The 957,238-nt window shown below is 40.9% G+C and overlaps 10 protein-coding genes, 6 long non-coding RNA genes and 2 other non-coding genes across 71 annotated transcripts; 9 read left to right on the forward strand and 9 right to left on the reverse strand.

Moving 5' to 3' along the window:
- Positions 1-1,343: 1,343 nt before the first annotated feature.
- On the forward strand, positions 1,344-27,032 carry PLA2G12B (phospholipase A2 group XIIB). 2 transcript variants are annotated; one of them, XM_081566552.1, is made up of 4 exons: positions 1,344-1,757; positions 11,582-11,670; positions 21,613-21,778; positions 26,629-27,032. In XM_081566552.1, exons 1-4 carry the CDS (start codon positions 1,547-1,549, stop codon positions 26,748-26,750), a joined length of 588 nt encoding a protein of 195 aa, XP_081422678.1. In that variant the 5' UTR covers positions 1,344-1,546; the 3' UTR covers positions 26,751-27,032. The 2 variants fall into 2 exon arrangements, with proteins under 2 accessions (XP_081422678.1, XP_081422686.1); XM_081566560.1 differs by having other exon boundaries at positions 1,547-1,757; positions 26,632-26,750.
- Positions 27,033-28,235: 1,203 nt separating this feature from the next.
- OIT3 (oncoprotein induced transcript 3) lies at positions 28,236-54,387 on the reverse strand. The gene is made up of 9 exons (XM_081566438.1): positions 54,233-54,387; positions 49,793-50,167; positions 48,909-49,016; positions 44,364-44,486; positions 40,578-40,700; positions 38,873-39,033; positions 36,838-37,253; positions 30,472-30,571; positions 28,236-29,033 (listed from the first exon to the last, which is right to left on the reverse strand). The coding sequence occupies exons 1-9, from the start codon at positions 54,291-54,293 to the stop codon at positions 28,863-28,865; spliced, it is 1,638 nt and encodes a 545-aa protein (XP_081422564.1). The 5' UTR covers positions 54,294-54,387; the 3' UTR covers positions 28,236-28,862.
- An 11,484-nt stretch (positions 54,388-65,871) lies between these two features.
- MCU (mitochondrial calcium uniporter) lies at positions 65,872-347,685 on the reverse strand. 5 transcript variants are annotated; one of them, XM_081566521.1, is made up of 10 exons: positions 256,437-256,595; positions 240,536-240,647; positions 239,839-239,887; positions 111,747-111,816; positions 91,631-91,801; positions 90,140-90,244; positions 80,946-81,106; positions 79,098-79,301; positions 69,238-69,354; positions 65,872-67,859 (listed from the first exon to the last, which is right to left on the reverse strand). In XM_081566521.1, exons 8-10 carry the CDS (start codon positions 79,230-79,232, stop codon positions 67,782-67,784), a joined length of 330 nt encoding a protein of 109 aa, XP_081422647.1. In that variant the 5' UTR covers positions 79,233-79,301; positions 80,946-81,106; positions 90,140-90,244; positions 91,631-91,801; positions 111,747-111,816; positions 239,839-239,887; positions 240,536-240,647; positions 256,437-256,595; the 3' UTR covers positions 65,872-67,781. The 5 variants fall into 5 exon arrangements, with proteins under 5 accessions (XP_081422647.1, XP_081422656.1, XP_081422665.1 ...); XM_081566530.1 differs by lacking the exons at positions 239,839-239,887; positions 240,536-240,647; positions 256,437-256,595 and adding exons at positions 188,557-188,646; positions 342,018-342,064; XM_081566539.1 differs by lacking the exons at positions 239,839-239,887; positions 240,536-240,647; positions 256,437-256,595 and adding an exon at positions 347,172-347,685.
- On the forward strand, positions 87,130-87,233 carry LOC145539974 (U6 spliceosomal RNA). Its single transcript, XR_014078111.1, has one exon. It is a non-coding gene; the product is annotated as a U6 spliceosomal RNA (small nuclear RNA).
- Positions 203,765-212,111, reverse strand: LOC145536773 (uncharacterized). Its single transcript, XR_014076010.1, has 2 exons — positions 210,151-212,111; positions 203,765-204,994 (listed from the first exon to the last, which is right to left on the reverse strand). It is a non-coding gene; the product is annotated as an uncharacterized LOC145536773 (long non-coding RNA).
- On the reverse strand, positions 213,293-215,921 carry LOC145536769 (uncharacterized). The gene is made up of 2 exons (XR_014076009.1): positions 215,822-215,921; positions 213,293-213,443 (listed from the first exon to the last, which is right to left on the reverse strand). It is a non-coding gene; the product is annotated as an uncharacterized LOC145536769 (long non-coding RNA).
- On the forward strand, positions 347,336-572,752 carry MICU1 (mitochondrial calcium uptake 1). Of its 6 annotated transcripts, XM_081566466.1 has the most exons (14): positions 347,336-347,453; positions 382,353-382,514; positions 382,955-383,129; positions 393,074-393,236; positions 409,859-409,902; positions 419,105-419,116; positions 435,125-435,130; positions 436,296-436,410; positions 479,451-479,533; positions 486,423-486,620; positions 527,815-527,952; positions 544,522-544,630; positions 570,725-570,814; positions 571,766-572,752. In XM_081566466.1, exons 2-14 carry the CDS (start codon positions 382,354-382,356, stop codon positions 571,924-571,926), a joined length of 1,455 nt encoding a protein of 484 aa, XP_081422592.1. In that variant the 5' UTR covers positions 347,336-347,453; position 382,353; the 3' UTR covers positions 571,927-572,752. The 6 variants fall into 6 exon arrangements, with proteins under 6 accessions (XP_081422592.1, XP_081422574.1, XP_081422577.1 ...); XM_081566448.1 differs by lacking the exons at positions 419,105-419,116; positions 435,125-435,130 and adding an exon at positions 410,491-410,664; XM_081566451.1 differs by lacking the exons at positions 419,105-419,116; positions 435,125-435,130 and having other exon boundaries at positions 409,859-409,911.
- On the forward strand, positions 553,991-558,677 carry LOC145536766 (uncharacterized). The gene is made up of 2 exons (XR_014076008.1): positions 553,991-557,559; positions 558,104-558,677. It is a non-coding gene; the product is annotated as an uncharacterized LOC145536766 (long non-coding RNA).
- Positions 558,540-558,612, forward strand: TRNAG-CCC (transfer RNA glycine (anticodon CCC)). The gene has a single exon. It is a non-coding gene; the product is annotated as a tRNA-Gly (tRNA).
- Positions 572,753-587,539: 14,787 nt separating the features above from the next.
- On the forward strand, positions 587,540-606,425 carry DNAJB12 (DnaJ heat shock protein family (Hsp40) member B12). Of its 8 annotated transcripts, XR_014076013.1 has the most exons (11): positions 587,540-587,746; positions 595,056-595,236; positions 596,583-596,728; positions 599,162-599,347; positions 599,469-599,548; positions 600,882-600,991; positions 602,681-602,853; positions 603,388-603,485; positions 604,932-605,017; positions 605,667-605,846; positions 606,172-606,425. XR_014076013.1 is itself a non-coding variant. In XM_081566604.1 (10 exons), exons 1-9 carry the CDS (start codon positions 587,614-587,616, stop codon positions 604,983-604,985), a joined length of 1,161 nt encoding a protein of 386 aa, XP_081422730.1. In that variant the 5' UTR covers positions 587,540-587,613; the 3' UTR covers positions 604,986-605,017; positions 605,622-606,425. The 8 variants fall into 8 exon arrangements, 6 of the variants coding, with proteins under 6 accessions (XP_081422730.1, XP_081422720.1, XP_081422769.1 ...); XR_014076014.1 differs by having other exon boundaries at positions 604,577-605,017; positions 605,667-606,425; XM_081566604.1 differs by having other exon boundaries at positions 605,622-606,425.
- Positions 606,426-644,475: 38,050 nt separating this feature from the next.
- DDIT4 (DNA damage inducible transcript 4) lies at positions 644,476-646,555 on the reverse strand. Its single transcript, XM_081566670.1, has 3 exons — positions 646,414-646,555; positions 646,036-646,291; positions 644,476-645,762 (listed from the first exon to the last, which is right to left on the reverse strand). The coding sequence occupies exons 2-3, from the start codon at positions 646,229-646,231 to the stop codon at positions 645,269-645,271; spliced, it is 690 nt and encodes a 229-aa protein (XP_081422796.1). The 5' UTR covers positions 646,232-646,291; positions 646,414-646,555; the 3' UTR covers positions 644,476-645,268.
- A 257-nt stretch (positions 646,556-646,812) lies between these two features.
- Positions 646,813-650,066, forward strand: LOC145536795 (uncharacterized). The gene is made up of 2 exons (XR_014076015.1): positions 646,813-648,521; positions 649,490-650,066. It is a non-coding gene; the product is annotated as an uncharacterized LOC145536795 (long non-coding RNA).
- Positions 650,067-654,210: 4,144 nt separating this feature from the next.
- ASCC1 (activating signal cointegrator 1 complex subunit 1) lies at positions 654,211-786,483 on the forward strand. Of its 30 annotated transcripts, none has more exons than XR_014076056.1 (16): positions 654,211-654,277; positions 655,361-655,441; positions 665,662-665,739; positions 667,617-667,703; positions 672,895-673,053; positions 681,780-681,848; positions 685,926-686,061; positions 686,995-687,094; positions 691,228-691,325; positions 696,176-696,354; positions 724,691-724,827; positions 735,140-735,259; positions 753,540-753,664; positions 758,303-758,388; positions 784,496-784,802; positions 785,716-786,483. XR_014076056.1 is itself a non-coding variant. In XM_081566910.1 (16 exons), the coding sequence occupies exons 7-15, from the start codon at positions 685,950-685,952 to the stop codon at positions 784,610-784,612; spliced, it is 1,074 nt and encodes a 357-aa protein (XP_081423036.1). In that variant the 5' UTR covers positions 654,211-654,277; positions 655,361-655,441; positions 665,662-665,739; positions 667,617-667,703; positions 672,895-673,053; positions 681,780-681,848; positions 685,926-685,949; the 3' UTR covers positions 784,613-784,654; positions 785,716-786,483. The 30 variants fall into 30 exon arrangements, 22 of the variants coding, with proteins under 22 accessions (XP_081423036.1, XP_081422972.1, XP_081423017.1 ...); XM_081566910.1 differs by having other exon boundaries at positions 784,496-784,654; XM_081566869.1 differs by lacking the exon at positions 654,211-654,277 and adding an exon at positions 654,429-654,527 and having other exon boundaries at positions 784,496-784,654.
- Positions 674,745-685,023, reverse strand: ANAPC16 (anaphase promoting complex subunit 16). The gene is made up of 4 exons (XM_081567036.1): positions 684,915-685,023; positions 681,821-681,989; positions 676,492-676,566; positions 674,745-675,573 (listed from the first exon to the last, which is right to left on the reverse strand). The coding sequence occupies exons 2-4, from the start codon at positions 681,960-681,962 to the stop codon at positions 675,458-675,460; spliced, it is 333 nt and encodes a 110-aa protein (XP_081423162.1). The 5' UTR covers positions 681,963-681,989; positions 684,915-685,023; the 3' UTR covers positions 674,745-675,457.
- LOC145536869 (uncharacterized) lies at positions 774,489-793,995 on the reverse strand. Its single transcript, XR_014076066.1, has 3 exons — positions 793,793-793,995; positions 791,885-791,942; positions 774,489-774,921 (listed from the first exon to the last, which is right to left on the reverse strand). It is a non-coding gene; the product is annotated as an uncharacterized LOC145536869 (long non-coding RNA).
- Positions 793,254-818,492, forward strand: SPOCK2 (SPARC (osteonectin), cwcv and kazal like domains proteoglycan 2). Of its 3 annotated transcripts, XM_081566779.1 has the most exons (11): positions 793,254-793,568; positions 806,505-806,513; positions 806,876-806,921; positions 807,181-807,295; positions 808,376-808,490; positions 810,112-810,226; positions 810,652-810,771; positions 811,277-811,495; positions 812,917-812,979; positions 814,472-814,609; positions 814,707-818,492. In XM_081566779.1, exons 1-11 carry the CDS (start codon positions 793,380-793,382, stop codon positions 814,850-814,852), a joined length of 1,275 nt encoding a protein of 424 aa, XP_081422905.1. In that variant the 5' UTR covers positions 793,254-793,379; the 3' UTR covers positions 814,853-818,492. The 3 variants fall into 3 exon arrangements, with proteins under 3 accessions (XP_081422905.1, XP_081422888.1, XP_081422894.1); XM_081566762.1 differs by lacking the exon at positions 806,505-806,513; XM_081566768.1 differs by lacking the exon at positions 806,505-806,513 and having other exon boundaries at positions 810,652-810,768.
- On the reverse strand, positions 794,972-801,390 carry LOC145536875 (uncharacterized). Its single transcript, XR_014076068.1, has 2 exons — positions 801,336-801,390; positions 794,972-795,325 (listed from the first exon to the last, which is right to left on the reverse strand). It is a non-coding gene; the product is annotated as an uncharacterized LOC145536875 (long non-coding RNA).
- A 39,632-nt stretch (positions 818,493-858,124) lies between the features above and the next one.
- On the reverse strand, positions 858,125-896,928 carry CHST3 (carbohydrate sulfotransferase 3). 6 transcript variants are annotated; one of them, XM_081566705.1, is made up of 6 exons: positions 896,365-896,753; positions 895,844-895,980; positions 877,906-878,059; positions 876,441-876,512; positions 865,864-866,085; positions 858,125-864,359 (listed from the first exon to the last, which is right to left on the reverse strand). In XM_081566705.1, the coding sequence occupies exons 5-6, from the start codon at positions 866,001-866,003 to the stop codon at positions 863,060-863,062; spliced, it is 1,440 nt and encodes a 479-aa protein (XP_081422831.1). In that variant the 5' UTR covers positions 866,004-866,085; positions 876,441-876,512; positions 877,906-878,059; positions 895,844-895,980; positions 896,365-896,753; the 3' UTR covers positions 858,125-863,059. The 6 variants fall into 6 exon arrangements, with proteins under 6 accessions (XP_081422831.1, XP_081422820.1, XP_081422862.1 ...); XM_081566694.1 differs by lacking the exon at positions 895,844-895,980 and having other exon boundaries at positions 896,365-896,859; XM_081566736.1 differs by lacking the exons at positions 876,441-876,512; positions 877,906-878,059 and having other exon boundaries at positions 896,365-896,841.
- Positions 896,929-957,238: the final 60,310 nt, after the last annotated feature.

Here is a 957,238-nt window from a genome sequence, read left to right on the forward strand (position 1 = left end):
TATAATATATATATATAATATTACATGTTACATATTATATAAAACTACAACACCAAAAATATTTTTGCACTTTATAAGTTTATATTGTTACTCAGTTATCACTATTACCCAATATTTATAACACAATAAAACATTTTTTTTAAAGGAAAAAAGCTTTCTATTTTAGGTCCTTTAATGGCAATTTCCCCCTGCTTTTTGAAAAGGAACTCCACTTTTCATTTTAACTGGTTATGTAGCTGGTTCTGTCTCTCAGCTTTTAGCCTGGATAGCCTGCTTATCTTTGACTGAGTCATTTGTATCTCAGTTTTCTCACCTCTCAAATGGGTATGGTATTTACTTTCCTTTGTAGAACTGATGTGAAATTAAAATACACACACATACACACAACGGTTTGAAAAATTATAGGTACTTTAAAATATTGGTGACATTGTTGCTGATCATATGAAATATTTTATAATGAGCACCATTACTGGAGTCTTTAGACAAATACATTTCTTATCTAAAATGAAGAAATTTAATTCACTGTTTTCTGTGAAGATTTCCAGACTTTTGACAGAGAAGCAAAATGACTCATTTGATCCATAGTTATTATTTTTTAGCCTAGTGATTTCATGGATAAAATTTATTTCTCCACATGACTAAAAGCAAAGTATAAACTGAAGAAGACACCAAAACACTAGACTTCAGTCAACATTTTTAAAGCCTAAAATTTCAAATAGTGTTTCTGATAAACTCTCTTTGAAGCAACTCAACGGAAGAATAACACTAAGAGTGCTGAGTTCCCCAAGTTCTGTCTCAGTCTGTATACACCAGATGTAGCTGAGTGTAAATAAAAATACTGCTGTAAATACAGAGGCAAAAATGCCCCAGCAGTAGGTTGGCTTTGATGAGGAGCTCTGTCAGATTAGAGGACAGAGTCTGAGAGCAAAGCAGGCAGTGACACAGAAGGTGGGGTGCTAAATCTGAATGCCCCATTCACAGACCCTTAGAGCAAACTCTGACAATACCCAGACCACTGGTACAGGTGACACCGTTTACTCACCATCATTGGGGGTTTCCTGAGTCTTTTATACATCTTGCTGTATCTCGCTAAACACCATTTGTAGGTGACTGGCTTAGGGGTGTGGCCAGGTCCTTTGTGTCAAGAGGCTGGTCCTGGGGGACCAAACTTGCAGCTGATCTGTAGGTTAACAAGCTTGTTTAGGGTAGAATTCCAATTGCTCCACAACTTATATCTCCAGAAGCTGGCTAACTTCCCTGCTCCAGGGCTGGGGAATCCACTGTGAAGTGTTCGCTCTCTCACTAGCCGTCCCCCAGATAGGCCCTCCTACTGTCTAACCTTTGCCCTTTCTAATTGCCCTGATCTCATCCTAACCTCCATAGCTGTGTTTAAAGTCCACCTCTGGGGAACACACAGATTGAGTGTTCCAGGTAATCCCTTTTCCAGTCCTGCCTGGCATCTGGCCGGTGGGCTGAGTACCTGGACTTCCTGGGACACTGGCTGGGGGAGTTTGAGGAGGAACCTCGGCACCCACCTGGCTACAGGATGAGGCGGGCCATCAGCTTCTTGATTTTGTGGCTCAGCCTGGCTGGTGGCCTGGCTCAGAGTGACACCAGCCCTGACGCAGAGGAGTCCTATTCAGACTGGGGCCTTCGGCACATCCGGGGGAGCTTTGAATCTGTCAACAGCTACTTCGATTCCTTTCTGGAACTGCTGGGAGGGAAAAATGGAGTCTGTCAGTACAGGTGCCGATACGGTGAGTGCACGGTTTCTCTTCCTGTGAAACTATCACTGGTGGACCTGTGAACAGCCTGCGCAGGCCGCAATCTGTCACTTTTTCCCTGTTATCCACTTCTTAGAGGGTAGTTGCCAGATTCAGAAAATTAAAATGTAGAATGCCCAGTGAACTCTGAATTTCAAATAACCAATATTTGTTAAAATATTTGAGATATTTGGAATATGCTTATAATGACAAATTACTGATTGTTTCTTTGAAATATATATTTCACCGCACTTCCTGTGTTTTATTTGGCAAACTTACTCCAAGAAGTTTTGCAATACTTGTTCCCTGGAGCCATTTTAATGGGTTTGTTTTGAGGCAGATAGATACTTAGGAAAAGGTGGCAAGGGCAAGGAGGGAAACAAATCGGGTATGTCTTTGTGACGTGTTCCTAGGGCTGGAAACTGAAGCTGATCATTCAGGGAAAGTTCTGCCAGAAAATTCTGAGCTTCCTCAGTCACTCTGTGCCTAGCTTGGAAATGGGTTCTCCTCTCCCCCTAACACAGTTCACACCTTCCTCCCAACTGTGTCAGTCTCTGATCACTTTGCCTAACCCATCCCGCCTCCCCGCCCCCCTCCCCCCCATCCCGGCACCGAGAGAGTGTCCCTGCCTCAGTCAGCAATGGCAGGCCTCCCGTGAGTAGGATGGGCATTTGCCAGCCGCTCTGCCCACCAGGATCAGGCCCTGAGTGACCACACTGTCCCTCAGGCCTGGTCTTGGATGTGGAACTGAATGTAGGAGCACTACCTTACCTGAGTTGTAAAGAGGGTACATGGGAAGCTGGGTGCAGGCCTAGCTGCAAAACAGCAGACCCTGAGGCCCGTTCTTGCTTTCCCCTACACTGGAATTCAGTGTAATGGGAGCAGAAAGCGTGGCCCTGGACCTTACAGCTGGGAGGCAAGGGGTAACTTCCAAAGAAAATGTTTTTGAAAGCATACACAGTCTCCTAACAGCATCTGTTTCATTGTTTAGTTTATCAAATGTTTCATCATGGGATTAAGAGATGAAAATGGTGATTGAGCCTAGCAGGAAAACACTTGAGAAATATTCTCTCCAGACACAACAGATAAAACTCAGCTTGGAGAGAGACTAAAAAAAGCCACACACTTGCTGGGCTCAGCCAATGTCTTGCACTCCTTTCTTACCCCTGAGCGGGGGAATCTCTTCTTACAAACTGAAAGTGACTAAGAGACTGTGGTTAACACTCCAGAACCAAAATTTTTACAGAATAGAAGCTTTAACCTCAGAGGGAGATAGTGAAAAAAGGAAGCTGCTGCATCTCTGTGAAGATTCCATAGAGCAAACCTATGCTAGGGCCCACCTGGACTGCTAGCCATGTCTTTATCCAAGGTGTGTTGGGCAAATGCAGAGATGCCTTGTCACAGGGACCATGCTCACTGAGTTTGCATGGATGGAGCAGGAAAGGGTTAACTCCAGGTATTTGATAAACACAGGTGCTCCTTTCCTTCCTAGAGGGAACACAAGACTTATTAGGTCTGTGGTTTAGCAAATAGATAACAGCAGGATTTTTTTTTTCTTCTTTTCTCTTTCTTTAGGGAAACAAGACCCAAACCCTCTTCTCTAGTAAAACGGCATTAAAAGATTTCAGCAAAGTTTGGTTGCAAGTCTCCACCTGGGTCAGTCGATGCAGCAATCACTGGTAGGGGAAGGGAATAGTCAACAGAGAGATTACAGGGTCGCAAGTAACTCCAGTCACTCTGCAAAATGGAACCTGTCCAAAGAGGGACCTGAAAACCATATAGGAAAGAGGGGGTTAAGCTTTGTTACCTTGGAATGCAGAGAGCCAAGAACCTGAAGGCTGCACCCAAACAGTACAGACTATCTTCTCAAGTTGATTGAGAATCAAGCAGGCTTTTGAGCAGATAACACCTAGTAACTAACTGTTCTTTTATAGTTTTCTTTGTGACACATTTCTTGTGCAAAACACTTTCTTCAAAGCACTGGCTCCCTAACTTGTCTGTGCTGCAAATCCCTTTTAGGGCTTGTTTAAAAAGACTGCTTCACCCCCACCCCTCGTATACTGATTGGGTAGGTCTGGGGCGGGGCCAGAAAATCTGCATTTCTAAGAATTCCCAGGTGATCCTGCTGCTGCTAGGGTCCTGGGATCACACTTCGAGGGGGAAAAAAAACTGCTTTAAAAACTGCATTTTTTTCTTTTTTTCTAGAAGGAGAATTTAGCAACAGTTAGTCTACAGGAAAAATTGCTGTTTGGTAGGTGCTTATCACTACTTAAAACAGTGGTTCCTACCTCACTCAGCACTTAGAATCACCTGGGCAGCTTTAAAAAACACTTGCTGCCCAAATCAATTAAAAGGGAATCTCCTTAGGTTGGACCCAGACATCATTATTTTTAATGTTTCCCAGGTGATTGCAAAGTGCAGCTAAAGTAAACAACACTATTTAAGGGATCATTCTGGAAGAACTTCAGCCTATAGTTGTTCAGACAGGCAAATTTGTGCTTGTATCCTGCTAGCCTGTCAACACTATTTGCCACACTTCTTCTACCTACAGTTTGTTTTCATGTTAACACACAAACTCTGAATTTACCAAAGAATTGGGTTATAAATTTCGAGATTCAACACGAATCAAGAGTACACACGGTACATACACTTGGTTTAAGGAGTCTGCACTAATGTGAACATGATTCCCTCTCCCACCTCAGGGATTCTGATTCAACAGGGCTGTGCTAGGGACAGCACAAATGGTCCTTGAACCAGACTTTGATGGAAAAATCAAGGGTTTGATCTGGGGGTGGGGGGTGCAGGACATCTCATTGCTAGTGACCTTGGACAAGTTACCTAACTTTCTCAACCTTTGTTTCTTCGTGTTTGTATCTAACGTTAATAATATCTATCTTGCAAGGTTGTTATAAGAATTAAAAACACTATATATAAAGAATTAGTGCTGTTAGAAAGTGAAAGTCACTCAATCGCGTTGAACTCTTTGTGACCCCATGGACTGTAACAGCCCACCAGGCTCCTCTGTCCATGGGATTCTCCAGGCCAGAATACTGGAGTGGGTAGCCATTCCTTTCACCAGGGGATCTTCCCGACTCAGGGACTGTACCCCTTTCTCCTGCATTGCAGGCAGATTCTTTACATCTGAACCAAGCTACCAAATGCAGCATGGCAGGCACCAAACAAATTTTATATACGTTTGAGAAAGATAGTCCGGAGAACAAGTTAACTATGCAATCAGATTCTTTGGATTCTTTTTCAATTAAATTAATTAATTAATTATTAATAATTTTAATTAATTATTAATTAAAAATTAATAAATAAAATTAAAAAGCACAGAAATCCCAGTGGCTGGAAAACACCCTCTCAGCTTCTGGAAGAAATCATCAAATGATGGTTTAGATGTTCTGTGCCTTTATGAAGGTCTCTGGGGCAGAGTTTCTGTGTCTTGTATATCATGATTTAAGATATCATGCACACTGTCACACTTTGATAAAAGGATAATTTTCTTCTTGCGTTAAGTTCTAGGAAAGCAAGGTCCTTAAACATCAGTGTTCTTATTTTCTAGAGAACTTTTTACCTGTTTGAAATTTTAGAGCAGAATTTTATGAACCTGTGAGTTTGTATATTTTTCCAGGCAAAGAATTCACAGCCTTCATCAGATTCTTAGAGGATATATAGACCGAAAAAAAGGAAAGAGCTACTGACTTAGAGGGCACAGGTTGTTCTCAGGAAAGGTGATGAACTGTCGAGGTTTGCCAGGATGGGGGGCGGTGGTTCCTGGGCTGAAGGACTTTAAATAGTGAAACAGGGATTGTCCCAGACAAATCTCTGGGACAAGTCGCTCACTTGACCTCATACAGTAACTGAATCTGTTTTAGTGACAGGAATAGAGTTTACTGCTTCAGTTAAATTGTCACAGTTCTGTTTTGCCCGTTTGGTGTGTTCCTCATGCTGTGTTTGAGGGTTTCTGGCAGGAAGCAAAATGTGCACTTCAAATTCGGCATTCTGACCACTAGGTTGACCCCTAGTGGAGCACAGAGCTGCCTCTGCCTGAACCAGCTGGTTGGGGAGAAAGTACACACCCTCCCAGGTGGCTTAACCCTTGACCTGGGTGATAAACTCCAGACATTTTTACTGTGACAGAGAGAAAAACCAGTTGGGCCCAGAAGGTAGTGGACCTGTCTGCTGGTAGAACTCTCATTTCATGCCTAACTCCCTTATTTGTCTTTTAAGTGTTTTGTGGTGTTTCACTTTAGTCAGATGTTTTAAATTTCCACAAGAGCAAGTCTATCAGTACTTCCTTTATATCTTTTGCATTTTTTGTCTTGCTTAAAAGACCATCCTCACATCAAGATCAAAACAGTTTTTGGCTCGTTTTTCTGGGAAAGTATCTGTGGCTAATATACATAATGAATGAGTGATGCTGTGTTCCGAAAAGGATTTTTATGAGCATTAAAATTTTAATTTCAAGTTTCATATGGCACAAAATATTATCCTTGTTTTGACTTTTCCCCCAACCATTTAAAAATATAAAAATTATTTTTATCTGGCAGGTTATACAAGAACAGGCAATGGGCTGGACTTGGACCAGTGTTTGCCAAGCTGATCCAGAAGATCAGGTGGTCAGCCTCCCACTCCTATAGGTAGCCAAAACCCCAAAATAAAACTAGTTTGGGACATTGTGCATAACTGATGTCTAGACTCAAAACATCAAACTGAAAAGACTCAACACAACTCAAATCTGCTCCAACTGTAACGTGAGGATCTGGTACATAATTTCTGTCTGGACTCAAACCATCACCTTTTTTCTTAGAATTTTTATTTCAAGCTTCATTCCTCAACAGACTTTCTGCAACTATCGTGAAACATTAAATACAATAAAAGTAACTGTCATCAATAGCAGGCCAGGTAGGACATGTCTATAATTGGTGACCCATTATCTTTCAAACTGAGAGTTTTATCTTCTGTGAGTTATTAAGTCCAAAAAAGGCAGAGGGTAACTCAGGAAACTGGACTGAGTCTGCTGCAAAAACCCTTGATCAGAAAAAGAGAGTTAAATTTCACCATCAAATTTAGACATTTGTTTGTTTACTGAAATTTCCCCCCTGATTTCTATAAACCTAGTATAAGTAGAACATTCGTAAAATAACAACCCAAAGAAGAAATAAAATCACCATAGTCTCACTTCCAAGAGACAATACACATTTAATTGTGTGATTATTTCCATATGGATAATTTGATCATTAGTATTATTTAATACATTTTACCCATTCTCCTACTCCAAGTGCAACACACACACATAACAAGTTAGTAGAGTATCAATACTAACTTATATTTCTCAAGGTCTTTGAAAAGTAATGGAGGAATCACTTGTGGGCTGGCAGACTCCGTCAACGAGTACAGGAAACTTCCATTACAAATAATAAGAAAGGCTGAGTGGAAATTAAATATTAAAACAAATACATATACACTCAAGCTAGAATGAAATAAAGGGAGACCTTCAAGTTCACGAAATGAAGAGGAAACACAAAACCAAAGTGGTAGCAGGAGCTTATGCTGCTGTGGTCCTTGGAGGTGTCAGTCTGGAACATAATATATAGACTCCATGGGCTGAGGAATGTGCTTTAATGCTCATAGAGAGAGAGAAGAAGAATTCTAAGATTTGGGAAGTTGGAATTGAACAGTCTGCAGAAAGTTTAGAGCCTGGGAAACTGTCTAGTCTGTTTAAAAGGGATTAGAAGTAGCAAGGATGCTTTCTATCCACCTGGGGGTGGGGCTTGGAGGAGGAATAAATACCCACTAAAAAATCACTACCTGAAGCATATTCTATGTACAGATGAGGAATCTGAATCTCTTCAGTTGGCCTGGTGTGAGTATCCCAAGCTGAGAAATTAACAAATACCTGTGTGTCTCAATTATCCTCAATCTCCTAGAGCCACAGCAAAAGCAACTAGGGACTACTCTGCAGTATGTGACTCAGGGCACAGGAATTCTTTTAGAAAAACAAGCCCTTCTGAAAACAACTACATACCATTTGAAAAGATAATCCACCATGAGGGAGAGTCAGTGGACATTAAAAAATGAAAGGGCATCCCAAGGATTGGAGATAAAAAATCGTAACATTTGAAATTACTAAAGACATAAAAGAAAGGATAGAAGACGTAATTAAAAAATTAGACAATGAAAATGAATACATAGATTTGAAAGATTTAAATAGAACTCACAGAAATAAAAATTATAGTCATCAGAAGAAAACAATTCAGTGGATGGGTTACATATCGGATAATCTAGCAACTAGTCAACCTAGAGATAATTAATAAAGTAGAAAATAAATTTGATGAAGCTAATAAAAATTCAGTACAGAGAGAAAAATAGGGAAAATATAAAAGAGAGCTTCAGACACCAGAAGGACAGGATCAAAAAGATTCACCATTCAGTAGAAAGAGGCCCAGAAGGAGAAATTATAGAGAATGAAGAAACTTAAAAAATTCAGACAAGGGCTGTGAATTCTCCAGAGGTGAAAGACCCCAAGCCTTCAGACTGTTCCAGATTTATAGACCACTTACAGATACACTGTAGTGAAATTGTGAGGATTGAAGAAATTGGAACTTTTGTATATTTCTGATGGAAATTCAAAATAGTACAGCTGCTGAAAAAAGCAGGCTGATAGTTCCTCAAAAAGTTAAACAAATTACTATATGACCCAGAAATTTCACTCCTTTGGTATGTATACGCGAAAGAACTGAAAACAGATATTCAAACCAACACTTGTAGACAGCTGATCATAGCAGCACTACTCACAAACAGCCGAAAATCAGAAACAAATACCATGTCTATTGATGGTGGATGAATAAACAAACTGTAGTAGATCCTGAGAATGGAATATTATTCATACATAAAAAGGAATAAGTACTGGTACATGCTACAATGTGGATGAACATGAAAGATGGAGATTTTTCTAAAAATAGGTGTTGGGTTTCTTTCCGGGATAATAAAAATGTTCTAAAATTAGATTATGGTGATGGTCTCACAGCTAAAACCCACTGAATTACATTAAATGAGTGAATGTATAATATGTGAATTTTATCTCAATAAAGCTGTTGTAGAAAAAGATGTAATGAAAAAAGATTCAAATCATAATGGCAACTGCAATAGTTAAGTATTGCTGAGAAACAAGTGACCCCCAGACTTAGCAGCTAAAAATAACAAACATTTATTGTATCCCACAGGGTGAGGGATCTAGACGCCCTTCTGGGCGGTTCTGGCTCTGAGTTTCTAACAAGGGTTCTAGTCACACTGCCTGTTGATACTACAGTCTCTGAAGATATGACTGAAGCTGGAGATCTCCTTCCAAACTCATGTGGCTGTTAGCAGTAGGCTTTAGTTCTTTGCCACACAGACCTTTCCATGACAGAAGTTGTAGTCTTTTATAATGTAATTTTGGAAGCAACATACCTCCACTTCTGCCATATTCTGTTGGTCACACAGACCAACCATAGGGCAGTACACACGGGTATAAATACACCAGGACAGGGATCACTGAGGGCTATCTTGAACCACTGTCTTATAAACATGTTGTACCACAGCAACAAATACCCAAACAGACTATGGCAGAGACTGCTTATTGTCCCCGTTTTTTCTACATTCATAAGCCCGCCTTCCAACTTCAAGCTGGGCTCATGGCTGCCTACACTGGAAAAAAACATCATTTCCTAGCCCACTTTTGCAAGTAGGTGTTGCCATATGATTAAAGTCTGGCCAAAGGGAAGTAAGAGGAAGTGATGTGTGTAACATTCTGGAATGGGTTTGTTAAAGAGAGGGGCTCTGACCTTTTTACCTCCTTCTTCCATTCTGCTATTTGTAATATGGATGTGTTGGCTGAAGCACCATCTTGGATCATGAGACCCAGGGCTACATTCCAGGGCTGGTAGAGCAGAAGATTAGAAGTAGCCTCGGTTCCAGAAAAGGGCAGACATCATTCCAGCCCTCTGAGCCTTAATTTTAGATCCTGATATTCTTAAGATATTCTATCTTGTTTAAGCATCTGAATAATATAGTTTGTAGGAGATATAATAAACATATGGAGTAAATTATAACACTCTTGAAAGACATAAAGAAAGATCTAAGTAAATGGAAAGCTCTATTAGGCTTATGTCTGGAAATTTAGAATTATTCTAAGAATTCAGTTGTCTCCAAATTAATCTGTAAATTCAATGTGTTTTCAATAAAAATCCTGATGATGTTTCTTATAGAATGTAATTAAGTGGACTCTCAAATTCATATGCAAGAGTAAAAGTCCAAGAGTAATCAAGACAATTTTTAAGAATAAAAGGAAGGAGAACTTTAAAGCATAGATTTAGCATCTAAAACTTAAAACAGAAAGATGGAGTGTAAAGAGACTTCAACTATACTTATAACATTAAGCATAAAAAGTATTTATAGCAAGTTTGGCAACAGTGACATTCATTGTCTCTGTGTAGTGGGTACATAGGTATTTGTTTCTCTGACTTTAGCTTTGAAATAGTTCATAATACAAAATAATCAAGAATAAAATACCTGATAGGAGAAAATTACAGAAGAGAAAGAAGAAATGCCATGTGTCTCACTTGGAGGATTAATTCTTGGCTTATTTACTCAGTCTTTTGCTATGTCTTGCATCTCCTATACGGAGAAGGCAATAGCACCCCACCCCAGTACTCTTGCCTGGGAAACCCCATGGACGGAGGAGCCTGGTAAGCTGCAGCCCATGGGGTCGCGAAGAGTCGGACACGACTGAGCGACTTCACTTTCACTTTTTACTTTCATGCACTGGAGGAGGAAATGGCAACCCACTCCAGTATTCTTGCCTGGAGAATCCCAGGGACGGAGGAGCCTGGTGGGCTGCCGTCTATGGGGTCGCACAGAGTCGGACACAACTGACGCGACTTAGCAGCAGCAGTAGCAGCATCTCCTGTAAGAGGCAGAGGAATGAGGGGAAAGAGCATGGGTTTTGGAGACAAACAGGAAAGCTGGATTTATATCCCAATTTCTCTCACTTTCTATATGATTCAGGCAAGTCACTAAAGCTCTTAGTTCCATATTTCTTATCTGCATAATGGCATAAAAATACTCACTGCAGATGATGGTTCTGAGGTCATCTAAGGTCAAGGTTATCTTTAGCCATATTGACTACCCTTGATACACTGACAAGGCTTCTCTGTATGTATTTGCAAGACTATAAAATAACCCAAAAGCCATGGAGGAGAAACCAAGAAATCCAAAGCTTTTCAGATAGTTTCGCCTTAGTTCTATGACACAAACAACTACAATATTGTATGGGCATGTCTTCTTTGTATTTTGGTAAATAATGCTTTGCCTACATTTATGGAATCTTGCAAAATTTCCTTCAAGTTATTTTAAAAATGTTTGTGGTACTATTTTAATTCTGATCCCTTAAGTGTATGATTGGGTGGTGGTCTTTGTGTATAGTATGTGGTCTTACAGTGGACAGAGGAATGAAAGACCTTAAGTTTTAGTTTGGTATTGCCATGGACCTTATCTTCAAGGTCATCCATGTAAGAAACGTTAGAATTGTTAGTAAATAAATGCTCATAAAACTCTTCAAGATAGGGGAAAAAATGCCAGTCTGGTCTGGAGATTATTACTTTTTTATGATATCATCACTGTCATCATCACTACCTAATTTAAGTCGGTGATGAGCAGTGACTTTTAAAGGAAAAGTTGAATATACTTTTAGACAATTTTTATTTGATGAATGTTTCCAAATGCTTTATTTCTAAACACTTCTTCCTGCTTCTTTCCTCTCTTTCCCCTGCTAGGAAAGGCACCAATGCCCAGACCTGGCTACAAGCCTCAGGAGCCCAATGGCTGCAGCTCCTATTTCCTGGGTCTCAAGGTACCAGAAAGAGTATGTACACCACCATTGTTTTCTTAGTTGACTGGTTTTAACTAAGACTAATCCTAGAGGTCCCTCTGATGTAACTCATCACTTATGGAATATGGTTGAGCAATATAATTAGTATTTTAAGATGGATACAGAGAAAAGGAGATAATTTTCAAAGAAAGCATATGATTTCCTTTTCTCAGATGCAGCTGTCCCTCAGATTAGCCATTGGGTAATGAACTTTGAAGTCACCAGTGCAAACATCAGCTGAGCCTTAGCAAACCAAGCATAACTTAATTTGAAATAGATCGGGCAAGTGTGACTGCTTCAAATTGGTGAGACTTTCTAGAGATATGCTGGAGCAAGCTGGTACTGACAAGTGAGGGATGATTTCTGTATCCTCAGTACTTTTGCAAGTGGCCGACTTCATGTCTGAACTGTTAAATCAATTATGTTTGGAGTATTAGCATCATAGAAATCTGCAAACACACACCACACACACACACACACACACACACATACATATCGTCCCCTGCCAACCAGCTGCCGGCTAAAACATTTTTCATTTTGCCATTGACTATTTCTCAAACTATCAGTTTCCTCTAAAAACAAGTAATAATTAATTTTTTAAAGACCTCTCAGAAACCCTTTTACCTTTTTCACTTTAGAAAAGAAGCTTCATGTAAAAATTGGTAGAAGGATTTCATATCCTGTTTTGTTTAGCTATGTCTTTAGTTTGAATCCTAATTGGGTAAACTTCACTTCTCTGATGGTTCAAAAGATTTTTGTGATAATCTTCTAGGCAGCATAATGTTTACCCTCCTAACTAAATGCTGCTCATCCATGTGGTATTTTTGTGCAAATTACTAAAAAAATCCCCTTTCTTCAAGACAGTTTCCTTCCATCTGTCAGAACTAAGCTTAATACACTGATTTTGTGAGAAAAGGAAACTTGACTGCTTCTGGCTAGATGTTTCTCTTACTAAATATATAAATCTATGATGTCTTATGAGAGGGTCCCCCCCTTAGATATGATACTTTTGTTCACCGCACAATCTGCACTGCTGTATGCTTAGCCTGGTCCACAATCATCAACACAAGCATGGGCACAGAAGAATAATAATCCTTTTAAATATATATTATATAAATTATTATTACATTTGAAACTACATATTTTTGGCTAATATCTTTTACTTGATATCAATTTAAATAGTAGCTGTGGAAGTGGTAGGCACTGTATTTGAGGAGTAATGTCATTTTGCTTACTGGTACAAATATACTTTCGAACTAGTCCAAGAGTTTCCAACTGAGTTGAATTTAATGATAGCTGCTATACTCATTTAATTCTTTTATCTCTGTTGTGACATATTTTTAGGTTTAGGGATAACATACAAGCAAAGTAGTTTCCTTCAGGTATCAGATTATGGGGATTTACCCAGAATTGCTGAATTCAGGCTTTTGCCTAGTCTAATGGATGTGAGAGTTGGACGGTGAAGAAAGCTGAGCGCCGAAGAATTGATGCTTTTGAACTGTGGTGTTGGAGAAGACTCTTGAGAGTCCCTTGGACTGCAAGGAGATCCAATCAATCCATCCTAAAAGAGATCAATCCTGGGTGTTCATTGGAAGGTCTGATGTTGAAGCTGAAACTCCAAAACTTTGGCCACCTCATGCGAAGGGTTGACTCATTGGAAAAGACCCTAATGCTGGGTAGGATTGGAGGCGGGAGGAGAAGGGGCCGACGGAGGATGAGATGGTTGAATGGCATCACTGACTCGATGGACATGGGTTTGGGTAGACTCCGGGAGTTGGTGATGGACAGAGAGGCCTGGCATGCTGCAATTCATGGGGTCGCAAAGAGTCGGACACGACTGAGCGACTGAACTGAACTGAATGAGTTATAGTATCTCTTAATGTAAAATGCTTTGTTTGGGTTTTTGCTTGAAAGGGCATTTTTAAACTACTAACATCCATATTCTGCTTTAGGAGGCCTTGGAGTAAAAGTTCAAACAAGAGAACACTTAAGGAGACCCAAGAGGAAAGGATCTAGGATAGCTGGTTAATCAATGATCACTCGAACTCTGAAGCCAGATTTTCAGTTTCCATCCAACTCTATACTATGAGAACTACAGAAGATCCATGTCTAAACTCAGCCTATTCCCATTTTATAAACCATACAACAATGATTTCTTTTTTTAATTTTTTTTATTGAAGGATAATTGCTTTATGATATTTTGCTGTTTTCTGTCAAACCTCAACATGAATCAGCCATAGGTATACATATATCCCCTCCCTTTTGAACCTCCCACCTTTCTCCCTCCCCATCTAAACCCTTTAGGTTGACACAGAGCCCCTGTTTGAGTTTCCTGAGGCATACAGCAAATCCCCATTGGCTATCTATTTTACATATGGTAATGTAAGTTTCCATGTTACTCTTTCCATACAACTCACCCTCTCCTCCCCTCTCCCCATGTCCGTAAGTCTATTCTCTATGTCTGTTTCTCCATTGGTACCCTGTAAATAAGTTCTTCAGTACCATTCTTCTAGATTCCATATACGTGTGTTAGAATACAATATTTATCTTTCTCTTACTCACTCACTTCACTCTGTATAATAGGTTCTAGGTTCATCCACCTCATCAGAACTACTCAAATGCATTCCTTTTTATGGCCGAGTAATATTCCATTGTGTATATGTAGCACAACTTCTTTATCCATTCATCTGTCGATGGACATCTAGGTTGCTTCCCTGTTCTAGCTGTTGTAAATAGTGTTGCAATGAACGATGGGATACATGTGTCTTTTTCAATTTTGGTTTCCTCAGGGTAAAATTTGCTAAGACTTTGTTGAGGAATTTTGCATCTATGTTCATCAGTGATATTGGCCTGTAGTTTTCTTTTTTTGTGTTGTCTTTGCCCGGTTTTGGTACCATGGTGATGGTGGCCTCCTGGAATGAGTTTGGAAGTGTTCCTTCCTCTGCAATTTTTTGGAAGAGTTTTAGAAGGATAGGCATTAGCTCTTCTTTAAATGTTTGCTAGAATTCTCCTGTGAAGCCATCTGGTCCTGGGCTTTTGTTTTTTGGGAGAGTCTTGATCACAGCTTCAGTTTCAGTGCTTGTAATTGAGTTGTTCATAATTTCTATTTCTTCTTGGTTCAGTTTTGGAAGATTGAACTCTTCTAAGAATCCATCCATTTCTTCCAGGTTATCCATCTTATTGTCATGTAGTTGTTCATAATAGTCTCTTATAATCCTTTGTATTTCTGCATTGTCTGTTGTAACCTCTCCTTTTTCGTTTCTAATTTTGTTGATTTGATTCTTCTCTCTTTTTTTCTTGATGAGTCTGGCTAAAGTTTTGTCAATTTTGTTTATCTTCTCAAAGAACCAGCTTTTAGTTTTATTAATCTTTACTATTGTTTCTTTAATTTCTTTCTCATGTATTTCTGCTGAGATCTTTATGATTTCTTTCCTTCTACTAATTTTGGTGTGTTTTTTTTGTTGTTCTTTTTCCAGCTGTTTTAGGTGTAAAGTTAGGTTGTCTATTTGATGTTTTTCTTGTTTCTTGAGGTAGGATTGTATTGCTATAAACTTTCCTCTTAGAATGGCTTTTGCTGCATCCTATAGGTTTTGAGTTGTCAAGTTTTCATTGTCATTTGTTGCTAGAAATTTTTTTATTTCCCTCTAGATGTCTTCAGTAACCTATTGGTTATTTAGAAACGTGTTGTTTAATCTCCATGTGTTTGTGTTTGTGTTTCTTACAGGTTTTTTTCTTGAAACTGATACCTAGTCTCATTGTAGTTGTAGTCAGAGAAGATTCTTGATACGATTTCAATTTTCTTACATTTACTGAGGTTTGATTTTTGACTCAAGATGTGGTCTATCCTGGAGAATGTTCAATGGGTACTTGAGAAGAAGGTGTGTTCTTCTGCATTTGGATGGAATGTCCTGAAGATATCAATGAGATCCATTTCATCTAATGTATCATTTAAGACTTGTCTTTCCTTATTAATTTTCTGTTTAGATGATCTGTCCATTGGGTGAGTGGTGTGTTAAAGTCTCCTACTATTATTGTGTTACTGTCGATTTCTCCTTTTGTGTCTGTTAGTGTTTGTCTTATGTATTCCAGTCCTCCTATGTTGGGTGCAAAGATATTTACAATTGTTATGTTTTCCTTTTGGATTGATCCCTTGATCATTATGTAGTGTCCTTCCTTATCTCTTGTAATATTCTTTATTTTAAGGTCTATTTTGTCTGATATGAGGATTGCTACTCCAGCTTTCTTTTGCTTCCCTTTTGCATGGAATATATTTTTTTATCCTCTCACTTTCAGTCTATATGTGTCTTGAAGCTGAAGTGGGTTTCTTATAGACAGCATGTATATGGGTCTTGCTTTTGTATCCATTCAGCCAGTCTGTGTCTTTTGGTTGGAACATTTCATCCATTTATATTTAAAGTAATTATTGATATATATGTTCCTATTGCCATTTTGTTAATTGTTTGGGGTTGATTTTGTAGATCTTTTTTCTTCTCTTGTATTTCTTGACTGTATAAGTCCCTTTAACATTTGTCATAAAGCTGGTTTGGTGGTACTGAATTCTCTTAACTTGCTTTTCTGAAAAGCTTTTTATTTCTCCATCAATTTTGAGTGAGATCCTTGCCGGGTACAGTAATCTTGGCTGTAGATTTTTCCCTTTCAGTACTTAAAATATATCCTGCCATTCCCTTCTGGCCTGCAGAATTTCTGCTGAAAGATCAGTTGTTAAGCATATGGGGTTTCCCTTGTATGTTACTTGTTGCTTTTCCCTTGGTGCTTTTAATATTCTTTCTTTGTGTTTAGTCTTTGTTAGTTTGATTAGTATGTGTCTTGGCATGTTTCTCCTTGGATTTATCCTGTATGGGACTCTTTGTGCCTCCTGGACTTGACTGACTCTTTCCTTTTCCATGTTGGGGAAATTTTCCACTATAATCTCTTCAAAAATTTTCTCGTACCCTTTCTTTTTCTCTTCTTCTGGGACTCCTATAATTCGAATGTTAGTGCATTTGATATTGTCCCAGAGTCTCTGAGACTATCCTCAGTTCTTTTCATTCCTTTTACTTTATTCTGCTCTTCAGAAGTTATTTCCACCATTTTATCTTTCAGCTCACTGATTCGTTTTTCTGCTTCAGATATTCTGTTATTGATTCTTTCTAGAGTATTTATAATTTCAGTAATTGTGTTGTTTGTCTCTGTATGTTTACTCTTTAATTTTTCTAGGTCTTTGTTAATTGATTGCTGCATTTTCTCCATTTTGTTTGCAAGGTTTTTGATCATCTTTACTATCATTGTTCTGAATTCTTTTTCAGGTAGTTTGCCTATTTCCTCTTTGTTTATTTGGACTTCTGTGTTTCTAGTTTGTTCCTTCATTTGTGTAGTATTTCTTTGCCTTTTCATTATTTTTTTTTTAACTTACTGTGTTTGAGGTTTCCTTTTCCCTGGCTTCAAGGTTGAATTCTTTCTTCCTTTTGGTTTCTGCCCTCCTATGGTTGGTCCAGTGGTTTGTGTAAGCTTCGTATAGGGTGAGATTTGTGCTGAGTTTTTGTTTGTTTGTTTTTCCTGTGATGCACAAGGCTGAATGAGGTGGTAATCCTGTCTGCTGATGATTGGGTTTGTATTTTTGTTTTGTTTGTTGTTTAGATGAGGTGTCCTGCACAGGGTGCTACTGGTGGTTGGGTGATGCTGGGTCATGTATTCAAATGGTTTCCTTTGGTGAGTTCTCATTATTTGATATTCCCTACGGTTAGTTTTCTGGTAGTCTAGGATCTTGGAGTCAGTGCTCATACTCCAAAGGCTCAGGGCTTGATCTCTGGCCAGGAATGAATATTCCACAAGTGGTTTGTTATGGCATTAAGTGAGATTAAAACAAATATCCAAAAACGAGAAACCAAAGATGACCCCAGACAAATGGCAGTTACAAAATCAGGCAAATAATAATTAAAATAATGGAATATACACATATACTATGCATCCATGAGCAAAGTCAAAGCAGTACAACAAAAGTAAAGTACAGTAGATTGACCTGATGAACAAAGGAAGTCAAAAATTATATTTACCAGTTAAGAACAAAACTAACTAAAGCACAAACTGGAAAACAAAACTAAAGCAAGGTGCCAAGTGGGTATACAGCAATGAAAACAAAACTAACAAATGTGTTGAAAGGAAAGGAAAGAAAGAATAGATATGCAAAGTTAAAAAGAGGTAGATGAAGAAGATTTATATACATAAGAGATTAACTGAAAGGGGAAAAGAACAATAGAAAAGGCAAACAAAGGAATAAATGTAGAAAAAATGTAATAGGTTTAAAAAAATTAAATTTATTAAAAAGAGAAAAGAAGAAAAAAAAAGGAAAACTCTACTGAACTGCAAAAGCCCAACATAGAGGCAGAGGTTTATAACAACAATAAAAAGTGTGACTGAATATACACATATACATATATACCCATAAGCAAAATCAAAACAATGCAACAAAAATAAAATACAATAGATTGACCCAGGGAACAAAGGAAACCAAAAATTGTATCTACCAGAACAAAACTAACTAAAGCACAAACTGGAAAACAAAACTAAAGCAAGGTACCATGTGGGGAATAAAGCAATGAAAATAAAACTAACAAATACGTTAAGAGGAAAGGAAAGAGAGAAAAGAAAGAAAGAATAAATATGCAAAGTTAAATAGAGATAAAGACGATTTATATACATTAAAGATTAACTGCAAGGGTAAAAGAACAGTAGGAAAAGCAAACAAAGAAATAAATGTAAAAAATAATAATAGGTTTAAAAAAATTAAAAATTAAAATTAAAAAAAGAGAAAAGAAAAAAAAAAGAAAACTCCACTGAACTGCAAAAGCCCAATGTAGAGGCAGAGGTTTATAACAACTATAAAAAATGTGACTGAGAAAAAAAAATGCTCAAAAGCTTAATTAGATTTCATAGTGCCAATAAAATCGGCAACTACAACCGGGAGGGGGGGGTAGGAAAAAAAGAAAAAAAAATCAAAAAGAATCTACAGAACAAGTCAAAACATAAGAATAATAAATGTTTTTCTTGAGTCACTGCTGTCAGAGTCCTTTCCCTTGCTGGGAGTCACAGTTCACCTCACCTCCCTAGGATGCCTTCCAACACTGTGTTGATCTCTGCACCTGCTGTGGGGGCAGCTCAGATTCTAAGCTGGTCCTACTCTTGTGTGTTCTTGCCTCCAGTGTTCACAGTTATCAGAACTAGTGCGTTTTCTTTTGTGGAAGCTCTCAATGACTTCTTATATATTCCATAGACAGAGTCTGCCTGGTTGATCTTGTGGATTTAATCTGCAGCTTGTACAGCTGTTGGGAAGGTTTTGGGTCTTCTTCCTTAGACACACTGTCCCTGGATTTCATTTGTGGTTTTATTTCCACCTTGGGATATGGGTTATCCACTGGGGTTTGCTCCTGAGGCTGCCTTGGAGGACTTGGGTTTGCCCCAGTGAGGGCCAGGGGTGGAGGTGGTGCAGCTGCTTGGGTCGCAGGGGTTCTGGCAGCTCCAGGTACTCAGGGGAGTTGGTGGCTAAGGGCAGCAGGAAATACAGTGCTCTAGAAGGGTATGGCAACCAGTACTGGCGCATATGCACCAGTATTCTTGCCTGGAGAAGCCCCCTCCCTGACAGAGAAGCCTGGCAGGCCATAGTCTGCAGAGTTGCAAAGAGTCAGACACTATCAAAGTGACCCTGTGCGCATAGACGCAAGACTCTTTTTGCCTGTGGCAGTTCTGCCCCACTGAGAGTTGAGCGTGAAGGTGGCACAACTGCTTGGCTTGCGGGGACCCTGGCGGTGCCAAGTGTGTAGGGACACGGACTGCCTCCGCTGCAGGAGTTATGGCCCTATCAGAGTCTTTTTTCAAGCCTCTTGTTGCTGGCGATCAGAAGGCCTCTTTGGCCAATCTTTCTCCATAGCTCTGCCTGTTCAGGGAATTAGACGGCTCCCTTGCCTGGGGTCTTTCTCTGTTGTTTGGTGCATCAGGCACATAGAGGGGCCCCCCTGGCTGGGGTCCTACTCTGTAGTTCTGCTCATCAGTCACTTAAAGGAGCACCCTGGGTGGAGTGCTACTCTGTCATTCAGTGCATCAGGTGTTTGATGGGCAGGCCTCTTTATTGTTCAGCTACCAATGCTGGTGTGTGGGGAGAGAGAGGCTATGGTGATGGCTCCACCCCCTCCACGTGACTCAGCAGTATCGCCTTGCTTCCATGGCTGCCCAGCTTTCCTCCACAGGCATTTCCCACCACAGTCTCCTTCCTCACATCCGCCGCCCCACCCCGTTCCCATCTGTCTCTCCGCAGCCCACAGTAGCCTTCGCCCTGGGATTGCTCCACAATCCCTAAACTCCAGCTCCCAGCTGCAGCACCTTCCAGGGGACCAGCGTCCCTGTCCGTGCTATGTATGGCTGCAGCAAGGACTGTCTGATTCTCGTTCCCTTTAGGCTGCCACAGATCAGCTATTTCACTCTCAGCCTTAAATGTTTCTCCTATGACTCAGACAATTGCTCTGATGTGGGGATCGGATCCCTGCTTCAGTTCCCCCATTGGCCGAGGGCAGGTCCAGTCCTACTAACACTCCTGTTTCTTCTCCTATTTCCTTCCTCCTACGGAGTTTTGTGTGGCTCTATATATTCTTTTCCACTGGTCAGGTACTCCTGTCCGCTCTCAGCTGGTGTTCTGCATGCATCTCTGTGTCTGAAGGTGTATTTCTGATGTAATCATAGAGAGAGATGTACTCCACGTCCACCTTCTCCTTCGCCATCTTGTTCTCCTCTGATTACTTCTCTTTAATCACTTATTGTACCATGTCCCTTCCCTCTTCAAGTGTATGCAAGCTAAGTTGCTTCAGTCATGTCTGATTCTTTGTGACACTATGGACTATAGCCCACCAGTCTTCTCTGTTCATGGGATTCTCCAGGAAAGAATACACAAATGGGTTGCCATGACCTCTTCCAGGGGATCTTCCCAACCCAGGGATGGAACCTACATCTCTTATGTCTCTGGCATTGGCAGGCAGATTCTTTACTATTATGCCACCTGGGAAGCCCAATCAAACCTAACTTGTTACTTTGTAAGTCAAGGCCATCTATCAACTTGTCTTTCTCCCTAATTAAAAACTATATATAATAAAAAAATATATCGCACTGATAAGACCCTTGAATGACTAAACAAACTGGTTGACTTGCTTATATATGATTTGCTTAATACTTCCTTTCTTTACTTGTTATATCTTAAGTATACCATCATCTAATAATCCTCTACAAAAATTCCCATTTGATATCTCTGTGTGTGGAAGTCTATGAACTTAGTTTATGACAGATTTATGATTCTTTATAGGACACTTTATAAATGTGTATGTGTATATATATGTTAGATGTTTGATCGTAGTCCCCTTGTGGTCAGGAATTATGTGATATACCCTACTCTGTTCCTCAACACATTACAAACAGACACACACACTTAAAACAGTGATGCATGGAATGGGTCTCTGCAAAATCCTGGTGACCTCTTTGTGAACTAAGGCTTAATTTTTCATACTTCTGAGCCTTGGAATCTTTGGTTAAAAAAAAAATCTCACAAAGTAAAGGTTTTAGTTGAATTTGAAAGTATTGAAGCTCTGTCCTCTTGCCTAACTTTCTGATTTTCTATTTTTAGCTCCATAGTGGCCTGTGAATTTGAAAACTACTAAAATCTAAAAGAAAAAGTAGAAAAGGGGGCCATTCAAATTATTAAACTAATGGCTAGATCATGATCAAAACTTAGCATCCTGTGACTGTCAACTTGATGTATTCTTTCCAGCCATCTGGTGCTTCTGAACTGATCAGAATCTGCAACAGGAATTTGAGAACAAGGTAGACAAGGTTGCCTAAGGTCCTTGGTCTAAACGTGGCATTTTCTTCCTTCTCTTTTCTTCCTTCACTTTTCTCCAGATGGACTTGGGCATTCCAGCAATGACCAAGTGCTGCAACCAGCTGGACGTCTGTTACGACACTTGTGGTGCCAACAAGTATCGCTGTGATGCAAAATTCCGATGGTGTCTCCACTCTATCTGCTCTGACCTTAAACGGAGTTTGGGCTTTGTCTCCAATGTGGAAGGTGGGTATCTTAAGTGCATCGACCTGTGAGCAGAGAGTTTGGTACCTGTTTTCACACAGAAATGCAACCAGAGCCCCTTTACTCAAAGAGACCATCAGAGTTCACTGATCTTTCTGTATAGAACTCTGTGACCAGTGAAGCAAGGGGGAAGGGAGACTCTGGGCAATCCTTCACTAAAGTTCTTGCTGTCCTGCCCAGGAGCTGCTGGCACCACTCCTGATGGACAGGGCCACACCAAAGCCTTCCCAGAGGATAAAAATCTATCCTCTAAGACCAGAGCAAGAGTTGCCCAACTGGCTCTCATTATCCATTCCACTGTTAAATAATTTTCCACATCAGAAATTATTTTGTATAGGTCTATGGGATTGGGTTGAAGCTTTTTTTTTTTTTTCTTATTTTGTTCTCAGTGAGAGAAAGAATTTTTGAAAACCTATCTTCTTTTTGTGTAAAATTCCCTATATCCTTGAGGATAATTACTTTAAAATGACAGCTTAGCTGCCTAACTTCTAGCAGTGATTCTATCATTTCTTTTTCCTAATTTATCTTAGGAAAATTATAATTCTTTAGTTTTTGAAGCCCAAACAATATATCCAAGTATTAGTGTTACATACTTTTAGATGGTAAAGTTTGAAATTCAGGCTTATGAAGAGCTGGCTTTATGCTACTGGGAAAGTCAGCCACAGGCAGAATCTTGGATCCTGTTGTAGATCAATGTCTAGAGTGTTGTTCTAAAGTGAACTGGCATAGGTTTGAAAATATGAATAATTAATGAGGCTCTGTAAATGGGAGTATCATTCTATCTGTACCTATAAAAGGTGAAAAATGCCTGCTGCTAATCTAGGGTCAGGTCAAGTTATTCCCCACAATAAATTTTAGAACAATTTCATCACTCCACAAAGAAATCCCAGAGCCATTAGCAATCTCACCACTATGTTCTCCTGTCTAGTTCTAGGCAACCCTTAGTCTTCTGTCTCTATACATTTGCTATTCTGGACAATTCATATAAATGGAATTACAAATATGTGGTCTTCTGTGACTGGATTCTTTCATTTGGTAAAGTTTATCCATATTGTAGTGTGCATCAGTATTTAATTCCTTTTTAATTGCTGAATAATATTCCGTTATATGGATAAAACAAGTTTTCTTTCATCAATTGATGGACATTTGGGTTGTCTCCACTTTGGACTATTATAAATAATTCTGGTATGAACATTTATTTACAAGTATTTGTCGTGACATGTTTTCATTTGTCTGGGATATATATCCAGGAGGGGAATTTCTAGGTTATTTGGTAAGTTTGTGACAAATTGATTTCCAATATAGCTACCCCATTTCACATTCCCACCAGCAATGTATTAAGGCTCCAATTTCTCCACATCCTTGCCAACACTTGTTATTATCTATCTATTTTATTATAGACCCTATTGGGTGTGAAGTTATATCTCATTGTGGTTTTGATTTACATTTCCCTGTGGGCTAATGATGTTGAGCATCTTTTCATGTGCTTATTAGCCATTAAATAATTGCTTTGGAGAAATGTCTATTCATTTGCCCCCCTTAAAATTCTCTTTTTATTATTGAGTGATAAGACTTTTTTATATATTCTGGATGTAAATCCTTTAACAGATGTATGATTTGCAAATGCTTTCTCTCATTCTATGGGTTGATTTTTCACTTTCTTGATGATATAATTTGTAGTCCAGAAGTTTTACTTTTTGCTTAAGTCCATTTTTATCTTTTGGATTTCTTGTACTTTTGATGTCATATGTAAAAGGGCTTTGCCAAACTCAAAGTCACTATGTTTTCTTCTAAAAGTTTTGTTTTAGCTCATATATTTAGATCTGTGATCCATTTTAGTTAATTTTTCTGAATGGTGTAAGAAAGAGATTCAGCCTCATTCTTTTGTATATGGATATACACCATTTGTTAAATAAAAGACTATTCTTTCCCACCACTTGTTCCTGCACCATTTGTTGGAAGAGACTATTCTTTCCCACATTAAATTGTTTTTGCACCCTTGTAAAAAAAATCAATTTGTCATAATTGCAGTGTTTATTTCGAGACTTTCAGTTCCATTCTATTGTATTGATCTATGCCAGTACCACACTGTTTTTATTACTGTAATTTTGTAGTAAAATCTGAAATCAAGAAGTATCCTTCAACTTTGTTCTTTTTCAAGATTTTTTCAGATATTCTGTATCTCTTTCATTTCCACATGAATTTTAGGTTCAATTTGTCAATTTCTTCAAGAAACGGCAGGTGAAATTTTGATAAGATTTTGTTGACTCTGTAGATCTATTTGAGGAATATTACCATCTTAAAATTATGTTTTCTGACCACTGAACATGGATGTATTTCCATTTATTTGGGTCTATTTTAATTTTTTTAAAACTTTTTATTTTATATTGGAGTATTGTTGATTAACAATATTGTGCTAGTTTCAAGTGTACAACAAAGTGATCCAGTTATACATATACATTTATCTTTCTTTTCAAATTATTTTCCCCATCAGGTTGTTACAAAATATTGAGCAGAGTTCCCTGTTGGTACCTGAGTTACAGTAGGTCCTCGTTGGTTATCCATTTTAAATACGGCAGTGTGCACATGTCAATCCAAACTCCCTAACTATCCCTCCCAGCAGTTCTATTAATATGAGGAAAGTTCATAGCAATAAACATCAACATCAAGAAATAAGAAAGATCTCACATCAATAACCTAACTTTACACCCCAAAGAACTAGTGAAAGAAAAGCAAATGAAGTCCAAAGATTGTAGAAGGAAGGAAGGAAGATCAGAGTGGAAATAAATGAAATGAAGATTAAAAGGACAATAGAAAAGATCAATTAAATTAGGAGATTTTTTTTAAAAAGACAAACAAAATAGACAAAACTTTAGCTACATTTGCCAAGAAAAAAAAAAAAGAGGATGAAAGTAAAATCAGAAATAAAAGAGAAAACATTAAAACTAATATCACAGAAATATAAAGGACCATAAGAGTCTACTATGAAAAATTATACATCAACAAGTTAGACAACCTAGAAGAAACAGATGAATTCCTCAAAACAAATAACCTATCAAGAATGAATCATGAGGAAATAGAAAAATTTGAACAGAACCGTTACTAGTAAGGAGAATGAATCAGTAATCAAAAATCTTCCAACAAACAAAAAATTTAGGATCAGATGGTTTCACTTTTTTTTTAAAGGTGGAAAATTTCTATATATCTTAATTTAATTAGAGATAAATTTTACATGAAGTTAACAAAAAAATCAAATTTCAAAAAAAATTATTAATAAGCATTATTTCTTAAGAGAAGTCATTGAAATTTACAAAAAATATTAAAAGACGTGAAAAAACTTGCATCATTATTTTGAAATTGATGCTTCAAGTTTAGCCAAGAACATATTCTCTACCATTTCCTCTCTCATCTCTGATTTCTGTTGTTATATCTGTTCCATGTCATATAGAAAATGTCTAACCCAAAAGATCTGGGTTATTAAAACTCTGCACATTCCCAAAAATGGCTATTTTCTAGCCATTCTAGCTAATGACTAGCCCTTCATCAGCTCTGGGGAAGTGAACTCTTGGAAAACTCTGACTGATGAGGTGTTTTGGATGCCTAAGATCTTGAGCCACACTATACTAGTTGGTCTAGATGGCTTATACAATCAGTGTATTTTATGGTGAATACCTGCTTTCCTTTTGGGGGTCTGGGAGTACCAGTGACAAATCAGTCACATAAGCACCATATGCCTATGTAACTGACACCCAATAAAATCCCTGGACTCTAGATTCAGGTGAGGTTCCTGTTTGGTAACCAGATAGCTTCACTTTTAAAGTGGCTTCAACATTCAAAGAAAAATTAATCAGCTATTTAAGTGGCTTCAACATTTAAAGAAGAATTAATACCAATCCTTCTCTCCTTTGTTTATGGGATACTCCAGGCAAGAATACTAGAGTGGGTAGCCATTCCCTTTTCCAGGGGATCTTTTCAACCTCAGGATTGAACCTGGGTCTCTCTCATTGCAGGCAGATTCTTTACCATCTGAGCCACCAGGGAAGCCCCTCTCAGTCTTCAACTTTTTGAAAGACTGAGAGGGGCTTCCCTGGTGGTTCAGTGGTTAAGACTCTGTGCTCCCAATGCAGGGAGCCCGGGTTTGATCCTTGGTCAGGGAACTAGATTCCACATGCTCCAACTAAGAGCCCATAATCTGCAACTAAAGATCCTGCATGTGGCAGTGAAGACTCTGCAAGCTACAACTAAGACTGGGCACAGTCAAACTGAAAAAAAAAAAAAAGATTGAAGAGGAGGGAAAACTTCCAAACAAGTCTCGTGAGGCCAGCCTTACCTATACCAAAACCAGGTAAGAACACCACACACACACACACACACAAAATACAGGCCAATAATCCTGATGAATACAGATGCACAAATCTTTCACAAAATATTAGTAACCTAGTTATTTATCCCACACTTGAATAGGGAAAGCTATAGGAAACATAGCAATGTTATTTGAGTCTTCTGGAAAAAAATGAAATTTTCCACGGAGTGAGCATAGTGATGTAGGAGATTCTGATTGCTAGTCATGGTTTTGACCTGGAGGCCCCATAAAAGGAGGGCATCTCAAAGTGTGTTCTGCTTTATTAGACTGGCTAGAAGCTTCTCTGAAAAGCTTCTCGTAAATCTTTTTTTTTTTTTTCCTTTTAATTCTGTATTTGGGTCACTGCTTCTAACTTTCCTCTGGGTATCATGTTATCCGTGGAAATACACTGCCTCTTCAAAATTACTCAAACTACTACTTGGGGTAGTCTTGTATATTAACCCTTATATTTCTCTTAATCTTTTTCAAGTAGCCTGTGATTCTCTGGCTGATACTGTGTTCAACACTGTATGGACTTTGGGGTGCCGGCCCTTTATGAACAGTCAGCGGGCAGCTTGCATCTGTGCAGAAGAGGAGAAAGAAGAGTTGTGAGGAAGAGGTGATTCCTTCACCATTTTGAGTGACACCACAGTTGTCAGTCTGGGAGATGGTAGTATGGCGGATGTATCTCATCCTTTTCCCCAAAAGTTTGGGTACCACAAAGCAGCAGAAAGGAACACTATTTTACAGCTGAAAGTGAGTCTTGACCTTTGAAAAGGAAGACTGGAAAAAAGACACAGAGTGATTTGAAAACTACTCTTCACTTTAACACCAATCTCCCCAACCAAGGCATATTTGCCTGGAAATTCAGTGCTTACTTTGAAGACTAAAATACTGGAATTCTTGGAATTGATAATTATGTTAATAAGTGAAATTTTGGAGAGTCCAACCATTCGAGAGGCAATGACTTTCCTCTGGTCCATGTTTCAGTTGCTAATAAGCATCTCACATATAGTTTTTAGAAAATTTGAAAAGAGATGAATGAATTCCACTATCACCAATGTGCTTCCATTTCACTTAGAAGAGAACAGAACCCAACCTGGTAAGTTCCTCCAACGACAACAGTTATAACCACTGGTGCTGAAGAGTTAAGTACAAGACAAGGTCAGAGACTTACTTGATTAAAGCCTGTGGAGGTGGAGGTGAGACAGTGTGAGGTCTCTGGGATTCCAGTTTTCCTTCATTGAACTAGTCCTGTTGAAACTCCCAATTACTAAGCAGTGTTAGTGTCATGTTAAGATCTGAGAAGCATTTGGTAAAAACTGCTATTGAAGAGAGCTAGGAAAAGTCAGTGGAAGCTGAAGGGAGTGAGAGGCTGAGTCCTGATTGCAGATAAGAATCACCTGATGAGTATTAAAAACACTGGTTCTCAGCAGGGATTGTAGATTAGAATCACCTGAGGAGTATTAAAACCCTAAAGAACCTCTAGGGGCTGGTGCCTACATATTGGTATTTTAGAAACACTCCCCAATGATTCTGATGCACTGTGAGGCCTGAGGACCACTGAAATCAGGGACTGACAAAGGCCTGGGCATATCAGGCTTAGCGTCTATTTGGGTAAAGTTAGTTACAGCTGTTCCTGTGCTAGGACAGCCGAGCTCAGTAGTTGTGACAGGGCCTGTGTGACCCAGGAAGCCTAAACTAGTTACCCTTCAGCCCTTTATAGAAAAAGTTTGCCAACCCCTGAGGTAGATTGTTTTCTCCTCTTTCTTCCTTTTGTTAATGTTACTGGTTCCAATACAAATTGTTGGTTGCAGCCTTTTCTAAAAAGAAAAGTAGAAAAACAGTTTTCTGATCTTCTGTAAAGCCATAAAACGAATTGGCATATTTAGCAAGTGGATTTAACTGTGGATAACATTTATCTCTGTGGTTTAGGATATTTACTTCAATAAAATTTATTAAGCATCTACAAAATAGAGTATGGTGTAGCTTTATAGCTTTTTCTATTGTCAGTCTGAGGGCACAGAATGCCAAATAACAGGGCATATGTTACCATATTTTAGTTTTGTCTACTCTTCAGTCACTGAACCACTTAAATGCATGTTCACGAATTTATTAACATTTATTAATTGAAGATAGTTTACTTAAGACAACATAAAAACCCCAGAGGAAAATATTATGCAGGAGAAAATCCAAATAGTTTATTTTTAGTACATACTTACAGTGATAAACTTCCAAATCCCCTATAACTATTCTGTATTTGAATGGAAATTTTAGGGTATAATTATTGTTTACATATTTAAGGAGTCAGTGGATATTTAAGTCATAATTTCAAGCCACTATTTCATTTTTTAAATTCCTTGTTTGAAATAACATACCCAACTTCTGATTTTAGTGGTGGTGGTACTGCATCCTACACTAGGTGTTTTATTGCAGGAAAGAGATGGGGAGCATGGGGGTGAGCTATTTTTGGGGTGCATGGCACAGCTTTCCACATTAGGAGGATGAAGCTCCATCTGGAACAGGCTGGTCAGCAGCGAGGTGACCTTTCCTGACCCAGTGGGCTGGAGTCAGAGTGAGTCAGTTCTGGCAGTTTATCTAAACCCAAAGCGTAAGGTTTAAAGCAGCATGGTGTTCTAGGGTGTCAACTGATGTTCTCAGAGGACGAGGGGAGAATTCCAGAGAGACAGGCAGCCTGCAGGAGGACTTGGGTGGTGGGTTGTCCTAGTCCTCCCAGTCGATGCTGATTGGACCACCTGTCAGCATCTGGCTCCGTGGACCACTGGCATCCTCTCCTACTGCCTCACGACGCACTCGCCGGTGGCAGCCCTGGGCACAGCGAGAACGCTCATCTAGCATCCCACAGACCAGGACCCTGCAGTGCAGGAACACTTCCTGGAAAGATTACAATGATAATGAACAAAAACAGTGAAGACAGCTGCCAGTTGGGGGGTGCCTACTAGAAGCCAGACACTACCAAACCTTTCATATGTTTTATCTCATTTCATCTAAACAACTGCCCTTTGAGACAGATGTCATCCCCATTTTACAGATAAGGAAACTAAGAAGGTTAAGGAACTTGTCCAGATTCACACATTTAGTAATGTGGCAAACACACTCAGTCACATGGGTGATTTAAAACCTGACATCCACAACTTCTGCCTCCGTGCCTGGACACAAGAGAACTTTGTGAGGACAACATCTAATAACATTAACATCTTGATTTGTCACATCAAGGTCTGGGCATAACATGGGGTCCCACCCACTTCTGTGTAAAATAACAAGTTCTTTCTCCAAGCTTCTTCCTATAAGTAACTTCCCAATGCATGCTGCCGAGTTGAAGAGGAAGATCAGGGTTAGCCATCATGGTTAGCAGTTATTTTGGAACAGTGATGAAGCTGGACAGCACATGAATACACTTAGATACAGTATGAAAGAACTGTTGGCCTCAAACTTTCTTTTGTTTAAGTGTTTCAACAATTCCACTAAAATAAAAAACCTTCCACCTTAATACAGTATATCAATATATGGCCTCTTATAACCTCTATTTACTTATATACATTAAAAAACTGTTTCATATTCAATTTGCATTAAAATTTTTTATGACAAGAGTTTTTTCATATCTTTTTCTATATTTCATTCTACATTAACTGCTTAATATTGCATTAATTGATGCACTGGTTTAAATGCCTCTCTCATAACAGTACTCTATAAACACATTCAACAAACTATGTTTTTATTTTTGTTTCCGAGAAGCTGTCAGAATTGAAATTTTTAGACTGATAATTTTATGGTTATTACACATTATCAGATTATTAACTAATTGCCAGGTTATTACACAACTTTTCAGAAAGTATATCAACTTATACTGCTACTATATACATCTCCCTATAGCCTTGAAAGTTGGGATTTATAATTTTTATAAATTTAACATGTATAAAATAGTCTTATAATTATTTGAATTGGCATGTGAAACATTGTTTTCGCTGGACATTTCACTGTTTGTCTTTTTTGCAAATATTCTCTCCATATACTTTGCCACATGACCACTACACAGGCTTTTTCAATCACACCGGCTCACAAGGATATTGTATTATAATCACATCATATTTTCTTTGAACAAGCCCAGTTATTTTATTGGGAGGGGGCAGATGATTCTGACATTCACGGAGGTGTTAAGACTCTAGATGGCCAGTTTTATAGTATTTTTCATAAAGGTCATGCAGATCCCAATGGTAGGCTTTAGAATGTGAACAATTTGGGACATTAAGAAGGCTCAGGTTCATGGGGGGAGTGGGCAGGCAGCTTTATAAGGTAAAGTTGTTCAGCTCACCTTGTGGTCTTTGCCCACAAACTTGAAGACGGGGACCTGAAAGTGCTTTGCGAGGTGATCCCGGGATGTGTACTGCTTCACTGAGTCATCTGAAACACAGCTGCAAGTAGGGCAGGATAGCACGTAAGACTTGATTTCTTAAACAGAGGTGGAAAAACTATCCAGTCCAACGTGTTTGGTCCAAGGAGAGGCAAACGGGGTGGAGGAGGTTGGGCTGCACTCAAGATGTTTGAGAATTAAGGAAAAATGAAATCCCTTCCCTGTGAAGGCATCTCAGACACAGCTCTGCGCATTAACGCTCTCTGTCCCACCTCTCATTCACTGTACCCACAAACTTTGCACCAGGGCCTCCTGTTAAGTCAATATATTGAAGTATTAGTAACAGCAACAACATTTATTATAAAGATGTCTTTTGATATCAGGGTATCTTTTTACAGCTGTATTTTCATTTTTAATATATTGTAGGAATTCTGCATTCATGTACTTCATTACTGATTTGAGAAAGCTTTTCTTTAATGAGATTTCACTATATTTATCAGACACCTAACAGATACTCACCCCTGAAGGGGATCCAAACGTGAGCAAACCCCAATTTATACAACAAGGAGCTGCATAAAGATGTCAGTTTCTTTGATAATAACTAGATCTATCGGGGGAAAATCATTTACTTCCAAAATGTTTTAACACCTCTTTTCACAGATTTAATGCCAAATTTTAATTTGATAGGCTTTGAGATTTTAATCTCAGGTCTACCACTTGAAGTGAAACTCCTAGGCTCACCTCAGGGTTAGCTGGGGGAAAATGATGGGTTATTGATTCTCCACTTTGAGCCCAAGGATTAGAATAGATGAACCATTTTTCCTAAAGGCCAGGGCTCATACATATATTGTCTTTTCCATTTTGAATTCAAAAGGAACTTTTACCTATTTTCCTTTTCGTGGATGCTTCATAGTTTCTGTCTACCAGGCCAGTAAAAAAGTGGGATCAGATATAAACACCTATAAAACTGGATACTTACTCCATATACTTACAGAACACTTTCTAGTTCATTGCTAATCGCTGTTTCAGGGCAGTCAAAAAATCCAATAAAATTATTTAAAAATATGACACCTTGACTTGTATTACCACTGGTACCTTATTCCTCTAAACTGAAGAGGATCTAGACATATAATGTGGTTTCTGTTATTTATTATATTTATGTACACATTGTCATTTTCCTGAGGTTAAGTGAATCTATGCCATTTCTGATTATGTTCTCAAATACCTATTTCATATCTAATCTGTGTGACCTGGGTGCTGCAGAGGAGTTAGAGATGAATAATATGGTCTGTGATGTCAGGGAACTTAAAAGTCCAGTAACTATGAGAACAGTAGTAAAGTGACATTAAGATGGCACTTTTCATCCGAGTGCCTCAGCATTTTCAATTTATCTTTACCTAAAATAGTATTTTTAAAAAATTGAAGTATAGGTGATTTACAATGTTAATTTCTGATGTACAGCAAAGTGATTTAGGTATACACATATATGTTCTTTTTCATATTCTTTTCCATTATAGGTTATTACAAGATATTGACTATAATTCCCTAGGCTATAGTGTGTGTGTATGCTTAGTTGTGTCTGACTCTTTGCAGCCCACCATGGACTGTAGCCCACCAGCCTCCTCTGTCCATGGAATTTTCCAGGCAAGAATACTAGAGTGGGTTGCCATCTTCTCCTCCAAGGTATCTTCCCAACCCAGGGATCAAACCTGCGTGTCCTGAGTCTGCTGCATTGGCAGGTGGATTCTTTATCACAAGTGCCACCTGGGAAGCCCTATGCTATACAGTAGGACCTTGTTTATCTGTTTTATATATAGTAGTGTGTATCTGTTAATCCAAAACTCCTGCTTTATCCCTTCCCCAAATCCAAACTTACCCTTTGGTAACCATTAGTTTGTTTTCTATGTGAGTCTGTTTCTGTTTTGTAAATAAGTTCATTTGTATCATATTTTAGATTCTACATATAAGTGATATCATATGGTATTTGTTTTTCTCTGCCTGACTTACTTCACTTAGTGTGATAATCTTTAGGTCCATCCATGTTGCTGCAAATGGAATTATTTCATTCTTTTCTGTGGCTGAATAGTAAAAAAAAATACTATTTTTTTAAAGAGAGAATGTGACAGAAAGAGTTGTTGTAGGGTAACACATCACAGAATAGAACCCAAGACAAATTCTGGCTCTTGATTCTGTGTTTACTGTGATTAGACAATTCTAGTTCATCAACTCCAAGTTCACGTGCTAAAAGAAAACAACAACAAACAGTATAGGATAAGTCAAAATAACTGATTATCCAAAAGTAATTTTGGATTTTGGAATTCAATGTTTCTTTTTCTGGAGATAAACTTTCGAATTCTACTTTGCTTAGGCTTGCATTAAATTTTTTTGCATTTTCAGAGCATATGCCAAGTAAAACTGCTGCTGCTGCTGCTGCTAAGTTGCTTCAGTCGTGTCCGACTCTGTGCGACCCTATAGACGGCAGCCCACCAGGCTCTGCCGTCCCTGGGATTCTCCAGGCAAGAATACTGGAGTGGGTTGCCATTTCCTTCTCCAGTGCATGAAAGGGAAAAGTGAAAGTGAAGTCGCTCAGTCGTCCGACTCTTAGCGACCCCATGGACTGTAGCCTACCAGGCTCCTCCGTCCATGGGATTTTCCAGGCAAGAGTACTGGAGTGGGGTACCATCGCCTTCTCCGCAAGTAAAACTAGAGGGAAGCAAGTCAGATGTGTTAAATATCAGGGGAAATCAGCCTGATTTAAATTTAAGCCGAGGACAATGAATAATCAACCAATTTACAAATATAAGTAAACAGCATTATGTTTATTTTAGGACTTTGAGCTAGCCCCAAATTAGTATTATGAAAACACTCATGCAATAATTCATTAGACAAATAGTTAATGACCTATTTACTGGTATGTAGGCAAGGCATTGAGGAAGACGAAAGGAAGATTTCTAGCTCTGGTTAGAACAATCAGGGAAGGCTTCATGGAGGGGAAAAAAAAAATCCCAATGTGTCTCAAAGGACCAGTAAGAATCAGACAGAAAGAAAAAGGAAAGAAGATTTCAGGCAGTGGAAATGGCAGCTGCAGAATCAGGAGAGTGTAAGGAACAACAGAAACTGTGAATTGTCCATAGTTCTCTTTCGCAGGAGCAGAAACCAGAGAAGGTAGAGGTCAGAGCGTGAGGCACAGTGAGCCAAACTGAGAGCTGGATTTTATCTTGAGGGAATATGTCAAATGCACCATTTCTGTTCTTAGCTAATACTGTACTATCCAGTATTGCACTAGAGATGAAACTATTTGCCTATGTATAGTGGAAACAGGTCCATATAGCTGTGTTTTTGAATTCTGCTTATGCTTTTGAACAATTTTAATATCTTCCCTTGCATTGTTTTTGTGTGTGCTAAAGGCTGGAAAATTAAATAGCACATATTCTTAGAACTGTCTAAAATATAAGCATATAGTCCTAACTGAGGGTCTGAATAAAGCTTATAAATAAAGTTCACAAGCTTTATTGAGACTGTAGTTACATGTTTTCCCAGTAAGTGAGTTAAGACTATATGTTTATGTTTGCAAAAGTAAATGCAAGGGGCAGGAGAAAACTTGCGGTAAGAGAAATATTTACTGCCTTGATTGTAGTGATAGCTTCACCAGTGTGTAGACATCAGAACTTACCAAGTTGTACACTTAATCTTTTGGCCACACTGGGCAGCTTAGTTACCTGGCCAGGGATCGAACCCAGCCCCCTGAAGTGGAAGCGTAGCATCCTAACTACTGGACCGCAAGAGAATCCCCTAAGCTGTATACTTTGAATAGCATATTCATAGTATACAAACAGCACTGCAATAAACCTGTAAAAAATTTAAGAGTAACCAGAACCCACCCCCTACAAAGTAAATCCATCCCCAAATCTACTTAGCACTAATTATGTGACTGAAAAAAAAAAGAAGTAAAAATAAATGCTTCTATGTTTCATTTTAAAACTTTGTGGAGATCACTTTAAGACGGCAAGAAACCCAAAGGCCTGCCATCTCCTATGAGACCTACCTCTAGCCATCCAAAGCAGCTCAGATGCCTTTTCCAGATTCTGAAAACAAGCTAAGGAGGCTACAGGATTCTGAAACTAGAGGTACTCCTGCTAGTAAATAGCTAAATTTACCAACCAAAGGAAGTCAAGAGCCATCAGTATGTTTTCAACAGGAATATGACTATATATATATATATAGTTAGATATATATATCTTTTGACTGGATACCCAGGGCTCTGTGGAGATGAGACTTGAGAGCTGGAATGTAGGAGGCTGTGTTTGGAAGCTTTCATCTGTCCAGGTGAAAGATAATGAGGGCTGGAAATAAGGCAGTAAGAGTGGAGAACGGGGTTGGGATATTGCTACTTTTAGAAAGGCTTCTCAGTTGATCCTAATGTGTATCAAAAGTTTAAAATCACTGTGCAGGAAATCGATAGCAGTAGGTAAAGGTCGCCTGTGGTGAGAGATCCAGGGGGTTAAAAGCAAAGGAGAAATTTCACAGTCTATCAGGGTAATTAGCAAAGGGCATGAACCAGGGCACATCTGTGGTGCTCTTCACTAGGCCATTTGCCTTTTCTTAAGTGGCAGGTCCTGACCTGCTAGTGATATGTCCCATCTGATATTGAGGATGAGGAAGGAACTGATGAGATACAGCTGTGAGTTTGGGATGTGAGTAATTTTCCTGGGAATGTAAGCAGTAGATGTTGTAACTTTTAGGCTTTCAATGATACACGGACATATGCAAAGTTCTCAACCCAACAATCTCAACAAAGATGGAACTCTCCTTTGTATAAAACAAGCAAACAGAAACAAAGTTCACTTGATCTCTTCTCTCCTAAAACCATCCAATTATTTCATCTCTCTCCTTCACGACCAAACTTCTTAAAAGAGGGTTCTGCATTTGCTGTTTCCACTTCCTTATCCTCTTGCATTTCTCATTCCCCATCTGCCACCCTTATGCAAAGAGCCTACTCATTGGAAAAGACCCTGATGCTGGGAAAGATTGAGGGCAAGAGAAGGGGGCAACAGAGGATGAGATGGTTGGATGGCATCACTGACTCAATGGACATGAGTTTGAGCAAACAAGGAAGCCTGGAGTGCTGCAGTTCATGGGGTCACAAAGAATCAGACACAACTTAGAGACTGAACAACAACAACCATGCCACCCATGCTCTACAATCTCTCTGACCAGGTTAATCAGTCCTCTGTGTGCATATTAAGTTGCTTCAGTCGTGTCCAACTGTGTGACCCAATGGACTGTAGCCCGCCAGGTTCCATGGGATTCTCCAGGCAGGAATACTGGAGTGGGTTGCCATGCCCTTCTCCAGGGGATCTTCCTTACCCAGGGATCGAACCCTTCTCTTATGCTTCCTGCATTGGCAAGGTGGGTTCTTTACCACTAGTGGCACCTGGGAAGCCCCAATCAATCCTCTAGTTTCAACTATAAACAGGGGTAATCCTCTGTTATTTGTCTCTACTTTGTTTCTGGGTCTAACTGACATGCATTTCCAACTGCCACTGAAATTCTCTTAAGTATCCTGTGGGTATTTACAATTTGTTTTTGTTTGTTGTTCAGTTGCTAAGTCATATCTGACTCTTTGCGACCCCATGGACTGTAGCCTGCCAGGCTCCTCTGTCCATGGGATTTCCCAGGCAAGAATACTGGAGTGGGTTGCCATTTCCTTCTCCAGGGCATCTTCCCAGATCAGGGATCCAATCCATGTTCCCTGCATTGGCAGGCAGATTCTTTACCATTGAGCCACCAAGGAAGCCCAGGCATTTACATTATAATATTATTATTTGGAATTATCATATTCAGTATTTTTACAGCAAATCTGCTTTTCAACCTATGTCCTTTCATCTTGGTTAAGGACATCTGGTCAGTCATACAAGTTAGACCACTTGGAGTCATTTTGGACTCTGCTCTTCCTCACCAGTTTTTACCACCAAAATGTGCACAAGTGGTTTCTGAACTAATTAAGAGCAGGCAAGAGTGCTGCTTGGTTTTATGCAATGATTGAAGTTGCTATTGTGTCCAGAGATCAGATGTGAAAGTGTTAGTCCCTCAGTCTGTCCAACTCTTTTCGATCCCATGGACTGTAGGTACCAGACTCCTCTCTCCATGGAATTCTCCAGGCAAGAACACTGGAGTGGGTTGCCATTTCCTTCTCCAGGGGATCTCCCTGACCCAGGAATTGAACCCGAGCCTCCTACACTACAGGCAGATTCTTTACCATCTGAGCCACCAGGGAAGACCCGGATGAGACCTAAGGCTAATCCATCATTCAAGAAGCCTACTTACCCATCCTGGATGAGGTAGTACTTCATGATCTCATCGATCTTGGATGTGGGGGTGGCAAAGCAGCTCTCCACCAGGCTTTCTAAGCCATTCACGTGCACCAGGGGCTCAATACCAAAGTAGAGGGAATCTCGCAGCTTGAGAGTAGGCAGAGCTTCCCGGTAAGGCTCTTCGAACTCATGGTCCTTGAAGATCTCCAGGGTGAATGGGAAGATTCCATGACTGCGGCTCATGATTTCCAGTGGGGTGTTGCGAAGGTTGGGAACGTAGCCTTCAGAAATGGTGTACAGGCGTGGAAACTCACAAGTCACAGGAATCAGCAGTTTGCTGGTTCGAATGATGATGTCACCGCTGCTCCCTGGGGTCTGCTTGGGTAGACCTGTCACAAGGTTGCTAGCCACGATCTTGTCGTTCACCACCTGAGCCAGGCCAGAGCCAGGAGAGGAAAGAGTCTCTGTTTATTTCTACAGAGCACCCTACCTGCTGCCCACCATAACATTCTCCAAATTTCTCTTTACGTCAAATCACATGAGAGATTCAGTTGCTAAAACCTGAAACTTAAAAAAAAAGAAAAAAAAAAATCGCTTCTCTTTTTACTAACATATTTTGATTGTTAAGAGTTTTGTATACCACTTCATGGTCAACCCACACATTCCTTTGGAGTATTAGTCATAAAAACCTGAGCTGTGCAGAATCAGCAAACTCAAAGCTCTGATAGTTTAGAAAAGAACAGCCTCTGTATATTATATTTTTCTGGAATCCTAGACCTGGTGATTGTGCAGCAGCATGACCTTGGGCTGAGCTCATCTGCGCGTGGGCTTCAGCTGTCACATTTACTCAGATGATTTTCAGTTCTTCATCTCTAGCCTTGTCTGCTCTCCTGTGTACCAAGAACCCCTGGCTCACTGCAGGGCATTTCTATTTGATTACCCACAGATATGACAAAACACAATTTGCCTAAAGTGGGTCCTTCTCAAATATCTCCCCAATATCTCACCCCAAGTCTAATTAGCTCTCTGCTTTTTCTCTGTTTCCATAAATAAATACTTGTTTATTTGATTGCAAGGGCCACTACACCAATCTCCTGGGTCCAGGTCCTCTTTTTTCTATTCATCTTGTCCACTTCTGATTTCATCATGACAGTGCCTGCTTCATCCCATGCCTATGGGAAAAAGCCAAACGGCTCACCCCAGCACACAAAGCAGATCTTTGAAAGCACAGTCTCCCTCCACCCACTTTTCCAGTTTCCTTTCCATTATTCATTCCTTGCCAGTCAGGTTGTGTTGCCCATTCACTCAGCATAAGCCTCAAGAATTCCCATCTCTGAGACTTGATCACTTGTTTCTCATCTGAAATGCCCTTTCTCCACCTCTCTGCCTGTATAAACCACGCATATGCTTCCACCCCAATTCAAGTCTTACTTGTCTTGACTACTCCAGGGTTTGTCCCTTTCTGGCCTCCTATACCACCCGTCAACTGTATCACTGACTCATATTTTATGTGTGTTGTCTTTCAGGAACCATGTATGTTCCTAAAAGTCAGAAATCTTATTTTGCATATATTTCACATATCCCTCAGCCTCCCCAGCACAGGGCTGTGCACAGATTCTTGGAAGGAAGAACAAATCTTTTACCTCTACCTGGTTCAATCCTTGGATTCATTTGTTATCTCATGGATTAATCATTGTTTTCTTCAAGTAAAATAATTGGTCAGAAGAGACACAGTAGGCCTCCTGGTACTGGTGCTGATGCACTCAGGTAAATGTCTGTGCATATCGGAGAGATGGTATTCAATACTATTTGAGAACTGAAAAAGCAGAATTCTTTTTAACTTGCTGTCTTCCCAGTGTCAGGACCACAGCATAGCACAGATGCTCAATAACACATTTGTTAAATGAACAGCATATGAATTTTTGAGCGCCATTCTTTTATGAGGAAATATATCATCTATGACACAAGCCACAATGCACACCTTCATCAACAAATTCCCAAATAACTAGATTTGGTCATTCCCCAAGAGTCCTCCAGGAAGAACCTACATCAACCACTGTGCCACATGTCTTGAGGGAGAAGAGGATGTTGACATGGGTGCCATTGGACACGCCTCGGCAGGAGGTGTTGGTCAGGAAGAGCTCCAGACCGCCAACCAGGTCCCTGGGGATGCTCACTTCGATGGTATTCGACTTGCAGAATACAGGAACTGTGGGGACGGAGGATGCTGTTAGAACCAGGAAAGTGGAACTGGGAGAAGGGGAAGGAGACTACTAAGAGAAACAACTTCTTCCTCTTGCACTTTGGGCTTTTTGTTTTATCCGGAAGAAAAATCTGTGAGACTCAAAACAAATCGGTGAATAAAAGCTGGACTCCTAACTCCCAAGGTTGTGGTCAAATAACGCTCGTCAAATACTGTATTATTTCCCAAATGAAGAAATATTGTTCTGAAGTTTCATTTTAACAAACATTTCACAGCGTGTCTAGCATAACTCCATGTATCAAAACACCTAAAGGATGAGCTTTTAGTGGAAATACAATTTATCGGCAATACAGGAAAAGTACTGCTTTGATATGGGCTTAAATTACATAATGTTACTGCTTTGACTTCAACATTAATTATTGCCCCATAAAACAGTGGTAATAAAAACAGCATTAGTGCACTTGGGGAAGAGTTCCAAATCATCCTTGCATGGCTCAGTAAACCATAAACTGTGACTATAAATCCAACTTTAATTTAATATAAAAAGATTGCTTTTCTTAAGCATTCTCGTCTCGAGACTTTGTACAAATATCCTAAAATGAGTACTTCTGAGTACTGTCAGACAAAACTTGAGGGCAATATCAGCGTATGAGGGCACATAATAGCAATGACTTAGTACAAAGAAATCACAGATAGGTGCTTATCAAATATCTGCTGGATGAATAAATTAATATTCTGGACATAAATAACTAGATTTCCAGAAAAACAATGATCTGTTAGAAAAGGGAGGAACTCCATCTAAATTAAGTATTGAATATTAGTTATACAATAGAAATCAGGGTAAATAAAATCAAAAGTAAAAAGCAAAGGAAACCATATGTTCCAGCAATCCATTTCTGAGTATAGATCCCAAAGAACTGAAAACAAGATCTCAAAGAGATATTTGCATACACATATTCATAGCAGCATTATTGACAATAGCCAGGAGGAGGAAGCATCCAAATGTCCATCAATGGATGAATGGATAAATAAAATGTGGTGTACACATGCAGTGGAATAGCTTTATAAAGGGAAGAAATCCTGTCATACGCTACATGCATGAAACTTGCGGACAATTTACGAAGTGAAATTAAGTCAATCACAAAAGGACAAATTGTAGGCATTCACTTATATGACGTACCTAAAATAGTTGGCTTAGTGGAAATTGAAAGTAGGATGGTGGCTGCCAGGGGCTGCAGGGAGGAAGGAATGGCGGGGTAGCTGTTTTTAACGGGTACAGAGTTTTAGATGTGCAAGATGAAAAAGTTCTGAAGATTTGTTGCACAAAAATGTGAATATACTTAACATTACTGAACTATACACTTAACACTGGTTTAGGTGGTAAATTTTATGTTACATTTTTTAACTGCAATTTTTGAATGATTCCAGAGTGAACACACACTGCTGAAAGAGCTGGTATTCTAAAAGATGAGAATCTTGACACACTTGGGTGAGGAAGACAGGGAGATTTGGGGAGGAAGAAGTCAGAGCAGAGGCTGAGCATGTACTACCTTGGCAAGTGTGGTTATTCTCAGACAGCACCAAGCCCCGGGGACATTCACACTGATAGCCTCTCTCAGATGTAAGGCAAGAATGGCTGCAGCCACCATTGTTATTGTGGCATCCTTCAATGTCTGCAATAAAAACCAAAAGAAAAAGGAAGGATCTTGTAGCCGTCTTCCTCAAGAATTCTGGTTCTTGGACTCGTGGTTTGGATCAGGCATTATACTTGACTTACCATAGTATCACTGGGGCCCAGCTCAGTCACTGAGACATGCAGGAATGTCCACAAAGAAGTTTTGATTAAATGTTAGAGCTACAAAGAGCCATCTTATAACACAAACACAGCTCTCACCATTTAAGCTGTAAAATGCCCTTCAACCCGGGTTTGTCTGTTTTTCTCATGATTAAAGTATAATTTGGGGAGGAACACCGGAAAGTCATTTCTTAATTGCTGTAACATTTAGTCCACCCAATTTTGAAATGTTTATTACTGATGTAAAAGGAACTGACAGAATATAAATTCAAGCACAGCAGCTAAGTGGATCAGAGTTACCCAGAGTTATTGCCAATGGTTGGGTCACCAGCCCCTCTCCTCGAATCTCTAGGAATAATAGCACTGGAGTTATTTTTCTTGGGTTGACAGCACATTATAAGAATGAGACCTGGACAGCGCACTGAGAGATTCCACTCTACCGAGCTCTTTCATTCTTCTGAGGTCGCTTTTTCAAGTTTTCTTTTTAAAAGTTTTGCATTTTCAAAAAGCATACTCAATCAAATAGGCAAAAAAGGAAAAATATTCAGTTGAAAAATGAAGAAACTACCATATAATGTCATAGTTAGCAGAGGAAAAATAATGATCTTTGTGGGTTCTGGATGCTATCTTCTAGATCATAGATCATCAAACTCTGGCCTGCTATATGCTGTTGTATATAAAGTTTTATTAGCACACTCAGTCATGCTCATTTATTTCCCTCTTATCTATGGGTGCCTTCTCACTATGAGGGCGGAGTTGAGTAGTTTCAACAAATTCCATATTAAATATCCACTGTTTGATCTATGCAGAAAAAGTCTGCTGCTCCCTGTTTTAGGGGTAAGGTAATATTCAAAGGGGAATGCCTTCAGGAATTCTCTGGTGGTCTAGTGGTTAGGATTCTGAGCTCTCAGTCCCAACAGTCCAGGTTTGATCCTGGTCAGAACTAAGATCCTTCATGGCATGGTCAAAAAAAAAAAGTGAGGGAGAATGCTTTCAATTCATTTAAGATGTTCAAGGAAAAATATTAGCCAATTTCCAGTTACAGCTATAAGTCTCAGTTTAATAATGATAAAAATATTAGTTCTTTGGAACATCAGTTAATTAACTTGGAATGAATCAATTTTTGTGAAATAGGGAGAGAGAATAAATTTGCAATGAATTAATCTTCACAAAATTTAAGAGAAATTAGGTTATGACCTGTTCATAAATCTATAGTTAAAAAAGATAAAAGTATTCTTAAAGATTTTTTTAAATAGCTGAAAATGATATATAATGATATAGAAGAAAGCATAAAATATGCTATAAAATGTTAAAATCAACATTAATAGGAAATATTTTTCTTAAAAGTGATGTTCCTTAAGTCATTTAATTTTCCTGGGTGTCAGTTTCAATAAATGTAAAATGAAAGTGTCGGATTAAATGTTCATTAAGAATATTTCCAGATCTAAGACTGCAACGCACAAAATAAGCTGAAATTCTTACTTGGATTGAAGAATTTTAAGTCTCTTATAAGGACATACCAAAATGTTTAGAATGGATATATCTAGCAAATGGGATTCTGGGTCCATATCTTTCTTTTACTTCTCTGTATTTTCTTCTATGAACATAACTGTTTCAAAATAAAACAAACAATAAAAATTACTTAAAAATTAAAAAGAGCTTTTTATTTTAAAAAAGAAAATATGCTAATCTAACAGGCTAGCTAAAGAAACAAATATGTTTGGACTATCAATAAAATGTAAGGGTTTCCATAAGACAAAAAACCCAAAAAGCTCTCCAAAAAGTAAGGGCTTCAAATAAGAATCTTAATCCTAAAGTGTAATTCATATTCAAGCTTTATCTTCTGCTAAAATACTTTTCAGTTATGATTATTAGGTTTTAAAATTATATGAGGATTAACTGTAATATTTCCAATAAAATACTCATACATAATTACAAATGTTCCTCATGGAACATTTCATTAATATACAAATATGCAAAGATGGTTGTATAAAATAAGATTTAAGGAGGATTCAGGATATTACCCTTATCCAATAAAACTTAAAGTTCATTTAGTCTTTTTATAAGAGACAGCAGTTTGATATCCTGGTTAATGGACCCTGAGTTAATAACACAAACTTTGTGGCATGAAATAAATTGTGAGCACTGGCCATAATTTTTCCTTTTAGGGTAGCAGTTTATTATTTTGAATATAGCTAGAATAAAGTCAACTCACAAGCAGTGTTATAATGTATTTTGCCACACATTCAGTTACCCTCTGGGACATATCATATGTCCCCTGTAAATAATGATAAGCCATTTATCTCTTCATATAATCTGCAGAGTTTTTTTTCACTTTTTGATCTCTCAACTCTCAATGTCATGAGATTCAGATTTATTAAAGTAGAAATTATGAAATTTCAGCCCAGATAATTTGCAAGGGCAAATGTGCCTTAGAGAAGGGATATTATCAAAGCTTCATGTCATAGTAGTAGACAATTTCCATTTCAGTTATTCAACACACTTTCAAATTATTTTTTATTACTTAATTATACAAAATGCATACAGAATTTCTGGACTTCCCTGGTGACTCTGTTGGTAAAGAATCTGCCTGATGCAGGAAACCACTGCAATGCAGGAGACCCAGGTTCCATCCCTGGGTTGGGAAAATCTCCTGGAGAAGGAAATGGCAACCCGCTCCAGTAGTCCTGCCTGGGAAATCCCATGGACAGAGGAACCTGGCGGGCTACAGTCCATGTCCAACTCTATAGTCCAAGAGTTGTACGTGACTTAGTGACTAAAACTGCCACCATACAGCATTTCCACTATCAAAACAGGTAAGTTTACTTATTTCAAACATGTGTTAATCTCTAATAAATGCAAAGCATATGACTAAAATAAATGACTTCGTAAAAACCAGTTTCCCAAACTTTCAGGATGGTAAGACTCACGTAGGAAACTTGGTAAAAACACAAACTGTAAGGCCCCTCCCACCTCACTGAACCAGATTTCTCCAGGAGAGAGACCTGGGAAGGGCCAGCTTTAAAAGCATGCAGGTGATTCTCAGCAAGGAAGTCTGAGAAACTGCTATAAACTATTTTTTCTGCCACCTGCCTCCATTATCTTGCTACTTCAAATGTGCTCCCTGGGTCTGCAGCATAGCTAGCACCTAAAAGTTATTTAAAAATGCAGGATCTTCACCTGACCCCAGACCTACTGAATCAGAACCTACATTTTAACAAGATGCCAGGTGATTCGTGGGTGTATTAAAGTTTGAGAAACATGAAATACCCAATTTTTACATCCCAAACTAAAAACGCAGCTCTCTGCCTCTTGCAAAATGCAACAGCTCCCTTTTGCCAAAGCTTGGAGATAAAATCAACACAGCATTCTGTCTGCAACACAAGCATTCTGCAGTGATGCTCAGTGATGATGGTTTATGGTTTCTTTACACAGCCAAATTGTTACTCTTTTCTAACCCTGGACAGTTTCACAAATGTCAAAAAATAAGCCAGTGGCTTAGTGGGGGCTCTTGATGTGAATCCCTTCTTGCCCATCTCACCTTCACATGTCTTGCCATCACTTCTTAGCACACGGCCAACCCCACACTCACAGCGATAGGAATTTTTGAGGTTTACACATATTTCGCTGCAGCCACCATTGTTTTGCTCACATTCATTTTCATCTGTAGAAGAGAAACCACACCATTTACACAGTGCTGAGCCATGCAGTCTTTCCCCAAGCCCTTTAGCAGAATCGCTACATCTTTTCAGACCCTGTTCATAGACTTTCCACAAACCATCTCCAATATAATCACTTCTATAATATTAACCTGGTCTCCTCAATCAAGTTATTTGTCCCTCTGCCCTCTGCTGGAGCAGAAGGCAGCTGGTTGCTTGCCAGTTCCCTCCTCACGGCAAAACTGTTGGGGAAATGAAATTCGCTTTGTTATCTGGTTTCACTTATTTGCTTGTATTGGCGAGTCTCATTTTCTCCAATTACTGAAACTTATAAATCAAACTGTGTTTTAAATGCATTAAATAAATTTACATTGCAAAAGGATAGGTCTGATGAAATTTTTTGTGAAGCAGTCTTCCTTAAGATATATATATATTTTATTCAAGTATAGTTGACGTACAATGTTTCAGGTGCACAACAAGGTGATTTGGTCATACATATACACATATATTAGTTTTGAGATTATTTTCCATTAGAGGTTATTACAAGATATAGACTATGGTTCCCTGTGCTACACAGTAAAACTTCGTTGATTGTTGCATATCTATTTTAAAAAAAAATAAAAATATAGCATTCCATTCATACTAAGTCAAACAAATGGAATCAAAATGTTATGAACCATTTCGCTATGCAAAATTCATGTTTTCTAAAATATATGTATTACGCATACTACTAGTGAGGCAGTCTTCTATTGGGTTGGCCAAAAATTTTGTTCAGTTTTAAGTAAAAAAAGACACATTTTTCATTTTCATGAAGAACTCAATTGACTCCATTTACTAACTGAACTCTATTTACTAACCGAACTAACTTTTTGACCAACTCAATATTATAAACAACTGCCTTTAAAATCTGTTTTAACTATTGGAAGGGCCTTCCCTAGTGGCCCAGTGGTTAAGACTTTGCAAGCAGTGAGGGTTCAATCTCTGGTTGGGGAACTAAGATCTCACATACCTCGTGGCCATAAAAACAAAATATAAAACAGAAACAATGTTGTAACAGGGCTTCCCTGGTGACTTAGATGGTAAAGAATCTGCCTGCAATGCAGGAAACCTGGGCTCAATCCCTGGGTTGGGAAGAGCCCCTGGAGAAGGGAATGGCAACCCACTCTAGTATTCTTCCCTGGAGAATTCCATGGACGGAGGAGCCTGGCAAGCTACAGTTCACGGGGTTGCAAAGAGTCAGACACGACTGGGCAACTAACAAATGTTGTAACAAATTCAGTAAAGACTTCAAAATACTAAAAAACCACCTTTAAAAAAATAAACATTGGAATATTCCCATCCTGTACTTAAGTAATGATTGTTATCCTTTTTAAGAATCTGATAAAGGATAATGATTCTTGTTACAAAAAATGCACAGTTGGCAACAAATGTCAATCCACTTCCTTCTACAAACAAAAAATGGGGAGCTTGAAGAGCTAAATTTGTCATGGCTCTAATATAAGATATAAACTAGGGACTGGGGTTTAAATACCCACTAGATGACAGAAGGCATGGCCGTGGGTCCCTGAGAGAAGATGGGCTGGAACTGAAACCCGGCTCAAGGCCAAGACCTTGGAAAAGGCATCCCCGTAGTGAAAGGGGGAGAAGAAGGGCTCTGCTCTGAGGCCCAGGTAAGCAGTAAGGAGCTCTCTGCCTGAGGTTCTGAGAGAGAAAAAAGCCTTCATAAAAGCCAAGTCTGGCTCTGCCATGGTTGAAGTATGAAGTCACAATTCTCACATCCCATGGGGATCTTGAAACTGAGAAACTGATGTAAACTTTGACCTGGATTGGTGAAACTTCTGTGACAAAAGCGTCTGAAACACTGCTGTGTAGTGAAAGAAACAAAAACAAAACAAAAACCAGCTCCTTCAAACCAGGTGATAAGAGTGGAGTCCACAGAAAAACAGTTACAGTAGAAGATGGTTTACCACAAAACACTGCACAGGCGGGGATGATGGGCTATGAGAACGCTGATAAGGCAACAACTGGTAATCTCTGAACTATAGAGAACAGAATAACCCAAGAAAATACACAATACAAGGATTTAAAAAATTACTAAACAGATACAAGGCCAGTGACCAAATAAAAGAATGTGCAGAAAGACAAAGCAGAATTGAAACCAAACACACAGAACCTGTAGAAATGAAAAATACAGTTGATAAGATTAGGCCCTGCTGCCTAGACAGCGGATGGATAGGGCTGCTGGCAGCCTTCTCAATGCCCCAGCAATTCCACTTTTACAGGTATAAAATGAAAAGAGTGTGAAGAAAATCTCACAGAAGAGTTAAGGTTCTTAAAACTATGTTAATTTTAAGAACACACAAAACAGTGCTATATAGTTAGTTATATATGTTATATTGTTATTGTTATTTATTACATAAATAATAAAAACATAAAAACAGGAACCAGAAGGACATACACTAACTTCAAAATGCTAATTCCCCTGGAGGGTGAGTGAAGTAAAATAGATGGTGTGAGATGGCTTTATCTGTGTCTGTAAAATTTTATTTAAAAAAAAAGAAGAAAAATTTAGCTATAAATCTGGGTACATGAGAGTCTGTTATATTATTTTTCTTTACTCTTCTCTCTGCCTCCTCAAAATACACAATTTATAATAAATAATTAAAATTGTTATATATTTAAAAAAACTAAAGTAACACTGACATATACACATAAATACAAAGCTTTGCCTCTAATTTCAGGGAATTCATGATCTCCCTAAAACCAGCAGACAGACCCCAGGTAGAAACTGAAAGCTTTTCCCTGTGTCCTGATAGGCAGAAACATCTAAGATAAGTTGCTAAGCAAGAGATATGTATGGCGTGTATAACAGGTGACCTTTGATTTAAACAACAGCAATAATTAAATGTGTATATTTTTATTTTTATATCTGCCTGAAGAAATCCTGGAAGCATACATAAGTAAATAATGTAGGAGTTTACTTGGGGTGGAGTTGGAGGAGGGGGCTATGGAACAAATGGGGGACAGAGAGCTAGAGGTTTCACTGTATACCTGTCATGCTGTTTAATTTGGGAGCTATTTAAATACATTACCTATTCAAAATTTATATTAAAATAAAGGCAGAGAAATGAATGAAAAACCCCTGCCTTAAAAGGAAGCCAAATATTTTCCAACAGATACGTGTGTGTATGTGTGTGTGCGTGTGTGCGTGTGCCTGTGCCGTGTGAGAGGTTGGGGGGATTGTAGGAACCATCATCTCCCACACCCCAAATCTGTTTGCAATAAATCACTTAGTCAAAATCGACAATGCAAGAGCCTTAACAACTGTTATGGGAGGGCCTAACCATGCCCCATAGAACAGTCAGGGGCGGGGACAGGGGGCGGGAGGTTGTTAAAGAGACTGAGAAACAAAAGCTTTTCTAAAATAAGAACCCTCTGATAGCCCTTTCATCCTGATCCCTATCCCCCTGATCTTGTTACTGCTCTTCTGGAGGAGGCAGGCATGGGGCAGTGCTTCCCTTTCTCTCTAGATTTGTTTTAAATCTCTTTGAGTCTGAATACAAAAAGCTTCATAACATTAAATAGAAAAGAGATGAGCTTCAGTCCTGGGTTTTTCAACTCTATTTTCTCCCAGTTGTGGACAACAAAACATATATATAATTAGACAACTCTATTTCCAACGAATAACCTGACTCCCCTTTCTTGCTACTCAGACAAACCAAAATTATATCACTGAAGCTATAGGAGTATACCTGTAGATAATTCTAGACCAAAGCCATCCAGTAGAAATACAAAGCAAGCCACACATATAAAATTTCCTATTAGTCACATTAAAAATTTTGTTAAATGGCATTGGTAAAATTAATTTTAATAATATATTTCATTTAATCTAATATTTCCAAAATGTTTCATTTTAATATATAATCAGTATTAAAATCATTGAGATATGTTCTTTTAACTGGTCTTCAAAATCCAGTGTGTATTTTACACTTATAGCATGTCTCAATTTGGATGATAAATTTTCATCAGAAATACATGATTTGTACTTCAGAGTCATGAAATTTACAGTTCACTCAAGTTGTTCCACATATTTTTAGTTTTCCAATGACAATCAAGTATTAGCTTTTAAATTAAAATTATGTAAAATTACAGTTCAGTTTTCCAGTCACAGAAGCCACATTTCAAGAGCTTTATAGTCACATATGGCTAGTGGCTACTATATTGGACAGCATAATCTTAGACTGTCCCAGCACATGATATAGATTTGACTTGAGGCTTTACTTATGAACTAAAAAGGCAAACCCCATTCCGAGTGTTCAGAGACACAAAGTGGAAAAATGGTGGTGCTATGAGTCAAGAAGAGTTTTTGATTTGATTCGTCCTTTTGCTCCTAATAGCCTGTTTCTACTGTAAGATGAGTTTCTTACCAAAGCATGTCTGTCTGTCGGGGCCTAGCACGGTTCCTGGAGCACATGTGCACTCACCGGTACCCAGGCAGCTGCCGTGGCAGTCCTCGTCACAGATGTCATAAAAATCTATGGAAGGATAAAGATGACCTTTCATGAGGGGCGAGGGTCAGAGGACACTCTCATCCATGAGAAAGCCTCATGGGTTCAATCATGGGGTACGAATTCCTAGTCAACATCAAGAGAATTCTCACTGTTCTGGGTTTATATAACCCACTGGCAAGAGGCACTGTCCAGGGGCATGGGCGTGTTCTGTCATTGAGATCCATGAGTCCTAACTTCAGATCCACAGACCCCGGGTGATCCTGGTGTTTTCTGCAAAAGCTCACCAAACATGAGCTGTAGATTAAAAAGCATTATGTTCTACTCTTCCATGCAGTCTATTTTGAAAACGTATACAGATTTTGATGAGATTAATAACAAGAAAATTCATTTGAAAGCATTACTGATCTCAAGTAGCTTCTTCCCATTATACATCATTTCTAAAAAAATATCATATGGATGTCTGAAATATATCTAAAGAAGGGGCCCTCCATGCTCAGAAAGTTTGGAAATCCACACTAAATTACATAAATCAACATTTCACTTTCTAATGTTTCGTTTGAATGGAATGGAAGACAAAATTATCAAAGTCATATTTTCCTTCCCTTTCTATTCTTAGGAATTTTTCAGAAATCTTAAGAGTAGACCCCAGAAATCATGAGCTAGAGATATCTGTGCTCCTAAATCAATGTTCTTCAGGTGCTGAGATACTACCATAACAGAATTTCCTATGGCACTTTTCTCTTTGATGCCATTTCTGTGGCCTTTGAGGGGAGGGAAAAGAGTCCAGGGAAGGTACTCACGACCACAGTAGACATGAAAGCAGACGCTGGGCTTGGTCAGACGATACACATAGTAGCCTCCGGGGCAAGACTTGACCTCCACAGTGGTGTTCCATAGGCAGCAGTTGCCGTTGAAGCTCGCACAGGCCTGGCGTTGCACAATGCCATCACCTTCCAGAGGGTGGCTGCCATTGAGCCAGACAGGTGCATGGGTTCCGCAGTGGTTTTCTGGTATGCAGAAGGTGGGCATAGCATCCCCTGCCATGCCTGTGAAGCGGTACCACTCCCCGTCCACATTGTTGTCACATAGAGGGGAACCTCGAGACTCATCGAATTGGTGGTCAGTGTTCCTCCATGGCTCATTCAGACTGATGTAAGCAGAACAAGGATCTAGGGCTGGGAATGAAAAGGACACCTCAGAGGCACCTTGATGATTTGGATCACAGTGGCAATAGCCTGAGTTTACCTTCTTGATCTTAGATTTCAAGAAAGAAATAATCTAAAGACCCTAAAAGCAGTTGTTTAAGATTCCTCAAGTTGATGTAAACATATTTCATAAATGCCTTTTACATTTGAAAAATTATTTCAAATCTACTTAAGGCTCTGTGTTTGCATTGGACTAAACCTTTTATCCACAGTATTCCTCTGATAGGATAGTTGTTCAGACCAAAGGAAGTTATAATCTTACTGAACACTGCACTGGTTAGACTGGATTTTGAGTACTGTGTTCATACCTGGAGGCTATACTTTATGAAAGTAATGGACAAATCTGATGTCCAGAGGATGGTGACCAGATTTAGAAGGGAGCCTAACAATTATTTACTGGGGAAGAAGCTGAGAAATATCATTTGGAGAAAAACAAAACAAAACCCTGCATATTATGTATTACTTTTCAAAAAATCTGGAAAAGGCTTGTGGAAGAGGATTTAGGTATTCTGTTAGAATGACAAAACAAATTGTCATGGGGAAGTGCATTTCAGTTCAGCTATCCAGTAATGGTGGTTTAATCGCTAAGTCATGTCCAACTCTTGTGATCCCATGGACTGTAGCCTTCAAGGCTCCTTTGTCCATGGGATTCTCCAGGCAAGAATACTGGAGTAGATTTCCATACCCTTCTCCAGGGGATCTTCTCAACCCAGGGATTGAACAGGCGTTTCTTATTATGTTTTCTGTATTGGCAGGCAGGTTCTTTACCACGAGTGCCACCTGGGAAGCCCAGTAATGGAGAAGCTGTATCACAATGTGGTAAGCTCTTCATCTTTGGAAATTTTGAAAAAGACTGGATGGTCCAACTAGATGGTCATTTATAAGCAAGATTATGGATGGAATTTTGTACTAGTAAGCAGTTTGGTTTGATAATAATTATGTAAACTTATTCTGCTGTGAAGTAAAAGGCCTCTGGCACAGGCTTTGAAATATACAGTATAGTGGCAAGTAATCACCAAGGGTAGTCTCCATGTGAATGCTGGTACGTGTTCCATCAGTTTATTGAAAATATCATGAACTTTTTGTCTTCACAATTACCCATGGCATCACTGTCTAGAATACAGCAACATTTCAAGCATGCATTTTTAAGGCATAAATAACATAGACAAGTGTCTCATCAAAACCATTTTAATGACTGGAGACACTAATAGCTCCACTATTCTCACTGCTTCTCTCAATTTCAGGAAAACGCTGAATTAACATAGGCAAATTTTGTTTATAAAGAATCTTACAATAAAATCAAGAAATTCTAGAAAGGAGACCTAGCCAGAGGATACTATCCTTCTTAATGCATGTGAGGTTGACTTAATTGACATTGTAGGCAGGGAATTCATATTAAGGCTGGTAAATTTTGTGGACAGGAAATTCAGCTTTAGTAAACACTGCACAATAATTAAATGTGGATGGGCCTTGTTGATAAAATCTAAGTTGTCAAGAAAATATTTTGAATTTTCCCAGTCTACATTTCCAATTCAAGTTTACTCTCAAAACTTCAGTCACATGTGGAGGAGGGCATAGCCTAGTGCCCCACTGAGAATATAACAGGGACAAGAAATAAGTAGAACATTGCACATTCTGAAAAAAAACTTCTGCAGAGTTACACGCGGAAGGCACAACACTCTTCCTTAAAATGTTCCTGAGGTACCCCAAAAATGTCCTAGATCATGGTTTGATGTCCCTCGAGGGGAAGAAATGTCCACATATGGACTCTCTACCCTCTAAAAAGGGAAACATTCCCTCATCTGCTCTCCCAGCTGTGGTTCTCTTATGAAGAAAGGTTTCCAGGGCAATTTCACAGGTGATTATATATTCATAGAAATATTTGGTTCATCTCCTTGGCTCTAATTTTACAAGAAATGGTTAGGCACTCAACTTGTAATAGCTTTTACAGAAACTCCTAAACCTCCCTCAATAACTATTTCATGATTTATGAAGTTTTTCCTTAAATATAACTATCATTTCTTGGGCTATTTGTTAAAAGTTTATTTCTTCTCTTTAGGGATATATGGCACAAATAGAAATTTACTATCTTCTGTAAAATAAACATATATTAAAAGTTACTCATGCAATATTTTCTAACATTAAATAAACCCATTCCACTTACCCCCTTTTAAGGGAGTAATTCAATCCTTTAATAATCTGGCCGCTGGTGTTAATTCCTGTTTTCAGACTCTCAGTGTGGAGGCCAGAATTCGGTATCATACATGCTGCCTCCTGAATTGCTGATATATGTACACACACCCATATATACACTCCTTAATTGAGAACAGCCAGGTGGAGTCAAGTCAGGGGGCCTGGTTGGCAGAGGGCCGGTCAGCCTTTGCCAGGATTCTCGCCCATCAGCCCCCTGGCCAGCTGCCCCTCCCGTATCCCTCGAGCCGGGAAGCGGCGCGGATGTCCGTGCGACCCGGGGCCAGCACCTCTCAGCGGCCGAGAGCAGACAGCAAATGTCAGCATCGTCGCCTTTTCATCCCCGGGGACCAGGAGTCCTTGACGGTCCTGGCCCGCACCCCTGGCCCCGCCCCTCGGGTGGTCGCAGTCGCCCGATTCTGCGCCCTCTCTCAGGCCGAAACCCGTCCTCTCCTTCTTTCCCTTTCCCCCTTGACTTCCTTCCCTCCCACCTCCCCTCTTCTCTGGCCCTGCTCTTCCTTTTTCCTCGCTTCCCTTCTCCTCCCAGGCAACCTAACCCCCACCTCAATCCCCAGCCCCTAAAGTTTTCCCTTTTTATGGCTTGGAGTCAAACGTCCTAGAAGTGCTGGAGGAAAAAAAATTAATAAAATAAAAAAGATCGAAGAAGGGAGAACGCGGCTGATGGGAGGGTACAGGAGGTAATGGACAGTTAAGCCGGGGAAGAGAGTGGGGAGAAAGCTGAGAGGAAGTTGAGGGAAGGACGACTTTGGCTCAAGTGACTCTTGATTACTTACTGGCAGCAGATACAGGGTGATTAAACTTGTCTCGAACCTATCTTTAGGACGATTTTTTAGATCAGTTTTAGATGTAGAGAATAGTTGAGAAGACTGTATAAAGAGTTCACACCTTCTGGCACCCAGTTTCCCCTCATGAAATAATCATACACTAGTATGGTTATACTTGCCACAATTAATGAACCACTGTTGATACCTTAACCCAAGTCCACAATTTAGATTTCTTTAGTTTGCCTGTATCTTTCTCTGTCCCAGGATCCCATCCTGGATACCACATGACATTTAATTTTCCACGTCTCCTTACTGTCTCAAGCCTAGTTTTAATGTTTATTCTTAAAGGTACTAGAGCAAGGCCTTAGTTACTCCAAAGAAATAGGGGCAGTTAAACACTGAGCTTCCCCAAAATGCCAAGAAGTATGGTTCTCTTCATCTCAGCCTCCTCTCACTCTGTCTTCTAGTTAGAACTTAAATTCTAATGGGAAAAGGAGAGAGAAAATTGTTACTAACTGGAATGAAAACTTTGCTTTGTTGGCCTGTTTTGTACCAAAGCTGAGGGGGGAGAGAGTTTAAGATTCACTCAGTCAGTGCAAAAGTCATATTTTAAGATGTCAAACCTAAGAAGTCTGATTTATCCAGATCTGTGCCTTTATGGGCACAGTCAGTCCCTTGTATTTGTTAAAGGAAAAACTCTATCCTCCACTCTGAAAAATCTTTTTTTTTTTTTTGCTCTTAAAGTTAGGACTATAAAAGTGCTTAGAAAATAAAGTGGTTAGAATTCCTTTTACACATACTCCAAGAAATATTTAGCTCGTGGAAAGTTGTTTGGATTTGGCAGATCCATGGAAATTTTGGATGCCCAGGTGAGAGGCTAAATGGAACATGAAATGAAATTCTCTGAAAACATATCTCCATAGGTTACCAATGACTTTTCTTATACTATTCTATAACCAGTATTTAAGATACTGGAATCTTGCTCTTAATAACCTGTACATAACAGCAAATTCCTCCAACAAAAAAAAATATTGTGCCAAGTACTTGACACAAGACTTACCCCTTGGTGACACAAGTGTTACTAAGATGAAGAGGCAGGCGAAAAGCAGGAACTGAGGCATCCTTCTGGACCAGCCACCAGAGACAGACTGGAAAATCCTCTTGATTTCAGTTTTCCTTTGTCTACTTCTTTTTCAAGCACTTTTAAAAAAGGCCTTTAGGCTCTTATGAAAAAGACTTTTTAGTACTGGTTGGGGCTTTATCAGAGGAAGAGGATGAGTGGGATAAGGTATCCATTGCTCTGGCCTTGACCCCAGATAGAGGCACTGTTTTACATTGTCAAGAGTTATTTTATTGATATGTTTCTTTAGAAAAAAGAAAAAAAAACCCTCACAATCCCTCATCCTCCTATTGTTTTTTTCTCGACTTCCCTGCAATGAGGCCTCCAGTATCTTATCCAGAAGGGAACTCTAAAAGAGGGACATTCCCTCACGTCAAAATCTTGTTTTGTGACTTTAAGAAATTGATTTCATGATATTGAAGCCGTAGCATAGCATACTAAATGAGAATGTGATAAAGTCTAATTCCGGAAAATGATCTTTAGAAAATCTCTTTGTCAGGTGGTCAAGGAGTTTATAATAGCACACAAAAAAGCAGTAGGGATCAGTATGGAATGAGGACAATATTTTCTTGAAGCAAGCTTCCAACTCTGGTTTATTATGGTCTTTGGTATCAAAACTTACCAAAGAAACAAAGTTTAAGCTGTGTTTGAGAGGCAGTATCTCATGTTTTCACAGAGCCTTTCCTCTCTGAATTTCAAATGGCTTAACGTTGTTTATTTTACTAATTCTCTCTAAGATAGTGGTTGTTGTTGTTCAGTCGCTCAGTCCTGTCTGACTCTCTGTGACCCCATGGACTGCAGCACGCCAGGCTTCCTGTCCTTCACTAACTCCCGGAGCTTGTTGAAACTCATGTCCATTGAGTTGATGATGCCATCCAACCATCTCATCCTCTGTCACCTCCTTCTCCTCCTACCCTCAGTCTTTCCCAGCATCGGGATCTTTTCCAATGAGTCAGCTCTTCACATCAGATTGCCAAAGTGTTGGAGCTTCAGCTTCAACGTCAATCCTTCCAATCAATATTCAGAGTTGTTTTCCTTTAAGATTTCTCGGTTTGATCTCTTTGCTATTCAAGGGGCTCTCAAGAGTCTTCTCCAGCACCACAGTTTGAAAGCATCATTTCTTTGGTGCTCAGCCTTCTTTATGATCCAACTCTCATATCTAATCATGACTACTGGAAAAACTATTGCTTTGATATATGGACCTTTATTGGCAAAGTGATATCTCTGCTTTCTATTACGCTGTCTAGGTTTGTCATAGCTTTTCTTCCAAGGAGCAAGCGTCTTTTAATTTCATGGTTGTAGTCACCGTCTGCAGTGATTTTGGAGCCCCCCAAAATAAAGTCTGTCACTGCTTCCATCTTTTTCCCTATTTGCCATCAAATAGAGAAAATGATTATAGTTTTCTGAATGTTGAATTTTAAGCCAACTTTTTCACTCTCTTCTTTCACTTTCATCAAGAGGCTCTTTAGTTCTTCTTTGCTTTCTGCCATTAGGATGTTGTCATCTGCATACCTGAAGTTATTGATATTTTCTCCCAGCAATCTTGATTTCAGATTGTGCTTCATCCAGCCTGGCATTTCACATGATATACTCTGCATGTAAGTTAAATAAGCAGGTTGACAAATACAGCCTTGACGTACTCCTTTCCCAATTTGGAACCAGTCTGTTTTTCCATGTCTGATTCTAACTGTGGCTTCTTGATCTGCACACAGGTTTCTCAGGAGGCAGGCAAGGTGGTCTGGTATTCCCAACTCCTTAAGAATTTTCCAGTTTGTTGTGATCCACACAGTCAAAGGCTTTAGTGTAGTAAATGAAGCAGAAGTTTTTCTGGAATTCCCTTGCTTTTTCTATGATCCAGCAGAGGTTGGCAGCTTAATCTCTGATTCTTCTCCCTTTTCTAAATCCAGCTTGTACATGTGGAAGTTCTCGGTTCACATACTGTTGAAGCCTAGCTTGAAGGATTTTGAGCATAAGCATGCTAGCATATAAAATTAGCGTAACTGTGCAGTAGTTTGAACATTCTTTGGCATTTCCCTTCTTGGGATTGGAATGAAAACTGACCTTTTACAGTCCTGTGGCCACTGCTGAATTTTCCAACTTTCTGGCATATTGAGTGTAGCACTTTAACAGCATTATCTTTTACGATTTGAAATAGCTCAGTTGGAAAATCCATCACCTCCACTAGCTTTGTTTGTAGTAATGCTTCCTAAGGCCCACTTCACTTCATACTCTAGGATGTCTGGCCTAGGTGAGTGACCACATCATCGTGGTTACCCAGGTCATTAAGACCTTTTTTGTATAGTTCTTCTATGTATTCTTGTCACCTCTTCTTAATATCTTCTGCTTTTCTTAGGTCCTTGTTGTTTCTGTCTTTTATTTTGCATCTTTGCATGAAATGTTCCCTTGGTATCTCTAATTTTCTTGAAGAGATCTTGTCTTTCCCGTTCTATTGTTTTCCTCTATTTCTTTGTATGGATCACTGAGGAAGACTTTCTTACCTCTCCTTGCTAGTCTTTGAACCCTGCATTCAGATGGGTATGTCTTTCCTTTTCTCCTTTGCCTTTCACTTTGCTTCTTTTCTCAGCTATCTGAAAGGACTCCTCAGACAACCATTTTACCTTTTTGCCTTTCTTTTTCTTGGGGATGGTTTTGGTCAGTGCCTCCTGTATGTTACGAACCTCCATCCATAGTTATTCAGACACTCTGTCTACCAGATCTAATCCATTGAATCTATTTTTCATTTCCATTGTATAATCATAAGGGATTTGATTTAGGTCATACCTGAATGGCCTAGTGGTTTTCCCTACTTCCTTCCATTTAAGTCTGAATTTGGCAATACGGAGCTCATAATTTGAGCCACAGTCAGCTCCCGGTCTTGTTTTTGCTGACTGTATAGAGCTTCTCCATCTATGGCTGCAAAGAATATAATCAGTCTGCTTTTGGTATTGACCATCTGGTCATGTCCATGTGTAGAGTTGTTTTTTGTGTTGTTGGCAAAGGGTGTTTGCTATAACCAGTGCATTCTCTTGGCAAAACTGTTAACCTTTGACCTGCTTCATTTTGTACTCCAAGGCCAAACTTGCCTGTTACTCCAAGTATCTCTTGACTTCCTACTTTTACATTCCAGTCCCCTATGATGAAAAGGACATTTTTTTTTTTTTTTTGGTTTTAGTTCTACAAGATCTTGTAGGTCTTCACAGAACCATTGAACTTCATCTTCTTCGGCATTAGTGCTTGGGGCATAGACTTGAATTACTGTGATGTTGAATGGTGCCTTGGAAACAGAGATCATCCTGTCATTTTTGAGACTGCATCAAATTACTGCATTTTGGACTCTGTTGACAGTGAAGACTACTCCATCTCTTCCAAGGGATTCTTATCCGCAGTAGTAGATATAATGGTCATCTGAATAATTTTGCCCATTCCCATCCATTTTAGTTCACTAGGAGTTTCAAATTAGGAACTACTCATCTAATTGCTGACACTTAAAAGTAAGTGACAAAGTTTACTAGAATTTCATTTTTAGACAAAAGAGGGAAAATGTAGGGTCCTGTATATTACATGTCACTAGATATAACCTTAGTAATTACAGGTTTGGAGTTTGCCAGCCCCCTGACATCCTACAGTGTGTAGAATGAGAACTTCTAATCACTGTTACTGAAGATAATGTGAAGGGGAAGGATACAAAGAAGCATAGAGAAAAGGGTTTTGTTTGTTGTTTGTTTTTTAAATACTACATTAAACAAGGAGCCAAGTGAAACCAAATTTTCACTCTCCTAATCTTACCTTGACCTGATGCTTTGGGCTTCTATTATTTCTTATTTTTCTTCATCAATGCTCCTTTTCTAATACCTGAATTTTTAATGCTTGGCAAAGGAATATTATTATCTTTAGGTAGTAGTCCCTAAACTTATCTACATAATCTTTCAGCACATTTTCTTACTAAGTAGCATTCAAATTACTGTGGTCTCTTTCCTCTGGGGTTTCAGTTCAATTAAACATTAGTGCTTAATAGGGGTCAGCTAACATGCTGGTCACAGGTATTTCACAGTGATTAAGGTAAAAGTGGTCCCCACAAGCAGAGTTTACAGTCTGGCAAGGGGTTTCTATTGATTTGACTTATAGTTAGCTACTTCATCCCTACCTAATGCTAGCAGGACACAGGCAATGTGACCGTTAGCTTATTAACTTGCAATCTCATGGCAGCAATGGATGACTCTGAGACTGAGAAATTGTTTTATTGCAGGGTAGTGCTGCTAAGTGGCAACAGTCTTAACAGAAAAAACAAAACTCTGCAATTTCCTGCCTCTGAGAACCCATCTGATAGCTTCATATGTGTTGCACAGAAACAGAGGATGTGTGCATGAGATAAGCTCAGATTTGCTGTCAGGATTGATTGCCATAGTCAAGGACTTTTACCAGATATCCCTTTGGTTCTGTAAACAAGCCTTCCCTGCATGGTAGGATTTTTTTTTTTTCTTATTCCTATTTTTTCCTTTTTAGTTGACTTGCCCTATCAGTTTAATTTTTTATGATGAAAAATTTCAAATATATACAAAGTAGAAAAAAACAATGACTGCCCTGCTACAATAATAGTTAACATTTCATCAGTCTTATTGCACTTATACAGCAATATGCATTTCTAACAAATGGTCTTTCTCTTTTACATAACCATATTGTTATTATTACAACCATAGGAACTAGCAGTAATTCCTTAATATCATCTAATACTCATTCCATAGTTAAATTTCACAAGTTGTTTCAAAAATTTCTTTGTATTACTGATTTGAGTCAGGATTCAAACAAGAGCCATACATTGCTTGTGGTTCAGTTCAGTTCAGTTGATCAGTTGTGTCCGACTCTTTGTGACTCCATGGACTGTAGCACGCCAGGCCTCCCTGTCCATCACCAACTCCTGGAGTTTACTCAAACTCATGTCCATCGAGTCAGTGATGCCATCCAACTATCTTATCCTATGTCGTCCCCTGCTCCTCCCGCCTTTAATCTTTCCCAACATCAGGGTCTTTTCCAATGAGTCAGTTCTTCGCATTAGGTGGCCAAAGTATTGGGTTTCAGCTTCAACATCAGTCCATCCAATGAATATTCAAGACCGATTTCCTTTAGGATGGACTAGTTGGATCTCCTGGCAGTCCAAAGGACTCTCAAGAGTCTTCTCCAACACCACATTTCAAAAGCATCAATTCTTCGGTGCTCAGCTTTCTTTATAGTCCAACTCTCACATCCATACGTGACTACTGGAAAAACCATAGCCTTGACTAGACGGACCTTTGTTGGCAGAGTAATATCTCTGCTTTTTAATATGCTGTCTAGGTTGGTCATAGCTTTTATTCCAAGGAGTAAGCGTTTTTTAATTTCATGGCTGCAATCACCATCAGCAGTGATTTTGAAGCCCGCAAAAATAAAGTCGCCACCATTTCCACTGTTTCCCCATCTATTTGCCATGAAGTGATGGGATAGATGCCATGATCTTAGTTTTCCAAATGTTGAGCTTTAAGCCAACTCTTTCACTCTCCTCTTTCACTTTTCATCAAGAGGCTCTTTAGTTCTTCTTCACTTTCTGCCATAAGGGTGGTGTCATCTGTATATCTGAGGTTATTGATATTTCTCCCAGCAATCTTGATTCCAGCTTGTGTTTCTTTCAGCCCAGCATTTCTCATGAGGTACTCTGCATATAAGTTAAATAAGCAGGGTGACAATACACAGCCTTGACATACTCCTTTTCCTATTTGGAACCAGTCTGTTGTTCCATGTCCAGTTCTAACTGTTGCTTCCTGACCTGCATACAGGTTTCTCAAGAGGCAAGCCAGGTGGTCTGGTATTCCCATCTCTTTCAGAATTTTCCACGGTTTATTGTGATCCACACAGTGAAAGGCTTTGGCATAGTCAATAAAACAGAAATAGATGTTTTTCTGGAACTCTCTTGCTTTTATGATGATCCAGCACATGTTGGCAATTTGATCTCTGGTTCCCCTGCCTTTTCTAAAACCAGCTTGAACACCTGGAAGTTCATGGTTCACGTATTGCTGAAGCCTGGCTTGGAGAATTTTGAGCATTACTCTACTAGCGTGTGAGATGAGTGCCATTGTGCGGTAGTTTGAGCATTCTTTGGCATTGCCTTTCTTTGGGATTGGAATGAAAACTGACCTTTTCCAGTCCTGTGGCCACTGCTGAGTTTTCCAGATTTGCTGGCATATTGAGTGCAGCACTTTCACAGCATCATCTTTCAGGATTTGAAATAGCTCAATTGGAGCTGCATCACCTCCACTAGCTTTGTTCGTAGTGATGCTGCCTAAGGACCACTTGACTTCACGTTCCAGGATATCTGGCTCTAGTTGAGTGGTCACACCATCGTGATTAGCCGGATTGTGAAGATTTTTTTTGTATAGTTCTTCTGTGTATTCTTGCCACCTCTTCTTAATATCTTCTGCTTTTGTTAGGTCCATACCATTTCTGTCCTTTATTGAGCCCACCTTTGCATGAAATGTTTCCTTAGTATCTCTAATTTTCTTGAAGAGATCTCTAGTCTTTCCCATTCTATTGTTTTCCTCTATTTCTTTGCACTGATCACCAAAATAGGCTTTCTTATCTCTCCTTGCTATTCTTTGGAACTCTGTATTCAAATGGGTATATCTTTCCTTTTCTCCTTTGCTTTTCACTTCTCTTCTTTTCACAGATATTTGTAAGGCCTCCTCATACAGCCATTTTGCTTTTTTGCATTTCTTTTTCTTGGGGATGGTCTTGATTCCTGTCTCCTGTACAATGTTACGAACCTCTGTCCACAATTCATTAGGCACTCTATCAGATCTAGCCCCTTAAATCTATTTCTCACTTCCACTGTATAATCGTAAGGGATCTGATTTAGGTCATACCTGAATGGTCTAGTGGTTTTCCCTACTTTCTTCAATTTAAGTCTGAATTTGGCAATAAGGAGTTCATGATTTGAGACACAGTCCGCTTCTGGTCTTGTTTTTGCTGACTGTATAGAGCTTCTCCATCTTTGGCTGCAAAGAATATAATCAATCTGATTTTGGTGTTGATCATCTGGTGATGTCCATGTGTAGAGTCTTCTCTTGTGTTGCTTGTGGTTGGGTCTCTTAAATTCTTTTGATTCATAAGAGTCTGTCCAACCCTCCATGTTATTTGTTGAAGAAACCCAGTCCTTTGTCCTATAGAATGTCTCACATCTTGGGTTTAGCTGACCATTTCGTGTGGTGTGTTTTAGCCTCCCTTCTCCCATATTTAATGTTGTCTTTGTACTTTCTTATTTTCCTAACAACGTATGTGCTATTAGAAATTAAAACAAAAATACTCTGGTGACACTGAACCAATTTAATGCTCAGGAAGGAGTGCTGAAAATAGGTCAGTCAGGAGGTGGATTAACCCATCTGCTCTTCAGGAGAAATCTGAACTAGAATAACAATTTGAGAGCTACCAGCTTATAAAAGGTAACTGAAACTGGGATTGGGGATAATGGATGAGACCATCCATGGAAAATGGGGTCCAACATGGGACCTTGGAGAAACCTAATATAAAAATGTGGGCAGAGAATGTTGCAAAATAGACTGAAAAGCAGTCAAGAGATGCAGGTTATAGTCCATGGGGTTGCAAAGAATCAGCCATGACTGAGTGACTGCGCATATAGTCTCTGCAGCAGCTGAGGACGGCTTCAAGGTGGGTGGATTGTTCAGTGGATGATGCATTTATAAAACGTACATAAATGAAAATTTTAAAGTGGGTCATTTTATATTCAGTAGCACATGTTAAAGTTAACCTATGTATTTATCCTAAGGAAATAACCACATAGTGCATTTTGGAAAATAAAGAGTTTGGACTTATTTGGGAAAGCAATGAATTAAAGGTTATTGTTAGTGATAAAAATGAATTACAATCCTTAATAATTTTGGTGAACTTGATTTCTGAAATCAAAGAAGTTTCACTTTTCTGTGAAATCCAGATAGATTTTAAAAATTCAACTAATTTGTTTTTTTATGTGCTTACCACTACACCTTCCTAAGCAAGATACAATAGTATGTACACGTGACACGATCGCTGCCCTTTCCATTTACCATTGTCACCGTACTCACCAATTCTCACTTGTTCTGGTTGTCTGATCACAGGATTCACTGATGAGTTGTGACACAGTTGCCCTCTTTATGTCTCAGTCTCCTTCCCTTTAGAGTAATGGTTTGATGAGGTCAACGGTTTGCATCAGAGTCACCATGAGCACTTTTTAAACACCGACTGCTGGTCTAACTCCTTGTTTGATTCAGTAGGAAGCAGAGAACTTGCATTTCTGGAGATAAAAGTTGCTGTTCCAGGTACCATATTCTGAGAATCATTAATACTTTTTTCAGCTCTAAGTTTATGATCCCTTAGCAAAACTGCATTACCTACACTCACGAATGGATTTAATACTCTCCATTATTCTACAAAGTGTAACAGGATATTGTGGAATATGTAGTTATTATTTGTCTTTTAAAAATTTATTTTTATTGGAGTATAGTTGACTTACAATGGTGCTAGTTTCAGGTGTACAGCAAAGTGAATCAGTCACACACATATATATATTCTTTTCCAGATTCTTTTCTCATGTAAGTTATTACAGAATATTGTTCTATACAGTTCAGTTCAGTTAAGTCGCTCAGTCGTGTCCGACTCTTTGCGACCCCATGAATTGCAGCACACCAGGCCTCTCTGTCCATCACCAACTCCTGGAGTCTACCCAAACCCATGTCCATCGAGTCGGTGATGCCATCCAACCATCTCATCCTCCGTCGGCCCCTTCTCCTCCTGCCCCCAATCCTACCCAGCATTAGGGTCTTTTCCAATGAGTCAACCCTTTGCATGAGGTGGCCAAAGTATTGGAGTTTCAGCTTCAACATCAGACCTTCCAATGAACACCCAGGATTGATCTCTTTTAGGATGGATTGATTGGATCTCCTTGCAGTCCAAGGGACTCTCAAGAGTCTTCTCCAACACCACAGTTCAAAAGCATCAATTCTGCAGCACTCAGCTTTCTTCACCGTCCAACTCTCACATCCATACATGACCACTGGAAAAACCATAGCCTTGACTAGACGGACTTTTGCTGGCAAAGTAATGTCTCTGCTTTTAAATATGCTATCTAGGTTGGCCATAACCTTCCTTCCAAGGAGTAAGCGTCTTTTAATTTCATGGCTGCAATCACCATCAGCAGTGATTTTGGAGCCCCCCAAAATAAAGTCTGACACTGTTTCCACGGTTTCCCCATCTATTTCCTATGAAGTGATGGGACCAGATGCCATGATCTTAGTTTTCTGAATGTTGAGCTTTAAGCCAACTTTTTCACTCTCCTCTTTCACCTTCATCAAGAGGCTCTTTAGTTCTTCACTTTCTGCCATAAGGGTGGTGTCATCCACGTATCTGAGGTTATTGATGTTTCTCCTGGCAATCTTGATTCCACCTTGTGTTTCTTCCAGCCCAGCGTTTCTCATGATGTACTCTGCATATAAGTTAAATAAGCAGGGTGACAATATACAGCCTTAACGGACTCCTTTTCCTATTTGGAACCAGTCTGTTGTTCCATGTCCAGTTCTAACTGTTGCTTCCTGACCTGCATACAGGTTTCTCAAGAGACAGGTCAGGTGGTCTGGTATTCCCATCTCTTTCAGAATTTTCCACAGTTTATTGTGGGTCCTTACTATTAATAGTTACCTGTTTTATATATTATAGTGTATATATGTTAATCCTAAATTCCTACTTTATCACCCCCCTTAACATATCCCCTTTGGCAACCATAAGTTTGATTTCAAGATCTGTGAGTCTATTTCTGTTTTGTAAATAAGTTCATTTTTATCACTTTTTAAAAATCAGACTTGACATATAAGTAGTATCATGATATTTTTCTCTTACTTCATTTAATATGATAATCTCTAGGTCTATCCATATTGCTGCAAATAGCATTATTTCATTCTTTTTATGGCTGAGAAATATTCCACTGTATATACGAACCATCATCTTCTTTATCTATTCCTCTATTGATGGATGTTTACGTTGCTTCCATGTCTTGGCTATTTTAAGCAGTGCTGCAATGAACATTGGGGTGCATGTATCTTTTCAAATTAACAGTTTTCTCCAGATAAACACCCAAGAGTAGGATTGCTTGATCATATGGTAGTTCATATTTAGTTTTTAAAGGAACCTCCACGCTGTTCTCCATAACGGCTGTATCAATTTACATTTCCATCAACAGTGTAGGAGGATTTCCTTTTCTCCACACCCTCTCCAACACTTATTGTTTATAGGTTTTTTGATGATGGCCATTCTGACTGGTGGAAGGTGATTTCTTATTGTAGTTTTGATTTGCATTTCTCTAATAATTAGTGGTGTTGAGCATCTTTTAATCTTTTTGGCCATTGCCTATCTTTTTTGGAGAATGTTTATTTACATCTTTTGCCTATTTTTTTGATACAGTTGTTTGTTTTTTCGATATTGAGCTGCATGATCCATTTATATATTTTGGAGATTAATCCCTTGTCAGTTGCTTAGTTTGTAAATATTTTCTCCCATTCTGTGGGCTTTTTGTTTTGTTAATGGTTTCCTTTGCTGTGCAAAAGTTAAGTTTAGTGAGATCCCATTTGTTTTTATTACTCTAGGAGGTGGATCAAAAGATACGTTGCTTCAATTTATGTCAGAGAGTAGTCTATAACTCTAAGAGTTTTACACTAGCTGTCCTTACATTTAGGTCTGTGATCCATTTCAAGTTTATTTTTGTGTGTGGTGTTAGTGAGTGTTCTAATTTCATTCTTTTACATGTAGCTGTCCAGTTTTTCCAGCACCACTTACTGAAGAGACTCTATTTTCTCCATTGTATATTCTTGCCTACTTTGTCTTAGATTAGTTGACCATAGGGGCATGAGTGTAGTTGTTATTTGTTGAATACAAACAACAGCTTAACATTTTCAATCTTATCTTCTTAAGCCTTATGTGTCTTAGGAATGTCTGTGTTGGTGGCTGTGAGCTGACTGGAGGCAGGACCCTGGCTGTGGAGGCTCTTAGTATATCTCACACTGCACTTAATGCAGAGATTTAACACATGCTTTTCGATAGGCCTTCAATGGACTAGGCAGCATGTGGTATCTTCCCATTTGGTAAACATAAATGTGATACAAACTCTTAAAATAATGAGAATTTGATCTTAGTTCATTCTTGAACAAGTTTCTGGAGTCCAGGAGACCACACTGGGTAATCTGGTGTTCTGATGCAATGGAGATAGTTCCTGTTAATCAGGAGATAAGGATATTAGTCTCAGTGCCTTCTGCTGGTGCTATCTGGGTTGTTGATAACTGAAATTCTGGTGGCTCTGAAAAACTAGGAAAATATCAACCATCTTAAGTTTAGGAAGACTTCGTGAAATGCCTTTTAAAAATACAGGCTCTGGGTACAAAAAAATTTCCAAATTGTATTTTTATAAAGATTAATTTTAGAGGTAAAAACCTTCCCACTTTGAATCAGAAGAAAACAAGCTTGTTTTTATTTCTGATTTTGGTTGCTTTGCTTTAAAGAATGAGATGCTATAGTTCAAAAATTGAATAAGTATTTATTGTTCCAGAAGGTACATTGCTTTTTATACATATTTCATAAATGATACAGGATTTTACACATGTTCAATATTTTGCTATTTGTTTAAAGAACTTTTCTTCACGTTCTCCCCTCCCGAGCCTCCCACACAACCTGAAAGGATTTGCTCATTGCACTGTGCTGTTTCTTCTTAAAAACCCTGCGTACAAACAGGATAAATGGTTTAAAAATAATTCACAGAGCTTAACAGAAATAAATGAGGGAAGGGGGTTGAACAACTTGGGGGCGGATGAGGAAGGAAGTGGGAGGAGGGATGGGAAGTGGAGACATGCATCCTTTCATTCCGTCATGCCAGTGGAAGGGAGGGGTGGTGGCAGGAGCAGCAGCAATCCTGGCTGGCCTTCAACCTCTGCAAGGCACCTGGAGTCTGGGTTTGTCACTTAAAGTGTTTCTCTTCATACACAATGATCCCAAAGAAGGAAGAAAAAGAGAAAGAAAACCCTTGCCACAAAGAGGAGGGATGGATCATGTGAAAGAACAAAGTGAATCAACTAGCTGTGTGGCAAGCCCCGTCATCCTTTCATCCTGCCCCTACAAGTCGTTATTAATAAAAACAGGATATTAGACACGGATTCCTTTGACTCTCCAAGTGCAGATGTCATCTGGAAATAGGATAGAAAATATTTTGATCGAGTATAAGATTATTTCCTCTTTCTCTCAATTTAAGGTAAGAAAAAATAGGGTGAAGAGGGTAGGTTGAAAGAAACCATAGAAATGTATTCCTATATAAAGATAAATTGCACCCTTTGAGATCCACTCACTTGATTTACAACTACTTAAGTGGTGGAGGTGGGAGGGTTCACAAACAGCATGGAAGTGGGTATCCTTCAAGATTAACAAAGCCTCCAGACAAGGCAAGGCCATCTGGGTGGCCTGGAATGCTGTCACATGAGCAGATTAACAGCAATGAAACTATTCGGGTTCTGAAATTACTACAGAGCCATGATTTTTAGCCAATTTGTAAACCTTACATCTTCCTGATTCAGTAATATAGCTAAACACTAACCCCCTGGCTTGAGCTGTGGAGGGAGAGAGGAATCAATGGGATAGTTAAATAAAGGAGGGCAATTTGTCTTCCTCTTAAAGATTAGTTAGTAAAAAACAAAACAAAACAAAAGAAACCTCATGCAGTGTTGCCAGTGATTTCTAGATAGTGATTCAGAGCACTGAAATATATAGACATTTAAGAAGGTATGAAGGGATAATCCAAAGTGTCAATTATTAAACAGTCATAAGTTGGTTCCAATTATCATATGGATAAAATTAGTGTACCAACAGGTGTGGGTGGTCAGAAATGTGCACAAATGGGAGAGATTCCTGGTAACTTTGCAGAGACTGGGTCCAGTCTAAAATAAAAGCTAATCACATGGGCGCAGACTCTGTTTGCCAACCACATATCTTGAGGTTTTGCTTTTCTGGTGGATTTATTTAATACTATGTCAAAATTAAGAAAAGTTAAATTAAAAAAAGAAAATTAGAGCTGAGTGGGGTGCTGGTGTGTTACTGTTTTGCTGACCCTGCAAAGAAGATGCAAGAGACAAACACCCCCAGCATCAATTTTTCTTTGTGAATCTCTCAACTATATAGTGCATCATTTTCATCCAGAAACTGAGATGCTTGATTAAGACAATATTTCACTAAGCCCTTTGAGCTTATATTAAACAAAGCATGATCCTCAGATTTTAACACTCCTTTCTTCCCTAAGATCTTTTTGTTTTTGTTTTTTAATTAAAGGTAAAAACCCTCTACCCCAACATGGCTCCCAGCTTCCACCTGCAATGCTTTAATTAAAAAGGCCATAGGTATAAACAGGTGTTCTTTCTGCCGGGACTCAGAGGCTCTTTGCAGATCAATCTTTTTCACCAATTTGTCGGAGGGGCAGATGTACTTGTAATGGGTCTCTCAGTCTCTTAAGATCCATTTCTGCCTAAAATAGAAACAAAAGGTGAGAAAAACTGACTAGTCAAGCTTTCAACGATATTACTGTCTCCTGAGAAAAGGAAATTGTCTTTCCTCCATCATTATGAGTCCAAGAGAAATCATCTGAATCACTCTGAAAGTAGGAGTGCCTCAGTGGTGAAGGGTGTTAAAGGCACAGGACAGTAAAGGAGTATGGAAACAGAAGCGGGTCCTGGTAGTTTCAGCTGTCAACAGAGCCTCCAGGAAAGGCTGTGCAATCAACAGGGCAGGATTTGGGGCTCAAGAATGCGACAGCATCGGATGTACCTTGATGGCATTTCTTCAGCGAAGCCCTTGCACAAACTTTTGTATGGAGCCAGTATTTATTTATTTTTGGAGTCAGAATTTAAATTATGCTGCTCAAGACTTTAGTTATTTGTCTAGCTTTTCATTTATCAGTAATTTTAAAAACAGGGATGTGAAGTCAACTGCAGCACTTTCAAAACTCACACATGCTTGGGCCTCACCCCCAGTGTGGGGATGGGGCTGAAGCACCTATTTTTTTAATAGCTCCAGAGACCACTCTGCTACATTTCCTCCAGTTGACAACTACCACACACAGCAACAGAAGATAAGAATTCACTTAGGCCGAGGCAGGAAGACAAATTAAACCTATTCAAAGCACAACCCCATCACCACAAAGGGACAGAGAAGGTGGAGAAGGTCCAGAGAAGATAATTAAACTTTGAAGAGAAGGGAAGGGTTTCTTGAGGTTTTAAAAAACCTCTAAAGTCATGAAAGACTGCAAAGAAAAGGAATGAGTATTTCTTAACCAAAATCAAAGATATAGAGTGAGGGGGAGGCATAATCAGAAATGTGAAAGAGGTAACTGTTATGAGAAATAAAATATCAATCTTTTAAAAAAGCATCTAGTAGCTCAATAACCTCTGACTTGCACCTGGCAAAGATTTCTAGTCATCTCTCTTTTACCTAGATTTTATTTTTGCCCCATTGCTACCACACATTTTAGGTGAGAGATCTTGGGGGTCAGTTGTAGAAAGATTAAAAAAAGAGAGATAGGTAAAAACAGACAGAAAGGTAAAGATACAAAAACTAAAAAACCAAAAATAGGTCTAAAAATTTCAATATGTTAGTGTTAACAGGATAGATGGGACACATTATCTTTCCTTGTGTTATATAACACCTGCTTGTGTTATATAAAACTTCCTGGAGAGGTGTACACATTAAAACAGTCATTTGTACTGGTTGAGGAATAATTTGCATAGGAAGAAGAGGACTGAATCATTCTTTCAGAGTTTACCCATTTAAGTAGTGTGATTATAGATGATGATGCCGCCACTGTACAAGATGGGGCTGGGGTTTATTTTCATTTTTGGAAAACTTACCTGAGCAATTGCGTCCTTGAGTTGATTGTATTTCTCTAGGTCAAAACGTGACTTTTTGGCTCCTTTATGGAAAAATAATAAGTATTGTCTGTCTCTGGCTTCTGGATAAACATATTCCTACAAAAATAAAAGAAAAATTAAATTATTAGTCCTTAGCACACTATCGTCACAAAATAAGCACTTACTATTGATTAGATTCAGTACACATGATTGCATATAAAGATATACTGCTGACATGTGCTGTGTTAAATATTTATTTCTTAAAATTTTTTTATTGTGAAAACACAGAAGAGTACACAAAGCAAAAATGTAGTACTTCCTAAAGAATCATCATCACATAATAAATGTTAATCGTCACTAGGTAAAGAAAATAGAATACTGCCAATAACTCAGAAGGCTCCTTCCTGCCCCGTCCAATTACTCACCCTTTCTTCCCCTGCAAAATAATCACTATCATGACTTTTATGGTATCTGTTTTCTTGCTCTCTTTATAGCTTTCTTACTTAAGATGCATCTTCCTGAGGTCTACAGATCAGTTTCACCTGGTTTTTAAAATTTTATATTAATAAAAATGAAGTCAGATAGTATGCAATGTGTATGGCTACTTTCACTCACTACTTTCACTCGTTTGTGATATTCATCTTTTGTGTGTACCAGTTTCAGGTGTATTGCACAGTGATTCAGATATAGGTTACTACAAAATACTGAGTATCATTCCATGTGCTATATAGTAGGTCCCTGTTGCTTATCTGTTTTATGTATAGTAGTGTGTGTATGTTAATCCCAAACTCCTAAATTATATTATTTACACGACTACCTCATATTTTATTTTATAGAATTTTATTTATCTATTTATTTTTGGCTGTGCTGGGTCTTTGTTGCTGCATAGGCTTTTTTTCTAATTGCAGAGAGCAGGGGCTGCTCTCCAGTTGCAGTGTGCAGACTTCTCACTGCGTAGGCTTCTCCTGCTGTGAATTACAGACTCTAGGGCCTTGGGGGCTCAGTAGTTGTGGCTCAGGGGCTCTAGAGCACGGGCTCAATAGTTGTGGTGCACAGGCTTACTTGCTTCACAGCATGTGGGATCTTCCCGGACCAGAGATTGAACTTGTGTCTCCTGTACTGGCAGGCAGATTCATAAGTCACAAGGGAAGCCCTACCTTACATTTTAATAACAACTTTACTGGAGATACCATACAATTTACCTATTTAAGGTATAATAGTGCTTTTTAGCACAGTCACAGAACTGTACAATCATTACTACAGTAAATTTTAGAATATTTTCCCCCAAAGAAACCCCATACCCTTTAATATCACTTCTGATCTCCCTCCATACTTCCAGTTCTAGGTTAACTACTTGTTTACTTTCTGTCTCTGTAGATTTGCCTATTCTGGATATTTCATAAGTGGAATCATACAACATATAGCCTTTTGTGTCTGGCTTCTTTCAAGGCTCATCTATTTGTTTCATGTATCAGTACATTATTTCTTTTTATTGCCAAATAAGACTCCACTGAATGCATATGCTACATTTTATTTACCTACTTGTCAACTGATAGACATTCAGGTTATCCTGCTTTTTGGCTATTATGAATAATCTTGCTATGAACATTTGTGTACAAATTTTTACATGTTTTTACTTCTCTTGATGATATACAGCATTTCCATGATCACTCATGAGGCTGAGGTTTTTTCATATCCTCTTTTATATTACTGGCCATTTGCATATCCTCTTTTAGAAGTGTCTCTGCACATCTGGATTGTCTGTCTTTTTCTTATTGTCTTGTAGGATTTGTTAATATATATGGATCCTTTGTTGGATATACATACTGCAAACATCACCTCCCAGCTCATTCTCCCTCCTAATGGTGCTCTTCAGTAAAAAGATGTTCTTAACGTTAATACAACCTAATTTATTATTCCTATTTTTTATGGTACTTCTTATTTTGTGTAAAAAGTTGTTTTCTATTCCACAGTAATTAAGATATTCTTCTATATTATTATTTTCCAGGAGCTTCATCATGTTACCTTTCACAATCCATCTGGAATTAATTTTTGTTTATAGTATAAGGATGGGATCATTTCTTTTTTTTATATGGACAATCAATTTTCCTAGCACCATTTACCAAAAGACTTTTTCTCTGCAGTGCCATTTTTTAAAATCAAAAGTTCATTTATACTAGGACTGTTTCTACTTTTCTCTTCTATTCCATTGGACTATTTGTCCAACCCTGTGTCACTATCTTAATCACTGTAGTACTGTAGTGTCCTCTGTACTGTAGTATTGTAGACTACTAAAGGTGTAGTCTTCATATCTGATACAGTAAACCCTTTTATGTAGTTTTTCTTCAAGAGTTTATTGACTTTTCTTGGTCTTTTTGTTTCCATATAAAGTTTAGAAGTAGCTTAATCAAATCTCTTCCCCCAATCCCAAATTTATTGGGATTCTAACTGGGGTTGCACTGAATCTAACAGATCAATGTGGATAGAACCAACATTTTTACAGTATCTACTTTTCTGGTCCATGAACATGGGGTATCATTACATTTATTAAATCTCCTTTAATTTTATGCTTTTCTACATAGACATCTTGTACATCTTTTGCATGACTTATTTTTAAAAGTCATTTTAAGTTGCACCTTTTAAAAAGTTTCATTTTCTAACCATTTGTGGTTGGCATATAGATATGTAACTCATTTATGTGCACTGACCTTGTATCCAGTAACTTTAATGAAACTCATTTATGAATTCTAACCAATTATCTATATATGTTTTAAAATTTTTTCTATGTGCAAAATCTATGAATCATGCCAGTTGTTTTTCTTTCCAATATTTTCATCCACTGTAGCTTTTTCTTGCCTTCTGCACTGGCTAGGACCAAAAATAAAAGTGGACTGGAAGTGATACTTTTACCCTTTTTCTAGGCAACAAAGGGACATTAGAACACTTCAAGTTCACTTATCCCCTCCAGATACATATGCTATTTTTCTATGTTTTAGTTTTTTCTGTATTTTAAATTCCATAAGAGTTTATTAGATTGTTTTACACATTTAATATTCATTTATTATTATTTTTTGGCTGTGCTGTGTCTTTGTCGCAGTACGCAGGCTTTCTCTAGTTGTGGTGCACGGACTTCTCATTGTGGTGGCTTCTCTTGCAGCATAGGCTCTGGGGTGTGCGGGCTTAGTAGTTGTGGCACGGGCTCAGTAGTTGTGGTGCATGGGCTTGGTTGCCTTGTGGCATGTGGAATCTTCCTGGACCAGAGATCAAACCTGTGTTCTCTGCATTGGCAGGTGGATTCTTAACCACTGGACCACCAGGGAAGTCCATTTAATATTCATTTAGATTCACTCACAGATTTACCATTTTCATTACTCTTCATTCCTTCCTGCTTTTTTTGACTTTCCATCTGTGATAACCTTCCTCTGCCCAAAGAACAACAACCTCTAGTATTTCCTTTGTACAGATCTACAGGTGACAAGTTCTCTATTCCTTTGTCTGGAAACATCTTTATTTAACCTTTATTTTGGAAGGATATTTTTGCTGAATATAGAATCCTAAGTTGACAGTTATTCTCTTTCAACACATAGTAGATACCATTCTATTACCTTCTGGTGGTTGAGATTACCTTCATTTCTGTGGTTGACATGCTATCTAACAGTGACTCCTCTGAAGGCAATCCTTTCTTTTTCTCCTTTTGCTTCTCTTAAGATTTCTTCTTTGTCTTTGTCTTTTGCAATTTTACTTCTGATGTGTCTAGATGTGGGCTTCTCTTCCTTTATACTGGTTAGTATTTGACAGAATTTTTAAATCTATAAATTAATGTCTTTCATTATTTTAGAAAACTCTCATTCACCAGCTCTTTAAATATTGTCTGTTCCCATTCTTTTTCTCCTCTCCTTCTGAGACACTAAGAAAATTAAAATGTATTAGGCCTTTTCACTTTATCCTCTATACCTCTTACCTTCTCCTGTATTTTACTTCTTTATGTCTTTCCATATTTATTTCTTCTGATTTATTTCCAGGTCACTATATCCCACTTATGTCTACTCTGCAGTTAAATCAATCCATTAAATTTGTTCTCTAGAATGTTCATTGGTTTTTTTAAAAAAATCAAGTTATCTGTTAATATTCTCAACCTTACCTTTTATCTCCCCAAATATAGTAAGTATAATCATTTTAAAGGCTTTGTCTGATAAATCCAGTTACTAGATCTCCTATCTGTATTTCAAATATCTATTGTTTTTGTAGGTATTTTCTTGTGTATCTGTTTATTTTTTATTGTATGTTTAACTCTGTATTTAGGCTTAGGATAATGTTATCTCCTTCCAGGGAGATTAATATTTTCTTCTGCCTGGAACCTGTGAGATTAGCACTATGGGATTTCCAGTATTCCAAGACTACTTCAATCCAATTTACAACACTGGGATGATTGAAAGAACAGGTTCTTCTATTCTAAAACAGTGGCCTTTAAAATTCCAAACCAAAGCAAACATGTTTCAACCTATTTTAGCAATCCCTGGACATGAATGTTTATGGCTTTGGTCCTTCTAGGTTATCAAGTATGGCTCAGCTTCTTGGCCTCTCGGCCTTTAATCAGTATAAATCCCCAGAGGAAAAAGGACACCTAAACACCAGATGCACCTTACTGAGACTTCTCTTCTTCTGGTCCTTGCCTGGTAATTTTTGTTATCCTGTGTGTTCTCTAGAATCTACAGGCAGATGTGTTCTATGTTTTGTTTAACTATTTTAACATTTCCTAATGAGAGCATTGTTCTGATTACCTAGTATGCCACAACTGGAAACAGAAGTAAATATTTAATTACTGAGAATGACAGAAAATGAATGAACAGTAGTTGAGGGGTTTGTGGAAGCTTTTTAAAAAGACAGAATCATGACCTGGATCAAATAATATTGACCTAAGGGACAAATGCTGGATTAAAAATTTGAGAGAAAGCCCTCTACTTTCATCTAAGTTGCTGTGACTAGGCTACTTACTTATCTTTGGTAAGAATATATAAAATAAAATAAAATAAAATAAAAAATAAATAAATAAATAAATAAATAAATAATTGTATGCTAAAAAAAAAAGAATATAAATGTATATACTAATTCAATTTATTCAGATCTAGTCTATGTATCCTTTCTTGGGCAACAAGCATTTACGAAGCAACTACATGCTAGACTCTATTCTATAAACTTGGCGATTTGATAATAACTGAGGAGAACGACATGGAGAGCTTGATTATAAAGGTAAGAGAGTCAGAGAGGGGTAGTTTGGTAACATAGAGAACACATAAAAAATATGTACTGGGGTAAGATTCTGGAAGGAGGTAATAAGATGAAGAAGAGGTAGAAGAGCTAGCCCTGATCAGGAAAATGCCACCTCTTATTTGAATTTAAGGAAACAGTATGAAAGCCAGTAAGGATACTATTAAACTCACAGAGTTTAGGAATTAGAAAGCTTCTATCTCTTAAGCTCAATTTTCTAGGAGAAGTAGAAGGCAAAGTTAAAGGTGGGATGAGGAGCTTGATGTGAAGTCTTGAAGTAACTAGTAATTTTTTATGGGGGAAGAAAATCTAATTAGTAACACAAGCAGTTGCCCATTCCATACTATTACATGATTTTTCTCTAGCAATGTTCAGCAGCCTGGATATAGGGTAAGTGGCTAGAATTATCCAAGATTATGAGTTTACAGAGTACATATAATGGAAAAACAATGGAGGAGTGATTGAACAGAATGACAATATGGTCTAATTGGGACAGAAAAGGAAGCAACACATGAGGAAGGTGACAGAAACAAGAGAGATGTGAGGAGCCTAAAGGTTTAGGTATACTAATTTTTATTATAAGTAGGTCCTGAATGTTCACTGAAGTAGTTTGTTGGAGTATAACAGAACATAAAGCATGAATGTTGGAAATGAGATGACAAAGGGTATTAAAAGCTAGGTCAGTGTTTCTTAATCTTTTTTCATCCTTACCTTAAGTTGCCTTTTTAGATATTTTCCCCTTAGCTGCCTCTTCTCCCCAGAGAGGTTTTAATACCACAGGTATACTGTGTATCTATTTATCTGTTGTAATTTCCAAGCTGTTTTACTCCTCAAGAACCAATTTTTGCCTCCTTGAGGGTGACATCCCCTTTGTTGAAAATACTTGGGCTAGGGTATTGAATAGTGGTTCACATGCCTGCTGAAGTAACTTTTTCAAATGGCAATTTATTATTGTCAGGCTTTTTCATATGATAGAAAGTGGTACTTAGGTCTCACTGAACTAGTAGTAAAATTCAATACTCTATTTGATTTTATGATCTCAAGGAACTTGTCATCTTATAAAAATTCTTTGGAACTTAATACACTTTGGAATCTATTTAGGTGCTAATAAATGCTTATTCAACAGTTTAAATGCTATTGAATAGGCTTTTGCTTCATGGGTGTTAATTATGGATATTGATATGGGGAAGAATATTTTACATTCAATTTGGTCAATGTTTTCCTATTCACAAGACTAAATTGTTTACTACTGCTATTTTGCAACCAGTCACTTGGGGGCAGCAAAAATGTTGAGGAATCACAGCAGTTCAGCATTTAAACAGTAGGACAGATAGGCACTGTATTAGGCATGGTATGGAAATAAAAATTGAACACCTTGCCTCGAAAACTATCACAGTCTAGTAGGGGGGACAAGACACTGAACAGGAATAACTATAATACAAGATGGCATAGGATGAATGAAATGAGAGGCACAATGTGCCAAACGAATTCAGAAGAGGGAGAAAGCAAAATGGGCTGCAGGGAAGTAGTCAAAGATTAATGAAAGATAAGCATTTAAGTAAACCTCAGATGGTAAAAGAATTTGCCTGCAACGCGTGAGACCCATGTTTGATCCATGGGTCAGGAAAATCCCTTGGAGAAGGGCATGGCAACCCACTTCAGTGTTCTTGTCTGGAGAATCCCCTGGACAGAGAAGCCTGGAGGACTACAGTCCACAGGGTAACAAAGAGACAGACACAACTGAACAACTAACACTTGCACAGTTTCACAAGTAAATCTTGATGTATGACAGGTAGAGATCAACAAAGAAAACCTTTCCAGTTAATAGAATGATGTGAAGGAAGTCAGTGGAGGAAAACTCAGGGCATTTCGGGGAAACAAAGACCATACGGTAGGATAGTCTCAGTTCAGTTCAATTCAGTTGCTCAGCTGTGTCCAACTTTTTGCGACCCCATGGACCGCAGGATGCCAGGCCTCCCAGTCCATCACCAACTCCCGGAGTTTACCCAAACTCGTGTCCATTGAGTCGGCGATGCCATCCAACTGTCTCATCCTCTGTCGTCCCCTTCTCCTCCTGCCTTCAATCTTTCCCAGCATCAGAGTCTTTTCAAATGAGTCAGCTCTTCGCATCAGGTGGCCCAAGTATTGGAGTTTCAGCTTCAGCATTAGTCCTTCCAATGAACACCCAGGACTGACCTCCTTTAGGATGGACTGGTTGGATCTCCTTGCAGTCCAAGGGACTCTCAAGAGTCTTCTCCAACACCACAGTTCAAAAGCATCAATTCTTCAGTTCTCAGCTTTCTTTATAGTCCAACTCTCACAACCATACATGACTACTGGAAAAACCACAGCCTTAACTAGATGAACCCTTGTTGGCAAAGTAATGTCTCTGCTTTTTAATATGCTGTCTAGTTTGGTCATAACTTTCCTTCCAAGGAGTAAGCGTCTTTTAATTTCATGGCTGCAGTCACCTTCTGCAGTGATTTTGGAGCCCCCAAAAATAAAGTCAGCCACTGTTTCCACTGTTTCCCCATCTATTTGCCATGAAGTGATGGAACCGGATGCCATGATCTTAGTTTTCTGAATGTTGAGCTTTAAGCCAACTCTTTCACTCTTCTCTTTCACTTTCATCAAGAGGCTCTTTAGTTCTTCTTTGCTTTCTGCCATAAGGGTGGTGTCATCTGCACATCTGAAGTTATTGATATTTCTCCCGGCAATCTCGATAGTCTAGATAGGATAGTCTAGAGGGCCACAGTCCTTGGAGTGTCGCAAAGAGTCCAACACGACTGAGCGACTAACACATTCAAAGGCTATACAGTTGACCCTTGAACAACATGGGTTTGAACTGAACAGGTCCACTTATATGTGGATTTTTTCAATGGTAAATACTATAGCACTACACGATCCACAGTCAGGTGAATCCCCAGATGTGGAACCATGGATATGGAGAAACTATGGATACAGAGGAACCATGGATTTGGAGGGACAACTGTAAGTTATATGTGATTTTTTTTTTTTTTTACTTCATAGAGCGTTGATGCCCCTAGACCCTGATGTTCAAGGGACAACTGTAATTTAATGTGTTTAAAATACCTAGTACATACACAGATGAGTTGAGAGACATTTGGAAAGGACAGCAACCAGTCATGATCGGCTATGGAGTCTAGATTTCAAATGATAAAAAGAACCCATTAAAGAGGTGTCTCAGTGGTAAAAAATCCACCTGCCAATGCAGGAGATATAGGTTCAATCCCTGGGTTGGGAAGATCCTCTGGAGAAGGAAATGGCAACCCACTCCAGTTTTCTTGCCTGGGAAATCCCATGGACAGAGGAGCCTGGCAGGCTACGGTTCAGGGGGTCACCAACAGTCAGACACGATTTGGAAACTAAACAACAACAAAGAGATATATGAGGGAGAAGGACAGTGCAGAGAAAGAGGGAAAGACATGCAGACAGACATATAGACATACACAAGCCATGCCCAGAGGTGTGATTAGATACGACTGATCTGGTTGCCAGCTCTGTTCATACAGAGTGACAAATATGAGCTAGACATGGGATTAAGTGCTAGAGACGCTGGGCAAATAATAGCAGGACAAGAGCAATGTACTTTCTCTCTCCTGCCCACTAGACAAATTTGGGAGGCCCAGAAAGGTTAAATAACACCCTTGAGCTTTCATTTTCCCTCACAAAAATAGGCCTATAACCATTGGTCTAATGACAACAGAAACAAAATATCTATGTTCATTTAACAGAGGCCATGTAAAAACATAAGAAGCAACTCTCAGAATTCTTTTGACACTTCAGAAAATAGAAAAAGTTTCTCATCTGTCTCAACTATTTCAAATGATTTTTATTCAAGGGAGCCTGGATCTGTGATTGTATCACATAAGGCAATAATAAATCCCTCATACTTTCTATGGATTTCCAAGCTACTAAAAAAATAGCACTAACAATAACTATTAGTTCTAGATACTGATATTTAATACATGAGCCTTGGTTGTTAAAGAACAGAATAGTGATTAGATATCTGATTTTCATTTCTCTTCCTTGACATTAAAATAACAATAACAAATACCCATACTACTGATATATTTAGAAGTAAACCAGAGTTTTGTTTATTTGATTAGTTTTCACCAATTCTCCATTCCAAATATTTGATAAAAACAAAAAACTACCCCATCTGACTGCTACATTAATTACACAGTATTTAAAAAGCCAAGCCAACTGAGCTGAACAAGTTATCCTACAGCTGACCTCTCTTCTCCTGTGCCTTCTTATTCTCTATCTTACCATAATATTGTTATAAATTTAGCAGTTTACATGGTTCTCTTAATAATCTGTTTGCTCCATGGGGGCCAAAGCCATGTCTTATATATCTCTTATCTCTAGCACCTAGACTAGTGCCTGATACATAACTGGCATGCATGAGCATGTGCACGTATGTGTGTATATGTAAGTAACTGTGTATAAAGGATAAGTGATTTACTTAAAGGGAACTGTCCTTATAAAGAATATGAAAGAAAAGAGAACTACTGTAACAACAAAAATTTCACTATGTCACGAAAAGTTACTTGAAGAGGAATTCTTACCTGGCGTGTCATTACAAAATATGCATACATTGCCATGGCACTTCCATAAGTGATGAAGTAGGTGACTGGCTCCATGATGTCCCAAGAATATTCCCACCAGGTAAGCCGGGCCAAAATGCCAAACTGTGTGGCCATGTAGGCAAGTCCACCCCATAGCACCAAAGTGGTCCTCTTCTCAGCTTTTCTGCTGATTTCAATTCGTACCTATAAGTCACACATAATCGGTCAACTCTAAAGCATTTTGACATTGAATCAATTTTAAACTCTTATTTAAACTGTTCTATGTTCACTTAAGAACAGGGCTTGCAATCAAGATACAAGTTAGTCTCAATTCTAGAAAATATAGTTTGTCTTCCTAAATAGTATCTGCAGTTTTTACTGAATAATATTTTATAGGAATAACATTTTTAGTATACTAGTAGCTGAAAATATGGTGAAATAAGTTAGTTTCAATAGGTCTTTATCCAACCACAAGATTATTTTCTTTGAAAGAGGGAAACAAAAATAGGCTACTGTTCTCTCACTGTAGCATACAAGATTTAATCTATCATTAATTTTTTACTCAAGAGGTCTACTGGGGCAAAACCGCACAGTGAGTCAGAGCATGGACTCTGGATTCAGAACAGCTGAGTTCAGGCCCTGATCTGAGAATTACTATAACTTCATTAATGAGTTGTTCTGTTAAATAAGAGAATACAGGCAAAATACATATGACAATTCCTAGCACAAAGTAAATATTCAGTAAAGGATGATAATTATTTTGTTATAGCTGGTACATTAAAAAATGCTTTACATTTTGAAAATACAAAGTTTAAATTTCATCTCCCTTTACAATAGTTCCTCAAACATTTCTAAAGGTCTTAAATTTAATGAGAACAACTTTGAGATATATGTTCATTACTTTTAAGGAAATAAGAAAAAAGCACAATATTAAGAGTATTTATTCTCCTCCTTAATCTCTAATATAGTCTAGTTTCTTAACATGGAAATACTTGCATCATTATTAAAAAATAAGGATGACACATCTTCAGTGTAAAACATTCAGCAAAGTATAAAGAAGAAAAATTATTCATAATTCTATTATTCTATTAGCATTTGGGAATATGTTCCTTCTATTTTCTTCTTTGTGTATGTGTATGGCTATATGTATAACATATATTTCAATTAAAAATGGAATCATAGTATGCACTACCCTGGGCTTCCATAGTGGCTCAGTGGTAAAGAATCTGTCTGCCAATACAGGAGATGCAGGGTCGATCCCTGGGTTGGGAATATTCCCTGGAGAAGGAAATGGCAACCCACTCCAGCATTCTTGCCTGAGAAATCCCATGGACAGAGAGCCTGGTAGGCTATAGTCCTTGGGATCATGAAAGAGTTGGACGACTTACTGACTAAACAATAACAAAATGCACTAATGTGTACATTATCTTATAATTTACTTTGCATAAAACATGAGTTTTCTATAGCATATTAGATCTACAGAATTGTTTTTTAACAGTTGCATGATATTCCATATAATATTAATTCTTAAGTTGGCTAAAATGATTATCCACCTCACTTAGAACCCTTCTTGATCAGCAATTATTCCAATCTTTGTCATAAAGGTAGTATGTATGGTTAATGAGAATATATTCAGGCCTCAAAGCTCTAGGTCCATTATCAAGGCCCAAACTATTCCTTTTAAAGTTCTTTCTTAGCTTTAATTGGAAGATTTTTATGATTCAGTTCCCCAAACTCGTCAGATTAACATAATTCAATCACATACAACTTGGAGGGGGAAAAAAAGCAAACATATATGCTCTGGAAAAAATACTAGTGAAGAGAAAAGTGTGAAATTTGAATTTGCACCTTTTCCAGGGGCGCCAGCTGTTCTTTGAGATCTTCTAATCTTTCGATAAGCTCCCTTTCCTTGTTTAACTGGTGCTGCTCGATGCACAGCGTAGTGTATAGCTGCTGGACCAGTGTCTTTACATCATTCAGTGTTGCTGCATTTTCATGGCTTAAGAGGTCTGAAAGAAAAAGATTATGTTTTTTAAAAATTTAAGCCTTAATTCAAGGGTCCCCAATCTCTGGGGCCGCAGACCAGTACCTCCTGTCAGATCAGTGGCAACATTAGATTAGAAATAAAGTGCACAATAAATTAAACAGGCTTGAATCATCTTGAACTGTCCCCCACAACCTCCCACTGCCCTGGTTGTGGAAAAAATGTCTTCCACGAAATTGGTCCCTGGTTCCAAAAAGGTTGGGGACTGCTGCCTTAAATAAAGAGTTGCTATTCCTAGGGCTATTAGTGATAAGAACAAGGCAGATTCATCCACTATAGGGAATCTACCTGCAGTGCTAAACTGAAGGAAAGGGATAGTCCCTCTTTAAAAAGGAAGAGTCTATAAATCCTAGAAAGTAAGTTCCAAATTTGGGCAACTTGAAAATTTTGAAGCCAACATCTACCATTATACTGTTGGAAGTGCTTATGCTACAAGTAATAATAATCTTCATTAGATAAAGACAAAAAATTTGAAATAATATGTTAAAAACTAGTAGAGAAGTTTAGAATTAATCTGATTATTATCATGCTTATTAAAATTTTGATCTATAATTTATCTGTGGTCTTGACATTTTAATTGGTCATTTTTTCCCTTTGGTAACTAATACTTGAGGGAAAAATATACAGTATTTCAAATTTGCAAATACAAAGGTATAAATAAAAATATCATCATCCTAATAATCTTAGCCTCTACATATCTTCCCCCTAACATATCAATTTTTATTTATTCCTGTTGGGCAAAGACATGGAATAGCTGTATGGGTCTCAATATCAAGCTTGAAAGACCATGAAGTCATAAGAATGACTGAAAAGGTAAATGATTAAATAATTCTTTGATTCAAGATCCTCTTCTGTGAGTAGCATGTGTTTCCAGAACTCTAAAAATCATGTTTTGAAAATTTAATAAAAATCCAGCTAATCTTAGCTGTCAAAGAATTTTTTAAAAAGCACCCAAGTAAAGCTTTTGTTTTAGAATCTTATTAGCCTTAAATGTGACGTTCTGTTAACTAGAGCAGAAGGTCAGCCTTCTTCTAAATCAAAATAAGTCACAGTCAGAATTAGTCATGCATGTATTTCAAATATTCTTCAAGGTTGTCCTTCACTACAGTTATCACAGAAATTAAATCAATAAAAAATTCAAATAAGAGTAGCAAATTGTATTAAAGAAGAGCTGATACAGTAATATGGGCTATAGCACCTAGCACAGTATCTTGCATACTTCAGTGAATGTGTGCTGCATTAATGGGAGAAGATTAAAGCAAGAACACCTTGAGATGACAAGAAGTCATCTGTGTCAACAGGGTCTGTTTTGCACTAAAGTTGCAGCTCACATTCACAAATGATTCTACACTTTCCAAAGTTCCAAAAAGAGAAAACTGCACTTTGGAATGTCACAGTAAAGTGGTAAAGTCCACGCCTCCTGATCCCCAGGCCTGGAACTGAGTTATAAGGCTTTTACTATGTCAATATTAATATTTTTCCTGCAAGCTCAGTCCTCTTTCAAAAAGATAATTGTTTAGGCAGGTATAAATTATCTATGGTTAACAAAATCCTCTCACACATATTACTCTATATCTATTCTCATAAATATAATCCATAATTTACAAGTGAGGAATTTGAGTTCTTCAATGGGCTTCCCTGGTGATCAGTGGTAAAGAACCCGTCTGCCAATGCAGGAGATGTGGGTTCAATCCCTGGTTCAGGAAGATCCCTGGAAAAGGAAATGGCAACCCATTTCAGTATTTCTGCCTGGGAAATCCCATGGAGAGAGGAACCTGGTGGGCTACAGTCTACGGGGTTGCAAAAAGTTGGACACAACTTAGAGACTAAACAACAACAGCAGCAGCAGCAATTTGAGTTCTAGAGAGATAAGATTAACAAATATTTTGTATTAGGTACTGAGCTATTCAAAAATTCAATATTAGGTACTGAGCTATTCAAAATCACCGCAGATGGTGACTGCAGCCATGAAATTAAACAAAGCTTGCTCCTTGGAAGAAAAGCTATGACCAACCTAGACAGCATATTAAAAAGCAGAGACATTATTTTGCCAACAAAGGTCCATCTAGTCAAGGCTATGGTTTTTCCAGTAGTTATGCATGGATGTGAGAGTTGGAGTATAAAGAAAGCTGAGCGCCAAAGAATTGATGCGTTTGAACTGTGGTGTTGGAGAAGACTCTTGAGAGTCTCTTGGACTGCAAGGAGATCCAACCAGTCCATCCTAAAGGAGGTCAGTCCTGGGTGTTCATTGGAAGGACTGATGCTGAAGCTGAAACTCCCAATACTTTGGCCACCTGATGCAAAGAACTGACTCTTTGGAAAAGATCCTGATGCTGGGAAAGATTGAAGGCAGGAGGAGAAAGGGATGACAGAGGATGAGATGGTTGGCAGCATCACCGACTCAATGGACATGAGTTTGAGCAAGCTTCAGGAGTTGGTAATGGACAGGGAAGCCTGGTGTGCTGCAGTCCATGGGGTCACAGAGAGTCGGACACAACTGAACGACTGAACCGAACTCAACTGAACTGAGCTATTCACTACAGAGGTACATGCTCAATCGCTTCAGTCATGTCCAACTCTTTGCAATCCCATGGACTGTAGATGGGCAGGCTCCTCTGTTCATGGGATTTCCCAGGCAAGAATACTGAAGTGGGTTGCCATTTCCTTCTCCAGGGAATCTTCCCAAACCAGGGATCGAACCCACATCTTCTGAAGCTCCTTCATTGGCAGGCGGATTCTTTACCACTGAGCCACCTAGGAAGCCTCACTACGGTGGGGAAAAATCAAATATAAGCTAGTACCTTTCCTTAATGAAACCTAATAATGATATTCACAAAATTGCAGAGCTAGCAGGGAGTGGTAAAAGATCTGACTGGCTATCCAATGACTTTTCTTTCATGCTCTTTTTCTATTTCCACTTTCAAATCATAATTACACTTAAAATTGCTTAGCAATCCAGGGAGGGAGGAAGGGAGGAAAGAAGAAAGGGAGCAAACATGCAAACTAAATAGACCCTCTCATCTTCCTTTTCCTAATGAAGCATAGACGTTAATGATCAAATATGTGTGGTTAATCATAACCTGAAAATCTATAAAATCTGAAATCAGACTTAGTATTTGTTTTACAAAAAAGTCAGTTTCTATCAAAATATCATTCACTGAAGACATTATTTTAAAACTAATATTCATATTATGAGTTCTACTGTGTAGAAAATTTATTTTTTATTTCAATCTTTTCTTTCGTGGCTTCTTCTGTATTTTATGGTATAGTCAGGAACATTTCTCAACCCAAGTTTGTTTCTCCATTGATTTTTTTTTTGTTACAATAAATTATAAAATAAGTAGTTAAGTGAATGGGTACATACATTTATACATTCATACAGTAGACAGCAACTACGAAAAAGAATAAGGAATTCTTTATGCTCTGGTATTTTAAGATTTTCAGAATACACTGTTAGGTAAGAAAAGCAGTCTGATGGTTTAATACCCTGACATTTAGTTTCACTGGAATGATGTTTCCCTAAATACCCCCAATTCCCCAAAATTCCCTGTATGGTTCTGAGTTAGAGTTAGCCACAAGAGAGACTTAAGTGAGATTCTGGAAAGTAGAAGAGAAGCAGAAGCCATTATGCTCTGAAGGCGGTAAGACAGATGCAGAGGTGCCTGGAGATGCCAGCGTGTGCCTGCTCTCCCTGGCTCTGCATCCAGCTCTTTATCCTCAACTGCCACTTCTGATGATTAACAGCAAAGTCACACCTATAGCCAGGTGCACCTTCTAGAGCTGTGCTGTCCAAAACAGTAACTGCTTGCCATGTGTGGCTATTTAAATTAATTAAAGTGAAATAAAATGTAAAATTCAGTTTCTTGGTCATACTAACCACATTTCAAGTGCTCAACAGGCACACAGGACTGATGGCTACCATACTGAATAGTGCAGAAATGGAACATTTTCATCATCACAGAAGTTCTATTTGATAATACTGTCTCAGGGATTTCTCCACCAGCCTTTCTTTGCTAATTAAGAGTTAAGGAGAATTTCCAGGTTCCCTGGCAAGCTTTCATTTGTCCACATTTGCCACCACTTCAAAATTAGTACCTTTTCTCTAATCTTCCAAGCTCCCCTTTACAGACTCTTACTTCTTTACTTTCATCTACAACTGTACAAAGTCTCATGCCTATAATAAATCTTTTATTCCACATTATTCAGAGCTCTGCTTCCCCAAATGAATCCTGACTGACATATGCAGTATGTATGATATGCTATTATTTGCATAAAAAGGGGAAAAGATTATGCATTCACACTTGCTTATGAATGAACTGACTATCTTTGACAGGAAACATAAAAAACTAAGAACAATGCTTGCTGGTAAGAGGAGAAAAGGGTGGCTGCTGAAATAGGAATGAGAAATTTTTTCCTATATATTCTTAGACTTTGGGATTTGCACATTGTGAATGTATTATCTATTCAAAACAAATAAGATTTTATGTGCTCCAACATACCTTCAAACGGCGATGAAAAGATTATAAAATGGTAATTCGTAGGAGATCAATTTTACAGATTTCCAGTTCTAGACCTGGCCAAACAAAGAGCTGTTATCTTTCTGACCAGGTATCAGTAAAGCCCTGGCAAACTCAGGGGACTTAGCTGTATTTTGTTAAGATTTTCCTGACAGGGAGAATATGCTTCCATGGTATTGTCATGGTAGAGGAATACAACAACCTCAAACCACTCAACCCTGAAAAATCTGCCCACATATTTGGAGACGAAATTATAGGAAGAGAGAAGATAAATCTGCTAATGGCTTAACAGAAACACTTCTGGATGATTTGAGTATGCTTCACTAAAAATGTAATTAAGATGTTTATTAATGTTTCTGCACATGCTATCAATGCCAAGTACACAAAGGTGTGTAAAAATAATAGGGGTTAAACAGTCTTTTCAGCTAGTATAATGGTTTGGAAAAGACTCTGGCTATTTGACGGAGAAGGCAATGGCACCCCACTCCAGTACTCTTGCCTGGAAAATCCCATGGACGGAGGAGCCTGGTGGGCTGCAGTCCATGGGGTCGCTAAGATTCAGACACGACTGAGCGACTTCACTTTCACTTTTCACTTTCATGCATTGGAGAAGGAAATGGCATCCCACTCCAGTATTCTTGCCTGGAGAATCCCAGGGACAGGGGAGGCTGGTGGGCTGCCGTCTATGGGGTCGCACAGAGTCGGACACAACTGAAGCGACTTAGCAGCAGCAGCAGCTGGCTATTTGAGTCACTGGTATTTGGTTTGCCTGTTCAACTGTTTCTCTCAATTATTCACATTATTAGGACAGAAGCAAGGTCTCCAGTATCCTCTGGATGGATAAATGGGACAAAGGGCTCAGTGGTGCCAATCAGAATGATTCTTCTTAATACAAAAACTTTCAGACTCTTTGCAACCCCCATGGGTTGTAGCCCACCAGGTTCCTAACTCCATGGAATTCTCCAGGCAAGAATACTAGAGTGGGTTGCCATTTCCTTTTCCAGGGGATCTTCTCAACTCAGGGATTGAACCCAGGTCTCCTGCATTGTAGGCAGATGCTTTACTGTCGAGCTACTAGGGAAGCCCCAAGATCAAGTTTAAAACCATCTAGTTGCTAAAATAGCTACTTCTCTCATCCTGCAGAGGTCAGAGGGGAATCCAGCCATATATAGCTATGGTAACCAAGAGAATGCAATGGAACTTGCAACTAGCCTTGCTACCATGAATCGCCCCTTTGTTCCATTTCAGCTTTTTCCTGTCTCTTCCCTCCAATTTTGGTGTTAGGTACAGGAGCGCCTGGTGAAGTGTGTGAAGTTCAAGTTTACTGGTGTACAACGTTCATAGAGCATTTTTAGTTCTAAAGTGCTACCCAAACACAGGGAAAAGAAAAACAGGAGAGAAAGGTGAAAATTAAAGGGGGGTAAGGAATGAGTAGAAAAAATTGTGTGTCAAGACTTTAAAAACTATTCTGGTGCTCACTTTGGCAGCACATATAGTAAAACTGGAACGATACAGAGATTAGCATGGCCCCTGTGCAAGGATGGCAAACAAATTCATGAAGCGTTTCATATTTTTCTGTATCAACCTAGAGGGGTGGGATGGGGAGGGAGATGGGAGGGAGGTTCAAGAGGGAGGGGACATATGTACACCTGTGGCTGATTCATGTTGATGTCTGACAGAAAACAACAAAATTCTGTAAAGCAATTATCCTTCAATTAAAAAAATTAATTAATTAAAAAAAGAAATCTGAAAAAAAAACTATTCTGGGAAAGTTTTCCTTCATTAACTATTTTAACTTTTATTAGATAAATTGTATTTGTTTCATCTGCTTGATGTATATACAAAATCCTAGTGTTCTCATTATCTAACACTCCAAACCTAGTGCTTTCAATTTGTTTTCTCCATTTGTGAGTGAAAGTTGCTCAGTTGTGTCCGACTCTTTGCGACCCCACGGACTATACAGTCCATGGAATTCTCCAGGCCAGAATACTGGAGTGGGTAGCCTTTCCCTTCTCTAGGGGATCTTCCCAACCTCGGGATCAAACCCATGTCTCCCACATTGCAGGTGGATTCTTTACCAGCTGAGCCACAAGGGAAGCCCAAAAATACCGGAGCGGGCAGCCTATCCCTTCTCCAGCAGATCTTCCCGACCTAGGAATCGAACTGGGGTCTCCTGCATTGCAGGCGGATTCTTTACCAACTGCACTTTCACTAAAAACAGGTACAATGTTGAGACCAATAGGCTTACTCTTCTGGATGAGCACCCTCCCTCTCAAATACAGAAATTCAACTGTTTTCTTACTGAATGCAACTGGAAAAGAATGGTAACATGGATGCCCACATTATTTTCCTCAGACAGGGAGAGGAAGATAATACAATGGAAACACTACCTTGTATGTGTGTGCTGAGTCACTGAGTTGTGTCTGACTCTTCGTGACCCTAAGGACTGTAACACACCAGGTTCCTCTGTCCATGGGATTCTCCAGGCACAAATACTGGAGTGGGTTGCCATGCCCTCCTCCAGGGTATCTTTCTGACCCAGGGATCAAACCTGTGTCTCCTGCATTGGCAGGCAGATTCTTTACCACTGAGGCACATGGGAAGCCCTAATACTTACATTTTTTCAAAAGAAAAAAACACTTAGTTTTACTATGTTTTAAAAGTTAAGGGGAAAAGTTTTTATAAACTTAAAGGAGTATTATTTAAGCTTCTGTGAAAAACGGTATATAATGACCGAATCTCTCATTGGCTAATAAAGCAGAGCTGAGAGAGCTTTGATGTCTAGATTTAAACCTTAAAATTATCTTTTTAAGTTCTATAATAATGCTGCTAATGAGCTTACCAAATTTCACATTTCAATTTACAATTATCCCATGAATTAGAGACTTCTGACCCTTGCAAACTTCACTTCTGTCTTCTAGCGAAGGTGGACAGATATTTCACAGTTCTGAGGTATAAATAAGTCAAAGAGTTATATGTGGCTACCAAGTTGATTACCAAAGAATCAAATATAATTTCTCCCCTTTTCAGTTTCTACCTTTATTTTCCTTATTCAACTTGAGAACAGTCTTATTAAAAAAACTAAAACATATTCATTTCTATGTTAAAAACACAGTCTTAGACAAGATGGTTGGAAATATTCATTGATTAAAATACCTCTAGTTTTTGAAAACATAATAGATGGAAGCTTGTATCATTACTTTCCTGATTGTTATACCTTTCATAAGACTGCATTAGTCAACTTCTAATATTTTAGCGAGATTCTATTTCCTTTGGATATTTACCCTCAAAGTGGGATTGCTGAATCGTGTGGTAGTTCCATGTTGGTAAAAGGATATTAATTTTATAATTTTAAGATGAATAAGTTCCAGGGACCTAATGTACAGCATGATGACTCTAGTTAAAACTGTAATGTATACTTGAAAGTGGCTAAGAAAGTAGACCTCAAGTATTCTCATCAAAAAGAAATGGTAACTGTGTGAAATGATGGAGGTATTAACTAATCTTACTGTGATAATCATTTCTCAATACCTAAGTGTATCAAATTATCACACTGCATATCTTAAATGTATATAATATTATATGTCAATTATATATCAATAAACCTGGGGAAAAAATAAAAAGTAAATTTAAAAAACAAAAACAACAAAAAAAACTAAGTAAAATAAGGCCTGTACTTCTGCTATTTTAGAGAACTTTTCTAGTTCAAGAATCAGAGAATAAAGAAGAAAAACATATTAGCATAGCTAATATATATAGCTAATAATTCTTGGTTTACATGTTTAGTTATTCCAACTTAATAAAATCTGACTTAGTAATGTCTTACTATTTAAAGGATACTTTAACTCACTTAATTCACTCAATATAGAATGATTAGCTCAGTCAACAGGTACATAAAAATCACAGGACCTTCCCTCTGAGCACTTGAAAAGAAAAAGGAATAAGAAGGATTCAGAGAAGACAGCGATCACTTCTGGTTGGCTGGGAGTCAGAGAAAGAATAGGATCATGAAAGGCTTCATGGAAGAGCTGGCATTGATGATTTTGACATGAGGAAATGGGAAAAAAGGAAAAAGGCATCTCAGAGGAAAGGTGAACAAACACTAACATGGCAAAGAATGAGGACATAGTTCAGGAAAGAAGAAAGGAACACACAGTGGAGGAAAAGTAGCATAATTCAAAAGGAAAAGAGAAACAATTTAAAGGTAGAGGCAGACCAGATTTTGAGGAAGGCATTCAATACTTAGGCTTTTACTTTTTCTACATTCGGGACAATTCACAAAAGAAGAATGGAGGGGACTTCCCTAGCGGACCAGTAGTTAGGAATCTGTGATTCCACTGTAGGGGGCACAGGTTTGATTCCTCGTCAGGGAACTTTGAGTATTCTTTGAATACTGTTTCTCAAGTTTATCCAGGGAAAAACAAAGTCCTTTCCAAAAGCCCTTCTCATGTTTCTCTGACCTTATCAAGGTTACTTTTTACCTCTCTTTGGTGGTCGTACATGATACGTTAAGTCATTAATGACCAGCTTAAAGTCGTCAAGGAGGAGGAGGTCTATTCCTGTTGAGGCAGCAACTCGAACGCCATCTGTGAAAAATGTAAATGTGAAAATTTTAATTTGTCATATGTCCATAATTATTCAAGAGTGGTCAGGAAAGAAAACAATCCTCAAAATAGATTTTAAAATTATGTCTTTTAAATTTCAGTTAGCTTTTTGTCTTATCCCCAAAGTCTATGTGAAATAAAGCTTATATTATCTGAGGCTTTTTGTTTTCATGGCCTCAAGTCTGTGAAGATTTAACAACATACTTTTCTGGCAGAACTTCATGAACAAATGAAATAATTACATAGATGCATAGGTGTCATCTGGAAACCTATGGTCACTGGGAGAGCTGCATGGATGTCTATTTGTCTATCATGGAAATTGGTTGTTAAAAAACTAACATATTCTAGTGTATGGAACTTTGCAGTAGTTACTGATTGCTGCTGCTTCTGCTAAGTCGCTTCAGTCATGTCCGACTCTGTGCGACCACATAGACGGCAGCCCACCAGGCTCTGCCGTCCCTGGGATTCTCCAGGCAAGAATACTGGAGTGGGTTGCCATTTCCTTCTCCAGTGCATGAAAGGGAAAAGTGAAAGTGAAGTCGCTCAGTCGTGTCCGACTCTTAGCGACCCCATGGACTGCAGCCTACCAGGCTCCTCCATCCATGGGATTTTCCAGGCAAGAGTACTGGAGTGGGGTGCCATTGCCTTCTCTGTAGTTACTGATTAGTTGCCAATAATTCAGTAGGGGTAGATGCTAGGGTGAGCAAAGTACACCAAGTTCATCTATTAATTATGGATTGAGAATTAAGCAAATTTAAAATATTTAAACTACAGGGACTTACTGTACCAGGCTTTTATGTTTTCTGTACATTTAAAATTTTCCAAAGTGAAAGTGGTAAAAATGTAAGGCACTTAAAAAATAAATAAATGAAATGGATGTCATGTCAAGTGGGAATTTTAGTGCCTTATTTTCTATTACTTTCAAATCACATGTCTTTATTTTATAAACGTTTATGTGAAAGACATAAGAAGATCTAAAAAGAAGTCCTAATATTTCATATCTTCAGAGATGATGGCTCAACTACTGGATAAGTTTATTCTATGCTAAAGGTAATGACAAAAGGTCTCAAAAGTATAAAATGTGATTGATGGCTCATCTTTGCCCATGGCATTATATGTGAGGTGCTTTTGAATGAGATCCCTGTGTATTAATATATACCCTTGCTAAAACTGAACAATCATATTCTAAAAACTGGGAGAGAAATCACTGTCTCTCCTGACATTTGCTGAGCAAAAAATTATGTCCCAAAAGTTAAAAGCATGGGATTTGTGTGTGTGTGTGTGTGTGTGTGTGTGTGTGTGTGTGTGTAGAAGCAGTTTAGGGGGGGATAAGGGGTGGGTAGAAATGGATAATGAAGGTGACTATACCTGGTGAATAGATCGCAACTCTGTCAATTCCCCGATCCTCTTCTTGTAGTTGTCGTAAAAACACACCAACAGAGTCTGAGATAGGTTTGAGTGTAAACTGACAGCGTTCACGCCGAGAAGGTAGCCTCACAGATATCACAGGTAACCCATTTTGATACACCACTGTCACATCTGAACAAAAAAGACCCATAATCATATGATAATCAGATTTCATTATAAGTTAAAGTGATATTATTAATCTTCTTAAATGGGTGTTTATTATTATTAGTGTGGTTTAAAATGTTTCCAAAGGTTCAAGAATATGCCCTTTAGCTTTAATTGAAGATTATTCCGGGAATTGGCTTATGGAAGATTATATCTATCACACAAATCACTTTTCAGAAAAAATAAAATATGCAGAGGATTATCTTTTAAGTGGGTCAAGGAGAGGCTTTCCCAGAAATTTGAGGTAAAGTTCTTGGTATTGGTGAAACAAACCCTGATTCCATTTACTAAAATTCTATTAAGTAGCCAGAGATTGCTGGGCCAAATTCTATATCCTGTAGGAGATGGCTCTTGGGAGCCAGAGCTCTCAAGGATTCGTGGGGAATAACATGTAAGAGTATACTAATAAGTAAGACTTACTCAAGGACAGCAACTCATATTTATAGTACATATACTATTATATCCAAGGTGCTTGATAAAAGTAAGCATTCTCTTATACAGTGTGGACATACTATGATACAATAAAAAACAATTTCTTTTAAGTTCTCTTGAACATTTTCCTGAGGTTAGCAAGAAGTCAGAGCTCAACCTTTTGGGACTTACTAAAAAAAAAAGTTATCAAGGGAAACATTATCACAAGCTACACAACTGACAGGATTTTCTACAACAGTCTGGCACAGAATTCCTTATTTTCTTATCTTATTCCTTAATTCTTAATTTATAGACCCTTAGTCTCTAAAACAAGTGTCAGAATAACTCTTTCAAATCATTTTCAAATGAATTTTTAAATAAATTTTGAACAAGAATTTTTTACACAAGCAACCAAGCATTTAAAGATGGTAATTTAGCATTAGCCTGTAAAAGGAAAACAGAGTATGGAGTCAAACCTGGCATGGAATCCTGACTTTAACTTTGGACATATCATATAACTTCTGTGAGCCTCACTTTTTCATATATCAAATGGATTTAATCCCTAACTGATACAGTTGTTGTGAGGAATAAATAAACCATTTATAATAGCATACTGCTTTAAGATGAGTGATGTTTATTTATTAGCTTTTTTTAAAAAAAGAATTAAAAGATATATTCTATAAAGTTTGTAAGGATTCATACTCCTTAAAACTGAAGAGCTGAGAAGAAATATACATAGAACAATGTTCTGGAGATTCTAAATGCATTAAACTTTCATAATTGTAGTCATTTACATCTTTTTTCCTCACCTGGTCTAGTAAATGATAACGCCTATAATGAATACCAGAAGCCTCACACTACCCTGTTCATGACTTAAATAACGCTTATTGAAACACAGTTTATCAATAACAAAATACATTCTTATTTGAAATGAATATTTGATGAATTCTGATGTAATAAGATAAAGAACATTTCCATTAGCCCCTCAAATTCTCTTGATCCTCATTCCAGTTAACCCCTGGGCAACTACTAACTGGATTTTTGTCACCATAGATTATGTTTAGTTTTTTTACACTTTTATACTGCTGGAATAATATAGCATGTACTCTTTTGTACCTGGATGATTTTGAGATTCATCCATGTTGTTGCATGCATTAGTAGTTGATTTGTTTTTATTGCTGAGTAGCATTTAACTATACATGAATACACTATAATTTTGTTCATCCATTTACCATGACTGACATGTGGATTGTTTCCAGGTTTTGACTACTATGAATAAGCTTTTTATGATTATTTACAAGTCTCTGTGTGGACATATGTTTTTGTGGTATACCTTTTCTCATCCTTTTACTTTTAACCTACCCATGTCTTTATATTTTAAGTGGGTTTCCTGCAGACAACATTTGGTTGAGTCTTGCTATTTTATCCAATCTGACAATCTCTGTCTTTCAAAGTATGTATATCATTTGCATTTAATAAATTATAAATATGGTTATGTATAAGTCTGCCATCTTGCTACTTTTCTTGACTCAATTCTTTCTTACACTTTCCTTCTATTCTTGCACTCTTTTAGATTAACTGAGTATTCTTATAATTACATTTAATCTCTACTATGGGCTTCCCTGGTGTCTCAGTGGTAAATAATCTCCCTGCCAATGCAGGAGACGCAGGTTAGATTCCTGGGTCGGGAAGATACCTTGGAAAAGGAAGTGGCAACCTACTCCAGTATTCTTGCTTGGGAAATCCCTTGGACAGAGGAGCCTGTTGGGTTACAGTCCATGGGATTACAAGAGTTGGACATAACTTAGCAACTAAACAACACCACCACCAACAAACTGGCTTATTAACTGTACCTCTTCATGGTTTTGGGTTACTCTACAGCAAGTAATGGCAATGTTTTTCTATAAAGGGTAGATATTAAACACTTTAGGTTTTTGGCAGTCATAAAATCTCTGTTGCAACTTAAGCCTCTACATTGTGGTACAGAAGCAGCCCTAGGCACTATGTAAACAAATATGCATGGCTGTGTTTCAACAAAATTATTTACAAAATTAAGGAGTGCACTGGACTTGGCCTATTGGGTTTGCAGAACCCACCTCAAGGGTTTGCAATATACATCTTTAATTATCACATTTAACCTTCAAGTAGTATTATACCACTTTAGATATACTGTAAGAACCTTACAACAATATGCTTCCATTTCCCCTGTATTGTGCTACTGTTCTACATTTTATTCTATATGTTATAAACCACACACTATTTTCACTTTGACAACCGATTGTATTTTAAAAATTTCAAAATGAGAAAAATGTCTTTTATATTTATGTACATATTTACCCTCTGGTGTTCTTCTTCTTTTTTTTTTTTTTGGTATAATCCACATTTCCATTTGGTATCATTTTCCTTTTGTCTCATGAGATTCCTTAAACATTTCTTGCTGGGCAGATATGTTGGCAATAAATTCTCTCAGTTTTGGTTAAGTCTGAAAAAGTCTATTTCATCTTCATTTTTGAAAGACAATTTTGCTGTTTAAAAATCTAGTTTTTTTTTCCTTCTAGTACTCTAAAGAACTTCTGGTTTGTATAGTATGTTATAAATTTGTGTACATTCTTATCTTTGTTCCTTTGTATGTAGTATGTCTTTTTCCCTCTGGCTGCTTTCAATATTTTCTCTTTATTTTTGGTTTTCAGTAATCTGATTATAATGTTCTTTTCTATGGTTTTCTTTATGATTGTGCTGTTTGGGAATTGTTAAATTTCTTAGGTCTGTGGGCTCATCATTTTCATCAAACTTATAAAAACTTTGGCCATTATTCAAATATTTTTCATGTCTCCCACACCTCTCCTTCTGGATTCCAATTACACTCATATTATACCATGTGGTACTGTCACACAGGGCACTGAAGCTCTTTTCATATATCTCAGTTTTCTCAGATTCATTCTGGATAGCTTTAATTGCTATGTACTTCAATGTCATTGATCTTTTCCTCTGTAGTATTTAATCTGTTATTAATTCCATCCATACTGGGTTTCACTTCATACATATTTTCATCTCTAGAAGTTCCATTTGTTTATTGTTCTATCTTCTATTTTTCTTTATATTATGCTTACGTTTTTTCTTTTCAGGCTTCCCTGGTGGCTCAGACAGTAAAGCGTCTGCCTACAATGCAGGAGACCCAGGTTCGATCCCTGGGTTGGGAAGATCCTTCGGAGAAGGAAATGGCAACCCACTCCAGTATTCTTGCCTGGAAAATCCCACGGATGGAGGAGCGTGGTAGGCTACAGTCCATGGGGTCGCAGAGAGTCAGACATGACTAAGCGACTTCACTTTTTTCTTTTCTTTCCATGAATATAAGAATCATATTTATAATAACTATTTTAAAATCTTTGTTAATTCCATCATTCCTAGGTCTGGTTCTATTGACTAATTCCTGCCCCCACCCACAACCCTGCAGCTTCTTCATATGCCTAGTAATTTTTGACTGGAAATTAGACATTGTGACTTTTACATTGCTGAATGCTAGATTTTGTTGTATAGTTACTGCATATTAGCTTGATCCTCTAGAGTCTTTTAAGACAAATCTAGAGAATCCTTTATTCTAGAGCAAATTTGGCCCCCCTTCCAAGATATGCTTCTTCTGGGAGTCTCTACTGAATGTTCACGTAGTCAGTGATGCCTTTCCTCTCTAGCTGGAGAGAAGTCAAATGATTTCTGGCCACGAGTGAGCACTAAGAGTTATTCATTTTACAGCTTCTGCTGCTGCTGCTGCTAAGTCGCTTCAGTCGTGTCCGACTCTGTGTGACCCCATAGACGGCAGCCCACCAGGCTCCTCAATCCCTGGGATTCTCCAGGCAAGAATACTGGAGTGGGTTGCCATTTCCTTCTCCAATGCATGCATGCGTGGTAAGCCACTTCAGTCGTGTCCAACTCTGTGCGACCCCACAGACAGCAGTCCACCAGGCTCCTCTGTCCACAGGATTCTCTAACCAAGAATACTGGAGTGGATTGCCATTTCCTTCTCCTTTAGAGCTTCTGGTAATTACTATCTCCTGGGAAGTTGCTATACATGACTTTGTGGCTTAGAATTTAACCAAAGCCTCAGGCTGTGAACTGAAGCAACGTAAGGTTAATTTCATTTGCTTCTCTTTCCTCAGATCAAAGTCCTGTCTTGCCTATTGTCCAGTGTTAAAAACAGTATTTTCATGTGTTTTTATCTGGTGTTCTAGCTGTTGACAGCAGGATAGCAATTCCCACAGCAGTTAATGCTTTGTGGATATATGATTTGAATTTTTACATAAAAACTAAAAAGGAGAGTCATAAATCTCCATTTATTCTTTCCAAAAGGACAGTCTGAGTTTTCTAAGGAAAATGAGGCCAAAATAGTAATATAAAGTTAATACATAGTATGTACCATCTAAAGTTTTCAATATCTAAAATAACTTGAAATTTTTGTCATTTTCGTTCTCGTTTTTAAAAGAATCCTTAGCTATCCATTGCTTCCTTAAAGTCAGAGCCAGTAACATAAATATCCTTATTAGTTCTACAAGCAGTAATGATGATGGGGGTCATAAAATTAGATGATTAACTTGTTTACCTGGTGTTCTCCCTTACCACCATCCAGTCTTCTTTCTACATGTGAAAATATTCAACCACAGATTTCAAGAAGTAGTCAGAGTTGAATTAAAATAAAAGATAGGAATCTGTGAATCTTAAACACATAAACTATGGAAGATTTCACTAAATATATCAGTTTCATGGGTAAGTGCTTAGGGATTACTGTTTCAAAATAACTGAGACAAAGTAAACAGACAAAATTAAGGTTTTTATCACTCAGTTTAACTTTTTTCTTTAAGATTATGAAGTTGTTAAAAGGAGTTAAATATGAAAGCTGTGAAAAACTTGGCATAGATAGAACATTTCAGAACTAACAAATCTTTAATATAATACCGCTCTTGAAATAAATCCCCACGTCTCCTTCTTTCCCACATACTCGATTGGAATGCAAATATTAGATTTCTTGTTTTGCAACCAAAGAATAACAATTACCAAAGTTCCTCAAGTTTAATAATATACAAAATGGCTGTTGGTTGTAGTGAAGTCACAATGGGAATTTACAAGCTAATGACAGCTGTCAGCTACTATTCTCTAGAGTTAAATATTCTTTTCAAATGCAAATTGAATCAAGTAGCTTTTTGGTTGGTTAAAAAAATCTTTTGCTCTGATTTCCATTTCAATAAATAAGAAATAATCTAAAGTATGTTCTGGAGCAGTGTACTTCAAAGAAACCTAGAAATTATGGGGCATCCAATATAAATACTGAGAGACAGAATATGACAACTGAAGTAGGAATAAATATTAAAAGGCAAGGAATTTTCCAGAGTAAAAAGAGAACTGCGAGAACAATAGACATCGGGTTAAAGAAGTAATATACTAAATAAATTTTTAAAAAATGCTTGGGAGAATTATAGAAAAAGTCCTATAGTAAAAATGCTTGTTATTTAACCAATTGTTAAAATTCATAGGAGGAAAATTTATCAGTGTTAAAAATAATTAGCAAAATCTCCTCTAAAATATATAATTTTATGAACACTGTGACTGAACACAAATTTGTGTGCCTGATGCACAGTGAGGTCAAACAAACTGAAATGTCAAAGTCTGGTACAGAGAAAGGTTTATTGCAGGGCCAATCAATGAAAATAGGTGGCTCAAAAATCCCAAACTCCCCAATGGTTTAGGGGGAGAAGTTTTTTTTTTTTAATACTATTAATTAATTTATTTTTTACTTGAAGGATAATTGCTTTACAGAATTTTGTTGTTTTCTGTCAAACTTCAACATGAATCAGCCATAGGTGTACATATGTCCCCTCCCTCTTGAATCCTCCTCCCATCTCCCTCCCCATCCTACCCCTCTAGGTTGATACAGAGCCCGTGTTTGAGTCCCCTGAGACACACAGCAAATTCTCATTGGCTATCTATTTTACATATGGTAATATAAGTTTCCATGTTACTCTCTCCATACATCTCACCCTCTCCCCCCCTCTCCCCATGTCCATAAATCTGTTCTCTATGTCTGTTTCTCCACTGCTGCCCTGCAATTAAATTCTTTGGCACCATCTTTCTAGATTCCATATATATGTGCTAGTATATCTTTCTCTTTCTGACTTACTTCACTTTGTATAATAGGCTCTAGGTTCATCCACCTCATTAGAATTGACTCAAATGCATTCCTTTTTATGGCTGAGTAATATTCCAACTTCTTTATCCATTCATCTGTCGATGGACAGCTAGGTTGCTTCCATGTTGTAGCTATTGTAAACAGTGCTGCAATGAACATTGGGGTACATGTGTCTTCAATTTGATTTACTCAGGGTATATGCCTGGAGAAGGCAATGGCAACCCACTCCAGTACTCTTGCCTGGAAAATCCCATGGACGGAGGAGCCTGGTAGGCTGCAGTCCATGGGGTCACAACGAGTCGGACACAACTGAGCGACTTCACTTTCACTTTTCTCTTTCATGCACTGGAGAAGGAAATGGCAACCCACTCCAGTGTTCTTGCCTGGAGAATCCCAGGGACGGGGGAACCTGGTGGGCTGCTGTCTCTGGGGTCGCACAGAGTCGGACACGACTGAAGTGACAGCAGCAGCAGCAGCAGGGTATATGCCTAGGAGCGGGATTACTGGGTCATATGGTGGTTTTATTCCTAGTTTTTTTAAGGAATCTGGGGGAGAAGTTTTTATAGGCAAAGTCTGGGGTGAGGGCTGCAGGGTTTGTGACTTTCTTCTGATTGGTTGGTGGTAAGGTAACTGGGTGGTGCCCCAGGAATCATGTGCTCAGTCTGAAGTTACCATTTTTCACGTGGGTCGGGGGCCTCAGTTCCTGCAGAAGAGCTCAAAAATATTATATGGATATACATTTAATTCATATTATATGTATATACTGCCCCAAGGCTCCGCTATTGTTTCTGGATTGCTCCTCCCTTGTTTCTGCATTCTCTCTGCTCTCTGATTAGCAACTGTTTGAATTAGCCCTTTGGAACATAGAAGGCTGAATGAAGCCTATTTTCTATAAACAAGAAATTGGGACCCAGAAAGGATTTGTACACAGGAGACCCACAGGGTCTTGCTTGGTTTCAACAAAACTGTATACCTCTAAAAGATTTATTATGAAAAAGGAAAAGGTATAATAAGGAAGCACATTTAGGGTGTTCTCTGCAGAGATACTTAGAACTGAACTTTATATGATAGATGATTCCAGTAGCTTATGACCTTGCCATCATCTGTTTCTTTTCTTTCTCTTTTTCTCTACTATTCTGCATTAGCAATATGAAATACAATAATAGAATTTTAGTGTTGGAAGGGTTAAAGAAATTATACAGACTATAAGGGCTGTTCTATGCTGCTGTTGCTTAGTCATGAAGTCGTGTCCAACTTTTTTGCAACCCCATTTCCTTTACCATGGGAAATGGTGCCATTTCCTTCACCAGGGGATCTTCCTGACCCAGGGTTCAAACTCGTGTCTCCTGCCTTGGTAGGTGGATTCTTTACCACTGAGCTAGCTGGAAAGCCTGCCCTTCTTCTATAGCTAAGAACAATAAAGTACAGCAAGGTTAGATGATATTCCTAAGGTCCATCCATGTTGTCCCAAACGGCAAGATGTCATTCTTTCTTATGGAATATGCTATTGTACATATATACCATCTCTTTATCCATTCATCTATCTGTGGACACGTAGGTTACTCTGATATCTTGGCTACTGTAAATAATGCTACAATTAACATAAGGATACATGTATCTTCTCAAATTAGTGTTTTTATTTTCTTCAAAAAAAAAAAGTCTGGAAGTAGGATTGCTTAATCATATTATAGTAGTTCTATTTTTAATTTTTTTGAGGAACCTCCATAATGGTTTCCATAGTTGCTATACCAATTTACATTCCAATCTTTTCTTCACATTCTCAACACTGTTATTTCCTGTCTTTTTGGTAATAGCCATTCTGACAGGTGTAAGTGATATCTCACTGTAGTGTGATTTGCATTTTCCTGATGATCAGTGATATTGAGTATCTTTTCATGTGTCCGTTGGCTATCTGTATGTCTTCTTTGGGGAAACATTTATTTAGGCCTTTTGCCCAATTTTTAATCAGGTTGTTTGTTTCTTTGATGTTGAGTTGTATGAGTTCTTTATATAATTTGGATATTAACTTCTTATCTTCCAAATATCTTCTCCTACTCAATAGGGTGCCTTTTCATTTTGTTGATAGTTTCCTTTGTTGTACAAAAGCTTTTTACTTTGAAGTGGTCCCATTGTTTATTTTGCTTTTGTTTACCTTCTCTGAGGATACATACCAAAAAATATTGGTAAGACCTATGTCAAAAGTGTACTGCCAATGTTTTCTTTTGGTTATTTGGGGTCTTTTATGTTTCCATATGAAGTTTAGAATTATTTGTTCTAGTTCTGTAAAAAAAACCAACAACTGCCACTGGTATTTTGATAGGGATTGCACTGAATTTGTAGATTACCTTGGGGAGTATGATCACTTTAACAAGATTAATTCTTCCAACCCATGAGCATGGTATATCTTTCCATCTGTTCATATCATCTTGAATTTATCAAAGTCTTATAGTTTTCTAAGTATTTACCTCCTTGGTTAGATTTATTTTTAGGTACTTTATTATTTTTGATGAAATTATAAATGAGATTATTTTCTTAATTTCCCTTCTTGATAGTTCATTGTTAGTTTATAGAAACACAATAGTGTCTGCTTTTTTTTTTTTTTGGCTGCACCATGTGATTTCTGGAATCTTAGTTCCCCACCAGGAATCAAACCCACCCCACCCCCCTCAACCCCCCCACTGCAGTGGAAGTGCAGGGTCCTGACCATTGGACTGCTAGGGAATTCCTGCAACAGATTTCTAGATATTAATTTTATACCCTGAAACTTTACTGAATTCATTTATTAGTTCTTTTTTAAAAATTATTTATTTTTGGCTGTGCTGTACGCAGGTTTTCTCTAGTTGTGTCCAGTGAGGGCTACTCCTCTTGTGGTGCACGGGCTTCTCATTGTGGTGGCTTCTCTTGCTGTGGGGCACAGGCTCTAGACTGTGAGGGCTTCAGAAGTTGCACTTCCTGAGCTCTAGAGAGCTGGCAGCACAGGGGTTGCAGCACAGGGGTTTAGTTGCCCCGTGGCATGTAGAATCTTCCCAGACCAGGGATCAAAGCTGTGTCCCCTGCACTGGCAGGTGGACTCTCAACCACTGGAACACCTGGGAAGTCTAGAATTATAAATTTAGTAGTTTGATATATCCAGCTGTTGGGTCTTTCCAAGTGGCAATATAAATTAACTCAGTGAAATCAACTATATATTTCACTGTGAACCTAAGGTGAATTAGTGTTTGTACAACTGAACCCCTCTCTGTAGAACTATGTAAAAAACAGTTATGTGAAGTTACTCAGTTCAGTTCAGTTCAGTCGCTCAGTTGTGTCTGACTCTTTGCGACCCCATGAATCGCAGCACGCCAGGCCTCCCTGTCCATCACCAACTCCCGGAGTCTACCCAAACCCATGTCCATCGAGTCGGTGATGCCATCCAGCCATCTCATCCTCTGTCATCCCCTTTTCCTCCTGCCCCAACCCTACCCAGCATTAGGGTCTTTTCCAGTGAGTCAACTCTTCACATGAGGTGGCCAAAGTATTGGAGTTTCAGCTTCAACATCAGTCCTTCCAATGAATACCCAGGATTGATCTCCTTTAGGATGGATTGATTGTATCTCCTTGCAGTCCAAGGGACTCTCAAGAGTCTTCTCCAACACCACAGTTTAAAAGCATCAATTCTGCAGTGCTCAGCTTTCTTCACCGTCCAACTCTCACATCCATACATGACCACTGGAAAAACCATAGCCTTGACTAGACAGACTTTTGTTGGCAAATTAATGTCTCTGCTTTTAAATATGCTATCTAGGTTGGTCATAACCTTCCTTCCAAGGAGTAAGCGCCTTTTAATTTCATGGCTGCAATCACCATCAGCAGTGATTCTGGAGCCCAGAAAAATAAAGTCTGACACTGTTTCCACTGTTTCCCCATCTATTTCCCAAGAAGTAACAGGACCAGATGCCATGATCTTAGTTTTCTGAATGTTGAGCTTTAAGCCAACTTTTTCACTCTCCTCTTTCACTTTCATCAAGAGGCTCTTTAGTTCTTCTTCACTTTCTGCCATAAGGGTGGTGTCATCTGCATATCTGAGGTTATTGATATTTCTCCTGGCAATCTTGATTCCAGCTTGTGCTTCTTCCAGCCCAGCATTTCTCATGATGTACTCTGCATATAAGTTAAATAAGCAGGGTGACAATATATAGCCTTGACGTACTCCGTTTCCTATTTGGAACCAGTCTGTTGTTCCACGTCCAGTTCGAACTGTTGCTTCCTGACCTGCATACAGGTTTCTCAAGAGACAGGTCAGATGGTCTGGTATTCCCATCTCTTTCAGAATTTTCCACAGTTTATTGTGATCCACACAGTCAAAGGCTTTGGCATAGTCAATAAAGCAGAAATAGATGTTTTTCTGGAACTCTCTTGCTTTTTCGATGATCCATCGGATGTTGGCAATTTGATCTCTGGTTCCTCTGCCTTTTCTTAAACCAGCTTGAACAGCTGTAAGTTCACAGTTCACGTTTTGCTGAAGCCTGGCTTGGAGAATTTTGAGCATTACTTTACTAGCTTTAAATGTGAAGTTACTACTAGGCTTAAATGATAAAATTTGTGAAAACAGAATTATAAACCTTTTTTTAAATATATGGTATTATTGGTTTGGGGCTTCCCTAGTGGCTCACAAGGTAAAGAATCTGCCTGCAATGTGGGATACCCACATTTGAACCCTGGATCAGGAAAATCCCCTGGAGAAGGAAATGGCAACCCTCTCCAGTATTCTTGCCTGGAAAATCCCATGGAGAGAGAAGCCTGATGGGCTACAGTCCATGGGGTCACCAAGAGTCAGACATGGCTGAGCACCTGATACACATTATTGGTCTTATGTTAAATATGTCAACTACAAATTGGCATTTGCCAAGAGGCCTGGCATGCTGCAGTCCATGGGGATGCAAAAGAGTCAGACATGACTTAGCAATGATTGAAGAACAATAACAATGACAACAAAGGGCGTGATAGTGGTGAACAACAACAAGGGCTTTTGCCATCTGTCTCTGCTGAGATTGAAGCCTATGAGGCTGCAGCTGTTGACCTTCAACACCCACTGAGGGAGTTCAGGGTGGAGCGAGGCTCTCTGTGCGCCATAGAATCTGGTGGAACAGGGCTTTAGACAGTTAGATATTTTCAGGAACTGATTTCATCATCCTAATCCTTGCATCTCTTCGTATCTAGAAAAGCATTATATCATTAAATGACGATATCTGCTCCTCATGACTAGTAGAAATCTTTCGTAAAGTAAGCGCTGATTGCAATTAACTCCCTCTTCACCAGAATCTTATATATTGACCTTTCCCCACTACCTCTTTGGAACAGTTTCTCAGAGCTATCTGAGGTGCTGTCTCCCAGGCTGCAGTCCTCATTTTGATTAATTTGCAACTCTCAAGTTGTGCATCTTTTTTTATCTACAAATAGTAGAACAACCTATATAACTTTTGTTGAATCTGGTTCTTTTAAAATCTGTTTATGAAGATAATTAATCTCTCATAAATGTCAAAAGCATTTGGGCTAAATAAAAGGTCAACCACATCCTTCATCTATTCATTCTGAGAATTAAATATTTTATATTGTTTTGTAAAAATAAAATCCTGTCCTAATGTAGTACCCTAACATTTTTTTCTTTTTTAAGAATAATTCTTTTCATGGTGCTGCTTTGAAAGTAACTTCATTAATCCTTGACTTTTGGCCCACTTTAATTTCTAGATGGTGTAAAGTGGAATACAATCCTAACATACAGAGAGTAAAGTGCAGTAGAAGAATGGTAGATGTTGGAATCTCAGATTTGAAAACAGTTCCTGAAAATATCAAATTCTACCACAGGAGACACCTTCAATGTATGGGCACATTACTGAATATACCCTTAGCTCATTCACCTTACCTTTAATACAGAGATTCTAATAACTCACAAGGAGGCTGACAAGATTCAATGAGGATATAGAAAAATGCTTTCTTTGGTAGTTTTTCTTGCTTTTTCTAAAATCTACAGTCTTAAAAGCTAAAGTCTAAAGTCATACAAATTTCCATGAGAAAATTTCCAGTCAAGCCTTTAAACCCCAAGAGAACAAAAATGACTTGTTCCACCGAGGGCAACAAGGAGAAAAAGAGCATAAATTAAATAAACCAATTCCTGTTCCTAGGTATTTCTGGATAACAGACCTCCTTGACAACCTGAAGAAGGTATGGATTCCCCCCTTAGAGCTATTTCCTAAAAAAATTCAAACAATGTATACATAAAAATTTTAGATACAACACATTTGTTGCATTGAAAAATTATTTCCTTCATATTAACTGTTATGGACTGAATTGTGATCTCCCAAAATTTGTATTTTTGAAACTCGAATTCCCCATGGGCCTATCTGGAGATAGGGTCATTCAGAGGTAATTAAGGTTAAAGGAAAAGATAAAGGTAATCTGATAATCTGTTGTGCTAATCTGATAGCACAACAGCTATAGGTGAAGAGTAAGAGCTTTCCCCACACCTTCACCAGGTGGAAACACAGTGAGAAGGTAGCCATCTGCCAGCTAGGAACAGAGTTCTGATCAGAACTTACCCATGCTGACACCCTGATTGGGGAATTCTAGCCTCCAAAACTATGAGAAAATAAATTTTTGTTGTTTAAGTTACTCAGTCTATAGTATTTTGTTATGACACACTACTAGTGAGCGGACTAGTACACTGCCATATTTTTAAAATAAATGTTAACAAAAATTGAAGCATTTTTCCTCATTTTAAACAAGTAACAGTCATTTTCTGTTTTTTTTTTAGAAATAAAAATTTACAAGTTAAAACAGAAAATAAACTTTAATTCTATTTAAAAGGACATTTCAATTATAAGACTGGTATTGTCTGGCTTGAATAAAAAGTCAATAATGGCATGGTTTTGGAACATGCTAACTTGAATATCTAAAAAGGTTGTGCCTTTCTGTTTTGATGAAAAGAAGCTGTAAAAACTCAAGAGACTCTGGGAAAGGTATGTGGTAACACAGCTCTCATGGTTCACTTCATCAGATGATGCTTGGCTAAGCATGTGTAAGGAACCTAAGATTTCTTCTAAGACTCTTAGAATTGAATTTATATCACTCTCTGTTTTGATGCAGTATCAACAGTGAAACGACTGGAAATCCAAGTTCCGATTTTAAGGTTCCTGAGTGGAGGTAATCTTCAAGGGCTGTAAGTTTTTTCTAATTCTCACAGAGAAACTGACAAACCTTTCCGTTAATGACTAGCCTAGAGAGAAACTTTCTCCAGCAGCTGAAAAATTCACAAGGTTGTCTACTTCTATCTATTTCAGAGCTACAGCTTGGTTAAAAGGGTTCATGAATTTTCTACCAAGTACAAAATAATGACTGTAAGGTCTTGAACTGGAAGATTATGCTCATTCATAAAGGCCCAAGTATCCCCCAAGTTAATCAAGACACAACTAAAAACACTCCCTTGTAATAAACTTTCTCTTCTCTTAAAAAGCAAAACTCCTGTCTGAAGTTTAATCTAGCAAAGGAGAATTTATATTCTTATTCTTTTTCTCACAAAATCTTGTTCTCATAATACTGACTAATTCTGTGGTAGCAGGCAAGGCCTCTTTTAGGATAGTGGCAGTCTTCAATGCCAATGAAAAAACCCAATGCATTATTGCAACAGATAGAGCTCCTTTCTTCTCTGAGGTCACAAAAGCATGCATGTTGCTAAGTTTGGAAGATGGGCCATCTGTTCACAGAGTACCAATATCTTTCTTAGAGGAAAAAAAAAAAAAATCCTGGTAGTTATTTTGGAAAAGAAATTTAACACTATTTCAAAGATGGTGATAGCCATTAACATTAACCGCTTTTCTAATTTCCATAAGAGATCACGTATAAGGGATTTTTCTTTGTATCAACATGTATATTAACAGACAAAAATTAGAAACTAACTCCTTAAAACAATATCAGTAGTTTCACCAAGTCACACTCTGGAAGGAAATGGCATAGTCTCTGATTTCCTCAAAACTTACTTCAAAATATTGAAATAAAAGATAGCAATCCCAGAATGGATGACATCACCTGAAATGTGATATAAATTTACTTCCACTCCACACTAACCCAGTTTAAATACTGTCAGCACAGAAAGTTTAAACATCTTTCCAAGTTCACATGGTTGTTTTTCTTAGCAATGTGAAAGTCAATTTTATAAAAGCCTTCAAAAAGACTTTTGTGATGCAACAAGTTCAACCATATTTGGTACTTCAAACTGAAATTCCTACTTACCAAAAAAAAGTTCAAACTGTAGGGTATATTTTTAAAATGGCAAAATAAGGTGTTTCAGCTTTCCCAACCTCACATCTAGGTTGGTGAGAAATGTGCCCACATTAAAACATTGAAGTTTTCTGTTTCTACCATTTTTTGTGATTTTATTACTTGTGTTTCCTTTTTGTTGTTAGGTTTTTAAAAGCTAGAAGGAAAGACAGTGGTGGGGAATGTTCATGAACAGATGGCTGGGTAAAGGAGATGTGGTGTATACACACACACATAAATAATGGAATATTACTCAGCCATCAAGTTTAAACAATGACATTTGTAGTAACATGGATGGAGCTAGAGATTACAGTACTACATGAAGTAAGTCAGACAAAGACAAATATTGTATGATATTATTTATATGTGGAGTCTAAGAAATGCAAATGAACTTATTTACACCATAGAAATGAACTCACAGACACAGAAAACATACTTTCACCCAAGGGGAAAGAGGGGGAAGGATAAATTGGGAATTTGCAAGTAAGAGATACAAACCACCATATATAAAATACATAAGAAACCAAGGACCTATTGAATAGCACAGGGAATTATATTCAATATCTATAATAACATACAAAAGGAAAAATCTGAAAATAATATATATATATATGTATGTATAACTGAATCACTTTGCTGTACACATAGAACAGTGTAAATCAACTATACTTCAATAAAGAAATTACTCATACACTTACCATATGACCCAGACATCCCACTCCTAATATCTGCTCAAGACATATAAAAACATATATCCATACGAAGACTTATAAGCAAATGTTGATAGCAGTATTACTTTTAATACTCCAAAATGGAAAACAATCTAAATGTTTTTCATTTGGTGAATGAAAAAACAAAATGTGTATTTTGTTTATTTCCACGTATTAGAATTCTACTCAGCAATAAAAACAAAGAACTTCAAACCATGCTACAATATGGATAAACCTCAAAAGCACTAGGATATGGAAAAGAGGCTAGATGCAAAAGACTACATATTGAATGAGTCCATTTATATCACATTTAAAAAAAAGGTTTAACTACAGAGAGACAAAGCAGATTAGTGTTTGCCTAAGGCTTAGGGTAGGAGCAGGGACTGGCTGCAAAACAGGAACAAGAGAACTTCTAGGGGTAAGGAAATAGTCTAAAGCTGGATTGTTATTATCTTTGCATGATGATAGAAGTGAATTTTATGGTACATAAAATACACATAAATAAAGCTTTTTAAGAAGTAACGACAAAAAACAAAAAAAATGGGGCATATTATCTAGTTACTTAGGTTAAGAACTACATATATTATCTATATTTGGGTTAAACAGATGATTGTTTATTATTAAACAGGAATTTTGATAACTGTTCATGACTAAAATTAATTGTCCTCAAACAATTTTTGTAAGGAAATTTTACATTTTTTGTTAACTACAAAACAACATTTCTTTCTATCACAGCTCTCAATACAAGGCTAATTAAGTAGCATTACATTTCTGGATAGAGAAATGAAGGCAGCTAGGGAGATTATTTTTCTTGCTCTTACTCTAACTTACCTACAGTGAAGACATGTCCCGGCTTACTGCATTTAAAATTGTCAGGACAACTCTGGTTGTCCTCCATGTGTTCTCAAAAGTGTCCTGGGTTGGGTGATAAATTATATAGTCAACCTGTCTATAGCAGAATTGTTCCTATCCTTAATCTTTAATTTTCATTACTATGAAGGGTAATCCCTGAAAGTTTTGAAAGCCTTTAAATAGGCTATATATCAGCAGTGGCCACAGGACTGGAAATGGTCAGTTTTCATTCCAATCCCAAAGAAAGGCAATGCCAAAGAATGCTCAAACTACCACACACTTGCACTCATGTCACATGCTAGTAAAGTAATGCTCAAAATTCTCCAAGCCAGGCTTCAGCAATACATGAACCGTGAACTTCCAGATGTTCAAGCTGGATTTAGAAAGAGCAGAGGAACCAGAGATCAAATTGCCAATATCCGCTGGATCATCGAAAAAGCAAGAGAGTTCCAAAAGAACATCTATTTCTGCTTTATTGACTATGCCAAAGCTTTTGACTGTGTGGATCACAATAAACTGTGGAAAATTCTGAAAGAGATGGGAATACCAGACCACCTGACCTGTCTCTTGAGAAACCTGTATGCAGGTCTGGAAGCAACAGTTAGAACTGGACATGGAACAACAGACTGGTTCCAAGTAGGAAAAGGAGTATGTCAAGGCTGTATATTGTCACCCTGCTTATTTAACTTATATGCAGAGTACATCATGAGAAACGCTGGGCTGGAAGAAGCACAAGCTGGAATCAAGATTGCTGGGAGAAATATCAATAACCTCAGATATGCAGATGACACCACCCTTATGGCAGAAAGTGAAGAGGAACTAAAAAGCCTCTTGATGAAAGTGAAAGAGGAGAGTGAAAAAGTTGGCTTAAAGCTCAACATTCAGAAAACTAAGATCATGGCATCTGGTCCCATCACTTCATGACAAATAGATGGGGAAACAGTGAAACAGTGACAGACTTTTTTTGGGGCTCCAAAATCACTGCTGATGGTGATTGCAGCCATGAAATTAAAAGACGCTTACTCCTTGGAAGGGAAGTTATGACCAACCTAGATAGCATATTAAAAAGCAGAGACATTACTTTGCCAACAAAAGTCCGTCTAGTCAAGGCTATGGTTTTTTCCAGTAGTCATGTATGGATGTGAGAGTTGGACTATAAAGAAAGCTGAGCACCGAAGAATTGATGCTTTTGAACTGTGGTGTTGGAGAAGACTCTTGAGAGTCCCTTGGACTGAAAGGAGATCCAACCAGTCCATCCGAAAGGAGATCAGTCCTGGGTGTTCATTGGAAGGACTGATGTTGAAGCTGAAACTCCAATACTTTGGCTACCTCATGCGAAGAGTTGACTCATTGGAAAAGATCCTGATGCTGGGAAGGATTGGGGGCAGGAGGAGAAGGGGACAACGGAGGATGAGATGGCTGGATGGTATCACCGACTCGATGGACATGAGTTTGGGTAAACTCCAGGAGTTGGTGATGGACAGGGAGGCCTGGTGTGCTGCGATTCATGGGGTCGCAAAGAGTCAGACACGACTGAGCGACTGGACTGAACTGAACTGAAATGGGCTATGAACCATATAATCACAAAAATTTCAGATAGTCATTTTACAAAGGAGGATCTGGGGCATAGAAAAATTAAAATGAGAAGCCCTAAATCACATTGTTTTGATTAAGGTTTTTAACACTACCAGACACACCATTCTTTATACAATAAGAGTTTTTGTTGGATAATACATTTTTCTCCTGGAGGTAGTCATTATTTCTATCTCCATTTCACATATAAGGCAGGAGGTTTTAAGAAGGTAATTACTTTGTATAAGATTAAACCATGGCTTAAAAGTGAAAATTGGGATGCAAATCTTGATTACAAAGCTAAATACAACCTCTAAGCATAATTCCTCTCATGAAAGGGACCATGGGCATGGGCACAGGGATGTGCATGTGTGCACAATGTGGCCAAAGCAGTTCTTGAGTTGAGGTTCATGAGACCAGGGATTCCGTGAGTTGGGTTGAGAGAGCCTGTATTGCTAAGAAATTATATGTAACATTTCCTATGTGTATATAAAATTTTCTTCTAGAGAGAGAATGTAGAGCTTTTACCAGATCCTCAAAAGTATTTATGACACAAGGAAAATTGAGAACCTTTTAGATTGGGAGGTTAAACATTTAAGATACTCTATATTTTACAACAGTTATCATAGTCATAACTAGAACATTTTGTCAAACAACAAAATTAATAAGTAATTACTGAGAGGCAGTATATATTTTATATATATATATACACATATATATTATACTGTTTGTGTGTGTGTGCTCAGTCTTGTCTGACTCTGCGACCCCCTGGACTATAGTCCACCAGGTATATAATATAGTATTTTGGATTTTGCACTTTCTTAAAAAAAAGAGGATCAAGCCCTCATTTGATATATTAATAGAACATGACCCAGTAGCCATGACAGTAGTGAAGAATGAATGATGGGAGAGATGTTTACTATTGGTGGCTAAATTCTGCTGAAGTAGCTGTGTGTTAAGCAGAGTTTTCTTATATGCTATACCAGCTTCAGGTAAGATTAATTCAGAAGTACTGAATAAGAAAGGTACATAAATTGAGAGTAGAAAGGACATCAAATTGCATTAAGTCAAATAATTTTCCGCTTCTGTTTCTTGATAAGTAATACAAGTTGATTTTCTTAAGAAGGACAATAGTATTCATAGGAATTTTGGGAGCAACTCTTTTTTTCAAAAGTATGTATCATTTTACCTTTGTAAAAATGTTGCCTTCAACCCCTCATACAACATAGAGTCAACATACTAGCATTTATGTCCTGGGATAACATTCAGCCAGAGATACCAATACAACTTTATTATTGTTAAATTATTGAAAGACATGGAAACTGACCCCACTATTCTTGCCTGGAGAATCTCCATGGATAGAGCAGCCTGGTGGGCTACAGTCCGGGGATTGCAAAGAGTCGGACACGACTGAGCGACCAAGCACAGCACATAGCACATACAGATTGGTACAGAGGATAATAGTAACTGTATTACATGATAGAATTAATAATAAAAATTTCAATATAAAATCATTAGTTCAAATTATTTGCCACTGAATATCATAATAAAACTGGTACAAGAGTCCTGTTGGAATGTGACTTAGTTGCCACTGAATATGTATAACTTAATGAATATATATTTATTGATACTGACACCAAATATTCAACAATTTTAGACAATATTATAAAAACAAGAAGTTTTTAAGTGAAATGGTTCAGCAAAAGCTGACAGGATTCATCACTATGAACAATATGTTTATACTGGAGAAATTCTCTTTATTGAAACTCTCCAATTGTTTTGATTCTGGCCTATTTTTTCTTCAAGAAAAATAAATTTGTATGTCAACCTGAGAATGGGAAACAGTGAGAAAGAAAAAAAAAGCACCGGACATTAAAAACATGGATTTGCCATAACTCACCATCAGAGGGCACAACAGTACTGCAATAAACAACTCCCAAATTAGGCCAAGAAGAGAGCCTCTGGTGTACCTAGAAAATACAAAAAGACACATCCATTGTCAGGGCACATAACAAATGTTACATGCATATGTGTATGAATATAACAAATAACAGCTTTTAAATCATTTAAATAATATGTATTCTTTAGTGGAAAAGTTTAAAAATCCAGATAAAGGAAAAGTCTCTCAAACTCTTTTCATCCTAAGATGTTAGTGATGCACATTTTGGTTTATTTCAAGACTTCATACAAACACATTTACACACACGCACCCCATACAAACTTTTTTCATCTAGTTTTTAAACACTTAATACTAGTTTCAAGCGCTTTCAAGTCTAAACAAAACTTTGTTTCTTGTTCCTCTTACTAGTTTTTAGACCTGCGTTTCCTTTATGTCTTTTACTAGGTATAAGACAGTTATTAAATAGTTATATCACTACTCTACTGTTACTGGGTAGACATCTAGTCTTTCTGTTTACTCTCCTTTTTTCGTTTTAATTTGGTCAGGCAACTTCACTCCTGGAGTCTTTAATCGTTATCATCTTCTGAATATTAGAAGGAACTCACACTAATATCCACCTTTACTACTTCCTCAAAGAGTAGTGTCATTGTGGATTTAGGTTTAGAATTTAGGCGCTCACAATTAAACTAAGTTTCAGAAACATTATTGAATAAGTTTTCAACTTGCTAAATACTTAATTTATTCTCTTGTACCTTTTAATTTCCTAGCCTCAAAAAGTATTAAAGGAGGAAGAAAAGAACACATTAACAGACTAAAAACCAACATATTAGCCTCAGAGCCAGATATTATATTCCACTCCAAGAATCCAAACAAAAATCATTTAGGACTCTAAGACAATGCATACCTAACAAGACTATGATGTATAACAGATATCTTTCAAGTTAGTAGCATAAATTCCTACCTCTTACCAGCTTAAAAAAGCATGCAGAATGCAAGACTGTTTTCTAAAAATGAAAAAAATCACTTAAGTCACTTGAGATTTCACAGATGATCATTACACATTAATGTTTTGATGCTGTCATTGAGAATCTTTAAGTTAATATACATAACTTTGGTGTAAACTGCCATTTTCAAATTTTTTTTTGTTTCAAAATATTTAGTTAAACTCAATTTTACTCAGAGATCCAAGAAGGCTCTGGTTAAATACAGGTGTGCTGGGAAATCCTACAATCCTAATCCTTTGGTTCAACACTTTTAATGGGGACCAAAGAATCCTTAGTTCCATAAAAATGTTTTGAAAAGAAAGATGAGTCCAAACTCTTATTCTACAAATGAGAAAACTGAGACTCTGAGAGGGTAAGTGACATACAAAGAGCCACATATCAGAATCAGGATTAGAATCCAGACCTCAATACTGATAACCATCTTCTATACAAAATACACAGGGCCTGGATCTCGTCCTCTATAGGTCTCAATTGGCTCACAACTGTAATTTGCATTTTTTTGTATTGAGTGATAATTTATACATATTTTAATCTAAGAGTTAGTTGTATTTGTTTTCCTGTGCACAAAGTATTTACATCTTTTGCCATTTTTTGAATCTCGATCTTGGTCTCTGAATATTATTTTGTAGAAAGTCTTTAAATATTAAGAAAATTACCCCTTGGTCAACCAAAAACCCCTTGGTTATAAAAATTTCCTTGTTTTTATTTTCACTTTGTTAATGGCGTTTTTGTAAGAATCCAATTTTCATGTTTTAAGAGTCAAACTTTTCAACCTTTTCTGTGTGGTTTAAGGGGCCTGTGTCATGTATCTTAGCAGGTTTCCCTACTCTGAGAACACTATAAAATTCTTCCATGGCCTCTAGTTTATTTTCTCAGGTTTAAATCTTTGATTCATTAGGAATTACTTTTAGTCAGTTAAGAAGGAGCAATCCAACTTACCTCTAATGATAACATAGCTATCCCTTATATTTAATAATTCATTTTCCCTCTTATTTTAAATGCTACCTTTATAATTTCCCAAATACCTACATGAATTTGGATCTTTTTCTGTCCAATGATCTGTACGTTCATGCTCTAGTGGTGGTTTAGTCACTAAGTCACGCCCGACTTCTGCAACCCCGTGGACTACAGGCTCCTCTGTCCATACAATTTTCCAGGCGAGAATACTGGAGTGGATGGCCATTTCCTTCTCCAGGGGATCTGTCTGACCCAGGCAGATTCTTTACCGAGTGAGCTACCGTTTTAACATTCTAGCTTTATATTTTTACATCTAGCAGGGTTGGGTATTTTCCCTTATTACTTTTCTTTAAGAATTTTCCTTGCTATTTTTGCTTATTTGTATCTCCATATGTACTTCAGAGTCAGTATTTTTAGTTACACATATATGCACAAAGACATACACACACTCATGACACCAATCAGCTTCAAAAGTAACACTGCATTGGGATTAAGAGTATAGAATTTATAATTAGCCCTGAGTTAAGATTCTGTAACGTACTCTAACTGCAGCCTTTGCAAGTTCATTAGCCTCTTTTTGTGCCTCAGTTCTTCACTGAAAAATGGACAAAGTGTAACACTAGTAGTTACCACATAGAGTTGCCATGAAGACAAAATGATAAATACACATAAAGCATTTAGAAAGAGCCTGGCATAGAGTAAGAGCTCAATAAAATGTTAGGGATTTTTGTTTGTTTGTTAGTTTTAAAGTTGAGATCTTATTAACTCCATGGATTAACAAAAGGAAACTGACATCGATGTGATTTTGAGTCTTTTCACTCAAGAAACTTGTCTTTCTATTTTAGTCTGTTTTTCTCAGAATATCTTAAGGTTTTCTTCATTCAGATTTTTCCTGAGTTTCTTTGTTTTAGGAATGACTCTAGTTTTCTTTGTGATCTAATCTGGCATTTTTTTAAACAAGAAAAGTTTAGCCTATTTATATTTATTAATATAACATATATTTAATCTTTCAGTCATCAAATTTTATGTCATAAAATTTTTGTTTCTTGTCTTTATTGTTGGTCTTTCTTCTTAAAAAGTTTACTAAAAAATTTGTGTTTGCTTTGTTTTAGTTACATGTGTACTTCTATTAATAATATTAATATGGGAAGTTTTTTTGTATTAGTAGTTATTTTAGAGTAAGATCTACCTTTAAGACCCAATATTATCTGATACTTTGTTATCTCTCTGGGCTTCCCTGGTGGTTCAGTGGTAAAGAATCCACCTGCAGAGCAGGAGACTGCCTGCAATGTAGGAGACATGGATTCTATCTCTGGGTTGGGAAGACCCATGGAGAAGGAAATGGCAAACTAAGCGAGTATTCTTGCCTAGGAAATCTCATGGACAAAGGAGCCTGGTGGGTTACAGCCTTGGGTGTCACAAGAGCTACACACAACTTAGTGACTAAACCACCACCATTATCTCTCTGACTTCACTTCCTACCACTCTGCCTCTCAATCATTCTGCGTTAGCCCTTAGGCTCTTTTCTATGCACAATACTTTAACTATACCAATACTTTATACCTATATACTCTATACCAATACTTTAACTGTCATTTTCCCTTTCATTTCTTGATTGGCTGAACTTCATCTTATAGAGGTAGGACTCATGAGAGCTAAAGTCCTTAAATGTTGGCATGTTAAAAAATGTTTGTCTCTGCCTTTATACTGAATGACTATTGTACCAGCTATACTTTGTATGTACCAGCTATACTTTTGTTCTAGGACCTTTGTAATAGCTATTCCTCTACTTAGAATACTGTTTCTCCAGATAACTCCCCCCTCCACATTTTTCTTTTACTGAATTTATTGATTTTTTTTATTGGAGTGTAACTGCTTTACAATGTTGTGTTAGTTTCTGTTGTACAATGAAGTGAATCAGCTATATGTATACATATATCCCCTCTGTCTTGAACCTCCCTCCCACCCCACTATTTCACACCTCCAGGACATCACAAAGTACCAAGCTGAGTTCCCTGTGCTATACAGCAGGTTCCCACTAGCTATCTATTTTACACACGGTAGCGTATATATGTCAATCTTACTCTCTCAATTCATCTTGAATTTGTTGATTTTAAATGACATATTTTGACAGCTTGTTAAAAAACTGGAGTTTCACTACTTTACATCACTTCTGTCCTGCACCCTTCTAGCTTTTGTTAGTTATATCATTACTACATTGTCAAAGTTTTAAATATTCATACTCTGCTCTGCAAAATCTAATCTTCACATTTGTTTTAGTCTTAATTTTATAGATCAGTGGACTCTATGTATACTACCAATACTTTAAATGTTATTTTCCCTTTCATTTCTTGGTTGGCTGAACTTCATCTTATAAAAGCAGGACTCATGAGAGCTAAACTCTCCAAATGTTGGCATGTTAAAAAATGTTTGTCTTTGCCTTTATACTGAATGATTATTTGGACTGGCACAAGATTCCTAAATTAATCCTTCTTTGAGGACTTCATTGGTAAAGTGTGAGTGCTCACTGCTACTTTGGAGAAGTCTGAGGGCAGCCATTATTTTGGAGAATCAAGCTCTTTCAGCTTTGTTGGAGATCTGCAACCATCCCACGGGCATCCTCTCTTGAAGTCTTCTCACACATTCATTTGACCTTCACTAGATTTGCAGTCGTTCTTCATATATTGTGCTTTGGGATTGCAGAGATCTCTCTTGTTGTACTGAAGATGGACGTTATATTTCTGTTTCTTATTCTCCTTCCCCCAAGAGAGGGAGAAACTGCTGCCCTTTATTGGGCCATCATTTATTTAAGTGGTAACTTTTTAATATGAATTTTCAAAATTACACAGAAGTAGAAAACATAGTATGGTGAATTTCTTCCATTCACCCATCACCTGCTTCTGTATTGACCAAAATTTTGTCAAATCTGGTTCATCTATATCCACCCAGTTTTTTCCATAGAGTATCTTAAAGGAAATTCTAAACATCATACTGCTTTACCTGAAAATATTTCAGTATACATCTTCTAGGCCATTTTAAAACAGGAAGGCCTCTATTTTAAAGATTATCAACAATAATAAATGATGTTTTGTGAGGCAGAGAATTAAATAAAAACATGGCTGCTTATCCACCTGCTTTTGTAAATGAAGTTTTACCAGAACACAACCAAACTCACTTATTTACTTACTATCTAGAGCTTATTCACCCACTTTGACAATACAACAGAAGAACTGAGTAGCTGTGCAGTTGCAGGAGAGTTGGGTAGTTGCAACAGAGACCACATGGCCCACAAAGTCCAAAATATTTATCATATGGCCCTTTAAGAAAATGTTTGCTGACCTTTGCTGTAGAAGCCTACCTCCACTGTTTTGAGATAGTTCACTTTCCCAAAGTCCTTCCCAGTCACTTCTATAATGACATTGACAATCACACAATATTACTTCTTGAGTGTTCACACACACACACAGGTCCTTTTGCTTCTTTAAATCTTTTGACAGCCTATGGTCTAATAAGGACACTGGGAACAAAACAGATTTTGTTCTTTGAAATATGGCAACAATAACAACAACAAACAGAAGCAAAACAAAAACAAAAACTAAATAAATAAGAGGAATGTAAGTATTCAAGACCAAAGAGGCATTGGTATTCTAAACTGTATTCCATGACTCTCCTAGATTGAATAGATGTTGCTGTTTAAACTGTATATTCTTAATAAATCACAAGAAAATAGGAAGAGTTTAATAAATACTTGATTTGTGCTGAATGTTTTAAAAATATGTCAAAAAGTTAAAAAAAGAAAAACATTCAGGTAAATGACATATATTATTCACATATTTAAAGTTCATAGGCAGAGAACAAGATTAAGGTTAAGAAAGTAAATATTCAGCATGAGCAGAAATCATCAGAGAAAAAGTAAACCTCTAGGCAATCAATGCCAAATAAACACGGTGATGTGGTGCCAACACGGTCCCTTGAAAAGAAAACACAAGTTTATATCTTTGGTATGAAATAGTCTGTACCTTTGATAAGTATTTTGAGAACCTTTAGGAAAAACAGGGGCTTCTAGTGAAACTAAAGGAAGGTGTAACATCTGCCCTGGTATTATAACCATCACCCTTAAATCCTCACCCCAGGAAAAGAAAAATGCTAGCATTATTAAGTTAGAGTCTGACTACAAAATACTATAACTTTATTTTCCCAAGTCATAAGATTTAAGATAATTTTAAAAATCAAACTTTAGAATTATAAAAAGATATTCCATGACCCTAGAGTAAATTACTAAATTCAAGTCAAAACTAACTTTCAAATCCTTTAGTTCTATCATGAGTTATGCAATTCTCCAACATGTACCATTCATTGTTCAGAAGAGCAAACTCAGCAATATATTCCTGCCAGCCACTTGGGAAGACTGTCAAGTCTAAATATCCTGTCAATAACTGATAAATATTCAGTCAGTTGGACATTAAAGCAGAAGCTGGGAAACAGAAAAAATAAAGAGAGAAAGAGAGAAAAAAAGAAAGAGGAAAAAGGTGCTTCTGTATTAACCCAGTTCCCTTTATTAACAAAAATCTTGGGACCTAATTTTATTAGGAAGCAAATATTTGTTACCTGTGTCAAACTATATAAAAAATACTATATTAGTTATGTCAAAAAGCTTAAGATGGAATAACTATATATACACACTTATCCATGGCTAAAACCAAGTTATAAATAATATGATAATAGTGATATTATCATGAGTTTAGATATGTCAAATGATATTCCCCTTTTACATTTCCCCTGGTAACAGGGACGCTTATGAGAATGGACCCTTTCAATACATACTTCAAAAGTCTCTCTTCTTAAAAAAAAAAAGTCTCTTTTCTTTAAGACCAGAGTACCCAGGTTTCAACAACTTTTCAATACCTCTAAAATCCAGTGCTTACAAGTATAGTAGGATTAACAGTGTAAAAGTATTTCAGTTGTTCTAAAGCAAGACACCCCTCGGTTGGGATGATCCCTTGGAGAAGGAAATGGCAACCCACCCCAGTATTCTTGCCTGGGAAATCCCATGGACAGAGGAGCCTGGTGGGCCATAGTCCATGGGGTCACAAAAAAGTCCGACATGACTTAGTGACTAAACAACAACAACAAAGCAAGGCACACCTATAACAGTGTCTACGATTTGGCATCAGTTTTTATCCATATCCTTGATATAATAAAACCGTTGAAGCATTGCATCACCAATAATTTCTCACTACTTCAGTTCTACCAATATACTAATATAAGACTTCAAATCCTCAAGATCTGATATAGGAGGAAATGCTGCAGTTAAAAGAGTTGGGGCCAGCTGAAATCTTGATTTGACCCCAAAGTCTCAGTCTTCCCAGTTGTTAAATAAAAACAGCAATAACAACAAAACTATTTCACAAGGCTGATTTCACTTAAGGATAAAGTAAAAGTATAAATATGACAATGTTTGAATGACTAACATTCTACGAAAATTTAAGACATTCAGAAATATAAATTCTGAACAGGGACCTCCGTGGAGGTCCAACAGTTAAGACTGTGCTCCTAGTGCGGGGGACTGGGTTCGATCCCTTATCTGGGAACTAAGATTCCACATGCCATGTGGTGTGGCCAAAAGAAACTCCTCAACCCCCTCCCACCCACCAAAACAAAAAAACAAACCTCAAAACAAATCAATCTCTTTAAGCACATCTTATTTACAAGAATTTAATAAATTTAACACATTTCAAAAGTCACAACTATCTCTAAACAAAGAGATTGTCGTTGTTCAACCGCTAAGTCATGTCTGACTCTTCTGCAACCCCACGGACTGTAGCCTGCCAGGCTCCTCTGTCCATGGGATTTCTGAGGCAACAATACTGGAGTGGGTTGCCATTTCCTTTTCCAGGAGATCATACCATACAATATAACACCTTGTGATGTTAAAGCTAGAAATCTGAAGGTTTAAAGAGAACCTCTTCAGAAAGCACTATTAAAAACATTTAAAGGGTTACAGGGCATATTTTATTCTTCTCTCAGTAACTCACCAAGGAAACAAAGTTTCTGATACAGTTTAAGTGAAAGTGGTAATTATATTCTGTAAGCTAAATTAAATAATACAGTTTAATATTAGAAAATTATTTTGTCCTTGAATATGTTATTTTAATGGTCCCTACATTTTATTATAATGTTGACAACATTTATCCATTAGAATATATTGTTCTTCATATTGAAAGTCATGATTCAATTTATATACCTTTGACCTTCAAGAGAATTTCACATCTATAAAACAAGGCAATATAAAAGGCTTTCGTTGTATCTTTCAACATCAGTTTTCTAATTAGGAAATCAAATCTAGCTTCCAAATTATCAATAAGGTATTTAAAAAGTAATACTTGGTTAACAACCCACAGTGCTTTGAGGATCGAATGTATATAAAGATATATGTATAGAATAGCATGCGTGCATGTGAGCTAAGTTGCCTCAGTTGTGTCCAACTCTTTGCGATCCTATGGACTGTAGCCTGCCGGGGTCCTCAGTCCATGGGATTTTCCAGGCAAGAATACTGAAGTAGGTTGCCATGCCCTTCTGCCAGGAGATCTTTCTGACCCAGGGATCGAACCTGTATCTCTTACGTCTCCTGCACTGCAGGCAGGTTCTTTACACTAGTGCCACCTTAGAAGCCCATATACTAGCATACACGTATGTAAAGGCACTTAGTCAAAAAATCTTCATCGCTGATCTAACAACAGACTAAAATAATCAGAGCATTCAAACCTTAAACATAACTAGTTGTATATCATATCATTCAACATAATATGAATTGACATAAAGGTCATTTTTAAATCCAAGTAAATACAAGTATCAACCCACTCCAGTATTCTTGCCTGGAGAACTCCATGGACAGAGGAGCTGGGCAAGCTACAGTCCGTGTGGTCACAAAGAGTTGGACATGACTGAGTGACTAACACACACACACATTTTTTAATGGTATCAAGAAATGCTCAGTCTTCCCTGGTAGTCCAGTGGTTAAGACTCCACATTTCCAATGCAGGGGGTGTGGGATTGATTCCTGGTTGGGGAACTAATATCCCACATGCTACACAGCGCAAGCAAAAAAAAAAAAAAAAAAAAACAGTTTTAAAGAAATTCAATTAAAAAATGCTCATTAAATTATCTTAAATTAGCTTTTGAAATTATATCTAGGTTCTAAACTTGAAAATATTACCAGAATTTTTAGTATATCACTACTTATTACGTTAATTTAGTATGAGTTAAATTAATTGATAAACAACGTTTCTATTTAAGGTTCTGGTATCACCCCAAAATTATAACCTATAGTTTATACTGGGTAAGAACTGGATGGAGTTTAATATCTGCTAAAATTTCACTGTGTAGTCGAAATCCCTAGTATCTGAGGCAATTCTACACCTACACTCAGAATGTGCTTACACCCTGATGGTTGCTACATTTTCCTTAATGGATGCAGTTTTACTCTTTTGGATCTCAAGACAGACACGTTAATGATACAAAGGCATTTCTGCTTTTCTTAAGTGACAATCTTCCTTTCCCATAGAGAACTGGGAAGTTCTTTTCTATTTTGTTCCTTTCCTTCTATTTATTAAGAACCTACACTCATAAGAAAAGTAAAAATCGTGGCTCCACTATATCATACTGTTTTTACAATTATTATTTTATCTAACATTTTATTATGAATCTTCAAAGAACAAAGTTGAATTTTATAGTGAACACTCTTTTATACCTTTCACCTGGATTCTATATTATCATGTTATCTATCTAGTCTTTTCACAGAAATTCTGAATTCTTGTTTCTTTAATCATTTAAAAAATATATTACATTCTCTAATTCCATTTCCTCTACAGCTTTCCTGCACTACTCCTAGATTTTGTCCATACCTGTTTTCATTTGTCACACTGTATTCTAATTATCTGTTTAGATGCCTGCCTCCCTTTCAGAGTAACGATCACCCTGAAGACTGCCTTCCTTTCTTTATATGTTGGTACTCTACCCTTCTACATGAGGAGAAAGCAAAAGCTTAATAAATACTTATCTAATTGAGCTGTCTTCTTCCTTATATTTCAGTTTCCTTAACATTTTTTTATGACTTTGTCTTGTTATATTACTGCTAAACTAATCCAAGTAATAAGTGATTATTATTTCTATAAGAATTTTGGGAGATACTACGAGTGCGAGTTTCTTCATATATATGAAATGTCTATTTTATTTTTAGCTGCTGTAAGTACAAATGTATTCCATATTGTATTGAGATGGCCACTAAGTATTTCTTAAACAACAAAAAATCCAAATGCAAAACCCTTAAAGAACTCACTGTCCCATAAAATTTAGCATTTGTACTTCTTGATAATCATTTAGATAGTTCAAAGCAGCATACAGACTCAGATATAAAGGAATGAAATCAGCATGTAAACTACATGGGAGTATGAACTCTCAATAAGTATTTGTTAAATGAATAAACATAGATGGTTTAAAAGATCTTTGTATTGAGAGTAAAAATAGAACTTCACTGGTTGTGTTTTTGATTCACAGTTCAATTTGGCTATGGTTCTTTTTATCACCTGAATTAATATTTCCTTCCAAAATACCATTAAAGTCTGGAGAGTCTCAGTATAAACCAATGTTAGGGAAATAGGTAGATGCATCTACAAATTAATGTATTGGGATAAAACTCTCTTCTCTAATGTGGCATAAAAGTTAGGAAAACAAGAACTTTTTTTAATAAGTATTTTATTTTGGCTTGATGATAAGGAAAAAGGTGTTAGTTATATTATTCTTTATGCTTTATATAACAGAAGTATTTTTTAGTTTTTTGTACTTCGCTGGTGCCCAGGGGCTATGAGATTTCTGAGCTGGTTCTAGACAACTGCTACTCAACATGTAGTTCATGCATCTGCAGCATCAGCATCAGAGGAATATGTTAGAAATGTACATTCTCAAGCCCCATCTCAGACTTACTGAATCATAATTTGCATTATAACAACATGACAAGAGAAGCACTGCTGCAATTCATTCAGACAAGATTCAAGGGACACATTAGTTAGGACACGTTACCTTTCTTATTTATCAAGACCCCAGCATAAGCATCAAGGGGGCAACATGACATAAAATAAAGAACATTGCATTAAGAGTTTGAAAAGTCAGATTCTAATCTCAGTATGTGACCTTAAACTTTAGCTCTTCTTATCTGTAAAATTTGATCTCTGGATCAAATTGCCAATATCCGCTGGATCATCGACAAAGCAAGAGAGTTCCAGAAAAACATCTATTTCTGCTTTATTGACTATGCCAAAGCCTTTGACTGTGTGGATCACAATAACCTGTGGAAAATTCTGAAAGAGATGGGAATACCAGACCATCTGACCTGTCTCTTGAGAAACCTGTATGCAGGTCAGGAAGCAACAGTTAGAACTGGACATGGAACAACAGACTGGCTCCAAACAGGAAAAGGAGTCCGTCAAGGCTGTATATTGTCACCCTGTTTATTTAACTTATATGCAGAGTACATCATGAGAAACGCTGGGCTGGAAGAAACACAAGCTGGAATCAAGATTGCCGGGAGAAATATCAATAACCTCAGATATGAGGATGACACCACCCTTATGGCAGAAAGTGAAGAAGAACTGAAGAGCCTCTTGATGAAGGTGAAAGAGGAGAGTGAAAAAGTTGGCTAAAAGCTCAACGTTCGGAAAACTAAGATCATGGCATCTGGTCCCATCACTTCATGGGAAATAGATGGGGAAACAGTGGAAACACCGTCAGACTTTATTTTTTTGGGCTCCAAAATCACTGCTGATGGTGATTGCAGCCATGAAATTAAAAGATGCGTACTCCTTGGAAGGAAGGTTATGGCCAACCTAGATAGCATATTTAAAAGCAGAGACATTACTTTGCCAACAAAAGTCTGTCTAGTCAAGGCTATGGTTTTTCCAGTGGTCATGTATGGATGTGAGAGTTGGACGGTGAAGAAAGCTGAGCACCGAAGAATTGATGCTTTTGAACTGTGGTGTTGGAGAAGACTCTTGAGAGTCCCTTGGACTGCAAGGAGATCCAATCAATCCATCCTAAAAGAGATCAATCCTGGGTGTTCATTGGAATGTCTGATGTTGAAGCTGAAACCCCAATACTTTGGGCACCTCATGCGAAGGGTTGACTCATTGGAAAAGACCCTAATGTTGGGTAGGATTGGGGGTGGGAGGAGAAGGGGACAACAGAGGATGAGATGGTTGGATGGCATCACCGACTCGATGGACATGGGTTTGGGTAGACTCCGGGAGTTGGTGATGGACAGAGAGGCCTGGCGTGCTGCAATTCACGGGGTCGCAAAGAGTAGGACACGACTGAGCGACTGAACTGAACTGATCTGTAAAATGAATGAGTTATACAACATATACTGCAGGGCTCTTTCAACTCCAAAAGTCTATGAATATATGAAAATAAATACTAATAGGTATTTGGGGAAATGACTCAACTGTATGTACTATCTTAAGAAATCTGGCTTACTTTCAATGCTACAGGAGTCTTGTCCATCAATTACTTTGTTTAGGTTTGAAAATCAATCTCTATTTTTCATTTTCACACTTGGTTTCTGAAAGATGCACAGTGGTGAATAACTTGGGAAGTGGGTGGCTACTATTAATAATTCCCCTCACTGCTTCCTTTGCTCTTAAATGCTGGTAAAACACAGGTAATGGACAGGATTCATTAAAAAGTAAAATCAGATTCTGAATTCTGAACCAGAGTAGGAGAATAATATCATTCTTAGGAAAGACATGGCTGAAACATTTAGAGGTGAAGGATTATGATGCCTGACTCTGTCAAATAAATCAGAATATAATAAATAATAGTGAATGTGTGTACATATATCCACATGTGTGCGTAAACAGAGAGAGATCAAGCAAATGTGGCAAAATAATGATTGATGAATCTAGGTAAAGGGTGTAAGATTGAATATTGTAATCTCTACAAGTTTTCTGTAGGTTTTAAATTTTTCCAAATAAAAGTAGAGAAAGAAAAATAATTAACATAAATGTAATATGTACTGGCCCCCAAATATCTTGTTGTATTCTCCTCTCTTTTTTAAAGTATAGCAGATATATTTTTCTGAAACCTTTAAAATGCAAGAGAAAAGCTAGGATAGAAAGGGGAGAAATCATTATACACAAAATTGCAGTAACTTATACTGATTCTATACTTTGCCTTTTAGTTAACAGACTTGCTTTATTCTTTTCTTAGCTTAGGATAAAACAAATGGGGGAAAAGAAGTAGTAATGAGAAGTTGTATCATGTCTTTCTTATATTAATGAAGTAAATTATTTCAAACCAAAAGTAAGCCTTCTGTGATTTTCATTTTCATTCTAGTTTCAGCTAATAATGAAAAAGAATGTAGCTACCACTCACAAATATAAATAACTACAGACCCTTTTTATTCCTCTGCAATGAGAGGGACATAACAGCTGAGAGGGACATAACAGCTGCTATAAAAATCACTCTCTACCCTCCCATGTGTTATGTAAGTAAAATACACTTATACCATGAGAAGACCAAAACATAAAATGAAAAAGTAAGAGGAAAACAGCTATTTTGTTTAAGAATTCCTTTTTCATTTATAATAAGTTATTGTACCAAATTAAAAACAAAATAAACATGCTGCCTGCATTTCCAATGTAGCTGTCCTGCATAACAGTCAATCTCAATCTGGAATATGAGCAGAAGAATCATGTACTAGCTGACTAGTATTTTCCCTTCATTCCTTCCAGACTTTATCCAACAAGAGTATTACAAGAACAACAAATTCAGCTTCAACTAATTGGAAATTTTAAAACACTCATAAGTCTTATTTGTTCTTAGCACTCTGGCCTCATATAGATGCACAGATTTGGATAAAGTTTCCTCCTTTTATTATCTTTAGTGAAGGAGATTTATTTTAATTTTCTTGATTTTTAAAAATATTCTTACGAAGATGTTCTAGAGTGTAGTTTCAAATAATAGATACATTTCTTAAAATTAATACAAAAGAATAGTAGTCATTAAAGATATTCAGGCAGTACAAAGGGTAATAAGACCTAATATGAAAGTTAAGATGATTTTCATATATAATTCAAAGCTGAAAACATTCAACCCAGAATAGTCCTCAGCCCACTCTGACTCCAGCTGATCTCTCCATCTGTTTAGGGATCACATGGGGGCCAATCTCTTAGCTAACAATACTTAAAAACATTTTTTTTTATTGAAGTATAGTTGATTTACAATGTTCTGTTTAATTTCTGCTGTACAGCAAAGTGACTCAGTCATATATATATATATATAATTTTTTTTTCATATTCTTTTCCCATTATGGTTTATTACAGGATATTGAATACAGTTGCCTCTGCTATACAGTAGGACTTTGTTATTTACCCATCCTACGTATAATAGTTTGCATCTCCTAATCTCAAACTCCCCATCTTTCCCTCTCCCAAACCCCTCCCCCTTGCAACCACAAGTCTGTTCTCTATGTCAGTGAATCTGTTTTGTTTCTCAGATATACTCCTATATGTCATATTTTAGATTCCATATATAAGTGATATCATCTGGTATTTGTCTTTCTCTTTCTCACTTATTTTGCTTAGTATGATAATCTCTAGGTCTATCCATTTTGCTGCAAATGGCATTATTTCATTCCTTTTAATGCCTGAGTAATATTCCATTGTGTGTGTGTGTGTGTGTGTGTGTACACATCTTCTTTATCCATTCATCTGTTGATGGACATTTAAGTTGTTTCCATGTCTTGGCTATTGTAAACAGTGCTATCTTAATTAACAGTTCTGACCACAACTTTACACAGTTAAGACTGAGACTGAGAGAATGGCAGATCCTTATCTATATACAAGATAGGCCCTTACCACTGTCCACTAGCATCCTCTCCATCTTCTAGGCATGCACAAGGTCTAAGTTTTCAAAATACTTTATTTATTCTTCATCTGTTCTACAAAGAATTTGAGGCAACAACAACACAAACACCCCATAAAATGGTGGCAATTTTTTTTTTTAAATCTGAAGTTGAAATTAAAAAACCAAGACCAAGAAAAATAAAAATATTAGAAAACAAAAATTGAGATTAAAAGAAGTTTTGATGTGGCTCATCAAACAGATGCTAAATTAAGTTCCATATTTAGCTTTAAGTCTCTGTGGTAACCAGAATAACATCCTCATGCACAACGTCTATGTCCCAATTTCTGGATTTTGTGGGCATATTACTGGCAAAGGGAAATTAAGGTTCCCGATGGGATTTAGGTTGCCAATAAACTGAGTTTAGCATAGGAGATTATCCTGGAGAGGACTAATGGTATCAAAGGGACCTTCAAACAGTTAGAAGAAGATGTGGCTATACAGAACCAGAGAGATGCCAGTTTGACAACGACCAAGAAGTACTCTTCCCAATGTCACTAGAGAAAGAGGGTCATGGCAAGTGGGTAGCTTCCGAAGCTGGAAAAGGCAAGGAAACAGGTTCTCCCTTGGAGCCTCCATAAAGAAATGCAGACTTGCGGAGGCCTTGGTTTTAGCCCATTGAGACTTATACTGGACTTCTAACCTACTTAACTATATAAGATAATAAATTTATGTTGTTTTAAGCCACGAAGTTTGTTGTGATTTCTTAGGGCAACAATAAAAAACTATTATGGCTTCTTAGCCCCCAAGACAAAAAGACAGCACAATCAGTGACAATTCTCAATATAGTAGAGAGAAATTATAACAACTTGTCAGTAAAGGCGAAATATTTTCTAGCACAAAGCTCTAAAAGAAATTTCTGATGCAGCAATTTATGTAGCAGGCTCTGAGTAATAACAGTGGATACAGGGATCCCCCCAAATTCTGGATATTAGATTAAATAAAACATTTCACAAGATTGTTTCTTATATTACTCTTTGATAAGAGATGAGACTCTTCATCATCTTAAAATATAACTGAGTAGAGTCAATCTGTGAGAGGGTAAAATAATACAAATCAAATTTGTTTTGCTTTTTTTTTTGGCAGAGTCAGCTTGATTTTAAAAGATTATAACTTAGAACAGCATGCATATTAAGGATAATTAAGTACAATAATTCATATAATAAAGTTTATTTAGAATTCCCTGGTGGCAGAGACAGTAAAGAATACGCCTGCAAAGCAGGAGACCCAAGTTTGATCCCTAGGTCAGGAAGATCCCTTGGAGAAGGGAATGGCTACTCACTCCAGTATTCTTGCCTGGAGAATTCCTTGGACAGAGGAGTCTGGTGGGCTGCAGTCCATGGGGTCTCAGAGTCAGACAGGACTGAGCAACTAACACTTTAATAATAGATCTATAAATTGGTAAATCTCAAGATTTAAAAATTACAGAAGGATAAGCAAATTACAGTACTCTACATGTGAGTTTAAAAGAAACAAATATATACATACCAGAAAAGGCTTGGACTTTATATTATTAATGGAACCACACAGAATGTATTAATTGAATTTGGCTTTTGTTGCTCAACATTATACATATTAGATTTATCCATGTTGTTGAGTATAGCAGTAGTTAGTTCTTTTTCATCGCTGTGTATCTATGTATCCCTTATATGAATCCATTGTATGAATATTCCAAAAGGGACATTTGGGCTATTTTTAGACTTGGGTAATTATGCTGTGATGAAAGTTCCTTATGTCTTTTGGTACACTTATGTATGCACATCCTCTGCCTGGGTATATAGCTAGGAGTAGAATTGCTCAGTCTCAGGGCATGTGTATGTTCAGTTTTAACAGACATATCCAGTTTTGCAAAGTAGTAGGTAACAACTTATATACCAACTAGTGTTTAAGAGTTCCAGACGCTCCGCATTCTTGTGAATACCTGTCAGTTTTGTTAAATTATGACCATTTTGGTAGATGTGTATGTTATCTCTTAATAGTTTTATTCCTTGATGATTAATGAGGTAGAGATCCTTTCCCTATGTTTAGTGAACATTTTGATAGCCTCTTATGAGTATCCATTCAAAGTTTATCCTTTAGTTTTCTCGTCAGATAGCTTTTTTTTAAATTGATTATTAAATTTCTTAATATAGTTGGGGTGTGAACCCTTTGCCAGATACATGTATTGTTAAATCTTTTCTCACTCTGTAGCTTGCTGCTTTTCTCTTAATGGTATATTGATGAACAAAAAATTTTAATGTTAATCCAATTAGTGATCGTTTCCTTTATAATTAGTACTTTCTGTATCCTATACAGGAATTTTTTCCTATTCCAAGATCATAAAGACATTCTATGTGTTCTTTAGTAAGCTTTATTATTTTATTTTATATTTACATCTATATTTTAAGTAGAAGCCATCTATATTTTAAGTAGAAGCTTTTTATATCTGCTGTGAGGTGAAGCCAAGATTAAACTTATTTTTTATATATGGCATCAAATTGACCAGCACGTATTGAAAACACCATCCTCTCTCAACTGAATTGAGGGAAGATTTGTCATAAATCAGGTGTGTGGCTGTATCTCTGTATTTTCCACTTTGTTCCATTTGTCTATTTATTTGTCCTTGTATCATTCTACACTATCTTAACTACTATAGCTTTATTAAGTCTTAACATCTGGTATTGTAAATCCTTCAGTTTTTTTCTTCATGGTCATCTTATTTTTAGCCCTTTGCATTTCCTTATACATTTAAAACTCAGTTTATTAATTCCCACACAGAATTTTTCTCAGGTTTATATTGGATATATAGATCAATTTAGGGAAAAGAGATAATTAAAAAATGTTGAATCTTCCAAAACTTGTTTTATGGTCTAGTTTACAGTCAATTTTGGAAACTGTTTAATGTGCATTTGAAAATGGCCAAGTATCTACAGTAGTTGGATATGGTGTTGCCAGAGGCTTTTAACATCTCTGAGTTAAAGCTGACAATTTTTGGTGACAATTAAAGGGCTTAACTTTGTTTCTTGTTTGACTGGAAAGAAGCAAAGAAAATGCTGCTACTCCTGCAAAGAAATATGCTGATTCAAGGAACTGTTCTGAGGAACTTTTCAAACAGAATAAACTGCTTCCATAAACACTGTGGAGTTAAAGTCAAGCAGAAAAGCATGCTTGTTTCCTTTTGATAAAAAGACAGATTTCATGTTCAGAACCCAGGCATGAAAGGAAACAAGGTGAAAAGACAACCCTCAGAATGGTAGAAAATAATAGCAAATAAAACAACCTACAAATGATTAATTTCCAAAATATACAAGCAGCTCATACAACTCAATATCAGAAAAACAAACAATCCAGTGAAAAGGTGAGCAAAAGACCTAAACAGACATTGCTCTAAAGAAGACATATAGATGGCTAATAAACACATGAAATGATACTCAACACTGTTCATTATCAGAGAAATACAAATCAAAACTACTGTGAGATATCACCTTACAACAGTCAGAATGGCCATCATTTAAAAAATCTACAAACAATAAATGCTAAAGAGGGTGTGGAGTAAACGGAACCCTCTTACACTGTTGGTAGAAATACAAATCGAGCCAAGCCTGGGGTGCTGCAGTCCATGGGATCACCAAGTCAGACACGACTGAAAACTGAACTGAACTGAATTGATAGCCACTTTGGAAGATAGTATGGAGATTCCTTAAAAAACTAGGAATAAAACTACCATATGACCCAGCAATCCCACTACTAGGCATACACCCTGAGGAAACTAAAATTGAAAAACACACATGTAGCCTAATGTTCTGGAGAAGGCAATGGCACCCCACTCCAGTGCTCTTGCCTGGAAAATCCCATGGACGGAGGAGCTTGGTGGGCTGCAGTCTGTGGGGTCGCTAAGAGTCGGACACAACTGAGTGACTTCACTTTCACTTTTCACTTTCATGCACTGGAGAAGGAAATGGCAACCCACTCCAGTGTTCTTGCTTGGAGAATCCCAGGGATGAGGGAGCCTGGTGGGCTGCCATCTATGTGGTCGCACAGAGTCGGACACGACTGAAGTGACTTAGCAGCAGCAGCACCCTAACGTTCACTGCAGCACTATTTACAATAGCTTGGACATGGAAGCAACCTAAATGACCATTGAGAAATGAATGGATAAAGAAGCTGTAATACATATATACAATGGAATATTGCTGCTGCTGCTGCTGCTAAGTCGCTTCAGTCGTGTCCGACTCTGTGCGACCCCATAGACGGCAGCCCACCAGGCTCCGCCGTCCCTGGGATTCTCCAGGCAAGAGTACTGGAGTGGGTTGCCATTTCCTTCTCCAGTGCATGAAAGGGAAAAGTGAAAGTGAAGTCGCTCAGTCGTGTCCGACTCTTAGCGACCCCATGGACTGTAGCCTACCAGGCTCCTCCGTCCGTGGGATTTTCCAGGCAAGAGTACTGGAGTGGGGTGCCATTGCCTTCTCCAATGGAATATTACTCAGCCATAAAAAGGAACGCATTTGAGTCAGTGCTAATGAGGTGGATTAACCTAGAGCCTATTATAGAGTGAAGCAAGTCAGAAAGACAAAAACAAATATCATACAGTAACACATACACATGGAGTCTAGAAAGATGGTACTGATGAACCTACTTACAGAATAGCAATGGAGACGCCGACATAGAGAACAGACTTATGGACATGGGGGTGGGGGAGGAAGGACAGGGTGAGATAAATGGAGAGAATAACATGGAAACATATATACTCCCATATGTAAAATAGACAGTCAATGGGAATTTGACACAGGACTCAGGGAACTCAAACCAGAGCTCTGTAACAACATAAAGGGGTGAAATGGGTGGGATATCGGAGGGAGGTTCAAGAGAGAGGGGACATATGTATACCTGTGGCTGATTCATGTTGATGTATGGCAGAAACCAACACAATATTGTAAAGCAATTATCCTTTAACTAAAAATAAATAAACTAAAAAAAAATTTTTTTAATTAGAAAAAAAAAAAGAACCCAGGCATGCATATTAATCTTATTAAGGCTGGACTCAAAGGCTAGACTGGGTTGTTTTACTCTCTGGAGCTACATGACTAATTGATAGTTAAACCAGTTTTCTAGAATGAATATACATTTTTCAAAAAGTTTATCACATACAACTGGTAACTCTTAGACATCAGATAAAGTTTAAAATTAGCTGATTACTTCGCTATATTTTACATGAAGTGAACATTTCATTAGGAAATATCTATCTTGTATTTCACTGCATTGAAGGCTTTGGGGACCAAATGTTTTGATTTAAAATATATTTTAAGCCCTTATAAACCTTCGTTCTTTGACTTGTATCACAGATCATTGTTCGCTTTCTAGTCTGTTTCTTGCAATATAGAAACCTATCGCTTCTCCTAAACAGAAGCAATGATCACAAGGAAGTTAGGAAGTTAAAAATGGGACAACACTTTAAAGATAAAGCAAAAATCAATTTCAGTTGGCAGAATGGGCACTGAATCAAGGAACAGAATTTGACATACAAAGTTGCAGTCTTGGTCTCAATACTGAGTTGAAACAGATGACTGTATGGAATCTAGCATCAATGTCACCATTTGGGGAAGAAAAAACAAAACAAAATAAAAAACAGAACACGAACAGGATGAGGTAGGGAATAACTATTGACTGAAACACTGTGAAACTTCATATTATTATCCCATTTAAAAACCCTAGCCAAATGGATGAATAAGAAGTCCAAAAAGAGGTATCTACTTGACCACTTGCCAGTGAAATATCAAATAATTCCTTGTTATGCCTATCAAAGCAAAGCATGGGTAATTGTGAAAACCACCTAAATGTTTGCCCTCCAGCTAATATAAACATGAAGTCAAAAGTAACACTAAAATACCAAAAATATTTATTTCCTTCCAACAAGGAAGCTGGGCAGTTTATGAGTATAGCTTGTCTCAGAGGAGGATGAGAAAAATTATTAAGAATCAAATTTAACAGTTCTTATGATACATGGCACACAACATCTTATTTCTTACTGATAAAATTCTCTACAAATGTTAGCAAGCATTAGAACAAAAGCATGAGGTATATAAATACATATTACACACGTGCACAGATGAAATATTCTTTGAAGCACAAATAAGGTAAATAGACCATGTCTTTCAACAGATTTTCATTGATAAAAGCTGCCCACCTCAAGCACATTATTACTTACTGCACTGTAACATATATACACCACTCAACTTCATAGAATAAATGGCACACACTTTCCCTTCAAACTTATCTTCAAGAGGTAAAAATGCATTTATCTTTGAAGTGGGTAGAAAAAAATTTTTTCTTGAGTCAACAATACCATCTAATTATGATATGTTTCAATGCACTGTGTATTAAGTTATTAGCACTGGGTCAGTGTTAAGTTTCTTGAGTAATAAATATATTATGGTTATATAGAAAAATGTTCTTATTCTTGGAAGACATATGCTGCACTTTTTATGGATAAAGTGTCAATGATATCTCAAAAGGTTCCGTGGGGGGAAAAAAGCATACTTTGGCAAAATGTTAATCATCAGTGAATCTATATAAAGGAAATTTGAATGTCCACTAGTACTATTCTTTCATCTTTTCTGAAGATTTGAAATTTTTCTACAAAAAAGGAAAGCATTTACTAAAAATCCAAAAGTGCTAAGGTTGATAGGCTACTACAGACTAGGGAACTGCAAGTACTAAATATAGTACTTAGAATACTCTAAGCTCCCTGAATGAAAAAGCTTTCCTTTCTGACTGCCTTTTATATTTCTCTTGCTATTTTACTTAATGTGCTGATATATAAACTTCCTGATGAGTATTTAGCATATTGGGGTGAAGCAAACAGTGGGAAACAGGAGTAGCAACAACTGATTAAAGGACTAACAACTTGTCTTAACATTGTGTTTGTGCACACATGTGTACATGTCTTAGTTTTTCCTTAAAATCCTTGCCTAAAAAAATATTATTAACTTTGGGACACACTAAGATCTTCAATATCCCAAACCCAATCTAAGCAGAAGAGAGGGAAGGTAATAAATTCCTTTACTACAAAATTCAAATAGGAGCTGCCACAGTCATGGTAGGCTCTTTTGTTAATCAAAAACACGTGGCAATATCTAAAGGCCTAATAGTGACAGACGGGCAGTGCTTCAGGTTTACTCCTGTCCCCACTACACTCCCATGGGCGGGTCTCACTAATATCTCCTTTAGCACTTCTATATGAAATGCAATGTCAATCCCCAAAGCCTATCTTTAGTTAAATAAATATGCAAACAGCTATCAGAGGTTTCAAATATATAGAGACAGAAGTGTTTGTATGCCTCAAAGAAAAGCTTTTCTCGCCTCCTTTTTTTCTCAATTACCATTCTCCCTTCTCACCAAAATGTCAGACTTACACTGAAAACTATTTCCTCAAAGCAGCTTTTCAGTTGAACTGCGCAAGTTACAAGGCCTATTGTGACTCACTCCAATTTGTCAAAATAATAAAAATTGACCTAAATCCCTCTCTGCTGTTGATTTTTAGAAACACCATTTAGGATCCAGAAACCAATCTCCATAAGGTCCCCCCACCAAATTTTCAAATATCATCCAAAGAAATACCCCAAATCTTTTCCTATCCTGCCCAGCAGAAAAGTATTTTAGAGAAATAACAGTCAAAACTGGCAGCTGTTTATATACTGAATTAATGTTCTTATAAAAAATGGAGAGAGCATTTAGAATTGAGTTACTTTTATTTCCAGTGTATAAGAACACTCAGTGCCAGTCAATATGTTTAATGTCATTGAACAGCATCATTAAAACACTGCTCTGAGTCAATGCTGTCTTTACATACTTGAACAACACAAGCTCTTTGAGAACGGCCACAATATTACATTCTTTCTCTTCTGATTCAACACTACTAAATAATTCAATAATTGGTCTTCAGTAACAATTCCAATAAATAGAAGCTAGTCTATTCTATAATTAGGATGTGTTAAAGGAGTTCAGCAGGACAAGAAGAAGCAACAGTTAGAACTAGACATGGAACAACAGCCTGGTTCAAAATTGCGAAAGGGGTACTTCAAAGCTGTATATTGTCACCCTGCTTATTTAACTTATATGCAGAGTACATCATGAGAAGTGCCGGGCTGGATGAAAACAGGCTGGAGTCAAGATTGCTGGGAGAAATATTAATAACCTCAGATATGCAGATGACACCACTCTAATGGCAGAAAGTGAAGAGGAACTAAGAGTCTCTTGATGAGTGTGAAAGAGGAGAAGGAAAAAGCTGGCTTAAAACTCAACATTCAAAACACTAAGATCATGGCATCCAGTCCCATCACTTCATGGTAAATAGATGGAGAAACAATGGAAACAGTGACAGACTTTATTTTCTTGGGCTCCAAAATCACTGCAGATGGTGACTGCAGCCATGAAATTAAAAGACACTTGCTTCTTGGAAGAAAAGCTGTGACCAACCTAGACAGCATATTAAAAAGCAGAGACATCACTCCGCTGGACAAAGGTCCGTCTAGTCAAAGTTATGGTTTTTCCAGTAGTCATGTATGGATGTGAGAGTTGGACCATAAAGAAGGCTGAGTGGCAAAGAACTGATGCTTTTGAACTGTGGTGTTGGAGAAGACTCTTGAGAGTCCCTTGGACAGCAAGGAGATCAAACCAGTCAACCCTGAATATTCACTGGAAGGACTGATGCTGAAGCTGAAGCTCCAATACTTTGACCACCTGATGCGAAGAGCTGACTCATTGTAAAAGACCCTGATGCTGGGAAAGACTGAGGGCAGGAGGAGAAGCGGGTGACAGAGGAGGAGATGGTTGGATGATTTCACTGACTCAATGGACGTGAGTTTGAGCAACTCCGGGAGATAATGAAGCACATGGGAGCCTAGTGTACTGCAGGCTCATGGGGTTGCAAAGAGTCAAACATGACTTAGCGACTGAACAATAAAAAGGAGTTTAAGGTGCTAAAAGTAGAAATTATCACAGAAGTCAAAAAGGCCAAAGGAAAACTTAAGTGGCTTCTCAGAACACTACATTCTGTTTTATTTTCACAGAGTAAGCAGCATGGAGTCACAAGGAGTCGGACACAATTGAGCGACTAACACTTTCAACTGTGAAAAGTTAGCAAAACACTGTATTATTATTATCACAATAAGACAATCATGGTCTACTTACACTTAGTCCACCTGTCCCATTAATCATTCTACATCTGAAAAAAAATCAAATTTTCAGATTTTCAGAAAATCTGAAAAGTCACGGAAGAGGACAATGACCTAGATTACTGAGTGGAACTTTATTTTCAAAATCACATTTTTCATTCTTGTAATATAGCCAGAACAGTTACTCAATTATAAGCTGTTCAAGTCTTTTACATTTTCTACTCTATTATTGTCCTATCATCTAATTCCTTTCCAAAAGGGAAGTTGAACACTCCTGATTTTGTCTGCTTTCACACAGCTATTTTCCATTTTACAAAATTCTAAAGGAGTAAGACAAGTCAAAATACTATCCACATTTTAGTGATTCGAGTTAGTACCTGATTGAATTTTTAAAGTACTTAGTACATGCAGGCACTCAAGAAATGTTCATTTCCTTTGGGATAAAATTTCAGACCTCTCTGGGTCACTCAAGTCCACTGAGGTCTCTACTACTCTCCCTCTATCACTTTACTAATACAAAGTAATATACTTACAGCTTTTACTGGCACTTATATTACTTTTCCCAAATAAACTGTAAGCCCTTTAAAAACAAAGTATCGTGTACTTCTCTTAATACTAATTTATAATAACCACTTAGTAACTTTTACGTTAAAGACAACAGTAATTCTAATACCGAGGCCAGTAGCCACTGCAAACAATACCTAAAGAACAGGTTCAAATGCTTATCCAAAATAATATTAGGTTTCCTTATAAAGTATTAGCAAGGCAGCGTATCTCAGGCTACTTTTAAGAAGGTGGTATAGTCAATAACCAAATAATACTGGCACTCCACAGAAAAAGGATATGTGATGAGACAGAACTAGCTAGGACAAAAGGGTTTTATTACTATATTATGCAAATAGTGCTAGGTAGAAGGGTAAGAAACAAACGTATCTAAGGAGAGTCTACCCTCCAAAATAAAAGCTTACTTACATAATTTCTTTATTTGAAATCTGTATATACAGGGCAACAGATTTAACAGAAGTTGTAAGGAGAGAACTATCCACAAACTATTTTCTGAATCCTTCTGAATTAAACTGATTTTAGAGTGTATGCCAGGGGAGCAGTATGATAAAAACCAACTCCAATAAGTAAATTATAAATTCACAGCAATGAAAAGAAGTAGGAAAAAAAGATTGGCAATAAGATTGCTGTATAACACTTTTGTTAATCAAATTACTAAATTCAACTATTTAAATTATGACATTATGCCACCACCTTCTCATGGATTTGCTTATTTGTCTGGTTTCTCAGAAGACATTTCATAATGAAGCTCAATAACCTCACCAGGTCATACCTTAGTTTAGGATAATTACAGCCTGTATTAGCTACTTGGAACCACATACCAACTGGAATACGTTTCAGTTACTAAAGTGACAGAAAATTTCCTTTTATTTCAATGACTATTAGAAACTATTATACAACCAAATAAATTTTTATTTTTTCCCCTTCCAACACATTCTTATATATTATTCTTAGAATACTTGAAAGTTTTCATTGAATTATCTGAAGAAAAAGGATCTCACGTAAAGCTGAAGAACTGCTAATCAGTGCTGCATCATATGACATTCCTAAAAGATCCCTCTAGAATTAACAAAAAAATTATAAAAAATATTAAGAGCCCAGAGCAATTTTTTAGCTATGTTCAACTTTAAGAAGTATTTATTGATTCCATGCTATGAAAATCAGTCCTGAATATTCATTAGAAGGACTGATGCTGAAGCTGAAACTCCAATACTTTGGCCACCTGATGTGAAGAGCTCATTCATCTGAAAAGACCCTGATGCTGGGAAAGATTGAAGGCAGGAGGAGAAGGGGACAACAGAGGATGAGACGGCTGGATGGCATCACCAACTCAATAGACATGAGTTTGAGTAAACTCCGGGAGTTGGTGATGGACAGGGAGGCCTGGTGTGCTGCAGTCCATGGGGTCACAAAGAGTCGGACACGATTGAGCGACTGAACTGAACTGATGCTATGAAAGATGAAGAAAGGAGCACATTTATCCTTCCTATCATGCCCCTTGCCCACCTCATTGTTATTTTTATAATATCAAATTTTATAAATTTATAATCTATTCTAAAAGTGTAATTTCTACTGAGGTATGTAAGTTCTGTAATGAAATTAATTTAACTTCTCATTATTACACTAATTTTTTCATGGTTTATTCCTGAATTCTTTACACTGATTCACCTTTTAATTCAGTATATTTTATTATGATATAATTTGATTTAAAAAGCTCTCATGGGTATATGTTTGTTGAGCTTTTCCATGCTCAAGTACATTTCTGTGTTGTACTCATGCTTAAAGTATTTGGCTGGTTAGAAAGTACGAGGTAAACCGCAGGACATGGTAGACATTCCCCTGTTGTTTTCTGACATTGTTTCTTATTGAGGAAAAAGCTAAAGCAAGTCCAAGTTCTGTCTCCTACCTCACTATCTAGATGTCTATAGAATTCTGTCTTTATTCTTCAAGTTCAATAATTTGACAAAGACATGCTTTGATATCAGTTCATCTATATTATTTATTTCCAGGCCAAACGGTAGTCATTTTCATTCAAGCTTTTAATTATTTCAGGAAGAATTTTTTTCTATTATACCTCTAAATATTTTTTCAGTCATTTGTTGTTTTTATTTAGAGGTTGACAAACAGAACAGGCAAGATACAGCCCATCACTTGTTTTTTAATATAACTTTTTACTGGAACAAAGCCATAGGCAGCATATTCTTTTGCACTGTAATACACAGGGCTGAATGGCTATAACAGAAACTGTACTGACCGACCACAAAGGACTAAAATATTTACTGTCTGTCCCTTTACAGAAAAAATGTGTTGATCCCATATAGATATTAGATCTCCTTTATTTTCTTGTATCATCTATAATTTTTATATATTTTCTTATTTAATGTTATTAAATTTCTTCAAGCCTTTCAGCCATGTCTTTGATTACATTTACTGTCTCTTAAAATTTCTAATATGATTTTTGTAATTCTAATGCTTTTCCTTTTCTCTTAGACTTCTTTCCCGAAGTTCACCCATGGATATTTCATCTCCTTTTATTGTCCTATTATCTCTTAACACTTGTGTTGGTGATGTTTTATAAAAATTGTTTCTATATTTTCCGTAACAAGTCACGTCAATAATTTCTTTGAGGCTATGAACAATGACATGTCATAACTCCAAAAAAGGGTCACTGGTTAGACCTTTAAAGTATTATAATGCTTACTTTTAGAGAAATCATATACTGGTTGGGATTCCCAGGAGGGGTTCAGCATCCTCCTGCATGTGGTCTAGATTTTACAGTATTTAGCAAATTGTTTCACTGTCTGTATTTTGGGGCTTAGCCTTATGCCTCATTTTCCTTCTTTTCTATTTTCCTGTCTTCTTGTTTTTGGTGAGTTTCAAAGGTGAAGGGAAGAGTAAAACTTTCTTCACTCTGCTACCTTTAACTGAAGTCTCTTCCTCACACATTATACTTTAAGATGAGCTAATCTTCTAAAGCAATAAATTACGGGCTTGATAGGTTTTAATGCATAGGGGAATGGAAAATAAAAATCCAACATCAGCAGTGTGAAAGAACTGCTTAGAAGAAGCCTGTGCCAAGAACAACATTTGTTTGGAGATCTGTTCAAGCAACTGTGCCAAATCAGTTGTATCATTTAGATTAAAAGTAGTTGCAGAATGCTGTCTATACTATAAAAGACTTCCATAGGATGCTTACAACTAGGTTTAGGATTAGTATCAGCAGTTTCACCTGACCATCATTGATGCCTTGTTGTATTCTTATTTGATTCAGCTCTCATTTGTTGACACATATGTATGCAAATGCTTTTACTTTTCAATCATCTGCCACTCTGGTTCAAATATCTCCTCCAATTTTAGGAGGTTAAAGCGATTTTTAATGCTTAAAATTCATCAGGACTAGGTATTAAAATATGCTGTTAGTTATAATACGCACTGCAGTATGAAACTGAGTTATGTTTTAAAAATATCTATGTATTGACTAGAAGGACATGTGCCAAATAGATGTTAGGTGATTATATCTGTATAGTTTCCAAATTATTTACAATAACCACATATTATTTTACAATCAGAAAAAAAAAATCACAGTAATATGCTATCCATAGTGCAGATATCAAAAGGTAATATATTTACATTAACAAAACCCTCTTATATTCTTTCCCAAATTTGCCTGATTTTTTACCACCTTCTATAATTAAAGGTTTTGGTTTCTGTAGTCTTCAGAGCAGTTTACAGCTCTGGGTCTTACAGCACATTGCTGGCTGATGCCATTGCTCATAAAAAGATCCTCTGTGTCTAAGTGTTAATTTCCAAATTGGCTGGTCAGTAGCTCTCACTAGAGGTCTATGGCTGGCTATATCATTTGAATTTGTGTTCCAATGGGTTCTATTCATCTTACTAAAAGCTTGTCTCATTTCGGTTTCCTTGTGGGAATCTGTTTGGATGACATGAGTCATCCTCAATATATGAAATTCCAGAACACTGGGCTGGGCTACTGGACTAACAACTAGGCTGTGTTCCAAGTGCTGGCAGCACTATTTAATGTTTAGTACAGCTTAGAAAGGACACTGATGAAAGTGATCCAGGAATAAGATGTGTTAAAACACATTTTCAATCTTCAAGCCACAGAGATGACTAAATTGTCAAGGTGTAGATCTTATGTTTATTCAAGGGCTGGATGTCCCGCTGCACCAGTCTCCGATAGGACACTAATAAACAGACAACATAAAACCTAAGTATTTGATAAAACATTACTTAAAGCAGTAATGGGAAGAGAGCTTACTTCCTCTTTATACTGCTTTGCAAAAATTTCCTTCATATTGCAACAATATGTTTATGTTAGGTATTGTCAGAAAACAGTCATTCACCTCAAAAGCTAGTTTAGAGCATATTCTCAATAATGAACGCTAAACATCAAACTGCCAACATCCACTGGATCACAGAAAAAGCAAGAGAATTCCAGAAAAACATCTACTTCTGCTTCATTGACTACACTAAAAGCCTTTGACGGTGTGGATCACAACAAACAGGAAAATTCTTAAAGAGATGGGAATACCAGACCACCTTACCTGCCTCCTGAGAAACCTGTATGCAGGTCAAGAAGCAACAATTAGAATCAGACATGAAATAACAGACTGGTTCAAAATTGGGACAGCAGTACATCAAGGGTGTATACTGTCATCCTGCTTATTTAACTTATATGCAGAATGTATCATGAGAAATGCCGGGCTGGATGAAAGACAAGCTGGAATCAAGAATGCTGGGAAAAATATCAATAACCTCAGATATGCAGATGACATCACCTTTATGGAAGAAAGCAAAGAGGAACTACAGGGCCTCTTGATGAAGGTGAAAGAGGAGAAGGAAAAAGCTGGCATAAAACTCAACAGTCAAAAAACAAAGATCATGGCATCTGGTCCCATCACTTCATGGCAAATACATGGGGAAACAATGGAAACAGTGACAGACTTTATTTTCTTGTGCTCCAAAATCACTGCAGATGGTGACTGTAGCCATGAAATTAAAAGACGCTTGCTCCTTGGAAGAAAAACTACAACAAACCTAGACAGTGTATTAAAAAGCAGAGACATTACTTTGCCAACAAAGGTCCGCATAGTCAAAGCTATGGTTTTTCCAGTAGTCAAGTATGGATGTGAGAGTTGAGCAATAAAGAAGGCTGAACACCGAAGAATTGATGCTTTTGAACTGTGATGTTGGAGAAGACTCTTGAGAGTCCCTTGGACTGCAAAGAGATCAAACCAGTCAATCCTAAAGGAGATCAATCCTGAATATTTCATTGGAAGGACTGATGCTGAAGCTCCTATACTTTGGCCACCTGATAAGAAGAGCCAACTCATTGGAAAAGGCCCTGGTGCTAGGAAAGATTGAAGGCAGGAGAAGGGGACAACAAAGAACGATATGGTCAGATGGCATCATCAACTCAATGGACATGAGTTTGAGCAAACTCTAGGAGATGGTGAAGGATGGGGAAGCCTGGCATGCTGCAGTGCACGAGGTTGCAAAGAGTTGGACACAACTGAGCAACTGACCAACAACAAAAAACTATTCATTAGAGTCTATCCCCAAAATTCCTTTCTCCCTTCACAACCTGTATTAACCTTTAAATCTCTCTATAGAATTCTGTTCTCTCTGGTCACTGGATCGGAGGTTCCTTTTCTTTATCTCTTGCTCTGTCCACTGTCCCCACCTCACATTGATAATGAAGTATAAGAAATTCTGAAATTACAAATTAAAAACATTATACTTTCCACGTTAAAAAAAACACTATACATATCTAAAATGAAGAGATAATATAATTTCCTTATATATATATATATGTATGTATACACACACACACATACACACACATACACACACATTTGCCTTCAAGTGTATCTAGAACATAAATGATAAGGAACACTGGCTTGGCTTGAGTGAAATTTGTTTTTCTCCTGAAATGTAGGAAGACACAGAAGAATGTTTCAGGTTATATCTGTAATAAAGGAAAAGACAACTTTTAGAATTCTATCTATAGGTACCAAAATGGAGAAGGCAATGGCACCCCACTCCAGTACTCTTGCTTGGAAAATCCCATGGACGGAGGAGCCTGGTAGGCTACAGTCCATGGGGTCGCTAAGAGTCGGACACGACTGAGCGACTTTACTTTCACTTTTCCCTTTCATGCACTGGAGAAGGAAATGGCAACCCACTCCAGTATTCTTGCCTGGAGAATCCCAGGGACAGCGGAGCCTGGTGGGCTGCCGTCTATGGGGTCGCAAAGAGTCGGACACGACTGAAGCGCCTTAGCAGCAGTAGCAGTAGCAGGTACCAAAATTAGACTGAAAAAGCAAGTAAGGTCTGTTGGTAACATTCTTTCCCTCCAAAAATCATGCTATCTTGAGAAATTATCATTTGTCTTCCAAGACAAGTTGGTTAACGTGAAATTTATTATTTTTCAAATATTTAAACAGTCTCATTACTCAGTCTCTGAATACAGATAAAAGGAAATCATTAAACGATAAGCTCAAAGACAACTTACGCATTTTTATTAACAGTATGCCTTTTCTATCAAACTAAACTGAATTTGAAAGATAACTTTCCTCCTGCTCTGAAATGCACTGGTTGAAAGAAAAGCAATCCAGAATTGGGTGGCTGTCTAGTCAGGGAAAGAAATTTCAATTGTCAAAATAATCTGAATAATTTCCACTGATCTTATGGTATAAATCTTATTTAATAGACTTACAGAAGATCAAATCTATTGGTTATTACCCAAAGGGTTAATACAGGTTGTGAAGGGGAAAAGGAACTTCGGGGATGGACTTTAGTGAATAGTTTTTTATTGTTGGTCAGTCGCTCAGTTGTGTCCAACTCTTTGCAACCCGATGGATTGCAGAACGCCAGGCTTTGCTGTCCTTCACCATCTCCTACATAACTACAAAGGCACAAGAAAATGCTATCTCATAACAATGCCAATTCAGTTCAACAAAAAACACATGAACATATCAACAAGATATTAACAAATGTTATTTTTGCTCATTGATGCTACAATGGGAGCTTCCTTTAACATCAATAATCTTTTTCTAGAAAACACCACCACCACCACCACAAAACTGAAAGGCAGCATTACACATTTCATTTAAGTAAACTGGCAGTAAAAGATCTGAGTTTAAACTATCTTGGTTCATTCAAAGTGTGACTTCACAAAGGAGACCAATAGAGTGTACACTAAATCCGTTACTAAAAGCATGTGCTGAACAGCTTTAAGATCTCTTAATGAGTGAGTGTAACCAAAAGAAGTTACAGTCTTTTTCAATATTCTCCCTTGGCATATTCAGGCCTATCCTCCTTGCTTTTTTCCCTTCTTAGGATAAGCCTTGTTTTAATTATGTTCTCTAGTGTCTCAGGTTCCTTGACCTCCTAGATCCACTTTGTCAACCCCTGCTTCTGATAAATCCACTTCATCAACTCCTATCATAGGAGGAGGCAAGGACTATTTAAAAAGGTAATACAACTGTCTTAACTGACATTGATACAAATTCACATTATCCAACTTCAGAGGGATGAAGATGTTTGCTCAGTAAATAAATATTTTCACATATTTCTAGTAGATACTCTGACTTTTTCCCTACAGAGCTTTTCAGGGTTGCTTCCTATACCTCTCAGTGACTTTACCAAGGTCAAGATCTTATGAAATTCATTTCCAAGATTTCTCTTGTTACCACAGAAAAGCTTCTCAATTTATTTTTTCTTCCTTCCTTCCTCTCTCTCACTATCTCCTTCCCACCCCTCTTTCCTTCCCCCATCTATCTATTGTATAGTTGAATTACAATGTTGTGTTAGTTTTCTTTTATTCTACATCCAGAGAAGAAGCATCTGTATTCCTTTTCGAGGTTAATCTCTTTACTGCTTCAGTTTTGGCTCTTTCCCCAAAACTAAAACTTGTCTTCTTCTGAACTACATCCATTCACCCACCCCACAAACTCTTACCTTCACTGATTCTATTAATACTTTCTACCCAAACTAGTTTTTTCACTGTCAAATTTTCTACTGCCTTTTTCTCAGTTCTCATATATTAACACCTTTTGGGAACATTTGACACTGCTGACTACCTTGTCCCTCTTGAAATTATTTTCTTTGAATTTTAAGAATTCCTGAATTTACTTCTTGCCCTACTGTGCCTTCAATTATTTCTATCTCCTTCACTGACTATTGCTCTTTCAGCTGTCCCCCAAATATTCATTAAGGCCTGTTCTTTGCCTTTGTCTTGTCACACTTCATTATGCATGAGGAGCTCAAACTTTGTTTTTAGAACTTCCAAGTTATTATCACAGTGAAAATAATAATTCGAGTCCTTTCTGTATTGGTTTTCAGAACCAAATTTCCAACTGCTAGATATCTCTGTCAAATATACCTACAGTTTCTTAAACTATATGTTCCCAAACTTCTTCCACTCCAGTGTTTCCTATTTTGATTAATTAACTCCAATCTTATGGTTATTCTCTCAGGCTTAAAACCTCACAGTCATCTTAGAATCTGCACTTACTACTCCCAGTCAATTCCATATATCATCAAGTCCACCACCACCCTTTACACTCCTTTTTATTTTTTTTTTTTACCAATATTGCTATATAATTCAGAGGTTAAGTACACAGGCTCTGAAGTCAGAAATGAATCTGAATCTCAGCTCCCCAATTTACTAGCTTTGTGATTTTGAATAAGTGTTGTTTCTGTTTTTAACTACCTAAAATCTTAGTTTCTGCATCTATAAATCCAGATGTAAGTAGCAAAGGTCTAATGTATACAAGCACTGACACTCAAAAACACTAAGATTATTTTTTGCTATTGTTAACTACTCCTGCAATAGAACCTATCCTTCTAATATACTCATCAGAGTGTACTAGTCACTCCCTGCTAAATAATGATTGGATGATATTAGTATCATCACTTCTTCAACACACTTTCATTGACTTCTCTTTGCTCAAAGGATAAAGTCAAAACTTGCTATAATTTTCAATGTTTTCCACAAAACAAATGAATCCCAACTCTTCCTCAAAGTACTAGAAGGATACTTCCTTCTAAAAAATTACCTTAAAAATGTTATTAGATTCTTATTATTTCCTTTATCTAACAGTTGTCTATCCCATGAACATGAAGAATATACCTGAGAATTTAACAAATTTTGGGGGAAACTTTCTTCTTGTGTCAAACTGTAAAATATTTTCTTGATATTCTATAAGCCTTTTGAAGTTATTATTTCAGATGTCCATGACTGTTCCTATCTCACAAAAAATTTCTACAGTAGACTTATCTAATTTCAGGGCAAACAATTACTTAACTCCTTTCTTACTTGGCTGGTAATGAGCTCTGCATAGGAGTCAAAGAACAGAATCTGGCTGAGTTTCAGAGATAACAGGTGGAAGAAAAGGTTGGCCAACTGCTAAATATAATGACAAAAGAAACCTAATATCCATTAATGATAATAATATGTTGTTGTAAAACATATCTATTCTTTAAAGGTTATTCTCTTCCTAAGCATTTCTTACAGAAATCATTTATCACTAAGTAAAATAAAATAAGTGTCTAAAAAGTATTATAAAATTTTCTATTTCATGTTGCTCGACTAGTCACTTAGATAAGTGACTGTTTCTATTTGGAAAAGTAATTAGATGTTTAAATAAGTAAACATAATCTGGACAGAAATCAATGATTGATTGCTTTTTAAGTTTTCTTCTATTTCATTAGTTTATCTTACCAATAATGTATAAATACACATTAACAGAATAGTATTGATATGTTACTTCACGACTAATACATGTTCCTGGGTGAGAAAAGGGAGAAGACTCTCTGTATTCTACCTTCTGTTGGTCATCCCTTAGGACAGCCAGTCAATACTTACGTTAAAAATTCAGTATCAGATCAATTCTCTAAGGAAAGTTTATGTGTGGGGTGGGGATGGGTGGAAGGTAAAGATGGGGAGGAGAAAGAAAGTATAAATATGGAGAAGGAAAAGGAGGCAGAAAAATCAAAGCATTAGATTCACTGTTCCAATAAACAATTTAGAATTTAGTTAAAATTTGGGCTTTGACTGTTTCATGATGACTAGCCTCCCTTTCTAATAAAAAATGACCAAAAAAAGAACTCATTTAATTTGAGAAAATGTTATTAGTTTTCTTGACTTAGGCTACATTAACAGCTACTGGCTCCAAGGAGAAGCACCTTAAGAGTATATATAAAAAAATGTTTTTTCAGTAAAAGGACATTTGGCCTAATGAAAAGTTATTAACATATTAACATCAGGTAATTCCTTCCTCTGTGTGGATCACAATAAACTGTGGAAAATTTTGAAAGAGATGGGAATACCAGACCATCTGATCTGCCTCTTGAGAAACCTGTATGCAGGTCAGGAAGCAACAGTTAGAACTGGACATGGAACAACAGACTGGTTCCAAATAGGTAAAGGAGTACATCAAGGCTGTATATTGTCACCCTGCTTATTTAACTTATATGCAGAGTACATCATGAGAAACGCTGGGCTGGAGGAAGCACAAGCTGGAATCAAGATTGCTGGGAGAAATATCAATAACCTCAGATATGCAGATGATACCACCCTTATGGCAGAAAGTCAAGAAGAACTAAAGAGCCTCTTGATGAAAGTGAAAGAGGAGAGTGAAAAAGTTGGCTTAAAGCTCAACCTTCAGAAAACTAAGATCATGGCATCCGGTCCCATCACTTCATGGCAGATAGATGGGGAAACAGTGGAAACAGTGGCTGATTTTATTTTTCTGGGCTCCAAAATCACTGCTGATGGTGACTGCAGCCATGAAATTAAAAGACGCTTACTCCTTGGAAGGAAAGTTATGACCAACCTAGATAGCATATTAAAAAGCAGAGACATTACTTTGTCAACAAAGGTCCGTCTATAGTCGAGGCTATGGTTTTTCCAGTGGTCATGTATGGCTGTGAGAGTTTGAATATAAAGAAAGCTGAGCACAGAAGAATTGATGCTTTTGAACTGTGGTGTTGGAGAAGACTCTTGAGAGTCCCTTGGACTGCAAGGAGATCCAACCAGTCCATCCTAAAGGAGATCAATCCTGGGTGTTCATTGGAAGGACTGATATTGAAGCTGAAACTCCAATACTTTGGCCACCTCATGCGAAGAGTTGACTCATTGGAAAAGACCCTGGTGCTGGGAAGGATTGGGGGAAGGAGGAGAAGGGGATGACAGAGGACGAGATAGTTGGATGGCATCACCGACTCAATGGACATGAGTTTGGGTGGACTCCAGGAGTTGGTGATGGACAGGGGGGCTTGGTGTGCTGCAGTTCATGGGGTCGCAAAGAGTCAGACACGATGGAGCAACTGAACTGAATACCTTCCTCAAGATTCTCTTTTAGGTTTTACTTCAGCTGACTGTGTCGTGAATGAGGAATTATTAAATTCTATCAGAGTCTCCCCCCTACCCCACGCTGACCCCAAGATGAATCACCTTGTAATGATACTTATTTATGGCTAAAGTCAGGTTTTTAAACTTACCTAGGTATCCAAATAATGTATGAAGATGCTGAAAAAAAAAACAAAATGCTGCTCCTATGTGTGAAAAGCAGTACAGTAACTATTGTCTCTCAAGGACTTAAGAAACCACATGAATTACTAAAGAAATGTCACTCGCTAGAGCTGTGTTATACAGACTGGATAAACTAGAATGATGCTATGAAATTCACTTCCACATTTGTGTTTTACACTGTGTTAGTGAAATGTTTTATGCAGGTAAGTGAGATCATAACAGATTATACAAAGCTCCTGTATAATTTCAAATAGAAGGAAAAAATGGTAGGAGAATTGAGACATCACAGCACACACAGTAGTGTATATATGACAGACTCAAAAGAATCCAAGCAGTGAAAATGAGTACCATAATCATCTTTTATGTTGGTCATTTAATGTTTTTTAAACTTTTTATTTTGCATTGGGATATAGCCAATTAATAATGTTGTGATAGTTTCTGGTGAACAGCAAAGGGATTCAGTTCTACATATACAGATATCCATTCTCCCTGAAACTCCCCTCTTGCACAGGTTGTGTTGGCCATTTAATTTAATGTTAGCAAAACATTATCACATAAAATTAAGGCCACTTGAATTTTACTAGTTTGGTGATATGGTTTTACAGCTATATAGGGGCTATATGCCTCTTTGATCTTATTTTGTACCTCTGTCATCCTTATTCCATAGATCCCAGTCCAATGATTTCTTACAGTTCCCTGAACTCGCCAACCATGTTCTGCTCTTAAGGCCTTACACAATTTCTTTTCTCTGCCTAGAATGTTCCTTCCACAGATTTTCATGGATTGGTTCCTTTTTGTCATTCAGGTTTCATTAAAATCCCCTACTCAGATGGGTCCTTTCTTTCTATTCAGTTTAAAGTAGCTCAATAGTTACCATGAACACAAGAGTTGGCTTTATTTTATTCTTGGTGCTTCTCACTATATGATCTTATTGATTTGTTTTTGTCCCCTTCCCTTCTGCCTATACCACTACTGGAGCACAAGCTTCATGAATGGTTCAACTATATATTCCTGGCAATAAGAGAAGTGTACCTAATACATAATAGACATGCTCATTCAAATAATATCTGCAAATATGAATGAATGAAGGATTTCAAGACCTCCACATAGCTGTCTGCAAAGCCCTTCATGACGTATTGCCGACCTACATCTCTGGCTTGATTTCATACCAGACTTCTCACTTTATGTAAGTCAGTATATACTGCTTTTGCACTTACTTAAATTCTACATTCTTCTCTTTGGGCAAAGGGTCTTTCCTCATTCAGTCCATTTACAGAAAGACCCCAGCTTATTCTGTTTAAAAAAAGATCCCAATGTATTCCTTCAGCTGATCATTTCTGCAGATCTCCTTCAGTCACTACCTCCTTGAAAACCACACTAGATCAAATCCCCTTAATAAATTCTCTTAGAGTTCTTCCTATCTCTATTCTAAGCACTGAAAAATTATAATTTACATTTAATTGTGAGATTATTTGATTACTATCTGTTCCTTTATTAGTCTGTAAACTCCATGGAAGCAGGAACCATGTCACCTTTATAGCGCCTGGCACATTACAGAGTCTCAGTATTTATTATATATATAAATATACGTGGAATGAAGAAGTAAAACAAAACTTAAGATAATCTTCATTTAATTAAGTAGCTTTTTCACCCTATAGTTCTCATTTAAGGAAGTCTATTCTGGGAATTAGAATTGAGCAGAATCTTTTTTTTTAAGAAAACATTACATATCTAAAATTACAAAAGAAAAACAACTTGTTTAAAAGTTCCAAATTTATTTATTTAAAGCAAGGTTTCAACATCAAGCTTTTAGACTGCTTAAAAATATTGAACTGAAAACTGGGGGTTGTGGTACTATATCTTAACAAAAGGAAAGATAAATAAACATTGTACCCTCTGATGTAATGTAACAGGAAGTATACAGAATCACTTGTAATGTATTCTTGCCAAAAAAATTGAACTAGAATCTGCTTAAACCTCTACACTTAATTAACAATATGTAGGAGTACAGGAGAGAGGAAAATATGTTAAAAGATATTAAAAGAAGTCACAAGGATTAGCAAATTTTTAGCAAATTTTATAGGGAATTTCTATAGCACAAATGATCTGATTCATCTCAACAAATAATTGACAAGGGGAAAATTTTAAGTGAAAGATTCAGTTCTCATTCACACCTAGCCAAAATGAAACTCTCATTTGTCAGAAATATATCTGATAACACATGCATACAATTATAATGCACCACACCTTTTTATCATTTTTGTTGAAAACAGCACAAAATAGAATTAACTGTACTCTTATTTGTAGTAGTACTACCAACAACAGTGCATCTGTTTGTCAATTTGTTCTTTTTTGGCACCCAAACTTTCAACAATAAAAAACAAACTTTAATTAACCATACTAGAGAAAAGCCTGAACTAACTATTGCCTTCTACAGAAAATTACCTTAAAAAACTTTTATTATATGAAGAAGTGATCAAAGAGAATGAAGACAAAAAAATGTAAGAATAAAGTACCACACTGCCAAAAGTACCAAAGAAATGTTTCAGGTAGTTAATAAAAATTAATAAAAATTTTTGTTACTATCCTGCAATACTTATTTGTTGGCTTTTGAAACGTATAAGTAGTAAGAGCTTTTTTCACATTCTAAATAAATATTCATTTGCATTCCTTAAAAAATAAACATGAGAGAATAGGACCCTACAGATTAAAAGAGAATATAATGTATGGCCCTGGTTTGGATTCTGTTTCAAATGAACCAACTATAATAAAACATGTATGGGACAATTAGGAAAATTTGAATAATTACTAGTTACTTGATATTAAGGGGTTCCCTGGTGGCTCAGACAGTAAAGAATCTGCCTCCAGTGCAGGAGACCAGGGTTTGATCCCTGGGTTAGGAAGATCCCCTGGAAAAAGGAATGGCAACCCACTCCAGTATTCTTGCCTGGAAAATCCCATGGACAGAGGAGTCTGGCAGGCTACAGTCCATGGGATCACAGAGTCAGACACAATTGAGTGACTAACACTTCCACTTTCACGTTGATGGTATTAAGGAAATATGTTGATATTTTCAGATGTGATGATAGTATCATGGCTATAGTTACATCTCAGAGAACTATATTAAAGTATTTTTGAAAAAATGATATGATAGATGATTTGCATAAAACAATCCAATATTCGTGTGTGTGTGCAAGGGAACTAGTGACAGTAAAGATGAAATATTGGCCATATGGCTTATAACTGATGATGTTAGGTAATGTATACATGGGATTCATAAAGCTATTCTTCCAACTTTCGTAAAAGTTCAAAATTTTCATAATAAAATACTAAGTATACAAAATGGAAGTTTGAAGTTATTTATTTCAAAAATTTAGGAGGACAGGAATTGAATATATATTAAGATTCTCCAAAAAAAGGTCTTCAAACACAAGCCCCCTTTACAGTTTCCAGTAAGCACAGATAAATGAATAGTAGAGGATGCTACTCAGGAACAAATTGAACAATCCTGATTCGTGGGTTTGGATTTTTGTTTCTTGGTGGTAAGTATTTGCTCATATTTGCTCATTCTTTCCACTACTGCATTATTAAGTGAAAGCTCTGCAGTTTCCTTAGGCTCACTGAGTATTACAATAGGCAAGCAGAAGGGGAAAATGAGAGCCAAATGGATAAAAAAACACAGGAAAAATTAGAACTGCTGCTGATTCTGTGAAGAAATGGTTTCTAAAACAAACATACAAGAGGGGAAAAAAATAACAAACCATCTACTTTATGAGCTATAGTCTCCTCCACAATAACACAAAACAGTTTATCCAGATGGAAAAACCCACCTAATTTTGCTCCTGAAAACTATTCTATTTTGAGTCTATCTTCTCTGACAATAAAACTCACAAAGAAGAATGGGGGTAAGATATTATTATAAGAGAATGCAGAAACAATGAGTCATGAATAATACAAGTGAAATAAGACATAATTCTTTTGGTACATCAACTGAAGGATGTACAGGGATGAAACCATGTTGATTAAGCTGTACTGGAAAGCTACTCAATGCAATTACATGAGAGGTATAAATATTTCAAAGTAAGTCTGAGTGGTGATGTTTTTGTAAAGGATTGTACAGATTTACCAGCTCACTTTTAATAGGTATTTATAGAATTAAAAGAAACATATAAACAAATATTATTTTAATGTTCAAATAAAGGCATAAAACACAAAACAGAAAGTAAAGCTTTAAAGATTATGCAAAGAAATCAGAATTCTGTTTGCTTTTAAAAACAAAGGCTGAATATTTTGAAGATATATACAGACTGAATACAGTGGAGCAGGGCAGACTCTGAGAGCATTGACTATCCAACAGCATAGAGTAGTTATCAATAAGTATTTGCCTTTACCATAATTTTCCCTTTTCACTCAGTTTCTGATGAAACTACAAACCTGTAGGCCTCATTTACACATACCTGACAGTTTCACTCAAGGACTTTTAAGACATCATTCAGAAGCTCTGACCAGAGCTATTAGCTTTGAGTCACTCATAAACCTTTCTTTTTAAAGAAAACTCAAGCTTGATTTGTATTCCAATTAAACACAAAAATATTTTTAAATGGAAATGGGGTTAACAAAATGCCTTTGTCTTGTTTATCCTGTATGCCTGCTAGACTCACTGAAAATGCTGAAGTTACTGACGCAACGATAGATGGTTGTCTCAAAGGAGGCAAGGAAAATCTTCAGGATACACTAAGAGCCTGACTCTAGAACCATCTGTATAAGTAAATGCTTTATGGCCCTCAGGATAGAATGGGCTGACCTCTCAACTGTGGAAGTTTCCATTTTTCAGCTGAACATTTCCTCAAAGGCTCCACATGTATTCTTAAAGGAAACCTTGTATGAATGTGGAAAACATGCTTAATTAAGGTTTACCTTGAACTAACTACCTAGCGCGCTCACGAAACAAGGTATGTTTTCTATTTTCTTTTAGAGTAAAGTAGCCACTTTTAAGAAAACAAACTGGCAAAGAATTACTAAAGATAATCTTCTAAGAAATCTGTGTCAGAGTCAGTCCCAAGCCTCGCAAAAGGAAGTTGAGCCTGTGGGAAGAGCAAGTCAGAAGGCCAGAGTTCTAATGTTAGCTCCAGTGCTAAGATCATGACCTCTTTCAAGTCCCTCACCTCTCTCTGAACTTCAGTTTCTCCATCTGTGACATGAGGACTGGATGAGATGAGTGTTAAGGTCCTAACTATAAAATTCCATGGAATCGTTTTGATCCTACAGCTTCTATAACATAATCCTAGAAGATGAAAAATAAATTTACATTAAAATGTCATTGAAGTTATCTGGCATTAAATCATTCAAGAAGAGTCATCTTAACACATTATATACCTATAAAATCAACAACATAGATCTTTTGAAAATACTTTCAACAAAAACTAAAGTACTGAGTTAATACTAATTATCTAGAAAATTATTTAATTAATTTGAACTCCTCATCACCTATATTTTTAAAGCATTTTAAATTTCTATCACACATTAATAGTTATCTAGTTTAACAGATGATATTGTATTATAACACTAAAAGTACTATAAATTTTGTGAAGGATAGTTTTCAAAGTGAAAGTGAAAGGGTTAGTCACTCAGTTGTGTCCGACTCTTTGTGACCCCATGGACTGTAGCCCACCAGGCTCCTCTGTTCATGGAATTCTCCAGGCAAGAATACTGGGAGTGGGTAGCCATTCCTTTCTCCAGAGGATCTTCACAACTCAGGGATTAAACCTGGGTCTCCTGCACTGCAGGAAAATTTTTCACTGTCTGGCCACCAGGGAAGCCCTTATAGATATGGTCTCTATCTACTCCTACCTCCCAGGTTAAGGATAACATGCTAAACTTTGGTTTTTCCCTTTACTGAAACAGTTTCAAAAATAATCCAACACCTAAAATTTGTATACAAAGATATGAATGTTCTCTGGAGAATAGATTCATGAAGACTCCAAAGTTAGTTTTGTTTACCACAATGTTTTTAAAATCAGTCATCAGAATCTGTGATCAGACTGAGGGGTGAATAAGTAACAGTGTGCCCAGGTGCGACATAGTATTAGAGGAAAATTTGGCACAACTCCCTGGAGTTTATTTTTCTTGGAGTTATGATAGAAAACATTTTTATATTCCCCTACTTTTTGCAGGTTCACTTTACTCACTTTACTTTTATGAAAAACCTACATTAGTACCTGCTTTTACTAACTAAAAGAAACCTGAAGATGATTTTTCCTTTTTATGAGGCAAAAAATGAAAATAGTGTTCAGTGTTTGTTTCACAATGAGCCATGTTAGGGGCGGTGCAGAACCTGAGCAATGAAAGTAGTACCAGCAAAATCCTTCCTGGGAACCACACTCAGCATCTCAGCATCAAGCCACCAGAGCTTTGAACTGTGTCTGTGAGCATCTGCACTTTATCTCCATTTATTTCACGCATCCATTAGCATGAGCTGTCCTAAGGTAATGCTTCTTCGTTTTATGCCACTTCTGCTTACAAAGTTTCGTAGGCATGCTCTACTTTTGGATACCAAAGAAACCTTATATATAAAAAGACTTAGTAATAAGTGCTAAGGGTGCTAAGTCGCTTTAGTCGTGTCCAACTCTGTGTAACCCTATGGACTGCAGCCTGCTAGTCTCCTCTGTTTATGGGATTCTTCAGGCAAGAATACTGGAGCGGGTTGCCGTGCCCTCCTCCAGGGGATATTCCTGACCCAGGGATTGAACCCGTGTCTGTTACGCCTGCATTGGCAGGCGGATTCTTTACCACTAGGCGCAAATGGGAAGCCCTATTTAGTACACAATAGAATAAAAAAATGTATGTAAGCTTCAAATGGGAATTTGGAAATGGGATTTCAAAGAAACTTCGTATCTGCCAAAGATACCCCTAGGATCCTGAGGGGGTGTATTTCTCACTCTCTGTAGTGAGGGGTACTTTAGGAAAAAAGTTTGAACATCACCTAGCATAGTAATTTTTTTGGTTATAAAGCCAAGCAAGATCCAGTTAGTAGACCATGAGGTAGCTCTTGTGGATAAACAATGTAATCATAAAATTTTCAAAAAAGAAAATAATCGAGAACAAAAATTTCAGTGCACAATTGTAGGTGACCAAAAGTACCAGATAATAATGTCTCATTTGCTTGGCACTATCAGAAAACTGAGTATTTCATATAAGTGAGTTTTCCATGAAACTAAAACCTACCTTTTTAAGTATAAAATCTTCTGAAGTTTTAACTTACCTCTGAAGAACTCCCAAAATATTTTTACTTTAAGGTTTAATTATGGAAAATTTTAAATATATGCAACTATATTGTATAATGAATCCCCATGTATTCACTACCCAGATTCAACAATTGCCAACTTATGGTTGATTTTATGTCATCTGCCCCACACCTCAATTCCCCTACTTATCCTTTTCAATTTTTAAGCAGTTTTAGTGAAAATTTTTCCTAAATTTACTCATTTTACTCAGGGATTATGAAACAACTTCTATTTGACCATCTAAAGTCAATATTCCTGGAGGTGGGGTGCTATTACATCAAAAATCTAAAACATGTGGCACTAACTCTGAAACAGGGTGGCAGATTGGCTTCAAGGAGACTGCTGATGAAAGCCTAGAGGAAAATGAGGAAAATTTTATCAGAAGCTAGAGGAAATATATGTAGTGGTGGAAATTTTGACAGTATTGTCACCTGCAGTAATGTGGGAAAAAGGCAATACACCTAATGAACTCAATGTTCTAGCTATGGAGATTTTAGGCCAGAGTTCTAAAATGCTACCTACCTTCTTGCAGCTATCTATAGTAAAATACAAGTGGAAAAGAGAAGCTATTTTTTTAATTTATCTTTTTTCTCCCCCCAAAATTTAGCAGAAATACAAATAACCCAGGATTTGCTGGGTTTGAAAATAAAACTTCTTCTCATTTCAAAACTACAGAAGGTAAACTATTCTCAAATTAAAAAATAGATTCTAGTCAAACACAAAATTGAGCATCAACCTTTAAGATCCTTCATTAAGACACTGGCAAGACTCAAGGTGATGCTAAGGCAGGAGATAGATGGGCCCTAGGCTGAACGGTTTCTCCCCTGTGGACAGAAACTCTGTAATAGCAGTGTTGTGCTGTGCTTAGTCACTCAGTTGTGTCCGATTCTTTGCGACCCCCATGGGCTATAGCCCACCAGGTTCCTCTGTCCATGGAGATTCTCCAGGCAAGAATACTGGAGTGGGTTGCCATGCTCTCCTCCAGGGAATCTTCCCAACCCAGGGATTGAACTACAGGTCTCCCGTGGATGGTAATAGTAGAAACTCCATTAAAGCAGGATGATGGAGGAGGCTGGGCCCTGCTTAGCTAAGAGATAAAAGACCACATATTTCTCATTCTTGATGGCAAAAAGACATCCCCAACTACACATGCACAGAAAGGCTCCCTGGAATCAAAAAGGAAGGCACCACCTAATAATAAGTGGCATCAACTACCCGTAAGCCTCTTCATTAGAATCCATTTTGGCTAAGAGATGAGCACGCACACATGGGAGAATACTGAGGTATACCAAATAGGGACTCAGAACAAGGCAAATCAAAATGATTGGTCAATGGAAACCCAGAAGAAATGCCCCATAAAAGTGATCAAATCACCCTGAGGGTGCGACTCTCTCTCTGAGTCTGCCCATGTGTCTATCCACACGTACTGTACTCTTTCTTCTCCCAATAAACACTCTACTTGATTACTTTCTATCTTTGTGGGAATTCTTCTCTGCAGAGCTGAAGAGCCTGGGCCTTGTCACTGATCACTGGTGTAGTGGTTAGGATTTGGTATTCTCACCACTGCAACCTGACCTCAATCTCTGGTCGGGAACCAAAGTCCCACTTCAAGTTGCTGCAGGTGGAGGCCATCCGAGATCAGTGCCTTAGAGATCCTTTCAAACAGAAACAAAAAGGCTATCAATAAGGGCATACCTCTTGGATACTCTCCTTTAAACAACAGGGTTTCTAAGAATCTTAAGGGTCTTGTCTTACAGGGAGCTCAAGGTTGAAAAGGGTTTATCTTGAAGAAATTTTTGGTGAGAGTTTGACTAATGAACTGAATTTATAAATTGATTTAATGAGAAGCCCACAAATGTTGGCTTGGAGAAACTATCAACTTGGATAGAAAAGGTTACAAACAAAATGAAGGAAGACTTTGAACCTCCCAAACTTCTATAAGGCAACTCAACAGCAAACAAAAAAGAAAGAGACTAACTTTTATGCAAGAGCAAGGATGACTCAGCAGAATCAAGAGCCCAGAGGGCAGAGCCAAGAATTTTAGTGAACAATCCCACAGACAGAAAGATTGAGCCTAATCAAGGAATTGGCAATACTTGTTTGGCCAGACTCCAGAACTGCTACAAATAATCAGTAACTGCTATGTATGGCTTGTTTTTCCTTTTCCAATGAGAGGATCTATCATGGTTATCCTATACTTGTCCTGCCATTATATGTTGCAACGTATTGGCTGGGCCAAAAAGTTTGTTCAAGTTTTTCCATAAAATGCAAGGAAAAACCTGAATGAACTTTTTGGCCCACTCACTGTGGGGCAGACAACTTATCTCTTTAGTCACAGGTCTTCAAATCAAGAAGGAATGGTTCTCAAGGAGATGAATATAGGGAATTGTATCTGAGGCACCTCATTCACACCTGGACTTGATATAGATAAGATCCCAGACTTGGAAACGCTGCTATAATAGAATGTGAATTGAGGATCTTGGTAGAGGAGTTGAATGTATTTTGCATGTGGGATATGAATTCTTACAGACAGAGGGCAGACTGGCAAATTGTGTTTACTAAAGATGACCACCACAATATACCCTATCCTGCAGGTTTTTCTCACAAAATAATGAAGCCATCATTCTTTTCATCAAGAGGAGGGTCTATGATTCTTCTAATCTGGGTGGACCAGTGAGTATGGAAGAAGTAATGATATATGATTTCTGAAACTAAGTCATAAAAGGCAACAAAGCTTCCACCTGGCCCTTTGAGATATTCAGTCTCAGAAGCCAGCCACCATGTGCTGAGGAATTCTAGGTCATATAAAGAGAGAGGCCAGATGTAAATATTCCATATCACAGCCCCAGCTGAGGTACAAGCTAACAGCCAGCCTCAGCCAGACATGTGCGAAGAAGACCCCATCATCATTTGACTATAACCACATGAGACACCCCAAGCAAGTTATCATCTTGCTACACCCAATCAACTCACCAAACCATGAGCGATAAGAATACAATAACTGTTGTTGTCTTAGGTCACTAAATTTTAAGGTGATTTTTTACAAAGCAATAGATAACACAAAAACAGTATATCTCTCTCTTTGATAAATTAAGTCCTCATGGCCACAAAAGGATGTAGGACTGTTTACCTATATAACATGTGGCCCAAGACTACTGAGCTTCTATAAAAATTTTCTTACAGGTGTTCCTTTTGCTGGTTATTTGCTTTTTGAGTGGTTTCAAAATCCGTTGTTCCTAGCCATATAATTGCAGTAAGCCTTAAAAGCAGCAGAATCATCATTGCCACCAGCATCTGTTGGGCTCTAACCATGTTACACATTATATCTTACATGCACTGATGTAATTTAATCTTCAAAAGAAATTCCTTCGGTGGTACTATCATTATTCTCATATTTACATGGAAACACTGAATGGCTTTATCCAAGGTCACACAGCTAGGAAGTGGCAGAACCAGGATTCAAACTTGACTTCAAAGGCTTTATTCTTTATTACACAGTATGGTTTCTTTTGATAAAGGGAACTGAGGTAGCAATCTCTTCTGGATAAAGTCATTTAAAAATGATTGTCACTTTTCAGCATAGAAAAAATTTCCCACATAGAAGAGAACATGTTCAGAAGGGGAAAATTTTAAATAAATTAATATAATCTCGTATTCTTACATAAATGTACAGAGATCATCTGCACTCAAACAGTAATTATTCAGATTAGTCGTACTTGGTGATTCATGGCACTTCAGTAACTGCTGCTAAATCACTTGTGTTGTGTCCGACTCTGTGCGACCCCATAGATGGCAGCCCACCAGGCTCCCCCGTCCCTGGGATTCTCCAGGCAAGAACACTGGAGTGGGTTGCCATTTCCTTCTCCAATGTATAAAAGTGAAAAGGGAAAGTGAAGTCACTCGGTTGTTTCCAACTCTTAGTGACCCCATGGTCTGCAGCCTACCAGGCTCCTCCGTCCATGGGATTTTCCAGGCAAGAGTACTGGAGTGGGGTGCCATTGCCTTCTCCTTCAGTAACTTAGGAAAGCAAATTGGCTGAAAGGCTTCCTGATAAAAACAAAAGTAATTTCCCCCCTATCTTAATAGGCAATATAATTAGGCAGAAATTTCAAAGAGAGAGAGAGAAAGAAAAGTATAGTTTTTAGCATTGTTTTAAATAGAAAGACATCCTCTAAAGAGAATCCATCTAAGGATTAGCATAAAAAACTTTTGATACCATTTCTCCTAGACTAGGCATATAGATGATATGGTGAAGAGAATAATAAAACAAAAGGGAGTGAAAATAATAAATACCGATGATTACAGTTTGCAGTCCATATACGACATTAAAGGGAAATTCTCTTTTTGCAACACTTTCAGAAATAGCTGGCCAGCAGCTGAGCTTTACAGACTGAAATTTGACTTTAAAACATTACAGTCATTTAATAACATAAAGAAATTTAAGACATAAGACCCATCACTAATTTTAAATTGTGGGGAATAAGCAGGGCAACAAAGACAAAAAAGTGCCACCCCCGTCACTCCTTACCCCTTGACAACGAAAAAATTATTTCTCTTAAAATATTCTTTCAACTCCCTCCTCCCATCTACAAAGACTACCAGTAGTATAGCATATGAACTCAATTTCTTCTGGAGAGAATCAATCATTCTGAAGAACATCTACTAAGTACATACCAATCAGCAAGGCTCTCACGATTTTGAAGTGCTTCCAAAATATCCGATGTATCTTTGTCAAACTACAATATATTTCTCTGTTTCTTATTTCTCTATAATCAAAATTAAAGCACTATTATGATTTAAATTATATACTGGATATGAGATCCCAAGAGATTACACTTCAACTGAAGTACCATTATTCACAAAAGTACTTCTGCAATCAAAGCTTTCTGAGCACAGTAGCTTTTATTGTATAGAAACAGCCTTCCCTAGATACAAACTTATAAATAATAAGGACCAGGGAATCCCAGGAATAACCAGGGTTATTATTTTATTAAGCAAAAAGAGATTCAATTTTACAGGAGATATTTCAACTCCACACTTCATCTCCATTCACTTATAAAATAACAGGATTCAAAAATAAAACATATCAGAATTACCTTGCACAGCTTTCTTTTCAATATCACAATTTCTAAGAAGAGTACATACGATTCATCTCAGATCTCATTCAGTTAACAATCTTTATATGTTTGTTTTAGGCTGCTGGGAAGTATATAACACATACAACTTCCTGTATTTCTTACTCCCACTCTCACCTCACATGAGGGTGAAGAAGGTGGATAGAAAGTAATGAAAATAGGAAAGTCTAAAATTAGCCTAAAAATTATTGCCCTTCTCATTCTATTGATACAGATTCAGGGAATGTCTTTTCCTCTTTCTCCTTCGCTGAATTTTGCAACATGAAAGACATACACTAGAACCAGACCAAAATGCTGAACTGCAATGCTATAAAGGGTAAGAAAGATCTACAGAATTCAGAATTCTGACGTACATGTCTACAGTTTAAGTGGTCTATGACATGCATGGTACAGAACAGGTTCCTAAAAAGTCTCCTGAATGGTGCTACTGTTCAAACCAGAACCAAAGCCAGTAATTATATCAGAAGTGGCTGGTGGGTTATGTAGTGAGAAGAGGAACCAACACCCTTTTGAAGATCTCTGATCAGGGATGCTAGCTGGTCTTCAAATTTCTTTTCATATTTTATTGTGTGACTTAGGTGGCTTAATGAAGTCTGAAATGCTCTTAAAAGAGGGTGACTGCTTTAGTGCTATGATTTGAAATATGTACATAATTTCCAAAGCTCAGGAGGGTCATAAAGATTAATGTATTGATGGTCTATCTTTTTCTTAGACGCAAATTTGATGGAGAATTTTGAAAGAACAGGACTCAACAGGGGTTAATGGGAAGAGATAGGGAAAGCTGGAAGCCCTGGAGATGAACTTCACCAATCTTATATTTGAATGAAGGGTTGAGGGGAAGAGCTAATTGTGTGTGTCAAACATGCTTTAACCTTATTTTATCTGGATGTAGTATGGAAATGGAATTCCCCCATAAAACAAAATCAGAGAGAGGGTGCTCAAATAAGATGATTAGACTATAATATAAAACTAGCACTATAAATTCTTATAGCTCCAACACTTACTTGACATCAAGCTAAAATTAATGCAGTTCATACACCATAGAAGTTATAGACATTTGAGAAAGGTCACGTTATAACAAACTGTACCAGCAATCACTCAAATTCCAGCCATTTGACTTTGCTACACATTACCTGGTACTCATACTACCAACAACAGAATGTGAATTACATAGTATTACTTAAATCTAATAAGTAATCCTACTACATCTTACTACCTATTGTGCTAAGATTATACTCTCAAGTACCCTGTTCCCAAAATTTCCAGCCATTCAATCTCATTTTTGGAAATGGTCAAGTTACTGTGTGTGTCAATTCTGCTCACTTGATGGTGGTAGGTTTCAGTGTCCCTAAAGTGTATCTGACCGTTAGCGAACACAGAGATAATCAATGGGAGGACCCAAAGAAAGATGTGAGAAGTTACAAGCTTGACTTCTAATTTTTACTGATTTAATACCCCAAACTCATTCACTATATGCCTTAAGGAGTAGACACAGTAATTATTCTAGACAGGCCCAAATGAATCAGTTACAGCACTCAAGGACTCTAACCACAGTCTTATTTTTCCACTTAAGAAAAGAGGTAACAGGACAGAAAAGATTCAGGAAAACAGCAAAACTAGCTCCAAGACATCCACACCCCATTCTAGACTGTAGTCAGAGGAAGAAATTCAGACATACCCAATGCTTACTCTCGTGATTCATCCTTATTTAATAAATGTGAGGTTTATTCCAACAAAGCACCTGGTCCACTGTTGCAGCTTTTAAAACAGGATGTTATACACTAGCAGGCAAGCACTCTGTTGAGTCAATTACTCATGATGTACAACGAGGTGACAATGCAAAATTTAAAAAACGCACTTCTTTACCTATCCTTTAGCAGTATGGTACAGTGTAACATTTCTAAATAGATTGCACTAGATGAAATTTACTAATCAGTAGTTTGTATGTGCAACTATTTATACAGCTTACTACCTTTATGTTTTCACTATAATCCCATCGTTTTGATACTACATTATCACTGAGTTGTTTAACCAGCTGGAGTCATATACTCAAAGTCAACAACTACTTGTTTAGGTAATGGCTTTGATATCAACTAAATGAATAAGCCAGAATTCCTTCCACAGACTAGAATACAGAAGAGACTATGTCCTTGTTTCCTGACAACTGTTATCATTTTCCTTCAGTAAAAGGTATCAGTTCAGTACCTATTATGTACAGACAAACTGTGAAGAAAATAAACAATAAGAAAAGGTCTGTGATGGCTAAGAGGTAACAATCTAACTACCAAGGCTCGATACAATCATAAAACAGACTGGTTTATAACAATGCTTAGGTGCCAAATGAGAGGAAACTCAATGAAATTTAAATAACCAAGAGAAGCTGAATTTTCCGTGCATCAAGATTATTGTAGGCAGGAGTGACCAAAGAAGGGTTCTTGGAGGTGGGACTTCAGCTGGAGCCAGCAAGATATATTATTTCACAAGGTGCCAGGGGCAGCAGGTTTGTCTTTCAAATTATGCTTTGTTTGGCTTAATATTAAAATCATTTTATGTTACATTATTAAGCTGATGGAAAGATTATCCTTCTAAATTTGAGATTAAACTGTGGTCCTTGAAAAATCTTTCCCTCTCTCTTTATAAATTTCCTTAGTCATTTTGCTATTTGAAGTTCAGAATGTACAGATGTAGAGGGTAGGAGATCACTGATTCGATGGTTTGGACGGGGATAAGTGCCTAAAACTTCAAACTCACATTTTCTACCAATGCTAGCATGTTTCCAGGAGGACTGAATTTAGCGAGGAAACTGGAGAAACAATGTTTATGTATTTCAAAATAATTTAATCCCAACAAATCTGTGAATCAGTAACCATTATCCTAATTCTTCCAATGAGAAAACGGAGGTATAGGTAACTTATACAGCTAAGCAGCAGCACAGCTAGGATTTGAAATCAGGTGTATCTGATTCTAAAAACTCCTCTCTTTCTACTATATGTGACTTGTTTTAAGGTAGCAAAAAGAATGACTGCTCACTCAATGCTGGAGTGTTCAAATACAACATAAAATATGTATATATATATATATATATATACGTGTGTGTAAACCTAGCCAGAATTCCACCAACAGCTATCCTGAACTATATTAACTATTAACTATATTAACTATTTAGGCACATCTCTGAACACTAATCTCATGTCTAATGAAAATATTTCTATGGCCAATCAGTTCATTATGTACCATTCTGTTCTTGAACTTCTACTGCATAGCTTAATATCTTATTTAGAACAGTCTTGTTCACTTACTGTCCCATGGGCAACTTTCATTGCCTCAAGTTGGTAAGAAACATCTTGCAGCCAAGGACATATTATTCTTCCTTAGAATCTATAAAGTGCTCAATATGTTCCCATAGTATATATTCAATAAACATCTGTTAATTAAGAGTTGCTGAGCAACAATTCTTTCTGCTTTTTGTGTGATCAGACGCTCAGTCATGTCCGACTCTTTGCAACCCCATGGACTGTAGCCCACCAGGCTCTTCTATCCATGGGGATTCTCCAGGCAAGAATACTGGAGTGGGCTGCCATGCTCTCCTTCAGGGGATCTTCCCAACTCAGGGATTGAACCCAGGTCTCCCACATTTCAGGTGGATTCTTTACCATCTGAGTCACCAGGAAGTCCAACAATCCTTTAATTTCTATTTTAAAAAAACTCCTTTCCAAAAAGATTCCTTCAATCACTTCTACTATCAGACAATTAACACTAAAATTAAAATAAATGGCTATGCAAATAATGGTTTTTTTTAAACAAATTAAACTAAGGTAAAAATTGCTGCCCTTGTAGGATCTTACTTGTAATAAGACAAGGGTCAGAGATAAAATGAGAACTTATTTCCATGAAATGAGCCAACAGAATATCATATAAACATTAAAACAGGAAAATCATTGCAATTCTGGAATATATGCCAATACACAGAGGAAACTCATTTCAATTTGTCAGACAAATGCCTACTCAACAAGCATAACTTCTTAGAATATAATCTATTTTATATTGTTTCCTTAATCTTCCACTAATTGTGACAATCAGAGAATGCTTTTGGATACTGGGATATATTTCTGTAACACACTGTTTAAAAAACTCTAAAATGTATTTGTAAAGTACACATCTAGTCCTTGCAAACCATATGCAAGTTATGAACCTAAGTGGCAGGGGGTGGCAGGAGGTAGGGAGATGGGTGGAAGCAGAGAAAGAGAAAAAGAAGGCTGTAGATTCAGTAAATACACAGCCACTAACCTTGCTGCAGAGACACCAAGGTTATGGGAAACCTGCTGGCAGTAGCACTGCCAGGTTTGTGTGGAGCAGCCACTATTACCATTTGCTTCAATGACTGTGTGATACACATGGAAACTGGGGAGATTCTCCTGCTGGATCATGAAACTACATCTGCGTGCTAAATATCCACAGGCGGGAGGAGCCCAGGGGAAAGGAAAAGAAGGGCAATCCCTGAACTGTGTGGGATCCCAACTCCCTTGACAATAGCAAGACTGTCTGCTTGAAGAGCTTTCAAGCAAGTAAAAGACATACACCAGGAACTGGCTGATTCATGTTTTAAAATCATTCCCTACGTGCTTTTTGCTCCTCACTCCAACAAGGCCATTATCACTTTAGAGCTGAAAATATATCAGGGTTTAGGAATTTCCCCAAATCCGCTGCGTAGCACGAATTCCCCACACCAGTGCTTGGGAATGGCAAAGCCTCTCTGCAGTCTACTTCAGCCAGAGACAGACTGCCCAGCAGCCCTCTCATATACACCCACGCCTAATCAGACACAGGCTTTCCCCAGCACTGGCTCCCAGCACAGCGCCACATTAACATTTATGGGAGCTGTTGGGTGTGCAGAGGGCTTTTCCTGACTGACAAAGACATCCAGAGATCTAATCCCCTCGACAACTGCTTCGTAGGACTTTCTGCCCTTCTCAGACCTGCCAACAGGAAGCCAGCTTACTTAAATCTATTCTTTAACCTCTCCTAAAATTATGTAGCCAGTTAAAAAGTGCACTTACCTTCAATACATTGCTAAGGAAAATTATGCTACAAGACAGCCTGATTTTAAGTAAATAAATTACACATTAGCTTTTAAAAACCACAATCTACATAAGACACTTGCTTCTAAGAGCTCTATTAAGAAAGCAGAGCCACATTTTTTCAAATTTGACAGTATTAATTTGATAAGATCTGAAAAAACAAAAATGAACAAAAGCCCATGTACCTTCCTTTTAGTCATATTCAAAACAAGCAATCCCCTTTCCTCCCAACCCCCACCCCCACCCCACGCCTGAATTAGGCATGCTCTTTTCATTGGTTCTTAGAAAGAAAATACTTTACAAAATGCAAACCCCTTCCCAGATCCAAGTAAATGGGTTCTTGAGTCTTGTAGCACAGCATGAAGGGTTAAACAAGGAGCTAACATCATCCAACAGTGCCTGGTCTTCCCCTGCTCCCCTTAGATCAAGCAGCAGGGTTAATTATGTGGAACAACCAAAGATGTAGAGTAATTAGCTATTTACTCTTGGGGGCTGGTAAATTTCAACAATGCCTATGGTTCTAGACTTTATAATAAATTTCTATTTAACCTGCTTTTGAAACCAAAAAGTCAAAGTACTTTTTTTTTAAGAAAGAAAAGAAAGAAGCAATATTACTTAAAAAAAAAAAATTTGCAGTTCATCATGAAGAAGGTCCTTCCCATATGCATCTGATTTTAGGTACTTACATTTTGTTCTCCACCTCACTCCACTCGTGTTTTCTTGGTATGATCTCTGCTCTCTCCTTGACTTTGAGAAAGCAGAGTAACACTTTGGATACAACAGCTCCCCCCATGTCCCGCCCCTCAAAGCCTCTATTCATCCTGCAATGTTTAACTTGACATATTTTTCCCTCAGCAGAAAATAAGCTAGAAATCCTGACACTGTTCCAACTGACCAAACTCTCCTAGGAAAAGAGTGTTCACACAGTATGTGGAAAAGCCTCTCAGATGCCAAAGACCAATCCAAACAAGTGGCATGTGGCAATTTCATATCTGAGTCCAAAGCACACTTCTTCAAGGAGCCACTAGGTTTTGGTTTTTTTCATACCTTGTGTCTTAAATAATATTCTAAAATAAATAGCAAATCACACTTGTCCTGGACATGAGGGTAGGGGTGAAGGAAGGGGAGGGAATTAAAGACCATAACTTGATTCTTCAAAATATCTGGAAGTTCCACATAACATGCACCCAGATGGTATACCTCCGTCAGATAATAACATCCAACTTGAAAACAACCTACACATTGACATCCTCTAGCCAAGGTGGAATATGTGCAATGCACTGGTTTCATTTAAACTATTCAATGAAGTACTTAGGGTGGATATTGATTATGCTTAAAGTGCATTCAGCAAAAAAACCAAACCAACTGAATTACTGTTTCTTTTTTTTATGACTGGGAATTCCCTTCACACATTTCTGTAGAACTATAGGCTACAAACTACTCAGGTTTGCCTTAGTGGAAGGAAGGTCCATGAGAGACACCCCCAGTCACAAACATTTCTAAGTTCACTGGATTTTTGATTATCTTTTTCCCTTTAAAGTTCAAGGACTAGTCCCATATGTGCTACCAAAGGATGTTGGCTCATGGTTAGACAGCTACAATAGAATAATAATCTCTGGTGTTCCTGGTCTTGCTAACTCCCAGTCAAGATACAGATGAAGCATGAGTCCTACATATAAGGGGCTTAAAAACTAATAAAGGAAACTAGACACACATCCTTGCAAAGTTAAATAAGAAAACAAAAGTAAAACTGGGTTCCTCAGAAGAGGTAGAAATTCAGTTAAGACTTATAAAAATGGGTAGAAATTTTTTTTAAAAAAAGGAACATCTGGGAGTACATGAATAAAGGAAATAAATACGATATGACTACTACTACTAACAGAATGGCATTTATTTGGCTTCCCAGGGGGCTCAGTGATAAAGAATCTGCCTGCCAATGCAGGAGACACAAGATGGTGGGTTTGAACCCTGAGTGAGGAAGATCCCCTGAAGGAGGAAATGGCAATCCACTACAGTATTCCTGCCAGGATAACGCCATGGATAGAGGAGCCTGGTGGGCTACAGTCCATGGCATTGCTAAGAGTTGGACACAACTGAGCACTACTATTTTGTTATGGTATGAAGGTATGTACCAGCCACTCTACAAATGGAAACTATTTCAAGTACTGCTACACCTCTACAACCACTTCACAGTGGAATTTTTTGGGTGAACTGAGAAGGGATATGGCATTCTTTCATATTGCCAGTTTTTGAGTTTCTCCCAGTGAATGTGTGGTTAGGGTATATTCTGTGGTGAAGAAGGGTTCCAGGACACAGTATAGAGAATCATGATCCAAGGACTACAGAAAGGAGTCTGCCATCTTGGTAACATCCACCTGCTTCCCTTGTGGAAATGACTCCCAAAATCTGATGAGAGTTAAAAGGAGTTTTCCCTTTTTGTGGCCTATTTGCTATTCACTCACTAAGTCGAGTCCAACCCTTTGCAACCCCATGGACTATAGCATGCCAGGCTTCCCTATCCTTCACTATCTCCCAGAGTTTGCTCAAACTCATGTCCATTGAGTCGATGATGACATCCAACCATCTCATCCTCTGTCACCCTCTTTTCCTCCCACCCTCAATCTTTCCTAGTATCAGGGTCTTTTCTAATGAGTTAGCTCTTTCCATCAGGTGCCAAAGTATTGGAGCTTCAGCTTCAGCATCAGTCCCTTCAATGAATATTCAGGTTGATTTCCTTTAGAATTGACTGGTTTGATCTCCTTGCTGTCCCAGGGACTCTCAAGAGTCTTCTCCAACACTACAGTTCAAAAGCATCAATTCTTTGGCACTCAGCCTTCTTTATAGTCCAGCTCTCACATCTGGAAAAACCACAGCTTTGATTATATGGCCCTGTGTCGGCAAATGATGTCTCTGCTTTTTAACACGCTTGTCTAGGTTTTTCATAGCTTTTCTTCCAAGGAGCAAGCATCTTTTAATTTCATGGCTGCAGTCACCTTCTGCAGTGATTTTGGAGCCCCAAAAAATAAGTATACTTTCCAATAAGCAAACTGTCACTGTTTCCATTTCTTCCTCATCTATGATGGGTCTGCATGCCATGAACTTCATTTTTTGAATACTGAGTTTTAAGCCAGCTTTTTCACTCTCTTCTTTCTTCTTCACTTTCTGCCATAAGGGTGGCGTCATCTGCATATCTAAGGTAACTGATATTTTTCCTGGCAATCTTGGTTCCACCTTGTGCTTCACCAGTCTGGCATTTTGCATGATGTACTCTGCATATAAGTTAAATAAGCAGGGTGACAATATACAGCCTTGACGTACTCCTTTCCCTATTTGGAACCAGTCTGTTGTTCCATGTCCAGTTCTAACTGTTGCTTCCTGACCTGCATACAGATTTCTCAGAAGACAGGTAAGGTGGTCTGGTAGTCCCATCTCTTTAAGAACTTTCCACAGTTTATTGTGATCCACACAGTTAAAGGTTTTTCTGGAATTCTCTTGCTTTTTCGATGATCCAACAGATGTTGGCAATTTGATCTCTGGTTCCTCTGCCTTTTCTAAAACCAGCTTGAACATCTAAAAGTTCTCGGTTCACATACTGTTGAAGCCTAGCTTGGAGAATTTTGAGCATTAGCTTGCTAGCGTGTAAAATGACTGCAATTGTGCAGTAGTTTGGACATTCTTTGGCATTGCCTTTCTTTGGGATTGGAATGAAAACTGACCTTTTCCAGTCCTGTGACCACTGCAGAGTTTTCCAAATTTGATGGCATACTGAGTACAGCACTTTCACAGCATCATCTTTCAGGATTTGAAATAGCTCAGCTGGAATTCCATCACGTCCACTAGCTTTGTTCATAGTGATGCTTCCTAAGGCCGACTTGACTTCACACTCCAGGATGTCTGGCTGTAGGTGAGTGATCACACCATCGTGGTTATCTGGGTCATGAAGATCTTTTTTATATAGTTCTTCTGTGTATTCTTGCCACCTCTTCTTAATATATATAGTTCTTCTATGTAGTCTTGCCACCTCTTCTTAATATCTCCTGCTTCTGTTAGGTCCATACTGTTTCTGTCCTTTATTGTGCCCATCTTTGCCTGAAATGTTCCCTGGTATCTCTAATTTTCTTGAAGAGATTTCTAGTCTTTCCCATTCTACTGGTTTCCTCTATTTCTTTGTATTGATCACTTAGAAAGGCTATCTTTACACTGATCATTTAAGAAAATTCTACAGTGGAACAGTATTGTTTCTAAGAAAGTAAGCTTAGGGTTACATGGAACAAGGGTAATCTGTGGTCGCTTTTCCTCAGGACTTGGGCTCTATCAACAAATTAAATCAAACATCTAGTGGCCTCTAAGCTATAACAGACCACAGTAAAGGATGGGCTGGGGGTTGAAGGATTCCCTTATATCATGTGCACAACTTTGATTGTTATTTCTCCTGTCTACCACGTCCACTATGTGACTGACAGATAACAAATGCTGGTCTAGATAATGACTATACAAAACTTGCATATCATGAAGAAATGGGAGTACAAGCAGCCCAACGGATTTTCTTCTCATAAACTAGTTTAAAACTATGAATGAAATCACAGTACTGCTCAAGTCAAACATTTCTTGTTTCACTGGAACACCATACTGAGAGTCAGAGAAGATTCTTCCCCCGCCCCACTCACCAAATTAGGAAATCACATGGAAGAATATGTTCCCCCTGAATCCACTCTCTCCCTTGTGCTCCTCTCAGAAAATGGTACTATCGTTAGTTGTTGAAATTGAAAACTTGGCCATCATTTTTAACTCCTTCCTCCCACCTTCCTTCCTTCAGTCACCAAAGACTGTGGGTTCCAGCTCTTAAATAGCTGTTAAATCCATCTGTCTCTTTATTTCCAAGTATGAAATGCACCAATCGAGTTCTCCCTGCCTCCTATCTACCCTCCACAACATAACCAAAATTATCTTTCGAAAATGCTAATCTTTTCATGTTACTCTCTTGCTTAGAACACATTTCACTAGCTTTAAGAAATTTTAAAAGTCCAAATATTAAAGGGAGGAACAAAAGCAGTAACTGATTTCCAAGAGTTCAGTGTCATGAGTATATACTTAAGAAAGGGCTGAAAGAAAATTAAAAAGTGGCATAAAAACTATTTTAAAAGATGAGTAAATTGTCTTTGTGGCACATTAAAATTACAATATTACTTCATATAACAATAGACTTTTCAATTCAATAAATATTTAATAGAGCTTCTACTATCTAGAAGGCTTTGGATTATCCACTTATTTGTAATAAGCCTCCATTCCAAAGACTTGCTATAATTCCACATCCCCCATGGCCTACCCACAAGATAATACCTTCTCTGACTTCATTTAAAAACAGAACTAACAAACTATTTATAGGTGGAATAATATGATGCTTTTGATTTGATCTAAAATAATTCTGGGAAAGGAGCGAGTAGGGGAGGGAAAGATATAACAAGACTGGCAAGATGTTCATATGCTGAAGCTGAATAATGGGTACACTGAGGTTCATGGGTTAATTATATTGTTTTCCTCACCTTGTGTAGTTCTGTAATTTTTCTACGATAAGAAGCAAAACAAAACTCCACCAAAAAATTATAAGAAAGAGTGACCTTAGTGTTAAAATACAATGCTTTTTTCATTCAACAAGCTTTCCTACAGAATAGGTAGATAGATTTTCCTATTTCAGTCATCATGTTGATACGATTTTGAACCACAACTATAAAGGTTATTCTTTCAAATTCAATTATGTAACATAAAGATTGATACAAAAAGTTAAAGAGAAACAGTACGAGAAATCAAAGTTGATTTTCTTAGGTAATAGCTTCTGCAACTGAAATACAGAAACCACATTTGCTTTAAGAAAACCTGAGTAGAACCATATTTCCATTCTTTTGTTCCTAGACATATTATAGGAGAAAAGTATATCTTAAAGTTAGTATCTATTTCACCAATACTTGATTTTAAGTAGTCCTGGTTGATATAGGATAGGCTACAGGGCATTTTTTACTTCCAAAAATGAAGTTTTTATGAATATTATCATGTTGTTCTCTTTGGTGTTGGTTACAATGCCCTACAGGAGGATTTCTTAATTTCAGCATTACTGACATTTGGGCTAGATAATTCTTTGTTATAGGGGCTGTCCTGTGCATTATAGTATGTTTATTGATAGAAACATCTTTGGCCTCTACTCACTGATGCTAGTATCATTGTTGCCCTCCAACCAGTATTTTACAACTGAAAATGTCTCCAAACATTGCCAAATATCTCCTGGGGTGGAGGAAAGAAGGGACAAAAGTACCTCCTATTGAGAACCACTGCCCTATAGCAATTAGACAATATGATTTCTTTTAGTTGCTTATTTAAAAAATATACTCTTTTCTTCATAAATACATTTTCCTACTATGAGACACCCAGGAATGTATGTATATATTACTATCATTACTTACAGGAACAGCTTCCTAGTCACAAATCACAGAAGCATCTTAATGATCTAGTTTGATGTTCTCATATGGACCACAGCCCAGATCTGTGGCTGTATATTCAAGGATTCAGGAGTTACCTATAAAAGGTTTTAAATCTTCCACCTTTACTACTGATAATCTTTTTAAAAATATTTATTTGTTTGGCTGCACCAGGTCTTAGCTGCAGCACACAGGATCTTCATGGTGATGTGTAGGATCTTTAGTTACAGCGTGTGGGATCTAGTTCCCTCACCAGGGATTAAATCCTGACCCCTGTGTTGGGAACACAGAGTTTTTGCCACTGGACCATCAAGGAAGTCTCTGCCACTGATAATCTTGGAAAATTTGGTTCATCAGAATGAATACTTTATAATTAAGTGTTGCCAGGTATACAATGACAATTGGAGCGTGAGATGACCTATAATTACAATGCTCTCTTTGCCAGTGGTTAGGTGTGTGATTTTTGGACAAGTTACTAATATCATTGAACTAGTTTCTTCTGAGTAAAATGAAGGCATAGACTAGATCAGCAAATTTTCAAATTTGAGTTATGTACAAATTATGCTCCAAACAGCTTAAAAATAAAAAACTCTCCTTCCCCTGTTTCTTATATTAGGTAGTCTCAGTGAGGATTTACCTATAAATAAGAAAAAAGCACAAGTCTTTTCATAATTTTTTTCTCATATCAATGTTGAATATCTTTCATGTGATAATTATTTAATACATGGCAGTTATCATAAAATTTCTCAATGACATAATTTGAGAATTAAGCAGGAAATTTAAAAAAACTGCATTAAACATTAATCAGTTTCAAAAAATATTGTATTTGTGAAACTTACTAGCTAATCATTTAAAGGGAACATTCCTTTCATTGTGCTTTTAAAATCCATTTACTTCTGAAAGAAGCCTGTATTTGCTCAAAAACGGAACAGCCTTAGATAAGCCTATGATAGTAGAAATTATTAGCCTTTAACAGTTAATTTTAAGTCTTGTTTTTGAGGAGACAATGCAAGCAATCATATTAGTAACGCAGAATAAAAGGAAAGCACTGATGTGGTAATGTATAATAATAAGCTATAGGATTATTTGTATGAATTTAAACTTTTCTGCTCTGATCTACTTCGCATTTCCCTTTTAGAAAAGAAGAAAGGTGACATTAGATAATCTCAGTGCAGTCTAACTGCCAGGATATAGTTCTATGAAGATGCCTAAAACTTAAAAAGTCAGTCAACTTATTCCTGAAACAAAAACCAAAGTACTCAGGGAATACAAATATTTTCTTAGCATTAGACTACCTTCACCGCACAGTTATGGTAAGTTGCTTCTTCCTTGTTTTATTAGTTTCCTATTGTCTCTGTAATAAATTACCATAAAATTAGTATTTTGAAACAACACAGACTTATTCTCCTACAGTTCTGGAGGTCAGAAATTTAAAATGAGTCTCACTGGGCTAAATAAACTCAAGGTTTTGGTCTTCTAGAGGCTCTGAGACAAGAATCCTTCCATACGCTGTTCCACTTCTAGACCCCTCGTCCATTCCTTGGCTCATGACTTCTTTCTCACATCACATTTGCCACTAACGTTCATTTCCTGCTCCCTTATTATAAGGACCCTTGTGGTTATAACAAACCCATCTATATAATCCAAAATAATCTTCCCCCAAATTTAAGAGTAACAGGTTTAAGAGTAGCAAGGATTTGTGACTCAGCAGTGAGGTGTGCAACTATTATACACTGTAATCAAGTCTCTGGAAGTAATGAAACTACATGTTTCACCTTCTGCTAGTTCATGTAAAGGCTTTTTCTACTTGATAACACGTAACAGCAATAAAAGGCAACCTTCTGGTTTAATGCTATTATGAACTAATCACAAACACTGGATTCAAAAAATATTTCACTGCATTCCACATTCAATAAGGCCCAAGGACAAATGGTTACATATTTTCAGTATTTTCAGCTGTATAGGCATAATGAAAAACAATGAACAATATATCTGCTCAATATTTGCTGCATGTTCTATACTAGCCTGTAACATATATAACATATAAAAACCCTATTTAAAGAAAATTATTGCAACTCTTGCCATTTTACAATATCCTGATATTACTACAGTTTTGTATAAATATTAGATAAAGAAATTACTGGATTAACGTTATACAGATTACGAATAGGTATTGTTTTCTTAATTTGTAAATAAGTTGTAAGAAACTTTAGATACTATCAAGCCACAGTAGAAGTAGTGTTCAGCATGACAGAAAGTCTATTCCAGATGAGAGCAATCAAGAATGTAGGGCTTCCTCTATTCCCAAATCCCAACTGAGGATTATGCTATCTAATAGGTGGGGCAGTCCACCTGCATTTCGCCTACTTCCACTTCTATGATGCAGAAGCTCTGTAACAAGAAAGAGCAGCTGAGAGCTCTGGGCTTCACTTCTTCCAGACAGCCCCCACTCCCACTGATAGGATGGAAGTTCTACCACAGCAGGCAAGCCAAGAATGCTGGGGTCCCAACTACCCTTGCTCCAGCTGGGTCACAGATTTAAAGTTTCCACAACAGAAGAAGCCCAGAAGACTAAGTAATAGTATCATTCAAAGAAAAGGGACCACTATCTTCACTGTCTGCTCCAGGGCAGTGGCAGAGGTTTAGCCCGGAGTAAAGGCAGGACACAAGAAAACAGAAAGCTCCAAAGTGCTCCCCAAGGGAAATGATTTTATTTGGAACACAGTGTGGGAAAGTTAATAGTGAGGGCACTACAGAAGATAATAGAGATTTTGGTAGTAAGCAATTAAGGCACTGGTAAATCTCCACAGAACAGCTAGAATTTTACAAGGGAGAACCAGGGGGAAAAGCAGCTAAGAAGAGTCCTGGGTTCAGAAAGCAACCTCCAAGGCTGCTGCAAAATTACCCCTGCAGTGAGGCCCAAATTTAATCATATCAGCCTGTGGAAGAATTTATGCTAAGGCATTACTGATAACAACAGAGCAAATAGCAGAAGCTAACACATGATACCTATAGAGGGAGACAGCTTAAAAGAGAACAGAGAAAGAAAGAGCCAAAAAGAGCCTTGCTAAAACCACCATCATCCTAGGATGATTCTGTGCATGTCAAAGACTGACTTCTGAGGAACAATATCAGTAGCTATACACTACAGGGAAAATTGTTTTTGTTGTTGTTTAGTCTCCAAGTCATGTCCAACTCTTTTGTGACCCCATGGATTGTAGCCCACCAGGCTGCTCTTTCTGTCCATGGGATTTCCTAGACAAGAATACTGGAGTGGGTTGCCATTTCCTTCTCCAGGGAATTCTCCGACCCAGGGACTGAACCTGGATCTCCTGCACTGCAGAAGGATTCTTTACTGCTGAGCCACCACGGAAGCCCACATGGTCTAGTCAAGCCACTAAACAAATAAACAAGCAAATAACAACATACAATTCAGTGACTGTGTCAGAACTAGGGGTGGACTTATATCCTCAGTTGCTACAATATGTTATCTAAAATGTCCAATTTTTACTACATATAAAATAGATAACTGACAAGGACTTGAACACAGGGAACTCTACTCAGTACTCGGTAATGATCTATAAGGGAAAATCTAAAAAAGAGTGAATATATGTATATGTAAAACTGATTCACTTTGCTATTCAGCAGAAACACAACACTGTAAATCAACTATACTCCAAAAATATTAATTTCAAAAATGTCCAGTTTTTGGCAAAAAATTATAAGACATGCAAAGAAACAGAAAAGTATGCTCCCTACACAAGAAAAAATAGCAAGCAACAGAAACTGCCTTCGAAAGATGTTCAGATGTTGGACTTAACAGGTAAAGACTTTGAAACAACTATTACAAATATGTCTACAGAGTTAAAGGAAAAAATGCTTTAAAATGTAAAGGAAGCTGGGCTTCCCTGGTGGCTCAGTGGTAAAAATCCACCTGCCAGAACAGGAGACATGGGTTCAATTCCTGATCTGGAAAGATCCCACATGGCACGGAGGAGCAACTAAGCCCATGCACTGTAATGACTGAGCCTATGCTTGGGAGCCTGCGAGCCGTAACTACTGAGCCCAAGCACCCTAGAGCCTGTGCTCCAGAACAAAGCGAAGTGCACTGCAACAAAGAGTAGCTCCTGTGTGCCACAACTAGAGAAAAGCCCATGAAGCAATGAAGACCAGGCTCAGCCAAAAATAATCATTTTTTTTAAAGTAAAGGAAACAACAAGAATATCCTGTTAAATATACAATAAGATATAGAAATTATTTTAAATAGTGGAAATTTAGGAGTTGAGAAGTATAATAACCAAGAAGAAAAATTCATCCCAGGGACTCAACAGTAAATATAATATAAATTAGCAGAAATATCAGAAACTTGGATATAGATGGATAGAGACTGTACAATCCAAAGAACATAGAGAAAAAATAATGAATACATATCAACGGTCTCAGAGAAAATGGAAAACCACAAAACACAGCAACATGAGAAGAAAGAAGAAAACTTTTTTCACAGAAGTAGAGAAAGGAAGAGAAAAAATAATCAAAGAAATAATGGCTAAAAACTCCCCAAATTGGGCTAAAACAATCTACATTTTCAAGAAGCTCAACATATTCCATGCAGGAAAGCACTAAGAGATATCATACATGCTGCTACTGCTCCTAAGTCGTGTCAGTCGTGTCCGACTCTGTGCGACCCCATAGACGGCAGCCCACCAGGCTCCGCCGTCCCTGGGATTCTCCAGGCAAGAATACTGGAGTGGGTTGCCATTTCCTCCTCCAGTGCATGAAAGTGAAAAGTGAAAGTGAAGTCGCTCAGTCGTGTCCGACTCTTCGCGACCTCATGGGCTGCAGCCTACCAGGCTCCTCCGTCCATGAGGTTTCCCAGGCAAGAGTACTGGAGTGGGGTGCCATTGCCTTCTCCAGATATCATACATATAAAAGACATATCAACAGTAAATATCTTACATATACAAGACACATCAACAGTAAATATCTTGAAAGCAGCAAGAGAAAAACAACTTCTCACTCACAAGGAAATCCCAAAAAGGTTAACAGCAGATTTTTCATCAGAAATACTGAAGGCTAAAAGAAAGTGGAATGACATATTCAAAGTGCTGAAACCAAAAAAAATATGTCAACCAAGAATCTGACATTCAGAGGACTTCCCTGGTAGTTCAATGGTTGAGACATTGAGCTTTCACTCTGGGGGGGCACAGGTTAATTTCTTGGTCAGGGAACTAAGATCCCACATGCCATGCAGCACTGCCAAATAAAAAAGAATCTTATATTCAGTAAAATCATCTTTCAAAATGAAGACAGATAAATACATTCCCAGATAAACAAAAATTGAAAGAATTCACCGATGGCAGACCTGCCTTACAAGAAATAAAAAAGGAAACTATTCAGGTTGAAAGCATATGACCCCAAAAGTAATCCAAATGCACATTAAAAAATCAAAGAACTTCAGTAAAGGTTAATTATGTGACTATAAAATATAGTGTAAATGCATACTTCTTCACTTAACTATTTAAAAAGCAGTTATATAAAATAATATGTACATAGTCATATTATTGAGCCTTTAACATTTAGGAAAGTAATATATTCAACAATAACAGCATAAAATAAGTAAGCAGGAGCAAAGTTGCATTGGAGTAAGGAAATGATAACAAAAATTACTTGAATTTAAAAAAAGGAAGACAACAAGTGGTAAGTAAGAAGATTCAATATAAGAAACTCTATAAAAAATATACTTGCTTTCATTCTTCTCTCTGCATAAAATTACATAAAGTAATCATTACCATACTACTAGGTTTTTAACATATATAGCTATAATATAAATAACAATAGCACAGAAGGGGAGGAGGAAATATAGCTAAATTTGAGAATACTTTGATGTTTCACTGAAATCTAGTGTAAATCTTAACTACTTAACTACTTTCAGCAAGTTACCTATGGTAAGCCCTAGAGCACCCAGTAAGAAAATAATTCAAAAAAAAAATAGTGAAAATAATCATCAGAGGAATTGAAAGGTTACACTACAAAATATTCACATAATGCAAAAGAAAGCAGTAAAGAGTAAACAGAAGAAAAAGGAATATAAGACATCACAAACTAGGTAATAAAACTAGAATCAATAAATTTAGAAGGATTGAAACCACAGAAAATATATTCTCTGGACTTGTGGACACAGCAAGGGAAGGACAGGGTGAGGCAAATTGATAAAGTAGCATTGACATTATATACTATCATGTGTAAAACAGATAGCTAGTGGGAAGCTTCTATATAACACAGAGAGTTCAGCTTGGTGATGATCTTAAAGGGGTGAGATTGGGGTCGGGGTGGGGATATATGTACATTTATAGCTGATTCATGTTGTTGTACAGCAGAAACTAACTTAACATTGTAAAGCAATTATCCTTCAATTAAAAAAAAAAGTATGTTTTCTGACCATAAAAAATAAAATTTGGAATAAAAAACAGAAGGAAATTTGGGAATTCACAAAATTTATGGAAATTAAATAAACTTCTAAATAATCAATGGAACAAAGAAGAAATCACAAGGGAAATGAGAAGATACTTTGAGATGAATGAAAATGGAGATACAACATAACAAACTTATAGAATGTAGCTAAAGTGATGCTCTGATGGAAACTCTCAAATCAATAACCTAACCTTCCCCCTTAAGGTTATACAGTATATGATTCTATTAGAGAAATGTCCAGAGTAGGTAAATCCATTCAGGAAGTATACTATTGGTTACCTAGAACTGGGAGGATTGAGGGGGAAATGGGTATGGGATTTGATGATTGTGGTGATGGCTCTACAACTCCATGGGTATACTAAAAAATAATTACACGCTCTAAATGAGTGGACTGTATGTTTTTTAATTATAACCCAATAAGCTGTTAAAAACACTTAAATAAATAAATACAGATAGTACATTTCATCATTACTAAGACTTTTTTTCACATGCTAACATCTATGATATAAAAATGGACCTACCTTCAACGGAATTTCACACAGCAAAGCAATAATTGTGACCCAGTTGTCATTGCCTGTACAAGCAAGAACTTGACTTTCTCTTCATGGAGTATCTGTAACATCAACCTCTCTATTTCCTTAAACAAATCACCGAATGTTCATTTAAAGAAGAAATATGAGTACTTTTGTTGTATGGACATTCCACTGACACTAAACTCAAGAAAGCGCCAACCTAGAGATTATCATACTAAGTGAAGTAAGTCAGAGAAAGAAAATACTGTATGATATCATTTACATGTAGAATCTAAAAAACAGTACAAATTAAATTGTTTACAAAACAGAAAACAAACTTTAGCAAAGCAGAATGGGGGAGAGATAAATTAGGAGTATGAGATTAACAGATACACACTACCATACATTAAAAAGATAAACAACAAGGATTTACTCAATTGCAGTACAGAAGTTTATATTTGGTATCTTGTAATAACCTATAATAGAAAAGAATAAAAAAATACTACATGTATAGCTGAATCAATTTGCTGTACACTTGAAACTAATACAGTATTGTAAATCAACTATATTTCAATTAAAAAAAGAAAAGAAAGTGCCAGCATAAAAAGGTATAGAACATGTGTCAAGAACTTGAAAGAAAACTCCAGAGACAATAGCGGAAAATTTTCTAAAAACACAGGATGACACTGTATAGAAAAACATGGATTCCATAACTCTGGGTACAAAAATTGATTCACAGGAATTGGGCTCTGAATATTAAGAAGTTTAAGGTTACCTTAAACAATTCATTTAACTTATGTATTCCTCTTTATGTATGATATAATTTTTAAATATCTAAAGAAAATTTTCAGTGAGGATAAAATAAAACTTTGTTTGATAAAGCATTATATCATAGTTTAATCATTTTTTAAAATGCTATGTAAAATAATGGTGTATAACTAATGGCATCTTAGAGGTGATGAAATATGGCATATTTGTAACACCAATCAGTGTGAGTGGACTAAACTCATCACTTAAGAGGCTGAAATTATCATCATGATAACTTAGTTCCTATAATGCAGAGTTCAAGGTTGATTTGCCTAATTCTAAAATTAATATTAAATCCTAGATTTACTGAAAGGTGTTTAAATCAAGAAATGAATTACCAAAATCCTTAATAGGGAAATTCTTCAGAACCTATTATTACTGACAATAAACCAGATTTTTTAAGAGGACATGTCTATCCTGCAACCTGGACAAGAGGGGCAAATTTTTATAATACCAAAATGACTTCATTTAAAAGGATTCTAGGATTCAAGAGATTCTGTATGAAAGATTCTATTGTAATTTTATTTTGTGTAGAAATAAATGCAATTTTAAAAAACAAACTGTAAGTCATTTTTCTTCTTTGTTTTCTTCTCAGGATCAAAGATTGATTACTCTTTATTTCAATCTTCTTTTTCCCCTTTGAATATTTTCACCCTAATAGATAGTACATGTCATTTTAAGAGTCTTAGCATTTTCTGTGTTCCCTTAAGAGGTTTATTTACAAGTTGATCTGATCATCTAGCATACGCTTCAATTAAAAGTTAAGAACCTAGCGAGATAAGACAAAACAACCAGTGCAATCGCTCCCCAAATTAGACAGCTTTCTGTCCATTCATAAATTCTCTTAATTCCTACGACAACTCTCAATTTAAATTTTCATTTTTCAGATAAGAAAGCTGAACTTCGGAAACTTTGTGACTAAACTAGTCACTTAAAAAGTGTGTGTAAGGGGAGACTCAGCACTCAAACAAATCCTAAACCCTTATTTTCATTCTTCATAAATTCATCCCAACCTAATGTGCTAGAAAAGAACTGATTTGATACAAAAATGCACAGATACAGTCAAATCAAAATAGATATTTTCATTCCCTTCATAAAATTTTCAACTTAGCTCCTTTTTCAATAAGCAAGAATCCATACTGTCCTATACTATCTCTGGGTCTCTGTATCCGTGTCTCAGTTTTCTTATCTGTAAATTTCCTAGGAAACCTCAGAGCTGACAGGACAACTACACATAGCAGAAGGAAAACTATTTTAATTTGGAAACCCCTGAAATCCTAGACCAAAGTAATCCACTCAAATAGTTTTTAAAAACATAAAATACTCAGAATTTTTTTAAAAAAAAATACTTTTTAATACAGAATTTAAAACAAATCTGTAATGTCAGAAGCAGATTAATGACAGTCTGTGGCTAGAAGCAGAAAAGAGATTAACTGCAAAGAGGCACAAGGGAACTTTTGGAGCAATGAAAATATTCTATGTGATTGTGATGGTGATTACATAGATTTATATGCTTGTCAAAACTCAGTAATTGTACACTTAGGCTTAATTCATCACGTGGTAAATTTTATCTCAATAAAATTGATTTATAAAGGAATGGAGAAGCCAGAATCAAGGCCAGGTGCTTTAGAAGAGTTCCCCACAAAGGAACAATCTCTTGAGTACCACTCTAACATCTATTGGGTTTTGAAAAAGTGTTTTGACAAGCATTTTTAAATCATAAGAAATAAAGAATTGTTAATTCACAGAAGTTCATTTGAAGAATCACAGAATGTTAGACAACTCTGCTTCAATCATAATTGATTAATAAGTATCAGAAATATAGGATGAGAAGGCCATGAAGTAGTCTTACCAATTTTACAGAGAGAATTGGAAGTACTTGGAAATGGACTATAATCCTGAACATTCAGTTTTAATACCTTAGCTATAAGATTCTGCAATTTTCTAAAAGCACATTTGAAAAGAAAATTATTTTTAAAATTATTTAAGAGTAAGATTGAAAAGTACTCAAGGGTTTTAGGAGTCCAAGCAGCTCTAAGCTACAGACTGCTAGTTTATGACTTAAAACACCTAAACATAATGATTAATGCAGATCTTCTGCTTCTTGCATATTTTGGACCTAGCAATACAGCGAGGTCATCAAAAAAAAAAAAAAAAAAAGCTCATATTTCAACTTCAGAGACTGTGGCAAGCCTTGATTTTACCATAAATTAGTAATGTCCAAAATCACTGCAGATGGTGACCGCAGCCATGAATTAAAAGACATTTGATCCTTGGAAGAAAAGTTATGACCAACCTAGACAGCATATTAAAAAGCAGAGACGTTACTTTGCCAACAAAGGTCCGTCTAGTCAAAGCTATGGATTTCCAGTAGTCACTTATGGATGTGAGAATTGGACTGTAAAGAAAGCTGAGTGCCGAAGAACTGATGCTTCTGAACTGTGGTATTGGAAAAGACTCTTGAGAGTCCCTTGGACTGCAAGGAGATCCAACCAGTCTATCCTAAAGGAAATCAGTCCTGAATATTCGTTTTAAGGACTGATGCTGAAGCTGAAGCTCCAATACTTGGCCACCTAATGTGAAGAACTGCCTCATTTGAAAAGACCCTGACTGGAGGAATCAACCTGCCTGACTTCAGGCTCTACTACAAAGCCACAGTCATCAAGACAGTATGGTATTGGCACAAAGATAGAAATATAGATCAATGGAACAAAATAGAAAGCCCAGAGATAAACCCACGCACATATGGACACCTTATCTTCGACAAAGGAGGCAAGAATATACAATGGAGAAAAGACAATCTCTTTAACAAGTGGTGCTGGGAAAACTGGTCAACCACTTGTAAAAGAATGAAACTAGAACACTTCCTAACACCATACACAAAAATAAACTCAAAATGGATTAAAGATCTAAACGTAAGACCAGAAACAATAAAATTCCTAGAGGAAAACATAGGCAAAACACTCTCCGACATAAATCACAGCAGGATCCTCCATGACCCACCTCCCAGAATATTGGAAATAAAAGCAAAAATAAACAAATGGGACCTAATTAAAATTAAAAGCTTTTGCACAACAAAGGAAACTATAAACAAGGTGAAAAGACAGCCTTCAGAATGGGAGAAAATAATAGCAAATGAAGCAACAGACAAACAATTAATCTCAAAAATATACAAGCAACTTCTGCAGCTGAATTCCAGAAAAATAAACGACCCAATCAAAAAATGGGCCAAAGAACTAAACAGACATTTCTCCAAAGAAGACATACAGATGGCTAACAAACACATGAAAAGATGCTCAACATCACTCATTATTAGAGAAATGCAAATCAAAACCACAATGAGGTATCATTTCACACCAGTCAGAATGGCTGCTATCCAAAAGTCTACAAGCAATAAATGCTGGAGAGGGTGTGGAGAAAAGGGAACCCTCTTACACTGTTGGTGGGAATGCAAACTAGTACAGCCACTATGGAGAACAGTGTGGAGATTCCTTAAAAAACTGGGAATAGAACTGCCATATGACCCAGCAATCCCACTACTGGGCATATACACCGAGGAAACCAGAATTGAAAGAGACACGTGTACCCCAATGTTCATCGCAGCACTGTTTACAATAGCCAGGACATGGAAGCAACCTAGATGTCCATCAGCAGACGAATGGATAAGGAAGCTGTGGTACATATACACAATGGAATATTACTCAGCCGTTAAAAAAAATACATTTGAATCGGTTCTACTGAGATGGATGAAACTGGAGCCCATTATACGGAGTGAAGTAAGCCAGAAAGAAAAACAACAATACAGTATACTAATGCATATATATGGAATTTGAAAGATGGTAACGATAACCCTACATGCGAGACAGAATAAGAGACACAGATGCATGGAACAATTTTATGGACTCTGAGGGAGAAGGTGAGGGTGGGACGTTCTGGGAGAATGGCATTGAGACATGTGTATTGTCATATGTGAAACAGAGCACCATTCCATGTTCGATGCATGTGACAAGGGCTCAGGGCCGGGGCAATGGGATGATCCAGAAGGATGGGATGGGGAGGGAGGTGGGTGGGGGGTCCGGGAAGGGGAACACATGTAAACCCATGGCTGATTCATGTCAATGTATGGCAAAAACTATTACAATATTGTAAAGTAATTAGCCCCCAACTAAAATAAATAAATTTATTAAAAAAAAAAAAAAAAGAAAAGACCCTGATGGTGGGAAAGATTGAAGGCAGGAGGAGAAGGGGACAACAGAAGATGAGATGGTTGGATGGCATCACTGACTCAATGGACATGAGTGTGAGTAAACTCTGGGAGTTGGTGATGGACAGGGAGGCCTGGCGTGCTGCAGTCCATGGGGTTGCAAAGAGTTGGGTACAACTGAGTGACAGAACTGAATTAACAGCTGAGACTACGTTTAATCTGGATGAAGTGTAGAAAATCTAGTCTTGTTGGACTTTTCCTATTAAATACCAATGTTTTTTAAAGGAAAAAGAGCTACAAAAAAAAGTACTTTTAATTTCAAACCCTCTCCTCATCTTATTCCAGTTGAGATAAACTTTAAGAAATGAAAGACGTCAGTCTGGACTGTTTCTATGCTGGGAAGTTTTTAGAGCTTCTAGAACTCACTGGTGAGAAAAAAGACTACTTATTTTTGATGACGATATTTGCCTCTGATACCTGCAATAGGTTATTAAAATCATAATCTTGACACATAAGACGTGTTCCAGGAAATAACTTTCCAGAAGGAGCAGGCATAAAGCAGAACAAAAAGCTAATAAAGTTTTCCTTTCCCTTTCCTCTTACTCATTACACTGTCCCATTATCTCTCATCTTTTATAAGTAGCTCTAATGAAACCATTTCTAGATTTGGCAACATTTTACAGACAAAACTTTTAACTAACACCTTTCTAAACTATGAGACAATTTAACTCATTAACTATAGTATGCTATCAACAACAGAAATTTTTATTTGGGCAAAGAACAGTATTTTCATTAAGACCTTTGTTCTCTGTGCCCTAATATCTAATTGTTCCTAAAGACAAAAATCATATCAATATAACTCAATTTTTATCCCATCCTACAGCTTTGTGGTCATCAATGAATCTATAGTGTGACTACCAGTCAAAGTAAATATTTGCAATGAACTTGTGCTATACAGAAACTCAGACTACCCTGATAAACATCATTCTCTTCATGTAGCCAAATAGTAACATAAATCGACTTTGAACTTTATAGCAATAATGCTTCTTAGTTACTCTAGATAGACTGTGCCCCATTTTTTTCAATTAAAAATGTTAAAACTATAACCCAAAATCTATTTAAGGGAAGGCAAATTATTTAAATTAAAATTACAATTATTCCCCACTGCATACTTTCTTCATGAAAAGATATAGTTTATTGCTTAAACATTTTACAGTTTAAGCAGTTTATGTAGGAACTATTAGTCCAATTGGTGAACAGAAAATATTTGAACACATGTGCTATAGCATGTTATGCTACCTTTCAGCTACCACACCAAGCACAGACTCAGCTTCCAAAATAACTAGAATTCCTAGAGATGTAAAACATTAAGTTGCTGTATTATGGCAAAGAAAAAAAATACTACGTCTACATGTAATTCCACTCTTAATCAGCAACCATCTCCCTGTAGTTTTTTGATATCCTGAAGTAACCAGCTCCTTCCGTGGTCACGATTATATACTGTCCATTAAAGTGAATAATGGCCTACATGGCAAGCCAGAAACTGGCTCAATAACCACAACATAACAAAGAAAAGAGAAAGCAAACTGGAACTGATTTCTACAATGCCCTGACTCCTTAAATCATTCAGTAGAAGAGAAAGCCACAGGACAGAGAAAGGCAAAATATATGGAAAGTCAACATTATGTGTATGTGAGGTAGGTGCCAAGGGGAAACAAGATTGCTGTTAAGAACAGAAAAATCTAACAATTCAACCTCAACTATTTTGCTTACTTACTGATGGTAAATGGCTAATTTCATAGAAGGAAATTAAGAATTTAGGTTCTCTACAAGGTTTTTCTCTTACTTTGCATTTGTTTATGAGGGGGTGCTTGTGTGCTTAGTTGCTCAGTCGTGTCCGACTCTTTGCAACCCCATGGTCTGTAGCCCACCAGGCTCCTCTGTCCATGGGATTTTCCAGGCAAGAATACTGGAGTGGGTTGCCATTTCCTTCTCCAGGGGATCTTACCAACCCAGGATTGAACCTGGGTCTCCTGCAATTATTGTCTTAGATCTCTCAAGCCTTTCTTTCTGTTTTCTTCTATCTCAGATGGTATGACTCAGTCACATAAGCCAAAAACTTAATTGAACTATATATGAAGATACCTGAAATAAAGTAACAGCCTTTTCACTGTCTCTTTACCTCCAGTCTTATTCTCTCTCAAGACAGCTGAGAATGATCCATCTAAAGTTTAAATCTGGGTCATGCCACCCACCAGTTTCAGATCCTTCAATGTCATGCCACTGCTTGTAAAATAAACCTGAGCTCTGAAGCATAATATGCAAAGTCCCACTGTAATCAAATCTCTCTCCCCATTCCACCATCACATGCAACATCTTGAATGTGTGATTCCTTGAAAACAAATAAATAGGGCATGATCTTTCACATTTCCATATACTGTATACACATATATCCCTCTCCACCATTGAGACTGACCACGCAGCTACCTCTCTATATGCCTCCTTCGTTTCTTCATTCAAGACTCAGCTGATCTGCCCTGAAAGGCTTTCCTGGGTCCCTAAAATGGGTTAAGTGCCTAACTTATTCTTCCATAAACAGTTCCTTGGAGTGGCAGGCAAAATAATGCTCCTAAAATACGTCCACATTTTAATCCTGAAAAATCCATGAACGTAATGTTACTTTAAATGGTAAAAGGGACTGTATAAATGTGGCTAAGGACTTCTTAGACAAGGATTTAAAATAACCATCCAGAATTATTCAGGTGGGCCCAATCCAAACACATGAGTCCTTAAAATCAGAAAACTGTTCCCAGCTATGGAGCCCCAGGGACGTCGGTGTGAAAAGAACTGGACCCCCATTGCTGCTGAATTTGAAGATGGAGGAAAAGGATTATAAGCCAAGGAATGTGGATGGCTTGAAAGGAACACAGCATTATTGACACCTTGATTTTAACCCAGTGAGATCCATCAGATTTCTGACCTACAGAACTGAAGCTAATAAATTTATGCTCTTTTAAGCCACTGCTGCTGCTGCTGCTAAGTCGCTCCAGTCGTGTCCGACTCTGTGCGACCCCATAGACGGCAGCCCATCAGGCTCCGCCGTCCCCGGGATTCTCCAGGCAAGAATACAGGAGTGGGTTGCCATTTCCTTCTCCAGTGCATGAAAGGGAAAAGTGAAAGTGAAGTTGCTCAATCGTGTCCGACTCCTAGTGACCCCACGGACTGTAGCCTACCAGGCTCCTCCATCCATGGGATTTTCCAGCCAAAAGTACTGGAGTGGGGTGCCATTAAGCCACTAAGTTTATGTAAATTTGTTACTGCAGCAATAAAAAAAAATAACATACTTAGGGATTTTTTCTATTGTTGTCTGTGTCTGGTTGAGGGTAGGAACTTTATCTTACTTAAAATTGCATTCACAGTAACCTAGCACAATTCATGTCTATAGAGATGCTCAATAGTATTTTAGAACTGTACATGTTCCTTATTTAATTCCAAAAATTCTACTACTATAATTAAAACATTTTTTTTTCAATTTAGAATCTTAATTGGCAACATGAACTGCTTTCATTCCTCATTAGTCATTTCAGGCACAGAGATCTATTAATACTTGTTTATTTCTTCTGACTTGTCTCCTTTTATTAATAGGATAAGTACTCACTATGACACAGTCTTCTCACGGAACTTCATGCATGCAGCTTTTTAATCCACATTACTGTATCATGTCAGATACATCAATATTTTTAAAATCATATATATTGTCATTAGAAACATATTTTTAGTTCTATCAATCCCAATAACCATTAAGAACTACAACTAACGCTTAGTTTGAACAACGTGAGTTTGAATTGCACTTACACATGTTTTTAATAGTAAACACTACAGAACAACATTATCCAAGGGTTCAGAACTATAGATACAGAGGGACTACATACATGGAGGGCTGACTACTAGATTACAAGGGGATTTTTCACTGCATAGAGGATCAGTACCCCTAACCTCTGCTTATTCAAGGGTCAACTGTATTTTATTTATCCACAGGGTTTTAAATTTACGACTCCTGAGTTTATGAAAAAATAAATTTGTACTAGAAGCTCATTTCTTGAATCAAGGTTTTAGAAATATTCAGAAGGTAAAAGTACCATTTTATAATCCTCTAAAATTGATGTTATTTTCCCCATATCAGAGGCATGGTCAATACCATAGTTCACAATGATATCAGCTAACGTTTTTGAGGCCATTATATGTGCCTGTCTTTGTGATAATTAAGTGTTTCACAAGCATTCTTAATCTTTACAATGACTCTTTGAAGGTAATTCTATTACTCCCAATGGGATGGAGTGGGAGCTCAGAAGGATTAAGTACCTTGCCCAAGATTAGCTATACAGCTCAAAGGTAGAGGAGCTGGGAATTCAAATCCAAAGTCAATTAAAGAGAGACCAAAAAAAGCAAACTTTTAGATTAACACCTATATATATAAGCTTATTCTACTAATCAAAAATGAAATTTGGGAAAAGCCAACCTTCACACCTGACAAAGAGTTTTTGAAGTGACAGGTACCCACGAAGGTATGGCAGTGGCTATCATAAAATACCAAAAAGTACCATCATTTGAAAATGAGAAAAAGTATCTGGCCATAAGATAACTTCATTTTCTTTGTACCTTAGAATTTGTTTTCAGAATGTTTTCTGGATAGCTCAGTAAATCATATGTCAGTACTGTTCATCTTTCTTATCAGCTGTTACTTCCATTCTGTGAGAGACAAAAAGAGAGATTCTAAATATCAGGCTCATTTTGTGGCTTAAGATTGGTTCCATATGAGACTCATTTTGTTCAACATCTGATGTTTCTCATTACTAATGGTTAGCCTTTGAAAAGTGAAAGTCACTCAGTAGTGTCAGACTCTTTGTGACCCCATGGACTGTAGCCTGCCAGGCTCTTCTGTCCATGGAATTCTCCAGGCAAGAATACTGGAGTGGATTGCCATGCCCTTCTCCAGGGTATCTTCCCAACCCAGGGATCAACCCAAGTCTCCCACATTGCAGGAAGATTCTTTACTGTCTGAGCTACCAGCGAAGCCAGTGATTAGCATTTACACAGGATTAAAAATGGACTGCAAAATGTTAGTCTTCACTTCTCTATTCAATAGCTCTACAATCTTAAGTCACTTCACTAACTTTCTGGTCTTTGCACTCTGCCTGGCATTCTACTGAGCTCAGTACAGTAGTAGAAACAAAGAAGGAATTAGAGCATGATTTAAAAGCTTTAAAAGCTATGTTTGAATCTCATTCTCATCACTTAACTAATTATACAACCTTCGATAAGTCTTAGTTGCCTTATCTGTAAAATAAGGACAAAAATAACTACCACCTACAGTTCTTGGGTGGATAAAATTATTAAACACATTTTTCAAAATGCACCCAAAACAATGCCTGGTGCTAAGTACTCCTTTCTCTTCTTTAAAATATATTTTATTGAACTATAGTTGTACAATGTTGCATTAATACCCTTCCTTCATGTGTGACTCTTAAGTATTAAAACCAGGTTCTTTAGGGACTCATTTCTTGAATTAAGATTTAAAAGTTTTGTAGGATTTAAAGATATCACAGTGCCAGGGATATCTTAATCTATGTGGGCTGCTATAACAAAAATACCACAGACAGAGTAACTTAAACAAAAGACTTATTTTTCAACAGTTCCAGAGGCTAAACATCCCAGATAAAGGTCTGATGGGGTTGGTTTCGGGTGGGAATATTCTTTCTGTAGACAGCCATCCTCATGCTGTGCAGTGTTCTTCCCACTTCTTATATAAGTGTGCCAACTCTGTTGGATTGAGGCCTGACTCTTACGACTTCATCTTAATCACCTCCCCACAGACCCTGACTCCAAACACAGCCACCCTTAAGATTAGAGCTCAAACACACGAATTTTTGGAGGACACAAACATTCAGACCATAAAAAAGAGTATTACTGTATTTTGGGGCTGAGAGGCTTTTATGTTAAAGCAACTTTTATAGAACTCATTCAAACCTCATGCCAAGTTTCTTCAACAGATAGAAATACTACAATCCTACATGAAGACTGGAGGAACAGACATGGAAAGGTTAAGGAATATAACCTTAATGATACAAATGAATAGAAGCAGAATTACAAATAGAATTTTAGCCTTTTAAGTTTGAAGCTCATCCTATTAAATAATATTGCATTTTTCAAACTTCTATTTCTAAATGTTTTATCACTGTCCTCTTTGACATTACTTCTTAAATCTGCCTTTAAATACTTTCAACCAAAATTTTAAATGATATTAAAGAAAGGGAAGAGTTTTTAAAAATGACTGAAGTTCTCAAAGTCAAGGAAATAAACAGAGCCTTGAAAATCAGTTTAACCTTACGGTTTTGTGATTCTTCTTTTAGAAAAAGCCAAATACTGGTAAATTCAGCAAAGTCATTAGCTTGTTTCTTGATCAACACTCATCAATGAGGCTAACCCACCCACGGACAAGTTGGAGTTAGAAAATCATTTCCAGAAGCTGAAAGATGCCTATTCATGCTTGCAGAAAAGAGGAATATTGCTTTAATAACTATATTTCACTTTCTCTGGTGGTAGAGATTTTATACACCATCTCCTTGAGAATCAAATACTAGCCTATATCTTTGGGCATGATATAGCATTAAAAAAAAGTGAAAACTGCTCAGTCGTGTCTGACTCTTTGCAATCCCATGGACTGTAGCCTGCCAGGCTCCTCTTTGGGCATGATATAGCACAAAGGTTCCTTGCAAAGAACATTCTCGTGGAGTGGGAGGTCAGAATTCTTCAGTAGGGAAAAACACTGGCTTATATTTGATCAGTATTACTCCTTAGACCACTTTGGCTACACCTTAAGTTCTTCTCCTCTTTTTAGAGACTAAGAAAAATGTAAAACTAGGTGATGTTATTCCAATTTTTATGGCTTTTTAAAAATACTTTTATCCTTTAGCATTGACGTGCAGGCTGGCACCTTTGAGAAAAAGTGAGAAGCTTCGTTTCAAAAATAGCAATTTTTACGGGGCTTTCTGCTTTTAAGAGGTGGGGGAAGAAGAAACAGAACTGAATCACATTGTACTTGCTTTTACCTAAACAAATGAAACACTTCCCCCCTCCCCAAAAACAATGTTTGTAATTCTGTGCAATAATGTTGCACCTCACTGTGTTTCTTCAGCTGCAAGGAGTGGTAGTAGTGACTTCCTGTTGCTAATCTTTATATTATTTCACCATCTCTTATTTGGTTCTCTGCTCCTCCATTACCTGTGTTACAATTTTCCTGTATAAAATTCCTTCTGTTGTAAACACCTGAGAATATGTGAGATGGTTTCTGCTTCCTTGGGAGATTTTGACTGATAAAACCACTTACTGGCAATTTTTATCATTTATTGCTTTTTGAAATGCTCGTTAGCTTTTTCATATACTCTGCGCTTTAATATAGTTCAAGAACAAATCTTAAGCTTAAATTTATGGATTCTGAGATTAAAACTCTGATCAAAACTTCTCAGGACACATGCTGAAATAAGGTTGGAGAGTAGAGAGAGGAGAAAAGACAGACAGGGAAGGTCAGTGAACAAAATATATGGCAAAAGCTATGCAGGTAATATGCTAGATGTGCCAAAGTAATGTCAACAAGAGAGTCTCTATGATTGAGCTATTCTTTGAATACAGAAGAAGTTCCATTAAAAACAAGTTAAGTGTACTGACAATGAATACAACAGGCAATGATAATGAATGCTATTATAATCTCTAAGAACTTCCACTGAATTACAAAGTTTCTTCAGAGAGGTTCCCAAATTGGCTAATGACTCAAAAGAAATGTTTTATATATGACTAATTGTTGGTGGCTATAACCTAGAGCAATCTACTTAAAATATAATTCTTAAATGGTAACAATCCAAACAGATTTCTACCACAGCAGTACAGGCATCATTTTTTCAGAAAAACAATGAAGCATGCCGTATGGCTGTGCAAGCTTCTTTTAGGAATTGGGGTAGTAACCCTAAAGCAAGTCCTCTGACACAATCTTTGAACACTCCTGTCTGGCAGGAAAAAGTCCCAAGAGACCATATTTATTTGAGGCTATATATATATATTTTTTGGCTTCACTGCACAGCATGTGGGATCTTAGTTCCTTGACCAGAGATTGAACCTGGGATGGACTCAGTGGAAGCACAGAGTCCTAACCACTGGACTGCCAGGGAATTCTCCCAAGAGACCATATTTAGATGATCACTAATGTTTCAGCAAATCAAACTGCTTTGACTTACAGGCACAAACTCATAACGATGTAATACTAACAACAACAACACAATAAAAGCTAGCACTTAAATAGTACTTATATTTATGTGCGTGACACTGTTCTAAGCACAGTTCAGCTCAGTTCAGTTCACTCAGTCGTGTCCAACTCTTTGCAACCCCATGGACTGCAGCACGCCAGGCCTCCCTGTCCATCACCAACTCCCTGAGTTTACTCAAATTCATGTCCATTGAGTCGGTGATACCATCTAACCATCTCAGCCTCTGTCATCCTCTTCTCCTCCTGCCTTCAATCTTTCCCAGCATCAGGGTCTTTTCAAATAAGTCAGTTCTTTGCATCAGGTGGCCAAAGTATTGGAGTTTCAGCTTCAGCTTCAGCATCAGTCCTTCCAATGAACATTCAGGACTGATTTCCTTTAGGATGGACTGGTTGGATCTCCTTGCAGTCCAAGGGACTCTCAAGAGTCTTCTCCAACACCACAGTTCAAAAGCATCAATTTTCGGTGCTCATCTTTCTTTACAGTCCAACCATCACATCCATACATGACTACTGGAAAAACCACAGCTTTGACTAGACAGACCTTTGTTGGCAAAGTAATGTCTCTGCTTTTTAATATGCTGTCTAGGTTGCTGTCCAAGTACTTTATATATTTAACTCATATAGTAATTCTCACAACTCAATGGAATAGGAACTACTGTTTCCTACTCTATCTCTAAAATTACAGGCATGGCCTAAAGACATAAAACTAAATTTCCCAAGTTCACACAGTAAGTAACATCTAGAATCTGATCCCAGGGAGTCAGCCCAAAGTCTATGCTCTTAACCATTATACATTCTTTCCCTAACACGATCAAAGTCATACAGCTAACTAGGTGATGAAGTCAGGAATTTAACACAAGTCTTGAGCTACATTTAACCAAAAACAGTTATGAGACATGTGAGTTATAACTCTTTAGCTCTTCCCCACTAAACCCTCCCAAGTCTTTCCCATCACCAACAAACAATGCCAGTGAAACTAGGCAATGGGCATAGCATACTATGGAAACTCCAGTGTCATTTGTAAGTCAGCCAACCTGCATGGTACACAACAGAAAGAGTAAAGTGTTTGTGGTCAGAAAAAAAGTGAGTTGACGGTAACTTTGCAATTAATTGGCAGTGGGCTTCCCTGGAGGCTCCACCTGTGAGGTAGGAGACACCAAGTTTGATCCCTAGGTTGGGAAGATTCCCCTGGAGCAGGAAATGGCAACCCACTCCAGTATTCTTGCCTGGGGAATCCAATGGACAGAGAAGCCTGGTGGGCTACAGTCCAGGGGGTTACCGAGTCAGACATGAGTTAGCAACTAAAACAACAAAAAATGCTACTAGGTAGGCTACAGGCTCTGAAGTCAGACAGACATAGACTGAAATCCTGGCTTAGAGACTATTGTATAGGGTGATAAAGTTTATGCATAGAACGAAGGTACCTTTTTCTCTTTGTCAAAAAAGCAAAATGGGAGTGAACTTCTGCCCATGTTCAGCTCACCAAGCCATCCACCCAGGGGCTCCATTTTCTGTAAGAAGTGGCACCTAACCCAGCCCCAAGCTACTGATTAGAGTGATGTGGCAACCAGGAAGAAGTTTCAGTTGTCTAACTTTCACCACAAGGGGGTGCCTTTTTGTGTTTCAAAGGTGTCTATAAACCAGTGGCAACTTCCTACTCTAGTACTTACTACCACTAGTTATGTAATCTTGGAGAGGGAAATAGCAGCCCACTCCAGTGCTCTTGCCTGGAGAATCCCATGGACGGAGGAGCCTGGTAGGCTGCAGTCCATGGGGTCACGAAGAGTCAGTCATGACTGAGCGACTTCACCTTCACTTTTCACTTTCATGCATTGGAGAAGGAAATGGCAACCCACTTCAGTATCCTTGCCTGGAGAATCCCAGGGACAGAGGAGCCTGGGGGCTGCCGTCTATGGGGTCGCACAGAGTCGGATACGACTGAAGCAACTCAGTAGCAGCAGCAGTTATGTAAACTTAGGGCAAGTTACTTAAACACTCTAAACCTCAATTTCCTTGTACGGAAAAAGTGTTTGAAATAGTACTTCCCTCACAGTGTGGTTTTGAGGATTACACAAAATGATGCAAGTAAAGTGCTTAATACAGTGCCAGGCACTGAGTAAGTACTCAATAAATTGTAACCAATAAATAAAAACAACCATGTGCAATATCACATCTATCTGAGCCTCAGATTCTACATCTGTTAAAATGAATATCATATAGTTCATAAGCCATTTCCAAGAATGTTGAATTTTGACAATACGAAAGCATTTCCATATTCATATTTGAAATATGAAAAGCTATTTCATATTTATTTATAACTTTCATCTAAAGGATTAGGAAATACAAAAAGTTCTTGGTACTTAGCATTTAATAAATGTACAATGAACGTTAAACAGTATTGTTGCAAGAATTAACAATTTATTTAACATTTTTATACCAAACATTCATGTTCTGGGTATTGCTTATTTTATTTATTTTTAGAGATATTTAGAGAGAGAGATACTTATCTAATTAGAGATATCTCTCTCTAAATATCTCTAATTAGAGATATTTGTTATTGCTAAACAAAACAAATTTAAGGAGTCTAAGACTGAGGTATACAGTCTCAAAAAAAAAAAAATCTTACAATCCATCAGGTTTGAACTAACTTTAAAAAAAAAAGGAAAATTCATCTCAGAGAACACTAAACTTTCTTGCTTAAGATTTGTTGTTGCTATTTAGTCACTAACACTAAGTCATGTCCAACTCTTTTGCGAACCCATGGACTGTAGCCCACAACGTTTCTCTGTCCATAGAATTCTCCAGGCAGGAATACGGAAGTGAGTTGCCATTTCCTTCTCCAGGGGATCTTCCCAACACAGGGATCAAACCTGCATCTCCTACATTGGCAGGCAGATTTTTTACCACTGGGCCACTAGGGAAGCCCTGCTTAAAAGACTGTGTTTTATATCCATGTGACACACATAAATCACCAGATTTTCACATAGTGGCAAAGCTGCAGTTCTCAGAACTTGAAAACAGCTTTCCACAAAAACGGCCTGTTGATTCATTTCAACTTCAAAATAGATACTTGATCCTGCTCCCTTAAGAAAAGAGCTCCTTCCACCCATATTGCAATGTTTGGGATATTTAAAGCTTCACTTACCATAAATTCCAAGCTTATAGTCTCACAGCAGCCATAATTGAGCTACAAGGAAAATACACCAGAGGTCTACAGACTAGAGGATTTAACAGGACTTCAAATCTGCAATGAATGATGTTTACTGTGATCCATACAGTTAGAAAAAAACAAAACAAAACAAAGACCTAAGGCTGCCATCAGATCTTATCCTTCTTCCATGTCTCTCTATCTTCCAAATGTGCTTACAAGTTTTGAGGTCGTTTTGTTGCTATTCGAGGTTAATAATACCACCAGAATGCTAGCTACACATTTGCTGATACAGTATTAAAGGAAGAAAAGAATGTTTTCTCATCTTTATGCTTGTATCTTCTTGGCACTCTAACAAAAACACATCCAATATTTACTGTGGATTATTTTCTCCATCAAGACACATTTTGATAGGATAGGCACAAAAAGCTCTGTATTCAAATCTGAATCTGTCACTGAATAGTGTTATGTCCTCAGTTTATCATTTAACCTCTGTGAGTTTCCTCTAAGATAATCTATGGAAAAGATTTTTTCTATTATAAAGTGATATACATATGGAAATAATTATTTCGGCCACCACCATGTCATACAAGTAGATATAAAAATCCGTTTTAGTTATTTCGATGTACAATAAAGGAAAAGTTGTGAAAGTGCTTTTCAAGAATAGAAGCATTCTATAAATGAAAGCCTTATAAATTACATCATCTTTTAATTCTTCGGAATTTTATTGTAGTACTTGCTAAAGTACTACACACAAACAGCTCAATCAAAAGGTAATCATAATGGGAACTTCTGGAAGTGTAAGTTTTGACAGTTGGGACAATCGGTTTCATCAGCAATACAATCTGTTTGCCACTACTTGCTGTATTCTTTTGGCTTGTTTAGCAGCATTTCACATAGCCCATGCTATCCCACAAGGGCAGTAAAAGTAGAGCTTCAAGTCTGCCTATTCTCACATCTCTCAGGGTTACTCAGAGCATCCAATATTGCCTCTATTTTTAAAATGTCCCGTAAGACATTTCTGGGCAACCACCTAAACACATGAAATAAAAGAAAAAGCCAGAAGTGGAGCAATAAATAGGCTAGATTCACTGTTAGATTCACTGTTATTTTCCGTAGAATACACTGCCTTCCTTGGGGCATGACAAACCTCCACACTGAAAACAACAACAAAAAATCTCCCTGTTCTTTCTCCCAGGCTTCTTTACTAACTGAGAATTACAACAGAGCAGAAGAAGCAAAAAAGTTTGTTCCATAAGACATTTCAAGGAATTAACTTCATGAAATCTTTGGTTTCTACTTGGCAGCTCTACACACTATCAATATATATAAACTGATCTCCATTAAGATCAAGGCCAGACTCACGTGACTCAAGCTTCTCTATTTGGGAAGGAAACACTGGGCATCTGGCAAAATAATCTGTCAAAGGACAAGTCTCCCTGTATCATGAGCAGGCAGATGAACATGGCTATCAAACATCAAGCATAATACTAAACTGCTATTGCTAATGTACTTTACCACATTTAAAAAGGAATTATCTTTTTTATTTGATGTGCATTAATTATTATTAAAGCACAACATCCCTAACCTCAACATAAAACATGCCACTAAGAAATAAAACAGGGAGATGCAAGACGGAGGGGACATATGTACACCTCTGGTTAATTCATGTTGATGTATGACAGAAATCAAACCAATGTTGTACAGCAATCATCAAGCAATCAAAAATAAATATAATTTTTTTAAAAAAGAAAAGCAACGACTTCAAATGGCTTTAAAAGACAGCTTAGAAGCCAGACACATAATAGTTTGAAAATTATATTCCAAAATTAAATACTTGTGTGGTAAATAGTGTACAAACATGCTGTCAGTTCAGTTCAGTCGCTCAGTCATATCCAACTCTTTGCGACCCCATGGACTGCAGCACGCCAGGCTTCCCTGTCCATCACCAACTCCTGGAATTTACTCAAGCTCATGTCCATTGAGTTAGTGATGCCATCCAACCATCTCATCCTCTGTCATCCTCTCCTCCTCCCGCCTTCTATCTTTCCCAGCATCAGGGTCTTTTCAAATGAGTCAGTTCTTTGCATCAGGTGGCCAAAGTATTGGAGTTTCAGCTTCAGCATCAGTCCTTCCAATGAACATTCAGGACTGATTTCCTTTAGGATGGACTGGTTGGATCTCCTTGCAGTCCAAGGGACTCTCAAGAGTCTTCTCCAACACCACAGTTCAAAAGCATCAATTCTTCAGCGCTCAGCTTTCTTTATAGTCCAACTGTCACATTCATACATGACTATTGGAAAAACCATAGCCTTGACTAGATGGACCTCTGTTGGCAAAGTAATGCCTCTGCTTTTTAATACGCTGTCTAGATTGGTCATAACTTTTCTTCCAAGGATCAAATGTCTTTTAATTTCATGGCTGCAGTCACCATCTGCAGTGATTTTGGAGCCCTCAAAAATAAAGTCTGACACTGTTTCCACTGTTTCCCTATCTATTTGTCATGAAGTGATGGAACCGGATGCCATGATCTTAGTTTTCTGAATGTTGAGCTTTAAGCCAACTTTTTCACTCTCCTCTTTCACTTTTATCAAGAGGCTCTTAGTTCTTCTTTGCTTTCTGCCATAAGGGTGGTGTCATCTGCACATCTGAGGTTATTGGTATTTCTCCTGGCAATCTTGATCCCAGCTTGTGCTTCATCCAGCTCAGCGTTTCTCATGATGTACTCTGCATATAAGTTAAATAAGCAGGGTGACAATATACAGCCTTGACGTACTCCTTTTCCTATTTGGAACCAGTCTGTCACTGGTACAATATTTTGCTAACAATGTATGGCAATATTGATTAGGTATACCACAAGTTTAAAACAGCTGTTCATCTAGACTTGAGGTCTATAGATGAAGTTAATGCTGTTTTGGTTTTAACACACTAAATATGTTTCAGCTGCTGAAATATATTATCTGTTTGAATTTATACAGAGAACACAGTCCATAAAATATAACAAAGCAGTATGCAAATTTTCAGAAGGCAGAAAATGAGCAATATTTTTTTTTCTTTAGATGTGTTTCAAGTTGATATACAGTGGTTTATTTTTAATAATTTATTTTCATTATTTATTTTTGGTTGCAATGGGTTTTCATTGCTGAACATGGGTTTTCTCCAGCTGTGGCAAGGGGCTACTCTCTAGTTGCAGTGTGCGGGCTTCTCATTGTGATGGCTCCTCTTGTTGCGGAGCACAGGCTTCATACATATGGGCTTCAACAGCTGCAGCACACGGGCTTCAGTAGTTGTGGCTCATGGGCTCTAGAGTGCAGGCTCAGTAGTTGTGGTATACAGGTTTAGGTGTTCCTGAGCATGTGGAATCTTCCTGGACCAGGGATAGAATCCATGTCCCCTGCACTGAAAGGCAGATTCTTATCCACTGTATCACCAGGGAAGTCCAAGACACAGTGGTTTTGACAAAGAGGTTGTTAGTGAAGATCTGCATCTGACAGAAGATCTGTGCTTCTGTGGCCATTATTTATATGAAATGTATTTAAAAGCGATTTAAAGTCAAATTTAAATTTTTTTAATTTTTCAAGGTGCAGTCTATTCACTTTAATTTTTCTCTTTCATGAAAACTGTGTTTGGTTCGATGCATGATACAGGGTGCTAGGGGCTGGTGCACCGGGATGACCCAGAGGGATGCGATGGGGAGGGAGGTGGGAGAGGGGTTTTGGAGGGGAACACATGTACACCCATGGCGGATTCATGTCAATGTATGGCAAAACCAATACAATATTGTAAAGTAAAAAAATAGATAAATAAATAAAAATAATAATAATAAAAAAGAAAACTGTGTTTGGGTTTCTGAGGTGCTGGCTGGCTGATTCTGATGGTTCACAGATAATCACTGCTCCAAATCTTATCTGGGATTGTTCTCCTGTGCCATCTTCCCTTTCCTAACACATAACAATTTGGGTTCTTGTACTCAATTCGAACACTGAGAGTTTTCCAACACCATCAATAAGCAATTCTTGAACACCAGCAGGGTGTCCAAGAAGTCAACTAAATTCTGATCTGACACTATCCACCTGGAGAGAAAGTGAGAAGTTCAGGAACAATTAGGTGGAAGAGAAGTATAGGGCAAGGTGTATGAGAAGGAGGGCTTCTCCAGGTAGACCTTTCCCCTGCATCTCCACATGTTCACCAACCTGAAGCTTCAAGCAATGATTTCTGAAGCAGAAGATCTGAAAAGACCAACTAAGGACCACTGATTTCATATTGGAGGCCATTAAAAAGGGTTTTTCTGATGTTATGACATTTAAAACAGTGTAATTACATAGAAAACATTTAAAATTGATCCTGAGAGCTGGTTTTAAATAGAAAATAGATTATAGGTGTAAATGGGAAATTCACAGTAGGAGAACAGCTAACAAATACTTTAAAGTACTCAACTTCACTCATCATCAGCAAGATGATTTAAAAGACTTTAATATTCCATTTCATATCCATCGTATAGGTTAAAAATATAATAAAAAACCTGTCAACAACAAGTGTTGAAAAGGATATGAAACAATGTCAACTCTCATATACACTACTGGTGGAAAAATAAATTGGTGTGACCACTTTGGGGAGCATCTGTAAAGGAAAACATGTAAACCCTATATCCCAATAATCCTAATCATAGGCAAACCACAGAGAAAGCCTGGCACATGTACCCAAGGAGACCTGCACAACAATGTTCACAGCTATATTCTTATCAGAAAAAAAAATGGAATAGCTGCATGACTATCAACAGGAGAAGAGATAACAGTGTTCAAAAACTTCTCGCTGAATGAATGACACTGAGGGATGAATAACAATTTTCTCAAAGGAGGTCAGAGCCTCAGGAATACGTGGGACAATACCAAAAAGTATAAAGAAAAAAAGAGTACAGTACACAAAAATGGAAGACAAACTGTGGTGCGTTAATAATGGAATACTATTCAGAAGTTAAAAAAAAAAAAAAAAGGAACAAACCATTGGAACCACATGGAACATGTCATTGGAACCACTGGAACAATATGGATGAATCTCAAAGCCATTATGCTGAGTAAAAGAAGCCAATTTCCAAACATTACAAACTATTTGATTCCATTTATATGAAAATCTGCAAAAGGCAAAAGTATAGGAACAGAAAACAGATCAAAGGTTGCCAGGGGTTAGGGGTGAGAGGAGGGTTTGAGTACAACAGAAAGTACAAGAGAATTTTAGAGGTGATGAAACTGGTATTCTGATTACTGAAGTGGTTACATAGATCTACATATGTGTAAAATTCAAATAAATATACACTTCAAAAACCCAGTTTTATTATATATAATCTTTAAACTTCTGAAAAAAAAATCAAGATCTCCTCCAGAGAGATGTATATCTGAGATTTATGACATCATTTGTCATATATCTTTTATACATAAAAGGCCACCAGATCATGAAGTTAGATGGCCATCCACATAAAGACTATGACATCTTCCTCAAAAATGGTTAAAAAAAGCCTAAATAAGGGCACTGAAGAATAAAAATCAAATATATAATCAATGTCTTATAACAAAATTTGCTTAGGAAGTACCCATTTTTTGTACTTGCTTTATGAAATTAATTTATAGAATTTAAAGGCAATAACTTGCACAATTAAAAGAAATTGTTTCTGTCACAATGGTTTCATGCTTGCAAAATGTTCTTGCAGGGATAGGAGATATTGCCAGTCTATTAAATTCTTTATCTTTTCCTTCTCATTCATCTTCTCAATTCCAGTGTTCTCTGAATAAAAAATTATCTAAATCCTGGGATGGAGACTCAGGACGTTAATGGTGAAAACTTCCATGAATTCACTTTCCACAGCCTACTAGGGTTGCCTAAAGAGAAGGTAGCAAAGCTATAACACTGCCCTTTAACTCCGGTGACTATCTGTCCCAATCTGCCCGGGACAGCCCTGGTTTAACACCTGCTGTCCTGACTTAAGTATTAACAGCACCTACTTTCACATTAAAGGTGCTGAGTTTAGACAATGAATTATATGGCCATTCTACCCTTAACCCATTTTCCTTTAGGAATCTAATTTAAAATTCCTACCTATTACCAAGAAACAGAAAGAAGACCTACAAAGAGAAGCCCTTATACCAGGTTGGGTTCTTTTTTTTAAAGACAGGAAAAATGAATTTAATTAATCTAATGTGTTGCAGTTACTTATTTGGCCAATTATAGCTAATAAAATCCTCTTCTTAGGATTCTATAAATACTCTAAAACTCTAGTGAATCCATACCCTCAGATTTAATATCACAGGAAAAACTCTTAGTTAGGTTGAAAAAAAACAAATTACCTATTTAAAATCTCTACCCATGTCTCTATTCTCATTTTAAAGGTATTTAATAGTGTGGAGAGGCCAGTTGTTTTTTTAAAAAAATAAATTGAAGTATAGTTGACTCACACTTTTATGTTAGTTTCATGTGTTCAATATAGTAATTTGATATTTTTATAGATCATACTCCCCAAAGTTATTATAAAATATTGGCCATATTCCTTGTTCTGTACACTACATCCTTGTAATTTACTTATTTTATTCTTAGTAGTTTTCAACCTCTTATGTCCCTTCACCTAATTTGAAAGTGAAAGTCACTCAGTCATGTCCAACTCTTCGTGACCCCATGGACTATACAGTCCATGGTATTCTCCAGGCCAGAATACTGGAGTGGGTAGCCTATCCCTTCTCCAGTGGATCTTCCTGACCCAGGAATTGAACCAGGGTCTCCTGCATTGCTTCCTTGGTGGCTCAGACGATAAAGCGTCTGCCTGCAATGTGGGAGACCTAGGTTCAATCCCTGGGTTGGAAAGATCCCCTGGAGAAGGAAATGGCAACCCACTCCAGTACTCTTGCCTGGAAAATTCCATGGATGGAGGAGCCTGGTAGGCTACAGTCCATGTGGTCACAAAGAGTCAGACACAACTGAGCGACTTCACTTTCACTTTTCTCCTGCATTGCAGGCAGATTCTTTACCAACTGAGCTATGAGGGAAGCACCTATTTTACCCCTTCCCCATACCTCTTTCCTCTGGTAACCACTAGTTTGGTCTTTGTATCTATGAGTCTGTTTTTGTTTTGCTTAATTTTTAGATACCACATGTAAGTGAAAACATACAGTATTCGTTTTTCTCTTATTTTTCTAAGCATAATATCCCCCACGTCCATCCATGATGTTCCAAATGGCAAAATTTCATTCTTTTGTATGGATGAGTAACATTCCATTGCATACATACCTAGTATGCATACATACTACAAATTCTTTATCATAGGCCAGTGCTTTTTATTACCATTGAGGATACTATTTGCCAGATTCTAAGGCAGCTAAATAACTCCAATATGTTGTATCTCCAGATGGAAAGTTTACCTTTGTTTCTTTGATGTGATATTATTATCAAAGAAAAACCAAGTTTCAAATTACAGTTATTTCTTGAGACTATAACAAACATGGACTAGTAAGTATATCTTTCTTTTAAAATCTATCTAAAGCAATAAACCTACTTCCTCAGGGAATGAACTACCCATCTCCTTGTCATCCACCCTTTGGACAGTTCACTGGGTAGGAAAAGGTTAATATTTGCTATCATTCCTTGGTAACAAATCTGATGGGATAAGGAGAATAAGACAACAGACCTACACTGTGTTACAACTGCTATTAGTCACATGATTATTGAGCTGTGTGGTAAGATTTTGAGGACTGAGTATCCCCAATAACTCAATTTTTTTCACCTGCTTCTTTTTACCTTTTCTAATGTGGCTACTAAAAAGTTTTAAATTACATACACACTGCATCATATTTCTATTGAACAGACCTATAATAGACTGTTTTGATGTGTTTCCATAATAGTTTTCATAATAACAATAGCAGGTATATTACTGAGATAGTTATAAAGTCTTTGCAATGGCACAGAAAGTTCCTAAGCAACAAAATTACCTGTAACAACAGTCCTTGTTACTCTACAGTAGCAAGCAGTACACTCTCCATAAAAGATTTCTAAAAGAGAAGAAAATGAAAACCAAAGCAAAACTTGTAATATTTCTTAATGTAATACTCCTCACTTTTTTTTTTTTTTTTTGGTTTTTCTTTCCTTCTTTTTAAAAATTGCTGGTTCAAGGAATATTCTTAACTATTTGTCAAGGTACTGTGCAATCTCTGAAATATATCAAAGCAATCAACCATAGATTTAAGACCACAATAACAGCTTGGGAAATCTACCTCCATAGCAGAGTGCAACGCCAGATGAGGAAGCAAAACCTGGGCCATGTACATAGACTAAATACAGCATATAAGAGGCAACCTGAGTTCAAACAAAAATAAGCTCAAACTATTACCCCATAACACTTTGTCCTGTATCTGCTCCCAAACTTTTCTTTTTTTTTTTAGTTTATATTTTTACCTAATTTTGGTCACATCTTCAGATGTAGGCTGAAAAGGCCTAAATAATTTCATTGTTGGGTTCAGAATTCCCTTTATAGTTCCAAATTTCAAATAGAGTAATTTCATGCTTCATAATCTACCATGAGGTGTTTACCAAACTTCTAAATAAATGATAAAAAAAAATCAGGCCCCGCCCAATCCCCTATATACCGACAAGTCTTGATATCTCAGAGTTGGTATTAGAAGAACAAAATAAATTCTTTCTCCTGTATCCTGGCTTACCTTACATGGTAGCAATTATAACAAACTGGTAGTAATTTCAGATGGCTCCTGACATTACAGTTATAAATATAGCATAAAAATGTCCAAAGTTGCTAGTATAATGTCTGTTTGGAGGCAATTTCAGATATTTCAAACACTGAACCTTATTACATATCCTAGAATAAATAGGAGACCTAAAAATAATGGACTTTAAACTTACAGGACAGACAGAGCTTCAATAAATATAATTCAAAATGATACATCTCTCTAGAGAAAGATTTATCCAATTTAAAAGGGAAGTAATATTTATACAGAAAACAGGACATTTATGCCTCTTTGACACTTACATTTAACTAAAAAATCTACTGTACAGTTTTGTTTTTTTTTTAAACAACCACAAAAAATTGGATTCTCCAGATATGTGATGTAACTTGGAGCTTCTGCTCAAGTATTTTTTCCTTTAAAGTCTGGCCATATTCAAGCATTTTATGGAGGCTTCTTCTGATTTTTGAAAAACTATACCTATGCTAGTGTGTAGTTGGTATCAGTCCTATATTTGTCTATTATAGCCAACGGCTACACCACTAGGTTCCATGCCCTACTAGCACACAGAAGGTGCTTGGTAAATATTTGCTGAGAAAATAACTGAGAAGATGGAAATACAACTGCACACTAGTATCAGATGCAAAGAAAAACTGGATGCAAGGAAACAAAATACAGGTAGAACTAGGTGGGATACCCTTCCACTAAAAACATTAAAAATAGCTATCAGCATGGGATGATGAAAAAGTTTTGTAGCTAGATAATGGTGATGGTTCATGACAATGTCAATGTCACTGAATTTCACACTTAAATATTATTAAAATGGCAAATTTTATATGTATATTGTGCATGTGTGCATGCTCAGTCATGTTCAACTCTTTGCATCCCCCAAGGACTGCAGCCTGCCAGGCTCCTCTGTCCATGGAATTTTCCAGGCAAAAATACTAGAGAGGGTTGCCATTTCTTCCTCCAGGGGATCTTCTCTACAAAGAATGAGGGACAGTACCAGAGTCTCCTGCAGCTCCTGCACTGGAAGGCAGATTCTTTACCACTGAGTCACCTGGGAATTATGTACATTGTACCACAGCTTAAAAAAAAATTTAATAGCTACTCAGCCAAGTGTGACTTTCACAGTAAAATACTGAGACTATGGTGAGAAATTCTGGGCATGTAAAATATTATGGTATACGGTCCAGTTTAAAAAAAAAAAACAACCTTTAAAATAAGAAAAAAGGCTCTCACTGTGAGGATACTGTTTTACAAAATATCTGTGTTTGCTAAATTCTTGTGACAAAAAGTAACATACTATGGTAACTGTTTATGTATAAAATACTAAATAACATTTGTTCTATGGAAAGAAAAACTAAGTATACCTCTAGGTAAATGGAATTTGAGCCTTTAGATATAAACCTGTTTGCTTAAAAAACTGAATTAAACTGTTTTAAGTTGTCCATAAGCTCTTCAATTTTATATATTTTTTAACTCATGTAGACTAACCACATAAATGATTTTATAACATTAATATGAAATACTTATTTGCAGATCTTGTTGTTTAGTCGCTATGTGGTTTCCAACTCTTTTGTGACCCCATAGACTGCAGCCCACCAGGCTCCTCTGTCCATGGGATTACTCAGGCAAGAGTACTGGAGTGGGCTGCCATTTTCTTCTCCAGGGAAATATCTTCCCCATCCAGGAATCGAACCTGCATCTCCTGCTTGGCAGGTGGATTCTTTTCCGTTGAGCTACCAGGGAAGCCCACAGATCTTATTATGCAAATCTAAAAGGGGGACGAGTCACTTTAAGGAGAGAAAACTTATAAACCAAATGCCCAGTGGCTAAAAGATAATGTGAAATCTCAACTAGTGATCTGGGGACTATCTGTTGACCCAGAGATCAATCTGAACATTCTTCCAACACTCTCCAATAAAACTCAGGAACAGGCCTTGCAGAAAGAAATTTGCCCTGTAGCTCAAAGAAATCTGGTATGAACGAGATGTTTTTAAGAAAAAGAGAGGGCCTGTGATTTTTGAACAACCACCAGCCTTGCAATTTCATTTCACGTTCTGTCTCAAAGTTGTGACCAGTCAGCCAAAAATTCTAGTCTTTTCTCCTCCTCACCAAACCCTTCTGGATTTAGTGAAACTAGTTGGCAAAATGAAATCAGTCCACTGATCAAGTCTGCACTTGGTCTGTCACTAAGTAGAACATCATGTTGATGCTAACGTTAACCATACAAAAATAAAGACAACCAAAACAACAACAGCAAAAAAACGCTTCTTTAGATCTAGGATGGGAGGAATAAAGTCATAAGATAGTCATGACATAATACAGAGAAAAATTTATATAGAAATACTTTCTATATTAAGGGTGGGTTTATTAAGAAAAGAAATTGGGCTAAAACAAATTTTGAATGGGCTTCTCTGGTGGCTCAGTGGTAAAGAATCCTCCTGCCATTGTAGGAGATGCAGGTTCGATTCCTGGATCAGTAAGATCCCCTGGAAAAGGAAATGGAAACCCACTCCAGTTATTCTTGCCTGGAATATCCAATGGACAGAGGAGCCTTGGCTATAAACCATGGGGTCACAAAAAGTCAAACATGACTTGGTGGCTAAACAACAACAATTTTCAAATGACAAAACAACAAAAACAAACAAAAAATACATATATAAGACTGTCAAAGGAAAGATGAGAAAAAGGTGAGTTATAGCATTACCAGCAAAAAACAAATGTCTGGAAAGAGCCACAGAGTTTAATTATACTACAGAAGAGCATATTGACTTAGCTTCTAAGATTCAGCTTCCATCACACACCAAGAGAACTTCAAGCATAGGTAAAGCTACTATATAGAACAAGGGTTATTTTCAAGTATAATCAGTTGTCTCAAATTCTGTCCTGGATATTCCAAATCTTTCACGGTTTCTCACAGCTACTCTTCCAATAAGAGCATGCTCCTTTCTAGGTGATAATGAGAAATCAATCTTTTTTGTTAAAGTTTCTTTCATTTGCCTCTAAATTCATAAACCAATCTATCATATAACTTATACTGCAAGCTTCTAGAAGCAGAATTATGACTTATATAGCACCTTAAAGGAACCAGTAAACCAAGAACTTCCAGATGTTCAAGCTGAATTTAGAAAAGGCAGAGGAACCAGAGATCAAATTGCCAACATCCGTTGGATCATCAAAAAAGCAAAAAAATTCCAGAAAAACATCAACTTCTGCTTCACTGACTGTGTGAAAGCCTTTGACTGTGTGGATCACAACAAACTGTGGTAAATTCTTAAAGAGACTGGAATACCAGACCACCCTACCTGTCTCCTGAGATAACTGTATGCAGGTCAAAAAGCAACAGTTAGAACCAGATACGGAACAACAGACTGCTTCCAAATTGGGAAAGGAGTACATCAAGGCTATACATTGTCACCCTGCTTATTTAACTTACATGGGGAGTACATCATGCAAAATGCTGGAATGGATGAAGCACAAACTAGAATCAAGATTGCTGGAAGAAATACCAATAACCTCAGACATGCAGATGACACCATCCTTATGGAAGAAAGTGAAAAAGAACTAAAGAGCCTCTTGATGAAAGTGAAAGAGGAGAGTGAAAAAGTTGGCTTAAAGCTCAACATTCAGAAAACTAAGATCATTGCATCCGGTCCCATCACTTCATGGCAGATAGATGGGCGAACAGTGGAAACAGTGGCTGACTTTATTTTTCTGGGCTCCAAAATCACTGCAGATGGTGATTGCAGCCATGAAATTAAAAGAGGCTTACTCCTTGGAAGCAAAGTTATGACCAACCTAGATAGCATATTTAAAAGCAGAGACATTACTTTGCCAACAAAGGTCCATCTAGTCAAGGCTATGGTTTGTCCAGTGGTCATGTATGGATGTCAGAGTTGGACCATAAAGAAAGCTGAGCACCGAAGAATTGATGCTTTTGAACTGTGGTGTTGGAGAAGACTCTTGAGAGTCCCTTGGACTTCAAGGAGATCCAACCAGTCCATCCTAAAGGAGCTCAGTCCTGGGTGTTCACTGGAAGGACTGATGTTGAAGCTGAAACTCCAATACTTTGGCCACCTGATGCGAAAAGCTGACTTATTTGAAAAGACCCTGATGCTGGGAAAGATTGAAGGCAGGAGGAGAAGGGGATGATAGAGGATGAGATGGTTGGATGGCATCACCAACTCAATGGACATGAGTTTGAGCAAGTTCTGGAAGATGGTGAAGGACAGTGAAGCCTAGTATGCTGTAGTCCATGGGCTCACAGAGAGTTGGAAACAACTGAGCAACTGAACAACAGCATCAAAGGAACAAGTACAGAAAAAGAAAAGCTTCCAATGATGAAACAGTGCCTGATACACAGAAGGTACTAAGTATAAATATTTTTGAGTGAACAAAGGAATGAACTATAGCAAAGTTTACCATCTTCCCCTCATAAAGATGTTTCTATTAAAGGGGATTAAGAAGCGTTTCTCCAGACAGCTAATCTCCAGGCAAGACTGTGAAACATAATGTGGTGACCAAGTGGCTCATTTTCACACTCACCTTCTCTCCTACCACCCTGATTCCCCACCCTCAACACCCTCCAGCCACTCAAACACACTCATACCTACATATACATCTAACACCAAAGCCAAATATAAAGAATTTGTTTCTTCCCTTTCTCTGACTTCCTGCCTTGAATAAAATCACCAGTAATATTTACAGTTTTGTATCTCTTAAAAATCAGCTCAGGAATTGCCCAAAGAGCAAGCAGCCATTCTAACTCTGTCTTCAAGAGAACGGCCTTCCCTAACCCACGATCTCTGGTGCTTTCTATCTGCTCCAATAGGTAAAGTTACTCCCTAAAAATTATTCATAGTCCTGGCATGGCCAACAGATTCTTTATAATTAATGGCTCTTTGTTTTTAGGCATACCCATATATGTGCAAGTTGTTGGGCAAGACATTTGTGTGCCCTAATATGAACCCTGTGTCCATATGAACCACTGTGTCCTATATGAACCCTACTAGCTAGAGTTTTCACACAGTGACTTTAGTCAATGAATAGGCAAGCACTCAATGTACCCATGAAAATGATGGCTATTAATTTATAAATAAAACACTGACTAGTGGTGAGCAGTAGGTTGTGACTATAAGAGTTTCATTTCTTATAAAAGTGTTCATTTCTGAGCACTATTTACTTATTAAAAGGCCTAGAAGCCTAAAAGGTGGCTGAAATGTATAAAAACATGCTGAAAACCTCTAAGGAAAAATGGTAATGCAACAGAGTATAAATTAAACTGCAAGTCTGAAGAAACCCCTATGACAACAAAGATGGACAGAGTACACAGAAAAAAAACAGAAACAAATAGAAACAAGAAGATTAATCAAAGAGAAGTTTTAGATACAAATAATCTACAAACCACAGTCAACTTGGAAGCATGACACAGGAAATGTTAACAGTGGTCACCACTGACCACAGGGAACATGGACAATCTTCTCACAGTACAGATGCCTTTCATTCCATCTGGTACAAAAATACCTTCCACTTTCAAAAGACTGTTCCTAGATGTTTATCTTTTGCAGTGAATGGCTATAAATTACAGGGATATATTTTTTATGTAATTTGCATATGCCTATTGAAACCTATAGGGCTTCCCCAGTGGCTCAGCAGTAAATAATCTGCCCCGAATGCAGGAGACAGAGGTTCAATCCCTGGGTTGAGAAGATCCCCTAGAGGAGGAAATGGCAACCCACTCCAGTTTTCTTGCCTGGGAAATCCCATGGACAGAGGAGCCTGGGGTTGCAAAAGAGTCAGACACAACTTAGCAGTTAATCAACAACAAAACATTGAAACCTATATTTAGTTACGACCAGTTACATGCTTGATTATTAAACTCATTAACTGTTGTATTTGAGGTGGGGGGGAAGGTAGTTAATTGTGTATACAATTAAACATATGAATACATGCATTAATATTTTATTAACAACTACTGAAATATGCTGGAACAGTCCCATTATGCCAAACATAACCAGAAACTATTTTACACATCTACTAAGTCTTTGCCTATCTGATTTAAAAACTCCTCTCTCTCAGAACCATGCTCTCATCTCCCCACTGCCACAACCAGATTAAAGTATCTGTCCTGACAGATAGTGCATGAGAGAGATAACCTCACCTAAGAGCAACACACTGGCTGGCCAGGCAAAGGAGCAAATGACTCACAGGTCCTGCTGGTTTGGACTCACCCTTGTACTACATCAGCTTTTATGACCTCGCTGCAGTCAAAGTCAGAAATCAAGAAAACAAATAAAACATAAGATATGCATACAGAAAGGAGTCAGAGGTCAGAAAGAAATGCAGAACTAAAAAAATCCTAATTCTGAAGCTTGGTTGTTCCAGAAATTCTAAGACGACCAATGAATAAGAAGTTTTATTTGGGGAAAATCATTCCTAAAAGTTATTTCAATGCATTTCACTGTTATGATTAGCCATGAACTATGGAATTTGCTATTCTGAGGCAACAGAAGAAAAAGCTTCACATCAGAAGGGAAGAAATCATGAGAGAGAGCACACTTTTCCAGCTGGCTATAGAATAGTAAGCAAGAGAGCTATTATTAATTAAAATACAACAAGGAGAAAAAAATACTGACAGATTCAAAGCAAAATAACAATAAAAAAATTTTTTTCCACTGGTTAACTTCGTATATTAAGCCTAGCCTAGTAAGAAGAAAGAGGCTAAATAACCACATACTGCTGCCTCCCCCGCCCCACTCCCCACCAAGCTCTACATTGCAAAAAGTCAGACTACAGGAGCATAAGAAGTCACCTTTCTTTAAAATGGAAAATTTTCCTCTATTTCATAAACAGAGCAGCCTGAAGGAACTGCTGCAAGAAAGGCTATTAAGATGCTAAATTTGCCTATAACTGAAATTAACACTTTTTAGCTAGAATTCAAAGAAAACAGGCATATATATAGTCTGACTTTATCACCTTTCCAATTCCCAACACTACAGATTTTTAAAAACCCTACTTGACATAATATAATTTAACGAGATTCAAATTATGCTAAGCATAATTTCAAGTTTTATTTTTAAAGTATATAAAACTGAACAGTCTATCTCAAATCTGAGTATGGACTTCAATGTATACTTATTTCAGCCTTTTCTTTTACAGCAACAAGTCACTAGTAGTCAAAAAAATTTTAAGGAAAATTACTCCTAGACACTCCAATTTACAGTTCCAACTTTAGTAATTTAAAAAAATTTCCTGTGCCTCAACTATGAGCAGCATATCACTGTGGCACGACATTCATGCCTAAGTATTTATACTAAGAGCACATATTACCTGTCTTCCAATACATATCCAAAAATACTTTTGGCTCTAGCTGAACATAATAATGAGGGGATATTCTATCTAACAACAGTATAAATTACTGGGACCTTGAATAAAGAGCTGGAGCCTTGAAGAACGAACAACATTTTGATGGGTAGAAACATTCAGAAGGACAATCAACATAAAAAGAGGCCATGAACAAAGACAGAACCCCAAGGCATGTCTCAGGAATCTAGCACAGCAAAAGTCTAGGTTCCTAAAGGGAGAGAAGACAAAAGATGAACCTGGAAGATCAGACTTGGTTCAAACCATGAAAAGACTTTTAATACTAAAGTTCACAAATTTTAAGCTTTATTCTCCAGGCAACAGGCAAAAGTTTAAGCAGAAGGGTGACTATTAAAAACTGTGTACCAAATACAGAACTTACACAGATAAGAAATTACAAGTTCCATATAACATTTCCTCATGTTCTGTTATTTATAACCCTGAACTACTGAAATATGAAGCTAGGATGTCAACACTCTGGCTATCAGTACTCAACATTTCCTTTTTCAAGACAAATTAAATATCCACATTTCCTTGCTCAGGATAAACTTTCTAGAAAGGCTTTGTCTTTTTGTCCCATTTCACCTAAAACAAACAGCACAAACCAGAGGAAAAAGTAGAGACTTTTCTAAAGTCTGCTCAGTCTGAAAGCTAAATCTGGCACATAGGGTACACACTACTTTGTTACTATATATGACTGGTGCTATTCCCTACTCCATGAGGCTATTTTTGATTCGTTGTACATACAACTAAAGGAGGGATGAATGAGAAGAATTTGTCAGTGCCCCAGGGTAATTACTCATAAAACTTTACTCCTTTCCTCCCCTCTATCTTCCTCAGAAAAACTTTTTGATTACTGTAATTATAAGCTTTATTCCATTAACAGAGCCAGAAAGCTTCCCAGTGATTTTAACACTTTTAACATTCAGGTAAAAAGATAAGAACCAGAAAAGAGGAAAACACCAACAACTCTCCTCCATGGAATTCACAAAGGGTTGCTTCCCTTATCCTCTCAAGTTTTAAATTATAAAATCTTTTACAGTTAGATTATGTGCTATATGAGGTCTGGGGCCAAGGCTTAGCAATGTGGGTCTTTTACATGGAAGGTACAGAATAAGCTGGTTTTTTCTTAAGTAAGTATTTTTCTTGAATAAGTATTTCTTGCATTGAGGTTTCTACTCATCCGTTTTACCACTTTTGTTTCTATCCTGCTCTAACAGAAAGTTCCTACTGTTACATTAGTGATCAGCCTTCTTTGTTTTCTTACTTCTAAGACAGTTACTCTTTAACATCTCTGAGAATCAAATCATGACTGGAAAGTTGGACTTTTCACTACTGTGGGTAACAACGGAAGAATTCCTGAAGTTTGGAAAAAGCAAGTTATTTTCAAGAAAAATGTTTGTGGCCATTTAGAGTTTAAGCCACAAATCAAACATTCTGTATGCTTCAGTAACAACACTAAAAAGCTTTACATAACACCACAGTGAATTATTAGCAAGTTCTTATGGAAACTTTTCATAAACATTGAAAGCAACCAGTCTGTGAAAGCACTATGATCAAACGCTAACAGAACCATTTCTTCCTATACTATGGTTTCTAACACCAAACAACATGTTGACATCATTCAACAATGTCCAAGATAATCTATCACTTAATTGCTAAATTCTTGGCCTAAAAATCATCAAAAGGGTACTGTTAGGCTAAGGCAAAGGAAGTATGGAAAAAAATCTCTTTCCTGACAAATGTTACAGATTTTTTAAGTACTTGAGAGAACAGCAGCATTTAAAACATTAAAATCCAAAGCTAAAATTTATTAAAATAATAATGGGGAGGTGTAGCTCAGAGTTTTTGTTTACAACTTATTTATTAAGGCAGCTTAGCAACATTTCTCCCAAACATCTCCAGGAGGCAAATATTGGTCATAATCCTTCTCTCCCAACAAGCAAAAAGGGTCAAAGGGCCGGTTCTTGGTCTCCAGGGGATAAAACAGAACCATCTGAGGGAAAACAAAACACTGGATTAGAAGGAAATATTTTCCTAAGAGAATGCAACAATTTTTTCCCCTCGCACTTCCTTTTAGAACTAACATTCTCTAAAAGTACAGGGGTACTAGACAGCAGAGTCAATGGAGGAGAAAATGAATCACAGAAATTAGTCAGAATCTTATTATTTAGTTATCTAATAATCCAGACCTGAGGCTGGAGGTAAATCTGAGCATGCATAATGATCTGCCAAAGCCCAACCAACTTTCACCGTCACCATACAGAGAACCACTGAAAGGAACAAAGGCAAGCATTAAGCAAAGCACTCTCCCAAAGGCATAAAAAATCATGTACCTAATCTCCATGTGTACACACACCTCTCAATACAAGAAAAGAATTTTAAACACTAAAAATGCTTATATTAATTTACTATATTTTTTATTTCAAAAAATTAAAGTATTAAGTTGTGTTGATTTGCAAAACAAAAACATTTATGACTTTTCCTGCTTTTTAAAAAATGGAGTAATACATACTAATTGTAAAAACTAAAATTAAATACAGAAATACATAATGTGGAAAGTGACAATCCCCTGCAACTCATCCCCCAGAGACAACAATTATTAAACGTTTAAACTTCAGGATCTTACAGTGTTCTATAATTACAAAATCTCAAGGTTGAGGATCCACAAAGGTAGTATGTGTGATGGAGCACCTTCTTCACTCCCAATTAGAGATACTAAAATATTTTACAATGTCCCTGGCCAGTATTCAGTCAGCCTCTGCTTGAACAAATCTTTTGACAAGGACCTGACTACCTCCCAAAGCATTTCATACCAGCTTTTATTCTAATACTGAGTGACTACTACCTTTCTGTTAGATCATTCTGGATTCTCCCTTGAATACATCTCTGTTGTCAAAAGTGCATCCATAAAATAAGGTACCCAGAAATGAACACAATACTCTGGAACAATCATACTCCTTATTCTGAACTTTGCTTCTATTAACAGAGCTCAAATCACACTATGGACTCACACTGAACATTCTGTCAAATGAAACCAACTCGGGTATTTTTCATATTACCTGCTGTTAAACCACATCACATCTAGCTAAAATAACACTTATTTTTGGAATCATATGTGAATTTTACACTTACTGATGTTTAACGCATTTTGATCATTTAGTCTATCCTTTCAGTCTAATTATTTTCAATCTGTTTTGAAAAACAACACATTTTCTATACAACTTATTGCCAGCTATATGAATTTGCAAAGCAACTCATCAATAGTTCATCCATGTTATTAATAAAAATGCTGAAGACTAAAATACTATTCAGCTATAAAAAAGGACTAAAATCCTGATACATGCTACAACATGGATGGACCCTGAGAACATTATGCTTAATGAAATAAGCCAGACATAGAAAGAAAAACATTGTATGTTACACTTCTATGAGGTACCTAGAATGGGCAAATTCATATGGACAGAAAGAAAAGTAGAGATTACTAGGGGCCTAGGGGAAGGGAAAATTATCATTTAATTGGTAGAGTATTTGGAGGGATGATGAAAAAGTTTTAGGCATAGTGATAATGTATTTAATGTTTCTGAATTACACACTTAGTGATTAAAATAAATATTATATTACATATATTTTACCAGATAAAGAAAAAAAGGAATGAACTACTGATAAGCGCTGAGTGAAAAAAAAAAGCCCATTTCAAAAGGTTACATACTGCATGAGTCCACTTATATAACATTCCTGAAATGACTAATCTAGAGAAAAGGATTACAGAATAGTTGTTGCCAAGTGTTAGGGAATAGGGAGAGAAAGATGGGTAGGATTTTAAAAGGAGAGAAAGGATCCTTATGGTGATGGAATTGTTTTGTATCTTGACTGTTATGGTGGATACAGAAGCCTACACATGTAATAAAATTCCATAGAATTAATGCGCATGCACACACACGTAATAAAATTCCATAGAACTAATGCGCGCGCACACACACACACACAGAGATGAGTAAAACTAAAACAGAAAATCTAATAAAATCTTAGGACTGTACTAATGTTACCATCCTGGTTGGGACACAGTACTACAGTTTTTGCAAAATGTTATCATTGGGGGGAACTGGCTAAACAGCAAGCTGGCTCTCATTGCAATATTTCTTACAATTGCATGTGAACTACAATTACCTCAAAATTAAAATTTTAATTTGAAAAAATAAGTAAATTTTAAAATGCTGAACAGAAGATGACAAGGCACAGTGTCTGCCTCTGCAACCATGTTCCCGCTGTCTGCTGTTATCATGGTCAGTACAACCAGACCATCCCACCATTAGAGATAAGCATTTATAATTTTTAAAATTCATTTTTTAATCATCTATTCTAGAATCCCACCTGTGCCACTAATTTCTCTTTGGTCTGCAAATCTACTTTCTTCTCTTTTTCAGAAGACCCATCTTCAATTTTCCAGTATTTCTCTCATTTTGTAAGATTTCTGAAAGACCACAGATAATTTCATGTGTTAAGTTCTGACTACCATGTAGCTATTTTTTTTTCCCCTGGGATAACTCTATGCTCTCCTTATACAATCTTCACTATTCCCAGACTTGGACTCTCCTTTATTAGTGTCATTTTCATCCTTCAAGTCAAAAGAGGTTCTTCATCTGAAATGTAAATAAGAGATCAGAAACTGTACTTTCACTGTCATTTGTTTAACATTATTAAATATAAATAGCAATTCTATTCTTACTTTTTCCTATTATTCCACAGTTTAAAAAACGTTTTTGTTGTTTTCATTTCTTTAGAAGTATCATCTTATTTGAGCTCATTCTGTAATACTCTAAAGTCACTCTTGATTGTATATCCTCCCCACTGGTCTTTTGTAAAGGTCTGTTTTAATCCGAGTCAAGTAAGAAATTTTTCTCCTGTAGTATGCATGAATCTTTAAAGAATCCTCTTCTAGTTCTTCTCATAATTTCCAATTAGCATTGCTATTACTTACTTTTGAGAGATTTTTCATTCCTTCTACCATATTCCCATTTTTAAGCCTCTGTTCACAGATTCCTATTTTTGAGTTTTATAAGTGTAACTTTCAAAATAATTTTCCAAGTTTTCTTCAACAAGCATATTTTACCATTATATTAAAAAGTTAATTTTTTAATTAATTAATTAATTTTAATTGGAGGTTAATTACTTTACAATATTGTGGTCGTTTTTGCCATAAATGGACATGAATCAGCCACAGATGTACATGTGTTCCCCCATTCCGAACCCCCCCCACCTCCCTCCCCATCCCATCCTTCTGGATTGCCCCAGTGCACCAGCTTTGAGTGCCCTGTTTCATGCATCAAACTTGGACTGGTCATCTATTTCACATATGGTAATAATATACATGTTTCAATACTATTCTCTCAAATCCCACTCTCGCCTTCTCCCAGAGTCCAAAAGTCTGTTCTTTATATCTGTGTCTCTTTTGCTGTCTCGCATATAGGGTTGTCATTACCATCTTTCTAAATTCCATATATATGCGTTAATATACTGTATTGGTATTTTTCTTTCTGACTTACTTCACTCTGTATAATAGGCTCCAGTTTCATCCACCTCATTAGAACTGACTCAAATGCATTCTTTTTAATAGCTGAGTAATATTCCATTGTGTATATGTACCACACAGCTTCCTTATCCATTCGTCTGCTAATGGACATCCAGGTTGCTTCCATGTCCTAGCTATTGTAAACAGTGTTGTGATGAACATTGGGGTACACGTTTCTCTTTCAATTCTGGTTTCCTCGGTGTATATGCCCAGCAGTGGAATTGCTGGGTCATATGGCAGTTCTATTTCCAGTTTTTTAAGGAATCTCCACACTGTTCTCCATAGTGGCTGCACTAGTATGCATTCCCACCAACAGTGTGAGAGGGTTCCCTTTTCTCCACATTCTCTCCAGCATTTATTGTTTGTAGACTTTTTGATAGCAGCCATGCTGACCGGCATGAAACGGTACCTCATTGTGGTTTTGATTTGCATTTCTCTGATAATGAGTGATGGTGAGCATCTAAAAAGTTAATTTTTAAAAAGTAAAAGTACATCCAGATTTGCTTTGTCTACCTTCTGTGAAATTAAATATCAGAAAGTCTTGTCAAGATTGAGCTAAATAAGACTAAGTCTATCTAAATCGAAACATAAAATATAGCAGGTACCATGAATTGAGCACTAGCTTATACACTTGTACATTTGTTGCCTCACTTTATCTTACAACAATCTTACCAGGTAGACTTTATCCATCACATTTTAGAGATGAGAAGACCAGTATTTAGAGAGATTAATGTGGCTTGTCCAAAGTCAACCAAGGAGAAAATGGTAGATTTTTGAAACCTAGCCTGGCACCAAAGCCTGTGTGAGGTCTCTCCATCTTTCTCTCAGCAGTCCTTACAAATATTCTATTTGTTTATTTTTTCTCTTTTAATATTAATCAGGTGTAAGAGCTCTTACTGAAAGATTACACTCATTAAACCCACTAAATGCAGAGGAAAAAAAAATCAAAAGGGCCGTTTTGTTCACATGGATGCTCTCTCCTGTAATTTAATCAAGCTAAGAATATACTTAATAAGCCTCCACTTGCCACTACAAAAGATGACACATATGATAGCTATGTAAATCATTCTCATGGTTCAGTTAAACCAGTTATGAATTCTTTGAATACCCAAATTCCTTTTGGGGGAGAGTTAAAAAAAACTAAATATAAAATCTAAATGTTACATATAAAACCTTGCAATACCAGGTACAAGTGTTTCGTATATTCTTGGTGGTGAATGTACTGGAGGAGTATGCCAGACACCCAGCAGCGTTTGTCTGACACATGTAGCAGTCATGACTTCCTTGCTCAATGAGACTCCCAAAGGAATTAATTGGATTTAATTCAGTTCACCAGATCCTATCACATTTGATCAAAATTAATAGTGCTTTTATAAATTTTTCCATTCATCTATCTGTCCATCAACAATCTCCATTTCACTTTTTAAAAAACATGACTTACTCTCTTTATGACCAACACTTTAAAAAACTGAAAGACACTGAAAAAGACACATGACTGCCTTCTTTGAAAAAAGATTCTCTGAGTTATCAGTTTGAAAAATGAATGGATGATAGATTCATAATGAAGTAAAGTTTTAAAAATGCATCCCTACTCTTAAAACTCAACAAAAGACAAATAATCCAATGTAAAACTGTGCTAAGGACTGAATAGGCATTTCTCCAAAGAAGATATACAAATGGTTAAGCACATGAAAGTATATTCATCATTAGCTATTAGGGAAATGCAGATCCAAACCACCAAGAGATACCACTTCATACCCACTAGCACAGTTAAAATAAAAAAGAATGAGTGTTGGTAAAGATGCAGAGAAACTGGAGCATTCATAAACTGCTGATGGGATTGTATAATGGTGCAGCCTCTTTAGAAAAGAGTTTGGCAGTTCCTCAAAAAGTTAGACATAAAATTATCCTATGACCCTGCAATTTTACCACTAGATATATACTGAAGGGAAATGAAAACATACATCCACAAAAAACCTGTATGAGAATGGTCATAGCAGCATTAGTCATACTAGTAAAAAATGGAAACAACCCAAACATCATTCAGCTGATGAATGGGTAAATAAAATATGTATTTATATATAAATATACCCACAATGAAACATTATGAATTATAATGTGCAATAAAAAGTATTGAAGTATGATTTAACATGGATGAATTTTAAAAACATTGTACTGGGGCTCCCTTGGTAGTTCAGTGGTAAGGAATTCACCTGCCAACGCAGGAGACATGGGTTTGATCCCTAGCCTGGGAAGATCCCATATGCCCTGGAGCAAGCAAGCCCATGAGCCACAACTACTGAGCCTGTGCTCCAGAGCCCGGAGCTGCAACTACTGAGCCCACGTGCCACAACTACTGAAGCTGGAGTGCCCTAGAGCCCACGCCCAACAGAAGAAGCCACCGCAAATAGAAGCCCTCGAACTGCAACCAGAGTAGGCCCTGCTTGCTGTAACTAGAGAAAAGCCTGCACCTCAATGAAGATTCAGCATAGCCAACAATTAATTTAAAAAAAAAAAAAAGGTGTTAAGTGAAAGAAATCAGTTACAAAAGCCCATGCATTGCATGACTTCATTTAAGGGAAATGTTAAAATTAGGAAAATCCATAGAAATAAGAAAGTAAATTAGTGATTACCAGGGGATGGATATAGAAGGGAATGGTGACTGACTGCGAATAAGTACAGGATTTCTTTCTGTGGTGATGAACATGTTCTGGATTGGATAGGGCAGAACTCTGAATATGCTTAAAACCATGGAGCTGTATACTTTAAAAGGGTGAATGCTATGGTATGTAAATTATATCTCAATAAAGCTGTTTTTTTAAAAACAGAGAGATTCCTATCATTTGACACTGAAATTGAAGACAGCCATGGCCTTCCAACATCCATTCCATTGGTGCTTTGACAAGATTACCTAGAATAAAAGACTCTAAGTCTGAACAAGGTAGTAATTTTTATTTTCTCACAGGTTTGTTCTCTGCAAATCTTTAATTATTAACATTTTGGGCCATTTAAGAATGATTTTTTTCCCTTTGAAAAACTCTGAGGAAAAATAAGTATAACCAATTGCATGTGACAGTGCACCGTGGGCAATGATAACTGATGTAATGGCTGATGCCTCAACTGGGGGCTTCCTAGGTGGCTCACTGGTAAAGAATCCACCTGCCAATGCAGGAGACGTGGGTTCCATCCCTGGGTTGGGAAGATCCCCTGGAGAAGGAAATGGCAACCCACTGCAGTATTCTTGCCTGGGAAATCCCATGGACACAAGAGTCTGGCAGACTACAGTCCATGGAGTCACAAAGAGTCAAACACAACTGAGCTACTGAGCATGCACACACGCTAAATACTAAATATTTCACCTTTTCCCCATTGTGCAGTAGTAGAACAGTTTCTGAATTTGACCCTTGTCTCACTTGTGAGCTTTGATTAGCCTAAGCTAGTAGTTTCAAAACTTCCAGACATGACCTATCAAACTGTCATAAAGTCAGTTTAGTAGAGGGACAACAAACTTACACAAGTGTAATACAGAAAGAAACAGTGCATTGTGTGTGGTAAGGGTAAATATTATTTCACAGAATGATTGTTAACTTGTCTGGGTATATGTGCGTGTACTGAATCTTGATAGAAAATATATTTCTTATTGTGGCTTGTAGTTGATTTCTCTTTAAAAAAGAGTCTAAAGAGCAGTTTTCTCTCACTTCATTATATAATGCAATTCTTTTAACAGGAAAGATCTATCAGTGTTACCTGGGGTTGGGGACTTCTGCTATTCTGAAGCAGTTACTAGAGCTAGTGCATTATCAGCATAACTAACCACAAAGCACCATTCCCGTACATCAAGGTAAGAGGGATAAAGAAGCAATTTCTTTCAAGGCCCACTAGGTTGTGGCACTGGAGTGAAAACAGGTTTAATCCCAATACTCACTGGCACATAGTCTTTCTAGTATTTATCTTTGCTAGAAACATCATGCTGTTCGCCTCCTAAACAGTATATAAATAATTTTAGTCACTCTATGATATCCAACAGCTCATGGGGTTTAATAACACAGAAATATCTTTCTTTTCTCCACATCTATAATTACATCCCTACTCTCAACAGGACATCTCCGGGGAAGAAAAGGGAAGTAAGACGAGCATCTTCAAACTTCCATTAAAACAAAACCAAACAAGACCATCTTTTGTAATTTCACACTATACTCCCTCTCACTCAAACACACTCCAGCAATATCAGCCATCCTTGTTCCTCTAGTTGGCTAAGCTCATCCACCATCTTGTGACCCAACCCCTCATCTTGATCCCAAATCACTGCCTTTTCACTGTTTCCTCTACTGAAATATTCTTCTTCACCTTATCATTACATGGATTTCTTCTAGTCATTAGGTCTCAGCTTAAGTATCTTGACCCCAGAAAGGCCTTCACTTTCAAATCTAAATTAACCCTGCAACCACTCTCCACATGTCAGTCTCCATGGTTTTCAACTACCCAACACCTTTAAACAGCCTTCAGTGTTTAGAGAATTCCTCGTAAGTCCTGCCTATCCAAGTCAGAAGTCAGCAATTCACTTTCTCAGCCTTTCCTGCAAATATGAAGCAGGTTTGTGACCTATCTAGTATTTAAAATAGTGCTGCAGATACAAGAGGTATTCAATTAAAAAAAAAAAACTCTGCTGCTACATAAATGCATAGTACTTGGGAACCAGTTTGAAGAAATTCAAAGTATCAGTGCTATAGGAGTTAAGAGCTAAAAAGGATCAATCTGGTCAGTGCTATAGGAGTTAAGAGATAAAAAGGATCAATGTGGATTGGAGAGGTCAGAGGCTTCATAAAGGAGATGGCACTTGAGTACTGAAAAGACGGACTGTAATCCATCTATCTATAGGATCAGAAGGGGAGATATATGACTTCTAAAGGATGCAAACTAATGAATAGCACTAGGAATGTGTGGCAAACACAAAATACAGAATTAAGGAAACGTGTGTTGAGCTGGGTGGAAAATAACTTAGGTATGCAAGACATGCAATATTATGAATGGTTCTGAATGCCAGGCTTGGGGAATGGTGTATTTGATGTTTCAAGAACACTAATCCTCAATGAGCATTTTCATCTATTCTTTATTCTAGATGTTATCTGCTATGTAAACCTACAACAGCTACCCACACATTTTTTACAGCACTCCCTCTCTGAACACTGCTGCTCTATATTTATCTGTTCAAGCTGAGAGACTACCAGAGAAAGAGATTCTTTAATTAATCCTCCTGTTACCAAGCAAATACCCAATTTAAAGATAAAAAATCTATTACCAAAATGGCCTTTATTTCCCAACCTCATCCCCAAAGTCAGATTCTAAAATTTGTCACAATTCCCTTTATTCTCTGATGTATTAGATTATGTTGGTACTAGGTACATGAATTGAAGGTTTTTTTGGTTGCTGTTGGTTTGCACCATGTAGCATGTGAGATCTTCGCTCCTAGATCGGGATCAAACCTACACCCTATGTAATGGAAGCAGGGAGTCTTAACCACTGGACTGCCAGGGAAGTCCCTGAACTAGGGCTTAGAGGAGAGAATTTTGTTTTATTTTGTATGAAATTAACGCAGCCACCCCGGAGAAGGCAATGGCACCCCACTCCAGTACTCTTGCCTGGAAAATCCCATGGATGGAGGAGCCTGGTAGGCTACAGTCCATGGGGTCGCTAAGAGTCGGACACGACTGAGCGACTTCACTTTCACTTTTTCCTTTCATGCACTGGAGAAGGAAATGGCAACCCACTCCAGTATTCTTGCCTGGAGAATCCTACGGACAGCGGAGCCTGGTGAGCTGCCGCCCATGGGGTCGCACAGAGTCGGACACGACTGAAGCGACTTAGCAGCAGCAGCAGCAGCAACACAGCCACCCAGAACACAGAAAGAAAAGCAGTTTTATAAAGATAACTCTTCAAATAAAGTCTTATTAAGAATCCAGCAAATCCTGTAACTAACAACTATAAAAAAAGCTACATAATTATATTTTATGGTCTTCCATGAATCAGAGGGACCTAAGAAGACTCTCTTATGTTGTTGGTTTTGGAAAACAATCTGACAGCAATCATCAAATATTACTAAGTATAGGGCTTCCCTAGTGGTTCAGTGGTTAAGAATCTGCCTTGCAATGCAGGGGACACCAGTTTGATCCCTGGCCCAGGAAGATCCCACATGCCTCGAGGCAACTAAGTCCATGTGCTACAATGACCAAAGCCCACATGTGTCTACCCCCTATGCTCCACAACAAAAGAAGTCACTGCAACAAGAAGTCCACATGTTGCAACTAGAGTAGCCCCTGCTTGCCACAGCTAGACAAATGCCTACGCACAGCAATGAAGATCCAAAGCAGCCAAAAATAAAATAAATAAAAATTTTAAATTACTAAATATACATATATATGTATACATCATGTGAATCACTCCTGATTCTTTATCTCATAGAATAAATATGCTACAAAAGATGATTACTATCAATACAATGTTCACATCAACAAAAATGGGGATCAAAGTAAATGCTCGTCAACAAGGAATTAACTAAATAAACAATGGTACCAGCTGCACCAGGGAATAATCTCACATATAGTGCCATATTTTATATAACCATTAAATGAATGACCTAGAGCTATACTAGTTGACTTAATAGAAGTTTTATTAATTATTACTGAGTGAGAAAAACAAGATACAGAAGAGAAGGTATAATATGATCTAATTTTATAAAACAAAATAAAAAACACTGCATATATGCACATAGGAGTGTGGGTTATATTGATACCTAGGAAGACATGATGATGATTCAAGTATGGAGACAAATAAGGAAGGATAAATACTAAAGGTTACCTTGGAGCACAATGGGACAAAAGAAAGAAAAGAAATTAGGCAAGAAAGGAGGAAAGAAATAAACTCACAATTATATAAAAACACACACAGACAGTTGTTTAGTTGCTAAGTTGTGGTCTACTCTTTGTGACTCCACAGACCACAATACGCCAGACTTCCCTGACCTCACTGTCTCTCAGAATTTGCTCAAACTCATGTTCACTGAGTTGGTGATGCCCTCCAACTATCTCATCCTCTGTGCACCCTTCTTCTCCCACCCTCAATCTTTCCCAGCATCAGGGTCTTTTCCAATGAGTCAGGTCTTCGCATCAGGTGGCCAAAGTATTGGAGAGTTATCATCAGTCCTTCTAATGAATGTTCAGGGCTGATTTCCTTTAGGATTGACTGGTTTTATCTCCTTACAGTTCAGTGGGCTTTCAAGAGTCTTCTCCAGCACCACAATTCAAAAGCATCAAGTCTTTGGTGCTCAGCCATCTTTACGGTCCAACTCGCACACCTATATATGACTACTGGAAAAACCATAGCTTTGACTATAAGGACTTTGGTCCAAAAAGTGATGTCTCTGCTTTTTAAAATGCAATCTACGTTTGTCACAGCTTTCCTTCCAAGGAGCAAGTGTCTTTTAATTTCACGGCTGCAGTCACTGTCCACAGTGATTTTGGAGCCCATGAAAATAAACTCTATCACTCTTTCCATTTTTTCCCCATCTATTTGCCATGAAGTGATGGGACTGGATGCTATGATCTTAGTTTTTCGAATGCTGAGTATTAAGCCAGCTTTTTCACTTTCATCTTTCACCCTCATCAAGAGGCTCTTTAGTTTCTCTTCTCTTTCTGCCATTAGAGTGGTATCATCTGCATATCTGAGCTTATAATATTTCTCCCAGCAATCCTGATTCCAGCTTATGATTCATCCAGCCTGGCATTTCATATCATATACTCTGCATATAAGTTAAACAAGCAAGATGATACTATGCAGCCCTGATGTACTTCTTTTCCAATTTGGAACCAATCAGTTGTTCCATGTCCAGTTCTAACTGTTGCTTCTTGACCTGCATACACGTTTCTCACAAGACAGGTAAGGTGGTCTGGTATTCCCATCTCTTTAAGAATTTTACACAGTTTGTTGTGATGCTGCTGCTGCTGCTGCTGCTAAGTCGCTTCAGTCATGTCCGACTCTGTGCGACCCCATAGACGGCAGCCCACCAGGCTCCTCTGTCCCTGGGGTTCTCCAGGCAAGAATACTGGAGTGGGTTGACATTTCCTTCTCCAATGCATGAAAATGAAAAGTGAAAGTGAAGTCACTCAGTTGTGTCCAACTCTTAGCGACCCCATGGGCTGTAGCCTACCAGGCTCCTCCGTCCATGGGATTTTACAGGCAAGAGTACTGGAGTGGGGTGCCATTTGTTGTGATATGGAAATTTAAAAGAAGAGTTTTTAGAAACCAACTAATCTAACCTTCTTAATCATCCAAAGATTCATTTATTCAATACCAATTGCCTACTTTGTGCACTCAACAGTGACAAGGGTTGATGTCTTCTTTCTAATAATAGATCTAGTAACAAAGAATTCATCTAGTCCCAAAGATGCCCAGTGCATATTAAAGCTGATATCATCAAAGAAAATGTCTTCCATGTGTTTAGCTGAAATTTGCTTCTCCATAAGGAGAAGGAATTAATCTATTCTAACTTCCATGCACATAACTGTCTTCACATATTTTCAGGACTGATATTTTATCCACTCAGCAACTACAGATAGCTCTCTACCTTCATATATAATACAACCTTTAAAATTTGCCTTAAAGTTGAATGTATAGACTCAGACCTAAGGGATTTAAATGTTAACAAGAAAACAACAAACTGGGAGGAAAAAAAAAGTGCAATTTGGATTACAAAGAGTTAGGTTTCCTAATATATAAAAAGCTGCTATTAAATCACAAAGAAAAAGACCAATATCTTTATAAGAGTTAAGAAAAGGAGATCTGGTGCACAGAAAAAAAAAAGGATAAAAACAATCCTTTAAAAAGATGTTCAACTTTACTCACTTAATACAAATTAAATATGCATTGAGTATCATTTACTCACCACAATTTGGTGTTGCTATTGAAAGTTGGTAACACCTTCTGATGGCAAAGATGTAAGCAGACAGTAATCCTTGTACCTTCTGCTTTTAGGAACACATTTTACAAACTCATACAGGAGCAATGATGAATGCACAAAGTCATTTACTATAGCAATGCAATTATTTCAAATGTGGTACTGGAGAAGACTTTTGAGAGTCCCTTGGACATCAAGGAGATCAAACCAGTCAATCCTAAAGGAAATCAACCCTGAATATTCATTGGAAGAACTGATGCTGAAGCTCCAATGCTTTGGCCACCTGATTCAGAGAGCCGACTTATTGAAAATGACCCTGATGCTGGAAAAGACGGAGGACAGGAGAAGGGGGCGACAGAAGATGAGATGGCTGGATGGCATCACCAACTCAAAGGACGTGAGTTTGAGTCAACTCCAGGAGATAGTGAAGGACTGGGAAGCCTGGCATGCTCCTGTCCATGGGGTTACAAGGAGTCAGACACAACTTAGTGACTAAACAACAACAATGCAAATAATAGCAAAAAAAAAAAACCTGTAAACAAACATGTAACAGAGGGAATTAACATTTTTCAGTAAAAGTACACAACTATATGAAAGAGTTTCATGCTATAAATATATCAGATGGCAATTCTTTTTTATTTTTTTAAACTTTTTCTTTTGTATTGGGGTATAGCTGATTAATAATGTTGTGAAAGTTTCAGGTGAACAGTGAAGAGATTCAGCCACACATATACAAGTATCCATTCTCCCCCAAACTCCCCTCCTATACAGGCTGCCACATAACATTGAGCAGAGTTTCATGTGCTCCAGACAGCAATTCCAAAGAAGAGTTTACAGGACAATTGCCTCTTAATATTCTTTTTTAAAAAATATAGTTGATTTACAACATTGTGTCAGTTTCAAATGTACAGGAGAGTGACTTTTTGTGGATTTTATTCCATTATAGGTTATTACAAGATATTGAGTATAATTCCCTGTGCTATACAGTAAATCCTCACTGCTTATCTATTTTATGTATAGTAGTGAATATCTGTTAATCTCATACTCCTCACTTGCTCCTTCCTGCCCTTCTCATTTGGTAACCATAAATTTGTTTTCTGTCTGTGGGCCTATTTTTGTTTTGTAAATAAGTTCCTTTGTATCATATTTTTAGATTTCTCATCTAAATAGTATCATATATTTGTCTTTCTGTCTGACTTAATTCCTCAGTATGATAATCTCTAGGTGTATCTATGTTGCTGCATATGGCATTATTTCATTCTTTTTATGGGAGAGTAATATTCCATCCTGTGTGTGTGTGTCATATCTTAAACATTCAAGTGTCAATGGACACTTAGGTTGTTTCTGTGTCTTGGCTATTGTAACCAGTGCTGCTATGAACATTGGGATACATATACCTTTTCAAGAGTTTTCCTTTTTTCCAGATATATACCGAAAAGTGGAATTACTGGATCATATGGTAGTTCTAGTTTCAGTTTAAGGCGCCTCCCTACTGTTTTTCGTAGTGGCCACACCAGTTTACATTTCTACCAACAGTGTTAATGCTGCTAAGTCGCTTCAGGCGTGTCCGACTCTGTGTGACCCCAGAGACGGCAGCCCACCAGGCTCCACCGTCCCTGGGATTCTCCAGGCAAGAACACTGGAGTGGGTTGCCATTTCCTTCTCCAATGCATGAAAGGGAAAAGTGAAAGTGAAGTCGCTCAGTCGTGTCCGACTCTTAGTGACCCCATGGACGGCAGCCTGCCAGGCTCCTCCGTCCATGGGATTTTCCAGGCAAGAGTACTAGAGTGGGGTGCCATTGCCTTCTCCGAACAGTGTTATGAGGGTTCCCCTTTCTCCACATCTTCTCCAACATTTATTATCTGTAGCCTTTTTGATAATAGTCATCCTGACCAGTGTGAGGTGATACTTCATTGTAGTTTTGGTTAGCATTTTTCTAATGTTGCATTTCTCGAATTAGCACTGTTGAGTATCTTTTCATGTTGGCCATCTGTATGTCTTCTTCGGAAAATGTCTATTCTGGGCTTGTCTTTCCATTTGTCTCTTACTGTTGAGTTGTATGAGTTGTCTGTATATTTTGGATATTAATCTCTTGCTGGTTGCATCATTTGCAAACATTTTCTCCCATTCCATAGGTCGTCTTTCCCTGTTGTTAATGGTCTCCTTTGCTCTTTGCAAAAGCTTTTAATTAGGTTCCATTTGTTTATTTTTGCTTTTATTTCTTTCACCTTGGAGCCTGATCTAAGAAAATACTGCTACAATTTATGTTAAAGACTGTTTTGCCTAAGCTCTCTTCCAAGAGTTTTATGATGTCATGTCTTACATTTAGGTCTTTAAACGACTTTAAGCTTATTTTTATATATGGTGTGAGGGAATGTTATTACATTGTTTTACATGTAACTGTCCAGCTTTCCCAACATCACTGTTGAAGACACTGTCTTTTCTCCGTCACATACTCTTGCCTCCTTTGTGTCATGGATTAACTGACCATAGGTACGTGCGTTTATTTCTGGAATGTCTATTTTATTCCACTGATCAATATCCCTACCTTTGTGCCTGTTTTTTGCATCAATATCAATTCTTTTGATTATTGTAGCTTTGTAGTATAGTCTGAAGTCTGCAAGGGTATTTAGGTTCTTCAAGTTCGGCAATTCTGGGTCTTCTGTAGTTCCAGATAAATTTCAGGATTATTTGTTTTAGTTCTATGAAATATGTCATGGGAAATTTGATAGGGACTGCATTAAAACTGTAGATTGCTTTGGATAGTAAGGCTATTTTAACAGTATTAATTATTCTAATCCAAGAGTACATGATATCTTTCCGTTACTTTGAATCATCTTCAATTTCCTTTATCAGTGTTTTATAGTTTTCAGTATATAGGTCTTTCACCTTCTTGGTTAAGTTTATTCCTAAGTTTTTTATTTTGTTTTTTGGCTGTGCTGGGTCTTCATTGCTATGTGTGGGCTTTCTTTCTCTAGTTGTGAGTTGCATGTGGAATCTTCCTGGACCAGGGATTGAACCCATGTCCCGTACACTGGACCACCAGGGAAATCCCTAAGTATATATATATTTTTTGATGCAATTTTAAATGGGATTGCTTTTTCAGATTCTCTTTCTGATATTTCATTATTAGTATATAGAAATGCAGATGACTTCTTTATATTAATCTTGTATCCTGCTACCATGCTGAAATCATTTATTAATTCTAATAGTTTTTGTGAAGAGACTTTAGGGTTCTCTATATTGAGTGTCATGTCATTTGCAAATAGTGACAGCTTTACCTCTTCTCTCTCAATCTGTATACATTTTCTTTCTTCTTGTCTAACTATTGAGGCTAGGACTTCCAATACTATGTTAAATAGAAGCAGTGAGAGTGGGCATCCTTGTTTTCTTCTGAATTTAGTGGGAAGGCTTTCAGCTTTCTACCATTAAGCATGATAAATTGCTTGTGGGTTTTTCAAAATGGCCTTTATTATGTTGAGATATATTCTCTCTATACCCACTTTTGAGTTTACTTCTTAATATTCTTCATTACCAAATCTACAGACAGAAGAATGAGCTTTCCAATAGCCATAGAAAAACCTAACAGTCTTCACTAAAATAGTAAAAGGTTTTTAGAAGACAGCGTCTCAAACAGATGGACTTTTAAAGATGCTTTAAATAACTTTATTGTAATTTGTGCCTGTTACTTTTGAGTGTATAAGAATGTGATCAGGGCAGTAACCAATTCTGTTTACACAGTAACACACAACAGAAGGATCCTCTCAGGGGGTTTTTGTTGTTATTTTCAATTTTTCCTCAAAAGTTGTTTCAAGGGGAAAGAATGCTTACTCTTTAAAATTCTCAAATATGCCACCAACAAAATCTATTTTGAAAATCATATCATAAACACGAGCAATGATACGGCAACTCTTTGGAGTATTATGCTGTCATTAAACGTTCATCACACATTTGTTAAATATTTGGCAAAATGCCAAGCAAAAGAAGCAAAATATAGTTATATACTTTTATGCTGTATATAAAGATCAATGATTCTTGTATCAGAGGAAAGATGAACTCCATAAAAAATGACTGGAAGGGAACACATAAAAATGTTAACAGTGGTTGTCTGTCAGTAGTATTTTCTTCTTCCTTCCATTTTTCTGTGTATCTCAGTTTTTCTATGATAATATTTATTACCTTTATAATAGAAGCAAGCTTTTTAAAAGGATAATAATTCTGACTGTGTTAGAAAAAATAAGAATCACAGCATCAGACATGTGAACAGAAAAATAAGGTTATCTCTGTTCTCTGACACATTGAGTAATCATTAAAAATGTTGTTATAAAAAATCTGTACCTTCACTGCAATTTTGCTCTGAATCTTAAACTGCTCTAAAAAGTCTTAATAAAAAAAAAACAACTCCAGAGGATAAACATTTTCTGAAACCAAAAGTGACACAAGAAAGGAAGTTAAGCTTTTATAAAAGAAAAAAGGCTTTTCCTTCAATGTTCAAGTCTGTAGGAGAAAAATATTGTAAATTTTAGTGTCACTCAATAAAATAACATCTACACTCATAAAGAAAATCAGACTTTTTCTCCATTTCTTAATTGTCTGCCAAGAAGTGATAGCTTTCAGTTCAAATTATCCTTTTCTCTGACCTCTGTGACTCAAACCCCAAAATAAAAATGTGTTAATATGGTTATACCCGAAAGATTAATTTGAAAAAAGTAACTTTGGCTATCATGTTTACAATTCTTACTGTGCTATAATTTTACTTATAAAAATACTTAAGTGTAGAAGAAAGAAAACTCTGGTTAGTAAGTACAGCTCAATCTTGCCATCTCAGTGTAATGTTTGTCTATGCACTAACTTAACATTCAAGGAACAAAGATCATGGTGTCTGGTCCCATCACTCCATGACAAATAGATGGGGAAACAATGGAAACAGTGACAGACTTTATTTTCTTGGGCTCCAAAATCACTGAAGCCATGAAATTAAATTAAAAGACACTTGCTCCTTGCAAGAAAAGCTATGACAAACCTAGACAGCATATTAAAAAGCAGAGATGTTACTTTGCTGACAAAGGTCCATACAGTCAAAACTATGGTTTTTCCAGTTGTCAGTATGGATGTGAGAGCAGGAAAATACAAAAGTCTGAGTGCCAAAGAATTGATGTCTTCAAACTGTGGTGCTGGAGAAGACTCTTGAGAGTCCTTTGGATTGCAAGGAGATCAGTCAATCCGAAAAGAAATCAACCCTGAGTAATCATTGTAAAGACTGATGCTGAAGCTCCAATACTTTGACCACCTGATGTGAAGAGCCGACCTACTGGAAAAGACGCTGATGCTGGGAAAGATGGAAGGCAGGAGGAGAAGGGGACAATAAGAGTACGAGACGGCTGGATGGCATCACCAACTCAATGGGCCAGGGAAGCCTGGCATGCTGCAGTCCATGGGGTTCACAAAACGTCGGACACGACTGAACAATTGAAGAACAACAAGACTAAGTGAAGCAGAGGAGTGAATTCCACTTCAGGGGGGAAAAGGCAGCAACTGAGATCAAGAGGAAAAGGTAGCATCTAGTTCATATGAAGTCATACACCTTTTAAATTCTAATAAAGCAGTGTGCTAAACTCATCTATAAATTTTAATATTTATACATAAAAAATGTCCCTATAAACATATTTTAATCTTCAAATAAAGTATACAAATTACATGTTCTCATTAATTATCACAGATATTCAAACTCACAATGATGTTATTATGAGATTAACACACTACCAAACATACACTTTACCATAAATACTGTTGAATTTCTCATAAAGAACTGAAGTAAACAATAATATCAAGTTTCAAGTACCAGTGACAGGCCCAAACTGATTTGTTTATATGTATTTCAGATATTTTCCTTTCAACCAAAATGAAACGCTACTTTTTCAGTCTCAACAGCGAATATAACCATTATCCCCACCTACAGAAAACACTGCCTAGAAAGAGCAGTAATATATCACTACAGTTTGGCATCAGACAGGTGTAGAAACACTGCAGTGTATTTTGGAAATCATTTCAGGACAACCAACAAATAAAAATTAAAAATTCCTTTCATACAAAGTATGCTCCCAGATGGGAAATACACACATTCAATTTATATCTTTAGAAGAAGTACATATAAATTCACTCAACAACTTTTGAGTGCCTATGTGTTAGGCTTTGGGTGCTAAGGATTCTGTAGTGAAGAAAATGCTTCTGTTATAATTAAAGATATAGGAAGGGAAGGCAAGTAATATTGATACATAAACATATTATATGTTGGAAGTACTAGGAAAAAATAAAACAGAGTAATGAAGAAAGAGTGTGGTGAGAAAATGTAGGGGAAAGACTACAAATTTACATAGTGAAATCACAGAAGATACTTGAGCACTCTTGAGAGAGGTTAAGAAATAAGCAAACCTGCATGTATTCAGAAGAGCATTCTAACTATGCATTGCAAGCTCAGTCATGTCCAACTCTCTGTGATCCCAGTGATCAAACCCACGTCTCCTGTGTCTTCTGCATTGCAGGCAGATTCCTTACCTCTGAGCTACCAGAGAAGCCCAACTCTAACTATACAAAGCTATGAAGGCAAAGATCCTGTGAGGTGGGTGCATGTCACCCACCATGGAACAGCAAGGACAGTATCATAAGAATAGAGTGGGCAAGGGGAAAAGTAGCAATAATTAGGTGTGAGTCAGAGAGCTAAATGTTCAGCAGTGGTAAGACAGAACTGGCTGGAACCATGTAAAGAGCAGACTGTTATACTTTCTAGAACTTTGAATCCCACAGCAGGAATAATAATAATAGCACAAAAATAGGCGTATGCTATAAATCAGAAGATTTTCCTTTTCCAGAGATCCATTTTATCAGCACATTGCTGCTTGGAGGCCACTTAACATACTTTGTCTTTTACTCTAAGTGAGATCTGAAGCTGTTGGAATGGTTGTCTTCTTGCCTGACATCATCACTTCCATTGCCTGAGTTCTCACCATAAAAAAAAAATGCAAAAGCAGGAGGCTGCTTTGGAGGCTGTTGTTATATTCTAGGTGAGATACACTGGTGGTCTAAAACAAAGTGCCAGTGGTGAGACAATGAGAAAAAGTTAAGTGTCTATCAACAAATGAATGGATAAAGAAAATACGGCATATACATACAATGGAATATTGGTGGTGGTTAGGCACTAAGTCGTGTCCGACTCTTTTGTGACCCCATGAACTAGAGCCCACCAGGCCCCTCTGTCCATGCAATTTCCCAGGCAAGAATACTGCAGTGGGTTGCCATTTTCTTCTCCAAGAGATCTTCCCAACCCAGGAATCAAACCCACGTCTCCTGCATTACAGGCAGATTCTTTAAAGATGAGCCACCAGGGAAGGCCACAATGGAGTACTATTCAGTCACAAAAATTTTAACAAATCAAACGTTGCCATTTTTAACAACATGGATAGACCTAGAAGCTGTTATGCTTAGTGAAATGAGTCAGTTCAGTTCAGTCACTCAGTTGTGTCTGACTCTTTGCCACCCCATGGACTGCAGCACACCAGACTTCCTTGTTCATCACCAACTCCTGGAGCTTGCTCAAACTCATGTCCATCGAGTTGGTGATACCATCCAACTATCTCATCCTCCATTGTCCCCTTCTCCTCCTGCCTTCAATCTTTCCCAGCATCTGGGTCTTCTGAAATGAGTCAGTTCTTTGCATCAGGTGGCCAAAGTATTGGAGTTTCAGCGTCAGCATCAGTCCTTCCAATGAATATTCAGGACTGGTTTCCTGAAGGATTGACTGGTTTGATCTCCTTGTAGTCCAAGGGACTCTCAAGAGTCTTCCCCAACACCACAGTTCAAAAGCAGAAATGAGTCAGATAAAAAGAGTGAAATGAGTCAGATATAAACAAATACTGTCTGTTTTCACTTTTAAGTGGAATCCAAAAAATAAAACAAATGAACAATTATAGCAAAACAGAAATGAACTAAAAATACAGAGAACAAACTTGTGGTTACCCATGAAGAGTGCCTTGGGAGGAGGGGCAGAATAGGGGGAAGGGATTAAGATGTACAAATTACTAAGAATAAAATAAAATAAATAAGATGTATAAGGATGTATAATGTACAGGACAGGGAATATAGCCCATATTTTAAAATAACTTGAAATGGAGTTTAATATATAAAAATATTGAATCACTATGTTGTACACCTGAAACTAATATCATAAGTCAACCATACTTCAATCAAAAACAGAGAAGTCAAACTCTTGATATAAAGAGCTGTTCTGATGTGAATCAGTACATGGTAACGGTTATCAAGCTTCCTGCTTACAAATCAATGATATGTAGTTCTAAGCTAGATATATCATTCCTGGTTCTGAATTAAGAAACACAAAGAACTAAGAGTCTTATATGCATATTATATATCTTCAGCTATTAACAGTTCTATTATCATTTCAAATGATCAATATATACCCTTATTGTTATATACATATAAGGCACTACAGGGGATATAAAAAATCCTATAATCTAAGCCCTCAACCTCAAGGAGGTTAAAATTCTAAAGACTAAACTAAATCATCCATATATATTAAAAACTACAGACTCAAGGCAATAAAAGTATAAAATATACGGTCAGGCGACTAAGTATTCTCTAAACTGCCAGGAGGAAGGGAGAGGAAAAAAAATATATCACTGAACAGATGGAGCTTGAGATAGGTCTTAACAGATAAATACAAACAGACTGTGAGAGAGGGAAGAAAGGAAAAAAAAGGGCCTTCCAGGCTGTGGATGTGCAAAGTGAAAGAGCTGGGATAAAAGTGGGAGTGTACTTGGTGGTTAGGGATGGGTCCATTTAAGGCATGTAGGAGAAAGTTACAACTATAACTCGTACTAGCTTGGGCACATTATTTAGAACCCTGCAGCCTCTATTTCCTCAACAGTGGTAATAACAGTATGTACTTTACAGGAATAATTACATAAAACCATACATGTATGGTGCTTCACACAACCTGGAAGTTAATAAGCAATCAATCGCTATCAAAACAACATTATCATTAACAGTGGAAAGACAGACTGGAATTCAATTTTAGAAGGTCCTGAATATCAGACAATGGCCACAGGACTGGAAAGGTCAGTTTTCATTCCAATCCCAAAGAAAGGCAATGCCAAAGAATGCTCAAACTACCACACAATTGCACTCATCTCACACGCTAGTAAAGTATGCTCAAAATTCTCCCAAGCCAGGCTTCAATAGTACGTGAAACATGAACTTCCAGATGTCCAAGCTCGTTTTTGAAAAGACAGAGGAACCAGAGATCAAATTGCCAATGTAATTTGGATTATCAAAAAAGCAAGAGAGTTCCAGAAAAACATCTATTTCTGCTTTATTAACTATGCCAAAGCCTTTGACTGTGTGGATCACAATAAACTGTGGAAAATTCTTCAAGAGATGGGAATACCAGACCACCTGATCTGCCTCCTGAGAAATCTGTATGCAGGTCAGGAAGCAACAGTTAGAACTGGACATGGAACAACAGACTGGTTCCAAATAGGAAAAGGAGTACATCAAGGCTGTATATTGTCACCCTGCTTATTTAACTTATATGCAGAGTACATCATGAGAAATGCTGGGCTAGAAGAAGCACAAGCTGGAATCAAGATTGCTGGGAGAAACATCAATAACATCAGATATGCAGATGACACCACCCTTATGGCAGAAAGTGAAGAAGAACTAAAGAGCCTCTTGATGAAAGTGAAGAGTGAAAAAGTTGGCTTAAAGCTCAACATTCAGAAAACTAAGATCACGGCACCCAGTCCCATCACTTCATGGCAAATAGATGGGGAAACAGTGAAAACAGTGACAGACTTTATTTTGGGGGGCTCCAAAATCAATGCAGAAGGTGACTGCAGCCATGAAATTAAAAGATGCTCACTCCTTGGAAGAAAAGTTATGACCAACCTAGACAGCATATTAAAAAACAGAGACGTTACTTTACCAACAAAGGTCCGTCTAGTCAAAGCTATGGTTTTTCCAGTAGTTGTGTATGGATGTGAGAGTTGGACTATAAAGAAAGCTGGGTGCTGAAGAATTGATGGCTTTTGAACTGTGGTGTTGGAGAAGACTCTTGAGAGTCCCTTGGACCACAAGGAGATCCAACCAGTCCATCCTAAAGGAAATCAGTCCTGAGTATTCATTGGAAGGACTAATGCTGAAGCTAAAACTCCAATACTTCGGCCACCTGATGTGAAGAGCTGACTCATTAGAAAAGACCATGATGCTGGGAAAAATTGAAGGCAGGAGGAGAAGGGGATGACAGAGGATGAGATGGTTGGATGGCATCACCGACTCAATGGACATGAGTTTGAGCATGCTTGGTGATGGACAGGGAGGCAAGGCATGCTGCAGTCCATGGGGTCACAAAGAGTCGGACATTACTGAGCTGAACTGAACTGAATATCAGACTAAGGTAAAGGTATTAGTCATCTCATTCATCTCCAGACTAAGGTATTTTTTAATATAAAAAAATATTTTTATTTTTTTATATTAAATCCTAAAGGTGGTGGCATGTAAAAGTTTTTTGAGAGGACATGCTTTGGTGAGATTTTTAAAAGATAAATCTGGCAAGAAGATACAGAATGGACTGATTGCAGAGGAAACACTGAAAAGTTGAGATGCTATTTAGACAAATGTCCAGACACATGGTAAGAGTTCTAATATAAGTAAGGATGGTGATAAAGGGAACATAAAGTATAAGGTAAGTGAGATGAGAAAGATAGGCTCCAACTAGGATTTAGTTACTAGATAAAAGGATGGGATAGAGGTATACCTCATAGATTATTACAGGTTTGGTTCTAGACCACCACAATAAAGCAAATGTTGCAATAAAGTGAGTCATATGAATTTTCTGGTTCCCTAGTGCATCTGAAAGTTCTGTCTGTTTATTGTTAAGTGTGCAATAGCATTATGCCTGAAAAAAAAGTACACACCTGTGAAAATGCTTTATTGCTAAAAATGCTAACCATCTTCTTAGCCTTCAGCCAGTCATAGTAGTAACATCAAAGATCACTGATCGCACATCACCATAACAAATAATGAAAAAGTTTGAAATACTGCAAGAACTGCCAAAATGTGACACAGAGACATGAAGTGAGCAAATGCTATCAGAAAAAAACAGTGCTGATAGACTTGCTCAACACAGGGTTGCCACGAACCTTCAATTTGTAAAAAATGCAATACCTGTGAAACACAATAAAGAATCAAAGGTATCAATAAAAAAAAAGTGAAGTCACAAAAAGGGGTGCCACTGGGGAAAAAACTCTACATTCTGGTTACGTTTGAAAGCTCACTCACTGATTTAATGACATTCAGAGGGAAGGAGAAAATCCAGCATGTATAAATACAGCAGTATATCCAAGTGGCAACTACTTGGCTTGTAAGTCTTTTCCATAATAAAGAATGGATGAAGTATTTTCTGAGGCATTCCCCAAACCTGGTTACAATAAAGAGCAGTCATTAACACCTACTTTAGTCATCTCATTCAGCTCCAGTAACACAATGGCACTTTGATAATTCTACAATTCAGATATCATATATTTAAGATATGAGGTTAATTTGTTCAGTTTTTTTCTCCACATAACCTTCAAATGTTGACAATGAATTTTCTGTGTTTTTCAGAGCTGCTAATACTTTTGTATACTTTTTTCTTTGAAGAATAACATAAATACAGAGAAATATATAAGCTTGGTGAATTTTCACAAAGTGAACACATCCATGTAACCAGTAGTCAAAAGAAGAAACAGAACATTACTAGCACCTCAGGAAACTCCTTCATACCCCAATCCAAACACTTTCCCCATCCCCAACAAGGATAATCAATTTCCTGACACACAGATAGTTTTATCTGTTTTTGAGATATCTGTAAATGAATACTGTTTAGTGCCTGGCTTCTTTTGCCAGACACTATTATATTTGTGGAATTCACATATTATTATAAATAGCTATTCTCTGTTCACTGTGATCAATGTTTAACATTCACTGTGTGATCATGCCAGAAAACTAGCTACCCATTCTATTGTTGATAGGCATTAGGAAAATTCCAGTTTGAACTATTACAAGTAGTCCTGCTATGAACGTTTTTGTTCATGTCTTCTGGTGACTACAAGCACACAATTCTGTTGTATATAAATCTAGGAGTGGAACTGATGAGTCACAGAGCATGCATGTGTTTAACTTTAGAAAATAACATACACTTTTAAGGAAGAAATAGTTTAAGGTCTTTTTGAGGAAATTTGAATGATTAATGATTCATCAGAAGGTGCTGACTTCAAAAACTACTTTAGGAGGATAAACATATTGAAGTAGGATGGCTGATCTGCACTGCTTCCAAAGAAAGCAATTTATTTTAGAATATTTTCACCAGCAATTTTGCATATGACAATAACAGAAGTAACCAAGTCTGTCTTGCCCTTTCTGGAATTGATGATACTAAAAATTTAGGAACAAACTGAAGAGCTATTACTATTACAAGTAACTACTTTCTTGACAAGTTACAGAATATAAATATTACAAGTCAGAACTCTGCAGTAGTTAAGCCTGTACTCATTTAATCATACTCCTGGAAACTGAAAGACTTCAAAACTAGTTTAATATTCAGTGAACATGCTAGTAAAATTCATTTAATCCTAGAACAGGAAAAGAATATTATGCAAAGACCAAGGGACTCTGAATAAAGCATGGATTAGTTAATAACAATGTATCAATATTGGCTCATTACTATATATATATTCATTAATTATAACAAATGTACCATACTAATGTAAGATGTTAATAACAGGGAAAATAGGAAGGGGTAACTATGAGAATTCTATATACAATCTTAGTCATTTTCCTGTAAATCCAAAACTGTTTTAAAATAAAATTTATCTTTAAAACTCCATTTAAAACTCGTAACATAATCTGCAGATTGTAGTACACCTGGTAAACTCTTCTTAGGATACAATCCAAATGCACTTTGAGCTGTTAGACACTCATACGCACATACATACATATACAATCCTGCTATCTGTGAGCTTAGACACAGATACATGAAGGAAGCATTCTATCTGTGCCAGTTTTGGTTTTGCTCCTAGCTATAAAATTATTATCAAGGCTTAGACTTCTTTTCATTCCAACTAACCTAACCTTTTTTGAGTACACACTATAAGCACTTAGTGATTCATTAAGAAGCAATTCCCCAGTTACCTTCAAATGATAAAAGCATCCAAACTCCAAGTAAAGTCAATTCTCCAATAAATCATATCTTTGTGATTTAAATCATTGAGTTTTTGCTTTTATTTCACAGAAAATAAAGGAAAAAAGATTGTGCCTTACAGCTAATAGGGAAAACAAGTAGCTCTAATGTGGTATAAGCCCTAGTAGAAGGAACCCTGAGCAAGGAGGCAGGAGACCTAGCTTCCAGCTTCAATTTTATCACTTATCAGCTAACCTAATGAATTCAACTGTGGTTACACCATGTCTATCTCTAAGTACAACTTGAAGTGTGGTTCTTTTGTAGGAGAAATCAGCAAACTTTTTCTTAAAGAGCCAATTATTTTAGGCTTTGTGGGTCATGTGGGCTCTGTCACAACTCAACTCTGTTATTAATACAAAAGCAGTCATAGACATGTAAATAACAAATGTGCCTGTGTTCCAATAAAACTTTATTTGTAAAAAACAAGCAATGGTCTTGGCTATAGTTTGCCAGTTCCTATTCTATAATATCAGGGGCAAGAAAATCAACTGAAAAGTTCGATTTTATAAAACTACTCCACTGAAATAAACTGTGTTTTGTTTGCAGGGAGAAAATGCTTATGAATCAGGATCTTCACATACCTGAAAATGTTCAAGTTTCCCCTGCGTGAACAGGTCACATCACCAATACCTAAGACAGAGCAGGAAAACACTCTCCCTTACATGGTTGTTATGACATAACAGGGGGTGTGTTAATTTATATAGGCAAAATTTACAAGGTGACCTGCAAAAGTAAAATACCAAGTTTTAGCAACTTTAGCAATAAATACAGAAACCCAAATCTCATTAACACCAATAATCACTTCTTCCTTAAAGTAAGCTAAATTAATTCAGAAAACCGCCAAGGTCACTGGCTTTGCTGGGAGAGCTGTTCTGTTTCCACATAACTCAGCTGGTTTATAACAACAGACCCTTGGTCATCCATAACCTATTAAATTTCCAGAAGGCCAGAGTAACTAACTGTTTGAACTAATTTAGAAGTTTGATTCATTCTGGGATGGGACAGGGGTTGTTCATCAATATAAATGGTCTAATCAAGCCAAGATCAGATCTATCATCCTTACAGGGTCTATCCTAGTAAAAATGTTCCTTTCTGTATTAGTCACCTTGCTAAATTCAGCTTCATGTTAGCTACCAGATATTCAACAGCAGGCTGGAGCAAAGAGCCAGCCCACAAGGATCAAGCAAGTGCCTTTTTAAAAACTAATCTTAAGGAGTTCCTCTCCATGGCTTTGCAAAGTAAGCAAAAACCATGCCAAATAGTAAAAAAGGCACTTACTTGACTCCCACAGACCAGCTCCACACTCTAGCAGCTGTCACTGGCATGGTACATGGAGAGTGAGGTGGAAACGATTATCTTGCCAACCACTGTAGGAATGGTAGTGAAAGACCTAAAAGAATAGAAAAATGTAAAGTCAATGTCAAAGATAGAGGCCCTCCTGAGCCTGCTGACATGGGCACCTCAGCTTTTAATGCCGAAAAAGAAGAGGAAGTCTGAAAAGTTCAAGTCATTCTTAGCTGCTAGTTATTACAAGCAATCCTTTAGGACAAGAGAGCACTTTTAAAAGAAAATGAGTTATAACCTAGAATAAATCCAGACTGGTTATGAGAAACTCTGAAATACACTTTTTTTCCCCAGAGAAAGTATTGAATCATACAGAAATAAAGTTGAATCATAGAGAAATAATAAATAAAAACAGAATCATAAGAGAAATAAAAATAGTGAGAATCTGAAGCAACAACTCATAAATCAATACTTTTAGAAATAGTATTAAGGAGAAATTTTTTTTCACATACCTCTACCATTCCAGCATTTGAAAAACAGATAGAACCCTGATAAACTATACAGAGATAAGAAATATTTGTAAAAATTTAGGAGGTTCCCGGAAATAGAAGTGTGAGCCTATCAAAGTTCACTCAAGAACTTTTGACAGTTTCAGAAACAAGTTTACAAAACTTAAGAAATTTTGGCAGAGTTAAAAAAAAATAATTCATTTGCATACCCATAACAACTCTCTGGTTTAAAAAGCATGTTTTAAAATGCTTGACTCTTGGCCAATTAATCAGAGATCATCCAAAAACAAGAAGAGCAATTTTTATTTTTATTTATTTTAAATATAACCTTATCTTATTTTTTGGCCATGCTGGGTGGCATCCTAGTTCCCCAACCAGGGGTCGAACCCACGCCCCCTTGCAACGGAAATGCATAGTCTTAACCACTGGGCCACCAGGGAAGTTCCAAGCATAATTTTTAAAAGCCTGTTTACATACCTATCTCCTCTCTCCATCCTACACTATTTATGGGTAAAATAATTTGTAGGGAAAAAAACAGTGCAATGTGTAAGAAAAACAGCAACAGTGAAAAAACAATCATTCTTAATTTGCAATACCCTCTTCTCCCATCTAATCATTCCTACCAAAACAAAACTAGTGAAAAATAAAAAACCCTCTTTTACTTGCAGGTCCATTCAGCACGCTTTTCCTTACAACCACAATCCAAAATAACAGGCAGTTGAGTTTAATCATTCTTGAGGCATCGGAATCCATCCAATAGAAACAAGCAAATAATTTAAGCTTTCAATCTTATAAATTATAGCAAAAAGACTATTCTTGCACTAGCCTTTAATTCTAATATGTTTAAATTTGGGTCACTTTTTTAATGGACAGTCTGGTGATTCAAACTACCCAGGCCTCAATTAATTTAATTAGAATGGAATATTCACTGTTAATAGCAACTCTGGCCAGATTACATCTTGGGCGCTTAACTAATGTTTTCTTCTTAATTTTGGCTTGTGTTTGCTTTGCCTTAGCTACAGTCCCTGGAAAGCATCCCATTTATTAGTGTTTCCCTCGCTGCATCAGCATTTCTGGTTAATGCACTATAGCAAATCATTTGGAGGGACAACCTGAATGAAGTTCTGTACTGTGTATTCTGCAAAACTGTTCAACACACCATATCAAAGATATCGCAAATGAATGACAACATGAGACTGGGAATAAAAAATATTTCTCAGAGATTGGTTTTTTAAATTAATGACTACAAAGAAAGAATATACACTGACATACATACATAACACATATATATGTATATATATAATTTATTATTAATACAAATATTTATTTCACACCAACTAACCGCCTCAGAAAGAAGTACCTCCCCTCAGTCCCACACCTTGTTTTGCCTTTACTGCATCAAAACCATGACACAATCCAAGAACAGTTTTTTGGTTTATTATCACATAAGGCATATCTTTTTACAAAACAAAGCAGACAGCTTTAAAATACAAATTACTCCAAACACACAGAAAAGAAATAATGACTAAATACCAACCAGTTTCTATCCACAGCTTGCCTGCACTTGAAAAATCTGAGAATTTTAATAGAATTAACCAAGCTTTTGCTGCATCTCAGTCCCTTATGAGTTCACTGTAATACAGCAGATGCTGTTCTGCGTTTTGTGTAAGACATGTTCATCTGTGTAATGAAACATTACTCGTCTCTGCCTTCTCTCAGGAAGTATAAAGGGCTTTCCCAGAAAAATGATAAATGAGGACATTCCACACCAAAAAAGGAATTGGCCTTTTTGAAAGTCAAAACAACATTCCTAATCTAACTTTTTTTTTTTTAATAAATTTATTTATTTTAGTTGGGGGCTAATTACTTTACAATATTGTAATAGTTTTTGCCATACATTGACATGAATCAGCCATGGGTTTACATGTGTTCCCCTTCCTGGACCCCCCACCCACCTCCCTCCCCATCCCATCCCTCTGGGTCATCCCATTGCCCCGGCCCTGGGCCCTTGTCTCATGCATCGAACATGGAATGGTGTTCTGTTTCACATATGATAATATACATGTTTCAATGCTATTCTCCCAGAACGTCCCACCCTCCCCTTCTCCCTCAGAGTCCATAAAATTGTTCTATGCATCTGTGTCTCTTATTCTGTCTCGCATATAGGGTTATCGTTACCATCTTTCAAATTCCATATATATGCATTAGTATACTGTATTGTTTTTCTTTCTGGCTTACTTCACTCTGTATAATGGCTAACTTTTAAAATGACATATTTCTCTTTCCTATCCCCCTAAAATATTCAGCTAAAAAGGTTTTCAGTCAACAGGAAAATGCATAAATATGTGCAAAAGAGTATGAAACACCACCTTGCTAAAAATGAATGAGTCAGAACCACAGGTATCAACTACATAATTTAAGTATTAAGCAAAAAGAACAAATTACATAAGGATATATACAGTGTAATATCTTCTAAATAAGACTTAAAGCATGTTTACAATGCTGTATGAGATATATGGCATAAACATATACAACGGAAACATCAAATTGGAGTGTGTTTGGGAAAGAAGAGAGGAAATAGGACTGAGGAAGGAAACCTGGGGTAGCAATTATAATTGTATTATTTCTTAAGCTAAAAGAAACACATTATTCTACTTGTTTTTACAGACATTACATACTTCATAATTTAAAAAAAAGACTTTTCCCTTTGTATGTTTGACGAACAACAAAATTCCTTATGAAGGACATCCACCTCCCCACCCCCACCACCAAAAAGCAACCACCCTCGGGGTCGGTATGGCCTTTCCAAGTGCCTGATCTTCAGTAGTTATCTTTTTTCTTCTACCAGTGCTGCTACTTTCTGATGCTGGCTGTGATGTGACCTCCAGATCCATATCTCAGAGCCTCAGCCTGTCTCTACTTTTAATCTTACCAAGAGTATTCATTTTAGGCAAGAAATCTATTACACATAGTTCCCTTTCATTTCCCCCCTTTTACTGCTAAAAGCTCTAGTAATCATTAAAAAGAGAGCCATTATGTATCTAAAGCTCACTCAACTTTGCGGCAGTTGGCCAAGCTATGAACTCTATTTCATTCTGAATCAACTACTAAGACAGGATGAAATATTAAAATTAAAGAAAGTACTGACTGGAATTCAAGTCTCCATTTAATAAATGAACATTCCAAAATTTGTAACATGGTATATACTACAATTCTGTTCTACCACCTCAATTGTGCTTGGATAACATTTTGTTTTGATGCTTAAGTTAGAGCTAGAAATGGAAAAAATAAATTTCATATTTTGGGGGGTTAAAATGAGAACAAAATAAGAAAACAAAAGCCAATTACTAACATGTATATAGATGAGACATTCAGACAAAGTATACCCTTGGGATCCCCTCAAAAACAAAAACAACAACAACAAAATCACTACTACCTCTTTGTGATTAGAAAACTCGTTTTTCCTGTCTAGTCAGCAGCTTCTATCTGTGGCATTCAAAGATCAGGTAAAGAGAGGTAAGAAAGAGAAAGGGACAGAGACAGACATAAGCCGGTATTCTTCTGTTTACGAAAGAAATGTAATTCCATCAAAACCGAACCAAAAACTTTCCATTTTCTCACTTCCTTTTTACTACTTCTTCCACTTCATTCCATCTTTAAATACTTCTTTAAAGTATTCTGACAGCTATAATCTGTTTTAAAGTGAAAAATGGGTTTTTATCACACTTGGCCACTTGCCACAGCCCTGCTTCATGGCAGCTAGCAGAATTCTGGCAGTACAAGATACAGGATATAGTGGGGGTAGATGGAAATACAGAAGATTTGTTCCAAAATAAACACCTCCAAAAACCTGTCATCCTTGGAAATATGTATCTGTAGGGAATCTAGAGTTGGCAGCACCTCATTCAAATAGTTCCTTTCTCTCTTCAGCAGCACCCAGCCCTTCACTCTTCTCTATTCTCCCTCACTTGCTCCAAATACCTACCAGGTAGATGTCACTGTGTCAATTTCTTAAATTATCTATAGCATAACAACCCTACAATCTTTTTCCATTACTGTTTTTACTTAACATTGTACATAGCCATGCTCGTTTCAGCACAATCTGTGAAGTCTTTTTTAACATTATTAGCTGCTGTCTAAAGCAAAGTCATTCCTTCTTCATAGCTCTGTGATTTCCATCACTGTAGAATCAAGGCACAGAGAACAAGATGATATACCAGGTTGAAGGAGTTAGACAATGGTCCCTAAGACTTTTTAACTCACTGACTCATTTGTCCAACACTGACTGAATGTTCTACATTCATGACACTGTATTAAACTCAGTTCACAGGGTTTGGAAGACCAGACTGCTATGGACAACTAACCACTTGTTAAGATTTTTCACACTGGGGATTCCTGTAGTATAAAATCAAAGAAACATTTTCTGTTCCAGGCTGGCAGCTCACAACTCAGAATTAATGAATTATTAGCACAGTCCTGTCTCACAACACACCATCATTAACTGCTTTTTTCCTCCTCCCTTCTCTCCACCTCTGAATTTCCCACCACATCTTCACCTCTTTCCCAACTCCCTCAGCAGTTTGAATTGGAAAAAGAAGAAAAAAGAAAGATGGAAATAAAGGCTTAATGAATTAAGAGGAACACAGGGTAAATTGTTCATCAAGATGTCAGAAGTAATTACGCAAACTGTCCTGGAAAGGAGTTGGAAGGCTCTTTTTTGTCACTTCAAGCCCTTTGCCTTTGTGAGAATAAGTAAACATATAAAAGTCAGTTAATGCCTTTATACAAGCTACCCAATGAAATACCATAAAAATTATTTGTCGTGTTACATAAAAATGGTAAATTAGAATTAAAGAACTCCTTTAGGTTCACCTGACCAAGCATCCTTATTGAACTGACAAAAATGATAGGATCAAAGAGGTTTTGTCACTTACTCAAAGTCAAATAGCAAGTTAATGGAAGAGAAAGGAACAGAACCCAGACTCCTAACTCTATTACACCACACGGCACCTAACTCTCTTCAATTACTTACTTTTTATTTTGGTGACTGGGAAACACACACACACATAAACATACACACTCTTAGCACTTCCATCTTTTCATTTATTTAACTATCTCAGAGAACTATCAATAATAAAAAATTCTGTGATGGTACAACTATTCTTTGCTCCCATAAGATTTCAAAAGGTTCATCAACTACACTGCAAATACAATCTTTTCTGGTAGAGCAGATACACTAATGCCTCTAAAAAATTGTCATAATTGTAAAGTAAATACTTACCTTTGTATTATAATAAAATCTAGAAGACCAAAGCGGAGAAGGCAATGGCACCTCACTCCAGTACTGCTACTGCTGCTGCTGCTAAGTCGCTTCAGTCGTGTCTGACTCTGTGCGACCCCAGAGACGGCTGCCCACCAGGCTCCCCGGTCCCTGGGATTCTCCAGGCAAGAACACTGGAGTGGGTTGCCATTTCCTTCTCCAAGGCATGAAAGTTAAAAGTGAAAGTGAAGTCGCTCAGTCGTGTCCGACTCCTAGCGACCCCATGGACTACAGCCCGCCAGGCTCCTCCGTCCATGGGATTTTCCAGGCATGAGGACTGGAGTGGGTTGCCATTGCCTTCTCCGGTAAATAATGTGAAGACTGTAAAAAGAAATGTAGATGGACCTTGCCATCATTCTCCTTGAATGTTAGGAGCCAAACTCTCCGCGGATCTTGGGCCAAGCTTCCCAGTCCCGTCCGAGGGCCGCCAGCAGCCGCTATGGTCTCCTGACCTGCCCCAGCCTGGGTGGGTGGCATCCTCGGGGCTCCAGCTGCGCTGGTCCTCTGGCTTCATCCCGGCCGCACCTGCTCACGCCCGGCAGTCTGCCCACCCCACCGTGGAATGTGCTTCCTCCTGCCCCAACTCGCGGGCCCCCTCCATCCTGAGCAGAGAGGAGTGAGTGCTTGCTGAAAGGAGGATTACGGTCACTGCTCGAGGTGAGGGAAGCGCTAACTCCTGCAGTCAGGGGGCTGGGGGGGGCGGTGGTCAGGCCGCAGCCAGGCACGTCGGGCCCCTCATCTCTTACCTGGACTGCCCTGCACGGTCTCCCCACGCTCGCAGCTACGTTTGCCTCTGCAAACAGCTGAATTCGGACCCTTGGTCCCCCAGTTGCCCCCGCCCCTCTCTGAGTACTCTTGCCTGGAAAATCCCATGGATGGAGGAGCCTGGTAGGCTGCAGTCCATGGGGTCGCTAAGAGTCGGACATGACTGAGCGACTTCACTTTCACTTTTCACTTTCACGCATTGGAGAAGGAAATGGCAACCCACTCCAGTGTTCTTGCCTGGAGAATCCCAGGGACGGCGGAGCCTGGTGGGCTGCCGTCTATGGGGTCGCACAGAGTTGGACACGACTGAGGTGACTTAGCAGCAGTAGCAGCAGCAGAAGACCAAAGAATATTCACTCTCCGGTAAGATAAGCCAGTAAGGTCCTAGTCAATTAAAATGTTAGAGAATCATTTCAAATAACTTGTTCTCAACTCTATATAAAGGCTCAGCTTTCGAACTGTGGTGCTGGAGAAGAATCTTCAAAGTCCCTTGGACAGCAAGAAGATCAAACGAATCAATCCTAAAGGAAATCAACTCTGAGTATTCACTGGAAGGAGTGATGTTGAAGCTCCAATATTTTGGCCATCTAATGTGAAGAGCTGACTCATTTGAAAAGACCCTGATGCTGGGAAAGATAGAAGGCAGAAAGAGAAGGGACAACAGAGGATGAGATGGTTGGATGGCATCACTGACTCAATGGACATGGGTTTGAGCAAACTCCGGGAGATGGTGAAGGACAGGGAAGTCTGGCATGCTGCAGTTCATGGGGTCACAAAGAGTCAGACACAACTTAGCGACTGAACAACAACAACAACATATATGTGTGTATATATATCACTACACTTGCAACACTGAGGGATAATACATATATATTCCTACTGCTTCTGCCACTCCAATTTCTCTGAGAAACTACATTCATAATATGAGAAAGAAGACTGCTAAAATTTCACTAAGAAAAGATTTCATGCTTAGCATAGCTAGTTTTGTTTATTTGTTTTTTAAAAGATAAGATCATCACACTTAAAATTTGTACTTAATGCTTAATCATATTTAATGCTTAATATTTCCTAAAGGGAATCAAATATTACAAAAATGGAAAGTTAAAGGGAAAAAAACCCAGTAAAATTACTCAAAAGTATTCATCTAGTTAATGAGCATGTTAAGAGTTTCTGCTTTGGGAGAGTATAATACACAGAACACATTTTTTCAACAAAGATTTGCTGAATGCTTATCATGCTATGTGAACTTTTTCATATTGCTATGCAAATCTTCCAGATTCTGATATTATGCGGTACAGGTGGGGAGGCAGGAATAGGGATAACACGGATATCTGATTTTATATGTAAATTTTAAAATCATTTAAAAATAATTAAACTAGTTTTTTAAAATACAAAAGCAGAGGTGTAGAAAAGACAACAAAGAAGCATATTCAACATGACGATAAAAAGAAACTCACAGAAAAGGTCAAAAAATAAAATTTCTGTACCTGAGTAATACAGTCAGAAAAGCCTTGAATTGAACTGCCTTTCTACCTAGCACTTACTAGCTGAGTAACAGTCCATAGCCAATTGTCAAGTTCTATCAACTCTACTTCCTAAATCTCCCTTCTCTCTGTTCTCTTTTTCTCTATCCTCAATGCTACTGTCCTAGTTCAGACACCTTTTGCCTGGTCAATTAAGATGTTCTACTTAAGATGTTCTACTGGTGTCTGTCTTTCCAGTCCCAGCCTCTCCAATTAAGTCCTCACACTGCTGCCAGTGTGACCTACCTAAAAGCAGAACCTAACCATGATTCAACTTCTTGAAATTCTTCCCTTGCTCACCTATTCGACAAGTTGCATTTCTGCAAACTGTGGCTTAAACTTCAGAATCAGTTTAAATGGGCCCCAACCAGAATTTCCTTAAGAAAACAGAATAGAAACTGTACATGCCTCATACATAGTACAAATATTGTTGCATGAGACCTTTCCTAGTTTTATGCACACATGCATATACTCAATCAAAATATAAAAGGTATTTCTACTGCGGGTTGAGTTTTTAAAAAAAACGCTGACTTAACATAGTAAAATTTCAGCTCCTTCACAGGTTCTTTCACAATCTGATCCCTTATCATAGCCAGTGGTTAAGAGACAGGCTCTGGAGCCAGGCTACACGGGTTTACACACTAGGTATGCCACTCACTAGCTGTGTTATCCTGGGCAAGTCATTTACTAGCTGTGTGTCACTGACTGTGATTCTGGGCAAATCACTCAATCATCCTGATGCAACTCAGTTTCACTATCTGTAAAACAAGGATAATAACAGTACCTACTCATAGGGTATCACAAGAATTAAGTGAGACTATGTATAGTGCTTGGGACATGGTGCACTTGATAAATATTATTATTGGTATCACTACTACTGTCCAACCTAATCTCCAGCTATTCTTGCCCATACTCCAATTATAACAAATTACTGGCTGTTTCTCAAGTATATTGTACCCCCTCATACTGTCATGTTAGATACTATTCATATCCTTAAATATGAATCAACCTTTTCAGTCCCCCACACATTGTATTTCCTCATATTTCAGCTCAAGCAAGGTTTCCCCACTTAAAGCCTTTCCCAACATCTTTGGTAGTTCTCAGTGTTCCCACTGAGTCTCTACAGGGGAAAAAAGAAAGAGCACAGCCAGTTGCAGTCTTGTTTATGAATGTCTCCTGGCTAGGCTCTGAACCCTTGGAACCACAATAGAAACATGTCTCTTTACCAGCACAGTGTCTCACAGAGAATAGGAGTTCCACAGATATTCTCTGAATGACTCCAGGTTATTAACCTTTCTAGGTCTTTACTTTCTCATCTGTACAATGGGGACAGTGTTTTGCCTGAAGGGTTGTTATGGAGTACGCTACACAATGTTGTAAAAGTGTTTGATACAGAAGCAATGCTCAGTTATTACCAGGTTTACTGGGTGGGATTTTTTAGAATCTAAAACTAAATTTCAAAGATCTCGGGGGGCGGGGGTGAGGAGCAATATCTTAGACCCTTATCAGCTAACAGCTGGTGGGGAGAGTAAAAAAAAAGATTTAAGAAATGTAGCCAATGGGAGGGATGATGAGATCTCTTGGTAGAAACTGCAGTAGATGCTCGAGAAACAAACAAAACTGAAGGAGCAGACCCTGAAAAGGAAGGAAGACCCACATCGACAACCAGCATGCTACAGCTTTAATTCTAGCCAGACTCAGGCTTACATCTCAGCTCCAAAACATTTGTTCATCTTTGCATCCCTATCATTAAAAGTTTATGAAACGAAAGAAGAAATGAATCTATTTCATCCTCAATTTCCTTATCTATAAAACTAGCACAATAATACCTTTAATAATAGGGCTATGGTAAGAATTAAACATGGAAACACAACGCCTTTAATTCTGAAATGCTTTCTTCTATATATACCCCTCTATCTTTAGAGGCCAGGTAGTTCAGCTAACCTATTTGCTCTCCTGTTATTTTATAAACTATCAGTTGCATTAATACTCTAAAACATCCTGTAACATCATTTACTATAGGTAAGAAGTACAAAGTGGGCCAGTCTTAGAAGGCAAAAAAGAAATTTAAAAAATCTTGCAACCTGTAAGATAGTAAGCTCAGGACTGAACATTTGAGACTACCCTCTGAATAGCATCATATACCCAAAGGGCTCTGCTCAGCAGTTTTCCGGTGATTATTACAAGTGCTCTCCCTAAAATAAAGTGGACAATAATAAGAAAAAATATGGAAAAACTGAAAACTTTAGTAACAAAGCATAGAAGGTAAACATTTCAATCTTTTGAATTAATAAGTATTATTAATATCATTAAAGGACTTTTAGAAAGACTCTTATTTTTAATAGATGTCAAAATGCAATGTCATATTATCCAATTATTCCAGAACTGAATTAGAAAAAGTTCGGTTTTAGTATGCTAGTACAGCCAGTTGGTGATGTAATTTACCAAGTTATGCTTTTACCAATAAAAAAAATTCGAGCCCGTACATGGTTTATGGGTCAAGAATTCACTAAGCTTATTAAAATTACTTTGCTTGAAGTCAACTTTGATTTTTACACAGGCTGTCTCACTGCAAGCATTTAACAAAGTGCAGTAAAATAAATGGATTATTTCCCATTTGTGTTCAGCTGCAGAGGACAGGTTTTTTTAACCAGATGTCATCAAGTTTAATCTAAATCAGGGAGTAACCAAGATGCAGTTTGACTTTAGGGTCTTGCTGGAAGAATTTGACCCCAATTCACTTTTAAAAACCAGTCTCAGCTTAATCATCTTTAGAATGAAACACAGAATTATATAATTTCAAGGGGAAAAAACTGAATGGGAAAATCAGCAGATGTGTGAGCCATTATCAGCTCTATAGTAACTTGTTAGGCTACCAAGGAAATAAAAGTTCCTTTCCTTTACCTACAGTCTTGTAAAGCTCTAAATTCTAAGACTCTTTTAAGTACATGTCTTCCACAGTAACATCTTCCTGTAACATGTTGTACCTGTACTGTATCAATCAGTCAAATAAAGATTAGAGGATTCCTCTATACTGAGTGGTTATCTTGAGATCTTAAAAGGTAATCATCTTCTTAATTACAGGAAAACAAACAGTAATTTTTTAAGAAAACCCACAAAGCACAAAGCCAGAATATAAAAAGAAATAAAAAGCTACATCTCAGTAGTTACTGAGAAAATGGTATCAACGAAGTGCTACTATGGAAGACCATGACCACTCCTTGATTTCACTTTCAAACAGGAGGCAGCCCCAAAACCAAAATGGATTCACATTCAAGTTGTTGTCTTTGTCATACGCCTTTCTTGATGCTGCATTTCTATTTAGATTCCCTCTTGGAGCAGATTTCCATAAAGCATAAAATAGAACTCCTTGAGACGTAGAAAAGTTCAAATAATCAGAGTTTGTTGACTAAATCCAAATTTACTCATTCAACTATCTATGGGGCTCAAAATAAGCAAGATTTTAAAATCAAGTTTCCTTGATAAGTCTGCTCTATACATATTTATCCAGAACCCTCAAAATCTTAATATCTTAGTCGACTAAAACAACAATAAATCTAGACTCTGATTCAAACATATATTCCTAATAATCTGGGTATTTCTTTTACGTTGGATAGAAAGTTTGTACCCCCGTAGACCTAACAGTGTTACCAACTCTCCTTTACTAGTCCACCATAAACAAGTGTAACATACAACTGAAAGACAGCACTGGCAATAGCAAACTTCAAGCAATTACTCAAATTAACCAAGTATGGTTACCTAAGCAACAAGTCATTAAACAAGTCAATGTTGGGGGGGCGTGGCAGAACACACCTTTTCACTGGCAAGCAGACAAAAGGGTGTGTATTTAAGTAACACTTCTCTGAGTGTTATCTATGTATCTAGCACTGCTCTGGAGTCCATGGGGGACAAAAAGGTAACAAGATACACAATCTCTGCCCAGTAACATAAGACATCCACAAATGAAACATTTAGAGAACAAGCCAGCATCAATCTGTATCCTGAAAATAATAAATTCTATCAGCATTCAGAAAAGACAGAACAGAACAATGGGAAGGGGTTAAAAGCTAGGAAACACACAAGATTCAGACTAGGATTGCTCCTTGAATTCACTCTATTTAAAAGCATTTTTATCCTATGGACATGTATACACTCCTACCTTTAAAATAGATAACCAACAGGGACCTACTAGATAGCACATGGAACTCTGCTCAATGTTATGTGACAGGTTGGATGGGAGGGGAGTTAGGGGGAGAAGGGATGCATGTATATGTATGGCTGAGTCTCTTCATCGTTCACCTGAAACTATCACAACATTGTTTGTTAATCGACTATACCCCAATACAAAATAAAAACTTCAAAAAAAGTGTTTTTAAAGAATTTTTATGCCATATGTCATTAACCACAAATGGTACAAGTCACTTCCCTCGGTTCCCATTAGGTCTGTTTTCTCATCTGTAAAGTGAGGAAGTTAGGTTCAAAGAGGAGTCACAGGTCCCAGTCTCTCACCTAAAATGGACCTTAGAAGATAGAGGAGTGATTAAGACTAAAATTCTGCTACAAAAACTGCATAAACATTTAATATGGATATATGAGACATTGGTTTAAGTACAGTGGAGTATTTGTGCTGAGTGGATCTGGCAAGGTAAGATTCAGCCAGTTCATGAGGAACCCAATTAAAGAACTGGGACTTGCCTCTGTGTCAGGCAATGTAACCTCTCTTAAAACTTCTAGGTTAAAAGAAAACAAAATAAAAAGCTTTCTCAGGTTAAACTGAAATGATATCACTGCCAAAGAACTACAATGTGTAAAGTAGAAAGAGACAGCCATGATCCCTAACAGTATAATGACAGACTTAAGAGATTTAGTAATTCAGCATAGCCGTTGACCACTAGGAAATGCCAGCATTCAGGCTATCATAATCAGAGATGAGACAGATTGAGCAAAGAAATTACACAACTCACAGTGAAAGGCAGTTCCCTTCAAAGAATCATCCTTGAAAACAGCCACCTTCACTAACTGCACAGAAAAACATGCAACAAATATTTAACATCAGTCTTCCTTACAGCCACAGGCTGGAAAGCAATAACAGGCTTTTCACACAGGAAAGGAAAAAATTACACTAGATGGTGCTACAACTACTGAATAAGCCCCTGCAGCTTTTCTCCTATTTACTCAGTTGACAGTGTTTTTTAATGGGGAGGTTGCGGGGGGAGGAGGCTAAGTTCTGTTTCATAACTTCACAACCAGTTTCACCTATATTAGCTGAACTGTATTGCTCTGGGCTTGTTCTTCAAATCTGGAAAAGACAGATTCAAAAACATGCCTCTCAAGCAAAAAATTAACCAGTACTATAATTGCTTATTTATACTGGTTAATTAAATTGACTCTAACTTACCATACTTAATACAGCAGAACAAAAGTGGCACAAGCAGGACTTGTCATCTTGTCCAGTGCAGAGTGCCATCTGCTGCACACACACAGGATGTCACCTATACAAGATTCAACCTTAGTGTCTTCTCAGGGACCTTTAGAAGAGCAAGTTGTTTGTTCTATATTGCCTAATACATGTGCTTCAAACCAACAGAGAATTCTCATTCACAGGGTTTTGAAATACCAGTACTTTCATAACAAGCAATAGTAAGTTTTAAAAGGAAGGAGAAAGATGTGAAGGAGCAATTGCACTTTATATCAAAAGAATACAATAAGAGGGACAGAAAATCTGGAGTGGATCAGAGTCCTAAAACTGTTGTATATTCCCCGTATAATCTTGGCCAAGCTTCTCCCCTTTCTGGATCTCAATTTCGAGCATAAAATGTCAAGAATTAAATAGGTCTCTAAGAGATATCTTTCAAATTTTGAGCCTTGTGAGGAATCAAAAAATAACAGATGGAGACAGCGATAGCGATACACATGATAGCTTTGGAGCAATCCTAGAAAAAGAAAAAAAAACCTGTTTACATATTTTAAATAATCAGGCACAACTTTTTTCAAAATCTTACAATTCTAAGTTCATTTTCAAGTCACCATTCTTACACTTCTGCCCTTCAGAAATAACACTTCATTTAGTTGTGCTTTCAGCTCAAATTCGGCACATCACTTTTACCCACCCCAGAATAGCACAGAAAAACACTTTCATGAAGTACCTGCACAAGGAAGGCACTCACAGCCTGACAGACTCACACAGTGGAAAATACACAAGGCACAAATTTCAAAACGCTAAATGAACACCACACCCAAATAGTCTTAAAAACAACTGCAAAGTCGAGTATATTATCAAAATACAGAGATAAAGACAACTTGGGGAGTCTTTAAATAGTTTGAGGGGGAGGGGAATGCAATCAGATTTTTGGATGGCCTTATGTTTTTAAAAGAACAAAACATATAACTGGAGGCAAATCTAAATTGAACTGTGGAAAGCTCGGCTCTCACCCAAAAGCTTCAGCAAAGCAATATGTCAGTACGCCAAAATGAAGTACAATTTTCTCACAAGAAGGAGGAAAGGGTCCATATCTGTGACTAATAATAACAATACCATCTTGCATTTAAAGAGCATTAGTTCTTTTCACTGCTCTTTCAGACACCTAATTTTATGCTGTCAACAGCCTTAGGGTATCCTCTAGAAAGCGCCAATTCAGTTTCCTCTCAAGAGCCACGTGATCAGAACAAGACAGGTGGGTGTATTTGTTGAGGGCTGAAGGTACTACTTTCTGCTATCAGGCTGTCTGCAGTGATTCTTATTACCACACTATACAACTTAGCCCTAGGAAATAAAACCTACACTCTTTCTTTTGGAGTTGGCCAGAGATCAAATGGATCTAGAAAGTCCAAAGAAAGATATCCTGCTGACTTGTTAGGTCAAGAAGTCCAAGTCAACTTGATCTCCTGCAACTTAAAAAGAAATATACACACACCCTAAGGCTGTTCTAACAGAAACTCCCGTGCGTTGCCAGCCAATGAAAGCCAGCAATAACGGGTTAATACAACCACCAAAACCCTGCCGTTGGGAACAACTTGTCATATTCGCTTCCCCTCTGCCTGCTGCCCACCCTTCCTTCTTCAGGCACGCACAAGCCTATAAACCAGTTCTCCAAAAGGGCCCCCGAGGATCTTTAAGGACCTGAGAGGATGGAGCTTGCCTCATGAAGCAATGCAGCATGCATCGCAAGGATGCTGTGCCCCATGCCCACAAGCAGGAAGTCACAGAAAGGGATAAAGTTTGATTTTCCGCCTTGCCCGTTCACACAGGGCCGAGAAGAGAACGAGGGAGCAGCTCCGCTGGGGTTCAGGGTTGCCCTCCGGGGGACAGTTCCCAGCAGCATGGCACTGCCACTCCTGACACAGACACAAGGCAGCCGCGGCAACTCAGGACACCCCAACCCGCCCGAGGAGGAGGGAAAGGGGACAACTTGAACAGTGCTCAGTTAGGGAGCAAAGGAGCAGAGCTGTTAAGAAAAAAGGAGGGAGGGACCGAGATGCGGGCGGGCTGGGGAGAGGTTCAACTCCCTTCCCTTCCCCGCCCTGGTGTCCCCGGTCCTGCGGGAACATCCCGGCCGTCGCCCCTCCTCCTCCTCCTCCCGGCTTCCTCCGCCCTTCCTTTTTTCCTGGTTGCCGCCGCAGGCGCCTGAAGGGCACGGCGGCTCCTCGGTGCCCGGCAACCTCGGGAGCGGCCGCGAGTTGAGGTAACTCGCCCGCTGCCCCGGCGGCCTGCCTGCCGGCGGCTCCCACACGCCAGCGCCGCCCCGCCCTCCCCGAAGCCGCCAGGCGCGCTCGCTCACCGTCCGGTGGTGCTGCTGCTGCCGGTGGCGGCTGACGCCCAGAGCTGGGAAGCAGCCCGCAGTCAGCGCTCCGCAGCCGCCGGCGCCCCCGCCACCGCCGCCCCGGGAGGAGAAGAGCAGCAGGAGCGATCTACCTGCGGCGGCCGCCATCTCTCAACTGGAAACGGCGCCGACCCAGGCAGCGCAGCGGACGGCCGGGGCGGAGCTAAGGCCCGCCACTCACCTGCGCCGGCCCAACTGCCGCCCTGGACTGAGTTGATGAGGCGGGGCTTCGTGCAAGGTCCAATCGACAGGCGGGAGGACCACACTAGAGACTGCCTGTCACTTCCAGAGTTACCTATTGTGGGGCACAGTCAATTACGGGCAAATTCTAGGGAACCGGTAATTGGCACCCGAGCCCCTCAGAATAGCAGCAGTAGAGATAGCGTATTCGATTCGGCTAATCTTCATCAAGGATACAGCTATGATAAGTGTAACTGGGGAAATGGATATTTGTGCAAAGCTCTGTAGTTCGTGAGAGTTTTAAGTTGGCAAAATAGACTCCAAATTAGTAATCATTAGCTCGGTACGCTGGAACTCCCAACGACACGCCTAGAGTTATCATTCATAACTGATGCTATTTGGATATGCTGAAATTATCCCCACATCCTGAGGTTATCTAATGACTATAATATGCAACATAGTACAGGAGGGGTAGAATGGTTATGATACCAAAGTCCCAGAATGAGTACATGTTATCAGTGAATTAACAGAACTGTATACATTTCAAATACTCAGTTCACTTTTGCAGAACCTTTATACTGACATTCTTACACTCTCCATAAGCAACACTCTTATTTTCTTACCACTTTTGACCTTATGTGCGATTAAACTGTAGAAACAGAACATGCCCATAATGTAATAAAAAATCACTTGAAGGTTACCTTAATGAATTTTCATAATTTAGCTAAGTTAGCCACTAGAATACACTTTGGAATAACTCTTTCTCTTGAAAAATACTTCTTTCCACAGAAACAAGCTCATAATAATAGTTCATTTAAGACTATGAAAGAAAGATTTGAGGTTTCTTAATCTTCTCAGAAGACAATTTCCTTGCTGTTTATTATGAGCTAGTTAGTTCTAATTCCTTTTAAAATCTGGGGCAGGAAAACAATTTGGTAAGCAAATAAAAGTATTATCCTAAATTTTAGGGTGATAAAGTTAAAGCTAAACAACACAATACACACACATAATTTTATTCTATGTCTTATTCTAATAATATTTTTTAAAGCTTGACTGAAATGGTACTTTTTTGATCAAGAATAGCTAAATAATAAAGGGAGCTTTTGTTCTGTTTAATCCTTCCACCCCACCCCATGACTATAGGATGATTGGCTTTTCCAGGTGAGACACTCATACCACTCACCCAAAAGGCATTTGTTGCTCAACAGTGGAACATGAGAGCTCAGGAATGAGATAAGCCCCCCATTCAACAGCTGCAAACATTAATCCTCCTAGATGGAAATCTGTGACATTCCTGGGGCAACTTCACTTACAATCATTTTCCACTCATCTATATTTATTCCATCTGCACTTTATGTATTTACCCATGCTCTCTTTATGTATTTCCCCCTCTCTCTTGTCACTTCACAACTTACTAGGATTATCATGGATTTTAGTTTTGTTTTTACTTTCTGTGTATTTGCAAATCTGGCTACGAATCAGTATTATGCCTTCCACTCCATGTTAAACTTTGAAAAGTTCTACTGGAATTGCCTTTCCTCTGTTTCTCAAACTATGAAAATAAAACATGCATCCTGCATTACTGAGATTTAGTCCTGTGGATTTGCAAAAGAACCACAATAAATAGTTTTTCAACTGCATAAACCTGAAACTGAAGGGATTATCAAAAGCTTTCTCTTTATCTATTAATTTTTACCAAAATATGTCATCTTTCATCTACCAAGATGATGCCATTGATGAACTACATGTAGGTTGCATATTTGGAGGATCCACTGACTAAACTGAGTTTTAATAATCCTGGGATGGAAATTAACCTAAACAAATGTCAATTATCTCTTCACAGAGAAAACCTTTCCACAGCTGCAAAGGACATATCTCACACCAGCTGGTTGGCAAGGCCAAATAAGAAGAAAGTGTAGATAGCTCAATGGAAAGTCATTCTCTAAACAGATAGTAATTTCTGGAAGAATAAACAAAAATACATGTTACTTCTGGGAAATTTTAAGGGGTAGCTATCCATTTAAATGGTTTAACTTTTTCCCATCTGCATGTTATTTTTATAATTACAAAAATATGGTCACTGAAACCTACATGGCTGCAGAATTGTTTTCTGTGCCAACCCTTAAAACAGGTTGATCTTTTCTTTTAGCTAAAACTAATCAGAACAGATTTCCTGGAGCATGAAACCCTAACTAGGTTCTCTACTAACATGTACACTAAAGTCAGCTCCAAAGTATGACTCAACTCAGTGGAGTATTTGCCTAAGCATTCCAGAATAGCCAGGGTAGGTGATGCACACAGTTGGTTGACGTGAGCAAGGAAACATGAAAGGGATCTGCTTAGAGATCTGGGAACTATGTTTCATAGTTTGCTAATATGAATTATTATCAGCAATCAGCAATTCCTAAAGATCAGAAAATATATATATAAAGGAGAGAGAGAGGAAAGTGTGTTTAGCTTTTAAATGTGTATCATAAACCACAGCTTAGATCTGTTTTCTGGTGATTTGGCTCCATTATTTTTCCAGATGTCATTATTCCTATTTTTTAAAACTACCCATCTGCAGAAGGGCTCAAATATTCAAACCCCACCACATAGCTTTTCCTGTCTATATATCTGGTCTGACTTTGTCAAACACACATTTTTTTTCCTTCCTTTTGTTTTTCTCCTTTTCTTCCCCCTTACTTTAATGGAGACCACAATTTCATATTGGATCATTTACATGCTTTATATACATAATTTACATAAAAATAGTTACACATCTCCTCTTAAAATTGTTGTTTGACAAGAGTCTCATGCCCTGGCCTCCAAAGGATGACTGACTCCATATTCATTTTATAATTTAGTGACACTAATCGAACATTCTTTTAGGTCCGAAACATCCAGTTTGCAAGTTTGGGGGTTTTTTGTTGTTTTTTTGTTGTTGTTTTTCTGTCAAGTACACAACACCAGGGAAACACTGAGTTCAGAAGGGCAGGGCTTGTTCAACTAGGACTGTCTTTGTTCACGTTTCTCAGGATCTGCGAGGTTGGCAGCTAACTTGCACGCTGTCTTTATTGTATTGCATTGGCCTGTGGCCGCCTACAGCCTTTGCTCTTTAGTAGACCTTTGGAGTCAGGAAGTCTTTTGTCTTATCTGAAGTGATTCAAAGAGGCAAGACACTAATTCTGCACTCAAACCACATATTCCTTAGACAGTGCACAGGGATTCATCACACATTTTAGTGGGACCCAACACTATCCACTTCAAAGTATTCAAAAGTGCCCCCTCACCCAATCCTAAGAACATTTTCTGACAAGGCTGAATTGTAACAAAATTCCAATTCGATAAAGGGCTCTCCTCTCTCAGCATTCTCCAGGCATTTGCTACCCATACCCTGAACATGCCCTGATATTCCAACCTCCAACTCTTTGCTCCTACTGTACCTGTACGTCACCTGTTCTACTCTGTTGAAGACCAGCTTGGCTTCCTCTAGGAGGAAATGCCCAGGTAAAATTAAACGCTCAGATTTGTTGTTTGACTTTCTATCATAGTACTATGGTACTTGATATGAGCTGATCTCATATCAAGTATGACAGCGAGGTCTGCCACACCCTTGAGTATCTGACCTATTTGATTAGACTAATTTGCCTGGCTAGGCCACAGTACTCTTCTCCCCTCACTTTTGTATGTATTTTATATCAGAATGATTTATGTTACTATCTTTCTCCTACACAGCTCTTCCAGTTTAAAGTTGCCAGTCTGGTAAATTAATTTAAGCTGACTTTAGATGATAACAAGTTCTTCTTGGATTGCCTCTTTTGCACAACATTTACACTTAGAGGATTCAAATGCTAACAGGCAAAATAATTTCACAAAGTATAGCAGGCCTAAGAAATTTTTTTTCAGGTGATATAGTCCATTAATAGTCTTCAAATTTTCATCAAATACCTAGTCACTTCCCTCTGCCTATTTCAAGGTCAGATACATCTTTATGTTATGCTGCTGCTACTGCTAAGTCACTTCAGTCGTGTCCGACTCTGTGCGACCCCACAGACAGCAGCCCATCAGGCTCCGCCGTCCCTGGGATTCTCCAGGCAAGAATACTGGAGTGGGTTGCCATTTCCTTCTCCAATGCATGAAAGTGAGGTCGCTCAGTCGTGTCCGACTCTTAGCGACCCCATGGACTGCAGCCTACCAGGCTCCTCCGTCCATGGGATTTTCCAGGCAAGAGTACTGGAATGGGGTGCCATTGTTATGCTGGGTGTTGCCCAAATTTTAGCTCCTCTGACACTGAGCTAATTTAGTGTCAAATGCTGTATTCATTCCCCATTTCAATGTAATACATATAATCTTCACCAGTACTTTTAAACGTGAACACAAAGTGTGGACTGTGGGATGCACTTGGGAGGCAAAGGGTGGAGGAAACTGTGGGTATGAGACTGGTCACTGCCAGTTAACAACAGGTGCAAATACTGCTCTTTAAATTTAGCCACTGTACTTGGCATCTTGTCTCTCGGCCGTCACTTATAGCAACCACTGCTGATTTGGAAAGGATCAAGGAAATGATGACAGAAAGGGTCATGTTTATTAAAAGGCAGATAGAAACGGTTTTGTTCTCTTTTAATAAAAACTAGCCTAAGGAATACAGCATGAGACTTGCAAAGTGTAAAGACAGCTTAGAGTGAAAATGGAGAGATAATAATCATTAACAAACTGTTCTTAATTAGGCAATTTAAAAGTCATTGCAGCTCCAAAAACTTGGGAGACAAAGTATCTAAAATTTGGGTGGAGACTCACAAGATAGTTACTACTAATTGAGAGTAGGCCCTCACCAAACCCCCAGGGCCAGGGGCCAAACAAGGGGATCACTCTCAAACCTCTTCTTTCCCTTAATCCCAGTTCATCATTCACATATTTAATTTGTCTCTCTCTCCTTCTCCATCGTTGCTTCCTTGGTTGAGTTTTTTCTTCTTTTTCTTTTTTAATAGACTCTATTTTTTAGAGCAATTTTAGGTTCACAGCAAAACTGAAACACCCAGGCAGGAGTATCCAGCATGCATTTAAGTTTATAGTTCTGAATACAACAAGGTCCTACTGTATAGCAAAGAGAACTATATCCAGTATCCTATGATAAACCATAATGGAAAAGAATATTTTTTAGAAAAAAGGATGTGTGTGTGTGTGTGTGTGTGTGTGTATAACTGAATCACTTTGCTGTACAGCAGAAATTAACACAACATTGTAAATAAACCTTAATTTTAAAAAAAAATAAATTTATTTGTTTTAGTTGGAGGCTAATACTTTACAATATTGTAGTGGTTTTTGCCATACATTGACAGGAATCAGCCATGGGTTTACATGTGTTCCCCATCCTGAACCCCCCTCCCACCTCCCTCCCCATCCCATCCCTCTGGGTCATCCCATTGCCCCAGCCCTGAGCATTTGTCTCATGCATTGAACCTGGAATGGTGTTCTGTTTCACATATGATAATATACATGTTTCAATGCTATTCTCCCAGAATGTCCCACCCTCACCTTCTCCCTCAGAGTCCGTAAGACTGTTCTATGCATCTGTGTCTCTTATTCTGTCTCGCATATAGGGTTATTGTTACCATCTTTCAAATTCCATATATATGCATTAGTGTACTGTATTGGTGTTTTTCTTTCTGGCTTACTTCACTCTGTATAATGGGCTCCAGTTTCATCCATCTCAATAGAACTGATTCAAATGTATTCTTTTTAATGGCTGAGTAATATTCCATTGTGTATATGTACCACAGCTTCCTTATCCATTCGTCTGCTGATGGACATCTAGGTTGCTTCCATGTCCTGGCTATTGTAAACAGTGCTGCAATGAACATTGGGGTACACGTGTCTCTTTCAGTTCTGGTTTCCTCAGTGTGTATGCTCAGCAGTGGGATTGCTGGGTCATATGGCAGTTCTATTCCCAGTTTTTTAAGCAATCTCCACACTGTTCTCCATAGTGGCTGTACTAGTTTTCATTCCCACCAACAGTTCCCTTTTCTCCACACCCTCTCCAGCATTTATTGCTTGTAGACTTTTGGATAGCAGCCATTCTGACTGCTGTGAAATGGTACCTCATTGTGGTTTTGATTTGCATTTCTCTAATAATGAGTGATGTTGAGCATCTTTTCATGTGTTTGTTAGCCATCTGTATATCTTCTTTGGAGAAATGTCTGTTTAGTTCTTTGGCCCATTTTTTAATTGGGTCATTTATTTTTCTGGAATTCAGCTGCAGGAGTTGCTTGCATATTTTTGAGATTAATTGTTTGTCTGTTGCTTCGTTTGCTATTATTTTCTCCCATTCTGAAGGCTGTCTTTTCACCTTGCTTATAGTTTCCTTTGTTGTGCAAAAGCTTTTAATTTTAGTTAGGTCCCATTTGTTTATTTTTGCTTTTATGTCCAATATTCTGGGAGGTGGGTCATGGAGGATCCTGCTGTGATTTATGTTGGAGAGTGTCTTGCCTATGTTTTCCTCTAGGAGTTTTATAGTTTCTGGTCTTACGTTTAGATCTTTAATCCATTTTGAGTTTATTTTTGTGTATGGTGTTAGAAAGTGTTCTAATTTCATTCTTTTACAAGTGGTTGACCAGTTTTCCCAGCACCACTTGTTAAAGAGATTGTCTTTTCTCCATTGTATATTCTTGCCTCCTTTGTTGAAGATAAGGTGACCATAGGTGCATGGATTTATCTCTGGGCTTTCTATTTTGTTCCATTGATCTATATTTCTATCTTTGTGCCAGTACCATACTGTCTTGATGACTGTGGCTTTGTAGTAGAGCCTGAAGTCAGGCAGGTTGATTCCTCCAGTTCCATTCTTCTTTCTCAAGATTGCTTTGGCTATTCGAGGTTTCTTATATTTCCATACAAATTGTGAAATGATTTGTTCTAGTTCTGTGAAAAATACCGTTGATAGCTTGATAGGAATTGCATTGAATCTATAGATTGCTTTGGGTAGTATACTCATTTTCACTATATTAATTCTTCCAATCCATGAACACGGTATATTTCTCCATCTGTTTGTGTCCTCTTTGATTTCTTTCATCAGTGTTTTATAGTTTTCTATATATAAGTCTTTTGTTTCTTTAGGTAGATATATTCCTAAGTATTTTATTCTTTTTGTTGCAATGGTGAATGATATTGATTCCTTAATTTCTCTTTCTGTTTTCTCATTATTGGTGTATAGGAATGCAAGGGATTTCTGTGTGTTAATTTTATATCCTGCAACTTTACTATATTCATTGATTAGCTCTAGTAATTTTCTGGTAGAATCTTTAGGGTTTTCTATGTAGAGGATCATGTCATCTGCAAACAGTGAGAGTTTTACTTCTTCTTTTCCTATCTGTATTCCTTTTATTTCTTTTTCAGCTCTGATTGCTGTGGCCAAAACTTCCAAAACTATGTTGAATAGTAGTGGTGAGAGAGGGCACCCTTCCCTTGTTGCTGACTTTAGGGGAAATACTTTCAATTTTTCACCATTGAGGATAATGTTTGCTGTGGGTTTGTCATATATAGCTTTTATTATGTTGAGGTATGTTCCTTCTATTCCTGCTTTCTGGAGGGTTTTTATCATAAATGGATGTTGAATTTTGTCAAAGGCTTTTTCTGCATCTATTGAGATAATCATATGGTTTTTATCTTTCAATTTGTTAATGTGGTGTATTACATTGATTGATTTGCAGATGTTAAAGAAACCTTGCATTCCTGGGATAAAGCCCACTTGGTCATGATGTATGATCTTTTTAATATGATGTTGGATTCTGTTTGCTAGAATTTTATTAAGGATTTTTGCATCTATGTTCATCAGTGATATTGGCCTGTAGTTTTCTTTTTTTGTGGCATCTTTGTCTGGTTTTGGAATTAGGGTGATGGTGGCCTCATAGAATGAGTTTGGAAGTTTACCATCTTCTGCAATTTTCTGGAAGAGTTTGAATAGGATAGGTGTTAGCTCTTCTCTACATTTTTGGTAGAATTCAGCTGTGAAGCCGTCTGGTCCTGGGCTTTTGTTTGCTGGAAGATTTCTGATTACAGTTTCGATTTCCGTGCTTGTGATGGGTCTGTTACGATCTTCTATTTCTTCCTGGTTCAGTTTTGGAAAGTTATACTTTTCTAAGAATTTGTCCATTTCTTCCAAGTTGTCCATTTTATTGGCATATAGCTGTTGGTAGTAGTCTCTTATGATCCTTTGTATTTCTGTGGAGTCTGTTGTGATCTCTCCATTTTCATTTCTAATTTTGTTGATCTGATTCTTCTCCCTTTGTTTCTTGATGAGTCTGGCTAATGGTTTGTCAATTTTGTTTATCTTCTCGAAAAACCAGCTTTTAGTTTTGTTGATTTTTGCTATGGTCTCTTTTGTTTCTTTAGCATTTATTTCTGCCCTAATTTTTAAGATTTCTTTCCTTCTACTAGCCCTGGGGTTCTTCATTTCTTTCTTCTCTAGTTGCTTTAGGTGTAGAGGTAGGTTATTTATTTGATTTTTTTCTTGTTTCTTGAGATATGCCTGTATTGCTATGAACCTTCCCCTTAGCATTGCTTTTACAGTGTCCCATAGGTTTTGGGTTGTTGTGTTTTCATATTCATTCGTTTCTATGCATATTTTGATTTCTTTTTTTATTTCTTCTGTGATTTGTTGATTATTCAGAAGTGTGTTGTTTAGCCTCCATATGTTGGAATTTTTAGTAGTTTTTTTTCCTGTAATTGAGGTCTAATCTTACTGCATTGTGGTCAGAGAAGATGACTGGGATGATTTCAGTTTTTTTGAATTTACCAAGGCTAGATTTATGGCCCAGAATGTGATCTATCCCAGAGAAAGTTCTGTGAGCACTTGAGAAAAAGGTGAAATTGATTGTTTTGGGGTGGAAAGTCCTGTAAATATCAATTAAATCTACCTTGTCTATTGTATCATTTAAAGTTTGTGTTTCCTTGTTAATTTTCTGTTTAGTTGATCTATCCATATGTTTGAGTGGAGTATTAAAGTCTCCCACTATTATTGTGTTATTGTTAATTTCCCCTTTCATACTTGTTAGTATTTGCCTTATATATTGTGGTGCTCCTATGTTAGGTGCATATATATTTATAGCTGTTATATCTTCTTCTTGAAATAATCCTTTGATCAATACGTAGTGTCATTCTTTGTCTCTTTTCAAAGCCTTTATTTTAAAGTCTATTTTATCTGAAATGAGTATTGCGACTCCTGCTTTCTTTCGGTCTCCATTTGCATGAAATATGTTATTCCATCCCTTCACTTTCAGTCTGTTTGTGTCCCTAGTTTTGAGGTGGGTCTCTTGTAGACAGCATATATAGGGGTCTTGTTTTTGTATCCATTCAGCCAGCCTTTGTCTTTTGGTTGGGGCATTCAACCCATTTACATTTAAGGTAATTATTGATAAGTATGATCCCGTTGCCATTTACTTTGTTGTTTTGAGTTCGTGTTTAAACATCCTTTCTTTGTTTCCTGTTTAGAGAAGATCCTTTAGCATTTGTTGGAGAGCTGGTTTGGTGGTGCTGAATTCCCTCAGCTCTTGCTTGTCTGTAAAGCTTTTGAATTCTCCTTCATATCTGAATGAGATCCTTGCTGGGTACAGTAATCTGGGTTGTAGATTATTCTCTTTCATTACTTTAAGTATGTCCTGCCATTCCCTTCTAGCCTGAAGAGTTTCTATTGAAAGATCAGCTGTTATCCTTATGGGGATCCCCTTGTGTGTTATTTGTTGTTTTTCCCTTGCTGCTTTTAATATTTGTTCTTTGTGTTTGATCTTTGTTAATTTGATTAATATGTGTCTTGGGGTGTTTTGCCTTGGGTTTATCCTATTTGGGACTCTCTGGGTTTCTTGGACTTCTGTGACTATTTCCTTCCCCATTTTAGGGAAATTTTCAACTATTATCTCCTCGAGTATTTTTTCATGGCCTTTCCTTTTATCTTCTTCTTCTGGGACTCCCGTGATTAGAATGTTGGGGCATTTCATATTGTCCCAGAGGTCCCTGAGGTTTTCCTCATTTCTTTTGATTCTTTTTTCTTTTTTCCTCTCTGCTTCGTTTATTTCCACCATTCTATCTTCTACCTCACTTATCCCATCTTCTGCCTCCGTTATTCTACTGTTGGTCCCCTCCAGAGTGTCTTTTATCTCCTTTATTTCATTATTCATTATATATTGACTCCTTTTTATTTCTTCTAGGTCCTTGATAAACATTTCTTGCATCTTCTCAATCCTTGTCTCCAGGCTATTTATCTGTAACTCCATTTTGTTTTCAAGATTTTGGATCATTTTTATTATCATTATTCTAAATTCTTTTTCAGATAGATTCCCTATCTCCTCCTCTTTTGTTTGGTTTGGTGGGCATTTATCATTTTCCTTTACTTGCTGAGTATTTCTCTGCCTTTTCATCTTGTTTAGATTGCTGTGTTTGGCGTGGCCATTCTGTATTCTGGTAGATTGAAGTTCCTCTTTATAGTTCCTCTTTATTTACAACATTGTAAATAAACCTTAATTTTTAAAAACTTTTTTACAAAAGAAGACATTGCATTTCTATCTTCATGCCTTGCTTTGCTAATATGTATATATTAGGTTGAAATAGGGCCCTCTGGCTTATCCAGCATCAGAGAAAATAAGTCATTTAATAGACTTGTTAAGTTTTAAGAAAGGTTTATAGCATCTATAGATGCTACAACTTTAAAGCCCTGAAGCAAATGGACCTATTACCTATTCAGTCAAAATCATGATTATTATTAAGAAGAGAAAAATTTCACAGATACCACTAGATTATAAACCCAAGAGAACATGTGAAAGAATCCTAACTCAGAATCCCAAGTTAATTGGGAAATGCCATTTTTATTAATTCCCATGATGTAGAACTCACTTACGAGAATTTGAGAAAGACTGTAAGTATTTGATGATTCTTTTAAAATGAACATTGCTGCTTTCTTATCAATTTTGTATTTTGGAAAGTAAAAAAATACATAGACAATAACTTCCTGTTTACCAACATAGGTGCTTCTCCCAAAAATAATCCTGGGAAATGAATGGAGTTTATTGAATTAAATTTTACATATAGGACAGTTTTGAAAAGTACAACCCTAACTAGTCATTTCTGGAATGCATCTTTTAGGATGGTAATTCTCAATCTTTATTCCATCTTGGCAGATAAATTTTTCACACATTCTCATCACAAATAATAGCTCATTAAAAGCATCTAAACAAATAAAACAAACTTTGGCTTATGCAGATTCCAAGTATGTTAGTTGTAACTATACAGTGCCCAGATGTCTCCTTGTATTGAAGGATCTGAAATATTTCTTAAATATAATGAAGTGGGCAAACACTGGGTCAGCTGGGCCAGGAGTGATTCCACTCAGAGCCACCTTCAGGCCTGATGGTTCTAGGTCCTGGGAAGGAGGCCAGGCTCCCCTTACACCTCCAACCAAGAGGTGCCTCTCACTACCCAGCAGAAAGAAGAAAACCTCTCTGCACCAGGACAGCCCAGCTAGTGAGAAGCCTCCATATTTTGGATGTCCAGCTCCTCCAATGGACTCTTCAGTTATTATAGCCCCTCCAAACTACTCCTATTCCCTATAAAAGACGCAGTGGTCTTTAAGAATATGATGCGGACCTCATCCCAGCAGAGTGGGCTTTACTCAATCCTATTCAGAGGAACTTTACAGAGATACAATGCTTCTAACCTTTTGGAACTTGGCCCCAGCAGAAAACAGAATTTCATAGAATAAGATGGGTACAAAAATCTGGAGATGCTTTTGAGCACAAAGGAGGTGGGAGCAAAGCTGTCTATGGTCGAGGAAGGAAAACAACTAGAGATGGAGACACTCTGCTGGCGCCTGCCCTGACCTCCAGGACCAACTGGATGGAGTTGTGCTTGCAACTGACCTCAGGGAATGGGAATGGGAACCACGACAACACCACCTACAGTGCTAGAAGGAAATGCAACATGTAACCATACTGTATCCATATCAGCTGGAGCAACCAGCATCAGACAGGGGACAGGGCTTGACAGCAGGTCATCAGCCCATCTCCCCATGACAACCCTCTCTGCCAGTGCTGAAACCTGCTACCAATGATGGAGATGAACAACCAGCTGTCAAAACTTAGTCTCTCAGCTCATGACATGAAGGCTTCCATCCTGGATATTATAGAAATGATGGTGGTGATGGTGGTTTAGTCGCTAAGTCGTGTCCGAATCTTGCAACCCCATTGACTGTAGCCTGCCAGATTCCTCTGTCCATGGGATTCTCCAGGCAAGAATACTGGAGTGGGTTGCCATTTCCTTCTCCAGGGGATCTTCCTGATCCAGGAATCGAACCTGGATCTCCTGCATTGCAGGCAGATTCCTTACCAACTGAGCTACAAGGGAAGCCCCTAAAGGTGGATTCTTACCATCTGAGCCATAAGGGATGCTCAAGAATACTGGATTGGGTAGCATATCCCCTCTCTAGGGGATATGCTACCCAACCCAGGAATCAAACTGGGATCTCCTGCATTGCAGACAGATTCTTTACCAGCTGAGCTACCAGGGAAGCCCCATGATACTGACATCTAAAAGGCTCAAGGTCCCTACTTTGCTGTCCAACATCAGGCCAACATGTTTTACTTGATTCCAATAATTGAGGACTCACAACTTCAACTTGCTTCCACTTTTTTTTTAAATTAGTTTTGTTGAAGTGTGGTTGCTTTGCAATGTTTTGTTGGTTTCTGCTGTGCAACAAAGTGAATTGGTTATATATATACATATATCCACTCTTTTAGATTTCCTTCCCATTTAGGTCACCACAGAGCACTGAGTAGGGTTTCCTGTGCTGTGCAGCAGGTTCTCATTAGTTGTCTGTTTTGTACATGGTAGTGTGTGTATGTCAGCCTTCAGTCTTTCAGTTCATCCCACACACCCCTTCCCTGCTTGGTAACTGTAAATGATTCCGCTTTTGAGGGCACCTAGTATGGCTTTTTTGAGCATTACTTTACTAGCATGTGAGATGAGTGCAATTGTGCGGTAGTTTGAGCATTCTTTGGCATTGCCTTTCTTTGGGATTGGAATGAAAACTGACCTTTTCCAGTCCTGTGGCCACTGCTGAGTTTTCCAAATATGATGGCATATCGAGTGCAGCACTTTCACAGCATCATTTTTCAGGATTTGAAATAGCTCAACTGGAATTCCATCACCTCCACTAGCTTTGTTCGTAGTGATGCTTTCTAAGGCCCACTTGACTTCACATTCCAGAATGTCTGGCTCTAGGTGAGTGATCACACCATCGTGATTATCTGGGTCATGAAGATCTTTTCTGTACAGTTTTTCTATATATTCTTGCCATCTCTTCTTAATATCTTATGCTTCTGTTAGGTCCATACCATTTCTGTCCTTTATCGAGCCTATCTTTGCATGAAGTGTTCCTTTGGTATCTCTAATTTTCTTGAAGAGATCTCTAGTCTTTCTCAATCTGTTGTTTTCCTCTATTTCTTTGCATTGATTGCTGAGGAAGGCTTTCTTATCTCTCCTTGCTATTCTTTGGAACTCTGCATTCAGATGGGAATATCTTTCCTTTTCTCCTTTGCTTTTCGCTTCTCTTCTTTTCCCAGCTATCTGTAAGGCCTCCTCAGACAGCCATTTTGCTTTTTTGCATTTCTTTTCCATGGGGATGGTCTTGATCCCTGTCTTCTGTACAATGTCACGAACCTCTGTCCATAGTTCATCAGGCACTCTGTCTATCAGATGTAGTCCCTTAAATCTATTTGTCACATCTACTGTATACTCATAAGGGATTTGATTTAGGTCATACCTGAATGGTCTAGTGGTTTTCCCTACTTTCTTCAATTTAAGTCTGAATTTGGCAATAAGCAATTCATGATGTGAGCCACAGTCTGCTCCCGGTCTTGTTTTTGCTGACTGTATAGAGCTTCTCCATCTTTGGCTGCAAAGAATATAATCAATCTGATTTCGGTGTTGACCATCTGGTGATGTCCACATGTAGAGGCTTCTCTTGTGTTGTTGGAAGAGGGTGTTTGCTATGACCAGTGCGTTCTCTTGGCAAAACTCTATTAGCCTTTGCCCTGCTTCATTCTGTACTCCAAGGCCAAATTTGCCTGTTACACAAGGTGTTTCCTGACTTCCTACTTTTGCATTCCAGTCCCCTATAATGAAAAGGACATCTTTTTTGGGTGTTAGTTCTAGAAGATCTTGTAGGTCTTCATAGAACCATTCAACTTCAGCTTCTTCAGTGTTACTGTTCGGGGCATAGACTTGGATTACCGTGATATTGAATGGTTTGCCTTGGAAACGAACAAAGATCATTCTATCGTTTTTGAGATTGCATCCAAGTACTGCATTTCAGACTCTTTTGTTGACCATGATGGCTACTCCATTTCTTCTAAGGGATTCTTGCCCACAGTAGTAGATATAATGGTCATCTGAGTTAAATTCACCCATTCCAGCCCATCTTAGTTCGCTGATTCCTAGAATGTCGACGTTCACTCTTGCCATCTCCTGTTTGACCACTTCCAATTTGCCTTGATTCATGGACCTAACATTCCAGGTTCCTATGCAATATTGCTCTTTACAGCATCGGACTTTGCTTCTATCACCAGCCACATCCACAGCTGGGTATCGTTTTTGCTTTGGCTCCATCCAATCATTCTTTCGAAAAAGCAAGAGAGTTCCAGGAAAACATCTATTTCTGCTTTATTGACTATGCCAAAGCCTTTGACTGTGTGGATCACAATAAACTGTGGAAAATTCTGAAAGAGATGGGAATACCAGACCATCTGACCTGTCTCTTGAGAAACCTGTATGCAGGTCAGGAAGCAACAGTTAGAACTGGACATGGAACAACAGACTGGTTCCAAATAGGAAAAGGAGTACGTCAAGGCTGTATATTGTCACCCTGCTTATTTAATTTGTATGCAGAATACATCACGAGAAACGCTGGGCTGGAAGAAACACAAGCTGGAATCAAGATTGCCAGGAGAAATATCAATAACCTCAGATATGCTGATGACACCACCCTTATGGCAGAAAGTAAAGAAGAACTAAAGAGCCTCTTGATGAAAGTGAAAGAAGAGAGTGAAAAAGTTGGCTTAAAGCTCAATGTTCAGAAAACTAAGATCATGGCATCTGGTCCCATCACTCCATGGGAAATAGATGGGGAAACAGTGGAAACAGTGTCAGATTTTATTTTTTTGGGCTCCAAAATCACTGCTGATGGTGATTGCAGCCATGAAATTAAAAGACACTTACTCCTTGGAAGGAAGGTTATGACCAACCTAGATAGCATATTTAAAAGCAGAGACATTACTTTGCCAACAAAAGTCCGTCTAGTCAAGGCTATGGTTTTTCCGGTGGTCATGTATGGATGTGAGAGTTGGACTGTGAAGAAAGCTGAGCACCGCAGAATTGATGCTTTTGAACTGTGGTGTTGGAGAAGACTCTTGAGAGTCCCTTGTACTGCAAGAAGATCCAATCAATCCATCCTACTGCTACTGCTAAGTCGCTTCAGTCGTGTCCGACTCTGCGTGACCCCATAGACGGCAGCCCAACAGGCTCCCCCGTCCCTGGGATTCTCCAGGCAAGAACACTGGAGTGGGTTGCCATTTCCTTCTCCAATGCATGAAAGTGAAAAGTGAAAGTGAAGTCGCTCAGTCGTCTCCGACTCCTAGCGACCCCATGGACCACAGCCCACCAGGCTCCTCCATCCATTGGGTTTTCCAGGCATCCATCCTAAAGGAGATCAATCCTGGGTGTTCATTGGAAGGGCTGACATTGAAGCTGAAACTCCAATACTTTGGCCACCTGATGCGAAGAGTTGACTTGTTGGAAAAGACCCTAATGCTGGGTGGGACTGGGGGCAGGAGAAGAAGGGGACGACAGAGGATGAGATGGTTGGATGGCATCACTGACTCGATAGATATGGGTTTGGGTGAACTCTGGGAGTTGGTGATGGACATTGAGGCCTGGTGTGCTGCAATTCATGGGGTCGCAAAGAGTCGGACATGACTGAGAGACTGAACTGAACTGAGTATGGCTTTCCTCGGCTGCCCACAGTTGTCTAACAAGCCCGCCATTGCACGTAACCTACACTGACAAGACACAAATTCACTCACCTAGCCCACTGCTGCCTGTAGCATCATACAGATGACACACTGTTTATGGGGACCCTCTGAGAATGCCATTGGGAAGACACACATTGCCAGTATAGTCAGTGGGCCAGTACCCTGCGTGACATCCCAACTGGCCACTCCCACCAAGACTCTGGGCACAGCGTGGTCAGTTGAGGACTGTGAACTTCCTTTCACTGTGAACATCCACTCCACACAATCTGGCCTCCCCTCAGCTTCAACAGGCATGGCCTATATTAGGTCTCCTCATCTTTGGGAGAGAACACGTTCCACACATAGCTATCCTACTCAGGCCTCTTTATGCCATTACATGCAAGTAGGCTTCTTTCAGTGGAGAAGAACCTCCACAAAATGCCTTCAAACTCCTGGCTCAGCAAGCCACACAGTGACCTACCCTTCATCCCTCCAGACTCATACTTCTGAGATGACTGGCTGGTGATGCATGATGATGCCCCATGGAGTCTCTAGGCCAAGCGTGCTCTACCTGGCTACCCATGGAGTTCTGGACCAAATGTCTGCCCCAGCAGCAGCCTGACTGATCCATAGCAGTACAGTTCCAAATCTTGGTAGCCTACTGGCCCTTTCAGAGTCAAGGCATTAACAAGCTCAAAGCCAGTACTGCTTCACAAACAAGTCCCCATCTTGCCTTGGGTCATCAGGAATTCAAACCAGCAGAGGCTTGACATGGCCACTGAAGCCTGAAGAGGAAAATTGTAAATATTCTATGGCAGGACAATCGAACTAAGACAAAAAGAAAACAAATGGCATGCCCCCTTTGTGGCAAGCTTTTCCCAGTGTGCAGTGTGCATCTACATGATACATTAACCAGACCACCACAAAGCAGAAGGATGAAATCAACCTTTGAGAAAAAGTTGACCCTTTTTTTCCAACATAATCATTGTGTCATTATAATTCTATGATTAATACATTTCTAATTCTATGATTAATATATTTCTTTTTCATCTCATACAAGGGGTTGCATTGACCAAAGGCTTGTCTGTACATGCATAATTGAGAAAAAGAAACAGCTTTGTTGATTGAACTATGTACACAATGCTAACCCATCAATGATACGTAATTTCTTTGTCTCACAAACGTATAATACTGCATCGCAGACTCCTGATCAATGGAGCAGTTCTCAGAGCTTCTGAGAATCTGTTTCCCAGATTATAATCCTGTTTCACTAGAATAAAATTCTATTTTCTTTCTTCTTAAAAAAATACATATAATATAAGATATATGGGCTTTGCCAGTGGCTCAGCAGTAAAGAATCTGCCTGTGCTGAAGGAAATGTGGGTTTGATCCCTGGGTCGAGAAGATCCCCTGGAGAAGGGAATGGCAATCTACTCCAGTATTCCTGCCTGGAGAATCCCATGGTGGGCTACAGCCCATAGGGTCACAAAGAGTTGGACATGACTGAAGTGACTTAGCACACAGCACAGCACAGCACATAAGATAAATATAATAAAACAGTTTCTACTGTAATTTCAGTAGTGCCTTTCCTGAGTTTCAAGAAATTCATTCATTATTTTAAAAAGTATCTATTTATTTGGCTGCGCCGGATCTTATCTGTGGCTCTCAGGATCTTCAGTCTCCGTTGCAGCTCATGGGATCTTTAGTTGTGGCATGGGAACTCCTAGTTGTGGCATGTGGGATCTATTAATAGTTCCCTGACCAGGGATGGAACCTGGGCTCCTGGCATTGGGAGTTGGAGTTTTAACCACTGAACCACCAGGTAAGTCCCTCAAGAAATTTATTTCAATAAATAATATGATTTGTTGGTTGAGTTGCCACAGCTAACAAAATAAAGGCTCTGGTCTCACAGAACTTACTGTTTAATGATAAAAAATAAGAGAATCAGCAGAGTATTGTAGGAGGGAATTGAACCTATTTTTGATGATCTGGGAAGACATCTCAGGGGAAGTAACATTTGGTGAGACCTGAAAGATTAAGAGGAGTAAATGCCAGAGAGTTTTGAGCTGTGATACCAGAGAGAAAACAGGAGAGGTTACATAGGATTTTATAAACTCTATTAAGGAGTTTTGATTTTACCCAAAGAGCACAGAGAAGTCTTGAAGGATTATAGAAATAGGAGATATTAGAAAATAGACTGGAGACTAGAAAGACTAAAGGCAGGGAAAGAAATTAGGAGATCTAAGCAAGAAATGCCAGTAGCATGGTTTATAGTATTGGCCATAGAGGTAAAGAGATTTTGAGAGAGATTCTATATAAGAAGTTGAATCAAGAGGTATTGGTAATCAGTAGAATGTTAGTGGGTAGAAAGGAAGAGGAATCAGGTGTCAAGGGAGACTTCTAGATTTCTCACTTGGGCAACTGGGTAGATGCCGATGCCATACACTGAAAGAGGAAACACAGAAAGAAAAGATTTTTTGGTGGAAGATGATAAGTTCAGTTTTGAAAATGTTGTATGTCAGGTGCCTTGAGACATCCCAGAAATAATATTCATCAGAATTTCGTTTTTTGAGTCTAAGACTCATGAAGAACATCTATATGATAATAGATGTAGGGGTCTTTAGCATATAGATAGTTGGTAGGAGTGGATAACACTACTCAGGATAAGTATGCAGGAGAAAAGAAGATCTAAGAAATTAGTTTCAATGTAATATGTTTCCATGTGCCTAACAAGTACTTGATTTCAGTAAATGAATAAATGAGTAAAATCATGGATCTAGAAGGCATTTTTAATATTTGCACAGGAATTTTACAGGTAATTAACACTCACTGGCCTCAGTAGTTATGAGTTGTTTGGTTTCTAAAAATGTTCTGGGCCCCTGAAGAATTTTTAAAATCTAATGTAAGATTCTTATTTTATTACAATGACAATATATATAAAGTTCTCAAGTTGAATTCTAATAATTCAGAAAGGAGCAAATTTATATACTTGGCATAGTTCCTTGCACATAATTCATGATTAATAAACATATATTCAAAGAGATTTGTGGAATGAATGAATAAATGCATGAATAAAATACATATTCCTATATCTCATGATAGAGAAAGTTATAGTATTTCCACTATGCTGCTCTTATGTTTGTTGAGGTACTACAATAAGAACAATGTAGTAATTCAGGGCCCAGGGGCATTAAATCACCTAAGGGCATTTAATCAAAACAAGCACATCTGAACTAATAGGACTACTTGGACATATTGAGAGAGACCTGGGGTGATATATCCAACAAAGAACTCATGTGAAAAATATATAGAGTGTTCACAAATCAATAAGAAAAGGCAGCAACTCACCAAAAAAAATGGGCAAAAGATGTGAACAGATAATTCACAAAAGAGAAGATCAAAATAACCAGTAAACAAATGAAAATGTGCTTGACTTCAATCCCCATGAAGGAAATGCAAATTAAAAACCACAATGCAACCACCAATGTGGTAGTATTCAAGCTCACCAGAATAGTTAAAATGAAAAAGAGGGAAAATATCAAGTTCTGGTAAGACTATGGTGCAATCTCAACTTCCATATGTTGCTGCATAGAGTTGCAAATTAGTACAACCACTGTAGTAGTCATAGTGCAATATATAGCACATAAAATGCATTCAGGAGACAGAAACCACACTAATTACTTGAAAAGAGACAAATAATAGGAGCCTATTCTCTAAGTTTTAATAATTCTAACTATTTTCCTTTATGTTCTCAGCCCTAGGGATTGCAGCTACTCCTTGCAGTCGTTACCTAATGATTTATTCAAGTTTTCCTATTATCATTGTTAACATCTTTTCATCTGTTGTTTGTTGTTCAGTTGCTAAATTGTGTCTGACTATTTACAACCCCATGAACAGACAGCAGGCTCCTCTGACCTCCACTATTTCCTGAAGTTTGCTCAAATTCATGTCAGTGATGCTATCTATTTCATCCTCTGCTGCCCCCATTTCCTTTTGCCTTCAATCTTTCCCAGCATCAGGGTCTTTTCCAATGAGTCAGCTCTTCGCATTAGATGGCAAAAGTATTGGAGCGTCAGCTTCAACGTCAGTCCTTTCAATGAATATTCAGGATTGATTTCCTTTGGGATTGACTGGTTTGATCTCCTTGTAGTCCAAGGGCTTCTCAAGAGTCTTCTCCAGCACCGTAGTTCAAAAGTGTCAGTTCTTCAGCACTCAACCTTCCTTATGGTCCAACTTTCACATCCATTCATGACTACTGGAAAAACCATAGTTTTGACTATACAAACCTTTGTTGGCAAAGTGATGTCTCTGCTTTTTAATACGCTGTCTAGTTTTGTCATAGCTTCCCTTCCAAGGAGCAAGCGTCTTTTAATTTCATGGCTGCAGCCACCATCCACAGAGATTTTGGAGCCCAAGAAAATAAAATCCATCACTGATTCCAATTTTTACCCTTCATTTTGCCATGAAGTGATGGGACTGGATGCCATGATCTTAGCTTTTTGAATGTTGAGTTTTAAGCCAACTTTTTCACTCTTTTCTTTCACACTCATCAAGAGGCTCTTTAGTTTCTCTTCGCTTTCTGCCATTAGAGTGGTATCATCTGCATATCTGAGGTTGTTGTTATTTCTTCCAGCAATCTTGATTCCAGCTTGTGCTTCATTCAGCCCAGCATTTCACATGATGTACTCTGCATATAAGTTAAATAAGCAGGATGATAATACAGCTTTGTCATACTCCTTTCCCAATTTTGAAACAGTTCGTTGTTCCATGTAAGGTACTAACAGTTGTTTCTTGACCCACATACACATTTCTTGGAAGACAGCTAAGGTGGTCTGATATTCTTATCTCTTTAAGAATTTTCCAGTTTGTTGTGATCTACACAGTCAAAGGCTTTAGCATAGTAGATGAAGCAGAAGTACATGTTTTTCTGGAACTCCCTTGCTTTCCCATGATCCAACAAATGTTGGCAATTCGATCTCTGGTTCCTCTTGCCTTTTCTAAACCCAGCATGTACATCTGGAAGTTCTTGGTTCATCAAGCCTAGCTTGATGGAGTTTGAGCATAACCTTGCTAGCATGTGAAATAAGAGCAATAGCAATGTAGTTTGAACATTCTTTGGCATTGCCCTTCTTTGGGATTGAAATGAAAACTGACCTTTTCCAGTCCTGTGGCCACTGCTGAGTTTTCCAAGTTTGTTGACATTTTGAGTGCCGCACTTTAACAGCATCATCTTTTATGATTTAAAGTAGCTCAGCTGGAATTCCGTCATCTCTGCTAGCATAGTTCGTAGTAATGCTTCCTAAGGCCTACTTTACTTCATATTCCAGGATGTCTGGCTCTAGGTGAGTGACCACATCATCATGGTTATCTGCGTCATTAAGACTTTTTTGTATAGTTCTTCTGTGTATTCTTGCCACCTCTTCTTAATCTCTTCTGCTTCTGTTAAGTCCTTACCATTACTGTACTTTATTGTGCCCATCCTTGCACATCCTTGGAAGAAAAGCTATGACCAACCTAGACAGCATATTAAAAAGCAGAGACATTACTTTGCCAACAAAGGTCCATCTAGTCAAAGCTATGGTTTTTCCAGTAGTTGTGTATGGATGTGAGAGTTGGAATATAAAGAAAGCTGAGTGCCAAAGAATTGATGCTTTTGACCTATGGTGTTGGAGAAGACTCTTGAAGAATCCCTTGGAGTGCAAGGAGATCCACCCAGTCCATCCTAAAGGAAATCAGCCCTGAATATTTATTGGAAGGACTGATGCTGAAGCTGAAACTCCAATACTTTGGCCACCTGATGTGAAGAACTGCCTCATTTGAAAAGACCCTGATGCTGGGAAAGATTGAAGGTGGGAGGAGAATGGCACAACAGAGGATGAGATGGTTGGATGGCATCAAGGACTCAATGGACATGAATTTGAGTAAACTCCGGAGTTGGTGATGGACAGGGAGGCCTGGCATGCTGCAGTCCATGGGGTCACAAGGAGTCAGACATGACTGAGCGACTGAACTGAACTTGCATGAAATGTTCCTTTGATATCTCCAATTTTCTTGAAGAGATCGCTAGTCTTTCCAACTCTACTGTTTTCCTCTATTTCTATGCATTGTTCATTTAAGAAGTCTTTCTTATCTCTCCTTGCTCTTCTCTGGAACTCTGCATTTAGTTGGGTATATCTTTTCCTTGCTCCCTTGTCTTTCACTTCTCTTCTTTCCTCAGCTATTTGTAAAGTCTCCTCAGACAACCACTATGCCTACTTGCATTTCTTTTTCTTGGGGATGGTTTTGGTCACTGCCTCATGTACAATGTTATGAACTTCTGTCCATAGTTCTTCAGGCACTCTGTCTACCAGATAAATCCCTTGATTCTATTCATCATTTCCATTATATAATCATAAGGAATTTGATTTAGGTCATACCTGAATGGCCTAGTGGCTTTCCCCACTTTCTTCAATTTAAAGCTGAATTTTGTAATAAGGAGCTCATGATCTGAACCACAATCAGTTCCAGGTCTTGTTTTTGCTGACTGTATAGAGCTTCTCCATCTTCAGATGCAAAGAACATAATCAATCAAATCTTGATACTGACCACCTGGTGATGTCTAAGTGTAGAGTTGTCTCCTGGGTTGCTGGAAAGGATGTTTGCTATGACCAGTGCGGTCTCTTGACAAAACTCTGTTAGTCTTTGCCCTGCTTCATTTTGTACCCAAGGCCAAACTTGTCTGTTATTCCAGGTACATTTTGACTTCCTACTTTTGCACTCCAATCCCCTATAATGAAAAAGATATCTTTGTGTGTGTGTTAGCTAGAAGATGTTGTTGGTCTTCACAGAACCAGTCAACTTCAGCTTCTTCAGCAATAGTGGTTGGGGCATAGACTTGGATTACTGTGATGTTGAATGGTTTGCCTTGAAAATGAACTGAGATCATTCTGTTGTTTTTGAGATTGCACCCAAGTACTGCATTTTGGACTCTTCTGTTGACTGCAAGAGCTACTCCTTTTCTTCTAAGGGATTCTTGCCCCAGTAGTAGATATAACGGTTATCTGAATTAAATTTGCCCATTCCAATCCATTCTAGTTCACTGATTCCTAAGACGTCAATGTTTACTCTTGTCATCTCCTGTTTGAGCACTTCCAATTTACCTTGATCCATGGACCTAAAATTCCAGGTTCCTATGTAATCTTGTTTTTCACAGCATCAGACTTTACTTTCACCATCAGACACATCCACAACTGAGCATTGTTTCCACTTTGGCTTAGCCACTTCATTCCTTCTGGAACTATTAGTAATTGTCCTCCACTCTTTCCCAGTAGCATACTGGACACCTTCTGACCTGGGGAACTCATATTCTGGTGTCATATCTTTTTACTTTTTCATACTTTTCATGGGGTTCTCACAGCAAGAATACTGAAGTGAGTTGCCATTTCCTCCTCCAGTGGACTACAATTTGTCAGAACTCTTCACTATGACCTGTCTGTCTTGGGTGGCCCTGCATGGCATGGCTCACCACTTCATTGAGTTATGCATCTTTATATCTAGTTAGCAATTATTTATACTAAATTATTTCTGTTTATGTAACTGGTATTATTTTTTTCTCCTGACTTATGCAGAATTGGTACCAGGAGAAATCCAGGAAATAGACCCTTAAATATGGGATTTAAGGATTGTTGTGATCAAGTCATTGGGCTTGATTGCAATGCTGAGCTCCCTGCCAAAAAGAGGGAGCTTTTTATCATGTTAGTAATCAGTGGCATGGGTATATTCAGGCAATCAAATTATCACCTATGAGTGAAAATGATTATTTGCCTACTGAGACAAATGTCTTGGATGTTCCAAATGGCTGCTGCACTTTTGCAATATGGCAATAATGGTGATTCCTAGGACTGTCCTATGGCCTGTGACCCTGATATCTAAAGATGTAGGTTCTCATGTTACTGGGAGTGGAGATGCAGCAGCAATGGTTTTAGGATTAAAACTGCACAACTCATATCCTGGTAGCCAGCAGTGATCCACTTGCACACAATGGGAGTAGTTCAGACTCAGTGATTTTTCTGGGAAACTGTTCTGTGCACATGGGAGGGATAACTGAGCTACTAAATTCAAAACTTGTCAAATTTCTAAAACAAAATCTTCTATCACAGATATTAAAAAATAAAGTTTGAAAGATGGAAATAGAAAACATCTTAGAAATAATTTGCTCCTGTACTCTGATTGGACCAAAAAAAAAAAAAAAGTTTAAGGAGACTCAGAGAAGTGAATGACTTAGCCAATTAAGAATTAATTTAGGGACTTCCCTCATGGTCAAGAATCCGGCTGCTAATGCAGGGGACACGGGTTCAATCCCTGGTCCACATGCCACAAAGCAGCTAAGCCTGTGCACTGCAAATACTGAGCCTGCACTTTAGAGCCCACATACTGCAACTAATGAAGCCTATGCAATTAGAGCCCATGCTCTGCAGCAAGAGAAGCCACCGCAATGAGAAGCCTAAGCACTACAACAAAGAGTAGTCCCTGCTCACTGCAACTAGAGAAAGCCTGCAGAAAGCAACAAAGACCCAGTGCAGCCAAAAATAAAAAAATAAATAAGATGTTTTTAAAAAGAATTAATTTAGTAGCACAGTTAGGATGAAACATGCCATTGTGTACTGGGGATTTACAGATAGCAGGCACAGTGCTGAGTGCTTTTATATGCTTTAGCTTATTTAGTCTTCTCACTAACATTATGACATAGGTATTAGCATTCTTCTTTTAGAGATAAAGAAATTGAGATTAAATGATTTGTTCAAATTCAGTACCAAAACCCAGGAATGAAGGATTCCAGCACTACACTCTTTACCATTAATGTAATCTGCCTCTCCGGAATCCGGTACTCTTTATTTGAAGTTCAGTATAATATTCTTTGCATGCGTGCTGTCACTTTAGTTGTGTCTGACTCTTTGAGACCCTATGGACTGTAGCTCACCAGGCTCTGTCCATGGAATTTTCCAGGCAAGAATACTGGAGTGGGTTGCCATTCCCTTCTCCAGGGGATCTTCCCAACCCAGGGATTAAACCTGCCCCTCCTACCTCTCCTGCATTGACAGGCAGTTTCTTTACCACTCCCTGGTGGCTCAGATGGTACAGCATCTGCCCACAACGTGGAAGACTGGGTTCAGTTCCTGGGTTGGGAAGATCTCCTGGAGAAGGGAATAGCAACCCACTTCAGTATTCTTGCCTGGAGAATTCCATGGACAGAGAAGCCTAGCGAGCTACAGTCCATGGGGTCACAAAGGGTCAGACACGACTGATTAATACACACACACACACGTAATATTCTTTAAGCTACAATTCAGCATTGCTTCCCCAACTCATCCACCACCAGGCTAATCAGTTTGCTATGGGGAAAAAAGCAGCATAGAAGGTTAGGCCTGAAAAAGGGTTCTCTGATTCAGTCTGTTAGTCCACAGTGAAGTCATTAAAGTCTAAGGACAAAACTGACTTTCTCAAGGCCAAAAGCTGTTTAGTAGTGAAGGCAGAATTATGATCCAAGTTTCCTCACTCTCAAGGCAGTTCTCTTCCCCTCCCACATTCTCTTCTTTCAGAAGCTGGTATTAGTATAGGGTCCAAAGTTCTTGTTGACTTTTTAAATGGACTGGCTGATGTGGAACAGGCAAGGTTGTTCATTAAATACATACAGTTTCTACTTCCTGGGTCATATTCAATGCCTTCTCCAGATGGACAGCTACTATGTGCTGTGCTGAAAAGTCCCCTTCGTTTTCAAACTGCTTCTCTACGTTCACTTTACCTTGATATCTCAAACCCTCACATTGTTTGCTCCCTTGGTTTTAAACACTGGAAAAATACTTTATTAAAATATTATACCAATGGATAGTATAACTAAAGAAAGGCCTTTCTCAGCTGGAATTCATTTGTGCAATTAGTACTCCTCTCTTAGAAGAGTACTGGAGGAGTGAGACTCTGGAAGGATCAGAATTTTCATGGTAATTAATTAATTAATTAAGTTGCTTCAGTCGTGTCCGACTCTGTGCGACCCCATGGACGGCAGCCTACCAGGCTCCCCCGTCCCTGGGATTCTCCAGGCAAGAACACTGGAGTGGGTTGCCATTTCCTTCTCCATTTTCATGGTAGGACCCAATTATTTAGGACCTGAGAGGTGTGAGGCAGGTTATAATGGGAATGGCAGTGATAGGTCGTGGCCCTCTGAGGCCACTGAGCACCTGGGGAAGGTGGAAAGGAACTGAAAGTCAAGAAGTGGTTTAGAAAAGAGTTGGAGAACAGACATATTTGTACAAATATAAAAACAGGCCCATGGCACATCTTGGAGAATAGAGCCCAGACTAGATTTCTACCCAGACTGGCCTCATTGTACACTGACTGACCATTTATGACAGACTTGTATAAATCACATCCATCATATTGTTGCTGAGCAACTGCCCTGCCTGCCACCTCTGCTGTTGCTACTCTTCCCCCAAGATAGCTCCACAAAAAGAGAAGAGAATTAATGTTCACAGTGCTGGCCATAGCTCTGTCAATTTGCTGGGACTCTACTCTGTCACTGTCTGCACAAAAAGCTCAGTGATTTAAATATTACTTTCCCAACTTTAGAGATGAGAAAAATAATAGCCCAAAGAATTTAAGTAATTTCCCAAAGGCACAAAACTAAGAAACCATTCAAAGAAGCTAAGTACTGTGTACAGAGTTGAATTAAACTGAGGTCTGACTCATGCTGATCTTTGTCTCACTCTCACTATACCACACACCTACACAGAAAACTGCTTTCCTAGAGTTTGTGTAGTTTTACGTTTTCGTTTATGCTAACCCTATTCTTTACTACAAAGAACTAAGCTTTGATGGTCTAATTTACCACAGGTAAGCACATAGGCTTCTCATTTGTGAGTAGACCATTTGGCAGGAAGCATATAGAAGCAGACCTTTGGCAAGGTCATAAAAAGGTCAATAAAGTCTAGATTTTAAAGTATTTTTTAATCTGAAAGAAAGTAATATTGTTAAGTGATAATACTGAATACCAGCTATTAGCAAGGTATCGGGCTGTGTTCTACATAAATACTATATTATAACTTCTTGTTTTATCCTCACAATATCCCCATGAGAAAAATACTATACTAGCCCTTGTTTTTCAGATGAGAAAATTGTGACATTGAGGTAACTTGCTCAAGATTTCCTGGCTGGTAAGTAGTGGGGTCAAGATATGAATCTAGGATATCTGACACTAGAATCCACACACTTAACTTATTCCTCTGTACTACCTTTTCTGATATGGAATAGTTCAGGACATAGTCTCAGAGTAAATCCTATAGAAGCTTAGACAATTAGCTCAAAAGTAATCCCTGTGAGTCTACAAAGAGTAGCATCATGATAAAAATACAAATGAAATAGAAATTAGGTGTTTTTAAAATAACTTCTTTGCTATATTAATTTCTTTGATATATCAAAGAGATGGGAATACCACCTTACCTGGCTCCTGAGAAACTTGTATGCATGTCAAGAAGCAACAGTTAGAACCGGACATGGGACAATGGATTGGTTCCAAATTGGGAAAGGAGTATGTCAAGGCTGTATATTGTCACCCTGCTTATTTAACTCATATGCAGAGTACATCAAGTGAAATGCCAGGCTGGATGAAGCACAAGCTGGAATCAAGATTGCTTGGAGAAATATCAATAACCTCAGATTTGCAGATGATACCACCCTTATGGCAGAAAGTAAAGAGGAACTGAAGAACCTTTTGATGAAAGTGAAAGAGGAGAGTGAAAAAGTTGACTTAAAACTCAGAGTTCAAAAACTAAGATCATGGCATCCGGTCCCATCACTTTCATGGCATATTGATGGGGAAACAATGGAAACAGTGACAGATTTTATTTTGGGGGGCTCCAAAATCACTGCAGATGGTGACTGAAGCATGAAATTAAGACACTTGCTCCTTAGAAGAAAAGCTATGACAAACCTAGACAGCATATTAAAAATTAGAGACATTACTTTGTCAACAAAGGTCTGTCTAGTCAAAGCTATGGTTTTTCCAGTAATCATGTATAGATGTGAGAGTTGGACCATAAAGAAAGCTGAGTGCTGAAGAATTGATGTTTTTGAACTGTGGTGTTGGAGAAGACTCTTGAGAGTCCCTTGGACTGCAAGGAGATCAAACCAGTCAACCCTAAAGGAAATCAGTCCTGAATATTCATTGGAAGGACTGATGCTGAAGCTGAAGCTCCAATATTTTGGCCACCTGATGTGAAGAACTGACTCATTCGAAAAGACCCTGATTTGGGGAAAGATTGAAGGTGGGAGGAGAAGGGGATGACAGAGAATGAGATGGTTGGATGACATCACAGACTCGATGAACATGAGTTTGAGCAAGCTCAGGGAGTTGGTGATGGATAGGGAAGCCTGGCATGCTGCAGCCCATGGAGTTGAAAAGAGTTGGACACAACTGAGCAACTGAACTGATATTTCAGTCATATCAGCACCTTTGTAGCAAATGCCATGTCTTTGATTACTTCTGTTTCCTTCACTCACTTAATCATTACTGAAAGATATTGAGCTTTTATTATAGAGTAGGCACTACAATGCCTAACACTGAGCTTAGTGTGTAATGGAGAATATTCAAATATTTATTTGGTTTAATGATTGGTTAGAGAAGGCAGAGGTTTTAACCTCAAGTTTTCTAGATGCAGCCCCAAAGGAATTAATAATTAATGATTTTGTTAATTTTATCAACAAATCACTGAGACAATATTTCACTGGGTAGGTGTTAGAATCTATGATTAGTGAAACAACTTGTGTATTGATGGTAGTCAGCAAATGCTCAATAAAATTTATAACCTTTCTCGTGATAAGAAAGTTGAAAATAATACTTGCTTGTCTTTTCCTCTAAAATTTAAAGGCTCTCTAATGTCTCATGTTAGGCTGCAGTAGTATCAAATTTGTAGCTCAGTTTATCCACTAAGGTCCTCCAATTTGTTCTAGAAAGTATAGAAAATCCCTTATTTGTAGCAAATCAACTCATGGTTCTTAGTTCAGGACTCTGCCTGCAACCATCAAGTTTGATTTACAGTCCCCTTGGTGAACCCAAAACAAACAGGCATTCAGTGACCAGCACTTTTGAGGAAATGCATGTATACCTTATTGCAACAAAAAGACCCACAATCTGATATGTAATGTCTATACTTTGCTGAAGAAATTTACAACAAGAAAAATGGGGATGCAAAACAAATATTCCTGAATCTATTTCTCAAAAAGCTATTGAGTAGTCTAAAGTTTATCTAGAAATTGTTTTAAAGGTAAAAATTGAAGTATTGCCATAGACTTCTATGACATAGTAGAAAGGGTATTAGAAGTTATTTTGGAGACCTAGACTCTAAACACAGGTCTAACTACTAAGCAATCTGTGTGACCTTGGGCAAAATACTTAACATCTGCTTCCTCATCTGTAAAACAATATTCTCTTCTCAGGGCTGTAAAGGTTAAAAATACTAATAATGTACATAAAACTATGTGGCACCTTAAAAAAAGTCAATTTAATAAAAATCAGAAATATTATGTTAAAGATATTTCTTTTTGTTTTCTTTTTTTAACAATAGAAAAACCAATACAAGTTTAATAATATATACATACTGAGTATATGAGAGATATCCAGGACAATTATTAATAAGTAACCCCAAAGATGTTTCTTCATCTACCAATTTGTTGTAAAAACTAGGAACAGAATTGTGAAGATGATAAAATCTTTGTTCATTTGGCCACTACCTTTCAGGAGTTCTGATTTATATGAGGAGTTTCACCACTGAGGAAGCCTGTATGAGCTTTATATTTCTTCATGCAAGGCAAAATCCCCATGCCCTTGAAAATATATGAGAAGAGTACCACATATCAGCTTATATAATGAAACTCATCACACTACAGTGCATCTCTTAGAACCTTTTACACATGTTGAAGTGTTTTGTTTTTGTGTTGTAGTTGATTTACAATATTAGTTTCAAGTATGTAACATTCTACTTCATTAAAGTTATTATAAACTATTGGCTATATTCCCTGTTCTATACAATGTATTCTTGTAGCTTATTTATTTTATCCATAATAGTTTGTACATTATACCCCATCTAGCTCTTTCCCCTTCCCTCTCCCCACTGGCAACCACTAGTATGTTCTCTGTATCTGTGAGTCTGGTTCTCTTTTGTTATATTCATTTGTTTTCTTTTTTAGATTACACACATAAGTAATGACATACAATATTTATCTTTCTCTGACTTATTTCACTAAAAATAATACCCTCTAGGTCCATACACGCTGCTGTAAATGGCAAAATTTCATTGTTTTTCTGGCTGAGTAGTATTCCACTGTATGTATTGGATTGGCCAAAAAGTTCATTTGAGTTTCCATACAATATGTCAAACCTTCAATTCTTCTATTGATGGACACTTAGGTCACCACCACATCTTTTTAAAAATTTCCATTTGTTTATTTACTTTTGGCTGTGCTGGGTCTTTGTTGCTACACACGAGCTTTCTCTAGTTGCAGCGAGCGGGAGCTACTGTCCAGTTGCAGGGCCTGGGTTTCTCATTGAAGTGATTTCTCTTGTGGAGCATGGGTTCTAGAGCACATGGGCTTCGATAGTTGTGGCACTTGGGTTCAGGTGGCACACAGGCTTAGTTGCCCTGTAGCATATGGAATGTTCCAGGACCAGGAATCAAACCTGTGTTCCCTACACTGGCAGGCAGATTTCTAACCACTGGACCACCAGGAAGTCTGGCCATTTCTTGGCTATTGTTAATAATGTTGCCATGAACATTTGGGTCCATGTATCTTTTTGAATTAGTGTTTTTCTTTTCTTTGGATATATACCCAGGAGAGGAATTGCTGGATTACATCGTAGTTCTATTTCAGATTTTTGAGGAAACTCCATACTATTTTCTACCAATTTATATTCCCACCAACAGTATACAGGCATTCTCTTTTCTCTACATCCTCACATTTGTTACTCACAACATTTGTGGTCTTTTTGATAAGAGCCATTCTGACAGGTATGAGGTGATACCTCATTTTGTTTTAATTTGTATTTCTCTAATAATTAGCGACGTTGAGCATTTTTTCATGTGCCTGTTGGTCATCTGTATGTATTCTTTGAAAAAAATGTCTGTTTGGGACTTCTACCCATTTTTTAAATAGTTTTTTTTTTTTTTTTTAGAGAGAGAGAGTTATATAAGTTGTTTACATATTTTGGATATTAACCCCTTTTCAGTCATATCACTTGCAAATATGTTCACACATTCAGTAGGTTTTGTCAATGCTTTCCTTTGCTGTGCAAAAGCTTTTAAGTTTAATTAGGTCCCATTTATTTATTTTCGCCTCTGCCTTAGGAGACAGATCCAAAAAAAGTTGCTATGATTTATGTCAAAGAGTATTCTGCCTACGTTTTCTTGTAGGAGTTTTATGGTTTCCAGTTTTACATTTAGGTCTTTAATTAATTTTGAGTTTATTTTTACATATGGTATAAGAAAATATTATAAATTCATTCTTTCATGCAGCTGTTCAGCTTTCCCACCACCACTTATTGAAGAGCCTGTTTTTTCTCCATTGTATATTCTTGCCTTCTTTGTCACAGATGAGCTGACCTTAAGTGCCTGGGTTTATTTCTGGGCTGTCTATTCTGTTCCTTTCATTTATGTGTCTGTTTTTAAGCCGGTACCATACTGTTTTAATTACTGTAGCTTTGTAATATAGCCTGAAATCAGAGGATGTGATACCTCCAGCTCTGTACTTTCTCAAGATTTCTTTGGTTATTCAAAGTCTAGTGAAAATTTCTTGATTTCTGAATTATGACTTGTCTCATTCATCTGAATCTACCAAATTAAGCAATATATTTCTTAAATGTAGGACAAAAGATGCCCCCTCCCTCCTTTTCTTCTATATTTTCTTCTCCTTTGGCCTATTCTCAGAGGTTGGAGTGGACCACATTACCCCTCAGACTAACACAATTGACTAATAAACCCATTGAAAACCTGAATTCTCTAGCTTGCTGATTCACACCTTCTTTAAGCAAAGAGATAATTATTTTTAACTTTCAATGTCTTTTTTTTTTTATGGTTCCTTTATGAGCTTCATTCAACCAAGATCCTTTTCACATCACACAAGTAAAAACTTAAGTAATAGAATAAAAATGACATGTCCAAAAAGAATTTCAATTTGAGACTGTTTTCCTTTAGAAATTGTCAAAATAAAAATAATTATGTCCACTTTCAATGAAAAGTTAACTGAACTGACACTGGTTAATCTCTAATAGCATTAGGCTGTCTCTTTTTGATAAAGTCCAGTAATTAAGTCCTGCAGCTTAATGGCAGGATCAGTAGGCAGGAAGTTAGAAGACTTAGACTCTATTTTTATTTCTAGCTCTGGCTCATTACCATTACTTTGCCCTGACCATCTTCTGTTATTACTCAGAATCTCAATCATATTAGCAGTGCTGAGTGATCTGGAAAAACCACCCTGTAAACTGACAACTAAGAGGATGCAGCAGTCCTATTCCTACAACTGATGTACCATTGTGGTCTCAGGCAATAAACTGTCTAATTTGGTGCCTCAGCTTCATTATCTGTAAAAACATGATAAATTATTTGCTCTTCTTTTCCCCAAGATTCCTCACAGAAATACAGAAATGGTATCAATGCTGTAAAAGACTTTTGATCTCTCTGATCTGTTGCTACATAAAGAGAAATATCCTTTTTATTATTTCTACTGGTATTTTTAGGTTCTTAGTACTCCCTGAGTTAGAGTCATAATAATTCTACTTAGAAAAGATTACTATTTATACTGCCATTCTTTGCAGAATCTTTGCAGAAATAAAATACTCTATGGAGAATATACTTTAAGAAAACAAAATTATTCCAAAATATTTGTAATTGTTGGTAGTTAAAATTTCTGACTCACATTATCATCCCTAATCATCTAGACTTGAGGGAGACTGCTTATTAATTCAGAGCTGTCTATAGGCATGTTGTCTAGCTAACAAATAAGGATATTACTCAGTTGATCCTAGTTATTCCAGGATTTTTGTAAAGTGCCTGAAAAGAGTGTGGAGGTAGTGAGGGATCTTCAAATCTAACTATCATTGACAGCTTCTACTTGATTTAGTTCTGTGTGTGTCAAACCTAAGAAATTTATAGGGATATTCACCTATCTTCTGTAGTTAATAGGAGGGTTGATAGATAACAAGTAATATCTTACCTAATTGCTAAAAGAAGTATTATCCTTACAATGCTCATTTTAATTTTTAAAGATTGTGATGATCATGTACTTTGTTATACAATCTCTTTGTCACATTAGAGTACTATCAGATCTAAAACTCAGACAGTGAAGGAAAAAATTCTCAGACTGAGTCAGAAAATCATATTAATTCAAAGACAAGTCTGAAACTGAAAGATAAACATTTGGGTTAGAGGAACATAAGTACAAACAAACAAAAAAATCAGCCAAGGAAGAAACAAGACGTAGAGCTGGCCTAGTAACTGACAGAGATCCTTTCATGCAGGTCAGAACTGTAGATGCCTGGTAACAAGTCCTGAGGGTTAATCACTAGGAAACTGGAGTACATAGGCAGGAAATCTAGTTACTTTGGTTACAAAAAATACACATAGAAAACCTATAAACCTCCTTGAGGAAGATCTTCATTTAATAAACATATATTAAGTGCCAGTATATGCCAGACACTATTATAGACACTGAGGGATCAGCTGTGAACAGAACATAGTTCACTGAACTTGTGCAGCTTATATTTTAGTTAACTGGGGAGAACAGAAAATAAACAATTAAGTAAAATATATTGTATGTCAGTAGACATGAGTCTATGGAGAAAATTTAAGTGGTGAGTTCTGGAAGCAGGAAGTGGGGTTGCAGTTTTAAATAGGGTTGGTACAGAAGGTCTCACTTCGAAGATGGCGTATAAGCAAAGACTTGGATAAGACAGAAGGAGAGATTCATGCAGCCAAGAAAGAGTGTTCTAGGCAGAGAATACAGAAAATGCAAATACCTTGAGGTAGTATCCTGCCCAGCACATCTAAGGAAAAGTAAGAAGGCTGTCATAGTTGGGGAAGAGCAAGGAAGGGGGAAGAATAGGAAGTGATGTCAGAGAAGTAGAGACAGACAGACTGATTATATTGGGTCCTGAAGATCATTCTGAGGACTCTGGCTTTTACTTTGAGTGAGATGGATTACTGAGCAGAGGAAAGGCACAATATGACTGACCAGTTTAAAAGGATCAGGCTGGGGCTTCCCCGATGGTCCAGTGGCTAAGACTCTGCATTAGGGCCCAGGTTTGATTCCTGGTCAGAGAACTAGATCCCACATGCCACAACAAGGATCAAAGATTCTGCATGCCACAAGGAAGACCCGGCGCAGCCAAATGAACAAATAAATATTCAAAATAAATAAGAGGATGAGGCTGACCATTGTTTTGAGGCTAGATCACAAGGGAGCAAGATGGAAGCAAGACCATTTAGGATACTATTCCAATAATCCAGGTAAGAAAGAATGGTAGCTCAGAGAGCCTGGTGTGGTAGAGGGGTGAGAAGTGATTGGAAGGTCATTATAGTCTGAAAGTAAAGCCATTAGGATGTGCTAAGGGACTTGAAATAAGATGGAAGAGAAAGAAAGGAATCAAAGATGACACCAAGACTTTTAGTCTGAAAAACTTGAAAATGGAGGGCTGTCTATTGACGCAGGGAAGATTGTAGGAGGGGTCTTTTTCTAAAATTAATTTTTGTTGGTGTATAGTTGCTTTACAACGTTGTGCTAGTTTCTGCTTTACAGTAAAGTGAATCAGCCACACGTATATATATGTCCCCTCTTTTACAAATTTTCTTCCTATTTAGGTTACCACAGAGCTCTGAGTAGAGTTCCCTGTGCTATACACTAGGTTCTATTAGTTATCTATTTTACACAAAGTAATGTATATACGTCAGTGCCAACCTCCCATTTCACCCCACCCCCTTTTCTTCTTGGCATCCATACATTTATTCTCTACCTCTGTATCTCTGTTTCAGCTTTGCAAATAAGTTCATTTCTAGATTCCACATATAAGCAGTATTATACAATATTTGTTTTTCTCTTTCTGATTTACTTTACTCTGTATGACAGTCTCAAGGTCCATCCACATCTCTGCAAATGGCACAATTTTGTTCCTTATTATGGCTGAGTAATATTCCATTGTATATATGTATCACATCTTCTTTATTCATTCTTCTGTCAAAGGACATTTAGGTTGCTTCCATGTACTGGCTGTTGTAAATAGTGCTGCAATGAACACTGAGGTGCACGTATCTTTTGAAACTATGATTTTTCTCCAGGTATATGCCCAGGAGTGGGAGTGCTGGGTCATATGGAATTACAGTGTTTTAAGGAACCTCTATACTGTTCTTCACAGTGGCTGTATCAATTTACATTCCCACCAACAGTGTAAGAGTGTTCCCTTTTCTCCACACCCCCTGCAGCATTTATTGCTTGTGGATTTTTTGATGACAGTCATTCTGACCAGTGTGAGGTGATACCTCATTGTAGTTTTGACTTGCATTTCTCTAATAATTAGTGATATTGAGCATATTTTCATGTGCTTTTTGGCCATCAGTATGTCTTCTTTGAAGAAGAGTCTGTTTAGGTCTTTGGTCCATTTTTTTATTGGGTTGTCGTTTGTTTTTAATATTGAGCTACTTGAGCTGTTTGCATATTTTGGAGATCAATCCCTTGTCAGTTGCTTTATTTGCAAATATATTCTCCCATTCTGAGAGTTATCTTTTTGTCTTGTTTATGGTTTCCTTTGCTGTGCAAAAGCTTTTAAGTTTAATTATGTTCCATTTGTTTATTTTTGTTTTAATTTTCATTACTCTAGGAGGTGGGTCAAAAAAGATCCTGCTGGGATTTATGTCAAAGCATGTTCTGCCTATGGTTTCCTCTAGGAGTTTTATAGTGTCTGGTCTTACATTTAGGTTTTTAATACATTTTGAATTTATTGTTGTGCATGGTGTTAGAGAGTATTCTAATTTCATTCTTTTACATGCAGCTGTCCAGTTTTCCCAGCATGTTCAGTTCAGTTCAGTCACACAGTCGTGTCCGACTCTCTGCGACCCCATGAATTGCAGCACGCCAGGCCTCCCTGTCCATCACCAACTCCCGGAGTCTACCCAAACCCATGTTCATCGAGTCGGTGATGCCATCCAACCATCTCATCCTCTGTCGTCCCCTTCTCCTCCCGCCCCCAATCCTACCCAGCATTAGGGTCTTTTCCAATGACTCAACCCTTCGCACGAGGTGGCCAAAGTATTGGAGCTTCAGCTTCAACATCAGACCTTCCAATGAACACCCAGGATTGATCTCTTTTAGGATGGATTGATTGGATCTCCTTGCAGTCCAAGGGACTCTCTAGAGTCGTCTCCAACACCACAGTTCAAAAGCATCAATTCTGCAGCACTCAGCTTTCTTCACTGTCCAACTCTCACATCCATACATGACCACTGAAAAAACCATAGTCTTGCCTAGACGGACTTTTGTTGGCAAAGTAATGTCTCTGCTTTTAAACATGCTATCTAGGTTGGCCATAACCTTCCTTCCAAGGAGTAAGCGTCTTTTAATTTCATGACTGCAGTCACCATCAGCAGTGATTCTGGAGCCCAAAAAAGTAAAGTCTGACACTGTTTCCACTGTTTCCCCATCTATTTCCCATGGAGTGATGGGACCAGATGCCATGATCTTAGTTTTATGAACGTTGAGCTTTAAGCCAACTTTTTCACTCTCCTCCTTCACCTTCATCAAGAGGCTCTTTAGTTCTTCTTCACTTTCTGCCATAAGGGTGGTGTCATCCGCATATCTGAGGTTATTGATATTTCTCCCGGCAATCTTGATTCCAGCTTGTGTTTCTTCCAGCCCAGCGTTTCTCATGATGTACTCTGCATATAAGTTAAATAAGCAGGGTGACAATATACAGCCTTGACGTACTCCTTTTCCTATTTGGAACCAGTCTGTTGTTCCATGTCCAGTTCTAACTGTTGCTTCCTGAACTGCATACAGGTTTCTCAAGAGACAGGTCAGATGATCTGGTATTCCCATCTCTTTCAGAATTTTCCACAGTTTATTGTGATCCACACAGTCAAAGGCTTTGGCATAGTCAATAAAGCAGAAATAGATGTTTTTCTGGAACCCTCTTGCTTTTTCGATGATCCAGTGGATATTGGCAATTTGATCTCTGGTTCCTCTGCCTTTTCTAAAACCAGCTTGAACATCTGGAAGTTCACGGTTCATGTATTGCTGAAGCCTGGCTTGGAGAATTTTGAGCATTACTTTACTAGCATGTGAGATGAGTGCAATTGTGCGGTAGTTTGAGCATTCTTTGGCATTGCCTTTCTTTGGGATTGGAACGAAGACTGACCTCTTCCAGTCCTGTGGCCACTGCTGAATTTTCCAAATTTGCTGGCATATCGAGTGCAGCACTTTCACAGCATCACCTGAATGATGGGATGGAGCCAAAGCAAAAACAATACCCAATTGTGGATGTGACTGGTGATAGACGCAAAGTCCGATGCCGTAAAGAGCAATATTGCATAGGAACCTGGAATGTTAGGTCCATGAATCAAGGCAAATTGGAAGTGGTCAAACAGGAGATGGCAAGAGTGAACGTCGACATTCTAGGAATCAGCGAACTAAGATGGGCTGGAATGGGTGAATTTAACTCAGATGACCATTATATCTACTACTGTGGGCAAGAATCCCTTAGAAGAAATGGAGTAGCCATCATGGTCAACAAAAGAGTCCGAAATGCAGTACTTGGATGCAATCTCAAAAACGACAGAATGATCTCTGTTCGCTTCCAAGGCAAACCATTCAATATCACGGTAATCCAAGTCTATGCCCCGACCAGTAACGCCAAAGAAGCTGAAGTTGAACGGTTCTATGAAGACCTACTAGACCTTCTAGAACTAACACCCAAAAAAGATGTCCTTTTCATTATAGGGGACTGGAATGCAAAAGTAGGAAGTCAAGAAACACCTGGCGTAACAGGCAGGTTTGGCCTTGGAGTACAGAATGAAGCAGGGCAAAGGCTAATAGAGTTTTGCCATGAGAACGCACTGGTAATAGCAAACACCCTATTCCAACAACACAAGAGAAGACTCTACACGTGGACATCACCAGATGGTCAACACCGAAATCAGAGTGATTATATTCTTTGCAGCCAAAGATGGAGAAACTCTATACAGTCAGCAAAAACAAGACCGGGAGCAGACTGTGGCTCACATCATGAATTGCTTATTGCCAAATTCAGACTTAAATTGAAGAAAGTAGGGAAAACCACTAGACCATTCAGGTATGACCTAGATCAAATCCCTTATGAGTATACAGTGGAAGTGACAAATAGATTTAAGGGACTAGACCTGATAGACAGAGTGCCTGATGAACTATGGACAGAGGTTCGTGACATTGTACAGAAGACAGGGATCAAGACCATCCCCATGGAAAAGAAATGCAAAAAAGCAAAATGGCTGTCTGAGGAGGCCTTACAGATAGCTGGGAAGAGAAGAGAAGTGAAAAGCAAAGGAGAAAAGGAAAGATATTCCCCTTCTGAATGCAGAGTTCCAAAGAATAGCAAGGAGAGATAAGAAAGCCTTCCTCAGCGATCAGTGCAAACAAATAGAGGAAAACAACAGATTGGGAAAGACTAGAGACCTCTTCAGAGACCTCTTCAAGAAAATTAGAGATACCAAGGGAACATTTCACGCAAAGATGGGCTCGATAAAGACAGAAATGGTATGGACCTAACAGAAGCAGAAGATATTAAGAAAAGGTGGCAAGAATACACAGAAGAACTGTACAAAAAAGATCTTCACGACACAGATAATCACGATGGTGTGATCACTCACCTAGAGCCAGACATTCTGGAATGTGAAGTCAAGTGGGCCTTAGAAAGCATCACTACGAACAAAGCTAGTGGAGGTGATGGAATTCCAGTTGAGCTATTTCAAATCCCAGCATGTGGGAGGGGTCTTAACCTTCCTTGCATCCTCACGGTCTAGCATAATGGGAAACTCATGGGAATATTCGTCCTTTTGTTGTTGTTTAGTCACTTAGTTGTGTCTGACTCTTTTGAGACCCTATGGACTGTAGCTCACCAGGCTCCTCTGTCCATGGGATTTTCCAGGCAAGAATACTGGAGGGGGTTGCCATTTCCTTCTCCAGGGGATCTCCCCGGTCCAGGGATTGAACCCTTGTCTCCTGCATTGGCAGGCAGATTCTTTACCACTGAGCCACCAGGAAGCCCAGTACATACCAGCAATCTAATCTGAATCTAGTTTCTGTGTATTTAAGATGAGTTGTTCTAGATAGAAGACTGACTCATTTGAGTTGCTAAACTAGGTCTTGTTCTAGAAACTGGGGCAAGGTTAAAACCATTGCTATGTTAGAGCTAGCTAGCAAGAGCCAATATTTTCAGGATATTATTGCAAGCCAGGAGTTAAACACAGGAATATTTTAAACATAAGGTATTTACACTTACAGGTAGAAGGCTGTATTAAAAACAGAGGTAAAAATACTGAGACTCATTACTTCCTAATTATTTTACTACATTTTACTATTATCTAATCTCTTGAGGTTATGTATGTTTGTTGTGTCTGTATGATAGAAATACTGTATAATGGTGTGTTACTGTACATCAGTTCCCAGTTCTGTTTTCAGTGATATGTCAGTAGCTTCAAATAGTCCATTACATGAGTATTTACAATACAGAAATTGGCAAATGCTACAAATCAGGGATCCCTGCTTCCTCCCTGTCTCCAGAGCTGGTTAAATCTGAAAATGAGAATTTAGTGGTACCAGCTTTGAAGGCAATGATAGGGAATGAAAAAACTCATATATTTTGTAAATATACACATGTATAGGCTCTGAGCATGGAGTATTATGGTATGGTTTTACAGGTAGTCTTCCCTTTTGGGGTGAGGGATGGTTGAGGACTAAGGAAGTTGTGGTAGAAGACAAATACACAAATAATTCCACACGGTGAAAGAAAGGCCTTACCAACTAGGAGTTGCTAAAAGAGATTAGCTTCTATATTCAATCAGTGCTTTAATAGAATTAAACCTAGGTACAAATTACAAACTGTTAACAGGGGAGTTTAACAACTTTGGACTATTTATTTGTATGTCTGATATTGTAAGGAGAAAATGAGATGAGCCAATGCCATGTGTAGTGAGTACATATTAACGAGACTTTCCCATATCAAGAATCTTAAGTTGCTAGACCTTATAAAAAAGAAACATCAAGGACAGCAAAGACAGTATCTAATTACTCCTGTGAGACATGTAGAAAAACAATACAGTTTAGTTTTACTTTGTGTATGTATATATATGTATGTATATATGTGTATGTATATATACATACACACATACAAAGCAAGCCTGGAGTCCTAACCACTGGATCACCAGGAAATTCCCAAGTAAAGCCTTGATAATCTCAATAGCCATCAGAATGTTCCTATCTATTGACCCAGTAATTCCACATTCCCATATCCATAAAAATGTCTGGATGTTCAGACCAGGTGATTCTGCTAAATATGAAGTTTTGCCAAGCTATGGAAAACAATTTATAAAAACATTTCAAATAAAGAGAAAGATTTGAACCAAAAGCAAATAGGGGAGAATAGGAAATGGAAAATGAATATATTTAAGCAAAAAGAAAAAAATGACATTTGGAAACACTTAAAATCAGTGACGTGAAAAGATACAGGGAAACTGGGGATCAAAGATGTATTTTTTTCATAGTATCTTTTGTCATTTTAAAGTTTTTATTCTTATAATTTCTATATTTGTAATTAATATTGATATTTTTATTCCTGATTCTCTTGAAAAATGAATCACTTAAATGCTGTACTTTTTCATTATTGTCCATATATATTCTCAGACAATGTATGTATATATACAGGCAGATTCTTTACCACTGAGCTTAATATTTTATATATACTCTTTAATTCTTATGAAATTTATTTGAATGTATAGTATGAGAGGACAATCTAATTTTTTTTGTAAATTGATAACCATTCCAAAATGGTCCTTCCTTACTCTACTGATTTATGAAATCTCCTGTATCAAACAGTAAGTTCCTATATGTAATGGGACTGTTTCTGCACTAGGCTATTTTTATTTACTTGTACTTCCCTGTTTTAGTATAGTGAAAAAGTGAATGTGAAAGTGTTATTCTTTCAGTCATTTCTGACTCTTGGCAACCCCATGGACTGTAGCCTGCTAGGCTCCTCTGTCCATGGAATTCTCCAGGCAAGAATACTGGAGTGGGTTGCCATTTCCTTCTCTAGGAGATCTTCCCAACCCAGGGATCAAACCCAGGTCTCCTGCACTGGGGGCTTCTGAGCCACCAGGGAAGCCTGTTTTAGTATAGTAGTTTGGGTATATTATTATATTCGATTGGCTTAGTTCTTTTCATAGTTAAAATGTTCTTATCTTCCATTATTTGCATTCTTATCCTCCCATATAAAGTTTTAGAATCATTGTACCTATTACAAAGATTTTGATAGTTACAATAGTCTTTTTTCTTAATAGAGCAATGTTATTTCCTCAATATTACTAATTATACTAACAATGACTAATTAGGTTAACCACAAGGAAAGAAGGATGCAAAGTTAACTCAAGCTATTGAATTCTACAATATTGTCTGAAATACCTCTATGTCTCAGAAGTTTGCTGTAAAAAGATTTTTAGGACTCAAAAGTGACAAAAACATCTATGAAAATTTTTCCCTGGAAAGCTATTTTATGATTTGGAAGAAGTATTTCTCTTTGAAGCAAATAAATAAAGAAAATATGAAACTCAGTGATTGAAGTATATATTTACATGCCTTTGAGTATGTTATATATGTTTCAATAAACTTTTCAAATGCTCCTGAAACATAAGCCTAAGCATAGAGACCAAACTGAACAGTAGAGCTACTTGTACTAATTGTCCTAATTCAAGTTATTTTCCATGTATGTTAATTTGCCTAAGAATCACTTAGAGCCTTCTAGAAGTTAACAAAGGAAGGCTTTTCTTTCTCAATTTTATTTTCTTCAAAAATAATAAAATTATTAGATACCATATAGAAATTGAGAGATATTGAGAACCTCTAATTATGGCATATATTTCTTGGTACTTAAAATAAGGTGAAACTTGCACTCCCGTGTTCATTTCAGTATTATTCACAATAGCCAAAGAAACAACCTAAATATCCATTGATGATGAACGGATAATGAAAATGTGATGTATAAACATATATATACATATATATATACACATAACGAAATATTTTCAGCCTTTAAAAGAGGGAAATCTTGTCATTTATAACAATGAAGATGAACCTCAAGGGCATCATCCTCTGCGAAATAAGCAAGATGCAGAAAGACAAAAACTGCATGATCTCACTTTTATGTGAAATCTAAAATAGTCAAATTCAAAGAAATAGAAAGTAGAGCAGTGGTTGCTAGGGGTTGAGAGTAGCAGGAAGAAATAGGAAATGTTGGTCAAGGGATACAAAGTTCCAGTGATGCAAGATCTAATGCGTAATATAACTGTAATTAAAATACTAGGTTGTATATTTTAAATTTGCTGGGTGTAGGTCTTAAGTGTTGTCAACATATACACATTCAAAGTAATTAGGTAAGGTGATGGATATGTTAATTATAATTAGGATGATTATTTCACAATGTGTATGTATATCAAAACATGAAGCTGTAAATTTAAATATATGGAATTTTTAAACTGTCAATTATATGTCTGTAAAGCTGGGAGTTGGAAGCGAAAATTAAAATCCATGGTTCTAACATGAACTATTAATATTTACTAAGCTTTCATGATTTTAGATGGGTCTCTACAGAGCTCCACTATGTCATCTTTTCTTTAATATATCACTCAGGTGAAAGGTAATAGAAACAGTTTGAAGTGTTTTCCTGAGAGTTGATGGTAATGCTTTAGAGTCTTATCCAGTTGTTCCTAACAATGTCTAAGTTTCTTAATTATGTGACAAAGGCATCAGTTCTCCAAAAATAACCAGGAAAATGGACTTGCCCAATAGCAACAGAGCTCTTCTTTGTAAAAGGAAAGCATAAGGCATGAGTGGGCATTTACCTAAAGCAGCTTCATGCGCCCTGCATCACTTTTTCAAAATGATTCTGTCAAAGATATTTCACTATATTACTGGTTTCTGTTATAATTTGCTCCCCTTTCAAAAGAAGTTGGCCACACTGGAAAAGAGTGTCCAAGACTTATTAATTTATGTGATCCCTTTTGTCATGTTAAAAGTCTTTGAGATGTGATTTCCTTTTCTCATCTTGTTTTCATAAGCTCTTGCTTATGAAACATATATATTCTGCTTTTGATTTATCAAGTTTCTTTACAATGAATACTTAAACATTTTTCTCAGTTCAGTTCAGTTGCTCAGTGGTGTCCGATTATTTGTGACCCGATGGATTGCAGCATGCCAGGCTTCCCTGTCCATCACCAACTCCCTGAGCTTGCTCAAACTCATGTCCGTCGAATTGATAATGCCACCCAAACATCTCATACTCTGTTGTCCCCTTCTCCTCCCACCTTCAATCTTTCCCAAAATCAGGGTCTTTTCTAGTGAGTCAGTTCTTCACATCAGGTGGCCAAAGTATTGGAGTTTCAGCTTCAGCATCAGTTCTTCTAAAGAATATTCAGGACTGATTTCCTTTAGAGTAGACTGGTTGGATCTCCTTGCAGTCCAAGGGACTCTCAAGAGTCTTCTCCAACACAACAGTTCAAAAGCATCAAGTCTTCGGCGCTCAGCTTTCTTTATACTCCCACTCTCACATCCATACATGACTACTGGAAAAACCATAGTTTGACTAAGCGGAACTTTGCTGGCAAAGTAATGTCTCTGGTTTTTAATATGCTGTCTAGGTTGATCATAACTTTCCTTCCAAGGAGTAAGCATCTTTTAATTTCATGGCTGCAGTCACCATCTGCACTGATTTTGGAACCCCCCCAAATAAAGTCTTTCACTGTTTCCATTGTTTCCCCATCTATTTGCCATGAAAGTTATGGGACCAGATGCCATGATCTTAGTTTTCTGAATGTTGAGCTTTAAGCCAACTTTTTCAATCTCCTCTTTCACTTTCATCAAGAGGCTCTTTAGTTCCTCTTCACTTTCTGCCATAAGGGTGGTGTCATCAGCATATCTGAGGTTATTGATATTTCTCCCAGCAGTCTTGATTTCAGCTTGTGCTTCATCCAGCCCAGCATTTCACATGATATACTCTGCATGCAAGTTAAATAAGCAAGGTGACAATATACAGCCTTGACGTACTCCTTTCCCTATTTGGAACCAGTCTGTTGTTCCATGTACAGTTCTAACTGTTGCTTCTTGACTTTGCATACAGATTTCTCAGGAGGCAGTTAAGGTGGTCTGGTATTCCCATCTCAAAGAATTTTCCACCGTTCGTTGTGATCCACACAGTCAAAGACTTTGGCGTAGTCAATAAAGCAGAAGTAGATGTTTTGCTGGAACTCTTGCTTTTTTGATGATCCAACGGATGTTGGCAATTTGATCTCTGGTTCCTCTGCCTTTTCTAAACCCAGCTTGAACATCTGGAAGTTCACAGTTCACGTACTGTTGAAGCCTGGCTTGGAGAATTTTGAGCATTACTTTGCTAGTGTGTGAGATGAGTGCAATTATGAGATAGTTTGAACATTCTTTGGCATTGCCTTTCTTTGGGATTGGAATGAAAACTGACCTTTTCCAGTCCTGTGGCCATTGCTGAGTTTTCCAGATTTGCTGGCATATTGAGTGCAGCACTTTCACAGCATCATCTTTTAGGATTTGAAATAGCTCAACTGGAATTCCATCACCTCCACTAACTTTGTTCATCGTGATGTTTCTTAAGGACCACTTGACTTTGCATTCCAGGATGTCTGGCTCTAGGTGAGTGATCACACCATCGTGGTTATCTGGGTCATTAAGATCTTTTTTGTATAGTTTTTCTGTGTATTCTTGCCACCTCATCTTAATGGTTAGATGTATACCATTTCTGTCCTTTATCAAGCCCATCTTAGCATGAAATATTCCCTTGGTATCTCTAATTTTCTTGAAGAGATTGCTAGTCTTTCCCATTCTATAGTTTTCCTCTATTTCTTTGCACTGATCACTGAGGAAGGCTTTCTTATCTCTCCTTGCTATACTTTGGAACTCTGCCTGCAAATGGATATATCTTGCTTTTCTCCTTTGCCTTTAGCTTCTCTTCTTTTCTCAGCTATTTGTAAGGCCTCCTCAGACAACCATTTTGCCTTTTTGTGTTTCTTTTTCTTGGGGATGGTCTTGATCTCTGCCTTCCATACAATGTCACGAATCTCCGTCCATAGTTCTTCAGACACTCTATCAGATCTAATCCCTTGAATCTATTTGTCACTTCCACTGTACAATTGTAAGGGATTTGATTTAGGTCATACCTGAATGGTCTGGTGGTTTTCCCTACTTTCTTCTGAGTTTAAGTCTGAATTTGGCAATAAGTAGTTTATGATCTGAGCCACAGTCAGCTCCTATTCTTGTTTTTGCTGACAGTATAGAGTTTCTGCATCTTTGGCTGCAAAGAATATAATCAATCTGATATTGCTATTGACCATCTGGTAATGACCATGTGTAAAGTCCTCTCTTGTGTATTTGGAAGAGGGTGTTTGCTATGACCAGTGCATTCTCTTGGCAAAACTCTGTTAGCCTTTGCCCTGCTTTGTTTTACACTCCAAGGTGAAATTTGCCTGGAGTCCAGGTATCTCTTGACTTCCTACTTCTGCATTAAAGTCCCCTATAATGAAAATCTTCTTTGGGTGTTAGTTCTAGAAGGTCTTGTAGGTCTTCACAGAACTATTCAACTTCAGCTTCTTCAGCATTACTGGTCAAGGCATAGATTTGGATTACTGTGATATTGAATGGCTTGCCTTGGAAACAAAGAGAGAGCTTTCTGTTGTTTTTGAGATTGCATCCAAGTACTGCATTTTGTACTCTTTTGTTGACTTTGATGGCTACTCCATTTCGTCTAAGGGATTCTTGCCCACAGTAGCAGATATAATGGTCATCTGAGTTAAATTCACCCATTCCAGTCCATTTTTGTTCACTGATTCATAAAATATTGATGTTTACTCTTGCCATCCCCTGTTTGACCACTTCCAATTTACCTTGATTCATGGGCCTAACATTCCAGGCTCCTATGCAATATTGCTCTTTACAGCATCAGAATCTACTTCCGTCACCAGTCACATCCACAACTGGGTGTTGTTTTTGCTTTGGCTCCATCTCTTCATCCTTTCTGGAGTTACTTCTCCAATGATCTCTAGTAGCATATTGGGCACCTACCGATCTGGGGAGTTCATCTTTCAGTGTCCTATCTTTTTGCCTATTCATACTGTTCGTGTGGTTCTCAAGGCAAGAATACTGAAGTGGTTTGCCATGCCCTTCCCCGGTGCACCACTTTTTGTCAGAACTCTCCACCACGACCCATCTTTCTTTGGTGGCCCTACACAGCATGGCTCATGGTTTCATTGAGTTAGTCAAGGCTGTGGTCCATGTGATCAGTTTGGTTAGTTTTCTGTGATTGTGGTTTTCATTCTGTCTGCCCTCTGATGGATAAAGATAAAAGGCTTATGGAAACTTCCTAATGGGAGAGACTGACTAAGGGGGAAACTGGGTCTTGTTCTGATGGGCGGGGCCATGCTCAGTAAGTCTTTAATCCAGTTTTCTGTTAATGGGTGGGGCTGTGTTCCCTCTCTGTTGTTTGATCTGAGGCCAAACTATGGTGGAGGTAATGAAGATAATGGCGACCTCCTTCAAAAGGTTCCATGCATGCACTGCGGCACACAGTGCCTCCGACCCTGCAGTAGGCCACTGCCAACCCACGCCTCCACCGGAGACTCCTGGACAGTCATGGGCAAGACTGGGTCAGTCTCTTGTGGGGTCACTGCTCCTTTCTCCTGGGTCCTGGTGTGCCCAAGGTTTTGTTTGTGCCAAGAGTCTCCTTCCCCAGTCCTGTGTAAGTTCTGGCAGCTGTATGGTGGGATTAATGGTGACCTCTTCCAAGAGGGCTGATGCCATGCCCAGGTCTGCTGCACCCAGAGCCCCTGCCCCTGCGGCAGGCCACTGCTGACCCATACCTACGCAGGAGACACTCAAACACAGTTCTAGCTCAGGCTCTGCAGGGTGTCTGGGTCCTGATGTGCACAAGGTTTGTTTGAGCCCTCCAAGCGTCTCTGGCCCATATGGGGTTTGAGTCTAAATGTGATTTTGCCCCTCCTAACGTCTTGCTGGGGCTTCTCCTTTACCCTTGAACGTGGGATATCTTTTTTTGGTGGGATCCAACATTCTCCTGTTGATGGTTGTTCAGCAGTGAGCTGTAATTTTGGAGTTCTTGCAGGAGAAGATGAGTGCATGTTCTTCTACTCCGCCATCTTGAATTCCACTTGATTCTATTTTTAATGATTGCCCTAAGTGAAGTGAAGTGAAAGTTGCTCCATCGTGTCTGACTCTTTGCGACTCCATGGAATTCTTCAGGCCCGAATATGGGAGTGGGTAGCCTTTCCCTTCTCCAGGGGATCTTCCCAACCCAGGGTTGAACCCAGGTCTCGTACATTGCAGGCTGATTCTTTACCAGCTGAGCTACAAGGGAAGCCCAAACTTTTTTTCTAGATCTCTGTAATTACTTAATTTCTGATTGCTTAGCCTTGCTTTGTTATCTTAATAAAGCATAAATGGTATCTGCTGTGGAATTGGGTTTCTCATGCTATTAAATAACCACACCCCTATAATTAGAGATTTGGTAGTCATCAGAGTGGTACAGTCAGTACCAAAATACTACACAACAGGCATTATGTAAACTTTTTTGCATAAATCTGGAAACTAGCCAAGAGATGTACTAAACACTAGGGACATAATGGTTATGTTACCGAACCAAACTTGGGTCTTTTTGCTGGAATGCAGTAAAGCCAATCTACTGACACTGGGCTGTGGTAGAGGAAATTGCAATGTTTATCGTGGGGCACCAAGAAAGGAGACCAGGTCAGCTAAACTCAAAGCACCCCAACTCCCAGGTGGGTTTAAGGAAAGCTTTTTTAAAGGAAAGGTGAGGGAGTGGTGTCCTAGGGTATGTGATCAGCTTGTGCACAATTCTCTGATTGGTTGATGGTAAGGTAACACAGCGGTGTCACGGAGTTAATATTATCAGTCTCTAACATTATTCCTAACATTATCATCCCAGTGAGACAGACTGCTATGCACAGAGTAGATATCTGACAAATATTCTGTTGAATGAATAGGTATTGTAGTTTAGGTGCTGAATGGTGATTTCCAATTCCCAAACACTGAAAACTCTGGGAACTTGGGCTCATCAAGTAGTTGATTTCGTCCATTTAGAAAAAATGGGGGTTTAGCATCTGTAAAACCACTCAGGAAATGTGCATCAACTACTTCAGAGAGGAGCTAAAGCAGAGAGGAGCCACTTCATAGTGGTGCTAAAGCAGAGAAACTAAAGCTGAAGGTGTTCTTGGGGAGGGGGTGGTCCTGGGAAGACCCCACAGGGTTCTGCTCAGTTTAGCTCACTCTTCATTTTTAAGAAATTAGTAAGCTTAAAATTTGGTAAGAAAGATCTCATGCTTACAAAAGTACTACTTACTATGCTTTCTACAGCTCAAAAAATCTGTTTCCACCTCACCTACCCCAACCAATACCTTCAACTGTTCAAATTACGCTACAAAAATGTAGAATATGGGGCAAGTGATGAGGAATCAATCAATGTAGGATTTAGTGCTTTATCAGAAAATAACCAAAAGGTTTTTAAGAGTTATCTGCAACAACAGAGGTGGCTAAATAAATTATAATTCATTTACACAATGGAATATTATATAGTCTTTAAAAATAATGGTGTAAATATGTCTATTGACATGGAGAGATATTTATGCTACATAAATTGATGAAAGGGGCTTATAAAAAACAGGATCTCACTTTTGGTTAAAATAAGAAAAAATAATACTTGTATATATGCATGGAGAGAATATAAAAAAGATAGTTTGTGGATGTTGAACTCAATATAACTTTACTTTTGCTCACGTTTTCTGACTTTTTTGCAATAAGCATTTATTACTTTCAAGATCAGAAAAAACAAAGATATTTCTACTTAAAAATAGTATGTATGAGTTTTTGGTGATGAGAAAACAAGTTCTCTCACTCCACCTTTCAATTCTGCTTGCCTCTAATTGGCTTACTACTATACTCAGGTTTACTATTACATGCAGGTTCTAGTACCAAAGTGGGAAAAATGACTGTCTCTGGCTCCAGACTCAAAAACTGTAGCTACAATCAACTCCAGCAGACAGAAACAATTCATGATTAGTGCCAGCAGAAAGTCAGGGTAGGCTGAGTGTCTTGACTTGGATTAGGAACCAAAATGTGGAGGGAAGTGAGTGGAAATGAATAAGGGATGTAATCATTTTCGATGGGACAGGTCTTGGTCATAGTACACCCCCTATGCCCAGTGATGAGAAGGAGTCTACAATGTTTTGGTCCCCAAAAGGAAACAGGAGTTACACCATCTGAAGAAGGGAGGAGGAAGTGATGCTAAAAGGACTAAAATAACACAATACCCATTATAACATTCATTCTAGACTCTCATAATAATAGTGACAATAATGAAGTTCTTAAAGGAGTTCCCAGAGTTTTTCAGTGTTTGGGAATTGGAAATCATCATTCAATACCTAAACTACAATACTTATTCATTCAACAAAATATTCATCAAGTGTGTACTATATGCATAGTAATCTATCTCATTGGGATGAGCAGTAAACAAAAAGTAAAATATTCCTGTCCTCATGGATCTTATATTTTCAGACATAATTAACAACTCTAAAACATGAGTCTGAAATTGGCCTCTGGCTGGACATGTTATTGCAATAGTTGACATAAAAGAAAATGCAATTTGACTTTCTTATGATTATTTTCTTTTGCTTGTCTGTGAACACCATAGTAAGATCCTATTCTTAAAAGAAATCAAGTTGAGATGAGTCATGAGATGTATAAGCAAGTAAGAAGAGTACACAAGGGCTCTTGTGCCTTGGTGTTAATAGAATATTGCATTATCTAGACACACCCCAAGGTGTTCTATAGCACCCTTGAGCTTTAACTTTTATCTTACTTAACCTGCCCTTATAGTGACACTGAGCAAATCAATCTTGTGGTGCATATTTAATCTCAAGCAAAAAATCTTTACAGTTGACTACATTAGCAATAAACAAACTTCCCTTTGCAGGTCAATAGGTTAAGGTACACGGTCAGAACAAGAATATCTTGTTCTGTTTTGTGTCTTGTTAGTGTCTGTCTGCTATGGACTGAATGTTTCTGTCCCCCCACCCCCAACTCATATGTTGAACCCTAATTCCCAATATGATAGTAGTATTTCAAGGTGGGGCCTTTGGGAGGTGATTAGGTCATGAGGGTGGAACCCTCATGAATTGGATTAGTTTCTACATAAAAGAAGCCCCAGAGAGCTCCCTTGCCCCTTCTGCCATGTGAGGGCACAGCAAAAAGATAGTCATTGATGAACCAGGAAGTACCTCTTACCAGATACCTAATGTGCCTTGATCTTGGTCTCCAAAACTGTGAAAAATAAAGTTTTGATGTTTAAGCCACCCAGTCTGTGGTATTCTGTTACAGGAGACCAAACAGACTAAGACTTTATTTTTGGTAGCACAAACACACCTAACAGTGATTTTTAAAAGCTTTGGAAGGAAAACGAAAACAAGTTTTGGCAAATGTATCTTTTCACTTCTTTTTTTTAAAAGCTTGAGGAACATAACAATTATAGTTTCCTAACACAGTGATTCTCAGCTTTGACTACACATTAGACCTTTTAAAAATACTGCGATGGGGTGGAGGGTGGGGATTGGGTATTGATGTCTTTTAAAAAGATATAATGAGAGAGGGGAAGAAGGTGAATATTTTTAGTCTATAACTCTTGGGTATATTTATTTTATTGCCAATCTGACTTTCATCAGTGAATCACTTTAACTCATCATTTATCTATCTTCAAAAGAGGGATAAATGATCCTACATTCATTCATTCATCCATCTTCTTTTCTTTCTTCCTTTTTCTCCTTTTCAATTTCTCTTTCTCATTTACTCATTCACTCAACAATTCATCAAACCAGCATTAACAGTTTAAGTATGTGCTAGTTGCTAAGGATACAGAAATCAAATTCATACTTTCATTCGATTTGTACTTTCATTAATAAGGTTAATATAAATTAGTCATCCTGAGATTCTCAACTAAAGTTCAATTTTTAAAAAGTTGCAAAAAGTACATACTAATGTTGATTTACTTTGCAAAAGCTCATGTTGAAACTTGTTGTTGTATTAGACAAATGTAAACATTTCTGACCTATTATGCTTTCAGTGAGTCATAGAAAGCTCTCCATTTGTCACTGTAATTTTCAATCTTTCATACATTGAATGAAAGGATGTAAATGCCTATAATTCATTAGATTCTAAATAAGAAATGATTTATTTTATTTGGCTGTGCTCTGTAGATTGTGGGAATCTTAGTTCCCTGTTCAGGAACTGAACAGTGGTGCCTGCAGTGAAAGCGCAGAGACATAACCACTGGACAACCAGGGAATTCCCATAAGAAAAGATTTAGAGATACTATTAACTTTAACTAGGAATTATTCTAATTTAAGAGTCCACAGATGTTTTGGGCATATTTGGTGAAGCCCCGTTACTGCTGATATACCAAATCACACCTGAAATCCAGCCATATATCTTGATCTTCGGCTCCTAACCAATTCCAAAATCAGGCTACTTTGTAGATGAAGGTGGATCCCTGAATACTTAAAGGTAAGCAGGCACTTTTCTCTGGACTTTTCATGCTATTTCTTCCATTTTAAAGCTCCAAGTTGCAGCATATTAGCAGGTCAAAAACCCACTTCTGTGGTCCACTCTGAGACTAGAACTGCAGATCCCTCCTAAGAAATTGGATATTATCATAATATTGAAGTAGTTGCTGACACATATTTAAAACTAAGAACAAATGCAGACTCACCTCTCCAACAGAAGCACCACAACCATGTCTGCTGCAATAGTGCACCTACCCAACATCCAAAGATAAAAGATAAATATTTTTAATTAATTAACATCAGTAAGAAAACAGCACAGGGTGTAGAGAGAGAACACTCTTCGTGCCAAGAACAGATTCAAAGCCAATGGGTTCCAAGAGAGCAAGCCTTATTCATAGCATGAGTTTCCCTGTAACCTGATACTTGATTTAGGTAATACCATATAATATATAATTATATGACATTAGGACTTCCCTGGTGGCTCAGATGGTAAAGCATCTGCCTACAATGTGGGAGACCCGGGTTTCATCCCTGGGTCAGGAAGATCCTTTGGAGAAGGAAATGGCAACCCACTCCAGTACTCTTGCCTGGAAAATCCCATGGATGGAGGAGCCTGGTAGGCTACAGTCCATGGGGTGGCAAAGAGTCAGACACGACTGAGTGACTAAACTATATAATTATATAGCTATTATGAAGTTTGCTCACAAGAAGAAAAATACAATCAAAAGAGAAAAAGGGAAATCAACCTGAAGAGAATAAAGTAATTTTATATCTAGGGGAAGATGGATTTACATTTTTGAGGTGTATAACCATTTGCTACTCATCATGAATAAATAATTGTGGCCTAAGAAATAATAACAGTTACTAATAATAGTAACTGCTGTTTACTCGCTAAGTCGTGTCTGACTATTTTGTGACCCCCATGGACTGTAGCCTGCCAAACTCCTCTGTCTATGGGATTTCCCAGGCAAAAAATACTGGAGTGGTTTGCCATTTCCTCCTCCAAGGGATCTTCCCTACCCAGTGATCAAACATGCATCTCCTGCTTGGCAGGCGATTCTTTACCACTGAACTACCTGAGAGGCCAATAACAGTGATAACTAACAATTACTGAGCACTTATTTTATGCCAGGCACTGTTAGTGCTTGACATGCATTATCTTGTTTAATCCTCACAATACTATTATTCCTATTTTCCAGGTAAGAACAATGAAGCTCTGAGAATTTATGTAACTTGCTTAAGGTAACACAGCTTGTAAATATTCAAGCTTTGATTTGAAACCTAGACCTGTCTGACTCCAAAACCCATGCTCTTAACTATTATACAGCTCATTGTACTAATTTACAACTAGAGATTAGATAACTAAGCCACCTGGCTCAGAGGGATTTATAGGACTTTAAAGACTTCTGTACTTTTTGTAATGACTCCGGGCCTTTTGCAATGTATCTGTCATCAATAGTAGACAAATTTCTAATGGTGATACAGAACCTCAGCAGGTAGTTGCAAATAGAAGCAATTTGTAGCTGCTGAGTACACATTGCACAAAGTCAGGGGTTGCAACAAATTGGGTACAAATGTGAAGCAGAAAGCAAAACTCATCAATATATATTTTGGTAACTAATTACTAAAAGAAAATATTGCTAAGACTAATTGCTCCTCCTTAAAATAAAAAAGGAATGAAAGGTTATAGGTTTAAAAAAATATTTGCTCTCATTTTGTATTAAAATTGTCAATAGCAAATATAGCACACATACAATCTCCAGATTGTCTTGGACATTAACTTAATGGGGATAATAGGTATGTTGTGCTGAAGTAACAACTTCAGCCTCTATTGGGGGAAATTATACCAGCAATGTGATAAGGAAGTAATTAATTTTCAGGGAATTTTTTAAAAATGAAGATTCTTTGACAATGCCAACTCTATTATATTGCATAAAATGAAATGAACTGACTTCATTAGGAATTGATCATGAGTTGCTAAGGATAGGTTTTGGCCCACAATTTCCATTTCCATATGCTTGAACAGCCTACATACATACAATGTAGGTTTCTCTTCAACCTCTGAATTTTAAAGCTTTTCTTCTATTTTAAAATCCACCACCCATAACCTTCAGTTCAACATAATTCCATGATACTTAAGAATTTCCCTGGTGGCTCAGTGGTAAAGAATCCACCTGCTAATGTAGGAGACTCAGGTTCAATCCCTGGGTCAGGAAGATCCCCTGGGGATGGAAACGGCAACCCACTCCAGTATTCTTGCCTGAAAAGTCCCATGGACAGAGGAGCCTGGCAGGCAACAGTCCATGGGGTTGCAAAGAGTTAGACATGACTGAGCACGCACGCATGAAGATTAGTGCCGAAATAACAGCAACATGATGCTTAACTTCCATGTACATATTGGAAGGTTAAGAAAAATCACTGTATCAGGAAAGGAGGAAAAGAATTTCTGATAATAAGCTTCAGGAGACATAAACGTGTAACTTACTTTGGTAACCTCTTGAAGTATATACACATGAACATTTCCAGTAAATACAGTAAAAGTGAAAGTGAAAGTGAGGTCACTCAGTGGTGTCTGACTCTTTGTGACCCCATGGACTGTAGTCTACCAGGCTCCTCTGTCCATGAGATCTTCCAGCCAAGGGTACTGCAGTGGGTTTCTATTTCCTTCTCCAGGGGATCTTGCCAACCCAGGGATTGCACCCAGGCCTCTCACATTGTAGGCAGACGCTTTACCGTCTGAGCCACCAGGACACTTTTGACTAACAGTTATGAGCTGTATACCCTGTGTTGGCTGTGGTCAGAGAATCCAAAGTCATACCCTCAAAGTTTATATTGCTGCTGGGGACCCCAGTAGCGTAGTTGAATCTAAATATGGTGATACAGAGATACTACAGTTTAGGAGGAGCCTCTAGCAACTGTAAGAGACCTAACACAGTGCTTCTCCCACTTTATGGTGCATAAGAACAGCCTGGAAAACTTGTCAAAGCAAATTATTAGTCCTCACCTCAGAGATTCTGACTCAGGAGGTCTAGGGTGGCATGGAAAAATTTGCATTTCTGATGTGCATTTAGGTGAGAGGAGAGCTGCCTATCCAAGGACCATGCATTGAGTAGTACTGATATAAAGGAATCTGTGAATTTAAAAGTTCACAAATTCTTTACATTAATCACATTCCTGTCTGAGTGCAAATCTGATGACTGTAGAAGGTACACTCTAGAGAAAGGAGAAACTGGCAAAAGGTATGTATTTCTTAGATAGTTAGAACCAAGATTCTTAGAATAGTAAAAAACTATAAATATTCAATAGAGATCCTTCTTGAAACTTGAAACAATAAAGAAAAGGTCTTTTGCTATATGATGATATTGGGGTGATGTATAAAGAAATTAATGGGAGGGTTTAGCCACTTATTAGAGAAATAACTCAGCTTAAAGCAAATATCCTGATTCTAAGCCCTTCATAGTTGTACTTTGATGTTTCTGGACCTGTGTCTAGATCACCACTAGCAGCAGCATCACCTGGAAATTTGTTTGAATAGAAATCTTTGGGCCACACTCCAGATTTACTCAATTAGAAAGTCTGGAGGTAAGGCCCAGTAACTTGTGTTTTACAGTGCCAGACTAGTGGTTCTCAAATTTAGTGTGCATCACAATCAGATAGCCTGGAGTATTTATTTAAAATACAAATTCCTATTCTTCAATATGGGCCTAAAATTTTACAATTGGGAATTCCCATGTAGACAACACTTTGAGAAACAGTGCCCTAAACCAAAGGCTTTTAAACTTTTTTGACCAGGACCCACACACTACATTAGGACTCAGTAAACATGAAAGTTTTATAAGTAAAACAAGAGTTTCTCAAAATAGATTAGCACAACATTGTATATCAACTCTAGTTCAATAAGTTTTTTTTTTAAATTCGATAAATTTTTAAAAACTGAAAAAAAGTCACTCATAAATGCAATGCACTCTAACATTTTCTATTTCATTTAAAAAATTCTGGTGACAGAACCATTAAATTGATTTCTTGGCCTGCTAATGAGCTATAACTGTAGTTTGAAAAACATGTGCTTCAACTTCACAGTACATTTGAATCACCTAGAGATCTTGTTATAATGCAATTTCTAATTCAGTAAGACTGGGATGGAGCTTTAGAGTCTGCATTTCTAACAAGTTTCCAAGTGCTGCTAATGCTGCTGGTTCATGTATTACCTTTCATAGGGCAAGGCCTGGACTATAATGAGTACAAGAAGGTAACAGCAAACTTGATGCCTCTTGCTGTCACGAACCTATTTCTCTTTAAGATAGTGAGCTTTAGAAAAAAAATGTAATGAGACTAAGGGTATTACCACACACTCAGATGTAGTGGACAGTGAGATGTCCTTAATATCATTGCCAGTAGCAATGAGGTTCAAACTCTCAGCCTGTGTCGGTATATGTAGGCACTGATTCTCAAAAGATGTCAGATTAGTGCATTCCTGAGAACCTAACATCACCAGATGGTCAACATCAAAATCAGATTAATTATATTCTTTGCAGCCGAAGATGGAGAAGCTCTATACAGTCAGTAAAAACAAGACCGGGAGCTGACTGTGGATCAGATCATGGACTCCTTATTGCCAAATTCAGACTGAAATTGAAGAAAGTGGAGAAAACCACTAGACCATTCAGGTATGACCTAAATCAAATCCCTTATGACTATACAGTAGAAGTGAGAAATAGATTTAAAGGACTAGATCTGATAGACAGAATGCCTGATGAACTATGGATGAAGGTTTGTGACATTATACAGGAGACAGGAATCAAGACCATCCCCAAGAAAAAGAAATGCAAAAAAGCAAAATGGCTGTCTGAGGAGACCATACAAATAGCTGTGAAAAGACGGGAAGCAAAAAGCAAAGGCAAAAAGGAAAGATATACCCATTTGAATGCAGAGTTCCAAAGAATAGCAAGGAGAGATAAGAAAGCCTTCCTTAGCGATCATTGCAAAGAACTAGAGGAAAACAATAGAATGGGAAAGACTAGAGATCTTTTCAAGCAAATTAGAGATACCAAGGGAACATTTCATGCAAAAATGGGCTCGATAAAGGACAGAAATGGTAGGGACCTAACAGAAGCAGAAGATATTAAGAAGAGGTGGCAAGAATACACAGAAGAACTGTACAAAAAAGTTCTTCACGACCCAGACAATCATGATGGTGTGATCACTACCTAGAGCCAGACATCCTGGAATGTGAAGTCAAGTGGGCCTTAGGAAGCATCACTACGAACAAAGCTAGTGGAGGTGATGGAGTTCCAGTTGAGCTATTTCAAATCCTGAAAGATGACTCTGTGAAAGTGCTGCACTCAATATGCCAGCAAATATGGAAAACTCAGCAGTGGCCACAGGACTGGAAAAGGTCAGTTTTCATTCCAATCCCAAAGAAAGGCAATGCCAAAGAATGCTCGAACTACTGCACAACTGCACTCATCTCACACACTAGTAAACTAATGCTCAAAATTCTCCAAGCCAGGCTTCAGCAATACGTGAACTGTGAACTTCCAGATGTTCCAGCTGGTTTTAGAAAAGGCAGAGGAACCAGAGATCAAATTGCCAATATCTGCTGGATCATCGAAAAAGCAAGAGAGTATCAGAAATACATCTATTTCTGCTTCATTGACTATGCCAAAGTCTTTGACTGTGTGGATCACAACAAACTGTGGAAAATTCTGAAAGAGAGGTGAATACCAGACCACCTGACCTGCCTCTTGAAAACCCTCTATGCAGGTCAGGAAGCAACAGTTAGAACTGGACATGGAACAACAGACTGGTTCCAAATAGTGAAAGGAGTACATCAAGGCTGTATATTGTCACCCTGCTTGTTTAACTTATATGCAGAGTACATCATGAGAAACGCTGAGCTGGATGAAGCACAAGCTGGAATCAAGATTGCCGGGAGAAATATCAATAACCTCAGATGTGCAGATGACACCACCCTTATGGGAGAAAGTGAAGAAGAACTAAAGAGCCTCTTGATGAGAGTGAAAGAGGAGAGTAAAAAAGTTGGCTTAAAGCTCAACATTCAGAAAACTAAGATCATGGCATCTGGTCCCATCACTTCATGGCAGATAGATGGGGAAACAGTGGCTGACTTTATTTTTCTGGGCTCCAAAATCACTGCAGATGGAGACTGCAGCCATGAAATTAAAAAATGCTTTACTCCTTGGAAGGAAAGTTATGATCAATCTAGATAGCATATTAAAAAGCAGAGGCATTAATTTGCCAACAAAGGTCCATCTAGTCAAAGCTATGGTTTTTCCAGTAGTCATGTATGGATGTGAGACTTGGACTATAAAGAAAGCTGAGCACCGAAGAATTGATGCTTTTGAACTGTGGTGTTGGAGAAGACTCTTGAGAGTCCCCTGGACTGCAAGGAGATCCAACCAGTCCATCCTAAAGGAGATCAGTCCTGGGTGTTCATTGGAAGGATTGATGTTGAAGCTGAAACTCCAAAACTTTGGCCACCTCATGCGAAGAGCTGACTCATTGGAAAAGACCCTGATGTTGGGAAAGATTGAGGGCAGGAGGAGAAGGGGACGACAGAGGATGAGATGGCTGGATGGCATCATCAACTCGATGGACATGGGTTTAGGTGGACTTAGGGAGTTAGTGATGGAAAGACAGGCCTGGCGTGCTGCAGTTGATGGGGTCGCAAAGAGTCAGACACGACTGAGCAACTGAACTGAGAACCTAACAGGAGATTTTTGTCTTTCATCATCTATCTGGCTTAATACCAGAACTGGAAGAGTAGAAGATCATTAAGCTCTAGAACGATGCTATATGTGTCTTGTGTCACTGTATTAAATACCCTGTGTTACATAAGTGAGGATGTTCAAAGGAGATGGTTGTACATAGAGAAGTCAGGGTATTGCCCAAGCAAAGCTGGCCGACTGATCCCTGCAGGTGGGGACCACCTGAGTGAATTCACAGGCTAAGATACAGCCTTCATTTTTGAAGGCTCAGAAGCCTCCTATGTCAGCTACCAAAAGGTGTCAAGACGCTCAGAGGGCTCTCTGATATTAACCTAGTTCATTGAAAATAACATATAAAATAGAACATTGTATTATTTCACAATGAAAAATATAGTTGTCAAGAGTACTAACCCTTGTAATCCTGTCTCTTCCTTTAGAGAAGTTTATATGGGAAGGCAAATTATAATTACAAAGTTGCTGAGTGAGCATGGAATCAGAGAAAAAGAAGTTTGTTAAATGTTCCAGTATTTATACATCATCTCCAGCATACAACACTTGCTACAGGGTACTTTTTCGCTTGATCAGGCTTTAGACAGGCCATTGTCTGACTCTGTATTTTCAAGATTCCTGTGGCTGACTGATTCACATTTTAATTGAATCTTTCTTTAACTACATTAGTATATTTAGTCAGTATTTCAAGTGTTCTGTATCTTTTAGATATGTATCTATCTACAGTTTACTTCTGTAGTGTCTCAGAAGGCATTTTAATATCCATTTTTTTGAAGGACACCTCATCTGCTCCCTTTTATTAGCTACAATAGGTTTAATGATTAGGCTATTAGCATTAAGGAAATCTCACTCTCCTCCCATTTTAGTCTAAATTAAAATTTTTTTTATTTTTATCAAATTATTATAAAATGTAACATAGATTTAAAGGTCAGTAATGCTAGAATGATTATAGCAAAAAATGGTAGAGCACTGCCCTTCTCCCAACACTTTCCCTGTAACTAGCTACCCAGAGATAGCCATTTTCAACTTTTAAAAACTATTTCTACTGGCACTTACTTCCATCCATGTTTCTAAATAATATATTTTTGCTTATATTTCTTGAGTTTTCTAACTTAGACATTATTTACTAACCTCCTTCTATGGAAGATGAGGATTTGGCAATCTTATACCTACACTCATACATTTTCTTCTCCTCTTTCTAAACTCAGTTTAATTATGATGTTTCATGAAGTCAAAAATTAGTCTTTACTTTATTAGTATTATATAAATATCATCAATTGCTGAGCCATCAGATATACTATGAGAGCATTTCCTTATATAATTTCTTGGCTTTTCTGAATGTAACGATTGTCTCTCACTTCTCCAAATTAGCTCTTAAGAAAACAAACTTAGAACAATTATAGATCTACAGAAAAGTTCTAAAATTAGTACAAAGGGTCTCCTAAACTGTATCTAATTTCTCGTCTTAAAATCTTACTTTAGTATGATACACTATTATTACAATTGTTGTTATAATATATGAAGCAATATTGATGGGTTAACTAAAGTTAATAATTTATTCAGATTTCCCTAGTTTTTACCTACTCTCCTTTTTCTGTTCCAGGGTACCATTCTTCTTTGCAATTATGTTTCCTTAGGTTCCTCTTGGACCTATGTCTGACAGTTTTTCAGACTTCCCTGTTTTTGATGACGCTGACAGGTTTTTTGTTTTTTTTAAATTAATTAATTTTAATTGGAGGTTAACTACTTTAGAATATTGTAGTGGCTTTTGCCATACATTGACACGAATCAGTCATGGGTGTACATGTGTCCCCCATCCTGAACCCCTCTCCCACCTCCCTCCCCACCCCCTACCTCAGGGTTGTCTCAGAGCACCGGCTTTAAGCACCCTGTTTCATGCTGAGGAGTACTGCTCAAATTTTTTGTAGAATGTCTCTGAATTGGGATTTGCTTGATATTCTTCTCCTGGTTAGATCAGGGTGATATGTTTCTGGGAGAAAGACCAAAATGGTAAACTGACATTTTCATCTTTTGAATATGCTTGCTATATCTGCTTGTTGTTGTATTATTGTTTTCCCCTATTGGTACCCTAAGTAACACTAGTACTTACTGTGTACCAGGCACTGAGATACAACAGTAAACAAAATGATTAAAATTCCCATTTTCTGGAAAATACATTCTAACCAGTTTCAAAATGCCCTATAGTTAGGCCTACATAAGTTACAGCCTTGCCTGTCTGAAATTTATATGCTTACCTTGTCATTAGTCACAATTAAGGAAGTGTACACATGTGCCCGCGAGTATATTTTTGTGTTAACTCTTATAATTAGGATCTCGGGAAACCCTAAAGGTAGGAACTGTCAGACTTCTTCAGATCTCAAATGCATTGCCCTCATTTATTAAAAAAATTTTATTAAGAGCCCAAATGCTCAACACATGTAAATTGTCTGTTACTGTGTTCTAGGCATGCTCCAAGTTGATAAGTGGATGATGGGTAGGGAAAAGGAGGGAACAAAGGTAAGAAATAGGCTCATAAACAATCATTACACAATGTAAAAAGGCTATAATAGAGGTTTGTGAGAAGTGCTGTGAGAGTAAGAGGAGAGAATGACTTAATTCATTTGGGAAATTGGGCAAGTCTTTTTGGAGGTAATGTTTGATCTGAGCTTAGATGGATGGGTTAATACTCTGCCAGAAAGAGGAAAAGGGAAGAATGTATAGGAAGAGGACAGGAGTTGAAAGGTATTGAAAGTTTGTTAGAAAATGTGAAATAGTTTGCTTTGCAATGTAGACTACCACATTGGGGATGGTGGTGAGTAATGAGAATGGAAAAGGAAGGCAGGGTCCAGATTTTGAAGGAAAATTGCATATAAAGAATTTGGAATTTATTCTACTAAGTAATGGGAAACTCTTTTTAAAAAGGAGTAAATCAGATTTATATTTTAGAAAGAAATTTTGGGGAGTAGGGAATATGGAAAAAGATTAAAAACACATTAGACATAGATTTTTATTGCAACAATGTAACAGAGAAAAAGAGTCGGACACGACTGAATGATTGAACAACAATAACAAAGAGTAATAATGAAGGCCTAAACTAAAACCATGGCAATAGGAATGGAGCCATGAGGGGTAGTGAATTTCACTGATATTGAGAACATAGAATCAAAAAGTTCCAGTGTGAGAGAACAAGATGGCGGAGGAGTAGGCGGATGTGGAGCACATTTCTCTCCACGGATACATCAGGGACACACCTTCAGACACAAAAGTGCATGCAGAACACCAGCTGAGAGCAGACAGAAATACCTGACCAGAGGAAAAGAATATATACAACCACTCATCTGCAGCTTAACAGTAGAGAGGTTGGCCCATCAAACATCTGAGGCACTGAGCTACAGAGTAGGACCCCACCCAGGGTGCCTCTTTAAGTGCCTGATGCGCTGATCTATAGAGTAGGACCCCAGCCAGGGGGTCTCTCTATGTGTCTGACGTGCTTAACAACAGAGAAGGACCCCAGGCAAGGGAGCCCTCTCAGTGCCTGAACGGAACTTAGAGAAACTATAGAGAAAGACTGGCCAAAGAGGCCTTCTGATCGCCAGCAACAAGAGGCTCAAAAAAAGACTCTGATTGGGACATAACTCCTGCAGCGGGTCCATGTCCCTGCACACTTGGAGCCACCAAGGTCCCCACAAGCCAAGCAGCTGTGCCACCTTCATGCTCAACTCTCACTGGGGCAGAGCTGCCACAGGCAAAAAAAGTCTTGTATCTATGCACGCAGGGTCGCTTCAGTCAGGCCACCTCATGCGAAGAGTTAACTCATTGGAAAAGACCCGAATGCTGGGTAGGATTGGGGGCAGGAGGAGAAGGGGACGACAGAGGATGAGATGGTTGGATGGCATCACTGACTCGATGGACATGGGTTTGGGTGGACTCCGGGAGTTGTTGATGGACAGAGAGGCCTGGCGTGCTGCAATTCATGGGGTCGCAAAGAGTCGGACACGACTGAGCGACTGAACTGAACTGAGACTGTGGCCTGCCAGGCTTCTCTGTCAGGGAGGAGGTTTCTCCAGGCAAGAATACTGGAGCATATTGGCCAATACTGATGGCCATACCCTTCTATAGCGCTATATTTCCTGCTGCCCTAGATGCCAACCCCCCTGAGTACCTGATGCTGCCAGAACCCCTGAGACCCACGCAGCTGCACCACCTCCACATCTGGCCCTCACAGGAGCAAAGCCAAGTTCTCCAGGGCAGTCTCAGGAGCAAACCCCAGTGGACGACCCACATGTAGAGGTGAAAATAAAACCACAATTGAAACCCAGGGGCAGTGTGGCTAAGGAAGAAGACCCCACCAGCTGTATAAGCTGCAGATTAAATCCACACAATCAGCTAGGCAGACTCTGTGTCTATGGAACATATAAAAGGCCACTGAGAGCTCCCACAAAAGAAAACACACTAGTTCTGATAGCTGTGGACATTATAGGCAAGAACATAGAGGAAGAACATAGAGGAGTAGGGCCAGATTAGAATCTGAGCTGCCCCCACAGCAGGTCCAGAGATCAGGACAGTGTTGGAGGGTATCCTAGGGAAGTAAAGTAGACTGTAACTCCCAGTGAGGGAAAGGATTCTGACAGCAGCGACTCAAGAAAAACATTTAATATTCTTATTTTTTGACTTGTTCTGCATATTCTTTTGGATTTTTTCTTTTTCCCCCCTCTGTTGTAATTGTCAATTTTATTGGCACTAAGAAATCCAATTAAGCTTTTGACCTTTTTTTTTTTCTTCTCAGTCACATTTTTATTGTTGTTATAAACCTCTCCTCTACTTTGGACTTCTGCAGTTCTCTGGAATTTTCTTTTTTTTTCCTCTCTCTCTCTTTTTCATAATTTAATTTTTAATTTTAAACCTATTATATTTTTTCTAGATTTATTCCTTTGTTTGCCTTTCCTACCATTCTTTCTCCCTTGCAGTTAATCTTTAATGTATATAAATCTTTTTCATCTACCTCTATTTAACTTTGCATATCTAGTCTTTCTTTCTTTTCTTTCTTTCCTTTACTCTCAACATATTTGTTAGTTTTGTTTTCATTGCTTTATTCCCCACTTGGCACCTTGCTTTAGTTTTGTTTTGCAGTTTGTGCTTTAGTTAGTTTTGTTCTCAACTGATTTCCTTTGTTTGCTGGGTCAGTCTACTGTACTTTACATTTGTTGGACTTTTTTGACTTTCCTCATGGGTGTATATGTGTATGTTCCATTATTTTAGTTATTATTTGCCTGATTTTGTAACTGCCATTTGTCTGGGATTCATCTTTGGTTTCTTGATTTTGGATATTTGTTTTAATCTCACTTAATGCCATAACAAACCACTTGTGGAATCTTCGTTCCTGACCAGAGATCAAGCCCTGAGCCTTTGGAGTGGGAGCACTGACTACAAGACCCTAGCCTACCAGAGAACTAACCCTAGGGAGTATCAAATAGTGAGAACTCACACAAAAGAAACCACTTGAATAAAGACCTGGCATCACCCACCAGTAGCACCCTGTGCAGGACGCCTCACCTAAACAACAAACAAAACAAAAACACAAACCCAACCATCAGCAGACAGGATTACCACCTTACTAGCCTTGCCCATCACAGGAAAAACAAACAAAAGCTCAACATGAATCTCACCCTATACAAAGCTTACACAAACCACTGGACCAACATTAGGAGGGCAGAAACCAAAAGGAAGAAACAATTCAACCTTCTTCAAGGAAAGAATTCAACTCTCCTTGAAGACTGGGAAACGGAGACCTCAAACACAATAAGATAAAAAAAGAAAAGAAAGGAAAAGGCAATAGAAATACTACACAAATGAGAGAACAAACTAGAAACACAGAAGTCCAAATAAATGAAGAGGAAATAGGCAAACTAGAAAAAGAATTCAGAATAATGATAGTAAAGATGATCAAAAAGCTTGAAAACAAAATGGAGAAATGCAAGAGTCAATTAACAAAGGCCTAGAAGAATTAAAGAATAAACATACAGAGACAAACAACACAATTACTGAAATTAAAAATACTCTAGAAAGAATCAATAGCAGAATATCTGAAGCAGAAGAACGAATCAGTGAGCTGGAAGATAAAATGGTGGAAATAAATTCTCAAGAGCAGAATAAAGTAAAAAGAATGAAAAAAACTGAGGACCAGTCTCAGAGACCTCTGGTACAATGTCAAACGCACCAACATTCAAATTATAGGGGTCCCAGAAGAAGAAGAGAAAAATAAAGGGTATGAGAAAATTTTTGAAGAGATTACGGTTGAAAATTTCCCCAACATGGAAAAGGAAGTAGTCAATCAAGTCCAAGGGGCACAAAGAGTCCCATACAGGATAAACCCAAGGAGAAACATGCCAAGACACATTCTAATCAAACTAACAAAGACTAAACACAAAGAAAGAATATTAAAAGCAGCAAGGGAGAAGCAACAAGTAACATATGAGGGAAACCCCATATGCTTAACAGCTGATCTTTCAGCAGAAACTGCAGGCCAGAAGGGAATGGCGGGATATATTTAAAGTACTGAAAGGGAAAAATCTACAACCAAGATTACTGTACCCAGCAAGGATCTCACTCAAAATTGATGGCAAAATAAAAAGCTTTTCAGACAAGAAAAGTTAAGAGAATTCAATATCACCAAACCAGCTTTACAACAAATGTTAAAGGGTCTTATATAGTCAAGAAATACCAGAGAAGAAAAAAGATCTACAAAATCAACCCCAAACAATTAAGAAAATGGCTATATGAACATACATATCAGTAATTACTTTAAATGTAAATGGATTAAATGCTCCAACCAAAAGACACAGACTGGCTGAATGGACACAAAAATAAGACCCATATATATGCTGTCTACGAGAAACCCACTTCAGACCTAAAGACACATATAGACAGAAAGTGAGAGCTTGGAAAAATATATTCCATGCAATGGGGAGCCAAAGAAAGCTGGGGTAGCAATCCTCATATCAGATAAAATAGACCTTAAAATAAAGAATATTACAAGAGATAAGGAAGGACACTACATAATGATCAATGGATCAATCCAAGAGAAAGACATAACAAATGTAAATATCTTTGCACCCAACACAGGAGCACCTCAATACATAAGACCAACACTAACAGACAAAAGGAGAAATTGACAGTTACACAATAATAGTAGGAGATTTTAACAGCCCACTCACACCAACAGACAGGTCATCAAAACAGAAAATTAATAAGGAAACACAAGTCTTAAATGATACATTAGATGAAATGGATCTCATTGATATCTTCAGGACATTCCATCCAAATGCAGAAAAATACACCATTTTCTCAAGTGCGCATGGAACATTCTCCAGCATAGACCACATCTTGGGTCACAAATCAAACCTCAGTAAATTAAAAAAAATTGAAATTGTATCAAGCATCTTCTCTGACCACAACACTATGAGACTAGGTATCAATCACAAGAAAAAAACTGTAAGAAACACAAACACATGGAGATTAGACAACACATTTTTAAATAACCAGCAGGTTACTGAAGAAATCAAGAGGGAAATAAAAAAATCTCTAGAAACAAATGACAAGGAAAACATGACAACTCAAGACCTATGGGATGCAGCAAAAGTAGCTCTAAGAGGGAAGTTTATAGCAATAGAATCCTACCTCAAGAAACAAGAAAAACATTAAATAGGCAACCTAACTTTACACCTAAAACAACTGGAAAAAAGAAGAACAAAAATGCCCCAAAATTAATAGAAGGAAAGAAATCATACAGATGTGAGCAGAAATAAATGAAAAAGAAATGAAAGAAACAATAGTAAAGATTAATAAAACTAAGAACTGGTTCCTTGAGAAGATAAACAAAATTGACAAACATTTACCCAGACTCATCAAGAAAAAAAGAGAGAAGAATCAAATCGACAAAATTAGAAATGAAAAAAGAGAGGTTACAACAGACAATGCAGAAGTAAAAAGGATTATAATAGACCATTATGAACAACTATATGGCAATAAAATGGATAACCTGGAAGAAATGGACAGATTCTTAGAAAAGTTCAATCTTCCAAGGCTGAGCCAGGAAGAAATAGAAATTATCAATAACCCAATTATAAGCACTTAAATTGAAGCTGTGATCAAAAATCTTCCAAAAAACAAAAGCCCAGGATCAGATGGCTTCACAGAATTCTATCAAACATTTAAAGAAGAGCTAATGCCTATCCTTCTAAAGCTCTTTCAAAAAATTGCAGAGGAAAGAACACTTCCAAACTCATTCTATGAGGCCACCATCACCCTGATACCAAAAACAGACAAGGACAACACACAAAAAAGAAAACTACAGGCCAATATCACTGATGAACATAGATGCAAAAATCCTCAACAAAATTTTAGCAAACAGAATTCAGCAACACATCAAAAAGCTCATACACGATGATCAAGTTGGGCTTATTCCAGGAATGCAAAGATTCTTCAATATATGCAAACCAATCAATGTGATACACCATATTAACAAATTGGAAGACAAATCCATATGATAATCTCAATAGATACAGAAAAAGTCTTTGACAAAATTCAGCACCCATTTATGATTAACACTCTTCAAGAAATGGGCATAGAAGGAACCTACCTCAACATCAGTTCATTTCAGTCGCTCAGTCGTGTCTGACTCTTTGCGACCCCATGAATCACAGCACACCAGGCCTCTCTGTCCATCACCAACTCCCAGAGTCTACCCAAACCCATGTCCATCGAGTCAGTAATGCCATCCAACCATCTCACCCTCTGTCGTCCCCTTCTCCTCCTGCCCCCAATCCTACCCAGCATTGGGGTCTTTTCCAATGAGTCAACTCTTCGCATGAGGTGGCCAAAGTATTGGAGTTTCCCCTTCAACATCAGTCCTTCCAATGAACACACAGGATTGATCTCCTTTAGGATGGATTGATTGGATCTCCTTGCAGTCCAGAGGACTCTCAAGAGTCTTCTCCAACACCACAGTTCAAAAGCATCAATTCTGCGGCACTCAGCTTTCTTCACCGTCCAACTCTCACATCCATACATGACCACTGGAAAAACCATAGCCTTGACTAGATGGACTTTTATTGGCAAAGTAATGTCTCTGCTTTTAAATATGCTATCTAGGTTGGCCAAAACCTTCCTTCCAAGGAGTAAGCGTCTTTTAATTTCATGGCTGCAATCACCATCTGCAGTGATGTTGGAGCCCAAAAAAATAAAGTCTCTCACGGTTTCCACTGTTTCCCCATCTATTTGCCATGAAGTGATGGGACCAAATGCCATGATCTTAGTTTTCTGAACGTTGAGCTTTAAGCCAACTTTTTCACTCTCCTCTTTCACTTTCATCGAGAGGCTCTTTAGTTCTTCTTCACTTTCTGCCATAAGGGTGGTGTCATCTGCACATCTGAGGTTATTGATATTTCTCCCGGCAATCTTGATTCCAGCTTGTGTTTCTTCCAGCCCAGCGTTTCTCATGATGTACTCTGCATATAAGTTAAATAAGCAGGGTGACAACATACAGCCTTGACGTACTCCTTTTCTTATTTGGAACCAGTCTGTTGTTCCATGTCCAGTTCTAACTGTTGCTTCCTGACCTGTATACAGGTTTCTCAAGAGACAGGTCAAATGGTCTGGTATTCCCATCTCTTTCAGAATTTTCCACAGTTTGTTGTGATCCACACAGTCAAAGGCTTTGGCATAGTCAATAAAGCAGAAATAGACGTTTTTCTGGAACTCTCTTGCTTTTTCGATGATCCAGCGGATATTGGCAATTTGATCTCTGGTTCCTCTCCCTTTTCTAAAACCAGCTTGAACATCTGAAAGTTCATGGTTCACGTATTGCTGAAACCTGGCTTGGAGAATTTTGAGCATTACTTTACTAGCGTGTGAGATGAGTGCAATTGTGTGGTAGCTTGAGCATTCTTTGGCATTGCCTTTCTTTGGGATTGGAACGAAAACTGACCTTTTCCAGTCCTGCGGCCACTGCTGAGTTTTCCAAATTTGCTGGCAAATTGAGTGCAGTACTTTCACAGCATTATCTTTGAGGATTTGAAATAGCTCAACTGGAATTCCATCACCTCCACTAGCTTTGTTCGTAGTGATGCTTTCTAAGGCCCACTTGACTTCACATTCCAGGATGTCTGGCTGTAGGTGAGTGATCACACCATTGTGATTATCTGGGTCTTGAAGATCTTTTTTTGTACACCTCAACATGGTAAAGGCCATATATGATAAGCCTACAGCAAACATTGTTCTCAATGGTGAAAAACCGAAAGCATTCCCCCTACAATAAGGAACAAGACAAGGGTGTCCACTTTCACCACTATTATTCAACATAGTTCTGGAAGTCCTAGCTATAGCAATCAGAGAAGAAAAAGAAATAAAAAGAATCCAGATCAGAAAAGAAGAAGTAAAGTGCTCACTGTTTGCAAATGACATGACACTATACATAGAAAACCCTAAAGATAGTATCAGAAAATTACTAGAGCTAATCAGTGAATTTAGCAAAGTTGTAGGATCCAAAACCAACACACAGAAATCACTTGCATTTCTACATACTAACAATGAAAAATCAGAAAGAGAAATTAAGGAATCAATCCCATTCACCATTGCAAGAAAAAGAATCAAATATTTAGGAATAAAGTTACCTAAAGGAGACAAAAGAACTGTACATAGAAATCAAAGACAGCATAAACAAATGGAGAAATATTTCATATTCCTGGGTAGGAAGAAACAATATTGTGAAAATGACTATACTACCAAACACAATCTACAGATTCAATGCAATCCCTATCAAATTATCAATGGCATTTTTCATATAACTAGAACAAAAAATTTCACAGTTCATATGGAAACACAAAAGACCCCAAATAACCAAAGCAGTCCTGAGAAAGAAGAATGGAGCTGGAGGAATCAACCTTCCTGACTTCAGATTATACTACAAAGCTACAGTCATCTAGACAGTATGGTACTAGTACCAAAACAGAAATATAAACCAGTAGAACAGATAGAAAGCCCAGAATTAAACCGATGCACCTATGGGTACCTTATTTTTGACAAAGGAGGCAAGAATATACAATGGGGCAAAGGCAGCCTCTTCAGTAAAAGGTGCTGGGAAAACTGGAGAGTGACATGTGAAAGAATGAAATTAGAATACTTCCTAACACTATACACAAAGATAAACTCAAAATGGATTAAAGACCTAAATGTAAGACGAGAAACTATAAAACTCTTTGAGGAAAACATAGGCAAGACACTCGATGACATAAATCAAAGCAAGAGCCTCTATGACCCACTCCTAGAGGAATGGAAATAAAAACAAAAGTAAACAAGTGGGACCTGATTAAACTTAAAAGCTTTTGCATAGCAAAGGAAACTATAAGCAAGGTGAAAAGACAACCATCAGAATGGGAGAAAATAATAGCAAATGAAACAGCTGACAAAGGATTAATTTCCAAAATATACAAGCAACCCATACAACTCAATACCAGAAAAACAAAAAACCCAATCAAACAGTGGGGAAAAGACCTGAACAGGCATTTCTTCATAGAAGACTTACAGATGGCTAACAAACACATGAGAAGATGCTCAACACTGCTCATTATTAGAGAAATGCAAATCAAAACTACAATGAGATATCATCTTACACCGGTCAGAATAGCCACCATCAAAAGTCTACACACAATAAATGTTGGAGAGGATGTAGAGAAAAGGGAACGCTCTTGCACTGTTGGTGGGAATGTAAATTGATACAGCCACTATGGAAGAAAGACAGTATGGAGATTCCTTAAAAAACTAGGAATAAAACCACCGTATGACTCAGCAATCCCACTACTATGCATATACCCTGAGGAAACCAAAATTGAAAAAGACACGTGTATCCCATTATTCATTGCAGCACTATTTACAATTGCTAGAACATGGAAGCAACCTAGATGTCCATCAACAGATGAGTGGATAAAGAAGTTGTGGTACATATACACAACAGAATGTTACTCAGCCATAGAAAGGAACGCATCTGAGTCAGTTCTGATGAGATGGATGAACCTAGAACCTATTATACAGTATGAAGTGAGTCAGAAAGAGAAAGATAAATATCATATTCTAATGCATATATATGGAATCTAGAAAAATGGTACTGAAGAATTTATTTACAGGGCAGCAATGGAGAAACAGACAGAGGATAGACTTATGGACATGGGGAGAGGGCAGAGAGGGTGAGATATATGGAAAGAGTAACATGGAAACTTACATTACCATATGTAAAATAGATGGCCATGGGAATTTGCTATATGGCTCAGGAAACTCAAACAGGGTCTCTGAATCAAACTAGAAGGGTGGGATGGGGTGGGAGATGGGAGGGAGGTTCAAAAGGGAGGGGATATATGTATACCTATGGCTGATTCATGTCGAGGTTTGACAGAAAACAGCAAAATTCTGTAAAGCAATTATCCTTCAATAAAAAATAAATAAATTAAAAAAAAATTCCAATGTGGATGTGGATGAAGATGGAAATAGAGGAGTTCAAGATGATGCTACATAGATGGAAGACCAGACACTAATTTGGTAAAACAGAGAAAGAGAAATTGAAATCTATCTTGTGAAAAGAGAAGCCAACAAGAAGCACACTGAAAAAGTTTAGGGATTGGAGATATCAGGCATATCAGAAGCTGAGAGGTAAGCTGAAAACAGGTGAGTAGGTAGATAGTTCTAATGTATAACGAGTGTTAGACCCACAGATCCTCTTTGTCCTCCTGGGTTAGTCAACAAATATCCCTTCTCCACTCTAGCAATATTCTCTTGAACTGACCTAGAAAGACCATGAGGTCAGAGATAATGAAGTTAGGTAGAGGGCCTGGATGAGCCATAAAAAAGGATTAAGTGAGTCTCCCAAATCCTGAGACCACCCCTTCCCACTCAGCTCCTGGGATGTTGGTACCCAGTCAGAGTTCCCAAACAGAAGCCTCTGACCAACCTTTCCTGTTATGGGAATGCCCAGTGGGCAACAAGCCTCACTCATGCAAAGTAAACTTACAATCAGGTCTTTCAGTCCCTCTTTCTTAAATACGAATGGACACTCAAGAATCACCAGAAAAGTGAAGAACTCTGTTAACAAGAAAGCCAGAGGCAGATGCAGACAAAAGCATCTTGGAGTAAATAGAGAGAGTTTAGGGAACTGAAGAAAATATTTTAAAAAATTTGTTCCCTTGGATAAAAGAAGACATTTTATTCATGAAAACATTCAAAGAACAATAAATAACTCTGGTAAGTTTGATGTATGATATAATCAAAGATTTAAAGGAATTTCCTAAAAGGTAACACAAGAAGTCAGAGATGAAGAATAGGAGAGAAGAGAAACAGGCTCGCCAATGTGTGTCACCACCAACCTTTCTCTTCTATGGTCCCCAACTGGGCCCCCAGGGCAGACTTTCTTTGTCAGTTACAGTTCTTTTTCCTACCAGAGAGAGCCCTCCACTACTCTACACAGTACTCCAGGTAGTAATTACCAGGAAATTGTTATGACCTGGTATGGAACCTATTTGCTAAACTTTATGTGCTGTGTGTGTGCTCAGTCACTTCAGTTGTGTCTGACTCTTTGCAATCGTATAGAATGTAGCCTGCCAGGCTCCTCTGTCCATGGGATTTTCCAGGCAAGAATACTGGAGTGGGTTGCCATGCCCTCCTCCAGAGGATCTTTCCAACCCAGGGATCAAACCCACGTCTCCTGCATCTCCTGCATTGCAGGCAAATTCTTTACCACCGAGCTACCGGGTAAGACGTTTGCCAAACTAGCTCTGGTCAAATAGGGATACAAGTAGAGTTAGTAGATACTTTCTAGTTTAAAGAAGGTCTCTAACCGTCAGCTAGGGATACAGAAGTTGGGTCAGCTCCAGGGAGAAGGGATTGCCAAACACTAGACTAAGCAGATTTTTTTTCCTGAGCCCCAGACAGCTAGGCCAGGATTCAAGTTAGGATACTGATCCTAAGGGAGGAAATAATGCAAATCAGCAATCAAAATAAAAATTCTGCAGACTATCAAAACAATGAGAGTTGAGGAAAAGACATATAGTAGGTATATAGGGTATGTTTTCAAAGCAAGACTGGTTTCAGGCTCATCTGCTGGTAGAAATGGTATTTTCCATATACTGTTTAGGCATGATATGGATTGACTGAAATTTGGTGTGACTGAACTCAGAAAGTTAGAAGACCTTAAGTACCTACAGCTAAGTAGGGAAAGATAGGGAAAAGAATAACAAAGTGCTTTCTTTTTCTTCTCCCATCCTTTTAAAATATTTTTCTAAATTAAGCCAAAAGCTTTTGCCGTGAATAACTAAAACAAGTATGTCAGTTTATAAAACTACCATTTTACTATGTATCAACTACATTTTATGCTTTAGATAAGCTCTCATTAATCTGCATAACAACTCTGTAAGGTAGATATAAGTATACTTAATTTACAACGAGGAAATGGGAGTTTAGAGTAATAAAGTAAATAAATAACAGCTTTAGGAGTTTGATCCAAACTTACTTGGTTTTAAAACCTGTACTATTTTTGATGTTTCAGCTGCCTATGCTACCTTTTCAAGACTGTGATTTCAATCAATCTCAAGTCTTGGATTCCTCAAGGTCATCATAAATGGTGAGAACAAGTAAGCTTAATGTGATAAGGCCATAAGAGAATGGATATTAGTAGACTATCAAATAGTAGCATGGTTAAGAATAACCACAATATTTTATTTATCCTTAATATTTTTTGTGTCAGTCATTATACTCTCCATACTCAAAGTACTTTTTAAGAGTGAGAAATCATCTCACTATGGTTTCTGATGACAGAGCAGTCTGTACTTTGATATTTTTTTCTTCCATATTTTCCCTGGCCAGGTGTGTAGCCCAAGGATAAGCATATGTCCCAAAAGCTGCCAGGCCTCACACTAACCTGTGTCCTCCCACACAGGCTGGCATGAAAAACAAAAACAAAAACAAATTGAGTCAATTGCCTCAGATTTTTTCACTCAAATTTTGGAATTGGCAAGATTTAGAAATGCCAGAGATCAAATTGCCAATATCTGTTGAATCATAGAAAAATCAAGAGAATTCCAGAAAAACATCTACTTCTGCTTCACTGACTATGCTAAAGCCTTTTATTGTGTGGATCACAACAAACTGAGGAAAATTCTTCAAGAGATGGGAATATCAGACCACCTTACCTGCCTCCTGAGAAATCTGTATGCAGGTCAAGAAGCAACAGTTAGAACCGGACATGGAACAACGGACTGGTTCCAAATTGGGAAAGGAGTACATCAAGGCTGTACATTGTCACCCTGCTTATTTAACTTACATGCAGAGTACATCATGCAAAATGCCAGGCTGGATGAAGCGCAAGCTGGAATCAAGACTGCTGGCAGAAATATCAATAACCTCAGATATGCAGATAACAAAAGAGCCTCTTGATGAAAGTGAAAGAGGAGAGTGAAAAAGCTGGCTTACAACTCAACGTTCAAAAAACTAAGATCACGATATCTGGTCCCATCACTTCATGGCAAATAGATGGGTAAACAATCGAAACAGTGACAGACTTTATTTTCTGGGGCTGCAAAATCACTGCAGATGGTGACTGTAGCCATGAAATTAAAAGACACTTTCTCCCTGGGAGAAAAGCTGTGACAAATCTAGATAGCATATTAAAAAGCAGAGACATCACTTTGCCGACAAAGGTCCGTATAGTCAAAGCTATGGTTTTTCCAGTAGTCATGTATGGATGTGAGAGTTGGACCATAAAGGAAGCCGAGCACTGAAGAATTAATACTTTTGAACTCTGGTGTTGGAGAAGACTCTTGAGAGTCCCTTGGACTGCAAGGAGATCAAACTAGTCAATCCTAAAGGAAATCAGTCATGAATATTCATTGGAAGGACTGATGCTGAAGCTCCAATACTTTGGCCACCTGACGCGAAGAACTGACTCATTTGAAAAGACCCTGATGTTGGAAAAGATTGAAGCCTGGAGGAGAAGGGGATGACAGAGGATGAGATGGTTGGATGGTACCACTGACTTGATGGACATGAGTTTGAGCAAGCTCCGGGAGATGGTGATGGACAGGGAAGCTTGATGTGCTGCAGTCCAAGGGGTCACAAAGAGTCGGACATGACTGAGCGACTGAACTGAACTGATAGAGAATGTGGGCTTTCCAGGTGGCGCTAGTGGTAAAGAAGCTGCCTGCCAATGCAAGAGACAAAGGAGACATGGGTTTGATCCCTGGCTTTGGAAGATCCCCTGGAGTAGGAAATGGCAACCCACTCCAGTATTCCTGCCTGGAGAATCCCATGGACAGAGGAGTCTGGCGGGCTATAATCCATAGGGTTGCAGAGGCGGACACGACTGATACAACTTTGCACACAGAGAATGTCAAGTGATAGGTGGTTCAGATGGTAAAGAATCTGCTCACAATGCAGAAGACTCGAGTTCAGTCCTTGAGTAGGGAAAATCTTCTGGAGAAGGGAATTGTAACCCACTCCAATATTCTTGCCTGGAGAAATCCATGGGCAGAAGAGCCTGGTGAGCTAGTCCATGGAATCACAAAGAGTCAGACATGACTGAATGACTGAAAAAAAAATGAAAATGTCGGTAGAACTAGAGCCATGGTAGAACATGGTGAACTGAAGCAGAAGCTGTGAGATAAAAAAGAAAATAACAGAGAAACAAGTATGTAACTCAGGCTCCTAATAAAAAAAAAACAACAACAACAGATGACATGTGCGGATAAGGATAAGTTGAAGAGAGTTTATCTACAAAGGAACCAATGACAAATGTGTGGGCAGAGTGTAGGGAAGCCACAATGATAGCAGAGGAACCCAGTCTTAGTAGCAAGGGAGCTGTTACCACCCCTAGACCTGAAGGGGCAAAGGAAAGAAGCAGGTGGAAGGGGAGAGTTGTTGAGAATGAGTCATCTTGAGAGGAGCGGTGATCTGCAATTGAGAGATACAGTCTGCCTGAAGTGACCTTGCAGAGAGGGAGCCAGGAGAATAAATACACTGACCTCATTCTGTTGGCATAATCTGTACCGGCCAGGTTTACTGGAAAAGAGAGCACTGTGGAGAAAGTGAAGAGTGGATCTAAAGGAGGCAAACAGAAGATATTTTAGGTACAGAAGGATAAAAAGCGAATAAAGCAATGAGTAGAAGGAAGAAAAGAGAGTAGATATGTAGAGAGAAAAAAGTGCTATAAAAGAGAAAGAAGAAGAGAGAGAGAGCAGACTGCTCACAAGAAAGACTGAAAGGACATCTAATTCCTAGAGTTGCTTCACTTCCTGATGACTTTCCAGTTTTGAAATCCAGTTCCAATTTTAGTCTAGGTGTAGCTTTACAATAGCCTTTCTTTCTTTAAAATAGTCTATGAGTAATTCCCCATTTCTTGCAATTCCAAAATTTAATACTGGATACAAGGAGAAAAGTTTATTCACCTTAGAAATTCTACAAACAAAGATCTTGGAGACAGGTAGGCCACCTGCTAAGAAAGAATCCTAACCCTATACTTAGCTTTCTGTAAAGTGTCCATATTTTAAAATAAAGGTGTCAGTGTTATAAAAACCACTTAACAATCAAAACAGTCAAATTATTAAACCTACCTAATTAAGTGAACTCTCTTGAATTATGGAAAATATAGACTGCTCTTTGAAAGAATCGTGGATCATTCTACAGAAAGTTAAAACAATAAATTTTTCTTTAATAGCCTCCCCTATCTTTATTGATTTATTGATATATTAATACTAACTTGCTCATAGTTAAAGTGTACAGTTTGACCAGTTTTGATACAAGTATTCATCAGACATGTTAAAATAACATTTCCATCTACTCTCAGAATTTCTTTGTACCTCCTTGTAATCCTGCCCTCCCTCTACTCATATCCTGAAGCAACCACTAATCTACTTTCTGTTACTAGATTAGTTTGCATTTTCTACAATTAATACATAAATGGATCAAACCATATATATTCTTTTTTCCTGCTTTTTTTCACTCTGCATAATTATTCTGAGATTCAACACTGTTGTGCAAATCAATGGATTTTTCTTTTTCATTGCTAAACAGGTTTCCTTGTATGGCTATACATCAATTTGCCCATTCATATATTTTTTTTAATTGAGATATAATTGACATACAATATTATATTATTTCCAGGTGTACAACATAATGATTTGATATTTGTACATATTGTGAAATTGTTACCACAGTAAATTTAGTTAACATCCATTACCATACACAGTTACAGAATATCTTTCTTGTAATGAGGTCTTTAAGATTTACTCTGTTAGCAACTTTCTAGTATATAATATAGTATTATTAACTATAGTCACAGTGCTGTATATTACATCCCCATGACTTACTTTCTAACTGGAAATTTGTAACTTTTGACTCCTTTCACCCATTTCTTCCCCATACCCACTACCTCTGGCATCCTCCAATTATTCTCTGTATGGATGAAATTATATGCTATTTGTCTTTCTCTGTCTGACTTTCACTTCCCTCAAGGCCCAAGTTGTCTGACTTTCCCTCAAGGCCCATGTTGTTGAAAATGGCAAGATTTCACTTTTCTATGACTGAATAATATATATGCTGTATTTTCTTTACCCATCCATCGACTGATGAACATTTAGGTTGTTTCCATATCTTAGGTATTGTAAATAATGATACAATGAACATGGGGTTGCAAACATCTTTTCAAATTAATGCTTTGACTTTCTTAATGAATATACAGAACTGGAATTGCTGGACTGTATGATAGTTTTACTTTTAACTTTTTGGGGAGACTCTATATTGTTTTCCATAGTGGTTTCACCAATTCATATCACTATAAATGCACAAGTTTTCTTCTTTCTCCATATCCTGGCCAAGACTTGTTATTCTTTTTAATAGAGTCAGACACAACAGAAGCGACTTAGCAGCAGCAGCAGCAACAAGTATGAGATGATACTTCACTGTGGTTTTACTTCGAATTCTCATAATAATTAGTGATGGGCATCTTTTAATGTGTCTGTTGACCATTAAGTGTCTTTGGAAAAAAGTCTGTTCAGATCTTCTACCGTTTTTTAATTAGATTTCTTTTTTGACTACTGAGTTGTATGAGTTATTTATGTATTTTGGATATTAACCCCTTAGATGAATGATTTGCAAATATTTTCTCCCATTCAATAGATTGCCTTTGCATTTTGTTGATAGCTTCCTTTGCTGTGCAGAAGTTTTTTAGTCTGATGGAGTCAGCTTTTATTTTTACTTTTGTTACCTTTGCTTTTCATGTCAAATCTATAAAAACCATCATCTAGACTAATGTCAAGGGGATTATCTCCTGTTTTCTTCTAGTATTTTTATGGTTTCAGGTCTCTAATCCATTTTGAATAATTTTTTGTGGTATAAGCTAGTGGTCTAGTTTTATTCTTTGTGTGTGGCTGTCCAGTTTTCCCAGCACCATTTATTGAAGAGACAATCCTTTCCCTATTGTATATTCTTGGCTCCTCTGTCATAAATTAATTGATCATATACGTGCTTATTGCTGATTTTTGGGCTCTTTATTCTTTGTGTCTGTTTTAATGCTAATATCATACTGTTTTGATTACTACAGCTTTGTAATATAGTTCAAACCAGTCACTCTGGAAGGAACTCAACCCTGAGTATTCATTAAACGGACTGATGCTGAAGCTGAAGCTCCAATACTTTGGCCACCTGATGGGAAGAGCTGAATCACTGGAAATGAAAAGAGCATGTTAGACATGACTGAATGACTGTAGAACAACAACAACAAAATAGTTTGAAATCAGGAAGCATGATGCCTCCAGCTTTGATTTTCTTTCTCAAGATAGTTTTGGCTATTCAGGGTGTTTCATCCTTGTCCATTCATGCAGTGGTGAATAACTGACTTGTTTTCAGTTTTGACTATTACACAACTGTCAATTTTCAGGTAGGATTAGGAGTAATATTTTTCTGGAAGACCCAGGGATGAAGAAATTAGAAGAAAGAAGAAATTGCTTCAGTAAACAGAAATCCAAAGCACTGGACCTGAAGTCAGAAGATCTGGGACAGTTATTTACTGGGTGTGGGTCTTTAAACCAATAACTTTAAGCTTGTTGAGCATTGATTTCCTCGTTTGTAAAAGATTAGTAATATCTGCCTTGTAGTGTTTTGTGAGGATTAAATAAAATAATTCATATATTTAACCTTTCTTTAAAATATTAACTTTGGTCACTATGAAAGTAGAGGGAAGAACACTGAGAAGTTAGAGCACAACTTTCTTTACTTTTCTAGGACCCCTGTATTGAAGACCAAAAGACACTATCAAATATGACTGAGCAAAACAATAAAATATGTTAGCCAATGTCTCTTTCTCTTTGTCCTTCCCGTCTCCCTCCTTTTCCTCTTCCCTTCTTCCTCCTCTTAGCTGTTCGTTATTGTTGAAGGATGTCTCTTAATTTTTGAGGATAAGATTCATTTCTTTCCCTCTGCTTTCATATTACTTAATATGTTATTCTTATATTAGACTCTCCATGAATATCTATTGAGGTAATAATAAGTACTTACATAGTGTTTTATAGATGATAATGCATTTTCAGATACAGTACCTCATTCCAATCCTCAAAATTCCTCAGGGAAGTAGGATGGCAGATAATACTATATCCTCACTATCAGAGAGGTTAAAAGCTAACTGAAGTAAGAATCTAGCTCTACTTCAAATGCCAGTTCAGAGTGTCTTTCCCCATGGCACACTGCCGACCAACATTCTTGACAGAATTCAGGTGGATACTTTAGTCTCTAGTTAATACTAATATACAAAATCTTTGCAGGATAAAAGACAACTTTATTTTTAGAAAGCTAACAGTTGGTGGCATTTTGACTCTTGCACTGCATAATATGCTTTTACAGGATAACAAATGAGAACTGAAATTTTCAGGATATAGTATTAGGGCTGTAACTGTTTCCAGAATTCGAGATAGATATAACTATTATTCTCCTTCATCCTAACTACAATTCTGAGCAAAATAAGAATTTATACTATAAAGTACTCCATGACAGTTAAAAGTAATTTCTTTCTAGAGTATTGTTTCTGATTTAACCAGTATATAAACATTGCCAAGGATCACTTCCCACTTTTTCTTTTCTCTTTTTATCTAATCTTACTTGGAATAGTTTCTTTACTTTTTGCAAAGATATAATCATTGATAGCACATAGTACATCTATTTTGCATCTTTGTGTAGAAATTTCAGGGTTTTCATTTTCTTTGGGGCTAGTCTTCACCTTTCTCTCATCCCCTCTTTTTTTGTTTTCTGTAGATAAAAGAAGTGGTTGGGGAATCTTCTTAGATAACCACTTGTATTTCTGTTGCTTCATCTTAAATTAGATGCTATCTCATAGAGTCTAAATTGGTACTTTTTATGGTTATCACATGACAAAGAGCTTAGCAAACGCACCCTGATATGGGATAAACTGGATTGTGTACTATTCATAATTAAAGCTGTTGATGTTCTTATTTAAAATTTAATTAGAACTATTTATTTATTAAGAAGGACTTGTGTGTGTGTGCTTAGTTCCTCAGTCATGCCCGACTAGCTGAATTACAATAATTCTAACTCCTTGTCTAAGAAAAGTGAATTGTTGAGGAGATATAAAAATCATGATAAATTTTTAAAATTCATTTTCATATAAATAAGATTTCATATTTCATAAAGTCTGAGTTTATAACAGCGGCTGTAAAATATTGTTTTTTCAAAATATAGAAATTCTATAAACCTATTGTTTTCTTTCATTAGTTTGATTCTAAATGCTCCATTAGTTAAAGGATGCTGATAGTTTTCAACTCCATAGAATTATTGGCTACATTTTAAATGCACTAGATAAAGCATCTGTCTTGTTCTAGACATTGATAACAATCCCACAATACATTAGTCTGGTGAAATTAAAAAGTTTTCAAACTAAAATTGAGAGATTAAGACCTAATTTAGAGTTATGAAGCTAACCACTAGAAAAAAAAAAAGTAAAAAATAAGGAAAAATAAAGAAAAGTGAGAAGTAAAATAAAAATAAAGAAAAGTAAGAAGTAATTTAAGAGTGTTAAATTTTTTATTTTTCATAAATCAGCAATTAATATATACTGTTGAAAATTGATAAATCAAGAAATAGAAATACCTTTATTTTAAAACATTTTGTACCTTACAGTACTGTTTAAAAATTTTTAGTCATGTGCATACATCACTTTTATAATTAAAAAATTAAAACACACCAAAGTACTATTTTTTTAATGTGACTTAACTAGAGCAAGTATTTTGTGTTCCAATTTCCCAACCCTAAATTAATTCAGGAGACAGGAAGGCAGCTTCCTATGGGATGTAGCTGTATTTTAATTACTACTCAGAATAAAGCCTTATCTAGGCTATGGAGTTGTGTTCATTACTCCTCATTGAGAGACTAAATCAGACTCTACCCACCTAGGGCATAATGATGGTAAGCCAGAGGGGAAAAAGAGGTGACTTGCTAGACAACAGTCAAGAAGTAGTCCCTTGAAAGAGAAATAATTAATGTGCTTGTGGAGAAATAGGATAAGCAAGGGTTGGATTCACAATCTGTATATAGTTAGTGTTGCTAACTAAATGCTTTAGCTTAGAAAGTAAGTTTTGAAGATGCTGGAACAGTAGCAAATTAGTTTGTGCATAGTAAGCGTTAGTAATTTTCTACTAGATTGAGAGAGAAATGTATAATGAAATGTAATATACTAATACTGGGCTCATCCCCATGAATCCAAAGATTGAGATGCCAACCTGGGGGGAAAAAAAGCATTGGAAGAGAGCCATAGCATTTGTTGGATTGGGAGGAGAACCCTCTATTATGTAAGGTGTGCAGAGTTCTTAACGTGTGTTATTTCTCTTATTTTTATGAAATTCTCTTCTGATACGTTCTGACTGGTATCCTGACTGTCCAGTAAATAGATTTCCTGAGCATTTAGATGGAAGCTCAAGCCTAGTGAGGTATAATACACCCAGAAAATGTATCATAGTTCCATGACTACATGTGACCCATGAATCAGTACTGTAACATCTTGTTGGTGTATGTTATGACATGCATTTATACAAGGTGCATTCTTGAAAACATGTCATTAAAATTTCAGTACAATTAATTGCCAGTAAAGGAAGCTTATTATGCTGGAAAATAGGTTAGTTGAGTTCATCATTATTAAATAACTCTTTTTTTTTTTTTTTCCCTAAGTTACTTTTATTTATTTATTTTTAAGGAAACTTTATTTAGGTATTTGTTCTTGGCTGTGCTGGGTCTTTGTTGCTCTTCGCAGACTTTCTCTAGTTGTGGCGAGCAGTGGCTTCTCTTGTGGAGTGCAGGCTCCAGGATGCTCGGGCTTCAGTAGTTGCGGCTCACAGGCCCTTCCGTAGTTGCATTTCCCGGGCTCTAGGGTTCAGGCTCAGTAGTTGTGGCACACGGGCTTAGTTGCTCTGAGGCATGTGGAATCTTCCTGGACCAGGGATCGAACCTGTGTCCCCTGCATTGGCAGATGGATTCTTATCCACTGCGCCACCAGGGATGTCCTAAGATCCCTAATTTATATGTTTACATATAAATGTTATATTTATACAGTTCAAAATATTTAAATGTTTATATTCACAGGAATGTATTTAAACACGTATTATGTCTTTATATATAGAAAGGACCTCCTACAAATCGGTAAGAAAAATAGCCCAGGAGCTCCCTGGTGGCCTAGGGGTGAGGGGATCCTGGGCTTTCACTGCGATGGCCTGGGTTCAATCCATGGTTCAGGAACTGAAATCCTGCAAGCCATGTGGTGCTGCATGTTTGGTTAGCAGGAGACTTGACTGGCGATTAAAACAGAAAATAGTCATACTCTTGAATGCAGTGCTTCATCCTGTGAGTCTCCTTCACTCCTCAGGTTTAGCTCAGTTCTGACATTCTCTGTGCTCTGAACAGCGGCTGCAGGTCAAGACCTCCAATGACCCTTCCTCAGGTTTGATTATTTTGCTAGCATGGCTCTCAGGACTCAGGGAAACACTTATATTTACCAGTTCATTACAAGATACACTAAAGGATACAAAGAGGTACACAGGGCAAGGTCTGTGAGGGTCCTGAGCACAGGAGCTTCTGTCCCCAGGGAGCTGGGACTGTGTCACCCTCCCAGTGGGGATGTGTTTGCCAGCCTGGACGCTCCCTCAATCCCAGGATTAGTGTTGAGATTCTATGGCGGCTTCTCACATAGGCATGATCACTTATTAACTCCATTTCCAGCCCCTCTCCCCTCTAGAGGATCGGGGGTGGGGTGGGAAATTCCAAGCTTCTAATCCTGGCTTGGACTTTCCAATTACCAGCCCCCATCTAGGAGCCAACGAGGGTCACCTCTGTGGAACAGAAAAAGCCCTTGGTGATCTTATCACTTGGGCATTTACAGGGGTTTGGAGCGCTGTGTCAGAAACAGGGACAGAGACCAGTATATATTTTCTGTTAGCTCATAGAAGCCTTTTCAGACTGCCTTCTTTGGTTTCTCCATGTCTTTTTTTTTTTAATTCATTGGCTGCCTGGGGTCCTAGTTGTGGCATGCAGGTTCTTTTAGTTGAAGCATGCGGGATAATTAGTTCAGGATGCTGAAGCCTGGCTTGGAGAATTTTGAGCATTACTTTACTAGCATGTGAGATGAGTGCAATTGTGTGGTAGTCTGAGCATTCTTTGGCATTGCCTTTCTTTGGGATTGGAATGAAAACTGACCTCTTCCAGTCCTGTGGCCACTGCTGAGTTTTCCAGATTTGCTGGCATATTGAGTGCAGCACTTTCACAGCATCATCTTTCAGGATTTGAAATAGCTCAACTGGAATTCCATCACCTTTGCTAGCTTTGTTCATAGTGATGCTTTCTAAGGCCCACTTGACTTCACATTCCAGGATGTCTGGCTCTAGGTGAGTGATCACACTATTGTGATTATCTGGGTCATGAAGATCTTTTTTGTACAGTTCTCCTGTGTATTCTTGCCACCTCTTCTTAATATCTTCTGCTTCTGTTAGGTCCATACCATTTCTGTCCTTTATTGAGCCCATCTTTGCATGAAATGTTCCCTTGGTATCTCTAATTTTCTTGAAGAGAGCTCTAGTCTTTCCCATTCTGTTGTTTTCCTCTAATTCTTTGCATTGATCGCTGAGGAAGGCTTTCTTATCTCTCCTTGCTATTCTTTGGAACTCTGCATTCAGATGGGAACATCTTCCCTTTTCTCCTTCGCTTTTCGCTTCTCTTCTTTTCCCAGCTATTTGTAAGGCCTCCTCAAACAGCCATTTCGCTTTTTTGCATTTCTTTTCCATGGGGATGGTCTTGACCCCTGTCTCCTGTACAATGTCACGAACCTCTGTCCATAGTCCATCAGGCACTCTATCAGATCTAGTCCCTTAAATCTATTTGTCACTTCCACTGTATAATCATAAGGGATTGGTAGGGGAGTTCTTAACCAGGGAAGTTCCATCTAGTCTCTTTAGTCCCTTTTACTAAATAGTTCCTTGATATTTTTTTCTCAGAGGGGGTTCTTTCATGACAGTTATTTAAGAGAATGTTCTTTAATATGGGTTTGGTTGACATTTCCTCACAATTAGATTCAAGTGACATTATGTCCTTCTCAGAGTATCTCATCTGTAGGCATACGGTCACTGATTAAAGTGTTGCCTAGTTTTTCCACTGTATAGTTACTTTCCCCCTCTTCTGTTACCTAAACACAAGTCAATATGCCTGGTGCACAGTGAGGCCAAACAATACCAAAATGTTGGTGTTTGGAACATAGAAAGGTTTATTGAAGGCCATGCAAGGAGATGAGTGCCTCGTATCTTAAAAACCCCAAACTCCCCCAAAACTCTCAGTAAAGCCCTTTTCTAAGAAAGATGGGGAAGGGGCATGGTTAGTTGTTGCAAACTTCTTGGTGTCAGATCCCTTGTTCTTGGTGTCCAGTCATGGTCAGGTAGTGATGTTTCTGTAAACCTGCACCAAACAGTTGGTGCTAGTGGTAAAGAACCCGCCTGCCAAAGCAGGAGACATAAGAGATGCAGGTTTGATCCCTGGGTTGGGAAGATCCCCTGGAGTAAGGTGTAGGAACCCACTTCAGTATTCTTGCCTGGGAAAGCCTATGGAAAGAGGAGCCTGGAAGACTACAGTCCATGGGGTCACAAAGAGCTGGACACAACTGAAGCGACTTAGCATGCATCACCAAACAAATATTGTTCTCTGTTCTGACAAGAAAGGGCCAGATCCCAAGCCACAAACTGTCACCCTCTGAGGTCAGGTCCTGGCTAAGAAGGGGCAGCTCTCAGTTGGTGGCTGTTATCACTAGGGGAGCCAGGCATCTAGGACTCAGTTGGCCCTCAGCCTCCTCAGGCTGCCCACATAGCAGAGGCAGAACTCACAGACTACACCCCAGGCAGATAGACGATGCCATTACTTCACAGAGGCAGGACTGGGGAGAGGTTCACTGCTGCCTCAAGGCCTGTGCCCGGCCCATTGGGCAGCCTTGGCAAGGGCTGTGGAGCTCTGCAGGACACAGCCCCTAGCCTGTTCCCTGGGTCCTGCAGCTTACCCACTGGCCCAAGGCCAGGTGAGCCTGAGAGTCCCGTTAAGAAGGCCAGGATCCACTCTTACCTCATTCGTTGTCTGATGACCACCATTCCACTGACCATTAGCTGAATGGGCCACTAACCGTCACTCACTGACAGTTGGTCCTTGGAGGAGGGGCCCACTGTAGAGGCAACCAATGGCTGAGCAGGACTACTAACAGTTGCTCATTGACAGTGCTGCTTGGGGGAGTGGTCCCCTGTGGTGCCGACCAATGATTGAACAGGACCTGTAACTACCACTCTAACCATCTTGTGTCAGCGATTTTGGGGTAACCATTGCCTGGTAATGGGTCATGTGGTAATGGTGCCCAGCAACGGCCACATGCTAAGGGTTGGGCCTGCCCCACTCTATTATACTTCTAAAAAAATAGACAATCCATGAAGAGATACTTTGAAGATTTGAAAAAAATATTGCTTCTCATCAAAATTTCCCCCTAGATTTAGAATCCACTGATGATGTTTTCCAAACCAATCTTTTCTATGATAGTTGCAAAATGGTGATTTTCCAACTGCACCACTCTCTCTACATCTATCAGTGGGCAAGCTCTATAGAGAACAGCTTTTCCTTTTCCCCTATTTCTCTCTCTCACTCTAGTTAGAATACATGAATAAATTCTTATTTTATTCAATGGATCATAATTCATTAATGTTCTTATTTTGATACTCTAGTTATCCCACATTTGCCCAATGAGAGGCCCTTCAAGCAGGCTGCTATTTACATGTCCCCATTTTATTTTTTGAGCACTTATTTCTGACACAACAAGATGTTTCAGATCATCTTGTACCTTCCTGTGTAGCCCTGAAATTAGCCATTTGTACAAGAAGCTTTGATTCCTTTTCATGGGGGAAAATATTTAGAAGTCAAGATCTGTGCAGGGAGTCTTTAATTTTGAAGTTATTATCAATAACAAGATTAAGAGAAATATATAGATATATATCTACTTTTATTAATCATATTTACTGCTGATTTAGCTATTTCTTTTTTTCCCTCTTTGTGGTAAGAAAGAAGTAAATATTAAGCTTGTTTTTTAAATTTTGTCTTATTTACTCGAATATAATTATGGCTATAATATTGGCAAAGAACACCGCAACAAGAAACTATGGGTCATAAGACTCTCAATAGCTCCTCAAACATAACATATCCTCAAAAGAAAACTAAGAAGAAAAACTGTATACGTTTTGAAATACTATAAGCTAATCTGTGGAATCCTAAAGATAAGTGTAATGGAACATGGGGCATTTCATTGAATTCATTTTAAAGGAATTTAACCAAAGCTCTATAAAACAACACTTTGTCAATCAGATTCTTGTTGCAAAAGATGTTTTGCTTCTTACAGTGGTGTCATGTGATGCAAACTGCTGTGGTAACATCTCACATTATTATTTTTATGTGATAAAGGCAGATGAACTATACAATGTTTGAAATAAGTATCTCAATTTCTATTTTAACTGAGTGAAATTAAATATTTACTCTGTTTCTTGATAACAAGGTCTTCAAACAATAATGCACTTTTGAAATATTGAAAATGAAATAAAGAGATCATATTTTACGTGTCACACTACTAGCGACAGGCTTTCCAGGTGGCTCAGTGGTAAAGAATCCACCTGCTAAGGCAGGAGACATAAGAGACACAGGTTCCATCCTTGGATAGGGAAGATCCCCTGGAGGAGGGCCTGGCAACCCATTCCAGTATTCTTGCCCGGAAAATCCTGTGGACAGAGGAGCCTGGCAGGCTACAGTCTGCTGCTAAGTCGCTTCAGTCGTGTCCGACTCTGTGCGACCCCATAGACAGCAGCCCACCAGGCTCTGCCGTCCCTGGGATTCTCCAGGCAAGCATACTGGAGTGGGTTGCCATTTCCTCCTCCAGTGCATGAAAGTGAAAAGGGAAAGTGAAGTCGCTCAGTCGTGTCCGACTCTTTGCGACCCCATGGGCTTCAGCCTACCAGGCTCCTCCGTCCATGGGGTTTCCCAGGCAAGAGTACTGGAGTGGGGTGCCATTGCCTTCTCCGGCTACAGTCTAGAGGGTTGCAAAAGAGTCGAACATGACTGAGCACAAGACTAGGGACAAAGACCAAGTCCATTTTTTTTGCATATACTTGTATTCATTTCCAGACCCATTATTATATGGAAACACTTGGGTCACTTTTAAAAAATCCAAATTCTTGAGCACCATCCTGATTCAGTGGAGAAGGCAATGGCAACCCACTCTAGTACTCTTGCCTGGAAAATCCCATGGACGGAGGAGCCTGGTAGGCTGCAGTCCATGGGGTCGCAAAGAGTCCGACACGACTAAGCGACTTCACTTTCACTTTTCACTTTCATGCATTGGAGAAGGAAATGGCAACCTACTCCAGTGTTCTTGCCTGGAGAATCCCAGGGACTGCAGAGCCTGGTGGGCTGCCGTCTATGGGGTTGCACAGAGTCGGACACGACTCAAGCGACTTAGCAGCAGTAGCATCCTGATTCACTTTAACATCATATCTATTAAGCCAGGAATATGCATTTTTAAAATTTCCCCACATAATTCTGAGACAGTTGATCATCAAACTCATTTGGGAACCACTGAATGTGGCAAAAATACATTTATACCAGGGTGTAAGTCTTATTACATATACATAAGTTGCCCAAGGGCAGGAACTGTGCTTATAAAATTTTATAAGCCCAGCACTTATTATGAACCTTGCATGTTGTAGACATTCAGTATATGTTTACGAAAAGAATTTTAACTTCAAACTTTGAGTCTTAATATTAATTTGTGCAGGGAATATAAACCCACTTTAGTGGTATTATATATCATGTGACAGGAACCACCTTGGATAGCAGTCAGGTAGAAAGACAATATTGGATTGGTGTACCGGTTTCTAATGCAGAATACAATTGTGTTCAGTTATGACCCTGAATTTTGATAACTTAATCTATGCTCCTGAAAATGGAGAAAGAGTACTCACATTTACAAGGCTGGTCTAGTTTGTAAATTGTCTGTATTGTCCCTCTTTCCACTAAATATTCTGCTTGATGATAGTTTTTTGTTGTTTGTTTTTTAAAGTAGCTGACATTTGTATGGTTTAAAACAGACTTCTCAAAGTTCATGGGCTCCTGGGGGTTCCCTGAGTCCTTTCTGATGATCTGTAAGGGCAAGAGTTTTTTCCTAATAATAATAAGCTGTAATTTGCCTTTATCACTTTCATTCTCTGAGTGTACAGTGGAGCTTTCCAGTGGCTATTTGATGACTGATATGGAAACAGATTAGGCTTCACTGGTAGCTCATCTCGTAAAGAATCTGCCTGCAGTGCGGAAGACCCGGGTTCAATTCCTGGGTTGGGAAGATCCCCTGGAAGAGGGCATGGCAACCCACTCCAGTATTCTTGTCTGGAGAATCCCCATGGACAGAGGAGTCTGGCAGGCTACAGCCCATGGGGTTGCAAAGAGTCAGACACGACTGACTGAGTTTGCACAGACACACACGGAAACAGATTAAAGAAGAAAAGATATGAGAATCATCTTATTTCTACAAACCACACATTAAAAAATTAACAAAAATGTAAAACCATGATGCACTAGAAGTATATAGTTATTATTTTAAAATATCTATGTCAACATACAATACGCTCTTTTCAATGACTAAAAAATTAAAATTTTCAAGTTTTAATTTCTAAAACATGACAAGTATTGATAGTTATAACACATAAAAATTGTTGGAGTTCTCAATAATTTTTAAGAGTGTAAAGGGGTCCTGAAACTAAAAAGTTTAAGATCAGTGACTTATGTTTTTACATGACATTTTATAATTAGCTGAACAGGTCATTTAGTTTTATATAGACAAATTTAAACTTTTTTTTTCTGGCTGGGCCACATGGCACGTGGAATCCTAGTTCCCCCACTAGGAATCAACCCTCGCTCCTGCAGGAAGACTGGAAGCCAGGAGTCTTAACCACTGGACAGCCAAGGAAGTCCCTAGACAAATTTTGACTAAAACCAGGGTTGAATTTTACCAGTTCTAATAACTGATCTTTGTCCAATATTTATGTATTGATAACTTTCTTTTTCTTATTCTGAGAAACACTTGACCGAGCTACCAGTTAAGATTCCATGAGCCCCCAAAGTGTTTGATAGTAACCTATGACACAACTTGAAACACCCATCATCAGAGTGAATAGATGCTGCCTGAGAAGAATACCATGCTAAGTGCCTACTAGTAAACGGGGAAAGATGTCTTTATTAGATTTTTCATTTAACAGATAACAGGCTCTAAATAGAAAGAAATACAGAAAAGGCACATTTTGATAGCTAAGATGCAAATCAGCCAAGATTCCTAACTCCTGTGGCAAGCAGATCCAGAGGACAGCAGATTGAAGAAAACTGCTTCAGATGTCCTTGGTGATCTTTAGATTAGGTCTGTGCCTGCTCTAGCATCTGCTCATTACCTCGGGGTCTTAGCCTGCAATTGACTAAAAAGTTTTCATCAGCAGGATGGTTGTAAACAAACATTGGGTTGCCTGTAAAGTGCGAGCACAGTGCCGTGAACGCAATAATTTGTCGTTCTTAGGGTAGCGCGGAGGGGCAGTCCTCTGAGAAGAAATGCAGAAAATAGTTGTTCTACTTACTTCACCGAATCCAATGATATTAATAGTTCTATTTTTTGTAGCTTTTTCTACAGCTTTAAGGAAATTTTTTAAGAAACTTTTCTTTAAAACTTCTCTCACATCATAATCAAAATACTGTCATTCTGTTTCCACAGCAGAAGACGGTACCCCTCTCTATCCTCAGTTCTGATAGGAACATCAGAGAAAAACATGCTACTAGTAAGTAGTAGGTTAGTGACGAAACTCTTCAGTAACATTAGTTTGCAAAGAGAACACTTAAAAAAATCTAAGAGTAAAGGAAGCGGTGAGGAGGTTTCTTAAGTTGAAAAAAAACTTCAAAATCAGGAAATTTTGTCAGACGCCTAAATCTAAATGCAGCTCGAAAATAACAATTTCCAACTCACTGTGGTCCAATTCTCTTTTCACTGACTCCTTTTTGCTTAGCCAACACGAAAAAGGGTGCCAACGAGATGGCAACAGGCACAATAAATCTCTTTTTTAACAGATTCCTATACTCCTTGTGTGTCGGGGAGTGAGAGCGATAGAAGTAGAATGCGCAGAGAAAAAACGAGAGAGCGTCTCGGTGACAACCTACCTTCGCTCCTAAATACTGGGGGGGCGGAGCCGAGGCTAGGGCGGGGTCCGAGCCGGGGCGGGGTCCGGGAGGGGCGGGTTGCTTCCGGGCCTCTCCGCACCCTTTTCCTCCGTGCTCCTCCCACACGTATTTCACCACGATCCCGAAAGGCCCCGCGGCTAAGAGAGTCACGTGAGGGTGGGTGTTGGAAGTGGAGGCTTGTCTTGGCTGTTTCCTCGTCTCTATGGTTTTCAGAGGTGGGCGGCTTTGACAGAGAAGCAACTGCAGTTCAGGCGTGGACGGGTGAGTCCTGGGACTGTGAAGGTTTGAGGAGACAGCCTTTTAGGGAAGACGAAAGGAAGGGGGATGCGAAACAGCTTTAGAGACCAGACCTCTGGGGCCAGCCGTTTGTCTGCTCTGAGGTCAGGCGACTTCTCTGGTCGAGCGGGACAGCTGTCTCCCCCTGATGTGTCCAGACTGGGGCTTGAGACCAGTCCTTAGTCCTGCCTGCTTCGCTTCCTCAGCTTTCCTTCACGTCACCCAGTCCCTTCTGCGTGTCCCGGGAGAACTTCTACTTCCGAGTTCCCAGCGGCAGGGTTCGCTTGAGCGCCGACGTCCCTCTTCTCAGGCGACCAGGGACCATCCTTGGCATCTGGGGATGTGGTTGGAAGTGGGTGGGGAGTTTATAGTTAGGTCTCTGATGAGGGCAAGTTTTAATCACTGAAATGAAAAAAGTAGAAAAAGAAATGGGGGACCTGAAGGGACAAAACAAAGTCCAGGTTTCCTGGACCGTTCAGTTTTTATCTTTCCCAGCGTCTTACCCATTCTCTCTCAAGTTTCCTTCTCACTATCCTATTCTGGCCCACAATAACGATGTTTTGAGAATGAGCCGGGCTTTATTGACTCAGTGTAAAAATGTTGGAAGAAGAGTTTCAACCGAACTATTTCTTAAGTTCCTACCTGTGTAGTAGTATGGTTTCTTTATCTTTTCTTTCAGATAAAGTATTGTAGATATTTGCAAGTATATGTAGAATAACCATTTTATAGTTAGGACTAGAGTAAAATGCTTTATTCTTTTTGTGGTACTTGGAAAGACATACTTACTTTCTGTTTAATAAGTAGATGTGTCTGTGAATTTAGGGGCATTTTCTTGGGTATACCTTTGTTTATGGTAAAGTATTCCTTTGAGTCACAGGTGCAGGTGATCTGTCTACCAGGAGAAAGGAATGAAAAGTTTGGGGTTCATAGCTGTTGGAGAGTTTAGGTTTCATTAAACTATATGACAAATTAATAAAATGTCAGCATCTAGAGACTTAGGTGTTGGCCAGGTTGACCATCCCATTATTTTCTTGGTGTTGCCTAAGGTATTGAGCTTCTTAAATATTGTCTCACTCTAAAAACTTTTTAGAACCCACTCCCTTGTTTGTGAGAACTTGGCTCTGGCTTCCAGCTGCTCTCATTGTCCTTTTAGTAGCTCAGTTGTGTTGAGACCCCAGGGACTGTAGTTCACCAGGCTCTTATGTCCATAGGATTTTCCAGGCAAGAATACTGGAGGGAGTTGCCATTTCCTTCTCCAGGGGATCTTCCAGACCCAGGTATCTAACCTGTGTCTCCTGCATTGCTGGCTGATTCTTGACCACTGAACCACATAGGAAGCCCTCAGTGACCTTACTGAAGGTTGTAAGATACAAGTAATGCTAACAAAAAGTAAAGATTCAGGGGTTGGTTGTGTACCTGGGGAGAAAAGGAAAAGGACAGAAACTAATATGAGCAAGAGAACAAAAGAGTGTATTGCTATCTTAGTTTATAATCTAGAGAACACTTACTATGTTGCATAGACTTTGCATTCCCAAGAGGTGACTCTTGAGACTGACTTTCCTGTGTTTAACAATGGTATGTAATTTATCCTAATGCAGTATATGTAAAATAATAACTGAAAGACTTAATTGACCCTTCAGATTTTATATTATTCAGAAATCTAGGACTGGGTAATTGACAAAGTTATTACACCTAATTTGGCCACTTTTTCCCTCTTGATCAATTTTTACAATGACTGCAACACTTGCTAAATGTTTACCAATTTTTTTCCACATGGAGTAGAGTTTTTTGTTTGGCCACATCGTGCGGCACGTGGGATCTTAGGTCCCCCACCAGGGATGGAACCCACACCCCTTACATTGGAAGCATGGAGTCTTAACCACTGGACTGCAAGGGAAGTCCCTTGAGTATAATTTTTTAAAATATTTTCTTTAAAAGAGAACTAACTTTTTAAAAAATTTACTCACAACTTTTTTTTCCCCCACTAAAAAGGAAAATAGCTTGATTTTATGCAAGGGGAAATGGCACCCCACTCCAGTACTCTTGCCTGGAAAAGCCCACGGAAGGAGGAGCCTGGTAGGCTACAGTCCCTGGGGTCGCTAAGAGTCGACTGAGCGACTTCACTTTCACTTTTCCCTTTCATGCACTGGAGAGGGTAATGGCAACCCACTCCGGTATTCTTGCCTGGAGAATCCCAGGGACGGCGGAGCCTGGTGGGCTGCCGTCTATGGGGTCGCACAGAGTCGGACCCGACTGACGCGGCTTAGCAGCAGCAGCAGCATGCAAAGGGAAAAAGTTGATTCTTTTTAAGTAGATTTTTACTCACTTAAGTAAATTCTGAGAAGATTGCTAATGCTTTTTAAGACATTAAATATTACTATCTCAATAGTTGAGAAGAAAGTACAGGGGTAGTATTTTTAAATATTTTATATTTCCTATTATAAAAGTAATATGTGTTTATTTTTGAAAAATAAAAACATTGTAACAAATACAACACTGCAACTTGAAATCCTAATTTATCTTTTCCCAAGCCAAAAGGTAACCACTACTTCCTCTTGCTTTGGGTTGGGCATCAGTGTGGAAAAGTTGAGTTTGGGGTCAGACTCCCTGGGAAAGATGGCACTGATAGCACTGGGCTTACATCCTGCAAGCTCAGAAACTCCAGAAGAGAGAAAACTTCCCTTTTTCTGATTCTATTATAATAGAATTCTGTTACAATAGCAAACTACTCTGTGGCCTTACTTGGGTCATTGCCCATCCTAGAGACAATCTCTGTGACCAGACAGATGGAACGCCTTGGGTGGTCAGAATTGGATCTTATTCCCACTGGGAGTGGGATGGAGGGAGATACAGTTTAAAAGCACATGAATTAAGGGTAGGTGACATATAGTTCCCAAAGGAAAATTGAAGTGTCATTTCCTGCAGAAGGGAGAAAGATTGCTGGGCAGGTAGTAATAGCAAATGTTCACTAAAATAATTTTACATGTATTTAAAAAAAATTAACTGCTTTCCTTTCCCAATATAAATTATTTTTTATAGTTTGCATGTTGATTTTTCCTTTTTAAAATGCCTACTATTAATTTACAGAACTTGAAATTTGAACTCTTTGAGTGTACTTATTTGTATTGTTATTACATGTGTAAGTACCCATGCTCTGGAGTACTCATTTTCTAACTTTAAATATATTGTATATTTGGTCAATTTGTTAAAATTGATTATTGGTAAGTATTTTTTGTTGTGTGTGAACTTGATTATATAAACTGCAGTTTATAAATAGTAAATAAATGTTTTAATTATTTAAGTATATGTAGTAAATATGATTACATACTTGATTCTTTAATTACTTCATGTTCAAAAATCTGTGTAGAAACTACTTAATTTTGAACATTGTTTAAAAAATAAATAATAATTGTCACTAATTGCTGTTACTGAGTGTTAACTTTAAAACTATAGTTAACATTAGTGTCTTGTTTTGTATCTTTATGGATTATTCTGATGATTCATTATATTTTAAGAGAAACTATAATTGATACAACATAATGTTTACTGCATTTTCTTTTCATTTAGAAGATGTTAGTAGCTCAATTCGGTGGTCATTTGAACTTTAGTTGCTAACACTGGTGGCACAGGCTTTAGTTTAGGCAGGCAGGTCTCTATTCTAAAACTCAACTCCATCACTTCTTGATGTTGAGCAAGTTACTTAATCTCTCAGAATTTGAGTTTGTTTGCAAATGAAAATAGTAATATCTCATAGGGATTTTTTGAGGATTAATTAATACATGCCAAGTGCCTGGGATTTAGCAGGTTCTCATAAATGTGATTGTTGTGTTGTTTTTGAATTATTTATTTATTTGGCTGCACCAGGTCTCAGCTGTGGCACACGGGACCTTTTTTAGTTGTGGCACATGGAATTTAAGTTGCAGCCTGTGGGAACCAGTTCCCTGATTAGGGACCAAACCCAGGCCCCCTGCATCAGGATCACAGAGTCTAGGCCGCTGAACCACCAGGGAAGTCCTTAAATGTGATTGTTAACAGTGACAATAACAAAAAATAATGTCTAAAAAGAATTTATTTTCCCAACTTGAAAATGTTTAGCCCCAGAGAGTTTAAAATATATAGATGTTGGAGGAATTAATTAGATTGTTCTTTATTCAGTTTGTCTAGATTTTAGCGGGTTTTAAAATTCCATGTTGCATATATAGCAATAAGCTAGAAAACTTTGTTTAAGCTACACAATTATTAGCAGACTGCCCACGTTGTAAAGATTGCTTAGGCTCATACAGCTTAATATAAAAAAAACCCAAAAACAACCCAGTTGAAAAATGAACATACTTAAATAGACATTTCTCCGAAGACAATGCACAGATGGCCAACAGGCACATGAAAAAGTGCTCAATATCACTAAGTATTAGAGAAATGCAAATCAAAATTACAATGAGGTATCACCTCACACCAGTCAGAATGGCCATCATTAGAAAGTCTAGGTCATTCTCTGGTGGTCCAGTGATTAGGACTCGGCTCTTTCACTGTTATGGGCCCAAGTTCAATCCCTGGTCGGGGAACTAAGATCCTGCAAACTGTGCGGCATGGCCAAAAAATAAAAAATCTACAAATAATAAATGATGTAGAGGGTATGGAGAAAAGGGAACGCTCCTACATTATCATTGGGGATGTAAATTGATACAGCCACTGGAGAGAACAACATGGAGTTTCCTTAAATAACAAAGTAGAACTACCATATGATTCAGCAATCCCACTCCTGAACACACATCCGGAGAAAACTCTTAATTCAAAAAGATGCATGCACCCCAGTGTTCATAGCAGCATGGTTTATAATAGCCAAGACATGGAAGCAACCAAAATGTTCACTGATAGATGAATGAATAGGAAGATGTGGGATGTGTGTGTATTGTGGAATATTTCTCAGCCATAAAAAAGAATGAAATAATGCCATTTGCAGCAACATGGATGGGCCTAGAGTTTATTGTATTAAGTGAAGTAGGACAGGGAAAGACAAGTATCATATGATACCATTTGTATGTGGAATCTAAAAAAAATGATACAGATGAACTTATTTACAAAACAGAAATAGACTCACAGACTTAGATAACAAACTTATGGTTACCAAAGGGGATAGTGAGTGGTGGTGGGAGATAAATTAAGAGTTTGGTATTAACAGATACATACTAATATATCAAATAGGTAAATATCAAGGACCTATATTCAGTATCTTGTAGTGACCTATAGTGGGAAAGAATCTTAAAAAATATATGTATGTATAGCTGAATCACTTTGCTGTACACTTGAAACTAACCCAACATTGTAAATCAACTATACTTAAATAAAAAAACACATAAAAATAAAATAAAGATTGCTTAATTCAAGTGTAAGTGTCAGGATAAGGGAATGTATTGAGTAAGTTTTACACAAACTCTGAGCTCAGTAAAGGTCAGTAAGAGGAAGATAGCTTGTTTCTTCACTATAGAAGGGGAGCTAGGCATTAAGCACCTTGGAAGTTCCGAGCAGAATTATGGTTACTTTAAGTAATAGGTACAAATGATAAAAATGGATTTGTTTTTATTTTAAAGGATAAGTTCGGGATAATACTCCTGCAAAAAAGTAATACTTTGAGAACATGGTATACTGGACACCTGCAGGTAGAAGAGAGAGCAGTTTAGAATGTTACTTGAAAAACCGAAAGAGCCAACTGTGGAACTGAACAACTGTGAAAAGTGATTGACAGCAAATATCATTAATGATCTGGGATTATGAGTTTAAATACTGCTGCATTGGGTGGAAAGGTGTTGGCCCTATTAATGAGAAAATAATCAGCTAGAGCTGGATTAACTTTTTGCCCCCTAAACTAACAGGATAATCAATTTTGTTTTTTGCAAATTGTAAAGATTCCTCGCCAACAATAATGAATTTAACATAGGGTTACTGAGTATGAGAAAAAGGAAACTTCATGGTAATCTTTAAGAGATACATCCTTATCATTCATGTGATGCATACAAGTAAGGTTTGCATTTTCCTTCAAAATGATTTTAAGTTTTAAATTGGTCGTTTAAAACTTAAAATGCCTATCTTAATAATCTTTCTTGTTCAGAGTCAGACAGTTATTGCTGTCTATTTTTAAGCTCTACTTACACTTCAGATTTTTCTTTTTAAAGTTTGTTCATTGGGGTTATAACTTTATCTCTCTACTTTCTCTTCCCATTCCTTCTCCCATGTTCTAGTCATAGTGAATTACTTTTTGATCCTCATACGATCTGTGCCTTTTTGTGTCATTATGCCTTTGTTTGGCTGTTTGTTGTACTTAGAATACCTCTTCACCATCCTACCGTCTTCTAACTGGTGAATTATTATTCATCTTCAGATTAGATTAATGAGTTCTTCAATTTATGTATTTCCCTCCACTCTCAGGTGGTTATTTGCCTTGGTGGTTCCCATAATATTTATTTTTTTAAAATACTCTTCTTATTTTGTGGAACAGTTGTATGTATTTTCCTAGAGAATGAGTGATTCTTGATGCCATAAACAAGGCTTATTCACCATCATACCCTGAACACTCAACAGAATACCTGTCTTATATACAAGCTCAGAACATGTTTGGTGAATAAATGAGTAATTACGATATTTTATCTGCTTTAAAAATCAGAGTAGAAGTAGGATATAATTTAACAGATTAAGTCTGCACTCTGTAACCTTTATCAGACTGATGCATTTAGAGAATTTACTTGGACATTCCTAGAAAATTCTATCCACACATTCTGCCACACATCAATTATTTTCTCTCCCTAATATGTGCCTAAGCACTGAAAAGAGAGACATAAAACATAGTCCATTCATTAACGAGCTCACAGTCGAGTGGTGGAGACAAACAGATGACTTATAATTAAATTTTATGATAATAAAAATTAAAAATCAGTTTATTAATTTTACTAGAGACATTTCAGATGCTCAGTAGCCACAAATAACTAGTGGCTACTGTATTGAACAGTGCAGATATGAAACATTTCTTTCATCCTGACATATTCTATTTGACAGAACTGTTGTAAAATACTATTAATACACTTAAATCTACATTTTCTAGTTTCAGATGATAGTTCATTTTCATTTCAATCATGTTCTTTCCTTGTTCAAATAAAACTGCCTTTTAGAATTGAAAATTGTGTCTTTAAAAATGATCAAGTAGATTCTATTATAATGTGTTTCAAATAAAGCAGCATTACTAATTTTCTCGGCCTTTAATCTATGATAGCATTTGAATTAAGTAGTTTCATAATTTGATTTTCAACTTAAGGTTGGTATCATTTGACTTTCTATCCTAATAATTCCTGAAATGGTAAGGAAGCATAATGGTTAAGAGCAATGGCTTTGGGATCAGAGAAACCTCAGAGTTATTGAGGATCAAATAAGGCATTCAAAAGGATGATTCACATGGAGAGCTGGCAGGACAGTGGATGGGGCATGGAACACGACAGTGAGATTTTTAATCAGGCTACTCAGAAGAGCCCACAATTTAAAACTTTTGAATTGTTTATTTCTGGAATTTTGCATTTAATATTCTTGGATTAGTGTTGACCATGGGTAACTGAAACCACAAAGAGCCAAACTGCAAGTGAATGGGGACTTGTACTCAGAACAGTTTTGCCTCAGTAGTGAGGTAAATTAACTTTAAACTAAATACTGCTCTGCCTAGCCTAAAAAATTTAAAAGCAAGACTTGAAACAGTCAAACTCTTTCCAAGTAACTTATTCATGTCCCAGAACTAAGCTCAAGAATAGGTTCAGTAATACAAAAATATCCAGCACCCAAAAATGTAAAATTCACAGTGTCTGGCATCCAGTCAGAAATTACTAGGCATGCAAAGGAGCAGGAAAAGATGACTCAGAATGAAAAAGAAAAATAAAAACTGAAACAGCAGTGACATGGGTGATAGAATTAGTGGAGAGGGATGGCAAAACAGTTTTTTATAACTGTATTCCATATGCTTAAAAAACTAGAAAGATCAAATGTGTTAATTAGAAACATAGAAGATACAGATAACATCACCAACTTAATGGATATGAATTTGAGCAAACTCCAAGGAGGGTAGAGGAACCTGGCATGCTTCAGTCCATGGGGTCACAAAGAGTCGGACACGACTTAGCAACTGAACAACAACAGAAGCAAAGCTATAGGTGGAAACTACAATGGCTGAGATGAAAGACAGAGTTGATGTTATTAATGGCAGGTTAGACCTGGAAGAAGAAAACTCAAGCCAAGGCTCATGAAGTATACAAAATTATCTATGAAGAGTTCTTGCTAAAAGTCCTTAATTTTACTCTGATCAAACTTTTAGGTGTAACTTCTAGTTTACAGGAAATAAAAGGACTAGAGAAATATTTAAACTATGCTACAAGGCAGCCATTAGATAAATCCAGAGTTTGAGAAATACAATTCAGGTGTCCTATTCTGTTAGAAAATTAGGATTGTGCTGTGATTGCATAATGTGGTGAATATACTTAGTATAACCTTAAAATGGTAAATTTTACGTCTATTTTACCACTGTTTTTAAACATTTACCGTTTAAAAAAGACATTTAAAAGTATGCAATTGAGAGGCATAAGGTGTATCTGCACTGTAGTGCAATTAACACCACCATTCATTTCTGGAATTTTTTTCTTCTTCTCAAACAGAAAGCTTTTATACTCATTCAAAAGTAACTCTCTACTTCCTTCTCCCCACCCGTCTCTGGCCTCAGCATACTACTTTCTGTTTCTACTGTAGGTTCATCATGTATGTGGAATCATATAATATTTGCCTTTTTGTGATTGACGTGTTTCACTTAATGTAAGACTTAAAGGTTCATGCCTGTTGTAGGATGTATCAGAATTTTCTTTCTTTTTCCAATTTTTAGAATTGTGGTAGAATACACACACACAAAAATCATCATATTAACCAGTTTTAAGTGTACAGTTTGTGCTTCCCTTGTGGCTCAGCTGGTAAAAAATCCGCCTCAATGCAGGAGACCTGGGTTTGATCCCTGGGTTGGGAAAATCCCCTGGAGAAGAGAAAGGCTACCCACTCCAGTATTCTGGCCTGAAGAATTCCATGGACTGTATAGTCCATGGGGTCACAAAGAGTCAGACATGACTGAGCAACTTTCACTTTCACTTAGTGGTATTAAGTACATTCAGGTTATTGTGAAACCGTCATCCCTTTCAGGAACTATTTTCATCTTGCAAAAGTGAAATGCTGCATCCACTAAATAACAACTCCAATGCCTCATCCATCTAACTCCTGGCAACCACAATTCTACTTTCAGTCCGTGAGTTTGACTACTCTAGGTGCCTATGTGGCCTCCCAGGTATCTCACTGGTAAAGAATCCACTTGCCAATGCAGAAGAGGCAAGAGACACAAGTTTGATCCCTAGGTTGGGAAGATCCCCTGGAGTAGGAAATGGCAACCCACTTTTGTATTCTTGCCTGGAAAGTCCCATGGGCAGAGAAGCCTGGTGGCCTGTAGTCCATAGGGTCGCAAAGTTGGGCGTGACTGAGCAACGGAGCACACGCGGGCACACACACACACGACTCAGATATTTTTCTGACTGATTTATTTCAGTTAGCATAATGTCATCAAAATTCAAGCATGTTGTAGCAAGTTTCAGGATTTTGTTCCTTTTATGGCTGAGTAATATTCCATTGTACTTATACACCACATTTTGTTTACCTATTCATGTTCATGAACACTTGGGTTGCTTCTGCCTTTTGGCTGTTGTGAATAATGCTGCTGTGAGCATGGATGTACAAAGACCTATTCACGTCCCTGCTTTCAGTTATTTTGGGTATGTACACCAGAGTGGGATTGCTGAATCATATAGTAATTCTGTTTAATTTTTTGAAGAAATGCCGTGCTATTTTCTTGTGGTGGCTGCACCATCTTACATTCCCATTAGTAGTGCACAAGGATAATACATAAATGCCATTCTACTGGATGTGGATAAATTTTATGTTATGTATAGCTAATAAGATTAAGGTTGTGAGGCAAGAAAAAGGTTATGTGCGAAGAAACTATTTTAGATTAGAGAGACTTCAGTAAATCCCAAAGATACATCTTTTTTGTGTGGATCCTTGTTTGAAGAACCAGCTATATGTTTTATGGAAGTTTGAATATGTACTATTAATAGTATTGGAAGATATTAGGGAATTGCTATTAATTTGAGTAAGTATGAAAATGGTATTGTAGCTATATAGGAAAATATTATTGCAATATTTAGGGGTAAAGTTCTAATGTCTATAACTTTGAAGTGGTGGCTTTAAAAATTAACTTGATAGACATTGATAGAAGAAGAAAATAGATGAAATGTTAATTGTTCAGTTTAGGTATGATGCTCATAATAGTATTCTTTGTAATTTTCTGAGTGGAAGTTTTTAAATGAGCTGCAAAGGTTTGATGTTATATTTTTATTTTCTGGAAAAGAAGCCATTTTAAATTTGCTTTTACTTTTATAAGTACTTTAATCCTTAATACTTTTATTTTCTCTCTTCTTTTTTTAAAGTAGTTTCTCTTTATAATTGATTTTATGGGCTTTGTCTTCCAGATACTGCATTCTTATTTTGTTAGTTTCCTAAGTATGCAATTAGTTTGCATCTTAAGAAGTGATTTTTGTGTTCATCCTAACCAATGGAATATGCATTCTTCATGTACACCCCAGATTTTGAAGGAGCAATTCAACTGTTAAAGCTTTGTATGACTCCTATTACACATTTAACCCAGAGGTTTTAATTTCAAGCTTTATAGGAAAATGGCTCTTAATTCACTGATAATTTCTTTCCTAACTGCATATTTTCTTTAAGCTCAGATTAAAGTCTCTGTTCAGCTTCTAGGTTCTGTGTGTACTATATGTATTAGGATTCAGGAGGTGTAATTTTTTGGTTAAGAGGATAGAGGGCAGAATATTGTTATTGTGGGAAACCCAGGGTTCTACTGTAAGAAACATTCTAACCTGTGAGTCTGGGTGATGATTATTTAACTTGTTTACTAGTCAGTTTCCTGAATATGAAGCATTTCCAGCTTTATTTCTATAGTCTATGGTAGGAAGAGAATTAGACAAGGAGTTACAGGATCTGGTTTGTTTCCAACTTTGCTACTAAATATCTTTGTCATCTTGATGAAGTTGCTTGAAGTATCATCCTCTCTGGCCTGTTTCCTCTCATACTGAAAATTTGAAAATTTCTGAGGTCTCTTTTAGCTCTTAATATTCTGTTATATTGATCTTTTTTTCTTTCTTCATATTTTATCTCAGTGTTTGCAAGGGTATTGTGGCAGCCTGTGTACTGAATCTTTGTCAAAATATGTGAATTTCCTTTTCTTTTTAAATAACAACAAAAGCCTTTGTCTTTTTAACCCATCGATTGCCCTGCTTTTTATGGCAACAGGAACTTCTTATTTATACTGAAAAATACATTTATTTTAATTCTTCCTTTTGTATAGTAAAATAGACATGTGAAGTAAAGTAGTAGGTTATGTTTGTACAAGATAGTCTTTATTTGACCCCACTGTTACTTTACCCTTCTCCATCCTACTTTGTGCTCCAGGAAGCTGACCTTTGTGGACTACACACTATGCTCCGTTCACTCTGGTATCCAGTAGGGTTTGGCTAATGACAGAAGGTGGAGAGTGAGTCTGGATATATATGTTATTCGGTGCCCTCTTTGTAGGTTGGTAATGATTGGCCCCTGAACAATGTAAGGTTAGGGACACCAATATCCACCCAACCCTAAACAGTTGAAAATCCACATGTAACTATTGACTCCCTCAAAACTTAATTACTAGAAACCTACTGTTGACCCATGTTAGAAGGCAGAGATAGTGAATAACATCTTCTGGACTGAGAAGAAACTTTGAGACCAAAAAAACAAAGCAGGCAGCTCTATAAAGTGCATTGGTGAAGTTTATTTATAGCTGCATGACATGCTGCCATAATGGGTACAAGGGAATTCAAAGGACCCAAAGCTAAAAATAGAATCTGACTACTATGTTGTAATATGTATCAGAATTTCATTTCTGTTTAAGGCCAAATAATCCATTATATGTACACAACATACTTTGGTTTTCTGTTAATGGATATTTGGGCTCTTGCCACCTTTTGGCTATTGTGAATTATACTGCTATGTATTCTTTTAGATATAAGCTTGTGGGTGCAGCTGCTAGATCACATGATAATTCTACATTTGACTTTTCCATAGTGGCTGCACTATTTTACATTCTTACCAAATGTGTACAAGGGTCCAATTTCTTCATATTTTCTCCAACACTTGTCATTTTCTGCTTTTTGTTTGCTTTTGTTTTTTTGATAATACCCATTTCCCTAATGACTAATAATGTTGAGCATCTTTTCATGTGCTTGTTGACTATTTGTATATCTTCCTTGGAGACATAATCTGTTGAAATCCTTTGTCCATTTTTGAATTGAGTTGTTCATTTTTTTTTCTTGTTGTAATAGATAGTTTTGAGTCAAAATACAAGGTTTCTTAGAAATAGTGAAGTGATTCCATGGATTTGAAATGGTTTATAGACTAGAAAAAAACAAGTGTCCATTTCCTTGATTAGATAGCAAGTATAGATAATAGATAAAATTTATGATTAGAGTCTTACTTTGCATAAATGTTTGCATTAAAAGGAATATATTTAGGTGTTATGTGTTTATGTAACATTTTAGTGAAATTTATGTTGCAAAATATAGTTTTTATTTGAATTATCACTGTCAGCAGCATTCTTTTATGTTACCTTCCAGACAAACATTTTTTCATCATTTACTGCATGTTCGGTATTGTGCTCAGCATTTTATAAGCATTTTCTCATGTAATTCTCCTCACAGTTCTCAGCAGTGTTTCTATCCCTGTTTTATGGAAGCACAAAGTTGCCAAAGTCAGAAACAGAGGTCTTACTGACTTCAAAATTAATGGCCAGTAAGAGGTCGAGTTAGTAAGGTCTGGTATCTAAAATTAATTAATTAACTAGATAACCCTGAGTTAGATACAACTGTCTGGGCCTCAGTTTATTAAAACAAAGCAGAACAAAACAAAATATATAATACAGATTTATATACATGTTTAGTAGAACTTTGTGATGTTCTAATTTTGCTTTAATTAAATTCTTAAGTTTAAAACATTTTCAAGTAAATAAATGAAAGTCCAAAATCACTGCAGACAGTGACTGCAGCCAAGAAATTAAAAGATGCTTGCTCCTTGGAAAAAAAGCTATGACAAACCTAGACAGCATATTAAAAAGCAGGATCATCACTTTGCTGACAAAGGTATAGTCAAAGCTATGGTTTTTCCAGTAGTTATGTACAGATGTGAGAGTTGGACCACAAAGAAAGCTGAATGCCGTAGAATTGATGCTTTCGAACTGTAATGCTGGAGAGGACTCCTGAGAATCCCTTAAACAGCACGGAGATCAAACCAGTCAGTCCTAATGGTAATCAACCCTGAATTTTCATTGGAGGGACTGATGCTGAAGCTAAAGCTCCAATACTTTGGCCACCTAATTCAAACAGCCAACTCATTGGTTAAGTAAGACTCATCATGCTGGGAAAGATTGAGGACAGGAGGAGAAGAGGGTGAGAGAGGATGAGATGGTTGGATAGTATCACTGACTCAATGGACATGAGTTTGAGCAAACTCAAGGAGATAGTAAAGGACAGGGAAGCCTGGGGTGCTGCAGTCCATAGGGTCGCAAAGAGTGGGACCTGACTGAACAACAGCAATAGTTTTGTTTTAATTAAATCCCAAAATTTAAAACAACATCTTCAAGTAAATAAGTGAAAGTCTTAAAAAAAGTATACCTGGGTAAATAGAAAAAAGTATACCTGGGTAAATAGAAATTAGAGTAAAGGTAAAAAAAAAGAAAAGAAAGCAGCCTGTGAAATATCTAATATTACTGTCAGCCTAGCAGATTTGTTTCTAGAGAGAACATAAATATAGACAGATTGTTATAAAAGACTATCAATAAAGATGTCTGTTGCTGTGAATTCTAAAAAATTCTATTGAAATTGTTATTTATGTAGAAAGAGACTTCCTTTGGCAGAAATATATATCATTCTTATAAATTGGCCTGTACTGCTGATCAATCCTTTGCTATTGAGTGAGACTCTGAGAAACATGTCACGGACTCACAGTTGAGTTCTGACATGGAATTATTATTACATTTTAATCATGTACCCCATTTTCCATTTCTGGAAATTTAGTATAATGCAAATGAGAGAGTATTCATTGGAGCATTTTAAAATATAAAGTTCTCTGAAAATGCAAGGTGACATTCTTTTAAAATATTGATTCCTTCATTCTGTCTTCACATATCATTTCTATATCACAGTAGGATTTAGAGCTTTTAATTTAATAGTGGAAGTGAAAGTGTTAGTTGCTCAGCTCCATCCAACTCTATGCAACCCTGTGAACTGTAGCCCATCCAGACTCCTCTGTCCATGGAATTCTCCAGGCAAGAATACTTTAGTAGGTTTCCATTCCCTTCTCCAGAGGATATTCCCAACCCAGGGATGAAGCCTGGGTCTCCTGGATTGCAGACGGCCTCTTTACTGTTTGAGCCACTGGGAAGCCCATAAAATATTCTTTTTTCTATGGTATATATTGTTGTTGATCGAAAATTTATGTTTTCCTTATTTAAAAAAAATGTACTCTTTGTGTAATCAATCTCAGCTTTTTGTAAAGTTAGATTTAGTCATCTACTATTTTTGCTATACATTCCCATGTTACACTTTATGGGCAAAGCAAACAGACTTAACAATGAATGAATTCAATGATTAGCAAATTATGAATGAGGTTATGGTTGTAGGTTTATATAGGCCATTTAGGTTTGTTCTGTTGTATGAGTAGATTAACTCAATCTAATATTAGCTTTTGAATGGTTGAGTATCATTAAGAAAGAGTTTTATATTGTATATTTCACATATAGCTATGGCATATAGCATATATAAAGAAAAGTATATGAAACAGATATGTACACTTTAAATAATAATTTTAAAAAGTGAATCATGTAGGTAGCATCACTCAGGCCAAAAAGAACATTTCCATTACCCCAGAAGTCCCCGATATGCCCTTCCTTAATCACACAGCCTGTTGTATGTTGGCTTGTTATGATTTCATTTACTTGTTTATGGCTTAAGTGAAGTTGTTTTGATCTAAGGGTGAATTTGCTTACATTGGGGAGGCTGTGTCAAGATGATATCATCAAAATTTTTGTGCTGCTGAGTGCTTGTTGATGTGAACATATGGAGGAGTGACTATGTCGTAATGAACATTTAAACTTTAAATACCAAGAACTTGAGAGGACTTACTGAGAATATTCAATCTGGGCAAGGCTACTCTTTACTGATCTAAAATAGCTCTCCAAAGATGTGCTGTAGCAAGGCTACTCTTTGCCTGCAGTGATGAAAACTGTGCAGTCATCCTGTGAAGGAGATCATCTTGTCCGCCAATACTGGTGCCTTCCTTCCGCTAACATCCAGCTCTAGCAACAAGGGATTTCAGTTTGCACTGGCAGCTCTTGGTTGGCTAAGCTGACTCTTCTGAAAACCAACTCATAAAAAGGTTCACCTCGGCTAAATTGGGACTTTTATTTCTTTATCTCCTCTTTGTCTGGAAAAATAGTGTAATCATTTGAATCAACTATACAAAGCGGTCTACCATTGATTTGGAGTATGTTATTTCTTTATTTACTTATAAAGAGACATTATCCTGTATGCTGTTGGGTTTTGATTTGGAGTATGTTATTTCTTTATTTACTTATAAAGAGACATTATCCTGTATGCTGTTGGCTTGTGACATATTATCATATAATTCCTGCAGTGAATGTGGGTTAAATAAGTTATTGGCAAAGACAGTCTCAGTCTCTGAAAATAATTTGCTAAAACAGTTTATCTCTTCAGGAGATAAATTATCCTCCAGAATTTTGATGATAATCATGATTATGTGTATCCTTAAACACTTAGTTTTATCTCTTTTGAACTTTATATAGATGAAGTCTAACCATTTATATTCTTTTATAATATGCTTCTCCAATGAACATTATATTTACGAGGCTTTTCGTGTGTTACTTGTAAAGCATTTTGAGGGGGATGTAAAATTTCCAAAATTAATTTAGTAATTCCTTTTAAAAAATGTTTTATTTTGAAGTAAAAGTGTGTAAAAAATTAAGGTACACATAAATGACTATGACATGAATTCCTGTTGATTCATTTATCTGCATTAGGAATTAGGATATGTTTATCCCTTTAACTGTTGATCGACATTTGGGTTGTTACTAGCTTTGATTATCATAAACACCATTGCTGTGAACATTCCTGTTCATGTCTCAGAATATGTTTGAATTTTTCTACAGTGAAATTTCAGGGTTAGAAACTTCCCTGGTGGTCCAGTGATTAAGAATCTGCCTTCCAATGCAGGGGACATGGGTTCAAGTGCTGGTCAGGGAACTAAGAACTCACATGCCACAGGGCGACTAAGCCTGTGTGCGGCAACTAGAGAAGCTCAAAGTGCTACAACTAAAGAAAGCCCACAGACCGTAACAAAGCCTCAGCATAGCCAAAAAAAAAAACAAACATTGCAGCGTTAAAGGTGTTCATGTTTTCTATTTATCAAGATAATGTCAAAGTATTCTAAAGTGATTAAGCCAATGTACAGTTCCAACATCAAGTGTGAGAGTTCCTATTGCTCCACATCTTCCCAGGTGACGCTAATGGTAAAGAACCTGCCTGCCAATGCAGGAGATGGAGGAGATACAAGTTCAGACCCTGGGCCAGGAAGATCCCCTGGAGAAGGGCATGGCAACCCACTCCAGTATTCTTGCCTGGAGAATCCCATGGATAGAGGAACCTGGCAGGCTACAGTCCATGGGGTCGCACACAGCTAGACATGACTGAAGTGACTTTGTATGCAAAGCTTCATGTTGTTGGACTTATTTTATATCTCACCTCAGAGCATAGGTGGGAATCCATTAGGTCTAGAGGAGAGGAAAAGAAAAAATTCCTCAACCCCTGGGAGAGGGGCAGGAAACTGTCAGAAGCTGAGATCTTGAGAAGTCTATGTCTGAGGAAGAAGAGACAGGGTCTCTGAGAAAGCCCTATGCACAAGATCCAGTGGTACAAGGTAACTGCTGAAAATTGTAGTTATCCTGGGACAGTGGAAAACCCGTTGCTACCAGGCTAGTATGCACCAAGTAACAAGAACTCAGAGGGAAAATGACATATTACATACAAAGGAACAAAGGTAAAAGTTACAGCATACTTCTCAGAAACAATGAAAGACAATTTCTGTTGTTTTTCCTTCGCTCCTGAATTTTCAGGTTTCTCTCCAATATTATATATTTTTTCTATATAAAGAACTTGATGTAGTTTTTTAGAGCAGGTCTATTGGCAAAGAATTCTCCTCGAATATCATATTTTGACTCTATAGATCTGTTTAAATCCTGTAAAGAATGTTGGGTTTTTTCCTTTAGCGAACTGTGGCCTACTTAGGTTCAGCCTGCAAATTCCACCCCACATTTATAGGTTATAGTTACAATGTCAGATCAGTTTTCCTAGCCTTTGCGGTGCTATCCATATTTGTCCCTTGTGTGCCCCACACAGTGGCCAGTCTTGAACCTTGGTGTGATCTACCTCATATCTTAGTTCATAGATCCTTTGCTGTGCTGCTTAAGATAAAATCAACATGTGTACTTTGGAGGTGAGCTCAGGAGATCATACGGAACCTATGGTTTCACTTTATTGAGCTTCCCTTTTCTGTGATATCCCCAACACTTACTTGCTCGCAAGGACCCCTCTTCTTTTAATTCAAGCCTAGAATTTTCCTTTCCCTACTCTGTCACATAATTCAACTATATCAGCCTCCTGGGTTTAGTGACCAGAGGATAGAAAAACAGAAAAGATGCCCCAGAGCTCTTGGGGCACAGTTCCTTTGGTTAGAAAAATTTTTTCCTTTTTTCTGATTTTAGATGACTTACCAACTGCTGGTTCCTTGGCACTACTGTAGGAATGCTTTGTTGCTTGGATGGGAGAAAACAAACAAATAAAGGCATACACACACACACACACACACACACGCAAACCCAGGGAATTTCTCCCACTCTTTCTTACTCATAGAAGTTCCTTTTCCCACTCATCAAACCAGAAATAATGGCTCTTGGAGATCTTTCTGTCTGCATCCAGTGCACATGTTTGGTGTCAGGCTAAGTTGGAATTCTTGCATGGAGAGACCAGAGGAAAAAATTGGGAAACTCATTGCCATTTTCTGCACTACCTTGAGATCTATTTCCTTTTCCATTCTGCCTGCTAGCATTTACTTTTCAGAGTCCTCAGATAGATACTCCATCCAGGGCTTTTAGTTGTGTTCAGTTAGACAGACAGGAAGGAGTGAATGTGCCCACTTCATCTTAACTGGAGCAGAACCTCTATAATCAAGTTTTAGACACTTTTTGTTATGAAAATTTTGAAACCTATACAATATTATGAAAAATGTCTTAATATACAAAACCCCCATGCATCCATTACCCAGCTTCGTTTATCAACATTTGGTCAATCCCTCATCTGTAACTTTCCACTTCCACTGTCACTTGACTTTTAGATGTAAAACTCAGATGTCACTTCATGTGGTTAATTTCTATAATTTTTGTGTGTATTTGAAAAGAATGTGTAATATGCAACTTCAGTATTCTGTTATGTGTTCATTACATGAAGTTGTTGACTGTGTTGATAAAAATATTTCATATCCATACTGGTTTTTAAAATATTCCTTCTGATGTGTTTTTTCTTACCCTGCACAATCCTTTTTGTAAGGTAATAATGTGTAGTTGTGTTATTTGAGTCTAATATATTGTGTTGCAGGGCATTGAAAATAGCTTTTTATTTTCAGCTTTACATTTTTGGTTCAAAGTAATTATTTTAAGCTGTTTTGGAAATTAACAGAAGCGTTAGGACTATATATGATAAAGATATTATTCCTGTGATGTATTGTTATCATGCCAGTACATTGCATAGTTCAGTTCTAGCTTAACAATCTTAAAGGTTTGAGAAATACATTTTTAAATTTGACAATAGCCATCTTAATAGGTGTGAAATGGTATATCATTGTGGTGTTGATTTACATTTTCCTAATGACTAATGATGTTGAGCATCTTTTCATGTACTTATTGGCCATCTGTGTGTCTTTTTTGGAGAAATGTCTGTTCAAGTTCTTTGCCCGTTTTTGAGCTGGATTACTCTTTTTTTGTTGTTCAGATGTGGGAGTTCTTTATATATTCTGGATATTAATCCTTATTTGCAAATATTTTCTCCCTCTGTGTGGGTTGTGTTTTCATTCTCTTGGTATTCTAATTTCATGCACAAAAGTTTTTATTTTGATGAAATCAATGTATTTTTTCTTTTGTTACCTGTGCTCTTGATGTTCAATCCAAGAAGCCATTGTTAAACTCAATATTATAAAGATTTTTCCCTGTGTTTTCTTCTAAGAGTTTTACAGCTTTAGCTCTTATGCTTAGATCTATGGTGATTTTAAGTTAATTTCTGCATGTGATGTAAGTTAAGAATTCATCTTCATTCTTTGGCATGTGGACATGTAGTTTTTCCACACTATGTTGAAAAGAGGTCCTCTCTTTGTTGAATGGTCTTGGCACCCTTGCTGAAAATCAGTTGACCATATATGTGAAGGTTTGTTGTTGGACTATTTTATGCCATTGGAATATGTCTGTCTTTATGCCATATCATACTGTTTTGATAGCTATAATAGCTTTGTAGTAGGTTTTGAAATCAGGAAGTAAGGGTTCACCAACTTTGTTCATCTTGTTTTCCAAGATTGTTTAGGCTGTTTGGGTTCCCTTGAGATTCTACATGAATTTTTAAAAAAGAGTTTACTTTTTTTTTTTTTTAAAGAGCTCTTTTATGTTTAAAGCAAAATCCAGAAGAATGTACAGAGATTTCCCATATACCCTCTGCCCTATGCATGTTTTTCATGGTTCTCATGTGATTGTTTCCCCCTTCTTGTTGTTCTGCATTGCTCTTGGGGAAAATATTGGGAGATAGGAATGTAGGCATTCTCTAATGTCTTCAGCAACTCCTGTTTGTTGTCTTAAAATCATATATATATATATATATATATATATATAGTAGCAAACCTTAACCTAACTTTATACTTTGGTTTGTTGATAAAGATTACGTTTTATATTCTGAGAGTTGACAGAAAATTCCAAGTGAATAATCAAATATTGGTTAACAGCACATTATTGGATTATCCTATAATAAGCATTGTTTAAACAGAAGCACTTGAAGTGAAATTTTATGTTATATATGAGGATTTTGTGACTGCTGGTGTTGCCAAAAATATAGCTAGGTCACCATAAAATTTTTGAGGCTTAGGGCTTGAAATTGAAATGTATCTTAATTTTGGATAAACCAAAGATGTTTAGAGGAGGTGGAGAGTTAAAAATGGTTCTCCACAGTGCATCTTCTAGACTACTTCTCTTCCTCTTCACTTCTACACACCCTGGCCTTTGCTTGTACAAGTCAGTAATTTCTTGGCACTAATTTCTTTTAGAGCAGTGCTTAGCTTCCTTACTGATAAGTGATTTTTTTTTTTCATTTGATAGTTTTCTATAATGGTTCTTAAGTACATTAAAAATATTTGTTTACCATTATAACTCCATAGGTACCTAATTTCCAAGAGTTGAATCAAAAGTTGGAGACATTCTTTTATGGAAATTTTAAGTATTGGAAGAAGCTTACTCATCTCGATACATTAGCACATACTGGTGGTTTTAGAAAATGTATATTCATTATCATTATTTGTGTAGTTTCCTGGATGGTTTGTTATTTTTTGGTTTAAATAGACTTCCTTTGTTCTTTTGTGCAGTTGTTCAAGGAAGGGAAACTGTTACTCTTCAGTTCTTCTTCCCTCACCAGAAGTGAGTTTCAGGTTTTATAACTGCAGTAAAAAAAAAAAACCTGTATGTGTGTATGTGTGTGTGTGTGTGTGTAGTGCAGGTATGCGTGTGTTTTGAGAAAGTGAACTTTGGAGATTCTTAGTAGACTGAAGGAATGTTTCACAAAGTTTCAGAGAGTTGAATACTATGAGATGTTGACTTGCTTTTCTGTAACATCTTCATTTAGCAAGAATATGTACAAAAGTTCTGTGCAAAACCTAACATTTCTGTGACATGATTCTTGTGCATACAGTTTTGTTTTGTTTTTTTTTTACTATTAGTGACTTCTACGACTTAAATTAACTTTACATTCCCCACATCATTAAAATAGTTATTTCTCTGCTGTTGAAAAATACTCACTTCTCAGAACAGAATGAGCTAAAGTGTGAGGTTTCCTTATTTATACTGTCAGTAATGTCACTTTGAGGTATGAAAATGCATCTTTTCTAGACATGAATGTTAATCTCTATTGTGTTTTGGCAGTCATCCTGGTGTCTTCATTGCAGAACTTTCAATCTGATTCATTTCATCTAAAGGAAATATATGGAGATGTTTTAAAAAATTATTTGGCATAATTAAAATCTGACATATTACTGCATTTTAGAAGTGTCATCATTGTACAGCAAAGATTATACTTCTGGTAGCTTATCCCATTCCTCAGACAAAATGACAAAGGCTTCTAAGACAGTGATCTCAGCCAAGATCTTTTGTAAAGAATGCTAGCTTTTTGCCACTCTCAGTAAATCTTCCTTGAATTCTTTCTTGAGCCCTTTCCACTTTCCCACCTAATGTAATTTTTTCTTTCTTTGGATCTGTTACTGTGTTATAGTAACACCTTTTTCCCTGCTTTGCATTATGGTTATTTGAATAGTTGTTTTATGTTCACTACCAAATTATAAGTTGTTTGTGGGCACACTATGTCTTGCTCATCTTTGTGTCTCCTGCAGTGCCCTCATAGTACCTTTTTCAGTAAATAACTAAAGACTTAAATGAAATAATGGCAATTGGACATTTTAGATTATATGAAATTTTCTTAAGCCAATGAGGCTAATGTCGTTTGTTATGTCATTAATAGCCAATCAGGATGACTTTCTTCTTCTAAATAGTACAAAATACCTTTACATTTTGTTTTTCTGAAAGAACTCTTAAAGCCAGAAAGGGCTTAGAAATAACTACCTGTGCTGTGCATCTCTCTGCATAATTAGACAGGGTAAGTAAGGCTTTTTACTGGCCACATAGCAAGGTAGTAGTAGAGGTAGAAAGAGACCCTAAGTTTTCTGTGTGTACTCAAGTGTAATTGAACATTAACACTTGTTATTACTGTTGGTAATAACTTCAGAATCATTAGCTGGCACTTAGGATACTTAGAAGCTAAAATAGACTTCATATCTTTAGATTTGTAGTCTCTTTGGCAAGTTGGCAGGCATATATTAAAATGATTTAATAAGGTACTATAATTGTGGTACAAACTGTTAATTATATAGGAATTCAGAGGAAGAAATCAAGAGTAGTAATGATTATTTTACTCAACTTTTATAAGTTATGTAAATAAATCCCACTTGGATGAGGTGAGATTTCATTGGGGTCTAAAGAAATACTGGTCAGAGGAATACTACAGAAATAGTTTGTCATGTTAAGGCATTTAGAAACAATGATACAACCAAGCTAGAAACTTGATTCTTCTCACTTTAAGTCCCATAGCCTATTATATAGTCAGTATTTTTATAAGTATTTGGCATTATTCAAAATACTGTATTTCTATTTAAACCAACAAACATTTGAATGTGTCTAAGCCCAAAGTATTATATTAGACTTTGTATATTGTGTTAGTTGCACTCCTTATGTTTCTGCTTTCATGAAGACACATAAGCCCAGGTTAGTGAACTCTATGGGCATATAAACTATGGATATGAAATCAATTATGAAAATATTAATTACAATAATTCTTTAAGTTTGCCCAAGGAATATTTTCACCGGCAATCTGAAGCTACTAAAATTTGCTCTCAGAAGTCAATGAATCTTAAATATAGCAATAGCAATGCTCTTTTTTTCCCTATTGTTTATTCTCTTATGTGAATGGCAACTGTTGCCTTCATAGATTGCATGTACTTTGGGGATAACAGACACGTTTGGCAAAGAATAAGTGTTGCAAATATCAGTGAAATCAATATACTTGTTGATATTTGCACTGCTGTCTAGTGTGTATTTAATGAGTATTCTAGGTGTAGCTTTAGTAAAATAAATTTTAAAAATTGCATCCATCTGTGTTGTGAAACACTGAAGTAGCTCTATCCCTGTACTGCAGTTGAATTGAGTGCATTGTAATTTTTAGTATGTGTGAAGTGTAAATTTTAGCTAGTGTGAAGACGAAACACTTGAGGGGTATTTTTGAGAACTTCATTGCTGTTTAGATTAAATAGTCTTTTTTTTTCAGTAATGTGATGAATGACTAATCAATTCAAGTATTTTGAAAGTATAACCAGTCATTAGAAAGCATAACATTAGATAGAACAAATCTTCCTAGGCAACTCTGGTGGAGCTCAGTTGGACTGAATTAGAAAAGTATTGAAATGGTTCAGATTAAGGAAGTTATAACCTTTTGTTGTTGTTTAATAAAAATAACATTCTACTTAAAAATAACATTGAATGAAAGGATTAATATTATGTCTAACCTAAATATATTGTTTTATACCTAAAAAAAATCTAGATGAAACAAATGCCCATTTTTTGCAAATAAGGAAAGATGAAGCATGCACATTGGGAATATGGAACAAAAAGAAATAAATGCAGCTTAATATTCTAATGGTCCTCAAAAACCAACGATGAACTCTTGAAAAATAAACAAATACTGTCAAACTCATTAACTATAGGGTATTAGTTCAGTTCAGTCACTGGGTCGTGTCCGACTCTTTGTGACCCCATGGACTGCAGCATGCCTGGCCTCCCTGTCCATCACAAACTCCTGGAGATTACTCAGATTCATGTCCATCGAGTTGGTGATGCCATCCAGCCATCTCATCCTCTGTTGTCCCCTTCTCCTCCTGCCTTCAATCTTTCCCAGCATCAGGATCTTTTCCAATGAGTCAACTCTTCGCATGAGGTGGCCAAAGTATTGGAATTTCAGCTTCAACATCAGTCTTTCCAATGAACACCCAGGACTGATCTCCTTTAGGATGGACTGGCTGGAATCCTAGCAGTCCAAGGGACTCTCAAGAGTCTTCTCCAACACCACAGTTCAAAAGCATCAATTCTTCAGCGCTCCGCTTTCTTCACAGACCAACTCTCACATCCATACATGACCACTGGAAAAACCATAGCCTTGACTAAACGGACCTTTGTTGGCAAAGTAATGTCTCTGCTTTTTAATATGCTATCTAGGTTGGTCATAGCTTTCCTTCCAATGAGTAAGCGTCTTTAAATTTCATGGCTGTAGTTACCATCTGCAGTGATTTTGGAACCCCCAAAAAGAAAGTCTAACATTGTTCCCACTGTTTCCCCATCTATTTCCCATGAAGTGATGGGACCAGATGCCATGATGTTAGTTTTCTGAATGTTGAGCTTTCCAGAAAAACATCTATTTCTGCTCTATTGACTATGCCAAGCCTTCGACTGTGTGGATCACAATAAACTGTGGAAAATTCTGAAAGAGATCGGAATACCAGACCATCTGACCTGTCTCTTGAGAAACCTGTATGCAGATCAGGAAACAACAGTTAGAACTGGACATGGAACAACAGACTGCTTCCAAATAGGAAAAGGAGTACGTCAAGGCTGTATATTGTCATCCTGCTTATTTAACTTATATGCAGAGTACATCATGAGAAACACTGGGCTGGAAGAAACACTGGGCTGGAAGAAACACAAGCTGGAATCAAGATTGCTGGGAGAAATATCAATAACCTCAGATATGCAGATGACACCACCCTTATGGCAGAAAGTGAAGAAGAACTAAAGAGCCTCTTGATGAAAGTGAAAGAGGAGAGTGAAAAAGTTGGCTTAAAGCTCAACGTTCAAAAAACTAAGATCATGGCATCTGGTCCCATCACTTCATGGGAAATACATGGGGAAACAGTGGAAACAGTGTCAGACTTTATTTATTTGGGCTCCAAAATCACTGCTGATGGTGATTGCAGCCATGAAATTAAAAGACGCTTACTCCTTGGAAGGAAGGTTATGACCAACCTGAATAGCATATTTAAAAGCAGAGACATTACTTTGCCAACAAAGGTCCGTCTAGTCAAGAGTATGGTTTTTCCGGTGGTCATGTATGGATGTGAGAGTTGGACAGTGAAGAAAGCTGAGCACCGAAGAATTGATGCTTTTGAACTGTGGTGTTGGAGAAGACTTTTGAGAGTCCCTTGGACTGCAAGGAGATCCAACCAGTCCATCCGAAAGGAGATCAGTCCTGGGTGTTCATTGGAAGGACTGATGTTGAAGCTGAAACTCCAATACTTTGGCCACCTCATGTGAAGAGTTGACTCATTGGAAAAGATCTTAATGCTGGGGAGAAGAGGACAACAGAGGATGGGATGGTTGAATGGCGTCACCGACTCAATGGACATGGGTTTGGGTAAACTCCGGGAGTTGATGATGGACAGGGAGGCCTGGTGTGCTGCGTTTCATGGGGTTGCAAAGAGTCGGACACTACAGAGTGACTGAACTGAACTGAACTGAAGCCAACTTTTTCACTCTCCTCTCTCACTTTCAAGAGGCTTTTTAATTCCTCTTCACTTTCTGCCATAAGGATGGTGTTATCTGCATATCTGAGGTTATTGATATTTCTCCCGACAATTTTGATTCCAGTTGGGCTTCTTCCAGCCTAGCATTTCTCATGATGTACTCTGCATATAAGTTAAATAAACAGGGTGACAATATACAGCCTTGAAGTACTCCTTTTCCTATTTGGAAGCAGTCTGTTGTTCCATGTCCAGTTCTAACTGTTGCTTCCTGACCTGCATACAGGTTTCTCAAGAAGCAGGTCAGGTGGTCTGGTATTCCCATCTCTTTCAGAATTTTCCACAGTTTATTGTGATCCACACAGTCAAAGGCTTTGGCATAGTCAATAAAGCAGGAATAGATGTTTTTCTGAAACTCTTTTGCTTTTTCGATGATCCAGAGGATGTTGGCAATTTGATCTCTGGTTCCTCTGCCTTTTCTAAAACCAGCTTGAACATCTGGAAGTTCACGGTTCACGTATTGCTGAAGCCTGGCTTGGAGAATTTTGAGCATTGCTTTACTAGCGTGTGAGATGAGTGCAATTGTGCGGTAGTTTGTGCATTCTTTGGCATTGCTTTTCTTTGGGATTGGAATGAAAACTGACCTTTTCCAGTCCTGTGGCCACTGCTGAGTTTTCCAGATTTGCTGGCATATTGAGTGCAGCACTTTCACAGCATCATCTTTCAGGATTTGAAATAGCTCAACTGGAATTCCATCACTTCTGCTAGCTTTGTTCGTAGTGATGCTTTCTAAGGCCGACTTGACTTCACATTCCAGGATGTCTGGCTCTAGGTGAGTGATCACACCATCGTGATTATCTGGGTCGTGAAGATCTTTTTGTACAGTTCTTCTGTGTATTCTTGCCACCTCTTCTTAATATCTTCTGCTTCTGTTAGACCCCTACCATTTCTGTCCTTTATCGAGCCCATCTTTGCATGAAATGTTCCCTTGGTATCTAATTTTCTTGAAGAGATCTCTAGTCTTTTTCATTCTGTTGTTTTCCTCTATTTCTTTGCATTGATTGCTGAGGAAGGCTTTCTTATCTCTCCTTGCTATTCTTTGGAACTCTGCATTCAAATGGGAGTATCTTTCCTTTTCTCCTTTGCTTTTCGCTTCTCTTCTTTTCCCAGCTATTTGTAAGGCCTCCTCAGACAGCCATTTTGCTTTTTTGCATTTCTTTTCTATTTCTCATTCACTGTATAATCATAAGGGATTTGATTTAGGTCATACCTGAATGGTCTAGTGATTTTCCCTACTTTCTTCAATTTAAGTCTGAATTTGGCAGTAAGGAGTTCATGATCTGATCCACAGTCAGCTTCTGGTGTTGTTTTTGCTGCCTGTATAGAGCTTTTCCATCTTTGGCTGCAAAGAATATAATCAGTCTGATTATGGTGCTAACCATCTGGTGATGTCCATGTGTAGAGTCTTCCCTTGTGTTGTTGGAAGAGGGTGTTTGCTATGACTAGTGTGTTCTCTTGAGAGAACTCTATTAGCCTTTGCCGTGCTTCATTCTATACTCCAAAGCTAAATTTGTCTGTTACTCCAGATGTTTCTTGACTTCCTACTTTTGCATTCCAGTCCCCTATAATGAAAAGGACATCTTTTTTGGATGTTAGTTCTAGAAAGTCTTGTAGGTCTTCATAGAATCGTTCAACCTCACCTTCTTCAGCATTACCGGTCAGGGCATATACTTGGAATACCATGATTCCCACACGCTGGGGCATTCTTCTCTTTGCGTCTTTGCGTCGACATGCCCTCACACCTCGAGGATGGATTTTCCTGCTTTTATCTAAATAAAATAGAGCTGTAACACGGAGCTGTAACACTGATTTGTCTAAGAGCTGTAACACGGTCCGTTCGAGACCTGAGAGCTAGAACATGGTCTGTCCAAGACCCGAGAGCTGTGATGCCCCGAGAGCTTTAATGTCCATTGCTCCAAATCTTTGTTGTGACGAGACAGAGCCGACGAGCAATATCACTTTTATCAAGAGGTTCTTTAGTTCTTCTTCACTTTCTGCCATAAGGGTGGTGTCATCTGCATATCTGAGGTTATTGATATTTCTCCCAGCAATCTTGATTCCAGCTTGTGCTTCATCCAGTCTAGCATTTCTTATGATGTACTCTGCATATACGTTAAATAAGCAGGGTGACAATATACAGCCTTGAGTACTCCTTTCCCGGTTTGGAAGCAGTCTGTTGTTCCATGTCCAGTTCTAACTGTTGCTTCTTGACCTGCATACAGATTTCTCAGGAGGCAGGTCAGGTGGTCTGGTATTCCCACCTTTTGAAGAATTTTCCTCAGTTTGTTGTGATCCACGTAGTCAAAGGCTTTAGCATAGTCATGAAGCAGAAATAGATGTTTTTCTGGAACTCTGTTGCTTTTTCGATGATCCAGCGGATGTTGCCAATTCGATCTCTGGTTCCTCTGCCTTTTTTAAAACCAGCTTGAACATCTGGAAGTTCACAGTTCCCATACTGTTGAATCCTGGCTTGGAGAATTTTGAGCATTACTTTGCTAGCATGTGAGATGAGTGCAATTATGTGGTAGTTTGAGCATTCTTTGGCATTGCCTTTGTTTGGGATTGGAATGAAAACTGACCTTTTCCAGTCCTGTGGCCACTGCTGAGTTTTCCAAATTTGCTGGCATATTGAGTGCAGCACTTTCACAGCATTATCTTTTATGATTTGAAATAGCTCAACTGGAATTCCATCACCTCCACTAGCTTTGTTCGTAGTGATGCTTCCTAAGGCCCACTTGACTTCACATTCCAGGATGTCTGGCTCTAGGTGAGTGATCGCACCATCGTGATTATCTGGGTCATGAAGATCTTTTTTGTATAGTTCTTCTGTGTATTCTTGCCACCTCTTCTTATTATCTTCTGCTTCTGTTAGATCCCTACCATTTCTGTCCTTTATCGAGCCCATCTTAGCATGAAATATTCTCTTGGTATCTCAAATTTTCTTGAAGGGAGCTCTAGTCTTTTTCATTCTGTTGTTTTCCTCTATTTCTTTGCAATAGTCACTGAGGAAGGCTTTCTTATCTCTCCTTGCTATTCTTTGAAACTCTGCAGTCAAATGAGTATATCTTTCCTTTTCTCTGCCTTTCACTTCTCTTCTTTTCATAGCTATTTGTAAGATCTCTTCAGACAACCATTTTCCCTTTTTGCCTTTCTTTTTCTTGGATATGGTCTTGATCCCTGTCTCCTGTACAATGTCACGAACCTCCATCCATAGTTCTTCAAGCACTCCACCTATCAGATGTAATCCCTTGAATCTACTTGTCACTTCCACTGTATAAGTGTAAGGGATTTGATTTAGGTCATACCTGAATGGTCTAGTGGTTTTCCCTACTTTATTCAATTTAAGTGAGCCTAGAAATAGAGCAGGATAGGAAAGTTAAAGTGGATTAACTTTAGAAAGGAGAGTTAAGTATATTATTAAGATACTTAATGGTTGAGGCTGTGATGGCCTACAGAATCCAATTCTATGGTTAGTGTGCAGGTGCCATTCAGATGACTACAAAGTTGTGAGTACTCAAGATATTGATGATTTTACAATATAATTCTCAGAGAGCAGCTGTATTTCCAAGTTCATGGAGTTCGCTGGACCATCACCATGGCTATATACTAGCCATGACAGATACTGTATTAAAGTCTAGAAATACAGATATAAAGAACACTCAGTCCTTGTTTTCTCAGCATCTTAGTTCATGTAAACTAAACAGTTTGAAAGCTGAGGTTTCAGTTGAGGTCTGAGTTTTATTGATTGCCAAATATAGATCTTAGAAATTTATCTTGGCCTCAGTATTATCAGATATCGCTTTTAACAGTAGTGCTGAGTAACAAAACAGAAATAGTACAAAAGAGGTTTATGTAGGCCAGTGTCTGGAGTGCAAGAACCAAGCAGTTACTCTTTAAATGTGCAGTTGTCAGAGGTCATAAATACCAGGAGCATAACATATAGTGTAAGCAGATATTTTAAGTCAGGCTCAGGATAAATTCTGGAATCCTAATAGTTTGATAAGTTGAATCAGGATGTGCCAGTAATCCGAGTATTGGGATGTGAGTTTGATTTAAGTAAGTCTTATCTTACTAGGGAAATTTGCCGTAATATAGGGAGTCAATACTGGGAGTTAAAGCTTAGGGGGCCTTTAAGGTGGTCTGCCTGCAATGTGGGGGACTTGGGTGCAATCCCTACCTTGGGTTGGGAAGATCCCCTGGAGAAGGAAATGGCAACCCATTCCAGTATTCTTGCCTGAGAAATCCCATGACAGAGGAGTGTGGCAGGCTTAAGTCCATGGGGTCATGAAGAGTCGGACACGACTGAGCAGACCTCACTCACTAGGTTGTTTTCTGAGGCATTATTGCTCCTGAGCCCATTAATAGGGCTGGTAAATGACAAAACGTCAACCTGGGCCTGCCTTTATTTTTCTTTGAATGAGACAGTTTAAGTAAACTCTTTCCCCAGAGTAATCATTAAGTTTTATTTGCATCATCTAAATATTTTTTCTGAATTAAAAAGCTGCACATATATTTTACATTATTTAATTGGCATGCACATATTACCTCTATTCTGTCTTTAAACTTCAGTGAAGATGCTTGTTTGAAATACTCTTTGTCTAGATGAATACATAAGCAGAGTTTTAAAAATGAAATGCTATGTCAAAAATCTCCCTGTCTGATATCTTACCCATTTCCCAACCCTGACAGCACTATTGGTATTACTTACTTTTATTGGTATTGTGGTATAGGAAACACACTATTGGTGTGTCCATCCAGAGTTACTTAATAAGAATATACAAATACACGTTTTTATTTCCCCTCTTTTTACATGAAGGGTAGTATACTACATATGCTATCCCACACCTTGCTTTATTAAGATAACAGTATGTTTTGAAAATCTTTTCAAATCTATACATAGTTTTTTTGTTTTTCTTTTAATTGCTATGTATTATTACCTGGTGTATATTATCGTAGTTTAAGCAGTTCTCTCTTGATTCTCTTCGGGGTGGTTTTTAGTCTTTTGCTATTTGTTTCATGGGCTTCCCTTGTGGCTCAGATGGTAAAGAATCTGCCAGGTTTGATCCCTGGGTTGGGAAGATTCCCTGGAGAAGGAAGTGGTTCCCAACTCCAGTATTCTTGCCTGGGAAGTTCCATGGACAGAGGAGCCTGGCATGCTACAGTCCATGAGGTCGCAAAGAGGCGGGTTTGTTACAGTCATGATGCAATGAATAATTGTCTGTATGTGTAATTTCAGAGATGTGCAAGTGTATCAGTAGTGTATTAAGTCAGAAGTGAAATTGCTAAGTCAATGTATGCAACTTATTTGGGTGATTTTGATGGATATTACCAAATTGCCCTCCATAGATTGTACCAATTTACACATTCCTCAGCAGTGCCATTTCTGTAGCACTGCTAACAAGTATGTTTTCAAACTTCTGGATTTTGCCAGCTTAATGAGTGAATGTCAGTATAGGTTTTTTTTTAGGATTTATTTATTTAATTTTTGGCTGTGCTGGGTCATCGTTGCTGCATGCAGGCTTTCTCTAGTTGCAAATGAGGGTCACTCTTTGTTGTGATGCATGGGCTTCTTCTTGAGGTGGCTTCTCTTGTTGCAAAGCACGGGTTCTAGGCACCCGGCCTCCAATAGTTGCAGTGCATGGGCTCAGTTGTTGTGATGCACTGGCTTAATTGCCCCGTGGCATGTGGGATCTTCTGGACTAGGGATGGAACCCATGCCCCCTGCATTGGCAGATGAATTCTTAACCACTAGACCACCAGGGAAGCCCTCAATATATTTTTAATTTGCATTCTTTTATTATGCATGATATTAAGTATCTTTTCATAGCTCACAGAGCCATGTTTATTGCTTTTTCCAACTGTCTTTTTATATTTTTACACAGCTTTCTGTTGGCTTGTGAAATAATATTTAATACTTTCTAATGGTTATAATTTTAATATTTGTATTACACTGTAGTCTGTTATTACAAAATTGCTCATCTTTCTATGGTTGGACACTTGATCTCCTTTTGAAGTGTGGCTGTTAAATTTATTTTGCTGAGAACAGTAAATTAAAGTGATTTCCCTTCCTTGGGTTACTTATTTGGGAATCAAGAATTTTAGGATCTACTGTAGGTTTTTGTACTAATTAACTATGAGTAAACTGCACAACTTATCTGGATCTTTGTTCCTTCACCTGTAAAATAGGGATGTTTAATTAAGTAATTTTCTGGTTCTGTGTCCCTTTGAAATTTACCAAAAGCAATACCTTAAGCATAATAGTTTAAAAATAATAGATATGGAAACACAGTAATGTTATACTGTTACAGATTTTTGTTTGTTTGTTTGTTTTTAACTAACTTGTTCTGGTTCTTGTTGCATGGATAATGCTTTTCTTTCGTAACAGAATTATCTTTTACTTGCTTCCCCTGACATTTCTTGATTAGAAATACCTTTTCATCTGTTTTCAGTTCACATAAAAGCTATTTTTTAGAGGCATGCCTTTTTTTTGGAGAAGGATGGGGACTGTTAGGGAAGAGAAGAATGCACTGGTTTTGATTTAATTTAATCCGTGTCATAAATGTACATGTTAATCTTCATTACTACCTAACTGCTGCTGATTGGCCTATTCAATTTTCCAGACTCAGTCAGAAAGCAGATCTCCTTAAATCTGTTTAAATGGTCTCTCATCAAAAATGAACATATTCAACTAGTTACACCATTTCTTCAGTTCAAAGCTGGGAATTAAATTATAATAGTCTGTTCTCAGTGGGATAATTTTTTCCCTCAGTTTACTTGGCATCTTTGGAAATTGCACTAGAGAAGATGAATAGATAACATGTTTTGATGTGTACTTTGGGGAATGAGATTAAAACCAGTGGTGAAATGAGATGTAGACAGTAACATTTGAATTACAATGCCAGATGTAGGTGGAATGTTAGTATAACTCAGGACCTCCAAAGTTTAAAATCCTCTGAAGCCATAGCATACAGAAATAGATTCTCAAAGCTAGTAAGTTTTGAACCATGTATATACTGTTTTAGTCTCTCCCCCAACTGAAATAGATTAAATTTTGCCTTATCTTTTTTCACCAGAGGTATGAGAACATGACGGAGAAGGAAATGGCAACCCACTCCAGTACACTTGCCTGGAAAATCCTATGGACAGAGGAGCCTGGTAGGCTGCAGTCCATGGGTTCGCTAAGGGTCGGACATGACTGAGCGACTTCACTTTCACTTTTCATTTTTATGCATTGGAGAAGGAAATGGCAACCCACTCCAGTGTTCTTGCCTTTAGAACCCCAGGGACGGGGGAGCCTGGTGGGCTGCCGTCTGTGGGGTCGCACAGAGTCGGACACGACTGAAGTGACTTAGTAGCAGCAAAAGAACATGAAAGAGAGAGAACAAATGCTAAAACTCCTATAGGCAGTTCTCTCATCAGTAGGTAACCTCTTCTCTGGGGAGAAGAGATGAGCTTACTTTGTGCACAGCTGTTTAGTAGTAGAGTTGAGACTAGATCTTGAGTCATTGGATTCCTGTTCCATTTCACCTTCTATATTACTTAATGTTGTCATTATTATTTTAGTTTCTTTCCTGTTTGTCTTCCACATCTCCTATGCAGTTAGTTTTTTTTTTTTTGGCCATGCTACGCAGCTTTTGTGACCTTAGTTCCCCAATCAGAGATTGAACCCAGGCCTTCAGAAGTGAGAGCACAGAGTCTTAACCCCTGGACTGCCAGGGGAATCCCTGGTCCAGCTTTTGAATTGGTTGTTATTTATCTTTCACATTGAAAACTTTCAAGTGCCCTTTTCTTTCTGTTGTCAGTGACGAATAATGTTTTCACCAGATATGAGTATTTTAATTGTGCTGGTTTTTGTTATAGACAAAAGCAATGCTGTGTATGAATGCATTTGTGGGTTTGGAAAATGTTAACTTAAAAATGAATTGGAAATTGACTGACAGGAAGAAAACAAAAGGACAATCTCCTTGGTGCTGGAATTTGCTAGATTATGTGCAATAAAATGAGGTGACTTCTAGGATAGGAAGGGATGTTAAGAATTGTGTTGCTGAAGCTTAGGTTATATGACATAGAAAAAACTAATTATTTCCTACTTTATCTGTAAGGGCAAGATTTAGCTCCAACTTTGATGTTGGAGTTAGGTTGAATAAAGGAGGCTAGGAGAAAGACATACTTGAGATTATAGATATTGATGTCAGAGAAGTGTCAGTAACCAGCTCAGGGAGACAGCTAAATAGTCTAACTTGACTTGGACCCAAACAGCAAAAGACATAGTATATTGGGGCTGAGAAATATACTTAAATGTACAGAGCCAGTACCTGTGTAATTTGTAACTTGACATTTTTCATATTAAAGTAAAATAGTGAAATATTTTAAGCAGTTATAATGTAACAACCTCTGTGTTAGACTGTTTTCAGAAAGGAAAAGAATAATTTTGACCTTAAAGGAAGCTCAGAACCAAGTGTGTGTGTTGAAGGTGGGGCAAATGTATGTATGTTACAAATATGTGAATATGTGAGTATATGTACAAAGTACAATATAATTTAAATCAGGAAGAAGTAAACTATGCTTTGAGAAAATCAAGGAGGAGAAGCATGGTTACTTTTTGTGATTTGAATGAATTGCCACTACAAAAAGTCATGTAATCTAGAAGAAATGCCCGTTTCTCCTTCAGTCACCTGTGGATGGCTTTACAGTGAGTTCTTTTGGTATAGCACTTTAGCAAATTTCTCAGACATCTGTAGCTGCGTCCTCACCACAGTGTCTGATCTCAGTCCAGTTGGGAGTGGCCCCTTTACAGATTTATTCCTTTTTTGTTGCTCTGCAATAGCCCTGTAAGTAGTGACTGCTCCCTGTATCTGAAGTCTCTACCCCTTAGTACTTCTTTTCCTGTTGTAATTAATAACGCTTTATATTAAACTTTTCCTGTTTAAATTACCTTGTGGTTTCTTCTAATTGTACCTTGACTGATATATCAGGTTTATGAGTTGTAGTATTTGTCTCATTTGATTGTTCTGAGGATTTAATGGGATAATACATGGTATTGTCAAGTGTTTAGAATACTGTCTGCCATTAAATATCTAGTGTTTATTGGTGGTTTTAAAACTGTTATTATCATCATCATCACTGTCACTGCCATTTGCTAGGAATAATATTTCTACTTTTTGTCCATAGGATGTTTCGTCTTAACTCACTTTCTGCATTGGCAGAGCTGGCAGTGGGCTCTCGATGGTACCATGGAGGATCACAGCCCACCCAGATCAGGCGACGGCTAATGATGGTGGCTTTTCTTGGAGCATCTGCAGTAACTGCAAGTACTGGTCTGTTGTGGAAAAGGTGAGTGTTACCTGACCATCCTGTTCCTGCATGTACTTTTATTCTTCCAGTTGTCTCTTTTATGGAAAAGGGATTGATTTCTGGCTTAATATTATTCTATTATATGAGTATACCATATTTCTTTTATCCATTTTATCTATCAGTATATATTTGGGTTGTTTCCACATTTTAGCTATTATGAGTAATGCTGCTATTAACATGAGTGCAAAAATCTCCTCATGACCCTGCTTTCAGTTCTTTTGGATATATAACCATAAGTGGAATTGCTGGATTTTATGTTAGCTCTAATTTAATTTTTTGAGCAACCTTTTCTTGTAGAACTTTTAATGAATTTCACTGCTGTTACTCCTGCTAAGCTCTATCTGAGAATCTTTATTTGTTTAATATGATGGACCTTCTTGATTGACAGATTTTTTAATTTTTATTTTTTGCATATCCAGGGCCCTTGCAGAATCTGCACCATCTGCAGACAACCTCAAGAGTGAACTTGGTGATAAAGGGAAGAGTAAAGAGGAAGGGGAAGATTGCAATGCTGAAAAAAAGGCTGCGGGTGTTTGTCTTGAGCCTTATCCAGAAGAGAAAAAGAAGAAACGTTCTGGATTCAGAGATAGAAAAGTATGGAACATGATCTTATAAATTAATTAGAACTAAGTTAATTATATTTTAGAAGAATGCTGTTGAGTCTTTTATCAGATATTTCAAATGATTTATATTCTCTTTGAAGTGATTCACTTCTTTGCAATTTTCCATCATGTTCTAAGGCAAATGTATTCTTTGAATGTGAAGTTAACTGGGGTAGTGAGAAAAATATAGGATTTGTAATCAGGATTTATATATATTTTCTTTGTTCTTCAATTCCACTGTGTAAGGTGATCATTGCCTTTTGGATCTTTCTCATGCTGAATGTTCTCATATATATGAAGTTGAGTCTGTGATATACTGATCTATGATGCCAAATTATAAAGGCAGAAGAAGATCTCCTTGGAAGTCTACGAATCAGTTACTTTTTGAGGACAGCATAAACTTTACATAACTCCAGCATTTAAAATCTTTAACAAAATATGTTGTTGTATATAGCTTTACCTGTGAAAAGTTTTAGCTCCTCTCTAGTAATCCCTGTGATAGTGGGCGTTTGAATTCAGCAGACATGTGATGAAAAGTCAAAAGGCTGAATTTCTTATAGACATTTTGCATGTTAACATTGAAATTCAGAAAATTACCTTTACTTGCTAAAAAATATAACTAATCAATATAACAAGATCATTTGAGTTACTTTATGTGTGCTGGGGAGCATGTATAATTGCAAGCAAAAATAGTTCCTTTGAGAATTTGGATCTTCTGTTTACTTGGAGGAAGCTCTTAAATATGGCCTTCCCAAAACCCACTTCTGATTAAAGTGAATTTGAACAAAATTTATGTATTACAAGTTAATTATCCATCATGCTATTGTTTCCAAAATGGTACATCTATTTAATCTTTTGCCCTGAGTGAACTTAAGGAAAGTTCAAATTTACCTTGCCACCAGCAGTTTCATTTATAGTCAAATGTTACATTTGACAATGTAGGGCTAAAATGACCCAAATAAACATTTATTTTTTTATTTTTTTAAATTAGTTTATTTATCTATTTTTTAATTTTACAATATTGTATTTGTTTTGCCATACATTGACATGAATCCACCATGGGTGTACATGTTTTCCCCTTCCAGAACCCCCCTCCCACCTTCCTTCCCATCCCATCCCTCTGGGTCATCCCAGTGCACCAGCCCTGAGCACCCTGTATCATGCATCGAACCTGGGCTGGTGATTCATTTCACATATGATCATTTACATGCTTCAGTGCCATTCTCCCATATCATCCTGCCCTCGCCCTCTCCCATCGAGTCCATAATACTGTTCTATTTATCTGTGTCTCTTTTGATGTCTCGCATACAGGGTTATCTTTACCGATTGACTAAATACCATATATATGTATTAGTATACTGTATTGGTGTTTTTCTTTCTGGCTTACTTCACTCTGTATAATAGGCTCCAGTTTCATCCACCTCATTAGAACTGATTCGAATGTATTCTTTTTAATGGCTGAGTAATATTCCATTGTGTATATGTACCACAGCTTCCTTATCCATTCGTCTGCTGATGGGCATCTAGGCTGCTTCCGTGTCCTGACTATTATAAACAGTGCTGTGATGAACATTGGGGTACACGCGTCTCTTTCAAGTCTGGTTTCCTCAGTGTGTATGCCCAGCAGTGGGATTGCTCGGTCATATGGTAGTTCTATTTCCAGTGTTTTGAGGAATCTCTACACTGTTCTCCATAGTGGCTGTACTAGTTTGCATTCCCAACAACAGTGTAAGAAGGTTCCCTTTTCTCTACACTCTCTCCAGCATTTATTGCTTGTAGACTTTTAGATAGCAACCACTCTGACGGGCATGAAATGGTACCTCATTGTGGTTTTGATTTGCATTTCTCTGATAATGAGTGATGTTGAGCATCTTTTCATGTGTTTGTTAGCCATCTGTATGTCTTCTTTGGAGAAGTGTCTGTTTAGTTCTTTGGCCCACTTTTTGATTGGGTCGTTTATTTTTCTGGAATTGAGCTGTAGGAGTTGCTTGTATATTTTTGAGATTAATTGTTTGTCCGTTGCTTCTTTGCTATTATTTTCTCCCATTCTGAAGGCTGTCTTTTCACCTTGCTTATAGTTTCCTTTGTTGTGCAAAAGCTTTTAATTTTAATTAGGTCCCATTTGTTTATTTTTGCTTTTATTTCCAATATTCTGGGAGGTGGGTCATAGAGGATCTTGCTGTGGTTTATGTTGGAGAGTGTTTTGCCTATGTTTTCCTCTAGGAGTTTTATAGTTTCTGGTCTTATGTTTAGATTTTTAATCCATTTTGAGTTTATTTTTGTGTATAGTGTTAGAAAGTGTTCTAGTTTCATGCTTTTACAAGTGGTTGACCAGTTTTCCCAGCACCACTTGTTAAAGAGATTGTCGTTTCTCCATTGTATATTCTTGCCTCCTTTGTCAAAGATAAGATGTCCATAACATTTATTTTTGAATCTTCCATTTTCTGCTTCTACTTTCTACTTAGCAGTTGAGTTGACTATATCCTATACTTCACAGAAAAAATGAAAGTTATCAGTGTAGTTTACTTAATTGGTAACTCCCAAAGCTATAAACTCTTTTTAATCTAAATCTGAAATATAATCTTTCTTTCACTAAAGTCTCAGTAAATAAGCAATCATCCCATTTGTCATTTTGTCCCCCCAAACCTATTTAAACACTTATTCTTTCTCTATCCTTTTTTTTAGTTGCTCTTTGTTATTCATTCTTTTACATAGTCTATATATAGACATGTTAAAGATTCTTCTCTCATTAATTAAATTATAAGCTTCATTTTTAGCTGTAGTACATATATATACAATGGAATATTACTCAGCCATAAAAAGGACTGCATTTGAGTCAGTTCTTATAAGATGGATGAACCTAAAGCCTATTATACAGAATGAAGTAAGTCAGAGAGAAAAAAAACAGATATCATATATTAATGCATTTATTTGGAATCTAGAACAGTGGTACTGATGAACATATTTGCAGGACAGCAATGAAGACTTCTGTTGGTGGCTTCCCTGGTGGCTCAGATGGTAAAGAATCTGCCCACAATGTGGGAGACCTGGGTTCGATCCCTGGGTAGGGAAGATCCCCTGGAGAGGGGAATGGCAGCCCACTCCAGTATTCTCACCTGACAAATTCCATGGACAGAGGAGCCTGGAGGGCTACAGTCCATGGGTCACAAAGAATTGAACATGACTCAGTGATTAACACTTTCAGTTTCAATGGAAACACAGATTATAGAGAACAGACTTGTGGATACAGGGAGGGGGAAAGTTGAGAGTGGGACGAATGGAGAGAGTAGCATGGAAACATATACATTACCATATGTAAAATAGGTAGCCAGTGGGAATTTGCGTATAACTCAGGGAACTCAGACCAGGGCTCTGTGACAACCTTTCAGCAAGGTGGGATGGGGTGGGAAGTGGGATGGAGATTCGAGAGGGAGAGGACATAGGTATACCTATGGCTGGTTCATGTTGATATATGGCAGAAACCAACATAATATTGTAAAGCAATTAGCTTTCAATTAAAAAATAATAAGCTTCATTTTTGATCATGCACTTTTTTCTAGATACTATCCTATTCAGATTTTTACCCTGGAATACCAAACTGCTACCATCTTTACATGCTGCCTTTGATATCATCATGCCTGCATGCTCAGTAGCTCAGTCATGTCCGACTCTTTGTGACCCCGTGGCCTGTAGCCCACCAAGCTCCTCTGTCCATGGGATTTTCCAGGCAAGAATACTGGAGTGGGTTGCCATTTCCTCTTCCGGGGATCTTCCCACCTCTCGTGTCTCCTACGTTGCAGGCTGATTCTTTACCTCTGAGCCATCATTTTCATGTAAACTTTTTGCTTTTGTTCTTTTATGTTCTCTTGATTTTTCTGTAATATTTTAAATATACAGCTAGAAAAATAGAGACTACTGTAATAAATATACATGTACCCACACTCATTTTTATCAGATTTTAACATTTGGCTATATTTGCTTCAGTTTTCCGGAGAAGGCAATGGCAACCCACTCCAGTACTCTTGCCTGGAAACTCCCATGGACGGAGGAGCCTGGTAGACTGCAGTCCATGGGGTCGCTAAGGGTGGGACCCGACTGAGCAACTTCACTTTTCACTTTCATGCATTGGAGAAGGAAATGGCAACCCACTCCAGTGTTCTTGCCTGGAGAATCCCAGGACGGGGGAGCCTGGTGGGCTACTGTCTATGGGGTCACACAGAGTCGGACACGACTGAAGCGACTTAGCAGCAGCAGCAGCTTCAGTTTTCTGTGTTTTCCTTTTTTTGTAAGAAGAAACAGTGAATATAAAAAATACATTGTTGAGTACTCTCCTAACCTCATTTTTCTCTCTTCCTCTTCACATGTAGACAAGTGCCCTGAATTTGTTTTTATTCCTGTGCATGGCCTGGTTGTTTTGTGTGTTTTATTTTATTTTAATTTAAACAAATTCTCAAGTACAAAGATCTAGGACAATCATATCACTTAGTTCATGGCATACTATTGTTGTTAGTTTGTGCATGCTTCTCTCTTTTATTTTATTTAGCTTTGTTTTATTTTTTATTTTTTTATTTTTAATTTTACTGTCCCTTTTGAAACCTCAAGTTCTCAATTCTGAAAAATTCTTACACATTGCTTTGGTACTGATTCACTGTCATTTCTTTTCTTTTGGAATTCTTTTTAAATGTCCTTTCTTTTCTCTTGGATCCTTACAGTGTATCCTGTATATCTTTTAAATATTTTTCATATTTTTTTCTCATTAGTTCTTCCAATACTCCCCCAAGGTCTCTTTTCTTTTTCTTCCAATATTTTTTGTGGTAAACACATATACTGTAACATTTACCATCTTAACCAGTTTTGAGTGTACGGTTTAGTGGTAATAAAAACATTCATAATATTGTGCAACCGTCACCATCATCCATCTTCATAACTGTTTCATCTTATAACACTGAAAACCTATACCCATTAAACATAACTCCCTACTATCCCCTCTCCCCCATCCCCCTAGCAATACCATTCCACTTTCTATGATTTTGAATACCTAAGAAAAAAACCTCATGCAAGTGGATTCATACAGTATTTGTATTTTTGTAATTGGCTTATTGCACCTAGTTCTCAAGGCTTATCACAGTGCAGCATATGTCAGAATTTCTTAGGGCTGAGTAATATTCCACTATATGTATATACCACATTTTGCTTATCCATTCATCTGTCTATGGATATTTAGTTTGCTTCCACGTTTTAGCTATCATAAATAATGATGCTCTGAACATGGGTATACACATATCTCTTTGAGACCTTGCTTTTCATTCTTTGGGGTATATACCCAGAAGTGAAATTGCTTTATCATATGGTAATTCTATTTTCAGCTTTTTTTTTTTTAATGGAAGTGTTTGTTTTTATGGAAGCACTGGTTTGGCAGTGCTGCACCATTTGACATTCCCACCAGCAAGAGTTCTTTTTCCACATCTTTGCTAACACTTGTTATTTTTTTTGTTGCTTTTTTTTTTTTATATTAACCATCCTAATGAATGTGAGGTAGTATCTTGGTGTAGTTTTCATTTGCATTTCCATGATGATCAGTGATGTTAAACATTTTTTCAAGTGCTTTTTGGCCTTTTGTATATCTTCTTTGGAGAAATGTCTGTTCACATACTTTGCCCATTAAAAATTTTTTTTAAATGGAGTTTTAGTAGTATTCTATATGATCTGATTGCTAATTCCTGAGGATTACCGTTTTACTCTATTGATATTATTGTTTGATGTACAACAGGTTTTTTTAATTTATATATGGTATCTTTTTTTTTTTTGGCCACTTTATTTTTTAATTGAAGGATAATTGCTTTACAGAATTTTGTGGTTTTCTGTCATACATCAACAATAATCAGCCATAGGTACACCCATGAAGTCTTTCTATTTTTTCTATTGTTTCATATGCTTTTGGCATCACATCCAGGAAAGCACTGCTAAATCTAGTGTCTTGAAGCTTTTGTTCTACATTTTCTTCTCAGAGTTTTCTAGTTTTAGATCTTTCATTTTGGTCTTTGATTCACTCTGTGTTTATTTTTGAATATGGAGTTAGATAAGGGTGCAACTTCATCTTTTTTTAATGTTTTCTTGGTTTTTTCTTTTTTGGCTGCATCTCACAGCATACAGAACTTCCCTGACTAGGGATCAAACCCATGCCCACTGCAGTGGAATTGGAAGTCTTAACCATTGGACCACCAGGGAAGCCCCCAACTTCATTTTTTTGTATGTGGATATCCTGTTTTCCCAACACTATTTGTCAAAAAGACTGTCCTTTGTCCACTGAATGATTTTGGCACCCTTGTCAAAAATCATTTGATGATATATAGGAGGGTTTATTTCTGGGCTTTCTTTTCTGTTTGTTTGGTGTATATGCCTATCTTTATGCTAATGTCACATTCTTCTTATGACTGTAACAAGTTGTGAAATCAGAAAGTTAAGAGTCCTCCAACTTTGTTCTTATTTCAAAATTATGTTGGTTCTTTGGAGTCCCTTGAGATTTCATGATGAACACATAGGTTTTTTCTGTACCTTGGCTATTGTGAACAAAGCTGCACTGAACATGGAGTACAGATACCTCTTTGAGATGCTGATTTCATTTCTTTTGGCTATATACCCAAAAGCTGGTTTATTGGGTCATATGGTAGTTCTATTTTTAATTTCTTGAGGAACTTCTATACTGTTTTCCATAGTGACTGAATCAATTTAACATTTCTACCAGCAGTACAGAAGTGTCCGCTTTTCTCGATACCCTCACCAATACTTGTTATCTATCTTCTTAATAAAAAAAAAAAAAAACTTTTTATTTTACATGCGATTATAGTTGATTAGCACTATTATGTTAGTTTCAGGTGTACAGCACTGTGATTCAGTTGTACACATGCAAGTATCTATTTCAAATTCTTTTTCCATTTAGGTTATTATAGAATATTGAGCAGAATTCCCTGTGCTATACAGTATTCCTTGTTCATTATCTATTTTATTTTTTATTTATTTTTTTAATAAATTTATTTATTTTAGTTGGGGGCTAATTACTTTACAATATTGTAGTGGTTGATTCATGTCAATGTATGGCAAAAACCACTACAATATTGTAAAGTCATTATCTATTTTAAATATAGCTGTGTATACATGTCAGTCCCAGACTCTGAGTCTGTCCCTCCCCTCACGGTGAGTTTGTTCTCTTAAGTCTATGAGTCTATTCCTATTTTTCAAATAAGCTCATTTGTATCATTTACTTAGATTCATACATAAGCCAATATCATATGGTATATGTCTTTCTGACTTGCTTTACTTCATATGATAAACTCCAGGTCCATCTGTGTTGCTATAAATGGCATTATTTCATTCTTTTTAATGGCTGAGTAATATTCCCTTGAGTATATGTACCACATCTTCTTTATCCATTCATCTGTCAATAGGTATTTAGTTTGCTTCCATCTCTTGGCTGTTGTAAACAGTGCTGCATTGAACCCTGGGATGCATGGATTTTTTTCAAACAATGTTTTTCTCCAGATATATGCTCAGGAGCGGGATTGCTGTATCATGTGGTAGCTCTATTTTTAGTTTTTTAAGGGACTCCATGTTGTTCTCCATGGTAGCTGTATCAATTTACATTCCCATCAACAGAGTGGGAGGACTCCCGTTTCACCACACCCTCTCCAGTGTTTATTGTTTGTGGACTTTTTGATGATGACCATTCTGACTGGTGTAAGGCCCTCATTATAGTTTTAATTTGCATTTCTCTGATAATTCGTGGTGTTGAGCATCTTTTCACATGCCTTTCGGAGAAGAAACAATATTGTAACAAATTCAATAAAGACTTTAAAAAGAGCTAGAATGCTAAGTGAAAAAAAGCAAAAATATATTGTACAGTATATCTATATTAAACTCTAAAAATGCAGAAATGCAGAAAGTCTTACTTTACCTATTATTTCAAACTAAAACTGATTAATAATATTCAGCAGTGTATTTTTTGGGTAACAATGAAGGATCTGATTTTCAGTCTGTAAATCATTGACTTTTAAGTTGTTCTTTTTCTGCCTTTATCTTATATATGATTGACTTAACGTTTCAGTTGACAAAGCCATCTTTGGCAGTAGCTATAGCTTATACCCTAAATATTGCAAACTGATTATTTTTGTTCTGTAGCTGATATGACCCAGCCGATGTAGTAAAATATAAAATACCTTTGGTTTAAGACTTGTAGCTAAGTTTCAAGGCTGCTAACTGGTTGGGCTGGTAAGGGAATGCTTAGTGTGTCTGCCATGTGCCAAATGTATTGAAAAGTTTTCTGAAATCAGTCTTCAGACTTTAATGCAAATTAGCTTTAGAAAGATTCCTGTCACTTATAGTTACAAATTAGCATTCCTTTCTTGGTGACTGAAAGCACATTTGGTAATGGAATTGAGCCCACTGTTAACCAGCTGCTATCAGTGACCTCAAAGTGACCATCTAGCCAGAAATGACAGTTACAGTAATAGCTGTGTTAATAAAGCAAATTAAAGCATAAATTTTTAAAAAAATATAGACGTTTAATAATGTTTTTTATATACATTGAATTCACTGATAGATTTTTTAAATTTTTATTTGAAGGATAATTGCCTTACAATATGGATTTTTAGATCATATTGCCTTGACATATTTTCTAGCCAGTTATTTATAAGATACTATTTAGTATTGGTTGTCTCAACTTATAAAATTCAGGTATGAGAGAAATCTTTTCACCAAAGTACAGTGTAGGTTGTACAAGAATATTATGCAAAAGATAACAGTATTTTTGTATGTTTCATGTACAGATGGGGTCTTGGGTGCCAGATAAGGAAATGGACTTTTATATTAACATTATATTAACTTTTATATTAGCTTTTATGTTAACGTTATACTCTTTTAGTTAAATGTATGCCATATATAATTTTGTTCCTATTCAAATATTTGCTTGTGTTCTTCCCACATCTACTCTTTTCTAAATATGCTATATTTAAATGTTCTCTGGAAGTCTAATGTTTCAGTACAAAGTAAAAGTGTTTGCTTCAGATGTGTTGATAATTGAGTTTCCGTGATATGTAATTTTATTTTTTATGCTGTTGTTTAATGTACTTTGTATTTGAAAGAGTTGTTCAGATCTGTGAAAGTCTCATGTCTGTTTTATTTTAGAATTCAGGAAATTACATGAAAGTAAAATTGTAAAATCAATCCCTTCCAGAAAACTTCATATTTAAAAAATGATAGGCTCTCATGTGTATGGAGCCTTTGACTGAGACTTTTTGAATTCTTGTATGACATTTTTCTTTTGCTTGCTTTCAATGATTTAGGAAATTAGGAAACTATTCAAAAACTTCTGAGGCTTCCCTGGTGGCCCAGTGGTTAAGAATCCACCTTGGATTGCAGGGGACACCAGTCAATCCCTGGTGCAGGAATATTCCACATGCCTTAGGGCAACTAAGCCTGTAGGCTTACAACTACTGAGCCTGCATACCCTAGAGCTAGGAGTACCTTCACTGGCAGCAACTAGAGAAAGCTCTCATGCAGTAATGAAGACCCAGTACAGCCAAAATTTAAATAAAATAAAATTGTTTAAAAAGGGAGGGGATATACATACATATATATATGGAGAGAGAGAGAGTTATGACTGATTTGTGATGCTGTACAGCAGAAACCAACCAACATTGTAAAGCAGTTATCCTCCAACTAAAAAAAACACCTTAAAAAACATTCTAAACAAAACTTACACAATCATTGCTTCAACTGAAGTATGAGTAGTATATCACAGGTTTTTGAGACACAAGTAATTTTTAATATTAAAAAAAACAGTTATAGGAAGAATGATATAAAATTTCTCCCAAGTAAGAGAAAATACATGAAAATGAGAATTGCTTAATACAGTAACACTTTCTGAATTTCTAATTTTAGGTGATGGAATATGAGAATAGGATTCGTGCATATTCCACACCAGATAAAATCTTCCGCTATTTTGCCACCTTGAAAGTAATCAGTGAGCATGGTGAATCTGAAGTGTTTATGACACCACAAGATTTTGTGCGATCCATAACACCCAATGAAAAACAACCAGAACGTAAGTTGCTACAATGAAAAATAAGATTGTGGTATTTATTTCATTATATGCTACTTTATTTCTCTGTATCACCTTAACTCTGTAAGTCCATGCAATAATTATATTCATTGTGTAGTTGCTGGATGTTAGGCATTATGCTAGGCTTTAGGAATAGAAAAGAGGAGCCTGTAATCTAAAATGTTGAGGAGATTATACCCCTTTGGTTGAGATTCATTGCTTGTTATAAGACTGTTGCTGAAGGCAATGTATTACGGATATGACTGCTATCAAGTTGCTGTTTGGTGGGATAGACAGAGATAGTAACAGGTAATTTCAGGAATGTGATGATTTGTTAAAGAACAGGTGCCATGGCAGTGTAAGTAAGGGGCACTTAACTCAGTCTGGAAGTTTAGAGAATGGTTTCTAGAGAAAACTTCTAAGTTTGAATAAAAATTTTAAAGAACAGAGGAAAGGATGTCTCATCTAGATGAACCATCCTGAAGAAATGAGATGTGAGGAAAGAAAATAAAGGGCTTAATATTATAAGTTAAAGGTAATAATTTGCAAATGCTTTTGGGAGACATGGTGGGAAAAATGACTCTGTCATTTTCTTCAGTGAAAAAAATCACTTCTTTCACTGAAGCAAATCGTTATGCTGCCCAAAATGGACAGAATCAACTTTTTGAATCACTGAAATCTAATAAAAAAAAAAATTACAGCAACCAGGGTAATGTTTAATGAAGAAAGAAGCCAATAAATTTTCGAAAAAAAGTGTTGTGACCTTTTGCTTACCTGCCTACCATGTCCTATTTCCCAGCTTAGCAGCAGTCATGGGGATGGCAGCCTACATTCCTAGCGTGGCTTACTAGTTATGGGGAACTCAGTGAGGGGCAATGTATAGAGTTTTGTTTTTTAAAAAGTGGATGTGCCTGTTAACTCATCTGATAGTTTACTGAGCTACTAGCACAAAGATTTGCCTTTTGTTTCACCCACCTCAAGATGTAATCTATTTTAAAAATTTTAAGACATGTATACCACCTATAACCATCATGTCAAGAGACAGCCGATAGGACCAGTGGCAGAAAGACTAAAAAGCTTAGGAAGGAGGAGGATGAGAATAAAGACATTTCAGGGAATAAGAGCTTTGAAAGGCTACTGTCTAGGGAATCTGAAGTGATGCTCAGGGCCTGATGCATACTTGGAAAAGACTTGAGTGGCCTTGTATTTCTTGTTGATAACTGTGCTCCATGGAAGTAGAGGTAAGTTAAGACGGAGTTGTAGGAGAATCTAGCTAAACATCAAAAGAGCACTCTAGCTCAGAGCCAGTCTACAAACACTAAGATAGCTGGGTTGTGTTTTGTTGGTTTGTTTTTTTTTGCATCTAACATTTAAGGAAATTTCTGTGAGATCACTTGATGACTGCTTAAATAATAGAGCAGAAACTTCACTGATGACAAATGATGAAGAATACTGTCTTTGCAAGAATAGTTTGGAAAAGTCACTAACAAAGTGATGACTATAGTCCTCAGCAAGTTACAATGTCAAACCCTGGGAAAAAGAGAGAATCTGATTTCCAGAATTACCACATTGCAATATTAAAAATGTCTAATTTTCAGTTTGAAGAATTACATGGCTTATCAACAATTATCAGAATAGGAGGGGGAAAAAAAAGAAATAGAAACCATCCCCAAGGAAACCCAGGCATTGTGCTTACTAGACAGACTTTAAATCAGGTATCTTAAGTATGCTCAAAGAGCTAAAGGAAACCGTAGGCAAGGGGCTATAGAAAATAGGGAGTATTATGTATTAATAAATAGAGAATATTCATAAAGAATTAAAATTTTAAAAAGGAATTGAGTAGGAATTATTGAGCTGAGGGCTTCTCTGATGGTGAAGTGGTTAAGAATCCACCTGCCAAATCAGGGGACAAAAGTTAGGTTCCTTATCTGGGAAGATCCCACATACTATGGGGCAACTAAGCCTGTGTGTCACAACTACTGAGCCTGCACACCTACAGCCTGTGCTCCACAACAGGAGAAGCCACTGCAGTGGAGAGACCTGTGCACTGTACCTTAACTAAGAGTAGCCCTTGCTTGCTGCAACTAGAGAAAGCCTGTGCTCAGCAGCAAAGACCCAGTGCAGCCAAATATAAATACAAAATTTTAAAAATTATTGCACTGAAAAGTAGATAAAATGAAAAATTTACTGAAAGAGTTCAATATAGATTTGAGCAGCTAGATTAAAGAATCAGAATCTTGGCGATAGGTCAGTTGATGTCCAGTCTGAGGAGCAGAGCAAGAAGAATGAATACAAATGAATAGAGCCTAAGGTACTTGTAGGACAATATCAAGTATACCAACATATGCATAATAGGAGTCCCAGAAGGAGAAATTAAGACATTTCTAGATAGTAAAAGCAGAGGAAGTTTGTTGCTAGTAGACATTCACTACAAGAAACGCTGACTGGAATCCTTTAGGCTGAAATCAAAATACATTGAATAGTAACCAAAATCATACAAAGAAAATTTTTAAATGATAAAGACCTGTAAAGGTATATAGGAAAATAGAAAAGTCAGTATTGTTTTGGGGGTTTTAACTCCTGTTTTGTTTTCTATATGATTTAAAAGAAATTTATAAAACAACAATTACAGATATGTTAATGTTGATTCAAAGTAGATTATTAATTTAAGGTGTTAATTGTAATCCTCAGGTTAACCACTAAGAAGATCACTAAAAATTATACAGAAAAGGCAATGATGAGTGAATAGAAATAGTACACTAGAAAAAAAAATCAAACACAAAAGAAGGCAAGATCAGAGAAATGAAGGGATAAAAAAGACATGACGTATAGCAAACAAATAACAAGATGGAAGAAGTCCTTCCTTATTAATAATCAATTTAAATATAAAACAAATTCACCAGTTAAAAGACAGATTGACAGGAGATAAAAAATATGATCTACCTATATATTGTCCACAGGAAACTCACTTTAGAAGAATGTTGCATGCCTGCTCAGTCCGTTAGTCATGTCTGACTCTTCGCAACCCATGGACTGTAGCCCACCAGGCTCCTCTGTCCTTGGAATTTTCCAGGCAAGAATACTGGAGTGGGTTGCCATTTCATACTCCAGGGCAGCTTCCCAACCCAGGTATCAAACACGTGTCTCTTGTGTCTCCTGCATTGGCAGGCAGATTCTTTACCAAAGGACATTATATAAAAGAGCGTTTTTATATATAAAAGGGTTAGGTCATCAAGCAGGTATAACAGTGATAAATATATATGTATACACCCACCAAATAACAGACTCCAAAATATGTGAGAGAAAGATTGACAGAATTGAAGGGAGAAATCGTTGTACAATAATGGTTAGACACTTCATAACCCTGTTTCAGTGATGAAAAGAACATCTAGACAGAAGGTCATTAAAGAAATAGAGGACTTAACACTATGAACCAACTAAACCTAATAGACATACATAGAACACTTCACTCAAGAGTATCAGAATACATTTCTTCTCAAGCATACATCAAATATTCTCAAGAATAGACCAGATAGACCATATGTTAGGCTACAAAACAAATCTTAATAAATTTAAAAAAATAAAAATCATCAACAAACCAGACACAAAAGGCCACTTATCATATGATTGCTTTTTTTAATTTTTATTGTATATTGGCATATTATTTCATTTGTATAAAATGTCTAGGTAAATCTAGAGATAGAAAGCAGGTTGTCAATTGCCAGCAGCTGGGTTGGGGGAATGAGAAGTGACTGCTTAATGGGCACAAGGTGTTTTTTGTTTATTTTTCTTTTGGAGTGATGAAAATATTTGGAACTAGATAGAGGTGGTAGTTATATAACACTATGAGTGTACTAAATGCCACTAAACCAGACAGTTTCCATTGATTGCACTGACTTTTAGATTTTGAATCTTTTGAATTAGTTTTAACATCTTATTTTGTGACATGTGGAAGGAGAGATTAAAGATGACATGTGTAAAACAGAGAAAGGATTGTGAGATATATTCTTGGGTTTTATGATGGCAAAATATTTTGTACTGTCAAATTATTTCTAATACCCAGATAAAATCTAATATGTATCAGTAACTTTAAATAAAACTGTACTTTGCTTCCAGTGTGACTGTGAAAATGAAGCAACACTTTAGGTAGGTTACTAAAAATTATCTGGTCATTTAAGGAATTTCTCCCCCTTTGGAAATCATTATGTAGTCTAATTGCTTACATACATTTTCGCATTTAACTTTGTAATTTTGTTTTTTAATTATTGAAAGACCTGTTATATGGACAGAATGGTTACTAAATGTCTCTTCTGCCAAGCACATTTCTGATTTTGATAAAAAGTCAGAATAATGAATGATTGCTTTTCTTTTAAAATAATAATCATGAGGGAAAATTATATTAAAATGAGATTCAGGAGAAAATTTGGCTTCATTTTTGTTTGCTCATGAACACAAATTTCCACAAATGTTGATGTAGCAGAAGGAAAATATGTATTATTCCAATGTGGGTTGAAACAAAGAAAAGAATGAGGCTGTTTTTTTGTAGTTTGAATTTCTGTCATCAGATGGTTGGGCTTTAGCCAGTAGCTCATATTTCAACTTTGTTTTGTCATAGCTTTCACACATACTGTATCTCAGGATACCTAACAGATCTAAACTTGTAAGTTTTAGTTTTAGAATAGTTCAAACACAATCACAAAGCATACACAGCCCTAAAATTAAGCAGTTTTTAAATGAGTAGAGTGCTAATGAATTTCAGTAGGAAGCTGATTAAGAATATTTTTGTACTGAATACCAAGAAAGTTTAGAGTAGCCATAGGTAAGCAGGAAGGACATTAAAAGGACTAAAAATATGTAGTGTATGGCTTGAATATGTCTTATCTTCTTTCTGTGCAGCCTTAATATCATCAGTATCTCTGTGTACAATGGATAAGACAGTTGCTGGCTGCTTGTAGTAACCAATTTTGCATAGCTAGCCAATGACTTGGAGAAGCAGCAGCATGGATAGAGTTTTTAAAGTACTTTATAGAAAAACTTGAGCTATGATCAGAGCAAAGAGGATCTCTGTTTCCTTTCCACCGCGTCCCACTGGCTGATCTATTCATCTTGATCTGATTTTATCTACATGGAAGACAAAAGGGATGTGAAAAGAGAAAAAGAGATCATACTATGAATTACGTGTTCAGGAATCCATATTCTTTCTCCTTAGAATAAGAGTCATGCCCTTAGTGATCCTCTTACTAGAGCACTTTTTGATCTTACCTAGAGCACTTTTAGTCTGAGACACATAATTTTACCCTCGATTATATTCAGTGGTTTTGGGTCAAGTTGGTTATGTAGAAGGATCCTGAACTCACCTCCTCCCATGGACACTCCAAATCTACAACTGTATAAGGAAGAATAAGAAACTCCAAAACTAGATGAGCCACTCCTATACTCCTACACATCAGACAAATGAGAAAAAACCCACACCGAAATGGGTAGAAAAGGCTGAGACACAATCTCACCATAAACTCCACTCCTGGCACAGTAACCAGTTGTTGGGAGAGAACTCACAGATCTGAGCTTCTAACTGAGGAGTGGGAGGTTTAAATCTCACATCTGGCATCCCAGCTTTTGAGACCTACACCTGCGAGGTAAGCCCCAGAATATCCAGATTTAAAAGCCAAAGGGACTTCCATCTAAAAGACCCACAAGGCTATAGTGAACTAAAGAGCAGTTCTTAAAGTGCTCATGCCTGGCTACCCTGCAGAGTCCAGTGCAAAGGTAGTTGAGTGAAAAGTGCCCAGTCTTTCTGTGAAAGAGGCCTGTTTGCTTACCTTAAAGCACTGGCCTCAGGGGCAGACATCTAATTTAACACATATTTGGAGCCTGCTGAAATATTCTCCAAAGACAGAGGCTTGCACTCTCCCTTTGCCTGGTTCCAGGTCTTCAGTATCTCCTTGAGAGGAGCTTGTGCACATCTAGTGCCCTGTTCTTTGCAGCAGCTGCCCAAGGGACACCCCTTGATCACCTGCCTCTGGTGGGCAGCAGGGTTTATGTTCACAGGTTCCATAGGACTGTAACAAAACAGAGAAATCATTCTTAACTGGCTACCACCTTTAGAGCACAGCACGGATGTAGCAGACTGAAACACCGCCAGTATTTCTGTGAAAAGAGGTGCATTTGCTGATCTTGGAACTTTGGCTTGGGGAGAAGGCTTCTGGTTTAATACACATCTAGAGACCTGCTGAAATACTTTCTAAAGACTGAGGCCAATGGGAGCCATCTTTGCATACCTTTCTGCCTTGCTCTAGATCACTGGTATCTCCCAGAGGGGGATTTGTGTGCATGTCTAGCATCCTGATTTTGCAGCTGGCACCCAAGACACATCCTTTGATCACTTGCCTCTAGTGGCCACTGGGGCTTACTTTCTCAGGTCACATAGGACTGTCACAAATGGAGAAACAGTTCTTAACTGGTTAGCCCATTCCAGGACACAGCACAGTTAACCAGCATAAAATACATCCCAGTCTTTGTGTAAAGAGGCTTACTAACTTAACTTCATGGCTGTGGCCTGAGAGGAGGCTTCTAATTAAACACACATCTATGGTCTGACTATCCTCTCCAGAGACTGGGCAGGCCAGTGGGCATCATTTTTGTGCTCTCCCTGTACCCTGTCCCAGATTGCTGGTATCTCTGAACAGGGAGCTTGTGTATATGTCTGGCTTTCCAGCTTTTGTGACTGCCACCTGGAGGACACATCCTTAATAGCTTGACTCTGGTGACCAGTGGGGCTTGTGGTAGCAAACAAAGTAGCAATTCTTAATTGTCTAGCTGGTCAAGGCTTAGTGTCCCGTTGAGCGACTAAACAACAAACAAAAACATAACAAGCAGCACATATTTAAATGTTTGATGAAGTTTTGATATACTAATTGCACATATACACTGGTGAAACTATCAGCATAATCAATATAATGAATATATTCACCACCCCCTAGGATGTCTTTGTGCCCATTTGTAATCCTGCCTTCCCACTTTTTCCCTGGCAAGTCCCAGGCAACCACTGATCTTTCCATCTTCCATATCCTTACTGGTTATCTGTTCCTTTCTCTGTCAATTATTGAGAGAAGGGAGTTGATCTCTGACTTTATTTGTGAATTTGTCTGTTTGTATCTTTTCAGTTCTATCAGTTTTTGCTTCAGATGTTTTGAAACTGTCTTACTAGGTACATGCACGCTTAGGATTATTCTGTCTTCCTGGTGGATTGACCCTCTTTCATTATATAATTGACCCTCTTTATCCTTGCTAATATTTCTTTTACTCTGAAGTCCACATAGTCTGATATTTATGTAGCTACTTTGTCTTTATTTTGATTTGCTTTGCATGATACATCTTTTTCCATCATATTACTTTTAACCTACCTGTATGATTATATTTAAAATAGGTTTCTTATGGACCACATGTAGTTGGATCTTGTTTTTTATCCAATATGACAGTTTCTACCTTTTAATTAATGTATTTAGATGATTTATATTTAATGTAATTTTTGATATGTTTAGATTAAAGTCTACCATTTTATTATTTGTTTTCCCCTTTTATGGTACTCTTTTACCTCTTTGCTGCATTCTTTTCAGATTATTTGAAGATTTTTTAAAAAATTTTATTTACTCATTTATTTTTGGCTGTGTTGAGTCCTCCTTGCTGCACAGGCTTTTCTCTAGTTACAGCAAGCAGGGGCTGCTCTCTAGTTGAGGTGCATGGACTTCTTATTGCAGTGGCCTCCCCCACTGAGGAGCACAGGCTCTAGGGTGCACAGGCTTCAGTAATTGTGGCATGTGGGCTCCACAGTTGCAGTTCCCAGGCTCTAGAGCACAGGTAGTTGTGGCATGTGGGCTCAGCTGCTCCTCAGCATATGGGAGATCCTCCTGGACCACAAATCGAACCGGTGTCTCCTGCATTTAGGCAGATTCTTCATCACTGAGCCACCAGGGAAGCCCTGAAGATTTTTTCATATGTTGTTTTAATTGATTTTGGCAGAGGAATGTAAGTATATTTTGTTGTGTATCTTTAATGGTTGCTACTGGGATTATAATATATCAATACATAGTTAATTTTTCACAGTTTACTGAGAATTTATAGCTTACCGCTTCAAGTGGCGTATTCTCCCCAGTTTATGGTATAGTATCATATGTATTAGGCTTCCCTGGTAGCTCAGGTGGTAAAAGAATCTGCCTGCAATGCAGGAGACCCCAGTTCGATTCCTGGGTGGGAATCCCTTCCTGGAGAAGGGATAGGCTACCCACACCAGTATTCTTGGGCTTCCCTGCTGGCTCAGACAATAAAGAATCCGCCTATGATGTGTGAGACCTGGGTTCGATCCCTGGGTTGGGAAGATCCCCTGGAGGAGGGCATGGCAACCCACTCCAGTCTTCTTTCCCGGAGAATCCCCACGGACAGAGTAGCCTGGCAGGCTATAGCCCATGCAGGAGTTGGACACAACTGAGCAACTAAGCACACATCATATGTATTACATCTACGTAAATTGAAAACTCTGCCAGATGCTGTTTTAAGGTTTTATTTTGACTGCCAAAATAGTCTGTTATGTTTATCTATAATAGGTATTAGGTATTTCTGTTGTTCTTTATTTATTCCTTAAGTTCCGTATTTTTTTATGGTATCACTTTCTTCACACATGAAGGATAACATTTTTAAAGCAGTTCTGCTGGTGATGAATTCGCTTGGTTTTCCTTCATTTGAGAACATTTTTATTTTGTCTTTATTCTTTTTTTTTTAAGGTAGTTTTTTTTCAAATATTTATTTATTTATTTATGACTGTGCTGGGTCTTTGTTGCTGCCCACAGTCTTTCTTTAGTTGTGGGCAAGCAGGCTCAGGAATTGTTACCCATGGGCTGAGTTGCCCCTCGGCATGTAAGATCTTCCTGGACCAGGGATTGAACCTGTGTCCTTTGCATTATTGCAAGGCAGATTTTTAATCACTGGATCACCAGGGAAGCCCTGTCTTCATTCTTGAAAAATATTTTCACTAAATAAAGAAATCTGGGTTGAAACTCTTTTCTTTTAGCACTTTAAGCTGCCTGTTTTAAAGATTTTTTTTTCTTTGCCTTTGATTTTTAGCAGTTAGATTTTAAGCAAAAGTTTATTTCTTGTATCTGATGAACTTGAACTATACTTTGTTTTGTTGACTTACATAAGCTGAAAATACAATCATTTTAATAAAATTTTAGGATAATTTTCTGCATCCATTTTTTAAAATAAATTCTAGTATAAACTGAAAAATGAATCTCTAAATATTGAAGGATAGCTGGGACTTCTTAAGTAAAATTATATAGTTTCCATTTACTTAAGCTCTAATTTATAGATACCAAAATTATATATGTGATTCAGTTTCATTTATGTCTTTTGACAAAATGAGTAGCTATCACCTTTAAAACAAACCTGTTAAATGTTCACTCAGGAGCTTCAACTGAGACTATTCTTACATGCACATTTACATTATTTTTAGTGTGGATTCAAGATGGGCAACTGCCATAATTTAAAAAGATTATTAGACTTAAAATCAAAAACAATCATTTAATCTTTTTGAGGGTCATCTTCCTCATTAATGAAAAGGAGGAGATAGTGTTTAGGTTACTCTGTTAACATTAAATGACTGTGGGAGTTCTTTGAAGAGAAGTTTGAGATCCATAGAAAACACCCTAGGCACAGCAGCATAACATCCAGTGTTTCTAAGTTAAGACCCAAAGAATGAGGGTGGAGAAATGGAAGAGGAGTCATCTGATTACATTTTCAAATTACACATGCTGTGTTTCCGCCTTTCAGCATACTCTCCCTTCCCCACTGTAATTGAGCCTACTAGAATTTTGAGAGAAGTAGGGAGTAGGGACAGAAGGAAATAGTTCATCCTTCCACATTTCCCATACTTCACACCCCAACCATGTTAAGAACTGATCTAATCCAACCATCTGCTTCGTTTGACAGGTAAAGAAATCTAAATATAACAGGATGAACCAATCATGTATTTCAACTAAGTACTTTATGTCTGTATTTGCTTTTTTTTTTTTACTTTACAATATTGTAATAGTTTTTGCCATACATTGACATGAATCAGCCATGGGTTTATTTGCTTTTAAATGACAGGAATTCTCAGTACGTGCCAGGCTGTCCTTACATGCCCCCTCCTTTTTTTGGATAGATGCCCATGGTAAAATATGTTCCCAACTGTAGCAAAGAGCATTCAATGAAAAACATAAATCCATTCAAGTTAACTTTCGAATTCTTTTGGATATTATGGTAATAACTTGAAATGTAGCTAGTCTAAATTGAGATGTGCTATAATTGTAAAATACACACTAGATTTTAAAAACTCAGTATAAATGTAATGTAAAATACCTCAATAAGTTTTGTATTGATTATATGTTGAAATCATGCTATGTTAGATATATTCTGTTAAGTAAAATATACTCTTAAAATTAATTTTCAATTCAGTTCAGTCACTCAGTCGTGTCCGACTCTTTGCGACCCCATGAATCGCAGCATGCCAGGCCTCCCTGTCCATCACCAACTCCCGGAGTCTACCCAAACCCATGTCCATCGAGTCAGTGATGCCATCCAACCATCTCATCCTCTGTCGTCCCTTTCTCCTCCTGCCCCTAGTCCCACCCAGCATTAGGGTCTTTTCTAATGAGTCAACTCTTCACATGAGGTGGCCAAAGTATTGGAGTTTCCGCTTCAACATCAGTCCTTCCAATGAACACCCAGGACTGATCTCCTTTCGGATGGACTGGTTGGATCTCCTTGCAGTCCAAGGGACTCTCAAGAGTCTTCTCCAACACCACAGTTCAAAAGCATCAATTCTGCGGCGCTCAGCTTTCTTCACCGTCCAACTCTCACATCCATACATGACCACTGGAAAAACCATAGCCTTGACTAGACGGACCTTTGTTGGCAAAGTAATGTCTCTGCTTTTAAATATGCTATCTAGGTTGGTCATAACCTTCCTTCCAAGGAGTAAGCGTCTTTTAATTTCATGGCTGCAGTCACCATCAGCAGTGATTTTGGAGCCCCCAAAAATAAAGTCTGACACTGTTTCCACTGTTCCCCATCTATTTCCCATGGAGTGATGGGACCAGATGCCATGATCTTAGTTTTCTGAACATTGAGCTTTAAGCCAACTTTTTCACTCTCCTCCTTCACCTTCATCAAGAGGCTCTTTAGTTCTTCTTCACTTTCTGCCATAAGGGTGGTGTCATCCGCATATCTGAGGTTATTGATATTTCTCCCGGCAATCTTGATTCCAGCTTGTGTTTCTTCCAGCCCAGTGTTTCTCATGATGTACTCTGCATATAAGTTAAATAAGCAGGGTGACAATATACAGCCTTGACGTACTCCTTTTCCTATTTGGAACCAGTCTGTTGTTCCATGTCCAGTTCTAACTGTTGCTTCCTGACCTGCATACAGGTTTCTCAAGAGACAGGTCAGATGGTCTGGTATTCCCATCTCTTGAAGAATTTTCCACAGTTTATTGTGATCCACACAGTCAAAGGCTTTGGCGTAGTCAATAAAGCAGAAATAGATGTTTTTCTGGAACTCTCTTGCTTTTTCAATGATCCAGCAGATGTTGGCAATTTGATCTCTGGTTCCTCTGCCTTTTCTAAAACCAGCTTGAACATCTGGAAGTTCACGGTTCACGTATTGCTGAAGCCTGGCTTGGAGAATTTTGAGCATTACTTTTACCTGTTTCTATTTACTTTCTTAAAGGTGATTGTTAGGAAATATTATATTATATTATGCATGTGGCGCACATGTATTTGTGTTGAACAGTGATGCTCTAATTAGTAAGCATATGTTTCCCTTACTTATGAGATATCTGATCCTAGACTGATTGTCATTCCTTTATAAAGGACTAGGAAGGGCTTTCTTTTTCTGGGAACTCTGAGGATTTTCCTGTTCTTGGTATTCTGAGATTTCATAAGCATACACTGAATTACAAGTCAGTTTTGTTCATTTTACTTAAATGAGAAATTTTCTGCTAATGCTTTCTGAATTATTTCGTCCATATTTCTGAATTAGAAAAGATCTTGTATGACAGAAGACCTTGTATTGAGTCTCTGTTTTTCTATAATTCACTCTTCTATTTTCTCTTTTCCATTCTGTTGTCTTTTTGGCAGTGGTCCAGGGAGATAACTTTTCGTAATTTCTTGACAGTATATTAAGAAATACAAAGAAATAGGCAATCATAGTTTTGTTGTTGTTCAGTCACTAAGTTGTGTCAACTCTTGCAACCCCATAGATTGCAGCATGACAGTCTTCCCTATTCTTCACCATCACCCAGAGTTTGCTCATATTCATGTCCATTGAGCCAGTGCTGCCATCCAACCATATCATCCTCTGTATTCCCCTGTTCTCCTCCTGCCTTCAATCTTTTCCAATGAACCAGCTCTTTGGATCAGGTGGCCAAAGTATTGGAGCTTCAGCTTCAGTATTAATCATTCCAATGAATATTCAGGGCTTATTTGCTTTAGGATTGACTGACTTGATCTGTTTGCAGTCCAAGGGACTCTCAAGAGACTTCTCTAATAGACACCACAGTTCGAAAGCATCAGTTTGTTGGCACTCAGCCTTCTTTATGGTCCAACTCTCACATTCATACATGACTATTGGAAAAACGATAGTTTTGACTAGACAGACCTTTGACGGCAAAATAATGTCTCTTCTTTTTAATCCACTGTCTTAAGTTTGTCATAGCTTTTCTTCCAAGGAGCAAGCGTCTTTTAATTTCATGGCTGCAGTCACCATTCTCAGTGATTTTGGACCCCAAGAAAATGAAGTCTGTCACTGTTTCTGTTGTTTCCTCATCTATTTGCTGTGAAGTGATGGGACCAGATGCCATGATCTTCAATTTTTGAATGTTGAATTTTAAGCCAACTTTTTAACTTTCCTCTTTCACCTTCATCCAGAGGCTCTTTAGTTCCTCTTTGCTTTCTGCCATAAGAGTGGTATCATCTGCATATCTGAAGTTTTGATATTTCTCCGAGCAATCTTGATTCCACCTTGTGCTTCATCCACCCCACTGTTTTGCATGATGTTCTGTTCTCTGCGTATAAGTTAAATACTCAGGGTCACAATATATAGCCTGAGGTACTTCTTTCCCAGTTTTGAATCAGCCCGTGTTCCATGTCCCATTCTAACTGTTGCTTCTTGTTCTGCATACAGGTTTCTCAGGAGGCAGGTAAGGTGGTCTGGTATTCCCATTTCTTGAAGAATTTTCTTCGGGTTGTTGTGATCCACACAGTCAAAGGCTTTAGCATAGTTGGTGAAGCAGAAGTAGATGTTTTTCTGAATTCTCTTGCTTTTTCGATGATCCACTAGATGTTGGCAATTTGATCTCTGGTTCCTCTGCCTTTTCTAAATCCAGCCTTTTCTAAATCCAGCTTGTACATCTGGAAATCCTTGGTTCACATACTGTTGAAGCCTAGCTTGAAGGATTTTGAGCATGACCTTGCTAACATATGAAATGAGTGCAGTTGTGTGGCAGTTTGAATATATTCTTTGGCATTGTCTTTCTTTCGAATTGGAATGAAAACTGACCTTTTCCAGTGCTGTGGTCACTGCTGAGTGTTCCAAATTTGGTGGCATATTGAGTGCAGCCCTTGAACAGCATCATCTTTTAGGATTTGAAATAGTTCAGCTGGAATTCTGTTACCTCTGCTAGCTTTGTTCATACTGATGCTATTAAGGCCCACTTGACTTTGCACTCCAGGATGTCTGGTTCTAGGTGAGTGATCACACCATCATGGTTATCCGAGTCATTAAGATCTTTTTTGTATAGTTTTTCTGTGTGTTCTTGCCACCTCTTCTTAATTTTGTCAGCTTCTGTTAAGTTCATGCTGTTTTGTCCTTTATTCTGCCCATCTCTGCATGAAATGTTCCATTGGTATCTCTAGTTTTCTTGAAGAGATCTCTAGTCCTTCCCATTCTATTGTTTCTCTCTATTTCTTTGCACTGTTCACTTAGGAAGGCTTTCTTAACTCTCCTTGCTAGTTTTAATTGTCTACAACTCTTTCTTGTTCTCTATTCTTTTATCATAGAATCATGTTCTGCCTTTATAACTGATATCTTCTTGAGTACCTGTGAAGTTTCAAATTAGATTTGTTTTTAAATTTTCTTTTTTTCTGACTTATCTCCTTCTTTTGCAGTCAGTGGTTCATTTTATTCTGGATAGACTTCTAGAAGGTGAAGCACATTTTAGATGAGCATGTGTAACCAAATGTGTAGAACCAGAAATGCAAAAAGCTTCCTTTGGGAGCAGTGATAATCTGGTCATTGTATTACTGTAAGCATAATGAAATAAGGACCTGAACTGGCATGAAGAAAGTGAGAAGTGAAAGAAAACAACTGGGTAATTATGCAAGAAAAATAAGTATAATTGGGAACTGATTTCTCCACTCTAAAAATTCCCACAGCATTCTCTTACTGAACTCATTGTATCTTCACTTGCAATATTATTGCACAAAATTGTGACTTTTCAAGGCAAGGATTGTATCTTACTCATTCAGTTTTGTGGGGTTTTTTTTTTTTTTATAAATTTATTTATTTTAGTTGGGGGCTAATTACTTTACAATATTGTAATGGTTTTTGCCATACATTGACATGAATCAGCCATGGGTTTACATGTGTTCCCCTTCCTGGACCCCCCACCCACCTCCCTCCCCATCCCATCCCTCTGGGTCATCCCATTGCCCCGGCCCTGAGCCCTTGTCTCATGCATCGAACATGGAATGGTGTTCTGTTTCACATACGATAATATACATGTTTCAATGCTATTCTCCCAGAACGTCCCACCCTCACCTTCTCCCTCAGAGTCCATAAAATTGTTCTATGCATCTGTGTCTCTTATTCTGTCTCGCATATAGGGTTATCGTTACCATCTTTCAAATTCCATATATATGCATTAGTATACTGTATTGGTGTTTTTCTTTCTGGCTTACTTCACTCTGTATAATGGGCTCCAGTTTCATCCATCTCAGTAGAACCGATTCAAATGTATTTTTTTAATGGCTGAGTAATATTCCATTGTGTATATGTACCACAGCTTCCTTATCCATTCGTCTGCTGATGGACATCTAGGTTGCTTCCATGTCCTGGCTATTGTAAACAGTGCTGCGATGAACATTGGGGTACACGCGTCTCTTTCAATTCTGGTTTCCTCGGTGTATATGCCCAGCAGTGGGATTGCTGGGTCATATGGCAGTTCTATTCCCAGTCTTTTAAGGAATCTCCACACTGTTCTCCATAGTGGCTGTACTAGTTTGCATTCCCACCAACAGTGTAAGAGGGTTCCCTTTTCTCCACACCCTCTCCAGCATTTATTGCTTGTAGACTTTTGGATAGCAGCCATTCTGACTGCTGTGAAATGATACCTCATTGTGGTTTTGATTTGCATTTCTCTGATAATGAGTGATGTTGAGCATCTTTTCATGTGTTTGTTAGCCATCTGTATGTCTTCTTTGGAGAAATGTCTGTTTAGTTCTTTGGCCCATTTTTTGATTGGGTCGTTTATTTTTCTGGAATTCAGCTGCAGAAGTTGCTTGTATATTTTTGAGATTAATTGTTTGTCTGTTGCTTCATTTGCTATTATTTTCTCCCATTCTGAAGGCTGTCTTTTCACCTTGCTTATAGTTTCCTTTGTTGTGCAAAAGCTTTTAATTTTAATTAGATCCCATTTGTTTATTTTTGCTTTTATTTCCAATATTCTGGGAGGTGGGTCATGGAGGATCCTGCTGTGATTTATGTCGGAGAGTGTTTTGCCTATGTTTTCCTCTAGGAGTTTTATAGTTTCTGGTCTTACGTTTAGATCTTTAATCCATTTTGAGTTTATTTTTGTGTACGGTGTTAGGAAGTGTTCTAGTTTCATTCTTTTACAAGTGGTTGACCAGTTTTCTTGTGGGGTTTTTTTTTTTTTTTTTTAATGTATTTAGTGATCAAGCACTATTCCAAATACTGGGATAAAGCAATCATCAAAAACAGAAAATCCCACCCCTCAAGAACACTTAATGTATTTGCTTTTATCTTTCACAGTGCTTAGTATTTCACAATGCTAGGAATTCCCAAGGTTAAATTTATTATTTAGCCCACCTTTAAAAGGTCATATTAAGATGGCCAATTTGAATTTGTTTAGGTGTTTTGCAAAATGTCTCCTGGTATTAAACTCATCTCTCTTTAACTTTATACAAAAAATTATTGTGCTGTGAGATAAAACTAATATCCCCTCACCTTATTTAGAGGTAATATATCATTTTGATGTAATGAAAAAGCATCATCCTGGGAAGAGTCCAGGGTTCTAGTTTGGCTTTACTGTTGAATAGGTTTGCACATGAATAGGTCTGCACGTGGACCCTTTTTATCTTTAAGAGTTTCATATTCTCATATATAAAATAAAGGATTGGTATTTTTCAGTACCGACACTTTGAGTCTGAAAGTGGGACAGAATTTTCATTTCTGTTCAAATATTGTTGTGGCTAAACCATCTGAAGGGGATTGGAAACAAAACTGAGAGCTAGCATTTCATGTATTTCACCCAAGTTATAATCAGTGACTAAGCATTATTTCTTTCTGTTTTACAGACTTGGGTCTGGATCAGTATACAATAAAACGCTTTGATGGAAAGGTGAGTGAAGTACAACACAAGATATATATCCTGTTGTTTACTAAGAAGATTTTAAAGTTCCTCTAAAATTATTTGTGAGAAATTTCTGAATACCTGTTTATCTTATTGAAAAAGCTAGGTGCTTACATTGGGAGGCCTGTATGTGCCTTCAAATGGCTCTACAGAAAAAATCAAAGCAGAAGGTCCTTCTGTGTTTTTGCATATAAAGTAATACTGTTGAGTTGTCTGCTGTGTATAATGAGGGCTAATTGAGTGTGTTTTGACATTTGAATTTTAATTCAGAAGCCATTATAAAAGTTAACAACTCCCCAATATTATATTTGTATTTCTTATAAAAACAACTATCTGATTTGACTTTCCTTAGACTTTGATAGTATATAGTCATAACCGTAACAAAATTGCAGAAGTCTTTACTAGTAGTTTTAAAACAATTATGAAGAGCACCCCAATATGCATATAAATTTTGCATTATACTTACTTTCAATTTATTTTATGCCTGAATAAATTATATAATCATTAAGTATAGAAAATGAAACTTTCAATTTTATTATCTCGAAACAGTCAGTTAAACATATTTTTCCCTTTCAGGCTGAATTCTCCAAAGAGAAAAAGAAAATATTACACAGAGTCAGAAAGAAAAGTAAAAGTTCAGTTTTAAAGAGGAGGAAGAAAGCACAGCAGGAAGAAGATCGAGCCAGGGACGGCTTTACAAAGCTTAAAGAGAAGGAAGTCAGAAGGAAAATCATGAAGTGGCTGGAAAAGGCAGGATTACAAACTAGGTTCTAGATGGGTAGATGTCAGGATTAATAGAAGCTAATGTTGCAGGAATGTGTCAATCCTGCATCCTTATATAAAACTACATGTATTGGTAAGGTGAAGATATAAGTGCTCAGATTCTTGCACAAGTGGAAAGAATGAGTGGCTGCTTTAAAAGCTGAGAGACCTCAGCCAAGGCTCCCAGCCTAAAATTTACTTTTTCTATTCAGATGGCAAAATGCCTCCATCTGTGGATATCCTCTTTTTAAAGCCTCATGTTCTAAAAGAAAGAATGATCAAAAAGAAAGGGCATTTAGATGCTAGGAGACCCAGATTCAGAGTTCTAGCTTTGCTTTGGGACAACCCCATCTTCTCTCTGATGCTTGGTGTCTCTGCTATCCATATAAAGGATTACTGCAGACACTGGTGTCAGGATCTGATTTCAGAGTCTCTGGCAGGTTAGGCCCCTGTCTTATCTATCTTTATGTCACTCAGAGTCCAGAGTATGCTTGGCACATAGGAGGTAACCAATAAAACATTTGACTGACCTGGGAAAAAAATCAACTAGTCAATCCCATATTCCTTGGAGGTATGACTCATGATGTCACTAATATCTTACAACAAAAATCAGTTTTATAGATCACTTTTTTTTTGCTACTGAAGGAATCCAGAGTGACATGAGAATTCAGTCCTTTTCTGTAAACCTGAAAATATGTAAAGAGGTTGGATATATGTGCAAGTCGAACAGCAACTTTACATGTTAAAAGGGGAATTTCCATTCCTAGAGAACTCCCAAATATAGAAGCCCTAATAGTAACTCATGTTTTATACGTGCCCTTTACTTTTTCCTGTTTTGGCCAGTACTTGTCAACTTGATGCTAGAAATTTGCAACTTTTGGGTTGACTAATGAGCTCCACTTTTGTTTCAGTTGATTTAAATTTATGACTTCTACATTTCTTATCATTTGTGTTGTTTGCATTTTTTTTTTCAATTTCCACTCATCTTTATAAAATAGCAAGAGTAAAATGCAATAAAAATTTAAAGTATTTGAGTTTCCTGAGCCATACAACAGATTCATGCTGAGGTTTGACATAAAACAGCAGAATTCTGTAAAGCAATTATCCTTCAATAAAAAACAAATATATTAAAAAAAAATTTAAAGTATTTGTGTACTCCTCTTGCTATGGAGACAAAAATGGCAGTGCTTCTATGTTTGGAAGGCAGTCTTAACAGATTATAGTTGCAAATGTTTATGCACTGAAGCAGAAAATCTGAAATTAGAGTAGGAAGAGTGGCAAGATTTAAGGATATCAATGTTATAATGTTTGAAAGTATCATTTATATGAAAGTCAGGCATATAAAAGTTAACTTCATCCAGGGGAACAGATTCTGAAAGAGAATAAAGGAATGGGATGCTTACATAAGGAGATATAAAATTGAGCCAGTGACCCTGAGCCAGCTAGCCTGTTCCCCAGAAAAAGTGCACAAATTCTCCTTTCATCCGCATAATGATATGCATGTTTAATTCCTTTGCTAGTTTCTTCACTTAAATCCTATATTCTGTCAAATATATTATTAAGGTTTTATTTTAAGGAGTAAAGGTTATGCTTCCTAAATGGGATACTTAAACTTAGTTTACGTCTAGTTTATGTCTTTATGAATTGTCTTTGTTTCATAAGTCTAAGAAAGTATTTTCTATACTGTTTTTAAATCTTAAATAATGAAGAGTGCAAATTTCATTCAGTGCTTAATTAACTTAGTTTTTTCAGGGATTTTTGCAGTGTATGAAATTCTTCTCTCAATAATTATAAGAATCAATGCTTATTCAAGTGTTGATCTTAATTATTTTCCTTTGGATCTTCATGACTCTTGTTCTCCCATTCAGAAAATCTCAGTTGTTGAGTAGCAGTTTCCAGAGTACGTAACTCCTAAGATAATTTCCTGTTGAAAAAACAGATGTACGTGGTAATTATAGTAAATTTCATGCATGATGGTTAGAAACTTAGTAGAAATTACTACTAAGAAATTACTTGAGGAATTTCCTTTCAAACTTATTTTGATTTTTAAACAGATAATTTTATTTCTCCCTCTCTCCTTTTTTTAACTTGAAAGATGAAGTAATTATAAATTACTTAGAGAAATATTTGTTCTCATCCTCTTTATTTCTCCATTGTTTTAACATTCAGCACACCATTTAATTAAGTCTGTCATTTGACCACTAAGAAACTGTCTTATTTTATTGCCTTCTTGTTGAATTGTACTTTAGTGTTTTTGGTCATTAAGAGCAAGAAGAAATGTAGAAGTAGTATCATTTTCCTGAAGTGTTTTCTCATTTGTACTTGAATTTCATACAAACTCCAGCAAAGCAGAAAAGAATGGCCCAATGATATTGACAAATAATTGAAGTTATTCCTTGCTTCTCATCTTTTCTTCTTTTTGACTAGAAAATTTTCAAGAAGTAAATGAAACATTGCTGTTTCCACTGATAGTTAGTGAAATTGAATTTGATTAAGCAGCTTTTGAATTTGGGGGGGAAGATCTTTTTTCCAGAGCTCATCACTACCTTATGTTAATGTATGCTAAGGATGCTTAGCATACCCTTACTCAAAGGATGCTTAGCAATTTCCTTTGTAGAAAAGTCATGCAATACATTATTATTGGAACTTGCAGCATTTATGCATTTCAAAACTATCTACTAACACAGGCCTTGTATAAAGAAACTACAGTCAGTGGCCTTTTGTTTTAAGAATATATTTTGTAGGGACTTCCCTAGTGGTGCAGTGGATAAGACCCCACCTGCCAGTTCAGGGGACACAGGTTCGATCCCTGATCCAGGAGGACCCCATATGCCTTGGAGCACCTAGGCAGATGCTCCACAATAAGACAAGCAACCACAACAAGAGGCAGGCGCACCACAACTAGAGAGCAGCCCCTGCTCACTGCAACTAGAGAAAGCCTGCACAAAGCAACAAACACCCAGCACAGCCAAAAATTAAAGAAAAAGAATAAATAATTTTTTAAAAGAATATATTTTGTAGGTTAATGATATTTTTTAAAATATTCAGGCTAGTTTAAAAACTTCAGCACTTAAAGAGTTCAGATCTTCTATTTGAGGATATTTGAAAATCATTATAATTAGAGTGTTGGCACTAGTATACAGATAGTAACACAAAATATGGTCTGGCTTTTCTTTTAGTGTAATATATCACAGATTTTTTAAAAATGCACTCTTTCCCCACAGTGTCTATACATTCTGTTATGATTTGTTAATGCCATTATTTCATGAATTATTTCTTTAATGAAAGCTGTACTTTTTCTTGAGTTTAACTTTTTACCATCCAATAATTGGTCTATAAGAAAAAGCACCCTTCTAAATAGAGCCTTTATTTTACATAGTTGTCAAATATTTGTTCATGTAATTGCTGTCCTGAAACCCTTCATTTTCCTGTTTCTCCTACTTCTCCTTTTTTCCTTAGCATACCACAAGTTAGAAATTATGTTTTGTATTTTCTGTTCTTATTGTCTGTAATAGACAATTTTCTGTATCTCAAACCCTACCATGATTTTTTTTCAAGTTACAGTAGAAAACTGCATCATCTAGGTAAAATTGTTTCTTCATAGGATACCAGTATTCCAGAGCTTTGAAGTAGTCAAAGTTCATGCTGCCTTTGAAGTAGTTAACGCTTTTTTTTTAAGTAATGATGAATTGCCCATTGAAACTAGTCGTCCATTATTATCATTCCAAAATATATTTCTTTTTTAGAAAATAGATTTTTTACTCTATCCTTTCTATCAGTTCCCTTTTCTCCTAACCTCTCCCTGAACTTTTCAAAAATCATACCTCTGAAATGACTCTTTTCATTATTTGTAATTACAGTCCCCTTAGAATCTCTCCTAATTTGGAAGAAAGAATTAACATGTGTTTTATTTCCATCTCCTTTATGATGCTGACAAGAATATTTGTTTACATGAAAAAGGAAAACATTTTAAATCAAGTTAAAACATTGTCCACATTGAGGTGAAAGAGAGGAAAGTACAGCCAAAGTCTAGAAAAGAAAATACCGATTACAGTGTTTATAATAAAAAAAGATGATATGCAAGAAAAAAAAGATAGAATGTAGTTAAAAGTCAAAGTTTTAATATAACCAAATGTTTTTAATTACTTACTGAAGTAAAAGTTCTTTTTAAAAATCTTGGTAAAGTTTAAAATTCCATTCCTTTTAGGGAAAAGTCTTGTTTCCCCAAGTGGAGTATGGGCACATTTTATTCCTGTACTGTAATGGTCTGAATGCTTTGAGTTGTGATTATTCATATCACAGATAAAATATGAGTCTGCCAATAAGGTCAAGTATAGTATTACTCCTTGATGCATATAGTAAGTTATGTAAGAGATTTCCTGTCTTTTAAGAGTAAATTGTATTGCAGATCAAAGATGTTAGTTAGAAGGGGGACTGAAATTCTTATGGGATAGAATTTGGTGGTCCCCTGGAGAAGGAAATGGCAAACCACTTCAGTATTGTCTTGAGAACCCCATGAACAGTATGAAAAGGCAAAAAGATAGGACACTGAAAGATGAACTCCCCAGGTGGGTAGGTGCCCAATATGTTACTGAAGATCGCTGGAGAAATAACTCCAGAAAGAATGAAGAGATGGAGCCAAAGCAAAAACAACACCCAGTTGTGGATATGACTGGTTATGGAAATAAACTCCAGTGCTGTAAAGATAGGATGCATAGGAACCTGGAATGTTAGGTCCATGAATCAAGACAAACTGAAAGTGGTCAAACAGGAGATGGCAAGAGGAAACATCGATATTTTAGGAATTGGTGAAGTAAAATGGACTGGAATGGGTGAATTTAATTCAGATGACCATTATATCTACTAGTGTGGGCAAGAATCCCTTAGAAGAAATGGGGTAGCCATCATAGTCAATAAAAGAGTCTGAAATGCAGTTCTTGGATACAATCTCAAAAGCGACAGAATGATCTCTGTTTACTTCCAAGACAAACCATTCATTGTCACAGTAATCCAAGTCTGTGCCTCGACTAGTAATGCTGAAGAAGCTGAAGTTGAACGGTTCTATGAAGACCTACAAGACCTTCTAGAACTAACACCCAAAAAAGATGTCCTTTTCATTATACGGTACTGGCTTGCAAAAGGAGGAAGTTAAAAGATATCTGGAGTACCAGGCAAATTTGGCTTTGGAATACAAAATGAAGCAGGGCAAAGGATAACAGAGTTTTGCCAAGAGAATGCACTGGTCATAGCAAACGCCCTCTTCCAACAACACAAGGGAAGACTCTATACATGGACATCGGACTCTATACATGGACATCACCAGGTGGTCAATACCGAAATCAGATTGATTATATTCTTTGCAGCCAAAGATGGAGAAGCTCTCTAGAGTCAGCAAAAACAAGACTGGGAGCTGACTGTGGCTCAGATCACGAACTCCTTATTGCCAAATTCAGACGTTCTCCACAAATATTTCATAACTACATATTATTTTAGGGATGATAATTTAGCCGTTTTAAAAAAAACTCCATTAACACATTCATTCATTGGTTGTCAGTGGTTTGTTTTTCCACTTGAAAGTAAAATCTCTAAATGAAAAATGCTTAACTCTTGTCTCTTAAGGGAACTACTACTATCAGTACTGCTAATAATATGAAAAAGAACAATAGTTGGAAGTTTCTTAGTATTTATTATCTACCAAGCACTGTTCCAAGTGTTTATACATAATAATTCTAATGCACACAACCACTCTTTCAGATATGTTACTGTTTTCATCATTTTACAAATAAGATACTAAAATACATAAAAGTTAAGTAACTTAGCCTTTTTGTTTTTAACCTAAGATCATACAATTGGTAATTGGTGGAGCCAAGAGTCCAAATTGGAACTCTGGCTCCTGAGTTCACTCTCTTAAGCACTAGGCTGTTATCTATCTCATTTTATGTATCTAAGCTGTTTGTCTATATGATCTATTTGTAAATAGAAATTTCTCTTGTCAAATATTTCTTTTATTTTATTAACAATGTAATTTGTGCAAAAAAAGAACTTGGTGTTTCAGTTTGTTGAAGAGTGTTAATTCTTGGATTAAGTACAGCTAGAAACCTATGTTATCTTCCCTGGTGACTCAGATGGTAAAGCATCTGCCTACAATGCAGGAAACCCGGGTTCGATCCCTGAGTCGGGAAGATCTCCTGGAGAAGGAAATGGCAACCCACTCCAGTATTCTTGCCTGGAAAATCCCACGGACAGAGATGCCTGGTAGGCTACAGTCCATGGAGTCGCAAAGAGTCGGACACTACTGAGCGAAGAAACCTGTGTTAACTTGAAAAACCACAGTGTTTCATTTTAAAGAAAGAAAACAAGAGATAACGCAAATTTTAATACCTGAATTTAGAAGAATTTTAACTTCACTGTTATTTGCTCCATTGTTTTCTCAAATGCCGTGAATATCAATTGGCATTTTGAAATTTTTTCCTTTTTCTTTTTTAATCAAAACCATCACTGTTAAAGTAGAGACTGTTATCTATATTTTGAAAATTGGATCCTGTCTCATTAAAATGAAGATTACTTTCTATTGAGAAAATAATATTCCTGTTAGAAACTGAACTATTTAATCTTTCAAATATTGATTGGTTTTGTGTTAAATGTTGCATCATTTGATTGGACCTACTCTATAGCCTTCAGACAAGCAAAAGTTTACAATGTAGTTACATTACCAAAATGAAATCAAGTACTGGTTCAGCATTTCAGAAAATCCTTTGACACCTGTTGTACTTTTCTGTTTTATTCTTAGTCTCAGATTTTTTCATCTTCTTTCTTTCCCATCTGAAGTTCTTTAAATGATTTTAAAAACTATTTCTCACTTTTCTCTCTTCTTACAAATTAGCAATTTTAGTTCTTTGTACACACTACAGCCCTCAGAAAATCTGGTTTTGGTGTCTAAAATATTTTACAACGGATGTCCAATTTGAGCATCTCAGTGTTTGATAGCTACGTGTAAATAATTAGTAGATATTGTAGGTATGCTGAACTGAATTTGAAAAATACAAAATTATGGATTATTATATTTATTAGTGTGTAAAAGCACAGGATGAGATTAATGTGATTTTGGGTATAGACAATCCTGTATTCATATATGAATTCTGCCACATACAACTTTGGGCAAGAGACTACTTAACCTCTGAGTATCAATTATCTTCTGTAACTATAAATACAGGACCAAAGGCAAAGTATCTGGCTCTACAGATTTTAGCTATTTTGCATTATTGGAGCCCTTTACTCAGTTTACGAAAGGAGTTAGCTGCTATTGTGTATGTTATCTTCTTTCTTCATTTGTATGAAATGCTAGAGAAAAGCATACCCTCTTCATAATTGCTCTCCCCATTGTTCTTTTCTTCCCAGTTAAATCCTATAAAAATCTCCCTGTGCTATCTCTGTAATGAGCAGCTGTCAGCGATTAAATGGCTGGTCTATAAACTGCAGAGAGACCTCTGGTTTGATTTCTCATTATCTGGGCTGTCCTGTGGTCACAGTGACTCATCTCCCCCAGGACTGTCAAGGCCTTTGGGCCTCTGTCACATCAGTCTTAACCTTAGGCTTGTAAATTGCTGATAGCATATATTTTTTAGTCAGGAACTAAGCTTGGTTTGAGAAGTATAATAAGTTCAGGTCAACTTTTATTTAACAGCCAGTGAAGTTTATTTGTTTAAAAAAAAAGAATCTTTAAAGCCATTTGATAATTTGAAGATATTTTGGAGTGACACCCAGCTAACTTTAACTGCTTTCATCAATTCTGGCCTTCATTCCAGGACTTCATGATTAGCTTTTTCTTGCTAATGTGATTAGTACTTTATTTGGCAATATAGTTTGCAAGAGATTTGTTTCTAAGTAGTCATTCTGAACTCTTCCTTAGAGTAGTTACTAATCCTCTGAACTCATCTGAGTTGGTTGTCTATATGGTAAATATGGTTAGTAAAGCAACAAATTTGCCATAAAGTTAAAAAATAATATGAAATGATAATGAGATATCCTTAAAGGAAACCTTAATTAAAGAAATGGCTTGACTACCTATGAAAAAAAGTTAAATATTTGCTTTTCCCTTTTCTTTAATAAATTAAGTAATTATTCATGTATTCCCTTTTTATACTGTTGTGAAGTTTTTCTGAAATTGTATGGTTTTTAGGGAAAGGTTAGGAATTGAATTACTTGGGTTTTTGTTTTGTTTTGTCCTACTGTACCTACTAGATAATACATAAAATATTTCTATATATTTCTCATTTCCTGTTTACAGATTTTCAATCATTTTATTACAAATCTCATTTGGTCTTTTATATGTTATAATAGTTTGTGATGCATGTATATTTAATTTAGGAGTGTCTGTTCATATAATCAAACAATGTCAATTTTTTTCTTTTTCTCATCTTCTGATCAGGATTTCTGGCAGGTACCGACTCAGCAGCATGTGCTTTAAATTAATTAATGTTTCAAAACCCATAGTAATGCTGCAGGGATAAAGGTTCAGTGCATGCTTATGTCTTTTCCCTGCTCCCTTTAGAATGATTCAGTTCCTGTCACTTTAAATTAACGTACTTTATCTCTAATATGACAGGTCAAACACTTCACAAGTCCTTGAGAATATAGAACCTAGCATAATTTAAAAGGAAGTTTTAACATTATGTGCCACACAAAAGTTAAAGAAACTGTTTTAAACATTGTATAGTAGATACTCAGTTGGGTCATTTAAATTGTCTTAGTAGGGAAGCCATGTTCCTGGCTGAACTGTAACAGGTATGGTGAGACAACAGTAACTCCAAGTGAAAGATTAGTACTTTTTTTTTTCTTTTGAAATTTCTAAAGTAATAAATACAGATAAGCAGTTACTTAGTTGTACTTAACTCAGTAAAATGACTTAAGAGAAAACAGATAAAGCATTTAGAAACACTTCATTATTTTGCTTTTTTGAACTAATCAACAGCTTTAACTTGGAAAAGCAGCAAATACATGGAGAAAATTATGAAAAAGAATATATAGATTTGTAGGCTGACAAAGGAGAATTTCAAGGACACGCCTAAGAAGTACTTTTCAAATTGATCTTTGAAAGTTTGACTTCTTATAGTTTATAAACTATTAAAATGTATTCAAAAATATTCACTAAAAACATTACTCTTGTATTTCTTAATAAAAATATAAACTAAACTTAATTAGAACATCTTTTGGTTTAAAATAATTATTTAATTAGTGAAGATTACAGGGTGTTCTTTATTTTCATACAACATTTTCCCTGTGCTTCCTTTTTCTTAAAATGTTATGTATTTGTAGTAGTTTCCTTACCAAACCCCCAAACCAGTCATCCTGTTAGTGGTTCTGTAGATTATCTTAATTTTCCTTTAACTACATTCTGAAACAAATCAACAAATACTTAAGTTATTATATCAAAATAATTGATTGATAACCTCATTATCAATGTTCCTTAATCCAGAGATTTTGTTTAGAATAGCTATGGCTCAACCATCATGCAGAGTACTAAGGAGCGTAAATCAAATGAGATGGTAACACCTGTGATTGAGGAAAACCACTTCCAGTTCTCTTATTTATGGCAGGACGGTTTGTAGGAAGCAGCTAAAAATTCTTATTAATAAGCTTTTTGTATTAAAAATAATAAGCTCTTTTTCTTAGAATAGGTAGTGGGGGAATTGTTTACTTACGTTGGCTTCTATAACTATCACTCATTTTGGTGACACTAGTAAAATTATTTAAGCTTCCAAAGGTCAATGAGCAGTTACTTTATAGGAGAGGGCTTGCTTGCTTGCTTCCTTACAGGAATTTGTCCTTTGCATGCTAAGTTCCTGTTGCCTGTGGAAAGGCTGGAATCATTTTGTTGTTTTTTTTTCTGGTAGTACAGTATGAGAGTGCTGTTCTTCAGATGCAGCTAATGAATGGTAGGGAGTGACTGTAATGTCTCTTTCCAGTCCCTGAGTTCCACCACTGCTAAAGTCTGTTGATTTAACCCATGTCCTTGATTATTCATCTTGAACAAAGAAACAATAATATAATCATTAAGTGCTCCCAAGGAGGGTATAGTTTACATGGTTACCCCAAATATTAAGACTTCTACTAAGATATCTTTAAATACATTTTTATTTTAGATTCTGTTGTGTTTGAATTTGGGATCAACTGTGAACCCATTTGATTTATCAGTGTTGATTTGAAAGCGTACACGTGACTAACCATTACATTTCCAATGCCTTTTTGTTTAGCATTTCCATCATGAAACAAGATATGAAATTCCCTTCAATATGAAAGGACTTTATTCCAAACTAACTTAATTTTAAAAATAATTTTAGCACAAATACGCTAGCATGTTTGAAAGTTACACAAACAGATTTCTATGAAAGTCACTCAAAACATTTTATTTCTTGTAATGATGGCTAAAAATGATTTCTCAACTCATATGTATTGACTACCTTCGATTGCAGTGGATAGTTCTTGGTTTGCATATTTATCTTTGCCATGGTGCATTTTTTTTTCTAAATTCTAAACTTAAAAAATTTCTCCAATTATAAATCAACCTAACATCTGCTAGTTAAGAAAATTACAGAGAATCATTACATTCTTTTAGTGATACTCATTGTGCAAATTATTAAAATACGTGTTTGAACAAATCAAGGCATAAAAATATGATGTGCACCTACATCATTAACTAGATTTTCATCTTCAAGATAAATAAGCTAATACAAGCTAAACCTCAAGATTAGTATTTTACAATAAGGAACTGTTTTGTTCCAACAGTATTTGATCTGCATTATCAGTTTTAGAAATTGCAAATAGTTGGGCTTCCCTCATAGCTCAGTTGATAAAGAATCTGCTTGCAATGCAGGAGACCCGGGTTCAATCCCTGAGTCCGATAGATCCCCCTAGAGAAGGAAATGGCAACCCACTCCAGTATTCTTGCCTGGAGAATCCCATGGACAGAGGAGCCTAGCAGACTACAGTCCATGGGGTTGCAAGAGTCAGACACGACTTAACAACTAAACCACCATATAGACACCTGATATATTTTTGTGCGTTTGATACAACATACAGTGGTTCGTGCATGGGTTCTGGAGTCAGATCATGACCTGTCCTGCCACTTTATAGCATTGTCACCTTGGGTTTCTTACTTCTCTGACCCTCAGTTTTCTATCTGTTAAGTGCAGGTAATAGTATCACCTATCTCATAGAATTGTAGTGAGAACTTAAAAGAGATAATACAAGTGTTTAACACAATACTTAGCATAGAATGGACTTCCTCAATGGCTCAGAGGTTAAAGAATCTGCCTGCTATGCAGGAGACACAGATTTGATCCCTGTGTCAGGAAGATTCCCTGGAGAAGAGAATGGCAACCTACTCCATTATTGTTGTCTGCAGAATTCCATGGACAGAGGAGCCTGGTGGGCCACAGTCCATGGCATCGCAGAGTCAGATACGACTGAGTGACTAAGCATGCATGCATAGAACATGCAAACTATAATTCTTAATATCTTTAATCATTGGTAGTGTTCAAGGAATACCTAAAACTGTTTGACTTTGAAATGATTTAGAAGTTCTTCATCTAAAGGATTTCCTGGGAAATGGTAGTTTCTATAATAGTGTAAATCAAGGGTATGAACAGTGATCCTCAGAGTGAAGTTCTTTTCCTTTTTTCCTATGGTGTATTTTTTTTTTTGAAAGTGATTTTCCAAATAGGAGAAGGTGCAACACTATTGACTCATTTTTCAAAATTTGTATGTGAGGTTGTTTTCCCACAGAGTGATTGGGAAGCCTTTTCTAACCCATGTCACTGAAAAGTTCTTTTCAGCACTGATTGATTTGAGTGGACAACATTCAAAATTTAATTCTTAAATTTGGATAGCAGATAATCAGTAATGAAAAATATAGATACTCTCACCCAGAGCTGCCTTGAAGCAAGTTTGCAGGCATAATGTGGTAGAAACTAATACGGTTGATGATTTTCCACATCTAGGGTTTTGATAACATCTCATCAAATACTAAGAACTGAAATAGATCATTTCAATAAAGTTATATCATTTCTTTGAAATGAATTCTATCGCATTACACTTTTGAATTTGTATCATTGCTTTAATCAAATCTTCTGCCACTGTTTTTTTTTTTTTTAAGCATCCTCATTTATTATCCTTATTCTCTCTAGCCATCTAGTTAATGAAATAGGAAAGCATTTGTATCCAGGAGTTTGGAGTTGTTCTTAGAGCTAAAGTGGCTAGAATTGGGACTGAAAAGAGAACAGCTTTCTGCAGGAGTAAAGTTTCCAGGATCTTAAGCATTCACGTTCTGTAGTTTGTTGCACAGTAATTTGTGTTTGTTGCCTCAAATTCAATAATACCTTCAAAAAGTTTGGAAACTGAATTAGGAATAGAAGAAATCATGAACTATAAGTTAGAAACATCTCAATTTAATTTTCATCTAACATAGCCCCAAATGCATTCTTTCTGCAAGTTCAGGTATGGGATAAAAGAAGAATAACACGTATTTTAACTGTGCAACGTTTTCTGTTTGAGAATAGTGTGATTGTTTAAGATTGATATCTTACAAGGCTTTGGCACCTATCTATGCACCAACTAAACAATGAAGAGTGAGCATTAATTGCATGAGGAAATCGCTGAACTTTCTCTTTCTTTCTAACATCCTTCCTTCCTGGCCTTAACCCAGCCTTAGGTAGAAAAACTATTATCATTTGGAAATGATATGCAAAAATTGCATCTTTTGGAAGAAGCGTATTATTATCATTGTTTCTGAAATACAACCTCAAGTACTTCTTGAGGGATTTGGGCGGGCTTTGAAATGTATTTCAGCAATATAGAGAAATGTTAGTATTAAAACAATCCAATTATTTCCATCTCATAAAAGATGACATCTTAATTTAAATAGGAAAGCTGTGTTCTTTATCAGATTTTCTATATACCAGAGATGTTTTGAAGTTCTAGATGATGTGTTAGCATCTATTTTGCCGGCATAGTCCATCAACTTCTATTCAACAGAAAAAAGTTTACTTTAAACTATAGAACTTGAAAAGTAGATCTTAACTAGAATAAATAATTGAGGTTAAATTCCTAGATACGATTTTTTTTCTTTGGCTTTATCTAGTTGAGTCCTAGAAGGCAAAATTGTTGGCCTTATTTTGATCAAACCTATTATAATACTCACTGTGTTTGAGCACAGTGAGTATTAACAAGTTTGTTTGAATCATGTCTGGAAATCCCAGTCCCAGGTCTCCTGGTGGTTTCCTGCAATTTTAACCAGATATTTTATAAGTGTTTGTGATGGGTCAGAAACCAGAGTGTGAATCTTTCAGCATAAAGCCATCCTGGTGAAACAATTTGAGATTTTAAACTAACTAAGAAGTATATTACACATGTAATTGCTGATTTGTTCTAAGTTTACTCAAGTCTTTCAGCTTATCTAAAAAATTCAAAGACTTAGATATGGTGCAGTTGAGATCAATACCAGGACTCCTATGAAGTTATTAATTTCTTTGTGCTTGAGGCCAGTAATTTGAATGTTCTAGTGATATTGAATCTACTGCTATGTTTTAAATTTTAGAACATACAAGATCTAAGTTAACTAGGTCATGTAAATGAATAGTAAAACAGTTAAATTTCATTTTAAGTCAGTGAGCCCACTGCTTTGAAATATTTTGCATAGTTTTGTTCTCCAAAAGGGGAATAACATTTGTCAGTAACTTGAACAGAAGTTCTGTTGTGATCAGTTTACCTGCATTCTGCTTTCAGAGATTCAGGTGATTGGAATAGTGTTTGATATGCAGCTTCTAAGATGTATGAGGGCTTCCCTGGTGGCTCAGACAGTAAAGCATCTGCCTACAATGCAGGAGACCCGGGTTTGATCCTTGGCTTGGGAAGATCCCCTGGAGAAGGAAATGGCAACCCACTCCAGTACTCTTGCCTGGAAAATCCCAGGGACGGAGGAGCCTGGTAGGCTACAGTCCATAGAGTTGCAAAGAGTTGGACATGACCGAGCGACTTCACTTTCACTTTCTAAGATGCATGAAATAGTATAGTGCTCTGTAAGGTATCTGCAAGTACTGCTTCTTTTTAAAATACCCAGTTCTGTTTAATTGTCGGCATATACACTGAAGTAGTTGCTAGAATCTTAACCTCAGGAACTTTAATATGAAATCAGTTTCTATAAATTTTTCTACTGAATGATATGTTAATATGTTGCTTAATCTCATATTGTATGGTCTTACAATAGAATTGGAATATATTCTATTTCTTTTAACTTTTATACAGATTATCTTCCTTTTAGTTTGTCTTGTTATGTTCATTATGTATATTGAATTTATAACATATTGAATTAAGTATAAATCATTATGATAGGTTTTCCTAGTAAAAATGCATATTAATACTAAATGTTCATTAGTAACAAAGAATATAAATAACTATCTCTGAGACAGTGAGAGAAAATGAGCATTACCATCAGTCTGCTAAGGAAGACTATGTTTTACTTGCTCTGTGCCTCCTGAAGTGTATAAATGGTATTTGCTTAGAACAAAAGTGAGTTAAAATTTAGTCAAAGATAAAACTTTATCCAAAAGATTAAGTGAAGGAACAGTTTACTTGACATTCTCAATTTGGAAAATGAAACATTGAGAAGACTTTAGAAATAAGAAAAAATAACCAAAAACCTTCCTTCCACTGTCCTTTAAATCTTGATTTTCCATTTTCACTATACTTTGGTAAAGATTTATTCATTATTAAACTCAAATATATCTATTTTCACAGATTCTCCTCTGGCTTTGCTGTTTGACTTGAGGATATCATTTATGGTAGAATCGGGCATTTGATTTGAAAAGATCAGCTAAGAAACATTCATGCAACACAAAATAGCCTAAAAATTGGTTTTCTGGTAACTCCTACTTCTTTCCAAATCTTGACATATTTATTTGATTCTCCTCTTAACTAATTTGATGGATCAGTTATGATGGTGTTATGATAGTTTTGGTGTTTGTGATTAATATATGTTATGAATTTTGTAAGAATTGTCCGAGTTTTGGATATTTGAAAACCCACTTATAAGTTAAGAGTTAATATAGTTGTATAATCATAAATGTACCTGAACTACTCTTTAGTATGTGGATGCCTCAGAAAACATAATGTAACTTCTCTCCCTCTCTCCTTCTGCCCCCACCCCAACTCCAGAAGTATGGAAAAACAATGTAGACCTTTACTAAAGAGAGAGAAGACTGTTGCACAGGGCACATCACAAAGCATGACTAATTTAAAAGTCCTCTTTAAACATCCCTGTTTCTTGTTTTTAAAGAGCTACTGCAGAAATATGTATTCTCTGTCCTTTCTCAAACACACGTGTACCCATATGTGCTTACCTGCTTTCTTTTCTCTGTTTTCCCGACTTTGATACTTTCTATTCCTCTTGGTCACGTCTCCTTGTCCTTTTTGGCTCACCTTTCAAGAGTCCTTCTTCCTTTTATATTTCTTCTCCCAGATGTCTTCTTCAACTTTTTCTTATGTAGAGCAATTTGACCTTCTTTTGCCCTCTCCTGGTCCCTATAGCTGTACTCAACAGCAGAGGTCTTGTATATAGCCCTGCAAACAGAAGTATTTTCTCGTTTAGAGGACTTTTCTCTAGGAGAAAATCACACTAACTAAATTAGCATTGTCAAGTGTCAATGTAAAATAGCCCCTATGGAGATATGTTCTGATAGTAATTCTCAACCAGTATACAATTTAAGGTCTGTTCAGTGACATCTTTATTATCTCTGCAAATTTTATAATTTCCCTAATGGTGGAGGTGATTAGACCTAAACTATAACCTTAAATGCATCTCATGCAGAGTCTCTCAAGCTACATTATTTGTATTTTGGAAAACGATCATATACTTTGCTAGTAATCAAAAGACCTTCAAAAGAAAATAGGCTGCTCAAGTCAGAAGCTATTAAAGAAGAGTGGATGCACACTTATATGTAAATTGATTTTTAACAAAGGTAACAAAATAATTAAATGGAGAAAGGAAGGTATTTTCAGCAAATGGCTTAGAAACAACTGTATATCCTTATTTTAAAAAATAAACCTTACCACCTTACTTCACTATACACAAAGTTCTTTTGAAATGGATCATAGACCTAAGTATAAAATCTAAAACTATAAGCCTTCTAAAAGAAAATATAAGAGAATATTTTTATGGAATGGAGATAGGCAGAAATTTATTAGATAGCATACAGAAAGCAATAACCATAAGGGAAAAATTGAGAAGTTAGCATGAAGGTTAAAAACTTCTGATTATTGATATAAAATAGAAATTATAAGCCACAGACTGATAGAACACACTTTTAGTACATATTTGATTGTATTATCTGTTACCAGTAACAAATCCAAACCTAGTAGCTTACGACAATTATTATTTCTTGTCTCTCATGCTTTCTGTGAATAAGAAATTGGGGAGCAGTTTGCCTACATGATTTTGGCTCAGGCTTTTCCATTAAGTTGCAGTAGGGTGTTGGCTAGGACCTTAGTCATCTAGCTTGACCAAGGGTGTAAGATTCATTTCTAATGTAGCTCACTCAAATGGTTGATAAGATAGTACTGTTACTGAGAGGCCTCAGATCCTCTCTCTGTAGGCTCTCCATAAGCCTGCTTCTTGACTGTTCTGTTCTGATGACAGCTGGCTTCCCTCCAGGAGAGCAAGGTGCCTTTTATTTATGCATTAGCATCAGAAGTCATACATTATCACTTGAACTGTATTCTATTAGTTACACAGACCAGCCCTGATTCAGTGTGGGAAGAGACTAGATCTACATAAGGACATGGATACCAGAAGGCAATAAACATTGGGGTCATTTTGGAGACACTGAAAAGAGTCTCATATCCAGAACATACCATGATCAGTAATAAAAAGACAAACAACCCAATTAAAAATGGGCAGAAGACTTGAACAGATACTTCCTAAAGAAAGATATATTAATTGCCAATAAACTGAGTGCATAAAACATTAGTCATCAGAGAAATGCTCAATAAAACCATGATGAGAGAACCACTGAAATGGCTAAATTAAAGAAAATGGCAACATAAATGTTGACAAAGATGTGTTGCAACTAGAACTCATACTCAACTTTACTTGCAAGTAATATAGCAAGTAAAAAAGTTACAACTTGGAGGAAAGTCAAAATAGCCAAAATCTGAAACATGCCTAAGTGTTCAATCAATAAAGGAATGAATAAATTGTGATATTACTGTGTGCGTTAATATTAGATGCACAATATAATTAATCACAAAACAAATTGCATAAATTATTTATTTTTATTTTGTTGGTGAGTTATTATACTACTCTGCAATCAAAATTAATGCTGCTGCTAAGTCGCTTCAGTCATGTCCGACTCTGTGCAACCCCATAGACGGCAGCCCACCAGGCTCTGCTATCCCTGGGATTCTCCAGGCAAGATGACTGGAGTGGGTTGCCATTTCCTTCTCCAATGCATGAAAATTAATGAGTTACTGGTAATAGAGTGTGGGTGAATCTCCCCAGCATTATGCTGAGCCATAGAAGCTGCACACTGAAGCATATATATTGATGATACCATTTGTAGGCAGTTCTAGAAGAGGCAAAACTAATCTATGGTGCAAAAATATGGTGGGAATTAACTGTAGAGGGACATAAAGGAAACATCAGGGGTGGTGGAAATGTCCTACAACCCAAATAGAGTATGTACCTGGGTTAGTCAGATATGGATTTATAGAACTCATTGAATTGTATATTGGATTTGAACATTTCACCATAAGTGGATTTTACTTAAAATTGTAGCAAATATTGAACTCTACATTTGTTTTTGCAGAGATAATTAGCAACTGTGAAACTATCTTTCTTGTATTCTAAGCCTGAGCAAATGAGTAAATGTATTGCAGATAATGGGAATCAGTTTTCTCCCCATTGGAGAAGGGAGTAACATGTATAAAGGGCAAGACTAAATTGTACTCTGTGGTATTAGAATGAAATTAGAGATATCATTATGAATTCATAGTTTATAATAGACAAATATATATGATTATAATCATGAGGAAATACCAGCCTAATTCAAATTGAGGAGTATTTTACAATATAATTCACCTGTACTTTTCAAGTTGTTCAAGGTCAAAAACTAAAGAAACCAAATATAGTCTTGAATCTGGAAGGGCATGTACATGCTAGGGCTGAATGACTACTAAGAGGAAAACCTCAGCAGACCCTAAACTTTCATCTCTGGCTGATGTTTAGCTTTCATGAAAACAAGAAGTCAAAGGTAGAATGGTAAACAATGGCTAAGCATTGAAAGAATGCCCACCACAGAGCCAATCTGCAAGCATTTAGAGAGTATGTCTTTCCCACCCTTTGGATCCAGGAACTTAAGGAAATCTCTGTCAGATCATCAGCTGGTAATGAAACAGAGATTTGAATGACTATGCCTGACAAAGTGTTTTCAAAAGAATTTAGAAAAATTGTTAAAGAAGTGACTACAACCCATACAAGCACCAACAACAAACCCTGAGGAGGTGGGAGAACCCTATTTCCAGAATTACCACATTGTAATATACAAAATGTTCAATTTTCAGCAAGAAATTATGCTTGAAAAGAAACAAAATATGACTCAGGAAAAGAGTGCAATGGGATGACCCGGAGGGATGGGATGGGGAGGGAGGAGGGAGGGGGGTTCTGGAAGAGGAACACATACACACCCATGGCAGATTCATGTCAATGTATGGCAAAACCAATACAATATTTTAAATTTAAAAAATAGATAAACTAATTTAAAATAAAAAAAGAAAAAAAAGAACACTAGTAAAGATAACACAGGTAAATAAGCAATATTTTATTTGTAGTTTATAACTCCTGTTTATCCCTCTGTGATTTAAAAGACAAATGCATAAAACAGTAATTAAAAAATCTACGTTAACGGGCACACTGTATAAAAATGTAATTTGTGAAACTACTATAAAGGAAAATGGAACTCTACGAGAGCAGAATTTTTTTAAATACTGTTCAAGTTAAGTTGGTATTTATTCAAACTAGATTGCTGTAAATTTAAGATGTTAATTGTAATTCACAGAGTGGCCACTAAGAAAATAACTAGATATGGTTCCATTTACATGAAATATCCAGAAAAAATGAATCCATAAAGACAGAAATCACCTTAATGGTTTCCAGGGGCTAGAGGGAGGAGCAGTGGAATGTGACTAAATGGATAAGGGGTTTCCAAATGGGGTGGTGAGAACATTCTTGAACTAGGTAGTGGTAATGGTTATATAATGTTTTTATTGTACTTAATACCACCAAATTGTACACTTTAAAATGGTTAACATGGTAAATTTTATAATAAGTACATGTTACCACAGGTTTAAAAAATTATGAAAAAAAAAACAGCATGGTACTGGCATAAAAATAGACACATAGATCAGTGGAGTGAAATGGGGAGTCCAGAAATAAACTCACATATATATTGTCAATTTGTTTTCAACAAGAGTACCAGATGGTGAAAGAATAATCTGCAAAAAATTGAATTTGGTCCCTACCTCTCATTAATACAAAGTTAACTCAAAATAGGTCAGTGACCTAAATATAAAAGCTAAAAGTACAAAACTGTTAGAGAAATGGTAGATCTTCATGATCCTGGGTTTTGTGATGGAGTCTTAGATATGACATTAAAAGCACAAGCAATAAGAGAAAAAAATAGACAAGTTGAGCTTCATCAATATTTAAAATTTCTGTGCACCAAAGCACATAATCAGGAGAGTGAAAGGCAATGAACAGAATGAAAGAATTTATTTGCAAACCCTATATCCGTGTTTCGGAGAAGGAAATGGCAACCCACTCCAGTACTCTTGCCTGGAAACTCCCATGGACGGAGGAGCCTGATAGGCTGCAGTCCATTGGGTCGCTAAGGGTCAGACATGACTGAGCGACTTCACTTTCACTTTTCACTTTCATGCATTGGAGAAGGAAATGGCAACCCACTCCAGTGTTCTTGCCTGGAGAATCCCAGGGATGGGGGAGCCTGGTGAGCTGCCGTCTGTGGGGTCACATAGAGTGGGACACGACTGAAGCGATTTAGCAGCAGCAGCAGCATATCCGTGTTTAGTATATAGAATATATAGAGAACCTTACAACTGAACAACAGAAAACAAATAACCCAATTCAAAAAAATGGGCAAAGGATTTGAATAGATATTTCTCCAAAGAAGATAATACAAATGGCCAAGAGACACATGAAAAGATGCTCAACATCATTAGCCACTAGGGAAATGTAAATCAAACCACAATAAGATAGAAGTTTGCACTCACTAGGATGGATATAATTTAAAAAATAAAAAAACTCAGGATGTGGAGAAATTGGAACCATTTTACATTGCTGGTAGCAATGCAAAATGGTATAACTGCTGTGGAAAACAGTTTGGCCATTCCGCAAAAACGTAAACATAGATGTGTGATATGATTCAGCAGTTCCATTCCCAGATGGATTCAATTCTGAAAAGAATTGAAAGCAGATACTCAAACATGAATGTGCATAGTAGCACTATTCACAACAGCCAAAAGGTGGAAACAACCCAAATATCCTTTAATGGATGAATGGATAAACAATTCATGGTATATATACAATGGAATATTATTTGGCAATAAAAAGGAATGAAATACTGATTGCTGCTACAACACAGATGGACCAACAAAATACCATGATCTGTGAAAGAAACCAAATTCAAAAAGCCCACACATTGTATGGTTAAATGGTTAGAATGGTGAATTTTATGTCATGTGAATTTTACCACAATGGAAAATGATAATAAACCTCCAAAGGGAAAAATGAAAGATGGGCAAAGAAAGCTGTTTTGGATTAATGGAGATTAAAAAGACATGACAATTAAAGGCCATTTATGTTTGTGAACTACATCCTGGACTAGAGGGAAAGTTCAGTTCAGGCATGCCCAATTCTTTGCAACCCCATGGACTACAGCACGCCAGGCCTCCCTGTCCATCACCCACTCCCAGAGGTTACTAAAACATGTCCATCAAGTCGGTGATGTCATCCAACCACCTCATCCTCTGTCCTCCCCTTCTCCTCCCGCCTTCAATCTTTCCCAGCATCAGGGTCTTTTTAAATGAGTCTGTTCTTCGCATCAGGTGGCCAAAGTATTGTAGTTTCATCTTCAACACCCAGGACTGATTTCCTTTAGGATGGACTGGTTCAATCTCCTTGCAGTCCAAGGGACTCTTCAAGAGTCTTCTCCAACACCACAGTTCAAAAGCATCAATTCTTTGGCACTCAGCTTTCTTTACAGTCCAACTCTCACATCCATACATGACTACTAGAAAAACCGCAGCTTTGACTAGACAGACCTTTGTTGGCAAAGTAATGTCTCTGCTTTTTAACATACTGTCTAGGTTGGTCATAACTTTTCTTCCAAGGAGTAAGTATCTTTTAATTTCATGGCTGCAGCCACCATCTGCAGTGATTTTGGAGCCGAGAAAAATAAAGTCAGCCACTGTTTCCACTGTTTCCCCATCTATTTGCCATGAAGTTATGAGACCAGATGCCATGATCTTAGTTTTCTGAATGTTGAGCTTTAAGCCAACTTTTTCACTCTCCTCTTTCACTGGGTTCTTTAGCTCTTCTTCACTTTCTGCCATAAGAGTGTTATCATCTACATATCTGAGGTTATTGATATTTCTCCCAGCAATCTTGATTCCAGCTTGTGCTTCATCCAGCCCAGTGTTTCTCATGATGTACTCTGCATGTAAGTTAAATAAGCAGAGTGACAATATACAGCCTTGACGTACTCCTTTTCCTATTTGGAACCAGTCTGTTGTTCCATGTCCAGTTCTAACTGTTGCTTTCTGACCTGCATACAGATTTCTCAGAAAGCAGGGCAGGTGGTCTGGTATTCCCATCTCTTTCAGAATTTTCCACAGTTTGTGGTGATCCATGCAGTCAAAGGCTTTGGCATAGTCAATAAGGCAGAAATAGATGTTTTTCTGAAACTTTCTTGCTTTTTTGATGATCCACTGAATGTTGGCAATTTGATCTCTGGTTTCTCTGCCTTCTAAAACCAGCTTGAACATCTGGAAGTTCACGGTTCACGTATTGCTGAAGCCTGGCTTGGAGAATTTTGAGCGTTACTTTACTAGCGTGTGAGATGAGTGCAATTGTGCGGTAGTTTGAGCATTCTTTGACATTGCCTTTTTTGGGGATTGGAATGAGGACTGACCTTTTCCAGTCCTGTGGCCACTGCTGAGTTTTCCAAATTTGCTATCATATTGAGGGCAGCACTTTCACAGCATCATCTTTTAGGATTTGAAATAGCTCAATTGGAATTCCATCACCTCCACTAACTTTGTTCCTAGTGATGCTTCCTAAGGTCCACTTGACTTCACATTCCAGGATGTCTTGACTCTAGGTGAGTGATCACACCATTGTGATTATCTGGGTCGTGAAGATCTTTTTTGTATAGTTCTGTGTATTCTTGCCACCTCTTAATATCTTCTGCTTCTGTTAGGTCCATAGAGGGAAAATATTAATAGCTAAAAAGTAAATTACTGAGATAGTTTGCTAAATTTGGTAATAGACTGTGGATTACAAGTAATAGTATGTATCAGTGTTAAATATCCTGGTTTTATGAAATTTTTACTGTAGTTCAGTTCAGTCGCTCAGTCGTGTCCAACTCTTTGCGACCCCATGAATTGCAGCATGCCAGGCCTCCCTGTCCGTCACCTACTCCCGGAGTCCACCCAAACCCATGTCCATCGAGTCAGTGATGCCATCCAACCATCTCATCCTCTGTCGTCCCCTTCTCCTCCTGTTCCCAATCCTTCCCAGCATTAGGGTCTTTTTCAATGAGTCAACTCTTCGCATGAGGTGGCCAAAGTATTGGAGTTTCAGCTTCAACATCAGTCCTTCCAATGAACACCCAGGACTGATCTCCTTTCGGATGGACTGGTTGGATCTCCTTGCAGTCCAAGGGACTCTCAAGAGTCTTCTCCAACACCACAGTTCAAAAGCATCAATTCTTCAGCGCTCAGCTTTCTTCACCATCCAACTCTCACATCCATACATGACCAGTAGAAAAACCATAGCCTTGACTAGACGGACCTTTGTTGGCAAAGTAATGTCTCTGCTTTTAAATATGCTATCCAGGTTGGTCATAACCTTCCTTCCAAGGAGTAAGCATCTTTTAATTTCATGGCTGCAATCACCATCAGCAGTGATTTTGGAGCCCAAAAAAATAAAGTCTGACACTGTTTCCACTGTTTCCCATCTATTTCACATGAAGTGATGGGACCAGATGCCATGATCTTAGCACTTTTTCACTCTCCTCTTTCACTTTCATCAAGAGGCTGTTTAGTTCTTCTTCACTTTGTGATGGAATGTCTTTGTTCATAGGAAATATTTATTGAAGTATTGAAGTCTAAAGGGGCATTTCTCCAGGTTTTGATATAATGTAAAAGAAGAGATGTAAAATGATAAAGCAAATAAGGAGATATGTAAACTGTTGGTGAATCTGAGTAAAAAGCATATGGGAGTTCCTTATACAGTTCTTTCCACTTTTCTGAATTTGAAATTATATCAAAATTAAAAGTTACAAACTTAAGATTTGTCTTTTTATCTTCTGAGCAGCAGCATGGTCCAGATGATTCTTAGAGAAATAGTGTTGGATATGCTTTTTTGGCCTGGTTTCCTCCTTTCAGTTTGTCCTTAGGTTTTTGTCTGTTTCTCAACTTTTGGATCCCAATATACTATTTATTTTCTTTGATCATAGCAGTCTTTCTATAAGATTATTACATACTACGGGTACTCAGCTTCTATTCAAATTTATTCTAGCAAGTAAGATTGTATGCCTTTGACAACCTGTTCTCATTTTGTGTATTTTTTACTTGTTCACATGCTTTTCCTTTGCAGTATCTTGGATAATGTTCAAAAATGTACAATTTCCTTTTGAGAAATTAAAATATTAACTTCCCAGTGAACAACTTTGCTTCTCTTTTCATCCAGTAGCCTTTTTTTGGTCTAAATTTGTGTTTAATCTGTTGGCAGAAGATCAAGTGTGATATGAGGTCTAACCTTAAATGAACATATTGGACTGTGGGCTCATTTTTGGTTTTGGCTCAAGCAAGTAATCACTAAATGCTGTTAGGCCAGACCAGGCTTTCTGCCCATCACAAATGAGTCAGAGAAGCCCTTTCCTAAGTAGAAACTGCCATCAAAACCTCTTACTGCTTCGTTGGCATTCAAATGTGGATTTTTGCCTGTCCATTCTTGCTGTTTCATATTATAAGCAAATATCCAGTAGAGGCTATTTTGAGTGAGTTTACTAAGAATATCATGATGATTCATTTGATACTCATGTCTTCAATTGGTTAACCAGTTTTCTTTCCTTTGTGTGTATGATGGGATCTTCACTAGACAGAGGTAACTTATTGGATGGCTGTGTACCTGGATGATGGTGTGGTGGTGCTTGTTGGTTTAGTTTTCATGATACTCCTCCCAAGGTTGTGCTTGCAATGCTGCTTCTTATTTTGTGCTTGCATGATATTATTACTTTGACTGTGCTTGTTGGTTTGGGTCTTTAAAACCTCCTCTCTCTTTTTTTGATACCTAGAATAATTCCTAAAATTTATTTGGTTGGTCCAAAATGAGTCAAACTTGTAAAAGTGAGTTTCAAGTCTAACTCTTTCATGGATCCTTTTCAGTTTTTGAAAGTATCATCAATGTCACCTCTTAAGTTTCTGATCTGGTAGGGAATCAGAACAAAAAAAGGATAGGTTTCCCTTAAACACTCAGGAATAGACTGCTTCCCAGATAGACCATTTCTGAACCTGAGAATTAACTCTCTTTGTGAGCTTATAGATTAAAGAAAAGAAATACATACTTAGAATTAAAACTAAGTTATAGGAGAGTTTCTTCAAATAGCTAAAATTGAGGAGCCTCCACCAAAGTAACAGTAAATATAACTGAATTATATCATGCCTAAAGCTTGATGTATATGTCTGATTTGACATTATATTTCAGAGATGCTGTTTACTCTGTAAACTGTTCTACATTTCAAAGCCCAAGATTTTGGGGGTTCATAAGGTAAAAGTTAAAATTAATATTTCAGAAATTAATTTTCTGAGCATTTGGATGGGTATTGACAAGGTTGCTAACTTCTTCATTTCTGATGAAGTTCTAATCACTAGTTCTAATCACTAGTTGTTTTTCTTAGGTATTTAGAACTGATTTTTTTTCTCTCTACCTTATATACCTCTATAAAAAAAGGTGGATTGTTTTTCAAACTCAGAAACAAATTCAGACCTGAAGTGGGCCTGTTATATGTTAAATGGCAGGAGTTCATGAAACTGAAAACTTTTCATTGCTCACATTAAGCCAGTGTTGGAGCAAATAAACAAAATCATCTTTTGCTTTTAATCATCTTAAAAACTGTAAAGGATCCATTAATTTGGAATGGCTATCAGAGAAATGCTTATAATAAAAAGCATAAAACTGTCAGATAAATGGTCATTCATCTCTAACTATTTATATTCTCATTCTGTTATATCTTCTTTTTATCTTTTGGTGGGACCCATACATTCAATAGAAAATTGCCCAGGAACGAGAAAAATTTGCTGATGAAGGCAGTATATTTTACACCCTTGGAGAATGTGGACTCATATCCTTTTCAGACTACATTTTCCTTACGACTGTTCTTTCGAGTAAGTATGAACTTGTTATTCACTTACAGGTAGCATACAGGACTATAAAAAGAGTTAAGTTGATTGGAGGAGGAAACAAAACATATTTGCAAAGTTAATGAATGATAAGTTACATCAAATTTCATTTGTTTTGGATTCTCTATAACTTGTATATAGAACCACCTGAAAAAGAGGAAGGAAAATAAAGTATCCAGGTAAAGTTAGAAGAAAACAAAAAAGCAACTGCAAAGTTACATCTACTTTTAACTGTTTGAAGCTCAAGATAATTTATACATTGCCTGCTCCTTTAGCCCTCATTAATGTTTATACTTCCTCAGTAAAACACATATTAATCTAGTATTTCCTCTACTAAAGATGATTGGCTCAGTTGTTCTAATTGTGTTGAATATTCATTTTTGAACCTTGGAAGATTGCTTCTTAAGACACAAAACTCAGCTTTTACTCCTTTAGAGCACTGATGAATTTCTCATTATTCTAAGCTAAACAGTTTGTTGATTAGTATGCTACTTTGAGTGTTTTTAGCATTATTTTCCTTTAGTATGACTTTGTTTTAACCATTCAGAAAAAAAAGTGTATGTCTCTAGCTATCTGTGTGCATTCTATTGAAATCTACCTAACTTGATCCAAAGAGATCTGATACTTGAAAGAAGAGATTCTCAATTTTTTCCCCATGGGGGACAGAACCAAATAAAAACAAGCACCTCTTCCTACCCTTCTCCAGAGTAGGCATCTATAAAGATAAAACTGTAAACAGTTTTCCAAACTTATGGTTTCCAGAGGGGAAAGGGTGAGGAAGGATAATTGGGAGATTGAGATTGACATATATACTACTGTATATAAGTGTGCTAATCGCTCAAATGTCCCCAGAGAAGTAGGAATGGGGATGAATAATCCCTGGTTGAGAACCACTGATGTAGTTTTTAGCAGGGTTGTTTGGTTTTGGTTTTATTGTGTACCTCAATATAGTGTTCTTGTGTTTCTTGACTTGGGATTCTTTGAGTTTTGGGGTCTGTAGGTTTATAGTTTTCATCAAATTTGGAAAAGTTTCAACTCTTATTTCACCAAATACTTTTCTTTGAGGACTTCAATTGCACCTACATTTTCCTTATATCAACCCTGTAATGTTTGTAGTTTACTATCTTCATTTTACAGATGAGGAAATTGAGGCGTTCAAAACAATTAAAAACTTGCCTCAAGTCCCACAGTAAGTAGATTATTTAGGGCTTGAACCCAGGCCACGCCAGCACATGGGCCTCTGTCACTTGGCTTTACTGCTGTGGTCACATTTTCAGCAGTGATAAGCCATAGCTTACCATAGTGCCTCTTCTTTCTCTAAAACTGAGCTGTGGAAAGGCTGGTCATAAACTCTCCTGTAGATAATGGGCAGTTCAAGCATTCTTACAATCTGTATATTGTGCACTGCATTGTTTTGGAGGGAAATATACCACAGAAATGATGTTGAGATCATTTATTTCCCACATCCTAATTTCTGCTAGGACAACAAGTGAGGCATTCAGTGAATCGACCTTTTTGTGAATAACAAGGAATCATTACATCTAAATACACGAAATAATTCCCAGGTCGTCTGGTAAGAAGAAATGCAGTCCTTTAAACACCAAAAGCTTTGCTAGGGAGTGTCTTGGGCCTTGGAGAGTATATTAGCATATTTATTCATCTGTTACTCTGATGAACAACATGGACCATTCTTGAGATTTCTAATGGAAAACCAGCTAGCGCAATGTGAAGAGCATAACCCATATGATACAAGACTATCGTATTTCTAATTATCTGGGGTTTTTTATCCCAAAATTAATAGACTCAGTGGTGTTCAAGAATTTGCCATCAATTTTAGAAGTTTCATTTTTTTAGCTAAACAAGAATTTTTTTGACTCACACCCAGAATAACAATCAATTTGGCAGCAATATCTTGTGCTTATAATAAGCAGTGGCATAAATTTCTTGCTTTTCTCTGTATGTACTTTGGATAATGGGTGCCTTCTCTGGCCAGTCTAAAATTTTAAATACCCATTATCCTGTCATACACACACACTTACACATACACATCTCCTAAATCCCTCTTTTGCTATCTTTTTTCTCCTTGGTATTTGTCATGATTTCACATTCTATATCAGTCCAGTTCTGTTCAGTAACTCAGTCGTGTCCAACTATTTGTGACCCCATGGACTGCAGCACGCCAGGCTTCCCTGTCCATCACCAACTCCCCAAGCTTACTCAAACTCATGTCCATTGAGTCTGTGATGCCATCCAACCATCTCATCCTCTGTTGTCCTCTTCTCCTCCTGCCTTCAATCTTTCCCAGCATCAGGGTCTTTTCCAATGAGTCAGTTCTTCTCATCAGGTGCCAGAGTATTGGAGTTTCAGCTTCAGCATCAGTCCTTCCAGTGAATATTCAGGACTGATTTCCTTTGGGACTGACTGGTTGGATCTCCTTTCAGTCCAAGGGAGTCTCCTTGCAGTCCAAGACACTCTCAAAAGTCTTCTCCAACACCACAGTTCAAAAGCATCAGTACTTGGATGCTCAGCTTTCTTTGTAGTCCAACTCTCACATCCATACATGACTACTGGAAAAACCATAGCTTTGACTAGACGGACCTTTGTTGGCAAAGTAATGTCTCTGCTTTTTAATATGCTGTTTAGATTGGTCATAGCTTTTCTTCCAAGGAGCAAGTGTCTTTTAATTTCACATTCTATATAATTGATTTCTTTTCTTTCCTAAAAAATTATATGAGTTTCAGGTGTTCAACGTTATAATTCAACATCTTATATACACTACAAAGTGATCACTATTACAAGTCTAGTTACCATCCGTCATCATACATAATTAACCCCCTTTACCCATTTCACCTACCCTTCACCCCTTCCCCTCTGATAACATCTAGTGTGATCTCTCTGAGTTTGGTTTTGCTTTATGTTGTTTATTTGTTTTTTTTAGTTTCCACATGTGAATGAAATCATTTGGTATTTGTCTTTCTCCATCTGAATTACTTCACTTAGCATAATACCTTCAAGGTCCAAGGTTGTCACAAGTGGCAAGATTTTACCTTCCTTTATGACTGAGTTATGTTCCATTTTATATGTGTGTGTGTGTGTGTGTGTGTGTGTGCGTGCATGCATGTGTATATACCACATCTTCTTTATCCATTCATCCATCAGTGGACACTTAGGTTGTTTCCATTTGCAATGGCACGGCTGTTGTAAATAATGCTGCATTGAACATAGGATTGCCTTTATCTTTGAAAATTAGTATTTTTGTGTTCTTCAGATAAATACCCAGAAGTGGATAATTGATATATCCTCTTTATTGTCCATCTTCCTACCTAGAATGTAACTGCCTGACAGTAAGCATAAGTTTGTAATGATTATTTGTTACAGATTTGTAGTGATATTAATCACACACTTATCTACTATATATAAAGCATTGTGGCAAAGTAACAAAGCAACGATTGTTTTTTTCAGTTTTCTCTGAAATGAAGTTTATAAAACAGAAGACTTTGCTGTTTATATCCTGAGTTGAGAACAGTTCTTTTAGCTGTTGATGTCCTCAGTCCTCATCCAGTACCAGTGGAGTGAGAAAAATATGTTTTTAAGCTAACCTATTTCTAAATGAAGTAGGTTATGAGAAATACAAGGTTTCTTATAATTCAGAATTAACATATTTGTATCCCTCTCTTACCCTAATTCATAGATTTTATTGTTTCATACTTTATCTGTCTGATGAAGTTTGATGGATCAACTTGAACAATTGTCAAACATGAGCCATAGCATCTGTATTAAGTAGAATACTATGTATTTACTAAATAACTGCTCACTGATAAAATAAATTTAGATTCATTCCAGGCACGATAAAGACTGTTAATAATTATTATTATTAAACAATTTCCAAAGAGGCTTTGATCCTTAAACTAGGTTAATACAAATTGAATGAGAATGACAAAGCATGGTTTATTAATGGCTTAGTACTGTGGACTCACCAACTACAACATTAGCTGGTGGTCTTAAATCTTGTAATTGAAGTCAGAGACTTATAACTTGGTACAGAGAAAGGTCATCTAGATTTATCTAGAATGCTATGTATTATGTATTGATTTGGATCATTCATAGCTAATACTAAGATTCACTAGGTTATCATAACATAACTTAGAATCTGGATCTTGGCCATTGACAGGTTGAAATATTTATATATGTTCTTTGTCTTCATATATTTTCTAAATAAAGTTATTGACTCTGTGGGCTATCTAGACCCAAGTTTTAGATAGCTTGTGGAGGCAATAATAAAATGATGAAAAAGTGGATTATTTGTAAGCAGTCTTACTATGCACTATTAATCTTTGAAAAGCCACCAGAAAAATCGAAAGCAAGAACTGGTACAATGTGTTCAGTACCTAAGAAGAGACATAATGAAATTCGGGCATAAATCAGTATGTTCTGCTTTTGATTCCTTCTTTAGATTTGAAGGAACTAGTGGAGAAATTTAATAAAGTGGGTTTTCACTATAGGAGAATTTAACTTACTGACAGTTATCCTCATTGTGATGTATCTTTCTCACAAATATGCAAACCTTTTGGGAAATTACAGCATCATTCAAGTGAAAGCTTATAATATTTTATTTCTCTTGCCATATTGAAGTTAAGAACTGATCACAAAGTGTATGTGACTTGGAGGTAGTAGTATTGATCAGTGCCATTCTGGCTAATGAAAATGTTATAGAAGTTAGATCTCAAAATAAGTTTTTCAGGTTGAGTGATCTGTTGGAAAATACGGGCACAGCAACATATTGAAATCTATTAACAAATCTTTTTTATTGCATATCATAGTTGGGGAAGTTATAGAGAAAATTTGGTTTAATTCTTTTCTATGCTTCTCAATCAGCAAAAACAAGATTGGGAGCTGACTGTGGCTCCGATCATGAACTCCTTATTGCCAAATTCAGACGTAAATTGAAGAAGTAGGGAAAACCACCAGACCATTCAGGTATGACCTAAATCAAATCCCTTACGATTGATGATACAGTGGAGGGGACAAACAGATTCAAGGGATTAGATCTAAAAGACAGAGTACCTGAAGAACTATGGGCGGAGGTTCGTGACATGGTACAGGAGGCAGAGATCAAGGCCGTCCCCAAGAAAAAGAAATGCAAAAAGGCAAAATGGTTGTCTGAGGAGACCTTACAAATAGCTATGAAAAGAAGAGAAGCTAAAGGCAAAGGAGAAAAGGAAAGATATACTCAATTGAATGCAGAGTTCCAAAGAATAGCAAGGAGAGATAAAGAAAGCCTTCCTCAGTGATCAGTGCAAAGAAATAGAGGAAAATAATAGAATGGGAAAGACTGGCGATCTCTTCAAGAAAATTAGAGATACCAGGGAACATTTCATGCAAAGATGGGCACAATAAAGGACAGAAACGGTATGGGCCTAACAGAAGCTGAAGATATTCAGAAGAGGTGGCAAGAATACACAGAAGAACAATATAGAAAAGATCTTCATGACCCAGATAACCACGATGGTGTGATCACTCACCTAGAGCCAGACATCTTGGAATGTGAAGTCAAGTGGGCCTTAGGAAGCATCACTGCGAACAAAGTTAGTGGAGGTGATGGAATTGCATTTGAGCTATTTCAGATCCTAAAAGATGATGCTGTGAAAGTGCTGCCCTCAATATGCCAGCAAGTTTGGAAAACTCAGCAGTAGCCACAGGACTGGAAAAGGTCAGTTTTCATTCCAGTCCCAAAGAAGGGCAATGCCAGAGAACGTTCAGACTACTGCACGATTACACTTATCTCACATGCCAGCAAAGTAATGCTCAAAGTTCTCCAAGCCAGAATTCAACAGTATGTGAACCATGAACTTCCAGGTGTTCAACCTGGATTTAGAAAAGGCAGAGGAACCAGAGATCAAATTGCCAACATCTGTTGGATCATAGAAAAAGCAAGAGAGTGCCACAAAAATATCTACTTCTGCTTTATTGATTATGCCAAAGCCTATGTGTGGATCACAACAAACTGTGGAAAATTCTTCAAGAGATGGGAATACCAGACCACCTTACTTGCCTTCTGAGAAGTAACAGTTAGAACTGGACATGGAACAATGGACTGGTTCCACATTGGGAAAGGAGTACATCAAGGCTGTATATTGTCACCCTGCTTATTTTAACTTAATATGCAGAGTACATCATGCGAAATGCCGGGCTGGATGAAGCGCAAGCTGCAGTCAAGATTGCCGGGAGAAATATCAGTAACCTCAGATATGCAGATGACACCATCCTTATGGCAGAAAGTGAAAAGGAACTAAAGAGCCTCTTGATGAAAGTGAAAGAGGAAGAGTGAAAAAGTTGGCTTAAAACTCAGTGTTCAAAAAATTAAGTTCATGGCATCTGATTCATCACTTCATGGCAAATAGATGCTATAACAAATGGAAATAGTGACAGACTTTATTTTCTTGAGCTCCAAAATCACAGCAGATGGTGACTGTAGCCATGAAATTAAAAGACACATGCTCTTTGGAAGAAAAGCTATGAACAACCTAGACAGCATGTTACAAAGCAGAGACATTACTTTGCCACCAAAGGTCCGTCTAGGCAACGCTATGGTTTTTCCAGTAGTCATGTATGGATGTGAAAGTTGGACCATTAAGAAAGCCAAGTGCTGAAGAATTGATGTTTTTGAACTGTGGTGTTGGAGAAGACTATTGAGAGTCCCTTGGACTGCAAGGAGATCCACCCAGTCCGTCCTAAAGGAAATCAGTCCTGAATATTCATTAGAAGGACTGATGCTGACTGAAACTCCAATACTTTGGCCACCTGATGTGAAGAACTGACTCATTGGGAATGACCCTGATACTGGGAAAAATTGAAGGCAGGAGGAGAAGGGGACGACAGAGGATGAGATGGTTGGATGGCATCACTGACGTGATGGACATGAGTTTGAGCAAGCTCGGGGGGTTTGTGATGGACAGGGAAGCCTGGAGTGCTGTAGTCCACAGGGTCACAAAGAGTCACACACCACTGACAACTGAACTGAACTGACTGATGCTTCTCAGGTGGCTCAGTGGTAAAGAATCTGCCTGCCAGTGCAGGTGACACGGGTTCAATCCCTGGATCAGGAAGATTCCCCCTAGAGAAGGAAATGGTAACCCACTCCAGTATTCTTGTCTGGAAAATCTGATGTACCTGGTGAGAAAAAGAGTCAGACGTGACTTAGCAACTGAGCACCAGCACATGTAATTTTTATGCCTCAGGATTATCTGCTGTTGCCTAATTGTCCTTATGGAGGGTAAAACAAAGCAGAAAATGGTTGATCTTATTCAGTGTTGTTTTACCCTATAAAAAGTGCTTAGAACTTCAGAAATACTCATTAGCATGCTGTTAGGCCAAAAGTGTCTCACTGTGTTGTTTACCAGTAACTTCTTTCTCTAGCATAGCCTTATCATGGATAATTCATTCATTTTATAATAATACAGCTTCTGTCAAAACAATAAAATAATGCATGTAAGTATATCAAATATTTATGATGTTAAGTTCATTTTCAGCCAGATGTACTTGAAAATATTATGTCATTTCAGTAGACCTTGTTGTTACAGAAAGTTGAGGCATTTACATCTTTTTATCAACAACCACTGGGGAAGGCAATGGCACCCCACTCCAGTACTCTTGCCTGGAAAATCCCATGGACAGAGGAGCCTGGTAGGCTACAGTCCATGGGGTTGCTAAGAGTCGGACGACTGAGCGACTTCACTTTCACTTTTCCCTTTCATGCACTGGAGAAGGAAACGGCAACCCACTCCAGTATTCTTGCCTGGAGAATCCCAGGGACAGCAGAGCCTGGTGGGCTGCCGTCTATAGGGTCGCACAGAGTCGGACACAACTGAAGCGACTTAGCAGCAGCAGCAGCATCAACAACCACAAAACAATTTTAGTTCACATTAGCAAGAAATAAATGGTGTTCATATTTAGCTCTCTCAAGTCTCCTTGTGACTATACTAGAAGATTAAACTTTTTCATTTGCAAAAGGAAAGTTTATCTCTAGAGAACAATGCTTGAGATTTGTTCTGAGGGTTCATAAGGCCAAGGGGAGAACAGAGACTAAAGTAGCAAATTGTGACTTACAATAAGGATAAGATCTAAATATGTTTTGACTGTATCTTGAGAAAGGTTTTATAATTTTACACACATGAGGAAATCAGTTATTAGCTTTTTCATATTTGTGTTTTATTTATTTATTTATTTTTTTAATATAAATTTTTTTAATTGGAGGCTAATTACTTTACAATATTGTAGTGGTTTTGCCATACATTGACTTGAATCTGCCACAGGTGTACATGTGTTCCCCATCTGACCCCTGCTCCCACCTCCCTCCCCATCCCATCCCTCTGGGTCATCCCAGTGCACCAGCCCTGAGCACCCTCTCTCATGCATAGAACCTGGACTGGCGATTCATTTCACACATGATAATATACACGTTTCAATGCCATTCTCCCAAATCATCTCACCCTTGCCCTCTCCCACAGAGTCCAAAAGATTGTTCTATACATCTGTGTCTCTTTTGCTGTGTTGCATATAGGGTTATTCTTACCATCTTTCTAAATTCCATATATATGCGTTACTATGCTGTATTGGTGTTTTTCTTTCTGGCTTACTTCACTCTGTATAATAGGCTCCAGTTTCATCCACCTCATTAGAAATGATTCAAATGTATTCTTTTTAATGGCTGAGTGATATTCCATTGTGTATATGTACCACAGCTTTCTTATCCATTTGTCTGCCAATGGACATCTAGGTTGCTTCCATGTTCTGGCTATTATAAACAGTGCTGCAGTGAACATTGGGGTACACGTGTCTCTTTCATTTCTGGTTTCCTCGGTGTGTATGCCTAACAGTGGGATTGCTGGGTCATATGGTAGTTCTATTTCCAGTTTTTTAAGGAATCTCCACACTGTTCTCCATAGTGGCTGTACTAGTTTGCATTCCCACCAACAGTGTAAGAGGGTTCCCTTTTCTCCACACCCTCTCCAGCATTTATTGCTTGTAGGCTTTTGGATAGCCACCATTCTGACTGGCATGAAATGGTACCTCATTGTGGTTTTGATTTGCATTTCTCTAATAATGAGTGATGTTGAGCATCTTTTCATGTGTTTTCTGGCCATCTGTATGTCTTCCTTAGAGAAATGTCTGTTTAGTTCTTTCGCCCATTTTTAATTGGGTCATTTATTTTTTTGGAATTGAGCTGCAGGAGTTGCTTGCGTATTTTTGAGATTAATTGTTTGTCAGTTGCTTCGTTTGCTATTATTTTCTCCCATTCTGAAGGCTGTCTTTTCACCTTGCTTATAGTTTCCTTTGTTGTGCAAAAGCTTTTAAGTTTAATTAGGTCCCATTTGTTTATTTTTGCTTTTATTTCCAATACTCTGGGAGTTGGGTCATAGGGGATCTTGCTGTGATTTATGTCGGAGAGTGTCTTGCCTATGTTTTCCTCTAGGAGTTTTATAGTTTCTGGTCTTACATTTAGATCTTTAATCCATTTTGAGTTTATTTCTGTGTATGGTGTTAGAAAGTGTTCTAGTTTCATTCTTTTACAAGTGGTTGACCAGTTTTCCCAGCACCACTTGTTAAAGAGATTGTCTTTTCTCCATTGTATATTCTTGCCTCCTTTGTCGAAGATAAGGTGTCCATAGGTGCATGGATTTATCTCTGGGCTTTCTGTTTTGTTCCAATGATCTATATTTCTGTCTTTGTGCCAGTACCATACTGTCTTGATGACTGTAGCTTTTTAGTATAGCCTGAAGTCAGGCAGGTTGATTCCTCCAGTTCCATTCTTCTTTCTCAAGATTGCTTTGGCTATTCGAGGTTTTTTATATTTCCATACAAATTGTGAAACTATTTGTTCTAGTTCTCTGAAAAATACCGTTGGTATCTTAATAGGGATTGCGTTGAATCTATAGATTGCTTTGGGTAGTATATGCATTATCACTATATTGATTCTTCGAATCCATGATCATGGTATATTTCTCCATCCGTTTGTGTCCTCTTTGATTTCTTTCATCAGTGTTTTATAGTTTTCTATATATAGGTCTTTTGTTTCTTTAGGAATTTATTCCAAAGTCTTTTATTCTTTTCGTTGCAGTGGTGAATGGGCTTGTTTCCTTAATTTCTCTTTCTGTTTTCTCATTGTTAGTGTATAAAAATGCAAGGGATTTCTGTGTGTTAATTTTATATCCTGCAACTTTACTATATTCATTGATTAGCTCTAGTAATTTCTGGTGGAGTCTTTAAAGTTTTCTATGTAGAGGATCTTGTCATCTGCAAACAGTGAGACTTTTACTTCTTCTTTTCCAATTTGGATTCCTTTTATTTCTTTTTGTGCTCTGATTGCTGTGGCCAAAACTTCCAAAACTATGTTGAATAGTAGTGGTGAGAGTGGGCACCCTTGTCTTGTTCCTGACTTTAGGGAAATGCTTTCAATTTTTCACCATTTTGGATAATGTTTGCTGTGGGTTTGTCATATATGGCTTTTATTATGTTGAGGTATGTTCCTTTTATTCTTGCTTTCTGGAGGATTTTTATCATAAATGGATGTGATCTCTCCATTTTCATTTCTATGTTGATTTGATTCTTCTCCCTTTGTTTCTTGATGAGTCTGGCTAATGGTTTGTCAATTTTATTTATCTTCTCAAAGAACCAGATTTTGGCTTTGTTCATTTTTGCTATGGTCTCTTTTGTTTCTTTTGCATTTATTTCTGCCCTAATTTTTAAGATTTCTTTCCTTCTACTAACCCTGGGGTTCTTCATTTCTTCCTTTTCTGGTTGCTTTAGGTGTAGAGTTAGGTTATTTATTTTGACTTTTTTTTTTGTTTCTTGATGTAAGCCTGTATTGCTCTGAACCTTCCCCTTAGCATTGCTTTTACAGTGTCCCATAGGTTTTGGGTTGTGTTTTCATTTTCATTCATTTCTATACATATTTTGATTTCTTTTTTGATTTCCTCTGTGATTTGTTGGTTATTCAGCAGCATGTTGTTCAGCCTCCATATGTTGCAATTTTTAATAGTTTTTCTCCTATAATTGACATCTAATCTTACTGCATTGTGGTCTGAAAAGATGCTTGGAATGATTTCAATTTTTTTGAATTTACCAAGGCTAGATATATGGCCCAGGATGTGATCTATCCCGGAGAAGGTTCCATGTGCACTTGAGAAAAAGGTGAAATTCATTGTTTTGGGTTGGAATGTCCTGTAGATGTCAGTTAGGTCTCTCTGGTCTATTGTATCATTTAAAGTTTGTGTTCCCTTGTTAATTTTCTGTTTAGCTGATCTATCCATAGGTGTCAGTGGGGTATTAAAGTCTTCCACTATTATTGTGTTATTGTTAATTTCCCCTTTCATTCTTGTTAGCATTTGCCTTTCATATTGCGGTGCTCCTATGTTGGGTGCATATATATTTATAATTGTTTTATCTTCTCCTTGGATTGATCCTTTGATCATTATGTAGTGTCTTTCTTTGTCTCTTTTCACCACCTTTATTTTAAAGTCTATTTTATCTGATATGAATATTGCTACTTCTGCTTTCTTTTGGTCTCTATTTGCGTGGAATATCTTTTTCCAGCCCTTCACTTTCAGTCTGTATGTGTCCCTTGTTTTGAGGTAGGTCTCTTGTAGACAACATATGTAGGGGTCTTGTTCTTGTATCCATCCAGCCAGTCTTTGTCTTTTGGTTGCGGCATTCAACCGATTTACATTTAAGGTACTTATTGATAAGTATGATCCCTTTGCCATTTACTTTTTGTTTTGGATTTGAGTTTATACACCCTTTCTGTGTTTCCTGTCTAGAGAAGATCCTTGAACATTTGTTGGAGAGCTGGTTTGGTGGTGCTGAATTCTCTCAGCTTTTGCTTGTCTGTAAAGCTTTTGATTTCTCCTTCATATTTGAATGAGATCCTTGCTGAGTACAGTAATCTGGGCTATAGGTTTTTCTCTTTGATCACTTTAAGTATGTCCTGCCATTCCTTTCTGGCCTGAAGAGGGTTTCTATTGAAAGATCAGCTGTTATCCTTATGGGAATCCCCTTGTGTGTTATTTGTTGTTTTTCCTTTGCTGCTTTTAATATTTGTTCTTTGTGTTTGATCTTCGTTAATTTGATTAATATGTGTCTTGGGGTGTTTCGCCTTGGGTTTATCCTGTTTAGGACTTTCTGGGTTTCTTGGACTTGGGTGACTATTTCTTTCCCCATTTTAGGGAAGTTTTCAACTATTATCTCCTCGAGTATTTTCTCATGGTCTTTCTTTTTGTCTTCTTCTGGGACTCCTATGATTCGAATGTTGGGGTGTTTAACATTGTCCCAGAGGTCTCTGAGGTTGTCCTCATTTCTTTTAATTCTTTTTTCTTTTTTCCTCTATGCTTCATTTATTTCCACCATTATATCTTCTACCTCACTTATCCTATCTTCTGCCTCCGTTATTCTACTACTGTTGGTTCCCTCCAGAGTGTTTTTGATCTCATTTATTGCATTATTCATTATATATTGACTCTTTTTTATTTCTTCTTGGTCCTTGTTAAACATTTCTTGCATCTTCTCAATCCTTGTCTCCAGGCTATTTATCTGTAACTTCATTTTGTTTTCAAGATTTTGGATCATTTTCATTATCATTATTCTGAATTCTATGTCAGGTAGAGTCCCTATCTCTTCCTCTTTTGTTTGATTTGGTGGGCATTTGTCCTGTTCCTTTACCTGCTGAGTATTTCTCTGCTTTTTCATCTTGTTTATATTGCTGTGTTTGGGGTAGCCTTTCCATATTCTGGCAGTTTGTGATTCCTCTTTATTGTGGAGATTCCTCACTGTGGGTGGGGTTTGATGGGTGGCTTGTCAAGGTTTCCTGGTTAAGGAAGCCTGTGTCGTTGTTCTGGTGGGTGGAGCTGGATTTCTTCTCTCTGGTTAAATGAAATGTCCAGTAATGAGTTTTGAGATGTCAGTGGGTTTGGTGTGACTTTGGGCAGCCCGTATATTGAATCTCAGGGCTGTGTTCCTGTGTTGCTGGAGAATTTGTGTGGTATGTCGTGCTCTGGAATCTGTTGGCCCTTGAGTGCTTGGTTTCAGTGTAGGTATGGAGGCTTTTGATGAGCTTTTATCAATTAATGTTCCCTGGAGTCAGGAGTTCTCTGGTGTTCTCAGGTTTTGGACTTAAGCCTTCTGCCTCTGGTTTTTAGTCTGTTCTTACAGTAGCCTCAAGACTTCTCCATCTATACAGCACTGATGATAAAACATCTAGGTTAATGATGAAAAGTTCCTCCACAGTGAGGGACACCTGGAGAAGTACACAGAGTTACATGGAGAAGAGAAGAGGGAAGAGGGAGATAGAGGTGACCAGGAGGAGAAGAGGGGGAATCAAAAGGGGAGAGAGCAAGCTAGCCAGTAATCTCATTCCCAAGTAAAAATGGGTACTGAAGATTGGGTTCTTAAAAGTAAAAAATTGATAAAAAATACCAAGAAGCAAAGATTAAAAATCTAGAGCAGAGGTTAGATTCTCAAAAATACAATATTAAAAAAACAAAACAAAGTCACAAAAATTATAATATATATATATATATATATACACATATATACACAGAGAATAGAAGAGAGAGGAAGGAGACAGAGGTGGCCAGGAGGATAAAAGGAGGAATCAAAAGGAGAGAGACAGATCCAGCCAGTAATCAGTTCCCTAAGTGTTCTCCACAGCCCGAAACACACAAAGAGATTCACAGAGTTGGGTAGAGAAGAGAAGGGGGAGGGAGGAGATAGAGATGACCTGGTGGAGAAAATGGAGAGTCAAAAGGGGGAGAGAGCAATCAAGCCAGTAATCTCATTCCCAAGTAAAAATGGGTACTGAAGATTGGGTTCTTAAAAGTAAAAAATTGATAAAAAAACCAAAAAGCAAAGATTAAAAATCTAGAGTAGAGGTTAGATTCTCAAAAATACAATATTAAAAAAACAAAACAAAGTCACAAAAATTATAATATATATATATATATGAAGTTTGCTTTAAAAATAGGGTCTTTTTTTTTTTTTTACAAGGTAATAGTAGGTTATAAAAATGAAAATTAAAGGAGTAATAGAGGACTTAAAAATTTTTTTTAAATGATAATAGTAAAAATATATCTAGGACTTTCTCTGGAGCTGTTGCGGACAGTGTGGGGTCAGTTCATTTCAGATAGTTCCTTGATCTGGCTTATACTTCTCAAGATCTATAGGCCCTTTCCTTTGTAGTTGGTGCTAACTACAGGGTTTTAATCTGTTGCACCTGTCACTTCCAAAGCGGTTCCCTCTGTTTATTTTAGCTTCTTCTGATTGCTGGTCTCTTCAGTGTCTAATTTCTGCCCTGACAGAAGGGGGCAGTGGTGGTCACTTTTTTAGGCTCACTTGTTCAGTTGTGCTGTGGGGAGGGAGGAACACTGCAAACAAATATCACTGGCGTGTGTGGGGAGTGCTCACAGTATTTCAGCCGCACTGGGTTTGCCTCTGCTCACCAGGTGTGTGCTTTCATGGTCTACACTTCCCAGGCTCTAGGTTGCTGTGCCAGGAACTGTCTGGAGTGGGCCCTGGGTTGCGTGCATTTCCCAGGTCTAAGCTGCTCAGGTTCAGGTTCTCGGGTACTCCACAAAGGCGCAAACTCAGCTGGGCCTGTGTTTTGTGCCCTTCCCAGGTCTGAGCAACTCAAGTTGCTTGGCGAGCACAGTCACCTCCAGTTGGAGGGTGCGTCTTATCACCTCTCCCGTCCCAGCCACCCCGTTTTCTGGGTGTACAATGGGCACTCTTTCTCAGATGTGCCGTGTGTCTCTTCTGGGGAGCTGATCTCTGGCTGCGACCCTCCTGGTGGATGTCAACCGTCCAGAATCCCAAGAAGTCTTGGTTAGCAACGAAGCCTGCTTGCAGTTTGGTAGAGGATGCCTCTCTGGGGCTGCGATTGCCCCTATCCGGCTCTGGCTGCCCCTGCCTGCCTGTCTCTGGCGGGGGATGGGCCAGTCCGCAGCCAGCTAGCTCTGCTTAGTCTTTTGTTCTGTGAGTAGGCCTGGCAGTGTCTTAGGTTAGGGCTTTTCCCGAGATAGCTATCCCACAGTCTGGGTTGCTATCTCAAGCTAGTTCCCTCAGATTGCCCTCGGGGCATTCAGGCCCCGTCCTTACCCTAAGCAATGCATCCCGCGCCTCCCTGTCCAGTCCCCGCTTGCTAGTGGTGGATGTGAGCGTCTGGGCTGCTTCTCTGCTGGCAGTTGCTGTTAGGCACGTAATCTGTGGGTTTTAATTATTTATTTTTCCTCCCAGTTATGTTGCCCTCTGAGATAATAAGACTCGCCACAGACCTGCCAGTGAGAGTGCTTCCTGGTGTTTGGAAACTTCTCTCTTTTTCAAGACTCCCTTCCTGGGACGGATCTCCATCCCTACCTCTTTTGTCTCTCTTTTTATCTTTTATATTTTGTCCTACCTCCTTTTGAAGACAACGGGCTGCCTTTCTGGGTGCCTGATGTCCTCTGCCAACATTCAAAGTTTTGTGGAATTTGCTCCGCAGTCAAATGTTCTTTCGATGAATTTGTGGGAGAGAAAGTGGTCTCCCCGTCCTATTCCTCCACCATCTTAGGACCACCCCCTTGTATTTTATTTAAATTGATCCATTTTCATGTTTTGAAAATTCTATTTTAAAAATTCTAATAAAATTCTAATATTAACTTAAGATTTTATGGAAATCTGACTGAGATCACAGAATTCCTAGAGCTCTACCCTTTCAGTATAGATAGTCAAATGGACCTATTTTCTAAAAAGAATATTGAGTGAGGTAATCAGGAGTATTTTCTGTATGCTCTATGAGCTGATGCCGCCACTAAAATAATTATGTTTGCATATACTTTGTTCTCTCTTGAATGGCTTATGTTGGCCTGTAAAGCTTTCTGCCACTTTTCTGTGGAGCCACTTCTTATGATATATAAGATTCATATATAGGAGCTCTGAAAGAAAGAAGAGAAAGAGGTCTTCCCTTGTTTTTCCATCTCTGCTCCCTGGGGCCTTGGGAGTGAAGGCCTAAGAAGGGAAGTCTTCCTTCTGGTTTAGATCTCATTTATCAATGGGAGAAAATTACTGGAGCAAGAAAAGTAAAACTCCAATATAGCTAAATTCTCTGCCTTTTAGAAAGTACCCTAACCTGTCACATTATTTCTTCTTCTCCCTTCACTCTTCAAATCAGAACTTTCTCCTATATCTCAGCTAAGATTCTACTTGTTTTAAAAATCAGAATTAAAAAAATTTTTTACATTGAATTGTTAATGAATTATGATACCTTGTAACAGCTTCAGAGATATTTGTTAATTTGAAAGACTCTCTAATTAACGAAAGTTTAGACAGTGGTTATGGTATCACTAAATAATATCTTGAAATTATTAACTCTGCTATGTGGCTTTGTATCCCCAAAGTACCTAACACAGTATCCTACTAATAGTAGTCATTCCAAAAATATTTCAATGAAAGAATATTTGGGATGTGACTTCTCTGGGTCTCTTCTAGGTAGAAAGGAGACAAAACCACCTATCCATCTCTATACCTTTGATTACAGTGTCAAATAGACCTCAGTTTACCCTCCTGCCAGAGTCTTTCCTTCATTTCCCAAGAACAGATTATAGAAATTTCCCCTCTGTACCTCACCTACCTTCTGTCCTGTCTTCCTCCACCTCTGTTGTATCTTGTTTTTGTTCTGTTGATGATTGGGGTGGCTCTGTAGGAATTCAGCCCTCAGTAATTTATGTTGTGTAAAATCTTTACTGTGGCCAATGAGCCCCACTTTTTCATATTGTTTGCCTCTTAGAAGCTAGACTGGAATCAAATGTATCTGTCCTTTCTATATATCTGACTTTTCCCTAAAACCCACAACTTAATAGTGTTTGGTTATGCTTAGGCTTCATGATGTGTTGCTTACCTGTTCCTGGAACAGCTTTGGAAAATGCTCATTTGTTTTGCTGAAGAATTTGAGGGTGCAAAAATGAAATCAGGGCAAGAAATAGTGATTTTCATGGACTGTTTTGCCTAATCACTGTCCCTTCTGGAGAAGGTATCCAGCCCAGTATCTGGCTTGTAACAAGTACTCCATGTATATTTGTTGGCTAAGTATCTAAGAATTTTTCTGAATAGTTACTTTAGTATACATACTAAATTTTTATATTGCTCCAAGTACCCTTAGCCTCCTGCCTAGTATTTAAAACTGGTTTAAAATGATAGTTATTCTCTATATATACACAGTGAAAGCTAGAAAAGTGATTAGAATAGCAAATTTTTTTCTATTTGGACACTAAACTGAAAAAATAGCTTTTTATGTGACACCAAACTAAGTCACATGTAAAGAGGATCCTTCAGAATGAGCATAAATTAAGTATCAAATATCCAATCTCTTTATTAAAGCAGCTAATTATAAGCACATATGCATTAAGTTGTATCTTGGCATAAATTGTCACTTTGGCTATTGAGCACAAGGAACGGAATTGAAACCACATAGAATGAAATGAATGTCAAGCAGATGATTATATTTTTTAGATCTCAGAAGGTAGAGGTGGGGAATCTATCATGCAGGTGTATGTAATTTGCCCATAAAAATAGCAACATGCATTTGAAGAAAATATACTTCTGAAGAAGGTTGTGACCTTAATAAAAAGGTAAAGCCCTGGCATGCCTTTTAGAATCTACTTCCCAGAAACTCTTGGGGAATCAAAGATTTTTGACATCTCTGGCATTTAATACTCTTCCTGTAGCACAACTGTCAAATGACAGTGTTAAGGAAGATTTATTTAAATGCAAGACTGTTTCTGGCAGCCCTCTGAAGGTCATCTGGCAACTGAGGCAGAGATACAGTGTAAAAACAGGTTATATACCTTGAAGTAGGAACATTTGCTATTTCTTTTCTTCAGGTGTGAAATTTTATTTAGAGAGATAGATAGATAATCATATAAATTTTATATAGAGATATAAAATTTTAGAATCAGGGCTGAAATGTATTTTCTAGAAAAGATGTAAATGAAAGAAGAGCAATAGTTAGACGGAAGAAGTGTCTGCACAGCTAAAGCCTTGCTGAACAAATTCAGAAACATTTCACAGTCTTATGAAGCTTTTAATCTCAGGTTTTTGACAGATAGTGTTTCATATTATTTAGAAAACCTTGCCACTTGACATAAAATAAATCACACTGAGACACAATAAAGAATAAAGAACTCTCTGTGTAGCCATTGCAGAGTCTATGTGTAATGGTGGTAAGCTCATAGTAACATCTCTTGTAGTTTCTTTCATTATTTTAGGATTTTCACATAAAAGCAATATGAATTTTAAGTTTGTTCTAAGAATATACATTAAATTTCTAAGTGTTTTTTTCCCTTGTGGTCAGAATCTGTTAAAGTAGAAACCTGGGTCTTCCAACCAGATCCTTCCAATTAGTGCTGCTAAAAAGAGCGTTGTAATTCCCTTTCTCCTACGCCATGTTCTTGGGGTCCTGTGGCTGATTATAAACGTGTAAATCAATTGTCGAGGAGATATACAAACTGTAGGCATCAAAGCTGTACCTTGCATACTGGGCAGCTTTACCACCTGATCTACCCTACAGTTAAACTACCTTAGACTTGGGCTTAGTCCTCCAAACTACATGAGGTGAATGAAGTCTTTCCTAAACTAAGATCACTCTCAAGAGTCTAAAGAAATCCAAGAAACTGGGATAAAGGTTAATGTTGATTACTTCTTATGAAGGGGCAATTAGTTGTTCCTCCTCTCATTGCCTAACAAATCCATAGTGTACCCAAAGCTATTTGTACATCAGAGTTTACTATTGGAGTAACACTTAAATTTAATTGACTAGATAGTGTTAGTGAAAATATAAAATATTGTCATGCCTTTTTAGAATCTTGGCAGTGTTTCTCAGACATTTTCATAAGTGCTTACCCTCTGGCCCAGCAGTTACATTTCTGCAAGTTTCAGTTCAGGTCAGTTGCTCAGTCATGTCCGACTTTGTGATGCCATGAACCGCAGCACGCCAGGCCTCCCTGTCCATCAGCAAATCCCGGAGTCCACCCAGATCCATGTCCATTGAGTCGGTGATGCCATCTGCAAGTTTAGGTTAATAAAACAACACGTGTAATGATACTGATCGTCAGAAAATAAATTGGGAAGAATTCAAATATCAAACAGATGGCTGAACAAATTACAATAAATCTATGCAATAAAATTCAAAGCAGCACTTTGTATATGTAACGCAGAGATTTATTAGCATAGAAAACTATTCACAATATACTGATGAGTCAGAACATACATACTTCATGATTCCATTTTGGGAAAAGAAAGAGTGTTTGTGTTTTGAGTTTGTGTGTGTATTTTTAAAAATAGCCTGAATATTTGCATTTCTGATGTCAGCAAATCCTGTCATATCTACTTTGAAATAATCCAGAATCCCACCATAAAATCACATCATTCCTCTACTTTAAATTCCCCAGAGGCTTCCAGTCTCTCTCTCTCTCTCTCTCTCTCTCTCTCTCTCTCTCTCTCTCTCTCTCTCTCAGATTTTAATCTCAAAGTAAAAGCCAAAGTCTTTACAGTGACCTACAAGGTCCTATGTGCCCTCATCACCACCATCCCTTTCAAGGAAAACACAGATATTAGTGGGCACTAGAATTCTCTATACTTTTTTTCCTTTTTCTTGTTCTTTTAGCCTTTTTACTTTTTTCTTTTAGACTCTGTGGAAAAAAAGGATAGCTATTAGTACCGTTAGCGCCACCTGGGAAGCCCTGGAAAAAAGGATAGCTACTCTAATTATTACTAATAAATAACAATAATTAAGGATGTTTGGGATGATAGGCATAGTTTATTAATCTTCTCTAATGACTCAAATTTTTCCTTTTTTAAAACATCTCTTAAAATTAATTAAATTTTGTATTGAAAGCTTGTCTTTCACATATCTAGGTTGACTGGTACTATAGAACTCCAAAGTTTATTTTACTGGTACCTTAGTGTAAAGCAATAAAAGAAGAAAAGATGTAAGATTCCTTTAGTGAAAAAACATAGAGGCTTAGAGTACAGTTAAATGTGTTTATGTACCTGGAATTCCTCCATGGGTCAAATACGTTGGATATCTAATCTGTTATTTAGGACCAAATTAGATACATTAACTCCGTGAAGCTCCTAGACAGTTATATAATTAGCTACAGTCTTTCTGTGTCATTTGTCTGTCACAGAGTTGCTGGTAAGCTAAGGGAATATGAATCTTTAAGATAAAGAGGGTGTTAAATGCCTCATGTTAAGAAAAACAATGATGCAGAATCTTGCCATATAAAGCAGATAAGTTAAACCATAATTATTTTCTCCAGAGAAGGAGTCACTGTTAATATTTCCTTCGATAGTCTCTTTTCAAGTATAGTCTTAATGTAAAGTAATATATAACTGTTTGATGGTAATGAGAAGAAATTGTTTCATAGACTTTGAATAACAGAATAATAAATCATACGTTGCAACTTGTTGCAAAACAGTGTATAATTCAACTTGTTTCACCAACCAGAGGTGAAAATATTCAAAGCAGTTTTATCTTAACACCATTATTCTCACAGATGGAGTCACCTGTCTTCTTTTATTTTCTATTTAAAATATTTATTAAATTATTTACATTCAAACTACAATACAACTTGAAGAAAACAGAGTTTTGAATGTTTAATAAGCATTTTATAAATGACCCTTGATATGCAGTTAGTTCAGTTCAGTTCAGTCGTTCAGTTGTGTCCGACTCTTTGTAACCCTATGAACCACAGCACACCAGGCCTCCCTGTCCATCACCAACTCCCTGAGTCTACCCAAACCCATGTCCATCGAGTCAGTGATGCCATCCAGCCATCTCATCCTCTGTCGTCCCCTTCTCCTCCTGCCATCAATCTTTCCTAGCATCAGGGTCTTTTCCAATGAGTCAGCCCTTTGCATCAGGTGGCCAAAGTATTGGAGTTTCAGCTTCAACATCAGTCCTTCCAGTGAACACCCAGGACTGATCTCCTTTCGGATGGACTGGTTGGATCTCCTTGCAATCCAAGGGACTCTCAAGAGTCTTCTCCAACACCACAGTTCAAAAGCATCAATTCTTCGGCGCTCAGCTTTCTTCACCATCCAACTCTCACATCCATACATGACCACTGGAAAAACCATAGCCTTGACTAGACGGACCTTCGTTGGCAAAGTAATGTCTCTGCTTTTTAATATGCTGTCTAGGTTGGTCATAACTTTCCTCCCAAGGAGTAAGCGTCTTTTAATTTCATGGCTGCAATCACCATCTGCAGTGATTTTGGAGCCCAGAAAAATAAAGTCAGCCACTGTTGCCACTGTTTCCCCATCTATCTGATGTGAAGTGATGGGACCAGATGCCATGATCTTAGTTTTCTGAATGTTGAGCTTTAAGCCAACTTTTTCACTCTCCTCTTTCACTTTCATCAAGAGGCTCTTTAGTTCTTCTTCACTTTCTGCCATAAGGGTGGTGTCATCTGCATATCTGAGGTTATTGATATTTCTCCTGGCAATCTTGATTCCAGCTTGTGCTTCCTCCAACCCAGCGTTTCTCATGATGTACTCTGCATATAAGTTAAATAAGCAGGGTGCACTTTTTAATAGAATTTTTAAAAACTAACATCAGTGATAACTGCATATTGAACCTTTTGGCTAAAGTGTATTACTTTTTTTTTTGGCTATGCCATGCAGCTTGTAGGGTATTACTTTCCCAATCAAGGATAGAACCTAAATCCTTGGCAGTAGGAGCGCAAAGTCCTAATTAATCACTGGACTGCCGGGGAATTCCCTAAAGCCTAATTCTTTCTTAGAATAACTGTAGTGAGGTAGTTAGGGCCTTAATTATTATACTCATTGTGTTAGTTGGAGAACTGAAATTAGAGAAGTTGTCATGAGTTCAACATATGTACAAATACTGCTTGGGAAAATCCTCTACTCTGTTATGGAACTGAGAGCTCTTTTCACTAAGATAATAGTTTGTAAGTAAGGTTGCCAAATTTAGCAAGTAAATATACAGAACATAAATTGAATTTTAATTTCAGATAAGCAGCTGATAATTTTTAAGTTTAAATATATACTACACTCTACAAATTGCAGTCCACAAAACATTAGGAGGTCTGCAGAGTCCATTTATGGATTTCCTTGGTGAGAAAGAGGGAAGATATGCAAGGTTCAGGGTTTCCTCATCCCTTTCCCTATTCAATGAGAAAGGCTAAATGATTTTAAATAAGATTTTTTTTTTGATGAAAATTCTAAGTAAAAAAAAAGGAGTTGAATAAAAAATCCTAATGCTAGACTTCTTGACTTCACTGTGTGACAAGAAGTTTGATATGCAAAAATAAGAGTTTTAACAGAAGTGGATACATAAATTTGCTGAGAATCAAATGAAACCTATAATTAACAATTTTAAAGCAATTATCTCTGCTGGTTTGAAAAGAAAATGAGTTGTAAGAAGGTGTATCTTTTATAAGTTTATGTTTAATTGTAACCTGGAGAAACATATTTTATAAAGCAGCTATATTGGAATTGATCAGGAAATATGTATATATACAGATACACATATGTGATATTGTATGTCACATTCATCTTAGGGTATAAATCTATGGATATTTATATATATCCTTTGTGTGTATGATATAGGATGTACCTAAATGAGAATAAAAATTATGAGAAGATGTCATTCTCTGTATATAGAAGTATGGCTGTTTGACTAAAGGAAAAATGTTTTCCAAAATAGAAGGTTCTAACAGAACCTTCAAAATAAAACTTAAGTTCCCTACAATTTTAAAAAGAAATCTATTTGGGTTCACCTACTGCATATTAGCAGCATAAACCATATATTATCTTCTACTTATTCCTAAAACTTCAAGAAATTTATTTTTAATTCCTAGAAAAACAGCAGAAGTAGTAAAGATTTTTATCTGAAATCAGAGTAAATTATATCCTGGTAGTTTAGGCAGACTGTAAATAGTGCTTTCCTTTGGGCTCATCTGATTGGCCTATGCACCATCAGTAACGCTGTTTAAAAATGGATTCATTTCAGTATATGAAATAATGCAGTGATTCCTGTTTATATTACCAAAAGTGAAAGTGTTAGTTGTTCCGTCGTATCAGATTCTTTGCGACCCCATGAACTGTAGCCCTCCAGGCTCCTCTGTCCATGGAATTCTCCATGCAAGAATACTGGAGTGGGTACCCATTCCCTTCTCCAGGTTATCTTCCCAACCCAGGGATCAAACCTGGGTCTCCTGCATTGCAGGCAGATTCTTTACCTTCTGAGCCACCAGAAAAGCCCCTTTTATGTTATAATGACAGCACTAATCTATTCATTTTCATAAAACTATTTCATGTTGGATAGGAAGCAGAGATAAAAAGGCAACCATGAATGCAGGGGCAAAAAGGGAGTACTTTTACTCCAATACCATAGGTATTTATGAGGAGGAGAGATTCAAAGAGAAAGAGAGGGTCAGACAGGAGGCTCAGAATGGTACTGTATATCATAAAGAAGCGTCTGTCTCCAGATACAATGCAATATATGCAGTCTCTTTCCAGGACAGTTCCTGAGCAGCTGCATTCCTGAGGCTGAAAATCTAGGTCTCTTAAGTTCCCTTTCCAATTCTTGATCTCAAGAAAACAAGAGACTGAGAAAAAGAAAAAATGTAGAGAAAATTGCCACAGATCACAGTAATGACTCTCAGCTATTGAGCCCTTTGAGCTCACTGCCTCTGTAGGTGGTGGGTGAGGCCCTCTTGGATCCTGGCTCTGCAGTTCTGCTTTATGAGCATCCAGATTTTGCACATTTCTTTTTCTGAACTGGGTCTAGAAACCTGCCAGAGTTGGACTGAGTCTGATTTAAAAACTCCAGTTGGATCCAATGCCAAACTTACCTGTCTTAAAGTTTATGCTGAATTTATCAGGAAATCTTCCCTGGCCTTTTTATAGAACTAACCCAGCTCATCCTTCTGTTTTGTGCTTGGCTTCATGGCCTTACCAGCAGTGGAGCATTAGTTGGATACATAGGGCTTCTTTCTTCCCTGGGTTCTTTCCATAGATGGAAGCCCTTAGATCTGTACCAAGACAAATTGAGAGGAAAATATTGGTCTTTGGTGAAATGCCAAGGTAAAATGTATTTCTTTGTCCAAAACAATTACTTTTTCCCCTTTGTTGTGCAAACGGAACACTAACATACATATTGTTAGTACTGTGCAGCTAAACATAATCTAAGATAAGGTCTAGTGGGGAAACTCACAGGCAGAAAAGCAGCAAAATTACCCAGTCCCCATCCACATGCTGTTTAGCAAAACAGAGTTCTTAGTTGGATCAGACACAGCTGAAGTACGTCAGGGAGAGGGCTCTAAGGAAGGATGCTGGCTCCTTCCCCCTACCCCCCTGCCCCAACTCTGTCAGTAATAATTGGGATGAGAGGCAGCTAACATCCAGGAGCTGTGTGATAACAGGACCATCCTGGTTGACAAAGTGGTCTTGTTAGAAAGAGGTTCCATTCCACAGGTGGCATTAGCCTTTCTTTCATTGAGCTAATTCAGATCTATGAAGCCAGATTTTTGCTAAGCTACCAAAGGAATATCTGTCTCTTTTCACCCTTCCTTCAAAAAACAAAGTTTCCTTTCTCATAATACAACAAATTTAGGTCAAAAAAATTTGAATCCTCAGATTCAGTGAATTCACACTAATTATAAATGACCTATAAATTCCTATAATAGTTCTAGAAATATTTTCAAGAAGATGCTTACAAAACCATTATGTTCCCTAGATGGTGAAGTCCATGCAGTGGACATGGTGGTAGTAATAAAATCTTTGAAAATAGGTATATAACCTGGTGTGAAATCTCAGAAACTTCTTTAAAGATAAATGGAGACCCAGAAGTGAATTCACTGGAATGAGGGTCCCACTTGATGATGTCACAAAGATGATGGAAAAGGAGACCCCAGCCTCCATCCTTCCACAAAGATCAACAGTCAACTGTCTACCAACAAAAATAGAACTGAGAGAGCTCTGGAGTCAACTTAAGAAACTTCATGAAGACAATAAAACAAATAATTTGACAATATCCACGTAAAACTATCCCATGAAACTAAGCCAAGCCGTGTGGGACCACGCAAGACAGACAGGTCATGGTGGAGAGATCTGACAGAATGTGGTCCACTGGAGAAAGGAATGGCAAACCACTTCAGTATTCTTGCCTTGAGAACCCCATGAACAGTATGAAAAGGCAAAAGGTAGGACACTGAAAGATGAACTCCCCAGGTCAGTAGGTGCTCAATATGCTACTGGAGATCAGTGGAGAAATAACTACAGAAAGAATGAAGGGATGGAGCCAAAGCAAAAACAACACCCAGTTGTGAATGGGACTGGTGATAGAAGCAAGATTCGATGCTGTAAAGAGCAATATTGCATAGGAACCTGGGATGTTAGGTCCATGAATCAAGGCAAATTGGAAGTAGTCAAACAGGATATGACAAGAGTGAACATCAACATCTAAAAATCAGCGAACTAAGATGGACTGGAATGGGTGAATTTAACTCAGATGACCGTTGTATCTACTACTGTGGGCAGAAATCCCTTAGAAGAAATGGAATAGCCACCATAGTCAACAAGAGTCTGAAATGCAGTACTTGGATGCAATCTCAAAAATGACAGAATAATCTCTGTTCGTTTCCAAGGCAAACTATTCAATATCACGGTAATTCAAGTCTATGCCCCAACCAATAACACTGAAGAAGCTGAAGTTGAACAGTTCTATGAAGACCTACAAGACCTTGTAGAACTAACACCCAAAAGAGATGTCCTTTTCATTATAGGGGAGTGGAATGCAAAAGTAGGAAATCAAGAAACACCTGGAATAACAAGCAAATTTGGCCTTGGAGTACAGAATGAAGCAGGGCAAAGGCTAATAGAGTTCTGCCATGACAACTCACTGGTCATAGCAAACACTCTCTTCCAACAACACAAGAGAAGACTCTACACATGGACATCACCAGATGGTCAACACCGAAATCAGATTGATTATATTCTTGCAGCCAAAGATGGAGAAGCTCTATACAGTCAGCAAAAACAAGACCGGGAGCTGACTGTGGATCAGATCATGAACTCCTTATTGCCAAATTCAGACTGAAATTGAAGAAAGTGGAGAAAACCACTAGACCATTCAGGTATGACCTAAATCAAATCCCTTATGACTATACAGTAGAAGTGAGAAATAGATTTAAAGGACTAGATCTGATAGAATACCTGATGAACTATGGATGGAGGTTCTTGACGTTGTACAGGAGACAGGAATCAAGACCATCCCCAAGAAAAAGAAATGCAGAAAAGCAAAATGGCCATCTGAGGAGGCCTTACAAATAGCTGTGAAAAGACGGGAAGTGAAAAGCAAAGGAGAAAAGGAAAGATCTACCCATTTGAATGCAGAGTTCCAAAGAATAGCAAGGAGAGATAAGAAAGCATTCCTCAGTGATCAGTGCAAAGAACTAGAGGAAAACAATAGAATGGGAAAGACTAGAGATCTTTTCAAGCAAATTAGAGATACCAAGGCAACATTTCATGCAAAGATGGGCTCAATAAAGGACAGAAATAGTATGGACTTAACAGAAGCAGAAGATATTAAGAAGAGGTGGCAAGAATATACAGAAGAATTGTACAAAAAAGTTCTTCATGACCCAGACAATCACGATGGTGTGATCACTCACCTAGAGCCAGACATCCTGGAATGTGAAGTCAAGTGGGCCTTAGGAAGCATCACTACAAACAAAGCTAGTGGAGGTGATGGAATTTCAATTGAGCTATTTCAAATCCTGAAAGACGATGCTGTGAAAGTGCTGCACTCAATATGCCAGCAAATCTGGAAAAGTCAACAGTGGCCACAGGACTGGAAAAGGTCAGTTTTCATTCCAATCCCAAAGAAAGGCAATGCCAAAGAATGCTCAAAGTACCGCACAATGGCACTCATCTCACATGCTAGTAAAGTAATGCTCAAAATTCTCCAAGCCAGGCTTTAGCAATACATGAACTGTGAACTTCCAGATGTTCAAGCTGGTTTTACAAAAGGCAGAGGAACTGGAGATCAAATTGACAACATCTATTGGATCATTGAAAAAGCAAGAGAGTTCCAGAAAAACATCTATTTCTTCTTTATTGACTATGCCAAAGCCTTTGACTGTGTGGATCACAATAAACTGTGGAAAATTCTGAAAGAGATGGGAATACCAGACCTCCTGGCCTGCCTCTTGAGAAACCTGTATGAAGGTCAGGAAGCAACAGTTAGAGCTGGACATGGGACAACAGACTGGTTCCAAATAGGAAAAGGAGTACATCAAGGCTGTATATTGTCACCCTGCTTATTTAACTTATATGCAGAGTACATCATGAGAAACGCTGGGCTGGATGAAGCACAAGCTGGAATCAAGATTGCCGAGAGAAATATCAGTAACCTCAGATATGCAGATGACACCACCCTTATGGCAGAAAGTGAAGAAGAACTAAAGACCCTCTTGATGAAAGTGAAAGTGGGGAGTGGAAAAGTTGGCTTAAAGCTCAACATTCAGAAAACTAAGATCATGGCATCCAGTCGCATCACTTCATGGGAAATAGATGGGCAAACAGTGGCTGATTTTATTTTTCTGGTCTCCAAAATCACTGCAGATGGTGACTGCAGCCATGAAATTAAAAGACGCTTTCTCCTTGGAAGGAAAGTTATGACCAACCTAGACAGCATATTAAAAAGCAGAAGGGTCCGTCTAGTCAAGTCTATGATTTTTCCAGTGGTCATGTATGGATGTGACAGTTGGACTATAAAGAAAGCTGATCGCCGAAGAATTGATGCTTTTGAACCTTGGTGTTGAAGAAGACTCTTGAGAGTCCCTTGGACTGCAACGAGATCCAACCAGTCCATCCTAAATAAGATCATTCCTGGGTGTTCAGTTGAAGGACTGATGTTGAAGCTGAAATTCCAATATTTTGGCCACCTGATGCAAAGGGCTGACTCATTGGAAAAGAGCCTGATGCTGGGAAAGATTGAGGGCAGGAGGAGAAGGGGATGACAGAGGATCAGATGCCTGGATGGCATCACCGACTCAACGGACATGGGTTTGGGTGGACTCAGGGAGTTGGTGATGGACAGGGAGGCCTGGTGTGCTGCGATTCATGGGATCGCAAAGAGTCGGACACGACTGAGCAACTGAACTGAACTGAACTGACATAAAAAGGAAGGAAAATCAGCTCCACTTACTTGCATCTTCCCAGTCACACAAAGGACTTGCTTCAGTTTCATCCTTGCCAGAAACCAGCAAAACTGAAACATTGTCGAGATGGCTAGGAATAAGAAAGAATTGCAAGGATACTAATATAAGCCATGCAGTGGGAGTGACCAGCTTGCCAGACACATGCTATGTAGAAGACTCCAGCATGTTTCTCCGCTAATCAAACCAATGGCCAGCACAGCTGTCACAGACTTCTGCAGATTTCACAGGTTTTTGTCCCAAAAGTATTTGCGTATTTGCACTTACTGACATCAGCACCAAAGTATCTCCCCAGCGCCTTCTCCAGTGGAACCTGAGACCCACATCAGCAGCAAGTTCAGGCTTCTGAGGCTACACAAATGCAATTCTCCAGCCTAGGCCCTTGCAGCTGACCCCCACCACTGTGCACATGCTCAGGGATAATAGGTCTGTGCCCTTGTATGCCACCAGCTCGCATTGCTAGGTGTGCACCAATGCAAGATCCTGAAGCTGCTGGAGTGCATGCTGACTGCCAGAGAGAAAGGTGTAAAAAGCTTATTTAAAGAAATAATGACTGGGACCTTTTTGAACCTTGGGAGAAAGTAGGACATCCAAGTTCACGAAGCTAATTGGAGACCCCCAAATTTCAGTCCAAAATGATCTTCTCAAAGAGACATTTTAGTGAAACTGACCACAACCAAAGACAAAGACAGAATTTTTAAAGCAGCAGGAGAAAAAAGTCTCTCTTCCAAGTGAACCCCAATAAAGCTATCAGCTGAATTCTCAACAGAAACCTTGCAGGTCTGGAGAGAACAGAATGATATATTCAAAGTGCTGAAAGAGGAAATCTGCCAAGCAAGAATACTTTACCTAACAAATTTGTCCTTCAAAAACGAATGCAAGATAAATACTTTCCCAAATAAAAGCTGAAGCACTTCATTACCACTAGATCTGCCTTACAAGAAATGCTGAAGGGAGTTCATCAAGCTAAATTGCGCGCTTTCCCCTGGCAACAATGGTCTTAACGATAGAATTAAGTTCTACTCTAGTGTGGGATTGGAGAAGGCAATGGCACCCGACTACAGTACCCTTGCCTGGAAAAATCCCATGGATGGAGGAGCCTGGTAGGCTGCAGGGGGTCGCTAAGAGTCAGATACGACTGAGCGACTTCACTTTCACTTTTCACTTTTCACTTTCATGCGTTGGAGAAGGAAATGGCAACCCACTCCACTGTTCTTGCCTGGAGAATCCCAGGGACGGCGGAGCGTGATGGGCTGCCATCTATGAGGTTGCACAGAGTCGGACACGACTGAGGTGATTTAGCATTTAGTAACATAAAACATATGAAAATATACAAAACACCAGTAAAGTTACATAGATAATCAGATTCAGAATACTCTTAATATTCCAATTTGGTGACATGTTAACCACTTAACTCTAATATAGATGTTAAAGGACAAAGTGTTCAAATTAGCTATAGCTACAATAATTTGTTAATTCATATATTGTGAAATCAACAAAATGTTGAGAAAAGAGTAGAATTTTTGTATGCAATCAAAATTATTAGCTTAAAATAGACTTTTATAGCTATGAGATATTTTGAGTAAGCCTCATGGTAACTACCGGAGAAGACAATGGCAACCCATTCCAGTACTCTTGCCTGGAAAATCCTATGGACGGAGGAGCCTGGTAGGCTGCAGTCCATGGGGTCGTGAAGAGTCGGACACAACTGAGCGACTTCACTTTCACTTTTCACTCTCATGCATTGGAGAAGGAAGTAGCACCCCGCTCCAGTGTTCTTGCCTGGAGAATCCCAGGGATAGCAGAGCCTGGTGGGCTGCCGTCTATGGGGTCGCACAGAGTCAGACACGACTGAAGCAACTTAGCAGCAGCAGCAGCATGGTAACCACAAAATAAAAACCTCTAGTAGATACACACAAGATAAAAAGAAGGGAATCAAAGTATTTCACTACAGAAAGTCATAAATTCACAAAAGAATGTGAGAGGGAGAGAAAGAACAAAGGAACCAAAAAGAAAAAAAAATTAACAAGCTAGGAATACTAAATCCTTACCAATAAATGGGTTAAATTCTCTAATCAAGAGGTGCAGAGTTGCTGAATTGGTGAAAAAAAAACAAAACTCTAAGACCCAGTTCTATGCTTCCTACAAAATACTTCAGCTAAACGGAATACCTATGCTCAAAGTGTAGGGATGCAAAAAGATACTCAATGCAAATGAAAACCAAAAGAGAGCAGGAATAGCTATACTTGGACAAAATAGACTTTAAGTCAAAATCTGTAGTAAAAGATAACAAAGGTAACTCTATAATGATAAAAGGTTTAATACATTAAGAGAATATGACTATTTAAGTATGCAAGAGTACCTCAGTATACTAAGCAAATACAAACAGATCTGAAAGGAGTAATCAACAGAAGTACAATAATAGTAGAGAGCTTCAGTATCTAACGTTCAATAATGGATACATCATCCAGACAGAAAATCGATAGGGAAACATTGAACTGTTCTTGAAATCAAATGGGCCTAACAGACATTTACAAACATTCCATCCAAAAATACAATATGCATTCATCTCAAGTGCACATGGACATTCTCCAGAATAGATATGTTAGGTCACAAAACAAGTGTCAGCAAATTTTAAAAGATTGAAATCGTATCAAGTAATCTTTCTGGCCTCAACAGTAAGAAATCAGAAATCAATAACAAGAAGAAATTTGAGGAATTCACAAATATATGGAAATTAAATAGCACAATCCTGAACCAACCAATGAGTCCAAATGAAACCAAAACTTCAGTTCAGTCACTCAGTCATGTCCAACTCTTTGCGACCCGTGGACTGCAGCACTCCAGGCTTCCCTGTCCATCAACAACTCCCTGAGCTTGCTCAAACTCATATCCATCAAGTCAGTGATGACATCCAACCATCTCATCCTCTGTCGTCCCCTTCTCCTCCCGCCTTCAATCTTTCCCAGCATTAGGGTTGTTTCCAATGAGTCAGTTTTGTGCATCAGGTGGCCAAAGTATTGGAGCTTCAGTTTCAGCATCATTCCTTCCAATGAGTGTTCAGGACCGATTTCATTAGGATTGACTGGTTGGATCTCCTTGCACTCCAAGGGACTCTCAAGAGTCTTCTCCAACACCACAGTTCAAAAGCATGAATTCTTCAGCGCTCAGCTTTCTTAATGGTCCGACTTTCACATCCATACATGACTACTGGAAAAACCATAGTTTTGACTAGATGGACCTTTGTTGCCGAAGTGATGTCTCTGCTTTTTAATATGCTGTCTAGGTTGGTCATAGCTTTTCTTCCAAGGAGCAAGCATCTTTTAATTTCATGGCTGCAGTCACCATCTGCAGTGATTTTGGAGCCCCCAAAAATGAAGTCTGTCACTGTTTCTTTTCTTTCCCTCTCTATTTGCCATGAAGTGATGGGACCAGATGCCATGATCTTCGTTTTTTGAATGATGAGTTTTAAGCCAGCTTTTTCATTCACCTCTTTCACTTTCATCAAGAGGCTCTTTAGTTCCTCTTCACTTTCTGCTATAATGTGGTGTCATCTGCATATCTGAGGTTGTTGATATTTCTCCCGGCAGTCTTGATTCCACCTTGTGCTTCATCCAGCCCAGCATTTCGCATGATGTACTCTGCATATAAGTTAAATAAGCAGGGTGACAATATACAGCCTTGACGTACTCCTTGACGTACTCTCTCAAATTTGGAACCAGTCTGTTCCATGTCTGGTTCTACCTGTTTCTTCTTGACCTCCATATAGATTTCTCAGAAGGCGGGCAAGGTGGTCTGGTATTCCCATCTCTTGAAGAATTTTCCACAATTTGTTGCCATCCACACAGTCAAAAGGCTTTGGCAAAATCAATAAATCAGAAGTAGATGTTTTTCTGAATTGTCTTGTTTTTTTGAAGATTCACTGGATGTTGGCAATTTGATCTCTGGTTCCTCTGCCTTTTCTAAAACCAGCTTCAACATCTGGAAGTTCTTGGTTCAGGCACTGCTGAAGCCTGGCTTAGGGAATTTTGAGCATTATGTTGCTAGTGTGTGAGATGAGTGCAATTGTGCAGTAGTTTGGACATTCTTTGGCACTGCTACTCTTTGGGATTGGAATGAAAACTGACCTTTTCCAGTCCTGTGGCCACTGCTGAGTTTTCCAAATTTGCTGACATATTGAGTACAGCATTTTCACAGCATTATTTTTAGGATTTGAAATAGCTCAACTGGAATTCCATCACCTCTACTTGCTTTGTCTGTAGTGATGCTTCCTAAGGCCCACTTGACTTCACACTCCAGGTTGTCTGGTTCTATGTGAGCGATCACACGATCATGGTTATCTGGGTCATGAAGATCTTTTTTGTATAGTTCTTCTGTGTTTTCTTGCCACCTTTTCTTTTCAAATAATGGTAATTGTTTTTTTTTTTCTAGCATATGTGCTTTATTTCATTATATATTTGCTTTGGCTAGAACTTTCAAAATATTGTCAGTAATAATGAGCATCCCCACTTTATTATATTATATTAAAACAAATGTTTTTGGCATTTTTCAGTTAAGTATATTGTGAATCTTCCTGTCAGATAAACTTTACCATATTTAATAAGTTTCTCCTATCTCTATTTCTCAGGGGAAAAAAGTTTATTAGGAAAGCTTAAAATTTTGTCACGTGCTTTTTCAGCATCTTAGCCTGGTTGGTGATCAGTTGCTTTATTCCTATGACATAGTTTTATTGTATTATAGTTGTAAAAATTCTGCGTTTGCCATTTCTTATTTTACTTGTGTTTGTGTGTGTTGTGTGTGTATGTCTATTTGTATGTCAACTAATATCTAATGTCTTTCTAAATTTCCTTTGAAGATTTAAAAAATACATGCAGACTCTGTGCCCAGATGTTAAAGAATCCACCTGCAGTGCAGGAGACTCAGGTTTGATCCCTGGGTTGGCAGGATCTCCAGGAAAAGGAAATGGAAACCTACTCCAGTATTCTTGCCTAGAGAATTCCATGGACAGAGGAGCCTGATGGGCTACAGTCTATAGGGTTGCAAAGAGTTGGACATGACTGAGCGACTAACACACTAACATTGACAATATATATCTATCAAATTGAACTTGTGGTTTGTTTTATATGAAGTCTCCATTACTTCATTAAGTTTTCTGCAAAATATGCCAGAGATTCAGATATTACAGTAATTTTTGTAATTTTTCCTTTATATCTAATATTTTATTATATATTTTTATATGATTTTGTCCTATACATAAAGATATATAATAAATGTTCTTTATGGATGGTAGTTATGAGTAATATGGAAATGATGTTTGTTCTTAATCCTTCTTAGTCCTGCTCTTGGTTCATTTCTGTCTCATATTAATAATACCACCTCTGCTTTCTTTCTGTTTTGTTTTCCTTACTCTTTACTTTTTGTAATATTTTGTTTTCAGTGTATTTCTTATAAATAACAAATGCAGTCTGACATGCTCTATGTCTTCTAATAGAGCAATTTAGTTCATTTAACTTTGTTGTGACTTATTTGTTCTTCTGTCACCTTATATCTTGTTTTCTATGCTTTCTTCCATTTGTTTCTTTCAAGCTTTTGCTTTGTTCATTGAGTTTTTCTCCCAAATAATTTTAATACTCTCCTATTTGTGGTAACCTTTGAATTAATTTAAATGTGTATTTGTGTATGTATTTATGGGAGTTCGGAGAAGACATGGCTTTTTTATCTGGGCTTCCCTGGTGCCTCAGACATTAAAAAAATCTGCCTGCAGTGCAGCAGACCCAGGTTTGATCCCTGGATCAGGATGTGTGTATGTATCTGTGGGAGTTCAAGGATGACATGGCTTTTTTTTATCTAGGATAGAATCATCTATTTCTTTTGATGTCTTCTATTGGAAATCAAGAAATTTATCTTCCTTTCACTTTCTTCTCTACACTCTGTTTTTACAGTTTTAATCTGGTATTTTTTATTCCAAGTCATTTTTTAAAAATAATTTTATATTTATATATTTTATCTTTCAAGGACTATCTTATACTTTATTATTTTATAACCACTTTTGTCTAATGGCTAAGAGTGGTGTATACTCTAGTAGAATGTCTAGATTTGAATCTCGGCTCTTTGATTCTGGACACCCAATACCTTAGTTCCCTCTCTTTTAACAGGGGATGGGTATATTAGTACAGTGTCACAGAATGATTGGGAGGATTAAATAATTTATATAAAGTGCCTGATACATAATAAGCATTTAATAAATGCCACATGCCATGATTGTTTTGTTAATAACCATTATTTAAGCTTAACTCTTCTACTGATTTTATTGCTCACTTAACTTACTGCTCACTTCTTAATTGATCTCATCTTTACAGTCTTTATTTTGATTGATTTTTTTTGTCATTGTTGGCTGAAGAATTGCCTAAACCAGGGGTTGGCAAACTTTTTCTTAAAGGGCAAGATAAATATTTTAAACTTGCTGGCTGTAAGGTCTGTGTCACAGCTACTCAGTTGTAAGCAGCCATGAACAATACACAGACAAATAGCCAGCACATCATAGTTTACCAATCCCTGCTTATGAATTTTGTAACTGTTTTTTTGTGGAATTTTGTTAGGAAAGTTTTGTGGATTATACAGTTTCTAAGTCCTTGATGTCTGAGACTATCTTCTGTTGCTAATGTAGGTAAATGATGAGTTGACTTGTATGTAACCTTTAAAATTGCTTCCCCTCAAGATTCTGTAGAACTTGCTCTGCAGTATTCAGGTGTTGTGGAGAATTATGATACAATGCAATACTTTTTTCTTTATAACTTTTTTTCCTCCTGGATAATTGGGGCCTCTTTTTCTTTATCCTTGGCATTTGTCATTTCAATCGTGGCAGGTTCCCCCTCCACCATGTTAAAAGAGCAAACCTAAGAAGAACTAGATTGATATACTTACATACCATTAATTAATTAATTACATACTATTTCAGATCACCTTACTGTCTTTTTTTCCTCCACTAAGGAAATTTTCTGGATGTTGAATTCCAGAAGTTACCAATAAAAATGTCATACCATTTTGTCATTTCCAATTGCTCATCATGGGCGAAACTAGATATTTTAAGTGGTAAAATGTTCATTGTTTTATATTATATAGCTTGAGTCCCCTGTATTTCAACTTAATGGGAACATACAGCTGCACAACTACAGAAAACACATTCAGGAAACAGTCTAATTAACTTACCCTTGTTTGAGCATATTCAGTCACTAAATGGTTATTAACTAAAATTTGTTAGTATAGTCAAAAAGTTACTACAGTGTTTTAAATTGTAATTCTAATACAACCAACAGAGAAAATCTTGATTTTAACCTTAATTCACAGTATAGTGTCTTCTGTAACCAATTATAGTAGATGTGGATTTTTTTATTTGCCGTTTCCCATCTTGCATTTTAAGAATAATCATTTCTTGATTCCAGAGCAAAATATTATAATTATTTTCATCATCACCAGTGACTTCAGATGGCACAATAGTGGATATTTTGGTCAATAGATTATTCTACAAGACAAAGATGAGGGCCGGCCTGTCTATGCGACTTGTGAGTTGAAGCAGAAAGTGTGTAACTGTTAAGTTTTTGAGCCACTGATACTGTTCACGCTATGTCTTGCTTCCAAGGTAGAGCAGTGGTAAAGAATCCCCCTGCCAATGTAGGAGACACAAGAGACATGGGTTCCATCTCTGGGTTGAGAAAATACCCTGGAGCAGGAAATGGCAACCCACTCCAGTATTCTTGCCTGGAAAATTCCATGGACAGAGAAGCCTGGTGGGCTACAGTATGTAGGGTTGCAGAGTTGGACAGGACTGAGCACACCCACACACACATTCCTTGCTTCACATAAATATGGAGTGCTCAGTCTCTTAGTCATGTCTGATTCTCTGCAGAGTTTCTCTGTCCATGAAATTTTCAAGGCAAGAATACTGGAATGGGTTGCTATTTCCTTCTCCAGGGGATCTTCTCAACCCAGGGATTGAACCTGTGTCTCTTGTGTCTCCTGCATTGGCAGGTGGATTTTTTACTACTAGCACCACCTGGGAAGCCCCTCACATAAATATGCCTCTATACAAACTTAACTATATATAAAATCAAATATAAAATGTGTAGCTTTATAATAAATATTTCTTGACTTTGACTTTATCTATTATGATTCTGTAAGTCTTTTGTTTTTCAAATATTTGCAGTCCGTTTGCTAGCTATAGTGTTAGCCTGGCACTTAGCATGAAACCTAATATTAGAAAATGCTGAAAAGGCTAATAGATTATTAAAGAGTACCTGTAAAATAGTTACTAACAGAATCAGATCAGACTTAGAAAGCAAGTATGTCATTGAAAAGAAAATTTATCTGCTCTTGCTTAAGTATGTTTTTTAAAAATTTTTAGGATATTTTCACGTTATGTAGCGACCTTTGGAAGCTAAATTATCCCAGGGAAATACTATAATACAACTACAATGCTTCCACTCTGTGTAAAAAAAAAAAAAAAAAAAAAAAAAACTGGCAGAAAGATTCTTCCAGACTGCCCCTAGCCATCATACCTTGAAGAATTCAGGAGAATTGAGAGAGGGGAACTTTTTTGAAATCTAATCTTGCAGGTTTTTCTACTCCTTTTCTCTAGCCTAATGTGGAAAACCAAAACATTATGCCCTCCTATAAGAAAAATATTAATATATTAGTCTGCAGAGAAGTCCTACTGTCATTAGAAAGGATAAGTCATTCTAGAATTAACCATTTTAGAATATTGCATTTATGGGAGCCATTGGTCATCTAAAGTACCCCAGAGAAGGCTATTACAAAATAACCTTGACATTCTGGAAAGAGGTTCTGAGAAACCTTTAGTAGAGACATGAGACTATGCTCTTACATATTCACAGGGCCATCATAAAGGTGAGAAGCAGTTATATTTTGTATTTCTCTCAAAAATTAAATTAGGACATTTTGTAAGAGCTACAAAGAATTAGATTTGAGCTCTACATGAGAAAGTGGTGGTGGGTGTGTGCTCAGTCGCATCCACCTTAGCAACTCTATGGACAGTAGCCCGCATTGGATTCTCCGGCAAGAATACTGGAGTGGGTTGCCATTTCCTCTTCCAGGGGATCTTCTTGACCCAGGGATCAAACCCATATCTCCTGTGTTTCCTTGCATTGCAGGGGAATTCTTTATCACTGAACCACTTGGGAAGCCCATTTTACATGAGAAAAAAAGTTCCATCAATTAATATGGCCAGCAATGGTTAGACATTGCAAGTGGTGACCTCCCTCAGAAATAATCAGAGGCTATGTGATCATCCTTACAAATTCAATAGGTGGGTTCATCACTGAATGGAGGTTCATCATACTATATACAGTTTTTTCTCCTCACTCAGAGTTCTCTGATATTGCATATTAATTACCTCATTTGTTCTATGCATCATTTTACAACAGGAATAGTAAGGTAGGAATTTTGTGGTAGGAGAGCCAAACTAACAGAAAATAAGAAACTTGTTTAGAATCTAACCTATTCAGTTTTTTTTTGTTCATTCTGTCAGTACTACCAAAAAAGAATTTAAGGCATAATAACTCATTAGATTGGAAAAGTCAGAATTGGAACCCAAGTCTTTTGCATATTCTATTAAAAGAAAGTACATGAAACAGTCATGAAAATCTTGAGACAGCTAATGTTGTTGCTATCTGATTATTTGACGTACATACACAGAAAAACATGGTTTTTTACTTATTACTAAAACAGTGTAGAAAAATCTACTGTGTTTTGAACAAATCTAGAGTTATTGCTATTGTCATTGTTGATGATAAAATAACATAAAAATGTTTTATTCTACACTAGAACAAGATCTAATGTATCTCCATTTACTTGTAGCAAAAACTATCACAGAATTATAGGTAAAAGATGTAGAGTGATGAACTTTGTATAGAATCTCATTGTTTTAATCAGTCCCAACATATGATTTAGATATTGCTGTGCAGAAAATAGATTGAACTATTAACACAAGGACGGGTGGTGTGAAGCTTCACTGTTCACTGTACAAGTAGCCTGAAAGTCAAAAGAATTCCCCTCTCTCTACCTTTCTATGGCAATAGGTTGTGAATTAATGTAAACTCAAGATACTTTTAGCTTTCCAGAGCAGCTAGATTTAAAAATTACTCTGGCATGTAAATTATCATATGTGAAACGAATCACCAGTCCAGGTTCGATGCATGATACAGGGTGCTCGGGGCTGGTGCACCGGGATGACCCGGAGGGATGGGATGGGGAGGGAGGGGGGAGGGGGATCCTGGAAGGGGAACACATGTACACGCATGGTGGATTCATGTCAATGTATGGCAAAACAAATACAATATTGTAAAGTTAAAAAATAGATAAATAAACTAATTTAAAAACTTAAAAATTACTCTGAAGTCTACTTTCAAAGGGAGACAAGAGAGTACAAGAAAATTGCCTAGCAGCTTATTCCTGCGAGGCATGTTTCACTTAAGGCAGACTGGTTTTTTGCTTGTTTGTCTTGAGTGGTTTGATATGATCAGCAAATGAAGATTGAATAGGCTGAGAGAACTACTGGAAGGACCTTGCGTGATAGACTGCTAAGGCCTAAATGAGATCAGAACGTGCACGGCTGCTGTCCTGACATGCTGTATCAGTGACCAGGGCATAAGAGCTCAGCCTGAGAGTGTCAATGCATATTCTTGAATAAACACTCCTAAAGTCGTTCCATGTAAAGCAAACACTGTGTTTGAGAGTAAGCCAGGATAAAAAGATAAAGAAACCTCAAGCAGTACAAGATGTTCTTTGTTTGGTAAAGTGAATTTAACCTTAGTTGTAGGAGACCATATTAAGTATGAGTTGCCAGAATAACTCATTCAGTCATTTAAATGCTTGTGCGTATGCCATCACAGAACTCGTAAGACAGTAGCAATAGAAGATCATGATAAACCTAAAAATTTAAAAACTCGGTGTCGTCTCTGTAATCAGTGAAGATAGGAAATGAGAATGCTGCTGTAATTCATGAATAGCAACCCTTTGAGTGCCTCTGGCCAAATGTTCCCCTATTTCTATTCATTTTGAACCACATCTCTCTTGGTGGTGTGATACCACTTTGTCACTGCTTCCTCTCTTTTTACTTTCACCTTAAATATTAGCTTCCAACTACTTCCTATCCTTTCCGTACACTTCTCCTCAATCTTCAGTTCTCCTTGGACATCTTCATGTCAGGTCTTTGAAGCTAACCAGGCTCAGTGGTATAGAATCTGCCTTCAGTGCAGGAGGTGTGTGTTCGATCCTTGGATTGGGAAGATCCCCTGGAGGAGGGCATGGCAACCCACTCCAGTATTCTTGCCGGGATAATCCCATGGATGGAGGAGCCTGGTGGGCTACAGTCCATAGGATCACAAAGAGTCAGACATGACTGAGCATGCATATGTAGGTGTGTATCTGTTTATGCTAATGTGACTACTAGCTTTAAGCTCTCTCATCTAAGCTTTAGAGCCATATTTCCAGCTATCTCCTGAACATTTTCACAGAATATGCCGTGGACTCCTTGAATTCAGCAGATCTTGTCTGAAATCATTTTTTCCTCAAATCTTTTACATTGTCTTTTTCTCTTGATTAATGATATGTAAGCCACCTGGTAGCCTAAACCAGTCCTGCTGTCAGCCTTTTTTACTCAGTTCATCACAGCTAATTAATCATTAAGTTATATATTTTCTGCCTCCTTATTTCAAATTTGTTTTCTTCTCTCCATGACCACTGCCATCACCTCAATTCACATTTCCAAGTTTCAGGAGCTTTTATGATGTTCTCTGAGACTGAATTTTGTTTTCCAGTACATTCTTCATATTGTAGCCAGAGAAGTTCTTTATAAATGCCTGTGTGATTGTGGCACTCCCCTACTTAAAACTTTCTGTGGCCACACATTGTCTGCAGTTGTTAAAATTTCAAGTATCTACAAGGATTAGGTAAATAATGTATGTGAGTGAAGTGAGCTAAGTTTGTGAGACAATAAGGAAGAACAGAATTTATATTCAGAATTTTTAAAAATCATGACAAACCCATTACAGAATCTGATGTTGCCTATGCCTGTGATTGCAACTAAGCTTAAACTACTGAGCATTGCACATTCAATGTTTCTTTGATATCAGGAATGTCCTTTAGATGAAACTTGAAACTCTAAGCTATTTCAGAGACTGACATAACCAGTGAGTCATGTTTTGTTGTTTTGTTTCTAAGTTAGAGCATACCAGAATGAAGAGTATGTGTTTATTATTGTAAGAACCACAATTTTCATATTGGAGGCTGTGGAACATAATGAATAGTTTATGGGCTTTGAAGTCATTGTTGACCTCGATCACTTACCAGTTCTGTTTGTTACCTATTAGCTGTGTGATTTTGAGTGAGTCATTTAGTGGCTTGGAGCCCCAACATCCTACTCTGTTTAAAAAAAAAAATTAAGAAAGAAATAATTTCAGGATAGAGAGTACAAAATTAGAAAACAGCTTAAAATTATCCAGTTCAGTGCTTGGCGCATAGTAACTCTTCAGTAAAAGATAGCATCCAGACAAATGGGAATAATTTAAGAAGTGACAATAAATATACAAAAATCTGATCCCCTCTCCCCTCCTCCCTGCATCCTTCTCAGCAATCATACTGGTAGCCTAAGAAAAGCAAACCTGTTAGAAGCCATTATCAAGTGAAACAGGCAGCTGGAAACTGAGAAGCATATGATTCACCCAGGCAACTAAAAACCAGGAGCTTACCCACCTAGTAGGCTAACTAGCTGAAAATGGAATTTAAGCTTAGAAAGTGTTGACACTGACAAATTAATGAGCAAGATAAGAATATGAACTGTATACAGTAATGCATAATATACTAAGCCCTTGTTTACTTTTTTGTCTACATATTATCTTTAATTTTTTTAACTAAAAGTGATATTAACTGAAATTTTAATTCAGTAGTATTAGGATATATATAGGAAATTTTACTTTTATTTTCTATAGCTATATAAATTTGAAGCACCGAAGGAAGTAAGTGACTTAGTTTTCTTTTTTTTGGCCATGCCACACAGCTTGTGGGATCTTAGTTCCCCAACTGGGGATTGAGCCTGGGTGCCTGCAGTGACAGTGCCAAGTCCTAACCCCTGAACCACCAGGGAAGTCCCTAGTTTTCTTTACTAGAATATTTAGCATGGTAAGGAAGGAGAGGAGGGCTGTTGAATTTATATTTTATCCTAATGTACAAATATGATAATTGTATTTTGATTGATCTGGGGACGTTAAAGAAGTCTTGAAACACTTTCACCATTCACTTAAGGGAAAAAAATATACCGTCTTCTCAAGCTTTGCATTTTTCATTTTGATTTTTAAACATTTAAGTATATTTTACTCAGTAATTTATGTATCAGGCTGACACGATTAAAATGGGGGCTGGGGACTATGGAGAACAGTGTGGAGATTCCTTAAAAAACTGGAAATAGAACTTCCATACGACCCAGCAATCCCACTGCTGGGCATACACACTGAGGAAACCAGAATTGAAAGAGACACATGTACCCCAATGTTCATCGCAGCACTGTTTACAATAGCCAGGACATGGAAGCAACCTAGATGTCCATCAGCAGACGAATGGATAAGGAAGCTGTGGTACATATACACAATGGAATATTACTCAGCCATTAAAAAAATGCATTTGAATTGGTTCTATTGAGGTGGATGAAACTAGAGCCCATTATACAGAGTGAAGTAAGCCAGAAAGAAAAACACCAATACAGTATACTAATGCATATATATGGAATTTGAAAGATGGTAACGATAACCCTGTATGCGAGACAGAATAAGAGACACAGATGCCTAGAACAGTCTTATGGACTCTGAGGGAGAAGGTGAGGGTGGGACGTTCTGGGACAATAGCATTGAAACATGTATATTATCATATGTGAAACAGAACACCATTCCAGGTTCGATGCATGAGACAAATGCTCAGGGCTGGGGCAATGGGATGACCCAGAGGGATGGGATGGGGAGGGAGGTGGGTAGGGGGTCCAGGAAGGGGAACACATGTAAACCCATGGCTGATTCATGTCAATGTATGGCAAAAACTACTACAATATTGTAAAGTAATTAGCCCCCAACTAAAATAAAAAATAAAATAAAATAAAATGGGGGCTGGGTAGCTGACAGTGTGCTTTTCTGCCTTACCACAGAGCTATAGTGACATTGAGGAGAATGGTATTGATAAAGTGTCAATAATAACCTGTTGGCAGAGTGATATCCACTGAACTCCTGATTGTACTTAGAATGGAGCAACTAGAAAGAACAAAGTAGAAAGCTAGCTTGTTTTAAAAAGGCAAGACAAAGATAGTTTCAGCTTCTTACTTTGCAGCAGTATATCTCACCCCAAATAGACTTTCATGCCCAGATAAATAACACTGTGTTTTAGTAACAGAACAACATTAATGTTATTCAATCAAGAGAAGATGGTTTCTAATAAAGTATTTAAGAGAGTGTTGAAACACAAAGATAGATAAGTACTATCTTCACTGGCCATGGTAAAATTCTCTTGGTTTTAAGAACTGTTGCTAAAAGGTTAATCAAGATAAATGTGATGGCATTCTTGACTTGAAGTTACATTTTAATGTTTAACCATCCTTTTTTCTTAAAAAGCAATGATTTTTTATTTTTGGTCAATACTTCTAAATATTTTTCTCTTTCCTTCCTCCTTCCCTCCTGTCCTTCCTTCCTTCCTAACTTACAGCTCCTCAGAGAAATTTTGAAATTGCCTTCAAGATGTTTGACTTGAATGGAGATGGAGAAGTAGACATGGAAGAGTTTGAACAGGCAAGTTTTCCTGGAAATTTCCTTTAAATACATTAATGTTTAACACATTTTCATGTGCCTTGGAGTTACTTTGGTCTTGATAGTATATTCTGATGCTATCCAATTTTTGAAGTACCTAAAGTATCATTTTTAAGAATTATCTCCACTTGTAATAGGTGAGGGTTTTTTGTTTGTTTTTACTCTAAAAGTAAGGAATTATTTCAGCATATGATTCAGGTCAAGGTTGCTCTAATTCCCCAGCATGAATTAGACTCTAATGTTGAGAGGCTAAGTTATGCCTCTTCAATCATATATTCAGTCAGTATTTATTAAATAGCTTCTTTGTGCCAGGAAGTTCCAGAATACAAGGATGTATGACATATGTTCTGAAAGGATTTCTATGAGGGAAGGAAAAATTATGTCATACCTTTTACTGTAGCAGGTTCTAGCCATAAATGTATGTGCTGTGCTGTGCTTAGTCGCTGAGTTGTGTCCAATTCTTTGCAACACCATGGACTGTAGCCCACCAGGCTCTTCTTTTCATGGGATTCCCTAGGCAAGAATAATGGAGTGGGTAGCCATTCCCTTCTCCAGGCAATATCTTCCTGACCCAGGGATTGAACTTGGGTCTCCTGCATTACAGGCAGATTCTTTACCATCAGAGCCACCAGGAAAGGCCATAAATGTATATAGTTTCTTCTGAATTCTAGTAAGAGATTACATTACCATCAAACTTCTGTCCTTGGAGGGTCCTGGTACCTCTCCAGGTATAATTATTATGATTAATAGAAGCATTTTGAAAACAGGAAGAAACATATATGTGGAAGAAAATAGTTTTGGATTCAAAATGAGTAAAGGGGCAAAAAGGAAGTAGGAGAAAGTATCAGATATAATGTATCTTTAAGTAAGAAATACACAGAGACAAAATACCTGTAGATGTTTATTCAATTTGCAAGCTATGTCCATCTAATACCTTCAGTTTTCTATAATTCTGCACTTCACTGATATTACTGGGTGGCCTCAAATGATTGTTCATTTCAGTTCAGTTCAGTTGTTCAGTCGTGTCTGACTCTTTGGAACCCCATAAGCTGCAGCACGCCAGGCCTCCCTGTCCAACACCAACTCCCGGAGCCCACCAAAACTCATGTCCATTGAGTCGGTGATGCCATCCAACCATCTCATCCTCTGTTGTCCCCTTCTCCTCCTGCCCTCAGTCTTACCCAGAATCAGGGGCTTTTCAAATGAATCAGCTCTTCGCATCAGATGGCCAAAGTATTGGAGTTTCAGCTTCAACATCAGACCTTTCACTGAATATCCAGGACTGATTTCCTTTAGGATGGACTGGTTGGATCTCCTTGCAGACCAAGGGACTCTCAAGAATCTTCTCCAGCACCACAGTTCAAAAGCATCAATTCTTCAGCGCTCAGCTTTCTTTATAGTCCAAATCTCACATCCATACATGACTACTGGAAAAACCATAACCTTGACTAGACGGACCTTTGTTGGCAAAGTAATGTCTCTGCTTTTCAATATGCTGTCTAGGTTGATCCTAACTTTCCTTCCAAGGAGTAAGCGTCTTTTTATTTCATGGCTGCAATCACCATCTGCAGTGATTTTGGAGCCCAAAAAAATTAAGTCTGACACTGTTTCCACTGTTTCCTCATCTGTTTGGCATGAAGTGATGGGACCGGATGCCATGATCTTAGTTTTCTGAATGTTGAGCTTTAAGCCAACATTTTTACTCTCATCTTTCACTTTCATCAAGAGGCTCTTTCGTTCTTTGCTTTCTGCCATAAGGGTGGTGTCATCTGCATATCTGAGGTTATTGATATTTCTCCCAGCAATCTTGATTCCAGCTTGTGTTTGTTCCAGCCCAGCGTTTCTCATGATGTACTCTGCATATAAGTTAAATAAGCAGGGTGACAATATACAGCCTTGATGTACTCCTTTTCTATCTAGAACCATTCTATTGTTCCATGTCCAGTTCTAACTGTTCCTTCTTGACCTGCATACAGGTTTCTCAAGAGACAGGTCAGATGGTCTGGTATTCCCATCTCTTTCAGAATTTTCCACAGTTTATTGTGATCCACACAGTCAAAAGCTTTGGCATCGTCAATAATGCAGAAATAGATGTTTTTTTGGAACTCTCTTGCTTTTTCGATGATCCAGCGGATATTGGCAATTTGATCTCTGGTTCCTCTGCCTTTTCTAAAACCAGCTTCAACATCTGGAAGTTCACGGTTCATGTATTGCTGAAGCCTGGCTTGGAGAATTTTGAGCATTACTTTACTAGCGTGTGAGATGAGTGCAATTGTGAGGTAGTGTGAGCATTCTTTGGCATTGCCTTTCTTTGGGATTGGAATGAAAACTGACCTTTTCCAGTCCTGTGGCCACTGCTGAGTTTTCCAGATTTGCTGGCATATTGAGTGCAGCACTTTCACAGCATCATCTTTCAGGATTTGAAATAGCTCAACTGGAATTCCATCACCTCCACTAGCTTTGTTTGTAGTGATGCTTTCTAAGGCCCACTTGACTTTGCATTCCAGGATGTCTGGCTCTAGGTGACTGATCACACTATCGTGATTATCTGGGTCATGAAGATCTTTTTTGTACAGTTCTTCTGTGTATTCTTGCCATCTCTTCTTAATATCTTCTGCTTCTGTTAGGTCCATACCATTTCTGTCCTTTATCGAGCCCATCTTTGCATGAAATGTTCCCTTGGTATCTCTGATTTTTTTGAAGAGCTCTCTAGTCTTTCCCATTCTGTTGTTTTCCTCTATTGCTTTGCATTGATCACTGAGGAAGGCTTTCTTATCTCTCCTTGCTATTCTTTGGAACTCTGCATTCAGATGGGAATATCTTTCCTTTTCTCCTTTGCTTTTTGCTTCTCTTCTTTTCCCACCTATTTGTAAGGCCTCCTCAGACAGCCATTTTGCTTTTTTGCATTTCTTTTCCATGGGGATGGTCTTGATCCCTGTCTCCTGTACAATGTCACGAACCTCTGTCCATAGTTCATCAGGCACTCTGTCTATCAGATCTAGTCCCTTAAATCTGTTTCTCACTTCCACTGTATAATCATAAGGGATTTGATTTAGGTCATACCTGAATGGTCTAGTGGTTTTCCCTACTTTCTTCAATTTAAGTCTGAATTTGGCAATAAGGGGTTCATGATCTGAGCCACAGTCCACTCCTGGTCTTGTTTCTGCTGACTGTACAGAGCTTCTCCATCTTTGGCTGCAAAGAATATAATCAATCTGATTTTGGTGTTGACCATCTGGTGATGTCCATGTGTAGAGTCTTCTCTTGTGTTGTTGTAAGAGGGTGTTTGCTATGACCAGTGCATTCTCTTGGCAAAACTCTATTAGCCTTTGCCTTGCTTCATTCTGTACTCCAAGGCCAAATTTGCCTGTTATTCCAGGTGTTTCTTGACTTCCTACTTTTGCATTCCAGTCCCCTGTAATGAAAAGGACATCTTTTTTGGGTGTTAGTTCTAAAAGATGTTGTAGGTCTTCATAGAATCGTTTAAGTTCAGCTTCTTCAGCGTTACTGGTCGGGGCATAGACTTGGATTACCGTGATATTGAATGGTTTGCCTTGGAAACGAACAGAGATCATTCTGTCGTTTTTGAGATTGCATCCGAAGTACTGCATTTCAGACTCTTTTGTTGACTATGGTGGCTGCTCCATTTCTTCTAAGGGATTCCTGCCCACAGTAGCAGATATAATGGTCATCTGAGTTAAATTCACCCATTCCAGTCCATCTTAGTTCGCTGATTCCTAGAATGTCGACACTCACTCTTGCCATCTCCTGTTTGACCACTTCCAATTTGCTTTGATTCATGTACCTAACATTCCAGGTTCCTATGCAATATTGCTCTTTACAGCATCGGACTTTGCTTCTATCACCAGTCACATCCACAGCTTACGGGTATTGTTTTTGCTTTGGCTCCATCCCATCATTCTTTCTGGAGTTATTTCTCCACTGATCTCCAGTAGCATATTGGGCACCTGCCGACCTGGGGAGTTCATCTTTCAGTGTCCTGTCTTTTTGCCTTTTCATACTGTTCATGGGGTTCTCAAGGCAAGAATACTGAAGTGGTTTGCCATGCCCTTCTCCAGTGGACCACATTCTGTCAGACCTCTCCACCATGACCCATCTGTCTTGGGTAGCCCCACACGGCATGGCTTAGTTTCATTGAGATAGATAAGGCTGTGGTCTGTGTGATCAGATTGGCTAGTTTTCTGTGATTATAGTTTCAGTGTGTCTGCCCTCTGATGCCCTCTTGCAACACCTACCGTCTTACTTGGGTTTCTCTTACCTTGGACGTGGGGTATCTCTTCACGGCTGCTCCAGCAAAGTGCAGCTGCTGCTCCTTACCTTGGAAAGGGGTATCTACTCACGATATCCTCTCCTGACCTTGAATGTGGAGTAACTCCTCTCGGCCCTCCTGTGCCCACACAGGCGCCGCTCCTTGGACGTGGGGTAACTCCTCTTGGCGCCCCCCCCCCCGGCCTTGGGCGCGGGCTAGCTCCTCTTGGCCGCCGGCCGCGGCCTGGTCCGTGGGGTAGCTCCTCTCAGCCACACTTCTATGCGGTCCGTCGCAGCCAACGTGCTTCTAAAAACTCTTTAGAAAAAGAAAAATAATTATAAGGTGACTCAGGGATGAAGAGCTCGCATTAGAAGTTTCTCAGCTTCATCTTTCTGTGTTTTACATTTTTGGGCAATAGAATAATTCATTAAGTTGAAAGTGCACTAAGTTTTCAATCATTCAAACTTTGCTCTGATTTCTAGCTAAATAGGTATTTTCTTGACAATATGTTAATCAAGCTTATTTTAAAAAGTTAAACAGACCAATATGAAGACACACACATTTCATCATTATGTGTCTTCCAAGTGAAGGTGACATGAGGCAAACTAATACCTGATGTTACTCTTTCATTCATCGTTTTCAAAAATCACTTTCATCATGCGTAAACATAAATTACTAAAAAGCATTACTCAGACTTCCCTGGTGGTCCAGTGGTTAGAATTCTGCACTCCCACCACAGGAGGAATGGATTCAATCCCTGGTCCTAAGAGGTCAGAGAAGATCCCACATGCTGTGTGGTGCAGCCAAAATAAATAAATAATAAATAATAAAATAAAAAGCATTCCTCAACTGTAAATAAAGCATGAGCTTTCTCTGATCTTTCTTCCACATGGATCCTTTTCTTTAACCCATTTCACAGCAGATCATAAAATAGAACTAACTTAGCCAAAAGATATTTTTTTAAAAAACTCATAACTGTCAGGGCTACATTCACCCAGGCCATGACAGAAATTTTTTTAGTATTAAAGTATGAGAAATAATACCTGTCAGTTGTGAGACAGAGAAAGGGGATGAAATTTTCACACAGACTCTCAGCACCACACTTTTGAAGCTAACATACACAGTTTCCACCATAGGAAGTATATAAGCTATAATATTATAGCACAGGAAAAATTTAAATCATGACAGGTCCTGACAGTGGTACTCAATATTGATTCACTGCTACTAAAAAATTCTTCAGTTCTTACAGTTAGGCAGAGAAAATGAATTGTGTATTGCCTTCAAATATAAGCAACACTGCACTGATTATCCTATATTTCAGTTTGAAGTCTAAAAATCTTCAATGTAAATAATTTGAAAATCCATCTTTCACGTCTCCATGTGCATGAAAAACAAATGTCAAACAGTCTTATTCACTTGATAAAACATGAGCCCAGAAAAAAATCATAATCAGAAGCATTTATGATATTAACTTATAGTTATAAGGAAACTTAGAGACAGTGTTCTCTAACCATGAACTTATCCAGTGAGAAAACTAAGGCCCAAAGAAGTTAAATGACCTAAGTAAATTGTGCTTATACTGCAGAGCAACATAATTAGACCCCGTGTTTCCTGATTCCTCATCTCATGTCTTTCCATTATACTACTGTTACCTTTTAGAGCCAAGGACTATTCAGTTGTGTTAAGTAAGTCTTTTGTATGGTCATAGGTAATAAATAAAATAAATAAAAGACATTTAACTAAAGTAAATCCATTGTTACAAATCTGAAGTTTTTAAATATTATGCTTTTCTAATTTGGCAATTTAAAAATCGTTATTCACAAGAATATATATAGTATTTATTTATAATAATATAACTTTATCTGTCTTTACATATCACAATTTTATTCTGAATAGTGGTTTTTATTAGCTTGTAAAGAGGTAGAAAAGACTTCAGGAACCAGTGGAGGGGGAAAATGCTATAGCAGTCATAGACTTGCCTCAGAAAGCTCCTTTTGTATATCAATAGTTAGGCCATGGTTGCTAGCCCCCAAAATTATTCTTTCTCAAAATCTCACTTAAAATTTCTCAAAGATTAAACTAATTCCCCATCTTCTCTTGGAGAATTCCTCCGTACCAACTTTATATTTTGCATTATCATTCTAATTAATGTGTTACCTCTCTTAGATATCAAGTATTTGCCTATAGCTATACTGCCTCTCGTCACAACTGGAGAGTCAGTAGTAGAAATGTGAAATTTTTAAAAGTCTCCTGAGATATGGAAAGTATTACTGTGAGGTTGATGATTATTTTAGTGATGTGTGTGAGGTTTTGAGCCTAAAACAAATGCATACTTTTTTCTCAAGAGAGATTTTTAAGAGCATCCCAGTTATAAAGGTGTTGGGCATGTGTGTTACCGGTTCTATTACAGCATACCTCAAATTCCTCGTCTTAAAATGAGGATAATCATTGGACTTATCTCATAGGATTGTTGTGAGCATTAAAGGAGAGAATTGTAGCACAGTGTAGGCAGATAGTAACTAGTTGATTGTTATTACTCTTACTTTTCTACATTTTCTACCTTGTAATATTTTTCTGGACTGGGGTTTGCTTCTCCATTAGGTTCAGAGCATTATTCGCTCCCAAACCAGCATGGGCATGCGTCACAGAGATCGTTCTACAACTGGTAACACCCTCAAGTCTGGCTTGTGTTCAGCCCTCACAACCTACTTTTTTGGAGCTGATCTCAAGGGGAAGCTGACAATCAAAAACTTCCTTGAATTTCAGCGTAAACTTCAGCACGATGTTCTGAAGCTGGAGGTAGGTATTTCTTGGACTTCAGAACATCATGTACCCACGAAGAGCCGCTGGGTTGGTAGGGGCCTGCACTATAGGTATTCTTTTTATCTACCTCCAACCATGAGAACTGATTGGTTTGAACCTTATCAGTGATATGCAGCCTGACAGCAAGTAGGAAATAATATGATTCTAGGACTGAAAGCCAAAGAAGTCTAAATAGAAAATCTTAGTTGTCTCTGGATACTCAGCTTGAGGAAAAAGAAATTCAGGAGTCAGAGCAGTTCTCAACCTGAGCTGTATGCTTATTGTGTAAAAGGCACCAGGGGATGAAGGCGGGGAGGATAAGGAGCTCTTTCTATGAAAGTTTACAAAGGTAATAACAGCTGGAAACACAAAAGGTCAGAAATAAAGATATATGTACTCAGAGTTACAAAGGTGTCATACTGGGTTTGGGGATTTACTTTTCCACTTAAAGTTTAGACTGTCATGGTATTCAGCTCCTGGACACAACTCTGTAAGAGTATTATTACCTTTTTCTGTGCCTGTATTTGTTGAATTAAGTACTTGTCGAATTAGTTGGCTACTGAGTCTGTTTGGTTCAAAACATGCATTAAATGCCTCTTGTATGCATTTTTGTTTGAGGACAAAAAAATGAAGTCTCTGATATCCTCAGATTTTAAAAAATTCCCTTATGCTGCTGTTTCTCCACCCCCTTTTTTTGGTTAACATATGCCCTGCTTTTAATGTTATTTGAAATTTTAAAACATTAAATACTGTGACTAAAAACACATAAAAGTATTGGAGAAAAGTGCTGCTTTGTTTTTAAACTCTGAATATTACTTCTCCATCTACTCTCCCATCTTTCCCCCGAGATTCTAATATACTACTCCCACTTCTTCCACCCACTTACCTCAGTTGAGACAGTTTGAAAAACCCTAACTGAATTCCCATTATTGATCAGAACAGTGTTTAATATTCATTCTCTAGAAGAGAAGCAAAAGAATAGATCATACTAAAAATCAGATCTAACTTTAGAATGTGCTTTCCAACTGTTTTTTTTTGGAAATAGTATAATTAATATTTAAGGAATGTACCTTAAAATAACAAAGTAATGGTTCACCACAATTCAGCCTCCTTCAAGAGTCTCTTGTAGCCCCTATAATACTTGGTAAGTATTTATTTATTTTATATATAGTGCAAGGGACACAAAAATTTACCTCTATCCTCCTGGGGTCTCTACCTGGGCCCGAGTCTTAAATTAATGTAAGACAGATTAACAAGAGAAAAGTATACAGATTTTTACACATAACATGGGAATCCCCATAAAAAAATGAAGACCCAAAGAAGTGGCTCGGGTTAAGTGTTTATATACTAAGTTGAGCAAAGAGAAGCAACTTAGCTTTATGAAGTTCACATTCTTATTACCAGAAAAAGGGAGTCAAAGTCAAGAGTTATCTGTACAAACAGATTTTGTTAAAATAATTCTTATCTTCCTTTAGTCCCCCATATGTTTTAGTTACTTGTCCACAGTTGCCTTTCTTTGTTTCTTTCCTGCTGGTATAAGGAGGACGTCTCTCACATGGGAGTTTTACATCCTGCTTTCAGGAGTCCAACCATTTTTGTGTAGGAGTTCCTATGTACTAGGATTCTAGACATATGCCTTGTATGCATACGGCCCCTTGTATGCATACCTGGAGTGGTCTTCTTTGGAAACCTTATAACATAATTTGAGAATGTGAAATTATTTAACTTATTAATTATATAATTATAATTTAGAATGGAGTATGCATCCATAAAATGTAGTTAAAGGATAAAGCACAAGTCAGAATGGCAGTTTTAACAAACTTTAAACAACAGTACGGGGTCATCAGAATATGGAGCAGATGCCAGCTTTACCACAGTCTAGCCTGACATTCATTCTTGGACACATGACAGAGTCTCAAGAGACAAAGCATGGACCTTTGTCTTTTATCCTGAGAAGCCAGAGAGCTTAAAGCCAACTAACATACCATGTAGATTGCCAATGAAGTAGAATGTTATAAAGCAGATTAGGGATCAGGGATTTCATACATGTGTACCTGCACATAGGCTACACCCAAATGCTGAAGAAAAGATACCTAAAAGACAGTTATATCTAAGATATTTACTCTAGAAAGCTGTCTTCTATTTGACATTGACTTGAATTATCTGTAGTCTTTGAGCAAAGACATACCAAAACTGTTTCTGTTTGACAATCCACAATCCCTCATATAAGGGAACCAACAGACTTTTGTGAAACAACCCAGCCTACCACATAATAAAAATCCTATTTATTACATAAAAATGTTTACTAATCTTAAGCCCATTTTTTCCATTTAATGGCACAAGATCAGTGAATAAGTGCCTCCTTACGAATAACCCCCATATTTAAAATTTCATGGATCAGTATTGTGTCTTCCTAGCTAGATGTATAATTCTTTGAGGAGGTATGAATAGAAGAAAGAGCAAAAGCTCTGGTGTTCTCATAGTGAGACCTTGGTTAAAATTTTCCTTCTACCACTTACTGGCTGTCTGTGATGAGTTATTTATTCTCTCAAAGCCTAGATTCTCCTTTGTACAACATAGTGGTGGTTAAGTGAGATGGTGTTTCTTATCGGCTGAATTGTGTCCATCCCTCCCCACCCCTACACCAGAGTTTCTGTACTGAATCCCCAAACCCAATTTGGAGATAGCTATGATTAAGTTAAAATGAGGCTACTAAGGTAAGCCTTACTTCTGTCCTACTGGTAACCTTATAAGGAATGGAAATTTGGGAAGAGACACAGACACATCAGGGGTGCAGTTACACGGAGGGACAAATGTGTGAAGAGACAGCAAGAGGACAGTCAATGGAAACCAAGCAGAGAGGCTTCAGAGGAAAGCAGCTCGGCCTGTACCTTGATCTTGGACATCCAGCCTCCAGAACTGTGAAAAAACTAATTTCGGCTGTTTGTCACCCAGTTGGTAGTATTTTATTATGGCAGCCCCACTGAACTAACACAGTGATGTGTGCCTGAAACACTTGGCATGTACCATGCCTTTAATAGTTATCCTTCCACCTTCTTTTACATACCCTCTAACCTTCAGTATATCAATTGGCACATCAGTTCAGTTCAATCGCTCAGTCGTGTCCGACTCTTTGCGACCCCATGAGCTGCAGCACACCAGGCCTCCCTGTCCAACACCAACTCCCAGAGCCCACCCAAACTCATGTCCATTGAGTTGGTGATGCCATCCAGCCATCTCATCCTCTGTCGTCCCCTTCTCCTCCTGCCCTCAATCTTTCCCAGCATCAGGGTCTTTTCAAATGACTCAGCTCTTCACATCAGGTGGCCAAAGTATTAGAGTTTCAGCTTCAACATAAAACCCTCCACTGAACACCCAGGACTGATCTCCTTGAGGATGGACTGGTTGGATCTCCTTGCAGTCCAAGGGACTCTCAAGAGTCTTCTCCAACACCACAGTTCAAAAGCATCAATTCTTTGGCGCTCAGCTTTCTTTATAGTCCAACTCTCACATCCATACATGACCACTGGAAAAACCATAGCCTTGACTAGACGGACCTTTGTCGGCACATAGTAGACACAGCACACAGTAGATACGTAAACAGATCATCCCAGACGAATGACCAAAAAGCCTTACTTTCATTTTGAAATAGTTTTCTGATAAAACATCTGGAAAATGGAAGCAATTTTTGTTTTTATGAAGCACTTTTAATTTTACTTTTTGAAGTTTAGGTAATTCCTCCCCTCACTGAATATGAAATATAATATCATCACAGCCAAGAGGAGAATAGAAATGATTAACACTATCTTAACTTTCACATGGGTTTTATAAGTTCCATCGTTCTATTTATCTCTTACCAGTTTTATTTCATTGCTTACCAATCTACTTTAAAATTTTAGATCAAGGAGATTTATAGCTCCATTTAGTTATTTCTATCTTTTTCTTACCACAGTAGCTTTGAGAGTGAAGAGAATATGATTTATCTGTCAAATTTTAATTTCCACATGGGTCAGGGAAGGGAAAAAGTCCATGAACAAAATCTATCAAATGCCTACTATGAGCCAGACAATGTGTAGATATTACATGCCTTCTTTATTTTAATCATCACCAACCCTATTGGATTTGGTGGTATTATACCCGTGTTAAAGATATAGAAACTGAAACTCGAAAAAATAAAAGTTACAGAGGTAGTAAATGGTACAATCAAGATTCCAACTCAGCCTTTCAGACTAAGCTCTCTTCTGTTTATCATCTGATTGTTATTACTTTTAGTCTGAGATGAGGTTTCTGTACAGGACTTATTTGGAGCTCTAAAGAAAAAATGTTCAGAAATTTAGGAACAGAAAAAAAAATAAATTTTCTGAATATTTATAGTTTCCCTTTTTTGACACCATGTTTTTCCAGTTCCTTTGCCCCTCAAGTTGAATCTTATGACTGAGAAGAAATACACCATTCTTTGTGTTTATAAAATACTATGTGAACTACCTATTTAGTTTCTTTTCATAACAGTCATTGACTTGTTAGATTTTTTGTGTTTTAATGCTCTTAACTCTGGTCATATTTGTTTTTTTATACCTTTTGTCTTTATTTGGGAACTCAAAAAACATAGATTTAAAAGAATGATTTTAGAATGCCCAGTTTCATAAGAAAAGATGAGTTAGTAATGGTGAAATACCTTTGTGTTTAAGGCTATTGGGAAAAGGAGTTATAATGACTTGGAATAAAATTATGAACTATTTAATTAAATACTTAACTTTTCATATGCATATAAAAACCACATATACATGCATTTTAATAAATCATAGTGGCTTAATGTCAAAAATGCCCAGTTTTTTAAAATATCTCCTTTGAAGTTATTAAAAATTCCATCTAAGTCTACCAAGAACTATTGAGCTGAGTTCCTTGGAGACAGGTGCCAAGTCTAATTTCAGTTAATATATTCATTGATTTCTTAAGGACTGCAGCAAGTAGGATGTCAGTCAAAAATGAAAGGTAATAGAGAACTCTTTGAAAGATTATGATTAATTTTAATTTGGGGGGAGGAGAAAAAGGAGCTGTCATTATGTCAAAGAAAAGTAAAAACTAATTTATACAAGGAAGAAGACAACTTCAGAATACACAAGAGGCAAACTGAAAGAGTATTGTCTTAACAGAATTCCAATTTGTAACATCTTATTTTATAAGTTTTGGGGTTCACATGCTTATTGCATAACCAACCAGATTATCACATTTTAAAATGGAATGAGTATCAGTTATCTGAAGGCAAATTATGTATAATTCAGAGAGTAACAATGACTGTCTTATATTCCTAGTCTTCAAGAAAAAAAATATTGATGTTAACAATATTTGTTCAGTCAGAAATAAAGATAACAAGGCGACATAAAAATCTATGCTAATTATTCCCATCTGCCATTAAGAGTAGAGCAAAAAAAATGAGGGTTAATTTAATTTAAATTGTAAGGAACTTAATATTAAAGAATTCCAGAATCACCTACCCTTTACATCATCAAGCTGACATCCTTGTACTCATCTCTTTAAAGTACTAAAGTAGAATTAAATCTTTCTTGCCTCAGTGGAGGACCATATTAAAAGACAAACCTCAGCTCTTTTCTTGGCGAAAAGATTGTTGGAAAGGAGACCAGAAGGCAACCAAACACTTTCAGGAACTAGAACACTCTTGGCAAAGCAAATTTCTTTTTATCTTAATTGTCTGTTTTGGGCTTTTTTCCTCCTGGGAAACTGATTCTTATTATGTAAACTTAAAAATGAGAATTGACTTTGATTTAACTAAATCTAACAAACAAAATGAGGTATGTTTGTTGGGTTTTTTCTTCTTTTTTTTAGTTTTATTCTTCTATTTTTGCCTCTACAAAGCAGAATGTGGATAGTAATAAATCTACAGTTTCTTATTTCATCCTTAGATGTTTTCAACTTGAATTTTCCAAAAATCATTAAAAGAGTTATTAGAGAGTACTTGTTTCTTTTAGGGATTTATAACTTTAAGGAGTAAAGTATCTGTTTAAAGGCTTAAAAAATCAAAACAAATGAACAAAAAAACCCTTTAACCTTGTTATTAAGATAATAGTCCCCACTATAAAAAGTCTGGTTATATTTGGTTATGGTAGTAAAATATTTTACCAGTTTATCTTTTGTAAAAATTTTGAAGCACATAGCCAGCATGAACTGCTTTATGCTTATAAAACTCTGTTGAGAAAAGGCCTTTAGCAAGCATTATTTTCCCAAGTGTTTAAGAAAAAAAAGGAATCGATTCTTTCACCATATAAAATACTTTTATTCTTGCTTTTTTATTTCTTTTGATTGCTTTACTTTACTTATTTTTTATATCTAGATACCTACCAATCCTATAAGAATTAACAAATTGGGTAGGCAGCATGAAATAATCATTACTTTAAAAAATAGATCCAGGATAGATCACATCCTGGGCCGTAAATATAGCCTTGGTAAATTCAAAAAAATTGAAATCATCTCAAGCATCTTTTCTGATCACAATGCAGTAAGATTAGATGTCAACTACAGGGAAAAAACTATTAAAAATACAAACATATGGAGGCTAAACAACACACTTCTGAATATCCAACAAATCACAGAAGAAATCAAAAAATAAATAAAAATATGCATAGAAATGAATGAAAATGAAAACACAGCAACTCAAAGCCTGTGGGTTTCAGTAGAAGCAGTGCTAAGGGGAAGGTTCCTAGCAATACAAGCCTACCTCAAGAAACAGGAGAGAAATCAAATAAACAACCTAACTCTACACCTAAAGCAACTAGAAAAGAAAGAAATGAAGAACCTCAGGGTTAGTAGAAGGAAAGAAATCACAAAAATTAGGGCAGAAATAAATGCAAAAGAAACAAAAGAGATCATAGCAAAAACAGTGTCAGACTTTATTTTTTGGGGGTCCAAAATCACTGCAGATGGTGATTGCAGCCATGATATTAAAAAACGCTTACTCCTTGGGAGAAAAGTTTTAACCAAACTAGATAGCATATTAAAAAGCAGAGACATTACTTTGCCAACAAATGTCCGTCTAGTCAAGGCTATGGTTTTTCCAGTAGTCATGTATGGATGTGAGAGTTGGACTATGAAGAAGGCTGAGCGCCAAGAATTGATGCTTTTGAACTGTGATGTTGAAGAAGACTTGAGAGTCCCTTGGACTGCAAGGAGATCCAACCAGTCAATCTTCAAGGAAATCAGTCCTGGGTGTTCATTGGAAGGACTGATGTTGAAGCTGAAACTCCAATACTTTGGCCACCTAATGCAAAGAGTTGACTCATTGGAAAAGACCCTGATGCTGGGAACGATTGAGGGCAGGAGGAGAAGGGGACGACAGAGGATAAGATGGCTGGATGGCATCACCGACTCGATGGACATGAGTTGGGGTAAACTCCGGGAGTTGGTGATGGACAGGGAAGCCTGGCGTGCTGCAGTTCATGGGGTCGCAAAGAGTCGGACACGACTGAGCGACTGAACTGAACTGAAAAGCTGGTTCTTCGAGAAGATAAATAAAATATACAAACCATTAGCCAGACTCATCAGGAAACAAAGGGAGAAGAATCAAATCAACAAAATTAGAAATGAAAATGGAGAGATCACAACAGACAACACAGAAATACAAAGGATCATAAGAGACTACTATCAGCAACTATATGCCAATAAAATGGACAACTTGGAAGAAATGAACAAATTCTTAGAAAAGTGTAACTTTCCAAAACTGAGCCAGGAAGAAATAGAAAATCTTAACAGACCCATCACAAGCACAGAAATCGAAACCGTAATCAGAAGTCTTCCAACAAACAAAAGCCCAGGACCAGATGGCTTCACAGCTGAATTCTACCAAAAATGTAGAGAAGAGCTAACACCTATCCTACTCAAACTCTTCCAGAAAATTGCAGAGGAAGGTAAACTTCCAAACTCATTCTATGAGGCCGCCATCACCTTAATACCAAAATCAGACAAAGATGCCACAAAAAAAGAAAACTACAGGCCAATATCACTGATGAACATAGATGCAAAAATCCTTAATAAAATTCTAACAAACAGAATCTAACAACATCTTAAAAATATCACACATCATGACCAAGTGGACTTTATCCCAGGGATGCAAGGATTCTTCAATATTTGCAAATCAATCAGTGAGATACACCACATTAACAAATTAGAAGATAAAAACCATATAATTATCTCAATAGGTGCAGAGAAAGCCTTTGACAAAATTCAACATCCATTTATGATAAAAACCCTCCAGAAAGCAGAAATAAAAGGAACTTGCCTCAACATAATAAAAGCCATATATGATAAACCACAACAAACATTATCCTCAATGGTGAAAAATTTAAAGCATTTCCCCTAAAGTCAGGAACAAGACAAGGATGCCCACTCTCACCACTACTGTTCAACATAGTTTTGGAAGTTTTGGCCACAGCAATCAGAGCAGAAAAAGAAATAAAAGGAATCCAGATTGGAAAAGAAGAAGTAAAACTTCCACTGTTTGCAGATGACATGATCTTCTACATAGAAAACCCTAAAAACCCCACCAGAAAATTACTAGAGCTAATCAATGAATATAGTAAAGTTGCAGGATATAAAATCAACACACAGAAATCCCTTGCATTCCTATACACTATCAATGAGAAAACAGAGAAATTAAGGAAACAATTCCATTCACCATTGCAATAAAAGAATAAAATACTTAGGAATAAATCTACCTAAAGAAACAAAAGACCTATATATAGAAAACTATAAAACACTGGTGAAAGAAATCAGAGATGACACAAATAGATAGAGAAATATACCATGTTCATGGATTGGAAGAATCATTAAAGTGATAATGCATATACTACCCAAAACAATCTATAGATTCAATGCAATCCCTATCAAGCTACCAATGGTAGTTTTCAGAGAACTAGAACAAATAATTTCACAATTTGTATGGAAATACAAAAAACCTCGAATAGCCAAAGCAATCTTGAGAAAGAAGAATGGAACTGGAGGAATCAACCTGCCTGACTTCAGGCTCTACTACAAAGCAACAGTCATCAAGACAATATGGTACTGTCACTATGACAGAAATGTAGATCAGTGGAACAAAATAGAAAGCCCAGAGATAAATCCATGCACCCATGGACACCTTATCTTTGACAAAGGAGGCAAGAATATACAATGGAGAAAAGACAATCTCTTTAACAAGTGGTGCTGGGAAAACTGGTCAACCACTTGTAAAAGAATGAAACTAGAACACTTTCTAACACCATACACAAAAATAAACTCAAAATGGATTAAAGATCTAAATGTAAGACCAGAAACTATAAAACTCCTAGAGGAAAACATAGGCAAAACACTGTCTGACATAAATCACAGCAGGATTCTCTATGACCCACCTCCCAGAGTAATGGAAATAAAAGCACAAATAAACAAATGGGACCTAATTAAACTTAAAAGCTTTTGTACAACGAAGGAAACTATAAGCAAGGTGAAAAGACAGCCTTCAGAATGGGAGAAAAATAATAGCAAATGAAGCAACTGGCAAAGAATTAATCTCAAAAATATACAAGCAACTCCTGCAGCTCAATTCCAGAAAAATAAGCAACCCAATCAAAAAATGGACCAAAGAACTAAACAGACATTCTCCAGAGAAGACATACAAATGGTAACAAACACATGAAAAGATGCTCAACATCACTTATTATCAGAGAAATGCAAATCCAAACCACAATGAGGTACCATCTCACACAAAAAGTCTACAAACAATAAATGCTGGAGAAGGTGTGGAGAAAAAGGAACCCTCTTACACTGTTGGTGGGAATACAAACTAGTATGGCCACTATGGAAAACAGTGTGGAGATTCCTTAAAAAACTAGAAATAGAGCTGCCATATGACCCAGCAATCCCACTGCTGGGTATACACACCAAGGAAACCAGAATTGAAAAAGACACGTGTACCCCAAGATTCATCGCAACACTGTTTACAATAGCCAGGACATGGAAGCAACCCATATGTCCATCGGCAGGCGAATGGATAAGAAAGCTGTTGTACATATACATAATGGAATATTACTCAGCTATTAAAAAGAATGCATTTGAATCAGTTCTGATGAGGTGGATGAAACTGGAGCCTATTATACAGAGTGAAGTAAGCCAGAAAGAAAAACACCAATACAGTATATTAACGCATATATATGGAATTTAGAAAGATGGTAATGATGATCCTATATGTGAGACAGCAAAAGAGACACAGATGTAAAGAACAGACTGTTGGACTCTGTGGGAGAAGGCGAAGGGGGATGATTTGAGAGAATAGCATTGAAACATGTATATTATCATATGTGAAATAGATCACCAGTCCAGGTTCGATGCATGAGGCAGGGTGATCAGGGCTGGTGCACTGGGATGACCCTGAGGGATGGGATGGTGAGGGAGGTGGGAGGGAGGTTCAGGATGGGGAACACATGTACACCCATAACTGATTCATGTGCATGTATGGCAAAAATCACCAAAATATTGTAAAGTAATTAGCCTCTAATTAAAATAAAAAAATAGAAATATATAAAAATGATAGAATAAAATTTTAAGTCCCCACAATAATTCTTTATAAGTCAGTCACTCATGGCTTGATGTCAACACTTTTTAAAGCTAATTCTGTCTTCTCTCTGTACCATATTGTCAGGTAGGTCCAAAGTCTTGCCCTGATGAAACCAAGTTAACTCTCAGGGTAAGTTAGTTTAATAAGAAGGTACGTAAAACCTAAAGCCAAACTCTGATTTAGTTTCTTGCAATTCCCTTTACACCCTATAGCTCAAGTTTGCTGTCATTTGCTGCTTGTAGGTAGAATCAGACTGGAAAGTCTATCCATGGTAGAATGTCCATGGTGATACAAAGCTCCTTTGATGTAAATGTAACCTTAATCAATTATTCTATAAAAATTACATAAAACAGTGCTTATTGTTTCTTATCTTTTGGAGAATGAAAGGAAAGTTTTGAGTGATACTTTGGTGCTTAAACATATATGATCTAGGCATGATTTTTAAAAGATATTAATTAGTACTTCTGAATCTGACATTTTGGATTGATCATTAAAGTGCAGAAAACTTAGAGATTAATACTTTTTTTTGATTTGCAGATAGCATTGCAATTCCAAAGTCAATATGTTAGTGATACCTCTTATCATACTTGGCAATCACCAGGATTTTCTTGTCATCAAATATCTTTAATTTACATTCTAAGTTAACTTTATACTGGCCACAAGAAAAAAGGGGCTCATAAATAAATCACGAAAATTTGATTTTTCTCTGGTGGAAATTTTTCCTCAGTCTGATCATTCAAATAGTCTTATTAACCATTTTTTTTAGTAGAACACAGACACTTCTCAATTTATGAATGAGCTGTGTAACAGTGTGTTAAAAGTTCATAGGTCAACTCTTTGGAAATCAGAATGCAGTGATAATTTTTTTAGTTTTACACACAGCAGAATGCTTAATATACAATATAGTTGAATGTGATACAATAAAATGGAAAGTAATATAAAAGATGATTATAAATGTTTAATCAGTAGCTACTCTCCTAGCTACAACAGTCTGTTGTAGAAGTATCAAACGTTTTAACAAAAAATTGAGTACATATTACATAATAAAAATACTAGCCAACATATCTCTTGAGTTCACTGGAAGTCAAGCACTATTGTGGAGAAGGCAATGGCACCCCACTCCAGTACTCTTGCCTGGAAAATCCCATGGACGGAGGAGCCTGGTAGGCTGCAGTCCAGGGGGTTACTAAGAGTCAGACACCACTGAGCGACTTCACTTTCACTTTTCACTTTCATGCATTGGAGAAGGAAATGGCAACCCACTCCAGTGTTCTTGCTTGGAGAATCCCAGGGACGGGGGAGCCTGGTGGGCTGCCGTCTATGGGGTCGCACAGAGTCGGACACGACTGAAGCGACTTAGCAGCAGGAGCAAGCACTATTGTGGGTGCCTTATTACATTATTTTCATTTAATCTTCACAACACTGTTTGATTGGCATTATAACTATCCACATTTAACAAATGAGAAAACAAAGACCGAAAAAAGTTAAGTAATTTACACAAGTTCCCTAACATGATAAAGGAGGAGCTGATATTTGATTCTAGGCAGTCTACCTCTAGAGTCTGCTCTTTCTTTTAATTGAAGTATATTTTAATTTACAATGTTCTGTTAGTTTCAAGTGTACAGAAAAGTGATTGAGTTATACATACATACATATATATATTCTTTTTCAGATTTTCTATTATGTTATTGTAAGATACTGAGTATAGTTCCCAGTGTTGTACACTAGCTCTTGTTGTTTACCTTTTTTATATATAGTAGTGTATATATGTTAATCCCAAACTCCTAATTTATCTTCCCTCCTCTGCCTCTAACTATCCCCTTTGGTAACCATAAGTTTGTTTTCTATATACCTGTGAGTCTGTTTCTGTCTTAGAAATAAGCGCATTTGTATCATTTTCTTAGATTTACATATAAGTGATATCATATGTTACTTCTTTGTCTAACTGACTTACTTAATATAATAATCTCTAGGTACATCTAGGTTGCTGCAAATGTCTTTATTTTAGTCTTTTTATGGCTGAATAATATTACATTGTATATATGTACCACATCTTCTTTATCCGTTCTTCTTTCAGTGGATATTTAGGTTGCTCCATGTCCTGGCTTTTCTTCCAAGGAGCAAGCGTCTCCTAATTTCATGGCTGCAGTCACCATCTGCAGTGATTTTGGAGCCCCAAAAAATTAAGTCTCTCTCTGTTTCCATTGTTTCCCCATCTGTTTGCCATGAAGTGATGGGACCAGATGCCATGATCTTAGTTTTCTGAATGTTGAGTTTTAAGCCAACATTTTCACTCTCCTCTTTCACTTTCATCACGAGACTCTTTAGTCCTTTTTCACTTTCTGCCATAAGGGTGGTGTCATCTGCATATCTGAGGTTATTGATATTTCTCCCAGCAATCTTGATTCCAGCTTGTGCTTCTTCCAGCCCAGTGTTTCTCATGATGTACTCTGCATATAAGTTAAATCAGCAGGGTGACAGTATACAGCCTTGACGTACTCCTTTTCCTATTTGGACCCAGTCTGCTGTTCTATATCCAGTTCTAACTATTGCTTCCTGACCTGCATACAGGTTTTTCAAGAGGCAGGTCAGGTGGTCTGGTATTCACCTCTCTTTCAGAATTTTCCACAGTTTATTGTGATCCATGCAGTCAAAGGCTTTGGCATAGTCAATAAAGCAGAAATAGATCTTTTTTTGGAACTCTCTTGCTTTCTCGATGGTTCAGCAGATGGTGGCAATTTGATCTCTGGTTCCTCTGCCTTTTCTAAAACCATCTTGAACATCCGGAAGTTCATGGTTCACTTATTGCTGAAGCCTGGCTTGGAGAATTTTGAGCATTACTTTACTAGCGTGTGAGAGGAGTGCAATTGTGAGGTAGTTTGAACATTCTTTGACATTGCCTTTCTTTGGGATTGGAATGAAAACTGACCTTTTCCAGTCCTGTGGCCACTGCTGAGTTTTCCAGATTTGCTGGCATATTGAGTGTTCACTGGAAAGACTGATGTTGAAGCTGAAACTCCAATACTTTGGCCACCTCATGCGAAGAGTTGACTCATTGGAAAAGACCCTAATGCTGGGAAGGATTGGGGGCAGGAGGAGAAGGGGATGACAGAGGATGAGATGGTTGGACGGCATTACAGACTCAATGGACATGGGTTTGGGTAAACTCCAGGAGTTGGTGATGGACAGGGAGGCCTGGCGTGCTGGGATTCATGGGGTCGCAAAGAGTCGGACACAACTGAGCGACTGAACTGAACTGAGTGCAGCACTTTCACTGCATCATCTTTTAGGATTTGAAATAGCTCAACTGGTATTCCATCACCTCCACTAGCTTTGTTCGTAGTGATGCTTCCTAAGGCCCACTTGACTTCACATTCCCGGATGTCTGGCTCCAGTTGATTGAGCACAACATCATGATTATCTGGGTCGTGAAGATCTTTTTTATACAGTTCTTCAGTGTGTTGTTGCCACCTCTTCTTAATATCTTCTGCTTCTGTTAGGTCCATACTATTTCTGTCCTTTATTGAGTACATCTTTGCATGAAATGTTCCCTTGGTATCTCTAATTTTCTTGAAGAGATCTCTAGTTTTCCCATTCTGTTGTTTTCCTCTATTTCTTTGCATTGATCACTGAGGAAGACTTTCTTATCTCTCCTTGCTATTCTTTGGAACTCTGCATTCAGATGGGAATATCTTTCCTTTTCTCCTTTGCTTTTTGTTTCGCTTCTTTTCGCAGCCTTTTGTAAGGCCTCCTCAGACAGCCATTTTGCCTTTTTGCATTTCTTTTCCATGGGGATGGTCTTGCTCCCTGTCTCCTGTACAATGTCACGAACCTCCATCCATAGTTCATCAGACACTCTGTCTATCAAATCTAGTCCCTTAAATCTATTTCTCACTTCCACTGTATAATCACAAGGGATTTGATTTAGGTCATACCTGAATGGTCTAGTGGTTTTCCCCACTTTCTTCAGTTTAAGTCTGAATTTGGCAGTAAGGAGTTCATGATCTGAGCCACAGTCAGCTCCCGGTGTTGTTTTTGCTGACTGTATAGAGCTTCTCCATCTTTGGCTGCAAAGAATATAATCAATCTGATTTAAGTGTCAACCATCTGGTGATGTCCATGTGTAGAGTCTTCTCTTCTGTTGTTGGAAGAGGGTGTTTGCTATGACCACTGTGTTCTCTTGGCAAAACTATTAGCCTTTGCCCTGCTTCAGAGACTGTACCAATTTACATTCCCACCAACACTGTAGGAGGGTACCTTTTTCTCCCTATTCCCTCCAACATTCATTATTTGTAGACTTTTTAATGATGGCCATTTTGGCTGGTGTGAGGTGATACCTCATTGTGGTTCTGATTTGCATTTCTCTTAATAATTAGTGATATTAAGTGTCTTTTCATGTACCTGTTGACCATCTGTATGTCTTCTTTAGAAAAATGTCTCTTTAGGCCTTCTGCCCAATTTTAGAGTCTACACTTAACTACTGACTTACACTAGCTTTCCAGGAGTTGTGCTGAATGCTCAGGATTCAGGGATGAACAAAATACTGTCCCTACTCCCAAGAAACTTATAAAAGTGAGTAAACCAGAAATTCTTGCACAGTGTTGTAAGTACAATATTGGAGAGATTTATGTGGTACAATTAGAGTATAAAAGGGGACATGTAAATCAGTCTGTGAAGTAAAAGAGCAAGGGACCACTCAGGAAGTTTTCCCAGAGATGGCAATATTTGAGCCAGCTTTAACTCTGAAATTTATTATATCTGAAGAAAGAATTTTTGTCAGCTCATTGTTCTGGTTGTAGGATAGATGAGAAGAGGCAAGGAAGCGCTTAGTACACTGGGACTGGAGCCAAGAGAGGGGTGACAGAGAAAATAACCTTTTTTACCCAGTTTGCCCCAAACAAGATTTAATGTGTCTCTTAGGTGTTTTCAGGTTGGTAGAGTCTCTGTGCCTTCAAGTCTGGGTCTGCAGAGATTGTTGAGAAGCATATGAAAAGCAGGTGGCTGGATAAGAGAAGAGAAGCTTTCTCCAGGTTTCTGGAGCTAGCTGGACCAGTAGAAAGATCAAATTTGGCCTTGAAATCAGACCTTGAATGAAGAACTTGGAACTCAGTGTTGCCTAAGGGAACTGAGTAGGTCTTTTCATTTTTATCCCTCTTCTAGCCATCTTTCACCATATTTCAGAATTATGGTTCTCAGAATTTATGAACATTTTAAAAGGAAGAATTTGAGCTTTAAAGAATGATAACTGTACTAATGAGTGGAAAGAAGCTTTTTGTCCTTTAATTTTTTCCCCTTCTTCTAACTAGTTTGGCCTTAAATAACTCTTGTAAGTCTATTTTATTCTTTCTTAGAGGGAAAGGAGATTTTTTTAAAAATAGCTTTATCCTCTAGCCTGCCATATAACCTTAGAGCAGACTGAGAAGTCTAGACAATATCTTAGGAATCAGAGCCAGCTTTGCAGTAATTTGTGAATAAATAATGCATTGCAGCCTGTTGAATTCAGACTCTGAGCAAATGCCACTTTAGAGGATCATATAAATTACATCAGGTTATTACCCTCTGAATTCAGTTAACAGCACAAAAACAGCTTTTGTCAAGTCTCTTTCATTTCTTATTTTGATAGAATGTCTTTTCTCCCTCTCTGCCCACATTCTCCTTATTTATTTTGTATCAATCTACCACAATATTAGCATGAATGTTTTTTCATATTAAAGCTCCTTGGCCTAATGAAATATAAACTACTTCAATCATTTTTAACGTAAAAAGCCTCAGATAAAGTGTAAGTTGCTCAGGCGTGTCTGACTCTGCGATCACATGGACTATACAGTCCTTGGAATTCTGTAGGCCAGAATACTGGAATGGGTAGCCTTTCCCTTCTCCAGGGGATCTTCCCAACCCAGGGATCAAACCTAGGTCTCCCTTATTGTAGGTGGATTCTTTACCAGCTGAACTATCAGGAAAGCCTCAAATAAAGCAATGCCAAAAAAGGTTTTTGGGAGATGCCCCTTTTCTTTACCAGTCTTTCCTTGAGATGTGGTAGCACATCGACCTAGCGGAAGAAATAAAAACTAACAATGTAAAACTTAGTCATTAATAACAAATTAAAAACAATTAAATAATAACAAATTAAAATTATTTAGTGTTTAGGTATGTGCCAGGCATTGTGTTAGATACTGGATATATGAAACCAAGTAGACCCCGATTCCTAAATTTAAGGAACTACAATCAGTCTGGGAAATTAGTTATTACAGTACAGGAAGAAAAGTACAGTGATGGAGGTATGCACAGAAGAGGTGAACAATAAATATTTGTGAAAAGAATAATCAGTATACAGTTATGCCATTTTTATTTTTAGAAAGTTGATCTAAATGTAATTTTACCTCTATGGCCTTGGGAGCCTGTGTTTCATCATTTGTACAGTTAGGGTAATAGCCACCTCACAGACTTGTAAGGAAGACTGCCTGAGATAAGAAAGACCCCAGTGGCATGCCTGGCACCCACCAATCAGTCTAGGAAGATTTGTTCATTCATTCATCTGTTGCTGCCTGTGTGAAATTTTAGTGCCTAATGTTGAACAGCTCCACAGAACCCCTTCCCAGAAACTGCTGTTGTCTCTTGCACTTCTTGCTTTATCAGAAAAGGAAGTGAGGGAAGAGTCAGTAACGTCTTGACATCTCTGTCCAGTGGCCCATCTTGATATTCTTTGCAGTTTTGTCTCCTTTAATGTTTGAAAAGATTCCAGAAAATTTCCATTTTCACAGTCATTATGTTGATTTGATTTTTCATCCCAAATCAGTGATTTCCAGAATATCCAACTAGAAAAATAAGTGAGGTGTATTGAACTCATTGTGATGGAAGATATCACTCAGTGAGATGTTTGATAATATTTTTCAAATTTCCAGATGGATACATTATGGAGCATGATGCCAGAAATTAAGGAACTGAAGTAGTTTTTCCTTGAACATAGTATGAATTCACTTTTTCTTTGATGGACATCATATACAGTACCATTAATACAAAGTTATTGCTGTCACCATTGCTAAAGATATTAATATACTATTATTTGCCTTCCTATTTAGAAGTAGTTTCCATGAATTTTCTGTGCCATTAAGACTGGCAGAGTACAAACCCAGAAACTGTAGAAGCAACTCATTTGCTGTAGTAAAAGTACCTTTCCTATCTGATGGGTCATTTTTGTTGTGGTAGTAATTGTTTCTCTGTTTCTCTCTGACATATAGGATGAATTAATGTTAATAGGGTTGACTTCACAGTTGCTCTTGTTCAAGGTAATGTGTGTGATGTTGCAACTCCAGCTCTGATGTTGGTGTTACTACGACTGCTGGTATAGATTTCTGCTCAAGCTCCAGTGTTTCTTCAAAGTAAGAAGATGATTTCTAAAAATTGAAGTATTACAACTCTGCATTAGCTAGCTATTATTGCATAAGCAATTATCCCCAAACTTAGCCATTTAGAGAATTTATTACATCACACAGTTTCTAAGGGATAAGAATCCAGGAGCAGCTCAGATGGGTGGTTCTGGCTATCTGTCTTTTGGTGGTGGTCACAATGTCAGCCAGAACTGCAGTCTTCTAAAAGCCTGACTAGTCTGGTGGGTCCTATTTCAAGTTCACTCACATGGCCACAGGCAGGAGGCTTTCAGTTCCTCCTTCTCTGGACCTCTTCACAGGGCTCTCTTGACATGGTCCATTGTGGGAGGAGACTGCACGTGAGTGAATATTAGAAGATGGGGAACACTGGGGACCATTTCTATATAGGGTACCACCTGTGTACACTTACCACCTTCCCCCGGGTATAAGCCCGCCTTTGGCGGGCTGTGTCAAGAATAGTTCCAGTGACATGCCATCTCCAGTAGTACTGTCTCATGGCCCTACCACCATCTCTGCCTTTCCCATCAATTGACTCATTGTGGAGGCCATCCCACCAGTTTGTCTTTCTGCCCTGCCTTGATTTTTCGAAGATGCCTCATTGCCTTTCTGAACCACTGGCACTGCTCAGGGTCACCACAGTTCTCCCTCACATGTTTCGTTAGCTGTGAATCTAGTGAACAGAGGATTGCAGCCTTACGTTCTTCCTTCCCGGAACGCTTGCTTCCTTGTAGTCTTCAGGCACTCTACGTCCATGGTTTCTCTCTGCTTCACCAGACACCCAGCTGCATGTTCATGTAATCCAGACTCAGCAAATGCTTGCCGTATCCCTGTCCCAGTCCCTTCTGTTTCCAAAGAAATGTGTCCTGCTATGCAGCTTTTGAATTGACAAGGAAGGCTCCTCTCATCTCTAGGATTCAAGTTTTCCCCCCAGGGGATGAAGCTTAATCTCTGTTGTATTATGCATCATGGTATATTGCTCCCCTTAGTGGCAGAAGTATTGGACATTTTGAAGAAATAAATGTACAGCTAAAATGATGTGATATGTTTTAGTTTGCATGCTTGTAATTTAAGGAATATATCTGTTAAGATCTCTTTGAAATCACTATCTATAATGAAAATACTTCATAGATTTTTTTCTGAAATATTTTGTAATCAACTTGGAAAATTCCCACTGTAACACCAAAGGAGAGTGTGTTAAAAACTAACATTGCTTTTTTTACTCAGGATTTAAGGAATTTTGCTCTCATAATACACAGAAGATGGTATGTATTAAAACACATGGATAATACATCACTTAATGATAGCCTTCTGTATGTCTGAGAATGTTGATTTCTTTGGTCTAATGAACTTGGAACTTTTAGGCAGAAAGTAGCTACTGTTTGGTTATCCCTTTACACAATTTACAATTATTCACTTAGGTATAAGCTTATCTTATTCTGTAATATTAACTAAAGAAATGGGATAAACTATGCTTTCTGTCAGGAATTCTCCCTGTAGGCTCAGTTCAGTTCAGTTCAGTCGGTCAGTCGTGTCGGACTCTTTGCGACCCCATGAACTGCAGCATGCCAGGCCTCCCTGTCCATCACCAACCCCCAGAGTCTACCCAAACCCATGTCCATTGAGTCGGTGATGCCATCCAACCATCTCATCCTCTGTCATCCCCTTCTCCTCCTGCCCTCAATCTTTCCCAGCATCAGGGTCTTTTCAAATGAGTCAGCTCTTCGCATCAGGTGGCCGAAGTATTGGAGTTTCAGCTTCAACATCAGTCCTTCCAATGCTAAACTGAACTAAATTTTTAAGTAAATGAGTATCAGGTTAAATTTGGTTGAGACTAGTTTTTAAATTTGGATCTAAAGTAATGCTAGGATTTTTCTAATGCTTGGGAAATGGTGCTGGTTGGTTTATTGATTTGCTTATTTTGACTTTAAAAAGCCCATGAAGGCATTTTCTTTTTCTCCATCAGGAAAGGTTAATTAAAATTCTCTTAGTACAATATCTCCACAACTAGTCTTAAAGAATGTTGTAGTGTATTCATTTCCTAACTGTGGATTTGAAATAAGTTTTTTAGTTCACTGTATCTTTATGCTCTGACAGGGTTATGATAGCTAGGGGAACAATCTCTTTGATTTTCCTCACTTGTGAGTATGTATAACCTCAAATGTGATGTTAATGTGGCTTTGCATTCAATTTCTGTCAAGGAAAAATAATGAATTGTGGAGCTGGTTAATCCAGTGAGTCTAGTAAGAAGTCCATTTATTTGAACATGTAGTCATTAACTCACCAAAGCTAATCAGATTTTATACATACTCTGTCAACAGGAGCCTGCTCTGCCTAGTGAAACATAATTTATTTTAAACAGCATAATGGAGCATAACCTTAGATGCCCTTCTCAACTAGTTCTGCAGAGGTCATCCAAAAAGATTCACCTTCCCTCTACGACTTTTTAGTGATCATCATGTCCATGTGCCAGAGGGCTCCATGGGGCAAATTTTACTCTCAGAGCGGAGTAAAAGTTAACACAATTTTAGTAAATGAATACTGCTAACCTATAATTAGTATATCTCAAACCGTAGTTTCTAGGTAGCTTCAAACATTTGAAACACCTTCCTCTCTGCCAGTATGTGCTGGTAAATATATGACAGAAGAATGTGCAGTTTTCCTTATTATGTTACCATGGTGCTATAATTTTAGTGTATTTAATTGGTTGGTTCTGGTCTGAAATACTAATTAACTTCCTTTCTGCCTCTGTACTGAAAACGGTGCAATAATTTTGACCTCATGTTTATGTGGCAGTCTCTTCTGTATTAAAAAAGCTATGGACAGTTTGTTCCTCCCTAAATAATTTGAGACTTATTTTTGCCTCCCAGCTCCATGACAGCCGGAAGCGAAGAAGTGGGTATTTGAATTGTAGTAAAGGGATAGAACTGAGAATGACCAACCAATACTAATATCTTTGTCTTCAATGTTATGACTAGCTCTTAAGATCAAATACGTTTGAAGGTAGGAGATCTCTGCTACTTTGGAGAGTGACAACAGATGACAACAGCAGCTTCCTTTATGGTTGTCACTGCCCCTGTTACCTTGTATTGGCCATTCACATGAATGTATCAGATGTTGCAAGTCTTATAGGACCCTCAGAAGGGAACCTGTTAAAAGCACTTTAAAGATTTAAGGAAGTATAATTTCACACGTGGAAACATTCTGTTAGGACCAGCAAGGAAAGACCTGCCAGGCAGAAATGAGAATTTATCTGACTTTCTTTTAGTAAAGACTTCAAGTTAGTAGTGAGAAAGTCAAGCAACGATCGGCTTTTCAAGTAGCTAAAGTCACATTCAAAGAACTAGATATGAAGCAGAAAAGAATCTGTTAGGCATAGATGTTTTCATCACACTCATTCCCACAATCCCTGTTAGTAACATCATCTCATCTTACCACTTCTGTTCGTATCCAACACCATTCTAGTCTACACCAGAGGTTATCTTTTGGCTGAATTACTTTAGTTACTTCCCAACTAGTCTTACTATAGCTACTCTTTTTTGTTTCTTTCATCAGGTCTTACTTATTTCTCACGAGATCTTCATTGTATCGTTCAGGATCTTTTGTTGTGGCTCGTGGGCTCCAGAGCACTTGGGCTTCAGTAGTTCCAGCACATGGGCTCTATAGTTGGGGTACATGGGCTTAGTTGCTCTATGGCAAGTGGAATCTTGGTTCCCCAATCAGGGACCAAACGGGTGTCCCCTGCATTGCAAGGCCGATTCTTAACCACTGGACCATCAGTGAAGTCCCACTATAGCCACTCTTGCCTTCCTCATTCTTAGAATAAAGACTTAAACCCTTACCCCTGGACTCTGTATAATTTGACCTCTGTCGCCTCCTCTTCCAAGTTCATCTCGTACCAATCATTCTTCCACCTAAGGGCCTTTGCACTATTGTTGATTTGCCTGAAATACTCTCTTCCTCATTTCCCTTCCCCCAGTTACCTCCTTCTTATCTCTCACAGCCCAGTTAGACCTCATTTTGGGTTACATATTTCCAAAGCACTCTGTACTTTTTCAGGTGACTTGATTATATAGTCTCCTGATTATCTCTTTTTTTTTTTAATAAATTTATTTATTTTAGTTGGGGGCTAATTACTTTACAATATTGTAATAGTTTTTGCCATACATTGACATGAATCAGCCATGGGTTTACATGTGTTCCCCTTCCTGGAGCCCCTCCACCTCCCTCCCCATCCCATCCCTCTGGGTCATCCCATTGCCCCGGCCCTGAGCATTTGTCTCATGATTATCTCTTAAATACCTGTCTCCAAACACTCCTTGAGAACTTTTGATAGAGCTTTGGACTCATTATTACTTCCTTAGTGACTGGTACAGTATCTGACACAAATCAGATGCTCAGGAAATAGTCAAAAGCTTGATAAAGGCACACACACATGCACTCACCCTCTCAGTCTCTCTCAATGGCATCATTATGTGTTAATTAATTAGGCATCTTTTGGGATATCTACTCAACTTTCAACAATTCCCTTTTCTCCAAGATTTGTCCCATTCTACCTACCAAACACAGCTGTGGGCTCCTGGAAGCAGTATTTGTACCTTGCACCTCCCACTTCTTCCCCTCCCATCACCCTCCCCTTCCCCTATCTCAGCTAATTGGACTGGCAGTGGATGCCCAACCCAAGTCGGACCATTCAGTTTCTCCATAGGGAATTTGAAGTTGGAAGTGGGCATAGTTGGTGTTTTAACATACGAACTCCAGAACTCTAGGGTAACCATCTGCTTGCTGCCTACCGTGTAAACCCATGAAGTGCAGAGGAAGAAAGGATAACAGAAAATGAGTAATGAAGCAACTGCACAGACGAGAGACCTGCCAATATTATAATCCTAGCTTTCAGTCTTTTCTCTTCCATGAGCTTGCCCTTTTCTCTTGAGGCTCCTAAATTTCTTTTTTGCTGAACTTATCTTGAGTTCGTTTCTATTATGTGCAACCAAAAAGAAGCATTAATACAACTAGAAAAACTAAAAATAATGACCTTAAAACATGCCCAGAATAAGAATCAGTAGTCTCTTAACCTATAAGAAAATGAACAAACTTCAAATAATTTAGAGGTACCTTATAGGGTATGATAGTTTAGATAATTTTAACTAACTGCTGTCTTGAAGACTCACATGATTAAGTGTGAAAAATTCCTGATTAGTTCTTTTTAAAAACTGAAATGCTACCACATATTTGAAAAGTATCTTCTTTGTCTCTTAATTTGGTTTTTAAAAAAATGAAAAACTAACATTTAAGAAAAACCTTCTTAATTAGCTCGATGACTTAAAAAAAAAAAAACAACACAGAAATCTTTTAGTGCTGAGGGATTTAATACATAACCTCACTCAGTGGTTACTCTTTGGCCTCTAAAACACATAACTGACCAGCCAAGGGGAGCTAAACTTACTGTTAACCTAAAATACAATTCAAATAGAAAGCGAGTTCTCTTTCTGTTTTTACCATTGTCATCATAAAAGGATTTGATGACTTTCCTCCATTTTCCTAAATCAGGGAAAAACATATATTATCTTTTTTTCTTTTTTTTTAATGAAAGACAATGACTACCAAAGTGATCTTGCCCATTAGATACTTTGCCTTTCACCTGCCTGCATTTGGACTCATCATTTCTTCCCACTTTCTACATTAAAGCTTCAGTGAGCTGCATATTCTAAGCTTTAGTCTCTCAGTCTTTCTTACATTTGTCTTTATGCTTGTCAGTCAACCTGAATTCTAATTTCTGTATATTATTTCACTCTTTAGCTCTCCATTTTATGTTCTAAGAAAATTGGCAGTTTCCAGCATAATTTTTAGTTTATTAAAAATTAGTAACCAGTTCCATAGCACGTAATAGGCATGAGCTTATTGCCTATGCAGTGGCTTTCTGAATGGGCAGTTTTAAAATGGGTGATAAGATTAAGCCAATCAAAAAGGGATCATCATTTCAAGAAGGGAGATAAATTGAGATTTGAGCTCCAGAAACCACAGAATGGAATGTATTGCTAATTTTATAGATAGTGTCCTTAAACTATAGTTTTTTAGTATTTCCCAAGAAGGTAGAAATTTGAGAATATACAACTTAATACTCAACTTAGTTCATCATGTAAAAACAGATACAACCATAACTATTTCATTGTTTTAGTGTAATGAACCTGTTTCTTTCAGTTAAACTGTCTAGCTTTTGTGAAGCATAGAGAGAGTTGTCATGATGGATTCCTTGAATACAGCTCTTTTTCAAATTGAGCCACAACTGATTTTTTTCATACTTGTATCTGTGACATTGTTCCTATAGAAAACATCGAGTAATAACTGTTTTTAATGATACTGTCTCCTCCTGGGTATAAGCTAGTAGTTTAATTTATAATTGCCTAGCTAGGTTTTCTTTTCTTTTTTTTAATTTGTTAGGCAAATGTGTAATTACATGATCTTAAATCAGCCTCTAGGGATGGACTTTTTAAATCATTCACTCATAAAAAGTAGTTACGTAATTTTATCATGCCAGTAATACACATTCATTTTAAAACCCATTAAGCTATTGTCATTTTGGCTTTGTCCCATTTACTTTTCAGATCTCACGTTCCTCTTACGTAAATGGAGATGGTCAGTATTACACCTATTTCAAAGGTGATTATGAGACTCAAAAGAATAGGAAGCATTTTGTACATTATTATTCTCAGCCCACTTGTTTATTTGTGTCCCATAGGTAGTAACTGCGGGGCTTATAGTCTATTCTTATACCTCCTATTTCCAGAAATTTTTGCAGAAGTACAGTTTTTATAAGGAAAGACAGTTTAGAATTAAACTTTTTATGCCCTGAGCACAGTTCCACTCTTGCCCACATCTTTTCCTTTTCTTCTCATAAACAAGAAAAATGTTCATGTGAAGAGTAATAAGGAGAGAGTTAAGCGAATTACTTAGTTGTAGTTTTTCTCTCCTTTCTCAATTTTTTTTATGTATTATCTTTGTAGGGAAAGAAAATGTTTCTCTTTAAACAGAACTGAAGTTAACAGAAGCAAAATTGTTGTTATTGTTTGCAGCTGACGTAACACTTATTAATAGCAGCTAACATTTACTGAGCTCTTAATATGTGCTAGACAATGTACGACCATATTTCATTGAATCTAAAACACAAACATTGATGAGATGTACCATTATTTTATGTACCACTAAAAAAGAAAAAAATTGTCAAATAAATCACAACAAAAATGCTTTCCTTGCACTAAATATATTTAGTTAATGCCTATTGAAATACTCCTTTAGGCTTAGATTTTTATTATGTCATCCTTGTGTATTCATAAAAGGAATTATAAGATAAATTGGTATAAAATGTCCTCACGTTCAGGGCCCAATTCTTCTGAATTTCTCTTTTGACTCAGAATTATGAATATCTGTTATTCCACACCAAATTGTCCTTTGAGCCATCAAGAGCATTGGTAATGCAGCATTTCTTAAAGAAATACTCCACTGTTACCTAGGATTTTCTTCCAAGCCACTGACATTCATTTTGCAAGCTTTGACATCTTGTGTAGGCAGTGACAACAGTATTGCAACTGCTGCCTAGCCAACAGCAATTATAAGAAGCATATTGATTTCAGAGATATTAAAATATAAAAAAATAAGTAAATGCATTTTGTAAAATATTAAATGGGGTGATTGTTTCACATGTATTATCTAACTTAACCCTCAGAAAAATCTCACAAGGGAAGTACTGTTATTATACCCATTTTACAAATGAGGGAAACAAGGGTTAGAAAGGATAAATAGATTACTCAGGACTTTACAGTTGGTAAGAGACCAAAAAACAAAACCCAATAAAAAACAACAAACTCTAGTCACTCTGACTGCAAAACCTTTATCCTACCACTGTAATATATTGGATTCATTTACATACCCCAAATAATCAAGATCTCTGATATGGGCACAGGAAGCATATCCTAATTCTTTTTTTTGTTTGTTTGTTTGTTTTTTTAAATTAGTTTATTTTCTATTTTTAAACTTTACAATATTGTATTTGTTTTGCCAAACATTGACATGAACCCACCATGGGTGTACATGTTTCAAGAGAGCCAGAACAGAGACTATATAGAGCTGCATAAAGTATTTCCCAGAAGCTATCAAACTAGAATTTCAGTGAGTAAAGACTAAATGAGGGACTTCCCTGATGGTCCAGTGGCTAAGACTCTGCACTTCCTATTGTGGGGGCCAGATTCAGTCCCTGGTCAGGGAAGTAGATCCCACATGCTGCACCTAAGAGTTTGGATGCTGCAACTAAAGATCCCTGCATGTTACAACAAAGATCAAAGAACACACATATTGAAACTAAGACCTGGTGTGGCCAAATAAATAAACATATATTTTTTTTAAAGACTAAACGAAAAGACCCCTACACATGTCTTCAACTGCGTATAAATGTTGCAATTCAGACTTTTAATTTAGATGAGTGGGTCTCTGTGTTTTGATCAAAATATTCCCATTTTCCTAATGGACGACAGTGTGACTATAATGATTTTATGGCATCTACCCTGGCTTGAATTTTATGAAAATTGATGATATGGTGGTTTTCTAATACCAAGTGACAGAAGAAGGGAAACTTTACTGATGAGTTTTTGTGGTTTTCACTTGAATGAGTTAATGTACCTGCCATTCTCACCTAATTTATCATTCCAGTATAGTTTCAGACTCTTGAGTACAAATTATTTTGGCCTACAGAGTCTGACGTTGCCTATCCTGTCTGCATCCTCCTGTATGCTTATTGATTTACCTACCTATTTTTTTATTGTTTCTTTCCATTTTTTAAATGCAAACTGAATATTATTGAGAAATTTTATATATAACTGGACTTAGGTAAAACAGCAAAAGGAGCTTCATAGGGGGGCCCACAACTAATCATATTCTTGAAATTCTAGTGGCAGTGTTAGAATTTTCCACCCCCAGGAATAATTATCAATTCTAGTGAAGTGGCATAGTCTCACCTTCGGTATTCAAGAGTATAGGCTGAAAAGTGTGTCTTAGGCTCCTAGTAGATGATAAGTAAAGAATTGATAGGGGAGTCTTATATGAGGCAAAAATTTTATCAGTCAGCAAAAATTATTTATTGAGAACATGCTGTGTGGCCCAGCTCTGGGTATGACAGAGTAAAAAGTATAAGACATGGACTCTTCCTTCAAGAAGTACATAATGTTATAAGAGCAATATGTGCACTTTCAAAAAGAAAAGAAAATATAATGCAGAGCGTAATTTTCTATGATGCCTATACCTAACGTCTTTAAGATCTCAGAAAACTCAGAGAAATCAAATGTTTTGGAATAACCAGTAGGGCTATGAAGAAAGGTTAAGCTCAGGAAAGGACAGGGTTGTACAGATAGATAAAAAGCGGGGACAATATCCCAGAGAGGGAAAATAAAGAAAAATCCAAATGCTTAGCATAGAGCAATTTACTTTCCCTAGATCCATGAGGTGTTCCAAGTCCTTTCACAGCTGAAAAAAGTCTCCTTTAGAATACAGACTGTTTTTAACACTGCTATATTTAGACTGGATAATCAACAAGGACCTACTGTATAGCACATGGAATTCTGCTCAATGTTATGTGGTAGCCTGGATGGGAGGGGAATAAAAAAAAAATACAGAATGTCTAAAATTGATTGAATTATTCTTGCTGTAGAAAGGCTTTATGTTTAAATTTATTGTTATGAAAATATTAGGTACAAATCAGCACAGCTTGGGAGAGCTCATATTACATATTTTAGTGAATTGATGGCTAATTTACATCATGCTGGTGAAGTCACACAAGACTGGGACTTGTACCTGTAGGCCAGGAATTCAGCCCAACTAAAACTCAGATTGGGACCTGACCCCATTGTCTTTCAATTGAGATCACAGTCCTGGTCTCAAGACTTAATGAAACTCAGGTTCTTTATGTCTCATCACAAAAGAATTCAGTGAAAGACAAAGTGATAGGTAAGAAGTAGATTATTTAGAGAGATACTCATTTCATAGACAGAATGTTTTGTTTTTTTTTAGATATCACTCAGTCGTGTCCAACTCTTTGTGACCCCATGGACTGTGGCCCACCAGGCCCCTCTGTCCATGGAATTGTACAGGCAAGAATACTCAAGTGAGTTGCCATGCTTTCTTCCAAGGCATCTTCCTGACCCAGGGATTAAACCTGAGTCTCCCGCATTCCAGACAGATTCTTTACCATCTGAGCCAGTGTAGTCCATCTCAAAAAGCAAGAATGCATTCCATGGGAGAAACACATTCCATAGACAGAGTGTGGGCCATCTCAGAAGGCAAGAGACCCCAAATATGGGATGGTTAGTTTTTATGGGCTGGGTAATCTCATAGGCTAACAAGTGGGAGGATTATTCCAACTATTTGGGGAAAAGGACAGAGATTTCCAGGAATTGGACTACTACCCACTTTTTGGCCTATTATGGTCAGCCTCAAAACTGTCATGGCGCTGGTGACTGTGTCATTTAGCATGCTAACGTATTACAGCAAACATATATCGAGGCTTAAGGTCCATTGGAAGTCAAGTCTTCTGCCATCTTGGACCTAACTGATTCTAACCAGTCTTTGTCATATCCTTAACAGTATGTCATTCTTTTAAAGGTTTTACCCTGTCCCTTCCCTGCTTTTTCACTGGGGTCCACTAAAAATGTATATCCTTCTTGTCTCTACTAAGCAAATTTTGATATTTTCATCATTTGCCAGTAATTGCTGTCTACTGACTTGGAGAGTTTTCTCTTATAATGAAAGTAGGAGAAATTACCCATAGTCTCATATGAAAATGGTAACAAGAAGAAATGTCTGCCTCTCTCCCCATATTTTTTTTGATCATTTAGTTTTTGACCTTTATTCTCTTGATATGTCTTACCTTAACTGACTTTCAGTTGTTAAACTATCCTCTCATTTATGGGATATATCCCGTTTGGTTATGGTATTTAATCCCTTCTATATGTTGCTAGATTGGGTTTGCTAATTTGTTGAGGCTTTTATTTTTCTTTATTTAATAATTCACTGTGATAAGGAACTGATCAATTATGAATACACCAAGCCCAGAGTAAATTGTATGTCTTAATTTTCATCATTCCTTTTTAACAGTTTCTCACACTGGTTGCTGCCTTCCACAGTTTGCCTCACCTTTAGGTAAAATCAGCATATCAAGTCTTTTATAGTGACATTAGGTGTCAAGTAATGAACAAGCTAAATCTCCAATTCATAAAAGAGTGCTGACATGCTATCAGCAATGCTCGGACTAAAGCAGCATGGAAATATATGTTGTATTTTCACCTGGACAATAGATCTCAGAGAGCTATCTACAGAAATGAAGTCAGAGGAAAACAAACTGACACTCAGATGAGAAAAAGATAGCACTTTGCTTTCCTACCACGATTAGTCCTTAGTTCTTATCTCCTAAAATTGGAGCTTTTATGTTTTTTTCCAATATATGGACTTTCTGTTTCCAAAATTCTTGTGATCTCATGAAAAGAAGAATGTCCTTGAACTCTGAATAATGTTGTGCCTCAAATCTCAAAGCAATATATAGTGCCAAGACTAAGGTTTTTTTCATGTTGCTGTGATTTAGAATAAAATGGTGTTGAAAGCAGAAATTGGATATGGTAATATCTACTGCTTGCTGAAAGAGTTATCTTAGAGGAAAAAATAGCTTGAGACTAACATGATATAGTGATTCCATATGGAAACACTAACTTCATAAATTGATCAGAATATTAAATAGCTGTTAATTTTGCCAGAATTTGAGTCTTTTTCATATTGATCAAGGTCATATCTTAGGGAAAAAACAACCACATAGATTTTGTATAATTCAGAATGCTATGTGAATTAGTGAATGGAAAGCACTTAGAACAGGATCTGACACATAGTAAATGCTGTAACAGTAATATTTTCTATTATGAATGATAGAGGATGGATTATTCTTTAACAACCTGAGGAATTTTTCTAAGAAAGTAGAATAGTCCTTTTAGGCCTTCTTTTCTTTAGAACTGAACTTATTTTTTTTCCACGCTTTCTCCATCACTCCATGAAAGTGAAAGTGAGAGTCACTCAGTCATGTTCAACTCTTTGCAACCCCATGGACTATATATAGTCCATGGAATTCTCCAGGCCGGAATACTGGAGTGGGTTCTCTATCCATTCTCCAGCGGATCTTCCCAACCCAGGGATTGAACTGGGGTCTCTTGCATTGAAGGTGGATTCTTTACCAACTGAGCTATCATCACTCCATAGCTGATTATATTCCTTTAAACAAAAAGAGATAGTTAACTGGACTGGATTTCCTTGACTTTATTCCCTCAATTAAAGGGAACCTGGTTAAGTTAGGTTTAAATAACCCCATTTTAGTCTAAATTCCCAAACATTAAGACTAGTTAAAGGGACTTCCCTAACAGTCCAGTGGTTAGGACCCCACACTTCCAGAGGCATGGGTTCGATCCCTGATTGGGGAACTAAGATCCTGCATGCTCTGTGGCATGGCAAAAAAAAAAAAACTAGTTTAAAAAAAGTCAGCAAGTTGGAGAATTTTTTATTTTATTTTTGTTTTGTTTTTTAATATTCTCAGTTGATTTTATTTTGTTGAAATTAATTTTTATTGGAATATAGTTGTTGATTTACAATGTTGCCCTAGTTTCTGCTATACAGCAAAGTGACTCAGTTATACATAACATATATCCACTCTTTTTAAAATTCTTTTCCCATATAGATTATTACAGAATATTGAGTAGAGTACCCTGTGCTATACAGTAGGTTCTTATTAGTTATCTATCCCCAATGGCTCAGCAAGTAAAGAACCTGCTGGCAGTGCAAGAGACATGGGTTTTATTCCTGGGTTAGGCAGATCCCTTAAAGAAGGCCATGGCAACACACTCCAGTATTCTTGCCAGGAAAATCCCATGGACAGAGGAGCCTGGCAGGCTATGATCCATGGGGTTGCAAAGACTCAGACACGACTGAAGTGACTGAGCATGCACACACACACACACACACACATATTTTATAAATAGTAGTGTGTATATGGAGAAGGCAATGGCACCCCATTCCAGTACTCTTGCCTGGAAAATCCCATGGACGGAGGAGCCTGGTAGGCTACAGTCCGTGGGGTCACTGAGAGTCGGACGCGACTGAGCAACTTCACTTTCACTTTTCCCTTTCATGCACTGGAGAAGGAAATGGCAATCCAGTCCAGTATTCTTGCCTGGAGAATCCCAGGGACGGCGGAGCCTGGTGGGCTGCCGGCTATGGGGTCGCACAGAGTCGGACACGACTGAAGCGACTTAGCAGCAGCAGCAGCAGTAGCAGCAGTGTGTATATGTCAGTCCCAACCTCCCAATTTATCCGTCCCTCTTTTTCCCCACTTGGTAGCCATTAGTTTGTTTTCTTCATCTGTAACTCTATGTTTTATAAATAAGTTAATTTATACCTTTTCTTTAGATCCCACATGTAAGCAGTATCATATGATATTTGTCTTTCTCTGTCTGACTTACTTCACCCAGTATCTGGAGGACTTTTTAAAGCAAAACTTACCTTTGTTCTGAGGATTTAATCACTTTCATTGATTGACATTGAAGAATATGTTTTAATATTTTAGGTTATGTTTCCTTTTTTTTTAATCAAGAAATGATAAATCAGTACTTAATTAGCCTCTTATCTAACAAGAAAAGAGTTACTAGCTATAAGCTAGTGAAACAAGTTGCAAAGAGATCCATGTGTTTCACCACAATAAAGATTTAAAACAGACTTAAGCAAAATTGAAAGATGGGCAAACTGGGTAAAAAAAACCTATACTATATTAATACAGGGCAAATATTTTTTAATCTTATAAATTAATGAGACATATATCAGCACTTCTGTAAATAAATAGGCAAAGAAGGTAGAAAATTCAGAGGAAGAAATAGAAATGACCAGTACACATATTTGAAAAATGGTCAGCCTCACTAGTAATCAAAGAAATGCTAATTAAAATGGGTTACCATTTTTACTCTAGCAGAGATTTTTAAAAATTATACTTGATGTTGTCAAGGGTGTTCTCATATACTATTAGGATTGTAAAGCAATACATCTTTCTAGAAATTAAACAATATATATCAAAAGCATTAAATAATTTATACCTACTATTTTTACACACACTAGATTGGCAAAAAATAAAAAGTCTGATGATACCAAGTACTGGTGAAAGTATGAAACAAAGGGAGCTCTTATACATAGCTGATGAAGAGTATTGGTGTGATTCTTTTGGCAAGTAATTAGATATTATCTTGATAAGACAGAAGTTCCACTTCTACATACATGCCCTAGACTTGGAACTCTTGTTGCTGTTTCACCAGGACACTGGTACAAGAATATTCATAATAGCCTTATAAAAAGGCTGACAATAACTCAGATGTCCATTTATAGGAAAACTGATAGTGATATTTTCAAATAATAGAAATCTACAGTAGAATAAGAATGAAAGAAGCATGCTTAAATGTATCAACATGGATGAATTCTAGAAGTATACGGTTAATTGAAAAAAGCAAATCAAAAAAGAATACATCCACTATGATACCATTTTATAAAGTTCAGAAGAAAGAAGAAATAAGCAATATTGTTAACATGTTTTAAACTAAACAAAGATAGCAAGAAAGTGAAAAATGAAGTCCAGTGATGTTACCTCTTAGGGGAGGCAGAGAGATGAACTTCAACTGTTTGTGCTAATGCTTCCTCTCAGATTGGTGGTAGATTCATGGAACTTTTTTAATTATTATGCTTCATGACTTGTCTATCATAAGTATTATTTGTATATATCAAATATTTCATAGTCAAAAATTAAAAGAGCCTTTAGATTTTTATTTCATAATTCATTCCTAGAGATCAACCCAAAAATAATGATGAAAAATACAGAAAAACTTTATCCAAGTGGCAATATTTATTATAACAAAAAACTGAAACAACAAAGATGTCCAACACCACTTTTTTATACCCTGCTTTGTTCAAAAAAGTGTTTAGTAAAGCCCTAAAGAGTATATTCAGTGAGACAAAAATAAAATAAACTTGCTGAGAAATAAAAGTTAAAAAATGGAAGAAGGTTAAGAGAAAGCCATGAGTAAGATTATTATTGTAAGATTGCAGCCATGAAATTAAAAGACGCTTACTCCTTGGAAGGAAAGTTATGACAAACCTAGATAGCATATTAAAAAGCAGAGACATTACTTTGCCAACAAATGTCCATCTAGTCAAGGCTGTGATTTTTCCAGTAAACATGTATGGATGTGAGAATTGGACCATAAAAGGAAGCCGAGTGCCAATGAATTGATGCTTTTGAACTGTGGTGTTGGAGAAGACTCTTGAGAGTCCCTTGGACTGCAAGGAGATCCAACCAGTCCATCCTAAAGGAGATCAGTCCTGGGTGTTCATTGGAAGGACTGATGTTGAGGCTGAAACTCCAATACTTTGGCCACTTCATGTGAAGAGTTGACTCATTGGAAAAGACCTTGATGCTGGGAAGGATTGGGGGTAGGAGGAGAAGGGGACAACAGAGGATGAGATGGCTGGATGGCATCACCGACTCGATGGACATGAGTCTGGGTAAACTCCAGGAGTTGGTGATGGACAGGGAGGCCTGGTGTGCTGCGATTCATGGGGTCGCAAAGAGTCAAACACGACTGAGCGACTGAACTGAACTGAAGATTATTATGAAAAGTAAAAGTTGTAAACTCCTGTTCTTGTTAGAGGTAGGTCACAAATTTGACTAAGCTTTTCGTAACCAGGGTGAGAAAGGAGATATAATTGTTGATGCCTTTAAGATAAGAAAGCACATCAACTGTTTTGATTGAGCCAAGAGAGAAATTTCTCACCAGATTCGCTGTATGAGCAAGTTATTTAACTTCTCTCTGCTTGTGTGTCCATGTCTATAAAATAAAACAATAATAATTATAATAACTGATATATAATGTTGTGAGGATTACATAAGGTAAGTTCTTAGGACAGCACCTGGCACATTAGTAAGCACTCAAATATATCACTGACTAGTCGTATTTAATGACATTCTCAAGCATATTCTTATAGAAATCAATATTGTGGAAGTAGGTGTTAAGGATGGAAATGGAGAGGTAATCCTTGCCTCAGATAAGAAATATTCTCAACAGTAGGACACTGTGTTGTGAATTAATTTTCTAGTGTTCTACCTCTGTTCACCTACGACATATTTATTGTGCACCTCCTTTATGCAAGTTTTCTGTCTAGTAATATATGGCCAGGATACAGGCTTTATTAAGTTGTTCTGCTTCAGCCTCCTCTAGATAGTTTAATCTAGGAATTATTTTATTATGTTGTGTAACAAATGATATTTGTTGCATTCACTTTTTCTGCTCTTCAAATATGAAAGTAGTAGTCTGTAAACAGACTGGGCGAAAGCAGTTATGAAAAGAAAAGTGAGACCTAGTAAGCTGAACTTGGTTAACACTTATTAAGACGAGAATAATCAATTGAGGCACTTTTCCTGAGAAGTGATATGGTGATAAGAATATTAATTGCTACATTTATTGAAATTCAAACTATGCACCAAACTCTGTACTAATTTCTCTGCACACATTATCCCAATTAATCCTTATAACACTTTGAGGTTGTGAATATTATCTCCCTTTTTTTTGGTGAGAAGATGTTGAATTCTTAGAGAAAGTAAGTCACAGCAGCAAGTATAGGTTCAAGCTGAAATTCAGACCCAGGCAGCTGATTCTAAAACCTATATTCCTAGTCATTTAAATATATTACCTTGTATGGAATGAAACCAAAATTTATTAAACCTTGAATCCCTTTGTTCCAGATCTAAAATATTTTTCTCCAACACCTTTAGTCAAATACATCCTGATTTTTATTATCCTGTATTAAGTTCATGCATTAGTCTTGTTATTTTCCTAACTTGCCTGACTATTAGACTGTAAAGTTAATCTTTTTCTGATCTAACTGTGTGATTGGTACTCATGTCTTTTAGTCACTTGATTTGCTTACCAGCATGAATTTTCCTGAAAACCATTTTTAATAAATTTATTTATTTTAGTTGAGGGCTAATTACTTTACAATATTGTAGTGGTTTTTGCCATACATTGACATGAGTCAGCCATGGGTTTACATGTGTTCCCCATCCTGAACCCCACTCCTACCTCCCTCCCCATCCCATCCCTCTGGGTCATCCCATTGCCCCAGCCCTGAGCATTTGTCCATTTTTAAATGGAAAGAATCCTTGGATTTGAAGTAGAAGAGTCTAGCAAGTTAAAAATTTGGTAATCTATAATCTCATGGCCCTAGATGCCAGTGGATTGTTTTGGCCCTTGCTCAGGGCACTGAATCATGTTGCCTTCAATCCAAATTGTAGGCCTTCCTCCTTAGCCAAAAGACAGTCATATTAATTATTGGCAATGAAGATTCATCTTATATTTAAAGATTAAGAAAATTCATACCTTAAGATTAAGGTAATTTGACCTGGGGCTCTCTAATGTCCCTTACCAATTGTAGAAACATAGATTTCATATTTAAACTATGGAATGTACATGTCATGTTCACTGGGTGGTTTGCAGTAGAGAACTTGGCCTGTAATCATTTTTCCAAAACAGTTGTTCTGAGACTCCTAGTAGTAGCAGCAATGACATGATTCACATCTCAAAATCCAAATACTGTCAGATGGAAAAACACAGATGTATTCAGCTCAGTGGCTTGAGATTACTATGCATTACTTGAATTTTACAGTTCAGAAGCTAGGAAAAGCCTATGCTTGTAAAAGTGTAGGATTTACTCTGAAGGGTAGACAGAGTCTCCTGAAATGTAATTTTGTGATAGAGAAGAATTTTACATTTGTTGAAATATAACCTCAAAAGTCTTTAATAAACCAAGACCCATTTGCAGATACTTATTTCTTTTTTCTTTTACTATTTTCTAATCTTATTTTGGCCTTTGTTCATAGTACATGTTTTCTTCCTAGCTTCCCTTCTTCCTTAAATCATTTCATCTCTCTCTATGTATATGTGTGTGTGTGTGTGTGTGTCTGTATACACACACATACCATCTGTCCTTCCAAAGAACTGTTCTTTCTCTCAACAAGGGGCAAGGATGGGAGTGAGAGGCACAGTGTGGTCAGAAACCGAGGGAAAATCTTACAGACAGTTTTTTGGCTCCTTTTCTCTGTCCCCTGTTTCTCTGCCCTGCAGCCCCCTGGGGAACAACAGGAAGCCAACAGCTTGTATCCATTTGAGAAAGTGGCAGTGGCACAGAAGAGAAAATGCTAAGCTGTTCAGCTCTGTTCCTAGACTCAGAGAAGCCATGCAAATGGTGGGTAGTGTGCTTGAACGTACATGTTCTGTGCCACAGGATCCAACAGATTAGAATTTCTTTTTTTGCTTGTTTTATTAAAGTATAGTCAGTTTACAATATTGTGTTAATTTCAGGTGTACAGCATAGTGATTCAGTATTTTTGCAGATTATACTCCATTATAGATTACTACAATATAATGGACATAATTTCCTATGCTCTACAATATATCCTTATTGCTTACCATTTTGTATATAGTAGTTTGTATCTATTAGGCCCATACCCCTAATTTGTCTGTCTCTCCTTTCATCTCCCCTTTGTTAATCATAAGTTTATTTTCTGTATCTTTGAGTCTGTGTCTGTTTTATATATACATTCATTTGTACTATTTTTAGATTCCACATGTAAGGGATAATAGTATTTGTCTTTCTCTGACTTATTTCACTAAACATAATGTTCTCTAGATTCACCCATATTACTGTAAATGACTATTTCATTCTTTTTATGGCTGAGTAGTATTCCATTCGGAGAAGGCAATGGCACCCCACTCCAGTACTCTTGCCTGGAAAATCCCATGGATGGAGGAGCCTGGTAGGCTGCAGTCCATGGGGTCGCTAAGAGTCGGACACGACTGAGCGACTTCACTTTCACTTTTCCCATTCATGCACTGGAGAAGGAAATGGCAACCCACTCCAGTATTCTTGTCTGGAGAATCCCAGGGATGGCGGAGCCTGGTGGGCTGCCGTCTATGGGGTCGCACAGAGTCGGACACGACTGAAGTGACTTAGCAGCAGCAGCAGTATTCCATTTCATATATGTGTGTGTGTGTGTGTGTGTGTGTGTGTGTGTGTGTGTGTGTGTGTGTGTGTGTGTGTGTGTGTGTGTGTGTGTGTGTGTGTGTGTGTGTGTGTGTGTGTGTGTGTATTGCATCTTCTTAATTCAGTCATCTATTGATGGCACTTGAGTTCCTTCCGTGTCTTGGTTATTGTAAATAGTGCTGGTATGAACATTGGAGTGCATGTGTCTTTTGAATTAGTGTTTTCATTTTTTCCAGATAGATATACCTAGGAGTTGAATTGATGGGTCATATAGTGGTTCTATTTTTAGTTTTTTAATGAACTTCCATATTTTTTTTCTGTAGTGACCTGCACCAATTTACATTTGCACCAGCAGTATAGGAAGAGAGTTCCCTTTTCTCCATACCTTCTCCACCATTTATTTGTATACTTTTTGATGATAGACAGTCTGACAGGTGTGACATGATACCTCATTGTGGTTTTGATTTACACATTTCTTTAATAATTAATGATGTAGACCATCTTTTCATCTGCCTGTTAGCCATCTGTATTTCTTCTTTGGAAAAATGTCTATTCAGGTCTTCTGCCCATTTTCTGATTGGGTTTTTTTGATACTGACTTGTATAGGCTCTTTGTATATTTTGGATATTAACCACTTCTCACCATTTACAAATATTTTCTTCCATCCCATAGGTTGTCTTTTCGTTTTGTTGATTGTTCCTTTGCTGAGCAAAAACTTTTAAGTTTAATTAGGTCCCGTTTGTTTATTTTTTTTATATTATTTCTTTTTTATTTCATTGTTAATGTTATTTCTTTTTATGTTATTTCTTGTCTTAGAAGACTGATCCAAGAAAATACTGTGACAATTTATGTCAAACTGTTTTTTTCTGGGAGTTTTATGGTTTCAGGTTTTATGTTTAGATCTTTAAACCATCTTGAGTTAGTTCTTATATGTGGAATGTTTTATATATGATATGAGGGAATGTTCTAATCTCATTGTTCTCTATGTCTTTCCAGTTTTCCCAGCACCACTTATTGAAGGGATAGTCTTTTCTCCATTGTGTTTTCTTGTCCTCGTGTCATATTAGTTAACCCCAGGGTGTGTGGGTTTATTTCTGGGCTCTTTTGTTCCACTCATCTTTATGTCTGTTTTCATGCCAGTACCATGCTGTTTCTATTACTGTAGCTTTGTTAATACAGTCTGAAGGAGCAGTGAAAATTGTGGGTGGTACCCTGGAACACACGTATTCTGTCCCACAGGATCAAATAGAATGGAATTTCTTAATTGTCCTACTGAAGTGGAACTTAAGAGGATTTATCAATATCTGATAAATAAAATACAAGCCAATCATTTGAATTGCTTCCAGATGTATAATTAGAAGCTTTCTACACTATGATAATTTTGCAATAATCTATCTTTCCCCAAAGACCCTCTTAGGACCTTGGGGATTATGTTATGTGGTGCCACATGATGTCAAGCTATTGTCCTTGAAAATGTAGCCCTAATGCAGGTCCTTGAGAAACTACCCTTGAAGCTCCCTAGCCTAGTAGGTCTTCAGTGCTGCTCCAAATCTAATTATAGAGGAGGTAGTGAACTTTGAAGTGGGCTATACTGCTTGGAGCTGAGTTTTGTAGTTTTTAGGCTTCCCTGGTGGCTCAGACAGTACAGAATCTGCCCGCGATGTAGGACACCTGGGTTCGATCCCTGGGTTGGGAAGATCCACTGGAGAAGGGAACAGCTACCCACTCCAGTTTTCTGGCCTGTAGAATCCCATGGATAGAGGAGCCTGGCAGGCTACAGTCCATGGTGTTGCGAAGAGTCGGACACTCATTCCAACCATATCAAAATATTAACAATAATAACAATGATAGAAAAAGACAAGTCTGTGTTTTCAAAGAACATTAGTAAAAATGCTAATTTGAGCACTTGAATTGTTACTTAGGGATCTCCACTGGAAATTGTCTTTACTGCTTTGAGACGTGGCAGAGGTGAGGTTGATGCCCCTGTGGAGAGCAGATAAATGCAGGCTTTCATAAGCCTGAGCACACTGCTGCTGCTGCCAGCACTTTAAAAAGAGACATTGCAACCTTGAATCTATCTTGTGGGATAAAACTTAACTCATCTAATTCAAATTTATGGGATTTCTCTACAACTGTGAAATCTCCCAGATAAAGGTAAAATGAATGCCCTAAATAGTTGAAGCCTAGGAGAGCAGGGATAGCAGCTTTGTTTCACTTGCCTTGAAGAAGCCCAACTTTGGCCCGGGTATCACATGTCACTGAAAATCTGATTTAAACATTGCAGAAAGTATGTTCATTTGCAAAAAATTTTATCAGTCCTCCATTTTTGTTTCAGGGTGGTTAATTGAATCAAAAATCAAACTTAAATTAAATCCTGAAAACCTTTGGTATTGTCAAAAATTAATCAGCTGTGTAGAAGTGATGGTGTGACAAATATGAAATACTGAGTGGTTGAGTTAAAAACAAAGCTTTTGCATAGTATTGATGATGCTGATTTCTATGGAAAGAGTTTTGCTTCTCACTCAAATATGACTAAGCACCCTTGCTTTATAAGTTTATCCAAAACAACATATTGCTATCCTATAGGATGAATATGTACTAGTGTTTAGAAGGAGGAAATAGTATGTTTTTGAGATAACAGTCTTTGGATCCAGACAGAGCCACATATGACTCCCAGCTCTAACTTCACCTACCTCAGTTTTCTAAACTGTAAAATGGAACTGATAATGTCTACTCCATAGGATTGTCACAGCAATTAAATGAAAGATTGTATGAGTGAAGTACCTGGTTCATAGTACACTATCAGCAAATGATTGCTGTTGTTAAAATGTAATTTGTGTGTCTTGCTCACTGACATGGTCTGACCAATGAGAAGACAAAGTGTATATTGATTTACCAAACTAAGCAAGGAAATAAAAACTAAGAGAGACTTTCACCCTTAACTATATACTTCCTTATTTTATATCTTACATGTAAACCTTATCTTGTTACTAGATGGTAAAGTTCCTAAGGACAGAAACTGAATCTTCTTTCCTGTACCCTGCAGTGACTAACACTGCTGGATAACTGGTAGACATTCAGGAAATGTTTGTTGACTTGATCTTACTTAGCAATGTCTTATGTCTATATATAACCCTCTTAGGAGAATAAGATTTTGCCCTACCTTGTAGGAATCTGAAAGTTTCTTTGTAACTGTTATTTTCCAATAAAACCATGGGGAAATTTTACCATGTTGAAATCATTTTGCTTTCTAATTGGTTTCTAGGCCCATCTTTAGCCATTTTATTATTTAGACATTTATATATATCATTAACACTGCAGCTGGTATTGAGATAACTTCTCTCTGTTTTTGAATGACAATCTTAGTTTTCTGATATTACTTAGATTAGCTCAAAGTTTTTTCTGCTTAGCTTTTCCGTCTGTATATTTAAATATGCTTAATCATTTTTTGTAGCTTTGTGATAAATCTGCATGTCTAGTTGAGGCATCGTACACTCTATACATTTTTTTTCAAGCTCTGTTGATGTTCTCACATTTGATTACCATTTGGGGGGAAAACTGGAAAACACATTGCTCTTCTTTGAAATCTTTAGAGGTCTGTATAACAATATTAAGTACAGATCAAGGAACTGGTATGTACAATTGATCAAATTTATAATTAACTTTTAAGTTTTCTCTGAGTAACAGAGATGTGGATGATCCAGAGAGCACTTATTACTAATAATATTACTGATGAATTTGAATAGAGTTTTAGCATTGTTTTTATTCTCACAAGGAAGTTCCTGATCTAGAAGATACATACAGGAGACGTTATAGCAGCTGTTTTGTTGGTGAGAAAATTGACTCCTAGAGTAGTCGAGTAACTTAGTGGCAGATCTGGAATATAAACCCAAATATTCTGTTTCTAATTTTTTAAAATCTTGGTGAGAATTATAGTTCAAAATATGATCCCAGCCATCAGCCATTCTCAGAATCCAACAGTTGATCATTGCACATCCCATGTCAAAATACGTTCCACTTGACACCATGAACACTCTTTCTGTTCACTTTCCAGTTTGAACGCCATGACCCTGTGGATGGGAGAATCACTGAGAGGCAGTTTGGTGGCATGCTGCTGGCTTACAGTGGAGTGCAGTCCAAGAAGCTGACTGCCATGCAGAAGCAGCTCAAGAAGCACTTCAAAGAGGGAAAGGTAGGTATCTTTGCCTAGAGGAAACCATGAGAGCATATTGTTTCTGCAAAGGTACTAACATAATGAGAGTGAACTAGTGACTAATTATGACCAATTTATTTCTGGTACTTGAAAAAACAAAAATAAGCAGTTTGTGAAGAAGAATGGATAGCCTCGAAAGACCCTAGGTTTTTTTGTTCAGATCACAATGTGACCATGAACTGACATAGTGAATTGAGAGAGACTGGTTCACCAGGGGAGGTATATAGTTCACTTGTAGATATCTTTGAGTTTAACGTGCCTGTGGACTACCCAAGTAGAGATGGTTAGCCAGCAGTTGAATATTCAAATCTATTTTAGAGGACTGAGCTAGGTTTGGGAATCATCAACACACTATTAGAATTAAAATCATGAAGATTGATGAAGTTATCCAAGGAGAATATTATACAGAAAAGAACCGTGAGCCAAGGGCAAGATCAGTTCAGTTCAGTCGCTCAGTCGTGTCTGACTCTTTGCGACCCCATGAATCGCAGCACACCAGGCCTCCCTGTCCATCACCAACTCCCAGAGTTTACCCAAACTCATGTCCATCGAGTCGGTGATGCCATCCAGCCATCTCATCCTCTGTCGTCCCCTTCTCCTGCCCCAAATCCCTCCCAGCATCAGGGTCTTTTCCAGTGAGTCAACTCTTCGCATGAGGTGGCCAAAGTATTGGAGTTTTGGCTTCAACATCAGTCCTTCCAATGAACACCCAGGACTGATCTCCTTTAGGATGGACTGGTTGGATCTCCTTGCAGTCCAAGGGACTCTCAAGAGTCTTCTCCAACACCACAGTTCAAGTGGAACACTAACATTTAAGCAGTTCCAGAATGAAATCTTGAGGAAATGGTTAGAGGAGTACCTAGAGAAAGTATTGAAATCAAAGCCAGGGAAGAGGGTTCAAAAACTAAGGGATCTACAATGTCCCATGGGAAAGAGAGGGTCCAGTAAAATAAAATGATAAATACCCATTGGTTTTGGTGAAATGGTGACCTTTGGGAGAGTTGTTTTATTACAGTGGTCCAATTGGAAGGCATATTAAACAGAAAGTGAGGAAGCTGAAAAAAAGGAAGGAAGAAGGAAGAGGAAGGTTCTGGAAAGAAGGAAATAGCATATGTTTAAAACTCTGAGGCAGTAGTATATTAACTCTGCTTGGGCTCCTATAGCAAAATACTATAGACAGGGTGGCTTAAAAAATAGAAATTTGTTTTCTTACTGTTCTGGAGGTTAGAAGTCCATTATCAATGTGTCAGCAAATTGGGTTTCTAATGAAAGCTTTCTTCCTGTCCTGTAGACAGCCACCTTCTTGCTCTGTCTTCACATTACCTTTCCTTAGTGTTTATACAGAGAGAACATGCTCTCTACCATGTCTTCTTATAAGGACACTGCTGCTGCTGCTGCTGCTGCTAAGTTGCTTCAGTCGTGACTGAAGTCGTGACTTTAGTCTGACTCTGTGCGACCCCATAGACGGCAGCCCACCAGGCTCCCCCGTCCCTGGGATTCTCCAGGCAAGAACACTGGAGTGGGTTGCCATTTCCTTCTCCAGTGCATGAAAGTGAAAAGTGAAAGTGAAATCTCTCAGTCGTGTCCGACTCTTAGCGACCCCATGGACTGCAGCCTACCAGGCCTCTCTGTCCATGGGATTTTCCAGGCAAGAGTACTGGAGTGGGGTGCCGTTGCCTTCTCCAATAAGGACACTAATCCTATCCAATTGGGGCCCCAGCATAGTGACCTCATTTAACCTTAATTATTTTTTTAGAGGCTCCATCTAATACAGCCACAGTAGGGGTTAAGGCTTCAGTGTATTAAGTTTCAGGGGTGAGGGGACACAAACATTGAGTCCATAACAAGCAGGAAAGACGAATCTGGCATGTGTAAGGAGCTAAACGGGGATTATTGTGGTTGACGAATACTAACAAAGAGGAGAATGGCCTGAGATGAGGTCTGAGAGGAAGATGGGGGCAAGAACCTACAAGACCTCGTAGGCATGGAATGAGTTGGGATTTTATTCACAGTGCAATGAGAAGCTATTAAAGAGTTGTGAGCAGGGAAATAGCATGGTTGTGTGTATGTTTAAAAAGACAACTCTGGATGCTTTATGAAGAATAGTTTGGAAAGGAGCAAGCATAGAAGCAAAAGACTGAGACTAAGATTATTAGAGATTTCAGGAGGAGATGAATGGGTCTTTTTTGAGCAGCATTGAGATTGGAGACCATGGATTTGTGTTGACACTAGTCAACACTGCTCTGTGAGAGCCGTCAGAGCTGCACCTGGTACAGGAAGAAGGAGATGGTAGAACTGAGTCAGTGTCTGGGGTCTTCTAGGTGGTGGGATGAAGAAACTGAACCAAAAACTAGTAAAGAAGCCAGATCTCTTAAAGATCATGTACACGCACAGAGAGACACACATACACAAACACACACAACAATGCAAGGGCTAGACCCCAGATCTCATTCTCAGCCCAATACCCTTTCCACATGACAACAATTACCATTTAGCCATGCCTGAAAAATTGACCTAACATTAAACATGTTCCATGAGGGATTGCTAAGGTAGTGTGATACAGTAGAAGACTTGAGTTCAAGCCCTGCCTCAGAAGTTTCTGTGGATGTTGGATAGATCACTTAACTGGCCTCGTAAACTGAGACCCTTGTCCTCTATGCAGGCTCTAAACTTTAAAGACTCAGTAAGAAATAGAATTGCCTGGGCTTGTTTCCATTTTCTTAGTCTTTGTGCAGGAAATCTTGCTTGAATAGCATCACCCCCAAGTTGGTAGAAAGCAGTTCTTATCAGCTAGAGGTTTTCCTCCATACCTTGGGTGTTGAAAAGCTGAAAGGACCTCTGAACAGGCTGTGGACTGCAACTGAGAGCAGGCTGGATTCTGAGAGAAAGTGTCAGCTTCTCTGAGCAGTCCAGCCAGTCTGAAGGTGTGCTCTTGGCTATGAAGGAAGACTCCTTAACAAAAAGTGATAGAGGACAATGCTTCTCTCCTAAAGGGAACTCCTATATTACCTAGTACACAGCTCATATCTATTGGAAGTTGTAATTTCAGAAAGTTGATAACAAATATCTAGGTGAATTTTGTAGGGAACACACGTTTCTGTTGACCAGACCCTTTTTTAATGTTTTAGCTGCACCACACAGCATACAACCCCACCAGGGATCGAACCTGCAATGCCCCACCCCCATCCCTGCATTGGAAGCATGGAGTCCTAACCACTGAACCACCAGGGAGATCCCCTACCAAACTTATTTTTAAAGTTTTGGTCTTGGCATTGATTTGACCTTAAAATAATTTTCTATCACTCCCCAGGTGTCTCAGTGGTAAAGAATCGGCCTGCCAGTGCAAGAGACACAGGTTTTGTCCCTGGGTCAGAAAGATCTCCTGGAGAAGGAAATGGCAACCCACTCTAGTATTCTTGCCTGAAAAATCCCATGTACCAGAGGATCCTTGTCCATGGGGTTGCAAAAGAGTTGGACCCCATTTGGCAACTAAACAACATTATCAATCATGATAGGTTAATTCATTATTTGATACGAATTTATATTTAAAAGCAATAAATTGGGTATTGGAGACATATCCCTTGACGAAATAAAGTATTCCAGCTTTGGCAGGAGTTAATTTAGGACCTGAAGACCTTGCAAAAAAGCCATGAAGTTCCCCCGCCGTCCCCGCCGGCGGGCCGTCGCCCGCGTCCCCCGGGGCGCGGCGCGGCGCGCCCCGCCGCGCCTCGGGACCGGGGTCCGGTGCGGAGAGCCCTTCGTCCCGGGACACGGGGCGCGGCCGGAAAGGCGGCCGCCCCCTCGCCCGTCACGCACCGCACGTTCGTGGGGCACCTGGCGCTAAACCATTCGTAGACGACCTGCTTCTGGGTCGGGGTTTCCAACGTAGCAGAGCAGCTCCCTCGCTGCGATCTATTGAAAGTCAACCCTCGACACAAGGGTTTGTTATTTAAAAAAAAAAAAAAAAAAAAAAAAAGCCATGAAGTGAAAAGACAAATTTTGTCAGGTGATAAAAATCTGGGGTGCTAAATTATTTCTGGCCCAGAATTTCTAGCCTGCTTTAGCAAGGAGATGGAGATTGATTGTACTCTCATGTTGGTTAAATAATTTGTGAACATAGCAATTAACTAAAATGAGAGTTAATGAAGGGCCTTTCCTCCTAAGGTTACCAGTCCATCTCTCTGGGACCATTTCCTGTTATAGGGGAATGACTGTCTGCTTTCTAATTGCTTACTTTATTCCACTCTGGATTTGTTAACATGAAAAGGTAAGTTTTCATTTGGCACATGTTAATCACTTTCTGTGTGGGGTTCTGTACAAAATTTCAAACCAGAACTAAAAGATTGAAGGTCCTAGTGGTGGTATTAAATAAATATTTGCATATTAGTGACCATACAGTGCTTCACAGCCATTTTTCTTTTTTGTGTTTCTAACGGCTTTGCTAGATCTCATTTTGCGTTTGAGAATATAGAGACAGAGAAGAAGAGAAATTAATGATCTGCCCACAATCTGCACTAAAATCTAAGGCTTCCTATTATAGATCTTGTCCCTTCTCTTAACAAAATTCTGTTTTTCCTAACCATACTCTTCCTCTAACCTAGTCCTCTGGACCTGGTTTTCCAGTAGGTTCACTTGGGGAACTTTTCAGAAATGTGGTTGTTGAGACCCTCTTCATTATTATTATTTTTTTTTAATATAGTTGTTGAGACCCTCTTCAAATCAACTAAATCAGAAACTCAGTGGGTGGGTCCAGGCATCAGTAACGCTTAAAAGTCTCCCCAGGTGATTCTAATGTGCAATGAAGCTTGCCAGCCACTGGGCTGGAAAAGTCTGCTTCATCAGTGTCCCTAGTTCTGTCCCTGAGTAACAGCTGGACGAATTGGGGAACCTGCCATGCCTGGAAAAATGACTCTGTTCATGCTGTGAGTAACCACCATGTTTCTTATTTAACAAAGGCAGATTTTTCTTTTCTTTCTTTCTTTTTTTGTTTTATGGAAAACGTGTTTTGTTTTGGCTTTGTTTTTAAGATTAGTCCCTAACCTCTATCAGATTTTCCCCATTCCCCTCACTGTCTTTTTTTTCTGTGAATTTTTCTTCTAGGTCAAATGTAACTCGACTTAAAATTTTTTTAAACTTTCCATCCTTCAAATTATCTTCTTCTCCTCATTAAAGGAAAGAGTTTTCTGAGACTTCACAGGTATAATTCACAGTGTTAGTTCTCTATGGTTAAGAGTGCAGATGCCACAAGCTTTAATAATTTAGCAAATCCACTGAAGAATGAATTGAAAGTTACAGTTCAGTGGCAGACATTGCTATATTCAAAACCAGGTACTGTAGGATAAAAGATAAAGCCATCACCTATCCTCAAGAAATATGTAGTCTGTAATAGTCTAATAAAACATATATCTATGCAAAGACCTAATTTCATATCAATATTTATTGAGCACCCATGTGCCAGGCACTCTTCTAAATATTGGGAATACAAGAATGAGCAAAACCAGGTGTCTGTTCTCATAGTGGAGGAAGATATAGTAAATAATTATAATACAACTCATGTTAGGGTCCTTTAATGGACCGGGGTCTGGTGGTCCAGAGTCGATGATAAGAAAATGAAAGAGAGAAAGATAGATAGAAAAGGAAAGAGAGAAAAAAAGAAAGACACGGGGACCCAAGCCTGTGGTGGAGGAAGGGAAGGGTGCTTTAATGATCTTTCTATGAGTATATATATGCTGTGGTACAAGAAATTTCCTTTGACAATGATAAAAATCAGAAAAACAAACGTACGGCAACCGTTACCAAGGGAATAAGGGAGTAATAATAGTCACAAGGTCAGAAGACAATCCATGTCTCAAGAAAGAGGATCGAGACTAACCAGTTTTGTCATAAGGAGAATGTTTACTGAAGGAGACCCAAGCCTGTCTCATTCCATGACCTCTGTCCTGGGAGCAGCTTGCCGTTCCACTGATAAGGAACAAAGGTTTTATGAGAAACAGCATGTAGGAATCCTCCTGTTAAACATCCCCTGATAAATTCACTCAACTTTGAGCCTCTTAAAAGCACCGTCTTACTCATCTTTGCCATCCTCTGTATGATGTCTCACAGGCAATTGTTTATCAGATGCATTGATGGATGTATATTATGTATCCTAATAAAGATATAATAAAACTATTAGGTTATTTTCCTTGTTTTCTGTGGATAATATTCATGTGATCTCTTCTGTTCACATATTCTCATAGATACTTGAGAGTTGAACCCACATTGTGGTCTTCATAAGATATCAGATTCTAGAAACATTGATCACAGAACCTTTGAGAAACTCTAACTCCAATTATTGGGTGTCCACCAAACCACTATGTAGTATAGCACCCAAGATGTGGCCATTAAACTTAAAAGGTTAGAATTCTGCTTCACTGATTTGCTTTGTGTTACTGATTACCTTTGAAACCTGTACCTCCCTCAAAAGAGTACCAAGCTGTGAGTTACTATTCAGAGATTTAATTTTACTTTTCCCCCTACTTTATTTTCAGTTCTCCCCACCCCCAATACAATTAGTGTCATATACCTCAGCATTTTCCCTATTTCCTATCCCTCAAGGCCCTATACATACCAGAGAAGAGAATATATTTCAGAACATAACTGAGTAAATTCATTACTACTAGTTTTGTAGTAATGAGCCTGACAGCTTACTCGGAACTTTGACCTATCGTTTCAGTTAAGTTCAGTTTAGTAGCTCAGTCGTGTCCGACTCTTTGCGACCCCATGGACTGCAGCACACCAGGCCTCCTTGTCCATCACTAACTCCCAGAGTCTACCCAAACTGAAGTCCATTGAGTTGGTGATGCCGTCCAACCATCTCATTCTCTGTTGTCCCTTTCTCCTGCCCTCAATCTTTCCCAGCATCAGGGTCTTTTCAAATGACTCAACTCTTTGCATCAGGTGGCCAAAATACTGGAGTTTCAGCTTCAACATCAGTCCTTCTATGAACACTCAGGACTGATCTCCTTTAGGATGGACTGGTTGGATCTCCTTGTAGTCCAAGGGACTCTCAAGAGGCTCTCCAACACCACAGTTCAAAAGTAATTCTTCGGCGTTCAGCTTTCTTTATAGTCCAACTCTCACATCCATACATGACTACTGGAAAAACCATAGCCTTGACTAGACAGACCTTTGTTGGCAAAGTAATGTCTCTGCTTTTTAATATGCTGTCTAGGTTGGTCATAACTTTCCTTCCAATGAGTAAGCATCTTTTAATTTCATGGCTGCAATCACCATCTGCAGTGATTTTGGAGCCCCAAAAAATAAAGTCTGACACTGTTTCCACTGTTTCCCCATCTATTTCCCATGAAGTGATGGGACCAGATGCCATGATCTTAGTTTTCTGAATGTTGAGCTTTAAGCCAACTTTTTCACTCTCCTCTTTCACTTTCATCAAGAGGCTCTTTAGTTCTTCTTCACTTTCTGTCATAAGGGTGGTGTCATCTGCATATCTGAGGTTATTGATATTTCTCCTAGGAATCTTGATTACAGCTTGTGCTTCATCCAGCCCAGCATTTCTCATGAAGTACTGTGCATATAAGTTAAATAAGCAGGGTGACAATATGCAGCCTTGAGGTACTCCTTTTCCTATTTGGACCCAGTCTGTTGTTCCATGCCCATTTCTAACTGTTCCTTCCTGACCTGCATACAGATTTCTCAAGAGGCAGGTCAGGTGGTCTGGTATTCCCATCTCTTTCAGAATTTTCCACAGTTTATTGTGATCCACACAGTCAAAGGCTTTGGCATAGTCAATAAAGCAGAAATAGATGTTTTTCTGGAACTCTCTTGCTTTTTCGATGATCCAGTAGATGTTGGCAATTTGATCTCTGGTTCCTCTGCCTTTTCTAAAACCAGCTTCAACATCTGGAAGTTCACGGTTCACATATTGCTGAAGCCTGGCTTGGAGAATTTTGAGCATTACTTTACTAGCGTGTGAGATGAGTGCAATTGTGCAGTAGTTTGAGCATTCTTTGGCATTGCCTTTCTTTGGGATTGGAATGAAAACTGACCTTTTGTAGTCCTGTGGCCACTGCTGAGTTTTCCAAATTTGCTGGCATATAGAGTGCAGCACTGTCACAGCATCATCTTTTAGGATTTGAAATAGCTCAACTGGAATTCCATCACCTCCACTAGCTTTGTTCGTAGTGATGTTTCCTAAGGCCCACTTGACTTCACATTCCAGGATGTCTGGCTCTAGGTGAGTGATCATACCATCATGATTATCTGGGTTGTAAAGATCTTTTTTGTACAGTTCTTCTGTGTATTCTTGCCACCTCTTCATAATATCTTATGCTTCTGTTAGGTCCATACCATTTCTGTCCTTTATTGTGCCCATCTTTGCATGAAATGTTCCCTTGGTGTTTCTGATTTTCTTGAAGAAATCTCGTTTTCCCATTCTGTTATTTTCCTCTATTTCTTTGCACTGATCACTGAGGAAGGCTTTCTTGTCTCTCCTTGCTATTCTTTGGAACTCTGTATTCAAATGGGTATATCTTTGCTTTTCTCCTTTGCTTTTTGCTTCTCTTCTTTTCACAGCTATTTGTAAGGCCTCCTCAGACAGCCATTTTGCTTTTTTGCATTTCTTTTTCTTGGGGATGGTCTTGCTCCCTGTCTCCTGTACAATGTCATGAACCTCCGTCCATAGTTCATCAGGCACTCTATCAGATCTAGTCCCTTAAATCTATTTCTCACATTCACTGTTTAATCGTAAGGGATTTGATTTAGGTCATACCTGAATGGTCTAGTGGTTTACTGAGTACTTTTTATATACAAGACATTAATTTGTCTTCTCCCTAATTATCACATCTTGTTCAGTGGGTATGATCCCCATTTTTGAGATGAAAAATACTTTTTCTGAACCTTCGTTATTTGTCTAAGAACACACAGTGTCTTAAGAGGTAGCACTAGGATTTAAAACCAGGCTATCTCATTCCAGACTCCATTATCATCCTACTAATGAATCTGTTTATTGTCACTCTTTACTCTCTATGATTTGAATAAGCAGATGAGTTTGGAGTAAACAAGAAAAACAGTGTTACTAGACTGTAGCCTATCTCTTAGTGAGATAGCTAGAAAGGTAAATTATGGAACCAGATTGTAGAGGACCTTTGTATACTACACTAAGAAGTTTGGGGGCTTCCAGTTGACACTGGGTGTCACTGATATTTTGTCAACAGTAGGAATGAACATATAAAGAAAAGTGATGTTTCAGGACATTTAGATTCTTAAAGAAATATAACTAATAGAAATGGTGTAACTTCCCCCTACTGCCAGGAACCAACCAGTTGAAGAAACCTCTGGGCTTTGCAATGGGAAGATGCTTTGTTGGAGCAAGACAAGCATAGTAACACCTCTGAAAGGGTACCCACTTGTTGACAGTGACCACATGGAGGGTGGGAGACTACATGACAAGAGTAGAGGAAGAATTACTTTGTACTGTACAAAATATATTACCTAGTATAAAAATAATGTAAATGTTTTTTAAAGCTAAGCAGAAAAATTGAGCAGATAATAGATTGGTGAGAAGCATAGCATATAAGAAAGAAGGAAGGAGACTGTTCCTTTTTTTTAATGGGCCATAGAGGGAACTCAGGCAGTTGGGTTAATTCCGGGTAGATGGGTTTACTATGACCAGTTAAAAGACAACACAAGAGAATCATCATTACAGTGTGTCTATACCACCCATGGCCTCTCGATATGAGATACTGACTTTACAGCTGACTCCAGAGGAAGCCAAATTTTCCTTCCTTCTCTTCTCATTCTACTATAACTGCCTTTTATTTTTTAACAGTTTTATTGAGGTGTAATTTATATATCATAAAGTACATATAAATTAGTGTACAATTCACCCATGAATGATTTTTTGTAAAGTGACACCCATCATTGATTTTTAGCAAATTTAGTAAATTTGTAGTCATTACTGCAATATCTAGTTTTAGAAGATTTCTATCACCCCGAAAAAGAGCCCTCATGCTAGTTTATAGTCAATAGCCATTTCTGCCCTAGTCCCACACAACCATAAATCTTCCTTTTGTCTCTATAGACTTGCCTTTTCTGGAAATTTCATATAAATGCATTCATATAATCATTCTTCTGGCTTCTTTTACTTATAGTATTTTTAGGTTTATCCATGCATACAATAGAATACTATTTACTATCCATACAGTGGAATTGTTGTTGTTGTTCAGTCACTCAGTCATGTCCAACTCTTTGCGACCCTATGAGCTGCAGCATGCCAGGCTTCGCTGTCCTTCACCATCTCCCTGAGCCTGCTCAAACTCATCTCCATTGAGTTGGTGATGCCATCCAACTATCTCTTCCTCCGTCATCCCCTTCTCCTGCTTTCAATCTTTCCCAGCATCAGGGTCTTTTCCATTGAGTCAGCTCTTTGCATCAGGTGGCCAAAGTATTGGAGCTTCAGCTTCGGTATCAGTCCGTCCAGTAAATATTCAGGATTTAGGATTTACTGTTTTGAGATCCTTGAAATCCAAGGGACTCTCAAGAGTCTTCTCCAACACCATAGTTCAAAAGCATCAATTCTTTGGCACTCAGCCTTCTTTATGGTCCAACTCTCACATCTATACGTGACTACTGGAAACGCCACAGCTTTGACTAGACAGACCTTTGTTGGCAAAGTAATGTCTCTGCTTTACTATACAATGGAAGACTATTTACTATCCATACAATTGAATACTATTTACTATTCAGAAATACTGTTTACTATTCAGTATAAACTACATACTAATAGTTTATAACTTTTTATTACTGAATAGTAAATAATATTCCACTGTATAGATATTTATATCTTGTTTCTGCCATCACCAGTTGATGAACATTTGAATTGTTTCCAAATTGAGGCTGGTATAAACATTTACATACAAATCTTGATGTGCATCTATGTTTTTATGTCTCTTAAGGAGATTCCTAGGAGTGGATAGATGGGTCATATAGTAAAATTTTGTGAAACTTCCTTTTTAAGAAATTTGCCATACTGTTTTCCAAAGTGGCTGTACCATGTTACATTCCACAGCAATGCATGAATTCATTTTCTCCATATCCTCACTAAAAGTTATTATTATCTGTCTTTTTGATTAGTCATCCTAATAGGGATGTAGTGATATCTCATTGTGATTTTAGTTTGCATTTCTCTAATGAATGATGATCTGAAGCATTGTTTCATGTATTCTTTAGTCATTCATATATCTTATTTGGAAGATGTCTGTTCAAATCTTTTCTTTAATTGGGTTATTATTATCTCATTATTTAGTTGTAAGAATTCTTTATATAATTCTGGATATAAATTCTTTATCAGATATAAGATTTTTAAATATTTTCCCCCATCTGTGATTTGTCTGTTTTCTCAGTATTTTGAAGCACAGAATTTTTAACCTTGATAAAATCTAATATATCAATTTTTTTTCTGTTTATGGACTGTGTTTTTGGTGTCATATCTAAGAACTCTGCCTTACCCAAGGTCATCAAGATTTTCTGGGTTTTTTTTTCAAGTCACCCAACAAAAGATTGTGCTTAAGCTATAGCCTTCTAAGTCCGAGCAACTCAACTTTCAAAAAGCCTGTCTTTGCACTTTCTATCCACAAACTTCATGTTGCACTCTTATTCTAGCTTTATTCTAATAAACCTCTGGACTTTTTACTGAGGTAGTTACCAAGAAATAAAAATTTTGTGAATAGCATCATCTTTTCTTTAAGGAGGCCTATCAAAATTTTAAGCTCTATAAGACCAAGACCCATGTCCAAAGCAATTTTATTTTCCTCACTGTTTCTAGCAGAGTGCTAAGTGGTTAGTAAGTGCTCAATAAAAATTTTTATTATATTTATGTAGTAAAAGGCAAAATGTTGCATATTTTTATTTAATAATGGCTTAATATAATTTACATTCCACTGTTTTTCTGTCATCAAATGAATAATCACCCAATTTAGATTTTTCTGTTCTCTAATAATTCTCAGTGTAAGCACTGTCATCTTTAATGTTTCACAGTAAATCAACTAACACACATTAGAGGTTGCCCTTTCAGTTTTAGGAATTTATGTTAACCTTTTAGCCTTAAAAATCCTTTCATAAACTCAGACACCAATGCTCCCCTACCCTGTGGAAATCCATATCTAAAATTTAAAAAAGGAGAAAAGCTTTAGCATGTCTTTTGTTAAATTTACCATTAAAAATGTAGAACAAAATTTACCATTTTAACCATTTTTAAATGGTTTAATAGTACTAAGTACATTCAACTGCTGTGCAACCAAAACCATCATTCATCTCCAGAACTTTTTCATCTTCCCAAACTGAAACTCCATACCATTAAACAATAATTCCTCATTATCCCCCTCCCCACTCCTGGAAACCACCATTCTACTTCCTGTCTCTAGGAATTTAACTATTCTAGGTAATTCTATAAGTGGAATCATACAGTATTTGTCCTTTTGTAACTGTATTATTTCCCTTGACATAGTGTGTTCAGAGTTTGTCCTTGTAGCATGTATCAGAACTTCTTTGCTTTTAAAGGCTGAATACTCTTCCATTAATGTCTTTTGGTGGAAAGAGAAGATGGTATTAGTGTATCCATTCATAAGCAGATGATATAAAACCTGTGCTTCTGATCCAGTGGAATTCTCCTCATATTATGTTATAGCCTAGTGCTTACATTAGTCAGCATATTGTAGCATTTTTACAAGGAATGAACTCTACCTCTGGGTGCTCGTAAGTCAAGACCATGAGAATGACCTCAAGTTGAGGGGAAATTACTTAATATAGGCCTTCCAGTTCACCACCAAAAGTTATGGAACTTGGTACATACTAGGTGCTCCACAAATGTTTGAATGAATTCTTAAATATAGATGGACCACTGTTCATAATTTCCAAAAACTGGAAATAGCCCAAATAGAATAGTCACACAATGGAATACTTACAGCAATAGAAGTGAATGAACTACAGACATACACAAAAACATCAAAAAATCTTAAAGACAGAAGCCATAGACTTCCCTGGCAGTACATTGCTTGCCTCCGTGCTTCTAGTGCAGAGGATGCAGGTTCAATCCCTGCTCAGGGAACTAGGATCCTACATGCCATGTGGTGCGGCCAAGTGTATATATATATATATATATATATATATATATATTTTTTTTTTTTTTTAAGACAGAAACCACATAAGGTAGAATACATACTGCATGGTTCCATTTATAAAATTCAAAAGTAGATATACTTAAACTCCTTAAACATATGTTAAAGGATGCATAAATAGATAGAAAAGCTATTTTTTATGAAAAGCAAGGAAATGAATCTCCTAAAATTCAGAATGGTTTTTATCACAGAGAGGAGGCTCATGACTGTAAAGGGCCATTGTTGGGGAAGGGGAGGGAGGCTCCTGGGATGCTAACAGTAGTCTGCTTCTTGACCTGAATTGAGTTTTTATGGGTGTAAAACTTCATTTTACAGAGTTTGTTCATTTATACATTTATGTTTTACACACCTTTCTACTTGACCCTCATATTCCACAATTTTAAAATGTTTAAATTCTGTGGTTCTAAAGGGAAAAACCAAGGAAATATTTCTTGCAAAGATGGGCACAATAAAGGACAGAAACGGTATGGACCTAACAGAAGCTGAAGATATTAAGAAGAGGTGGCAAAAATACACAAAAGAACTATACAAAAAAGATCTTCATGACCCAGATAACCATGATGGTGTGATCACTCACATAGAACCAGACATCCTGGAGTGCAAAGTTAAGTGGGCCTTAGAAGCATCACTACGAACAAAGCTAGTGGAGGTGATGGAATTCCAGCTGAGTTATTTCAAATCCTAAAAGATGATACTTTTGAGTGCTGCACTCAAAATGCCAGCAAATTTGGAAAACGCAAAAGTGGCCACGGGACTGGAAAAGGTCAGTTTTCATTCCAGTCCCAAAGAAAGGCAGTGCCAAAGAATGTCCAAACTACCACACAATTGCCCTCATCTCACACTAGCAAAATAATGCTCAAAATTCTCCATGCTAGGCTTCAACAGTATATGAACCAAGAACTTAAGATGTTCAAGTTGGATTTAGAAAAGGCAGAGGAACCAGAGATCAAATTGCCAACATCTGTTGGAGCATAGAAAAAGCAAGAGAGTTCCAGAAAAACATTACTTCTGCTTCATTGACTATGCCAAAGCCTTTGACTCTGTGGATCACAACAAACTGGAAAATTCTTAAAGAAATAGAAGTACCAGACCACCTTACCTGCCTCCTGAGAAATCTGTATGCAGGTCAAGAAGCAACAGTTAGAACCAGATATGGAACAATGGATTGGTTCCATATTGGGAAAGGAGTACATCAAAGCTGTATATTGTCACCCTGTGGCATCATGCAAAATGCCAGGCTGGATGAAGCACAAACTGGAGTCAAGATTGCTGACAGAAATATCAATAACCTCAGATATGCAAATGACACCACTCTAATGGCAGAAAGCGAAAAGGAACTAAAGAGCCTCTTGATGAGAGTGAAAAAGGAGAGTGAAAAAACCGACTTAAACGTCAGCATTCAAAAAGCTAAAATCATGGCATCTGGTCCCATCACTTCATGGCAAATAGATGGGGAAGCAATGGAAACAGTGAGACTTTATTTTCTTGGGCCCCAAAAGAGGTGACTGCAGCCATGAAATTAAAAGGCTTGCTCCTTGGAAGAAAAGCTATAACTAACCTAGATAGCAGAGACATTACTTTGCCAACAAACATCCGTCTAGTCAAAGCTGTGGTTTTTCCAGTAGTCATGTATGAATGTGAGCGTTGGACCATAAAAGAAAGCCGAGTGCCAGTGAATTGATGCTTTTGAACTGTGGTGTTGGAGAAGACTCTTGAGAGTCCCTTGGACTGCAAGGAGATCCAACCAGTTGATCCTAAAGGAAATCAGTCCTAAATATTCATTGGAAGGACTGATGCTGAAGCTGAAGTCCAGTACTGTGGACACCTGATGTGAAAAACTGACTTCTTAGAAAAGACCCTGATGCTGGGGAATATTGAAGGCAGGAGGAGAAGGGGACGACAGATGATGAGATGGTTGGATGGCATCACCAACTCATTGGACTCGAGTTTGAGCAAGCTCTGGGAGTTGGTGATGGACAGGGAAGCCTGGCATGCTGCTGTCCATGTTGTCGCAAAGAGTCAGACACGACTGAGCAACTGAACTGAACTGAAGCAGAAAAACTAAAAAGATCATATGACATAATCATACAGTAGTTTAGCTCTTAGTTAGACTGATAAAATAAGGATATCATTGGCCAGTTTCCTGGTACTACAGTACCAGGAAAGTACTGTAGTCTATATTAAGGTTTCCTTTTTACTGAGTTACAGATATAAATTCCTAGGCTCTGTAGTTTGTGTGCAGCTTAGCCATGTCCGACTCTGTGCAACTCCATGGACTGTAGCCCCCCTGGCTCCTCTGCCCAAGGAATTTTCCAGGCAAGAATACTAGGGCGGGTTGCCTTTTCCTACTCCAGCAGATCTTCCCAACCCAGGGATAGAACCCATGTCTCCTACGTCTCCTAGCGAGTGGATTCTTTACCATTGTGCCACCTGGGAAGCCCAGGCTCTATAGTTTGGGGAAATGGAAATCGGAAGAGGAGCAGTACTGGGTAGAATCCTGTCAACATCTGCAGTCCATTAAGGACCTGATGCTTCATTAAAATGCATTAACCTCAGTGTCTTCCCAGTGTTACTCACTTCTCTGAAATTGTATTCATTTCCATCCCAGCATGATGTGTGAGAAATGGGAAGCAGGCAAATAGGACAGATCTTCCTCCCTCTAATCTCTCTTTACCCAACTACTCTCTTGAGCCATCATAAAAGGTAGAATTAAAGATCAGCAAATCTTTGACTAGCTTTTGAAAAGAATTTCCTCATTCACAGAAATTTCATCAAATTAAAATTACATGGCCAATTGCTTCGTTGCTTCTTTAGTAGCTTTTAAATTGGTATAATGAACAACTTTCCCAGTTGCTTGGGTTCTGCTAAATTCTGAAACTATTCCCATGTATATCACTGACTTTGGTGATTCTTTAATTAGCTTAAGCCTCAAAAAAGCTTGACTGGCCTATTGAGTAGATTATTAAAATGAAAGTCTTAATGGGTCTTACTTGTTAAGATGTATAACAAATCAAGTGGCTACAGCTCATTTAGGGAGTGTCACAACAGATACTGTGGCTAATTGGAGGATATAGTTAGAAATATTTTGATTAATGATATCCAGCCATCACTGTAAACAGCTTCATGTCACATTTTACATATGAGGGGAAAGCAATTAGCTAGCATGCCTTTCTAAGGGTAAAATTCCAAAGTTTTAAAATTCCAAAGTTTGTTTCCCTGTTGTTTGTAAATTTGACATTCCTTGCGTAATTTGTTGAGTCTCTGTTCCAGACATAGCATAAATTTCTGATTTATAGACATAGTAACTGCCTAGTCTTCTGCATTTTATGCTGCTTTTTGCACAGGTTCCTGCCTTACCTTACTGTTCTTCTTTCAGGGGCTGACATTTCAGGAAGTGGAGAACTTCTTTACTTTCCTAAAGAATATTAATGATGTAGACACTGCATTGAGCTTTTACCATATGGCTGGGGCATCTCTTGATAAAGGTAATGAAACCCAAAAGTGTTTTTTTGAAGCTATAAATAGTGAATCTGTAATCCATTAGGTGACTACCCTTCCTTAACAGAAATATGTAAATTTTTCTTGACATTGTTTTTGATTTGCTTTGTCTTGTTGACATTGCATGGGCCTTGCATTTCACCCTGAGAGGCCAAGTTCAGCAAATACATTTTCTTGAGCTAAACGCTATAGCCAAGGCAGATGCCCATCGTTAAATGATTAGTCTTAGAAACGCATCTAAGCTGAGGCACAATGCATGGAATTTGGAAGTTCTCTTATCAGAGCCAGAGTCGTGACATACATAATGTGAAGCTAAAGTTGCTGTTCATTTTAATTCATTCTTTGTTGGGAAGGAATAGTTTGGTTTCTTTTTCGTGTTAGTTTTTGTGTTTTTCTTTAAAGATAAAATCATGACTCTGAGAATAGCACCTCCATCGGGTTACTTCATACAAATTCAGCTCCAGTTTGTACAGGCAATGGGAGAGAGCAGAGCAATTGCAAGCAGTTTTTCCCAATATTATGAAAAATTTCAAACATACACAACAGTTTAATTATTCAGAGAATATCCATATATCCCGCTCATTTAACATTTTGCTATATTTCTCTGATATCTTTGCATGTATTCATCCTTCTGTTTATCAGTCCCTCATTTTCTTTGATGCATTCAAAGTACGTTTGAGACATAAGTGTCACTCCTAAGTACTTCAGCATGAATATTAACTGAAGTTCAGTAGTTGTTTACAGTTCCCTTGTGCCCTTGTGCAATTAATTTCTGCCCCTAGTTATCAAGAGGCAACCTTAATTCTGTATATTTTTCTACCATAGATTAATTTTGTTTGTTCTAGAACTTCATACAAATGGAATTATACCATGAACACTCAGTTTCTCTCAGCCTGTTTTTGAGATCCACCCATGTTGTTACCCATACAGTAGTTTGTTTTGTTCCTTTTTTATGAATAGTAATCTATTGTATGACTACTCCAAAATTTGTTTATCCTTTCTTCTGTTGGGCACCTTTTAGCTGTTACCAGTTATTGGCTATCTTGAATCAAGCCACTATGAACATTCTTGTGTTAGTCTTTTTGAGGATACGTATTTTCATTTTTCTTGAATAAATACCTAGGAGTATATTGCTGAGTCCAGAGAAAGGTGAGTATTTCTTTTATTAAAAAACAACTTTCACATGCTTTTTCACAATGTATCTTTTATTTTTGTGATTCTGGAATGTACATTAAAGTGTCTCATTGTGTTTTTAATTTGTACTTCCCTGATGACTTCTGCTATTGACCAGCTTTTTGTGTTCTCATCATTCAGATACCTTCTTTGGTGAAGTGTCTGTTCAGATCTTTTGCCCATTTTTATAAGGTTGCTTGTCTTATTGAATTGTGGAAGTTCTTGTTATGTTCTAATACAAATCCTATATCAGATGTATGTACTTTGTGAATAGTTTCCTAGTCTTGGCTTGCCTGTTCACTTTTTCATGAGGTCTTTTGAGTAGTGGAAATTCTTCTTTTTAATAAAGTTTAATTTATCACATTTTTTTGGTTATTACTTTCTCATTCTAATAAACTTTTGTGCTCAGTTGCTCATTTGTGTCCGACTCTTTGTGGCCCCATGGGCGGTAGCCCTCCAGACTCCTCTGCCCATGGAATTTTCCAGGCAAGAATACTGGAGCAGGGTGCCATTTCCTACTCCAGGGGATCTTCCCAACCCAGAGATCAGACCTGAGTCCCTTGTGTCTGCTGCATAGGCAGGCATTCTTTACCACTAGCGCCACCTGGGAAGCCCACCAAACTGTTAAGATATTCTCCTATATATTCTCCTAGAAGCTTTAGTGTTTTAACTCTTATATTTCATATGTAATCCATATTTATTCTAAATATGGTGTGAAATAAAAGTCAAGATTTCTTTTTTTTCCACATGGATATTCAGTTGTACCAGCACCATTTGTTGAAAAAACCCTCCATTAGTTTGTTTTGGCATCTTTATCAAAAATCAGATGACCTTTTAAGTGGAGATCTATACATCTATCTTTATACCCGTGGGCTTCCCTGATAACTCAGTTGGTAAAGAATCCACCTGCAGTGCAGAAGACCCTGGTTCGATTCCTGGGTTGGGAAGATCTGCTGGAGAAGGGATAGGCTACCCACTTCAGTATTCTTGAACTTCGCTTGTGGCTCAGCTGCTAAAGAATCCACCCGCAATGCAAGAGACCTGGGTTTGATCCCTGGGTTGGGAAGATAACCCTGGAGAAGGGAAAGGCTACTCACTCCAGTATTCTGGCCTGGAGAATTCCATGGACTGTGTAGAGAGCATGGGGTCACAAAGAGTCAGACATGACTAAGCAACTTTAACTTTCACTTTCTACCCATACCCACTGTCTTGATTACCTTATAGCAGCCTTATAGAAATTCTTGAAGTGTCATGTATTATAAATTCTCCCAACTGGATTCTTCTTTTTCCAAATTGCTTTAGCTGTTTTAGGTCCTTTTATTTCCATATAAATTTTAACATCAGTTTGTCACTTTCTCCATAAAAAAGAGGTAGGATTGTGACTACAATAACATTGAATATATACATTAATTTGGGGAGAATTGACATCCTAGTGAAATATGAGTCTTCTAGTTCATGAGCATGTTATCACTCTCCATCTTTATAGGTCTTATTTTATTTCTGTCATCAGTGGTTTGTAGTTTTAAATATACAGGTCTTACACATAATTTTTAAAGATTTATGCATATTTTATAGTCTTAATGCTATTAAAATTGAATTTATATTTCATTTCCAGTTATTTGCTATTATAAAATATAATTGATTTTTGTTTATTGATATTGTATTCTGTAGTCTTGCTAAATTTGCTCATTCTTCTAGGTAATCTGTGAATTCCTTAGGTTTTTCTGTGTAAGTAGTAATGTCATCTGCAAACAGAGATAGTTTCACTTCTTCTTTTTTTATATTTATTCCTTTATTTTCCTTGCCTTATTGCACTTGCTTTAACCACCAGTACAATGTTGAATGCAGATGATGACTGTGTGTGTATATCCTCGGCTTCTTCCTAATTTTAGTGGGGGAAAATTCAATATTTTACAATTAAGATGGCTGTTAGATTAGACTGTTCATAGGTGCCCATTACCGGATTAAGGAAATTCCTTTTTCTTCCTAATTTAAAAAAAAGATTTTGTCATCAATGACTGTTGAATTTTGTCAAAAACTTTTTCTGTATATAGAGAGAAGAATGATTATATGGCTTTTCTCCTTTGTTTTCTTAATATGGTAATTACATTGATTAGCCCTTATTGTCCTAAAATAAACCCAACTTGATGATTATGTATTAGGCTTTTTATATATTGCTAAGTTTACTTCTAACATTTTGTTAAATATTGAGGAATCAATATTCTTCAATAATTCCTCTGTAATTTTCTTTTCTGTAATATCTTTTCAAATTTTGTAATAGACTATACTGTCCTCATAAAATGAGTTGGGGAGTTTTTTCTTCTTTATTTTCAGTAAGAATTTGTAAATATATATATATACACGTATATACTGTTCTTTCATTTGAATTTTTTGATAAAATTCACCAACAAAACTATCTGGGCCTGAAGTTTTCTTTGTGGGGAAGTTTTGATAATTTTTTAAATAAATACATAGGCATTCAGAGTTTGTTTTATCTTTTGTGAATTTTAATAAGTTATGTTTTTTTTAGAAATTTACCCATTTTGTATGTTATTTAATTTATTTACCTAAATCTGTTCATAATATTCTATCATTATCCTTTTGATATCTATAAAATCTATAAAATCTGAAATCTAGCCTTTATTCCTAACATTGGTGAATTATATCTTCTCTTTCTCCTTTTTTTTTTTTTTCTTATTTAATCTGCCTAGAAGATTACCAGCAATTTTAAGTTTTCAAAGGATCAATTTTTTACTTTATTAATTTTCTGGTTTTTTCTTTTGCATTATTTCTTATCATATCTTTATTATTTCCTTCCTTCTACTTATTTTTCAGTATGCATACTCTGCTTTTCTTTTTTTAGCTTCTTAGCATGGAACTTTACCTATCTTTTCTAAGATAATCTTTGGAGGCTATAAATTTCATTCTAAACATTGCTTTATCTATATCCCACAAATTTTGATATGTTGTATTTTCATCATCATTTTGTTTGAAATATTTTATGATTTTCTGCATGATTTCTGTGGTGGATTACATATTATTTAAAGATAGGTTGTTTTTCATTTCCAAAAATTTTTCTAGATATATTCTTGTTTTTTATTTCTAATTTAATTATATTGTGGTCAGAATACACACTGTATAAAATTTCAGTTCATTAAAATGGACTGAGAACTTGTTTTATGACCCAGAATTTGGTCAGTTTTTTTTTTTTTTTTGATGAATGCTTCATATACATTGGAAAAGAATGTGCATTCTTTTGAATGTAACATTACAAAAATGTCAAGTCAAACTGGGTTGATAGTGTTCAGATCTTATATGTCCTAACTGATTTTTTTGTCTAGTTGCTCCTAGTTAGTGAGACTGAAATGTTAAAATCTCCACATATGATGTGTGAATTTGTCTGTTTTTCCCTTTAAATGGTGTCAGTCTTTACTTCATGAATTTTGAGCTCTAGTATTAAATACATGCATATTTAATGATTATGATTATTGTGTTTTCCTGATGAATTAGCCATTTTATCATTATGAAATATTCCCCCTTTATGTTTAGTAATACACCTTTTCTAGAAGTCTCGTTTGTCTGGTATTGATTTAATTACTCTAGCTCTTTGAGTTGGCTTCCCTGGTAGCTCAGCTGGTAAAGAATCTGCCTGCAATGCCGGAGACCCCAGTTCAATTTCTGGGTTGGGAAGATCCCCTGGAGAAGGGATAGGCTACCCACTGCAGTATTCTTGGGCTTCCCTGGTGGCTCAGACAACAAAGAATCTGCCTGCAATGCGGGAGACCTGGGGTCAATCCCTGGGTTGAGAAAATTTCCTGGAGGAGGGCATGGCAACCCTCTCTAGTATTCTTGCCTGGAGAATCCCCATGGACAGAGGAGCCTGACAGACTCCAGTCCATGGGGTCGCAAAGAGTCGGACCCAACTGAGCGACTAAGCATAGCACAGCACAGCACAGATCTTTGGGTAGTTATTTTTTGCATGGTTTGTCCTCCTCTAGTCTTTTTGTGTTAAACCTGTCTATGTATATAAGGTTCATCTCTTCTAGACACAGAGTTAGGTCTAGTGGCCTTTTAGCTCTACCTTTTTGCATTTTATATTTTAGTGATTTCTCTAGAAATTGTAATTTTTCATGGTTTACTTAAAGTTAACATTGTACCACTTCAGGTTAATTGTAAGAACCTTGCTTTCATATAGTTCCATTTACTGTCACCCCATCTTTTATGCTATAGTTGCCATATTATATTTCCTCCATATATGTTATAATCACTATCATATAGTGTTAGGATTTTTGTTTTCCATAATTATACTTTTAGTAAATTAACAAAAAATTTTTATACTTAGCCACATTTACTCATGCTTACCAGTTTGAATGTTTTTCATTTCTTCCTGAATATCTAAATTTTTATCTGATATCACTATCAGTTTGAAAAACTTCCTTTATCATTCTTTATGGTACATATCTGCTGGCAGTGATTCTCTTAGTTTTTGGTTTATCTGACAATGTTTTTATTTCACCATTGAGTACTGCAATTTGTGATTTTTAAATTTCTCCAAAGCATTGACTTGGGTTTTATAAACAGTCTTGCTTATTCAACACTTTTTGGTTTTTGGGTTTCTTAAGATTTTCTAATATAAGATCATGCAACCTGCAAATAGAAATCATTTTACTTCTTCCTTTACAACAAGGATGGCTTTTATTTCATTTTCTTGATCCACATAACTTTTTAAAAGAACATTCGTCTCCTTGCTTGTTTACTTATATAATTTTGTTTGTTTAAAATAATCCCTCCTCTGACCTTTGTGAAAACCTTTGGAAAAAATTAATGAAATCATGGAGGTTATGCATGTATTTGTATAATACCACAGGGTCATTTCTATAGAATAGCTTTGGTTATATTGCTTTGTTTCACAGAACAGATCTGACAGCATCTGGAAGTCCAACATAAAAGATTTGAAGTCATCACTTATTATTAAATGAAATAAATAAGCTTGTCTTTATATTTGCATACCTTTTTTTGAAAAGTCTAACTAAAGATCATAGATTTGCTCTCAGGAGTAATTACATAGGATGAATCACTATCTGTGTTAAAATTATAAGATGCACAAAATAGAATGAATCAGGGTAACAATAGCAAAGGAAAAGTGTAACCTAGTGGTTAAAGAAAAGGATAGTGTTTCTTTCAAATAACTTCAAACCATTTCCTGCGATGTTTAGTCTCTCTGTAGAGTTCATGCCTCATTATCCTTGCTAATAAAGGCAGCAGTACAAATTATATAGTCATATCTGATATCCAAAAATATGTTTGGCTTTGAGATAGATGATGTTTGGCATTTATTTTGACTTCTTAGTTTGTTTCGTCTGTATAACTTTGGATTCCGAGTGTAAAAGATAGATATCTAGGGGAAACTGGCCTAGATTCATGCTAAGTAAGAGGGAAAAGCCAAGAATATTCATTTCCTAGGGCTGCCATAACAAATTACCACAAACACGGTGACCTGAAACAACAGAAATTTATTTCACAGCTCTGAAGGCTACAAATTTAAAATGAAGGTGTTGGTAAGGCTATATTCCCTCTGAAGGCTCTAGGGAAAAGTCCTCCCTTGCCTCTTACAGCCTCTGGTGGCTTAGTCACTCCTTGGCTTGTGGCTCCATAACTCCAGTCATGCTTCTCTCTTCACATGGCCTCCCCGCCCCCTTCTCCCTGTGTGTCTGTCTTCTGTTTACCTCTTGTAAGAATACTTGTCATTGGACTTAGGGCCCACCTGGATCATCTCAGGATTCTTAATTACATCTGGAAAGACCCTTTTTCCAAACAAAGTCACATTCATAAGTTCCAGGGCCTAAGATGTAGACATATCTCTTGGACCAACATTCAACCCACTATAGCAACCAAGAACTAAATATCACTCATATGTAGTCCACAAAGTAAAGCAAAAGTAGAAACAAAAAATGAATTTAATTTACTGTGAGAATATTTGTATTGTCTATTTAAAACTGAATTTTTTTTTTTATTTATTTGGCTGTGCAGGGTCTTAGTTGGGCATGTAGGATCTAGTTCCCCGACCAGGGATCAAACCCAGGGTCTCAGCATTGATAGCTCAGAGTCTTAGCCACTGGACCACTAGGAGAGTCCCTAAAACTAAATTTTTTAAAGAAACCTAATTATGGTCTTTCTTTCCCTGGCTGACTTCTGTTTCTTCAAAGAGCCCTTCCCTGACTACTCAGTATAAATTATATAAAACTAACTACATTATCTATAGCTTTTGCAATTTTTAACCTAAAATCTTCTGACTTCACTCTTGTCGTCAATTCCTATCCATAAATTATAGACATGGGCTTGAATTTTCACAAATACGGGTAATCAGTAGAGTAGAGATCACTATCTGTGATGTTTTGTACATCGATAGTAGGCTTTCAATAAACACTTAACTGAAGTAAACAAACAAAAGTAAGCATTATCCTTGATTCCATACTCATGCATCTGCATATTTATTTTTTCAATGAATCTACGTCTCTACTTCCAGAAATCCCAAATCTGACTTTGTTTCTCCATCTAGCCCGCTCTACTTCTAGTCTCTCTACCTGGGCTTACAGGGCTCCATGTGGTATGGCTCTTATATACTCTTGAGTATAACAAATATCACTTTCTTACCAGTTCACTCCACTCTGCATTTCCTTCTTTTATTTTCTAGATATATGAAGTTCATTCCCACCCGAAAGCCCTTGTTCTGCTGTTCCTTCACCTCGAGTGCTCTTTCCCAGGACCTCAGTGTGTTTGGCTCCTTGTAACTGAGGTGTCGTAAATCACTTCCTAGGTAGCTCCATCAGCCTGTATCATAGCATTTATCACTACCTGATATTTTCTTGTATATTTATGTGTGTGTTTATTATCTGTCCCTATTTACTAGAATGCTTATCTGTCTTGTTCCTGGATATATTTCCTGTGTCTAGGACAATAGCTAAGATATAGTAGACATTCTGTAAATATTTGATCAATTAATAGGTGAATGAGTGACTATCTTGATAGATGTGAACAAGACATAGGATATCAAGCCAGTAACCCCTCACCCTTGACAGTAGACCCAGAGAACAAATTCATGTCATGAATTCACTGTCTTCTGTAAGCCCTATGTTTTAGACTTGACATACATTGCACGTGGAAAGACTAGCATGTGCTTGGCTACCATTCCAAGTTCCTTCCCTCTGCCTATCTTTTACAGGCTCTCCTTGCACTCTCCCCTTTTAAACCTTCCTTAGCCTGATAGTCAGACTGGTGATTTTTCCATGGATTTGAGTTCTATACCAATTCTGCTTCCACAGAATCATGAGATTTCACTGCTGAGATAAATCTTAGACGAAAGGAAGAAAAATACAATGGTTAACAACACAAGCCTGGATTTGAATCTTGGCTCTATTGTTTGTTTTTTTTTTTTTTGGCTCTATTGTTGACTAGTTTAGTGTATGTGTGTGTGCATGCTTAGTCACGTACAACTTTTTGTGATCCCATGGACTGTAGCCCACCAGGCTCCTCTGTCCATGGGATTTTCCAGGCAAGAATACTGGAGTGGGTTGCCATTTCCTCCTCCAGGGGATCTTCCCAACCAGGGATTGAACCCACATTTCCTGCATCTCCTGCATTGGCAGGTGGATTCTTTACCACTGAACCACTTGGGAAGCCTGACTAGCTGAGTAGCTTTGGGCAATTTCTGAATTTAGTTTCTGTTTTTAAAATCAAGATAACTATATCCACCTCACAGGATTGTTCTGAGGATAAATCTACATACAGCACTTAACCTTGTGCCTATCATGCAGTGAATGTTGAGTAAATGCCTGCTGCTTCCATTATGAGGTTGATGATATATCCAGATTTAGCATGGTTCATGCATTCATGCAGCTAGCAGCATAGGCACTGTGCTGGGCACAGGGTTCTGCTCTCAAGAAGCTCACAATCTATCAGGGGAGAAAGAAGAGGATACAAGTGTTCAAGTTGTGATAGGTGCTAATTAGAGCCTCTGACCTCTATGGGAGGTGGGGGAAGAGTACCTTTGGGTGGATATGTGAGTACCTTTGTCTGCCTGCTATTCTCAGTCTCAGCTGTCTTCATTTTTTCCTAAAAGGTTAGGACCTTCAGAAATTGACACCTTTTAGAGGCCCTGACACTGTCTCTTCCTTGTCTATTTTAGAGCTTGCAAACCTGTCTTTAGACATAATTTAGCACAGAATTTCCCAAACAGCATTGTGAAGAACCTTATATACTACAATATGTTAATGGTTCTGTGGGTTTAAAACAAAACCCCAAAAAACTGTTCCATGGTTCAAATAAGTTCGGAAAATGCCAAGTTATACAGAATTTCTTCCTGCGGCACTACTCCTGCCAACTTTTTAATATGCTAATGTGCATTATTAATCTCCAAGAGAGTGATAAAATTCCCAAACTTGACTTGCCCTAAAATGTCTTTTAACAACTTACAGAGCTAATGTTCCTCGAAACAGTTGGAGAACCTAGGCAGGTGGCAACTGCAAATTTACATTCCAATGTGATCTAATCCCTCCAGAGTAAAAATGGCAAATTTTGTTGAGGCTATTTCTTTAGTTCCGCATGGCCCATGTGAGAAAGACAACTGTCAGGCAAGAGTGAGATGTCTTTGGTGACTCTGACCATCTGGAGAAACAACCTTTCTGCATGAACTAATAGTATGTTTCTACTATGGGTCATCTCTTGTTTCACCCTTAAGAGGGTTTGGTTCTATTGCTTATTCATACACATATTGGGCATAAAATTAGATATATAACCTCTCAAGGGCTGCCTGAATGATTTACCTAGTCTGCTGAAGAAGGTAATGGAAAATTGAACATGACTTCTTCCCCATGGCATCCTATGATGGAAAAGTTAGAAATTATTTGAATTGGAGCTCTAGAATGAGCTATGGCCTGTATGACTTAGAGTGTTCTTATTTCTGCCAAGAGAATAAAAGGTTTCCAGGTGCTGAAAAGCCCCATTTTAAAACACCTTAGAATATTAGAGATTTGGGAAACTTGTAGGTCCAGTTGTGTCTCCTGTGTACTTTGAACTATAATACAGGAAACAATGGCACAAATATAGTCCATGACCTTTAGTAGTCATGCTCCAGCACAGGCCCACTTAAATTGAAAATCATAATTTATGAAATAGTTGCCCTCAATTCTGTATAGTCATTCTATATGTACACTTTACCTAATTACCTGACAAGTCAGGAAAATAAATAGTAAAACCTGTGGCATAACTCCTACAAGGTGCTCTCTGCAACCCCAAGTATTTTTACTGAAAGATAGTATTATCCCCTGTTTTATGGAAAAGGAAATATAAAATGAAGCACCTTACCCTTTGTTACCCAGCTAGTAAGTAGAGCCAGAATTCAAGCTCAGGGCTCTCTGATCCCAAAGCCTGTATTCTTTCCATACCATCATGTTGTCTCTCTATATATCCCAAAACGTTTCTGGGATTTGAAAATCTTTGCTGAAATGTAATCCAGGAGGAGACAACACAGGTTCACCATTTTGAACTCTGATTCTCAGTAGCTTAGGGAAGACAGGCACTAGGTTGTTTCCTCCCAGTTCCCTTTGGTTAAGAGTTGACCAGTCTTGGGTGGGAGTAAAGTCCTTTTGATAAACTCTGATGTTTTGGACTCAGTGCCCTTCTGTTAAATATGGAATAGGACATTTTTCCCCCTACAGTTGTCTCTTCTGTTCAGAACATGTTTTCCACCTCAGACCTACTCTAATATCTGTAGTGCATACTCTGCAGTGACACAGATTCTTGGAATTGTCTAATCTAGCTTCTTAGGCCCGCAAAGGGACATCTTAGCAGACACATCTATGTTCTTCACTTTTCTGACCATATTACTCTTCGGTGAAAAAACCAATACACGAAAGCCTGCAATTACTTAAATATGGTCATGTAGCAAGGAAATTTGGTACCCATTTGAAGGATCCCACAGAACAGAAAATACATATGTCTATACTAAGCTGTCGTTTCTGAACATCAAATTATAGAATATACAGATGTGGACTTCTCAACTTCTCATGATCCAGGTGTTCCTTATCACCTCTACCTGTGGGTGTGGCAATGTTTTACTATACTTTCAGAGACACTTCCAACATCTAGCATTTATTGAAAGTGAAATATATTCAAGAAGTTTGTAAGCATAAATTCTGGTTTTAAACTCAAACCTGATTTTGAGTCGCTGTAACTCACTAGCTTTGTGTCTTTGAACGAATCACTGAAGCTTTCAAAACCTCAGTTTCCTGATCTGTGATATAGACTCCTGCCTCAAGGCACTGAGAGAATCAAATGAGATAATCCTATATTGAAGAAAGTAGGGAAAACTACTAGACCATTCAGGTATGACCTAAATCAAATGCCTTACAATTATACAGTGGAAGTGAGAAATAGATTCAAGGGATTCAATCTGATAGACAGAGTGCCTGAAGAACTATGGAAGGAGGTTCGTGACATTGTACAGGAGGCAGTGAACAAGACCATCCCCAAGAAAAAGAAATGCAAAACGGGAAAATTGTTGTCTGAGGAGACCTTACAAATAGATGAGAAAAGAAGAGAAGCAAAAGGCAAAGGAGAAAAGGAAAGATAAACCATTTGAATGCAGAGTTCCAAAGAATAGCACGGAGAAATAAGAAAGCCTTCCTCAGTGATCAGTGCAAAGAAGTAGAGAAAAACAATAGAATGGGAAACACTGGAGATCTCTTCAAGAAAATTAGAGATACCAAGGGAACATTTCATGCAAAGATGAGCACAATAAAGGACAGAAACGGTATGGACCTAACAGAAGCTGAAGATATTAAGAAGAGGTGGCAAGAATACACAGAAGAACTGTACAAAAAAGATCTTCGTGACCCAGATAACCACAATGGTGTTATCACTCGCCTAGAGCCAGACATCTTGGAATACAAAGTCAAGTGCACCTTAGGAACCATCACTACGAACAAAGCTAGTGGAGGTGATGGAATTCCAGCTGAGCTATTTCAAATCCTAAAAGATGATGCTGTTAAAATGGTGCACTCAATATGCCAGCAAATTTGGAAAACTCAGCAGTGGCCTCAGGACTGGAAAAGATCAGTTTTCATTCCAATCCCAAAGAAAGGCAATGCCAGAGAATGTTCAAATTACCGCACAATTGCACTCATCTCACACACTGGCAAAGTAATGCTCAAAATTCTTCAAGGCAGGCTTCAACAGTACATGAACCATGAACTTCCACATGTTCAAACTGGATTTAGAAAAGGCACAGGAACCAAATATAAAATTGCCAACATCCATTAGATCATCGAAAAAGCAAGAGAGTTCCAGAAAAACATCTACTTCTGCTTTATTGACTACACCAAAGCCTTTGACTGTGTGGGTGACAACAGACTGTGGAGAATTCTTAAAGAGGTGGGAATACCAGACTACCTTACCTGCCTCCTGAGAAATTTGTATGCAGGTCAAGAAGCAACAGTTAGAAATGGACATGGCACAATAGACTGGTTCCAAATTGGGAAAGGCATATGTCAAGGCTGTATATTGTCACCCTGCTTATTTAACTTATATGCAGAGTACATCATGTGAAATGCTGGGCTAGATAAAGCACAAGCTGGAGTCAAGATTGCCGGGAGAAACATCAATAACCTCAGATACACAGATGACACCACCGTTATGGCAGAAAGTGAAGAACTAAAGAGCTTCTTGATGAAAGTGAAAGAGGAGAGTGAAAAAGCTGGCTTAAAACTCAGCCTTCAGAAAACTAAGATCATGACATCCAGTCCCATCACTTCATGACAAATAGATGGGGAAACAACGGAAACAGTGACAGACTTTATTACTTTGGGCTCCAAAATCACTGCAGATTGTGAATGCAGCCATGAAATTAAAAGACACTTGCTCCTTGGAAGAAAAGCTATGACCAACCTAGACAGCATTTTAAAAAGCAGAGACATTACTTTGCCAACAAAGGTCCATCTAGTCAAAGCTATGGTTTTTCCAGTAGTCATGTATGGATATGAGAGTTGGACTATAAAGAAAGCTGAGTGACAAAGAATTGATGCTTTTGAACTGTGGTGTTGGTGAAGACTCTTGAGAGTCTGTTGGACTGCAAGGAGGTCCAACCAGTCTATCCTAAAGGAAATCAGTCCTGAATATTCATTGGAAGGACTGATGCTGAAGCTGAAACTCCAATACTTTGGCCACCTGATGTGAAGAACTGACTCATTTATAAAGACCCTGATGCTGGGAAAGATTGAAGGCAGGAGGAGAAGGGGACAACAGACGATGAGATGGTTGGATAGTGTCACTGACTTGATGGACATGAGTTTGAGTAAGCTCCGGGGAGTTGGTGATGGACAGGGAAGCCTGGCCTGCTGCAGTCCATGGGGTCGCAAAGAGTTGGACACGACTGAGTGATTGAGCCTTTATTATTATACCAGATTGAAATTATGGCTATAGACAGCTGCCTGTTCTGTTTTCAACCTCAAAGTACTGACTTTCCTCTGTCTATTTATCTTCAGTTCAGTAAGGAGCTAATAGATTAGAAACATCCTCTCCGGATATGGCAACTTGGCAAAAAGTTATTTTTTAAAATATCACCCTAGAACCTGATATAGCTTACTGTTTGTTCTCTTAGAAAGTAGTATCTACTGCTTTTTTCAGCCACTTTTTGAGAATTGTATTAATTTAGAAGTTGTTGTGACTTCTCTGGTGGTCCAGTGGCTAAGACTCTGCACTCCCAATGCAGGGGCCCCAGGTTTGATCCCTGGTCAGTGAATTAGATTCTGCATACTGCAACTAAGACCCAGTGCAGCCAAATAAAAATAAGAAAAAAGGAAAAAAGAAGTTGTAAGTTGCTTTGTTTTTAATGAGAAAGATTGGAACTTTTAGTTTCTCCTAAAATTCATCATTCATCTAAAAATTCCTGGGATTATTGCTTCCAGAAGGCATTGTTTTTCATTGTTTATTCACTGTCATGTGCAACTCTGCAACCCCATTGACTTCAGCACGCCAGTTTTCCCTGTCCTTCACTATCTCCCAGAGTTTGCTCAAACTCATGTCCATTGAGTCAGCGGTGCCATCCAATCATCTCATCCTCTGTTGTCCCCTTCTTCTCCTGCCTTCAATCTTTCCCAGCATTGAAGTTTTTCCAGGCAGACAGCTCTTCCCATCAGGTGGCCAAAGTTTTGGAGCTTCAGCTTCAGCATTCAGGACTGATTTCCTTTGGGATTGACTGGTTTGATCTCTTTGCTGTCCAAGGGACTCTCAAGAGTCTTCTCCAGCAGCACAATTCGAAAGCATCAATTCTTCAGCACTCAGCCTTCTTTATGGTCCAGCTCTCACATCCACACATGACTACTGGAAAAATCATAGCTTTGACTATACACACGTTTGTCGGCAGAGTGATGTCTTTGCTTTTTAATCCAATGTCTAGGTTTGTCACAGCTTTTCTTCCAAGCAGCAAGTGTCTTTTAATTTCATGGCTGCGGTCACCATTCTCAGTAACTTTGGAGCCCAAGAAAATAAAATCTGTCATTGTTTTCACTTTTTCCCCATCTCTTTGCCATGAACTGATGGGATCGGATGCCATGATCTTAGCTTTTTCAATGTTGAATTTTAAGCTAGCTTTTTCACTCTTCTCTTTCACCCTCATCAAGAGGCTCTTTGTTCCTCTTTACTCTCTGCCATTAGAATAGTATCATCTGCCTATCTGAGATTGTTGATATTTCTCCTGGCAATCTTGATTCAAGCTTGTGATTCATCCAGCCTGGCATTTTGCATAATGTACTCTGCGAACTTAAATAATCAGGGTGAAGTATACAGCCTTGACATACTCCTTTCCCAATTTGGAACCAGTCTGCTGTTTCATGTCCTGTTCTACCTGTTGCTTCTTGACCTGCATACAGGTTTCTCAGGAGACAGGTAAGGTGGTCTAGTATTCCCATCTCTTTAAGAATTTTCCACAGTTTGTTGTAATCCATACAGTCAAAGGCTTTAACGTAGTCAATGAAACAGAAGTAGATGTTTTTCTGAAATTCCTTTGCTTTTTCTATGATTCAACAGATGTTGGCAATTTGATCTCTGGTTCCTCTGCCTTTTCTAAATCCAGCTTGTACATCTGGAAGTTCTTGGTTAAAGTACTGCTAAAACCTAACTTGTAGGATTTTGAACATTACCTTGCTAACATGTGAAATGAGCATAATTTTATGACAGTTTAAACATTCTTTGGCATTGCCTTTCTTTGGGACTGGATTGAAAACTGACATTTCCAGTCCTGGGTCCACTGCTGAATTTTGCAAATTTGCTGGCATATTGAGTACAGCACTTTAACAGCATCATCTTTTAGGATTTCAAATAGCTCAGCTAGAATTTTATCACCTCCATTAGGTTTGTTCATAGTAATGCTTCCCCAGGCCCACTTAACTTCACACTCCAGGATTTCTGTCTCTAGGTGAGTGACTATATCATGGTTATCTGGGTCATTCAGACCTTTTTTGTTTAGTCGAGAATACACAGAAGAATATACCTTTTGTATATTCTTGCCACCTCCTCTTAATCTCTTTTGCTTCTCTTAGGTCCTTGCTATTTCTGTCCTTTATTGTGCCCATCTTTGCATGAAATGTTCCCTTAGTATCTCCAATTTTCATTATTTAACTTCTCTATTCCTAGGACTGTGTGTGTGTGTGTGTGTGTGTGTGTGTGTGTGTGTGAGTCATTCAGTCATGTCTGACTCTTTGTGACCCCATGGACTGTAACCCACCAGGCTCCTCTGTCCATGGAATTCTCCAGGCAACAATACTAGAGTGGGTAGCCATTCCCTTCTCCAGGGGATCTTCCAGACCCAGGGATCAAACCCAGTCTCCTGCATTGCAGACAGATTCTTTACCATCTGAGCCACCAGGGAAGCCCTGTTCCTAGGACTATCTATGCCCTATTAATATTTCTAGTATCTGTAGCAATCAAAAGGTAATTGCCTACTAGACTGTAAATTTTTGAGGACAAGAACCATGTTTTCCACCTTTGTGTCCTGCTCTGAGCCAAGAGTAATTATTTATATACAGTAGATATTTAATTAATGTTGAATAAATGAGTGAATTAATTCTTAACCTGATCAGATCCTGAAAAGGATGGTGTAATTCTCTAATAAAAGCCTAGGGTGAGGGGGAGGAAAAGAGGAATATGACACCTTCCCTTGTCATTAATTTCTTTGACACATGGGCAAGTCACAATTTCTCTGACTTCAAGTTAGATGTTATATTAAATATCGCCAAGCATTCTTCCAGATTTGAAACTCTATAACTAAATCAGCTTTTTATTGAATGTAGTAATGTTTTAAGGGACATGTTGTAGCCTAAAGTTGTATCCAAATCTGTGAAAATGAACTGACTTATAATTATCAAATACATTTGAAATCAGAGCAAGGCTGTTGAATTCCCAAAAGAATCGTGGCAGTTTTAGTTTATTTTCTTGTTAAGAAATTTAAAACTTAATTAGATCTTGGCTAGTGCCTTGATAAGAGCTAATTTATGAAGCTTGGTATAGTAGTTGCAGAAAAGTGACAGTTCCATAAAATGGACCTAGAATGAGCATAGCTGTATATAAAGTATGATTTGAGGAATCTCTAAAGGACATTCCCAACCATAAATACCTTCCTTACTTTCTTGCTTACAACAAGTTACAAAAAATTTGCAGCTTAAAATACCACCTATTTATCATACTAGTTTTCATAAGTCAGAGAGTCCAGGCACAGTGTAACTGGGTTCTCTGCTCAAAGTCTTTAACAAGGCAGAAATCAAGGCATCAGTAGGACTGCTTTCTCATCTGGAGTTGACAGTCCTCTTCCAAGCTTATTTGGGTTTTTGGCAGAATTCAGCTCCTTTTGGTTGTAGGACTGAGGTTCCTTTCTCATACTGGCTATCACTCTCAGCAGGCCACTGCAGTTCCTTCCATGTGGCCCTCTTACAGTATGGCAGCTCATTTCTTCAAAGCCAGCAGGAGAATCTCTTTCCTCAGTGTGCAAGATGGATTCTTATATAATTGTAATCATGAGAATGACTATCCCATTACCTTGTCCATATAAAGTACCCTAATCACGAGAGTGGTATCACGTCCTATGCACAGGTCTTGCCCTCATTCAAGGAGAGGAGATTTTACAGGAAGATCTTGAGGACCATCTCAAAATTCTACCCACCATACCGGCTGTAATTCCAGAAATTACCAGTTAAATTCTTTGAGGACTTCTGAAGATATGCACATTTTAATTGATCTAAGCCATGTTCTCTAAAAGGATGTTAACATGTCAGTCATAAAATTTTAGGGCTAAAAGGGAGCTTAGAAATCATTTAACTTAAACCCTCACTTCCTTGTTTTTAACTTCTTCAATTACACTTGAAGGAAAATGGCTTGCTCAAATCACAGCTAGTGTGATACAAAACTGAGACCAGAGATTCCAGTTCATTCACTTCCATACCACTGTTCTGTTAAGTACACAGCACTCACTGCCACTAGAAGGATCTGGAGAATTCTATAGGTGACTCAGTTCTTTTATGAGAAGACAAAAATGGTGGAAAGTTTACAGCAAGAATGTACAGCAGAGCATCCCTAGACAGCCGTAGCATAAAGGCAGGAAATAGGAATAAAGATGTGTGGAGAAGAGGTTATGGGGAAAAAAGCTCCTATTTTGTAAATTCTTGTATTTTTATTTTTTATGTATTTATTGGCCATGCTGCCAAGCATGCAGGATCTTAGTTCCCTGATCAAGGATTGAACCTGTGCCCCCTGCAGTGGATGCACAGTCTTAACCACTGGACCTCTAAGAAAGTCCCTATAAATTCCTTTAAAGTTTGTGGGAGGCAGGCTCCTGTGATTCAGTTCATTATTTCATTTTGTAAGAACATTTATGTGTGAAGGGGAGTGCTTGCCAGGATTCTATTCATTTAAGACAAAGCCATCAATTTTTAAAACAAAAGTATTCATACTGTAGGCACAGAAGCTCAAATTCTGAAAGAAATGTTTGCTTTATGAGGCACTTTCTCTCTCTGCAGAGAACTAATTTATTTTCCCCCAAATTTAAAGTCACTTAGCAGTTCTAAAGATTGATTTTGGCTTAACTCTGTTGCTTTGAATACATTGTGATTTAGTGAAATTATTTATAAGTACCCCAAGGAGAAAGCTGCTTTAGGGACTCGTGATTACCATTGAAGGAGAGAGGAAAGAGGGTAAGATAAACCACCAAAACATCCACTTAAAGAGACAAGAACAACATCAGCCAACATTGTATCCTGCTATGAAAAGGATCAGAAAGAAATTATACCAACTGGGGATGTATAGAGGTTACTATTTAATGTGAGCGCTGCTTTGCAGGGGCTTCAGGGGCTACTGCCCTTAGACACCTCTGAAGTTTTGATAAGACACTTGTTAAGATGAAGAGTATTTAGCCTTTTGCATCATTTCAGCAAGCTGAACTTAAATATTTCAGTTGCTTTCAACTTTAGTTATCAGAGATTCAGACTCTCTTGAGGCCGACAACTATAGCCCACCAAGGAAGTAACTTTGCAAAGCAAGCATAAAAGACGCTTCCAAGATTGAGGTTAGAATAATATAAAGAAGTGGTTATCTAAATAATGACACATGCCCTTGGTGGAATGCTGTTCAGCTGTCAAAAAGGAATTATTTATGTATTGGAATGGAATTATTTATTAGATATGTTGTTAAATGAGTCAAGCAAAACCATATATTTAAATCATTTGTGGGAAGAAGTGAAGAATAAATATTTGATTTTATATCTATAAAATATTTCTAGGGAAACTGGAGATGTTCATTGCCTCTGGACAACATATGGAGGGGGATGGGACATAACTTTGAGAGAGAGACTTCAGCCCTTTTGTACTATTTGAATTTCAAACAGCTAAATGAATTATATAATAAAAAATAACTTTTTAAAATAAAAAATAATGAAAATTTAAAAGAGTCAAAGAGGGAAAAGCAAATATGGTAAATTTTGGTAAAATGGTAAATTGGTCTCGAGATAAGACCTCAGTTCAGTTCAGTTCAGTCGCTCAGTCGTGTCCGACTCTTTGCGATCCCATGAATCGCAGCACGCCAGGCCTCCCTATCCATCACCAACTCCCAGAGTCTACTCAAACCCACGTCCATCGAGTCGGTGCTGCCATCCAGCCATCTCATCCTCTGTCATCCCCTTCTCCTCCTGCCCCCAATCCTTCCCAGCATCAGGGTCTTTTCCAATGAGTCAACTCTTCGCATCAGGTGGCCAAAGTATTGGAGTTTCAGCTTCAACATCAGTCCTTCCAGTGAACACCCAGAACTGATCTCCTTCAGGATGGACTGGTTGGATCTCTTTGCAGTCCAAGGGACTCTCAAGAGTCTTCTCCAACACCACAGTTCAAAAGCATCAATTCTTTGGCGCTCAGCTTTCTTCACCGCCCAACTCTCACATCCATACATGACTACTGGAAAAACTATAGCCTTGACTAGATGGACCTTTGTTGACAAAGTAATGTCTCTGCTTTTTAATATGCTGTCTAGGTTGGGCTCCAAAATCACTGCTGATGGTGATTGCAGCCATGAAATTAAAAGACGATTACTCCTTGGAAGGAAGGTTATGGCCAACCTAGATAGCATATTTAAGAGCAGAGACATTACTTTGCCAACAAAAGTCCATCTAGTCAAGGCTATGGTTTTTCCAGTGGTCATGTATGGATGTGAGAGTTGGACGGTGAAGAAAGCTGAGCACCGCAGAATTGATGCTTTTGAACTGTGGTGTTGGAGAAGACTCTTGAGAGTCCCTTGGACTGCAAGGAGATCCAATCAATCCATCCTAAAGGAGATCAATCCTGGTTGTTCATTGGAAGGACTGATGTTGAAGCTGAAACTCCAATACTTTGGCCACCTCATGCGAAGAGTTGACTCAATGGAAAAGACCTTGATGCTGGGTAGGATTGGGGGCAGGTGGAGAAGGGGACGACAGAGGATGAGATGGTTGGATGGCATCACTGACTCGATGGACATGGGTTTGGGTAGACTCCTGGAGTCGGTGATGGACAGGGAGGCCTGGCGTGCTGCGATTCATGGGGTCACAAAGAGTCTGACACGACTGAGTGACTGAACTGAACTAGGTTGGTCATAACTTTCCTTCCAGTGAGTAAGCGTCTTTTAATTTCATGGCTGCAATCACCATCTGCAGTGATTTTGGAGCCCCAAAAAATAAAGTCTGACACTGTTTCCACTGTTTCCCCATCTATTTCCCCTGAAGTGATGGGAACAGATGCCATGATCTTAGTTTTCTGAATGTTGAGCTTTAAGCCAACTTTTTCACTCTCCTCTTTCACTTTCATCAAGAGGCTCTTTAGTTCTTCTTCACTTTCTGCCATAAGGGTGGTGTCATCTGCATATCTGAAGCTATTGATATTTCTCCTGGCAATCTTGATTCCACCTTGTGTTTGTTCCAGCCCAGCGTTTCTCATGATGTACTCTGCAGATAAGACCTGGCTGTGTTATAAAGGTTTCCCTGCAAGGAGACTTGACTGGCCCCTTGCCAGTCTGTCCTGATGGCAAATCTATCCTAATGCTCTCATCCCCACCTGCACCTCTGTTCAAGCTGTCTAGTCAGGCATTAGCCTCCTTTCCTGCTTCCAGTACTTACTCAAACTGATTCCTCCACCACCTACTACTTACTGCCTTACATGCCGTATCTGGAGTAATCTGTCTCTTTAATCCTTTAGAATGAGGATCCAAAATGTACCTCTAACCAAATACAAACTATTCCACTGTAACCCATGTGTGTCTGTTAATATGTCTGATAATTCTCCTGTATGTTTCACAATCTTAATGGTATGTACGGTTTCCCCCACTGAACTATGATTGCCTTCTGAATGTGGCACCTGAAATCACTGCCTAATGGTGCTGGTAGAAATGCTTGCCTTTTGTGGACAAATGTGATGAGCATTTTTAATGACGCCAGATACAATACTGGACAATGGCAATAAACCTTACTGTCAACCAGTTTTACCAGGTTAAACATGTAAGCCCATTGAAACCATCATCTGGAATGATGCTCTAAGGTTCAGAAAACCTGGCCACAGTTTGTTTTTTTTTTTTCTGGCATATACCAGTATTTAAGAGCCAGGATCACCAGCATCACCTCTGACAGGTGGATGGCCTGAGCACACAGAGGTGGTCAACCTGCCTGTGGCGCAGAAGCATAGTTTTCATTATTAGTATACTGCATTACTCTTGGCTCCTGAAATTGCTTGTTACCCTAAATGTCGTCCTTTCCTTCCCACCCCCACCCCCTTCAGTCAGGTTGAAATGTGTGTGTTGTATTAGCCAAAGTATCCTGGAAGAAGATGCAAAAGAAAGGACAAGTGCTTTTTAAAGGAAAATCCTTCCCCCTGTCCCCACCTTCCCCGAAGCCATCTAGGGATGGACTTAAACTAAGACCTCTACATCAGAAGCCTTTTCAGAGCTGAAGCAGAAATGTCTCCCTCACTTAACCTTGGCTGTCACAAGCCAGCTTTTGATTTCCTCCACTACAGTCCAGGAAGACAGGAATCATCACATGGCCACACAGCTAGAGACTGTCAACCCAACTTGGTGTATCACCTTTCCATACATCTTTGCATTAGGAAGAGACAGGCAGCTCCTAATTGGGTCACACTGTGCATAGCTCAATTTAAGCATCACAGGCAGAACTCCCAGGGCCACCTTTATTTCATATGCTTTTCATTGGGTTGCATTTTAGTAAACCTTTTAAGTTGTCCCTAAAATTGTACTGATGTCTTCCATCATACAGGACATCAGATCTGTGGTCAGACTACAGTGCTGGCTCCTCACAACCCCTAGTTATTATTCAGTTATTCATCCCTGCCCAGTAGCGAGGAGTAATTCATATTTTGGCTTTTCTTCTACCTGAGTTCTTTCTCTTACTTATAATGAGAGATTCCTGGGAATTTCCTGGTGGTCCCGTGGTGAAGACTCCATACTTTCACTGCCGAGGACAGATTCAGTTGCTAGTCAGGGAACTAACATCCCACAAGTCTCATGGCATGCCCTCCCCCCCCAAAAAAATAGAGTGACAGATTCATGGGGCGATCCACTGTCCATATAAGGGATGGAGTGAGCCCAGTGTGTATAGGAAAAAGAGCATGGGCTCAAAGTCAGGAGACCTAGATTCTAGACACAGCCCTGCTACCAACAAACTTTGTGGCCCTGAGCAAGTTATTCAAATTCTTTGCATTTTATCTTTCCTTTGAGGTCTCTTCCAGTTCTAAGATTCTCTGATTCCAAATGGATATTTGGGCTCTTATCCCTCCAGAACTCTCCTTTCCTCTGTTCAACTACTGTTGTGAATAGATAGTTTTATGTAATATATCTTCTGACATTATAATCACACAAACTGAGTATGTATTTCTTTGTGCTGCTGAATTGTCCAGTCATGGACTATGCCAGAGAGTAAACTGGGGACCTGGCACATCTCAGATTCTGCTTGGACTTTTCAATGAGCCAGATGGTTAACACATTTTTGAGTGCCAATGAGCCTGCTTCTGCAAATTCCTCCCCATCCCAATCTAGTAGAAATCACCCAGTCTCATGCCCATCTATTGTTCAGGCAGCTGGAGCAGATTTGTACCAAAGGAATAGATAGGCCTTGGAAATCTAGGCCTTCTCCAGGGGGATTTCATGCTCCATAGGGACATCTTTCAGATTAGAATCCCAACCATCCATCAGTTAACATCATTAAATAAGCGAGGCCCACATTCCAGTACAAACAACTGCATGGAGAAGCTGAGATCTGGGGCAGAAGTGATGGGGGATTGTTCTTGCTGTGATTTAATTATGACTTTGTGGTTCAGAGATGTGGAAGCAAATCTGAATAAGCCAGCTCTCAGGACCAGCTGTCAAGCACTTGGCTTGTAATCTGTCATCCTACTTGTCCCCAGTACTCGTGGCTGGAGCTCACCAGCTAGTGTAATGTTTGTTTCCTCCACTGCTCTGATTCACACCCTGGGGGCCTGTCTGAGGATCTCAGACTGTGAAAGGGCACCCCAGCCAGGCTCTTTGCTGTCTGGTAACATCCCAGTGGTTTGAATACTTCAGCAGCACTGGTTTTCCTCCTGTAGTACAGATGGCATCAGAGCCCTCTCCATGTGGGATGAAACATATTCTGTAACTGTTCTGTCAAGAGGTGGCCTTTGTAATGAGGCATTCTCACCAGTGGAATTTGACAAGTCCCTATTCTGCAACCACTTTAATGAGCTTTTCACCTGAAAAAGCCAAGAGCTCTCACTGACATTGAATATTATTTATTTAATGGTTTATTTAGAGGAGAAGGTCCATCTTCATAGGGAGTAGGATGGGCACTGGGAGCATCAAGAAGAATTGATGATGGGCACTCTGCCCTGAGAGAGTGGAACTGAGAGAAAAAGAGGTGTAGTTATCAGTTAAAACAGGTGTGGTATTGGTGTGAAAAGGGCATGGTTAACAAATATTGGCAGAGAAATACATGGTTAACATAAAGTGTCTGTATTTATCTAATATAGAACAGGTTTTGAACCACTTCTCAGGACACATTTCTGTGGCTGCATAGGGTAGTTTGGTAAATGACCACAATTTGAGAGCACCCAAGGTCTTCTGATCTTATTCTCTTTTCACTGAGCAATCTTCTGAGGTGAATTGAGTTTCCTTAGTCGATTTTCCTACTGAGAAGTATAATGACCAGCTGTTATCCCTTTAGTTCTCTTAACAGTTACTGTTTTCCTTGTAAATTGACCTTCTTGCTTTCTCTTCCTTCCCCAGGCCATTTAGTTAGCAGGAATTGGTTCTTCCTGAGCCAACTGAGAGAATGAAGTGTCTAGACCTACCAGAAGTTTCTAAACCCTAAAACTTCCACTGTCTGGTAGAGGCCCCATCTCCCCTGGCAGCACTTAACTGTATTTCATGAACATCCACACAGTAGATAGTCTGCTTAAGTCTTGTAGATCCAAGGGATGTTGATTCCTCTTTCATGCTAACTCATGTCCTGGGAGGAAGTGCAGTGTGAGCGATAACCTAAAGCCACAAGAGGAGGATTCTGGCTCTTCACCCGCTGTGAGCAGCCTAGTCCCCTCCAACCAGAGACTGTGGACACTGAAGCATGGCCCAGCTTGTGACCTTTATATCTTTCTTCTGTTCTTCACCACACAAGATCCTCAGCTATTTCTGTGTACCTCCACTCCTGTCTCTCACCCTCAGATTCTGGAAAACGCCAGTGAACCACTCTTTGCACTACTAAGCCACCTTAGCAGTTATCTTGTGGCATCTCCTCTTTTGGATATGAGAAATTGTATCCAAAGAGATCACATAACTCCATCAGGGTCACACCAGCAAGCTGGTGGAGCCAGGACTAGAGCTCAGGTCTTATGACTGCAAGCACAGTTTTCCTCCTGCGTCACCTTGCTCCTCTGCCTTGTTCTGGCATTTGTATCACCTGACCTTGAGAGCACTGTGGAGAATGTATAGAGGCCACAGAGGTGAAATGAGAGATCAAATGCAGGAAAAAAATGACAAGAAAGAACTGAAATTATAGGAATGAAATAAGCAGAGAAAACACACTGACTTGAAAAAGTTTACATTGCTTCTGGAAGCAGCAGTGGACAGAGGAGCCTGGCAGGCTACAATCCCTGGGGTCACAAAGAATCAGACACAACTTCGTGACTGAGCACACACAAATCTGAGGTTTATAGATACAGACACTTCATTGCTAGTTGATTTATGAATAGAAATTCATCTTTTTCTCTCCTCTGAGTTTTACCTCACTTAAGAGTGTGTCTATAAGCAATAACATAATTTCTAGTTGTAGCTGGATCAAGTTTGAGGATAAATGGCAGAGAAGGCAGGGGAAATTGCCTAATTTCCTTCCTTGCTTGTTTTTGGTGAGAACCCAATTTTCACATGATTGCCAGTGTTTAACAGTAAATGTCAGAGAAAGAGAAAATGGCAAGAGAGAGGAGATTTTCTGATGAAGTCTAGAAAAAGAAAAAAAAAAAAGGCTGTATTCTGATCTAGCAAGATGGGGGCCACTGCTTCTCTCAAGGGGCATAGTTGGAAAAAACAAAGTGGGTGATGGAAAACCTATCAGGAGAAGAGGCAGGAGCTCAGCTGTGCATTTCTGCTGTTCATCAGTAACTGGTGGTGAAGCCTCAGTGCAGTCAAACTAGCCTCCTTGTTTCTCACCTCCCCATCCTTTGGCTGCCTCATTATTTCCTTGACTTTTTGTTACTGTGTTCTTTCCAGTGGGAGGGAAATGCCAAGATGGAGACTATTGTAATATCAGATATTCTTTACTTTTTTGCAAGGCACTCTTCTAGTAATAATTTATTAGAAAAACCACCACTATATGCTTGAGACTTAGAAGTCCATCCTTAAATACTATGTGGATTTTAACTTCAAAAAATTTTATTATGGTAAAATATATATAACAAAAGTTGCCATTTAAGCCATTTTTTTTAAGTATGTCAGTGGCATTCATTACATTCACAATGTTTGTACATTGATGATTGTACAACCATCACTACTATTCCAAAAATTCTCCATCACCCCAAATGGGAAATCTATACCCATTAACCACTAACTCCCCAGCTGTTGGTAACCTCTCATCCTATGAATTAATATCAGGCATTCTTACTTAATTATATATACCACCTAAAGTGTGGCAGCAATAGAAAAAAATGGAACCTGAAGTGAAAAGGAAAGGTGGTTATGGATTAAAAACTGAATTACCACAAATACATCTGAAAATTTTTTACTCTGACAGAATATTTTTATCCTTCCTTTCAGAGAATGCAAAACAAAAGTCCCTCTGCTGGGCTAACTCAACATCTTTCTTCTTTCAGTGACCATGCAGCAGGTAGCCAGGACAGTGGCTAAAGTGGAACTCTCAGATCATGTGTGTGATGTGGTGTTTGCGCTCTTTGACTGTGATGGTAAGTGGGGCCCTCTAGAGTCCGGCAGGAAAACCGAACTTTACTGCCCTTGACGTAGACAGTTTCTGATGGAGCCTAGCAGATAGCTCCAGTGTACCAGCCTAGACTGTCACAGCAGCTTCCGAACTGGCTCCCATACTCCAGCTGTGCCACTCTCCAGGCCATCACTATCATCATCCAGCCGGAGAAATCCATCCAAAATGAAAATCTAACTGCATCTTCCTCCCTTCTTCCAGTCCTTTCCTGCCCTGAAGATAAAGTACAAACCCTTTAAGGAGAATACAGGCTCCTTAGGGACCTGTCTCCCTGCCTGCCTTGTTGGTTTCCTGGCCCTACCTCCACCTCTGTGTGTCCAGCAATACCTCACTCAGTGTGGTTCTCCAGCAGCCTGGCTGCTTCCTACTGGTGCCTTTGCTTTTGCTACAACCACCACTGAAATGCCTCCCCCATCTCACTCCCCTGTGTTAGGCCAATTCCTGCTCATCCTTTGGGAGTCAACTTAAGAGTCACCTCCAGGAAGTCTTTACTGATCTGCAGTTGTACCCTCCCCATCCTGAGTTAGACATTCTTCCTCTGTGCCCCATAGCATCCTCTGTTTACCCCATTATGGCATCTACCATAATACTTAAATAATGTACTTGTCTCTCCCACGGTCTGATGGTATTTCAAGGGACAAAGTTATTTTTATCTCTTTATTCTCAACACCTAGCATAGCACAGGACCTGACATACAATATAGTCTCATTCAACTTCTATCACACTGCACTGAATTGTCACTGAGTTGCAGTTGAAAACATCAAGGAAGGCACAAACCAGCTCACTTTTAGCCAAGAGAATTGAATTTGGCTGAGAGAGTGCCAGGCTTTGGAACCAACACGATGTGACAGTGGGATTTTCTCATCTTTGTTCCAAGGTCTTCACTTATCCTTGTTATGTTTGCCTCTTCTTCTAGGCAATGGAGAGCTGAGCAATAAGGAATTTGTTTCTATCATGAAGCAACGGCTGATGAGGGGCTTGGAGAAGCCCAAAGACATGGGCTTCACCCGCCTCATGCAGGCCATGTGGAAATGTGCACAGGAGACTGCCTGGGACTTCGCTTTGCCCAAACAGTAACCCACGACTGCACAAGGAGCCACCTCTCCACACCAGGCACCCTGGCTCCTTGAGCAGAGCCTTGGCACAGCCTCCCTGCTGCTACTTCTGGAAGTAGTGCTCCCTTCCTCCTGGGAATGATCTTAGGATTCAAGTCTCCCCTGTCCCCACGTTCTGCTAGGCTGATTCTGATCGAGTGATTCTCTCTAGAGGTTCACAAAAACATGAGCAAGTCCTAAAAGTGCAGACCCTTTGCATGTTCAACACTACTGTGCATTCAAGCACCTATGGATAAAGAATGCAGGCAACTCTCCACATACCTGCCAACCCTGGGAAACACCCAGTTCTCGAGCCATCTTGCTGTGGATTTAGAACATTCCTTGCTTCTCCTCCTGCTGGTGTTTTTAAGCTACAAATTTGGGAAACCTCTGACAGAAAAAGGAAATCAGTGATGAGTGATAACAAGGATGACCCTGACCCCCCGAGTTGGCAAGAAGCCTGGGCCTGAGGATGGATTTGTGTCAGTCCCCAGGGTGGCTCTGAGGCCTGCTCCAAAAGGCCATATGCACAGTGGGAATGGAGCAAGATTAGGAATTTAAAGCAGCTGCTTCATGGCTGTCCCCACTCACTTCTTTTCCTCTCAGGCTCCCTAGGAAGACTGCAGCACGACTGTGCTTCTGAAGTGAACAGCAGTTGAGCTCACGTTCCCTGCGAGTGCCATTTCCCCTCCAGGTGTGTGCCTCTGGAGCTGAGGCTGGGCTCAGAGCCTGTCTACCCTCTGTCTTCAACACTTGTAAAATACCACTTTAATTATAACAGTTTGCAATAAACAACCCCCACACACAAAGGCTCCTATGTCCTTTGTTTTAGGATCCTCCAGGGCCCTTTCCATTTCACTTTTCCACTGACTTTGAGATCCTGCTAGCAAGAGACCTATTTTCTTTCTACCAGAATCTGGTTCTTCCTGTTGAGAGGACACTTCAGACATAAACAAAAAGGGTATCTGGAGGTTAGTGATGGAATTTTTCAACATGGTTTGGATAGCATTTCATCCTGGACCACGTTAGGTGGTCCATAATCACTCATGCCCCACGATAAGGAACTAAGATAGGGGTGGTGGGGGTTGTGGTGGGGGATATGAGACATCATCTGGTACGGCAGATGTCAGTGTTAAGAACTATAGCAACTGGGAATTCCCTGGTGGTTCAGAGGTTAGGACTCCACATTCCCATGCTGAGGGCCCCAGTTCAATCTTCGGTCAGGGAACTATTAATAAAATCTCACAAGCCTTGCAGCATGGCCAAAAAGAAAAAATCCGTAGCAACCAGTGTTTTCTATGGATTTAGCTCCGCCACTAACTCAATGTGACCTTAAGCAAGCAAGCAATTTCCCATCTGTTTTCTCAACTATAAAATGACAGATAGGGTTGAGCTTAATGGGCTTAGAGGTTTCCTCCATGTCCTGAAACCTCTCCCTCAGCTCTTCTCCGGAGTACCTCCAACCTCCAGAACCTCCAGGTAATGCTCCCTGGCAGGATAGGGTCTTGCTGCCAATGTAATAGAACCACAGTACCAAAAGCCCAGTGCTTCCTTTGAATCCTAAAAGTTGGTAGGGAGTGTTTATCAGCAAGAGAAGAGCAGAGATGTGGGTCTGCACCTGTGGACAGTGCCAACCCCAGCATTTTCTCCAGAGTGGTTTAATAACTCTCGTCCTAAGATCTTTTCTGGGAGCATATTAGATTATCTCTCAAAGGAGTTTGTCAGTATCTTCCAGTCTGTACTTTCTTGGGGTACGTATTCTTGGTACCCAAGTGTAGCCTTTGTCTTGCTCATTGTCCCAGGGCTGAGGATCAGCAAAATGTGAGCTTTTTCTTAAATTTGTCCCATGGTCCCCAAATCACTCTCTTCCCCAGTCCTTGTCTCTCCAGCCTGAAAGAAAAGTCCCATTCACAGCCTTTGTGGGGCATTCATTCCCTCACAAGAAGAGACCTGCCAACTGGCCTGCATTCACCGAAGCTGAAAACCAGAGCACAGAAGGACAAGGTAAGGATCTCACCCACAACATCTTGAGACCCAGTGTCAAGAGCATAGGTACATGAAATTCCAGCTGAACTCCCATTAGCTCCTAGGAGAGCCTGAGGAAGCAGAAGTACAGGTGCTCAAGAAGACGGGATAGCCACACTTTGGCACAACAGGGCAAATGTGCAGGTGAGAGGTACAAGCTAAGACACCCAGAAGAGACCAGATAGCCCAAGGAAGGCTTTGACCAAAGACGCGTATGAGTAGACTGAGAGGATTTTAACAGGCAGAGTTTGGAAATACAGAAGGCTGATTTGTGGTTCTCCTTTTATTCCCATTGTTTTTCTACCTAGATAGGATAAACTTCCCCTCTGCCATCAAGAGTCACATCAAACTGTCCTTTTGTTGACCCTCTTCCAGACAAGATTAGTAGCCCCTCCATTACCTCCCAAGGATCACTTGCCCACCTATAAAAACACTGCTGTAATTTGATGTAATTTTTGTGAGATTGTCACCCACCAAGTTCAGACCCGAAGCACTGACGTGATCAAAGGAATGGTCCACCACCAAAAGCTAATTCTAAAATATTTCTCAGACAACCTAGAGGTGATGCTAGTAGTGCCTCAGTAAATTCCTCCTGAGATAGACTGGAATCTGGGACCCTTTCCCAGAGTGCTTGCACTTGTAGCTGGACAAACGTCTCCTTGAGCAACAAAATGCAAAGAAACTACAAGGAATTAAAAATAACGGCATGCCTGCCTCAATCAGTGCTGCTACTGCTGCTGCTAAGTCACTCAGTCGTGTCCAACTCCTAGCAACCCCATGGACTGCAGCCTACCAGCCTCTTCCATCCATGGGATTTTCCAGGCAAGAGTACTGGAGTGGGTTGCCATTGACTTCTCCTCAATCAGTGCAGTTATGAACAATAAGATAAAAAGCTACAGACCAACTGCCACTAAGGTGCCAGGAGAAAAAGCAGGGTACTGCACATGATCCCTGCACACAGTGCCTTCAAGGGAGTGGGCAGAACACCGAACCCACCCTCCAGCCCCAGCTATGAATCCGCTCCTATTCTCACCCCATTGAAGGAACCAGCCTGCCCTCCATGGGAGACCAAGCAAGGGCACCTGTTACTTGTTCTTGCCCTTTTGTGCTAGTGTAAGTCCCAATAAAGCCTCGCCCAAATTCCTTATCTGGCCTCTTATCAATTTCTGTTAAAGAATCTAGGGACCCAAGCCAGCTGCTGCCGCTGCCAGGTCGCTTCAGTCTTGTCTGACTCCATGCGACCTCATAGATGGCAGCCCACCAGACTCCTCTGTCCCTGGGGTTCTCCAGGCAAGAATACTGGAGTGGGTTGCCATTTCCTTCTCCAGTTCAGTGACACTCCTAAACACACATACACAGAAAAGTTGTCTACTTTTTGTTCTAGGCTACTTGAAAAAAAAAGAATAGGACTTCCCTGGTGGTATAGTGGATAAGAATCCACCTGCCAGTGTAGGAGACATGGGTTCGATCCCTGGTCCAGGAAGATTCCACATGCTGAAGAGCAGCTAAGCCTGAGCACCACAATTACTGAGCCAGTGCTCTAGGGCCCACGAGCCGTAACTATTGAGACTGTGAGCTTCAACTGCTGAAGCCCGTGCCCCTAGAGCCTGTGCTCTGCAACAAGAGAAGCCACCACAGTGAGAAGCCCTTACACCACAACGAAGAGTAGCCCCCACTTGCAGCTGGAGGTAATCCTTCACATAGCAACAAAGACCCACCACAGCCAAAAAAAAAAAATTGTTTTAATATTTAAAAGTAAAAAGAAAAAATAATAACTCTCTGGTTCTAGCCCTTAGGCTTTGGAGAGAAAAAGAAACTTAAGAGGAAAGCCAAGCTGCTGGGCTTCCTTGATGGGCTCAGATAGGTTTCCTAGATGATCTAAGAGGAATCAGGGAGAATGTGGAGAGAAGGTTAGTAAAGAAAGAGCAGAACATACAGGATATTCAGAAATCATCATTTTATTAGCATTTAGTGCCCTACCTAGTTTTAGGTCTGATTGGAATGTACACACTGAATCAGACTATGAGGCAAAGGGGAAGTTTAAGCCATGACTGCTACTAGATCAGGAGGAAAGGACAGCAGCATGGGAGCCGGGAGCCAGGTCCACAGGCCAGAGCATCCTCTTCAAGCCCAAGCACAGCCCAAGCCAGGTAATGGGTCCCAGTAAGCAGCTCAGAAAAACAACATGCAACAGAGTAGTTCAGCTTTCAGGCTTTGGGTGCCACCTGCTGGCAAGAAGGCGCAGCGCAAGGGAGTCACGGAGCTGGAGCAGGGTAGGGGAATCGGCTGGAGTCCAGCCTGGCCGCAGTCCTGCTCTGGAGAATAGGCCACCCAGGGACCTGGGCGGCGTGGGCTGGAGCTGGATGAACAGCCAGTGATGGACCATAACCATAAAAGAGATGTGGTGGATATGATGATACTCCTGAGGGGAGGGAAGCAGCCGTGTATGGTTCTCTGTGGCTCCAGAACGGGACTTTTTACCAGCAAGTGAGAGGTAAGAGTCATGTGGCCGGGCATTGAGCAAAGTCTTCAAAGAGTTTGCAGAAGGAAATTCAAAGTGAGAAGAAAAAAAACAAACAACAAGCAGTAAGGTTAAGTGTAAGCTGTGTGAGAGCACTTAGAAAAGCAGAAGGCTATCTAATCCAGATTGGAATTTCAAGACAGACTTGCAGAGAATTCTTTTTAATTAAAAAATATGAGACCTGATGGTTGAGTTGTTGTTGTTATTCAGTCGCTCAGTCATGTCTGACTCTTCAAACCGATGGACTACAGCACGGCAGGTTCTCTGTCCTTCTCCATCTCCCGGAGCTTGCTCAAATTCATGTCCATCAAGTCGGTGATGCTATCCAACCATCTTGTCCTCTGCTGTCCTTGTCTCCTCCTGCCTTCAATATTTTCTAGCATCAGGGTCTTTTCCAATGAATCAGCTCTTCACATCAGGTGGCCAGAGTATTGGAGCTTCAGCTTCAGGATCAGTCCTTCCAGTGAATACTCAGTGTTGATTTCCCTTAGGATTGACTGGTTTGATCTCCTTGCAGTCCAAGGGACTCTGAACAGTCTTCAACACCACAGTCCAAAAACATCAATTATTCGGCACTCAGCCTTCTTTACCATCTGACATTCACATCCATACATGACTACTGGAAAAACCATAGCTTTGACTATGCAGACCTTTGTCAGCAAAATGATGTCTCTCCTTTGTAATATGCCGTCTAGATTTGTCATAGCTTTTCTTCCAAGGAGCAAGCCTTTTAATTTCATGGCTGCAGTCACCAGCCACAGTGATTTTGGAGTCCAAGAAAATAAAGTTCATCACTGTTTCCATTGTTTCCCCATCTGTTTGCCATGAAGTGATGGGACCAGATGCCATGATCTTAGTTTTTTGCATGTTGAGTCTTAAGCCAGCTTTTTCACTCTCCTTTTTCACCTTCATCAAGAGGCTCTTTAGTTCCTCTTTGCTTTCTGCCATAAGGGTGGTGTCATCTGTATATCTGAGGTTATTGGTACTTCTCCAAGCAATCTTGATTCCAGCTTGTGCTTCATCTGGTCCAGCATTTCACATGTTGTATTGTGCATAGAAGTTAAATAAACAGGGTGATAATATACAGGCTAGACATACTCCTTTTGCAATTTTGAACCAGTCCGTTGTTCTGTGTCTGGTTCTAACTATTGCTTCATGACCTGCATACAGGTTTCTCAGGAGGCAGGTAATAGTCTGGTATTCCCATGTCTTTAAGAATTTTCCACAGTTTGTTGTGATCCACACAGTCAAAGGCTTTAGTAGTCAATGAAGCAGAAATAGATATTTTTCTGGAATTCTCTTGCATTTTATATGATCCAATGGATGTTGGCAATTTGATCTCTGGTTCCTCTGCCTTTCTAAATCCAGTTTGTCAATGAAGCAGAAATCCAGTAGTCAATGAAGCAGAAATAGATATTTTTCTGGAATTCTCTTGCATTTTATATGATCCAATGTATGTTGGCAATTTGATCTCTGGTTCCTCTGCCTTTCTAAATCCAGTTTGTCCATCTGGAAGTTCTTGGTTCACGTACTTTTGAAGCCTAGCTTGGAGGATTTTGAGCATGACCTTACCAGCATGTGAAATGAGTGAAATTGTGTGGTAATTTGAACATTCTTTGGCATTGCCCTTCTTTGGGACCATTGAGTAGGAGTTAATGAAGTGGGGAGGAAGAGTGTCTGGGCAGAGGGAACAAAGTATGCAAAAGTCCAAAGGCCAAAAAGCATGTCTCTGGGGTTGGAAGTTCTAGGATGTATCCAGGAAGTACAGACTGGGAGTGATTTTGTGACCAAGGATTAATTAAGATTGATGGTCATTCACAAAAAAAATAAGAAATACAGTTGGGCATTTTGAAACACACTTATAGACAACTGATAGGTTATAGAAAACATCATGATAGAAATTTTAAAATACTTAGAATTGAATATGATAATGAAAATACTAGATATGAAAACTTGTCAGACACAGTTAAAGGGAAAGTTAGAAACATCTTAACAACTTCCATACTTATTTACAGAAGATGAGCTGACAATTAATAAGCTAGGCATCTGCCTCAAAAAGTTGGGAGAAAAACAATAGATTAAAACCAGACAAAAAAAATAACAGGAAAAATAAATTTTAAGAATTTTCAAATGTATATAACTAGATACTATCACAGTTTAAAAAATAATACTATGGACAACTTATGCCAATAAATCTGAAATGAATAGTTGCCTAGGAAATATAACTTACTAGACACAATAAAAAAATAAAAATCTGAATAGACTACAAAAGTGAAAGTGTTAGTCACTCAGTCATGTCTGACTCTTTGTGACCCCCATGGACTATAGCTCTCCAGGCTCCTCTGTCCATGGAATTCTCCAGGCAAAAATACTGGAGTGGGTAGCCATTTCCTTCTCCAGGGGATCTTCCCAACCCAGGGATCAAACTTGGAATAGACGAAGCTATAGTAAATTGATAGCATCACCAGCTCACTCAATGGACATGAATTTGAGCAAACTCTGAGAGATAGTGAAGGACAAGGAAGCCTGGAGTGCTGCAGTCTGTGGGATCACAAAGAGTTGAACATGACTTAGTGACTGAACAACAATAGTAAATTGAATCAGTAGTTAAAAATCTTCTTACAACAAAAAATACCAAGCACAGATGGCTTTATATAAGGATAAAAAAAAAATAGAACCAAGTTCTATAGGACCCTGATAGGAGTTTGGACTTCTGTCTTAATGCCACTAGGAGCCACTGAAGGGTTTTAAGCAGGAAGATAACATAATGAGCTTTGCATTTTGGAATGATGACTTTTCCTACAAGGCTACAGATGGATTGGAGCAGGATCCAGGCTGGAGACTGCTATAATAATCCAGTTAACAGATGCTGGAAGCCTGGATTAGAGGAATGGCTGCAGAGTTGGAGAGTTGCTAACAGATTTGGAGATTTGAAAGATGTTTCAATCACGCCTGAGGTGAGGCATGAGGATGAGGTGTTCAAGTCAGAGGATGGTGAGGGAGAGGAAATAACTCAGCCTGAAACCCAGATTTGTTTGGGTAACTGCTATGTGATAGTGCTCTTCAGGAGAGTTGGGAGGCTGAGAGAACCAGGTTTGGGTGGAGAATGATGAGGCAATTTTTTGATATGATGAGATGCCTGAGAGAGATCCCAGTAGAAATATCTAGTAGGTAGATAGATATGTGTGGACCCAGGAAGGGGGTCTAGGGAATCTCCTAACCATCTGGGTTCTCCCAATTTCAAGACCAACTAACCACAAACACCGAAAGTCTGAATCAGTGTCTTAACCAGCTCCATCTCTTCTCCAATAGAAGCTGGGAATAGAGGCCATCAAAAGGAGTTTGAATCAAAAGAACCCATACTTGGTGGGATGTCCCTGAAGCAGACATGTCTGGTAAAAAGGGCTTCAAGGGCCCTTATCCTCCAGCCTCTGGCCGTCCATAGTTGTAAGGTCTCCTCCTTCTCTAGGGAGAAAGAGCAAATGACTGAAGTGGAGATCCAGAGATGCTATAGGGAAATCTTCTTGTGTTCACCCAACAAATAGTTTGTTAAAGCTCAGATTGAAAATGCATCAGTCATTCACACTCAGGTGAATTTTACATCATCTTCAATGCAAGGTTTAGGTTTCCCTCTCTATTTTTTTAATAGGTGAACATTCACACATTTCCAAAATCAAATTCATATTTTAAAAGCATATAAAAATAAATAAATAAATAAAAATAAAAGCATACATTGGAAAGCCTTATGCTCAACCATTCACACAACTGCATTTCATCGTTTATCAATAAAGGGTAGTTTCTTCAGAGACATTTTGGAGCCTCTCTGAAAGGGAGGCCTTGGTGGGTCACATTTGGAGGCAGCAGAGGACACTGGGGAGTCAGAGAGCAAAAGAGCAAAGGACAGGAAATAGGGGACATTCCACTGACTTGGCAATTCTTCCTGAAGCTTTAGGAAGGAATTTACCCCTGCTAGCTCAGGGGAACTCTGAATCAAGTGTTTGGGAACAGAAAAACCTGTCATTTATTCTATTCATTTAACAAATATGTATTGAGCCCCTATTCAGTATCAGGCTAGTGATCTGACCATGGAGAGTATGAGGGCAAGATCTCCATCCTGGTTTAGTATGAGACAGGATGTAATCAGACTCACAAGTGAAGAGCAACAACTGTGCAAGGCAGTCAAGCCGGGTTTCCACGCAGGGGCCAGGTTTAAGTGCTATGGGAATTCAAAGCAAGGAGAGCTCTTGGAGAGTCAGCCCTTTCTCAGCCTCGGCCTCCGATGTCATCTCCCCGAGGAAGGCTTTCCCCTTCTACACACACAAGTAACAACTCCCTCTTCTGAGCCTCTTCAAGTTTACACCCAACCCCACTGTTGTACTTACCACACTGTCCTCTAATTCTTTTAACACCTCCCTTGCATAGGTGCATGATCAGTCATTCAGCCATGTCTGACTCTTAGCAACTCCATGAACTATAGCCCTCCAGGCTTCTTTGTCCATGGAATTTTCCAGGCAAGAATACTGGAGTGGGTTGCCATTTCCTACTCCAGGGGATCTTTCCAATCCAGGATCAAACCCATGTCTCCTGCATTGGCAGGCAGATTCTTTACTACTGTGCCACCTGGGAAATCAATACCTCCCTTACTAGACTGCAGACTCCCTGATGCCGGATTCTGTCCTTTATTCACAGTGCATCTCTGAATCTCTGAAACTCTAGAGTGCCTAGCTTTCAGTATAAACATCTGACTTTCTGTTTGTTGATGTTGCTTTGGGAACTGCCTCGGGTCTTAGTTGCAGCATGTGAACTCTCAGTTGTGGCATGTGGGATCTAGTTCCCCAACCAGGGATCCAACCTGGGTCCCCTACACTGGGGGCTCGGAGTCTTAGACACTGGGCCACCAGGGAAGTCCCAAACATCTAACTTAAATTAATTCCATTTCTCCACAGAGGAGATAGAGTTTAAGCTTAGTCCTGAAGAACTAGTTAGATTGGATAGGTAGCGTTAGTTGTAAAGAACTCTCTTGACAATGTAGGAGACATAAGAGATGTGGGTTAGACCCCTGGGTCGGGAAGATCTACTGGAGAAGCAAATGGCAACCCACTCCAGTATTCATCCCTGGGAAATCCCATGGACAGAGGAGCCTGGCGGGCTACGTCCATGGAGTCACAAAGAGACAGGACTGAAGCAACTTAGCACGCACATGCAAGAGATATTTAAGGAGGACTGGCAGATGGATAGGGGTGGGGTGAAATGTATCTGAAGAGAGATGAGGAGGGAACCATGGGAGATCAAAGCATGTTAAGGTCAGACTGAATTCTTGGTATCCACTGAGAAATCTGGAGGCTGGTGGTCACCTAACACAAGGGCTGTTTCAGCTCTGGGAGTAAAATAAGAAGCTGAGATTCAATGGGAGATTCATTTCCCCAGTGACTTCACCTGGATATCTGTGGAGGCAATTAAGGATATTATGTCTCTTTTCAGACTCATCCTCCCATCCATACCATGATTCAGCTAATCACGATAAAATTTGTAATTTTTTCCTTAGATCAACATCATGACATCTTGATTTCAAGAACTATCAAGAAGAAACTAATTTCAAGTCACCCTGCATATCAGTTCCATTTTTAAACAACATCTATAGACCAAGGGCCATAATATTTAACATAAACTGAGCAAAAATGTGGCTTTCTTCCTGGCCTTTGAAGTGGGAAAGGACCATAGAAAGTCAAATTGCTTCTGCACAAAAAACATGACACCTGGTTTGGGATTTTTAGGAAACGGAGAGAGTGATTACATAGAGGTTGGGTAGACCAGCATTCAGGCTCAATTTATAATCCCTTCTGAAACAATACAGCCTTTCTGAATTGAAACAGTTCTGTGAGATAAGGCAGGAAAATGTCCTACCATCCACAGACTCCCACCCTGCCCACCTCTCCAGATCCATACTACTCCAGACCCTGCCAACGAAGCCAAATTATTGACTATGAACTCAAAATTGATTTGCCTTATGGGAAAGAAGAAGAGTCCTTACCAGCCAATAGCTGAGCAATCAAAGTCCAGTTTCTTAACACACCTTTTACAGACAAGCACCCTCTTCACAAAATGAAGTGCCTGTTATCAGCCCAAGGAGTGGGGACCTCATGACACTCAGGAGACGGAAGACATACTTAGCAGGAGAGGGGACTACCTAGCCGTCCTGGGTCAACAAACCTCAGAGACGCTATTCGATAGGTGTCCTAGAGTTTATCCTGTAACACATATGAAGGACCTAACAATTTGTGGAGACCTTCACTTTCTCTATGTGTGCATGTGTGCGTGCTAAGTCATTTAAGTTGTGTCTGACTCTTTTCAACCCTGTGAACTGTAGCCCGCCAGGCTCCTCTGTCCATGGGATTCTCCAGGCAGGAATACTGGTTGCCGTGCCCGCCTCCAGGGGACCTTCCTGACCCAGAGATCGAATCTGCTCTCTAAGTGTGTTGCTGTTGTTCAGTCGCTCAGTCGTGTTTGACTTTTTGTGACCCCATGAACTGCAGTACGCCAGGCTTCCCTGTCCTTCACGATCTCCCTGAGTTTGCTCAAACTCATGTCCATTGAATCTGTGATATCATCCAATCATCTCATCCTCTGTCATCTCCTTCTCCTCCCGCCCTCAATCTTTCCCAGCATCAGGGTCTTTTCCAATGAGTCAGCTCTTCGCATCAGGTGGCCAAAGTATTGGAGCTTAAGCTTCAGCATCAGTCCTTCCAATGAATATTCAGGGATGATTTCCCTTTGGATTGACTGGTTTGATCTCCCTGCTGTCCAAGGGACTCTAAGTGTAGGGCTGTCGTATTGAAACCCTTCACCTCAGACTGGGACTTGAACCCATATGCCAGGATTTGAACCTAGCCAAAACCCAGCTTGGGACTAACCCACGTGGCCGGGCCAAAACCCACGGTGTTGCAATTGAGATCAAACATGTGGTTTCTGGACCTAATGAAGCTCAGGTTCTCAATGTCTCATCACAGAAAGAATTCAGTGAGAGACAAAGTGATAGGTAATAAGTGGATTTACTTAGAGAGAAACACACTCTGTCTTTAGAGTGTGGGCCATCTCAGAAGGCAAGAGCGGCCTTCAAATGTGGTGTGGTTAGCTTTATGGGCTGGGTAATTTCATAGGCTAATAAGTGGGAGGATTATTCCAACTATTATGGGGAAGGGGTGGAGATTTCCAGGAATTGGGCCACCACCCCCTTTTTGGTCTTGGAACCATCATGGCACCTGTGGGTGTGTCATTTATCTTTGCTGGTGTGCTACAGTGAGCATATACTAAGGCTTAAGGTCTAATGGAAGTCCATTTGTCCATGATAGGCCTATTTGGTTCTAATAAATTTATGTCACATATTCAGACTATGTTATTCTTTTAAATTTTGTGCCCTGCCCCCTTCCCTCCTGTTTCATTATTAAGGAGAGGCTCATTTCTTCACCACCAGGATACTCCCTATTGGCCAGCTTAGAATCTTCATGGGGAAGTAAACAATTATAATGGAAAGGAAGGTTGGATGTGAAGAAATGTCCAAGGGTGAACATGTAGCCAAGGAGGCCACAACCTTGCTTCTTATTACATTGAGAAAATAAAAGCTATATGAAAAGAACTTCCTTGTGTTCCCACTTCCAAATCTGCCAGCTGGCCTGCAGTGTACCTAACCATACTGCCTCCCTTGTGAAAATCAATGTCATCCATGTCACTGTCTAAAGCCATGCAGTCACCATGCCCCATAGTCCACTGCCTCTGTCTATCCCTGTCGTCTCCTCTCTTTCCTTTTACCAAAATTTCTTGACAATTAAATAATTCCTATCACAAAATGCTATAATATATTCCATCTTAAAAACCAAAACCAGGATTTCCCTAGTGGTCCAATGGTTAAGACTGCCTGGGTTCAATCACTGGTCAGGGAACTGAGATCCTTCGTGCCAAAGGTATGGCCAAAACTTCTCCATATTCTTCCTCACATTCCCATTCTTCGTCCATTTCTTCCTCACTCTCACTCCCTTAATTCATTCCTGTCAAGCTTTTACCACTACCACCCACTGACAGCAAACTGGTCAAGGTCACCCTCTACCTCCGCCTTGTAAAACCCACTGGTCATTTCACAGTCCTCACAGTGCTTGGTCTCCTACATGGTTTGCTGAAATTTGGCCCCTCCCTCCCTCTTGAAACTTTTGCTAAATGAAAGTAATTTTATCTTATGAGTTACTTTTCTTCTCTTCCAAATGTCTAAATATGGGCATGGTAAAGGGCTCTACCCTACCTACAGTCACTTTCTAGGTGCATTTAGTTCCATGGCTTTAAATACTATTTATATGTCTTTGTCTACCTAGTCTTGAAACTTTAAATGTCATTTTGAAACCATTTACCTCAGACTGGGACTCGAACCCACATGACTGGGACTCAAACCCAGTCAAAACCCTGCTTGGGACTTGAACCCACGTGGCTGGGACCCAAACCCAGCCAAAACTAACAGTACCTGGTTTCAGGTCCTAATGAAGCTCAGGTTCTTCATATCTCATTGCAGAAAGAATTCAGTGAGAGACAAAGTGATAGGTAAGAAGTGGATTTATTCAGATACAGAGAGAAGCACACTCCACAGACAGAGTGTGGGCCATCACAGAGGGTGAATGCGGTGGCTGTGAAATGTGGCATAGTTAGTTCTTATAGGCTGGGTAATTTCATATGCTAATGAGTGGGAGGACTATTCCAACTCTTTTGGGGACAGGGCAGAGATTTCCTGGATTTTGGCCACCTCCCACTCCCTGGTCTTTTAACAGTGACTTGGAACTGTCATGGCACCTCTGGGTGTGTCATTTCACTTCTGATTCAGGATCAAGGTCGAGTCTTGTCTACCATCTTGGTCCCATTTGATTCTAATCAGTTTATGTTGTGTCCTTGGGCTATGTCATTCTTTCAAAAGTTGTGTCCTGCCGCTTTCTCCCATTACAATTTATGTATACTGATAATTTCCAAAATTATATTTCCAGCCCCATCTTCATCCCTAAACCCTACATATATACAAATTTCTACTCTACATCTCCACTTGACACCAAAAGACATCACAAACTTAAACCACCCTAAATCAGACATCTAATATCCTTCTACCAAACTGCTCCTCTCATGAACTTCTCCTAGTTTCAGTAAACAGAAACAAGTCTTCCATATACTCAGGGCAAAATCGTGGAATCATCCTTGACTTCTTTCTTTCTCTCACATTCCACATCCAGTCCATTAGAAAAATAATTCTGATTGCCTTCAAAATATATCCAGAATTTGACTACTTCTCACCACCTCCACCATCGCCTTTATCCCAAGTTACTATTAATTCTCACCTGGATTATAGTTCAGTTCAGTTCAGTCACTCAGTCATGTCTGACTCTTTGCCACCCCATGGACTGCAGCACGCCAGGCCTCCCTGTCCATCATCAACTCCCGGAGCTTACTCAAACTCATGTCCATCAAGTCAGTGATGACATCCAACCATCTCATCCGCTGTCATCCCCTTCTCCTTTCGCCTTCAATCTTTCCCAGAATCAGGGGCTTTTCCAGTGAGTCAGCTCTTCACATCAGGTGGCCAAAGTATTGGAGTTTCAGCTTCAACATCAGTCCTTCTAATGAACACTCAGGACTGATTTCCTTTAGGATGGACTGGTTGGATCTTCTTGCAGTCCAAAGGACTCTCAAGAGTCTTCTCCAACACTACAGTTCAAAAGCATCAATTCTTCGGGGCTCAGCTTTCTTTCTAGTCCAACTCTCATATCCATACATTATTGGAAAAACCATAGCCTTGACTAGACAGACCTTTGTTGGCAAAGTAATATCTCTGCTTTTTAACATGCTGTCTAGATTGGTCATAACTTTTCTTCCAAGGAGTGACCGTCTTTTTATTTCATGGCTGCAGTCACCATCTGCAGTGATTTTGGAGCCCCCAAAAATAAAGTCAGGTACTATTTCCACTGTTTCTCCATCTATTTGCCATGAAGTGATGGGACCGGATGCCATGATCTTTGTTTTCTGAATGTTGAGCTTTAAGCCAACTCTTTCACTCTCCTCTTTCACTTTCATCAAGAGGCTCTTTAGTTCTTCACTTTCTGCCATAAGGGTGGTGTCATCTGCATATCTGAGGTTATTGATATTTCTCCCAGCAATCTTGATTCCAGCTTGTGCTTCATCCAGCCAGCGTTTATGGATTATAGTAGCAGCCTCCTAACCCTTATCTGTGGTAAGACTCTTACCAAATCTCGCTGGGGAGGCCACGTAATATAAGGACTGAGAAATGACTGATGGATTTGCCAATACAGGTCATTAGTAACGTTAGTAAGACTGCTTTCACTGGAAATCAGTAATGTGAAAATCTGACAGAACTGGATTCCACAGTACAGTAGAATTCTATATGCTCCTTGTTGATCTGTAATAACTCATCAAGAAAATTCTCCTTTCAGAGTCTCTGTATTTGCTCTTCCTTCTGCCTGGACCACCTTTCTTACAGGTAGTCACATCTGGATTATCTGCTCTCTCTCCTGAATTCAGATTTCTATTAAAATGACAGCTTCTGAGAGATTTCTCCTATCAGGTTATTTAAAATAGCACCATCCACTCTCAATCCCTTTACTTCTTTTTTTCCTTCTTAGCATTTATCACTATTTGAATATATCTATTTATCCGATATCTCCCCAACTCCCACTACACACACTAGAATGTAAGCTCCATGAGGGCAGGGACTTTTGTTTTCTACTATATATCTACTGTATACCTAACCTCGCAAATAGCGGGTACCCAAATATCTGTCGAATGTAAGCAACCTTGGTCTCAAACGCAGAGAGTTACTACCAAGAACTTGCGAACATACAAAACTTTAAGACCTCCGAATATGCCCCCTTGGAATGTGTGCTTGCACCATTAAGGCCTCTCTTAGGCGTCCCCCTCTTAGAAGACATATGGTAGCGCTTCCGCCCTCGCTCAAACCTCAGGGAGGGAGGAGCGGAGGTTTTATGTCATCACCCTGCGACCGCCTGCCCCTAGACGCGCCGGCTGCTGGCGCAGCCCTTCGCTCGCCCGGCCTCCCCCTCCCTGGTTCCGCGCTCTGGTTCCGCCATGGAATCCAACAAGGATGAAGCCGAGCGCTGTATTAGCATCGCCCTTAAGGCCATCCAGAGCAACCAGCCGGACCGAGCGCTCCGCTTCCTGGAGAAGGCGCAGCGGCTGTACCCGACGCCGCGAGTTCGCGGTGAGTGTGAGATGCCGGAGACACTGAGGGGACATTAGAACTGATGGGGGGAATACGGGAACGGACCGACGGGAGCGGTTGGAGGAGGGGGAGGGGTGGCGAGGCGCGGCTACGCTTGCGCACTGAGACGCGCGGTGGCCTTCGGGAGGTGTAGTCTTTGGCTCCCACCCCTCTCCGGGATACTGGACACTTGGTGACAGGGGCAACAGTGACTTTAGCTTTCCAGGTGCTTGCGGAACCTTCCGAGATTTGGAGTTCCCAAGAATGAGAGGTTCTGACAGATGGGGAGAAAGGAACTTATATGGAAGCGAAATCGAACTACTTTTCCCAAGGGGCCATTCGGTGGCCCAGGGCCAGTTGCCGGCCTGGGAAATATTATAGTTTAGGAAAATAAACATAACTCCTCTGAAGGAAGAAATAAGTTCTAGAGAAAGAAAGAGGACTTCTGACGTTCGGACGGCCTGAAAAGTCATCTCTGTATGTTCACTCCCTGGCAGGTCTCCGGGCTAAGGACCACCCTCACCAAACTAGAGCCTGCCTTTTCCCATTCCACACATTCCGTCACTCCCTCTTGGAGCCTCTTCCCCCACTTGGGAGATTCAGAGCGATGGCGTTAACCACTCCCACCTACCCTCGCCCCCAAGAGTCCGTCAGTGGTCGGCCATATGAGTGGCTGGACAGCACCAGGCTGCTAAGCAGCCCTGGACTGTTTCCAAACCAGAGAGGGAACAGTGAGCTTGTCTGTACTACTCACTCTATCCAGGAAGCGTTTTTTTTCTTTAACCTAAGTGTTTGGAGTTTTTCTTCATACACGCTGGAGGAGAGAAAGACGTAGTTCATTAAAAATACAGAGTTTGTACCTGCAATTACCACTAAGTAAACTAGCCGATAGCAGGTACTCAGAAGACGGGAGTTTTCATCCTAACTGCTACCATGTGATCTTTCTGAGCTTGGGTTTCCTCACCTGGAAAATTGGAGGGCTGGCACAGATAATGTGACTAACAATTATACCCATAAGGGCTTTTCAGTTTAGACAGCTCTTTCAGTGCATTTTCTCTCTTGAGCCTGCCCTATCAGGGAGGCAGAGCAGATCATTATCTTTGTTCTGTAGATAAAGAAATACCTCAGAAGCTAGGGACTTGCCCAAGATTACACAGCTAGAAATTGGAAAGTTCTGTGACTCTTTACATGTTTGCTAAGGGAATAAAATGAAACTGAACAGCAGCAGTTAGCCTTCTAACCCTTTATGAAATTGAGAAAGGGGAATAGTGGTGGAAGAGGCAGTCTAGAATGCCTGAGCTTTTCTCCCTCCTGACTGCAGGTTTGGCCTGTTTGCTTTAGAGAGAGTTTCAGTCTCTATTTTCCACAGCTCCTGAGGTAACCTGCTCAAGGAACTTTTCTATGAAATCACACTCTGTAAGAGGGCCCTCTGTATAAGGGGGTGTGAGGGCAGCTCCCAGACTGACTCTGATACTTTTGGAGGTTCAGAAACAGGCAGCCAAGTATGGATGGTAACAGCATGGCCTGTGGAACTCTTCTGTTACCAGGCCCCCCTGGTACACTTCAAGTGCTTGGATGGGTGTCCTTCCTGGGGCACAAGTACTGAAATTTGCTCAGGCAGAGGAGTGACCTGCTGCTATTTGTCATATTCATATTATTCTGGAAAGTGTATATGCCTCTCAGCTCTCTATAGACTTTACCTTGTACCGTTTGCAGCCCTGCACTGAGCTGACAAGGATGTAGGGGTGATTTAGGCTTGAGATAGGGAAACCTTGGTTAAAAAATACTAGATAGCTGTCTACACTTGATGTTTAAAGTTTGAACTCATTCCACATACTCATTTAATGCAGACTTCTTTGTTTTTGTTTGCAAAGTCTCTGCTTGATGCTAAGTGGTTATAGAAGGATTGGTAAGATGTGATCATTCACCTTAAAGAGCTTACATCTAGTGAAGGAGACAGTTACAGAAAATATGATATTGCAAACTGTAAAACGAGAGCTGTGATTAAACAGAAATGAAGCCCAGTGTTAGATGCTGAGAACCTCTGGGTGGATGTGAAAATTTCAGTCCCTGCCCTTCACGAGGTGGAGGGGAGTCTTGGGGGTAGGAGGCATGGAGAGTAAATTATAACAGTCTCATGACAGGGATGTGAAAATAATAGTAGATCACAGTGAGGGAAGGCTTCAGGGAGTAGGATAAGAGGTCGTGTTTGAACTGCACTTCAGAGGAGAGTGGGGGGCTTGAGAAGGGCATGCGGGGGGAAAGATATGGAGGCTGGAAGTTGTAAGAGATGTGAGGGAGGAAACTGAGTGTAACAAGATGTGGAGGCCGTAGGGGTGGTAATTTGAGTATGGAGGGGACTATGGTTGAAAATAGGATGGGACCAGACTGGGGGAATCCTTTCCTGCCATACCGGGATATTTTCACTTTATTCTGTAGTTAGTGGAAAAATGACTGAAGTTTTTGATAGCAGGTGGAAGATAGGGTACTGATCTTAAAACAACATATAGGGTTATTGAGTGGGAAGAGAGACTCAAGGCAGAAACCAGTTGGGAGGCAATTGTGTGGAGTGGGTTAGGAGTTACGAGAGCCTAAGGTGAGGCAGCATGGATCAGAATAAATTCATTGGAGGAGAGGTGCTGAGGCTTCTGTAAGAAGGATGCTGAGGAGAAATGGGGACTCAGAATCCAACCCTATGTGATCAGGCTAAAGAATACGGGTGGGCAGAGATGGGCAGAGTGCAAGGTGCTGGTGGGATGTTCCAAATAAGCTGTCGGGTTGGAGCTCAGGAGAGAGCTCCCGGTTCCAGCTGAGAGTCTGCCGTCATCAGTTGGATGGAGCTCACTGGAGTCGTGCCTGGCTGAAGTCACTGTGGGAAGGTGTCAATGTGTAGCAGAGGTTACTGCAGGCACAGTCATTGCCACATCTGCCCTTAGCCAATGGGCAGAGACAGAGGAAGCAAGAGGTGAGATGGAGCAACAGCAGAGGAGGCAGTCCCAGGAGGGAGCAGCGGCCAGGTAGCCATGGAGCCCTGTGTCAAGGAGCTGGTGAACAGCACTGTCAGTTGCTGCAGAGGCCATGTGAGAAAAGGGCAAGTCAAGAAATGAAAGGAGGAGAATCAAGAGCGTTGGAGGAGGATTGGTCTTGGAGACGTGGAAGGACAGACAGGGAAAGGTTAGGAGTGAGAGGAGGCTCAGAGAAATCTTGAAGGGTCCAAGGACCTCACAGTGAAAGGATCCAAGAGGACTTGAAACTCTGCTGCAGGAGGTGGGATGGGGAGGCACCAGGGGCTGGACTGATGTACTCTGGAGCAGGGGTGGGGCCCTGAGGTGAGAACTCACAGGGCCGGGGGAATGGAGCCAGTCGGTCCCTTTCTGAGAGTTTCTACCCAGTGCCTGCAGCCTGGTAAGCAGTGGCTTTGCCTCAGGCTTAGCGACAGTGGTGGAAGGCACTGCGTTTTCCTGGGAGCTGTTAAGAACATCTACAGGCCTGTGTTTTTCCAGCATCCAGAGTGAAAGTTAGCCATGGAGGACAGCTCAGCTGCCTCAGGTTCTGTGAAGCACCTGGCACAGAGACTGACGAGGTTCAAAATGAATAGCTGGTAATGTCATGATCTGGGCTCATGAACTGGCTCGCCACGGGAACAGGCCAGCAAGGGAGGTGAGGGGACCCGAGGTGGGGGCTGGGAGGCTCCAGGGCTTCAGAAGGTAAAGTCTCAACACTCAGCAGGCTGTGGACTGAGTTGTAACCAAGAGATGTCAGGAAGTCCCAGACTCCGGGTCCATGCAGAGGCTGCCCAAGGTTCTGTGTGGTGCCGGCTCTGGGGTTCAGGCTCGGTCAGGGAGGCCAGCACACAGAAGAAGAGAGGACTGGCCACTGAGAGAGTTTAGCATTCAGGGTGTAGGAGTGAGGGATGTTTTAGGACTGGCAAGGTCCAGAGTGTGGAGCTGTCTGTTCAAGTTGGTCAGCCTCTATGTACCCCATTGTGCCCTCAGTCCTTCCATTTATCTTGTTGTATTGAATCTTCTTTACCCCCCTGAACAACGCTGTGAGGGCAGGGACTGTGTCTTCACTGAGGAATTAGGTAACTTGACAAGGCCACGTGGCTAATTAGCAAAGGATCCAGACTGTGCAACCCCAGGCTCTTCCTCTAATCTGGCCTCCGTCTGCTGACTACTTTGAGCACTGTAGGTACCTAGAGAGCCTGGAGAGGAAGTGTACCGGGTGACACAATGTTTGCTGGGGGTGGTGCTCAGTGCTTTGGAGGCTTTCACTCATGTACTGTTTCAGCTGTCTTGAGGGACATCCAGGTTTCCATGGAGAAGCTAAGTTGACTTGTCCAAGGAAACACCGCTGTCGAGTGGCAGGGCCAGGTTTGAAGCGGGCAGTCTGACTCTCCAGTCTGGGTTTGAGGAGGGGTCTCCTCTAGTAGCTTTGCCTGTACAGATGGCCTCACCTCCACCTCAGTGGCTCGCGCTCCCACCCCAGCTTTGGTCTCTTCCTCCAGTTTGTCTTCTTTCTAACTGTCTGCTAGCTGTTCTGAGAAGGGACAGAGTTGGGATTTTAACCCAACCCTGTCTATCTAACTCCATCGCCACATTAAGCTATTCTGTCGCCTACTCTTCTGTGACTTTGCCTCCCAGGCACTGTGCTGTGAGGGGTGTAACAGTGACACAGCATGGGGCAGTCATATGGGTGTCCCAGCCACAAGAGAATCTTAATTGTTAGCACCCGGAAATCTTGAATTGCCACCTCAAACAGCAATCTTCTATGTGACCCAGAGCACATTCATTCCCTTTGCGCTGTCTTTGTGCAGTGCAGGGAAATTAGAAGGGCTGATTCCACATAACTGCCTAAAAAATCTTTCAGAATCTTCCCTGAAAGGTACCAGAGAGAGTCCATCCCACTTCCTGGCTGATGCTCTTATGTATCTACAGTAACTGAATGGCCAGTCATATAGGGCATTAGCCTGGACCCCTGGGGCTTCCAGAGAAATCAAAATAAACAACCTCTTTAAAAGCCTTAGGAAACCAGCAGACCGGCTCCTCGCTCAGTTCTGTCTTGATCAGCATCACTTTATCTGTTGGTATCTACTTTTGCCGTTTCCTTGGTACTTGGCGTAAAACTAGAGCCTGGGATGGCTTGACATCTCATGGTTACAACTGAGTCCAAAGCCTACTGGGTGATGAGACTTTGTCTCCCCAAGACGTGGAGTGCCCTGCCCACCCCCTACCTTGGTCACCTCACCTCCCTGGCCAGCCGGCTCATCAGCCCAGGTCACAGTATTAGCAGCTCCTCATTTTGAACTTTTACTGTATGTCAGTGTCTGTGCCAGGTCATTACACATCTCATTGTATCCTCATCTACCGTGTGTGGAGATCCCCTGGAGGAGGACATGCGAACCCACTCCACTATTGTTGCCTGGAAAATTCCATGGGCAGAGGAGCCAGAGGAGCCTGGTGGTGGGGTCATGGGGTCAAAAGAGTCAGATGTGGCTGAGCGTGCACACACGCACACTGAGGAAACCGAGATTTAGAGAAATTCACCAATCCGCCAGGGGTCGGAGTGTTAGGCTGAGCGGAGATTTAAAGCCTGGATCTTTGGGAATGAACTTCTTTCTCAGAACAACATGGCTGGAAGGGGCTTCTCTTGCCAGGCTCACATGGTCTGGGATGGCAGCGTAGTCAAGAGCATGGTTTCCAGAGCTGGACATCCTAGAACTTGAGTGCTGCCACTCAGCTTGTGTAGACATGGGCAAGGTGATCACACGCAGCCCCTCCCTTATAACAGGGATGACAGTGATGAGACCCAGCTCTGAGGCCACTGTCAAGATTAAACGGGCAAGGACTTCCCTGGTGATGCAGTAGATAGGAATCTGCCTGCCAGTGCAGGGGACAGAGGTTCCGTCCCTGGTCAAGGAAGGTTCCACATGCTGCAGAGCAGCTAAGCCCATGCACCACAACTACTGAGCCCATGCTCTAGAGCCAGCATGCCACAACTAATGAGCCTCTGTGCTGCAACTACTGAAGCCTGTGTGTCTAGAGCCTGTGCTCGCAACAAGAGAAGCCACTACAGTGAGAAGCCCATGCACCAGAACTAGAGAGTAGCCCCCACTCTCGGCAACTGGAGAAAACCTGAGTGCAGCAACGAAGACCCAGCACAACCAAAAAATAAATAATTTTTTTAAAAAAGATTAAATGAGCAAATACATGCAGAGCACCGTGTTCCAGGCCTGCTGACTCACGATGAGCACTCACCACTGTGGTGAGCACCCTCTTGGGCTTTGCTGCAAGAGCCCCTCCACTCCCTCATGCAGGGCCAGCTCACCTGTCAGCCTCTGTGTTTGTATTTCCCAGCTGCTGACTCGGTGAGAACATGTGAGTTTTCTACAAGTAGCGCAGCAGTGGCTCAGGATACGGTGGTCCACTTGAGCCCCAGTGCTCTGCTCCCTGGAGCCCAGCTCCGGGCCTCCTCCAGGCTCACATGCATCATAGTGGCTGGAGCCCAGCAAGCACCTGACACATTTGAAGGAAGTTGGGGACCAGCCAGGCTGCACTGCTGCCCCTCCCCTGCACGGAGGTGTCCCGGGTCCCTGCAGTGGCCCAGATGCCTAGATTCCCAGGATGCTGTACCCCAGGCATGACTCAGGGGCTCAGAGCTGGCTTTGTGCCTGTGATGAGTGGGCACAGGGGACTCCTTCCAGAGATATGGGCCTTTCCTCATTGAATCAAAAGGCACCAAGGACTTGGGTTTGGATATCTGTGACCCTCTCTGAGCATGACTGCTAATGCCCTGTATAGACTGTGAACACTGAAGCAGGACATTGGACGTGGCCAGCCATTTGAAAAAGGTAAACAGTAGCAAGCCATGAGCACAGCAGATGTGTGTCCTGAGTCCCACACCACCCCTGCCCCCTGGGGCAGAATCACTGCTCCCTTTCCTCTGCACAGCTGAGCGGGAGGAGGCCTTCCTCCCAGTCCCTGCTGACTCTGATGGTGCTAAGTGGAGCCCCCTTACAGAGCACTTTGCCCATCTTGGCATTCAACAGAGGGTGGCTATTACACACATTACTTTGGAATTTCAAAAACCTAAAAAATTACTTGTTTTTGTGCTGAATTTACCCTCAGAACTGTGGCTCCTCAGAAAGCAAGTCATTATTCCCTTAGCCCCTCAGGCCCAGTCAGGAAAGGAGCAAGCTATGTTGGGAAAAAGAGTGGGTGGGATGCAGGGGTCCTGGGATCTCCCAGGGCCAGGCAGGCCCTCAGCCATTGGAGCAGGAGCCCTGAACAGTTGTCTTGCTTTTGCACAGCCCTGATCGAGTCCCTCAACCAGAAACCACAGCCTGCCGGTGACCAACCCCAACCCACAGAGGCAACTCACGCAACCCATAGGAAAGTAGCTGGGGCCAACGCCCCCTCGGCCAACGGTGAGGCGGGAGGAGGAGAGAGCACCAAAGGCTACACCGCAGAGCAAGTAGCAGCCGTGAAAAGGTAGAGGACTGGGCAGGCGGGAGGGGCCAGAGCCTGGGGGTTGGGACGTTTTCACATCTAGGGAAGGCTTCCTGCAGCCCGTTATCCACCTTGCCTGGGAGGACCTTGAGGCTGGAGCATGGTCAGAAGAGCTCACGAGGCCCTCCTATTTCCCATGAGGACCTGAAGTCTAGTGTGGGCCTTGGGGCCCTGCTGTCCCCTGCTGCCCCGGCAGCCCACGGCAAAGGCTGGAAACCGCTGATGCTGCCGGCCTCCTCTGCCACAGGCCAGCAGATCCTGGGCCTCTTTACACAGCCCCATTTGTCAGAGATGAGGCCTGGTCTCCCCTCCAGATACTCCCCCAACCCACACTCCTGCCCCCAACAAAGACCCTTTCACATCAGAGCCTGTGTGGGGTAGGGTGGAGACAGGAGGAGTTATCCATCCTAGGCTTGGGCAGGCCCAGCGCGGATCAGCTCACACCAGGCCTAGACAACCCCAGCCACGGCTGCTCAGGATTAGATACTCCCGCTCCCATTTCTCCGGAGGCCCCCCCACCAGCTAGCCTTGGGAGTCCCTCTGCAGTCACTCCCCCATGGTCCTGGCTGCTAGTGAAGATGTTGTCAAGCTTCAGGCCTATGTGTGACCCAGCGTGATGATAGTTTCCCATAAAAGTATTTGCTGAATTTACATCTTTCTGACCAGACAGGACTTTGACCAGATAAGCCCATGGGTTGTAGGCAATAGAAACTGGTGATGGGAATTTTCCTGGTGGTCCAGTGGCTAAGACTCCACGTTCCCAATACTGGGGCCCAGGTTCGACCCCTGATCAGAGAACTAGATCTGACATACCACAACTAAGAGTTCAAACACTGCAACTAAGAGCCAGCCGAATAAAAATAAGTATTAAAAAGAAAGAAAGAAACCAACTGTGGGCCAAGAGTCAGGAAGTCTCCAGGGACCCCAGGAGTAAAAATTAGTGGGAGAGAAACAGCGACTCTTCAAGGCCCTGTGATGGGTGAACAAACACTGCCAAAGTTAGGCTGTTTACCCCTCAGATCGCCAGGAGGGTAGAGCAGCTGAACCCAGGGCACAGCTGCCCTTGGGCAGAGGCCCCTGACCGACAGTCCTTCTGAGGTGCCTGCAGCGAGGGTGCTGTTGTTAGCTCAGGGAAATGATTCTTGGCCTGGCAGAAACAGCAGCTGCACCCTCTTAAATCCTAAATATATTCTGTCTCCGCCGGGCCTGTCCTGCTGGTCCCCCAGCTTGCTCAGAGCTGGGCGCCCACACTGCTCTTTCATCAGCCACCTCCCTTCCCAGCCTGGGCCCATGAGAGCTCCCTCACCAAGTTCTACTCCCTCCTCCAGGGTCAAGCAGTGTAAAGATTACTACGAGATCCTGGGGGTGAGCAGAGGGGCCTCAGATGAGGACCTGAAGAAGGCCTACCGCAAACTAGCCCTCAAATTCCACCCCGACAAGAACCATGCGCCTGGTGCCACTGAAGCTTTCAAAGGTAAGCTGGCCCAGGTTTCCTAGTGTTTGGGTGTTCTGATCTCCTATCCTTGGGAGGGAAGGAGGGGCTTTTCCTGGAAGCTGCCTTGGACCCAAGTCCTACCAGCTCAGGAGCTGCTTTTGGGAAGAAGGCCCTATAGTCGCCTCCACCCCGCAGTCTGTCAGAGTGCAGATGGCACCATTCCTCTCTCTCCTTCCCCCACCATCCCCGGAGTTACAGCGGGGGAGCTGTGAACCAGTGCCTTTGCCAAGGTCACATGCTGATTGAGAGGCTGAAGGAGGCCTCCTGACCTACCTGTGTCACTTCCACATCCTGGAATCTTGAAAATAGTTTCCCTGTTCTGAGAAGCTGGGTGGCCTGGATTAGAGCTTGGTGGCCTCCTCAGACCAGCAGCCGCAGCCAACCCACCCCAGTCTCTCTACACACACACACCTCCACACACACATACCACGCACAACCTCTCGCCTCCAGTGGGGGACATGGCAGTCTCTCTGGACTCAGGGCCTATTATTTCTGGGGTGGGGGCTTCAGTTGTGGCTGAAAACATAAGCTGCCCTTTAATCGTTTATATTTTCATTGAACACATCAGGCACACATGCCGGCTCTGTACCAGCGCTGAGTTGCTAGGCCTGCAGTTCCACAGACATCCCTTCTTTTCTCTCACACCTGCCTGTCCTCCATGAGACCTTCATGGTCTTCGGCTCACCTCCTAAGGGCTGTGGTGACTGGCCCCCTCCCCCGGCTCAGGCAGGGTGCTGTGCTGTACCAGGGCTATGACCATCGCCAGGTGGGTAGCCTGCTCAGAACAGACCCCCAAGATCCTGTGTGCCTCTCTCAGGGCCGCCTCAGGTGCTCCGTTCCAAGCTGCTCAGGGGTGGTCCCCAGTGGGGCAGTCTGCAGGCATCTTCCCCCGCTGCCTGTCCACCAACCCCAGGGGCAGAAGGAGAAAGGAATGAGGAGGCAAGGTTCGGTTCAGTTCAGTTCAGTCGCTCAGTCATGTCCGACTCCTTGTGACCTCATGATCCGCAGCACGCCAGGCCTCCCTGTCCATCACCAACTCCCTGAGTCCACCCAAACCCATGGCCATCAAGTCGGTGATGCCATCCAGCCATCTCCTTCTCTGTCATCCCCTTCTCCTCCTGCCCTCAATCTTTCCCAGAATCAGGGTGTTTTCAAATGAGTCAGTTCTTCACATCAGGTGGCCAAAGTATTGGAGTTTCAGCTTCAACATCAGTCCTTCCAATGAACACCCAGGACTGATCTCCTTTAGGATGGACTGGTTGGATCTCCTTGCAGTCCAAGGGACTCTCAAGAATCTTCTCCAACACCACAGTTCAAAAGCATCAATTCTTCAGTGCTCAACTTTCTTTATAGTCCAACTCCCACATCCATACATGACCACTGGAAAAACCATAGCCTTGACTAGACGGACCTTTGTTGGCAAAGTAATGTCTCTGCTTTTTAATATGCTGTCTAGGTTGGTCATAACTTTCCTTCCAAGGAGTAAGCATGTTTTAATTTCATCGCAGCTGGGGTTAACGTTTCTCCAGCCCTGGCCTCAGGGCCCTGTCACAGTGGAAGGAGGAGAGGCATTCTCATTCTCAAGGGGTTGCATGTTCTGAAGCAGATGCAGCTTTGACCTTCTGCCTTGAGGGTGTGGGCTGCTGGAGAAGGAGGAGAGACTAAGGAGGGCTCAGAGCTGGGGCCTTCCAGGCACAGGCTTCCCCACCCCTGGGAGCTCTAATGGGGGCCGGGACGAGGAACCGCAGCTGGGACCTGGAGCCCAGGGAAGAGAAGGCTTGCCCAGGCCACACCACCAGCAGTGGAGTCTCGACTAGAGCCTGGGGACCTGGCCCCTCCTGACAGTTCCTGCTGCTCTCCGGTTTACAATAGCGCGTCACATGTTTGTTCAGCCCTCGTGTTATGCTGTGACTTGAAGATTACACACCCTCCAGAAAGTGTGCTCTATCCCACCAGACACCCCAGGAGAAAGGAATGAGAAGGAAGTATTTTGGTGGTTTTCATAAAGTCAGAGAGCAGACCTGAAGCAAGACTCACCTGGGTTTGATTCCTGGCTCTGCAGCATCAGACCTATGTGAGCTTACACTTAACCTCGCTGGGCCTCAGTTTTCTCATTGGTAAAATGGAGATGAGCTCTTAGGAGTAAGTAAGGTAATGCCCATAAAGGACCTGATCGATAGAAAAAATTCAACCATCATCATGCGGTGGAGAGTGAGGACTGAGTGTTAATCCTCCACCCAGTCCAGGCTGTCCCAATTCATTCAGAGGTGTTCCAGCACCCATCCTCCCGCCCCACCCTCCACACCTCAGAGCACCACTGGAACACCTGAAGGAAGTGAGCACTTGGCCACCACGGGCCTACACCCCCAGCATCCTCGGACCTCACCTTTCTGCCTCCTCTCTTGCTTCTAGCCATCGGCACAGCATATGCGGTACTTAGCAACCCAGAGAAAAGGAAGCAGTATGACCAGTTCGGTGATGACAAGGGCCAGGCAGCCCGGCACGGCCATGGGCATGGGGACTTCCACCGCGGCTTTGAGGCCGACATCTCCCCTGAAGACCTCTTCAACATGTTTTTTGGCGGTGGCTTCCCATCTAGTAAGTTTCCCTGCTCTCCCCCACATCCAGGCCTCCCTGGTGGTGATGGTGGGAGATGGGATGCCAGCCTCTCTCCCCTTCCTAGTAGCCCCACTCCTGACTCAGTCCCTCTGACCCCCAGGTAACGTCCACGTCTACAGCAATGGCCGCATGCGCTACACGTACCATCAAAGGCAGGACCGTAGGGAGAACCAGGGTGATGTGAGTGATGAGGGGATGGGTACAGGGAGGGTGCCTAGTCCCACCCAAGGGGGTGAGGCCTGGAGTGGGGAGTACCTTGCTATCCTGCGACAGCTGCTGCTGAGTCACGTCAGTTGTGTCCGACTCTGTGCGACCTCATAGACGGCAGCCCACCAGGCTCCTCCGTCCCTGGGATTCTCCAGGCAAGAACACTGGAGTGGGTTGCCATTTCCTTCTCCAGTGCATGAAAGTGAAAAGTGAAAGTGAAGTTGCTCAGTCGTGTCCGACTCTTAGCGACCCCATGGACTGCAGCCTACCAGGCTCCTCTGTCCATGGGATTTTCCAGGCAAGAGTACTGGAGTGGGTCGCCAGTACCCTCACAACTCAGCCGGGAAGCTAACTCGGTCCCCCCGTTGCCATTCCACTAAAGGACACCAGAGGGAGCCACACTCCACAGCACCCACAGCAGGAGTTGGGTGTGATGGCCTCTGCTGGGAAATGGAATACAGAAACCTCCCTACTTCCAGGCAGGTTCCAGTGTTAATGGCCTTCATGAGGTCTATATGTTCCTAAGGTCAGAATGACATTTTCCAAGCAATGGAAGGTTAAACTTGACAAGAGAATTATAAAGGATGACAACATAGGGTTGGGTCTTCTTGCTTCTCTTCAGTATTCTTTAAAAATATATACAAGAGCTATAACAAGACAATGCATCAAACATCCTTTGAGTGCCACAGATTATAAGAACAGGTGGTTGACTGAAATTAAAGCAGTTAGCTAAGAGTAAAATACTGTGGACAGTTGCAGAATACTTAAAATTATACAGGCAGAGGGTTCTCTTTTGCTCTGATAATGTGGCCTTCTGTTTTTGTATATTCATTTTTTAAACTTTTATTTTGTGTGGTATTTAACATACAGAAGTTTTTTAAAATCACAAATTACCACACACTGAACAAATTTATTTTATAATTTCTCAACTGGCAATTTTTAAATTGGTAATACAGTCATAGGGTTCAGAATTCAGAAAGGTAGATATAGTGAAAGCTTCCTTCAAGCCCTGCCTCCCATTCTTCTGAAGGCAGACACTTTCGCTCATCTTTTTTTTTTTGTATTCTCTCACAAGTAAATACCTCCCACCCCAGTATTTAACCCCAGTTGCTGCTTTGTTTTTATCTGGGGAAACTGGCAGGTAGAGGAGTTTCTGTATTTGGGGGACCCATGGGAGGGAATGGGAGAGAGAGACATCGTGGCCTGTCTGCACAAGCTCCCATCACCTGGGCTCCATTGTGGTGTTTGCCGCCAGCATTTCCCCCCACCAGGTTCAGCCTGGGTGACCATTGGCTCTTCCCTCCAGGGTGGGCTGGGGGTGTTTGTCCAGCTGATGCCCATCCTCATCCTGATCCTCGTGTCAGCTCTCAGCCAGCTCATGGTGTCCAGTCCACCCTACAGTCTGAGCCTAAGACCGTGAGTACCTGCCGCTGGGGTGAGTCCAGGGTAGTGGGTACACGGCAGGGTGGGGCGGGAGCTTTGGAGTCTCAGCCCCCACCAGGGGCCTTCCTTCCCATCTTCTTCCAGCAGGTTCCTGATCAAATTGCAGAAGCTGCTTAGAATCAAGAAAATAGACCTTGTTAAGCTGAGGTTCTTGATCTTTTTTGGATCATAGTCCCCTAAGAAAACACAGTGAAACCTGCAGCTCTTTTCCCCAGAACACTGTGCATGCACACTGTTTTGCATATGGTTTCATGACACTCTCCCCATCTTATCTACTGGCCTTGAAATAGGAACCTCTGTTCTTCCATTCTGCTTGAGGGCCCTGAGACCATGAGAAGAACAGAGGCTCTAGAGTCAGAGCAAGGGGCGCTTTGAATCCCAGTTCCTCTACTAACTAAGCAGCTCTGTGACCCTGGACTAGTTATGTAACTTCTCTGAGCCTTTGTTTCCTCACCTACAAAATGGGAATACCTGCTTGTGATAATTAAATGAGTAATACACATAAAATGCTAGGCTCATTAGAAATGCTTGCTAACATTTGTCAAATGAATATATGGTCTCAACCACTGATAGTGAACTTGGGCAAGTTATTTGCCCTTTTAAGGCATCAGCTCCCCTCATTTATTTCCAACACCTGACCCAGTATCTGATACAGAGCAACTGCTTGGCTTCTATGGCTGGAAGCCCAGTGCTCCCACCTAGCGGCCAGGCTCAGCCTGGGAGCCTGGCAGGATCCCTCTGAGACAGCAGGGGGCAGAGTCAGTCCACTGGACCCACACCAGCCAGCACAGGCACTCTGTGGCCTGATGGCAGCCTTTTCTCTGTAACTAGAGAGCTGAGAGGCAGGAATGGGCAGACAGAAGCTGTCCTTACCTGAGCACTAACTTCTATCAGCATGTAGAGGGTCTTCTCTGAGCCTGCATGCATGTGTGCTAAGTCATTTCAGTCATGTCTAACTCTTTGCAACCCCATGGACTGTAGCCTGCCAGGCCCCTCTCTCCATGGGATTCTCCAGGCAAGAATACTGGAGTGGGTTGCCATTTCCTCCTCCAGGGGATCTTTCCGACCCAAGGATTGAACCTGCATCTCTTATGTCTCCTGCTTTGGCAGGCAGATTCTTTACCACTAGGCCCACCTGGGAAGCCCTGAGCCTGCAGAGCCTGCAGTTGGAGCTAGAAGATTCCAAGAGGTGGAAGGATACAGATCCTTAGAATCCTTCCTGTCATTTTGTTCCTAAGCCTCTTCACTCTGGACTGGGAGCCTCTGGATAGGAGGGCAGGCCTTCAGCAAGGATTGGCTTAGGGGATGAACATGGGAATGGAAGCACGGGGAGCTCAGGTCACACAACTCGTCACAGGTGGAACCTGCACTCACCCTGGGTTCCCTGCTTCCCTGACCAGGCCCTCCCAGAGAGGGGCTGCTCCCCAGAGGCCCCAGGCAGCAGTGTGGTAAGCAGAGAGCTGGAGGCACACCTTGCGGTGGTCTGGGCCACTCATACAGGAGGGAGCCTCTTTCTTTTCTCCAGAGCAGCATGGAGTTCCTGCTCTAGCCCCTACTCCTGTGGCCTGTGTGGCACCGTATGTTGGGGGCCCCAGTCATCCTTAGCACTACCTTGGGTCTGTGGACCCACGCCCACTTTGCACTTGGTCTGTTTCTGGCCAGGTCGGTGGGCCACGTCCACAAGCGAGTCACTGACCACCTGAACGTCGTCTACTATGTGGCAGATACGTTCTCTGAGGAGTACACAGGCTCCAGCCTCAAAATGGTTGAACGGAATGTGGAAGATGATTATATTGCCAATCTCCGAAACAACTGTTGGAAAGAGAAGCAGCAAAGTAAGTTTGTGTGTGTCTGTGGGGGGGGGGGGTGCACAAAGCTTGAGAGCTTGGAAGAAGAAGGCGCTGCTCCCCCAGTGATCTGTGGGCCCAGCATCTGGCACTGCCCTGCACCAGCCATGGCTCAGCCAAAAGCCAGCTACCACCCCTGTGCTTCCCTGGGGCTAGGAGCCAGGGGCCACCTGGAGATTTCTTGCAACTTCCTATAAATCACTGCAATCAGCCTGTTGTTTGGCTGCCATAGGTAACTATGTAGAAAGAAATTGGGGCAAATCTGGTCACTCGCTGATTGGACACCTGGATCTATCTGTGGGGCCCTGAGGCTGTCTGACCAGGATGACAGGTTCTCACTTTGGCTGGCCTCACCTGTGCTCTATCAAAAGAGGCCTCTATCCTGCTCCCCGGCAGGGGTCTACCCTAAAGGGATTCTGCCTCAGTCCCTGGGCCCGTAACTGCTCTTCCCCTCCTGCACAGACCACGCTGACATCGTAGCAGCCTTAGAAGCACGCCCTAACTTGCCCCATTGCTTTGCAGAGGAAGGCTTGCTGTACCGGGCCCGCTACTTTGGTGACACAGACATGTACAACAAAGCACAGAAGATGGGAACCCCAAGCTGTAACCGACTGTCAGAGGTGCAGGCCTCCCTGCATGGATAGTCCTGGGCCAGCCGTGCCACCAAGGTCCAAGTATGAGCCAGGGCCTCCTCTGCCTGGCAACTCCTGGCAGCTCTGGTCTTGGTCATGAGGCAGAGGAGGGTATGAGGAGGGAGGGAGGGAGCCCAGTGATTGCACTGCACAGTTTCCCTGTCCTCAGCCTGACCCCCAGCCTGCAGAGTTGGGAGTGCTCTGGAGTGAGTGGGGAACTGAAGTCTGCCTCAGTCTTCCAGGGTGCCTCCATGCCACCCTACCCTGCGCCCTGGCTCCAGAACTGAGGGGTGCCCAGGGCTGCTACTCATGCTCGCTTGGTCTACTCCAGCCATGTGATCCCCTATGGCCCTTTCCCAAGTGTTACAGACTGTTATCTGTGCCCTGGGATCTAGGCCGCCTGGCAGTCAGTAGCCCCCCCCCGCATTCCCCTGCAGACACCAGGATGAACCATGTGGGAATGGGTGAGCCGACAGCCCTTCCTCTTCCCCTGTCCTTCCAGGCAGGAAGAAATGTGGTGTGCAGGGGAGGGAGCCGACAGGCTGGGAGCAGGAGAGGCCCTGCCCCCAGACTGGTCCTAGTCTGGTTGGATCAGAAGCACTCTGAGCAGCTCTACACCTGGCAGCTGCAGGCATCTGACTGCCCATGCATCTCACCTGTGGTCTGAGGAAGGGAACAAAAGGTCACAAGTTCAGGGTCCAACAAACAGAGCCCTCAGCACAGAGGAGTGGGAGAAAAAATTAAAGGTGATGGTAGCAGGCTCCACCACCCCACTCTCCCACCTTTACCTCCCTTACAGCAGGCTCTGTTCCCAGCATTTGCCAGAGGGGACAGCTTGGACCAGGCCCAGAGGAGTGTGGGCAGAGTTGGTAAAGGTTCTTTTTTGTGTTGATGCTCTGCCCACCGCCTCTTCTGCCTGTGTCCCCTCAGATGCAGACTCTGCTCTGAGGCCATTTGCTGGTGCCTCTGGGAGAGAGGAACAGACTGCAGGGCCCAGGACTTGGCTTGTCAGTGGGGGCTAAGCTCCAGGCTCCGGGACACGTAACTGCCAGGCTAACTGTTACCACTCTCCTCCCCAGACTATGAAATCCCTGGAGAATTTTTGGTGACATGCACTGAGCCAAGATGACGGACTATACACTTAAGGAAAGACAAAAAAAGAAAAAAAAATTAAAATGGAATTGGAGGCTGAATGCTGCACAACTGCCCTCTCTCTCACCCAGTAAATGCAGAAAGCTCTTAGGACAGACAGGAAAACCTGCCACGGGGCTGCTTCCCTTCCTCCCAGGGCTGGCAAAGGCTCGGGCTCCACATCAGCTCTCTCCTAGGATACAGAAACCATGGCAACGAAAGTAGAATGTAAAACTTGCAGCAAATGTCTGTGGGAAGGGCTGGGGGAAGGGGGGCCCAACTGCCTTTCTTCCCCTCTCCCAGGAGCCACCACCAGTCACCTCAGTGGAAGCAATCAGAGGTGTTGGCCAAGGATAAAGAGGAAGAGGAAAGAGAACTCTCCAGAGAATGTAATTTATAGATGCGTGTATATGTATATATCTATTTATATGTAAATAGCACATATAAAGATATATATAGAGAGAGTCTACTTTTTGAAACTATGCAAGGATTTGGTTAGGTTGTTGAGTTGATTTCTTTCCTGATTTAGAAAACGAGGCCTGTTTGGGGAAGGGAGCCTGGTCCTTCAAAGGCTAGACGTTAGCTATAGCTGACAGCAGAAAGAAAGTTGGGTTACAGCTTCTAACGTTGCCCTCAAGCCCAGCCTGTTTTTGATGGCAGCAGTAATCATGATAGCATAAATCTGTAGAGAACTTGGAAGACTGCCAACTTCATGGTTAAACTGAAGGGGAGCAGGCCATGGGGAAAAGGAGGTGCCCCTAGGGCCAGGTGCTAGGTCAGTATTGTGTCATGGTAGAGGCCCCAGATGGCCTAGGGGGATGAGCCCACCCACCATAAGTTTGGTCAGCTCAGGTGGGCACTTTGTCCTGGCGTCCAGGAGCCCCCCGACCCCACCACCGAGAACAGCAGGATTGGAGAGGGGAATCAGGTTCTGCCTGACCACCTCCCCGCTTAGTCCCTACGCTTAGTCCCTCCGTGAGTTTTGCCTTATAGGTGGCCCCAGGCACAGCCCCATTGTTGCTACTGCTTTTTCCTAAGTCATGGACCAAGGACTCCAGAAGGCTTTCTTTCCAAGAGTCAACCAGGTGGCACCCAGGACCCTGGGGCAGCAGCCGAATCCTGAAGAAAGTCCATGACCATGGGCACCTCTGTCTACCCTCCAAGGACGTGACGCCACCCGGCCCTCTATTGCACATTGGACAAAGGATGAACCAGAAGGTTTTATTGTCACCTTCAAATGAGGATTTTTCTCAAAACAGCAGTTGCTGCCAGGGGAAGGGAGGGAGGTTTTATTTATTCCCACAGTTTATACTGGGCCTTTTGGAATTACCGTTTTCCCCAAATTTTCCTCTCGTGGTGGGTGTGTCATTGAGCCTGCCATCCTCCGAAGCCTTACTACCCCAAACCAAGCTGCCAGCCAGGAGGGGGTCACCACCCTCCCAGAGCTTCTCTTGGCTCTTTTTTTAAAAGTCTCCCAACAAGTAGGATTCTTGCCGGGAAAGGAAGCTTGGTTAAGAAATGTCAAATATGGTTTTTAAACAAGGTCCTGCCCTGTGATGAAGCGGCCGCCCCCGCCCAGAGAGATGCTCAGAACTAGATGCGGATGGGAGCACCCTGCCCGCAGTGGCCCCGGTGCTCTGCCCCCACCACCCTAACCCTCTGGTCTCGGTAGATGTCCCTAGATGGGCTGAGCCATGTGCAATAAGAACATAGATCCTGACGGATCCCCTGAGAAGCTGTATTTCTTGAATTAGAATTCTGAAATTGTATATCTATAAATATATGTTTATTATGTGATTGGTGAGTCTGTATTGAGCAAGGGGGCCAAGCTCGGGGGGCAGAGGTGGGTACAGGCACCTGCTGCTGCTGACACTGACCTGCCCAGACCACAAGGAGTTTGGTGGCTAGTCTGAGTGTCCCCTCGCCCCAGCTGACAGCCACTTCAGTCACAAGTGTTGTTCGAGGGCTGACTTCCATCGCGACAAAGGGTAAGCGGCTCAATTAGGCCAGGACCCAGGGGTCACTGGCACTAATCCAGGGTGGGCAACCTGGGCCACCCCTTGGTCCTACCCCGCCAATTCCATCAGGCCTGTGGTGAACGCAACAGATTCAGAACCTCCCTTCTCCCCAGCCTGGAGCTCCAGCCCACCCTGGATCCAGAACAAGGGAAAAGTTCTCAGAGTTTCTTTCCATCTCTGGTTGCACAGTCTTCCAGCCATCCCTGCCACACCACCCCCACAGCCCACCCTCCTCCCCCATGGAAAAGTTAAAAATGTGGCAGCCAGTGTAAGGCTCTCCGTGAATGGAGCGGCAGATCTGCCCGAGGCCTCCCAGAGACAGGGCCCGGCAGCCCTGACTGGTGGCCTGAGGCCCCTCCTGCCGCAGCTCCAGCCAAAGACAGGCAGGCTGCCCGGTGGTGCCACTGCAGCCTGGGAGCTCATTGGCTGCCCCCACCCGGGTCACTGCGGCCCGCCGCCCGGTCTGCGAGCCACCACTTGTTGGCTGCGGTTGGCAGGGGCGTTGCCAGCTGCCCCCATTCAACCCCCCCAAGTCCCCCTGCCCTCAGTGTGCAGTTCTGTGAGCCAAAAGGGGCGGGATAGACTCCGTCTGACTGTTTGCTACAAAAAAGAGCCTTTGACAAGTGTCCCCACCCACTGTCAGGTGGCACAACAAGCCCCTCGTCCATGCAAGCTCCCGGGATCAGCCAGCTTATCTCCCCGTTCTAGACTTGCCCCGAGGGGCAAGGAGCACACACCCCAGCCTGACTGTAGCCGCATCCCCACCCAGAGTCCCCGGGCAGAGTCACCTGGCTGTTGAGGAGAGGCGCAGACTTGGATGAATAGACTGTTGACACAATGTGGGCTCAGAATCCTTACCAAATGTCAGACCATGTGGTCTGAGCCAGTCAGCCCATTTCCCAGGGCAGGTAACGGAGACCCTGAGGCAGGGAAGTTCATGCCCCAAGAGTCTCCATGAAGCCGTGCATGTCTTTGGGGTTTATGTAGCAGAACAATCAGTCCTTGAAGGGTCAGACCCACTCACACCAAGTAGAGTGGCAGGAGCCCTGAGTTCAGAAGGGTGGGAACAGGAAGAGGCCACACTAAGGGAAATGAGACTTAATCTGAGGGGCTGGGGCTGGGGACACTTACTCTCTCCCGGCAATGACAAAGGTGTCCCCCTGCTGTGCGGGCAGCTTCCCTGAGCTGGCTGCACACTCCAGAGGCAGGACAGCGGATCCGTCAGGCAGTGTGGACCCCACAGCCCAGCTGCGTGGACTGATCCCTGTACTGGCTGGGTGGCCTTGGGCATGTCACTTAACCTCCCTCTGTCCTGGTGGCCTCATCTTCAAAATGCAGATAATAAACCACCTACCCCAGTGGGTTGCTGCGAGGAGTAAAAGTTATCCCATACATATTAAAAAAAAAAACAAACAGGTACACAGAAAGGTCTATGTGTTATCTGTCCTCAGTCGAGGAAGATTAACCAAGCATCAACTGGAGTCAAATCCCACTCCAGACACGAAACCACAAAGGCGACTAAGACTTGGGCTGCCCTGGAGGAACTTCCAGCCTGGTGGATGAGCCAGGCGTTCAGCAGACCCCAGTGAGCAGAGGACTGTGACAACAACAAACCTGAGAGTGTGGAGGTGTGAGCAGCTCCCGGTAAAGAAACTGGCATCTGTGAAGGAGGTGAGAGTGTGGGCAGGGCTTCGGGTGGGCAGGCACTCTGGCTAGAGGGGACAGTGTGGTCAGAGTCCTGGGAAAGTACAGGAGGGAACAATACATACACCAGGGCCCTGGTCTATAGTTGTCATCTCACCCAGTCACACCCAGGGGCCTTGGGCAGAGAGAGACCTTCACTGGGAATGAATGAACAAGAGACCCTGCACCTCCCGAATCCTGGCTGTCCCCTGTTCGCTCTGTTAGGGATTCACCAAGCGTGTCTGAGCCTTTCTTGGTGCTGGGCCCTGCCCTCAGGGAGGCAGCCTTGTGAGGCCAGTCGTACAGGACGGGGGACAGGGGAGTTGGGGAAGAGGTTGGCAAACGTGGAAGCCTATGCTGTGGCATTCACACCATTGCCCTGTCCCCGCCCCCTACCCCCCACCCCACCCCTGACCCTCATGGAGGGATGTTTCACCAGGCACAGAGCCCAGGCTTCCTGTTACTTCTAACAGCCCCACAGCTGTATGGGCAGGAAATAAAGTTCCAGGGCCCAGACAGGACCAAGGGTGTGACGGGCACCTTCAAGACCCCCACAGCCAGGTAGCCCTCCGAGAGTCCAGGGTCAGGACTTTGCTCTGGAGAAGAGTAGGCAGTCTGACCTTGTTTATTGTGTCCTCCCCTTCCCCTTCATTAATCTAAACAAAGTCCCAGGGGGAACCTGGCTGCCTTTCTTAGCTCGGACTTTGGTTGGGCTTTTCCTTGGGGATGACGGGGTACAGTTCCACAGTGGAGCTGGTACTGGTAAGGCCAAGAGGTCAGGCTTAGGGCATTCAGGATTCTGGTCAGCAGTCCCGCTACCTTAACTGGATAGATGGTTGCCATTTTTCTGATGGACACAGTGAAGGGGCCCAAGAGAGAGGCACCCAAACAGCACAGGAGGATGCTGATGGACTCGATACAGAGGAGGAAAGTAGAGGCTGGAAAAGTGGAGTGAGGTCCTCTTCCTGTCTCCAGGTGACCTCCACTCTGACCTTTCTGCCTGGTGCAGCCCCTTCAACCCACCCTTCCCTGACCTGCCACCCAGCTCCTTCTGCCCACAGCCTCCCTGAGCCTCTGCCTTCCTCCTCTCCCAGGAGGCCTGCCTGTGTTCCCACAGCCTGGGCCTGCCCTGCCCTCTCACCGGAGGAGCTCATGCAGTTCTTGGAAGAAGGTTTCACAGCCTGGAGAGGCACGGGCCTGTCTGGGGCCTGTCCACTTGTTCAGTGCTGCAGCCCCAGGGCCTGGACACAGCAGGGCATCTGTGAACACTGCTGAGACACAAAGGGGCACTCCCAACACCACAGCACCTCTCTGATGGCCACTCATAGCTGCTCCTCTGTAATTTTCCCCCCAGCCCTGCCCAGGGTCACCCTCCAGGTAGCTTTGCGGCCATAACCCCTCTTGCAGGACCAAGGACACTTTCGCCAGACCTGACAGGGCTCCAGGGAGGGCCAGCACCCAGCTGGACAGATAACACGTGTGAACCAGTCTGCTATGAGATAAGCACTGAGTGAGGCCTTTCCCCACCTCCTGCTCAAATGCCTACCATGTCTCCTCTCCCTGTGGGGGGATGGCTGGACCAGGGGCTAGAGTGAGAATCATAAGCAGTGCTCATGCTCAAGGGCACCTCTGACGGCTGTCCGAAGCGTTCCCCACCCCTAATGGGTGGAAGAGGATGTGTTCTCTGGCGCTCAGGCCTCTGCCAGGTGGCACTACCCACTCCTGGACTCAGTGCTGCCCTGGCCACTGGCCTCAGGGTCACCGCTGGCAGGATTTGCTACCTGCTGGCCACCAGTCCAGGGCCCTGGGTGCTGAGGATGGCACTCTGGACCCCGTGTGTCAGACCACCTCCCACGGTGCCACATGGGCAGCAACTGTTTCCATGATATTCTGGGGAAGGGGGCTTGGGGCCACTTCTCTTGGGACTGTGTGGGCGTCAGTCTCCCCTGGTCCTTCCTCAGCACTGAAACACTGGGCACAAAGTCCAGAGATCAGGTTTCATGCCTAGCTGTGAAGGACATTTGTATCATATATCATTTGTATCATTTAAAATTTTTTTGTTATCATTGTAAAATTATACATAAAGAGGTACTTTTCATTTGTATCATTTAAACATTTTGTGACAGTTATCATCATTCCATAGACCACACTGGCTAAGTCCTTGATGTCAGCTTCTGTCAACCATGGAGCCTACAGGCTGCTAGCCTGACCGGGGTGGGCTTGTACAGACAGGCCATCCCAGGGGTTCGGGTCCCTCCCAGACCCAGCCTCACCCCAGGACCTGAGCCTGGGGTTCACGCAGCGGGGCAGGATCCAGGCCACGGGATGGAGTTGTATGACCTACATGTGTTTGTGCTATTAGCTCCAGAGCTGGCAGGCGGAGGCAGTGACACAATTCGAGGAACTGTTGACTCTGTTCAGGGCCCTCCCCACGCCTGCTGCTGTGAGAGCCAGAGGAGAAGGCATGAGGACTGCACGTCCCCGCAGGGCACTGCTGATGTCAGTGCCGGCGGGGGCCTCCCATGGGCCCTTGGGTGACCCTGGGTCAGCTGCCTGGTCTCTGGCATCCTCCCGTACCCGCTTGTGCAGTCCCAGCTTCTGAGGTCCTGGCCTCCCCTCCTCTTCCCATCCCCGCTCCCCAACCCTCACTGACTACAGCGGGGAAGGTGATGGGGTGGGGTGGGAGTAACCCTACCTGTTCGGTAAGCTGGGAACAGTGACCCCCAAGATGAAGAAGAAAGTTTCCCCTCTTTCCAGCCTTCCTCATAGATTCCTACATCCTCTGTTGTTGGTGCCTGCAGGTGCCAGCATCCCGGGATAAGCTAGAGCTCGGGCTTTGGCCAGTGCCCCAGACTGCGGCTCCAGGAAAGGACCAGGGCTCCTGGCAAGGTGCCCAGCTCTGGCCCACAGGTGGGGGGATCTTGAAGCCAGATCCCTGTCACACGGGAATCTCAGGCCTGTCCTGCGGACTGGGCACATGAGATGAGGTACGTGGAAGTTCTTTACAAGCCTGGAAGTGCCCCACAAGGTTAGCTGTGGTGTTGGTTTTGGTCCTATAACTTTCCTGAGACAGGACAAGGGGCCTGTGGCCACACTGAACTCTGCAACAAGGGCTGAGACAGATATCAGTGTCAACAGGAACTGGGAGTTAGAGAATTTAGTAGAAGGCGCCAGGTGCTGGGCTTGGGATCTAACTCCTGGCTGCCTGGGGAGGGCAACAAGGACACCCTTGCCCTCAAGGCACAAATAATTGTGTTGGAGAGGGCAGGCACCTCAAAGAAGGGTCTCATAGTGAGTCTACCTGAGCCCTTCGGCCCCTGTGGGGGGAGGGGACAGGGTAGAGGGAGCCAATAGACATTTCAATTGCCCACTAAACAAAACAGTTCCCTTTTGTTTAGTGAGTGCAGTTGGAACTTTGACTGGAAAAGAGGTTCCACTACAAAAATGAATATTGAAAAACCAGAGACCTCATCTAACCCCACAGTTTCACCAGTGAGGAAACTGAGGCCCAGAAAAGAGAAATGGTTTGTCTAAGGCTGCCCAGCTCAGTTGTGTGAGAGCTGCTGCCTAGGCTACTCACCCTTGGTCTGCAAAAAAAGAGCCAACACCCTAAAGATGAGGAGGACAAAGGCAAAGCGGGGTGCTGCCATGAAGGTCTGGGCCTCGGCCACAGCAACTTTGACATGACCCCCAAGGTGAGGCCTCAGGGCCAGGAGCCTTGTTGAGCAGATGCTGATCTGGGATGGAGAGGAGGGCAAGGCCTCCTCTGCCCACTTCTCTGACCAGCTGAGAGCTCTGTGGGTGGTCAGCCCCCTGCAAGCCCTCTCCAACTAATCAATCACCCCACCCCCTGCTTTCCAGCCTGCCACCCGCTTCTCCAGGCATTGTCTCACAGTCCTCACTGCAAGCAATTGAGGCAGGCAGACAGGCGCCCCTCTGCCCATTTTACAGTTAAGTGCACTGAAGCACTGGCGGTAAGTGGGTCTGGAACTGAGCCTCCCTGATGTCAGAGCTGTCCTCTTGTCACTATTTCCAGCTCTTTTCAATGTCTTTCCTCAGCTCTTCCTCCTCCCCACAACATGGGCTCTGCTCTCCCTGCACCCAACTCTGTGCTGACTGGCCCAACCTTACCCTCACTGGCTTTAGCAAGGAGAGTTGCCCCAACCAGGGGCTTCCCAGGTCTCTCAGTCCACAGAGAGCTACCAGCCTTTTGCACAGCCTGGGCCCAGTCCCTCCCCTGGGAGGTGAACTTCTGTTTATGGTCTCCTGACTGCAGGGCAGGCTTGGGCCAAGAACTTGGTCCTTCAGCCATGACTGGGTGGGACTAGGCCAGGACATCCAAACAAGCTCCTGACACCTGCCCTTTCCCTAAGATACGGCCCACATTTCAGTGCCAGGGCAACCAACCATCTTGGCTTACCCAGAACTCTCCTTGTTGGCACTCAAAGTCCCAGGAAATTCCTCATACCTGGGCAAGGTGGGACAACTGGTCACCCTAGTCAGCACACACATACCCAGGGTCTTCATGCCTTCCCCTGCCTCCACTGAACAGGGTCTTTCTTCTTTCTATTCCCCTGGTCCCCACTGAGGCCAGTGAGTGGTCAGTCCACTCAATCTGTCTGGCCCCCTCAGATTCGGCTGGGGCCTAGCCCAGGCCCAGAGTAAAGGCCCAGAGTCTGCTAAGGTGAGCAGAGAGGGTCTACAACCTATTGGGGGCATCCCACCCTAGGCCCTGTGAGAGAAATAGCAGAGGGAGCCCACGAAAAGGCTAGTGGGATCCTGGGCCTTGATCTCAACCCAGCTTTATCTTCAGGCTGGGAGGGGAAAGGCGGTGACCCCAGGTGGGGGAGCCCTAGAGCTGGAGCCAGGCAGGGCTGCCTGGGGCTCTCTGAGACAGCTTCTACCTGTCTGGACTTGAGGTGAGTCATTTCCTCCCCCAGCTGGTATGAGGCTGGGAGGGGAAAGGAGGGGATAGTATCTAAAAATAGTAGGGCCCAGCCTTGGAGATACCCAAAGAGCTTCTCCTTGGGCAAGGGAGGAGCCAGCTTCTCACCAGAGCTGACACCAGCTGTGACCTCAGCCAGCTGCCTGCATCAGGCTGAGGAGAAAGGCGCCCCTCCACCCCTTCCCAGGCTCAGTGTAGGGTGCTGAGGTGTGGAGGAGGCATCTGGGAGGAGGGCCGAGGCACAAGTAGCATTGGGGTGGAGTGGGAGCTTGTACAGAGGCCTCAAGCAGACAGGGCCTGGAAAGAAGAGGGTGAGTCTGTGACTCGGAAGGCTCGGCCCTGGCAGGAACGGCAGGGACTGGATCACCAGCTTGGATTTCCCTCCACATCATCTCCACAGAACCCGGTTCACTCCCCACCCCTACCCACACACAGAGACACACACGCAGACACACAGACACAGCCTGCACACTCAGCTGGCCTGTGAGTCACTTCCCTCTAAGAGGACTCATCCCCCTGCTAAGTGGGACTCAATTTCCCTGGTCAGCAGCACAGACTGAGGACCCACTATGTGCTTGAGCCACACCCTGGGAAACAAGGAAGCAAACAGTAATCATGACTGTCCTTGGCCTTGGGGACACTTTAAGAGGCCCACTCAGGAAAGGGCAGCACAACACCCAGAGCAGAAACACAAGAGGCAGGGAGGGCCCTGAATGGTGGGACAATCTGGAGTCAGGGAGGCCTCGGCTTAAATCCTGGCCAGCCATTTTCTACCCACGTGACCTGAGACAAGTTACCTGACCTCTCCCTGTCTCAATTTTCTCATCTGTATAATATATGACATATAAGGTCTTCCTTGCATGCCAAATACAATATTGCCTATAAAGTCTCCAAGCAAACAGACCTCTTTCCATTAAAGCTCATGATGTGAGGCTATCAACTTAAAAAAACAAAAAGGTACTATAGGTTTCAGTACACATTTTTAACCCAAAGACCCAAGATGATAATATTCTGCCTGGCCCCACTCGTGACAGGTTAAGATGAGCAGTGGCGTAAAACTGCATCTTACAACAACAGCAATGGCCACTATTATGAACACTTCATAGTTACCTCATTTTCTTTAAAAAAAAAAAAAATTTATTTATTTGGCTGTGTCGAGTCTTAGTTGCAGTGTATGGGCTCTTCGTTGCAAGCGCTTGGGCTTCTGTGTCTCCAGGCCTCCAGAGCACGCAGGCACAGTGGTTGTAGACAGGGGGCTTAGTTGCCCTGCAGCATGTGGGATCTTAGTTCCCCAAACAGAGATGGAACCCACGTCCCCTGCATTGGAAGGCAGATTCTTAACCACAGGACCATGAGGGAAGTCCCCCTCATTTTCTCTTGTCCTCACAACAGCCTCATACAGCAGGCATTATTATCCCATGTTACGTGTGGAAAAATGGAGGCCCAAAGACAGTAAATAACTTGCCTCACATCATACAGGTAGTATGTGACAGAGACCATGTTTGGACCCACTCTTGAGTCCAAACTTCTTGTACTTCGTGGGGTGTAAGTGGAGGTCTGTTATGTCTGGAGTTGGGTCTGTGACTCGCTGACTTTTCGGGGAAGGGGCCCTTGGACACTAGCCTGGACTATGCCAAGCCTTTAGGGGTTGCCTTCTGTCTCAACCCCGTCACCCTGAGCCCCCACCTAGAAACACAGAATGTACTCTGCCCTCTCTAGGGGTTACCTCTTGTACTCCTCACAACAGCCCCATGAGGGAACTACCACAACTCCCACTTGACAGAAAAGGCAGACAGATCAAAGGGATCATGAGCCTTTGGTGGCCACAGACCTGGGGGAAACAGAGTCTGTGCCTAGTGTTGGCCCCTCAGACTCCTAGACTGAGGCTCTGTCCCCACACCCTGGCTGTCTGATTTTAAAGGGAAAGGAGCAGGAATGCCTCTGCTCTCTCAGGCTCTTCACACTTTCCCAGAACCATCCCTGTTCCCTCTTGCTGGATTGCACGTAAAGCCCAAAGCTTGCATCAGTCAGTGGGCCCCCGGCTCCAGTAACAGCCTCTTTTCTGTTTCTGTGGGCTTTCCCCACCGTTATCTGAGTCATCTTCTGCCGGTCCCAGGAGAAGGGAGAGAGGAGGCCTCTTATCCCTACAGTACAGATGGAGAGACTGAGGCAGGAAGTGACTTAACTCCAATGTGTCAGGGGCCAGAGCTGGCAGCAGTCCAGGCCAGGAGGCCACTGGTGGAGCTGGCAGCACCCAGGGTGCCACCCACTCAGTTTTTAATGCTGTAGAGTAGGCACAAATATCAAGAAATGTGTGTTATGTTGCAGGCCCTGGGTGAAGAGATGAGTGATACTGCAGAAAAGATGAATCTGATAAAGGAAATAAAACAGACAAAACCCAGACACCCAGTCTTGCTCCTGTTACAGACTCCCTGAGCCCAGCCAGGTAGGGCTTGTAGCTCAGTTTTCGCCTCTATAAAAATCATCAGGGTTATCCTTTATTGGGTGACTTCTAATGACCACTGGGGCTTAACACTTTATAGGCACTGTCTGATTTAATTCCTACTACAAGCCAGTGAGGTTGGTATGTATTAATACTATCATCATCTCCATTGGACAGATGGCTTACCTGAGGCTCAGAGAGGTTAAGCAACTTCCCCAAAGACACAGTGCTTGCTCCAGCAAGTACAGGACAACAAATCTAGGGGCTGACTTAGAACAGCTCTCCAAATACAGAGGCAGAGGGGCCTCCGCGCGTGTGACGCCCACGTGGAGCTGCCCAGGTGTGTCTTCGAGTTGGTAACAGGAACCCATGTGTCTGTCAGCGCAGTGCGGCGGGGTGGACGCCAACCGCCCGGGGCATAAAGAGCCAGGGCGCCCTGGAGGCAAGGGGGGATCCGGACAAGCCTGTCCGGGCGGTGCGCCTGCGCGCGCCCACCCGTGCTGGGCCGAGCCAGAAGCCATCGGCGCCCGCCCTGGAGAGCAGCACAGGTAGCTGGGAGAGCAGCGGCGCAGGGAGAGGGCTTAACTGCTGCGGGCGGATCTCGCCGGCACCCTCCCCTCCCCCATCCCAGCCGCAGCCCCTGACGGGCCCAGCCGCACGTTCCCCGCGATTGCCTCATCCGACCGCTGCGGCTCGCGCCCTCCCGCACGTGTAGCACACAGCGCACCCCTTGCACCGGGAGGGCGGGGCCGCCGGGGCTGCCCCCGGCCTTGTCCCTCCCCCTCCCCCGGCCCAGACCACGGCCAGACGGAGTCCCCAGCCGCCCATTCACCCGGCTGCCGGAGCCTCGACCCAGACACCTTTGATGGCTGCCCTTTGCTCCGTCTGGTCCGAGTGGACAAATGAGGGAAATTGAGTAACCTAGCTTACCAAAGCAGGAAACTCCTGGCCACTTTGTTACGCATGATTTTTCAGCAACTTTTCGGGGGAGGCGGGGCAGGGAGGATTTCTGGAGTGAAGATGACTGGGGACTCATGCTGTCCTCCGGGGCTGTACCTCCCAGGCCAGGCACAGTGCTTGACACTCGTGGGTGTTCCACAAATTCTGAAAATGCATTTCCTCACCCTCTTCCTGTTTTGAGTGCCAGAAAGAATGCCCGGGTGAAAGGGGGCGAGCTTTAGGGCAGGAGCTGAAAGCTGGCTGTTGGGGCTTTAGGTTTTGCCTTTGGCAGTGAATTTGCTGTTTCTCTTGGGCAAATCCCTTGATCTCTCTGGGCCACATTTCTGGGGAATTCAGTAATAAGGTAACGTGCCTGGCCCTAACGCTCAGGACAGACTTTGAACTTATAGCAGGAAAATGAACCTTCCATTTAAAGCAGAGATTTCCTCTCGAACATTAATATTCTCCTGGGTCTTTTAGGCATGAGCCCGCAGTATTCTGTCTAGACTCAGTGACATGTTGAGAGGCTCTATTGAGAGAATCAAGTCCAAATTCCTTGGCTTGGTATCAAGTCTTTCTCACGTGAGTTCCAGCCAGCCTATCTAGCCTCACCCCCAACTTCACCCCTACACTGTAGCCTTAGGGGGAATCTCAGACTTCCCCTAACATAACTACATACACAGTGTTCATACGATTCTGTCCTTGTTCATGCTGTTCCCTCTGCCCAGAATGCTCTTCCCTACACTCCTCAAATGATTGGCCTCTGGCATAGATCTCCACTGAAATGTCACCACCCCAGAGAGGTCTTTTCCCAGTGTCCAGGAAAGCAGGGGCTGTGGCTCTGATATTCCCTCTAGAGCTTCCTTCCCTCCTCGGCTCTTATTGCACCTTGGGATTAGAAGTTTGTCTCTCTACTGGACTGAAAGATCTATGATTGAGAGACCACGTACATTTTCTTCATCTCTATATATCTAGCACTTACCAAGATGCCTGGCGCATAGTAAGAGGTTAATAAATATTTGTGGGAAGGAAGAAAGGGTGGATGATTGATTAGCGAAAACATTGAGAACAACCTACATGTCCACCAGTAGGGGATTTCTGTTGTAAATGATGGCATGGTGGGATACTAGGCAGCCATTAGATGGATATAAACCCACATGGAAAAATGTTCCTGGTGCCTCGAGAAGTAAAGAAAGGAAGTTGGTTCCTTTCTAATTAAAAATGTCAGAGCATGACATTTTTTAAATGTCAGGAGGATGTATATAGATAAAGGCACAGATATGTCTGTAAACATAAGAAAAAGTCGATAGCATACATCAACCTAAATACCCCTGAGGAGCAGGATACAGACATTATCACAGTTTATTTTCTATCTAGTACCTTGCTTAGACATCATCTCTGAGAACCCTTCTGATGCTGCCTTTGTGTTGGAGGACCTGCCTCAGAGCATGCAGCCAGGTGCTCCAAAGCAAGGCCTTGGTGTTCCTTCCTCAGAGTCCATCCAGAGACCATTGAGTGCATGCAGGCAGCTGGGACAGGGGACAGCAGCTTCCCTGGATGCGTGAGTTTGTCTACATGCAGGTGAAAGGAGAGCTGCTGAGGACAAAGAGCAGGCTATCTCTACCTGCCAGATGACATTGCTGCAGGTGGCCTTGGGCTATCAGAAGAGTTCCAAAATGTGACAGGAAGCCTGGCCTCCGTGCAGGTCTGGACCCAGCCAGCTCAATTCCAGATTTGAGACAGTCAGCTTTGGCTGTGGGAGGTGCACAGGGCAGCTTCTCACTGTCCATGGGGTGCCTCAGAGTCGAGAAGGGGTAAGATGCCACTTGGTGAAAACAGAAGGCCTCCTGCAGCCTGCTCACTTGTCTCTGTCCCACAGTGTCTGTCCCATGAGGCCTGGACCACACAGTTCAGACCAACAGGGCCAGGGGAGAGGAAGGAAGAGTGGCCAAGGGCTCAGGGTCAGATGTCTGAGTTTCTATTCCCACGGGTGCCTCTCATTATGCTTGTCAGGAAACGGAAAAGAGCGCAGACCTTTGCCTTCACTTTGTTTCGGATCTCAACCCGGTCTCTCTTCCCCTTGCCTGTCTCAGAAAAGGTTTCCCATCTGGAAAATCACGGGGTGGTGCAGGCGTGGACCCTCCATCTGGAGTCACCTAGTTTCCAGTGGTTTCATGTTCACACCTACCATTCCCGTGACCCTGGACAAATGGCTTTGCCCCCTGTGCCTCAGTTTCCCTATTAAATTAGGTAACGCCTGAGAAGTGTTTACAAGTGGGTCTCATACCTGCAGGTGTATCTGTTACTATTTGTGTAAGCTGTCCTAGACAAAAACAAACTGTCTATCTGTCTGTCTGGGGTCATAACAATACCTATTTCACTGAGCTGTTGTGAGGATTAAGTTAGATAATGCGTGTCAGGTTCTTGGTGTGTTAAGCGTTTACTTGTTTTACTAAAGATAATAATATGGGAATACAGATCCCCGTCCCAGGGATGCCAGGAGTGGGGTGGGGGGATTAGCATGTTGGCTGCTAGTGACATCCCGGGAATGGCGTGCAGAGCCTCTGGTGGCCCAGGCAGTCATGTTGGATCAATGGTGTTGTTACTGTGCTGGGTGTTGCTGAGTTGTCTGGTTAGTCAACTGCCTGTTCCCTCAGACCCATTTAAACCAGCTCCATCTGGCCTAACTCTCCCAACACACCATCCTGGCAGCTGTCACAGGCCCAGAGCTCTGGGCAAAGTGTCAGGCCTGCTGCAAAATACGTTGGAACTTTATCTGACCCCTGGCTCCTGTCCCATCCAGAAATACATTGGCTGAAACTTGCAGCCAAGCTCAAACAAGCCTAGGGGTTGGAGGGGGAAGACAGTTCTGAATCACAAACCAGCCATTCCCCACACCCTCCATCTTTGTTGGCCCCCTTTTTATTTGTACGGTTCTACCGATTAATGCTGTTCCTAGTTATGAAACAGTTTTTAAAACCAAAGGTTTAATCCTGAGGCCTGGATTTGCAGATAAAGGGAAGAGGACTGTCCCCCCAAACTCAGGGAAGCTCATTGCAGAATTTTCCTCTTTTTCTTCTTTCACTGTTGATTTGTAGTCACCTTTCTGGAGGCCAGGATGATCCTCTAGGCCACTGTCTGGAAATCTCCAGAAAGAGGCTGTGACAATGGCAGTGCTGACAACCACGCTGGACCGGCACCTGGCCAGCTTTGGAGAGGGTGGTGCTAAGTCTGGGAGTCTCCACCCCAGTCAAGGTCAGGTAGAGCCTGCGTCCCTGCACCCCCACCTGGTCTTTGCGACTCCCCACAGGGGGGTCCCAGGCAAGTGTAGCAGGCCCCCAGGCCAGCAGGTCTTCCTTCAGGTACTCCTAAGGCTAAGAATAAGTATTAGAATTAGACTTAGTCTTAGAATTCTAAGTCTTAGAATAAAAGAAATTCCAGGAGCACCCCACCCCAAGCATGCATTTGGGCTTTCAGAGAGCTGGCTTACTAGAGAAAAGAAATGAGGAGAGGAAACATCAGTGTGATGTGGATCGAAGAGTTCTAGATGCTAGGTTAATTTTCAAGAGCTCCAAAATTTCGCATTACATGGGTCATACTGTCAGGTCCCTAAACTTCACAGATTTGAAATTCATCAGATTCAGAATTTTTGAAAAATCAGCCTTGTCAAATTTGAGTATGGACTGGATATGAGATGATATTATAGAACAATTGGTTTTCTCAATGTGCTTACATAGGAGAACAGCCTGTTCCTTGGAAAAGTGAAAATCTCTCAGTCATGTCCTTCTGTTTGTGACTCCATGGACTGTAGCCCTCCAGACTCCTCTGTCCATGGAATTCTCCAAACAAGAATACTGGAGTGGGTAGCCGTTCCCTTCTTCAGGGCATCTTCCCAACCCAGGGACCGAACCCAGGTCTACCCACATTGCAGGCAGATTCTTTACCCTCTGAGTCACCAGGGAAGCCCAGGAATGCTCAAGTGGGTAGCCTGTCCCTTCTCCCCCAGATCTTCTAGACCCAGGAATTAAACTGGCGTCTCTTGCATTGCAGGAGGATTCGTTACTAGCTGAGCTACTGGGGAAGCCCTCATTCCTAGGAAATTCATGCTTAAATATTTGGGGCTAAAATATGATGCCAGCAACTTCTTTTAAGTGGTTCACCAAAAAAACTTGCTACAGATAAAGCAAATGCACCAAAAGGTTAATAATCGTTGCATTAAGTGGAAGGTATGTAGGTGTTTATTGTGCCATTCTTGCAGGATTTCTATTTGTATGAAGACTTTCTCCCTAAAATCTTAAAGGGAAACAATTTAAATAAAATAAGCTATCCCTGTGCAAAACAAGACGATATGTAATTCAGCCTGCTCTAGCTGAATTTTACCTCTTCTCTAAGGACAGAAATAGTAGAAACAAGATGGCGTCCAGGATTGCAGAGTTGAGCCAACCAAAGAGAACCAATTATTTTTAAAGAGTTTATTAAGTACTCGTCTGGAAACAGTACTGGTCGTTAAAAATCCTTTTAGTTCATGGCCAGTGGAGGACTCATTTTGGAAAATGGGAGATTTCAGCCCTTTCAGCTTATTGGCACCAGATTTAACACAAATCAGGAAACACATTTTGAAGACTTGCTATGAGCATCGCCAACATCACCAGAGGTGTTTTTCCCCTGCCTACAGTCTGATACTGCGTGCAGGGTAGCCATAATTTTTCACTGTGGTTTTTATGGGCTGAACTGTGTCCCCCACAAAACTCCTATGTTGACGTCTTCATCCTCAGTACCTCAGAATGTGAACTTATTCAAGAATAGGATCATTGCAGATGTCTTTAGTTAAGATGAAGTCAACAGGGTGGACTCTATCCAATCTGACTGGTGTCCTTATAAAAAGGGGAAATTTGGGCACCCAGAGAGAGCCACATATACACAGAGAACAACATGTGAAGGTAAAGGCAGAGACTGGAGTGCTGCTTCTACAAGCCAAGGAATGCCAGAGCTTGCCAGCAAACCATCAGAAGCTAAGAGTGAAGCATGGAATAGATTCTTCTTCAGAGCCTTCAGGTGGCAGTGTTACTGAGACCTTTAAGATTTCTAGCCTCCAAAACTGTGAGACAGTACATCTCTGTTGTTTAGGCCGCCTAGTTTGAGATAATTTGTTATGGCAGCCCTAATCAACTAACACAATGGTAAAATGAACATACCATAAAATTTGCTATATTAACCATTTTTAAAGTATGCAGTTCAGTGAATTAAAGACATTCACATTATTGGGCCACCACTTTTTTACTTTTTGATTTTTAGCTAGGGAAAAACCCAAGACTGTGGGAAAGTTGGAAACCCTAGTTCCATATCTGCTTCTGCTTAGCTGAGTGACCTATTTCATCATGTGCACAATGAAGAGACAGGCGGATGACTTCCTGCTCTGATGCTATCATTGCCCATGTGTGGAGAAATTATAATAGCAATAATAGCTCACAGCTTAGTGAGCAATTATTATGTTCCAGGACCATGCTAAGGGCTTTACAAGGATTATCCCTTTTAGTAATTACAATAACTTTATCAGGGAGGTATCATTAGTCCCATTTTACAAATGGGGAAATTGAGCCTCAAAAAGATTAAAAAGATTAATTGAGCCTCGATTTTGGCAGCCCTGGGATTTGAATGAAGGTTATAACCACCACTGTGCTTACTGCCTTCTAGCTCTTTTGGCCACACTGGCCTGGGAGGAAATTAAAAACATAAGGTACTGATTGGATTGAAACATAGTTTATGTTTTTGCCAAATCAGCCAACTGCTCTAGAGCCCCGCTTGCACAGTGGTTACCCACCCACCCAGCTCTCTCACGTTCCTCCTTGTGTTCTGGAGGGACTCTGAAGAATCCAAGAATTCTAAATTCAAACTTGACTTTCCAGGTCATTTCTGAAGGTATAATATTTTGTTTGACAGCTTTGTAGCTTGACGTACACATTTTGGATATCAAGACATGTGGTATATGGGTTTCCATTTGTGTTCCTTCCGGTGCCTCAAACGACAGAGGCAGCCTGGTTACCATGGTTCCTCTGAGCCAGTGGATCTCCAGTGGCCTCCCAGTGGTGGCCAGAGCTTGAGAGTCTCTCACAGTCAAATGGAGAAGCCACAACCTTTGAGCAGGGACCAGGCCAGGATCTGCCCTCCAGCAAGTTCACCTGTTTGCATCAAGAGGCAGGAAGGTACATTGCTGCAGCGTGGGGAGAAGCCCAGCTCACCCACCTGGCCTGAATTGACGCCCCACCCACTGCAGAGCCTCCTTCTCCAAAACGCACACCCTCCTGCTCAGCCTAGATTTATCTCAGTTCTTAAATCACATTTGTTTTCTATCCCTCTGCATACACCTGTTCCCCAGAATAGAAAAATCTAGAGCAGGTTCTCTGGCCAAGGCGAAGGAAAGAGGGTCCTGGAGAAGATGACAGGGTGGAGGGAAACTTGGGGAGAGGGCCAGGGACCCTTGGCCTCAGGGCGAGCGAGAGAGCAGGAGAAGATGGGTAAGCTGGAGGGCTCAGCGCTGCAGAGTGATCCTGCTGGGAAGATCCGCTGTGCTTTATGGAAGGAGTGGGTGGGGAGGGGGGAAGGGGGGGAGGTTGGCGACTCAGCAAGACCCTGGGTGCTGCAGAGATGGGCCACTGTGGCCTCTTTAGGGGGACTGCAGCCCCACAGCAGAGCCAAAATAGAAACATTGCCTCAGCTTGAGGGTTGATGAGGAGATGAGGGGGAGATGGAAGGAGGCTGAAAATGCCCATGTGTGGCTGTTGCCATTCCAATCCCATTCTCCCACAACACCCTGCAGCTGTGGCCCGGACTGATGGGTTCTGAAGCACAACGGTGACCAGTTCCCTGTGCCCCTCACAGCACATCTCCGGGCCCAGCCAGGCAGTTGTTAAACCCATTTCACCAGCGAGGACATGAGAAGCGGACAGGTGATGTGCCTCACTGGAGGTCACACGGCCAGGAAGGTGTGACCATGAGGTGAGGCCAGCAGTCAGGCGTGGGAAAGGAAAACCAGTGGCCAGATTCCAAAGAGGACACACGACGCTCCTGCTGATCGAGCAGTTTCTGGATGCCCGCTCTCGCCCAGCCCCCCCTGAGCCTTGGGAAAAGACCTAGAAGGTAATTATTATCCCCATCCTACAGATGAGGCGTCTGATGCCCAGAGATGTTAAGTCCATTGCCCAAGGTCACACAGTTGCAAGTGATGAGACTGACACCCCAGGTCAGGGGGCAGAGTGTATGCTTGTTTACAAATGTGAGCCTCTGCCTTGAGTCCACTGGAGAAAAACCCTCAGCGAACGCGTGTGTGAAACAGAGGGCCCGATTCCAAGCAGCGGGGAACAGCTGTGTTGGCAGGAGGGGGTGAGAATGTGTGTGAGAGCGCAGCTTTCACAGTGGCCAACAGCGCGTGGGAGTGTGTTGACGGCAGGGTGTGGGATGGCAGTGCCATCGCCATGTGTGTTTCTGCTGGCAGAGGAATGTTCTGGTCTGTGTTGATAAACAACAGTTTGGGCAGGCGCAAGGCTGGAGCAGGACAGAGGAGAAGCACCAGGAGCGGGTGAAGGCAGGAGGCGGGGGTGTGTGCCCAGGGGTGACGGTGGCCCAAGCCTGCAGCTCCTAGAATGAGGGGCAGCAGGATGGCGACTCTTGTTTTCTCAGCTGACCTCACTGGGTGTGGATCCCTCTACAAACCACCTGATGCCCATAAACATGAAAAACAGGAGTGAGGAACACGCTGTGAGGAAGAGAGGGTTCTTCCTGGGTTGGTAGTTGCACGGGTGGAGGTTTAATCAACAGCTGAGGCCAGTGCAAACACGTCATGATTTCCATGGCCAAGCAGATTCTTCAAAAGTCAGCTTCTTGGAAAAGGGGTCACCCCTAAGACCATTCTGGGTTATGACTGTAATTGGAGCGCCTGAATCTCACCCTCACCTCCTGGCAGATGCAGGTGTAAGCCTGCCAGCATCATCCTGGGAGTCACCACATGCAAGACTTCCTGGGACTCAGCCCGCACCCCATCACTCCCTGGGCAGGTCCTCCCATCAGAATGCCCCATTCACCTGCTCCCTCTCCATTAGCTGAACTATATGCTATCTCCACAACCCTAGATATTCCTCACCTCCTCCTGGATGCCTTCCAAACTTCCTGGAGGGCCTTAGAACTGCCTCCTTCAGAACTCCAACTGCTCCTGTTGTCAGGGCCTCACACAAAGGCCTCACCACATGGACGTACCCTAACTATCTGCTCTGTGTGGGGCACTGAACTGGGCAAAACCCAGGGGCTATGAAGACCCCTGAAGCTCCAACAGCTGCCCTTAGGGATCTTATGGCTACAGTTGGGGTGCCTGCTGGTTCATAAAGGCATTGAAATACCCAACCGCAGGGCATGCAGTCTTGTCCAGGGCGTTCATGCCACAGCCTAGGTCCTACCGCAGTCTCTCTCCTGACTGGTAGTTTCCCTGATGTTCCAGGCTTGCCCAGACCTCTTGGTCTATACAGATCCTGTTCCCTCTGCCTGAGACTCTCTTCCCTTTCTCTTCTGCCTGGCAAAATCCACTGTTTTCTAGATGATAGAAATGTGGGTAATTTTACATTCATTTTTATACTTTTTTCAAATCACTGGGTATGTATTATTTGTCTAATTAGAAAGGAAGATAATACCCATTTTGTTTTGAGAAATAAATACTTCACTTAAAAAAAAATGACAATTCATTACTTGGAGAGGCAACACCTTAAGTCAGTATGTGTCTAAGTTTTCAGATCAGGGAGTTTTGAAAAGGATCCCCTGGAGAGGATGGAAGAAATGCAGGTTCCCTGGCTCAGGTGGCCCAAGGGTGGCCCAGCAGCCCCAGTGGTTCCGAGGGCAGCCAGGCCTTCGACTCCAGACCTCGGAGATGAGCTCCGGGAGCTGCCAGAGCAGTGGGAAGGGACGAGGGTGAGCTAATGCCTTGCCACCCTGGCCTGCTGTTACTGATACTCCCTCACGGGGCAGGCCCAAGATAAGATGTTCCCAGTTCCTTTAAGTGGGAGCCTCCACATGCCTTGCCTTGTCTAATAGACACTTTGGGGAAACGGCAAGGAAGGCTGCCTTGATGGCAGGGTGCAGCCAATCTTTGGGCCTGGATGAGGCTTGGAGAGGTCATTCAGTCCATTCTCCTGCCTCTAGGCAGCACTGGCATGATCCCAGCTGGGCTTTTATCTTGTTTTGTGGACTTGGGAAACTGGGCATTCCTCACCCTTCCTCAGCCAATCATTCTCGTGCCTAAACATTTCTAGCCAGGAAGTCCTTCGTCATGTCTAATCCAAACTCTCTACGCCATGAGATGCCATCCTGTGGCTCTTGTGAGTCTGGTTGGAGACAGGAAAATGCCTCTTGCTTCCCTGCCTTCTCCTAGGTCAGGAGCCCTAGAGCCTTGAATCAGGACCAAAGTCCAAAGCGAGTCACTACTACTCTTTGAGCTTTAGTTTCCTCACCTGTAAAATGGGGCCAATGACGTCCATAGTGTGGGAACCGAGAGGATTGAATGAGACTGAATGCAAATGTGTGGAAGAGCCATACAGCTTGCTGCTAGCATGAGGCTATAATTATTATTATTAATAATAATAACCACCATCCTGGCTGAACCATTGTACAAAATCATTTCCATTGTGAAGGTACACAGGGTAGTTTTAGGTGATACAAGAACAGGTATTTAAAATGAAAATTTAATGTGTTAGAAAAAAACCTGGCACATCAAATCCAGGATTTCACAAATATTTAACAAGGGCAAGTTAAGACAACAACAACTGAACATTGTTTTAAAGAAAACTATTAAGTAAACGGTGTTCTGGGTAGCACAGGGTTAGGGCAGAAATTGTAAAGGTGGTTTGGAAAATGCTGGCTGAGTGGAGACAGATTGGATGTGGGAGGGGGAGGTTGGTTCTTGAGAATGGGCAAGAGAGGCTGAGCTGGGGAGGGAAGTCCCCAGGGACGGGAGGAGACACCTGTTGAGCGGCTGTTGAGCATCCTGCCCACAGATACAGCCCTCTCTGGTTCTGGAACAGTTTGTCTTCCCCAGAGCTGGGTTGTTACCAATTCCAGCCAGGCTGGTGGGCAGGCAGGGTTGGGATTTCCTGCCCATAATCATGGTCCCCAAGAGCTCAGAGCCCTCTCTGCATGCAGCTCTCCCCTCTGGGGAGAATTGAACAATACCAACCCCACCCTGGATTCCTTGCTGCAGCATTGCCCACCCATGGTTGCGAGCCTGTGGTGTGGAACTCAGCCAGGGACTGGGAAACCACAGCTTCCCAAACAAATCCCCTCTTCCACTCTCAACGTGGGGCTGGCCAAAGAGGCCCTGGCAAAAAAGGTCCTCTGAGACCCACTGTGCGCCATGTCCCTCTCTGAGCACCAGGGACACAGAGTGAGCAAAAGAGGCCCCTGCCTTTCAGGAGCTCACAGCCAAGCCAGGGAGACCCACCTCTCCAGGTGTGATGGAGCCAGGTCTCAAACCCAGAGGTTTTAGAAGAAGCTCCAGGCCCCTCATTTATCTTCCATCCCCCAAACCTAGAACTGAGCATTGTTATGCTTCCTCTTGAGCTGGGGTTCCTCAGACCCTGGGATCTGTAGACAAGTTCTCTGGAGTTTGAGAGCTGTGAGACTATACAATGTTTGTGTTTTCATTAGGGAATAATATAAAAAATGAATATAAACATATTCTATATCATCTGGATGCCTGACTCACAGCCAATTATGGAATCACAAAGTTTTAATGTCTACATTTGCACTGATGTTTATGGAAAGCAGTTAACTTTTTTTTTAAGTGGAAGCTACATACAGAAGAATATACAAGGCTTAAGTATAGAGCTGGATGATTTTCACAAAGAACACATCGGTGAAATCAACACTCAGATCAAGAAACACAATATTATTACTGCCCTCTGGACACCCTCCTTAAAATCTTCCACATCCCCCCAGAGGTAACCACTATCCTGACTCCTCCGAACTTGATATAAGTGGGTCATATAGGATGACTCTTTCTTGACCCTGACCTCTTTCTCTGACCCTGTGAACTTCATCCATGTTGTTGGCCTGTAGCCATAGTTGACAGTGGTTTTAGCTTCTAATCCAACATTTCTCAAAGTGGGATTTTCAGAAGTGGTTCTAAGGGGTCTATGAATCTACCAATTGGAGCAAAGCAAATGTGGGTGCCTCCTGGCTCATAAAGAGATTGGAACACCCAACTGCAGGGCATATAGTCTTGTCCTGTGCGTTCACTCCACAGCCTAGGTCCTGCTGCAGTCTCCCTCTTGACTTGTAGTTTCCCTGATGTGCCAGGCTTGCCAGGCCTCTTGGTCTTTGCGGATGCTCTTCCCTCTGCCTGGCACTCCCTTCCTTTGCTCGTCTGCCTGGCAAAGGCCTACATACGTGTCTTGTGGCCTCTGGAAGGCTACTTCCTCTGGGAGGTCACCCCTGGCTTTGCTGGGCAGGTTCAGGCACCCCTTCTCTTGCGAGCCCTCTGTGTTCTGTCCATGTTCTCCCTGCAGCATTTATCACTGGGCGGACATTGCAGGTCTGTCTCCTTGTTAGGCTGTGGGATTCTTCTTTTTATTGAAGTATAATTGATTAACAACATTGTCTTAGTTTCTGATGTACAGCAAAGTGATTCAGTTATACATACATACATGTATACATACATATTCTTTTTCATTTTCTTTCCCATTGTGGTTTATTACAGGATTTTGAATACATTCCCTGTGCTATACAGTAGGACCCTGTTGTTTATGTATTTTAAATATAGTAGTTTTTATCTGCTAGTCCTGAATTCCTAATTTATCCCTCCCTACCCTTTCCCCTTTGGTAACCATAAATTTGTTTTCTATGTTTGTGCGTGCATGTTAAGTCACTTCAGTCGTGTCTGACTCTCTGTGACCCCATGGACTGTAGCCCACCAGGCTCCTCTGTCCATGGATTCTCTAGGCAAGAATATTGGAGTGGGTTACCATGCCCTCCTTTAGGGGATCTTTCCAACCCAGGGATTGAACCAGTGTCTCTTACATCTCCTGCATTGGCAGGTGGGTTCTGTACCACTAGCACCACCTGTGAGTCTATTTCTATTTTGTAAATAAGTTCATTTGTATCATTTTTTTAGATTCTGCCTGTAAACGATATCATATGGTATCTGTCTTTCTCCTTCTGATTTACTTCACTTAGTGTGATCAGCTCTAAGTCCATCTATGTTGCTGCAAGTGGCATTATTTCATTCTTTTTAATGGTTGAACAGTATTCCATTGTGTTTACCTAACATGTCTTCTTTAACCTTTCTTCTGTTGATGGACATTTAGTTGCTTCTTTGTCTTGGCTATTGTAAATAGTGCTGCTATGAGCACTGGGGTGCATGCATCTTTTCAAATTAGAGTTTCCTGCAGATATATACCCAGGAGCAGAACTGCTGGATCATATGGAACTCTATTTTTAGTTTTTTAAGGACTCTCCGTACTATTTTCCATAGCGGCTACACCAATTTACATTCTAAATTGTGGGCTTCTTGAGATGGGGAGTATGGAGTGATCTATTGGACTCACTCGTAGAAGGACCAACGAGGCTGTCTTGCTGCACCCCCACCCAGAGCCATCAGAGGCAGGGGCAGGGCTTTCTGTCCTGGTTCACCTGCCTCGTTAAATATGGGGTTCAGGTAGCCCCAGCATCCCTGTATCATCAGCAAGGGTGAACTGTGTCAACATTGCGGCATGGGGCTTCCTTAGACAAGCCACCACACCAGGGAATTAAAGGCCTAGAGAGCCCTGCTTGGGCCCAGTGCCAGGCCCCAGGGCCCAATAGTGAGATACTTTACCAGGCAGGCATCGGTTTTCTCATCTGTAAAATGGGGACAATGAACCTGGTCACCTTCCTCTTTCCTGGGAAGAGTTCAAGGTTAATGAATGTCCAAGACCGGACATGACTATACTGAAGATGGAGTACAAGCTGCCTGGAGGGAAGGGAATGGCCTTGGTGACCTTGGTTCTCTCTTCCTGCCTAGAACTGAAGGACTGTGAGACCCATAGTTCAGCTGTGGCTGCTCATTTTGGTCCCCCACCCTGCCCTGGGTGAGCCTTGGCTCAGAGGCCCTAACTGCTTGCTAGGCACCTACTACACTTATTTCTACCTAAACTGTCCAGCCTCATGCCCTGCCCCTCCAGTGCTATGGCCACTTCCAATACAGTAAATTGAATTTCCTTGTCCCTTCTAACAGAAGCCTACTCATAGTGTTCCGCTTCCAGGCAGCCTTCTTTTTCATCTACACTGGTAGCATTTAAGAAGGGCTTGGGCCCTAACTGCCCCTCAACTTTGACCCCACCGTTATTCTAAGGTAGAACTGGGGCCCCCCAGAGTGTGACCTGGCTGCTCCTTGGAAGAGCGGTCTCCACGGAATGGGGGTAGTAAGATGTAGCTCCCTGTTGCCGTGACAACTAGAAGCACTCCTGTGAGCCTCTTCATTGGCTACTGAGGTTGAGATCCCGCCTCTGCCATAAGAAAGCACCAACCAGAAGCAAGCAGAGTGAGTTGGGGGATTAGAACAGGTGAGCGTCTAGCTTCCTATCAGGCAGGGAGACCCAGGGACACACAATCGCACACATCTCCTGGCTACAGTGGAGGTGTGTCCAAGAGTCTGTCGTGGGTGAGGGTGGGGGTAGGGGAGCATCTCGCTGGACGTTTCTCAGGCCGAGCTGGGTGAATGGACGGGGAGGAAAGAGTTTTTCTTTTCAGCAGTTCAGGCCGGGGAGGTCTGGCTCCGTGAGGCTGAGGCTGGGAGGTCCCCGAGGGCTGCCAGGCGGAGGCGGGGCGGGGGAGGAGGCGGAGAAGGAAAAGTATTAGGGAAGAGGGTGGGGAGGATCTCACTAGCAAAAGAGGTATAAGTTCCTGGAGGTAAGGGTCTGGGCTTGGAATCACCAAAGAACCGCGTTTGAATCCTCTCTCTGTCCTTGCCAACACATAAGTGTGCCTTCCTCTCTTCGTTTGGGGGTTAGGATTCCAACACTCGTGACTTTGTGCAGATCCTTGTGCAGAACATCACAGGACTTTCCTTCCGTGATGCCCTCAAAACGACCCTGAAATAGGTGGGTTTCATTTTACAGGTGAGGAAACTGAGGCTCAAGGAGGCTACGTGGGAAAAGCCGAAGGTGAGCCCAGTCCCCAGACGTGAGAATGATCTGGCAGTTATCTGGAGGGAAGTGGGAGGTGCCGTTCCCACCCCCACCCCCAGGCATCCTGGCCTGTCCGGAAGGAAGGGTCGTGCCAAGGCTTGAGGCTTGCGTGGTTTCCTCTAGCAAAACTGCGTCAGGCTCTCTCTGGGGGGTAAACCGCCTCTGTCTGGTGACAGCTCTCTACTACTTAAGATCAGAAAGGGGAAACCAGTAGATCTCATTGAAGTTCCCTGTGCAGGAGACTTGGATTAAAGATAAAGCCGCCCTTGAGGAGAGAGGGAGAGAGTGCTTATAACTTTTTGCCCTTTTCAAAACCGCCTAGAATTACTAATGGAAGCCTTCATTTAACAATAACAGAGCCATTTATTAATTTAGCCTAGTTGGGATTGAGACTTGGCAAGAAGTGGCCCCACCATGGGACCACACTGATGTGCTCCAAGGGAGGGGCTGAGCCAGCAGAGTGGGTGGTGGAGTTCATCTTAGATTGGACCTAATCTCTGAGCCTCACGTTTTTCATCTGTAAAATGGGCTTCATTGTGAGAAGTAGGAAAAATAATCATGACACCCACTAGAGCTTTTCTTGGTGCCACCTGTAATCTGGATGGAAAAGCAGTCCTCCCTGAAGAGTGTCCTCCACCCCACCCCCACCCCCCAGAGTTTCCTGGGACCCCTCAGTTACAGGAAGAGGCTTTTTCCCAGGGCCAGATTTGTTAACACTTATGGGAGAAGGAAATGGCAACCCACTCCAGTGTTCTTGCCTGGAGAATCCCAGGGACGGGGGAGCCTGGTGGGCTGCCCTCTATGGGGTTGCACAGAGTCGGACATGACTGAAGTGACTTAGTAGCAGCATGGAACACCTAGTTCCCAGGTGGTGCTATTGGTAAAGAACCCCACTGCCAGTGCAGGAGATGTAAGAGACATGGGTTTGATCCCTTGGTTGGGAAGATCCCCTGGAGGCATGGCAACCCACTCCAGTATTCTTGCCTGAAGAATTTTATGGACAGAGAAGTCTGGCAGGCTATAGTCCATGGAGTAGCCAAGAGCTGGACACGACTAAAGTGACTTAGCCCAGCACACATGGAACACCAAAGAGTTGCTATTAGGTGGCTAACATATGTCACAGTCTGTGTTAAGTGTTGGACTCTGATCAACCCTTTGAATCATCCTAGAACAACCCTTCCTTTCTTCTGAAAAATGCTTTTATCATCATCCCCTTTTTGTAGATGAGGAAACTGAAATTTACAGAGAGGTTAAGAAAGTTCACCATGTAAATTTCAGACTCTTTCTGATGCAAGTGACAGAAAAACCTGACTCAAACTGGTTTATGCCAAGAAGAGAATTTACTGACTTGGGAAACAAAGTTGAGGTATGGTTTGATCTGGAAGCTCAAACACATCATAAAAGCTGAATCTTTCCACTCTGCCGTCAGTGGTCTCCTACAGCTCCAGGTTCATATCACCCCAAATTCTAGGTTGGTAGAAAAGGATCTCTTCTTAGTAATCGTGACACAGGTCCCAGGATTTACTTTAATTAGACAACTGGTGGTCACATGACCACACAAATAAAAACCCTGCCCAGGAAGGTTCAGTGCTGACTGATGGGTCTGGTCACAGGTCCCATGTGAGCAGCCTCACCTGTTCCAATGAGCTGAAAGGGAGGGAGGAAGAAGTGTGTCTCCAAAGAAGGACTGGAAGAGATGGGGGATGGATGTCCGCAGCTAACTCTACCTCTGTCCCCCACGCTGATGTCACAAGGTCACACAGTTGAAAAGAGGTAGAGCCAGGACTGAACCCTGGCAGTCTGGCTCCAGAAACTATGGCCCTTCTACTACAGGTGCTGGCCTGGTACTAAGGTTCTAGTAGAGAAGACTTAGATGTAGGAGATGAGGCCCCCCCACCCTGGGAGGGAGCCCACCACTTCCTCACTGGTCCCAAGTCAGTCCTCATCACATCTGGTGCACATCCCCACCTCCAGCCCTCACTGGTTCCGGAGCCTTTCTGATAGCTGGGCCTGGGCTGTTGCCAGCCATGCTGCCAGAGGCACTCCATGTATTGGAGTTATGCACTGTCCGGGGGGCAAGTTGCTTTCTGTTTCTACAAGCAGAGAGGAGGTTCCTCAGGGACTGAGACTGTTCTCCCTTGCCCCCTGTGTGGTCCTCCTCTGGGACCCGGCAGAATTTGTGCAACAGGCAGCAACTGTGATTTTGAGGGACCCTAGGAAGGTCCTTCTCTAACTCCTATATTCCTCCTTTACTTTTGAAAATTCCATTAAATAGGATTTCACTCCTTTAATTCCTGTTAAGATTCAAATTTCTCTGAGAGGGGGACATAGTAGGTCTTATTACTCATTCACACTTTAGTGAGAAGTAGTTCACAGAATCTTTCCCGAGAGCAGGTTTTGTTATCACGGCCACCATTTATTGAGTGCCTGCCATGCATTCTCCCCTGATTCAAGAGTTTCTCGTACATTATCTCATTTAAATCTCACAACTCTGTGACATGAGTGCTGAAATCTTCCTTGTTTTACAGCTAAGAAAACTGAGGCCCACAGAGGTTAAGGATCCTACCCAAGGTTTGCAAGCAGTAGAGCAAGAATTTGAGTGTAGGAAGTCTGGTTCCAGAGCCTACACTGCCTATCACTGCGCCAAGGCAGTCCCTAACACTCTTCAGTTTACAAATGGGTTCAGTGTATTCACAGACATCTTTTGGACCTCCCTACAATTCAATGAGTTAGTTGGTAGGATCATCTGCATTTGTCAGAGGAGAATGTTGAGGAGGCTAAGTTCAGTCAACTGGTGAGAGGCAGATGCAGAATTCAGACCCAGCACACTCCCATCTCTGCTCAGCTCTCCTCCCTGACCACATGTAGCAACACTCAATGAGAGGAGCTTTGAGGCAGCTCCCAGATGGGAGGAGGATGCAATGGACAGAAAGCTGCTCCTTCCTCTCTTCTCCCCCTCCTGCTTCCATCTCTTCCTTCTCTTCTTCCTTCCACTCATTCATTCATCCACCTGGGCACCAAGAATGGTCAAAACAAATGGCCCTCATGCCCTCATAGGACTGACAGTCAAACAAAAACACTTGCCATTTCTTAAGTGTTAAGGATGAGTTGGGCCCTATGCTGAGAATTGAACAGGCATCATGTTTCAGAGCCCTCTTTATCAGGTAGGAGACTGGGACTTAGGAAGGGCAAAGTGCATTATGTCACTCACATTTTAAGTCCATTCAGATTTCAGGGTTCCAGCATCTCACCATTGGGCTGAACTGCCTCCCTCTTGGGGTACAGTGAGGAGCCAGTGAATATTTTTGAAGAGATAGACACGCAAACATACACACACACAGAGCCCTGGCTCTGTGACCCTAACACCAGAGTCAGCCATCTCTGCTGTCTCCAGCACCCTCCCTACTACCAGAAGCCAGGCCCCACCCCATACAGAAAGGTGACGGGAGAGGCTGGTACATTTCAGAACGTGACGGGAGAGGCTGGTACATTTCAGAACCTCTGGGTTGAAACTCCCAGGGACACTGAATGAGAGTGATCTAACCAGAGGTCCTAGCAGGAGAAACCAGGGCCTGGGGGAGAGGGGCAGGGGAGGGCAGCTCCCTGGGCAGCCTTTCAGCACATCTTCCTTGTGCCTCAGTTCCCTCTCTGTAGGTTGCTCTGCTTACAGCTGTGTTTGAAGTATGAGCCATGAGACACTTCCTAGAGCTGGCAGGATGCTCCATCCTCCCCACTTTCTGACCTGGTTTTTCTAAGCTCTTCACAGGGATTCAGTTTCCTATTTGACAGATGAGGAAACAAGGCTCAGAAAGGCTGACCCATAGCCACATAACGAGTGTTAGAAATGTGATGAGAACCCACCAAGGTCTGAGTCTACTGTCCTGGCAAGTATCTATTGAGTACTCAGTGGGGCAGCAGAGTCTGAGCTGTGCCCAGGACACACAGCAGTGAGCAAGACGGACTTGTCCTACCTCCAGGAGCTCCGGTTCCAGTAGCGGGTGACAGACAAGGGAGGAAATGTTGAAAACGTTGACAGGACAAAGTGGCAAAAGCCAGGAGACCTTTGGCGGGCAGAGGTCAACTCAGGGTTGTCTCAGCTCCTGCACTTGGGAGGACCCAGGCAGAGCAAAGGTTTGGTGACTGGGGGGTTGAAGTAGGGAAAGCTGGGTCTGGGACCAATATTCCTGGCTCAAATGGGGTACTGACTGGCAGAGGGAGTTGGAGCTGCCCCACTCTCAAAAATACCCAACCAAGGCCACTTTCAGCCTCTGTCGGCTGCTTCTCAAGTGTGCTCTGCCTGCAGGGAGTTTCCACCATTGATTTCCTTGTCTTGGGTGATTTCCAGTCCCACCTGCTCTCCTGGAGCCCAGTCCACTCATCATTCTTGCCAGGCATATACCAGGGTCACTCTGAGTAACTCTAGGGACCCAGGGTGACCTTAACTGCTTCTGATTCAGTTTGACTCATCCTCCCCATTTCTGGAAAGTGGCTCTTGGCCATTCTTATGTCATGCTTGGGCACCCAGGGCCTGTGGGAGTGGCATATCTCCCTCCCCACTCTCGATGGGTTAGCCAGGTCTGTGTCACACAGGGGAAGTGCAGGAGCCCTGAGGAGGGAACCCTCATCTGTCCAGATTAACTCACTCCCTCTCCAGCTCACTTTGGACATCTCCTTTCCAGTGATCATGGACATTCTCCAGTCTACTTGCCTGTTTTTAACTGGAAAAGGACAATGTCTAGGAAGACTGTGGTTAATTGATCGCTTACCATGAGCTGGGCACTCTGTAGGCATCATTAAAGTCTCAAGCATTTCATTATTGGTCTTCATTTTCTAGATGTGGAAGGCAAAGTTCAGAGAGGGAACTTGACTTGTCTGAGGTCACACTGCATGGGATTGGCTGAGCTGGAATTGGAACCCAGGTATTCTTGACTCCAGAGTTGTTTAGCCAGGGCCCCTCACCTGACCAGAGGAGGAGGTCAGAGGGAGATCATCCAACCCCCAGCCTGAACTGGTGCAGATCCAGCCTCATATATCCTGAGGATTCCTTCATTGTGGTATTGGAGGGGATAGAAGTCCCAAGAAAAGCCACCATGTCCTTAATCCAGGGGTCTGAGGGCCATCACTGTCTTGGCGGGCAGAAGCCCAGACTACATAGCACCGATAGGAGGCGATCGCCTCGTGAGTGGGCCAGACCTATGCTCTTTGGTAGGAGTTGTGGCTGGTCAAACCACCTCATTTTTAGGTGTGCCCAGGCCTGCCACCTCAGCTCCTCTGCCCTTTTCTCTCCTATCTGCTCCGAATCCCTCGCCCAGGTCTGTCCTACCCAACCTGCCTTCCCATCAAATGAGGCTGCATACCCCACAGTGGATGCTAGTCACAGGTGGCTTTTGAGCACTTGAAATGAAATGTGACTAGTGCAGCCAAGGAACTGAGTTATCATGTTCTTTAATCAATTTACATGTAAGCTTAAAAACTGATACTCGATGCAGTGATTAGAAAACATTAAAGTATGTTTGAAACAACTTGAATATGTGGGTCTACTTTTTCAACTGCAAATTTTCTGAAATCTAAATACAGATAATTTTCTGACAAAAATGTGACAAGAGTTTTGTGTGTAAACGAGGTACCACATTTTGAAGACATAGTAAAAGAAAATGTACAAAGAACTCATTATTATTTTATGTTGATTACATTGAAATGATAGTATTTTTAATATATCAGATTACAATATTAAATATTATTGAACATTTAAATATTTAAACTATTATTAAGATTACTTTCACCTGATTCTATTTTTAATGCAGCTATTAGAAAAATTTTCAATTACTTATGTGGCTCATGTTATATTTCTATCAAACAGTGCTAATCTAGAGGATAAATGTGTGGGTTCAAATTCTGGTTCTGTGTGTCCTTTAGCAACTTACCCAACCTCTCTGGCCCTCAGTTTCCTCACCATTAAGATAAAGATAATAGTAGCGCCTCCCTCATAGAGTTGTTCAGAAGAGTAAGTGAGATAATGTTTGTAAAGCATTTAGCACAGTGCCTGGCATACAGTAGTCCTCAGGAAAAACAACAACAACATTATTATAGGCTTCCTTTTATCACCGCACCCAATTGCAGTTCAGTTAAACTCAACAATATATATGGAGGGCCAGCTGTGTGCCTGACTCTGAGGAGTCAGTGAGGAACAAGCTGGCCTCTGCTCTCATGCAACGCACATCCTCCAGGAGGGAGACGGCCACTGAAAGAAACAAATAAGTACAAGTAGTGATGAGTGCTGGGGAGAAAATGAAGCACGGAGATGTTGCTAGAGACTGCTGTAGCAGGAGTGGCCAGGGAAGGTTTCCCTGTTTAGCATGACCGACTTGGAACCAACTAGGTGATGCTGTGAGGGAAAGGTATTTCCAGCAGAGGGAACAGCCAGTGCAAAGGCCACAGCAAATCCCCTGTGATGGCTGTCTGTCTCCTGTATTGCACCATCTGCTTCATCAAACTTTCCACTTTCATCTACCTCTCTCCTGGCTACTGCCCAGCTCCTGTGTTCATGGCAACCTTTGTAAAGCTAGTCCACATTATTTCTCATCTGTTCTCCTGTCTCCTGTCTGCCCCGGAAAACATCCTCCCTCCTCTGGCCCTCCAGCTCAGGTCCCCTCTTGTAGGAAGTTTCCCCTGATGGTTCCTGTCCCTGCTGGTCTCTCTCTGGGATTCTTCTAGACCAAACACTTTGTTCTACACCATCCCCATTCCCATTCGGCCTATTCATCTTTCTGTGGCAGTCGTGCCCCTTTTCCCAGGGCAGGAACCAGAATCAGGTCTTCCATTCTTCCTAGCACTCAGCCGAGCCGTCCATTAACACCTATGGATTGCCAGATCCTGGAGAGGCATGTCTGCCCAGGCGGAGTGGAAAATTCCTGGCTGCGGGGAAGGGCCGTGGAAATTTCTTCTTAACATTCTCCTTACAGACTTGGACTTGTCCCAGAAAGCAGTGAAGCATTTGCCCAGTGACCTGCAAGGCGGCTCTGTTCTTCCTCCCGCCCCCACCCCACCCTAGGCTTGAACCCAGGGAGCAGGGATAGGGCGGGGCTCGGGAAAAGCAGCAGAGGCAGCAGCTGGCAGCTGAGCTCTGCCGCAAAGATCTCTTGGTGTCATCCAGTCCCTCAGTTCAAAGATAAAGAGACAAGGTCAGGGGCAAAAATCATGCTAGACTGGAGATTTCCTCTCTCCAGTTTAAGCTCCTTCCATTGGCCCACGTTTCTGGGTTTCCTCATCTGTAAAATGGGAATAATAATAACAGGACCTACTTCACAGGACTGGTGATAAGTTAAGTGAGCTAAAGATGTAAGGATAAATGTAACCCTAAGCCTGCCCTTCCTCTAACCCTGTGGTGGAGTGTGCAGTTCCCATTCTGCCAGCTGCTGGCTTCTGGAGGGGGGCGGTGGGGAGGGTGGGAGGGCCTTAAAACTGTTTGATGTTATCACCAGGGGCTGGCAGATTCCAGCAAGGTTTGCCCAGTGTTGTCTGTAGGTCTACAGCATGTCTGGCCCATATTCCTCCTGCTGCTTTTTTAAATGTCAGTAGATGCAAATTTGGTGAGTAAAGTACATATTCACTTAACATTGTTGCTGAAGTCACAGGCTTGTTATGTATTCACCCAATGAATGATAGTAAAAGTCAAAATTTTTGGAGACTGAGAATTGGTTGGGGGCAGGTTCTCCAACCCTCAACCCTTTCTTTCCTGGGGCCCAGGTCCCTCTCCTGTCCTCTGAGATGTGCCAACCCAAATCAACTCTATTACTCTGTCCCCAGGCCTCAGATTACCCCCCTCCCCTCTGAGGGAATGGGAATGTGGTGATAGGAGGCCCAAGAGAGAGAATGAGAAAAGCTGCCTTCACATCTTCAGGGCTGAACTCTCATCCTTCCTACTCTGGGACCCTGTTCTCACTCTGTCTCCAAATTCCTGCAGATTCATCACCCTCATTCAGCCCTTTATCACTTACCACGTATGGGCATGGGTGCCGTGGGCTTGACTGTGGGAACAGTTTGGACCTGAATGAAGATGTGGAGAGGCATAAAAGTGCTTGGAAGTGTCGTGCACTGTTGGTAGGAATTTAAAATGGGGGAAATGATATAGAAAACAGTATTGTGATTCCTCAAAAAATTAGAACTAGAATTATCATATGATCCAGCAGTTCCACTTCTGAGTATATATCCCCCCCAAAATAAAAGCAGAGTCTTAAAGAGATATTTGTACACCAATGCTTATAGCAGCATCATTCACAATAGCCAATGGAAGCAACACAAATGTCCTTTGACAGATGAAAGGATAAGAAAAATGTGGTATATCAATATAGTGCAATATTATTCAGCCTTAAAAAGGAAGGAAATTATGACATTTGCTATAATATAATTGAACCTTGTAGATCTTGTGCTGAGTGAAGCAAGCCAGGCAGACTAAGACAAATATTATATGATTCCACTTACGTGATGTATCTAGAAACATCAAATTCATAGAGACACAAAATAGAACAGGGTGGGAGATGGGGTATTGTTATTTAATGGGTGTAAAGTGTCTGTTTTGCAAGATGAAAAAGTTCTGGAGATGGGTTGCACAACAGTGTGAATGTATTGAACACTACTGAACTGTACACTTAAAAATGATTAACATGGTAAATGTTATGTGTATTTTACAGTAATAAAAAAGAAAGTATTTGAAAGTGGCTCCAATGGGCCTCTCCAGGAGTTGGTGAGTTTGAGATGTCATGGTCCTTTCCATTTGTCTTTTCTTCGACCTATATGCATTGAGCATTTTCTAGAAGCCAGGCACTTTTCTAGAGCTGACATTCTGTTGGCAGAGACAGACACTAAATAAAATTTGAGCCAAAATGCTCAAGGCTTTTCTTTGCCTTCCTTAGTGAAAAATTTACCACATTTACACTAAATGGAACCCTAATTATAGCACTATAATAATTTATGCTTTAAAACTTCTAGGGCTCATTTTATGTACTTTTTCATGTGTGTTAAAATCTTTTAATTGACGTATAATTTACATACAGAAAAATGCACCCTTTTATTAGGTGTTCAATTCTATGGATTTGAAAAATGTATACTTAAAAAAAGTTTTATTGATATAATTTACAAATGTGCTGCCGTCCATGGGGTCACAGAGTCAGACACAACTTAGCAACTGAACTGCAGATTTCCCCTGTTAAAAGTGTACAGTTAAATGGGTTTTAGTATATTCATAGAGTTGCAGAATTTAAAATGTTATCATCACCCCCAAAAGAAACTCTATATCTGCTAACATTCACTCCCATCTTCCCCTGTCCCCCAGGCCTAAGCAACTCATCTGCTTTCTATTTCTATGATTAGTTTTTTCTGGACATTTCATATAAATGCACTCATACAATATGTGGTCATGACTTGCTTCTTTCACTTAGCATAACATTTTTGAGAACTACCAAATATGGTAGCATGGATTAGTACTTCATTTTTTTTGATTGACAAATAATATTTCCACTGTATGGATATACCATGTTTTATTTATCCATTCATGTGGATGGACATTTGGTTTGTTTCTAGTTTGATATTATGAATTATGCTGCTATGAAGATTCATACATACGCTTTTGTGTGGACTTAGAAGTAGAATTGCTGTGTCATATGGTAACTATATGTTTAACATTATGAGGCACTACTAAACTCTTTTCCAAAATGACTGTACTATTTTACAAACCCTCCAGCAATGTATGAGAGTTCCCAGTTTTCCCACATCCTTGCCAATACTTGGTATTGCCTGCATCTTTGGTTATAGCCATTCTGTTGGTGTGAAACAGTATCCTATTGAAGAGCTAATTTACACTTCCCTAATGACCAATAATTAAAACAATCTTTTTTCATAAATACTTATAGGGCATTCATATATCTTCTTCAAAGAAAGGTCTATTCAGATCTTATGCTCATTTTTTAATTAGCTTTCATGAGTTCTTTATATATTCTAGATGAAAATTGCTTATCATGTATAGGATTTGCAAAATATTTTCTCCCAGTTTGTGGGTTGTCTATCTACTTTCTTGATTGTGTCCTTTGAAGCACAAATATTTAAAAATTTTATTAAGTCTAACTTGTTGATCTTTTCTTTTAAAACTTGTATTTTTGGTGTTATATCTAAGAAGTCATTGCCTAATCCAAGATCATGTAGATTTACTTCTATATTTTCTTCTAAGAATTTTATAGTTTAGTTCTTCTATTTAGGTCTGTGATCTACTTTGAGTTGATTTTTGTGTATACATAATTCTTTTAAAAAATTCAGGTATTATGGTATAATTTACATTCAATAAAATTCACCATTTTAAGCATACAGTTTAATTAGTTTTATCTTATATAGGTATACTTTTAATCCTTCTTGATTGTTAGATTTTTTTTCCTGGGAAGTTAGGGATAGGGTAAATTGAATATATACCCATTTTCTCTCTCTCATTTTTCTTTGCCTCACAGTTTTGCTTGTAAATGTATGTGTATGATTATGTGGGAGTCTGTGTGTGAGAGAGAGAGAATTTTGACTTTAACATCAGCTTTTTAAGGGTTCCCACTTACTTTGGCTTTGTCTTGCAGGTCCACGGCCCCATTTAATTATATGTAGGTTGAATAAATGAATGCAGTAATCAAGTGACCATCTATCTACCAGTGTCTGCCCTCTGGAGCCATCAGTACTGCTTGGCCACAGATATTTTCATGCAGCTGCCCATTGTTGGGACTGAGATGGAGACTCCCCAGCTGGGCCTCTGCATGGATGTGTCTGGGTTTAATGGGTTGTTTTCTAATTTGTGATTCCTTCATAAAGAGCCCCCCTTTCAGGATAATTGTAGAGTCCTGTAATAATCTATTAGTTGGGCCTGGTTTCTATGCCTCATGTTTCCTCAGCTTTCCGCTGGGCTGCCCCAGCTTTTCTGCTGGTCAGGATGAGGCTGACCAGAACACCTGAGAAGGGAAACAGGAGGGTTCAGTGAATTGAGCCAAAGGCTCACGAGCTAGGAGACACCTTTCCCGTCTTACCCCTGCTCAGTGAGCCATTCTGAGCCTCCGAATTTCCTTCTGAAACACGAGGCAGAATTAAAGGAACCTTATGTAGGGTGCTTAGAATGCACTGGGCTTAGAAAAAGACAGCTTAGAAGTGATGCTATCTGAGCACATTAGCCCAATAAGATGTTTTTTACAAGAACTTATTAAGGTTATATATTGACATGACTGCTGTTAAGATGATGATGTTTGAGCATTAGAGGAAAGTCAGATCAGAGGGGAAGGCAGTCAAAAGTGGTTTCTATCACAGGGTGTCTGCTCTGCCACAGCTCAGGCCCCCCATCTCTTGCCCAGCCACTGACTTCCTCTGCCAGTGGTGGACTCCAGTTATACCTTTTTCCGATGGAAACTGCAGTCTTTCATTAATTCAGAAAGGTCTGAGTGTCAGGCTAACTACTGAAAATTCATAAACCCTGAAAATTGAGGTCCAGAGGGAAGTGGGAAGTGACTTGCCCAGCATCTCAGCTCAGGGTTCCCATGCCTGGACTAGTACCTGCCCTTTCAGGCCACACTCATGGCCTTCCTGCCTTAAGATACATCAAGGAAATCAATACAAATTTTATAGTCCAAACAGAATGATTTCAGAAAGCATTTTTCAAAGTTGGATTTTATATAGAAGTCTCATGAGCTTTATTAGCTTTCAATCTTGGCAACAAAGAAACCTGCTTCATCTTCTCTTCAGCAGCCCAATACCCAGGACAAAGCTCCCTTAGGCCTCTTAGGAGATCTAAGAGCCCTAACCTGGGGGGTCTTTCTGTCCTATTTGGGGGGATTCAAGCACCATGAGGATGAGGAAAGGTAGTCTGGCCACAGTAAAGAGCATCTTAGCCAAGCCTTCTTGGGAACGCAAGCTTTCCTCTGGTCTTCCATCTAAGAGAAGGAATGAACTGAGGGTGCTTGCTGCTTTCTGGTCTAGGAGAGGGTTAATGCTTACCACTCTGTCCCTCTCTTGCCTCCAAATACCAGTAAGACTCTCGACATGATTGTTTTCCTCTTTGTGGGGCCAGGGAAGCATAGCCATGAGCATTGCCCCTGATCTCAGTTCCTGGGAGAGTGCCCCCTAACACCACCCAAGTGCTAAGCCTGCTTTACTTTCAGCTCCACCCTGAGGGGCTAAGAGTGGGCAAGGACAGCCAAGGTCAGAAGAAGATGGTCATTTAGGGGTTTGGCCTCTGTTAGTAAATGTTTCTGCTCCAGCCTGGACCTCCCCCCAGCTCCAGATGCACATATCCAATCACCTACTCCATTTGGATGTCAAATAGACATCTATAAAACTGTTTACTAATCTGTAAAACTTTACTAACCCTTACCCCACCCACCCCTCCCAGGGTGGCTATCAGGAAGATGTGCCAAGAAATAAGGGCTCTCTTAAAACTGCTCTGGGCACCTTCTTACTTTTTACCACCATTTTCAACCACCATTTTCAAATCTAGTTCTAACCACTTCATTCATCTTGGCGAAGAAATCATTTCATTCTACTAGAGACGTGAGTCTTCTAGACCATCCCCAAAGTTCAAGACCATGTCAGAATCCTGCATGGAAATGCAGATTCCTGAGGCCCTGCCCCAGACACATGCAATCGGAATCCCCACCAGGGCAGGGTGGTCTGTGTTTAACTCAGGCCTCAGCAGATTTGACTCTACAATCCAGTGGAAGAACTACTGTTTCACAGTTGGGCAAACAAGGCCCGTCTCAGACAAGGAAGAGAAACAAGGGAGATAACAACCCTCCAGAGGCTGGTGTGGGAGGGCTGGCCGAGTTGCTTGGAGGAGTGGGAAGGGCCCTGGCCTTCATCTGGCCCAACCCCAATTTCACTGATAAGGAAATTGGGGCCCAAAGAGTGTAATGAGTCCAGGTCACCAAGAACATTCATGAAATGTTCTGCAGTCCCCTGGCTCCTGAAGCCCTCACCACACCTCCTGCCTGTGTTGTTTGTTTTGTTCCTGCCTGGCAGGTCTTGCCCCTCTCTGAGCCCTAAGTTCCTTGTCTAGTCAGAGGCTTGAACAAAGTTAAGACTTTTTCAAACTCCATTTCTTAGTGTTCCTACTCCCTAGCCTTTTCTTGTCCAGAGATAACATGTGTAATGTTCATGACTGTAGAACAAATAGAACTGTGCCTTTCTTCACACACAGAAAATGTCTTTCGCAGTCCTTGAAGTGCCTGTAAGAACCTTGGGCTCAGTAGTCATTTGTACCAGGCCCTTCTAACCCAAGGCAGTCAGGTGAGCTCTTTCTACTGAGACTGACTCTGTGCGAGGTCTGACTCCCTCCTCAGCTTCCCGGGCTTTTCCTTGGTAGCTTCAACCAGCAGAGCAAAGAGAGCCAGGGTTCTTGACACAGAGGGCACTCAGCCTACATACCTCCATTACTATGCTGGCAGGGGGGTCTCAGAAAGGGACAGAGAAACACAGAGCTGCACCAGAGTCTGATGAAACCCACCTTCTACAGCACCCATCCCCCTCCCTTTTATTTCATGGCACTGATGAGAGACAACTGTTTTTTAACAAACTTTTTTTATTAGAAAAGTAAAAAACGTTGCATAGGTCTTAATACTTGAACATCAAGTGTATTCATGAACAGCGAGTATCTTCATGTAAACAGTTCTAGATGGAAGATCCAGATGGTACTCCTCTGGGGGAGGGGTTCCAGCCCCCACCCCAGTCAGCCCCATCCCCTCATAGCTCAACCCTTCAGTACACATCCAGGGATGGGCCACACACAGCTCCCAGGTGTATTTGTTCTTCAAGTGTCAAAGATCCCCAAGTGATCCTAACACCCACCCCTACTCTTACATTCATGCGTCTGTAAGATAGCTGCCTAGAACAAGTCAGTAGTGAAGCTATGATCAAAAAACAAAAACAAAGAACCAAACATTTGGGCCCTTCAGACCATGAGATACACAAATCACCTCGATGACCTCCCCCCTCCCACCAGGGCCAGCTATGGTGAAACACACATCCCTTGCAGAGGCCAGGGCAGCCCAGCTGCTCTCCTGGCTGTCACACCCCTGTTGTCTTAACTGTCAGTAACAATAAAAATAATTGGGTACATGCTACATACACATCCAGTCAGAAGCCTGGTTGGCCCCTAAGCCTTTGTTTCATGCTACAGTACTGAGGGGCAGCGTGTGCTTCCAACTGGGAGCCACCAGCTCACACCTCAGTGAGCTTCCTAGGGAAACACTGTGTTCTCCCCACCTTGACTTTCCTGCCCCTCAGGTGGCTGTTATCAGTTTTCTAAGGGCAGGCACCAGTCCCTCAGCCTCTGCCTGCCTCCCACCCCAAAAGTTCAAAACTGTCTCTGACATGGGGGCATTATTGTCCCCCTAGGCCCCAGTTCAACACTCCTCAATGAGAAGTTGCTCCGAGCTGTACAGTTTCTTCTTGATTACTCTGAAGCCAGTGCTCAGCGTCAGGGACTGGCTGAAGCCAGGGACGAAGGGAGAGTTGGCGGAGCTAAACAACCCCTGGATCTTGGGCCAGAGGCGTGAGTCCAGGCGCAGCACGAGGGTCAGCTGGAAGGTGGGCACCAGGCTGGGGTCGAGGGCCAGTTGCCCCACGCTGTGGCAGCTCTTGCCCTGCTCTACGCAGACGTCCAGCAGCGCCCCTCGCAGGCCGCACGGCTCGCTGTAGGCCAGGCGCAGTAGTTCTTTGCCCACCTGGCTCACCAGCTGACCCGGCATCAGCAGGCGCGCGGGGCGCCGCGAGCCCAGTCGGGCCTGGGCCAGGCTCTCCTGCAGCAGCTGCATCAGGCTGGCACACAGGTGCTCATCCTCGGGATCGCTGAGCAGCTCGAAGTCGGGCAGGGACACCCCATCCAGGTATGCAGAGTCTGCAAGGGAAAGTAATAGGGGAGGATTAGGTAAAAGAAGCTCCAAACGGGGGAAGTGCTGTTTCGCTAAGAAACCAGCACTTCTTCCCACTCCGTGCCTCAGTTTATGGCCCACGATAGTACCCTATACCTCAATTCCTCTCCTCTGCCTGCCCCTTCCGCAATCCGGGTTCTGACGGGTTAGGAAGTCTAGGTGGGCTTTTGACTCCTAGCGCAGTGTTTCCTCACCTCCCCAGCCCTTCTACTCACGTCCGGCTCCCGCCTACAGCTTACCTTCCTCCGGCCCAAAGCCACTGTTGCTGCTGTCCAGGGATTCGCAGTCCGAGCTCTCCAGGCTCGCGCAGCGGCCGAGTCCTTCTTCTCGGGCCGCCGACCCCCACGCTGAGCGCGGCGGCTGATTTGGGGTGGGAGTTCGGGACCAGGACGAGGACGAAGAGGACGACGAGAAACGATCCCAAAGGCTAGGCATGGTGAGGATGGACGCCAGGGCGTCTGCAGATGAGCTCACGGTGCTGGAGCTCAGAAGACGCTGTAAGAGAAAAGCGGTTAAGATTGGGCGTCAGTCTGGGGGCTGGACCAGACAGAGCGCTAAGACCCCCACGGCCGAGGCTTCTCGGCTCAGCGATCAGCATACACAGAAGGGACACTCACCAGTTACTGCGGTCAGCGAGAACTGCTAGGACAAGTGCGTACTGCCGCTTGAATGAGTGCGCGAACTGGTGCCAAGCTCCGAGCTCTGCCCAGACCTGTCCCTTCTCCCCACCCGCACCTCCCCCTAGGCCTGCCGCGGTCCCTAGCACCAGTGCCGAGAGACCTATAAGGACTAGTGCAGAGAGACCACACCCCTTCCGCGCGGCGGCCCAATCCAGACCCGGGAGTGTGGCCCACCTCGGCCAATGGGCTTCAGGCGCACGTTCGCAACGTTCTCTCCTGCCCAGTGACAGCCGCCTGGCCCCGCCCCCGTTGAGCCCCAGAACGCTCAGGGAAGAACCCCCGAGCCGCGGCCACGCCCCCTTTCTGGAAGGGATCTGTGGCGGCTGCAGCTGCCAAGGTCCCCGAGGGCGCTCGCGGCAGGGGAGGATCAAGGAACGACTTGTTTATTATACGGTCGTATTTCTGATGGAGGGGGTAGGCCGCAGCCGTGCGGGGGAAGAGGCAGGAGAACTTGAGGGGGCAGCAGGCGGGGAAAACGGTTGCACCCAGCGTCTGAGAGCCTGCGAGCTGTGGGCACAATTGGGTGCACGGCTGGATACTCGTGGGACGGCGGCGCGGGGAGCAGACGTTAATCCAGGTGGCTCTCACACACGTACCCCGCGCTAACCTTGCCTTACGAAAGGACTGGGGGTGGGGTGCAAAGACTGGGCTGCTCCGGGCACCGTTCTCCCTCTTCCCGGCCGCCCCACCTGCCCGCCCGCCTATTACTCTACAGCCTCAGGGGATGGATTAATGCTGGGGCCAGGGTCCGTGCCCGGAATGTGAGCCTGGTCCCCAAACAGTGTCCGCTCCCTCCAGCTGCCTACAAGAAGAGGACTTGGGAAATGTGGTTAGAGCAGTAGTGATGGGCCCGGGTTCCTAGCGCTTGGCTCTCGAGCTGGGAACTGACTCTCATATCATCGAGGCACACAGACCCACCCGCCTGCCCTATGGACCGACCGCGGTGCGGCTGTCTCTCCAGTCCGCTGCGGCGAGAGAACCCAAGGCGTCTGCTGGGTCCTAGCGCCCCTTTCTGCCGAAAGCTTTGTGTAAAAGACCGGGAGAGTTGCATCAGGACCGAGGACCTAAATTTCCAGAAAAGCCCCGGAGAGCAATCGCCATCCCCTGTTTCGTCATTCAGGCGGTGCCACAGAAAATGTGACCCGACGGCAGTAATATTGAAGACTAACAGAGATTGCTGACGGTGGGAAGAGGTTCGGACAGATTCGACCTTTATTTACTTAAGAGATTTATCAGTCTGGGACACAGAATCCTGATGGAAGAGAAAACCAAACTTACATCAGAGCTCCCGTGCAGGGGTGGGCCAGAGCCTAACCAGATCAGACTGGCGGGCCTCGCTTCCGGGCAGACTTGTGCGTGACCAAAGACACTTACCGCTGGAGGAGTCAGGCCGCTGCCATCCACACACCCCGCTCCCATTAAAAAAATTAAAAAAAAAAGACTGACCCGTGGGTCTTCCGGGCAAACCAAGACTTAAAACTGTAAACGATCAGAATTCAAACCCTTCACCCCATCCCCTTTCAGTAGATGAGAGAACCATCTCTGGAGACAAATTCATGGATAAAAAATAAATCAGATGACTCAGATTAGGAGATACCTTAAAGATTGCTGCAAAATAGAATAGTCTCTAGGCTGCCAGGGCTTTCGAGGCCTGAACACTGGCTCTTCCTATTCTCCAAGCTCCAGTAACTTGCTGGGAGCCTTAAAGACACTAGGTCGTGGCAGTTGGGTGAAGTGCTTGGGGGACTGAAGGTAGATGACATCCTCTTGAAATTACCCTTTACTGAAGTGAGAAGAAAAGAGCTGGGGTGACCTGTATGGGTGTGTCTTTCTGTCACTCAGAGTGAAGATCAGGGAATTAATCTATCAAGACCATTCTCGCCTCTCAGGCTGACTGGACTGGGGACATCTGAGACAATAAGAGACAGGATGGTTTGCTTCTCTCTCCATCCCCTGCATGAAAAAACATTCAGAAAAATGTGGAACACTAATCTACGAAAAGTAGAGGTTTTGTAAGCAAAAGAATCCAGAGTTATTTTGGAAAGGTCAGTTTACTAGGAATCATTCATTCATTCAATAAATAGCCATCACGAAGTAGTGTGCTGTGGAGCCATATACTGTGTGCCAAGCACCTTTTTTCATTCACTGTCTCATTCTGTCAGTAAAACAGCTTAAAAAAAACAAAACAGCTTTTTATAATTGGGAAGGGTATGTTAAATGAACACTGGATAATTTTGTTTCTTTTTAAAAAAATCCATTAATGTTGTCTCATTGTTTTCAAAAAGTGATGAAAAAAGGACAGGCAGTCTTAACCTTGAAGGTTTTTCCCATAGTAGGAGAGAGTAGGCTATAGGATAAAAGACTACCTGGTAGGAGGCCTAGCTGCAGGGGGATGAGGGTGGAGGGCTAAATGGCTTATCCACTGATATTCTTCACCCATACTGTTGTCTGTTAGGGGAACCTTTGGATCTAAAGGGGAGTTTCTTAACAACCCCTCCGAGGGGCCAGGTTGAAGGGTCTTGGTTCATCCTGTGAGGTGAAGGGCAGGATCCCTTCCCCATGGCAGTGGCTGGACAAACATTGTTACCATCTCACATACTGAAACAGATGGGATGAGGGGGGACCCCAAAAGGGGTACTTGCAGGAAGGAGACAGCTACATCTCCTAGCCTCTGAGCCAGGCATCTTCAGAGCCTTCAAAGATCCTATGAACCCTGCATTTGGTGTGCTTCTCTCCCTCTCAGGCCTAGGCTGATGCTGGTCAGGCTTGCCTAGACATGTTTCCACCAGCAGATTTTGAGACCAGCTCTGGCATCCTGTCCTCCAGGAAGACCTCCCCAGCTGGTGAATCCAATTCACCATCCCTTAGGTGCCCCTCCTCGGGTCATCCTTGCACCTCATGTACATCTCTGTTAATAACTGTTTCCACTTTAGTTTTCTCACTGGACTATGAGCTTCTTAAAGGTGGTGTTCTTCCTTTTCTCTCTCTTTTTTCATTTTTTTTGGCCACGCAGGATCTTAGTTTCCTGAACAAGGATCTAACCTGTACCCCCCTATGTGGGAGAGCAGAGCCTTAGCCACTTGGATCACCAGGGAAATCGCTGTTCTACTCTTCTTAACTTTCAACTTAAAGCACATAATAGAGACTCAGTGAATATTCCTTGGATGAATAAATGAATTAATGGATAAAGCAAGAAGGTGGATTTTCTGAGAACTGCAGGCCTACATCTGGATTCTCAGGATCTGGTGGACTTTGGGGCAGGTCTTCAGAAGAACTCCATGCTACCTTTCTATCCCATTTCTGACAAGTGCTGCCAAAAGTGTTGGATGCATCTGAATATTTCCCTTCTTCCTTCGCTCAGGTCTAGCAGTGGGGCTTCCAAGGTAACCTAATTCTTTCAGTTGGAGTATAGTCGGCAACCCCAGGAAGCTGGGGAGAGAGGTGCATTGCGGGAAATGCACACATTGAGAGCGCTGACTTGTGGGAAATCTTTTAAAGCAATTTGTACTTTCCTTTAGAGTGCCTTAAAAAGACAATTTTTTTTTAATTGAGATGAAATTCACATATAAAATGAAACTTTTTAAAGTGCACAAGTCACTGGCATTTAGTGTGTCCACAATGCTGTGCCCTCACCACCTCTGTCCATTATACAACATCTTGATCATCCCAAAGGAGACCCTGAGCTCACCAAGCAGTCACTCTCTTCAAAATACTTTTGAATTTTATATTCCTGTGTTGGGGGGAGTACGGATGTCCCTTTACACAACTCCAGAGGGCACTGTTAACCATTCAAGTCTGTGCATTTACATGTGTCTTCTGGGGAAAGCACTCCTAACACAGACACAGTGTGCAACATGGAATCTGTGCCAAGCGACCCTGAAAGGGAGATGGCTGAACTCCCAGCAGTAGTGGGCTAGTGTCACGTCCCCCGTGACTCAGGCCTCTGGAGTTGGTAACTAGGTCCCAAGTCCCAGTCTCTGTGGCCAAAGCCCTGCCCGTGCAGACACTCTGCTTCTTCCCAGGCTCTGCTGCCTTCCCATAGGACCCACAGCAGCCTGCAATTTAAAGTCAATGAGCACTCACTCCTTGGCCACCTGCCCCTCCCTGTTCTGGTGGTTTCTGTCCTGCGCACAGGTTCCCAGGACCTAAGTCTGGCAAGTTGCTCCAGTCGGGTTTGGGGAGTTTAACCAGATCTTGGGGTGGGAGTGTGGTTCTGGGAACCCCAGAATTCAGGATGGGAACCCCTGAAGGCCAGACAGCATGCCTATGTGGCTCTGCTTGGGGCGCCTCCAGAGCCCTTTGGAAACATGTCATTGAGGGGAGTGGAGGCGGCTGGAGGAGCGTGGGTGGTAGGGAGAGGGTGGAGCAGTGGTGGGAGGTGGGGACAATGAAGCCAGCAGAAGTGTTCCCAGGACTTCTGTGGCTTTTTACTTGAAAAACAAACAACTTGGTCAAAATAGCAAGATTATAAGTGCACCTGGTTTACTAGGAGGGCTGTGAAAAGCTGTTGACAGCTGAAGACTACAGTAGGATTTTAACTGTGCTATTGGAGGGATAATTAAAAATTCAGTGAGGAATGTTTTTGCAAATGAAGCTACTTTTTGAAATGGAAATACTGACAATACATTGTATTATGTACCCTTTCAAAGAAGCTTTTGAATTGTATTATCTGCTTACACCCAGAGGAATGAAGATAATGCCATTCTACAGAGGAGCAAATTGAGGCCCAGAGTGAGTGTCCTGTAATCTTTCCATCAACTAGTGGCTTTCAAGCCTGATTGATAATTAGAATCTTCTGTGGAGCTTGTAAATCATAGATTCCCACCTCCCCAACCCCCATTCTGATTTGGTAGGTCTGAATGGGACCCTTTTGTACAAAAGCTCCTCGGGTGGTCCTGATGCTCATCTTTAGTTGGGATGTCTACGAACTGAGGACTGACCTCTCAGGAAGAAAAGTAGGCCCTGGAAGGAACACTGGGTTGGCTCCCCAGCCTCTCTGTGGGTTGGGGGTGGGTTCAAGGTTGGTGAAATGGCAGACAGCTGTGGAGAGTAGGCCTACTTGTGGCAATGGTGAGCTCACAGCCAGCCAGTTCTGCTGGGCTCCCAGGTTTCACAAGAAGCCATTTCCTCTGGGGACAGGACAAAGGGCAGAGGGAACCCCACGAAAGGCTGGCTTGTTAAACCATCACGACAAAGGGGGAGCTAGGAGGATAGCCTGAGGCTCCTGCCAGAATTCAGGTTACCCCTTGCACTGATGAAAGTCATGACGGCCTACCAGACCTCACTGCTCCCCCTCCTCATCTCCCACGCAGCCAGAGTTGCCCATGGGACCCAGACTCCAGCACTGACACTGCACAGCCTCTCAGGAAGGAATCCCATCTGCGGGGTCAGCGTTTGGCCAGCTTCCCAGAATCCCTCTCCCATCCTAGCATCTGAACTCTTATGAGGAAACAGTGAAGTGGGGGGAGGATGCGGCAACACCCCTCTCCAGTTAGTACCCAAAACAGCTTTCTGAGTCAAGCCCAGGTCCTATGAGGGGACAGGAGTCAGCTGACCTGAGTTCAGGCCATTTGGCTGCTAAGGATGAATAGGGTACTAGGCTGTGGCCTGAAGCAGCCCCTAGGAAGCATAATGTCTTTGAAATTCAGTATTTTCATTACAAAGTATCATTTTATTTTATTACTTTTATTACAAATAATATAATCTTGCATTCTATTTTATATTTTATCTGTGTATGGGAATTTGTGTTAATTTTAGTTGCAAACTTTAAAATGACTTAATAGTTAAATTACTTAATCTTCCCTGCCCCCACAAAAACCCTTTTTAACAAAAAGATTCACTGCATTTATCCTGGGGCTTCATATACTGCTGGGGATTTTCATACCCCAGTTTTGAAAACCCAGAACTAGAGAATCTCAAAGGCCTATTCAAGCGCCACAAAGATCATAACAAAGAAAAAAAAAAAAACATTTAAATTCTATGGAGTTCCTTTTCTAAAACTCCCAGGCCTGACCTGTAGGGTGGTGGACCATCTGGAGGAGGCCTGCCAGAGAAGGTAGAAACAGACGACCCAGTTCAGCCCTTTCAGTGTGCTTGCTTTTTGAGGGTTTCCAATTGCCATATATCAAAGGGGGGAGGCGGGGTCAGGTTGGGCTTTGTTCCTTCAAGCTGGGGGGTGGAGTGGGGGTGGGGGATGACAAGGGTGATCAGAAGCTGCTACACAGGGGACAGCCTGAATCCAGGCTTGCTGCCTGCCTGGGAAGTAAAATGAGCTCAGCCCCCCTCCCCCCACTGCTGCACACACAGAGAAGAGAGACCAGGAGGGCTGGTCACCCTCTGGGTACCCTAAGGGGCTGAGGTGAGGTGAGCACGGCTGGATTAATACTCAGTAGAGAGAGAAGTCAGTCCTCTCACTGTCAGGATTCTTCTGTCAGTGGAGTGAACATTAAAATCTTTGAATGTTGGGGCCTACAGCCCCTGGGAAAGTGCCTCTTTTAGAAACCCCCTCCCACATTATGGATAAGGAACCAAGCTGGAGAGCAGGGAGCCTTTTGAGTTCTCCTAGCAATTAGGCCTTATTCAATCTTCAGAAACTTTGTTTTCCCAGGCTTGTAACCCCTTCCTTGCTCCTCTGCCAAGTTTCTTAACTTCACTCAGAATTGCAGTTTTTCTCTCTAGTGGCCTTAGTAGCCAAAGGCTTGAAAAACTCAGGTCTGTGCAAAAAGGCAACCACCCAGGGTCTGCATCCTGGGCCTTTGTCTGGAACTCCTTGGCTTGCTGGTGATGACAGCTGCCAGTTCCACCTGGCAACACTGCCGCCTCCTCACAAAGATCTCTGACCTTTCTGGAACTCCTTATGGTTTTAAAAACACTCATATCTTTAGCATTTTCATAACTCTGTCAATAAAAACAACTTTTATTTGTGTAGTGTAGATAGGACAGGCCTCATTTTACAGGTAAGAAAACAGGTTTGGATAGATACAGGGACTTGCCTAAGGTCACATAGCCAGGCTGGAGCCATGACTCTAGATCTAGGCTCATTTCCTTGATTCCAAGCCCCTGACACTTTTAGTTGTGAGCCAAAGGAGACTGTATCACTGGGAAAGGGGGCAGTACACGCTGGGGACACATGGTGTAGAACAGCTGGAGTGAACACCTGAACTCGACATGGTGTTGTCGACAAAAAACTTTCTCTGCTGGTTTGGCTCTTATTTTATCTGATGAGGCTCTTCCTCCCCCTGCAGAATCCAGCAGGGCCCAGCAGTGCTCACTCAATGGCAAAACAGTGTCGCCCAAGGGATCACCTTCAGCTAAACAACCTCAAGCCCAGAAGTGACAGCGATTCTGTCACGTTCCCCCATCCCAGCATCCTCCCTGAGAACTCTGGTCTCCTCTAGGAAGGTCCATCTGGGAAGTGGTGCGCCAAGAGGGGTCTCTCCCTGCCCCATCTGTTCCTCTTGTAACCCACAAAGGATAGACTTTGACAGAGGAAGCCAGAAGCCATGGCTCAATCTTTTTGTACTTAAAAATCAGAGGCAGAGAAACACACACAAAAAAATCTAGACCTCTAGATTCTGCTCTGGGAAGAGGTGAACATTAAGAGCTGAACTGACTTCCCTGCTGTGATTGGTCTGCAGTGGGGGCCAGCGGGATGGGGGAAGGGACGACCCTTCCTCCCTCTCCTTTCCCCTCCCACCCCCTACCCTCGACTGAGGTGCGCCCTCAGGGGAGCCCGGCAGTGGAGGTGACAGATGCTGAGCAGCTGACTGGCGAGGGGGTGTCCCTCTCCACGGACCCCCTGGTGTGTGCTGGGGGGGAACGGGGACGTGACTTGGAGAACGTGTGTGAGGGGGGAACGAGGGGAGGGGAGGAGGGAAAGTGAGACAGGGGAGGAGGGCGGGGCCAGTGCTAGCTCCGCCCACTGGGGGGGAAGGAAGGGGGCTCCTCCTACCGTCTAACAGGAAGGCGGCCGGGCTGCGGAGATGCTGAGCTCAGCTCTACGGCCTTTGGGCTGCTGGGTGGGGGCAGGGCGAAGGGCCGGCGCCTCTCTGGTGAGGGCAGAAGAGCTGGGAGGAGCGGGGAGGAGCGGGGAGGAGCGGGGAGGAGCGGGGAGAGGGGGAGGCGGGGAGGCGGGGAGGAGAGGTTGAGGAGGCCCTCACAACCCTGAGGCTGTAACTCTCCTCCGACCGGGTCCGCTAACAAAGCGGTCTCTGTTGGGGTAGGGGAGGCCTCCTGGCGGCGCACAGAACCCTTATGAGCGTGGGCGGGGGAGTGTTTGTGAGTTACCACCTTACACCCCGACTTAGGTGCAAGAATTCATGGCAGAGGCCAAGCGCTTGTGCCCTCTGACCGCAGGGTTTGGTGGAAGGAGTGCACGGAGAAGTGCCTCTCCTGTAGGGCTGCAGGTCAGAACTGCCCGGGCCAACTCCAGCCCGTGCAGGAAGGGACTTTTATTTAAGGCAACCTTATAAAAAAGCAGGGAAGGTCAGCTTGGGAGGGGACCGAAGAAAACTCTTCGGACCCACTTGGCACAGATGGTTACCCAGGTCAAATGGGTGGTGGCTGTTTTTGAGCTGACCTACATACCTATTTGCCTCTTTATCTTTTTATTATCACACGTGGTTATTATGGGAGCTTTTCTTTAGCACTCACTGCTGCATTTACTGAGGGCTGCACAATGAGGCTTGTTTCGTCAATTTCCCAGAAAGTTTTAAGAGTCTCTGGCCCAGGAAAGGACATCCATCAGTAGGCCAGCAGAAGCTTCACTAAGTTCCTTGCCGAAGGAGCAGGATCTGAACCCAGATGCACCAGTCCAGAGATGATTAGCCTTAGAGGCCAGGAATGACATTCAGATTTGACAGCAGTGTCCCTGTGTTTTTCCCAGGCTGGTTTAAAAGCCCCCTTGGCCTGGGCTGCATTGCTTGCCAAAGTTGACCTGTGGTGCTCCAGTCCCACACTATGGCAGGTAAGGCTTTTTCCCTTTACAGGTGGAGAAAATGAGGCAGAGACGAGTTGTGGACAGAATTCCCTGCTTTGGTTGTGGAGGTAACTTTGTTATCTTAAGGAGAAACAAGGAGAGCCTAGAAGTGTCTATTTTACTGTTGCTCTGCTTCCCACTACCTTTAGAGCAAGTCTGGCTGCTTACCTCAGCCTCACAAACCTCCAGCTTGACTATCTCTAGCTGCATCTCCTTCCTGAAGCCAGGAGGGGAAACACAGATGGTTCTAATTACCTCTGAAATGCTCTTAAATTTTCCATAAAATACAGTATGCCTGGCTTTGTGTATACAACTTTGCACAGTAATACATATGTAGATGTGCAAAATATATACAGCCACATACAGTGGATCCCAAAGAGAACATCAGCAAAGTATAAGCATATAATTTACAATATTTTTAATCACGCTAAAGAGAAACACACGTAGACCTGAAGTGAGACTGGCAGAGGTAACAGATTTCTGTCTTCTCCCATCTGGTGCCCTCTCTGGGGCATGAAATCTTTGGCTCCCAGGAGGAGAATGGGGGATGCTTGCACTCCTTAAACTGCTCTTTTGTGATTGGATTTTCTTTCAAGGCTAGTATAGTTGACTTTGCTCAGGTGCCCTGTGGGATGCTTTTCCTCTGTGAAGTCAAGTATCTTCCCTTCAGCTTGTTCCCATCTTCACACAGATTACCCTTCCCAGATGCCCTTCTAGCTCTTCTGACTCATACTACAAGCTTGTCTCAGCCCTGGGCCCTCCAGGAGCCCTTTTTGATCCCACTTGGAAAGTTCCCTGGCTGGGGAGTGCAGGACAGAGAGTCCAGCCCAGAGCTGCTTGCCTGTGAAGCTAGTGCTCAGTTCTCAAGAGCTGTGGATGAGCTGTGCTCTCTTCTCACCTGATGTATATTGAAATGATCCTGTCCTGGGTGTGATGCTCCATCAAGTTGTAAACTCCTTCAGAGGTTACCTATTTTAAATCTTTAAACACCTATCACCATAACTCCCCCCAACACATACACACACACACACATGCCCTTACACCTCTGTATGTTATCTACATATGGTATATGCTCAATAAGTATTTGGCCTGGGGAACTCTGCTACCACTGAGCTCTGATAGTGTGTCTTATTGTCACAGAAAGTTAAAACCGAAAGGGGGATTTCCCTTCTCATCAGCTGAGAAGAGTAAAGGGGAAGTGGCCTAGAATGGGAACCAGATCCCACGGTCTGCTTGCTTCACTGGCCCTCGCTCCTGGTGGCCCCATCCTATCTCCTTGGTTGTTTCCTTTCAAAGCCCTCATCCCATATGTAATTATCCATGTATTTATCTGTGTGGATGCACAGTGCCTGTCTTTCCCACTGAACTGCAAGCTCTGAGAGGCCGGGGTCTGTATCTGTTTCATCTCAGAGCTCCAGTGCCCCGCACAAGCCAGGCCCCCAGAGTTCTTAGCATACAAATATGAAAAAGAAAATGGCCTGAGAACCTCCTTCCACTTTCCCAGGGCAGCACTGAGACTGGCTCAAAAACTGCACAGTCGATAGGCTGTCCTTGTCAGGACCTCTAAGGCTAACACCCTGTCCTGAGCTTAAGACCTAGGAGGAAAGATAAGACACCTTGTGTATAACGCTAATGCAAGGAAGACAGCTGATTGAGGAATGATAGACTGGGTGTTGCAATCCAGCAGCATTGTGGAAGGCAGATTGGAGGTTTGAGACCAGAGGCTGAGAGCAAGTTATATAGTGACAGAAAAAACTGAAAACCACCTTGAGTGTCTGTGGCAAACAGTTAAATAAGCTCCAAATCATGGAGCATTATGTGGATGTTAAAAAGAGTGAGGTCAGTTTTGGAAAAATGCCCAAGATATGTTGTTAGGTAAAAAGGACAAGTTGCAGAACAATTTGTATCCTCTAATCTCATTCTGAAAGAAAAACAGGACACTCCCCAGCAGACACACACTTACATGTGCAGAGAAAACATCTAGAAGGATACTGTCCACAGAGGTTATCTCTGAGGGATGGAGGGGAGGGAGAGGCTTTTACTTTTTCACTTCATATCTTTTTTTGTTTGTTTTTCAGGTTAAAAACTAAGGTTACCTTTATTTTGCTTTGTAGAGACACTGGAAATTGGATTTTTATCATGAGCTTGTATTACTCTCACAAGAGATTTTTGGGTTTTTTTGCTGTTGCAGGACTGCTGATGGGGTTTTGGGTTAGACAGAGGTGGGGTAGGGCTGAGGCAGTGGAGACCCAGTGAGAAGGGGGCGATGACAAGATCTGGACAGAGGAAGGCAGGGAGGGAGGGTCTGGGACAGCTCTGTGGTTCCAGATCGGGAGAAGTGAGGATGGCTGTGGAGACGATTGTGGAAGCATGGGGCAGCGTAGGAGAGTCACTTTCAAGGTGACTGACCTCCACAGTGCCTGTGACCCTGGGTAGGGGACAAGGAGCCCAAGGCCAGGAAACTTAACTTTTGGCAACAAGGGCAAGGAAAGGAAGAAGGTCGACCTTTAGGACCCTACGGATTCCTTGGCTGTTTCACTATCCTTTGAGTACAGACAGTTCTTGCTGCAGCTTGGAAACAAACGGAGCGAGGAGGGGCCAAAACGAAAGGCAGCTGGAGGAGTCGGCCGGCCTTCCCCAGGCTGGTTGCTGGTGTGGCCTGGGTCTCCGCCCTCCCCCTGCCTGCTCTTGTGGGCACACGTCCAGGCTCTGGTGAAAGGTCAGGGCTTCTGGCCCCTTTTGGAGGCAAAGCATCCGACTTGAATCAGGAGCAAAGGAAACCAGAGCACTGCTGTTCATGGAGAGATTGGGAAAGAGGGAGCTGAGTTGGGGCAGGAGAAGTTTCTTGGCTCAGATAAGCCCATCAAAGCCTGGAGAAGGTCAAAGATGAGGAATGTTCTGCGATTTCTAAGACAGCAGCTCATTTATCCCGTGAACACTTGCTCTGAGCCTGAGTCCAGCGCTAGGGCTGCCACCGTGCACGCTGGGTACACCCTCCTCAGAGGGACTGTGTTTGGAGTCCTATCTCCATGTCTCCCTACAAAAGTGCCTATGAAAGGAAAGGGGGAGACGTCTGCCACGGGGCACTTTCACAGGGGCCTATTCAGTCAGCACTGCAGCCTCCTAAAGGAGGTGTTATTTTACAAATCAAGAAACTGAGGCTGGGGAAGATAGTACCTTGCCCCTGACCGCATGGTTAGGACGTGTTAAAACTGGGATTCGAACCTGGGTGTGCCTGTGTCCCACTTATAATTTGGTTGCTTGGAGCTCAGAACACCTTTTCCCATCAAAATAATGCTATAAGTGGTGGTTTGGTTGCCATAATGGCCTAGCTCACCCAGGGTATAGCTGGAATTAATTCTATGTTTCAGTGCGGTTGTGGATGAATCAGGCTTCTGTGGGCTAGCCTGGAAACCCACAGGAGAGGGAAAATGCATTTCAGGGTGTGCCCAGCTGGGAACTCTTGCCCTTACCATAGCGCCTGATTCAGGGCAGTCAGGGGATTGGTGGCTTAGGGAGCACTTGTTCATTTCCAGAGCTCTTCCAAGCCAGCCCTGGTTAGTTCTAGCTGTTCACTGGAGGGGGCAGAGCACTGGGCAGATTTGAGGTTTCTAAGACAGGGAGTGTTACGTGAGAATGTGCACTGATTTTCAGACTCTGACCATCTTGGTCCTCTCTCTTCTTTCCTTACACTGCCTCTCAGCTTCCTGCAGTCATCTTTTATCTTCTTCCTCTAGGATGGATCCTAAAGACAAGATCTAGGATTTATTTTCACCACTAAATCTGATGTCTGCCTGTGAAGTATGTGGGTAATAATGACTGCACAGGGTTTGGAGTGATAGAGATCAGAGCAGCTGCTAAGGGAAGCAAGGATCCATCGAAGCTTTTAGAGTGACTTCAGGGAGAGCAATCACACATTCAACAAACATTGGCTGTGTGCTGGTCAGTGTACTCACTCCTTTCTTGGCACTTCTGTTGCCAAAAGAATCCTGGGAAGGACTGAATGTGGGTCTCAAACCCAGAATCAGCATTGGAAGAAATCTTTTTCCAGATGGAAACTGCAGTCATTCATTAATTCAGGAAGGTCTGAGTGTCAGGCTAACTACTAAGAATACATAAATCCTGAAAATTGGGAAGTGACTTGCCCAGCATCTCAGCTCAGGGTCCCCATGCCTGGACTAGTACCTGCCCTTTCAGGCCACACTCATGGCCTTTCTGCCTCAAGATATATCCCAGTCAGCTTTTAGGATTCCTCTGATTTGGAGCCTAGAGCCTAGGGGAAGGCCACAGGGAAGTAGCAGGATTCCTTTCTCATGGACAGTAACAATGGCTGGACTCTACCCTGAAGTGAGAACTAGATTTCCCACTGGTGGGGTTCTGAAGACACAGAAGACATTTCTCAGTTATTTCAATGAGCCACCTGCTCTCTAAATTCAGGTCTTCACAAATACTGTTACCTCTGCTTGAAGCTCCCTTTCCCATTCTCCTTCCTCTGGCTAATTCCTAACTCCCCTTTGGGTCTCAGTTTGAAGAGCTCTTCCTCAAGGACTTTCCTGGGCCCTCAGCGTCGTTAGGTCTCCCTGCTCTGCATGCAGTCACAGCACTCTGGACTTGCTCTAAGATAACCCTGGACCCTTGGAATTGTTCTTGCTTATTGAATGCCTTTCTATCCAGAAGACTCTGATCTCTAGGAGGGGCCAACACCATGGCTGCCTTTCCTTTGTTTGTATGTTTGTTTTTAGCAGTTGTGTGCCCTTTATCAATCAGTGCTTACTTAGTACACAGCAGGTGCTCAATGTGCAGTTGGGAATGACTGTGCTCTATAGCTACGGGCACGGCCTTCCTTCTGGTGAGAGATTTCCATTCAGGTCGTTCAGCAGCTGTTTACCAAGGACCAGCATACCCACAGGATACAAGGATGATTTGGAAAAAGAGGCTCACCATGTAGTAGAGGAATTGACAATCCAGAACGCATTTTGAAAATTGTAAAAATCTCTTCTAGCCAGAGTGCTTCCACCCCCTCCTAAGGCCCCTTTCCTGCTCTACTGGCCCATTGATTCTTGGCTCCTTGGGCTGGGGCCCAGCATGCTCCTCTTGAGTTTCAAGACCTACCAAGGCCCAGAACAAGCCAGGCCTGCTGTGGGGCTTCACACAGGCTCCTGGTGGCAGGTCCAGGGAACTGAGGCACAGGACAGACAGCACTGGGCTCTCCAAGCTCCTCTGGACAGTTCTACACCACATGCCTGACCTTTTAGTTGTTTTGGAGAATTTGTTAGGAAATCACCTTTTCCTCAAATTCATCTGGAGAGAAACTTTGAGGGTAAAGGCTTACATTCATTTTAAGGATTTGAAGTGCTGGTCTTAAAATAGTTATCCCTAAAGTGTCAGATTTGCACAGCAAGTAAAAGACATTACTCTGCCAACAAAATCCATATAGTCAAGGCTAAACCAAATCCCTTATGATTATACAGTGGAAGTGAGAAATAGATTTAAGGGACTAGATGTGATAGAGTGCCTGATGAACTATGGATGGAGGTTCGTGACATTGTACAGGAGACAGGGATCAAGACCATCCTCAGGGAAAAGAAATGCAAAAAAGCAAAATGTCTGTCTGAGGACGCCTTACAAATAGCTGTGAAAAAAAGAGAAGCGAAAAGCAAAGGAGAAAAGGAAAGATATACCCATTTGAATGCAGAGTTCCAAAGAATAGCAAGGAGAGATAAGAAAGCCTTCCTCAGCGATCAATGCAAAGAAATAGAGGAAAACAACAGAATGGGAAAGACTAGAGATCTCTTCAAGAAAATTAGAGATACCAAGGGAACATTTCATGCAAAGGTGGGCTCGATAAAGGACAGAAATGGTATGGACCTAACAGAAGCAGAAGATACTAAAAAGAGGTGGCAAGAATACACAGAAGAACTGTACAAAAAAGATCTTCACGACCCAGATAATCACGATGGTGTGATCACTCACCTAGAGCCAGACATCCTGGAATGTGAAGTTAAGTGGGCCTTAGAAAGCATCACTATGAACAAAGCTAGTGGAGGTGATGGAATTCCAGTTGAGCTATTTCAAATCCTGAAAGATGATGCTGTGAAAGTGCTGCACTCAATATGCCAGCAAATCTGGAAAACTCAGCAGTGGCCACAGGACTGGAAAAGGTCAGTTTTCGTTCCAATCCCAAAGAAAGGCAATGCCAAAGAATGCTCAAACTACCGCACAATTGCACTCATCTCACATGCTAGTAAAGTAATGCTCAAAATTCTCCAAGCCAGGCTTAAGCAATACGTGAACCGTGAACTTCCAGGTGTTCAAGCTGGTTTTAGAAAAGGCAGAGGAACCAGAGATCAAATTGCCAACATCTGCTGGCTCATCGAAAAAGCAAGAGAGTACCAGAAAAACATCTATTTCTGCTTTATTGACTATGCCAAAGCCTTTGACTGTGTGGATCACAATAAACTGTGGAAAATTCTGAAAGAGATGGGAATACCAGACCACCTGACCTGCCTCTTGAGAAACCTGTATGCAGGTCAGGAAGCAACAGTTAGAACTGGACATGGAACAACAGACTGGTTCCAAATAGGGAAAGGAGTACATCAAGGCTGAATATTGTCACCCTGCTTATTTAACTTATATGCAGAGTACATCATGAGAAACGCTGGGCTGGAGGAAGCACAAGCTGGAATCAAGATTGCCAGGAGAAATATCAATAACCTCAGATATGCAGATGACACCACCCTTATGGCAGAAAGTGAAGAGGAACTAAAGAGCCTCTTGATGAAAGTGAAAGAGGCCAGTGAAAAAGTTGGCCTAAAGCTCAACGTTCAGAAAACTAAGATCATGGCATCTGGTCCCATCACTTCATGGGAAATAGATGGGGAAACAGTGGAAAGAGTGTCAGACTTTATTTTTTTTGGCTCCAAAATCACTGCAGATGGCGATTGCAGCCATGAAATTAAAAGATGCTTACTCCTTGGAAGGAAGCTTATGACCAACCTAGATAGCATATTAAAAAACAGAGACATTACTTTGCCAACAAAGGTCTGTTTAGTCAAGGCTATGGTTTTTCCAGTAGTCATGTATGGATGTGAGAGTTGGAGTGTGAAGAAAGCTGAGCACCAAAGAATTGATGCCTTTCAACTGAGGAGCTGGAGAAGACTCTTGAGAGTCCCTTGGACTGCAAGGAGATCCGACCAGTCCATCCTAAAGGAGATCAGCGCTGGGTGTTCATTGGAAGGACTGATATTGAAGCTGAAACTCCAATACTTTGGCCATCTGATGCGAAGAGTTGACACATTGGAAAAGACCCTGATGCTGGGAAGGATTGGGGGCCAGAGGAGAAGGGGACGACAGAGAATGAGATGGCTGGATGGCATCACCGACTCGATGGACATGAGTTTGGGTAAACTCCAGGTGTTGGTGATGGACAGGGAGACCTGACGTGCTGCGGTTCATGGGGTTGCAGAGAGTCGGACACAACTGAGCGACTGAACTGAACTGACTGAACTGATGGTCTTCCCAGTGGTCACATGTTTGTGCGAGCTGGACAGTAAAGAAGGCAGAGTGTCAAAGAATTGATGCCTTTGAACCGTGGTGCTGGAGGAGACTCCTGAGAATCCCTTGGACAGCAAGGGGATCACACCTGTCAATCTTAAAGGAACTCAACCCTGCATACTCATTGGAAGGACTGATGCTGAAGCTGAAGCTCCAGTATTTTGGTCATCTGATGTGAACAGCCAACTCATTGGAAAAGTCCCTGATGCTGGAAAAGACTGAGGGCAGGAGAAAAGGGTGTCAGAGGATAAGATAGCTGGATGGCATCACTAATGCAATGGACATGAACTTGGGCAAACTTTGGGAGATGGCGAAGAACAGGGAGGCCTGGCATGCTGCAGTCCATGTAGTCACAAACAGACTGACCCGACTGGGCAACTGAACAACAAAGTGTCAGGAGATCTGGGTCCAAAAACCTTGAATTTCTGATTTTGGTTGTTCCTCCCAGTTTCCCAGAGCCTCAGTTTTGTCATCTGAAGGATGTTTTGTCATGAGGAACATGAGATGTTATTACGTGACAGTGCCAAGCAAGTTGAGGACGCTTAATGATGGTTGGGAACATCAGTGCCCACAGTCTGGTCGTGAGGCATCACACAGTAGGGAGGGCACAATGCAAGTGGCCTCCTGGGGTCCCACAGTGGGCTTCGTGTGTGCGGGTGAGGAAGGCTGAGGCTGGTGAGGGGCAGCACTAGGACCCAGGGGCTAAATCTGGAGCCGGCTCAGCTGGGTAAGTTCACAGCCAGAACATAATGTTCTCAGTGTACCCACAGGAAACCCTGAAGAGGAGAACTGCACATGGCCTTCTGCTGGGTGTGTTCTGGTCCTAGCCTTTTATTCTTTTTCCTAACCTCAGTCCCCACTTTCACATCCTGTAACCTGCAGAGCTGCAGGGCCCCACCCTGCTGGGCTGGTCCCAGGCCCCCGGAGAGCAATCAATGCAGGAAGCCCAAAACCTGGCTGGCCTTCACCATTTTCAAATAAGACCGTTTGCTTCTAACCTTGGTTTCCTGAATCAGCCCTTTGTGATGGAAACTTTTACGCAGTGCGGAAGGCAGACACAGGGGACAAAGTTGGGTTTCTAGCTGAGGCGAGGGTCTTGGCTCAGAAGCAAGGAAACAGCTGATACCTCTGAACCACCTCCTCCCTTCCTCCCTGAAGGCCAGACTCCACCTGGGATGGGGCGAGGGCCTCCACGGCTGCTGCATAAATCAGAAGGAACTGGGAGCTGCCTGGGAAACCAGGGCCAGGTTTGGAGCAGAACATTGTATGATGTGGTTCCTAGTTTTTATTTCCACGAATGCTATAATATGTTGTCCTACTGAGCTAGTTTATTGAATGAAAAGATTTTAAAAAAGCAAACCTCTGCAAAACCAACAGCCCTCTCTTACAGGGAAGGACAAGGTGAACTTTTCACTTCCTTCCCCACAGCTATCAACTCATCTGCGGTTTGGTGTCACCCACACTTCCGTACTGTATTCAATCTCAATTTTTGCCTCCTTGTTTTTGAAACTGCAAGAGCAAGGCTTTTAAACTCATGTTGCTCCGACATGTTGCATGAGACTTGCAAAAGAGTCTTTTTAGTGAGTTGTCACAACTGATTGCAGAAAGGCCAGATGCCAGCCTGGAGGCAGAGGTAAGCCCAGAGAGTAAACAGTGGGGGAGTCTATGAGCAGCCAGCACCACCCAGCTGTACTTAGCAACCTGAGCTGTTGGGGGCAGCAGATAAGCAGCAAAGCTCTTCCTTTATGACACCCACATGTCTGCCTCCTTAATGAGGAGCCTGGTCATTGAAAATAAACCCTGGTGCTTATATTATGCTCCATTAATAGGGCTTTTTCCACTCTGGCATTTCAGAGTCTTTTCCCAAATCTTGATTTGTAAGAGAGTTTTAGTGTGTCCTCACCACAGGCTGATAAAGAGATTCGACTGGGTGCTTCCCAGACTTGTCCAAGCTCAGGGATTCCCTTCTTAGAGAAGGAACTTTCCAAAGCCAGCACTACTGCTGGCACAAAGCTTGCAGCTCCCAAAGACCTGGAGTCTAGTCTTAATTTTGCCAATTTGCTGTGCAACACTATGCAAGTCACTCTCTCACTTGAGACTTCAATATCCTCATTTATAAAAGGAGAGGGTTTGGTTAGACATTGTTGCTCTTACAGGTGTAATTGTGTCCCTCCTCAAAATTTATATATTGAAGTCCTAACCCCAGTAACTTAGCGTGTGACCTTATTTGGAGATGTTGTTGTTTAGTCACTAAGTCATGTCCGACTCTTCGCATGCCCATGGACTGTAGCCTATCGGGCTCCTCTGTCCATGGGAATCTTCTGGCAAGAATACTGGAGTGGGTTGCCATTTCCTTCTCCAGAGGATCTTCCCGACCCAAGGATCGAACCCACCTCTCCTGCCTTGGCAGAAGGGTTCTTTATCACTGAGCCACTAGGGACATGATCTTATTTGGAGAAAGAACCTGATAAAGGTAATCAAGTTAAAATGAGGTCAGTAGGGTGAGCCTTAATCTAAGATGATGACTGGCATCCTTAAGGGAGATTTGGACACAGAGACGTGCATACAGCGATGATGATGTAAAGAGATACTGAGAGGAGGTGATCATGTATAAGCCAAGGAGAGAGGCCTAAAATAGATCCTTTCCCTCATAGCCTCCAGCAGGAACCAACCATGGTGAACCAACCACGGTGGCATCTTGATCTTGGGCTTCCAGACTTCAAAACTATGAGGTAATTAAGTTTATATGTTTAAGCCACTCAGTCTTTGTACTTTGTTATGGCAGCCCTAGCCCAAAGGAATACAGTTGCCAAGGCCTTTCAGCTCTTAGACTATGGGATTCTTTCCTGCCATCCCTTGGTGGCTTCCTCTGCCCCACATAGCCTTTCTGCTACTCTCTCCCAGTAAGTAAATGGCATTATGTGTCTAAAGTGCTTAGCACAGTGCCCCACATATAGTAATTCCTCACTACATATTAACCATGATGAACATTCTTCGAGTCTCCAGTGCCTGGATATGACCTGTACCTACCCCGAGAGCCTATGTGCCAAATGAGAGGTGTGCATGCTGAGCCTAGGCCCTCATGGTCACTCATGCCTCCATTCCTGAAGCCTTTCCTATCCCCCTTGGCAGCTTTTCTTTTTTTCTTTTTGAAAACATTAATTTATTTATTTGGCTGCATTGGGTCTTAGTTTGTGACATGCAGGATCTTTTCAGTTACAGCATGTGGGATCTTGTTCTCTGACCAGAGATTGAACCAGGGCCCCTGCATTGGGAGCGCAGAGTCTTAGCCACTGGACCACCAGGGGAGTCCACCTCCCCTCAGCAGCTTTTCAATTGAAGAGTATTAGATGGACACCTTCTAGGAGCCGAACTCTTTTTTCATGGAAAGTTCATTTTGGCCACAGAGCCAGCAGGACTCAAAAGAGACTGCAGAAGCTCAGGACAGATGATGGTTTCTCTGTTCTTAGATTCAGTGATTCCCCAGGTTCATGAAGAGGTGTAGAACTCTGAGATTGAGCCTCTGCTTTCATATTTGCCCAATGAGGATGCCCGCTGGTTGGCAGCAGAGTGAGTAAGGCTTAACTACGGGTGCAGCCAGGGCTTGCGCTCCCAGACAGCGCAGCGCTGCCTTCCTCCTTGGGCATCCCTCCCCGCTTCTGCTGCTTCTCTAGCTCTGCTCTCAGAATGAATTCTCCTCTGTACTGAGAGATGGCATGGGGATGATGTCTTGCTTTCTTCCTGGCTCCTGAGTCCATAGGTCTCCGGAGGCAACAGCACCTGGGTTCTCCAGCTGCTATCTCGGGCAGGCTGGGAGACTGTGATTTTCCTTTTCATGATCAGGAGTGCTTTCAAAAAGCACTCTGCTGCTGCTAAGTCGCTTCAGTCATCTCCGACTCTGCGCAACCCCGTAGACGGCAGCCCACCAGGCTCCCCCGTCCCTGGGATTCTCCAGGCAAGAACACTGGAGTGGGTTGCCATTTCCTTCTCCAATGCATGAAAGTGAAAAGTGAAAGTGAAGTCGCTCAGTCGTGTCCGACTGTTAGCGACCCCATAGACTGCAGCCCACCAGGCTCCGCCGTCCATGGGATTTTCCAGGCAAGAGTACTGGAGTGGGGTGCCGTTGCCTTCTCCGCAAAAAGCGCTCTAGCCTTGAGCACTGAAGCAGTATCACAGAGTGAGCCTTGCATCTTCTCTGGGCAACAACACTGGTCCAGCGTAGAAAGTCCTAGGCTGTCCTCTAGGCGGTATGTTGGAGAGCTAAGCTGCCCTGACTTCATAGAATATTCCAGATGTACTGTATTTTGGAGACTCTGCAGAAAGTTAAGTGGGTAGAATCTGCCTTCAACAACCCCCAAGCATGAACTTTAGGTTTGCTAAACAGATGAAATGCCCATGCTTGTGTGGTTTACATGCCTGGAGATTTCTGAGAATAAGGAGAGGGAGAGAGGATGTGGGAGTGTACTTCAGGCCTTCAGGGCCAGGCAAGGAAGGAGGAGAAACCAGTCGGGGGCGGCGGGAGGGGGGGGCGCGGCGGGGAGGCGGGGGGTGCCGGACTGGAACAACATCTCTCCACGATGTCCATATACTTTAAATTTGATCCCTTCAGACTGCCTCTTATCCTGGTTTGGCTCAGAGCCCAGAAGGGAGGTTCCTTCAATAATTCTGAGCTTGGAACATCTGCCTTCCCCTAACAGTAAGTAAATAAGTACAAATCTGTAAATGCTTAGTTTCTCACCCAGAGCAACAGTACTGTGAACAGTACTGCCTAGTGGCTGGTAAAGATCACTTCGATGCCTTATACGAGCCTAAGGGGCTTACCCTTCCGGGCCCTGAGGAGCCTGCTTCCCGAGTAATTTATTGTGAAGGGCAGGATTCTTGGCCTCTTTCTCAGTTGTACCCTGAGCCCTGTCAGAGAAATGCTGTCTTGATGGAAAGTAGAGCATGGCTCAAAACAGTCTGGTTCTTGCTTCCTTCTCCTGAGAGGGCACACCCCTCCCCAGTCCAGCCGCACCAAATGACTTTTGGAGTTCCACGAATGCAGCCCTGCCTATGCACGTGCTAGTCCCTGTACTTGGAATGCTTCTCTGGCATCTTCCCCTCTAACCCCGACTGACCAGTCTGCTCAGGCCCAGGCTCACCTTCTCTAGGAAAATTTCCTTGTCATCTCCCCTTCCTTTCCACCACCAAGCCCTCTTGGCTTCCACAGCACCCCATATAGACCAGAGTCATGGAGTTATGGTGCTGTATAGATTCCATATTTCTGTTTACTTGTCTGCTTTTTTCACTGGTCCAAGTATTTTCTAAACTGGCTGCAGGAGGGTTACACGAGACCCCCAATCATAGACCTGTTGGATCCCAGGAATCAGGCCAGCGAGTCTTTATTTTTATTAAGCTTAATTCTGAGGCACAGCTAGGTTTGGGAACTATTGCCCCTTCTTTGTATTTCTGTTGCCTTACATATTACCAGAGACATAGTAGGCCCTCAAGAAATGCCTGACCCTTCTAATCTCTCTCTGGTAACCTCTTCTTGTTTTCACTTCCTTCCCTCGCTAGCCCCAGACCAACCATTTGCTTACCCTCTTGTGCTTACCATGTAAAACTGTAACCACCAACTATGCATTTTTTTTTTTCTATTCCTACTGCCAGACTGCTAGGAGCTCCTGGTATACTTCTCCAATGACTGGTGCCATGGCAAATTTAGGGACTTGAACTGCAAATGGCCCCTGAACGTGCTTGGCAGTCTGACCCTGGTCAGCTCCTTCCCATTCTTCACAGAGACCATTCCCAATCCCACTGTTCCCGCCTCCTCCTGACACAGGCCACCGACCAACTTGCCTCCTGCATCACAGAGAAAATAGGAGCCTTCTGATGGGAACTCCCTCAACTTCCTGCCACCTCACCTGCATTTACCCACATCAGCACTATCCTTTCGCCCTCCTTCCCCTCTAATAATCATTCCACCTGGGCTCTGGATCCCATCCCTCCCACATGTCAGGGACCTCACACCCTCAATTATGCCCTCTTTCTGGCCTCTCCCAAAAACAAATGTCTTGACTGTGTTTCTTCCTTTAACTGTCACCCTCCCTGCCCCTCATTTTGATTCCCCTTACCACTGAACTTCTTAAAAGTGTTGCCTAGATTTGGCCCCACATTTTCACCTTCCACTCACTCTCCCAGCCACAGCAGACTGGCTCTGCCTCCACTGTACCACTTAGGTGGCTGCTCTTGAGACAAGGTCACCAACAAGCTCCTTGGTAAAGTCCAAAGGCCTTCTCCACCCCTGTCACTTAACTGCTTGGCTACACCAGATACTGGTGTTTGCAGCAGCCTCCTTCTTAAAATGTCCTTTCTCCTGGTGTCCCGGATGCCATATTCCTCATTTTCCAGCTATTTCTGCTGACTTCCTGCCAGTTGCTTTCCTGGGCTCCTCCTCTTCCTCTGAGAAGGTTCCAATTCTCTTCTCACTCTTGGTGCTCTCCCTGGGCAGTGCCATTCATGCCTATCTTTGGCTACATATCTCTAGACTGGAGAGTCCCAAATCTAACTCTAGCCCAGATCACTCTCCTGAGCTATAGACCAGAGAGTCACCTGCCAGATATCTCCTTGAATCCACTTCTCTCCCTGTATCCCTGTCTCAGTGAATAGAACCCCATCCATCAGCTATTGAGACACAAAATCCAGGTGTCCTACCTGAATTCTCCAAGTCTGACGAGTCACCAGGTCCCACATAGGCTATTTCTTGAGTAACTCTCAGTTACAATCTATCCTTTTGTGTCCACATTTTTAAGGTTGCAGTTAGGTCTCCCCTGGATTTCCATGACAGCTTCCAAAAGGATCTGGGTCTTATCACCACTAATTTGCCACTGTTCCTTGCAGCTGCTGCTAAGTCACTTCAGTCGTGCCCGACTCTGTGTGATCCCATAGACGGCAGCCAACCAGGCTCCCCCATCCCTGGGATTCTCCAGGCAAGAATACTGGAGTGGGTTGCCATTTCTTTCTCTAATGCGTGAAAGTGAAAAGTGAAAGTGAAGTTGCTCAGTTATGTCCGACCCTTAGCAACCCCAAGGACTGCAGCCTACCAGGCTCCTCCGTCCATGGGATTTTCCATGCAAGAGTACTGGAGTGGGTTGCCATTGCCTTCTCCTTCCTTGCAGCTAAGATTTCTAAAGTGAAACCAGATCTTGTCATTCCCCTATTTCAAACCCTTTAATGTCTCCCCACTGTCCTCTAGTTGAAGTTCAAATTCCTTAGCAAAACCCATCAGGTCCAGTTTTGTCTCATCTCTTTTCTTTATGAATCATCCATAACAAAGCACCCGCAGCCCCACAGAAGCACGATGCCCTTCCTCAGTCTTGGGCCTTTGCATATTTTGTACCTTCAATCTAGAAAGTCCTTCCTTCTCACCCCACCAACTTGTTGTCCAGGTCTTAGCCTAAACACCATCCTTCTAGGAAGTCTTCTCTGACCCTTGCTCAGCTGGGTTAGCTGTCTCTGATTTTACATGGTTTCTGTTATCAGACAGTTTTTAGACTGAAAATTATTCTTTTATCTCTTTTAATATATTTATATAAACTCAAAGCTGATGACTGTGTCTTGATTGACAGCATATCCTCAGCATCTAGCAGATGCTAGACACAGAGTAAGTGCTCAGTAAATGTCTGTAGAATGAATAAAAGACATTTGGAAATAAACATCCTCTCTGTTGTTCCTTTGGAGAAGGAAATGGCAACCCACTCCAGTATTCTTGCCTGGAGAATGCTGTGGACAGATGAGCCTGGTGGGCTGCTGTCCATGGGGTCGCAGAGTCAGACACGATTGAAGCAACTTAGCATGTATGCATGCATTGGAGAAGGAAATGGCAACCCACTCCAGTATTCTTGCCTGGAGAATCCCAGGGACAGAGGAGCCTGGTGGGCTGCTGTCTATGGGGTTGCACAGAGTCGGACACGACTGAAGCGACTTAGCAGCAGCAGCAGCTGTTGTTCCTGATAATAAACTGTATGTTGTTTCATTACCTTCCCTAAAGAGCTTATATTATAAAAATGAAGTAAGTGGATTCTGGAGAAACAGCTTCTCTAGGGAGACTGGACAGGCTGGAGAAGTTAGAGGTATTTGGAGAGGTGGAGAGCAGCTTGTGGATGCTGACTTGTGGAACCATCATCGGGCCTGTGTGCAGGAGCCTATGAGGAAGGCAGGGAGCCACCAGCATCATTTGCCCAGGCTCCTCCCATGGCTGTTTTGGACACAGCTTCCACTTGTTAGTACAGCATTATAGAGAGCTCTGGGCTGGGCTCTGGCTTATTGTCTTGTCAATTACCTTAGGCGTTTCTCCAATACGGATGCTACACCATAGCTAGCCCAGCTTCTACATGAGGGTAAACATACAACAAATTCATACTTCCATTCACTCAATAAATACCTGCAGCACAGCTACCATGTGCCAGCTAGTGTTCTAGGTGCTGAATATACACACAGCAATGAATGAGACAGATAAGGGCCTGACATCCTGTTAACCAGGGGGATGAACTAGATGGTCTCTAAGGTCTCTTCCGTTCAGCTCTAAATTTTGAGACTCTCTCTTTGACCAGATGCAAAGTAACAAGGCAGGCTAGTAGCAAAGGGTCCTGTTCCAGCCCCCTCCTCCCATTCTTCTTCATTCTGGGTGCCATCTGCATCCCAACTCAGCTCTGGGAAACCAGAGATCTAGTATCATTTGTATTCTGCCTGCAACCCCAAACTTCCCCAAATATCTGTTAGGTAAACGCTGTACCTCTTTTGTGGAAAGGATTTGTCTTGCTTGGAACTTTGGGCAATTACAGGGAGGCCAGGCAAGATATTTTAGGCAAGGTGAGGTGCTCTGACAAAAGGAGAGGGAGAAGCAGAACTACCTTCTCCTCCAAGTGTAGTATCTCTTGGGTTTGCCTGAAACGGAACCGTGTTCTTGGGCAGGTTCCTCCTCTTTGTTGTGGATGACAGGCATCTCCTGGTCCTCTGTCTTTCCTTCTACCTTTGGCTTGGCCTTAAGGTCCAAAGTTTCTACCACTTCAGTATCTGGTGTTCTGATCGGGAACAAGGGATTCAAGGCCTCCCAGCCATGCAGGGGAAGGGAAGCCGAGGGCTTCAAATAAATGGACTGAGCAGAGAGATCCTAGGGTCAGAAACTTGGTTTAGAGTTCCAGACCACTGTCATTCCAGGTGAGTATCAGGCATGCTGCTGCTGCTGCTGCTGCTAAGTCGCTTCAGTCGTGTCCGACTCTGTGCGACCCCATAGACGGCAGCCTACCAGGCTCCGCCGTCCCTGGGATTCTCCAGGCAAGAATACTGGAGTGGGTTGCCATTTCCTTCTCCAGTGCATGAAAGGGAAAAGTGAAAGTGAAGTCGCTCAGTCGTGTCCGACTCTCAGCGACCCCATGGACTGTAGCCTACCAGGCTCCTCCATCCATGGGATTTTCCAGGCAAGAGTACTGGAGTGGGGTGCCATTGCCTTCTCCGGAGTATCAGGCATAGGATGGCACTAATAAATAAAGCCCTTAAGCTTATCAGTGAAAACTGAGGACTTCAATGCTGATCTTAGATAATTAAAGTCAAAAAGTAAGATTTTTCACTTCATAAAAGTAAAACCAGCTTTATGTAAGTTTACAATTTATGTCTTATTACCATGAGACAAGGCACTTATATGGAATTATGTATCAAACTGATGTGAACAATTCTTTGATAATTCTAGCAAATTCTGCCTTCACATTTTCTAGTGTATGACAAACTAGAAGGCATAAAGGTTTGAAAGGCCTATATTATTAACTATACTTTGGTTAATAATCTGGATCCCTTACCTTCTCTGTACTGGTTTCCTCAGCTGTCAACTACCTACCTCATTTATCTCACAGGGTTGATGTGGGATTCAAGATGAGCCATTTATGAAACTGCAAAGTGTTTTATGCACTGAAACACTCGTTACCATCAGCTTTCTTAAAAAGATGGTGGCTGTCTGTGAAATCCTGGCTGTTAGCTGCCATCTTCCCTGTCTTCCTCCTTGCACACACAAGGTATGTATTGCTTAAGCATCTAACTTCATCATGCTGAATCTTAGAAGGTTATGTAGACGCTGACATAGCTACTTCCTATCAGTTCTTAAAGGAAGAGGCTTTTCCTTCATTGTACCTTATCACCAAGCAGTGAGAGGAAGCAGGGAGGGTAGTAACAAGGTTTATTTCCTCCAGGTAGTTAATTTATTTTATCATTAAAAAAAAAAAAAAGGTTTTAGGGTTTTTCTTTGTACGAGGCACTGGGTTGGGGTCAGTGGGATGAAGCATGATACATATATGTATGTGTATGTATATATACATATATAAACCTTTCAATTATATATATATTATATATAATCTCAGCTTTGGAGTCTGGCACACTCAGTTCAAATCCAGACTTGGTCACTTACTTAGCTAGGCAGCCTGGGCATGTAGCAATGCCTTCTCTGAGCTTCAAGTTCATCTGTATTAGGGTTTTTTTTACACATCTTGCAGTGTTACTGAAAGGACTATAATTAATTCCTGTGAGTGACTGGCACATAATGAGTGCAGAAGTGATGAACGATGAACAACAACAGGTCCATCTTCAAGCCCAAAGCATGGTAATAGGAGTTACGGATGAGACATAATGACCAACGGAAAGGTGCAGAGAGGGAGGGGCCATCTTCAAACAGTGAGGTCTTGTTTCTGGCAGCACTCAGGGAGAAGCTGAATGGTCACTGGAAAAGGTACTTCAGAAAGGATTTCCACTGAACTCTATAGATCTCTTCAACTTCTAAGGCCATGAAAAGAAATGTACAACTTAAAGAGACAAAAATTCTTTAAGTTCAATACCTGAGGGTAAAGACGAGGTAATACAGTGTCTGGGTCGTATAGTTACATAAATCAAATGAAAGTTAGTGATTGCTTCTGAACTGTCACTGAAAATATGATTGAAAGGTTTATTGCCGACTAGGTATTTAAAATTTTTCCCTTGGTAATCATGAAGATGATTGATACCCAAAAGGACAACGTTAGGAAACTCAACGGTTTTCAATAATGGAACTGGTTTAGGTTAAGAAGTATTAATATGGAAATTACTGAGTTTGAGGGCTGGTAATTTTTGTGCTCTGATGTGAGAGACAAGGTTAGTGGGCTGAATTGTCAATCAACTGCAATCTGTTTTAAGTTCCAAGATTTTCTTCGGAGTCTGGGCTATGTGGCCATGTGCAGGGCTTCATCTTCCCCGTGCTCAGACTCCTTATCAACTCAATGAGGTCACCACCTCCCTGTCATGGAGTATGTATTAAAACATTCTGAACTCCTGAGATTAAGGCCAACTGCTACTGGGATTTTATTTATTCATAATTAACTAACTCTAAGCAGGTCAGGAACAAGTTATTAATGAGGAGAAAGGCAAATTCTGTCTGGGGCAAAATTTGCATACAATCTAAATGACTCTCCTAACTATGTAGTGTGGACGTGGGGGGTCCCATGAGGAAAAAAAAAGATTATCTCTTAGTTTATCAGGTTTTTCCTTATCATGGTTAAAAACCTACTTAGATATTGATGATAAATTCATATACTTCTAAAAAGACAAATATCCCTGAGATGAAGGAAATCTACCATTTGTTTAGGGGAAATGGTTTTTAGATTCCCTTCTTATAAAAAAGTAATTTGACCTCTTCCCCCTATCCCAAATCCCTGAGGCTTTGAAAGGATAAAGAAACCAATTTGGAGTTCTTTCAAAGGATTTATTTGCTACAGAATTGCCAGAGCCCACCAACAAGATGAGCTCAGGATTTCTGTGTTTAAAAGGATTTTGCTCACTGCTTTATTTTTACAAGAACGTCAACATTCAAAAAGCAATTCTTTTTGCCAGCATTTGGCATGCCTAGAAGAGGTTAGAAAAAGTTAGAATCTATAGAATTAGATGTCTAAAAATAGAAAAAAATCCCAAACATTAAAAAATTCCTAATTTGGACAAGTCCTGAGTCGAAATCACATTCATCTGCAAAAAGAAGGGCTTTAGGTCAGAAATGTATTTTATAACTCCAGATCCTGACCTTGGACTTGACTGGCAAGGATTCTAGGAACTGTGTGAATGACAGGAGGGATGTCTTTCCTCTGGCCAATTCTGGCATGTGTCCGGGATTGTGAAGTTTTATAAATCTCTTTTAAACCCAAACTTCCTGGGTTCTCTGATGTCGATTGTCTAAATACGATTCTCAATACTTTTTAAAAACAAATAAGCAAAAATTTTCCCTGCAAGATCACACACTTAAGAATTTGTTGCTTGTGTATAGATACAGAGAAACCAAGTATGAATGTGAATTAACAACTCAGTGATGGAGCCGTGAATCTCTGGATGGCTATATACATTGTAAGAAAAGTTCCTTGCTAGACCTGCACTTGCTGTGCACCCGAGATGACCATCCAGGCCAGGTTAACCTGAAGAGGGTGTAAACCCTAGCAGCTGCTCGATGGGTTTAAATCGCCACTCATCTGCCTCCAGTTCTTCTACCAAACCAGCTAGTTTTTCCATCCGAGCAACCTGCTGATCTGTAAAGAATCAAGGAGATAGTATTTATTAATAATACACCAAGCACCCAGATGGTGACTGATTTAAAAATAACTCCTAGAAGGATTTTTCCCCCTCAATATTCTAGTAATGGTATCTTACCTTATGTTGTCAGAAGACTTAATCTTTTCTTTAATTTATATTTTATTTTTAATTGTAGGATAATTACTTAAGACAATATTAAAAAAAATAGTAGTAGTTATCCTCCATGCCATTTGTGTACTAAATTTGTGCCTGGTACACTAAGAATCTAGGGTTACAAGTAGTTAAGACTCTGTGCTTCCACTGCAGGGGGAACTGGTTCTATCCCTGGTTGGGGAACTAAGATCCTGTATGCTACAAAAAAACAAACTGAAAAAACCAAAAACCTAGGGTTACAAGCAATTGCAGCTCCCCCCTCACCCCCCGCCCACCCCAACATTATGTTCTCAGGGGAGAAATAGTCTGGTTTGGTGGTGGAACAGAGTTGCCTGATGCATAAATGAAGACCTGGTGAGGCACGATAGAATAGAAAAGGTGCTACCAGGATCTTCGAATCCAGGTAGACCAAGAGGTATTATATACATACCCGAAGGTGCAGACAGTGGTAACAATGGAGGACAACAGGAAAAGGACGTTTCAGGAAGGGGTGGAAAAAGCAATACAAGAGGAGTAGGAAGCATTAACTCCCCTAGAAAACTAACCCCTTTGACTTCAAATTTAAGTCTTAATGTAACATTATGTGTGGATTAAGAACTGTAGAATGTTCTTGTCTGCAGGCAATTTGGGAAGTCCACTTAAGTAGCCTTGCTGAGTTTTTGTTAGAGAGCACTCTGACCTTTCTAAGTCCCTCTCTCCCACCCTTCCACTCCCTAGTAAGTTCATTCTCACAGTTAAGTACACATTACTCATGTACTTACCATGTTTCACCTGTTTAAGCGTAGATGCCACTTGATAGCTGAAAACAGATTCACAGAGGAATCTCTCAGAGCCATCTACAAACAGAAAAGGAAAAATTTTAATCTGCTCCAATCCATTTCAACCTAATGGCTTCTGATAAACGTAGTAAACACATCCATTCTTCTCCCTGCTTTTACATTCAGGGTCTAGTTTTCAGTGTTTACAAAGAGGGCTTCTGTTTCACTTAGAATTAACACTGCTGTGTTATAAAAGCTACTTCTTCTATACCTAGAATGTTAAAATAGTCCCTCTACTTGTTCAAGAATTTAAAAATAGTGTTAAAATAACAAAAACAAGAAACTCAGTCTGATGTCCTGGTCAACATTTCTCCCATCCTAACCTGACAATTTCTTAATGTTCTCCTATTTTGTATGTCATGCAAACACTGACAGCTAACATATTTGGCCATGTAGCCCCTGAACTTTCAAAACACAAAGGTACACCAAAACTCTTAATTGTTTTCATTCTAAAAAGTCAAGTTGAAGAAAAATAGCTATTGTCAATATTTTGTATATCAAATTACATCACAATGACCATCACAAAACACTGCTGGGAAATTTAATTCTGTAAGGACAAACTGGAACCTTGATTTTCCAACTAAACCAGAACACTGCAATTTGGATGTTGATAAGAGTATGGTGCAATTTCAGAACCTACCATTGTACTGATGCCAAGAACTGGATACAAGAAGGTAGCAAATTCAGTCACCCCAGTACTTGGAAGATGATTGTGAAACATAAGCTAGTTCATGTTATTCCTTATCAGGCAAGGGCTGATACAACAAAACATACCCCTAAAGACGTAGAACTCATGTAGGAAAATGTGACTTCAAGGGGTAGCAGAAATCATTCAGGGAAGGGATCTTATTGCAGAAATTCTAAAACAAATGAAGGGAGAGGACACAGCTGTCTTTTTTAGGCGGCGGTTCATGCCAGCACTACTGGGTGTCAAGCACTCACTCATCAATCATGGGTTGCTGCCGTCAGCCAGGTATTAAGTGACAAGGAGACAGGACTAACATATTCTGGGTTCATGCTGAGTTTCACGCAAGGCAGACCTTATTTTAGAAGCTCATGATAAATAGGAAAAACCATACATACTATATTCAAATAGCTTAAATGTACGACCAAGAGGGCTTCTAACATCTTCAAAATTGGTGCAAAAATATAATTATTCCATACATAATGTATGAAAATTATTATGTATTAATATATATACATATGTATTATTTCAAAATATAATTTCATATAGTGATGTAGACTTTGAGGAGAGTGTTAGTCTTTAAATTCAACTTCTTTTCTAAATATTGTGTCATATGGGATATGATCCCATTCCCTCCTCCCACCCTTATTCCTCTGGCAGAATGTAAGTCATTTGTAAGTATATCATCTAAACTGAGCAAAAATTTAATTTTCAATTGATTGAATATTATACTGGCTGTCCAGTTTAAAGATCTAGGTAAGCCAATGATATTACTGAGTTTTTCAAATAAGGAAAATGGCCTGAAAATAACTATTAATCCCATTATGGGAAGAGGGACTGTGTGAACATTTGACACCAATGATGCAATTTATTATGCCTAATAAATTGTGTAAGTATGCCAGCATTCATACCCTTGATTAAAGAATCAAATTATAACTTAAGTTTTATTTTAGGAAGAGCAAAGCATACAGAATTAAAGCTCTTCTCAGGTGGTTTGATCCTGAACTTGAGGATCTCACACAAGGCAGTGGGGATTCTGGCTCTAAGGACCACGCCAAGATTTGTTTGCAAGCTCTTGAAAGTGCTACCTCCTGCTTACATTTAATCACAGGTGTTATTAGGATAAATGCTTAAATTATTACATTTGCATATTACCCTTGATAATGAACTTCAAAGCAAAAGGACATAAGCTAATCTTTCAAAAAGGCACCTGCATATCACTTTGCTGCTTTGTATGTCTATGGAACACATTTTTACTGATTTGCAGCTCTGTATTAACCACAAAGTCCACTGCTTCTTAGCTACATCCTATTAGATGTGATATCTGTACCAATCTAAAGTCTGGAATTTCTCCAGAGAGGAGTGAGCTTGGGGCAATCTGTCTTCCATTTAGAAATTTTAATCAAACTCTTTGTAACACACCAAGTAGCAATACATCAGCTTTCCGCTTAAGGGACAAGTAAAGGTTATAAATGGTGAAAAATTCAGTAAATTGTCCAAATCTAACACCACTGTTAACTCCAATAAATAGGATGCTAACAAATTCATTTAAAAGAATACTATCCCACAGCGGGAAAACAGGCAATGGCAGATAATTTATGCTCCAGTGGCATATGATGCCACCAAAATTCAGCCATTTCAGGACTGGAAGGCAGTCTCTAATTTGCTTACTAATATCTGGGTGAGACAATCCTAGCCAAAGGCAGGGAATGTTGAAAAGTCCTGTACAGTATACTGCTTATGTGAGGTGTCTGATATCAGACAGCAGATACACAAAAAAGTTAATACACAAGGTTAAGTACAGGTTATCTGGGTTTATTATCCTAGACTTGGGAGGATGCAAGACCAAGTTGAACCTGTTAAGATAATAAACAGCACCTAATTGCTTTTGTTCTTACTCTGAAGAGGCAACTCTTCCTACTCTATTTTCATACAGGCATATCTCAGAGATGTTTTAGGCCTGGTTCCAGACCACTGCAATAAAGCAAATCACACTAATTTTTTAGTTTCCCATCACATATAAAAGTTATGTTTATACCATACTGTAGTCTGTTAAATGTGCAATAGCATTATGTCTAAAAAAACAATGTACATACCTTAATTAAAAAATACTGCTAAAAAAATGCTAACCATCATCAAGCCTTCAGGGAACTGTAACCTTTTTGCTGGTGGAGGGTTTGAAATACTATCAGCATTACCAAAATGTGACACAGAGATAGGTAATGAGTAAATGCTGTTGAAAAAATGGCGCCAACATACTTGTTCAAGGCAAGGTTGCCCAAACCTTCAATCTGTCAAATACACGGTATCAGCAAAGCCCAACAAAACAAGGTATGCCTGTATTCCATTAAACTACCGTAAGAAAAATGGTCAGGTACACATGTGTTAGATTACTTGCATAATAGTATCACCTATAAACATAGTAGGATGATGCTTCCGAATCTACCATCCCTTTTAATTCACATTTAAGGGTACCCTTTTCAATTTAACATTTTTCACTTGACTTAGGATATTCAAGGGCTGCCACCTCTAAGTTTTCATAGTTTGTCCTTAAATGTAAATAACTTTAAAGTATAGGTGAAACTTTAAACCTAAGGAAGAAAACCAAAACTGTGCACTGCAAATTTAAACTTAATTTAAATTCATTCTACAGTAGAAAGGCAACACAGTCCCCCATGAAGCATACTGGGATGGAAAAAAAAAGTGGACAGAACTATCACTTGTTAGAACATCAACATTTAGACTAATCTCAGAAGCCGTTCTTCTTTAATGTTTCCAAGAAATCTGGTGTACACTGACAAAGAATGCTGACAGCTCTGAGACCAAGGAGGTACCTCCCGTATTAAATTCCTCCTGTAGCTAGACTTAAAATGACTTTTATCTTAGGTTTCATTGTTAAATAAGGATTCCTTTTCTGCTGCCATAAAACTCATTAAGCAATATAAGTGCCTCCAACTTTTGATTTGTTTTGGGAGAAACTTCCTTTTTTTTAAAAATAAATTTATTTATTTTAGTTGGGGGCTAATTACTTTACAATATTGTAGTGGTTTTTGCCATACATTGACATGAATCAGCCATGGGTTTACATGTGTTCCCCATCCTGAACCCCCTCCCACCTCCCTCCCCATCCCATTCCTCTGGGTCATCCCATTGCCCCAGCCCTGGGCATTTGTCTCATGCATCGAACCTGGAATGGTGTTCTGTTTCACATATGATAATATACATGAGAAACTTCCTTAATACCAGGTCTCTGCAGCATATAACTTAAGTCATAATTTATTTTAAGTGCCAAATATGGTAAACAAGGCCCTAGATGTTCACTACCTCCAGACTCAGTGATGTTAGCTTGAGTATTCAGTTAACATAATAGAAAAAAACAAAAGGGCAAAGACAGAAGTATCTATACATACACCTCATATGCATCACTAACTACAATATCTGATTGTCTACTTCACCAATCATTATTTTAACCAATTCTAAAAAGTCTTATGGTCCCAGTCTTCCTATGTTTTCCTGTCACAAGTGAGTCTTCTGTCTGCGTTGGCTTAATCCAAACCTCTGCTTTTTATTATACCTGATATAAATGAAGACCACCCCCAAAAAGCTGACTCTTAACTACAGTCTGTGCCTTTCTCAGATATTTCCAGATTAATTTTTAAGTATATTTACTGAAATTTTAAATATTTAAAGCAAAAAGGATCAATATACAATTAAGCACAGATATGCTAGAATCAAGAAGATTTTGAATTTTTAATAGGTTCTTCGCAAATTTTGAGGTATGAAGAATAGTTTAATAGTTAAGGGCCACTTTCATGAGAATCCCCTGGATGTTAGTCAAAATGGAGATTCCTGTGCTATAACCTAGACTAATTTGGAATCTCTAGGTGAGCCAGATATGTGCATTTTAAATAAGCTCTTCAGGAGGTTTTAATGCTCTCTATTAAGAATTTATTGGTCCATCTCCTAAAGTGACATGAACCTGATGAATTCTAGGTACTAAAGTTGTTTCATGCTTATAGCCTGTGCCCTGATCTTGGCCAGCCAGTTTGCAAATGTGTGCTGAATAGGATGTGGGATGATTTGATACAAATCCAGCTCCAGTGCTTGAGAAACCACGCCGTGGCACTGTCCTGCAGAGGGCCATATAAGAATAGTAGATTGGTTTTTATTTTCTCTCAGAATCTCTTCGATCTGTAGGTGAATTATATTAGAAAAAATATATATGAAACCTACTAACCATAGGGGAAGCCGACTGGTGCCAGGATAAAGCAAACTGGAGCAGGAGTTTAATGGAATTCCTGGTCTAAGTGCTGACTGTGTCTTTTCACATGGTCAAATCACTTTATCTTTTCTGGGTCTAAATAACTCTAAATGACCTCCATGATTTCCAAAGTCTTTTTCAGCTCCAAAATTCTAATTCTGGAGAAAGATTTGTGTTTTAAAGATATTTTGAAATGAGGACAAGAGATGAAATGTGAAGCTGAAATCAGGACAAACTCGTAACTAATCCATTTAATAGCTTCTTTACAATTAATATTCATTGCAGGTCTGAATCCAATTATTCAGCAAAAAGCATCATGAGATCACCTTCCAACATCTCTCCAGCTCCTTTGGGGTAGGTGAAAAGGGCTTTCCGTGGTGGGGCAAGGTCTGAGACACTGAAACCAGATCCAGTGACAGAACTTCCACTGACCCCACCAGCTGAGGAGGATGATGAAGAGGCAGCCATTTGCTCTCTAGTAGAATTTTCACTTCACTACAGAGAAAGAAAAACAGCAATTGGCAAGTTTATGGAAGTGAGACTGACAACATTTCATTCCAGCTACCATGAAAGCCAGCATACAGTTTAGTCAAGAATTAGTTCCAAATTTTTCTACCCTCTGTACTCCCACGATCTTTTATGGCTCCTTGGGCCAAAATGTCAATCAGGATTTTAAGTGAAAATATGTTTATCCTTAGTTTTTCTACTTAAAACATTACTTCCTACCATTAGCAAACTGTTTATGTCATTTGGGATTGACTGGGTGATTTATGGGTTATGAAAGGGTGATATGGCAATGCCAAGGTAGCAATTTGACTGAGGAAATAAATTATATGAGGATAAAACAACCATGCCTCATGGGACAGTTTGTCTTGGATACATCCTGACCAAGCCACACCAAGAAGTTCACTTATAAAATTTTCCAAATAAAATTCCAGAATAACACTGTGTTCTGTTCCCAAGGAAGGGGAATGGTTAGGAAATACATATTGGCCCTTTCATTAAATTAAAAAAATTTTTTTCATCCAAATGTAATACCCAAATCGATCACTTGGTGGCGTCCCAAAACTGGAACAAAATAGTTCAAGAATGATCTTAGAATTTACAGCCTATTAGGAATTAGAAGGGCTGTGAGTGTTTAATACTATACCAAATTAAAAAATCAAAAGGTCCAAATGTAAATAAGAAAATCTGTTCCAAATACATGTCTCCTTTAAGAGTCTCATGCTCTACCGACTGAGCTAGCCGGGCTTAGACACATGTCTCCTTTAAAAAGTTCAAAACAAAATAGAAGCTTACACTACATATTTACAGAAGATTCTAAAAGGTTTATGTTCTCTGTATAAAAAGAACAGTCTTCTTTCAAACTCAGAACTATCATTCAAGACATAAAACAGCCAGGGTTGAAAAGTAGAGTGCAGAATTAGCACTAACTTTAACACATATAAGCAGTTTTCTGCTGAGATGAAAAGATTACCTAAGTAATTTTTAGCTTTAAAGATTTAGGTTAAATTTTGAATGCTACCAGCAGGTGGTAACCAAAGTTAAAGTGAAACTCACAATAAACCCTAGTTTGGAACTGCTTTATAAAGGCAGGCATTCTGATCACCAAGACCAAACATTATGCTTGGCTTATACCAAGTAGCTGTTGATTTAAATAAATGTTTGCTAAATGAGTTAACATTTCACAGGAACCACAAGATTCCTTAAAGATCATCTAGCCCAATCCCCCCATTTTGCACATAGGCATACAGACTTCAGCTTATTTGTTGTGCCATTTTTTAAGCAATGGCTTTATTGCATTGTCATGTGCTATATGGGCTTCCCACGTGGCTCAGTGGTAAAGAATCCACTTGTCAATGCAGGAGACATGGGCTCGATCCCTGGGTTGGGAAGATCCCCTGGAGAAGGAAATGGAAACCCACTTCTATATTCCTGCCTGGGATCCCGTGGGGACACAGGAGCCTAGTGGGCTATAGTCCTGGGGTCGCAAGAGTCAGACATGACAGAATGACTGAACAACATGTACTGTGTGAGAGGTGAAACAGCACAGTGATTAAGAGCTCAGACTCTGAAGCCTTTTGGCGCAGGTTCACGTCCTGGCTTTGTTACTTGCCCTCTGATTCTGGACAAATCACTCGACCTCTCTGCTCCTCAGCTTCCTCATCTATAGAAGGCAGATAATGACAGTACCTACATCATAGGTGTCAGGAAGGTTAATATAACTAAAGCATTTGGAACACTTACAGGCACAGTAAACAACAGCTATCCAAAACTATCAATGAATATTTAGTCCTGAATCTTTTCTTCCTCTGCAGATTCCAGTCTTTCATACTTACTATGTTTCAACACACTCATGGGAAAAGTCATAATTCTCTCCACTTGACACAGAGTGTCAATGTCAAATGTCTCTTAGAATGGAAAGTGCATGCTCAGGAAGAGGGAAAATGTACCCCATACTTTCATTTTAAGGTTCATGATCTTAGGAAGAACCCTTTTCTTAGGAAAAGGGGAAGGAGTTGTCTTTCTACTCTCAAGGCCTAGCACAGAACCTGGATTACAGTGTTTCCTGAATGACTAAGGAACAAATGACAGAACACAGGGCTAGCAGAGGATAGAAAAGTTTGATGTCAGGAGAGTTGGTCCATTATTGGTTTTTCTCCCTCATTCTGTAGGTCTATTTACACAATTGTTTCTCCAATTAGGCTGCCAAGCCCAAGGTAGGTGCTCAGTAAAATTTTGTTGAATATTTAAATACTAATGATGAAGTAAGCTGGGACTTGACCCAATAAGGGAAGCTGGAACTATTGGCAGTAGAGATTCTTACAGGAGAGCAGAGATACTGCATCGTTGTGTTCAGTGACAGGATGATCAACACATTTACCTCATGCATGATAGGGATGACCTTGTATTCATAAACCACTTTCCTTCCTAGCAGATACATGCTTATATTCTTGAAAAGAATCCTTTTTTAAAAGTCTCCTTATCAAAAAGACAAGCAATCATTAAACTCCATCATCAGAAATCATTCCAAACAGCTGGATTACCAATCAAAAAGATGCTGCAGCTAAAAACAGCCTGGGTGGAAAGGGGCTGAAGAGGGGATGGGTCAGAATGTCAGCTGTTCCCAAGCTAACTCCAAGCCATAACCCCACAGCCACGCCGACCTCCACCTCACCCCACCTCCCCCGGTCTCCAGGGGGCGACACCACTAGCGCCATCCCACTGCGCAGGCGCCACCGCTTGGCCCGCATGCGCATTGTCTCGTGCGGCCTGAGGAAATTTCCTCTTACACGCTCTCTGCGGCAGGCTCCAGTTCCTCCTACTTTCTCCACTTTACTAGTCCCTGCAGGTAGGATCCCAGGGATCAACTCCCTTTCCAGCAAGCTCCCGAGGGTCCCTGAGCCCTCGACCACTTACCTCAGCAGGTTTGGCACTTTACAGCCCCGCCCCCAACTGAAGCGGCTGCGTTTTCAACGACGAGGGCGGCGGCGTGCTCGCGCCCGTGTGGAGGGAGCCCGCGGCCGCCGCGGCGTGCGCGCGCCAGCGCAGAGGTGGGCGTGGCGGGGGCGGAGAGCCGCGGAGACCTGGTCCTGGGAGAGACCTGGGTCCTTCGTCTGCTCTCACTACAGCGGTTTTCCTACCACCGCGGAGTCCTTGTCTCTTCGCTTGCTTTGACGTACTGGGGTTGATTTTTTGCTCGCTTTTATGATTCAGGGTTTCATCTTCCCTCCCGACCTTGTAGGCCTTCTGCTTTCCTCTCTGTCTCTCCAAACCACCACGGAGCAGGATTAAATTGGCTCTTCCCCCATCCTTCCTCCTGAACAGTCTTGTAGCCCAGGGCCTTATAGGAAAGGCAGATAGAGGGTTTGCTATCTCCGAGACAACCCTCTCTTCCAGAGCTCAGTTTGAGGACCTACCGTAACATTAGCTTCTACTTGTGGCGAGCCTTTTTTTTTTTTTTTGAGAGGTCCTGGAAAATTGAGTATTAGGGTGTAATGTCATTAAAGTATTGCTAGTTATGCCTCCTCTTTCGATGTTCAAGTCTGTTTACCTTGTATACTGTTATTTCTCACAACACGAAACTAACTCATTGGTTCTGTAAGAAAATTACCAATGAAAGCGATTTACTTACTGAGGTTGGATTGAGCGTTAGTGTGTTTAGTAAGGATTGATCTTTTTGGAGGGGGACCGCTTAAGTTGTTTTGGGTTTCAAGACGATGTACCATATGTGGTGGGAACCTTGGTTAAACATAACCAGAGCTAACCCTAAGAAGCTTTGTTTCCTAAACTGTTAATTCATTAAGTGGTGACTAGAAACTTGGTTTCTCCTGAGTGATGTACAGCTTCTAGATAGGGGGAATCTAGTGGAAACAGTAATGCTTTTGCTTAGGATTTGCTATGAACTGATGCCCAATTCTGTCATTGTAGGCCTGTGTAAAGATCCACATAATCATGGAAGTTCTGCGTCCACAGCTGATAAAAATTGGTGGACGGGTTTATAGGAAGAATCCCATCCAAGAACAGACTTATCAACATGAAGAAGAAGATGATGACTATTACCAAGGTAATCTTAGTTGCTCTTTGGTCAGATTAGAAGTACAATGTTATCCGTATAGCAGAAGCAATTCCTTGTTTCAGTGTTGCTGTGTAAGCACTGAAATTTGACGTGTTTGGCCACTCATAGCTCCCTTGTTGATTCTGAGGGGGCTGGTGAGTTTGTTTGATGAGGTGTTCTCAGTTCATAAGTTAAGTTGTGTCTCATCTTTGTGCAGAGGCTTAAATGTAATAAGGGATAATTTTAGTTAGCTATTAATATTAACAATTATCTGTGGCAAAATTAAGTTCTTTTATCTGTAAAGCTATGAACAAGTTTTTATAAACTATTGAAATAAATGAACATATGCCCAATATTAACTGTTATTGTTGTGTCATAATTTTTCTTTTCTTCTTTGCAGTCATATACAGGCAGTTTCAAATACATAACTGACATGGCTGTTTCCCTTCAGCTCTGGGACCTTGACCTCTTTTATTTCAGCCTCCTCTTTTCTCTTTGTCTTGGCTGTATGGAGTAAATTCTCCAGCATCACTCCTACCTCATTCACTGATGTGATTTTGTGTCTTAATGCTAAAAACCACTGAATTGTACATTTTAAGAGGATGAATTTTATGTTAGGTGAATTATGTCTCCGTAAAATAGTGCAAAAAATTTATTTCTGGGAGAAAACAATTAAATAGTGTATGTAGATACTCCTTTTCTAAGGTTCCAAGATTGGAAGATTTAAAATAGTCATGTGTTTTTATTCTTTTTTTTTTTTTGTCTAAGAGCAGGTGAGGAGGAATGTTGGAGCAGTGTTTTGCAGTGTAAAGTGTATGGCTGTTCTTTGTGTGTGTGTATTGCTTTTCTTTAAACCTTAAGAATGGTTGGACAGCTGAGGAGAAGGAAGACTGTTGTCCACAGAGCAGCAGCTCTGAGTGAGATGTTATGGTTTCTGTACAGGCCTCATGGAGTGTGCAGAAGAGCCCTGTGAAACCTACGAGGTGGTGCAGACCCCACAAGGTTTCCGATGTACCGTGAAGGCCCCCAGCCTACTCTACAAGTGAGTGATGCCCCTTGGCAGCTTCATGGGAAGGCACTTCCAGGAAACTTAGAAAGAAGCTGATTCTTCTCTTTTCCACACTTATTACAGTACTTACTAGTGACAAAATGGTTTAGTGTTTAACATCCTAGAATTTCTAAAGACTAATTGCAGATCAGTTTCATCATTCCACATATATCACCAAGTCCTGTTGATTTTGCCTCTTAAGTATCTTTTGAATCCACCACTTTTTCTTTATAGCCATTCTGCTACCTCTTCTGTGGATTATTTCAAATAGCCTACTTATTGGTCTCTCCACATTGATTGTTTCTCTCTTCCAATCAGTTCTTCATATTGAGGGTGGAATAATCTTTTTAAAAGGAAAACCTGATTATTTTATTACCTTTGCTTGAAATCCATTAACATTCTTCCATGGAAGATGGAATTTTATTCCATTAGAGCAGTGGCCAAAATCTTGAACATGAGTTAGCCAGCCCTGCATTTTTCAGTTTCAACTCACACCACTCTTTCCTTGGCTTTGCACTTAAGTTTAACTGGTTTTCTTCAGTTCCTCAAATGTGCTGGGTTCCTTCCTACCTTCTAGCTTTGGCATATGCTGTTCCCTTTCCTTACCTTACCTAGTTATTAATATATTCTCCTTCCTTAGGGAAGCTTGTTTTGACACCAGCATCCCCACCCACCACATTGATTACCGTAGTGTATGTTTTCATAACACCACTACTTTTCCTTTATAGCATTTCTCAAGCCTAATGTTTATATTTATTTGTCTACTATTTGATGTTTCTTCCGCTAGATTGGAAACTACTTGAAGGCAGGAATGTGTCTGTTCTGTTGTCCTCCAGTTCTTGTCAAAGACTGAAATTCTTTTTCCAGAATCATGTTTAGTTTTAAATTGCTTGGAAGCTTTGTGATCATTTCAATATGTGCCTGCTTGCCTGCATGTTGATCATATTCTGTCTCTTATTAACCACTAATATTGTTAGCTCATTTGGCTGACTGGCTTATTTTGGGCTTGCACCTCTGAAGATAGGGTGGTCTAGGAAGTCATAGATTGTTTTTCTGTGTTGTACCAGATGAATGAAGTCTGCCTATACTTCTCTATGAGAGGAGGGCTACAAATACAGAATCATACACCTTTAAGTTCCAAGAGGCAAATAGTTGCATTTTTTTCAGCTTGAGAATTTTCTGAAACACCTATTGAGGATGAAGTTTCTCTCCTGGAATGTGACCAAATGAGAAACCAAATGCTAATCCTGACAGCTCACTTTCCTCTCAGGTTTCAGTGACATTTTCTTCTAAGAAACATGATTTTAGAGAGCTGTGACTCAGATTCCTGGTAAAAATCAATGCAACATGTCTTCCTTAATGTATATATTTGTTACTGCTAAGGTATGTAAAGATTCCTTAAATGTCTGATTGTAACCATATGACCGTTTGATTTTATATATTCGAAATACTCATTTTGTTCCAGATGACTTGCATGTTAGATTAAGTATTGGTTCTGCTAAATCTTAATTAATAGACAATATTTACTAGGAGGACTTCTTTCTTTTTTCCTTTCTTCTTCCCTCCTTCTCTTCCTTTCTTCCTTCCTCTCGGTCTTATTGACAAATAATTGACCTACATGGAAGATTTCTTTCTTTCTTTTTTTTTTTTTAATTTCTTTCTTAAGAATCATTTATGTAAGCTTGTTTGGTCCAAGGAAGAAATTACTTGACCAAACTAACTTATAATCAGAGTCTAATAGTGGTGCGCATGTCCACAGATGAGGTCTAATACTGTGGCTCTCAACTTCAGGTGCACATTAGAATCGCCTGGGGAGTTTTAAAAACTCCCAATACCTAGGTGTACCCCAGACCAGTTGAGTCTGAATCTCTGGGAGCTGAACCCAGGCATCATTAGGTTTTATGGCTACCCAGGTGATTCCAGTGTTTAGCCAAGATTGAGAACCACTTGATCTGGCAAGAATTTCCACCTAAACAATAAGGAGTCATCCTTTCACAGTTTATCTGTATTATTTTAGTGAATGCTTTTGACTTTCCGTGTAAACCTCTTTTGGGTCTGTCTGTATTCTTAACTGGAAGTATGCCATCATGGGTTTAATGAGGATGACATGGGCTATACTGAGCTATGTGCCAGTCACTGGGAAGTCCTTTTATATATGATCACATTTAATCCTTATGACCAACCTTATGATACTTAGGTATTATTCACTCCATTTTTTTAAGTGAAGTAGTAGGCTCAGTTCAGCTCAGTTCAGTCGCTCAGCCGTGTCCGACTCTTCACTACCCCATGAGCTGCAGCACGCCAGGCCTCCGTGTCCAACACCAACTCCCGGAGCCCACCCAAACTCATGTCCATCGAGTCGGTGATGCCATCCAACCATCTCATCCTCTGTCGTCCCCTTCTCCTCCTGCCCTCAATCTTTCCCAGCATCAGGGTTTTTTTCCAGTGAGTCACCTCTTCGCATCAGGTGGCCAAAGTGTTGGAGTTTCAGCTTCAACATCAGACCCTCCAATAAACACCCAGAGCTGATCTCCTTTAGGATGGACTGGTTGGATCTCCTTGCAGTCCAAGGGACTCTCAAGAGTCTTCTCCAACACCACAGTTCAAAAGCATCAATTCTTCGGCGCTCAGCTTTCTTTATAGTTCAACTCTCACATCCATTCGTGACCACTGGAAAAACTGTAGGCTTGACTAGATGGACCTTTGTTGACAGAGTAATGTCTCTGCTTTTTAATATGCTGTCTAGGTTGGTCATAACTTTCCTTCCAAGGAGTAGTAGGCTAAGAGTGGTTAAATGACTTGGCCAAGGTTTGTTTGCTTCTAAATCCTCTTTAACCTCAACCACTTCCCTTTCTAAGGTGCCTAGACTATTAATAACACTTTGAGCCAACTACTTTATGAGAGGTTTGTCCACTAGCCATGTGCTAACAAACAGGAACCTAACTGAAAACACCTCTTTATTGATAAGACCTGGAAAGACAAAGGCTGAGGGAGTTGGTGCTACATAGTCCCTAGCTCAACACAGAGAAAAAACACATGGAAACTGTGGAGTTCCAGTCCTCTTCTGAACATCTTGTTTTATAAAAAGCTGTCTTACTACAATAAATCTTAATGGAAATAATCGGACTTGGTTATCCCATGTAAAAACAAATACGGAATTTTAGGCATAGTCACCAATGCTGTTGTGTACTGTAATTGAAATCATTGAAGTCAAAATACTGTTGATGAAGAAGTTCTTTCTCTTAACTTTATGGTCCTGTGATGATCTCTTAGTGCTTTATATAAACTCAGAAACTTTTCTCCTGGGATCCAGTAGTCTCATTTGCTTTGATACATCTAATTATTATGGGTTCCAGAAGATAGCTTTGGATGGTCAGAATTATTTATACTAGGAGGCCTAAGTAAGTAATGTGAGCCAATAGATGATTGGAGTCAATAAAAGACAATAGGAAGTGGCAGGGATTGTGATGAAGTCATATTCCATTTTCAGAAATGAGCTCATGTTCCAGCCTATTTTTGCCATTGAGTAGTCAGATCTCACAATTTTTTGAAAGAACTTAGAAATTTATATTTTTTAGGTGAAATTACCCAATTTTTAGGTGAAATCTCCCAAACAAGACATTTCTATGTGTTTGAATTCAGCCTGAGGGTTACCTCTTTCTGTGCTTGCATCTGTCTTGGTTGGTGGACCCTGCTCTTTGCTAAGCTCTTTGCCATTGTTTAATTAATGAAGGATAATTCCCTTAGGATGAACTCAAAATGTAGTTAATTTGCTCTCTAAGAGGGCAAGATTTTCCCCCTTCAAACTGTAGACCCATTCAAGTGTCCAGTGAGACTATGCTAGCTTTTCTTTCACTCAACTGCAGACCCAGATTTTGAATCTAGTTTTGAGAAGCAAACAGGCATCGGGTATAGTTATTCTTTCTATGCATTGAATTGGCTGTAGGACATTGTGTTGTCAGTGAATATAAAGCTATATGACTTGTAATTTCCTCTACAAATACTGAGTTTTTACTGAAGCACTCTTTTATGAGGGAGTGTCTCTAGCCCCATATGATTTAAATATGATGGAGTTCTTTATTCTGGTATATTTTGACTTACATTAATTAATTTTCTCTATATTATAGGCATATTGTTGGAAAGAGAGGGGACACTAGAAAGAAACTAGAAGTGGAGACCAAAACTTCTATTAGCATTCCTAAGCCTGGACAAGAAGGAGAAATTGGTGAGACTCTGTATATGTTTGCAGTCACTTTTGTATGTGTATGGAATAATGTGACCCAACTAAGGTGTTTGATGATTATATTTTTTATGTGGTTCTGTAGCTATTGTCCTTTTTTATATCTGTATCAGTCTCTCAGATGAGGAAAGATGTATTTATACAGCCTTATCTTATTGAGTACCTGGGCCTTAATTTGATACTACACACTGATGGAATAAAGCTTCCAGATTTTGTTGTGGACTAGGAGATTTCTTGTATGCTTCAGTAGCTTGAAATGGAGTTTGTGAATTATATCAAGTTAGAATTAGAGAAAAAAAATGAGATCAGCAAATTTGAAATGAAGCTGAGCCCTTTCCCTATTAGTTATCTTGTTTTTATCTTGCTTTGTAGACTAGGAAGGAATTTGTAAGAGGAATAAAACAACAACCTGATTCAAGTAAGTGTTCAGGTGAGGAAAAATAGTTTAGCGATAGAAACCATGTCAGAAAGTTCTGTACTGAAGCATCAATGTGAACCAAAGGCACAGACTTGTGGTGTAAAGTGACTTTGAGTGAGGGGTACTGAAGGGACAGAATTTTTAAAACAGTAGCAATTTTTCAGCGTCAAGTAAGTGCAGCAGCCTCCAATAACCCATTTTACATAAACACTCATGGATTGTATTAAGTTTTAGGAGAAAAGAATTATAAGTACTCTTCTTATTTTGTTCTATGTAAAAATAATCACTGTGGCAGATAAGTAGCAGTTGACTTTAGAGTGGTGTTCTAAACTTTCCATGAAGAACTTTCTATGATGGTGGGTATGTTGTACATTTGCACTATCCAAAGAGCCACTAGCCACTCATGAGTGAGTACTTGAAATGTGGCTAATGTGACTGAGGAACTGAATTTTAAATTCTATTTAATTTTAATTCATTTATCTTTTAATTTAACTAGCTGCATGTGGGCTCCTGTTTTGAACAGTGAAGTGCAGGAGTTTCCCCCAGCCCTTGGTAACTCGAGTAAACTCTAACTTCAGAACTTTAATGACATTTTGAAGGACTCTCATTAAAATAGATATTTAGTTCATTAGAATTACTGTTAAAAAAAAGCTTGTGTCATTCCTTAAGTATTAAAGTTTAGATTACAAATACTGAAGTAATTTTATTAATTGCATTAAAGCTTATTTCTTTCTTTTTCTGATTTAAAAATTAATACATGCTTTCAAAAAGAAAAGCTTGTAGCAATTATATATAAAGTATAAAGGGAAGTCTTTTATGTTATGAACTTCAGCCATAATTGTTGCTAACAGTTGAATCTGTTCTCCATTTTTTCCTATGCATATAGTAACAGATGGCTAATAATTTTTATTTTGGTAAAAATTATAACATGTAATAAATGTGAAGACCTTAGCCATTTTAAGATACTGGAGTAGTTCCAAAACTTATACAGAAAAGGTTAAACAGATTATTGACTTAGAAAGCCAAAATATTTCAGTGTGAATAATAAGGGTGTTTTAATTGTTAAAAGTAAGAATTTAGTGGAACTAATTTAATTGAAAAATAAGAGGATAAACTGGCTTATTGGTCTTGTAAGGAAGTAAAGTATATAAAAAAATTGAATCTACTGGTTACAGTAAATTGGGTTCTGATGTGAAATCAAAACTGCAGTTGCATTGGTGTGGTATATGCTGTAATTAGTTGTTTTGCCTCTCCTAAATTAGAGAAACTAGAGAAGAAAATGATCTGGTAGGTTTCAGTTTGTCCTCTAGATAAGAATTTGGTCTAGTCTGTTTTGAAGCCTCAGGAAGTGGGATATAAGAATGATTTTTTTGTGCGTGTTTCAGCCGTATCCAACTCTTTACGACTCCATGGACTGTATTCGGCCAGGCTCCTGTGTCCATGGGATTCTCCAGGCTTTTAAAATGATTTTGTCATTTTAGTTATACAGTTGGTTTTTATAAAGTTCCACATCAGTGCCTTTGTTTTCTTCCTCTGTATCTTTTGTTGTAGTCCTTAGACCCATGTCAAGTAAATTCTGGTCCTCTCAGATATTTGTAGTTTTAGAATATTTCTAACCTCATCATGTTTGCTCTTTAGTCATTGTTTGCTCAAGTTTGGATCTTTGTTTGGAAATAAATCTGAGCACTTTTGACATGCCCTTAGCAGTTTTCTGTGTTGAAAAAATGAAAGCATCTTACTAGTCTTCTCTGCCAAACTACCTTCTTAATGCAAAAGGATAGATATAGTGTTTTGTGCTGAATTTTTATAGAACTAAACATAAACAGGAGTTTTAAGCTTCCCTCTCCTGCATACCTTTTTCTTTTAGTTTCTTACCATATTTTTTTCCTTGTGCAGAGGTAATTATAATTTCTACTTTAACTTTGTTCCAGTTTACCATTGAATCCTCCTCTGTCAGTATTTCTATGGCACATTATTTGAATGCCTGCTTGGACACTTCCCTTCACTGGGCATTTGAATCTTTTGGATTCTCAAAGTGTTCTATTGAAAATAAAATTATAACATCAAAAAAATACCATGTCTCTATTTCTTAATTTTTTTATGCATGCTTGCCAAGTCACTTCAGTTATGTCTGACTCCTTGCGACCCCATGGACTGTAGCCGACCAGGCTCCTTTCCTTTGTCCATGGGATTCTCCAGGCAAAAATAACTGGAGTGGGTTGCCATGCCCTCCTCCAGGGATCTTCCTGACCCAAGGATTGAACCTGAGTCTCTTACGTCTCCTGCATTGACAGGGAATGGGAAGCTCTCTTACATTTTTTGGTTATGACTTATGTCAATTTTCTGTTTAGGCAAACACTTTTTAGGCTTTCTGTTAATTCATTCATGTGTGCGTGCGTGAGTGCTCAATTGCTTAGTCGTATTTGGCTCTCTGTGACCCTATGGAATGTAGCTTGCCAGGCTCCTCTGTCGATGGGTTTCTCCGGGCAAGAATACTGGAGTGAGTAGCCATTTCCTCCTCCAGGGAGTCTTCCCAACTCAGGGATGCAACCAGTGTCTCCTTAGTCTCCAGCATTGGCAGGCAGGTTCTTTTATCATTGGAATCCCAGTTCATTCATAATTTACTTCTTTTCCCAGAAATTTCCATCTTGTTTCTTTACAACAAAATGAGTATGATAATTTCATTTTTATTAAAAAAAAAATAGGCTGTTCTTGTAGAAAATTTCAAATGCTTTAATGGGAAGTATTAGGACAAATAAATGGAATTATTTGTTTAACTTCTGCAGTTGCTTGGAAGGAGCAAGCTTTGTGGTCTTGAAAGTATGTAGCAGATTTTGTTACTATTAAAGTTAATACTTCAGTCTTTTATATCATATTCAGAAATCTGTCCTTTCCCCTTTAATAAATACTCCATTGAAATGCCAGTTTTGTTCATTGTTCCTATCTTCTGCATCTTTCCTCAGTCTCTGTTTTGAACCAAGCACTGCCAGTTCTGGAACCTAGACGTTTAATTTCTATTAAACAGAGGTTATGTAATCCTTAAATGATTTTTTCTTTTCTTTACAGATTGTAGTATAAGGTTTTGTGGTTTTCCCCCTTATTTTCATTTATATATAAAGACAGCCCAGATCAGAGAAGACAAAATTACACTAAGGTGTGGAAATTTGATATCTATACATACAATGCAGATATAGATAAACATTTTTACTATAACCTTGCATTTTTCATACAGTTAGGGTAGGATTGTATATATTATAGTAGACTCTGTTTTGCCCTTTTACTATAGCAAATCACTAAAAATTTTGCCACAGTATTTTTTAAAATAGAGGTAGAATTCACATAACAGAAAACTCCAGTTTTTTTGTTCTTAATTTTTATTGTTTGAATTTCTGTGTAATATATTGTTCTTTTTTTTAAAATGGTAGAATATACACAACGTAAATTTACCATTTAGACCACTTTGAAGTGTTGAATCGAGGGGCATTTTAGTACATTTACGGGCTTCCCTGGTAGCTCAGACTGTAAAGAATCTGCCTGCAATGCAGGAGACTCGAAGTTTGATTCCTAGGTGGGGAAGATCCCCTGGAGTAGGAAACATTTACAGTTGTTGGACAACCACTGCCTAGTTCCAAAACATTTGTCAGCCAAAAAGGAAACTTCATATCCATTAACAAGTCACTTGCCATTCCTCACTACTCCCGAGATCTTTGTTACCACTAATCTGCTTTCTGTCTCTCTGAATTTGCCTGTTTAGATAGTTCCTATACATGGAAACATGCAATATATGGTCTTTTGTGTCTGGCATCTTTAATTTAGCATAATGTTTTCAAGATTCATCCATGTTTTTGCATGTCTGATTATGTCACTCCTTTTTTTTTTTTGCCAAATAGTATTTCAGTGTATGGTAATACCTAATACCACGTTTTATTTGTTCATTTATTGGTTAAAGGACATTTGTGTTTTTCCACCTGTTGGCTGTTGTGAATAAAGCTGTTATGAACATTTGTACAAGTTTTTTTTTTGAATACCTGCTTTTACTTCCTTTGAGTTTCTACCTAGGAGTGGAATTCCTGGGTCATGTGATATTTCTCTGTTTAATTTTTCATGGAACTGCCAAACTTCTACATAACAGCTGTACCATTTTACATTCATACTAGCAAGGTATGAGGGATTGCTTTGTAGCTTTTGAATTCATTTTCCTACTTCATCAGATTGTCTTAAGGTTATTCTGTTTAAACCGCATTCTGCTTAGACTGGATTCATTAACAGCTTTCTTACCCTTGGTACTGTCTGCTGTTCAGAATTATGTACACATTCATGACAGTTTTGTTCCCCAGAGATGACAGTTTTAAGAGGTCACCTATTTTACAACCAGCTGATGGTCCTTGAGTGTGTTAAATCTTTTTTTTGCTTACAGTAATCACTGGCCAGCATCGAAGTGGTGTAATTTCAGCCCGAACTCGGATTGATGTTCTTCTGCTCACTTTTAGAAGAAAGCAGCCCTTCACTCACTTCCTTGCCTTTTTCCTCAATGAAGCTGGAGTTCAGGAACGATTTATGAAATTCCAGGAGGAAGTACTGGAGAAGTGCTCCATGGTAAGCAACAAATAGAACAAAATTAAAAGTTGAAAAAGTATAAGGAAGAGTACAAAAATGGCTTATAATTCAAACATTAGAAAGATACAGATCTCTTCTCCCACTGAAAAAGGGAACCATTTCTGATGGTTTCTTTTAATTCTGAACTGAAAAAAACATCTACAGATGTATCAGCACATAACTTTCCATGTATTACACTAATATCCTCTAAAGGATGACACAAAAGGATCATCCTAATGTACCATTCTGCACCTTGTTGGTGTATTTTTATGCATTTTGACACATGTATAGATTTCTGTAGCCACTTAACCACAATCAGGATACAGGACAGCTGTACTCCCCCCAAAAACTCCCTCATATTGTCTCTTAGAGTCACCTCTTCCTCACCCCAAACCTTAGCAATCACTGATCCCTTCTTAGTTACTATTAGCATTGTCTTTCCTGAGAATGTACTCTATGTGAGATTGTGGGTTTTTTTTTGACTCAGTATAATGGCTGCATGGTGTGTTTCAGTAGTTTATCCTCCTTCATTAATTTGTTTCCAGTTTTTGGCAATTATAAGTAGAACTACTATAAACATTTGTGTACAGGTTTTTATGTGAACGTAGTTTTCATTTCTTTAAGTACCCAGGAGTGGGATTGCTGGGATTTATGGTAGGTGTATTTTTCACTTCATAAGAAACTACCAAACTGTTTTTCAGAGTGCCTTTATTACCTTACACTCCCATCAGCAGCATAAGAGAATTCCAGCTGTTCTGTGTTCTTACCAGTATTTGGTGGTGTTGGCAGTTTCATTTTAGCCATTCTCATGAGTATGTAGTGATATCTTACGGTGGTTTTAATTTGCATTTCTCTAATGGCTAATGATGTTAAACATCTTTTTATTGTGTGTTTTTTAACCATTCTTATATCTGCTTTGGAGAGGTGTTGACATATATATCTTTTTAATATTTATATTTTTATTTATTTTTTGATTGTGGTAGGTCTTCGTTGCTCATGCAGGCTTTCTGTAGTTGAAGTGAACAGGGGCTACCCTTCATTGAGGTGTGTGGGCTTCTCATTGTAGTGGCTTCTCTTGTTGTGGAGCACAAGCTCTAGGCATGTGGGCTTCAGTATTTGCAGCACATGGACTCGGTAGCTGTGGGATCTTCCTAGACCAGACAAGGTGGATTCTTAACCACTGGACCACAAGGGAAGCCCATGTTCACATCTTATGTACAACTTAAAATTGTTTTCTTACTGCTGAGTTTTGAGAGTTCTTTTGTAAATGTTACACATACAAGTCCTTTCAAGGATATGTGATGTCCAAATATTTTTTCCCAGGCTGTAGCTTATCTCTTCATCCTCTTATCAGTGACTTCTATAGAGCAAAAATTTTAAATTTTGATGAAGTCCAATTTATTAATTTTTCTTTTATGGATTGAACTTTTAATGTCATGTCTAAGAACTTTTTGCATAGCCCCAAGTCATAAAGGTGGTTTTGCAGTTTTACACTTAGATCTGTGATCTAGTTAATTTTTATATTTGTTTAAGTTGTAAGGTTTAGGTCGAGGTTCATTTTTTTGCATATGGGTGTCCATACTGTGTTTTCTCAATCTTGTAGTAAAGAGAGGAATAAAAGCATGTGGATAAAATAGAATGGCGGTTAGTATTTTTTTTTGGTTCTTGAAACAGATGGACCTACATCTGATTCTGGGTTCTTCAATCTGTATAGACTTGAACAAGTGAACCTCTCCAAATTTTTACAGCCTGCTTTGGAGAGTTGTAGGAAGGATTAAATGAGATAACATATAGTACTCAGCATGGTGCTGGATACATAAGAAACATTTAATAAAAGGTAACTGCTATTCCTGATATTTTTATGACTGGTTAGGTTAAAAGTGTTAGTATTACCTGGAGTATTCAGAGTAGATGAGCACTCTATTTGATAGTTGTGGGCAAGGTCAGCGAAAATGATTTGATGAGAATTTCTGTAAGATCCTTTCTTCTTTTTCCTTTTCTTTGTCCGTCCTGTCCATATTGCTCAAGCTGGGTCTTAGGTATTAGGATAGAGTGAGATATAGGTATGCAGATACAGAAGTATTAGAATTCAAGTACTTTTGTGGGACAGAGGTGACAGTTGATCAACTTGATTATTTAAAATGATAAGAAGATACAGACTGGGCAAATGTGAGTAGACAGTACAGAACTGTATAATCTCAAAGTTTCTTACTTGGCATTTATGTGCTTGAACAAAACGGTACGTCTATAACTTCAATACTCAAATACTATACATATGTTTGTATCCATGCATACATATATATGATTAGAAAGCCATCAGAATATTACTAATTGTCATTAGTCAACCACCAGACTATCTTTTTTCCTCTTAAAATTTCATAGCAAGATGATCTTATTCTTAGTGGGAGTGGAGGGTAGGGTAAGAGAAGATCAGGAACACTGAAGTTTCAGTATGGTTTGGATAAATTTTGTGGGGGTCGTGCTGGTAAGTTTTGAAATTGTTTTACCTTGTAAATACCACTTATTGACGCTCAATAATTATTTATTTTTTGAAATACTACAAATACTTGATATGTGACAAGCAGATTGTAATAAATTGGCCTTTTTCTTTCCCTCTCTCTCTGTGTATGTGTGAATGTTTCTCACTTTTCTTTTGTTTCCTGGCATGGGCTGAAAAGGAATAAATATTGGAATGATTACTTTAACTCAGCGGGAATGAGATTGGCCACTATGTGTATCATGCTGGCCTTAATCAGTCCCAAGTACTTCCTTCCTGCTCTCAGGGAGACTCCACACTGACATGTCTTCTTCCTGCTTTTAAATCAGATCTTGATAACAGCAGGGAAGTAAGCACAGCATAAAACAGTAAATAAGGAACCATTATCTACCTATTACATGGAAGAAAATTTTACTGAATTTCATTCTAATGTTAGAACGATAAGCAGATGGCTATAAAACCATGCAGGCATTTTCCACTGGTACTCTGCTTTTATTTTTCCAACTGAGGAGAGTTCCTTTCTGGTAACTTTGCAGAATGTATACCTGTTCATAGAGATATCAGTTGTTTCTTGAAAGACTGTGTGGCTCTCACTCTTATTTTGATTCCTTTGACACTTATCTGACATCTCTGATGAGAGTTTCTTCATCTCTAAAATAGGACTGGTCTTAGCATTCTTTTCCTTATAAGAAAGAGATGACATCTCTTGGTATAAAGTTGGCTCATACATTAAAAAATTTACATATGTATGTATTATATATGTTTATTAAAATTGTTACACTGTTTTCTTCTTTTTTCTTTACAATATTCTATTGGTTTTGCCATACACTGACATGAATCCACCATGGGTGTACATGTGTTCCCCTTCCAGAACCCCCCTCCCACTTCCCTCCCCATCCCATCCCTCTGGGTCATCCTGGTGCACCAGCCCCGAGTACCCTGTATCATGCATCAAACCTGGACTGGATTCATTTCACATATGATAATTACATGCTTCAATGCCATTTTCCCATATCATCCCACCCTCGCCCTCTCCCATAGAGTCCAAAAGACTGTTCCTATACATCTGTGTCTCTTTTGCTGTCATTACCTTTTTGGTTTTTTTTTTTTTTTTTTGGCTGTACGTGGCTTTTGGTATCTCATTTCCTTGACCAGGGATGGAACCAGGGCCATAGCAGTGAGAGTCCGGAATCCTAACGACTAGGCAACCAGGGACTTCCCTGTCTTTTTGATTGAACAACATGTTTTGGGTCAATATATATAAATCTAATTGGTGCCTTGAGGTGCTGTAAAGTATCCTAGTCTATGTATGTACCCTAACTTATTTCATCAATCCCCTGCTGATGGACCACTAAAGGAAATTATTTCTATTAAATAATGCTATAGTGAACATTTTTGTAAATACATCTTTGTGTTTTTGGCTGACAGTTTCTTTGGGGTACATTTTGGGATAAATTCTTAGAATTGGAATACATGGGTTAGGGGAATGTAAACAGAATTTTTTGATAGTTTTTTTCCATTTTATTTTAAAAATCAGTTTTATTGAGTTACAACTTACAAAGAATATAATGCACCCATTTTAAGAATATGCTTTGAATTTTGACAGACATAAGACATATACAGCTGTGCAACAACCATCAAAAACAAGATGTTGAACATTTCCATTAGCCCCAAAATTTCCTTTGTACATCTTTGCAGCCACTTCCACTTCTTGCCATCTCATCTCCTACCAGTGATTCCAGCCAACCACTTATCTGCTGTTGCTATTGGATTTCTCTTTGCTAGAGTTTCATATAAATGGAAGTATGCAGCATATAGTCTTTCTGTTGTTGTTGTTGTTTGGTTGTGCCATGCAGCATGTGGGGTCTTAGTTCCCTAACCAGCGATCGAACCCATGCCCCTTGCAGTGAAAGCACGGAATCTTTACCTCTGGGAAGACCCTAGGATATAGTCTTTGTGGCTTTTATTTTTTTTGTTCAGTGGAACATTTTTGAGCTTCATTCAAGTTGGTGTGTGTTAGAGTAGTTCATTTCTTTTTATTAAGTATATTCCTTTGCATGAATGTACCAAAATGTGTTTAGTTCAACTCTCTGGGTGGTTTCTAGTGTATTATAAATGAACCTATTTTAATCATTTGTACAGAAATCTTTGTGTTAAGTATGTTTTTATTCCTCTTGGGCAGGTACTTAGGAGTATAATTGTTGGATCAAGTGCAGATATATGTTTAATTTTATAGAAAACTGTTAAAACTATTTCAGGGGTGGTTTTGCCTCTTCCTACCGCTAATGATGTATGAAGAGTTTAGGTTCAACATTTGGTGGCATCTGTCTTAATTTTTAAATTGTTTATTGAAGTATAGTTGATTTACAATGTTTTGTTTCTGGTATATAACAAAGTGATTTATTTACACATACATCATACACATACTCTTTTTCATATTCTTTTCCCTTGTGGTTAATTATAGGATATTGAATATAGTTCCCTGTGTGATATAGTAGGACCTTGTTGCTTATCTATTTTATATATAGTTTGTATCTGTTAATCCCAAACTCCTGATTTCTCTCTCACTAATCCCTTTTACCCTTCAGTAATCATAAGTTTGTGTTCATGTCTGTGAGTTTCTTTGTTTTGTAAATAAGTTCATTTGTATCATATTTTAGTTTCCACATGTAAGTGATGTCATATTTGTCTTTCTGTTTCTATTGAACATATGGCTAGGACCTCGGATATAGTGTTGAGTAGAAGATGTGAGAGAGGACATTCTTTCCTTGTTCTCCATCATAGGGGAACGATATTGAGTCTTTTACTTTTACTATTACACAGAGCATGTGGGATCTTAGTTCTGTTGCAGTCACTTCTGGATTGCAGGGGAAGTCCTCAGTCTTTTATTATTAAGTTTTACAGATGCTCTTTATCTGGTTAAGGAAATCCTATTCTCTTCCTAGTTTGCTGAGAGTTAAAAAAAAAAAATCACAACTGAGTATTAAACTTTGTTAACCTTTTTTAATATGGGATTTATGTATTTTCCTTCATAGTATAAATAAACTTTATTACATTTATTAATTTTTTTAATGTTAAGCCAGTCTGGCTCTTTAGATAACCTCACTTACTTTTGATGTATTATCATTTTTCATTATCATTATCATTTTATATTTTCCTGGATTTGTGCTCGCTTTACCAACACTTATACTAAAATTGGATTTTGCTGAATTTGATTTACTAGAGCTTAATTATTAAGGCATTTTATATCTGTGTTCGTAAGAGATACTGATTTTATATTTTTTGTGATGTCTTCACCTGTGTGTGTTTGTATAACTAGCTTCAGGTGTGCAGCAAAGTGATTCAGTTATATGTGTGTATATATGTGTATTCTTTTTCAGATTCTTTTCCATTATAGGTTATTAGAAGACATTGAATATAGTTAGTTCCCAGTGCTGTACAGTAGGTCCTTGTGGTTTATTTATTTCATACATAGTAGTGTGTATATGTTAATCCCAAACTCCTAAATTATCCCTAACTCTTACCCCCAACCCCTGCTATACTTTCTGGTAAACAAATTTATTTTCTGTGTCTGAGTCTATTTCTGTTTGTAAATTCAGTTCAGTTCAGTTGCTCAGTCGTATCTGACTCTTTGCCACCCCATGAACTGCAGCACGCCAGGCCTCCCTGTCCATCACCAACTCCGAGTCCACCCAAACCCATGTCCATTGAGTCGCTGATGCCATCCAGCCATCTCATCCTCTGTCGTCCCCTTCTCCTCCTGCCCTCAATCTTTCCCAGCATCAGGGTCTTTTCCAATGAGTCAGCTTTTCGCATCAGGTGGCCAAAGTATTGGAATTTCAGCTTCAACATCAGTCCTTCCAATGAGCACCCAGGACTGATCTCCTTTAGGATGGACTGGTTGGATCTCCTTGCAGTCCAAGGGACTCTCAAGAGTCTTCTCCAGCACCACAGTTCAAAAGCATCAATTCTTCGGTGCTCAGCCTTCTTTATACTCCAACTCTCACATCCATATATGACCACTGGAAAAACCGTAGCCTTGACTAGAGGGACCCTTGTTGGCAAAGTAATGTCTCTGCTTTTTAATATGCTATCTAGGTTGGTCATAACTTTCCTTCCAAAGGGTAAGCGTCTTTTAATTTCATGGCTGCAATCACCATCTGAAGTGATTTTGGAGCCCAGAAAAATAAAGTCAGCCACTGTTTCCACTGTTTCCCCATCTATCTGCCATGAAGTGATGGGACCGGATGCCATGATCTTAGTTTTCTGAATGTTGAGCTTTAAGCCAACTTTTTCACTCTCCTCTTTGACTTTCATCATAAGGGTGGTGTCATCTGCATATCTGAGGTTATTGATATTTCTCCCGGCAATCTTGATTCCAGCTTGTGCTTCCTCCAGCCCAGCGTTTCTCATGATGTACTCTGCATATAAGTTAAATAAGCAGAGTGACAATATACAGCCTTGATGTACTCCTTTTCCTGTTTGGAACCAGTCTGTTGTTCCATGTCCAGTTCTAACTGTTGCTTCCTGACCTGCACACACGTTTCTCAAGAGGCAGGTCAGGTGGTCTGGTATTCCCATCTCTTTCAGAATTTTCCACAGTTTATTGTGATCCACACAGTCAAAGGCTTTGGCATAGTCAATAAGGCAGAAATAGATGTTTTTCTGGTACTCTCTTGCTTTTTCGATGATCCAGTGGATGTTGACAATTGACAATTTGATCTCTGGTTCCTCTGCCTTTTCTAAAACCTGCTTGAACATCTGGAAGTTCACGGTTCACGTATTGCTGAAGCCTGGCTTGGAGAATTTTAAGCATTACTTTACTAGCGTGTGAGATGAGTGCAACTGTGCAGTAGTTTGAGCATTCTTTGGCATTGCCTTTCTTTGGGATTGGAATGAAAACTGACCTTCTCCAGTCCTGTGGCCACTGCTGAGTTTTCCAGATTTGCTGACATATTGAGTGCAGCACTTTCACAGCATCATCTTTCAGGATTTGAAATAGCTCAACTGAAATTCCATCACCTCCACTAGCTTTGTTCATAGTGATGCTTTCTAAGGCCCACTTGACTTCACATTCCAAGATGTCTGGCTCTAGGTCAGTGATCACACCATTGTGATTATCTGGGTTGTGAGGATCTTTTTTGTACAGTTCTTCTGTGTATTCTTGCCACCTCTTCTTAATATCTTCTGCTTCTGTTAGGTCCTTACCATTTCTGTCCTTTATCGAGCCCATCTTTGCATGAAATGTTCCCTTGGTATCTGTAATTTTCTTGAAGAGATCTCTAGTCTTTCCCATTCTATTGTTTTCCTCTATTTCTTTGCATTGATCACTGAGGAAGGCTTTCTTATCTCTCCTTGCTATTCTTTGGAACTCTGCATTCAAATGCGTATATCTTTCCTTTTCTCCTTTGCTAAGTTCATTTATATCACTTTTTTAGTCTTCATCTGGGTTTCGTAGTAGCGGTAGTACTGACCATCTGATTAAACACCAGATTAGTCAAGTGAGTTAAGAAGTGTTCTCTTCTAACTTTCTGAGTTCATGTAAGTTTGTGTAGGTATCATTTTTCCTTAAATGTTTAAGAAAATTCATCATTGAAGCCATCTAGATCTGTAGGTTTCTGTTGTCTGACTCTGCAACCACATGGACTGTAGCACACCAGGCTTCCCTGTCCTTCACCATCTCCTGGAGTTTGCTCAAACTCATGATCTTAGTTTTTTAAATGTTGCATTTTAAGCCAGCCTTTTCACTTTCCTCTTTCACCTTCATCAAGATGTTCTTTAGTTCCTCTTTGCTTTCTGCCTTAGAGTGGTGTCATCTGCTTATCTGAGCTTGTTGATCTTGATTCCGGCTTGTGATTCATCTAGCCCAGCATTTCACATGATGTACTCTGCATATAAGTTAAATAAGCAGGGTGACAATAAACAACCTTGAAGTACTTCCTTCCCAATTTTGAACCAGTCCATTGTTCCTTGTCCGGTTCTAACTCTTGCTTCTTGACCTGCATACAGGTTTCTCAGGAAGCAAGTAAGGTGATCTGGTATTCCCTTCTTTTTAAGAATTTTCCACAGTTTGTTGTGATCCACAGTCAAAGGCTTTAGTGTAATCCGTGAAGCAGAAGTAGATGTTTTTCTGGAATTCCCTTGATTTCCCTACGATCCAACGGATGTTGGCAATTTGGTCTTTGGTTCCTCTGCCTTTTCTAAATCCAGTTTGTTCGTTTAGAGGTTCTCGGTTCACATACTGCTGAAGCTGAGCTTGAAGGATTTTGAGCATTACTTTGCTAGCGTGTGAGATGAGTGCAATTGTGCAGTAGTTTGAACATTCTTTGACACTGCTTTTCTTTGGAATTTGAATGAAAACGACCTTTTCCAGTCCTGTGGCCACTGCTGAATTTTCCAAATTTGATGACATATTGAGTGCATTACTTGTAACAGCATCATCTTTTAGGATTTGAAATAGCTCGGATGGACTTTCATCACCTCCTCTAGCTTTGTTTATAGTAGTGCTTCCTAAAAGGCCCACTTGACTTCATATTCCAGGATGTCTGGCTCTGGGTGAGTGACCACACCATTGTGGTTATCTCAGTCGTTAAGACCTTTTTTGTATAGTTCTTCTGTGTATTCTTGCTGACTCTTCTTAATCCCTTCTGCTTCTGTTAGGTCTTTGCCGTTTTTGTCCTTTATTGTGCCCATCTTTGCGTGCAATGTTTGATTGGTGTCTCTTGTTTTCTTGAAGAGATCTCTAGTCTTTCCCATTCTATTGTTTTCCTCTGTTTCTTTGCATTGTTCACTTTGCATTGTCTCTCCTGGCTATTCACTGGAACTCTATGTTCAGTTAGTTATATCTTCTGTTCTCCTTTGCCTTTTACTTCTCTTATTTTCTCAGCCGTGTCTGGTGCTGAAAGTAAAGGTGATGCTGTAAAGAGCAATATTGGATAGGAACCTGGAATGTTAAGTCCATGAATCAAGGTAAGTTGGAGGTGGTCAAGCAGTAGATAGCAAGAGTGAACATTGACATTTTAGGAATCAGTGGACTAAAATGGACAGGAATGGGTGAATTTAATTCAGATAACCATTATATCTCCTACTGTGGGTAAGAAATCCCTTAGAAGAAATAGAATAGCCCTCATAGTCAATGAAAGTCTGAAATGCAGTACGTGGGTGCAATCCCCAAAACAACAAAATGATCTTGGTTTGTTTCCAAGGCAAACTATTCAACATCACAGTAATCCAAGTCTAGGCCCCAGCCACTAATGCCGAAGAAGATGAAGTGGAATGGTTTTGTGAAAACCTACAAGACCTTCTAGAACTAACACCAAAAAGACATGTTCTTTTCACTGTAGGGTATTGGAATGCAAAAATTGGAAGTCAAGAGATACCTGGAGTAACAGGCAAGTTTGGCCTTGGACTACAAAATGAAGCAGGACAAAGGTTAACAGTTTTACCAAGAGAACATACTGGTCATAGCAAATACCCTCTTCCAAAAACACAAGAGATGACTCTAAACATGGATGTCACCAGGGTGATTATATTCTTTGCAGCAAAGATGGAGAACGTCTATATACTCACCAAAAACAAGACCTGGAGCTGACTGTGTCTCAGATCATCAGCTCCTTATTGCAAAATTCAGGCTTAGATTGAAGAAAGTAAGGAAAGCCACTAGGCCATTTAGGTATGACCTAAATCAAATCCCTTATGATTATACAGTGGAGGCGATGAATAGATTAAAGGGATTAGATCTGGTAGACAGAGTGGCTGGAGAACTATGAATGGAGGTTCATAACATTGTAGGTTTCTGAAAAGGTTTTAAATTATGAATTAAATTTATTTAGTTGAGTTAGAACTATCCAGATTATCTACTTCTTGAGTATGTTTTTGTAATTTGTGTCTTTGAGAGAATTTGTTTCATCTAAAGTTTTTGAATTTCATTAGATTGGAAGTGTTCATAATATTTTATTATTCTTTCATGTTTGTCACCCTGAAGTGATGTTCCCTCTTTACTTGCTGATATCAGTAATTTGTGTCTAGTCTTTTATTCCTGATCTCTCTGGCAAGAGGTTTATCAGTTGTATTGGTCTTATGACAACAACAACAAAAAGCTTTTGGTTCCACTGAATTTTCTCTATTTGTCCATTTTCTGTTTCATTGACTTCTGCTTTTATCTGTATTGTTACATTTCTTATGCCTAGCTTTGGGTTTAATTTGCTCTTTCTTTGGTTGCTTAATGAAGTAACTTTAATTACTGATTTGAGACTTTTCTTAGTATTTTAGTGTTTTAAAAATATTTTAAGTAAACATTTTTGAGATAATTGTCAATTCATTTGCAGTTATAAGTCTTGTGATTTATTTCATCCATGTTATTTAGAAGTATGTTGTTTAGTTTTCTACATTTGGGTTTTTTTTTGTTACTATTACAGATATCTTTCTGTTACTGATCTACAGTTTGATTCTGTTTGTCAAATAACGTTCTGTATGATATCAGTTCTTTTACATGCATTTGTACCTGTTTTCTGTTACAGAATATTATCTATCTTGGTAAATGTTCTATGTACATTTAAAAGGATGTACATTCTGATGTTTTTTAATTGATCTATAAATCTAACCATCGAGTTGTTAGTGATCATTGTCTTGTATATCCATATTGATTTTCTGTTTACTTGTTCTGTAACAACAAGAGAGAGAGGACTGTTGAAATCTCCAACAGTAATTGTAGATTCATCTATTCCTCCTTTCAATTGTGTCAGTTTTTTCCTATCTTCTTGGCAGATCAGTTCCTTTATAATTATGAAGTGTCCCTCTTTATCCCTGACAATATTCCTTGTTCTGAGGTCTACTTTTTTAGATATTAATATAGCCATTCCAGCTTTCTTTGATTTGTATTTTTCACTGATATATATTTTTATTCTTTTACATTTATTTATTATTTTTAAGTTAATTGATTTATTTTTGGCTGTGCTGGGTCTCCACTGATGGTTTCAGCCTTTCTCTAGTTGCAGCAGACGGAGGCTGGCCTTTGTTGCCATGCTCAGGCGTCTCACTGTGGTCGCTTCTCTTCCTGCAGAGCATGGTCTCTGGAGTGCTTGGGCCTCAGTAGTTGTGTTATGTGGGCTCAGTAGTGGTACACAGGCTTAGTTGCCCCATGGCACGTGGGATCTTAGTTCCTAGGCCAGGAATTGAGCCCATGTCCCCTGCATTGGCAGGCAGATTTTTAACCACTGAACCACGAGAAAGTCCCTAAGTAGATTTCTTAAAGATAGCATATAATTGATTTTTTTAAAAATCTTGTCTGGCATCTCTTCCTTTTAAGTGGAATGACTAGATTGTTTACTTTTAATGTAGTTATAGACATAGGTGGGTTTAAATCTACCATTTTGTGATTTTTTTTTTTGTCTTATCTTTCCTTTGTTCATTTTTTCCTACCATTTTTTAGATTGAGGGTTTTTAAAAATTTCATTTTCTTGACACTGTTGGCTTATTAGCTACAACCGTTTTATTTTTTAGTAAATGCTCAAAGGTTTACAATATGTATTTAATTCATCACCTTAAAATAATATTATACCACTTAACATAATTTAAGAACCTCACAATATGTCATCTTTTTCCTCCCTTCTGTCCTTTGTCTAATTGTCATTAATTTTGCTTCTACTTATAAACAAATTTCTGTAAGATTTCTTATAGTTTGCTGGTACTGGATACACTTTCAGTTTTTTTTGTATGAAATAAGTCTTTAATTTGTCTTCTTTTTTGAAAGATAATTTATACTGGTTATAGGATTCTTTTTCTTTCGGAATGTTTTTTAAAATTATTTATTTATTTACTCTTGATTGTACTGCGTCTTGGATGCTGTATCCTGCTTCTCATTAGCATTTTCCTCAGGCTTAGCATCCACTGGTGATTCTTACCTGATGTTTACCATGTTGCTTGCAAAATGATTCTAGCACTTGCTCTGCATTTAGTATTCAGTTTTCTATGTTCATTTGTAAGCAGGGGACCTTCCTTCTCACCTTACTTTTAAATTTATTTGTTATGGGTGTGATTTCATAAATTTTATTTTCCAAGGGCTTATAATTTACTGTTGTGCTTAATTATTTTGGTACTTAAATTGTCTCAGATTTATCTCGGGGTCCTCTGAAGCCTTTTCTGAGAATGCGTTTTCTTTGGCCTGTATTTGTACTTTTGTTCCAGTTCTCCCATATATATGTATACATGTCTGCTTTAAAATGTCTTAATTTCTCTAAGGTCTCACCTGGTGCCTCCCCTTAGAGCTTTAGTTATTCTGTTGTATTCTTCTGCCTGTAATCTCTTGTCCTCCGTAACCAAAAGATCTGACGTCTCCTGTAGTTCCTTTTCTCCCTCTGCAGGCAATTAACACTTCTTATAGTGGCCTCCAATCTGATATCCAGACTATGCTTCTGTCCCCACCAGCACTACAAGTTAGGCAAGACAGAAACCAATTCCTCAGGCAGCCTCCTAATAAGCCAGAGCATTGCAAACCTCTTTCACTCTTCCTTCTCCCCTGTTGGAGGAGCAGAAACTGGGTGGCTTCCTTCTGATCTGTTGTGATGTCCTAGGGCAGAGTGTAGAGCAAGGGATAGATAGAAAACATGAGGGTTCCTACCATTTTGAGTGCAGTTTTCCTTTGGTTAGACATTTGTTTGGTTATTGCAGGTTCTTAACTCATTTCTAACATTCTCCCAAAGCTGCTTTTGTCCATATGTTGTTTATTTAGTGTTTCTGTCTGGGAATGAGAGCTTGATTCTTCTTGTGTGATTGCCCCCTCTTCCCAGTTCCTAACAATCACTAATCTACTTTCTGTCTCTATAAATTTGCCTATTCTGAGTATTTGATAGAAATGGACTCATACAGTATGTGGCCTTTTGTCTCTGGGCATCTTTCATCTATAATGTATTTAAGATTTATCCATGTTTTATCATGTAGTGCTACTTTATTTCTTCTAATGGCCAAGTAATCTTCCACTGTATGGCTTTACCAAATTTTGTGTATGCCTTCATCACTTGGTGAATATTTTGAGTTGTTTCTGCTTTGGGCTTTCATAAATAATGCTGCTATTCATACATGTTTTCTTGTAATAATTTGTAATATTGTAAACAAGGCTGAGTTTACCATTATTTTTATTCATTTAATTGACCTTGATCTGATAAAAAAAAATAGCTGTTGCATTATGCTAGACAGTGTTCTAAGTGCCTCCTTTGCTTATTTTGTGTCATCTTCAGTGTATCCCTTTGAGTTAGATATTGCTTTTCCATTTTACTTATTAAGAAACTGAAGTTTAGAGATGACAATTTTCTCAAGGTACCACAGCTAGTAGGTCCATCATGCTAAGCCGGATAGATGATGCAAAGTTGTGTAGGTCCTAGTAACAGCTGCAGTTTATACAGTCCAATAGAACAGATAGATGAAATTAGTTTTTGGAGTCACTGTGGAAAATTATTTGAATGGAAAAAAAAAAACTGTTTAGGGGCTTTCCTGGTGATCCAGTGGTTAAGACTCTGTGTTCCCAATGCAAGAGGCACAGGTTCAATCCCTGGTTGGGGAACTAGGATCTCATATGCTGCACGTCATGGGTAAAAACAAAACCTTAACCAAAAAGCCTCCAAAAACTGTTTAAATTGAAGATCTTTTGCTTATCTGTAACCACTTGCACCAGTCTTTCAGCAAGATTTTCCTTGGGCCCAACATTGACTAGAGCTGGGTAGTAATTTACACAGTATGGGCTTCCCTGGTGGCTCCTACAGTAAAGAATCTGCCCACAATGCAGGAGAACTGGGTTTGATTCCTGGGTTGGGAAGATCCCCTGGAGAAGGAAATGGCTACTCACTCCAGTATTCTTGCCTGGTGAATTCATTCCATGGACAGAGGAGCTTGATGGACTATAGTCCATGAGTTCACAAAGAGTTGGACATGACTGAGCAACTGACATGTTCACTGAGCATTCAAAAAAGCTCCACAGAGTCTTCCCAGTTGTGCTTGGGTTTTTCAACTCCAAATCATATTCTGTTCCCTAATAGTTAAAAAAAGTTATCATGTGGATCAGATGTTAAAAAGAAGGACTTCTGTTCATTAGGGTTATCCATCTTCACTCCTGAATCAGGACTGAAGGAGGTGAGATTCTTTATCTTTTAAAAATTCATTCATATTATTAATTTTTTTCTTTCTTTGAGAAGGCAAATTTATCCTTTGTAGCTGTGCCAAGTATGTGAAGTTCTTTTGGGATCTCTGAGGTGAAATAGGAATATAGGTAATATTGAAAAAGGAATTTATTAGTTTACATTTAAATCTTGCTCTGCTGTATTAGGTTTCTACTGCTATGTAATAAATTACCACAGTCTTCGCAGCTTAAAACCACACCCATTTATCATCTCACAATATTGTAGTAGTTTTGTAGATCAGAAGACCTTCTGGACTCTATGGCATTCTCTGCATAGAGTTTCACAAGGCCAAAATCTAGATATTGGCCAGACTGATCTCTTATCTGGAGGCCCTGAAGGAGAATCCACTTCCAAGTTCATTCACATTGTTGGCAGATTTCAGTTCCTTGTGGCTATAGGTCTGAAGTCCCTGTTTCCTTGACATGTGGCCGTTCTCGTTTCTGTCATACATATCCTTTTTGTGCTTCACATCTCTGACTTGTGCCAGCAGCCAGAGAATACTCTGCTTTATAAAGGGCTCGTGTATAGATCAGGCTTACTGGGATAATCTGCCTATATTAAGATCAGCTGTGCCATATAATATAGTATAATCATAGCAGTGATAATCACATTCATAGGTCTCTCCACAGTCAAAGGGGATTCTACGAGGTTAAGGGTCTTTGAGGGTCATTCTTAAAATTCTGCCTATCATAGCTATTAATGTTCATTTTAAAACATTGTGGTGAAGGTCACATTTTTGATTCAGCAGACTTTTCTACTCCTGGGTTTCATCCTTCCCTTCCCTCACCTTTCCTAGAATTCTTTTCTTCCTTAAAATAGTGGGCCTCTTTTCTTTCTTTATGTGATAGTATGCTTGTCCTTGATTTCACCCTTGACTTTCTTAAGGAAACCCTGTATTTACCTTTTAGAATAATGTTTCCTGAAATCATTTTCTTTTCTGCTGATCAATTATATAAGAAATGTTGTTTGACTACAGACATTATCACCATCATCCTTGTGCTTCAGCTCCCTAAGCCTGAGTATTTAATGTAAGATTTAGCTACTCACAGACATTAGCAAGGTATTTTTCATCTGTGTGATCTGCAGATTAACTGCACTTTTTCACTCTTTCCTGTCTTGCATTAAGATTCAAAGATGTCTCGTTGTCTGCAAGTTCAAGAAGCATAATATATTAAAACCCTGTATATCTCTCAATCTATCTATAGCTAGTAAACGCTGCTGTAATTCCATTTTATCTCACAGCAGGGTCTAGTAGAAAGCACATCAGTAATGAAAAATAGTAACTCAAAACTGTGTCCGGTGGAGCATTCTGAAAGCTTATAGATCTGTCTGAAGCAACAGGGGGCTTTTTTGGCTACCTGGAGGACCTGAATAGGTTATAGACCAGAAACTACATCATTCTGCTCATACTGTAGTCTGAAAGCTGACACTGGGCAGAAATGGCTATTGGATCTGGGGTTCATCTCTTCTCCCCAAGTTAGGATAATTTTTTTCCATTTAGTATTATTCACTGAAGAAGAAAATTTATATATAAAAGCTTTAGTGTATAATTTAGGATGTTTCATGTGTAAAGGGAGCTGTAGGATTTATAATTATCTTGTGAACTAATTTAGAATGAAGACAGATAACAGACATACCTTGGAGATATTGCATGTTTGGTTCCAGACCACTGCAGTAAAGTGGATATTACAATAAAGTGAGTCACATGAATTTTTTGGTTTCCCAGTTTTGTGTCTAAAAGCGTATATATCTTGATTAAAAATAATGGTGTTTGAAAAATGTTGCCAATAGTCTTGCTCCACTCAGAGTTGCTACAAAACCTCAGTTTGTAAAAAACGTATCTGTGAAGCACAGTAAAGCGAAGCACAATTAAACAAGGTGTGTCTGTAGTTGTCTTTGATTGTAATAAAAGTTGTGAACTCCTGAGGCCTTTTGTTAGGTGGGAAAGTCAGAAAAGGAGATGTTATAATAACAAGATTCATATAGTGCACCATTTGGATGGAGATGGTGGTTGTGTTTATCTTTTATTCACTCATTAGCTATTTTTTAAACATCTATTATTGGCCAGACTGTATGTTTTATACTAACAATGGACTTTACCTTGAATCTTGACCTTTATTTTAATATGGACCCCATATTCTAGTGGGGGGAAATAGTCTTCTTATAGAAGGAGTTACAGTACTGAGAGTTAAGTGCTATTAGAGGGAAGTGCAGTGGGTGCCCAGAGGAGAGATTCTCCAGTGTTTGGAAAAGGCTTAATAAGTGAGGCGACACTTGAAGAGTCTTGAAGGAAGACTTTTGCTGTTGAAATAATAGTACAGGTTACCATGTAGGAGATGAGGGTCTAACCTGAATAGGAGGTTTACCATTAACTCACCACTAATGTTTAAGTGATCGTTGTCTTTGGGAATAAATATAGGTTGGTAGGTGGATTGCCAGCTGATACTTACAAGTAACTTATGGAGGAACTAGTTAAGCTTTTAGAAAAGTAGGTTTGAGTATTCATTGTGCTTATCAACTTAAGAGAGATGTATCCTTTAGTGAAGGGGAGATACACTTGCTCCTTTTTAATGGGTAAAGATATTTAAACAATAAGTGAGAACATTCATTTTTTTTCTGGTCACTCTAAAAGCTGTTCCTTGAATATTTGCTGTTTGTTTTTAAGAGCCTCTCTTCTTTCCTGTAATTATGTCTGAATAGAATTTATAAGATAGAAGAGTCAAAACCCTGTTTTCTAAGCTTATTCAACATAACACGGCATTTTATTAACATATAGAGACTCTCAAATCAAAGTCAGCTTTTGTGAACATTCTTATAGAATAGATATGACTCAGCAGACCTGATTAGTTCTTGGCCATGCTTTAGAAGGAAGAGTAAAGATGGCATTTGTTTAGAGTGTTGCATAGTCACATAAAAAGCAAGAAGGAGTAAAACCTGTACTTAATACATACTACTGTGTTCCAGAGGCTTCAGCACAACCCTTTTTGTCTGTTTTAGAGATGATGAAATTGAGTTTCAGAGCAATGACTAACTTACCTCAGGTAATATTGATAAATGGCCCAAATAGAATTTGACCATAGGCCTATCTGGTTGCAAAACCAAATGCTCTTTTTTTTTTTTACCAGTCTGCCTATATGAATAACTTTCCTATGTGAATGAGGTTTATATCATTCACTCAGGAGGGATTTTCTGGGATTTGGCCATAAAAAAAGAAAATATAATGAGCATAGTAGGAGAAGCCTTCCATACTTATTCCCTCTTTTTCTTTGCATAGAATATCAGGAAGTGAATTGGTGGACACCTCACAAATACTTGTTTTGTACTTATTTATAGATTTTGTGAGATTATGTAAAAAATCTGTATAGGACCTTTGAGTTAGAAGTAAACTAGGCCATCTCCCTTATCTTACAGAGAAGGAGACCAAGGTCTAGAGAAGTGAAATGGTGTGCCTGATCATAGCTGGTTAATGACTGCATTGAAATTACAACCTGAGACCCTATATTCCAGCTTACAAGACTTGTAGCTAAATCCCAAACCTCTGTTATACCCGGAGTTCCTGGAGGATGATATATGTGAATATAATTGGAGGATTACTTTTTTGTCTGTGCCTCTCAACATATACTGTCAAGGCAGTGTGCTGTAAATTACGTTTTGTGCTACATGTTTGAATCATATTCATAGGCATTCTTAACTCATGTAAGGGATCTGAGTCTGAGAGGCTTCCTTTCTGCTAGCTGATAGCTCTGGCAGATATATCTATGTTATATCCCAACCACAAGAGATCAGTTTGAATTCTTATTGGGGCTTTTGGTTTTGTTTTTATTAATTTATTTTTAATTGGAGGATAATTGCTTTACAATGTTGTATTGGTTTCTGCCTTCAGTTCAATTCAGTTCAGTCGCTCAGTTGTCTCCGACTCTTTGCGACCCCATGAACCGCAGCACGCCAGGCCTCCCTGTCTATCACCAACTCCCAGAGTCCAGCCAGACCCATGGCCATCGAGTTGGTGATGCCATCTAACCATCTCATCTTCTGTCATCCCCTTCTCCTCCTGCCCTCAATCTTTCCCAGCATCAGGGTCTTTTCATCAACATAAATCAGGCAAAGATATACATGTGTCCTCTCCCTCTTGAACCTCTTTTTCCCACCTGCCACCCCATCCCACCCCTCTAGGTTGTCACAGAGCATCATACAGCAAATTTCCTCTGGCTATCTATTTTACATGTGATTAGGTAATGTATATATTTCAGTACTACTTTCTCAATTCATCCCACCCTCTCCATTCATCCCATCCCATCTCCATTGCTGTCCTGCAGACTTATTAGGGCTTTAAGGAAAAAAAAAACTGGGTTAATCCGTACTTCTCTCTATTGGCCTTTTCCCCAAGCATGACAATTGTTAGATTTCACTATTCCTTGTTAATTGTTCATTCTGATAGGACTGCTAGCAGTTCTGCCCCCATGGAGCCTGAGGGCTGGATTAAAAGTGAGATCAGTGAAAAGCCTGTGACCATGTGGTTGGTGATTGCTAGTAAATCATGGAGCTATGGGCTTCCCAGGTGGTACAATTGGTAAAGAATCCATCTGCCAATGCAGGAGGCATAAGAGATGTGGGTTCGATACTTGGATTGGGACGATTACCCTGGAGGAGGGCATGGCAACCCACTCCAGTGTTCTTGCATGGAAGATGCCATGGACAGAGGAATTTGGTGGGCCACAGTCCATAGGGTCGCAAAGAGTCAGACATGACTGAAGCAACTTAGCACGCACGCACGCTGAGTTACAGCTTGAGGTTGAACTCTGAACTTGGGCTTAGGCCTGCACACAAGCTTTCGGTGGAGGTAGCTTTTGCATGTATTTTTTTCCTTAGATGAGGTCTTATTTAACAAATAAAGAAACTGAGGCTCATAGATGTGGCTTAGCGACAAAGAATACCCCCCCCTCCCCTAGTTGAGATAGAACTGCCCTAGGGAATTCCTGTTACTTCACCCTTTGGTTCTGCTTGCTGGGTGGAAGGTCACCACCATTAGAATTTTCAGGCGCCAGCCTGGGTGGCCAACCTAATGAAGTAAAATAGTTCCAGCTCTGAGTAATGGTGAACTTGGAGCAGGGCCCAGTGTAATTAAGCCCCTGGAGTAAAGAATTTGTTGTTGGCCTTTATTCATTTCAGTGAAGAGGCTTGCGGGTAGGAATATGATATATTCCAACCAAAGAAAAACAGTGACTCTAGAGATTTATGCCATTGCTTTGAAGATTGTTTGGTTCCACATTAAATTTAGAAAATTCAATAAGAGAAGAGCTTTTCTTGTTAGATGGCATTGCTAGGCAGGGTAAAATTTAGGGTGTTTCTTCATTTATTAGAAGATTGTCCGGTAGGGTTGCGTATGCATTGTATAATCTCCAGTATAGTTGAAGACTGTTGGAACTCCTATGACTCAGAATTCCCCCAGAGACTTCAGATTATGTGGCCTTTAGGTATCTCATCTGTTCCTTTTCTTGCTCTTTTGCATTATCTATGTTTGACTTCCCAGTATTTGGCACTTTTTGTGGCCAGTGAATTCAAATTGACTATAGTGGTAGGCTCCCAGAGAATCAGTTAAGGGAAAAAGGTTCTTGAGCTTCTTTTTTCCAGATAGTAACATAATACATTTGTATTGTTTTTAAACCTCTAAGTGGGCTTGCCTGATAGCTCAGTTGGTAAAGAATCCACCTGTGATGCAGGAGACCCTGGTTTGATTCCTGGGTCGGGAAGGTCCGCTGTAGAAGGGGTAGGCTACCCAGTCCAGTATGCTGGCCTGGAGAATTCCATGGACTGTGTATAGTCCATGAGGTCGAAAAGAGTTGGACAAGACTGAGTGATTTTCACTTACAAACCTCTAAGTTTGTGGTAATTTGTTACAGTAGCAATGGGATACTAATAATTTTAAACTCACAGAAAAGTTGTAAGACTGAGAATAGTACCCTTACTCAGATTTGCTTGCTGTTAATATTTTACTTTATCATTCTCTCTTCTTCTTTTTTCATTCTTTCTGAACTTCTATAAAATGCACTGCATATGTCACAGCCCTTTACACTAATACCTCAGTATATTTCCTGAGAATTGGAATTTTTTTGAATAACGATGTACATCTTCCCGTGTTTGAGTCATTTTTATTTTTGTGAAGTGTCTTGTTTATGTCTTTTGTCCATTGCTTAATAGCAATAGTATTTTAGTCATTTTCCTTTGATTTTTAAAAGTCCTTTATATATTAGAGATATTAACCCCTTATCTGTGATATATATTGTAAATATTTTTTTCTAGTGTATTGTTTGTCTTTTGACTTGCTTATATATTCTGCCATATAAAAGTTTTCTCTTTTTAAATAATCAAATTTATTTGTCTTTATCTCTTACTACATCTGGATTTCTAGTCTTAGTTTGAAAACCTTTTTCTGCATCCAGGTTAAAGAAGAATTTACCCATTTTTTTTTCTTGTATAGTTTGTTTATTTACATTTCAGTCTTTAATTTGAAGTTTATTCTTGTGTCTGGTGCAGTGAATACATATAATTTTATTCTTTTTCTAAATGACTATCCAGATGCCCTAATATGATTTATTAATAGAAACTAGTCATTCTAGTGAATGTGAAGTGGTATCTCATTTTGGTTTTGATAGACTAATGATGTTCAGTGTCTTTTCATATGTTTATTAGCCATTAGTATATCTTCTTTGGTGAATTAAATGGATACTTGGCTCATTTTTAAGTTGGATGGTGTATCCATTTTATTACTGAATTTTTAAAAACTTAAAAAAATTGTTTTTATCAGCATATGATTTGCAAATATTTTTCTCCCAAATAATCTTTTTTCTCTGTGGCTACTCTTCTCACTTTGCTAATGTGTCTTTTGAAGCACAATTTTTATTTTTATTTATTTATTTTTTAAAATTTATTTATCTATTTTTTTACTTTACAATATTGTATTGGTTTTGCCATACATTGACATGAATCCACCATGGGTGTACATGTGTTCCCCTTCCAGAACCCCCTTCCCACCTCCCTCCCCATCCCATCCCTCTGGGTCATCCCTGTGCACCAGCCCCAAGCACCCTGTATCATGCATCGAACCTGGACTGGCGATTCATTTCACATATGATAATTTACATGCTTCAATGCCATTCTCCCATATCATCCTGCCCTCACCCTCTCCCATAGAGTCCAAAAGACTGTTCTGTTCATCTGTGTCTCTTTTGCTGTCTCACATACAGGGTTATCTTTACCGATTTACTAAATTCCATATATATGTATTAGTATACTGTATTGGTGTTTTTCTTTCTGGCTTACTTCACTCTGTATAATAGGCTCCAGTTTTATCCACCTCATTAGAACTGATTCAAATATATTATTATTATTTTTTAATTAGTTTATTTTCTATTTTTTAACTTTACAATATTGTATTTGTTTTGCCATACATTGACATGAATCCACCATGGGTGTACATGTTTTCCCCTTCCAGAACCCCCCTTCCACCTCCCTCCCCATCCCATCCCTCCGGGTCATCCCGGTGCACCAGCCCCGAGCACCCTGTATCATGCGTCAACCCTGGACTGGCAATTCGTTTCACATATGATAATTTACATGCTTCAATGCCATTCTCCTATATCCTCCCACCCTCACCCTCTCCCATAGAGTCCATAATACTATTCTATTTATCTGTGTCTCTTTTGATGTCTTGCATACAGGGTTATCTTTACCGATTGACCAAATTCTTTTTAATGGCTGAGTAATATTCCATTGTGTATATGTACCACAGTGAAGCACAGTTTTTAACTTTGATCAAGTTCAATTAATCCTTTTTTTTCTTCTTTTATGAATTATGCTTTTGGTGCTCATATCTCAGAAAAGGCAAGCATTAAAACTACCTTTCTTTTCACGGAATTATGAGATTTGCCTTATTTTCAGAACTAGTCTGGTGATCAGACCCATTTATTGTGTGAGTTTTATTGAAATGTGTAAGGCCTTGCCTCTGGGTGATAGCCACATTGTTCCAGCTTTTTCAGGGCAACTATTACTGGAGAGGTGGTGTAATACTGATCAAAAGTGTAGGCTTTGGGACCTGACTACCTGGGTTTGAATTTTAGCTTCATTGCTTCCTACCAGTGTTTCTTTGGGACAGTGGCTTTATTTCTCTTTGCCTCAGTTTTCCTCATCTGTGAACAGTGAATACTACTACTTTGCTCACAAGATATTTGTCTATATAAAGTTTGTAAGAAATGCTAGGGCAGAGTAAAGGGCTTAGAAAATATTAGATCTTATTACTAGGGGATCAAGTCTCAATTCTAGTTTGCAATAGGGTTGTGCATATTGGCATCATTTGGGGGACTTTGCTTGCCTTTCTAAAATGACAGCTTCTGCCACGAGTTACAGCAGCTAGGGTTTGATAAGCATTGTGCTTAGTCTTCCTCGACACTTTTAAAGTTGATTGTTCCTTAAAATCACTTTCATTAAATGAGGCAATTTGAGTTGATGTGTAGAATCATAAAACTCTTCATCAGATTTAAAAATAGGTCAAGCTATGTTCACACTTAGAAAATGAATACTCTATTAATTCCTCTTGCCAAGGCAAAATTAGACAGTCTTAGGCAAATGAAGAATTGGGATATAAGACTATCTGCATTTGATAAATACATTCTTCTGCCTTTAGGCTGATTTACTAGCCCAGAGATCAGACTGTGGGATAAGAACTTGAAATTCAGAGGTAGAATTCCTGTTTGTTCTTGTTGGAGGAGAAGATGCTCAGTTGTTTTTTTTTTTCTCTTGACTTCATTTGCAAAATGAGTTTAATGAAAGTTGAGACCTAATTACCTTCAAAAGGGATTCATGATTTGATAGGGGACTAGTATCAGAATATATAAAGAATCCTTATAACTCAACGATAAAAAGACAAAAAATGGGCAAAGGAGATGTACAGATGTCCAACAGGGACACAAGATTTTTGGCATCATTGGTCAGTAGTGAAAACCAGATCAAAACCACCTCATAGTAGTTGCAATACCATTAATACCTACTAGGATGACTATAATAAAATTAAGTATTGGTGAAGGTGTAGAGAAATAGGAACCCTCATACACTGCTACTTGGAATGCAGTAATTGCATGCAAACTCAAAAATGACAGAATGATCTCTGTTCGTTTCCAAGGCAAACCATTCCATATCACAGTAATCCAAGTCTATGCCCCTACCAGTAATGCTGAAGAAGCTGAAGTTGAACAGTTCTATGAAGACCTACAAGACCTTCTAGAACTAACACTCAAAAAGGATGTCCTTTTCAATATAGGGGACTGGAATGCAAAAGTAGGAAACACCTGGAGTAACAGGCTAATTTGGCCTTGGAGTACAGAATGAAGCAGGGCAAAGGCTAATAGAGTTCTGCCAAGAGAACACACTGGTCATAGCAAACACCCTCTTCCAACAACACAAGAGAAGACTCTACACATGGACATCACCAGATGGTTGACACTTAAATCAGATTGATTATATTCTTTGAGGCCAAAGATGGAGAAGCTCTATACAATCAGCAAAAACAAGACCAGGAGCTGACTGTGGCTCAGATCATGAACTCCTTATTGCCAAATTCAGACTTAAATTGAAGAAAGCGGGGAAAACCACTAGACCATTCAGGTATGACCTAAATCAAATCCCTTACGACTATACAGTGGAAGTGAGAAATAGATTTAAGGGACTAGATCTGATAGAGTTTCTGATGAACTATGGGCGGAGGTTCGTGACATTGTACAGGAGAAGGGAATGAAGACCATCCCCAAGAAAAAGAAATGCAGAAAGCAAAATGGCTGTCTGAGGAGGCCTTACAAATAGCTGTAAAAGGAAGAGAAGAGAAAAGCAAAGGAGAAAAGGAAAGATATACGCATTTGAATGCAGAGTTCCAAAGAATAGCAAGGAGAGATAAGAAAGCCTTCCTCAGTGATCAATGCAAAGAAATAGAGGAAAACAATAGAATGGGAAAGACTAGAGATCTCTTCAAGAAAATTAGAGATACCAAGGGAACATTTCATGCAAAGATGGGCTCGATAAAAGACAGAAATGGTATGGACCTAACAGAAGCACAAGATATTAAGAAGAGGTGGTGGCAAGAATACACAGAAGAACTGTACAAAAAAGATCTTCACAACCCAGATAATCATGATGGTGTGATCACTCACACTCAGCTAGAGCAAGACATCCTGGAATGTGAAGTCAAGTGGACCTTAGGAAGCATCACTACAAACAAAGCTAGTGGAGGTGATGGAATTCAGTTGAGCTATTTCAAATCCTGAAAGATGATGCTGTGAAAGTGCTGCACTCAATATGTCAGCAAATTTGGACAACTCAGCAGTGGCCACAGGACTGGAGAAGGTCAGTTTTCATTCCAATCCCAAAGAAAGGCAATGCCAAAGAATGCTCAAACTACTGCACAGTTGCACTCATCTCACACGCTAGTAAAGTAATGCTCAAAATTCTCCAAGCCAGCCTTCAGCAATACCTGAACCATTAACTTCCAGATGTTCAAGCTGGTTTTAGAAAATGCAGAGGAACCAGGGATTTGCCAACATCCGCTGGATCATCAAAAAAGCAAGAGGGTTCCAGAAAAACATCTATTTATGCTTTATTGACTATGCCAAAGTCTTTGACTCTATGGATCACAATAAACTGTGGAAAATTCTGAAAGAGATGGGAATACCAGACCACCTGACCTGCCTCTGGAGAAACCTGTATGCAGGTCAGGAAGCAACAGTTAGAACTGGACATGGAACAACAGGCTGGTTCCAAATAGGAAAAGGAGTATGTCAAGGCTGTATATTGTCACCCTGCTTATTTAACTTATATGCAGAGTACATCATGAGAAACGCTGGGCTGGATGAACCACAAGCTGGAATCAAGATTGCCGGGAGAAATATCAATAACCTCAGATATGCAGATGACACCACCACCTTTCTGCTTTATGGCAGAAAGTAAAGAACTAAAGAGTCTCTTGACGAAAGTCAAAGAGGAGAGTGAAAAAGTTGGCTTAAAGCTCAACATTCAGAAAACTAAGATCATGACATCTGGTCCCATCACTTCATGGCAGATAGATGGGGAAACAGTGGAAACAGTGGCTGACTTTATTTTTCTGGGTTCCAAAATCACTGCAGATGGTGATTGCAGCAATGAAATTAAAAGACACTTACTCTTTGGAAGGAAAGTTGTGACCAACCTAGACAGCATATTAAAAAGCAGAGACATTACTTTGCCAACAAGGGTCCCTCTAGTCAAGGCTATGGTTTTTCCAATGGTCATGTATGGATGTGAGAGTTGGACTATAAAGAAAGCTGAGCGCCAAAGAATTGATGCTTTTGAACTGTGGTGTTGGAGAAGACTCTTGAGAGTCCCTTGGACTGCAAGGAAATCCAATCAGTCCATCCTAAAGGAGCTCAGTCCTGGGTGCTCATTGGAAGGACTGATGTTGAAGCTGAAACTCCAATACTTTGGCCGCCTGATGCAAAGAGGTGACTCACTGGAAAAGACCCTGATGCTGGGAAAGATTGAGGGCAGGAGGAGAAGGGGATGAAAGAGGATGAGATGGTTGGATGGCATCACCGACTCAATGGACATGGGTTTGGGTGGACTCAGGGAGTTGGTGATGGACAGGGTGGCCTGGCGTGCTGTGGTTCATGAGGTGGCAAAGAGTCAAACATAACTGAGCAACTGAACTGATCTGAATGTAAAATTGTTCAGTTCCTGTGGAAAACAGTTTGGTGATTCCTCAATAAGTTAAACATAGAGTTACCATAGGACCCAGCAATTCCACTCTTTAGTATATATCCCAAAGAGTTGAAAACGTATGTTAACATGAAACTTGTTATAGAAATGTTTTTTAAAGCAGTATTATTCATAATACTAGCCAAAAGATGGAATCAATCCTAATGGCCATCAAGAGTTAAGTGGATAATCAAGTTGTGTTATATGCATACACTGGAATATTATTCAGCCATTAAAAGGAATGAAGTACTGATATATGCTTCAACTTGAATGAAGTTTGAAAGCATGCTAAGTGAAAGAAGCCAGACACAAAGGTTGTATGTAGTGTGATTTATTTTATCTGCCATATCCAGAGTACCAAACTCCAAAGAGATAAAAGGCAAACTAGAGGTTACCAGAGGATAAGCAATGAGAAATAATAGAGTGATTATTTAATAAATAAGAAGTGTTTTTATCGGGTGATGAAAAAGTTTTGAAACTAAACAAAGCTGACAGTTGTACAACATTGTGAATACACGAAATACCACTCCATTGTCACCCTAAAATGGTTAGTTGTATGCTAAGTGAATCTCATGTCTTTTTAAAAGTGACAGTGGGGTTCATAAATGTATTTACTTTTTTCTGCTTTCAGAGACAAATGTTTTAAGTGCAAAGAATGATGATGCCAGAAAAGGATGACCATACTTGATGTGGCAACTCCAGTGTCTAGATATTTCTCTGAATTTATTTTTCACCCATCTTTGCTTGGGGACAGTTTGTTCTTAACACAAAATGTTTTACCTATAAATACTGCAGTGTCTGCTAAGATAAAAACTGTCTTTTATAAAGAGTATATTATCTTTGGGTAAGGCCATAAGAGGCCCAGTTGCTCTGAACTAATTAAAAGCCGATGAGGAACAAAAGATTATTAGAATCTATAATTAAGTAGCATTCTGTTTTTCCTGGGCATACCATTTTGTCAGGCTACCAGTTCATTTTTTTAAAAATATTACTTGATTGAAGTGAAATTCATCTAACATAAAATTAACCATTTTAAAATGAATGATTCAGGGCGTTTTGTACATTAGCAGTATTGTGCAACTACCAATTCTGTAATATTTCAAATGTTTTTATCACCCCTAAAGGGAATCTCATACCCTTGATGCACATCCTTGCCAGCACTTGTTGTTTTCCACTCTTTCGATTATAACCAGCCTGATGGGTGTGAAATGGCACCTCATTGTGGTTTTGACTTGCATTTCCCTTAATGGCTGAAGACACTTAACATCTTCATGTAGTTGTTAGCCATTTGTATTTCTTCTTTGGAGAAATGTCTACTAAGTCCTTTTTCTGTTTTTTAAATTGAATTGTCTTTTAGTTGTTGAGCTATGTAAGTGTTCTTTATATATTATGCATACTGTATGACCCTTATCAGGTATATGGTTTGCAAATATTTCTCCCATTCTTTAGGTTGTCTTTTTTACTTTCTTGATAGTCCTTTGATACACAAAAGTTTTAAAGTGTGAAGTTTGATTTACCTAATTTTTCTTTTGTTGACATACTGCTGGTGTCATATCCAAGAATCCGTTGCCAAATCCAAGGTCACGAAGATTTTCCTGTCTTCTAGGAGTTTTGTGATTATATGGTTCTTGGCTCCTGTATCATTGATCCATTTTGATGTAGGTTTTGTATATAGTATGAGGTATGAGTTCAACTTCATTCTTTTGCATGTAGATATTCAGTTGTCCCAATATCATTTGTTGAAGAGACTCTTCTTTCCCCACTAAATTGTCCTGGCACCCTAGTTGAAAAGTCAGTTGGTCATGGATGTGTGAGTTTATTTCTTTCTGCTCAGTTCTGTTCCTGCCATTTAGTTTTGTATAGGCTGAGTTTCTTCTTTTTCTCCCTTTGGTAACAGGATCATGGGGTTGATAGCAGCATTTTCCAGAATCCTAAAAAGCTTCACCTAACTATTGGGATGTTGGTGCTTTTGAGTGAGCAAGAGATCCAGCAGACATGTGAGATGCTACAGCAATGTAAAGAGGAATTCATTGAGTGAGTAATCCAGAGGAATGGGGGGGGGTGGTTGCCCTGTACTGGCCTTTTTTTCTGGTATCACAGACTTGTTTTTGGCCTAGGGAGCTGGGTGACATGGGAACAAGATTTATTGACTGACCCATTTGTAACGCTTAATATTGGGTTTCTTGTGTGAAAGGTTTAGAGTGGATTTAAAGCATATATTTACAGATTTGTATGAAAAGGCTCTACCTTAAATTTTGCTAATTCACTAGGTAGTTTTTATTCTTTGGGCTTCCCTGGTGGCTCAGAGAGTAAAGTGTCTGCCTACAATGCAGGAGACCTGAGTTTTTGATCCCTGGGTCGGGAAGATCCCCTGGAGAAGGAAGTGTCAACCCACTCCAGTATTCTTCCCTGGAAAGTCCCATGAATGGAGAAGCTTGGTAGGCTACAGTCCACAGGGTCGCAAACAGTCAGACACGACTGAACGATTTCACTTTCACTCTTCTTCTTTAACAGGATATCCCGTTCTTTTGTCAAAAAAGAAATTCTCTTCATTCTGTACAAGTGTACTAGTTTTCTGTGCTGCTGTAATATATTACTGCAAGATTGGTAGCTTAAAACAACACAAATTTATAATCCTATAGTTCTGTGGGGCAGAAGTCTGATACAGGATTCACTGAGCTATAATCAAGTTACTCTCAGGAGGTTCCTTTCTGGAGGCTCCAGGGGAGAATCTATTTGCTTGCCTTTGAAGTCCTGCTTTTAGAGGCCACCACATTCCTTGGCTAGTAGCCTCCTTCCTCCTTCAACATCAACAACATTGCATCTGTTTGGCCCTCTGTCTCTTGTCATATCTCTCTCTCTGGCCACAGCAGGGACAGGTTCTCTGCTTTTAAGGATGCATGTGATTTAATTGAACCCACGCAGGTAATGCAGAAAAATCTCCCCACCTCAAACTCCTTAGCCTTAATCACATCTGCAAAACCGTCTTTGCTGTATTTGAACTACTGTATTTACAAATCCAAAGAGTAGAACACGGGCATCTTTGGAGGGCTCTTATTGTGTTTATCACAGTTACTCAGACATTATAAGATGATTCCCTAGGAGAGTCTTCACTGTATTTTAGAAATGCAGCAGACTTTTTCCTCTTTTTCAAATACAGGTAATTTTGTTTGAGTCAATAAGGATAACAAAAACTATCCAAGCAGTCTGGACAGGGAAAACATTGCTGTTCTGATGGCTGATTTCTTATTCTTTTTTACTGTAATATTTTAACTTGTATGTACATCTGACCTAACAGGTCTGTTTCAAAGGATCATCTCTCCCCACTGACCCCTTCCTTTACTCTTTTCACATAAGATTGATGCAGAACAAGAGCAATTTGAAAATTGACTCACTTGAATAATTTTATTTTTATGCAGTTATAAAATACGGGTCCCATCCTATTCTGACATGGTCTTGTAGAAATGGGTTACCTGATTCATTGGGTAAAACAAGGTAAAATGATTAAAGTTTTTTCTGTAGTTATGTTGTATATGCAAGGAGATCCAACTAGTCCATCCTAAAGGAAATCAGTCCTAAATATTCACTGGAAGGACTGATGCTGAAGCTGAAGCTCCAATACTTTGGCCACCTGATGCGAAGAACTGACTCATTTGAAAAGACCCTGATACTGGGGAAGATTGAAGGCAGGAGGAGAAGGGCACGACAGAGGATGAGATGGTTGGATGGCATCACCGACTCAATGGACACGAGTTTGAGTGAATTCTGGGAGTTGGCGATGGACAGGGAGGCCTGGCGTGCTGCAGTCCATGGGGTCGCAAAGAGTCGGACGCTACTGAACTGAACTGATGTTGTATATGAAACTGTAATACAGAGACTTATCTGTCAGCCAGTTCTCATTTTTTCCATTAATTATTTTGAAGACAAAATATTTTTCTTGAGCAAAATCATAACCTGATCAGGTTTGCAGCTACCTGTTCTTTCTGAATTTCAAACAGCAAAGAATACTTTGTGTTATTCTTTGCTTAATGATGGAAATAACTATTTTCTCTCTCATCTTACTCAAAATTCAAAATAACTTGATGTTCGTAATTAGATATTTATAGTTTTCCTTGCATAAAATAAAACTTCATGCTTTACTTTATGAAGCAGAGCCATTTTACCTTGTTTAAAGATCAATTCTGATACTTCAACATCCCAGATTACTTTTTGTTAAATAGAACTGGAAGCAGCTGCATTTTTTGGCTGCCATTAGGATAATCCTTCTAAGAAAAAAATTAAAGGCAGATAAAATATTTGTTTAAAGAAGTATTTGTTTTTCTACTTTATGAAAATCAGGTCACAGGATTTTAATCATGGAAGCTTTATCCTGAGCTATGTGAGGATTTAGCTGAGTTCTTTCCTTTTATGTCTGTTGGTGCCTTTTGTGACTAAATGCCAAATCTGAACCCTTTAAGCATGTCAGGGTTGGTGTGCATAGGGAATGAAGAGCAGCCTTAATAGTTACTAAGAATTTTTGACATGACAGGATGAAAACAGTAATTGTAGTTTTTCAAATTCAGCAAAGCTTTTGAAATAGGACACATTACCCTGCCAAAAATCTGCAGTGCAGGCAAAAATTTTTTGAAGATGCTCTTTTCAAAAAGCTGGAAAGATTTGAAACCAACAAGTAAAGCAAGCCTTTCCTGCCTTCTTCTCTCACTTTCTCTGCCACATAAACTTGTTTAAAAAGTATATAGTGAAAAATTAATTTATCTGATTGGCTAGGGAGATGATCATCAGTATTGATTGTTTGTCTTGATATGTGTGATTTTCCTAAAAGAAATAAAAGTGAAAGTGAAGTCACTCAGTCATGTCCGACTCTTTGTGACCCCATGGACTGTAGCCTAGCAGGCTCCTCTGTCCATGGGATTTTCTAGGCAAGAGGACTGGAGTGGGCTGCCATTTCCTTCTCCAGGGGATCTTCCCGACCCAGGGATCGAACCCTGGTCTCCTGTATTGCAGACAGATGCTTTACCGTCTGAGCCACCAGGGAAGCCCACAAGAAAGAAAAGTCTCCTTTAAAAAAAAAAGATACTTCTAATAAAGCCCTGGTGTAAATTGTATCATCTACCTTCTTTTTCTTCACTATTTTGGATCTTTGATCTCAATCTTTGTACTTGGTATGCTTAGAAAAAATGTCAATAAATAATGGCGTTTCTAACCTGAGCCTTTTATGATGTAAAGATTTCAAATTAAAATATAAAAATGGAAAACATTGGGAATGAATCTGTGGTTGTTCAGTCGCTCAGTCATGTCCTACTCTTTGCAATCCCATGGACTGAAGCACGCCAGACTTCCCTGTCCTTCACCATCTCCCAGAGCTCGCTGAAACTCCTGTTGATTGAGTCTGTGATGCCATCTAACCATCTGATCATCTGTTGTCCCCTTCTCCTGCCTTCAGTCTTTCATATAATATGCTGTAGCTTAATTTGATGGGTTTTTAAATTGAGGTATTAAATAAATGTGGCTGTATTGGAATTTAATTAAAACTGTGGTGATATATAAATATTTTAAAGAAATGGGTGGTTGAACATTTGTTTCCAATTTGGGGGTGATAATTGAGTTTAAGGGATGTTACTTGACCAGAAATAGAAATTTGATTTCAGTTCTTAAGCTTAAGGCTCACGTAGCTGTGTAGATTTCAGATGAATTATTCACTGTGTTCAGTAAGTACTGATGCTCAAATGTGTCCCTTGTGACTTTTCTTTGTGAGATGTGAAACACAAACAGTGCAGTGGTTTTGAGTATATAACCTGACAAATATGCGGCTCTTCTTCAGCTCCCGTATCACTCAACTCATACCTAAGTATTCCTAGCAGGCCTGAAGTAAAACCAAATAAGTTAAAATGGGAGAAGAATGAGGAGAGAAGAAAAGGAAAAATACCCATGGACAAATGTTCCTAATTATTGCCTCGGATGTGTCTCCATTGTAAAGTATGCTCACTGGTGTCCCAGGTGGAATAGTTTGGTCACCAAGACAAAGAGGATTTATCAGCATTTTTCTTTACTGCTCTTGAATTCTCTCTCTTGATAAATCCTAGAGACACGTTGAAAGAGTTTCTATTTCCGCTCATAAGGCAGACTTTGGATCCTGTTCCAGTGTTTTGTTTTGGTGCTCCATGTAATTCCAAGGGTTTGAGGTAGTTTAGAGTGAGGAGGAATATACAAAAGAAATGTTAAAGTCAGACAGATTAGAAATCATAAGTGGAATGGGAAGAAAATTCTATCTAGAAACTGAGGTGAGATGATAATTGTGCTTCAGTTCAGTTCAGTTCAGTCGCTCAGTCGTGTCCAACTCTCTGCGACCCCATGAATTGCAGCACGCCAGGCCTCTCTGTCCATCACCAACTCCCGGAGTCTACCCAAACCCATGTTCATCGAGTCGGTGATGCCATCCAACCATCTCATCCTCTGTCGTCCCCTTCTCCTCCCGCCCCCAATCCTACCCAGCATAAGGGTCTTTTCCAATGAGTCAACCCTTCGCATGAGGTGGCCAAAGTATTGGAGCTTCAGCTTCAACATCAGACCTTCCAATGAACACCCAGGATTGATCTCTTTTAGGATGGATTGATTGGATCTCCTTGCAGTCCAAGGGACTCTCAAGAGTCTTCTCCAACACCACAGTTCAAAAGCATCAATTCTGCGGCGCTCAGCTTTCTTCACCGTCCAACTCTCACATCCATACATGACCACTGGAAAAACCATAGCCTTGACTAGACGGACTTTTGTTGGCAAAGTAATGTCTCTGCTTTTAAACATGCTATCTAGGTTGGCCATAACCTTCCTTCCAAGGAGTAAGCGTCTTTTAATTTCATGGCTGCAGTCACCATCAGCAGTGATTCTGGAGCCCAAAAAAGTAAAGTCTGACACTGTTTCCACTGTTTCCCCATCTATTTCCCATGGAGTGATGGGACCAGATGCCATGATCTTAGTTTTCTGAATGTTGAGCTTTAAGCCAACTTTTTCACTCTCCTCCTTCACCTTCATCAAGAGGCTCTTTAGTTCTTCTTCACTTTCTGCCATAAGGGTGGTGTCATCCGCATATCTGAGGTTATTGATATTTCTCCCGGCAATCTTGATTCCAGCTTGTGTTTCTTCCAGCCCAGCGTTTCTCATGATGTACTCTGCATATAAGTTAAATAAGCAGGGTGACAATATACAGCCTTGACGTACTCCTTTTCCTATTTGGAACCAGTCTGTTGTTCCATGTCCAGTTCTAACTGTTGCTTCCTCACCTGCATACAGGTTTCTCAAGAGACAGGTCAGATGGTCTGGTATTCCCATCTCTTTCAGAATTTTCCACAGTTATTGTGATCCACACAGTCAAAGGCTTTGGCATAGTCAATAAAGCAGAAATAGATGTTTTTCTGGAACTCTCTTGCTTTTTCGATGATCCAGCGGATATTGGCAATTTGATCTCTGGTTCCTCTGCCTTTTCTAAAACCAGCTTGAACATCTGGAAGTTCACGGTTCACGTATTGCTGAAGGCTGGCTTGGAGAATTTTGAGCATTACTTTACTAGCATGTGAGATGAGTGCAATTGTGCAGTAGTTTGAGCATTCTTTGGCATTGCCTTTCTTTGGGATTGGAACGAAAACTGACCTTTTCCAGTCCTGTGGCCACTGCTGAGTTGTCCAAATTTGCTGGCATATTGAGTGCAGCACTTTCACAGCATCACCTTTGAGGATTTGAAATAGCTCAACTGGAATTCCATCACCTCCACTAGCTTTGTTCGTAGTGATGCTTTCTAAGGCCCACTTAACTTCATATTCCAGGATGTCTGGCTCTAGGTGAGTGATCACACCATCGTGATTATCTGGGTCATGAAGATCTTTTTTGTACAGTTCTTCTGTGTATTCTTGCCACCTCTTCTTAATATCTTCTGCTTCTGTTAGGTCCATACCATTTCTGTCCTTTATCGAGCCTATCTTTGCATGAAATGTTCCTTTGGTATCTCTAATTTTCTTGAAGAGGTCTCTAGTCTTTCCCAATCTGTTGTTTTCCTCTATTTGTTTGCACTAATCGCTGAGGAAGGCTTTCTTATCTCTCCTTGCTATTCTTTGGAACTCTGCATTCAGATGAGAATATCTTTCCTTTTCTCCTTTGCTTTTCGCTTCTCTTCTCTTCCCAGCTATCTGTAAGGCCTCCTCAGACAGCCATTTTGCTTTTTTGCATTTCTTTTCCATGGGGATTTTCTTGATCCCTGTCTCCTGTACAATGTCACGAACCTCTGTCCATAGTTCATCAGGCATTCTGTCTATCAGGTCTAGTCCCTTAAATCTATTTGTCACTTCCACTGTATACTCATAAGGGATCTGATCTAGGTCATACCTGAATGGTCTAGTGGTTTTCCCTACTTTCTTCAATTTAAGTCTGAATTTGGCAATAAGCAGTTCATGATCTGAGCCACAGTCTGCTCCTGGTCTTGTTTTTGCTGACTGTATAGAGCTTCTCCATCTTTGGCTGCAAAGAATAAAATCAATCTGATTTCGGTGTTGATCATCTGGTGATGTCCACGTGTAGAGTCTTCTCTTGTGTTGTTGGAATAAGGTGTTTGCTATTACCAGTGCGTTCTCTTGGCAAAACTCTATTAGCCTTTGCCCTGCTTCATTCTGTACTCCAAGGCCAAACTTGCCTGTTACGCCAGGTGTTTCTTGACTTCCTACTTTTGCATTCCAGTCCCCTATAATGAAAATTGTGCTTAGATAATTGTGCTTAGAACATTAAAATTTAGTGCTGTTTTCAAGCATCAGTATACTTCAACTAAATTCCAAAGAGGAACACGCCAGTTATTAAAGTTCTTATCTGATAAAAAGAAGTATAACAATTTTAGGGGAGAGAATCCTTTTCTGGCTCTCAGTCCAAGAAAAATTTGTGTAAATCTTAGCATGAAAAACCCAAGAATGATGATGAGCAGTGTCTTTAACGAGAGTTTTGCAGAAGATAAAAAAACCATTGTTCACGTGGGTGTGACATGAAATTGAGGGTGTAACATGAAATATAACCTGGTACAAATTTTTTAGTGGGAAACTAAACCAATGGTATGGTGCTTTCTGGTGGTCTAACTATGCAGAGTTGGAGCTGAAAAAATGTAGAGGAACGTATACTTAGTATTAAACTTTTTTTTTTTTTCTGAAAGCAGTTTTGTTGACTGCACTTGAATGGATTGAATGGAAGTCTTTCATATTGAATTCTTTGGCTATTACTAGGAATGAAGATACACTGTATTGCTGATTGAAGCTAAAGTCTTCAATCAGGTGATATTTCGGAGTTTGGCTTGTGTTTTCGAATATCCCACTTATTGGAGGTGGTTATAGAGATACTTATGATTGAGGCTGTTTTGTTTTTCATTCAAGTGTCTGTCTGAAATAGTTGGGTTATTTAGTTTCTTAGAAAAATTTTAGTCTTGTGAAATAATAATGGCCTTAATGTTTTAAGGGAGTCTTATCATTAGGATTCCTAGAGAATCTCCCTGGGCCTCAATTAAATATCAATAAGACTTTTTTGTTTTTCTTTATTTGGAACTTCACTTTCACTTTCATGCATTGGAGAAGGAAATGGCAACCCACTTCAGTGTTCTTGCCTGGAGAATCCCAGGGATGGCAGAGCCTGGTAGGCTGCTGTCTGTGGGGTCGCACAGAGTCAGACACGACTGAAGCGACTCAGCAGCTGCAGCAGCAGCATCTTTTGATTAATCCTAACATCCTGTTGTCTTTGAACCAGTACCACATTTTATTCAATGATAATATAGGCATGTGTCCATAATCACAAAATTTTCCGGAATATCTCCTCCATTTATAGTGGAACATCATCAGAGATTTATGAAGTACTCATTTTACATAAGGGCACTGTTCCAGGTGCTGGGGATATGGGAGGAGAAAAGATGAATAGAGTCCTTGGCCTCATGGAGCTTGGAGAAGGCTGTATGGTGAGCTGATTTTTAGTTGGGTTTTAGGTTAGCACAGCTATTGACTAGTTGAAGTATAAGTCTGTTTAAGGGGTCTGCAAAGAAAGCAAGATGGTGGGTTTTATTTAACAGGAGAGCAATACATGTTAGCCTTATAAAAGCCAAAAATTTCGGATAAACAAGATGTTCCTTGTATTATTACCTAAAGATAATTACCATCAGCACTTTGGAGCATATGTGCCCATACTTTTTTGTATTCATATATGTATTTTTTCTTTACGGTGTAATTTACTTACAGTAAAATACATGGATCTTAAGTGTAGTTGATGAATTTTAATAAATGTGTACACCTATGTAGCCTCACCCAAATCACCATGTGGAACATTGCCATCACCCTAGGAAGTTCCTTCATGCTCTTTTCCAGTATATTCACTTCTTCCAGAAGTAACTGCTATTCTGATTTCTATTATCATAGATTAAATGTGCTTGTTCTTTAATATCATATAAATAGAATCATTAAGCATATATGCTTTTATGTGTGGCTTCTTTTTCATGTATGTGCAGTATATACACTTCTTGTATTTGGCTTCTTTTGCATGTATTTTTTTATTTTAACTTTTTAATGAATAATACATTTACATGGTTCAAAAAATTTTAAGTACAAAGGATTTGTGGTGAAGAGTTTCCTTCCCACTGCTATCCCACCAAGCACCCTGATTTCTAAAGGCAACAGATTTTAGCAGTTTCTTTGTATTATATCAGTTCAGAGATTTTACATATGTATAAGCATATATATGTGTGTGTGTGTGTGTGTGTGTATGTATATAATGTATATGTTTAATTTTTCTTATCCCCATCCTTGGTGGCTTCCCTAGTAGCTCAGATGATAAAGAATCTGCTTGCAATGCAGGAGATTTGAGTTCGATCCCTGGCTTGGGAAGATACCCTGGAGAAGGGAATGGCAACCCATTCCAGTATTCTTGACTGGAAAATCCCATGGACAGAGGAGTCTGGAGGGCTACAGTCCATGGGGTCGCAAAGAGTCGGACATGATTGAGTGACTAACATTTCCACTTTCCATCCTTTGTACAAATAATGAAACTGATTAAATATTTCATCAGGGGTTGAAAAATGGTGATATTCTGATTCTATTTTTATTCTACATTATCAGTTGGAATTCTTCTGAAAGAACTTTCTTTATTGGCTGTGGTTGAATATGTGCCTGAATTTATGATTATTTGGGCAAGGAATTGAATTGCTTGGGCAAAGGGTTTCTATTCTTGGAGACTTTTTATAAATATTGCCAAATTGCTCTTAAAGTTGTGATACCAATTTGGACCTTCACTGTTGTTACATGAATAAAATACTGTTTGCAACTTGTAGAAATAATGAGGTAAAAACTGGTGTTTTGCTGAATGTTTTGCTTTGTTTTAGATTTGAAGGATTCATTAACAAGAAACCACTCATTACACACAAATAAACAATTTCAGTTTCTAATAGAAGATTATTTAACTTAATTTCAATATACAGTCATTGGGGGAAAAAGAAATAGAAACAATAGAGAGCAGTTGCAGAGTATACATCACCAAATTGAGCTGACACCTACACCCAGACTTGAACCCTTCTTGGAAGTACCTCATTAACAGCAATCTGGAGTCTCAATTGGAAAAGGGCCCTGGGCCATTCATCTACTCTGTGGGCAAGAGTTTGAATTGCAGTTTAGGGGGCTCCCATTTATAATCCCAGGCCACAAACTGGTATCATCATCAGTTTGTGTGCAAAAATGCAGCTGTGGTTTTACTTTTACGATGCTGATTGTTTCATCTTGTGAGTCATCAAATTTCATTAGACTCCAGTGGGGTTAGCCAGGCCTCCAGGGGCTTAAAAAATTCCAAGATCCACTCTCTTTCTTATCTAAAGTGCCACTTGACTTACTGGTAACGACTGCTGTGTTCACAAGCAGGCACATAGTCCAAGCAGGGCCCAGACAAAGTCAGAAGTTCGTTGGAAGCCTCTCCCTTACTTCTGAAGCCTGCACAAGACTACCTCCATTTTAATTTCCCTAACAGCTGGAGAGGTGGGCAGTGCCATAAATGTCTTTGCCAGTCGGAACTGTCGGAACTTGGCCTTTCATTAGACATTTCTTAAATATGCTATTAATAATAAACTGGTGTTGTTATAGATATGGTGTGACTTTGGCAATACTTGTGGTTCTAGTCTGTGTTCATTAAACATGTACCAGTTTGAAGTTGGACAGTTAAATCATGTTAGTTAAATTTAAAAAACCCAACAACTTCATTTTTGTAATATTTGATTCTGTATATTTACCATATTTCAAAATATAATAGCCCTCTTAGTTTAAAAAATTATGAAAATCTAATGTTTTTTCCTTTGCAGTGACATTTCAGGGGGCAAACCCCTGGAAGTAGAGATGGCAGGGATAGAATACATGAATGATGATCCTGGCATGGTGGATGTTCTTTATGCCAAAGTCCATATGAAAGATGGCTCCAACAGGTATGTTTCTGAAATATTCCTTTGTTTTAATCAAGAGGGACCTCATAGCATTCCTGGAAGTTCAGGTAGTTTTGATTGCTTTTCTTTGAGATCTTATTATTGTAAGGAGTGTATTGTATTTCTAATTCTGAAATAGTAAGTTAATATTTTGCAAGAGGAATTTGTTGTAGGAATAAGTATCAGACTTTTAGTTTGGTAATTATTGAATTACTCGGATGGTGGATATTGATAGTAGCAATCTAGTTTTTATGGAACTCAGTGCTTCATTCATGTTTTCTAGGATAATAGGAAGCAGAAGAATGGCGGTTTCAAAAGTGACATGCAGATCTAATGAATAAAAGGGCAAAACAGGGCTGTAACACAAATTACATAGGAATATTAAGATTGAATTAATATAAAATTCCTAGATCAGTGCTTGGCACATGCTAACATCATACATTAAAAATGGTTGCTGCTTTTAATTTTTGTTATTACCACACCTTAATCCCTATTAGAGATTCTTAGTCTGCAACCCATGCTATTTCTGAGGCTAGCCTAGGCTTCCAAAGCCATTTTCAGTGTTAGTGCTATTCATTAGCCTATGCAAGGCCTTTGGTGAGCAGAGGAGCCCATCTTAAATCGGCAGTTTGTTTTTGTGTGGCTTTTTCACTGGGACAGAATAAAACAGAGCTCACACTGAACAGAAAATCCTCTAGAGAAAATCTGTGTCTCTGGATAGGCCTCCAAATTGCTTTCCTGGAGGGTCTTTTGTAAAGTTTTGCTTATCTCAATTTGGATTAATAATCTCAGTTGTCTCCCTCTTTCAGTTCCAATGAAAGTGAATTTTGAGTTAATGAAAGAAAAAAAAGGGTACAGAATCAGTTTTTTGCGTGTGATGAATGTCAATTATATCTTAGGAAAACTGGAGAAAAAAGTACATTAATATCACTACTAATTTCATCAAAATCTTTAAGTATGGGAAGCTGTCAAGCTCATGGTAGCAGATACATGTTTTCCAAAATTCTTGTTTTCATTTGAAAGCTTGAATTTTGTTATTGGAAAAAAAAATACTGGTAATTGTTTTCCATGAAGTTCTTTTTTGAGAAAATGTCTGCCAAAAAGCCAAGTCTGAATAACCATAATTTGTCTGTCAGTTGTTCTTTGAAGCAAAAATGGTGTTCCATGGACAAAGAGGTAGTTGAGCTATAAACCTAACAAGCTTGCAAATGCCTTTCCTACAGACAGCCATCTAGTATATACAGTCCAAGTGATTTAAATATCCTGCTAATTTCATCACACAGAATATTGAAAAGACACCTACTCAAGGGCTGAGATTCAAAAAAATTGATCGTTTTATTGATCAATTTAATTTTAATGGGCCTGACTTTGTGCTTAGATTGTTTTATCTCTATTTTATCTTCATAACATTTATATAAAATAAATACTTTTATTATGCCCATTTTATAGATCAGGGAGGTTCAGAGAGCTTAAATAACTTGGCTAAGGAACACATAGATAGCAAAACTTTGCTCTGAATTCCTGCGATTTTTAGTGTATATTTGCTCGGGTGAGTAGAATAAACTGTGTTTCAATTCTTGTTCCTAAAATAGAAAATTGTGACCTACATTTCTTTGGAAGGTGGTAAAGTTCATATAATAAAATTCATCATTTTAACTGTTTTAAAGGGTATAATTGAGTGGCATCAAGTACATTAACAGCATTGTGCAACCATCACCACTGTCTAGTTGTAGAACATTTTTATCACCCCAAAATGAAATCCTAGACCCATTAAGCGGTCACCCTCTGTTTCTCCTTTCCCCCATACTTCCCTCTTCCCAGCCCTAGCCCCTGGCAGCCACTAGTCTAGTGACTCTATGGACTTGCCTATTCTGTATATTTCCTATAAATGAACCATACAGTATGTGGCCTTTTGTGTCTGGCTTCTTTCATTCTGTATATGTTTTTAATATTCATCCATATTATTGCATGTATCAGTACTTACTCCTTTTTATGGCTAAATAATATTCCATTGTATGAAAGGATACCACATTTTGTTTATTCATCAGTTCATGGGCATTTGGGTCGTTTCCACCTTTTGGCTATTGTGAATAGAGCTGTTTTCGATTCTTTGGGGCTGACTCATTTTTTAAAATGTTTAAAAGTCATGTTTTTTATTTCCTTGATAAACCTTGTAATTTTATAGAACATCACTGTGACTCAGCCCAACCTCTGTCATTTCCTTATTCTCTGTTACAAGTCTTAATTTTCGTCAATACCTTACTGTTGTAAAACTAAAATCTGTGATAGCCTATAGTTAGGCAGTTAACATGAAACTATATGGAAAATTTACATAGATTACAGTGTTTCATTAAATAAAATAGTGAATTTTTCCTCATCTAGGGCTTCAAGTCTGTTTTAACATACATATATCATAGACTGCACAGTTTTGGTTTACCCTATTTGAGGTGGCTCCCAGGGAGGAGAGGGTGGTCATTAAGTAAGGGTGATGAAATCATTACTTTGAGTGTTTCCATTGAATATGTTTAATGGTTAGATCCTTAGTTCTGTAGAAGGTCTTTCAGGTATTTTGTTGTTCTTCAGTCACTAAGTCGTGTTCGACTCTTTGCGACCCCATGGACTGCAGCACACCAGGCTTTCCTGTCCTTCATTATCTCCCAGAGTTTGCTCAAACTCATGTCCATTGAGTAAGGGGTGTCATTCAACCATCTCATCCTTTGTCACCCTCTTCTCTTCCTGCCCTCAGTCTTTCCTAGGATCAGAGTCTTTCCCAGTGAGTCAGCTCTTGGCATCAGGTAGCCAAAGTATTGGAGCTTCAGCTTCAGCATCAGTCCTTCCAATGAATATTCAGAGTTGCTGCCTTGCTCTCCTTGCTGTCCATGGGACTCTCAAGAGTCTTGTCCAACACCACAGTTCAAAAGCATCAGTTCTTTGGCACTCAGCCTTCTTTATAGTCCAGCTCTCACATTCGTACATGACTACTGGAAAAACCATAGCTTTGACTATATGGACCTTTGTTGGCAAAGTGATGTCGACTTTCAGGTATAGAAAAGAATTGCTTTTTGAAATGCGAAGGAAAATAAGAGCTATAGAAGCTAGAGGTCTTTTGAAGACAGTGCTCAGACATAATTTGTCCTTACATTAATGGAAAGGAAAGGTCTTAGGAGGCGAATGTACCCTTTATGTTCCCACAAATCCAACTGAAGTGAGAGGGATGGGGGTAGGGCACAACCTTTAAAAGAATGACATAGGCTTTGTTCCCCAGTCATGTCCAACTCTTTGCGACCCCTTGGACTGCAGCATGCCAGGCCCCTCTGTCCCTCACCATCTCCCAAAGTTTGCCCAAGTTCATGTCCATTGCATCAGTGATGCCATCCAATCATCTCATCCTCTGACACCTTCTTCTCCTTCTGCCCTCAATCTTTGCCAGCATCAGGGACTTTTCCAATGAGTCAGCTGTTCGCATCAGATGACCAAAATACTGGAGTTTCAGCTTCAGCATCAGTCCTTCCAGTGAGTAGTCAGGGTTGATTTCCCTTAAGATTGACTGGTTTGATCTCTTTCCTGTCCAAGAGACTCTCAGGAGTCTTCTCCAGCACCATAGTTAGAAGGCATCAGTTCTTTTGTGTTCTGCCTTTTTTATGGTCCAACTCTCACAACTGTTCATGACCATTGGGAATACCATAGTCATGACTATGCAGATCTTTGCCCACAGAATAATGTCTCTGCTTTTCAACACACTGTCTAGCTTTGTCATAACTTTCCTGCCAAGATGCAAACATCTTCAGATTTCATGGCTTCAGTCACCATCTGCAGTGATTTTAGAGCCCAAGAAGAGGAAATTTGTCACGACTTCCCCACCTTTTCCTCCTCTAATTGCCATGAAGTAATGGGGCTGGATGACATGATCTTAGTTTTTTTTTTAATGTTTAGTTTAAGCCAGCTCTTAGCTCTCCTCCTTCACCCTCATCAAGAGGCTCTTTAGTTCCTCTTCACTCTGCCATTAGAGTGGTATCATCCACATATCTGAGGTTGTTGATGTTTCTCCTGCCTGTCTTGATTCCAGCTTGTAACTCATCCAGCTTGGATCACTGCCTTGTTGTAGTGAAGGGGCTTGCATAACTCGATGAAGCTATGAGCCATGTTGTGTAGGGCCACCCAAGATAGACGGATCATAGCAGAGAGTTCTGGCAAAATGTGATCCACTGGAGGAGGGAATGGCAAACCACCCCAGTATACTTGCCGTGAGAACCTCATGAACCATATAAAAAGGATGTAGCCATAGGGCATGACAAAAGCTGGTTATAACCAACTAGGTAGAAGATGGCAGAAGATTTGACTTCCAGTGGACCTTGAGCCTTATTGTAACCTCATTGTAATACATTAGCATTAGCTAAGTGACACACCCACCAGCTCCATGACAGTTCCAAAGTGTGTGTTGGTTGTTCAGTTGTGTCCGACTCTTTGTGACCCCATGGACTATAGCCCGCCAGGCTCCTCTGTCCATGGAATTCTCTAGGCAAGAAGAGTATAGTGTGTAGCCGTTCCCTTCTTCGGGGATCTTCCCAACCCAGGGATCCAACCTGGGTCTCCTCCATTGCAGGCGGATTCTTTACCTTCTGAGCCACCAGTTTGAAGGCCGCCCATAAAAGGTCAACATGTGGATGGTGACCCAATTCCTGGAAATCCCTGCACTTTCCCAAAATTATTGGAATAATCCTACCACTCATTAGCTAATGAAATTACCCAGCCCTGTAAAAACTGACAGCCCCATATTCTGGGGCCCCTCTTGCTTTCTGAGATGGCTCATGCTCTGTGGAGTGTGTTTCTTTCTAAATAAATTCACTTCTTGCCTATCACTTTGTGTCTCACTGAATTCTTTCTGTGATGAGACATCAAGAAGGTGAGCTGCATTAAAGCCCTGAGGCCATGTGTGTGATCTGTTTAAAAACCGTGGGTTCAAGTTCCCATCTGAGGTGCATTGTTTCCCAACCCTTACAGATTTTGCACACTTGCTATTATGAGGGCTTGTAAGTTGAAAAGTCCTGTGAAATGTTGACTAAATCCACTAATAGGATCAACCAAGAACATTTTTTTAATAATTCTCATCTCTCTTGGAGAAGGAAATGGCAACCCACTCCAGTGTTCTTGCCTGGAAAATCCCATGGATGGAGGAGCCTGGTAGGCTACAGTCCACGTGGTTGCAAACAGTTGGGCACGACTGAGTGACTTCAATTTCATCACTCTTACTTCTCTGTTTTCTCTTTTTCCTTGCCCATTCCACTTCCACAAGAAGAGACACATTTGTGTTATTTCAAAAAGATTTGTAGATTCCCCTCCCCAAATTGCAGTGTTTAAGGGACTTTATATACCTCTTATTTAACTCAACATTAAAACTGTTTGAAGGCCTCCTTTGTGCAAGGTGTTTTGCAAGACTGTAAATTGATAGAGAAATGAGTAAGACATAGCCCTGTTTTGAAGATACATCCACTCATTTGTGTTTTTTTTTATGTGAAGAGACACTGTTCAATGCAGTCATGGAGGAGAGGCCTTGTTGTAATAAAAAAAAAATATTCAGCTTTCTCTATATGGTTTCATATATTTTTTAAATCAAAGATTCCCTTAAAATGCTTGACCATGAAGTACCTGACCTTCAAAAGAATGGAACCACTTGGATCAGATTTTTCCTCTGAAAACAGAGCTGGGACAGTGTAGCCACACTTATTGTTAGATCCTTACATTTTGTAAAGCCTTGACTGTGTAGGGCATTTGCATTCAACTGTTTTACTCATTGCTTAGTAGTCAACTATTGCTAAGACTTAAGCAGTGAATACAGTGGCTATTCTGTTCTGTCTCTTACTCTCACAGGCCTCTACCCTTGCCCCTCTAGAAGAATATCTTCCTCACATTAAACTGAGCACATGAAGCCAAGTCAACTTCCTTCTTTTTTCCCTCACAGTCTTCCTGTTTTCATCACACACCCCATTCAGTTTCACCCTCATTCTGAAGAATGGCATGCATTATCTCTCATGAGGCTAACCCTTTACTTACTCTGGGAACCCATTCCTTCTTATCTCCGCAAAGACCTGACCCCATCAGTTATTCCATCTTGCAGGGCATTTCCAGTTCCCTTTTCCTTCAGGCATTTTTCAAGTGCCCAGAATATGAGGTGCAGTAGACCCTAGGGATTCTTTCTTATGGATGAGGCAGATATCAGCAACTAGAATATGCTAGGGTGCAGACTATTACTGAGATTCTAGAGGTGCATGGATGAGCAGCAAAACTATGCCTATGTGTGTGCAGATTTTGTAAAGGAAGGCTTCAGAAAGGAGATTTCTTTACTGAATGAGGAATTTGCCAGCTGAGGGAATAGCATGTTAGGAAAAGGGAATAAATACCAAGAACAGATCCAGAGGTGGTGTTATACACCATGTGAAAGGAACATTGATCTTTGGTCATTTGTGTACTCAATAAAATTTTATTAAATGCCTGCTCTGTGCCAAGCACTGTGCTAGGCTGTGAATATAGAGTGGTGAGTAAAGCCAGACATAGTCATTTCCCGCTTTGTAGTTTACAGACTAATGGAGAAAACAGGTGTTAATAAATAACACATAAATATATCATTGGAAAGTGTGACAAAGGTGAAACGGGGAAAGTAGTGCTCTTTTAAAGACAGAAAATGTGACAATTTAGACTGCGGGAGGGCAAGATTAAGGAAAGCCTCTTTGAGGAATTGATACTGAATTGAGGTCTAAAAGAGTGAGAGTTTGCAGGCAAAGGAATGGTGGGAAGTTCTAGGCAAAAGAAAATGTGGAGCAGAAGCCCTGTGACAGGAAAAACTCCAGCAAATTCCAGGTGTGGATGAAGCATAATGAGGGAACGATAAGGTCACATGAGATGTCCATATGAAGACATTAAAGGGGCTTGGATTGAGGCAGTAGCAAAGATAAGAGATAAAAAAGAATAAATGTACACAATAAATAAAAAGAAATCCATATCAAGATAAATCACAATGGCAATGAAGAGCACTGAAGACAGAAAAGTTTAAAAGATGTCATCCATAGAGGGTTGACTTTTATCAGGACTGCAGACTTCTCAGTATTAACAGTGGAAGCCAGAAGACAGTGGGTTGTTTTCTAGAGAAAATAGCTGTCAACCTGGAATTATTTACTCATTAAAAAAAAAAGTCTTTTAAAAAACAAAACTGAAATAAGAACTTCTTGTGTCTAAGTGCTGTCTTTCCTTATTGCTATCCTTCTTTTTCCTCAAGTAGAATCTACAATTCTTGGAGGGCAGAGGGTTTGTCTTAATCATTATAGCGTTTCTGTGATTATAAAGCAATTTGTAAGTATACGTTTACTTGTCCCCCTTCAAAAGTGGAAAGAGCGAGCAGGAGAGAAATAAACTAGTCAGTCTGAATATATAAACATCTTATCAGTGGCTATTTTTTGATAGTAATTTTTTTTCTTTTAGCTTATCAGTAAGTTTTTTTTTTTTTTTTTTTTAATTGTTGGTAAAGCAGGCAAGTGTTACACTTGCTCAGATATACTTGGTATACTTCATCATACCGAGGTCAGTAGTAATCGGTATGTGCATGTAAGTGGTAGAATTATGGTTTGGCCCAAATGTGTTTGACTATAAAGCCTGTGCTCATGGGGCAGAAAAGGGAGATTAAGAATAATTGGAGACAGACCACTCTTTTGAGAAGTTTGGTGAAAATAAGAAAAGTGTAGTTAAATTCTACAGCTGTGCAGCCCAGCATCGCTGTACTGTCTTCCAGTTTGCCATCTTCCTTTCACATTATTTTCTCTCAAAAAGCTAAAGCCTCCCAGATTGGTAAAGTGAAAATTAAATGGCTCCCTTTCCCCCTGCCCTGACTTTCCCTGTATTCTTCTGCGATAGATTGTAAGCAGGGCAGATACTGCTGAGAGTCACTGTGCATATTGTTTTATACAAACTGGACCACATTATTCATATTATTCTGTAGTTCTTTTCAAGAAACATTACCTAGACATTACTTTTATGTCACTGTGTATAGGTTCTACTACTACATCAGCCTTTCTAAGCTTTAACCTATATACAGTAGGACTTACTATTACTTAAAAATATCCCATCATATTACATCATTCTTTGAATTAGTTCATATTCTTCAGTCTAGTAGTCAGGATCTTGCAGGATGAAACCAACTTAATATTTCAACTTGATCTTCTACTATCTTGCACTTGCCCCAAGCCCTAGCCAGCTTCACTGCTTGTTGATGATCCTTTGTATCATTCTTAATGTCATTTCTTATGACTAAAATTTCTGTGTTACTCATCTCTTTTTGTCCAAATGCTATATCTTTCCTTCTTGCTATCCTTCCTTCTTTTTGCTCAAGTAGTCTTTAAGATTCTTGGGGGCAGGGAGTGTCTTATTTCAGCATGATATATTCACTAGCTTTTATAATTCATGGCTTATAGTTGATGTTCAGTGAATGTTTGTTTAAGTGATTTACTTATTCAGCTGATTTTCAAAGATGAAGTGAGTCTGATTAACTTCCTCTTCTCACCCCATCCTCTTGGTAGCCTTTTCTGGTCTCAACCTAACAGTGCTGTCTTCCACCTTTAAATTACCAAAGCACCTTGTATTGTTTGTGTCATTACCAATGTCCTCTTTATAGTTGTTTTAATAGATTGTGTGCTCCTTAATGACAGGAACTGTGTTTCCTTAGGTTTTAATTCTTTTAGTGACTGGCATAATGCCTGTATACAGTGAGCACTCAGGAAATGTTAATTGGATAGAACTGAGTTAAATTGGGGGGTGGGGGTGGGTGGCAAACAAAAGCCTGGAATTTGCACTTTCTAGGGAGTCAATGATCATTCTGCTGTACAACTCAAAGCCTCTGGAATGTTTGAGTGCTGATAAGCCTTTAAACTAAGAGCTCAGATTCAAGACATTAATAACTGGCTTCTGTTTTCAAACACACAGTTCTGTCAAAATGATAAAGCTGCTTAAAAATAGTTTGTTACTTTTCTCATAGCAATCCTATGTTATTTTTAATTCACTTAAGAGAATGCAAAGGCATAGAGAAGCTTTGTGACTCTTTCTCAGTCAACCAGGAAAGGATCGATGAAGTAGGAATTGAAAGACTATACTGTTAGAAATATACTGACATACTGGCAAATGTAGTATCGCGACAGCTGCCTGAAATTTAGTGTTTGTTTCTAAGCACCTTTAAGTTCTTTTAATAGATCTCCAAAGATTTGTCATCTATGAATTCATGCATACATACCTACAACAGCTATTCATCGAGCACTGATGATTTGTCAGTGAGGCATCAACTTGCGTGCCAGTTAATCCTTGGGTGCCAGGATAAGGCAGTGAATAAGATAAAGAGCCAGCTTCATGGAGTGCACAGTTAATTGAGAGCAGAGCAACACTGGCTGCCAGGAGTCTTGGGGTCCCTTTCTCTCTGTCATGACTGAGCACTTCAACCTGTCTGCTTCATTTCCTCTTGTCTAAAATGAGCAGGTTACAGTAGAACATTTTAAAGGACTTTAGTCTCTTCAAAGTTCTGAGTCTGTAAGTTCGGCAGGAGTCTTAATTTTCCAGAAAGACAAAGCTGGAAACTGGACTCTTTGATTTGATCAATTTAATTTCCTTCCTCTAGTATTAACATGCTCACTGTTTCTCTCCATCTGAGCTCCCTATCCACTTCTTTAATAGACAAGAGGGAACAGGGAGGCATCATTCTGTTGTGATTTGAAATTGAGGGGCATTTTGCAGTGCTTGATTATGTTTAGACCTGTTATGTTGCAATATTTTAAAATATTTTAAAGTTTATGAAGTGTTAGTTAATCACAAACTTTAGACACGATAATGTAGGTCTTGGCTTGGAGAGCCACATGCACAGTTAATTAAATCAATTAACTGCAAAATCAGATTATGTGCATTGTGAATATATTTTATTTTCCCTTTAGGAATGTGGGAACAAAGTCATTTTCTTCAATCAGTCCTCTTTCTCTATCCTTGTCAATGTATTATTGGTTAACCCTTTTGGTTAAAATACTGGTTTAAATACTTGAGAAAAATATTTTATATCATGGGGAAATATTCAGGGTATGTTAAAATAATTAAGCAGGTTACAGAAAACTGTTTTGTCTTTTTAAAATTGATATATGTCTGTAGCAAAAGACTTAAAAATTATCTAACCCCCAAGTAAGTGTTTTATCTGTGGATGGTCAAGTTTTTTTTCTTTTTCTCCTTTTCTGCACTTTCCATTGTTTTTTATAACAAGCGTATTATTTTTGTAATCAGAAAAAGATTAAGACAGCTGTGCAAGGAAGCACAGCATGTTTTAACTGGCTTCCATGCCTTTAGTTTTCCCCTCGTGTATCTTGCTTCTTACAGCCTCACCTGGCTTTCCTAGGCCTGCCAAGACTGCAGCAACCCTGCCTGACAACACAGGACCCTTCACAGCCGGCTTCTGCCTGTCTCTGTTTCATCGCTGCCCTTCTCTCTCCATAGAATTTCTCATGATCCAGGAGTATGATTTATTCTTTGATATACACTCTTTCAGTTGTTCAGGACAAAGATTCTTTTAGAATCATTATCTTCAACTCCTGACTGCAGTGTATTAGAAAAGCCACCGTGCTCCTCACCACCTGCACTGGCGCCACGCCTGCCCCCTGGGCTGTGACAGCCTCTGGACTGCCTTCCATCCTTGCCCACTGCTGTCTGTCCTCCACAGGGCCGTGAGAGGTTTCCTTTTAAATACCAGTCAGATTATGTCTGAAAACTCTCCAAAATCTCATTACCTCACCTGGAATAAAAGACAAGTCCTTACAGAGGCCTAAGAGCCTTATGGAAGCCCCCGTGACTGGTCCTCCCGCCTCATCATTTCTCCTCACAGCTTCAGTCTCCACACTGACTTCTTACTGTTCCTCTGTCATGCCATGCTGCCTCAGATGACTGTATCTGCTGTTCCTTTCTCTGAAATGCTGTTCCCTTAGGTCTGTGCTCAAGTGTCACTTTATCAGGGAAGCCATCCCTGATCACCGTGTCTAAAATAGTACACTCACCATCGGACCCTTTCTCCTCTCTCTCTCCCATTTTGTTTTCTTCATGGTGCTTAGCACCACCTGATGTCATGTACATGTTTATTTATTATTTGTCTCCTTCCACCAGAATGTAAGCCACTCAAGGTCAGGGACTTGTTCCACTCATCTCTGTGTTCCCATCACCTATGACACACCAGCCCTTCCTGTCTCATTTGAGATCTTGTTCTGTCAATCCCCTCTCTTGCTTAAAGTTTCATCTTCCATCTCTGCTGGATAGTTTTCTTATTGTCAGTAAGCATTTTCAGCTCTTTCTCCTCATTGAAAACAAACGCAAACAACATGCCCTTGATTCTGTATCTAGTTACCAAGGCAACTAGTTTTTTCCCTTCCTTGTAAGTTTCTTGAGTTTATGTGCCCATATCCCTTCCCTATCTCTCTGGCCTCTCCCTTAGTAAGGCTTCTATTGCCAATATGCCAGTGAAACTACTCTAGCAAATAATGTTACGATTTTAAGAAATAAGTAGGCATCTTTTGCTCCTTTTCTTACTTTACTTTTCTATAGCATTGTACTATAGTGAGTATTCCTCCCTCCCCCCACCCACCTTTTGTAATTCTCCTTTCAGCCTTTCTGAAGTTTTCCTTTTCTTGTTCCTCATCCTTATTTTTTAATTTAAATTTATTTATTTTTTTAATTGAAGGATAATTGCTTTACAGAATTTTGTTGTTTTCTGTCAAACCTCAACATGAATCAGCCATAGGGATACATATACCCCCTCCTTTTTGAACCTCACTCCCGTGTCCCTTCTCATCCCACCCCTCTGGGGTGATACAGAGCCCCTGTTTGAGTTTCCTGAGCCATACAGCAAATTCCCCTTGGCTATCTGTTTTACATATGGTAAAGTAAGTTTCCTTGTTACTCTTTCCACACATCTCACCCTCTCCCCCTTCTCCCCATGTCCCTAAGTCTGTTCTCCATGTCTGTTTCTCCACTGCTGCCCTGCAAATTCTTCAGTACTGTTTTTCTAGACTTCGTATATATGCGTTAGAATATGATATTTATTGTTCTCTTTCTGACTCACTTCACTCTGTATAATAGGCTCTAGGTTCATCTACCTCATTAGAACTGACTCACATGTGTTCCTTTTTATGGCTAAGTAATATTGCATTGTGTATATGTACCACAACTTCTTTATCCATTCATCTGTTGATGGACATCTAGGTTGCTTCCATGTTCTAGCTAATGTAAATAGTGCTTCACTGAACAATGGGATACATGTGTCTTTTTCAGTTTTGGTTTCCTCAGGGTACATGCTTAGGAGTGCGATTCCTGGGTCATGTGGTGGCTTTATTCCTAGTTTTTTAAGGAATCTCTGTACCGTTTTCCATAGTGGGTGTATCAATTTAAATTCCTACCAACACTGCAAGAGTGTTCCCTTTTCACCACACCCTCTCCAGCATTTATTTTTTGTAGACTTTTTGATGATGGCCATTCAGACTGGTGTGAGGTGATATCTCATTGTAGTTTTGATTTGCATTTCTCTAATAATGAGCAATGTTGAGCATCTTTCCACGTGTTTGTTCGCCATCTGCATGTCTTCTTTGAAGAAATGTCTGTTTAGGTCTTTTTCCCCCTTTTTGATTAGATTGTTTGTTTTCCTTGTATTGAGTTGTATGAGCTGCTTGTATATTTTGGAAGTTAATCCTTTGTCAGTTGTTTCATTTGCTATTATTTTCTCCCAGTCTGAGGGTTGTCTTTTCACCTTGCTTATGGTTTCCTTTGCTGTGCAAAAGCTTTTAAGTTTAATCAGGTCCTAATTGTTTACTTTTGTTTTTATTTCCATTACTCTAGGAGGTGGGTCATAGAGGATCTTGCTTTGATTTATGTCATCAAGTGTTCTGCCTGTTTTCCTCTAAGAATTTTATAGTTTCTGGTCTTACATTTAGGTCTTTAATCCATTTTGTGTTTATCTTTGTGTATGGTGTTAGGAAGTGTTCCAATTTCATTCTTTTACATGCAGCTGTCCTGTTTTCCCAGCACCATTTATTGAAGAGAGTGTCTTTGCCCCATTGTATATTTTTGCCTACTTTGTCAAAAATAGGTACCCATAGGTACATGGGTTTATTTCTGGGCTTTCTGTCTTGTTCCATTGGTCTATATATTTCTGTTTTTGTGCCAGTACCATACTGTCTTGATGACTGTAGCTTTGTAGTATAATCTGAAGTCAGGAAGGTTGATTCCTCCAGCTCCATTCTTCTTTCTCAGGACTGCTTTGGCTATTTGGGGTCTTTAGTGTTTCCATATGAATTGTGAAATTTTTTGTTCTAGTTCTGTGAAAAATGCCATTGGTAATTTGCTAGGGATCACACTGAATCTGTAGATTGCATTTGGTAGTATAGTCATTTTCACAGTATTGATTCTTCCTACCCAGTAACATGGAATATCTCTCCATTTGTTTATGTTGTCTTTGATTTCTTTCATCAGTATCTTATAATTTTCTGTGTAGAATTCTTTTGTCTCCTTAGGTGAGTTTATTCCTAGATATTTAATTGTTTTTGTTGCAAAGGTGAATAGGATTGATTCCTTAATTTCTCTTTCTGGTTTTTCACTGTTAGTATATAGAAATGCAAGTGATTTCTGGGTATTGATTTTGTATCCTGCAACTTTGCTAAATTCACTGATTAGCTCTAGTAATTTTCCGATCATCCTTATTGATTGTCCTTGCTGGTTCCTTTCGGCCCTTTACATAGGAGTATCCCATAAGGTCTCTGTTCTTAGCTCTCTTCTTGCTCTGACTCCTCCTCACCTTGTGGTTGCATCTTTCCCACACTTTTAACTACTGTTTTTGCACTGATGACTCCCAAGTCTGTCTGTGGCCCAGATTTGAGCCTCAGGCTTGTTATTTCCATCTCTCTGCTGGACGTGTCCCACTAGATACCCAGTGCCACACATGCAGAAGTATACACACTGTTAACCCTCTCCACCACTTCCCACCTTGGTCAGTGACCCACCTGGTCATTCATTTAAGGTGTGCTCTTGAGAGTGACTCTCGGCTGCTTCCTCTCCTATAAGACTGTCGTGTCTGCGGGTCCCAGCTTCTCTCTCACAAGCTCTTTTGAGTATTAATACATAACCTTGTTTCTCTTCTCCCTGTCCCTGCCATAGTTTAGATGTTTGTTCCTTTCTCCTTTATAGTGTGGTCCTCTGAAGCCAGACTGCGTGGATTCTCATTTTGGATATGTCACGCATTAGTTGTGTGACTGTGTTCAAATTTTATAACTTCTCTGTGCCTCAGTTTCCTCATTGGTAAGATAGAGATAATTTATCATGAAGATTAAATGATTTAAGAGATACAAAGTGCTTAGAATAGTGCCTGACACATCATGTTTGTTATTATTTCTATTATTAATACCATTAGCTATTACCTAGCTATTACCTAGGTATTACCTAGCAATACCTAGCTGACCTCAGTACCTCTGGTCCCTTCCCTTCTGAAGCATTTTCCAGTCTTCCACAGTGTGAGATTCATGAATGGACATCTGACAATATCATTCCCTTTTAAAAAAATTTCCCTGGCTTCCCATTCTCCGACCAATTGCTTACATCCAGTTCATCTCTACTGTCCTTTTTCTCTCACTTGTTACAGTTATATTAAGGAATTGGTAGTTTTCAAGGTAAGCTGTGGTCTTGCATGCCTTGGCATCTTTGCACGCTATTTCTCCTGCTTGATGTGTCCTTCCTTCCGTGGTTTCATCTGCAAATCTTTAATGATCCTTCAAGACCATATTTATTTTATTTTTTAACATTCAGTTCTCAGGTTTTTTTTAATTTAAAATCTTTAATTGGCAAATAGTTGATATACAATACTGTGTAAGTTACAGGTGTACTAACATAGTGAGTCACAATTTTATACTCCATTTATAGTTATTATAAAATATTGGTTAAATTCCCCATCTTGTACAATATATTCTTTTTTTTTAAAATAAATTTATTCATTTTCATTGGAGGCTAATTACTTTACCATATTGTAGTGGTTTTGCCATACATTGACATGAATCAGCCACGGGTGTACACGTGTTCCCCATCTTGAACCCCCCTCCCACCTCCCTCCCCATCCCATCCCTCTGGGTCATCCCAGTGCACCAGCCCCGAGCACCCTGTCCCATCAGTTCTCAGTTTTTAATCAGTCAAATGCGTGAGTTAACCAATCATTGCAAGTAGTTACAGAAAGTGTAGTACAGTGGCGCTCTGGAAGATACAAGACAGATATGCTGTTGAGGAGCAGACACTCCAGTGGGGGAACAAGACAGACAAACGTGAAACATTAAGGGACTATCCTTGGGAAGGTTAAGTAGAGCCTACTTAGTGATGTAGCATTTCAGAGAAGAGCAAACTCTTTGCTCATGGATACCGAGGGGTGGTTGTGTTAGGTACTTAGACTTCGTGGAAAAGTGGGATTTTAATTGGGCTTGGAAGGATAATAAAATCTGTATAGATGGAGGGAAGGGGAAGTGGGAGTGTGGGGCCCAGGTAACAGAAGGTACAGAGGCGACAGTTGGCAAGCTGCTCAGTGGAGGAAGCCTGGTAGGAAAATGTGCATGTTGAGGAGTATGAGGATGTGAGGCCGCCCCTGCAAATGCTGTGGCAGGCGGCAGGGAGTCACGGGGTCTTCAGAGCAGGAAGTATCCTTGGGTTCTGGTATGTCCTATGTCAAACTGTACTGAGGCAAAAGGAAAACTCAATAATACTGATCCTGCCTTCATTCAGAAATGTGGTATTTTGTTCATCAGTTTTTTTGCATTAATTTTGAGTTTTAAAAATATTGTATTAAAACCTTATTTATCTCTTTTATTAAAAAAATTAGTTCTTGTGATTACTGCATTTTTTGGCACATCCTTAAATTTTGTGCCTCAGGCAAGTGTCTCACTTACCTCACCCTCTTCCCAGCCCTGTGTTGTGTTTCTGGAGGTCAGTGGTGAGGGTATGGATATTTATTTTATTATTCTTAATTATAGCTTGTTGTTGTTGTTCAGTCGCTCAGTCATATCCGACTCTTTGCGACCCCATCGACTGCAGCACGCCAGGCTCCCCTGTCCTTCCCCATCTCCCAGAGCTTGCTCATACTCATGTGCATTGAGTTGGTAATGCCGTTCAACCATCTGATCCTCTGTCATCCCCTTCTCCTCCTGCCTTCAATCTTTCCCAGCATCAGGGTCTTTCCTAATGAGTCAGCTCTTTGTATCAGGTGGCTTACTCATGTTTAAATATTTTTGGTTAGTAGACAGCATTTAATAAAAACAATTAAGATAAAGAATTTAGAATTATAAAAATATTAATTTGGAATTTTGGAGCCTGAAAAACATGAAAGGGAAAAGAATCCTTTGTGCTTCTGAGTTAATCTCTACTGGAGGATAACCCCCTCTTGCTTCAGCTTGTGAGTGCAAGCAGAAAATGGTTGTTTTGCCCACATTCTATAACTGAGGGATAGGGGTACCAGAGGCTGCTGAACTTGTGGATATAGGCATTGAGCAACTCAGCTGCTGCAACCAGAGATTCTGCCCCATGGCCTCAGGAAAACTCCCACAAATGGACCATACAAGGTGAGCTTGACCCACATCTCACATAAAACAGACCCATCCAGCCTGCTCAAAGAGAAGCCACTCACTGGGCCACAGTGTTTTACTACAGGCCATGGGCATCCCAGATGGCACAGTGGTAAAGAATTCCCCTGCCAATGCAGGAGACACAAGAGACTCAGGTTCAGTCTTTGGGTCTGGAAGATCCCCTAGAGAAAGAAATGGCAACCCACTCCGGTATTCTTGCCTGGGAAATCCCATGGACAGAGGAACCTGGTAGCCTACAGTCTGTGGGGTCGCAAAGAATTGGACACGAGTGAGCACACACACGTGGCCCAAGAAGCAGTGGAAGATTCACAAACCCCCCAAATGTCTCAGGGCTACTTGCATGTGGGAAAAAAGGTGGTGTGTGATACAAAGAGCATGACTAGTATGTACACCTAAAATGTAAAAGCTAAAAAATGTGAAATCTGTTGTTCATTAGTACACTGGTGATGAATGAAAGATTTTGAGCCAGAAAAGTCAGAGTGCAGTACAAATCTCAAAAAAAAAAAGGAAAAGTTGAAAGGAACACAGTGCTCTCTGTGCTCATTGCCAGGTGTGCTGTTCTGTCATTTGATGCAGACCTCCCTGTCAGTACCTGTGTTCAGAGAGAACTTCACCAGGCCCAGGGTGGACGTTCAGGCACAATATGTAAAAGCCACAGGCTGAACTTCACCATCAGATAAGTGGGTGGTCACATAAGATGGCTGTTTTCTGAATACTCCAACCCAGATCTGCTCCACCACACCCTTGCTGGAATAATGACTCCTTCTCAGTGGCACAACTGGCAAAATTCTTCAGAATTGAAGGGGAGATAAAAGAGTTTTTCAGACAAACAAAAAATGAAGGAGTTCATTACCACTAGACCAGCCTTATAAGAAGTGTTAAAGGGAGTTCTTTAAGCTGCTGATCAGAACACCTGAACAAAGGGAAAAATTCTTGTGCAAGAATTGTTTCTGGTGGAGGTATTGGAATGAACAGCCATCATCAAGACAGAACTCATCCACTACAGAGCCCTAGTGCTTAGAGCCAGCTGGAGTCTCTTTGGAGCATCAGTCATGGTGCCTGTGGATTTTCCTGTAGTTGTCTTCATTGGTACCACACTTCTGCCTCTTTGAACACCGATGTAGTGGCCAGGGCTGCCAGGATCTTCACAGTGCATGCTCCTTCCCAGTGAGCAAATGTCTTATTCGAGTTGTGGCAGACCTCATTTGATTCCAGCAGAAACACATCAGTCATGGTAGCTTTTGGTTCTGTGACTGGATTGACCACTAAAGCACTTTCTTTCAGGCAGCTCTCTGTTGAACCTGGCTGCTTGCACCAGATTTCCAAGATGATAAACTTCCATGTTCCTTGAAGACCATGGTTAAGCCTCCTTGTGAAAACCTGGCCCCTCCAGATACAGTTGGTCACTCCCTTAACACTCACCATGATGTTCTGCAGTTGTTTCCAGGTCTGTTATCCACACAAAGCTGTGCGTTTCATGATGGTGGGGACTGTAGCCTCTTCTTTTGAGGGCCTTGTGCAGTAATCGGCTCAGAGCAGATGCTCCATAAATGTTGTTGAATTTGTAATCAGAGTTTAGGAGTTTACTAAGGTTTCTGTGCTTCTTTATTCAATTTCCCCAGGCTGCAGGAATTGGTTAATCGAGTGCTGGAACGTTTTCAGGCATCTGGACTAATAGTGAAAGAGTGGAATAGTGTGAAACTCCATGCTACAGTCATGAATACTCTGTTCAGGAAAGACCCCAATGGTAAGTGCCCCATAGAACCACAGCACAGTTTGTGACCAGCAAGGTCTAATGATATCCCTGGGGTTTGAAGAGAATGGGCTATCAAAGGATCGCTGACATATCTTCTTTTTTATATCCATTATCTTGTTTTGATAAGTACAATGGAAGTGGGCAGGGACATATTGTGCATGGGACTATATAGCTTCTCAAATCTTATACTCTTCTTGCACATAGGGTTGCTAGATGTAGCAAATAAAAATGCAGGATTCCTAAGTAAATTTTAGGTGGACAGCAAATAATTGTTTTTAGTGTAAGTATGTCCCAAGAAATGCATGGCAGCTTTTTTTTTTTTTTTTAAACTAATAAAAGTAAGTGTTAGAGCAGTGATTCTCAACTAGGGGTAGTTTTGTCCTCCCAGAGGACATTTGGATTCTCTGGAGATACTTTGGTTGTCACAGTTAGGGAGATGGGAGTAGGTTGCTGCTGGCATCTAATGCATAGCGGTCAGGGGTGCTGCTTATCCCTCTACAATGCACAGGACAAGCCCCTCATAATGAATTTTTCAGCCCTGAATGTCAGTAGCACCAAGGTTGAGAAACTTTGTGTTAATGTTTTTTTTCCCCTCCTGAATCTAAAAGCCTTCATACAAAAATGCCTTGTTTTAACCCTTTATTTGGGATAATAATCTGCATTTTAAAAAGGATTATTTTTCTTCCCATCCCCACCTGCCAAGTGAAAGCTGTCTAGCACATTCAGCATCTGTTTGAACAGAAGCGACAAATTCAAGTTATGTGCAGCTTCTTCTTTAAAGCCTGTTTTTCAAAATATACCACCACCAAAACCCCATATTAAGGTTTTATTACCTTTGTTAGGACTGACCTTGGTTTTAGAAAGTCTTCATTGGAAGAGTACTTCATTAGGACTCCATTAGAACCCATGAACTATTTAAGATTTATAGTTTAGGACAGTTTTTGTATCCCTTTTTGCCAAAGTACATCTTTTAATTTCTCTCAGATACATACCAGAGATCTCAACTGTAAGCTGGTTTGGTTTGATTAGAGCCATTGTAGGACTGAGAGAGATGTAGCTATCCAATTCTTAGTTCTAGTGTTACTGTTTTTTTGATGCTAGATTGTATTTTAAGACTTTTTAAAATAAATAGTTGTCTTTAAATCTTAGTTCAGAGCTCTTACAACTATTTCATGCCCCATTATTACCTAACCTCTTAACATAAAAGGTTTGAATTATATAGGAATCTGTTTCTTTTAAATTGTGTGGATCCAGATGTATACTCAGTTGGCACCAGAGCTTCATATAGGAAAATATTGTGTGTTGACAGTCTAGTTATCCTTTCCTACTGACAGATATTTTAAATGTAACAGCTTTATTGAGATATAATTCATCCATTTAAAGTATATAATTCAGTAATTTTTAGTATAGTGAGTTATGCAGCCTTTACCACAGTACATTTTAGAACATTTTCATCACCCCAGAAAGAAACTCTCTAGTTACTAGTTGTGACTCCCCATTTTCCCCTTACTGTTCAGTCCTTGGCACCACCAGTCTACTTTCTGTACAGTGAATTTGCCTTTTCTGCATATTTCACATAAATATTGATAGAATCATGCAATATGTGATCTTCTGTGACTGTTTCTTTGACTTAGCATAATGTTTATAAGGTTCATCCATAATACAGTGTCATTCCTTTTTATTACCAAATAATAACCCATTGTATTGGACATCCACATTTTATTTATCCATTCAGCAGTTGATGGACATTTGTGTTGTTTCCACTTTGGGGCTGTTATGAATAATGCTGCTGTAAACATTTATGTGTGTATTTTTAATGTGAGCTTATGTTTTCATTTCTGTGAAGTAAATACTTAAGAGTGAAATTGCAGAGTCATGATTAATGCAAAGTTGTAACTTTTTGAGTAACTGCCAGACTATTTTCCACAGTGGCTGTACCATTTTACATTCCCACAAGCAGTACAGTAGCCCCCCCTTATCTGCAGGAGATACATTCCAAGATCCCCAGTGGATACCTGAAACCATATACCAGACATCCTATATTTTTCCTATGCATGAATACCTGTGATAAAGTTTAATTTATAAATTAGGTGCAGTAGGAGATTAACAACTAGTGGTAAAATAGAAGAATTAAACAATATATTATAATAAAAATTATGTGAATGTTATCTACCTCTCTCAGAATTTCTTATTGTACAAATTTAATGCCTTTTTCATTTTCACTAAGCACTTACCATGCACCATGATCGTAACTTTTGCAGTTTGAGGTGTGACAGCAAAACTAGTTATGAATTTGCCTGGTGGGCTACAGTCCATGGGGTTGCAAAGAGTCGGACACGACTGAGTGACTTCACTTTCACTTCACTTTTCCTTCATCCCAATTTCATTGATAGGTTTGTTCTTACTGTAGATCTTAGCAAACTTTAACTAGGATTTTTTTCTTTCCTTATTAAGTCACGAACTTTCACCTTTTCACTTAAAGAAAGCACTTTATGGCTTCTCTTTGGCATATCCAAATTGCTAGCATCACTATTCTTGCTTTTTGAGGCTGTGATTAAATAAAGTAAGGGTGACTTGAACACAAGCAGTGCAATACCTTGGCAGTCATTATGATAACTGAGAGAATGGGATATGTTGGACAAAGGGATGATACTTCCTGGGTGGGATGGATCACACTGCTCAGAATAGTGCATGATTAAAATCTTAGAAATTGTTTATTTCTGGAATTTTCCATTTAATGTTTTCTGACCTTAGTTGATTGTGGGTAACTGAAAAGGTGGAAAGAAGAACCACGAATAAGAAGGGATGGCAGTACATGAGGGCTTCAATTTCTCTACATCTTTACCTGCACTTATTATCTGTCTTTTTTGTTATTGCCATCATCTTGAGTGTGAAGTGGTATCTCATTGTGGTTTTGATCTACATTCCCCTCATGGCTAATGCTATTTACTTATAGATTTTGAACCTGTTAGTAAACATTTCAATCTCCAGATTTCATTACTGCTTTTTTAAGTTGACATTTACCTAGTATGAATTTTGCTTTATAAAGTTTCACGTTTTCTTTTAACAGGGGACCTATTTTTAAGTTGTGAAGTATACATGGGATTGGGCTCTTTATAAGTGAATAGTTCTCATTAGAGAAGTAGTCCTGTAGTTACCCAGGTATAATTCCAATGGACTTTCTAAAATATATTATCTTCCTGGGGTTAGCTCTTTGAATATATTTTATCAGTTCTGATGTGGCAGTCTCCATAGTTATATATAATAAAAGAGTATACTCAAAAGTAGAAATACAGATACAGATACCAAATGTCCGTTGGTGGGCAGGAAAGAGTTGGTATTGTCAGAAAATATTCTGAGAGTTAAATAATTCTTGAAGATGTTTTGAATTTTATATACCCTGGATACTTCTCTGTCTTGTATTTTCTTTTGAAAAGGCTGTTGAATACATTATTTTACTTTTTCATAATAGTTATCCTTTCCTTTGATACCCATTTTTTTTCTGCTGTATTTGAAGGACATCTTTTGGGATAAGCAAGCTAAATTAATACAAGGAGTTAGAGCACAGCTTTGATGAGGCTAAGGTCATAGATCTGCAGATTTCTGTGTAGAATGTAAGGATGCAACTGGAGAGGTTTTTCTCATTTCAGAAGAGTTCTTAAATCAACCCAGAGCATGATTTATCAGCGTTTTTGACTAGTTAATGGGTGAACTTTTATGTATTTTTATGTATTTAAAAATGTGTACAGCTTATAAGCAATCTTGGGTTTTAGACTGCAGGGAATCTTTGGAAATCACCCACTCTTAACTTCTAACTTTGTAAATGAGGAACTGAAGAGACATAATTTGCCTAAGAATATGGTTTGTTATGTAGTTTATGTACAGTGAGTACTTGGACAATGTTGAATGAATAAATACATACCGAATGAGCTGATGACAGAGCTGAGACTAGTCTCTTGACTATAACCTGATGTTCTCCCCTCCATGTTATGTGACTTTCCAGGCTTCCCTCATAGCTCAGTTGGTAAAAATCCACCTGCAATCCAGGAGACCCCGGTTCTATTCCTGGGTTGGGAAGATCCTCTGGAGAAGGGATAGGCTACCCACTCCAGTATTTTGAGGCTACCCTTGTGGCTCAGCTGGTAAAGAATCCGCCTGTAGTGCAGGAGACTGGGATTCGATCCCTGGGTTGGGAACATCCCCTGGAGAAGGGAAGGGCTACCCACTCCAGTATTCTGGCCTGGAGAATTCCATGGACAGTCCATGGGGTTGCAAAGAGTCAGACATGACTGAGCAACTTTCAATTCACTTCACTTCACTTGTGGCTCAGCTGGTAAAGAATCTGCCTGCAATGTGGGAGATCTGGGTTTGATCCCTGGGTTGGGAAGATCCCCTGGAGAAGGGAAAGGCTACCCACTCCAGTATTCTGGCCTAGAGAATTCCATGGACTGTATAGACCATGGACTCGCAGAGAGTTGGACACGACTGAGCGACTTTCACTTTTTCACTATGTTACTTTCTAGGTAGTACATGAAGATCTTGCTAGTTGTCCCTATAGAAATCCAAGAGAAAATAGACAACTCAATAACCCAAGCTTCTGTTCTAACACTGTCTTTGGAATATTTACAGCTGAAGGCAGGTACAATCTCTACACAGCGGATGGCAAATATATCTTCAAGGAAAGAGAATCATTTGATGGCCGAAACATTTTAAAGGTCAGTACAAATCTGAGTGAATTGGAAATCCTTTGGCATGTGTCCTAAAATAAGGGAGGACAATAAGTTTTCCTTTTAACAGTAAAGTATATGTTTCTTATACTTCCCATGAGGATTACTGACTGAAAGGACTGTTAAATTTTTTTTCATTGTCCCAAAAGAGAAATCTTTTTGACTTGTTAAGGCTGTTGGTGTCTCTTAGAGTACTTAAAGTTGATGATTTAAGAAACAACTATACTATTTGGATCCATAGGAATAAGTTGATTTTAACTTTGTGAGTCTTACTCAAGTATTTTACCCTTGAAGGACTGAGTGTGCATTTTTTTTTCAGTGTAGAAGGATTGTCTTCTTCTAGTAGATTTTTCTTTTCACCCACAGAGTCACTCTGTAGAGTTCCTGTGTAATCTATTTTTACTCAGGAACAGCCCATGTGCTAAAAAGTAGGTGGTCCATTTCTGACTGTTGAGGATTTGCTTCTGAGTGTTAAATTAACCTATGAAATTTAAATGCAAAGGGTTCTTCAGGATTGCATTTATCTTTCTCCCACAGACCACATTCTGTAACATCCACAGTTTATGCCCTCTCTGTCAGGTTAACATGCCGTTGTGCCTCTGGGAAAAGGGAAACATAAGTTGATACCAAAGGAAAGATTTTTGATTCTTCATTTTACTTGTTCTATAATGGTTTGGGTCATGTATTTTCAAGGCCATGGGTGTTTTTTGGAGCTGGGAGGGAGAGGATGTAAATAGTAAAACTTCAGAGCAAGCTCTAGCTTTAGAAATGTTTTTTCTTTTTCCTCCATTCCTTTATCTTGTCACTTGACAGATTTCTTGGCAAATGCCTAATGTGACCCCATTGCCTCTAATTAATGACATCACTCTTCAGCAGCTGCAAGCTTCTCTTTGCAGAGCCTAGCAGAGCAATGGCAGCATTCTCTTTAGGCAGGCATTCCAGCTCCCACATTACAGAGCTTTGTTGATTCCTTCCTTCCTTGATACTTTCCTCTCTTTGAATAGTTTTTTTTGTTTGTTTTCTTCTAAAATCTTTAATCTAAATATATTGGTTTTACCATACATTGACATAGTTTTATTTTCAAAGTAGTTGTGGTAGCTTCAGTTTGAGTGGCAAGTGGCTAATGAATTCAGTTGCAGTTAACTTTTTTCCCAGGCCGCAGCTTTATTGTGATATGAATCTCTTTCCTCCTCTAGTTCATTTCCTGAGGCTTTAAAAATAATAGCGTTAATTATTTTGCTTTTTTTTTGTTACCGTTAATTTGATAAAGAAAGAAGCTAGATGAAGGGGAAAGAAATCTGTTGGAATGACTCAAGCCAACTTGGTTCCTTTGAAATTAGAATGAAAGCCCAAAAGGTATACTGATACAAGTTGAGGGTGAGGTGCTTTAACGTCTGTAAGACGGAGGTAACCACAGGTAGCCTGAGAAGTGGCTGTATGAACAGTATGGGTCTCTTGTTTGTTATTTAACTTCTCTTATTCTGGAAAGTCAGTTTTCCATTTAAAGATGCTTGACTTGGCAATCTTTCTAACCCACCCCAATGATAACATGGACATAGCTCCCTCTAGTGTTGACAAAGCTTGCTGTAATAGTTGGACCCTTACTGTTTAATGCCTAATTGGAGTTTTAGAACTAGGCCCAGCTAGGTTCTTGCAAACTATTTAGTCCAGTTGTCATTTTACTCTCTAAGGGTGCAAGATCCAATATGGTTAAAGTGACTTGCCAAAGGTTACTGCTAGATAGTAGCAGAGTTTGAATCAGAAAAAAAGATTTAAAACTCACGAATTAGCTTTTCTACTTTCTTCATAAAGATGCTCAGTGTTTAGGCAGAGATCAGTAGATACTTGAAATTGGGCCTCTCTGTTTGAAATATGATAATATCTGACTGGACATAAATGTTGGCGCAGTGGGTGTACCAGTTTGTCTAAAACTGGCTAATTAAGAATTAGGCTTTTGAGGTGAATGTAATACTAACACCAACAGAAATATTGACTATGTGCTATCTGTCAGACCATGGGCTCTGCAGATAAAACAGTCATTATGATACAGTCCCTACCTTACAGGAGCTTCCTATCTCTGAGAGGTACAGCAGATTAATAGATAATTACAGTATAAAATGATGGGAGCAGCTTATGAGATGGAGGAAGAGAAGTACCTTTGAACACAGGTAGTTATAACAAAATATCTTTTGATAGAACCTCCAACATATTACTTTTTAATCATTAGTTCCAGAAAATACAATCTTTCACTTATATTTAATCAAAGGAATTAACCTTTCTTTGAGAATAAAGAAAAATGTAGCATCCAACACTAATTCCCCAGACATACAAGAGGTAATAGCTATATTTATAAAGTAGCTATAGCAGCGCACTTTTTTGGAATTACAAGTCTTTCTCAATTAGAACATGAAAACACACGGCCCCTGAATCCCTTGCAAAAAAAAAAAAACAAGCAAGAGATTAAAAAAACCCGATGGATTATATATGTCGTTTTTGTACCAGATATAATTATTATGTTCAAGAAGGAAAAAAAAATCACTTTCACTAACAAGATAGGAACTGACTTGGAGTAAACAGAAAGGTTAACAGCTTTGGTTGTTAAGGAGCCCAAGTATATGTGTGCAGCATATTAACAGCTACACAGGTCAAGGATCTGGAATGCTGGTGATGGGAAGCAGCCTTGGAAAAAAATCAACTTCATCTGCTATTCAAAGAGAAACAAAACGAGAATGCAAGTCATTGCTCATTGCTGTAAGAATTTAATGAGTAACAGCCAATTGCTATTCTACTCCATGAAGAGAATTGGTCCTTTTGACTCAATGTAATATTATGTGTTCTGGATGCCTTAATAAGAAAAAAAAGGGTCTCCAATGATTTTTGGAGGTAGAAGCCATGTTTTTCTTTTGTATAGCTCTTTTGAGAATTCTTGCAGCTATTACAGACTAGTATCTGATTATTCCTAGTTAAAATAAGAATTTTATTATTCTAAGAAGGACTTTGAAAGAAGAACTGACAACTAGAGAATCATTCCCTTGTGTTTTTCAAACCAGAAAAGCAATGTATTTAGTAATTTTTTTTGGTAGTTTTTTTGGTAGTTTTTTATGGAAGTTTTTTATGGAAGACTGACAGATAGCTCTGAAAGGAGGATGTACTTGCGAGTGAAGACGACCTCGGCCTCATTAATAGGATAGTGTCCTGTCAGAGTTTCCATTTCTCATCTCAGAGATAGGAGCAAAGATGTGGTTTGTTTATCTGTAACGCGGTGATAAGCTTGTAAATGGAGAAATCATGCTGACCTAAAAACAATCTGCCAGGAAATAACTGCTCCCTCACTAGCTAGAAGTAGGATGGTCATTGACTGCCAGCTTCTGGAGGGAGAAGTGGTCTTAATGGCAGTCTTGTTTGGGGGACCTATGAAATGCCCGTATGCAGTTGAATCAGTATTCCAAGACTATGCTCTCAGCAGATTTGAATAGGGGTGCAATAGTAACTGTTTAAAAGCATAGCTTCTAATTGCAAGGTGAAGAGGAGACATTAGAGCCCTAGGTTGTACTCTCCACAGATGATTTGGTACAAATAAAACCACAGTAATATATTTGGGAAGGAATAGAAAGTGCTGGAGAAGGAAATGGCAACCCACTCCAGTATTCTTGCCTGGAGAGTCCCATGGACAGAGGAGCCTGGTGGGCTGCTGTCCATGGGGTCGCACAGAGTCGGACACGACTGAAGCAACTTAGCATGCATGCATGCATGCATTGGAGAAGGAAATGGCAACCCACTCCACTGTTCTTGCCTGGAGAATCGCAGGGATGGGGGAGCCTGGTGGGCTGCTGTCTATGGGGTCGCACAGGGTTGGACACGACTAAAGCGGCTTAGCAGCAGCAGCAGAAAGTACTGTAGGTCCAAAAGCAAAGGACGGAAGTGCCATTTCTTTAGATACTAAAAAATCCTGGAGCATATAAACAAAGTAAAAAGGACATGTGTTTCCATTTTTTATATAAGAATATTTAAATTTAGAGAAAGAGGGAATTGGCAGTATTTTACTATATTAATATTTAATAGTACTTTACCTGGGAATATGTTTTAAATCTAGCTAGCTACATTGAGAATTTTCTTGAAAGATGTAAATAAGAGTGACTCAAGTATTTCATTCAGTTTTGCTCTTTTTCCATCTCTGGCTCTTAAAGTATTTAAGAGGAGAATGAATACATTTAAATGAGAGCTTTATTTAGTTTTTTTACTTAAGGAAGTTTCTATAAGGAAGATGTTTAAAAATGCATGCTATTTATTCTCTTGGTAAAAATGCATAAACATATGTGTACTTTTAAATAATCATAAAGTGAACAATGTAACTACTACCAAGGTCAAAAAGCAGAATGTGCCTCACATGCCCCTCCCTGGCCAACTCTGTGGTCTGTTTGTCCTAAGGTAAGGAAGGCACAATTAAGTTCCTAAACACTGTTAGTGAAGAGGTTTGTTTTCAATGATTACTTTGTTTCGGAGTATTAGAAGAATATTGAGAAGAGGAATTCATTTTTATTCTTTCAAGGGAAGAGAGATTAGATTGAGAACTCGGTCATGATTTTTTTAAGGATATATTAATGACTACAAAGGAAGACAAGCATTTAGAAAGTATATTATTTCTGAGGAAAAAAATATTGTGTTTTTTTATTATCCAATTCAATACTAAGCCATATTACGTACTGTTCTTGAAAATTACTTCTTAGTCTTGTGGTTCTTCTTTAGAACTTTTTCCTCAAACTTACCTTTTTCAGAAAGCCTGTCCTTGAAAATCTATCACTAAATGTTTCATTGCACTATTACATCAGTATTAATAACAGCAAATTGAATGTAGAAAGAAGTTGCTATCTCTCATTACCACCACAGCTATGGTGTCATTTTTGCTACCTGATATTTCTGTGACTTGAAATTTTAATTTTATTTAAGAAAATCACTAAGCAGATGCCACTTTCTCTTTATGCTGTTCATGCTTATACACCATGGACACTTAACTAAATTCACTGTGCTTGGACATACTAATATTTTGTAATAGCTTTTATCAATAGCATTGAAAGCAATCACATCGTTCTTGACAATCATATAAAATAGGCAGCTTGTTAGAGGAACAAGTGTACAACTTTCTGAAGAATTTCACTTGGAAAATAAAAACGAGATGCTGTGGGAGAGGTTTCTGTCAGAAGAGAGTTCATAGAAATAACATACATACCCACATGTGTATATATTCAATTAAGGTTTAGAAAATAATGTTAAGGAAATCTCTGACAATATGGAGAGAGACAGAAAATATGAGGGAAAAAATCTGATGAAGAGGATCCTCAAACAGTGCAAAAATTAACTGTTAGGATTCTTAAGGAGAGAAAATAGACCTTGAAGTCTTGAAGTTGGATGAAAGAGCCCCAGGACTGGTCGTGTTTCCAAGGACTTGGCAATAGTAAAGAAAAAAAAGAAAAAAAAAAACTCTCTGGAAGAAAGTCCCATCACTCTGCCTAAAAATATTTTTCCGAAGAATTTTTGCCCCCCAAATGGCCAACACACAAATAACCAGGCATATGAGGAAATTACCCACCATGAGCAAACAGACATCCAAAACTCATAGACATGAAATACTAGAATTATCATCAGACTTTGGCTAAAAATAACTTTTTATCTAATCAGGTAATTGGAAACTATTGCAAAGAAAAAGTGACGTAGCAGTTTTGGAAAAGAACCAAGTAGAAATACTAGAACTGTGAAATGCTAGAACTATGATACTAGAACTATGAAACTGTATAAGTGAACTTAAGAGCTCAGTGGATGGATTTGGCAGCAAATTAGATACGGCTGCAGAGGGAAATGCAGAAGGCAATGGCACCCCACTCCAGTACTCTTGCCTGGAAAATCCCATGGATGGAGGAGCCTGGTAGGCTTCAGTCCATGGGGTCGCTACGAGTCAGACATGACTGAGCGATTTCACTTTCACTTTTCACTTTCATGCATTGGAAAAGGAAATGGCAACCCACTCCAGTGTTCTTGCCTGGAGAATCCCAGGGACGGTGGAGCCTGGTGGACTGCCGTCTATGGGGTCGCACAGAGTTGGACACGACTGAAGCGACTTAGCAGCAGCAGCAGAGGGAAATAGTGACCTAGAAATTATATCAGAAAATGTGATCCAGTGTGTTACATTTGCAGAGAGGAAAAGTAAAAATTACAGATAAGAGAAAAAAAAGAGGCATATAGGAGAGAATGAGAAGATCTAACACACATTTAATTTGAATCCCAGAAGGAGAGGAGAGAGAGAATGGGCCAAAGCTGATGAAAGACATCAACCTACAGATTAAAGAAGCCAAGTGAATTCCAGTTTTGTTGAGTGAGCTTATATTGAACTTTTCTTTCCTACAACTTGTGACTGAATCATGGACAACATTAACTAAACTACTTAGACCCCAGCACTTTTTAAATTGAATGTCCAGAATTCGTTGGCAGTATCCACATTACAAAGGACAAAAACCAGGAAATCAACAGAAGAATGCTTTGATTAAAGTTATTTTTTAAAAAAAAAATAGGATAAAAGGTATCCAGGAATTCTCTTTACAGTTTTTGTAACTTTCTGCAAGACTGAAACTTCCTTGATATACAAAATTTTTTAAACTAAAAAAAATAGCAAGGAAAGACAGAAGGGAAATAGCACACTACCATTTGTTATAGTTGTGTTATTTTTTTTAAGAAAATTTGTTGAAGTCTTTCTTGTGTTTTGTTCCAGCATTTAGGATAGATGCAGCTTTTATTAATTCTTGATCTTAACACAAAATTTGGCCCGTTTGATTTCACAGGGTATTAGAATTTAATGTAAGAAACAGCTTCCTGATTAGGATGTTTCATATTGAGCAAGCTACTAATAAGGTAGTGAAAGTGAAAGATGCAACTTTCACTAAAATGTTTTTTGTTTGTTTTATTTAAGAAAATAGTGTATATCTCTATAAAGCCATTCTTCCCACCAGCATCCCTTTCAGGCTATTTGCTATTTAATTCCATGAAACCTATCTGTCAGCTCTATCATTACACTGAAACAACAGTATAAAAAAGTCACCAACAGCCCCCATTTGTCCTGTGCCTTGACCTACTTTTATTTTTTCGCAGTAACCACATTGAGAGTTTTAAGCCCTTTTCTCTTTCAAATGTTCTCTTCTCTTGGCTTCACTGGCAATTGGTTCTGCTAGTTTTTTCCCTTTTTCTGGATCTGCCTTTTTTTTGTTTTTGTTTTTAAATTCATTGGCTTATATGGCTAGTTTCTGAAGTTTTGTCGTTAACTCTCTTTTTCTTTTACTGCAGTCTTGTTCTATCCAAATCCTACTCATTCTTCAAAATCCTGTACAGATGTTACCTCCTCTATAATGGTGAGGACCATCCCAGTCAGTGGCATGCTTCTGCCTCTCAGTGCCTTCCCTCCTACCCTTATTTTGTGCAGAGACTGGTCAGTGCTTAGCCGTGTCTCTTGTGCTGGCAAGCATTCAGGAAGCTAAAACTGTTTTCTATAGAGATTAGAAATCTATAAATTTCTGTTGATTTTTCTTTTCAAAAAAGAAAAAAAAAAAAGGTTTTGTTTGATGAAGGGGGTGTTTTTTGCCCCATACTTGAAATTGTAAAGTCTCAGGAGTCAGCGAGCTATGGTCTAAGGACCAAATTTGGCCTGTTACCTGTTTTGTTGTGTGGCCCTCAAACTATGAATAGTGTTTTTATTTTTTTAATGGTTGAAAAAAACTAAAAGAATATTTCATAACATGTAAAAATTATATGAAATTCTAATATCAGGATCTCTGAGTAAAATTTTATTGGAGCACAGCAATCTTCCTTTATTTATCCACTGACTGTGTTTGTGCCAGAGTGCCATAGTTAAGTAGTTGTGACGACAGAGTATGGCTATTTGATCCTTTGTATGTATGTTTATACATGTATGGGGCTTCCCAGGTGGATCAGTGGTAAAGAATCTGCCTACAATGCAGAGGTTTGGATTTGATCCCTGGATCTGGAAGATTCCCTGGAGAAGGAAGTAGCAACCCACTCTAGTATTCTCGCCTGGGAAATCCCATGGACAGAGGAGTCTGGGGGGGCTACATAGTCCATAGGGTTGCAAAAGAGTCATACATGACTTAGCGAGTAAACAGCAGCAACTTGATCCTTTATGGAAAAAGTTTGCTGACCCCCGTCTTAAAGGTTGGTATTTAGTTTAAATGTTTTTTTTTTTTTTTATTTCACCCAGTGTCCTTCCTGCTTTATGATTAGATGTGATACTCATATTTAATAGACCCTAAAGATATATTATTTATATCATAAGTATTAAGTTAACAGCATTCAATCCTACTGCATTTTTGTTGACTCTTCTCTAGCAAATATTTCTTTTTAAAAATTAGTTTACTAAATTCCAGAAAAGAGAGCCCAGAGTCAAATATACCTATAACTCAAACCTCACAATCCTCTGTTGATAAGTTTATTTTTCAATTAAATTTGACTGTAACTTTATTACTTCACATCAGCAAAGTTCAGCTGATAGGAGTAATATTGAGCTTGAATTTACACTTAAATTTCTTTTATTTCAAAATACATCCAAAATGAGTCTTGTGTTTCTCTGTGAAAGTGAAAAAGTGAAAGTATTAGTCACTCAGTTGTGTCCAACTGTTTGCAACCCCATATTCTGTAGCCTGCCAGGCTCCTCTGTCCATGGAATTTTCCAGGCAAGAATACTGGAGTGGGTAGCCATTCCCTTCTCTAGAGGATTTTTCCGACCCAGGGATTGGACCCAGGTCTCCTGCATTTCAGGCAGGTTGTTTGGTGTCTGAGCCACCAGGGAAGCCCATTGTGTACACTGATTAACTTGAAACATGAACAGTGATTTCTTTCGCATTTTCATTTATGCCTTATTGCAGAATGTATTAATAAAAAGTATTGAATGAAAAATAAATGCCAGTGAACTTTTAAGTAAATCAGTTCCAAATATATTACTAGCATGACTATCAGAAAAATGTGACATATAGGAAGGAACCTGTGATAAGAGACCTTGCCAAAATATGGCCACTCTTGCTTTGCTGTGTTAGTGATAACGTGTGGCTCTGCCTTCATTCTTGATGGTTACAGAATCAAGTAATCAATTACTTAACCAAATGGGAGATGTAAGAAATCATTAGGGGCTTTTCATATTTTGCTAGTAATAGAAATAATGTATTTTATGTTAAAAATCTGAAAGACTTCTGCCAAGTGATTGGAGCATCAGATATATAAGGAAAAGCAACAGTTTGAAGCGCTTCAATTTGGTTTGGTACATTTTTTTAGATTATTGGGTTGGGGGCAGGGGGACAATTCAAATACAAGTAGGATTTCACCAAAACTTATCCTCTGAATTTGCTTCATGTGTCACTTTGCCTGGAAAGTGAAGTCTTAAAACACTAATGAGGGCACCCAAAGATATGACTGTCGGTGAGGCAAAACTATTGTTAAAATGAAACTGGAAAACAAGCAGTTAGCTGATTTTTGACAGAGCCAACATCCATTCTAGAAAGATGCACCCTCCCTGGTCTGTTGCTGTCTGTTTATACAAGATATTTTTTCCTCCCTTCACTCTCTTTTGAATTTCTATTTATTGGCTGTTCATCTTTGCAGTGGTTCTAGGATACTTCATGCCTTGCCTTGGCTCAGGCAGGGAATGACAGGTTTGGAAAGCCTAACCTATGTGATGACAAGAAATAGGAAAAGACAATGAGAGTAGAAAGTAATTATGTGGTTAAAATTACTTTTCTTAAAATCATTTCTGTTTTTTATCAGAATGAAAAATATTTTATTGGCTCCCTCCTCAGTGTAAAACGTTAAGCTACTGTTTGCTGTATTTCTGGGAGATGGGAACAGATGTTCAGTTGGTCTCTGTGATCCCATTGCTGTGAACTCTTTGAACAGTGTACTTGTTATTATTGTGGGAAATATTCATCTCTTTTATATATTCATTTCTAAGGGTCTAGTATATCATTTTGGGTGTACTTCACAAATGAAGGGAGGTGGGTTATAATTCACTTGGATCCATTGAGTTTTGTGGGGTTTTTTAGTTGTGGTAAAATATACATAAGATTAACCGTGTTAACCACTTTAAGTATATAATTCAGTGGCATTAATAACCCCATCACATTGTTGTATAACCATCACCACCATCCAGCTCCAGAACTGGATCATCCCAAGTTGAAACTCTGTACCCATTAAACAGTAACTTTATTCTCCCCTCCCCTCCACCCTTAGCACTCATTATTCTGCTTTCTGTCTCTGTGAATTTGGCTCCTATATGTACCACATAGGAGTGGAATTATACAATATTTTCCTTGTTTCTGGTTTATTTCAATCCTATAATATTTCCAAGTTTCATCCACATTGTAGCATGTATCAGGATCTAGTTTCTTTTTAAGACTGACTAATATTCCACTGTATGTTTACATGCCCATAAAATATTCCATTGTATGCATTATATAGGCATGTATTATGTATTCCATTGTGGTTTTTTAGCTACAGTATAAACATACCACAAAGAATCTGATGCTGGGAAAGATTGAAGGCAAAAGGAGAAGAGGGCAGCAGAGGATGAGATGGTTAGATATTAATAACATCACCAGCTCAATGGATATAAATTTGAGCAAACTGTGGGAGATAGTGGAGGACAGAGGAGCTTGGCGTGCTACAGTTCATGGGGTCTCAAAGAGTCGGACACCACTTGGCAACTGAAAAGAACAAGCCAGTATAAATCTGTACCTAGAGACGGTGAGAGGGCACTGTCGTTTTTGAGCCAGCCTGTTGTTTAGAGACCAGGCCAAATGAAACCATGTTAGATTAGGTGGCTTGGTGCCAGCAAATGTCTAAGTGTTATTCCAAATGTTGGAGGACATCATGGGAAGAGATAAAGAAACGAGAGTGAAGTTCATGATGCCATGAAGCTGTGATGATGTCTTTAGAAATAATGTCCTTGTTCCCATCTCAGTGATGAAGCAATTTTAGAATTAATGCCCATAGGTGAACATTATTATTACAAAATAAAAGTAGAAAAACAAAATATAAATCATTCAGAACTCCAGTTCAAAGTTTGTTCTCTCGGTTGTAAGTTAAAACATTGATACCAGTTCCCTAAATTGTAGAGATCTTGCAACTCCTGAAGTGTGTTGGCAGGGTGGGAATGATAACCCTATCCCTTTCCCAAGGTCTTTTGCTAATTTGGCATTTAGCCCACACCTTTGCAGAAGGGAAGGAGGCCATCTGGACTGGATTACAGATAAGAGTGTGTCATAATAGATAATGTTGAATTGGTGCTACTGAAAGCAGGTTTCCTATGGTCCTGACAGAGGACAGAATATTTCATGTTTTGTTGTCTAATAAGATAAGATGATTTAGTTGAAAATCTAAGATAACATGTGGCAACCTCTCTCCCATCTTCCAAGGAAGCATTTCAAACCCAGCTATTTTTTGGACAGCTCTTATTTATATGTATATATACTCTTGCCAGTGCCTGATGTTGCCAATGGGCCTCTGGTTTACTCTTTTAACTTTTCTGATTGCTGTCCTCCTATTGAAAAAGTCGGAGTGGAGGTGGCTGCACCTGATGACCTTTTCTCCTGTCTCATTGTTCTTTTTCCATATTTGTCACTTGACACAATAGTCAGCATCTTTGTGCCCTGCCTGCCTAAAGCCACTTGCCCAGAGACACCCCGGGCTGAACAGAAATCATCTCTGCCCCTTTCTGCTGACTGGCACTTCCTTTCTCCTGTATGATATGTATGATACAAAGATCAGACACTTGCCTCCTGTTGCTATTGTTTGAGGGACAGTTATGAGTAATCCCTGAGGGAAGATGACCAAGCTGAAAGTAAGAGTGGTAACACATTTGAATGAGCATTAGGAGGCTGCTTTCTGAGGGAAAGAATTTATCTGTGGAAACAACCTAGATTCTGAAAGGGCATCTGCCCTTAGGGTTGGTGGGCACAGGCTTAGGGCATTGAAGAGTTCTTGCTTGCCAGCAGCCACCTGGGGCAGTTTTGCCCTGAAGAAGCAATAATATCCGTGCCTGAAGGCAAGGCTTTCTCTGGAAGAAATTTTGCAGCAAACTATATCCCAGCGGCCTCTCTCTGATGCTAATTCTGCATGCTGCTGTGGAAGCCGGCAGAGCGTGCTGGTGTGTGCTGAGATGAGGTTGGGTTCTTCAGCCGTGTCAGCACAGCCTCTTCTCTCTTCCTGCCTCCTACCTCCACCCCACATTTTTTTCTTGCTACTTTTAAAAACCGAAAAGGGAAGGGAGGGGAGGGGAAGTCCCTTGGCATTTTGAGTATTGAGGTGCTCAGCAGAACTGCCTGGCATTCTGTTTGTACAGAACGGTTTTAATTCACTCTCTTAATAGGTCATTTGACCTTACCAGCTGAGTCTTAAACTTGATAATCCTCATGTCAGCAGTGAGGCTCAGGCCACACATCCAGAAGTGCAACCCTGCAAAATTATTTGAAGGAGGTTTTAAAGCCTTCATTCCTTGGCTGTTTGTCTGGCTTCTGCCTGGCGGCTCCTCAGGTCAGGCTCCTCATAACATTCCTCATGCTCACTGCAGCCAAGACAGGCACGTGATTTGGGAGAGCAGAATCAATGAGGGAAGTTCACGTTCCTATTCTGTGTGCGCAGCCTGATGACTTTCCCATGCCACTGAAGTCAGTGGAGATGAGACTTCGGGTCTGGTGACATGCAAACTTTTTGGTACTGATGTAATGGAGGTACCCAAAGCAGGAGTGATGTGCTGATAGGTTGGAAAATTGTGGCTGAGTCCTCTGATTACAGAGGTAATTGATGACAAGAATTACTTCTCACGCAGACTGGCCTTGACTTGTTCCTTGGCTCTGAGGTGCCCCTGGCCTTCTGGAAATACATTATGTCTCATTTTTATTGGCTATTATTAGCTGTTATTATTGGTTGTCTCACCACTGATTACTGCAGTCTCAGATTTCAGATTAGATGTGATATCTGAGGTGGAGTTAGGGCTGTATTTGGAGAAGACTGGGAGAGTAACTACCGAAAAGCCACATTGTCTTTTCTTCTGAAGTAGATTTTTCTGCTCCATTCTTTAAAAATATTACAGCCCCATGAGGCCAGTTGATGACTGCAGAGACTGTAAACTATCAGAGTTCCTACTTGACTTTTCTTATTTTCTTTTAAGGAAGCTGCTTTTTGTCCTGTGATGATGCATTGGAGGTTATAGTTGGTGAGTGACAATAATAGAGCTCAAAATACCATCTGATAATTTATCTTCCTGTAACTGCAGAATATCCTTGTAAGGTGTTGTCCCTGTGTAAAGATGGAGAAATTGAGGGAGAGAGTAGCTGTGTGGTTATTGACAGGAAAGCACTGAAGTCACGTTTGCCCTAAGAACTGTTTTGATTTCTCTCTTCAATAAAAAAGAGTTTCTATCTTTGGTTTCTAGGTGAAGTTGTGTATGTTTGTGTGTGTTTGGAGGGACATGGCTTACTTCAGTGTGAATAGACTCCATTGTATTCTTCCGTGAAGATTTAGAAAGAATCCATGTGAGTGCAGCCTATATGAATATTTTTTACGTGGATGGAAGGTGTTTTGGACCTGAGGTGTTGGATCATCATTTTCCTTCTTGTCTCTTTGCATCTCTCATATTTGCTCCCTTCAGAAGTAATTTCACACATAGCCAGAAGGAAAATGCAAGGTACAAGAAGGCTTGAAAGTTGGAATTGCCGGGTTCCTTGACACAAACTCAGAATCATTTTTTAAGGTTTGGGGGATTTTAACAAAGAAGACTTTGAAACAAAACTTATTTGTGATCCTAACTCTTAAGTGAGATTAGCAATGTAGTGTATGAAAAGCTGTGTGGTATTTTTCAAATTTTTATATTTTTAGTCTGATGTCCACATCTTTCTGTTTACTGCTTAAAGTCTTTTTATTATTGTACTTAGAGGCCAATTGGGTGAAGAATACTTCTGAAGTATACCATTATTTATTTTGTTGTTTTCAATTAGGATCCTCCAAGGGCTATGATTAAAGTTTTTTCACATTACTTATTTCTCTTTCATGGCCACAAAACCAAGTGACCACTTCCTTTGCTGTCAGATTGCATACCCATAGCCCACAAATGGAACTTCTTCCCCACTTAGCGTTATTTCGTGCAGATTTGTTATTCGGATTATGAGACAAATGCACACTGCCATGTGGACATGGCCTGCTACTGCCTGTGTTCTAGGCCTGGTCCCAGAAACTATTAAATTTATATTACAGTGTTAGTGGTCCTAGCCTGTCTATGTTTCTTATCTTTTAAATGAGGATAGTAATGCTGAGCTCTGGTTGATGTCACAGTGATTTTTGGAAGAGTTAATGATCTGGGCTTTGTGAGATACTTATAGATCCTTAGATGAAAGGTGTTATTTAGCCTCAGCAAGGCTTCCCGCAGGAGTGCCTTCCAAAGAGCTCCAAGTGTTTGTCAGACTGTCTTCCATTCATCCTCATACCATCCCTGGTAAGGAGGGAAGTGGGTGAGCATTACTATTAAGTACAAAATAGTGTTATTACCATTACTTTTATCTGTAAACAGGAAGTAATTGTGAAAAATAGAAGTTGGTAGAACAGATTATAGAAGAAAAACACTGGGAAAACTTCAAAGTAGTGTGCATGTGCTATTCCTGTGTATTTTAGGCTTCAAAAGTCTAATTGCCATACATGGAAACAATAAAGATCATCCTTTGTTGGGGGAGAAACAGGACCCACTCTGTCCTTCTAAATACTTGCATTAATTGAATACCAGTATTATTTTCAGTTGCACCAGATTATGTTCTAAGAGTTAGTTTAACTCGCATATATCAAGAATGACTATAAATTTCATAGGACTTACATTAAAAAATACATATATATAGTTGATTTACAATATTATGTTAGTTTCAGGTATACAGCAGAGTGATTCAGTATTTTTATAGATAATACTCCATTTAAAGTTATTTCAAAGTAATGGCTATGATTCCCTATAGTGTATGATATATCTTTGTTGCTTATCTATTTTATACATAGTATTTTGTGTCTCTTAATCTCATATCCCTATCTTGCCCCTTCCCTCTTCCTCTCCACACTGGTATCCACTAATCTGTTTTCTATATCTGTGAGTCTGTTTCTGTTTTGCTGTGTACGTTTTATTTTTTAGATTTTACATATAAGTGATAGCATATAATATTTGTCTTTTTCTGCCTGAGATATTTAAGCTAAGCATAATACTCTTTAGGTTTATCCACGTTGTTGCAAATGACATAATTTTATTCTTTTTTATGGCAGAGTAATATTCCTGTATAATACACACACACACACACACACACACAAATATTTATATGTGTATATGTATGAATATGTGTGTGTATATGTGTGTGTGTGTGTATTAGATATACCACATCTTCTTTATTTATTCATCTATTGATGGATACTTACTTTGCTTTCATTTCTTGGCTGTTATGTAACAGTGCTGCTATGAATATTAATGTGCATGTATTTTTTTGAATTGGTGTTAAAAAAATTTTTTTTAATATATAACCAGGAGTGGAATGGCTGGGTCATATTCTGTTTTAGTTTTATAAGGAACCTCCATGCCTGATGTACCAGTTTACATAGTGGCTATACCAGTTTACATTTCCACTAACAGTATAGGAGGATTCCCTTTTATCCACATCCTCATCAGCATTTGTTATTGACTTTTTGGTGATAGCCATTCTAACAAGCGTGAGGTGTTATCTAATTGTTGTTTCCATCTGCATTTCATTTGTCTAATAATGAATGATGTTAAACATCTTTTCATGTGCCTTTTAGTCATCTGTATGTCTTTTTTGGGAAAATGTCTATTCAGGTCTTCTGCCCATTTTTAAATTGGCTTTTTTTTTTTGGTTGTTACTGAGTTGTATGAGCTGTTTATTTATTTTGGATATTAACCCCTTGTCAGCCATATCATTTGCAAATACTTTGTCCCATTCATTAGGTTGTCTTTTCATTTTGTCATTGATTTCCTTTGTTATGTAAAGCTTTTAAGTTTAATTAGATGTCATTTGTTCATTTTGGCTTTTATTTCTTTTGCCAGGAATTACATATTTTGAATCTTCATTTTAGACTTCAAAACTGAATTTCCTCTTCTTGAAGTCATATTAGACAGCAAATAGCTCGCTGAGTCTACCTAGCACAAGAAATAGATTTTCTTAAAGGAGAAATCTTTGAAGAGAGTGGCCACTACTTTGTCTAAGATTGAAGAAAGAGAGCGGGCCGTATTTGGAAGGTCCAAGACAGGGATTCTCCAACATGTCTGTCGTCATGCTGTTGAGGATTGGCCATTCATTCAGTTCTGTAGCTTGAGATTGTAGATATGAGAAGGTTCCTCTTTACTCTCCTCCCCATCTCTCACTGAGATTTTCAGGCTCATCTTTTCAACCTCGTCACATGTGGAATTGTTTCTGGTATTTTATGGTTGTGTCATGCAGCCTGAGAGGAAGGAGTAGAAGGTCTGAAATGAGTGCAAGGAAAAATGACCACAATTAGCCCTGAAGTCTTGCTATTTGCTTTCTTTCAGTGTGTACCACTATACTACCAGAAATAATAATTCCTTCTGTGTTCTCTCTAGGAAACAACCATGTACAAACTAAAAAATGGTAGGCTTCACAGGTCATGTGAGCAGGGGACAGCAAGATGGTTAGATCTTGGTCTTGAGATTCTGTCAGGGAAACTTTGGTTTTGACCAAAAACTTTTTCATCTTGGTGGTCCACATTTCTCTCTTTACTCAATGATAGGAAAACTTTGTTTAATTTTCTGAAGATAACTGTGAGTAGTGTAGTCAATAAAGGATAGCAGCTGTATGGTTGACAGTTTTCGGATGTCATACTTAGGTTTTAAATTTTCTTCTTAAACTGTCCAAATTAGTACATATTACTTACAAGTGAAGAGACTTCCCTGGTGGCTCAAGACGGTAAAGCGTCTGTCTACATTGTGGGAGACCCGGGTTTGATCCCTGGGTGGAGAAGATCTCCTGGAGAAGGAAATGGCAACCCACTCCAGTATTCTTGCCTGGAAAATCCCATGGACAGAGGAGACTGGTAGGCTACAGTCCATGGGGTCGCAAAGAGTCGGACACGACTGAGCAACTTCACTCACTCACTTACAAGTGATGTTGCAAATATTGGCGGTCTTAAACTCTGTTTTTATTTTCTCAGCAAATATTTGTAGTTTTGTGCAGCTGTTCATTGTTTTGTTCCTCTATGGCAGACTTTAAAAAATACTGGCTTCCAGCACAACAGGTCTCTATGTGTGTGCACATCAGAGAGAAAGGTTTTCAGAAAGGAAAAGGTTTAGGTTTCAAAATCCCCAAGGAATTGTTTTAAAACAACAGTGAGGAGAAAAAACTCAACATGATTTAAATACCTTGCTGTAATTCTTTTTGAATTTAAAATTTTCCTGTTCTGTCTTTTATTTTCTAAACAATAGACCACTTTGCTCTTCTTGGACTGCCTTAGCCTAAAAGGAGCAACCAAGTTTCTCTTTTCTTTTCTAAACTTGTAGTTTGAGCTTTTACTTCTTGTCCATTCAGGTACCTAATTAAATGGAGCCATTTAGTTCATTTGTGCTTATTTTCAACCAGAATTCAATTAAAATTCTTCTCATTGAACTAGAGCCACTGATTCTTAAACCAGGTCCAAGATAAGAGATGACAGTGAAAGTAGAAGTAACAGGGAAAGAATATGTTCATCTCAGCCTTTGGGAGTTTTGTGAGTCAAGCTTCCTCTCTGTAGTTTAACAGGGCCAGGTTTTAAGGGATCTCACCTACTAGGAAAGAGTGCAGAGGTTGAAGAGCTCAGACTCTAGGCTGTCTGAGTTTGAGTCTTTTTTTTTTTTAATTGGAGGCTAATTACTTGACAACATTGTAGTGATTTTTTGCCGTACATTGACATGAATCAGCCATGGGAGTTTATGTGTCCCCCATCCTGAACCCCCTTCCCACCTCCCTCCCCATCCCATCCTTCACGGTTGTCCCAGTGCACTGGCTTTGAGTGCCCTGTTTCATGCATTGAACTTGGACTGGTGATCTGTTTCCCACATGGTAATATGCATGTTTCAATGCTATTCTCTCAAATCATCCCACGCTCACCTTCTCCCACAGAGTCCAAAGTCTGTTCTTTATATCTGTGTCTCTTTTGCTGTCTCGCATATAGGATCATTGTTACCATCTTTCTAAATTCCATATATATGTGTTAATATACTGTATTGGTGTTTTTCTTTCTGACTTACTTCACTCTGTATAATAGGCTCCAGTTTCATCCACCTCATTAAAACTGATTAAAATGCATTCTTTTTAATAGCTGAGTAATATTCCATTGTGTATATGTACCACAGCTTTCTTATCCATTTGACTGCTGGTAGACATCTGACCTGTCTCTTGAGAAACCTGTATGCAGGTCAGGAAGCAGCAGTTAGAACTGGACATGGAACAATAGACTGGTTCCAAATAGGAAAAGGAGTATGTCAAAGCTGTATATTGTCACCCTGCTTATTTAACTTATATGCAGAGTACATCATGAGAAACGTTGGGCTGGAAGAAACACAAGCTGGAATCAAGATTGCCGGCAGAAATATCAATAACCTCAGATAAGCAGATGACACCACCCTTATGGCAGAAAGTGAAGAAGAACTAAAGAGCCTCTTGACGAAAGTGAAAGAGGAGAGTAAAAAAGTTGGCTTAAAGCTCAACGTTCAGAAAACTAAGATCATGGCATCTGGTCCCATCACTTCATGGGAAATAGATGGGGAACAGTACAAACAGTGTCAGACTTCATTTTTGGGGGCTCCAAAATCACTGCAGATGGTGATTGCAGCCATGAAGTTAAAAGACGCTTACTCCTTGGAAGGAAGGTTATGGCCAACCTAGATAGCATATTTGAAAGCAGAGACATTACTTTGCCAACAAAAGTCCGTCTAGTCAAGGCTATGGTTTTTCCAATGGTCATATATGGATGTGAGAGTTGGACAGTGAAGAAAGCTGAGCGCCACAGAATTGATGCTTTTGAACTGTGGTGTTGGAGAAGACTCTTGAGAGTCCCTTGGACTGCAAGGAGATCCAATCAATCCATCCTAAAGGAGATCAATCCTGGGTGTTCATTGGAAGGACTGATGTTGAAGCTGAAACTCCAATACTTTGTCCACCTCCTGCGAAGAGTTGACTCATTGGAAAAGACCCTAATGGTGGGAAGGATTGGGGGCAGAAGGAGAAGGGGACGACAGAGGATGAGATGGTTGGATGGCATCACTGACTCGATGGACATGGGTTTGGGTAGACTCCTGGAGTTGGTGATGGACAGGGAGGCCTGGCGTGCTGCAATTCATGGGGTCGCAAAGAGTCAGACACGACTGAGCGACTGAACTGAACTGAGACATCTAGGTTGCTTCCATGTCCTAGCTATTGTAAACAGTGCTGCAATGAACATTGGGGTACACGTGTCTCTTTCATTTCTGGTTTCTTGGGTGTGTATGCCCAGCAGTAGGATTGCTGGGTCGTGAGTTGTATGGCAGTTCTATTTCCAGTTTTTTAAGGGATCTCCACACTGTTCTCCATAGTGACTCTACTAGTTTGCATTCCCACCAACAGTGTAAGAGAGTTCCCTTTTCTCTACACCCTCTCCAGCATTTATTGTTTGTAGACTTTTTGATAGCAGCCATTCTGACCACTGTGAGATGTTACCTCATTGTGGTTTTGATTTGCATTTCTCTCATAATGAGTGATGTTGAGCATCTTTTCATGTGTTTGTTAGCCATCTGTGTGTCTTCTTTGGAGAAATGTCTGTTTAATTCTTTGGCCTATTTTTGATTGGGTTATTTATTTTTCTGGTATTGAGCTGCATGAGCTGCTTATATATTTTTGAGATGAATTCTTTGTCAGTTGCTTCATTTGCTATTATTTTCTCCCATTCTGAAGGCTGTCTTTTCACCTTGCTTATAGTTTCCTTCATTGTTCAAAAGCTTTTAAGTTTAATTAGGTCCCATTTGTTTATTTTTGCTTTTATTTCCGTTACTCTGGGAGGTGGGTCATAGAGGATCCTGCTGTCATTTATGTCAGGGAGTGTTTTGCCATTGTTTTCCTCTAGGAGTTTTATAGTTTCTGGTCTTATGTTTAGATCTCTAATCCATTTTGAGTTTATTTTTGTGTATGATGTTGGAAAGTGTTCTAGTTTCATTCTTTTACAAGTAGTTGACCAGTTTTCCCAGCACCACTTGTTAAAGAGATTGTCATTTCTCCATTGTATATTCTTGCCCCTTTGTCAAAGATAAGGTGTCCACAGGTGCGTGGATTTATCTCTGGGCTTTCTATTTTGTTCCATTGATCTATATTTCTGTCTTTGTGCCAGTACCGTACTGTCTTGATGACTGTAGCTTTGTAGTACAGTCTGAAGTCACGCAGATTGACTCCTGTGGTTCCATTCTTCTTTCTCAAGATTGCTTTGGCTATTCGAGGTTTTTTGTATTTCCATACAAATTGTGAAATTATTTGTTCTAGTTCTGTGAAAAATGCCGTTGGTAGCTTGATAGGGATTGCATTGAATCTATAGATTGCTTTGGGTAGTATACTCATTTTCACTATATTGATTCTTCCGATCCATGAACATGGAGTCTTTTTTCTTTTTAAATCGAAGTATTGTTGTTCAGTCGCTCAGTCGTGCCCGACTCTTTGCGACCCAATGAATTGTAGCACTCTAGGCTTTGCTTTCCCTCACTATCTCCTGGAGTTTGCTCAAACTCATGTCCATTGAATTGGTGATGCCATCCAACCACCTCATCCTCTATCACCCCCTTCTCCTCCTGCCTTCAGTCTTTCCCAGCATCAGGGTCTTTTCCAGTGAGTTGGCTCTTTGCATCAGGTGGCCAAAGTATTGGAGCTTCAACTTCAGCATCAGTCCTTCCAGTGAATATTCAGAGTTGATTTTCTTTAGGACTGATTGGTTTGATCTCCTTGCTGTCCAGGGGACTCTCAAGAGTCTTCTCCAGCACCACAGTTTGAAAGCATCAATTCTTCTACTCTCAGCCTTCTATATGGTCCAACTCTCACATTCGTACATGACTACTGGAATTGAAGTATAGTTGATTTACAATGTTGTGTTTGTTTCAGGTATACAGCAAAGTGATTCACATGTGCATACATGTATATCTTTTTTTTTTTTTCCGGATTATTTCCTCATGTAGATTATCACCCAATATTGAGTATAGTTCCTGGTGTTATACAGTAGGTCCTTGTCTGTTATCTCTTTTATATATAGTAGTGTGTATAGGTTCGGAGAAGGCAATGGCAACCCACTCCAGTACTCTTGCCTGGAATATCCCATGGATGGAGGAGCCTGGTGGGCTGCAGTCCATGGGGTTGCTAAGAGTTGGACACGACTGAGTGACTTCACTTTCATTTTTCACTTTTATGCATTGGAGAAGGAAATGGCAACCCACTCCAGTGTTCTTGCCTGGAGAATCCCAGGGACGGGGGAGCCTGGTGGGCTGCTGTCTATGGGGTCACACAGAGTCGGACACTACTGAAGCGACTTAGCAGCAGCAGTGTGTATAGGTTAATCCCAAATTCCTAACTCATCTCTCCCCCCCTTTCCTGTTTGGTAACCAGACATTTGTTTTCTATGTCTGTGGGTCTCTTTCTGGTTTGTATATAAGTTTTGAGTTTTAATCTTAGTTTCCTTTTTTTCCCTTTTTCAAACTTTATGAATGTCAGTTTTCTTCTGTTTATTTGCTGTGTATTCTTGGACAAGTTACTTTAGCCTTTTAAACTTCACATTCAACTCTAAAATGAGGAGGCCATCAGATAATCACATACATCCCAGAGAATAATGCCTTACATGCATGGTTACTCAGTAAACTCTGGCTATTATGATCTTTATTTCATTAGTGTTATTGTCAACACTTATATGTTTGTTGTTCACCTTGATCTTTTAATATATAATAGTATTTGTATTAGGTAACTTTGTTTTAAAAGTCTCCTGTTATGATATATTTGAGTTTATAAATGTTTAAATTGATATGGTAAAAATCACCATAAGTAAAGTCAAAAGACAAATGACAAACTGGGGGAAAATATATTTGCAATTCATCACACAAGTAGTTCATTTCCCTAATATATGGAGAACTACTACTCAATTTAAAAAAATGGACAGTTGTAAAGTTTTTTTATGGGATGTGCTTCCACTTAACTGTGCTATAGATTTCATGCCTTTCATTTATATTCTCAGAGCATACCAGGCAAACCCTTGGTTGGAGAAGGGCTTGAGAAACACAGCTAAAGATATGGACCTGAATTGTTTTTGTTTTTCCCTATAAAATAGCTCCCACTCAGAAATATTCTGCTACTATCACTGGTGCCCTCACATACCCTTTACCCTGTCATCCATGACTTTTCTCATCTCCTGTATCCTCCTTCATATCCAGAAAATCACAGAGTCTGTTCCATGTTTCATTCATAGTATTTCACATCTGCTCCAATCTTTCCAGGCCCACTACTATTTTTAGTCAAGAGACACTCAGTATGTCACAACTTAAATACTACCCTGGTCTCCTTTTCTTTATTCTCTTGTTCCTTTCTCCAGTTAGTGCAATATATATCACACCCAGATTAATTTCCTTTGGTTTTCATCTTGGGCCCCAAGCTTACTCAGAAGCCTTCAGTGGTTCCCACCATCTAGAATGAAGTCTCACTTCTGAATCTCACCCTCAGGACCACCCCTTAATCTGATTCACCTTCCTTATGTCTCTAGCCTTAGTGCTTCTCACTGCCTGTTTTTAGGAACCCTCCATACATCTAAACTGGTCTCCTTGACCCTCCAGACCCAATTCTGCCTTCACGCTGCCCTCCCTCCTCCTCTTGTCTAAGTCTTAGACTTGCTGCAAGGCCCAACTCAGTTTCTGTCTCTTCTAAAGGGCTTGTCCAGAGACCGAGCCCTCTCCATCGTTTTCTTACCTCCCATTGCATTTCTTGATTGCCTGTACCTCTCCTCCCACACTTAATCTTTACCACCCATATTGTTTTAGGTAAACTTTTTAATTGAATACATAACACAATAACTTTTTACAAGGTGAACACACCCATGTCATCAACATACCTCTCTTCTGACACATACTCCGTCTCCCTAACCAGATGGCAATTGCCTGGGATACAGCACCACGTCATATGCCTCTTTACAAGAAAATGCACATCATCAGGTGCTCAGTGACATTCCAGATCAAAAATCTGAGTCAAGACTAGGCTTTGACAAATAAGAAACATAGAAATTTAAAGGAATATATGAAATTTCTGTTACTAATAAATTTTTTCTTCACAATTAATTACAGTTGAGGTATAATTAGAAGTAATACCATTGGGTAAGTCCTCAAGGATTCCTAGGCAGTGATCTATAAATAAAATCTTTATATCCATCTAAACAAGGCCATGTTTTCTCTTTTGCAACACAAAGTACACAGACATTTTCAACATTGTTTTTGTTGTCATTTTATCCAACAAATATTTATTGATCATATGCAGTCTCCTGGCTACAGTTACAGCATATAGTAGAATTCAGCTTTGAAGAACATAAAATACCCTTCTTCCAGAGTGCTTATATTTTAACGAATCACTAGAAATAATTGGCAGAACTAAAACAAAAGCTTAAGATTGAAGATATAACAATGACTAAAAATAAAATAACTATGAAAGATTGTTACTAAATCATCTTAAATACACAGAGAGAACAAGGACATGGGGACAGAAAAGGCCAAGATGAAGCTTGACATTGCAGTAGGGACTTTGGATAAGAAATTCATTTGATTATGATGTTACCACAGATGTGGAAGAAGATGGCAATCTATGAAGGTAGAATAAGGACAGGTTAAAAAAAGTGCCTGCAATGGGGGAGACCTGGGTTCAATCCCTGGGTTGGGAAGATCCCCTGGAGGAGGGAAAGGCTGCCCACTCCAGTATTCTGGCCTGGAGAATCCCATGAACTGTATAGTCCATGGGGTTGCAGAGTTGGACACAACTGAGCGACTTTCACTTCACTTCATCACTTCAAAAAGAGCAGAGAGATGTTGTAAACATCATAGGCAATATTTACTTTTCAGTAGTGCTTTGCAGTTTATAAGGAAGGTACTTTGACTTGTTCATCTTTTTGAGTCCTTGGCCTTTATGGTCTTGTATTGTGGGTGGTGGTGTCTGTCCACAGCTTCTACATGGCCTGTTGAAAGTTTAGACTGACTTTACTCTTCCCACCCACTGATCTTGCCTTAGAGAAGCAAGAGAATTTGTGTTCAGTCTGCTGTTTCAGTTTTGTAATTACTGCATTGAAATCACATCCCAGCTAACTTCATTATAGTTGTATTTACTCTTCGCTTCAAACCTAAAGCATGAGAAATCGCCCTGTCAAATCATGCCAAAGTGAAGTCAGAGATAAGTACCTTCCAGCTCCTACGTGTGGTGTCTCCATCATATGGAAACATACGCACAAAGAGGAAAACCATGGGCTGCTAATCCTTAAAAAGTAACTCGTTGAAAGTATTATGAGTTCCCTTTTAGTTTTGTTTTTGTCTTGTTTTTTATTGCCCATTTAGTTATGTCTTTTTTTGTACCTAGAAGGCTTCAGTTTGTAAAGCTACAAATCTGTTGGTCTTGTTGACATGGATTTCACTTCAAATTAATGTTCAGCAAAGGGGATTAGCCAATAAACATTTCAGGCAGTTATTTTCTTACACAAAAGGGTAGATATGGTTTGAACAGGCTGTCAAAGCCAGGAAGAGAAGTTAATTGTGTAAATCAATGCAGGCAAGAGCTGATCACCTTTCTGAAAGACAAGAGAGTGCAGCACACAACCTCTAAATAGATCTTTGGGGTCAAGTTGATGTCATGTTGAAGAATCAATATTTACTGGGCTTTATAAAGTTAGCCTTTAATGAACCCCAGGCATTTTGCTAGGCCATTAATTGCAGGAAGAGAAAAGGTGACAATGGCTAAAGTCCATGGCTGTAGAGAGAATATAAAAATAAGTGAAGAGACAAGACAGTCACTTGCTAGTGTGCAAAGGTCTCAGCCTTAGGTTCTACTCAAGCATTGTTAGTTCACGTACTGAAAGGCTTTCTTGGGATCATGCTGACATTTAAGAAAGAGCAACTCTTGCATCCTAACAGAAAAAGGGCAGCCCTTTGCTCTTTAACACTCCTTATCTAAGCATTGTAGCTTAATTTTCTTGGGATGAATTCTGATGTCATTTTGCACTCTGCCTTTTAAATGTGCTCATCACAGGAGTAGGTCTTTCTCAGAGTGTGGCTCATCCCTTCCTCTGACAAAGCTGAAAGCTTTTAAAATAAAGAATTGTAGTAAAGAGCATTTACTTTAAGATGGTGGCTTGAACCCAAAGTCTAATGAAATGTTTTTGATAAACATTATCATTTGTACTTGTTATATCATTCAATAGAAGTGTTTCCCTGGCTGTTTTGTGTGTGAGAGTGTTCGGAACTCCTTGCTAGGTTATCAAAATCATTTGTAGGGCAGGAACCTTATCTTCTGTTTATTTTAGTCACTGTTTCTAATAAATGTTTTTGACGAGGTAGAGGAATGTATTATATCAAATTTTATCCTGGCTGTAACAAAACTAACATTTCCCATGGTGAGTAACTGAAAGGCCATAGAAGTAGCTTTGTTAGGCCATGAGAATCAGGGTATGGTCCCAGGATGTTCGTTATAAGTTCTTGGTCATATCTCCTCAATAGACACATTTTGGAGTTGACTTCTCAGACCTCTTTCTCTAGTGCATTTTGTCAGAGGAGTCTTTTCAATCAGTCAACGAAGAGTTGCTGTTCTTGCCTCACTCCCACTCCTATCCCTGCTCTCTAGGATCATTTTTCAGATGAGAATTCTGAGAAACAAAGCATAAGAGGTTTGTTGGGATTGTTGTGGACACACACAGCAGAGATTTTTACAAGAGAATCTGATGTTTAGTATTTTTGTCTGTAATTTTCTTTGGATATTCATTCTGGGATTTTATTTTTCCTTTTCAGCTATTTGAGAACTTCTACTTTGGTACCCTAAAGCTCAATTCAATTCACATCTCTCAGAGGTTCACAATAGACAGCTTTGGAAACTATGCCTCCTGTGGACAAATTGACTTCTCCTGAGGTGGATCTTGGGAATCACTGGAAGTTAAACATCCTCACAAGGTGCTGAGCGAGAAGTGTCATCATTTTAAGTGCCATGGATGGATGTGGAAAATTGGGTGATAACTTCCCTGGGTGGCTCCCCGAAGATGCCGTGGTGTCTAATGGTTGTCCACAATCACCACAGTCAGCCAGGATAGTTTTGGGCATGGTGAGAACATATGCCTGTAACATACGCCTGTTCATCTTTCACAGAATCTACCTCTCTTTCCAAAGCTCTTCTCTGGAAGTGTACCTCTGAAGCCCACTGGAGCTCAGACTTGCAGTATTTCTTATATACCTACTGATTTTGCCCCAGCCTTTAAACTCTTTTGTATTAATATTAATACTTTAAGAGAATTACAGGTGTGTGATCTTATTAATCTCTCCACCTAGATCAAATATCAACAAATTCTAGAAGGTTTGTATTTTTCCCTTCCTCTTACACTCTTAACTTTTAATCAATACCCAGAATTTCTTTTTCATTGTGATAAAAAACACAGAACATAAACTTTCCTGTCTCAAACCACTTAAAGGTGTACAGTTCAGTAATTTTAATTATATTCAACTTGTGAAATATTTCCAGAACCTTTTCGTCTTGCAAATCTGGAACTCTGTACCCATTAAAAAACTCGTCTTTTCCTCCTGTCCCCCGCAACCACCATTTTACTTTCTATTTCTATGGGTTTGACTACCTCATATAAGTGGAATCATACAACGTTCGTCTTTTTGTGACTGACTTATTCTCCTTAACATAATGCCCTCAAGGTTTATCTATGTTTAGCATGTGTCAGGACTTCCTTCCTTTTTAAGAATGACTAATATTCCATTGGATGTGTATACAGTCATCCCTCAGTTTCTCTTGGTTCCAGGACCTCTCTCTGTATCTGTGGATTCTCAAGTCCCTTATATAAAAAGGTATATAGTGTTTGCATATAACTTATTCATACCATCCTGGATACTTTAAATCATTTCTAAATTACTTATAATACCAAATATAATGAAAATGCCATGTAAATAGTTGCCAGCACACAGTAAGTTCAAGTTTTCCTTTTTGTAACTTTCTGAATATTTTTGGTCCACAGTTGACTGACTCCACGAATGTGGGATCCATGGATGTGTTGAGGGCCGATTGTACTGCATTTTGTTTATCCAGTCTTTCATCGATGGACAGTTGGGTTCCTTCCACCTTTTGGCTATTGTGAATAATGCCTTGTGAACGTGGGTGTACAAATATCTGAGACCCTGCTTTCAGTTCCTTCACTACTTAGAATTTTAACTTAAGCAAAATAACTGGTAAAGGTTTTAACCTCTTACTTTGATCTGGCCTTTTTCTTCTGAAGTTGGTCCCTTTTATGCTTATTCAATTCCTGTTCCTTCACCCTACCCTAACCCTTGCCTTCCCATACCACTGATGGAGCTGCATTATTGTGGCTCTTTTCTGTTTACTTCCCAGGGCAGCAGCAATTGAAACAGTGATGATATCAGCAGGACTGTGCAGAGTTTCCCAGGAGAATGTCAGCCACGGAAGGCACTCCTTTGCTGCAGACCGGCAGAGGGCGGGGGTTCCTCTGCTTAGCCCCACCCATCAGCCCTGCCACATTCTCTGCTGGGGAGCTCCAGCCTCACTGTCGCCTCTCATCCCTGCCCCCTCACAGCTTTCCTCCCTCCATGACCTCTGTCTTTCCTTCACTCCTTAGTCTCATCCTGATTCTTACTTTCTGTTTGAGAAGTCTGATTCTGAACCCCATGTGTTAATAAGGCCACTAACTGGTAAGACTGTATGTAACACTCAGATTTGTTATCATTGTGACAGCACAGATCATTTGTGAATAAATGGATTTCTAAAGTGACTGTGTTTTTCTTCTGGTATCCCTGTTTAGTTTTAGTTTGACCCCCTTGGTGTATGTCGGGATACAATGCTGCCATCACTTATTCACTGGCATAGCTATTTTATTCTTCCAGGACTTAATATTGGTACCTGCAGGGTTGGTTTTTTTTCCCAAAAAGCTTTCTACAGGTAATATTCAGTTTTTATTTAAGTGGAGCTTTTACTTCACTCACCTCTGATTGTTCGATGGCATGTGGGAATAAGTGCTCCCAGGGGTAGTACTGAATAGCAGAATCGACTGTGGAGTTGAGTGCCCTCATCACATCTTGGTACTGCTTCTGTCTAACTGGCTTCTTTCTGACAGCTACCATTGAGCGACCTTGGCCGGGAAATAAAGATGTCTTCTTTTGAGTATCAGAGGTATGACTCATGTTTTTAGAAATAAAATTTTGTCTTTGGAAAATGTAACTTTATATGTTCTTGTTGTTTAGTCACTAAGTCATGTCTGACTGTTTTACGACCCCATGGACTGTAGCCTGCCAGGCTTCTCTGTCCATGGGATTTTCCAGGCAAGAATACTGGAGTGGGTTGCCAGTTCCTTCTCCAGGGGATCTTCCCAATCGAGGGATTGCACCCATGTCTCCTGCATTGGAAGGCAGATTCTTTACCCTGAGTCATAAATTCTTAATAGAAATTCTGTTATTTAGTATTTAAAGGTAACCGAGCATATAAGGACTCAGCATTACTGTTAAGTGGAGTTTTCCAGCAGATACATGATATGGTGGCATCATGACTCTGATGGTTAATAGTGTATTTTTGTGTTTTGTAGAATTTTGTAGGTTAGTAGTTATCGGTAGAATTGGGGGAAAAAATGTGTTTATGTTTTAAGTTTGTTTTTTTTTTCTGGATGCCAACAGATAAATTTTTGAGACACCATAGCTCTAAAGAAAATACACTTCTAACTACTGTTGTGGAGAGGGAGTAGCAGGTAGTTTTGATGTATAACAGAAATTTTATGAAGAGCAACAGTGTAAGCAAATAATTTTTGATGGAGCTAACAGAATTGTTTAAGATTCCAGGTCCCCTTTCACCAAACTGTAATGAGGTCAAGGTTGGAGGATTTGATCTCTACTTATAATCCAGTCTCCCTTAGTGTTACCAATTTGCAGTTCATTCTGCACTGAAATAGTGTTAAGTTGCAGCTAACATCTCTCTGGTTGACTTGTAAGGCACTGCTGGCTTCACCCTTAACTCTTTTAAGAAGAGGAGGGGGAAAAGAATCTCTCACCATGATAGTTACACAAGATCTATGTTGTTATAGAAAGAACTTTGTTAAGGAGAATAATTTTGCGGGTGTTTTTGGATGGGGCGTAATGAATTATCCCCAAATAAACTCCATACCCTTGGTAGAGACATGATAAATGTTACTTATAATGGTTATTTTTTTAAGTGAACTTCAGAGTTTACTAAATTGGACACTGATGAGAATCTGGCTTCATAATGACACAAAGCTTAGTTTGGGTTTGCTCTTGCCCTCTGCCATTTTCCTGGTGCTAAAGGGAACCAGAGGGGTATGAGTTAAGGAACACCTCAGATTCTGTCTTTATGCTTGCAGGGACATGGATAGCAAAGCCCAAGGATGCTATAGGTAAGAAAAGGGGCAGCTGTTGTGGTTGTTTATCAATAACTTTGTTGTTAATAAAATGATCTCTTAAAGGTAAAATAAGCTTACTGTGTGAAAAATCATCAAGCTATATACTTTTATGTCTTAAACTTTTTCCAGTGTGTGTGTTATGCTTCAATTTAAATATTCATTTAAAAAATAAATTTCCTCATCCAGAGGTTACTACTACTTATGCATTTAAGCACATATATCATATTGCTAAGTAATTTTTCACAAATGATAACAGCTAAAATTAACAGAATATTCACAATTGTTATTTGTAAATAATGTGTATTTATTCATTAAATTTTCACAAGCCCACTTAAGCTGGTGTTGAAGTGAAGTGAAAGTTGCTCAGTCATGTCCAACTCTTTGCGACCCCATGGACTATACAGTTCATGGGATTCTCTAGGCCAGAATACTGGAGTGGGACGCCTTTCCCTTCTCCAGGGGATTTTCCCAACCCAGGGATCGAACCCGGGCCTCCCACATTGCAGGCAGATTCTTTACCAACTGAGCTATCAGGGAAGCTCTGATAAATTGATAAGTTGATGTTATCATACCTGATTTTAGAAACTGAGATTTAATAAGGTTAAGAAATTTGCCTGAGGTCATAAAGCTTGTATCTGTGGTTCTCAAAATGTAATTTTTGGACTCCTCAGAGTCCCTAAATCCTTTAGATGAGTGAGAAGATCCTACTATTCTCGTGAACATACTAAGATATAATTTGCCTTTTTTACTCTAATTCTCTCCTGAGTGTACATTGGAGTCTCCAGAGGCTATGTGATATGGTAACATCACCACACTGATGGTTAGTAGGATAGTATGTGTATATTATTATGTTTTCTAGAATTTTGTAAGTTGGTAGTTTTAGGTTTTAGATATGTGTGTTTTAGAGATAACTTAGTTTGCTCTCAGTACTTCTGCTGTGCTATTACTAGCTACTTCCCGTTATACCTGCTATTATAGGCTGAATTGTGTCTCATGAGAATTCATGTGTTAAAGCTCTCACCCCCTAGTACCTCAGAATATGACTATTTTGAGATAGGGCCTTTAAAGAGGTAGTTAAGTTAAAATGAGGCTGAGGCTGTTACGGTGGGCCCTAAGCCAGTCTGACTGATGTCCTTATAAGGAGAGGAAATTTGGACAAATGAAGAAATATTGGACCCCAGGCTACCAAGATTGGTCCCTGGGTCTGTCTTCAAAAATGTTTGGTCGATGATATTGCCTAGTAACTGGTGATTAGAAGGGTCTGGGAATGACAGTGAAGCTGACCAGTACGGAACAGACAGGGCCAGAGTGAGGAAGTTCCTTTTGCCTCTGCCCTGATCATCAAAACCCTCAAGGAATACCCAAGAGACAGAAAGAAGCAGAACATTAAGCACAGTGGAAATACAATTTTTGATGAGATTGTCAACATTGCCCAGCAGATGTAGCACTTATTTTTAGTTCAAGAACTGTCTGGAATCATTAAAGAGGTCCCAGGGACTGCCCAGTCTGTGGACTGCAATACTGATGGCTGCCGCCCTCAATGACATAATGGATGATGTCAACAGTGGTCCAGTGGAATGTCCAGCTAGTTAAGGACAACAAAGGAAAATACTTCAATAAAGGATCGTTTGACAACCAAAAAAGAAAGAAGCGTCAGCTATGTCCATGCACAGAGCAAAGACCATGTGTGACAATAAGAAGGCATACATCTGCAAGCCAAGAGGAAACAACAGAAGCCAAGTCTCCCAGCACCTTTTTCTTTTTTTTCTTTGGCTGTGCCCAGGGATCGAACCCAGACCCAGCAGTGAAAGTAGAGTCTTAACCACTGAAACACCAGGGAATTCCAAAGTCTGCCAACACCTTAATTGTGGACTTCTAGCCTCCAGAATTTATTGAAAAAATAAATGCTGTTTAAGCCACCCAGTCTGTGGTATTTTGTTATGGCAGGCCTAACAAACTAACAACACTTAGTGTAATACAGAAGCTAATCTACCTTTCTTCCTTTGGGCCAGACATTAAAGAGATTTGTCAAAGTATAAAACAGTACTACATTTTGTGGGGAGTAGGGTGGGGAATTTAATTTTTTTTCCCATAAAATACATTATTTTGTTAATATGAGTCAGTGTTGTTATTTTTAAATAAATTTTTTTAACATTAATTTTTCCTTGAAAGATCTTTTAGAGCAGTTTTAGGTTCACAGAAAAATTGAGAGGCCATGTTTTTTTTTCAAGTACAGTATATCAGTGTCTATACTGTATATCTCATATAAACAAAAACAGAAGTTCTTTGGAATAATCTTTCAGTGTACAGGATTCCTGAGACCAGAAAGAAATCTGAGAACTGCTGCACTATACTCGGTGCATGCATGCTCAGTCATTCAGTGGTGTCCAACTCTTTGTGACCCTTTGGACTGTAGCCCACCAGGCTTCTCTGTCCATGGGATTTTCCAGACAAGAATACTGGAGTGGGCTGCCTTTCCTCCTCCAGGTGATTGTCCCAACCCAGGGATCAAACCTCAGTCTCCTGCATTGCAGGCAGATTCTTTATTGCTGAGCCATCAGGGAAGCCCAACATGTGATATATGGTCTTCTATAATGAGCTTTCATTACCCGATAATACGCAGTGGATCACATTAGTTGTCAATAGATACAGAGTTACATTATATTAGTGTCTGCAGAATAGCCTTTTGTATGTTATAATTTAAATAGTTGATCCCTAATTAATGGACACTGATTTGGTTTCCAGGTTTGGCTATTTTAAATAATTCTGGGTTGAACATCTTTGTGTGTTTGTATTTTTATATCTGTGAGGTCATTTAGAAATGAGGTTAAATGGTTTTAAAGATGTGGTTAAATTTAAGTTTCTTATTTGGAAACTGAGGCTCTTCCATTTTGTATTGCTAAATATTAAAAAAAAAAACAAAAAAAACTTCTGTACCATTTATCAAATATACCCAGCAGCTTTGAGGCCCCTTTGGTTTGAAAAGGCTGACCTGCCAGTAAGTCTCTCAAAATTTAGGAGAACCTTTTCTTCTTTATAAACTATAGTTATTGTCCATTTTCTACAACTTTTTTCTCATCTGGAAATTTGAATTTTCTTCAAGTAGCTTTACAGTAGAATTAACAGTTCTGGATTGTTGTTGATTTGCCCATGGCTAATATTGACCCATCTTGAAGGTGCTACAGAAGGCAAATCCCATTGGAGGCATTACCCAGGAATATGGGAAACATTTTGACCTTCAAGGGTCTGAAAATAGCTATTGTCTTATTGATGGGCATTTTGTTAAAGCCTTTCCAAACTCTTTATTGGGCAACCATAGTCATTCCAAAAGACCGGGGACTTCATAAGATAGTACTGAGATGAGAGGTGTATGGTATGTAGGTTCTGCCTCCTTAATGACTGGGAGACATATAACTAGCTTTGCTAAACGACTAGGATTGAAATGGAAAAAGATGGCAAATGTTAGTGTGTATTCAGAACTATGGGACATCATAGCTACCTCTTTCCAACATGAGGGAAGAAGAAATAGCATTTTAGAAATGTTCAATATGCCCAGGCACTTAGTATTTAATTTTGCATGGGTTCTACAGCAGTCTTCTGAGATAAGTGGCATCATCATTAATTTATAGATAGAAAATAGATTAGGTATTTTGCCCAAGAACCCAGCTAGTAAGAGGGGGCCTGCGCCCAGTCTATATGACAACAAATTACTCTAACATTATACACTGGGGCTGTGTACAACTGGGCAAGGCAAGGCTGCTTTACTTACTGTGAGATGAAAACATCAATGGCCAGGGCCTCATTGCAGCAGCACCTCGTAAGTCCAGCTGCAAAAAAAAAAAAAAAAACAGAAAGGGAGCTATTGTTTTCTGTTTTCTCAAGGGACCCCAGCCCAAGCCATTGATGCATCCAGAATTCCCAGGCAAGCCAGATTCAGGGTGACTATGAACCTTGTAACCTGTGTTTTTTCTCCCTATTGATTAAGATCATGTTTTTCATTGCCTTTGATTTTTTTTTTTTAAGTTTGTTTTTTTTAATAAAAACAATCCAGGGCTTGGGTCCCAAAAGTTTAATATGTTTTGTGCTGTCAGATTATTTGTTTCCTCTTCAATTTATTTGTGATATAAACCTCGCCCCATTTCTGCTCTGATCCTGGGACTGTGCCCAGAAATGTGTATGTCAACACATTTCTAAAGGCAGTGATAAAGATCACAGTTTTAACAAAAACAGCTCAAAAAACCAGCCTCCCCACACCCCCTTCCCCAGTGAGTTATTAAAATCAACTTGAAGTCAAAACCGTAGCAAATGTGCGTATTTCAGATTTGAAGCCTCAAGGCAGATGAAATGGCCAGACATTTGCCTTTTAGGGTTGCCCTCAGAAGAGCTAACAAAAAGGGTGACAGCCTTTAAACAGCTGCCTGGGGAGGAGGACATCTGCCTCTGTTTTACCAGCTATTCAGTGCTCAGGCCTTGCCTTGAAAAGAGCATGTGGGGCTTGGCAGCAATAGTTCTGAGGCAGCCAGTTGTTATATGGCTTTTGTCTTAACGAAGCCACCCATTATTGTAGAGCCATAACTCGCAGGAAGCCAGCTGTCAGGGCTATGGCGCAGGCCCCTTCTGGGTGGGAGGCAAGGGGAGAGAAAAGAGTGTCTCTGGCCAAATTCCCTTTTAGACACCTGAGCCTGGTTGGCTTTGTAACTGGAGAGTTTGTCTTTTCCTCACTCGCATCTTCCCTGAGGAGGCCCGGCACCGGTTTTGCTCTCTACCCTTGGAGAGACAGCAGGGACATCTTGGGATTTGGATTCCTTGGTTTGCAACTCCCTAAGTGCTGGGCTGGGCTGGGCTGGGCTGGGCTGGGCTCTGCGGCGGCTGACTGGCATTTGGCGCTCCGATTAACGCTTCCCTTTGAAATCTACCCCCTCCTTTTTTTTTTTTTTTTTTTGAACCAGGTATGATGATGTCAAACGTGATGCTGATGCTACAGTTACAGACACGGCCCCTGCTGGCGCAGCCTCTCTGATTCTCTCTTCCTCTCCACGTCCAGCGCTGGGGTTGTTTTTTTTTTTTTTTCCGACAAGTGCATCTCCTAACCAGGTCACATTTCAGCAGCGACCCACTATCCGTCTGTCATCAGAGTCAGACCGCAGGAGGAAGGCTGAGGAAGACGAGGACACTTGCCTCCCCAGCTGCGGGGTAGGAAGAAGGACATTAAAATACTGCAGAAGTCAAGACTTCCCCACCCTCCAGGTCGAATTAAGACCACGATGCGCGCTCCGGGCTGCGGGCGGCTAGCGCTGCCGCTGCTGCTGCTCTCGGCAGCTGCCCTGGCCGAAGGCGACGCCAAAGGGCTCAAGGAGGGCGAGACCCCCGGCAATTTCATGGAGGACGAGCAATGGCTGTCGTCCATCTCGCAGTACAGCGGCAAGATCAAGCACTGGAACCGCTTCCGAGATGTGAGTCTGCAGGGCCGAGGGTCCGCGCAGGGGTTTAGGGAGGGAGCTTCGGAGCAGAGACCCTGGGGCCAGGAGTGGCCCATGGCAGCCACAGGCTCCCGCAGCCCAGCCGGATAATTGCACTGAGAGTAAACAGCGCGCACCTACCGGGCTCCTGAGCCCCTTCCTCATATTCCCCTTAGCCCCGGAGCTGACGGGTTTGGGACCCCCAGTCCCATACATACATGCCCCGAGTGAGGAGTTTCTCTGGGGGCGTGCGGTAGCGATAAGCTCTCCTCTGCAGGCTGGATGCGGAGATGGGTGCGGGATGCCGAGGGTAGGGGGAGGAGGCAGGGAGGGAGGGACGGGGGCCCTGGCTTTGGCTGGGTCCCTGACTTACTCCTCTTTTTTTTTGTTTTGTTTTGTTGAGCCACCCCCAGGTGTCCCCAATGTGGGTGGATGCTGCAGGTTCCACATACGGGCCACTGCGGAAGGGGCAGGTCTGGGTGGGGCCGGCGGGGAAGGCAGCATCTTCCTGTGCTTGCCCTCTATTTCCATCTTGGGCTTCGGGGTGGAGGCGACAGAAAGGACCGGCCCGCGGTTGGCGCTTTGAGTTGGGGTCAGGGGGGCGCTCTGAGCAATCCTCCTAAAGGCGAGATGGTGAAAGGCGTGTCCGTCCGTCCCTAATGGGGGGCGGGTGACGGCAGTGAAAATACCGTAGGCCACCTCTGGGTGGCCGCCAGAGCCAGGTCTGGGGTTCTCATTGAGGGACGCGAGCACTAATGGAGGATAATTTTCCAGGACCAATCTTTCACGGGGAAGAACGACCCAGAAGTTGAACCTCCAACCTGGAGGGAAGACTCCCTAGCCCAGTGGACTTGAAAAGAGCAGACAGCCCAGTAGCTGGGTCGGGGGACGCTTTGCATACCCCCGCTGGAACCCAGCTTAACGTTGTGCAGAACTTTGCCGTGTAGGGGGTGTGGAGGTGGCTGCGGAGGAGCAGGCAACGCTGCAGCACTTTGTTTACAGGCACCTGTAGATCAGAGGGGAAGCTGAAGGCTGCCTTGTTGCCAGAAGGGGAAGTAGGAGTGAGGAGGGGCGCGCAGGGGGCGTGGCTGGGGCCCAGAGAAGGGTGGGGGCGGGGTGTGAGGTGGAGGATGGGCCCAGATGCTCCAGAGAAGAGGAAGCTGGTGTCCACCACCTGGTGCTCTCCAGCGCCCTAACCCCAGAAAGCCTCTTCTACAGCCCCAGTTCTTGCTTCTCCAGTTAAGTTCCCCAGATTCCCACATCAGACCCACCCGTATAACACCGTGACCTTTCTCATCTTATATTGTATGCATCCAAAAATTCCTTAGCAATGCGTTTAGAACACACATGCTTCATGTGATAACTAGCTGAATGATGGGAACAGGCAGATATGCATCTTTTTGTTACCCTGAAACAAATGACTGTTTATCTCCAAAGTCAAACTGGTGGGTTGTAATTCATCAGAAGGACTTGCCAGCTGCCTGGTCCTCAGGGCTGAGTGGCCTGGGCCCCAGCCTGCGGTTTGCCCCACCCATGGCTGGTCCAGCGACAGGAGCCTGGCACTCCAGCAAGGCCGTTTCCGAGTCCCCTGCAGGCCCAGCGCAGATTAGCTGCAGTCTCCTGCCGCTGCCTGGGATGTAGCCTGGCCACAGCAGTGAGAGGGTGGCAGCAGGCTGGCCCATGCTGAATCCATGTGTCACTGGTCCAGGCCTCCCTCTGACTCTCTGGCAGTTTGATTTTCCAACATGGAACTGGTGAAGGTCAGAGGGAAAAGAAATGCTTAATCAGAGCAGTACAAGTTTAAAAATGAAAGATTCCTCCCCACCTTCCTTCTTCCACTGACTTCCAATAGCTAACTCTGTGGGTGAGGATAAAAGACTGACTCCGTGACCCCCTGGCACAGGGCTGCCCACCTGTCTCCCTGTACTGGTGCCAGTCATCTCCCCCTTCCTCCCATGCTCATCAGAAGAAAGGTGCCAGAATGAAATTCCGCAGGATCTGCCTCCATAGGATTCATGGAAAACTTCAAAGCATGTAATGATTTGGGTGGTCTCAGGCACTTTATAGGGTAGATTTCCTCTAAAACCCCATTTAAGGTAGCTCTGGCTATAGGAGAACCGGGTCAGGGAGAGAAGGAGGACAAGGAAGGCTGGGCAGGAGGGCCTGGCTGAAGGGATTCTTTGGCAGCCTCTGCAGAAATTCAGGAGGCTGCTAGCTCAGAGCCACTGCACTGCATAACTCTAGGGGTGCCATCATGTGAATGATGCCCCTGGAGTTGTGCAGTGCACAGCCCATACACAGGGGCCATGCCAGGACTGGAGACCATTGTCATCCCTCCTCTGTTAGTAGAGGCCCCACTTCCCACCCTAAGGACTGAAGGCCTTCTAGTTGGGCACAGCAGCATTGGGCTTTATGTACCTTTCATCAGGCAGGCTTTCTTGAAACTATGCTCCTTAGCTCCTCAAAAGAGAGGTAGGAGTTTCTCTTGAACCTCTAAGACATTGCCAGGTTGAGCCAGAATCTTGTTGATTATTTGTTACAAAATGGTGCAGGGCCCCCACTCTGCCTTGGTGCAAGGGAGGCACGCAAGCAGGGGGAGTGGAATATTCTTGGGGAATAGGATCAAAGAGTCGAGTGTTGGTGTGGGCAGTGTCTCATTAAACGGCTGGAGCGAATTGAGGGTAGGGAGATTGAGGGAATCACGTCAAAGTGGTCAGGAGAACCAAGAAGAGAAGGAAAGCACGACCATCACTTCAGTGTGGAAATGGTCTGAGCTGGTCAGCCAGGAATTCGGCTTAGCATTCTTCCCTGAGCAGTAGGATTATTGAGGCAGGGTAGGGGATGTTGTGAAGGGTCTACCGACAGAGTAATACCTCTCTCCAGTGGGCTTGGGACTCTCACATGTGTCTGGATAGATTGCTTCTAATGCCTCGTTTCCTGCTTTCAGGGAGGAGGGAATTTCAAGTCAGAGGAGATGGGATCTGGCTGCGCTCCACTCTGTGCAGGCCTGGGCTTTTTAGAGCCCTGCTCCCCAGTGCTCCCATCTCTTGATTTAACTCCCTGCAGAAGTAGGTAGATTTTACTGCAGTCTTTGGAACAAAGCATCCAGGGCCTCGTAGATAGAGATGGACACTTGAGAGGAGACAGGCCATTACACAGCATTCTTCCAGGCAGGCTCCAAGAGTTGGCTGGACAGTGCTGACTCCTCTTTATCTTCTTGGCTCTTCTCTGCTTTGTACTCCACTTCGATTACATTTTTTAATGATATTTATGAGTGTCCAGCACAGTGTTGGGCACCCAGGAGGCACACATCACTGATTATAGAGGGTGTTTACATCTGCCAGTCCCTGCAGTCAGCACTTTATCCCTGTTCTTTCTCGTGCCTCCCCCACCCCCAACAACCTGTGAGATAGTTAACCATTACTTTGTAGTCCACCCATTTTACGGTTGAAGAAAAGGAGGCACAGAGAAGCTGATTAACGTATCCACGATCAAATAGCTAGCAAACAGCAGAGCTGGGATTTGAACCCAGGTCCTCTAACTCAACTTTGCTCTTCAAGAACTCTAGGCCTAACACTTAGTGGAGATGGAAGAGAAGAGCCTACCCTGGCTCATGCCCTATGGGCTCAAGGATGCCTGGGCAGGAGCAGCGCCTCCTCGGAAGGGGGGCTAGGGCACTCAGTGTCTTCAGCAGCCTGCCACCAGCCTGGCCTAGCGACCCTCCAGAGGGAGCTCTCCACCCAGGAGAGGCGTGAGGCCTGGGGTCAGGTTCTGACTCTTCCGCTGCCTGGCCACATGATGCCAGGTACGTCGCATAACCTCTCTGAACTTCAGTTTCAGTCTGGGAGACTGTAAGCATGAAGACATCTTGTCTGAGGGCTGGAGGGCATCCATTTCAGGCAACAGAGAAAGAAACTTCAGCCCCATAGAAAAACCACCAGATGGATCAGTGTTTCTGGGGCTAGTTCACACCAACCTCCATCTCTGTGAGAACAACACTGATATATGTGCACTAATTCACTCATTCACTGCAGATCTTAGCACCTCCCCAGAGCCCAGGACTTCACCATGAACCTAGGGTCTGGCCCAGAGAAATACCACTTGCTAGCTACTTAGTGATTCTCATATATGAGAATTCTCATATATTCTCATATGTTTATATGAACACCAAGTAGGCCAGTAGCAAGTTTCAGCACAAAGAGGCTCCCCTCTCTCCACCCCACACAGCTGAACCAGGGCAAGTGTGGGATTGAGCTGCACAGGTGTTTGTGGATAAGTGTAGGTGTGTGAGAAGAACCCCAAACTGGGTCAGGATGGATTCCATCCTTGGGGTTTCAGAATAGGAGGCTGGGCCCCGCTCTGGCCTCCTCCTCCTCTACCCTAGTTTTAAATCCTCTCCCACCCTGCAGGGGCTGGCATCACCCAGAGCAGTGTAGCACGGTGAGGGACTCTTGAACACCCAGTGGGACTCCAGGCCCTGAGCAGAGAGAGGAGAGGAGAGGGAGAGAAGAGCACTTTGCCTGGAGAGGCCGTCTTAGTCTCCTCTTGACTTCCAAGCAGTCTGAAGAGGATGGCCAGCCCACACCACCCCTCCGTTCTCCAGAAGGTCAGAGGGCTCTCTGGAGGAGTGGGAGAACTCTAGCCTACCCTGAGCCCCAGGGGCCCTGGGAGGGCTCTCAGCTTTCTTCCTCCCTGGCAGAGCCACTTCCCTTTTCCAGCCCTTGGTTTTCCTCTGGGTTTAATGGGCAGCCCTTGTCATCCTGTGACTCCGGAAGATGGCACTAGAGCCCATCTACAGCCCCTCCACCTGCATGATTCTCTCACCCCCCATCCCCACTCTTGCCACAAGCTGAGCAGCAAGACTTTGGGTTTAGGGAAAGGATTTTCTTTTTGCCCTTTAGGTAGCATTTATGACCAGATCAGCATTGAGTGTGTACTAACGAGAGACAAAGGAATCTGAGAAATGAAGCCTAATGGCATCCTAGGGCAAACGTCAGTCTAGGGATGGCCATATCGCCACTGTGTAGGTTCCCTTGCAGATGTCACGTGGGTCTTTTTAGGGCTGTAGGCAGGGAAAATGTGTCTGTGCTTGGTGGGCAGACCCAGGCCCAGCTTCAAGCTAGGGTGATTCTTGGAATGTCCCAGCCTCTGATCCTCTGAGGGCTCAGCCAGAGTTCAGTTGTCAATATAGCCCCTTCCTTGGGGTTCCTGCCACATTTATTGGCCATAAACTCCCTTGACACATGTTGGTACTGCCTCACTGCATCCCTTACACTGTGGGCTTATATCTTAAGAGTCCTCCTGCTGGTGTGTATCACGTTCCTCCCAAGGCCAGTCCCTGAGGGCAGGGTTTGGCGATAGACTGTTTTGTGACCTTGCACCCCCATCTTCAGAGCATTGCATGGAGTGGTTGTGCACATAGTAGGTGCTCCGTATAAATGTATGCACCACAGAATGTGAGAGCCAGGAAGGATCTCAACTAATCTGTCCTCTGAGCCCCTCCCTCTTCTCTCCAGGTTGCAGCACCATGGGTTCAGGTGGGGCTTTGGGCTGAGCCATGCTGACTGTTTGGGGTGCTCTCTTCCCCTTTCTGGGCCCTGAATGGTTGGGATAGTCAAAGCTAGAACCCCAGCACTGACTCCAGTGATTCATTTGTACAATAAGGGAATGAAAGATGCCAGGAAGGAAGATTGCCCCTAGGCCTCTCTGTTTTCCCCATGTTTATCGGCCTGGACCTGGGTACAGCCAGCCTCCTTTCTCCTCGGTGAGGAGGTGCATAGGGGACTCAGAATTTCCCCCCACCTCAGTGGGCCCAGAGAGCAGATCACCCACCATCAGACCTGTGTGTGGATAAGCACAGGGCTACCTTAGATGGAGACCAGGTTCCCTGAGACAGGGCATCCTGCCCCTCACCCAGGGGCATCCCTGACATCTGAGAACAGGTCAAAGCTGCACACAGCAGGAAGGACAAGCCAGGCCCAGCCGGTGTCTTACCCCTGCTTGGATGCAAGCTGCTGGCTCCTTCCCTGATCCCTGGCTCCTTTGCACAGGTTAGAGGACATGGAAAAGTCTAGACTTGTTCAGGCTCCTTTTCCACTCTTCCCAAAGTTCTCAATTTAGGAGAGTGGGGAAGCAGAACCATGGAGCCTTGGCAGCATTAAGCACTGAGCACTTGCAGGTAAAGAAAAGGACCAGACACAAGGCCACGTGCTCTTTCATGACCTCATGCCTGTGCTTTCTCAGCTCTAGTGTCTGGGCCTCCTCAGAGAATCTTGGATTACAATCCTGCCCCCCATTCATGTTCTAGAAAGGAAACAGAGGTCCTGAGGCAGCTCAGAACAGAACTCCAGGCCTGCTCTCCCCTGTCTTTCTCTCCTGTTCTCTGTCTTCTGTGGACCCCTGGGACCACTGCCTGAACTGGAAACCGAAGGACTGGGGTCTGAGATGCCCCTGGAGCAGTGGAGAGCTCAGGCCCCATGGAGTCTGGGGGTAGGGTGGGGGCTGGTGCAGGCATACCTGAGGCCAGGTAGAGATCCTGGCATGCAGGAAGCGATAAGCACATTTTTGTCCTCCAAGGAAATTCCTCCGAGGGGAGAGGGGGGAGGCAGGGAGCCTGCCAGATGCCTGTCTCCGTCTGTTTGTCCAGGCCTCACACAGCCTCCACTGCTCCCTCTGAGAGAGGGGCAAATATTTAATGACTGCCCCTGCCTTCCCAGTCTCCTCCGTGCGGAGGGCGCTGCCTCCTCAACATGCCTTCTGCCTGGGCATGTGATGGGGGTGTCAGCCTCAGCTGAGAAGGAGCCAGGCAGCCCCCACTTCACCCCTGCTCATTCCTTTCTGGGCCCCTCCCTCTGTGCTTCCCAGTGGTTTGCAGGGAGGCACAGCAGGAGCCCCCAGCCACAAGTTCCCCACTCCTGGGCCTTCTCCGGGGGCTGGGTTCCATCAGAGGTTCTCTCACTTGAGGAATGAGGCAGAAATAATGCCAGCTACAAGGTTTTTCAGAGGTTGAGAGAGGCCTGGCCCACTTCCATTTTTAGAGGTTCTTAATCTATTAAAAAATGAAGAAATGCCATAATAGAGTTACAGAAGTTGTGGTTTCTTTAAAGTCTCATGATGTACCTCTTTTCGTCCTGTCAGCGCATCTTAGAGCTTCAGCTAGAGACAATGTCAGAAGTCTGTATTTGAGGCTCCTTGTGACTATGAGATCGGGAAGTGTCTCTCATCCACCTTGTCCCCCATACTCCCCGTATGTGCCGAAGAACCCAGCTTAAGTGCTCCTGTTTTGTGGGTTTTAAAAGTGTAGGGCTTTGCAGTTTGCAAAGTGCTCTCACAGCCACACTGGGTCCCTCCGCAGCTCAGGGAAGAAGGCGAGAGAGTCGTCCTCACTTTGTAGATCAAAGGGTCTCCAGCAAGGCTCTCCAGCCCACATCTTGTTGGCAGTCAGAGGCCAGGCCAAGTGGGTACCCAGATTCCATGCCAGGGTGGGGGGTGGGGGGTGTCGGTCTCCCCATCACACTGTACTGCAAAGAGGCAGGTGGAGATTTGCCCAGGTGGTTTTTGGCCCTGGGGCGCTGCTCTTCTGCTTGATTCACTGCCGCATCTCATCCTCCCCACCAGATGGAGAGGTTGGGAGAGATTGGGTTAATTCAAGCTGTGAAGTGAGCGGGTGATTCGGGTGCTAATTAAAATGACAGGAAGTAAACAGCGCTTGGAAACACCCAGCATGTGCCCCCCTAAGCCCAGCTAGGCCTGCGCACTCACCACTGTTTCTCCCCCAGCTTGGCACAGTGGGCCGCGTCTCCATGGCAACCGGGCTGAGCTGCCGAGATCAAAGCAGGAGATGGGTTAGCTCCAAACCAGCCCAACCAGGGGTGTGTGAAGGGGTTCTGGAAAATGCCTGAAGAAGGGGGGCCCCCAGGTGTCTTCCTCCACCACTCTCAATCCCTCCATTCTGCTACAACACTCCCAGCCTAGGGGTTGGAACAGAACTGGTGTGGAGGGAGAAGTCACTCGTGGGCCGGGGTTAGGCCTCCTGGGTTCGGTTCTGAGACTTTTTTTTCCTAACATTTAAGGAACAATGAGAGTCCTGATTAGGAGTGCAGAGTCTGGAATCCCAGTTCTCGGAGTTCCAATACTTTTCTGCTGTGCTATTTGATGTGTGATCCTGCATAAGTCACTTAACCTCTCCAAGCCTCAATTTTACCACCTGAGAAATAGGATAATAATAGTAATTTTCTCTTAATTTTTTATGAAGAGTAAAATGAGCCAGTGAGTGTAAAATGTTTAGCACAATGCCTCCCACATGGTAATTTGTGAAAAACTATTAGCTATTCTTAGGGTATTTTTATTATTTGTTAGGTACTGGGCATAGAAAGGTGAACTTCATATGGTCTCTGCCCTCAAGAAACTGGCCATCTAAAGAGGTCAGAAGCTATGGCATTGCTTCATGTAGCCAGAGTAATAATAAACTTCTACTAGGTACAGTCGGGCCTGAAGGAAAGCTAGATATGGGACAAGGTTAGGGAAGATAAAGTTTGAAAGCTGAGTTTTGAAATAAGAATTGAAGTTCTGGGGGCTGGATGCAAACACATTCCAGAGTGGGAAGAAGGCTCTCCTGAGGGCTGGCCAGACTAAAACATCTGTTGGAAGGACATGGGGACAGGAATAGACTGAGAGAAGATGGACTTTCTTCTGTTGGTGCCTGGGAACCTATGAGGGTCTTTAAATGTGATATTTATTGTGGGTTTTTTTTTTTTCACCTTCATTACAAAACTAATACATGTTCATTGTAGAAATTTTGGAAACTTATGAAAAGGCAGAAAGATGCCCAAATTCTCTATTCCTCTCCCCAGAGGAAGTCACTGTTAATATTTTGATTTTAATCCCTTTCAACCTAATCACCTTTAAACAGTTTTTTTCAAAATGAGAGAAAGTTGCATATTCAGTGAAGGGTTTTAAGATAGGAGAAATATGATCAGAATTATGTTCCAGAAAGATCCCTGTGCCTGCAGGGGTGTGGGAGTTGGGTGGGGCCAAGGAGAGCCCAGAGGAGACCCTGCAGTAATTGAAGCCAGGGTTGCTAGGGTGAGACCAGTGTGCGTGGGGAGGGGAGGGCAGGCTGGAGAGAGAGCAGCGGGTGGAGTGGGCTTGGTGTCATGAGATTTGAGAGAATAAATTAATGTGCACTTCAGCCACAGCATCCCCTTTGGGCTTCCCTGGTTGCTCAGACAGTAAAGAGTCTGCCTGCGATGCGGGAGACCCAGGTTCAATCCCTGGGTCAGGAAGGTCCCCTGGAGAAGGAAATGGCAACTCACTCCAGTATTCTTACCTGGAAAATCCCATGGACAGAAAATCCCATGGACAGGCTACAGTTCATGGGGTTGCAAAGAGTCAGACAAGACTGAGCAACTAACACTTTCTTCACTTTCCAAAGGAAAAGGATTCAAGCTGGAGGTCAGGAGACCTGGCGTTAGTGAGTTGGCCTGAGCATCTGCTTTGTGTGAGGTGTCCTCAAAAGGAAGTGAACGACTGCTCTTTTTCCTCCCTGAGGGCCCCTGTGAGAGCAAAGGAGAGCATTAGACACAAGAGGCAGAGCTGGAAGGATCTGACACCTGAGGGCTGTTGCCATGGGCTCACTCAGCTGCCTGCTGGGGAGCCCAGGGCTGCCTGCCCTGTGGGCTTGGGTGGCGCTAGCAATGGAGGGCTGAAAAAGTTCCTCAGGTGGTTCTGATGTTCAGCTGTTGCTGAGAGACACCCCAAGAGGGCAAGTGACTTGCCGAGGATGCACAGCGAACCAAGTTTAGAGCAAACCCAGGGTCCAAAGTCCTTGCCACCCATTCCCCTTGTCCCCCTAAGAGCAAAGCTTTCCTGTATAGGGTTAGGGTCATAGGATCGGGCCCAGAAGGGAAGTCCTGGCCCAGCTCTTCATCTGTCTTAGGACCCTTGGCCTGTTGCCCTACCTCTCTGAGCCTCCATTTTCTCATTTTTTTGTGGAGCTGATACTATCCATCCTGCCCTATTCACAGGAATCTGAGACTAAAAGGAAGACAGACATAAAAATACATAGAGAGGACTTAATTTAAAAACACCATGACATATAACCTGCTTATATATCCCAACCTTTCCCCATGTGCCTGCCCTGTGCTGAGCACCACTGGGTGCAGGGGTGGTCATGGCTGGTTCTACTACCAGATGAAATAGATGGGCTTTCCCTTTGCCTAGAGCTTTGGGTCTCAGCCTATGACCCATCTGCCCTCCAGCCTGGCCCTGGTCCCAGAGTACTGGAGATGGGCGCTTCCAAATCCCCATTTCTCAGGAGAGGACAGGGTTGGTTGGCAGCAGAGCCGGCATGAAAACAGGCCTGTTTCCTGAGAAGTCTCCGGTGCCCTTATCAGACCATTTCTCATAATTGCTAGTGAGCCCACTTGGGTGCCATAAATAGACACCCACTGCTTTGAAAGGCATTATTCACACTTGCCAACAGATGCCTCCTTTGTACCTTATAGATGGACAGCTGACCTTAGGAGCTCCTAAGTGTGCCCCTGGTCTCTGCCTCCAGAGCAGCCATTCTCATGTCACCCACTGGACTTCCTCATCGCCCCTCTCACTGAGGCCCCTTGGGGGTGACCCTGCTCACACCCCTGTGGTCTCTGCTCTCCCAGTGGTGGCCACTCTCTTCCCCATTTGCAGGGGCCCCTCGTGTAGCTTCTCCCTGCTCATTTCCTGCCCCTCCACCATTTTTTCCATCTGAATTCTCTGGTCTCTTCTGTTATAACAGCTTTTATTTGTTGAGTATTCTGTGAACACCAGGCACTTTTCAGACCCTATCTCCTTTTATCTCTGAGTGGTCCCAGGAGATAGATGCTAAGCTCCAACAGGCCAAGTTGCTTGCCCAGGGTATGCTGGTGGGGAAACATGGGCTTCTGTGTGACTCCAAGGCCCTCTCCTCATCACTCTTTCTGGCTAGCTGCTCCCATTTTCCTGGGATTAAGGGCTCTGGGATCCAGAACCACTTAGGCCTCCCCTTCCCTCATCCACAGCAGTGGAGACAAGGAGCTCAGCTAGAACCCAGGACAACACTTGTTTACAAAAGGGGCTCAAACCTTGTATCCTGAATGAGAGGAAGGAGTCCTACCTTTGATCATGTTGGGGTGGGTGGGGATGGCTCCCCACCAGGGCTCTCACACAGCAACTGGACAGGGAAAGTCCCTTGCTTAGAGTTCTGTCTTCCACCAGCCCACTTCCCCCTGGATTTCTAATGAGAAATTCTTGGTATTGACCTTTGAGAACCTACTTGGTTCTGAGTCCCAAAGGCTTCTGCTCACAGCCTGGCTAGAGGTTAAAGCAGCAGAGTAGGGCCAGAGTGAGGGAGGAGTGGGCAGGCATCCAGGCCCTCAAGTGACACCCCTCCCTGGTCCAGTTCAGGTGTGGGTGGGTTCTGTGGCACACAGACCTCGTTGGTTGAGAGCAGGTGACTCACACCAGCTACTTCCCCTGTCCTCTTCATAACCTCATGCCCACTCCCCTCCCAAAGAATGCCGGGTCGATGAGAAGACCTCAGTTCAGTGGAGGCCAGTCTCTACTTTTGCCCCAACTTATAACTCTAGCCTCGACCACGTGGCCACGCTCAACCTCATTTCCCATTTATGGTGGAGTAGACACCGGGGGAGGGACCCCTCACCCTGATGAGTTCCTGGAGAAGAAGGGCTGGGTCTGGGCTGGCTTCCTTTGGTCCTGGCAAACAGGGAATTATGCTGTAGTTCCCTAATGGCTGCCCTGCAGTCTCCTTAGAAGCTTGCCTAGGGGCGGGGCACAAGAGGACTCCAGCTGCCCTGTGGAATCAGGTGGCTGCCTGAACCAGGAGCCTGGGCTGGCCTGTCCAGTGCCCGGGGAGCTGCCCAGGCCAGGTTCCCTGGAAGCCCCTCCTGTGGCCTTCCTCATGCTGCTCCTGGGTCCAAGGGCTGGGGACACTTGACTGCTTGGACACATAATGTGGGTTATTACTTCATTTTCAGATAAAAGATTTCTAGCATTGGGTGAACTTTATTGAAGCATCCTTTTTACCTATGAACACCCAGCACACAGTTGCCTTGGGTCCTTAATGGTGTGTTGTATCCAGCAGAGAGTTGTATGCTGGGCACTGGGAGACCTGGGCTTTGAGATGGTGGGACCTGGATCAGGTCCTCTCTTGTCTCTGGGCTTCCTGGCTTCTCCTGCCCACAGCAGGGGCTGGGATGGATGACCTTAGAGGGGCTTTTCAGGATTTTCTGAGTCAGGATTTGCAGCTGGATAGTGGAACTGAGAAAGCCATCAGGAGGGGACGCGACCCCCCTTTCTCTCAGTGCACCATTTGAGTTTCTGCAGGAAAGTTCGACGTTGACTGAAAAACAGTCCCCAGGCAGCCCAGAGGAGAGGCCCTTTCCGCCTCACTTGCATGGTGGGCAGGTGTTAGTTGAGGTGACTGCCCAGGAAAGGACCCTGGCAGAAGGAGAGAAGGTGTTTCTGAAACAGCCAGGGCAGAGGCATGAGAATCCCTTCCCAGGTAGTACAGGCCCCTCAGACATCCATCCTGGTGGTAGGGCCAGGGCTGGGCCTTTGGGACCATCTTCAGGGCCTGGAGTGGAAGGATGGGACCTCGTTCTCAAAGCCCTGAGCCTCACCTCTACTGCTCTAAGGCCAGCCCTGAGTGTGCCCAGGCCTTAAGCTCTCTATTGTAAAGACATAGGAATACCATCCTCCAATTGGAGGTCATAGAGATCAGAGGACCATAGCAGTCAAAGACCGTTGCCCAGCATCCACAGTCACGTGATGAAGGCCTGGGGAGCCCTGAGACCTCGTGGTCTGAGGATAGGCCGCACACTAAAATCACCGTCTCTCCCTCCCTCCTCCTGCTCCATTTCCCGTGGCCTGCTGCTGCTGCCCGATCCCCAGGAGGTGGAGGTGAGTTCTGCCTGGGGCCCCCCTGCATATGTATCTGTAGCTCTAACCCCCCTGTTCTCCCTTGTACCCTCACCCAAATTTCTCCTTCCCTACAGCAGTCAGTGTGGGATGGGGGGTCGGAAATAAGGAACTTAGGGGTAAGAAGGGATTCTGGACATGGGTTTAGGGGGTAAAGGTCTGGGGGAGGCAGCTGGCAGGGCCTGGGTAGACAGGGTCACCTGGGAAGCCACCAGGATGGTTTCAGTTGGCATGGGGAAACAGTGGCCAGGGCCCTTGCTCTGTTGGCCCTGGAGTTGAACTTTGGCTCTAAGATGTAAATCTTAGCCCTTTCCTTCCCCCTCATCCACTCTGTCCTTCCCTAGGATGACTACATCAAGAGCTGGGAGGACAATCAGCAAGGAGATGAAGGTAACATGCCCTTCTTGTGGGGGAAGGTGACTGATACCCATGAGGACTTGTGACCGGAGGGCAAGTCCTGATTGTGGCCTTGGAGGCTCCTTGGGGAGCCAGGCCCAGATCGAGATGAGATTTCCAAGTTGAGCAGCTGTGATTATCAAGGGCTACTAGAGAGGGGGGGCTTCCCAGGTCAGAAGTGGGGCTGTGGGCTCCTGGGCTCTCTGACACTGAATCCCAGATGACCTGTGTCCTAACTCTATGTCCCCTGCAGCCCTGGATACCACCAAGGACCCCTGCCAGAAGGTGAAGTGCAGCCGTCATAAAGTGTGCATCGCCCAGGGCTATCAGCGGGCCATGTGCATCAGCCGCAAGAAGCTGGAGCATAGGTGAGGGCCTTGGGGAGGTGGAAGGCCTGGAGGGGGTTTGCTTAAAGAGCAAGGGCTTAACTGATTCTCTCCTAGGTAACAATTATCTTTTGTTGCAGATCAAACTACCCCAAAGCTTAGTGGCTTGAAGGGACAAATGTGTGTTACCGCACACAGTTTCTGAGGGTCAGGAGCGAGACGTGGTTCTCCTGGGTGGTTCTGGCTCAGGGACTGTCAGGAGGTTCCAGTCAAGATGTGCGCTGAGGCTCCCTCATCTGAAGGGTGGACTCAGGCTGGAGGATCCACTTCCAAGCTCACTCACTTGGCTGTTGGTCCTAGTCAAGTGAGCCTCACAGAGGAGGGAAGGAGTGAGGACCATTTGAGGCTTTAGCTCTAGTCCAAGGACAAGACCCTGCCTGACTTTAAGACCCTTGGAGAAGGTCTCATTTCCCTCCCCTTTCTCCTTAATCATATAACCAGAGACCAGGGACTTGGAGTTGCAATCTTAGATGCCTTTAGGGGCCTGGCAGGTAATGTAAATGCATGAAGAGAGAGCTTGCATTGGTGATGGACCAGTCTGGTAGGCCCAGGCCTTATGGAAATGAGGGACCAGGACTTCCATATCTTCCATTTTACCTAGGCCAGAAATCCAGGATTTTTTATGTGACCTCTTCCATTTTGCAAATGTTGGGAAATAACCCAATTGAAAACAAAAACCCTTGGTGGTGCAATAAAATTTGGGTCTACAGACCACAAGTGGCCCTTGGGCCATCAGTTTGCAACCTCTGATTTGGCCTGACCCCTTATGCAAGTACAACTCCCATTTACATCTTACAGTTGAACCTGGAGTTGAACCTGAGGGCCCTGCTGGAAAGGGGAAGCTGGGAGTGTCTATACTCTGCCTTACTGGTTCAACTTTTATGAGCAAGAGGAGGGTCTGGGGGTGATGGGAGGGAGGGCAGGGGCAGGGAGGCAGCTCTAAATGCTGTAGATCACCAACAGCAGCTTCTTGTTGGAACCAGTCTCCTGAACCCCCCTTCCCCTGTCTGTCTCTCATTTTTGCTTCCATTCCTGTACCCTCCTGTCCCACTCCTCCTGTAGGATCAAGCAGCCTGCCGTGAAACTCCATGGAAACAAAGACACCATTTGTAAGCCCTGTCACATGGCCCACCTTGCCTCTGTCTGCGGCTCTGATGGCCACACTTACAGCTCAGTGGTGAGGAGCCGTGGTCCCAGGTGGGGTGGAGGTAGGGTGCACTTGGGGCCAGAGGGAGCAGAGAGAACAACTCAGCCTGGCCTTCTGTGTGGCTCCCAGTAATGATGTGGGGCCAGGTGCGCTTGTCAGCACATCAGTGTAGCCAGCCACAGTACCGGCACCAAGCCCAAGAGCCTGAGACAGATCCTGCGCCTGACCTTGCACAGGTGCTGTTGAGGGATGGGGCCTGGAGGAGGCCGGTAACTGCAAGTCAGAGTAGGTGAGGGAAGGGCTTCATGAAAACATGGAGGGCAACGGAAGAAAGGAATTCTGTCATCCAGGTGTTGGGGCTTGACATCTTTCCATGGTTGGGTATCCACATGGACAGATAGTTCGCCAGCAAGCACCAGGCATTCTGGGACAAGAGGAAGTAATCCTTCATGAGATGACAGTGTGGGAGAGAGCAGTGGTTGGGGGAATGAAGGCCAACTTTGTAGGATTTTTGTGAGGGTTAAATGAGACAATATTTATGAAAGCATAACGTTTTAAGTACCATAGAAATGCAGGTGCTAATTGTGAATGCTTCTACTAGCAGTGAGGACTCATTTGGTGTTTGGAGGGCATAGACTGTTAGCTAGAGTTGGGTTCTAGGCTTAGGAACCCATTTGGGGTGGGAGGCACATTTAAGAGTCATCTGCTGTGGGTGATGATTGAAGTTGGGGAGGGGGTGAGGTCACCAGGGAGAAGAAGAAGGAGAGAGAGAATAAGCCAGAGGGCAGAAGCTGCCTGGAGGAGGCAGAGGGTTACAGAGGAGGCAGGCGGAGCCAGTGGGGGTGGGGAGAAGAGTCACACCACCTGAGGGCAAAGCGAGGTGTGGGCAGGAGGCTGTGGTGTGAGGGTCCCTGCTCTGCCCAGGGCAGGAGGTGGAGGTCAGTGGGAGGTTTGGATTCCAGCTCAGCCCTGTGGCCTTGGCTGAGTCACTGGGCCTCGCTTAGTGTCCGTGTTCTCTGCTCACCACAAGAAACATGATTTCTCCCTCGTGGAGCTGAGGGGGGCCAGGTGAGATCATGTTACAAGATGCTACCAGGACCTGATTTTCATGGTCATCCCATGGGGAGAAACCAGACATGACCAGAGAAAAATGCTTTAAAAGCCAGGAATGGATGAACCTCTCGGAAGCTCTAAAGGCCAGGGAATTAGCAGATGTTCAGTAGGTAGTAGCTGTTTGTTATAAGAGAGCTCATGGAGGTGACTGTGGGAAGGCCGTGAGGGAGGGGCCCATAGCTGGTTACCCAGGGGCCAAGGGACTGTGGGGAGGGGGGAGGAGAGGCCAAGAGGGCAAGGAGGGGTGGGCGCATGAGAGTGAGGGCATGCGGGTATCCTGGGAAGGACATATGTGCAGAGAGGGCAGGCTGGTGCAGAGCGGGGATCCCAGGAGCATTTCATTTCCCGCTTTCCTGGGCCTGCTTCCTCTGACCAGTGTGCACCCATGGCCTGCAGAGGGAGTGGGAGGGCCTTTCTGGGCTATTCGTGGGTCTGTCCCTCCCATCTCCAAGGGGGAAGGTAAATGTGTCTGCCATGGTAGGCTGGAGGGTGCCCCCAGCAGTGCCCCCATCACCCAGGCCACTTTCTTGTCCTGTAGTGTAAGCTGGAGCAGCAGGCGTGCCTGAGCAGCAAGCAGCTGACGGTGAGATGTGAGGGCCCCTGCCCCTGCCCCACAGAGCAGGCTGCCACCTCAACCTCCGACAGCAAACCAGGTAACAAGTGCTGGGCCACGGCTTGAGGTGAGGGGCGGCTCACTGCCAGGGACCCTGGGGTCCTCCTTTAGGGCTCTGGGAGGGCAAGGGAGATTTGCAACAGGAAGGAAGAAGTAGCCAAAACCAGGAACAGGCCTGAGGGACCTGTGGAGCTAGAGGATCTGGTTTTCATGGAGCAGGAGGGCTTGGCCCTCCTGCTCACAGGGAGCCTGCGCTGTGTGCTTTTGGTCCTAGGGAGTGAGGGGGAGGGGAAGATGGGCGAGAGGGAGAGAGCGCCTCTGATTTCTAGCTCTCCTTCCCTCTGGCTCTCCTAACCACTGCCCGGCCTCCAGGCCTGTAGGGCACCACCCCCCAGCCAAGACCATGCTTGCTGCTTCACCCCACCTTCACTCTCTACCCGTTTCTCCCTGTTCTGCCAACTACAGAGACCTGCACCGGTCAGGACCTGGCTGACTTGGGGGATCGGCTGCGGGACTGGTTCCAGCTCCTTCATGAGAACTCCAAGCAGAACGGCTCAGCCAGCAGCGGAGCCAGCCCCGCCAGTGGTATGGGAGCTGCTTGCTGTGCCAGGGAGGAGGGCGGGAAGATGGGGAGACGGGTGTGCACTGGGGCCACCTGGCTGCACTGGGGAGCACCCACATTTTGCCCCCCTCCTGCCAGACACTGAGCCCCTAAAAGAGCCTAAACTTCAGAACAAGGGGAGGTAGGCTTTGACTGGACTGGAGGGATTTGAGTTAGCTAACAGGAAGAACTTCCTAAAATGGGTGGAAAGAAACTAAACCCTGAAATGAGCAGCTGAGGGAAGGTAAGGAGTTACTTTCTCTGAAGGACTTTCTAAACAGGATTTTGACAGGTTTGGGTGGTCCTGTAAAGAGGCAGAGGGGTGGCCCTTCAGCCGTTCTTGAGTTTCTCACTCCCATGGCCGGATTGATTCCAAGCTGTCCTGACCTTGAACAGGGGGCTGGGGCTGACAGAGAGTTGGAGGCATGGATAGACAGATGGATGGAGTGACTTACCTCGAGCAGGTCTGAACTGTGGCCTTCTCCCCAGGACTGGACAAGAGCCTGGGGGCCAGCTGCAAGGACTCGATTGGATGGATGTTCTCCAAGCTGGACACCAGTGCCGACCTCTTCCTGGACCAGACAGAGCTGGCTGCCATCAACCTGGACAAGTACGAAGTCTGCATCCGCCCCTTCTTCAACTCCTGCGACACCTACAAGGACGGCCGGGTTTCCACCGCCGAGTGGTGCTTCTGCTTCTGGAGGGAGAGTGAGTGGGGCCCCCTCCCCAGGCCCCCTGCCTGCCACGCGGGCTCTGCCCCTCACTCCAGGCTCTCTCTGGGAGTCAGGGAGGCTCCTTCTTGGCCACCTCCCACCGCCCAGAACCTTGCCAGCTCCCCAGCTTCCTGCACTCTTTAACACCTCATCTCTTGGAGCCCAGGGAAACCAGCACGTGGACCCCCTTCCTCAGCAGGCCCCGGGTGGATCTTATGGGTCCTGAAGCTTAGGCACTTTCGGAGGCCTACTTTGAGGAAGAGTATTAAAAGCGACAAATGTAAAATTTCTAGGGCCCCTCAGAGGGCTTGGAAGAGGCTAAGGGGTCCTGAAGCTGAAGCTTCGCTGGCTTCTCAGTGATTCCACTTTTGAACCCATCTCACAGTATATGCCCCAAATATGGGTATGCATGTGATCATTAGCCTTAGAGATGTGGTGTCATTTGCCAGCTTTTTATATCCTGAACCTAAGTGGGACAATCACCTAGAGACCACCTAGGTGAAGTGGTAACCATCATTGATGGGGAAACTGAGGGGTCAGCTGACCAGCCAGAGGTGGGGCAGCCCCTGCTCTGCCCCTGGTATTTGGCCTGGTCCCCACTGTGGTTGTGTGGTGGGAGTATTACAGCATCTGTGGCCTGAGGCTGGGGCTTCTGCTAGGGCTCCACCGTTAGCTGGTTTGGGACCCTGGGCAAATGGGGAGATAACAATACCTCAGAGACTGTTGTGAAGATGAGGTGAGAAAATCTGGGTGTAAATCACAGATCCCCCTGCCAGTGTCTCGTGTTTTGATCAGTCTCACTGCCCCTAACTGTCCAACCTTCCACTCTCTCCTCATGGCTCCAGCAGCACTTATTACTTCCCAGGCCTTTGGAGCTCATGCTCTCTGTTCTGTACAGCAGCTTTCCAGCTGGGAGCTGATCTCATTTTACAGCCAGTCAGGCCTCATGCTGGGAAGGGCTAGGGGACTTCTTAAGGTCACAGACAAGTTAGATCTGGCTGCCAGTTATTTTCAGGCCTCCATTGAATGTTCCCTCCAGCCTTATGTTGCCCTGGAGGCCTCTCACATTGGGGAATCTGTGCATTCACCCCACCTCCTCTTCTGAATCCTGTTTACTTATCCCATGAGTCCCCAGTACCCTCAGGGAGCCCTGGGGAGCCTGAACCCATCCCACAGCCATGGAATAGACTCTCTCAACTGGAACCTGGGTGTTCTCACCTGGCAGAGCCCCTCTGTCATTTTAGAGGACCTTAGAGGGATCAGTGCATCCCACAGTAGGCAGCGCTGTGTCAGAGCCCAGGTATTTTCATCTTGCAGAGCCTCCTGCCTGGTTTCTAAGCCTTGGGTAGGGGGGCTAAGTGAGTCCCGTCAGCACCACGGGATGGCTCCCATCAAAGGCTGCTTCTCTCCCCACAGAGCCTCCCTGCCTGGCAGAGCTGGAGCGCATCCAGATCCAGGAGGCTGCCAAGAAGAAGCCAGGTGAGGAGGCAGGTGCCTCAGGGTACCTCTGAGGCCCAGAGGCTCTAGCCTGTGGATGTCATGAAAGATGCTGAGTTCAGAAGAGGCCCTGGCTTAGGAAGACAGGAGAGGGAAATTCCCCTCCTGTTTATCCTCGTGGTGAGGCAAGGTCTCCCAACCAGCCCTTCAGTTGTTTTAAGCACTAATTTTGTGCCCATTCCTGCTAGGGCTGTAGGTAGAAATATGGAAAGTTCCTTGAACTCTCAATTCAGTTCAGTCAGTCAGTTCAGTTCAGTCGCTCAGTCGTGTCCAACTCTTTGCAACCCCATGGACTGCAGGGTGTGTGCAAAGCTTGAGGGAGGGACCCCGCACCCCCCCCCCCCCAGCAGATGCTCATGTTCTCAGCAAATACTTGAGTGCCAACTCTGGAGAGACAGCAGCGAACCCAGCACAGATCAGAACTGATGGGCAAGACAGACGTGGTCCCTGGACTCATAAAGCACACAGGCTACTTGGGGAAACACAACCCACAAATTGACACACCAGAAAGAGAGCCCAGTTGTGGCTCCTGTTCCTATGGTGCTGAGGGAGAGCACAGTGGACAGAAGTCAGCCAGGGGTCAGCAAAGGCCTCCCTGGGGTGCTGTTGTTCAAGAGGCGACCAGAGGGGATGAGAGGGAGCCAACCAGAAGCAAAGCTGAGGGCAGGGAAGCATTCTTGGGAAACAGAAAGCTCATGCTCTTGGCTGAGCACGGTGGTTGAGTGGATAAATGTCCAAGAGGCAGGTCCCATGGGGCCTCACAGCTCCTGAGTGCAGCTTGGCATTTAACTGAGCAGTGACACCAGAGTACATGAAACCACACACTAGAACCTCCCCACAAAGCCATACTGACTAAGAACCCAGTGGCCTTTGGGGGTGGGTGCTGGTGCCACTTCTGTCAGGAAGCCAGGCTCTGGCTCCTGGGAGCAGTCCTCTCTGGTCTGTGTTCCTGGAACTTGTGTACTGGGCACCTGTCCTTTTACGTATGTCACCCCCACAAAGTGGGCAGTCTATCTATCACTGGGGCCCCAGAGTGGGGAGGATCTCAGCAGTCCATTGAGTGAACTGAGGAGCAATCTGAAGGAAAGTGGGTGGCCCTGAGGGCAGGTCAGAATCAGAGGGCTGGGAGGAAAAGCTGGGCATTAGCAGGCCTAGGCACAGCCTAGGATCCAGGGCGTCCGGCACAATGAGGTCAGACTGGCCATCCTACAGGACTCGGGGGCCGTGGAGGCAGAGGGGACCCATGGCAGGGGCCGAGCAGGTGGCTTAGAAGGGGAGGTTTTTTTGTTTGTTTGTTTCTGGCCGATTGAACTAGAAGAAACGCTGGCGTCCAGCCCTGTATGTCTGATCTTGTTAAATGGTTGGTACCTGGTCTGGCTAGGCTCTGGTGGGGCCTGGGCGCCTGTGAGTCCGAGGTTCCGGAGCCCACACCCTGAGGCCCCTGCTCTGACCCTACGGGGCCTGCCCCACACAGGGATCTTCATCCCGAGTTGTGACGAGGATGGTTACTACCGGAAGATGCAGTGTGACCAGAGCAGCGGAGACTGCTGGTGTGTGGACCAGCTGGGCCTGGAGCTGACCGGCACCCGCATACACGGGAGCCCTGACTGCGGTAAGCCGGGGGACGGCAGCCGGGGGGCCCCACTTGTTGGGGTGGGCTTCCGTGCCAGCAGGGTCCTAACCTGCCCCTTGGCTGGTTCCCCTCACAGACGACATCGTGGGCTTCTCAGGGGACTTCGGGAGTGGTGTCGGCTGGGAGGACGAGGAAGAGAAGGAGACGGAGGAAGCAGGCGAGGAGACAGAGGAGGAGGAGGGCGAGGCGGGCGAGGCGGACGATGGAGGCTACATCTGGTAGATGGCCCGCGGGGAGCCGGGGCAGGCCAGGGTGCTGACGGCCAGGGAGACACGGCAGCAGAGACCTGGACAGAAGCAGGCAGATTACAAATGGATCCAGAAAATACAGTCTAAAGGACCGTGGCTCCAATGGGGAGGACCAGACGTGTGAGTGTGCATGGCACATGTGTCGGTGTACAGCCAGGATGTATGACTGCGTATGCAAGTGCGTGTGTGTGTGTGTGTGTGTGTGTGTGTGAGATGCACTGATAAATGTGTCCTTGGTCCACACTGCTACTGGCAGAGGGTCATCCGAAGGCCCCTAAGGCCTGTTGTAGTTGTTTTCTTCCATTCGTTAGTTTTGAAATACACACATTCACACATATACACACCCTGCAAGGTTAAAATTGACTCAAAATGGATTCTGTGCCCCCTTGCCAGCCCCCCAGCCCCATCCAGGCCGCCCTGTCACCCTGGGGTTCCTGGTCCTGGTTTTCTGTCCTTGCCTCAACCAGCCCAGCCTCCTCCTGCCGGTGCCCTTCCCCCCTCCCTTATGGAGTCAGGCCCTGGCCAGGTGGGATGAGTCCTCACTGCAGAGGGGAGGGAGGGCAGGGAGCTGTCTGCTGGCCAGTTTGGCTCTGACATTCCCCCTCCTCAGACTCAGATGAGGTGAGTTGGGCACCCACCTTAGGGAGCTCTTTCCCTCTGCTAGACTCTCCTCCTAACCCAGGCCAGTGTGAGTAGTGGTGGCTGAGAAGAAGCTGGGGGCAGAAGCTGGGAGGTAGGGGAGGAGAAGGCCTTGCCAGGCTGCTGGGATGGTGATGGGGGGCCTTGTGAGGGAGGGGAGGGGCCAGAGGGAGCTGCCTTTGCGGATCCAGGTAGAGCTCTTAGAAGTAGAGACGGGGTTGCCCTGAATGTCAGAACAGGTCGGACCCTTTCCTGCAGCTCTCAGGTGGGGGCCTGGTCTGTGCTGTTCTGCGGAGGCAGTGGGTGGTGGTTATGCAGCTGAGCTCCCCCTGTCCCTGTGGCGGGGGCGGGGGGGTGCGGGCACACCTTCCCCATCTCCCTGGTTGGGGTCCACTCCAGGAACCTGAAGATCAGAAAGCAGATAAAGAGCCTGGATCTTGCCTGACCCCTTAATAAATGCTCCCCTCCCATCCAGACCAACAAAAGGCATTGTCCCTGAGATCCTGTGACAGAGGCGACAGCTGCAGCCTTCTGCCCTCAGAGACCACGACATTTCCCCGTCTCTCCTCCTCCAAGAGAGGCACCTCTGGGCCATTTCCAGCCCCAGTCCTCTCAGCTCCTGGGCTTTTCCCTCCTCCCCTCTGAGGGATTCTAGGGCTGCTATAGTGGAGGGCCTCTCAAGCTCTGAGGTGTTTAGGGTTGTGAAAAGTCAGAGGGGATGGGTCTGGGGTGGCCAGAATCTGAGGCCCTGTCTCAGTGCTTTCCCAAACCTCTTTACCAGGTGGGAGCTGGGATGGATGAGCAGGTACCCCGTGGTTTGTTTTTTTTTTCCTACTCTGTCCAGTTCTTGCTGTTGAAGCAAATTTCCTAACACTTTGGTAAAGAATTTCTTTCCTGGGTTTGGGCCTCTGATGCCCTTTGGTGTATGGCAAGTGCTGTGTGTGTGTGAGTGAGTGTGTGAGTGAGTGTGTGTGTGAGTGTGTGTGTGAATGTGTGTGTGAGCCAAGGGACCATCCCTGGGGGCCTGGCATGCGAGGAGGAGCACCCTGTGTGCTGGGTGGTGGCAGGTGTGGGATCTACGTGGTGAGGTTCCCTGGGCAAGCCTCCCAGCCTGGCTCCCTGGCTTCTCTACTTCCACCCTGGGATTCACATCTTCCAGGTCCTCCCTTGAGGGGAAATAACGAAACTCCATTTAGCCCCGTGAACCGCTTCTCATTCTGCAGCACAGTTCTGGTCGTTAAGGTATCCCGCGCTGCCCCAGATCCCCCTCGCCCGTCTCCTGCTCTCCCCTTCCCGGCCTCCCAGCCCGCCCTCTGGTCCCCTGCTCGGTTCAGGGAAACACCGGTCCACGTCAGCCCTCTGCTCTCTGAGCGCAGCCCCTCTCAGAGCTACTTGAAACTTCGTGCTCTCACTAGGATTGGAGTCTGTTTCCTCCCTCTGCCCTGGCTCAGACTTCTGGAACCATCTCCTGGGCACAGCTGTTGAGGATGCTGGGGCGTTCTGGGGTGGGTGAGGGGCGCCCCTCTCCTCTCACAGTGGCCCTCCCCTTCTGGGGGCACGCGTTCTCTCCGTGTCTCTGGGTCTTCCGGCTGTGCACATTTTTATGACCTTGTAAATATGTTGTAGAAAGAAAGCAAAAGACGCTGAACTATACCCTGGTGGGACTCAGGGGTCCAGCCTTGCCCTGTCTGAAGCCCCTATGCTGCTTCACCCCACTTTCTGGGACCGAGGCCCCCCCCAAAGTTAGACCAAGCAGCTTGAGCCCCGTGGGCTGAAGGCCTTCAGATTACTTCCTGTCAGACAAGGTGCAGGTTCCCTTGTGAGCAAGGTTGCAGGGTTGTCCTTCCTCACTCCTTGGATGTGTGCCCGTGACCAAGCTGTCTGCCACCCGGCCTCTTCTGCGTCCCTCTTCTCTGTGTCCTCTCTCTGTCCTGTCCCCACTCCCCTGGCTTAGGCAGGCAGTGGAATTTGAGTTGTGTTGAAAAGAGCTGGACCAAATTTTCAAAGAAATTTCTGGCCTGGCTCTGGAGCCGCCCTTGGCCACCCCAGTCTCCTTACCCCTGGGTGCTGGGAGAGACAGTCACGTCTAAATAGGACAGGTTGGAGTCAGAACAAACAAATGTGCCTTGAGAGACCACTCAGAGAGGGTTCAGGGCGATGGGGAGGGAGGTGTGGGAGCTCAGGAAGGAGGAGGAGGGAAGCACAGCCGATGAGAGCGTGAGGGGGGCGTGATTGCCCCCCATTGTCCCCCTGGGGCTGTGACCACATGTGGCCAGTGGTCACACTTCCATCCTCATGCCACCCCACCTGGGAAGGCCACCCACTCACCTCTCATGAGTTCCATGTGCTTTCAGCTTCACCAGAGTGGGTGGGGGGTCCATGGGGATCAACCTGGGGACCCTCCATTTCACCAAAGCCTCACCCTCAGCCCTTGGGGAGAATGAATGGCTAATCCACTGACCCCTGGTGTTATCATGAGGCTGTGGACTGGCAAGGGTCAAAGGGAAGAGACATTGGGGGTGCAAAAGGAGACTCGAGACATCCAAGGAAGTCCCAAGCAGAGCAAATTGCTTTATAGCCTGAAGCCTACTTAAACTGTGTTATGTGCAATAACTGAGCTTAGAGTTAAGAATTGTGTTCAAGTGCTTGGATTTCCGTCTGTATATTTAAGTGCTGAAACTGTATCTCTCAGTAATTTTAGACGTCTTTTAAAAAAAAATCGAAAAACAAAGTGTTAGACCGTGTCTGTGCATTGATGGGCACTCAAGCGTCCCGTGGGTCACCCACCCTCTCCCTCTCTCCTGTGCCCCGCCTCCCTTTCACACCGCCCCCCACCTCTACTTGGGGACCCTGCCTCGTGTTGTCTTTATCTGCCTATTAACTCAGCCTAAGAAAGCAAGTACACTTCACACATACATAAAGGAAATCAAATGTTATTTTTAAGAAAACTGAAAATAAAAACTTTATAAACACCACCTACTGGCACTGCTCTGATTATTCTCTCCCTCGGTGTCATTTTTCACAAAACAAGTTCCCAGAGTTCAGGCTTGTGGTCAGCAGACTTCTCTTATTCAGTTTCATATGTTAGACCTCCATGAGGATGGGGCTGCAAGGAGGGGCCTGATCTACTGAGGGAGGACCAGAAGCAACTTAGAAACATTTTTGGTATTAGAAGTATATGTGCTATATGTATTTGTAGATAAGCCAATAAATATATCTATATCACAAAGCAGAGATCCAACCCTATACTCTGCTTTTTAAAATTCAGCCTATTATGAACCTTTTCCTATGTCATTAAAATTATTTGAAGACATGCCTTTTTAAAGAAATTTTTAAAAATTTTATTGAAATATAGTTGATTTACGATGTTGGTTATTTTCAGATATACAGCAAAGTGATTCAGGAAAGAATACATATATTCTTTTCTAGATTCTTTTCCATTATAGGTTATTACAAGATATTGAGTGTAGTTCCCTGTGCTATACATAGGTCCTTGTTAGTTATCTATTTTACTTATAGTAGTATGTATATTTTAATCTGAAACTCCTAATTTATCCCTCACCCCCACCCCAACATGACTTTAGTAGTTGTGTAGTATTCCACAATATGGATGTACTCTAATGAATTTAATCATTTCTCTGTTTTTTAATATTTCTATTGTTCCTAATTTCTTGATACTCTCAACTCTAGCCCTAGAACTTGCTAACCATGACCTTGGTCACGTCATCTGCAGAGGTGGAGAAGTCACCTCACAAGAATCACATAGAAGTGCTTTCTCAACAGTGAAGACCCTGCATAAATGTCTAGCTATGCCCACCGTGCCAGCCCATAGAGCAAACTTTGCCCATCTGGCTGGAATAGATCCTAAGGAAGAGGACCTACCTCCTGGGTTGGGGGAGGCTGTGTGCGCTGGTTTTCTGCTCTCTGATACTTCTCACTGTCACCTGCAAGGTCACACTTGGAGGCTCAGAAGTCTTCCTGGAAGGAAGTGTAAAGATGGATGTGACTTGCCTAGAAGCTGCTCGCGGCATGCAGGATGCAGGAGAAAGTAGGTTGGAGATGGAGATCCCTGGAAACTGGTTCATTCTCTGGGTTTTTGGGGACCTGTAGTTTTGGAAGTAGGGGTGCCATGGGGAGGTATGGGGTCCTTGAAGTTGGATTGGTCAGTGGAAGCATCTTATACCAGCTTGTGAAGTAGGTACTATTATTAATGCCCATTTTGTCAGTGAGGAAAGTCTCAGAGAAGTTTGGTAAGCTGACCAAGGATATGCAGCTAGTGTGAGGCAAAGCCTTGATTCTGCTTCCTGATTACTACCCCCACAAAGCAGGCTGTCATCAGTGTCCAGTGACTGCTCCTTGTATGGCCCCCAGGCTCCCAGAGGAGGATGGTCACCTGCACAGGGGTAAGACAGGAAGGCTTCCTGGAGGAATGGGACTTCAGCTAGGCCCTCTACATGGGGAGGAGCTACCTAGTGGCTCAACCCTGGTCACATATCAGAATCACCTGAGGGAGTCCAGGCCCCAAGCCCCACCCACAGAGATTCTGATTTCATTGTTCTGCATTGGGGCCGTCACTAGATAATGCTGATGTGCAGCCAGATGTGGCATCCAGACTAAGATGGGAGCAGGGCATGTCCCTTAGGTGAGGGCAGGATGTGCAAGAGGCCAGGGCAGGAAGAAGCCTGTGAGGAGCCAGGCCTGGGCCCTCGTCTCTGGGTGGGGGCAGTGTGAGGCCTGTAGGCCAGTTCATGGGCAGGAGCCAGGAGGTCCAGTGGTCCCCTGGCAGGAGGTCTTCCATTTTATTGTTTCATCTAATGTCAGTCACCACGCCGGGCCTGGGTACTGGATCATCGAGGAGCCTGTAGTCTGCCATAGGTGCCTGTGTCCACCCCTTAAGAAGCGTGGGTATCCTTAGCCTGCAGGGAAATGTTGGTGTTTACACTTCATAATCAGCATTTGTTCAGGCAATGGGGAGGCAGAGGTTAGGCAGGGCCCAGGCTTCTGGAAAAATTCATCCCTTGTCATCATAGCCTGGCATCCTAGGTTCCCAGGGCAGTGGACAGAGAGCATCGCCCAGGGCAGGCCCAAGAGCTGACACAGTAAGCGGGTGACTGGGATGCCAGCTGCCACTGCTCCTCCTGGACATGGTCCCTCAGCCCTGGTCGTCCTACCCACTCCCTGCACTGTGGGTGCCACCCTGGTCTGGTAGCTCGCTTTTCCACAGGATTTAGCCTCCTGGAGACAAGGACTGTGTATTTACTGCTCTCAGGTGAGTAGCCAGGACCTGAGAACAAATCTAAAAGAAAAAAGAAAGTCACACATAAACCCATAGAGAACTAGCCTCCCAACCTCCTGCCCTGTGGGCCCCACGCCTTTGGCTGGTCTCATCCTTTTTGGATAGAGTGAGCTTGAAGAGGGGTAGTTTTGACCAAGAACAAATAAGACACCAAACACAAAACAGCAACAAAACTTAAAAAATAATTTTTTAAAAATTTATTTTTGAGCAACAGAGGTGAGGGAAAGGAGGAAAACACAAGTGTTTCTCTCTTCCCATCAGCATCCCACGTGCTTATTGCATTATGTTGCTAAATCTTCCCAACAACCCCAAGAGACAGGTATTATTATCCACCCACTCCCATTCATGCAGGAAACAACTTCGCCTCCAGGAGGTGACCTTGGTTCACTCCTGCGTCCATGACGTCAACCTGGCCTGGCTGACTCCAGTGTGAGGCTCCACATTCTGCTGCCACTGCTGGGCAATCTCGCAATGAGAGAGCAAATACGGCAGAGAAACCCACATCGTCATAAACGAGTCATGGCAAACGCGGACAGGAACGTGAGTGCCGGGGAAGAGCACGGAAGTGAGGCCACCTGGGATTTGCCTGGTCTGGTCTCCGAACGTGGGTCGGCACCTCCCCACGAGCCCCTGGGTCGGCACCTCCCCACGAGCCCCAGTTTTTCCAGCTGTGAGATTGAAGGGGTGGGACTAGACTACCCAGTTTTGTGATTCTGTGCCAGAGTGCAAAGGCAGGAGTCCTGACAGGCTCAGAATTTTCTTGCTCTCCCTCTCACATTCCTCACTTCCTCTAATTAACCCCAAGGGCTCACACATTTGCAAAGCAAAATTAACGGTGCTTTAAAAAGAACGCTGGAGAAGGGCTGTGAGCCGTGGGAGCCATCTTTGGAAGGCTCAAAGGACCAAAGGACGGAGTGCTTCTGTCAGTGACGATGAGGTGGGGAGGCTGGAGCCAGACGGGAGCAGGGTGCTTCCTACAGTTGGGGGGACAGAAGGAGAGAGGCATGCACTGTCTCCTTCAGCCTGAGCACACTGCCACATGACAGGGAGGGGGCCCGAGGAGGTCACCTCGCTGACATAGTTCCCCAGCACGTGGTTGGGGCTGACATTGACCTCAGGCCCAGCCAGGTCAGAGCCTTCACGCATGATTTCATCCAAGCATTACACGGATGAGGACACTGTCACACAACTGTCTGTGACAAGTCCTCTCACTAGTCCCCCTTTATAGAGGTGAGGCTGAGGCGCAGGTGACAAAGCGTGCAAGGCTGAGTGAGAGATGGAGAGTGCACATAGATGGCTGGGTGTTGGGACCCCTGGGGACTGTGACAGTCAGTCCAGTTAAGTGAGGAGGAGAGTGGATGGAGGGTAACACTTGCAGATGGCTTGGCTCACAGACAGCTTGCTCCACACCAGGCCCTGTGCTGTGGGTGCACTGACCTGGGCCATCTCCTTCACCCCTCAGAGTCCAAAGAGCGTGGGGAGCTCTGAGGGCCTTGGAGTCCAGAGAGAAGAGGTGTGGAGTGGGATGGGAGGAGGCCTCCCCTGTTGCCCGGGGCGGAGGGCCTGGCTTGCAGGGCCTGTGCCCAGGCAACAACAGATCCCAAAGCCCACGGGATCCCTAGCAGTTTCTCAAACACAGGCTGGGGCAGAGGCTGCAGGATGAGCCCACATCCATGCTGCCCTCCTAGAGTTACAGAACCCCCTGTTTACGGCAGGGCCCCTGGCCACCCAGACAAAGGCCACACCTCCCAGCCTCCCATGAGCAGAAATGACAGACGCCACTTCCTGGTGGTGGTCTTCAGGAGACGCAGCCATACCCTCCTCACCCCAACTCCTTCTGCCTCTTCCCACTGCTGGGAATACAGACACAGCTGCTCCATCTGAGGTGACACAACAGGAGAAGAAGCCTGGGCCCCACCCACCCCAGAGTCACCATTCCAGCCAGTAGAGAGAAACGTAAGTGCTTATTTTGTTTAAACCATTGTTATTTTTACTCTCTGATACAAGTGCCAAGTTGCCTCAGTCCTACCCGGCTCTTTGCGACCCCATGGACTGTAGCCCGCCAGGCTCCTCTGTCCATGGGATTCCCCAGGCAAGAATACTGGAGTGGGTTGCCCTTTCCTCCTCCAGAGGACCTTCCTGACCCAGGGATTGAACCCGCATCTTTTATGTCTCCTGCACTGGTAGGTGGGTTCTTCCCCACTAGCGCCACCTGGAAAGCCCTCTGATATAAGAGCCAAATCTATATCTGAATTCCGAGGGTCTTGAACTCTTTTGCCCTGACCACAGGAAGAGATAGATTTTACACTGGGCTGTGTGCGTGTAATCAGAATAGGCCTTCATGAAGCAATACCAACCCTTCCCACACTCTGCATTCTAATATTTTAACTTTAGTTTTTTGTAAAAGATGCTTATTGTGTGCTCACTAAATTTTGTTATGACCTGAAGTCTGAAGAACACTGTTCAAACTATTACCCAGGTTGACGTTGCTCCCCTCAGGCCACCAGCTTTCCCACTTTTCTGTGACCACCCACTGCCCCTCACTATCTCTCTCACACCACTCTTTTTTTCCCCCTATTTCTAACAGTCAGTTATTCAAAGACGTTTATGGATTGCTTATCTGAGGCAGAAACTGCTCCAGGGGTCATCCTGTTAACAGTAGCTGGGAGCTGAAGGGAGAACTGAATCAGTGTTCAGGGGAGGCTTCCGGGTAGAGGTAGCATTTCCACTGGTCCTTGAAGGGCAGAGATAAATGTGGATGAGCAACACTTTGCAAGACTGGCCTCAGTATTAGCCTCTCCCAGCCTCCCAGTCTTGAGGCTCTAGCCACACAGTTCTTGCTTCCCTGCCTGAAAAGAACCCAAATCTTTCCCACCTTAGGACCCCCACGCTCTGTTCTCTCTGGCTGGAATGCTTTCCTCCCCTTTGATCACCCAGCTTCTACGCACTGCTGAATCCCCAGCACTGATCACCTGATCTGTGCCTGTCTCTAATCAGGAGGTGATCAATAAGTATATGTTGAACAAATAAATTCTAACGTAGCCTGATTCATCTGTTGCTTGTACAACTACAGCAGCCTCCAAACTGGCCTTCCAGCCCCTTCCTTTCTAGGACTCTTGGTCCATCTTGGTCACAGCTGCCATGGAGGCAGGATTTGTTTCCTCTACATAACACCCTCAGTGACTCCCTATTACCCACAGAGTGAAAGTCAAATTCATTTTGACTGACTTTTTAGAGGCCTGATGATTTGACCCCCACAGTCCTTTTGTTCCTCCTCTTCTTCTTCCTCTCCACCTCCTGTGCCTCAGGGTCTTAGTTTAGTCTGTACTTCCTGCCTGAAAAATTTTCTCCACTCTCCTCCTTTACACAGTAAACTCCTACATATTCTTCAAAACCCAGCTCAAACATCATGTCTCCTTCCCACCTCCATTCTGCTTCTGTCCCTCATTGGCCTATATTCTGTCCTAAGATCACTGGGTTGTATTTCCTTGATTCCCTAGATTTTCCTCTGCTGGAGGTCCTTGAGGGCGTGCATCAAGTCTTGTCACATGTGTTTCCTTGAGTCCTGGGCCTGGCACAGGGCAGATAACCAGGATGTATACGTTAAATAAATGAGTGGCTAGATGAATTATCTTGTCTCAGTTCAGCCTGACATCTTCCTTTAAAAAATCCTCACTCCTGGTGTAGTTTATCACCACTGACTTCTCTTCAGGTACATGAACAATTTTACCCTTTTCTGTAGAAACTTTCTGCAAATTGCTGCCAAGCTAAAGTATCACAATTATTTCATGTTGAAAACCAAAATGTCAACATTTTATAGGAAGTGCTGAAAAATTTATATTTAGTTAAAAGAAACAAGCTTCTATAATTTTTTTAAATCTAGTGAATTTGGTGCATTCAGGTAGATAAAATTTTTGGCAAATTGGCCTCCTTACTGCTTCCTGAACTGCCCTCCCAGCTTATATTTCAAAAGAAACCCTAGCCCAAAGGAATGACTCTCTAAGAATGGAAATGGGTATCCTTTGGAGTAGAAAACAGAGAGGCTTTCATCCATTGTCTTATTTGCATTGTGCTTGGGTTTTACTTGCAGTCACACTCCTGTGCTTCTTTAGTGTCACCCTAATAGCACCAAGTACTCACGTGCTCATCAGCAAGTGTTCAGGTAACCCCTCTCAACTGGAGGGAGGGCTGCCAGCCTGGATGGGAACCATGCTCCTTTCTCTCATTGGCTGCTTGGCCAGTGGGGTTGGGAGAGTGTGGAAACAGGACCATATCAGCCAGGACACTTTGGTGCAAGCAACAGAAACTCAACTCAGACTAGCCTAGGCAGAGAAATAATTTACTGGCCCTCATAAAAGAGGAAGATATTGGGGCAGTTCTTGGAAGTGAAGGATAAAGTCTAGGAACCAGGGCCTCTGTGATGGCAACTGTGAGGTCAGCGCCCCGAAGGCTCTCCCCGGTGCTGCCCGACTCTCATCAACACTTTACTGCTTCTTTTCACCTGTCAGCCTCATTCACTCTGACTCCTCTTGAAATGTTCTCCATGTGGCAGAGAACTTGGCAGCTCAAGCAGAGAGAGAGCTGCTTGCTCCCAGAGTCCACACATCAGTCACAGGGAAGGACGACTGGACCCATCACTGCTGCCAGGTGGGTGGGGTGCTGTGAATGGCCAGCCTGCATCATATATCCACCCTTGTGGCAAGGACATGGGCTGTGACCAGGGGAAGGGACACAGGCAAGCATCTTGGAAAGATACAAACTAACAGTCCTTTATACATATGGTGATTAGTTTAGCCTGAAGAAAAATCCAGGGATGTGGATAAATATCACATATTTTACTTAGCTTGCTTGGGAGACCAGGACTTTAAAAAATTTAGATGCTTCACACTGAATTCCAACCTACTGACCCCCCACCCAGATACACACTTCCCTTCCAGCTAAGCTCACTGCCCACTGCTCAGAGAATAAATATTCCTAGAATGAATGAATGAATGAATCAGTCAATCAGTCTATATATACATAGCCCACACTTTCCTACTTCTGGGCCATCCACTGCTTGGTCATCTGGAACATAGGTCACCACCCCTGTTTCCGCTTGTTTTGATCATGCCCATCATTTAAGGCCCAATTCAAGTGCTGCCTCCTCCATGAAACCCCTGAGCCCATAACCAGTAGGGATTTGTTTCTTTTTAAGAGTGGTTTTGCTCATGCTTTATAGATGCCATAAAGATTTTATGTTGTTTTATAGACTTTTATAGACTCTATATGACTTTATGTAGTTTGTATTATGTATTGGTTTAGCAGGAAGAGTTTCCAACAATTAGTCCATCACAATTACTTCATCACACAAGTGGGGGTAGTAAGCTCCTTGTCCCTGTAGGCTTTATTTATCTATCTGTCGATCGATCAATATGTATTTATGTGGCTGCGCCAGATCTTAGTTGCAGCATAAAGGTTCTTTTCTTTTTTATTACCTGTGGCATGTGAACTCTTAGTTGCAGCATATGAGATCTAGTTCCCCGACCAGGGATTGAACCCAGACCTTCTGCATTGGGAGTGCAGCGTCTTAGCCACTGGGCCACCAGGGAAGTCCATCCTATAGACTTTAGAGCAGAGGCCTGTTTGGGGGTTGTTGTAAAAAGGTGAGGACCTCTTGGGTACTGTACATTAGTTTATTAGGACCATTGTAAAAAATTATCACAAACTGGGTAGCTTTAAGCAACAGAAATGTATTCTCCCACAGTTCTGGCGGCCAAAACCCCAAAATTACATCAGTGGGGTTGTTACTTCTGGAGGCTGTGAGGGAGATGCATTTCCATGCCTGTCTCCTGGCTCCTGGTGGTTGCCAGCCATCCTTGGCATTCCCCAGCTTGTAGACACATCATTCTGGTATCTATTTTCACATGATGGTCTCTGTGTCCTCTGTTCTTCTTATAAAGACACTAGTCATTGGATTTAGGGTGATCTCAAGATCCTTAACTCATTGCATCCACAAAGACCCTGTTTTTCAAATAAGATGACATTCGGAAGTTCCGGGTGGACATGTATCTTTGAGAGACACTATTCAGCACTCTGGGGAATCCTGTGTAGGACAAACTTAACACAAACCAAAGTGGCCACAGTAGAGGCCAGACAGGTAACTGGAGAGCACAGACCTCAGCCCCAGGCATCCTCAGGTCTGGTTTTCAAAAGAAGCCAGAGGTCAGACTTTGTAGGGAAAATATCTGGATTTTTAAATGTGGACAAAATATTCAAAACCTGTAAAAGGATTATGATCCATATATTTGTATATTTATAGACAGTACATCTGTATGTCAGATTTGGCCTGTGGAGCATCAGTTTATGACCCACCAGTGGAAGCTACGGAGAAGGCAATGGCAGCCCACTCCAGTACTCTTGCCTGGAAAATCCCATGGACGGAGGAGCCTGGTGGGCTGCAGTCCATGGGGTCGCGAAGACTCGGACACGACTGAGCGACTTCACTTTCACTTTTCACTTTCATGCATTGGAGAAGGAAATGGCAACCCACTCCACTGTTCTTGCCTGGAGAATCCCAGGGACGGGGGAGCCTGGTGGGCTGCCGTCTATGCGGTCGCACAGAGTCGGACACGACTGAAGCGACTCAGCAGCCGCAGCAGCAGTGGAAGCTACAACTTGGCTTATATTATGGGTTCAGAAAAGAACAACAGCCCGTGCACTTCTGCGAGAAGCCACCAGATGGCGCGCTAGCCATTGCGTTAGCCAGGACTGGAAGACGTCCAGGGGCTGAAATCCAACAAGTGAGAGGTGGTGGGTGGAGGCCGAGTAGGGGTGGGGGCAAAGTAGAGAAGTGGAATTAAGTTGATGATTAGAGTTCACTCCATTTAAAACTTTGCATCCTTTCATCTTTATCTTTGATGCCTGCTATTTCTTGTCTACTAGTGATACCTATTCCCTTGGCAGACAATACAAGTTAAAAAGTAGTAAAGATATTACTACAGGAAAAAGAAAGGAAGAGCCAATTCAACAGCTTTTTCTTATTATAAATACATCAATTAAGTTTAAAAAAATTGACACATACACACAGCAAACCATACAGGATATTCCTGCTCCCACTGCCAACACCAGCTATGTCTCCCTTGTTGCTTTGAGAGTTTTGAATTCAGGGACTGGGATTGTTTTTGTTGTTATTGCAGATACATAATACACTTCTCTTGCAAGGAAAATTCTGCATTGTTTGTACAACTGAATTAAGTACATCAGAATAGATGATTGCTAATTTCTATATATATGAAAATGAAAGTGTTATTCACTCAGTCGTCTCTGACTCTTTGCTGACTCCATGGACTGTAGCCTGCCAGGCTCCTCTGTCCATGAGATGTTCCAGGCAAGAATACCTAACTGGGTTGCCATTTCCTTCTTTCTGTATAAATGACCCTGATAATCATAAACTGTGGAAAATTCTGCAGGAGATGGAAATGCCAGACCACCTGACCTACCACCTGAGAAATCTGTATGCAGGTCAGGAAGTGACAGTTAGAACTGGACATGGAACAACAGACTGGTTCCAAATAGGAAAAGGAGTACGTCAAGGCTGTATATTGTCACCCTGCTTATTTAACTTACATGCATAGTACATCATGAGAAACGCTGGGCTGGAAGAAGCACAAGCTGGAATCAAGATTGCTGGCAGAAATAGCAATAACCTCAGATAAGCAGATGACATAACCCTTATGGTGGAAAATGAAGAAGAACTAAAGAGCCTCTTGATGAAAGTGAAAGAGGAGAGTGAAAAGGTTGGCTTAAAGCTCAACATTCAGAAAACAAAGATCATGGCATCCGGTCCCATCACTTCATGGCAAATAGATGGGGAAACAATGGAAACAGTGGCAAACTTTATTTTGGGGGGGGCTCCAAAATCACTGCAGATGGTGACTGCAGCCTTGAAATTAAAAGATGCTTACTCCTTGGGAGAAAAGTTATGACCAACCTAGACAGCATATTAAAAAGCGGAGACATTACTTTGCCAACAAAGGTCCATCTAGTCAAGGCTATGGTTTTTCCGATAGTCATGTATGGATGTGACTACAAAGAAAGCTGGACTATAAAGAAAGCTGAGTGCCGAAGAATTGATGCTTTTGAACTGTGGTGTTGGAGAAGACTCCTGAGAGTCCCTTGGACTGCAAGGAGATCCAACCAGTCCATCCTATAGGAAATCAGTCCTGAATATTCATTGGAAGGACTGATGCTGAAGCTGAAACTCCAATACTTTGGCCACCTGATGCGAAGAGGTGACTCATTGGAAAAGACCCTGATGCTGGGAAAGATTAAAGGCGGGAGGAGAAGGGGACGACAGAGGATGAGATGGTTGGATGGCATCACTGACTCAGTGGACATGAGTTTAAGTAAACTCTGGGTGACGGATAGGGAGGCCTGGCGTGCTGCAGTCCGTGGGGTTGCAAAGAGTCGGACGCGACTGAATGACTGAACTGAACTGAATTATGGGGAGGGGACATTTCCAGGAACTTAATTACACCTAATCACAGTTTCACTTTTAGATGCAATGCTTAATGATGTGTTTTTAATTTGTAATATAAATGTATATTTTTTATAATGGAAGTGTTAAACATTCACAAAAATGGAAGGAATAGTATAATGAACCTGGGATATTGGTGTTGGCTCTGTGTGATACTCATCATGCTGTTAGGAAGCCCAAACTATCACACATGAAGCGGTCACATGGAAAAGCCCTGAGACTACATGAAAAGAGAGAAAGATGCTTGGTCATGCCCCCAGCCACCACAGTCCCATGCAGTTCCAATGCCAGCTTCCATCTGACTACAGCCTCATGGGATCCTGAGGCAGAACCACCCAACTGAGCCCAGCCTTGACTTCCTGGCCCACAAATACCATGAGAGATAATAAGATAGTTGTTGTTGCTTCGGGCCACTAAGTTTTGGGGTGATCTGTTACTCAGTAGTAGGTACACAGAGTGTTCTAGGAATTTCCCCCTGGGGATAGGTAATGAGAACCTCCTAAGCCTTGGGTGGAGTGGTAACTTTCTGTGTGATCTGATTTCAGTCACCCCCAAACATTCTGTTGTTTGTGCCAGAAGGACCACCATTAGTGGCTGACTCTTTGAGATGTGTCTTTGATTCTCCTGTGAGAAGTGAACAGAGAGTTTCAGACCCCATCTCACCCTACCCCTCTGTGATGGAATGAGTCAACTCTTTTCTTCAATGGGGTCAGCAGAGGGGGGCTGCAAGGCATACCCCTGGACAGACTATCTGTATTAGCAGACCTCTCAGCCACACATCAAATTTGTCCTGCACCCTAAGGCTAGACAGCGGGAGGCTTTGTAACACATACATTTTATATACAACTTAAATATCTAGTCATGGCATTATATGCCCTTCTATAAGACAGTGACTCTTAATTTCTTGGGAGCTGCAGTCATTTTAAGAAACTCATGAGACATTTCATCTTTTTCCCATAAAAATACCCTTAGGCATATAGACATACAAATTTAGTTTTAGATTCTATAAATAAATAAACTCTTTATAAATATAAATAAATTAGATTAGCTATAATTTTAATTGTTATGACTGCATAATATTCAATTGTGTGGCATTATTGTAATTTATTTAACCAGTCTCCTATGGTTGGACCTTAGGCTTCCAAGGTTTCTGTGTTTTCAGCTGTACTAAAAATCTCTGTCCCAAGATTTTTATAAGCATCTTCTCCTGGTTCTTAGTTTATGCTGGTTGCATCTTATGTGTCCTTGTGGCTGTTTTGTATTTTTGGAACAAGACAGGGCATGTTTAAATGCATACAATGTTTTAAAAATGAGAAATACACGAGTTGGAACCGCCCCTTGCTGTAGCCTTGGGGTGCAGCCAGGGACTCCTGGCTTGGCCTCACCCAGGCCTGGGAGAAGGGAGAGGACTGAGTGGAGGGGAGCCACTGGGAATGTTTTCCAGCCAGCAGGGTGTCAAGGATGCCTGTGATGCAGGCTGTGGGGGACCTGGCCTTACTACCTAGCTGGAGGAGCAGTAATTTATGTCGTGGGATGAGGAAGAACAGGAGCTGTGTGTTCTGTCCTGGAGCGGGGAATCCCGAGGAGTGGGGTGGGAATGTGGCAGGAAGGTGGAAATAGCTGCCTTCCAAGAACCTGGGTGCACCGGCCGACAAATCTTTATGTCCATAAAGTGAGCCTTCAGCAGCGGGCAAGGGCCCATCCTGGTGCCACCAGCAGCAGCCAGAGCCTGTCCTTGGAGGTGGGCAAGGCCCAACGAAAACAGGCAGCCAAGAAAGGGGCTTTGTGGAGAGTGGAGGGTGGTCGCGCGACTGGAGGGAGGTTGCCAGTGCTGTGTGGCCAGGGAGGTGGCCGGCAGGTGCTGCCACCAGGTCACCCCTGTTTACTGGAGGAAAAAACCCTAACCCAACTGAAAGTTAAAAATTCCGTTTTATTTGGCGATCTTACTGAGGACTATAGCATGCAGAGACAGCCTCTCAGTGGCTCTGAGGAGCTGCTCTGAAGAGATAAGGGAGGAGTCAGGAAGAAACCACAATTGAACATCGAAAGATTACAGCTAATCACAAAAAAACAGTTATCTCCAGTTAATTATTATGGGAAAATGCAAGAATCTGGGCTCATTGAAATTGTTCCCTAGATACACATCTTAGCTATCTAGGGCCAGTATCCAAAGCACTGAATTTTTCCTGGTTTTCTCCATCCTAAATTCCCCTCAGGGTGCACTGTCAGTGGGAAGCTGCAGTGGCTAATGGCTTGATCCTTGTAGAACTGGGGCAATGGCAGCGTTCCCTGTCCACACTCCGATGCTGCTGCAGTGGCAGGGGTGAGGGGGCGCTAGCAGCGAAAGGGACCTATGTGGTGTATATTGTGCTAGGGGGTGGGGGCTTTGGTCTCTAAAGCATTCTGCCTTCCTTCCTCCATTCCTTCTTCCCTCCCTCCCTCTCTTTCTTCCTTCCTCCTTTCCTTCCATTTTATTTTTGTTCTTGTTATTCTTTCATTATTTTTCTTTTAAAAGGTCTTTCTCCTAGTTAATTTTGGTAATTACAAGAGTGACATGCACTCATTTACCTGGTAAATCCATACAAAGATGGAACCAGGCATAGAGATCCTCTCCCTCCTCATTCTCGTATCAGCCCTGGGGACCCTTTCACCCTACTCATGTCTGTACAAGCACATGGAAAGTTCTGTACAACTAGGATCTTACTGCTGCTGCTACTGCTAAGTCGCTTCAATCGTGTCCGACTCTGTATGACCCCATAGACGGCAGCCCACCAGGCTCCACCGTCCCTGGGATCCTCCAGGCAAGAATACTGGAGTGGGTTGCCATTTCCTCCTCCAGTGCATGAAAGGGAAAAGTGAAAGTGAAGTCGCTCAGTCGTGTCTGACTCTTAGTGACCCCATGGACTGTAGCCTACCAGGCTCCTCTGTCCATGGGATTTTCCAGCCAAGAGTACTGGAGTGGGGTGCCATTGCCTTCTCCAGGATCTTACTAATATTTGCTAAAAAAAAAAAAAACCCAAAACCCACCTCAGGCCTCGCCCTCCCAGTGGTTTTTAGCATGGAATATTTAGAAACATGTTAACGCTTTTTTGTTGTTCCTTTTTTTTTTTTTTTGACAATGAGGAGGCAGGGTTGGTGTGATGTGAAGAGAAAAGGAATGCTGAATGTCCTGTAATGTGTGGGGCAGTTTTGCACCTGCGGTTCCTGTAGTGTCCCAACTTGGCAACACACTTTCTAAATTTCACAGGATGTGCACAGTCCTCCAGACAGTGGAGCTGTGTCTAATCGACTTTTTTAAAAAAGTGCATACTATGCAACAGGAGGAATCTACCGTGTTCACTCAGTCATTTCTCTTACAGAGAAATGGCTCTTCAAATACTTACGTTGTTTCGAGTTGTTTTTTTTTTCTCCGCTATTTCAAATTGTATCACAAAACCACTTCTTTTTATATATCCTTTTGGTGGGTGCTTCTATTCCTCTAGGAAACCTGTCAGTTTTGGGGCTGTGAGGCTATAGTACATGTATTTTGTGTTTTAGAAAATGTGTCAGGTTATTTTCCCAAAGAGTGGTGCAGTGTGCCCACAGCAGAGCACAGCTGGCTTCCCAGGTACCCTCAGGGCCCCTGGCTGTTGCTGTTTGATATTTGAAATTCTTGTGTATTTGCACAATGAAAACCAGTATTTCATTGTGGCTTTCATTTATATTTTTCTGACCTCTGAGCATCTTTTAAAATTTTTATTGGCCACTGCTCTTCTCTTCTCGGTTCCTGCTCCATAGATGCCTCTGGGGAGGCAGTCCCTCAGGGAGTCAGGGGATCCCACGGTAGTAAAGTGCCTTTCTCATCACATCATATCAAAGTGTGTGGTCAACATGACTTACCACTGTTGATGATAACCTTGCTTAGTAAGCTTTGAACAAGGGCCCTGCGTTTTCTTGTAGGACCAGGCCCTTTCTCTAATATACATATCCTTCAGCACCCGCTGGGGCAGCTGCGGCTCCTGCCTTCCCAAACCTCTTCTCTGCTCTCCCGTATCCCAAACTCTTGGAGACACAGGGCAAGCTCTCCTGAGAACTCTGCCTATGCTTCTGGGGCACTAGATAGCAGCCCCTCCTCCTTGCAGGAACCCCAGGTTTCCATGCAGAATTCTGAGGGTCCCCCCAGCTGGCGACAGGGTGAGCCACCTTCCCACCATGGGGCCAGGTGAAAAGAGTTATTTGTCACCTGAATTTTTTTCCCCTCAAGGAATATCATCCTCCACTCTGAGTGAGGGTGGGGGCTACTGGGGTGGGGTCAGTTTGGCTGGCATTGAGGGCTCTGGGGAAAGGTGTTGAGCCCCAGATGGGTGGCTCTCTAAAGCCTGGGCCCCGTTCTGCCTTAGAGATCTGCTTTGTTTTTCTGCTACTTTTTGAAACCATGGGACAAGTCTCTCACCCTCCCGTTATGTAGCTGAATGGACAAGTGCATCCTGGTGCTGATTCTGGGCCCTCTTCATAGAGACCAAGCACCTGCTGCACCTCAGCCCAAGTTGGGCACTGACCGCAGCGGTGAAACAGAACCAAGCAAGGCCTAGACTCTGAGGGGGCTCACGCGTGACAATGAATCTGAAATAAAGCGGATAACCAGCAGTCCTGGGCATGAACACCCAGCAAGCTGGAGAGGAGACTGCTCCTCTCAAGCAGATTTGCAGTGGGGGGTGGGGTGGGGGTGGGGTGCGGGCAATGTTCCTAAGAAAGAATTTAAACTGAGACCTGAAGGGTGAGGGGGCAGGAAGAGTTCCCGGCAGAACTAAATATGCACAATGTGAGAGCTGCGAGTTTCAGTTTTATTGGATAACTTACTGAGGACTACTCAGTAGAGTGAGGAACTGCCCCGAACAGGTAGGGGAGGTCAGCATAAATGTGATTTTGATGAAGGGGGTACATGCAACCAAGCACATATCTCAGTAGAAGTTGCTGCTGGTCACACGGGTCAGAGGTGTCAGTTAGTACTTTTAGCGCTTGTCTAAGTATGGGAGGATGCAAGAATCTGCATTCGAAAAAAAATTTCTCATGGAAATACTTACGTGTCTGAAGGCCTGTTTTGTCGGTTTTCCCAGAGCACAGAGTGCCTTGTCCTGATCTCTGTTCTGAACTCCTGGGCGTGTTGAAGGTCAGCAACTGCAGTGACTAATGACTTAATTCTTGTGGAACTGGGTGTCCAGTGACATTTTTTAGTTAGCAGGTCAGCAGGACAATAGATCTCACCCTGCCGTGAAGCGGGGAGATGGGAGGGGTAGCTCCCAGGTCATCCCCATTGCTTGCCTGCCAGCCTCAGTTCTGGTGGAATTTTCCTGGGGTGGGCGCCCCCAGACACACCTGGTTGCAGGTGTCTGTCTCCACGGCTGCCAGCCACGTCTGGGCCGGAAAGTGTGGGCATCAGGCCTGCTCTTCCCTGTTCTGTCCTCCAGCCCCACCCCGGCCTCGCCACCACCACCACCTCACCCTGTAATTTCCCTGTCTGCCGTAGGAGCTTCTTTAGGGCTTAACTGGAACTGCTCCCTCAACCCCCTCCCTGAGACAGGGCCCACCCCCCACCATCACCTCCCTGCAGAGGCCTAGCTCATGTGGTGTGGGTGACTGAGTGCTGCTTGAAGGCAGGGGGCTCAGACCTTGTCTGGCCCTGCTGTGGCTCCCTTCTGGCGTGTCATGGATCTCTCTGCATCTTTCCAAACTCTTAGCACAGAGTTCACCTGAAGGGAACGTAGAAAACGCCTTAGAATCTCAGATGGCCAGGAACCAGAGGGAGAAACTGTCTCCATGCTGCGGAGGGAAAAACTGAGGCCGTATCATAACCTGCTGGTTCAGAGGCTTCTCAGTGTGGGGACAAGAAGTCAGGCCTACAGAGTAGGGCTCTGTCCTGGTCTCCACCAACCATGAGGTCTGGCCATGTAAGACTCTCAGAACCTCAGTTTCCCCACCTGCAAGTGGAGATAAAGCTCTTTCCATCAGGGCTGCTATGAGGTTTAAACAAAATTAAAAGGCTGCATAGAGACTAGCTCCTGGGGAAGAGAACTTCTTGTTTGTAGGACAAGCCCCTCGCCTCAGCCCTGTCCAAGCCTTTGAGTACATAAACCTTGAGCAACTTCAGACAGAGCTCAAAGGAACAGATGTTGGAGATGCCTCTTCCTCAGTAGCCAGGAGGAATTTGGGAGGGGCAAGGGGACAGGAGGCAGACATTCTTTAAGGGTGTCTATGTGACAGTGGCCAATTTTGCCCTGTCCCTGACCCTAGTTTCCCTATCCATAAAGGAGAATCCTAAAACCTCCCCATGCATGTATTTATTAGCAACTCATCAAATTAGAAGCTATTATTATTACTGTTACTATTACTATTAGTTGCTTTGTATTGATGAGGGAGATGTGGGGCAGATGTGTGTCCCTATTTTACAGATGAGGACAGTAAGCAATAGGGGAACCCCGATGACAGACTTGGCCCCTCTCTGTGCATCCTCCCAGAGAGAGAGGAGTGGCTCTGGAGATGAGAAGGTGGGTCAGGGCGGGCCTGAGAAGCAGGGCTAGGATCCAGATTAGGTCACTGGGGGACAGGGTGCTGGAGGAGACGAAAACAAGCCCAGGCCATTTCCTGGTTGGGCGCTGAAAGCCAACACCAACTCTTTCTGCTCCATAAATAAATTTCACATTTAAATAAATATGGAACGGCATGACATTATTTTCCTTCTGCAAAAGAAAAGAGCATTTATCCGGTCTCCAGAAGCTGGTTCCTTATTTCTAGCTCCTCTCTGACATCACCCAGGGGCAGCCAGAGAGAAATTTTCTCATCCCCCGGGGGGAGTCAGGCCAGGAACAATGTGTGGGCAGCGCTTGGTCCCAAGCCACAGACAGACTGTGTTCCTGAAACTCTTCTATAGGTAGCTGTTGGGAACCCGAAGTGGATTTTCCCTCTGAAGTAATGCTGTCAGGGCTTCTTTTGTTCCTGGGCTGGCCCAGCAGCCCGTGTTGGAGGAAGGGAGGAAAAAGCACGGGTGCGGGAGTCAGATTACCAGGGGTGACCCCAGCTCTGCGGTGTTGTTACCGTGTGACCCTGGGGGACTCAGCTTCTCCGGGCCTCATCTCAGGCTGTCAGTGTTAGGAGAAAGTTCTCCAGAGGCCTCTGGAATTTCTGGAGTCTTGTGACACCTTTTGTTCTGGACTATCTTTCCAAGCGTGTTTGTTTAGCAAACAGCCTTGGCAGATAAAGATAGTGTCTCCCTTGGGTAGAGGGCAGATTTGTTTGCTTTCCAGGACAATGAAAACAATGTCTCCCTCCAAGGCAAAGATCCGACAGGTTTGCTAGAAGCCACTTTATAAGGCTAGGGGTTTCCTAATCTCAGGATTCCTTGGCTGTGACACCAGCCCTTTGTGGGCACAGAGTTCCCCTGGGCCTGCTTCCCACTTGGCCCATGAGACAAGGGGGCAAAGGGAACCAACATGAACGTGGGGCTTGTGTCACCTCTTTTACCTAAAAGGTCTGTTGTCTCTGTCCCAGAAGTCTTCTACCATCATTCATGGCACTGGCAGGCTGACTGCTGGCTGCCAGGTCTGGGAAATCTCAGACCTGCTGCCTTTCTTGGCAGTCCATGCCTGACTGTAATACCCATCCTGTTGTGGGAGGGTAGGATGCCTGGCCTTTGGTGGAGAGTTAATAAATGATGTTTGGAACAATTTAATTATCAGTGGATGGGAGGCTGGTTGTTCACCAAGAGCCAGTGAGAATTCCCACCCAAGACGCCAGCAGTGCAGCATGGCCTTGGCCCTGGGGTTAGGAATTCCATCCTGGCAGGATCTGAGACAGGCTTTCTGGGGCAAGGGCTCCAGATGGGTAGACTTCAAGTCCCTTTAGACCATGCTCTCAGCCCCTTCCCCTCTCAGAGGCAGCCTCTGTGATCAACTTGAAATACATCTTTCCAGACCTTTCCCTGAGCATAGATATGTTTAGAGAATGTATACTTTTACAGAAATGATTTACACTATATTATCTTGCAATTTTCATTTTTCTTCTAAAAATACATCCTGGACACCTTTCTGTGTCAGCCTATTTGTCTTTTAAGAACTGCTGGACAATGTTTCTAGTACGATACTTTTGACCGACAAAAAAATTCACAACCTAGAAGTCAAGAGTTTAATTTTACTTGGCGGGCTTTCTGAGGACTTCAAGTCTAGGAGACAGCATCTCAGATAACTCTGAAGAAACTGTTCTGAATAGGCAAGTGGTGGGGGTGGTGGGGCATGGAGGGAGCCAGGATATTTAGGAGTTTTTACCATACAAGACCGGGTAGGTGGAATATCAAAAGATTACAGTTAATAAAGGAAAATCAGTTATCTCAAGTTAAGGAGTTTGGGGCTTTTCTATGTTACTATATATGGGAAGGTGCAAGAGTCTGGGCTCACTGACATTGTTCCTGTGATATGTACCTCAGCTATCCGGGGCCAGTGTCCTGTGTTTTCTCATCCTGAGTTTCCTCAGGTATAGCACTAGGGGTGACTGCTATACGGGCTTGGCAGTGGGCACCCCCTTTGTCTCCATCCTGAGTTCTCTCAGGGCTCACCATCCAGGTGGCCATAATGTAATGGCTTGGTGGCTGCAATATCCATTGTTTACTGAGAGTTTACTGATAGTTTTAGTTCTCAACTGCCATTTATTTACCACTCCTTTCTGGATGAACATTTAGTTGCTTCCACTTTTCATCAGCACGAAGATGCACATTGTACATATTGAAACACCTCCTTTGGTTTATGAGTGAGAGCTTCTCCAGGGCAGAAATGAAGGTGACACTGCCCACCTCTCCACCCGCCCCCGCCTCCGAAGATTAGAAATATGGCTGTGGAGACCCTGAGGAGCCGGAGACTTCCTCAGATCACGCTGGTGCGTGGGAGGATGCAGTGATCTTAGCCCCAGTGCTCCCTCTTCCTTTCCACTAGGAGTCTCCACCCGGAAGGGAGTGAGAGGGCCAGGGCACCAGGCTGGGGGGGAAGGAGATAAGTGGGGCTGGGCCTGTCCCTGAGATGCTGGCAGGCCCAGAGGAGACAATTGCTGAGGCACCACAGAGGCCCCTGAGGAGCCATCGTGTGGGTACCCAGAGGGGAAATACGTGCTTGCCCAGGGCCACTGGGCCCCATGTTTCCTAAGAACCCTCTCCTGGGTGCCCCAGTTTGGAGGGAGGCTCTGTCAAGGATGATACTGGACTTAAAAGCTAGGAGGTCCTCTTGAGAGCCCCAGTCCTCTCAAGCTCAACCCAGAGACCGTCCACCAGTCCTAAGTCCACTAGGTTGTGGCTACCTGTCACATATCCATGTGGCCCAGACACTCAGACCAAACCAGTCAGACAGCCAACAGGGCAAGATCTGAGGGAGAGACCAGCAAAGACACCACGCCAGTCCTCAGAAATGCCAGCTCGTGTCCACAAGAGCCCCTGCCAGGCGTTGTGCTGGGCCTGCCGAGGACAGCTATGGAAGGCACAGCTTGCTGAGGTCAAGCTGGCACAAGGATATGATATCCAACATAACAAGTAAAACAGAATGAACTCACAGTTCAGTAACTGACAACTCTCAGTACTTCCTGGGAACTGACATGCCAGGCTCTGTGCTAAGTTCTTTATCCTATTGCCCCTATCATCACATTAACCCTGTGAGGCGGGCTTTATTATAACCCTGTTTCGTTTTTTTTACAGATGAGAAAATGGCTCAGAGAGGTTAAGGAACTTGGTCCAGGTCCTGCAGCTAGTAAACCATATGCCTGGGACTCAGACCCATGCTTCTAACTCTGGCCTTCTGCTACCAAAAGTTCTTAACCTTGAGAGTCGTGGACCCCCTTGAAATTCTAATGACAGCTCTGCACCTTCTAATCAGAAAAGTACCTGCAATATAAACGTCCAACCCACTCACAGGCGTGAGGCCCCCTTCCTGAACAGGCGGCCTGTGCTCAGAAGGGCCCCAGGCCTGTTGTTGCCATCATGAAATTTTTAATACTTTCTGAACAATGGGTTCCACATTTCATTTTGCCCTGGGCCCTGCAGATTATGTCCTGCATAAGCCTGTACTTCTTATGCACAAGCCACACACACCACAATTTGCAAACGACTTCAGATGTGCAGGAATCCCATGAGACCATTCAGAGACTCAAGAAAGATACTTTTTGCTTTCCCCTGCTTCCTGGAAGGCCGTGTATCTGTGCACACTGCATGGGTGTGTTTGCAGGTGTGTGTATGTGTGAGTGAGTATGTGCTGTGTGTGTATGTGGCACACTGTCAGGTAGAACTGTGTTCCCCGGGGAAGGGAGCAGAGGAAGAGGCGGTGAGCTTGACATCGCCCTCCACACAGTTTGTGGAGCAACTTCACCTCTGAGAGAGGAAACCCAGTCCTGATGATAAACAGCCCTGGTACTAAACCCCTGTCCTTAAAAACCTGCCAACTCCTGAGACAGGACAAGAAGGCTTTGTCCAGATGGCGGCCTCAGGGTAAACATAGAAAGGTGGCCAGAGGTGGATGCTCAGGCCTAGGACTCTCTGTGCCCACCCCTGAGAGCAGAGACTCCTTGGTGAGGGATGGGCACTGGGATGGCACATGTGTCCCTGAGGCCAGAGAGGGCAGAGAAGCCTTTACAATCAGGAGTGAGCTGCAGGGGGCCTTTATGCAGTTTTCGCTCTGATCTGTGTTACCTTGGGCAAGTGGCTTAAGTCACTGTGACTCAGTTTTCCCATCTGTTTAATGGTTATTGTTGTTGTTCAGTCGCTCAGTTGTATCTGACTTTTTGCAACCCCATGGAAAGCAACACGCCAGGCTTCCCTGTCCTTCACTATCTCCCAGAGTTTGCTCAAACTCATGTGCATTGAATCAGTAGTGCAATCCAACTATCTCATCCTTTTTCGCCCTCTTCCCCTCCTGCCCTCAGTCTTTCCCAGCATCAGGGTCCTTTCCAATGAGTCGGTTCTTCACATCAGATGGCTAAACTATTGGAGCTTCAGCTTCAGCATTAGTCCTCCCAGTGAATATTCAGGGTTGATTTCCTTTAGGATTGACTGGTTTGATCTCCTTGAAGTCCAAGGGACTCTCAAGAGTCTTCTCTAGCACCACAATTCAAAGGCATCAATTCTTCAGCACTCAGCCTTCTTAATGTCCAACTTTCACATCCTTACTGTTTAACGGGGATAACAGTAATACCACCCATGACGTTATTGTGAGTGTTGAATTTAGTTGAATGTCCTTCCAACATAGTACAATAAATGATAGCTGTGGTTGCATTCCTGGAGAAGGAAATGGCAACCCACTCCAGTATTCTTGCCCGAAAAATTCATGGACAGAGGAGCCTGGCAGGCTACAGTCCATGGGGTTGCAAAGAGTCAGGCACGACTGAGTAACTGAGCACATTGTTGTATTATTATTAAAAACCGCATAGGAGGACAGGGGTTCAAGCATAACAGCTGTGCTTTTAGTTGGGGATTTATTCTTCTTGTTTTTAATCATCCCCACGTGAGATACCACTGTGGGGGGCAGAATTCTGTGGCTAACAACTGAGATGCTGGGTCGGGAAGTGCCCTGAGGGGAGGGGAGAATCTGGGGGAGGCTCATCCCTCAGGACAGGGGTCCCAAGTCCCAGGAGGGACCTGGACTGGCCCAGAGTCTGAGGCTGGGGCTGTCTGCAGCAGTTGGGTTTGAACAGGAGAATTTCTTTTCAATAACAACAGCAAAGGGCTATTTCTTTGTCTTCAAGAGTGACAGGTTCCTGGGTTCCCATCCTTACCCATCACCCCCGCCAGCCTCCCTATGAGCCAGGTCACAGGGAGGAGCTGCTCCTGGTGAGTGTATGAATCGCCTTCTGCCTCAGAACAGAGCAGAGTATTCAGGGGCTGAAGGAGGCTAGCAGCAAGGCTGGAACGATATCCTACACTGGGGCTCCCAGCAGATCAGAGCTCCATCTGTGCTGGAGGTCTGCCCCGGGGCTCTACAGGACCGATTGAGCGAGTGGCCTTTAGTTACCCCTGTCCACCCTCCACATCTCCCAGAGTAGATGTGATTTTGAAGTTCGTCCCTGCCATGCGTGTGTGCTAATTCGTTTCGCTTATGTTCAACTCTTTGTGACGCTATGGATTGTAGCCCGCCAGGCTCCTCTGTCCATGGGATTCTCCAGGCAAGAATACTGGAGTGGGTTGCCATGCTCTCCTCCAAGGGATCTTCCCTACCTAGGGATCAAATCCGTGTCTCTTATGTCTCCTGCATTGGCAGGTGGGTTCTTTACCACTAGTGTCACCTGGGAATCCATAAGTGCAGTTAACATTTTTTTTATTTAAGAATTTTTTTTTTGGCTGCGCCGGATCTTAGATCCCATGGTGTGTGGGATCTTTGATCTTCATCATAACATGCAGGATCTGCAGTTGTGGCATGTGAATTCTTAGTTGCAGCATGTGGGATCTAGTTCCCTGACCAGAAAGCAAACCCAGGCCCCCTACATTGGGAACACAGAGTCTTAGCCACTGGACCACCAGGGAAGTCCCTAAGCTAACATTTTTGAGGCTTTCTACCTGCTGAGTTCTCTCCTAAGCTCTTTGTCTGCATTATCTCATTAAACTTCACAGCATTCATATAACTCCAAGAGTTACCACAGATGAGGAAAATAAGACTAGAAAGGGACAATAACCAGGTAACAAAGTGCAGTTCTATTCAGGGGATGTCAGAACTACATCCTCAACCATGGGCCACTCAGACCCTGGGCCCCAAGCCCACAGCTTCACGCTGACTTCTCTCCATGGGACAGAGGCCCAAGGAGGCCAGCAGGGTCTGAAGGCTGACACGGAGCGGTCCTGTGTGCCCTCTTCATCCTCTGGCAAAGATGACTGATGACTCACTCTAAATAACCCACACACCTTGGTGGCAGAGGAAACTCTGAGTGTTACTTTCAGGTAAAAAAAAAAAAATCAGGTTGGGTAAAGTACTTGACCCATCATAAGTGTCACATAACTGTCTGCAGTTATCATTAGCTTTTGAATGGGGTCATTGGCCTCCCCAACCCACTTCGAGGATGCTCTATAATCCTCCATTGGAAGGGTGAGGACTCAGCCTGAGGGTGAGTAACTTGCTCAGGCCACTCACTCGCCTCATTCCTGGCACCTTGACCCTCATAGACACATCATCCCCCTGCTAGAGCGCTGAGTAATAGGGGCGGGGGACGGGTTGTGAGTGGACGCACCCAGGGAGAGAGAGGTAAGCCATAAACCAGAGAGACATAACGAGGAACTCAGGAGGCCAGGTATGGCTTGACCAGGCGTAGCTCTCCTTGACCACACCCCAGCCAGGCTACTTTGAGTCCTCTTGTGGAGTAGGTCTTAACCTTGAACTAGAAAGAGCTGAATAGGACTTTGCTGGTGGCACAGTGAATAAGAACCTGCCTGTCAATGCAGGGGACACAGGTTCCATCCCTGGTCCAGGGAAGATGCCACATGCTGCGGGGCAACTAAGGCCATGTGCCTCAGCTACTGAGCCCATGCTCTGCAATAAGAGAAGCCACCGCAATGAGAAGCTCATGTACCACAATGAAGAGTAACTCCTTCTCACTGCAACTAGAGAAAGCCTCTGCAAAGCAATGAAGATCCAGCATAGTCAGAAATAAATTTAAAAAAATTTTTTAAAAAGAGACCTGAACATTTGATGCATGAGGCAGGGTGCTCAGGGCTGATGCACTAGGATGACCCTGGGGGATGGGATGGGGAGGGAGGTGGGAGAGAGGGTCAGGTTAGGGAACATGTGTACACCCATGGCTGATTCATGTGAATGTATGGCAAAAGCCACCACAATATTGTAAAGTAATTAGCCTCCAATTAAAAAAAAGAGAGAGAGAACTGAACAGACACTAACAGTTTCTAACAGCTCAGGGCCACATTCCTAGGGCGGATGCTGGTCCCTTTTAAAGTGCCCACTTGGGAGAACTCACGGCTGCTGATAGGACTGACTGTCCCAGCTGTTACCTGAAGAGATGGCCCACCTCCCAGCCTCCATGGGAGGGGGGAGCATAACCTCTATAAGGGCAGTTAGCCAACACTCAGGGGTTTCATTTGGACCAACACCTTGGTCTTCACTACCCTGACTCTCCTGAGCCCCTGCTTACACACCTCCCTCTTCCCTCATTTTCCCTTTAAAATGCCCAGGCACCTCTGCACAAGTCCAAGTTGAGTTTAGCTCACACCTGACTCTTCTCTCTACTGCAATGGTTGTTACTGATTAAAATCTGTCCAGACCACTCTAACTAGTGCCAGGCTCTTTCACCTTCCTCAGAGGCATCTCAGGCCCGCTGTGAGAGTTTAGATGAGATGCTCAGCCCATTGCTGGGCATGGCCTTGCTCATCAGGCGTCTCCATCAGGTGTGTTATACTTTTGTAGGTGGAAGGTGTTAGAAAATGACATGCAAGAACATTGACACCAAGACTTTAAAACTTTCGGATTGTTTTCTTCCTCTCTGGGCTAAGCACAGAGGAATCCTGCACCAATCCAGCAGAAGACTTACTGAGGGTGGTGTTGGGCAAAGATGAAAACTTAGGAAGATAAAGATGGGATCTGTGTCCAGTGGGGCTGGGAGAAGTAAAGGGTAGGAACCTGGGGTAGAGGGCACAAAGGTATGTGAATCAATATACAAGCACACACACCCTTTCCCATGTCCAGTTTGTTTACTGTCAGACCCTAGGAGGTGCAGTAGGTCAGCTGTCACACCTCCCAGATCTATGTTGGGGCCAGACCACCATCCCAGTTGGTAAAGATGGGAAAGGCAGAGGCATCTTCCTTCTAGATCAGGCCTATGGGTGGGACCTGAGAGATGAGAGCCCCACAACTGTCTGTTCTAAGAACACTGCATCCCATTTAGGTGGAGATGGTAGAGAGGAAGAGGGGTTTTAATTTATAGAAGTTTCAACATCCTAGATGAAGATTTTATTTATAAAAATCCTCGTTTAAATGGATATGTTTTTTAAGGACAAGTGTAAGAGTGGTTTTATGAAGTATGATCTTTGCTTTTGGAGACTGATAAGAATAACATGATTAATTCTCATCATCAACATGGCTCCAAATGCTTTATAGACCTCCCATTTCAGAGGAAGTAATTATCACCTTGGATGGAGAGTTAAAATTAGTCAGACAGACTAAGGTACAAGTTATCCATCTTATTGGCTCTGTGTGACCTTGAGCAAGAATTATAGGCTGAATTATGTCCTCCAAAATTCATATGTTGAACTCCTAACTCTCAGAACCTCGGAATGTGACTTTATTTAGAAATAGTATTGTTAAAGATGGAATGAGTTAAAATGAGGTCATGTTGGAGAAGGGAGGGCCCCTAATCCAATATGACTGATGTCCTTATAAAAAGGGAGAACTTGGAGGCAGACACGCGTAAGGAGAACACCATGTGAAGATAAAGGCAGAGACTGGGGTGAAGGTTCTACCAGCCAAGAAACAACAAGGATGCCAGCAAACTACCAGGAGCTAGGAGAGAGGCACGGGACAGATTCTCCTTCACTCCTCACACAAGGGACCAACCCTGTTGACACCTGATCTCAGACTTCTAGCCTTCAGAGCTCTGAGACAATCCATTTCTGTTGTCTAAGCCACCCAGTCTGTGGTACTCTGCTATGGCAACCCTAGCAAACTAATACAGCATGGCACCTCACTGCTCAGTCTCAGTTTTCTTGTCTGTAAAATGGGGATAATAACAGTACCTACTGGGAGGGGCGATATGGAGGTAGGAGGAAACAAAAGCGTCATTATGAGATTATATGAAATCGTGTGCGTGAAATTTTGAAAATTGTAAAGCATTATAGAATTTAAAGAATCTTTTTATTTCATTCAATTTTTAAAAAATGGTTAAAAAAATACAGTGCTTACTGTAGCAGAGATAGTGATAGTCACCAAACGTTCTGTTTGTTCCCCTATATTTCCCACCCCGCTGAAATTGGGTAGGTGCCATGTGATTAGCACTGGCCAATGGCCTGTGGGCTGAATGACATGATTCACTTCTGGAAGAAAGGGTAAAAGAGATGGCGTACAACCCTCCAGTTTTTTTCTCTGCCTCAGCACCAAGGCCTCCTGTTCAGTTGGTTGAGCAACAAGATCAAAGCTACCTGGCTTGCTGAGTCACTGTATGAAGGAAAGATGCCCCAGAGAGGCTCATGGACCCACAGCAGACTTCATGTAGATAAGAAGTAAATCCTTGTTATCTTAGTCCCTGAGACTTTGGGAATTGTCTGTTACCACGGCACTCTCTATCCTATGCAGACTAAAACACTACCTCTAGGACTGTTGTGAGGATTAAATGGGTCAATATATATAAAGCAAATGGCATATAGTAAGATGTTAGTTACAACAGTAAATGTTAGCTACAGCTGTGTGACTGTAGGTAGGATATGTGACCTCTCTGAGCCTGTTTCCTCTTGAAAATATTAGAAACAATGACAGCATCTACTGTGGAATTGTTGTAGGGATTAAATAAGGTTCTACTTATAAGTGCCTGGCCTAGAGGTGGTAAAGTATGTTCATTCTTCTCTCTCTGCTTCTCATTATGGCGGCCTGGTCAATGTGCTTGCCTGCCTGTCTCTCTGAGGCTCCTCTGAGCAGGACTTGGCCGGCAGCCACTGACCTTTCCCTCCCTGATGAAAATGCACTGGGCCCCATTCTGCGGTGAAGTCATTACCGAAGCATCTGCTCTTTGTTTTGTAAATCTTCCCACAGCGGGGCTGGAGGCCCACCCTGACACTGCTGCCAGGTCTTAGAGGCGGCTTTATGCCCATGCAGACTGAGGATCAGCTGCGTGCTAGGCAGACTGCACTTCCCAGGACTGGCCAAAGTCTTGGGGTCAGTGGACCTCGGCTTTTCCATGGATCAGGATGAGTCAGCTTTCCTTGGGCTGGGTCATAAGGAAGGTGTGCCATAGGGGCTCTCTGTGCCATGTGCAAGGGAAGGGAACATTTCTCTTGAACAAAGGGAAGAGGGAGGACGTTAAGACACCAGTGGACCTGCAAACTGAGAGCTGAGAGCTGTGGCCAAGTGCTGATGCTCCAAAGATCAGCCAGGGGCAGAACCAGGGGCAGAGCAGGGATGTGCAGAAATGACCTCTGTGAAGTTACAGACCTGCTAAATCAGAGAGAGATGTCAAGATTTTCCTTTAATGTAAAAAAGGAATAATTAGATAAGACCATGGTTGAGAACAGCTGGATTCTAGTAAGTACTTCACTGTTAACAGCTGTTTGTGCTGAATGTGCTCTTGTAGTTGATCTCACTTCAGTTGGCCCTTGTGGTGTTAGCAGTGGTTCTCCCAGGATCTCCTGGGCCCTGGTGCCGAATCCAGCCTCTGTATCTTGACAACAAATTAAATCTCAGAGACAGAGTTTTGGGTGAAGTAGAGAATAGCTTTATCGCTTTGCCAGGCAAAGGAGGCCACAGAGGTCTAATGTTCTCAGAACTGCGTGTCCCAACCTGGATGTGGGTAATGAGTTTTATAGTAGTGGTTCAAGGAGGAGGGTGTGATCAGCTCATGAACATTCTTCTGATTGGCTGGTGGTGAGGTCAGTGGGCATCAGCATCATCAACTTTCTGGCTTCAGTGTTCTGGGGTCTTGGAGCTTGTGAGCAGCATACAGTTAACTTTCCCCCCCTGGTGGGGATTTCAGCATCTGCAAAACAGCTCAGAAGTATTGTTATGTATATTCCCTGAGGGGAACAGGACCCTGCCCAACAGTGCACTATTGTTTTTTGACTGTTCCACCCTGTCTCCAAATCCATTCCCTTCCCTAATTAGTGATTGTTTGAATCTGCTGCTAGGAACTCAGGGAAGGTCATGGAGGCTGAATGAAGCCTATTTCCTGTAATCAAGAAATGGGGGACACAGAAAGGCTTTTGTGCCCAGGAGCCCCATGGAGTCCTGTTTGGCTTCAGCCACTTTAAATAACAGTTGTCCATATCCCACTCCAGATCACTTGAGTCATTCTCTGAGGACAGCAGGAGGCAGTGGCTCTCAAAATGTGGACCAGGGACCAGCAACACCAGAGCACTGGTTAAAATGCAAGTTCCCCAGCCCCATCCCAGACCAACTGAAACAGAAACTCTGGGGTGGGGTCCCCAAATCTGCATTTTAACAAGTCCTCCAGGAGATTCCTATGCACAGGAAAAGTTTGAGAAACAGTAGATTTTTGTATATAATTTTATTTATTTTCTTATTTATTTTTGGCTGTGTTGGGTCTCTTGCTGCATGTGGGCTTTCTAGTTGCAGCAAGCAGGGGCTACTCTCTAGTTGTGGTGCATGGGCTTCTCACTGCAGTGGCTTCTCTTATTGCAGAGCGCGGGCTCTAGAGCACAGGCTCAATAGTCACGGTACACTGGCTCAGTTGTTCCATGGCATGTGGGATCTTCCCGGATCAGGGATCAAACCCATGTCTTCTGCACCTGCAGGTAGATTCTTTACCACTGAGCCATCAGGGAAGCCCAGTTGGTAGTTTTAATGTGTGTCCAGAGTTGAAAACTACTGGGTTAGTTTAGGACCTTTGTGTTTTTAAAATAAGTGAGTGGGTGAGGATTGAGTTTAGTGGCCTCTTCAGTGGTGGTTTATTTCCTCCCTGCTGAGATTCAGAGTTCAGGATGAGAGGATCTGGCCTCTACTCCCTGTGAGGTGAAAGGGGACAATGACCTTCCCATTCTTGGAATATCTTCTGCATACGTAAGTGAGAACAAGGCAGTACTGCTGCCCACTCTGCTCTATCACCAACACCCGTAACAGAGGCGGCTGACAGGCTCAGGGCATCCTTGATGAACTGTATTTTGAGACAGTACTGAAAAATGCAAGGAGGTGGAGCCCAGGCTCCCTTAGCTGCAGCTTAGTGAGTCCAGGCTAAGCCAAGTTCACACCCTGAAAACATAAAGCCTTTTTCTTGGGTTTTGGCACATTCTTCACAATCCTAATCCTGGAGGAATTAATTTCTCATTTTGGAGTAATAGAATAGTTGTGGGAAGTGGGTGGAGTGGGAATTTCTAGGAATCACAGCTTTTTTTTTCCATTCACTTCTTTTTTTTTTTTTTTTTCACTTCTTTCTTTTATTTTCAATTTAATGTTCCTGACTGCTTGTTCCTGATGCTCCACCCAGCAACAGTTACTCTGCTTTGTCTTGGGATCATGTATTGGTATTCCCAAGCAGAAGGGACTAAAGTATGCGTCTGGGTTAAAGCAACTGGAGGATGAAATCTGTCTAGAACTCCATACCCTCTGCTTTCCCAGCCTGGAAGGAGGTGTGTGCATGTGTGTGCACCTGTGTGTGTCTATGTAGGGGACAGAACATGTCCCCTGATCTGGTTCTTCCACACCTGGAGAAATCTGTGACCCATTTGAGCCAGCTCTTGTCTAGTGAGGGGCCACAGGAGAGGAAAGAAATCAAGGGTAGGTGGACACCTGCTGGAGGCTTCTGTGGGTTCCAGGGCCATCTCTTTCTCTCCCTGGCTCATCCCTCTGGATTCTGAACACATCAGCTTCCTGTACATGCCTTGCGCCCCAGGCACACCTTGGTCCTCACTTGGTTATTAACCACCCTCCTCTTTCCTGTCTGTCTCTGCCTTTCAGGGCTTCTGCTGGCAACACTGTGGGTTTTCTCCTTGGCTTCTTCCAAGTCTGCTGGGCTAAGGGAGATGTCTTGGATTTATGAAAATCAGCCCCATATTGGGGCCAGATGCTTCAGAGAAAATGAGGTGGTCAGAACGAAGTCAAGAAACAAACGGGAAAGAAGGAGGCCCAGCAGTGAAGGGCAGGTTCCTCCAGGGGCTTCTGAAAAGTCTCCTTTCTCCACACAGCCTCTGCTCCTTCTCCTCCCAAACCAAACATTTGCTTATGGTTTTTGTAAACTTCCACGTCTCACTCTGGGGCCAGCACACCAGTGTTTGCTGGGCTGTTTCTCCCTCTCTGTGGACAGGGGCAAGGAGAACAGAACACGGGAGTCCTGGCAAGTGTGAATTGAATGCTTTGCAGAAAGTTGAGGGCAAATGCCAGCCCTGAGTGGGGACAGCTAGCAGACATGGCTTTCCGAGGTGGGTGAGGAAGCAGGCAAATGCTCAGGCTCTTCTCCTTCCTAATTGCATGACTTGTATTATCAGAAACATAGTTAGTCATAGAAATCATAGCAATGGTGATGATAAATCACCCTGGGGCACTGTACTTAGAATGTCACACATACCTTCTCATTTAGAGCCTCCAACACCCCCTGAGCAGGTGCTTTGGTATTGTTATTACCTCCATTTGTACTTTGAAACTCAGAGAAATTTCCATGAATCAGGGATGGAACTGAGATTTGAACTCAGGCAGCCTGATTCCAATGGCTACACTTATTTTTTTCTTTTTTTATATAAATCATTTATTTGACTGGGCCAGGTCTTAGTTGCAGCACACGGGATCTTTGATCTTCATGGTGACATGCAGGTCCTTATAGTTGCAGCATTCGATCTCTTAGTTGTAGCACGTGGAATCTAGTTTCCTGACCAGGGATCAGACCCAGGTCCCCTGCACTGGGAGCATGGAATCTTAGCTTCTGGACCACCAGGGAAGTCCCTGGACACTATGCTCTTAAATACTGTGTGATAAATGTAAGGAATCCACGTTTGTTAAAGAAATTGTTTAAAATTCAGATAAGTAATTTACTATCAACAGTTTGGTTTATGTCTTTCCAATCATTTCTCTGTGCAAAATATTTCACATTATAAAAAATATTTTATGTAAATGGAATTTACTACTTTTGTTTAATATATCCTAGATATCTTTAATGTCATAAAAGGCCTTCTGCATGATTATTTTAAAAGTTGCAAAGTATCCCATCGTATGTGTAACCATAATTTATTTGACCAATTCCTTATTATTCAATAGGTAAGAGGTTTTTTCTGTTTGTTTTTCACTATTAGAAATGTTTAATGATTTAAACATTAAATCTTAGCATTCAGCCACAGTTATTTCCTTAGAATAAACTCCTATACTGGATTTACTGGATGAAAGGGTATGAAAAATGTTAAGGTATTTGATGCATATTACCAAACTTTCCTCCCAGCAGAGGGATGGGTATTTCTCTATGCCTTCACCAGCATTAAGTTTTAGTATTTTAAAAGACTGTTGCCAATTTAAGAGATCATCGTTGTTTTGGTTTGCATTTCTTGGCTGTCTGCTGAGTTTGAGCTTTATGCCTGTGTTTACTGTGGGCCTGTATCTGGAGGGCAACAGGAGAATTTCTTCTAGAAGCTCTGCGTGTGATATTTCTGTCTTAGCTCCACTCTTCTGGCACTGAAAGCCAAGTCCTAAAGAGAATCTCTGGTCCCACTGCTTCTTTCTTGGCCAGGATCCTACGAGCGCTGTTCACAGAGGCAGATGACATCTGCAGAGATTGCCTAAGACCCCAGACAACTGGACCGACAAGTGCCTTTTATATGCCCCTGTCGCCAAGAACAGGATTGAGGGTGCCAAAGGCCTGAGCACACACAGGTCCCCACAGTGATGTGGCACAGCTGTCCTGAAGTCCAGTCCCGAGCAGAAACACCTGGCTTTGCAACCTGGTCCATCCAGGGTCTGCCTCTCCAAGGCTTAGTTTCCTTACCAGTAAAACGGGGGAATAATGAGTAAAATGATCAAATCAAGAGCCAATTTCATAGGGATGGAAGGATCATCCAAGGAGATAATGCTTGGAAGGTACTGGGCATGTGCCAAACTCAATAAATCATCATCATTATGATTATTTTTTAAATTGCTGTTTGTGACCTTATATATGAGATTACTCATCTTTACCACCACCGCCCCTCCACCCCCCTCCGCCGCACACACACATACAGCAACTGCAAGTCTGTTTTCTCTTTTTTTTGGCTACCATGGATGGCATATTAGATCTTAGTTCCCCAACCAGGGTTCAAACCCATGCCTCCTGCAGGGGACACATGGAGTCTTAACCACTGGACCACTGGGGAAGTTCCTCATTATAATTACTGGTCAGTTGTGAGTATCTGGAGGGTTTTGAGAGAGGTATTTTGAGTGAATGGAGGTCCTAGGCCTCTGAGGAGACTGATAAAGCTCAGGGAGCTGTTGTTACAGGTAGAGACTGAGTGATGTTGCATTGCCAAGGTCAGAAAGGAGCTGGTGACTTACACTTGAACCAGTGAGGCCCAAACCACTTGAAATTGGACAGTGCCATCTGTCACATGTGGGGAGGGACTGACACAGTCATTGGGTCTGATGGTAGGTTTTATTTTTCCCTTATGGGGAATTTATTGGGACAGATGATTACAAATTAAGCCATATCAGAATTGTTGAGTTTCCAATGAAATGGAAAGTATAGAAGTAAGTGATACTGAGTCTGCCTGGCAAGTCTGACATTGGATGTCTATTATCACACAGACAGGGACTGTGCTCTTCACTTCTATGCCCTATGGCCTGGTGTGGGGGCTACATACTGTGAGCACATAGCCAGTGTTTGTTGGGCTGAACTATTTCTGCTACTTTTTATCTCAGCAAATTCCTTAAACCTTGCAGATGCTCCGTTTCTTTATCTTTAAAATGGGGAAATCATTTCCACTTCAGTTGAGAGCGGTACTGAGGATTCAATAATAGATAATGAGTGAGTCCCCAGGACAGTTCTAGGGTCATTGTAGGAGCTCAGAAAGTGTTCATTAAATGAAAGTGGTGCCAAAAGATGGAAACAACCCAAGTATCCATCAACTTACGAATTCATAAACAAAATGTGGTTTATCCACACAATGGACTATTATTTAGCCTTAAAAAGGAATGAAGTTCTAATAAATCCTACAACATGGATGAACTTTGAAAACATTATGCCAAGTGAAAGAAGCCAGAAACAGGAGGTCACATATCGTATGATTCCATTTATATGAAATGTCCAGAATAGACAAATCCATAGAGACAGAAAGCAGATTTGCAGTTGCAGGGCATACGGGGATTTCCTTTTAGGGTGATGAAAATGTTCTAGATGATGGTTACATATTGTGTGCATGTGTGTGTGCTCAGTCGCTTCAGTCATGTCTGACTCTTTGCAACACTACGGACTCTAGTCCATCAGGCTCCTCAGTCCATGGGATTCACCAGGCAAGAATACTGGAGTGGGTTGCCATTTCCCTCTCCAGGTTACACATTATGAATGTCCTAATTTCACTAACAGTAAATTTTAGATCATGTGTGTATTACTACAATTGGAAAAAATTATTTATTCCAACGCCTCTTGAACTTCCTCTCCATTCATTCATTCATTCATCCACCCACCATTTGTGCTGTGTCAGGAGACACAATGTGAAGGCTTTCATTGAGACTTAACCACCCGTGAAAGCGAATACGAAGGGCATGTATCAAGAAGTAAGTTGTCAGGAGCATTTCCCTCTTGTGAGCTCCTTGGATTTCTACTTCCAAGGGCAAGTCTTAACACATGTCTTCTCAGCTGTTCCTCTGCTCCCAGCCAAGCGAGACTTGCTTCAGGAAGTGGTAGGCTTCAGACCAAATTTGAACACACCTCCATTTGGGCCAGCCAGACCCCTCAGGGGCCAGGGCAGTGGGGAGAAGTGCTGCCCACTGGAAAATGTTTTGAATGAATTGACTTCAACCCACATCTTCTTGGTTCTCAAGGGTCAGCCTTTCCACTCATACAGACAGAAGGTAGGGGCAGATTTTCCTGGAGAGGGAACTGCTTAAAGAAATCAACATCAAGTCAGAGGAAAGAGACTGTTGAAACACAGAAGTGGATTAATGAAAGCTTCCAAAAGGAAAGGGAAGATTAGCCCCTACTCACTCAACCAAACTCTGGAAGTTGCTCTGTGGGCCATCTGAGGGTCATTGCTAGAAGCTTAGCACTGCTTTTTATGGTTTGTCCTGCTCAGGCAGATACTGAGGGACCTATTCTATCAGGTCCCAGGTTCCACTGTGAGCTCTATTTAGGATTCCCTATAACCTTAAAAGGGCTTCCCTGATGACACAGTGGTACAGAATCCACCTGCCAATGCAGGAGATGTGGGTTCAACCCCCTGGGTTGGAAAGATCCCCTGGAGAAGGAAATAGCAACCCACACCAGTATTCTTACCTGGGGAATTTCATGGACAGAGGAGCCTGGAGGGTGATAGTCCATGGGGTCCCAAAAGACTTAGCAACTAAACAATAACACTAGCCTTCAAAATATTTGTTGATTCATTGATTAACTGAGGCATCCAAAAGAGTGTGAACATAGGGTGAAGGACCTCTGTCTTCAAGTAATAGCAGCCACTGTTTATTCAGGGCTTACCATGGACCATACACACTACATGCATCCTTCACATTGATACTATCCCTATTTTAATACATGAGCAACCCAAGGCTCAGAGAGGGCAGTTTACTGTCCAAGGTCACACAGCTTGGGCACCTTGCGGGAGAAGAGCAGACTCAGGATGACTTTGGAAAGCTGGCACGGCACATAGGGAAGAGGTTAGGCTCGTTCTGTATGATCCCAAAGGGAACCCTTTGGTTCTGGGTCTCCACAGCATTTTTGTGGCCTGTGGGGTCCTAAAAGATGGAAGTGGGAGACTTGAGGCAAAAGATGGGACAGAAGGGTCTTCAAGGAGTAGGGATGTAGATTCATATGCTGACACTGCTGGTCATGTCAGATCTCTGTGCCTCTCTCTTCTCATCTGTAAAATGCGACATAATTGGTCAGGCCAGCCCACGTTGCTTCACTCTTTCATTCAGCAGCTCCCTATAGTTCTTGGGATCAAGTCCAGTCTCTTCTTATCATGGCTTAGAGGTTCCTTCATGCTCAGGTCCTAGCTTTCCTCTCCAGCCTCCTGCCTTGTCACCACCTCAACCAGAGCAAATTGTTTCTTGGTCCCCAAACCCTTCAAGTCCTCTTCATCCTCCAGGCCTTTTTACATGCTGTCTCCTTGGTCACCCTGTTTAACTTTCCTGGGTGGGCAAGAATGGGGTGGCATTTGAATTTAGGCAGTGAGGATTGCCATGCTGAGCATCACAAGAGCACACCCAAGGGGCCTTCTAGGCCCTGCAAGTGAGCATCACCTACTATGTGCATCAGAGCAGAAAGAAGTGCAAAACTTTCCAGAGAGGGCAGCACTGGTATGGACCAGATGCTGCGTGGCCCTGTCGACCCTCCACATGGGAAAAGCACCTGTGCTCTGCCTCACTGCATATTCTGTCCTCTCGCTCAGGTGGGCAGCAGCAGTTTTGTGGTAGGGGTGGGCAGGTGAAGTTCAGGTGGGTGTGGGGAGAGATGGTGAAGGGAAGGGGGAAGGTTGACTTCCATGGTGTTCTGACTAGACAGACCTAGGCAGAGCCCATGGAATCGAGAACTAACCACGTTATGCCCAAAGTCTAAGCATTAAGGGCCCCTCAGTGGGCCCTGTCAGGGAAAGCCAACACAGACCCCAGTATTCCACCAGGACTTCAAGTGGGGTTTGAAAACTCAAATGCTCCATGGAGGGCCTGGGGTGCTGTCCTAATGAATGGAGTCGCACTGTGGCCTTCCTGGCCCATTGCTTTCTCCCTTTGGATGGACATGGATTCACAGAGAGGATGTGTCTGTTGCAAGTAAAGCGTCAATGCTGATGCTATGATCAGTGCTGCCTCATATTGCAGAGACCAGAGGGAGCCCGGGGCCCGCCCTTCTCCCCAGCTGCAACCCACTGTTCTGCCAGGATGAGAGCCCTGGGCAACTTACCACCCCAGGGAGCAGGTGCTGTCAGGCCCCTCCCCCTCTCATACCTTACTTTGGAAACTTCCACCGTGCTCTGGAAACTTCCAACCACTTGTATCTTCCTTCCTCTCTGGGCCTGACAGCTTTTTCCAGAATTCCAGAATGTTGTTCTGCCAGCAGGGCAAGTGCTAAGGGAATTAATGCATCCCAAGAACAGCTTTCAGCCACAGACTGATGGGTCTTTGATGGAGGTATGCTCTCGGTGTCTTCACCTCCCCCCTCAGCTCGGGTCATCCCGAGGTTCAAGCTTTATGCACTTCCTGGAAGCATTCAGCTCCAGTTGTCCAAGGTGGCCACTGGCTCAGCACTGCACCCTTTGCTGCCTGTCTCCTCCCCTCCTCCCCTTCGGCGCTGTCTGCAGCTCCCACATAAACCATTTACTCTCAAACCTTTGTATCAGCATCAGCTTCTGGTGTAACTCAAAGTAAGAGGCCTGATTTTCAAGATGAAGCAGAAATCTGGTTTTTAGATAAAATCCCTTAATTTTTAAGTGTTGGTCAGTTGTTATAAACAAAAGCAGACCATGCATGGACCACGCATCCACAGGGTAGATTTGGTCCACGGCCAGTGGTGTGTGGGGCTAGGTGTGCGCCTGGGCCTGGCCTGACCCTGACATCCCTTAAATGCCTGGGCATCATGGCTGTGGCTATTCTCATGGGTGTTCTTTCCAGCAATGTGGCTGTCTTCCTTCCCTGCATCTCTGGGAATGTCCCTTCCTTGTTGTCACTCTCCTTTCCTCCCTCCCTCCCTTCCTTCTCTCCTTCATTCTGATTTTCTTGGGCAAGCCTCTCCAGCTGAGTCTTTACTGCTTGCTTGCTCTTCTAATAAACTGCACAGCAGCATTTAGCAAGGGGTTTACTAGCTACTAGGGGATTGCATCTCCAGGGAACCTGTTTACTGTTGGTAACCTTTGTCCAGATGTTTCAGAAATGGTTCCTTTAAGAACTACCCCAAGCTCGAGTTTCTCAGATCACTAGTGTCCTGTGATGTTTATGCCTGGCCTGGCTCTCCAGAGTCCCCAGTCTCTGTGGGGGTCACTACATCTTTTGGGTAATGCCACAGAGGCCCCGAAGGAGTGGGTCGATTTGAGGACACCAAGGGTTTCAAGCCACCGGCAGGTTTTATGACAGCAGCATGGATGCCTTAGAGCTGCGAACTCCGATCCACAGTAACCCGAGGCTGACTCTTGCTCCTGGCTTGCAGCTCAGTGAGGAGGATGGGAAAGCAGGAAGGGGCCCTGAAACCCTGGGCTTTTTCTGCCTTGAAGTAGATAGCTACATCACCTACCACCTTACTGTCTGCTTATCATAGCTTTTAGTCCTAAACACTTACCCTTGCAGGTTTCTGGTAAGTACAAACCGTTCTGTAGAATGCCAAAGTCTTGAAAATCTTATTCAGAAAAAAAAAGTTTACATGATAAAAATTTCACCCATAAAATTGGTTTTGAGGGAATCCTGGTAAGCTGGATCAGTCAGAGGAAAGCAGGGCTTCTCAGAGCCTTTAATACACTAATGTGAACTGTACCTCCTTGCGAGTAGCTAGGTGACCACAGTCCTCCAAAAAGACTTGGGGGCACTGCTGTAGATTCTAGGACCTGGCAGGGCTCTGTGCACAAGTGCGCAGGTCCAAGGCCTCTCAAGCTGCCAGCCAGGATGGGGCCAGCTGACTGGCTGTCTCAACGTCCCTATGGGGTGTTCGGCTCCTTCCCAGGTGGATAACTTGGGGTGTAGTACAGGAATATACGGGAGCCCTCAGAGGTCTGGGAGTGGAAAGAGGCTTGGCCTAGGCTGGTGGCTGAGAGAGTGGGAGGGTGGGGAGGTCTCCAGGCTTCTCGGCTCTGTGATTAGGGCAATTTGTTTCTCCAGGGGGCCATTTGTGGTAGGAAACACAGCCTAGAAATTAAACTAAATATATCCAGTGCCCAGAAGATTGGAAACAGCAGTGGCACCTGGCTGGGGGCCGGGTGGCCAAGATTTCACCCAGGTCGGGGTGTCACTGTGCTGCCTCCTGTATTTTGAGGGTTGGGAGGGGAATGGTTTGAGTTTCCAAGGCTTGGCCTGGGTGAAATGACAGATGCAGGTTTGAATTTGGGGGGAAGAGGTCTCCTGTCCTCATATCATGGTTTATTCTGTCACCCCCTCACTCCAGGGACTACTGTCCCCAGGTTTCAGCTGTTCTCTGCCTCTTCATGGCTGCTGCTGTTCCCGCTTTTCCTGTGTCCCCAAACCCACAAAGCCCACAGGCTCTGTCTTCTCGGGTTCTAAAATGAACCCTTTCCCTTCTTCCTGGGGAAAAAACCGTCCCCTCTGGGTAGCTGTCAGGAAACAAAAGTGTGGAAATTTAATTTGCATTAAGTTGATATGACTGATACTGCATGTAATTGCACTGCATTTCTTAGCTGCAAGGGTTCTTAGCAATCTCAGTGATTCTTGAAATTTATTTGGAGGCCAAATGAACGCACAGCTGCTCCAAATGCGAAAGCTTTGCCTGTCCTTACAGCTGACTTGAGTCCATCCCTAAAGGGGTATTTTTGGAACAATGGTTGTCAACTACTAATTACACCTTTCATTCTAAAGGCAACTGGGGTACAGATTAAGGGAATTGACTTACCCAAAATCACAACCAGAAAGTGGCAAAGCTGGGACTTGTCACCAGGTCCCCTGGCCTCTAACTAATGTCCCTGTCTGACAATGCCTGGGTATTTCTCTCTCAGACGTTGTCCTTGCAGCCAACTCCAAACTGTTATTACCAGCTCTGCCATTCCGGTAACATAAAGAACCTTCACCACAGCCCCTGCACGCATCCCTACTTTCCTTGTGCCTTTCACCTCTCAGGAACAGGGAGCAGTTTCTGTGACTTGCTTCATGCTGGAAGCTACTCCTTTCCTACGGCTGCTAATTTTTTTTTCTTGTTAATTTTTTTTATTTCCCCCAACCCCTCTTTATTGAGATATAATTGACGTATAAGTTTTCCTGTTAATTTTTACCATCTAATTGCTGCTGAGAATAAATACAAAGAGGACAGAGACACACTTCAGATTCTGTTTGTTGCATGTTTTCATTTTTAATTAAATAATTCACATTCTGTTCTGCAAAGCAGATCCCGATTGGCAGTAGCCACTAGCTTTCTGAAGGCAACCCCTGTATTTTCAGGAGATTGTAGCCACGGCAAGAACATTGATGGCAAGGACATTGATGGCAAGGGGGCTGGGAGCAACATGGCCAAGCAGGCTGAGCTACATGCTACACATACAGACGTGTGGACACATATGTACATACCAGGCCACCTATGGCCAGGAAAGGGGTATCCTGTACTATGTGGCCATGAAATATGACATAAGGCCAAGGTCTTGGCAAAAAGAGTTTGCAGGATCCAGGAGAGAGCAGGAGAATCAGGCAGATTTGGCCTAGAAAGTACAGATGAAACAGAGACTTTAGGGGGTGCCCCATTCAAGCCCAATGTTAGAAGAAGCAAGATACATAGGTCATTTTATTTGACAAATAAATACAAATAAAATACCTGGTCCACAATATGGGCTAGGCCCTGAAGACGGCACCATGTAATCTTGGAAATGCATAACTAGTCCCCCATGCACAGTATGGAATGACAAAGGTCACAAGACCCTAGGATCTTGAAGTTCTTAAGACATCTGCAGTTGCTAATTCTGCTTCATCCTTTGGAGGTAAAGAGCAGCTTCCACTCTTCCTGAAACCATGGTAGTTGAAAGGCCACGTGGCTGCATTCAGGAAACCCTGGGCCTCCTCCCTCCCTTTCTAACTGGACCATGTCCTAGGAGTTTTCCCAGGCAAACCCATCAACTTTGGATCTCAGAGGGTGCACCTTCTTTAAATGTGAGCAGACTGACAAGACCCACTTCTTCTTGGATCTCATCAGTCCATACAAATTTAAAGAAGCATCCTCTGCAGCCATCTGTTCCCCCCATCCCCTCCCAGCCTCAGGGACACAGCCATCCAGTCTTCTGCCTCCATCCTTCATAATCCAGGGCCTCTTAAGGGACAGGCCCCACAGTCAATTAACACAGGCCCAGGGCTGGAAGAGACCTTCAGGGTTGGGACCAGAGCATCGGATGCTTACACCCCGTCTGCTGATTGGCTAAGCATCCATCTTCTGGGACACGGATTCCCTGGAGCTCATTTGGAGAGCAGAGGTAGAAAGATGTCATTGTAATGGGTTCGGTGGGCCTTTTGCTCTTAAGGGTTTGGTCAGCAGCTGTCCCATCAGACCAGACTCTGGCACAGCTCCCAGGCTTAAGGTGTTGGCAGACAAACATTTTGTTTTTCTGTTTTTATTTTCAAGTGAGTGCATCACATAAATGGACAGAGGGCTAGAATTTGCTCGTGTCTCTCCACCTTAGTGATAACTTGGTGATAACCTGCAGGAGCTGTGCTACAGAGCCCTGCACATCTGCATATCTTCCCTCTCTGTGGGACTCAGGAATCCTGCCCCCTCCCAAATCCTGCTCCCATAGACCTTTCCCCATGTCCTCATCCACTCCAAGATTTATAAACGAGGTCCAGAGGAAAAGCCAGGAATGGGCAGCAGGGGTGACGCCCTGAGGGTGCTGGACACTGCTCTGTCTCACCAAGGCCTGGAATGTTCTGAGCTATTTTTATAGGCTGGGCTAAAGAGGTCTTCATGAAGGAAAAGAAAATGAGTAAACGCTCATTGCTGAATGAGCCTCTTGTTCCGGGGGAGCTGGCGGTTGGAGGAGGTGAGGCCTCAACGTTCCCTGTCTCCAGGCAGGTGGGTGTTGCAGAGGGGAAGGCTCCGGTGTGAGGGGGGAGCACAGTGGGAACAGAAAAACAAACCAGGGCTGGCCTTGCTGGAAAACGAGGCACTGCCTCTCAGCTGGACCACTATCCCTAACCCAGCTCCCTGCTGGTAACACCTCATGTGGGTCTCCAACCAGGTCCCAAGGAGTATAAAGTCAGTAATCACCCCACCCTGTCCTCCCTAAAACCCCAAGGGTTCCCAGAGCATTGCTGAGCCCAAGGCAACACTCAGGTGAGTTGTGTCTTATTTCAGACACCTGGGCAAAGGTAATAATGCAGAAAGGGTCTTACTGTTGTATCTTCAAATCAACAAGAGGAAAAAACCCAAGCTAAAAAAATACCCTGCAGCTGTCATGACTCCCATGCTCTCAGCTTTGTCCTCTGGTGTATTTTGAATTGTCTTGGAGTGTCCTTGTATACATGAAGTGAATGGCTTCTATTACTGTTGTCTCTCTTGATTTGGGTATAGCTTTAAGTCCCTGCAAATAATAAAATATTTTTCTGTCTCTTCTTTTTCACAAAATAAATAAATTAAGTCAACCTGCAGTGTACAAATTGTCAATGTCCTGAGAAGTCCCAAAGGTCCATTCTCCGCACAGTCCTCAGGATTCAGGGGTAGAGGCCTTAGCCCCAAAGGCATAGGAAGGAAGAAAGGAAGGAAGGAAGTCTGCTATCCACACTAGCAGAGCCCCAGGACCTAGGAAGGGTGCTGGACAGAGGTGTCTGCCCGCCCCCCCCAATTAAGGGATAGTGGAGGGAGCAGGGCATGGGGTGAGGAAGAACGGCCAGCACTTTTGGGCCTGCCAGAACCATCCTGGCACCACTCTGCCCCAGGATCAAGTTTTCAGAGCTCCCTTTGGACCCCCAACTAGAGCCAGTTCCCTGCACAGTTTATGCTTGGACTATAAAACCTAGAGATTTCCTTGATTGGCTGAATCCACGGTGATGGAGACCCAGGGCACTGATTGTAACAGATCCCACAAGATGGCCACTGTCCTCACCTTTTCAAAGGTTGGCTTTCCACCAGGATGCACCCCTCTCTTCCCTATAGCAACCCCAGCTGGACTCAGACCCTGTATTTCCCTACTGTCCATAATACTCGAAACAAAACTCAGCCCTCCAGGCTTGATAATGGGATGGATCTGATATGGAGGTTGTCCAGGAAATCAGAAACAGCCCTTAGTGAACTTCTGATGCTTCCTGCAAGTTCTCAGAGGGTACTGACTTCTGCTCCCTGGTTTGGGATGAAAGTGGGGAAAAGCTTCCGCTTTGGGGACATTTGGTGCTTGATCATAGGCCCTGACCCCCCAGGAAATATGTTAAGGCTTGGGAGAGATTTTCAAATCTGGCCTCTTCTTGAGGAGGGGGTGAGGACTGCTAATTTATGCTGCCTTGGACACTCAGCAAAGAACACTGGTGATTTCTGAGATCTGTTCCACATGGGTTCAAACAGAAAAGCCCGTGGGGCACTGTAGGCTGCCATGTGGCCATCTAGGCTCTGATCTTTCCGGAGGAAGTTTCTTTCTCCTAATCCTCTCTCTCCAGCAGGATCTAAAGTGCTCCTCACTGATCCTCCCAGCCCCCCTCAAGGCCACAATGCTTCCAAGCAGCACTCCTGCAGAAACAAACCCGAAAATACAGCCACAAGAGACCAAACCATAAATAACTTAAAACACTCAGACCATCCCATGTTGAGCAACACTCTTCCCAGAGCCCTAAAGGAGGAATTCCAGACACCAACCACACAATGACAACCAACCATGTGGCTGACCTCGGTCCACTGTCTTCTCAGGGGAGGGGCTGTCCTGATGTGACTTCTCCCCCAAGAGCGCTCTATACTTCCATTTGGGCCCCGCCCCACAGAGCCTTGGCTGGAAACGACAGGACTCCTGAGCTGCCTTGTCTCCAGGGACCACAAATGCTCCTGCCAGTCAGGCCTGAAGCAGCTTTCAAACACGGACATGCTCTTAGGGAGTCAACCGAGCTGGGACAGGGCCTTCGGGCTGCCATCACACGGGAGTCAGACATGCTAATTTAAAACATGCTGCCTACTAGCAACAAGGACAAGGACAGGAGGGAAGTAGCCATGAGAATCTAAGGTGGGCAGAGGCCATGCACTTAGCAGTTCTGTACCCATCATCCAGCCTCAGACTTACATGGGGAATAGGGTCATGATCCATGACCATATACCACTCCCTCATCCTCCTGCATGCTGCAAGCTAATTCACTTGTCCTGTCCAACTCTTTGCAACCCATGGACTTTCGCCCGCCAGGCCCCTTTGTCCACGGGATTCTCCAGGCAAGCATATTGGAGTGGGTTGTCATGTCCTCCTCCAGGGGATCTTCCAGACTGAAGGATCCAACCGAAATCTCTTATATCTCCTGCATTGACAGGTGGGTTCTTTACCACTAGTGCTACGTGGGAAGTCCCTCCCTCATCCTCCAGTAACTCTGAAAAGCTTTATTTCTGTATGTATGTGTGCATGTATTTCTGTTTTTCTGTGTGTGGGGTGTGAATGTAGGTATGTGTCTTTATATGTATATTCTGTCGCTCTATCTAGAGCTGATTTCACCTCTCCCAATGACCCACTCAGATGCTACACTGGATTATGAAGAAATTCAGAAACTGAAAGGTTCACATTGAGTAAAGCAGGGGGTCTGACTGTGACTAGTTCGTGCCGGAACCCCTTCCAGTTGTTAAATATTTGTAGACCCTTGCCCACTAGGTCTACAGGCCATCTATGTGCGTTTCATGTACGTTTGTGTGTGTGTATGTGTAGGTCTACAGGCCATCTATGTGCGTTTCATGTATGTTTCTGTGTGTGTGTGTGTGTGTGAGAGAGAGAGAGAGAGAGAAAGAGGGAGAGAGAGGGAGAGGAGAGAAAGAATTGTGAACAGGCCCGGGCCTGCCTGGGTCTGCTCAGGAGAGGACAGTCCCTTAGGTCTGGGTTTGACAGCCCTCAAAAGGGCTGGCCACCGTCCTGTTCTCAGCGGGAAGCCCCGGGCCCACAGCTGCAGGGGAAGCGAGCTGGCTGGAGGCCTACTTCTACAGCGCAGGCGCGGCTTACGCCAGGTGCGTCTTCCAGCCCACGCACTGCGGCGGCGCCTCAGACTCCCCGCGGGCCTGGGTGAGGCAGGCAGAGCGGGACTTTCAGCAGCAGGGGTGCTGGCACCCCGGGCCCCCTACGTGACCCAGAAGGTGCCACGCTCCTCCAGCAGGCTGACGGAGCGGTTGGAGAGCGAGGCGGCATCCTGCACCGGCTTGTAGCCGAAGAGGCGCATGGCCGGGCCGCAGGCGGCCTGCACCACCTGCGCCAGCTTGAAGGGCATGCTGAAGCGCCATTTCTCAAACTGTTCCGAGGAGTTCTTCTGCGTGGAGTAGATGCCGTCGTGGGCCGCCTGGGTGTTCTTCTGGATCCAGTCCTCCACCTGCGGGGTCAGGGGGATGCCTGCAAAGCGATACATCTCCTGGGCCTTCTGCAGCGGCCGGAGGGCCACGTCCTCATAGCGCACCAGCATGTAGCGGCCCCGCAGCCAAGCCGGCTGCCTCAGGCCCAACTCGGCGGATAGGCGGATGCTCTCACAGTTGCCTTTCAGCCGCAGCACCTCCTCCTCCCTCAGCTGGTCCTGTCCCTTGGCCACCCACTTCTTCCAGGTCTCGTACTTGTCCGCGAAGGCCACCATGCGGGAGGCCAGCACAGCGCGGGGGTCGCGCACCAGCTGGATGACGCGCAGGTCGAGACGGGGGTCCTCGGCCAGCGGCTGCAGGAACTCTAGTTGCCTGATGCGGACGGCTTTGATGGCCATGTGCTCCTTGCTGCGGCAGGCTTCAGCAGCCAGCGTCATGTTGAGAGGGCCACAGCGGCGGTTCTTGCAGGGATACTTCTCTAAGACCTTCTTGACAAGGGGCGTGCAGACGGGGTCCTCGCAGAGGGAGCGGCTGGAGCCTCGGCGGAACACGAACTGGGTCAGGTGGTCCTCGGGCGCCGGGATGATGAAGTGCTCCAGGATGTACAGGTCGCACAGGAAGAGCTGCTTGAGCACGTCGCGGTAGACCAGGGCCGAGCCCGCGGCGTTGGCGCCACCCTGCTCAAAGGACACCGTGCGCTCGATGTGCCACAGCGGCTCGAAGAGGTAGAAGATATTGCCCTGCTGATTGAAGAACTCACCCACAAACGAGGAACCAGTGCGAGTCGTGGCCATGAGGAGCACGTGGCGCCGGGCAGGGGCCTCGGCGGGTGGGCGGGGTTCCAGCTGCTCCCACTCCTCTTCCGCCTCCAGCATCTGCTCCTCCTCGGCCTCCTCTGCTGGCTCCACGCCCAGCTGCAGACTGAGGTTCCGCAGGCGGCTCTGCAGCTGCAGGAAGGCCGAATCCAGCTCACTCAGGGACAGGAGGGATGCGTTCTCGGCCAAGACCAGGGCTGGGTCGGTGCTATTGGCATCTACCAGGGATTGGGGGATCTGCTTCAGCTTGTCTGAGACCCTGTGAGAGCAAAGGGATACCGGGATCAGTGACTGACTGGGGACTCTATCCCCTGTGCCACCCTTAGGAGCGTCCCAGGATGACTACCCAGAAGCTGACTTTTAGGCAAGGATTTGAGTGTAAGTAGTTTATCTGGGACATGATTACAGGGGGAACGGGTAGAGGGGTAGGGTCGTGAGACGAGAAGGAAAATCGCTGTGGCCAAATTGCTCTGCCAGGGGAACCCTAGGAGACAGTGTAGACAGAACACACCTCAGGATTCCCTCACCCAGGGGATGTGAAACTTCCAGGTGGCCTTGGCTGAGGGCTTCTCCCAGAGGTATTTACTCCCCAGGACTTCTAGCTTGCCAGTGTGCAGGTGGAGAGTTGTAGGGGCTTGCAACAGGACCCAGTAGGCACAGACTGGAATAGTCCATGCTGAGGAACCCAGGTGGAGCACCAGCATAATGCCTGCTACACAGCTGAATTCCTAATCTGCCCATCTTGGTTGATGCTTCCGTGCAAGGGTTATGCCTGGGAGAGAAGGTCTATAAATCTTTCTATGTATAGCAGGCTCACTAACAGGGCCACTGCACACAGTGGCACACTGCCAACTCTGTGGATCCTCAGTGTAGCCTGTGAGAGTGCACATCCCTGGAGCTGAGCAGTACACAACCTGGGCAGCTGAACATGGCAGCCCTGCTGACCAGAGTATCTTTACCAGAACTCTGCCTCACAGTCATCCATGACTTTATTTGGTTACGCCAGATCTTAGTTGAGGCATGTGGATCTTTAGTTGCAGCGTGACGGATCTAGTTCCCTGACTAGGAGTGGAACCCCAGAGCCCCTGCACTGGGAGTACAGAGTCTTAATCACTGGACCACCCGGGAAATCCCTCATCCATGACTTTAGATTAGTATAGGAAATATGCTGTTAGTGTGAGGTATCATCCTACGCCAGGAAGTTAACTAATAATAATAGCAACGGCCAGTAAGCACAGGATACCAACTACATGTTAGACACTGGGCTAAATGCTTTTACATTTTCTTATTTAATCTTTACAACAAAGCAGGCCCCATCGTTAGCCACATTTTAGAAGAGGAATTTAAGGCAGAAAAGTGAAATAATTTATCTAAGCTGTCACAGCTAGAAAGGGCCAGAATCATGGGAATTCCCTGGCGATCCAGCAGTTAGGACTCCATGCTTCCACTGCAGGGGGCATAGGTTCCATCCCTGGTCAGGGAACTAAGATCCTGAAAGCTGCATGCTGTGGCAAAAAAAAAAAAAAAGAGGGGGCCAGACTCAGGATTCCAACTCAGGATACCTGAGTCCACAGCCCAAGTCTCACTGCTGTGTGGTCGGTCATGAGGTCGTGGGCATGACCTGCCTGGGCACAGGAGGGGCTTGGTGATGACTGGCTGAAGGATTGCCTTTGTTGGTCCACAGAGAGAGCCCTACAGACACCTCTCTGCCGCGCCCCCCCATCCTACCTGGATAAGGAAGACTTGGGCTTAGCATCCCTCACCTTGATATGATTTTATTTTCCTTTTCAATGAAGACAAAAACCACCACCACAAAAGCCAGGAAAAGGGCATATTTGCTCCTCATTCTCAGGCTGTGCAGAAAATGTCGGCAGTCCTGGGGCAAAGAGAGTCCTTTCTCCATGGGGAAGGGTGGGGCCGTGGGCACTCAGCTCAGGGGCATCACTCAGGACCTGGCTCGTCGTTCAGGTGGGGGACACCTGGTCCTGTGGAGAGATGGGCAGTCAGGATACCCTTGTCTATAGATGAGAACAAATAGGAGCTTTTCCACCAGATTTTTGGGGACCCCAGCCCTGTTTAGAAGCCAGAACTCCAGACCCACTCTCCCAATGGACTGTGCCCCAGAAACTTGAAATCGGGTCATTTAAAATGTTAACAAACCTTCTGATTCATCCATGTCACTTCCATCAATTTATGCTTTGATCTCACAAGTCAAAGGCAAAAGTACAAAAAGAATACTCCTTGCAGTATATGTGTTTGCAATAGCAAAAGAGTACAAACATCTAAATAAAAAAATGATGAAGCACACAATGGATTATTATGCAGCCACAAAGAATGAGGTGGATCTACTAATGCTGATATGAATAATCTACTATATATAGTTATATATAATGTGTAGATGTTATAGATAAGCTGCAGACATAGTCTGCATAAAGGATAGGGTTTCTTAGCACTATTGACATTTTTCGAAATTAGCTTTTATTGGGGTATAGTTGACTTACAATGTTAATTTCTGCTGTACAGCAAAGTGAATCAGTTATACATATATCCACTTTTTTTTTTAAGATTCTTTTTCTGTATAATCTCCTTATTAGTTATCTGTTTTATAGATAGTAGTGTGTATATGTCAATTTCAGTCTCCCAGTTTATCCCTCCCCCTCTTTCACTCTTGGTAACTATAGTTTGTTTTCTACATCTGTGACTCTGTGTTTTGTAAGTAAGTTCATCTGTACCATTTTTTTAGATTGCACATATAAGCTGTATTAGATGATATTTGTCATTCTCTGTCTGACTTCACTCAGTATGATAATCTCTAGGTCCATCCATGTTGCTGCAAATGGCATTATTTTGTTCTTTTTAATGTCAGCACTGTTGACATTTTGGATCAGATAATTCTTTGTTGTGGGGGCTGTCCTGTACATTGTGGGATGCTTAGCAGCATCCTTGGCCTCTACTCATTAGATACCAATAGAGTCTCCTCTGCTCATTTGTGGCAATCAGAAATGTCTCCAGACATTGACAGACGTCTTCTAGGTGGGGGTGGGGTAGTGTGGGGTGGGGTGGTGCAAAATCATCCCAGGTTGAGAACCTCTGATGCAGTATGGGAAAAAAATTAAGGGAGAGAAAAATAAAAATGCTAGATACGAGTGGACTGTGACCGCAGGAAGACACAAGCCCAGTAACAAAGGAACGGGTAGGTCAGGAGAGAAGGGTGAGGTGAGTCTTAACATTTACCGTGTAACATTGTACACTATTAGAAATTTTATCATGTGGATGTGTAAATGTTTTAAAATTAACTAAAGGTTTTCCACCATACCATGTGAATTCTAGCAAAATCCTTCATGTGGCCTTGGCCTTCAGGTCTCAGCTTCGTGGGGCAGCTTCCTCCCAGATAGGCTAGGGCCCCCTTGGCCTCACCACATTACGACCTGAGACTTTGTCATACAGCACACCCACTTGAAATGACTTGTTCAGTGCTGACCATCTCTTTGTGGAGGGCAGGCAGTTTGTCTGGCCCCTCTATCCCTTAGCACTGGGCCAGGCACACAGGAGACACTCATGCATGGCTGCTAAATGACAGAATGGTTAAAGGAATAAATGACTCTTATCTGAAACTGTATATATTTTTAAAAGCCAGAACAAATACACCATTGCCCAGTGCAGCCTGAATCACCATTGCTTTCATTTATCCTCACCATCAAACACATACCTGTACCCCAAGCCCCCAGATTCCAGCACAACTCCCTCTTCCAAAAGTCTCTCCATTTGTCCACAAGGACTCTCATCCATGGGAGACAGTCTGCTACAAGTTTAGAAATGTGTTGTTGTGACCTTGTGCAGGCCATCCGGGAGCATCCTTCTTTCTGGGAAAGATGAATTTTTTCCAAGCCGATATTGATGCTGAGGCGTGGGAGGGCTGAGAGGAGGGTCCCCAGGCTGCATCTTCATCATACAATGGAAGTGGTTTTAGGGACAACCAGAAAATCTACCCTCTGGGGAAAGCTGTGAGACTGGGGTTCTGCTTATGAGAAGACAGATGTGTACCCTGGAAGCCAGAGTGGAGGGCCTCATCTGTGCAGGGCAGAGTGGGGTGGAGGGGGGCAGTGGGCAGCTCACCCTGGCCAAAGGCTGGGGTGCTTTGTGAGTATAGGTAGGTGGACATGAGCCAGGAGGGAAGAGGGCTGCAAGGCCAGTTCAAGGGTAACTGAATATTCTTGCCTCTTCCTAATTCTTCTGGGCCATTTCCCATGCACTCATTAGATAGTCTCCTGAGTACCTACTGTGTGCCAGTCTAGGCACTGGGGATACAGCAGGGAACAAGCAGACCCCACCCATGCCCTCATGGGACTTACACTCTGGTTGAAAGACCCAACTAGAAGGATATGAGTTGATGAAATTTGTAACTACTCTGTGCCTAGTAGCATGCCAAGGACTTGATTTGCATTTCCTCATCCCACAAAAGCCCTGCTAGGTAGTGACCCATTTTACAGATGAGGAAACTGAGGTTGAGGGAGATTAAATAATTTGCCCAAGTTTCCTCCAGCAACAGCCTGATTGCCCCTCCCAAATCTAAGTCATTCGAGCCTCTTGATGTTCCACAGGGACACCCCCTGCTCCACAGCACATATGATTGGACTTTCCAGTCGATGGCGTGTCTGTCTCTCATTCCCAGACTACAAGTTCTCTGAAGTCCAGATCAGCATCTAGAATAGCACCTGCCACGTACCCACTGCCCAGCAAGTTACTGGTAAGTCGACTCATTGAAGCTGCTGACTGGCAGGCAGTCAGCATGTGTTTGCAGAATGCTGGGCAGGGTTGTGTTCCTCAGTCACCCAGTTTAGCTTGTGATGGGGTGTGAGGCTGCCTGTCCTTCTAGGAGGGTGAGACCCAATAGTGATTCTGCAGAGCACAAAGGACTGAAATATTGGCTTTCTTCCCTCTAGGCTCTCAGCGGAAAGGGCCTGGATCTGATGTGAGGGAAGCAAAGGAGCTAGGACCAGAAGTCCTGGGTTCTTGTTCTTCCTGTTTGTCTAATATGCTGTGTGGCGTTGTATAAGTGACTTAACCTCTCTGGGCTTCAGTTTCTTTACTGGTAGAAGGAAAAGGGTGGTTCCTGCTGTATAGGAGCAGTATCTGGTGCATGGAGAGGGAGAAAAGGCAGGCATGGGCACAGGGAGTTGTGTTGGCTGTCCTCTCTTCTGCGTCTAACATCTTTGGTACAATTTACAAAGTTGACTGTGTTGATGACAAAGATCCTGAACCTTCTCCTCCCTTCCCTTCCAGGAAATGTTTCTATTTTTGACTTGCTGTCCCAGCCCCCTTAGCCCCTGAATAATACAGAGTTCCTGAGAACCTTGCTGACATTGCCCTAAAAGGAAGACACAAGGGTGGAAACTCCCTCCAAATGAAATCCAAGGCAAGCTGTTGGCTCCTCGGCTCTGGTCCAGGCAGGCTGCCCCTAGGGTTAGCTTTGGAAGGCCAGCAGGCGAATGGGCAGTCAGGAGAGGGAGGTTGAGAGATCCCCAGACCCAGGAGGTAGCAGAGGGTTACAGATGTCAGGAGGTCACAGGGTCATGGGGGATGGCCGAGATGGGGGCCATGCACGTAGAACGTGGCCTGCAGGAGGCCCTTTGCGAGAAGTGTGTCTGTGATATCTGTGACACTGGACAAACCCTCCCTAGAGCTGTGCTGCTCGCCTTGCTTAGCTCATGGGAAGAATGAAAAATCTCTTCCTTTTCTTGGCAGATGCCATCTCCGGGGGAGTACTCGATACCTTTCTTCCCCTCAACACCCCCAGTAGTAACGCAGCAGCCAAAGGAAAAGGTGGTATCCCCTTGCTGGGATGTCAGCAGAGGTCTCACTGCCAGGGCAGCAGGGCCAGTGGTGAAGAAGGCCAGGGGCACATGCCGGCTCAGCCTTGCCTGAATGCAGGGGAGCGGGGCAGCTGTCCTGGGCCCAGTTAAACTCAGGACTCAGCTCAGATGTCCCCTCCCCTGGAGTCCTTCCCTGACCGCTGACCTAATGTGGACTGTCTCCCTTCTCCCTATCCCTTTCAGCACCCTGCTTTACTTCCTTCTTGGATGGAAATGTACTTGTTCACTGCCTGTTTCAGCCACTGGAGTGTGAGCTCCCTCTTTGTATCCCCAGTGCCCTGCTCCATGTGCACCAGGCCCAAAATAGGTGCCTGTTACTTGTAGAATGAATAGATGAATGCTTTTCCCAAAGAATTTAGCCCACTGTGAGATGCTCAATCATTCTAAGTTGATGGAAAATACAAAGAGAAAGAAGAAAAAGCCATTGTTCCCTATCTGAGTGAAGCATGTCTGCATGCATGTGTGCATGTGTGCACTCAGTATTGTTGTTGTTTAGTCGCTCAATCGTGTCCTACTCTTTGTAACCCTAGGGACTGTAGACTGCCAGGCTCCACTGTCCATGAGATTTCCCAGGCAAGGATACTGGAGTGGGTTGTACACTGAGTATATGCCCCCCAAACAGGGACTGAGTGGATACTACATGTGTATACTATGGGAGTGTGTTACAAGTGTGTACTGTGGGCAAACCTTTGTGCTTGGGGCTTCACAAGTATTAGTCTCGAATTGTCATGACAATCTGGGATACCTTTTTGAGGATAAAGAACCTCGGTCTGTGGCTTTCAGTTCCATGTCTCCCCAGCTACGTGGTAATAGCAGGGAGGGCAGAAAACAGCGGAGGCAGCCCAGGCAACCTCAGTGAGGGAGCCCTGGAAAGAAAGCAGGCAGTGATCTGAGGCCCTATACTCTAGGCACTGGCTTCCCTACCCTGCTCTCCCCTCAGGGGCCTTTCTGCTCAGGCCTCCCTCGTGACCTGGCAAAGGGCCTTCGAGAGAGAACAGTTTTGTTCTTGGATGGCTGCCTCCCGTGGAGGAGGTGGGGTCCCAGACTCTGCTGTGAATGGTGCTCTGATAAGGGATGGGCCCTGCCAGACATTGCATCAGGCAGCAAAGCTCCACTCCCCTCACTTGGCTTGCTCCGGGCCAAGAGCACAGTGGGGATCAGGGCCTCCGCTGTGGCAGGCGCTGCTTATGGCCTTTCCGCCAGCAGGAGGAGGAGCTGCCTGGGCCGAGGAAGGCCAGGGGCTGAGATGGAGGAGGCTCCTGGGCAGACAGGAGCAGTGAAGCCCATTGTGGGGAAACTCAGAACCTACTCATGAGCTGCAGCCCTGGGGCCGGGAGGTGCCCTGACCATGCCAGGTCCCTAGACACTTAGGAGGGGAGACCTTGGGAGGGTTTCCGTGAGTGGCCTCTAGATCCCCTTGAGTGGAGGCAGGGGGCAGGACCAGGAGAAGGAGCACGCATGCTCAGAGGTGATGTCTGCTTGGAGGATGCAAGAGTCCATCCAGTGGCCTGTCCAGACGAGGTTCTGTTTCACGTAGGGATGTCCAGAGATGGCCTGGCTGTCCAGCTTAGTGTCTGACAGGAGAGTAAATGCCCAAGTGCCATTACACGAACCAGGGATGGAAGAAGGAAGAGAAGGCATGAGAGAATGAAGTAGATGGGGGCCTGGCTGAGGGATGCCCCCCTGCACAGCCTGGGGCTGTCATTCCTCCCCAAACCCCTCATGTTCCGGGACTCCAGCTTCCTCTCCTAAAAACAAACCATCTAAAACTTCCTTTTGGGCACATGTCCAGCGTCAGCCAAGACAGAGCCAGAGTAGACGCTCCCAAGTGGGAGGTGTGTATCATCTGAGTAGCAGTGGACATCTAAGAGCTTATGAGAAGCTGTGGGCCAGAGCCATGGGATGGACCAGAGGGCTGAGGGTCAGCCTGGTGTGGTGGTGGGCATGGGGGTTGCCACAGACTCTCAGGGAGCCATCTCTGGCAGGGACAGACCCCTGCGGCCCCTCAGCCCTGTTTTCCTGTGTGAGGATGTGGGGGAGGGTGCTCTCTACCCTCATTTGACACAAGTCACTTCATCAGGGCCTGCTCAGCTGTGTGAGAAACACATTTTGTGCAAAACGCTGACAGCTGCATGGATACAGGGCCCCAGAGAATAGTCTCCACTCCCCTATCAGCAGAGGTACTTCCCATGCCTCTCACGCTGGGACCTGGGCCAGGTCAGCGCAGAACCACTGCTCTGGACTTTCCAGCCCTTGCCCAGTCAGGGGCTGCAGCAGAGGCTGGTGTCCAGGATGCCCACAGCTGTGCAGCAGGTGAAGAGTCAGTTGGCTTGTTTGGAACTGACCTGGATGTGAGCCAAGACTCATGGCCAGGGATGTGCACCCTGCCCTGGGAGTCCAACGTGTGAGAAGCGCCTTGATTGTCTCAGCAGACGGGGCTGGCTGAGGTGGTGCACTGGCCCAGTGAAAGCAAGCCATGCAGGGGCTAAAAATGCTGATGCACAGCTGCAAAGATGGAATATTGAGTGACGATTCTTTTCATTTTCTACCTTTTTGTATTCTTTGACTTTCTGACAACACGCACATATACCACTTGAATTAAAAAATTAAAAAACCTAATCTGAAGCTTGGCAATGGCAACCCACTCCAGTATTGTTGCCTAGAGAATCCCATGGACAGAGGAGCCTGGTGGGCTGCTGTCCATGGGGTCGCACAGAGTCAGACACGACTGAAGCGACTTAGCATGCATGCAATCTGAAGCTTAAAAAGAGAGATGTAAGATTACTTTGGAAATAGTGTGGGAAGTGCACTGGAAGAAGGAAGGAATGGAGGCTGGGAGACCAGGCTGTCCCTTTTGCACTGGTCCAGGAGAGAGGAGGTGGTCTGAGCAAGGGGGAGAGTGTGGAGGAGAGGAAGGACAGACACATGGGACCTTAAGGAAGTCAATGTGGGGCCTGTGACATGCACAGCGTACATGAGCCTTAAGGACAGTGTGCTTATGAGGAGAAATAAGCCAGACATGAAAGGACACACCCCATGTGATTCTAGTGGTAAAGAACCCGCCTGCCAATGAGGGCGATATAAGAGATGCAGGTTCAATCCCTGGGTCAGGAAGAGCTCCTGGAGAAGGGCACGGCAACCCACTCCAGGATTTATGCCTAATCTCATGGACAGAGGAGCCTGGCAGGCTATGGTCCATAGGGTCACAAAGAGTCAGACACTACTGAAGCAACTTAGCACGCACACACGCAGTTGAGGTACCTAGAGGAGCCAAATCAGAGAGACAGAAAGTAGAAGGGTGGTTGCCTGACCCTGGGAGTTAGTATTCAATGAGGATACAGTGTCAGTCTGGGAAAATGAAGAAGTTCTGGAGATAGACTGTGATGAAGGCTGCACAACAACGTGAATGCACTTAATGCCATGGAACTGTGCACTTAAAAATGATTAAAATGGTACATTTTATGGTATGTCTGTTTCCCATAGGGGAAAAAAAGTGAATTCATACACAATAGGCAGGGGAAGGAGGGTAACAGAGGACTCCAGGAGGATCCCTCGTTCATTCCTTGGACAGGAGTCCTGTATTTTGCTGTGCCCACAGCACCTGGCATGTGGCAGGGCTCATAATGTTTGTGAGGTGACTGAATGGATTCATAACTGTCTCTAAGAGTTGGCTGTGATTTCTTATAGTTTTTCTTCCCCCATGCTAGTGGAATATTGGACACATAGGAGATGATTAATATGCTATTGATTTTATATATATATATAGCTTCCCAGGTGGCGTTAGTGGTAAAGAACCTACATGCCAATGCAGGAGACGTGAGACTCAGGTTCGACTGCTGGGTTGGGAAGATCCCCTGGAGGAGGGCATGACAACACACTCTGATATTCTTGCCTGGAGAATCCCATGGACAGAGGAGCCTGGTGGGCTACAGTCCATAGGGTCGCACAGAGTTGGACATGACTGAAGCAACTTAGCGTGCGGGCGCACACACACACTCATACACATACATACATACACATACGCACACGCACACACATACATAGGACGAGAGAGACAGACAAGACAGTCTGGGAAAGCATGAACAAATCATACAGGGACTCTCTCCACAACTGTGGCTTCTCTTCTTTGCTTTTACATGTTGACTTTGATGCCCTTGGGAAAGGAACTTAAACTCAAGTGGTTTCATTATTTGTCAATGGGACACTTACAGCAACTATTGTACACTCAGTGGTCATGAGGAGTCCAATGAGAAGATGCTAGTGCAGTGCCTAACCCAAGCCCAAGTCGCGATAAATGGTCCTACTTAGGAACCGCTCACCCTGTCTTTACAGATGCAGCAGATTCTGTGGCTTGTGATTGGTGGTGAGTACTGGAATGGTTGCAGTGGGGTGGGGTCTCAGTCCCCTACAAACACCAGGGTGAAGGAAAGTGATGACCTGACCACAGCTAGAGCCAATATCCGCTCATTATGGACAGCATTTGGCCCTGGGCATCTTATCCTCACCGTCAGCTTTATCTGGGGATAAACATGTTGACTTTCCCTGTCCCAGGTACTGTAGTCAGCCCCGAAACATCAGAGAAACTGGAGAGAGACCCAGAAAGACAACAGGCAGAACCCTTAAGGATGCTGTCTCCCCAGCTTCCCTGTAGGTCAGCGCTGCTCACAAATTCCACACAGCCCGCCTGGCCAGGAAGCTCTGAGTGTGCTGATGAGAGTGTGGCTGCAGAATGACAGGAGCCTGGGGTACAGTGGACCCCTGTGGAGCAGCCGGCTCCACTCTGGCTGTAGTGAACAGAGGCAGGAGGCCTCAGAGCTGTCAGACTGGGGTCAAGTTGAATGCCAGTGGATTCTGCCCCCAGGACAAAATCATGCTGTTGGCAGCGACTCAGGCCAGAGCCTTATACAAAGCAGCTTGACTCTCCAGCTCTTGTTGTACTTGCCTTCAGCCGTTCAAGTCTGAGAGGGTATTTCTTTCGGAAAGGTCCAAGGGAAATCTGTCCTGTACACTACCCCACCAATCATGAAAAACATGGCTCTTGCCCTAAAAGTGCAGAATGTCAGAACTGGAAAGGGCTTGGAAATTTTCTAATCTACCCTTCCTCACTTTTCATCTGTAGCCATTCAGGCTCAGAGAACGGAAGTGCTTCTCAAAGGCATAACTGGATAGTGACAATACTTGAATCACTACAAGGTCTCCTGTCTCCCAGGATAGTGATGGCCCTGCCCAACTTTATCACCCTGACTCTCATAGCTTAGCCCATCAAGAACCTCCAGCACAGGGTTGTCAAATAAACAGTACACATTCCACCCAGCAGTCCTGTGCCTGGGGCAGACATCACTGATCCATCATTGTCTTCTTTTCAGTTGAGACTAGATGTAGCCTCATATGCCTTCTCAGTGCAGTGCCAATCCATTAGAGCTGGCATGTGAGATAAAATCAGCTTGCCTTTCCAACTTTATGGGATCCTTCCTGGCTACCAAACACAGTTCCTCACCACCCTTTGGTTTGCCATTCTACCATCTGACATCACCCCCCCAGTGCCAGCCAAATTGCAGGTCTTCTCTTACACAAACCCTCCATCTAAGCATGCCCTGTAGATCTATCCTCCAAACCTTTGATTTAGCACATAAAACCCTTTAGGGCTTCCTTGGTGGCTCAGTGGTAAAGAATCCACCCACCAATGCAGGAGACGCAGGTTAGATCCCTGGGTTGGGAAGATCCCCTGGAGAAGGAGGTGGCAACCTACTCCAGTATTCTTGCCTGGGAAATCCAATGGACAGAGGAGCCTGGTGGGCTACAGTCGATGGGGTCACAAAGAGTGAGACATGACACAGCAACTAAATAACAGTAACAATAAAACCCTTTACTGATCAAAACAGGACATATTACAATTAATGGTGAGGTCACTAAGAATAGTTAAAGCATCAAATTTGAAAAACAACAACAACAGAAAAGTACTTTTGAAAAGAACTGCAATGGATACAAGGTTCTTATAATTCCACCTTCCTCCCTCGCTTGACTTGTGCTTTCATGAACGAGAGTGGAGGTCGAGTTACAGAGAGCCTAGGACACTGCACAGAACTGCTGCCAATCCATCCCACACCACGGCTGGCAAAGATCTTTACATGGCTAATTTTATATTCTTACTCACATACCTTTATATGTTTTTATGAATAAGAGCCAACATTTTAAAAGTCTTAGGGCTTTCCTACAAAATGTTTCTTGGGTTTTGGGAAAACTTGGGCAAGTCCATTGGAGTGTGCCTTGAGTGTGAACATGATCTGCCATGGGTATTACAGCAGGAAAAGGTTGAGGCCAGTTGCCTAAAGAAAGCATATGAGGGCAAATCAAAATGGGGTGTGGTCCTGGTTTTTCCCCCATATTAGATTAAAGAACAAAATGTTCTTTAATATTTTGTGGGGGTGAAATTCTGGGCAAACAACTGGCAGAGACTTGGTACTCACCAGGTACCCACATGCTCTTCACCTTCACCAGCCCCTCCTGCAATTAGGTTGGGCCAGTGACCAGGTTTTGACCTGTGGGGATGGAGGTAGGTTAAAGTGATGTCAGTCACTTGAAGTTCTGGTCCTTAAAATGATCCCAGACAGCCCCTGGCTCCTGTCTTGTCTTGCTATGGCAAGACTGGAGGCCACATGTTCCAACTGGTTTACTGCAAGGTAGAAGCAGCCCAGATCCTGAGCTGCTGCTTGCAGAGCCACCCTGCCTGCATCAGATGTGATGCAAGTACAAAATTAGCTTTTGTGCTGCTGAGCCACCATGACAGGATTTCTGAGATGACTGGAAGAGAAAGAACTCTCAGTACCTAGGCCCAGAATCCCCTTCCTGCTTTCTCCCACTGACTGACCTTCCTAAGGAGACTTCGAACCTTTCTGCACCTGGAGAATGTCCATGCAAGGGACAGATGGAGAGGAGAATTTGTTTTTCTCCCTGTTTTTTTCCCCTAATCCTACTGTCTTCAATGGAGAGGACACAGAATTTGGATCCTCCAGGGTAGTCCTCAGTCCCACAGTTTCCTCCAAGCCCCTTGCTGTTAACAGCAGGAAGGGACTTTATTCCTAGCAAAAACAACAAAAAACCCCAGAAACCCAGCCTCTTCTCTTTTTCACCAGGGAGTTCTGCCCGCCCTCCCAGCACCAGCTCTGTGGGGGAAGTAGGGGCAGGAGAGAGGGCAGCCCCGGGGTCTTAGCCCACACTGACTACTGCTATTGTCTGGGCTGCTCCATGGCTGCCAAGGAGCCCATCTGTATCCAGCCCCTCCTGGAAAGGAGAGACGGAGTCTGAGGGTGGGGAGAGAGGTCCAGGCTATTGATAGCTAACTGCTCCGAGGACTAAACACAAGTCCCGTACTTGCAATCAGACTTGGGTTGAGGGCCAGCTCTCCCATTTGATGAAGATTTATTTGCTAAGTCGTATCCAACTCTTGCGACCCCATGGACTGTAGCCTGCCAGGCTCCTCTGTCCGTGGGATTCTCCAGGCAAGAATACTGGAGTGGGTTGCCATTTCCTTCTCCATTTATTTAAGCTCTCCCATTTATTCTCTGGTAATTTTAGGCAAGGTACTTAATCACTCTGAGCCTGGGTCATCCCCACAGGTTTGTCATGAACATCAGCCAAGCTGGTGTGAGGCTCTGAAAATAGAGAGGATGGCACCCAGGCTGGTTGTTATTACAGGCTTGCACCAGTGTGAGGCTGAGCCTGTCTGTGTTGATTGCACCGCTGGCTCACCCTCTGCGTGTACATCTCTCCCCCAGCTGGGTTGTAGGCTGCTGCAGGGGATGGACACTGGCTGATTCACTTCGCCTTTACCTACAGAACCAACCCAGAAAACCCTGGCCTGCTCTGGCTTTGCGGCTGCTGTTACTACTGGCCAAGCCCCTCTTTTGCAGCATGATTTGGAGGAACGCTTACCTAATGCATCAGGCCCCAGGCCTAGACACACCTGGACAGGACGGTTGCCAGTTTCAGGCTTCTCAGCTGGGAGGGCAAGTCAGTTGCAATTCTTGGGCCAAGTCGATCAACTGAAAATGACTGCCTGGAGCGCCGTGTTTGAAAAGATTGATCTCTGCAGGAAGAGAGTGCAGTGACTGCTTGGTGATGCCTGCCGTGGCTAGAGGGGTAGCATGTCGCTGTGCATTTGCTGAATCTGCTTGAGCACTGCATTTGGGCCCTGACAGCACGTGAGAGTTATCCGGAGTTTCAGACATTACTGAGGCCTGGGTCCCACCTCTAGAGATTATGATTGAGTTGGTCTGGGTGTGGCTTGGGCATCAGTTGTTTGAAGCTCCCTGGGTGATGGAAGATTGAGAGCCACGCCTTAGAGCACCCAGCTCCCTCTTAGAGAGCACCATCTCAGGGCATCTCAGCGGAGCCACTGCCAGTGTGCACACTAGCTCAGCTGCAAGGCCAGACTGGCAGGGGAGTTGATGACTGGGGCTCGATACTGGGTGAACATGGCAGTATTCTTGTTTTACTCAGGATACAGTGCTTGGGAAGCTTCTAGGTTAGTGTTTGAGTGTTCTGTTTAAAACCAGCTGCCCGATACCACGGCATACTGCTCAGCTGTAAAATGGCACAACAACTTAAATGAATTTGGGGAGTATTGAGTGAACAAAGCCAGTTTTAAAAGATGACATACTGCATGATTTCTTTTATATAACATTCTTGACACGACAACATTATAAGAGAGAACAGATTGCTATTGTTAGGAGTTAAAGAAGGGGTGGGGTAGAAAGGAAGTGGGCATAACTATAATACAGCAACACGAGGGGTCCTTGTGGTGATGGAAATGTTCTGAACCTTGGCTGTATCAGCATCAATATCCTGGTTGTGATATTGCAGTAGTTTTTCACCACTGGGGGAAACCAGGTGACGGGTTCAAGGGATCTCTGTAGTATTTCTTAAAACTGCATGTGTATCTGTAATTATCTTGAAACAAAAATGTAATTAAGTAGAAAAAAAGAAAACTAGCCCCCCTTGACAGTAAGCAGCTTTTGAAGAGATCTTTGTAAAATGCAGCAAGAGGTGAGAGGTAAAAATGAGCAGAAATGCATTTCCTGGGGCAGAAACATAGGGGTTGAGTCCAATCTGGAACTCCGAGTTTGGCTTTTTGGAATACCAGGAACTGGCTACTCTCCTGGGGTCTGTTCATGTGCAGGGATAAGCGTGGGGGCTCTTCAAGGAAGTAAAATGATGAGGAAGCCCATCCTCAAAGTAGGGGAAAAAGAAAGAGGGAATGACAGGACACCTGAGCCCCCATCAGCTGGAAGAGCTGGTGGGGATGAGGTGCTTAAACTGGGCTGCCGCAGGGCTCAGAGGTCCCAGGGAGGCCTAAGTAGGAGGGTCAGGCATGGTCCTGAAGTGAGGAGGTCTAGGCAGCATGTGAACTGTGCAGCACAGTCACTCAAGGGTTGGTGATACCTGGCGACTCCTGGGTTATCTCTGAACTGCTCATGGGGGCCTACCATGGGGCAGGGCAAGCTTCAGGCTGCTTTGTGGCAATTTTGCAGCTCGCAAGCAAGAAGGAGGAGGAGGAAGGTTTGAGTAACTAAGGTGGAATGTTTGAAAAGTGAATACATTTGGGAAAGTCCCTAGGGAGCCTCTGGCTGATAAATGCTGATAGTCCACCAGTCAGTTCGTTTCCTGAGTACTTGCTTTGGGCCAAGCATAGGAAGAGGCACTGGAAATAGAGGGGAGGAAGACAGTCTCTGCCCTAGGGGAGCTGAATCATAACAGAAGTTAATACTTCTAATGAACCAGCTACTGTTCCAAGCACTTGACACACATGTATACATTTAGTCCTCAGAGCCATCCTGTGAAGAAGGTACCCCAGTGCCTTCATAGATGACAGTCACAACTCCAACACCCCCCTCCCCTGCTGCCAGCTCCATTAAAGCAAGCAGTGGCCAAACAGCTTGCACTCAGCTATAACGTAAAGCTGGGATTTGAACCCAGGAAGTCTGTCTCCATAGTCCATGGGCTCAACCACTGTGCTTTAGCACTGAGCGGGCAGATTTGGCCAAAAGGCAGGAGCTGTATGGCAGTGGGCAGATCAGAGTCCTGGCCAGGAACTGGTCTTCTAGTTCCAGCTTGTGGAACTCTGAACAACTCCTGGACCTCTTTACGTCTCACACTCCTTCTCTGAGACACGCATGGCCCTAAACACAAGGCTGCTGGAGGGTCTTCGAAGAAATGTGCTTTGGAGGCACTAGGCCATTGCTGGCCTCTCATGAAATGGGAGCTTAGTGGCCACCCCAGACAAGCAGCTGTCACTGGCCGCAGGTGACAGTGAGTAGAATGCTGCTCCGGGTCCCAGCCCTGTAGTTCTGCGTCACAGCTGGGCTGTGACAGGAGGGCCAGATTCCAGAGACTGAGTGGGCTTGAAAGTCTGAGGCAGCATCATGAAATGCAGAAGGAAGAAGCGGATGGCACCTTGTGGGCACCATTCCTTCAGAATCAAGTTCAAGCTCTTCCACGTGGTGTTCCACCTGGAGATAACCTGGCCCACACCAGCTTTCCAGTTGGTCTCCACACCTACCCCCTGGCAGCCTCCACCCTGGCCACATGTACCCACGACTAGCAAAGGACACAAAGACAGAATGTGGCAGAACTGAGATTTGAAGCCATGTCTGGTTGGCTGCAAAGTAGGGGCAGTGTGGTGAGGTGGAGAGAGCATGGATTAAGGGGTCAGACGCACCTGAGTTCTTCCTATGCTAGCTCTGCCTGTGTGACCCCAAGTGAGTCCCTCACATTTCTGTGCCTTGTGTATAAAATACAGTTAGTGTATCCCTGTATTAACACCTTATCACAAACTTCATAGCTTAAAACATAAAACAGCACATGTTTATTATCTTGCAGTTCTGAATGTCAAGTCTAAGATCAGTTTCACTGGCCTAAAATCAACAGGCCTGTGTTCCTTCTGGAGCCTTGGGGAGACCTTCTTCCTTGCCTTTCTCTCGCTTCTCGCGGCTGCCTGTTTTCCATGGCTTGTGGGCTCCTTCTTCTATCTTCAAAGCCAGCAGTGACTGGTTGAGCTCTTCTTAATGCATTACTCTGGCCTCCTCTTCTATAGTCAAATCTCCCTCTTATTAAGACCCTGCTGATTCTACTGGGCCCACTCGGATAATCCAGGATAATCTTCTTATCTCAAAATCCTTAATCACACTAAAGTTCCTTTTACTATATGGAATAACATGTCCACAGGTGTGGGGATTCATATGTGGAAATCTTGGGTGGGGGGCACATTATTCAGCCTCCCACAAGCACATGCCCCATGAAACGGGAGGCTCCAAGTTAAATGCTCAGCACGGTGTTTAACCAATAGAAGACTGGTGATGTTTAATGTCAGCTGGGCACGAGAAGCACTTAGCTTTTACAAAATAGTGCCGGGGTTCACTCCTGAAAATTTGGAGTTGGGGGAAGTGTCTATGCACTGGAATTTTTATAAGCTCCCTAATGACTCTGTTGGGCAGCCAGGGTAGGGCTGATTACAGTAAGCTCTGAATTCATGTCAGCTGTTACTTATTCCCACAGCTACTTAGCTCCGAGCCTCAGTGCCCAGGAGCTGTTCAATAGACGTTTGTTGAATTAGACTGCAGTGAATCACTCCTGGGGCCCCAAGCTATCCCTGGGATGGCATGGGAGGGGTGAGAGGGTTTCTCACTGCTGCATCACAGGGCCTGAAGAATGAGGTTCTGTGGGCAGACAGAGGCCTCGGCCTCTGAATCAACCTCACACCCAGAAGTAGCTGCCTGGGGGGCTGGAGTCTCTCCTCCTCTCCGAAGTCCAGTCAAGGGGCCCAACCAGGCAGAATCCAGTCATCAACGGGCCATTGTTAATGGAACAGAGGGGGCTCTGTGCCCATTTAACACTTCTCTCCCTCACGAAGCTGCTCCCAGCTGAGGGCTGGCTTCTGGAGGACTGCGGGGCTGGGGAGGGGCCCCAAGGCTACGAAGGGAATGGGGGAGGATTCCGGGTGGGGGCTGAGCCCCCTGGTTGGAGGAGCAGAGGCAGCTTGGAACACAGGCCAGTCTCGTAAGTCAGCAGGCTGGAAAGTCTGGGCGCTGATTCGGCCACTCAGGCCAGGAAGAGTTTTCCATTAAAGCTGGGGATCCAGGGACAATGAAACCCACCAGACCCCAATGAGAGCCAGGGGACAGCTTTCTCTGTGGGGTGGTCACACTTGACCTACCTCCTTCCCTTTCCAAAAACAGAAAAGTGAAATCCACACGGTAAATGGTGCCTTTCATTGCCTATAGAACAGTGTTTTCAAAAGGGCTGGGAGGGTTTTATGTTCTGTGGGCTTGGGATTAAGAGGCAGGCAATTCAACCAGGGTTGGGTATAAACGTCCTTTGGCTTAGCAGACCTTTTCTATATTCAGGAGGGTGGATTTCAGGAGGATGGTGTTTAAGATCCCAAAGATATTGCCTGATCAGTATCCTCAAAAATGCCAGAGACTTACAGTTCTTGGGCTAGGCACCAGCAATTCTTATCTGCTGAATATAGCAAATTCTCTGATAGTTTCTGCCAAGGGAGGACATTGGTTTAAAACATATTCTAGGAGGGTGGGATCTCAAAGAGGGGGGCCTGGATCAGCAGCAGCACCTGAGAACTTGACAGAAATGCACATTCTTGCCGCCCACCCCCCACCCCCCACCCCCCCCAGCCCAGACCATCTCAATCAGAATCTCTCGGGGGTGGGCAGAGCACACTGTTTAATCAAGCTCTCCAGGTGATTCTGATGCATGCTCAAATTTGAAAATCACAGTTATAGAGTGACATGTTTCAAACTTCAGGTTGTAGAGTCAGTTTGGTAGGTTGGACAAGCTTTTTTTTTTTTTATTTAAAGAACAGAACCATATAGACAGAAAATATCAGAGTGTATTAAGGATCTGTAATAAGGATATGCATGGGTCTCATAAGACTTTTGTTTCAGTGATGGGTATGTGTCTCTGTCTGAGGTTTTGGTCCAAAAAGATCGAAAGCTATTGTTCTAGAGCCAGAATGTACTACAGATAGTCCCAGACTTAAGATGGTTGACGTTTAAGATGGTGTGAAAGTGATACACATTTGGTAGAAGCCATAATTGAATTGAGGCTAGGTTGTACAATCAGCTGGGTCTTCCAGTCAACCACATGGTCAGGAGGGTAAACAACAGATACACTTACAACCATTTACACCCACACAACCATTCTGTTTTAAACTTTCAGTAGAGTTCAATAAATTACATGAGAGGTTCAATGCTTTATTATAAAATAGGCTTTGTGCAAGATGATGTTGCCCAATTGTAGCCATTAGAACCATACTAATGTCAGTGTTCTGAACATGTTTAAGGTAGGCTAAGTTAAGCTATGATGTTTGGTAGGTTCGGTGTATTAAATGCATTTTCAATTTATGATGGAATTATCGGGATGCAACCTCATCATAAATCAAGGAGGATCTGTAATTCAGCCGACTCCCTTTTTTGTCTAATTTGTCTGAATTGGGAGGTTTTAAAGATTCCGGCATGAGAGTTCCCTTGCCCCACACCAGACCCTCAAGTAGATTACTGAACAGATGAGAGGGGCTGCTTTGGGGGCAGGCAGCCTCTTTACAACACTGGCCTAACACTAAGTTAAACTGCGTGTTTCCCCCATGTTTATAAAACTTTCTGTCCCTCCACTGCCCCACTTTCTTTATATATATATATGTCTAGAGACATATGTGGACCATAGGTAATCAGTTACATCTGGGTAATAATAGATTGAGGGGTGATTTGTTGCTTTCTTCTCAGTATTTGCCCATTTTACTTGAATTCTGCGTGCTGAACATCTTTCATTATTACAAAAATTAAGCCACTACTTAAAAAATATAAAGCCGAGGGTCCATCTCTGTGTGGAAATACAGAAAAGGAAAGCCACTGCCCAAGGCGGGATAGTGCTGCCCAAAGGGCCACCCTTCCCGCATCCCTGCCCTAGGGCTGAGCCCAGACCTCACAGGTGCCCAGAGCCCTCCCCCACATAACCATTCCCTTAGAAGAGCACTGCGCCCCTCCCACGCTTCAAACCTGTCACCCTCTTAGAAAGCCCTTTGGCAGCTCCAGGTTCTCCCGCCAGCCCTTTGGACCCTGGTTGCCGCCCTCTCTTTCCTTAATCAGCTGAGAAAGGGAGGTTCCAAGAAGCTAAGTGACTTGCCCAAGGTCACCCAGCAGGAGGTACAAGGCTGTGAAGGGATGTGAAGGGCAAGTCTGCTGAAGGCCATTCTCAAGGTCTGGGCTCTCCTAGCAGTGCTCATCTCTGCCTTGCACCATTCTTAGCACTTTCAGATTCATTTTACTGTTTGCTGGACAGCACGGAGGGGAGAAGCAGGGAGGAAGGGAAGGGAGTAGAGGCGGGGAGAGGAAAGGGGGGTGGGGAGAGGAGCACTGGGGTCTCCAGTCATACTCAGGATAGGAGTGAAGAACGGGCCCTATCTGTGTGAGCCCCTAGCCAAGAGGCAGCATGGTCTGGTCAGATCCCCATTGCCAGGCCCTGACCCCACAGGCCCCAGTTGCAGGCCCCTGCTCAGCCAGACCAGAGGGGAGAATGGACAAGGGGCAGCCAAGAGCACAGAGTTAAACTGGAGCCTGGAGGAGCCACTCATGGAAGATGGGGACACCCTCGGGCGGGCTCCCTGGGGCTGCTGGGGATGAGGGATGTGAGGGCCTCTGTCTGTGCCGCGTGGGTGAATCCAAGGTGACCACTGAGGAGTTGGGGCTAGGACGTGGGCAGACAGTGCAGCTTGTAAGGGACAGCTTATTTTATATTGGTGTGTAGCTGATGAACAGTGTTGTGATAGTTTCAGGTGGACAGCAAAGGGACTCAGCCATGTATCCACTCTCTCCCGAATTCCTCTCCCAACTGGGCTGCCACATAACTTTGAGCAGAGACCCCTGTGCTATATGGTAGCTCCTTGTTGGTTAGCCACCTTATTTGCTTTATAGTGTTGTGTTGGTTTCTGCCATACAATGACATGAATCAGCCATAAATATACATATATCCCCTCCCCCCATGCCACCCCTATAGGTCATCACAGAGCACCAGGCTGAGCTCCCTGTGGTTTACCATTTTAAATACAGCAGTGTGTACATGTCGATCCCAAACTCCCTAACTATCTCTTCCCCCCCAGGCAAACCATAAGTTCTAAAACTGGACAATTTAAAAGCAGCTTATACACAAGAAACTGATAATGCTGGTTGCTTTCGTGGAAAGACCTGGGTGTCTGAGTCAGGCCTGGGAAAGAGATTTCACCACCACGTATCCTTTTGTACCTTTCCAATTTTATACCATGGGCCTGGATTACTTATTTTGATAAAATTTAATAAAACTAAAAATAAAATAAAAGCAGGTGCCAGTTTTCTACCTGTAGAGGGAGAGGCAAACTTCCTTTGAGGTGAGACCCTCATTTTGGAAGAGTCATCTGAACAGGCTTTTGAATTTAAGCAGAGGCAAAGCTGAAATCCCATCCCAGAAGGAAAACTTGGGGGTGGTGAGAAGCAAAACTACCCCTACAGCCAAACTTAACAGTCTGCTTTCTCTGTGAGAAAAGTGACAACTCTCCATAAATTATTACTGTAGTGCCTGGGCCTGAGACTGACAAGACGGGAGGAACTGGCTTGGGTCCCCTCCCTCCTGTGCGGAGAGGAGAAGAGTGTCAGGAGGAGCCACCCTGCAGATGGTGGAGTCCTGGGGGATTCCCAGACATCCCTGGGGAGGGCAAGCAGACTTGTGCTTACCACGTGGGCCTCGGGCATTAAAGGGGACAAGGGACCCCTCAAGGCTGCAGACCCCCCAGACCTCTGGGAATGTGGCACCTGTCTGTGGAGAGCAAGGCAGGGGGTCACATGCCGGGTAATCACTGAGGCCAGGCCTCTGGTGGAGGCCCCTTGTTTCCTGGCCCTTCCGCAAGCAGGCAGTGTCAGGGCAAGGGTGGGGCTGGCACTCAAGCAGAGAAGGAACCTGCCCCCCTCCAAAGCCTGGGGAGAAGCTCTATGGCTTCAAAAGTGCTCTCAGAGAAATAGTGACTCATGGCCCAAGGGAAATCAGAGCTTTTCTCACCCCAGAGGTTATTCGTCCTGCAACACAGGGATCTGGTGATGACAGATGAATCAGAAATACTAGTCTGAGAACAGCCAGCCTGTGTGGCTCAGTGTGAGAGGGCAGGCTAACCCCTCCCTCCTCCCGTCCGTCTCTTAGCAAAAGGGAGACTTAAGAGTCTCAGTTCCTCCCTTTTCTGGCCAAAGGAGTTTCAGTGCACCAGAAGACTTCTCTAAGCCTCAGCGTCCTAACCTGTGAGGTGGGGAGAACTGTGCCCCCCTAGCTAGGTCGTGGTGTGGGTGAGAGGGTGCCACTCAGCACAGGGCCAGCCACCAGTCCCTCCTGCTGGCTGGGAGGGTGTAGGGAGTGGTAGCAGCAGCTGCGGCAGCCTGGCATCCTGTGCCGTGGACTGGCTTGAGGAAGCTGGCACTCGCCCCTTGCTTGACTCATACTCCTTTTCCAGGTCAGGCCCACCAAAACCAGGACAGACACACACCCCCCGCCCCGAGCCCCGGTGTTCCTTCCAGTGGGGAGAGGCTCACCCCAAATGGCCACGTCAGCAGGGTTTGCTCGGGCAAGGAACCTGGGAGCTCTCTGTTACCTCTTAAATATATCCACAACCTCCAACAAGCTCTGGGGAGTGACCCACACTCTTGAGATGAAAATTCTCCTGGAATTTCCTGTCTGCACTGCATCATTTGGCAGACATAGGTTTGGTACAACCCACCTTCTGTGATTCTCCAGTGGCTTTACTTGAGCCTGGAGTGGCTAAGTACATCTGGAATAGGAGAGCCAAGGGTTTGAATTCTGGCTGTGTGACCTTGGACAAGTCACCTAGCCTTCTGGGCCTCAGGGATGGCATCTATAAAATGGGGCTACTTCATGCAGTCAGATTGACACAAATAAATCACTTAACCTGAGGATGCCTAGTACATAAAGAGCTCTCAGATACTCAGCTGTACCTTCCAAGAAGGCGGAGGTTGCTGGCACCTGGCATAGTGCTGGGCACACAGCTCAACCAGGCTTTACTTTTAAAAAGTGATTCCAGTGGAATAGCAGGCACCATTCTTAAGGGAAAAGCAGCTCTAAAACTTCAACCCAGCAGTCTCTTCCCACCCAAGATTCCAGTCGCAGGCCTGGCATGGAGGCCCTTTTGGAAGCTCTTCATGCCCATCATCACTTCCAGAAGCTCCTGCCTCATCCAGGTTTATGAGTGGGCGTGGGGTGGGAGGGGAGCAGTGGGAAGATGGGAGACAGAGGTTGAGGAGAACTCAGGGTAGGAAGCTGGGGAGCTGACCTGGCCCTGCTACCTGGGTGTGAGGATCCCCTTGCAGGGCTCTGGGCACGAGAACTGGCAGGTGGGCAGTAGACAGCAAAACTCAGTCATGTCATGTTTTCCCAGAATGACTCAACAGCTTGTCCCTGGGCTCTGAATGGTGAGCTGTGTGCTGTGGCCTCGGGACATCCTCATCTCCTTGCCTTCCAGGCTTGCCTGAATCGTTCCTTCCCTGTTACCAACCTCTCCCAGCTTAGGGACCCATGGCTATACCACCCATACTCTGCTTCTGGCTGTGACCCCCCAGCCCAGGGGATGTCCCCATGCTGCCTCTGTCATGTCTTTCTAATCTCCGTGTTGAAGAAAGACCTAAGTGCCAGACAGACCTGCATTTCATTACTGCTTCTGCTGCTACCTGGCTGAGTGACCTTGGGCAGGTTACCCTACCTCTGTGAGCCTCAGTTGCCTCATCTATAAAATGGAGGCAGTGCCAATAATTTTGCTAGGTTGTGTTAGTTGTAGGTTGCTTAGTGAGAAGGTTTGTAAAGTGATTGGCATATAGCAGGTGTTTAGCAAACAGAAAGCTTGACTTCCAAAGGTCTCTATGATCTGACCTCAATTTACTTTGCTAGTTGCTTTAAAAAAAAAAAAAGGGTAATAGGTCACTCTTCATTTTATTCTCCTATCACCCCCATGTAGTGGATACTATTAGTATCTCCATTTTACAGATGAGAAAAGTGAGGCACAGAAAGGCTAAGCAGCTTGGCCATGGTCACACAGCAGTAAGTGGAGATTGAGTTTCCTCATGCAGACAGCCTGGCTCCAGAGCTTGCACGTGTAACCACCTCCTCCCTGCCTCTTCTCTCTCGCTCTCTCTCTTCTTCGTGCATCCTACAAATTGCAGTTCAGTCCAGCTAGACTCCTCACCCACCTCTGCACTCAATTTGAACTTTCCCATAACTGTGATTTTTGCCCAGGTTCCCTTCTTTGTGTTGGAAGCCCACCTGCTCCCTGAAGCCATCCCCAAGTCCTCCCTCATGTCCACCTTTGCAGGCTCATTACCGTTGGACTCCAAGGTGGTTATTTGTGCCCAGGTGTCTGGTCCTTTTCTAGCCTGGAGGTACCTTCCACCCAGCGTAGTGTCAGGCATGAGCAGGCACCAAGACAGGTGATGCCCTGGCCAGAGCACCACATGTGTGCTCCCTGGGTGGTGTGGAGGGGAGCCCAGCACTAAGGGCCCTACTACTTCTGTGAGGACAGCTCAAAGGCTGCAACTGGAACCACCCCCAGGAGGCAGCCTGCCAGCTGGGCTTCTGTCACTCTGCTCAGGGAAAAGGGCTCACTCATGGGGGCCTCTGCTGCTGGGAGGGTTGGGTTTGAGACCCAGAAGATGAATGGATGTCCGTCCAGAGAGGGGAAAGGACTGAGGACCACGTGCTGTTGGTGTTGAGTAGTGGGGCCCATAGTGCATAGTCTGCCTAACTCAAAAGGGTCTCTTGGAGGGTTTCAGGCCCATCCTCGGGATCCCAGCCCAGAGCCCACAGGGTAGTGACCACAAGAGGCCATCTACCCAGGGTCCAACTCTCCCATTCCCTCCTGGTCCCATACAGGGCCTCTGTCCACATCAGCTGCCCTCTCCCACTCACTATGACTCCTACCACCTCTGCCCAGACTCAGATCACTCTCTAACAGCAGCATCCTCTCCTGGGAGACTGGGCACTGTCCCATGCCTCCTTCCTCCCGGGGCCCGGTGTCACACCCATCATTTGTGTTCCCCGGTCAAGCATGGGTACTCAGTGCATGCCGGCGGCTGCACTAAACACTGGAGACACAGGAGAACAAGGCAGACTCTGTCCTACACACAGAGCTCACTGCCCGGTGGAGACCACAGACGATGAAAGCAGCTGGGGCAACAGAGCAAGGCAGAGCGTGAGGATGGGGACGTACAGGCAGCCACAGAGAGGGCCACTGACCGAGGCTTCTAGAAGGAGACATCTCAGCTGAGGCCTGAGGGTGAAGGGAGCTGGCCATGAGAAAAGAAGGAAGGAGAGAGTGTTGCAACTAGGGTGTACCCTGGTCACAGTAACGAGAGGACTGTCCTGCTGAGCCATTCCACCCCTCCAGTCGAGGCCCCGGCAGGATGGATACGCCCAGGGTCAGGAGCACTGACTCTGGAGTGAGGCAGCAGTGCTCAGACCCAGCTCTGCACTCACCAGCAGCGGGGTCCCGGAAACTTCTCTGTCTGTCTGGTTCTGTCTGCCGGTCTGTACCGTGGTCATCACACGGTAGCTACCGCCAGAGCTTCCAGTGAGAACTCTGAGTGTGGGCCCAGACAGCACTAATTAAGCACAGGGTGTGCAGCTAGCTGTTAGCACCAGGTATCTCCTGTGTCCCCAGCCCCAAGACACCTGAGCCAGATGCAGAAGGAGGTGGAAAAGGGAAAGGGAAGTGGTATCTGTCAGAGGAGGAAGAGGACAGGGTTCAGACCTCCGTGATCACAGAGGCTTTTATTTCTTTATCCTGTGAGGGTAACTTTCCCTTCCTGGTTCTGCGTGCTTGCGTTAGTTGCTCAGTCATGTCCGACTCTTTGCGATCCCAAGGACTGTAGCCCACCAGGCTCCTCTGTCCATGGAATTCTCCAGGCAAGAGTACTGAAGTGGATTGCCATTCCCTTCTCCATAGGAACTTCCCAACCCAGGGAACTCCTGCATCGCAGGCAGATGCTTTACCATTTGAGCTACAGGATCTTGGGTCTCTTCAGGCCTGTCTGTCCTAATCCTGCAGATTCAGGGCCCTGGCCTCTTTCAGACGGCCCCGCCCGCCCACCTCAGAAGTTGTGAAATGCTTTGCTGAAAATCAGTGCAATCTCAGCCAGGGGGGTGGCCCAGTTTGTTTTCAAAATATTTCCTCTGATAGCGCTATTTTGGCTCAGACATGTTAGCACTTTGCAGAATCCTGCAGATGGCAAGGCAGCTGGAGCGGAGGGGAGGAGGGAAGCAGGGAAGAGAGTGGGAGAGGCCCGGGGCCAGTGCTCAGGTAGCTGCAGGGGCCTGCCTGGGCACGGGCGTCACACGGCATGCTCGGACAGGCACACACAGGATGGGATCAGGCGAGCCTATAGTGGGGAACTTTTAACTGTCTAAGCTGTGGAGCCTTCTTATGAACCAGAACTTTCCTAGGAAACCCAATATGTAGAACAGATAAATGAGGGAGAGGCCTGGAACCCCCCTCCATCAAGCCTCTGAGGGGTTCTTGTTGAACTCCAGGGCTCCATGGAACCTAGTTTGAAAACTGATGCTGCTAAAGGAATCATACCCTTCTCTGGGGGAGTTAGTGCCCACATTGTTCTAAAATAAAGATCTTCCTAAGGGAAAGTGAAATGATCTTTCTAATAAATTCTAATTCAAGCCTAGTACAGAGAATGCCACGCATTCTGAGAACCACGACTCAGAAAGTGCAAAGTGATAGATCCCATTCGCTGACAAGTTTGTGAGCACCTCTCCGGGAAGTCTTGTGCACTTGGGCCTGAGTGTCTGGGGCAAAGAGTATGTGGTGAACAATAGTTAGGGCACAGTTCTAAACTCCTCACAGATACAAATTCATTTATAGCCCTATTAGTTATAACCTATTACCATCCCCCCTCTTCTTGGAAACTAAGGCCCAGAGAGGTTAAGTAACTTGTCCAAGGTCACACAGCTACTAAGCCATACAGAGGGCATTCTGGCTTTAGAAGATGTACTCTTCACTATCTCATAATTTGTCTTTTGAGATGAGTGCATCCCTGTGCTTCTCTTTCTCTCTCTCTCTCTCTGTATGTGTGAGTGTACTCTGGCCCATGATTTGTGTTAATCTGTGAGTATGTGGGCATGCAGTCTCTTTTCCAACAAGACTGCAAGCCACAGGGCTTACCCCTTAACTTCCCTCTCAGAAGCCTGGCTACAACAGGACAAAGGGCTCCGGCGTGGGAGCAGGACCAGAGTCTAGGGGTGGTACCCATTCCCCAGATCCCAGGGTGTTCAGTTTGCTGACCCGGCAGGCACAGCCACAACAGTGGGAAGCACTCCCTCCCCAGGCCACTCCCTGTGATTGAAGTGGAGCCCAGAACTGGCAGTCCCACCAGGGAGCTACCCCCATCCTAGCACCCTGGTTCTTCCCTTCTTATCGGATGCTGGGTTTAGAGTGGTCAGCTGAATCAGAGGAAGGTATTAACGTATCACGAGTTTACTTCCTACACCCCCAGACAGAGAAACTTACAAGAGCGCTTGAGCCTCTTGAAAACGCTGTTGTGAACCCACACCACCAGCACCCTAAACAGGGCCTAAGCTGATAGAACTCTGCTCAAAAACAAAGACCCCTGACATGCTGGTTAGTCCAGGAAGCCCCACAATGTAAACAGGGTTTTGAGGGTTTCTTCACATGTGAGCCCACCTTGGAGAAAATCAGCTTTGCTCCATCCACTCTAAACTAATGATTAAGATGCAAAGCTTCCTTAGATGCCACAAAATTGGAAAAAGCCCCAGCATTCTTCATTATCAAAGTCAAACTCACCAAGAGAGACCACCCTGTCTCGCTGAGCAGGGTGAAGGCGGGGAGACTTGCTCAGATGGAGCAGGGCTGTGCCGGAGCCTCAGGCGATCTCCTCTCCCACAAGCTCCTGTTGTCCCCAGCCACCAGCGTGCCAGCATCCCAGCGTCCCGCAGCACAAGGACAGGCAGGAGGTGGGGGTGTTCCCTGACTTTTGAGGCTCCCAAAGGCAAGGAGGAGGGGCTGGACAGGGCAAAGGCAGGAAGGAGGGACCTGGTGAGGCAGCCAGTGAGCCAGGTGTAAGCATAGAGGCCAAGACAGAGCTTCCCAGGCCAGCTGTTTACTTGCGGCATTCAGGAGAGGCTGAGCTGGGAACTAACTGGCTTATTTATTTTCCACACTTTTCCCTTCAAATCCTTTTCAGAGAGCCTTTTGGAATTCCACTGATAAATTTCCCAGAGTGCAGACAACCACGGTCTCTCAGCACACAGCCATCTTTGTGGTGCAGGAGGGTAAGGGGAGGCATGGAGGTGGGGAGAGGCATAGAGAAGGAGCGATGGGCTGTAGACACCTGAAGTTACTGGTGCTCAGGCTCCCATGGCCTGCATGCCCCTCCTTCCAAGCTCGCAGAGGCGGGGATGTGCTGGGGTGTGCAGGAGCAAATGCCAGATTTAGGTCGATGAAGACGAAGGCGGAGACCTTCAAGCACAGAACAGACTGTCCAGCCTGCCAGGGGCCACAAGCCATGGAATCTGCAAGCTCAGAGCAGGACAGGCAGTGTACTACCACCTGTTTAAGCATTAGACAAGAAAAGGGGACAAGTATTTCTGTTTAAAGAATGAAAAGGAGAGCTGTTTTCCTTTCCTCCTGCATGACTTCGTGAAGGGCAGAGGCCCATCTGAGCGTTTCCACACGACGGATACCTTGGCTCCCTGCTTTATCACTTTCCAACAGAGGCTCTCACAGCCACTCCCTGGTCTTCACCCATCCTCTAACAAAGTTCCTAAGTACCTCCGTGTGTCACACGCTGGCATGTAGCCAGGGGACAAAGATGAATAGCCCCACCCTTTGGATGGGGCAGCTTCTCCCCACGCCCAGTCTCCCAGCTTCCATCCTGGACAGTGAGTCCACACCGCAGTGAAGCAGGGGGAGGGCTCCAGTATCTATGCAGCTCAGCACTGCAAAAGCTCTGGCATTCACCCAGGTGGGCTTACTGTGGAAGATGGGCAAGGCCGGCTGGGCTGTGCTTATCCTCTGCTCCTTGTTTAAGGTTGCCAGCTTTCCCCATACCATGAACACCTGTATCAGAGGCACTGGGGGTAGAGATGAGGGTGGGCAGAGCTGTGGTGACTCTGCCCCAGCAGGGGTACCCCCTTCTCAGCCCTGGGGCTAGGGAGATAAGATAGAGTACCAACCGGGCAGAGAACACAGCTGTCGCTAAGTTCATGGAAGGGAGTCCCAAAGGCAGCATAACTCACATTTGTTGTTGTTCAGTCATTAAGTCATGTCTGACTCTTTGTGACCCCATGAACTGCAGCATGCCAGGTTTCCCTGTCCTTCACTATCTCCTGGAGTTTGTTCAGATTCATGTCCATTGAGTTGGTGATGCTATCTAACTACCTCATCCCCTGCAGCCCTCTTCTCCTTTTGCCTTCAATCTTTCCCAGCATTAGGGTCTTTTCCAATGAGCTGTTTCTTCGCATCAGGTGGCCAAATTATTGGAGCTTCAGCGTCAGTCCTTCCAATGAATATTCAGGACTGATTTCCTTTAAGATGGATTGGTTTGATCTCCTTGCTGTCCAAGGGACTCTCAACTTGCATCTCCTCCTTAGCTTTGTGACCTTGGGCAGCCACTGCACCTCTCTGAGCCTCATTTCCTCATCTGCAAAGTGGAACGATAATTGCTGTCCCTCTGTGGGGCTTGTGTGAGAAAGCATAAGCTGGGGACCAGATGAGCCACGTGGTTATCACAGCCCTGGCTGTCTCAGCTCTGCCTGTCCATGTCTCCTGAGGACCAGACAGTGCCATGGAGTGTAGCTCTCTTGGGGGTGTGTGTGTGTGGTGGGGGGGAGGTACCTGCCCCTGGATATTCAGGTGAGGGCCAATTTTCCTGTGTAATAGGAAAAGACCAGAAGGGGAAAAGAACATAGTAATCCACTTGATGATGTTTATCTGGCAGTTTCTCCCAAACTTGTGACTTGTATGGTCACAGTGGTAGCTTTGTCCCCATTTCTCAGATAAGCAATGAATCATCTCTCACTGGAATTACCCCCATATCTCCCCCACAATCACTCCCAGACCCCCACTGTTTCCTGACTCCAGATGTATATGGAAGGCTCTGGCAGCCTGGTGCCACCTAGCCTTTGATTTCCATGACCCATGGTATAAGCCAGGTTGGGCAGAGTACGTATAAAAAGAGGACTGCAGTCAGGGGCCCCAGGACCCAGTAAGTGCATCAGTGTCACTTCCTTGTTGCCATGGAGAACCAGTTAGAGACCTTAGAGGCAGCTGGGTGTGGTGGAAACAGCATGGGTTCCTGAGTCAGACTGTCTAGTTTCAAATCCTGGCTTTGTTCCCTCACCAGCTGTGTGACCCCCAAAATGTTACTTAACTTTTCTGAACCTCAGTTTGCTAATCTGTAAAATGGTGATAAAATGCTGTTTATCGGGATGTGAAGTCTTACTGAGGTAATGTAGAGCTCGTGATTCACAGAAGACATAATTAAGGTGGAAATGTGGTACTGGGAAGGGACTGGCTGCAGTGTTCCACCTGAAATTGGGGGTGGCCAAGCCTAGATCACTCGCTCGTCTGGGACCACATTCCTGGGTGCTGCCTACAAACTTTGCTCATTTCAGCATTAAGACCATTTAGATGCTTGAAATGCACACCAAACCTAGTGACAAAGGGGTGAGGGGGGGGGGGAATGAAACATTTCTTTGTGATTACACGGCCAAGTCGCCACCACATCCTTGCATGTTCCCAATTCCATGCCAGTAGGGAATCAGTCCCAAGATTGCTAGCAATCCCAGTTCCGGGAACATGAGATGTTTCCACTCCTCTGGGAAGCTCATGCCAGCTGGTGCAGAGGAACCCACCCAGTACTCAGTACAGGGGTGCAGAGGAACCACCCCTCCACCTGCTGCCACCACAGAATCAGGCCACTGCTGCAGGACACAGCAACTGGACCCTTCATGAGAACTCATCTCCTTCCAGGCCAGTAGGAGCCAGGAAGAAGATCCCACGACACTCTCAGCTTAGCCAGATGCAGACATGGAGCCTTTCTTACTGCCCCTCTTAGGGAAGCAGAGGCCAATGTTGAAACTGAAGTCCCCAGTGCCAGCCCACAGGGCACAATGGAATGTGCTGCTTGGACTAAACAGATAAAGCAGGGCTCCCTGGAACCACTCAGAGCCCCCTCGTCTACAGAAAAACCACTTCCAACCCAGCTGAGGCCACCTGGCTTGGCTCAGAGTGTCCCTAACACATATAAATTATGGGTGTCCTTGTTCGACTAACAGCTATTTATTGAGTACCAGCGATGTGCTTGGCAGTCTACTAGATCCAGGACAACCTTTGAAAACATTCTGGAGTCCCAACACACCAGGGCATCCAAAATCAGACACAACTTCAGGTGCAGTGAAAATAAGGCTTCAGGACCGCTTTCTCCATGAACTCGGAGTCTTAAACATCCCCTACCACGTTTTACACACACATAAACAGGGCTGGAATCGCCTCAGCCCATCCCCTGGAAGTCCTTGTGAGGAAGCACATCCTCTCGGGGGAAGGGTCTGTGCTTCCCTCTCAGGCCCTGTCACTGCCACCACCCAGCTGTCCAGGGCATCAAGGAACGCCTGCCAGTCTTTTCTGCTCACAGACCCTCACACTGGCGGGTCTGAGTTTATGAATCACTCCCTCCTTTCTCCCGGCCTCGCCTCCGGAAGGACGGCGCACACCCAGACATATCACCCAGACACCGAGTTTCCACACCAAACTCACCCCTGACGAACCCGGAGAGCCAACTGCAATGTCTGATTTCTCCTCCCCACTCCTCAGTCAGCCTCGAGGTCCTGGCCACGACTTTTCAAAGCCAAGGCAGCCCCTCTCCTGGCCAGTCTCGCTTTGGGGACGCCTCACTGTGGGGCAGCAGACAAAGACAGTGGATTTACTTGGGGACTGGAGGACATGCTTGGTGTAAAAGATCCAAACGTTCACACTCCCAGAATTGTACAGTCGGGCTGAAGCAGTCGGCGTGGCGTGCGTGCGTTGCCTGTGGCTCGATGGTTGATGAGCTGTGCGTATCAGGCAGTTGTGAATCTGGGTGCAGTGGGTCTGGAGGTGTGGGTGCCTGCGTGGAACTTGCCCCGAGCCCAGAACTCCCTCTCCCACCTTCGGTTTCTTCCCCTCTTCTTCCAAAGTTTGGCGCGCGCGCCCTACCAGGGATGGTGGGGGGTGTGCACCGCTGGGCCACCTCTCTCGAGCTCCGGCGGCAGCTCTGGGGATGCGGTCGTCCTACTTACCCCGCCACGGAGCCTCCTCCAGCGGGGGCGGATCCGACTCTCGGAGGCTAGGGTCCGGCGCCGGCAGCATCCGCCCGCAACTTTGCCCTCCTCCCGGCAGGACCAGGCAGAAGCGGCTCCGGGGCTCCAGTGCCCTCGTGGCCCCGGCTCTGCGCGCCGCCCCCGGGGGGACAGCGGCGGGGAGGAAAGGAGGCGCGGCCCCGCCGGTTCGCACGCCGGGCGGAAAGCGGCGCCAGGCGGGCGCCGTCCTGCGCAGCGAGCAAGCGGTCCTGCCTGGCTCCCTCCCCGCTCGGCCGGAGTCCGCGAGCGGCCGGCAGCGGCGGCAGATTCCTGAACCGCGTCCAAGGCGCCCGGGGAGCCCTCCTCCTCCTCCTCCTCCTCCTCCTCCTCTTCTTCCTCACCCCACCCAGCTCCCACCCCTGCGCCCCAGCAACTTGGGAAACGTTGGCCAAGTTGGCGCAGCGCTGGCTGCGCGTCGGGCCTCTGGGTGGAAGCAAGGGAGGAGAGAGGGAGGAGCTGAGGCGGGGGTGGGCGGCCCTCGCCCCAGCCCCCGGGGAGCTGCGCTCTGCGGGACCCTTCCGTGGGTCTTTGTTCCCAGTGCTGCGCCTCCGCCCGCCTCTCCCCTGGGACTCTCTTAAAGACGCTGGGATCCCTACTGGCTTTCGGAGAAGCTGGGAAGAGCTCCCCTCCTGGGTTGGTAGGGGAGGGGGAGGGGGCCTGGAGTTCCTCGTGGCTTCACCCTGCCAGAGCCCCTCAAGCCCTTCCGGCCTCCCATCCTATTGAAACGGAGTCTTTCTAAACCCACGTTCCCTTTTGAGTTTATGATTAATGTGTCTATCCCAAACTTTATTCCCTTTCTTTTCCCCTCTGAATTCAGCCCTGTGCTAACCGAACACTCATCAACCAGGGTCAGATGACTAAAATTGCTGCTGTTTGAGGACATCGTTAATGTACTGCCGTTGCTGTTGTGAATAACATTGTTAATGTACAAGAATTGCTATTATTGATATCGTTAATATATAAACTCAGGTGGTTTCTCCAGGGCAAGAATAGTTAACAGACCCCCGAGGCCTGGACCACCTGGCCAGAGGTGGTCGTGACTCTCAGAGACATCCTGACTCTCAGAACCTGAATGTCACAGAAGGTACAGGGAACTATATTCAATATGTTGTAATAACCTGTAACTGGAAAAGAATCTGAAAAAGAATATATTTATGTGTATGTGTATATATACATATATATATATAAACACATATATACACATATATGTATAACTGAATCACCTTTATACCTGAAACTAACACAACATTGTAAATTGACTACACTTCAACTTAAAGAAAGGTTAAAAAATGCCACAGAAAAGTCCCAAGATGATGATTAATCCCAGCCTCTTTGTTGTTCTGCTTTATAACCCCCCGCCCCCCACCAAAGACCAAGTGGAATTGATCTGAGGCTTGTCCCCCACTCCCTTGCTGGGTGCCCTGCAGATAAACTCTGTACTTTCTTTCCCCACAGCCTGGCATCGGTATATTGGCCTTGCTGCTTGTTGAGTGAGCAGACCTGAGTCTGATTCAGTAACAGTTTTGACCAGGAAGGGACCACCAACTGGAACTGTTTTGTAAAAGGGAAGGAAAATGGCTTGAATTTCTTTGTGTATAGGCTTTTGTGCTGTTGTATCAAAGTGAGCCTTTTGGAACTGATTGGGCTTTGAGCCTTTTGGAATTGGTTTGTTGTTTATCTTTGTGTGTTTATGTATTTGTGTTAGAGAAGGTGCACTATTTTAATTAATGGACATGGGAAACATAAATTCAGTACCTAAAAACAGCCCTTTAGGATGCATCCTGCAAAACTGGACCAGCTTTTAGTTCTGATTCCATGACTAAAGCCAAAATTATTATTATTATTATTATTGGTAACAATGTGTGACCACAATATTCTTTAGACTCTGGAGAAAAATGCCAGAGGTTGGGCTCATTTGACAATCCAAAACTAATTGTGCCAGCTTGATAAAACATCTTTTCAGAATTCTGACCCTAAGAGAACAAGTTCTAGGAGGAACTTGCTTTTCTCTCCCTGTGCCTTGAGATGTGAATATTCTACCAGGGCTCTCAGGAACGCCTGTCTTTGCTGCTGCTGCTGCTAAGTCGCTTCAGTCGTGTCTGACTCTGTGCGACCCCATAGACGGCAGCCCACCAGGCTCCGCCATCCCTGGGCTTCTCCAAGCAAGAACACTGGAGTGGGTTTGCCATTTCCTTCTCCAGTGGGTGAAAGTGAAAAGTGAAAATGAAGTCGCTTAGTCGTGTCTGACTCTTCGAGGCCCTATGGACTACAGCCTACCAGGCTCCTCCTTCCATGGGATTTTCCAGGCAAGAGTACTGGACTGGGGTGCCATTGCCTTCTCCGCTGTCTTATCTAGACATCTCCAATTCCTGAAACTGACAGGAAAAATAGAGGGTAGGGGGAGGCCTTTTTAAACTTAACTTACTCCAACTGTTAGTTATAAACTAAACTGTTAGTTATAAACTAGTGAGTTGTATATTGTAATACGTGATTCACAACTAAGTTAAAATGAAGCTATGAGATCTCTAGTTGTGTCTGTCTATATGTCTGTATGTATGTTATACATATGTATCTCTATTCACAGACCTTATTAACAAAATTAATGAGCTCTATTTAATTGGCTTAAAAGGAATTAAGCATTACATAAATTCTCAGAAATTTAAAAGAAACCAAAGAAATTTCAGGTTTATATGAGCTGGGAAACATTCAGTATTAAATTAACTTTGGCATTTAGGTTAATTTTTGCTGGTTTAATCAGACATGTCCTTGGAGCCATCGACATAAATTTTTTATAGTACCTAGGCTTACTGAAGTCAAATAAGAAAGATCTGCTGCAAAATTTGTCAGCAAGAAAAATAACTTGGTATTATGAAATTTTTTTAAAGTAAATTAAATGTAAATGAGATGAGTTTTTTAAAGGAGAACTCTTTAGGAATAGTTGTGTTTTATGGCTGTCTACTTAAAAACAGTTTCTTCAGATATTTGGTACCTTGAAACTTTAGAATTTTGTTAAATTAAATTAAACAATATGTTTATTGACTAATTTATAGGTTTGCCAGTCTACAGAGTGCTAATGCAAAAGTCAGATAATTGCTTATTTCTTAGTTTTCACTAGAAATTAAGTTTTTTAAGAGTTGAGAATTCTACTTAGTACATGAAATTAAAACTAAAATTTAATAAGGAAAACATCTTTGTATGCAAGGAAAAGAAGGTATTAGAAATTAAAATGCATTTTGTTAAGAGAAAGAAGGAAATTTAGTCCTAAAGCTGGTTATTTCTAAATGGGAAAGAAAATAAGGGACAGATTAATATGGGTATAGAAAGTTGTGGAAGTTTTGCAAGAGAGAAAAGTTTTTAAAAGGAAATTCTATGTGTAGTCAAGACTAAGATTAGAATTAGTTTAATTGAGTGAATGAATTTTAATATTAAAGGTAAGATGGTGCAAAACCTGAGTTTGGTTTCTCTATTAAGAGAACAATGTTTTTTTTTTTTTTGACTGTTGAGCTGCTGTTGATAACAGATTGTAAGTTTCTTTCCAAGCTTTTAAGTTATTAAAAATTTTCTTTATCTGTTTTTGAAATCTTTTATTGTCACTTTGGTTAAATGGTTAAGTATTATTTCACAGTGACCTGTAATCCTATTTAACCAAGTGTGGTACCTCCTGAGTGTGGTGCAGCGCCCTCTGGGGTCCAAGGCTAGCGTGGTAATGGGCTTGGAGTTGGAACACAAACAAAAAAGCGAAAACCTCAATCTGCACTTGGCATCTGTCATTCTCAATATGTGTAGATGAGAAGCCCAAAGAGGATTGAGAATGACCCAGGCCTTCCCGGGAACAGGTCCTCACAGGTGCAAGAAGTCAGAGGTCCCTGTTCATTACCTGGGTCCAGACCATCCAAAGTCTTAACCAGCAGGCAGCTGGAGGGGGCCTGGGCAGTGTTCCAGGCTATGAGATGAGACCTTGGTATCTCTTATAGCAGAAAAATCCGAATGGGTGCTTCCCTTATGTTATTAACCTGCGTGCATGCTCAGCTGCTCAGTTGTATCTGACTCTTTGTGACCCTATGGACTGTAAGCTGCCAGGCGCCTCTGCTGTTTCCTCCTCCAGGGGATCTTCCCCACCCAGGGATCGAACCTGCATCTCCTGCATTGGCAGGTGGATTCTTTACCACTGAGTCACCTGGGAAGCCCTGTGTTATTAACAGTAACCTGCGAGAGGGGATCAAACCCCAGCTCACTTCCTGGTTTAGCTTCTGGAACCCCTCCCTCTGCAGCTCCCTCTTGTTGCTCTCGCCTCACATTACAGAAGCTGTGCCTCTGCCCCTGAGTCATTTTGCAGGCTCTCCAGCTTGTTTTGGAGTAGGCATCTTGGCATATAGGTTTCTCCAGACCCTTTCCCTTTCCTCAGAGGTGAGAGTCTCCATTTCAGCCTCACAAATCTGTAAAAAAGCTATAACTGCACCTGCTCTTCTTATAAAGGAAGGCCTTCCTGTGAGACCTGCAGAGTCTGGAATTTTATTGCCAGAACTTTGTGATGCCCCCAAGAGATACAAAGGTGGAAACATAGACCATGTCACCACCAGGTTATAGAGAGTGAGATTCTGTGCTACTGGTGTTGGTCAGGGGTGAAGAGGGTATGCCAGAGTGGTCACTGAGGAATTCCTGTTGAGCACATACTGATATGGGGCCCAGAGAGGTGAACAAGCCTAGGCTTACCTTCTGATTAGAGAAGACAGACCTACATCTAAACAAGCACTAGTCAGTCCATATGCTGTGTGAGGTGAGGCTGGGGGTGGGGACAGAGGTCTCCAGAACAAGAGCACAGGCTTGCACAGCTCCAGGGGGCACCAGGCTCGTCATGGAACATGATGTGACTGTTGGTCCCTGGGACTCTGCAATGTGGTGGCCTTATCCTGGAGCTGAAGACTGCAGGCCTGGGATTAAGAGATGAGTGGAAGTTCTGCAGGTAGGAAAGAAGGTAGCGATGAGCTAGCGCTTCCTAGGTAAAGGGACCAGCAATTGAAACAAACATAGATGTGAAGGAGTATTCACTCCTCAAGCATGCCAGCCACCACTTGGGCCTTCAGTGAGGGTATCTTGGGTGCAAAAGGCAGAGGTAGACAGTGAGGGTCTGATCCAGGACATTGACGGTTTTCATCCTAAAATAGTTTCCAGGCTTAATGTCTCCCCACAGTTGCTCTGCTAAGAGGGTTAGTCTCTCTCTCTCTTTTTAACGCTGTTTGAAAAAACTTTCCAGGCCAGAGGCAGAATTACAGGGTAGTTAAGATTGTGGGAGCCTGAGCACCATTTTAACCAAGTGATCCGACGGATGAAATAAAAATTCACACTTAAAAAACAAGTAAAATAAAAAATTCTAAAAATTCACACTTTAAAAGCAAGACAAGAAAAATTTAACGAAAGTTTTCTCTGCCCTTTGGCTTCCTCTCTCCCCTCTAGCACACTTTGTACATCTGCATTGCATGTTAACTAGACCTTGAAAGTGGTAGAAATACCTGCTCAAGCAGACGGATCCATTTTTCTCCTTGTGACACCAGTCATGTAACTCCTTAAAAGGCATCTTTCTTTTCTCAATCCTGTAAAGGGTCATGGTGACCCACCACTTGCTTTGTAGGTGCAGACATCTTTGGTGAACTTACTATTTAAATGTCAGTATATCATTTCCTTTAAAGATGTTGACTGGTGCAGAACAGACTGGTCAGATGACCTGGGGAGATACTGGCCACATCTAAGGGAAGTTCTTAGCTAAAATACTTATTTATGACCTTATTAATATTACTAGCTGTATTACTTGTATTCTGCCTATTTTACAATATTATTGTTGCTTGCATTCCCAAATGTGTGACTGAGCCTCTGATAAAGATAATGATGACTAGGCAATTTGAAACAGTTGACCAAGTATATAGTCCTATAAGATCATGATGGTAATAGTGTTAACTCTAGATATGGGAGGAAGCAATAAAAGGGAACCGTTTCCTGAACCATAGCAGACTAGTAAGAAAGGCAGTCCAGAGGCTTTTGGTTACTCTTAACAGGGTAAGAGTGAATTATCAATGAAATCTTTGACCTGAGAAGGAGCATTCCTAAGGCTATGACTTCCCTGGTGGCTCAGACAGTAAAGCGTCTGCCTACAATGCGGGAGAGCTGGGTTCGATCCCTGGGTCAGGAAGATCCTCTGGAGAAGGAAATGGCAACCCACTCCAGTACTCTTGCCTGGAAAATCCCATGGACGGAGGAGCATGGTAGGGTACAGTCCACGGGGTCGCAAAGAGTCAGACACAACTGAGCGACTTCACTTTCACTTTCACTTTCATGGAACACATTGATCATGAAATGCCTCCCAGACTTCGGTCAAAATTAAGACTGAAAGAGAGGGGATTAAGAATGTTATAAAGAATGTTACCCACCACCCGATTCTACAGGAATCAAGGTTATTGACTGCAGTTGCTGTCCTGTAGTACATGTTGAAATGGGTTCAGGGATCTGGATGAGGCACTTTGTGCCTCTAGGGAAACTGATAGAACCGATCCTCAGATAACTGGATATGTTCAGGAAAAATTTTATAAACTCAGATTCTTCCATCTTCCAATACTTAGAAAAGCACTAAAGCCAGTAACTAAGATCTCTGTTCCTCCAAATAATAGTAACCTTCTCCCACAATGTGTACTTGGTTGCTACGTACCCCCTTGCCAAACTCACATATATACTGGCCTCCCCAGAGTCCTGAAGAGTTCCAAACAGTTCTCAGAGCTCTTAGAAAGACTGTCTCTTTATAAATTATAATTCTCAGGTTGGCTCAAATAAAATTTTTTGTTTCTTTCTTAGATTGACTGCTGATTAATTTTTTTCATCAACCTTGACACAGGCTGAGGTCACTAATAATGGGACACACCAACATTGTGTGTCTCCTGATATGATGGACAGGAGGGAAGGACACAACGTGTAAAGTATTCCTGCCCCAGAAACCACACACATCACTTGAGTCTCATCGTGAGGAAACATCAAACAAACCCAGACTGAGAGACATTTGCAAAACAATTAGCCTGTAATATTTAAAATGTCAGTGATGTGAAAGATAGAGGAAAAGGCTGAGAAACCATTCCAGGTTGGAAGAGGGTAAAGAGGCGTGAGCCCTGCAGCAGGCAGGCGTCTAAGGTGGTCTCCAGTTATTCCCCCTCTTTTGTGGTTTACGTATCATTACCTCACCTTGAATGTGCTTGGGTCTGGTGACTTGCTTCTTTTTGTTCTTTTTTTCTTGAAACATAGTTGATTTACAATATTGTGTTAGTTTCAGGTATACAGCAAAGTGATTCAGTTTTTTTTTTTTCCCAGATTCTTTTCCAGTATAGGTTATTATAAGACACTGAATATAGTTCCCTGAACTACACAGTAAATCCTTGTTGTTTATCTATTTTATATATAGTGGGGTGTATCTGTTAATCCCATGCCCCTAAGTTATCCATCCCTGCCCCCCCACTGTCTTTCCCCTTTGGTAAACATAAATTTGTTTTCTGTGCCTGTGAGTTTGTTTCTGCTTGTCAGTAATTTCATTTTTTAGATGTATTTTTTTTTTAGATTCCACATATAAATGATATCATATAATATTTGTCTTTCTGACTTACTTAGTGTGGTACTCTCTAGGTTCATCCATGTTACTGCAAATGGCAATATTTCATTCTTTTTATGGCTAATATTACATTGTATAAATATATCATATCTTCTTTATCCGTTCATCTGTTTTATTTTTTTAAATTTTATTTATTTATTTTTGGCTGTGCTGGGTCTTTGTTGCTGAATGCAGGCTTTCTCTGGTTGTGACAGGCTGGAGCTACACTGTAGTATGCAGGCTTCTCATTGCAGTGGCTTTTCTTGTTGTAGAGCACGGGCTCTAGGGTGCATGGGTTTCAGTAGTTGGGGCTCAGTAGTTGTGGCACACAGGTTTAGTTTCCCCATGGCATGTGGGATCTTCCCAGACCAGGGATGGAACCCATGTCCCCTGCATTGGCAGGTGGATTCTTAACCACTGGACCACCTGGGAAGTCCTATCCATTCATCTGTTGATGGACACTTAAGTTACTGACTTGCTTCTAATGAGTAGAGTACAGCGAAGGTGATGGAATGTCACTTCTGAGAATCCAGAAGAATGTGTTTAGATTACAAAAGACTGTGACTTCTCTCTTGCTAGCATTCTTTCTCTCCTTCTTCTCAGCTTCCTTGGTCTGATGAAGCAAATTGCCAAATTGTGAGATTACCCAATGGAGAGGCGAGTGTTTTAAGAAACTGAGGCCCTCGGACCAGTAGACTGAATCCTGCCAGCAATCCCTGAGTGAGCCTGGAAGCAGATCCTGTCCCAGTTGTATCTTAAGATCACTGCAGCCTTGGATGACACCTCAGTTGAAGCTTTGAGCCAAATAGCTCAGTGAGGCTATCCAGATTCTTGACCCACATAAACGGTGAGATGTTAAGTTTTGGGGTGACTTGTTATGCACCTACTTACAGGTAATACAGCTACTAAATATAATGTCTAATCCTGAACTGGATTCTGGAACTGAAAAAAAAACCAACATGAAAGACATTGTTTTGATCATTGACCCAATATGAATAGGGACTGAATGAATAATAATATTGTGTCCATATTTGATAACTGTACTGTTTTGTAGAATGATACTTGATTCATTAGAGATACACACAGAAATATTTAAGATCATTCTACCATTTCCTCTCAAAGGTTCAGGAATAATAATAAAAATATGCATTATATATATTATATACAGCATATATATTATATAGAGAGAGTTTCATTTATTTATTAATTTATCTGTTGTATAACAGAGCACCTCAAAACTTAATGACTTTAAACAACAGAAACGTTCTCCCCATCTTGTGGGAAACTGGGCTCCTCTGCTCCAACTGGCATCGCCCGAGGCCACTCACTCTGCTGTGTTCAGCTGACAGTGGAGCTGGGCTGGGCTGGAAAGTCCAAGAGGCTTCACTCCTACTTGTGGCACCTTAGTGCTCCTCGGTGTGGCCTTTCTCTCCCCACATGGCTGGCCTGGCTTCCTCCCAGCATGGTGTTTTCAGAGTAGTCAGGCCTTTTATGTAGCAGCTGCCGTTCAAGAGCCACTCCAGTACTCTTGCCTGGAAGATTCCATGGACGGAAGAGCCTAGTAGGCTACAGTCCATGGGGTTGCTAAGAGTCAGACACGACTGAGCGACTTCACTTTCACTTTTCCTTTCATGCACTGGAGAAGGAAATGGCAACCCATCCAGTATTCTTGCCTGGAGAATCCCAGGGATGGCGGAGCCTGGTGGGCTGCCGTCTATGGGGTCGCACAGAGTCGGACACGACTGAAGCGACTTAGCAGCAGCAGCAGCCGTTCAAGAAAGAGGAAGTGTAAGCTTCCCAACCTCTTAAGGGAGCCCAGCCGCATGCTGCCAAGGAATTACCAAGCCACTCTTGGGATCTGGGACATCTCCTCTTCTCTGGGCCAGTTAGAGATGATTGGCAGTGACCCAGGGGAGAACCCTGCTGGCAAAGGAAGAGAGGAAGGGGAAGGATAAGAAGAGGCTTCCCCGACTAGAGTTAAAGGGCCCGAGGCCCATGAGTCTAGAGTAAGCTTTTACCTTCTCCCTACTCAGCTCCCTGGGCCCCCATCATTTTACCTTAAGAGCTCATTTAAAGATGTCAAGGAGTGAAGAAGGAGGAAGAAAAATGGCACTTATTGGGCAAAAAGTGCCAGGAGCTGTACCTAGGTTATTTTATTGAATCCTCACAACAACCGTACAAAGAAATCATCATTATCCCCTTTGCAAAGAAGAGATACAAGAGGTCTCATCAGGGGAGGTGACTAGAACCGACTCATACTGCAAAGGTATTGGATCAAAGGATGTATTTGCTTCTTTACTCAGCAAACATTTTTTGGTCCAGGATTGTGCTGGGCTTGGAACACTAGGATGAATGTTGTTTTTGTCAGCTATTGCTGCAGTAATGCTGCAAAACAAACATCCTCCAAATCCCAACAACAGGTATTTATCTTTCTCTTTCCTAGGTGCATTGGGGTAGGGGGAGTCAGCAGGGATTTCTGTTTCAGCCACAGGTTGCCTGGGCTTGGGTCCAGCCTTTGGGTTGGGTTCAGGTCTACTCTTCATATCCCCATATTACACATGGACCAGTGGCTAGCCTGGGGCACATTTTTCTCAAGGGAGATCACAGGAACACAGGAGACAAAACAAACTGCCTGAGCACATTTAAAGCTTCTGCTAACATCACTAGCCAGAACAAATCCCATGCCCAACCCGAAAGTATAAAGGTAGAGAAGTCTGTCTATCCACCATGAAGCCACAGTGATGGCATAGAGAGTGAATTCTGTGATGAGGGGAATGAATTGAGAGCAGGGATCCAGTCTGCTGCAGGTGACAAGACACCGGCCTTGCCCTCAGGAGGCTTAACAGTCTAGTGGTGGAGGTGCCCATAAAGACACAATTACACTGCAGTGAGGGAAGTGGAATGAGGAGGGGTGTGTGTGTGCATGTAGGTGCAGTCTGGGAGCATGGAGATGGTGGGTCCCTGCAGCCAGCTAGACATCTGGGAAGACTTTCTGGAGAAGGAGATTCTCAAGATAAATGCTGAAGGATAAAATAAAATAGGAGCTCTTGGTTGAACTAGAGAGAAGTGACAGGGAGGTGAGGAAAGGCATTGCAGGCAGTCACGACTGTGGGCACAAAGGCACGGAGACCCAGGAGCAGGACAGTGTGTGTAAGAAAACCAAGGAGCTGCTCAACGTAGGCAGGAGCCCAGCCATGGGGGGCCTTTGTCAAGTGCTGGATGGCATCTTCCCTTCACCCCCAGAGCACTCCCCACCCTGCTCCGCTGTGCTCCCTGCCCTGGGTCACTGGCCTGTATGGACTAAATCCAGAACCTCTCTCGTCTGGGAAGACAGCAGAATGTGGTGCTAGCCTTTTCCCATGTTCTCCCTGTTACCGATGGAACCCTGTCCCCCTGAAATCCACATGTTGAAACTCTCACCCCCAAAGCGACTGTACTTGGAGATAGGGCCTTAAAGTATATAATTAAGGTTCAGTGAGTTCATAAGGGGCCTAATCCAGCAGGACTGGTGTCTTTAGAAGAGGAGGAAGCATGAGAGATCACTCTCCATCCCTCCATGTGCTCACAGAGGAGAGGCCATGTGAAGACAGAAGGTGGCTGTCTGTAAGCCAGGAGGAAATGTCTCACAGAAACCAACCCTCACAGCACCTGGATCTTGGACTTCTAGCCTCCAAAACTGTGAGAAAATACATTTCTGTTGTTTGAACCACCCAGCCTGGTATTTTATTATGACAGACCTAACAGACTCATATGCCGCCCTTCCTGTCCCCCACCTCCAGAAAAACAACTAGAATAAAGAAATAGAAGAGTCACAGAAAATTTCTACAGCAAAGCTAGGTGACATAACCCATAAGGTCAAAATACGGATTGGGTGGGGACAAACCGCTGTTACTAGACTTATGTGATACTGGTTTCTGTGAAGGAGAAAGCAGAAGGAAGATACCTGGGCTTCTGATGGTCCTGAGAACAGTTGAATTCTCACATCACCAACTTGTACTCAATCGCAGGCCAATTCAAAAGCAGCTGAAACTAGAAAATACTTCTGCAGGATCCAGTTTGCATATGAGTGCCAGGGGACTGCTGTGCAGTGATGTCTGATGATGCTGAGAACCATCTGGGTCCCATAAACTCATTTTTGCTTCCCCTATACACTCTTAAAACTAATAGGCTGAAGCCCTCTTTAATGACAAAGTCCCACACTGGGACTCGGAGAGTAGAATCCAAACTAATCAGGACAGGAACACTAGGGACAAAGAAAGAAAAACTCCAGACAAAAGTGGGGTTGGAGGATGGAGGATCAGGGGATGTCAAGAAGTACAAATGTGTGTGTGTATGTGTGTGTGCATGCATATGTGTTAAATAATATACACACATTTATATATGTAATTACTGAGGCAGATTTTATTTTCCAAAGATGACTGCAAAAATCATCTCCTCATCCCACAAGCCCTTCTTACAACATGGCCTTGACTTTTGTCCCTTTAAATGGTGGGACCTATGTACCTGACTGGAACTTTGTGACTGACTTGACCAATAGAGTACTGAAAAGGTAGAGGCCATGTGGCTTCCAAGACTGCTCAGATGCCATGCATGTCCACTTCTTAAAATGTTCACTCTTGGAAATCAGCCACCATGCTGTGAGGAAGCCCAACGAGCCACATGAAGAGATCACAGGTAGGTATTCCAGCAGACATCTGGCATCCGGCACCAGGTAGGTAAATGGAAAAGATGTCAGATGACCCAGCACTCTCAAGTCCCCTCCAGCCGGTTTTCCAGCCGGGACCCCAGGCATCATGATGTGGAGACATGCCGTCTTCACTGTGTTCTTTCTGAATGTCTGACCCACAGAATCCATGAACACCGTAAAGTGGTTGTTTTATACACTAAATTTGGGACGATTTGTTTTGCAGCAGTCGTAATGAGAACAGTCACTTTGTAAACTCAACAGAACGAGGAACTAAAGATCTGTGAAGCTAGAAAAATAACCTTACTCACCCGATGTCTCCTAAAAATACTGGAAAATTCCTTTTACTTTAAAAAGGAGCATCAGGAAGGCATCAAGTTTGGATCCTGTGTAAAATTATGAGGAAAAGAAGAATGAGTTGTAAAATAACATATTCTACAATTAGTAAAGGGACATGTCAGAAAAACATGTCCACAAAGGAGGGGAAAACTTAATATTTCCAAAAAATTAGAGAAAAAATTTAAATGGTAGAAATTATGAAATTAAAACATAAAGTAAAAATAGATGAGCTCAGAAGTCAGGTGATTAGGGAAAAATGTTTTGAAAAGGATGATGATAAAGTCAGAAAGTAAATAGATAAGAACAAGAATCCACTTCATAAATGAAGATGAAAAGGAATAGAGAAAATAACCATAATAGAGAATATTTTTCAAAGATAACTAAGATAGAAGGAGGGTGTTTTAAAAGAGAAATAAAGAGATAAAAAAAGATTTGAGAGTGATAGAGCAGAGAAAATACAGAAAAGTAAGAGTCAGCGTTCATGTAATAGGAATTCGTGAAGAACCCTGAAGTAAAGCAAAGTAAAGGGACAGATACAGAAAACTATAACTCAAGGAAATGTTCCTCACAGAGAGCCTGGCCTGAAATTTCATACAGAAGCATACCATATACCTGGGCAAATCAACCCTGAGATTTATGTCTAGGGCTTTAAAGGAAAAAAGAAAAATTAGAATACAAGCAAAAAGACCAAATCACTTATAAAGGAAAGAAAAACAAATTGTCATCTGACTTCTCAGCAGCAATGCTTTATGTTACAGGACAATATAATGACACATTTCAGGAAATGTGAACAAAAGATTTTTATACTGAGTGAAAATGACCTTCAATATAAAAGCTGAACTGTTATGAACATGGAAGAACCCAAGAAATTTTTTTCCCTTGAGCTCTTTCTGGATAATCCAGGCTTCAAAAAATCAAAAACACTAGTGAATCATTGATATTGTCTTGCCAGTTAATAATCAAATAAGGAATCATGGAGTTAAATATCACCATTTTGCATCCCTAATGAGTTAATGGGCTTCCCAGCAAATATGGAAAACTCAGCAGTGGCCACAGGACTGGAAAAGGTCAGTTTTCATTCTAATCCCAAAGAAAGGCAATGCCAAAGAATGTTCAAACTACCGCACAATTGCACTCATCTCACACGCTGGTAAAGTAATGCTCAAAATTCTTCAAGCCAGGCTTCAGCAATACGTGAACTTCCAGATGTTCAAGCTGGTTTTAGAAAAAGCAGAGGAACCAGAGATCAAATTGCCAACATCCAATGGATCATCGAAAAAGCAAGAGAGTACCAGAAAAACATCTATTTCTGCTTTATTGACTGTGCCAAAGCCTTTGACTGTGTGGATCACAATAAACTGTGGAAAATTCTGAAAGAGATGGGAATACCAGACCACCTGGCCTGCCTCTTGAGAAACCTGTATGCAGGTCAGGAAGCAACAGTTAGAACTGGACATGGAACAACAGACTGGTTCCAAATAGGAAAAGGAGTACGTCAAGGCTATATATTGTCACCCTGCTTATTTAACTTATATGCAGAGTACATCATGAGAAACACTGGGCTGGAAGAAACACAAGCTGGAATCAAGATTGCCGGGAGAAATATCAATAACCTCAGATACGCAGATGACACCACCCTTATGGCAGAAAGTGAAGAACTAAAGAGCCTCTTGATGAAAGTGAAAGAGGAGAGTGAAAAAGTTGGCTTAAAGCTCAACATTCAGAAAACTAAGATCATGGCATCCGGTCCCATCACTTCTTGGCAGATAGATGGGGAAATAGTGGAAACAGTGGCTGACTTTATTTTTCTGGGCTCCAAAATCACTGCAGATGGTGACTGCAGCCATGAAATTAAAAGATGCTTACTCCTTGGAAGGAAAGTTATGACCAACCTGGACAGCATATTAAAAAGCAGAGACATTACTTTGCCAACAAAGGTCCATCTAGTCAAGGCTATGGTTTTTCCAGTAGTCTTGTATGGATGTGACAGTTGGACTATAAAGAAAGCTGAGCGCTGAAGAATTGATGCTTTTGAACTGTGGTGTTAGAGAAGACTCCTGAGAGTCCCTTGGACTTCAAGGAGATCCAACCAGTCCATCCTAAAGGAAATCAGTTCTGAATATTCATTGGAAGGACTGATGCTGAAGCTGAAACTCCAATACTTTGGCCACCTGATGTGAAGAGCTGACTCATTGGAAAAGACCCTGATGCTGGGAAAGATTGGAGGCAGGAGGAGAAGGGGACGACAGAGGATGAGATGGTTGGATGACATCACCGACTCGATGGACATGGGTTTGGGTGGACTCAGGGAGTTGGTGATGGACAGGGAGGCCTTGCATGCTGCGGTTCATGGGGTTGCAAAGAGTTGGACATGACTGAGCAACTGAACTGAACTGGTAGCTCAGCTGGTAAAAAATGGTTGCTCACCTGGCCACCTGCAATGCAGGAGACCCCATTTTGATTCCTGGGCTGGGAAGATCCCCTTGAGAAGGGATAGGCTACCCGCTCCAGTATTCTTGGGCTTCCCTGGTGGCTCAGACAGTAAAGAATCCGCCTGAAATGTGGGAGACCTGGGTTCAATCCCTGGGTTGGGAAGATCCCCTGTAGGATGGAATGGCAACCCACTCTAGTATTCTTGCCTGGAGAATCCCCATGGACAGAGGAGCCTGGCGGGTTACAGTCCATGGGTTCACAAAGAGTCGGACATGTCTGAGTGACTTTCATTTTCACTTTCAATGAGTTAATGGATGCAGGCATTGATCATCTGTGACTGGTAATAACGCAAAAAGAAATATCATCAGACATTGTGCATGCCCTGATGGAAGAATGAAATATCAAATATTAAATAGAATTTTCCAGAAAAAGAAGCAGAAGAGGGAGCAAGAGAAGAGGGAGGGAAAGGAGAAATGAACTTGGATCTGATGAAGCCTATAATCTAACTACCAATTTAAGGAAATACAGTGACAAAGGAACAGGGTTAAAATGATACCCTCAAGACTGACCCAATCCAGATTGTGGAAAATTCTTCAGATAAAAGACACAAGTTTTCCAACAACAACTAAGTGAAAATTGCAAAGAGAAAAATAAGAGATGGATAGGAAACTTATAAATTAAAATAAATTGAAGGAAAAAAAGCAACCGAAAGCCATATGAATCAAACACAGTGTATGGTATTCATTTGGATCCTGATTCAAACAGTCTTCCTAAGAAATGTATAAAATAATTGGTGAAATGTAAACTCTGAAGGCATCTTTGATGATTTAAGAAACTATTGTTAAATTGTAAAGATGAGATAGTAGTATTGTGGTACTATTTTTGTAAAAAAGAGTTCTTATAGAGTTACATAGTGAAATAGTAACAGATGAAATTTCCTCCCAAATATCTGAAGAGGAGGAAGGAGTGGGTGGGAGTAGAGATGAAACATGATTGGCCATGTATTGATAACTGTTGAAGCTGCTTCCGTACAATAGTCACTTTATTCTATATGTGTTTGAAAACTTCTTCAATAAAAAGTTCAACAGAAGTCTCCCTGTGTCTGCGGGTACTTGATATCAGGCAGATGAGGAGGGGAATGGGACACAGTCTTCCAGGCAAAGAGACCAAGTGAGGGAAGAGCTGAGAGGGGAAGGGAGAGTGGCCAGGAGCCCAGATGGCGTGGCCATGGTCAGTGGGGAGCCTGGAGACTCTCGAGTCTCCCCACACTAGGGAGTTTGCACCTTCTTTTTTTTTTTTTATTGAAGTATGGTTGATTTACAATGTTGTGTTAGAGTCTGGTGTACAGCCAAGTGATTCAGTGATATATATACACACACACACATATTCTTTTTCATATCCTTTTCCATTATAGTTCACTATAAAATATTGAATATAGTTCCCTCTGCCAGTAAATCCTTATCTGTTTTATTTATAGTAGTATCTGTTAATTCCAGAGTACTACCTTATCCCTCCTGCCAACCCTTGCTTTCCCCTTTGGAAACCATAAGTTTGTTTTCTATGTCTGTGAGTCTGTTTCTGCTTTGTAAATAAGTTCACTTGTATCATATTTTGGATTCTACAGAGAAGTGATATCATATGGTATTTGTCTTTCTCTGTCTGATTTGCTTCTTAGTATGATCATCTCTAGGTCCATCCATGTGGCTGCCAATGACATTATTTCATTGTTTTTTTTTTATGGCCAAATAGTATCCCCTTGTATATATGTACTACATCTTCTTTATCCATTCCCCTGTTGTTGGACATTTAGGTTGTTTCCATGTCTTGGCTATTGTGAATAGTGCTGCTGTGAGCGTAGGAGGGCATGTTCTCTTTTTGAATTAGAGTTTGGAGCTTGCATCTTCTTTAAGGGGTAATGGGGAAAAATGGCAAGCTTTCAGATAGAACAGTGACACAGCCAGAATTGTTCTTTGGGAAGGTCACCATGGCTGCAGTAACAAGAGTTTGGCGGGGGGGAAGCCACTCAGCATCCAGGCACGGAGCAGTCGGTGGCCTGGACAGCTGGTGGCAGTGGGGCTGGGGCTGGTGGACCTAGTCAGAATTTGATGAGATGAAGTGAGAGGGCCTCCTGCCTGATTGGATGTGGAGGAAGAGGGAGGAGGAGGGTGGTGATAAGACAGAAGCCCACTGCTGCTGGACCCTGACCTAAGCACCTGACATTAATCAGCTTATTTCACCTTCACATGGACCGTTTGTAAGGCTGTTAGCCTAACTGACGCCGTCTTGGGCCTGTTCAGTTCCTCCTGTCCTTCCAATGACCCTACCCCAGCCTGTACTGCGCAGTAAATCACTTCTCTGTCTGCAAGGGCTTGGTAGTTAATACATGCTGTTTAATAATCGTTTGGACCAGGTGACCGCTATGCCCTGTTAGTCCTCAAACAATGATAAAGACCTTTGCTGCCGGGTTCCCTGCCCCCACGAGACAAGTTACCCATTCATGAATCTTGACTTAGGAATGCATGTCCTATTTCCAAACATATACCCTAGGTTAACTATGAAACTGTGTGAATGGCCCCTTGGCAGTGCAGAGTGCAGCTCTGAATGCTCCCAGGTCATTGTCAGCCCGATCCCACCTTGAGAGCAAGTTATCCTGTGATGAACCGATCCATTGATGAGATGGAGCTTCCTGCCTCGTTGTTCTGTCTCAAGATGCCTTCCATCTCCGTTCAGTGGCCATTTCTGTTCCTTCCATCCTCCAACACCCTTTGAGGAAGGTGACTGTTGTCGTGTCTGGGTTCCTAGAGAGCAAAGCCTGAGGCCAGAGCTGATGACCATTGCTGTGTTAGGAAGAGTGACCCCAGGAAGCAGGAGGGAGGAAGGGATAGAAGTGAAGCAGGGAAGGAGGCAGAGTTGAAGCCAAGGTGTGTGATCCACCTGGCTGCCTTTGGGTGTACTTGAACGATTGCTCTATCCTCAGGGGTTACCCTTTAAGATGACATATAAAATGCAACTCAAGACAGCTGGACCAGGAGGCATAGGAGGAAGTATTTATCCACCAGCGCCAGTTTCTTATTGGCCAGTGTCCACCCCAAAGAGCTGTACAGACACACACAAACAGAGCCATAAGCATCGCACGCTTCGATGGCCTCAGAGAAGCCCCAGGATGAGAGGCCAGAGGCGTGCAGCATGGTCACGAGCCCAGGCGCCATCAGATTCCACTCTGGCGAAGCTGGTCACAGTGCATGCAGAGCTCATTGCCACTTCAGTGGGTAGAGTAACAATAGAGGCCAGGAGCCTCTCAAGTGTGTCTTAGCAGCACACCCCATCATCGTTCACAGCACACACTATCATTATCCCCATTTTAAAGGTGAGGAAACTGATGCTCACCTAGGTCACCCAAATAGTCAATAGCACAGCCAGGATTCAAACCCCCATAGTTCGGCTCTAAAGATTGCAGGCCTTTTTTTTGGGGGGGGGGGTGCTGTGTCAGGTCTCAGTTGTGGCATGAGGGAGCTTCCTTGCATTGTATAAGATCTCTTCTTTATGGCTCACAGACTCTCTAGTTGTGGTGTGCAAGCTCAGCAGTTGCGTCACAGGGGCTCCAGAGTGTGTGGGCTTCAGTAGTTATGGTGTGGGGGCTTAGTCGCTCTGAGGCATGTGAGATATTAGCTCCCTGACCAGGGATTGATCAAACCCGAGTCCTCTGCATTGCAAGGCGGATTCTTAACCACTGGACCATCGGGGAATTCCCTAAAGATTGCATTCTTATCCATTATACTAAGCTGAATCTCAGAGGTAGTGGCCTCACACCTCCAGTTTTAGTGGGCCTACAGATTCCAAAGCCTTCTGGGGGTGTGAAGGGAAATAGAGCCACCAAGATAGACTTAATTATTGCAGAAGAAGGGCTGTAATGTGATAAATATAATTAACACTGCTGGATATGATAGATGAACGTTGTTAAAAGAGTAAATCCTGAGTTCCAGCATAAGAAAACAATTTTTTTCTTTAATTTTTATCAATATAAGATGGTGGATGTTCACCAAACTTGTGGTAATCACTTCATGATGCTGGTAAATCAAATCATTATGCCGTACACACTAAATTTATATAGTGCTGTGTGTCAACTGCATCTCAATAAAACCAGAAGAAAAAAAATGTTAAAATGATTGGGGGGAATTTTCTAGTGATCCAGTGGTTAGGACTCCATGCTCTTACTGCTGAGGGCCTGGATTCAAACCCTGCTCGGGGAACTAAAATCCTACAAGCTGCACTGCATGGTCAAAAAATTTTTTTAATAAAAAAAGAGAAGTCAAGAGTAAGGGGAAAAGGTGAGCAAAGAAATATAATCATATATTGGAAAATAGCTTTGCAATTTATAATTAACCATTAGTTTATTTAACAAATATTTAGCATTACATGTCCAGCCCTATGCTCGATACTGGGGAGGCAGAGGTAAAACCAATGCACTCTCTCTGCTGGGGAGCTTGCATACTGGTGATAAGACAGACATGCATTAAGCATTCCACAGCAAGGAAATCAGTTCTGCTACCTGCTGGCCATGAGACCTTTCTGAGCCTCAGTTTCCTCATCTTTAAAATGGGCCAGTAGCAAACTCTGCAGCATAGGTGCTTAGCATGGTGGCTGACACAGAGAAAATGGCGTTTTTTAATTTTTTTAATTAATTAATTTATTTTAGTTGGAGGCTAATTACTTTACAATATTGTAGTGTTTTTTTTTTGCCATACATTGACATGAATCAGCCATGGGTTTACATGTGTTCCGCATCCTGAACCCCCCTCCCACCTCTTTCCCCATCCCATCCCTCTGGGTCATCCCATTGCCCCTGATCATTTGTCTCATGCATCGAACCTGGAATGGAGTTCTGTTTCACATATGATAATGTACATGTTCCAATGCTATTCTCTCAGATCGTCCCACCCTCACCTTCTCCCACAGAGTCCATAAGACTGTTCTATGCATCTGTGTCTCTTTTTCTGTCTCGCATATAGGGTTATCGTTACCATCTTTCAAATTCCATATATATGCATTAGTGTACTGTATTGGTGTTTTTCTTCCTGGCTTACTTCACTCTGTATAATAGGCTCCAGTTTCATCCATCTCAATAGAGCTGATTCAAATGTATTCTTTTTAATGGCTGAGTAATATTCCATTGTGTATATGTACCACAGCTTCCTTATCCATTCGTCTGCTGATGGACATCTAGGTTGCTTCCATGTCCTGGCTATTGTAAACAGTGCTGTGATGAACATTGGGGTACACGCGTCTCTTTCAAGTCTGGTTTCCTCTGTGTGTATGCCCAGCAGTGGGATTGCTGGGTCATATGGCAGTTCTATTCCTAGTTTTTTAAGGAATCTCCACACTGTTCTCCATAGTGGCTGTACTAGTTTGCATTCCCACCAACATTGTAAGAGGGTTCCCTTTTCTCCACACCCTCTCCAGCATTTATTTCTTGTAGACTTTTGTATAGCAGCCATTCTGACTGGCGTGAAATGGTACCTCATTGTGGTTTTGATTTGCATTTCTCTAATAGTGAGTGATGTTGAGCATCTTTTCATGTGTTTGTTAGCCATCTGTATGTCTTCTTTGGAGAAATGTCTGTTTAGTTCTTTGGCCCACTTTTTGATTGGGTCATTTATTTTTCTGGAATTGAGCTGCAGGAGTTGCTTGTATATTTTTGAGATTAATTCTTTGTCCATTGCTTTGTTTGCTATTATTTTCTCCCATTCTGAAGGCTGTCTTTTCACCTTGCTTATAGTTTCCTTTGTTATGCAAAAGCTTTTAAGTTTAATTAGGTCCCATTTGTTTATTTTTGCTTTTATTTCCAATATTCTGGGAGGTGGGTCATAGAGGATCCTGCTGTGATTTATGTCGAAGAGTGTTTTGAAATGGTGTATTTTTAAGCCAAAGACTCACTACCAGTGATGTGTGTCAGGGAAAGACAGTGTAGCAAATGAGTTCATCCATTTTCTGATTTTATTTCCTTTCTTTCTTTTTTATTAAGGTTTCTGTGCATGTTGATGTATTTATACTCATTAAGTATATGAAAATCTGCCCCTGAAAAACCCCAAATGAAACAACCTCAGCCATTTTGGGTGCTCTGTAAGTCCTCAATAGCATCTTGATTGCTTCTTATGAGCAGTTAGAGGAGGTGCATGATGGAAGGTGAGTTGCAGTGAAATAACGTGACAAGCACACAGAGGGTTCCTGGAGTCATCCTTGAGGCAGAGTAGCAGCCATGTCACGAATACCAGGCCAGGTCAGTGGGGAGGCAAAGGTTACCCTACATCTGAGCTGGGTATGGGGCTGCTCCTGCCAGTCCCACACTCGGCACCAGTCCTTCCCCTGTGAGAAGAGATGTCACACTCAAGATGGACAAGCCCAGTTTAAGGGTGGAGAAGAGGCAGATGCAGAAACTCCAGAGGCCCAACCTCCTCCTCCCCAGTTTTGACACCACAGCACCAAGTCCTGACCCTCATTTGCAGAAGAGGCTCTGGCCACAGAGCATCACCAGAGTCTGTGTCAAAGGGCCATTTTAAGGTCTAAGTTGTCTGCTGGGAAATTATAGTACAGAGGTGGCTAGGCTCCCAAATGACAGGGCTGCCAGGCTAACTGGTAATTGGAACAGATAAAAATAATCTATGGCCAAGGGCAGGAGGTGAGGGGTGGGATCTCCCCCTTGGAGAACTGGGGCAAGAACAGATGTGGCCTCTCAGGACACTGGTGGAAGGGCCACGATCCCTTCTGCACGTAGCTTTGCAGCCACATAGGCTGCCAGGAAGCCACTCCTTTGCCCTGAATCTGGGCCAGAGGGCCTGCTCCCAGGGTAGCCTCTGTTACCTAGCCCTACAGCAGCTGATGGTCACATCAGCACCACCAGCTGAGCGTTGCTTATTCACACATAATCTTGGTAAGAAACAGAATTGAAAATTATAATGCTGGGTTATTTTGCTTTTGTCCAATCTTAGGTGTCTGATATTAAAAAAAAAAATACTTGAGATATTTTAAGTCTAGTTTATACAACTTGTAGTGTCTCTTGTTTTATATTATTTAGGAATAACTAGGAAGGAAAGGGGCCTTCCAGGTGGCGCTAGTGATAAGTAACCCACCTGCCAATGCAGGAGACATAAGATGTAGGTTCTATCCCTGGACTGGGAAGATCCCATGGAGAAGGAAATGGCAACCCACTCCAGTATTCTTGCCTAGAGAATCCCATGAACAGAGGAGCCTGCTGGGCTACAGTCCATGGGGTCGCAAAGACTCAGACACGACTGAAGCAACTTAGCATGCACGCAGGAAGGAAAAGTTTATATGCATTAAATTCTCTGAGTGTCAGGTGCAGCGGTGATCCAGTAACTTGTGTTACTGGTGCTCAATTCTACCTCCTCCTCAGCTCTGTGTGAGTTTTGGGGGTCTGGGGTGCCCTTCCTAGGGCTTCAGTGGAAGCCAGAGAAGATGGTTAGGCTGTTAATGAGGGCAGTTTGGACATCATTACTGTGGAGAGTTGTATAAAGCTCTTCGTCATCACCTATTCCAGCCTTTTGTGAATCTGTCAGGGCGTGGGGCTTCAGAACACTGGGATCAGTTTCCCAGGCTTGAGCGCAGTGAATGTTGCCTTGTGCTGCTGCAGTACTCTTGCCTGGAAAATCCCATGGACGGAGGAGCCTGGTAGGCTGCAGTCTATGGGGTCGCTAAGAGTCGGAAACGACTGAGCGACTTCACTTTCCCTTTTCCCTTTCATACATTGGAGAAGGAAATGGCAACCCACTCCAGTGTTCTTGCCTGGAGAATCCCAGGGACGGCGGAGCCTGGTGGGCTGCCGTCTATGGGGTCGCACAGAGTCGGACACGACTGAAGCGACTTAGCAGCAGCAGCTTCCTTGTGGTCATTTCTAGGAGATCAAGGGTCGGTTTCCTTGACTCTTGGGTTCTATGCTAGAATTGGCCACCAGAGGGCAGGAATTTTCCACACTAGGCATCTGGCTAAGGTTCCCCTGTGGAATCCCAGCTTCATGTAAGTCGATTTATGGGATGGGGAGGGAGGTGGAAGGGGGGTTCTGGAAGGGGAAAACATGTACACTCATGGTGGATTCATGTCAATGTATGGCAAAACAAATACATTATTGTAAAGTTAAAAAATAGAAAATAAACTAATTAAAAAAAAAAGCTTTGAACTGTAATTCTTTTTTTTTAATTGAACTACAATCTACTTACAATATTATATGAGTTTTCAGGTGTGTATAATTCAGTGATCTCATACATTGCAATACAATCACCAGGATAAGACTATTTGCTCTCTGAATGGTGATTCAAAGTCACTACAATATTTTGAATATATTTTCTGTGTTGTACATGATATTCTGTGACACAATTATAAGTGGAAGTTTATATTTTTTAGTCTCACTTAAGGTATTCCCCTCATTGCCCCTGTCAGACCACCACCAGTTTTTCTCTGTATTTCTGAGCCTTTTTCCATTTTGTTATGTTCACTTTTTTAAAAAATTCCACATATGAGTAAAATCAGAGTGTTTTTCTCTTTCTCTGTAAGGTTACTTCACAAAGCATAATACCGTCTAGATGCATCCATGTAGTTGCAAATAACAAGATTTCTTGCTTTCTGTATTAAGTAGTATTTGAATGTGTGTGTCTCTATGGACTTCCTGCCAATGTCAAGGATGCAAAGACAGAAGAGAGGCATGGTCAATCCCTGGGTCAGAAAGATCCCCTGGAGGAGGAAATGGTAACACACTCCAGTATTCTTGACTGGAAAATTCCATAATCAGAGGAGCCTGGCCGTCTGCACTCATGGAGTTGAAAAGAATAGGAGTACACACACGTGTGTTATGTATATTGTTGTGTTCAGTTGCTCAGTTGTGTCTGACTCTTTGAAACCCCATGGACTGCAGCACACCAGGCTTCCCTGTCCTTCACTATCTCCTGGAGTTTGCTCAAACTCATGTCCATTGAGTCGGTGATGCCATCCAACCACCCTGTCCTCTGTCATCCCATTCTCCTCCTCCCCTCAATCTTTCCCAGCATCAGGGTCTTTTCCAGTGAGCCAGCTCTTTGCATCAGGTAGTCAAAGTATTAGAGCTTCAGGTTCAGCATCAGTCCTTCCAATGAATATTCAAGATTGGTTTCCTTTAGGACTGACTGCTCTGATTCTCTTACCGTCAAGGGACTCTCAAGAATCTTTTCCAGCACCACAGTTCAAAAGCATCAGTTCTTCGACGCTCAGCTTTCTTTATGGTCCATCTCTCACATTCATACATGGCTACTGGAAGAACCATAGGTTTGACTATACAGACCTTTGTTGGCAAAGTGATGTCTCTGCTTTTTAATACACTGTCTAGGTTTGTCACGGATTTTCTTCCAAGAAGCAAGTGTCTTTTAATTTCATTTAATTTCATGGCTGCAGTCACCATCCTCAGTGATTTAGGAGCTCATATCTCCATTTTCTGTACCTGTATGGATGACACATAGGTGGCTTCCATATCTTGGCTGTTGTGAATAGTGCCGCCAAGAACATCGGAGTGCATTTATCTTTTCAAATCAGTGAGAATTGTTTTGTACGTGTGTGTGGAGAAAGACACAGGATTGGGTCACATGGTAGTTCTGCTTTTAATTTTTGTTGTAATTTCCACACTGTTCCCTCAGTGACTGCAGGAATTTGCATTCCTACCGACAGCCCAGGACGGTTTCCTTTGCTCCGTGTAATCACATGCTTGTTACTCCTTGTGTCTCCTAGTCTTTCCTGTCCTGCCACAGCCCTGGGCCATCAGCTCTACCTAGACTCTGCTTCCTCTGTTTTCCTTTCGCCCAGTTGTCAGTGTGGTCACTGTGAGCATGTCCCCGTTCAATGTTCCCTGCTTCAGGGTCCCTAAACACAAAGGCCAGCTCCTCCCTGATTTCCCAGGCAGGTGAAGCCTGCCAGTGCTCCCCGAGCCCTACGCTTCCCTGCCTGCCTGCCCCTCCCTCAGTGAACCATATACATTCTAGGTGACATTCTAGGGAGAGCAGATCATTCTTGTTCAGAGCATTTACTTCGTTCAGCATGTTGTGCCCTGTCGTGTCTACACTGTTCCAGAACGTTGTCATCACGCCGAAAGGAAAGCCCGCACCCTGATGCAGTCACTCCCCGTCCCCTCTCCCCCAGCCCCTGACAGGCGCTCGTCTGCTTTTCCTCCCTGTGGATTTGCTATTCCTGGATAGTTTATACAAACAGAAACACGCCGGAGGTGGCTTTGGGACCCAGCTTCCTTACACTTCTCAGAGTGTTTTGGAGGTTCATGCACACCGTGGCCTGTATGAGAGCTTCATTCTACTCTGTGGCTGTTATCATTGCAACCTAACTGGCCTCCTTCCATTCCTGGACGGCACCGAGCCTTTCTTGCCTCCAGGATTCCCCGCTTCAGGCTCTTCCCTCAGCCTGAAACTCCCCTTCCCTGAGCAACACCTGAGAAACTCCGATGCCTTCTCCAGTTTCTGTCTTGCCTTTGAGGATGAACAAGATCCTTCCTCAGGTGCAGAGCACCTGTCCTCCTACAGAGCCTCTGAGGGTTTTTTTCTTTTTTTCCCTTTTGGCCACTCCATGGGCCAATGGAATCTTAATTCCCTGACCAGAAATCAAACCCTCACCCCCTGCAGTGGAAGTGGAGATTCTGAACCATTGGACCGTCAGGAAATTTCCCTAAGTGAGCTTTGATTTGGGTGCCTGTGAGGTTTTTCTTCAGGCCTGCCTCCTCCAATAGATGTCACAACCCGTCTTGGCAGGATCTGGGTCCCTCTTGCTCATCCTTATGTCCTCAGTGACTACTATGCAATCCCTGACTGGCACTCTGTAGGTGCTCCAGCATCTTTTCTGGATGGAATGAGCAAGCGAATGGTGTTTTAAATCCCTTATAGGGATAAACTGTTTTATGTGTGTCCAGTTCTCTGCACTTCAGATGCAGTGGCGATCAGAATTGGCATCCAAGAACTTGTGGGTCTCTGGTGCCCAGTTCTGTATCTTCCTCAGCCCTGTGTGAGTTTTGGGGTCTGGGGTGCCCCTCACTAGGGCTGTAGTGGGAGCCAGAGAAGATAGGCTGCTAATGGGGGCCCTGTGGGCATCATTACTGTGGACAGTTGTATCAGGTCACTCCTGCCCTGGCTCTTTCTTGTCACCTGTTTCAATCCTTGGGCATCTGGCTGGGTGTGGGGCTTCCAAAGATCGGGAACCTTTTCCCAGGGGTGAATGCAGCTAATATTGCCTTTTGCTGCCCTCTTGTGGTAATTTCTAGGATAGCAAGTGCCAGTTTCCTGGCCTCTCGGATGCTATTCTAGAATTGGCCACAAGAGAGAAGGATTCCTCACATCAGTCCTCTGGCTAAGATTCTCTGTGGAACCCCAGCTTTGTAAAAGTCTATTTTGAAAACAATAACAACATTGAACTGTAATTATTTTTTTTAACTGAAGTACAAGAGACTTTCTGTAACAGTTTCAAGTGTATATTACAGTGATTTGATGCACTGCATAATGATCACCAGGAGAAACCTTGTTGCTTTCTCTCACCATGCAAAGTTGTTGCAAGATTTTGAATATGTTCCCTACTCTGTACATTATATCCCATGATATAATTGTTTTATAATTGGAAACATATATTTTTTAGTCTCTATCAGTAATTTTTTGCATCTCCCCTAAGGAAGCCACTGCCCCTAAGGAAACCAAGTTTTTTCTCAGTATCTCTGAACCTGTTTCCATTTTCTTGTGTTCATTTGTTTTTGTCTTTTGATTCCACATATGAGAGAAATCAGAGATTATCTTTCTCTTTCAGACTTACTTCATTTAGCATAATACCTCCTAAGTGTATCCAGGTGGTTGCAAATGGCAAGATTTCTTGCTTTTTACAGCTGAGTAATATTAAATGTGTGGTAATAATACATGTGTATGTTTACTTATAAGTATGTATATATATATACATTTATTAGTATGTGTATGTATTTAGAAATATGTGCATCACATCTCCATTCTCTATACCTGGATGGGTGAACATATAGATGACTTCTGTGTTTTGGCTGTTATGAATAATGCTGAATTGAACATAGGATTGCATTTATCTTTCCAAATTACTGTTTTTTTCCTCCTGTGGATAAATACATAGGATTGAAATTGCTGGGTCACATAGTAGCTCTAGTCTTAATTTTTTCATAACTTCGACACTGTTTCCCACAGTGGCTGCACTAATTTGCACTCCCTCCAACAGTCCATGATGGCTCAGCAACACTGGTTATTCCTTGTGTTTCCTTGTCTTGCTGTCCTGCCACGACCATGGGTTATTAGGTCTGACTTATCCTCTCTCTCTTCTTTTGTCTCCTTTTGCCCAGTGGTCAGTGTGGTCACTGGGAGCCTCTCCCCACTCAGTGTTCCATGCTTGAGGATCCCTAAACACAGAGGCCAGACCCCTCCCTGCCTTCCCACCAGTGCCCCGCCCTGGGCTTCCCTGCCTTCCTGCTCCTCCCTCACTGAACTCCACACACTGGGCTGTGGCTTTTTTGGAGGTGAAGTCACAGGACATCAGCTCAGTCTTGTGCACAGCACTTAGTCCATTCAGCATGTTGTGCCCCTGTCACCTCTACCTCATTCCAGAACATTGTCGTTCCTTCCCAAAAGGAAGCCTGCACCCCTGACGCAGCCACTCCCCATCCCCTCTCCCCAGCCCCTGACAACCTCCCTGTGGATTTGCGGAGTGTGAATCCTTCATGAACACGGAATCATGCAGGAGGTGACTCTGGGACCCGGGCTCCTTTCACTTCTCAGAGTGTCCTGGAGATTCATGCACATCGTGGCCTGTCTGACAGCTTCATTCTGCTCTGTGGTTGATACCATTGCAACCTAACTGGCCTCCTTCTGTTCCTGGAGGGCACCAGGGGTTTTCTTGCCGCCAGGCTTTTGCACTTTGGGCTCTTCCCTCAGCCTGAAACTCCCCTTCCCCAGCATCACCTCAGAAACTCCTACACCTTCACTCCTACACCTACACTTACTGAATAACAACAATAAGGCAACTAACCTATAGTGGTGATCAATTTGCAATGTATTGAAACATCAGTGTATTACACACTCTTATAGTATGTCCATTGTACTTACATTAAAGAAAAAAAAAAAAGAACTATAATTCAATGCTGTTTTTTTTTTGTTTTGTTTTGTTTTTCCCCAAATTGACTTTTGTGGAACTGGGATTGCATCAGGGAACCTTAGCCAGAGGGCTAGTGTGGAGAATCCTGCCCTCTGGTGACTGATCCTAGGGCAGCATCCCAGAGGATGCTCTTACACTTACATTCCTCCAGTATCTTTCTTGCCTTTCAGGATCAACAAACCCCTACCTCAGATGCCCGTAAAGCACCTGACCCCCTCAGAGTCCCTGAGGGAGCTTATTTTTGTTTTTGCCACTCCAGAAGTCCTGTGGGATCTTAGTTCCCCACCTGGGATCAGATTCGTGCCCCTGCGGTGGAAGCTTGAGTTCTGCATCACTGGACTGCTGGGAAAGTCGCCTTAAGTGAACTTTGTGTGTGGATGAAGTTTGTCTTCAAGTCTGTCTCCCTCAGTAGATGCCAAGACCCAGCGAGGCAGGACCTAGTCTCTCTTGCTCATCCCTGTGTCCTCAGTGACTTCTTTCCAGTCCCTGGCTCTCTGTAGGTGCTCCAGCATCTTTTCTAGACAGAATGAACAAGTGAATGGTGTTTTAAATCCCTTGTAGGGAGTAACTGTTTTATATGTGTCCAGTTCTCTGTGAATCGGGTGCAGTGATGAGAAGATGGCTTAGGCTGCTATTGGGGGTCCTCTGGGCATCGTTACTGTGGACAGTTGTATACGGTCACTCCTGCCCTGGCCTGGCTCTTGCTCTTGCTCTTCATCTGTTTCAGTCCCTGAAACATCTGACTGGATGTGGGGCTTCCAAAGATTGGGAGCAGTTTCCCAGTGGTGAGGAGCGATTGTTGCCTTGTGGTGCCCTCCTGTGGTCATTTCTAGGATAGCAGATGCCAATTTCCTTTCCTCTGGGATGCTGTCCTAGGATCAGTCACCAGAGGGCAGGATTCTCCACACTAGCCCTCTGGCTAAGGTTCCCCTTCGCAACCCTGGTTCCAGAAAAGTCAATTTTGAAAAAAAAAAAAAAAAACAGCATTGAATTGTAGTTTTTTTTTTTTTTAATGTAACTGCAGTGGACATACTATCAGTTCAGTTCAATTCAGTCACTCAGTCGTGTCTGACTCTTTGCGACCCCATGAACCGCAGCACTCCAGGCCTCCCTGTCCATCACCAACTCCTGGAGTCTACCCAAACCCATGTCCATCGAATCAGTGATGCCATCCAGCCATCTCATCCTCTGTCGTCCCCTTATCCTCCTGCCCCCAATCCTTCCCAGCATTAGGGTCTTTTCCAATGAGTCAACTCTTCACATCAGGTGGCCAAAGTATTAGAGTTTCAGCTTCAACATCAGTTCTTCCAATGAACACCCAGGACTGATCTCCTTTAGGATGGACTGGTTGGATCTCCTTCAGTCCAAGGGACTCTCAAGAGTCTTCTCCAACACCACAGTTCAAAAGCATCAATTCTTCGGCGCTCAGCTTTCTTCACTGTCCAACTCTCACATCCATACATGACTACTGGAAAAACCATAGCCTTGACTAGACGGACCTTTGTTGGCAGAGTAATGTCTCTGATTTTCAATATGCTTCCTAGGTTGGTCATAACTTTCCTTCCAAGGAGTAAGCATCTTTTAATTTTATGGCTGCAATCACCATCTGCAGTGATTTTAGAGCCCCCCAAAATAAAGTCTGACACTGTTTGCACTGTTTCCCCATCTATTTCCCATGAAGTGATGGGACCAGATGCCATGATCTTAGTTTTCTGAATGTTGAGCTTTAAGCCAACTTTTTCACTCTCCTCTTACACTTTCATCAGGAGGCTCTTTAGTTCTTCTTCGCTTTCTGCCATAAGGGTGGTGTCGTCTGTATATCTGATATTTTTCCCGGCAATCTTGATTCCAGCTTGTGTTTCTTCCAACCCAGCGTTTCTCATGATGTACTCTGCATATAAGTTAAATAAGCAGGGTGACAATATACAGCCTTGACATACTCCTTTTCCTATTTGGAACCAGTCTGTTGTTCCATGTCCAGTTCTAACTGTTGCTTCCTGACCTGCATACAGGTTTCTCAAGAGACAGGTCAGATGGTCTGGTATTCCCATCTCTTGTGGCTCATCTGGTAAAGAATCTGCCTGCAGTGTGGAAGACCTGGGTTCAATCCCTGGGTTGGGAAGATCCTCTGGAGAAGGGAAAGGCTACCCACTCCAGTATTCTGGCCTGGAGAATTCCATGGACTAAGTCCATGGGGTCGTAAAGAGTTGGATACAACTGAGCGACTTTCACTTGGACATACTATAAGAGTGTGTAATATACTGATGTTTCAATACATTGCAAATTGATCACCACTATAGGTTAGTTGCCCTATTGTTGTTCTTCAGGCATTCAGTCGTGTCCTACTCTTTGTGACCCCATGGGCTGCAGCATGCCAGGCTTCCCTATCCTTCACCATCTCCCAGAGCTTGCTCAAACTCAGGTCCATTGAGTCGGTGATGCCATCCAACCATCTCATCCTCTGTCGTCCCCTTCTCCTGTTCTCACTCTTTCCCAGAATCAGGGTCTTTACTAATGAGTCAGATCTTTGCATCAGGTGGCCCAAGTATTGGAGCTTTAGCACCAGTCCTTCCAATGAATATTCAGGATTGATTTCCTTTTGAATTGACTGGTTTGATCTCTTGCAGTCCAAGGGACTCTCAAGAGTCTTCTCCAACACCACAGTTCAAAAGCATCAATTCTTTGGTGCTCAGCCTTCTTTATTGTCCAACTCTCACATCCATACATGACTACTGGAAAAACCATAGCTTTGACTGTTCGGACTTTGTTGGCAAAGTAATGTCTCTGCTTTTTAATACACTGTCTAGGTATGTCATAGCTTTTCTTCCAAGGAGCAAGCATCATTTAATATTATGGCTACAGTCACTATCTGCAGTGATTTTTGGAGCCCAAGAGAATAAAGTCTGTCACTGTTTCCTTTGCTTCCCCATCTATTTGCCATGAAGTGATGGGACTGGATGCCGTTGTCTTAGTTTTTTGAATGTTGAGTTTTAAGCCAGCTTTTTCACTCTCCTCTTTCACTTTCATCATGAGGCTCTTTAGTTCCTCTTCACTTTCTGCCATAAAGGTGGTGTCATCTGCATATCTGAGGTTATTGATATTTCTCCTGGCAATCTTGATTCCAGTTTGTGCTTCATCCAGCCCAACATTTTGCACGACATACTCTGCATGTTAGTTAAATAAGCAGAGTGACAATATGCAGCCTTGATGTACTTCTTTACCAATTTGGAACCAGTCCGTATCTCCATGTCCAGTTCTAACTGTTGCACTTTGACCTGCATACAGGTTTCGCAGGAGACAGGTAAGGTGGTCTGGTATTCCCATCTCTTTAAGAATTTTCCACAGTTTGTTGTGATCCATGTAGTCAAAGGATTTAGCATAGTCAATGAAGCAGAAGTAGATGTTTTTCTGGAACTCTCTTGCTTTTTTGATGATCCAGCAGATGTTGGCAATTTGATCTCTGGTTCCTCTGCCTTTTCTAAAACCAGCTTGAATATCTGGAAGTTCACAGTTCACGTATTGCTGAAGCCTGGCTTGGAGAATTTTGAGCATTACTTTGCTAGTGTGTAAAATGTGTGCAATTGTGCAGTCGTTTGAATATTTTTTATCATTACCTTTCTTTGGGATTGGAATGAAAACTGACCTTTTCCAGTCCTGTGGCCACTGCCAAGTTTTCCAAATTTGCTAACATACTGAGTATAGCACTTCAACAGCATCATCTTTTAAGATTTGAAATAACTCAGCTGGAATGCCATCACCTCCACTAGCTTTGTTCGTAGTGATGCTTCCTAAGGCCTACTTGACTTTATACTCCAGGATGTCTGGCTCTAGGTGAGTGATCACACCATTGTGGTTATCTGGGTCATTAAGATATCTTTTGTACAGTTCTTCTGTGTATTCTTGCCACCTCTTCTTAATATCTTCTGCTTCTGTTAGGTCCAAACAGCTTCTGTCCTTTATTGTGCCCATCTTTGCATGAAATGGTCCCTTGGCATCTCTGATTTTTCTGAAGAGATCTCTAGTCTTTCCCATTCTGTTGTTTTCCTCTTTTTCTTTGCATTGATCACTGAGGAAGGCTTTCTTCTCTCTCCTTGCTATTCTTTGGAACTCTGCATTCAAATGGGTATATCTTTCCTTTTCTTCTTTGCCTTTAGCTTTTCTTCTTTTCATAGCTATTTGTAAGGCCTCCTCAAACAACCATTTTGCCTTTTTGCATTTCTTCTTTTGGGGGATGATTTTGATCACCACCTCCTGTATAGTGTTAAGAACCTCTGTCCATAGTTCTTCAGGCACCCTATCAGATCTAGTCCCTTAAACCTATTTGTCACTTTCAGTGTATAATTGTAATGGATTTGAATTAGGTCATACCTGAATGGCTTAGTGGTTTTCCGTACTTTGTTCAATTTAAGTCTGAATTTGGCAATAAGGAGTTCATAATGTGAGCCACAGTCAGCTCCTGGTCTTGTTTTTGCTGACTGTATAGAGCTTTTCCATCTTCGGCTGCAAAGAATGTAATCAATTTGATTTTGGTATTGACCATCTGGTGATGTTCATGTGTAGAGTTGCCTTATGTCACCATACAAAATTGTTACAATATTTTGAATGTATTCCCTATGCTGTACACTATATCTTGTGATGTAATTATTTCATTGGTGTAAGTTTTTATTTTTTATTTTCCCTCATTTATTCTCCTCACCCCTTTACTCACCTCATTTCTGGCAACCACCAGATTTTTCTCTGTATCTCTGAGCCTGTTTCTGTTTTCTTATGTTTATTTTTGTTTTTTAGATTCCACGTATTAGTCATTGCAGAGGGTATTTATGTTTTTCTTTCTTACTTACTTCACTTTTTCTCAGTATATATGAGTTGATTTTATTTCCGTATGTTCAGTTGTGTTTTTGGTTTTTTTTTTGTTGTTGTTGTTGTTTTCCAGATTTCATACCTGGGTTCAATCGGATTTTTTGTTTCTTTGTCTTATTTTAGTTAGATTATACCTTCTATATTTATCCATGTTGTTGCAAATGACAATATATCCTTCTTTTTATTAATGAGCTATATTCTATAGTGTATATACATCCCATCTTCTTTATCTTTACACCTATTGCTTGACACTTAGGTTTCTTGCATACTTGGACTATTTTGAATAATGCAGCAGTGAATATAAGGGTGCATATATGTTTGAAATTATAGGTTTCATAAATTTGGTAGGTGGCGCTTTCCACTAGCCCAGTGCCTGCAAGGCCCTTGTATTGAGGCCCTTCTTTTAGGTGGGGACTCTTTACTTTCTGCCTCATCGTATGGCCTGGGGTTCAGGGTCTGTTGCTCACCTGCTTGTTAGTGGGTATGTTCCTGGAACTACCAGGATAGGGGGAGTATTTCTAAATGGCACTTGCCAGTACAGTGTCCTTGAGATAGGAGTGACCAAAAGGTCTTTTCCAGTGTCACTGTCCCCAATGTGAGTCTCAGTTGCCTCCTTCCTCTCTGGGAGGTTTGCCAAGATTAGCAAGTGACCTGATCCAGCCTCCTTTTAAATTACTGTCTCTGGGCTGAAACCAGAGCCTGTGAGATTTTATTTCTCCCTCTTTTTTCCCCTTGCCAGATGAGGGATCTTAGTTCCCTGGCCTGGGACCAGGGATTGAACCCATGCCCTCCTGCAGTGTGAGCACAGAGTCTTAACCACTGGGTCACCAGGGAAGTCCCTTGCATGTGCCTTCTAAGAGGAGCGTCTATTTCCTACCACCCTCTGGCTCTTCAGTACCCATACCCCTGATGGCCTTCAAAGCCAGACATCCTGTCTTCCAAGTGCAGGGTCCCAGGTCTTGAGGAGCCTGATGTGGGGCTCAGACTCCTTGCTCATTGGGGAGAACGTTTACAGTAGTGATTTTCCTCCTGTTTGTGATCACCTACCCAGGGATTTGGGTCGTGCCTATACTCTGTCTCTGCCCTTCCTACCTATCTCATTATGTTTCCTTGTGTATATCTTTAGTTGTGGAAAATCTTTTCTGCTCCTCTTCAGGTCTTTTTCTTTTTTTTTATTTTATTTTATTTTATTTATTTTTTTTTTAGGTTGTGCATATATTTTTATTTTTTTATTTTTTTTTTAATAAATTTATTTATTTTAGTTGGGGGCTAATTACTTTACAATATTGTAATAGTTTTTGCCATACATTGACATGAATCAGCCATGGGTTTACATGTGTTCCCCTTCCTGGACCCCCCACCCACCTCCCTCCCCATCCCATCCCTCTGGGTCATCCCATTGCCCCGGCCCTGAGCCCTTGTCTCATGCATCGAACATGGAATGGTGTTCTGTTTCACATGTGATAATATACATGTTTCAATGCTATTCTCCCAGAACGTCCCACCCTCACCTTCTCCCTCAGAGTCCATAAAATTGTTCTATGCATCTGTGTCTCTTATTCTGTCTCGCATATAGGGTTATTGTTACCATCTTTCAAATTCCATATATATGCATTAGTATACTGTATTGTTGTTTTTCTTTCTGGCTTACTTCACTCTGTATAATGGGCTCCAGTTTCATCCATCTCAGTAGAACCGATTCAAATGTATTTTTTTTTAATGGCTGAGTAATATTCCATTGTGTATATGTACCACAGCTTCCTTATCCATTCGTCTGCTGATGGACATCTAGGTTGCTTCCATGTCCTGGCTATTGTAAACAGTGCTGCGATGAACATTGGGGTACATGCGTCTCTTTCAATTCTGGTTTCCTCGGTGTATATGCCCAGCAGTGGGATTGCTGGGTCATATGGCAGTTCTATTCCCAGTTTTTTAAGGAATCTCCACACTGTTCTCCATAGTGGCTGTACTAGTTTGCATTCCCACCAACAGTGTAAGAGGGTTCCCTTTTCTCCACACCCTCTCCAGCATTTATTGCTTGTAGACTTTTGGATAGCAGCCATTCTGACTGGTGTGAAATGATACCTTATTGTGGTTCTGATTTGCATTTCTCTAATAATGAGTGATGTTGAGCATCTTTTCATGTGTTTGTTAGCCATCTGTATGTCTTCTTTGGAGAAATGTCTGTTTAGTTCTTTGGCCCATTTTTTGATTGGGTCGTTTATTTTTCTGGAATTGAGCTGCAGAAGTTGCTTGTAAATTTTTGAGATTAATTGTTTGTCTGTTGCTTCATTTGCTATTATTTTCTCCCATTCTGAAGGCTGTCTTTTCACCTTGCTTATAGTTTCCTTTGTTGTGCAAAAGCTTTTAATTTTAATTAGGTCCCATTTGTTTATTTTTGCTTTTATTTCCAATATTCTGGGAGGTGGGTCATGGAGGATCCTGCTGTGATTTATGTCGGAGAGTGTTTTGCCTATGTTTTCCTCTAGGAGTTTTATAGTTTCTGGTCTTACGTTTAGATCTTTAATCCATACGTTTAGATCTTCAGGTCTTTTTCTTAGGAAGTTGCTTTGTAATAAGTTGTAATTTTGGTGTACCCATTGAAAGAATTGAGCTCCGGGTCTGCCTGCTCCATCTTGGTTGGCCACTCCTTGAACTATAATTCTTATATTGTACACTTCACCCACTCAAAGTGTACCATTCAATATTTTTTAGTGTTTTCATAGAGTTGTGCAACCATCACTGCAGTCTAATTTTAGAACATTTCGTGACTACAGAAAGAAAGTACCCTCTGTTAACTATTACCCCCCAGCCCTGGGAAACCACTAATCTGCCTTCCATCTTTGTAGATTTGTTTGTTCTGGACATTTTGAAGCAATGGGGTCAAATAGTATACAGTCTTCTGTGACTGGCTTCTGTTATTACAGTGTTTTCAAGGTTCATCCAGGCTGTAATATGAACTGGTACTTTATTTCTTTCTATTACAAAATCATATTATATAGATTTATCTCATTGTGTTTATGCATTCATGAGCTGTTGGATAGTTAGGCAGATTCTACTTTTGTCTGTTGTGAATAATACCGTTATGAACATTTGTGTACATATTTTGTGTTAGATGTGTATCTTCATTGCTCTTGGGTGTATACACTTAAGAATGGAATGGCTTAACTCTTAACAATTCAAGAATTGCCAGATTTTTCCCCCGTTTCTGCTCACCATTTTACATTCACTCATTTGTTTTCTTTTCTGGATTCTACATATAAATGATGACATATTATTTGTTTTTCCCTGTCTGACTTATTTTACTAAACAGAATGCTCTCCAAGTCCATCCATGTTGTCGAAATGGCAAATTTTCATTCTCTTTTATGACGGGGTAGTATTGCATTGTCTGTCCCACGTCTTCTCCGTTCGCTTATCTGTTAGTGACACTGAGCTTGCTTTCCTGACATGGCTGTTGTAAATAATGCTGCTATGAACATGAAAGGCATGTACATTTGTAAGTTAGTGTTTTAATTTTCTATGTATCTATACTCAGGAATGGAATTTCTGGATCATGTGGTAGTTCTGTTTTTAGCTTTTTGAGAACCTCCATCCTGTTTTCCACAGTGGCTGTACCAATTTACATTCTCACTAACAGTGTGTAGGCCATTGCTTTTCGTCACGTCTTTACCAGTGTTTGCTATTTGTGGTCTTTTTGATGATAGCCTTTCTGACAGGTGTGAGACGTGATACATTTTGACTGAAGAAAATCTAGCTCCACACAGTATGTAGTTTGAAAACAGAGAAGGGTTTTAATAGCCTTTGCAGATAACTGTGGATTTTCTTCCTTGTTGCTACACAGAAATCAACAAGGGGTAGTTTCTTAAAGGTTAGTACAGTGTGGAATCTGAAACCATATCAATGAGCATGTCCTACTCTCTTACTTTAAAATGTTTAGGTCTTTCTTGGACTCTGTTGTTGTTGACTCGCTTAGTCGTGTCCGACTTTTTGCAACCCCATGGACTGTGGCCTGCCAGGCTCCTCTGTCCATGGGATTTCCCAGGCAAGAATACTGGAGTGCGTTGCCATTTCCTTCTCCGATCTTATACCCTAGGTGGATCTTTTACTCAGGTGTGATTTTTATTGTACCCCCACATTGGTCATTTGGAAAGTTTTGTTAACCCAGTGGTTCAGATCTTCCAAAAGATGACACACATCATTAAACAGGGTCCAAAATAGCATTCATGGATTTCCCTGGTGGCACAGTAGATAAGAATCCACCTAGCAGTGCAGGGGACATGGGTTCTATTCCTGATTCGGGAAGATTTCACATGCTGTGGAGCAACTAAGTCTGTGCGCCACAGCTGCTAACCTGCACAGCTAGAGCTTGTGCTCTGCAACAAGGGAAGCCACTGCAATGAGAAGCCCAAGTACCGTGATGAAGAGTAGCCCCACCCAGCTCACTGCAACTAGAGAAAGCCTGCATGCGGCAGTGAAGACCCAGCATAGCCAAAAATATATAAATTAATTTTAAAAAACAGCATTCGTTAACACTGCCACTCATCTCAGTAAAGTCTTTAAATATTGGGAAGCTGTCAAGCTCATAGTGGTGGATACAAGTTTTCCAAAATTTTGATTTCTGCTCGAAACCTTAAGCTTCATCATTGATAACAAACATGGTCAACTATTTTTCCTTGAGAGGACAGGCTCATTTTGCCCATTTTTAAAAGACTGCCAAATAGGCAAGTCTGAATACCCACAGTGTCTGTTGGTTGTTCTTTCCAGTAAAAACAGTGTTCCATGGACCAAGAGGAGAATCGGCGCCAACTCTGACGAGCTCTCTAGTGCTTTTCCTCCACAGTCGTCTACCCAGGCTTCCAGCCAAAGTGCCTTATACATCCTGCCAATCTCATGACACAGAATATTAAAGGTCGTATACTCAAGGGCTAAGAGTCAGTGGAATTTATTATTTTTACTGCTTCATCAAGGGTCCTCTTCAGTAATACTGACCTATTTTGTCATTGTGAGTGTGTGTCTATATAGGACACAGCCCAGTTTAGGGTATTTCCTTGCTTCCTGCTGGAGTGCCAGCAGTTTCACCCACTGTGGCTTTTTAATCATCAAATGTTATCATAGTGATATCAGCATTGTCCTGAAAGAGTCTCAGGGACTCCAGGGGGGGTCCATGGACCTCAGTAAAAATCATCAACAGATAATAAAACTTACTATAGATGTAATTTTTAAGAAGCTATTATGAGGCTTCCCTGGTGAAGAATCCGTCTGCCAGTGCGGGAGACACAGGTTCAATCCCTGGTCTGAGAAGATCCCCGATGCTGCAGAGCGACTAAACCCAGGAGCCACAACTATTGAGCCTGTGCTCTAGAGCCTGGGAACCACAAGCAAATGCTGCAACTTCAGAAGCCTGTGTGCTGTAAAGCCCCTACCCCTCAACAAGAGAAGCCACCGCAATGAGAAGCCCGCATGCCCCAATGAGGGAAAAGCTCAAGCAGCAACTAAGACCCAGAATAGCCAAAAATAAATAAATAAATAATTAAAAAATTTTAAAAACAGTATAATGTCCCAACTAATATATAAAGGAAAAAGAATCCCAACATATAATGTCCTAATCATATAAAGGAAAAAGAAGGTCATCGTATCCTTCTGTGCATCTCAGTCAGTACATGCCCACCAATTCCCCCAGCAGGCACAGGTGACACAGTGACAGAGGCTCACAGCACAATAGAATATCACCCGTGCCCGGCTGCAAGTGCAGAGGGCCTTAAGGATACTGTTTTGGGGACTTAAATTCCAGGAGAGATGTGGCTGTTCCCGCTGTGATTTTCTGAAATGGGTAAAACTTGGTGGAATTTTATGCAAAACAAACTATAGTTTTCCATTAATTTGCCTCCTCAGAGTGTGTTTTAAAATCTGTAAACCCTCTTATGCTAAAGTGTGAAATGCAGGCTGGTGTTTTTCACTGACATGAACACCTGAAGGGACATAGGAGAATCAGGAGAGGCATGGACGATGTTTCTGTCCTGAGAGGCAGCCACGAGCACTGTGGAATCGGCGTGCTCAGCCTCTGCCACAGATGCCAGTGGTTCCCCTCCCTCATCTCTGCAGTAACCCAGGGTGCCTCCAAGGGTACTGTCAACAGGGAAAGTAATCAGTAGTCAATCTAAGAAAGGAATGGAAAATTGTCTTCAAGACAACATGAGGATTATAACCCAGGAGAGAGTCTCTCAAAGAGCTCTGACAACTGTTCTGAGATGAGAGGAGAGGCCAGTATGTGTGGTTTTTATAAAAAGTTTTGCATGTCTTTTTTTTTTTTTTTTAATAATTAACGAATGAATTTATGGCTGCACCTTGCTTCTCTTGGGCTTTCTCTGGCTGTGGTGAGCAGGGGCTACTCTTCGTCGTGGTCCATGGGACTTCTCATTGCGGTGGTTTCTCTTGTTGCACAGCACAGGCTCTAGGAACACGGGCTGCAGTAGCTGTGGCACGCTGACTCAGAAGCTGTGGTTCCCGGGCTCTAGAGTGTGGGCTCCAGTAATTGTGGCACATGGCTTGGTTGCTCCATAGCATGTAGAATCTTCCCAGACCGGGGATTGAACCAGTGTCCCCTGCATTGGCAGGTGGATTCTTATCCACTGTACCACCAGGGAAGTCCAGTGCATACGAGATTTTGATGAAGGGGTGCGTGCAATCCAGCATACCCCTTGGTAGAAGGTTCCTGCTATTCATAAGAAGCCGCTATCATAGTTAATGTTTTTAGTGCTTTTCTAAGTATGAGAAGATGTAATTAACTGGGTTCAAACTTTTCTCTTGAAAATATTTAATCATCTGAGGATCAGTTCTGTCGGGATGAGCACAAAGTGTCTGAAGAAGTGCACTCCCATCAGGGAGCACTGCAGGTCAGCAGCTGCAGCAGACAGTGACTGGAGGAGTAGCTGTCAGAACTCAGGCCCCCTCCCAGGGAGGGACGAGGCCCAGCGTTCCCACGCTCGGCTCCCGGCTAGTGCGCAGAAAGTGGAGCAGCAACCTCCCAGCAAGGACGGAACAAGAAACGGTCACAAAGGAAGTGCACAGGCCCTATCTAACGTGCTGGGTCCACGGGGATGTTTAAGCTCGCCTGCTCCGCCATAGTGCGGATGGAAAACGGAGACCTGGAGCCCAGTGTGCCATTTCCTGGGGCACAGTCAGCGTTTGGAATTTCTCATCTGTAGATGAGAGCTCCTGACTCCAAAATCCTTCCTCTGTTGTGTTCTGCTATGGAACCACCGCCATGCACTTGCTTAGCTTCAAGTGGAAATCTTGCTTTCAAAGGCCCAGAGGAACTCAGTGCAGCTGGGTGTGGGTGCATCAAAGGGCTCAGCTGAGTGACTGTGACCCTGCAGGAAACTGGCCCGAATTCTACATGTAATCTCTGTATCTTAATTGTTGGCAACAAAATGAAATTTTTATAAACCAAGCATGATTCCTTCAAGACTGTGCAACACAAACACATCCTTGAGGGGATGGACTCAGTGGTCACTGGTTTGCTTTCTCCTTGATTTGGAAATCCCCCCTCTCCCTTCCCCGTGATGTGGATGACTGGATCCCAGGGACTGTGCTCAGAGACTGGGTCTGGGAAGCAAACCTGCTTCCTTCAGATGTGGTCAGAGCAGCTGCACAAGCTTCCTCATTGTCCTTTACCTCATGATATGCATGTAGTCCCAGAGGTTCTCCAGCTCCATTTTAGAACTCAGGAGGTGAGAGCCTCTGAAGGGATAGACCAACAGCAAGTTGATGGCAGGGCCTGAGCCAGGGGAACGTGGGTGGAGGTGGAGTTCAGGCCTCCAGGCTCTTTCCTCTCCCAGGTGGAGGGTGATGCCAGTGTGTTCTCAGCACTCCAGCACTCCCTCCTCGTGACCACCCAGTCCCCACTGGACAGACCAGAAGGCTCCGGGTGTAGGGACAGGGAGCAGTTTCCCAAAATTCTGACTCTTCCTAGTTGACTCCCACCTCCACCCTCAAGGTCCCACTGGCAGTGCTTCCCTCCCATTTCCTCCAGGACCGGTTTGCCCCGCTGTGTGAATGGGTGAATGGATGGATGCCCGCAGGCAGGTACTGAGATACTTCCAGGCCGGCCACGCACTGCTGTGCCTCGGCTTGGCCAGCACTGACCTGCTGTGCCTGGTGCCCGCCAGGTCTGCACCAACTGCCCAGCCGGTTCGGGGCTGCCCCTTCCGCGTGGTGCGCATCCTCACCACCTTCCTGATGGACCACCTTGAACTTGAAATCACTCGGCGCAGTTTCTGATCCTCTTTCGCTTCCCTTTCTCCGTAGACCAGAAGCTCAATCCACTAGGGTTGCTTAAAACTGTGTTTTGAAAGCGGATGAGGATTGCGGAGCCCACACCATGGGTCTGCAGGGTCAGGCGGGTCTTGCGCAAGCTTGGGGAGGAGAAGGGTATCTGCAGAGGGAACAGAACCTTGGCGGCCCCAGGAGCTGGAACTTTAAAACCTCCACCCCACCCCGCTCCCCGATGGCTGGTTTGCAATCACTGTGCTGGAAAAAAGTCAGGATAAAGGTTCCTGCTTCTGGAGGAAGTGGAGCAGTGCTTGGGGACCAGCACGTGGAGGGGGTTGTGGGCGGCTGGCCAGGTTCTTTTTCTTGGTCTCAGTGGCATTCACCTTGTAGTTATTATTAGTTAAGCCATACATTGGGACTGTAGCAGTTTCTGTATCTGTGTTTTATTTTACAGTGAAAACATTTAAAAGATATTCAACCAATTAAAAGCAGACACATCACTTTGCCAATAAAGGCCCATATAGTCAAAGCTATGGTTTTTCCAGTAGCTGTGCATGGATGTGAGAGTTGGACCATAAAGAATTCTGAGTGCCAAAGAAATCAACCCTGAATATTCATTGGAAGGACTGATGCTGAAGCTAAAGCTCCAAAACTTGGGCCACCTGATGGGAACAGCCAGGTCATTGGAAAAGCCCCTGATGCTGGGAAATAAGGCTTCAATAAGGCAGGAGAAGAAGGAGGCGACAGAGGACGAGATGGTTAGACAGCATCATGGACTCACTGGACATGAAATTGAGCAAACTCTGAGAGATAGTGGAGGAACAGAGGAGCCTGATATGCTGCAGTCCATGGGGTCGCAAAGAGTTGAATGTGACTTAGGGATTGAACAACAACAACCAATTAAAGTTGTAAAAGTAAAATTCCAATTCTGATTTTCTCCTCCTTCCTTCCCTCTCTCTCTCCATCTCTTTCTCCCCCTCTTTTTCTTCTTGCCTCCCTGCCTTTTCTTTTCTCTTTCTTTCTTTTTCTTCCCTCTTCCTTTCTTTGAGCACGTTTTTCTTTTTTCTTTCACTCCTTTTTTCCTTTCTATATCTTTCTCTGTCCACCTTTAACAAATACTTCCTGAGGACCCACCATGTTCCAGGGAATAATCTGGACTCTAGAGATCCACTGGTGAGCAGATATGGTTCCTGTCTCCTAAGAGATTACTGTCTAGTGAAGGGAGGTTGACAGATTAATGGGAAAACAAATACTGTGTCACTACACATTGTGATAAGGATTCTGCAGGAATGGCATATATAAGATTTTTTATATGCATGCTCAAGCATACAGAAAATTTTGTATAATACATATATGTAGACTTTTAAAAATGTAAGGATCATATATAATACCTGCTGTTCAGTAAATTGTCTTTCTCACTATAAAACAAGAGTGTTGCCCACCATCCAGTTTTGCAAGGATTAAGTCATTAACTACTGTAATCACTGAGGGACAGTACCCTGTAAAGAATTCAGGGTGAAAAACAGGATGAGGAGCTATGTGCTTTGAAAAAGCAGGCTGCTTAGATAGTTGGTGATATCTCAGAAAAAAATCTAATGGATCTAGATTTTTTGGATCTCCCCATGCATAGAAGAGCACTAAAATCAACTGAGACATCTGAACTATGACTAGTAATAATCTTCATGCTTGACTGCACTGATTATTCTCTCCCTGAAATCATACATATACTGGCTTCTCCCCCTCCCTCTTCAGACCAGTCCCCTCAGAGCTTCTGAGAGGCTGTTTCCTGAGCTATAGTCTCCAGCAGGGTCCCTGCGTAAAACTGAAACCCACAGGGACTTCCCTGGCTGTCCAGTAGTTAAGACTGAGCTTCCAATTCAAGGAGCATGGGTTCGATCCCTGGTTGGGGAACTAAGAGCCCACATACCATCTGATGTGGCCAAAAAAACAAACAGAAAACTGAAACTCACAATGTTACGTTGTGCGTTTTTCTTTCAGTCCACATCACTTAAAAATGCATCATGGGAAATTTTCCCAATTGGTGCATGCAGGCTACATTTTTGATGGCAGCCTTTGGAGAAGGCAATGGCACCTCACTCCAGTACTCTTGCCTGGGAAACCCCATGGACGGCGGAGCCTGGCAGGCTGCAGCCCATGGGGTAGCGAAGAGTCGGACACGACTGAGCGACTTCACTTTCACTTTTCACTTTCATGCACTGGAGGAGGAAATGGCAACCCACTCCAGTGTTCTTGCCTGGAGAATCCCAGGGACGGGGGAGCCTGGTGGGCTGCAGTCCGTGGGGTCGCGAAGAGTCAGACACGACTGAGCGACTTCACTTTCACTTTTCACTTTCAGGCATTAGAGAAGGAAATGGCAACCCACTCCAGTATTCTTGCCTGGAAAATCCCAGGGAAGGAGGAGCCTGGTGGGCTGCCGTCTATGGGGTCGCACAGAGTCGGACACGACTAAAGCGACTTAGCAGCAGCAGCAGCTAGTGTTCCATCCTACAGTTGTGGAGTTGCTGCATCAGTGACTCTCCACAGATTACTGGAGTTGGTGTGGTCCTGGGAGCAGCTTCAAGGATGGCTGAGAAGGGGACTGAGTGAGGTTTGTGACTCTGTCTCCTTTTAGCCAGAGCAGCTCTGCTTTCGTGTGGGTCTTCCACCATGGCTGCACAAGGAGCTACCTGAAGCTTTGTAAAACATTGGATTAGGATCTCTAGGAATATATATTCTTTTCCATTATGGTTTATCTAAGAATATTGAATATAGTTCCCTGTGCTATACAGTAGATCCTCGTTGCTTATCCAGTCTATATGTACTAGTCTGTGTGTGTGTTTCTGCTTCGTAGATTGGTTCATTTGTGTCATATATTAGATTCCACATGTAAGTGATATCATACAGTATTTGTCTTTGTCTCGATTGCTTCCATTAGTATGATAATCTCTAGTTGCATCCTGCTGCAAATGGCATTATTTCATTCATTTTTTTATGACTGAGTAGTATTCCATTGTATATATGTATCATATCTTCTTTATCTATTCATCTGTCAGTGGACATTTAGGTTGTTTCCATGTCTTGGATATTATGAAGAGTGCTTCTGTGAATATTTAAGGGTGCATGTATCTTTTTGAATTACAGTTTTCTCTGGGAATGTGCCCAGGAGTGGGGTTGCCATATCTTGTGGTAATTCTATTTTTTAGTTTTCTGAGGAACCTCCATACTGTTTTCCGTAGTGTAGAGCCAGAAGTTTTGCTGCATCCCAGAGTGGCACATTAAACCATGGAACCGGACATGGAACAACAGACTGGTTCCAAATAGGAAAAGGAGTCCGTCAAGGCTGTATGTTGTCACCCTGCTTATTTACCTTATATGCAGAGTACATCATGAGAAATGCTGGGCTGGGAGAAACACAAGCTAGAATCAAGATTTCCGGGAGAAATATCAATAACCTCAGATATGCAGATGACACCACCCTTATGGCAGAAAGTGAAGAACTAAAGAGCCTCTTGAGGAAAGTGAAAGAGGAGAGTGAAAAAGTTGGCTTAAAGCTCAACATTCAGAAAACTAAGATCATGGCATCTGGTCCCATCACTTCATGGCAGATAGATGGGGAAACAGTGGAAACAGCATCAGACTTTATTTTTTGGGGCTCCAAAATCACTGCAGATGGTGATTGCAGCCATGAAATTAAAAGACGCTTAGTCCTTGGAAGGAAGGTTATGACCAACCTAGATAGCATATTTGAAAGCAGAGACATTACTTTGCCAACAAAGGTCCATCTGGTCAAGGCTATGGTTTTCCCAGTGGTCATGTATGGATGTGAGAGTTGGACAGTGAAGAAAGCTGAGAGCTGAAGAATTGATGCTTTTGAACTGTGGTATTGGAGACTCTTGAGAGTCCCTTGGACTGCAAGGAGATCCAACCAGTCCATCCTAAAGGAGATCAGTCCTGGGTGTTCATTGGAAGGACTGATGTTGAAACTGAAACTCCAATATTTTGGCCACCTCATGCGAAGAGTTGACTCATTGGAAAGGACCCTGATGCTGGGAAGGATTGGGGGCTGGAGAAGAAGGGTATGACAGAGGATGAGATGGCTGGATGGCATCACCGACTTGATGGACATGAGTTTGGGTAAACTTTGGGAGTTGGTGATGGACAGGGAGGCCTGGCGTGCTGCGATTCATGGGGTCGCAAAGAGTCGAACACGACTGAGCGACTGAACTGAACTGAACTGATGTATGTAGATAAGTGTGTGTATGTATGTGACTAAGAGGATAGTAACTACTTTTTTAGATATTTAATTAATTTAGTTGGCAGTGCCGGGTCTTAGTTGTGGCACGCAGGATCTTTAGCTGTGGTGTGTGAACTCAGTTGCGGCATGTGGGATCTAGTTGCCTGACCAGGGATCGAATCCGGGGGCCCCTTGCACTGGGAGCTTGGAGTCTTAGCCAGATATACTGTATCCTGTGGAATTACAAAGGTTCTTTCACTTTTTACTTTCTATTTTTTTTGGCCATGCTGTGTAGCTTGCTGTATCTTAGTTGCCTCACCAGGGAGTAAACCCAGGCCCTTGGCAGTGAAAGCATGGAATCCTAACCACTAGAATGCCAGGAAATTGCCCACTTTTTACTTTCACACACATCTATATTTAATTTTTTTTTTTTACCAACAGAAGGTATTAATTTATAATCAGTAAAATGTTTAAAATATTTTCCATTTTTTTTTAAAGAAAAGAGATATAACAAGCAGAATAAACAACCCAGGTTCCCTTGGTCTTATCCCACAAAGGCCACTGCAGTACCACTTTGGCCTGTTTGCTTCCGGTTTTTCTCCTGTGCCTTGTTTAGATATCTGCTGTCATTTGGCATAAATAATTTCACATCCTGTTTTTTCTCCACCTACACGTTGGTGTTAGTGTTCCCCCCCCCACCATGAGAAAGCCCTCTCAAAAAACACTATAATTGGCTGTGCAATAATCTATCACTGCCTCAATGTTCTTCGTAATTTTCTTATCATCAGCTATTTGGATCATGTCCAACCTGCTACTTTTATGACTAATGCTGTGTAAACATCTTTGTACATAATGCTTTCCTGCATTTGGGCTTTAGAATCCATTCCCAGTAGTTGCATTCCTGGGCTAAATGGAAAGAATACCTTTAAGTCCCTGGCACTTCTTGATGAATTGCCCACGAAGGAGAGGAGACTGTACCCACTACCCTATACCTCTCAGAGCCTGCCCTCAAGAGGTAGTTTTCTACTTTATTTCCTAAGAAGGCCGGTTTCTTTCCTGAATCTTCTCCCTGCAAACAGACTCAGTTTTCCCTACTTCTGTCAGCCTCTCCCCGTAGTTTAGTTGGTAGAGCAGGAGACTATAGGTTTTGAAATCATGTCTGGCCCTGTGACTGACGATGACTTGAAGAAAATCACTTGACCTCCCTAGACTTTTATTTTCCTCTTTTAGTTCCTCCCTTCCTTCCCACTTGGCTTGAGAGAACGCACCTGCCCTTGCTTTCCAGTGATCAGGTGGGGCTGGAGAGTATTCTTCTCTGGAACTGCTCACACCTTGTCCCCAGGTGTCCTCCGGGAATCTGGCCGGGAAAGCTCTCTTGCTTGTAAGGGGCGTGTCCTGGTGTCTTCCTGGCACCCTGGCAATTACCTCATATTGAGAGGAGGGTGCCTTGTCTCCCTTTTCTAGGTGCTTCTGCCCAAGGCCATCCTCTCCCAGGTGGGAGAGCAGGGGCTTGTCGGCTCACAGTTCTGTTTTTCCCTTTCTTGCAAACCAATATAGAGACACTGTAAATGGCATGAAATATGATGGGCCCAGCTGAAGACCTGGGACCAAATCAGCCTGGAGATCTGGGTTCAAATCCCGTCGCTGCCACTTCCTGACTGCGCAAAAGGTGTTGAGCACCTCGTCATGCCAGACACTTCTGAGCCCTGGGAATTCAGTGACCATCGCAGTGGACCCAGGCCCTGTTCTCACAGATTCTTCCTAGTTTTCACAACAATATAGTCTGCAATGAAGACTATGCCATGAATATGGATTATGACTCAAAATTCTCTTACCTGATTTTTTTTTTAAAGGTGAATTAAATTTAAAAAAAAAAGTGATTTAAAAAATTTAGGCTGTATGGTCTTTGTCAAGACCATCAGAAGGGATGGTCTATGTAAAGTTGTTTGTGGTGGCAGTGGAGGGGACAATGAAGATGACAGTGATGTCTGAGATTTAGGAGGTCTCCAGAGGTGGGCACATGTGGAGGTAGGACATCTCTTGGTCTGCATGGAGCCTCGATGGACCCTTCAGAATCTCTTGAGGACAGGGCTCCACTGTACCCTCCTCCTTGTCTATACTCAGCATGCACCCAGCCTGCCGTGTGTATCAGGGTAAGCCAGGTGGAGGAAAGGACTATCTGTAATCCCATCAACCCACAGCTGATTCCTTTCCCAGGGAGAAGGCCTGTCTTTAAAATTAAAAAAAAAGTTATTTATTTACCTACTTGGCTGCACTGGGTCTTAGTTGAAACATGTGGGATCTAGTTCCCTGACCAGGGATTGAACCTAACCCTAACCCTGCATTGAGAGGAAGCAGTCTCAGCCACTGGACCACCAGGGAAGTCCCAAGACCTGTCTTGTCTCCCAGTGAGCCCTGTGTCTCTAAGCTCAGATAAAGTGGCCTCGAGATAGTGAGAGAACAGTGAGGGCCAGCCGTTGCAGGCTGAAGCACAGCCCTGGGCCTCTTTCTGGCCTCCAGTCCCACGCCTGAGGCCCCTTCCAGAATGTCACTGGACTGAGGCCTCCGGGTTTCTCCGGGAGTCAGCCACCCCAAGGCCTCTCAGGAGCTGGGAACACTTATCTGCTGCTGCCCAGGCTGCCAATGCTGTGTCATCAGGGACCCCATTGAGGTCAGTCCACACATCTCGGGACGCGCTCCCTCGTGGAACCGAAGAAGACTGCAACAAATTGGATAACTCTGGAGCTGGGTCAGGAAGGGCGCATTAGGCATTTGTCAGACTGGGCAGAGTGTGGGATTCCAGGCACTCACATCCGCATTCCTCTGCTTCTTCATTTATTCACTCAGTCATTCCTCAATGCAGTCGTCCCTCGGTAGCCACAGGGTTTGGTTCCAGGACCCCCACAGACACCAGGATCCAAGGATGCACACCTCCCTTATGTAGGAGGGCGTAGTACACTTGACCCCTGAGCAACACAGGTAACAGCTACGTGAGTCCACTTATACTCAGATTTTTTTTTTCAATAATAACTGTAGGACTTCATGACCCAGGGTTGCTTGAATCTTCGGATGCAGAAACACAAATATGGTGGAACTGCACACATGGAGGGCTAACTAAAAGTTGTATGTAGATTTTCAACTGTGCAGAGGGTTGGTGCCCCCAACCCCCTCCTTGACCAAGGGTTAACTGTATTTGTATATAACTTTACCCACATCCTGCCCTATACTTTGTATCGTCTCTACTTATAAAACCTAATGTTAATGCAATATAATGCTATGTGTATAGTTGCCAGTGTGCAGAAAATTTAAGTTTTGCTTTTTGAAACTTTCTAGAATTTTTTTTTTCCTTTTTCAGCAAACATTTTATCCTCAGTTCAATTGGTTGAATCTGTGGATTTGAAAACTACAGATGTGAAGGGCCAACTACAATGATTACCTGTGGCCCAGACTGGATCTAAACTGTCCCCACCTCATCTAGAGAACGTCTGGAGCACGTTTCCGGAGCACTTAGTGTGTACCAGGCCCTGACCTGGAGGCTGGAGACACAGCAGGATTGAAAGGGGCCTCCGCCCTCCCCGTGCTTGAACCCCTGCTGTCGTTTTCTCTTGCCATCATCCCTGGCTTTCCAGCATTACTCTTACTTACTGTCCAGCGTACTTGAATGTAAGTGCCTTCCTTACACTTATGATGACAGGGTGACAGGTATGGTGAGTGTGGAGGCTCTGCTGGTTGGGGTGATCAGGGAGTGGACATGAGAGCAAATGTTTAGGGGAGAGATGTTTTAGGAAAGGGAAGGACAAAGGGTCACAACCCCCACCTTGTGGGAAGGAGCTGGTTGCATTTGAGGAGGAACAGTCACAAAACGCCACAGGGGACATCTCTGAGCCGGTAAAAATGATGGGCGTTGGAAAAGATAGCTTTAACAAGACAGTGTTCTTCACAGTTTTTCTTCACAAGCACCCTTTAAAACACATTTGAATTCTTTTTAATCATACATTTAAACTTGCAAAATGATGCTTTTTGTGGCTTGCTGTATGCTGTCAACGTTTTAAAAATATTTTTTTCGCCCAAACTTGGGGCAGCAGCTTCAGTTCCTTTGATTTGAGAAGCTTATCTGTCACATCAAGCTGTATCACTGCAGTCAGCCAAGCAGACTTGCCTTGGTGTCAGAAAACATCTGACTTCAGGTTTTAAATTCAGATAAGTATGCATCCCCATGGCAACCTTTTTGCTCCAGAGTTCTAACTGCTGGGAGGTGGCAGGAAATAGAGCCTTGTTGGGACCTGCCCTCATTGCTGTGCTCTGGGGCCTGGGCCTGCCTCACGGTTCTCTGTCTCAAACTGCCCCTTCCCCGGGTGCCAGGAGGTTGTCATGGGGTGGTGCTCCCCAGAGGACTGGGGTTGGAGTGGGAGAAGGACACCCGGGAATGGGTACATGGGAAAGCTAGACGGGTGGCCTTGGCTGTGCTGATGTCTTTGTATATCCCAGGAGCCTCCGTGGGCATGGATGGCTTTTAGGGAGGATTTTGTCAAGGGCTTCCTTGGTGGCTCAGATTCTTTACCAAGAATCCTCCTGTAATGCAAGAGACCCGGGTTTGATTCCTAGGTCAGGAAGATCCCCTGGAGAAGGAAATGGCAGCCCACCCTAGAATTCTTGCCTGGAGAATCCCATGGACAGAGGAGCCTGGCAGGCTGCAGTCCATGGGGTCACAAGAGTTGGACTCGACTTAGTGACTAACACTTTCACGCTTTCACTTTTGTCATTTCTGCACTGATTCACCACACCCACATTCCTGGCATGCATGCTGGAGAACAGGCGGTCAAGGGGGAAAACAGGAGACCCTTAGAGGCCTCTGAGACCACCCTGGGAGGGTGGGATGTTGTCAGGACTAGGGCGAAGGTAGTGAGAGGTGTTTTCATTCAGTAGATATCTGGCTGCCCCCGTGCCGTGTTCTGGAGCCCGACACACTTCTCTGGGGGGGTGACTGATCCTGGGCTTTGTATAAACAAAGGGACGCAAAGCCTAACCCTGCCACTAAGCAGCTGTGTGAGCTTGACAAGGCCATTTCTCTGGGGCTTATTTGTCACATAGGAAAGGTTAATCTGACCTTGCCTAACTCTCAGGGAGTGGTAATGGTGAACTGGTGAGGGGGTGGGCTTTGGGAGGGCTCACCCTGCTTTGTGCCTCCAGGGGGTAGAGTCCCAGAGACCCAAGGTTTCCAGGATCAGCACCAAGGAACCCAGCTTGGCGCTTGCCCCTGGCACTGTCTTGAGCTTTCAGGGCCCCAGCTCACCCCTCAAGAGCATTTCCCTAATTAGTAACCTTGCTGGTTGTGATCTGAATGGCCCAATTCATAGGTCAGAGGAGGGCAGAAAGGAAAGATTTACCAGCAGGCCCCAGGATCCCTGGCCCAGCCCGGCTGCACCTGTTCCCCCTTCATGGTAGCACCTCTGGCGTCAGTTTCCCCTCTCGAGGCCCTGCTGTGTGCCAGGCTTACTTCTGAAGGCACAGCACGGAGGTTCTAATGGGAAAAGTTTAGACCTGTGCTGGGTGCTAAGTTGCTTCAGTCGTGTCTGACTCTTTGTGACCCTATGGACCGAGCCTGCCAGGCTCCTCTTGTCCATGGAATTCTCCAGGGAAGAATACTGGAGAGGGTTGCCAAGACCTACTAGGTACCTAAAGCCCTACTGTGTGCAGAACCTGCCTGCCTATGAAGACTGCAGGTCTGGGAGGCCACACATACCAAGACACATACCAACCCAGAGTAAGAAACAATTGGCGAAACCCAGTGCTGGTCAGCGTCCAGGCCGTGCTAGGGGTGGGGGTTCAGGTAGCGGAGCTCCGACTGGCGCAGTGCGCTTTGGGCTGGAGCTGAACATTTGAATTTGAATTCTCCTGATCTCCTGGGGAGAGATCTCGAGCCAGGCCCTGGGCCTCGTCAAGCTGCTGGTATCCCAGTCCTATATTACAGGGATACACTAGACGGGTCTAGAGCTCTCAAGGGGCCCTTTCAGCTCTGAATGATTTCAGTCCACTGTCCTAGGCCATGTGCTACTGTCTCCTGGGACTGAGGCTTGGCAGGACAGGAGCTTCAGTTTCTATTTCCCATTGGGTGCACTTCCCTGTGCCCAGGGGATCCTTAACTCCTGTGTCAAGTGACCCTCTAACCCACTGTGATGCTCAGGACACTAGGTGGGCGGTGTGACCGATGACTAATCACTCACAAAAGTGTCCTAGTCAGGATAAGAACCTCAGTGGTGCTTCGACTGTGGGCTGTGGGATCCACCCACACCTCACCTTTGAAGCCTCCCAGAAATCCTAAATGGGGAAGGGAAATTGAGGGAGCAGAGCCAGATCCACTGACTCATGGGGCACCCCAGCCCCCAACATGTCTGTGGGCCCTGCCCTCCTGCAGATAAAGCCTTTTCCATAAATACCAGCTGCTCCTGGCCGAGGGGCAGGGGCGGCTCATGTCCTTCTCAACCCTGTCACTTCCAGAATCATGTTTGATAATTAGTCCTCTTCTTTCCTTACACAGGCTTCCTTATACCTTAGAGATTAAGTCAACTTGCAGGTTGGTGTTTTTAGCGAGTGTTTCCAGGACAAAAAGGCCAAAACTGCAGAGAAAGTGCTATTCAGGGCATCTGGAGACTTGGGGTTGGTCCCAGCTCTTGCTTTTCTTTGCATGGCTTTGGAGGAATTCCCTGTTTCTGGGTCTCAGTTTCTGTTTCTGTAGAAGGAAGATCTTGGCCTCGGGGACTCTTGGGAGGACTGAAAATTCTGTTTTAACTGGTGTTGGTGCCTCACAGTCAGGGTCTCTGCTGAGCAGAGGAGAGCCTTGCCCCACAGGCCCCAGCCAGGGCTCCACTGCAGGCTTCACTCAAGGCCTGAGGAAGGGAGTACAGGTTGTCTGAAAGTGGTGACATTTGGTTTGGAGACTTTGGTCCCATATCTGCAGCTCTGCACGTGACCCCAGGCCTTCTCAGCCACCCAGTAGGTCCAGGAGGGGTGAGCCTGTGGCCGGGCTTCCTACCAGAGCATGTGACCAGGAGGCTGAGGGTTGTGACTAGCAGTGAACTTCCTCAAGGCTGTGATTCCAGGCTGGGGTGGAAGAGGGCCCCTGGGGGTGGGTGCTGGTCTCAGCTCCTTCTGGGCGCCTCTAAGTAAGGTCTTGCTCCAGGTGAACAAAGCTCCTCTCCCTTTTTACAGTCCTCAGGAGGTATGGTTGGGAAATGACATTTACCTCCCTCTTTGTGCTTTCCACAATTTTCTTAATTATAGGCAGTGAACATACCTGCTTTGATAATCAGGGGAGATGCCTGTTATTATTTTAAATGCTATTCCTCAAGCTGTCAGCAGACGTTGCCCTACTCCTCCCAAGGTCAGAGAGAGCAGGTGTAAATGCCCAGTGATATCAGGAACACACACCCCCTAGACCCCTGGGCTTCTGGGTCACTGGGGGCATGAGAGCAGGATGGGGCCTGACAGCCTGTTCCCAGCCTCTCCTGGCCCATCAGTGATGGCGACAGCACGCCCGGGGAGGCACATGTGTCACCCAAGGTCCTGCAGCTGTTACGATGAGTGTGAAACAGGAACCACGCGTCCCGGCTCCTCAGGGCCCCTTCTGCGGGCGACAAGCCCCTGGACCAGGAGAAGCTCTTTGGGGAGGCAGAAGGCAGGCTGCTACATTCCTGAGTCCTAATGTTGTCAGACATTCTCCGAGCACCTGCTGGGTGGGCTGGGGTTGGGGTGTGGGGGGGTCTGTGGGAGCACCTGAGGGTTGTGGGTAGCAACCAGAGGAAGCAAGGGTCCCTGCCCACAGCCAGCAAGCGAGCTTACAGGCAGCTGGGCTGGGGAGGGTTGGTGGCGGGGGGCCAGGGATCTCTCTCCTTCCCCAGCATTGACGTTACCACCCCTCCAGTTCCTGCAGGCCCCCAGGGTGAGATGCCCACAGTGATGTGGCTGTAGGGTGCTCGGGCTTGGGGGGACTTAGGTCCTGGGATGAAACAGAATTGTGAAGCAGAAACAGGCCCGTAGCAGGGATGTAGGAATGGAGAACAACTGCCCCCTGGGATGCACAGGCTTTGGGGCAGTTCCCTACTTTATTTGTCCACCTGAGGAGACCTCCTCCTGCTCTTAATAAATAAGAGAGAAGCAACTCCCCTCCCCCTAACGCCTATAACATCTTCTTGCTTAGGGTTCCCTTATGCAGTGCTGACGAACTGTCACTCACCAGGCCTGCGCTGGGCTCTTTGAACACCTTGATCTCATCCAGTCCTCACAGCAGTCCTATGACTGTGGTGCAGTGTTCTCCCCATTTTCTGGATGGGGACACTGAGGCTTGGTAACTTGCCCAGGATTTCACAGTTGGTACAGCAGGCGATAGAGTTAATCAGTTAATAGTTTTAACCTTCTTTATTTTTTTTTGAAAATGGGTAGTGCCTTTACATGATTTCTAAATGAATTCTAAAAGAAGTTTCGTAAAAAGGTCCCCTTCCACCTCCCCTAAATTCTTCCAGAGATAGTCTATGAAAATATAATAAAATATGTACAACTGTCCCTTTTAAACACAGATGGAGCATATTAGACAACTTTTCTGTACTTTGACTTTCCACTTGCTATCATTATATAGTTCAACATTGCTTTAGTGCTGTAGGAGCCCCTGGAGGTCCCAGTGTGACTGCAGGGTCATAATCCTTTAATATGTCTCAGGAGAGGCAGAATCAGTCAGAATCTGGGAAGGCCTTAGGTCTGGTTTCTGTGACAGGGTGTTTTTGTTTGTCTGCTGTGTGTGTGTGTCTTTTAGTTAATAGACTTTATTTTTTAAAGTCATTGTAGGTTTGCGGAAAATTGAGCAACTAACAGAGTTTTCCTATGCCCCTTCTCTCCTCTCCCCCATTTTCCCTATTACAACCATATTGCATTTGTGTTGTATGTTTGTTACAATTAGTGAGCCATTTGATGCACTATTATGATTTTTTTTTTCTAATTTCATTTCTTTGACTGCGTTGGGTCTTAGTTGTGGCATGCAGAATGTTCTAGTTGCGGCATGTGGGATCTAGTTCCCTGACCAGTGATTGAACCTGGGCCTACGCCACTGGGAGTGCAGAGTCTCAGCCATTGGTCCACCAGGGAAGTCCCCTGATGCACCATTATTACTTAAGTCTATAGTTTATATCGGTTCCCTCTTTGTGCTATAGTTTTGACAATCACATAATGTCATGTACCCACCACTTCAGGATCACACAGAACAGTTTCAAATCCACCTTCTCACATCCCTCCCGCTTTCCCTACCCCAGGCCATGACTTATCTTTTTACTGATTCTCTAGTTTTGTGTGACAGGGTTTTTGAAGGGCAAGCCTGACCTCTTCATGGCTGATGCTCCCAGCTCCAGGGAAGGACTGGAGGCCACTCAACAGCTAAGATCAGCGGGTCTGTTGAAAGCTGTCAAATGATAAACCTAAAACAATTTAGTCATGTTTGATGTCCTTTATTCAGGGGAGAAACAGCCCACAGCTTAGGGGGACACAATACCCCACAAGCAGGGGAGCACTCTTGCTGAGGAATTTGAGGCAGGAGCACGTTTTCAGAGCATTAGAAGAGGCAGTTTGGAAACAGGACAAGACTGGCTAAAGCTGATGGGTTCTGTTTTCTAGGGTCAAATGATCTGGCTAAGCTGCTGGTCAGAGGATTGTGATGGTGTTCAGCAACTTTCCTAGCCAGGGGTTTCCCATCAGTAAATTAAGTAAGGCTGACCTCAGTGTAGATTTTTGACATGGCGAGGGCAGTCCCCATTTTGTGAGTCCTGATACACATGTGAACTTTCTCAGAACTGACCTTGCTGTACCCCAGAGGAGCCCACGAAGGAGTCAGGCACTGCATGGGTCTCCTGGGCAAAGGATCTGGGTCACCAGGGGCATACCTTCCTAATCCTCCATGGAGAGAGGGGAGAAGATTTGCTCAGAAATCATCTCCTCTCAGACAGGGCGGGGGTTCATTTGTCCATCTGCATCCCCGCTGGGACTGCCACCTCCTGAGGACAGGAAGACATATCTGCCGTGAGGTGCCCTGTGCCAGCCAGGACTACACGTTAGTTGAGCTCGTGGCTGAATGGGCAGATCTGAACTCGAAACAGGGTTCGAGTTCATATGCCTCCCAGGGTTACAGTGATCCCTTCTGTGGGCTCCGCTTTCTTCAGCTGATTTCATAGGGTGTAACAACTGTGATGAAATGACTGTGGTCCAAGGACTTTCGTTCACCTAGCCCAGTGAGAACTTTAATGTCTTCAGAGCCCAGAGTTAATGAGGTTCACACACCAACTGGCAAGTTCAGTATGAAAGCCAGATGAGCAGTCTTTACTCAAGGTATAGCCCTGTATCCTGAATGGAATTATCTGCCCAGGCAAGCAGCAGTCTCCCCACTGTGATCAGGCTGGTCAGACAAGTTACAGAGTCTGTTCTGGGCACGTGGAACCTGAAAAGGGAAAGGTGGTTGTCTGATTGTATCAGGTGCTGCTGGCCCCTGTGCCTTGAGTATTAAGATGAGTGTCCCAGCTCTGTCACTCCTGGGCAATTCTGGGCATTCTCTTTCTTTTCTAAAAATATTTCTTCAGCTCTGCTAGTCTTGATCGTGGCACACTGGTTCTTTACTTACGGCCTGCGGGATCTAGTTCCCTGACCAGGAATTCAACCTGGGGACCCTGCATTGGGAGCATGGAGTCTTAGCCACTGGCTGCTGCTGCTGCTGCTAAGTCGCTTCAGTCGTGTCCAACTCTGTGCAACCCCACAGACGGCAGCCCACCAGGCTCCCCCATCCCTGGAATTCGCCAGGCAAGAACACTGGAGTGGGTTGCCATTTCCTTCTCCAATGCATGAAAGTGAAAAGTGAAAGTGAAGTCGCTCAGTCGTGTCCGACTGTTAGCCACCCCATAGACTACAGCCTACCAGGCTCCTCCTTCCATGGGATTTTCCAGGCAAGAGTACTGGAGTAGGTTGCCATTGCCTTCTCTGCTTAGCCACTGGACCACCAGAGAAGTCCTTGGGCATTCTCAGTAGAGGCTCTGTGGCATCGGCCTCAGCCCTAGACTGTCTTGGGTTTGAATCCTGGTTTTGCCAGGATCAGGAATATCCTAGGTAAGTCAGCCTCCTGAGACTCAGTTTCTCTGTCTGTAAAATGGACATGATCCTTGATTTAAAGATTTGAGCCCATGCATGTAGAGTGATCAGGAGGGAGCCTGGCATGTAACAGACAGTCGGTTAATGCCAGTTGTGGTTGTGGTTGCTGTTGGATAATGCCAGATTGCCTTTTTGATTCTTCTCTCCTGCCTCCTCTAAAATCCAAGTTCATTAGGAAGCTTCACTTGTTAAAGATATGCTAATGTACTCAATTTGATTATTGAACAGTTCTTGCTTTCCTTTCAGGCTCAGGAACTAACTCTTCAGTCTAATCTTATCTTTGTTATTGTTCACCCTACAACATTGATCTGGAGCAAGGGCTTGTGAGTATTCTAGAAGTCAGAGGAAGAGAAGGATGCCCGAGGCTGGAGTGAACTGGGACACTTTTCAGGAGGTGAAAGGCAGGTTCTTGGAACTGAGATTAAAGTGTTAAACCAGGAGGACTGGAACGATCTGGTCCCAGCTCTGTTCCCTACTGGTCTTATGACTTGTTCTGTCACTTCCCTCTTTGGGTTTACTATAGTTCACATTCTGACATTCACAGATGGACAGAGGAGGGCTGAGAGTCTCCCGAAACCTGTGCCAAATGTTGTGTCTGAGCATTTTTTTTGGCAGAGTGCTCCCAGCTTTCAGCAGATTCTCAAAAGGGTTCCGACCTCTTGGACTGGCAGACTTCATCGCGGTGACTCAGCTGTCTCCCATGGGCTCCGATGCCTGCAACTGACTTACCAGCGTGGGCTCTTAGCAGCCCGCAGGCCAGCTCCCCACAGGGCACCTGACTGGCTCAGCCAGGCATGGACCGCTGTGACTACACCTGGGAGCAGAGCCCAGGGGCCGGGCCGCGTCCTGGGGGTGGCCAGCCTCCAGAGCGGACAGGCTGCCTGGGCCTGGGCTCATCCCCAGCCCAGAAGGTGGCAGAGCTTCAAGGTGCCAAACGGGACCTGTGCACCAGGAACCTTGAGAGAGCCATGCACTCAGTGGGGTACTCTGGCTTCTCTGGAGAGCATGAGATAACATCAGGCCCCAAGTGTGGCTTTTCCATTCAGCCTGTGTCTTTTAGTTCAGCATCCACAGCCTCTGGTGTATACTAGATGCTCAGTAAAAGTACTGCTGAAAATAACAAGACAGCTACTTGAGAAGTGAATCAAGTACAGAAGGGGCAGGAGGGAGCCTTGACCATTTCCTACAGCATAGAAAAGGCTTTCCTCTAGGAGTATCATTTTAACTGAGTTTTGAAGGTTAAAAGTTCCCCAGGGGAAGAAGTAGAAAAGGGAATTTGAGGTGAGGAAGTAGGTATTACTGGGCACAAAGATGTGAAACCACACAGGTTATTCAGGCAACCCTTGGGGGTGTGGAGCAGAGTGGCTGGGACCATGGGAGGGAGGGGCAAGGCTGGGACTTCAAGGGAGCAGACTGCAGAGTTGGGTTAGGGCCGAGGCTTGTGTTCTGAGAAGAAATGTCAGAGAAGAAGGAGGCCAGCTCAGAGCAGGGGTGGTGAGAATGGTGCTGCTGTGCACCCCTAGATCTCCTGTCAGGACCAAGGGACTGTTAAGCACTAGAGAGCAGGCCCCAAATGAAGTCACTTATGTTAAGCCTGGTGGCTCCAAACTGAGCCTTAAGTACAGTGTTGGATTTTCCAGAAATGGAATCTTTAACCAGTCATTCGGGAATCACCTAGTGAGCAATCAGCATTAGCTCAGGTCATCTGGCTGATAGACCCTTGACATCCCCTAAAGGAAAGTGACCTTGCCATAGCCAAGCTGCTTGTCTTGACCTAGTCAAACTTGACCTAGTATAACTTCTTTGTTCCTACTCCCTTCTGTCCATTAAAAGTGTTTCATTTTGTACAGCTCCGCCAAGCTCCTTCTTATCTGCTAGATAGGATGCTGCAACAATTCATGAATTGTTGAATAAAGCCAATAAGATCTTAAAAATCTACTCAGTTGAATTTTGCTTTTTAACAGAACTCATTTCCCTGCTGCCTGGAGGGCAGCCTGCTAAGGACTCACATCTGTGCACTGGTCCTCATCAGCTTGGGCTGCCACAGTGAAATACCACAGAGCGGGGGGCTTAAACAACAGACATTTATTTTCTCTCAATTCTGGAGGCCAGAAGTCTAAGATCAAGGTTTCTGCTGATTTGGTTTCTGGTGAAGAATCTCTTTCTGGCTTGCAGATGACTGCCTTCTTGGTATGTGGTCACATGGCCTTTCCTAAGTGTGTGCGGTTGGGGTTGGGGTGCAGGGGGAGAGCAAGATCTCTGGTGTCACTTCTGATAAGGATGCTAATCCTGTGAGATCAGGGGCCCACCCTTATGACCTCAATGAACCTTCATTACTTCCCCATCTCCAAATATAGTCACTGTGTGGGGATTAAGCTTCAATGTATGAATTTTGGAGCAGGATACAAACATTCAGTCCATACTGATGGATGAAGTGAAAGTTGCTCACTCATATCCAACTCTTTGCAACCCTCCAGATCAGAATACTGGAGTGGGTAGCCTTTCCCTTCTCCAGGGGATCTTCACAACCCAGGGATCAAACCCATGGATCAAACCCAGTTCTCCTGCATTGCAGGTGGATTCTTTACCAGTTGAGTCACAAGGGAAGCCCATACTGATGGATAGCACCTGTGCATGAATTGTCCTCAGCCAAAGGGAGCCCCTGGCCCAAAGTTCTGCCCCCCCCCCAGGACACTGTTATGCTGAGGTGCAAGGGCCCCTCCTCTTGCCTCAACTGAGGACAATTCTGCAGGGCCATCCCTACAACACGGCGGTGGGCTGAGGCCTCAGTGGCAACTTTAGTGCAGTGTAGTTTCCCCCTCTGCCCCGTCTTGCTGCCCTCATTGCCTCACAGGTGTGATTCTGTGAGCATGTGCTGAAAACTGCCCACACATCTCAGTCTCAGAGCATGTTTCCCAGAGATGTGAAAGATGGCAAGTACGTGTCAATCCAAGATCCAACTTTGATCAGCTGGTCCTAGCAGCTGGAGTACTGAGTTGAAGAGGCTTCAAAGTCAAGTTCTTCTAGTGATGTCTATCATGGGTGAGGAAGCAGGCATGGGGACTTGTGTGCTGGATGTCCGGCATTCCGCAGAGTGCTGTGGTGTTACAGATGCCAAGTGGGAGAGCTGTAGGAAGGAGGAACAGGCCAACAGGGTCAGAGGCTAAAGGGAATGAGAAGGTGCTGTTGGACTTTCCAAGTAGAAATTTACTATTTACTTTCAAAAAGCCATTCCGTGGAGCAGTGGGCAGGGTTATGGTTAGTCTGGAGGGACGGTAGTAAACAATGTAGGTGACTCTTTCAAGGAGCAAGGAAGTGAAGGAAGGTATGAGAAGGTAGCTGAAATGAAAGTCAGGGGTGATATTTCTTTTAGGCTAGGACAGCCTTGTGTATATTTATAATCTGAAGAAGAGTCAGTGGTGAGGGGGAAGACTGAAGATATGAAAAACAAAAGGACAGTTGATGGAGCAAAGCACTCGAGGGATGAATAATAAAAATATTTGACAACCGGTAAAGTATGAGGAACAAACAAAGAGAATGAACACACCTAAAACTAATGTAATATTGTAAATCAACTATACTCTAATTTTTAAAAAGGAAAAAATATATTAAATATAAAAAGAGTGGACAGGGTATCAATTCTGTCCTCATAGTATCAGTCATAGGAGCTGATCAGCAAATGCATAGGAGGGTTTAGCAGCTACAGTCTGGCCTCACAAAAAGAAGAAAAGGCATTTCCTTTTCAGAGATGGAAGGAAAGAGGTAAAATAGGAATTGAGCATGAAGAAGACAAAGATGCGGTTGGAACTTGAGCATTGTTGAAAAGATCTGGAAGGTAATGAAAACTTGAGATAATGAAACCTTAAATGACATATGGATGTGTTTACATAAGTAGTAAAGGTGGATAGTACTGTAGTGGAGGTGGTAAATAGTGGGGGATGGTAAATAGTGGAGGTGGATAATATAGAACAAATATAATTATCAGGGATCCAGGTTCTTGTTGCTTT

Source organism: Giraffa tippelskirchi, chromosome 2 (assembly GCF_054371585.1).
Source record: "Giraffa tippelskirchi isolate mGirTip1 chromosome 2, T2T-mGirTip1v1.2.pri, whole genome shotgun sequence".
Classification (NCBI taxonomy): Eukaryota; Metazoa; Chordata; class Mammalia; order Artiodactyla; family Giraffidae; genus Giraffa; species Giraffa tippelskirchi.

Coding starts and splice junctions, on each gene's coding strand:
- ASCC1 (XM_081566910.1), top strand. CDS start 685,950: ATGGAAGTTCTGCGTCCACAGCTGATAAAAATTGGTGGACGGGTTTAT. Junction 686,062..686,994: donor AGATGATGACTATTACCAAG/GTAATCTTAGTT, acceptor GTTTCTGTACAG/GCCTCATGGAGTGTGCAGAA. Junction 691,326..696,175: donor TGGACAAGAAGGAGAAATTG/GTGAGACTCTGT, acceptor TTTTGCTTACAG/TAATCACTGGCCAGCATCGA.
- SPOCK2 (XM_081566779.1), top strand. CDS start 793,380: ATGCGCGCTCCGGGCTGCGGGCGGCTAGCGCTGCCGCTGCTGCTGCTC. Junction 812,980..814,471: donor GGCTGCCAAGAAGAAGCCAG/GTGAGGAGGCAG, acceptor TGCCCCACACAG/GGATCTTCATCCCGAGTTGT. Junction 814,610..814,706: donor ACACGGGAGCCCTGACTGCG/GTAAGCCGGGGG, acceptor TTCCCCTCACAG/ACGACATCGTGGGCTTCTCA.
- PLA2G12B (XM_081566552.1), top strand. CDS start 1,547: ATGAGGCGGGCCATCAGCTTCTTGATTTTGTGGCTCAGCCTGGCTGGT. Junction 1,758..11,581: donor TCAGTACAGGTGCCGATACG/GTGAGTGCACGG, acceptor TTCCCCTGCTAG/GAAAGGCACCAATGCCCAGA. Junction 11,671..21,612: donor GTCTCAAGGTACCAGAAAGA/GTATGTACACCA, acceptor ACTTTTCTCCAG/ATGGACTTGGGCATTCCAGC.
- DDIT4 (XM_081566670.1), bottom strand. CDS start 646,231: ATGCCTAGCCTTTGGGATCGTTTCTCGTCGTCCTCTTCGTCCTCGTCC. Junction 645,763..646,035: donor TGGCTTTGGGCCGGAGGAAG/GTAAGCTGTAGG, acceptor TTTCCCTTGCAG/ACTCTGCATACCTGGATGGG.
- OIT3 (XM_081566438.1), bottom strand. CDS start 54,293: ATGCCTCAGTTCCTGCTTTTCGCCTGCCTCTTCATCTTAGTAACACTT. Junction 49,017..49,792: donor CTTTCATGTCTACTGTGGTC/GTGAGTACCTTC, acceptor ATCCTTCCATAG/ATTTTTATGACATCTGTGAC. Junction 40,701..44,363: donor TGATGGCAAGACATGTGAAG/GTGAGATGGGCA, acceptor TTTTTATTGCAG/ACATTGAAGGATGCCACAAT.
- MICU1 (XM_081566448.1), top strand. CDS start 382,354: ATGTTTCGTCTTAACTCACTTTCTGCATTGGCAGAGCTGGCAGTGGGC. Junction 409,903..410,490: donor TAAAACGCTTTGATGGAAAG/GTGAGTGAAGTA, acceptor TTTCCCTTTCAG/GCTGAATTCTCCAAAGAGAA. Junction 486,621..527,814: donor ACGATGTTCTGAAGCTGGAG/GTAGGTATTTCT, acceptor TTCACTTTCCAG/TTTGAACGCCATGACCCTGT.
- MCU (XM_081566505.1), bottom strand. CDS start 256,586: ATGGCGGCCGCCGCAGGTAGATCGCTCCTGCTGCTCTTCTCCTCCCGG. Junction 81,107..90,139: donor TGTACGACCACCAAAGAGAG/GTAAAAAGTAAC, acceptor TTTTTCTTTCAG/ACCTCTTAAGCCATGAAAAT. Junction 69,355..79,097: donor ATTTTGTAATGACACGCCAG/GTAAGAATTCCT, acceptor TTATTTTTGTAG/GAATATGTTTATCCAGAAGC.
- ANAPC16 (XM_081567036.1), bottom strand. CDS start 681,962: ATGGCTGCCTCTTCATCATCCTCCTCAGCTGGTGGGGTCAGTGGAAGT. Junction 676,567..681,820: donor AGCTGGAGAGATGTTGGAAG/GTGATCTCATGA, acceptor TTCTGTTTGTAG/ATGGCTCTGAGAGATTCCTC. Junction 675,574..676,491: donor GCTTAAACAGGTGAAACATG/GTAAGTACATGA, acceptor GATTCTTTACAG/ATCAGCAGGTTGCTCGGATG.
- CHST3 (XM_081566714.1), bottom strand. CDS start 866,003: ATGGAGAAAGGACTCTCTTTGCCCCAGGACTGCCGACATTTTCTGCAC. Junction 864,360..865,863: donor GAAAATAAAATCATATCAAG/GTGAGGGATGCT, acceptor TTGCTCTCACAG/GGTCTCAGACAAGCTGAAGC.
- DNAJB12 (XM_081566604.1), top strand. CDS start 587,614: ATGGAATCCAACAAGGATGAAGCCGAGCGCTGTATTAGCATCGCCCTT. Junction 587,747..595,055: donor CCCGACGCCGCGAGTTCGCG/GTGAGTGTGAGA, acceptor GCTTTTGCACAG/CCCTGATCGAGTCCCTCAAC. Junction 599,549..600,881: donor GTAGGGAGAACCAGGGTGAT/GTGAGTGATGAG, acceptor TCTTCCCTCCAG/GGTGGGCTGGGGGTGTTTGT.